Here is a 1,153,433-nt window from a genome sequence, read left to right on the forward strand (position 1 = left end):
CTTGACTGACTACCCGATCTGGTTACTGGACTCAGGCTATGCTTTGACTATCCTTACTATATTTACCTTTTTATTTTTATTAATAAACAAGTGTGATTTTACTGTACTTCTGTCTCGGTCTGGTTCATGGTTTCTGACACAGAGATCCACAGCTCAGGTGGGAGAATCTGTCCACAGGACAACTATTAGTCGTGCACTCCATAAATCTGGCCTTTATGAAAGAGTGGCAAGAAGAAAGCTATTGTTGAAAGAAAGCCATTAGAAGTCTTGTTTGCAGTTTGTGAAAAGCCATGTAGGGGACACAGCAAACATGTGGAAGAAGATGCTCTGGTCAGATGAGACCAAAACTGAACATTTTGGTCTGAAAGCCAAACGCTATGTGTGGCAGAAAACTAACACTGCACATCACCCTGAACACACCATCCCCACCGTGAAACGTGGTGGCAGCATCATGTTTTGGAGATGCTTTTCTTCAGTAGGGACAGGGAAGCTGGTCAGAGTTGATGGGAATATGGATGGAGCCAAATACAGGGCAATCTTAGAAGAAAACCCGTCAGAGTCTGCAAAAGACTTGAGACTGGAACAGAGGTTCACCTTTTAGCAGAACAACGACCCTAAACATACAGCCAGAGCTACAATGGAATGATTTAGATCAAAGCATATTCATGTGTTGGAATATCCCAGTCAAACTCCAGACCTAAATCCAATTGAGAATCTGTGGCAAGACTAGAAAATTGCTGTTCACAGACGCTCTCCATCCAATCTGACAAAGCTTGAGCTATTTTGCAAAGAAGAATGAGCAAAAATGTCACTCTCTAGATGTTCAAAGCTGGTAGAGACATACCCAAAAAGACTTGCAGCTGTAATTCCAGTGAAAGATGGTTTTACAAATTATTGACTCAGGGGGGCTGAATACAAATGCACGCCACAGTTTTCACATATTTATTTGTAAACAATTATGAAAACCATTTATCCTTTTCCTTCCACTTCACAATTATGTGCCACTTTGTGTTGGTCTATCACATAAAATCCCAATAAAATATATTTACGTTTTTGATTGTAACATGACATAATGTGGAAAATGACAAGGGGTATGAATACTTTTTCAAGGCACTGTAGATCACCCCAGTTCCTGCACCATCACACCTCAGATCACCCCAGTTCCTGCACCTTCACATCTCAGATCAGCCCCAATTCCTGCACCACCACACCTCAAATCACCCCAGTTCCTGTACCTTCACACCTCAGATCACCCCAATTCCTGCACCATCACACCTCAGATCACCCCAGTACCTACACCTTCACACCTCAGATCACCCCAGTTCCTGCTCCAGCACACCTCAGATCACCCCAGTTCCTACACCTTCACAGCTTAGATCACCCCAATTCCTGCACCATCACACCTCAGATCATCCTAGTACCTGCACCTTCACATCTCAGATCACCCCAATTCCGGCAACTTTACACCTCAGATCAAACAGATTCCTGAACCTTCACACCTCAGATCATCCCAATTCCTGCACCAGCACACCTCAGAGCACCCCAATTTCTGCACCATCACATCTCAGATAACCCCAGTTCATGCACCTTCACATCTCAAATCACCCCACTTCCTGTACCTTCACAGCTCAGATCACCCCAATTCCTGCACTATCACACCTCAGATCACCCCTGTACCTACACAGTGATGTAGTGGATAGCACTTTCACCTAGCAGCAATAGGGTCGATGGTTCAAATCCCAACCACGACACCATCTGCCTGGAGTTTACATGTTCTCCCTGTGCCTGCGTGGGTTTCCTCCGGGTACCCCAGTTTCCTCCCACACTCCAAAGACATGCTGGTAGGTTAATTCGATTCTGTCGAAAAAATTGGCCAAATATGTGTATGTTGTAGGTGTATGTGTTTGTAAGCGTGTCAGGACCCCATGGGGCAAAGGACCGCGCTATACCGCAGATGGACACCAGTGGCAAAAGCGCCCTGAGGCGATTCAGTTTGCATAGGTAGCGCTATATAAGTCACTCATTCGTTCATACACCTTCACACCTCAGATCACCCCAGTTCCTGCACCAGCACACCTCAGATCACGACAGTTCCTGCACCTTCATACCTTAGATCACCCCAATTCCTGCACCATCACATCTCAGATCACCCCAGTTCCTGCACCTTCACATCTCAGATCAGCCCCCATTCCTACACCAGCACACCTCAGGTCACCCCAGTTCCTGCACCTTTATACCTCAGTTCAGCCCAATTTCTGCACCAGTACACCTTAGATTAGCACCAGTTCCTGCACCATCACACCTCAGATCAGCCCCAATTCCTGAACCTTTACACCTCAGATCAGCCCAATTCCTGGACCTTCACACCTCAGATCAGCCCAATTCCTGCACCATCACACCTCAGATCACCCCATTTCCTGCACCTTCACATCTCAGATCAGCCCCAATTCTTGCACCTTCACATCTCCGATCAGTCCAATTTTTGCTCCTCTGAATTAGTTGTTCCCAATAGCTGGTTGATCTCCACTCCAAATTGAGAGCAGGCAGCTTGAAGGCTCAACATCAGGACCGGATCTAGCCTGTTTGATGTGGGGGTGCAGTAAAAAATTTCAGGGGGCACAGGATAGGAGGTCAGCAGGGCAGTGTACAGGGGTCAGCAGGGCAGAAGACAGGGGTCAGCAAAGCAGAAGACAGGGGTCAGAGGACAGGGTCAGCAGTGCAGTGGACAGGAATTAATAGGACAGTGTACAGGGGTCAGCAGGGTGGAAGACAGAGGTCAGCAGGGCAGAGAATGGGGTCAGCAGGCCATAGGACGTGGTCAGCAGGGCAGAGAACAGGGTCAGGAGGGCAGAGGACAGGGTCAGCAGGGCAGAGGACTGGGGTCAGCAGGGCAGAGGACTAGGGTCATCAAGGAAGAGGACTAGGGTCAGCAGGACAGAGTATGGGGTCAGCAGGGCAGAGGACAGTAATCAGCAGGGCAGGGGACAGGTGTCAGCTGGGCAGAGGATGGACTTCAGCTGGTAAGAGGGGGAGGGAATGTCAGCAGGGCAGGTGAAGGAAAATCAGCAGGGCAGGGGGAAGGAAAATCAGCAGGGCAGGGGGAAGGAATGTCAGCAGGGCAGAGGGGGGGTTTTGTCTGGAGAAGAAACAGATTAGCTGTGTGCATGGCTAACGTGCATGGGGAAGAGCCACTCAGCTGCACATCCCGTGGCAAGCCTGAGTGTAGTTCGAGAATGGGGAAAAGAGCTTACCAGCATTCATGCGAGGGGGGGCGGGGGTGCAGCCCGGCGCACCGCCCCCTAGGATTGCCTGACCGCTGCTTCAGTGTCAGCTTATGCAAGCCAAATGAGGTGGGCCAAAATGGAGGCAGGCGGGCAATGAGGTGATCCCAGCTGTGCTCCCTCTTGTGTAGCCAGCCGCAACTGCCAGCCGGCTTTCCTGCTGTGTGGGAGGTGGGTATTCCAGATATCCCTCGCGTGCCAGCATACATATGGCTGCATGCCATATCTGGCACACATGCCAGGGGTTGGCGACCCCTGATCTAGAAGTTCAAAGTTTTTCTATAGCAGGAATGTCTGGGTGCGTATCAGATGTCCATGACCATATATACAGCCATCCATGTGTAGGAGCACCTACCTCCCAGTGTCCCCTAGGAGATAAGAGGTATGTTCTGACGGACCATTGCAAGCCCACTCTACTCTTCCTTCAGTGGCTGGTTGTTGGTCCTCCTCCTATTCCTTCTTCAAAAGGAAACCAAGGGTTGGGCATGAATGCATTGTGTTTGTCCTTTGTCAACAGCCCTGACATCATGTTATGGAAAGCTGATGATACAGTTCTGCATTCTGCATACTGCTTGTTTACTAGTAATCTAGTAAACAAGTAAGAATCTAGTAAACAAGCAATCTGCAGAACTGTAGGAATAGGAGGCAGACCAGCAACCAGCCACTGAAGTAAGAGTGTGGAAAGACATGTTTCTCCCCTCCCTAGGATTCAATGTCCCAGTCACTGCTGAGCCTGCTAGTCTCCAGTCTGCCCAGCCCTGGCACAGCAGTGCACCGCCACCACTCACCTGGGCTCTTCTTGTCTCCCATGGTGAGTGTGGTGAAGCCCACCCAGCTAGCAGGCAGCGAGGCAGGAGGAAGCGGCTGCACCAACCACGATCACCCACCAAAGCCAGGTCTGTCTGTTGCATTGCTGAGCACAGACAGCCGGGGAGGCTAAGGCTGCACTAGCACGGATCGTGGAGAGCGGCGAAGGCGGGGCGCAGACAGTGGCACACTCGGGAGTCGGGGTGGCAGGAGTCGGGACTTTTCTGTGCCCCTCTAGATATTGCACCTGGGACCACCGCCCCGGCAGCCCCCCATGCTATGCCACTGCCTCTAAGGAAGTCTCCAAATTGTAAGTGTGAGTAAAATGGATTGGTAAACACAATGTACTGCTGCATGGACTTCGGGAATGTTAGTGAATGCATTGTAATTGGACTGAAAGTTTATGTTGCTTGCCAGGTTTATTCTATAGACCTGCTCATTAAAGAGTAGACCATCATATTATCGGTTAGACTCTTCCATTAAGTAAATACTTCTTATAATTGTGCTAATTATTATCTACCAAGCCCTGTTTACAATTTTGGTGTAGTCAGCAGGATAGCTCCATCTAGTTTAAGAACATGGAGGCTTCAAATACATCTGTTACTAACAGAGAGGTACCCTTGATGGATATCTTGCCAGTGTCCTAAAGTTTGATGGTGCCAATCTGTGGCTAGAGGTGTGGTCAGAGGGACTGGAAAGTTTGTTCTGCCCGTATAATGTGCCCTCAGAGCACAGAGCAGTGCTGACCCTTTATACACTATTGGGAGATGCCCATTGGTCAGTGCTATTGAGGCCTCCAGAAGACAGAGTAATCTTGACTGATATTAAAACCATACTGAAGGACAATGTCATCTCATCAGCCACAGTGGTGCTCCAACCTTTTTTTTGCCTGGTCCCAAAATGAAGGGTAACCCTCTCACAATATGCTAAGGCCTTGCATGTGATTATGGTAGTGCTGCAGAAAAAAGGTGTGTCTAGCTTCAGGCTCTGGGTAAAACTGACTGGCTGTTGAGGGACCAGTTTCTGTTGGGACTGAGTAATGTTCCACAGGGGCAAGCGTGTAAATAAAAAGTGAATGCAGATCCCACGTTCTCACGTCCAGTCAAGGAAGAAACATTTAGATATCAGAACAAAATATTTCTACAGATGCATGGCAGTTACACCACCTTAGTGGTGAATTCTGTAGATACCTTCGTGATGGATGCCTTCCTAGAGACTGTGAAAGAACTACAGGAAACTATATTTGCACCAAAGGGGGAGGTAGCTCAGCTTAAAGAAGAAGTAAACATCCACAATAAATGGAAATTTTGGCCCCCATTATGGCTTTTTGTCATATGTGCTAGCATTCACAGCTTATTAGCACATTATGACAGACTTACCCAGCAAGTGATACCCTCCAGTACTGTGAGGTCGGTGCTCCCTTCTGTCATCAGCACTTCCATCTTCTATTGGTCTCTTTCTGGGTTTGGAGTCTTTGGCCTCTTGACTGGATAGAGAAACTCTTTTATGCATGTGCGCGGGAGTTACTTTAACCCCGTACAGAACCGTGCTGAGACTGTACATGGAGCTGGGCATGGGCAGCTTAGTTGATACTCAGAAAAAAAAACACTGACAGGCACGGAGAAGCATTTATGATGGAAGTGACATGTGGAGTTTCTTCTGTCATAAAAAAAGATACCTGTCTACCTGTGTTCTAAATAATTAATTTATCCTGATTGAGGCAAGGCTGAACCAGCAAATACAGAACAAAGACCCGGTGTCTGCTAGATGTGTTGAGTAGAAGGTAATTTTTCTTGACAGTGCAGACAGCCTGCCTGTTATTCACTTAAACTTCCAAACAGACACCAGTAAGGGAGTTACCAGGGTCTTTACATCTCTAGACAGTCAGTGTTAGCCCAAAACGTTTTTTTGAGACAGCTGTGAAGTGTGGCTAAAAAAAAAGCTGCAGTGAGGCAGGAGATTGGAGGTTTATCAGCAACTAAAGACTTAGGAACTTAGGTTTGTTGGGCTGCCATTCATAAAGAATGGCACCATGGTGCACCAACGTGAATAACATGCATTAACACAATGCAACTGTGTGATTATTTGCCCTCAAATATGTTTAGAACTAGTAGTGTGTGAATCCGTTTGATTAAACTCTAATGCCCTGTACACACGGTCGGATTTTCCGACGGAAAATGTGTGATAGGACCTTGTTGTTGGAAATTCCGACCGTGTGTAGGCTCCATCACACATTTTCCATCGGATTTTCCGACACACAAAGTTTGAGAGCAGGATATAAAATTTTCTGACAACAAAATCCGTTGTCGGAAATTCCGATCGTGTGTAGACAAATCCGACGGACAAAGTGCCACGCATGCTCAGAATAAATAAAGAGATGAAAGCTATTGGCTACTGCCCCATTTATAGTCCCGAAGTACGTGTTTTACGTCACCGCGTTTAGAACGATCGGATTTTCCGACAACTTTGTGTGACCGTGTGTATGCAAGACAAGTTTGAGCCAACATCCGTCGGAAAAAATCCTAGGATTTTGTTGTCGGAATGTCCGAACAAAGTCCGACCGTGTGTACGGGGCATTAGTCAGAGAATAAATGGACCAATATATATTCTTGTATCATTGGATAGATGGGAGGATGCATTGAAGAACTTTAATATTTCACCCCATCAGTGATTTGGTAAATCTGAATCCGTGATCCACTGTGGATCAGCAGTATTAAGTAAACTAGTAAAGGGATCCTTTGAACTGAATAACAGTTTACTCTTGAAGCACATGTTTAATTTCCCTAATAACATGGACCAGTAAAGCAATCCTGTATTTTATGATGAGATAGAAGCTGTAATCTGGACTTTACAAAGTCCTATTTGTACCCATAAGGCAGTGTACCATATCATCATCAGGAATATGCTGTTATCTGTACTGTACAAACAAGGACTTCATAAGCTGCAAACAAGGACATCTGTGTCATGATGACTTTGCAAAGCCAAGCTGATTAACTCATTAAAATTCAGCTCCTATGGTCTGTGTTTCCCAATGAATGAAAATGAATAATCCCTTGAAGGCTTTCAACATAAGTTTGATGTTCAAAGCACTTGGTCATACAGTGCACTGTACACTGGAACACAACTAGTTAGTTGTTCCTTCTTTTTGTTCATTAAACTATTCCAGTTCTTGACTTTGAAACAAAATAATTCATAACAATATGCACAATAATACTACGTGTATTAACTCAAAGATCATTTGCTTTCAGATAGTATTTTTACTACTGTAATTTTTTTTCTTGAAGGAACCCAGATTGCTACAGCAGCCCACAATACCATTGGCATTTAATGATGACAATGCAATCTTTCAAAATATAACCCTATAGCTGTTTCTTCAACAGGTGACAAATTGATCATGTCTAGTTGTATCTTTTCACTGAGATTATACTAAGTATTTTCTGTAATATTCAACTACTCTTGGAAATGTCTTGCGCTCCTACTAACTAAAGTGATTATGATTTTTTTTTTGTTACCATGAATATATTTCAGCGTATTATTTGCTGAACTGTGAGCTACAAAGTTGGAATGATTCCTTATAAAGTCTAAGTCTTCTGCTGAACCCCCCCCCCCCCCCCAGTCACAACCATACTAGCTTGCGTCTGATCACCGCAGATGAACTAAGGGGAAGAGAAAATGACGTATACTGTGAACAAATGTGCAGATTTTACTTGAAATGCATGCAGTGGCAAAAAGGAAAAAATAAAAAAAAATTCAAGAGAAATCAACATGACTTGCTATAATTTTTTCTTCAACAACCTTGTGTTTAACCTTGACTTGTAATGCTATCTTTGGAGCAGCATCATGCGCTTGGAAGGATAAGACTATGCAGAGCAAATGTTTTCAATAGTCTCTTCGACAGGGACACACACACATAAAATAAGTCAGATGCCTGCAGTCCAGGACGCAGGAGGAACAGACTTGGTAATGTTTTAAGAATAATCAGTTTCCTGTTTTTTTTTTAAACTGATGCAAAGGTAGTTTTCTTGGTGGTGAAAATATCCATTGCTGCTGAGATGCTGTGGAGAACAGAGATGGAAATTTTCACATCGATCTTGGACTCGTCTCCAGTTATTGCTGATTTAGTCTAAAAATTTCTTCAGTTGCCAACCCTCCTTTTACTGTGTTGAGGGGAAACCAAATCTCAAACTAAAACACACAAATGAAAAAGAAAATACTTGGCAACTCAGGGTCATTGGAAAGCTGCTCAAGCAAAATTTGTTGATGTAACTGAGGGATGAAAAAAACCCATCTGATTTAGACTGGAAAATTCCCATTTTTTTCATAGGTTTCTTTCTTTCACAGTGACCCATTTTCATGCCTAAACCATTTCCTGGAGAGTGTTAGGTGCCCAATGTCAGCGCCTCTGTCTTGGGTTGTCAGGAGGATTGCATGAGGCCAGTGAGGCGTTTAGATGTCAGTGACTTCCCCTGTGGAAGAGAAACAGAAGAAAAGAGCAAAAACAAATAGTAAGTTCTTTCTGGATACTTTTATTAAATGACAAAAATATAAAATAATAAAAACACACTGCAGAGTGTCTTGAACAGAGTAATGACAGAGGAAAGATAACAATGTGCGGAAGCCATAAGCAACCAGATTTTACCTTTAAAACAATGACATGATTGGTTGCTATGGGTTACTGTGGTTTGGACGTTGTTCTTTACTGCATTAAACAAACTAGTCTGATAAAAAAATTTATTTTTAATGATTAACAATAATCTGCTGTACTCATATGCTGCTAATATTGGGATGCAAACCAGGAAGATGATACACCTGACGAACTTTGTTCATCAATGCAGATGATGAAGACCATAATCCTATGAACACAACAATCAGCAAGCTTTAAAAACAGTTACTGGTCAAGCATTATGCCAAGAAACACATTATCATACCTAAAACTGGCAAAGTATAATTGTACACATTACATTAATTTTGTGTGCAGTAGCCCATGCTCCCTTCCACACTATATGCCAATGTATGACATAACAGTAACATTTGTGATATTTCCTCAAAGTTACCAGCATTCACCTACCATTCTTGCATGCCCAGTTTACAGCATCTCTAAAGTCTACTACCTTGTCTATATTCCTCCCCAGCAATATCATATGGCTTTGCTCTCCCCCCAATGACAACGGTTCTATTTCCAGAGCACATTTTAACTAATCAATGCTCCTCAGCCAAGAATAAATCAGTTATTACCTAGAGCATACAGGTACAGACAAAGCTACAAGAACTTACAATATAAACCCTACTCAGGGTTTCAGGTACACAGACACACTTGTATACAATTCTCCATAATTATGATTATGTTTTATATTTGTTCTTAAAGCCTTGAGGAAGGTGGAGTGGTTTGGCTCTCATTTAAATATATAATTAAAAAACCTGACTGAGGCTGTACCTCTATGATTAATTCATACCAAAAATCATATTAATGGTACCTGGGAGGCAACTCAACACCATGTCTATGCAAAAATCAACTTTATTTATATCAAAAGGATATATATATTACAAAACATACTAACCACACAATTAAAAATAACTGGCCAAATATATATAAAAGAAAAAAACAGCAGTTGCAAGAAAAGGCACCCCTCAAAAAACCTAATATGTGTTCAATGTAGACTAAATGTCTACTTAAAAAGACAAGTCCATATATCCAAGATAGTATATGCAGTCCCACATAAAAATGAGGCTTCCACCAGACCACTTGTTACATATGACCTTGATCTTCCATAGTATCTACAACTTTAGAGAAAGGTACTGCAAATCCCACACTCCAGCCTCAATGGAACTCCATAAGCGTATGCATACAGTATATAAATGAACTGTACTGAAGGACTCCACAAAAAGTATATGTAATTCCATAAATGTGTTTAGTTCCGCGCTTAGGTAATATAAATGTGGCTGCTGCCTACCCCAAAAATTCCACTAAGACCCCTTTCACACTGAGGCGCTTTTCAGGTGCTTTCACTCTAAAAAAAAGCACCTGAAAAGCTCACGAAAACCTATTTTCATTAAAATCAATGAATGCTTTCACATTGGGGCAGTGCGCTGGCAGGGTGGTGAAAAAAAGCCCCTCTTCACTGAAATCAATGGAAAGGGCTTCAAATGTGCCTGAAAAGCTCTTCAAAAGCGCCTGAAAAGCTCTCCAAAAGTGCTCAATGTTTTACTGGCAGTTTACAAGCACCTCAGTGTGAAAGGGGCCTAAGTGAAGTGATTAAAAAAATAGAAATAAGAGCCCTTTCACACTTAGGCGGGGGCGGCGTCGGCATTTTACCATCGGTATGCGGCCGCTAGCGGGGCGGTTTTACCCCCGCTAGCGGCCGAGAAAGGGTTAAATACCACCGCAAAGCGCCCCTGCAGAGGCGCTTTGCTGGCGGTATAGCTGCGCCGTCCCATTGATTTCATTATACACACCGCTCCTTCACCACTCCGAAGATGCTGCTGGCAGGACTTTTTTCACCGTCCTGCCAGCGCATTGCTCCAGTGTGAAAGCCCTCGGGGCTTTCACACTGGAATGAAAGTAGCGGCACTTTCGGGTCGGTTTGCAGGCGCTATTATTAGCGCAATAGCGCCTGCAAACCGCCCCAGTGTGAAAGGGCTCTAAGGGAGAGTAAATGGCGCTGCCAGTCTCTAAGATGTGTGTATGACCCCAATGGTGTCTAATTAGAATCCTAATGATTGCTCATTAGCATATACATAGTTACATAGTTACATAGTTACATAGTAGGTGAGGTTGAAAAAAGACACAAGTCCATCAAGTCCAACCTGTGATTATGTGTCAGTATTACATTACATATCCCTGTATGTTGCGGTCATTCAGGTGATTATCTAATAGTTTCTTGAAGCTGTCAATGCTCCCCGCTGAGACCACCGCCTGTGGAAGGGAATTCCACATCCTTGCCGCTCTTACAGTAAAGAACCCTCTAGGTAGTTTAAGGTTAAACCTCTTTTCTTCTAATTGTAATGAGTGGCCACGAGTCTTATTAAACTCTCTTCTGCGAAAACGTTTTATCCCTATTGTGGGGTCACCAGTACAGTATTTGTAAATTGAAATCATATCCCCTCTCAAGCGTCTCTTCTCCAGAGAGAATAAGTTCAGTGCTCGCAACCTTTCCTCATAACTAAGATCCTCCAGACCCTTTATTAGCTTTGTTGCCCTTCTTTGTACTCGCTCCATTTCCAGTACATCCCTCCTGAGGACTGGTGCCCAGAACTGGACAGCATACTCCAGGTGTGGCCGGACCAGAGTCTTGTAGAGCGGGAGAATTATCGTTTTATCTCTTGCGTTGATCCCCCTTTTAATGCATGCCAATATTCTGTTTGCTTTATTAGCAGCAGCTTGGCATTGCATGCCATTGCTGAGCCTATCATCTACTAGGACCCCCAGGTCCTTTTGCATCCTAGATTCCCCCAGAGGTTCTCCCCCCAGTGTATAGATTGCATTCATATTTTTGCCACCCAAATGCATTATTTTACATTTTTCTACATTGAACCTCATTTGCCATGTAGTCGCCCACCCCATTAATTTGTTCAGGTCTTTTTGCAAGGTTTCCACATCCTGCGGAGAAGTTATTGCCCTGCTTAGCTTAGTATCGTCTGCAAATACAGAGATTGAACTGTTTATCCCATCCTCCAGGTCGTTTATAAACAAATTAAATAGGATTGGTCCCAGCACAGAACCCTGGGGAACCCCACTACCCACCCTTGACCATTCTGAGTACTCCCCATTTATCACCACCCTCTGAACACGCCCTTGTAGCCAGTTTTCAATCCATGTACTCACCCTATGGTCCATGCCAACGGACCTTATTTTGTACAGTAAACGTTTATGGGGAACTGTGTCAAATGCTTTTGCAAAATCCAGATACACCATGTCTACGGGCCTTCCTTTATCTAGATGGCAACTCACCTCCTCATAGAAGGTTAATAGATTGGTTTGGCAAGAAGGATTCTTCATGAATCCATACTGATTACTGCTAATGATATCGTTCTTATTACTAAAATCTTGTATATAGTCCCTTATCATCCCCTCCAAGAGTTTACATACTATTGATGTTAGGCTAACTGGTCTGTAATTCCCAGGGATGTTTTTTGGGCCCTTTTTAAATATTGGTGCTACATTGGCTTTTCTCCAATCAGCTGGTACCATTCCAGTCAATAGACTGTCTGTAAAAATTAGGAACAATGGTCTGGCAATCACCTGACTGAGTTCCCTAAGTACCCTCGGATGCAAGCCATCCCGGTGATTTATTAATGTTAAGTTTCTCAAGTCTAATTTTAATTCCCTCCTCTGTTAACCATGGAGGTGCTTCCTGTGTTGTGTCATGAGGATAAACATTGCAGTTTTGGTTACTGAAGCCCCCCGATTCACTCGTGAAGACTGAGGAGAAGAATAAATTCAATACCTTTGCCATCTCCCCATCCTTTGTAACCAGATGTCCTTCCTCATTCTTTATGGGGCCAATATGGTCTGTCCTCCCTTTTTTACTGTTTACATACTTAAAGAATTTCTTGGGATTTTTTTTGCTCTCCTCCGCTATGTGTCTTTCATGTTCTATCTTAGCCGTCCTAATTGCACCCTTACATTTCTTATTGCATTCTTTATAAAGTCTGAATGCTGAGGATGATCCCTCAACCTTGTATTTTTTGAAGGCCTTCTCCTTTGCTTTTATATGCATTTTTACATTGGAGTTAAGCCATCCAGGATTTTTGTTCGCTCTTTTAAATTTATTACCCAATGGGATACATTGGCTAATGCCCTTATTTAATATGCTCTTAAAGCAAACCCATCTCTCCTCCGTATTCTTTGTTCCTAATATTTTATCCCAATTTATGCCTTTTAGCAAGGTTTGTAGTTTAGGGAAGGTGGCTCTTTTGAAATTCAGTGTCTTTGTGTTCCCTTCATGTTTCCTATTTGTGTGATTTATACTGAAACTAATTGACCTGTGATCGCTGTTACCTAAATTGCCCCGTATTTCCACATCTGTGATCAGGTCTGTATTGTTGGTAATCAGTAGATCCAGTAATGTTTTATTTCTAGTTGGTGCGTCTACCATCTGACCCATAAAATTGTCCTGCAAGACATTAAGGAACTAGCGAGCCTTAAATGAATGTGCGGTTCCCTCCGCCCAGTCTATGTCTGGATAATTAAAATCCCCCATTATGATAACACTTCCCATCCTTGCTGCTAATCCAATTTGTGATAGGAGATCCGTCTCCACTTCCTCCTTCAGGTTAGGGGGCCTATAGCATACTCCCAGTATTATTTTCCCCTTAGCTTCATCCCTTTGGAGCTCTACCCATAAGGATTCCACCTCCTCTCTAGCTCCCTCAGTGATGTCATCTCTCACATTCGCTTGTACATTATTCTTGATATATAGGCATACCACTCCCCCTTTTTTACCCTCTCTATCCTTGCGGTATAGGGTATACCCTTGAATGTTTGCCAGCCAATCATGAGAGCTGTTGAACCAGGTCTCTGAAATTCCCACAAAATCCAAATCCTCCTTGTACAACAGTATCTCTAGTTCACCCATCTTGTCCGCCATGCTCCTGGCATTGGTGAACATGCCACATAGTTTAGACCGGTCGCATATTGTCCTCGTATTGGGTGTTTCAAGATTGCAACTAGGACTTGCTACTATACTCACCTTGTGTTTTTGTGCTTTGGTTAACCTACCACTAATGCCCCCAATACTACCCTCTGGAATATCTTCCGCGCTGGCTATCACTGTCTCTGGACCCTCCCCCCATCGCCTAGTTTAAAAACCCCTCTAACTTTTTGGCCATCTTCATTCCCAGCAGATCTGCACCCTCCTCATTTAGGTGCAGTCCGTCCCTTCTATAGTACCGGTTACCGACTGAGAAGTCGGCCCAGTCCTCCAGGAACCCAAACCCCTCCTTACTATACCAGCTCTTCAGCCACTTGTTTACTTCCCTAATCTCCCTCTGCCTTTGTGGTGTGGCTCGATGTACCGGTAGTATTCCTGAGAACACTACCTTGGAGGTCCTTTTCCTCAATTTAGCACCTAAGTCCCTAAAATCGTTCTTTAGGACACTCCATCTGCCTCTGACTTTGTCATTGGTGTCAACGTGCACCATGACAGCCGGGTCTTCCCCAGCCCCTCCCAGTAATCTGTCCACAAGATCCGTGATGTGCCGAACCCGAGCGCCCGGTAGACAACATACTGGTCGGCGCTTCAGGTCTTGGTTACAGATTGCCCTCTCTGTCCTTCTAAGAATTGAGTCCCCTACCACCAGAATCTGTCTTTCCTTTCCCTTTGCTGCCCCCCCCACTCTCACTGGAGGAGTTCTTCCCCTGGCAGCTAGGAGAGTCCCTCATCTCCAGCAGTGCTGGTCCCTGACTGGTTTCACCAATGTCACTCAATGGAGCGTACTTATTGGGATGCTCCAGTCCTGGATCGGCCTTTCTGGCACTTCCCCCTCTACCCCTCCTGACTGTCACCCATCTACTCTTTGCAAGTGCCTGCACCTCTTTGTCTCCACCCGCCTCTGTGCTGGCCCCTGGCGGCACCTGCCGTGTACGTTCCTGGCTCACCTTTAGTATGGAGGGACTTCTCAGTGCTGACAGTTGCTTCCCCAGATTCAGAACCTGGGCTTCCAGGGAAACAATGTGCTTACATTTTGCACAGCAGTATTCGCCCTCGATCGGATGATCAAGGAACGCATACATGCCGCAAGATGTACAAAGAGTCGCCTCTCCACACCCGCCGGGTATTGTACCTATTAAATTTAGTGAGGATTTGGGGATTTTACCCTGTCCAAATTACCTAACAGCTAGCTTCCTGGCACTAATACTCAAGACAATACACAGGTACACAACAAGACAATACACAGGTACTCACAGACCTACGTGCAATCGCAGAACAGTCGCAGACCTACGTGCACTCGCAATACTCAAGTATACAGTACACAATACACAAGTACTAACGATCCACACACACTACTCAGACAACACTCAGATACTCACACTACACAGGTACTATGACCCCTGTTATAACCTCCTATTTTGAACTCTGGTTTTTAACTCCCACTTATACCTGGTCCACTTACACCGAGTTCCACAGCCTCAGACTGAGCACGCTCAGACTGAGTCCTACACCCAGTTAAATAGGCACCTGTGAGCAATTAACCACCCCCCTTAATTGATAGACTGAAGGAACCAGAGAAAAAAAAAAAAAAGAAGCTATTTAAAAAGTGACAGAAAAAGGCAAATGAAAAACTAAAAGGAAAAGCCCCAAAAATGCAACCCAGCAAACAAAAAGCAAGACTTGTTCACTCTAACTCTGGTTTTTAACTCCCACTTATACCAGCTCCACTTACACCGAGTTCCACAGCCTCAGACTGAGCACGCTCAGACTGAGTCCTACACCCAGTTAAATAGGCACCTGTGAGCAATTAACCACCCCCCTTAACTGATAGACTGAAGGAACCAGAGAAAAAAAAAAAAAAAAAAAGAAGCTATTTAAAAAGTGACAGAAAAAGGCAAATGAAAAACTAAAAGGAAAAGCCCCAAAAATGCAACCCAGCAAACCCAGCAAACAAAAAGCAAGACTTGTTCACTCTAACTCTGGTTTTTAACTCCCACTTATACCAGCTCCACTTACACCGAGTTCCACAGCCTCAGACTGAGCATGCTCAGACTGAGTCCTACACCCAGTTAAATAGGCACCTGTGAGCAATTAACCACCCCCCTTAATTGATAGACTGAAGGAACCAGAGAAAAAAAAAGAAGCTATTTATAAAGTGACAGAAAAAGGCAAATGAAAAACCAAAAGGAAAAGCCCCAAAAATGCAACCCAGCAAACAAAAAGCAAGACTTGTTCACTCTAACTCTGGTTTTTAACTCCCACTTATACCAGCTCCACTTACACCGAGTTCCACAGCCTCAGACTGAGCACGCTCAGACTGAGTCCTACACCCAGTTAAATAGGCACCTGTGAGCAATTAACCACCCCCCTTAATTGATAGACTGAAGGAACCAGAGAAAAAAAAAAAAAAAGAAGCTATTTAAAAAGTGACAGAAAAAGGCAAATGAAAAACTAAAAGGAAAAGCCCCAAAAATGCAACCCAGCAAACAAAAAGCAAGACTTGTTCACTCTAACTCTGGTTTTTAACTCCCACTTATACCAGCTCCACTTACACCGAGTTCCACAGCCTCAGACTGAGCACGCTCAGACTGAGTCCTACACCCAGTTAAATAGGCACCTGTGAGCAATTAACCACCCCCCTTAATTGATAGACTGAAGGAACCAGAGAAAAAAAAAAGAAGCTATTTAAAAAGTGACAGAAAAAGGCAAATGAAAAACTAAAAGGAAAAGCCCCAAAAATGCAACCCAGCAAACCCAGCAAACAAAAAGCAAGACTTGTTCACTCTAACTCTGGTTTTTAACTCCCACTTATACCAGCTCCACTTACACCGAGTTCCACAGCCTCAGACTGAGCACGCTCAGATTGAGTCCTACACCCAGTTAAATAGGCACCTGTGAGCAATTAACCACCCCCCTTAATTGATAGACTGAAGGAACCAGAGAAAAAAAAAGAAGCTATTTATAAAGTGACAGAAAAAGGCAAATGAAAAACCAAAAGGAAAAGCCCCAAAAATGCAACCCAGCAAACAAAAAGCAAGACTTGTTCACTCTAACTCTGGTTTTTAACTCCCACTTATACCAGCTCCACTTACACCGAGTTCCACAGCCTCAGACTGAGCACGCTCAGACTGAGTCCTACACCCAGTTAAATAGGCACCTGTGAGCAATTAACCACCCCCCTTAATTGATAGACTGAAGGAACCAGAGAAAAAAAAAAAAGAAGCTATTTAAAAAGTGACAGAAAAAAGGCAAATGAAAAACTAAAAGGAAAAGCCCCAAAAATGCAACCCAGCAAACCCAGCAAACAAAAAGCAAGACTTGTTCACTCTAACTCTGGTTTTTAACTCCCACTTATACCAGCTCCACTTACACCGAGTTCCACAGCCTCAGACTGAGCACGCTCAGACTGAGTCCTACACCCAGTTAAATAGGCACCTGTGAGCAATTAACCACCCCCCTTAATTGATAGACTGAAGGAACCAGAGAAAAAAAAAGAAGCTATTTATAAAGTGACAGAAAAAGGCAAATGAAAAACTAAAAGGAAAAGCCCCAAAAATGCAACCCAGCAATCCCAGCAAACAAAAAGCAAGACTTGTTCACTCTAACTCTGGTTTTTAACTCCCACTTATACCAGCTCCACTTACACCGAGTTCCACAGACTCAGACTGAGCATGCTCAGACTGAGTCCTACACCCAGTTAAATAGGCACCTGTGAGCAATTAACCACCCCCCTTAATTGATAGACTGAAGGAACCAGAGAAAAAAAAGAAGCTATTTATAAAGTGACAGAAAAAGGCAAATGAAAAACTAAAAGGAAAAGCCCCAAAAATGCAACCCAGCAAACCCAGCAAACAAAAAGCATGACTTGTTCACTCTAACTCTGGTTTTTAACTCCCACTTATACCAGCTCCACTTACACCGAGTTCCACAGACTCAGACTGAGCACGCTCAGACTGAGTCCTACACCCAGTTAAATAGGCACCTGTGAGCAATTAACCACCCCCCTTAATTGATAGACTGAAGGAACCAGAGAAAAAAAAAAAAAAGCTATTTAAAAAGTGACAGAAAAAGGCAAATGAAAAACTAAAAGGAAAAGCCCCAAAAATGCAACCCAGCAAACCCAGCAAACAAAAAGCAAGACTTGTTCACTCTAACTCTGGTTTTTAACTCCCACTTATACCAGCTCCACTTACACCGAGTTCCACAGCCTCAGACTGAGCATATACCTTCATCAACTTTCATTAAGTGTAATACATAAACAGTGCTAATAAAAATGCAATATGCTAATATGTGCAAAAAATCCAAAGGTGACCATCAATTAATTCCAATAAATTATTCATAACGTAAAAAAAAATACATATAAAGTGCTGGTCCAAATAATAGTCCAAATGACCGCAGCAGAGACTGCCAAATATATATATATATATATATATATATATATATATATATATATATATATCTCTTTTACCCCCTTATGTTGTGATTTTCCAAAGTGACTTATGCAAAAAAATCAATAGCTTCTGTGCAAAAATTGGGAATTCCACTTGTGCTCCCCTCTCGGTTCCAAACTCACCAGAAAGCAGTACCACTACAGGGGTAGATTGCATGTAAGCAGAGTATTCTCTGGTATATTTACAATTTTTGCATAGAAGCTGTTATTGTTTTTTTGCATAAGTCACTTTGGAAAATCACAACACAAGGACAATATATATATACAGTATCTCACAAAGTGAGTACACCCCTCACATTTTTGTAAATATTTATTATATCTTTTCATATGACAACACTGAAGAAATTACACTTTGCTACAATGTAATGTAGTGGGTGTACAGCTTGTATAACAGTGCAACTTTGCTGTCCCCTCAAAATAACAACACACAGCCATTAATGTCTAAACCACTGGCAACAAAAGTGAGTACACCCCTAACTGAAAATGTCCAAATTGGGTCCGCGTAGCCATTTTCCCTTCCCGATGTCATGTGACTCATTAATGTTACAAGGTATCAGGTGTGAATGGAGGGCAGGTGTGTTAAATTATGGTGTTATCGCTCTCACTCTCTCAAACTGGTCACTGGAAGTTCAACATGGCACCTCATGGCAAAGAACTCTCTGAGGATCTAAAAAAAAGAGATGCTGCTCTACATAATAATGGCCTAGGCTATAAGAAGATTGCGAAGACCCTGAAATTGAGCTACAGCACGGTGGCCAAGACCATACAGCGGTTTAACAGGACAGATTCCACTCAGAACAGGCCTCGCCATGGTCGACCAAAGAAGTTGAGTGCACATGCTCAGCATCATATCCAAAGGTTGTCTTTGGGAAAAAGACGTATGAGTGCTGCCAGAATTGCTGCAGAGGTTGAAGGGGTGGGGGGGCATTCTGTCAGTGCTCATATCATACACCGCACACTGCATCAAATTGGTCTGCATGGCTGTTGTACCAGAAGGAAGCCTCTTCTAAAGATGATGCAGCAGAAAGCCCGCAAACATTTTGCGGAAGACAAGCAGACTAAGGACATGGATTACTGGAACCATGTCCTGTGGTCTGATGAGACCAAGATAAACATATTTGGTTCAGATGGTGTCAGGCGTGTGTGGCGGCAACCAGGTGAGGAGTACAAAGACAAGTGTGTCTCTGCTTTTGGAGACTGGGCCGCAGGGCAGTATTCCAACATGATAACTACCCCAAACACACCTCCAAGATGACCACTGCCTTGCTAAAGAAGCTGATGGTAAAGGTGATGGACTGGCCAAACTTGTCTCCAGACCTAAACCCTATTAAACATCTGTGGGGCATCCTCAAATGGAAGGTGGAGGAGCGCAAGGTCTCTAACATCCACCAGCTCCGTGATGTCATCATGGAGTAATGGAAGAGGACTGCAGTGGCAACCTGTGAAGCTCTGGTGAATTCCATGCCCAAGAGGGTTAAGACAGTGCTGGGAAATAATGGTGGCCACACAAAATATTGACAATTTGGGCCTAATTTGGACATTTTCACTTAGGGGTGTACTCACTTTTGTTGCCAGCGGTTTAGACATTAATGGCTGTGTGCTGAGTTATTTTGAGGGGACAGCAAATTTACACTGTTATACAAGCTGTACACTCACTATTTTACATTGTAGCAAAGTGTCATTTCTTCAGTGTTGTCACATGAAAAAGTATAATAAAATATTTACAAAAATGTGAGGGGTGTACTCACTTTTGTGAGATACTGTATATATATTTTGTCAGTCTCTGCTGAGGTCATTTGGACAAGTATTTTGCACCAGCACTTTATATATATATTTTTTAGGTTATGAATAATTTGTTGGAATTAATTGATGGTCACCTTTGGATTTTTTTGCACATATTAGCATATTGCATTTTTATTAGCACTGTTTATGTATTACACTTGATGAAATTTGATGAAGGTATATGCTAATGAACAATCATTAGGATTCTGATTTGACACCATTGGGGCCATACACACATCTTAGAGATTGGCAGCACCATTTACCCTCCCTTATTTCTATATGTAATTCCATGTACTAATACGTATTGTAGCATAGATCCTCCATATGCACAAAAAATGGATCTATTGCATTATCCATGGGTAGTGTGTATAGATCCACATATAGATGAGTAAGCTTTCACCAGACCACATAATGTGTTTGGCCTTAGTCATCCATAATATATTTAATTTTGAGGAAGGGTACCAAAAGTCCCAGCCTCACCGTGATCACAAAGGGGTTTATTTACTAAAGGCAAATCCACTGTGCACTGCAATTGCACTTGGAAGTGCAGTCGCTGTAGATCTGAGGGAGACATGCAAGGAAAATAAAAACCAGCATTTTTGCGTTCACATGATTGGACGATAGAAATCAATAGAGCTTCCCATCTTTTCAGATCTCCCCTTCAGATGTACAGTGACTGCACTTCCAAGTGCACTTGTAGTGCACATTGGATTTGCATTTAGTAAATCAACCCCATAGACTCTGTATGCATGTATGGGTAAATCTGTGCTGGAAGACTTCACAGAAAGTATATGTGAATCCATGTACTTATATGTATCATAGCATCAATCCTCCATATGTATAATGGTTGGTAAATACTTCCTAATAAGAAACCACCACCCTCAGGGGTCACTGTACATGCCAAGCATACATGGTGTAGAATAAATTAATGATTGCATATCACAGAGACACGAGCTAGCCCATAACATATATATGGTGAAAATAAAACTTAGCCATCCACTCCAGGTATGATTGGGCCGGCTTCACATGAGGGACTTGTAATCCAATATGTCCATATAAAGTCTTCCTGGTCTGGTCATTTTAGAAAGCTTAGAGGCAAAGCCTCTCTAGGGTGCTGGGGTGCACTGGGTTTGAAATAAAACCTGACCGGTTTCGCCAGTCACACTGGCTGCATCAGAGGTATATTTGACATTAACTTCCTTAGGTGTCTTTATTATACCTATATTTAAACTTAAAATGGCCACCATTGGCACCAAAACAGCATAAAGTCACAACGCACATGGCATCATAACGTCATCACACACGCCGTGACATCACTGCGCATGCACGGAAAACCATACGGCAGCCATAATAAACACACAAATGCAAAAACTCATATCATTCACAAAAATCACAGGAAGTCCACCCAACCCAAAATGAAAAAAAAAGCAACCTACATAAATTTAAAACCATAGTAGTATTAATAATTTGTTGAGTAAATATCAATATTCGTTAATACTTTACAAATGCCGAGCAGGCCCACAGAAACCTAAGAACTAAATCAAACAAAAAACAGCACACCAAAAAGAGAGAATAATAGTGGTGGTTTGGCTCCCAAAACACATTGGCTGTATTTATATGACCTATTTACTAACAATTAAAATTACCGTGAACTCTATTACCCATCCTTTGGTCTGGCCCTCATTTATGTATTCTTATGGTTTAAGCTTTTGGAGGGTACTCATTGGGGTAAGCCTTTCTGTGTGAGAGCTACTTGCCAGAGCAGTTAACCCTGTTTGAAGTTTGTCTCAACTATCTGCATGTACACGTTTTAAAATTCCCAGCACTTCTTTAAATATAAAAGTATAACCTAATAGACCGCACTATCACCGTTAAACTGAAATCATTCCTCATACACTGTAAAATTATATATATACAGATGCTCCTCGTTTAACGACTTACCTGTTTAACGACCGCTCGGACGTACGACCAGGTCTCCCGACCCGAACGATGCACTGTACTTCATTGTATTGTACAGTACAGTGCCGAATTATTGTTATTTATATTTTTGTGTTCTGTACTTATGCAAATTAAATCAACGTTATTGAGTTGGAGTTCTGTGTTTAGACTTTTGTTTCAGAGTATAGCACAGTAGTTAAGAATGCTTAAAATATTGATTAATTGATACTTGTATTTGCACATGTTGCACTTTTATATATAGTAGATATATATCTATATATATATCTATATATATCTATATCTATCTATCTATCTATCTATCTATCTATCTATCTATCTATCTATCTATCTATCTATCTATCTATCTATCTATATCTATATATATATAAATATATATATAGATATATATATATATAGATATATATATAGATATAGATATCTATATATATAGATATCTATATCTATATGCACAGATATCAGTTTAACGGTGATAGCACTATCCATTTGGTTTTACTTTTATTGGTTTGAGGGTTTACATCTAAAGTGGATAGCAGCTGCCCTTTTCAGAGTTTTCCATTTTTATTGTATTTTTCTGTTGCGCAACTCTGTATATTCTCTTTGTACCTCGTTTTTATTGTACTATGGCTGCAATAATAAAATCACATATAGCGGTATTTTTGCCTAGAAATGCTAAGCTGTGACAACATACTCTTAAGGGGAATGTGTAGTGGTTTTGTATCTACATTGTTTATTTATGAGGATAAGTACTAAAACAAGATTATTTTTTCTTTTTAGCCAAGGAATTATAACATTTTGCATATTTACATTTTACAGTATATTTCTAAATATTGCATATTTACCTATATTTTTACCTAAGAACTTGTCCACAGCCTGAACATCTTGAGAGATGGACAGCAAAAAGTCACAATCTAAAAAGAGGGATCCAGAGTAAAAAAGAGGATAAAGGTAATAGGCATGTGTGATTACTTGTTTGCGGCTTCGGTGCCACCATCTTTGGATATACTTTCCTTTATCCTCTTTTTTACTCTGGATCCCTCTTTTTAGATTGTGACTTTTTGCTGTCCATCTCTCAAGATGTTCATGCTGTGGACAAGTTCTTATCATCTTTAATTACCTCATGATGGTTGTCCTGATTCTTGGTCACAACGATGAACTACCCTGTATAGTTTAGTCCTTACAGGGTGAGTTATCACACATTTATTGTCCTCCTGATGTTGTTCCAGATTTTTGGAATCCCAGCAGTATTTTTGTGATATCTATCCTCTCTTAAAAAGCTACTTACCATATATAGATATATATATCTATATATCTATAGATATATAGATATAGATATATATTTTCCAGACTTCCTTTATATTTCAAGTTGATGAGCCACTTTCTAGAGAAGTCCGTCCGTCCAAAATTTAATTTATGTGTGTGTATATACATACGCATATATCTACACTATACTATGCCTTATGCATACTCTATCCGAGTGTGACTAATTGTAGCACACTCAGTACTTGGACTGTGGGTATATCATACCAGCAGTCTTTTTTGTCCCTTTACTTATACATATCTTTTTATTTTTATTTTTGACAGTCTTTGTTTAATCTGTTTATTGTGACCTGGCTTCCACACTCACCCGGGATATTGCCTCTTTGGGGCCTGCAGATGCCTTGTTGGTTTGATCCGGTCCAGTCTCGGTTAGTTCCTATTATCCATCTTATATGGGAATGCCTATGTTCTGGGGATCACCTATGTTCTGGGGATGACCTGTTTATTACTTGATTTGATTGCTGGATTTTGAACTGGCCCATTTCTATGGCAAAATTGATCTGGGCTGTGTACATGTTCTAATCCATGCTATCTCTACTATTTATATGTTGTTTGTTCTTTAACCTGATCATTTATTATTTGTTCTTTGTAGAGATATCTACACACATTATCCTCTGAAGTATTCTCCTGAAGAAGTGGTCACACCACGAAACATGTCGAGGTTGAACTGACATAGGACAAGATCCATGGTCCTCCTGTCTGCGTGGACATGCGTCCAATTGTCGAGTTCCTCTTCAGAAAATGAATACTGTGTATTATATATTTAATAAATGTATACTTTTTTACAAATACGTATGTGAGTCTTTGCTGTACCATGAAGAGTCCATAGTTGCCTCAAACCTTCTGCCTCAATTTTTCAAGTTGATTGGATGACGGTACATTATATTTATGTTTTTTGTTTAGTAGCGATATTATCACTGTAGATATGAGGGGAAGCTCTGCTGATTTATCATCCAATCATGTGCAAGCTAAAATGCTGTTTTTTTAAATTTTCCTTGCATGTCCCCCTCAGACCTACAGTGACTGCACTTCCAAGTGCACTTTCAGTGCACTTGCAGTGCACTTGTAGTGTAAATAACCCCCTCTGCATGTAGCTTCTACAAAAGAACTGTTTCACAAGAACCAACCACTATAATCCAATGGTATCTACAAACTGATTGCCAGAAATATACTGCCTATAGATCCATTAGCGTATAATATTGGAAGTAGCTCAAACCACAAAACAAGAAAGGCACAAAGCTACTGGTTGCAAACAAGTGTCTATATGAGTCTATATGAAGATTGGATTAGCGCAAACGGTCTACTGCCTATGGGTCAGTATAGGTCCAAAGAACTGCTTTTGTAGCATCTCTAGACTGCTGAACTTGTACTGTGATTTTGGGACTGCAAAGCTGGTGCTCAGTGACCTACTACAATGGGATGCAAAAACATTTTTGGTTACAGCATCAAAGAGGCTAATCAGCCACACAGAGCTTGTCTTGCTACACTGGTCCAGCGACTGTAGAGAGTTTTTCCAGCTGAGAGGATACTTTTCTTGACCAGTTGTAAGGACTGTTTGGATTGCCTTAGGCATCCTGGAACACACACACACACATATATGTATATACACAGTATATATTATATATATATATATATATATATATATATATATATATATACAGTATCTCATGAACGTGAGTACACCCTTCACATTTTTGTAAATATTTTATTATATCTTTTTGTAATGACACCCGAATATAAAAGGGGTTAAATTAGTTTAGGACATTCTATACCCAAACACAAAGGCAGCTACCGAACACGGAACCCATAAAATCATTCTCCCCCAAGTACAAGACAAGGCTTTGTCTTGTGCCGCGTACACACGGTCGGACTTTTCGTCTACAAAAGTCCGACAGCCTGTCCGACAGACTTCCGGCGGACTTTCGGCGGACTTGCAGCAGACTTTCTAACGAACGGACTTGCCTACACACGACCACACAAAAGTCCGACGGATTCGTACGTGATGACGTACACCGGACTAAAATAAGGAAGTTCATAGCCAGTAGCCAATAGCTGCCCTAGCATGGGTTTTTGTCCGTCGGACTAGCACACAGACGAGCGGATTTCGGGGTCCGTCGTAGTTACGACGTAAAGATTTGAAGCATGTTTCAAATCTAAAGTCCATCGGATTTGAGGCTGAAAAAGTCTGCTGAAAGTCCGGAGAAGCCCACACACGATCGGATTACCAGCCAGCTTTAGTCCGTCGGCGTCCGTTGGACTTTTGTAGACGAAAAGTCCGACCGTGTGTACGCGGCATTGGGGTTCAAGCAGGAATGAATCTTTATTCAAAGACATGTTATACAGATCCCACTTCAAAACACTTCCCCCCCACCCTTGGAAAACAGGGCGGGTTAAACTGTCCAATGACAATGGACACACAGGTCAGGTGTGTTTAACTTCTCATCAGTAAACAGTCTTAACAGGGGGGCTGCTGGAGGAATTCCCCTCCCTCTTTCCTCACAGCAAGACACTTAGACATCCCATAATAGTTGAGGCAGACAGCCACAATAGACAATAGAATACAGTCACAACCCAACCATCACAGCAAATAGTACACAACATAATGAGACAGCACACATTATATATACATATATACAGCACTGAGTCTGACTAGCACAGATCATAGTGGGGTACTCATTCACCTTGTGCCCCTATTAGTGACTCCCATCACAATGGCATATCCAGGGTCCCCAGAGTCTGTGTGTCTTGGGGGACATGGACCTGAATCTAAAGTAACACCACCTCAAGGGTCCCCAGGCATACAGCTCACAAAGAGCACCGTTACCCCAAATGCCAGGGCCCATAATCAGTAGGCAAGAGGCTGGCATTCAGTCCCCTCCTAAAGCCTCTGTCCCGGCTAGGTCTGTCACATTTCTCCCCTTTCGGCAGGAGACTAACACAGGAGGAGACCCCAGACGGGTTGACTCCGAAGTTAGTCAGTAGTTCCAGTCCTCTAATGCTGGTATCCACACAGTACCCCAAACAAATTGTTCCAAACAGAGCATTACTGACCCAGCCAACCTCTGCCTCTCTCAGAGAACATACCCACTGCTGGGGAGAGGCCTGGATTGGCCCTTCTCCCTGGAGTCCTTTCACCCGCTGGAGAGAAGACAGGGTGACTTGGCTCACTCCGTCATGCTGTTGGGGATCTGGGCCGACTGCCCAGCATCCCTGGGGTATACAGGTGGGGACTGAAGCCCCCTCCACCTTTACAGGAACTTCATCCTCTGTTAGTTGAGGGTAAAGGCCAGAAGCACTCTGCCCTGTTGCCAGCCTTTCTGGTGGAAACCCCACACCATCTGCTCCGGCTAACTGTTGGGGAGGGAGGCCGACTGCCCCAGCTCCCTGGAACTCTGTAGTTGTTGCAGGTGCTGGGCAGAGGTTGGTAGCACTCTGCCCGGTTGCCAGGGCTTCAGCTGGGTCGGTGTCATCATTCTGGGGCGCCATCTGCTTTTTGCACTCCCTTTCACTGGTATTGTCTCCCAGGTGCATGAACCCTTGTTCGGGAGGGAAAATGACTGCTTCTCCTCCCTTCATCTCTGAAATCTACTGGGAGAGAGGAGCCATCACCTTCTCACCTCGGGCCTCCAAAACTGCCATGGGTGTAGAGCAGGGGTCTGCAGTACTCTGTCCTGCTGCCAGTACTTGAGTAGGTGATGCATAATCTATAACATCCTCTGAACAGTCCATTAAGTCTATACATTCTGTAATCTGTGGCTGGAGAGATGAGCCGACTGCCCCAGCTCCCTGGAACTCCACAGTTGTTGCCATTGCTGGGCAGAATTTGGTAGCACTCTGCCCTGTTGCCAGCACTTCTGCTGGGGACTCCACATCATCCGCTTCGGCTTACCATTGGGGCAGAAAGCTGAATTCCTCCCCTCCCAAACTGTGCAGCTGCCATTGGGGAGGTGAGCGGGCTGCTTCCTTTTTTGTTCCCTCATCTGGCTGCTGGGAAGTGATTGCCACCTTCTCACCATGAGCCTCTGGAACTGCCACAAGTGTGGGGCAGAGGTCTTGGACCCTCTGTCCGGTGAACAGCGCCTCAGCTGGGGAAGTTCCTTGCAACTCCACAGATACTGCTGTTGGTGCTGGGCAGAGCACACTGAAGTTTGGCCCTGATACCAGCTCTTCTGCTGGAGGCTCATCAGGTTGTTCTTCCTCAGCAGAAAAGTCTATCAAATCCCCTGTCTCTGCAACTGGTGTCTGGGGATAAAGGTTCACCATCTCCTGTCTGTGGAATCCAGAAGATGCTATCAGTGCTGGGCAGAGGTTAGCAGAACTCTTCCCTGTTGTAAGCACTTCAGCTTTGGGGATGACAATCTCCAGATTTTCCACTGCCGATACTTCAGCCAGGATTTCAGAGTTGTCAACTTGTATTTCCTGATAGTCCCAGGTAAAGGGAGCCCCACCCTGCTGCTGAGCAGGGTCTAGCCGCTGTCTGTAGGCGATCTCCAGCTCCCATTCCTGAATGGCCAGAAACTCCAAATCTTTCTGTGCCCAGTGCCCCTCCGAGACATTCAGTCTTCAGTTTCCTCCAAACGCCACTCCTGATCACTCCCAAAGTCAGGGTCCCTGGACAGCCTCCAATACAACAATCCCAGACCATCATAGTCAAAGCCTTCCGTGGGGCTGTCATCCGCTGACCATGGGCACTCTTGGGCTACATACCACCGGAGGGCTCTGTAGCTCTCGTCCAACCGCATCTCTGCCCGGATCAGCCTGCTTAACTCAGCTGTTGTTCCCCCAATAACAGCATTCATACTTCATACTGCAACCAGTACCTTACATGGATGGAGGGGAGAACTTTTCCCTGGTGTTGCTGCTTGAGAGCTAGCACTTTCTTCCAGAGTTCCCAGCGGATAGAATCAGACCATCCCAGCAGGACCTGCTCTGATACTGGTCCTCTATGCTGTATCTGCATCTCTCTCAGCCTCCTTCTGAATTGCTCTTCCATGGCGGCTGATATCTGTAACACTCCTCTCCTTGCAGTTGGTGCTGCTGTGACTTCTGCTGCTGCAGCACCTCTTTGATGCAGTGTGCGGTATATGGTCTGAGCACTGACAGACTAACCCCCCCACCCCTTCAACCTCTGCAGCAAAGCTGGCAGAACTCATATGTCTAATTCCCAAAGACAATCTCTGGATATGATGCTGAGCATGTGCACTCAACTTCTTTGGTCGACCATGGCGAGGCCTGTTCTGACTGGAATCTGTCCTGTTAAACCACTGTATGGTCTTGGCCACTGTGCTGCAGCTAAGTTTCAGGGTCTTGGCAATCTTATTATAGCCTATGCCATCTTTATGTAGAGCAATATTCACACCTGAGACCTGGTAACACTAACGAGTCACATGACACCGTGGAGGGAAAATGGTTAATTGCGTCCAATTTGGACATTTTTACTTGGGGTGTACTCACTTTTGTTGCCAGCAGTTTAGACATTAATTGCTGTGTGTTGAGTTATTTTGAGGAGACAGCAAATTTACATTGTTATACAAGCTGTACACTCACTACTCTACATTGTAGCAAAGTGTCAATTGAAAAGATATAATAAAATATTTACAAAAATGTGAGATACTGTATATGTACAGTATCTCACAAATGTGAGTACACCCCTCACATTTTTGTAAAAATTTTGACGGCTACAGCACGGACCATAGATGCCGGGAGGCCGTCAAGAGATGCCCTCCCCTGCATGAGCTGCCTGCGCGCACTGCCCCGGGGCATGCACGGCATGCTCTGTGATCACCGAGTCAATGAGATCCCAGCCCCTTACCACATGATCAGCTGTCAGCCAGTGACAGCTGATCACATGATGTAAACAAAAGATCGGTAATTGGCTTTTTTTCTGCTTGCGCTGATAGCAAAGAATCCGATCACTGGCTTGTATCAAAGAACCGAAGAGGGTGAGACATCAGCTGAGTATCTGTGACCACCAGTGCTGCCTGCCAGTGCCCACCAGTGCCACCTGCAAATGCATAGCAATGCCGCCAATCAGTGCCCACCAGTGCCACCTACCAGTGCTCACCTGTGCCACCTATCAATGCCCATCAGTGCTGCCAATCAGTGCCTCATCATCAGTGCCACCTATCAGTGCTGCCTATCAGTGTCACCTAGCAGTGCCCATCAGTGCCACCCATCAGTGCCACCCATCAGTGCCCTTCAGTGCCACCTATCAGTACCCTAAAGTGCCACCTATCAATGCCCTTCAGTGCCTCCCACCACTGTCCATCATGCCACCTATCAGTGCCACCTCTCAGTACCACTTATCAGTGTCCACCAGTGCCGCCTCATCAGTGGCCACCAGTGCCACCTCATCAGTGTCCATCAGTGTCGCCTTATCAGTGCCCATCAGTGCAGCCTATCAGTGCCCATCAGTGCAGCCTCATCAGTGCACATCAATGGAGGAGAAAAAATACCTGTTTACAAAATTTTATAACAAACTACAAAACTGTTGTTTTTTTTTCCCAATTATTGCAAATAATAAAAAACCCAGCAGTGATTAAATACCACCAAAAGAAAGCTCTATTTATGCGAAAAAATTATAAAAATTTCATTTGGATACAGTGTTGTATGACCGCGCAATTGTCATTCAAAGAGTGACAGCGCTAAAAGCTTAAAATTGGCCTGGGCTGGAAGGAAGTTTAAGTGCCCAGTAAGCAATGGTTAAGGAGGCGTGGCAGGGAGTGTGTCCTATGCCCACATACTTTTGCTAATAGGTGTCTCTCATTCCCATCTCAGAAAGTTGGGAGGTATGCTCAAGGAACGTACATCACTCCCTGCCCTGCACTCAGCCGCTCAGGAAAACAGATGTGTGGGAGCTGCTGGGAGACAAGCTGTCACTTCTGTATTAACAAATGGCAGTAGTGAGCGGGGAGCAGAGGGCAAGAGCTGGAGGTGGCAGAATGGAGTTCTGCCAGGTTTCAGCAAAAAAAAAAAAAAAGCCCTGCCCAAAAGTATTAAAATTTCCTTTTAACAAAGAATACTAATATTATGCAAAGAAATGCCACAATCATAAGGAGGCAATGAAAACTGGTGCTGCAAATGTTGTAAACTACAGTACAATTTGTTGCAGGATAGGTCTGATTTTATTTAGTCTATCAGTTATCCTTTTAATTAATTTTAGAACTGGTGGCACAACTCTGTAAAACCTCTTCCACCCCACTATGAGCATCTATACTCTTATGAGTATATCTATTGATTTTAGTGGCAGTACTTGCACTGTCACTAGACATGTGCATGACGAAAAATGTGTTTTGTTTAGTTTAGATTCGTTAATCTAGTTATTTAGTTTTGGTAGATTTGGTTGATTCGTTCAATTCGGAATTCGTTCTACATATTTTATTGTATTTAACGATTTTTTTCGATTTAAAACGATACATTTCGAAGCGATCAAATAAAATTTTTACATTTTTTTTTCGATTCAAATGCAGTAGCTGAAATGTTTACATTTAATGTACATTTTGATTGCAATCACAATTTAAATCACCTTTGGCTTAACTAAAACAACATTATTTCGAAATGGTACTTTAATAACACACATGTGCTTGATTTACCATGGTTTGCACTACAAGTGCAAATCCACTTTGCACTTGTAGTACAAAGTGGAGTTGCCTTTAGTAAATAAACCTCATAGTCTTTGATTTCAGAAAAATGTTTACAGTTCTATTTCAAATGGAATTCGATGTAAATTCGATTTGAATTTCAATTCGAAATTCAGAAGAATTTCCTTTAGTTATTCGGAGCATTCAGTTAAGTTTGTTTATACTGTAATTCGGGTATTCGGATATATCCGAATCTACGGATAACAAAAAAATTGTCTGAATGTTTATTCAGAACGAAAGGAACCGAATCGCACATGTCTAACTGTCACTAAAATCAAAGTTTCTACTATCCCTGAAGGTGGAGGACATATAGTTAAGTGAAAAGGAGTACAGAAATGATGGTATATAAAACTGCAGTTGAAATTTTAGGCAGTTTGCTCATGAGTACATTTTGTGAAAATCATATGCAACCAAGTGTTCAACAAAATAACCAATTAGGTGAAAAGTGGATTTGCTACCTATAGCTATAAATTACTACTATGTTTCCTTTCCACTGGTTTGTGTACACATATCCACATCTATTATTAAAAAGAGAGTAAAAACTTTAACCTTACTTGCGGTGAAAACACATACAGTCTTTACATTCATAAATGGGTTGCAAATAGACAAATGCAACCCATGATTTTGGGCTAGATACTTATTTCACTCATGCACTGGCATCTTCTATTCATAATTGGAGGTGAGAGTCCAGAGAGAACAGTGGTGGCACGTGTGTTTTACTCATGAGCACATCTATAACTGGCATGGTGGAAAGCCTTTATGAGCACTGAAGAAGTCACAGTTTCTTAATAGTGGTTGTTTTAAGAAGAGACTGATTCATATATATTGTTTTATAAGTTACTATTTTGTGTGTATTTCATTATCACTATCACTATTAGTGTGTCCAATAAATGATTGGATATTGGATTTGAATACACTTTATTGTTCAAAGTAATGCTATATATATTATACTATTAGTACACATTGGGGTTTATTTACTAAAGGCAAATCCACTTTGCACTACAAGTGCACTGCAAGTACACTTGGTAGTGTACTTGGAAGTGCAGTCGCTGTAGACCTGAGGGGGACATGCAAGGAAAATAAAAAACAGCATTTTTGCTTGTACATGATTGGATGATAAAATCAGCAGAGCTTTCCCTGATTTCAAATCTTCCCTTCAGATTTACAGGGAATGCACTAACAAGTGCATTTTCCAGTGCACTTGTGGTGCAGAGTGGATTTTCCTTTAGTAAATGCCTTTAGTAAATCAACCCCATAGTTTGTTGCACTTATCAGTTCCTTTTTTGTCATTTATGCACATATTGTTTTATTCACTTTTTAGTATTGTATAATATCTGTTTAGCAGAACAACACCCCTTTCTTTGTATTTACAAAAAAACAAAAACACATTTTTAATGATCCATCTTCCAAGATACTATCTTAGACATAATTGACTGCTCAAAGTGGAGGTGAAAGCATATCCCTGTGTCCCAGAACATGGGGTGCAGGCTTGTCCTGATACCAATCCAGGGGGTTAGTAAATGTAAAGAGTAGGGATGAGCTGAACACCCCCCCGTTTGGTTCGCATCGGAACATGTGAACAGGCAAAAAGTTTGAGCGAACATGCGAACCCTATTTAAGCCTATGGGAAACGAACATGAAAAATCGAAAGTGCTCATTTTAAAGGTTTATATGCAGGTTATTGCCATGAAAAGTGTATGGGGACATGGGTACTGCCCCAGGCAGGACCGTCTTTAATATTGATTGGACCCTGGGCAAAACTTTTCTTGGGGACCCCCCCCATGCAGTTTTGCTCTCCACCTGCTCTGAGACATACAATAAATAGCAGCTAGACTCAAAATCAGTTTACTGAATCAGATCAGGCAGGTATTGCGATTGGTTGCCAGAGGTTACAGTGTATCATTACCGCTCACTGACTGATTGCTAGAGCTTACAGCACACATTACGGCTCATTGATTAGTTGCTAGAGGTTACAGCACATGATTTCTGCTTGTTGATTGGCTGCTAGAGATTACTATGGATATGACCTCAGGGGGGCAAGATATACACATCAATGCCACCGGCTGCCGCTATTTACATATGAATGCCAGTAATTTACATGTAAACACAGGGTCTGCAGGTGAGTCCTCTGTACACAACAAAAGAGCAGAGCTGGGCAGCATTAGTAGCAGCACTTCACACTGAGATATTGGGACACAGCACGGGACCAAAACCTCAAGGGATGAGGGAATTTAAACCAGGATAGTTGGCAAGTATGAGGCAGCTGCTTTGGGCCCCACAACAATGACAGGGCCCCTTTTTCCCTGCCTTAAAAAGGGCCCTGGCCCCAAGGGACATGTATCAATGCAAAAAAAACATGAAGAAACTCTGCATCCATGGGAGGCCTCCTGGCAACTGCTGTCATCTTTTGGCTGTGACAGCTATTATATAGGCAAGGGCGGGGTCATCCGCTGATGTAACTGGATGACGTCACATGATGTCAGAAGGGGGTGGGGTCACTCGGTTACATCACCGGGTGGCCCCACTCTTGCCTATATAACAGTGGTCAGAGCCAAGAAAGAGCAGTCGGCGGGAGGCCTCCCTTTGAGGCAGAGCTACTTTTTTTTCTTCTATTTGTCGGGTCCGTTGAGTGGTGTGATTGAACATGAATGGACATGGCGGGACACTTTTTTTGTTTTCTATTTAAAAAAAGAAATTGTCAAAAACTGCCAATTGTGGTTTTTACTTTTTGACACTTTTTTGGTGAATGAGTAGGGGTACAATGTACCCCATACCCATTCACATGGGGGGGCGGGATCTGGAGGCCCCCCTGTTAAAGGGGGCTTCCAGATTTCTGATAAGCCCCCACCCGCAGACCCTCACAGCCACTGAGCCAGGGTTGTGGGGACGAGGCCCTTTTCCCCATCAACATGGGGACAAGGTGCTTTGGGGTGGACCCCAAAGCACCGTCCCCATGTTGAGGGAAAGCGGCCTGGTATGGTTCAGGAGGGGGGGCGTTCGCTCGCCCCCCTCTTTCCTAAGCTACCAGGTTACTTGCTCGGATAAGGGTCTGGTATGGATTCTGGGGGGACCCCACGCAGTTTAAAAAAAAAAAAAATGGCGTGCAGTTCCCCTTAAAATCTATACTAGACCCCATGGGGACCCCATGCCGTTTTTTTTTTTCTTAATTCTGTCATAGGGTTCCCCTTAGCCACTTCAATACACTTGCTTCTAGCTAACGTTCTCTCAATCTCCACGTTATAACACTATATACGGCCGCTGTGTAAGCAGCCTTATATAGTGTGGGGCGTGGACTTAGCTCCCTAAGCCATAATTGGCTAAAGACATCCTGCCTTTGGCCAATCATGGCTCTCACAGCAGCCATCAGTGCACTGCGATCTCGAATTTGCCGTGAACTTATTTGCCCCACTTATGTTCGACTCGAACATTGGGACCATCCCTAGTAAAGAGGAAAGGGTTGCTGCTACTCCCAGTCAGCCCAGGTGAATAAACAATGAAGAGTGGCCACAACCTACATGTCTCCACCAAATCACACCCTGATGCATCTTCATTGTTTATTCACATGAGCTGGTTGGGAGTAGCAGCTGTCATTTCCTCTTTAAATTCAGAGTTATCATAAAGGAGATAAATAAAAGACAATGAAACTGATTTGAAAGACAGAAGATTGAGTAAAAATTGAAGAAAAGCTGCAGTCAAGAAAGATAACAATCTTGTAAAAAAAAAAACTGAATCATATATTGCAGAGAGATGCCAAGAAAGATAAGGACCAATATTACAACCATATTTGTGCAGACATTGAAGATGAAAACAAAAGTTGAAAAACAAGGATCACCTTTCAGAATATCCATGAAATCAAAGTGCATATGCTCCAGATTGTCTATGGGAAAATAATCACTGATGGAATTAAGATAAACCAAAGGATGGAAGAGATAATTTAAAAAACCTTTATAGAAAAGTCATAAATAACAGACACTTTTCTGAGAACTGACTAGTCCAATTGGTGCTTAGATCACTGTTGAAAAGGGAGGCCGCAGGAATTGATAACGTTGCCATCAGAATCCCTGCAAGCAACTGAAGAATTATCAATGAAAATCCTAATGAACTTATGCAAACAAGTTTGGAAAACCACTAAATGGCCAGGATAATGGAAGAGATTGGTTTATATTTCAATACCAAAGAAAAGAGATATGAAAGACTGCACAAATTCTCAAACAATTTTCCTCATATCACACCCCAGCAAGATTATGCTAAAGGTTATTCAACAAAACCTTACATTAAAAGAGAACTAGTACATGTACAAGTAACAAAGATCTGGATGGCTGCACACCCAATTGAAGATCCAGAAAATAGCCTTTATTGTAATACCACATGTAGAAACAACACAGATGTACAGACAGGGGAGAGAAGAGGTTAACGTGTTTCACACTATAGCACTTGAATGACTACAGTTGCGACTGGGCTTGTAACCCAGACTCACAGACCACATAGGCCGGGTGCGGACTCATCTTAGAGCAGCAATAGCATGTGTACTACAGTAGATGTACAAGCTGGATTTAAAAAAAAGGTGAGAAATTATTCCAGATGCACACTGGATAATCAAAAATGCCAAGGAGTATGAGAAGAAAGTCAAAATGTGATTTACTGATCACAGCAAAGCCTTCCACAGTGTTGACCAAGTACAAATATTAAATGTTCTCAGAAATATGGGTGTAACTGAACATCTCATTATTCCTTTTGAAAGGCTGGTCCAAGATAGACAAAGATGTAGATAAGGCTGAATACACTAACCATACTTGTTTAACATGTATGCTGAACATTAAATGAGAGAAACAGGGTTTGAAGAAGATGGCAAAGGTTTCAAGAATGGTGAAAGAAACATCAACAATCTTTGATTGTCTTTAATACCATCAAAAGTTTCATAAAGAAAGCTAAAAAAATTGATTGAAAAGATGGGACTTCAGCTAAATACCAAGAAAACCAAAGTTATGACAGCAGAAAAGAAAACAACTTTAGAACTGATAGGGAAGACGTAGAAATGGTAGATAGCTTTAGTATTATTGAATCAATTATTAACAACAAAGGATCCAGCAGTCAAGAACTGTGACACAGACTGTTTTTTCCAAAAGCAAGAATAAAAAACCTAGGAACGAGCTTCACTGATGTGTCTGTAGGTACAAAGATCACAAAAGTCCAGTCTTTGGCATTTTCGGTCACTCTACAAGGGTGCGAAAGACAGACAATGAAGAAACAAGGCAGGAAATGCACTGATGCCTTTGAACTTTGGTGCTGATGAAGAATCCTAAAAATATTGTAGGTAGCAGTGGCGACTGGTGTTTTTTTTTGGGGGGGGTGGCAAACAACCCCCTGGGCTGGCACTATTACAACTAGCGTTAACACCCCACCTGCACCACCCGCTGTCCTTACCCTGGATGCAGACGGTGAGAGCAGCGTGGTGGGCTCCGGTGTACTTTGCTGGAGTCCTCTCTGCGGTGCGTCTTCTCTCTGCTCCTCCTGGCGCTAGGCATCCAAAAGGGACACCTGACGTTTTGGCCAATCAGGAAACGGGTTTCATACCTGCTTCCCGTTTGGCCTGGGAGGAAGATCAGTGTTGCAACAGCAAATATTCATTTGCTGTTGCAACACACCTGGGTGGGCTTCGGATGCATCCTCTGCAACCCGAGACCACCTGATTTTGAAGCCTATTAGAGCCTTAGGCTCTAATCAGGGGCTTAAAAAAAACCTGGCCAATGTAATTCATGTGCCCGGTGACCCGAAAGGGGCCAGACACATGAATAGGGGGCAGCAGTGGCGGCCGTGGATAAATTCATGCTGATGCATGAATCTATCCATTGCATATAGGGGGTGGAGAGGAGAGAGGGGGCGGCGCCCGGGTACCCCTAATGTACGGGCTGCCACTGGTGGGTAGCAAGGAATAAAATGGAAAGGATAATGCACAATATAAAGCACAGTGAGGTTGATTTACTAAAGGCAAAAATACTGTACACCGCAAGTGCACTTTATGTGCAGTTGCTCTAGATCTGAGGGGAAGCTCTGCTGGTTTCTAACATCCAATCACGTACAAACAAAAATGCTGTTTTTTATTTTCCTTGCGTGTGATTAAAGGGATTGTAAAGGCAGAAGGTTTTTTTTATCTTAATGCATTCTATGCATTAAGATAAAAAGCCTTCTCTGTGCAGCAGCCCCCCTCACACTTACCTGAGGTCCCTCTCTGTCCATCGATGTCCACGAGGTTTTCAGCCGTCCGAGATTCTCCGTCCTGATTGGCTAAGACACAGCAGCGGCACCACTGGCTGCCACTGCTGTCAATCAAACTCACCTAGCTAATCAGGGGAGAGAGGAGCGCGGGCCGGGTCGGGGCTTCATGTTTGAATGGACACAGGGAGCTGTGACTTGGCCCGGGTGCCCCCATAGCAAGCTGCTTTCTGTGGGGGCACTGAACAGGAGGGAGTGGCCTGGATGACAGAAGAGCGACCCGTGAAGTGGAGGATCCGGGCTCCTCTATGCAAATCCACTGAAACAGAGCAGGTAAGTATAACATATTTGTTATTTTTATAGGAAAAAAAACAAGACTTTACAAACACTTTAAGTATTCTTTTTAAAGTGAAACTTTACTTCATTTACCAAGCTCTGGAGCAAGTGCACAGTATATTGTCCTTTAGTAAATCAACCCCATTGTCCCATGGTAAGCACAAACATTTTAGGCGTAAAATACAATACAAATCTACCACCGCATATTTGTAAATATTTGTGTTTCTGCTGAGGGTTATTATATTTGTTTGAGAGCGTGTTTGTTGGAGGTGGGATACTAAGATCCCTAAAAACCTATAAAAATTGAAATAGTTTGGCATAGCTACAAATGTTGGATTAAAGCCGAACTGCAGGATTTTTACACCCCCCCCTTCCCCATATAACCCATATACTTACCCTTTTCATGCAGTCTTCTAACCAGTCAAGTGATGTTCCAGGAGCTTCCCCTTCTTGCACTGGCGGCGGGGGGGGCAGGCATACTTTCAGGACTTTAGCATTACTCACTGTGAGTCCAGCCTACAACATGACATGCCCCCTAGGACATTAGGGCATTGCCATTCTCCCCAATGAGGACCGCTGCCATTGGACAGAGGAGGAAACAAGGAACAGTGCTGGAGTGTGAGGAAGGTAAATAGACTTAAATAAATAAACTTGGGAATATACAAAAATAAACCCAGCTCTGCCAAAAAAAGCTAGGATAGGTAAGTGGAACTTAAAGAGGAGTTCCCATTATAAAAAAAAATAAAAATAAAAGTCAGCAGCTACAAATACTGCAGCTGCTAACTTTTAATAATCAGACACTTACCTATCCCAGGGTCCAGCGATGCGGGGGATCGAAGCCCCGCTTGTCTCCCCCTCCGCTTGGCGGCGCCGGCACTGTAACTGTGGGCGCCCGGCTGTGGCTTCACAGCTGGGCACCCACTACGCATGCGCGAGCGGCGCCGCGGACCTCCTAGCAACAGGCATTTAGAGGTGAGTAAAAAAAAAAATTTTCTCCAAATTTTTTTTTTTATTTTTTTTTTTAAGCACGATAATTAATTTTTTTGGGGGGGGTGGAACTCCACTTTAATATGTGTAACTGAAAAATCACAGGATTAAAAAAAAAAAATATTACATAATTCTAAAAATTACAAATAGGACAAAGAATATGATTAAAAATACAGGGTTCATGTATATGATCAATATAATGGTGTTTGGCATCTAGAACCAATGTGTTTCGTGAGAGACTCACTTCTTTAGGATCTATGCCTTATTAAGTGTACCATGAATAGGCTATTTTTTTCTGTATGGTTTTATGTCTCTCTTCCAACAGGACATCCTATTTTCATACAAAACCCTATGGATAATCGAAAAAAAAGAAGAAAAAACATCACCTACTTAAGACCAAACTGACCTCAATCACACACACAATTGGAGATTCCATATATGAATTCTTCCATTGCAGATAAATAGTACATTTCCATGTGCTTCCAATATGTATTACTAATGCCACATACAGTATGTTTGGGTGCCATCTTTAAACAGAAGACATTTATATTTCACTAGCAATAAGGATGTGGCCATGAGGAAGGAGAGAGAAAGCAGTACTGTTGCTCTCGGGTACAGCACTGGATCGAGATCAGGTAATAGAAGGGTTTTTTACCCTAATATGTTTTTTTTTTTACCTTCAGCCTTTACAACCGCATTAATTTATCCTGTGATCTTTGATTTTTTTCTGCCAGTCTGTTACCTGCACCATTTAATCTATTCTATATCTCTAATCATTTGCTGCCAGCCTTATTTTTTTTTTTTTTTTTTTGCTGTGTCACAACTGTGTCTTGAAGAGTTCACATATACTACTGCTGACATAAATTGGTTAAATTACTAAAGGCAAACCTAACATTCACTTTGCAAGGGATTTTTTTACTTTGCAAGGGAATTTTACCTAGCTCTATTAAATTAGGTAAAACTCTGCTGACTTCTATCATCTAATCATGTGCAAGCACGTGATTGGGTATTCTTTGCAAAGTGAATTTTCACCACATTCAATAAGCTAAGAAAAATGTCCTTGCAAAGTAAACAGCCTATTTGCCTTTAGTAAACCAACCCCAAACAGTCCATGATAGTCCATGGATATTTTAGGTGAGAGATCTCTACTTAATATACTGATACCATTAGACTCTTGGTGATTGATTTACTAAAGGCATATAGACTGTTCACTTTGCAGCTCTGTTGCACTCAGCAAGTGAATTTTCCCCTGAACTAAGTGAATGAAGTGAAGCACTGCTGACTTCCATCATCTAATCATGTGAAATTCAAAATTATGTTTTTTTCTTACTTTCCTTGCACATGATTGGGTATTCTTTGCAAGGTAAACTTTCACTACATTCACCAAGCTCTGGGGAAATTTCCCTTGCAGAGTGCAATTCCACTTGCATAATGAGCAGCGTATTTGCTTTAGGAAAGCATTCCCTTGATATAAGGCTATGAATGAAGTACCGCATAGAAGAAGTAGCAATTAAAAGCATTTCTGTAATCCGGATAATAGGTCACATCTTGCAAATTTTTCATGTATTATGGTAACATCTTGTATTATACTTTCAGCTGTGTTTTTTTTTCCGTAGATCTCAGTAGTGTGGTCATTGTAAGCATATGCATTTATACTACCAAAATACATTTCATAAATGCATTCAGATAAACTCATACAGATATGGCAAAATGTTCATATTCCTACAGAGCAGATAAACTTATATATTTAAAATTTTATGTAAAAGCAAAGTACAAAACTTGTTTATATTAAGTTTGTGATAAAATATTTAATAGTGTTCAGCACTATTATAGTAAAGAAAACTTTACATAGGCAAACCAGACATCACAAAAACATTCTGACAAAATAGGCAATATAAATGAAAATGTAATCACATGTAGAATCACAAAATTGCAAGCAACAACACACTGGTATTTTCTATTTTATTTGACAGCTTAAGTGTGCAAAAAATTGAAATATGACCCCTCCAAGACTTACCACACTGCGAGTGAATTTTTCTAGGGAGGTTCTACGCCCTTGCTCATTCTCAGTCTTCAAAAACAAAAAGGGGTTTGGGAAAGAAAAAATACAGGAAAAAAAAACCTTCAACCTTCAGAAGTGTGTGTGCTCACTATGCTATCAATGTTAGAAAAGCCAAAAAAAAAAAATGAAATGCAAACTGTGAACTGTGAATACAAACTGTAGCGTTAAATGTTTTTTGCCGCAGTAGCAAAAGCAGTAATGTCATGATTTTGTATGCATTTATTTATATTTAGTTTAGAATCCTAAGGGATTTCCCTGGATTTCAAATTATTCTTCCATTGTAAATTTGTTAGAGCTACTGTATGTTTTGTTTACTGTAGTTCAATTGTAAATCACAACTATTTTTTAAGAGTTTTAGATTGTTCTCATAGTATTTACTGGTCCGTTTAATAGAAGGATGCCCAGGGTAAAGATGTTTTTATAGTTTAGTAACACTTCAGATGTTACCAGTTAAAAGCAGACAGAATAAGTTAAACCAACAAATATTTGCACGCCATGCTACACATTGTGCTTTGTCCTAGAGTCCTATCAGTCTCTTTGTTTTTAAAATATGCTTAACTTTTTTGAACATATGTAATTCTATTTAATAAGTCAAATCAGTACAATGGCATGTTTGATCTATATGCATATGGCGAAGCTAAGAAGAAAGTGTAAAATGGGACTTCTGCATCAGTGCTGTTAAGGCTACTAAACAGGTTCGTTTTGGCTAATTACAAAATGAGTGCTTTCATGCATGGGTGCTAAACCTGTGGCCCTCCAGCTGTTGCGGAACTACAAGTCCCATCATCCCTCTGCCTTTGGGAGTCATGCTTGTAACTGTCTGCCTTGCGATGCCTCATGGGACTTGTAGTTCCGCAACAGTTGGAGGGCCACAGGTTGAGCACCTATGTTTTAGTGCCTATACAAACATATTTGGACACTAATCACATTACACCTGTTCCTGAAAATAGCGGTTTTAAAATGGCCTGGTTACTCAGTTTTAGGTCTAACAGCCTGATTATGGCTAGGGCTATACTGGCGATTAAATCTTTTTGCTACTGAGAAAATTAACTACTTGTTTTCCTATTATGTTCATATCAACACATAGATGTAAACACAACGTAAATGTGGATGCTGCCAATAAACTTCCAGTTAAAAATGAACAGTCTATTACAAATAAAATGAAAAAATAAGTACTTTTTGCTTCCACTGTCCTCAGTTTTCTGCATTGAATGATAACCAGCATAATCCAATCCTTTAAGCCCAGGCTGTCATGGAATTTCCCTTTTTCTGGCAAATTAGGGAGAAGCAGAACAGTGGTGAGATCATCTCTCTGTCACTGTTTTTTCCTCCTATCAGCATGCTCTCAGTGCTGCTTCTTCCTTTTTCACTTCGAGCTCTGCTTTACAGGAACTGCTGGAGGTTGTCACATCTGACTTTTTTTGTTTTTGCACTGCTTCAAAAAATAAGGGTAAATTTATATTCGTGGATACAGAATTGAATGAATCTGTGTCCTTTATATCTGCCTGTATTTCACCTTTAAATCTCCCAGCAACAAATACATTTAATCACCAGTGTAGCCCTAGCTTTAGCCAAGCTTAAAGTGAACACTGGTTCAGGTGAAGTAAGTAAAGCAGTCCCTGTGTGTATCCATGGGATATCATGAGAATACTGGGACAATAATATATGAAGTGGCATTTTCTTTATAATTATTATTAATGATAAATTAATAATAAAAAATTATAGCTGCCTTTTAAATAGGGTTAAAACCTTCATTTTAAACATGGGAACTGATTATTACATTGATTTTATGACTGTTGATTAACAGTAATACAATTAGTAATGTAGCAATATTTGCAATTAAGTATTTAACTTACATTGGTAATGTTAATCATTCATATAATTTTGCACAGCAATATTTTAAGCTGGGCATGGCATATTTTTTTCATTCTATACTTAATACATATTAATTATAACAAAACTCAATTATTGATACTAAAAACATAATGAATATTTACAAATATTCATTGGAGAACTAATTTCCTAAATATTTATTTCTTTTAAGGTGTGTTTGTACCTCAGTGTATAATATAATCTGTAAATTAGTATGGGAAAAATGTGCACACTATCACTATGCATGACTCAAGGAGGACCACAGCAAGGCAGCCACAAGTTTACCAAACATTATGAATGGAAGCTAATACAATTAACATCCAAGCAGCTGACAAACATGCACACAGACTGGCAGAGTTTAATATATGCTGATATTGCTGAAAGCAGGTAAGATTAATGCAGCAATGCTTAGCTATAAGACAAAGCTACATAATGGTTAGGTATAATCCACCTTACATTAATAAAACTGAAAACTCTTCATTTTATACCATGGAAATCTTTGTTAAACCTGTTCTATTGTAAGCCTCACATAAATATCACACAACATAGGCTTTTTAGTCACTGTTCAACTACAAAAGCCAGCATGCCTCACATATATGGTATTTAACAGCTGCAGAGATTCAGGCTGACCAACGACAGCCATGTTACAATAAACCAGGGGTAATGCTTAAGATGATACAACAAAACTTGATCATTTTCTAATACAAAGGGGTCTGTTTAAGAATGTTTTACCACTTCAATACTGGGCACTTTTATCCCCTTTCTGCTCAGGCCAGTTTTTGGCCTTCAGCGCTGTCTCACTTTAAATGACAATTACACGGTCATGTAACACTGCACATGAACTACATTTTTATCATTTTGTTTCACACAAATAGAGCTTTGTTTTGGTGGTATTCATTCACCACTGGGCTTTTTTTTATTATTATTTACTAAATAAATGAAAAAAGACTTAAAGTTGTGAAAACAAATGCGTATTTCTTTGTTTCTGTTATAAAATTTTGCAAATAAATAATTGTTCTTCATAAATTTAGGCTAAAATTTATTCTGCTACATTTCTTTGGTGAAAATAACCCAAATCAGTGTATATTAATTAGTCTGTAGGAAAGTTATAGAGTTCACAAACTAAGGTATATATCAGAAAAGTTATCAATCCTGATGTAATGGTGGCCTATCTCATTTCTTGAGGCCCAAAAATATCAGGACAATACAAATATCCCCCAAATGATCCCATTTTGGAAAGTAGACAATCCAAGGTCTTTAGTAAGAGGCATGGTGACTTTTTTGTGAAGTTGTATTTTTTTTTCATAATGTTTTGTAAAATGAAGAAATAATTAAAAAAAAAAAAAAATCACATTTTTTTTTTTACATACTGTCACCAGGGCAGTACAGCATCATCATATAACTGGTGTGGTGGTGATTAGGGACACTGACTGGTGACAGTATGAAAAAACCCAAAAATGTAATAATTCTTCTCAATTTTTGTATAACTTTTTTTTTTTTTTACACTTTTTTTTTTATAACACACTGTGATCAGAGCACTATGTTACCATCAAAACATTGTACTACTTTGGGAAAGAGATCACTTTTTTTTTGTTGTTTTTTTTACACATTATGATTAATTATAGCAGTGAATTTCATTGCTATAAGCAAGCATTTTACTTAATGAAACTGATTCACTCAGTTTGTTTTGTAGTGATTAGCTGTGATTGGCCAGAGCTAATTACATGGTACAGATGGGCTGTGATTGGCCCTGCCTGTACGATGTGATCACATTGACCAATAACAGCTAGCTACACAATGGATGGCATGAAAGGAAGCCATCCAATGTTTACAACTGTCATGTGATCTGTCATGTGGTCAAAGTTGTCACATGGTACCGGCGAGTCGGTACACTGATCAGTCATTGGCTGTGTTCGGTCGACACAGCCGTCGACAGATTGTGGCACTGCACTGCCACATGAGCGGAGCCTTCTAAGAGGACTTCATATGACATCCACTCAGAAGGAAAGTCCCGCCTGGCTGTGAATCTGCTATAGGCCAACCGGGAAGGTGTTAAACAACTTTTACCCAGAATTCACACATTTCCCAAGTGAGTCAATTTAGACAATGTGTGAATCTTGGGTGAAAGTTGCATCAATCTTGTGTAAAAAAAATTCTAAATAGTCCCCTAACTCTTTACTTTCTTTAAAAAAGTCAGACATCCACCCTGATTTACTACAGGAGTAGAGGATGGCCACTTTCAAAGGTAATTTTCACTTTGCAAATTGAATTTTTACTTTGGAAAGGAATTTTCACTTAACTTTGTGAATGACGAGAAAGTATAAATATATTTTTAAAAAGTACTGAATCATGTGCAAAGAGATAATAAAAAACAGGATTTAAGTTTATACATGATTGGAAGATGTTTGAAGCCAGCACAACCTTACCTGATTCACTAAGCTAAATTAGATTCTCCTTGCAAAAAAGAAAATTGATTTAGCTTAGTGAATTAGGCGAAGTTGTGTTGACTTTAATCATCCAATCACATGCAAGCAAAAATCCTGTAGTTTTTAGATTTTCCTTGCATATGATTGGGTATTCTTTGCAAAGAGATTTTTGACTTTGTCTTGCCTAATTCACATAAGTGAAAATTAATTTTGAAAATAAACATCCTCTGCTCCTTTAGTAAACAAACCTCATTGTTTCCATGTTTCATACTTTTTACTACAATTGTTCTGGAATCCTTCAATTCATTAACACAGAAGGCCAGACTTTCTGCAGCTTGCAGATTTTCTAAGAACAGGGAGCTGCTACGCCGGTAGTATAGATTTGGCTTGGAACACCACCTGCAGTTGAAATTTTGCAAAGCAGACATAGGATACAAATGATTCATAGGACAATTACAATATTCACCTTGTTTGGCTCAGGTTTTCCAAATGATGCAAAATGAATGAGGTGAATTTTCCACTGTCGTTTAAAAGAAGGCTACATTAAGTCAGACTCCTCCATGCTTGTATGCATGTCAGTTGTTAAAAAAGGTAATCACATTTTTGAAGATATTGTCTTTAAAGTGGATGTAAACTCGATTCATAAAATTTGAGCTGGGCACATATATCTGCAGTATTTCCTTATCTCTCTTCTTTATCCTGCTCCATTCTTCTGTTATCAGCCTGATAACTTTCGACAAGTTCTTCATAGACTGTGATAAAACCAGGCTGAATTTTGTGTTGGGAGGTTTCTATAAATAGATTAGCAGACAGCTAAATTATTCACAAAACAGCTCTGAGAGTCTTTGCCTATGTGGGGGGTGTGTTCCTTTCCTCCAATCAGCTGTCTTGGCTGTATGCCCAGACTTCACACTCAGTGCTGAACAGGAAGAGAAAATCTCTAAACAGGATGTGAACTTACTAAAGCATATATAAAGCTGAAAACAGCAGATAAGCATGTAAAATGTATGTAGGAGGATTTGTTTCATGTCTATGTATCATTTGAGACTGTTCATGTCACTGGGTATATGTGAGGGTTTACATCCACTTTAAGCTAGGCTAGTTAGGAATTTAAAGTATAAGTACTTTAACAAGAGCTCCCCTCTCCTCGCACATTACTTGATCATCAAATAATATGATCAAAATCTCTAGTTTACTAATTATTATACAAAGGGAAACATGTTGATACAAAGTGCTACAGATAGAAAAGGTCAGAAATCTACCAGTGAATATTCTCCAAAGGTAATTTTCTTTTGAGTTGCACCTATTCTGTCCATTTTTTCATTTTTAAAAGGGGAATCAGAATGCAGTATTTACTTTTGTGACACAATTTCAGAACAAAATGCCATAGGTAGGGTTAGAAAGTTACAAAATATCTTTAACATTACTCTGCACGTGGCAATGGGTATTTATACACTTTCTCAAAAATTAAAATGTAAAGTCCACAAAGTTTGCTAAAGTATTTCCTATATTTTATATTGTAAAGCATTTCTCAACCAGGGTCACCAGAACTCTAGGGTTCCCCCAGAGGTTTATAAGGGGCTTTTAGAGCAAAGAGTACTTTCTGCTTCTTAGGTAAGTAACTACTGACACTATAGATATTAACTATCTTTAACCTCCCTGGCGGTTTTCCTGAGTGTGGCTCGGGGTTAAATTTCAGCACCATTAGCGGTAACCCCGAGCCATACTTGGGATTGCATTGCAGGATCCTGGTGCGGTATACTTACCTTGTCCCCAGGATCCTGCGATGTCCCCCCGCTGTGTCTGCGGGTTCTGTCCTCCGCCCGATGCTCTGCGTGCCGGGCTCCGTTCCCTGCAAGCGTCGCGACGCACGGAGGCGGAGCCCGGTGGCAAATTTAAAAAAGTGAAAAATCATAATACATACAGTACAGTGTAATCTTACAGATTATATTACTGTATGAAATTATTTCACATGCCTTTTGTCCCCAGTGCTTTGTCCAATGCCCTGCATGCAGTTTTATATGATATATACAGTTCTTTCTGCCTGGAAACTGGAGATTGTCCATAGCAACCAAAAAGTGTCCCTTTACGTCAAAAGTGGTTTTAGACCAGCTAGAAAACAGCGATAGTAAATTAGAACACTTGCAGAATTGAGCGATAGTGAATCGTGCGAAAATTAATTTTATTATTATTATATTATTATTTTTTATAATTATTTATATTTATGTATTATATTATAATTTATGATTTTGTGTTTCAAACTTTATCATACCCGGGATATCTACTAGACTCTTGTTTGGACAGATTTAAGTGTGTTATTGCTAAGAATTACAGGCCTACAATATAAAACGCCAAATTTCTATGCAAAATAATTGTACCGCTTTGAGACGCAAAAATCTGACATAATCATACCACCAGGGAGGTTAAAGGGATCATTATTTCTAATGGCCACCAATGTAAGGAGCATTTTTTCCACTAATCACTATATGAGGAATAGACATAGTAATGGCAGGTGTTTGCTGAAACCTGAACGATTTCAAGAGTCAACTATTCAAATGTATTAATCACAAAGACTACCCATTATTCAACCCAAACCATTACCAGCCCTCAAAATTTTCATTTGCCTGCTCACATTTGGTGAGTGTAAATAAGCTGAGGGCAAGTGGAGAGGGGGTGCTGAGAGCGGATGAGTGCCCAGCTCTTCAGCTGCCTGAATGACAGGGGTGACGCTTACGTCACTCCTACCATTTTGAACAGCACACAGTGCAGGCTGCAATGGCTGCTGGAGGGAGGATTTTGCTCCTCCCTCCCTCAAGCTTCAGGACTGGATCTCCTCCGCCAACTTCCTCTGGCAGTTTCAGGCTCTGGCTGCTTGTTGTGTGGGCAGGATGGGGATGCGGCCAGCTTCTGAGATCCAGCCCGCCTGCTCATCCACTCACCTGCCTGAACCGCTCACTCGCCTGCTCACCTGACCATCTGCCTGAACCGCCTGCCCGCCTGCTCACCTGCCTGCCTGCCCAAACCACCCGCCGCCCACCTGACTAAACCTCCCACCTTTCCGGCCACCCACCTGCCTGCACTCCTGGAAGAGGGAGATGTGAGCTTACCAGGAGCGGAGTGTGTGCTGAGGTAAGCTCAGCTGACTGTACTTGTTTCATTGCTCCTGCTCCCTGTCCAGCACCAGAGCACTAGGGGAATAGGACTGTAGGTGGGGGATGAGGAAGGGGTTAACATTGCCATGTCCTCTAATGCAGGTGGGAAATGGGGAAGGGGGGGTCAGTGGCAGTGAAAGTTCACCCCTCTTCCCCCACATGAATTGGTCTTAATGGCAGTGAATGGCAGTGAAATTTTAACCCACCATTCCCCTTTTGCATTTGTGGTAATGTCAGTAAAAGTTAACCCTCTCCCCCCACATTGGGGGTCATGGGAGGGGTTACATTTCAATGCCACTGACCACCGATGTGGGGGTTAATAATACTGACACCTGTGTTAGCGGCTATTAATGCGTCCACTGACATCAATGCTGGGAGTTACTAATGCGTCCTCTGATACCAGTGTTGGGGACTATTATGGTGTCCACTGACATCAAAGCTGGGGGTTATTAATGCGTCCACTAACATCAATGCTGGAGGTTAACAATGCATCTTCTAATACTTGTGTTGGGGGTTATTATGGGGCCCCTGGCACCAATGCTGGGAGGTATTATGGTGTCCACTGACACCAATTCTGGGGGTTATAAATACGTCCACTGACATCTATGTGGGGGGGGTTAATTCTAATTGGTGTTTAGGGGTGTGTTTAGGGGTGGAATAAGGGGCAGAATTAGGGGCGGGGCAGGGTAGGGGTTGGGTGGGGCAACTGGTTGGTGAGTAACTCTTAAGGCCTGGCTAGTAGCTCAGGACTTGAAATTTTGAGCCCTGCTATTACAGGATTAAAAAGTAGGAGCATGTAATGCACTTTACAGTATAAGTGGGGGTCCACAAATATTAAAGCAGTAGTAAACCATGTTAAAAAAAATGGTCCCCCCGCAGGCTCATGTCATAATGTGCTAGTACGCACTGCATGCTAGCACATTATGACAGACGTACCAAAAAACAGATCCCTCCAGCAGTGCACCGTCACCGCTGACAGGGAATCCATCTTCACCGGGTCTTCCTCCCTAGGTTAAAAATTATAAGCAGGCTTTAATTAGCTAACCTTTAATGGTGGGCAGATTAGTCCTGGGGATTTTTTTACAACTGTAGTAAATTTCCCTTCCCATATGCATCTACCTTAATTGTTGATCTGACTTTGTGTGAGATAGTCATACACTGCTCAAGCAGCAGAAATTGTAGATATTAAATCATGCACATCCTATGGGAAGGAGCATTTAATTTTTTATGTAAATGTTCAAAGATTTTGAATTAACTTATATGCTTTCATATAAGTTTCCATCTAATAGGCTAGAGGGAAACATAAATATTTGGGAATTTATCTCACACGCAATTTTAATACTGTCTTTCAGGAAAACTTTCCCCTGTTGTTCTCGACCATCTGTCAGGATTTACGACACTGGTATTCATCCTCCCATACCCGGTTTGGCAGCAACAGTATTCTAGAAATGAATGTGCTCCCCTGGCTGTTGTGTGCCTCTTCCAAACCCTCCCTATAACTGTTCCTCTAAATTTCCTGTGCCAGGTTAGGCAGGAGTTTACGCAACTTCTTTGGGTTGACTGTCATCCAAGAATTAAAACGGACACCCTCAGTTTATCCAAACAATCAGAGAGACTTTCCCAGATCAGGTTCATTACCACCATGCCTCCCACTTGGCCAGGAAATTGGACTGGTGTAAACATGCTATCTAGTTGGGTGTCTTTGAAACAGGCTATGTTGCTTGTTCCCTTAAAGACTATATCCTGGCTACAGAACCCTTGTCCAATCTCACCGCGAGACCACCCTATTTTGGGTGCCACTCATAAAATCAACCTTAAGCCCAGATTAACACTGACAGCGAGAATGAAATCAGCTGAACTCGCACCATTTAATTCCTGCATGTCAGTCCCGACTTCGGGGGCGATTTCTGAGACTTCTGCGTGGGTTGCTGCACAGATGTCTACGGAAATCGTACCCCCGAAGTCGCCAAAAGTAGTAAAGAAACTACTTTTGGGAATCGGTGCGGCGCCACAAATGCAGCGTTGCACCAATTCGGACGGTGCCATTGCCGGCAATTGTCGCCGATTTGGCATGCAATTTGACATGTCAAATCGTATGCCAAATCGCTCCAATGTGAACCCAGGCTAAGACTTCTCCTATGATAATCAACTCGAGGCCGGATTCTCCAATGGCTCCGGTGACCAGGAACCTGGAGTTCCCTCAAGGACGTGTCAATGTCAAGTTCAACCATTTATAATTGTTAATAAATTTGAATTAAAAGACTTGTGGGAAAACAGAAGTTGGAAACCTGTCCCAACCATCCAGTCCATGCTTTCCTCTCCTTTGCCAACTTAGTGGGTTTACCGAATTAGACACTATTTACTCTCCCTCCTGCTACAGCAAGCCTCTGTTCCACCACCCTTTTCTTTTGAACATAGTTGAACCTCAGCCACACCTCTCAGATACAACCTCTCCATAGCCTATGCTGCATTAATCTCCACTCCGGAGAATTATATTCCCCCTTTCCTCGCTGAATGGGAAAAGGATTTGCTCCTACATCTGACACCTGAACAAAGAGAGTTCATTCTCTTTTTTACACACCAATCCTCCATCTTTGAGGCTCCAGGGATCATGCTATAAGCTTCTCACCCGGTGGTAAAGAGTTCCAGAGAGACTACATTGCATATTACCAGACATCAGTCCTGACTGTTGGAGATGTGGCATGGCTCGGGTACGATATTCCACATCTTTTAGTTGTGTCTGTGGATCCATCCCTTCTGGCAAGATTTCTGTGCCTTTATTCATGACCTTACTGGTCTGTCCAATGAACAAGACCCAGATGCATGCCTGCTACCTAAATGAAAGTATTAAGCAGCATTTCAAGCTTAATAGATATTACACCTATACCATTTCCTGTGCATCTAATATCAATATGGGTCCTTGTCACTCTTGGGTTGGATACTTAAACTAGCTATTTTGTTTCTATAGGTTTCCCTTTTTCAAAATGCCATCACTATTAGAGTTATTGGAGAATTAAAACCGTAGCTGAGCCTTTTCTTGAGGATTACTTCTTACCTTGTCCTTATAGATGTTATAGTGTGTATACAGTTGGACTTTCTTTCATATTGGATTATATTTGCTTTATAAGGGTTTTATCAGGTGATGGTTTGATAAATCATGTATGGCTGTTTTTTAGGACCCACTTGATGTGTGCTTCCACGATTGCGCCAGGATGCTGACACACCCGAAACTCCCTTGAGTCACCTTACCTATAGTTGGAATATTTTAGTGAGTCAGAATCTGCTGATTTGGTTATCACTTTTGTATATTTTTTTCTCTTTGTTGTATATGGAATTCATTTTTAGTGTATGTATATTTAGAAACTGTGTTATGATTCCTCCATTAATATCCTGTGATAATTTCTCTTGTCTCTATTTATATCAGGATGTGGTACCTCTATATATCTATATTATGCCATTAAGTGGGTCCTTATGTATTCCAGCTTATAGAGACTGTCACTAATTTTCTTATATTCAAACAAAAGTACTACCACTCATTGGTGGGGCACCTCCTTAATACGGCCAGGGCATGTTAAGCGGCACAATGGAAATGCCTTTCCCCTCCTATGGTGTCATATTGGATTAAATTGGTGAATGATATAATGCTTATGGAGGACCTTACTTAATCTTTGAGGAAACAAGAGGCCCACTTCTACAAGAGGTGGTTTTACTGGACTCAGTTTACTTTCTCTGAGTGATACCTGGAGCTCCTTGTGTCTTGTCTTGTGTAAGCAAGAGATCTGGTGGCTTTAGAATGGACCATTCTTTGCTCCCGCCCTCCCCAAATACTACCCCACCTTTTTTTCCCCTCTCCCCCTACTTCACCATGTACACACGATTGGACATTCCGACAACAAAATCCTGGATTGTCACATGGTCACACAAATGTTGTCGGAAATTCCGAATGTCAAGAACGCGGTGACGTACAACACGTACAATGAGCCGAGAAAAATAAAGTTCAATAGCCAGTGCGGCTCTTCTGCTTGATTCCGAGCATGCGTGGAATTTTGTGCATCGGAATTGTGTACACACGATCGGAATTTCCGACAACGGATTTTATTGTCGGAAAATTTGAGAACCAGCTCTCACATTTTTGTTGTCGGAAATTCCGACAAAAAATGTCCGATGGAGCCTACACACGATCGGAATTTCCGACAACAAGCTCTCATCGAACATTTGTTGTCGGAATGTCCGATTGTGTGTACGCTGCATTATTCTCCCTTATGTCTCTTTGAAAACATAATACCCTTTGTGTGGGAAGTCAAATCCCCCCCTCTTTGCCTGTGACTTGTGTCCTAGGCAGCTACCTTTTTACTTTTATCCACGTATCCTCAGGGGTTGTCTTGTTCTCAGCAAATTCACTATCATTTTACCAATTACTGTCTACTAATACTTTTATGAGCTATCCTGATTATGGTAAATCACTCCTCTATCTAGTCTTACATGTTCACTTGAGACCAGACCTGTTGTAATGATGCCAAATTTGTGTATTTCCTTTGGGCATATTGCCAATAAAAAAAAAGTTAAAAAAAAAAAAAAGAAAAAATGGCAATAGGTAGGAAGCCAATTGAAAATGCAATATTTATCGCACTGGCCAATAACTGTCTGAAAAAATATGTTGTGATTGTACAATCATAACATAGCACCAATAATATAAAGTGTGCATACAACTTGGAGTAAAAAAGTAGTATAACAGCAGGAAGGGCACATACACACAAAAAAGCGTAATTTATATTGAATCATCAATTAAACACTTCTTTGTTACAGAAAGTAATTACTACAGTGTAGGATGTGTATTAATGTAAAAAATAAAAAACAAAAAAAGGAGAAAAAAATAAAGGAGAAGAAGAAAACAAGATTACATGATTTTACAATATTTTGAGCCATTGATTTGACACTGTTCAATAAGTTGCATATTTCCAACATACCAAAGCAAGTTTTTGCTCCTGGTTTTTGTGAAATGTTTTTCAGTGCATTCCTGCTAAATAAAAATTTTTTACCAGGCTACTACTTTCTATGTAGTCTTTACAACACCACAAAATAAAGTAGGACAAGCCAGTTTTCTAAAAAATACTGTGTCTACTGTGTCAAATGTGAATCAATCACTGATCCCAAATGCCTGAATCATTTGGAAAACTGTTATAGTAAAAGACATATCAACAAAGCAAAGATGAAAAAAATCCTATCCTTAAAAGCAGTTTTTTTGAATTTTCATAATGTCAGTTGAAGAAAAGCATATATGCCATTGCATTAGTTAACCAATATATATCAAGCAGAAGAGGTACACTGACCTGTGCAAAAGATACTCCTATTCATGCAGATCACCACATGTCACCAAATAGACATAAGGATAAGAACAGCTTAAAGGGTAACTCCACTTTCGTGGGAAAAAAATGAGCAATTAAATAAAAAAATAATATACCATATACAGGCATACCCCACTTTTAAGTACACAATGGGGTTTATTTACTAAAGCTGGAAAGTGCAAAATCAGGCTCACTTCTGCATAGAAACCAATTCGTTTCCAGGTTTTATTACCAAAGCTTAATTGAACAAGCTGGGGTTAGAAGCTCATTGGTTTCTATGCAGAAGTGAGCCTGATTTTGCACTTTCCAGCTTTAGTAAATAAACCCCATTGTGTACTTAAAAGTGGGGTATGCCTGTACAATTGTGAGTAAATATTATTAAAAATTACCTTTCCTTTTCAATCTGCAGCACTGTCATTTTTTGTAAAATGCAATGCAATATGGTTACCTGGAGGCCTTCTGTACACAGCTGGTGTACAGAACGCCCCTTGAAAATGTTATTTCCTGCTTGTGTGATCGGCTTACTTATTTTCCCAGAAATCTGCACCAGGATACAAGTCAGATTTTGAGCATCCCCTGTGACAAAAATGTCATTTTTGGTGAGATACTTCCAAAGGGAATGCACATCTAAAGGGATACAGGCCCTGCCACTTTCCTTATTAAAGTCCTGCAGGTGCAGCAGCTGACTGATAATTACAAAACCACTACAATAACGATTCACATGGACACAAACAGTTATTTCTTAAGAATAAGAAAAGGTAGGAATCTGAAACCAAGTTTGGTAAAATGTACATAAATCACCCAGAGGGGAATGTTTTTTTCCCAACAAAAGTGGAGTTACTCTTTAATCAAATTCATAAAACAATGCACCTCGTCTATTGACCAGCTGCTTTGGGCATAAGACTCTTTTTTAAGCCCTTTTGCCACAACAAGCAAACTTTAAAAATCAAACTGGTGACAAGGGTTTGTTCTTTTGACACTAACCCTAGAAAGTAACATCACAGAGACCATGCCTCCCCACACACCCACTATTAATTGCATAGTTCTAATTTATTAAAGTGAATCTAAAGCCAAAGTTTTTTGGCTGTGGATAGAGCAGTCAAGGGATAAAACCCTTATTTTCATTGTCCTGATAAGTAAAATGCACTCTCTCTAATTGTCCTAGTAACCACTGTTGACCATGAGGGCATGGTCAACACCAGTCCTTTACACTAATAAGACTGTAAAGAAAATATATGCTGAGATATAATTGGGTGCTGCCATTTGTGAAAAGTGTTGGTTGCCTGGCTGCCATGCTAAATCTACATTCAATACCCTATCAGTCACTAATCTTGGCGAATAATACTGTGAATTAAGTCATAGCAATGTCTGAACTCCTGTCTGTGTGTACTTGCTCCAGATCAGTGACTCAGAAAGTACTCATTAGATCAGGGTTATAGCCAGGTAACTAGTATTTTTGAAGGGGAGTCTGCAGAGGTAGTGTCTATACTTCTCTAAGCACAGGTTCCAGTGTATTGATCATTTCACATATTCTCCTGAAGAAGGCTTCCCAAAACGCGTCTACATGTGAATTGTGTTGGAATCTGTACATGATGTGAACCTCTAGGCAGAGAGTATTTTAACATGTGTAGTGATTTTTCAATGAGATTTAATAAAGAACTGTTTTTATGATACTTAGTTTGTTCTATATAGTCCCCATAAACTCCATGACTACCAAATAGTTTTGCTGAATATAAGATTTATAAGAACGTGGACATATAGCACACACAGTCCTGGTGTCAATAATATATGGATATAAAGTTTGGGGGTAATATTCAACCAAAGTTCTAAGGAGAAATATTCTAGAGTGTTTAATGGTCAATGGTCTCCAGGACAAAGAGAGAGGGTGAATCCTCCCAGTGAGGGCAAAAGACAGCAAACAAAAAAAACTTGACTATGCTTTAAAAAATTTCCCTAACATTTGCTTATACATACACTTTAAAACAATATTGTTGGCGAGTTAAATAACCCACTGGCTTTTTATACCCCTTTAGAACTTAAGCAACAAGATGCCTTCACATGAGATCCCAGCTGTGACTATTTGTAGCAGCCTTAAAGAGTCGTCCCCCCAGCAAATAATTAAAAGTCAGCAGCTACACATACTGTAGCTGCTGACTTTTAATATTAAGAACACTTACCTGTCCTGGAATCCAGCGATGTCGGCACCCCAGCCGATGTTTCCATCGGCTCTCGGGTGCTGCCGCCGCCATTGGCTGTAAGGGAAACCAGCAGTGAAGCCTGGTGGCTTCATAGCTGATTCCCTACTGCGTGTGTGCAAAGCATGCTGTGCTTTCTGAATGGCCTTGCAGCGGGGGAAGGAGGAGGGGGGCCGAACTTTCGAGTGATTTTGCTGCGGCGAGATCTCTCGGAAGTGGGGACGGGTACCTGTCAAAAACAGGTACCTGCTCTCCCCTCCCCCCGAAAGGTGCCAAATGTGGCACTGGAGAGGGGAAGGAGGCAAATAAATGGAGCTTCCACTTTTTGGTGGAACTCCGCTTTAACGAGGGGTCTTAAATGCCTTCACAACAGATGAATGAATCAATCCAAACATCAGTAGACTGATTGACTTTGATAATTTCCAAGTAATTGTAATTTCGAATACCGTATTTATCGGCGTATAACATGCACCTTTTTCCCCTTAAAATCAGGGGAAAATTGCGGGTGCGTGTTATACGCTGATCCCCGCCGATCCCCCGCTGACTGTGAGCGGAGGAGCGAGCGCCGCCGACATACATACATAGCCGAGTGTACTCGGCTAGGTTCGGCTAGCTCCCTCACATCACGCCCAGTCCCGCCCTATAATGGACATAACACAGGTACTGGGCGTGACTGTGAGCGGAGCTAGCCGAACCTAGTACCCGAGTACACTCGGCTATGTATGTATGTCGGTGGCGCTCGGCTCCGCCCACAGCACTATGAGAGGAGACGAAAGCAGCCGAGAGACACAGGACCGGCTCTGTCTCTCAGCGGAACCATATTTAAAAACTGCAGTGACACTGACAAGTCTGCAGATGACACTGACAAGGCTGCAAATGACACTGACAAGGCTGCATTGATGGGCATTTAAATGTAAGATTTTTCTCCTTAAAAAGTTTTTTTCCTTAAAATTCCCTCCTAAACTTGGGGTGCGTGTTATACGCCGATAAATACGGTAATTGTAAATTTCTCCTTAATATTTACCTACACATTTGCCTGATCTGTGGGAAACTGTGCAATTCATGAATCTGGGCAAGCAGAACTTATTCATTGCATAGTACTTAGAATGTAGAGTGGATCAGCATGTTAGTAAACCAGGGAGTTGGAAGATTTTGATTCACAGAAAAGAAGCCCCATTGACCCGATTCATCAAAATTGTCCAAAACTGCCAGATTAGGGGATTTATTCACTCATCTGTATTGTGCACTACATTACATAGCATGCAACAGGAGAAGTGAGACCTCTGTCCTTGGATCATAAAGTACAACAGGAAGATCTAGCTGCCAGACCACCAAGAGAAATAAGAAGCCAGCAAATAATTCAACCACTTGAGTACAAACAAAACACAAAATTTGTTTTTAGCTTTTATAACAGATTGATTATGCTTTTATTGACTTGGTAGAGCCACTGTCTAACATTTGCAACAAAATAATTCTCATAAGAAGAGGATCTGCAATTGACGCTATCCACAATACAGCTCTTGATAATAGGTACAGGTTTTGTACAACCAAAAAGGAAGTTGCTGCCCATATTGGTAGTCACTGAAATTAGATCTCAGGGATCATAAAAAAATAACATAGACTAGTAATCAATGGAAGCTAGGATGGAAAATCACACAAAAACCGCTTACACCCCTATAAATGACAGAAACAACTCTCTGGAGCTGCAGCATGGATGATTAAAACATATGGCTTTGGGAAACCATTCAGCACCAATCATAATAATTGAGCTCCTTTCCCTGAATTTTTATTCAATCCCACTGAGGTACAAGTTGACAACTTGACTTGTCAGTAGTAGATAGACATGGTTCTTAAAGCTCCTTTAAACCAGCTACAACTGAAAATTCTTGCAGTGTCATATGCAACTTAACACAAATTGCTATTTGTTTTCAAAAGTAATTTGGCTGTGAGGGTCTCTATTTAACTGACTTGAATGGGGAAGTATAGGTCAGCACACACAAACCTGCAGGACATTTTGCAAATTCACTGCAACTCATCATGGGTTGGAACAGGCTCCAATAATATAAACTGATTTTTAAAGCATCATGCTGTTTGGCTGCATTAAAAATGCAGCAAACTGCATTCAATAACATCTGATACGTATAGGCTCTTGCTCTACCCAGCTAAATGTATACAACACACAGTTGTTAAATGCATAGCTGCCTGCCATAAATGCTTTACCAGGCTATACAGCATAAGCATGAAGACATCCTATCCTGCACTAATACCAGCATTTGTTTCAAGTTACTTCAAAAGACAAGACTGGTCAAAGAAAAGGCCTTATGTTCACCACAAATGACACATCATGCCTTCTAATAGTTAAGATGGCTTTGCATGGAGTAAAACAGCCTTTTCTAAAATTCCATATCTGTATGACCATTGACGAAAGACTTAACAGATCTAACAGTATGAAATATATCAAATTACAGACAATGTAAATTTCACTAGTTTATGCAATGGGATAAGTAATTGCATTATGTTAAAACAATTGGCAGGGAGATGACATTTAGTCCTCGTGCAAAGAAGATGAATTTACAAACAAGGGACACAGTTCTCATTTCCACAGGGTTAGCAAGCAGCAGGCCAGAATCAGTAATGTGCAGAGGATGCAAGCATGTCCACCCCAACTTTACCTTCTTCTTCATCAAGAGCAAGTCCTGGTAGGCATTGGAGCGCAGAAACCGTGCATAACTATCACTCTTCATAAGCTTGTAGATATGCTCCTACAACAGAACACACATAATTAAGCTAAAATATTTTATTATAGCCAGGTTTTTCAGTAAAAATAGAATAATTGCAAATGAGCATCCCTGTAATACCCCTGCTGCAGGGATATGGATCTGGTTCTGGTCTTGATGACGTTAGGACCCAAGACCGCTAGAGCGCAGAGGTGCAGAAGCTGCAGGGACCGATCTAGCTGTGTGGAGGAGCAGAGAATCAGGCAAGTATAGCTTTACTGCAAGGGATAACTTCCTATTTGGCTGTAGGTGATCAAAACTACTGGGGCAAAAAGATATTTTGTAAGCATTTTTACTATTTTTTTTTAAAGTATAGCAACCCTTCATTTCTGTAAAAACTAATTATAAAAAATTGTGTGTGGATCACCCAATTAGAGTGGATTCAGCAGATCCCTTTTTTAAGAAAATCTTAATTTTCTTGATAAACACCTGATGGTTTTGTGATTCTGGAATTCACAAAATATCTAGGTAGTGGTTCTTTCTGCTGCAGATGATATACTTGTTCTGTGCACAGCATCATCTAGTGCAGTGGCTCTCAACCTTAGTCCAGGCCCAGTGATTTTCTTCCTAAACTTTCCATGCTCCAACACAAAAAAGGCCCATTTACTTGTTTGTGGTGTGGTTCACTGTGTTAAAGTGGTTCTAAAGGCAGAAGGTTTTAAATCAGGATCACAATGTTATTGCAATGCCAGGGCATGGGACCAATAACTGACTAAAGCAAAAAGCAGCAGAGTATAGTATCTTATCTACATCATTGTTGCTACAAGCATATGTCATCTTATACTATTTGTGAACACAAGGCAATTTTAAAACCCATTTTAATATCACAAATATAATTACATTGGCCAAAACACATGTAATACACACTGAATTAGACACTCCAGGTTCTTCCCATTGCTAACATACATATTTAATAATACATTCCTCAAATCGGTGGGAGAACATCGGTAAAGACCATTAGACAAAAACTGAATTTAAAAACCTGATTCAACTCAACCACCAGAGGAAAGGACAACATAAATATGGCAACTCACTGGACTATAATAAATTGTCACTTTATTGATTATCAAAAATAATTAGAATGTACAAATCTGTATATTAAAATGGTACCACACACAACAAACACACCTAAAATCACACATACTGTACACCTCTCTCTCATAACAAAGAACATTTCCCCTGTTTTAAGCAATATAGCTGTAATCTCTAATATATGTGTATATGGGGTACTCCTGTCTGGTCAAACTGGACCAACCACCCAAAGGTCCCAAGGGGGCACTGTTATCCTTCCTCTCGTGTAATACCTGTAAAACCAGCCTTCTAGTGAATAGGTAAATGTCCTTCACCAAATCAAATAACTGTCCCCTTGCCTGTATTTATAAACCTTAGTTCATCCTGTCTCCCCTGGGGGTCACGTTTTGATCCATCCCCTACTTTTTTTTAAATGGGGTGGACAATGCCTGCATATTTGGGACTGTGGGCTCGGGGAGTGTGGATTTAATGCACTGTGTACTCGTACCATGGTGGTTGTTTGTAGGAGTCCCAAATCGTTTTTTGGAGGAATCTTTTCCCATTCTATGCGTCCTGTTTCACCCCCATCCTCTAATTGTGATGTATAAATACTATCAGCATCTTCCAAGACTATACTCTTTCTCTTATAGGGATTGAACTCTTTATGTTTGTTATGTTTATTCTGACCCCTTCCTCTAACATGATAGGGTGGCTGATTTGATCTGCCCTCCAATGTTGTTTCAGCTTCGGACTGAGTACTATCATTGTTTATGTTATATTTCCTATGGGTTACTCCCTGTTTCTCCATATTGTATGCAAAGTTCCACCCCTATGCTCTATTGGTAATGTATGCATACCTATCCCTCTCAAATTTAGTGTTTTTAGAGTTTACTATCTCTTTGTTATTTTTTCAATTGAAAGGTAGATATCTTTTTCTTGTTCACAGGTGGGTCTCTGCCTAAATGGGGTTAGGGAATCCAGAGTCTCCTGAATGTCTTGGTTTATCTGAAGTAATTGTTGTTCATAAAAATCCACCAGCAGTACAACCATATTGCGTGTGCACTGCTGTCGATTATTTTCCCATTTAGTCTTGAAATCACTAGTTACTTTTTTTTTGGAAAGATCTGGATTCTCATTCCTTTTGGATAGATGTTTTCCTGTATATACTTCCCAAAGAAATATACATTCCATCGTACGCTAGACTTTCTCTCATAGAGGTCCTTTAATTTGAAAAGTAGTCTATTTTTTTCTTTTTCTTGTGTACCATCCCTAGGGTTTACGTCACACTGCATCTGAGATTTACTAAACATCTTCTCTAAAACTTGAGGATCCATTGCAAAAAAAAAAACAAAAAAACTGTAAAAATATTTTCTTTTTAGTTTCCTTTCCACAATATTGTGCATCAAATGGGAATGAACCAAGTGCCACCATGAATGACTGAGTCCCACATTCAAAATACTTGTAATACACACTGAATCAGACACTCCAGGTTCTCCCAATTGCTAACATATATATTTAATAATAAATTCCTCAAATCGGTGGGAGTATCGGAAAAACTATTAAACCTATACGTAAACGTTTCCAAGACCATGTCTATGAAATCAATTACGTGCCCCGCTAGCTAGACATGTGTGTTTAAAACATAATAGGGACCCCCATTGTCTGAAGTGTTGGGTTCTAGAAGTGATTTCCCAAGACACTAGAGGGGGCAATTTTGACCAGGTGGTTCTTCAGCACAAAGCCAGGTGGATATGTGAATTGAAGGCTACCAAACCACCTGGACTCAACGATAGCCTTCGTTTTGTACCTTTTTTGAAACAAAAGTTCAATACATTTATTTTTTTCTCTCATTATTATTATTCTTATGTTGAGAGCAACTCACTGGTGTATCTAAGTATGTTTATAGGTTAAGTTGTATATATAGTATATACAGTATGTACATAGGATGAAATTATCATTAATAGCCTTATGAAGGAAGCTTGTCACCATGCTGCAGTTATAAGCCTTTTTCTTTTCCCTTTGTGGAATGTATATTAGCACTAATTAATTTTTTTATATAGATTGACAATTTTTTAATTCTGGCCCTTAATAAGATACTGCCACTCCGCGTGACGGGTTGCGTGCGTGGTGACATCATGCGTTTGCAGCGTGGCGCATTTGCGTGCCCGACATGATATCACCGCCTATGTAACTACGTGACGTTTGGCGGCCAAATTTAAATTTTTTTTAAGCACATGGTTACACAGTTGGCCTCCATTTTCCCTCTGAAGCAGCCGGCTTAGGTCCAGCAAAACCCGTCAGGCTTAACCTCACTTTCCACATACACCCTATCTCCTGGGGACGTCTGGAAGTATAACATGCATGCATGCACCCTATAGAACAGGGGTCTTCAAACTAGGGCCCTCCAGTTGTTCAGGAACTACAATTCCCATCATGCCTAGTCATGTCTGTGAATGTCAGAGCTTTACAATACCTCATGGGATGTGTACTTCTGCAACAGCTGGAAGGCCGTAGTTTGAGGATCCCTGCTATAGAACATTCCATGACAATCTGGTCTCTAACACATATGGACATTTACGTCATTGAGGATTGATTTCCAAGTTGGTGATGGACTATATCTACTCTGCACCACCTGGAACATGATTGGTGTGCGAGGGAGGGGATATCCATGTTCACATATATCTCTTGGCTGATTCATTACTGCTGTGGCTATATGCCTGTACATCTACGAAGTTGATACAATTGTATATAATCAGTGACCATTGATCCTACTCTGGACCACATCATACTTTGATTCATACTAGAACGGAGTATTTGTTTTATCATTTCACCACAAATCTTGGATCCATCTCTGATTTTCAACTGTGGCAGACATGCTATCTTTGGCTGGGTGCTATGAGCTATGATTTACATGCATAATAACCTATTTGTGACCAGAAATTAGCTCATTCTAATATTAGGATCACCACCCCTTACCCCATACACACATATATATATATATACATATATTAGAAATTACAGCTATACTGCTTAATACAGGGTAAATGTTTTTTGTTATGAGAGAGTGTGATTTTAGGTGTGTTTGTTGTGCGTGGTACCATTTTAATGTACGGATTTGTACATTCTAATCATGTTTGATAATCAATAAAGTGACAATTTAATATAGTCCAGTGAGTTTCCATATTTATGTTGTCCTTTCCTCTGGTGGTTGAGTTGAATCAGATTTTTTGTCAAAAACACATTTAATTTCCTAAAAAATGTTTTAGCCTTTTTTAAAATCTTTTGTGGTCACTTGACCGCACGGCCTCATTAAGGCCCTCTTCATCACAGTGAGAGGCCTGTCTATTTTGTAAAGGGGAAGGTTTCTTTACATATACACAGTGGGGAAGTTCCCCATCTGTGGCTCACGTGGGATGATGTTGGGTGGGATTATATCACAGCAGGCTCGTGGGTGGATGGGCTTACATGACACAGCAGGCATGCGGACTAACAAAACACACACAGGGGAAGTAACTTCTTTGTGTGTGTGGACTTAATTCCAGAACTAGCTGCAGATTAGACAACTCCCAGCTGGAGCCTCGTTGTCAAAACTATAGTAGGTTTGGGAACACAGAACACACAGGTGGGGAAGTTTCTTCCACGCTATAGGTGTGATGTAAGCCCATCCGCCTGCTAGCACACTAACCCATAATCCTTCCAGCCCCCTGTTAAATGTCGAATCACTCACCAGCCGGTGCTGTTTGACATTATTCCATCCACCGCCCGCCCACTGTGCGTGATGTAATTCAGAGACGGGGAACTTCTTAACTGTCGATATGTAAAGAAGGCTGTCCCCTTACTAAAAAACCCCAAAGAACTAGCAGGATCTTCAGGTTTTTTTAAAGTGAAATAATAAATAAAAACTTTAAAGGATAGATTTTCTAATCACTATATGTAATAACTTTATACTGTGTATATGTAAACACACATATACTATCTACTTATTTACACTTCCACACTTTAGCAAAACCATTATGGCTCTTTCACATTATCTGCAGTGTTCTGGGTTTTTTCACACTGGACAAACACAGGTGACCTCTAGGGTACATAGAAAACAATTGTTTCCCAATTGACTTCCAACTGTTTATGCCAGGCAAAATTTGTTTGGTAAGGGATGCATATAAATTACAAGTGCACGTACTTGAATAGGACTTACTATAATGTTGAAAATTACGAACCTGGGCATCTTCAAATGTGTACCTCCCTGGATCCTTCACATTTTGGCTTGTCTTCTCAAAACTGTGGGAATCTAAATTGATGGCACTTTGTGCTCCAGGGGCCAAAAACTCTTGCCATATTTCTTCTACTCTTTTTGGAACTTCTTGCAAGGGTTGCTTTTTCAGATCTTGGACAACCAGCCAAAACCTTAGGAAAATAAGTAACTCTGAAGTATTTTAAGCAATTTTAAATCAGCACTGCTGTTGGACTAACATTACAATATGTATTACCTTTATGCAGAAGACTAGAATATACTAAGCTAGAAAAGACAATGAACCATGCTACAATGATGTCCTCTAGTGGAAAGATCTGTTCACTGTTGATAATGCTTATCTCCAGGAATTATATCTTTCTTAATACAAAATTAATTACGTATGATTGAAAAACAGTTGAGTCCTGGGAGTATGGCACAAAGCAAAACATTTTAATGCTATCACTAAGTAAAGTGTAATTAACCATTCTGTCACATATTTAAACATTCTGCTTAGTCAGTATATATTTTAAGATTGTAAAAGTGTTACTTTAATAAATGGTAGCATTGCTATCCTGGATGTGAAAAGAATGGCCTTGTGTTTGTTCACTTGGATTGGAATAACATAGCAAGCTCGCCGAAAGATAATTATCCTTTTTTAATTTGCAAATGTACAGTATAGTATGCATGCTAGAAGGGTCATTGTGTTACTGAAACTTCCAAACTAGAGGAGGTGAAGGTAGGATAAATGTCCTAGAAAAGACTTCATATCAGTTCCTCTCTACTTGACAAGTGTCAGACAAAAGAGGACATTAAGGGAAATCTCCGAAGGGAAAAACAGAGTGCATTAAAAATATTTTTTTTTTCCTAGCAGAGTAAGAAAGGTGTAAAATCTCTGTCAGGTGTATATTATTTGTACTACATCTTGCAGTTTTTCAACCCATTTCCTGTAAAAGTTACAGGGTTTAGACAGAACAGAAATTGGGGAAAAATCCAATCAACAGCAAAACAAACAAACAGCAGTTGAACCTGACAGAGGTTCTAACCCTTATCCATATCTTTAACTAAAAAAAAATTTTAAAAAATGGCTGGACTTGGACTTTACAGCACAAATCCTGTACACTACGACACCATGACCTTGGAACCTGGAAGATCTGAAAGAGAAAACTTTGAGGGATTTTTGGATTTTCCCTTCTTAGTCTTAATGACAATGGTAACCAGGATAAAAAAGGTAAATCTTCCCCATAGGGACTACTGTAAACATCTGACAAAAGTTCTAACTTTCTGGTTTTACATGAAGTAAGATGTAAGTAAATACTTTTATATTAGAATACACAGTATATGTCTGAAGGAACATGGAACACAAGTAAAGGCTGACAATGCCTTACCTGAGGTTTTCAGAACTGAACTCTGACTCCAAAAAGCGAAGGAATTGTTCTCGTCCTACTGGATCTTTCAGAACTTCATCAAGTGAGAAGCCCCACCTTTTCACACGCTGCTGGCTAGGCTCTTTGCTTTTTTGGGAGTAAAACATTTTATTTAATTAGTCGAACCAATTGTATGAAGTTCCAAGAATTTACTTCTGAGAGTTGCTTTTATTGTAATAAAGAAAACTGTAACAGGTAACTATGATCCATTGAACATTTAAACAAATATTACATTACATGTTACAGATTTATCTAACAAGTGCAGCTATGCTATGGCTAATTTACTCCAGTGTTGTTAATTTAAAGTAGAGCTATGGGCAGAACTTTTTATTTTGGATACAGTAAGGGAGGGTTATAACGCGAACAATATTAAAAAATGATTGAATCCATACCACTCAAAAAGGTTTAAATTGAGCAATGACCAATTCGTCATTCAGACGGGATGCCAACAGTTAACTATATGAACTTGAAGGGGTTGGGACAAAGATATAATGCTTTATTGATGAAACACATGTAGCGCTGGTAGATTTTCATCTACCACTTATAGGTACATTTAGTGGGTTATCTGTTTTATACATAGTCAGATTTAGCCTCTGTTCCAGTTTGGCTGTGTTGCATGTAGTTTCACACTGTGCCTGTGGATGTCGTTGTCGCCATGGGTAGGTGTTGGAAAGGCAATGCGCTAAAGCCTATGAGTGCTCCTCTGTCCCAGAGATAACTCGGTGGAGGTGGTCCTCGGAGTTGCATTCTGGGAGAGGGTATTTATGGGACAGACGCCATGTTTTGGGGGGTTTCCGTTCCACCTGCTGGCCCTCCTGGCCGACAGGTATGTGTTAGGAGTACTACTGCGTGGTCCTCCGACCGGGAGGACCACGTTGCTGCAGCGTGTGGGTGGGCCCAGAAGCCTGTCTGGGGCCTACCACAGCGGCGAGGGAATGGTCCTGTTCTGTCTGTCCTGCGGAAAGAAGCTGGACAACTGAGAAGATCCCAGGGGAGGACCCGTCATGGAAGGATCATGCAGAGTGCTGGTCTGGAGAGGGGCCTGGTGACTCAGTTGGAGGACGTATCCTAAAGTTAACCTGCCGCATAGTACTGCCGGGTCGGCTTAGAGGTTCTGGTGCTGTGTTTGCTGTCCATCGTGATTCATTACATCCTATGGCAGAGGATCGTACGGTTTTCTATTCCATTCAAGTCTGTGGCAGAGACTTTTGTTTGTGCTGAGTGCCGGTTGCTAGGTTAGTGAGAGAAACCTATCCGGGTGGGCAAAGATTCAACTCTAAAAGGAGAGTACATTCATCTACAAGATTCCAATTCATAGTGCTATAGCAGGAAAGGGTATTTGAACTTCCCTGCAGCTCTTCTTCTGCCTCTTTCCTGCTACTTCCTTCAGTTACTCTTTATTAAAGCATTGGAAAAGATACTCAAGTGTCTGGTGTCTACACTGTCTGGGATTAAACTCAACGGGACCCTGGACCCGGTTCTGGTGAAATTGAGGTAACAAAGGTGACGGTAACAGCCCGCTTTAAACCAGCAGCTCCACCGTGAGTTAGTGCTACACACACAATATCAAAAACTATTTTTTTGATATTTTGTGTTTCATCCATAAAGCCTTATAATTTTGTCCAATTATATCGTGGTTGACCCTCCTCTTATTTGCCCTCTTGTGACATCTCTTTGTCCCACCCCTTCAAGTTCAGAGGGTTATAACCCCTATCAGATTTTTTTTCCCATCTCTGTCCCATTGTGGAGATCTCACCTCACTTCCTGTCCTATATCCAAACAGGAAGTGAGAGGAAATCCCTTCAAATTAAGGGATTAAGGCTATATTTCAACATATGTTTCAAAATTGTTCACCACAACGTAAACTAAAGCTGGATACACACTAAACAATTATCTGTAGATTTTTTCCTTTAGATTTACCAAAGCCATATAATATGAGGTCAAACCTAAACACTTTCAATTTGTATGCAATCAGGCAGGTCCCTGCACTACATGGTTTTGGTAAATCCAAAGGAAATCAGATAGCAAAAGTTGTATAGTGTGTATGGGGTCTTTGCATAAAACAGCCTTTGGCCAGAAAGCAACTGAATGAAGCCAGTAGAAAATTCCCTCAAAATTTTATAACAACATTTTTGGGCCATTCTTTTTTCCTGTGTTTCTCTGAAAAATCACTTCATTGACAAGTCAACAATGCTCCAATTCCATAATAGTTTCAAGATATGACACACTGATTAATTGCTTGTTGTATAATGCTTTCCCATGGCTCACTTCTTGTCCCAAATATCTGTAAAAAGGTGGAGGTTAATTTATATGGTAAGTAGCCTGTGGAGTAAAATATAGCATCACCTGCAATGTGTAGACAGGTGATGTGAAAACAGGTCCTCCCATTTAACATTTAGTGCACTGCAATGGCATATATTAATACCTACATAAGAGAAGCAAGTAGGAATCTGCAATCAGTTTTTCTAAAATCCCATGTATATAGCTGACTTTTTGATGACTGCTTTTTCTCAACAAACTGAACATTCTTCTGCAGTACTAATTACTTTCACACCAGTTAAAGTAACAGTGCTCAAAGGTTACTAAAACAGACTTCTGCATTGCAATGCAGGCATCAAACAATGCATGCACATACTTTGAGGGCTAATTCACACTGCATTGTAAAATGCCTGTCACCACAAGCACACACAGAAAACAATTGTTTCCTGTGTGTTCTATTCACACTGCAACGCATCCCCCAGTGGGCTGTAAAGAATTGCATGGCACTGTACAGCAGCACATCATGCTGCTGTATAGCGACTTGAATGAAGTGTACTTTTGTAGACTTCAAATAAAGTTTGTTCAAATACCAAAAAAATTGGAGCTGCGTGTGATGCATTGAATCGAAGACTGCACTGCCCTCTTCTGCAGTCTGGAACAGACATCTGCTGGAGAGGTAAAGCGCTCTGGCAGCTGTCCATTCCTGTGTGAATACAGCTTAAAGTACAACTAAAGGCAGCTTGCTTGCTCTAACCCCCCCATGTGTCTCTGTTGCTGGATCCTGATAGTGATGGTGGGAGGAGTTTTGCAGAGCTAGCACGTTGTTGCCTTCCACTATGCTAGCATTTGCATCTCCCACAGGAAACTTTAGTTCTCATGATTCAGTGGGCAATTGGCAGTGACATAGGCAGGGCATAGGCAGGCCGAGCGTGAGAAGTGGGCGGAGCCTTGGAGTGTCTTCAAAGATGACTGACACGCTAGGGCTTTCTAAGGAAATGAAGCAACGCCCCCCCCAATGATGTCATGGCACCACACTGTAGTTCCTTAAATAATGGCATAACACAAAGGGGGGCAATGGAACCATTTGGAAAGTGAGGAAGCTGCGTTGTCCACACAATAAAGGAAGCTGACAAGCTGGAGGGGGAGCAGGTACATTTCTCTATATCCTTGCATTTACATTACAAAGACAGATATGTTTTACAGTCTACTAAGTTCTATCACATATTGAATTTTTGTTTTTGACTTATTTTTTGTTATTCTTTAATTGCTCTCTTCTGCAGCCCAAAGTTCAACTGAATGATGTTTGTATACTATACCTTATTTCTAAATCCCAGAAAATGCTGTCATCGCTTATCCATGGATTAGAAGGATCAGCTGGGGTAAGGAAAGGATCGTACTCATTATATTGTTCGGAGTAAGCAATAAAGCTGTAGAAAGGAAAAATTGTACACATAATAAGCCAAATCTTACATGAAAAGAAGATGATTATAATGCAATGAGGATAATACAGTGTTTACAGCAGGGATATGCAATTAGCGGACCTCCAGCTGTTGCAGAACTACAAGTCCCATGAGGCATAGCAAGACTCTGACAGCTAAAAGCATGACACCCAGAGGCAGAGGCATGATGGGACTTGTAATTTTGCAATAGCTGTAGGTCCATTAATTGCATATCTCTGGTTTATAGTGTTGTATTAATTAAAAAAATATTTTGTATAGTTGGTACACTGTTATACAGTCATGGAACTTTTCTCCTGATATAACACAGTTTACTTTGTTAACTTACCTGTCAGCTACTTTGGACATTTTTAAACAATGTCGATCTATCTGAACATTCAGAAAATGAATCTGCAAAGAGAATAACTTAACATCAATTCATGCCATTATGTATATATTAAAAATTTTAAATGTTTGTTATCATGACTAAATATCTGTGTAAAGCTTCCCACGGACATCAGATGATGTTTGGATACTAAGGAACAATCTGAACACCAAACATTTCTTTAATAAAGAAATAAAACTTGTAGGAAAGAACAGAAAACATACATACTTGTTTACTAGGAATGTGAGTATGTATACATCCTGAAGAAAAAACTAGTACCACGCATATCTTCGGGTATTGGATAAATAATTATATCCTGGTAAATATTTTTTTCTACCCTGCTAAAATTATCATCTCTAGTCACTGGTGTGCTATAGATATCCAATAAACCACTTAGGCCCCTTTCACACGATCGGACCGTTCAGGTCCGCCTGTCAGTTTTGACGGCGGACCTGAACGGGCGCTCCATGTTAGATGTCAGCGGAGACATGTCCGCTGACATCCAACCCGGTCCGATCCACTAAAAGCAGACGGATGGCCCTATGTCCAGGTCCGTCGCTGGCGGATCGGATCGGGTGAGATCTGATGAAAACGGACATGCTGTCCGTTTTCATCCGATCCCTCCATAGGCGGCAGCGGCGCCTGACAAGCCCCTCCCCGCTCAGCGAGCAGAGAGGAACCTGTCATCTGCCGGCTCAGCGGAGATCAATGGAGAGATCTCCCGCTGAGCCGGTGGACCGAGGCGAACTCCGTGAAAGCGGAGTCCGCCTCGTGTGAAAGGGGCCTTATGGTTATTTTTAAATGCCTCCTGCAACCTTGTATGCCAATAAATTCACTATAGAGCTACCTGCACTTTGCAGGCTGACAGTCATCCCTCACGATGCATCTTATTTGTCATGCATGTATTTATTCTGATTCATGAATGAAGATGCTCTCATTTTATTTGGTGAAGACTATTGTGAGAACATTTTGATGAACTTTTAAGGGCAATTGATATTTTCTAAGCGCTGCCTGTTGAATGTACAGGTGCATCTCGTAAAATTTGAATAGCATTAAAAAGTTAATTTATTTCAGTAATTCAATTCACAAAGTGAAACTTCTATATTTTATATAGATGCGCTACACACAGAGTGATATATTTCAAGCATTTCTTTTTGATGATTATAGCTTTCAGCTAGTGAAAACCCACAATTCAGTATCTCAGAAAATTAGAATATTACATAACACCAATAAAAACCATGCTTCCCTCTGCTGACCAGCTTTATAGAGATGCTGATTTCATTTTCCAACAGGATTTGGCACCTGCCCGCACTGACAAAAGTACCAATACCTGGTTTAATGATCATGGTATAACTGTGCTTGATTGGCCAGCAAACTCACCGAACTTAATCCCCATGGAGAATCTGTGGGGTATTGTTAAGAGGAAGATGAGAGACACCAGACCCAACAATGCAGACAAGCTGAAGGCCGCTGTCAAAGCAACCTGGACTTCCATAACACCTCAGTAGTGCCACAGGCTAATCGCTTCCATGCCACGCTGCATTGATGCAGTAATTCATGCAAAAGGAGTCCCAACCAAGTATTGAGTGCATACTATACTGTACATGGACATACTTTTCAGTAAGCCAACATTTCTGTATTAAAAATCCTTTTTTTTATTGATGTTATGTAATATTCTAATTTTCTGAGATACAGAATTTTGGGTTTTCACTAGCTGTAAGCCATAATCATCACCGTTAAAAGTAAGAAAGGCTTGAAATATATCACTCTGCCTGTAACACATCTATGTAAAATATATGAGTTTCACTTTTTGAATTGAATTACTAAAATAAATGAACTTTTTGATGATATTCTAATTTTATGAGATGCACTTGTATATATCTTCCTGCTAAGGAGCAGAGGTAATCCAGCAGCTGGGGTTCGTTTTTACTGTTTAAGGGACTTTTGAGTCCTAGTGCGCTGATATTTTGGGAATATACACATTTTAATCGTTGACAGAGAGGAATAGATACACTTTTGGGCTATGGGTTTATGTGCCAAGAAGAGAAATCTGGTAATGGTTATGTGAATATTCGCTGCACCATCTTTCTCATCCATCAACCCGAAGATACAAGTTAGTGGCTAAAATGTAATATAAGTTTGAAGAATATGACTACTAGTATCCAAAACCCTCTTCAATATTGGGATAGCTCTGGACATCTCCACAACATATGTATTAGGTCATAGATAAAGAGATGTAGGATCCAGTACACCCCATGCAGCATAAATAATTGGGTTAACTTCTGCAAAGAGGAGAGGGACAAAACAAGTGGTTTGTCACAAAAAGGTTTCATGGAATTATCTTGCCTTGATTACTGTGGCCTGAAAAAGACATGCCCTGATTTCTGCAACATTGCTAACAGTTAGACATTAATTCAAATATTTTCATACTCCCTTTACATGCTGTAATTTTCAACATAATGGTAATTTCACTTAAATGAAGCACAGACGTAAAACACATTTTCAAACACCTTTTGTTTTCCTTAATATGATAATCCCATCTCTGTACCTTTAGGCGTTTGTTCTCCCTCAGTTACAGTTTTGAGCAAAGCAGTTGTAATTTCTGAAGAACTACAAACCTGTTTTCGTAGGTCATCTTTTGTCGTTTTCCTAATCACGTGGGATGCCATGTGGACTGGGCTCTGTGACTGAGAATCTTCTGATACCCCATATACTGACTGGAGAAACACATAGGACAACAATGAGGATGAAGAAAAGAACAAGTGTTTAAAACAATTCCATACCCCATTATACAGAGAAATTGTCCTAGAGTTTCTTGTTATTATCTGTGACTTCTACAGGTCCCCATATGGTTAGACATGCATAGTTTTTGCTGTCTTTATAACCAGATTTACACCTTTGTCCTGTGGTAACATATTGCAAAAGGAGTGTTTTACCACACTTTACTGTGAAGCATAGTAACTTATTCTATGCAGTGTGGTGCAGTGTGGCGCTTTTCATTTTGAAAGGCACCCAATAGCACCTAATGCACCACAAAGAATCTGTGTTGACCTGTTGACCTGACTATCGGAAATATACAGATTTCTATACTGTATGTACAACCATATCTTGCTGTATATACAACTTATTTATTATTTCTGGTACCTGTAGTGGGGGATATGATTTTGATTTTGTCATCTGGATCTTGCAGAGGCAGTTTATGCCTTTATTTTATCTATGTATTTTAATACTTTTTTGAATAAATATATATTTTATAGGACTTATTTATGTGGTCTCCCATATTGAGCCTATAAAGTCCGATCCATATAGGCGGTGCTTGAATATTTTCAGCCCGCAATCTCTTTTTTCATGTATACATGCGGATGTGGCTAAGTGAAGTCAAATCTGTTTTTCTGTAATATTACCTGGTCATAACTACCCTCCCCTTTTTCTTTTCACTTATATGCTGCATATAACTCCAGTGATTGTGTTTGCAATTGTCCCTTTTATTAGTCTTTATTTTTTAAGTCTTTTTTATGCCGTGCACCTTTCCCCCCCCATATTTAGCCATAGCACTTTTGTAATTAAATGGCTGCATATCAGCTATAATATGGGCTGCATAATATAATGCCCCTTTTTTAGATATATACGTGTCACTTTTTTTTTACAGCTGGAAGAGGCTGGGGGACCTTCTACCAGCCATGGCACCAGAGGTGTAGGTGTGTGCGTGTGCATATAAATGTGTATACAGTGTTTGTTAGGTTGCACCGTTCAGTGCAATCAGTGCCGATACTAAGCATTGGCACGAGTACTTGTACTCGTGCCAATGCTCTGATACCTAAAACCGATACCATTGCGGTGCAATTTGAGCCCATGCAAAATGCATGGTCTCAAATCGCACTGCAAAGATTTGCATGTGCTTTGAAAAGGAATGCAGTGTAAACCCAGGCTTGCTCAACAACTTTGACACAGACTAAATAATCCTCACTGGTCTGGATTATTTTTAAAAAAACATATTCTTTCATTTATGCAGGAAAAACTAAAAAACCCAGTGGTGATTAAATACCACAAAAAGAAAGCTCTATTTGTGTGAAAAAATGAAATAAATATTACTAGGGTAAAGTGTTTCATGGTCGAGAAATTGCCAGTTAAAGTAGTGCAGTGCTGAATAGCAAAAAATGCCCTGGTCATAAAGGGGGTGAAACCTTCCGGAGGTCGAATGGTTAAAAATTGCTGCTTAGATTTTTAAATGCTCTTTTCTGAAAACTCCAGGACTGAAAAATCCTTTTTATCTTTTCTTGCTTTGTAATGTTCACGGGGGGTCTGGGGAGTTATTGTTTACCATAATAACCCTGTCTATAAAGTGCTGGCAGATCTCATCATCAGTTGTAAACTAGATTTGAATTCTGTCTGTCCTGACACAGGGTTGAAGATCTAGAAGCTGGGCTTTATTTTTAGGTATGCTGCTTAAACAGGAACACATAACAAATAATGCAATTCTTTCTAAAATTTCATTGCAAATATGAAAATATCTTAAAGAATGAAGTTCCTTTTTTCGGTCTTCCCGCTATTTTGTTGCAATCTGTTTACTGCTGTCACTCATCCATCTAGTACAAAGCTATGTACAGTGATTTGTTGCACTGTTGTTCTTTGAATCATATGTTTTGTTTTTTAAACCCTTTGAAAGCAAAAAACGTATAAGGTACTGAGCCTAATGAAAAACACACCTTTTTGACCTTTTGGGGATTCTTCATTCGACGACATTTTCTTATGTCCATTTCCGTTGTATTCACACATCCAGGCTAAAGAGACATTAAACACATTAGAAAAAAATACATTTAATCATCCAAAGCAGTTACACATAATTGACTTGGGGAAACATTTTCCATTTGAAAGGTTTTGCTTTTAGTTTTTAAACCCAGTACCTTAAACAGCCCATTTATGAGCATATGTTGTTACCCTGACAATTAAAATCTACGCTCCAGACAATCTGAAAAATATGGAAAAGTACACAAACTAACTATCAAGTGTTTTTTTGGGATTGTTTTGAAAACATAAAAACATTTCACTCTGTATCTAATGCCATGTACACACCGGCTGACTTGCTCCGGCGGACCAGACTCGGAAAATTCGATCGTGTGTGGGCTCCAGTGGATTTTTATTTCCCAAAAGTCCGATAAAAAAATCCGCTCGTCTGTATGCTAGTCCGATGGACTAAAACAGACGCTAGGGCAGCTATTGGCTACTGGCTATCAACTTCCTTATTTTAGTCCGGTGTACGTCATCACGTACGAATCCGTGGGACTTTGGTGTGATCGTGTGTAGGCAAGTCCGTTCGTTAGGAAAGTCGGTCGGAAAGACTGTCAGACCTAGTCCGTCGAAAAGTCCGCTCGTGTGTACGCGGCATTACTGTCACTAACCTGATGTTTTGCTATCACATAATTCTGAGTCTGGGATTTTAGAAGATCCAAGTTTTTCTGCCATCTAATTTTGCACATACATGTAGCGGTCTCCCCAACTTCCAAGGGCCTAATTGTGACCCCAGAGCCAGGGAGAACTGACATTCCTGCTCAGGGTGCAGGTTACTAGGCATAGTGGGTGTAGTGCAAGGTGGAAAGATCAAGTGCCGGTCACTTTTTGTAAAAATGAACAAAGAGTTTTATTTCTCTTAACAGGAACGGTGGGGAGAGAGGGTTTAGGGCACAGGACACCCTTAGGCAAATGCAATAGCTATTAAGGCAAACTCCACAGACAAAAATAGAACTAGGCAGACAGCAATACAGAACTAGGGTCTTTATGCTGAACGCAGCAATCTGTATCTGGTAGCAACCGCTGTCTTCTATGGCAACAACTTCTCTCACAGTATCCTACTGCAGATCTTCCAGTTTAACTCACAGTAACCCACTTTAGATCTCTCAGCTTATCTCGCAGTATCCCACTGTAGATCCTTAAGCTCAACTCACCATCTTTCACTAGACTTCTTGGACTCTCAGCTACCTGCTGGATTCCTGAGCTTCACCCACAGCTAACCGCTGTACTTTATCTTCAAGCTTTACTTACATCTACACGCCATACTCCTTCAAGCTTTACTCACAGCTACCCGCTGCCTTCCTGGATGAGTCTCCACTGAAGCTTTCCCACTACTTCACTGTTCCTGGCTAGTGAAGCGTCTGCTCTGGTACTCCTTCAGAACTTCATCCCTTCCAAACTTGCCCCCAGTAACAGGAGTGATCGTCCCTTTGTGGCAACTGCTTCTCCTTTACCTCCGACACGATCAGGCTCCCCTCAGGCCGAGCCTCTAACAAATGCGGTTCCGCCCCAGGTTTCCGGCTTAACCTTGGCTGCTTCTCCTTTGCGGAACCCTGAACTGCTGGGTAGGCTTTAAGTGGACCTAGCAGCCAGCATGCCTCCTGGATAGGCCTCAGGCTTTAGGCCTAGCAACCAGGAGCTTCTCAACACACACACTCACCCAGACCGCAGCCTCGGGCGGAAAGAACCCCGATCACCTGACTCCTCCCAAATAATAAGCCTATCCCAGCATACAAAGCGGTCAAAGAAACTCCTGCTGATTGGCTGAGACAACCTAGTTACCCATTACCTGAATTTATGGTAATCCATAATTCTAATGCCAAAAGCAACAGTGCCACCTAGAAGAGAGAGACTACCCCAAACCCCAAACTCAGACTTAGGACAGGAATCAGTGAATAAACCTACCAATTAGCCAGGAAGGTTACCACTTAGCACAACTAGATTTATTAGCAGCCCTGTTTAGGACCAGGGGGCTACAATCCCCCCTACCAAGGAAACTATGTCCCAGGGTTTGCAAAAAAAAAAAAAACAAGTACTCTCAATCCTGAGAGTGGATGTCCTGGCAAAAAGTGGATAGGGAGGGGTAACAGGGAAGGAGGAACAATAGTAGCAAATACATGTGACGTACCACATGCAAATAAATGAACATAACTTATGTATAAAGACAAGTGGTATTTCACATAGATAAATATAAGACATTATGTACAGTTAACATGTGGCGTACCACATGCAAATAAGAGAGGGGAATGCAATGAACAACAACCTTACATCCTAACTATCTATCTAATAGTCGCACAATAGGAGATACAAAATTATCATTGTTATACAAATTGAAGAGATTGTCTCTCCTTAGCCAAGGAAGACACGGAAGGAGTGCAGAAACACCTGAAAGAGAAGAAAACAGGCAATATAGAAAATACAACCTACTATTCTAGCATTACCAGTGCAGTATGTACACAATTGAACTTTTGTTTACTCTCAGCCGAGAGCAACAAAAATAGTGCAAAACAAAAAAAAAAAACACAATCATGTATCTTACGCTACATATATACGTCTAACATCTACTACACCTAGACGTATGTACAATTGAAAACAGGCCCCACTCCCCCGAGAATGACACCTGTTTTCCATAGCAAATCTAGCATATCTAAAAAATTAAAAATTCACTTAGCAACCTATATTGAACAATGTTGAAATAGGACTTATGACTCATTTAGAATGGCACACTCACACCATCTAGTGGTCATTAAAGGAGAGAACAGTCCACATATAACATTTCAGTCCATGAAATCCAAGGTGCAAGTAAAGACTTGCCCCTTTGTCACAGCACAGTCTACCCAACTAACTAAACATCCCATTGTCCTTGGAGCCCCAAAGTCCAATATGCATTTTCCTGGTGGTGCAGCAACTTGGGTTGACAACTTTCCAGCAACTTCTCTTCTTCACAGGGACAAACTCTGAAAAGGTATGCATGGCTACTTTCAACAGCACTTTTAGCCACACAACATGCAAGGGACTGTAATCATAAAGAACTTTCCCTTTTCCGGAACAACAAAGTCCCTTTGCACTTTGAACAGATCTCAGCCTGTCCTTAACCCAGCCGGGGACTGAGATCACTTTTCTGCACATATGAAGAACAGGACATGCTGATAATCCAGGGCAGCAGATCAGCATATCTCTTTGCAAAGTAAGGCATACTGACAATTCCAGGGCACATGCCAGTATGTCATTTTTTTCTTTTAAGGTACTCCCTGCAACTGCTGGCATCAGGAACACAGTCCAGCAGTGACAGCGCAGGCAGGAGTGTCCCCACATCAACATTTTTCAACTGTAGAGCAACTTCCGGTGGAACTGACATAGACAAACTGAGCATAGCTCTGGGTTCCACTTTAACTGGATTCAACATTCAACATCTTTTTCATTTCATTACTAATAATAACGAGGGTCAGGCAATTGAATAGGCTTTCCGGTTGAGCCAATAGTGATGATATAATGTTGCACATCCTCCTGGTTGGGCCGTCGGATGACGACATGGTCTGAGTAAATCCAACAACCTGAATCCAAAGTTAATGACAATATGATTCTTAACCCCTGCCACGGGCTGTGAGCACAAAGTGAACAAGTCATGCATAACCTTTCCTTTCTTCTGTAACAGCAACATTGTGGCAGATACTTTACTCAGAACAGAACCAGCAATTTTCACTGGCAACAAGTGTCCCGGCTATAGCTTTAAACGACAAAGGCCATAACCGCAGCAAAGGTAGATATCTTTCACAGTAGAGCATACTTCAGAAGACATGTAAATAGTTATCACTCATTCCGCACATTCTTCCTCCCAGTTTAGCTTACCCGCTTCAGGCACCGACTTGATCGGGTACCGGACCGACTCTTTACACTGTCACGGAATGAACGGGCATACCTAGCCCGACTGGCAGTAATGGTAGGCTGACAGGATTCAATTACGACCTCATGGCGATGGGTGCCATGGACACTACTTGGTCAGAGCTAGCAGTAGCAGTGACAGCAGAAGACTCACAAGAAACTATGGCAGTGGGAACTGACACTTCCACCACAGGAACGATGAGTCTGGCAGGTGTAGTAACCCCTGACTGGGCAGGATCAGCACTAGAATTGGCAGTAGCAGCAGCAGTGGATTTGGTTTCCTCCACGGTTGCATATCCTGATTTTCTCCACTTTCAGCAGTTTTTCTTTTTTTTTTCCAACGATTTTGGAGCACGTGTCGTATGGATGGCTGTGCGTACACTTGCAACTCCGTCTCCTCAGAGCGGCAACTCCTCCGTCTGCCAAGGGATTGATTCACATGCTCTTTAGTAACTTCAGCGCCCACCTCTTTTCTCGAGCAGCGTGCCAAAACTACCATGGAGTCTGCCTTAACCCCTGCAGCACTGGCGTAAAGTGACAAAAGACCAGGCTGACACTCTCCCAAGAGCAAAAAGACACTTAGGTTCTTCTCCACACAGTTCACAATGATAATAACACAGTCTCTGAGGAATAAAGATGTTACTTGCCACTTTTTCCACAGAGCGAGACGAAATCTTGGTGTATCTGCAGTCCGTTGTCAGGGGCGACCACAGCAAAAATGACGTTGAGCCCCACGTTGGGCGCCAAAATGTAAATGTCTCCCCGACTTCCAAGGGCCTAATGGTGACCCCCAGAGCCAGGGAGAACTGACATTCCTCCTCAGGGTGCAGGTTACTAGGCATAGTGGGTGTAGTGCAAGGTGGAAAGATTGGGCGCCAGTCACTTTTTGTAAAAATTAACAAACAGAGTTTTATTTCTCTTAACAGGAACGGTGGGGAAAGAGGGTTTAGGGCACAGGACACCCTTAGGCAAATGCAATAGCTATTAAGGCAAACTCCGCAGACAAAAATAGAACTGGGCAAACAGCAATACAGAACAAGGGCCTTTAAGCTGATTGCAGCAATCTGTATCTGGTAGCAACCGCTGTCTCTTATGGCAATAACATCTCTCACAGTATCCTACTGCAAATCTTCCAGTTTAACTCACAGTAACCCACTTTAGATCTTCCAGCTTAACTCACAGTATCCCACTGTAGATCCTTAAGCTCAGCTCACCGTCTTTTACTAGATTTCTTGGACTCTGAGCTACCTGCTGGATTCCCGAGCTTCACCTACAGCTAACTGCTGTATTTTATCTTCAAGCTTTACTTACAACTACCCGCCATACTCCTTCAAGCTTTACTCACAGCTACCCGCTGCCTTCCTGGATGAGTCTCCACTGAAGCTTTCCCACTACTTCACTGTCCCCAGCTAGTGAAGCGTCTGCTCTGGTACTCCTTCAGAACTTCATTACTGCCAAACTTGCCTCCTGTAACAGGAGTGGTCGTCCCCTCAGGCCAAGCCTCTAACACATGCGGTTCCACCTCAGGTTTCCGGCCTAACCTTGGCTGTTCCTCCCTAAACTGCTAGATGGGCCTTAAGTGGACCTAGCAGCCAGCATGCCTCCTGGATAGGCCTCAGGCTTTAGTCCTAGCAACCAGGAGCTTCTCAACACACACCCACCCAGGCTGCAGCCTCGGGCGGGAAGAACTCCAACTCCTCCCAAATAAATCACCTGACTCCTCCCAAATAAACAGCCTATCCCATCATACACAGCGGTCAAAGAAACTCCTGCTGATTGGCTGAGACAACCTAGTTACCCATTACCTGAATTTATGGTAATCCATCATTCTAATGCCAAAAGCAGCAGAGCCACCTATTGACAGAAGAGAGAGACTACCCCAAACTCACACTTAGGACAGGAATCAGTGGATCAACCTACCAATTAGCCAGGCTAGTTACCACCTAGTACAACTAGATTTATTAGCAGTCTTGTTTAGGACCAGGGTGCTACATACAGTATGTGGTCATTCAGAAAAAAATAAACTATTTACACCTCTGGTGCAACTCCATCACATTTTAGGCTTCATTCACATGGGTAAAGGGATGGTGAACCCGCGCAGTGGACATAAAGACTTAATTGGTAAAGTTTGGAACTGCTGCCTCCCAACAGGCAGTCACCCTAAAATGGGGACAGCTGAGATATATTAGAAATGATAGAAGGGTTTGGCGCTGTTCCTATTTAGTTTCCTACCTCCATATAGGTTACTAGATTAAAATAAATTCTTAGGTGCACCGTGCATATATCAAATATTAAATACAAATTAACAATATGAATTCCCAAGTATACCGTGCATGTGTCAATTAAATATTCTGTTGCAATATTGTGCAATCATAGGTGATACATAGACATAACTTAAATGCTTACATAGTAATATTGCTAGGGAGGGAAGAAAGGGGGGGGGAGGGGGGGGGGGAAAGGGAGAAGGGAGTGAGATAGGGAGGTGGGGAGGGGTGTAGGAAATCTGTTCCTAAGGAAAATTACAATAACAAAATAAAGTGCAAATGTGCTGGTGCAATCCAAAAGGCAACAGTGACAAGATAAAAGTGCAAACGTGCTTCAAAATTCTTTAGTAAGTCTCTTGTGTCATATTCTTGTGCTGTGGTGATAATCCTTCACTTATAATATCTCTTTGCTCTAAAAGTGCAGCCACTCACCAGATCACTTCACCCCTGCGGGGGTAGTAGGCAGTTACAGTTTTATCGCCACTGTACAGCGTTTTAGGGGGCGTAGTCAACATCACCCGGTGACCACGCCCCCTAAAATGTCACAGTCCCAGCATGCCCATGGACTGTGACATCATAAGGGGGCGGGGTCTCCGCCTATATAAGTCACAACGAAGCGCTCAGAGAGCAGTCCAGCCGGAGAGAGCGTCGTGTCAACATCTGGAGAAGAGAAGAGGGAAGATGACAAGAAGCCCAGAAGTCCGGACCTCCGCTGGCAAAAGAGTGGCCTGAAGACAGCGGAGGACCTGGACGAAGAACTGGAACACCGGGAGAAGAGATCGGAGGGAGCGGAGAAGAACCAACCGGACGCCGGGAGAAGAGGAACCGGAGGGACCCCTGAAGCCGGAAGAAGACCCCCGAAGCCGGAAGAAGACCCCCGAAGGCGGAGGAAGACCCCCCCGGGGAGCTGTTTAATAAATTATTTTAAAAACTTGTGTAGTGTGTTTTATTATTGACGCTTTTTCCCCAGGTGAATGGGTAGGGGTACCATGTACCCCATACTCATTCACATAGGGTGGGGGGCCGGGATCTGGGGGCCCTCTTATTATAGGGGGCTCCCGGATTCCGATAAGCCCCCCGCCTGCAGACCCCGACAACCAACGGCCAGGGTTGTCGGGAAGAGGTCCTTGTCCTCATCAACATGGGGACAAGGTGCTTTGGGGTGGGGGGGCCCCGCAGGGCCCCCCTCCCCCAAGGCACCCCCCCATGTTGAGGGCATGCGGCCTGGTACGGTTCAGGAGGGGGGGCGCTCGCTCGTCCCCACCCCTTTTCCTGACCGGCCGGGCTGCGTGCTTGGATCGGGGTCTGGTATGGATTTGAGGGGGGACCCCACGCCGTTTTTTCGGCGTAGGGGGTTCCCTCTATAATCCATACCAGACCTAAGGGCCTGGTATGCCCTGCGATGGGGCTCGCAAAGTGTCAATCTCGCCGATAAAAGCGGCAAGATTGACTTCCTTTTCTAGTCCCGACGTACCTGAGTCACGTTCAAAATGAATGGACTTGTCCATGTGTGGGCAAGTCCGTTCATTCTGAAAGTCCGCCGTAACTCCGGCGAAAGTCCGTCGGAAAGATGGGCGGATTTAGCCCGCCGGAAAGTCCGGTCCTGTGTAGGCAAGTCCGTCCGTTTTAAAGTCCGGCGCACCTGGCGGACAAAGTCCGTCGGAAAGTGTGCCGGACCAAGTATGCCAGAAAGTCCGATCATGTGTACGCGGCATTAGAGAAGGAGGAGGCAAGATTTGGGGACCAATTAGCAAATAGCACTTTGCAGGCACTTCGGCAGCGCTGCCAATTGATTTCAATGGCAGGGGCGGTTTAAGAACGGTGTATACACCACTCCCGCACCGCTCCAAAGTCGCTGCTTACAGGACTTTTTTTTTCAGTCTTGCAAGCGCACTGCCCCAGCACTTAGGCTTTCACACTGGGGAGGCTTGAGAGGCACTTTTCAGGCACTTTACAGGCGCTATTTTTAGCATTAAAATGCTTGAAAAGCGCCTTCAGTGTGAAAGGGGTCTTAGCCATCTGTTGTGATGAAGAAAAGTTTATGTACTGATGCTCTTAAAGTGAATTACAGTAGATAATAGATTTGTTGTCTCCAAAATGGAAATAAGCTGCTGCATGGCATAAATACTTCTGTGCAGATATGTAGGTGCAGGTATGTAAAAAAAAAAAACTACCATAATGAGTAAGTACAAGGTATATGTATGCAGTTTTTTTTTTTTTTTTAATGGATAAAGTAGTGTTATGCCCTGTACACACGGTCGGACATTGATCGGACATTCCGACAACAAAATCCATGGATTTTTTCCGACGGCTCAAACTTGTCTTGCATACACACGGTCACACAAAGTTGTCGGAAAATCCCATTGTTTTGAACGCGGTGACGTAAAACACGTACATTGGGACTGTAAACGGGGCAGTAGCCAATAGCTTTCGTCTCTTAATTTACTCTGAGCATGCGTGGCACTTTGTGCGTCGGATTTGTGTACACACGATCGGAATTTCCGACAACGGATTTTGTTGTCGGAAAATTTTATAGCAAGCTCTCAAACTTTGTGTGTCGGAAATTCTGATGGAAAATATGTGATGGAGCCCACACATGGTCGGAATTTCCAACAACAAGGTCCTATCACACATTTTCCGTCGGAAAATCCGATTGTGTGTACAGGGCATTAGACTTAGGTCTGAAGGGGAGCCATAGGGGGACTTAACTCTGCAGATAGATTCCCCCCCCCCCCCCCAGCTGCTCATGTGTGCGGGGCTGTGCATCTGCACCCATATGGATGTCGGACTGGGGGCAGCAACTGTATTCATGCAGCCACTGCATCCCAATTGACATGAATGGGACTGCCTGCACAGGGATGCACGAAGCACCTGTGCATTCCCATGTGCATAAACATGGCCCGTATACGAGCGTACGCCCCATGTGAACAGGGCCTTAATAGGAATTCCCATTATAATAATTTTGTTAGTTAAGTTGTGTTTATGTGTGCTAATAATGATTTGAGTGTATTTTTAGTGAAAATAGTGATTTAGTAAACATTTGGGCAACTATTACGGGGATTGTACTGGCCCCTTGACTTTTTTTACCTCAGATCAGACAGGCTAGATTAGGTCCTGGGTAAAAATGAGAAAATGTACCATTTAAAAAAAATATATAGTAATTTTGTAATTGAAAGCTGCCCCAAAAAAGTTGGGTCAGGGCAACAAAAATCTGGCAAAGTAAGTGATACTAACAAGGAAGAGCTGGAAGAACATTTTGCAACTAATTAAGTTAATTGGCAACATACCGTAACATGATTGGGTATAAAAAGGGCATCTTAGAGAATCAGAGTGTCTCAGAAGTAAAGATCGGCAGAGGTTCACTATCTTTGAAAAGCTGTGTCTAAAAATTATGGAACAATTTCAAAATAATGTTCCTCAAAATTGTAAATACTTTAAATATATCATCATCTACAGTACATAATATCATCAAAAGATTCTGAGAATCTGGAGAAATCTATGTGCGCAAGGCTGAAATGCAATATTGGATGCCCATGATCTTTGGGCTCTCAGACGGTACTGTATTAAAAACAGACATGATTCTGTGATGGATATCACTGCATGGGTTCAGTAATACTTCCAAACGTCATTGTCTGTGAACATAGTTCACTGTGCCATCCAAAAATGCAAGGTACAGCTCTATAATGCAAAAAAAGAAACCATATCTGAACATGATCCAGAAATGCCACTGTCTTCTTTGGACCAAAGCTCATTTAAAAATGGTCTGTTGCAAAGTGGAAAACTGTCCTGTGGTCAGGCAAATCGAAATTTGCCATTCTTCACATTCTTTTTGGCAACCATGGGTGCCGGGTCCTCTGGACTAAAGGGGAGAGGGGTCTTCTGGCTCGTTATCAGTGCTCAGTACAAAAGCCTGCACCCCTGATGGTATGGGGGTGTATTAATGTGTATGGCATGGGCAGCTTGCACATCTGGAAAGGCACCATCAATGCTGAAAGATAAATCCAGGTTTTAGAGCAGCATATTCTCCCATCCAGATGATTTCTTTTTCAGGGAAGGCCTTGCATATTTCAGCAAGACAATGCTAAACTGTATACTGCATCTATGACAACAGCATGGCTTTATAGAAGAAGAATCCGGGTGCCTAACTGGCCTGCCTGCAGTTCAGACCTTTCACCAATTGAAAACATCTGGCGCATCTTGAAACAAAAAAATACAACAAGGAAGACCCAGGACTGTTGAGGAATTGGAATCCTATATCAGGGAAGAATGGGACAACATTCCTCTCCCAAAACTCCTTCAACTGGTCTCCCTCAGTTCCCAGATGTTTAAAGAGTGTTGTTAAAAGAAGAGGGGATGCGACATCCTGGTAAATGTGGCCCTCTCCCAACTTTTTTGAGACATGTTGCTGCCATCAATTCCAAAATTACCTTTTTTTTTTTTTTTAAATTGTATATTTTCTCACTTTAAACATTTGATATATTTTCTTTTTTCTATTGTGAATAAAATATGGGTTATGAGCTTTGCAAATAATTGCATTCTGTTTGTATGTAGATTTTACACAGCACCCCAACTTTTTTTGAGAATGGGGTTATACAATGGTGTAGAGATCACAAACATTATAATACTAATGTAAACAGATAGTGACTAGCAATATTGAGGCTTTAAATCATGATGAGTAGGACAATGTGGGGGAAATGATTTCGATTTCAAATTGTGAGCATTACAGGTGAAATGTCAGTTCATTGTTTTACAGAAATGGGACATGTTATATGACATGACCACAAGAGGGCAATCATCCACCGGAATGTAATATTTATATTATATATATATATATATATATATATATATATATATATATACTGTATATATATATATATATATATATATATATATATATATATATATATATATACAGTAGATAGATAGATGGATAGATAGGTGTTGAAGTACTTTCAAGTCTATTCTTCTAACACACAAAAATGTAATGTTTCCTTTAAGAAGTACTTAAATGTTAACTCCAGAGCTCTCTAATGAAGCCCAATCAAACCCTCAAAATGTGTTACTGTAATGCAGCCAGGCTGATAAATGCTGTGGCAAGGGTTCAATTATGCTGTGTTGCATTAATCTAGAGAGGCGGTCAGTGGCTCTCGTACACAAAGCAGTAGCCTGGCTCTACTGCAGGCAAACAGTGCTTTTATTACCTGAGCTGTTTAGGCCACTCCCTGGGCGGATCGTCTGGGAAACAACTAGACTGCTGCTTTGTATAAGAGAGCCAGGGTCTAACTTTCCATATTGCTGCAGCACAGGACATTTTAACCCTTGCTGCAGCACTTGCCAGTTAAAATAGAAGTATGACTTAAAAAAAAAACAAAAAAAAACACTCATACTTACCTAGATGGCTGCAGTACCAATCCCAGCTGCAGCTGTCCCCCACCTCCTCTAAAACTGAGAACTGAGCAATCAAACACCACTGGTCACTCAGTTCTTGGTCTTCTGCCTGCAGAAAACCAGTGACTGTCAGTCATTGGCTCTCTGCTCTGCCCCTCCAGCGCTCACTGGAGCACCAGGCTGTGGAGGGAACGGTTGGCTCAGTCCCCCATTGGCTTGCTGAAAAGCTGAGCCAACTGATGCTCAGGTTTCGGGGTGGATCCCAACTGTAAAGTTGAGATCTTTTCTGAGCCAGGACCGGCTGAGTGATGTTCACAGAGGGAGTACTCAATCACCATGGAATGTGTCAAAGGAAATGTTGATTGTCCAAGAGAGAATGGGAGGTGGAAAGTTGTAGAACCATCCTGTTAATAGACCATCAACACGAGCCTTGACACACTCCATGGTGATTGAATTAAAGGGTCACTAAAAGATATTCTTATTGTCTAAAAATAATCTATACACTTCCACTATCTAATTTCTCTAATCTTTTTTTTAATTAAATAATTTTTACTGTTTCTTCTCCTATTTCTCCTTACTTCTGATTGTTTGTAACAAGCAGTGCACATTAGTTGTGGTCATGTATGTAAGGGTAGGCGGTTGGTAGCTGTTTGTCACATCCTCCATGTTTCCCTCCTCATTGGGCTCCAAGCAAGGGTCATGAGAGGCTTACCCCGGGCTGACCTACCCCTACACTATGCACCTTGTACAGGGTCACTTTACTACACATGGGGTACCTTTGCTTTGTGCCATTTTCATCAATGCTTTGGGACAAGGCTGAGACTTCATACTCGATCTTAAGGCGGGCCTCTACTCTTAGGCTCGATTCACACCTATGCATGTTACTTTTGAGCGTTTCTGCAGTGTTTTTTGTGATGCTTGCCACGTTTGAGCAGCGTTTTTGCAGTGTTTTTACAGCGTTTTTGCAGCATTTTTACAGCGTTTTTGCCGCATTTTGGGTTTTTTTACAGTTTTTTTTAGACTGTATACAGTCTAAAAAAAAAAAAAAAAAAAAAAAAACGCCAAAAACGCAAAACGCATCAAAAACGCTGCAAAAACGCTGTAAGGCTCCATTCACACTAGTGCGTTTTTTGATGCATTTTGCATTTTGCAGAAATGCATGGGAATTTTTTAACATGGGTTCCTATGGAACATGTTCACATCAATGCCTTTTTGTACCTCTGCGTTTTTGGAAAGGGTCAGGGACTTTTTTTCATGCAAAATGCAGCGTTTTGCATGTAATAGAATTCAATGGACCAGCATCAAAAACGCAAGTGCAGCATTTTTGCAGCGTTTTTACAGCGTTTTTGATGCGTTTTGCGTTTTTTTTTTTTTTAACTGTATACAGTCTAAAAAAAACTGTAAAAAAAAAAAAAAAAACGCAAAAAGCGGCAAAAACACCGCAAAAACGCTGCAAAAACACTGCTCGAAAACATGGCAAGCATCACAAAAAACACTGCAGAAACGCTCAAAAGCAACATGCATAGGTGTGAATCGAGCCTAAAAACGCTGCAAAAATGCTGCACTTGCTTTTTGATGCTGGTCCATTGAATTCTATTACATGCAAAACGCTGCATTTTGCATGAAAAAAAGTCCCTGACCCTTTCCAAAAACGCAGAGGTACAAAAAGGCATTGATGTGAACATGTTCCATAGGAACCCATGTTAAAAAATTCCCATGCATTTCTGCAAAATGCAAAATGAATCAAAAAACGCACTAGTGTGAATGGAGCCTAAGGGCCAGTTCACACCAGATGCAGTTCAGCGTGCTTTTTTTCTGCACTAAAAATGCATGCACAGTGTTTTCCATGTATTCCAATGGCTCTAGTTTACACCAATGCAGTCCGTTCCAGTTAGTTTCCGGTCAGTTTCCAGTGCAAAAACTAACTGGAAACTGACTGGAACTGACTGTGTGTGGTGTGAACTGTAAGCAAAAACTGATCCGGAACATTTTTTTTTTTTTTTTTTTGCATTTTTGTGGTGTGAACTGGCCCTAAAAATGCATGCACAGTATTTTCCATGTATTCCAATGGCTGTTGTTCACATTAATGCAGTCAGTTCCAGTCAGTTTCCGATCAGTTTCCGGTCAGTTTCTGCACCGGAAACTGTCCGGAAACTGACTGGAACTGACTGCACTAGTGTGAACTAGAGCCATTGGAATACATGGAAAACACTGTGCATGCATTTTTAGGGCCAGTTCACACCACAAAAATGCAAAACTGACCAGAAACTGACTGCACTGGTGTGAACTAGAGCCATTGGAATACATGGAAAACACTGCATCATTTTTTGTGCAGAAAAAAAGTGCACGGAACTGCATCTGGTGTGAACTAGCTCCTGGAGATGAATTGACACCATGTGCACTTGCGCTTGTTCTTCAGTTAATTCTTGGGTCCCCATGACAGAGTACACCTTCTCTGTAATCTGCATTAAGGCTCCATTCACACTAGCGCGTTTTTTGATGCATTTTGCATTTTGCAGAAATGCATGGGAATTTTTTAACATGGGTTCCTATGGAACATGTTCACATCAATGCCTTTTTGTACCTCTGCATTTTTGGAAAGGGTCAGGGACTTTTTTTCATGCAAAATGCAGCGTTTTGCATGTAATAGAATTCAATGGACCAGCATCAAAAACGCAAGTGCACCGTTTTTGCAGCGTTTTTGCAGCATTTTTTTTTTTTTTTAAACTGTAAAAGAAAACAAAAAAAAAAACGCGAAACGCGTCAAAAACACTGTAAAAACGATACAAAAACGCTGCTCAAAAACATGGCAAGCATGACAAAAAACCTCCAAAAACGCTCAAAAGCAACATGCATAGGTGTGAATTGAGCCTTATGCTGGCCATACACTATACAGAAAATCGGCCGAACCCATTTTCGAAAAACGAACGTTCGACCGTGACCGCAAACGATCGTGCCATCATATAATGACCGATAAATTGTTCAGTGGACATGAATAAATAATTTTTTGTTCGTTTTTTTACATATACCTAGTGCAGACAGTTCGGACGGGAAACACATTAACCTTGCAATTTATCGTACATTCGGCAGAAATTTTCCAAACTTCTCGTTCGTTTTTTTCCCACAAAAACGTCACAAACGATTATCGATTTGTGCCCATTAACTTGCCGAAAAACGAACGAAGTGTCTATACGACCGATTTTTCGGCCGATTTTTCGTATAGTGTATGGCCAGCATTAGGCTTGATTCACACCTATGCATGTTGCTTTTGAGCATTTTTGGAGTTTTTTTTGTCATGCTTGCCACGTTTCTGAGCAGCGTTTTTGTAGCGTTTTTACAGCGTTTTTGCTGCGTTTTTGCCGCGTTTTGCGTTTTTTTTTTTACAGTTTAAATAAAAAAAAAAAAAAAACGCATCAAAAACGCTGCAAAAACGCTGCAAAAACGGTGCACTTGCGTTTTTGATGCTGGTCCATTGAATTCTATTACATGCAAAACGCTGCATTTTGCATGAAAAAAGTCCCCGACCCTTTCCAGAAATGCAGAGAAACAAAAAGGCATTGATGTGAACATGTTCCATAGGAACCCATGTTAAAAAATTCCCATGCATTTCTGCAAAATGCAAAATGCATCAAAAAACGCGCTAGTGTGAATGGAGCCTTAGAAGGGACATGCTGAGCCCTGTCGACATCCAAATGTCCAGCGTTTTCTACTACCATTCCCCAGTAGTGGAGTGAGCCCCGCCATGCTCCACACGTGCTCTTAACTCTTGAACTTCTGTACCTCTCTCTGTACAAGAAGGGGACTCAGCGGTGCAGATCTGCTCCTGTTGCTTTGAGAGACAGACTGCTGTGGAAGGAGTGGCAACAATATCCCCCTCGCTGCTAGTAGCCGTTCCACCTATAACAGGTACACGCGATCGACAACTTCCGTTACCCAGGGTAAACACTTGCAAGTTCACACTACTCCACTCTACACCGATGTCTTCATACCCCAATGTGTTTAAGACCCACTCCGTTGACTATGTGTGCCAGTTACTTGCATCACTCTCCACTAGACCTTTGTCGGGAACATGCTGTTGGAGATAACTTGAACCCGAACCGACCTCAACCGTTCTCTTAGAGGCTCTAGCTCCACATTTGCAAGCAAGCTCTCTGTGCCAGACTCCAGTCCCAATATATATCATAGGCTTAGCAGGCCGGACCCTGAGAAGAACCCACCAAAAGACCAAAAGACCGGGTAAGATATGAACTTCTACCCTCCTGGCCGGGACAGCGTCTAACTAGTTTTTTAACCTGCTTACATTCATACTGCTCTATGCATATCCATAGTCGATAGTCTCTAGTCCATATCGGGAGTGAACGGGATATAGTGGTAACATTCCTACATTCAGTGGGACCATGAAAACCATGACGGTTGCTTTTCACAGGGTGGTAAAGTCTGCTGTCTGTATAAAAGAGGCCAAGCCAGGCTTTTTTTTTTGTTGTTAGGAGGAAATCTTATGTGGCCCATAAGATTTTATGCAAGCAGTAAACAAAATGTACATGAAACCAAAAGCTATGCTGGCTGTTACCATTAACGATAAGTTCACCTTTACAAAAAATAAATAAATGCACAATTTTTTGTAGGTAAACAAAAGTATGCATTTATTATTTTATGTGTTTGTTTGTTAGGAGCCTCTAAAGCATTGCACCCCTGATCAGCAGATTGTGGGAGTCCTGCAGATTGTCTATGTAGCTGTCTGCCCATACCTCCAATATGGGAAGGCAGCTACATACTGACAGGAAGACTCAATGAACTACTAGAGCGCTCAAAAGCTCCCTGGTAGTTCATTAAGAACTACAAGCGAACAGCCACAAACAGAACACTGTGAATGAATGCTGCAGTCGGGTGGAAAGGAGCCCCGCACAGCCGCTATTTTTTTAGATTTTGACAGCGAGCGGCTGAAGAAGATTCCCCACTCGCTGTCAAAATGGGGGATCGGAAGGGTGCGGTGGCTGGTGCATCTGTAACATGTTACATGCTACATCTTGAATATAGGTGTAACATCTAACATGTTGCAAAATGTGAATATATCAGCATGAAAACCTGGAGTTAGGGGTACCTGAAGACTGGAGTTTATTATTAAACACTGGAGAGTGACCTTACCACTGGTCGATGCACATCCCAGAATCCCCTTTCTTGGCTGTCCAGAATTTTCCTTTCGGTTTTATCTTTTTTTCTGTCAATCCTACGAAAGAAACATGAATCAATTGGCTTAACATAATAAAGTCAGAATTTTTTGTCATTTTACACCAAGGGATGTTTGTTTCTGCATGCAGAAAAAGTATAATGAAATATGTATACATAAAAGTTCTTGTGAGAAGACAACAAAAAGTTTTCTAATATTACTGAAAGGAAAGATATTCTAAAGAAGCCTAGAAAATACTAGTTTCCCCTTGTCACATTGATTCATTGGTCACAGACCTATAATAAATATGTCGACTAGGAGCTCGGACTTCAGTCTGACTTTTGTGATAAGTTACTCTGGGTCACTGTCTTAAAGTACTGAAGCCCAAACCATTCAGACAACTAGCATTTTCAAAAGAAAATCTGCATATTTAAAACTAAATCCTGAATCAAAAACAGAGCTTGTGCTTTGTGCTGTGTTTGAAAACATGGAAAAACATCTCTTGCACTACAGTATTTGGGTACAATTATTTAACCAATTCCGTGTACCCACATTTATCATTTTGGCATATGATGCCAAAACCCAATTCCAAGAACAAGAACGTCCTGTGATAATCTCATGTAATAATGAACTTCCATGACATCATCTACATTGGGGAAAATAATTATTTGATCCCCTGCAGATTTTGTAAGTTTTTTGCAGATTTTGTAACTTATATAGAAATTAAGGGTCTATAATTTTTTTATAATAGGTGTATTTTAAATGATAGAGACAGAATATCAACCAAAAAAATCCAGAAAAAACACGATACAAATGTTATAAATTGAGTTGCAGTTCAGTGAGTAAAATAAGTATTTGATCCCCAAGCAAAACATGACTTAGTACTTGGTGGAGAAACCCTTGTTGGCACGCACAGTGGTAAGATGTTTCTTGTAGTTGGTTACCAGGTTTGCACAAATCTCAGGAAGGATTTTGGTTCACTCTTCTTTACAGATCTTCTCTAGATCCTTACGGTTTCTTGGTTGTCGCTCGGCAACTCGAAATTTCAGCTCCCTTCATACATTTTCTATAAGATTAGGGGACTGGAGACTGGCTAGGCCACTCCATGACCTTAATGTGCTCTTTTTAAGCCACTCCTTTGTTGCCTTGGCCATATGTTTTGGGTCATTGTCATGCTGGAAGACCCATCCACGACCCATCTTTAGTGTTCTGGCTGAGGGAACAAGGTTCTCATCCAGGATTTAAATGAAGAATGGCCCTGTCCATTGGCCCCTTAATGCGGCAAAGTTGGCCTGTACCTTTAGCAGAGAAACAGCCCCAAACCATAATGTTTCCATCTCTGAGCTTGACTGTAGGGATGGTGTTCTTAGGATCATACGGAAAAAAAGGGGAAGAAACTGCGTTTTGGTGGAACAAAATAACTAAAACAGCAAAAATAAATGAATAGTTGTGCAATTCAGGAAGTAGCAATTCCTCTGCGCAACACAAAAACAGTGGATAACAAATGGAAAAAATGGAATCGCGCTAAAGACTGACATGCATATAGATAATCGCCATTTCAGCAATATCCTGGATGCATATCATGTAAAGTGTAAACATTTCTAAGTGTCATAACCCCAAACATTATAAATTGATTGATATTGAAACAATTGAAAATACAAATAATGAGTAAATATAAATAAATATATACGTGAATCCACACACATAAATGACTAAATCACCCATGTGGTAAATAAATACATTAATGTGAATAAGTCCAAGCACTAGCTCTAGCACTCTTTTGCTAGTGAATAATTGGTATAAAAGAAAGCTAAATTTATAGTCTAATTCATGCCATTCATGGCGTGAATTAGACTATAAATTTAGCTTTCTTTTTTAAGAAGAATACCGATTATTCACTAGCAAAAGAGTGTGAAACACCTATGCTTCGGTGGCAACATTCTGGTATTGTCATTACATCTTAAAGACCTTGGCTCATTGGTTGTGGTCTGGAGGAATGATTCCTATTCAGGCTTTTTCTGATCCTCTGTAGTGGGGGATCATGAATCTCTTGTAAGCGGACATTTTTTCACTTGTGGTGGTGGATCGAGCAATATCTTCATACCAGCAAGGATCATACAGCTTTTCATTGGACTTATTCACATTAATGTATTTATTTACCACATGGGTGATTTAGTCATTTATGTGTGTGGATTCACTTATATATTTATTTATATTTACTCATTATTTTTATTTTTTTCAATTGTTTCAACATCAATCAATGTATAATTTTTGGGGTTATGACATTTAGAAATGTTTACACTTTACATGATATGCATCCAGGATATTGCTGAAATTGTGATTATCTATATGTATGTCAGTCTTTAGCGCAATTCCATTTTTTCCATTTCTTAGGATCATAGTCAGTATTTTTCTTCCTCTAAACACAGCGAGTTGAGTTAAAAGGGTTGTAAACTCTCATATTTTTTCACCTTAATGCATCCTATGCATTAAGGTGAAAAAACTTGTCAGAGGATTTAGTAGACCAGACTGTGTGGACTGCACAGAGAAAACCAGAAACGCATGTAGTGAAAAAATAATGGTGTTTATTAAATAAGTGACAAGTAAGAGAAATATGAACAGTGCAAAACCAACCACAGACCCACAAACAACAAATAGTATATACAAGTAAATGGAGATACCGGAATCGTAAACAAAGCCAGGCCAAGGTCATACACAGGGAGGTCAGCAGATGGGTAAGGACGGGAAACCAGCAGGACAGGGAGAGAATGGATGGATAGGCTGCAGGGCAGGGATCCAAGGGAATCAGGAGGGACAAGTACAGGATGGGCTAGGGATAGGGATCGGATCAGAACAGGACAGGACAGGACAGAAACAGGTTCACGGTCAGGATACAGGCAGCAAGGTCAGGGCGCAAGAAGAAAGATACCAAGGCAAGCCTGTGAGGGCTTGCCGGGTATTTATAAGGCTGTAGTAATTGACCTCATGTTACAGCTGAGCGCAGAGGGTGCTGTTTGCTCCACACTGCCGGAGTGCACCCGCTGGTGGACACCAGTACTACGGCCCAAGGATGCAACAGTGCCACCAGCAGGAGAGTCCTCCTAGATGATGGAAGACACCCGTTGGTGGACACTGGTACTGCGATCCAAGAGACCGATAGCGCCACCAACGGGTAAACCCTCTCATGACAGTACCCCCCTCAAAGGAGCGGCCTCCGGACGCTCCAACAAGATGAAATTGTCCAAAGTTCATGGCCTCAAACCAAACAACAGATGAGGGCACATCAGGCTGGGCATCGGGTACATCAAACTGGACAGTGGGTACATCCGAGAAGACAGCGGGCACATCCGAGCAGACAGTGGGCACATCCGAGCAGACATCAGGCAGGAACACACCAAGCTGGACAGCGGGCACTTCGAGCTGGGCAGCAGGCACGGGCACTTCGAGCTGGGCAGCAGGCACAGACACTTCGAGCTGGGCAGCAGGCACATCAGGCTGGGCAGCAGGCATGGGCACTTCAAGTTGGGCAGCAGGCACATCAGGCTGGGCAGCAGGCACGGGCACTTTGAGCTGGGCAGCAGGCACATCAGGCTGGGCAGCAGGCATGGGCACTTCAGGCTGGGCAGCAGGCACATCAGGCTGGGCAGCAGGCACGGGCACTTCGAGCTGGGCAGCAGGCACGGGCACTTCGAGCTGGGCAGCAGGCACATCAGGCTGGGCAGCAGGCATGGGCACTTCAAGTTGGGCAGCAGGCACATCAGGCTGGGCAGCAGGCATGGGCACTTCAGGCTGGGCAGCAGGCACATCAGGCTGGGCAGCAGGCACGGGCACTTCGAGCTGGGCAGCAGGCACATCAGACTGGGAAGCTGGCACATCAGTCTGGGAAGCTGGCACATCAGTCTGGGAAGCTGGGACATAAGTCTGGGAAGCTGGCACTGGGACAATAGGCTGGAAAGCGGGCACATCAGACTGGGAAGCTGGCACATCAGACTGGGAAGCTGGCACATCAGACTGGGAAGCTGGCACTGGGACAATAGGCTGGAAAGTGGGCACATCAGGCTGGGAAGCTGGCACAACAGGCTGGGAAGCTGGCACTGGGTCAACAGGCTGGAAGGCAGGCACTGGGTCAACAGGCTGGAAAGCGGGCACATCAGACTGGGAAGCTGGCACATCAGACTGGGAAGCTGGCATATCAGACTGGGAAGCTGGCACTGGGACAATAGGCTGGAAAGCGGGCACATCAGGCTGGGAAGCTGGCACATCAGGCTGGGAAGCTGGCACTGGGTCAACAGGCTGGAAGGCAGGCACTGGGTCAAAAGGCTGGAAAGCGGGCACATCAGACTGGGAAGCTGGCACATCAGGCTGGGAAGCTGGCACATCAGGCTGGGAAGCTGGCACATCAGGCTGGAAGGCAGGCATCGAGACATCAGGCTGGAAGGCAAGCTTCGAGACATCAGGCTGGAAGGCAGGCACTGAGACAACAGACTGGGAAGCTGGCACATCAAACTGGGAAGCTGGCACATCAAACTGGGAAGCTGGCACATCAGGCTGGAAGGCAGGCACATCAGGCTGGAAGGCAGGCAGGCATCGAGACATCAGGCTGAAAGGCAAGCTTCGAGACATCAGGCTGGAAGGCAAGCTTCGAGACATCAGGCTGGAAGGCAAGCTTCGAGACATCAGATTGGGAAGCTGGCACATCAGACTGGGAGGCAAAGACATCAAGCTGGGAGGCAGGCGCCGAAACATCCGGCTGGAAGGCAGGCATCAAGACAACAGACTGAGAAGCGGGAACATCAGACTGAAAAGCGGGCACCGAGACTTCAGGCTGGAAGGCAGACATCAGGACATCAGACTGGAAAGCAGGCACATTAGACTGGAAGGCGGGCACATCAGACTGGAAGGCAGAGACATCAAGCTGGAAGGCAGGCACCGAGACATCCAGCTGGAAGGCGGGCACCGAGACATTAGGCTGGAAGGCAGGCATCAGGACATCAGACTGGAAAGCAGGCACATTAGACTGGAAGGCGGGCACATCAGACTGGAAGGCAGAGACATCAAGCTGGAAGGCAGGCACCGAGACATCCAGCTGGAAGGCGGGCACCGAGACATTAGGCTGGAAGGTAGACATCAGGACATCAGACTGGGAGGCAGGCACATCAGACTGGATAGCAGGTACATCAGACTGGAAAGCGGGCACCGAGACTTCGGGTTGGATAGCAGGCAGAGGTTTGGCAGGTTTAGGTGGGTCATCAAGTTCAACTGGCATGAACGCAGGCTGAAACAGGTTGGCTGGTGTGGGGGCAGGTTGGGTTACTGGCAGGATGGTGTGGGTCGGGAAGAACTTTCGTTTCTTCTTTAGCCACTGCAGCTTTGTACCTAGGTGCAGGGTCGTAAGAAAAGTATGTAGCTGGGCAAAAGGAAGACCAAGGAACAGTAGCTGGAGGAGGGTTCTGTGGGGTTGTTACAGATGGAGGAGAAGAGACAGGTGGATTGAAGGCAGGATAGGTGCTACACTTGGAGACTGGGTAGTAGTATTTGGTAGGGGGCTGAGTAAACTGGGCTGTAGCTGAGGTTGCCATAGGCGACGGGGAGATAGATTTTTGGGAAGGAAGGTGATTAATGGCAGGGCTGGAATACTGTGGCTTAGCTAAATACAGGAGATCTGACCATGCCTGCACTACAGGTTGAACAAACGCTGATTCACACACAGCCTGACTAACCAAGGATTGCACCGACTGGATGCAATTAGACAACACCTGCTATGAACAAGAGGAATAATGTTCCATGAAATAGGCTGGATTATTATTTAAAAGAAAAAAAGGAAAAAAGGAAAAAAAATGAAAAAAACATTTTTTTCCTTTTTTTCTTTTTTTCTTTTTAACACTTTCCACCTAGATGATATTGTATCCATATCCATAACTACTTTATTACCTAATTTAAAGGGCACTATGCATCTTTGTTGAACAATTGGAGCACCAGTTGTTGTATTTTCATTTTTAATAGAAATATTCACCACCAGTCACAGTTTTATTCAACTTTTGAACACATACAGGTTTTAGAAGCAATTCTATAAGGACACTAGGCAATACATTCACTACAAAGAAGAAAAAAATGTTTTGTCTCCATAAGGGCAGCGCCATACTACTCCTGAGCACAGCAGTGTTAAGGTCCCCTGTCAATCAAAACTGGAGTAATGTGTGATGCACTACCCCTGAAGGAGCCGCTTGGTAATTTTGGGTTCCCTGTTCTGCGCCTCAACTCCAAGAACACCCTCAGCCCCTCTGACACACCTGGTTGATTGAATCACTACAGACACACATAGCGTATAGTACCTTTCACCTTACTGTAGGATATAGGCAATAAACAATTACACACGTGTTTAGTGGTAGACACTATTTGTCTAGAATTAGGAACTTGCATAAATGATAAAAAATGCAGTTCACAAAGCAGAGTAGAACTACCCTCAGGTAATAAAGGTAAACAAATATATCTATAAAAGCAGCTCTATATCAATAGCAAAAAAATCAATACGAGAATAGGTAAATCAATATTTAGCAACACAACTGTAATCTAAATGTTTTTAAAGGAATAGCAGTTTTCTAATTGTTTTCGAGTGCACTCGAAAAAATGAGAGAAGGTGGGGCCCCCCTTTAAATGGCAACAACAAACTGTGCAGGGCCGGTGCAAGGATATTTGTTTACTTATCCCTGGTCCAAGAAGTGACGTCATACAGGGGAGGGCTGGCAGCCTGTCCAGTCAAGTGGCCATTAAACCACCAAATCAGCTCATCCATGCCCACCTGGTTTTTCAATGCAGCCTCACCAGTGCCGCCTCATCAGTGCCTATCAATGCAGACTCACCAGAGTTGTAGTTTCCTCTGCCCTGCTCGGGAGCTTGAGCGCGGACTACAACTCCTGGAATGCAACAGCAGCCAGCCCAACTTCCTACAGAAGAAAAAAAAAAAGGCAGCGGGCAGCGGCTGCCAGCTGTTTTCAACATAGATTAGAGTGGCCTAGGGGCACTCTGCCCACCCCCCGGCCCAGCCTGCCCCTGACATCATACATGACACTTCCCGGTCTGTGTACAGGAGGGTGGCTGAGTGGATGAAGGTCTACTGAGCTATGGCCACCCTTCCCAGTGACACCCATCATGACAGCACCGAGCCCGCAGGTGGGACAGTGGTGCCCGGTAAACATGGTGAAGGGGGTGTCAGTGGTGGAAGTGATAGGCGGCTTCCCAGCCACTTGTAACACTTCCAGATGAAAGTCAGCTTTACTATAGCACACACACTCCGAGCTGCTATAGGGGCTGGGGATTAGGATTTTACTGCCCCCCTATCCTGGTGCCCTGAGGTGGCTGCTTAAGCCACCATATGGTAGTGCTGGCCATAGCCCTAGGGCCACTACAGTTATAGGGCAGTCTTTAGGCTCGGTTCACACCAGTGTGCTGTGCAACCTCACATGTGATTCGCAGAACACTGCAGTGCAAATCACATGTGAAGTCTGTGCTATGCGATTTCTGCCATACAGATAGTATTGCTGAATTTGGATCGCATTTGGACCAAGGTCATGCAGGACCCTTTTTTAGTCCACACCAGAATTGGATCGCATGGGTGTTCCCATGCGATCCGATTCATGTCTTAATTGACAGTTTACATAGCAATATGTGAACCGATCTGGGGGTGTCATTAACTTTGTATTGACGCTTTCAGCAGTTCGCATAAGGCGGTGTGAACCGAGTCAGGTGCGATGCAGGAACCAGCAGTGGATTCACAGGGTTCTCGCATCGCACCAGTGTGAACCGAGCCTAAGTGTTGGTTCACACTGCAGCGATGTGGGAACCCTGCGAATCCGCTGTGGATTCCCGCATCGTATGTCTCTCGGTGGCAGTTCACACTGTCCTATGCTAACTGCTTGGAGTGTCAATACAAAGTTAATGACACCCCCAAATCAGTTTGCATATAGCAGTGTGAACTGCAAATTCGGACAGGAATCAGATCACATGGATGTAAACACCCATGCGTTCTGATTCTGCTGCAGATCAGAAAAAGGTCCTGTGCGAGTTTGGTCCGAATGCAATACGAATTCAGCCATACAATCTGTATGGCTGAAATCGCCTCACACAGAAGTCACATGTGATTTGCACTACAGTGTGGTACAAATCACATCCGATGTTGAACATCGCTGCAGTGTGAACTAGCACTAAGTCCAAAATCTTCATCTCTTGCAGCTGTGAATAGGGCCTGCGGGCAGTATTAGGGCCAAAGAAGAACAGGGTGTGCAGTTCCTATAGATGGCAGTAGATAATGGCCGACCGGCCCTCTTACCAGACCTGTGGATACAGCAACAATGGTTCCTCTGATCAGGAGTTAGCTCATTCTGGGTTGCCTGTGGCGACTCCGCTGGGTAGTGCCCAGATCTGTATTCTGGAAATACCTTCATGCCTTTCTTCAGAAGGGATGGTGCTAGGCTGTGTGGATTTCTCTCTGGTGGTGCAGTGCAGTGGGATTCTCTCTCTCTCTGATGGAGTTCTGGGTGCACTTCCCCAAAATTCCCCTGGGATTCTGGATCTCTCTCCCTCCTCTTCAGCTGGGCATGCTGGGGGCTGCAGTTTCTTCCCTTAGTTTTGCAATGTCCACCACTCAAGACCACATTTTCCACAATCCTCCTCTCTGTTTCATTTTAGTGTTTTTTTCCCCCTTGTCCAATAAGAAGGAGGGGTAAGAAACACGAGTACAGTGGTGAGAGGAGGAGAGGAGGGGAGAAGAGCCCGCAGCAGCTTCTCTCTCCACACAGACACAGCCGCTCCGTTTTTCTGCTGCTCTGCTCAACTCTGACAGGAGGAAGGAAGGGGAATGGGTAGGAAGCAGAGAGAGAGAGAATGCCCTCCAGTCTTTTAGCGGCGGCTCGAGTAGGGGGGTGAAGGAGGTCTCCTCGGACCCGCTCCTGTCATTTGCTGGCGGCACATATCAGGCAAATTCGGCGATGGCGAGGCCCCTATGATGGCAAGGCCTAAGGCGATCACCTAATTTGTGAGCCGCCTCTGACGTCTGGTCAGGGATGGCCTTGGTATACTGTCAGAGGATTTAGTAGACCAGACTGTGTGGACTGCACAGAGGAAACCAGAAAGCATGTAGTGAAAAAATAATGGTATTTAGTAAATAAGTGACAAGTAAGAGAAATATAAACAGTGCAAAACCAACCACAGACCCACAAACAACAAATAGTATATACAAGTAAATGGAGATACCGGAATCGTAAACAAAGCCAGGCCAAGGTCATACACAGGGAGGTCAGCAGATGGGTAAGGACGGGAAACCAGCAGGACAGGGAGAGGATGGATGGATAGGCTGCAGGGCAGGGATCCAAGGGAATCAGGAGGGACAAGTATAGGATGGGCTAGGGATAGGGATCGGATCAGATCAGATCAGAACAGGACAGGACAGGACAGAAACAGGTTCACGGTCAGGATACAGGCAGCAAGGTCAGGGTGCAGGAAGAAAGATACCAAGGCAAGCCTGTGAGGGCTTGCCGGGTATTTATAAGGCTGTAGTAATTGACCTCATATTACAGCTAAGCGCAGAGGGTGCTGTTTGCTCCACACTGCCGGAGTGCACCCGCTGGTGGACACCGGTACTACGGCCCAAGGATGCAACAGTGCCACCAGCAGGAGAGTCCTCTTACTACAGGTCCTAGGTGTTGGAAGACACCCGCTGGTGGACACTGGTACTGCGATCCAAGAGACCGATAGCGCCACCAACGGGTAAACCCTCTCATGACAAAACTCCTGATAGTGACCGACCCCCAGCCCGTTTTACTCATCTGCGCCCTCCGTTCCCTTGGCGGAGACGCGCTGGACCTCTCTGCCCAGGGTTCTCGGCTCCTGATTGGATAGATTGATAGCAGCGTATTGGCTCTTGCTGCTGTCAATCAAATCCAATGACATGAGCGCCGGGGGCGGGGCAGAGTCTAGCATTCTGTGTCTATGCACGCAAATGCTGGACTCGGGAGCGCACCCGCAAGGTAACCCCCTGGGAGAGCGCTTCTCACAGGGGGTTTACTGATGCAGGGAGGAGCCGCGAGCGGCACCGGGGAACCCTGGAAGATGATGATCGGGGCCACACTGTGAAAAATGAACTGCACAGTGGAGGTAAGTATGATATGTTTTTTTTTTTTTAAAAAGAACGAAGGTTTACAACCACTTTAATGCCAAAGAGCTCAATTTTGGTCTCATCTGACCACAGCACTTCCTCCAATCCTTCACTGAATCATTTAAATGTTCACTGGCAAACTTCAGATGGGCATGTACATGTACCTTCTTGAGTGGGACCTTGCGGGAGCTGCAGGATTTCCATTTTATGGCGGCGCATAGTGTTAGCAATGCTTTGTTTGGTGACTGTGGTCCCAACTGCCTTAAGATCATTCACAAGCTCCTCCTGTGTAGTTCTGGACTGATCCCTCACTTTTCTCATGATCATCCTTACTCCATGAGGTGAAATCTTGTATGGAGCTCCAGATCGAGGGCGATTGATGGTTATTTTGTATTTCTTCCATTTCTCTCCTTCTCACCAAGCTTCTTTCTGATAGTCTTGTAGCCCATTCCAGCCTTGTGCAGGTCTACAATCGTGTCCCTGATGACAGCTCTTTGGTCTTGCTCATGATGGTGAGGTTTAAATGGAAGAAAGAGATTTTCTGGACAGGTATCTTTTATACACATAACGAGTTATTGTTAGGAGCACCTTCTTGAACTGACAGGACTAATCTGTGTACCTCATGAGCACATACTGTAGCCAGTCTGTGGGGACTAAAATTGGTTGGTAGGGGATCAAATACTTATTTTACTTACTGAACTGCAACTGAATTTTTTTTAAATTTGTATGATGTGTTTTTTCGGGATTTTTATTGTTATGCTGTCTCTATCATTTAAAATACACCAATGATAACAATTATAGACATTTAACTTCTTTGTAAGTGGGAAAACTGACAAAATCTGCAAGGGATCAAATACGGTAATTATTTTCCCCACTGTATCTTCAATGCCTGGGGAGCAGGCCAAGAGGAACAAGAACTGATAGCATTGCACCTCATCCCTCTGTTAAAGAATATGTCTGTTCTAAAATTCAAAAGACTAGGTAGAGCATTTAAAGCGGTATGGAACCCAAAACCAAAAATTTAATTTTTTGCAGCTTACCAATCTTTAGATGTGGTGGCGACAATAGTTTTCTTTTTTAGGCTTCTTACTGTATTAGAGTGCCCCCACTCTGAAGGATGGATGTATGGATGGATGGATGAAGGAGCACAGGGGCACATTTGGTCAGCAGCATTGCCAGTCTGAGGGGAGGGGAGTGTTAGATGCACTAGCGGATTTAAATACACTAACAAATTGAAGCTGAACTGCAGTTAACACTTTGAAAGAATGGGTAGACGGTTGGTAGTTGTTTCTCACATCCTCCATGTTTCCCTCCTTGTTGGGCGCCAAACAAGTCTCACATAAGAGGCCTACCCCAGGGTGGGATCTTTGGAGCTATGCTAGGCACCTTGTACAGGGTCACTTTACTAAGCATGGGGTACCTTTGCTTTGTGCCATTTTTATCAATGCCCTGGGACAAGGCTATGGCTGCTGTGGGTGATACTCAACCTTAACGCGGGCTTTTACTTTTAGATATGAACGTACACCATGTACAATTGCACTGCAACTGTTCTCGAGTTAACTCTCAGTCCCTGTGACATTGTACACCTCCTCTGTTATCTGCATTTAGGAGAAACATGCTGAGCCCTGTCCACATCCACCTGTCCACATCCAGTAGTGGAGTGGGCCACGCCGTGCACCCTGCGCAGGCTTCACGTGCACTTAACTTAACTCTTGAACTTCCTACCTCTGTACATGGGAACCTCTACATCATGAATCCGCTCACGTTGCTCTGGGAGACAGATCACTGCTGGAAGGAGTGCAGACAACATCTTCCTTCCTTTCCAGCTGTTAGAGGTCATTCCACCTATAACAGGTACACGCTATTGACAGGCTGCTGTAAAAGTTCCATTATCCTAACCCTTGTGTCTTCACACTACTTCACTCCACACCGATGTCTTCATACCCCAATGTGTCTAAGACCCACTCGCTAGACTACATGTGCCAGTTACTTGCATTACACCCCTTTCAGTAACTTCAGACCAGGCAGGGACAATGTTTCAAATGCTTTACTTAGAAGAGTGCAAAGACAATCACAGAGTCCAACATTCAAAGGCATAATTCTTCCCTAATTCCCTAACTCTCACTACAGGCTGTGCGCTGCCCCGGCATACCCTCAAAAGGTAATGATCATGTAACACAAAGTCTAACAGAGGCATTCTTCCAGGGTCTTCAGGGTGAACCTCAGGTTCTGATGACTTTACATCCAGGCAGTGATGAGTGACATTCTTCTGCTCGTCCTGTGTCTAATACCCATACAGGCATTGGACCTGATACTGACCCTGAGCCTCTCAGCTCTCTGCTCTCAGGACTTCTCATAGCCTCTTCGCTGGAACTCTATTGGGGAACTCGAACCCTGTCCTCTAATTATATATTACAAGACTAGTGGGCGAGATCCAGAGTAGAACCCACCAAAAGACCAAAGAACTGGGAAAAGCATTAATGCCTACCCTCCAGGACAATGCCTAGCTGGCTATTTTAATCTGCTTACTGTACATTGCTCCCCTCTTGGATGCAAACTATTTCGGCTGCATCAATAGTCTAAATGAAATCCCAACACAATGACAGCAATATAACAAAAAAGTGCTTAACATTCACAAAACAATGGCAACAATTTAAACAAAGTAGTCGGAATCTGGCAAGAAAACTGTTTTTTCTGAGGTGGGGTGGAATTCTTGGGTACAGTGCACGACCGGACGACCATCAGGTTTTACAATTTCTACCCGGTCCATGTAGATGTGGCGTCTGGTATTATAGTGTTTACAGAGCCTGTGAAACTCTGCCTTCACATATTGATTTTGTTGGGCAAAGCTCCGCAAGTGTTTGTGAATAAATATTTTCTCCCACACAGCTCTACTATAGATCTCAGACTTCTCTGACTCTAATTTGAAAAAACAATTGTTCTGGAACATAGGAAAATGTTCTCCGATAACAGGTACTCACATATTTCTCCATATAGTGCTGTAACTGAGCGAGGTGGGTGATCCGAGTCTTAAAGTGATGTGACTCATGATGCAGATAGGCATACAGTGGCCCGTAATATTTGGACTAGGGTTGCACCAATACTAGTATCGGTGCCGATACCAAGTATTGCCCGAGTACTTGTACTCGGTCAAATGCTCCCGATGCCTGACCCGATACCTTTGCATGAAGAGGCGGCTCCAGTGGGCTGAGGGGCCAGAGCGGAGAGTGAGTCCTGGCAGTGGAGAGCAAGTCCTGGCAGCAGTGGAAGGTAAGCTGGCCTGGGGGCAGGGGTGTGGGTCGCAGCATTGGTGACCCGGGCCGTCACATTGATGGCCCCGGTCTCCATCGGAGATTGAACAGCGCGACGCCTGTTGGTACACCCGGCACTCGGCCTCAGTAAGCAGCAGTCACAAGGCGGCAGCCTGGGTGTAACAAGATGTCCGCTGCTGCCTTCTGACTGCTGCTTACTGAGGTCCAGTGCAGGGTGTACCAACAGTGGCAGCTGGTGCTCAAAATTTTTTTTGGGCGGGGGCGCGCAAACAAACTGAAAAATACTGAACCCCCCCATCAATTACAGCCTCACTGTGCCCATCAATTGCAGCCTCACTGTGTCCATCAAATGCAGCCATTGTGCCCATCAAATGCAGCCATTGTGCCCATCAAATGCAGCCACTGTGCCCATCATATGCAGCTATTGTGCCCATCATATGCAGCCACTTGTGCCCGTCATATGCAGCCATTTGTGCCCGTCATATGCAGCCACTTGTGCCCGTCATATGCAGCCACTGTGCCCATCAAATGCAGCCACTTGTGCCCGTCATATGCAGCCACTTGTGCCTGTCATATGCAGCCACCTGTGCCCATCATATGCAGCCACTGTGCCCCATCATATGTAGCCACTTGTGCCCATCAAATGCAGCCACTTGTGCCCATCAAATGCAGCCACTTGTGCCCATAATATGTAGCCACTTGTGCCCATCAAACACAGCCACTGTGCCCATCATATGCAGCCACTTGTGCCCATCATATGCAGCCAATGTGCCCATCATATGCAGCCACTGTGCCCCATCATATGCAGCCACTTGTGCCCATCATATGCAGCCACTTTGCTGCATCATATGCAGCCACTTTGCCCCATCATATGCGGCCACTTGTGCTCATCATATGCATCCACTTGTGTCTATCATATGCAGCCACTTGTGCCCGTCATATGAAGCCAGTTGTGCCCGTCATATGAAGCCACTTATGCCCGTCAAATGCAGCCATTTGTGCCCATCAAATGCAGCCACTTGTGCACATCAAATGCAGCCACTTGTGCCCATCATATGCAACCACTTGTGCCCAGTATATGCAGCCACTTGTGCCCATCAAATGCAGCCAGGCGCGTCCCCCGGCTTGGCTGTCACTTCACTAACCATGCCCCCCCCACGGCCGGTCCGGCAGCTCTTAACGCTTACCCAGTATATGCAGCCACCTGTGCCCATCATATGCAGGCCACTTGTGCCCATCATATGCAGCCATTTGTGCCCAGTATATGCAGCCACTTGTGCCAATCAAATACAGCCACTTGTGCCAATCAAATGGAGCCACTTGTGCCCATCATATGCAGCCACTTGTGCCCAGTATATGCAGCCACTTGTGCCCATCATATGCAGTCACTTGTGCCCATCAAATGCAGCCAGGCGCGTCCCCTGGCTTGGCTGTCACTTCACTAACCATGCCCCCCCCCCCCCGCGCGGCCGGTCCGGCAGCACTTACCGCTTACCCAGTATATGCAGCCACCTGTGCCCATCATATGCAGGCACTTGTGCCCATCATATGCAGTAACTTGTGCCCATCATATGCAGCCACTTGTGCCCAGTATTTGCAGCCACTTGTGCCCATCAAATGCAGCCACTTGTGCCCATCAAATGCAGCCACTTTTGCCCATCATATGCAGCCACTTGTGCCCATCAAATGCAGCCACCGTGCCCATCATATGCAGCCACTTTGCTGCATCATATGCAGCCACTTTGCCCCATCATATGCAGCCACTTGTGCTCATCATATGCATCCACTTGTGCTCATCATATGCATCCACTTTTGTCTATCATATGCAGCCACTTGTGCCCGTCATATGAAGCCAGTTGTGCCCATCATATGAAGCCACTTGTGCCCATCAAATGCAGCCACTTGTGCCCATCATATGCAACCACTTGTGCCCAGTATATGCAGCCACTTGTGCCCATCAAATGCAGCCAGGCGCATCCCCCGGCTTGGCTGTCACTTCACTAACCATGCCCCCCCCCCATGGCCGATCCGGCAGTACTTACCGCTCACCCAGTATATGCAGCCACCTGTGCCCATCATATGCAGCCCCTTGTGCCCATCATATGCAGCCACTTGTGCCCAGTATTTGCAGCCACTTGTGCCCATCAAATGCAGCCACTTGTGCCCATCAAATGCAGCCACATTTGCCCATCATATGCAGCCACTTGTGCCCATCAAACGCAGCTACTGTGCCCATCATATGGAGCCACTTATCGCATGGGTACTACAGATAAATCTGGTGGCAGCAAGTCTAACAACGGGTCAAAGCTGTTCGGTCCGTCATCCTCATCACAGGAATCAACGATAGGCAAAGGTGGAGGCAGGAACTCCTCAAAGACAGATTCCACTGGACAGCTGGGTCCTTCTGGGACAGGTGCAGATACCATAGGGATACCTCAGGATGGCAGCTCAACCCCTGGCTCCTTCAGGGGGGGGCCTTCCCTGCAGGATGATCACGGCTGGGCTGTAAAATCTTTGCCGGAGGTTCAGAGGTGAACGCCTCTCCAGCAGCAGGATCACTCCTGGGCAGAAAGTCATGCCCAATTTCTGCAGGGTTCTTCCTCCAGTATCCGTTGGAATATCTGAACTCCGCACATGTTGTAGCGAGCTGATGGAGACATGATGGCAAACGTCTCTTGCAGCTGAAGCAAAGACTCGCACCTGACACCCGACTGGCAGAGGGCAAATCTGTAGACAGGTTGGTACCACTTCCTGGTGTTAATCAATGCTGGCACTCACTTCTATGGGAGTTGGTGACCTGCCATGGTGGCTGGAAGCAACACACATGAAGCACCTGTGCATTGTTCTGGGTGCAGTTGCTATTTACACCCCTCATCTTGATCCTTCAATCAGGAGACTGAACCTTCTGCAGAAGCCAATAAGGAAACAGCCATCAGTTTTTCACATGGAAGGTTGCTGGACAAATCTGAACAACTTCTAACTAACTGATCTCTTTGGAGGTGGTCTTCAGATGTATGCAGTAAGCATAGCCCCGCATTGGGTGCCAAATTGTAAGGGGGTAGGTGGTTGGTAGTTGTTTGTCATGTCATCCATGCTTCCCTTCTCATTGAGTGCCAAGTAAGAGTCACATAAGTGGTCTACCCCAGAGTGGGTTCTTCTGAGCTATGCTAGGCACCTTGTACAGGGTCACTTTACTTTGCTTGGTTCCTTGGTACCTTTGCTTTGTGACATTTTCATCAATGCCCGGGGACAAGGCTGAGGCTGTCGTGGGGGAATTCTCTACCTTAACATGGCCTCTACTTTTAGAGAAGAACGTACAACATGTACACTTGCACTTCAACTGTTCTCCAATTAACTCTTGGGTCCCCGTTACAATGTACACCTTATCTACAATCTGCATTTTGAAAGGAACATGCTGAGCCCTGTCCACATACACCCGTCCAGTGTTTTCCACTACTATTCCCCTGTAGTGGGCCCCATCATGCACCCTAACCTAACTCTTGAACTTCCATACCTCTGTACAGGATAGGAACCTCTACAGTGCAAATCAGCTCCTATTGTTTTGGGAGACAGACAGCTTGTGGAAGGAGTGCCGACAACATCTCCCTCCCTGTCAGAGGGCGTTCCACCTATACAGGTATTGACAGGCTGCTGTAAAACTTCCATTACACTTGGTAACTACTTGTGTCTACACACTGCTCCACTCCACACCAATGTCTTCATACCCCAAGGTGTCTAAGACCTACTCGTTAGACTATGTGCGGCGATTACTTGAATTACATCTCTTTCAGTAACTTCAGACCAGGCAGGGACAACGTTTCAAATGCTTTACTTAGAAAAGTGCACAGGGAATTACGGAGTCCAACATTCAAAGGCATAATTATTTCCTAATTCTTTAACTGTCACTACAGGGTGTGTTGCCCTGGAATACCTGCAAAGGTAGTGCTTGTGTTGCATGTGCAATGTAAATTTCATCATCTTTCCCCCACCTGGGTGCTGAGTATGACCTACCACAGAAATAAAGTGCTGTACATGGCTATACTCTGGTATAAACCAGTGCTATTGAAAACATGAGTACAGCATACAGGTATATATAAAAAATAGAGAATTGTATACACAATACTTGTGTTTACAACAGCACCTATCTATACCTGAGGACAGTAGTACACCGGTATTCATATCTATGGGAAGCTGAAAGTAGCACCAGGCTTCTTGGGCAAGAAAAAGACACTGTAATATACACTGTATAGGCTCGGGCACATATGTACACGAGCCCTAAAGCACTCCTCATACACCATAACCCTCTCTTCTTCTGTGGGTGTCTATTAATCTCTGTAATGGCTCAATTTCTCCACCCCTCCCTACATAACCTTGCGTCCTATCCTGGAGACAACAGAATGTGAAGGGAAAACTCTTTAAAGTGAGGGGAGATACCCTCTTAGCCACTTATCAATGGAACAATTGTTCACTTTGGAACATTACCTTTTACCTCCAATTCCAGTGACAAACGCAAACCTTTGGTTTACCCATGAATTTCTGTCCAATAGAAAATGGTCTTTAGGACAAATATAGATAATGAGACATATTTACTAATGAACCTGAGATTTTTCACACAATAAAATGTGGGCAGATTCACTTCAATTATCCAATTACAGTGCATTGAAAAAGTATTCATACCGCTTGAAATTTTCCACATTTTGTCATGTTACAAGCAAAAACGTAAATGTATTTTATTGGGATTTTATGTGGTAGACCAACACAAAGTGGCACATAATTGTGAAGTGGAAGGAAATGGTTTTCAAACCTTTTTTTTACAAATAAATATCTGAAAAGTGCAGTGTGCATTTGTATTCAGCCCTCCTGAGTTAATACTTTGTAGAACCAACTTTCGCTGCAGTTACAGCTGCAAGTCTTTTTGGGTATGTCTCTACCAACTCTGCACATCTAGAAAGTGAAATTTTTCCCATTCTTCTTTGCAAAATAGCTCAAACGACATTTTCCTAAATAATGCAAACATAATTTATTTGATACATGAGGTGACAATCTCTTCTTCAGCTAACTATTATGTTGTGGGTCTGCTACACACACACACACACACACACACACACACAAACACACACACACATCGTTTTTGTTGTTAATGTATGTAATGCATTGATGATAAAAATAATCATCCTTTTCAGCACCGTGAATTGTTTTGAGTGCCTAAAATGGCCTGATTGGGGCCAATTTTAGAGCACTGGGTGGGTTATTTTGCACTACAAGTGCACTACAAGTGCACTTTCAGTGCACTGAAAGTGCACTTGTAGTGCAAGGTGGATTTGCCTTTAGTAAATAACCCTTAATTGTCACTGTAAACACCAACTTACTCCAAAAACTGGTATTGAGCAAAGAAAGAAGAAGCCACACATTGTTGAGTATAAAAAACATTTTACTCTGTGCACATTCACATGTGCATTAGAAATGGGTTTTTGAACAAACCAACATCTTTGTTTTTATGTTTAACTTTAGAAATATAATTTTTTGGGTTAAATAGGCATGTTTCAAACCGTAACATACTCAACTCAGGAAATTAAAAGTGAAGGCAATATCAGACATTAGTATGTCAAAACGGTGTTGACCTTGCCTTCATCAGATGGGGTGATGTCACCCCTGTAAAAGCCAAATTTTGAAGATGCACACAAATTGGGACTCAAAATGTGTATTTCCCTCATGATCTCATGCCTAATGTCAACATGCGCTAGCTCCCATTATGGGGGATCAATGGACGTGTTTCGGGGGTGCAACCCCTTCCTCTCACCTACTTGAGTTGCGAGGAAGGGGTTGCACCCACAAAACGCACACATTAATATCCCGTGATGGCAGATAGCACATGTTGACACACTGTGTGCATCTTCAAAATTTGGCTTAAAATCAAAAATACACAATAAAACGGTACAATTTTTGTGTGTTTTATATTCTGCCTAAAACATCAATGATGTTCTTAATTTTTTGTTGAACATCATTGATGTTTTCCTTTATATTTTCTAAATCCCGTTTGCACACCATTATCTCCCCGATGAGGACGTGTGCACTTGCACTGGTGAAATGAGTTTCTTCTTCCACAACATCCACATCACCTAAAATAAAAAACAACACCATGTATTATAAATATGCAGGCATACAACTATTACCTGAAGCTGTGGTCTCAGACACTCACCTGTTGTGGTCACTATTTGGCCCAATTCATGTACGTCGGAACCCACATCCTCAGGTTGTGGTGTGGGGATTTCCCCTTCTTTAGGAAGTGGGGGGTCCCTGGTGTCCTCAGATGTCCCGAGTCTTTTCACCCCTATGTGAAAAAAAAGGTATACTTAGCACACAGATATTTGAGGCAAGAATAGTAATATGAAACATTGCTTCGAAGTGTCGTACTATTGTCTGTTTTGGCAGAGTTCCAAGCTGAAGACATGATTTTTTTTCCCTTTCTTAAAGCTGCAATACTTAACTTTTTTAGTAAAGTTTCACACATGGAGAGACCACTAGTATCCACTGGAGCACCTGTGTAGGACACCCTAAAAAGGGTGTTCTGGTGTCCCACACTAGTGCTCCTGTGTCCAGATGCGTAAACAGCTGCTGAATGTCCTCTCCTTACACTGAATCAAGTTTGCATTTCTTTCTAGTTACAAACCCATCTAGTCAACAAACTTCTTTTAATACAAATAGGCATGAACAAATGTAGTTAACCTGCATCTGCCAAAAACACTGTATTAGTGGGCGAATGAACAATGTTTACTACGAACGATTACTGTGCCAACGAACCTGAATGTTGCCATTTTAAACTGTACAACAGTAAAGAAAAGCACATGGAGCAGCATGCAAGTAATAATAATAATCGGAACACACAACAAATACTTACTTTTTAGAAGCAGTTTCCTTATCCTTCTGTACTGATCGTGCTCCCTCAATTTCAGGTCTGACCAGCTTTTCCTAAATTGCTCCTTGGATCGTCGTACCCCAAAAATCCTGTGCAGACTTCTCACAACTTTAGTCATGATCATGGCCTTTCTCACATTTGGGTTTGGGTACAGTCCATACTTCCCATCATAGTTGGCCCTCTTCAAGATGTCAACCATCTCCACCATCTCTACAAAGGACATATTTGAGGCCTTATATCTCCTCCAGATTGGGACATTTCTGGCTCCAGGCTTTCCTCGTCGTTGCTGCTACTATCATTCACCTGTTGTCTCTCCACCATGTGCTCTCCAACTGCGCGGAAAGAGAAGGGGCGGGGAATATACTAGAAAGAAGGTCAGGGGTGGGCGGAGTTTCACGCCTGCGCAGTGTATATAAAGCGTAACACGCGTGCGTCATATGTACGATCTGTGAGCGGAGGAAGGAGTATCAGAAGCGCCGATCGTGCTAACGAAGGTACAATTTTAACTTGGGGCATCAGTGGCCTATACTGATTATAGATTGAGGCCTATATTGGGACAATATTATGAGAGTTTAGCCTGACATTAGGGTTTGTCTTGTGTTGTGTCTTGCAGATAAAATGGATCGATTCAATGATCACGACTTCCTCCCCCAATTCATTGATATGTACAGAGAGCTTCCCTGTCTGTGGCAGGTAAAACACCCCTTTTATAATAATTAAAGAGGAAGGCAGCGCTGGATCAACTGCTGGGATTGGTGAAGCCACAGATCCCCATGGCAACCACCCCATATTTGAAGTGCAAAATTGGTGGCCTGAGGAGCACTTATAATAAGGAGTGCAAGAAGGTCCAGGATTCCATGAGATCAGGAGCAGCAGCAGATGACATTTATGTCCCCAGGCTGTGGTACTACGACAGACTGCGGTTTTTGTCAGACCAGACTGAAATCAGGCCATCACTCTCAACCTTCCTTCCACACTTCCTCCCACCTCAGCTGAGGCTTCCGATGTCCAACCTGGGCCTTCCACCCAGGAAGAAGATGTGGAGGAGCCCAGCTTGAGTCAGGTATAGCATTGTTCAACATATTTCTCAAAATTGTGTGTGATTGATGAACAATAAACTAAAACTATGTCCCATTTTCATACACAGGAAAGTCTCAGCCAGGAGGAGGCTGTGGAAAGTGGCAGCCAGGAGGTGGCGGGGGAAAGTGGCAGCCAGGAGGTGGCAGGGGTAAGTGGCAGCCAGGAGGTGGCCGGGCCCAGTAGCCTGACCGAATCACAGGTTCCTTCCCTCCGCCTTCCAACAAATAGGCCCAGGAAGGGGAAAAATGTGGAGGAGTCAGCACTTACTTTGATTCGGCAGGCTACTGCGGCCCTCAGAACCACTCCCAATCTTCAAGAGGCCTATGCCTGCATGGCTGCCAACAAAATGCAGCAAATGGAGGTGGGCCAATGCCTCATTTGTGAGGAAGTGATCTATCAGGCCATAAAATAAGGGGTTGAGGGGCTAACTCACAAACAAAAGCCATGTTTGTAAGTTGGACCATCCTCCTCCTCCTCCACCTCCTGCCACAACTCCAACACCACAGCCACAATCTGGAAGCAAGCGTGGAAGGAAGAAAAGAGTGTGATGGCCTGGGTTCAGTCTGGTCTGACAAAAGACGCAGGCTGTAGTAAGACCACAGCCTCGGGACATATAAGTCATCTGCTGCTCCCGATCTCTCAGAGTCCTGGACCGGATTGTGCTCCCTATTAAATGGACTCCTCAGGCTACCAATTTTGCCTGTCAAATAGTTGATGTGTGCCCTGGGGTACAAAGGCTTCGCCAATTTCAACAGTTTATCCAGCGTTGCCTTCCTCTTTATTTTGTTATGACCCCTAATAAATTTCAATTTTTTTTGTCAAATACTTGGCTATGTGTTTTACTTCAAAAAGGACAGCTTGTTTGTGAGTAGGCAGGTACATTTCAAAAATACAATGTCAAATTAACAAGGGACACCAACACCAACCAACCTCCTTGAGGTTAAAAAATACAAGATAATAATGGTGTTGTGGTAACTTGACACGCAAAACGACATGAAATATAATGGAGATCACTAGAAAAAAAACATTACTAAAAAATCAGGAGATCTCGATAAAAAAAAAAAAAAAGTTGATCACTATAAAAAAATATTCTAAACATTATTCTGGAGATATGGCGTAAAAAAAAAAAAAAAAAAAGATTATTCAGGAGATCACGAGATATAATAAAGAAATCAGTTTGTCAGAACTCTGTGTGAATATCAACAACTTCATTATTCAAGCATTATAAAGAAGAAGAGAATGTGCTGCATTAAAAGATTTAAAAATTTGCAGCGTGACGAATGTGCTATCTCCATTACCAACGCTAGTTTTACCAGGCCAAGCGCTTCCATCTCTTACTTGATTCAGAGCATGCGTGGAATTTTGTGCTTCGGAATTGTCTACACACGTTCGGAATTTACGATAACGGATTTTGTTGTCGGAAAATTTGAGATCCAGCTCTCAAACATTTGTTGTCGGAAATTCCGACAGCAAATGTCCGATGGAGCCTACACACGGTCAGAATTTCCGACAACAAGCTCACATCAAACATTTGTTGTCGGAAATTCCAACCGTGTGTACGCGGCATATTAGTTGTCCTGTGGACAGATTCTCCCACCTGAGCTGTGGATTTCTGCTGCACCTCCAGAGTTACCATGGGCCTCTTGGCTGCTTCTCTGATTAATTCTCTCCTTGCCCCGCTTGTCAGTTTAGGTGGACGGCCAGATTGAACAGTGCTCCATAAGATGTTCAAAGCTTGGGATATTTTTTTATAGCATAACCCTGCTTTAAACTTCTCCACAACTTTATCCCTGACCTGTCTGGTGTTTTCCTTGGTCTTCATGATGCTGTTTGTTCACTAAAGTTCTCTAACAAACCTCTGAGTGCTTCACAGAACAGCTGTATTTATACTGAGATTAAATTACACACAGGTGGACTCCATTTACTAATTAGATAACGTCTGAAGGCAACTGGTTCCACTAGACTTTAGTTAGGGGGTATCAGAGTAAAGGGGGCAGAATACAAATGCACACCACTATCTATTTGTAAAAAAATTGGAAAACCATTTATCATTTTCCTTCCACTTAACAATTATGTGCCACTTTGTGTTTGGTCTATCATATAAAATCCCACTAAAATCAATTTACGTTTTTGGTTGTAACATGACAAAATGTGGAAAATTTCAAGGGGTATGAATACTTTTCAAGGCACTGTATGTGAAAAGAAAACCCCTGTTTATTTATTTCACCTGCCCACAATTGGATAATTAACCACTTGACGACCGCCGCACAACGATGTACGTCGGCAGAGCGGCACGGGCAGGCAAAAGGACTTACAGGTACGTCCTTGCCTGCCCGCGGGTGGGGGGTCCGATCGGACCCCCCCCCCGGTGCCTGCGGCGGTCGGCAAATCCTTGATTGCCCCCTAGTTAACCCTTTCAACACTGATCACCATATAACTGTTACGGGTGACGCTGGTTAGTTCGTTTATTTTTTATAGTGTCAGGGCACCTGCCATTTATTACCGAATAAAGGTTTAGCCCCCTGATCGCACGGCGGTGATATGCGTCGCCCCAGGCAGCGTCAGATTAGCGCCAGTACCGCTAACACCCACGCACGCAGCATACGCCTCCCTTAGTGGTATAGTATCTGAACGGATCAATATCTGATCCGATCAGATCTATAATAGCGTCCCCAGCAGTTTAGGGTTCCCAAAAACGCAGTGTTAGCGGGATCAGCCCAGATACCTGCTAGCACCTGCGTTTTGCCCCTCTGCCCGGCCCAGCCCACCCAAGTGCAGTATCGATCGATCACTGTCACTTACAAAACACTAAACGCATAACTGCAGCGTTCGCAGAGTCAGGCCTGATCCCTGCGGTCGCTAACAGTTTTTTTGGTAGCGTTTTGGTGAACTGGCAAGCACTAGTCCCAGGCAGCGTCAAGTTAGCGCCAGTACCTCTAACACCCACGCACGCACCGTACACCTCCCTTAGTGGTGTAGTATCTGAACGGATCAATATCTGATCCAATCAGATCTATACTAGCGTCCCCAGCAGTTTAGGGTTCCCAAAAACGCAGTGTTAGCGGGATCAGTCCAGATACCTGCTAGCACCTGCGTTTTGCCCCTCCGCCCGGCCCGGCCCAGCCCAGCCCAGCCCACCCAACTGCAGTATCGATCGATCACTGTCACTTACAAAACACTAAACGCATAACTGCAGCGTTCGCAGAGTCAGGCCTGATCCCTGCGATCGCTAACAGTTTTTTTGGTAGCGTTTTGGTGAACTGGCAAGCACTAGCGGCCTAGTACACCCTGGTCGTAGTCAAACCAGCACTGCAGTAACACTTGGTGACGTGGTGAGTCCCATAAGTGCAGTTCAAGCTGGTGAGGTGGCAAGCACAAGTAGTGTCCCGTTGCTACCAAGAAGACAAACAGGCCCGTCGTGCCCATAATGCCCTTCCTGCTGCATTCGCCAATCCTAATTGGGAACCCACCACTTCTGCAGCACCCGTACTTCCCCCATTCACATCCCCAACCAAATGCAGTCGGCTGCATGAGAGGCATTTTCTTTATGTCTTCCCGAGTACCCCTACCCAACGAACCCCCCCCAAAAAAGATGTCGTGTCTGCAGCAAGCGCGGATATAGGCGTGACACCCGCTATTATTGTCCCTCCTGTCCTGACAATCCTGGTCTTTGCATTGGTGAATGATTTGAACGCTACCATTCACTAGTTGAGTATTAGCGTAGGGTACAGCATTGCACAGACTAAGCACACTTTCACAGGGTCTCCCAAGATGCCATCGCATTTTGGGAGACCCAAACCTGGAACCGGTTACAGTTATAAAAGTTAGTTACAAAAAAAAGTGTAAAGAAAAAAAATATATATATATAAAAAAAAAAAAAATAGTTGTCGTTTTATTGTTCTCTCTCTCTCTATTCTCTCTCTATTGCTCTGCTCTTTTTTACTGTATTCTATTCTGCAGTGTTTTATTGTTATTATGTTTTATCAAGTTTGCTTTTCAGGTATGCAATTTTTTATACTTTACCGTTTACTGTGTTTTATTGTTAACCATTTTTATGTCTTCAGGTACGCCATTCACGACTTTGAGTGGTTATACCAGAATGATGCCTGCAGGTTTAGGTATCATCTTGGTATCATTCTTTTCAGCCAGCGGTCGGCTTTCATGTAAAAGCAATCTTAGCGGATAATTAGCCTCTAGACTGCTTTTACAAGCAGTGGGAGGGAATGCCCCCCCTCACCGTCTTCCGTGTTTTTCTCTGGCTCTCCTGTCTCAACAGGGAACCTGAGAATGCAGCCGGTGATTCAGCCAGCTGACCATAGAGCTGATCAGAGACCAGAGTGGCTCCAAACATCTCTATGGCCTAAGAAACCGGAAGCTACGAGCATTTCATGACTTAGATTTCGCCGGCGCCATTGGAAAATTGGGAAAGCATTTTATCACACCGATCTTGGTGTGGTCAGATGCTTTGAGGGCAGAGGAGAGATCTAGGGTCTAATAGACCCCAATTTTTTCAAAAAAGAGTACCTGTCACTACCTATTGCTATCATAGGGGATATTTACATTCCCTGAGATAACAATAAAAATGATAAAAAAAAAAAAATGAAAGGAACAGTTTAAAAATAAGATAAAAAAGCAAAAATATAATAAAGAAAAAAAAAAAAGCACCCCTGTCGCCCCCTGCTCTCGCGCTAAGGCGAACGCAAGCGGCGGTCTGTCGTCAAATGTAAACAGCAATTGCACCATGCATGTGAGGTATCACTGCGAAGGTCAGATCGAGGGCAGTAATTTTAGCAGTTGACCTCCTCTGTAAATCTAAAGTGGTAACCTGTAAAGGCTTTTAAATGCTTTTAAAAATGTAATTAATTTGTTGCCACTGCACGTTTGTGCGCAATTGTAAAGCATGTCATGTTTGGTATCCATGTACTCGGCCTAAGATCATCTTTTTTATTTCATCAAACATTTGGGCAATATAGTGTGTTTTAGTGCATTAAAATTTAAAAAAGTGTGTTTTTTCCCCCAAAAAATGGGTTTGAAAAATCGCTGCGCATATACTGTGTGAAAAAAAAAATGAAACACCCACCATTTTAATCTGTAGGGCATTTGCTTTAAAAAATATATAATGTTTGTGGGTTCAAAGTAATTTTCTTGCAAAAAAAAATAATTTTTTCATGTAAACAAAAAGTGTCAGAAAGGGCTTTGTCTTCAGCTGGTTAGAAGAGTGGGTGATGTGTGACATAAGCTTCTAAATGTTGTGCATGAAATGCCAGGACAGTTCAAAACCCCCCCAAATGACCCCATTTTGGAAAGTAGACACCCCAAGCTATTTGCTGAGAGTCATGTCGAGTCCATGGAATATATTATATTGTGACACAAGTTGCGGGAAAGAGACAAATTTTTTTTTTTTTGCACAAAGTTGTCACTAAATGATAGTGTGTTTTAGTGCATTAAAATTTAAAAAAGTGTGTTTTTTCCCCCAAAAAATGGGTTTGAAAAATCGCTGCGCATATACTGTGTGAAAAAAAAAATGAAACACCCACCATTTTAATCTGTAGGGCATTTGCTTTAAAAAATATATAATGTTTGTGGGTTCAAAGTAATTTTCTTGCAAAAAAAAATAATTTTTTCATGTAAACAAAAAGTGTCAGAAAGGGCTTTGTCTTCAGCTGGTTAGAAGAGTGGGTGATGTGTGACATAAGCTTCTAAATGTTGTGCATGAAATGCCAGGACAGTTCAAAACCCCCCCAAATGACCCCATTTTGGAAAGTAGACACCCCAAGCTATTTGCTGAGAGTCATGTCGAGTCCATGGAATATATTATATTGTGACACAAGTTGCGGGAAAGAGACAAATTTTTTTTTTTTTGCACAAAGTTGTCACTAAATGATATATTGCTCAAACATGCCATGGGAATATGTGAAACTACACCCCAAAATACATTCTGCTGCTTCTCCTGAGTACGGGGATACCACATGTGTGAGACTTTTTGGGAGCCTAGCCGCGTACGGGACCCTGAAATCCAAGCACTGCCTTCAGGCTTTCTAAGGGCGTAAATTTTTGATTTCACTCTTCACTGCCTATCACAGTTTCTGAGGCCAGGGAATGCCCAGGTGGCACAAAACCCCCCCAAATGACCCCATTTTGGAAAGTAGACACCCCAAGCTATTTGCTGAGAGGTATAGTGAGTATTTTGCAGACCTCACTTTTTGTCACAAAGTTTTGAAAATTGAAAAAAGAAAAAAAATGTTTATTCTTGTCTTTCTTCATTTTCAAAAACAAATGAGAGCTGCAAAATACTCACGATGCGTCTCAGCAAATAGCTTGGGGTGTCTACTTTCCAAAATGGGGTCATTTGGGGGGGGGGTTTGTGCCACCTGGGCATTCCATGGCCTCCGAAACTGTGATAGGCAGTGAAGAGTGAAATCAAAAATTTACACCCTTAGAAATCCTGAAGGCGGTGATTGGTTTTCGGGGCCCCGTACGCAGCTAGGCTCCCAAAAAGTCTAACACATGTGGTATCCCCATACTCAGGAGAAGCAGCTAAATGTATTTTGGGGTGCAATTCCACATATTCCCATGGCCTGTGTGAGCAATATATCATTTAGTGACAACTTTGTGCAAAAAAAAAAAAAAAAAAGTGTCACTTTCCCGCAACTTGTGTCAAAATATAAAATATTCCATGGACTCAACATGCCTCTCAGCAAATAGCTTGGGGTGTCTACTTTCCAAAATGGGGTCATTTGGGGGGGTTTTGTGCCATCTGGGCATTTTATGGCCTTCAAAACTGTGATAGGTAGTGAGGAGTGAAATCAAAAATGTACGCCCTTAGAAATCCTGAAGGCGGTGATTGGTTTTCGGGGCCCCGTACGCGGCTAGGCTCCCAAAAAGTCCCACACATGTGGTATCCCCGTACTCAGGAGAAGCAGCTGAATGTATTTTGGGGTGCAACTCCACATAGGCCCATGGCCTGTGTGAGCAATATATCATTTAGTGACAACTTTTTGTAAATTTTTTTTTTTTTTTGTCATTATTCAATCACTTGGGACAAAAAAAATAAATATTCAATGGGTTCAACATGCCTCTCAGCAATTTCCTTGGGGTGTCTACTTTCCAAAATGGGGTCATTTGGGGGGTTTTTGTACTGCCCTGCCATTTTAGCACCTCAAGAAATGACATAGGCAGTCATAAACTAAAAGCTGTGTAAATTCCAGAAAATGTACCCTAGTTTGTAGACGCTATAACTTTTGCGCAAACCAATAAATATACGCTTATTGACATTTTTTTTACCAAAGACACGTGGCCGAATACATTTTGGCCTAAATGTATGACTAAAATTGAGTTTATTGGATTTTTTTTATAACAAAAATTAGAAAATATCATTTTTTTTTCAAAATTTTCGGTCTTTTTCCGTTTATAGCGCAAAAAATAAAAACCGCAGAGGTGATCAAATACTATAAAAAAAAGCTCTATTTATGGGAAGAAAAGGATGCAAATTTCATTTGGGTACAGCATTGCATGACCGCGCAATTAGCAGTTAAAGCAATGCAGTGCCAAATTGGAAAAAGTCCTCTGGTCCTTAGGCAGCATAATGGTCCGGGGCTAAAGTGGTTAAAGTGAATATTCACAAACTTTGTTGTGTGAACATTTTCAAATTCTTTACTAAATAAGCCTTGCTGAATCTCATCAAACACAGACATATACAGGAAGTCCCCGAGTTCCGAACAGAATAGGGACTGTAGGTTTGTTTGTAAGTCGAAGTTGTTCGTAAGTCGCAACACTGCATTTGCAAGTGTAACTTCCAATCGGAACACTGCATTCGTAAGGCTGTAATGTCCGCCTGTGCATGGATGTTGGATGTTCCGGGCGCTTGTTATGTTATCTGGGGCACTTCTGGCCATGCAGTACATGTAGTACTGCAGTATGGGATGTGTCCGGAGGTATCCAGGACCAGCATGGAGCACAAGTGGCTGGCATTTGAGGCCGTTCGTAAGTAGGAGTTGTTCATAACTCAGGTGTTCGTAACTCGGGGACTGCCTGTAATGATTTAATAAAAAGCCAAGAAAAGTCTGAAGAGAGTTCTAAATGTTCCTTCTTCAAAACTAGTATAAACGTTTTGACTATAGATACGCTTTAAAGGGGGGGGGGGACAAAAAGTTGGGACTTTAAATGAAGCTTGGAGCTGCAAAGAAATACAGTGGTTATATAAAGACATATTTAGTAATTGATGAAATCTTTAACATGATAAAAGATATAATACATGGTAATGGTAAATTCCATAATATAATTCATATGTACAACCATATTAGAGGATGCATAAAAATCTATAGATAACAAGGTAATAAACGAGAGTACATAATTTATTTATCATACATATGCACATATGAGATGATACAATTCAATAGCAAATTGGCTGATTGTGTATAGCCTCCAGACCAGCTCCTCCACATAAAGTGCAATGGAATAGAACCCTGTAATATGTGACATATAGATCCTAGAACCACATGATATCAATATCAATATGGCATAATGGGCGTATATGAATATAGAATTGTAACACGGCTTCTAGTTACGGTAGCTTAATGCGTTTCGTGGTTGGGTAATTACCACTCTTCAGGAGAAAGCACGTGATCTGAAATATAATACAAGGATTTCCATAAGCACCATAACCATAACCAGGGAGAAACTACAATAAATCAGATTGGACCAAGCCCTCCTAAGTTACTTACAAACAATATAGCTGTGTGTTGGAGGTGCATTGCAAGGAGCTGGGAGTCCACTGGGGACATCATTCATGGGAACTGTGGAATGTGATCCATGACCGCAACCCAACCTGAAGCACCATCAGAGGTAGACAGGCATCCAAATTGTCTGGATCTTTCTGGACTTGGGAGTGTTGGGAAGACCAATCTCAGTGGCTTCTGTGAAAATTTATGTGCTCCACAAGGGGAATTTAGGCGTTTACTACTGGGCGGCCATGCCATCCAGATGGTGAATCTCTCCCCCCTGAGCCCACGGTTCGAGACAAATGTAAGTTTGACTGGAACATCGGGTGGTCATTTGTTCTAAAACGAACTCGACACATGGGGCGTTCGCAGGAAATTTTAGCGCTGCGGAATGCCCCATAATGCACTGCGATGCTGTATGATGATTGGCCAAAGCATGGGTGCCTTTGGCCAATCATGGCTCAGGGGGCTAAGTTCATGCCCCACACTATATAAGGCTGCTGCTTACACGGCGGCCATATAGTGTAATGAATGAAGAGAGATTAGGCAGCTTAGTGGCGCGCAGGCAGTGTATTTGATATATATATATATATATATATATATATATATATATATATATATATATATATATATATATACACTACCGTTCAAAAGTTTGGGGTCACCCAAACAATTTTGTGTTTTCCATGAAAAGTCACACTTATTCACCACCATACGTTGTGAAATGAATAGAAAATAGAGTCAAGACATTGACAAGGTTAGAAATAATGATTTGTATTTGAAATAACATTGTTTTTACATCAAACTTTGCTTTCATCAAAGAATCCTCCTTTTGCAGCAATTACAGCATTGCACACCTTTGGCATCCGTCCACAACACTTTTTTCCAGTCTTCCTCTGTCCAATGTCTGTGTTCTTTTGCCCATCTTAATCTTTTTCTTTTATTGGCCAGTCTCAGATATGGCTTTTTCTTTGCCACTCTGCCCTGAAGCCCAAAATCCCGCAGCTGCCTCTTCACTGTAGATGTTGACACTGGTGTTTTGCGGGTACTATTTAATGAAGATGCCAGTTGGGGACCTGTGAGGCGTCTGTTTCTCAAACTAGAGACTCTAATGTGCTTATCTTCTTGCTTAGTTGTGCAACGCGGCCTCCCACTTCTTTTTCTACTCTGGTTAGAGCCTGTTTGTGCTGTCCTCTGAAGGGAGTAGTACACACCGTTGTAGGAAATCTTCAATTTCTTTGCAATTTCTCGCATGGAATAGCCTTCATTTCTAAGAACAAGAATAGACTGTCGAGTTTCAGATGAAAGTTCTCTTTTTCTGGCCATTTTGAGCGTTTAATTGACCCCACAAATGTGATGCTCCAGAAACTCAATCTGCTCACAGGAAGGTCAGTTTTGTAGCTTCTGGAAGGAGCTAGACTGTTTTTAGATGTGTGAACATGATTGCACAAGGGTTTGCTAATCATCAATTAGCCTTCTGAGCCAATGAGCAAACACATTGTACCATTAGAACACTGGAGTGATAGTTGCTGGAAATGGGCCTCTATAAACCTATGTAGATATTGCACCAAAAACTAGACATTTGCAGTTAGAATAGTCATTTACCACATTAGCAATGTATAGAGTATATTTGTTTAAAGTTAGGACTAGTTTAAAGTTAGCTTAATTTAAAAGTACAGTGCTTTTCCTTCAAAAATAAGGACATTTCAATGTGACCCCAAACTTTTGAACGGTAGTGTATATATATATATATAAATAAATAAATATACAGTCTAATATATATATATATATATATATATATATATATATATATATATATATATATATTCTGCATTTAGCATAGATTAGATATTCAGTGTAGACTCTATAGAATCTATATTCAGTCAGTACAGGTAGTGTATTTGACATATATATAAAGCCTAGTATATACTCTGCATTTAGTGTAGATTAGATATTCAGTGTAGAATATATATTCATGCAGTGTAGTATATATAAAATAGTGTATTGAGGTGGTTAAGGGGAACACTGCTTCACGATTTAAAAAAAAAATGGTGTGGGGGTCCCCCCCAAAATCCATACCAGGCCCTTCAGGTCTGGTATGGATTTTAAGGGAAACCCTGCGCCACAATTAAAAAAAATGACATCCCCCCAAATCCATACCAGACTCTTATCAAAGCATGCAACCTGGCAGGCTGCAGGAAAAGGGGGGAACGAGTGGGAAGCCCCCCTCCTGAACCGTACCAGGCCACATGCCCTCAACATGGGGATGGTATTTTGGGGTCCCGCCAAAAGCACCTTGTCCCCATGTTGATGGGAACAAGGGCCTCATCCCCATAACCCTTGCCTGGTGGTTGTGGGGGTCTGCGGGCGGGGGGGCTTATCAGAATATGGAAGCCCCCTTTAACAAAGGGGCCCCCAGATCCCTGAGAGATTGGTCTTCCCAACACTCCTGAGTCCTGGAAGATCCAGACAATTTGGGTGCCATTCCGTCTCTGATGGTGCTTCAGGTTGGGTTGCGGTCATGAATCACATTCCCACAGTTCCCATGAATGATGTACCCGGTCGACTCCCAGCTCCTTGCAATGCACCTCCAACACACAGCTATATTGTTTGTGAGTAACTTAGTAGGGCTTGGTCCAATCTGATTTCTTGTAGCTTCTCCCTGATAGGTTATGGTCCTTATGGAAATCCTTGTATTATATTTCAGATCACGTGCTTGCTCCTGCAGAGTGGTAATTACCCAGCCGTGAAACACGTCAAGCTAACTAACTAAGCTAATTCTATATTCATTTACGCCCATTATGCCATATTGATATTGATATCATGTGGTTCTAGGATCTATATGTTATGTGTTATGGGGTTCTATTCCATTGCAATTTATGTGGAGGAGCTAGTCTGGAGGCTATACACAATCAACCAATTTGCTATTGCATTGTATCATCCCATATGTATATATATGAATTATAACAAGTTATTTATCATAATCATGTACTCCTGTTTATTACCTTGTTATCTATAGATTTTTATGCATCCTCTAATATGGTTGTACATATGAATTACGGTACATTATGGAATTTACCATTACCATGTATTATATCTTTTAACATGTTACAGATTTCATCAATTAATAAATATGTCTTTATATAACCATTGTATTTCTTTGCAGCTACGTGCTTCATTTACAGTCCCAACTTTTTGTCCCCCCTTCCCTTTCTTCACTATACACAAGGATGAAGGCACATGACCTTATTCAGGCCATTGCCTCATATAAAGTCCCAAAACACAACAATTCTTTTTTATAGATACACTTTATCAGTTAAAAAAAATGGTTTACATTTAGACTGTTTTATACACAAGCATTAGAAAAGAAAAAGACAACTCAAAAATTATGGTTGGAAAATGGCTTAGGGATCTTCTGTTTGCTTGCTATTGGGTAACACAACATGATTACATAGTTTAATAATTACTCGTATAGCACCTAAACTTTCTACACTGTTGTATAAATTGAGGACATTTGGAGACTTAAACATTATATATTGTAAATCCTTCTATTACATAAACCAGACTATAAAAATATGATGGCCAAATGGGAACCAAATAACTTCAAACTCCCAGAATACAAGCAGAATATAAAAATGCAAAACACTGCTTTTAATAAAAAGTGATAAACAAATTACTGACATATGCTTGTTCCAGAGCTACAGTATATTAAAAGGATTTATTGAAATATAACTCCAAACATATGCTATGTGACAAATATGATTATTTGCTACCACTAAAGTAAGCATGGCATGTGCATTGGTGACGTTTATTATCTGGTGATAAAGACATGTCCTAAGCCAAGAAAGGTCGATGAATGCAAAATAACCATTTGGTACCTAAAGTTGATAATCACTTTAGAGCATTCAGATACAAATTTGGATTATGTATGAATGCTCATCTCAGAAAGTACATAGGCGGAAACACACAGTAAGGACTCAGATATTTTTTGACCTTTCTTTTGCTGCAACACGTTTAAGCTGGCCTTACACTTAATATGGATTTATCATTAAACATTACACATGGTATGGCTCATAAGGGAACGTGTGTATTATCAAAAAACATTTTTTCTCTTATGTTCTTTGATTGGGTTTATTGCGCCACCTACAGGAGTAGGAAACTAGGTGGAAAAAAGAACACAGGACCACCTATGGGTAGTCCTAGCTGGTATAACCATCTCAGAAGCCAGTTATCTCTGCTAGTGCAGAGCAAGGGCCATGTTCCCTGCTGGGACCTGTGCTTTCATAGCTTTTTTCTCTCTTTTCCTTTTTCCTGGGGTTTTTTCCTGCGAAAATCTTCTATCAACAACACGGCTGGGCGACAGGCTGGATAATCTAGATCCAGTGGTCACCCCAGTCTGGCCAACAAGCGCACACAGACCTTTAGCTACGTGCTGGGTCGGCTGTGACAGCTCCATCCTGGACCAGGGCGGCCAGCAAGTTAAAGGTCTCATGGGGTCACGTATGGGTGCTGGAGTGTGCAAGGAAAGGCCTTCTGTGCACAGGCTAAAACATGTTACTTTTCATGCTTGCAAGAATTGGGCACTGGCTAATACATATATTCGCATACTTGCACACATACGGTCCATCGCGCATTCTCATGCATGACAGTGCATGTGTGCACCTGTGACAGATGTTGGCGCCTGCACTGACCCCGGCTTGTCCTTGGCCTCCACTCCTGTCTTCTCTATTTGCTTCTATTTCACTGATTGGCTCCTGACCCAGCTTGTACCCAGACCACGCTATTGCCTTTGTACCTGATCGGTCCTGCCAGTATATGATCTGGGCTACCTGACTCTGTTTTCGGACACATCCTGCTGTGGCTGGTGTTCTACAGTCTGCTACCAGTGCATGCCTCACCTGCCTGCTGTCACCAGTACCAGCCTTCTTCAGTCTGCCATCCTCCAGTTGTCTATTAGCCCACCTGCGTCACTGAGGACTACTGGCGACCTCTCCTGCCTGGATACCTGCTCTGCTACTGGCAAGACCTACAGCCACTCATGCCACTCTGCACCTTCTGTTCACACTACCAGGGGCCCTGAGTCAGAGGAGTAAGCGAGGCCTTCCTCATCATTTCAGGCTCTGCTACCAGGTACGTGATTTGGTGTCATGGTGTTACCCTGGCCAACAGCCCCCACTTCGGTGGAGAGGGGATTTGTCTTGGGAGAGTTACCCACAAGCTCTGCTGGACAAGGTGTGGAGCGCGGGTGCTCTCTGGAATGGCTGGACACTACAGCGTTCTCTTCCTCCCCTACAGCCCAGGGCTTCTGTACCTTACCCCCTCCCCTTGCAGTAGGTCTGGCATCTGGTATACTGGATAGGAGGTTTTCTCTGGGGCCACATTGCTTCCATGTGTAATCTTGCCTGTATTCTCAGACAGGCGAGCGGCCCCCTGGTTTTGGACAGAAGAGACCTGCCAGTTTCTGGTGACTTCATTGCATGTGGGTTCCCTCCCCCCTCCCTCGGCTGGTTTTCAGACGAGAAGGGGACCTTTCCTCCTGTGGTGGGTCTCCCCATCCCTAGGTTGAACAAGCAATCATGATGCAGATGAAGGAATCTGCCTCCTTTAAGGACCCTGTGGCCCATGCAGCGGATTTGGTTGTCCACAATTTGTTTACCATCGCTGGCTTGTCACTGTGGCCTGTGTTGTCTCCAGCTCTGGTATCTCAGTCACTTTGAGATGTTATCACAAGATTTGCATTTGGGACAGGTGTCCCAGGGCATGTGGAACTGTGGATCTGTTAGTCTAAGGCCTGCAGCATGTTTGTGACACATCTGTAGAAGCAGCCCCATTTTTTTTCTCAGCGCTCTGTCTTGGGGGTGGTGCTCGGCAGGCACTTTGGCTTAAGCATTGATCTGCTGACCAGAAGTCTAAGCAGGTCCTGGTGGGATTACCTTGCCAGGGTGAACGTCTCAATAGTGCAACCTTTGATGACGTCTTCAAGATCCTTAGACAAGGGCTCGGAGCCCTTTAAAGGCTCACCAAGTGCCCCTGGTCTCATGTGGTTCTAAAGCCACCTCCTCAGCATGTAGGTTCATTCCCACCTGTTTGGGTGGGGGGTTGTCTTTTCTGGTTTGTGAGCCCGTGGACCTCTCTCATTCTCTAAAAGTGGGTCCATGACTAGATTTTGTCTTGCTTGACGAAGGGGCCCTGCGTGGCTCTGAAACGTTGCCTTATATTTACCATGCAACCACGAAATTAAAGCTTTGGACCCTTTTGAGAAATTCTTGGTATGTTGATGACATTTCTTCACTTTGATTGTCTATGGTTTAAAGCCTGTGGTCATTACAGCACCCAATACTACTGAACAGCCCATACCAGGAACGTGGAGTGGGAAATATTGTGTTTCCACTCCTGTAGATAAACAAGCGCTCTCTTTCTACTCCTGTAGATGGCGCTATAAACCCTATGGTCAAGAATAGAAGAGCTATGTCCATTAATGAAATCAGAGAATGGGATTTTATTGTAAAAAAAAATCCTGTTATTTTTTAAAACCCTTTTTTCCGCCAGGAATAAAAAAAAATCCAGCTCTGAACTCTTAGATCATTTATGGTCTAGGCAAAAATGACATGTTTTAGGACTACTCAAGGCATTGTGGACGTTTCCTAGTGACATGCAACTAGACTTGTTCTTTGATTTTGAAAACATTTTACAGCTTATCCATGCCAATTCTTCAGTTTTCATTAATGTCAGGATCTTACCCCAGCATTTATGTCCACAGAGACACCAATGACACCTTAATCTAATAACCATATAATGTGTCAAAGCAGATATTGATTGTTCAAGAACAAAATGGAAAGTGTGAAATTTGTAGAACCACTCTATTCCAAATACATAATACCATCTCTTCGGGTCAGGAGCATACATAGGTGTCAATGCTGCAATTTACATGAATAAAGGTGTGCATTGTTGACAATTGCTAGTGTAGAGATGTTAGATTGGCATTACATATAGACGGCAGATGGTGTCAAAGGCTCCCACCACTGTTTAGGGATGGTTGTTTACAGTTTTGTGTAGATGCCCTTTTTCAAGCCTCTTGCAAACTAGTTATCCTATCTGTCTAAAACGTGCACCTCATTGTTCTAAAAAAATCTTTTTATTAACATGTAGGAAAACTGCGAGGTGCACAATTTGGACTGGTAGGACAACTGGTCAGCCAGAGCCATTAAAGAGGTTACCTACATATTGGATGCATCAAAGGAAGGAATAGAACACTCATCCAGTTTTTCTTCTATCCAAACCTCTGTTAGAGATTTTCCTCTTACTTAGAAAGTAAGTTTCCTTCCTCTTAGAAAGTGAACAAAAATCTGCAAAAGGGGCACAAAAAACTAAATCTGACAAGGGTATTAGATTTTCTCTATACTGCTAAAAAAGCACACTTCTTTATGTTTTTATTGATGCTGGGGATTTCTCCTCATTTCCTGTCTGATAAAAAACGGGATAGGATAGGATATGGAAGTAAGCGTAAATATTTTCTAAAAGCACCAGAGAAGTGAATCCCAACAAGAATTCTACTCTAATAACAAGAAAAAAAAAAACTTCGATAAAATTACCACTGCCAATACATGGTGAGGAGTACTTATCAATCTGGTACAGTACTGCTTTTGACTGTGGGAAATCATAAAAACAAGTTTAGTGAGCCTTTGTTTAACCTCATGGTATATTTTCCTTATTTATGAAATATATAAGGAAAATATACCATGAGGTTAAACAAAGTATATTTTCCTTATTTATGAAACAAAACTCCACTCTGTATTTCTTATTCAATGCTTCTCTTTGCAATAAATTTGATAGCTCACCTGCAGCATCCCCCTCAATCAAGCTTTAAAAACTAATCAATGCCTCGCTGGTGTAACTGAAGACATGCCGATAAAAGAAACACTGTAATTTAAGCTTGAGATGATTGTTAATTTAAGCTGAAACTCACTTGACTTGTGCCTCTGCTTGCATAAAGATGAATTCCCATTTTCTTGCAAAAGCCCGTTGTAGTCTTGCTAAATTTTCCTGACAAAGGTTAAACAAGGATAAAGAAAAAAGGAAAGAGTGTGTAAATAATGCATTATACTCTACTACTGTGATGGCACTGTTTTACTAATGCAAAACCATTAGACATTGGCTTCAGATAACTATAGATATTAAATTGCTCAAACATCTTATCTGGTGCACTTACTACACATGATTTAAATGAAAAGCTGGTCTTCAGTTCAAATTGTGTATTTTAAGCTGACGGATGCATTTTTTTTAGAACACATAAACCTGTTGAATCATTTTGATCAGAGAGGAAGTTCTATGTTTCATCTCATTTATACATATTAATATAAGCATGCATACTGTATTGTAGGATATCAGTTAGCTCCCATCTGACATTATTTTGCAAAATAGCGATGAGCAAACTTTTTAAGCTGGGACCCAAAGGAGATGATTTATGGAAACTGCAGCTCATTACATACAAGATCAGAGTTCAGAATAACCAATTAGATAAAACTTTAATTCTCTGATCTTCAATGGGAAAATGGATCAGGAAACCAAGTTGAAATAAGGGACATTTCTATTTTTCTTGCTTGGGAATTCATAGTTCAGTCCAAATTCAATTTCATAGGTTGATTTGAAAGTGCACTTGATATTTTTATTGAAAATATATGAATAATATTACTAATATATCTGATCTGAACTGTAGATTAAAACCTCCCTGGCGGTATGATTATTTCGGATTTTAGGTGCTGAAAGCGGTACAATTATTTTGCATGGAAATTTGGCGTTTTATATTGTAGGTCTGTAAATCTTAACAATAACACACTTAAATCTGTCCAAACCAGAGTCTAGTAGATATCCCGGGTATGATAAAGTTTGAAACACAAAAACATAAATTATAATATAATAAATAAAAATAAATAATTTAAAAAAATTAAAAAAAATAGTAAATAAAATAAATTTCCCCACAATTCACTATCGCTCAATTCTGCAAGTGTTCTAATTTACTATCGCTGTTTTCTAGCTGGTCTAAAGCCACTTTTGACGTAAAGGGACACTTTTTGGTTGCTATGGACAATCTCCAGTTTCCAGGCAGAAAGAACAGTGTATATCATGTAAAACTGCATGCAGGGCATGGGCCAGAGCACTGGGGACAAAAGGGATGTGAAATCATTTCATACAGTACTGTAATCTGTAAGATTACAGTACTGTATGTGTTATGATTTTGACATTTTTTTGAATTTGCCGCCAGGCTCCGCCCCCGTGCGTCGCGCCGCTTGCAGGGAACGGAGCCTGGCACAGAGAGGCTTCGGAACAGGACACAGCCCTCGGACACTGCGGGGGACATCGCAGGATCCCGGGGACAAGGTAAGTAACGCCGCCCCAGGATCCTGCAATGCGATCCCGAGTGTGGCTCGGGGTTACCGCTAATGGTACTGAATTTTAACCCCGAGCCACACTCGGGAAAACCGCCAGGGAGGTTAAGGGCTGTAATTTGCAGAGGGTGTAATTTACTGTTAATAAATATTACCTTGTTATCTCAAAACTTTGAAGAAAGTGATATTTGATTCAATTAATATCACCTTTTGATTTCTTTATAAGCCAGCTATGACAAACCATAACTGGCAAAACATAAAAATATATTTTCCTCACAACCAAGGCAACCATGACAAAAACATGGAAACTTCTATACACTATTTGAGTATATTACTCTTCAGAAATGTCATTGCCTATTTGCCTTTAGTAAATCATCTTAGAAACAGCAGGTAGGACTCTGCATTTAGGCTGGGCAAAGGAGATTATTCAAACAGGAGATTATTGTGCTTTTCTCAATAAAATTTACTTTAGGAAATTTGTTTAAAATCGCATCATTTTTTTATGACAACTTAGTTGGTGGGCTTATGAAAGTTATTAAAGCGGTGTTAACCCAAACCAAAAATGTAATATATTGCAACTTAACAATTATTGGATGTGCATTCATTTTCTTTTTTTAGGTTTTTTTACCTGTTTTCATTTGATGATCTGGCCAGTAACGCACCTCCTGCATTAGAGTACCCCCACTCTGGATGAAGGAGGACTGAGGGCAACTATGGACAGAAGCATTGTCAGTCTTGGGGGAGGGGAGTGTTAGATTTACTAGCAGATTTAGATCATCGCTAACAAATTGAAACCAAACTTCAGCTAACACTGCAGTTACAGCAACATTTGTTTTCTATTGAGATAAAGAGTTTATATAAATAAAGGCTGATCATGGCTGATCATGGCTGATCATTGTATCATCCCTGCAAGTGGTAAATGGTTTGTCTCATCCCTATATCTAATACATCTGCAAAAGAGCTTGTTCTTTTGAAAAACAACAGACTTACTGGCCAGATCATCAGGTGAAAAAAAGGATAAGAAAGCCTATAAAAGAAAACCAATGCAACCACCACATCTAAGAATTGGTAACCTTCAATATAATAAATGTTTGCTTTTGGGTTTGATAGCGTTTTATTGTCAAGCATATCTAAACATTGGTTACCATTCCTACCCGTTTCCCAGTGATAGTCCTTATTTAGAGGGGTCTGTCTCCAAGAAACAATGCCTGTACACTGATCATTAATCCCTTTAGCACTCTACAGAGGCTCGCCCCAGACGAGCTTGAAAAGGACAGAGGGAAAGTTGTATCTGTCCACCTCCTGAGTCCCAGCCGCTCTGCCTCTCCAATCATGGATACTTTGCCTCTCAAGTCACGGCTGTGTGTATCCCAACCAGTACCATGTCCTGCTGAAACCCACCTTGCATAGTGTTTATCTAAGAGAGAAAGCCAGCTAAGACGATTGTGTCAGATAGGTATGGTGAATGCATGTTTTTTTGAAGAAGCTATATGTAGCTTTGTGAGTGTGTATGTGAATGTGTGTATGCGAGTGCACGTGTGTGTGTGCATGTGTGTGTGTCTATGTATGCGAGTGTGTGTATATATGTTAGTTTGGGTGTATGTATTTCATTGGTGGCAAACTGCAAGTGTGCTCTATGTATTAAACATATAAATATAAAATATACTGCTTCCTATGATTAATTACCCTTGACCCTGCAGTCTGTACATTGTCTACAGCTGATCCCTGCATGCTTTACATTACTTGCTCTTGACCACTGAAATTTTTGCATGATTCCTTACTCCTGCACCATGTGCATTACTTCTGACCCCTGCACTCTATGCTTTACATATTCTTGACCTCTGCACAATGGAAGGAGTAGTGCCCTATGATTGGTGTCGGTTGGAGAAATAGTGCACCATCATTGAGAAGATTAGTGCCCCAAGGGCCAGATAAAGGCTAGCATTGGGGCCGCAGTTTGGAGACCTCTAATGTAATGCGCCAAATGAAAGGTTTGTGACACTATTGGTTCTGACAGCAACTTGTGCACCAAATTAAGGTAGTTCTAAAATGCGGCACTTTTACATTTTGTTGCATTGAATGCACCACATTTCAAATGTGTTGCAATGAATGCACCAAATGTAAAAGTGGAGCTAATAAAGACCAAATCTCTTTTGGTGTACAGAGAGAAAAACTGGCTCAGATAGATTTTGCAAAAGTGTCTCTTATACAATCTAAAAGCGGCACAGCATGAGCCAAATTCTAGACAGGTACATGAATTTGGCACAAACTTCACCACTTTTAAAATTGCATAAGAGACACTTTCGCAAAATCTGCCTGTGCAAGTCTTTATTAACTCCAGGGATAGTCTATTGTTGATACTTTCAAAGATTTGTCTAGGGCCATATCTTAAAGGCACCTTGTGTGGGTTTTCTACACAATGCTGAGAATTGTGGATTTACTGAAATGCTAGATGCAGGGTTCCCCAACAAAGATCAGTTCCACAGAAAATGTTCATATGTATAGTCATTTCTAGACCCACTGTAATCAGTTACACTGGGCAATGATCCTCATAAGTCTGTGGCCACCTTCGGAGAAATATAAAATTCTGAGAATATGCAAATATTGCACTTTATCACACTGCCTTGTAATATTTGTCTAACTAACTAAAGCATTGCTCTGGTCAACCTACATTTTTATCATGGCCTTTCCTCTGCTGTCACAATTTAGTCAAATCATCTCAATGCAACAATTCTGCATGCTTGTAAATGGGCCACAAGGAATAAGTATCACCACAACCTAAAAATCCGTCTTGAATCCCCCAGGGGACCCCACTGCACATAGCATTTGTTCCCATTTTGATCTGTAGCCCAATTTTGATAAAAAGCACATATTTATTTCTGCCTGTGCTAGCTCTAGCTCCAATCCAGGTTAAAGTCCAATTCCTAGGAGGGGAGCTACAGTACAGTACTAGTCACCACTCACTCTCTCATATCAAGTGACTGTTCAGTATCTTTGGGGAGGCAAATGATAGCTCTGATTAAGCTTTCATGGAGAGCCGAAAGAGCAACCACATTAGTAAAAACCCTGCTGGATTGCTGTTTCCATGGCAGGGGCTGGTTCCCCATCCCTCCTTTATTATCCTAAACAGGCGCACTTGTGCAATTTGTTTGCCTGTATTAGGTTAGCGACTGGTCCAGGAAACATTGTGCACTGCCTGGAGGTTGTGTTATATCTGCCGGCTGCTAGTAAACTTACACTGCATTGGTAGAAAGATCACACAGCCTGCAGCACTAACTGATCTTTTTCTAGTGCCTTGTGTTATGTGTTATGAATAGAGCTGCCCCCCCTCCTCCTACTGTGCTGAATGGCTGTGTTCATCTGCAGAATAAGCCTGCTGCCAGAGGTAAACACTGTCAATCAGCCTTCATTAACTATATATTTCCTTGTGAGCTGCATGGTCAGACAGCAGTGGAGAGAGAGGGGTGAGCCGTCCTCAGCAAGCGCAGGACGGATCAAAACAGGACCAAGTACTACATGCACTTGGCCCCTTGGGAGTTTTAATAAAGATTTTTAAGATGTGGCAATAACTATTTTTTTTTTATTTTGTCTGTTGCTACAGACAAACAACAACACACATTTTATTCAGTCTATCTTTGCACCCTTCTTTTCCTGCAGGCTGTAATCTTGGTATACCTACGGCTTCATAATCTGCTAGCTCCAGTCTTGCTTTGTTCTGCATCGTCCTCTTGCATAGATAGATAGCTAAGGAAAATAAAAAACATAATTTTCAATGGTTATTGAACCTGCTTTATACACAGTTTTACTGATCAGCTTTTAATAATATAAGATAATAGCAAAAAGAACAGCGTAAAAGAACTCTGCAATAGAGTAAGTAATGATATACCTTTTATTATAAAGAAATGTCAAACGCACTCACAAAAATAAAAAGCCCTAGATCAATGGAGCCAAACACATGTGCAACAGAGGAGAGAGTGCCTTGCAGCCTCTGCCACCTAGCAATAGGCAGGGGAAGGAAGTCACTGTCGAAAGGAGAGAGCGCTGGAGCCACATGGGTATGGGGAATTGGAAGTGTATCATAAATTCTTCACCAGGCCTCGATCCTACAAGTACTGTCAGTCAGTCAACAGGAGCGTTTCCCCTTTATTGACCTGTGGTTAGGACTACCAAACAGTTATTTAAAGGGTAACTCTACTTTTGTGGAAAATATAGCAAATATAAATATATATAGCATAAACAACTGATACACAGGCCATATTCTAACTGAATGTTGTTAAAAAAAATTCCTTTCCTTTTTAACCTGCAGCCACTGTAATGTTTTGTAAAATTCAATGCAATATGGCAACCTGGAGGTGTTCTGTATACAATTGGTTTTCTGCTTGTGTGATTGACACTAAGATACAAGTAACATTTTAGGCATCTTCAGCAATAGGATTGATGTTTTTGGTGAGACACTACCTAAGGTTTCATCACTTCTAAAGGGATATAAACACTGCAACTTTTCTCATTAAAACACTGCAAATGCATTAGCTGATTATATTGAACAAAGACACTTCCATTCAGGAATCAGTATTCCAAGGACATAGTGGATTTTTCTTAAGAACGTGCAAGGTAGGGCTCTGCTACAAAGTTTGTTAAATCATTGCAATGTACAATCTATCTATCTATCTATCTATCTATCTATCTATCTATCTATCTATCTATCTATCTATCTATCTATCTATCTATCTATCTATCTATCTATCTATCTATCTATCTATCTATCTATCTATCTATCTATCTATCTATCTATCTGTATGTATGTGTAGGAAGGCCAGGGAGGAGGGAGGAACCCGGGGGGTATTTACCCAGCCCCCTCGCCTGTGGTCTTTGTCGGTTTCCTGTGCGCGGTACGTTATGTCACTAGGCTGACTCTTCCAACTTGTTGGCGTTCGTGAGTTGCGCGATCAAAATTTCAGCGGCTTTCGGTTCCCGTTTGCAGTTTCTGAGAGGCTTCCATTCCCGTTTGTCGTTTTTCGTACAAACGTGTCTGTCTCGGCTGTCGCAGGTAGGGTTTCGTTGACATTTCTTCATTTCATGTATCACCATTTGCTAGATACCGTGTGTCGCTCAAACCCCGATACGGAACTTACGGGTCATTCGGTAAGAAACCCTGCACGTAGCCGTAGCACTCAGCCACCGATTTGTGCCTCTATCATTTCAAAAACATTTTTCATTCATTTTTACGTACCTCACTCTGATTCGAATCCAGTTGCATCCACTTCGCACCTGTTTGTCCAGCCATGTCTCAGTTGTTCTTGTCCCATGTTTTATACCATGCTCCACAGTCCGGTTCGTTATCAGTCGCAATTACGGCACACATGCCTCTGTCATGGCTCATCATTTCAGTCATTTCACTCATTTCACCTCATGTACCGCACTCGGATTCGAATCTAGTCGCATCCGAGATGATTCGTCCCGGTGTGCCCCAGTTCTTATTTGGCCTCATTTCAGTACATGCTCCGAAGTCCGGTCGTTGTCAGTCGCAGTTTGCGGCTCACCGATTCATGCCTCTGTCATGGGAAATCATTTCACTGTCACGTATCACGTCCTGCTTCAAATCCAGTCACATTCGTGATGCACCAATTCGTTCCGGCGTGCCCCAGTTATTTTTCTGCCTCATTTCAGTATATGCTCCAGAGTCCGGCTCGTTGTCAGTCGCAGTTTACGGCTCACCGATTCGTGCCTCTGTCATGGGAAATCATTTCACTGTCACGTATTACGTTCCAATTCGAATGCAGTCGCATCTGTGATGCACCGATTCGTTCTGGCATGCCCCAGGTATTTTCGGCCACATTTCAGTACATGCTCCAGAGTCCAGTTCGTTGTCAGTCGCAGTCGCGGCATGACCGATTCGTGCCTCTGCCATGGCACGTGCCTCTACCATGACAAATCATTTCATTCATTTCATCATTTCACTCATTTTACTGTCACGTTCCGCGCCCCGATTCGAATCCAGTAGCATCCGTGATGCAACGATTTGTTCCGGTGTGCACTAGTGGTTTTTTTTTTCTTCTTGCCTCATTTCAGTACATGCTCCAGAGTCCAGTTCGCTGTCAGTCGCAGCTGCGGCACGACCGATTCGTGCCTCTGTCATGGCGAAACATTTTCATTAATTTCACTCTAAGGCAAACATTTAATTAATTTCATTGTCACATGCCGCGCCCCGATTCGAGTCCAGGGCATCCGTCAGGCATTGATTCATCCTGGCAAGCCCCAGTTGGTTTGGCCTCATTGGCACAGTCGCGGCACTCCGATTCGTGCCTCTATCATGGCATAAACATTTCACTCATTTTATTTAATTTCATGCACCTGTCGCTTAAACAGGTTACAAGTCACTTTTAAAAGTCAGGTAGTCAAACCCTTCACCGGTTGTCATCTGTCATTTTCCTCCAGGTCAGTCAAGTTCAGTCATGGTCCCGATTCATATTTTAAAACCTTCGCCTCACTACTATTCCCCCTTATAGTCGCACAATCCGATTCATGTTGGTTTAATTTCATACACTTTACAAACCGATTTGTATCAGGATTCATTGTATGCAACTTACGAATGATACGTATTGGTTTAATTTCATACACGCTACAGTTCGATTCAAATCTAGTCGCTTTGGTGGCACAGCGATTCATATCAGATCCATATTCATACTCTCCACAGTCCAATTTTATATTGGATTAATTTTCATACACTCTACAATCGGTTTGTATCAGATTAATTTCATACAACCGATTCATATCTGATTCATTCCATACACTTTACAACCGATTCATATCGGATTAAATTTCATACTCATACTTGTTCAAGCACAACTTCTTGCAATCATTGCAAGCACGCATCCAATCACAACTTGCAATAGTTGCAAGCACGCATCCAAACATAACTTCTTGCAATCGGTGCAAGCACACCCAGGCCAATTTCTTGCAATCATTGCAAACATGCATCCAATCATAAACTTCTTGCAAACATTGCAGGCGTGCATTCAAGTATAACTTCTTGCAATTGTTGCAAGTACGCATCTAATTACAACTTCTTGCAATCGTTGCAAGCACACATCCAAGCATAACTCTTGCAGTCTTTGGAAGCACATGAAGTAATAAGAACTTCTCACAGTCACTACAAACACATCTCCAGCGACATAAACTCCCTTGCAATCGTTGCAAGCACACATTTAAGCACAACTCTTACAATCATTACAAGATACGGATCTTAGCATAACTTCTTGCGATCGTTGCAAACACACATCCAAGCATAACTCCTTGCAGTCCTTGCAAGCACATGCAGTAATACGGACTTCTCACAGTTACTGCAAATACATCTCCATTGACATAAACTCCCTTGCAATCGTTGCAAGCACATATTTTAGCACAACTCTTGCAATCATTGCAGGGCTCACATCTTAGCATGACTTATTGCAAACACATTCCCAGTGGCACACAATCAGCCACACATTATTCTTCAGTGGCACTTAATCGGCCAATTGTCTCTAGTGGCATCTTCATACGAGCCACACTCATTTTCTGTAACATTTCTCACTTAGGTCAGTTGAGTTCAGGTTCCATCCCGCACCAGGTATCGTATTGCCACATGCAGCTGGCTCCTTCTCATAACACTATCAGGCTATACCTAGCCAGCATCCAGCATTTCCTGTCCTTACAGGACCCCAGAGAGCCATTTGTGTTTATGGCCCATACAGTAAGATCCCTTCTACGTGGCATCCAGAAGCATCAGCCCATAGCTAAACGGCAAATGCTTGCCCATCACAACTGCCATCTTTAGGGACATTTCAAAAATCCTCACACGTTCCCCAGTCTAGTCATCCAAGCAGCCACCTACCTTGCCCTCTATGGTTTTCTACAGCCTAACAAATTCACTTTTAGTGGCACTGGCAGCCAGGTACTATGTAGACACCACTTGAAGCGCTGATAAAACCATTACATCCTTCAGCTTGCGGTCTCCAAAACGCAACAATCCGGAACTGAGGTCTACAATAACCTCTTTCGAACTAAACAACTCCACGCAGGCCAGCCTCCCCCTTGACAAGCTGACCCACATCAGGTCAGTTCCCCAAGACTTCACCCATACATGGGAGTGTACTAAGAAGCAGCTTCAGTCTCTCTTGGGAATGCTCAATTTTTCAATACGGGTCATTCCCCAGGGTTGATCGTCTGTGTCATGCTGCCTGGTCTTCCTCTCCCAGCGGTAGTGGACCTATTAATGTTGGAAGGTTCCGTACTAAGTGGATCTGTATATCAATGTTTATAACATCTATGTCGCCCCTATCACCCCAGTTAGTGACAGATGCCGCAGCCTCCACAGGCTTCGCTGCAATTTTTGGCCACCATTGGTTTACAGGAACATGGCCCCCAGAGATACTCCTAAACCCCGGCTTTACCCGGACTTCCTCCCTCTTTAAGCTATACCCAGTCATGGCAGCCGCTCAACTCTAGGGTCATATCTGGACAGGACCGGCCGTGGCTTTCGCCACCGACAACCGGTCCAAGGCCGATCTTGTTGATGAAGCCAGGTCCTTATCGCTCTGTTATGTCCTTCCTGCGCAGACTGGTGCAATTATCTTGGCAGCACCAGTTTAATGTCCACTGTACGTTTATTCTAGGCTGCCATCTTCCGGGACATGTCTACTATCTTTACTAGTTCGCCATTTGGCCTTCTCCCCAGTCTGCTCATACAAGCAGCCATTTATTTAGCCTACTACGGGTTCTGGCGGCCCAGCGAGCTCACCCACAGCAATCCCGCAGGCCAAGTTCTGTGCAGTTGGCTCGCCACCAACACCATTTCATCCTCCACCATGCAGTGTCTAAAACCCAGCAATCAGGCTCCAGGATAGACATCTCTATAAAACAAACAACGTCCGGTGTCCAGTAACCATACTCGACCGCCTACTGTCACTCCTACCGGAACACTCAAACTCTAGTCCCCTATTACCTTTTCGGGCAAACCCTTGAATGCCTGTCTGCTCATACAAGCAGCCATTTATTTAGCCTACTACGGGTTCTGGTGGCCCAGCGAGCTCACCCACAGCAATCCCGCAGGCCAAGTTCTGTGCAGTTGCTTCGCCACCAACACCATTTCATCCTCCACCATGCAGTGTCTAAAACCCAGCAATCAGGCTCCAGGATAGACATCTCTATAAAACAAACAACGTCCGGTGTCCAGTAACCATACTCGACCGCCTACTGTCACTCCTACCGGAACACTCAAACTCTTGTCCCCTATTACCTTTTCGGGCAAACCCTTGAATGCCTGCCAGTTCATTAAACACCTGGGGGTTCTTCTACGCAGCCTACACCTCAACTCCAGAAAAGGGAAGAGGGGTGTGGAGGTGCCAACTAGGGATAAGCCGAACACCCCCCTGTTCGGCTTGCACCAGAACTTGCGAACAGGCAAAAAATTTGTTCGAACAGCGAACACCGTTAAAGTCTAGGAGCCATGAACATGAATAATCAAAAGTGCTAATTTTAAAGGCTTATATGCAAGTTATTGTCATAAAAAGTGTTTGGGGACCTGGGTCCTGCCCCAGGGGACATGGATCAATGCAAAAAAAAGTTTTAAAAACGGACGTTTTTTCGGGAGTAGTGATTTTAATAATGCTTAAAGTGAAACAATAAAAGTGTAATATCCCATTAAATTTCGTACCTGGGGGGTGTCTATAATATGCCTGTAAAGGGGCGCATGTTTCCCGTGTTTAGAACAGTCTGACAGCAAAATGACATTTCAAAGGAAAAAGTCATTTAAAACTACTCGCGGCTATTAATGAATTGCCGGTCCAACAATACACATAAAAGTTCATTGATAAAAACGGCATGGGAATTCCCCACAGGGGAACCCCGAACCAAAATTAAAAAAAAAAATGACGTGGGGGGTCCCCCTAAATTCCATACCAGGCCCTTCAGGTCTGGTCTGGATATTAAGGGGAACCCCGGCCAAAATTTAAAAAAAAAATGGCGTGGGGTTCCCCTCAAAATCTATACCAGACCCCTCAGGTCTGGTATGGATTTTAAGGGGAACCCCGCGCCAAAGTTAAAAAAAAAAACGGCGTGGGGTCCCTCCAGAAGTCCATACCAAACCCTTATCCGAGCACGCAACCTGGCAGGCCGCAGGAAAAGAGGGGGGAATGAGAGAGCGCCCCCCTTCCTGAACCGTACCAGGCCACATGCCCTTAACATTGGGAGGGTGCTTTGGGGTAGCCCCCCAAAACACCTTGTCCCCATGTTAAAGAGGACAAGGGCCTCACCCCCACACCCCTGGTCAGTGGTTGTGGGGGTCTGCGGGCAGGGGGCTTATCGGAATCTGGAAGCCCCCTTTAACAAGGGGACCCCCAGATCCCGGCCCTCCCCCTGTGTGAAACTACCCCTACCATTTCACAAAAAAAGAGAAGAAGATGAAGAGAGAAGCGTCACACAGCGGGAGCCTCCCTCCATGCCATCATGGATGCGAGCGGCCCGGAGAAGAAGGGAAGAAGACGCCAACGCCGTGGAGGAAGATGCCGGACGAGAACACTGGAGGAAGAATCAGAAGAACCAGAAGAAGAAGAAGATGGAGGAAGAAACCGAAGGTAGATAGAAAAAAGAAGAAGCATTTAAATAAAGGAATTGTCAAAAACTGTCTCTTGTCATTTTTAACACTTTTGACACTTTTTTAGTGAAATGGTAGGGGTACAAGTACCCCCTTACGATTTCACACAGGGGGGAGGGCCGGGATCTGGGGGTCCCCTTGTTAAAGGGGGCTTCCAGATTCCGATAAGCCCCCCGCACACAGTCCCCTACAACCACCGGCCAGGGTTGTGGGGATGAGGCCCTTGTCCTCATCAACATGGGGACAAGGTGTTTTGGGGGGCTACCCCAAAGCACCCCCCCAATGTTGAGGGTATGTGGCCTGGTACGGTTCAGGAGGTTGCGTGCTCGGATAAGGGTCTGGTATGGATCTTTGGGGGGACCCCACGCAGTTTTTCTTTTAAATTTTGGCGCGGGGTTCCCCCTAAAATCCATACCAGACCTTAAGGGTCTGGTATAGAATTTGAGGGGGACCTCACGCCATTTTTTTAAAAAATTTTGGCCGGGGTTCCCCTAATATCCATACCAGACCTGAAGGGCCTGGTATGGAATTTAGGGGGACCCCCCACATCATTTTTTTTTTTAAATTTTGGTTCGTGGTTCCCCTGTGGGGAATTCCCATGCCGTTTTTATCAATGAACTTTTATGTGTATTGTCGGACCGGCAATTCATTAATAGCCGCGAGTAGTTTAAATGACTCTTTTTCCTTTGAAATGTCATTTTGCTGTCAAACTGTTCTAAACACGGGAAACATGCGCCCCTTTACAGGCATACTATAGACACCCTCCAGGTACAAAATGTTTTCAAATATAAATTTTATTAATTTTTATAGAAAAGGGGCAGATCCCCGAACAAAGTACCACAATGGTAAAAATTTAGAAAAGCGAGGTCGCAGCCTCCTTACAGAGCATCATATTAAAACATAGTATGTTTATAAAAGTAAAGCTCTTGTCAACCTAGTTCTGTTATATGTTATTATCCCTGACAAGTACATTTTCTTAGTGTTACAACATCTCAGTGCAGCAAAATCCTAGTACATTCACCATAGATATTAGTTGGTATCTCATTTAAACGTTTACTGTTTATGAACTGTTGCGACTGCACCAGTCAGGAGGAAGCTACCAGAAAGTGAATCAAAGAGAAAAAGGAGCAAGTATAAGAAAGAAGAGAGGAAGGGGATGGGTAGGGGGTGAGAGGGAAAGGGAAGGGAGGGGGGGAATGGTTAGGTGTCGGCGGAAGCTTTGAGTAGGCCGGTTTTCTTTTAACAAAAAAGTTAAAAGTTGTTATTAAGTGGGGTTCCCCATAAGGGTTTTACCTTCGTCTGAATATTTAAACATATTCCAGAGCGTCCAAGTTTTCTTATAGACTACTTGTCTATCTTGGGCTGTCAGTATAATGTCTTCTAATTTGTTTACGTCTTCCACTTTCCGTAGCCACATTGATACGGTTGGTGGGGAGGTTTGTTTCCATAGCAAGGGGATGCAGGACTTGGCTGCATTTATTAGGTGACGCAATACGGATTTTTTATACTTTTTAAGCGGCATGGACGACACCTGAAGCAAGAAAAATGCCGGGTCGTTTGGAATTTGAAAATCTGTAAATTTTTGAGAAATAGAACGAACCGCAGTCCAGAAATTTGTCAGTCTAGGACAGGACCAAAACATGTGCAGCATCGTTCCCTCTTCCGCCTGGCATCGCCAGCAATATTTGGATATATCAGGAAATATAGTATGTAGATGACTGGGTGTTAAGTACCACCTCGTCAGGATCTTATAGTTAATTTCTTGTAATTTAGTGCATATTGATGATTTAAGGGAGAGAGCTATCATGTTTTGCTTCTGGACTGGAGTGAAAGAGCTCTGAAGGTCTGTTTCCCATTTCATAATACATGACAGGTTGGGTTGTTGTGAGGGTGTGTTTAGTAGAGTGTACATTTTGGATAAGACCTGTGGTAATGGTTCTGTGTCTGAACATATCTCCTCAAATGTAGTCAAAGGTCTATTGTATAATTGAGGGTTTTGGATTGTCTGGAGGAAATGATGAATTTGTATTGCACTCCAAAATGTGAGTTTGAATGGGCCAGTCGGGTCCAATAACTCTGAAATAGAGGGCCATCTATTGTTTTGGATAAATTGTGAGGCTTTGACACAGCCGGAGTTCTTTAGTGCCTGAAATCGTTCAGATGAAATTCCAGGTTGAAACTTGGGCTGTCCTAAGATCGGAGTTAAGGGGGATTCTCTGGTCGTTAGTGATGTCTGTAGTGTGGCGTGAAGGCATTGTTTTATAGTGTTTCCTATAAGAGGATGTGATTTCAATTCTATAGGGAGGGAGGCACAACACCACAGTGCAGTCTGTAGAGGTATTTTTGTTTGATGTTGCTCTATTTGTGCCCATAATTTAGCTGCTTTGTGTCGGTGCCAGTCCACCACTCTACCTACATGGACTGCCTGGTAATACTTCCTGATATCCGGAAGTGCAACCCCTCCGTAGTGTTTTGGTGTACATAACTGCGATCTGGGGATACGGGGTTTTTTATTTGCCCATACGAACCGGGTGAAGAGAGATTGTACTTGTTTAAAGTATGAGGTAGGGATGTTGATTGGTAGGGCTTGAAATAGATATAAAAATTTGGGCAATATGCTCATTTTAATTAGATTACATCGCCCAAACCATGAATGTAATCCCGTATCCCACTCACTTAGTAGGATTCTAGTCCTATTCAGAAGGGGTGGGAAGTTGCTGTCAAACAGTAGGGCTGGATCTGGTGTTATTTTCGTGCCTAAATATGTTAAGGTAGAGTCAGTCCACCTGAAGTGGAAACTGGCTTGCAGGTTACGGAGGTTGTTAGGTGTTAACGAGAGTCCCATCGCCTCTGACTTGGAGAAATTTATTTTTAAATTAGATAATTTTCCATATCTGTCAAATTCTTTAAGAAGATTAGGCAGGGAAATCGTTGGGTTTGTTATTGAGAAAAGCAGGTCATCTGCATATGCTGATATTTTGTGTTGCATGGGTCCAATAGGTATGCCTTGGATGTCAGGATTTAGTCGAATCGTGGATAGAAAGGGTTCGAGAGAAAGGGCGAACAATAGAGGGGATAGGGGACATCCCTGTCTTGTTCCATTTGTTATAGGGAAGGGGTCAGATAGTACCCCATTCGCCTTCACCCGTGCTGTGGGATTGGAGTATATACTGGCTATTCGACTGAGCATCACCCCCCCCTAGGCCTATGTGTCTGAGTACGGTGACCATAAATGGCCAACTGACTCGGTCGAACGCCTTTTCGGCGTCTGTATTGAGGAAAACACAGGGTATTTTCCCAGATCTAGTAAAATGTAAAAGATTTAGCACTTTTGTGGTGCTATCTCTGGCCTCCCTGGACGGTATGAAACCAACCTGGTCTAGGTGGATGAGTTGCGTGAGGTGCTGCGCCAGCCGGACAGCCAGAATTTTGGTAAACAGTTTGAGTTCGAGATTTAACAGTGAAATGGGTCGGTAGCTACCACATGCCGTTGGGTCCTTCCCTTCTTTATGAATTACTGAGATGTGAGCGCTCAGGGTTTCTTTAGCAAAAGTTTCCCCCATCCCCATCTTGTTAAACAGTGTGACCATGTGAGGTCCCAAAACTGGGAAGAGATTTTTATAATACTGTAATGTATACCCGTCTGGGCCTGGGGCTTTACCTGGTTTCATTGACCCTATAGCTTTCTGGACTTCTATTAACGTTATGGGCGATTCTAGTTCTTCTCTAATTTCTTGGGGGAGGGATGGCATTTGGGATGAACGTATATAGTTCTCTAGCTCAGTACTAGGGGGGTTTGTTTGTGGCAAATTGTATAAGTTAGAATAGAATTGCTTAAATATCTCAGTTATTTGCTTAGGTAGTGTCACTTTTTTACCTTGTGGTGTAGAGATATGTGGAATATAGGTCCTTGATTTATGATTCCTAACCAATCTGGCCAGTAATCTTCCACATTTATCTCCATATTCATATGTCTGTTTGCGACAGAGCTGTATGGCTGCTTTTGCTCTGTATTGTAAAATGTCAGTAATCTGTCTTCTGAGAGTGGATAATCCTATCTCAGATGACTGTGAAGGGGCATGTTTGTGTCTGGCTTCAGAGGTGGCTAATTCCTGCAAGAGTTGTGATAGCTGTTTATTTCTCTCTCTCTTTATACGGGCACCGTGAGAAATAAGAATCCCCCTAATAACTGTTTTATGAGCCTCCCACAGTATTCCCGGGTCACATTCTGGTTGGTCATTTTCTTGAAAATATAGTTTCAGGGCTTTTGTCACAGCTGGCAGAACTTCAGGATTCTGTAGAAGACTTTCATTGAGCCGCCAGAATCTCTGTCTGGGAGAGAGATTATCTGACAGGCGGTAGCACAGGAATATCGGTGCATGGTCAGACCATGTCCTGTTACCAATTGATGTCTGTTCTACCGCGTGTAGTTGTGTATGGGGGATTAGGAAGTAATCAATTCTGGTGTAGACCTGATGTATATGTGAGTAGAATGTAAAGTCTTTTTCTCCCGAGTGTTGTAAGCGCCAAACGTCTATTAGCTGAGATTTATGTAGATTTTTAGCTATTCGTTTAAGTTGGAATGGGGGACTGTTGATTTTCCCGTTGAGGTATCTACCGAAGGAATTAGTGGGGTATTGAAGTCTCCTCCCAGGATTAATTCTCCCTCTGTAAAGTCATGTCGTTTCTCTAGGGTCTCTCTCAGGAACGTAGCTTGTAATTCATTAGGGGCATAGATGGTTGCTAATGTTACTTTGACTGTGCCAATCAGGCCTTTAAGGAAAATATATCTCCCAGTGGAGTCTATTTCAGAGCTTTGATGTTGCCATGGAATCTTCCCAGAAATTAGGATGGACACCCCTTTAGATTTAGATTCCGGATTCATAGAATGGTAGGTTATTGGAAAGTGTCTGTTTTGTAAGTATGGTAACTTATTGGTTTTGAAGTGTGTCTCTTGGATAAAGGCTATGTCTGTGTTATGTCGCTTTAAGTCGCGTATTAGCATGCGTCTTTTCTCAGGTATGTTGAGTCCTTTCGCATTCAGGGACATCACCTTGATATTGTTAGCCGCCATAGTAAAATAGAACTGGGGGGGGTAGGGGAGGAGGGAGGGGGGAGGACTAGGGTAAGTCAAAGAAGGGGGTAGAGAAAAGGAAAGTGGTTAAACAGAGAACTTAGAATAGAGATAGAAAGGATAGTTTGAGATTAAGAGTAAGGTACAGGCACAACCTAATGTCCTGCCAGTAATGTTTCCCCTACAATTACGGGGAGTGTTTAAGAGCATATAATCCCAGAGGAACACCTATCGGTCTCCCAGGGGTATATGCTGGCCTATTTGGGAGAGTGGTAGGGCACGGCACAGAGAGAGGGTCTCCCACCCGCCTCCTCACCCCAGCTTATCTAAGGTATACATCTATCAGAGAATTACTATGCAACGTTATAAAACCTGCAATCAGGTCAACCCATAAAGAAAAAACCTTTATAACAAATCTGTCAATATTACAATCCTCATCCATCAGTGTTTCTATCAGGAGAGGGGGACTCCCCGTCAGGAGAGTAATTCCCCGTCAAGTGAGTCACCCCCTCCAACCGCAATGGTTTATAACTTCGTGCCATCTGATCTGAGGGAAGCTTAACATTAGATGTCAAACAAAACAAATCAAACTTATACTCCAATCTTTGCATCAAGCCTGCTATAAGAAGGTGGTTCACCTTTCATATGCAATGTCAGTACTGCTGGGTAGCCGCCTCATGTCTCTACTAAGTTAGAGCTGGTACGGTCATCCCTTAAGCCACCAAAGATAGGCTTTGCAGTTTCTGACTATCTTTCAAACCCCCATACTAAGGCCTCTGACATCTCTGGTTGCATAGGGGGATTTATTTGGTATGGCCATAACTTCTATAATCTGATCATCGGAGTGGGTGTTTCAAGTTAGCTCCACGCTAACCACCCTGGAACGCGGAAGTGACGTCAGCAGTGCACAGGAAGTGTCCAGACACAGATAGGAGATAGTACAGGCTACGCACTCTGGGCTCACAGCTCCTTCTCCTTGAGTAGAAGGAGCTGTGAGCCCCGAGCACATAGCCTGTACTATCTCCTATCTATGTCTGGACGCTTCCTGTGCACCGCTGACGTCACTTCCGCTTCCGCATTCCAGGGTGGTTAGCGTGGAGCTTCCACACACTGGACACCGCTGTTAAGCCTCTTCCAACCAGGAACCAACATCTCCTGAGGTGAAGGACCGCCAGTGAAGCCTTCACACCAGCACATCCCAGGACAACACAACCCCTGATGGACATCGCCACCCCATCTGAACCGGCTTACTAGTAAATGTATGTATTACACCTTCACCACATAACAGTGTCAGCAGAGTTGGCACCTCCACACCCCCCTTCCCTTTTCAGTGCTATGCTCACAGAGGCTATGGACACCCTCTGAGGACGGCTGCCTCCTCTTTCTCTCCCCCTCTATTTTTGTTCTAACATTAATGTACCATCAGAACCATCATTATACCATTCCATTCCTGATATCACAAAATCTGAGCGCCGGAAAACCCTTCTTCTTTACACCTCAACCCCGGTCAGTACTCTGGTCATTCTTTAGTATTGGGGCAGCCTTGGCAGCATCTCGGCATGGGTCCCAGATCACGTAATCAAGAGACTTAGCAGGTGGAACTCTGCCCATCTCGCCCGGTACATCCCCAATCCTCAGGTGGAAATGGCACAAGCATTCATCAAACTTGCTCAATAAATAAAGCTAAACTAATAAAACTACACCCCTACCTAAATGTTTTTGCCCCCTTATTTTGGTATACCGACCAGCAGACCAGGGCACACTTCAGGTCTATTTCATGTTGTAAGTCTTATGGTAAGTCCATTTGTTCATATCCGTATCAGCCATAGGGCTTCGACCATAAATATTATATATATATATATATATATATATATATATATAATATATATATATATATAGTATATATATATATATATACTACACATACACATATCTAGCTATCTATCTATCTATCTATCTATCTATCTATCTATCTATCTATCTATCTATATAAAAACAAAGTTTGTTAAATCATTGCAAATAACAGAGATCACCCAAAAGGGGATTGTTTTTTTTTTCCAAATATATATATATATAGATATATATAGATATAGATATATATCTATAGATATAGATATATAGCTACATCAATATATTTATATATCTATATATATATATAATAGGTGCAGGAACTCACCCTCCCTGTCCACACCACCACCCCAACCCCCACCCCCAACCCCCACCCCCAGACACACCTTTCTTAGAGGAAAGAAGTACAGCGGCACCAAATAATTGTAAAAAGTGAAGGCTTAGAATTGCGTAGCACACATGGTTCAGGAATGTGTAACACACAAAGTACAGGACTCTGGACTTCATAACACACAGGGCTCAGGAGTGTGTATTGTGCTGTGTATTGTGTGAGTAGTGCATGTCACACAAGGCCCAGAAAAAAAAAAAAAATCATTAAACAGGATGGGTACTTACATTTAATGCAAAGTGTTCCTTGTTCTCAGGAATACTGCAGCATATAGCCCAGTGGCGGCTGGTGCTCTAAATTTTTGGAGGGGCGCAAACAAACTGAAAAATTCTGAAAAAAACCCCCATCAATTGCAGCCTCACTGTGCCATCAAACGCAGCCACTGTGCCCATCAATTGCCGCCACTGTGCCATCAAACGAAGCCACTGTGCCATCAAACAAAGCCACTGTGCCCATCAAATGCTCCCACTGTGCCCATCAATTGCTCCACTGTGCCATCAAATGCTCCCACTGTGCCATCAAATGCTCCCACTGTGTCATATCAAAAGCTCCCACTGTGCCCATCAATTCAGGCACCCCAAAAGGGTCCGGGCGCTTGAATAGGGGGTGGCAGCGGCAGCCATAGATAGATTCATGCAATACATGAATCTATCTATTGGGATAGAGGGGGTGCAGGATAGAGGGGGTGGCAGGGAGAGAGGGGGCAGCGCCCGTGCGCCCTTATGGATGCACCGCTACTGATATAGCCCTGTATACAGAGTGCAGGGGTCAGGAATATGTAACGTAGAGCCCAGCACACAGAGCAGAGGTAAAGCGTATGTAATATGCAGTCCAGCATACAGAGTGCAGGGCTCAGGGGTATGTAATACAAAACTAATTGTGCAGAGTACAGCATTATTAAGGAGTACCATCCATAGGCCTTTAATATGTAACATACAGCACAGCATACAGAGTATAGCAGTTCTCAGTATGTAAATTACAAGGTGTTACAAAATTCTCACCACTGAACCCTGCACACTGTGCCATACATTACGTATTCTTGGTCATTATCTCTGCTTTACTGTCCCCCAGCAAATTTTCCTGGTTTTCCCCCTCAAGTATCCCCCCAAAAGTTACCATCAAATCCTCACTACTCATCTCTTTGCTTACCTCTGTGTCCCCCATCCACACTTAACCACAGCAACCGTCATCCACAGCTCACCTCTTCTTTTCCTGTCCAAAGTTCCACTCTGCATTCCCTATCCACAACTTACCTTTGCCCCCCCATCAACATCTCACCTCTACACCCCTATCCATATTATCTCTGCTCCCCTTCTGCACCCCCATCTAAAGCTCACCCAAATTCACAGCTCTCACCTTTGCCACTCCCATGTTTTACCTCTGCACACCCAGCTTCCCCTACAGCTCTCACCTCTGCACAACCTCCCCCACCCTCCACAGCACTCATTTTGCACAGCCTGCCCTCCCCTCCCCCCACATCTCTCACTTTGCACAACCTGCCTTTTGCCCTCTGTAGCTCTTACCTCTGCACAAAGCTCCCCCTTTCCAGCTCTCTCCTCTGCACAAATCCTCCCACTTTCCCTGCTCTCCTCTCTGCACAAATACCCCCACTTTCCCAGCTCTCCTCTCTGCACAAATCTCCCCACTTTCCCAGCTCTCCTCTCTGCACAAATCCTCCCACTTTCCCTGCTCTCCTCTCTGCACAAATACCCCCACTTTCCCAGCCCTCCTCTCTGCACAGACCCCCCACATACACTTTTCCAGTTCTCCTCCGTGTTCAAATCCTCCCAACACTTTCCCAGTTCTCTCTGAACAATTCCCCCTCTTTCTTTCACAGTTCTCCTCTCTCTCCATGAACTCAGTCTCTGGGGAGCTCTCTCTTTCTCTCCCTTTTCCCCCGTTTTTCATTCACAGCTCCCTCAACCCTTCCACAGACCATATGGTATGCGCAGGCTGTTTTTTCAGCCAATCGAGGAGCTATCAGAACTGTAGCTGGGGCGGAGTTTCAAGGCTCCTCCGCTCCGTGCTACAATGTGAGTAGAGACAGGGACGGAATCTGTGCCTCCTAAATCAACACAGGCAGCTGTACTGTTGCCGTGCTGGGACCCGAAGAACTCAAGGGCAGCAGCCCTGGGTGCGCAGTGCTAGTGTGTGTTGCATGACAGGTTAGAGCAGAGGGAGCTGCCATAGGTGCCGGAACGGCGTTCCGCCACATTCGGGCAGAAAAAAAGCCCTGTGTATATATATATATATATATATATATATATATATATATATATATATATATTGTATGTAAAGATAACAAATAGAATCAAAACGGAGAAAAACAAAAAATGATAAAATACAGATATGCCATACGAGTATGTAAAATTTTCAGATAGAAAAAAAAATTCAACTATGTATCAATAAATAAGCGACTCTATAAAAGTGTAAGAATATAATATGAATTTAGCAATCAGTTGTTTCCTATTACATATTAAATTATATAGGAGTATATAGGAGTAGACAGTTCACACATCACAGGAAAAAAAGTTGTTACTGTGAAAATGTTTGTGAGTGGGGTGATGGCGCTCCCTGAACTTGGTTGGGCAGATAAGTGGCAGAAAGTGACAGTAGTGATAGAGACCAGTAACTGGCTCCTCGGCGGAAACCCCCACCGGAGCAAGTTATGTAAATAGATACTAGACAACAGTGAGGTCACACCACTCCCTATAAGGGTTATTAAGCCTAGGTAAGTGTGCAACCTAAAAATAGAAATGTAAATAAATATTAATGGAAATATCCCACTAGCTACGGGATTGTGCATGTGACCACAAACTAGTATGCATGCAATCTCCTCCCCTTATATGGTGGTGTTAATAGGTGTGACTAACCCTGATTAAAATGCATAACATGTAACACCATACATATTGCCTAAATTAAGACTTTCATATATGTGCAATTCAAATAGTGATAGCCATAACATAAGGTAACATATCTACCACATTATAAGTCCATAAACGTAATCAGTGAACCAAAAATTAGTGAACACAAATCAGTGAACAAAAAATCGTTTAAACATCAATTGGTTTGAAAACTTGATCTGTTTGTGAAGTGTTTCATATACATCCAGTCCGTGATTATGCGGGTGTCTTCAACGCGGTGAAAATAAAATCTCAAAAACGTGACTTAAGTGCATTCAACGTCCTTGGTGACTTGGTGCTCCCCCTCAAGGTTCCCCACTCACCAGAGCCATTCCCCCCAGACATCACAGGAAAAAAAGTTGTTACTGTGAAAATATCAGTTGCTGTAACAAAAGATCTGTTGCTACGTAAAAACAATAAAATGAAACACTGTTGCTTAATACTTTGGTATAAAAATGAAATACCATTGCTATCGGTAACTGTAAAATGTGTTAGATGAAAAATATGACTTGATGGTATGGAGATCAAGTTCCTTGTTGAGACCAATTGGGGAAAGGCCATCTAGCTGAAAAATCCAAAAAGTCTATTTAGAATATATTTTTTAAACCTCATTCTTTGCTAGATGTGAAAAAATTGCCTGTATGCCAAAAAAGCCCTAACTTGCTGTTTTTTTTTTTTTTCCTGAGATATAGCAAAATACCACACAGAATCTGGTGCAGCTGTGCATAGTAACCAATTAGCTTCTAGGTTTTATTGTCAAAGCTTAATTAAAGTTAGAATCTGATTGGCTACTACGCACTGCTGCACCAGATTCTGTGTACACCAGTTTTAGTAAATCGCCGCCTATGTGTGGGCAATCCTTTTTCAACTTTGTTTTGGTGTTGCACAAACATTTACACAGCATTTTCTATGTCCACATGAATGCCTAATCCCTAATGCCTAGTACACGCGGGTCAAATGTCAGGAGACATCGGCCGGTTCAATAAAAACAGGCCCACATTCGGCCCGTGTGTATCTCAGCCCATCCGACGGAAACCGGCTGTTTGGCTGACTTCTGTCGGACGAGCATGCTGTAAAACCAGATAAGAAAAAAGGTGATCTTGCGCAGTAATATATTACCACAAGCAGTGAAATAATGTGCGATAATGGTCCACAAATCACACCGAAACAAGTCCAAATAGCCGTGAATGGAATGAAAACAGTCCTTAATGATAAAACTTCCTCCAATAAATGATCTTCATCCCGTGTCTTCACACAACTGTTAAGTGCTCTCAGAACTCTCATCTCTATGCAGTGAATAACCAGCCTCAAAGATATAGGAATATCCAGCCTTCAGGCTACAGGATACAAGGTATCACCACAGGCTCCTCTATATGATGTGTTACCAGCTTATCAAAATACCATTGAAAGTGCAATAGGATAAAAACCGCAGCGTTTAGACGCCTTCTCACGTCACTTCCAGTCCGCGACTCTTCCGGTGTCGTGACGCATTCCATCAAGACACGTGACTTCATCAGTCCCTTGATGAAGTCACGTGTCGTGACGTAACACGTAGGACGTGGCCAGAAAGGGTCACTGACCGGAAGTGACGTGAGAAGGCGTCTAAATGCCACGGTTTATATCCTATTGCACGCTGTTTTTTTCTGAATTTTCTATTGCCGGCATTCTTTTGTTTACATTTCAGCTCACAGCAAGGATACCTGCTGCCAGTTAATAAGTCATCGGTTGTTAAGGATACGGTGGCCGCTCCTTAACAACCAGCTATTCTTCACACAAAATTTGAATCGGTCGATCATTTTTCGACCTATCCGAATTCAAATCGTTCTGAAAATTTGGAATTCGCTGAAAAAGAATAAACAAAACAAAATTAAATGAATTTCAACTAAAGGTTCCAAAGGTTAATAACCAATAACCATGCGGATTTACATTTGGACTAAAATGAATTGAACATGTCTAGCATCCCCCCATCTGCAGCAAAGAAAAAATTATGTGGTCCGTGGCAGCATCAACAATTGGCCTCCATCCCAAATTTGGACAGAAAGAAAGAGAATTTGGTCAGGGGGACTTCGAATGAGGCCATTCACTATATAGAGTAAGCACATAGGATATAACGCGCAGTATTGCTTGTATGAGTTTATTACATAATAACCGACAAAAAGGTTTTTTTTTTGGACTTTAAATGAGAGATGTATAACAAAAAGCAGTCATTGCAAAGAACATTTCATTGTACCTTGTGAGATCATATATAGCATACTCAATGACAAAAATTGCATACACAAAATCGCATAAACGCAAGGCATGCTAAAAACCACATATACATATTGACATCATGGTACTTTGGCATATCATGGGATGAAGACAAGTCCTACACAACATAGGCTACTGGAAGGGTTGGATGGTATTTAAAAGTCTTGAGCGGAACAATGTAAAAGACATCCAAAATCATCTGTATGGACATCATGCATCTATGTAGGCCCAATGCGTTTCATTGGGGTATACCAATTCTGCATGGGCGAATGCAATGGTGAGAGATAAAGAGACATAACCATATGGTATAATATTGTAGCTAAATAATAGGAGTAAGTAATGGGTGTAAGAGACAAAATGGACATCCCTATAAATACTCACATTAACTGCATAGATGTGAACAGAGGATCGGAGCTGCTCGAGATGTCTGCAGCAAAGGGCTTGGAACATCTCCGGGTAGAGAGCCTATTCTGATGGATCCAGATGCTGATGACTGTGTAAGTCTGCCATCAATTTTCCATGTCTGGGATTTAGACGGCAGACAGGGCCTCTTGCGCTGCCCACTGTTCATTAATTTCTACGTTATTTCCCAGAGTGCCCCAGGTCTTCATAATCCTAGTTAGGCTCACATTTTGTCATGCTGTTTTGACTTTTTAAATGTAAAACAGTGCAGATTGCTTAAACCAAAAAGTTGTAGATGCCCTAAAAACCTCCTTCTACAAATTCAAGCGCTTAGCGCTGAGATAAATTAAATACGTTTATAGCTGCCAATTTAAGGCACAACCAGCTGCTACTGAAATGACTTACTCAAGGTAAGCCAACACTTTAAAAATATAGATCTAAGGTTAAAATACCAAAAACTTATTATGTGTAGGCAGCGCTAGATGATTAAACATTAACCGTCTATGTGTTCAAAAACGTATAAAAGACCGTAATCCACTGCAAGTGATAAACTATAAATTATCAAAAAATAATCAAAAATAGTCTCTTTGTATGCAACAAAAAGTGTATGTGTCAAGGTCCATAATATATAAATCAATCAACAAGTGGTGTTAGTGATCCCAGACGTGAGAGCTGTCACATACAGTAATCCTTCCTCCAATATACGATTCTGGATAACGGAGAATAAATCTCCCTATAAGATGGATTCTTACCAGACCAAGCTGGGACAAGTGCATATACTGGCGGATCGTCTGTGGCTCCAGATCTTCCCATGGGATACAACACACTGGATCGGTTTGCTGATGGGATGGTTGGATCACTTGCTAAAGAAGCTCAATCACATGGGGAAGAGAAAGAAAGATAGTTCCAAAGCGTGATCCCGTTTCAAAATGTTTATTAAATACACATCCCCCCTTCCAGAATTACACTTACACTTTCTCAAAGTAAAGAAGGCATATAACAGAATAAAACATCAAAAGGAATCCGGTGAAAATATCTCTTATGCCGTTGGCACGATATTTAAACCCCCGGTATTCAAACACAGGATATCTCTATCAATGTTTATCACTATCAGATGATGTCACAAATGACGAAATGGGTCAGGGCATGGCTACATGACAGCACTGAATAGAGTGATAACCATTGAGAGAGATATCCTGTGTTTGAATGCCGAGGGTTTGAATATCGCGCCAACGACATAAGGGATATTTTCACTGGATTCCTTTTGATGTTTATTCTGTTATATGCCTTCTTTACTTTGAAAAAGTGTAAGTGTAATTCTGGAAGGGGGGAGGTGTATTTACTAAACATTTTGAAATGGGATCACGCTATGGAGCTATCTTTCTTTCTCTTCCTTCTCTTCATGTGATTGAGCTTCTTTAGCAAGTGATCCAACCATCCCGTCAGCAACCTGATCCAGCGTGTTGTATCCCGTGGGAAGATCCGGAGCCACAGACGATCCGCCAGTATATGCTCTTGTCCCAGCTTGGTCTGGTAAGAATCCATCCTTTAGGGAGATTTATTCTCCGTTATCCAGGATCATATATTGGAGGAAAGATTACTTTGTGTGACTGCTCTCACGTCTGGGATCACTAGAGCCCATTCACACAGGGACGACTTGTCAGGCGACCTAGTCGCCTGACAAGTCGCCTCCCGTTCTGTGCTATGGAACCGTTCTAAGGGGAGCGACGCAAGTCGCTCCGACTTAGAAAAAGGTTCCTGTACGACTTCAGGGGCGACTTGGGGCGACTTGCATAGACTTCTATACAGAAGTCGTTTTGCAAGTCGCCCGGGCAGTCGTTTGCAGGTCGCCTCGCTGAGGCGACCTGCAAGTCGTGTTGCCCCTGTGTGAATGGGGTCTAACACCACTTGTTCACTGATTTATATATTATGGACCTTGACACATACACTTTTTGTTGCATACAAAGAGACTATTTTGATTATTTTTTGATAATTTATAGTTTATCACTTGCAGTGGATTACAGTCTTTTATACGTTTTTGAACACATAGTCGGTTAATGTTTAATCATCTAGCGCTGCCTACACATAATACGTTTTTGGTATTTTAACCTTAGGTCTATTTTGTATATATTGTTAAAGTGCAGATTGCTTGTTATTATTATTATGATGATCTCTGTGAATAGTCACAGTGCTCACATGGTACAGACAGGGCCAATCACATAGTGATAATATGTGACATTTGATAGCTGTGACCAATTACAGCTAATCACAATCACAACACTGAAGGAATGCATTTAATTATGAAAAAAATGGTTGCTTATAACAGTGAAATTCAATAGTACACACTGTTATAAGCAATCGTGGTGTGAAAAAAATATCCTTATCACCTCCCCAGAGTAGTTAACTATGGTAACTCTGTACTGCTTTGGTCACAGTATGTAAAAACAAAATAGTAAAAAAAAAAAAAAAAAGTTAAAAAATAAATTGAATTAATAAAATTGATTATTTTTTCTTACATACAGTCACCAGTCAATATCCCTGATCACCATCACACTAGTCAAATGATGACACTGTACTGCTCTGATGACAGTATGTAATAAAAAAAAAGTTAAATTTCTTCTTTTTCCAAAAAACTGTGACAAAATATTAGAGCTTCAAAAAAATCGCCATGCCTCTTACTAAATTCTTTTGACTGTTTACTTTCCAAAAAGGGGTCATTTGGGGGGTATTTGTACTGTCCTGGCATTTTAGGGCCTCAAGAAATTAGATATACAGTCAGCACATCAGTGAATAAAAAAAATAGACTGCGCTAGCTCCACCTTAATACTAATATAGTCCTATATGCATGTGTATCTTAAATAGATATATGCATTTTGTAACTTTTAAACAATATTAAAGTGCATACATACATATACAACTGTGCAAACAATGCATAGAAGAAGGTACTAAAAAGTGCCAAATGGTAAGTGCTATAAAGTGACAACAGTGCAATATCAATGTCCTTGCTTCCACCTCCCGGGGGTAATGGTAACAGGTCTGCACTCACCAGACAGGTTGGACTCCCATGCCTTATAGCTAAAGGAGTCAATCGTGCTTGTAGGTCACTATAGGGGACCTATCCCAGTGCGATTTCCTCCAGGTTTATCCTCTATCACCGTGCGATCCCAACAATTTCCTCCAGGTGGGGTCTCTATGGTGGACCTCCAATGATGTCCTCCGTTTTCAGATGTAGTGTACAGCAGGCAATAATGACAGAAAGGCTTCTCATCGAGTGGTTTATTTAAAACTTACAAAAGTAAAACTGTCAATCTGACAGGACTGGCTATCATCGGCCTTGTGTGAGAGATGGATGCTGTACATTCAGCACATCAGGATTGATTTCACACAGACTAAGAAATATACACTGATTTGGGTTATTTGTACCAAAGAAATGTACCAAATACATACAGAAAGGAAAAAATAGCTTTTTTTCCCAAAATGTTTGGTATTTTTTTCGTTTATATAGCTAAAGAATGAAAAACCTAGTGGTGATTAAATACCACCAAAAGAAAGCCTCTGTCTCAAACAAAATTATAAAAATGTCATCTGGATACAGTGTTGCATGACTGAATAAATGGCATTCAAAGTGTGACAGCGCTTAAAGCTGAAAATTGGCCTGGCCAAGAAGGGAGCAAAGTGCTTAAAGTAAATGGTACTATGTGCAGGTATGTTTAAGTTATGTATAAGAATATACACAGTTAAGAGCAGCAGCTATCCACAACAAATTCATTTTTGTGTGGGTGTACTCATTTTTTAGAATTATTAATTTTTATTTTTAGCAACCCTGCCTGGCACTGGTCCCTGCGTTCTTCTGCTTTCTTTTTAGTAGGATCTACCAAGCATCCAATAGGTCACTAAGCAACACTGTCACTCAATGGCAGAAGCAGAGGCTGCCACTGATTCAGGCATCTGCTGCAAGCCAGTCTTTGCAAGCCCTGTGCAGTAGGGCTGTTTTGAAAGCCTGCCAGGAAAGTGAAAGTCTGCCAGCAAGAGACAAGTAAGAGACAAGAGTTGTCTCGAGTGCACACTTATGCAATCCACAAACATAGGAGGGCTGGGGGTGGGGGTTGCAGGGGGCACATTCATGTATCAGGATTCATTACTAAATTGACAGAAATCAAGTGACTGATTATAAGAGAAATCTTCATGAGGGGCATGAAATTATTAGTCCTCAGAGTCCTAGTTTTCTTGTTGTTTTCATACTACTGCTACTGCTAAATTCCTTTATCCATGTAGAAAATATATTTTCAGCTTATGCAAGAGCTGTGAGCAGATGCTTGTCAGGGTGCTGTATAATCACAGGTGCATGTGTGTAAGTGCACTTGTGTGCGTGCATATATGCTTATGTGTGTGAGGGTGCTAGTGTTTGAGCAGGTGTGTGCATGCGTTTAAGTGCAGGGAACTTTGAATGTGCAGATGCAATTGTTAGGGTGGTAATGTGTTCACAGATCTGTAGGTATGTGTTTTTTTTGTGTTCACTTGTATGTGTGTGCTTTGATCAGAGAGCTAGTATGTATATATATACAGTGGGTAAAGTAAATCTTGAACACGTCACTATTTTTCTAGGTAAATATATTTCTAAAGGTGCTATTGACATGAAATTTTCACTACATGTTGGTACAACCCATGCAATCCATACAGTACATATGAAGAAACCAAAACAAATAAGTTTAGAAATTAGGTTATGTGTAATAAAATGGCATGACACAGGGAAAAAGTATTGAACATGCTAACTGAAATTTATTTAATATCTAGTACAAAATCCTTTGTTGGTAATGATATCTTCAAGACACCTCCTGTATGGAGAAACTTGTCGCATGCATTGCTCAGGTGTGATATTGGCCCATTCTTCCACACAAACATGCTTAAAATCTTGAGGGTTTTGTGGGCCTATTCTATGAACTCTGATCTTTTGTTCTTTCCATAGATTTTCTATTGGATTCAAGTCAGGTGATTGGCTGGGCCATTCTAGCAGCTTTATTTTCTTACTTTGAAACCAATTGAGAGTTTTCTTGGCTTTGTGTTTGGGATCATTGTCTTGCTGAAACGTCCTTCCTCGTTTTATCTTCATCATCCTGGTAGATGGCAGCAGATTTTTATCAAGAATGTCTTGGTACATTTTTCCATTCTTTTGTTCTAAGGATATGAAGTTTGCCAGTACCGTATTCTGAAAAACAGCCCCACACCATGATGTTCCCATCTCCAAACTTCACTGTTGATATGGTGTTTTTAGGGTGATGTGCAGTGCCATTTGACCTCCAAATATGGTGTGTATTATGGCATCCAAAGAGTTCAATTTTGGTCTCATCTGACCAGACTATATTCTCCCAGTATTCACAGGCTTGTCTAACTTTCAACGAGCTCCAACATGCTTTTTCTTCAGCAAACGAGTCTTGCATGGTGAGCGTGCATACAGGCCATGGTAGTTGCATGCATTATTTATTGTTTTCTTTGAAACAAATGTACCTGCTAATTCCAGGTCTTTCTAAAGCTCTCCACAATTGATCCTTGGCTCTTAGACAACTCTTCTGATAGTTCTTTTCACTCGTCTGTCAGAAATCTTGGGAGGAGTACCTGGTCGTGGCTGATTTATGGTGAAATTATGTTCTTTCAACTTCCGGATTATGGCCAAAACAGTGCTCACTGGAACATTCAGAAGTTTAGAAATCCTTCTGTAACCAATGCCATCAGTATGTTTTGCAACAATAAGGTTGCGAATGTCTTGAGAGAGCTCTTTGCTTTTACCCATCATGAGATGTTTGTGTGACACCTTGGTAATGAGACACCTTTTTACAGGCCATCAGTTGAGAAAAAACCAGCTGATATTAATTTGCACTGACAACTGGTAGGATTGCTTTCTAATTACTGATAGATTTCAGCCTGGTGTATTGGCTTTCCATGCCTTTTGTACCTCCCTTTTTTCATGTGTTCAATACGTTTTCCCTGTGTTGTTCCATTGTATTACACATAACCTAATTTCTGAAAGTATTTATTTTGGTTTCTTTGTATGTAGGGATTGCATGGGTTGTTACCCACATATGGTAAAAAATGTCATGTCAATAGCACCTTTTGAAATACAGTGGGGACGGAAAGTATTCAGACCCCCTTACATTTTTCACTCTTTGCTATATTGCAGCCATTTGCTAAAATCATTTAAGTTCATTTTTTTCCTCATTAATGTACACACAGCACCCCATATTGACAGAAAAACACAGAATTGTTGACATTTTTGCAGATTTATTAAAAAAGAAAAACTGAAATATCACATGGTCCTAAGTATTCAGACCCTTTGCTGTGACACTCATATTTAACTCAGGTGCTGTCCATTTCTTCTGATCATCCTTGAGATGGTTCTACACCTTCATTTGAGTCCAGCTGTGTTTGATTATACTGATTGGACTTGATTAGGAAAGCCACACACCTGTCTATATAAGACCTTACAGCTCACAGTGCATGTCAGAGCAAATGAGAATCATGAGGTCAAAGGAACTGCCTGAAGAGCTCAGAGACAGAATTGTGGCAAGGCACAGATCTGGCAAAGGTTACAAAAAAAAAATTCTGCTGCACTTAAGGTTCCTAAGAGCACAGTGGCCTCCATAATCCTTAAATGGAAGATGTTTGGGACGACCAGAACCCTTCCTAGAGCTGGCCATCCGGCCAAACTGAGCTATCAGGTGAGAAGAGCCTTGGTGAGAGAGGTAAAGAAGAACCCAAAGATCACTGTGGCTGAGCTCCAGAGATGCAGTCGGGCGATGGGAGAAAGTTGTATGAAGTCAACCCTGCAACTGCAGCCCTCCACCAGTCGGGGCTCTATGGCAGAGTGGCCCGACGGAAGCCTCTCCTCAGTGCAAGACACATGAAAGCCCGCATGGAGTTTGCTAAAAAACACCTGAAGGACTCCAAGATGGTGAGAAATAAGATTCTTTGGTCTGATGAGACGAAGATAGAACTTTTTGGCCTTAATTCTAAGCGGTATGTGTGGAGAAAACCAAGCACTGCTCATCACCTGTCCAATACAGTCCCAACAGTGAAGCATGGTGGTGACAGCATCATGCTGTGGGGGTGTTTTTCAGCTGCAGGGACAGGACGACTGGTTGCAATCGAAGTACAGGGATATCCTGGATGAAAACCTTCTCCAGAGTGCTCAGGACTTCAGACTGGGCCGAAGGTTTACCTTCCAACAAGACAATGACCCTAAGCACAGAGCTAAAATAACGAAGGAGTGGCTTCACAACAACTCCGTGACTGTTCTTGAATGGCCCAGCCACAGCCCTGACTTAAACCCAATTGAGCATGTCTGGAGAGACCTAAAAATGTCTGTCCACCAACGTTTACCATCCAACCTGACAGAACTGGAGAGGATCTGCAAGGAGGAATGGCAGAGGAACCTTAAATCCAGGTGTGAAAAACTTGTTGCATCTTTCCCAAAAAGACTCATGGCTGTATTAGATCAAAAGGATGCTTCTACTAAATCAGTGGTTCTCAACTCCAGTCCTCGGGACCCACTAACAGGCCAGGTTTGCAAGATAGCTGAAATACATCACAGGTGATATCATTTGCTGCTCAGTGATTGCAGTATTCTAGTCTGCAACTCCCCACGGTAATACTTAAAATCTGGCCTGTTGGTGGGTCCCGAGGACTGGAGTTGAGAACCACTGTACTAAATACTGAGCAAAGGGTCTGAATACTTAGGACCATGTCATATTTCAGTTTTTCTTTTTTAATAAATCTGCAAAAATGTCAACAATTCTGTGTTTTTCTGTCAATATGGGGTGCTGTGTATCCATTAATGAGGAAAAAAATGAACTTAAATGATCTGATTGATCTGAATAGTTTCCGTCCCCATTGTATATTTACCCAGAAAAATGGTGACGTGTTCAATACTTATTTTATCCGCTGCATACCTATATATTATATATACACAGTATTTTTGCGACAAGAATGTAGAAATAATTGGAAGAGCCTCTGAGATAACTTTTGAAAGTGCTGTATATTTCTTTTGTCTTGTAAATTTTACCACATTTCTTTATAGTATGGAAACATTCCATAAAAAAATATTTATATATCACCACAGAATGATACTTGGTTCCATATTCTCTGAAAGTGGGTAGGAGGGTGTGCTGGGAGGTGGAGGCAGACTGATGGTGTAACGAAATGTCCCACACTCCGCTTGAATGCTTTCGTCATATACCGCTTCTTCCGAGTTTGAATATAGATATCAGATATACCAACCGCTAACAACCAGAAAACAAGACAATACTCGTTTGGTTGCTGAACATGGACTGTTTATTGAAAACACACGTACACAGGTAATACTCTGGCCAATCCCCCCACCTTTGCATTTTGGGCGGGGTAGACTGTCCAATCAGCAGTGAGAGCTGTTGGAGGAATTCGCCCCCACCAATCTCACAGCTAATCTACATATATATCTCATAATATCCAAGGCAGACACAATAGAACATTGGAATACAGCCACACTCCAAACGACCCAGCAAAGAGTACACAACAAAACGAGACAATATACAACATATCTATATATACAACATTCCAGTGTGGCTGTACAGTGAGTCCGATTAATTCAGATCAGACTGGATTTCTCAGTCACCCTGTGCCCCTATTAGAGACACAGGGTGACTTAGACAAAGAGGTGCATGGGGAGCTGAAACAAGGTTTTCCCAATCACAGATGGCATCTGATGGCAGGTGAGGGTGGCAAGTGACATGCTCAGGGCTTCCACTGATTCAGCATTATGGTGAGTTGAACTATTTCTTTTTATATTACAATTTAATAAAAGAAATAATGCGCTTCAATCATCCTGACACCATAACAACCATGGTGCCGTGATGAAGCGCTAACGTGTGTGGAGTATCTTTATCTGCTGATTGTTAAACTTTCTGGAATACACATATTTCTATTGTGGTATAGGATCTGAGCCTGCTGTCCCTCCATCCCTCTTTCTTTCCTTCCTTCTCTCTCCTTCCCTCCCTATCTCTTTCTTTCTCTCTCCCTCCCTTTATTTCTCCCTCCATCCCTCGTTCATCTCAGACATCACACCCCATTTGAGCCACGCCCCCTTAAGCCACAGCCAATAATCAGTTTATATCACATCCATTTTTCGCCATTACATGCTTTGCGCACCGCATTTTTCTTTCACTGATACGCCACGCCTACAAATGAATACCCTGCCTCCTAATTATAATGAGACTCCACCTACAGAAAAAAGTGTCCCTATACATTTTTTTACAACGTTGGCAACTATGCTAAATAAAGCATTAGCAAAAAATAAATAAACATTGAACGCTGAATTCTGGAAGCAGTCAGAACTAGAATGTAGCTTGGGGTAATAGAATGTCAGCTTGCATCAAAAGCTTATCACAGTTATTTAGCTTCATGGCAAGTTCCCTTTAACTTAAAGAAAAAGCAGTATTAAAGCAACACTAAAAGATATAATTTCTCTCCCAAAATACACATTTACTACTTACCAGCCCTGTAATTTATTTTTTATGAAATTGTTTCTTACTGTGTTTTTTTTTTGCCTCCTTGTAACATCTTCCTTGTGCTCCCGAACCTATCCTTTTCTCTCCCACTTCCATTTGTTTGTAATGAGCAGTTAAGTTCTGGTCACATGCACGACTCTATGCACACTACAAATTCCATAGTCCATGGTCCCTAGTTCTTATGTTCCTACATACAGTGGGACCATGGAGAGCGAACATGGCCCCTTCTAATGCTGCGTACACACGATCGGACTTTCCAACAACAAAATCCATGGATTTTTTTCCGACGGATGTTGGCTCAAACTTGTCTTGCATACACACGGTCACACAAATCTTGTCGGAAATTACGAACGTCCAGAACGCGGTGACATACAACGCGTACGACGGCACTAGAAAAGGGAAGTTCAATACCAAGTGTGCCACCCTTTGGGCTCCTTCTGCTAATCTTGTGTTAGTAGAAGTTTGTTGAGAGACGACTTGCGCTTTTCAGACTTGTGCTTTTCAGATCGTTACTGCTCTTCAGTTTGTGGGTTTGTATCTAATTTTCAGTGCGTGTAGTCAGTTCGCATTTGTTTTTCAGTGTGTATTTTATAGTACGTATTTTATTTTGCAGTGCCTTCTTGTCCGCTCGTTTATGATTTTCAGCTTGCTCTTCTCAGGCCGTTCTGTTTTTCAGTTCGTTCTGTTAGTTCATTATGACCAGCCGACCGTTTTGAAGCCATGTTGCGGTTACGTACTCCTCGTAGAGTTCGTGCTATGCAGGGGCTTGGTGTTGGGGTTCTTATTACTTTGACCCAAGCCCAGTCCATGAACAGGGCAGGGAGGAGTTCATGGACCAAGAATTGGTTACTCCAGCTTGACGAATTCTTGCACATGCCTTTGTTGCAGGAGATCCAGTCGAATAATCTTGATGATTTCAGGAATTATCTCCGGATGACGGACCCCATTTTTCACCGTTTGTTGGCTTTGCTGTCCCCTTATATTACCAAGCAGGACACCTGCATGCGGCAAGCCATCTCTCCCGAACAGAGGCTAATCGCCATGTTGAGGTACTTGGTGACGGGGAGAGGTCTGCAGGACATCAAGTTCTCGACAGGCATCTCCCCCCAAGCTCTGGGGATCATTATTCCAGAGACCTGTTCTGACATCATTCAGGTACTGCAGAAGGACTATATTAAGGTAAGATTTCTCCTTTAACATTACATTCTATGTATTTAATGTTTGCTAATGTATTGTATTTCTTTCATCATTCCCTAATTACCATGATTATAATATGCTGTGAATGTCATCTTTATCCTCATGTATGTCCCTTTTTTTGTCCTTCATGCATATTTGCCTTCACTAACCTTTCCAGCATGCTATCCTGGGCCCATACACACCTAGCCTAGTGACTTAACAATGTATTTTGTCAGTTCCATAGTACTGCTTTACCCTAAACATCCCCTAAAATTTGTTTAAATGTTATTTGTGTGCTTAAATTCATGCAGAGTGCCAGAGGCTTTTTTTTGGGTCCCAAAATCATTTGGAACCCTCCCTCCCCCCAACCGCTAAGTCAACCGATAGCAATCCTCTATCTGCTGACTTTGCCAAACCCATACACACTATACCTACCTCTTTTGTGTTCATATTTATGGATGAATTCACCAAAGCATGTAGTGAAAGGGCCTGCCTGAATACTTTCAAATGGTACTGTTTAAAGTTTTGTCCTCCTATTATCTTGATAGGTAATTGCAGAATGTCAAAAAGTGCTTCAATTTGGACAGTGTGTATTATTCAGAGGGGCCATCAGAGGGGGTGAGGAATCTGATAACTGGACCTTATACTTTTGTCTTTAAATACTCCTTAAAATAAATTTTAATACTGATGTTGGCCAAGAATGTGTGTGTCTAATCTGCTTGCAATGTTATGTGCAAAATTAAAATTTTTTTTTTCTTGTTTGACTCCACAGTTTCCTTCAACGCCACAGGAATGGCAGACTGTGGCTTCCCAATTTGCCCAGCGGTGGGGCTTTCCCAACTGCAGAGGGGCAATTGATGGGAAACACGTCCACATAGTCCCACCCCCCAACTCGGGGTCATACTATTACAACTATAAGGGGTTTAATAGTATTGTGATGTTGGCAGTGTTGTCGGCAACATATGAGTTTCTCTATGTGGACGTGGGGAAGAATGGCCGGATGTTGGATAGTGGATTCGTCGCCCAGACCGATTTTTACAAACGGCTCCAGAATGGTGGCTTCGAATTGACACCTGCTGAAGAGAACGTGGAAGGACTCCCGTTTGTCTTTGTCGCTGATGAAGCATTTGGGCTGGGTGATCACCTGATGCGGCCATTCCCGGCCCTCAGCCCAGATCAGAGGGTTTTTAACTACCGGCTGGCCAGAGCCAGAAGAGTGGTGGAGAACACTTTCGGGATAATGGCCAGCCAGTTCCGCCTATTCCTCACTGCAATAAACATGGCGGAATATAAAATCAATCACATCATTCTTGCATGCTGCATATTACATAACTTTTTAAGAAAAAAATGCAGCAAACTATGTGGCCTCAGTTTGGACTGAGGCCGGCTTATTAACGGATCCAACACATCTGACGGCTCTTGAAGCTGGCCGTCCTAGCTTGCCCTCCCAAAGCGCCCTCGAAGGGCCATTAATATGCCAGACAATGTTTAAGAAACATTTTAAAAATACATTTTTTAGTTAAACTGAAATAATATTTCCTTTGATTTCATGCTTGTGTTTCTTTTAGCTGTCTCTTAGGTTCTCCAATGGGCTTTTCTTTTTGGCCATTTTCTTCAATAGCGCAAACGTAATTTATTTGATACATGGGGTGACAATCTCTTATTCAGCGAACTATTACGTTGTGGGTCTGCTACATACACACACCTTGTTTTTGTTGTTAATGTATGTAATGGGAGTCAAGAAAATGGCGTGATTGTGGCAAATTATAAAGCACTGTGGGAGTTATTTACTAAAGGAAAATCCACTTTGCACTCCCAAGTGCACTGCAAAAGTGCACTTGAAACTGCGCTGAAAGTTCACTTGTAGTGCAAGGTGGATTTGCCTTTAGTAAATACCCCAATTGCCACTGTAAACACCAACTTAGTACCAAAAATACAATTGAGCATTGAAAGAAGAAGCCACACATTGTTGATTTTAAAATTTTTTACTCTGTGCACATTCACATGTGCTTTAGAAAAGGGTTTTTGAACAAACCAACCTATTTTTGGAATAGCATTTTTGCATTTGACAGTACAATTAGACTTTTTTGTGTTAAACGGGCATGTTTAAAACCATACATCAATACACAACTCAGGAACTTACAAAGTTCAACTTTGATAAATTGAAGGCAATATCAGACATTAGTATGTCCAAACTGTGTTGATCTTGCCTTCATCAGATGGGGTGATGTCACCCCTGTGAAAGCCAAATTTTGAAGATGCACACAAATTGGGAGTCAAAATGGGGATTTCACTCCTGATCCCATGCCTAATGTCAACATGTGCTAGCTCCCATCATTGGGGATCAATAGACGTATTTCGGGGGTGCAACCCCTTCCTCTCAGTTACTTTAGTTGTGAGGAAGGGGTTGCACCCACAAAACGCGTACCTTGATATCCCGTGATGGGAGATAGCACATGTTGACACACTGTGTGCATTTTCAAAATTTGGCTTTCAATAGACTTCAAAATTTTTTAAAAATATTTAGAAAATCTCAACAAATTGAAGAATTGTGGTGTGTTTTAGATTCTGCCTAAAACATCAATGATGATTTTGAGTCTATTTTCAACATCATTGATGTCTTCCTTGAATTTCTGTAAATCACGATTGTACACCATGATCTCTCCGATGAGGACGTGTGCACTTGCACTTGTGAAATGAGTTTCTTCTTCCACAACATCCACAGCAACAACAGTATTACAAATATGCAGGCATACATCTATTACCTGAAGCTGTGGTCTCGGACACTCACCTGTTGTGGTCACTATTTCACCAACTTCATAAACGTCTCCCTCCACATCCTCTGGTTGTATTGGTGGTATTTCCCTTTCTTTAGGAGGTTTTGGGTCCCTGGTGTCCTCAGATGTCCCGAGTCTTTTCTCCCCTATGTGAAAAAAAAGGTATACTTAGCATGCAGATATTTGAGGGTAGAAATAGGAATCTGAAACATTGCTTGGAAGTGTCGTACAATTGTCTTTTGGGCTGAGTTCCAAGCTGAAGACATTTTTTTTCCATTTCTAAAGCTGGAATACTTACAATTTTTTTTACAATTTTCACACATGGAGACACCCCTAGTATCCACTGGAGCACCTGTGTGGGACACCCTAAAAAGTTTGTTCTGGTGTCCCACACTAGTGCTCCTGCATCTAGATGTGTAAACAGCTGCTGAGTGTCCTCTCCTTACACTGAATCAAGTTTGCATTTCATTCTAGTTACAAACCAATCTAGACAACAGTGTACTAAACTTCTTTTAATACAAATAGTCATGAACAAATGTAGTTAACCTGGATCTGCCTCAAACATCGTATTAGTGGGCGAACAAACTATTTTTTCTACGAATGATTACTGTGCCCACGAACCTGAAAGTTGCCATTTTAAACTGTAAAAACAGTAAAACAGTAAACTTTAAACTAGGGCTGCATAATCGGTTAGTTGGCCGATTATTGTTTCGATTAATCGATTAATCGGTTAATAACCTTAAAAAAAAAAGTGTGGCGTATAATTTAGTTAATATGTAAAGTTTTAAAAAAAGGCAATTTGTTCTTAAATATCTCTATGCAGTGGTAAATATAAATAACTAACTATATGGTTAGGGAGCAAAATATCTAATCCACTCTGAGAATAACAGACCGAAGAGATATACTGTATATACTATTAGAGGAGATATACTGTATAAATTGTTAGAGAAGAGATATAATGTACATACTATTAAAGGGTGAATCTGATAAACATTTTTAGACTCAGAGATTAAATGTCTTCCTTCAAAAAAAATTTTCATTTTAAGAACGTTCGTTCGATTTTCTAATCATTAGTGGGGTCAAGTTGACTTTCATTTTCAACCACAGTGATGGGAAAATTTGGAAATAGAAAACTTCTTGGTCAAAGGAATTTTCAGACAGTGTATGAGGTTTTTGTTCAGAAATTACATTCATTTTAAAAACAGAATGTTAAAAACAAGTGAAAATTTCAAACAACATTCTTTCATTCAGCGAATGTACAATGATTTTGCGTCTGAATATTCTCGTCTGAAAATTGATCCGTGTGGCCAGAATAAGGCTCGGTACACACCTAGGCAGTTTGCTTTTGATCGGTTTCTGGAGTGCTTTTTGCTGTACGTTTTGAGTTTTGCGCACGTGATTTTGCGGCGATTTGCGCTTTTGCTTTTTTTTTGCCCAATTTGTCGTTGGGCAGATTAAAAAATACAAATCGCTGCAAAAACGCATTAAATGCTTTTCTGCAGCTTCTCCATTGAAGTATATTGAACCAAAAGAGCACAGTTTTTGCGTTAAAAAAAAAGTCCCTGACCCTTTCCAAATACGCAGTGGCTGAAAAAAGCATAGATGTGAACGTGTCCAATGGGAAACCATGTTAATGAACTGCAGTGCGCTTCTGCAAAAAAGCACCAAAAAACACATAGATGTGAACCAGGTCTATGATGTTTAGTAACATAATGGGGTTAAAAAAACTAAAATTAGCCCTTTATAGTACAATAAAAAAAAAAAAGCAGATAATCACTACTGTAAGGGGTTCATTTTTTAATGTAGAACTGTGAAAGTAATATCTACAGTAGCGATTATTTGCTCTTTTTGTACTATAAAGGGCTCAATTAATTTCATAATCGATTAATCAACAACTAATCGATTAGTTGTTTCAGCCCTACTTTAAACAGTAAAGAAAAGCACATGGAGCAGCATGCAAGTAATAATAATAGGAACACACAATAAAAACTTACTTGACAACAACTTACTTTATTGAAGAACTCTCTTGATCCTTCTGAACTGATTGTGCTCCCTCAATTTCAGGTCTGACCATCGTTTCCTCAGTTGATCCTTGGATCGCTGTACCCCAAAATTCCGGCGCAGACTCTTCACAATCTTGACCTTTCTCACATTAGGGTTTAGGTAAGGTCCATACTTCCCATCATAGTCGGCCCTCTTCAAGATGTCCACCATCTCCACCATCTCTACAAAGGACATATTTGAGGCCTTAAATCTCCTCCGGAAACAGGACATTCGTGGCTCTGAGCTTTCGTCGTGGCTGCTGCTGTCTGCATGTACTTGCTCTGTCTCCGCCATGTGCTCTCCCACTGCGCCAAAAGACAAGGGGTGGGGAAAAGACTAGAAAGAACGTCAGGGGCGGGCGGAGTTTCACGCATTCGCAGTGTATATTAAGCGTAACACACGTACATCATACGTACAATCTGTGAACTGAGGAAGGAGTATCGGAATCGCCGAATGTTAGAACGAAGGTACATTTTGAACTTGGGGCATCAGTGGTCTATACTGCTTATAGATTGAAGCCTATATTGGGACAAAATTAGGAGAGTTTAGCCTGATATTAGGGTTTGTCTTGTGTTGTGCCTTGCAGAGAAAATGGATGGCTTCAATGATCACAACTCCCTCCCCCTATTCATAGACAAGTACCGGGAGCTGCCCTGTCTGTGGCAGGTGAAACATCCACATTATAATCATAAACAAAAGAGGCAGGCAGCATTGGAGAAACTGCTGGAGTTGGTGAAGCCATTGGTCCCCACGGCAACCATCCCCTGTTTAAAAGCAAAAATTGGTGGCCTGAGGAGCACTTATAATAGGGAGCGCAATAAGGTCCAGGATTCCATGAGATCAGGAGCAGCAGCAGATGCAATTTATGTCCCCAGGCTGTGGTACTATGAGAGACTGCGGTTTCTGTCAGACAAGACTGAAGTCAGGCAATCACGCTCCACTCTTCCTTCCACTCTTCCTTCCACGCTTCCTTCCACCACAGCTGAGGCTTCCGACGCCCAACCTGGGCCTTCCAGACAGGAAGAAGAAGTGGAGGAGCCCGGCTTGAGTCAGGTATAGCATTGTTCAACATATTTCTGGTCGTAAAATTAATGATGTTAACTAGATGTTATTATTGATCACTAATTGCTGATTTAATAAAGTGTTTTACATATCAATAGACAGTAGTGCCCAAAAATGTTTGGGACAAGAAGGAAAAATGCTGGGCTCAGAATGATAGTCTTTTCTATTTGTTAACATTCAATTTGCAACAGTCATGAGCTGAAAATTGTGTGTGATTGATGAACAAAAAACTAAAACTATGTTCTTTTTTCATACATAGGAAAGCCGCAGCCAGGAGGAGGGCGTGGAATGTGGCAGCCAGGAAGAGGCTGTGGAATGTGGCAGCCAGGAGGTGGCGGAGGAAAGTGGCAGCCAGGAGGTGGCGAGGCCCAGTAGTAGCCTGACAGAATCCCAGGTCCCTCCCCTCCGCCTTCCAACCAAAAGACCCAGGAAGGGAAGTAATGTGCAGGAGGCAGCGCTTGGGCTGATTCAGGAAGCTAAGGCAGCCCTCAGAGCCACCCCCACTCCTCAAGAGGCCTTTGGCTGCATGACTGCCAGCAAAATGTAGGAAATGGAGGAGGGCCAATGCCTCTTGTGTGAGGAAATTATGTATACGACCCTAAATAAGGGGTTGAGGGGCCAACTCACAAGCAAAACACACCTGTGTGAGTTGGACCATCCTCCTCCTCCTCCACCTCCTGCCAGACCTCCAACACCACAGCCACAGCCTGGAAGGAAGCCTGGAAGGAAGAGTGGAAGTAAGACAAGAAAGTGATGGGTTCAGTCTGGTCTGACAAAAGACGCAGGCTGTTGTATGATCACAGCCTGGACATATATGTCATCTGCTGCTGTTCCTGATCTCTTGTAGTCCGGGAACAGATTGTGCTCACTATTATATTGACTCATCAGGCTATCAATTTTGGGTGTAAAATAGTTGATGTGTGCCCTAGGGTACAAAGGCTTTGCCAATTTCACAAGTTTCTCCAGGGTTGCCTTCCTCTTTATTTTATTATGACCCTTAATAAATGTCTATTTTATATTCACAAATACTTGCCTATGTGTTTTACTTCAAAAAGGACAGTTTGTTTGTGAGTAGGCAGGTACATTTCCAAAATACAAGGTCAAATTAATAAGGGACACCAACACCAAACAACCTCCTTGAGGTAAAAAAAATACAAGATAATAATGGTGGTGTGGTAACTTGACACACAAAACTAAAAACAATATTATGGAGAGCACTAGAAAAAAAAAAAAAAACAAGGAGATCTTGATAAAAAAAAAACACTATAAACAAAAATTATATGCATTATTATAGAGATATGACAAAAAACAAAAAATAAAATGTTCAGGAGATCACGAGAAATAATAAAGAATCATTTTTTCAGAACTCTGTGTGAATATCAGCAGCAGAACAACTTCATTATTCTAGCATTCTAAAGAAGAGAATGCGCTGCATTAAAAGATTTTAAAAATTCCAGTGTGAGGAATGTGCTATCGCCATTATGAACGCTGTGTCGGAGATTCCAATGGAAAATGTCCGATGGAGCCTACACACAGTCGGAATTTCAAACAACAGGCTCCCATCGAACATTTTCCGTCGGAAAATCCGACCGTGTGTACGGGGCATTACAGGAAGTCAGATAAAAAAATTGGAGATTTGGGAGGAGGCAGAGAGCATTGTACGATACTTTTTTGAGTTAAGAGTATATACTTTAATCAAATGTTTTTCTTTAAACCAGAGTTTACTGTCACTTTAAACACGTTTCACTCAATGCAAATCATTGACTGCAAAAGCAAATACCATTTTGTTATGTGCAAAACAGGAACTAAAACTTGCTACTATATATACGCCACTTGTAAAGCCACACCTTTTGGTGTAACCATTTTAAACGCTTACATCATATGACGGCCAGGCGGCGCGGCTCTTGTTCTGGGTGGGCGTCATATGAGCATTTAAACAGGGCATGTGCGCGATCGTGTGCGCGCAGCCCTGTACCTTCAGTGGCGGTGTGTCACGGAGACACCACTCGCCACTGAGGGGGGTGAACAGCCATTGGGCATAGCTGTTTACCACACGATCGGCTGTGATCCTTTCACAGCCGATCACTAAATGTAAACAGAGCGGTAACGAGATGTTACCAGCTCTTCTCTACTCACACACCAATCGTGTGTGAGAAGGAGATTGCGGTAACATCCCGTTACCGCTTACAGTGTACACCGACACACACTGATTGCCCCCCCAATAAAGAGGACCTGTCACCACCCATCAAAGTACCTGTCACTGTCCATCTGAGTACCTGTCACAGTCTATCTGACTACCTGTCACAGTTCATCTGAGTATAGGAGTACCTCAGTACCTGTCACAGTCCATATGAGTACCTGAGTACCTGTCACAGTCCATCTGAGTACCCGAGTACCTGTCGCAGTCCATCTGAGTCCCTGTCACAGTTAATCTGAGTACCTGAGTACCTGTCACAGTTCATCTGAGTACCTGGCACAGTTCATCTGAGTACCCAAGTACCTGTCACAGTCCATCTGAGTACCTGCCACAGTTCATATGAGTATTGAGTACCTGAGTACCTGTCACCGCCCTTCAGAGTACCCGAATAGCAGTCACCAGCCCATCAGAGTACCCGAGTACCTGTCACCAGGCCATCAGAGTACCCAAGTACCTGTCACCAGGCCATCAGAGTACCCGAGTACCTGTCACCAGCCCATCAGAGTACCTGAGTACCTGTCACCAGCCCATCAGAGTACCGAGTACCTGTCACCAGCCCATAAGAGTACCCAAGTACCTGTCTGCAGCTCATTAAGTTACCCGAGTACCTGTCTCCATCCCATCAGAGTACCTGAGTACCTATCTGCAGCCCATCAGAGTACCCGAGTAATTATCTGCAGCCCATGCCTCATAGAATATAAGTCGGGGTGTTTGCTTTACAAAATGGGGTCATTTTGTGGGTAATTCTACTGTCCTGGTGCTGAAGGACCTTCAAAAGTGTGATAGGTAGGAATGAAATGAGATGTGTAATTTATGCTCCTAGAAAGCCTGAAGGTACTGCTTCAATGTTGGGCCTCTGTATGTGGCCAGGCTGTGTAAAAGTCTCACACATGTGGTATCGCCATACTCAGGACGAGTAGCAGAATGTGTTTTGGGGTGTAATTTTTGCTATGTACATGCTATGTGTTAGAAATATCTTATAAATTGACAACTTGGTGTAAAAAAAAATGCATTTTCATTTTTTTTTCCACATTTTCCAAAAACTTCTGGAAAAAAATGAACCATTTAAAAGACTCATTATGCCTCATAGATTATACGTTGGGGTGTTTGCTTTCAAAATTGTAATCGGTGGTTGAGAAATGAGATGTGTCATTTGTGCTCGTAGAACGCCTGAAGGTGCCACTTCAATGTTGGGCCTTTGTATGTGGCCAGGCTGTGTAAAAGTCTCACATATGTGGTATCGCCATACTCAGGAAGAGTAGCAGCATGTATTTTGGGGTGTAATTTGTTGTATGCATATGCTGTGTGTGTAAAATAACCTGATAATATGACAATTTTGTAAAATATAAAAATAAAAAATAAAAACAAAATTAATTTTGCAAAGAATTGTGGGAAAAAATTACAACTCACCATGCTACTTACTTAATACCTTGGAATGTCTACTTTCTAAAAAGGGGGTATTTGTACTTTCCTGACTTGTTAGTGTCTCAAGAAATGAGATAGGCCATCAGTACATCAGGTGTGATCAATTTTCAGTGATTGGCACCATAGTTTGCAGACTCCATAACTTTCACAAAGACCAAATAATATACACTAATTTGGGTTATTTTTACCAAGGCTGTGTAGCAGTATAAATTTTGGCCAAAATTTATGTAGAAAAATTACTAATTAGCAAAATTTTTATGACAGAAACAAAGAAAAAGGCATCAGAAAATGTTCGGTCTTTTTTATTTATAGCACAAAAAATAAAAAACCCTCTAGTGATTAACCACATGCCGACCAGCCGCCGCAGTTGTACTGCGGCAGAATGGCACAGCTGGGCGAAGCGACAATATGTACCGTCGCTTCGCCCTGTGGCCACAAGGGGGCGCGCGCCCGCCCTCCGCTCACCCCCCGAGCTGATGCAAGTACCCGGCTGTCTCGATCACCGCCGGGGTCCCGCGATCGCTCGGGGCACAAGGAGAACTCGGAACTGTGTGTGTAAACACACAGTTTCTGGTTCTCTGAGGGCAGAACTGACAGATCGTCTGTTCATACAGAGTATGAACAGACGATCTGTTATCTCCCCTACACATTCCCCATCCCCCTTCAGTTAGAACACAAACTAGGACAGACACATTAACCCCTTCACTGCCCCCTAGTGTTAACCCCTTCACTGCCAGTGACATTTTTACAGTAATCAGTGCATTTTTAATCGCACTGATCGCTGTATTAATGCCAATAGACCCAAAAATTTGTCAAAATTGTCCGACATGTCCGCCATAATGTCGCAGTCACGATAAAAATCACTGATCGCCGCCATTACCAGTAAAAAAAAAAAAAAAATTAATAAAAATGCCATAAAACTATCCCCTATTTTGTAGACGCTAAAACTTTTGCGCAAACCAATCAATATACGCTTATTGCGATTTTTTTACCAAAAATATGTAGAAGAATACGTATCGGCCTAAACTGAGGAAAAAAAATGTTTTTTTTTTTTTTTTTTTTTATATTTTTTTTGGGGGGGGGGTTTATTATAGCAAAAAGTAAAAAATAATGCGTTTTTTTCAAAGCTGTTGCTCTTTTTTTGTTTATAGCACAAAAAATAAAAACCACAGAGGTGATCAAATACCACCAAAAGAAAGCTCTAGCCACGTCGCACGAATGCGCAATTGTCAGTTAAAGTGGCGCAGTGCCAAATCGCAAAAAGTGCTCTGCTCTTTGGCCAGCCAAATGGTCCGGAGCTGAAGAGGTTAAATACCACCAAAAGAATTTGTGTGAAAAAAGGACGCAAATTTCATATGGGTACAGTGTTGCATGACTAAGTAATTGTAATTCAAAGTGTGAGAGAGCTGAAAGCTGAAAATTGGTTTGGGCAGGAAGGGGGCGTAAGTGCCCAGTATTGAGGTGGTTAAGCACAACTCTGTAAAACAGCATTTTATGTTTGGAAAGGTTTTAAAGTTGGGCAACTTAGCAAAAGAGAGGAGGGATCTCTTTTAAAATAAAAAGTTTGGTGCCTTTAAGATGGAAAATAATTGATGTGTTCTAATATGTTGAATGCTCAGCATAAAGATTTGGTAAATTACTTTTTGTTATTTCACGGTGTGTACAAAACTGACAACAGTTGAGTAGCTAGGAAAGAGAATTTACAAAGTGGATGGTGGTTAGGGGAATCAATAAGAAGTGTCTGACACAGGTTCTATCTCAACTGGTTCTGTGTCCATAGCTACCAATCAGTTTATCTTTCATGTTTTCTACACAGCTTAGAAAATGAAAATTTAAAATTTTGGACAAGTTCAGACACTTTTTGCTTATTAATTCTCACCCAGGGTTTTAACAGTAGACAAAGCTTGTTGAATTTGTCCTAATAAAGTTTAACTGTGAAAACAGTAGACAAAGCTAGGTTGTAAAATGCCCTGCAGATGAAGCTGTAATAGAAAAATTGATAATGGAATAGGAAAAATGTCTGATGCTTTTCTTACAACTATTGGTATCTGCAGATGAAAGATAGTAAAGAAATAACGTGATCAAAGATTTGGTCCCACTGCTTTTTGGCATTGAAAAAAAAAAAAGTTTAAACCTACGTAAAGTACACAACCGAATGGCACAGACAGAGTTTTATAAGGCATTGACATGTTTTTTCTTTTTAACTAGTTCCCACCTGACCTATAGTCAAATGAAGGCAGGGTGGGACATTCGTCATTCCAGGTGAGCATCATATTACATGTGCGCCCCACAGGGCATGCTGTGGCGTGATGTGTCACCCGCTGTGTCATTCGATGTGACATTCACTGGTATAAGCAATCACAATGTGAAAAAAAAAATCCTGATCACTAATGATTGCTATGGTAACACTGTATTGCTCTGTTCACAATGTGTTAAAAAATTGTATAAAGAAAATTAAAAAAAAATGTAATAAAAAATAAAAACTTTTTTTTTTTTAAGAACTATTTTTTTTTTTACATACTGTCACCAGTCAGTATGTAAAAAAAATCACTGCCTGATCACTGCCACGCCATTTACAGTATATGATGATGCTGTGCAGCACTGGTGACAGTATGTAAAAACAAAAATTATGAAAAAACAACAAATCGGAACTTCAAAATACTTGTTATGCCTCCTTTTACTAAATACATTGGACTGTCTACTTTCCAAAAAGGGATAATTTGGGGGGATATTACTATCCTGGTGGTTTTGGGCCTCAAGAAATAATATAGGATGTCAGTACATAAAGATTGATCGATATATATATATATATATATATATATATACACACACATACATACACACACATTATATATATATATATATATATATATATATATATATATATATATATATATACATACACACACACAGTATCTCACAAAAGTGAGTACACCCCTCACATTTTTGTAAATATTTTATTATATCTTTTCATGTGACAACACTGAAGATATGACACTTTGCTACAATGTAAAGTAGTGAGTGTAAAGCTTGTATAACAGTGTGAATTTGCTGTCCCCTCAAAATAACTCAACACACAGCCATTAATGTCTAAACCGCTGGCAACAAAAGTGAGTACACCCCTAAGTGAAAATGTCCAAATTGGGCCCAAAGTATCAATATTTTATGTGGCCAAAATTATTTTCCAGCACTGCCTTAACCCTATTGGGCATGGAGTTCACCAGAGCTTCACAGGTTGCCACTGGAGTCCTCTTCCACTCCTTCATGATGACATCATGGAGCTGGTGGATGTTAGAGACCTTGCGCTCCTCCACCTTCCGTTTGTGCATGCCCCACAGATGCTCAATAGGGTTTAGGTCTGGAGACATGCTTGGCCAGTCCATCACTTTTACCCTCAGCTTCTTTAGCAAGCAGTGGTTGTCTTGGAGGTGTGTTTGGAATCGTTATCATGTTGGAATACTACCCTGCAGCTCAGTCTCCGTAGGGAGGGGATCATGCTCTGCTTCAGTATGTCACAGTACATGTTGGCATTCATGGTTTCCTCAATGAACTGTAGCTCCCCAGTGCCAGGAGCACTCATGCAGCCCCAGACCATGACACTCCCACCATCATGCTTGACTGTAGGCAAGACACACTTGTCTTTGTACCCCCTACCTGGTTGCTGCCACACACGCTTGACACCATCTGAACCAAATAAGTATATCTTGGTCTCATCAGACCACAGGACATGATTCCACTAATCCATGTCCTTAGTCTATTTGTCTTCAGTAAACTGCAGGCTTTCTTGTGCATCATCTTTAGAAGAGGCTTCCTTCTGGGGCGTCAGCCATGCAGACCAATTTGATGCAGTGTGCAGCGTATGGTCTGAGCACTGACAGGCTGACCCCCACCCCTTCAACCTCTGCAGCAATGCTGGCAGCACTCATACGTCTATTTCCCAAAGACAACCTCTGAATATGACGCTGAGCACGTGCACTCAACTTCGTTGGTTGACCATGGTGAGGCCTGTTCTGAGTGGAACCTGTCCTGGTAAACCGCTGTATGGTCTTGGTCACCGTGCTGCAACTCAGTTGAACTTTATAACTTTCCTACCGACAAAATAACACACACTGGTTTGGGTTATTTTCATCAAAGAAATGTAGCAGAATACAGTTTGGCCTAAATTTATGAAGAAAGATTATTTATTTGCAAAATTTTATAACAGAAACAAAGAAAAAGTTGTTTGTTTTATTTTTTTAATTTCCAGTCTTTTTTTCGTTTATTTAGGGAAAATTAAAACCAAGTGGTGATTAAATACCAAAAAATATAAGCTCAATTTGTGTAAAAAAAAAAAAAAAAAAAAAAGGATACAAATTTCAAATGGGTACAGTGTTGCATGACTGCGTAATTGACATTCAAAGTGTGACAGCGCCCAAAATTGGCCTGGGCAGGAAGGGGGTGAAAGTGCCCAATACTGAAGTGGTTAATAAATGACTGTTTCACCATTCTTCATTCTTTCTTGCATATCAGCACTGCTGACCCCTTGTGCACCAGCCGGCTAGTTGTTGTCTCCATTGGGAGTATATGTGGCAGAATGACAACTCTGGATAGCAACTGGGAGACATGGACAGAGCATTTTCACCCTATAACAGGATGTGCCTGAGCACTAACCTTCATGGTAGGATCAACAGGTATTAGTTTAATGAAAGTTAAAGTGTTACTAAACCCAGGACCCTGCATTCACTATATCTGGTCTCCCACAGTACACAGAACATGGAAATGCAATTATTTTTGTAACTATAAACTGCTAAATACTTTTTCTCATCGGCGGTATATAGCAGTCTTGTGACTTCTATCAGTGTCCAACCAAGCACTGGTTAAAGCCTGTAAGATGAGTTTTCATTCTGCTCTGACTGTTCTATTAGGGCTGCATAACCCCTGACTTTCTGTGTTAACAGTGCTGATTGGCCCTGTGCTGATCACATGCACTCTCCCCCAAAAAAACAAACAAAAAAAAACAACTTTCTAGCAATACACGCCAAACTGAGCATGTGCAGAGTGTCCCCAGGCTCTGTTCTATCAGCAGATGGATTGGCGACAGTAAAAGAAGGGGGGGACCAGAGAAGACAGGATCAAATAGCTTTTTTACATAATGCAGGGGAATAAACCCTTAGGTTCCATAGTAATAAGCATCCTTTACTGCATATACATGTAGCGGTGGAGTTGCTACTAGCAACAAACATCTACCAATTCACCCCACTGCCAGACTCCCATACATTACTTGCAGAGACAATGAACAGTCTTTTGCTGGTTTTGTTTTTGTTTATTGGGAGGGTACAACTTGCACACTAGCACATAGTTAAAGCCAAAAGAGATGTGCATATTTAGTTGCTATGATCTTTCTCCTGCATCACCATGCAGACTGTTGCTCCTCCTCTGCTTAACTCCCGCAGACTATAGTTTTTAGGACTTCCTCACCCATTACCGTGTAAGGATGAGGACACCACTCTTGACCGTGTAAGGGTGATGTTCCCAGAACTCCTCTCCTCCTGCACAAAACTTATCCTGAAGTAATGTCACATCTTCTTCTGTAAGCAAGAAGGACCCACTCTGAATAGTTCCTTAAAGCTGGCTCTGATTGCTTGCTGCAACTAAGCCAGAGGCCTGCAGTACCTCTCCCCGAAGGCCTAGTAGTTTAAAAGCACATGTTGGATGGTGGACTACTGTTCCCAGCCAGCCCAACTTGCAAATCCTGTGCCCTCAGGCCACATCGATTTGACACATATCCCCACAGTCTCTCCTCTGAACCAGGACTCCCCATCATTGGCTGTGTTATGATGAAGAATTTGCTAATGACCGTGTAAAAGCAAAGTTCCCTCACAGACTTCCTGGCACATCCAGCCCTCCACTGTGGTACACTCACCGACCTTTCTCTGCCATGAGTCCTTGATGGAGAACTTGACCGGACCATACGTTCCGACAGCTTCACCTGCCCCTCTGCTCCAGGAGTTCCTTATCAACGACCGTGTGATGATAAGGACATTGCCAATGACCGTGTAAAGGCAAAGTTCTTTCACAGCTTCTCCCCGGGCCTCCTCCTGGGATCGGTGCACCCCCCCCAGATGGGGGTGCCCTCCTGCTGCTGTCTAGTATTCCATTCTCCACTCCACTCAGCCGACAACTCCCCCCAGTGGCATGTTACCTCAGCTTATATAGGAAGCCCCCCCCTGCCAATACCAGTTGGAGATTGGTCAGAGCTCCCACATGAGCTGCCTGCCACTCCAGTTCCAGGCCCTGCCAATCTTCCATAACATTCTATCTGGAAGCAGGGGAGGCGCCTTAGAACTAGAGCACAGGTGGTCACAGCCACTGCCACTCCCAGCCCCCAGATTAAAACAGACAGGCCTAGCTTGCAGCATAAGCCTGCCTAAATTTACCTGTGCTGACAGTCTATTTAACAAAAATCCTTTTACTAGCACCTACCTATTAGTAGAGGGTGCTACATTCACCCTTCACCAAAATCACAGCTGTCCTCAGTTGTTGAAAATACATTTCCAAAAATACCTTCTGGGCCCAGGAGTAAAGGCATCTCATATTAGGTTGGATGGGGGAAAGGGTGAAACTTGGACAGGGAGTATTGTATAAAAGTACAAAAATAGAATATGTACACTCTGATCATATATTTACATTGCACATTTATACACATCCTAACTACAGGTCCCTGTAGCTAAATACATACAAGTAGAAAACAGAGTACACTGCTCCTTTGGGAGGAATACTCTGCTTAACACAGGTCCTAATCTGTTCCCGCGGTGGAGATGGACAGCCGTCACATCCCTGGCGTTCCTAACAGAAGACATAACACACAACTACACACTATACTAATAGTTCACCAGGCAGAGGGGTTACAATCCTCCACGTGGTGAAAGAAACACAGTTTTCAAATTTTACAATGGGTGGCATGTTGTTCTCTGTTTCACTGTCACGCCTGCAAGAGGAATCTAAGGGGATCTAAGGGGACCTCCTGCTGAGTACAGTCAAAACAGACAAATGACCAATAAAACCTTCTGATCGCTCCTGGTTGGAGGGGTCCCTCCTGAAAGTTTAGGTAGCAAAAAGGTTTGCAGGGACAGTGCACCCTAGTGTCCATGTTTCACTTGCCCTCCCATCAGGCACCCTGGGTGGTGGGCAAAGGCTGTCCCTGCAAAGAATTTGAAGTGTCATTGGAGAAAACCACACCGGCCCTGCCCAGTCCTTGCAGTCCTTGTGGCCGCTTTTATATGGACTGTACAGCACAGCAGTCCTCCTCACATATAAAGATGTGGATCCGGCAGTCTCCTCTGGCTATCCCCTTCTCCTCTGACAATAGTTCTAAACCAGGTCATCCCCCCACTGTCCCCATGAGCCTTCAATGACGTCCATGGTTTGGGCTGAGACATAATCTAATCTAAGTAATCTAAGCCCCACTCTAAGGCAACCCTCCTTTGTACTTCCCGCTGGAAACGTTAGAGTGGGGGTAACTCTTTAAGTTTTCCTGTTCCCGGTAGGACGCAGGCATCTGGGGCCTTGATGACCCATTGCCTGTATGTGGGTGCCCTGGTCTGGGTACTGGAAGGCCGATTGGTGAAAGGTCTGCTGGCTTGCACTGAGGTCCATGCTGGGGATTGTGGTTCCTCCATTGGTTCGGATGAAGTATCTACAGATGGGGAATTTCCGGTCTCCCACTCCTCCTCACTGGAGCCCTGCTCTGGGGAAGACCAGGAAAACAGCTTCTCCACTGATCCAAACCTCTCCAGCACTCTAGGGCGAACCCCAGTCTATGACCTGGCCCTCGCTCACCTCATCCAGCTCACCTGAAGGTACTCCCTCCTGCAGCATGGGCTCCCTCCGGATGGGCAAAGCAAGGGTCTTACTTGGAGCCGGCTCCTCAGGGATATCAACCGGAGGCTGCACACTGACTCCTGCAACCTCCAGGCCTCTGGCCAGGCCACGGGTCTCCACAGCAGTCTTTTCCTCTAATATGTCCCACATCCTAAATTTCAGGTGATCGCTGCACAGCGGATATCCTCCGATCACCCTCCACCATCTCTATCCGCATCGTGGTGTGCGCAGCACACTGATCTCTTCACTGTCCTCCTCTGGGGCGTAACTCCAACCACAAGCTCATTGGTTCAGCGTGCGAGGAACTGTAAGCAGGCTTCAGGTAGTGTGCGCGGTGGTGACACTTGGTGGCAGGCGCGGTAGAACTGCAGACACTGTCCAGGCTAAAGTTTTTAAAACTGCGTCATAGGAGCTGGAACTGAAGGCAGGCAAACTATACAGTGATCACCATTTAACATAGTAAAGTCTCTCCTGTGACATCCTACTGTGTGTGACTGACCGTGCAGCATCCCGTCAAAGACACTCCATCGTATCATACCGTTACTAGGGGCAACAGCAGATATTCACAACTCCTTTTACTGTGTTAAGCAGGATTAATAAAGTCAAAGATATTACACATTTTTTTCTTCTGTAATACAGTGTGCAATGACCGCGCCATGCAGAGCGCTGGACATATTTGTAATCCGGAGCACGATCGCTCGCTGTGGTTGCCACGGGTGATAGCACATGGTTACAGTCACTGGCTGGAGGGCTTATGGTGGTGGTGAGTGTCCATTGAGACAAATGAGTACAGGGGCGTGATGGCAGCGCTGATCCTGGATGGTTGCTATGGACAACAGCACTATGCAACAAGTTTGAATTTGGTTGCTATGGGCAATGGCATGTGGAAAAAGTCAATTTTGAGAGCAAGCATAGTCTTTTCCTCATTGTACCCCAAACTTGGCAAAACAGGCAAAGTCCCCCCTAGCTTTTAGCGGTTACTAGGATCAACGGCCAGCAGGTTAACCGTGAAGGTGGATCTCGGTGGGACCTCCAAATGTAGCGATGCAGTTTCCACTAGTAACAAACATTCACCAATTCACCCCGCTGCCAGACTCCCATACATCACTTGCAGAGACAATGAACAGTCTTTTGCTGGTTTTGTTTTTGTTTATTGGGGGGTACAACTTGGTTGGGGAAAAGGGTATATGGGATGCCCATAGGATAGTTCTTTCGCCATCATACTTTAAAGATTTCACAAACTAGCACATAGTTAGAGCCAGAAGAGATGATGTGCATACTTAGTTGATATGATCTTTCTCCTGCATCACCATGCAGACTGTTGTTCCTCCTCTGCTTAACTCCCGCAGACTATTGTTTCTAGGACTCCCTCACCCATTACATGGTCAAGAGTGGTGTCCTCATCCTTACACGGTAAGGGTGATGTTCCCAGAACTCCTCTCCTCCTGTACAAAACTTATCCTGAAATAAAGTAATGTCACATCTTCTTCTGTAAGCAAGAAGGACCCACTCTGAATAGTTCCTTAAAGCTGGCTCTGATTGCTCGCTGCTACTAAGCCAGAGGCCTGCAGTACCTCTCCCCGAAGGCCTAGTAGTTTAAAAGCACATGTTGGATGGTGGACTACTGTTCCCAGCCAGCCCAGCTTGCAAATCCTGTGCCCTCAGGCCACATCAATTTGACACATATCCCCACAGTCCCTCCTCTGATCCAGGACTCCCCATCATTGACCGTGTAATGATGAAGACTTTAATAATGACCGCGTAAAAGCAAAGTTCCCTCACAGACTTCCTGGCACATCCAGCCCTCCACTGTGGACTTTCTCTGCCCTGCGTCCTTGATGGAGAACTTGACCGGACGATACATTCCGACAGCTTCACCTGCCCCTCTGCTCCAGGAGTTCCTTATCAAGGACCGTGTTATGATAAGGACATTGCCAATGACCGTGTAAAGGTGTCAGAAACCATGAACCAGACCGAGACAGAAGTACAGTAAAATCACACTTGTTTATTAATAAAAATAAAAAGGTAAATAGAGTAAGCATAGTTAAAGCATAGCCAGAGTCCAGTAACTGGATCGGGTAGTCAGCCAAGCCAGAGTTCAGTAACCAGATCGGGTAATCAGCCAAGCCAGAGTTCAGCAACCAGATCAGGTAATCATCCAGGCCAGAAGTCAGGGATCCAAGTTGAGGAACAGCAAGTAGGATAAGGAGCCAGAAGAGATGTCAGCAAAGCCAGTCTTTAAACAGGAACGCAGGAGATGGTTTCTTGTGATGTGACCAAGGCGAAGGCAGAGATCAAGTGAGCTGGAGGGCTTTATGTAGGCAGGACTGACGAGCAGAATCAACAACAGCTGGGTAACTGTGGAGAGAGATGGGAGCTGGCAATTAGCCGACAGCTGAGCGGCCAGCTCAGAGAAGGAAGGGCTGAGCCCAGCCCTGACAGTACCCCTCCTCAATGACTCGGAGGACCACTGGGCTTGAGGGGAAAACGTCTTTAGAAATCACGGAGGAGGACAGGGGCATGTACGTCCGAGGATGAGACCCAAGAGCGTTCCTCCGGACTGTACCCCTTCCAATGCACTGTATGCGCCCACGGAACCTACGGGAGTCAACAATGGATTGTACTTCATACTCCTCATGGTTCTCAACCTGTATAGGGTGAGGACGTGGCACCGAGGTGGTAAAGTGGATGCAGACCAAAGGTTTCAATAAGGAGACATGAAACACATTTGAGATGCGCAAACTAGGAGGAAGGTCCAACGTGTAAGCCACTGGGTTAATCCTGCAAAGTATACGGAAAGGCACAATAAACCGAGGTGCGAACTTCAGTGAGGGAACACTAAGTTGGAGGTTGCGAGATGATAGCCAGACCCTGTCCCCAACCTGGTAGGAAGGCGCAGGCAGACGTCTGCATGGAGTCTGCACCTATCATTAGCATGATGCAAAGCCTCCTGGACTTGTGCCCAAGTGGAACGAAGACCACAGAGATGCTCCTCTAGCGCAGGAATACTCTGCGGAACAAAAAAGTCAGGCAACATGGAAGGTTGGAAAGCATAATTCGCCATAAACTGAGACAATCGGGAAGCAGAATTCAAGACACTGTTGTGAGCAAACTCTGCCCATGGTAATAGGTCTGACCAGTTGTTGTGATGGTCAGAAATATAGCAACATAGGAATTGCTCCAAGGACTGATTGGCTCGTTCTGCAGCCCCATTAGACTGCGGGTGATACGCAGAGGAGAAAGCAAGCTGAATTCCCAACTGTGTACAAAAGGCTCGCCAGAACCGGGACACAAACTGACTACCCCTGTCCGACACAATCACCTTGGGTAGCCCATGTAAGCGAAAGATCTCCCGAGCAAAAAATGAAGCCAGTTCCTTAGAAGTGGGCAACTTCTTAAGTGGAATACGACACATCTTTGAGAACCGGTCAACCACCATAAGGATAACTGTGTTGCCTTGGGAGTTGGGCAACTCCACAATGAAATCCAAGGACAGGTGGGTCCAGGGCCTCTCTCCATTGGGTATGGATTGTAGGAGGCCCATTGGAAGGTGTCGTGGAGTCTTACTGTGAGCACACACAGAACAGGCAGCTACGAAGTCAGTTACATCAGCACGTAGACTAGGCCACCAGAATTGTTGGGAAATGGCCCAAACGAGTTGATTCTTACCAGGGTGGCCAGCTGCCTTGGGAGAATGGTCTGGAGCACGGCAGTACGGAGACACTCTGGGACAAAGCAGTGTTTCACAGGAGGAGCATCAACCTGAGCAGCAAGAATTTTGTCACCCAAAGGAGAAGTAAGACTGGTGCAAACCGTAGCCAGAATACGATCAGGAGGAATCATAGGAACCGGAACTGACTCCAACTTGGAAGTGGAGGAAAATTGTCGTGACAAGGCGCCAGCCCTTACATTCTTAATACCGGGTAAGAATGAGACAATGCAATTGAAACTTGACAAGAAAAGAGCCCATCGCGCCTGGGAGAGAGGCGTTTAGCCTCAGACAAGAATGTGAGATTCTTATGGTCAGTAAGAATGAGAACCGGCACAGTGGTACCTTCGAGGAGATGAATCCTTTCTTTCAGGGCTAAAATGATTGCCAACAGCTCTCTATCACCAATCTCGCAATTGCACTCGGCAGGTGACAATTTCTTGGAAAAGTAGCCACAAGGATGCATAGCACTCTCAGAGGTAGGACATTGAGACAGAAGAACGCCAGTCTCAGAAGCATCAACCTCAAGGATAAAATGTAACGTAGGATCAGGATGTGCCAACACAGGAGCAGAAACAAAGGCAGCCTTGAGACTTTCAAAGACCTTAATGGACTCCGGAGACCAACTCTGTGGGTTACCGTTCTTTCTGGTCATATCGGTCAGGGGCTTGACCAGAGACGAGAAGTTACGAATAAACTTCCAATAATAGTTGGCAAAACCCAGGAAACGCTGCAGAGGATGTAACCCCACGGGTCGAGCCCACTGTAGGACTGGCGAAAGTTTCACTGGGTCCATCGAAAAACCAGCAGTGGAAATGACAGCCCAGGAATTTAACCTGTTCTCTCCAGTTTACAATAGAGATTGTTCTCTCAATTTCTGAAGCACACGTCAGACATCTGTGTGGTGGCTCTCCAGGGACTTGGAAAATATGAGGATATCATCGAGATAAACCACCACACATAACTGCAACAAATCTCGGAGGACATCGTTAATAAATTCCTGGAAAACTGCCGGGGCGTTACAAAGGCCAAAAAGCATTACGAGGTACTCATAATGATCTGTTCTGGTATTAAACGCAGTTTTCCACTCGTCGCCCTCCTTAATCCTTACAAGATTGTAAGCCCCTCTCAGATCAAGCTTAGTGAAAACCGTTGCTCCCTTGAGGCGGTCAAATAACTCTGTAATCACCCGAATTGGGTAGGCATTCTTAATCCTGAAACGATTGAGATCCCTATAAACAATACAAGGTCTCAGTTCACTGCTCTTCTTCTTCACAAAGAAGAAACCGGCACCAGCAGGAGACGAGGATTTGCGGATGAAACCCCGAGAAAGTGCATCTGCAACATACTCCTCGATGGCTTTATCCTCCAAGACCGACGAAGGGTAAACCCGGCCACGAGGGGGAGTGGCACCAGGTTGAAGGTCAATTGTGCAATCTGGAGGCAAACCTTTGACCTTTGTCAAAGGCATTGCTAAAATCACAGTACTCCTCTGGCAGGGAGGAGAGTAAAGAGGTACACAGGACCTTGGCTACCTTCCGGAAGCATGTTTCACTGCATTGTGGTGACCAGGAGAGAACCTCTGCAGGGAGCCAATCAAAAGAGGGGTTTTGCCTCTGTAACCAAGGATAACCAATAACCAGCGGAAACTTAGGAGAGGAAATCACTTGGAATTGGATTATCTCATGGTGAAGAGCCCCTCCGGCCATGGACAACGGAACCCTCTCATGAGTCACATGGGCAGGTTGTAGAGGTCTCCCGTCAAGAGCCTCAATGGCAAGTGGAGTGTCACGCAGCTGCAGTGGAATTGAGTGCTTTGATACAAAGGCAGCATCAATGAACAGGCCTGCAGCCCCAGAGTCGATTAGAGCCTGTATCTCGATAGATGACTTAGCCCAAGAAAGGGTGACCGAAACCAGGGGCTTATCCTTCTGGATAACTGGGGATGACACAACACCACCTAAGGTCTGTCCATGACAGGACCTCAAGGTTCAGGTGTTCACAGGACGGGTAGGACAAAACTTCAAAAAGTGACCTGCCTGGCCACAATAAAGGCACAATCTCTCCCTCCTCCTAAAGGCTCTCTCATCGGCAGAGAGACGCATGAAGCCCAAGTACATGGGTTCATCTTCACTGACCGACTCGGTACCAGGAGGCATAGGAGGTGAGGGAGGCACGGGTGGGACTGCAAAGCTCGGCGGCAAACATACAGGAGGCTTCCGCAAGCGTTCCTTAAAAGAAAGTCTTTCTCTGAGTCTGGAGTCAATGAGGATGGCAAACGAGATCAAGCTCTCCAACTCAGTGAGTATATCTCGGGCTGCTATCTCATCCTTGATGGAATCTGAGAGACCATGAGAAAAAGCAGCCATGAGGGCCTCATTGTTTCAAGCAACCTCTGCTGCTAGAGTACGGAACTCAAAGGTGTAGTAGGCAACAGTTCTCGCACTTTGTTTGATGGATTGAGGCACTTGGCAGCAGAAGCGTAGCGTGCGGGAACGCAAAAATACCCTTTTAAGGGAGGCCACAAACTCAGGGTAACTCAAGACAACAGATTTTTGCGTCTCCCATAGAGGGTTAGCCCAGGCCAAGGCTCTCTCAAAAAGCAAATTTATCACAATCCCTACTTTGCTTCTGCCCGTGGGAAATGCCTGGGGCAGCATCTCAAAGTATATCTCAACTTGGTTGAGAAACCCTCTGCATTGAACTGGATCGCCCCCAAATCGCTGGGGAAGCGGGGCGGAACCAGACATACCTCTTATAGAGGTAATACTCAAGGCGGGTGCCTGCACAGAGACTGGCGCAGCAGCAGGGATGGCCTGCAACTCAGGTTGTACCGGAGCCGCCACAGTGGGGGATTCCAGGTGAGCCGTGCGACTCAGGAGCATTTGTAATGCCATGGCAAACTAATCCATGTGGTGATCTTGCTCATCTGATCTGGAAAAAATATTACCAACAAGTGGATTGACTGTATCTTCTGAATTCATGGCCTTCGTCTACTGTCAGAAACCATGAACCAAACCAAGACAGAAGTACAGTAAAATCACACTTGTTTATTAATAAAAATAAAAAAGGTAAATAGAGTAAGCGTAGCCAAAGCATAGCCAGAGTCCAGTAACCGGATCGGGTAGTCAGCCAAGCCAGAGTTCAGTAACCAGATCGGATAATGAGCCAACCCAGAGTTCAGTAACCAGATTGGGTAATCAGCCAGGCCAGAAGTCAGGGATCCAAGTAGAGGAACAGCAAGCAGGATAAGGAGCCAGAAGAGATGTCAGCAAAGCCAGTCTTTAAACAGGAATGCAGGAAATGGTTTCTTGTGATGTGACCAAGGCGATGGCAGAGATCAAGTGAGCTGGAGGGCTTTAAGTAGGTAGGACTGACGAGCAGAATCAACAACAGCTGGGTAACTGTGGAGAGAGATGTGAGCTGGCATTAGCTGACAGCTGAGCGGCCAGCTCAGAGAAGGAAGGGCTGAGCCCAGCCCTGACAAGGCAAAGTTCCTTTACAGCTTCTCCCTGGGCCTCCTCCTACAATTGGCGCACCCCCCAGATGGGGGTGCCCTCCTGCTGCTGTCTAGTGTTCCATTCTTCACTTCACTCAGCCGACAACTCCCCCCAGTGGCATGTTACCTCAGCTTATATAGGAGGCCCTGCCAATACTGTAGTGATCGGGTATATTATTATATACTGAGTGATATGATGTAGTATCGTTAGTAAGTACTCTTCCGCAGCAACCCAATTCTTCCAGAGAGATGCACTTTATTGACTTCCAACACAGAACAAAGTCCAAAGTCCACAGATGACAGAAAAATCCGACAGAGTAGATATAATTCAGAACCCCATGTTCATAGGTCTGTGTGCATACACAGACAAGCCTCACCTCAAACCTATAGACTGAATGCCGTGTTATATTCACTAAATATTGAATGGCTGAGCAATTTGATTGGCCGTTTCAATTTAGGACTTTGATTAGCTTTAGTCTTTCAAACAGACAACAACTCCCAGCCGTGAACAGCTGTAGTCATAAACCGCCCCAATTTGCACTCCCGCATATCAACATCAACAAGTCCTTAGATATGTGTAATTAGATTAGATTAACAGATACCAGCTGAATACCCTTTTGAGCCCTTGGAATACCTACATTATTCTTGCATATTAATATCAACAAGTCCCCTTAGATATATTAGCACCACAGGAGGGAGCCTCCGCTAGGCCAACCCAAAACACTCCTTGATCCCATTGTTACCCCCTCAAGTCTAATTACCATCAATAAATACTTCTTCTATGGTCCTTTAAACAATGTACCCTTTGAAATATTCAATTAGGTTAACAGCCCATACCTTACACCCCTAGGTAGACTTGCATAAGACCAACACATCAAAGGGTCTTCAGCTGTTATATTAAAATTGAGTTGGCTTGGACAATTTCTGCTCAACCCATACTCCAATACAATATTATACATAAATTGGCCAACATATTACAACAAATACCAGTTGGGGATTGGTCAGGGCTCCCACATGAGCTGCCTGTCACTCCAGTTCCAGGCCCTGCCACTCTTCCAGAACATTCTCCCTGGAAGCAGGGGAGGCACCTTAGAACTAGATCACGGGTGGTCACACCCACTGCTACTCTAACCATTCCCAGTCCCCAGATCAAAATAGACAGGCCTAGCTTGCAGCATAATCCTGTCTAAATTTACCTGTGCTGACAGTCTATTTAACAAAAATCCTGTTACTAGCACCTACCTTTTAGTAGAGGGTGCTACATACAGACTGGTTTTACCGTTGTGGGTTTTAGTAACACGTTAAAGATTTAAAAATATTAAACATTACTTTTTCAACTGCAATACCATGTTAAGGCTTTTGTGAGATTTTGGAGATTGGATTTAAACATACTTTAACTATGTAACTGTACTGATACACTATCACTGTTTTATTATATTCATATAATATACAGTATTTTAGACATAAAAGTACTTAAACTTCAACCAGCATGCTAGTAATTTTCTTTATAGAATCTATACAATGCCATACAAAAAACACAATATATCAGTCTCATGGATCAATAAAGAGATCTTTTTGGAGTGAAACTAACTGGCCATTAAATGAGACTTGTCAGCTAAGAATTGCAAATGTAAGTGTGCAATATGACCCAAATTGTATGAGAGGTGTTTTTAAGAAGAGCAAGGTGGTTGTCAAGGTTATCTTTAAGCCTTATCAGGTTAAAGTGAAATTGTTACTCCTTTTATATTCCACCCAAGGGACCCATAAGAACTAATTTGCATAGCTCATGTCTGCTACAATTACCACCAAGTGTTCCACAGAATGGGTATGTTCCCATCTATGCTAAAACAAGGTGATGCAATTTCCTTTTAGAAACCACTAAAACATGCAAACAAATTGCAACATTCCATTTTACAGTTTTTATTATGTGAGAATAGTACTTTGAGATTTATATAATTAATAAGATGCAGTAAACTAAAAGACAGGCCAAGAAAGAAATATTTGTGAAGCCCACAATACTATATTACTGCTATCCACACATATCACAATTATTTTGGCTAAATACAAAATGATTTGCTGTATATAGGATTACTCAGTAAATCAATACAAGAAGTAATAGAGATGTACATAGAAAACCATCAGATATCAGTTTCCTGAAGCCATCTGTGAATGATTCTTTCAAATTGGTTGCTATGAATTACTGCACTTTGTACATTTATTGTCTTTCCAGTCATGTCTGGTAACGTAGGATTATTCAGTAAAATCAATAACAAAATACGTTCACTTAAATACATGCACATACAAATTTTGATTCAAATCTTTTCATCATAGAGAACATGTAAACGCATACAAACATAGCATCAATTTTTCATTCCATTCATGTTAAATGGAAAATGTTCCCCCCAGCTTAAGTTTTCCCTTACAATTTAAGAGTTTTGTATAGTTTTATCTAAGTGCCATACATTTAAAGTGGTCCCATACTGAAGGTTTTGCACTCATATAGGGTACATATGGAAAGTTTAATGCATACTGCAACTTGTAAACTTGTGTTTTTTATGTATTTGGCATTTTTCCCTTAACCCCCTAAATGCCTCTCTGTTATCCTATGGGTCCATGCACACATAGGCATTTAGAGGAGTCTAGAGGCAGGAGCTTTTAGAGGTAGAAATCTGAACGCACCAAAACTGCGTTCAGAATAGGAACTTTCGGGCATAAAAAAGTTGAACATGCCTAAACACCTTTTGCATTTAGTTGCGTTAGCATTTAGGCACAGTTTTACAGTTTACTGAATTGTTTTTTGATGATGATGACAATCCAGGAAATCCTGTGTGTACAGGATTTCCTGTGACCGTGCCCTGCCCTGGTGTCCACACAGCTGCAAAAAGAGAGAAAGAGACACACACACACACACACAATGGCTAGGGATGTGAGCTCATCCCGGGTGACCGCAGCTGTACGACTGCATCCCCCAATTTTGGACGTGCGTGTCGTCAGTGAGGGTGGGGGCAAGAGATGAGCACACAAGCTGAGGAGAGAATAGTTTAACTACTTGGAGTACTCAGGCAGGAAGGAAACAGAATGATGTTTTCCTTGACCTGAATAATTCCTGAGTGACATTCTTCCGCAGCTTATATATGCTTCTGAGGAGCTTGATATGGACTGGGAGAAGCAATGCATATAATCTATGCCTTTGTGTTGGCCTCCAGAACAGCACAAAGGGGTGGTCTGCCACTGCCACTCGTTCCAGCTGCTCCTGGTGGAAGCTTTCTAGGCACTGGTCCTCCACACACGTGCCAATCTGCAAACATGGCATTCCCCTCTTCTTCCTGCTCTTGGCTCCATTGTGCATGGAAGAGGCCTCCTTGCGGGAATCCCGAGACCGAGACATCCTTCATATAGCCAATGCTCCATTGCAGACTTTTGATTCTTGCATCCCCCTGACCCAGTAGACTCCCATGTCAATGCATATGAATCACAGGTGAGCATACACCTATCCCAAAAGTACTATGGAAAAGTATTTCTTCTAATTGAAATACCTTGAACCAGATTGGGGTGGCATTTTCATCCAAATGTGTTTTCTGTCCAGGGTTGCTATGCAGTGGAAAACAGAGTCTTCTCCCAAAATGTATTAGCAACCTCTTCCCACATCTCTTCCATTGGCTGAGTCATAGCAACATTCTGTAACTCCTTCCACAGTGCCAAGCAGGTTTTACAAGTCAGTTTTGCCACCATACTTACACCCATAAGGTGAAAATGGTGTAAAGATTCAAAAGTTTGTCGAAACCTATAAATAACCATTTAAAAAAAATTGAATACCAAAAAAAAGGTAAAAAAAAATACCTTTTTTTCACACAAATATTTAAAAAATAAATAAATACAGTGACTTTTACATAACTACATACCTGAGTGTCGCCAGGAGACATTCCCCAGATGACACGCTCATCTTTATCTGGGTGTCTATGCAGGTTAGAAGGGGTCGCAGCCACTCCAGAAGATCAACTAGGGTACCAAGAGACATTCTTGTGAAGTTGAAGAATTTGTTGGTATAGTTCCGCAGCTCCACATACATGTTAGTGAAATATTGTGAAGATAAAAACTAAGATGTCACGGGATGGGTACAGTAGTGACAAACTGCTCTTCTCATCCAATTCTCTCTTTCTCACCCTCCACAACAGAATCAGCAGGAGTATTTTTTCAATCTTGTTGATGACTGGATCCATAATGAATGCAGCCAGAAAAGACAGATAGCTTTCTGTTAAACACAGTGCTCTCTCTGCTCTCACAAAACGGCTCCCAAAATTAATAATTAACTATTTTCCAGTGCATTGTGAGCATTTGAGAGTGAAAAATAACCTAGAGGATGGCATTTAGGAAACAATGCTTATAAACGCTGACGCTCTTTAATGGGAATAAACGCACATGCAAAACGCAGCTAAATGCATGTTTTTGGCAATGTTTTCCTGTCAGCATTTCTGGCATTCAGAAGGGCTTTTTCAAATGCCCTGTGTGCATGAGGCCTAATTAGTACCCTAAAAAAAAATCTATGTTTTGCCTTGAGCTCCTCTTAAAAAATAGCAGTGTTCTTCTTCACATATGACTGTTCCTAGGCACGCTTGTTCTGTAGCCTCTTAATGGAATATCTGCAGCGTGAAATCATCTAAGAAACTGTTGCCTTTTACTTCTAGACTTGTGAGATCTGGAGTGAGATTTGGTGTTGCTGTGCTGTTCTCCTAGCTGGTCAGAAATCTGTATGTGAAGACCTGAAATGCAAGCAGCTTCCTGTTTTGCTTCATGAATTCTTTAGATCCCTTCTTTCTCCACCTCACCTGTTGCCTTTTGATCATCACCCCACCAGTCATCAGATCATCAGTCGCCAATGTGGCAGCCGGGGGACCTGCTCTTCTACTAAGGTGGCCACCTCCACCCAGAGCCACAGTGTGAAGCTAGGCATGGTAAGTCAGTAATAAGGAAACAGATCAGCCGTAGGGAGCTTATAGATGAAAATGGTGGCTTGCTTGTTTGCTGTCTGCTTGCCTTTTATGTGTACAGCTTCCATAATATAGGTCATATTTAAAGAGAAAGTCATACAGTATATATTATTTAATCTACCTCCTTTTTTTCAAAAACATAATCTACTGTTATATTCTGATTATTTTAAACATCCCAATTTTACATTTGTATAATTTGCACTAATTTAGTTATGCCAAGCCAAAAACTTTTTAGGATACTTTTGGTCTATAGATTTAAATAGGAATACAAAAGCCAAATTACTTAGATATGGAGTTATAATTTAATACAATATCTTATGCTTTTGATGTAATAGTTGACCAACAGGCCATTCAAACAAATATATTAAACAGATATTGTATATCAAATATATTAAACAATAACTACAAAACTGTTGACAAAAATGTGTCATCCTAAAAATCTGTATGCATCCATCCATGGTATAAAGCAGCCTTCTACAATTAAAATGACTTTTTTGTTGTTGGTGCCATTGCTATAACTGATAATATTTACATTATATTTTGATTTGTTTTTTACACAATCATACCACCCTTTAATCAGACAAGCCCTTTAACATCACAAAATTATTTGCATAATATTTGTAACCCTAAATCTAATTTACAAAAATGGAAATACAAGTCCGGATACAAATTATATACAGTGGGGACGGAAAGTATTCAGACCACTCTTTGTTATATTGCAGCCATTTGCTGAAATCATTTGTGTTCATTTTTTTCCTCATTATTGTACACACAGCACCCCATATTGACAGAAAAACACAGAATAGTTGACATTTTTGCAGATTTATTAAAAAAGAAAAACTGAAATATCACATGGTCCTAGGTATTTAGACCCTTTGCTGTGACTCTCATATACAGGGGGTCCCCTAGTTACAAACATCCGACTTACAAACGACTCCTACTTACAAACGGAGGGAGACAACAGAAAGTGAGTGGAAATCTATCCCTAGGAAGGGAAATTCACTCCTGTAAGAGCTATTATGGGGAAAAGGTGTCTCCACTGATGCTTTATCACCAAGGCTTGTTTCCACAACAATCCAAAATTTTCAAAATCCAATTGTCATTGGGACAGAAAGTGAGGTGAAATCTTTTGAACAGGGGCACAGACAGCAAAACAAATGGGGTGTTAACTTCTCCCTATGCTATCCAAAAAGCTTAAAAATAGTTTTTTTGGCTGGAGCTACACTTAACAAATGTACCTGTTCTGACTTACAAACAGATTCAACTTAAGAACAAACCTACAGTCCCTAACTTGTTTGTAACCCGGGGACCCCCTGTATTTAACTCAGGTGCTGTCCATTTCTTCTGATCATCCTTGAGATGGTTCTATGCCTTCATTTGAGTCCAGCTGTGTTTGATTATACTGATTGTACTTGTTTAGGAAAGCCACACACCTGTCTATATAAGACCTTACAGCTCACAGTGCATGTCAGAGCAAATGAGAATCATGAAGTCAAAGGAACTGCCTGAAGAGCTCAGAGACAAAACTGTGGCAAGGCACAGATCTGGCCAAGGTTACAAAAAAATTCTGCTGCACTTAAGGTTCCTAAGAGCACAGTGGCCTCCATAATCCTTAAATCCTTAAATGGAAAACGTTTGGGACAACCAGAACCCATCCTAGAGCTGGCCATTCGGCCAAACTGAGCTATCACTGTGGCTGAGCTCCAGAGATGCAGTTGGGAGATGTAAGAAAAGTTGTAGAAAGTCAACCATCACTGCAGCCCTCCACCAGTTGGGGCTTTATGGCAGAGTGGCCTGATGTAGGCCTCTCCTCAGTGCAAGACAGTGCAAGACACATGAAAGCCTCATGGAGTTTGCTAAAAAAAACACCTGAAGGACTCCAAGATGGTGAGAAATAAGATTCTTTGGTCTGATGAGACCAATATATAACTTTTTGGCCTTAATTCTAAGTGGTATGTGTGGAGAAAACCAGGCACTGCTTATCACCTGTCCAATATAGTCCCAACAGTGAAGCATGGTGGTGGCAGCATTATGCTGCGGGGGTGTTTTTCAGCTGCAGGGACAGGACAACTGGTTGCAATTGAGGGAAAGATGAATGCGGCCAAGTACAGGGATACCCTGGATGAAAACCTTCTCCAGAGTGCTCAGGACCTCAGACTGGGCCGAAGTTTTACCTTCCAACAAGACAATTACCCTAAGCAAACAGCTAAAATAATAAAGGAGTGGCTTTACAACAACTCCGAGACTGTTCTTGAATGACCCAGCCAGATAGCTGACTTAAACCCAATTGAGCATCTCTGGAGAGACCTAAAAATGGCTGTCCACCAATGTTTGCCATCCAACCTGACAGAACTGGAGAGGATCTGCAAGGAGGAATGGCAGAGGATCCCCAAATCCAGGTGTGAAAAACTTGTTGCATCTTTCCCAAAAAGACTCATGGCTGTATTAGATCAAAAGGGTGCTTCTACTAAATACTGAGCAAAAGGTCTGAATACTTAGGACCATGTGATATTTCAGTTTTTCTTTTTTAATAAATCTGCAAAAATGTCAACAATTCTGTGTTTTTTTGTCAATATGGGGTGCTGAGGAAAAAAATGAACTTAAATGATTTTAGCAAAAGGCTGCAATATAACAAAGAGTGAAAAATTTAAGGGGGTCTGAATACTTTCCGTCCCCACTGTACATTATAGGAGATCTAGGGAGACTCGTATTTCAGGTGTTGTAAGTCTGTGTAACTTTTTTTTTATGTTCAGGTGTTAGACAGTTATTTCAGTCAGAAGGTGCAATAGTAAAAATGCCAAATATAGCACATGGAATGAAAGTGATTAGTTGCATATCCAGGTATACAAATCTTAAAGTGAGAACAAGAGGTAAGGATTGGTGAGATTGAGGAACGAGGAAAGAGAAGAAGACAGATAGGCAGGAGGGACAAGTATGAGGGGAATGAAGGCAAGGGCAAGGAGAGCGTGTTACTGGACATGACTTGTCTGGGCCATGTGTATCCAAATTGTTAAAATGTCAGTAGGGTTTGATTGGGTTTTGATTAGATACCATGTAATATTCCTTTTATCTTGGGTGATTGTGGGTAAGATCAATTTCTGGCTCACACAAGGATTTCTTTGGCTGCGGTGAAATATAGGATTTTTCACTTGACAGTAAATTCAGTTTCCTGCAGTACAGTACAGGACACAGACTTCTTTAAAGTGATTGTAAAGTCTCGTTTAAAAAAATAACAAACATTACGTTATACTTACCTCCTCTGTGCAGTTGGTTTTGCACAGAGGAGCCCAGATACTCCTCTTCTCGGGTCCCTCTCTGCTGCTCCTGGTCCCTCCCTCCTGTCAAATACCCCCACAGCAAGCAGCTTGCTATGGAGGCACCCTAGCTGAGTCACAGCCCCGTGTGTCTATTCAGACACAGAGCCCCGACCTGGCCCGCCCCCTCTCTCCCCTGATTGGTTAACTTTGATTGACAGCTGTGGGAGCCAATGGCGCCACTGCTGTGTCTCAGCCAATCAGGGGGAGAGTACCAGATGCCTAAGAGACTCGTGGACATCACTGGAGAGAGATGCGGCTCAGGTAAGAAATTGGGGGTTGCTGGGGAGGCTGCTACACACAGAAGGTTTTTATCTTAATGCATAGAATATATTAAGATAAAAAAACCTTCTGCTTTTATAACTGCTTTAAATTGTTACGATTGGGTTATATGCAGGCAACTTTCATATGATTGGCAAAAAAAAGAAAAACTGCAGGGAGATCGCCACATATATAATTCCTCCCACTCCCAGCCTCAGTTCCATAGCATGCAATAAGAAGATCGAAAGAACAGAGGGTAGGGTTCTGTGTTCTGTACTATACTCCCAGAAACAGATTTGGGGAAATCAAAAAATCCTATTTTTTCTGATAGTACAGTACAAAACACAGGCTTCTTTAACCACTTCCAGTCCGAAATACATATATTCGCTGATAGGTAAAATATATCTGGGTGGCTTTGCAGCACTTAGAAGGACCCCTCCCCAACCACCACCCAAGGTGGTTCCTGGGCTCTCCAGTTCCTCCAGGGAGCCCAGGACCACAGTAAGCAGCCGGGACAGCCTCCCACAGAGGAGATGGAGGAACATCTATTAAGTGATTTTCTCTGAGATGAATGAAGCCAGAAGCAACAAGGATTTTATCACTTTTTGGTTTTCAGAGCTGTGATTTCCTGGCTGTTACAGCCAGGGAAGCAGCTGATCAAACAAGAAATGTTTTTGATCAGCAGCTTTGAAAGACAGGGGAGACACCGGGGTCTAAAACACCCCTGATGTTTCCATAAAGAGTACTTGTCACCTACCCACTTGTGATAACGCTAAAGTTAAAGAAAAAAAAAACAACTAAATAAAAATATTTAAAAAAATGTAAAGCACTCCTGTCCCCTCATGCATACAGGCAAATGCAAAAATTGTTAGGTCCAGCACATACAGTGCCTTGCAAAAGTATTCACCCCCCCCCCCCCCTTGGCATTTTTTGTGTTTTGTTGCCTCACAACCTGGAATTAACATGGATTGTTTGAGGATTTGCATCATTTAATTTACAGAACATGCCCACAACTTTGAAGATTTTTTTTTATTATTGTGAAGCAAACAACAAATAGGACAAAATAACAGAAAAAGTCAATGTGCATAACTATTCACCCCCCTAAAGTCAATACTTTGTAGAGCCACCTTTTGCGGCTATCACAGCTCCAAGTCGCTTTGGATAAGTCTCTATGAGCTTGCCACATCTTACCACTGGGATTTTTGCCCATTCCTCCTTGCAAAACTGCTCCAGCTCCTTCAAGTTGGATGGTTTGCACTTGTGAACAGCAATCTTTAGGTCTGACCACAGATTTTCTATTGGATTGAGGTCTGGGCTTTGACTAGGCCATTCCAATACATTTACATGTCTCCCCTTAAACCACTCAAGTGTTGCTTTAGCAGTGTGTTTTGGGTCATTGTCCTGCTGGAAGGTGAACCTCCGTCCTAGCCTCAAATCACACACAGAGTGGTAAAGGTTTTGCTCAAGAAAATCCCTGTATTTAGCACCATCCAACTTTCCCTCAACTCTGACCAGTTTCCCAGTCCTGACTGCTGAAAAACATCCCCACAGCATGATGCTGCCATCACCATGTTTCACTGTGGGGGTGGTGTTGTTTGGGCGATGAGATGTGTTGGGTTTGCACCAGACATAACGTTTTCTTTGATGATCAAAAAGTTAAATTTTAGTCTCATCAGACCAGAGCATCTTCCTCCATAAATTTTGGGAGTCTCCCACATGCCTTTTTGCAAACTCAAAACGTGCCATTTTGTTTTTTGCTGAAATAACGGCTTTCTTCTGGCCACTCTGCCATAAAGCCCAACTCTATGGAGCGTACGGCTTTACGTCATCCTATGTACAGATACTCCAGTCTCTGCTGTGGAACTCTGCAGCTCCTCCAGGGTTACCTTAGGTCTCTGTGCTGCCTGTCTGATTAATGCCCTCCTTGCCGGTCTTTGAGTTTTGGTGTGCGGCCGTCTCTTGGCAGGTTTGCTGTTGTGCCATGTTTTGTCCATTTGATTATGATAGATTTGATGGTGCTCCTAGGGATCATCAAAGATTAGGATTTTTTTTAGAACCTAACCCTGACTTGTACTTCTCAACAACACTGTCCCTTACTTATTTGGAGAGTTTCTTGGTCTTCATGGCAGTGTTTGGTTAGTGGTGTCCCTTGCTTAGGTGTTGCAGCCTCTGGGGCCTTTCAAAAAGGTGTGTATATGTAATGATAGATCATGTGACACTTAGATTGCACACAGGTGGACATCATTTCACTAATTATGTGACTTCTGAAGGTAATTGGTTGCACCAGAGCTTTTTATGGGCTTCATAACAAAGGGGGTGAATACATACTCACATGCCAATTATCAGTTTTTTATTTCTGAAAAATAGTTGTATGTATATATTTTTCTAATTTTACTTCACCAACTTAGACTATTGTGTTCTGATCCATCACATATTATTCAGATTAAAAAAACATTGAACTAAAGGCTGTAATGTAAGAATACTTTTGCAAGGCACTGTATATATATATATATATATATATATATATATATATATATATATATATATATATATATATATATATATGTATATATATATATATACATACATACAGTATATATAAATATATGATGACTGCACCACACATGTGAGATATTGTCATGAACATCAGAGTAAGAGCATTCATTCTAGCTAGGGCCCTAATAATGATGAACGCTAACCTGAAAAGGCTTTTAAAGCTTCACATCTATGTACAATTTTAGGCACTGTAGTTTGTCGCCATTCCATGGGCAATTTTAAATCTTGACATGTTTGGTATTTACTTACTAGACAAAACATTACCTTTTATATCTTATATTTTACTGAGTATTTTATTGTGTTTATGTGTACTAAAATTAATTTAAGTTTATTTTTCCTGAAAATTTTGTTGATCACTTGAAAAGTTTGATAAACAGCTGAGCAAATATCATGTCACATAAAAACACAATTTTATTCTCAGGGGCCTCTGCTTTCATAAAATATATAATAATTGGGGGTTCTAAGTAATCTTCCAGCAAAAAATGCTGATTTTAACATGTATGTGAATCATTTGAAAATAGCCATTTTCGGGGAGAAGAGAGCCTTGGGCCTGAAGACAACTTTGTCCTTATGTTATATTAGGAAAGGCTACTTGAGGCCACTAACTTAAAGACTCAGAGTTGCTTTTGAGGAGTGAGACAATAAGACTGAGATCCCAAGGAGACGCTAAGGAACTAACAGAGGGAGAAATGCAAGTTACACCCTGAACAAAGGTCATAACTAGAGAGTGAGAAGACAAAGGACTCTGATACAGAATGGTCAAGGCCAATGTTTGTTCCTTAAAGTAGAGCTAAAGGCAAAACTTTTTTTATTTTGGATAGAGTAAGGCAGGGCTATAACCATTTTTTTTGCCATGTCCTATTGGGGTAATTTTCCTTTACTTCCAGTCTCATAGCCAAAACAGAAAGTGAAAGGAAGTCCCTCCATAGTGAGGGAATCTCTGGCTGTCACCAGAGCTAGTGCCTTTATTGGAAGATTTCTCTCTATTACTGTTCTAAGGACAAGCAAAACTGTGATATTTTCCTTCACTTTTGATAACAGTAAGCATGACGAATAGAGAGGGTGAATCTTTGTGATGGGGGCACAGGCAGCAATAAAAACTTCTCCACTCTGTCCAAAACAAAAAATACATTTTGCCTTTAATTATACTTTAATGGTACTCAAGGCCAAATGTTGGTCCAGATCCGACTGGAGGAAGTAAAGAATAGGTTCCATGAAAAACTCTGAAGTGACAGTTCCCCAACTCGCAGCAAGCAGAGTAGGCCTTCCAGGTGTGTTAGTAGATGCTACGAGAAGTCGACTACCTAGCCCCTAAAGGAAGTAGGGAAGACTAAATTTTAAAGGCCCTTGTCCCTCAGAACGATGCATTCAACAGCCATTGAATAGCAACACATAAGGTGCACTCTAGAGCTAAAAATTGTGACCGGTCAAAATGTAAACTTCCAGCCATCCTGGCTTTTACTGGACCACCGAGAAGGATGAACAGCGGTTTCAATACTCCCAAAGAGGAAAGCTGGACTTTGAACCCTGGGCTGAATGGTTAGAGGACTTCTACTTTGTACTTACTATATTGGTAGTAGGAATTAACTGGGGTTTGACCCTATGCTGGATTTATCCTCCACCCTGGGCATACCCCTGAAGTTGTCTTCAGAAAATTCAGTCTGCATGGCCCTGGACCTGTAAAGCACCCTGTGGCTAACTCTACACATTGCACTACATGCCAAAGGGAGCACCCAGAGCAGTTAACTCCTGTTCAGGAATCTGTCCACTCTCCTGGAAACAGTTTCCCTGCTCTCAGTCTTCATTGCAAGAAGGGAGCAGAGGGTAGTAGAGAAGGCACAGAGCTGTATGGCAGCACTGCAGATGTTCTATTTGGCAGTGTAAAAGGAGGCAAAGCAGGGTTTGCGTGGGAGCTATGTGCACACTTTCCTCCTGTTAGAAAAAAAATGTCAAATTTTTTATACATCTACTTGTATTAACATGGTCAGAAAGTGGTGGTGGTGGGGTCTAGGTTAGCGATCCAACCACTGTGCTAAGCAGCCAAGGCATAAATTTAAACAGGAACAAGTGCTTTGTGCACTGGGTCCACTGGGGGATTAAGATTTTTCATCTTCTGGCAATACAAAGCGGTTGTATGCACCTTTAGCACATTTTTACCTACAGGTAAGCCTATAATAAGGCTTACCTGTAGGTAAAATGAATATCTCCCAAACCTGTACGGTTTAGGAGATATTCACCTTGCATGCGGCCGCATGCACAGCGAAGGTTCCGGCAAAGGTCCGGCGTATCGTTCTGGAACTTGCCAGAATGGAGGGCTCCCGCGTGAATGTGCGGGAATGAAATTATCGCGGCTCCGGCCACTCACCCGGAGCCACTCACCCGGAAGAATCACTGAGGCAAAATGGCAGCACCCTCGGCGGTGACCGAGAGACGGTGCAGGGGCTTCAGTATATATATATATATATATATATATATATATATATATATATATATATATATATATACACACATACATACATATATATACACATATATATATACACATATATACACACACACGGCTCAAAATTGAGCTATTAGCCAGGCCTCAAGGGTTACTCGCCACCAGTTGCCCCACCAAACCCTTACCCTGCCCCCAACCTAATTCCGCCCCCAAATACGCCCTGATAAATTATCTCATGAAATGACACTTACATGTTTTATGCTGAATTAAGTTATAAAAATAAATATTAACAACAACTCCATCAGTGCCTATCAGTGCAGCCTCAACTGTGCCCAACAATGCAGCCTACCTGTATCCATCAATGCCACTTCATCTGTGCCCTTCAATGCCGCCTCACCTGTGTCCATCAATGCCGCCTCACCTGTGTCCACCAATGCAGCCTCACCTGTGTCCATCAGTGCAGCCTCACCTGTGTCCATCAGTGCAGCCTCACCTGTGTCCATCAGTGCAGCCTCACCTGTGTCCATCAATGCAGCCTCACCTGTGTCCATCAATGCAGCCTGCCTGTTTCCATCAATCCAGTCTACCTGTGCAGAGGAAGAGTGAGGAAAGCAGGTGGTCGGATTATCAGAGAGCGGGGGACATTGCTATAACAGCTTACATTTCAATTGCCGTGTGCTCCCACGCTCACCGTCACATACAGCCCAGGATTGGATGGGTGATCTGTCTATCAAAGTATTGGTGCCAGGAGGCAGGGCTGTATGTGATGGCAAGTGCGGGGAACACACAGTAATTTAAATGTAGACTGTTACAGCGATGTCCCTGCTCTCTGGTAATCTGGCCGCCTGCTCTCCCCCCATCCTCGCTCCCAGGCAGCCCATGCTCGCCAGCCCTCATTTTCCAGTAGAAAATTTGAGGTCTGTGTATATATCACACACACACACAGTATCTTACAAAGTGAATACACTCCTCACATTTTTGTAAATATTTAATTATATCTTTTCATGTGATACCACTGAAGAAATGACACTTTGCGTATCTAGTGAAAATGGCGCCTATGGCAAGCACTGAAACTGCCCCCCTGTCAAAACATTTGAAACCCATCTTTCAGATAACCTTAACAAAAAAAAAGGGAAAAAACTACAAGTCAAGCTCTTTAATCTTTCAATTAACAAATTATGGATTGGCTCCGATGAGCTGCACTAATAGGCACTGATAGGCATCACTGATGAGCTGCACTCATAGGTAGCACTGATGCGCTGCTCTGATAGGCAGCACTCATGGGCACTGATAGGCAGCACTCATGAGCTGCACTGATGGGCACTGATTGGCAACACTGATGAGCTGCACTGATAGGCAGCACTGATGGGCACTGATTTGCGGCACTTATGGGCACTGATGAGGCAGCACTAACATTGATAGGTGGTACTGATGAGTTGCACTGATGGGCACTAATAGGTGGCACTGATAGACGACACTGATGAGCTGCACTGATAGGTGGCACTGATAGGCGACACTGGCACTGATAGGTGACACTGGCACTGATAGGTGGCACTGATGAGCTGCATTGATAGGTGGCCCTGATAGGTGACACCGGTACTGATGAGCTGCACTGATAGGTGGCACTGATGGGTGACACTGGCACTAATAGGTGGCACTGATAGGTGACACTGGTACTGATAGGTGGCACTGGCACTAATGAGCACTGATAGTAGGCCTAGGAGGCACTGACAGTCCCTCCACCTGCCCTCCCTCCCAAACAGTTAACCCACTTCAGCCAGAGCCAGTACACTGAGCTGCACTTAGTGTACAGTCACTACTTTACAAAGTGTAATTTCTTCAGTATTGTCACATGAAACGATATAATAAAGTATTTGCAAAAATGTTAGGGGTGTACTCACTTTTGTGAGATATTGTATTTTATATATATGTATATATATATATATACACATACATATATACATACATATATACACACACATACATGGGCGTATACATACATACACACATACAGCGGATATAAAAAGTCTACACTCCCCTGTTAAAATGACAGGTTTCTGTGAAGTGAGAAAAATGAGACCTATAAACTGTACAACTCAATTGAAAAACAAACTGAAATCTTTTAGGTGGAGGAAAGTAAAAATAAAAAAAATAAAATAATATGGTTGCATAAGTGTGCACACCCTTAAATTAATGCTTTGTTGAAGCACCTTTTGATTTTATTACAGCACTCTGTCTTTTTAGGTATGAGTCAGCATGGCCCATCCTGACTTGGCAATATTTGCCAACTCTTTTTTGCAAAAACATTCCAAATCTGTCAGATTGCGAGGACATCTCTTGTGCACAGCCCTCTTCAGATCACCCCACAGATTTTCAATTGGATTCAGGTCTGGGCTCTGGCTGGGCTATTCCAAAACTTTAATCTTCTTCTGGTGAAGCCATTCCTTTGTTGATTTGGATGTATGCTTGCGGTCATTGTCATTCGGTCATTGCTGAAAGATGAAGTTCCTCTTCATGTTCAGCTTTCTAGCAGAAGCCTTATGCCGTGTACACACGAGCGGACTTTATGGCAGACTTTGCCCGGCGGACGGGATTTCATCAGACAATTCGATCGTGTGTGGGCTCCAGCGGACTTTGTTTTCTCAAAAGTTGGATGGACTTAGATTTGAAACATGTTTTAAATCAATCCGTCGAACTCGAGTCTGGTCGAAAAGTCCGCTCGTCCGTATGCTAGTTCGACGGACAAAAAGCCACGCTAGGGCAGCCATTGGCTACTGGCTATGAACTTCCTTGTTTTAGTCCGGTCGTACGTCATTACGTACGAATTCGACGGACATCGGTGGATTGTGTGTAGGCAAGTCCGTTCATTCAGAAAGTCCGTCGTAAAGTACGTTGAAAAGTCCACCGGGCAAAGTCTGCCGTAAAGTCCGCTCGTGTGTACGCGGCATTAAGGTTTTGTGCCAATATAGACTGGTATTTGGAACTGTTCATAATTCCCTTAACCTTGACTAAGGCCTCTGTTCCATCTGAAGAAAAACAGCCCCAAAGCATGATGCTGCCACCACCATGCTTCACTGTGGGTATGGTGTTCTTTTGGTGATGTGCGGTATTGTTTTTGCACCAAACATATCTTTTGCAATTATGGACAAAAAGTTCAACCTTGGTTTCATCAGACCAGAACACATATTTCCACATGATTTTGGGAGACTTCAGATGTGTTTTTGCAAAATTTAGCTGGGCTTGGATGTTTTTCTTCGTAAGAAAAGGCTTCTATCTTGCCACTCTACCCCATAGCCCAGACATAACAAGAATACTAGAGATTGTTGTCACATGTACCACACAGCCAGTACTTACCAAATATTCCTGCAGCTCCTTTAATGTTGCTGTAGGCCTCTTGGCAGCCTCCCTGACCAGTTTTCTTTTCGTCTTTTCATCAATTTTGGAGGGACATCCGGTTATGGTAATGTCACTGTTGTGCCATATTTTATCCACTTCATGATGACTGTCTTCACTGTAATCCATGGTATATCTAATGCCTTGGACATTTTTTGGTACCCTTCTCCTAACTGATACCTTTTAACAATGAGATCCCTCTGATGTTTTGGAAGCTCTCCGCAGACCATGGCTTTTGCTGTAGGATGTGACTAAGAAAATGTCAGGAAAGACCTCCTAGAACAGCTAAACTTTATTTGGGGTTAATCAGAGGCACTTTAAATGATGGCAGTTGTTTACTGACTCCTATTTAACATGAGTTTGAATGTGATTGCTTAACTCTGAACACGGCTACATCCCCAGTTATAACAAGGTGTGCACACTTATGCAACCACGTTATTTTCTTTTCTTTATTTTTTTTATTTTTGCTTTCTCCCTCTAAAAGATTTCAGTTTGTTTTTAAATTGAGTTGCACAGTTTATAGGTCTAATTAAAGGTAAAAAAAAAAGTTCTAAAATGATTTATGTTTGTCTCATTGTTTTACATCACACAAAACTGACATTTTAACAGGAGTGTGTAGACTTTTTATATCCACTGTATATATATTTTATATTTTGATTTAAGCAGTTTAACCTTAAGCTGCGTAGGGTGTTTTTCACTGTCAGGGCAGTAAGGATGTGGGACTCTCTTCCACAATTGGTGGTGTTGGCAGGAAGTATGGATAGTTTCAAAAGACCCTTGGACGTGCATTTTATCGAACACAATATACAGGGATATGGGAAATAATTATCCACACAAAGGCTTCACGTACACTGCTGGTGGTAAACGGAAGTTTAGGAGCAGCTGGGCATTTTCTCCAGCTGTCCCTGAACTCTCCTCTACATTATCTTATCAGTATATGTACACAAGGTCGTTTATAGTAGTTTTTAGGCAGTTGAGTTTAGAAGCATTTTTTGGAAAGCAAAAATGTTCAGAGGCATTTGAAACGCCAAACGCCTATAACAGCTTGTAAACGCATTTAGCTGCATTTCGTTTACAGGCATTTTTCATTTTTAACTATTTGAAAAAAAAAAAAAAAAACACTTCTAAAAGCAAACATGGCTAAACGTGGCATGCAAATGCGGCAAAACTGCTGTTTTTAAATATCGTTTACGATCTGTCCCGTTAAATCGTTCAGGGGAGGTTGTAAAATGTCCCGTGTACATTAAGCCAAACACACACACCAACATAGGTTGAACAGGATGGACTATTGTCTTTATTCAACCTTACCAACTGTGTAACTATGATTTACACTAACACTTACCATAGTCTGTGTTTTCAGGTTCCCAGCAGTTTGAAGGCCAGAAATATGGAGCCTAGAAAGACATTTAATTAAATAACTGTCAAACTATTTGTGTTTGCATCATTATTAGATCATCTAAGAGAGCAGATAATTCAGGTTGAAAAGAAGTATTTTGCAAATTATGAAGAAGGTGTACACAAACTAACAAGACAAGGTTAGTGGATGGTTAATAGTCCTTGTAGTGATGTTCAACTTTTTTTATCAATAGGAGATCAATGTCTGATATCTCTAACCCCCCCATGTGTCATCTTTGCTACTGTTTTATTGCTACAAAAACTATATTCTATACAAGTCAAAATTTTACAATGAAGCTGGTCAGTGGGCTCCCTCTCATCCTTAGTGATAGTGATATTAAAGTGACATTGTGTAATATTAAAGGCTCTCTTTTTTTTTTTTAACTAACAAACATGTTATACTTAAATGTTCTGTGCAGTGGTTTTGTACAGAGCACCTCCGATCCTCCTCCTCTCAGTGCACAGAATGCATGAAGGCAAAAAACCTTGAGTCTTTACAACCACTTTATTGAAACCTTTACATACTTACTCTAGCAAAATAATGTTGGTATGTATTTTTTTTCCTTTTCATTAGATGTCCCAAAAAATCTAACATTTACACTGTAAAAAATGTGAACAAATATTTGGGCACTCCAAAATAGAGTCCCTGGAAATCCAGTACAAAACTAGATCAAATCTCAAAAAGTCATGGCCTAGGGAATAATGCCAACCACAGTCAGTATATGCATCACATAGGGGTATATATATATATATATATATATATATATATATATATATATATATATATATATATATATATATATATATATATATTAATATACACACAGTATCTCACAAAAGTGAGTACACCCCTCACATTTTTGTAAATATTTTATTATATCTTTTCATGTGACAACACTGAATAAATGATACTTCGCTACAACGTAAAGTAGTGATTGCACAGCTTGTATAACAGTGTAAATTTGCTGTCCCCTCAAAATAATTCAACACACAGCCATTAATGTCTAAACTGCTGGCAACAAAAGTGAGTACACCCCTAAGTGAAAATGTCCAAATTGGGCCCAAAGTGTCAATATTTTGTGTGGCCACCATTGTTTTCCAGCACTGCCTTAACCCTCTTGGGCATGGAGTTCACCAGAGCTTTACAGGTTGCCACTGGAGTCCTCTTCCACTCCTCCATGACGACATCACGGAGCTGGTGGATGTTAGAGACCTTGCGCTCCTCCACCTTCCATTTGAGGAAGCCCCACAGATACTCAATAGGGTTGAGGTCTGGAGACATGCTTAGCCAGTCCACCACCTTTACCCTCAGCTTCTTTAGCAAGACAGTGGTCATCTTGGAGGTGTGTTTGGGGTCGCTATCATGTTGGAATACTGCCCGCGGCCCAGTCTCCGAAGGGAGGGGATCATGCTCTGCTTCAGTATGTCACAGTACATGTTGGCATTCATGTTTCCCTCCATGAACTGTAGCTCCCCAGTGTCGGCAGCACTCATGCAGCCACAGACCATGACACTCCCACCACCATGCTTGACTGTAGGCAAGACACACTTGTCTTTGTACTCCTCACCTAGTTGCCACCACACACGCTTGACACCATCTGAACCAAATAAGTTTATCTTGGTCTCCTCAGACCACAAGACATGGTTCCAGTAATCCATGTCCTTAGTCTGCTTGTCTTCAGCAAACTGTTTGCAGGCTTTCTTGTGCATCATCTTTAGAAGAGGCTTCCTTTTGGGATGACAGCCATGCAGACCAATTTGATGCAGTGTGCGGCGTATGGTCTGAGCACTGATAGGCTGACCCCCCACCCCTTCAACCTCTGCAGCAATGCTGGCAGCACTCATATGTCTATTTCCCAAAGACAACCTCTGGATATGACGCTGAGCACGTGCACTCAACTTCTTTGGTCGACCATTGCGAGGCCTGTTCTGAGTGGAACCTGTCCTGTTGAACCGCTGTATGGTCTTGGCCACTGTGCTGCAGCTCAGTTTCAGGGTCTTGACAATCTTCTTATAGCCTAGGCCATCTTTACGTAGAGCAACAATTCTTTTTTTCAGATCCTCAGAGAATTTTTTGCCATGAGGTGCCATGTTGAATTTCCAGTGACCAGTATGGGAAAGTGAGAGCGATAACACCAAATTTAACACACCTGCTCCCCATTCATACCTGAGACTTTGTAATACCAATGAGTCACATGACACCGGGGAGCGAAAATGGCTAATTGGGCCCAATTTGGACATTTTCACTTAGGGATGTACTCACTTTTGTTGCCAGCAGTTTAGACATTAATGGCTGTGTGTTGAGTTATACAAGCTGTACACTCACTACTTTACATTGTAGCAAAGTGTAATGTCTTCAGTGCTGTCACATGAAAAGATATAATAAAATATTTTCAAAAATATGAGGGGTGTACTCACTTTTGTGAGTTACTGTGTATATATAATATATATATATATATATATATATATATATATATATATATATATATATATACACACACTACTATCCTCTGTAGACCAAAAAATTGTATTGCACATTCATAAAATGCAGACTGCAGTGCAGAGCCTGGGATATGTCACAGAAAACTGTCTGTATAACGCACATGACTACAAGAAAAATCTGCAACATTTCAAGTCTTTTCAGTCATGGTAACAATCCAGACAAAGATATGGTTTAATCTACTTAAATGGCCAACAATGGATCAGGGTTGCCAACTGCCAATAAATTTACTGACAGTTTGTAAAAATCAGTGATTTTTTTACAACTGTCAGTAAATATCAGGGGCTGATAATTTCATGCTGTGTTGACTTTTTAAGTGTAAATCAAGCAAATTACTTTGTTATAGGTATTGTCAGTGTTTCCATATCATGTTTATGCTGTTCAAATATTCACTGTGTTATGCCCAGTACACACGGTCGGACTTTGTTCGGACATTCCGACAACAAAATCCTAGGATTTTTTCCGATGGATGTTGGCTCAAACTTGTCTTGCATACACACGGTCACACAAAGTTGTCGGAAAATCCGATCGTTCTGAACGCGGTGACGTAAAACACGTACGTCGGGACTATGAACGGGGCAGTGGCCAATAGCTTTCATCTCTTTATTTATTCTGAGCATGCCTGGCACTTTGTCCATCGGATTTGTGTACACACGATCGGAATTTCCGACAACGGATTTTGTTGTCGGAAAATTTTATCTCCTGCTCTCCAACTTTGTGTGTCGGAAAATCCAACGGAAAATGTCCGATGGAGCCCACACACGGTCGGAATTTCCGACAACACGCTCCGATTGGACATTTTCCATCGGAAAATCTGACCGTGTGTACGGAGCATTAGTCTTCAATAGGAGTTCTGTAATTTCTCAGGTTGCCAGTAAAAAATGTGCTCCGCCAGTAAATTTCCTATGTTTTGTCAGTACAAAAATCCTGTGGGAGGTTGGCAACCCTGCAATGGATATTGTTTCAAATTTATAGTGTTTTCCTGGAATTAAGGGACAGTAGACAGAAATGGCAAGCCGATATAATGTATTCCCAACCTGGCAATTTGGACACTCCAAAAACAGACTTTAACAATCAAGGTTCCCAAGGCAAAAGTAATGCACCAGTAATTTAGAACATGTGTAGCCGGGTGCTGGCTGTCTTGTGCGATCTCCCACCTGCACCCCCTACTGCATAGAAAGACAGAGCAGCAGCAGAAGGCAGCGTGTGTCTGTGTGATAGTCATTCCTCATCCACTGCTCGCTCTGTCTTCTCCCTCCGAGTATGCCGCTCTTTGGCCAATCAGCAGAAGAAGGTCACACAAGCTGCAATGCACCCTGGGATATGTAGTTTTGTGGTAGGATTGCTGCACTGTGTGGGATGGCTGCCAAACTATAAATCCCAATAAACTATGGGACCCAGGAGGAGTCATTGATGATTTTTGTTGAACTGTCCGGGAAAGGTTGTGGCTTTTTGGCACTGAGAGGGAGAGAGTGAGGGGACCACTGGCTGCATGCTGATTTACTGGCGTTTGTTGGAGGCTTCATAGAGAGAGACCGGGGGGCGCTTCTGCCACGGACATCTGCAGCTGTTGCCTGAGAACTGGTTAAAGGGTTATCTACCTATTGCCAACACTACTTACAGAGACTGAGTTGTTGAGACCAGGACACCAACTGCACACTGCACATACCACAGCTTCACACAGCACCTCCATCAAATCAATACTGCATCCATACCAGCATTACACTGAACTGCCACTGCTTCTGACTTGCATCTACTCTGCATCTGTGCAATAACTATTCTGCACCTAAAGTACCCACTTACAGCATGCAGGTGTATTATGACTGTTGTTAAGTGCACCAACACTTCATATAGGGTCCCAACAATAGCTGGCATAAGAAATACACTATGGACTGCCCTGTCACATAACCTGGCCACAAATCCCCCCACCCGCTCCCTACCCCCCCCCCCATATCCATTTGTGTCATTTCAAATACTCACAATGTTCACCAGACAGTTTTAGGCCTAACATAGCTGCCATTAGTGCACCCCGGCAGTATAGCATCAGTGGTTGATAGTTCAAGTCAAATTACTGTTCACTGCAGCACTTCAAGTGCCGTTGTTACTGTTTGTGCTGATCTGGATGGCAAGTGTCATCCTTTGCCTTGTCCTTTTTGCTAATTACTCTGCATACCAAAGTGGTTTTACCATTGTTATCAATTTACTTTTCTTTCCTTTGCTTGCCTTGTTACTAACTTTGTTGGGTGACAATATATTAAGTTTGCCTTTATTACAGGCAGTCCCTGGGTTACAAACAAAATAGGGTCTGTAGGTTTGTTCTTAAGTTGAATTTGTTTGTAAGTCGGAACATGTACATTTTTAAGTGTAGCTCTAACCAAAAAAAAAATTGTTAAGCTTTTTGGATAGCATAGGGAAGTGTTAACACCCCTATAACATTTGTTTTGCTGTCTTTGCTCCTGTTCAGAAGATTTCACCTCACTTTCTATCCCTATGACAATTGGATTTTGAAAATTTTGGGTTGTTGTAGAAACAAGGATTGGTGCTAAAGCTTCAGTGGAGACACCTTTTTCCCCATGATAACTCTTACAGGAGTCAATTTCCCTTCCTAGGGGTAGGTATCCTCTCACTTCCTGTTGTCTCCCTCCATTTGTAAGTAGGAGTCGTTTGTAAGTTGGATGGGGACCGCCTCAAACGGGGACCGCCTGTAATTAATTTGGTGCCTGTTTCTTTGAAATAGCATTATTGATGGGTGCTTACAGTTACTGTCAGTGATTTTCTGTGACATTGTGTGCTTGTGCACTCAGCCTGGTGTGTCGGGGGGCTGAGAGAATTTTGAGACAAAGAACAGAGGACCCATACTAAACAGCAGCTCATTTGGGGGTTGAGCTACACATGTAAGGTTTGATGCTCAGAATCTGTAGATACAGTCAAAAATGACTGAGGGTTTGTTAGGTTTGGCAGCACACTGACCTAAACCTAAATTGGCAGCTCCCAGCAACATTACGTTTTGTTTTTGTAGGTCGAAGCCCAGAGGTGCATTACCTACATGTTTAGCATGGTTTTCTCCAGAGGGCTATATGCTACAGTATGTGTAACACAAGGTTAAATCTTTGGAGGTAGAATGAACTTTTATTTGAAGGCAAATCCCTGGAGGTGAATGACATTTACTTACAATTTTAAATGACTTATTTTGACCTAAAAAATGTAAGCAACTTAGCTGGCTGTCAGTAGATATGGTGTGCTAGCTTTTTGCTCAGGTTAAAAATTCAGCTTCCTTTGTTGTAATGGAGAATACATTATGAAAATAAAGGCCAGGGCAGGAGCTTGAAGAAATATATAATGGAAATCAGGATCGTATAACTTACTTAGGTGTCCGTTTATGAAGCAGTGAAGAAATTTCACTCCTCCATTCTCAGGCATTCACAGAGGAGATCGTTCTCCTCTGGATGCCAGTTTATGAAGCTTTGTAGATCGATCCTCCTTTGGAGGAGCGAAGCGATCTACAAACGCTTCAAACAGTGGAGAACGGCCCCGGATACTAAAATTTAGTGAGACTTTATGAGATTACAGTACCAGAAATTCACCGATTTTTTTTTTTTATTGTCATACTCTAGTAAACTCTTCAGGTTCCATATACAACTAGCATGCCCAAAAAAAAAAAAAAAGGGACGATCTGTCGTCCGATTTTTGGATCGTGTGCACGGGGCATTAAGTCTGTTCTTGGCTAGATCTATGCAGAATTGAATATCTTTGTGACATTCCCCCTTCCCTCTAACCCCCCCAACTCCCTTCCTTTAACCCCTCCCCCCAACTCCCTTCCCTTAACTCCTCCCCATCTTTTTTTTTTCTTCCTTTCTGTCTGTTCTTCTTCCTGTCTCTCGTTTCATAATCTGCTCTTGGTTTCTTGCTGCTGCTAGGCCGTATATATATATATATATATATATATATATATATATATATATATATATATATACACACACACACACACACATAATTTAGGGTCCATGCACACTGGCTTCAAAAATGCTGCTTCTACATACAGGAGTTTTGCATTTTGCCTGTAGAAGCAGCCCAATGTTATCCTCTCCATGCATATTAGGATGTTTAGAGGCATATCTTAACCACTTAAAGACCGCCCACCGTATATGTACTACAGCAGGGTGGCTCTATTGCACAAAAAAACGTACCTGTACATTGTTTCATGCAATAGATAGTGTGAGCACGTGCACGCCAGCTGCACGCCAGGGGAGTGCGTGTGCAGGTCCCGCAGACTCAATGTCCACCGGCCACCCGTGATCGCTTCACAGAGAGGCAGAATGGAGATCTGCCTATGTAAACAAGGCAGATCCCCATGTTGACAGGGGAGGACACTGAGATTGTCTGTTCCTAGTGATCAGGAATAGTGATCTGTGTGTTGTCCCAGTGAGCCCATCCCTCACACAGTTAGAACACACACTGAGGGAACACAGTTAACCTTTTGATCGCCCCTAGTGTTAACCCCTTCCCTGCCAGTGTCATTTATACAGTGATCAGTGCATTTTTTTTTAGCACTGATCACTGTATTGGTGTCACTGGTCCCCAAAAAGTGTCACTTAGGGTCAGATTTGTACGCCGCAATGTTGCAGTCCAGCTAAAAATCACTGAACACCACTATTACTAGTAAAAAAATAAAAAATAAAAGTCTATAAACCTATCCCATAGTTTGTAGACATAATAACCTTTGCACAAACCAATCAATATACGATTATTGCGATTTTTTTTTAACCAAAAATATGTAGTAGAAAACATTGACCTAAACAGATGAATAAATTAGTTTTTTTATATTATAGCAGAAAGTAAAAAATATATATATATATTTTTTTCAAAATTGTTGCTCTTATTTTGTTTATAGCGCAAAAAAATAGGATTTTTATAACAGCTTACCTGTAAAATCCTTTTCTTTGAAGTACATCACGGGACACAGAGCCATAGTAATTACTATGTGGGTTATAGGCCACCTTCAGGTGATGGACACTGGCACACCCTAAGACAGGAAGTCCACTCCATATATAACCTCTCCCACTACTGGGGGTACCTAAGTTTTTGTAGCAAAGCAATACATGTGTATACCAGAAAGACGGGAGGGACCTTTGTGTCCCGTGATGTACTTAAAAAAAAAGGATTTTACAGGTAAGCTGTTATAAAAATCCTATTTTCTTAATCGTACATCACGGAACACAGAGCCATAGTAATTACTATGTGGGATGTCCTAGAGCAATGCCAACTGAGGGGAGGGAGACACAACAGAATTAGGGCAACATGAGACTAGAGGACTTATACTGCTGCCTGCAGCACACTATGCCCAAAGACGATATTCTATAAAATCTGGTAAATGTATGGACTGAAGACCAAGTTGAGGCCTTGCAGATTTGAACCATGGAAGCTTGGTGATGCACTCCCACGAAGCACTAACAGTCCTAGTGGAGTGCGCTTTTGATTTGAGAGGGTGGAATCCTCCTCTTTAAACCATGAGCCTGAACAGTTACTTGCTGAATCTATTTAGAAATAGTAGATTTTGATGCTGCCTGTCCTTTTTCTAGGACCTTCAGGCAACACAACAAAACATCCGTTTTTCGAATCTGAGCAGTCGCCTTCAAGCAGACCTTGAGTGCTCTCACCACATCAAGAGAATGTAGTAATCTCCCTTCCGTAGAACAGGGTTCTGGGAAAAATGAAGGTAGAACAATATCCTGGTTCAGATAAAAACTAAACACTACCTTCGGTAGAAAGTTAGGATGAGGACGAAATACTACCTTATCCTTGTGAATAATCAAATATGGCTCTTTACAAGAAAGAGCAGCCAACTCTGATACCCTTCTTGCAGAAGATATGGCTACCAGAATATTTGTTTCCTTGTCAAAAGGACCAAGGGAATATGCTGTATTGGCCCAAAAAGGCTGTTTCAGCAATGCCGACAGAACTAAATTCAAGTACCCAGGGTTCAGGGGTGACTTAACTGGAGGATTAAGCTGCGTTACCCCCTGAATAAGCTATGAACCAAAGAATGCAAAGCAAAAGGTTGTTGAAATAATACCGATAAGGCCAAAATCTGGCCTTTGATAATACGCAAGGCCAGATTCATTTCTAACCCCATCTACAGACGTCAAGAATTCTACCTATGACACACTTCCTGGGGTGCCAACCCCTGGACTCACAGCAGGAGACATATGCTTTTCAGACTCTATAATCTATGATTCTGGAAGCCAGCTTCTCTCCATTAACCAAGGTAAATACCACTGGACCTGACAGCCCACGCTTCTTCAGAATGTGGGTCTCAATAGCCAAACCGTTAAATTTAGCATTTGTAAGGTAGGATGGAATACCGGACCTTCCGAGAGAAGGTCTGGACGTGGTGGTAGGATCCATGAGTCCTCTAACGCCATCTTTATGATCTCTGCATACCAAGATCACTGATTTCCCTTCCTGCTTGATCATGCGAAGCAGTCGTGGAAGCAGCAGATTAGGAGGAAATGCATAAATCAGTGAGAACTGATTCCCCGGGAATACTAAGTCATCTGTTCCGCATTCTAGCGGATCACTTGTTCTTGACACAAAGATGTCGATTCTCTTGTTGAACCTGGATGCAAACAGATCTACGTCTGGGATCCCCATCTTCAGCACATTGCCAGGAAGATGGTGAAGGGAACATTCTCCCACGAACAACTGCTGGCGACTCAAGTAGTCCGCCTGCCAATTTTCTATTCCCGGAATTAAGACTGCTGATAGGCAAGGTACATTGTTTTCTGCCCAAGTTAAGATATGATTCACCTCTCTCAGGGCCGCATGACTTCTCGTGCCCCCCTTGGTGATTGATATAGGCCACTACTGTGGTATTGTTGGATTGGATCCTGACAGGACAATTCTGTAACCTGAACATCCAGGCCCTCAGGGCCAAGCGCGCTGCCCAGATCTCTAGAATGTTGATGGGCAAGGTCATTGTTACCATCTTCCAGGTAACTGGTAGGAAAGATTTTCCCTTCTGCAGATTCTTGGTTATCAACCACCAACTGATATACAGAGCTTGGATCTTCTTGTTCCAAGCCAATAAGATACCATTTTGCAGCAGCCTTAAATGAAACTGAGCATAAGGAACGGCCTCAAATGAAGCCACCATCTTTCCCAACAACCTCATGCAAAGTCGAATAGAAGGATTCTTCTTAGCCTTGACCACTTGAATCAGTTCCTTTGTGGCCCTGATCTTTGCCTGGAGCAAGAATACCCTTTTCTGGGCTGTATCAATAATCAGACCCAGGTATTCTAATCTCCTTGATAGTAGTTTTTTTTTTTTTAGGAGGATTTCTTTAGGTTGAAAATCCAACCTAGGTATTCCAGGTAGTTGACTGTAGATCATACTTTGGTCTAAGCAGGCTACCGACTGGTCTATCAAGAGCAGATCGTCTAGGTAAGCTATAATCATTATACCTTGGGCCCTTAATCTGGCTACAGGAGGGGCCAGGACCTTTGAAAATACTTGAGGTGCAGTAGGTAGACCGAAAGGCAAAGCTACAAACTGAAAATTAAGATTTTCTACCTCGAAACGTAGATATTTCTGGTGAGCGGGAAATATAGGAACATGGAGGTATGCATCCCTGATGTTTATTGACGTCAGAAGTTCTCCACCTTGTAGGACAGAGACCACTGATCAGATTGACTCCATGCGAAAAGAGCGGATATTCAGAAACCGGTTTAGATCTTTGAGATCTAGAATGGGTCTGACATACCCATTTGGTTTTGGTACTGTGTAAAGGTTTAAATGAAACCCCAATCCCTGCTCTTGCATGGGAATCACTAAGATACATTTTTTGAGACAAAACATGGTCCATTGCTTCAAAGAGAGACTTCTTTTCCTCTGGAATCTGAGAAAACGAGGAGACGGGGACTCTCGGAACTCAAGTTTGTACCCTAGAGTTATTGAGGAAGTCACTCATTTGCAGCCTACGGCACCTGGTATTCCCAGGTGGCCCCCCATCCAGGTACTGACCAGGCCGACCCTGCTTAGCCTCTGAGATCAGACGAGATCGGGCGCTTTCAGGGTGATGTGGCCGTAGGCTTCTGACACTCTTCCTACCAGACCCATGAGAACTGCAGAAGTCTTCCCCCCACTCGAGCGAGCAGGGGGCGCCCCCTCATAAGAAGGCTCCAGTTCCCCTCTTGAACTTGATGGCAGAGGATGTTGTGACTGCCTGGAGGCAAATGCTCCTGGCACTGGAGAAGGAGCTTGTTTAACCCTTTCATGACTAAGCCTATTTTTGACATTTGGTGTTTACTGTATTTTTTGCTAGAAAATTACTTAGAACCCCCAAACATTATATTTATTTTTTTCTTATTTATTTTATTTATTTTTAGATTTATAAATTGTGTTTAAAAAAAAAAATTTTGATCACTTTTATTGCTGTCACAAGGAATGTAAACAACCCTTGTGACAGTAATAGGTGGTGACAGGTACTCTTTATGGAGGGCATTTTTGACGATTCTTAATACTGTATATTTTTTTAAAACTGGCGCCATTGGCAGCCGAGTAAACGGGAAGTGACGTCATGACGTTGCTTCCGTGTTTACTATTAGGAGGCTGGAACGAAGCCGCTTAAGGCTTCGTTCCAGACTGTCACTAGCCACCAGAGGTGGCGGATTGGTGATCGGGCCTCCCGGTCGATCGGGAGGCCCGGTAAGAGTGGCGGGAGGCGGCTCTTACCACTCCTCTGGTATAACAGCCGAGTGGCATTTAGCCACATCGGTTGTTATACATGGAAAGCCGATCGCCGGCTCTAAAAAACAGTACCGGGATGATGCCTGCAGCTGCGGGCATCATCCCGGTATAACCCCCGAAATCCGAGTACGCACATCTGCGTATGCTCGGCGGGAAGGGGTTAAATTAAATACGATTACTCCTCTTCCTAACTAGCAAAAGGGTACTTTTTCAACTAGAAATTTTTTTGGATGTATTTATCCAAATCATCCACAAACAGCTGTTTACCGAAAAGGAAAATTAGCCAGGAGCTTGATGCTTCGGCTGACCAATCTTTCAACCACAAGATTCTATGCCTATGCACCAGCCCAAGTGTAAGGCGCGAGGCTTGAAGAATAGAATTTCTTATGGCATCTATTGCCAAAATAATGCAGCTGGTAACTCTAAGAGCCCTTGCACACTGGGGCGGTTTGCAGGCGCTATTGCGCTAATAGCGCCTGCAAACCGCCCCAAAAGTGCCGCTGCTTTCATTCCAGTGTGCAAGCCCCGAGGGCTTGCACACTGGAGCGATGCACTGGCAGGACGGTAAAAAAAGTCCTGCCAGCAGCATCTTCGGAGCGGTGAAGGAGCGGTGTGTATACCGCTCCTTTACCGCTCCTGCCCATTGAAATCAATGGGACGGCGCGGCTATACCGCCGGCAAAGCGCCTCTGAAGAGGCGCTTTGCGGTGGTATTTAACCCTTTCTCGGCCGCTAGCGGGGGGTAAAACCGCCCCGCTAGCGGCCGCATACTGACGGTAAAACGCCGCTAATAATAGCGGCGTTTTACCGCCGACGCCGCCCCCCGCCCCAGTGTGCAAGGGCTCTAAGCTAAATCCTGGCCTACTGATCAGAAATAACCTTGAGCACCTGTTTAAACTGGTCTCACAATGATTGACATACACCAGTTGCTGCTAGCGCAGGTTGAGTCATCAGAAAAAAAGTTTTGTTTTTTTTAATAATAGGAATTCCAACTTCCTATCCATTGGATACCTAAGCATATGAGCACTGTCTACCGGACAAGTCAAACTTTCTTTCACAGAGGATATAGCATCAACAATTGCTGGTATCTTACACTTCTTAGTGAATTTTTCCCCCATAGGATAAAGTGTTATAGGAGGAAAAAAATGCTTATCTGGGTGATCCCACTCAGAATACATAAGCCTTTCCAGCAATGAATGGACAGGAAAGGCATGCGCAGCTTGGGGAGGCTTTAGTGAACCCCAACAAAAAGTGGGCATATCAACCGACTCAATGAAGAGTAGCAAAAATGCATCATCAATCTTTCAGACTGTGAAGTTGATCTCCATGGATTTGACCCCTCAGAAGAGGAGTCATCAGCCTCTCCACGGTCCCCTGAGGGAAATTCATCTTCTCCCGCACCCAGATCCTCAGTTTGAGGGTCCTGGGTAATGGAAAGGGACCTGTCGCATTTTATCCCATTCTGGGATGCGATTAAAGCTGCTAGCCAATCCTATTATGGCTTGAGGAAAAAACCCTCTAAAGACAGGAGGTGCAGTATTGAAAACAATTGCAATATTTGATAGCTCTGATGGCTCACTCTGACCAGCCACCCCCTCTCAGGGGAGGATGCCATTGTAGAGATGAGTTTAGGCCGTTTAGAGCTTGAAGGAGTCCCTTTTCAGCCCTTTTTGGGGTGTTTCTACCTCCCCTTCTGACCATAGCCCGATGCACAAATGCACAGGTACTACCAGAAGAAATTGCATTCGCTGCTTGAGCAAATAGTCCAGCAACTGTCGCTGCTATTAACGCTCAGCCTGATGCTTCAGTAAATGTGCCAAAGCAATACCTGTGTCACCACTTACATGCCCCTTTTTAGCTTTTGTGTCTCTCTGACAGCTGCAGTCAGCAAAAAAATGGAGCCTTTTAAAAGTATCCCTGCACTGGACGTTGCTGCATGCCAATGCCGTGCTAAGCCACGCCTACTCAGTGTTCCCACCGTGCCCCCCCTCCTCTTTTCAAAAATGAGTGTTTTCCCACATGAGTGCGGGCCTCTGATCCGACGGGATCGGCGTGTGTGTGGGGGGAGGACGGCGAGGAGGAGGGCTGTGACAAACCGCCGTACAGAGGCAGTAGAGAATGGAGCGGCATCCGCCGATCGTTCTGGCTTCTCCCTCTACTCAGAGAGAGGGGAAGACTCTTACCGGAGTCCTGTGACTGCTAGCCGGAGGAAATTGCAGCTTCTGCTGACACAGCATGATCTGAGAAAGCATGACAAAGTACGTGCTCTATACAGCCCCCAGTGGTGACTTTTCGGCATGACAACATTTACTTTTTAAAGGAGACAATTCATAAGAAACTTTAAAATTCCTTAGAAATCTCTACTTACCTTTCCCGCCACAGGGTTATCTGTGGTAAAACCAACAGACCCAATCTTCACTCCTCACGGTGGGCTCCGTTTAAAAAACCTTCAGGAACTGGGGCCCCTTTTTATCAGGGGATCCGCACTCCTGGACCCGTAATAGCACCCCGCCAAAAAAACTTATGGCTGAAAAAACCAAAAGCACTGGATTCCGGGGTCCAGCTCTCTATAAAGAGAAGCATTATGGGCTAAACCTCGTTTCTTCCGCCACGAGGCTTGGGTACCACTCATTTCAGCCTAAAAATACACTTTGAATGGATCCGGCTGCATAGCCAGCCCCAGCAAGGATTGCTCCAGTGGAGCTCAGCACAGCACATCTTTACTCATGACCAACACCTTAGACACTGGCGAAAAAACTTAGGTACTCCCAGTAGTGAGAGGGGTTGTATAGGGGGTGGACTTCCTGTCTTAGGGTGTGCCAGTGTCCATCACCTGAAGATGGCCTATAACCCACATAGTAAGTACTATGGCTCTGTGTCCTGTTATGTACGATTAAGAAATAAAAAACGCAGAGGTGATCAAATACCACCACAAGAAAGCTCTATTTGTGGGAAAGAAAGGACATCAATTTTATTTGGGTACAGCGCTGCACGGCCGCGCAATTGTCAGTTAAATTAACGCAGTGCCGTATCGCAAAAAATGGCCTTGTCTTTAAGGGGGTAAATGCTCCTAAGCTGTCCTAAAAGCTCCTTAAAGCATAACTTCAGTAATTTTTTCATGTTTCCATCTATTAAATCTTCTGCCCTTGTAATGCAGGAGTAATAAGGGCTGGCACTAAAGTGGTTAAAGCTTGATTTATGTTAGTCATAATTTATGCATACTTTTTTTTATTGAAAATATTTTTTTTTTCTGATTGAGACATAAAAACACATTTACTGTAGATACGCTTATAAAAATCTATGACAATGTTTTATCATTACAACCTATAAATAGTAATAGTAAGAACAAAAGCATTACATCTTTCAAATTAACAACAATTATTCAAGAAATTTAATGTGGTTCTAAAGGTTTAATGTTTTTTTTACCTTCATGCAATCTATGCATGAAGGTAAAAACACCTTCTGTGTTTTAGCCCCCCCCCAATACTTACCTGAGCCCCGATCTTTCTCCAGCGATGTGCACGAGAGCCTCAGCTGTCCGGTAACTCTGCCTCCTCATTGGCTGAGACAGCTTGCTTGCTCTGGGGGCACTTGGCAGGAAGGAGGGGCCAAGAGTGCTGGCAGGGAACCAGAGAAGAGGAGGATCGGGGCTGTTCTGTACAAAACTGCTGCACAGAGCAGGTAAGTATAACATGTTTGTTATTTTAAAAAAAAATGTCTTTAATATTACTTTAAGGGATATTCATAATTTTGATTGATGTCTCTGTTTCTGCTATATATCTGTAATCTTAGATAACTTTAAAAATGCACAAGACAACTTTAACCCTACATCATTTTACACTCTGGGGACTTTGTGTCTGTACTTCTAAGCTCCTCTGTTTCTTCCTGTTGGGTGGTCAGCCTATATCCTAAACCTGACTGGCCTTAACTGGGTATCTTAGCTTACGGGTGTTTGAATGGGAATTATTAGTTCTGTTATATCAGGGGTGTCAAATTCGCTTTTTTGCACGGGCCACACCAGCATTATGGTCACCCTCAAAGGGCCAGTTGTATCTGTAAGACTAGATGTCCAGAGTGCCCCACTCCCCCTTACATCAGATGTCAAGAGCCTCCCCCCCATCATCAGAAATCAAGAGACCCCCACCCTCCCTTAAATCACAGTGCACCCCCCTTACCATGTCATGCTGCTGGGAGAAAGCTGGGGGCATTGCTGGAAAGCAGAAAGTGTAAGGTCTGGAGAAAGACCAGAAGAGGGCTGGAGTCAGCTGCTGGAGTCTGCTGAATGCTGAGACCAGGGGAGGAGGAGTCGAGGAGGTGCTGAGGCTGAGGTATAGGATCTGTAGGAGGAGTTCTGTCCTCCTCTCTGCTACTGACTGCTGAGACAAGGTGGGGGCGGTGACGAGGGGGGATGCAGCAGCTGGATAGGTGTTAGGGCCACATGAAATGACCTGGAGGGCCAGATTCGGTCCACGGCCTTGTGTTTGACACATGTGTGTTATATGGTTCTAGTAACTGTTAACAATATACAGTATCTCACAAAAGTGAGTACACCCCTCACATTTTTGAAAATATTTTATCATATCTTTTCATGTGACAACGCTGAAGAAATTAAACTTTTCTACAATGCAAAGTAATGAGTATAACAGTATAACAGTGTAAATTTGCTGTCCCCTCAAAATAACTCAACACACAGCCATTAATGTCTAAACCGCTGGCAACAAAAGTGATTAGTGCCCTAAGTGAGTAAAGAGAATGATGGTGCAAGAACCAACTGGGTAGTAACTATAAAAAAGTAGATAAATTACGATAAATATAAAAGGAGATAAAAGTCAGTTTAGGTAAAATTCCAGTTACACTGGCAGCTGCAACCCTGAGAGTAGAAGCACAACTCTGGAAGACAAAATAGGACAAGGACAAGGTGCGCCAGACTCAGTGCAGTGGTTAAGTATTCATTTAATAAAAAAAAAACAAGCCAAATGTCTACTCACAACAGGAAAGTGATATCAGGCATATAAGTAAAGGAACCGGGGATCGAGGTCACTCTGCGGTCCAAGATGCTGTCCGTGTGGTGAAGAGCTGGCCTGGTCACAGTAATTGTGGATGGTATGCCGCTAAGAGATGGAGCAGCGGTGAGGCCTCTGCGGATGTCCGGGAGGCTTGAAAAACCAGCACGCTGAAGTTCTCTATGACAAACAGCAACCGGAACCGGAAGTGCGTGTCAATGTGGAACGCAAGCTACGGAACCAGAAGTGATGTTTTTATCTGATTGGCTGCCTGATATCACTTTCCTGTTGTGAGTAGCCATTTGGCTTGTTTTTTCTTATTAAATGAATACTTAAATACTGCACTGTGTCTGGCACACCTTGTCCTTGTCCAACACCCCTAAGTGAAAATGTCCAAATTGGGCCCAATAAGTCGCTTTCCCTCCCCGCTGTCATGTGACTCGTTAGTGTTACAAGGTCTCAGGTGTGAATGGGGAGCAGGTGTGTTCAATTTGGAGTTATCACTCTCACTCTCTCATACTGGTCACTGGAAGTTCAACATGGCACCTCATGGCAAAGAACACTGAGGATCTGAAAAAAAGAATTGTTGCTCTACATAAAGATGGCCTAGGCTATAATATGATTGCCAAGACCCTGAAACTGAGCTGCAGCATGGTGGCAAAGACCATACATCAGTTTAACAGGACAGGTTCAACTCAGAACAGGCCTCGCAATGGACGACCAAAGAAGTTGAGTGCACGTGCTCAGCGTCATATCCAGAGGTTGTTTTTGGCAAATAGAGGTATGGGTGCTGCCAGCATTGCTGCAGAGGTTGAAGGGGTGGTGGTGGTGGTGGGGGGGGGGGTCAGCCTGTCAGTGCTCAGACCATACGCCACACATTGCATCAAATTGGTCTGCATGACTGTCGTCCCAATTTGGACAGTTCACTTAGGGATGTACTCACTTTTGTTACCAGCGGTTTAAACATTAATGGCTGTGTGTTGAGTTATTTTGAGGGGACAGCAAATTGACACTGTTATACAAGCTGTAAACTCACTACTTTACATTGTAGCAAAGTGTCATTTCTTCAGTGTTGTCACATGAAAAGATATAATAAAATATTTTCAAAAGTGTGAGGGGTGTACTCACTGTTGTGAGATACTGTACGTTACCTTGCAATGTTGGCTCCTTATATTCTTGTTAAGAGATAGGCTACTGTACAAACTAATGAAATACTCAAAACACTGTTATGCCTTTGCCTATGACTGTAGCCCAGCTTCGTACATTGATGATTCTATTTTACTGTTTATATTGCTCTGTCTATTACTATTGTTGGTTTGATCTGAGGGTCAGTGGCGTAGCGTGGGGGGTGCGGGGGGTGCCGTGGCCCCGGGCGCAAAATTTGGGGGGGCGCAGCATCAGGTGCCAGTGACACGCCGTCCAAATGCTAAGTGTGTACGGACGGTGTCACTGGCTGTGTTGCGGCATGGGCAGCGGGTGCTCGGTGATTGGATGAACGGGGGTCACGTGCGGTGGCAGGGCTGGATTGCTCCAGGAGTCCCGCTTCCGCCTTACTGTGTGAACCACTGCCGTCTTCTCCTCCGCCGCTCTGGACTGGATCTCCCATTTCTACAGTGCGGCAGCCAGTCCAGCTCTACCCCACATGCAATGATAACATCTCCGGGGAACCGGATCTTCCTGACCAAGTGAACTGCGGTATGTGAAACAGATGTACACTTCACATACACAGAGCATCACCCTCTCCCCCACTTATCTCAAATGTATCTCCCGCCCGCCCCCCCAATGTCCCTCCTGTCCTCCCACTTATCCTCAATGTCCCTCCTGTCCCCCAATGTCCCTCCTGCCCCCCACTTATCCCCAATGTCCCTCCTGTCCCCCAATGTCCCTCCTGCCCCCCCGAATATTCCTCTTGTCCCCCAATGCCCCTCCTGCCCCCCACCTATCCCCAATGTCCCTCCTGTCCCCCAATGTCCCTCCTGCCCCCCCCTGTATATTCCTCTTGTCCCCCAATGTCCCCCCTGCCCCCCACTTATCCCCAATGTCCCTCCCGCCCCCCGAATATTCCTCTTGTCCCCCAATGTCCCTCCTGCCCCCACTTATCCCCAATGTCCTTCCCTCCCCCCGAATATTCCTTTCATCCCCCAATGTCCCTCCTGCCCCCCACTTATCCCCAATGTCCCTCCCGCCCCCCTGAATATTCCTCTTGTCCCCCAATGTCCCTCCTGCCCCCCACTTATCCCCAATGTCCCTCCTGTCCCCCAATGTCCCTCCTGTCCCCCACTTATCCTTAATGTCCCTCCTGCCCCCCCCATGTCCCTCCTGTCCTCCCACTTATCCTCAATGTCCCTCCTGTCCCCCCCCAATGTCCCTCCTGTCCTCCCACTTATCCTCAATGTCCCTCCTGCCCCCCACTTATCCCCAATGTCCCTCCTGTCCCCCCACTTATCCTCAATGTCCCTCCTGTCCTCCCACTTATCCTCAATGTCCCTCCTGTCCCCCACCATGTTCCTCCTGTCCCCCACTTATCCCTGATGTCCCTCCTGTCCCCCCTGTCCTCCCACTTATCCTCAATGTCCCTCCCGTCCCCCCCCCAATGTTCCTCCTGTCCCCCACTTATCCCCAATGTCCCTCCCGTCCGCCCCCCCCCATGTTCCTCCTGTCCTCCCACTTATCCTCAATTTCCCTCCCGCCCCCCATGTTCCTCCTGTCCCCCAATGTCCCTGCTGTCCTTCCACTTATCCTCAATGTCCCTCCCGCCCCCCCCCCCACGTTCCTCCTGTCCCCCAATGTCCCTCCTATCCTCCCACTCATGCTCAATGTCCTTCCCGTCCCCCCCAATGTTCCTCCTGTCCCCCAATGTCCCTCCTGTCCCCCACTTATCCCCAATGTCCCTCCTGTCCCCCCAATGTCCCTCCAGTACCCCCACTTATCCTCAATGTCCCTCCTGTCCCCCCACTTATCCTCAATGTCCCTCCTGTTCCTCCAATGTCCCTCCTGTCCCCCCACTTATCCCCAATGCCCCTCCTGTCCCTCCAATGTTCCTCATTTCCCCCAATGTCCCTCCTGTCCTCCCACTTATCCTCAATCTCCCTCCCACCCACCCCCCCCCAATGTCCCTCCTGTCCCCCAATGTCCCTCCTGTCCCCCAATGTCCCTCCTGCCCCCCCCAATGTCCCTCCAATGTTTCTCCTGTCCCCCAATGTCCCTGCTGTCCCCCACTTATCCCCAATGCCCCTCCTCTCACTTATTCCAAATGTTCCTCCTTTCCCCCCACTTATCCTCAATGTCCCTCCCCTCCTCCCACTTATCCTCAGTGTCCCTCCTGTCCTCCCACTTATCCTCATGGTCCCTCCCATTCCCCCCCAATGTCCCTCCTGTCCCTCCAATGTTCCTCCTGTTCCCCCAATTATCCCCACTTATCCTAAATGTCACCCCTCCCCTCCTACTTATTCGAAATGCCCCTCCTCTCCCCCCACTTATCCCCAATGCCCCTCCTCTCCCCCCACTTATCCCCAATGTCCCTCCTGTCCCGCCACTTATCCCAAATGTTTCTCCTCTCCTCCCATGTATCCCCAATATCCTCCACTTATCCCAAGTAACCCCTCTCTCTTCACTTATCCCAAATTTCCCCCCACTTAGCACCAATGTTCCAACTCTCCCCCAAGTTAGAAATTAGCAAATTGCCCCCCCCATTTAGCATCAATACCCTATTAACTTAGCACCAATATCATTGCCTATACCCCCTCATTGCACTAATGCCCCCTCTCCCCACCTAACAACATTGCACTCCTACTGTAAGCTGTAGCTGCACTTCTGTAGCAGCCCCTCTCCTGATACTTTGTAGGTGGGGAAGAGAGGATTTGTGGGTGGGAGGAGAGCTCTGTACTGGAAGGGGAGTTACTGTCCTGTGAGACATGCATTCCTGAGCCCTGCAATCTGTACGTAGCACAGTCATGAACTCTGCAGTGCATTCTCTATGCAGTGCACTTCTGAACTCTGCTCACTCTGCGTAGCGCTCTCCTGAACTATTTGCACTTTTGAACTCTTCACTCTGTATGTAGTGCACTCCTGAATCCTGCACTCAGTACATAGGACAGTCCTGATCTTTGCACTCAGTGCGTAGTAGAATCTTAATCTTTTCTTTTTGTATTTAGCACACTCCTAATCTTTGCACCCTGTACGTAGCTCACTACTGAATTCTGCACGGTGTATCCAGTACACTCCTGAGCTCTTCACTCTGTATGAATTGCACTCTGAACTCTGTACCTAGCGCTCTCCTAAACTTTACACTCTGTGTATAGGGTACTCCTGATTTTTGGTACGTAGCATAATCTTGATCTTTGCACTTTGTATATAGCACACTCCTGATCTTTGTACCCTGTACGCAGTACACTCATGAACTCTGTACATACTGCACTCCTGAACTCTGCACTCTGCGCAGAATGCACAAGTAGTATTTAACAATGCTCCATTAAGACTCTTATCATCTCCTGTAGTATGTCTGCAGTCTCTGACCATCTCCTGTAGTATGTCTGCAGTCTCTGACCATCTCCTGTAGTATGTCTGCAGTCTCTGACCATCTCCTGTAGTATGTCTGCAGTCTCTGACCATCTCCTGTAGTATGTCTGCAGTCTCTGACCATCTCCTGTAGTACGTCTGCAGTTTCTGACCATCTCCTATAGTATGCCTGCAGTTTCTGACTGTCTCCTGTAGTATGTCTAGCATTAAATAATATGCACAACCCTTACATCTGGGTTACTATTGGCTGCCTGCTCTGCTGTATATAAGGTGCTCCTTGTTATTTACAACCTAGACCTCTGATTGGCTGCCCGCAGCCTTTTATTATTGGCTGATACTGAGAAGATATCTCTTTGACTACTGTAATCAAAGAGATATCTCAGATCTAACCATTAATAAAAGGCTGCAGGTGGCCAATCAGAGGCTCAGACTGTGAGTGGAGGAACCTGGGCCCCCATTCTTGGGTGCTAAAAGCCCACAGGTTAGGGGGCGCAAATTACTTGCCTTGCCCCGGGTGCTGACAACCCACGCTACGCCACTGCTGAGGGTATTGTCAACCTCTGTGAGTAGTTTGTTCTACTCAGTGGCGTAGCGTGGGTTGTCAGCACCCGGGGCAAGGCAAGTAATTTGCGCCCCCTAATCTGTGGGCTTTTAGCACCCAAGAATGGGGGCCCAGGTTCCTCCACTCACAGTCTGAGCCTCTGATTGGCCACCTGCAGCCTTTTATTAATGGTTAGATCTGAGATATCTCTTTGATTACAGTAGTCAAAGAGATATCTTCTCAGTATCAGCCAATAATAAAAGGCTGCGGGCAGCCAATCAGAGGTCTAGGTTGTAAATAACAAGGAGCACCTTATATACAGCAGAGCAGGCAGCCAATAGTAACCCAGATGTAAGGGTTGTGCATATTATTTAATGCTAGACATACTACAGGAGACAGTCAGAAACTGCAGGCATACTATAGGAGATGGTCAGAAACTGCAGACGTACTACAGGAGATGGTCAGAGACTGCAGACATACTACAGGAGATGGTCAGAGACTGCAGACATACTACAGGAGATGGTCAGAGACTGCAGACATACTACAGGAGATGGTCAGAGACTGCAGACATACTACAGGAGATGGTCAGAGACTGCAGACATACTACAGGAGATGATAAGAGTCTTAATGGAGCATTGTTAAATACTACTTGTGCATTCTGCGCAGAGTGCAGAGTTCAGGAGTGCAGTATGTACAGAGTTCATGAGTGTACTGCGTACAGGGTACAAAGATCAGGAGTGTGCTATATACAAAGTGCAAAGATCAAGATTATGCTACGTACCAAAAATCAGGAGTACCCTATACACAGAGTGTAAAGTTTAGGAGAGCGCTAGGTACAGAGTTCAGAGTGCAATTCATACAGAGTGAAGAGCTCAGGAGTGTACTGGATACACCGTGCAGAATTCAGTAGTGAGCTACGTACAGGGTGCAAAGATTAGGAGTGTGCTAAATACAAAAAGAAAAGATTAAGATTCTACTACGCACTGAGTGCAAAGATCAGGACTGTCCTATGTACTGAGTGCAGGATTCAGGAGTGCACTACATACAGAGTGAAGAGTTCAAAAGTGCAAATAGTTCAGGAGAGCGCTACGCAGAGTGAGCAGAGTTCAGAAGTGCACTGCATAGAGAATGCACTGCAGAGTTCATGACTGTGCTACGTACAGATTGCAGGGCTCAGGAATGCATGTCTCACAGGACAGTAACTCCCCTTCCAGTACAGAGCTCTCCTCCCACCCACAAATCCTCTCTTCCCCACCTACAAAGTATCAGGAGAGGGGCTGCTACAGAAGTGCAGCTACAGCTTACAGTAGGAGTGCAATGTTGTTAGGTGGGGAGAGGGGGCATTAGTGCAATGAGGGGGTATAGGCAATGATATTGGTGCTAAGTTAATAGGGTATTGATGCTAAATGGGGGGGGCAATTTGCTAATTTCTAACTTGGGGGAGAGTTGGAACATTGGTGCTAAGTGGGGGGAAATTTGGGATAAGTGAAGAGAGAGGGGTTACTTGGGATAAGTGGAGGATATTGGGGATACATGGGAGGAGAGGAGAAACATTTGGGATAAGTGGCGGGACAGGAGGGACATTGGGGATAAGTGGGGGGAGAGGAGGGGCATTGGGGATAAGTGGGGGGAGAGGAGGGGCATTTCGAATAAGTAGGAGGGGAGGGGTGACATTTAGGATAAGTGAGGATAAGTGGGATAATGGGGATAATTGGGGGAACAGGAGGAACATTGGAGGGACAGGAGGGACATTGGGGGGGAATGGGAGGGACCATGAGGATAAGTGGGAGGACAGGAGGGACACTGAGGATAAGTGGGAGGAGGGGAGGGACATTGAGGATAAGTGGGGGGAAAGGAGGAACATTTGGAATAAGTGAGAGGAGGGGCATTGGGGATAAGTGGGGGACAGCAGGGACATTGGGGGACAGGAGAAACATTGGAGGGACATTGGGGGGGGCAGGAGGGACATTGGGGGACAGGAGGGACATTGGGGGACAGGAGGGACATTGGGGGGGGTGGGTGGGAGGGAGATTGAGGATAAGTGGGAGGACAGGAGGGACATTGGGGGAAATGAGGAACATTGGAGGGACAGGAGGGGCATTGGGGATAAGTGGGGGGACAGGAGGGACATTGGAGGAACAGGAGGGACATTGAGGATAAGTGGGGGGACAGGAGGGACATTGAGGATAAGTGGGGGTACTGGAGGGACATTGGGGGGACAGGAGGGACATTGGGGATAAGTGGGGGACAGGAGGGACATTGGGGGACAGGAGGAACATTGGGGGGGACGGGAAGGACATTGAGCATGAGTGGGAGGATAGGAGGGACATTGGGGGACAGGAGGAACGTGGGGGGGGGGGGCGGGAGGGACATTGAGGATAAGTGGAAGGACAGCAGGGACATTGGGGGACAGGAGGAACATGGGGGGCGGGAGGGAAATTGAGGATAAGTGGGAGGACAGGAGGAACATGGGGGGGGGGCGGACGGGAGGGACATTGGGGATAAGTGGGGGACAGGAGGAACATTGGGGGGGGACGGGAGGGACATTGAGGATAAGTGGGAGGACAGGGGGGACAGGAGGGACATCAGGGATAAGTGGGGGACAGGAGGAACATGGTGGGGGACAGGAGGGACATTGAGGATAAGTGGGAGGACAGGAGGGACATTGAGGATAAGTGGGGGGACAGGAGGGACATTGGGGATAAGTGGGGGGCAGGAGGGACATTGAGGATAAGTGGGAGGACAGGAGGGACATTGGGGGGGGACAGGAGGGACATTGAGGATAAGTGGGAGGACAGGAGGGACATGGGGGGGGGCAGGAGGGACATTAAGGATAAGTGGGGGACAGGAGGGACATTGGGGGACAGGAGGGACATTGGGGATAAGTGGGGGGCAGGAGGGACATTGGGGGACAAGAGGAATATTCAGGGGGGCGGGAGGGACATTGGGGATAAGTGGGGGGCAGGAGGGACATTGGGGGATGAAAGGAATATTCGGGGGGAGGGAAGGACATTGGGGATAAGTGGGGGCAGGAGGGACATTGGGGGACAAGAGGAATATTCGGGGGGCGGGAGGGACATTGGGGATAAGTGGGGGGCAGGGGGGACATTGGGGGACAAGAGGAATATACAGGGGGGGGCAGGAGGGACATTGGGGGACAGGAGGGACATTGGGGATAGGTGGGGGGCAGGAGGGGCATTGGGGGACAAGAGGAATATTCGGGGGGGCAGGAGGGACATTGGGGGACAGGAGGGACATTGGGGATAAGTGGGGGGCAGGAGGGACATTGGGGGACAGGAGGGACATTGAGGATAAGTGGGAGGACAGGAGGGACATTGGGGGGGCGGGCGGGAGATACATTTGAGATAAGTGGGGGAGAGGGTGATGCTCTGTGTATGTGAAGTGTACATCTGTTTCACATACCGCAGTTCACTTGGTCAGGAAGATCCGGTTCCCCGGAGATGTTATCATTGCATGTGGGGTAGAGCTGGACTGGCTGCCGCACTGTAGAAATGGGAGATCCAGTCCAGAGCGGCGGAGGAGAAGACGGCAGTGGTTCACACAGTAAGGCGGAAGCGGGACTCCTGGAGCAATCCAGCCCTGCCACCGCACGTGACCCCCGTTCATCCAATCACCGAGCACCCGCTGCCCATGCCGCAACACAGCCAGTGACACCGTCCGTACACACTTAGCATTTGGACGGCGTGTCACTGGCACCTGATGCTGCGCCCCCCCAAATTTTGCGCCCGGGGCCACGGCACCCCCTGCACCCCCCACGCTACGCCACTGGTTCTACTTGCCTGTGTAACCTATTATACTCTTTATAAAACAAAAATAAAGAATAAAAAAAAATGCACAAGGCATTTAGTAATGTACATTATGCTGTGAAGGTGGAAGGTTGAAAAGGCTCCACTTCTGGGTACTCTCTCTGACATCCCTATCAGTTTTGTAAAAAAACATTTTCTGAAAAAAATCTCAAAAATACTGTTGAAAAGAAAAAGGCATACACTATTCTTGGCTCTTTTATGATGAAGGTTTTAGTGTATTTTGTAAATGCATGACTAAATGAGTAGGTCAGAGCATATGACACTGTGGTCATCATGTTCTTTTGTTCCCTATGGCAGGATTGACTTTTGTGTTTTTTTTTATATATTATCTGTCTGTTTTTAACTAATAAATTACCTGCATCTAGAGTCTTCCCTTCTTTTTCTTGTACTGAATGGGCACTGGAGTATTGAGTGGCTGATTGAGAGTAAGACAAGTGTCTTCTTCTATCTTGTATGGGGATCTTCTGTACAAAAACAAGTGTTGATCTCCTTAATCCTATGATCCAATCATCTGGCAAGAGGCTTTGACATGTTTGGTGGAGGATAGCGTGCCACAAAGAAGTCTCACTACTTGCGCTGAAGTAGGGTGGTGGAAAGCGCGTCACAGAGGAGTCTCACCACTTGTGCTAAAGTATGACACAACACATTTTAATATTGGTTTTGGGACTTTGTTTAACTGTTTTAGAAGTGTTACTTGTATTATTTTAATTTGAACTACTTCAATACCAGGAACTTTCACCCCCTTCCTGCCCAGGCCAATTTTCATATTTCAGTGCTAGTAGACTTTGAACAACACTTAGTCATGCAATACTGTATCCATATAACATTTTCTATAATTTTTTCAGACAGATAGAGCTTTTTTAGATGGTATTTAATCACTACTGGGGTTTTTATTTTTGGCTAAATAAACATTTCTGTTATAAAATTTAGCAAGTTAGTACATTTTCTTGTTACTGATGAGGCTGCACTGATGGGCACTGAGGAGGTGGCACTGTTAATCTGCACTGATAAGGCAACAGTGATGGGTACTAGTGGGGCTGCACTGATAAGCTGGGCACTGATTATCAGTGTAAACAATGTACTCACTGTGCCTGTTTGGTTCTCCTTTCCTTACCTGTGAGAAAAAGGAGAACCGATAAGCGGCAAGTCTGTTTACATTGTGACAGCTGTGATTAGACACAGCTGATCACATGGTAAAGGCCCAGTGTGACTGGCCCTTTACCCCGATCTGTGATCCGCTGTGTCCAAGGCACACAGTGGTCACAGAACTGGAGAGCTGCGCTGTAGCCATCTATCGGCTGTAGCGTGAGTGGAAAGTGGTTGAAGAGTAGCCCCACTTTCTTGTGAAAAAAAAAAAAAAATTCCCTGATCAGTGTGGACTGTAGGGATGTTAACAAACTTTGTTGCAGATTCCTACCTGTTACTCCTCTGAAGGAATAGCTATTTGTTCTTCTACGTCTGTTGGATACTGATTCTCTATGGGAGTTGACTATTGATCAGCTGATGCACTTGCAGGGCACTAATGAGGAAAGTTGCAGTGCCTGCATACCTTTAGAAGTGATTAACCCTTTAGGAGCATCTGACCAAAATGCAATTTTGCATTGAATTTTACAGAAAATTGCAGCGCTACAGAAGTAAAAGGTAATAACAGTAAAGGGTAACTCCACTTTCATGGGAAAAAAAAAGCAAATAAAAAAAAGTCCAGCATATACAATTGCGACACAAGTCATATTGTAATTGAATGTTATCAAAAACTACCTTTCCTTTTCAATCTACAACTCTGTAATTTTCTGTAAAGTGCAATGCAATGTGGCTACCCGGAGGTGTTCTGTACACAGAATGTGTACAGAACATCCCCCAGAAACACCATTTCCTACTTGTGTATTGGCTCACTGATTTTCCCAGAATTCTACAATAAGATACAAGTCAGATTTTTGGCATCCCCTGCAACAAAAATGTAATTTTTTGTAAGATACTCCCAATAGGTAATAACGTCTAAAGGGATGCAGACACTGCACTTTCCTCATTAGAGTCCTGATTCTGCAGCAGCTGGCTGATAATTATGAAACCACTCCCATTAGATCCACTGGGCACAGTGGCACAGAGGAACAAACAGTGATTTCTTTAGAACAAAAAGAAGGTAGGAACCTGCAACAACGTTTGTTAAAATCCTTGCAATGTACATAGATCACCCAGGGGAAAGTTTTTTTTCTCAGCAAAAGTGGAGTTACGCTATAAGTTACAATATAGCTTATGTTGCAATTCTAAATGCTATATTACTTTTTTTTATTTGCTATATTTTTTCCCACGGAAGTGGAGTTACCCTATAAAGACCTTAAATCAGGGTGTTATGTGTGCAGCTCCTATTGATTGTTTATGATTATTGTTTTGTTTAATGCTTATTTTTATAGATATTTTGTTGATATTGGTATATTTCAACGCAGATTCTCACTTAATTTCTACTTTGTAAATATGTTTAAAGCTTATGTTAGTGATATGAGACCTGATGGGAAAACTAGGAGGTCAGATACTGGGGGTTGGATATATTAAGTACTTCTGTTGTGGAACTGGTAAGAAAGCAATGGGAACACAAAATAATATCAAATGTTGAACTCTGTCTCATTTGCACAAAAGATATTCCTCTAGGTAGGCTATAGACTCATGTTGTGGAAAATGTAGGGAACATACATACGCCGCAATTGTTAGAGCGAGAGCAATAATTCTAGCATTAGACCTCCTCTGTAACTCTAAACATGTAACCTGTAAATATGAACGAATGGTCATAGACCTCCTGAACAACAAGGAGTGGTATAGGCCAATATCTGAACTTTTTCTTGATAGAATGATGACAAAATTTAGGAATCTTATCACCCATGCCCATTTAAAAAATATTATTGACAAAAAAAATTGTAATTTTTGAATGTCAAAACACCAAGAAACCCCACTCTGTATGCTTTGCCTAAAATCCACAAGAGTCTGATTCAACTACCAGGTAGACCTATTGTCTCGGGCAATGGCTGCTTAACGGAATCAGCAAGTGAACTGATGATTCTCTATGTCCCCATGTTGTTTCTCTCATGTCCCATATTCAAGATACCAGTGACCTCATCTGGGCCCTAGACAATGTCCATGTACCGGCAGGGGCATGGTTGATTGCAGTGGATGTAGAGGTCCTCTACAACTCAATCCCCTATGACAAGGGGGTCAGAGTTGTGGAGGGCTTCTTGTCTGAACGAGGCAACACAGCAGGCCCCTATAATGGGTTCATTTTGGACCTTCTCAAATTTGTCCTTATGAACAATGTATTTCTATTTGGGCGCTTTCACTACCTCCAGGTGCAGGGGGTTGCGATGGGGACTCCTTGTGCCCCATTGTATGCAAACTTGTACCTGGGGGGGGTGGGGGTGGGAGTGAGTTTTTTCCAGAGCTGATTTGCAGGACCTTCTTGGTAGGGTCCTTGTCTAGAGAAGATTCATTATTAATGTATTTATCATTTGGACAGGGACATTCGACAAGCTGAATATCTTCATTAACACAATCAGGATCGATGATCATAACTTTAAATTCATCATGACCTATGATCAGGAGAGCATCAGCTTTTTGGACATGCAGATATATATCAACCAAGATATCAACCAAGCCATCCTCAGGGAATACAATTCTTCATGCTACCAGCTCCCACCCAACCTCATTAATATCCAGCATCCCCTACAGCCAATATCTCCGGTTGAGGAGAAATTGCTCCAAACAGGTTGATTTTGAAAGGGAAGCCAAGGCATTGCAGTGTCGCCTCAAGGATTGAGGATAAAGTAATTCCTGTTCCAAGAAAGCATATCAAAGATCCAATACCCAGAATAGAGAGACACTAATACACAAGAAAAAAGACAAATCAGATTCTTCCAATGTAAGACTGATCACCCGCTATTCGGGGCAACATAAACAGGTTTGTGGCATTATGGAGAAATTATGGCATCTTCTGGCAGCAGATGTTGTGGTCTCCAAAAATGTAAAAGGACTATGCTGAAATAACATTTTGAAGGTCCCAGTCCTTACGTGACCAATTGGTTCACAGTCATCATTCTGTCAAGAAAAACAGTATGGTTCAAAAACTTCTGGCACTACCAGATGTGGCAGATGTACTTTCTGCCAATACATATTGGTTGCTGAACAAATTATTCTGCACAATGGTTAAATATATAGACCAAGATTTTCCGTAGATGGTCAATCTATAGGAATTGTTTACTATATGAGATGTGACTGTGATATGTGCTATGTTGGGAAGACAAAACGACCGTTCTTCCATCTTATCCGTAATCAGGGTTTTTTCAGTGGGAACGTGGGGGAACGCAGTTCTGGCACCTCCAGCACTGAATGTATCTAATGGCAAGGGGTGCTGGGGTGTGCTGGAGGGTCTACTGATGCTGGCTGCTGGGAGATCTATTGTTGCTGGAGGGGATCTGTTTTTGTGTGGTGGCCTATTGTTGCTGGTGGGGGATCTATTGTTGCTGGGGGAAGTTATGTTGCTGGCCGTTGGGAGATCTGGTCTTGCTGCCGAGGGTCTATTGTTGCTGAGATGATATTTTGTTGCAGGGGTCCTATGTTGCTGGGGGGTCTATTGTTGCTGGGGGGGTATATTGCTGCTGGCTGCAGGGGATCTATTGTACTGCTTTTCTTGTTATCATTACCAATTTCCATACAAATTACTTTAGCATTGCATGACATAATCATACTTGGCTCTGTATTCTCTGAGTGAGATGGTGCTAGGAGGTGCGTACGGGGTGGAACCAGGAGATGTTGCTCGGAGGTGGGTAGGGGGCAGAGATAAGAAGTGACTCTGAGAAAAAAAGCCCTGTCCGTAATCATGTCTCATTGATAAACAAGAAAAGAATGGAGACCACCCATTAGTTGCCAAGCATAAATCACTATTGCAACGCAGGACTAAATGGATTTATAACCTATCAGTGAAACAAAAAGGAGAAAAATAAGAAACTAAATGACCATAAACACACCCTGAAGAGTAAACTACACAGTAATTTATTAGCTATAAAAAGCAAAATACAAAGATATTCACAACCACCCCTTAAAAGATAGATATGGTGGGAGTATCCAATGCAATGGGACCCCACCAAACTATCTAACCCTCCCTGTAAACAGTATGAATTTACATGAATAAACGGGGAAGACCGCAGTAAAGGGAGCCCTCCCTTCCCCAATATATAGCACCCCCCTATGACACCTGTAATACCCCCAGCTACCTGTGGGTGGAGGCTGAACTGTGAGATTCCTGAAGGAACAGAGTGATTTTGCAAATGCAAAAATAATTCACACTGTTTCCATAAACGAATATCTCAGTGGCTAGCCAATACCTACAGTCAGTCAGTCAGTCAGTCAGTCAAAAAATTGTTGATCGTTTCCAAATATAAATGGTCAGGTAACAGTTCAGCACCCCAATTGCCTCAAATAGGTATGGGTATGAAGCTCTGACGAAGTTCCATGAACTAAGGGAATGAAACATGTAAGCTTTCTTATGCTGGAAAAGCACCCCCGCCATGCACCCCCCAGCCCATACCTATTTGAGCCAATTGGGGTGCTGAACTGTTACCTGACCATTTATATTTGGAAACGATCAACACATTTATTCTCAGATGAGCCGCCATGGATTAAACCAGCAGCAGGTGTCATGGAATGGATAACAGCTCCGCTGATCAGTTAAGCATCTCAGGTGTAGATTCACCTATGCCCTGTTCCTTATGTGGACGTATTGGAACATCGTTTGGGTATACATATCATACAGACATGCACCAAGATCGCTTCTTGATCGATAATGTTATATCATTGTGCATCGAAGGCATATCCACATGATCAGCTATGAGTGAGTAACCTCGGCTGTTATTGCCTTACATTTTTGTTTGCTACCAATACCAGGAGGACATACAGCAATCAGTTGTTCATTGAAATTGTATCGTCATACAATTGGGGGTGTCCAGTGGCTGTTTGGTGGGTTTCCCATGTATTATCAGGTGTTGTTGGGGCTATAAGGGAATCTAGTCTCATTTCAAACACTTTTTCAATGAATTCTTAAAGATGGGCATTTTTCTGTATCCACTGCAATATTTCAGATTTTCCAAAATGGCTGACGGGACTCCCCGAATGCGCGTGACATCATCGCGTACACGCTTGCGCAATCGGCACTATAAGGCGTCTGCACTTGATTGGCAGAAGCAACTGCCATAAAGTGGGAGGACCATAAATAGCCCTGCATGGTGGTGGTCTAATTTTTGAGGCCATCCACCATGCGTTCACCCAGGAGCCCTATAGGAATATCTGATTGTCAAAGGTAATCATGGGAATTTTCTCTGTGTTTTGCAAATTGAGTTTGGAATGCTCATCTGCTGCTGGCTTGCTCCTTCTGTGATGGCAAACATTGTTATGCCTTGCAGATTCAGTGGAGTTTGAGTTTGTGAAGCGTGATGTCTGTGGAGATTAGTGCAGTTGTGTAGCCATCTCCAAACGGCCTCTGTCTCCCCTGTTTGTATGCTTACAAGGTAAGAGTTTTATAATCCATTGAAAACAGAGTCACAGATTGGGAGATATAGGTTTTAATATAAGGTCCTCTCTCCCTTTATTATACCCACAGCTTTTTGTTATTGTAACTTTCTGGCTCCCTCCAGTGGTAGAAGAAAGAAATTGCAGTCTGGAAATTTGAATTTTTTCAGCAATTTCAGCCCTGCGGTTTTATAGGTAATTACTATATTACTCAAATATAGCCTTTTGGAGGCAGAGACTTGCTGTGGAACTCACTGGGTGTTTTTGGTATCTAGTTATTGGATGTACATGCTACAGTTTATATATCTGACATTTTTTTAGATCTTTAACCACTTCAATACCAGGCACTTATACACCTTCCTGCCCAAGCCAATTTTCAGCTTTCAGCACTGTCGCAATTTGAATGACAATTGCACGGTCATGCTACACTGTACCCAAACACATTTATCATTTTGTTCCCACAAATAGAGCTTTCTTTTGGTGCTATTTGATCACCTCTGCGATTTTTATTTTTTGTGCAAAAACCTGAAGTTTTGAAAAAAAAAAGTTTCTTTGTTTCTGTTAAATTTTTTTGTAAATAAGTATGTTTTCTTCTTCAATGACGGGCACTGATATGGCTGCACTGATAAGGTGGCACTGATGAGGTGGCACTGATGGGCACTGATAGGCGGCACTGGGCACTCATAGGTGGCACTGATGGGCACTCATAGGTGGGCGCTCATAGGCGGCAATGATGGGTACTTATGGGTGGCACTGATAGGTGGCACGGATGGGCACTGATAGGTGGGCACTAATGGACACTGATAGTTGGCACTGATTACAGTGATGGGTGGTACTGATGACACCGATGAGTGTCATTGCTGGGCATCACTGAATTTTTTTATTTTCATAATTCTGCCAGTCAGTGCCCATTTGTGGGCATTGATTGGGCATATGTTGGGACATGTGGATGACCATGGGGGATGTACCTGGCCATCTACATGTTATGTGCTTCCCTGGTGGTCCTGGCAGCTTCCCTGGTGGTCTGAAGTGGGCATCCGAGGGGGGGCTGTGCTGATAAACAATCAGCACAGACCCCCCCCGTCAGGAGAGCTGTCGGTCGGCTCTCCTCTACTCGCGTCTGGCAGACGCGAGTGAGGAAAAGCTGATCAACGGCTCTTCCTGTTTACATCGTGATCAGCCGATCTCGGTAAAGAGCCGGAGGCACTCAAATCTACTGTTGTACAGTAGATTTGAGTGCATTTGCATATTTCTTGGTCTGAAAATAATTTTACCAGGAAGATTTTTATATCTTTTTAAATAATTGTATGAAATAAAAATTTGTTATATTTAAAAAAAATGCAATAGTCCATTACTTTGTTCCTGGCACCCTAAAAGTCCCCCTTCCCACTGTTTCATGCAATTCTAATCTTTTTGGGATGTGGTGCCTTGTTCCATTTATCCTTGGCTGATATAATTAATTACAGAAAATGTAACCTGTAAAATTTTTTACAGCGACACCTATGGAGATTTTTAATCACTTCAGCCCCCTTCCTGACCAGGCCATTTTTTGCGATATGACACTGCATTGCTTTAACTGACAATTGCACGGTCATGCGATGTTGTAACCAAACAAAATGTATGTCCTTTTTTCCCCACAAATAGAGCTTTCTTTTGGTAGTATTTGATCACCTCTGCGATTTTTATTTTTTGCGCTACAAACAAAAATAGGCCAACAATTTTGAAAAAAAAAAACTCAATGTTTTGTACTTTTTGCTATAATAAATATCCAAAATAAATAAATAAATAATTTCTTCATCAATTTAGGCAGATATGTATTCTTCTACAAATTTTTTGGTAAAAAAAAAAATCACAATAAGAGTATATTGATTGGTTTGTGCAAAAGTTATAACGTCTACAAAATAGGTTATGGATTTATGACATTTTTGTTATTTTATTTTTTTTACTAGTAATGGCAGTGATCTGCGATTTGTATCGGGACTGCAACATTGTGCAGGCCACATCAGACACTTTTGACACTTTTTTGGGACCAGTGACATTTATACAGCGATCAGAGCTAAAAATAGCCACTGATTACTGTATAAATGTCACTGGCAGGGAAGGGGTCAACACTAGGGGACAATCAAGGGGTTAAATGTGTTTCCTCGTGTGTGTTCTAACTGTGGGGGGAATGTGGCTGACTAGAGGAGGAGAGAGATCATTGTTCCTACTTAGTAGGAACACACGTTCCGTTGTGTCTCCTCTCCCCTGACAGAATCAGGATGTATGTGTTTCCACACACATATCCCAGTTCTCACTCTGTCACGAGCAATCGTGGGCTCCCAGCGGTCACCGCGCGCGTGCCTGCTACAGGGTCTTAAAGAGCCGACGTACAGCTACGACGGCTCGTGCAGGAGAACCAACCTGCCGCAGTATAACTGCAGCGGTTGGTCGGGAAGAGGTTAAGTACTGAAGTGTGCACAATTTTAGAATGTTACATGTTAGGTATCTATTTACTTGGCATAACATCATCTTTCACATTATAAAAAAATAAAAAATAAAAATCGGGCTAACTTTAGTGGTTTTTTTTTTTGTTTTTTTTTTTCATGAAACAGTTTCCTTCCAAAGAAAACCTGTTTGAAAAATTGCTGCGCAAATACCGTGTGACATAAAAAGTTGCAATGACCACCATTTTATTCTCTAGGGTGTATATAAATATATGAAATGTTTGGGGGTTCTGAGTAATTTTCTAGCAAAAAAAATAGTTTTATATGTAGGAAAGAAGGGTCAGAATTGGCCTGGGTGACAAGGAGTTAATTACCATAAGTAATATACAAATAATTATTATATATTGTTTTTAAGGTAATTTACTATATTTTCAAAAACTGTACTCAAGCAGGTGGCTTAATCTTCTCATTACATTGGTGCTTGGTGTAGAATTCTTTCATTCACACTAGTGGCCAGTGTGAATGTCCCCCTTACACTGGTGGTCAGTGTAAATTTCTCCTTACATTGGTGGTTACTGTGAATGCTTCTATTGCATTAGTGGTCAGTGTAAACCCCTATTACATTGGTGGCCAGTGTTGAAACTCCTCTTTATATTGGTAGTCAGTAAAAAAATAAAAATAAATCAGCATTGCCATTGATCACACCCTCCTCTCCCTCCAGCACTCCCATTGATTCCAGGAGTCCTAGGGTCCCTAGGAATTTTCGGTCTATTAATGGGTCCCCTCACCTCCCCAGTCCATGGTGTGCAGGCAGTGAGGAGATGATGTGCTGTAACCTCTAGCAACCAATCAGTAAGTAGTAATGATGTGCAGTAACCTCTAGCAACTAATCAGTGAGCAGCAGGGCAGTCATCAGAAATTTTTGGGCCCCTTACACAGCTATATATGATGATGTTTTTATTCTAAGCAAAAAAAACGTGATTCTCATTTTGGACAGAATCGTGCAGCTCTAATACAGGTGCTGTACAGGGTTCCAAAAAAAACCCAAATAGGAACAAAAATAGCCAAACAAAAACCTAGCCTTGTCTCGGCACTAACTATACAATATTTACAGGTCCTAACTACCAAGCCGAGTAAGCCTACAGCTTGTCAGCTTTCACATACATAGCCTAATAGCTTTTACCAAACTTTTGCTCTCCTAGAAAGAAGTTGTCTGAGGTTTCCAGGTCAAGCGCACTGGCTGTCTGCCTCAGGTGAGTTTAAATTGGCCTGGGGGGAGAGGATCAAGACCCAAACTGGACCATGGATCAGAGATCCCTGAATGTATATGAGAGGAGCCTGGGAGATGTATAAAACTCGAAGAGGACTTTTCTTCTCTCTGGGATGCTCTGCTACATATCATCCCCCCTTGTTTCAACCCCAGGGTTGGAACACCTGTGGCCCAACAGGAGTGAACACGGGACAGGGCCTCTACATTCACCATCTCAACACCTGGCCTGTGTTTTACAGAGAAGGAATAATCCTGTAGAGCCAGAAACCACCGGTTCACCCATCTATTAGTCACCTTCTTTTGGGCCATCCATTTCAGGGGAGCATGGTCAGTTATTAAACCAAACTGGTGCCCTAACAAATAGTACCTTAGCACGTCTACAGACCACTTTATGGGTAAACATTCCTTTTCAATGACTGCATACTTTTTCTCATGGTCATTGAGCTTTCTGCTTAGGTACACCACAGGGTGTTCTTCCCCATTGTGTACCTGTGACAATACTGCCCCAATACCTACATCAGACGCATCCGTCTGAACCAGAAAGTCTTTGGAGAAATCGAGGGGGTACAGTACTGGCTGTGCACAAAGAGCCTTCTTCAGGACTTGGAGAGATTCCTCTGCTACTGGGGACCATTTGACCATTACAAAGTCTTTCCCTTTTGTAAGGTCTGCCAGTGGGGCAGCTATAGTTGCAAAATTTGGGATAAACCTTCTATAATATCCTATATTTAATGGGTATGTGGACGGGGGATTATGGCGGTGCTATAGTTAAACAGATTTCTCAGAGAGGAATAAACGAGAAAAAGTGTAAAAAGCAAAAAAATAAAAAAATACAAAATTTATTGATAATCTAACATAGACAAAATATACATTACAGACAATTCATGTTATACTTAAAAGAAGATTATGGGTACATGTACTGTAAGTGACCCTAGGGATGGTAGAATGGGCCAGATGGAAAATGGCCGTTTGAAGGAGGAGGGCTCGATTTCCTACATGTTTCGCCAAGACATTGGCTTCTTCAGGGAACAGGAGCTCATAAGATAGATAAATAAGACAGTTCTGTGTGATAAACATGAAAAACATGGTAAGAGCAATAATTTGACCAAACACTGCATGGTATAGACAGTCAAGAGTTAAAATTGTGGCTGGACATTCATGCGACCATAGGCTCCACACAAAATACCGGTAATGCAAACATACCTGGGGCGTCAGTGCCCGAGAGGGGAGGGAGGAGAGGGGAAGGGGGAACACAGCCACCCGAGGGGATCCCCGTAAGGGAGCGGGCAGGTCGCGCCGTAAATTATGCCTGCAGGGGGCATACAGTAGACCTGGCAAAGGAATGTAAAGATAGCCATAAGTCATAATGCACTTGTAATGATACTCTAGGGATAAAGGATTGCACATCTGTGCATTGTATTAAAAAGAATACGTAAAATGTATATATATAAATATGAAATAAATGTATCTATATCTCTAGAAGGGAGAGTGCAAACTTACATGTATGTTTAAAAACCGTAGAGAAACAAGGTCACGAGGTGCCTGTGGTAGGTGTGTGCACACAGCCAGGGAAAAAACATCAAAATTGGACCAAGTCTGCAATCCAATTAGACCAAGCCTAATTAAAGGAATGAATAACATTAGGGGTGTTGCTATTGGTAACTAGGGCCATATAGGGTAAATATGCCTGTACTTACTTAGTAATATCAGCTGTAGAGAGAAATTCTCATAGCAGCACATTCACAGGTATGTAATACCTGTCCTGGGGTTAAGAGGGATGGAAATTACGATATGTCCTGTATAAGATGTAAAAGGACAAGAAAGAAAAAAATCAAGAAAACGAAAAAGATGAAGGTTTTAAGATGTATCTGAGCATAGGCAAGACTGCTGGAAAGAAGTCTGTTACCTAGTCCATCATGGTGCAGACAATGTTGCTTGAAAGGATCAATATTGACCAGCAAGGTAGAAGGCAGGTCCAAGGTGGATCCTAAGAGATGTGTAGGAGCATAGTAAGTAATTCATGTGGAAAACATGAAGTCAAAGTATTTTGAAAGACAGGAGTTTACCTTGTAGCTGTGTGCAGAGCATATGCAGGCACGTCCCTCGTCCATCAAGGAACTGATTCCTTGATGGACGAGGGACGTGCCTGCATATGCTCTGCACACAGCTACAAGGTAAACTCCTGTCTTTCAAAATACTTTGACTTCATGTTTTCCACATGAATTACTTACTATGCTCCTACACATCTCTTAGGATCCACCTTGGACCTGCCTTCTACCTTGCTGGTCAATATTGATCCTTTCAAGCAACATTGTCTGCACCATGATGGACTAGGTAACAGACTTCTTTCCAGCAGTCTTGCCTATGCTCAGATACATCTTAAAACCTTCATCTTTTTCGTTTTCTTGATTTTTTTCTTTCTTGTCCTTTTACATCTTATACAGGACATATCGTAATTTCCATCCCTCTTAACCCCAGGACAGGTATTACATACCTGTGAATGTGCTGCTATGAGAATTTCTCTCTACAGCTGATATTACTAAGTAAGTACAGGCATATTTACCCTATATGGCCCTAGTTACCAATAGCAACACCCCTAATGTTATTCATTCCTTTAATTAGGCTTGGTCTAATTGGATTGCAGACTTGGTCCAATTTTGATGTTTTTTCCCTGGCTGTGTGCACACACCTACCACAGGCACCTCGTGACCTTGTTTCTCTACGGTTTTTAAACATACATGTAAGTTTGCACTCTCCCTTCTAGAGATATAGATACATTTATTTCATATTTATATATATACATTTTACGTATTCTTTTTAATACAATGCACAGATGTGCAATCCTTTATCCCTAGAGTATCATTACAAGTGCATTATGACTTATGGCTATCTTTACATTCCTTTGCCAGGTCTACTGTATGCCCCCTGCAGGCATAATTTACGGCGCGACCTGCCCGCTCCCTTACGGGGATCCCCTCGGGTGGCTGTGTTCCCCCTTCCCCTCTCCTCCCTCCCCTCTCGGGCACTGACGCCCCAGGTATGTTTGCATTACCGGTATTTTGTGTGGAGCCTATGGTCGCATGAATGTCCAGCCACAATTTTAACTCTTGACTGTCTATACCATGCAGTGTTTGGTCAAATTATTGCTCTTACCATGTTTTTCATGTTTATCACACAGAACTGTCTTATTTATCTATCTTATGAGCTCCTGTTCCCTGAAGAAGCCAATGTCTTGGCGAAACATGTAGGAAATCGAGCCCTCCTCCTTCAAATGGCCATTTTCCATCTGGCCCATTCTACCATCCCTAGGGTCACTTACAGTACATGTACCCATAATCTTCTTTTAAGTATAACATGAATTGTCTGTAATGTATATTTTGTCTATGTTAGATTATCAATAAATTTTGTATTTTTTTATTTTTTTGCTTTTTACACTTTTTCTCGTTTATTCCTCTCTGAGAAATCTGTTTAACTATAGCACCGCCATAATCCCCCGTCCACATACCCATTAAATATTTGATTATTTTGGGGATGAGGTGCTGTATCCCTTGGTACCATCTAGCCACCCCTACACTTCTATAATATCCTGCAATCCCAACAAAGGCCCTGACCTGCTTCTTGTTTGCAGGTTTTATGACAGCACGGCCAATAGTGTAGCCCAATTACTTGGATTCCTCTAAACCAATGGCACATTTTTTTTTGGATTTGCCGTAAAACCTTTTTTGAAGAGGGAATCAAGGACAGCCTGGACACGGGGCAAGTGAGACTCCCAGTCAGTGCTATGTACTACTATGTCATCTAGTTAGGCTGCTGCATACCATCGGTGGGGTCTTAGGGTCCTGTCCATGGCCCTCTGAAATGTTGCAGGGGCATTTTGCCACCCAAAAGGCATGTTTTATATTGAAAGGAACCCCCCGGGGTCACAAATGCAGTCTTCTCTTTGGCGCTACCAGTCAGGGGTATTTGCCAATAACCTTTTTTCAAGTCCAAAGTGGTAAGATAGCGGGCCTTGCCAAGTCGGTCTATAAGTTTGTCTACCCTGGGCATTGGGTACGTGTCAAACTTTGTCAATGCATTAAGCTTCCTGAAGTCGTTACAGACCCTCCAAGTGCCGTCTGGTTTTGGAACTAACACGATGGGGTCAGACCAGTCACTATTGGATTTCTCAAGGAAAATGGGGCGCCTCTGAGTATGTATCAATAAACATTTATTATAAAAAATAATATCCACTCACATGGAAGATAGCATATCTGCATTCAGGCATTTCTCTGGATGAGAGGAGAGGGACTGCAAGCTTCAGCATGTCCACAAATGGCTGGCGAATCCACATAGGATGATGTGAGGTGGTGGGGCACAGCGGTTCTTCTCCTTGGCACACAGAACTGAGATGAGATGGTATGTAGAAGCATCCAGGCATGTGTGGGTTCCAGTGGAGGGGGAAGGAGGACGCCAGGTCCTGTCACAAACAGTGCCGTGATGTTGTCAGTCTCCTCTGGTAGCACGACCGTGGAGAGGGAACCAGAAAGAGGCTTGGCACGCACAGCAAAGCGTGGTGCGGAGCCGTGACGTCACCAATGTGCGACGCGTTTCCGAGTATACAGGCTATGGATGGTTGGCATAGCAGCACTCCTATGTCAAGCATGGGGTGTGTGGGTCTAGGCAAAGTCTTATAGTCTTAACAGGGGGAGGGGCCAGATAAATACACACTAGGTTTAACACATTGTAGGCACAAAGGGGCTGGAGGATAATCAGCATATCAGGAAACAATTAGATAAACATGGCAAAGAAATACTTGATGGAAAAAAATGCATGAGAAATAAATAAGCATTTAAATAAGTAAAATGCAGATTCCTTTTACCTGGTTGATATACTTTGTAATTGACCTCCCCAACTCTTTCAATTACTTTTAAGGGACCCTGCCACTTAGCCAAGAACTTGCTCTCAACAGTGGGAACTAACACCAGGACCCTGTCACCAGGTGAGAAAAAAAAATAACAGAGTTGGCCCCCCCTGTTGTATATTCTCTGTTGGGCTGCTTGGGCTTGCAGTAAGTGTTCTTTTACCATCAGCATGCTTGCTGCAATCCTGTCCTGCATTTGAGCGATATGTTCAATGACACTTTTGTGGGGTATCTGCTCCCCCTTCCAGGTTTCCTTGGCTATGTCTAAGAGTCCCAGAGGGTGTCTCCCATAAAGCAACTCAAATTGAGAGTACCCCATAGAAGACTGGGGAACCTCCCTGATGGCAAACATCAAGTATGAAATCAGGAAGTCTCAGTTTTTCCCATGCTTGTCAACAACCATTTTTAACACGCTCTTTGTTTTATTGAAGCATTCTACCAAGCCATCAGTTTGAGGGTGGTACAAAGTGGTTCGCACCTGCATCACCTTAAATAACTTGCACCTCTCCCTAGTTATTTGTTACATAAATGGGGTGCCCTGGTCTGTAAGGACCTCCTTAGGGATCCCAACATGAGTGAACACCATGAACAACTCTTTGGCAATGTTCTTAGCAGATGCGGTGCGTAAGGTAACTGCCTCGGGGTAATGAGAAGCATAATCCATAATTACAAGGATATGCTGATGACCCCGGGCAGACTTGGGGAGTGGACCCACAAGGTCCATAGCCATCCTCTCAAAGGGCACTTCAATAATGGGCAAGGGCACTAAAGGACTTCGGAAGTGGGGTAGTGGGGCTGACATCTGACACACAGGACAGGATTGACAATAATTCTCAATATCTTTCTGTATACCAGCCCAGTAAAACCTGCGTAACACCCTTTCAGTGGTTTTCTCAACCCGTAAATGACCTCCTAGCAGGTGCCCATGGGCAAGTTCCAACACCACCCATCTGTACTATTTAGGGACCACCAACTGTTCAACAATTTCATCATTCTTTTTATATACACAATACAGTAAATCCTCATTGCTGCTGAAATAAGGAAAACAGGACCTGTCCCCTGGTTAGACAGGTACATCATTAATCACTACTACATTTTCCCAGGCCCTGGCAAGGGTAGGGTCTTTTCTCTTCTTGGTACCAAAGTTTTCCTTGTGCACATTAAGGTCAGAAAACTCTAGTGTCACCTCAGAGTCAGCAGATGGCTGTCTACCTTCACTGGTTGTGGGGGCTTCCTCAGGCTCCTCCAGTTCTCCTGCCATAACTGAGAAAGGAAGACCTGGGGAATACTGAGAGAAGTCTCCTGAACCCACACTGTCAGTCCTGACCAGGAGTTCTGGCTCTGCTACTGAGTCAGTTACTGTGACTGAGTCGGGACGATCCCAGAGTTCCCAAAACTTAGGGAAGTCCCTTCCAATGATGGCTTCATGCACCAAGTGGGGCACAAGTCCGACCGAATGGGTCACTGTACCTAAGTCAAGTTAACAGTGGCTGTAGGATACTCCCGGGTATCCCTATATACACAGATCACAGCCACTTTTTTTGCATGAAAATTCAGTTTCAACCATCTCATCTTTAACCAAAGTCACTAGACTTCCAGAGTCCAGCAATGCCATAACAGGCTTATCATTAACAGTCATTTGGCACATGTGTTTTCCTACACTTGGCGCTGCAGCACATGAAACAGCAGCAAACATAGACTGCCTTCTATAAGATACATCACACTGGATAGGTTCATCTGTCAAAGGACAATTTGCTGCAACATGTTCCAGTTCCTGGCAACGGAAACACCTGATGTTGCCCCAATTTGATTTGCTGACAGGCAGTGGCTTCCCTTGTTTGGGATGCCAAACTTCAGCCCTGGCACCAAAAATACCCCCTATCTCTTTGCCATGCTGACCACCCACTTCCCTGGAACAGTCTTATTGGTTGCCTGGGGAGACCGTAGCTTTGGGTGAAAAGTCTGTGCAGCTGTAGAGGTGGTGACCAGGCTCTCTGCAGCAAAGTATCTCTCCATGAGCTCCACCAGGTTGTTTGCCGACTCGGGGTCTCCTTGACTCACCCACTTCTGCAGGGGAACTGGTAGTGACCTCAGGAATCGGTCCATGACCACACGCTCCACTATTTGTGGCCCAGACAGGGACTCTGGCTGTAGCCATTTCCACACAATGTGGATTAGGTAGAACATCTGCGATCTTGGGGGCCTCTTGTCTTGGAAGAACCAGCTGTGGACCATTGTGGTCAAACTGCCAAGGTGACACAGAGTCGCGCCAAGATTTCCTGCTTGACCTTTTTTCATAGTCTCCTGCTTCTGACGACTCCAGATCATAGTAGGCCTTCTGCGACTCTCCAGAAAGCAAGGGGGTGACCTGTCCTGCCCACTGGGATTTAGGCCAACCCTCCCTCTCAGTTCAGACGTTAGCAGAAAGGCCTTTGGATCGTCATCTTGGACAGAAATCAACCCACATGGATGATTGAAGGCTTGTCTCCAACATCATCAATTTTAGCAGGTGACCACTGTGCTAGCATCTCCCCAGCCTTAGTCAGGGCTTTCCTATCTGCTTTTGCCTCAGTGTCTAGCTGTTCAATCTGTGATTGCTCCTCTATAATACCGTTAGTTTTAGGTACTGGCCCTTTAAGTAGTAACTTACTACTGCTGGTCACAGCCTCCACCATATGTAACCTGGGGGACAGGTAGCAGGTACAAAGCTCCCTGGGATGACCAGTCTTTCAGGCACAGATACCAAATCCAGTGAGGTAGTGACAAAGCGCAGTGTTTATTTGTGATATATACAAGTCTATATACAGGTTGTCACAGGACTGGCAATGTCACCCAGAACCAACATGGACGCCCACAGAGAGTTCTGAGCCACGCATTAGCGCGCGCCGGCGCACACTGGCACGCACGCATGCGCAATATGACGCATGTGTGGTGGCGCGCAAGTGGAGTGACAGACGCTGGCACCAACTGCCTTATTTAAGCCAGCCATTAGCAACAGAACATTGCTGGATTATCTCAGCTTCCCTGTGTGCCTAGTAATTCCGTTTCCAGATCTGTGGACTACCCATTATTGACTCGGCTTGCCTTGACCTCGCTTCCTGATCTCCTGGTTTGACCTTTGGCTTGCATCTGGACTTGCTTCCGTTACTGTCTCCTGTGTATGACCTTGGCTTGCCCCTGTTTATGCTTCGGACTGATTTATCCTGTATGAACTCTGGCCTGGCTCCTGGTTTCTCCACTTACCAAGCACAGCAAGTACAGCCACTGCTATCAGCCTGCTACAGTCATCCCTCAGTGGCCAGCTTATGACTACAAGCAAGCACCTGGTGAACCATGCTTCTTTGAGCACCGTGCTCCCTGTCCCTAACTCCAGGGGCGCGCTGCACTTAGCCACAAGGGGAGCCCTCTTAGCACCTTGATCTCCATACCCACACCTGACACAGGTGCTGTACAGGGTTCCAGAAAGAAACAAATAGGAACAAAAATAGCCAAACAAAAACCTAGCCGTGTCTCGGCACTAACTATACAATATTTATAGGTCCTAACTACCAGGCCGAGCAAGCCTACAGCTTGTCAGCTTCGACATACACAGTTTAATAGCTTTTACCAACCTTTTGTTCTCCTAGACAGACGTTGTCTGAGGTTCCAAGGCCCAGAGCACTGGCTGTCTGTCTCAGGTGAGTTTTTTTTTTTAAATAATTTTTATTATGCATAAAAATAAACATCCAAAACATTTCAGAAGTGTTACATTCAGACTTATTGGACAATGGAACAGAGCAAAATAAATGTGCAGACTTCTAATTTCCAGTACAGATCTATTCAGATCATTGTTATTCTCCTGCATTACTATATAATAGTTAATTTTTTTTTAAACCAAACAGTTAAGAACTAATTAACTGAAACACTTAGAAGATAGAACCCCCCCCCTCCATCCCCGGGAAAGAGAAGGAAAAACATGCCTCTCCCTTCCTGGGAAAAAGAACTCCGAGAGAAAAAAACCTACTCCCCCCCTCCCCCCTAGGGATCTCAGCATTCAGTTTTTTTCAACAAAAACCGCACTCTTCTTCTATGTACTGGTATGCGCATCATTTCCATTCCATCCTAAATCCTGTCAATAAGGTAAAACCTTAAAGCCCCATACACACTATCAGATTTTCTGCTGATTTTTGTCTTCAGATTTACCAAAACCATATAATATGAGGTCAAACCTTATGAGTTTCAATTTGTATGCAATCAGGCAGGCCCTTGCACTACATGGTTTTGGTAAATCTGAAGACAAAAATCAGCAGAAAATCTGATAGTGTGTACGGGGCTTTAGTCACGTTCAGTAGTCAACTACCCTTCTACCCCCAGAGTGTTCTTAGAGTCCACCCATCTGAACCATACCTTCCTAAACTTTTTGGGAGCCCCTCTAACTTCATAGGTCATCTTATATATCATCACATCTGCATTAACAATCTTTAGCCAGATTCCAAGTGTCAGCCGTTCCTCATGAATCCACCTCCTGGCAATAAGTTTCCTTACTTCAAAATACAGGATCCTAAGAAACAGTTTTGTGTGAGCATTCATCTCTTCCTGGTCAAAGACCCCCAGAAGGCAACGTGAGGGGGAACATATATTAGGCAGATCAAATTGATCTGAAATAAATTCAAATACCTGAGACCACAGTGGTCTAACCTTCGTGCATTCCCACACCATGTGGAGGAAGGTGCCTTCCGCCCCCATACATTTATGACAGAGTGCCGAGTCCCTTCTACGCATTTGATAAAGTCTAGTTGGTGCGTAATATCACTGGTGAAGGTACCTAAATCGAAACATTTTATCAGTGGAAGAGATAACAGACCCCAGATAGGTATCTAGTATATCCATTTCCTCTGACAACTCCGGGATGACCGCCACCCATCTTGCCTGAGCTCTAGACGTGGACCCTATTTCCTCAGGACCAACTGCCCTATAGTATCTAGTAATTCGTTTAGATCAGTGGTTCTCAACTCCTGTTCTCGGGACCCACTAACAGGCCAGGTTTGCAGGGTAACTGAAATACATCACAGGTGATATCATTTGCTGCTCAGTGATTGCAGTATTCTAGTCTGCATCTCCCCAAGGTAATACCTAAATTCTTTTAGTGGTCCTGAGGACCAGAGTTGAGAACCACTGGTTTAGATGGATCCGGATCAATCAGAACCTTTTCCAGTCCCGTATTTTGTACCTGAAGCTTATCGCTCCCGAATTGCGCAATCGCCGCATGACGCAACTGCGTATACCAAAAAAAAACACGTCCTAGGTATACCAAACTGGTCCCTCAACTGTGAAAAGGTGGACAGACCATTCTCCTGACATATGTTGTGATGTAGATATTTTATACCATATTTAGCCCAGGTCACCTGCCCGTCTGGTAATTTAATAAATTCCCCCAAAGATCTGTTACACCATAAGGGGTTATTTGGAGATAGCCATAAGGGCTCATCCTTTCGCCGTAGGGGAACAAAGGTGGAATATTTTCCCAGGGAGTGCCATGACTGATCCCACCTTTTTTCCCAGAATCCCTTTCCTATACACCATATTTTGCAGGGTTTCTTGTGAGGTGGCAACCGCTGCCTCCATCAAAGCAGTGGCATTGGGAGTTTGGGGAAAGAGTCGCCAGTGTAAGAAAGATAATTGTGAGGCAAAAAAATATGAACGCAAGTCCGGAAGGGCCATTCCCCCCTTTGTGAGAGGTAACTTCAAGATCACAAGAGATATCCTGGGGGCTCGTGATCCCCACAAAAAACTAACAATAATAGAGTCAATGTGCTTGAAAATCTGCAGTGTCACAAATACCAGGGAGTTCGAGAGAATGTACAGAAACTTAGGGAGAAAAATCATCTTAAACAAATTTATTCGACCCAACAACGTAATCGGCAAATTCTGCCATCTCTGTACCGTCTCCCGAAAATTCCCAATAATCAGCGACAGATTGGCTTCCAGAAAACCTGAGATAGGAAGTTGTAACTCAATCCCCAGATACCTAAAGGAAGATGACAAAGGGATGTGGCAGTCCACAGGGATTACCACTGCACTGTCAATGGGGAAAAGAGACGATTTTGCCCAATTTATTCGAAATCTGGAGTAGTCTCCAAATTCCTGTATCAGTTGAAAAGCCCCCAAAAGTGAAGGTCCCGCATCTTGTAAATACAGCAGCATGTCGTCTGCATAGAGAGACACACGTTCCTCAAACACCCCAATTTGTAACCGAGTCAAAGTGGGAGTGGATCTCAATTTTACCGCCAGGGGCTCTATGGCCAGGGCAAACAGGAGGAGCGAAAGCGGACACCCCTGCCTGGTTCCCCTAAATACAGGGAAGGGGTCTGAAATAATGCCATTAACCCATAGTCTGACCATCGGATCTGTGTACAATAATCTTACCCATGAGATGAAAACGGGTCCAAAGCTGAATGACTCCAGGAGGCGAAACAAATACACCCACTTTACAGAGTCAAACGCCTTTTTTGTATCTAACGAGGCCACTATTCTAGTCCCGGAGTTGTCATGATCTATCTGAAGATTCACAAAAAATCTCCTGATGTTTATCTGTGCACACCTCCCCTGCATAAATCCGTCTTATTCGGGTCAACCAGTTTTGGAATGACTGTCTGTAACTTCCCTGCAAGTATTTTAGCCAAGATTTTTGTATCAACATTCATAAGCAAGATCGGACAGTAGTGCCCCGTACACACGGTCGGACATTGATCGGACATTCCGACAACAAAATCCTAGGATTTTTTCCGACGGATGTTGGCTCAAACTTGTCTTGCATACACACGGTCACACAAAGTTGTCGGAAAACCTGATCGTTCTAAACGCGGTGACGTAAAACACGTACGTCGGGACTATAAACGGGGCAGTGGCCAATAGCTTTCATCTCTTTATTTATTCTGAGCATGCGTGGCACTTTGTCCGTCGGATTTGTGTACACATGATCGGAATTTCCAACAGCGGATTTTGTTGTCGGAAAATTTTATATCCTGCTCTCAAACTTTGTGTGTCGGAAAATCCGATGGAAAATGTGTGATGGAGCCTACACACGGTCGGAATTTCCGACAACATGGTCCTATCACACATTTTCTGTCGGAAAATCCGACCGTGTGTACGGGGCATCAGAGTCACACTCCCTGGGGTTCTTCTCCCCCTTAGGGATCAAAACAACCAGTGCCTCCCTCATAGAGGGAGGTAGTCCAAGGTCCGACCTCGCTGCATTGAATACTTTCAACAGGCGTGGCGCCAAACCATAGCGGAAGGTATAAGACCACTCCGAGGGTAGGCCATCCAAACTTCTGAGAGGCAAACTTCCAGACTTCTGAGGGGCAAAGGAGGTAACTGCTCCTTCCACCTCCTCCACAGTTATACCTGCTTCTAGAACAGTATTGTCCTCCTCAGATACTATAGGTAGGTCGGTGTCAGTCAGGTACTTCTCCAGTGCCTCTGTCTCCTCAGAAGTACAGGACCTATAGAGTTCCTCATAAAATTGAGCAAACGTTTGAAGTATGTCTACCGGTTCATAAACCTCCACTCTCTGATTGTCATAGACAGTCTTAATGTATACCGGGACATATTCTGGTCTCGCCAGATATGCCAGGAGTCTGCCATTTTTATCTCCAAATTCAAAAATACCTCTACGCTGTGCAAAACCAAGCTTCATGGTCTAGTCAGTCAGAACAGTTTGTATTCCCTAGTCCTTTCCCGCAATGTCAACAGTCTCTCGCTAGTGCGATCCCTAACATACTCTGCTTCTGCTAGCGTAGTCTCTGTCTCTTTAAGCTGCACTGTGGAAGCCAACTGTTTTTTGAAACCATGCACTTCTGCAATGAACACCCCTCTCAATGTGGCTTTGAAAGCCTCCCATTGAAGGGAGGATTCAGTATTTCCATTTTCAGCCCAAAAGAGTTTTATAGCTTCATTACATTTAATCTGCACATATTCTTCTTGGAGCCAACTCTCCTCCATCCGCCTTTGGCGTATGCCTGGCTTCGACCCCAGGTTTAGTTCCAGCAACATGGGAGAATGGTCCGATAAGGCTCTAGGTAGATGGGAAACCCTCCTAACCAGTTCCCTACCCTCTCCCTCAGTCAGGATAGTGTCTATTCTGGAGAGTGTCTTATGCGTTTCCGAATAGCAGGAGTACTCCCTAATATCAGGATGGTGAAAACGCCAGACGTCCCTAAAACCATGATTAGACAACCACCCCACGAGGGGAGCTGGAGCCCCAGCTGACGCACCCAGCCTATCCAAGGCCAAGTCCGCCACTGAGTTAAAATCACCTAAAACGAAGATCCTCCCCTCCGCTACCTCATAAGTGGCTTGGAGCATGTCATCCAAATGAGATAGCGAGAAAGGAGGAGGCACATACAAATTCACGAATGTTAGAAATCTGTTCATCACTTGCACCACCAGTATGACATATCTCCCCTTAATGTCAGTCCTAACTGCATGTATGGAAATGGGAATAGCTTTAGTAACCAACGTTGCGATCCCCCGAGCATAAGAGGAGTAGCTGGCATGATATGCTCCTGCTATGCGAGCTCTATTTGGGGAGAGAACCCTGGAGCCCTGCAAGTACGTCTCTTGTAAAATAATTAAACGTAGTTTATACTTATTTATATAATCAAAGACCAGTGAGCGTTTAAATTTAGAATTAAGGCCTCTAACGTTCCAGGCCATGATCTTGAGATTTACCTCCATAACAGAGTGGCATATAGTAGGGGACCACCCCCCCAATATATAATTAACCGGCACCACAGAGCTCCAACCTTCCCGTGCCACATACACAAAGCAGAATAGCGGCATAATAATAAATGACTTGTGACACATAGACCAAATGCAGATAATCCCAGCAAACCATAAGCACATATTCCCCAGCAACAAAAACTTCCCCCTCCCCCGCACCCAGCCCCAACCTGCTAGTCACTTTGATTCCATAACCCTGTTTCAAAATTGCACAGAGGTGGGACTTAACGCAGTCACACAAAACCCATCACCCGAAGGGGATCGTTTTTAGATGCAGTCCAAAAAAACAATGCAAAAATATCCAAAAAAAAAAAACAAAGTCAGAAGTATTTATCACCTGCTGTCCTGTGCGGCGGACAGAGCGGTCCGCAGGTCCACAGTAAGAATTCCTGAACAAGAAAACAAAAAAGAAGGAAAAAAACATCCAGATATATAAAACATATATACAGCATCTCATCAACAGGATCAATCCCCCGGACTGCCAGGGAGCTCAAACAGTGGAGCAGGGTGACCATGCAGGTACATTATCCTAGCAAATTAAAGTCAAAAGGATTAAAAGACAGAAGCAAACAAGGGAAAAAGAAAAAAAGAAAAGGGGGGATAAAAAAACCCTAAATCAGTTCATCACATTATCCCCCCCCTGGTGTTCTTCCAATGTCCCGACCTGAAATGTAGAAGTTGCTAGGGGGGACGTTGAGAGCTTCCTCCCCGTGGGTGCCCCCGAGGCATCAGTAGGGGTTGTGAACAAGTATGCCTTTCCATTATCCACAATACGCAGCTTTGCAGGGTATAACATACTGTAGATCAGATTCAGATCTCTAAGCCTCTTCTTCACCTGTTGAAAGGAAGCCCTTTGTTTCTGAGTGGTAGTAGGATAATCAGGATATATAGATACTCGACATCCATTGAACTCCAGTTCAGGCCCTGTTCTGACCCCTTTCAAAATATTCTCCTGGCCCTAAAGTGCAGGATCTTTGCAATCAAGGGTCTGGGGACAGCACCCTTCGGCGGTGCTCTACCCGGGACACGGTGTGCTCTTTCTATGGCAAACATATTAGTGAAGGTGTCAGGGACCAAGTGTTCTTCAAGCCATCCTTCCAAGAACACCTCAGGGTGTTTCCCCTCTGCTCCCTCGGGGAATCCCACTAGCCTGACATTGTTCCTTCTCATTCGGTCTTCCATGTCGGCCATCTTTAAAGTGTGCTCAGAGAGGGTTTTTTGTGCCACATGTACAGTTGTTGCCATAGGTCTAACAGTGTCTTCCAGACTTGCAATGCGGCGATCAGAAGCCTGTGCCTTCTCTCTTATCTTTTGCACGTCATTTTTCATAAAAGAGAATTCCAGCTGCAGCTGCCCAAAATGATCAATCAGTTTATTTTGGCATCCCTGTATGGCTGCCATAATCTGTGTCAGAGATGGCTCTGCTCCCTCCTCCACCTCCCTGCCCGTTCTGTATACGGACATCCAATCTATCTAGGGAGGTTCCCCTGCACTTGTGGCGTTCCCTTTGTGGTTGAGGACTCACCCGATGTGGCAGTGGGGATGCCGACCGATCAGGATCCACAGGCCTTTGCAGCGGTGGCAATTCCTCCTCCTCCTCCTCCTGCCGAGCGCCATCTTGGGATCCCCAGGCGAAGCGGGCCAGCCACTCTCCCGTAGTTTTTGGCCAGGGTGGCCTGTATTTAACCATCCCCGGATGATCTTGGGGTGATCCCGAACACATACCCCAGCGGTCCCGGCCAATTTCAGAGCGATTTGCTCACAGGATCACGGCATTATCTTAAACCTGCAGGGAGAGCTCCTTCCTCAGCTTCCTTACATGCTGCGCGCTGTCTCAGGTGAGTTTAAATTGGCCTGGGGAGAGGACCAAGACCTGAACTGGACCATGGATCAGAGATTCCTGAATGTATATGACCTGGGAAACGTATAAAACCCAAACAGGACTTTTCCTGGCTCTCTCTGGGACGCTCTGCTACAGGGGTTAGAGGACACTACTGTGGGGGGGGGGAGTACATTACTGTGGGGGGATGATGTGAAGGGGGGCCGAGGATACTACTGTGGGGGGTGATGTGAAGGGGCAGAGTATACTACTGTGGGGAATGATGTGAAGGGGGCAGAGGACACTATTGTGTGTGAGGGGGGGGGGTGATCTGTACAGGTGCAGGGGATTCTACTGTGGAGGATGATGTGAAGGGGGGCAGAGGACATTACTGTGTGAGTGTGTGTGTGTGGGGGGGGGATAGGGGGCAGAGGATACTACGGTGACATGCTATGTGTTCTTCATGCTGTCTTTTTATTGGGGGCTTAATAGTAAATTTATATTAAAAAAAGGGGGACGCCACATCCTGGGTATCTTTGGTCTCCTCCATGTTGTCCAAGTAGATTTCCATCTCTCAAAGATTGTCTACCCCTGATCTAAAGCTTTTAGTTTCATCTATAATTAGGTAAGCTCAAAGCTGTGGAGTTGAGGGTTAGAAAAGGTAAATGCTCTACTTGGTCCTCTCAGTGTAAGTTTCCTTTGCCTGGTACCAGCATGATCCAAGGTCCCTTAGCCCACCCAGTCACTTGTCGAGACATCAGTGTAGGGTAGTAATAAACATAAGACTGTTTATTCAAACACAGACACAAAGAGATACACACTCAGGGGACAACCCCCCTTTTTTGTATGACACAGGGTGGGGTAAACTACATTCAGTAACAAGAGACACACAGGTGTATTCAAACTACTCATCAGTACAGCGTCTTATCAGCAGGCAGGGCTGTTGGAGGAATTCCCCCCTCCCTCCACCCTGCCCAATGGTCTTCGTGTTAGAAACACATATACATCCCATAATAGGTTGCTCCCAAGGCAGACACAAACAATAGAACCATGGGATACAGCCACACGTCAAATAATCTAGTAAAAAGTATACAACAGTTTGAGACCAAGCTCATACAATATTCCAGCAGTTGGAAAGGTAGAATCTATCTTCATATTTTCTTGGGGGACATTGTTCAGAAATAGTACTGTTCAAAGTGAAAGAGTCCCTTCATTCTTTCAACAAAAACCACACATATAGGACCCTGGATAACAGGGGTAAAAGTAAATGCGGAGTTCGGTGTGGTTGTACTGGGAGTCTGGTTAGATCAGACCCGACTGGGGTTCTCTGTCACCCTGTGCCCCTAATAGACACAGGGTGACTTACACATAGGAGGGGCCGGGAAGCTGGACAAGGAGTTTTCAGAGCTCTCTAAGGTAAGCTGGGTTCCACAAGCTCCCCTCCCAAAGTGAATTCCGTCACACATTTCCCCTTTCAGCAGAAGACTAACACAGAAGGAGACCCCAACGGGTTGACTTCAAAGTTAGTTAGTTCCAGTCCCCCCAATGCCCATACCCACACAGAACCCAAAACACATTGTCCCAAACAGAGCGTTACTCACCCAGCCAACCTCTGCCTCTCTCGTAGAACATACCCGCTGCTGGGGAGAAGTGCAGACTGGTCCTTCCCCCTGATGTCCTTTCAACCACTGGAGAGAAGACAGGGTAGCTGGGCTCACTCTGCGATGCTGTTGGGGATCTGGGCCGACTTCCTAACATCCCTGGGGTATACAGGTGGAGACTGAAGTCCCATCCCCTTTTACTAGATGAAAAAGCATGCAAAGCATGGCTGATATCCTCCTGTCTCAGTGCCGGACCATTTTCTGGGGTGGTGTCAGTGGAGACCGAAGTTCCATCCACTTTCACAGGAAATCACCTTCCCACCCTGGGCCCACCCAAGATCAGGTTTAAGCTCTGAGACGCCTGCGAGACCGAGCATAGCCTCTCTGTATTCTCGCAGGTCCTCAAGGGTAGGTTCCCCTTCATAGCAAAACACCAAACCATCTGTAAGGCTCTCCCACATCAATCCAGGGCCGCCAAAGTCATATGCTCCAGAGATCATTCTGTTGTCTCTCCTAAATATTCCTGCTCTGCGTGCCATTGCAGAGCCCAATATCGATTGTCCAGCTTTATCCCCTGCTGGACAAGCCTGTCACATTTTCATGTACCTTATGGATGAGCCCGGTAATGCAGAGGAAGGCCTCCCTTACGTATCTGACTCGCAGTCCCTGATAGAATAGACAGGGGACCTGAGAGTACAGAATGGTATTAGTGCATGGCAGGTAGGTAGTCAGGAGAGTTGCTCCGAAGCTCCTGATGCCACAGGAATGAGGACTGGTGGGATGAGATGTCAGCACAGCAAGCAGTAGAGGAGCAGGGTCAGCACAGCAGGCAGTGCACAGCGGATCAGTCCTGAGAGATTTGGAGCACAGATAGGCACAGGCACATAGAGGTTAGAGAAACCAGACAGGTGCAGAGGCAGGTCGGATACAAGCTCGGTTGGCAACAGGCGGACAGCGAGGTAACAAGAGGAGCAGACAGGATCAAAGTCAGGAACAAGCCAGGGTCGTGTACAGGCAGCAGGCAGGAATAGTCAAAGGCAAGCCGGATCAGAACACAGGAACCGGATCTCAAAGCAGGTTACAGGTAGCAGGGGTCACAGGAAGCTCAGATCAGACAGCACTGACTCTGTTTACAAGCCCAGTTTAACTACTAGCTGCCCGTCCACTGTCATATGACGGTCGGATGAGGCAGCTCTCGTTCTGGGCGGACATCATATGACGTGACCGCCTTTCCGAGCCACTAGGGGGCACGCGTGCGCCCACCGCATCACTAGGGCCCAGATGCGCATGCCCGGCAGCCGCGATGTCCGCCGGGCACCCGCGACTGCCCAGCAACCGAGCAGGACCATAGATCTGTGTATGTAAACACAGATCCACGTCCTGTCAGAGAGGAGAGGAGACCAATGTGTGTCCCTTGTACATAGGGACACCGATCGGTCACCTCCCCCAGTCAGTCCCCTCCCCCCACAGTTAGAATCACCTCCCTAGGACACACATTAACCCCTCGATCACCCCCTAGTGTTAACCCCTTCCCTGCCAGTCACATTTACACAGTAATCAATGCATTTTTATAGCACGGATCACTGTATAAATGTGAATGGTCCCAAAAATGTGTCAAAAGTGTCCGATATGTCCGCCTCAATATCACAGTCACAATAAAAATCGCAGATTGCCACCATGACTAGTAAAAAAAAAAAAATGAATAAAAATGCTATAAATCTATCCCTTATTTTGTAGACGCTATAACTTTTGCACAAACCAATCAATATACGCTTATTGCGATTTTTTTTTTTTACCAAAAATATGTAGAAGAATACATATCGGCCTAAACTGAGGAAAAAATTTGTTTAAAAAAAAAAAATGGGATATTTATTATAGCAAAAAGTAAAAAATATTGTGTTTTTTCAAACTTGTCACTCTTCTTTTGTTTATAGCGCAATAAATAAAAACCACAGAGGTGATCAAATACCACCAAAAGAAAGCTCTATTTGTGGGGAAAAAATGATAAAAATTTCATTGGGGTGCAGTGTAACATGACCGCGCAATTGTCATTCAAAATGCGACAGCGCTGAAAGCTGAAAAATGGCTAGGGCAGAAAGGGGGTGAAAGTGCCCAGTATTGAGGTGGTTAAATAGGACATCTGGTGCCCAAACCCGCGTGCGCACCGGCACTCGCAGACGTGCACCAGCAGCAAGATTCCTTCTGTAATGCCGCGTACACACGAGTGGACTTTACGGCAGACTTTGCTCGGCGGACTTTTCGACAGACTTTACGACGGACTTTCTGAATGGACGGACTTGCCTACACACAATCCACCAAAGTCCGTCGAATTCGTACGTGATGACGTACGACCGGACTAAAACAAGAAAGTTCATAGCCAGTAGCCAATAGCTGCCCTAGCGTGGCTTTTTGTCCGTCAAACTAGCATACAGACGAGCGGACTTTTCGACCGGACTCGATTTCGACGGATTGATTTAAAACATGTTTCAAATCTAAGTCCGTCCAACTTTTGAGAAAACAAAGTCCGCTGGAGCCCACACACGATCGAATTGTCTGACGAAATCCAGTCCGCCGGGCAAAGTCTGCCGTAAAGTCCGCTCGTGTGTACGCGGCATAAGGCATTTCCTGACACAGCCAGTCCAACTTAGACAGCCATTGCTCCTGGGGCCGCTCTCCAAGGAATGGCATCTGCAACTCCCATTGGTCACTGGCCTGTTGGAAAGCACTTGCCCTAGTGTGTACCAGCGACCTGGGGGGCTCCAAGCCAGATCTGCACCTGAATCCGCTGCCTGATCTCCATGTACTGATCCACAGTCCTGGGGATTGCTGAAAGGGCGCTCCGCAGCAGCCCTTGCAAATCTGATGCCAGGTCCATATCTCCGCTTGGACAACCAAAGTCTGCTATCCTGACCTTGGATGCTGGTGGTGGTTTGGACAAGTTCACAGCCAGGAAGCACAATCCCACTGCTGCCACCAATGTCACGGACCCCCGTCCTCAACAAGATTATGTCCGCCGTATAAGCTTCCTTTGTCTGGTACCAGCACGATCCAAGGTCCCTTAGCCCATCCAGTCACTTGGCGAGACATCAGTGTAGGGTAGTAACAAACATAAGACTGTTTATGCAAACGCAGGCACAAAGAGATATACACTCAGGGGACAGCCCCCCTTCTTTGCATAATGACGCAGGTCGGGGTAAACTACATTTAGTAACAAGAGACACACAGGTATATTCAAACTTCTCATCAGTAGAACGTCTTATCAGCAGGGAGGGATGCTGGAGGAATTCCCCCCTCCACCCTGCCCTTGATCTTCATGCTAGACACACATATACATCCCGGAATAGTTTGCTCCCAAGGCAGACACAAACAATAGAAGCATGGGATACAGCCACACCTTAAACAATCTAGTAAAAAGTCTACAACAGTTTGAGACCAAGCTCATACAATATTCCAGCAGTTGGAAAGGTGGACTTTATCTTCATATTTTCTTGAGGGATATTGTTCAGAAATATTACTGTCCAAAGTGAAAGAGCCCCTTCATTCTTTCAACACAAACCACACATAAAGGACCCTGGATAACAGGGATCAAAGGAAATTGTCAGGGACGTACTGTCCGTTCCAGAAGGCGTGCGCCTATGTGCATGCGCGAGTCACGGGCCTCTCGCACGAGTGTGCGCATGCGTGCACGTTAGACGCGCTTTGGTGCCCAATAGTCCATAAAAGATGCTCAATGGCGCTGCCCCTTGCGGTTTGATCTGCTTCTGTTCCCTGTGTTCCTGATTTGTACCAGTACTCTGTTCCTGTGTTGACCCGGCTTCCTGACCCTGCTTATGTCTCCAATCCTGACTTCGGCTCGTCTGACCCTGCTCTGTTACCTGCCTGATTGCCTGTTGCCAAGACCCAGCCTGGATTCTGACTATTCTCTGCCTGCCGTTTCTGCTGTATTCCCTGATGTGTATGACCTGGCTAGTCTGACTCCGCTTCTGTCTGCTGATCTGCATCTGCTACTCTGCAAACCTGCATCCGCTGACCTGCATCCGCTGCTCTGCAAACCTGCATCTGCTGATCTGCATCCGCTACTCTGCAAATCTGCATCTGCTGACCTGCATCCGCTGCTCTGCAATCTGCACCTGCTGACCTGCATCCACTTTGCTGCTAACCTGCATCTGCTGACCTGCAACCACCACTCCAGATTCCACGCGAGGAGACCACTTCAAGCAGTAAGGACTCAGGCACCTTTACCTCACTGTGCTCTTACCGCCACTGTTCCCACTCCAGTGGTCTCCGAGCCAGGGTGGTACGGGAGGCCTCCCTCCACACGTCAGGCTCGCATCCCAGGTACGTTACAGAAATGCTGAGTCTGGTGTGGTTGTACTGGGAGTCTGGTTAAATTAGACCCGACTGGGGTTCTCAGTCACCCTGTGCCCCTAATAGGCACAGGGTAACTTACACATAAGAGGGGTCGGGGGGAGCTGGACAAGGAGTTTCCAGAGCTCTCTAAGGTAAGCTGGGTTCCACAAGCCATCCGCCCAAAGTAACTCCCGTCACAAGGGTTTTACTGGAATTTGAAAGAAGCAAACAGAAAATGCCTCTAAGTGCAATAGTGAGATTTATTATGTAGCATAAGATTAAAAACGCTTACAAGAAAGATAATACAGTCTCACAAACATCATTCCTCGAAGTTGGTAGAATCTTCCAACAATAAGATGGCTACAATGCTTCTGGAACCAGCTTGGAGTGTAAGCCAGTGGGATGTAATCACGTGGCAGAGGGCGGTAACGCACTTCGGTGCATGCGTTTCTTTGTGAAACCAATGCTCAATGGGACTTCAGTCCCAGATTGCTGATTCGGCGTCTACTTCCCTCCCTCCTAGGCCTTTCAAACATCTGGAGAGTGTAAGATCTCTTGTAGAGCCCTTGAAATCTGCTCATAAGGCATAAGGCCAAAAGGGGTAGGAAGCCCTCAGGACAAAAATTTAAAACTCTTCTACCTTACAAACTGCACAGTGTCTGCTACCCCTCTCTGTCAATCCTTCCATTGGCTGCTACTTGCCCAACGAATTAAATTCACAATACTAACATTAACCACTTGACATCCGGCCATAGCCGGATGACGGCTACAGCGCGGATGTCAATTCCCGGGAGGCCGTCATATGACGACCTCCCCTTTCCTCGCTCCACGAGTGCGCATCGGGGAAATTCTGTGTTGGCCGTGTCCCTGGGACACAGCCAATCACAGATCGCTGTAAATGGCCATTTACAGCGCGATCGCGATGGCCAATGAGCGATGATCTCAAATGTAAACATATGAGATCATCTCTCATTGCCGGCTCTCTCTCCTCACACGCCGTCTCTGTGTGAGGAAAGAGAGAATCTGTCAGCGATCTGTGAGTTTCCAAAAACCTTTTTACTGTGCCTACAGTGCCCCATCAGTACAGTGCCCCATCAGTACAGTGCTCCATCAGTACAGTGCCCACCTGTGCCAATCAGTGCCCACCTGTCTGCCATCGGTGATCAGTGTCCATTTGCACATCTTCACAATCAGTGCCCACCTGTGCCACCTCATCAGTGCCCACCTGTGCAACCTCATTAGTGCCCACCTGTGCCAATCAGTGCCCATCTGTGCTGCCTCAGTGCACATCTGTGCAATCAATCAGTGCACATCTGTGCCACCTCATCATTGCCCATCTGTGCCACCTCATCATTGCCCATCTGTGCCACCTCATCAGTGCCCATCTGTGCCGCTCCATCTGTGCTGCCCCATCTGTGCTGCCTCATGTGTGCCCAGCTGTACCACCTCATCTGCGCCACCTCATCAGTGCACATCTGTGCCATCTCAGTGCACATCTGTTCCGCCTCAGTGCCCACCTGTGCCACCTCATCAGTGCCCACCTGTGCCACCTCATCAGTGCCCACCCATGCCACCTCATCAGTGAGCACCTGTGCCACCTCATCAGTGCCCACCTGTGCCAATCAGTGCCCACCTGTGCCACCTCATCAGTGCATATCTGTTCCACCTCATCACTGCACATCTGTGCCATCTCATCAGTGCCCACCTGTGCCGCCTCATCAGTGCCCACCTGTGCCGCCTCATCAGTGCCCATCTGTTCCACCTCATCAGTGCCCCTCTGTGCCACCTCAGTGTCCATCTGTGCTCATCAGTGCCGCCTCATCAGTGCCCATCAGTGCAGGTTCAGCACACACCTGTGTAGTCACATCACCACCAGCAACCATGTCCAAAAGATGCTTTTCCGCCGAGGAGGCATTCCAAATACTTTCCCAGGCTGACGAGAGCAACGGGGAGCTCTCTTTTTCAGATTCCCTTTCTGACTCCGATTCTGAGTCAGACATAAATTATGAGCCAGTCCTCAGTAGTGGAACACTGAGTGACTCAGAGGAGGAAGATATTCAGCCTGCCAAACGAATGCGTTCTGGTGAGGAGGCAGTGGCATCCACCAGCACCGCAGTGCCATCCACCAGCACAGCAGTGCCATCCACCAGCACAGCAGTACCATCCACCAGCACCGCAGTACTTCGGCAAGAAAGGCCAAGGACCCATGCCACCCTTCCCTATGCCCTCCTAATTCAGGAGAAGCCAACATTCCCCCTTTCACTGCCCAGCCAGGAGTCCAGATGGACACAGAGAATTTTTCCCCAATAAATTTTTTATTTCATTTTTACCGAAGACAAGCTATCAAATATTGTGGCCCAGTGCAACCTTTATGCACAGCAATTTATTTTAAATAATCCAACGTCCTACTATGCCCGTCCCTACGAGTGGAGAGACCTAACGGTGAAGGAGTTGAAGGTTTTTTTAGGCCTCACATTTAATATGGGACTCACCAAAAAAAACACTTTGATGTCCTATTGGTCAACCCACCCCATCCACCACATGCCAGTATTCTCCAAGGTAATGCCCAGAAACAGATACCTCATGATAATGAGGTTCCTTCATTTCAATGACAATACCCAGTGCCCTCCCCGAAATGACTCAAATTATGACAGGCTTTTCAAAATTCGGCCGTTTCTAAATTATTTTTCTGAAGTATTCCCCCAGCTGTTTACCCCAGACCAAAATATATGTGTGGATGAGTCCCTTGTTAAATTTATTGGCAGGCTTAAAATAAAACAATTTATTCCCAGTAAAAGGGCCCGCTATGGGGTGAAGGTATACAAATTATGTGACCGAGTCACAGGTTACATATATGCCTTCAAAGTGTACGAAGGGAAGGGCACCCAGCTGCAACCCCCTAATTGCCCAGACTACTTGGGATCAAGTGGGAAAATTGTTTGGGACCTCATATACCCCCTACTGGAAAAAGGCTACAATTTATACGTAGACAACTTCTACACATCTCTGCCCCCGTTCCACAACCTTCACCGGAAGAAGACGCCAGTATGTGGCACCGTAAAAAAGAACTGGAAGGGCTTTCCTCAAAGTCTTGTCAATAAGAAATTGAGAAAAGGAGAAACGACAAGTCTACGAAACAACGAGATTTTGGCAGTGAAGTGGAGGGACAAAAGAGATGTCTACATGTTGTCTTTAATCCACAATGATACCTTCATGGAAATCCCCAGAAGGAATGGCCCCATACAAAAACCTAAATGCATCTATGATTATAATTTGTTTATGGGGGGAGTCGACTTCAATGACCAAATGCTGGAACCATACCTTGCCACAAGACGGACATACCATTGGTATAAAAAAAGTTGCAATTTATTTTTTTCAATTGGCCATATACAATTCATATGTAATTTATCGTAACTCCACCCAAAACCCTAAACGCTTCCTTGGCTACCAGGAGGAAGTTTTCACTGACCTTATATTCCCGAACGGCCCACCAGAAAATATCCGATCAGATGTTCTAAGTCGACTCTCCGAACGCCACTTTCTCGATAAAATCCCTCCCAAACCAACAGGTCAACGACAGCAAAAAAAATGTAAAGTGTGTACCAGAGCAGGATTCAGAAGAGATACATCTTTTTATTGTGCACAATGTCCTTCCGAACCAGGCCTCTGCATAGGTGAATGTTTTCGCGGTTACCATACTTCAGTAAATTATTAGTGAAGTATGGTAAACATAAGCCTCAGTTCCTGCAATTTACCCTCACACCCCTTATGCCACTGACTGCTCTGTAACTGACCCTGGCTTGTTATTCGACCATGCTTCTGTCTGCCGATTCTGTACATACCTCTGCCTGATCTGGAACTGACCCTGGACTGTTATTCGACCATTCTTCTGCCTAACGATTCTGTACATACCTCTGCCTGATCTGGAACTGACTTTGGACTGTTTGACCATGTTTTTTGCCTGCCTCATGGACTGATCTTGTACCCTGCTACTGGACTAGTGGGATTCAACACAGGGGTCTCACATATGTGAGGGGCTCCAGAATTGTTTTTCTGGATGAAGAAAACAATTTTTTTTGTTTTCTCAATCCTGTGCTAGCCTCCTGTGTACAACTGCGCTACTACAACCACAGGTAATCTTTTGTTTACGCTTTGCTCAGCATAATGTATTTTGAGGTGTAATTCTTGGTATGTACATGCTATGTGTCCCTGGAACACCTGACGGTGTTCCTTGCATGTTGGAGAAACGTGATGCTCCTAGAACACCTGATGGTGCTCCCTGCATGTTGGGCTTCTGTATGTGGCCAGGCAGTGAAAAAAAGTCCTACACATGTGATATCATAATTCTCAGGAGGAGTAGCAGAATGTATTTTGGGGTGTCATTTTTACTATCTAAATGCTATGTGTTGGAAATATCTTATAAACAGACAACTTTGTGTAAAAAAAATGCGTTTTCATTTTTTTTCCACATTTTCCAAAAACGTCTGGAAAAAAATGAATCGTTCAAAAGACTCATTATGCCTCATAAATTATACGTTGGGGTGTTAGCTTTACAAAATGGGGTCGTTTTGAGGGTGTTTCCATTGTCCTGGTGCTCCAGGGCCTTCAAAAGTGTAATAGGTGGTTGAGAAATGTGATGTGTAATTCATGCTCCTAGAACACCTGGTGGTGCTCCCTGCATGTTGGGTCTCTGTATGTGGCCAGGCAGTGAAAAAGTCCCACACATGTGGTATCACTATACTCGGGAGGAGTAGCAGAATGTATTTTGGCGTGTCATTTGTGGTATACACATGCCATGTGAGAGAAATAAGCTATTACAATGACAATTTTGTGGGAAAAAAAAAAATCTCAATTTTGCAATTTCAAGAATTGTGGGAAAAAATTACAACTTCAAATAACTCACCATGCCTCTAACTAAATACATTGAAATGTCTACTTTCCAAAAAGGGGTTATTTGGGGGGCATTTGTACTTTCCTGGCTTGTTAGGGTCTCAAGAAATGAGATAGGCCACCAGTACATCAGATGTGATAATTTTTTATGATTTACACCATAGCTTGTAGACTCTAAAACTTTCACACAGACCAAATAATTTCCACTAATTTTTGGTTACTTTTACCAATGATATGTAGAATTATAAATTGTGGCCAAAATTTATGAAGAAAAATTACTGATTTGCAAAATTTTATCACAGAAATTAAGAAAAATTCGCTTTTTTTCAAAATTTTGGTCCTTTTTCATTTATAGCGCAAAAAATAAAAAACCCAGAGGTGATCAAATACCACCAAAAGAAAGCTCTATTTGTATGAAAAAAAGGACAAAAAATCATTTGGGTACAGTGTTGCATGACTGAGTAATTGTCATTCAAAGTATGAGAGCACTAAAAGCTGAAAATTGGTCTGGATAGGAGGGGGGTTTAAGTGCCCAGTAAGCAAGGGGTTAAGTTACAAAGCCATCCACAACTCTGCCCCAGCTACATCACTAGCCTAGTCTCAAAATACCAACCTAATCGCCCTCTTCGTTCCTCCCAAGACCTCCTGCTCTCTAGCTCCCTCATCACCTCCTCCCATATCCGCCTCCAGGACTTCTCCCGAGCCTCGTCCATCCTGTGGAATTCGCTACCCCAATCTGTCAGACTGTCTCCAAATGTATCCACTTTTAGGCGATCCCTGAAAACTTTCCTCTTCAGAGAAGCCTATCCTGCCTCCATCTAACAACTCCACTATTTTCTCCATTAGCTCATCCCCCACAGCTATTACCCTTTTGTATAACTCGACCCTCCCTCCTACATTGTAAGCTTTAAAAAGCAGGGCCCTCTGATTCCCCTCTGTATTGAATTGTATTGTAATTGTACTGTCTGCCCTAATGTTGTAAAGCGCTGCGTAAACTGTCGGCACTATATAAATCCTGTATAATAATAAGAATAAAACAATATTTCTAATAAGACCCATAAAAAAAACAAAAATCATATTCCATCTTATAACAGTGTTAATCCTTTTTCATTTATGCTCAATCCTTGTGACACAGATATATCCTCAGTTTCTTCACCTAAAGTCAGTACCTTATCTCATGCTAAAGATTCCACTATCTCTATATGCCCAACACACCCTAATATCTACTACAGGGAACGTCCATTCACCTGTAGGAAATAATTTGACAGTTTTTAATAAACCCAGCGTAGCACACCCCAATATCCATACTGAGAGTGCAGTACTGTATAGTGAAGTTCCCCTCAGTGGGACTGCTCAGTTAGAAAGTTCCCGCCCAACCCATTAAAAAGAAAATACAGCAAAGAGGGTGTAGGGGAAGAGGAGGAAAACCTAAAACTTAATCCACAATTTGAGGGCAAACAATGTCCACTGTAAACATTTTCAACCTAGTATCTACACATAATCTTTCTCCCCAAGAAATTACTTTCTTGAGTCAGGGTTTGAACCCACCATACAACACAACCCTTTTCAATTATTCAAGGACTTAAATACATTTATTAGGAATCTCACTTTGAACAGATTTTATAATATCAAGTCTGAGAAAAAAATGCCAATGGGGTAGATTTTCATCTTTCCATTCCTGTTGAACCTAGCCTTGCATTTTGTGACATGGAAGATGTAGCATTTCTTCAGGCGCTATATTGTAAGGTTACCCATAATATGGAAGATAACACGTTCCTACTCACCCAACATTCTAGCACTTCCCCTCCCATTCAACACACATCTCTTAAAGTGGATATAAAGCCTCACAAATACCCAGTGAAATGAACAGCCTCAGATGATACACAGAGATGAAACAAATCCTCCTACATAAGTTTTACATGTATATCTGCTGTCCTCAGCTTTATATACTGTTTAGAAAGTGAATGTTCTCTTCCTGATTCACCTGTGGATGTGGATTCTTGCCATACACTGTAAGACAGCTGATTGGAAGAAAGGCACACACCCCCTCTCCACATAGGCAGAAAAAGGAAGAAACAACGCAGAGCTGTGCTGCGAATAGACCAGCTCTCTGCTAATATATTTATAGCACCCTTCCTGACACAAAAATGAGGCTGGTTTTATCACAGTTGACGGAGAACTTGTCAGAAGTTATCATGTTGATAACAGAAGAACAGAGCAGGAGAAAGCCACAGGACTTAAGGCTTTGAAGACAGATAAGAAAACATTGCAGAAATATGTGCCCAGCTCAAATTTCATGAATGGGGTTTACAACCACTTTAAGCCCAAATCGGTCTTTTTTCCCACACATGCTAAAGGCTCTTGTGTGAAGGCCTTTTACAGAATTGTTTACTCTAATATGATTGAAATGTATAAGAATGTTTATTTAGGTAAACACATAATGGCTAACCTAACTATGTTAGAAAATAAAGCCTTACGTGAACTCACTGACAACACGGATATCATAATCAAATCCACAGACAAGGGAGGTAGTTATTATAATACAAAATAGGTCTGACTATATCTCTGAAGCATTTTCTGACACCAAAACATACAAAAAGTTGAAAAATTACTCTTTGCCTAATTTTAGTGCTCACGCTTGTAACTTAGTTAATCAAGTTTTAACAGAGGGCATTATTAATAAAACAGAGGCTTCCGTTTTTCTAAAAGAGTTTTACAGCACCCTGTACTTCTACAACCTCCCTAAAATCCACAAAGACCCCAAAAATCCCCCTGGCCGACCTATTGTGGCCGCGATGAATAGTATCACCAGTGGGTTTTCCCTCTATGTGAATCAGTTTTTATAGCCACTGGTGAAAATTTTGGGTCTTATATCAGGGATGGTATCCATCTACTGGAATTACTCAAACCATATACGTGGGAACCATTGTACCATTGGGTATCTCTGGACATTCAGTCACTATATACATCCATACCACACGATGTGGGCATGCAAGCGATACTATTTTTTCTTGCTGAAGACCCCATGTTTAATTCCAAACAGGTCGTCTTCATCATGGAAACTACCCTGTTCAGTCTTACACACAATTATTTTTTATTAAATGGGGATTATTATCTCTAAGTGCATGGGACCGCTATAGGGGCAAATTTTGCACCCTCGTATGCAAATTTGGGAGTCCTGTTTTATTTGGTGCAATAACCTATTTGTTACTCATATTGCTTTTTATGTTTGTCATATAGACAACATTATTATTATTTGGGATGAACCTGAAGGGCTAGTTGATGAGTTTTTACATTACTGCAATAAAAATAATTTGAGTTTATCCTTTACCTCAGTAAGAGATAGAGAAACGTTAGCATTCCTTGACCTTGAGATGTGTCATGAGAGTAACTTCATCTTTGCTAAGAACTACAATAAAGCCCACCATGGGTAATTCTTTTTTACATTTCAACAGCTGTCATTGCCCGCGGTGGATTCAAAACACCCCCCATGAGTCATTTTTGCCGACACAACTGTACCAGGGAGTCTAATTATGTTGCCCAGGAATGCGCCTTTAAAATCTAAGATTTTGGAAAAAGGGTACCGTGATTCTTTGGTAGATGAGGCTTTTTCCCACTATATTGAGGGTCACGATACATCTAGAGAAGCCTCGAAGGAGGAAATCCAGTTGGTTAGATTTACTACCTAGTTCCACTGCCGCTATCGACAGATAGAACATATCCTCCAAAAACATTGGCCCATATTAATGTAGGACCCCCATTTCTGTAAGTCACCTCCTGACAAACCCAGAGTCACCTATAGAAAGGCTCCTAAATAAAGAATAATATACCTTCTAGTAAATTAAAATCTGAAGCATCTGGCACTCCTTCATTGACTTTTTTCACTATATCCGGTTTGTATCAGTGGCGCAAACCTTTTTTCAAGACATGCAAATTCATAAAACATGGACAGAAGGACTTGCACATTAAAGGTACTTATAAATTTAAAGACTTTTACACTTGTTCCTGTGATTTTGTTGTGTACTGTCTGGCCTGCCCCTGTCAGAACAATCAGAACACTCAGGAAGAGATCATTGAAGAGGGTATTTATAAACATAATGTGCCCTGCCACTTTCTTGAACATAATATTATAATAAATGTACCCAGGGCCTGCATATGTGTGGGTGATCGAGGTTATGCCCAGGGACCTCCTTCCTGCAGAGTATTTTCACAGGCTTTGCCCACAAGAAAGTTACTGATATATACCCTCAACACCCTTTCACAGGGTGGTTTGAATAAAGAATTAGAGGTGAGCACAATATTTTAGCCTGGCACAGCTCTGTTCTTCCTGTAATAGCCCCATTCTGCTTCATATTTTTTGGGGCTTTAGCTATATGGATTCTGTACCTTTACTAACCATAAGCAATCTGTTTATTATTTTATTACATAGGAATCATGCACATAATGATCACGTGAATAACCTCTGTTATGTCCATTACTATTTACAGATAATCTGTTGCATGTAAATGACAAGCACAGTGATAACCTATCATAGAAAATGACAACCATAATAAGTGCACATAAACATTGTTTTGATATTTGTTTTATGCTTTATATTTTTTATTTTTTAAATTGTGTACTGTTGACTTGCTGGGTGCTTTAGTCCTATGGTGCTCTTCCTATATAATGTGGCTTAAGTTTTTCAATGAGAATTGGTTTCTTACAATTCCAGACCATACAGATAATATGCCATTTATTACCACCCTCTAGATGCCCTTCTGCAACCAGTTTTCTATCCAGGTACATACAATCTTATCAATGCCAAAGGTCCTCAATTTGTAAATTAAAGTGATTGTAAACCTTCCTTTTTTTTTTTAAACAAAAATATCATACTTACCTCCACTGTGCAGTTTGTTTTGCACAGTGTGGCCCCGAACCTCGTCTTCTGGGGTCCCCCCGACGGCGCTCGCGGCTCCTCCTCGCATCGGTAAACCCCCTGGCAGAAGCGCTCTCCCATGGGGTTACCTTGCGGCCGTGCTCCCGAGTCCTGCATTTACGTGCATAGACACAGAATGCCGGACTTGGCCCCACCCGCGGCGCCCGCGTCATTGGATTTGATTGACAGCAGCGGGAGTCAATGGCTGCGCTGCTATCAATCTATCCAATCAAGAGCCGAGGAGGTAAGTGCGTTTCCGCCGAGGGAACGAATGAGCTCAGGTGAGTAAAACGGGGGGGGGGGGGGGCTGGGGGGGGCGGTCACTGTCTGGCCGGTCAGTGTCAGAAGTTTTTTCACCTTAATGAAAAAACACGAGGGTTTACAAGCCCTTTAAGCATTTATGGGGTACTGTATCAAATGCCTTAGCGAAATCTAGATACACTGTGCCCACAGGTTTTCCTCTATCCAAATTACAGCTCACCTCCTCATGTTATGAGGTTGGTCTGGCAAGAAAAATACTTCATAAATCAATTTTGGTTACTACTAATGATACTATTCTCATCAGCATATTCTTGGCTATGCTCCCTCATCATCACTTCCAGTTACAGTTGCACCAAAATTGTTTTTATATCAGCGAGTATGAGTACTGATACTTTCGGCCACATACTCGCCAATTTGTGGTGCGATTTGAGCCCATATATAATGAATGCAAGAATCAAATGTAATTTGAAAAAGAATGTGGTGCAATTCCTGTCCAAATCGCATGTGCTTTCGGGCACCACTCCTGTCTGAACCCAGGCTGAAGTCATTATGACAAGTCTGTGTTCACACAGGAGTTGTGCAGGAAACCGCATGTAGTTTGGACAGGAATTGCACCACATTTCATTTCAAATTGAATGTGATTCTTTGCAGTGCAATTTTAGCCCATTTATTTTGTATGGGATCAAATTGCACCGCAAAGGTATTGGTTTGGGTATGGGAACATTTGTAAGAGGACTCATGCAAATGTTCAGTATCGGCACAGATACAGATAGCAGTATCGGTGGCAACCCTAATTCCAATAGATTACATACTATTGATGTTAGGTTGACTGGTCTGTAGTTTCCAGGAATATATCTCTGCCTCTTTTTTGGGTACTTAATACCATGTTTGCTTTTCTCCAATCAGCTGGTACCATTCCAGTCAGTAAACTACCCTTAAAAATTAGGAATATTGGTCTGGCTATCACATGGCTACATTCTTTGAGAACCCTTGGGTGTAAGCCATCCAGTCCTGGGGGTTTTTTCATGTAGCGCTCACCCCAGGAGCGGCTGCTGAGAATATACTCAGGTCCCCATGGCTAGTACAGAGGCTGCCAATCACAAGCACAGTTTCACACGCACACTGACAATACAGGGATGTCTTTTCAGAATTTATTGCTGAATAACTTGAAACAGGAGAGGGGATGAGGGATCAGAATACTCCAAACAGTAATAGAAATAATCGGATAGCTTCCCACTAATCTTCTCTAAGCAGCCTTTCCTGGAGGTATAATGGGATGGCCAGTATATCTAGGACTCTATAAACTCAATCCCAGTTAATATAGCATCCTCTGGCACTTGGTTCTCTTCTAGCACTTGCAAATCCAAGAGTCCATAGCAAGATCGTTACTCACAATGCCCCAGGAGCTGTCTGCCACCCAGCATCCACAAGTAGTTCCTCAGTGAAGGAGTCAAAAGATCCTTCTCCAGATCAGGACTTCAGGTCAGTGCCCTCCAGCAAACATAATCCTTTAGCAATCTACTCCAGGCCCTTGGCCCAGCACCTGCTGGGGCCCAGACTGCAGTTTCTTGTATTTCTTGTATATAGGTATATTTATTTAATATAGTTAATACAGTTGCCTTCTCCCTTTCGCTGTTATATTTACTGTAAACTTTGTGCTAAAAATTGTTTTCTTGCTTTTATGTGACCTCCTAGCACCTGCATGCCCTGCTGTGGCACTAGAATATTCTAAATGTGAACCCATTATACATATCCTACCTGAGAAAAGGTTTTAACAATATAAATGACACAATGGCTACAGTACAGAAACTTGAATTAAAATACAAAAGGGGTTATATATATGGTCAGTATAAAAGGATAAACACAGTTGCATTCCCCTGTGTAAGGGAAAAAAAAGACATAGGAATTTGGTAACCTTAAAATATACATAAATAAATAATGGCAGATACAACAAATAAAGTCCTAGGGGGTAAAGCAATCCTGGAGTGGCATGGCGGGACACACATTAAAGCTATTGAGATAGATATTGCCCTTTTCTGACCCCTGCTTACTAGCAGGCTAACTAGAGGGGGCTTGGTAAATAAATGTTGAATATTAATATATGCAGAATGTTGCTTTATGAAAAATACAGACAAGTATGTTTAAAGCTTGTGATTTATGTTATGCCGCGTACACACGATTGGAAATTAGGCCAGCAAAAGACCGATGAGAGCTTTTGGTCAGAAGATGCGACCGTGTGTATGCTCCATCGGACTTTTGCTGGCGGAATTTCCACCAGCAAAAGATTGAGATCATGTTCTCAATTTTCCCGACGGAAATTCCGTTCGTGTGTACGCAATTCCGACGCGCTAAAAACCACGCATGCTCAGAATCAAGTACGAGACGGAGCCGCTCAGTCTGATAAAACAACCGTTCGTAATGGAGATGGCACATTCGTCACACTGCAAATTTTTAAATCTTTCAATGCAGCGCATTCTCTTCTTCTTTATAATGCTAGAAAAATGAAGTTGTTTTGCTGCTCATATTCACACAGATTTCTCACAAACTTATTTCTTTATTATTTCTCGTGATCTCCTGAATAATCTTTTTGGTTTTTAAAGCCAGATCTCCCTAATAATGTTTATAATTAATTTTTATAGTCATTTTTTATTTTTTTGGAATCAAGATCTCCTGTTGTTTTATTTTTAAATTATTTTATAGTGATCTCCATTTTTTTTTTTTGTATGTCACGTTTCTACAACACCATTATTATCTTGTATTTGTAAATCTCAAGGAGGTTGGTTGGTGTCCCCTGTTAATTTGACCTTGTATTTTTTAAATCTACCTGCTTAGTCACAAAAAACTGTCCTTTTTGAAGTAAAAAACATAGGCAAGTATTTCTGGAAACAAAATATTCATTTATTCTGGGTCATAACAAAATAAAGAGGAAGGCAACGCTGGAGAAACTGGTGAACTTTGCCAAGCCTTTGTACCCCAGGGCAGACATCAATAATTTTACAGTCAAAATTGGTGGCCTGAGGAGTCCTTATAATAGTGAGCACAATCCGGTCCAGGACTACAAGAGATCAGGAACAGCAGCAGATGACATATCTGTCCCCAGGCTGTGGTCATATCACAGCCTGCATCTTTTGCCAGACCAGACTGAACCCAGGCCATCACTCTCTGGTCTTCCTTAGGCTGCTTTCACACTGGGGCGGTAGGGGGCGTCGGTGGTAAAACAGCACTAATTTTAGCGCTGTTTTACCGCGGTATTCGGCCGCTAATGGTGCGGTTTTAACCCCCCGCTGGCGGCCGAAAAAGGGTTAAAACCACTCGTATAGCGCGGCTATAGCCGCGGTATTGCCGCGGTATAGCCGCGCTGTCCCATTGATTTCAATGGGCAGGAGCGGTTTAGGAGCGGTGAATACACCGCTCCTTTACCGCTCCAAAGATGCGGCTTGCAGGAGATTTTTTCTTCTCCTGCCAGCACACCACTTCAGTGTGAAAGCCCTCGGGCTTTCACACTGAACTAACAGCGGAGGCTGTTTTGGGGCGGTTTGCAGGCAGTATTTTTAGCGCAATAACGCCTGCAAACCGCCCCAGTGTGAAAGGGGTCTTAGACACTTCCTTCCAGGCTGTGGCTGTGGTGTTGGAGGTGTGGCAGGAGGTGGAGGAGGAGGACCTGGAGGAGGAGGACCATTGTTCAACTCACAAATGTGGCTTTGACTTTTGAGCTGGCCCCTCAAGTCCTTGTTTAGGGCTTGTAACATCACTTCCTCACATAAGAGGCGTTGGCCCTCCTCCATTTCCAGCATTTTGCAGGCTGTAATGTATGCAAAGTCCTCTTGAACACCGTGGGGGGTTCTGAGGGCCGCAGTTGCCTTCATAAATAGGACAATTGCTGCCTCCTTCACGTTACTGCTCTTCCTGCCACTTTTTGGTGGAAGGCGGAGGGGAGGGACCTGCGATTCTGGCAGGCTACTGGGCCCAGCCACCTCCTGGCTGCCACTTTCCACGGCCTGGCTGAGGCTTTCCTGTGTATGAAAAAGGGAAATAGTTTTAGTTTTTGGTTCATCAATCACACACAATTTTCAACTCATGACTGTTGCAAATTTTATGTTAATAAATAGAAAAGACTATCATTCTGACCCCAGCATTTTTCATTCTTGTCCCAATCATTTTTGGCCACTACTGTCTATTGATATGTAAACCACTTTGTGAAATCAGAAATTAGTGATCAAAATTAGCATATATTTAACATCATTAATTTGACAACCAGAAATATTTATGAAGAATGCTATACCTGGCTCAAGCTGGGCTCCACCACATGTTGCTGCCTGGAAGGCCCAGGTTGGATGTCAGAAGCCTCAGCTGGGGGTGAAGGAAGTGTGGACGGAAGACTGAAGAGTGCTGGCCTGGGTTCATTCTGGCCTGCCAGAAAATGCAGTCTGTCATAGTACCACAGCCTGGGGACATAAATGTCATCTGCTGCAGCTCCTGATCTCAGGGTATCCTGGACTTTCTTGAGCTCCCTATTATAAGTGCTCCTCATGCCACCAATTAGGGCCTTCAAATAGGGGATGTCTGTCGTGGGGATCACCGGCTTCACAAATTCCAACAATTGATCCAGCGCTGCCTTCCTCTTAATTTGATTGTTATAATAGGGGTGGTTTACCTGCCACAGACAGGGCAGCTCCCTGTACATATCAATGAATATGGGCATAAAGTCCTCGTCATTGAATAGATCTATTTTCTCTGCAAGACACAACACAAGACAAACCCTAATGTCAGGCGAAACTCTCCTAATCTTGACCCAATATAGATCTCAATCCATAAGCAGTATAGGCCACTGATGCACCAACTTAAAATTGTACCTTTGTTATAACAATTGGCACTTCCGCTACACCTTCCTCCACTCACAGATCGTACGTACGACGCACGCGTGTTATGCTTTATATACACTGCGCATGCGTGAAACTACGCCCGCGTTGCCCGCCCCTGGCACTCTTTCTAGAATATTCCCCGCCCCGTCTCTTTCGTCGCAGTGGGAGACGAAATGGCGGAGACACAGCAGGTGCTTAATAGCAGTAATGAGGAGGAAAGGCCGGAGCAAGAAATGTTCCGATCCAGGAGGAGGAGATTTAAGGCCTCAAATATGTCCTTTGAAGAGATGGTGGAGATGGTCAACATATTGAAGAGGGCCGACTATGAAGGGAAGTATGGACCGTACCTAAACCCAAATCTGAGAAAGGCCAAGATCATGACTAAAGTTGTGAAGAGTCTGCGCCGGAGTTTGGGGGTACGACAATCCAAGGAGCAACTGAGGAAACGCTGGTCGGACCTCAAATTAAGGGAGCAGGATCAGTACAGAAGGATCAAGACAGTGCTTCTAAAAAGTAAGTACTTGTTGTGTGTTCCTATTATGATTATTACTTGCTTGCTGCGCCATGTGCTTTTCTTTACTTATGGACAGTTTAAAATGGCTACCTTCGTGTTCGTGGGCACAGTAATTGGTCGTAGTAAACATCGTTCGTTTGCAAATGAATACGCTGCTTTTCCCAGATACAGGGTTAACTACATTTGGTCATGATAATTTGTATTCAAAGAAATCTAGGACATTGTTGTCTAGATGTGTTTCAAACTAGAATGAATTGCAAACTTGATTCAGTGTAGTGTAAGGAGAGGACACTCAGCAGCTGTTTACACATCTGGACTCCGGAGCACTAGTGTGGGACACAAGAACAAACTTTTTAGGGTGTCCCACACAGGTGCTCCAGTGGACAATTGGGGTGTCTACATGTGTGAAACTTGTTCAAAAAAGGTAAGTATTCCAGCTTTGGTAAGGGAAAAAAATCATGTCTTCAGCTTTGAACTCTACCAAAACAGACAATTGTACCCCACTTCCAAGCAAAGTTTCATATTCCTATTTCTGGACTCAAATATCTGTGTGATAAGTATACCTTTTGTTTCATTCTCATAGGGGAGCAAAGACTAGGAAAATATGAGGACACCAGGGGAACCCTCCCCCCCCCCACCTCCTGAAGAAGGGGAACAAAGGTCACAACTTGAGGATGTGGAGGAAGGAGATGTGGTGGATATTGTTACCACAATAGGTCAGTGTCGGACACCACAGATTCAGGTAATAGATGAATACCTGCATATTTTTAATACATGGTGTGTATTTTTATTTTAGGTGATGTTCAGGTTGTTGTACCAAAATCCAGTGATTTCACCAGTGACAGTGCACAACGGATGATCCAGGAAATCATGTTTTGTAGTTGTGATTTGGACATTATCAAAGAAAAAAACAAGGAGATTGAACAAAGACTGAAGAACATGATTGATGTATTAGGGAGAATTTAAATCCTAAAAAGATTCCTGGAATTTTTTTTTTTTTTACAATAATTTTATCTAATGTTTTAATACAGTTTAAAAGCCAAAATTGGAAGATGCACACAGTGTGTCAACATGTGCTATCTGCCATCAGGGGATTTCAATGTACGCGTTTTGTAGGTGCAACCCCTTCCTCCCAACTCTAGTAGGTGAGAGGAAGTGGTTGCACCCCCAAAACACGTCCATTGATCCCCCATGATGGGAGATAGCACATGTTGACATTAGGTATGGGATTAGAAAGGAAATCCCCATTTTGACTCACAATTTGTGGGCATCTTCTAAATTTGGCTTTTACAGGGGTGACTTTACCCCATCTGATGAAGGCAAGATCAAGACCTTTTTCACACTATAAAATGTCTGATATTGCCTTCTTTTTTGCAATGTTGAACTTTGTAAGTTCCAGAGTTGTGTATTTTATGTTTGTAAACATGCCTGTTTCTGTATTTTTAAAAAAAATTCCAGGTAAAACTTTGAAAAAGTTTTTTTTACCGCCAAATGTTTTATAAAACGCACATGTGAATGTGCACAGAGTAAAAGGTTTTATACTCAACAATGTGTGGCTTCTTCTTTCAATGATCAATACCATTTTTTGTGTTAAGTTGGTGTTTACAGTGACAATGGGTGTTATTTAATAATGGAAAAACCACTTGGCACTACAAGTGCACTAGGAGAACCTAGGAGACAGCAAAAAAAACCCAAGCAGTAAATGAAAACCAAGATTTGATCTGATAAAAGAGAAAATGTATTCAAAATGTGCTGGCATAGCAATGGCCCTCCTACCCGTAAAATATTCGACATATTTTTTTCACACTTCATGGGCGCTTTGGGGGGGGCAAGCCAGGTCGGCCAGTTTCCAGGGTCATCACTGGAGTTTCTGAAAGTCCGGCCTCAGGCCCAACTGAGGCAACATAATTAGGATTATTACACCAAGCCCCCGTACAGCACAAACTCTACGTTGAGCACGTACCCGCAACATGGCTTCAAAACGGTCGGCTGGTCAGAAAGAACTAAACAGAAAGCACTGAAGAACAGCAAGGCCTGTGAAGAGCGAGCTGAAAATCAGTAACGAGCGGACAAGAACGCACTGAAAAACAGATACGAACTGACTTCACACACTGAAAACCTGATACAAACCCACAAGCACAAACTGAACAGCAGTAAAACGATCTGAAAAAGCAGGAGTCTGAAAAGCGCAAATCATCTCTCACCAAATTTCTACTAACACGAGATAAACACGAGATTAGCAGAAGGAGCCCAAAGGGTGGCGCGCTGGCTATTGAACTTCCCTTTTCTAGTCCCGTCGTACGTGTTGTATGTCACCGCGTTCTGAACGGTCGGAACGGTTTGGTGTGACCGTGTGTGTGCAAGACAAGCTTGAGCGTAATTCAGTCGGAAAAACCATCACAGCTTTTTCCGATGAGAATTCCAATCGTGTATACGGCATTAGTCATATCTTATGCATACTTTTTTTTTTCTAAATTAAAAATATTCTTAGACACAAAAACACAATTAGCTATGTTCAGAAAAATGGATTACACCTTTTCGTTATGTTAACCTATAATTATTAATAGTAGGAATAAAAGCATTGCTTCTTTTGAATTTAAAACAATTATACACAAAATTTAAGGGAATTCTTATGGTTCTAATTTAGTGATTGATGTTTCCACCATATGCCTGTAATAGGGCGTACACACGGTCGGACTTTGTTCGGACATTCCGACAACAAAATCCTAGGATTTTTTCCGACGGATGTTGGCTCAAACTTGTCTTGCATACACACGGTCACACAAAGTTGTCGGAAAATCCGATCGTTCTAAACGCGGTGACGTAAAACACGTACGTCGGGACTATAAACGGGGCAGTGGCCAATAGCTTTCATCCCTTTATTTATTCTGAGCATGCGTGGCACTTTGTCCGTCGGATTTGTGTACACACGATCGGAATTTCCGACAACGGATTTTGTTGTCGGAAAGTTTTATCTCCTGCTGTCCAACTTTGTGTGTCGGAAAATCCGATGGAAAATGTCCGATGGAGCCCACACACGGTCGGAATTTCCGACAACACGCTCCGATCGGACATTTTCCATCGGAAAATCCGACCGTGTGTACGGGGCATTACCCTTCATCATCTGCAAACCAATAACTGGTTACTTGCAAAAAAAATGCACTTTATCCTTGGTTCTTTCATGAGGAGGGTTTTGGTGTATTTTGCAATTCATGTGTTTAAGCCTTATGTAAGTGGTGTGGCCCTTCATATTGTTTGTGTGTTGCCTTAGGAAAACTAAAAGGTCAAATAAGGGGAGTTAGATAAGTTTCTTGATTGCTTGTGTAAAGTTAGAGCCAGTGCATTAATTAAACTATGAACATGGAAGATTTTCAGCTACCAGGACCCTTAGTTATTGAGGCTCAACTGTTCAGTGCTACATTTTAATTCTATTTTTGTTATCTACAATTAATTCACCTTCACATCTATTGACATGTCCAGGCCATGTGATTAACAACAGACTTGCAACGGTTGTAATTGACTTAACCTAGATGTGTCAGGAAAAAGACTAATAGTGAATATAGTATGCTATAACAAAAACAATAGCCATGTTTAAAATGAGAGCAGGTTAAAGGCACATAAATAGATATAAACAGAACCTGGTTTAGGATCCTGCTTCTATTAAGTGAATTTATATCACTGTCCTAGCCAGCGGGGGTTGTATTTTTGATATGACCACTAGCAAAATGCATGCCAACCAATGGGGGACAGTGCTATTTATTAGCACTGCCTACACTAAAGATGGCTTTAGAGGTCTGCCAGGGCAGCAGCATCCAACTGGACAGCTGCTCCCCTGATGACACCTACAGAGGATTCATAGGAACATGGGTTCCCCCTTGTACTCTGCTCTCTCTCTGCAGGAGGGCCAGCTGGACCCACACCTTCTAGGCCAGTGGCATACGTTGGGGGTAGTAGGTACCTCTCCTTTGGGACCTCGTAGATCGGAGGAATGTCTGAGGAGCCAGGATCCTCCCAGCTGGCCGATGGCTTTGAGGGCTGTTCTTTGCCCAGTGCGCAGGGCCTTAACAGGATCCAATGAAGACATTTCTTGGTGGCTACAGGACACTCAGACACGAAAATTGTACACATGGGACAGAGGAAAGGGCTGTCTTTTCACTTGATACAGGATGGCCTCCCACCGGGTCCTCCAGTTTACGTCCTCTCTCGAACTTTGGATTTTTCACTAACTCCCGATCCCCAGGTTGCAGCAGGAGCAGATCCAGTTCGACCTTTCCTGCCATGTCTTGGTGACGCTCCAGGATTAACTGTTGAGCCTTTCTTAGCCGCTCCCACTGTTCTTGCAGCCACTCATTATGTGTTCCAGGGCACGCAGCATATCCAGCATTACCTGGGGATGGTATGGGTGGTATGTACAACCTGGTCTGACAGGATGCGTTTATGACACTCAAATGGCTGGACCACACGGTTCCAGAACAGCTTAGACGTTACCGCGGTTTGACCCTCAGTGGGCACTACCACCACAGGGCGACTTCTATATCCTCTCTACTCAGTCACCAGAGGTTTTCTCCACTGGGAAACGAGAAAGGGCATCCGCGTGATGGTTAAAGTGATAATAAAGGCAGATTTAAAAAAAAAAATAACAAACATGCTATACTTACCTGCTCTGTGCAGTGATTTTGCACTCCATTTCTCGGGTCCCTGGATGATGCTCCTGGTTCTTCTCTCCTGCCAAGTGCCACCAGCAAGCAGCTTGCTATGGGGGCACCCGAGCTGACTCGCTTCCAAGTCGCTGTTTTGTGTGTCCATTCACACAGGGAGCATGGCTTGGCCCCCCGCTCTTTTCCTATTGGCTCACTGGATGTGAATGCCAGTAGCGGGAGCCAATGGCTTCTACTGCTGTCTCGGCCATTGAGGAGGAAGGGATCCTGTGGAGCCCCTGCTCTCATGCACATCGGTGAATTGAGATGGGACTCAGGTGAGTATTAAGGGGGGCTGGGGGGCTGTTGCACACAGAAGGTTTTTTACCTTCATGCATAAAATGCATGAAGGTAAAAAACCTTGAATCTTTGAGTCGCCCAGGTTCTAATGTATTTTATAATTGAAGTGGGCCAACTGGGTAACCCATCTCTGCTCCAGGGCTCCCAGTTTTGAAGTCTTGAAGAAAGCTAGAGGGTTGTCGTCAGTTTATACTTTAAATCTCCACCCTGGTGAGATACTCAATAAACTTTTTAGTGATAACCCAGGCTAAGGCTAAAAGTTCCAGCCTAAACGAGCTATAGTTATGAGGGTTCTGCTTCTCTAAGGCTGCGGCTCCATTACGAAATTGCTCTCTCACACCCGTCTTGCTCTTGAGTGAGTACAGCACCTAGGCCTTGCAGGCTTCCATCTCTATATACCTAGGAGTGCTTAAGCCAAAAGAGAAGCAGATGTCAGACTATGTTTCAGGGCATCAAACGCTTGCTGCTAAGGTCCGGGGGGTGAAGGTCTTCTCTTTTGCTGAGGAGGTTGTCTGCTTAGCAGCTGGGTGAGAGGCGCTGGGTGAACTTGGGGATGAACCATCTGTAATACCCCATAAGTCCTAAAAAGGAACGTAGCTCTGTGAGAGTCTTCATGGCCTGCCACTCTTGGACGGCTTGAACTTTTGCAGGATCCGGAGAGACTCCCTGTCTTCCATGACATGCCCCAAGTATTGGATCTTTTGTCACATTAGGTGGCATTTACTGGGCTTCAGCTTTAACCTATACTGTGATAGATGAGTAAGCACCCGGACTAAGTGTTGATTGTGGTCTTTAAAAGTCATAGAGAAAATGAGGATATCATCTAAGTAAATTAGCACAGTCTCGAAGTTTTTATAAATCCACCCGAGCTCCACCACCAGGGTGCACTGACTGGCCATTTTTACTTAAATTACTGCACTACAAAGACAGGGATATAATTCTACGGCTGGCCAGGCAGACGCTTAACATGGAGATTCAGGGAGCCAAGATCTCAATGTATCCAGATTTCTCGGCCGCAATTCAAAAGCAGAGAGCAAAATTCACAGAAGTTAAAAAATGGCTACACCTCATCCCGGTGATATGCTCAATGCTGTACCCTGCTAAACTACGGGTGGTGGCAGATGGCACTGTCTACTTCTTTGAAAATCCTGTAACAGCAACCAATTGGTTGGATTGTAATGAAAGACAACTATGCACAGCAGCTCATTGATATGTCTTTATCGTGATATAGGAACCTATTAATCACCTTGTGAATATTGCCTCCAGATGTCATTACGGTACTGTATACTAAATGCCACTCTAATTGAATACTATTGGGAAGGAGGTCCCTGGACTTTTCTCTACTGTTTCCTACTCCCTCAGTGGTTTGCCTTCCTAGCACGATGGGATATCATAATACTTGCTACCGGAGACATTCCTTGGAGACGCTATATAAGCAATCACCCTAAAACATGAGTTCACACGCTGTGGATGCCAGTACAGCAGTGGATAGGGCAGAACAGGCCTATATATCTACTCCTAATGCCACCATTGAAAGGAAGTGGATAGAAGCACAACAATTCTGCCGTACTGTTCAAAACCAAAAAGGTTTTTATAAAGTGCTGGGGGCATTACTCAGCCCAAAAGGCATGCAATTGAACCTGTACAGTCCCAATGGGGTGATGAAGGCTGCTTTTTCACAGTCCTTTTTCCACACTGGGACCTGCCAGTACCCGCTAGCCAAGTCCAAGGTGGAAAAATAACAGGCCTGGCCTAGTGGTATGAGCGACTCCCCTACACTGGGCAGCGGGGAGGCATCTCGGTGGGTACAGGCATTGAGCTTGCAATAGTCCACACAGAAGCAGAAAAAACAGGGGTAGCCCACAGGCTGTGGCTCTCCTTTATTATCCCGATTTGCAGCATGTTGCAGATCGGGTGTTTGACCTCTTGGCAGATGGCAGGTGCTATGAGTCCTTATCTCTCTTGAATGGGAGGTGTATTCCCCTTAGGTATGGGATGGTCTATGGCCTCGGTGCATTCATAATCTTCAGGATCAACTGCAAAGACTAACAGGTGCTTTTACAACAGTGGATACAGGAGGTGTTGTTGGGGAAGTGGGCATTCCTGGAAGGGTATAGCCAACTGGTCCAGCAACTATTGGTACTGCTCAACATCTAGAGCAACCTTTCTCAAGCTTTTCAACACAGAGGAACCCTTGAAATAATGTTCCAATCTCAAGGAACCCCTGCTAAAAATTACTATATCTACAACTCACGATACATTAGTGCGATGGTCAGTGGGAACTTATCACTTGTGGTCATTGGAAAGAATTCTTTCCTTACAGATAGCTAAAAAGATCAATGGTGTCAGTGGGAACTTATCAGAGAGATGGAAATAGTTCATTGCTCAAGGAACCCCTAGCAACCTGTGGAGGAACCCTAGAGTTCCATGGAACCCTGGTTGAAGAACCCTGATCTAGAGGGGCCATGGTGGAATGCAGCGGGGCACAAATAGCTTTGACTGTCGGCTGGGACTCTGTGATACAATGCTTATGCACCGCATAGAGGTCTGCAAGGATCATGTGGTTAGGTAATTTTACCCAAGTTAATTCGCTGAACTAGCACCTGACTCTGATGGACTTTGGATAAGGTACTGGCTGTTAAGCAATCTTCTGGAACCCCAAGGTCCATGCAGGGTTTTACCATGACTGTGGCCCCTTGCAGCTTCTTGTGAGCCTACCGGCAGAGATCAGACTACTTCTTGAAGAGGAGTTAGCAACAGCTTTTGCTTTGGCAGGGTACGCACAACACCCACCCACCTCAAAGGCCTTAATCACATTAAGCCAGACAGCCCCCAGACCACAGCCCTATTTGCGCTGGTTCAACTGTTCAACTTCTGCCAATGGGCAGGGTAATTCCAAATTTTTCAGGACATTCATGCCCAGGACTATGGGTACCGAGGAAACAACCGGACTGTGGGTGACTATAACCCAAACTTGTTCCAGCACTTGGTTGAATATTTGCACCTTTACCCTGGTGACCCCTTCCATCAGGTTATTAGTGGCTTTCACAGACAACTATGATGGGTTATACTGGTCCCGAGTCCCAAACCATTGAATGTAAAATATATATTTCATGATAGTAACTTCAGAACCAGGGCCTTAACTACATGGGGCCACACCGCCAGCAACTCCGATCCTTGTTCAGATCTTCCTGCAGCAGGTTTGCACCTTTTGAGATCTGGGCCAACTCCTGTTTAACTGTAGACACTTCTTGCTGCAAGGATGCCATGTTTTTGCGTTAGCTACCAGATGCCTGTCTCTCACATACAGAAGCTCACTTTTCTTTTCCAAGGTGACCGAGGCTTCTACTTCCTCCTGAGGAGAAATGTAAATAATTGCCTCGCATCTAGCACAGATGTTGGCACCACATCCCTTCAATAATAAGTTATAGGAATTATAAGGAACTGGGACTTTAAAGGTGCAATAGGTGACACACAAATTATGTAAAAATACACATTTTATTTAGAAAATTTGATAAAAACATGTAAGTAAAAAAGAGTTTACATTCAATGTAACAATACAATTTTGATAGTACAACCGAAGGATTTATTTCTCAACATGTTTCACCACATGCCGTGGCTTCTTCAGGAGAATAATATTTAACAGGCACTAAAAAAGTCATGTGAAAATTACACAATGAAACAAACAAAATATAAAGCAAACAATTGATCAAAAAAAAGAAATAAAAAATAATACCAATATCTGATCTACCAATGCAATACTATAGTCAAAGGGATATATTTACCTGTATATAGATCTTTCAAAAAATTTAATAAAAAATGAACATGAACTCTAGTGTTTAAATCACAAAAATCAAGAGGCGGGCCCAACCAATGGATCAACTGATGACCATAGAGAGTAAATAAGATCGCGTTTTAAACTGATGGAAGAGGACCTGGATCGAGGATGGAGGAAAATGAATATTTTGATTTTTTAATTTCTTAGTTCAAATAATTTTTTATTATTTTTATTATTATTTTTTATTTAAAAAAAAAAATATATATATATATATATATGTATGCATGTATGTATGTATGTTTATAGTATATAAGTATATATATGAATTAGTAAGCAAAAGTTTGTACCTGTGATGGAAAGATCAAACATCGAATCAACCATCCAAGCTATTTTTTCTACATTGGTCAGTGTCACCCCCAAAGAAAACCAAGGGGGGACAGAGAACCTAAAAGGCAAATAAATTGAAATCAATAAACACTCTAGACCAAAAATGGCTCCTAGATAGATAGGCAGAGATGACATTGAATACCTGGATAGGCAGTGTGTGAAGAAAATAGCCTCCTCCTCCTTTCAGGCTGGCCCTCAAATTGAACCACCACCAGAATGCTTAAATACCCTCCCCCTCTCCAAATTTGGTGCCAAAAAAAGGCGCCAAAAAATAGGGGAGGGGCGTATGCTGCAGGGGCGTTTACCCATAGGTAGTCACACCGGAAGTGACACTTCAAACTGAATCAGGAAGTAAAATAGCTGCAAATCCAACGCTTCCTTTTTTTCACTTAGGGTGGGAGCTGGCCGCGTGTAAGATGGTATTCCCTGCTGAGGATTTTCTAAACAGGGAGGAGCCAAGCGTGCCATCTGAATTTAAGTAAATAGAAATATCCAAAAAGGAACCCGTCCAAGGAAGAACTTCTGCTTTTCCTGGACAAACTCAAGGCCAATCCCTATAATCTCAAATCTACTATGACTTACGATCAAAACATGATTAACTTTTTGGATATTTCTATTTACTTAAATTCAGATGGCACGCTTGGCTCCTCCCTGTTTAGAAAATCTTCAGCAGGGAATACCATCTTACACGTGGCCAGCTCCCACCCTAAGTCCCTGGTGGAGAGCATCCCTTATAGTCAATATCTACGAATAAGGAGAAATTGTAGTCGTGACCAAGACTTTAAAAAGGAAGCATTGGATTTGCAGCTATTTTACTTCCTGATTCAGATTGAAGTGTCATTTCCGGTGTGACTACCTATGAGTAGACGCCCCTGCAGCGTTCGCCCCTCCCCTATTTTTTGGCGTCTTTTTTTGGCGCCAAATTTGGAGAGGGGGAGGCTATTTAGGCATTGTGGTGGTGGTTCAATTTGAGGGCCAGCCTGAAAGGAGGAGAACGCTATTTTCTTCACACACTGCCTATCCAGGTATTCAATGTCTTTTCTACCTCCTTATCTAGGAGCCATTTTTGGTCTAGATTGTTTATTGATTTCAATTTATTTGCCTTTTAGGTTCTCTGTCCCCCCCCCTGGTTTTTTTTTGGTTGTGACACTGACCAATGTAGAAAAAATAGCTTGGATGGTTGATTCGATGTTTGATCTTTCCATCACAGGTACAAACTTTTGCTTACTACTTCATATATATATACTATAAACATATATAATTTTTTTTTTTTTAATAAAAATAAAAATAATAAAAAATCATTTCAACTAAGAAATTTAAAAATCAAAATATTCATTTTCCTCCATCCTTGTTCCAGGTCTCTTCCATCAGTTTAAAACGCGATCTTATTTTCTCTCTATGGTCATCAGATGATCCATTGGTTGGGTCCGCCTCTTGATTTTTGTGATTTAAACACTAGAGTTCATGTTCATTTTTTATTCAATTTTTTGAAAGATCTATATACAGAAATATATCCATTTGACTATAGTATTGCATTGGAAGATCAGATATTGGTATTATTTTTCATTTGTTTTGTTGATCGTTTGTTTGCTTTATATTTTGTTTGTTTCATTGTGTAATTTTCATATTACGTTTTTAGTGCCTGTTAAACATTATTCTCCTGAAGAAGCCACGGCATGTGGTGAAACATGTTGAGAAATAAATCCTTCGGTTGCACTATCAAAATTGTATTGTTACATTGAATGTAAACTCTTTTTTACTTACATGTTTTTATCAAATTTTCTAAATAAAATGTGTATTTTTACATAATTTGTGTGTCACCTATTGCACCTTTAACCACTATATCATTAAATGTGAAAGAAGGTTGAACACTCGTCTTCTTGCTTTCTGTGGGTAAAGAATCTGTGTCACAACTCAAACAAGGTCACAAACACAAACAGGTAACCCTCTAGGATTGGGACTATGTAGGCACTATCAATAGGTTATCAAGTATTAATTAAAAATAGCATTTATTGATACACAAAAAAAGATAAAGGGGGCGTGACCGGAAGCTGCCCTGTATGGAAGCCTGAACCTGTAGCTCTCCGCCTGCCTGCAGCCTAACGGCCTAATAAGGGGACTTTAAGCACCTGTATATGGGTGGAAATCGGAGAACCCGCTCTTCCAAACCCAGGGGACCATCCGTGCCACCCTCCGGATCCTCTGCGACCCTCCAGGAGTATTTTAAACCTCCCTCCATCTCCGACAACGGGATTGACAAGATGGGGCCGCCATCATGCTCTTCCTCCACGAGGCCGCTGCAGCCGCCGAACTCCCCACCGCTGCTGTATCCACAGAGCACATCGGTGCTGGATCGGGAGAGGAGCGGTTCACACTATCGGGACCCAGGAGGGGTGAGTCCATCCCAGCCCTATACATCTCTGAGCGGGCTGCAGCATGACTGCAGGGACACTGTTCAAGGCCTCACAGCAGCCAGCTACACCCAGTGCTCTGAGGCCTTCCCACGGCTGCTGCGCACGGCTTTAGACCCGCTCCTCTCAGGAGGAGGAGAGGTGTCACCTACCCCCTCACTCCATTCAGGAGACTTTCCCCCACTACCAGACCCGGAATATGCCCAGGCCTCGGGACCTCCGTCGGCAAGGCAAATTAGGGAAGGTACCCCCCTGTAGGAACTCCACTATGCTCCAGACCTGCCCCAGCCACAGAGACAGGCCCGACATAGTATCCACAAAACTACAGAAAGGGGCACAGGCCAAGCATTGTCCTATGCACAAGTGACCATCTCTCCCAATTTGACTAACAAAGATGGACTAGTAAATGCTCTTCCCTCTCCTTCACCAAGGTGGGGAGATTTGCAGGACCCTCATATACAGCCCTGTGAAACATTGAGATCTGAGCCCCCCCCCCCTGCTCCACGGAAGGAATCCTCTTTTTTGCAGTACCCTCAACAACATATCGGAGATGATCCACAACTGCAGCAGATCCCCCCCATGGCAAGCATGTCTCCAAGCCATACCCGCCAAGGAGGACTTTAAACTCCTGATCGAGGAAGTCAAGTCCGCTTGTAGGGCGGAAATCCAAGCAATTCATGCCAACCTTAAACATTTATCTGAGAGAGTAGAGATGGCGGAAGAGGAGCTTCAGGAGACCAAACTTGCTGTGCACCGCACTCAGGTGCAAGGAGCTGACCACCATCTAATGCTTCGGAACATGCAGCACCATCTTGAAGATTTAGATAATAGGGGGCGCAGAAACAACATTCGGGTCAGGGGTCTACCGGAACCGGAGGGCCCGGAGGACCTCCACGAAACCCTGCAATCTTTATTCAACAACCTTTTGGGTGACCCCCCGAATAAACCTATAGTGATGGACCGAGCCCACCGTGCCCTACGTCCCAAAGGGCCTGCTTCCAGACCACGTGATGTTATATGCAGAGTTCACTCCTTCCCCTTAAAGGAAGACATTATGCGAAAAGCCCGAATCACCAAGAAGGTTGTTCATGGAAACACACAAATTCAGCTATACCCCGATCTTTCCTGGATCACTCTGCAAAAACGTAGACTTCTCCAGCCTCTACTAGCTTCCTTGCAGGAAAACAACATAACTTATCGATGGGGTTTCCCCTTCAGCCTAACAGCCCGTCATCAAGGAAAATCTGCAGTGTTACGTTTTCCAGAGGACCTAGATAATTTCTGCAACACTCTGGAGATCTCTGTTCTGCGCCTTCAAGACTGGGACTTAGTGGAAACGCCAACGCCACCTCCAGTGATCTGGCAGAAGATCCCTCCAATGAAACGCCCCAGAGACAGGGACTCTCCTCGAGGGTCCACTAAGCCTAGGAATAGCTGAATGCCATATTGGGTCTCCCTGACCCACCCATCAGGTATATTTGCATCCCCTTAGGCCTAAAGCCTGTTACTTTGTGCTATCCATCAGGCACCCCCTACTGGAGACATGGCAGTGGTAGTTTCCCTGGTCAATAGTCCCCCTATAGGTTTACCTTACCAAAGTTCCCCTTTATTTCCTACCCAATAGGAGGTTTTTTGAACACTGTTGTGTTTGTTTACATGGTTCTCTATGTCCCCCCGGCCCGGGTCTTTTTTGTGGGCCCTGCTCGGGGGGACTTACCGGAACTTAATAGATCCTGGGCAGTTTGCACTGCGTAGGATCTCATTGCAATGTTTGCTTTTACTTGTTGTGGTTATAACTAATTTCTTCTTTTTTTTCTCTCTTTCCTTTATCTTTCTCTTCCTCACCCCCTCCCTTTCCCTGGCTCATCATTGGCTCTGGAGAACCACTGGACATATTCTGTATATGGATCCCCCTTTTTTTCCAGAGATCAGGACACTTGCGGCTGGATAAGCTAAGTACCGCTGAGCTCACACACACCCACGATCATGGTTAAGATTATGTCACTTAATGTCCACGGCCTGAACTCAAATAAAAAAAGGCATCTTACACTGAGGGAGCTCAGGCAGTCTGGGGCGGACATTGTCCTACTACAGGAAACGCACTTTAATAAAGGAGACGCCTTCACCTTTGCATCCAGATACTATCCTCAGGCATACCAGGCGTTTAGCCCCCGCAAACGAGCTGGAGTGGCGATCCTATTTAAAAGAGGTTCCCCTTTCAAATGCACTGAGTCTCTTATAGACCCACGAGGGCACTATATTATCCTACGAGGTCAATGGCAAACGCAGGTGGTCACTATCTGTGCCCTGTATGCTCCAAATACCCGACAAATACACTTTTTAACCAGAGTATTGGCACAGTTATTTAAATCCCCCAATGAATATTTGATCATTGGAGGAGATTTTAATCTATCTCACTCGGTAGGCCTAGATCGCCATGTAACAAACCCTACAGAACCACAGACCCGAGTTGCACGGGACTCACAACTATTTCGCCAACTTACTAGGCGTTATGCTCTATTCGATATATGGCGGGCTCTACACCCGGGAGATAGACAATATACATTTTACTCCGCCCCCACCGCATGCACTCTCGTATAGACTACTTTTTTGTTAATAATGCCACCCTTCGTGCCAGGATGCTCAGATCCTACCTATTTCTTGGTCCGGTCACACTCCTGTGACTATGTCCTTGGAAATGGGCACCCCTATACGTAAACCATGCCACTGGCAATTAAATAATTTCCTTCTCCAACACATCCCATCTAAATTAGAACTCGAGACAACATTACAGAACTATTTCCTTGAAAATGACACCTCTGATGTCTCCCTTTCCACTCTTTGGGAGGCCCACAAGGCGGTCCTCAGGGGACGGTGTATAGCAATTTCCTCGGCCATGAGGAAGGATGCAAAAGCGTCCAAACTTCAGGCGGAGAGAAATCTCAAAGCCTTAGAACTCCAACTACAAACTTCACCATCCCTACCTCTTCTAAAGAAAATTGTTTGTTTACGAACCACACTCCGAGATCTAGCACTAGGCCATGTAGAGAAAGCACTTCGTAGATTGAAGCAAACTTATTATGACAAAGGCAATAAAGCCCATTCACTACTAGCGCGCAAATTATCAGAGCAATCTCACACGGCCACCCCTCACCAAATAAAGGATAGAAAGGACACACTCCTCTCAAACCCCCAAGAAATAGCCCGAGCCTTTGGGGAATTCTATACGGCCCTATATAATGACCCTGAAATCCCACATGATCCACTCCCCCAGGACCTAGCTGAACGTATGCGACAATACTTAATGGACAGTGGAATCCCCAAACTTCAGGCGTCAGACTTACTTTCCCTCAATGCCCCAATATCGGTAGAAGAACTGACAGCCACCATTAAAAACTTACCATCACATAAGTCCCCTGGTCCCGATGGCCTCCCCTATGAATACTATAAGACATTTCCCCAACCCTCCTGCCCCATATGTGCAGGTTATTTAATGCCTTTCTTCAGCACACTTCTATTCCCTCAGATATGCAGAGGTCATTCCTCACGTTAATCCCCAAACCTGACAAAGATCCTTCACTATGTGCAAGTTATAGGCCAATCGCACTGCTAAACTCTGATCTAAAAGTATTTACTAAGCTCCTCTCGATGCGATTGAACCTAATACTTCCTTCCTTAATACATAAGGATCAGGTGGGCTTTGTCCCCCTTCGTCAAGCAGGGGATAATACAAGACGGATTATTGACCTCATAGAGGTGGCAAACAGGGACGGCTTGGAAACATTGGCTTTAGGGCTAGATGCTGAAAAGGCCTTTGATCGCCTTGGATGGCCGTTACTGTTTGCCACGCTGAAATATATGGGGTTCCAGGGCCCCTTTTTACAGGCCATCCAACACCTATACACAAATCCCACCTCTCATGTCAAGACTCCCTTTGCCTTATCATCAGCCTTTTCAATTGCGAACGGAACCCGCCAGGGATGTCCACTCTCGCCATTATTATTCGCGTTGTGTGTTGAGCCTCTGGCGGCGTCGGTTCGTAAAAACCCAAACATACACGGGATCCAGGGAATTTAAACTAGCACTATTTGCTGACGACATTATACTTACCCTGACTCAGCCTAGGATATCACTTCCCGATTTACATGCTGAGCGCGATTTATATTGTTCCCTTTCTGGTTACAAAATAAATCAGAGGCCTTGCCTATTAATGTCCCCCCAGCAGAGGTCCAGCATCTACAGCAATGCTTCCCCTACCACTGGAAAACAACAGCCCTGAAATATTTGGGAGTGCAGATCACTCCTTCCTACACTACCCTATATAGAGCCAATTTCCCTCCCCTCTTTAGATCCATAAGGGATTTGCTACAAAAGTGGAAGGCCCACCATATATCCCTTCTAGGGAGGATGGCCTCTGTAAAGATGACCATCCTTCCCAAACTTCTATATCTCTTCCAGACACTCCCTATCCCGATCCCTCGGACAGATCTGAGGAAACTACAGGCGGATTTGGTAAAGTTTGTTTGGAACTATGGGAGGCATAGAATATCTCAATCAGTCTTAATGGCGGCACGCTCAGAAGGGGGACTGGCGTTCCCTGACTTAAACAGATACTACCAAGCTGCCCAACTATGGGCCCTGGCCTCCTGGTTTCCTCAACAGTCTTACAACAGATGGACGGAAATTGAAAAAATTTGGCTGGCACCTATACATCCAAATAGTTTGCTCTGGAATGCAAATGTGGAGGTGGACTTGGCCCGGCTTCTGGGCCCTATGCTTCTTCTTAGGTCTCTCTGGCGTAAATTATCCAGAACACATAAGCTGGGTTCGGAGAGATCACTTCTCACGTCCTTTCTCTATAACCCCAGACTTCCTGCAGGCCTCACACACCAAATGTCTTTACCATGGGCGACAAGGAATTTGTTCCACTTTGGACATCTAGTACACCCCTATACGCGTAAACTGCTCTCATTTACAGAACTCCAACAGAAATTTGATTTGCCCCGTCAGGTATTCTATGGGTACCTACAGATCAGGCACTACGCCCAATCGCTAGCCCCGAACTTACAATTCTCAACTCCAACCACATTTGAGAGTTTGATGTTAGAGGGTTCGGCACGTCGAGGTTTAATCTCAGATATATACAAGGTGCTAAATTCGTATTGCTTCACCACACAGGGTAAGCATGCGTACATGCTCCGATGGGAAAGAATATTGGATGAGGAAATACCAGAAGCGACATGGCAGACAATTTGGTCACAGGCAGCTAAGAGTTCTCTTTGTACGCTCTACAAGGAGAACTCCTATAAAATTATTTTCTTTTGGTATATGACACCAGATGTTCTTTGAGCCATTTACCCTTCCAGCTCGGACAGATGCTGGCGGTGTCAGGGTGATAAGGGAACCTTATACCACATTTACTGGACTTGCCCCAAGATAGTGCCTTTTTGGACGGAGACACAACTTTTACTAACCTGCCTGCTGGGAGTACCGGTCCCTAGAACCCCTAAATCATTCCTTCTGGGAGTATCTGGATTACAGATACCCAAGCACTCCAAGAAATTGCTTCGACATATCTTGACAGGCGCAAGGTGCCTCATAGCCCTCTATTGGAAACGACGGGACCCGCCTACTCAAACAGACCTATGTACTAGAATAAAAGATATAGAACTAATGGAAAAAATGACTGCTAGATTACAAGACAGATTAGAAATGCATGACAGGGTATGGGAACACTGGCATAGACGAGAGGATCCTCCTTGAGCTATTGATTGAGCCTCCCCCTCTATCCCCCTCCCTTCCCTCCCCCCTCTTTCTTTCTTTTCTCTACTGTATCTTTTCCTATTTTTGTTTATTGGATAATGCTAAGGTCCATGTTGACACTTATATGTTGATTACTGAACTTTATATGGAACCCGATCTAAGCTTTACACACTTGAATAATTGTTTAACGATGTTGGTTACCAGCAAGCTTTGTCGATGGCATAGTGAATTTTGTATAATACAGTATCACTGTCTTTTCTACTTTCCTGAATATATGATTAATAAAAAATGTTATTTGAAAAAAAAAAAAGATAAAAACACGTCTGAAAATACACATACACACAAAATACAAATAGAGTGGTACTGATACATAGAAATATGAAATATGACACCTTTAGGTGTCATATTTATATGTATCAGTACCACTCTATTTGTATTTTTTGTGCCGCAATATGTGTTTTCAGACGTGTTTTTATCTTCCTTTTATCTTCCTTTTTGTGTATCAATAAATGCTATTTTTAATTGATACTTCTTGATAGTACCTACATAGTAACAATCCTAGAGGGTCACCTGTTTGTAATTGTATATCAGGGATGACGGCACAGTACAAATTAAGACCAGAGTCTTTCTTCCGATCTCCCCAAACAGGCCCTCCAAATGTGCCACAGTGGGCTCCATTCACAGAACCAGATAGCATGCGGTATGTAGGTGTCCAGACACACACAGTTTCCTTAAATATTGCATACGATCCTAAAACTGTCAATTTACTACACCGTTCTGCGGTATTTACTGCAAAATGCTGAAAATGCTCTGTAAATACCACATGAACAGGCGTTAAACTCTATTCACAGAAGGAAATAAATAATTAAATGCATGCGGTAATTAAGTAGTAGTCAAGGTATGCAGTATTTAAGGAATGTGTACTGGTTGTTAAGAAACGGGGAGTTGCTGGTGTCCTTAACAACCAATCACAACTATGACAGTTACTGGCTGGTAAGGACGCCGGTGGCTGCCCACTCCTTGACAACGCAATATTTACTACTGTCAATAAATACGCTGGCTACCGCTAGGTGTAAATTTATCGCATGTTTTCACTACCAAAATACTGCATGACTTCATAAAATAACTCATGTGGTATTTTAGTATCGTTTATTAGTGAATGCCTAAAAAACTTTTTAAACGCTATGAGATATTTTACTGAAAAATTTAAAGAAGAAAATACTGCGTTGTGAATGGAGCCAAGTGTGCTCTAAGTTAATATGTTCATCCTCTGAAAGTACCATCACTGCTTGAGGGGAATCATCTTTGAAAGAGTTAATAGCTAGCACTGCGATCAGTCTTGAGAGTACCTGATGGAGGTGGACAGGACTCTCCAATTTCTCCTCCCACTCTGTCAGTGAAATACTGGACCCTGAGCCAGCCACTGAGTGGGGCATATCCTGCTAACTTACGTCAAGTATGGGCAGAACTCTGCGCTAGATGCCGGAAGGTAATAGAACTCACACAGAGACCGAATGTTGTGACAAGTTGTATTGTGGAGATATTGAGGAAATTCACATTTCATAAACACTTACAATGAACCGTACAGAGGATGTCCATATACACTGATGACCCCTGATAGTATCTGACAAAGGAGACAGTCCTGCAACTGGGCAATGGAGAAAGGGAGGGTTGTTGCCCAAGATACAGCGACATTCCCTATTCTGTCCCTCCATCACAGGAACCCATCCCTATGCTAGACAATCTATCCCTAACCAGTGACGTTTCTATCCCTGACCTGATCACTCTCAAAATGCATGCCAGCTGAAGGGGGACAATGCTATTTATTAGTACTGCCCACACTAAAGCTGGTCAGCCAGGGCAGCAGTTTCCAACCAGACAGCTGCTCCCTTCGTGACACCTACAGAATCCTCAGAGGACCATGGGTTCCCCCTTGTACTCTGCTCTCTCTGCACGGTGGTCGCCTAAAAGTGTCAGCCTTGCAGGGAAGCCAAACTACATCTGCCTTCAAGCTCCTCACAGTAGAGAGAAGACATCCAATATCTAAAACATTAGTTAAAAAAATAAGTCTTGCTGGGAGTGGGAGGTGCTGTATAGGGGGTGTCCCTGCAGCTTTTATTGTCAGTGGCCAATTACTTGATGATACCTGCATAAATCCTATGGTTAAGGCTAAGATCCTGTGTCCTGTACCCCCTCCATTCATCCCATGCCCATTAAAATTATCCAATTATTTACAACATCACCTGTAATTTACCGCCCACTTAGGCTCACACAGATAGGCAACCATCCCAAGTCAGCCCCTCTAAATGAGCCTAAGCCACGGTCTCCAGAGATGTGCCATAACTTGACTAATCACAATACTTGCCAGATAGCAATGAAATCCAATGATTCCTGAAGTGGTAGACTGATTGCCTTTGTAGTACTGGTTCTTTGCCACACATGCATTGTGTATTTTCCTTATCACAGGCCAAAGTGAGGCAGACCTTTTATGCGGTTTCTCCTGGTGAGTACAGATGTTTGGGATGGTGCTGGGTAGGAGCTTGACCCTGGCACAAGTCTGGCTACCCATCAGGACAGATATATAGACAGATATATGTACATACAGCCCATGGTACACTATTGGCAGAGGCAGTGAAGAGATGTGTACTTAATTAAAGGGCCTAATTATTATGTTCCAACACGCCTGAGAATTGGAGGTATGTGTCCTGTACGCTTAGGACAAGTAATGCCCTTGGATTTTCACACTATAGATATTATTATATTAATTAAAATGAAATATCCTTTAAAGTATATCTAAAGTCAAAACTTTTTTCTAAGTTGTAGATTAATTAGAAAATGGTTACAACCCCTGTCTTTTGTGCTGTCTGTATCCCATTGGAGAGGTGTTCTTTTAGTAGGATTGGATAGAGGTGGGTAGGAGGGAGGGTTGGGAAAAAATATTTATTCCTGATGTGGGGCTTTAAAAACACTTTGCTGTGTAGTATTTCTTATGGAATTATAGTACACAACGGTGGGGTTGATTTATTACAACTGGAGAGTGCAAATCTGGTGCAGCTGTGCATGGTAGCCAATCAGTGATTGTAAAGGCTTGTTTAAAAAAAAATTAAATAACAAACATGTTATACTTACCTCCTCTGTGCAGTTGGTTTTGCATAGAGCAGCCTGGATTCTCCTCTTCTCGGGTCCCTCTTTGCTGCTCCTGGTCCCTTCCTCATTTGAGTGCCCCTCAGCCAGCAGTTTGCTACAGGGGTCACCCAAGCTGATTCAGAGCTCCATGTATCCGTTCAGACACGGAGCCCCAACCTGGCCCTGCCCCCCCTCTCTCCCCTGATTGGCTGACTGACTTTGATTGACAGCTGTGGGAGCCAATAGCTGCTCTGTCTCAGCCAATCAGGAGGAGTGTACTGGATGGCTGAGGGGATCGTGGACATCAATGGAAAGAGAAGGAGCTCAGGTAGGTAATGGGGGGGGGGGGGGGTTGCTGGGGAGGCTGCTACACACAGAAGGTTTTTTATCTTAATGCATAGAATGCATTAAGATAAAAAAAAAAAAACTTCTGCCTTTACAACTCCTTTAAGCTTTGACAAAAAAACAAAACTGGAAGATGATTGGTTTCTGTGCAGGGCTGCATGAGATTTTGCATCTCAACCCCAATGTGTCACAAGGACAAGGAGGTAACTAGTTTGGACTTTTAAGGTGCCAATCAATAATTGTATAAAATTAAAATTTTTATTTTAAACATTTGTCGTAGAAACAACATTAATACATCATTATTAAAAACATACTGTACAAAGAACACGTAAATGCAATTTGATAGCACAGATAGTTCTGTGCATTTTTCAAAGTGTACAGATATGCTGGTAGGTACAGGGTAAAAAAGTTTTCACTGTCACCACCCTAGGGCCCGCAGTGATGGTAGAGAGCAAGGTAAATTACCTAAAATGTATTAGGGGCCATCCCACAATTGGCAGCAGAGGCGCACATCACAAGCATTTTACAAAGGGGTATTATTGATGGATCTGGAACAGCCACGGAAATTTTTTTCCTGAGTGCCTTAAGTAAAATTGTGAAACCATCTGGGCTGCACGTCAGCTGCAAGGGAATAAGACGTATTCTCCTTCAGCTGATGCACAGACTGAATGGTTTCACAATTTTACTTGAGGCTGTTCTAGATCTATCAATACTACCCTTTGTAAAATGCTTGTGGTGTGCATTAATAGATTGGAGGTCATTTACCTCACTCTCTACCCCCACTGCAGGTCCTACTTTTTTGCCCTGTACTTACCCACATATCTGTACACTCCTGGTAAAAACGGAACAACTTTCAAAAAAATCAAGTCGAACTGCCTATATTATACTGCTTAATTGAGAATGAGGGAGTTGTTTGATTATGCATACCAGTCATGCAATTTGTACATGTAGTTGGTAAAAATGCAATCTAATTGCATATACTGTATGGATCCTTTGTATGTTCTTAACAATGATGTAATAATGTCGTTTTACGGCAATTGGTTTTAAAAAATGTACATAATTGTGTGACCGTATGGACTGTGCACCGCATCCCCTTTTTAGCACAATATTTGATAAGAGAAGCAAGAAACAAAAAATGTGCCAAAAAAAGGTGCCAATCACTTTAAGGGAAAAAAAACTTAAGCAAATTGTATAAAAACAATCATTTACTGTGCCAATGCTAAAATGTACCTCAAGGTGCAGTACAAAAAAAATGTACAGTACATCCCCACAAACACATATACAGTACCCTGCATATAACCTCAAAACATCCTGTAAAGCTCTATAGCTTTTCCTAGCATAACATAAATATAATAAATCCATTTCTGATTCCTTGTGATATCTTCTGAGGTACCAGTAGGTTATTGATGAATGTGAGATTGCATCTCCATGCCTTTAGCAAAGAGAAGCTTCGGGAGAGCAAAGAACAAATAAATGTGAAATGGTATTGTACACTTAGGGAATCCCCCTGAAAACAGGTGGAGGAGATGGAAGACAGGGGAGGTGGATGGGTCAAAATATCCCAAACATGAAAGAGCGCCCCAGAGGAAGCGGGCCAAGTACACGGAGCCCTAAAACCCAACAGCCATCCAAAAGAGCAATCACCTTAATTTACTTGACATACAGAATGGGATTCAAGATAGGAGACTAAGAAGGTCTTATATTTAAACATCCTCAGTATGTCTGTCTATTTCAGGCATGGAGCATCATCAAATAAAAATTATGATTTTAAACAATTATGGTTAATGGCCGCCTTAAAAGTCCATACTAGCTTCTCTTTTGTCTTTGCATATCTTATAATCTGGATGTAACACCTTATTTTGAGCAGGATAATCTCTCTCTCTCTCTCGCTCTCTCTCTCTCTTTCTCTCTCTCTCAAGGTTTCACAGTTTGTCCTGTGGAAGCTCACAATCTTATAGTTCTTGAAGTGCATGGACATTTAGATAAGTATAAGTTCCCCTAATAGTCCTATAAGGAAGAATTCAGCTATTATGTCTTGGCTCAAGGTGCATTTCCTCACCAACCTCATCTCTTCACTATACAGTAAAACCTTGGTTTGAGAGTAACTTGGTTTGAGAACGTTTTGCAAGACAAGCAACATTTTTAAATAAATTTTGACTTGATATACAAGCGATGTCTTGATATAAGAGTAGCGTCATGTCACCACTGAGTATAAAAGAGAATTGAAGCACCTCTAAGTGTAGCAATATGGTTACATTTAATGAAGGTACAACATTTAGCAACATATTGCTACACTTAGAGGCACCTCTCTTCTCCTTTATACTCTGTAGCACCTGCTGGATTTTGCTTCTAATCCCCTTGTGGAGGCTTCCTTTTATGGATGGACATTTTATGGTTACACAACCTACCGTATTGCTATAATCTTTTTATATGGACTATAAACTGAAGAACCTATGAATTAATGGTTGTGGAACGAATCATTTTAGCTTCCATTTCTTATGGGGAAATTTGCTTTGATATACAAGTGCTTTGGATTACAAGCATGTTTCTGGAATGAATTATGCTTGCAATCCAAGGTTTTACTGTATCTGCACACTTCTGGAGAGAACTTTTTCCAACAACTGCCCATAAGCTTACAGCACAGAAGGTACAAGAGTTCCTTGCATGAGTATGATACAGAAACCCTGCATCACAAGCTTACATCTCCTAGCACAATGCTCCTACTCTCCAGTTATCACATCTGTGTATTTCCTACTCTTTGTGTATCCTCACATTCCATCTTATCCCACAACATCTCCCCTGGAATCTTTCACTGACAAAAAAAAAATTAAAAAATAAAACAAAAAGGAGTGGATTCCTGCAATGGTAGAAAGCCTTGCCACTACCCACTGCAGTTTAGGGGACCTTCTGCTGCTTTACATAGGCCACAATCCAAATAGGCAAAGCACAAACACCACAGAGTGCTACACACAGCCAAATCTTCTGGGCACACATTGAGAAAAAAGTGGCACTAGCTGAGAGATCTTTTTTAATGCTAACAAGATTATAAGCTGAACTTTTATATTACATTTAATTCAGGGTGTCTACATTACAGAACATCTAGTTGTTCTGTAATGCTCTGCTTACTAATCAGAAAGACCAGCACTGTTTTTCCCTTGCTGACTGCCTATAACTAAAAATATGTCATTTGTTCTGGTGGTGTTTGGGGAAATGAAATTTCACTGACTATTTTGACTATTCAAAGCATTACAGTAAAATGTATTGTGGAAAACCTGGTGCATATACTGTAGTAAAAAAGGTAGGAGCCTCTATACATTTCCTGTTGTGATGGACAGATCTTTCAACTATACCTACAGTGGCTACAGTAAAAAGTATTTCCATGTGTGATTAATAAAGACATTTTTAGTGCACTTCTTATAATCATCACTTTGATTTATTTTTCATCCTTTTATCAAATATTTGTATAATTTGAGTGCTTTGTGGGTACAAATATACCTGAAAATATAGAATTTCAAAGATCCATAATGATCCCTTGAGACAATAAGCAATTATCACTAATAGTTTTATCCATTGTGTATTACAGCAGAAAAAACATTTAGCTTTTCTCAGTGTTAAGAAGCATTTTACTATTGCAAATGATTACTTGATTCACTTACTTGAAAACGATAGAAGGTCCCATCATCCTTCAGTGTGAGGACATGATCTGATATGGGGAAGATGTAACCTTGGGCTGCTATAAGGCTTCCTAAATGTATTGCTTCCACTGTAAAAAGACAGTATAGTATAATTAGTTGAGGACATTTACTTTGAAAACAAACAAAACAAGGCATTGCAATCTGTGATGAAGAAAGGTTAGAACTATGTAACTTAGGGATGTGCTATCACCTTTAGTACCAGAGTTTGGCTGTTAACAAACTAGTAAAGCAGCTACTGTATCTCATTGATGCACTGTGAAACTAACACTTGTAATCACTCTTCTTCCATCAGGAGGTGCATTTACCACATTTTGAGGAATACACAGTCTCACCTACAGTGCCTTGAAAAAGTATTCACACCCCTTGAAATTTTCCAAATTTTCTCATGTTACAACCAAAAACTTACATGTATTTTATTGGGATTTTATGTGATAGACCAACACAAAGTAGCACATAATTTTGAAGTGGAAGGAAAATAATAAATGGATTCTCCAAATTTTTTTTTACAAATAAATATCTGAAAGTGTGGCGTGCATTTGTATTCAGTCCCCTTTACTCTGATAACGCTAACTAAAATTTAGTGATACCAATTGCCTTCTGAAGTCACATAATTAGTAAATAGAATGCACCTGTGTGTAATTTAATCTCAGTATAAATACAGTTGTTCTGTGAATCCCTCAGAAGTTTGTTAGAGAACCTAAGTGAACAAACATCATCATGAAGGCGAAGGGACACACCAGACAGGTCAGAGATAAGGTTGTGGAGAAGTTTAAAGTTTATGGTTAGGTTATAAAAAAATATCCCAAGCTTTTAACTTTGATGCTTTACATTGCCCTTTGACTAACCTATCATTGGTTATGTACCTGTACTTTGGATTTTTATTCTTGTTATGCTGGTCATTTTTTGGATTTAGGATGTATGGGACCATTGATTATTATTGTCATTGCTCGGCTTTGTGGTTGGATTCAATAAAAGTCTATATTAAAAAAAAAAAACTTCCAGACAACAAAGATTAACAGATGTTTTTATACACCAAACACTTTTATTGCTTAGACATTAAATCTTATGGAGTGGACTAAAGCCTCGTACACACAATCAGATTTTTGGATTTTTTGTTGCATGCTAGTCTCATGTCGAAAGTGAAGAGGTTACTCACCATACAAAAATTCTGGTATGACAGAATTCAACTTCAAAAGTGACGTAATGTGTTGAATAGTTTTGTATGTGTTCATTCATTTCTGAGCATGCGTAGTCTTGCACTTACAATTTTTTTCAGGCGAAAACCATACTAATTAAACGAAAATCGAATGTTGAGTTCACGTACGACAAAAATTTTATAGTCTGCACATCCAGCTTTTGTCAGACGAAAAGCCGGAATCGGCTGTCGAAAGCACCATACTAACGATCCGAAAATTGTCAGATCGTTTGTCGGACGAAATTTGACTTCCGATTTTTCCGATTTTTGTATCGTGTGTACGGGCTCTAACTATGAAACTGTGTGACTGAGCAGATACCCTCTTCTGAGCTTTCTCTTTGGTCAAAATAATGAAAGGTTGGAGAAATTTATTCCAAAGATCGAATTGAATCATCCTTGTGTGTCTGCTCTCATTTAAAGGTACCATAATGATTGTTGCATATACAGTATGTATAAATTTCTGCAGAATGAGCAAAAAAAAAATTCTATAGGTGTATTACAGATGTTATAGAAATTATCTTCAGTTCTTTATAATGGAAAGGTATAGTCTTTATTTTCAGGACAATTTGTTGTTAAGTCGAGTGACTGTCTTTTTAGTGCTCATAATATATTTTGTACTGTAATATATCCTGATTTTTTTAACAGAATGTGCAGGTTTATTGGACAATGTCACAAAATACTGTATATTGTATCTGTATACAGGTCATACATGTAACAAAAGTAATTCAATGAATTAATACTTTTTCACATTTCATTGATATTTATCTCAGTGTTTACATGCAGACCAAACTGGAGCTAGCCTGAAAAGTGACAGTGACAGGGTTTGGGACAAACTAAAAGGACAAACTGTTATAGTATGTCTCATCCCCATTATTATCACCTTTTGCTGGGCAGCTTGGTCTACTTGTTAATATGGAGAAATAAACAAAATAAGTTATTTAAAAAAAGGGCATTATTATACTGAATACTATAATTATAATTAATAACCACATAGAGTTATAAGAATGCAATATTCATCACAATGGTTATCCTTTAGTTTCATAAGCTGTCAAAGTGGAATTCCAGGCTTAAAGCATTTGTACAGGCATTTTTTAAAATTAAAATAATAAAGTGTACAAATCTTTCGTACACAGAGAGAAAGTTTTGGAGATATGGGACTTTATGGGTGCATTTCAACTCAGAAATTACTCGAAAGTGTACGTAAAAATATATACAAAATTTATTATAAAATTAACAATATCATAAAACCGTTGCATGCAATACAGTCATAGCCATATGTGTGTGCAAACATCCTATTATTGACAATGATTTACTGTAATCGCATTCATGTTTTCATCATGTTCATATTTTTCGACATGTTTCGCCATACGGCTTCCTCAGGAAAGAAGGTGAAGATTTGTTTATTAAATATGGAGACCTATAGTCAAAGAACTCATTATCAGAGTGTGGGAACCTAAAATAAAAATAAAAATAGGGAGTGGTATCGCACAATGCAGTGCATCTGCACAGCCAATAACTCCCAAGGGTTGCTGGGAGGTATGATGCATTATGGTGAAGAGACATTCCACAGATGATTCAAACCCGACTTCTCATCAAGAGTAATATATACTGGGAGCCAAGATTGCTGACAGGTGACACCAGATGCCTGATAGCTTAGATGACCACTACATGGATCTCAATATTAAATCAATAAAGCCCACCCATGGGTCAAGTTGTATTCCAACCAGCAAAGAAAGAGACCAAGAGGAAAAAAAAAACCCTCACGACAAACAGTATCTACACCTGTTGTCCTGTCACAATCAACACACAGCTCCCAAAGATCCCAACGTTGGTATCCTTGGGAGCTAGTAATGTTAACTTTTAGCGTTTGTCACTCCCATAGCATTTGAGATCCTTTACTTCATTTAACATATAACGTTTGTCACTATGCAAGCTATCTCAGTTATCACATATTGTTAGATGTGTCAGAAAGCAGAGGTCAGATACTCTATGCTTTCAAACCTTCCCAGTAAACTAAAAAAAAATCTCATTAGAGCCACAACACACAGTTTTATGGAAATACAAGACAATAAGTAACACAGGAAAGTAAAAGTATAGGTAATACCTTTTGTTAGCTAGCTTAATATATCATACTGTGGCAGGTTTCGAGAATACACAGTTCTCTCAGGCATAATGTCATAACAATAACTTAAAAACCACATACAAGTGCAGTGGATATCAAAGAACATATGGTAAATATTTAAAAAAACAAACAAGGCGAGCTAGAGAACAAGACAGAAAAATGAAATCATTTATAAATGAATCCAAGCAATAATGAAAAAGTGTGAAATAAGGAATTTTCCTTTTATTTGTTATCTGTTAAAAAGCAGAATTGTGAACTACACAAAGGTCATAGTGGTGCATGAAACTCATCTTTAATATAATCAAATCTAATATTGTATTAATTGTTCCAGTTTTTATTAATGAGTCTGTGATACATGCCACTCAAAGAGCGTAGAGCTGTTAAACTGAGTTCAGGCCAGTGGCGGTGCGACCACTAGGGGCGCTCGGGCGCCGCCCCCACTCTCTAGCCACCCCCTTTGTGTACTATGGATAGATTCATGCCGCTGTAGCCACCCCCATTTAGGCATCTGGCCCCTTTTCAGGCACCTGAATTACAGCTGCAGGGGGGTGTTTTTGAAGCACCTGATTAGAGCCATAGGCTTCAAAAGAGGTGCACTGCGAGTGCAAACCATTGCACTCGTAGTGCACCCAGGTGTGTTGGCAAAGCAAATGAATATTTGCTTTGCTAACAAAGAAACTGCCTCTCAGCCAATCAGGAGGTCCGGATGTAATAGCGGGCCCCTGATTGGCTGAAGGTAGAGGCGATCCCATTGGCCGCTGTGCAGAACAGTAAGAAGACATGCACGGGGGAGTCCTGCATCCATCGCCGTGCTACACGTCTCACAGCTCACCGCCTGACCCACCACCACTATGGGGTAAGTGCCGGGCAGACAGCGGGTGGGCGGGGGGCACAGTGGCTGTCCCCCCCTTCCCCCCCTCCTTTCCCTCCCCCTCTCCCTTCCTCTTCCCCCCTCCCCTTCCCCTTCCCCCCCTCCCCCCTCCCTTTTTTCCCCCTCTCCTCCTCCCTTCCCCTGTTTTCGCCTCCTCTCGGTTTTCTCTCTAGTCCACACATGCACATTTTATCGGTTCCTTATCACCACACTTTCTCACCCATTAGTATTTTCATGTTTATTCATGCTTACTAATATTTATAATTTATATCTGTTATATTGATTTACTTTAATTAGAGATGGTTCCTTGCACTCCCCCTTGTCCGCCGTGGGGGGAATATTTGGGATCCTGTTGTTAGCCGTGTCTCGGTCCATTTGGGTGAGCAGATCTTTCCATACTTATGTTATTACTGCTATGCCTTGCAAGTGTTTGATTTTCTTTTGTACTATTATTCTTTCTTTTAATATATCCCATAGACCCTTCATCCTCCTGAAGAAGCGGTTATACTGCAAAACCGGTAGAGGAATATCTATACCCCACCTTAACAGGAACTGTACTGGGGAAACCTGTTATAAGTTAGTTTTGTGTGGTATATATTATATTTTATAACTTTTTGTATACTTTTTTGCTTTTAATATATTGCTTGTACATTGTTACATAATAAAAGTTCTATTTTATCAAATTCATTTTGTGGTTATAGCAGTACCGAGAAAGTCCATTCAATTTTCTTGGGTGTCTATGTGTAAGGGTTAGCTTTGGCAACTACCCCCACATCTTCACCCCCCCCCCAATAACACTTTCAGAGTTGTGATTGGACACTGTCATCATGATTTTATCCAATCATGGCTCATTCCCGCCCCACAGTATAAAAGTATTCTTTCAATGGCAGCCATTTTCAGTGTGATTTCGGTGTGGAGAGAGATAGAACAGGGCTCTGTTCAGTGCTATTAGTTTGTTATTGTGCTATAATGTGCTATTTTGCTTCAATTGTCAATGTAGAATATTAGTTCAGTGTTTGTCTAGGGATAGTGTGAATGTAGTGAGGAGGACCATCATTCAGCTTTGCATAGTATACAGCTAGAGTAGGGACAACTCAGATAGTTTCACTGTGCTGTAGTGAGACCGTGTCATTCATACATACATTAGTGTAGAGTAGGGACAGCTCAGATAGTTTCAGTGTATTGTAGTGAGACCGTGTCAGTAATCTTGACATTAGTGCATAGCTAGGGTAGGGACAGTTCAGATAGCGTCAGTGTAGTGACGGTTGAACCCCGTCTATTTGATTGCGTTACTGCCATTTTAACGCCATTTACTTCTGTGTGCGTTACTGCCAGTTTAACGCCATTTATTTCTGTGTGCGTTACTGCCAGTTTAACGCCATATAAATCTGTGTGTTACTGCCAGTTTAATGACATATAGTTCTGTGAGCGTTACTGCCAGTTTAACGCCATATAGTTTTGTGTGCTTTACTGCCAGTTTAACGCCATATAGTTCTGTGTGCGTTACTGCCAATTTAATACCCATATAGTTTTGTGCGTTACTGCCAGTTTAACGCCATTTACTTCTATGTGTGTTACTGCCAGTTTAACGCCATTTACTTCTGTGTGCGTTACTGCAAGTTTAACGCCATATAGTTTTGTGGTTACTGCCAGTTTAACGCCATATAAATCTTTGTGTTACTGCCAGTTTAATGACATATAGTTCTGTGTTCGTTACTGCCAGTTTAATACCCATATAGTTTTGTGCGTTACTGCCAGTTTAACGCCATTTACTTCTGTGTGCGATACTGCCAGTTTAATGCCATATAGTTGTGTGTATGTTACTGCCAGTTTAACGCCATATAGTTCTGTGCGCGTTACTGCCAGTTAAACACCATATAGTTTTTTGTGCATTACTGCCAGTTTAACGCCATATAGTTTTGTGCGTTACTGCAAGTTTAACGCCATTTACTTCTGTGTGCATAACGGCCAGTTTAACGCCATATAGTTTTTTTTGTGCGTTACTGCCAGTTAACGCCATATAGTTTTGTGCATTACTGCCAGTTAACGCCATATAGTTTTGTGCATTACTGCCAGTTTAACACCATATAGTTTTGTGCGTTACTGCCAGTTTAACGCCATTTACTTCTGTGTGTGTTGCTGCCAGTTTAATGCCATATAGTTTTGTGTATGTTACTGCCAGTTTAACGCCATATAGTTTTTTGTGCGTTACTGCTAAATTAACGCCATATAGTTGTATACATTACTGCAAGTTTAACGCCATTTACTTCTGTGTGCGTAACGGGCAGTTTAACGCCATATAGTTTTTTGTGCATACTGCCAGTTTAACGCCATATAGTTTTGTGCGTTACTGCAAGTTTAACGCCATTTACTGCTGTGTGTGTTACTGCAAGTTTAACGCCATATAGTTCTGTGTGTGTTACTGCCAGTTTAATGCCATATAGTTTTGTGTGCGTTACTGCCAAATTAATGCCATATAGTTTTGTGCATTGCTGCAAGTTTAACGCCATATAGTTTTGTGTGTTACTGCCAGTTTAATGCTATATAGTTCTGTGAGCGTTACTGCCAGTTTAATGCCATATAGTTTTGTGCATTACTGCCAGTTTATTGCCATATAGTTTTGTGCATTACTGCAAGTTTAATGCCATTTACTTCTGTGTGCTGTGACAGTACAGTTCCCTGTCCTAGTAATTGTTGCCCAGGGTTCTCAAATAGGCAGGCTGAGGGGCTCCAGGGATATTTAATGTGGAGAAATCTGTTTTATCAGTTTCCTCCAAAGTTTGTAAAATCCATTTGGGGACCTGGAGCCCGGAGATTCCATAGCGCTATGGGTGGGACGGAATCCCCAATTCTGGGACCGGGTTTTGGGAACAGCCAGGAGTCTGGCTGGTTGATTGAGCAGGTGGGTCCTGGGCTTATAGCAGAGTCAGGACAAGAGTTCTGGACTCCACCCAGAGAGACAGGAGGTCTCCAGGAGTCCAGAGAGTGCAGGTGTGCACTAGTGAAAGCCAGAGACCCAAGTCTGAGAATCAGAGCAGTGAGGGGCTGCTTTCTAGATAGACGCTGTGTGCGTTGAAGCTGTGTGCATCTAAGGAGACAGATGAGAGCCTGAAGTGGAAGGCCTGAGCAGCGAGGAAGCTGAAAAGAGGTACAGTAATTGTACGGGAACCCTGTTATATGGCCATATAGTTTTGTGTGCATTACTGCCAGTTTAACGCCATATAGTTTTGTGCATTACTGCAAGTTTAACACCATTTACCTCTGTGTGTGTTACTGCCACTTTAATGCCATTTACTTCTGTGTGCGTTACTGCAAATTTAACGCCATATAGTTCTGTGCCTTACTGCCAGTTTAACGCCATATAGTTCTGTGTGTGTTACTGCCAGTTTAATGCCATATAGTTCTGTGCGTGTTACTGCCAGTTTAATGCCACATAGTTTTATGCATTACTGCCAGTTTAACGCCATATAGTTTTATGCGTTGCTGCCAGCTTAACGCCATATAGTTCTGTGTGCGTTACTGACAGTTTAATGGCATGTAGTTTTGTGTGCGTTACTACCAGTTTAACGCCATATAGTTTTGTGCGTTACTGCCAGTTTAATGCCATATAGTTTTGTGCGTTACAACAAATTTAATGTAATTTACTTCTGTGTGCGTTACTGCCAGTTTAATGCCATTTAGTTAATTGTGCATTACTGCCAGTGTAACGCCATTTACTTTTGTGTGCATTACTGCAAGTTTAACGCTATTTACTCTTGTGTGTGCGTTACTGCCAGTTTAATGCTATATAGTTTATTGTGCATTAACGCCATATAGTTTTGGGCGTTACTGCAAGTTTAACACCATTTACTTCTGTGTGCGTTAATGCCAGTTTAATGCCATTTACTTCTGTGTGCGTTACTGCAAGTTTGACGCTATTTACTTCTGTGTGCATTTACTGCCAGTTTAATGCAATATTGTTTATTGTGCCAGTTTAACGCCACATCGTTTTGTGCGTTACTGTCAATTTAACGCCATATATTTTTGTGCGTTACTGCAAGTTTAACATCATTTACTTCTGTGTGCGTTACTGCCAGTTTAACGCCATTTACTTCTGTGTGCGTTACTGCAAGTTTAACGCTATTTACTTCTGTGTGCATTTACTGCCAGTTTAATGCCATATAGTTTTTTGTGCGTTAGTGGCAGTTTAATGCCACATAGTTTTGTGCGTTACTGCCAGTTTAACGCCATATATTTTTGTGCATTACTGCAAGTTTAACATCATTTACTTCTGTGTGCGTTACTGCCAGTTTAATGTCATAGTTTATTGTGCTCTTTGGGGATAGCGCAGTAATTTTTTTAGTTTGAAGTTTATTGTGCATTACTGTCAGTTTAACGCCATATAGTTTTGTGCGTTACTGCCAGTTTAACGTCATATAGTTTTGTGCGTTACTGCCAGTTTAACACCATATAGTTCTGTGTGCGTTACTGCCAGTTTATTGCCATTTACTTCTGTGTGCGTTACTGCAAGTTTAACATCATATAGTTTTGTGCGTTATTGCCAGTTTAACACCGCATAGTTCTGTGTGCATTACTGCCAGTTTAACGCCATATAGTTTATTGTGCGTTACTGCCAGTTTATTGCCATATAGTTTTGTGCGTTACTGCAAGTTTAACATCATTTACTTCTGTGTGCATTACTGCCAGTTTAACGCCATTTACTTCTGTGTGCGAGCCTAACATCATATAGTTTTGTGCGTTACTGCCAGTTTAACGCCATATAGTTATGTGTTCATTACTGCCAGTTTAACGCCATATTGTTTTGTGTGTTACAGCCAGTTTAACGCCATTTACTTCTATGTGCCTTACTGCCAGTTTAACGCCATATAGTTGTGTGTGCGTTACTGCCAATTTAACGCCATATAGTTTTGTGTGCATAACTGCCAGTTTAACGCCATATAGTTTTGTGTGTTACTGCAAGTTTAACACCAATTACTTCTGTGTGCATTACTGCCAGTTTAATGCCATATAGTTTTGTGTGTTACTGTACGTTTGGCGCATTATATTGCAGTATATTATAGTGTATCCGTGGAGTGTGTCTGTTTAGTGTGAGTACTCAAATTAAAGTACACCAAACACCACCACATCTACGTACAGATTTCCACTTCTTCTTTACATCTGTTTATAAGCACTGCCCCCTCCCTTCCAATAATGCAGACGTTCCCTTGGCACTGTAAGGGGGCCAGCAACAAATGTGTCCACAGGCAAAGGTGGATGAGGTGGTCTGTCCTCAGGCAGGGCAACATTTGCTCTGTTTAGTGAGTTTGCCCGTGCTATCCAGCCACAGCATTAGGGATGAGCTCGATGTTCGGGTCGAACATAAGTTCGACTCGAACATCGGGTGTTTGCCTGTTCACCGAAGAACGAACATTATGGTGCATTCGTGGCAAATTTGAGCACCGCGGAATGCAGTGCATTGCTGTATGATGATTGGCCAAAGCATGCACCTGACCTGCATGCTTTGGCCAATCCCAGCGCCCTCTGCTAAGAGAGCCATAATTAGCCAAAGGCAGGGTGCCTTTGGCCAACCATGGGTAAGGGGGACTAAGTCTATGCCCCACACTATATAAGACTGCCTACACGGCGGCCCTGTGTAGTGTTGTTGGTGTGGACAGAGAGATAGCGTGATTTAGATTAAGCAGGCAGGTTATTCAGTTAGTGGCAGTGTATTTGATATATATGTATACAGCCAGTCTAGTATATATATACTCTGTATCCAGTGTAGTCTATATCTACAGTTTATTCTGTGGTGTACTATTTCTAATATACTTCAGGCGGTGTATTAATATATATATATATATATATATATATATATATATATATATATATATATATATATATATTCTGCATCCAAAGTAGACTATATCTACAGTTCATTCAGTGGTGTAGTATTTCTAATATACTTCAGGCGGTGTATTAATATATACAGTCTCGTGTGTGTGTGTATGTATATGCGTATATATATATATATATATATATATATATATATAAATATACAGTATCTCACAAAAGTTAGTACACCCCTCACATTTTTGTAAATTTTTTATTATATCTTTTCATGTGACAACACTGAAGAAATTACACTTTGCTACAATGTAAAGTAGTTAGTGTACAGCTTGTATAGCAGTGTAAATTTGCTCTTCCCTCAGACTAACTGAAAACAAAACCATTAATGTCAAAACCACTGGTACCAAAAGTGAGTACACCCCTCACTTATTAGCCATTTTCCCTCCCAGTGTCATGTGACTTGTTAGTGTTACAAGGTCTCCGGTATGAATAGGGAGCAGGTGTATTAAATTTGGTGTTATCACTCTCTCATAATGGTCACTGGAAGTTCAACATGGCACCTCATGGCAAAGAACTCTGAGGATCTGAAAAAAAGAGTTGTTGCTATACATAAAGATGGCTTAGGCTATAAGAAGATTGCCAAGACCCTGAAACTGAGCTGCAGCACGGTGGCCAAGATCATACAGCAGTTTAACAGGACAGGTTCCACACAGAACAGATCTCACCATGGTTGACCAAAGAAGTTGAGTGCACGTGCTCAGTGTCATATCCAGAGGTTGTCTTTGGGAAGTAGATGTATGAGTGCTGCCAGCATTGCTGCAGAGGTTTAAGGGGTGGGGGGTCAGCCTGTCAGTGCTCAGACCATATGCCACACACTGCATCAAATTTGTCTGCATGGCTGTCGTACCAAAAGGAAGCCTCTTCTAAAGATGATGCACAAGAAAGCCCGCAAACAGTTTGCTGACGACAAGCAGACTAAGGGCATGGATTACTGGAACTATGTTCTGTGGTCTGATGAGACCAAGATAAACGTATTTGGTTCAGATGGTGTCAAGCGTGTGTGGTGGCAACCAGGTGAGGAGTACAAAGACAAGTGTGTCTTGCCTACGGTCAAGCATGGTGGTGGTAGTGTCATGGTGTGAGGCTGCATGAGTGCTGCCGGCACTGTGGAGCTACAGTTCATTGAGGCAACCCTGAATGCCAACATGTGCTGTGACATACTGAAGCAGAGCATGATCCCCTCCCTTCGGAGACTGGGCCGCAGGGCAGTATTCCAACATAACAACCCCAAACACACCTCCAAGACGACCACTGCCTTGCTAAAGAAGCTGAGGTTAAAGGTGATGGACTGGCCAAGCATGTCTCCAAACCTAAACCCTATTGAGCATCTGTGGGGCATCCCAAAACGGAAGGTGGAGGAGCGCAAGGTCTCTAACAGCCACCAGCTCCATGATATCATCGTGGAAGAGTGGAAGAGGACTCCAGTGGCAACCTGTGAAGCTCTGGTGAACTCCATGCCCAAGAGGGTTAAGGCAGTGCTGGAAAATAATGGTGGCCACACAAAATATTACACTTCGGGCCCAATTTGGAGATTTTCACTTGGGGGTGTACTCATTCTTGTTGCCTGCGGTTTAGACATTAATGGCTGTGTGTTGAGTTATTTTGAGGGGACAGCAAATTTACACTGTTATACAAGCTGTACACTCACTACTTTACATTGTAGCAAAGTGTCATTTCTTCAGTGTTATCACATGAAAAAATATAATAAAATATTTACAAAAATGTGAGGGGTCTACTCACTTTTGTGAGATACTGTATATACTCTGCATCCAGTGTAGCCTAAATCTACAGTGCATTCCGTGGTGTACTATTTGTAATATACTTCAGGTGGTGTATTAATATATATATAGTCTTGTGTGTGTGTGTGTGTATATATATATATATATACTCTGCATCCAGTGTAGCCTATATCTACAGTGCATTCCGTGGTGTACTGTTTGTACTACTTTTCTGGTGGTGTACGCGGTATACAATACAGTGCAGCCATAATGCAGTTGCTACTACACTTTTGGTGGTGTACACTGTACACAATACAGTGCAGCCGTAGTGCATTTGCTACTACACTTCTGGTGATGTACACAGTACACAATACAGTGCAGCTGTAGTGCAGTTGCTACTACACTTCTGGTGGTGTACACAGTACACAATACAGTGCAGCCGTAGTGCAGTTGCTACTACACTTCTGGTGGTGTACACAGTACACAATACAGTGCAGCCGTAGTGCAGTTGCTACTACACTTCTGGTGGTGTACACATTACACAATACAGTGCAGCCATAGTGCAGTTGCTACTACTTTTCTGGTGATATACACAGTACACAAAACAGTGCAGTTGTAGTGCAGTTGCTACTCACTTCTGGTGGTGTACACAGTACACAATACAGTGCAGCCGCAGTGCAGTTGCTACTACACTTCTGGTGGTGTATACAATACCCAATACAGTGCAGCTGTAGTGCAGTTGCTACTACTTTTCTGGTGGTGTACACAGTACACAATACAATGCAGCTGTAGTGCAGTTGCTACTACACTTCTGGTGGTGTACACAGTACACAGTACAGTGCAACCGTAGTGCAGTTGCTACTACTTTTCTGGTGGTGTACACAGTACACAATACAGTGCAGCCATAGTGCAGTTGCTACTACACTTCTGGTGGTGTACACAGTACACAATACAGTGCAGCCATAGTGCAGTTGCTACTACACTTCTGGTGGTGTACACAGTACACAATACAGTGCAGCCGTAGTGCAGTTGCTACTACACTTCTGGTGGTGTACACAGTACACAATACAGTGCAGCCGTAGTGAAGTTTCTACTACACTTCTGGTGCTTTACACAGTACACAATACAGTGTAGTGTGGTGTTCCAAAACAAAATATACATCAAGTCCGGAAGGCCACCAAGGAGAGGCAGACGCACACAGGCCACTAAAAGAGGGCAAGCAGCCTCTGTGTCTACAGTCAACAGTGCTGGTCGTGGACATGGTGCCTCCTCTGCATGTGGCCGTGGGGCACACTTGTCCTTTTTTTCTGCTGCTGGCCATGTTATTGAGCTAGAACATGCAGACGAGTTGGTGGCATGCATAACAAAGCCATCCTCATCCTCCTCATCCTCTGTCACCCAGGCTCAGAGTAGTTTGCCTTCCAATGCAGCTGCCAATGCGGCCTATTCCACCGGCTCCTTGTCCACAATCACTCCTTCCGTAGCCCCACCATCATGCACGGAGGAGTCCCCCGAACTACTCAATCACAGTGTCGGGTATATGCTGTTGGAGGATGAGCAGCAATTTGAAGGCTCCGATGTTGGTCCCAGGTTGAGGAAAGGAGTAACGTGAGCCTAGAAAGAGGGAGTGCCGAAGAAGGACAAGAAACTGGCAGTCATGTTCCCCCAGCTGCAGCATACTGCCAAGTTTGCTCCAGTGATGAGGAGGGAGGGGATGGCGAGGTCACTGACTCTACTTGGGTGTCTGATAGAAGAGAGGAGGAGGCGGCAAAACTCTGAGGCAGGATGTCCTCTAGAGGGGAAGCTTAAGGGCAGCCACCCTACTGCATCACACTGCAGAGCTCTGCAGGTGCAGGGCGCTGCTGACTCCACACTGATTTTGAAAGGTTCTTTGGTGTGGGCCTTTTTTTGACATGTGTGCAGCAGATTGCACCATTGCTGTTTGCAACCTATGTCTAAAGCGGATCAAGCGTGGCCAGAACAGCAGCCGCTTGGGCACCACATGTTTGACCAGACATATGACGACCTCCCATGCAGTCTGTTGGCAACAGCACTTGAAAGACCCTGTCAGGGCTGGCTCAGCCCTACCTTCTCTAAGCTGGCCGCTCAGCTGTCGGCTAATTGCCAGCTCTCATCTCTCTCCACAGTTAACCAGCTCTTGTGGATCTGCTCGTCAGTCCTGCCTACTTAAAGATTTCCAGCTCACTTCATTCCTGCCTTCGCCTTGGTTACATCACAAGAAACCATCTCCTGCGTTCCTGTTTAAAGACCCCATCTGGTTACTGAAATCTGGCTTGGCTGATTACCCGATCTGGTTACTGGACTCTGGCTATGCTTTGACTACGCTTACTCTATTTACCTTTTTATTAACAAACAAGTGTGATTTTATTGTACTTCTGTCTCGGTCTGGTTCATGGTTTCTGACAGTAGGTGAAGGCCATGAATTCAGAAGATACAGTCAATCCACTTGTTGGTAATATTTTTTCCAGTGGATGAGCAAGGTCATCGCATTGATCAGTTTGCCATGGAGTTACAAACGCTCCTGAGTCACACGGCTCACCTGGAATACCCCACTGTGGCTGCTCCAGTACAACCTGAGTTGTAGGCCGTCCCTGCTGCTGCGCCAGTCTATGTGCAGGCACCCGCCTTGAGTATTACCTCTATAAGAGGTATGTCTGGTTCCTCCCCGCTTCCCCAGCAATTTGGGGGCAATCCAGTTCAATGCAGAGGGTTTCTCAACCAAGTTAAAATATACTTTGAGATGCTGCCCTAGGCGTTTTCCACGGACAGAAGAGCCTTGGCCTGGGCTAACCCTCTATGGGAGACGCAAAAACCTGGTGTCTTGAGTTACCCTGAGTTTGTGGCCTCCTTTAAAAGGGTATTTGACGTTCCCGCACGCTCCGCTTCTGCTGCCAAGTGCCTCATGTTCATCAGAGTACGAGAACTGTTGCCGACTACGCCATTAAGTTCCGTACTCTGGCAGCAGAGGTTGCTTGGAACAATGAGGCCCTCGTGGCTGCTTTTTCTCATGGTCTCTCAGATTCCATCAAGGATGAGATAGCAGCCCGAGATATACCCACTGAGCTGGAAAGCTTGATCTCGTTTGCCATCCTCATTGACTCCAGACTCAGTGAAAGACTTTCTTTTAAGGAGCACTTGCGGAAGCCTCCTGTGCGTTTGCCTCCAAGCTTTGCAGTCCCATCCGTGCCTCCCTCACCTCCCATGCCTCCTGGTAACGAGTCGGTCAGTGAAGATGAACCCATGCACTGCGTCTCTCTGCGGATGAGAGAGCCTTTAGGAGGAGGGAGAGATTGTGCCTTTATTGTGGCCAGGCAGATCACTTTTTAAAGTCTTGTCCTACCCGTCCTGGAAACACCCGAACCTTGAGGTCCTGTCATGGATAGACCTTAGGTGGTGTTGTGTCATCCCCAGTTATCCAGAAGGATAAGCCCCTGGTTTCAGTCACCCTTTCTTGGGCTAAGTCGTCAATAGAGATACAGGCTCTAGTCGACTCTGGGGCTGCAGGCCTGTTCATTGATGCTGCCTTTGTATCTAAGCACTCGAATTCACTGCAGCTGCGTGACACTCCACTTGCCATTGAGGCTCTTGACGGGAGACCTCTACAGCCTGCCCACGTGACTCATGAGACGGTTCCATTGTCCATGGCCGTAGGGGCTCTTCACCATGAGATAATCCAATTCCAAGTGATTTCCTCTCCTAAGTTTCCGCTGGTTATTGGTTATCCTTGGTTACAGAGGCACAACCCCTGATTGGCTCCGTGCTGAGGTTCCTACCTTCCGGAAGGTAGCCAGGGTCCTGTGTACCTCTTCACTCTCCTCCCTGCCAGAGGAGTACCATGATTTTAGCGATGTCTTTGACAAAGGTCAAGCTGGTACTTTGCCTCCACACAGGCCGTATGATTGCACAATTGACCTTCAACCTAGTGCCACTCCCCCTCGTGACCGGGTTACCCTTTGTCGGTCTTGGAGGATAAAGCCATGGAGGAGTATGTTGCAGACGCACTTTCTCGGGGTTTCATCCACAAATCCTCTTCTCTTGCTGGTGCTGGTTTCTTCTTTGTGAAGAAGAGGAGCGGTGAACTGAGACCTTGTACCAATTATGGGGGTCTTAATCGTTTCACCATTAAGAATGCCTACCTGATCCCGTTGATTATAGAGTTATTTGACCGCCTCAAGGGAGCAACGGTTTTCACTAAGCTTGATCTGAGAGAGGCTTAAAATCTCGTGAGAATTAAGGAGGGCGACGAGTGGAAAACTGCGTTTAATACCAGAACAGGCCATTATGACATGGCTTGCATCCAAGGGTTCTTAGGGAACTCAGTCAAGTGATTGCCAGACCGTTGTTCCTAATTTTTACAGACAGTCTACTGACTGGAATGGTACCAGCTGATTGGAGAAAAGCCAATGTAGCACCAATATTTAAAAAGGGCCCAAAATACATCCCTGGGAATTACAGACCAGTTAGCCTAACATCAACAGTATGTAAACTCTTGGAGGGGATGATAAGGGACTATATACAAGATTTTAGTAATGAGAACGGTATCATTAGCAATAATCAGCATGGATTCATGAAGAATCGTTCTTGCCAAACCAATATACTAACCTTCTATGAGGAGGTGAATTGCCATCTAGATAAAGAAAGGCCCGTAGACGTGGTGTATCTGGATTTTGCAAAAGCATTTGACACAGTTCCCCATAAACGTTTACTGTAAAAAATAAGGTCCATTGGCATGGACCATAGGGTGAGTACATGGATTGAAAGCTGGCTACAAGGGCGAGTTCAGAGGGTGGTGATAAATGGGGAGTACTCGGAATGGTCAGGGGTGGGTAGTGGGGTTCCCCAGGGTTCTGTGCTGGGACCAATACTATTTAATTTGTTCATAAACGACCTGGAGGATGGGATAAACAGTTCAATCTCTGTATTTGCAGACGATACTAAGATAGCAGGGCAATAACTTCTCTGCAACATGTGGAAACCTTGCAAAAAGATCTGAACAAATTAACGGGGTGGGCAACTACATGGCAAATGAGGTTCAATGTAGAAAAATGTAAAATAATGCATTTGGGTGCAAAAATATGAATGCAATCTATACACTGGGGGAGAACCTCTGGGGGAATCTAGGATGGAAGAGGACCTGGGGGTCCTAGTAGATGATAGGCTCAGCAATGGCATGCAATGCCAAGCTGCTGCTAACAAAGCAAACAGAATATTGAAATGCATTAAAAAGGGGATCAACTCCAGAGATAAAACGATAATTCTCCCACTCTACAAGACTCTGGTCCGGCCGCACCTAGAGTATGCCGTCCAGTTCTGGGCACCTCAGGAAGGATGTACTGGAAATGGAGCGAGTACAAAGAAGGGCAACAAAGCTAATAAAGGGTCTGGAGGATCTTAGTTATGAGGAAAGGTTGCAAGTACTGAACTTATTCTCTCTGGAGAAGAGACGCTTGAGAGGGGATATGATTTCAATATACAAATACCATACTGGTGACCCCACAATAGGGATAAAACTTTTTTGCAGAAGAGAGTTTAACAAGACTCGTGGCCACTCATTAAAATTAGAAGAAAAGAGGTTTAACCTTAAACTAAGTAGAGGGTTCTTTACTGTAAGAGTGGCAAGGATGTGAAAGTCCCTTCCACAGGCGGTGGTCTCAGCGGGGAGCATCAATAGCTTCAAGAAACTATTAGATAAGCACCTGAATGACCGCAACATACAGGGATTTACAATGTAATGCTGACACATAATCACACATAGGTTGGACTTGATGAATTTGTGTCTTTTTTCAACCTCACCTACTATGTAACTATATGTAACTATGAGTATCTCGTAATTACTTTTGGCCTATGTAAAGCCCTGGCAGTTTTCCAGGAATTTATTAACGATGTCCTCCGAGATTTGTTGCAGTTTTGTGTGGTGGTTTATGTCGATGATATCCTCATATTTTCCAAGTCCCTGGAGAGCCACCACACAGATGTCTGTTCTGTGCTTCAGAAATTAGGAGAAAACAATCTCTATTGTAAACTGGAGAAGTGTGAGTTCCATCGGGAACAGGTTAAATTCCTGGGCTATGTCATTTCCACTGCTGGTTTTTCGATGGACCCATAGAAACTTTCGGCAGTCATACAGTGGCCTCGACCCGTAGGGTTATGTCCTCTGCAGCGTTTCCTGTGTTTTGCCAGCTATTATCGGAAGTTTATTCGTAAATTCTCGTCTCTGGTCAAGCCCCTGACCGATATGACCAGAAAAAACGTTAACCCACAGAGTTGGTCTCTGGAGTCCATTAAGGCCTTTCAAAGTCTCAATGCTGCCTTTGTTTCTGCTCCTGTGTTGGCACATCCTGATCCTACGTTACCTTTTATCCTTGAGGTTGATGCTTCTGAGACTGGCGTTGGCGCCCGTCTGTCTTAATGTCCAACCTCTGAGAGTGCTATGCATGCTTGTGGCTACTTTCCCAAGAAATTGTCACCTGCTGAGTGCAATTACGAGATTGGTGACAGAGAGCTGTTGGCAATCATTTTAGCCCTGAAAGAATGGAGACATCTCCTCGAAGGTACCAGTGTGCCGGTTCTCATTCTTACTGACCATAAGAATCTCACATTCTTGTCTGAGGCTAAACGCCTCTCTCCCAGAAGGGCACGATGGGCTCTTTTCTTGTCAAGTTTCAATTACATTGTCTCATTCTTACCCGGTACTAAGAATGAAAGGGCTGACGCCTTGTCATGAAAATTTTCCTCCACTTCCAAGTTGGAGTTGGTTCCGGTTCCTATGATTCCTCCTGATCGTATTCTGGCTACGGTTCGCACCAGTCTTACCTCTCCTTTGGGTGACAAAATTCTTGCTGCTCAGGTCGATGCTCCTCCTGAGAAACCTTGTGACCGCTGCTTTGTCCCAGAGTGTCTCCGTACTGCTGTGCTTCAGACTTACCATTCTCCCAAGGCAGCTGGCCACCCTGGTAAGAATCAACTCGTTTGGGCCATTTCCCAACAATACTGGTGGCCTAGTCTACGTGCTGATTTAACTGCCTTTGTAGCTGCCTGTTCCGTGTGTGCTCAGAGTAAGACTCCACGACACCTTCCAGTGGGCCTCCTACAACCCATACCCAATGGAGAGAGGCCCTGGACCCACCTGTCTATGGATTTCATTGTGGAGTTGCCCAACTCCCAAGGCAACACAGTTATCCTTATTGTGGTTGACTGGTTCTCAAAGATGTGTCATTGTATTCCACTTAAGAAGTTGCCCACTTCTAAGGAACTGGCTTCCATTTTTGCTCGGGAGATCTTTCGCTTACATGGGCTACCCAAGGTGATTGTCTCGGACATGGGTAGTCAGTTTGTGTCTCGGTTCTGGCAAGCCTTTTGTGCACAGCTAGGAATTCAGCTTGATTTCTCCTCTGTGTATCACCCGCAGTCTAATGGGGCCACAGAACGAGCCAATCAGTCCTTGGAGCAATTCCTAGGTTGCTATATTTCTGACCATCACAACAACTTGTCAGACCTATTACCGTGGGCAGAGTATGCTCACAACAGTGCCTTGAATTCTGCTTCCCGATTGTCTCCATTTATGGCGAATTATGGTTTCCAACCTTCCATGTTGCCAGACTTGTTTGCTCCGCAGAGTATTCCTGCGCTACAGGAGCATCTCCGTGATCTTTGTTCCACTTGGACACAAGTCCAGGAGGCTTTGCGTCATGCTAATGATAGGAACAGACTCCATGCTGACCGCCGATGCCTGCCTGCGCCTACCTACCAGGTTGGGGACAGGATCTGGCTGTCATCTCGCAACCTCCGACTTCGTGTTCCCTCACTAAAGTTTGCACCTCGGGTTATTGGGCCTTTCCGTATCCTTCGCAGGATTAACCCAGTGGCTTACGCATTGGACCTTCCTCCTAGTATGCGCATCTCAAATGTGTTTCATGTCTCCTTTTTGAAACCGTTGGTCTGCAACCGCTTTACCACCTCGTGCCACGTCCTCACCCTATACAGGTTGAGAACCATGAGGAGTATGAAGTACAATCCATTGTTGACTCTCGTAGGTTCCGTGGGCGCATACAGTACCTGGTGCATTGGAAGGGGTACGGTCTGGAGGAACGCTCCTGGGTCTCATGCTCGGACATACATGCTCCTGCCCTCCTCCGTGATTTCCATAGACATTTTCCCCTCAAGCCCGGTGATCCTCCTCCGAGGAGGGGTCATTGAGGAGGGGGGTATTGTCAGGGCTGGCTCAGCTCTTCCTTCTCTGGGCTGGCCGCTCAGCTGTCGCCTAATTGCCAGCTCTCATCTCTCTCCACAGTTAACCAGCTGTTGTGGATCTGCTCGTCAGTCCTGCCTACTTAAAGATCTCCAGCTCACTTCATTCCTGCCTTTGCCTTGGTCACATCACAGGAAACCATCTCCTGCGTTCCTGTTTAAAGACTGGCTTTGCTGACATCCCTTCTGGCTCCTTATCCTGCTTGCTGTTCCTCTACTTGGATCCCTGAATTCTGGCCTGGCTGGTTACCCGATCTGGTTACTGAACTCTGGCTTGGCTGACTACCCGATCCGGTTACTGGACTCTGCCTATGCTTTGACTACGCTTACTCTAATTACCTTTTTATTTTTATTAATAAACAAGTGTGATTTTACTGTACTTCTGTCTCGGTCTGGTTCATGGTTTCTGACAGACCCACATTAAACAAAAAGGCAGACTTCTCCTTGCTCCTCATCTGGGATTTCCAACCCCACTATACCTCCAGTCCTCTCAAAAACCTGCACTGAGAGGAATGAAGGTATAGCAATAGGTATCCCAAGTACTTGCAGCCAATCTGCTATCAGTACACCACCATCTGATTTTAGCAGGCAAATTTCCCTACCCCAGCTGCCAAACCGTAAAAAGAAATTCAGTCCCAGCCATCCACATGCTCAGCGTCTGAATGCCAGCTTGGCCATATTGCTAGCACTGCAACTGCTGCCTTTTCAGCTGGTAGACTCTGCCCCCTTTCGTGAATTTGTGGAATGTGCTATACCTCATTGGCAGGTTTCAAAACACCATTTCTTTTCACAGAAGGCCATTCTGGCTCTCTACCACCATGTGGAAGGCAATGTTTTGGCCTTGTTGGACAGGGAGGGCAGCAGTAAGGTGCATATTACCGCTGACTCATGGTCTAGCAGGCATGGGCAGGGATGTTACCTTTCCCTCACGGTGCACTGGGTAACTCTGCTGGCAGCTGGGAAGGATGTAGGACATGGTTCAGTATTGCTGGAGCTTGTTTTGCCACCACGCCTCCAAAATGCTAGTGGTGATTCTGCCACAGCTCTCTCCTCCACCCTCTCCTATTCTTCTTCCTCTATGGCCACTTCTGCAGATTTGTCCCCTGAACAAGCGGTGCTCCGTAAGCGTTCAAGGGGCTACGCAAGCACTCAGGCAAAAATATGCCATGCGGTGCGTGAGTTGGTCTGCTTAGGGGACAGGAGCCACACTGGGGCAGAGATTCTGTCAGCTCTGCAGGCTCAGAGGTGGCTGATACCATGCCAGCTTCAGCCAGGAATGGTTGTATGCGACAATGGCACCAACCTTCTCTCCGCCCTCCGACAGGGACACTTGACCCATGTTCCATGTTTGGCACATGTCCTGAATTTGGTGGTGCAGCAGTTCTTGAGCAGGTACTCAGGCTTACAGGATCTCCTGAGGTAGGCCAGAAAAGTCTGTGGTCATATCCGCCGGTCATACAATGCCAGTGCTCGGCTGGCTGACATTCAAAGGGAATGCAAGCTGCCCACCAACCGCCTCATTTGTGACATGCCCACCAGGTGGAACTTAACGTTGGCAATAAATAATATAAGGTACTTTGCGCAATATTGTGTAAGTAAGTCAAACGACAACTACGTGAAATAAGGTGCATCAATATATACACAATAAAATAAATCCAATGAATTATGTATTAAAAGTGAATAAATAATAAATAATAATTGGTAATAATGGCATACGCAAGCTACACAGTAAGGACCTCTGGTCTCCACATTACAGTCTGTTCCTGCAGCCACTAGTACCTAATGGTGAAGTAAATAAAGTGCATGAAGTGGATACAGTGAATTGTAAAAATAAAGTTAACAAAAAATGGTGGTATTGGTCTGTATAGCTGAAACTGCAAAAAACAGTTGTCTCTATATTGCAGTCTAAATGCCGCAGCTGCTAAGACCTAATAAGTGTTGCTAAGTGCAGGTGGTATAGTGGAAATAATATCACACAACTGCAATGGATATTGCACAAAATGAAAAATAGAGAAAGTCTCTATAAAAGAAAGGTTGATGGGGACCCTCTAGTTGTCTATCTGGCGTTCTCAGCGCCCTCTCACTTGTGTTCCATGGTTGGAACGATATACACACCATGAACACAAGTGAGAGGGCGCTGAGAATGCCAGATTGTTCGTTTATTACTCTGCCTGTTTTTAATGACTAATATGTAAGCACAATACCTAGATTCAGAATAAATATCCCCTCTTACTTATGATACTACACTAGTGGAGCCTTCCTTCTCTCTCCCCCTTCCCCCATTTCTTTCCCTACTACTGAGGTGACAAGAACGGAACGGTGTAGGAGTAGCAGTGGAGGAATAACAGGGAAGAAGACATGGACCACACCAATAGCATTCGTACCAGGAATTTATAATCCCACAATGCTTCTTTATTATAACCTGAAGGTTAGAGTCTTGTGAGACCACATACAGGAGACACCACTAGGAACATTACAAGTTTGCCCGTTTGTACTGAAAATCAGCCAGCTAGGGATCAGACAACTAGAGGGTCCCCATCAACCTTTCTTTTATAGAGACTTTCTATATTTAAAGACCTCATTGCTATTTATATCATTTCTATACAGTCCCGCAGTGGACTCTTTGAACTTTGTCTTTTGTTTACAATTATTTATTTGTTTATTAATTTATTCATTTCTACTTCTATGGTGCTTTCTCCTTGAAATATAACACTGATGTACACCATTCATTTTGTGCAATATCCATTGCAGTTGTGTGATATTATTTCCACTATACCACCTGCACTTAGCAACACTTATTAGGTCTTAGCAGCTGCGGCATTTAGACTGCAATATAGAGACAACTGTTTTTTGCAGTTTTAGCTATACAGACCAATACCACCATTTTTTGTTAACTTTATTTTTACAATTCACTGTATCCACTTAATGCACTTTATTTACTTCACCATTAAGTACTAGTGGCTGCAGGAACAGACTGTAATGTGGAGACCAGAGGTCCTTACTGTGTAGCTTGCGTATGCCATTATTACCAATTATTATTTATTATTTATTCACTTTTAATACACAATTCATTGGATTTATTTTATTGTGTATATATTGATGCACCTTATTTCACGTAGTTGTCGTTTGACTTACTTACTCAATATTGCGCAAAATTCCTTATATTATTTATTTTAATAAGTGTTGATGTGAACACCCTAATTTTGCTGCAATATATATATATATATATATATATATATATATATATATATATATATATATATATATATTTTATCTTTAGATATTTTTTGAAAGAGATTTTTACACATTCACTTCATGTTGCTTTGAGGTTGTTTTCACGCCTATTTTTTTTTTTTTTGAGCATCCGACCAGCGTGGAGGACACTTCTCATTCCCTAACATTGGCAATGCTGCAGCGGCTGCACACGTAGCAGAGGGCCAAACACACAGGAAGAAGAGGAAGAGGAGGAGGAGGATTGTGTCAGCATGGACGTGGAGGATAACACTCAGCAGCAGTCTTCAAGGGATGGTTTTCAGTCCCCCTAAACCCAAGGAGTTGTACATGGCTAGGAGGAGGTTGTTACGGATCATGTGATCCTTAGTGACCCAGAGGACTCAGAATCGAATGCCTCTGCAAACTTACGCTGCATGGCCTCCTTGATTCTGCAAAGCCTGCGAAAGGACCCTAGGATTCGTAGTATCAAGGAGAGGGATCATTACTGGCTGGCAACCCTTCTTGATCCACGTTACAAGGGAAAGGTTGCAGAACTCATCCTGCCTACGCAGAGGATGAAACATCTTCAGGAGGCCTTGAAGAAAGGTTTGTGCAATGCATTTCCAGACCCTAGGAGGTTACAATTTCCTGGTGCTGGACAACGTGTTGCTGAGGCTTAGTTTAGAGGTAGAGCGGTGGAGAAGGTGGCCGGCTGACCGGTGCCTTTAGACAATTGTCCAATCCTCAGGGCCAAGGTCTGATTGGTTCAAGCAACCATCGCCAGCGTCTGCATTACATGGTGCAGGAATATCTAGGGGCAAGAGCAGACTTGGAGACCTTTTCAACAGACCATCTACTGGGTTACTGGGTCTTGAGGATGGACCACTGGCCAGAACTTGCTTAATATGCAATTGAGCTACTGGTCTGTCCTGCATCCAGTATTCTTTCTAAATGAACATTCAGTGCTGTTGGAGGGTTTGTAACGAATCATTGAGTGCACCTGTCCACAGGCTCCGTTGACAGGCTCACATTCATAAAAATGAATCCGTCTTGGATCAGCAGCTTTCAAGCATCTGATGCTGATGTAACTGATTGATTTTTCTATGGATGTGGGATACCTTGAAGACTGCCTATGCTGAGTGACTATCCTATTCCTCCTCAATCTTGATGATGCTGGCTTCCAACAATATTTTTGGTTTAGGGCACCACCACCACTGCCTAAGGCCCAATTTTCTGTCCCTGTTTAACAGGGGCCCGTAATTACAATTTTTGATCCAATATTTCACAGCAGGGCCCATTCCTGCACCCAACAAGAGTATCTGTGAGGGGTTACAGTGTTGTGGCACCACCAACACCAAAGGCCCAGTTTTTCTGCCCCTGTTTAACAGGGGCATGTACTTACAATTTTTGATCTAATATTTCACAGCAGGGAACGTTCCCACTCCCAACAAGAGTATCTGTGAGGGGTTACAGTGTTGTGGCACCACCACCCAAGGCCCAATTTTTCTGCCCCTGTTTAACAGGGGCATGTAATTACAATTTTTGATCTAATATTTCACAGCAGGGCCCGTTCCTGCGTTCACCAAGTGTAACTGTGAGGGCTTACAGTGTTCTGGTACCACCAACACCTAAGGCCCAATTTTCTGCAGAGTATATAGGGCAGGCCGTATAGTATATATACTTCTGTTCAGAGTATATAGTGCCTGGGGGGCCCCACGCTATTTTTTTTTAAATTTGGGTGCAGGGTTCCCCATAATATCCATACCAGACCCAAAGAGCCTGGTAATGGGCTGGGGGGGATCCCCTGCTTTTATTCTCACTGATTTTCATCTATATTGCTGGGACCCGACAATACATTACAGCCACAAGCAGTTTTAAATGACTTTTTTCCTTTAGAAATGTCATTTTGCTGTGGTATTGTTCTAAACACGGGAAAACTGTGCCACTTTACAGGCATACTATACACACCCCCCAGGCACGATATTTAAAGGAATATTTAATTTTTATTGTTTTCGCTTTAAGCATTATTAAAATTACTGCTCCCGAAAAAATGTCAGTTTTTAAAACTTTTTTGCATTGATACATGTCCCCTGGGGCAGGACCAGGGTCCCCAAACACTTTTTATGGCAATAACTTGCATATAAGCCTTTAAAATGAGCACTTTTGATTTTTCACGTTCGTGTCCCATAGACTGTAACGGTGTTCGCGTGGTCGAACAAACTTTTTGCATGTTCGCATGTTCGGCTCATCCCTACACAGCATGCAGAGGAGGTGGTGGACGGGCTTACTAAACCTTCCTCATCCTCCTCATCCTCTGTCACGCAAGCAGAGACAAGTGTGCAGTCCCCTGCAGTTGCCAGAGTGGATAAACATGCCTCCTTGTCCACATCTATTTCTGCCATAGCTCCAACATCAGCCATGGAGGAATCAGCTGAGTTATTTGATCACAGCATCAGCCACTTGCTCCTTGATGATGCCCAGCCATTACTGGATTCTGATATTGGTTCTGAGATTGAGGATGACAGGAACATGAGCCTAGAGAGAGGGGAGAACACTGGTAGACAAATTGGCATTCATGTTCCCCCATCCGTAGCATATTGCCAAGTTGTCTCCAGTGGTAATGATGATGATGGAGGAGATGGAAATGATGATGAGGTCACTGATGCAACTTGGGTGCCAGATAGAGCAGAGGAGGAAACTGAAGGTGAGGCACTGAAGGCACAACCCCAAGGAGGCTGACATCAAGAAAGAGTAGAGAGCAGCCACCCTATTCCATCACATTCTGCAGCTGTTATCTCCCGGCCCACTCCCCAAAGCTCAGCTGTCTGGGCCTTTTTCAACACAAAAAACACCAGCCATTTGGGTACCACATGCTTAACAAAGCATTTAACGTCCAACCACTCAGCTTGTTGACAAGAGCACCTAAAAGCCACACAAAAGGGGCACAAATCTGTCCCTCCTCCTCCTCCTTACCCACTTCAGTCTGCCCCTGCTATACTGAGTCATTACCTCTCAGCAGCCTCCACTGACAGGGATAAGGATATAGCACAGGGTGTCCCAGGTCCTAGCAGCACAACTGCCAGCTGCACACCAGCAGCTGTAGACTGTACCTGGCAAATTTCTCTGCCCCATCTGCTGCAGTGGAAAAAAAATACAGTCCCTGCCACCCACATGCCCAGCGTCTAAATACAAGCTTGTCAAAACTGTTGGCTCTCCAACTTCAGCCTTTCAGCCTGGTGAATTCTGCCCCCTTCCGTGAAGTCACATAATGTGCTGTACCACAATGGCAGGTTCCCATTCGCTACTACTTTTCACATAAGGCCATTCCAGCTCTTTATCATCACGTGGAAGGGAATGTTCTGGCATTGTTGGGCAAGGCAGTCAGCCGTAAAATCCACCTTACTGCTGACACGTGGTCCAGCAAGCATGGGCAGGGACGATATATTTCGTTTACAGCACACTGGGTAATGCTGCTTGCAACTCGAAAGGATGCAGGACAGGCTTAGTGCTGCAGCTTGTTGTGCCGCTACGTCTCCATACAGCTGGTGTTGATGATGCCAGACCTGTGAGCTCTACCCCCTGCTCCTTCTCCTCCACCACTTCCATGCCCTCCTCTGCAGAATTGTCCTATGAACATCAGGTACCCCCTAAGCGTTCAAAGGGCTATTCCATGAGTCAGGCTAAAAGGTGCCAAGCAGTGCTTCAGCTGGTGTGTTTAGGGGACAGGAACCACACCGGAGCAGAGATTCTTGCAGCTCTGCAGGGACAGGCCCAGAGGTGGTTCACACCATGCCAGCTGGAGCCAGGAATGGTGGGGTGCGATAATGGCTCAAACCTCCTGCCCGCCCTTAGACAGGGAAAGGTGAAACATGTGCCATGCCTGACACATGTCCTCAATTTGGTGGTGCAGCGTTTCCTAAATACGTACCCAGGGTTGCAAGATGTGCTAAAGCTGGCCAGAAGTGACGGCCGTGACCGGAAGTGACGGGTGGAACGCAAATCCACCCGCACTTCCTGGTTGCGGCTGGGCGTGCGTGCCACACAGAGTAGTGGCAACGCTATTTGACCTGCATCTACACGTACAACTGATGGCACGAGATCAACCCACTCCAGCCCCCCCAACTCCTCCTGCCTCCTCCAAGTATCCCCTAAATTTCCTCAGGATACAGCCAGTAATCATACCAAAAAGGAAGAGGCACTGCCTGGGACATATCCAGTATGGTAGGTGCTCTCTATGTATAATCAAATAAATACTAACAAGTTCTAGTATGATATGGGGACACAATAAATAGGTGGTTTGCTATATGAGATGACAGTCTTGTGCAGGCCATATTATGGTATAATGTTGTGCCCTGTGGTGGAAGCAGTGGCATGGCAGATGATTCCATGCGGAGAGAATATTTGGTGTTTGGATGATGACAGCAGTGCATTCCACGCATCATGTGATGGATGGACATGATGGGCGGAGCTCACTCGTGTAGGTGTGGCAGGCTCTGGTGGGCGTTTACCCATACATGTGATTGTGGATATATTAATAGAATGCTAGAGGAGGTCAAACTACCATTGCTGTGGCTCTGAGAAAGAGGGTTCGCCCTCGTAACGCTTAAGCTGTTTGTGATGCCATCTGGTTCCTCCAAATATCTGGTCCAGGTTGTAGGTGTTTAGAGATACTGCTCGCAATTGCCGGAGTATTGATAAGCCTTGTTTTAAAGCTCGTTTGTGAGTATATTTCTTGTTATATTTTATGAATACATTTTATCTTTGGTAATGCACAAGGTCAGTGCGACCTCCTGTTCTTTTTGTAGTTCTAAGGATACCCATTATTCTGAGGAGGGCAGCAAGACCTGCGACATTCCATTTACTTTTCTAAGGGGGTTGGCTGTGCCACTTATTTAGTTGACCTGGCACCTGAGCGCAAGAGATTGCTTTGTGTTGTGCATAAGAGTCTGTAGCCATTTCAGGCGGTCATACACAGCCAGTGCTCAGTTGGCTGAAATTCAGCGGGAATTCCACCTGCCCATAAACCGTCTTATTTGTGACATGCCCACCGGGTGGAACTTGACTTTGGCAATGTTGCAGTAGCTATACATGCAGCAGAGGGCCATCGAGTACCTGTGCGAGTATGGCACGATGACAGGCTCAGGCCACCTCAGCTTTTTTTCCCCACGCCAATGGCTGATCATTAGGAAGGCATGCACTGTATTGTCACAATCTGAGGCCACAAGGATGGTGAACCGTGACAGTGCATGCATCAGTGACACAATCCCTGTTGTGTTCCTGCTGGAGCAGACTCTGCGTGGCATTATGGACAGGGCACTGAAGGCAGAGCAGCAGGAGGAAGAGGAGGACTTCCTTTCCTCTCAAGGCCCACTTTATCCAGGCACCATCATTCCTATGTCAAAGAACACACAGGAGGAGAGAGGGGAGGAGGATAAGGAGGAGGATTCTAGCACTTTCATAGGCTTTGAAGAAGAGGAAGACATGCATCAATCTGTAAGCATTGGCTTTCCAACCCCTTGACCTTTGGGAGTAGTACGTGGCTGGGAGGAGGAAGTTCCAGATGCTGTCATCCTGAGTGACCCCGAGGAGTCTGCTTCTCAAGCCTCTGCAAATTTGAGGTGCTTGGGCAACCTCATGCTTCAAAGCCTGCAAAAGGATCCAAGAATACGTGGCATAAAGAAGGATGATTACTGGTTGGCAACCCTCCTTGACCATAGTTATAAGGGGAAGGTCTCAGAACTCATCCCGTCCCCACAGAGAGTTCAGAAGGTAAAATCTCTTGAGGACACGTTAAAGAGGATTTTATTGAACATTCTTCCTGACTCCAGTAGGTTACAGTGTAGTGGAAAATATAGTTTTGAATCTTCTGTTGGTCAAGAGAGGAGCGTTGGAGAAGGCGTCCATCTAGGTGAGGCATTTTGGAATTTTTTTAGTCCTCGCCGCCCACATCCCATCAGCAGCGTCTGCATCACATGGTGGACGATAACCTCTGGGCCAAAACAGAGATGGAGAGCTTTCCAGCTGACGATCCACTGACTTACTGGGTCATGAGAATAGACCACTGGCCAGAACTTTCCTAGTATGCTATTGAGTTGTTGGGCTGCCCTGCATCCAGCGTGTATTCAGAACAGGCATTCAGTGCTGCAGGAGGTTTCGTTACTGATCATAGAACGCGTCTGTCCACAGACTCCGTGGACCGTTTGAATTTATAAAAATGAATCAGTCCTGGATTACCAGCTACATTCTTCATCTGGAAGAATGTTTTTGGTATAGGTTTCATGGGCACAATTAACACCCAAAGACCAATTTTTCAGCACCTGTTTGCCAGGTGCACATCATTGCAATTTTTTTTGCCTTCATCAAGAGCACCTCTATAAGATTACGGTGGGAAGGTGCCCCCGACACCCAAAGAGTAATTTTTCTGCACCTGTTTGACAGGTGCAATTTTTTTTTAATTGCAATTTTTTACAGCAAGGCCAATTCTTGCTTTCATCAAGAGTACCTCTATAGGGTTGTGGCGGGAAGGCGCCCCTGACACCCAAAGGCCAATTGTTCTGCACCTGTTTGACAGGTGCATACTATTGCAATTTTTTACAGCAAGGCCAATTCTTGCTTTCATCAAGAGTACCTCTATAGGGTTGTGGCGGGAAGGCGCCACGGACACCCAAAGACCAATATTTCTGCACCTGTTTGACAGGTGCATATCATTGCAATTTTTTACAGCAAGGCCAATTCTTGCTTTCATCAGGATTACATCTATAAGGTTACAGTAGGAAGGTGCCACCGACACCCAAAGACCAATTTTTATGCACCTGTTACTTCTATCCAAAGTCAAAGTGACACCAGAATGTATCCAAAAAATCTTTAATCTTGGTCCCAGTGCACTACATTGTGGCTTCATCATACACACTGGCTCCGTAGCTGTTGCTGAGCAAAATAAAGACAGCTTGCAGGGAAAATGTCATTTTTTGGGCTTTATAACTGCAATTATTGCTGCAGCAGATTCTAGACAAGGTACAGATCTGCCACTTTACCGGTAGACTAAAGCCGCGTACACACGGGCGGACTTTTCGACCGGACTGGTTCGACGAACTTTCCGACGGACTTTCAACTGACTTTTGACGGACTTCCGACTGACTTTTTAACGAATGGACTTGCCTACACCCGATCACACCAAAGTCCAACGGATTAGTACGTGATGACGTTCACCGGACAAAAATAAGGAAGTTGATAGCCGGTAGCCAATAGCTACCCTAGCGTCGGTTTTTGTCCGTCGGACTAGCATACAGACGAGCAGATTTCTGGGTCAGGCGGAATTACAACGTAAAGATTTGAAGCATGTTCCAAATCTAAAGTCTGTCAGATTTTCGACTGGAAAAGTCAGCTGAAGGTCCGATGAAGCCCACACACGATCGGATTGTCCGCCAGACTCGGTCCGTCGGACCAGTCCGGTCGAAAAGTCTGACCGTGTGTACGCTGCATAAGGGACCCCCCCCCCCCCAACACTATATTTGAAGGAATTTTTAATTTTTATGCTTTCACTTTAAAAATAAAAAAATCACTGCTCATTTAAAAATGGTGTTTTTCACAAACTTTTTTTTATTGATACATGTCCCCCAGGACCCAGACCTCTATAACCATTGTATGCCCAATTACTTGCATATAAGCCTTCAAAGTGGGCACTTTTGATTTTTGACGTTCAGGTCCCATTGACTTTAATGGGGTTCGTTATTCGGGTCGGAACTTTTGCAGTGTTCGAAAGTTCTAGTGCAAACCAAACAGGGGTCCATTCGGCCCAACCCTACTTAGGGGTGTGCTCACTTTTGTTGCCAGCGGTTTAGACATTAATGGCTGTGTGTTGAGTTATTTTGAGGGGACAGCAACTTTACACTGTTATACAAGCTGTACATTCACTATTTTTCATTGTAGCAAAGTGTAATTTTTTCAGTGTTGTCACATTAAAAGATATAATAAAATATTTACAAAAATGTGAGGGGTGTACTCACTTTTGCGAGATACTGTATATACTAAACTGTATATATATATATATATATATATAATAAATACACTGCCTGCATGCCACTAACTAACCTGCCTAATCTAGCTCAATCTATCTCCGTCCATACACTATACACGGCCGCTATGTAAGCAGCCTTATATAGTGTGGGGCGTGGACTTAGTCCCCCTGAGCCATGATTGGCCAAAGGAACCCTGTCTTTGGCCAATTATGGCTCTCGCAGCAGAGCGCGCTGTGATTGGTCAAAGCATGCAGGTCAGGTGCATGCTTTGGCCAATCATCAGACGCCAATGCACTGCGATCTCGCAGTGCATTATGGGGCGTTTCGCAGCGCTCAAATTTCCCACAAACGCTCCATATGTTCAGTTTGTTTACAAGCAAACGAACACCCGATGTTCGAGTCAAGCTTACATTCGACTCGAACTGCGGGCTCATTCCTAATAACCAGTGAAGCGAACAGTCTCAGATGATACACAGAGATGAAACAAATCTCTCTACATAAGTGTTACATGTATATCTGCTGTCTTCAGCTTCTAGACTGTTTAGAAAGTGCACATCGTGTTAGAAATGTTTCTTCCTGTTTCAGCAGTGGGTGTGGATTCTGGGCATACACTGTGTGAGAGCTTATTAAAGAAAAGGTACACCCCCCCCCCCCACACATAGGCAGAGGAAGGAAGAAACTTGCAGAGCTGTACTGTGAATAGACAAGATCTCTGCTTATCTATCTCTGCCTGGGTTCACACTAGCGCGATCTCAGAGATCACATGTGATATGCACCCACACCACAGGTGCCAATCACATGCAATCTCTGAGCAATGCAAGTTCTGCCATACAGTTTGCACAGAAAATAGTGCAGGGACTCGTTTTTCTCCGCGCTAGAATCGGAACGCATGGGTGTTCCCACCTACTGTATGCGATCCGATTCCTGTGCGAGTTCACAGTTCGCACTGTGATCTGTGAAGTAGCCTCCCTGACGGTATTCCCGAGTGTGGCTCAGGGTTAAATTTCAGCACCATTAGCGGTAACCCCGAGCTACACTTGGGATTACATCTCAAGATCCTGGTGCAGGTTACTTACCTAGACCCCAGGATCCTGCGATGTCCCCCAGTGCTGTCTGCGGGCTCCGTCCTCTGCCCGAAGCCTCTCTCTGCCAGGCTCCATTCCCTGCAAGCATCGCGACACAGGGGGGTGGAGCCTGGCGGCAAATTCAAAAAATGTAAAAATCATAACACATACAGTACTGTAATCTTACAGATTACAGTACTGTATGAAATCATTTCACTTGCCTTTTGTCCCCAGTGCTTTGTCCCATGCCCTGCATGCAGTTTTTAAATTACATATACTGTTCTTTCTGCCTGGAAACTGGAGATTGTCCATAGCAACCAAAAAGTGTCCCTTTACGTCAAAAGTGGCTTTAGACCAGCTAGAAAACATCGATAGTAAATTAGAACACTTGCAGAATTGAGCAATAGTGAATCGTGGGGAAATGTATTTTATTCTTGTTATATTATTATTTTTTATAATTATTTATATTTATTATATTATAATTTATGATTTTGTGTTTCAAACTTCATCATACCCGGGATATCTACTAGACTCTTGGTGGACAGATCTAAGTGTGTTATTGCTAAGAATTACAGACCTACAATATAAAACGCCAAATTTCTATGCAAAATAATTGTACCGCTTTGAGACGCAAAAATCTGAAATAATCATACCGCCAGGGAGGCTAAACTGGGGGTGTCAAAGTTAATGACACCTGCAGCGGTTCGTACAAGGCAGTGTGAATCGCTCTGGTTCCTGCATCGCACTAGTGTGAACCCAGGGTCTAAGTTCCCACCCTGACACAAATTTCTAGATGCTTTTATCTCCTGTGTTGGAGAACTTGTCAGAAGTTATCATGCTGATAACAGAAGAACTGAGCAGCAGAAAGACACAGCAGGACTTAGGGCTTTGAGATAAGTAAACACTATAGATATATGTGCCCAGGTCAGATTTCATGAATGGGGTTTACATCTACTTTAGGGGTTGTTGTCTCACTTTTAATTAAAGCAAAAGACAGTTCATCCAAAAATAGTTGCCCTCGCAGGTATTGTCAGTGGTGCATCAGATCAACAAAAATCATTCAGCCTCCTGGCTAACAAAACTGTACCACCCCCGAGTCAGTCTCTGCCCAGATTTACCACAAAGTCTCCTTTACCTTTCCAGCAAACAAAAATGCCCGCCTGGCTGTACAGCCTTCTGCTTTGAGACATCCCGTCTCATGTAAATCCAGGCACTCATTGGCATTCTCCGACTTCATTGGTCTTTTACTTGCAGCTTCATGCTGCACAGGCCTACGCCCTGAACTATTAATACAGTAAGAGCCTACCTGACTCCTGACCTTGGGTGACGAGCCCTGTACTGCAGCTATGCCTTCAATTGTAACAGATGAGCACAGCTGCACACTCAGCCTGCTGGTCTCTGGGAAGACTCAGACACACAGGGGTGTCTTTCCAAGCTCTTTGAAACCCCTCCAGACCCTGATCCATAAATTACAAAACCCAGGAATATCTGCAAGATCAACTTTTTCCATTCTGAGAACTTTTGGAGCCCCTCACTCTAGGATTGTAAGAACCCTGTGTAATCTTTTATCTCACTAACACAGTGGCAGGCCCTCGCACTGTTACACAGTACCATTATCTTTTCATCTCATTGATACCAGTGCAGTATTTGCATATTTTCTGTCCCACTTATATATATCTGTATATTTTTCTGTGTTGCTTTGAACTGCATTAGGTTATTATTAGTCTGTGGTATGCTGACATCTAAAAGCAGTTTAGAGCCATCCCTAGGGCTGCAACTAACGATTATTTTCATAATCGATTAGTTGGCTGATTATTATTTCGAATAATCGATTAATCGGTTAATAACCTTAAAAGAAGGGTGTGGTGTATAATTTAGTTAATATGTAAAGTTTTAAAAAAAGGCAATTTATTCTTAAATATCTCTATGCAGTGGCAAATAAAAATAGCCAACTATATGGTTAGGGAGCAAAATATCTAATCCACTCTGAGAATAACAGACAGAAGAGATATACTGTATATACTATAATAGGAGATATACTGTATATACTATTAGAGGAGAGATAAGAACGTTCGTTCGTTTTTCTAATCGTTAGTGGGGTCAAATCGACGTTCATTTTCAACCACAGTAATGGGAAAATTTGGAAATACTAAAAAACTTCTTGGTGAAAGGAATTATCAGACAGTGTATGTGGTTTTCGTTCAGAAATTACAATTATTTTAAAAACAGAATGTTAAAAACAAGTGAAAATTTCAAACATTCTTTCATTCATCGAATGTACAAAGATTTTTCGTCTGAATATTCTCATCTGAAAATTGATCGGTGTGGCCAGCATAAGGCTCGGTGCACACCTATGCAGTTTGCTTTTGATCTGTTTCTGCAGTGGTCTTTGCTGTGCGTTTTGATTTTTGCGCATGGGATTTTGCTGCGATTTGCGTTTTTTGCATTTTTTTGGCCAATTTGTTGTTGGGCAGATTAAGAAACACAAATTGCTGCAAAAACGCATTACATACTTTTCTGCAGCTTCTCCATTTGAAGTATGTTGAACCAAAAAAGCACAGTTTTGCGTTAAAAAAAAGTCACTGACGCTTTCCAAATACGCAGCAGCTGAAAAAGCATAGATGTGAATGTGTCCCATAGGAAACCATGTAAATGAACTGTAGTCCGTTTCTGCAAAAAGCACCAAAAAAACATAGATGTGAACCAGGTCTAAGACGTTTAGTAACATAATGGGGTTAAAAAACTAATATTAGCCCTTTATAGTACAAACAAAAGCAAATAATCACTACTGTAAGGGGGTTCATTTTTTTTACTGTAGAACTGTGAAAGAAAGTTACAGCAGCGATTATTTGCTCTTTTTGTACTATAAAGGGCTCATTTTAGTTCTTTTTTTTAACCATATTATGTTACTGGCCGATTAATCGATTATGAAAATAGTAATCGATTAATTTCATAATCGATTAGTTGTCGATTAATCGATTAGTTGTTTCAGCCCTAGCCATCTCCTAGATCGTAAGCTCTAACTAGCAGGGTCCTCTGATTCCTCTTGTACCAAATTGTAATGTACTGTAATGTCTGCCTTCATTTTGTTAAGCGCTGCACAAACTGCTGGCACTAAATAAATACTGTATAATAATAATAATTACAACTTCTTTACTATGGGATGTTGGGTTCTCCCTCTGTCAGTGTTAGTACTTTGCAGAGACGGACATAGGAAAGTCATTGTTTTCTTACACTTCTTCTTAAACAGTCTTCTTACAAAAGACTGGAAAAACATCCTCAGTATTGCAATTAGCTGAAGTAAAGTTGCCTTGGATTCCACTACTGTGTCTTATTAAAGATTAAGGTGCCTCTGGATGTTTCCAAGTCAGCAGGTGACCATATTGTCCAGGCAAAATGGGCCTAAGGAGGTATGTCAATGCATAAAGTAGCAAACAAAACAGCATAGCTAGTTAAGACAAGCTTGACTGTTTTATTTTAGAGCACTAAAGTGACTATTCTATAATAATATTACAATATACAAGAATGCCAATTAATATGTTGTAAAGAAAATAATGCAGGGTTAAATGATCAACAAGGAGAATAGGATTTGTGGATAAATAGGTTATATTGTACATCTGGCTTGAGGCAGAGTGATGACGATTGGCGTGGCATGCATTAAAGCACATTTAATGGTACTTTTAACTGGAGAAATCTATAAAATAACGCAGTCTCAAGGGAGCAATCTATTTCAGACATGATTAATCAGTGTAGAAGACATGCATCCTATAAGCACTGTATATACAATCAAGGCAGACTAATAGAAAACTCTTTCATGCCCGGTCAGAAGAAATTAGTTTATTGCGATCATTGGTTGTGCAAGAGCTGCCAAGACTTATTTTAGATATTGTTTTTTTTTTAAGCACTGTGGAGGATTCTGATAAAACTGCAGTATTTGACTAATGCCCCGTACACACGGTCGGATTTTCCAATGGACAATGTCCGATCGGAGCGTGTTGTCGGAAATTCCGACCGTGTGTGGGCGCTATCGGACATTTTCCATCGGATTTTCCGACACACAAAGTTGGACAGCAGGAGATAAAATTTTCCGACAACAAAATCCGATCACGTCAATTCCGACCGTGTGTGGCCTGTTCCGACGCACAAAGTGCCACGCATGCTCAAAAGAAATTCCGACACGGGACAGCTCGTTCTGGTAAACGTAGCGTTCGGAATGGATACAGCACTTTCGTCACGCTGCAATGTTCAAAATGGTTTAATACAGCGCACTCTCTTCTTCTTTATAATGTGACAAGAATTAAGTAGTTTTGCTGCTCATATTCACACACACTTCTCACAAACTTATTTCGTTACTATTTATCGGGATTCCCTCAATATATTTTGATTTCTCACATCTGACAACAAATTTTTTTGTTTTTTTTGGACTTTAATGTAGATTCTTTTTTTGTGTTTCTCTTTTTTATTTATTTTTTTTTTTTGGTGATTTTGATTTGTATTCCCGAAAATGTTTGTGTGTGTTTTTGGTGACAAGTTCCCACAACACCATTAATATGTTGTGCTATTTAATCTGTAGGAGATTGTTTGGTGTTGTTGTCCCTTGTTAATTTCACATTGTACTTTAGAAATGTACCTGAATCGTCACCAACAAACTGTCCTTTTTGGATGAAAACACACACAGGAGAGTATAATTTACCCAAAAAAATTTTAGTAAGGGCTCACAACTAAACAAAGAGGGAGGCAACGCTGGAGAAACTGCAGAAGTGGGTGAAGCCTGGGACCCCCAGGGCAGACATCAATTATTTAAAAGCAAAATTGGTGGCCTGAGGAGTCCATATCATAAGGGAGGGCAGTCTGGTCCAGAAGTCCCAGAGATCCGGAAAGCAGCAGATGACATCTGTGTCCCCAGGCTGTGGTCATACGAGAGACTGCATCTTCTGTCAGACCAGACTGAACCCAGGGTCATCACTCTCAGGTCTTCCTTCCACGCTTCCTTACAGGCTTTGGCTGTGGTGGTGGAGTTGTGGCAGCAGGAGGAGGAGGAGGAGGATCGTCCCTCTCAATGACATCCGTCTTGTGTGTCAGTTCCCCACTCTCCCCCTTACGAAGGACTTTATAAATCAGGTCCTCAGAGATCTTGCGTTGACCCTCCTGCATGCCCTGCAATTTTGTGGCAGCCATGCAGGCAAAGGCCTCTTCAGGACTGGGGAAGGCTCTGAGGGACGCAGAAGCCTCCTGGATCAGCCTGTACGCTGAATCCTGCACGGGACTTGGAGTGGCCTTCCTGGCTCGTTTATATGGCAGGCGGAGGGGAGGGACCTGAGACTCAGTCAGGCTGCGACTTGTCCCAGGCTTCTCTTGGCTGCCACTTAGCCCCGCCTCCTCCTGGCTGCCACTAATCCCCGCCTCCTCCTGGCTGACACTAATAATCCCCGCCTCCTCCTGACTGCCACATTCCACAGCCTCCTCCTGGCTGAGGTCTTCCTGTGTATGAAAAAGGGACATAGTTTTAGTTTTTTATTCATCAATCACACACAATTTTCACCTCCTGACTGCTGCAAATTGAATGTTAACAAATATAACAGACTATCCTTCTGAGCCCAGCAGTTTTCATTCTTTTCCCAATTTTGGGTGCCCACTACTGTCTATTGATATGTAAAACACTTTCAATCAGCAATTAGTGATCAATAATAACATCTAGTAAACATAATTTCATTATTGCCCAGAAATCTGTTGAAGAATGCTATACCTGACTCCAGCTGGGCTCCTCCACTTCTTCCTGGCTGGAAGGCCCAGGTTGGACATCGGAAGCCTCAGCTGGGGTGGAAGGAAGCGTGGAAGGAAGAGTAGAGAGGGATTCCCTGACTTCAGTGTGGTCTGACAGAAATCGCAGTCTCTCATAGTACCACAGCCTGGGGACATAAACGTCATCTGCTGCAGCTCCGGACCTCTGGGAATCCGTGACCTTCTTGCGCTCCCTAAGATAAGTGCTCCTCAGGCCACCAATTTTAGCTTTCAAATAAGGGATGGTTGCTGTGGGGACCACCGGCTTCACCAACTCCAGCAGTTTCTCCAGCGCTGCCTGCCTCTTCTGTTTGTGATTATAGTGGGGGTGTCTCACTTGCCACAGACAGGGCAGCTCCCTGTACTTGTCTATGAACAGGGGCAGGAAATTGTGGTCGTTGAACCCATCCATTTTCTCTGTAAGACACAACACAAGACAAAGCCTAATGTCAGGCCAAACTCCCCTAATCTTGTTACAATATAGGCTTCCATTTCGAAGCAGTATAGGCCCAAGTTTAGATCTTACCTTCGTTAGCACGATCGGCGTCTCCGATGCTCCTTCCTCCGCTCACAGATCGTACGTAAGACGCGCGCGTTACGATTTATACACACTGCGCATGCGTATAACTCCGCCCGCCCCTGACGTTCTTTCTAGTCTATTCCCCGCCCCTTTTTGTTCGGCGCAGTGGGGGAAGAGCACATGGCGGATAGACAGCAGGATCGTGCTAATTGTAGCAACGAGGAGGAGGAGGAGGAAAGGCTGGAGCCTGAAACGTCCCGATCCAGAAGGAGATTAAAGGCCTCAAATATGTCCTTTGGGGAGATGTTGGAGATGGTGGACATCCTGAAGAGGGCCGACTATGATGGAAAGTATGGGCCTTACCCCAACCCCAATGTCAGAAAGGCCAAGATCATGGCGAAAGTGGTCAGGAGTCTGCACCGGAAATTCGGGGTACGACGATCGAAAGATCAGCTCAGGAAGCGGTGGTCGGACCTGAAATTACGAGAACACGAGCAGTACAGAAAGATCCGGAGATTGCTGCAAAAAAGTAAGTAGTTGTGTTGTGTTCCTATTCTTTATGTTTATTACGTTCGTGCTGCTCCATGTGCTTTTAGGAACTGTTGTACAGTTTAAAATGGCAACTTTCATGTTCATGGGCACATTATTCGTTCGGATCACACATTGTTATTTCGGACGATAAAATACCATTGTTTAGGCCATATGCATTTGGCCACCATTTTGACGCCCTATACTTGTCTTCAAAGAATTGGGTTGTGTAGATGGCTTTGTTACTAGAATGAAATGCAAACTAGATTGTGTGTAAGGAGAGGACACTGAGCAGCTGTTTTCACATCTGGACACTGGAGCACTAGTGTGGGACACAAGAACACCATTTTTATTAGGGGGGCCACACAGGTGCCCCAGTGTATACTATAGGGGGGGCTACATCTGTGAAGCTTTTACCAAACAGGTAAAGTATTGCAGCTTGACAAAGGGCACTAAAAAAGCTACATCTTGGAACTCTGCTAAAATAGACAATTGTACCCCACTTCCAAGCAATGTTTCATCTTTATAGTTCTGACATTAAATATCTGTGTGCTAATTATACCATTTTTGTTTTACATAGGGGAGAAAAGACTCGGAGGACACCCCTCATCCGAGGAGACCAGAGCCCCCCCCCCTCTGGAAGAAGGGGAAATCCACCCAACACAAGCTGAGCAGGAGGAAGAAGACGTGGTGGAAGTAGTCACCACAACAGGTGAGTGTCTGCAACCACAGGCTCAGATAAGAGATGGATGGCGGCATTTTTTTGAAACCTAATTTATTTTGGGTTTCCTCTCTTTTTAGGTGATCGTGAGGTTGTGGATCCAGATCCTTTCACATCCGAAAGTGCCCAGATCCTGATCGGGGAGATCATGGGGTGTAATTTACAATTGGAAAACATCAAGCAAAACATCAATGATGTTATTCCAAAATATAAAAACATCATTGATGTTTTGGGGCGAGTTTAAAGCCCCTCCAAATCACTTTCTTCTTTTGTGTGCTACAATGTGCTAAATGTTTTTGTGATTTTTCCCAAAGCCAAATTTGGAGGATGCACACAGTGTGTCAACATGTGCTATCTGCCATCACGGGAGATCAATGGACGCGTTTTGGGGGTGCAACCCCTTCCTCAATAATAAAGTAACGGTGAGGAAGGGCTTTCTCCCCCAAAACACATCCCTTGATCCCCCCTGATGGCAGATAGCACATGTTGACATTGGGAAATTTGTGTGCATCTTCCAAATTTGGCTTTTCCAGGGGTGATTTCCCCCCATCTGAACGCTATATCAAACACAGTTCCTAAATACTCATGTCTGATATTGCCTTCCAGTTCTACCAAATGTGAACTTTGTAAGATCAAGATTTGTGTCTTTCTTGTGGGTTTTACACAGGCCTGTTTTCTATAAAATGCACATTTTGATTTTGGATAATGACACCACAAAAATTGTTATACAACAAACATGTTGGTTTGTCAGAAAAACCTTGGGTAAATGCACATGTGATTGTGCAGGTATTAAAAAGATTGTTCATCAAGAATGTGTGGATTATTGTCTCACGCTACAACACTTTTGGGGTGATGTAATTGTTGTTTTATGAGAAAATGGGGGTTATTTCCTAAGGGGAAATCCACTTTGCACTACAAGTGCAGTTTCAGTGCAGTTGCAAGTGCACTTGTAGTGAAAAGTGTCTTTGCATTTAGTAAATAACAACCAACAGTGCTTTGTATAAGGTTACACAATCACGACATTTTCTGCACTCCACACATTTCTGTCAGGGTCAGCTCAAACAAACACAAGCAGTAAATGTCCACAAAGAAGAGCCTGGGGGGAGATGCCTGTCGAGAACTTGAGGTCCTGCAGGCTTCTCCCTGTGGCCAAATACCGCAAGGTAGCGACCAACCTCTGCTCCGGAGTGATGGCTTGCCTCATGCAGGTATCCTGCCTGCTAATATAAGGGGTCAGCAAAGCCAACAAACGGTGAAACACGGGGTCCGTCATCCTGAGAAAGTTCCTGAAATCATCAGGATTATTCTCACGGATCTCACGGAGCAAAGGCATATGAGAGAACTGGTCACGCTGGAGCAACCAATTCTTGGTCCATGAACTCCTCCCCACCCTGTTCATGGACTGGACTTGTGTCAAGGTCAGGACCCCAACACCAAGCCCCCGCACAGCACGAACTGTACGAGGAGTACACATACGAAACATGGCTAGAAAACGGTCGGCTGCTCAGAACGAAGTAACAGAACGCACTGAAGAACAGCAAGGCCTGTGAAGAGCGACCTGAAAAACAGCAACGAGCAGGCAAGATCACACAGAAAACTCCGATACGAACTGACTGCACGCACTGAAGAGCAGATACAAACCCACAAGCACAAACTGAACAGCAGAAAACGATCTGAAAGCCACGAGTCTGAAAAAGCGCGAATCGTCTCTCACCAAACTTTTACTAACACGAGATTAGCAAAAGGAGCCCAAAGGGTGCCGCGCTTGGTTCTGAACCGGCCTTTTCTAGTCTCGTCGTACGTGGTGTACGTGACCGCGTGGTTGTCGATCGGAAATTCCGACAACTTTGTGCGACCGTGTGTAAGCAAAACAAGTTTGAGCCAACATCCGTCGGAAAAAATCCTAGGATTTTGTTGTCGGAATGTCCGAACAAAGTCCGACCGTGTGTACGGGGCATAAGTGTACGGTAAGAATGTTGGCATTTTCATTCCCTGACATTGAGCACCATGCCTGTTCATCAGGCTCAATCATTCACTACTTCTATTGTAATCTACATATGGTCTCCTAGATGTCCACCAAAGGAACATAATAAAATATTGGTCTTTGGCCCAATAGTCACAAGTACTACACACAAACCCCTAAGTAAAATTCAAGGATTTAATCAGATCCTTTCCTAAACCATCTCTACCATCTGAAGACAATCATACCCACAATCTCTGTCTTAAAGTAGAACTAAAGTCTAATATTAAAAATCTGTGGGTAGGTAATTTCTTTATAGCAGAAGAGACATGCAAAGTCTCTTTTGCAATATAATAAACCCACCTGCTGGCTCAGTTTCTTCTGCAGAATCTACATGTGCGGCTCGTTTTACATTCTGGCACTGTGCTTGTGGGATGACTGCATTCCTGGATATGCATTGGAGTGATGTCATCCTATGTCGGCCAATCAAGATGGCTAAGGACTGGCACCAGAAAGAAGCCAAGGAGAAGATACGCAAATTTGCAGGCATCTTAACATTGAAAAAAAAGTATCACTGAGTTTAGTCCCGTTTTCCATAGTAAACTTAGTATGGTTGAAGAAAGACACAAGTCCATCTAGTTCAACCAAAAAAAGAAAGAAAAAAAAAACACACAAAGAGAAAACCTCCTGTGGAGATGCGATCCCGTGTCACAGGTGCATATGAGCAGTGTATGCCTGATTTTGGCAGGAATACTAATTGCACACCTGTGGGCAGGGGCGTAACTAGAAATTACAGGGCCCCATAGCAAACTGTTGTATGGCCCCCCCCCCCCTGCAAACAGCCCCCCCTACACAAAAATGGCGGGGCTTAAATTAAATAGTGGGCGTGGCTTAAAGAGCGTGGCTCAAAGGGGGTGTGGTTAGAGTCCGAGATGAATGAGGGATGGAGGGATGGAGGAAGGAAGGAAGGAAAGAAAGAAAGAAGGAAAGAAAGAAAGAAGGGATGGAGGGACAACAGGTCCAGATCCTACACCACAATAGCAATATGTGTATTCCAGAAAGTTTAACAATCAACAGATAAAGATACTCCAAACACCTGGTGTTGGCGCTTCAATCTGCCTCACCTGTGCCCAATGCAGCGTGACTAGTGCCCAATGTGGCCTGTGTGTTCCCAATGCAGCGTGGCCTGCCCGTATCCAATACTGCCTCACCTGTGCCCAATACTGCCTCACCTGTGCCCAATGCAGCGTGGCCTGTGCCCAATGCAGCCTCACCTGTGCCCAATGCAGCCTCGCCTGTGCCCAATGCAGCGTGACCTGCCTGTGCCCAATGCAGCCTGTCCAGTGCCCAATGCAGCCTCACCTGTGCCCAATGCAGCCTCACCTGTGCCCAATGTGGCCTGCCCGTGCCCAATACAGCCTCACCTGTGCCCAATGCAGTGTGACCTGCCTGTGCCCAATGCAGCGTGACCTGCCTGTGCCCAATGCAGTCTGACCTGTGCCCAATGTGGCCTGCCTGTGCCCAATACAGCCTCACCTATGCCCACCTTTACCCAATGCAGCCTCACCTGTGCCCAATGCAACCTCACCTGTGCCCAATGCAGCGCGACCTGTGCCCAATACAGCCTCACCTGTGCCCAACTGTGCCCAATGCAGCCTCACCTGTGCCCAATACAGCCTCACCTGTGCCCAATGCAGCCTCACCTGTGCCCAATGCAGCGTGACCCGTGCCCAGTACAGCCTCACCTGTGCCCAATGCAGCCTCATCTGTGCCCAATACTGCCTCACCTGTGCCCAATGCAGCCTCACCTGTGCCCAATGTAGCGTGACCCGTGCTCAATACAGCCTCACCTGTGCCCACCTGTGCCCAATGTAGCCTCACCTGTGCCCAATGCAGCCTCACCTGTGCCCAATACAGCCTCACCTGTGCCCAACTGTGCCCAATGCAGCCTCACCTGTGCCCAATACAGCCTCACCTGTGCCCAATGCAGCCTCACCTGTGCCCAATGCAGCGTGACCCGTGCCCAGTACAGCCTCACCTGTGCCCAATGCAGCCTCATCTGTGCCCAATACTGCCTCACCTGTGCCCAATGCAGCCTCACCTGTGCCCAATGTAGCGTGACCCGTGCTCAATACAGCCTCACCTGTGCCCACCTGTGCCCAATGTAGCCTCACCTGTGCCCAATGCAGCCTCACCTGTGCCCAATGCAGCCTCACCTGTGCCCAATGCAGCCTCACCTGTGCCCAATACTGCCTCACCTGTGCCCAATACTGCCTCACCTGTGCCCACCTGTGACCAATGCAGCATGACCTGTGCACAATGCAGCCTCACCTGTGCAGAGGAAGAGGTGAGCCAGTGGCGGAACTACCGGGGAGGATGAGGAATGCATACTGCAGCCCTCAATTTGCTGTTGGCGAGCGTGGGGCTGCCTCAGAGTGGGGGGGCGAGCACCGCCCACACGGTCCCCCAGCCAGGGGAAGTGAGGAGAGGAAGTGGCAAGCTGTCCGTACGAGAAGAGAGCTGTAAAAGCTTGCATTTGAATTTCCTGTGTTCCCGGGGCTCACAGTCACATAGCCCCACCTCTTGGCCCGGCGCCTTTGATGACATCCCATGTCCCGCATTGGACCGGTGTTCTGTCTATCAAAGGCGCCGGGCCAAGAGGTGGGGCTATGTGACGGTGAGACCCGGGAACACAGGAAATTCAAATGAAAGCTCTTACAGCTCTCTGCTCGCACGGACAGCTCGCCTCTTCCTCTCCTCACTTCCCCTGGCTGGGGGACTGTGTGGGCGGTGCTCGCCCCCCCGCAGTATGCATTTCTCATCCTCTCCACGGGCCCCTCTCGGCTGCGGGCTCCATAGTGCCCGCGTGGCTCGCTATGGCGGTAGTTCCGCCACTGCCTGTGGGTTGGGTTCATAAACATCCCAGGAAGAGAGGTCAGTGCTCAGACTTGGAGACAGCTCCGCCCTGCAGACAGGAAGTCTGGCTTAGGAGGTCGGGAGGGTTCCAGTAGGAGACAGCTCCAGGAGAAAGAAACAGGAGGTCTCGGAGTCTAAGGCTGCAGGTGGTAGCCTGTGTGTGCACGTCTGTAGCAGGCAGATGTGGCCCGCAACCAAAACAGCACAAAGCTGACAGTAAGCCAGGAGGCTATAGTTTGTTTATACAGTGATGGTGGAACCCCCTGAGAGGGAAGATTACTGTTTGTTTGAACTTTTTCGTTACCTTTAAATAAAAGTGGGCTGCCATGCCCTAAAAACGCAGTTTGGAGTGGCACGTTTCTGGAAAACTGCATGTACCACTTGAACCTAATCACCCCGGATTGTCACAATCCATAAACAAAATCTTATACCCACAGCTGATCCATAAGAATAATAACAAATATTAGGATCCGGTTATATTGTGTGCATTTAGAAAAGAATTCAGGCCTTTCTAGCCTCAAGTTCTTGAGGAAGTCTGTTCCACATTTTCACAGCCTTACTATATTTAAAGGTTACATTTATTTTTTTTCAGATGTAGACAGTGTCCCCTTGTCCTTTGTGATGACCTTTAGTAAGTACATGTACACCCAGTTCTCTATATTGACCACTTATGTATTTATACATGGTGAGCATAACACTATTTTACTCCTTCACCCATTGTATGCAATAACAATACAAGCTTACACAGGGATATACATAATTTATCTTGATGACAAGGCATTAAAATAGTAAGCTACAAGGATGGAGAAGGAAATGGAGGGAGGTGTTCTTTTTTATGTAGACAAGTAGCTAGTGAACTGCTTTTTTGTGTAGATCTGAAATAAAGTGAACAATCTGACCAAGGAAAATCAAGGCTTACGCCTAGTACACACCATTAGTTTTTTTTTGTTAAACCCAGCGGGTTGTGTTCTAATAGGGGTACGGCCCCCCAGCCAGAACACTTCGGTAGAGCGCTGATGGGGAATTGGTCTGCTACTGGAATTCCAGCATGCTCATCTGACAGAAGCCAGCCGAATGGCCGGCTTCTGTCGGACCGGCTGCCATAGACATGGGCCGAATGACGGCTGTTTTTTATTGAACCGGCTGATGTCACCTGACATTCAGCCTGTGTATAGTAGGCTTTAATAATATGCTTACAATAGGGCACCTTACAGAGCAAGTAGAGCTCTGTTTCTTAACAGTTAACCACTTGCTTACTGGGCACCTAAACCCCCCTCCTGCCCAGACCAATTTTCAGCTTTTAGCGCTGTCACTCTTTGAAATAGAGCTCCCACAAATAGAGCTTTCTTTTGGTGGTATTTGATCACCTCTGGGTTTTTTTATCTTTTGTTAAGACCAATTAAAAAAACAAAAACAAAACCGTTTTATTTTTTGTTAATAAATTTTGCAAACGGGTAATTTTTCTCCTTCATTGATGTACGCTAATGTGGCTGCACTGATGGGCACCTATAATTGGGGGCACTGAATTGTGGCACTGGCAGGCAGTACTTGTGGGCACATACGAGGCAGGTTTGCCTCTTCCTCTTCGGGACCGATATCCCTTCAAACAGAAGCCGGCAAAAAAAAAAAAAAAACAGAAGCCGGCAATCAGCTTTTTTTCTTCTCACGCTGTGGGCACTAATAGGCGGCATTGGTGGGCACTAATAGGTGACATTGGGCACTGATGGGGCAGCACTGATGGGTGGCAGTGATGGGCACTGATCGGCACTGGTAGGTGACACTGATAGGCAGCACTGCTAGGTGGCACTGATTGGCACCACTGGCGGGCATTGATAGGTGGCACTTGTGGGCATTGATAGGTGGCACCGATTGCTGGCACTTACTACTGTGGGCACCAATTGGAAGCACTGTGGGCACTGATTTGTGGCACTGGCAGGTGGCACTGGCAGGCGGTACTTGTTGGCACAAATGAGGCATCTTCGCCTCTTCCTCCTCGGAACCGATGTCCCTTCAAACAGAAGCTGGCGATCGGCTTTTTTCCTTCTCACGCCGTCAGAAGATTACCGATCTTCTGTTTACAAAGCAGATCTGCGCTGTAGCCATCATTTGGCTGTAGCACGGATCTGAACAACATAAGTGGATGTCAGGCCACTCTCTGAGTTTTGGACAGAATATAAAAAGAATATACAAAGGGGGAAAGGGTCATCCACACTTTCTGTCTCAATGACAACTGTTTTGCCAGACAGGAAGTGAGGGGGAAATTTGCAACTGGAACACAAACATAATTAGCCTCCCCTACTCTACTAAAAAAATGTTTTATTTATGTCTGTGTTGCTTTTGGAGAGTTTCACTGATTTCTTGTTTGGTAAAAGTTGTTAGAAAGACTGGAAGAGAAGGCAGACCTCTCTAATAGAGCCCCAGATAGAAGTAAAATCTGACAAACTAAGAAAAAAGTTTCCAATAGACATATACTTTAGAAAAATGTAAGAGAATGTATTACAAAAGGTTTTTTCACTAAAGTGTCACTTGTGAATAAGTATAAATATCTCAGTGGCAGTCGCACTCACTATATCTCCACATATGAGATCTCCACACATAGTAGTTATCTCGAATGTGTTGCGCTACCAAAAATAAGAAAAAAGTGCATGTGCATGACAATAAAACAATTAATATGAAAGGATAATAAATAAATGCATCAAATACATAAAAATTCAAAAAATGTGCTTCACAAAATTCATACACATTAATTATAAGTCCCAAATAAATATAAGGCAAATGTAAGCAAAGTCCATAACGAAAGAAAATAGTGTGTGAATACAGCAGCCCAGATGATCCCATAAATGAGCAGGCTCTTTACTGCTTGTGATCACCAACAATCAAAAACTGCTTAGCAGACTCTCAGACCATGTTTTTAGGGAGAAAACCCAAAATGGATGGATGATGGCTTCCTAGCATATCAAACAGTACACACCGCTCATCTAGGCCGACAATAGCAATTCACCATAAACCAAGCTGACCAGAAGTTATATCAATGTATAACATGCAAGAAAAAGAACTCTTATGGTGCAGTATTATAAAAACACATTTTAATAAAATAAGGCAACTACTCACAAATAAAAAGAATAAAACAGCTCATCCTCCTTCCTCACCCCTCCCTTACTGCATCTTTCAGAGGGCTTTGTCTGATATTGTAATCAGAGAGAGGCTGAAGTTATACAGTTCCTGGATATCAGGAACCCCCATACTACTGAGGGTCAGGACTCACTTCACTCTAGGCCCAGAAGTGTCACTGATGCTGAGGAGAGCCTCCGCTACCTCTGTAAACTCTAAAATGTTAGAGCTAAATTTCAAGTGTTTGGCTAGAATGTATTTGACCCTGGACCGTATACATAAATTTAAAAACGAAACCTCACAATACTGTTGGAGGGGCTGTAACGAACTAGGGTCAATGGCCCATATCTGGTGGTTTTGCCCGGAAATGAAGACATTCTGGAGGGAAGTGAGGGGATTTATTAAAGATATCACTAGAGTCGACTTACCTGACGACCCCCTGGGTCTGCCTATTCCATATGAGTGAAATGCCCACCAAAACCTATTTGAGAACGCTTTTGCCACACCTCACCGATGCGGCTAAAAGCCTGATACCTAAGTACTGGCAAAGGAAAGAAAGACCCGCGATGAGGGATTGGTTCAACAAAATTAACGAAATCTATAGTTTAGAATACTTAAGGTGTAGTGAAGGGATGAAAATGGTGGCCTTTGAAACAAAATGGAGAGTATGGGTAGAATTTAAGGAATCCCTAAGAGCCATCGAGATATGGACTACCTAGATTAGATTAGAGACCGAGTGGTCGCTTAGCGGAAAGGAGTTCCGGAGGCAGAAATAGATGCAGATGAGAGGAGTCCGGAGGAGAAGGGGGGGCAACAGGCGGGGTATGGTCTCGGGGAAGGGGGGAGGGGGATGGATAAGGGCGGGGGGGGGATTAGGACGCCCCGGCTGAGGTGGGATCCCGCCGCTGGCAATGGCCGGCGGGCGCACCATCGGCGGCGGCCGGCGGGCGCACCACCGGCCCGTCTCGCCCGCCCCGCCGGAGAGGAGGGAAAAAAAAAGACTCACTTCACTCTACTCTCCATCCCCCAGTCACATTTTTCATATGGTTTCTTACACCAGTCGTTCTCAACCTCAGTCCTCAAGTACCCACAACAGCCCATGTTTTGGGAACTTCCCTTAGATAAAATAGCTCTTATCAATATCATGTTATTGATATTAATTTAAAGAAGCTGTGCAAAGTGAAGGAAAACCTGAAAACATGGCCCGTTGGGGGTACTTGAGGACTGAAAATGAGAACCACTGTCTTACACCCATTTCTTCCCAATGGGAATTTGTTGGCTTCCCTTAAACAAAGATTTTTATTTTTTTATTTTATTTTTTCTTATTTTCACCCTCCACCCTTTTCCTCTTCTCACGTTTCTCATATGGTTTCTTACCCCCTTATCTTCCCTATGGGAATTTCTTGGCTTCCCTTACATATAGATTCTTTTTCATTATCAGTTTCCCCCTTTATCTTTGGCTTACCCCTCACACCTGTTTCTGTAATGCCCCGGACACACGGTCGGACACTGATCGGACATTCCGACAACAAAATCCATGGATTTTTTCCGACGGATGTTGGCTCAAACTTGTTTTGCGTACACACAGTCGCACAAAGTTGTCGGAATTACCGCTCGCTAAGAACGCGGTGACGTACACCACGTACAACGAGACTAGAAAAGGCCATTTCAGAACCAGGCGCGGCACCCTTTGGGCTCCTTTTGCTAATCTCGTGTTAGTAAAAGTTTGCTGAGAGACGATTCACGCTTTTTCAGACTTGTGGTTTTCAGATCGTTTTCTGCTGTTCAGTTTGTGCTTGTGGGTTTGTATCTGCTCTTCAGTGCGTGCAGTCAGTTCGTATTGTACTATTCAGTGCGATCTTGTCCGCTTGTTACTGTTTTTCAGGTCGCTCTTCACAGGCCTTGCTGTTCTTCAGTGCGTTCTGTTACTTTGTTCTGAACAGCCGACCGTTTTCTAGTCATGTTGCGTATACGTACTCCTCGTAGAGTTCGTGCTGTGCGGGGGCTTGGTGTTGGGGTCCTGACCTTGATAACAAGCCCAGTCCATGAACAGGGTGGGGAGGAGTTCATGGACCAAGAATTGGTTGCTTCAGCGTGGCCAGTTCTGTCATATGCCTTTGCTCCATGAGATCCGTGAGAATAATCCTGATGATTTCAGGAACCTTCTCCGGATGACGGACCTCGTATTTTGCCGTTTGTTGGCTTTGCTGACCCCCTATATCAGCAGGCAGGATACCTGCATGAGGCAAGCCATCACTACGGAGCAGAGGCTAGTCACCACCCTGCGGTACTTGGCGACGGGGAGAAGCCTGCAGGACTTGAAGTTCTCGACAGGCATCTCCCCCCAGGCTCTGGGGATCATTATCCCAGAGACCTGTTCTGCCATCATCCAGGTCCTGCAGAAGGAGTATATGAAGGTAAGATTTTTATCCTTTAACATCACATTTTATTGTATATAATGTTTGATAATGTATTGTATTTCTTTCTTCATTCCCTAATTACCATGATTGTAATATGCTGTGAATGTCCCCTTTGTCCTCATGCATGCTGGATTTTTATGTAATTTTTTTTTGTCCTTCATACATATTTGCCTTCACTTACCTCCCCAGCATACTCTCCTGGCTCTAGATCCACCTCATGTAGTCACTTAACAATATATTTTATCAGCTCCATAGTAGTGCTTTACCCCAAACACCCCCTAAAATGTTTATAAATGTGATGTGTGCTTTAAAATCAGGCAGAGTGCCAGAGGCTTTTTTGGGGGGTCCCCAAATCATTTGGAACCCTCCCTCCCCCCAACTGCTAAGTCAGCTGATACCAATTCTCTATCTATTCTCAGTCATCTATCTGCTGACTTTGCCAAACCCATACGCACTATACCCATCTCTTTAGTGCTCAGATTTATGGATGAATTCCCCAAAGCATGTAGTGCAAGGGCCTGCCTGTATACTTTCAAATGGTACTGTTTCAAGTTTTTGTATACTATTATTATCTTGATAGGTAATAGCAGAATGTAAAAATGTTCTAAAATGGGTACAATGTGTATTTCTATCTTTGTATTATGACACTTCTTACCTGTCCAGTGGGCTGTCAATAGTGTAACTAAGGAGGGGCTGGCCAAAGTAATACCCATTATTTAGGCATTCATCTCTCAATGAAGTGGAGAGGGTTACCTGTCCATGAGTTCCCCCCTATAATGTTACAAATGGCCCATGAGAGGGGGGGAGGGTGAATCTGATAGGTGTACCTTATACTTTGGTCTTTAAAATTTCCCATAAATAAATGGTATCTTGATGTTGGCCAAGAATGTTTGTGTCTAATCTGCTTTCCATGTTTATGTGCAAAAAGACTAATTTTTTTTGTTTTACTCCACAGTTTCCTTCCACGCCACAGGAATGGCAGACTGTGGCCTCCCACTTTGCCCAGTGGTGGGACTTTCGTAACTGCGGAGGGGCAATTGATGGGAAACACGTCCACATGGTCCCACCACCCAACTCGGGGTCATACTATTATAATTATAAAGGGTTCAATAGTATTGTGATGTTGGCGGTGGTGTCGGCTACTTATGAATTTCTGTATGTAGACGTGGGGAAGAATGGCCGGATGTCCGATGGTGGAGTCATCGCCCAGACGGCGTTCTACAGGCGTCTCCAGAATGGCAACTTGGACTTGCCACCTCCAGCAGACAATGTAGAAGGACTCCCATTCGTCTTCATTGCGGATGAAGCTTTTGCGCTGGGGGACCATCTTATGTAGCCATTCTCGATGAGGACCCTCACCCTGGACCAGAGAGTTTTTAATTACCGGCTGGCCAGAGCCAGAAGAGTGGTGGAGAACACGTTTGGAATCATGGCCAGCCGGTTCCGCCTATTTCTTACACCCATACATATGGCGGAGTACAAACTGAATCACATTATCCTGGCGTGCTGTGTTCTACACAACATTTTATGGCAACATTCTGCCAACTATGCTGGCTCAGTTGGGCCTGAGGCCGGAATTAAAAATGAACCAACCCTGACGGCGCTTGAAAGTGGCGTCCTGGCTTGCCTGAGTGCCCGTGATGTCCGTCTAAGATACCTTGAATTCTTTGCGGGTAGGGGGGCTATCAATATGCCAGACAATGTGTAAAACCTTTTTCAAATAAAAAAAAATAAGCAAATCTTTGGTGACATTTACTGCTTGTGTTTGTTTTAGCTGACCCTGACAGAAATGTGGTGAGTCCTGAAAATGGCGTGATTGTGTAACCTTACAAAGCACTGTTGGGTGTTATTTACTAAAGGCAAAGACACTTTGCACTACAAGTGCACTTGAAACTGCACTTGTAGTGCAAAGTGGATTTCCCCTTAGGAAATAACACCCATTGTCACAGAAAACAGCAATTAGAGCACCACAAACGTGTTGTAGCGTTGAGACAATAATCCACACATTCTTGATTAACAATCTTTTTAATACCTGCACAATCACATGTGCATTTAGAAAAGGTTTTTAAAACAAACAAACATGTTTGTTGTATAACAATTTTTGGGGTCACATTAGAAAAAGTAGAAATGTCCATTTAAGATAAAACAGGCGTGTTTAAAACCAACAAGAAAGACACAAATCTTGAACTTACAAAGTTCACATTTGGTAGAACTTGAAGGCAATATCAGACATGAGTATTTAGAAACTGTGTTTGATATTGCGTTCAGATGGGGTGAAGTCACCCCCGGAAAAGCCAAATTTTGAAGATGCACACAAATAGCCGAATGTCAACCTGTGCTAGCTGTCATCACGGGGGATCAAGGAACGTGTTTTTGGGGTGCAACCCCTTCCTCTCAGCTACTTTATTATTGAGGAAGGGGTTGCACCCCCAAAACGCGTCCATTGATCTCCCGTGATGGCAGATAGCACTAGATGACACACTGTGTGCCTCTTCAAAATTTGGCTTTTCTCCAATTTGACAAAAAATGTTACAAAATTGTAGAACACCAAAAAACATAGGCATTTGGAGGGGTTTTAAACTCTCCCCAAAACATCAATGATGTTTTTATTTTTTTGAAGAACATCATTGATGTTTTTCTTGATGTTTTCCAAGTCCCTATTACACCCCATGATCTCCCCGATCAGGATCTGTGCACTTTCCAAGGTGAAAGGATCTTGTTCCACAACATCACGATCACCTAAAAAGATAGAAACCAAAAAAAAATGTATTATAAATATGCCTGCATCCATCTCTTACCTGAGCCTGTGGTCGCAGACACTCACCTGTTGTGGCGAAAATTTCCACCACGTCTTCCTCCTCCTGCTCTGTTTGTCTTGGGTGGATTTCCCCTTCTTCCAGAGGTGGGGGGTCTCTGGTCTCCTCGGATGAGGGGTGTCCTCTGAGTCTTTTCTCCCCTATGTAAAAAAAAATGGTATACTTAGCACACAGATATTTGATGGCAGAACTATAAATATGAAACATTGTTTGGAAGTGGGGTACAATTTTTTTTGTGGCCAGAGTTCCAAGATGTAGCATTTTTCTTGTCCTTTGTCAAGCTTGAATACTTTACCTGTCTTGTACAAGCTTCACAGATGGAGACACCCCTATAGTATACACTGGAGCACCTGTGTAGGCCCCCTAATAAAAAGGGTGTTCTTGTGTCCCACACTAGTGCTCCAGCGTCCAGATGTGAAAACTGCTGCTGAGTGTCCTCTCCTTACACAGAATCTAGTTTGCATTTCATTCTAGTTACAAACCCATCTACCCAAATTAGTTTCAGACAAGTAGGCCCTAAAAAATGTGGCCAAATGCATATGGACAAAACCATGGTGTTTTCTAGGCCGAACGAACAATGTTTGATACGAACGAATAATGTGCCCATGAACATGAAAGTTGCCATTTTAAACAGGACAACAGTTAAGAAAAGCACATGGAGCAGCACGAACGTAATAAACATAAAAAGAATAGGAACACAGCACAACTACTTACTTTTTTGCAGCACTCTCCGGATCTTTCTGTACTGCTCGTGCTCCCTTAATTTGAGGTCCGACCACCGCTTCCTGAGCTGATCTTTCAATCGTCGTACCCCGAAATTCCGATGCAGACTCTTGACCACTTTCGCCATGATCTTGGCCTTTCTGACATTGGGGTTGGGGTAAGGTCCATACTTCCCATCATAGTCGGCCCTCTTCATTATGTCGACCATCTCCAACATCTCCCCAAAGGACATATTTGATGCCTTATATCGTCTCCTTCTGGATCTGGACGTTTCAGGCTCCGGGCTTTCCTCCTCCTCCATGTAATTATCTGACACCTGCTGTGTCTCCCCCATGTGCTCTTCCCCCACTGCGACGAACGAGAGGGGGCAGGGAATAGACTAGAAAGAACGTCAGGGGCGGGCGGAGTTTTACGCATGCGCAGTGTCTATAAAGCGTAACACGCGTGCGTAGTACGTACGATTTGTGAGCGGAGGAAGGAGTAACGGAGGCGCCGATCGTGATAGCGAAGGTAAGATTTAACATTGGGCCTATACTGCTTCTAGATTGAGGCCTGTATTTGCACAAGTTTAGTAGACTTTAGGCTGACATTAGGGTTTGTCTTGTGTTTTGTGTCTTGCAGTGAAAATGGATATCTTGAAAGATAAGGACTTTATGCCAATCTTCATTGATATGTTTAGGGAGCTGCCTTGTCTGTGGCAGATAAACCCCCCTAATATAAGAACCAAACAAAGAGGAAGGCAGCGCTGGATAATTTGTTGGAATTTGTGAAGACGGTGATCCCCATGGCAGACATCATCTATTTGAAGATCCTAATTGGTGGCCTGAGGAACACTTATCTTAGGGAGCACAAGAAGGTCCAGGATTCCCAGAGATCAGGAGCTGCAGATGACATTTATGTCCCCAAGCTGTGGTACTATGACAGGCTGCATTTTCTGGCAGGTCAGACTGAACTCAGGCCAGCACTCTCCACTGTTCCTTCCACGCCTCCTTCCCCCCCAGCTGAGGCTTCTGACGCCCAACCTGGGCCTTCCAGGCAGCAACATGTGGAGGAGCCCAGCTTGAGCCAGGTATAGCATTCTTCTAAATATTGCTGGTTGTCCAATCAATGATGTTAACTAGATGTTAGTTTGGAGTACTAATAATTTCTGATTGTGACTGATGATGCAAAAACTAAAACCATGTCCCTTTTTCATACACAGGGAAGTCTCAGCCAGGAGGTGGCTGGGCCAAGCAGGCTGCCTGATATCCAGGTCTCTCCCCTACACCTTCAAAGACAAAGTGCCAGGAAGAGGAGTAACCTGGAGGAGGCTGCCATAGGCCTCTTTTGGAAGGCTACAGAGGCCCTGACAACCCCCCACACTGTGGAGGAGGACTTTGCTGGCATAACTGCCTGCAAAATCATGCAGATGGAGGAGGGCCAACGATTCCTGTGTGAGTTCCTAATTTTGGAAGCTCTCAATAAGGGGTTGAGGGGCCAAATAACATGTGCTACCCACATTTGTAACCTAACACATGGTCCTCCTCCTCCTCCTCCTACTCCTACTCCTCCTCCTCCTCCTCCTCCTCCTCCTCCTCCTCCAGGTCCTACTCCTCCTCCTGCCACATCTCCAACACCAGAGCCACAGCGTGGAAGGAAGTGTCTAAGGAAGACCAGAGAGTGATGGCTCTGGGTTCAGTCTGGTCTGGCCAAATATGCAGCCTCTTGTAGTACCACAGCCTGGGAACATACATGTCATCTGCTGCTTTCATGATCTCTGGGACTTCTGGACCAGACTGCACTCCATTAGATATGGACTCCTCAGGCCACCAATTTTGTTGGAAAATAATTGATGTGTGCCCTGGGGGCCAAAGGCTTCGCCAATTTCAGCTGTTTCTCCAGCGTTGCCTCCCTCTCTGTTTGGTTCTGAGCCCTTAATAAAGGAATTTTTTTTTCAATTATACTCGCCTATGTGTGTTTTCCTTCAAAAAGGACAGTTTGTTTGTGAGGAGGCAGGTACATTTAAAAAATACAATGTGAAATTAACAAGAGACACCAACACCAAACAATCTCCTTGAGATTAAATAATACAAGATATCAATGGTGTTGTGGTAACTTGACACACAAAACACACAAAAAATATTCTGGAGTAAAAACCAAAAAAAAGAAAAAAAAAAACAGCCTTGAAAAAAATACAAACCCCCAAAAAAAAAAATTAAACAGCCTTGAAAAAAAAATTAAAAAAATTAAAAACAACCAAAAAAAATTTGTTCAGATGTGACAAATCAAAATATATTGAGGGAATCCCGATAAAGAATAAAGAAAGAAGTTTGTGAGAAGTCTGTGTGAATATGAGCAGCAAAACTACTTCATTCTTCTCACATTATAAAGATAAACAGAGTGCGCTGTATTAAACTATTTAAAACATTGCAGCGTGACGAAAGTGCTGTATCCATTCCGAACGCTAATTTTACCAGACCGAGCTGTTCCGTCTCAGAATTTCTTCTGAGCATGTGTGGCACTTTGTGTGTCGGAACTGGCCACACACGGTCGGAATTGACGCGATCGGATTTTGTTGTCGGAAAATTTTATAGCCTGCTCTCAAACTTTGTGTGTCGGAAAATCCGATGGAAAATGTCCGATGGAGCCCAAACACGGTTGGAATGTCCAACAACACGCTCCGATCGCACATTTTCCGTCGGAAAATCCGACCGTGTGTATGGGGCATTAGGCTACTTAAAAGTTGGTTGTACGGACCTCCTCAACAGCTGTGCATGTGATTTATTTGATCCGCAATCTGCAATCTCAATGTGTACATCCTCTGTGACTCAACTATTCCCTTTTCACCAATGCACCTATGCTGTGCTTGTCATATTCAGATACCATTCCCATTATCATCTGTGTATAGTTTTATTGAATGTCATGTACAACCCAAACTTTTCTGCTACTCTTCTTAATCTTCTGCTGTTAGACTTGCACTAATTGGTCCATGTGTATGCATACTTCTGACTACTCTTGTACAACCTACTAGTTTATATGACATTTTATGGTAATTCTTTGTTCACCAAACTGTCTCAATCATTTATTGGTTTTGTTTGAGATTAAAATAAAGAATTAAAAAAAGAATTTTGACAACAAGACAGAGAAAATTTAAATAATGTCCCCTGATGCAAATCCAATGTCATTCCCATCATCCAGATATATAAATGCATCATCCACAATGAAAACCCACCACCTCACAATGGTTCTCGGCCGCCATGACAACCTGCCACCTGACAATGTTTTTCCTGGCGCATTCTTATTGCAAAACGACCAATTCCCAGCTACTAGAATGTAAAAAAAAAAAAAAAACAGGGATTCCGGGGTAATGTCATTGACCATATAAGACCATTTATTCCTGATTATTTGCCTGGTAATTTTTTTAAAAGTTTTTTGTACTATTACATGTTCCTCATGGCAATGCCCAGCTACCATTTTCCTTCTTTTTTTTTTTTCAAAAACAACTTGCTTAATAGCAAAAGCCAGCTTAAACTGAATCCAGGCAGGTTCGCGCATCCCTCCTGTCATGCTGTCTGATTCTTCTTGACCTTCTTCTTGACCAGTGTCTCCTTGGGACTGTAGGCCACACCCGCCCCCACCTATTCCCCAGATACAACCATATAAAACAAACACCCAAACCAGTTTATTTGGCAGAAATGGCCACGGCACTTTATTGGTTTAACAGCATATTTATATAACCAAATATAACTGAAACACTTTAATACTAATACCATAAATCACATAATCTCTGCCCAGTTTTTGGAACTCAGGCAGCTTCACTGTATCAACACCGAATATGTCCCCCCCAGATTCCGGGGTGGCCCAACCACATAAGATGTCGCGATGGGAAGCAAGGGAGGGAGCTCTTCTTCTTTCCTCCTAGACCGCTGCAGAGGAAGCCCTTACTACCTAAAAGTGGGCCAGGTGGCCCCAGTCCCAAGAAAGCGGGCCCCAATACTTTTGCCCGCTTTTAACATGGGACTGTAGGCTACACCCGCCCCCACCTATTCCCCAGATTCAACCATATAAAACAAACACCCAAACCAGTTTATTTGGCATTTTAACAACATATTTATATAACCAAATATAACTGAAACACCATAAATCACATAATCTCTGCCCAGTTTTTGGAACTCGGGCAGCTTCACTGTATCAACACCGAATATGTCCCCACGAGCCGGACTTGAGCAACAAGCCCGGCCTACTCCACATACGCGGCCATCTCAATGCTGTTTTTCAGCCCCAGGTTAAAGATATCAGCACCTACATCCGAAAGGTGGACCCCGTCCTGTCTATACAACCCCGCGAAACCACCTTCCAGATCCACGTGCCGATACGCAAAACCCTCCAAGGACGGCATATTAGCCATCCCCCGATTCACCCTCTTCCTCATTTTTTCCATCACCCTGTGCAACAGAGACGACAGCCAAATCAATCGTGGCACTATCTCCGAAAACACAATGATTGTATCCGGGGAGGTTAAATGAAAACAGGACAAATCCCTCTTAATCGAGGACAACAAGTCTAGCGTACGGGTGTTACCTAAATCATTCCCACCTAAATGTACTAACAGTATCGAGGGAAGTGGCCAAACCTTTTGGTCCCTTTTTGATTGACGCAGGAAAAGGTATACCCTCCCTTGCTCCACTAAAACATGCTCAGCAAACATCCCCCGAGAACACCTCTTGGAACCCGGAAGCAATTTCGAGACCCGAAATGCTCCAAAATATGCCAATACAAAGGCTGTTTGAAAAAGCAAGGCCTCATAACCTGTAAAGCATATTACCGACATAGCCTCACAAATCCGCCTTAGTAAATCAACACTAATGGGCCTTCTCCCATCCGTGGCAAACTGTCGCTTCCTGTATCCCTTCAGTGCCTGCTTGACTGAGAAAAAACTGGAGCAAGGTGGGAGCCTAGTTGAAAGAAAAAGGATACCCCCGCTAGCGTCTTTGCAATGTAGCTGTAGGAAAACTGCCGATCCATCAAGGTAACCAGAAATGCCAAAATAGCAGATTCAGATGGCGCATCCCAAGCAAAACCGGCACTACCAGTAAACGACACCCACCTCCTCCAAGCGGTAGAATAATCCACCCATGTATGAGGAGCCACTGATTGTCTGATAACATCCCAAACCGGTGTTAGGTCAACTCCCACAGGTAGTCTGGGCACCGTGTGCCCTCCTCGTCTGCTTCCGGAAGCAATCGACGGAAACACTGCATCTGGAAACGGGAGAGAGAATCAGCCACCACATTCAACTCCCCTGGCGTATATTGCGCCTTAATCCATATGTTAAACTTCAGGCATAAAAAAAACAAATGTCGCAGAATTTTAACCACAAATAACAAACCTGAAGAGAGACAGTTGACCGCGAAAAGGACCCCTTTATTTTCGGTCTCCACCAAAATCTGCTTATTGGCGAACAACCGTCCCCACAGCGCGACAGCCACCAGTATTGGAAAAAGCTCGAGGAGCACAATATTCCTCGTCGCTTTCTTGTGGACCCAAGCCACCGGCCAGGCACCACAGCTCCAATGTGACCCCCAAATAGCCCCAAAACCTTTGGAACCAGCTGCATCCGTGAATAGGCGAAAATCTGGTGCAAAAATAAAGTCTGACTGAAAAAAGGACCTACCATTGAACTCTGCCAAAAAATTGGCCCATACCACCAGATCGTCCTTTAAAGCCTTCATCAAACGGATGTGCGCGAGTGGGGATTTCAAACCGGAAGTGGGGAGATATAAACGTTGCGAAAAGATTCTTCCTACCGGCATGATTTTACATGCAAAAGCCAGAAGGCCCAGCAAAGACTGCATTTCCTTCAAAAGAACCTTCCGCCGCCTCAAAAAGAAAGCGATAAGGTTCCTCATCCTCGCAACCTTGGCCAAAGGCAAATTAAACTCCATGGCCTAAGTGTCCATGTGAATTCCCAAAAATTCCATGTCTGTTGTAGGCAGACAAGTCTTTTCCCCCGCCAGGGGAACACCAAAATGTCCTGCAATTAATGTAAAAAAATGCAACAAACGGGAACAGAGATCTGAATTTGCGGGGCCGACAAACAAAAAATCGTCTAAATTATGCACCACTGCATCCTGTTCAGACTCGAAAAACATGGCCCAATGTAGGAAAGTGGAAAAAGTCTCACAATAAGTACAAGACAAGGAACACCCCATTGGGAGGCATTTGTTGAAAAAATAAGCACCTTCAAAACAGAAACCCAATGAACTGAATGCTGCCGGGGCGATGGGCAAAAGCCGGAAAGCCGACTTGATGTCGGCTTTAGCCAAAAGAGCACCACGGCCACGTGCCTTCACCTTTACGATAGCTTCCTCAAAGGTGGCATAAACCACCAAACAGGAAGCACCATCAATGTCTTCATTCAACGAACCCCCCTTGGGCAAAGAGAGGTGCTGAAGCAACCGGAAGGTGTTTTGCTCCTTTTTAGGCACCACCCCAATCGGTGAAATACGGAAATTGTGGAAAGGAGGCAAAGAAAAAAGCCCTGCCATTCGCCCTTCTGCTATCTCCTTAAACACCTTCTCCCGTACTACCTCCGGAAAACACTGCACAGATTTTAAATTCTCCACTACCGTACAACCTGTGCCTGAAAAAAACGGAAGGGGAAAACCGCACAAAAAACCTTCAATTAATAAAAGCGCCTTCTCCCTGTTTGGGTACAGGTCCAACCAGGGGCGCATGCTTCCCAGCCTCACTGGCATGCAGGCTTTTTGGAAAAATATCCCGCGAAGACTGTGGAGCCGTCTTCCGGAAACATTTTACCATCGGATGGGGCCCCGCACAAGCCGAGCATACGTTATACTTGCATGTTGCATTAAACCGACAGGAACTCTCATTAAATGCAAAGCAACAACCCCTGCGGTACCCCGCGTTAACAGGGTTAGCCTGGCCCAACTTACCTATGGTCGGTCTCTGAGTAACTATCAAATTCAGCCATAGGCCCACATCCTTCAACCCCCACCTTAGTAATGGATGCACCGCCAGTTTCTGGCGAAAGGACTCGTCATAAAAATACCAGCCCAATCCGCCAAAACTTTTATAGGCCTCTAGCACATGATCCATATGCTGAAAAAGGCCTCCGGTCAGCTCAGGCTGTTTTTAAACCAGTACGCTGGAAAAAACAAAAAATTCCTGCAACCAATTGTTAAACGATTGAGCAATAGGCCTGCGCCTATCCTCCTCCTGCCTGTCCTCCCCTTTCTTTTCTGTTTTAAAAATAAAATCCTTTGATGCCGGAAGAAGGGATAGCATATCTACAAAATCCCCAGCCCAAATTTCTTCCTTCACTGACCCCGGTAGATGATAACCTAAAGGGGACATCTCACATAGCAACACTTACTTCATACTCACCTCAGGGACTGACAATCTCACTGTCTCCCTAGGTGAGCGCAAATCAGGGCTGCGCACAGTGCTACCTAACAAACTGTGTGACACGGGAGCAGCAACATTAGAAACAGCAGCATGAGAAGAACAGGAGGTAGAGCCCAGGGAGGATGCAGCAGCAGAAGCAGGTAAACCCACCGGAAATAGGAATACCAGCAGAAGAAAGTGCAGCAGAAATAGTAGACAGGTAAACCATTACATCAGGCAACACATTATGCATTAAAGACTCACCCTGCCCCACTGGGGCTGGCGCTGAAGCCGATACTGGACCTGGAACTAGAGCTGACACTGGAGCTGGTACTGGAGCTTGCACCGGACCTGAGACTGGCGCTGGTACTGTAACCAATACTGGACCTGGCACTGAAGCTGGTGCTGTGACAGGAACTGATGTTGGTGCTGCTGGACCCCAAGCTGGTGCTGCAGCATGTGCTGATGCCGCAGGATCCATCTGCACCATGCTGAGTAGTGTGCCTGGAATAAGGTCACTCTGCATAGCCAGCAGCTGAGAGGAAGCTGCCACTTGATGTCCAGTGCCCACAGAGACAGGCGGCGCCATTCTTCCAATTCCTCCTCTCCGAGGTTGCGAGTTCCCCCCCCCTCCTCTTCACAAGGGATTGTGACTGGAGCCTCCTCTTCTACCCAGACCGCCGACCAGGCTCCACCGCCCCGCTGACTACCTCCGCACTGGTAGCAGATACACTGCCCTCATTCCCCTGTCGTTCCAGGGGCACACTCTGGCGTGTGGGCCGTCTAGGGGAAGGCTGCTCTGCTCTGCGCCCGTCATGCTGCTGTCCATCCTTCTCCACGACTGCCCCGCACTGCTCCTCTTCCTCCTCCACTGACATCTCCAGGTAGCCCCACAGCCAGGCCTCACCCCCTCGGCTCTCTGCTCTCTCCACGAAGCCACGGATCAGGGCTTCTATCACAGGCAAGTGCAGCCCTTCTTCTTTCCTCCTAGACCGCTGCAGAGGAAGCCCTAAACCCTCTGCAGCCCTTAAATAAATTTCCCTGGGGAACCAGAAACTTCCCTGGATATCCATTGGATATCCCTCACCTGTACCTGAGCTAATTAGATGGACAGAACCACCTACTCTTACCCGTATCACCTGAACCCCTTACTACCTAAAAGGGGGCCAGGTGGCCCCAGTCCCAAGAAAGCGGGCCCCAATACTTTTGCCCGCTTTTAACATTCTTCTGCCAATGGACAATTACTGATGATGACTCCTGGAGTGTGCTAGAGTTACATTATTCCTATGCTCGGGATGTGCCACAATATATGTACAGCAGTTAAACAAAAAAGGCTTAGAGAGGGGGTGGGGGGGGGGGTGAGGAAGAGATGAAAATGGGAACTTGGGGTTTTCTTTTTTTTTGTTTTTTTTTTTTGGGAGGGGGAAGCAAGGAGAGGAATGAAAATGAACTACAAATAATGGTTGAAGTTGAAATACTAGAAGGTAGTAGCCACATACCGGCCAGATCTTGGTATAGTGTTGTCCCAGGACCGGGCATAAAATAACAGCATGGGAGGTGGATTTTAGAGGGGAAAATTTCCCCATTTAATCTCCTCTTCTGTTTTGTTTTCTTGTGGTTTTTTTTTCCTCCCCTCCTACTTAGTGTTTTTTAGCTTCATTGGATATCATTATAGGAAAGATCAGGTATAAAGGGAATCAAATGTATTGATTTATTGTATTTTGTGCTGTATATACACAGGAATGAAATGTTAAGCTATGGAAAGATTGTTCATTTAAGTTTTTTTGTCCTTGTTTAAAAAAAAGAAAAAGAGAAAAATAAAGAAATTAAAAAAAAAACAAAAAAAACAAAAAAGGCTACAAAAATGTGAGTTCGTTTAGCAAAGCAATACACAACCTGTTCTACCAAAAAAGTTTACCTGTGTGTTGATGTGATGTTGTCCCGTTTGTTCTCAATGGACATGTCATTCACCTGAAGACACACTAACATGAAATGCATGGGTTTTTTGGCACCGCAGAGCCAAAATTTTGTTGCACAAGCGCACCTACTTTGTAGATTACCAGCAGGGTGTGTGCTCAGGTGAGCACAGCACTTATAATGAGGATATGGGAAGACCTCATGGCTCCCAGTTGGAGACTGCTCCACACCCAGAAAGACAGGAGGTCTTCAGGAGTCAGAGGGGCTGCAGGAGGCAGCCAGAACATGTGACTGCAAGAGGCAGTGGAACGGCCTGAGGACTAAGGCCAAAGCGGAGCTGTGGGCGCTAAAGTGAAGCCATCCACATTGAGGAATCCTGTGGTCTGTGTGACCAGGATAAAGAGCAGAGGTACTGCTAAAGAGAGCCAGGTGGGCTAGCATTTTCTATTGTGTTTATTTGCTGGAGATGAACCCCTGCGTGGGAAACCTTTATGTTACGGACTTTTATTTGCCTTTTTAATAAAAATGTGCTACCATGCCCTTAAATATAGTTCCTGACTGGCTTGAATCACTGACAAGCGCATCTGCCACGAGAGCTAATAGTCCTCGATATTACAAGTGGTGGAGAATGCGGGCACAAGACGGTGGAATCCGGGTCCTTGCTCCACAGTGAGTTCAAGTCAGGAACTATTGGCTGTGTGTGGAAGTGCAGCCAGGCAAAGGTATTGTGTGTTGCAGGTGGTGTACCTGTGAATAAAAAGTCAAACTTATTTTTTCTGCTATGAACTGTGTTTGTGTGCATGAGATAGCACAATCTGTGTGTGCACTGTGCAGGTGAGGGAAGCTTGCATGAAGTGAAAAGCAACTTGCTTTAAAGTGACAGTGCTTCAATTTTTGCTGGAGGGCGCAAAAGTGTGGTGGAGTGACTGCAAAGATGAAGCAAGAGTTTGAGCCTGCCGGAGAATATTGCAGACTGTTTTTTGCTACACCAACTCCAGTTAAAGGGGAAGTGCATGCTGTTGCCCCTGGCAACGCAGGTGCAAGCAGGCCAGCTGTTAATGTGCAAAGCTTACAAGAGGATGCAATTGGGGAAGCCCTGTCAAGGCTCTGAAGCAAGAGCGCTGTTTGTGGTGCAGAGAGTGGGGGCATGTTGTCTCCAAGTGCCCTTTGTCTCAGTCTCCAATACAAGGTGACAAAGGTCTGCAACAATGTTTGGGAAGCCTGATTTAAGTCCCAGGAGTGTCCAAAAGGCTGATCAGAAGTTCGAGAAGCATGTGGTTGCCCGTAGCAACGGCGGTGATGTCAAGTCTGTGGACTAAGCGAGAAACTTATTGCCGACAGAGGATCGTGGCAAGTTGAAAGCAACAATGCTTCAAGGAGCGCAAAGTCGCTGTGTTTGGGAGAGTCAGCAAAGTACAGCTGGAAGAGTGCCATCTCCCTTAGCAACAAGAGATTGGGTGTTAACCAGAAGGAGGAGATACAGTGGAGATGTGGAGCGGCGTCCCACTAAATATATGTGTAGAAATGTACCATGCCTAGATTGTGGTCAACTGGGGCATGGAATTTTTTCTTGCCCCAGGTTATGGAACATGCCTGGAGATGTGGTTACTGGGCAGAAGTCTTTGTCTGCAAGCCCAGATTTTTGTGCAAACATGTTTTCAATCACCTCTGGCAACAGTTAGGAAGTACCTGTTGTGCCTGCAGGGAGTGCGGTAAAGGATAGACAACGTACTCAAATGAAGCCAGAGTTACCTGCTACAGATTATGGTAAGACTGTTGCATTTTGTGGGAGAAGTGGGAGTATATCCGGCTGGGAGATCGGCAGAAGTTGTAAAAATGGACCTGCTGCAGTGTGCTACCCCGAGTAGTGGGGAGACATAGGTTGAAGCTCAACCTGCAGCAAGGTTAAGAACTCAAAGACTGGACTCTGTATGTGCCTGGTGTAATCCACCAGAGTGCTGGAAGTGGTAACCTAGGGGTGACCAATACAGTGTGTGTGCCAGGTTCCCTAGTGACAGGTGCTACAGAGATGCCCCGGGAAACCTCCCAGGAGACCGCAGTGGTGAGGCACGTGGTTTCCCAGGACAACTGTGGAGCCGCCCTAGTGGGCAAAAGAATGCCTTTGGAGAGGAAGGGTGGAGTGCTGTTCTGACCAAAAACGGCCTGTTAAAGCTTATAACACTGCTATGTCTATGAATGCTGATGGTAAAGGTATGGCTGATGATACATGTACTTATTGTGATGTGTTCAAATGTAATGAGGAAAGAGGGATGTCTCCCTTGGCAACCAGACGCAGAGCCACAGGGTTGTCCATGGAAGTCTCAGCGGCTCTCCATGCGTTTGAGCCAGAGATTTTTCAGGACAGCACTGAATTTGCTCTGGTGGAACAGACTGGGTCTACACCATGCAGTAAGAGTTTGTGTGAGCAGTCCGTTTACCATCTGTGTAAACCAGTTGGTAAGGGGTAAGTCAGCTGGCCAAAGCTGAAGGTACACAGATGAGTGTGTTAGCGCCCTAGGAGCAAGGTGGTGATGGTGTATTGCAGCCTGCCTTGTTTCATGAAGCATTAGCAAAGAGTAAAAGCATGTTGCCATGTTAGACAAGGCTATGTTAAGTGACAGGGGTGTGAGTACAACAACTGCTATGCCAGACAGGGAGATTGCAGAGTGACCGATGGTTGAGGGTGCGTTGGTGCCTGCAAGGGTTGTTTCCCTCCAGGAAGGACCAGATCAGGGCGCATGCATGGCAGATGTGGTGTTCACAGCCCAGCAACTGAATGTCAAGTGTCAAGGTGACAATGTAATGAATGTTGACTTGCAGAGGCTTATTGGTGAGTTAGAGGGCATGAGTGGGAGACATGCGTCTGACAGTGGTTCAGAGGAGTGTCAGGCTGTGATGGGTACTTCCAGTGAGGTGGAGGCCCCCTTAAATGTCGTGGCCCCTCAAGCTGCAGTGAATGAGCCCCTCCATGTCTCTAATAAGGGAAAGGTCCCCAAAAATGTTTTGCATATTGATGTGGAGTGTGTAGAAATTACAGATATGCTAGTGGAACTGGTGAAAGCACATTCCTTGTATACTTGGGTGCCTCCACTACAGTCAGATGTGGTAGTGCTGCATGGTACCAAAGGGTGGAGCCAGGTAATGCAAGCTGTGTTGGGTAACATTAATCACTAGTGGAACTGGGTGGTACGGTGCTTATTAATAGTCTGGGAAGTGATCTCACAGTTCCCTGTGAGGGAGCTTCCGGACACGGTTCAGTACGGAAGGCACTCTGGGGGGCTGCTGGAGACATCGGAGGTCACGCCGCCTTTTGTGGTGATGGACATCTCTGCTAGTGTGGTCCAAGGTGCGGCTGAGCAGGGTTTAGTAAATGGCGCTGATACTGCCTCACCCGCTAGACCTCCTAAGAAGGAAGGGCCAGATATGGTCACGACAAAAGCAGGGATTCTGTCTGTCACCTGCAGAGAGGTACAAGTTGGGGTACCTGGAGACGCTCTCAAATATAGTATGGAGAGGAACAAAAATTGTGAAGTGAGCTGGCAAAGATTGGTACTGCTAGAAATGGGTCATGCGTTGTTCAATGTCAGTTGTTAGGACAACTGCCCACAGAGATTTGGACAACAGGTGAAGTGAAGCCTTGTGAAGTTCTCATAGGGGATAGCTGCTCACCTGTGTGTTATCCCTCCTTGAGCCTGGCCCTAACAAACCCCGGGCAAGAAAGAACTGACGGTATTGGTAATTGGAGAAATGGTGACTTATTGCTGAATGTTAATGTAAATAGTGGCTTGGATATGAAAATTAATTTTTCCTTGGAAAATGAGCATGATAAACTGATATTGAGCTCTGGGGAGTTGGTAGTCAAAGGTAACGGCAAAAGAGCTGGTAAACCCAAGAGACCCATTGTGATGGGGAAAACGGGTACCGGTGAGGGAAAAGGTAGTTATTAATCAGGCGTAGTGTCTGGAGCAGGTTCTCTACAGAATCGGGAAACTGAGTTGGAAGGAAGTAGCAGGAAAGGCAGGGGGCAAACAGAAAAGAAATGTGAGCTCAGGAACCCCAAGGACAGAGGGAGTAGGCTGGGGGTACAGAACTGTAGGACCCCATTGCGATCCAGGGTAGGGCGTGCCTGGAAACACACCCGAAAAAAGATTTGGGCCTACGCAGCGAACAGCTGGCGCAGAGGTGCCACAATCAAGGATTCGGGCTGGTGTGTTCCGCCCCCTTCGGGTTCGAAACAAGGGGAGGGGATATGTGACAGTAGGAGATGCTGTCAAGGTAAAATTGATAGTTTGGGGGACACAGGGTATGCACATTTGCTTGGTGCAAGGCTACAGAGCTTAAATGTGGACTGGAGAAAACTGCTTTCGCAGCTTTCTCCAGGTTTTGGTATTTGGTCATGGGGCTCTGTAGTTTGGAGATTCCACAGTGTCTTGGATGGGATGGGATCTCCAATCCTGTGTCCAGACTTTGTAGATTACCAGCAGGGTGTGTGCTCAGGTGAGCACAGCACTTATAATGAGGGTATGGGAAGACCTCATGGCTCCCAGTTGGAGACTGCTCCACACCCAGAGAGACAGGAGGTCTTCAGGAGTCAGAGGGGTTGCAGGAGGCAGCCAGAACGTGTGACTGCAAGAGGCAGTGGAACGGCCTGAGGACTAAGGCTAAAGCGGAGCTGTGGGCGCTAAAGTGAAGCCATCCACGTTGAGGAATCCTGTGGTCTGTGTGACCACGATAAAGAGCAGAGGTACTGCTAAAGAGAGCCGGGTGGGCTAGCATTTTCTATTGTGTTTATTTGCTGGAGATGAACCCCTGCGTGGGAACCCTTTATGTTACGGACTTTTATTTGCCTTTTTAAAAAAAATGGACTACCATGCCCTTAAATATAGTTCCTGACTGGCTTGAATCACTGACAAACGCATCTGCCACAAGAGCTAATGATCCCTGATATTACAATAGAAACATTGGCTGCCCAGTAATGCATACATGTGGCATGTGGGCGTTAAAGCCCACCCTTTTTCCAATGCACATATACAGTATTTTATGCGGATTAAACAAGTTAAGCATGGTTCACAACTCCTTTTTGTATTAGTGTTTATACTGTATAATATATATTGTAATAACTTTAGCCCATATATTTTTATTGACAGTTTATACAAAGCAACTATGAATGAGACTCTAATGCCGCATACACACGATCAAAATTTCCGACAACAAATGTTCGATGCGAGCTTGTTGTCGGAAATTCCGACCATGTGTAGGCTCCATCGGACATTTTTTTTTGTCAGAATTTCCGACCAACAAAATTTGAGAGCTGGTTCTTAAATTTTCCGACAACAAAATCCGTTGTCGTAAATTCCGATCGTGCACAAAATTCCACGCATGCTCGGAATCAAGCAGAAGAGCCGCACTGGCTATTGAACTTCAATTTTCTAGTCCCGTCGTACGTGTTGTACGTCACTGCGTTCTTGACGTTTGGAATTTCCGACAACATTTGTGCAACCGTGTATGCAAGACAAGTTTCAGCCAACATCCGTCGGAAATAAATCCACGGTTTGGTCGTCAGAAATTCTGATCGTCTGTGGGCAGCATAATTGTATTGAGTATTTACACTTTTAATGTATGTAATTTGTGTGTGTTTTCAAATAATCTTTTTAGAGACTTTGTCAATGAATTGTTAGCCTAGGACCATAGGGGTCAGGGGGATCAGATGTGAGCAGAACAGGGAGGAGGATCGGTGGGGCGGTGGGAGGGGGCAATTACAGGAAATATGCACTGTGTGTCTCTCCCTCCAGCAGCTGAATGCCAGCAGGAGGGAGAAGGGGAGAAACCGGCTCTCAGCTGCTGCAGGGAGAGCAGCACAGTGCATTGTTCCTGTAATTGACCCGCCACACTTATCCCTCTCTCTATCTGGGCCCCCCTGTGTGCCTGGGTCCCCTACAGAAGGACCGGTGGTCCTCCCTATCAGCGGCCCTAGGAAACCTAAATTATTATTTACCGACACTTCTTTTTTAGCTTGATCTATTTTTTCATTGGATCTTATTTTTTTACATAGATTTATTTACCTGGATCTTCAATGTTGAGGTTCTTAATCAGCCACTGGACAATGTCTGCTCCTAAAAGAAGAAATATAATCAGGGTTATTAATTGGGTAGAAATTAAAAGACAAGGTAAATTCTTATTCTTATTCTTATTATTATTCACGGTTTATTTAGTGCCAACAGTAAATTGAAGCAAATATACAACAATCAATGCAATAACAACATTAAACCAAATATCTAATTGGAGTTCACTGACCAGCTGATTATAAGCTGCTTAACCACTTTAGTAATAGGCTGTAATACCTCTTCATTACCAGGACATTTTTTAGTTTCAGTGCTGTGATATTTGACTTGACTTTTCACAAACAAACTACTCAAATGAATGTCATATCATTTTTATAGGCATACAGAGATTTCTTTTGGTGATATTTAATAAAGGATAGTTTCTTTATTCTTTACTATAGAAAGGGGAAAAAAAAGTGTTTTTTTTTTTTTTTTTTTTTAATTCTCGTACTTTCTCTTATAAAACATAGCAAATAAAAATGCCAGAACAGCACAAACACCCCTAAAATTATTCTCTTTTTGGAAAGCAAACACCCCAAGGTGATCTAATTGGTTACCACATGTTTTTTTTTTTTTAAATGAAGGAAAATGCTGGTTTGAGGGGGTTTGGTATTGGTGTACTAGATACATTAATAACAATGAGGGGATTGAGCTGAAAAGGTTGGTGTTTAGAAATGCAGAGTAATGGAGATGAAGATGTTAACAGGCTGGATCTGACATATACAGGGGAGAATTACTACTACTACTACTGCAGCAGCTGATCTGGAACAAATTAATAAATGAGTCAATCATTCATTAGTTTCTATAACAGGAAGGGGAGGACTCACAGATGTAAAAACTACACTGTTTTACAGTATGTGATTATTGCATTGAACATGTGGCATAGAGCCAATCAGATCAGCTCTGTACATAGTGTACAGAGCATCCTGAGATTGGTTCATGTCACAAACATGAACAGATGCATGTGAAACCTGAGGGTTATTTTTGGGGGGACATTTATAAATGGCACTCCAGAAACAGACATTCACTGCTCTGCATTTTATTTCTTATGGTACAGCTGTAGTAAGATAATTGACATATTTAAAGTGGAAGTCCACCCTAACACTTAAATTATCCCCTGCAATGTGAGCTAATGTGAGTTCAGCCTTATGTCTCAAAATGAAAAAAATCCCAGTTTTTCTACCTTTATTTTGCAATATCCAGTGCCGTCACATGACTTCAATTCTACTTCCTTCTGAGACTAAAATCAGCCAGTGGGTGTGGTTACTGAAAGCTAGTAACATCACTTCCTGGGAGGGACACTGTTCCTGTGTAGCCAGTGGGCGAATACAGGACAGGAGGAGCTAATCATAGGTTCTTGCCCAGTGTTTTCTCATTGTACATCCTAATTCATGAGAAAATGAAGAAATAAAAAACCTATCCACACAGGGGAGATGGGAGGTGCAGTGCACATATACAGTATACAGTACAGCTGTGCACAGGAGAAAGGAGGTAGACACACGGGGGGTACACTGTCAGTTTAGCTGGAAGTGCTCTGAGGTCTCAGCTCACAGTCCACAATGATCATAGTACAGGCAATCACACTTATGCCACGTACACACGATCGGACATTCCGACAACGAAATCCTGGGATTTATTTCCGATGGATGTTGGCTCAAACTTGTCTTGCATACACACGGTCACACAAATGTTGTCGGAAATTCTGATTGCCAAGAACATGCTGACGTATGACGGCACTAGAAAAAAACAAGTTCAATAGCCAGTGCGGCTCTTCTGCTTGATTCCGAGCAAGCGTGGAATTTTGTGCGTCGGAATTGTGTACACACGTTTGGAATTTACGACAACGGATTTTGTTGTCTGAAAATTTGAGAACCAGCTCTCAAATTTTTGTTGTCGGAAGTTCCGACAAAAAATGTCTGAAGGAGCCTACACACGAATTTCTGACAACAAGCTCCTATTGAACATTTGTTGTCGGAATGTCCGATCGTGTGTACGCAGCATAAGGCTCTGTTTCCACTAGTGCAACTTGTCGTGTGACTTTAGACACATAAAGGTACCTGCAATGCTTTGATGCGACTTTGAACCAGAGAGTGTAAAGTTGGATCAAAGCTGCATTCAAAGTCGCATCAAAGGCGCACTCAAAATCGTGCAAATTTGGGGTTGCAATAGTGGAAACGTAGACTTATGCCCCGTACACACGATCGGATATTCCAACAACAAAACCGTGGATTTTTTTCCGAAGGATGTTGGCTCAAACTTGCATACACATGGTCACACAAATGTTGGCCCAAAATTCAAATGTGAGAACGCAGTGATGTACACCACGTATGACGAGCCGAGAAAAGAAGTTCAATAACCAGTGCGGCTCCTTCTGCTTGATTCAGAGCATGCGTGAACTTTTGTGTGACGGACTTATGTACACGCGATCGGACTTTCTGACAACAAGTTTTGTTGTCGGAAAATTTGAGAACCTGCTCTCAAACATTTGTGTGCGGGAATTCCGACAGCAAACGTTCGATGGAGCACACACACCGACCGTGTGTACGCGGCATAAGGCTTAGTTGTCACTATAATGAATTGTCATGCGACTTTGGATACATAAAGTCGCATGACAAGTCACAGGCCATTGATTTTAATGGTACCCGTCCCCAGCTATGCAATTTTGAAAATCTGTGACTTTGAAAAGGTACCTGCAATACTTTGATGCGACTTTGATCCAGAGAGTGTAAAGTTGGCACAAAGCTGCACTCAAGTTGCATCAAAGTCACACTCCAATGTTGCACTCTAGCCTTAGGCTATGTTTCCACTAGTGCGACTCCAAAGCTGCGCGATTTAGAGTGCGATTTTGAGTGCAGATTTGATCCAACTTTACACTCTGGATCAAAGTCGCATCAAAATTTGCATCAAAGTAGTGCAGGCATCATATCAAAGTTACTGATTTTCAAAGGCGCATAGATAGGAACATTTGCCTTTGCAATCAATGGGCTGTGACTTGTCCTGCGACTTTGTGCCCAAAGTCGCAGGACAAGTCGAACTAGTGGAAAATGAGCCTTAAACTCATCATTCACATGTAGCTCCCTCTAGTAGGCGTGTCTGTGTAGAAGAGAAGGACAATGTTTTCAGGAAGTGAGAGGCAGCATGCAGAATTCAGAAATAAGGAGGTAAGGTTGTCCCTGAAGAAAAGGAAGAAGCTGATTGTCTCGCTTTGATTAGACTTTCTAAGCTTGGCAATCAGCTATACAGAAAATGAATAATGTCAAATATAAAGATATTTTACATATAGTTAATAGAAAAATGTTCATTTTTGACTTGACTTTCACTTTAAATTCATATTTCACACGAATCAGTGGTCACATATTAGCCTAATGCCCCGTACACACGATTGGAAATGCCGCCAGCAAAACTCCGATAAGAGCTTTTGGTCGGAAAATGAGACCGTGTGTATGCTCCATCGGACATTTGCTGGCGGAATTCCAGCCAGCAAAAGATTAAGGGCAGGTTCTCAATTTTTCGGTCGGAAAAAGCTCCTAGCCGAAAATGTGATTGTATGCAATTCCGACGCGCCAAAAATCACGCATGCTCAGAATCAAGTACGAGACGGAAGTGCTCGGTCTGGTAAAACTAGCGTTCGTAATGGAGCTAGCACATTCGTCACGCTGTAAATTTTTGGATCTTTTAATGCAGCGCATTCTTTTATTCTTTATAATGCTAGAAGAATGAAGTTGTTTTGCTGCTGATATTCACACAGTTCTCACAAACTTATTTCTTATTTCTCGTGATCTCCTATCTTTTTTTTATCAAGAACTCTTTTTTTGGATTCTTTTTAAATTATTTTCTAGTGATCTCCATAATTTTTTTTTTTTTTTTTTTTTGTGTGTCAAGTTTCCACAACAACATTATCTTGTATTTTTAAACCTCAAGGAGGTTGGTTGGTGTCCCATGTTATTTGACATTGTATTTTTAAAATGTACCTGCCTACTCACAAAACTGTCCTATTTGCAGAAAAACACATAGGCAAGTATTTTCATATAAACATCTCCATTTATTCTGGCTCATAATAACAAAATAAAGAGGAAGGCAACGCTGGAGAAACTGCTTGAATTTGCGAAGCCTTTGTACCCCAGGGCAGACATCAACTTTTTGTAGATTAAAATTGGTAGCTTGAGAAGTCCATATAATAGGGAGCACAATCTGGTACAGGACTCTCAGAGATCACGAACAGCAGCAGATGACATATATGTCCCCAGGCTCTGGTACTACAACAGGCTGCGTCTTCTGTCAGACCAGACTGAACCCAGGGCCATCACTTTCTTGTCTTCCTTGCAGCCTTCCCTCCACGCTTCCCTGCAGCCTTCCTTGGTGGCTGTGGCTCTGGAGGTGGACTTGTGGCAGGAGGAGAAGGATGGGCGAGTGCACATAAGTGTACGTCATCGGTAATTTGGTCCCTCGACCCCTTGTGACTGGCCTCAACAAAGTTTTTCACAGTTGTGGCGTTAGCCCTCCTCCATTTGCAGAAATTTGGAAGCTATATAGTAGCCATAGGCCTCTTCAGCGTCGGGAGGGCTTTTCAGGGCCACATTAGCCTCCTTAATGACGCCCAGTACTGCCTCCTTCACGTTACTCCCCTTCCTGTCCCTTTTTGTTGGAAGGTGGAGGGGAGGTACCTGGGATTGGGTGAGGCTCCTACTGGGGCCGGCCACCTCCTGACTGACACTTACCCCCGCCTCCTCCTGTGTGCCACATTCCAAGCCTTGTCCTGGCTGAGGTCTTCCTGTGTATGAAAAAGGGACGTAGTTTTAGTTTTTGGTTCATCAATCACACACAATTTTCAGCTCATGACTGTTGCAAATTGAATGTTAATAAATAGAAAAGACTATCATTCTGAGCCCAGCATTTTTCATTCTTGTCACAATCATTTTTGGCCCCTACTGTCTATTGATATGTAAAACACTTTTTGTTAAATCATTCATTTGTTATCAATAATAACATCTAGTTAACAACAATTTTCGGACAATAAATATGTTAAATACTATACCTGGTTCCAGCTGGGCTCCTCCACCTCTTCCAGGATAGCCCAGGTTGGTCCTCGGAAGCCTCAGCTGGGGTTGAGGGAAGGGTGGAGGGAAGGCTGGATGGAAGTGTGGAAAGTGATTCTCTGGCTTCCATCTAGTTTTCCAGAAACCGCATCCTGGTGTAGTACCACAGACTGGGTACATACACATCCTCTGCTGCTGCTCCTGACCTCACGGAAGCCTGGATCTTATTAAGCGCCTTCCTATACGTGCTTCTCAAGCTACCAATTTTCCTCTCCACAAACTCACTGTCTGCGTTGGGGACCTGTGTCTTCACAAATTGCAGCAGTATCTCCAGCGATGCCTTCCTATCTGGTTTATTGCAATATAAAGGGTTTTTAACCTCCCACAAATTGAGCATATCCCTGTATTTGTCAATGAACTGGCCCATGAAATCCGGGTCTTTGAATTGTTTCATCTTTGCTGAAAGACCAAACACAAGACAAAAACACTAAATATCAGGCTAAACTCTCCTAATCTTATCCCAATATAGACCTCAATCTATAATCAGTATAGGCCATTGATGTTCCAAGTTAAAATGTTACCTTCGTTATAACGTTTGTTGCTTCCGGTCCTCCTTCCTCCGCACACAGAACCTATGTACAACACACGCGTGTTAACTTTATATACACTGCGCATGCGTGAAACTCCGCCTGCTCCTGATGTTCTTTCTAGAATATTCCCTGCCCCTTCTCTTTTTCGGCGCAGTGGGAGATGAACATGGCGGAGACACAGCAGGTGCGTAATAGCAGTAACGAGGAGGAGGAAAGCCCGGAGCCCGAAACGTCCCAATCCCGGAGGAGAAGATTTAAGGCCTCAAATATGGCCTTTGTGGAGATGGTGGACATCTTGAAGAGGGCCGACTATGATGGGAAGTATGGACCGTACCTAAACCCAAATGTGAGAAAGACCAAGATCATGACTAAAGTTGTGAAGAATCTGCACAGCAATTTTGGGGTACGACGATCCAAGGAGCAATTGAGGAAACGCTGGTCAGACCTGAATTTGAGGGAGCAGGAGCAGTACAGAAGAATCAAGAAAGTGCTTCTAAAAAGTAAGTAATTGTCGTGTGTTATTATTATTATTAATTATTATTATTATTACAGGTACTTGCATGCTGCTCCGTGTGCTTTTCTTTACTATTGTACAGTTTAAAATGGCGACTTTCAGGCTTGTGGGCACAGTAATCGGTCGTAGGAAACATTGTTTGTTTGTCAAAGTTTGTGTAAATACAATGTTTTTGGCATATACAGAGTTACTTACATTTGGTCATGCTAATTTGTATTAAAAGCAGTTTAGGACATTGTTGTCTAGATGTGTTTGTAACTAGAATGAATTGCAAACTTGATTCAGTGTAATGTAAGGAGAGGACATTCAGCAGCTGTTTACACATCTGGACTCAGGAGCACTAGCGTGGGACACAAGAACAAACTTTTTAGGGTGTCCCACACAGGTACTCCAGTGGATACTTGAGGTGTCTACATGTGTGAAACTTGTCCAAAAATGGTAAGTATTGCAGCTTTGTTAAGGGAATAAATAATGTCTTCAACTTGGTACTCTGCCAAAACAGACAATTGTACCACACTTCCAAGCGATGTTTCACATTCATATTTCTGGCCACAAATATCTGTGTGCTAATTATACCTTTTGTTTCATTCTCATAGGGGAGAAAAGACTTGGGACGTCTGAGGACACCAGGGACCCCCCCCCACTCCTGAAGAAGGGGAACGGAGGACACCACAACCAGAGGATGTGGAGGAAGGAGAGGTGGTGGAAATTGTCACCACAACAGGTGAGTGTCTGACACCACAGATGCAGGTAATAGATGTATGCCTGCAAATTTATAATACATGGTGTGTATTTTTTTTTCTTTTAGGTGATGTGCATGTTGTGGAAGAACAATCTACTCATTTCACGACTGACAGTGCACAAAGACTAAGGGCTCTTTCACACGGGGCGGATCAGTGATGATCCGCCCCGTGAACACCCGCTTGCTCAGCGGGGATTGCTCCGCCGATCCCCGCTGAGCAGGAAAATGACAGGTCCGTCGCTGCACACTGTGCAGCGACGGACCTGTCAGAGCGCCGCTCTCCCCTATGGGGGATCGGATGATGACGGACCGTAGAGTCCGTCGTCACCCGATCCGAAAATGGATGGAAAAGTAGGGTTTTCCTCCATTACACTTTTCGGATTTCGGACATGTCACCGCTAACATCCGACGCTCCATAGGGATACATGTATGTCCGTTTTTCATCCGAAAACGGAAGGATGAAAAACGGACATACGGATCCCCGGTGTGAGAGAGCCCTAATCCAGGACATCATGTTTTGTAGATAGCGAGGGAAAAGACTGCGCTAAAATTAATCAAATAGGGGAATATAAGCTGCTAACACTCAAACATACAAAGTTCAAAATAGATAATATAGTGACAGTGTAGCGCTACTAAAAAGTGTAAATAAATTGCAGAAAGGAAACTAAGTAACAAATCTAATGAAACTAAAAAAAATATATATTGGCAACACAGAATATAAGCCAGTGAATGTGTAAGAAAAAATGTCCACAGGAGTGTCGAATGGTATATCCCTCAGATGAAGGTAGTCCCAATCATAGAAAAATAGGTGTGATGCTTGTCTGTAGCCCATAACAATGAAACTCAAGAGATAAATGGATACTCTTACCAACTGTGAAGGACCCCAGATGTCATACGACAGAGGGGTCAGACAGGCTTAAAGCGGGGTTCCACTCAAATTTTTAACTTAATCTTACCCCCTTCAGTTAATTGCATAGATGTTCAAATGCTGCACGAAAATTTTTTTATTGCTGTAATTACCTTTATATTGTACTTTATTGTGGCACTTCCTGTCTCTCCTCCCATGGGAGTAGGCATGTTTATTGCCTTTCTACGGCGCTGCACTGTCTCCTGGGAGCTTAGTGTCAGGTTTCCCAAGATTCAGTGTGGAAACAATGATCATGCGTGTGAACAAGCTGTGAATGAACAGCATTCACCGCATCCCGGAAATCAATGCTTGTGGGCTTCACATGCCCACAAGCAAGATGAAAACATCCAGCATCACATTTTTTAAGGTATTCTTCAGTACGAAAACAGACAGAGGCAGAAATATTACACCCAAACTGTGTATTATTGTGGGGTTAGCAAAGTGTCTAACCCCACCTCAAAGTGTTTAGGATCTTGTGCTGTGTTCATCAGATTAAAAAATTCAGGTATGGGTGTGGCGCTGTTCCTATTTAGCTGTAAGTGATCTGCAATGTCTTGCTGTGTTCACCTCTACTTTGGTGGAAAAACTGATAATAGTGATAACTGTGAAAACAAACGGAGCCACACTTATGCCCCGTACACACGGTCGGATTTTCCGATGGAAAATGTCCGATCGGAGTGTGTTGTCGGAAATTCCGACCGTGTGTGGGCTCCATCGGACATTTTCCATCTGATTTTCCGACACACAAAGTTGGACAGCAGGAGATAAAATTTTCCGACAACAAAATCCGTTGTCAGAAATTCCGATCGTGTGTACACAAATCCGACGGACAAAGTGCCACGCATGTTCAGAATAAATAAAGAGATGAAAGCTATTGGCCACTGCCCCGTTTATAGTCCCGACATATGTGTTTTACGTCACCGCGTTTAGAACGATCGGATTTTCCGACAACTTTGTGTGACCATGTGTATGCAAGACAAGTTTGAGCCAACATCCGTTGGAAAAAATCCTAGGATTTTGTTGTCGGAATGTCCGAACAAAGTCCGACCGTGTGTACGCCCTATTAGTATGTAGCTAGTCCTGCCATGTGTGAAATGTTGCTTGTAGGCACAAACGTGTAAAAGTCAGGAGGGGGTGGAAAGGGGGGGGGGGGGGGGGAGTGTGGATGGAATGTGTTAATGGTAGAAAAAGGTTGCTTAAATAAACAGCGTTATATAAATCATTCAATTAAAGTGCACATGTGCAAAAAATAGCATTAAAGTCCTTTTATCACACAGTAATTTTCAGTGCAGTATTCGTTATTTTTGTTTCCTTGGTGATAATGTCCTGGATTTCATTAGTGAAGGTGATATTTAAATCTTGTGCTCTTAATTTTTTTATTTTTTTTTTTATTTTTATTTTTACACTTATATATTTTTTCTTATCTTTTATACATTTTTTATAAAGTTTTTAATCTAATTTTCACTATGTACCTTTTTCATTGTTGTGTACGATCGTTACATTACCTGGCTATAAAGTGCGGAATCTCTGATTACACTGCCCGTAATAAAATAGTGGAAAACTACACCTAGTTATAGAGATGTGGTGACACCAATGTGGGAACTGACAATTCAGTGAAAGGTGTCTCTAAATACTATCTAAACTACGATTCCACAGTGTATATGGCACTAACACGGACTTCGGTGCGCAAAAACATAGGCAAAATGTCCGCCAGTGGACTTCGGTCTACTTACAAAACTGCGGGACATTTCATATATGGTTTTCGGTGTGCAAAAACACAGACAAAATGGCCGCCAGCGGGCTTCGGTCCGTAAAAAAACACAGGAAAAATAGATACCAATCACACAGGTGTCGAATGGAGACCGCACACTATTTAAGGGTGGGAGGTACAGCAGAGGTCACGCTCCCATAGACGTCCAATGACGAAACGCGTAGGAAGTGGCCTAATCTGTGTCCCCCAAACAACATAGGACTGCTGACGGTTAACCTGGAAATTTCGCACACTATTAAGGGTGGGAGGTACAGCAGAGGTCACGCTCCCATAGACGTCCAATGACAAAACGCGTAGGGCGTGGCCTAATCTGTGTCTCCCAAACAACACAGGACTGCTGACGGTTAACCTGGAAATTTCTTTCTTGCATATTATGCACTATTAAATTGTGAGTACCGCTCTGTTTACTTGTAAATAAACTCTTTTAAAACGGTTTTACACTATAGGCATCCCTTCTCTTTTTATGTGAAATGCCACCACGATCCTGAGACTGCCAGGAGTTACCGCACAGTGGCACAGACTGTGACTGCCTGATACCCCAGTAGGGGTGAAGATAGCTGGTGCGTGTTTGCACATTAAGAGCATAAGATTTAAATAGCACCTTCACTAATGAAATCAAGGACATTATCACCAAGGAAACAAAAATAACGAATACTGCACTGAAAATTACTGTGTGATAAAAGGACTTTAATGCTATTTTTTGCACATGTGCACTTTAATTGAATGACTTTTATATAACGCTGTTTATTTAAGCAACCTTTTTCTACCATTAACACATTCATCCACACTCCCTCCCCCATCTGATGAAGGTAAGATCAACACATTTTTGACACTATAATGTCTGATATTGCCTTCAGTTTTTCAATGCTGAACTTTGTAAGTTCCAGAGTTGTATACGTTTATGTTTGCAAACATGCCTGTTTATGTACTTTTGAAAACAAGATGTGTTTTTTTTTTTTTTTTTTTTAACACAAAATGTTTTATAACGCACATGTGAATGTGCACGGAGTAAAAGGTTTTATACTCAACAATGTGTGGCTTCTTCTTTCAATGCTCAAAACCAGTTTTTGTATTAAGTTGGTGTTTACAGTGACAATGGGTGTTATTTAATAATGGAAAAACCACTTGGCACTTCAAGTGCCCTAGGAGAACCTAGGAGACAGCTTAAATCACAAGGAGTAAATCAAAATCAAGATTTTAGCAGATCATTTTTTTTTATTTTGAAAATATTTAAAATTTTCTGGCATAGCAATGGCCCCTCTACCCATAAAATATTCAACATATTTTTCCCGCACTTCATGGGCGCTTTGGGGGGGGCAGGCCAGGACGGCAAGCTTCCAGGGCCATCATTGCATTTCCTTGAAGTCCGGCCTCGGGTCCAAATGAGGCTACATAACTTGGTGCAGTTCTTTTTAAAAAGTTGTGCAGTATGCAGCAGCATAATACAATGTGGTTCAGTTTGTACTCCGCCATATTTATAGCCATTAGAAATAGGCGGAACTGGCTGGTCATTATCCCAAAGGTATTCTCCGCGACTCTTCGGGCTCTGGCCAGCCGGTAATTAAAAACTCTCTTTTCCAGGGTGAGGGTCCTCTGGGTGAATGGCCTCATCAGGTGATCGCTCAGACCAAATGCTTCATCAGCAATAAAAACAAACGGGAGTCCTTCGACATTGTCTTTTGCAGGTGGCAATCCCAAGCCCCCACTCTGGAGACGTCCGTAAAACTCTGTCTGGGCAAAGACTCCACCATCCGACATCCGGCCATTCTTCCCCACGTCCACATAGAGGAACTCATATGTCGCTGACACCACCGCCATCAACACGACACTATTAAACCCCTTGTAATTATAATAGTATGACCACGAATGGGGTGGTGGGACGATGTGGACCAATCAATTGTGTATCAATTGCCCCTCCACAGTTGGGAAGGTCCCAATGGTCGGCAAAGTGGGATGCCACAGTCTGCTATTCCTGTGGCGTTGCAGGAAACTGTGGAGTCAAAACAGAAAAAATAACATTTGTAATTTTACACATAACATTGCAAGCAGATTAGACACAAACATTCTTGGCCAAAATCTATAACTTTTATTTTAAGGAGTATTTAAAGACAAAAATATAAGGTCCACTTATCAGATTCTTCCCCCCCTCTGATGGCCCATTGTAAAAATTTTAGGGGGGGGGGGGGGTGTTTTGGACAGGTAACCCTCTCCACCTCATTGAGAGCTGAATGCATAAATAATGTGCATTACTTTGGCCAGCCCCTCCTTACTTACACTATTGGCAGGCCACTGGACAGGTAAGAAGTGTCATAATAATAAAATAAAAATACACACTGTACAAATTGAAGCACATTTTTACATTTTGCAATTATCTATCAAGATAATAATAGGAGAACAAAACTTTAAACAGTACCATTTGAAAGTATTCAGGCAGGCCCTTTCACTACATGCTTTGGTGAATTCATCCATAAATATGACCACAAAAGAGGTAGGTATAGTGTGTATGGGTTTGGCAAAGTCAAGAGGATTGGTATCGGCTGACTTAGCGGTTGGGGGAGGGAGGGTTCCAAATGATTTTGGGTCCCCCTAAAAAAGCCTCTGGCACTCTGCCTGAATTTTAAAGGCACAAATAACATTTGGACACATTTTAGGGGGTGTTTAGGGTAAAGCACTACAATGGAGCTGAAAAAATACATTGTTAATTGACTAGGCTAGGTGTGTATGGGCCCAGGATAGCATGCTGGGGAGGTTAGTGAAGGCAAAAACGCATGAAGGACAAAAAAGGAGCATTACAAAAATCCAGCATGCATGAGGATAAAGAGGACATTCACAGCATAATAAAATTGTGGCATTTATGGAATGATGAAATAAATACAAAACATTAGCAATCATTAAATACATAGAATGTGAAGTTAAAGGAGAAAACTTACCCTAATATAGTCCTTCTGCAGGACCTGAATGAAGGCAGAACAGGTCTCCGGGATAATGAGCCCCAGAGCCTGGGGGGGAGATGCCTGTAGAGAACTTGAGGTCCTGTAGACTTCTCCCCGTCGCCAAGTACCGCAACGTGGCGACTAGTCTCTGCTGTGGAGTGATGGCTAGCCGCATGCAGGTGTCCTGCCTGCTAATATAAGGGGTCAGCAAAGCCAACAAATGGTGAAAAATGGGGTCCGTCATCCGGAGATAATTTCTGAAATCATCAGGATTATTCTCCTGGATCTCACGCAGCAAAGGCATGTGAGAGAATTGGTCACGCTGGAGCAACCAATTATTGGTCCATGAACTTCTCCCCACCCTGTTCATGGACTGGGTTAGGGTCAAAGTAAGAACCCCAACACCAAGCCCCCACACAGCCCGAACTCTACGATGAGTACATAACTGCAACATGGCGTTAAAACGGTCGACTGGTCAGAAAGAACTAACAGAATGCACTGAAGAACAGAAAGGCCTGTGAAGAGCGAGCTGAAAATCAGAAACGAGCGGACAAGAACGCACTGAAAAACCGATACAAACCCACAAGCACAAACTGAAGAGCAGCAACGGACTGAAAAGCACGAAAGCTGAAAAGCATGAATAGTCTCTCACCAAACTTCTACGAACACGAGATAAACACGAGATTAGCAGAAGGAGCCCAAAGGGTGGCGCACTGGCTATTGAACTTCCTCTTTCTAGTGCCGTCGTACGTGTTGTACGATACCGCGTTCCTGACGGTCGGAATTTGGTGTGACCGTGTGTATGCAAGACAAGCTTGAGCGGAATCCCGTCGGAAAAGCTCACATACCTTTTTCCGACCAAAATCCTGATTGTGTGTATGCGGTATTATGCATACTGCCCACACCATAAAAAGTATCCACTTCCCTGGTTTTGGCTTCAGGCAGGGTGGAGGGAGGAGGGGGTGCCTTGTGTTTCTTTTATAATGCAAGGCACTGTTTACCTAATTTCAGTGCATGGAAATGCAGGCAGAGACAGAGGGCTGCAGTGCGGATAAATGCAGATATGCTGCAGATTTCTGTACAGCAATCTTCCTCGCCTGCTGCCTGCATTCTAATGTGAACAGGGCACATAAAATCAATCTGTTTCTGTGTGCCCTTGAAGAGAGCAGCATTTTTTCTCATGCAAAAAAAAGATGGTCTCCTCACAAGTGTGAAACAAGCCCTCAAAGGAATGTATGCGGATTTGTATATATTTTATGTATTTATTTATAATGTTTGAGATTAAAATCTTAACATTGTAAATTTATTTTATGTTTTTTGTTTGTCGGGTAAATATAAAATATTACATACGAACACATATCAATGTATTAATTAAACTCTTGCGAGCAACTAGTATTTATGTAATATCTAAGCATACAGCACCTAACATATTCCCATATTTGTGTGTGACAAATAGATATATTCAAATAATGTGCCGCGCATCTAGTAAAAAAAAAAGTGTGAAGGAATCTAATTCCCTAATAAAATATATTCAATCTGTGATATAAGTGAATTAACAAGGTTAAGGCTAGATAACATCAGAGTATGCAATTACAAACATACAGAGAAACACGGTTTCTACTACAATAAAGCAGACCTAAAGTCATATTACTAAGGTGTCCAGCACTCTGACCCTTAATGCTGGTTAACTAAAAATGGAAAAAAAAGTACTCTAATACTTAACCTATAAGTGCACTCCATTCTCCAGTGGGGCAATATTTCCAAACTGTTCTTTGTTTGCAGCTGATTTGTACATTTGCATACAAATTAATGCAGACTCATCCAAGCTTTGGTAAGATACGCTATTTATGAATGACTCCTACCCCCCCAATCCCTGTGAAACTGCACTTACCTGGTTCAAAATCTGTTAGAATATATTTTGATAGTTCAAAAAAAGAGTGCGTATGGGCAACATATAACATTCTGGCTGATCTTTATCAGGGGAATAATTGATCATTTAGGCTGCAAACTAATCAGCTAATTGCTTCTGTTTTCCTGAAATAATGCTGCTGCTGCCCATTCTCTGCCTAACGCACAAAAATAAAAACTTATGCAACACAAGAATACATGTTTATGAACCAATTATTTAACAAAAGAACAGTGATCAGACTGTATCTGCAGGTTCAGCTGCCATTGTGTGTCTATAGATGGCCTTAACTAAATAAAATACTGCCAGTATATAATACACGCCTAGATTAACAACTGTATTGCCATCTTATATGTGTATCACATCTTGATGCAAGTTCTCCTTCCTCATCTCTTTTCTCTCTTATTTGTTACTAAGAATATCTCTTTTATTTGGCTGTCAAGGACAGTACAATGAGGGTTCAATCAAAGCAAGGCCCAGCAGGTTTCTTCCTCTTTGGCTATAAAGTCTTGTGGGAGCAAGGAAGTATGAACAGCAAGTGTTCTTTATAGAAAGGTAAAGTACAAGCTCTTTCAGGTCAACTGATGCAAGTTTTATTTCTGCCTCCTTTCTCTTCCAAGGACTGCAGGCTACTGTGATTTAAAGGACTAGTGACAAGCAAATACAGCCTGCTGTTCATATATACATTATCTATTTCACCCTGTAGCAAAAAAAAGACATAAACAAACCATTATGTGACATTAGGTTATACGATAAACATTGCTGTTGCTTTGTTGGTTTATTCTTCATCCTTTTTTTTTGACACGAAAAAATAGGTTTCTTTGAGGTTCATTATAAAAAATTACAGGGCCACAAGACAGAAAATACAATATATTCCATTAGGAAAAGATAATGTTTGGGCCTTTAAGACTTTAAGAAGAAGTCCTGAAATTTTGGATGTTAGTGCAAATAAAAAAGTATCACGGACAGTAGTACAGGCAGTCCCCGGGTTACGAACACAATAGGGACTATAGGTTTGTTCTTAAGTGGAATTTGTGTGTAAGTCAGAACAGTGCATTTTTAAGTGTAACTTCAGCCTGTGCAGGGATGTGGAATGTTCGTAACTCGGGGACTGCCTGTACTCATATAAACATACAGTATCTCACAAAAGCGAGTACACCCCTCACATTTTTAAAATATTTTATTATATCATGTGACAACACTGAAGAAATGACACTTTGCTACAATCTAAAGTAGTGAGTGTACAGCTTGTATAACAGTGTAAATTTGCTGTCCCCTCCAAATGGCTCAACACACAGCCATTAATGTCTAAACTGCTGGCAACAAAAGTGAATACACCCCTAAGTGAAAATGTCCAAATTGGGCCCAAAGTGTCAATATTTTGTGTGGCCACCATTATTTTCCAGCACTGCCTTAACCCTCTTGAGCGTGGAGTTCACCAGAGCTTCACAGGTTGCCACTGGAGCCCTCTTCCACTCCTCCATGACGACATCACGGAGATGGTGGATGTTAGAGACCTTGCACTCCTCCACCTTCCGTTTGAGGATGCCACACAGATGCTAAATAGGGTTTAAGTCTGGAGACATACTTGGCCAGGCCATCACCTTTACCCTCAGCTTCTTTAGCAAGGCAGTCGTTTTCCTGGAGGTGTGTTTGGGGTCGTTATCATGTTGGAATACTGCCCTGCTACCCAGTTTCTGAAGGGAGGGGATCATGCTCTGCTTCAGTATGTCACAGTACATGCTGGCATTCATGGTTCCCTCAATGAACTGTAGCTCCCCAGTGCTGGCAGCACTCATGCAGCCCCAGACCATGACACTCCCACCACCATGCTTGACTGTAGGCAAGACACACTTGTCTTTTTGTATTCCTCACCTGGTTGCCGCCACACACGCTTGACACCATCTGAACCAAATTAGTTTATCGTGGTCTCATCAGACCACAGGACATGGTTCCAGTAATCCATGTCCTTAGTCTGCTTGTCTTCAGCAAACTGTTTGCGGGCTTTCTTGTGCATCATCCTTATTAGAGGCTTACTTCTCAGATGACAGTCTTGCAGACCAATTTGATGCAGTGTGCAGCGTATGGTCTGAGCACTGATAGGCTGACCCTCTACCCCTTCAACCTCTGCAGCAATGCTGGCAGTACTCATACCTTTATTTCCCAAAGACAACCTCTGGATATGACGCTGAGCATGTGCACTGAACTTCTTTGGTCGATCATGGCGAGACCCAGCCGCCATAATGTTAACACACAGGGTGAGTTGTCATTCATATCAGTATCAGCAGTACTACTAATATTTGCAGATGTGTAACATATTGTAAGAGTCCACGGCTTACTACGCATGCACCAATGGCGTGTTGCCGCAAGAGGAAATCCGTGCCAACTAAGCATGCCCCAAAGATGCCTCAGGGCGCCAACCCGCACCTGCGTAGAAGACTTGATGGAAAAGGGCAGGAAAAGAAGTGACTGTCAGGGCTGGGCTCAGCCCTTCCTTCTCTGAGCTGGCCGCTCAGCTGTCAGCTAATTGCCAGCTCCTTTCTTTCCACAGTGACTCAGCTGATGATGATCTGCTCGTCAGTCCTGGCTGCTTAAAACCGTCCAGCTCACGTCATCTCTGCCTTCGCCTTTGGTCATATCTCAGACTTCTGCGTTCCTGTTGAAGACTTGCTCGGCTGACGTCCCTTCTGGCTCCTGATCCTGCTTGCTGTACTACTACATTGATCTCTGGCTCTCTGACATTGCATTGGCTGACTACCCGATCTGGTTACTGAACTCTAGCTATGTATTGACTATGCTTACTCTGTTTTACCTTTTTTATTATTATTAAACAAGTGTGATAAACTGTACTTCTGTCTCGATCTGATTCTTGGTTTCTGACAGTGACCTCAACCTGATGGAAAAAGGCGGGAAAATGCCAGGAGGCGCACAGGAAGTGACCTCAAACTTCCCTATATAAGCCCAGCCCAGACACTGCCAAATTGCTGGATTCTCTTCAGTCCCCCCTTGTTCCTGTGCTAGTGTGTTTGATCTGTCTGAACCTTTTTTGACCTGGAAATCTATTTGACTACTCTTGATTGCTGCTTGCCTTTGACCTTGGATTTGTACCTTAACCATTCTACTTCTTTGCCCCTTTTGTACTCAGCTGCCAGGTTGGAACCGACCCCGGCTTGGATCTCGACCATTCTTCTTCTGATGAACCCCTTTATGCTTTGTTGCCCAACTGGACTTGACCTCGGCTCGGATCCCGGACTAAGGTTTGCACGGTGCTCCGCACCCTTGGCACCCTGCCACTCGGTGTCCCCACCAAGTCTCTGTCTTCATCTCCAGAGGCTTTAAGAACCTGAGGTGCAAGGGAGGCCTCCCCACTATTTCGGTCTCACATCAGGAACGTGGCCCTTGTGACACATATACAATATACCTCAATGACAGTGGACCTGGGTAGTCCCGTGTGTGTGTGTGTGTGTGTGTGTGTGTGTATATATATAATATAATATAATATAATATATATATATATATATATATATATATATATATATATATATATATATATATATATATATGAGAGAGAGAGAGCTCCCCCTCCCCCTCTCCTTTCTCTCCACCTCCCTTGAGGGAGTGGGCTGTTTTGATGTTTTCTATAAAAGTAGCTTGTCTTGTGGTGTCCAGAGTAGCCGAGCTCTGAGGAAGGGGGTGTACCCCCGAAGCTCCACATTCCCTTGAAGTCCTTGACATTTGGTGTCTAGACTGCATGGCTTTGTGTGGCCTGATGGCTATCTCTAGTTGCTATTTTTTGTGAGTATTCACTTTGATCCATTTTTATTGAATAAATGCTTTTTTCGGTAATGCACTAGCTGAGTGCGCCTTCTTGTTCATTTGTTCTTCATAGTACACAATTAAGAACTAGTCAGGGGCTAATTTGATACATTAATTAAAGAAAAGGAAGAATTTATGAACAAATTTGAACTCTTACTATAAATCCATCTCACGTCTCCTGTTTAGCATTGCCTTGATAACTGAATTGATAATTACCCCCTTGTATATTTCAATATTCCTCTTACTATGAAGAGCAGCAACATTCAATCCAGCAGCTCTCTAGTACTCAACACCCTCACAAATTAAGCTTAAAAAAAGTGTTCTTGACCCCACCTTTCCGGCACATCCCCAGTGATTGACAGCATTGCTTGTGCAGGTTCGAAGAAGGAAGAGAAAAGGGATGCTATGGCATGCTGAGAAAGGTGAATTCTCATGCTGAGAAAGTTAGGAAAGAAGAGTAACACTGTAACACTAAATTCTATAAAATATCATTCCTAACCTTTCTTGGATTATCCCCATCATATTTGTTTGGTAGCATGTCCAACACAAATGGTGAGACAGCTCAGTGCACATACTGCCTCATGTATTCATTCCTAGAAAGACTGTGGGTGAATACCACCACTAGGTGGTGGTGGGGGGTGGGGCAGTGGGAGCTATAACCTGCAGTGAGCAAAGTTCAGAGGCTGCTACTGGCGGCACTATTTGTAGTGTAACTAGAATACCTAAAACCAAGGTGTAGGTTGGCAGAATCCTATTGCAGCCTCACTTTAAGAGGATTTATGAAAGATCGTTATTGCCAGGCAAACCTGTTAACATTGTTTGAGGAAGTGAGTTGTCATCTAAATCAGTGTTTCTCAACTCCAGTCCTCAAGGCGCACATGTCAGGATTTCCCTCAGATGAAACGGCTGTGGTAATTGCTAAGCCAGTGAAACTGATCAATTCACCTATGCAAAATAACGGGAAGGCTGAAAACATGACCTGTTGGGGCGCCTTGAGGACTGGAGTTGAGAAAGACTGATCTAGATAGAAGAAGGCCTGTGGAAGTGATGTATCTTGATTTTGCCACAGCATTTGATACAATTCCCCCGAAAAATGTAATTTACAAATTAAGGTCTGTTGGCATTAACGATAATGTGTGTACCTGGATAGAAAACTGATTACAGGAGCATGTGTCAGAGGATGGTGATAAATTATCATATTCTGAATGGTCTGGAGTTGTAGGCTAAGTAGGGTACTCCAAGGCTCTGTCCTAGGATCAAATCTGTTTAATTTGTTCATAAATGATATAGAGCAGGGGTCTCAAACTGGTGGCCCTCCAGTTGTTGCATAACTAGAATTCCCATGAGGCATTGCAAGACTGACAGTTACAAGCATGACTCCCATAGGCAGAGGCATGATGAGACTTGTAGTTCCCCAACAGCTGGAGGGCCACTAGTTTGAGACCCTTGATATAGAGGTTGGTATAAATAGTTCAATCTCAGTGTTTGCTGACAACAAAGCTTTGCAGGGCAGTAACTTCGCAACAGGATATAGAAACTATACAGGAAGACCTCAATAAAATAAAGGGTTGAGCAACTACATAGCTAATGAGGTTTAGGATTGAAAAGTGTAAAGTAATGCACTTGGGGGCTAAAAATATGAACACAAGTTACTCGCGAGGGGCAGAACCCCTGGGGAAATTGAGGATGGAAAAGGATCCGGGGGTCTTAGAAGATTACTGGCTCAGCAATAGCATGCAAAGCTGCAGCAAGAGAAGCTAGCAGACTATTAGCATGCATTACAAAGGGTATCTACTCAAAAGATTAGACTATAATTCTACTACATTACAAGACTCTGGTTCAGCCACATCTTGAGTATGCCATCCATTTCTGGTCCCCTGTCCTCAGGATGTGCTGAAACTGGAGAGAGTCCAGAGAAGGGCAAGAAAGCTAATAAAGGGGTTGGAGGACCTCAGTTATGACTACAAGCATTAAATGCGTTCCCTCTGGGTAAGAGGTGTTTAAGAAGAGATATGATAACAATAAGATACATGGACATTTAATGAAGTTGGAGAGAAGTGGAGATTCCAGGAGACAAGCAGTTACTCTAGGAGAGCTGGACAGGGCGGTAGAAGGTCCTTAACCGATCAGCAGCACCGGTATCTGCCCCTTTGCTTTGTGCAAAGAGGAACAGGATGAGCACTGCCAGAGCCCTACAAAATGACCTCCAGCAGGCCACTGGTGTGAATGTCTCTGACCAAACAATCAAACAGACTTCGTGAGGGTGGCCTGGGGGCCCGATGATCTCTAGTGGGCACTGTGCTCACTGCCCGGCATTGTGGCGCTAAATTGGCATTTGCCATTGAACACCAGAATTGGCAGGTCCGCCACTGGCGCCCTGTGCTTTTCACAGATGAGCGTAGGTTCACCCTGACTACATGTGACAGACATGAAAGGGTCTGGAGAAGTCGCCGAGAATGTTATGCAGCCTGTAACATCATTCAGCATGACCGGTTTGGTGGTGGGTCAGTGATGATCTGGTGGGGCATTTCAATGGAGGGACACACAGACCTCTACAGGCTAGACAATGGTACCCTGACTGCCATTAGGTATCGGGATGAAATCTTTGGTCCCATTGTCTGGATGAAATCCTTGGACCCATTGTCAGACCCTACGCTGGTACAGTGGGTCCTGGGTTCCTCCTGGTGCATGACAATGCTTGGCCACATGTGGCGAGAGTATGCAACCAGTTCCTGGAGAATGAAGGAATTGATACCATTGAATGCCCCCATGGTCGCCTGACCTAAATCCAATAGTACACACCTGGTACATTATATTTTGGTCCATCCGACGCCACCAGGTTGCACCTCAGTCTGTTCAGGAGCTCAGTGATTCCCTAGTCCAGATCTGAAAGGAAATACCCCAAGACACCATCCGTTGTCTCAGTAGTATGCCCGGCATGCATACAAGCACATGGGGCCATACAAAGTACCATTTTGAGTTGCTGCAATGAAATTTCAGCAAAATAGACTAGCCTGCTGCATCATTTTCTCACTTTGATTTTTGGGGTGTCTTTGAATTCAGCCCTCTGTAGGTTGATCATTTTCATTTCCATCAAACTATGTGGCACCCTTTTGTTACCCAGTCCATATCAGTATAGATATCCAGCATGATATTTTACCTATTAAGATCTGATGTGTTTTCAAAGTGTTCCTTTAATTTTTTGAGCAGTGTATATATACATGTAGCACTAACTCTCGGTGGAGCTGCTGGTTTAAGCGGGCTTGTTACCTTCACTCTCGACACCTCTGTTTCACCAGCACCGGGTCTAGGGTTGCGTTGAGTTTACCTCTGGATGATAAAAGCACCAACACTTGAGTACGTTTTCAATGCTTTATTGAACCAAGTAACAAAGGAAGTAGCAGGAAAGAGGCAAGAGGGAAACTGCAGGGAAGCTCAAATACCTTTCTTTAGGATTCTTGAGAACGTCCTTTAAAGTTGAATATTATAATCAGATGCAATCCCCTTTGTGGGACACAATCTTTGCTCGCCTGGATAGGCCTCTCTCACTTGCCTAGCAGCCAGTACGTAGCACGAACAAAAGTCTCTGCCACAGACTTGATTGAAATAAACCTGTACGATCCTCTGCCACAGGATGTATTGGTTTAGCGGTGAACGTCAGACACAGTACTTGGACCTCTAAGTAAACCCGGCAGTACTATGCTGTAGAACTACTTTAGGATACGTCCTCCAACCGAGTCATCAGGCCCCTCTCCAGACCAGCACTCTGCATGATCCTTCCATGACGGGTCCTCCCCTGGGATCTTCTCGGTTGTCCAGCTTCTTCATTCTGGATAGACAGCTCAGGACCATTCCTCGGCTGCTGTGGTAGGCCCCAGACAGACTTCTGGGCCCATCCATGCGCCGCAGTGACGCGGGCCTCCGGAACAGGTGGCTGAAAAACGACCCTAAAACATGGCGTCTGCCCATAAATACCCTCTCCCAGAATGCGACTCGGAGGACCACCTCCACCGAGTTGTCTCCGGGACAGAGGAGCACTCATACGCTTCGACACGTTGCCCTTCCAACACCAGCCAATGGTAACAACGACACCAACTGGCTCAGTGTGGAACCACACGCAACGTCAGCCAAGCTGGAACAGAGGCAAATCTTACTCCCCCGAAACGTGCAATTCACTAAATTTACCTATCAGATGGTAGATCATAGATCTACCAGCGCTACATACACACACACACACATAGGTTGAACTGGATGGACTTGTGTCTTTATTCAACCTTACCAACTATGTAACTATGAATCTACTCAGTGAGGACACATAAAAACTGACAGGGCTAATAATCCCTAACCCCTCACATTTCTATCCATTTTTTTAAAGTTTTGATTATAAACATATGTATAAAGTGGTTACTTTAAATTCTAATCATTGTTGTGTGCCTTATTTAGGAATAAGTAGGACTTAATACAGTTCTTTAAACCACTAAGGAAATTGTCAAGGTATCCAAAAGTAATGCACATATCCCATATTACAGGAAATTACTGCTCAGCACAAAAAAGCACTAATGGTTGGACTTGTACAGTCAACCCATGCAGGGTAATTTTGATTTGTGCAGATCAATATCTACTCAAGAAAGATTAAAACATGCCAGTCCATAACATTCTGAATTTCTGAGTACACCTTAATGTTATTCTCAGAATAGAAACTGCTAGAATAAGAGTAGACAACATTAGTTACAGCCTGGTCATTGAAAACACAGGTTCATTACTACACCATTGCTGAGCTGCTGAAGCATTTCAGTCAAAGTTGTGTATGGGTATGTTCATAACGAATTGATGCATTACATACAAATGTCACAAGGCTTGCTGTAGAATGGCTACTGTAAAGCCACAGGGCACAGAAATCAACAAAATAAAGAAGAAAAACTGTATCATGACCATGCTTCAAACAGGATTTTAAATATTAATGCAGCTAGATGTAATTGTTACTACACTCCAGAAACAAATGGTAAACTGTTTTTGATTTGCGATTTTTCTTGGAATAAAGCATCACTACAGAGAGATCGAATTAATATCGTCTCTCAGATAATGAATCAGCCCTGTTCTATCATAGTTATAGAGGCTGCGATTATGGGCACATTGAGACTGCATTATGGGCACGGTGAGACTGCCATTATAGGCACGGCGAGGCTGCGACTATGGGCACGGTGAGGCTGAGATTATGGGCACGGTAAGTCTGAGATTATGGGCACGGTGAGGCTGCGATTATGGGCACGGTGAGACTGCATTATGGGCACGGTGAGGCTGAGATTATGGGCACGGTGAGGCTGAGATGATGGGCACGGTGAGGCTGAGTTTATGATGTGTGACGTCCTAGCCATGCCCCGCTATGTCCGGCTTCGGCTGTTGCCATAACAACGGTGCTAAATCAGCTAAAAGTAGTCGGATCTGTATGTGCAAAAAACTTTGTGTGTAAAGGGCTAATGCAAAAAACATCCAAAAAAGCCGCTTACCAGAAATAACACCAAAAAGGCATGTGATAAAACACCAGATGATAGATGAAAAGGAAGGGATCTGAGGCCGCTTACCAGATTTAATTGAAAATGGAGCATGTAACTAATTTAGCAAAAAGAAGTGAAGGAATACCAAGGTGCAGATCTGAGGCTGCTTACCAGATACAATATAGATTGGAGCATGTAATTAGTCAACAAAAACCAAATGAAAGGAAAAACCGAAGTGCTGCAAACCGCATATCAGACCTGCTTACCAGACAGCAGGCTCTTTATGGCAGATTGATTTAATCACAGGACCAGCTTCCTGACATGGGGTTGCGGGGATCCATTGTACCATCCATAACTCGTGCTCCGCAATACATGTGTATAAAGAATGATGGCAAATAGTGTAATATGTACAAGCTATTTATTGCGCATAGAGAAAAAAACACTTACAGTGTAGTAGGATAAAATCACAACACCAGCCGGCATACAAACAAAACTCCCGTCCTCTGTGAGGCAGCGTGGTGACGTCAGCACGTCCCTCCCAAACGCGTTTCGTCATAGGCTGACGTTCTCAATGGGGGCTTTTTTTGATGTTTTTTGCACTAGCCCTTTACACACGAAGTTTTTTATATTTGATGTCACTCACCTCATTGTCCCTTTTTGGGCTTATGGCACTAAATATTGTATGAGTTTTATGATTTATCACTGGTGGAGTGTCATTTTTTTATTTTTATTTTTATAAATACCTATCCAAGTCAGTATTACGCTATGTTATTTAAAACTTTTTCTGAGTTCAACCTTTGTGGATCCGATCTGGTCTGTGAGTGATTTATGTCCAGGACGTATCCGGAAATGTTCCCCAAAGGCCCAGGCTGGGTTTATAGCCACCTGTCTTATTTGGCTTGCTATCTGGTAAGCATTCCATCCTACAGGAAGTGTGATACCTAAACATTGGCTATTGATCATTAACAACAACCATTTTTTCACCATACATTCAATTAATATAACGGTGTTGGACATTTATCACAAGGACTATATTTTTTTTACTAATATTTGATTGATTATCATCATTATCAGTTTTTAAGCGCGGCTTTTTTGTTTATTTGCTTTATATGTGTTGTTCACTTATAGCTGCAGCTTTACGTTTAGATTTCTAGCGCAGTTTTTTCTTTTCCAATCGGATCTGTATGTGCGTTATAATTAATTGAAATTAGTCGATTAATCGATTACAAAAATTGATTAATCGAACACGAAAATTTTAATCACTAACAGCCCTATATTAAATGCATGGGGATTTTTTAGCCCTTTTAATTAGACTATAGTAAATTATTATTTAAATGATTAAAGGCCAATTTCAGGAAACAAGTGAACTCAGCAAGTGAGCTACTATCCTGTAAACACAATGATTCTAAAAAAAACAGAAAATTCACCAGTTTGCTTTTATCGGAGTTCTGTGTAGTTCCATGCAGATTATGTGCACTGATCCATAGAGGGTCAGTAGGGGGGGTACTTCCTCAAGTCTGATGTTTACCTTCTTCTCTTTCTCCTTCCTGCATCATCAGTCACATACATACTTTGAAGGTAGGTTTGAAACCATTTGGGTGCTATGAGAAACCAGACATGCTGTGAGTTGGAGAAAGCAGAGAGTGATCTAGTCCAGTGTTTCTAAACCTTTTTTTAGTAACGACATCCTTTAAAATTATGGACAATCTTGAGGCACTCTCCAAAATTATGAACAGTCTCGAGGCACCTTTTAAAATTATGGACAGTCTTGAAGCAACCCCAAATAGTTTTACATATTGCAGCAACATCCACACACGCAGGAGACCCAACTTTAGAGGTGCAAACTGGCACTGACTAGTATTCCAATGTTTCTCTTCTTCAGTTTCTCTCCATCACTCATCTAATGAGACCCCAAAGCTTATGGAAAGAGGCAAGGGAGGGTCAAACAAGGATGCTATACAGGCGACTGACATCTTCCTTATCAACTAATGATGTCATTGGTCTTTAGGAGGTTGGCAGCTAGAAGGTCATAATGGTAACTAAAGGGCAGGCTTCACTACCCGCCACCTTGTATACAATTTCTGGGCAATCTTTAATCTTTATAGCACCCCTGAAGAAACCTCAAGGCACCCCAGGGTGCCTGGGCACCCTGGTTGAAAAAGGCTGATCTAGCCTCACCAGCAGGTCCATTACAGGATAATCAGATTACAGAAGAATGGACTGTTTGTGTTGGTAGGCAGGATAAATTCTCTGCATTGAACTCAATGTTTAATTTTCAGTTCTGGCTGATGTGTACCTTTAATTATATGCAAAATAAAAAATATGTCCTGAACAATGCAGACTCAAACTGTGGAAGATGAAGGTGGTACCTCTGGTCAAAAACACACCCACAAACAACCGAGAACTTTCTCAAACTAAATGCTTCATATTCACATTCAAGAAAATGTAAGATGTCCAAAAAATAAGGCACATATATGTCACAGGCTTTGTATCACAGCTACAAGTTTATTATGGTCTGAGATGTTTTTGACTGCTTTTAATAACCCACTGCGGATCATTTTTAGGACACCAGTTTAGGATATGTCTCACTCTCTTTCTGGTCACTTTATGTGAAAGCAAATACATTGTAGACAAGACCAGTTGCTCTCAAGATTTAAGGGGAAATAAACAGGATAAGTAATGAATTATTTCCTTTTTATGTGGCTGGCTCTTTCCAGCAGTTTTTTTCCCATATATCTCAAATGTGTCACTGTAGTTACCATGACAGTCACATTTATATTTTTGTTTTGGATGGGGGGGAGTGCGTCTCTGTCCCTATAGCGGCCATTTTTTCTAATTTCCTGAACTGGTAATCAGACAGGAAGGGAGGGTAACTTCCCAAAGGGCAATACATACAGTACGTGAAAGAGGTTCTAATCAAATCTAAAAAATGCTGTTGTAAGGGATACTGAATTCAGGCATCCAGTGGCAGGGCTGACCATATCTGTGTAGCTGCACTACCAGACTGAAACCAGACTGTATAATAAATTAAGATTTATTAATGCACACAACACCAATCCAACACCAAAAGACCATAGGCAAAGCAAAAGTGAAAAATAAATGTGATAGTGAGGCAAAACCAAACCAACAACCTAACTATATACAAATGGAGGGGAGCTGACATAAACTGGCCATGAGTAGGACTGAGACTGGAAACAAGGGGAGCAGAAATGGAGGTAACATGATACAGAGTAAAAGTTACAGGAAAAGGCAGGGATCAGCAAGCAGGAATCTAGCAAGCTAGAAGCTAGCAGGAAAACCACTGAAGCACAGATAACACCTAAGGGGAGATTATATACCTTTCCAGCAGCCAGTATTAGGTGCAACCTAATTGCTGAGATCAACTGGCTGTGGTAGACACTTGCAGGTGGCCATCAGAACGGTGCCCTTCAGCTCTGGGAGACACAGTGCCACAAGCAGGTGATCCAAGGCCTGACACAAGCTTTGACAGCTGGCAACACAGCTCTCCTTAAAGTCCCACTCCAGGTAGAAAAAAATTACCCTTCCATTGCCCCCCCCCCCCATTCACTGCAAAGGTTAAATTGCACAAGTCAGGGAGGCTTCCTCCATGCGGTGAGACTGATCCCCGAAGCTACCTGATGTCAGTGCTTCGGCTGGCAGTTGCATGCAGACACCAACAAGTACATGCAGGGCCAATAGTCATGCACCGCAAGTGAGGTCGGCAAGGGTACACCCACTATACAGAGCCTGTAAAAGCAGAAGAAACAGCTAAAGCCTGCCAGAGCCTGCCAAAGTGAGGATTAAAAAAAAATTCAAGAGGGCTTGGGACATTGATGTGAGTTTATACAAAGTAGTGAGAGGACAAAAACATTAGGTTAGGCTGCTCACAATGGACAGGGCAAACCTCCAGTGGGTACTCAGCAAGTTAAAAAAAAAAACATGCACCAATGGAAGGAGTGCAGAGACCAAAGAATAAGACTCATTACTTTACACTGAAAAACAACTAATGCAATCTGGGGTTCAGAAAAAACTCCACCTTTATCAGGGCTACAACAAAACACAATATAAATGTAAATGTTATACACTGTTATATAGTTACATAGTAGGTGAGGTTGAAAAAAGACACATCAAGTCCAACCTATGTGTGTGATTTTATGTCAGTGTTACATTGCATATCCCTGTATGTTGTGGTTGTTCAGGTGCTTATCTAATAGTTTTTGATCTCCGCTGAAACCACCGCCTGTGGAAGTGAATTCCACATCCTTGGCGCTCTTATGCCGCGTACACATGATCGGACATTCTGACAACAAAACCGTGGATTTATTTCCGACGCATGTTGCTCAAACTTGTCTTGCATACACACGGTCGCACAAATTCTGATCACCAAGAACACGCTGACGTACAACATGTACGACTGCACTATAAAAGGGAAGTTCAATAGCCAGTGCGCCACCCTTTGGGCTCCTTCTGCTAATCATGTGTTTATCTCGTGTTAGTAGAAGTTTGGTGAAAGACGGTTCACGCTTTTCAGCCTCGTGCCTTTCAGTTCGGTTCTATCTGTTTTTCAGTGCGTTCTATTATAGTTCTCTTCTGTTTTTCAGTGCGTCCTTGTCCGCTCGTTTCTGAGGACTATATTAAGGTACATTTTCTCCTTTAACATCACATTCTATGTATTTAATGTTTGCTAATGTATTGTATTTCTTTCATCATTCCCTAATTACCATGATTGTAATATGCTGTGAATGTCCTCTTTGTTCTCATGCATGCTGGAAGTTTTTAAAGTTCCTTTTTTGTCCTTCATGCATATTTGCCTTCACTATCCTCCCCAGCATGCTATCCTGGGCCCATACACACCTAGCCTAGTCACTTAACAATGTATTTTGTCAGCACCATAGTAGTGCTTTACCCTAAACACCCCCTAAAATGTGTACAAATGTTATTTGTGTCCTTAAATTCAGGCAGAGTACAGAGTCAACTGAAAACAATCCTCTATCTGCTAACTTTGCCAAACCCACACTATACCTACCTCTTTTGTGTTCATATTTATGGATGAATTCAGCATGTAGTGCAAGGGCCTGCCTGAATACTTTCAAATGGTACGGTTTAAAGTTTTGTTCTCCTATTATCTTGATAGGTAATTGCAGAATGTCAAAAAGTGCTTCAATTTGGACAGTGTGTATTCATATTTTTGTATTATGACACTTCTTACCCGTTCAGTGGGCTGCCAATAGTGTAAGTAAGAAGGGGCTGGCCAAAGTAACACACATTATTATGTATGCATTCAGCTCAGCTCAGTGGAGAGGGTTACCTGTCCAAAACACCCCCCCCCCCCCCAAGTTTTTACAATGGGTATTCAGAGGGGGTGAGGAATCTCTGATAAGTGGACCTTATACTTTTGTCTTTAAATACTCCTTAAAATAAATGTTATACTGATGTTGGCCAAGAATGTTTGTGTCTAATCTGCTTGCAATGTTATTTGCAAAAGTACAAATTTTTTTCTTCTTGTTTGACTCCACAGTTTCCTTCAAACCCACAGGGATGGCAGACTGTGGCATCCCACTTTGCCCAGCGGTGGGACTTTCCCAACTATGGAAGGGCAATCGATGGGAAACACGTCCACATCGTCCCACCCCCCAACTCAGGGTCATACTATTATAATTACAAGGGGTTTAATAGTATTGTGATGTTGGCGGTGGTGTCGGCGACATACGAGTTTTTGTATGTGGACGTGGGGAAGAATGGCTGGATGTCAGATGGTGGAGTCATCGCCCAGACAGAGTTTTACAGATGGCTCCAGAATGGTGGCTTGGGCTTGCCACCTGCGGAAGACAACATGGCTGGTCTTCCATTCGTGTTTGTCGCCTTCCACCCAGGAAGAAAATGTGGAGGAGCCCAGCTTGAGTCAGGTATAGCATTGTTCAACATATTTATCAAAATTGTGTGTGATTGATGAACAATAAACTAAAACTATGTCCCATTTTCATACACAGGAAAGTCTCAGCCAGGAGGAGGCTGTGGAAAGTGGCAGCCAGGAGGTGGCGGGGGTAAGTGGCAGCCAGGAGGTGACTGGGCCCAGTAGCCTGACCGAATCGCAGGTTCCTCCCCTCCTCCGCCTTCCAACAAAAAGGCCCAGGAAGGGGAGGAATGTGGAGGAGTCAGCACTTGGTTTGATTCGGCAGGCTACTGCGGTCCTCACAACAATCCCCAATGTTCAAGAGGCCTTTGCCTGTATGACTGCCAGTAAGATGCAGGAAATGGAGGTGGGCCAACGCCTCATCAGTGAACAGCTCATATTTCAGGTGAGGGGCGAACTTGCAAAAAAAAGTCACGTATGTGAGTTAGACCATATTCCTCCTCCACCTCCTGCCACAACTCCAATACCAGAGCCACAGCCTGGAAGCAAGCATGGAAGGAAGAAAAGAGTGTGATGGCCTGGGTTCAGTATGGTCTGACAAAAGACGCAGGCTGTTGTATGACCACAGCCTCGGGACATATATGTCATCTACTGCTGTTCCTGATCTCTCAGAGTCCTGGACCGGACCGGATTGTGCTCCCTATTAAATGGACTCGTCAGACTACCAATTTTGCCTGTCAAATAATTGATGTGTGCCCTGGGGTACAAAGGCTTTGCCAATTTCAACAGTTTATCCAGCGTTGCCTTCCTTTTTATTTTGTTATGACCCCTAATAAATTTCTATTTTGTTTTGACAAATACTTGGCTATGTGTTTTACTTGAAAAAGGACAGTTTGTTCGTGAGTAAGCAGGTACATTTCAAAAATACAATGTCAAATTAACAAGGGACACCAACACCAACCAACCTCCTTGAGGTTAAGAAATACAAGATAATAATGGTGTTAACTTGACACACAAAACGAGAAAAAATATTATGGAGATCACCTGAAAAAAAAAATCAGGAGATCTTGACAAAAAAAAAGTCGATCACTATAAAAAAATATTCTAAACATTATTCTGGAGATCTGGCGTAAATTAAAATAAAGATTATTCAGGAGATCACGAGAAATAATACAGAAATCAGTTTGTCAGAACTCTGTGTGCATATCAGCAGCAAAACAACGTCATTATTCTAGCATTATAAAGAAGAAGAGAATGCGCTGCATTAAAAGATTTAAAAATTTGCAGCGTGACAAATGTGCTATCTCCATTACAAACGCTAGTTTTACCAGACCGAGCACTTCTGTCTCGTACTTGATTCAGAACATGCATGGAATTGTGTGTGTCGGAATTGTCTACACATGCTCGGAATTTACAACGGATTTTGTTGTCAGAAAATTTGAGATCCAGCTCTCAAACTTTTGTTGTCGGAAATTCAGACAGCAAATGTCCGATGGAGCCTACACACGGTCGGAATTTCTGACAACAAGCTCACATCGAACATTTGTTGTCTGAAATTCCGACCGTGTGTACGCGGCATAAACAGTAAAGAACCCTCTACGCAGTTTAAGGTTAAACCTCTTTTCTTCTAATTTTAATGAGTGGCCACGTGTCTTATTAAACTCCCTTCCGCAAAAAAGTTTTATCCCTACTGTTAAATAAATGTAAATGTTACTGGTATATTCAAAGTCTGCTGTCGTGTACACACGACCGGACTTTCCGGCAGAAAAGTTCAGACTGAATCATTACGTCGAACATTCTGATCGTGTGTGGGCTTCATCTGACTTTTTCTTTCTAAAATTCTGATGGACCTAGAAATAGAACATGTTTCAAATCTTTCCGACGGACTCAAATCCTATCGGGAAAACCGTTCATCTGTATGCTAGTCCGACGGACCTAAAATGACGCAAGGGCAGCTATTGGCTGCTGGCTATTGAACTTCCTTTTTCTAGTTCTGTCGAACGTCATCGCGTTCTAAACGAACGGACTTTGGTGTGATTGTGTGTAGGCAAGTCCGTTTCAGCGGAACTCTGTCGGAACTTCATCGGAAAGACCGTCAGAGTCTACTCTGATGGAAAGTCCGGTCGTGTGTACGCGGCATAATACTCATAGAAAATCATGGATTGCATACATACAGTGCCTTGAAAATGTATTGATACCCCTTGAAATCTTCCACATTTTGTCATGTTACAACCAAAAACCTAAATGTATTTTATTGTGATTGTATGTGATAGACCAATACAAAGTGGCACATAATTGTGAAGTGGAAGGAAAATGTTAAATGGTTTTCAACATTTTTTACAAATAAATATGTGAAAAGTGTGGCGTGCATTTGTATTCAGCCCCCCTGAGTCAATACTTTGTAGAACCACCTTTCCCTGCAATTAAACCTGAAAGTCTTTTTGGGTAGGTCTCTACCAGCTTTGCACATCTAAAGAGTGATATTTTGCCCATTCTTCGCAAAATAGCTCAAGCTCTCTCAGATTGGATGGAGAGCGTCTGTGAACAGCAATTTCCATGTCTTGACACAGATTCTCAATTGTATTTGGGTCTGGACTTTGACTGGGCCATTCTAACACATGAATATGCTTTGATCTAAACCATTCCATTGTAGCTCTGGCTGTATGTTTAGAGTTGTTGTCCTGCTGGAAGGTGAACCTCCACCCCAGTCTCAAGTCTTTTGCAGACTCTAACAGGTTTTCTTCTAAGATTGGCCTGTATTTGGCTCCATCCATCTTCCCATCAACTCTGACCAGCTTGCCTGTTCCTGCTGAAGAAAAGCATCCCGACAACATGATACTGCCACCACCATGTCTCACAATAGGGATGGTGTGTTCAGGGTGATGTGCAGTGTTTTTTTCTGCCACACAAAGCGTTTTGCTTTTAAGCCAAAAAGTTAAATTTTGGTCTCATTTGATCAGAGCACCTTTTTCCACATGTTTGCTGTGTCCCCCACATGGCTACTCACAAACTACAAACAGGACCTCTTATGGCTTTCATTCAACAATGGCTTTCTTCTTGCCACTCTTCCAAAAAGGCCAGATTTGTGGAGTGCACAACTAATATTTGTCCTGTGGACAGATTGTCCCACCTTTGCTGGGGATCTCTGCAGTTCCTCCAGAGTTACCATGGGCCTCTTGGCTGCTTCTCTGATTAATGCTCTCCTTGCCTGGCCACTCAGTTTAGGTAGACGGCTATGTCTGGAAGGTTTACAGTTGTGTTATACTCTTTCCATTTTAGGATGATGGATTGAACCGTGCTCAGTGAGATGTTCAAAACTTGGGATATTTTTTAATAACCTAACTCTGCTTTAAACTTCTCCACAACTTTATCCCTGACCTGTCTGTTGTGTTCCTTGGCCTTCATGATGCTGTATGTTCACTAAGGTTCTCTAACAAACCTCTGAGGGATTCATAGAACAGCTGCATTTATACTGAGATTATATATATATATATATATATATATATATATATATATATATATATATATATATATATATATTTCAGATATTTATTTGTAAAAATTTTGAAAACCATTTATCATTTTCCTTCCACTGCACAATTATGTACCACTTTGTGTTGGTCTATCCCATAAAATCCCAATAAAATACATTTACGTTTTTGGTTGTAACATGACAAAATGTGGAAAATTTCAAGGGGTATGAATACTTTTTCAAGGCACTGTATATACAGTACATGCATACATAAATACACACATATACACATACACATATACACATGGACTATGTAGCATCTGATAATAATTCCACAGCTAACCCATCACACACCATCACTTACCAGCTGATATTCCTTCATTTTTATTTCTATGCATGTGTACATGTATGTGTATTTATGTGTGCACCTATATGTATATAAGTATATTATCCATGTTTTTCCATGATAGACTTATGCCGCATACACACGATCAGAATTTCGGCTCGCAAAAGACCGATGAGAGTTTTTCGTCGGAAAATGCGACCGTGTGTATGCTCCATTGGACTTTTGCTGGCCGAATTCCAGCCAGCAAAAGATTGAGAGCATGTTCTTACTTTTTCGGTCGGAAAAAGTTCTTATCCGAAAATACGACTGTCTGTGGCAATTCCGACGAGCAAAATTCCTACGCATGCTTGGAAACAATTTGATGCATGCTCTGAAGCATTGGACTTCATTTTCGTCGTAGTGTTGTACGTCACCACGTTCTTGACGGTTGTAAGTTCAGCGAACTTTTGCGTGACCGTGTGTATGCAAGGCAAACTTGAGTGTAATCCCGTCGGAAAAGCCGTCATATCTTTTTCCGATGAGAAGTCCGATTGTGTATATGCGGCATAAGACTTTGATTATACCAGTCGCATTTATATTTACACTATACTGTGTTTTGTTGTAGCCTTGATGAAGGGGGAGTTTTTTCTGACCCTTGAAACGCATTGGATTTATTTTAGTGTAAATTAATAGATGAATATAGTCTCTTTTATCCTTTGGTCTGGTGTTCCTTCCACTGGTGTAAGGAATAAAGTAAGTATTACACCTTATTCCTCTACTGCTAGACTTAAGCATTTAACCCCTGCAGTGGTGTCCATCATGGCATCTAGCATCAATTGTTCTGAAATGTTATGTGTATGGCTATGCAGTTTGTTAAAAACAGTGCTTTAATTGCTGTTAGTGTCTCTGTTGTAGAATTTGCTCTTACTTACTGTGTGATCACAGAATAGAAGCTGATTGCTGCAAATAGGACAATTAAAGAAGGATGATACACACATTGGTTAAAAGTAATGAAAAGCTATGCAGAGAAATACCAATTCTTATTAAACAATGGATAATAATATTTGTTTGGTTTTATTTTTAACTATTAAGTTAAATGTAACTACATGTGTTTGGTAATTATCTCTGAAAATATGACAAAATGTAAGTACTATCTTTAAAGAGCATGGGAGATAAGTATTAATTCAAAGATAAAGCGGATTATAACAGATATTTGAAACACACTCAAGTATCTAGCTATGCACCTGAGGTAAGTATTTTCAAGTGGCAAAGTAGGAGTTCATGTTGTGATCCTGGAGAATGGTGGCCTCAGGAGAAACAATTCTTTGTAACAGAGATAGTAGCTTAATTTATTAACCTCCCAGCAGTGAGGAAATCTGAGCAGCATGTAGAAGCTATGGGTAAAAATAATCGCAATATAGGAGGCCATAATTAAGCCCAAGGTTTTCAGATTATATTTCTGCTAGATAGTATCGTTGAAAAAAATGTGATGTTTTGAAAATATCATGGAGATTCTGAGTTTAGGAAACCCTGTCAGTCTTGAAATGATTGTGAGGCAAGTCCCCTGCAACAGAAGTAGTATTATATTCACTGCTTCAGTGGCCTCTGTCTCTTTTTTTTCTCTTCGTTCCAGTACTGCAGTCTCTGTAAAACTTTTTAGTATGCAACATTTCTGGGAATGTTGGGTGCCTGAGTCCCCCACTGTGTCCAGTAGTTCCATTCTCCGACCCCTTCATCACTAAAGGACCAAGCAGTAATGTAGAGGTCAGAAGAGGAAACTAACATATGGCTGGGGACAGTAGCATCTGACACTCAGAGAAAGTACGCTGAAACGTCTCTTAGAAGCTGTAGCGCTAGAATGGCGGAATGTAGAAGACATAAGCCGTCAGAGAGCTACAGTATCAGAGCTCGTCTATTGCAAGTTACTTGCATTATGACAAACAGCACGATTTTACTACTTATATTTAAAATATATTTTACATTGGAACCAAGGTAATAACTTTATGTTGTCTACTCAACCTTGATGCATAGTTCAGAGTAACTTGAATCAGTACAACACTAGACCTTTAACAATACTTGTCGTCTTAACATAATTTTGCAAAGTGCAGGTGATTCAGTTTCAATAATGCAATGCCATCTCTTTAAATACAGCAACCTCTAGTAACAATTTTGTTACTAACAACTAGTTTCAAACCTAGGTAACAGCAAGAAATGCTTTTCAAACTATTGCAGTATCAAAAATTAGCATGTTTGTACTCCTAACTGGAGATGCAGTGTCTCCAGATAGTTAGCAAGCATTTCTCAGACAGTCCACTCTCTGACAATCATCATGCCTTCTCTGCATTTTGCTGGCTTTATCAGTCACTGCAACACAGTATCCACAACTTAGAGTTGACAGGCTGTCTGACGTTGTGCTAAAATCCACCCCCCACAATTGCTTATATATTGCCACTATTGTGGTACCAGAACATACACTGTGCTCCCCACCACGCTGTACCTGGCTAATAAATGACATAAAATATTAATACTGCGTAACACTGTTTGTTTTGTATTTTTTTTTTTTTTTTTTAGAAAAACACACAAAAACACTGTGCATATAACAACATAATAGAGAGTAGTCCATAATCATATGATCCAACCGCAATGAGATAAATGAGCATAATATTGCATATGAAAACCCCAACGCATTTCAATTCTTGACACGAACCTTCATTAGGGGGATATATCACAGTGGCCAATTTTAAAACGTAAGCACATATGCCACATATACAAAATATGAAGAATAACCCAAAAGGAATAGGGGGAAAACCCCCCCGGAGAGATAAGTTCAGGCTATTGGAGCACCAAGTATGCCATGGAGTTTCCTACTAATGCAGAAAAAACATACAAGACACATGAATAAATATAAAAGAGGAAAAAAAAAGTACCTAATATTAACTCCAAAAAAGTATAAGGCTTCCGAGAACATTCAAAAATAGATGGCAACAACGCTTGGTAGTGTGTGTGTGTGTGTGTATGTGTATATATATGTATGTATGTATGTATGTGTGTGTGTATATAATATATATATTCAGCCACATATAAAATGAACAAAGTAGCTGGTGGCTACCAAAATACAAAAATGAGCCAGCAAAACATATCCCCATATGAAAATAATGTAAAACAATAAAGAAAGAGAAGACATACTAGGGGCCCAGAGGCCTGAAAAAACACCAAAGCAAACAACTCCCTGACCAACTATTTGATTTTGTGCTATGCGTGTTGGCCTTTATATTAGAACATAACATCTTTGTGTTTGGTTCCCACTTCCTCCAGGTACAGAGCACAGCGATGGGAACTTGTTGTGCCCCATCTTACACCAATCTGTACCTGGGGGAGTGGAAACGTCTCTTCCTCCTATCCGATGAATTCTCAACACATTCTAATCATCTTTTAATCTGGCTAAGGGATAACAAACTATTACTACAGAAAGAAATTAAATGAATCTACAGCACTTTAATGCCCTGTACACACGGTCGGATTTTCTGATGGAAAAAGTGCGTTCGGATTGTGTCGTCAGAAATTCCAATTGTGTGTGGGCTCCATCTGACTTTTTCCGTCTGAATTTTCGACACACAGTTTGAGAGCAGGATATAAAATTTTCCAACAACAAAGTTTGATCGTTTTAAATTCCAATCGTGTGTACACAAATCCGACGCACAAAGTGCAACGCATGCTCAGAATAAATTAAGAGACGAAAGCTATTGGCTACTGCCCCGTTTGTAGTCCCGATGTATGTGTTTTACATCACCGCGTTCAGAACAATCGGATTTTCTGACAACTTTGTGCGACCGTGTGTATGCAAGACAAGTTTGGCCCAAAATCCATCGGAAAAAATCCGATGTATTTTGTTGTACAGGGCATTAGAGTAACCTCTCCCCCAGGGTTTAACAATATTATTACCAATATTATTAACCTGGGGGGTTTAACCTCTGGGGGATCTGAATATTGCCTGTAGCAAGTACCCTATTTTTTAGTCTCTTGCTTTTATTCCCCCCTCCCTTTTCATTTCTTTTTTTTGATATTGTATGTATTTGGTCTTTTTTGTATGTTCTTATTTTATTGGTTTATTGTATTTATCCTCAGGTAATCTGGTCTTTTGCTTAAATTTTATAAGGTTAATCTTGTGCTATTTTTCTTTTATAGGTGTGTGTCTCTTTAACTTTTTCCTGAGCGGACCCCCTGGGTTCTTTTATTGGGGTGCTCGACACACACAGCCCCCCCGCATAGGCTCATTTTCTGTGATCTTGGAGCAGGGGATTTTGTATCTTCCCTGTCATTGCCCAGGAGGATTGTGGGTTGGCAGTTCAGCCACCCACTTTTCCTCCATGGCTGGGGGGTTGCTTAGCAACTCTCAGGAATGTCTGCGTGTGCCAGCACCTTTTCCGGCCTGGCCAGATGTAATGTCAATACTGCGCTTTACAACACTGGGAGTAACACAGCCGCCCGCTGGAACTTGGGCAGAGGACATCGAGGAGTGTGGACTTGTTTCTCCATTTTCCCCTGGCAGAAACCATTTTTTGGTGTTTTCACCATTTTCTGCCATTTTATTGGCATTTGCCCTCATACGGTGACTATAAATAGGTCCGCCCTAGAGTTCTTGCTGGATTTTGAACAGAATGGCCATGTGATTCAGTGTGCCCATATGCGTGCTCCTTTTTGGTAAGTCTTTTCAATGCTTTGTTTAGTTAGAAGTGTTTTTTTTCTTTATTTATTATTTTGCATTATTTATTTTTTTCAGATGATGACATTTTTGCTGGCTCATTTTTGTATTTTGGTAGGCAGCAACTAGTTTGTTCTTTTTACATGTGGCTGAATATATATACTACCAAGCATTGCTGCCATCCATTTTTGAGTGGACCCAGAAGCCTTATACTTTTTTGGAGATAATATTAGGTACGATTTTCTCTTTTTTTTTTCTTCATTTATTCGTGTGTCTTATATGTTTTTCCGCCTTAGTGGGAAACTCCATGATGTCTTTTGTGCTCCAATAGCCTGAACTTACCGAATTTTTCGGACCATAAGACACACTTTTTTCCCCTTAAAATATGGAGGAAAATGTCTGTGCGTCTTATGGTGCGAATATACGACAGGCACCACCCCCCTCGCCGCTGCCGGCACTGCCCCCCGCCACCACCGGCATTGGCCCTACGCCGCCGACGTCATCGCCCAATGCCGCCGTCGTCACAGCTGCCGCCATCGTCACTGCCCCCCGGCCGCGATCGCAATGCTAGTCCCAGAAGACAGACATCCCAGGCCCCCACGGGTGTCACTCGATCTCCCGGCCTGACACCTGCTGAGGAGACAGAGCAGCCTGAGCAATGGCAAAGATCAGGCTGCATTTATGGCAATACTTAGGCTGCATTAATGGCAATATTCAGGCTGCATTAATGGCAATGGCCAGGCTGCATTTATGGCAATGGTCAGGCTGAATTTCTTTGACACAGGCAGGTAGTGGCAAGGAGGGTCAAGTGCCCCCCCTGGAATCAGGGATCGGATCTTAAATTCAGCACAGTTGTGTCGCTATCGGGTTGCGGGCAGCCAGTGGGGTGACACCATCAAGGTGCTGTCAAGCCCCCCCATCAGTGTAGTGTGACTTCTGGCACTTTTCCCTGCTCAGTCCAGCAGAGAACTTGGCAGCACTGTGACAGGACAAAGGCGAGCTGCGGGCTATCAGAGGTTTCCCCCACTCGCCCCCCCCTTTCTCCTGTCAGGGAGAAGAGACGGCGGCTCTCACCAGGTTCCATGCCCAGCTTCCTGCCTATTGGCCATAACTGAGGGGCAATCAAAGGAGACTAGGAGAGGAGAGCGTCATGGGACATGTAGTCCCAAAGATTGGCCGCCCCATTTTCCACAGGGAGGAGGCTACAGCTCGATCAAGAGAGAGATTGAGAGACTGCAGCCTGGAAAAAAGCTGAGGGAGAGAGTGCTACAGGACAAAGAATGAGGAGTGTGCTGGGCAGAAGCCAGATAGAGAGCCACACTGCCCAGCGCCACCAGAGAGAGAAAGACTGAGCCATACCAGGGTACAGACATGCTACAATACTGACCAGAGTTGCCCCCGGGGAACCCTGAGTGATCGATTGTCCAGCCAGAGAGATCACTGCTATAGTTTTGCTGGGTCTGGTAAGAGGGACTGTTGGCCACTATCCATTACTCATCCTCGGGACTGTACTACGTCTGCAGTCTCTGACCATGATAATGTGATAATGACATTGTCGAAAAGGGGCAGTGCATGGGTGATCCTATAATGATGCCCCCCCCGAAAAAAGTTCTGCAGACGCCCATGGACACAGGTCAGGCTGCATTTCATGGGCACTGGTAAATATTTTAGTACACCATTTGGTTCAGAATATTTTTTTTCTTGTTTTCCTCCTCTAAAACCTAGGTGCATCTTATGGTCAGGTGCATCTTATGGAGCGAAAAATATGGTATCTCTCTTATGGGTTTTTTCGCTCTCAGGAAATATGATGACTATGTAACCATTGGTCCTGTAAGTCATTGATGATTACCTCTGTGCTATTCCTTTTAGGGTTATTCTTCATATATTGTATATGTGACATATGAGCTTACATTTTAGATTTAACCACTGTGATACATCCCCCAATGAAGATTTGTGTCAAGAATTTAAATGTGTCAGTGTTTTCATAGGCATTTTTATGCTCATGTATCTCACTGGGAATTGTACATCTGATTATAGACCAGTCTCTATCATGCTTTTATATGCACAGTGATTTTTGGGTGTTTTTTTTATTATAAATGTTTTATTTTTTCTGAGACTTCCTGGTCCCCTTAAAATCCCAATTTTTGCTTTTATTTACTCAATTTCTGGGATGTGGTACCGTCTGAAACCAGATTGGGCTATATATAAAAAAAAAAAAGCATTCCGATTACAGTGGGACCCCTCGTAAACCCCCTCTTACATTTGTTGACAACAGGGAGTTGTAAACCTTGGAACAGGCAGAAGAAAACCTTTTGTTCCTGCAGGTCTTAGTGCCAGCAGTGCCTTGGTGAGTGCAAGTAAAACAGACATCTGTAATGTGTGAAGGCAGGAACCCTCTGGTATTTAGCAACAGATTCTAGCTTTTCAATCTTAGCAGATCTTCAGCCCCCCTTGTAAAAACTCCATTCCCTCCATTGATTGAATGATGACGTGGCATTAACATCTACTACTGTAGAAGTGTATAGATACTGCTGAAACTCATGCACATTAGCCATTCAAGCAGAGAGCTGCCCATGATGCCATCAGCCAATCAAGTTCTATGATTATATATATATATATATATATATATATATATATATATAGATAGATATATAGATATATATCTATATATCTATATATCTCAAGGGTCTGGCTGTTGGGGTATTCTGTGGGGTATTCTGTGCTATACATGGGGAAGCAGACTCTGAAGACCTATATTTTGGTGGAAACGTGGAAAATTAACTGGGCCTGTAAAAAGCCAATGGAATCTATATGCTGATTTTACACAGAAATCATGCACTTGCTGCTTGGTGCAGTGTGTATATGCCATCATTTGCCTGCACAATTCTCCTGAGAGACCTGTGCATTGCCATAGAGCTGACAATATACCAAATCATCTGTACCATTCCAATAGGCTGTCTGTATATGTTACAGTTGCTTTTATATCATCACTGCTGTGTCTATTTGTTACATTTGCTTGTCTGTATATTGCCTTTAATTGCCAATGTTTGGGTCATAGCCCCAGTTTGCATTGCTTGCCACACATGTTGCTAACAAAGTACTTCTTTATGTACCACACCACTCAAAACAGGCTTTTCCCACCAACTGCCCCAATGTATTGTCTACACAAACATGTCAGTAGAAAGTTTTAGAAGGAATAATTGACTTTATAATGAAAAAAAATTGTAAATAGTGTTTGTTTTTTTTTTGTTCATGCTTCTAGTGCAGCATGGGATATGGGATAATTCATAGAATTTAAAAAAAGGTGTTACTGTCAAAAACTGTTTTTTCTTTTTTCACCTTCGACCAAAACAGTATAGCCCCCAATTCCCTTTTTCAGACTTGGAAATTTCAGCTCCCTTTTCTGAATGTTAGAGGGAAAAGGAACCAACTTGCATGTTATACTGTAAGCATTGTCAGCAAACAAAAAGCCATATACATCTTAGCTATTGATTATTGGAGATCGTAGGCAGCGCAGCATGTTATTATAGGAAATCTGTAATGAGAGAAATATGTACCTACTGATGCATTTTTTTGTGCTATTGGTCAAAGAAGCGTGCAGTCAGTAGGAAATGGAGTATCATAGACAGTAGTTTAACTCTTAATATCTGTAACCTACAGGTTATAATAGCTGAAATAAAGTCAAAAATGTATCCAGGTAAACGTGAATCAAGAAAATGTATTAGCCAATACTGCACTGAGCAGGTAAAGAGTACAAAGACGAGTGTGTCTTGCCTACAGTCAAGCATGGTGGTGGGGGTGTCATGGTCTGGGGCTGCATGAGTGCTTCCCGGACTGGGGAGCTACAGTTCATTCAGGGAACCATGAATGCCAACATGTACTGTGACATACTGAAGCAGAGCATTAACCCCTCCCTTCGGAGACTGGGCCGAAGGGCAGTATTCCAACATAACGACCCCAAACACACCTCCAAGACTACCACTACCTTGCTAAAGAAGCTGAGGGTAAAGGTGATGGACTGGCCAAGCATGTCTTCATACCTAAACCCTATTGAGCATCTGTGGAGCATCCTCAAATGGAATGTGGAAGAGCGCAATGTTTCTAACATCCACCATTTGTGATGTCATCATGGAGGAATGGCAGAGGATTCCAGTGACAACCTGTGAAGCTCTGGTGAACTCCATGCCCAAGAGGGTTAAGGCAGTGCTGGAAAATAATGGTGGCCACACAAAATATTGACACTTTGGGCCCAATTTGGACATTTTCACTTAGGGGTGTACTCATTTTTGCCAGCGGTTTCGACATTGATGGCTGTGTGTTCAGTTATTTTGAGGGGACAGCAAATTTACACTGTTATACAAGCTGTACACTCACTACTTTACATTGTAGCAAAGTGTAATTTCTTCAGTGTTGTCACATGAAAAGATATAATAAAATATTTACAAAAATGTGAGAGGTGTACTCACTTTTGTGAGATACTATTTGTGCTTCTAGGATGCATTGAAATCTGGTATCACACATCTTTTATGTGTAATGCCCTCTCTCTGTGGAAAATAGCAAGGCGCCTTTAATGGTGCAGCTGAAAATAGATGGCATTTTCACAAGTTCCGGAGTTCCTGTTCCCAGAAAGAAAATAATTTTCCTGTCAGGTGGATTTCCTTGTATTATTGTTTTTGCTCTGTAATGCACCATTAAGGTATTTGCTTTAGTCATACTAACAGTGAACCTTTCAAGTTTTCCTACTGCTAGATTTACTTTTTATCAGTCTGTGTGTTAGGGAAGCCACTTTGATCCAAGGTACATATTAGTCTCTGATTTAAAGTTACGCACCACTTCTTGCCCTCCTTATATGGAATGAGAGGGCATTTACAGTTTGAAAGAGATGAAGGGTTCTCAGTAATGAGAATCACATGTCCCTTTATGTAACATACTATCTGTTTAGTTGCTTATGTACTCAGGTTAAAATCAAAATAAGTGTTGCACTAAATACAAAGTATCCCCTGAGGGTTAAATACTGCATTCAATAAACGTTATATAAAAATAAAGTGCAATATGCAAAATGTGTTTGTATAAAAATCAAACAATATAATAAATGTTAAAGTGCAATGTGCAGATGTTGTCCATCAATCGATGGTGAAAAAATCGCGCCAATAAATTATATGTGCAAGTGCTGTGCATAGATGGGCAAGGTAAATAATAGCAGGTAAAAAACAATCCAAAAAAAAGTGACAGCCATGTATCCAGCCATCTCCCCGAGGAAGTCACGAAGAGTGACAAAACTACTAGGAGGAACCTGAGAGGCTGACAAACTTGGAACCAGGAAGCACCATTTTGAGTGTAACAGACGCAAGGAGCGCTGACGGCCGGGGCTGCAGAGTTAGTTAAGAGGTGACATATTCGTCTTAGCACTGGTGGTACAAGCATAATATACACAGGCTTGTTTGAAGTTTTAGAAATGTGGGTGCACATTTGTTATGACCCTTTTGAATATAACATTTTTAAAAATGATAAAGCACTATTGCCAGATCTGATTGCTTTGCATGTGGTCAATGTCATTGGAGTTGAAGAGCAGCAACAAGGAAGCTTAACTCTTTAATTGATCGATGTGACTGGAGTTTACGAGCAGCTTATAAGGAGAAGGAGTACTATGAGAAGCATTTCAAAGGATTAATCATTTTCAGAGGCACATTTAAAAAGACTATAAGTTTGAAACACAAAAGAAGATTCCTTTTTGAAGTGGCGTCTTATCACCCTGCTCACCAGTCTAAGCCTGACTGTCCCACATGCAGTACTGCTAAGGGGTCCATTCGATCTGGTAACTCTAACCACTTAGGGGGGTATGTGAAGCACGAATCACTTGTGTGAAATTTAAGCACCACAGCCTTTTGGAACATTGATTGCACGTCAGCACTTTTGAAGAAATATTGTGTTTGGGACTGTTTTTTAATAATTCAATTTGGACTTTCACTGGCTACATGCTTGTCATTTTTGGGGGGATATTGCCTTGTTTTTTACCTGCTATTATTTACTTTGCCCGTCTATGCACAGCACTTGCACATATAATTGATTGGCACGATTTTTTCACCATCAATTGATTTTTATAAGGACAACATCTGCATATTGCACTTTAACATTTATTATATTGTTTGATTTACATAAGAACACATTTTGCATACTGCACTTTATTTATAAATCGTTTATTGAATGCACTATATATCCCTCAGGGAATACTTTGTATTTAGCGCTGCACTTATTTTGATTTTAGTTTGATTATTCACATGTTTAGGAAGTGTGTTTAGTGCTGGCAGCTTTAATTAGATTAACATAGTAGCTCACAATATTTCACATATTTATGTACTTAGGTGCTATGATTGTAGGTTCCAACACACTCTGACAGAATTTAAAATCATAGCTAATAGACTCAGTTATGCTCCTCATAAAGCCAATTTACATTCAAAAATCGTGTAGAAAAAAATATACATCCTACTGCCTATTTTTTACATTAGCATTACACTGTATATATGGACGAATGTACTGTACATGTATGGATAGTTATAACATGTTGGAGTGGGACAAAAATTACTTTGAGGCCTTTTGTTAAAATGTGATTAGAAACCAAACGATATAATGTTTTTAAAGTGTGTTATTAATAAAATGTAATGATTTTATACACTATTATATTATACTATACTATTATATACTAATATAAGTGTAAAAAGGTGTTCTCACGGGCCCAAAAGTACACCACTCAGCGCCAGGGACCCAAGCAGTTCTGAAACAGTGATATATCAAAAAAAAGGTATAAATAACACCAATTTGCTATCACAAAGAGGCGCAAACTCAAAATAATAGTATAAAAGCAGCCGTTTAAAAATGCAGATAAATCGTCATAAATAGTGGCATACCATAATCAGCAAACAAGACTATAATAACACACTAAAAACAGCGCTAATGTTGAGCTAAGACGGATACATGTGGCCAACTTCACAAACAAAAGTCCTTTGAGAGAGATGGGCAATTGAAAAAGTGGTTCAGAAAGTGTTCATAGGTGATCAGAGTATAGAAATTCAGTGTGCACCTTCCAGCGATCAATCCAATTCCACCATGTGAGAACACGCTCCCCTCAGGGGGTTAAACTCACCAGAGCCTAATAATAATAAGCGTCCAAGAAAAGAGAAATCCAAGCCACAAGCCACTGTCAGCACCCCTCCGGAGGAATCCCAGACGATCAGGACATTTTCCTTGTGTCCACTGTGCAGGGAATCCCTTCATCCATGGCTCCTTGTAGCTCACTTACCACAAGAGGAGGTCATGAGCGTCTCGCCGGGCTCACACATCCTGCAGCTTTAGAATCCACCTGTCCCCCCTTCCACTGTCACCTCACTGCGTGTGCGTGTACCAACTTGTGGCACCATCTCCCGAGCACCCGGACACCATGAGCGCAGCGGCTAGGCGGACTAGGTTGGACCAGGTCGGCGCTCCCTGATGTCACAGCTGAGACTGGACTCGGCTCCACTCGGCTCACCTCTCGCAGTCAGATGAGCCGGGAGCTCTCTTCACTTATCCCCGTCACGGCAGCGCCGTCTACAAGGATACCCAAAAGGACAGAGCACTGGGGCAGGGGGGCCCGTGGGGGGCCGGGAGGCGGCCTCTGCCAGAGCCTAGGCCTGCATCACAAGGAGGAGGTCACCAGCACAAGACACATTGACTGTATCATTAATTACATAATTCTTATTGTGAAGCTTGTCTTCCTGTTCTGGCACACAGTCAGTAATGTCCACGCCGGGTGGCTGAGCTGCTCCTTGACTTTGCACCCTGCATGTAGATTAGGGGCCTTATGAACGGGCTGCCACAGAGTCATATGTAAGTCGGATATTTGTAAATCGGGGACTGCCTGTAGTGTACAACTTAGTGAATGCAGTGCAGAGGTCAGGAGTATAATATACAACATAGTGTATGGTGCAGTGGCCCGTAGTCATTATGAGTTGACTACTGATCAGTGGGAGAAAATACGCCTGAAGTTGGTGTAAGAAAGATGAGTAATAAACCCTCCCTTCCACTCCCATTGTCTTTTCACATCAACCTTTCACACCAGCAGGATAGTAGTTATATCTCCAGTCACAGACCCACACACAAGAGCAGTTTGGGCTGACAAGCACACACCAGAACCACATGGTTGTGACATGGTCACCTGGTCCTCACCTGGCTGCTGTTTTCTGTTTTCTGGCCTGGACGGGAGTCCTCACCTCAGCCCCGGGTGAGATGATTATCCTTGTCCCCCTTCTCCCTTTGGATCCTAGGTTGGGCGCCACCATTTGACTGCACTAGCATCTTACTCCTGATGATTGGCTAAAGCCATGAAACGTGCGTCGAGTTATATCGAGTTATATCAAACTGATGCTTCAAACAAATTTGGTCTACCATGTAAAATCGATCATGTTCGTTGAACTTTTATGAATGGATGAGTGTCCTTTTGTAATTAAGATGTTTATTTATTACTCTGTACCTTTTTCTGTACAATTGTTTTTTATTCATATTTATGCAAATGTATTACACCGGATTGTGTCCTGTATTACAGATTGACACTTTCCTTAGTGAAATCTGCTATTTCTTAATAAACTATCCAATGACTTGCCTCATATAAAGTCCCATTTCCTCTTTCCTTTTTGTTGTACCCATTGTAAAATAGTTAGTCCCTCTTTTCCACCTCCCAAAGATGATCTCCAGTGCCCGAATGTTTGTGTGGGTTCACAGTTTGGATAGTTTAAGTGCATAATGTGGGTAAGCAACATCTCAGATCCCTCACACTCACCAGTTCTTTTATGACTTCCTCTTCTCAGCACTGCTCCAGCCTCAGACTAGGACCCGGCTTTGCCCCCTAAGGCTGGATAAAGATCATTCATTTTTCTTGCTCAATTTGCTTTCGATTTACCTTTAACTACGTAGTGCAAGGACCTGCCTGATTGCTTACAAATTTAAAGTATTTAGGTTTGACCTCAAATTATATGTATTCAAGGTAAAGAGATGTGTACAATACATATAAGACAATACAATGAAATTTGTGGAACTTTACATGTATTCTCCAGAGTTTAATAAATGCTAAACCAAATTATTAAAAATAAACAACAATTTTATTGAAAATTACAACTAGTTTGTTTAAAAGAGAAACAGGATTGATTAAAATCAAAGTTACAAGCTACTTGTCCAACGTATAACCATCCTGGCTAAGAGAGGTTGGATTGACCGACGCATTTCACAGGCTAACCCGCTTCGTTAGGGCCTCGGAAATTCTCAAGATACTATATCGACTGTAACAATACTGTAACGATTTACCTTTACGAAGTGCACGGGCCTGCCTGATTGCTTACATATTGAAAGTATTTAGGTTTGACCTCATATTATATGGTTTTGATAAATCTAAAGAAAAATTGTACAAGAAAGTTGTATAAAGGCTATTATCCCAGGACAAAGCTTTCACAGGACAGCTAGAAAAAAAGCTGGAATTCCCTGGCAAATGCAAAAGGTTGCCAAGTATGAAAATGTTTTAGTATAGATAGAATTTAAATAACTGGTGGTGTAGGATTTGATAAAGATGCCTTGTGAATGAATAGGATCTTTCAGGTTTAACTTCAAGGATGATAGGATCTAAGATTGTGTGTACAGAATGTCTAATATGCCTCAGATAGCTGCTATAGAAAACATGGTGAGCAGTAAATTTGTGAAGATGAGATGCTAGAAGTCAAGAAAGTACTTAAAATGATGGGTGGTTAAATTAGGTAAGAAAGGCAAGAATGAAATGTAATAGAAACTTTTAGGTGAAATATTCAATTTATATAGAGGGTGTCTGGAGAATACAAATGGCTGAATGTGAAGGCACTACAAATGACAAAGCAGATGTAAAAAATGAGAGGGATGAATGAAGATGGGGGTTTGGAACTACAGAATGAGTAATGAGGTGATTGTAGCCGTATTAGTGCACTTGCGAAAGAAACGATTGAGTACTGTCTGTGATACTTTTTTTATTTGCACTTCCATACAATTTTTCAGGACAAGCTTTTAATTGTAATTTAGTACTGCTTGGATCTTGAAGAAGGGGACATTCCCCCAAAAGCTTGTCATGAAAAATTGTATCTTAGTGAAAATAAAACGTTTTACAGACAGTACTCAGAATGAGTAACTTATGAAATTGCAGAACAAATGGAATGGGATAAACAGTTAAGACTGACAAATGAGATGGCGTAAGAAGAAAAGATTGACTGCTGAAAAAACAATTCCAAAATACAGGACAGACTAAGAAAGACAAGACTACCAGACAACTCTGAAGAGGGTAGGCCATGCTGGTTAGGAAGGAGGAAGTAAAAAATGGGACAGGAAAAAAAAATGAGACAAAAAAACTTGATGCACAGCCAAAGCTCGTTTGGCTGTACTTCTGTGGATCAAAGGAGTGCGGTTCATTCTGCACTCCTGTGACCCGTTTTTAGCTGACAGCGGGCTGGTGTCAAAGAGTCAGTCCCGGCTGGGGAAAGATTGCAACCATATGGTCAGGATCCACTAAGGAGCCCTGATCGGCACCTGGCTCAGGCTCTCAGCCCTCCAGTGAGCAGTCACCAGCTCTCTGTTCATGGAGCAGTGAGAACTGAGCGATCAGTGGAGTTTGATCACTCGCTTCTCACCCTTAGAGCCAGCGCGGGACAGATGCATCCACTTAGATAAGTATGATTAAAAAAAAAACAACCCATACTTCTCTTTTAAAGGCTAAGTTTACCTTTTTTTGTTAACTCCAGCTTCCCTATATACCTATATGCCATTAGTGTACCTCTATTGCAGAAAAGAAAAAGCTTTCTCTGTATACTATGTATTTTAGAGCAGGCATCTCCAGTGTCTCTATAGAAAACCATTACTATTACTTCCTGGTATTTGTCCTTAGAACTTGAAAATCCCATTAGTAGGAAGTACTACAGCAGCTTACCTCATTAACACACACTGCATCGCCCCCCCCCCCCCAAAAAAAAAAAAAAAAGACTGCTCCCACCTACCTCTGTAGTTTCAAACTTTTCCAATGTAGGCAATGCCAGTGAGCACTGTTCTTACTAAATACACAGCCAGTGTACTCCTCTGCTGATCGATCGTTGTATACCTTAGCTTCATCTTGCTTTAATTGTTTATTTGGCAGAGTTTACACACTGAAGCATAAGTCTGTAAAGCTCACCAAACACTATACAATCTGATTGTACAATCTCCTTTAGATCTATCATCAATTATGTAGTGCAAGGACCTGCCTGATTTGATACAGAGTGTTTGGATAGATAGGTGTGGCCCCCTATTATATACAGTTGTGCTCATAAGTTTACATGCCCTGGCAGAATTTATGATTTCTTGGCCATTTTTCAGAGAATATGAATGATGACACAAAAACCTTTCTTTCACTCATGGTTAGTGTTTGGCTGAAGCCATTTATTATCAATCAACTGTGTTTACTCTTTTTAAATCATAATGATAACAGAAACTACCCAAATGACCCTGATCAAAAGTTTACATACCCCAGTTCTTAATACCGTGTATTGCACTCTTTAACATCAATGACAGCTTGAAGTCTTTTGTGGTATTTGTGGATGAGGCTCCTTATCTTCTCAGAAGGTAAAGCTGCCCATTCCTCTTGGCAAAAAGCCTCCAGTTCTTGTAAATTCTTGGGCTGTCTTACATGAACTGCACGTTTGAGATCTCCCCAGAGTGGCTCAATGATATTGAGGTCAGGAGATGGAGATAGCCACTCCAGAACCTTCACTTTATTTTGCTGTAGCCAATGACAGGTCGAATTGGCCTTGTGTTTTGGATCATTGTCATGTTGGAATATCCAAGTATGACCCATGTGCAGCTTCCTGGCTAATGAATGCAAATGTTCCTCCAGTATTTTTTGCCAACACACTGCATTCATCTTGCCATCAATTTTGACCAAATTTCCTGTGCCTTTGTAGCTCACAAATCCCAGAAACATCAGTGATCCACCTCCGTGTTTCACAGTAGGAATGGTGTACCTTTCATCATAGACCTTGTTGACTGCTTTCCAAATGTAGCGTTTATGGTTGTGGCCAGAAAGCTCAATTTTGGTCTTATTACTCCAAATGACTTTTTGCCAGAAGGTTTGAGGCTTGTCTCTGTGCTGTTTGGCATATTGTAAGCAGGATACTTTGTGGCATTTGCGTACTAATGGCTTTCTTCTGGCAACTCGACCATGCAGCCCATCTTTCTTCAAGTGCCTCCTTATTGTGTATCTTGAAACAGCCACACCACATGTTCTCAAAGAGTCCTGTATTTCACCTGAAGTTATTTGTGAATTTTTCTTTGCATCCCAAACATTTTTCCTGGCAGTTGTGGCTGAAATTTTAGTTGGTCTACCTGACCGTGGTTTGGTTTCAACAGAACCCCTCATTTTCCACTTCTTGATTAGAGTTTGAACACTGCTGATTGGCATTCTCAATTCCTTGGATATCTTTTTATATCCCTTTCCTGTTTGATACAATTCAACTACCTTTTCCTGCAGATCCTTTTTACAATTCTTTTGCTTTCCCCATGACTCAGAATCCAGAAACGTCAGTGCAGCACTTGATGAAAGATGCAAGGGTCTGTCAAGAGTCCAGAAACTCATTGACCTTTTATACACACACACTAATTACAAGCAAACAGATCACAGGTGAGGATGGTTACCTTTAATAGCCATTCAAACCCCTTTGTATCAACTTGTGTGCATATTATCAGGCCAAAATCACCAGGGTATGTAAACTTTTGATCAGGGGAATTTGGGTAGTTTCTGTTGTCATTATTATTTAAAAAGAGTAAACACAGTTGACTGATAATAAATGGCTTCAGCCACACACTAGCCATGAGTGAAAGAAAAGTTTTTGTGTTATCATTCATATTCTCTGAAAAATGGCCATGAAATCATACATTCTGCCAGGGTATGTAAACTTATGAGCACAACTGTAGTTTTGGTAAATCTAAAATCTTGTACAATCAGATTGTAAAGTGTATGGCTACCTTTAGGGTGCTTTCACACCTTTTCAGGCATTTTAGCGCTAAAAATAACACCTGTAAAGCTCCTGAAAAGCGCCTCTCATGCCTCCCCAGTGTGAAAGCCCAAGTGCTTTTAAACTGGGGCGGTGAACTTGCAGGACGGGAAAAAAGGTCCTGCAAGCAGCATCTTTGGGGCAGTGCGGGAGCGGTGTATATACCATTCCCAAAACGCCCTGCAAAGTGCTTCAGCAGCGTCGCAACACGGGCGCTTTTAACCCTTTCCTCGGCCGTTAGCGGGGGGTTAAAAGTGCCCCACTAGCGGCCAAAAAGCGCCGCTATAACAGTAGTAAAGCGCCACTAAAACTAGTGGCGCTTTACCGCTAACACCGGCATCGCCCCAGTGTGAAAGTACCCTTAGACACCTAAAATTAACTAGTTGTGCTTTCTGTGCCATTAATTGATAACAGCACCCCAAACAAACACAGAAGCAAGCATGCATTTTGTTGAATGCAAAAATGTGTGACAAATGCGCAGTAAAATATGTGCAAACCACAACGCATAAAAATGCCCCATGAACTACTTTGCTATGTTTGCCCACATAGGACAGCATTTTAAAATCAAGGGACTGCCCTATGTGCGTCACAAGAAAAACACCAAAAAACGTGCACTTGCACTATGTTGTGTGAATGGGGCCTGAAAGTGAAATTGGTGTGTTTACACCCTCCCCCTCGCTGAGCTGGACCTTGATTTCAAGAACATTGACAGCTGAATTTCTCTTTCCCATGTACTTGTACAAAGTTGGTCATACACTATGCAAACTGATTGTACAAGCTCTGCACAACTTCCTTTAGATTTACCAAAACTATAAAGTAGGAGAAACTATGTGAACAATCCATTCAAGTTGTATCAAATCAGACAGGTCCTTGCACTAAATAGTTGATGGGAGATCTAAAGGAGATTGTACAATCAGATTGTACAGTGTTTGGCCACCATAAAGGAAGAAAAAGGAAATGGAAATAAAAAGAGGTGGTATAGCAATGAGGGAGGTGTGGTCCAAAGAAATAACATACATACTAGTCTGGAAGCCAGTAAGGCAGTGCATGATGGGATATGAAGGTTCCTGCAAGGTCACATAATGCCACAAGGAGTGATGGGCTCAGAATATTTTTTTAACATTTTGAATCAAGAAGTGCAGATTAAAGCTGCCATGTACTAGATAAGTGAGAGATAAGCACAAGGCTTCTATGTATTATGAAAAACACATAGCTGCCTTTAAAAAGTGAACTTAACCTTTAAAACACAATGAAACTGACAGATGGGACTGGGGGAGAAATAAGGGAAAGATAGGTGCGACAAGCAGGACTGCAGAAGGAAGATGAGTCTTGTGTACAAGTTTGTGCAATTAGTTAGGAAAGGAAAAATAAGAGCGATAGGTGTGATGAGTATAGAAAAGGAACCCCAACAGATGGTATGGGTGGAGAAACAAAGACTGCCAAACTGGGCAAGCGAGGCCAAAGCTTAACAGCTAGAAGAGAGACTAATGGGCTAGTAAATGAGCAGGCATTAAGAGTTTATGATGAGGTGAAAGTGAAAACTGACCATAGGGATGAGGAGATCAGTACACAAGTTGGAGTGAATCCAATTACTGTAGTCACTGGGAAACTCAATGACTAAAGGAGAGGATAGATTGCCAGGCAAAATTAGTAAGATTACAAAGACCGTTGAGATGTCCTCATATGAGACTGGTGTGTAGAATAGAATGCAAATGGGCCTACAAAACAGATACAGGGACCAGATAGCAGCTGATAGTCAAGTCAATTTCAATTATATTTTAGTCTTCTTTTATGCTATTTAAGTGCACTGTGTATTAACAGCAAAATGTAAAGGAGAATGTGAGCACATATGTATATAACTTATACTGATTTTCTAGCTTGTATATGAGATAATCTTCCTTTTCAAGTCTAGTAGAGACACATATGAACAAATTATATTTAATCTAAGTTAATATATTAATTCAGTTCAAATCGCTGCGAGCCCTGTTGAATTTCCACTTCCAGGTTATGGGGAGTGTAGGCATACCCCCTACCCCAAATCATGATAGTACTCACTTCCTGTGCAACCAATTGCCATGCCAGAGCATAGATACACAAGGATAGCAGAATATGCGAGAAAATATCAAATGCTGACTTTCAGAAAGGTGGTCTTGGCATAGGATCTCCCAAAGGCTCCTGTGATGCTTTTAAAATAATTATTGTAATGTATTGTTCAGCTTTGCGCCTAGTTTAATAACTTTTAAGTCACTAAAGAATCACAGCTGATCACTTTAATACATGTTTTTGAAAAAGTCTGGACTTCTCGGCTATCATGCCCATCCTATGGCTTCACTACACATTGAGTCACTGCCCAAAACACACATGTAGGCTTGGGCTGCTAACTTTACTGGCTTCAATGCTTTTTCTAAGCCAGTGTCTCGCTAGGTAGTGAAGCCCCATGTATTACAGCCAGGAAAATTCCAAATGATAAAACAAAAGTCAGTCATGTTAGTGCACATATTTCTATCAGAACATAATTTCTTTAAATGTATCCAGTAGTAACAAGTAGCTCTGAACACTGTTAGGCCCCTTTCACACAAACGTTCCGATCAGACGGACCCGAGCGGAACCTCCATTGTCCTCTATGGAGGGGCGGGTGTGAACTAGCCAAGGAGTCGTGAGAATCTGCCACGAAGGAGCTCTGTACCTTATCACTGATCTACAGCAGATGCCATCTTGCTACAAGTCCCAGGAGCACATGCCAATGTGCAGCAAGATTCCTAAGACCCCTTGGAACATCCACACAACTTCATTATCATGGTTCTTTCACACGGGGAGACCTGATACTCAGTCCCTGGGAATATCCAACATGGCGCCAACGAGAAGACAAGTGGAACTACAACCAACTTGGGACTGAAGGAGCTTGGCGGAGATCTACAGGCTCCTGTAAACTCCTCTGGATGCAATACTCTGCCTGATACACACAACAATTATTCAAACCCGTTGCTTTTCTAAGCTCCACTGACTCTCCACTGAACACCAGGCTCTGCAAAGCTAGGATCTCATTGAGCTGAGGTCTGACTTGGACTCTATGGTCCCCCACATTTAGGGCACATTAAAGCAAGAACTTATCAAGGTGAAGCAACAAATCACCCAGGTTAACACGAGAGTCTCAGGTGTGGAAGCCTCCTATTCGCACCTTGAACAGCGAATGGTGGCTGTAGAGCAGACTAATGCCACGTACACACGATCGGACATTCCAACAACAAAATCCTGGATTTATTTCCGACGGATGTTGGCTCGAACTTGTCTTGCATACACACGGTCGCACAAATGGTGTTGGAAATTGCGAACGTCAAGAACGCAGTGACGTACACCACGTATGATGAGCCGAGAAAAATGAAGTTCAATAGCCAGTGCAGCTCTTCTGCTTGATTCCGAGCATGTGTGGAATTTTGTGCGTTGGAATTGTGTACATACGATCGGAATTTCCAACAACGGATTTTGTTGTCGGAAAATTTGAGAACCAGCTCTCAAATTTTTGTTGTCGGAAATTCCTAAACAAATATCCGATGGAGCCTACACACGGTCGGAACTTCCGACAACAAGCTCACATCGAACATTTGTTGTCAGAAATTCCGACCGTGCGTACGTGGCATAACACTGCCCAGGCAAAGGCTATACAACAGTTTAGATTTTAAGTGGAACTTCAGTCATTTTTTCTTCTTTCCATCTATTACATCTTCTGTCCTTGTTATTTAAAAAAAAAATCTGCTAGTAAATACCTTACACAGCCCACTTCCTGTTTCTTGTCTGATAAAAAGTCTTGGCTTATGACATCATGCACAGCTCTCTCTCTCACTCTCACGAGAGTTTTCCAGGAAGGGAGGGGGGATGAGTCATAAGAGGGCCAATGAGAGCTGCAGAACTGGAGGTGTGCCTCTGTGTAAATCCAGGAAGTGAACAGGCAGCAGCTTCAGCTGCCCACAGTTAAAATGATTGCTGCCAGTCCCAGTGGAGGGAGATTTCTGCAGCATATTTGGCAAGTACAGAATCACAGTACAGTGCCTTGAAAAAGTATTTCTACCCCTTTAAATTTTCCACATTTTCTCATGATGCAAGCAGAAACGTAAATGCATTTTATTGGGATTTTATGTGATAGACCAACACAGTGGCACATAATTGTGAAGTGGAAGGAAAAAGATAAATGGTTTTCAACATTTTTTACAAATAAATATGTGAAAAGTGTGGTGTGTATTTGTATTCAGCCCCCCAGAGTCAATACTTTGTAGAACTAACTTTCTTTGCAATTACAGCTACAAGTCTTTTTGGGGATATCTCTACCAGCTTTGCACATCTAGAGAGTGACATTTTTGCCCATTCTACTTTGAAAAGTAGATTGGGAATCATGGGAATCCCATGATTAAGTCTTCATGACGAAACATGTCGGGGCGTGGCTACACGGCAATCGAACGCTTGTGACGTAGGACGCTGTGACAGGGAGCGCCATACGAGGAAGTGCGGAAGTGGGTCCTAGCAACACCAGGGATCGGGTGAGACGGTATTAGAGAGCGCAGTACCTGGGTCCGCTGCGACCACCATACACTGGTTTTACTGTTTGGAGTTTATGCTGTGACAGCTTGCTGTGCTGTGCTGTTTTGGGCTTGAAGTGAATTTTAAAGATGTGAGTTTAATGGTGGAGGAGTGTGTTATTTTAATAAATATCATTACGTTATTGCACTATTGGATCATTTTCTTTTTTTCATGTGGAGAGAGCTCTTTATCATTACACCCTGGATATGTAAAGGTGAACTATTGGAGGCCATTTATTTCCCCTTTCAGTGTGAGATAAAGCTTTGTGGCCCAACACGAGAGTGTGGGCGAAAGGAGCTGGTGAGTTTATTAACCTAAGGGGAGTGTACTCACAGTCACAGAGGTGCGGTGGAAGAGTATTTAAAGTGGAGATCTACACTGTATTACGTCACGGATCAATACTTTTGGACTTTTTTTACACTTTTTTTACACATTTGTGGACTTATTGGCACTGGTATTTATATATATATTCTTCAATTTTTATATATATTTTTGTGTACAGTTATGATGTTCACATAAATTGGTTATGCGCACTATATTTGTGAATTTAGATCATATTATTTTGATGCACAGTATTAGGAAGGAGTGAGTATATAAGTTTATCACTGGTTGATTATTTAATTCCATCACTCATTTATTTAATTCATTTAATTTATTTATTCACTGATTTATTTAATTTATTTATGATTAGGAGTTCATTGAGCGCTGCTATTTGAGTTCACTTGGGGCCAGATTTTGGTGAATCAAATTTTTGCATTTATGGTTGATACATTTCAAGCAGCAGCTTAGATTTAGGCCTCATTTTCCATCAGCGCAGCGTTTTGGGTATAGGAGGGGGCGGATTTTTATACACCTGATTTTGACATTAATGTTCAAGTCTAGCCACAGATTCTCAATTGGATTTAGGTCTGGACTTTGACTGGGTCATTCTAACACTTGAATATGCTTTGATCTAAACCATTCCATTGTGGCTCTGGCTGTATGTTTAGGGTCATTGTCCTGCTGGAAGGTGAACCTCCACCCCCAGCATCAAGTCTTTTGCAAACTCTAACAGGTTTTCTTCTAAGATTGCCCTGTATTTGGCTCCATTCAGCTTCCCATCAACTCTGACCAGCTTCCCTGTCCCCGCTGAAGAAAAACATCCCCATAACATGAAGCTGCCACCACCATGTTTCGCGGTGGGGATGGTGTGTTCAGGGTGATGTGCAGTGTTAGTTTTCCACCACACAAAGCATTTTGCTTTTAGGCCAAAAAGTTCAATTTTGGGTTCACCTGACCAGAGCACCTTCTTCCACACGGTTGCTGTGTCCCCCACAAGGCTTCTCACAAACTGCAAATGGGACTTCTTATTGCTTTCCTCTTGCCACTCTTCCATAAAGGCCAGATTTGTGGAGTGCACAACTAATAGTTGTCCTGTGGACAGATTCTCCCACCTGAGCTGTGGATCTCTGCAGCTCCTCCAAAGTTACCATGGGCCTCTTATCTGCTTCTCTGATTAATGCTCTCCTTGCCCAGCCTTTCAGTTTAGGTGGACGGCCATGTCTTGGTAGGTTTGCAGTTGTGCCATACTCTTTCCATTTTTAAATGATTTATTGAAGAGTGCTCTGTGAGATGTTCAAAGCTTGGGATATTTTTTAATAACCTAACCCTGCTTTAAACTTCCCCACAACTGTATCCCTTACCTGTCTAGTGTGTTCCTTGGGCTTCATGATGCTGTTTGTTCACTAAGTTTCTCTAACAAATCTCTGAGGGCTTCACAGAATAGCTGTATTTATACTGAGATTAGATTACACACAGGTGCACTCTATCTACTAATAAGGTGACTTCTGAAGGCAATTGGTTCCACTAGATTTTAGTTAGGGGTATCAGAGTAAAGGGGGCTGAATACAAATGCAGGCCACACTTTTCACATATTTATTTGTAAAAAAAAAATGGAAAACCATTTATTGTTTTCCTTCCACTTCACAATTATGTGCCACTTTGTGTTGGTCTATCACATACAAGCCCAATAAAATACATTTATGTTTTTGGTTGTAACAAGACAAAATGTGGAAAATTTCAAGGGGTATGAATACTTTTTCAAGGCGCTGTATAACCTAATTGTTTTTGGTAAAATATAAAAGATAATGTTTCGCCAAGTAAATCTTAGCACAATTATTCACCCAGGGCTTCAACTTTGTTTTAGATGGCAACCTTTTCCCAATGGACACTCTAATGCCCTGTACACACGGTTAGACTTTGTTCGGACATTCCGACAGCAAAATCCTAGGATTTTTTCCGACGGATGTTGGCTCAAACTTGTCTTGCATACACACGGTCACACAAAGTTGTCGGAAAATCCGATCGTTTTAAACGCGGTGACGTAAAACATGTACGTCGGGACTATAAACGGGGCAGTGGCCAATAGCTTTCATCTCTTTATTTATTCTGAGCATGCGTGGCACTTTGTCTGTCAGATTTGTGTACACACGATCGGAATTTCTGACAATGGATTTTGTTGTCGGAAAATTTTAACTCCTGCTCTCCAACTTTGTGTGTCGGAAAATCCGATGGAAAATGTCCGATGGAGCCCACACACGGTCGGAATTTGCGACAACACGCTCCGATCGGACATTTTCCATCGGAAAATCCGACGGTGTGTACGGGGCATTAGAGTCAATATTACCATAATACAGAAAGAGGGGACGGATCCCACTCAATGCAGTAATTCTCCCCCAATTTCATTACTAAATGTTAACTTAAAATAGTTCACAAAAATCTTAGCAAATAGATTGCTACATCTGATCCTCATGATTATGCACCAAGATCAGGTCAGCTTCATACCAGGCCAAGGATTATACCACCAGGGCCATTAATCCCATCCGCTGGGCTCATCCCGAGGCTATACCTACTATGTTACTATTGACTCATGAGGAAAAGGCATTTAATCGAGTCAGTTTTGCCTTCCTGGGCGTGGGGGCGAACTTCCTTAAATGGATATCAGCAATTTACTCCCTCCCAACAGTGATAGTTAAAATCAATGATACGCAGTTGGCTTCATTCGACCTTCACAACAGCAGGAGACAGGATTGTCTTCTTTCCCCGATTATCATTATATTGACCCTAGAATCTCTCTTTTGCAGGATTAGGAACACCCCCCAATATTAAGGGCATTGTATCTAAGTTGGGTGCACATAAGGTGGTGGCTTATGCTGATGATATATTATTTTTTTTATCACCCAACCTTTGACTTGCCTTCCTAATCCACTGAGCGAAATTCAGACGTACAGTGGAATCTCCAACTTTAGAATCAAGCTTCAAAAATTGAAGGGGGCGTGTCCGGAATGGCACTGGGAGCAGACGTGTAGTGTCTGAGCTCCCGCAGACCGGCGGCGAATCCAGCATTTATCGGGTGCAGAAGTGCATGACAAGACCCTCCTGTGCCCCCCAGCCTCAGCAGCATCCCTGGGGCATGCACAGGAGAAAATCCCAACCAAAAGCACGCAAAAAGTCCACAACGCTGCGGCCTCGCCTAAACCTCCTGCCCAGATGGAGAACCAGGCCGACGATCCGGAGTGGCTGCCAGCCACGGTGGCTGATTTTAAAGCCGTAATGCAGGCCATCACTGCCCTAACACACAAAGTGGACCACATACAGACCCATGTGGGGTTTATTAGGAAGGACTTTGATACCCTCCGTGGTCGCATGAATACGGTACGTGACCAGGGGGCTGATATGCATACACTGAAAACTAAAGTTAAAGCACTGGAGGCCCTGGCCAAAGATGCCGAAAATCACAATAGAAGAAACAATTTGTGAGTTTTGGGCCTTTCAGAAGGGGCAGAGGGTACAGACCCCACCGCATTTGCTGAACGTTTGTTACAACAAATACTTCCCTCAGCACGTTTTTCCCTATTTTTTACTGTGGAAAGAGCCCATCGCATACCCTCCACCAGGCGGCCACAGCGAGCACCACCCAGCACTTTCATCTTCAAGCTGTTCCACTTCCTTGATAGTGACATGGTAATGAAGGAAGCGAGATCCCAAGGTGAACTGCGATTTGAAAACGCCAAACTCCTGATCTTCCCAGATTATTCGCTGGAAACTCAGAAACAACGGAAATCCTACGAAGCAATGAGGGCCTAGCATATCAAGTACAGCATCCTGTTCCCGGGCCAGATTGCGGGTGAAAGACGGTGAATCGGTACAATTCTTTACATCTCCCGAGGAGGCCTCCATGTGGATTGACACATTACCTCGCCGATAAGTATCACTACTACTGAAAAAATGTTTTACATGAGCCACGGCCATTTGCAGCCTTATACGCGTGCCTCCTTTATACACTGGCCTATGCATACCTCCTTAACCCTGGAGGTCCCCATGTGTCACCAATCACTTTACCTCATGGACTGCAGGGGCCCGGGGGCCATTGATCACTAGTTCTTCCCATGGGTTGATGAGGCACCCCGAATGGAAGATTACATGACTGCCGAACCTTTGCTACACCCCCCCTTCCCCCCCTTCCCTCTCCTTTGGCCAAGACCAACAAATCTGACAGCTCATGCAACGTTACCATTTAAGTTTGTGCCCCCGGCAGTTGCCGGGAGACTGCACCACATATCCAACAAGAGACTAAATGTACATCATCTAACTGCTGAAATGTGGATGCCATTCCGCACGCGTTTCCCCAATACAGGCATGTTCGCCTTGGTTCTGAGTTGGGATCCTAAGCCTCCCCAAAGTTGGGGCTGGGGTTGGCGGGTGGGGGGGTGGTTGGGTGGGAATGTTTTGTTATAACTTGTTTTTCTACTGTTTCTTCACAAGCGATGTATTCATGTATGTCATTAGGTATTTGAGATGCCATGTCCTGACATGTGCAGTGGTCTAGATTCTGCATTTAACCCAGGAAGATAGATTCTGGTTTGAAAATGTGATACTAGACACATATGGCTGAATGTAATATGATATCATGGAACACCAGGGGTTTAAACTCCTCTGTGAAGAGATCGCTTGTGTTTCAGTTTATTAAAACATACCGCCCCCAAATTTGCATACTGCAGGAGACTCACCTGACGGGCAGTAAACTTTTGAGCCTTAGGAGGCCTTGGGTGGGACATCAATACTACTCCACATATACCAATTACTCCAGAGGGGTCAGCATCCTTATACACAAATCCCTACCATTTAGACTGCTGGCACTGGAATTAGATCCGGACGGCCGCTACGTTATGTTAAATGCCATAGTGGACAGATTGGAGCTGGTGGTGGTGGGACTGTACCTGCCCCCCCCATCCTCCATGAGAATACTTAAACAGCTGATCTCTAAAATTGCAGCCTTTGCCACAGATAATGTGGTGATACTGGGTTTAACCTAGTTCCAGACTCGGGTTGGACAGACATTCACCCGGAGCGGGCTCATCTTCAGAGCTGCTCTCTTGGGCGGAGGGCTCCAACCTGACTGATGTGTGGAGGTAGCTTTGTCATTCTCTGCAGGCCTATACATGTCACTCAGTCTCACACAAAACCCTCTAACGTATAGACCTTGCCTATGCTGGGGGATCTCGTTTCCAGAGTTCGGGACATCTCTATTCTCCCCCGCAGCAATAACCGATCACGCTCTGCTTGCCTTGAAGCTGTGTGTTTCCAATGAACCGGGGGAGACTTTCCAGGTTTTGGTTGTCGGAGTCAAAGATCGCTGAGCCATATAGATTCTTGGGGATGCATTTAAGGCCTTCACTGGGGGCAGCTTGCAATCACCCATTCGTAGGATCTGGAGGGATTTGAGGGAGGACACCCTGAAAGCTGAGAAAAAAAGTGGCCGCACTCGAAGTGGAGTACTCCACAACCACGTACCTGTACGTTCCCCTTTTAAGGGGATACCTGCGATTGCCTCATGGGGAGGAAGAACGGGGAGATAATAATGTAAACAAGCATCTTCCCGTTCTGCCTAGTAACAGTGTCACTGATATCTGCTTCCTGTCATCGGAGCAGAGATCAGTGACGTGTCACACACAGCCATGCCCCTCACAGTTAGAAACACGCCCCTAGGACACACTTAACCCCTACACTGCCACCTAGTGGTTAACCCCTTCATTGCCAGTGTCATTTACACAGGAATCAGTGCATTTGTATAGCACTGATTGCTGTATAAATGACAATGGTCCCAAAAATGTGTCAAAAATGTCCGATGTGTCCGCCATAATGTTGCAGTCACAATAAAAATTGTTGATCGCCGCCATTTAAAAAAAAAAATTATTAATAAAAATGCCATAAAACTATCCCCTATTTTGTAAACGCTATAACTTTTGCGCAAACTGATCAATAATTGCTTATTGCGTTTTTTTTTTACCAAAAATATGTAGAAGAATACGTATTGGCCTAAACTGAGGAAAAAAATTGTTTTTTTATATATTGTTGGGGGATATTTATTATAGCAAAAAGTAAAAAATAATGCGTTTTTTTCAAAATTGTCGCTCTTTTTTTGTTTATGGCGCAAAAAATAAAAAGCGCAGGGGTGATCAAATACCACCAAAAGAAAGCTCTATTTTTGGGAAAAAAAGCACGTCAATTTTGTTTGGAAGCCACGTCGCACGACCACGCAATTGTCAGTTAAAGCGACGCAGTGCCGAATCGCAAAAAGTGCTCTGGTCAAGAAGGGGGTTAATTCTTCCGGGGCTGAAGGGGTTAAAACAATTCCTACAGCAGTCCCAAAGAATATTTGAGCATGGGGAGAAGACGGGTAGTATGCTGGTATGGCTGGCAAGGGAAAGCTCCTCTCCGGTGATTATATCTCAGCTATATGCGACTCAGATGGGATGACTTTGACCGACCCCACTGCTATCAATGACAGATTTGCATCATTTTATCAAGAGTTTTATAGCTTCTGGATGGTGTGCACGGATGAGGAGATAACAACATACCTTGAGGAGATAGAGCTCCCTTGCCTGACATCCACATACAGGGAAGCATTAGATGGCCCTATCACGTTAGAGGAACTTCAGTGGGCGGTAGCCTCCCTGAAAAATAGCAAAACAGCGGGCCCAGGCGGCATCCCTGCCAAATTCTTTAAAACATATACAGAAGAAATACTCCCATCATTTAAACGAATGCTCCAAAAGGCCATGGAGGAGAACTCACTCCCCCCCGACAATGGCTGAGGTGGTTATTGTCATCGTTCTTAAACCTGGTAAGGCCCCTGAACAGTGTTCCTCATACCGACCAATTTCCCTCCTCAATGTGGATGCCAAACTGTTGGCCAAAGTACTGGCCTGACGACTGAACACTGTGATCACAGCATTGGTGCATGCAGACCAGTCTGGATTTATACCAGGCAGGGAAACCGATATTAACATCCAACGCCTCCTCACCCATCTCTCCAGGGCAAGTAGGGACGGTCCAGAGGTGGTAGCCTCCTTGGACACTGAGAAGGCTTTTGACTCAGTTGGCACAGGGCTAGGACTCGCTTCGCCTCGAACATTCTCCCCTCACATCCCCCTCTGGGGTAACCCTAATCTGCCACATATGAATACTATTCCGGATCCACAGATCTGGGTGAGAAAGGGAATAGTGAAACTAAAACACATTGTCATGGGATGTAAGCTGAGATCTTTCTCTGATCTCAAGGATGCCTACTCACTACCAGGATGGATGCTGTTGCGATATTACCAGCTCCACCATGCTTATTTGAAACAGTTCCCGCCATTTCTCACACTGGAATCAGACTCTGTGGAGGGATTACTTACTGCCAAGATCACAGACAAACCCCTGTCCTCCCTATATTTCCGTTTGTCCATAGCTCCCACAAAGAAACTTGAAAAAACTCTGGACAAATGGAAGATGGACATTCCTGACCTGTCAGAGGACGAATGGGAAACATGTGTATCACCCTTTGTTACCAATATGATCTTGGCTAGAGACCGATTTATGCAGGTCAAATTCCTCCACAGAGCCTACTACACCCCGATACGGTTGACAATTATGAATCCTAGCACCCCTGTGGCCTGTCCCAGATGTGACCTAAGGGCCACCTCCTTTTTCCACATGGTCTGGTCCTGCCCCCCGCCTCAGGAACTATTGGTCAGGAATAGTTGACAGCCTTGACCAGATTACCTCCCTGGATCTGGGAACTAAACCTAAACCGATGTTGCTAAATGTCTTTAACCCTAGTGTAAGGGGTAAATACACTATATTATTGCTAAGTTATGCTACATTTTATGCCCGTAGAGAGATATTCCTCCACTGGAAGGAGGCTACACCTCCCACGGTGTCCTCACGGCGCTCAGTATTGAACTCGGTGCTGCCACTGTACAAGATCACTTATGCTAATCGAAACTGCCCTAATAAATTTGACAAGATATGGTCGGGATGGATAGATGTTTGGGGTGCAGAGTTAGCCGATGACAATCGAGACATTGATGATGCACCTGTTCCATTATAATGGACCACTGATATGATCTCCTGAAAGCTATGTACTATCTATATTATGTGAATCCAACTACTTAGATGAGGTCCCCCCCAACCCCCCCCCCCACACACACACACACACTTTTCATTCCTCCTACTCCCCTCCTTCCCCTCTCCCCCTGGACCTCCTTAAGTAACTTTTGTTGGGATCTATTGCTTCCAAACCAGTATCTCATTGTAATGACATATAACAGCTTTTGAACACCTCTCTCCTGTTAACATCAACAAACCAACTATCTTATAACAATCTATACAATAATGTATCATGACTGTGTATATGCATCGCTTGTACTATAAAAATTTGAATAAACATTTTTCTTGTGAAAAAAAAGCTTCAAAAATTGACTACTAAATAGTCCACTAAAAACAATTGTGGTTTGGAAGAAACAGTTATATCTGTTCCAGACTCTCCCATTTGACATCCCAGGAGCCTTCCTTAAACAAGTCAATAGTGAATTTAGGAAATTCCTATGGGTGGAAACACATAGGAAAAACCACCAACTTCCAACCAGACCTTTGCCACCCCTACAGAATTTGAAAAGTTACTTTTCCAAAGAATTAGTAATGATGGACCCTGATAATACAGGGTTCCATTGACCCTACACAGGTTGTTTCTGCAGGTTTCTCCACTCTGCTGGAGGTGCAAAGAGGATGAGGGCACCATGCTTCATATCTTCTGGTCTTGCTCAGGACTCTCTGACTTTTGTATGCAGGTTAGGATCTTCAAATTGACGGACATTCTAGTACAAAAATATTGCTCTATTCTAATAAAATATTGTGGACAGTCAGTTATACTGCTCTAAGGGCTCATTCACACGTGTGTTGATTATGAAGAATACAGCAATGCTCATTTATGACCTGTTTTTGATGTGTTTTTTTGTGTGTGTGTGTTTGATGCATTGAAAAACCTTAAAGAATTCTTGATAAATGCCCATGAAAGTGTTTCTTTTCTAATAGGAAGTGCTTAACCACTTCAGCCTCGGAAGGACTTACTCCCTTAATGACCAGGCCATTTTTTGTGATATGGCACTGCGTATCTTTAACTGACAATTGCGCGATCGTGCGACATTGTACTCAAACAAAATGTATGTCTTTTTTTTCCCACAAATAGAGCTTTGTTTGGGTGGTATTTGATCACCTCTGTGGTTTTTATTTTTTGCACTATAAACTAAAAAAAGACCGACAAATTTGAAAAAAAACAATATTTTTTACTTTCGGCTATAATACATAGCCACAAAAAAAAAAATGTATTCACCGGTTTAGGCCAATATGTATTCTTCTACATTTTTTTGGTAAAAAAAATCGCAACAAGCATATATTGATTAGTTTGCGCAAGAGTATACCAAATAGGGGAAAAAGTGAAAAACTTAAAAGTTGGAGATATTCCACCGACTCACTCCTCTCCATCACTCCCCCCCCCCCCCCCCCCCCAAGAAAAAAAAAAAGAAAATCACACCACAACCCCCAGAAACGAACCCCCCCCCCACCCACTCCTTATTCAATACCATGAAAAACCTATCCCCCTACCTTCAATCTGTTTATCCTTACCTAATTGTATATTTGTGAATAATACCCCCAGCTCATTCCTATAATATTAAATACTCTTAATAAATGTATTTTTTATAAGTGATTTTGTGACCTTTCCCTACCCTTTTATTTTATTTATGAGGAGGAGTCTCATCTCTATACCGACATTTCAATCTCCCCTACAAATCGTGCATTTCCTCCTGTGTAAAAAAGAAAAAAAAAAGGGGGGGAGGAACTCACATAAGCTGGGAATTGTTTAAATTCCAACCAACTCTTCCAAGTACTAACAAATCTTGTTTCAGAGTCATTTTGCGAGTGTATTACTTCTTCCATATTCCTAGTTTTATCTACCTCCCTAAGCCAATCCTTCATGGGTATTTTCTTTGACTTCAACTGTCTCAGGATTAATACCTTCGCTGCATTCAACAAGAATGGAGTAATTGCTGCTCTATATTTCTTCCTCGAAACCCCCATCGCATGGAACAAGCATTGCCAAGGGTCAGGCCCAATTTCATTCCCACTGATCTTCTTAATTAAATCTAATACTTCCATACAAATATTGCTGGATCAAGTGGCACTGCCACCATATATGAGCATGTTCCAACCTCCCCGCATTCCCTCCCACATAGAGGCGATATATCAGGGTTCATTTTATGCAATTTTGATGGAACGTAGTACCATTTAGTAAGTAGTTTATAACTCATTTCTTTTGTCCTTGTGTCTGTTGAAGTGGAGTGAATATAGTCCAGAACTTTACTTTTCAGGCAATGGTTCAATTCTATTTCCCATCTCTCCAAAGGACACATGGGCCCGGCATCTAAGGACGTCATCAACATCTTGTATGTAACGAGAAATTTGGAAAATTTGATCTTTTCAGAGAAGTGTGCTATAGGATAGATCCATTTTTGTGTTCTTGTGTTTTTGTGTTATTTTTAATGTTTTGTATAATTGTCTTTGAATTGTTATGGAAGGTTTTATATGTGTTTAATGATTTAATAAAAATAATTGACAACTACAAAATAAGGGATAGATTTATGGACTTTTATTTTTTTTTTATTGTTTTTACTGGTAAAGACGGCGATCTGCAATTTTTAGCAGGCCTGCGACATTGAGGCTGACAAATCTGACCCCAAGTGACACTTTTTGGGGACCAGTTATTACAGTTATCAGTGCAAACAAAATGCACTGATCAATGTATAAATGACACTGGCAGGGAAGGAGTTAACACTAGGGGGCGATCAAAGGGTTAACTGTTGTCCCTGGGTGTGTTCTAACTGTGTGGGGGATGGGCTTACTGGGACAACACAGAGATCGCTGTTCCTGATCACTAGGAACAGCAGATCTCAGTGTTGTCTCCTGTTAGAACGGGGATCCACCTAGTTTACATGGGCAGATACCCTTTCTACCTTTCTGTGGAAAGATCGCGGGTGGCTGGGGGACACTGAGTCCACCGGACCCGCGTACGTGTGCATCCAGTGGTGCCCGCACGCCCAAAGTATCTACTGTATGAAACGACATACAGGTACGTCATTTTGTGCAATAGAGCCACCCTGCCGCAGTATATGTGGGGTGGGCGGTCTTTAGGAGGTTAAAGAGGAAGTGATGTAGAAGAAATTATCTACTTTGACGCGTGGATAGGTTGTGATGTGATAGCGGACATTTTTTTTAATTCTCTGCAAATGGATTTGTATACTAGATCTCTTTGACACTTGGCTTGGTCCAGCTGAACTTTTCTAAACAAAAAGCTTTGGAGTTCTTAAAGGTTCCTACCTGGCACTGTCAGTATTGCTTGGTGGCTTGGTGCTTTTGCCTGCACACAGAAGCAAATGGTGTTACCACATGGCTACTCTGTATAAAGAGGAAGTGGCTTCGTTTTAGGTTCCAAACTCTAGAATAGCACCCTCTGCTCATTTCATGTCATTTCATGTTATTTCATGTAAAAAGAATTGCTCCACATAATGTGATACTGTATAAAAATGATTTTTTAAAACACTAAAATCAAATCTTAAACACTCACATTTAGAGGTGCATAGACCTGCAATAGTTCAATCTGCATGCTGGCTGTAGCGCTCTCAATTCTAAACTACGTCTCTTACCCAACAGTTTAGTAATGGTCTCTGCAAATGCTTTCTATGAAACGGTTTCAAAGATGTGCATAGGCTGGATGGGAAAAGTCCTGTGTGACGAAACGTGTCGGTAGAAGGAGCCTCATGCTTTATTCACATACTTTCTTTCAGTCAGTGAAGTTCAGAGACTAGAGTATACAACAAGCAGCTCTCAAGACCTAGCAATGGTGTCTATGTAGAAAATACGTTTCTTATTAACCTCATAATTATGATACGGGATATCGTATTTATTAGCTGACCAAGAGACCCAAGAGACAAAATTACACTGAACATACACAACCACTGTCAAGTGCATACACACAAACAAGATATTTGTTACTGTATTTTAAAAGTGGGAAATATACTGGTGTTATAACTGGGTTTTACCTAAGTTTGCCCTGGAGTACACTGTTCTTTACATATGGTTCTTCCAACTCTGCAATGTGCTAAAGAATGTCTTCCCTATATAAAAAATAAACTAAACAGAATAATATTTTTACTGCAAAGCTGAACTTCAGGCAAACAGCTAAATTTACAGTTTAAATACATTTTAAGGGATTTTATCATTTTGTTCTGCCAGCCTTGTTTTGTAAGCCCCTCTGCCAGATAGCTCAGTTAGATCGGGCACTTTCCTTGTCCTTTCTGCAGTGCCATACAGGATGGTATACAGGATGCTGCAGTGTTGACTCCACACTGTATTTTAACAACCATGCAGAGAAAATTCTGTGATACAAGAAGAGCTCAATTTATATTGCTTTGACAGGTCATGTGACTGGTCCCTCTTCCTCCTGCCACCCCTTTTTTTAAGCAGCGTTATGGCCACAGTAAGGCCATGCCACTGTTTTATAAAAGGGGACATTCAGTGTTGGATAAACAGTACAGTCTAAAATATCTGAGGATAGATGAAAAGAAAGTCTTTATTGAGATAGTGTCAAAGAAAGCATAAAATAAAATAAAATTGTGCTATTAGTGCTATAAATTGCAGTATGCATGTACTCTGCAGCTTACAGAATAAGAACACGTTGATTTAGAAACAGACTCACTGAATAATACCAAATGATAGTAATCATGTCAAAACCATGTGCTCCTGCTCCAGCATGAATAACAGATGATTTTAAAAAAGGTTATTACTTGTATCTCTAGTTTCTGATCAAATTGACAGCAAACACTTCATAATGAATGTGGCTGCAAGTCTAACACAGGGCCATAATTTCATTACATAAGACCTGAATGTGTGCATTGTTATCTATTAATCAAGTACACAGGGAACTGGAAATCCATATAAATCCCAAACTGGTTTAGAGGCACTCACGGGTCTTGCACAGGAGGAAGATCAAAAACAGCAGCGTTTTTATTGTCAACGTTTCGAAGAAGCTCGGTCTATCTTTCTCAAGACACTACAACATGGAAGTGAACAGACAAATCCAAAGCCCCACCCACCAACAACACCCCCTAGTGATGACCTCACACTGTGCAAGGGTTAAAAGACAGATACGGGGTAGAGGTCAAAGAAAGATCACAAAAGGAACAAATCACAATAGTTCAACAAAAAGGAACAATATACAAAATCCTAGCTTCACTTCAGCCCTGGAAGTTTTTACCCCCTTAATGACCAGGCTATTTTTTGCGATACAAAATAAAAGGGGAGTGGGGATAGGACCCAAGGTGTCCTTACCTTCAGTGAAGGAAAAGGAACAAACTGCGGTTTAACCTGATATAACTTTATTAGAACAATTAGTAGAAAAACATTTTAATCATTGAAAGGAAAGCATAAACAATAGGAGATTGCATAAGGTAAAAACTGACAACGTTGTCACTTAAAAACACATGCCCATGAGCTCAGCCATATCCCAGTCATCCACACGTGTCAATCATCCCAAGTCATTAAGTGTGAATTAATATATAATGCTTACATATGTTTAGGCGAGGTGAGTTCCGGGAAACCTTGGTAGCACAAGTCGGTACCCGTATTGTGCTTAACCATGGACCTCCAGACTCCCTATATGCCTATAGAGTTGCTGCATTAAGTCTTTACAATGTTAAAGAAAGCATTGGTTATCTCAGACAAATAAATGCATTTCTAGCTAGAAAGTATTCCTGATAGTTAGTGAACAGGACAGGTTTGATTTCTGCATGTAGCACTGTCAATCAGAGATAATATATATTAAAAAAAAAAAAATGCAGCACGCTGTGATGCTATCACGTGACTTGAGTCAAGGAGAAACAATAGATCCACAACAAGCCTGTTATTTTTTGCTATACGGCACTGCGTTATTTTAACTGACAATTGCGCAGTCGTGCAACACTGTACCTAAATAAAATGTATGACCTTTTTTCCCACAAATAGAGCTTTTCGTTTGGTGGTATTTGATCACCTCTACCCGAAGCGATCCACTGAAACCCAGACCTCGTGCACGTACAGGTACGTGATTTCGCGCAGCCGGGCCGCCCTGTCGCAGTTTATGTGCAGCAGGCAGCCAGGAAGAGGTTAAAACAAACTACTAAAAATAGCTCCTACATAAAAATGGCAAATTGCACAAAAAAGTGGAACAAACAGAACATGTAATAAACATTCACAAGAGGGCCACCATTGCACATGGCATACACCAGGCAGGCATGGACCATCCATAATTAGTACCATGAAAAAACAACAAGTAATATTGTGTCTAACTACACAGACAGCGAGGCTTGGGAGTAAGCCCATATGAAAGCCCTCATAGAAAGTGGCACTTGCAGGAAAGGAGGAGCAAGGAGCACCAGCAGGGAACCTGAGAAGAGAAGGTTTAGGGCTGCTCTGTGAAAGTATAAACCTGGTTTATTTTTTATTTGTTTTTAGCATTTACAATCACTTTAATACTGAAATGGGATCATAGTCAGAACTCCTAAACCGTGGCCGCGTCAGCGCTTTACCGTGGTTTTAGCTGCGCTTTTCGGCTCTTCGGCAGCGGTGCCTATTCATTTCAATGGGCAGGGGCGGTGGAGGAGTGGTGTATACACCGCTCCTTAACCGATCCAAAGATGCTGCTTGCAGGACTTTTTCTAACATCCTGTAAGCGCACCGCCCCAGTGCCAGAAAAATGCCTTCAGTATGAAAGGGGTTTTAATAAATCACTCTTGACTCAAACCTGTAAATTGATCAGTCTGTGGCCCTTTATTATAGGTATAAATAAATAATGAATTTACTATATCACTCCAATGAATGTAAATAATTAATTAATCAATGAATCAACAATCATAACATAGTATTAACCATTTACATAACCAAATAGCTCAGCTATTGATGCTCGAGCTACCAATTTAAAATCAACTTAAAGCGGAGTTCCGCTTAAAAAAAAAAAAAGTCAGCAGCTACAAATACTGCAGCTGCTGACTTTTAATAATTGGACACTCACCTGTCCCAGGGTCTGGAGGAATGAAGCCCAGCTCATCTCCCCCTCCTCTCTGCGGCGCTGGCATTGTTAGTGTGGGCGACCGGCTGTGGCTTCACAGCCGGTCACGCACTGCGCATGCGCGAGCCGTGCGGCATGCCGTGACTGGCCGGGCAGTCATCTGTGACCTGTGACGTGTCCCAGATGATTGCCGAGAGGAAGGGGGGAGAGGTGATCTCCCTTCTGATGGTGGGCCGGGAGGAAGTGGGAGCTGGGACCCTCTAAAAAGAGGGTATCCACTCCCTCCCCCCAAAAAATGACATGCCAAATGTGGCATGTCAGGGGGTCACCTTCCCTTAAAGCGGAAGTTGCATTTTTGGGTGGAACTCTGTTTTAACATCCCCTTTCGAAGGAAGAGACAAACCTCATAAAAAGGGCCATGACAAGGGATGGAAGGGTGGGATGTGCTGTCTTCTGGTTCTTCCCACATTCTGCCTCTCTAATGACGCATCCTCTCTCTTTTTATAGGTGACTGGTTTTGGGCAACCAATCATTAGTATTTATTTTTTAAAATTTTACAATTTTTTTTTTTAAAACAACTTCTAGCAGTTTCTTCATCTGCCACAATCCCATAGGTCAGTGATAGCGAACCTTGGGACCCCAGATGTTTTGGAACTCTGCAGTGTAGCTGAGCAGCATGGGAAATGTAGTTCGAAAACATCTGGGGTGCCAAGGTTGGCAATCACTGCCATAGGTGGTGGGGGTGGGGACATGTTATGCCCCACCCTTCACCTTTATTCTCCTTGAAAAGAAAAGTATAACTCATTTTTTCTTTCAAAGATGCCATTCCAAAAACACATTGATATGCTGAACGACCAATGGTAAATGCTGTTGAAGATGACCTCTGGGCAGGTATACAAGACACAAATATATGCAGCTCTGAATTCATGAATAAATAATTTTTCCCTTCATGATGAAAGACAAAACAAAGCCTTAAAGGGGTTGTAAACCCTTGTGTTTTTTCACCTTGATGCATCCTATGCATTAAGGTGAAAAAAACTCCTGGCAGTGACCTGCCCCCCCCCCCCGTTTTACTTACCTGAGCCCTGGAATTTCCAATGATAAGGACGCGCTGTCTCTCCGCCTGGGGTTCTCGGAACTTGATTGGATAGATTGATAGCAGCGCAGCCATTGGCTCCAGCGGCTGTCAATCAAATCCAATGACACGGGCACCAGGGGGCGGGGCCGAGTCATACATGCAGCGGCTATGGACGCCACATGCTAGACTCAGGAGCGTGCCATTGGATTGTCATATGATGACGCTGTACTGATTTTGTGACAGTATGTAAAAAAACATTGTGGAAAAAAATTTTTTTTTAAATTTCTCTATTTTCCAAGAAATTGTGACAAAAAGATTACAGCTTCAAAAAACTCACCATGCCTCTTACTAAATATCTTGGACTGTTTACTTTCTACATTTGGAGGGTATTTGTACTGTACTGGAATTTTAGGGTCCCAGGAAATTATTTTCATATATACATACCATAGTTTGTCTGTCAGTACTTCAGAATTGATCAATATTCAAATATACCGTATATACCATAGTTTGTAGACTCTATAACATTCACACATACACTAAATAATATACACTGATTTATTTTTACCAAATGAATGTAGCAGAATACACTTAGGGCTTGAATTTATGAAGATTATTTATTTGCAAAATTTTATACCATGAACTAAGAAAAAATCTTTGCTCTATAGGGCATATTTTAGGATCAAATATTTAATTAAGGGTGTGTCTCCTCCTTTAGGCTGTTAGTATGTATTTAGGCCCCTATTTTTCTCTTTGTGGTCACTGATATCCTGGTACTGCATTGATCTTGGACTCCTAAGAGGCATTTAAGTGTGTTAAGGGTTTAAACTACCCAAATCTGTTTCAACAACACATATCATGATGTAAATGTTCAAATGAAAATTAATTTTTTGTGTTATTTTGATTTATCTGCATACTAATATATTACTCTTTTGTAGTGAACTGTTATGCAATACTAAAAATCTCCTGAAGAAGCCATAGTCTGGCAAAACATGTAGAGATTAATACATTGCAGCGATATTGTATGAAGAGTTTTTTCTAATGTTTTTATCTGAAAAAATATTTTAATGATTATATTAAAAATGAGATTTTATATTATATCTTATGTGTGGCACCTTTAAAACCCTATCTTCTACCTCCTTATCAATAAGAAAAACTTTATTTTTTTTTCCTTCAAAATTTGGGGTATTTTTTTGTTTATATGGCAAAAAAACAACAACCCAGTGGTAATTAAATACCATCAAAAGAAAGCTCTATCGGTTTCAAAAAATTAAAAAAATGTCATGTGGGTACAGTGTACCCATGGGTAATTGGCATTCAGAGTGTGACAGCGTTTAAAGCTGAAAATTGGCCTGGGCAAGAAAGGGGTGAAAGTGCCCAGTATTGGTGGTGCTTAAATAATTTGTGTTCACTTTGAATACCCATGTGCGAGGAAAATAAAAACAAATCATGATTTATGGTCCCACATGATTAGTTGAGCACATCTTCACCCTTTTTATTAACATTGCAAGGTGAACATTTACTTACCTAGGTAAACAGCCCCTATTCCTTTAGTAATTCAGTTACACAAAATAATAAGTCAGGTAATTATACACACCTTATGGGGTCTGACCAGACACTAATGGCAACATATTTCGATGGGATAAACATATGCATATAGTAAAGTTACCACATTTTCAAAATTAAATCTGGGCACACCCTACTGACCACAACCACTTTTAAACCACACTCTCATTTGTAGTCATACCCACAAAATCTTGCCCCCATTTTAACAAGCTATGAAGCAACTGGTCACAGACTTTTGGAATAAGAGGCAAACATTTAACATATAAAGAAAAAATATCTTTGGGTGCCACAACAGGGATGATGCAGTGAATTTTGGATGTGGCTAAATTGTGATAACAGTGGGCGAGGCTTAAAGTTTTAGTGAACCCAATGCAATAGACTTTGATATATCCCAAAGACAATAAACACAGCAAACAACAGTATATACTAATTATTTCAAAATACCTTATTTTATGTACACATTGCCACAGTCACATGACTTACAGTTACTTCTCCACACCATATTCTAAGAGGGATGGGTGGAGCAAAGCAGAAACCACTTGTGTAGCCTACAGACATCACATAAGAGGCGGCTAGCAGGTAGAAGACTCTGTCCTGCTGGAGCTGCCCTGCAATGTGATACAATGTCAAGCGGGGCAGAGAAAAAGGAAAACTGAGGAGATTTTGCTGAAGGAAGGATCATTTATTTTTCTGTTTGGTTGCTTTGTTCATTAATTGAGGATGTGCCACCCACCCTTAGTATTTCCCCATGGTCTGATAGCTATGTCTTTAAAACAAGCAGATATAATATACCGTACCTTTCAATTTAAAATGCTAGCAGCATAAGGAGTAAAGATAGTTAATGCTGACTGAGATTATTTAGTTCTGCTTTAACCCCTTGGCACCCGGTGCCGACCCTCACAACCCTCCTCGTTTGTTCTCTGCAATTAGGGATGGAGCTACTTTGACCCACTTGTCATAGGCCTCATTTAAAGTCCCCAAACCCCTTTCTTTTCATATGAATTTAGGGATGGAAGCGTGCATACTTGGATAGCAAATTCTGATACATGTACCATGTGTCAGAAATGTTCCTTTACTTTTCCTGCAACATTGTGGTTAAAGATATAGGATAGGTCTTTTTTTAGTACCATTTTTGATTCTATCTATGATATACATGCCCCTATCTAGTTATGGGAGCTGCGATGCGCACCATGGGTCCTCCCCTTCCCTCATCGCCTGTGGTGGTTGGGGGTTTGGGCGACCATCCCGCTGCGCATCGACGCTACGCCCACCATGCTGGATGTATGACGTCGACCACGTTGACGCCATAACGCCAACGTTTTGTGTGTTACCATCAGCGTCTTACACGAGGGAATGTTCCTTTGGTGCCAATTACCGATCAGTACCCACTCAGGTGAGGGCGCCTTCCCTCTAATCATTCACCGGTGTGACGTTGGCGGCTATCAGCCCTCACAGCAGTGTATTTATACTCCCCTTTTCAGTAACGTGCACTCTTGTTTGGCCTGTGTCTTCTGGCAAACTGCATTGTCCTGGGATTGTTTTTCACACAGCAATACAAGGTAATACCCATACTTAGGTTCAGTTCTTTTTCAATTCCTCACTCAGTCTCCCCTTTGTTGGGGCACACCCAATACTATTTTGTCACCCTGCTAGATTATTTCTACACTGCTTTCTATACATGTTTTGGTTCACCCACCATCACAGTATGTTTCTTCTTCCACACTTTTCATCACTTTGTAGTACAAGCATAGGATTAATCTCTTTATCAGAAATTTAACATTTACAATTACACATAATTTCACATTTGTTCACAGTTGTCATGGTGATCAACAATGCACCACCATTGATTGTCTGGTGGGGACCACCTTCCAGTTACATCTCTCCTTTCATGACTCCCTGCTGCTGTGTCATGGGCTGTACCGCCGCAGCTCCCGTGCTAGATGATGCCCCCACTTCATCTTTGGTGCTCGCTGCCATACTCCATATCCATAGTCAGCTTGTAAGTATAGGTCGATGTTTAATTATTCCTTCTTTCCATTTTTCTTTAATTAGTCCGACTTATTGTTTACCCATATACTTTTTAGATACTTCTTCCGCATCTGCTTCTGATGAGTGGCAGTGAGCCATGAAAAACCCAGTGAGCTCCAGATGCTACAATCATGTGTTTATTATCCTGAATTTCACCTACAAATATGTTTGACTGTATGACATCTCTACCATGATGTATCCCATACTATGTCAATTTGTTTTTAAGTAATTGGTCTGTTGCAATTTATTATGTACCACCATGCCCTTCTTAATGCATGTATATATATGAATTTATTACTTTATAATTTTATTTTTATTTGAATTGTGAACTGACCCCTTCACATGAACTCATGTAACAAATAATATACATATTTTTTGTAGACATACCGTGTCATTTGCTTCCAATGTTGCATGCTTCATTTAAAGTCCCAGCCCTCTTCGTTTGTTCTCTGCAATTAGGGATGGAGGTACTTTGACCCACACGTCATAGGCCTCATTTAAAGTCCCAAAACCCCTTTCATTTCATTATTTTATGTACACATTGCCACAGTCACATGACTTTCAGTTTCTTCTCCACACTATATTCTAAGAGGGATGGGTTGAGCAAAGCAGAAACCTCTTGTGTAGCCGACAGATGTCACATAAGAGGCTGGCTAGCAGGTAGAAGACTTTGTCTGGCTGGAGCTGCCCTGCAATGTGATACAGTAACATATTTACTAAAGCTTTTGAGTGAAAAATCTGGTGCAGCTGTGCATGGTAGTCAGCTTCTAACTTCTAACTTGTTCAATTAAGCTTTGACAAAAAAACCTGGAAGCTGATTCTGTAATACTTTTTGCGATTTCAGGGTGCCATTTCGTTTGAACTCGCACTGCTTCATTCCCGCAGCTCAGTGTAAACCTGGGCTCCAGGTTTAGTAAATTAACCCCACAATGTCAAGTGGGGCAGAGAAAAAGGAAGAAAAAGGAAAACTGAAGAGATGTTGCTGGAGGAAGGATAATTTTTTTTTTTTTCTGATTGGTCGATTTCTTCATTTATTGAGGATGTGCCACCCACCCTTAGTATTTCCCCATGGTCTGATAACTATGTCTTTAAAACAAGCAGATATAATATACCTTTCCATTTTAAAATGCTAACAGCATAAGGATTAAAGACAGATTAAAGTTTCCCTTTAACCCCTTGGCACCGGTTGCCCCCAGCACCCTTCAAGGGGTTTGCTATGCTGGGAGGCAGAGCTTATGACCAAGTGACCACCATGATTGACTGTCATGGTGATCACATGATCGGAAAAACTTTCCGCAAGCCACCTGTCACCGTGCCAGTAGCATGCAAGGCACACGTTCTTGGCACACCATTGCTGGCTGGCGCTATTGCGCGCAAATATGTGGCCGCCAAGGCCTGGCTGCCAAGAGGCCGCATATTTGCATGGGCTTGGCCTCAACTGGTTAACCTCTTCAACCCCGGAAAGGTTTTACCCCCTTCATGACCAGGCCACTTTTGCGATATGGCACTCCGTTACTTTACCTTAACAAAACATAACAACCCCCACCCCACCTCAAACTATCTAGCAATGATCTGTGAAATACAAGATTCCAGTATTAAAGGTGAAAATCATCCATCTTCATGCATTTCTTGAAGGATATTACTCACTAAGGGTCCTTTCACATTGGGGAGGTTTGCAGGCGCTATTGCGCTAATAATAGCGCCTGCAAACCGACCCGAAAGTGCCGCTGCTTTAATTCCAGTGTGAAAGCCCCGAGGGCTTTCACACTGGAGCGGTGTGCTAGCAGGGCGGGAAAAAAAGTCCTGCTAGCAGCATCTTCGGAGCGGTGAAGGAGCGGTATACCGCTCCTTCACCGCTCCTGCCCATTGAAATCAATGGGACAGCGCGGCTATACCGCCGGCAAAGCGCCTCTGCAGAGGCGCTTTGCGGTGGTTTTAACCCTTTCTCTGCCGCTAGCAGGGGTGTAAAACCGCCCCCCGCTAGCGGGCGCATACCGACGGTAAAGCGCCGCTAACAATAGCGGCGCTTTACCGCCGACAACGCCCCCGCCCCAGTGTGAAAGGGCCCTAACATTAATGTCCCAAGCCACACATATAGGACCCAGGATGACACGGGTAAAGCAAAATGCTGAGTCCGGTGTGGTTGTATGGTGAGTCAGGTTAGGCATACCTGACTGGGTGACTTACACATAGGGGGGGCCGGGGGAGCTGGACAATGAGCTTTCAGTGCTCTCCAAGGTAAGCTGTGTTCCACAAGCCCCCCACCCAAAGTAACTGCCGTTACGGCGTTCTGCCTCTCTCAGGAACGATTGCCGGGTGTCGGTGAAAATTGGGTCCGCCGGACCCACTTATTGGCGGATCGCCGGCAGTGTGCATGCGCGCCCCAGACCTAGAAATAGAAATCATGTACAGGTACGTGATTTTGCCCAGGAGGGCCGCCCTGTCGCAGTATATATGTGCGGGTGGTCCAGAAAACAAAGAGTTCCAGGGTCAGGATTAAGTAACACAAGACTTAATTTCTATGCATTACTGTTGATAAACTGACCCAAAATGTAGAGACTACACCAAATTGGCAATCATATTTTTACGTTCCTTAAATACATTATGTCTGGACCACTACTTATTTAACTCATGCTTTTTTTTTCCTTTAGTGAATTTACGTTAACGCTGTTTTATGAGGTATTTACTGAGTGTTTTTGCTTTTTGAGGTAAATACCTCATAAGGTGATAGTGAATTGACATTTTCAGCATTGCAAAACAAATGTGTCACATGATTTAATTATCTCATGAGATACTCTTTAGTGCATTGAGTCTATCAAGGTCAGGGGTCAGGATTAAGTTATGTGACGAGTGTACAGGTAAGGATTAAGTAATGCAGAGAGTTCAGGATTCGGGATCAAGTAATGCTCAGAGTTCAGGGGTCAGGATTAAGTGACGCTTATGCCCTGTACACACGGTCAGACATTAAGCGGACATTCCCACAACAAAATCCATGGATTTTTTCCGACGGATGTTGGCTCAAACTTGTCTTGCATACACACAGTCACACAAAGTTGTCGGAAAATCCGACTGTTCTAAACCGGGTGATGTAAAACATGTACGTCGGCACTATAAACGGGGCAGTAGCCAATAGCTCTCGTCTCATAATTTATTCTGAGCATGCGTGGCACTTTGTGCGTCGGATTTGTGTACACACGATCGGAATTTCCGACAACGGATTTTGTTGTCGGAAAATTTTATAGCAAGCTCTCAAACTTTGTGTGTCGGAAATTACGATGGAATATGTGTAGTGGAGCCCACACACGGTCGGAATTTCCGACAACAAGGTCCTATCACACATTTTCCGTTGGAAAATCTGACCGTGTGTACAGGGCATAAGAGTTTAAAACTGACTACACAGTATACAATTTCTTTTGTTCAATTTCCTTTAGATTTACCTTCAACTATGTAGTGCAATTCCTGAAGACGCGCGCACATCATGAAATTTATCGAAAGGGAGGCTCGATACACTTTTACGAGTCCACTGTTCCTGGAACAGCTGGGAAGCTGGCCGTGTCGTTTGATCAACACCCATAGAACGTAAGACACTGCTCGGTCTCTGCTCCCCTTCTCAGCTGCAGCTTAGTTTTGCTGTTTTTCATCCTGTACCTACACATTGTTTGGGAGTTTTAGCTTGTTGAATAAAGATGTTTTTACACTATCCAAGCTTTCTGTGATTTGGCGGAGGCATTGAAATATTGTGATCCAGAGATAAAAGTCACATATAATATCTGCTGATTGGTGAATGGAGTTTTATCTGTCAAGATTTGGGAAAGATTCCTTGTTGAAGATACATGGTTAATATGCCTGAGGGTCACTCTGTGGCCACTACCATCTGGTGAGCGCTTAATTATACCACTTTGGGTGAAGCACGAAACAGAATGCATGCGCACTTTTAGTGGTGATTGGATTACAAAGAAGAATTTTTTGTGTGTTTTTATTTAAGTAAAAAAAAAACTTTTAATATTTGAGGACATTTTTTGCACTGGATTCACTTTAATGCAATGTAGCATGATTGGTTATGCATCATAGCACTTTTTCTGCATTACATGGGTTCACATTATAATATATGGTATAAACATATTGGATTCACTTTATTGTTAATTAGCATATTTATTGTTCATGCACTATAGAGTTTTTTTTGCATCTTATATAGGTTTACACATTGCACATTGATGCGCCCTATATTGGTCTGTGTATTATGTAGTGCAAGTACATGCCTAATTGCATACAATTTACAGTGTTTAGGTTTGGCCTGATATTATATGGTTTTGGTAAATCTTAGACCCCTTTCACACTGGGGAGGTTTGCAGGCGTTATTGCGCTAAAAATAGCGCCTGCAAACCGCCCCTAAACAGCCTCCGCTGGGCTTTCACACTGAAGTGGTGCGCTGGCAGGAGAAGAAAAAATCTCCTGTCAGCCGCTTCTTTGGAGCGGTGAAGGAGCGGTGTATTAACCGCTCCTGCCCATTGAAAGCAATGGGACAGCGCGGCTATACTGCGGTAATACCGCGGCTATAACCGCGCTATACGAGGGGTTTTAACCCTTTTTCGGCCGCCAGCGGGGGGTTAAAACCGCACTGCTAGCGGCCGAATACCGCGGTAAAACAGCGCTAAATATAGCCCCCTACCGCCCCAGTGTGAAAGGGGCCTTAAGGAAAATTGTACAAAACAATTGTATAATGTGTAGCTAGCATAAGGGTCAGAATAAAGAAATGCAGAGAGTTCAAAGGTCAGGAATAAGTAATGCACATAGTAGAGGACTCATGTTAGGAACTTTAGAATTTACAGGTGACTAAGTGGTGTAAGTGTGGCACCATTCTGTGCAGCGTGACTTCAGTTGCAGCCTACAATGGTTACTATATGGTGTCTGGTTCACAACGAAGATTGTCCCCAGGAAAACGAGGACATATGGTAACCTTACCATACAGAAGAGATACATCCAAATATGATTTCGGTAACAACTGAGCTTTGTATTTAATACCCAGGATATAAGATAAAAACTAAGACTGCATGAACAATGCAGCAGTACAGTATAGTCATTTTCCTGACAGCACAGTATTTACTAAAACTGTGGAGTGCAAAATCGGGTGCAACTCTGTATAGCAGCCATCATTAAATGGCGGCCCATGGTCCGAGTCCGGACCGAGCAGCGCTTCTGCCCGGACCCATGCCGCCACTGTAGTTGTAAATGTCAGCAATTACTGGTTTGCTGGGACCGCGGGTTTCCCCAGCAACCAGTGACGCTGTGTGCATGCGCCGCCCCCTGCTCCTGACCGCATCTCTCTGAGTTGAAAGAAGACGGCTTCACACTCACAGGCTGCGAGTAGGGGGCGTGATGTCACATGCGCGCCCCTCCTCCTTGCTGTCTGCGGTTCTCGATTCCCGGGTCCTGGCTCTCCTTGCAGGGTATATCTCGCAGCTTCCGCCCGTTCAATATTTCAGTGCCCTCTTTCATTCAAGGTATGTGAGCCACATTAACTAGTGATCATTCATAGGTATTTTTTTATTGTGCACACTGTTGGGCATATTTTGATAAGGGGCACACTGATGGGTATATTTTTAATATGCACACTGCTGGGCTTTTTTTGTAAGGAGCACACTGATGGGCACATTTTGTTGTGCCCATCAGCATGCCCCTTAACAAAATATGCCCATCGGTGTGCACATTAAAAATATACCCATCAGGGGGCGTGTCCTGACCATGGAGGAGTGAGGTTGTGTCTTGCCTCAGCTCCGCTCCACCGCCGCACTAATCAGCCAAAAACGGGGGGTAAATCGCCGCTACAGACTCCCCACATGTCACAGAGGCTCAGGCAACCTACACAGCCGGCAAGGACCGATAGTTCCAGGCAGGGACAGCTGGATTACTACTTCACAGGGACCCGAGGACAAGGCCGCGAACCATCCAAGATGGCGCCGCCCGGGAAGGCCCAGAAGGCGAGCAAATCCTCCCAGCCAGCTGCAGCCACAACACGGGCACTGAAGGGAACAAACTCCCCAGCATCTCCGGTTCCATCCCCAGGGTCGGTGAGTGATTCTGCCCCCTGTGCTTCCCCAGCTTCTCTAGGAGGCCGCTCTGAGATCTCTGACTATCTCAGTGATGAGGACATTAGGCGCCATATTATGTCCCTGCCTACCAAAGAGGACTTGGAGCGCTTCACAAACAGAGTGGAGAAAGCCTTCACTGAGGACATAGCCCAATTGAAAACTGACACCACTCACTTGGGTAACAGAATAGAATCTATTGAAGAAAAACTGGAGGAGGCTCTCCCCACTATTGCTCTACTGCAATCACAATGCCAAATACAAAGTCAGCAGATTGAAAGCTTGCTTTGCCAGCTGGATGACGCTGAAAATCGCAGCAGGAGAGCCAACATAAGGATCAGAGGCCTGCCTGAAGCCACAGCTTCAAGGGATATTATCCCCACACTGACAGACATCTTCAGGGATATTCTAGGCCTATCTGCAACTACACCAATAGAAATTGACAGGGCACATAGAGCCCTGAGACCTCCATCTCAAGACATAGACAATCCTAGGGACATAATTTGCAAACTTCACAAGTATAATCTGAAAGACCGCATTATGCAAAAAATGCGTGGTAAACCATTCTATGATTTTGACGGCGCGCACTTATTTTTCTACCAGGATATCTCCAGACGCACCCTCATGCAACGCAGGGCTCTGCGTCCACTCCTGAATGCCGTTCAAGAGGCGGGTCTGCCGTACCGCTGGGGCTTCCCTTTCTTCTTACAAGTGACAAAAAATGGACGCCAAGTCACACTACGCAATAAGGATGACCTACCGAACTTCCTTTCCACTCTTGACCTGGCTCCAGTGGACTTTCCAGACTGGAGAAGCACATCTAACGCTCCCGGGACTCAAACCCCATCTCAATGGTCAACAGTCTCCCGCAAGAACCGCAGAAGAGACAGACAGCACCAGAATCAAGATACTGAAACAGGACCCTCCACCACAAGAGATTAACACCGCAATCCTCATGTGATAACCTGATAAATATGGATGACTTATACAATTCATACGCAGCCCATGTGTGATACCCTGAGGACTATGGGTGAACTACTAAAAAGGTCCACACTCACACTCTGAGACTTTGCCCCCCCCTTCTTCCCAATTGGATATGCAAAGCAGGATACCCGCGAACAAATCTTCAGATTATCTACGATCACTAGCTACAATCAGTAAATGAGGGACGCTCGCTGACAAAGTCCAAGAACCAGATGACCTCAAGCGAAAACCACCTTCCGGATCTTATTGTCTCACCCATTTTTACTTAGGCCCCATACAATGTCAGGTTGTTTACGCCCCCCTAGAATGATTCCCCCTGTTTAATACCACGATCTACAGATGCGGTGGACGGAGACGGCACCCCTTGTCTCCCCCCGTGTTTAGGTTCATGTTCCCCCACGTAGGCCACCCCTTGTTGGGTATTGTCCCTAGTTGGGACATTAGTCTAAGGTCTGAGGCCTCCCCTGCTATTAGGGCAGACCTCACACCTCACAAGCAGAACCTCTGCTCATTATCACTGTTACTCATTAGTTGTACTGTTTTGTATGTTTTAACAATACTCACTTTGTGCTTTTTTTTCCTCTACCTTTCTGGCCTCTCCCACCCTCTCCCTACCCCACCCCTTTTTTCACAGGAGCGATACTTCACTAGGGGCTCCGTGCCGGACGGGCTCGACCGCGCGACATGCGTCCAACCACCTGACCCATCATGTCTACATTAAAGGTAATATCCTATAACATAAGAGGCATATGCTCCCCTGGGAAGAGAAGCAAATTATGGTGGGAACTCAAAAAACTGAAAGCACAAATAGTTTTTTTACAAGAAACCCATTTTACCCATCTCTCCTTACCTAGACTTCCGACCCATTTATATAACCAGTGGTTTCACAGCACTTCCCCAACCTCCAAATCTAAGGGAACTTCAATAGCGATTCATAAAACATGCCCTTTTCAACTTTTAAACAGCAAAATAGACCCATTAGGTCGATACGTTTTCCTGAAAGGCACCATAGCAGAACGTAAATACACGTTCGCCTCGATATACGCTCCCAACTCAAATCAAATTTCCTTCATAGACAAGGCCCTTGAACTCTTGACAGAGTTTAAGGAGGGATTTGTAGTCCTTGGAGGAGACTTTAACGTCAGCCCAGACCCTTCCATTGACACCTCTAATTCTAGCCACACCCACTCTTACGCCTTTCTAAAACACTTCCGTAAGTCCTTTCAATCACACATGCTAGTTGATGGTTGGAGGGCCCTACACCCTGCGGAGAGGGACTACAGCTATTATTCGGCAATACACAATGTCTATACCCGAATAGATCAAATATATGTTGATCGGCGGGCGCTGGAGCTTCTACAGTCAGCATCCATCGGGAACATCACCATATCGGATCATGCACCGGTAGGTGTGACCCTTAAGCTACCATCCGCCTCTCGCGGGGCATGGACGTGGAGATTAAATGAAAATTTGCTGGATGATGCGGCTGTGGGAGCTGGAGTGTCGGAAGCCATCACAAACTATTTTAGAGAGAATACCACTAACGATCTGAAAGAAAGCATAGTATGGGAAGGCCATAAGGCTGTAATAAGAGGAGAGCTAATATCTTTAGGGGCCAAACTCAAAAAGATGCTCCAAGCTGACTTCACAAGAGTACTGACTGCCCTTCAAGAAGCAGAACTAAAACATAAACAAAATGAGAGCCCTGGGGCATTACAGAGGTTGACTGAACTACGAAATTTGTTGTCACGTCTACTAGATAGACAGACTCGAAAACAAGCCAGACGCCTTTCACACAAATATTATGAACATGGTAATAAGTGTGGGCGCATGCTCGCTAGAGCTCTTCGTAAGAAACAAGCCCAGACTTATGTCCACAAGCTACGCTCCCCAAATGGAGATGTTTCGGTCCAGTCCTCTGGAATTGCTGCAGGGTTCCAAGAATACTATACTCAACTTTACAATTTGACCACTGATCACCCTTTAGATGCTCAGGCAAATAGGATTACAGCCATACGAGACTACCTGGCTTCAGCCGGTGTTCCACCCCTAAACGAAGATCAATGTACTGAACTAGAACTACCAATATCACCAGAAGAGATAGAGTTAATAGTGAAATCCCTGCCCAAAGGAAAAAGCCCAGGCCCAGACGGCTTTACAGGGACATATTATAAAATGTTCCTACATCTTTTAAGCCCCCACATGTGCAGATATTTCAATACCATTGCAGATGGAAATCCTATCCCCACGGAGGCACTTCTAGCACACATAACAGTGCTACCCAAAGAGGGCAAAGACCCGATGCTACCCCAAAGCTACCGACCCATATCCCTCCTTAATGTTGACATTAAGATTATGGCGAAGGTATTAGCAAACAGACTTGGGAATCTTATACCTAATATAGTCCACCCAGATCAAACAGGGTTCATTAAAGGGAGGGAGGCAAGAGATAACTCAATTAGAGCCATCCAACTCATACATTGGGCGCGCACCCGCCCAAACTTAAAACCTTACGTAATTCTCTCTACTGACGCCGAGAAGGCTTTCGACCGGGTCGATTGGACATTTCTTAAAATGGTATTAGAGACACTAGGACTCAAGCCACGCATGCTTGCCTCGATCCTAGCTCTTTATTCCACTCCCTGTGCACAAGTTAAAGTGAACGGAGTATTATCCTCTCGGTTCCCGATTCGGAATGGCACGAGACAGGGGTGCCCACTTTCCCCTCTCCTTTTCGCTATAGTTCTTGAACAGTTGTTATGCACTGTCAGAGCGAACATAAACATAAAGGGCTTGAAGATCGGAACGACTGAACACAAATTGTCTGCCTACGCGGATGATGTTCTATTTCATCTATCGGAGCCCCTGATCTCGCTGCCAAACTTAATGAAGGAACTGAATGAATTCGGATCATTATCAAACTTTAAAATTAATCTCTCTAAATCAGAAATTTTACCTGTCCACTTGCCTCCCCCCCTGATGAGTAACTTGCAAAATGCATTCCCCTTTGTCTGGGCCAAATCTTCAATTAAATATCTAGGAATACAACTGACAGACAGATATGATACCCTGTACACCACAAATTTCCCCCCACTCCTTAATATAATTAAAAAAGATCTCTCACAATGGACTAAGACTGCTTTCACATGGATAGGACGCGTCAACATAATCAAAATGAATATTTTACCCCGCATCCTTTTTTATTTACAAATGATCCCCATACCCCTACCGAACAAGTTTTTCTCCCAGATTAATAGTATACTATCGGGTTTTGTATGGAACTCGCAGAAACCTAGAATAGCCTTGAGAGTGCTGAAACGATCCAAATTGGCGGGAGGGCTAGGAATTCCTGACATTTTGAAATACCATAGAGCTATAGTCCTTCAAAGAATCCTCAGTTGGCGCTTCCACACCCAGTCCAAGCTTTGGGTCCCCTTGGAAAAATGGCTAGCGGGTAGGAATCTGGCTTATGCGCCATGGCTACCTGGGGAGTGCAGGGGACTGTCGGAGGATATCTCCCCTCTGACGCTCCACGCACTCTCCACTTGGGACAAATTGAACTCAAATTTAAATTTGTCTCCTCCTATGTCACCACTAGCTCCACTAGGGGGATTTCTCTGGTTCCCACCAGGAGAACAAATGGCCTTTTTCGGCCCTTGGTTGGATGATGGAAATGCCAGCTGCGGGAAACTAATGCATAAAGGTAAATTAATGGACTTTGAATCTTTACAAAGGAGACACGAAGGCTCCAGAATGAACTTCTGGAGATACAGACAGCTCCACCACTTCTTCCAGGCAAAGGGGAATTCAATTAGAGACCTTTCCACTCTCACAAGCTTTGAAAAAATTTTCATAGAAGAAGACCCAATCCCCCACATGGTCTCAGAAATGTATCGCCTATTAAGTAATACTACTGACAAGCTTAGGCCAAATTATATAAGGGCATGGGAAAGGGACTTAAAGATGGATCTCCACCCAACTCAACTAACACACCTTTACCATCTAACCCATTCGAGCTCCATAGAATCCAAATCTCAAGAAACTAATTATAAAATTTTATCGCGTTGGTACCGGGTCCCGGCTGACTTAGCTCGCATCTACCCTATGGCATCGGACCTGTGTTGGAGAAAGTGTGGACAAAAAGGTACACTCCTCCACATCTGGTGGGAGTGCCCACTGATACAACCATACTGGAGTGAAATTAAAAACTTAATAAAAGAGATTCTAGATCTTGACATCCCTATGTCACCTGCATACTTCCTCCTACACATTCCACAAATGCCAATCAGTAAATACAGAAAATGTATATTGCCACATCTCCTAAACGCAGCCAGACGCCTCATCCCGATATATTGGAAACAAACCAGGACCCCATCAAAAACAGACTGGATAAAGAAAGTGAATGACATTAGGGAAGCCGAACACTGGGTAGCGACCTGTAAGGGGAAAGTAGAAAGATTTGAAATTATATGGACCCCCTGGAAAGAATATATGACAGAACCTGACCATGAAAACTCCAGTTTAGACATAGCCCTGCTAGAGTTAGCAGAACCTTCCCTAAGATCTCGCCTTAATGTCAACAATACCTTATAAAGAATAAGATCCACATTAAATGTTGAGAAGACGTGCGGTGGTCGGGGCCCGTTCGGCGCGGATTCCTGTGACTTCTTCAAACACAAGGTATGCTCCTCTCCTACCTTCCCCACTCTCCCCACCTACCTACACCCCTCCCTTACTCCAACTCTTTATCTATACTTTCTCCCCCTCTTTCACCTACTTTCTATCACTAACTATGATTTATAGAGTATGCAATCTTTCTATACCCATGGACGGGATACTAATTGTATAGACACTCCGCAACAGCGAGCAACAAGGCAATAGTGGCCAATCACAGGGGTGTGGGCCCGGCTCCTATAAGCCCTGTTGGGACGGGGGGGCCGCATCTCGCACTCCAGAGGATGGGTGTCGGGGGGGTGCTCCCGCCGGGGTGGCGGCCCGGGGGAAGTTGTTGGAGGCAGAAGGCCCCCCTCTCCCCGGGAGGTCGTCGGGGGGGGCGCTCCATATACCCACCTGAACGACCTGCATCCTGGGTGGGGGAGGACCGTCACCGGACGGGGCTCGCGCCCCGGGGATGTAAGGAATCAATAAGATGTCTAAAAGCCACAAAAATTGTGATTTAATATTACTTGTGATAGGGCTGGTTGCAAAAGCTTATGTTGCTGTAAACCCTCCTTGGGCCACATTATTAATGCTTACTCTATGTAATGTTTCTGTTTTCACTGAAATGTTCTCAAAATAAAGATTATACAAAAAAAAAAAAAAAAAATATACCCATCAGCCTGCCCCTTAACATAAAATAAGGGTCACGCTGATGGGCACCTTTTATGTTAAGGGGCACTCTGATGGGCAAAAATTATTTTTTTAGGTGCACGCTGATGGGTATATTTTTAATGTGCACACCGATGGGCATATTTTGTTAAGGGGCACGCTGATGGGCACAACAAAATGTGCCCAACAAAATATGCCCATTAAAAATATACCCATCAGCGTGCCCCTTAAAATAAAATTTGCCCATCAGAGTGCCCCATTACATAAAAGGTGCCCATCAGCGTGACCCTTATCTTATGTTAAGGGGCACGCTGATGGGCATATTTTATGTTAAGGGGCACTCTGATGGGCATATTTTATTTTAAGAACAACACTGATGAGTACATTTTATAATAAAGGGGCACTCTGATGGGCAAATTTTATGTTAAGGGGACTCTTAATGGGCACGTTTTGTTGTGCCCATCAGAGTGCCCCTTAATATAAAATGTGCTCAACAGCGTGACCCTTTACATAAAATTTGCCCATCAGCGTGACCCTTATTTTATGTTAAGGGGCACATTTTATGTTAAGGGGGACTCTGATGGGGACATCTGATGTAAGGGGGCACTCTGACGTAAATGCCTAATGTAAAAGGGGCACTGTGATGGGGACACCTGATGTAAAGTGGGGGTGCTGTGATGGGGACACCTGATGTAATGGAGCACTGTGATGGGGACACCTGATGTAAAGGGGCACTGTGATGGGGACACCTGATGTAAAGGGGCACTGTGATGGGGACACCTGATGTAAAGGGGCGCTGTGATGGGGACACCTGATGTAACGAAGTGCTGTGATGGGGACACCTGGTGTAATGGAGCACTGTGATGGGGACAACTGATGTAAAGGGGCGCTGTGATGGGGACAACTGATGTAAAGGGGCGCTGTGATGGGGACACCTGATGTAAAGAAGCGCTGTGATGGGGACACCCTATGTAAAGGGGCACCTTTATATAATGGGGTACTCTGATGGCGACAAATTATTTAAGGGGGGACACTGATGGGAAACACCAGCTGTAAGGGGGCCTTCCATTTCAGAAACCTGATGTAAGTGGGCACTCTGACAAGAATACCTGATGTAATAAAGTACTCTGCCGTTGGCAACTGATTTTTGGGGGTAGTCTGGTGGGGCACCCAATGTAATGAATTACTCTAATAGGGTCAACTGATGTAAGGGGGAAAACTAATGGGAACATTTACATTTACAGAGTATTACCAAAGTGTGTGGAGGAAACTATAGCAAAAGTGACAGAGAGCATGGCTTGTGCCAAGAAAAGGAAGGTAGACACTGAAAACCGAGTCTTCAAAGATGAATGGACAGACCAATATATGTTCATTCTTCCTTTGGGAAGTTTAAAACCAGTTTGTCTCATTTGTTGCGAAACCGTGGCGTTAATAAAAAGTAGCAATGTGAAGTGTCACTACGAAACAAAACACAGTTAGTTTGCGCAAACATATCCACAGCATTCCGAGGTGAGGGCACGTAAAATAACGGAACTGAAAGCCAAGTATGACAGATCCACCAAAGTCCTCTCACATTCATTTACAGCCCAGCAGCGTGCAAATGAATGTTCACTTAAAGTAGCATGGATTTTGGGGCAACACAAAAGACCATTTACCGATGGTACATTTATAAAGGAGTGTTTGAATGCTGTTGCTGAAACTTTACTTGAGGGTAAACAAAAAGATGAGCTGTTTGGAAAAATCAACCAGATCCCACTGTCAGCATCAACAGCAACGAAAAAGACTGAAATATTAACAGAGGATGTATTGGGACAACTTGATGCAGGGATTCAGAGTGCAGTATGCATTTCTTTAGCTATTGATGAATCAACAGATATAACTGATAATGCCCAGCTTTTGGTGTATGTAAGATTTTTTTCACAAAGAAACAAAAGAACTCTGTGAGGACCTGTTAGGTGTAACACCACTTGAGACACACACAAGAGGACAAGACATATATGAGGCCATTAAGGAGATTCTGAGAAAGAGGAAGATTGATCTGAAAAAAGTGGTCTTAGTTACCACAGATGGTGCACCTGCCATGGTAGGAAAGGAGAGAGGAGCTGTGGCACGACTGAAAGAGGACAACACTGACCTTATTTCTTACCACTGTATTATTCACCAGACTGTCCTGTGTGCCATTCTATCAGACAAGTTTGCAGAAATCATGGACAAAATGATGAAACTCATCAACTTCCTCAGGGTATCCTTATCCCATCAACAATGTTTACTAAGAGAGTTTCTTAAAGAAGTTGAGGCAAATGCAAATTACCTTTTACTTCACAACAATGTTAGATGGCTAAGTAAAGGCAATGTACTGGAATGCTTTTGGTCCATTCGAACAGAGGTAGCGGCTTTCTTAGTGCAACTCAAAAGTCTGAAAGCAAAACAGTTATCACTGTTTTTACAAGATGAGAGCACAATGGATAATATCGCTTTCCTAGTGGACATAACATCACACCTTAATGAACTAAATTTAAAGCTCCAGGGCAAGAACAATTCCATCTGTGATTTGATGACCGCTGTCTGCTCCTTCCAGAGAAAACTGGATTTGTTCAAGGAAGATCTGCAAGGAGAGGAGAGTGCTTGCATTTCACAAAGGTGAAAGAACAGATTCAAGGAAAGAGAGATGTTTCTCCTTTTGTTGACTTCATAAATAAACTCATTGGAAACTTCAGTAAAAGGTTTGATAGCTTCAGTCTTGGACAGCAGATCCTCCTGTTCATCCACAATCCATTTCTCATCAAAGATGTCAGAGTGTTTTCAAAGGAGGTGATGCAGACCTTCAAGTGGGCACATGAGGGATCTCTACAGACAGAAATGATTGACCTGCAAACAAATGTTGCACTAAGAGAGCACTTTGGAGGAACTGATCCGGCTAAATTCTGGCTACAGACTGTGCCTGAGACCGATTTCCCTTGTCTAATCAAGGTAGCACTACACACCTTGACCATGTTTGGATCTACGTACAGCTGTAAGTCAGCTTTCTCTACTATGAACATTATTAAAACGAAGTATCGTTCCAAGCTCACCAATGAGCACCTACATATGTGCATGAGAATGGCAGTACCTCAATTTAAGCCAAGATTCAAACTACTGGCAGGGCAATCAAAAGCCCTCACTATACAGGGAAGGTTTTTGGGTGGTAAAAAAAATTGAAATAAAACTGAGGATAATTTGTGCACTTTTTCAAATTGACACCTTTAATTGTTTAAGTCAGAAGGTGCTTATTTCTTTTACTTGAAAAATGGATGTGCTTTTTATGTTTTATTAAATAGTTACTGATTTGTTTCCATATTGTTTTTGTTAAAAATAGTTGTTTGTTTTCCATACAAAGACAAGAGCAAATGTAAAGCTATCCTAGTTCCAACTGTCCACATGTTTAATGTTGTAACTGAAACTTGACAATAAATATTGTTGAAATGCTAAGGAAATTGTACATTTGATAGACATACAGTGACAACAATCTTTCTGAGTCATAGCACAGACTTGAGATTCAGACCTAGGCCCAAAGAAAATTTTGGCGACCGGACCTCCTTGAATTTTAATTCTGTACCCCTGCTGTATAGAAACCAATCAGCTTCCATGTTTTATTGTTAAAGCCTAATTAAACAATCTGAAGTTAGAGCCCTTTCACACTAAAAGTGCCTGGGCGTCGGCGGTAAAGCGGCGCCTTACCCTTGTTTTAGCGACGCTATTCGGCTGCTGGGGGGGCAGTTTTAACCCCCGCTAGTGGCTGAAAAAGGGTTAAAACTGCCCGCAAAACACCACTGCAGCGGCACTTTGCAGGTAGTTTGGCAGCACTGCCCATTGATTTCAATGGGCAGGGGCGCTTTAGGAGTGGTGTATTCATCGCTCCTACAGCACTGCAAAGAAGCTGCTTGCAGGACCTTTTGTGACGCCCTGCCAGCGCAGCACCCCAGTGTGAAAGCACTCGGGCTTTCACACTGGGATTGCAGCTGAGGCTTTTTTAAGGTGCTTTACAGGCGCTATTTTTAGCGCTAAAGCACCTGAAAAACGCCTCCAGTGTGAAAGAGGTCTTTGAAGTTGATTGGCTACCATACACACCTGCACCAGATTCTGAGTGCACCAGTTTTAGTAAATCTCCCCCACTGCGACAGAGGCATAAAAAAGTTCTTGAATGCAGCTAAAACAGTAAAGATAAATGTATTGTAAAGCTGGCCACAGCGATTTTCTTTCCTGCGACCCCTCCCGTGGAGTCTTTGTGTTCTCCCAGTAGGGGGGGCAGGGCAAGTTGTCCCCGCCGGGAGAACAGTGATTACTGCTAGCAGCTATAACAGTCACTAGCAATAATCGCATGTAAAATTGGACAGGCTGGTTGTACCCAAGCTGTCCATGGCCGGCTTTAGAGTGAATTAGGTTGTTTGCCTGCAGTTTCTCTTAAAGGTTATGTACATCCTGAATCTATGTAATTTCTGCCATTGCCTTGCATTGACCTTTATTTCGAATACTATCCAGAATGAATTGCAGAACAAAAGATCTGACGGTGTCCCAAAGGTGACAGATATAAATAGATAATATGAAATATTACATAAAAAAATCTAAGGGATACAAATAAGATGACATAACATAAATAAAAATAAGAAGAAAGAGTAAGGGCTCTCTAATTCCTGCTACACTAATAAATTGTTATGAATTAAGAGTGCACCGAATCGTCCACTGGGTTTAATCATTATGTTCACAGCAAGCACTAAAATCCCCATGGTCAACTGTATCAGAATGTTTTACATTAGTCAAAGTACAGGGATATACCATATGTGTAAAGATGTATTAAGAAAAATGTTACCAAATAAACTTCTGTTCCAAACTAATCTATTTTTCACACCTAGGATATATTTAGAAAGCAGAGAATTTGACATTCACCAAACATTTGCTGATGGTGCATCTTCCTGGTGCAATTGTTTTACATGACAGAAATCGACTCATCACCAGTGAATGTTTGGTGAAAGTTACATACACTGCTTTAAAAATATATAGGGGTTGATTTACTAAAACTGGAAAATGCAAAATCTAGTGCAGCTGTGTGTGTGGTAACCAATCAGCTTCTAACGTCAGCTTGTTTAATCAAGCTTTGAACTAAAAAACCTGTCAGCTAATTGGTTTCTATACAGAGCTGACCCAGATTTTGCGCTTTCCAGTTTTAGTAAATCAAACCCAAAGATGCCAGCAGTCCCGTATTCAGCAAGACAGTCCCGTCCATTTATTCAGCTTTATCCCGATCAGTGTCCTGAGATCCCACAGCGGGGACAGCTGGACTTTCCATGTTACTGCAGCTATTTAGTAAATGCAGTAAATGCAAATTTGTGCACTGCATGATCGGTTATGCAGTTGGCTCCGTGGGGGGCTGTCAATAGCTCTCTCCTGTCCTCTTAGTAGGTTAGGTTGTCTCTTGGGGCTCTTCAATATCTCCCCATGCACCCGGAGTTGGTAGGTGGGGTCAGGAGTGTGGTTGCCTCCTCCACTCCTCCCACATGCTAGCTGCTTCATTGTAGCTGATCCTGCAGCTGAAGATGGGGATTAGGAGCAGCGGGGATAGCAGTCCCAGGAGTCCTTGATCACCAGCCATGCTGTAAGTGACTGAGTGCCCTGTCACTATACTGCCCTAACCTGCCACTATACAGCTCTAGCCTGACACTATACTGCCCAAGTCTGACACTATACTGCTGCCACTATACAGCTCTAGCCTGACACTATACTGCCCAAGTCTGACACTATACTGCTGCCACTATACAGCTCTAGCCTGACACTATACTGCCCAAGTCTGACACTATACTGCTGCCACTATACAGCTCTAGCCTGACACTATACTGCCTTAACCTGACACTATACTGCCCTAACCTGCCACTATACAGCTCTAGCCTGACACTATACTGCCCAAGCCTGACATTATACAGCTCTAGCCTAAAACTATACTGCCCTAGCCTGACATTATACAGCCCTAGCCTGTCACTATATTGCACCAGCTTGACACTTTATAGCCCAAAGCTGACAATATATTGCCCTTAACCTGCTACTCCACTGCCCAAGCAGTATAATCCACCTGGGTGTTAACTATGCTAGGTACATCATTCTCACTATATACTTGTTGGGCATATTATATTTCACAGGGTAACTTCACTACTTCATTTTTATGCATGTGGTGATTTTTCACCTAATTTTCTTTACTGTGCAGGATGATTGTTTATGTAATTATTGTCTGCAGTCCTACTTTAAAACCTTATAACCAATGTTTACATTGTTACTGTTACTGCTAGTGCTTTGTTGTTTTTGTTTACTTTACTTTTTGTTTAGCCCTTTGTTTAGCCCTACGGGCCCTTTCACACAGGTGATCCAATCAGGTCCATCTGTCAGTTTTTCAGGCCTATAAAGCAAAGGGCGTTTTATTCGTTTTCGGTGACTAGTTAAAAGTGTTACTAAACCCAGGGTTCTGCATTTACTGTATCTGGTCTCCCACAGTACACAGAACATGGAAATGAAATTATTTTAGTAAATATAAACTGCTAAATATCTTTCTCATCAACAGTATATAGCAGTCTTGTGACTCCTATCAGTGTCTGGTTAAAGCTTGTAGGAGGAGTTTCATTCTACTCTGACTATCCTATGAGGCTGCAGGACCCCTGACCCTCTGTCCGGACAGTGCCGCTTGGCCCTGTGCTGATCCCATGCACCCTCCCAGGAAAAAAAAACTCTCTAGCAATACACACCAAACTGAGCATGTACAGAGTGACTCCAAAGGCTCTATCTTATCAGGAGATGGATTGGGGACAGTGGAAGAAGGGAACGATCAGAGAAGATCGGATCAAGCAGCCTTTTTACACAATACAGAGGATTAACACCATAAGTTACACAGTGCGTATAACAAGCATGCTTTACTGTATAAACAGACTGATTTTACTGTTGTGGGTTTAGTAACACTTTAATATTAATTTCTTTCAGTGGTAGTGCTTCCCAGTAAGTTCAGTTCACTCCAGAAATGCTGTTTAGAGGCTTGTTGGTCCACTTATATTTAGAAAACAGAAATGTTCAGACAGAAAATCAGTTTCCCACACAGGGGTTTCCACCATCAACATGAACATAAATGAGGTTTGTGGCTCTTTCTAGCAGCACCGTTGCTCCGGTCTGTAGCCTTGGACCTCCAGACCATCAAACACAGCACCTCAGTGCTCACGTACACACTCTGTACCTTGGCTCTTTTCCAGCTCCTTGCTGCTCTGTCACCAACTGCACCTGCACCATGCAGCCATACACACTCTGGCTGCCCCAGGCAGCATCTCTGATCCCTGTGCAGAGACCTCATGTTTCGCAGGTGGAGCCCTGAACTGCTGTCAGGAGATAGATTATAAAGGATGTTAACACCTGCACACTCAGACTGCTGGCAAACACTGGGTTGGAGACTTGTTTCCTCCCAAAGCACTCCAGGAGTCTCCAAGCTCCAGCCCCTGATTTGAGCCTTACAAAACTAGGGGAAAGAAAAGAATATACACCTTCCTCCACTCAGAATTGATATTCTGGGCGCCATTATCTCCTGCTGCTGTCAGTGAAAGTCAGTTAGCCAATCAGGAGAGAGAGGGGCGGTGCTGAACTGGAGCTCCGTGTCTGAATGGACATAGGGAGCTGCAGCTCGGCTTGGGTGCCTCCATAGCATAGGGTGACCAGACATCCCCGGTTTCTGGGACAGTCCCTGGACTGAGGACACTGTCCCCAGTTTTGTCCCCAGATTGGATCCACCCATCCATGATGAAGCTAGTGCCGGTCCAAGTTCCAGCACTGCGCGTCACTCAATTGGCTATACTCAACCCAGTGAGAATTCTTTCCGGCTACGCCTCTGTCTGCCTTCAGATCGCCCCTGCCTAGTGCCTCTCGCAACTCAGTGCCCATCATTGCTGCATATCAGTGCAGCTTCACCAGCACACATCAGTGAACCAAAATTCTTTAGTAGGAATAAAAAACAAAATATGCATTGAAAATTTTTTTCTCTATCTTATCTTCTTAACATTTCTAAGTATCTTTTTTTTTTTATCTCATGGATGAAATGTGAGAAATAACGTATATATCATACAATCATTCAATAAACACATACCACATATACTGCATATATCATTTGAGGAAAATATGCTTATAAAATAGTTTACCATTTGCCAATAAAAAAAAAATATGTCCCCGGATTTCATTTTAAAAATATGGTCACCTTACCATAGCAAGCTGCTTGCTGTGGGGGCACTCAACAGGAGGGAGGGGCCAGGAGCACCAAAGAGGGACCCAAGAAGAGGAGAATTCAAGCTGCTCTGTGCAAATCTACTGCACAGAACAGGTAAGTATGACCTTTATTTTTATAGAAAAAAAAACTGAGACTTTACAATCACTTTAATGTGTACAAACAAAAAACTAAATGCAGTTGAGTATGCTTCAAGACTTCCTGCTAAAAATATGCCAAATGACTCAGGCTTGAAAATAAATGTATGCATGTTGCAGATGCTGATAGATCCATAACTGGCACAGAGAGAATTTCAATCATTAGGAATGCATGGGAGATTGCCAAAAAGAGGATTTATCCCATATCTACGCATTAAGAATACATTTCCTTATGTGGGTAAAGGGCATTTCATTTCTGGCTAGAATATGCTTTAAAGATCTCCCAGCTTTTAAGCAAAAGCAATATCATGGATCATGATTTAAATAATCAAGTAGCATATAATTAGAATTTTTTTTTTAATCTTTTATTTTACTTGAAAGACTGAATCCATGGTATCAAAACAATGGTACAAGGAATACAGGTAAAGGTACGATATAACATCATGTAAGATAACAGATAAATAAACCAAATTGGTAATATGGGTAGTACATGTTCAGTCAATGTGATTTCAAAATATTGCATTCCATTTGGGAGGCGGATTTCAGGCGTAGAGCCCATTATTGTGGACACCCAAATCTGTCTAAACATTTTTCAGAAAAGGGTAAATCATATATAAAGAGAAGGAAGGAAAGATTGGGACAGAAAGGAGAGGATTAGAAGACTGGGAGGGGGGGAAGGGAAGCAGGAAGGAAGGGGTAGGGAAGGGCAGAGGCGTGGGAGAAAGGGATGTGGGAGGGTGATACTGGCATGGACTAGTCAGTTAATCCCGCCAGATCTCATATAAATGGTCAGGAGTGGCTCTCAGTTGGCAGTATCATTTCCAAAGAGAGCCTTCCCTTCCTCAGAAAAAGGGGAAGGTACCATCCAACGGTGTCACAAAAGTTGCCACCATCCCTAGCATACGAGAAAAGAAAAAAGACCCCTCAAAGAGTGGTGGGACTTTAAAGGCAACGAAAAATGGGAATAAAAAAGCAAGTTTTATTAATACAATTATATAAAATTATACATTTGAAAAGAATTTTTACAGATACAAACATATGAATCAGTTTGACAATAAAAACAGTATTCTGCTGGTGAGCAAACAGAAGATGTATTCATGTAGTCTTCTACCTGAGCCTACGCGTTTCGGGGCTGTTAAAGTCCCTTCATCAGGGCAAATGGTAAGCAGACTTTACACTAATAAAACATGAAATATCATAATTAGATACAATTGTATTGAACATGTTTGCTGCATTTGATATCATTCTAGGACAGAAAGGAGAAGAGAGAAAAAAAAAAAAAAAAAAAAAAAATTTTTTTTTTACACACCCAAGCATGAGCAGGAGAAGAGGCCGACCGTCGGAAGCATTCCTGGGGGCAACCACACATAGGACGCCAGAGAACCTAAATTGGGAAACGGGCGTGTCTCCGGCCCCACCTTATCCACACTGGTCCCAGTGTGTCACCACAAAAAGGGGGACAACGCTACCCCAAGAGGTCCCAGCGACCAAAGGATCAAAGGGGAGAGGAGGAAGAGAAAGGGATTGTCTGAAAATACAAAAAGGGGAAAGGAAAAGCCTTATGTGCTGAGATGCTAAATAGGGGGGGCTTGTATAGTAATTAGATGTATATCTGCTAAAGATGCATAGATAACATGCGTCGGAGCAGCAATATAACCATATATTTAGGATACACTACAAACTGCGCATATGTGCGGGTATTCCTAAAGAACAGGGGTTAAAAAATAATCTCAGCATATGTAACTTACCCCGGTATTGGTGTGTAAAAAGGTATATGCCCAGTAGCAAGTAGAGGAAGCGGGTGTGCTAGAAGCGCAAACTCAGCTGTAATTATAAAGATGAGTGGAGACCTCATATAAAGAAATCTGTAAAGAGGAATAGAAAAAGTGTTGACTGAATGTAATGCAGCCCAATGTGTATGACCATGGTATTCCCTGGCACGCACACTAAGCGGCGTATTCATATAAAAAGGATAAGGTAAGAGTGATCCTAGTAGGTAGTATAAGAAGAGCCTTACCTAGGTCTCTAATATTGCCGGTATCGTTGATGGTTAGTAGCCGCCTCACTCCGCCGCCGCCGTGTCAGACAATGACACCGACACAGGCGTTGGGGGGTGGGGTATAAAAGGAGGAAGAGGAGGTGGGTGCGGTAATGATTGGCGTGGAGTCCCGCCAATCATAGCGCCGCTCCTATCAGTCGCCGGTGCCAGGGGATCTGACAGCGTCAACAGAAGCTGAAAAAGAGAAACCAAAGTGACGTAGTATAGGAAGAGGGGAAAGGGGTGGATGCGGCAGTGATTGGCGTGAGAATCGGCCAATCATACCGCAACTGTCAATCGATTACAGAGGTCAGGGGAATCCTACAGCGTCGACAGACGCTGAGAAAGAGATACCATGGTAACAGCCAAACACAACCCAGGATCGCATCATTACCGATGCGATCCAGAGGGGGGTGCCGGGGAAACAGTGTCATTCCAGCATAGAACGCTGGAGAGGAGAGATGCACGGCAACCCCGGACATTTGTATTTCAAAAAAGAGGGGGGGCCCAAGCAGGGGTGACCTGTCATTACACCGATGCATGGGCGGAGATGTGTACCTAACAAAACAGTGCAAACCACCCCATAAGGGGAAGGTGTGCACGCAGTGTGTTGATGTGTAGAGGGAAAGAAAGTTTGGGAAATACTCTCCAAGGGTCGTCACATGGACACCGCAGGGGCAGAGGGACCCTGGGCGGGGACTGCACGGCACCCCCCCACGCGAAACCGTGGGGGGGGGTCATGCAGGGACCGCCCACCGACGCAGAGGAGGGGACCGAGGATAGCGGACATGGACTGGCAGAAAGTGGGGCTGCCAGACATTCCGCGAGTTTGTTCCGGGCACCCATATAGAGGCCCCCCGAAGGACACAAAATTCCAGGGGAGCCCACGTGCGCCGGGCGGGACAAGGAAGGGCCAGAGCTGCGGCTGAAAGATGTTACCCAAGCACGACCGACAGTGTGCCTCAAACCCCGGCATGCCTGTGCGTGACAAGAAAAGAGGGGGGGGAGAGGGAGAATAAGGTAAAAACAAAAATAAACAAAAATAACAAGAGAAAGACATACATGGAGGCAACCAGGACGGGCATAGGGGCATCAATATTTTACAGATCTTTTTCACAAACCCCAGAAGAAAAACCCTCTAGAAAGGGTCTAAAACTCAAATGGTCATTAAGGCCGGGGGGTGAGGTGGCAGCAAGGTCTGCAATCCAGCGGGCCTCCCGTTGCAGTAAAGCCTTGTTCCAATCACCGCCCCTCGGACTCGGGTGTACTCTGTCCAGGATTAGAAAATAGATGTTGGGAAAAGTGCCGTGATGCACATTCGCCACATGTCTCCCCAGTGGAAGTTCGGGATTTGCTTTCCTCATGGCAGAAATATGCCGTGAGGCTCGCGACGAGAATTTTTGTTTAGTCTTACCTACGTAGAATTGGAAACACTGGCAAACTAGAAGATATATCACACCCTCTGTTTTGCAGTTAGCGAAATGGCGTGGTCTATATGGGTGTCCATTGGGGAGGGTCACATGTTGTTGTGTATTCATGAATCTACATGTGGAGCATCCTCCACATGTGAAGGTTCCAAACCTCTTACAAGGGTCCCCGCGTGTTTCGCCAGCAAATTCACTGCGGACCAGATGGTCACGCAGGGAACTGGTACGTCGGTAGGTGATTGCCGGCCGAGCAGGTAGGTATGGGCGTAGAGTGTTGTCAGAGTGCAAGAGGTGCCAGTGTTTGTTGAGAATGGATTTGATAGATTCATGTTGGTTTGTAAACCGCATGATGATCCTAGTGGTGGAATCCATACTAGCCTTTTTCTGAGAGCCAAAGAGGAGTTCCCGCCTGGTGTGTCTATTGGCACGTTTAAACGCTTTTTTCAAGAGTGTGGATGAGTAGCCCCTCAGAAGCAATCTATCTCTGAGAGTGGCGGCTTCACTTAGATAGGTCTGTTGGTCAGAGCAATTCCGTCTCAGCCTCAAGTATTGGCTGTAGGGGATCGCTCGGATCAGTGGTTGGGGGTGGGAACTAGAGGCGTGTAGGATGGTGTTGCCGGCGGTAGGTTTTCGGAAAAGGCTGCTGGAGAGCGTCCCATCAGGGTTCTTATTGATGGTTGTGTCCAAGAATGTGATATTGTGTGCATTGTGGGTCACGGTGAACTTTAAATTGAAATTGTTGGACTGCATCATATGGATGCATTCATTAAGTTGGTTTTCGGAACCCTCCCATAGCACCAAAATGTCGTCTATATAACGATACCATGCGACTATGTGTTGGGTGTGTGATCTGAAAGTCTCATCAGAGAGGAAGGACTGCTCCCACTCCCCCAGGTACAGGTTGGCGTAGGACGGGGCACAAGAAGTCCCCATTGCCACGCCCTGCACCTGGAGGAAGTGGGAGCCATCAAAAGAAAAAACATTATGGTAAAGGATGAACTCCAGGGCCATAATGACAAATTCACAAAGTTTTTTGTCATCTCTGTGAGTTTGGGTAATGAAGTGTCTGACTGTAGTCAAGCCTAAATGGTGGGGAATAGAGCTATAGAGGGCCTCGACGTCGATAGCTACCAGAAAAGACAAACATATTCCACAGTGTCCAGGTTTTGGAATAGCATTCATGCTGATGTCGTGCGGAGAAAATTAAATCCCCCATTTTGTTTATGTCTTCAACCTTCTTGAGCCATAGATCAATGGTTGGTGGCCGTGGACACTTCCAAGTGAGAGGAATGCACGTTTTGGCAGCATCAAGGAGATGGCGGATGACAGATTTCTTATACATTTTAGCTGAGATAGTAGAGGTGTGGGGCAGAACAAAGGCTGGGTCATCGGGGACTAAATGTTCTGTGAACTTTTGAACAATCTATCGAACCTTTTTCCAAAAGTTTTCAAGCTTGAAGCACGACCAAAAGATGTGAAGAAGTGTCCCCCACTCCTCCTGGCATCTCCAACAGCGATCTGTGATAGTCGGGGAGAATTTATGTAACTGTGATGGTGTACGATACAATCTCGTCATAGTTGGTTTCTTGTATTTTCGTGCATATAGAGGACTTATACGTAAACCGAATGATGTGATTCCGCTGATCTGAGGTGAAAGATCGATTTAGATCTTCCTCCCGTTTAACTAGACAAGATGGTTGGTGGTTTTCTGGAGGTGCCATCAGCATTTTATAAGTAGTAGAAATTACATGTGGTAGTATGCCTTTGTCAGAACAGTAGTCTTTAAAAATGGTAAGGTGTTGATAGAAATATTTAGGGATGGCAGAGAACGTAAGAAATTATGTAATTGGAGGGCTCGCCAGAAGTCTAGGCGAAAGAAACTCGACGGGTTCATAAGAGAAGATATCGATGGCCAGCTATCTGATATCAAAAAATGAGAGGCCTGATACCGACCGGAGTCAAGTAGGGCACGGAAAATGTTATCTTGAACTCCCGCTGTGAAACACAGATTACCCAATATAGGGAATAATGGTGAGTTTGAAGAGGAAAGGGAGGCTTAAGTAAATAATTGTGAACAAATTTGTGTCGTAGGACGAGAGGATGATTTTTCAGAGATCTCGGTAACGATTTGTAACACCAAGGGGCCCCGTGGAGAGGTATTTCACTTCAGGCTTGTTCTAACTGAGACCAGAGCTTGGTGCTACTGTGACGACACCAGTCAATGAGCCTGCTACAGTGAGTTGCTTGGTAGTACTTAAGTATGTCCGCAACTGCCAACACCCCATGTTGTTTGGGGAGCGAAAGTTGCCATCAAGGAGAGGCCGTTTGTATGCCAATATGATATTCAGAAATAATGAATGGGCCTGCTTAAAGTAACGAAGAGGGATGAATATCGGTAGGGCTGGAAATAGATACAGAAATTTGGGAAGGATATTCATTTTAATTAAATAACATCGGCCAAACCAAGAGCGGAGGCCGGTATGCCATTTGTCTAGTAAGATACAAATTTTCTTTAAGAGTGGAGTGAAATTAAGTTAAAAAATGTGAGAGAATTTGGGGGGGATCATTGTGCCTAAGTATTTTAGAGCAAAGTCTGTCCACTTGAGTTTAAAGCTTAGTGCAGAGTTCGAAGTAGGGGTTGCGGTATACCTATTCCCATCTCTTCAGACTTTGTGAAGTTAATTTTTAGAGAAGATGATGTTCCATGTGTCTCAAATTTGCAAAGGAGTTTCGGGATTTGTAAGGGAGAATAACATCTTGTCGATATAAGCTGACACTTCCTGTTGATTCCCCCCCGAAGTCAATGCCCGTAATGTCTGGTGCAGGCGTATTTTACATTAAAAGGGTTCCAGCAATAGGGCAAAGAGAAGGGGTGATAGTGAGCATCCCTGCCTCGTCCCATTAGTGATTGAGAAATGTTCCAAGAAAATCCCATTGGCTTTGGTCTGTGCGGTAGGATTGGAGTAAATCCTAGAAATCCAATTGAGCATGTTGTCAAATCCTACGTATCGTAAAACTGTGAACAGAAAATGCCAATTCACTCTGTCAAAAGCCTTTTCTGCATCGGTACCTAGAAATATGCATGGGGTATGAGTTGTATTGGCCACATGTAACAGATTAAGAACTTTGACCGTGTTATCCCGGGCTTCACTTGACGGGAAAAAACCCACCTGGTCCGTGGCATGTTTATGACGTGATTCTAACGCATGTAGATCCTGAAGAAGATCGGTCAATTGTGCTGTGCGTTGTTTCTTAATTTGGAAGCCATGCTTAATAAGCACACCCCTGATAGCCGCTTTGTGGGCTTTCCAGATAATTCTGGGATCGCAATCTAGGGTGTCATTAATTTGAAAGTAGAAGTTTAGTTCTTTAGTAATGTCTGCCAGAACTTCCTGGAGGAGGCTCATTCAGCTCCCACAGCTGAATTTTTGAAGAGACAGATAAAGCATAGGACGAAATCACGGATGCATGATTTGACAATGTAATGAGGCCAATAGAGGAGTCTAAAACCGCTTGTAGTTTGCAATGTGGTATCAGGAAATAATTTATACGCGAGTATAGTTTATGAGGTGAGGAATAAAATGTGTAATCCCTTTCACCCAAATGAAGTATGCGCCACACGTGTACCAGCTGCGCCTTGTACAGGGCTTGTGCGCTTCGCTTGCAGGAGCCAGGAGGAACAGAGAATGATAGTAAGTATCCTTGAAAAGTATCAAGGGAACATTAAAGTCTCCACCAAAAATCAATTGGCTCTCAGCAAACTCGAAGAGTTTTTGTCACGATTATGAGCAATGAAGAGCTTGGTTATTAGGAGCATAGAAAGTGGCCAGTGTCACCTTGAGGCCGCCAATCGTGCCTTTTAGAAAGAGGAATCGTCCAATAGGATCGATAAGAGTATATAGACACATCAACGGCACTCTCCCTGATATCATAATGGAGACTCCCTTTAATTTAGCTACAGCGTTTGTGAAACCTGTTTTTGAGTAAGGAAAGTTTGTTGTCTCTGAAATGGGTTTCCTGAATAAACGCAATATCTGCGTTTGGGTTTTTTAAATCATGTAATAGCATACGTCTCTTTTCAGGAACACTCACAGACCTGGAACCTCGAGAGCAAGCTGAGACTTGATTTAGTATCTGTCTCAATTATCCAACCCATAGGGTATGAGGATTCACAGACTATTTGTCGGCACTTTTGCCCCTTCTTTCAGCATTGTCGCACTTTGAATGACAACTGCATGTTCATGAAACACTGTACCCAAATGAACATTTTTATCATTTTTTTTCACACAAATAGAGTTTTTTTGGTGGTATTTAATCCCTGCTGGGTTTTTTATTTTCTGCTAAATAAACAAAAAAAAGACCAACATTTTTTTTTTTTTTAAAAAGCATTTTCTTCATTTCTGTTATAAAATTTTGCAAATAAATAATCTTTCTTGATAAATTTAGACCACAATGTATACTGCTATATTTCTTTGGTGAAAATAACCCAAATCAGTGTATATTATTTAGTCTGTAGAAAAGTTATAGAATCCACAAACTATGGTATGTATATCTGAAAATATCATTTCTTGAGGCCCTAAAATGTCAGGACAGTACAAATACCCCCCAAAATGACACCTTTTTGGAAAGTAGACAGTCCAAAGTATTTAGTAAGAGGCATGGTGAGTTTTTTAAAGTTGTAATTTTCTGTTACAATTTTTTGGAAAATTAACCACTTCCCGATCGCCTATTCTCAGATGATATCTGCAGATGGGATTTCCCATCCTGGGCGGGCGTCATATGATGTCCTCAGCTTCCCAACGGTATAAGGGGCGCGCACGCTCGCGCGGAGCAGCCACGATGTCCACCAGGCACTTGCGATCGCTCGTTACAGAGCAGGACCGTGGATCTGTGTGTGTAAACAAACAGATCCACACCCTGTCAGGGGAGAGAAGACAGATCGTGTGTTCATACTGAGTATGAACACCGATCGGTCTCCCCTATTCAGTCCTCTCCCCCTTCAGTTAGATTCACTCCCTAGGTAACACATTTAACCCCTTGATCGCCCCCTAGTGTTAACTCCTTCCCTGCCAGTGACATTTATACAGTAATCAGTGTAAATTTATAGCACTGATCACTGTGTAACTGTCAGTGGTCCCAAAATAGTGTCAAAAGTGTTCGATATTTCCGCCGCAATGTCACAGTCATGATAAAAATCGCAGATCGCAGCCATTACTAGTAAAAAAAAAAAATAATAATAAAAATGCCAATAATCTATCCTCTATTTTGTAGGCGCTATAACTTTTGCCCAAACCAATCGATATACGCTTATTGCGATTTTTTATTATCTTATTTTTTTTTAATTGGGATATTTATTATATATAAAAGTAAAACATATTGTGTTTTTTTCAAACTTGTCGCTCTTCTTTTGTTTATAGAGCAAAAAAAACTCAGAGGTGATCAAATGCCACCAAAAGAAAGCTCTATATGTGGGGGAAAAAATTATAAAATTTTCATTTGGGTACAGTATTGCATGACCGCGCAGTTGTCATTCAAAATGTTACAGCGCTGAATATTTAAAATTGGCCTGAGTAGGAAGGGGGTGAAAATGCTTTGTATTGAAGTGGTTTAGAAATTTAAAAAAATTGTTTTTCTTTTTTTTTTTTTTTACATTTTGTCACTAGTGCAGTACAGCGTCATCATATAAATGGTGTAGCAGTGATCAGGGACACTGACTGATGACAGTATGCAAAAAAAAAAAAAAATGGTTTCATTTTTTTCAATTTTAAAAATATTTAATATATTACATACTGTGACCAGAGCAATACAATGTTACCATAGTAACACTGTACTGCTCTGGGGAGGTGATCAGGATTTTTTTTTTCACAGCTAATCACATGGTACAGATGGGTTGTGATTGGCCATGTGATCACCATGACTCCAAATGTCTCCTTAAAAGCAGAAAATGTTTTGATCTTTTTCTTTAAAAAATAAAAATGGCCTTGTTTACATGTGGCCGTAACTGCAAAGGACATCATAATGTCACTCTGGTCCTACTAGGGCAGAGAGATGAGAGGAGGCCATCTTTCCTTCGCTCATCTCTATGCCCAGCCGCTGCCAGTGCAGAATCGGGGGATGCTGGGGACCACTTCTATGAGAAACACCAGCGTCTGAAGGAAAAAATGATACCAGGGTTATGGCATCTAGCTGCAGCCATAGTCCTGGTATTAAACATCAAAGTAATGACTAGGGATGAGATTCGTGTTCGAATCGAACGCATGTTCAACTCAAACATTGCCTGTTCGGTGATTCGCCGAATTCCGAACTATATGGGCCGTGCGCGCCAAATTGAAGTGGCGCGTCACGGCCCATAATTCACTGTGGCATCGCAGTGCATTGCTGGCTGATGATTGGCCAAGCATGCACTATGACCCGCATGCTTGGCCAATCACAGTGCCATCTGTACAGAGAGACATAATTGGCCAAAGCCAGGGTGGCTTTGGCCAATTATGGCTCAGGGGGTTTAGTACACGCCCCACACTATATAAGGCCGCCTGCACGGCGGCCCTGTGTAGTGTATTCCGGCATTGAGAGAGAGATAGATAGACAGAGAGACAGTGTCATTTGATTTAAGTTAGATAGAGTAGGCAGGCGAGTCTGTTAGCTGCACTTACAGTGTATTGTGTATATATACATACATCCTTGGTGTTGTGTATATATATATATATATATATATATATATATATATATATATATATATATATACACACTGTATTCAGTTTAGCTAGAGCCGTTCCTGTTATTCTCTTCCTACTACTGACAGGCAGGCAGGTGTTTTTACAGTATTTACAGCTACCTGAAGAAAATTGCTGGTGTTCTTCTGATCCTATTAGTCCAATTAGCTACAGTATTTACAGTTAGTGTAGTGCATCCTCTGCACAGTGTGCACCTAAAGCTACCTGAAGAAAATGAGTGTTCTTCTGATCCTATTAGTACAGTACCGCAGGCAGCTGCAGTATTTACAAGTTAGTGTAGTGCGTTCTCTCCACAGTGTGCACCTAAAGCTACCTGAAGAAAATTAGTGGTGTTCTTCTGATCCTATTAGTACAGTACCGCAGGCAGCTACAGTATTTACAAGTTAGTTTAGTGTGTCCTCTGCACAGTGTGCACCTAAAGCTACCTAAACAAAATTAGTGGTGTTCTTCTGATCCTATTAGTACAGTACCGCAGGCAGCTGCAGTATTTACAAGTTAGTGTAGTGCGTCTTCTGCACAGTGTGCACCTAAAGCTACCTAAACAAAATTAGTGGTGTTCTTCTGATCCTATTAGTACAGTACCGCAGGCAGCTGCAGTATTTACAAGTTAGTGTAGTGCGTTCTCTGCACAGTGTGCACCTAAAGCTACCTGAAGTAAAATAGTGGTGTTCTTCTGATCCTATTAGTACAGTGCCACAGGCAGCTGTAGTATTTACAAGTTGGTGTAGTGTGTCCTCTGCACAGTGTGCACCTAAAGCTACCTGAAGAAAATTAGTGGTGTTCTTCTGATCCTATTAGTACAGTACCGCAGGCAGCTGCAGTATTTACAAGTTAGTGTAGTGCGTCCTCGGCACAGTGTTCACCTAAAGCTACCTGAAGAAAATTAGTGGTGTTCTTCTTATCCTATTAATACCACAGGAAGGCAGCTACAGTATTTACAGTTAGTGTAGTGCATCCTCTGCACAGTGTGCACCTAAAGCTACCTGGAGACAATTGCTGTTGTTCTGCTCCTATTAATACCACAGGCAGGCAGCTACAGTATTTACAGTTAGTGTATTGTGTCCTCTGCACAGTGTGCACATAAAGCTACCTGAATAAAATTGGTGGTGTTCTTCTGATCCTATTAATACCACAGGCAGGCCGCTACAGTATTTACAGTTAGTGTAGTGCGTCCTCTGCACGGTGTGCACCTAAAGCTACCTGAAGACAATTGCAGTTGTATTACAGTTGATTCTGCTATCTGCAGTATCAGTATATATATACATCCCAGCTTTGTGCAGCTACATCTCACTGCAGGCCATTAGTATGTCTGGAAGGCCAACAAGGAGAGGCAGACAGTCATAAGCCAATAAAAGAGGGCAAGCAGGCTCTGGGTCTAGAGGCAATAGTGCTGGTCGTGGAGACGGTGCATCCTCATCAGCATGTGGCCGTGGGACACGCTTGTCCTTTTTTTCGGCAGCTGGCCGTGTTGAGCTGCAACATGCAGAAGACTTGGTAGAGTGGATGACCAAGCCGTTTTCATCCTCCTCATCCTCTCTCACCCAGGCTCAGGGTACTTTGTCTGGCATAGCAGCCGCCAACGCGGCCTCTTCCCTTGGCTCAATGGCATCAGTCACTCCATCCCTAGCCCCACCATGTCCTCCTGAGGAGTCCCCCGAACTGTTTGACCACTGTGTTGGGTACATGCTCCAGGAGGATACCCAGTGTTTTGAAGGCTCCGATGATGGTACCCAGCTAGAGGAAGGCAGTAACGTGAGCCCAGAGAGAGGGGGTGCCCAAGAAGGACAGCAATCTGGCAGTCATGTTCCCCCAGCTGCAGCATACTGCCAGCTTTGCTCCAGTGATGAGGAGGGAGGGGATGATGAGGTCACTGACTCCACGTGGGTGCCTGATAGGAGAGAGGAGAAGTAGGCACATCCCAAACGAGGCAGGATGCCCACCAGGGGCCAGCTTAAGGGTAGCACACTGACTGCATCACACCTCAGAGCTCCGCATGTGCAGGGCGCTGCTGTCTCTGCGCGTTATTCCAAAAGTTCTTTGGTGTGGGCCTTTTTTGAGACGAGTGCATCAGATCCCACTGCTGCTATTTGCAACATATGTCTCAAGCGTATCTCTCGTGGTCAAAACATTTCCCGCTTGGGCACCACATGGTTGACCAGACATATGTTTACCTGCCATGCAGTTCGTTGGCAAGCGTACCTGAAAGACCCACACCAAAGAACAAAGAGGACCTCTCCTTGCTCCTCATCAGCTGGGATCTCTAACCCCACTATACCTTCAGTCCTTTCTGAGACCTGCACTGAGAGGAATGAAGGTGTAGAATTAGGTGTGTCACAGCCAAGTACTTGGAGGCAATCTGCTATCGGTACACCGACGTCAGATTGTACCAGGCGAATTTACCTGCCCAGCTGCTGCACCGCCAAAAGAAGTTCGCTCCCAGCCATCCACATGCCCAGCGGTTGAATGCTAGCTTGGCTAAATTGCTAGCACTTCAACTGCTGCCTTTTCAGTTGGTAGACTCTGCCCCCTTCTGTGAGTTTGTGGAATGTGCGGTTCCTCAGTGGCAGGTTCACAAACGCCACTTTTTCTCACGGAAGGCGATTCCGGCTCTCTACCGGCATGTGGAAGGTAATGTCCTGGCCTCGCTGGACAGGGCGGTCAGCGTTAAGGTGCATAATACCGCTGACTCATGGTCCAGTAGGCATGGACAGGGACCTTACCTATCTTTCACCGCGCTCTGGGTGACTCTTCTGGCAGCTGGGAAGGATGCAGGACAGGGTGTAGTAGTGTTGGAAGTTGTTCTGCCACCACGCCTCTAAAAAACTTTTAGTGGTGATTCTGCCACACCTCTCCCCTCCACCCCCTCCTCTTCTTCTTCCTCCATGGCCTCTTCCTGTGCTGATTTGACTTCGGAACCAGCAGTGCTCCGTGGGCGTTCAAGGGTATACGCAAGCACGCAGGCCAAAAGATGCCATGCGGTGCTTGAGCTGGTGTTCTTTGGGGGACAGGAGCCACACTGGGGCAGAGATTCTGTCAGCTCTGCAGGGGCAGGTTCAGAGGTGGTTGACGCCACACCAGCTTAAGGCAGGTATGGTGGTTTGCGAGAATGGCACCAACCTCCTCTCCACCCTCCAACAGGGACAACTGACCCATGTGCCCTGTTTGGCTCACGTAATAAACTTGGTGGTGCAGCGGTTCTTGGGCAGGTACCCGGGCTTACAGGATGTCCTGAGGCAGGTAAGGAAAGTCTGTGTGCATTTCCGCAGGTCATATAATGCCAGTGCTCGGCTGGCTGACCTCCAAAAGGAATTTAACCTGCCCAAGAATCGCCTAATCTGTGGCATGCCCACCAGGTGGAACTCAATGTTGGCCATGCTGCAGCGGCTGCACACACAGCAGAGGGCCATCAATGAGTACCTGTGCGACTATGGCACCAGGACAGGGTCAGGGGAGCTTGTTTTTTTTCCCCACGCCAGTGAGCAATGATCAGGGATGCATGCACTGTCCTGTCACCATTTGAGGAGGCCACGAGGATGGTGAGCAGTGACAGTGCATGCATCAGTGACACTGTCCCCCTTGTCCACCTGTTGGAGCACACGCTGCGTGGAATAATGGACAGGGCACTTGAGGCAGAACAGAGGCAAGAAAAGGGTGACTTCCTTAGCTCTCAAGGCCCCCTTTATCCAGACAGTATTCCTGTGTGCCTGCCGATCACACAGGAAGAGGAAGAGGAAGAGGACGAGGAGGAGGAGGAGGAGGATTGTGTCCGCATAGAGGTGCAGCCTGGCACTCAGCATCAGCAGCAGTCTTTAAGGGATCATTTACAGTCCAAAGAAACCCATGGACTTGTATGTGGTTGGGAGGAGGTGGCTGCGGATCATGTCGTCCTTAGTGACCCAGAGGACTCCGGACCGAATGCCTCAGCAAACCTACGCTGCATGGCCTCCCTGATCCTGCAAAGCCTGTGGAAGGATCCTCGTATTTGCGGTATCAAGGAGAGGGATCAATACTGGCTGGCAACCCTCCTTGATCCACGCTACGAGGGTAACGTTGCGGACCTTATCTTGCCATCGTAGAGGGAGCAGAGGATGAAACATCTTCGGGAGGCCTTGCAGAAAGGTCTGTGCAACGCGTTCCCAGAGACTGGGAGGTTACAAACTCCTGTTCCTGGACAACGTGTTGCTGAGGCTTCAGTCAGTCAAAGAAGGAGCGGTGGAGAAGGTGGCCGTCTGACCGATGCGTTCAGACAATGTTTTAGTCCGCAGCCCCAAGGTATGATCGGTTCCAGCAACCATCGCCAGCATCTGTTTTACATGGTGCAGGAATACCTAGGGGCAAGATCTGACTTGGACACCTTTCCCACCGAAAATCCTCTGGGTTACTGGGTCTTGAGGATGAATCACTGGCCAGAGCTTGCACAGTATGCAATTGAGCTACTGGCCTGTCCTGCATCCAGCGTTCTTTCAGAATGCACATTCAGTGCTGCTGGAGGTTTTGTAAACGATCACAGGGTGCACCTGTCCACCGACTCGGTTGATCGACTGACCTTCATAAAAATGAATCAGTCTTGGATCACCACCAGCTACCAAGCACCTGATGCTGATGTAACCGAATAATTTTTTTTAAAATGTCATATCCCTTCAAGACTGCCTATGCTGATGCTGAGTGACTATCCTCTTCCTCCTCAATGATCATGCTGATAGCTTGTAAGAATATTTTTGGTTCTGGGAGCCGCCACCAGTGGCTACGGCCCAATTTTTCAGCCCCCGTTTAACAGGGGCGTGTAATTACAATTTTTGATGCAATATTTTGCAAGGAGGGTTCGTTGCTGCACTCAACTAGAGTATTTGTGAGAGGTTGCAGTGTTGTGGCACCAGCACCAGTGCCTAAGGCCCAATTTTTCAGCCCCTGTTTAACAGGGGCGTGTAATTACAATTTTTGATGCAATATTTTGCAGGAGGGCTCATTCCTGCGCTCCGACTAGAGTATCTGTGAGGGGTTGCAGTGTTGTGGCACCAGTGCCTAAGACCCACTTTTTCTGCCCCTGGTCAACAGGGACATGTAATTACAATTCTTGATCTAATATTTCACAGCAGGGCCTGTTCCAGCTCCCACCAAGAGTAACTGTGAGGACTTACAGTGTTGTGGCACCAGCACCACCACCACCAAAGGCCCGGTTTTTCTGACCCTGTTCAACAGGGGCATGTAATTACAATTCTTGATCTAATATTTAACAGCAGAGCCCATTCCTGCACCCACCCAGAGAGAATGTGAGGGCTTACATTGTTGTGGCAACACCAACACCTAAGGCCCCAATTTCTGCAGAGTATATAGGGCAGGCCCCTACTTTCAAACATCCAACTTACAAACGACTCCTACTTGCAAACGGAAGGAGACAACAGGAAGTGAGATGAAATCTACCCCTAGGAAGGGAAATTCTCTCTTGTAAGTTAATATGGGAAAAAAAATCTTCTTAAGATTCTTAAGGTGCACAGATAGCAAAACAAATGTCACAGGGGTTATAACCCTTCCCTATGTTTTCCAAAAAGCTTAAAAATAGATTTTTTGGCTGGAGCTACACTTTAAAAATGTACCAGTTCAAAATTACAAACAGATTCTACTTAGTACCTGTCTTGTTCGCACCGCCTGTATACTGCTGTTCAGAGGGCCTGGGGCCCCACGCCTTTCCTTTTTTTATTTTGGGTGCGGGGTTCCCCTTAATATCCATACAAGACCCAAAGGGCCTGGTAATGGACTGGGGGGTACCCATGCCGTTTGTCTCACTGATTTTCATCCATATTACCGAGACCAGACATTACATTAAAGCCGTAAGCAGTTTTAAATGATTTTTTTTTAACTTTAAAAATGTCATTTTGTGCAGGGACTGTTCTAAGCACGGGAAACATGCGCCACTTTACAGGGATACTATAGACATCCCCCAGGTACGATATTTAAAGGAATATTTCACTTTTTTTTTTTTTCCACTTTAAGCATCATTAAAATCACTGTTCCCGAAAAAACGGCCCTTTTTAAAACTTTTTTTTGCATGGATACATGTCCCCTGGGGCAGGACTCGGGTCCCCAAACCCTTTTTAGGACAATACCATGCAAATTAGCCTTTAAAATTAGCACTTTTGATTTTGAACGTTCGAGTCCCATAGACTTCAATGGGATTCTAATGTTCGTATGAATTTTCGGTCTGTTTGCAGGTTCTGGTGCGAACCGGGGGTGTTCGGCTCATCCCTAGTAATGATGTATTTTCCCAGTTAGGTGGTCCGTGTCCTGCAGAACTGAGGTTTTAAAAAATAACAAGGAATTGGGCTGGCTAGCTCACTTGTAGGCCTCCAGTCAGGAGAGTCTAAGTCTAAGCCCAAAGAAAATCTGTCAAACCTCCTGCACCTCAGTACTTCTAAAAAGATAGTCCCTGAGATTTAAGTCTCTGCTTTGCAGGAACACAGAACCCATCTCTTCCCCCCTGTCAGAACAGAACTCTGCCTTGTTTAAATAGGCAGAGCTCCGTTCTGCTGTAAATAATCACAGCAGAGTTCTGCTGTAAATAATTACAGCAGTAGCGGAGCACCCCCTGCAGGCAGAAGTGCACAACCACACATATATATATATATATATATATATATATATATATATATACGTGATCCTGCGTACAGCTGCCGCCCTGTAGCAGTAAAAGTAAAGTAAAAGTCAGCAAGTGGGTAAATCTTAATTAAATTATTTGATAAGACTGGCATACCAACCTCACTTGCATTCTAACACGCTTAAAGTGGATGTAAACCCAATGTCATTCTTTCTAAACTACTGTCATAGGGGTTATCTATAGGGATATACATGCCTCCTGCATGTATCTTTACCTGTCAAATGTCTCCCCTCTGTCTGTTATTAGACCCGAAAAACTGCATGTTCTGTGGGTGGGTCTGTTGTCTGGAGCTCGGTGGGTGGAGTTGTGATGTCAGTAGACTTCCCGCCCACCTCTACACTCCCCTTGTCAATATGCATTTTCTCTGTGTATTTCTAACACTGAACTTCTGCTGAACTTCTGCTATGACCTCTAACATCCAGTGAAAAGACAGGAAAGTAACCACATGACTTCAGCATGCCAAATCATGGTGAGGTGAGGTGAGGAACAGCCAATCCTTGCAGAGCTGCTGAAGAAAGGAGTGGGGGAGGGAATTAAAAAATACTGCCTGTGTCTTAGGCTAATGCACAAGATGTAAATCACCTGTCACTCACAGCAAGGGGGAGTATTTGACAAAGTTTTTCTCAGTTTGTCAAAAATGGTCTCACTGAAAAATAAAAGGGGATTGCTCAGAGATGGATTAACTCTGTGTGGCAAGACTGGGCTCAAATGATAGCAAATCTTACACTCTACAGTATGATATAAAAAAAAAATTCGGGTTTACATCCACTTTAAGTAATAAGATAAATAGCAATATGCAAACTCACAAAGTAGCAGTAAGACATAATGTATCCTTTATTTATTTGACCTTAGTTATCACAATTCTGATTGGCTGTTATGGATTATTGCACTGTAGAAATCCTTACTGCTCTTTAAACTGCCAAAATCACTACTGATCTACTGTGTTGTGCACTTTTTTTTTTAAACAGTTGAAATGCCTAAAACATAGAGCCGTGTTTACTTAAAACATCTGACATTTACAGTGCAGCCTTTCTAAGAAGTCCTCGCTGTGTATGGCCAGTATTTGTGGAGCAGACCTACTAAAAATGGGTCACAGCCAAATTCCTGTAGCATAGGATTAGTAAAGATGCAGTGTGGTTAAAACCGTGATTGCTGCAGAGGTGGGGTGAGTGCTGTACCATAAAATTAGGAATAAATAGCAAGTGACGCCTCCCTTTGTTTGCTCCAGGGCAGAAAGCAGGCTAGAGCATTTCCCTTTTTCAGAAGGAACTGTAATAAATAACGATGAAATGTATCATCGTCTAGTTTAACACTCTTGATATTTTGACATTTTTCAAGAAACGCCACTGCTATTATCTGTTGGAGTAAGTCCCCTTGACAGCGTGTAGCTCAAGCAGAATTAATTGGGTAACAAAGAAAACTGCAGTTTTGTGCCTCGAAAACAGCATGTAAAATAGTCAGGCTGTGATTCTTATTCTTACTAATGTTTCTTCAGAGCTATATATATGCAGAATGTCTTTTTTTGACTGCTTGCTGTAGTGGTGTGTGCAGAGCATTTCCATTTCCACAGTCAAAGAATAGGAACAGGTTTCTACAAGGATGCCAGTGCTTTAAAAGAGAAATCATTTGAGATTTATTAATGAAAATGAAGGAATGGATGGTGTTGCCCCTGTTTACTAACTAAACCATTGCTTTAATCTTCATCGTAGTGACTGCTATCTGCCTCTAGTTCCATTTTTCTTCCTTTATAATAAGCCACACTAAGTGTTTTTAAGCTGTCGATTATATTAACCTGCAAAATTGGTTGATGCTTTCGAACAAAAATTAAGATTTTCTGTATTTAGGGAGGGACACATGAATTTTTAAACAGTTGGGTTATATTGTCGTCTACAGCAGAAATGGACGCCAGCAACATATAAAGATTGGCAAGCACAGGATAACCCTTCCCACAATTGGTAACAAAGTAGTATTGAAAGAAAAAAAACACAAACCAAGTGACCTGTATCCCTCTATGGGCTCCAAGAAAAGTATTTTACAGGGGGTACAAAAATCCTATTTGGCTTCTCATCCATTGAGGGACATAGTTCTTAGACTGTTGAGATATCCAGAGGCAGTTTAACAGAGGGGTGAGCAACAAAAGCTAACATACCCAAGGAAAACAACATTAAACTGGAAACTTCCTGCAGCTTAAGAAGAAACCTAAAGAATTTAATGTTAACACTTGCATCAGAGGAGACCTGAATATGTACCTTGTAAAACTTAGAAAAGAATAGAGGACCAGATGGTAGCCTTGTAAACTTGGAAAGGGTGCTTGATACTGAAAAGGCCAAAAAGCACTTCTAGGAGTGTACACCTTGACAGCAAAGGGTGGAACTCAATCCTAAAGACCATACATTTAGATGATGGTCAGCCTGAGTCACCTAGGGATGCTGGAGCGAGAAGATGGTGTACCCTTTCAGGGTTCATCCAGAATACAAAAAAAATTAATTCATCCTGAAGAAGCAATGGCTGAGAGATAGGCTCTCACAGCCAGAAATAAATCCACACAATAGAGAAGATATGCCTTTTCGTGAATTAGAGCCAGATAGAGGAAGAGGAGGACATTGTCCAGGTTGAGGTGAGGGTAGAACCACCTTAGACAAGAAGGAAGTCCTGGGCCTGAACTACATCTTATTCCTGTGCAAAGCCAGAAAGGGAAAGGTAAGGCTGCCGGTGCAGACACTCACCTCACAGAGGTGATGCCTACGAGAAACACCACCTTGTGCAGAGAGAGAGAGGAATGTCTCTAATGGGTTCACACAGTGATATTTCAGGCACAAAAAGAACCTTATTAAGATTTCACAAAGTCACAGGAGAACAAACATGGGGAGCAGATGGGAGACCCTCTGCACATAAGTCTACATAAGGGAGTGAGAGATAAATGGTCTCTGACACAAGATAGACCAGGTAGAAACCAGTGCTGAGAGCTAAATGCTGGTCCAGAATCAGTTGCAGGAAGGAAAGGATTCACAATATAGAGAAACTTCAAGCATGCAAGCTTAGACTCACACTAAGTCAAGTATGCCTTTCATGTAGAAATGCCCCTGACACAAAATAAACAAGGCTTCAACAGCCATGTCAATAAAGCCAGAGAAGCTGGATGGCAAATTGTTCCCTGGCAATTGAACATAGCCCACAGAAAATCTGCCTGGGTCAGTTCATTCCAATAATGATCTACATATTGATCTTGCAAAGTAGATAAGGAAGAAGTTTCAGGGAGAGAAGAACATAAATCTGACAGAGCCAGCAGAGCATCCAATGCTTCAGCTAAAGGATCCCTGCACCTGTAGACAAACCTGTCCAGCTTGTTGTTGAACCTGGAAGCCAGGAGGGCAACAGCCAACTTCCCCCACCTACTACACAAGTCCTAGAATATTGCTGGATATAGGGAACACTCCCCCTGGTCCAGGCGCTGCCAGCTGAGGAGGTCCCCCTACCATTGTCGACGCCTGAAATGTATTGAGCGGAAAAAGTGGAAACATGAAGTTCAGTCCAGGACAAGTGTCAGAAACCATGAATCAGATTGAGACAGAAGAACAGTTAAATCGCACTTGTTTAATAATAATAAAAACGTAGTCAAAACATAGCCAGAGTTCAGGAACCGGAACGGATAGTCAGACAAGCCAAAACGTCAGGGAGTCAGAGATTAGTGTAGTAGAACAGCAAGCAGGATCTGGAGCCAGAAGGAATGTCAGCCAAGCAAGTCTTTAACAGGAACACAGGAGAGCATCTCTGGAGATGTGACCAAGGCGAAGGCAGAGATCATCTAAACTGGACAGATTAAGTAGGCAGGACTGGCAAGCAGGAGATCATCAACAGGTGAGTCACTGTGGAGAGAAAGGAGCTGGCAATTATCCGACAGCTGAGCGGCCAGCTTTGAGAAGGAAGGGCTGAGCCCAGCCCTGACAGCAAGATCCAAACCACCTCTCTTGCCACAGCATGACTTCCCATTCCTCCCCGATGGTTGATGTATGCAACTGCTGCGGTATTGTTTGAATGAATCCAGATCAGATGACTCTCCAGATGGATGGTCCAATGCTATAGAGATAGCCAAATCATCCACATTTCCAGAATACTAATCAGGAGACCATTGTTTCTGACCAATGGGTCTGACCATTGGATTGGTAATGGGATGGGTTTAGATTCACTTGTTTGACAGTTTCCTTGGAGACCGAGTTGTGTATGTAAGCGAGAGAGTGCTGACATCCTCTACCCTCTGAAGAAGTCCCCACCTAGGGACCGGACACATCAGGGTGGAGCCTAAGAGTGACGTCAGTACCCACGGCCATACACGACTGAATACTGAGCGGCAGACGTTTTTGTTTCTGGTCTTACACCAATGGTTAAAGAAGTGGATCCAGTTGTATATTTGATTTCTTTATGCCAGATTTCAGGTTTTTATGTGTGAGCATTTATTTACGAGAGCAATAAAATATGTGGAGTGAACTGAGTGGACGCATGTGAGAGTAAACTTTTGGGAATTCCCTGTCCATATGGGGGAGCAGATTGAGGTGATGCTGAGAACCTCAAAATCACCAAAATCATGAAACTACTTATAATGTGGAACAGACTCACAAGCACAAGTGGTGGTGCAGGAGGTGGTACACACTGCACTATAAGAAGCCAGTGTCTGCAAATTGGATTTGGATTCTGTTGTTTTTTTTTACTTATGAACACTTTTTCACATTGGACTTTGGTGGACAATTATTTGAACACTGTCTATATTTCATATTACCATTTTTTTCAGAGTATTATAAAACATACAACTGTTATTTATTATTGAGTTCTTGTTAAGCTCAGCACTATTTATATATTATTTTTTCTTTTGTGTACTATAAGCAAGCAATCAATCACAGTAGAGGAGATATCCCTTTAAAGGGAAATTAACCAGCTAGCCATGCTAGCATGCAAGGTGCAATCACAAACAGGAGCCATCAATTTCACTATCAAATGGTAGAACTGGCCACCACAATGAGGAGAAAACATTTTCAAATTTGGGAGTAATAACCCTTCCGAGTGTTGCATTAAAATGGCTGGTCAGCTTCTTCCTGAGGAAGGGAGACTGTCTTAGATCAGCCTACCTTTTGTGGTGCTTATATGCACCCTCTAGTGCAGAGATATGCAATTAGCAGACCTCCAGCTGTTGCAAAACTACAAGTCCCATCATGCCTCTGCCTCTGGGTGTCATGCTTGTGGCTGTCAGAGTCTTGCTATGCCTCATGGGGACTTTTAGTTCTGCAACAGCTGGAGGTCCACTAATTGCATATCCCTGCTCTAGCACTTTGAGATCACTGTGTCCATTGGACAGTGTAGATCACAAAGTGGATTGAACAAGCACAGCAATCACAAATGTAAACAAATGCTGCTTTTTGTAGCCACTGCCCTGTTTCCTCTAACACACTGATCAGTTGTGAAAGGAAACAGAGTGCTCCTAACCTGTGATCACCAGCAACATATTTACATGTCACCAGAGCTAGTGAAGCCGGCTACAGGCAGCCCATACATATATTCAATTTTATTCGTTCAACCAGTGGTGTCCATACATGGATCAAAATTCAGCCGGTCCCTGCTGAATTGGACACATTTTGTTCTATGTATGGCTGGCTCCAGTGTCCCTGGTCACCAGCCACACCAGTCCTGGTGAAAACAGACCAGTATAAACCAGCACCAATTCTCCTAAAAACTAGCCATACCAGTGCCAGTGCCACCAGACCAATGCTGCCAGCAAGTGTTCCCAGGGCCATTTTTAATATTGACTGGACCCTGGGCAAACATTTTCTTGGGCCCCCTCTTCAATGCACTTTCGCTCTCCACATACCATGAGACATACAATAAATAGCAGCTACAATCAAAATCAAAAAAAGGGGGGAATAAAGGGGATTTTTGCGGTGTCAGATGTAGAGATATACAATTGACTTCTTATGAATAAAATATAATATTTATTATCAAAATATATTTAAAAGATGAAAGAAAACAAACAAAGCATACTGTGACTCAACAGTATGAAGTTACAAGCATTTGGTGGTCTACATCACATACAGAGGAGTATTGAATCACAGCCACAAAATATTGCACACTAGCCCGACATGTTTCGCTACTCAAGCTTCCGCATGGGATGTGCAAGGAGTTTGTTATGTTGAGACCACTAAATAGATGGAGAAACAGAATTATAATGACAGTTCACAAAATATACAAAATATACAGGAAAATTATGTATACAAAGTATTGAAATAAAGTATGAACCCAGTTGCACGAAATAGATACTTACCCCATGCGGTAGTAATACCCATGAGCCACCTGGCAAAGCCCCTGACTTAGTCCCAAATGACCGGATCCAAGGGGGTCAATTTGGCAAGGTCATAGAGGGCTGATAGGGAGACACTGAGAAATAATAATAGAATTGCCAAGAATTAAATTTCTGGATTGGATATATATGAAAGGTAAATTGATGTGGAAAAGTGAAGGAAGTGAGAAGGGGAGGAAGAGGAAGAGGGGAGGGCTAGGAGGGGGGAGGGGGGTGAAAGGGAGATGGGAAGGGGAGGGGGGGAGGAGGGGGAAACAAAAAAAAGGGGGGGAGGGGGGAAACAAAAAAAAGCCCTCCCCTCTTCCCCTTCCTCCCCTTCTCACTTCCTTCACTTTTCCACATCAATTTACCTTTCATATATATCCAATCCAGAAATGTAATTCTTGGCAATTCTATTATTATTTCTCAGTGTCTCCCTATCAGCCCTCTATGACCTTGCCAAATTGACCCCCTTGGATCCGGTCATTTGGGACTAAGTCAGGGGCTTTGCCAGATGGCTCATGGGTATTACTACCGCATGGGGTAAGTATCTATTTCGTGCAGCTGGGTTCAGACTTTATTTCAATACTTTGTATACATAATTTTCCTGTATATTTTGTATATTTTGTGAACTGTCGTTATAATTCTGTTTCTCCATCTATTTAGTGGTCTCAACATAACAAACTCCTTGCACATCCCCTGAGGAAGCTTGAGTAGCGAAACATGTCGGGCTAGTGTGCAATATTTTGTGGCTGTGATTCAATACTCCTCTGTATGTGATGTAGACCACCAAATGCTTGTAACTTCATACTGTTGAGTCACAGTATGCTTTGTTTTTCTTTCATCTTTTAAATATATTTTGATAATAAATATATTTTATTTATAAGAAGTCAATTGTATATCTCTACATCTGACACTGCAAAAATCCCCTTTATTCCCCCCCCTTTTTTTGATTTAGTCTTCATTGGGATGAGGTGTCTTTATGAAGGGTGTTGTTTTCACCAACCGGACCAACAACGTAAATTACAATCAAAATCAGTTTACTGAATCAGATCAGGCAGCGATTGTGATTGGTTGCCAGAGGTTACAGTGTATCATTACCGCTCACTGACTGGCTGCTAGAGGTTACAGCACACATTATGGCTCACTGTTTATTTTCTAGAGGTTGCAGCACATGACTTCTGCTTTTTAATTGGTTTCTAGAGATTACTGTACATCAATACTGCTCACAGATTAATTGCTAGAGGTTACTAGACATTTATACCATTCACTAATTGGTTGCTAGAGGTTACTGCACATTATTACTGCTCATTGATTGGTTCCTAGAGGTTACTGCATATCCTTACCGCTCAATGATTGGTTGCAAGAGGTTAGTGCACAGCATTACTGCTCACTGATTGCTTACTAAAGGTTACAGCACATCATCTCCTCACTGCCTTCACACCATGGACTGGGGAGGTGAGGGGACCCATCAATAGACAGACAATTCCTAGGAATCCTAAGACTTCTGGGATCAGTGGCAATGCTGGGGGAGGGGTGTGATCAGTGGCAATGCTGGGGGGTTGATGGGATCAGTAACAGTGGTGGGGGGATGGAATTAGTTAGGAGGCAGTGCACTGTGGCAAATTCTGAATCATGTAGAGCAAAGCTGGAAATCTTTGGCAAGTATATAGTGGGAGATTCTACCAATGTAATGGGGAATTTACAATGACCACCAATGTGAGGGGGTATTTACACTGACCATCAATGTGAGTGGTATTTACACCGAGCACCAATGTTAGGGGGGGTCTACACTGACCACCAGTGTAAGGGCAATTCTGCACTTACCACCAATGTAAAGGGAAATGTACACTGATCACCAATGTTATGAAGAGTTAACACTGACAACCAATGTAATGGGGGATTTTACATCAACAGCCAATAAAGGAGGATTTCTACACTGGCCACCAATGTAAGGGGGATTTACACTCACCACCAATTTAAAGGGGGCTTCTACATGGACCACCAATGAAAGGGAGGATTCAAAACTGTCAAGTTAGAAACAGGAACCAGCCTTGCCAGTATCGCCGCTTTCCTGCGCACATGCGCGGCAGAGCGGCGCTTTGGCACATACGTGTGCGCAATCCAACGGAACTGCGATTGCACATGCGCACTGGCACGTGCATAATGTCAGTTCCTTTGCTGGCCTATAAAAGGTTGCACAGCTCCATGTTTAAGTTGCTGGTTTATCTCTCAGCTTCCTGTGTTCCTTGCCTCTGTATCCTGCCTTGTGATTACCAGATGACCCGGATTGACCCTGACCTGCTCTGATCTCCTCCTGCACCTAACCCTCGGCTTGCCTTACGCACTTTGCTACCAGTCTCATGTGCTAGACCCTTAGCCTGCTTACAGACTCTGCTACCAGTCTCCTGTGCTTGACCCTCAGCCTGTTTACGGACTCTGCTACCAGGCTCCTGTGCAAGTCTCCTCAGCCTAGTTTAAAGACTTGCTACCAGTCACCAGTGTTTGACCCTCGGCCCGCTGTTGGACTCTGCTACTCATCTACCCCATTGGGCTCCAGTGTCTACCAGTCCCTGCACGGCTGCCAGCTTCCCGGTGACCTTCATGCAAGACCTGCCCAGCCTGCTGGTGGCTCGTGCCTCTTTGTGCCCTTCACCCTCTATATCACCACCAGGGGTGGAGTGCGCTTAGTCGCAAGAGAGAACCGCTCTCAGCATCTCGGCCTCGGTGAGTACCTCCCTGACAGTATAAACCAGCCATGTCAGAGGCCGACAGAGCGGGTTCTCCTCTTGAGCCCCTGTGCCAGCAGGTTACGGCTCTCACGCAGGCAGTTCAGAAGTTAAAGGAGGGTTATGCCCAAATTGAGGGTCGTCTCCAGCATCTGTCCGGGTCGCCTGCTCCAGCTGCCACAGCTCCAGCATCTTCCACTGGGGCCACCTCTTCCCAGGCGCAGACTAGCCCTAGTGTGGTAATGGCCCTTCCTGAACCTAGGGTTCCCACACCATTTTCTGGCAACCGAAAGAAATTCAGGGCATTCAAGAACGCCTGTTCTCTGTACTTGGCCCTCCAACCCAGAACTTTCTCCTCAGAAATTGTGAAGGTGGGATTCATTATCTCTCTATTGTCCGAAGAGCGGTAAGCCTGGGTCCATAGCCTTATGGAGCAGAGGAGCCCTATGTTAAATTCAGTGGACACCTTCTTTGAATTTTTGGCCTAACTGTACGATGACCCTCAGCGCACTGCCACAGCAGAAGCCATCCTACACGCCCTCTCCCTAAGGAAAAGACCAGTGGAAGACTACACTATTTACGCAACTGCCCCGTGAGACCCAATAAGTCACACTCTCAATATGTTATGAACTATCAAGTCACTGGTCCTGCTCAAACTCACGTCATCCTCCCTGTCTCCGTACAGGTAGCGGAAGAGGAAATCCGGCTACTGGCAATAATTGATTCGGGGGCTTGCAGTTGCTTGATAGATGCATCTTTGGCTCAAAGACTACACATTCCTCTCCAAAACAAGAAACAAAGCCTCCAGGTCCATTTGGCTGATGGGTCCCTACCCTGCTCAGGACCAGTTACAAAAGAGACTAGACCCACCCTTACCATCATGGACTCCGGCCACCAGGAGTTCTTATGTTTTGACATTATCTGTCCCCCTATGTTTCCCATCATCTTGGGACTTCCATGGCTGCAATCTCATGATCCCCAAATTAAATAGAGTAAGAAAGAGATTTCCTTCTCCTCGGCTTACTGTTTCGTTCCAATTCCAGCCTCCTGCTTGACCGTACAACCAGTACCTGATAATATCCAGCAGGTTCCTCCAGTGTATCTCGAATTCAGAGACATTTTTGATAAGAAAAAAGCGGATTGTCTGCCACCACACCGGTCTTACGACTGCCCCATTGAACTTTTACCTGGCTCTGAAATCCCCTTTGGTTGTATATTCCCGTTATCTGAGACTGAGTTGGAAGCCCTCCAGGTATACATTGATGAGAATTTGGAGAAGGGCTTCATCCGTCCATCCTCTTCGCAGGCTGGAGCCGGTATCTTCTTTGTCGAAAAAAAGACGGCTCCCTAAGACCTTGCGTAGATTACAGAGAGCTCAATAAAATAACCATTAAAAACCGGTACCCGCTCCCGCTTATTCCAGAGCTGTTCCAGCGGTTCCGAACCACCCGAATCTTTTCCAAATTGGACCTACGAGGCGCTTACAATCTCATCCAGATTCCTGCTGGTGACGAGTGGAAAACCGCCTTCAGGGCTCAATAAAATAACCATTAAAAACCAGCACCCACTCCCGCTTATTCCAGAGCTGTTCCAGCGGTTCCGAACCACCCAAATCTTTTCCAAATTGGACCTAGGAGGCGCTTACAATCTCATCTGGATTCGTGCTGGTGACGAGTGGAAAACCGCCTTCAGGTCCAGATTCAGACACTTTGAATACTTGGTGATGCCGTTGGGGCTGTGCAACGCCCAGGCAACCTTTCAATATCTGGTAAATGACATTTTCCGAGAATACCTCGATAACTTTGTAATCGTCTACTTGGACGATATCCTCATCTTTTCCGCTACCATTGAACTGCTTCAAGCTCATGTAAAGAAAGTTCTCACAATCCTCAGAAAACATGGACTTTACCTTAAGGCGGAAAAATGTGAGTTCGAAAAGACTGTTGTCCAGTTTCTAGGGTTCATCATTTCCACCTAAGGGGTCGCAATGGACCCACAAAAAGTCAGAGCAATCCAGGAATGGCCGGCCCCTGCGGATAAGAAAGGAGTTCAGTGGTTCATAGGCTTCGCCAACTTCTATCGAAGATTTATTAAAGGATTCTCGTCTATTATCTCACCCATCACCCAGTTGCCCCGCCAACAGAACCGTTTCCAGTGGTCCCAGGAAGCCCAAGGAGCCTTCAACGAATTAAAGGCCCTGTTTATCTCTGCACCAATTCTGCAGCATCCGGACCTGGCTTTGTATTTGAAGTTGACACCTCAGAGACAGCTACAGGAGCTATTCTGTCCCAAAGACGGGGTCCCGAAGCCCTCTTTCATCCAGTAGCTTTTGCATCTCAGAAGTTAAGTCCCCCTGAAAAAACTACGATGTAGGTGACCGAGAGTTGTTAGCCATCAAATTCGCCTTGGAGGAATGGAGATATCTGCTAGAGGGTGCATTCCATTCTATCATGATTTTCACGGACCACAAGAACCTGGAGTACCTCAGGACGGTCAAACGCCTAAGCCTGGTGGGCACTTTTCTTCTCCAGGTTCAACTTTCACATCTCATATAGACCTGGATCCAAGAATGGGAAAGCGGACACACTCTCCCGGATGTTCCCGGGGTCTCCTCAGATAACAGAACCTAGCACCATCCTATTCCCGCAAAATGTTTGTCTCCTTACCCTAAGAGCTGCCATCAAATGGGCTTCCAGCGTCTATATTGAGCCAGAGGTATCTTCTTTGGAGAAGCGGGACGACTTGCTTTGGGCTCGGAATAAAATTTTTGTCCCACTGGAAGTAAGACTGGCAGGTCACTTCGGAGTACAAAAAACCTCCGAATTAATATCCTGTTCTTTTTGGTGGCCTGGTTGGAGGCGGGACTGTAAAGACTATGTTTCTTTATGCATCTTTTGCCAGCGCAACAAGGGGTCGAATGCCAAATCTTGGGGTCTGTTGAGACGCAACAAGATGATTAGTCTTCCCTATGCGGAATTTGCCTATAACAATTCCATACACACAGTTACCAACCAAACACCTTTCTGGTCTCCCTAATTCCATCCCTGAAATCTCAGTCCCTGCTGTACAAGACCGGATAACCTCCATCCAGTCAAACTTTCAAAGGATCCAGGAAACCATGCAGAAGGCTCTGGACAGCTATAAAAATCATTATGACAAGGGAAGAAAAGGAAACCCGGCCTTCAAGGTAGGAGATGAGGTTTGGTTATCCGCCACTAATCTCAGACTACCTTGTCCTTCACGGAAATTGGGCCCGAGATTCATCGGCCTTTCAAGATTTAAAGAATTGTGAATCCTGTGGCTTTTGAATTAGCCTTATAAATAAAACTTTTGTGCGCTAGCAATAATGTAATTAAATGAAAAGTGCCTAGGAGACACAATGTATGTGTGAATCCCAGCAAAAATGATGACAACAACAGGTGTATAGAATCATTACTCAAAAGATCCAACACAATATTAGCATATGTTGAAAATAAGTAATCACACATCAAAAGAACTTATAATCAGTCCATAACTGGGTTCAAAAAAATTGGTAGAAAAAGAAAGTCCACTTGGTATATCTCATCACTGAATCATAAGAAATAATGAGCTGAAGAAACTCTTATCAATTGTACATTGATTGCAGAAAAAGGAGTAATAGATATGCGCTTACCCCAATCGTTGGACCTCCTCTATGGCAAGGTCGTATGGGCTTGCAGATATAACCCTCTGCAGGGACAGAATGTTGATATCCGGGTCTTGTCAGCATGTACCACCGACTCCAATGTGGTCCGGTCAATCCAACTGCTCCAACATCAGAGGGGGGACTCAGGAGTAGAAGAGTCCTAGTTCAAACAATTAGCTGCATACAGAGCAACAGGCTATGGTCTGACAGTCTGCTAACAGGTACTTCAGGTCAACATCACCAAGGTTCATTGCAGATTCAGATACGAGAAACACATGTGTGGATATATATGAAGTGGAGGTCTGAGCTCAAAGATGGTATAGAGATTTTCTGATATGTATCAGGGGGAGGTCATTGATGCCAATTAGGTACGGCGAGGTAGATCAGACCACCAACGTCCACGAGGAACAGCCAATGCAAAGAGGGGAATGTACATCCAGATTGTAGGGTGTATGGAATCACAACCTCCAGCCAGGAGTCCAACCTGGGTATGCAGCTGAAAGCAGTGGTCCCCAGTCCTTTTTCTGGAAGAGAAGAACCACCTCCTCCTCCAGTCAAAATTGATGGCAAGAACGAGTTCGAGGTGGAGGCTATAATGGACTGTAGGAAGAAAGGTAGACAGCTCCAGTACCTGATAAAATGGAAAGGCTACCCCCTGAAGATAATTCTTGGGAACCTTTAGGTAACTTGCACACCCCACGTTTGATCCAAGCATTTCACAAGAAACACCCAGAATTACTGACCAGATTGGGCGTCCAGAGGCCGCCCCTTGGGGGGGCACTGTCAGGGAAGAAACAGGAACCAGCCTTGCCAGTATCGCCGCTTTCCTGTGTGCATGCGTGGCAGAGCGGCGCTTTGGCGCATACGTGTGCGCAATCCAATGGAACAGCACGCGTGCATGCGCACTGGCGCGCGCATAACGTCGGTTCCTTTGCTGGCCTATAAAAGGCTGCTCAGCTCCATGTTTAAATTGCTGGTTTATCTCTCAGCTTCCTGTGTTCCTTGCCTCTGTATCCTGCCTTGTGATTACCCATTGTGACTCGGATTGGCCCTGACCTGCTCTGATCTCCTCCTGCACCTGACCCTCGGCTTGCCTTACGGACTTTTCTACCAGTCTCCTTAGCTTGACCCTCAGCCTGTTTACGGACTCTGCTACCAGTCTCCTGTGCGAGTCTCCTCAGCCTGTTTAAAGACTTGCTACCAGTCACCTGTGTTTGACCCTCGGCCTGCTGTTAGACTCTGCTATTCATCTACCCCATTGGGCTGCAGTGTCTACCAGTCCCTGCATGGCTGCCAGCTTCCCGGTGGACCTGCCCAGCCTGCTGGTGGCTCGTGCCTCTTTGTGCCCTTCACCCTCTGTATCAACACCAGGGGTGGAGTGCGCTTAGTCGCAAGAGAGAACCGCTCTTAGCAGCTCGGCCTCGGTAAGTACCTACCTGACACTGACCACAAATGCAAGTTTGGATTTTTTTAACCAATATTACCAATATAAAGAAAAGTTTCTACACTGGCCACCAATGTAATGGGGATTTACACTGACCACTAATGTAATAGGAGCATTCACAGTAACCACCAATGTAAAGAGGGATTTACACTGACCGCCAATGTAACTGAGACATTTAGCATCCATTCACATTTGTGTGTGTGGGGAATACATACAAAATCGCTTTCCTGACACCACAGAAACATGCTGCCCTTTAGCAGATACACAGCAGTGCCATTAATTTTTAATGACACCCTCATGCATCTGCTGAGATGTGCATATTCACATGTACCAAAATTCAGGGTGCTGTAACACCATGTTATTTTGAAGAAGGGTTCCACCTCCAATTTGCTTACTTTTGCAGAACAAAATGTTCTGCAAAACATGTTAGGCTTAATGACTATAGTTGTAGGCAGGACTTTCAAGAATGCTCCTTTACCTCCCTAGTGGGCAGCATTCAGCAAAAGTGATGGTAGATATGACCTCAGGGGGACATGATATACATATGAATGGCGCCTCTATTTACATTTCAATGCGACGGTCCGCGACTATTTACATATTAGAGCCGCCGCTATTTACATATCAATGCAGGTTATTTATATGTGAACACAGGGTCTGCAGATGAGTCATCTGTACATGGCAAAAGGGCAGAGCTGGGCAGCAGAAACAGAACTTTACACTGAGACATCGGGACACAGCAGGGGACTAAATCTTCAAGGGATGAGGGAATTTAAACTGGGATAAATGGCAAGTATGAGGCAGCTGCTTTGGGCCCCACAACAATGATGGGGCCCAGGGCAGCTGCCCCTTTTGCCCTGCCCTAAAAACGGTCCTGAATGTTCCTGATCGCCACCAGATGAGTGTACGCAACGGTGTCCCTGATCCCTATTCACACCAGTGCCAGAGTCATCAGACCTGTGTAAGCTAGCAACAGTGTTCCTTATTGCCCTCAAACCAGTGCCAGTGTCCAAAGACCAGTGCATCTAGTAACAGTGTTCCTGATCGCCACCACACTAGCACATTGTCACCAGAGCCAGTGCAGCCAGTAACAGTGCTCCTGATTACTAGCTGCACTGGTGTCAGTGTCACCAGACCAGTGTAGACAGCAACAGTGATTACACAAGTACAATTTAACAAGAGTCAGTGTAAGCCAGCAACAAGTTCCTGGACACTAGCCACAGTACAGTGTCAGCAGAGCCAGTCTAATCCAGGAACACTGTCCTGATTGCTAGCCACACCAGCACAATGTCCCCAGAGTCAGTATAAGCCACCAACAGTGTCCTGATCATTAAACTCACCAGTGCCAGTGAAGCCAGCAACATTGTTCGATGACCTCAGAGTAAGGTGACCAGATTTTATAAATGAAATCCGGGGACATTTTTTTTTATTCGCAAATGGTAAAATCTTTTATAAGCATACTTTCCTCAAATTATATATGCAGTGTATGTTGTATGTGTTTATGGAATGATTGTATGATATATACATTATTTCTTACATTTTGTCCATGAGATTAAAAAAGATACTTCTTAGAATTTTTTGAGATGTGACTCAGGAGCGTGCTACATAAAGAATGCAGGGCTCAGGAGTGCACTACATAAAGAATGCAGGGCTCAGCTGTGCCCATCTATGCAGCTTAACCAGTGCCCAGCAATGCAGCCTCACCAGTGCCCATCTATGCAGCCTCACCAGTGCCCATCTATGCAGCCTGACCAGTGCCCATTAATGCATCCTGACCAGTGCCCCTCTATGCAGCCTCAAAAGTGCCCATCTATGCAACCTCACCAGTTCCCATCTATGCAGCCTGACCAGTGCCCATCTGTGCAGCCTGACCAGTGCCCAGCAACACAGCCTCACTAGTGTCCATCTATGCAGCCTCACCAGTGTTCATCTATGCAGCCTCACCAGTGTCCAGCAATGCAGCCTGACCAGTGCCCAGCAATGCAGCCTGATCAGTGCCCATCTATGTAGCCTCACATGTGCTCATCTATGCAGCCTCACCAGTGCCCATCTATGCAGCCTCACCAGTGTCCAACAATGCAGCCTCACCAGTGCCCAGCAATGCAGCCTGATCAGTGCCCATCTATGTAGCCTCACCAGTGCCCATCTATGCAGCCTCACCAGTGTCCAGCAATGCAGCCTCACTAGTGTCCATCTATGCAGCCTCACCAGTGCTCATCTATGCAGCCTCACCAGTGCCCATCTATGCAGCCTCACCAGTGTCCAGCAATGCAGCCTCACCAGTGCCCAGCAATGCAGCCTGATCTCTGCCCATCTATGTAGCCTCACCTGTGCTCATCTATGCAGCCTCACCAGTGCCCATCTATGCAGCTTGACCAGTGATCAGCAATGAAGTGTGATCAGTGCCCATCTATGCAGCCTCACCTGTGCTCATCTATGCAGCCTTACCAGTGCCCATCTATGCAGCCTCACCAATGCCCAGCAATGCAGCCTCAACAGTGCCCTTCTATGCAGCCTCACCAGTGCTCATCTATGCAGCCTCAACAGCCGGGTGCCCACACTTGCAATGCCGGTGCCGCGGACAGACGGGGGAGAGAACGGGGGAGAGAATGAAGGCTTTGGGCAGCCACATTGCTGGATTGTGGGACAGGTGAGTGTCTGTTTATTAAAAGTCAGCAGCTACACGTTTTGTAGCTGCTGACTTTTAATAAACATGGGTCCAGCTGGACCTCCGCTTTAACAACCACTTTAATATACAATATGCATTACAGCAGAGGTAAAAGGTTTAACTTGTGATTGGAAGCCTGTGATTGAAAACCAGCACAATACATAGTAGTCATGCCTCTGCTCCCTCTCCTTCTGTCACCCTGTTAGTTAGAAATACAGTACATGTACATGTAGCACACCTGACCTGCACCAAGTGCCGCCCCTTTCCCTTCAGGTCTGAATGATGCTGTACAGGGAATTATAAGAGGCTTGTGCAAGTCAAATTCAAGTACTTTCATTGCTGCATTCAAATATACACTGCATGATGCTTCAATGAATACATAACTAGATTAACTGGCGTATTTTATATATTTGCCTCAAGTTCCGATTTAAAATGTTTATGATAGAATTATATTAATTCTGAACTGCTTATACCTCTTTGCGAGGAATGCTCTGCCAATTTGTTTATCTTTCCAGTCAGCATGAGGTTTTCAAATGCCACAACATTGCTGGAAATATTCACCTGATTTAACTTGCATGTTCCTTCTGTGTTCTAGAAAAAATGGATACATCAAAGGAAGGCAAAGGAAATGTCTTTACCTGTAACCACACTTGGAATTTTCGACAGGAAGCTTTTAACTGTTCGAATAGGTACCCCACCAGCTTTATCATCTTGCATTCTGGTGATAATATCTTCAATCTGTAATTATAAAACAAGGAGTTACCACTTCATGGACTACCAAGTATGAAAAATAAGTACAACATTTTGTTTTTTTAGATATTACCCATTTTGATTACACAAAACAAGTTACTCCATTTTGAAACCCTCTGTTTTTATTGTCTACTTTTTTCAAGAGTTTAATGACAGTAGATTAGAAAGTCCATATGTGAATAAAGGTACTCGAAATAATGGCAGTTGCCCAATCCAACTATTTTTAACAGATCATGCAAAAGTCTAACTTTTTTGTGGCATCTGCAATCATCAGTTTGGGGGAAACTACATAGCAGGATAAGTATGTGTGCTGTGCCTCCCTCCTGCATAAGTAAACAGTATTCCTTCAACCCGATTCCTGTTCCCGCCTGGAGCTTTGCTAAAGGAGATGGCAGATCGTGCTATGGCCATTTTTTTTCTTGAAAATTCTTTATATTTAAATGTTCAACATAGTATAAGTATGACATGTGTCCAGTAACAACACAAAAAAGAAAAAAAGAAAAACACAAAACATAAGTGAGTCATACATCAGCACAAGTGGACAGCATGGCCCAACAGATAATAAGGATCTATGTCAGGGTAAGAGTCCACAACAGTTTCACATAAAGAATTAGTATTTTCCCATAACAATATCGTATGTAAGTCTATGGCCAATTTTACATTGATATGATGACATAACTATATTGACACAGCATACCATTCTATTGTGTAAGTAAAGCTATTCTCAGTAAAAAGGAAAAAAAAACCACATGGCTATACTTTCTTGTTCAATATTTTCTTGTTTAATATTTTTAGTAACAGGTAAATTTGTTGGGGTTTATAGTGTACAGTGTAAAAGCAGTGAAGATTTACAGTATACATACAATAAAGGTGATGCATATGTTACATCATACTACTGTATAGTGTTATAATAGTGTACATTGGCAATTCATCATTGCAGATATTTGCTTTCTGAAAAAAAAATGGAAAACAGGATGAAAGTTGACTAGAGAGTGGGAATGGGTTTCAGTAGAAAAGGTGGAGGAGATATGGAGGGATGGGTGAAGATGTGGCTATATTTTCATTCACTTTTTCTTTTGAAGTTCCAGATGTGTAAGACTTAGCAGATCGCAGAAAAAAGTACATCCTAATGATCAAATATGAACGATGTCTATACAGTGGGGCTCACAAGCTGCAGGGATCCCTGCCTATGCAGAAAATTTGTTTAGGCCCCTTTCCAATACCCTCACTGTTGCCCATCATACACCCACATCTTCTGCTCTTTACACATAGGCTCTTCTGTGTCAAGGCAGCAGCATTGCTTTGTTGGGAAATAAATAAATGTATGCATGTGCAGAGGGACAGAGAGGGATGAGGATTGTTGGAGTTCTGTAGTCCAGCAGGCTGGGTTGACAACAGTGATTGTAGTAGAAGGACCATTCTGTCATCAAAAACAGTAAGTTTGGGTACACTGGGCTTGTGATAGATCAACAAGTATTTTTTTTGTACTTGCAGTGTTTTTAAAGAAATGTAACATTGAAAAATATGCCTGTACTACAGAGATGAGCTAAATATGTTTTATGATTTTCAATTTGCACTGACATGCTGTACATTTTAAGGTCTGTGTGTGTCTACAAATAATTAAGGTATCAGAAAGCATTATATATAACAAACTAGTACCACATACTTGCTGGAACCTGTGTTATATACTGCAGTAGGACCCTAAAATCTATAGTTCTCAGCCAAGAATACACATTTTAAATGTCTTAAAGTGGATGTAAACCCGATTCATGAAATTTGACCTAGACATATATCTGTAATGTTTATTTATCTCCAAAGTCCTTCTGCTGTCTTGTTCCTCTGTTATCAGCATGATAACTTCTGACAAGTTCTCCGACACAGAAGAAAAAAACAGCCTGAAATTTGTGTCAAGGTGGGTGCTATAAATAGATTAGCAGAGAGTTTGTCTTGCCGCAGCACAGCTCAGAAAGTATCTTTGTTCCTCTGCCTATGTGGAGTGAGGGTGTGTGCCTTTCCTCCAATTAGCTGTCACACAGTATATGTCAAGAATCCACTCCTACTGCTAAACGAGGAAGTAAAAATTTGACCAAGATGTAAGAATTCTAAAAAATATAGTAAGCTGAAGACAGCAAATGTACATGTAAAACTTATGTAAGGAGATTTGTTTCATCTCTGTGTATCATCTGAGGCTGTTCACTTCACTGGGTATATGTGAGCGTCATCCACTTTTAAGACCATGGTAGTGTTTTGGTTTTTTTTTATTAAATCTAAGCTCTATACAAGATAAATAAAACATACCCAGATATTTATTTATAAATGTTTCAGGTTACATCTGTGGTATAGCTTTTCTTTATAGCATGCTTATTAATATTAATCAAATGTTATCTTTAAAGATTTCTGAATGGCGCTTGATACCATCCTATCTTATAGAGACATTTATTTGAAAATGTTGGATTGCTTGGCCTGGGTTCAGTCTGATGTTATTAGTGTTTTTCTTTTACCCTCTTAGCTTTTATTTGTAAAGTATTACTGTATTCATAAATGCTGTACAAAGGGGTTACAGGCAGAATGTCTAACCATAAATGAAAAAGTCCAAGTCTCCGGTCATGTCATCAGGTAGCTACACTATACAGTACATATACACTTACACATGTGCTTGCCCACACACTGGCACACATAGTGTAAAGTGGATATGTTAGCTTTAAGTCCTCATGCACACGGACGTTTTTACAGCTGCTTTTTTGAGCTTTTTTTGCAGCTTAAAAAGGCCTGTCTATGTTAGTTTATGGCTTCATGCCCACCTAGGCGTTTTTGAGCTGCAAGTGGCATAGGCGTTTTTAAGCTGTAAAAAAAACCCAGGACCAGTGGGTTCTGAGAGACGTTTTTCAGCTGTAAAAACGCTCTAACGCTGAAAAACGCTCAAAAACGCTCAAAAACGTCATTCACCAACGTTTTTTAGCGTTTTTGATCCATTGAAAAAAAAAAAAAAAAAAAAAAAAATTTGAAAAAAAAAGACGCTCAAAAACGCTAACGCGGAAAAACGCTCAAAAACGCTATTACAAAAACGCTGAAAAAAGCTGAAAAAAGCTGAAAAAAGTCACTGCTAAAATACTGGCGTTTTCATAACGTTATTTTAGCAGCCTGTGTGCATGAGGGCTTACAGTGTAGCTCTCAGGTTCATTTAATTAGGCAGTGATTAGGCCATGCAAAGAACAACAATATTTAATGCTTACTATAGGTAATCTGGGTTATTGCACTTTTTCTTATTAATACCCCATTGAACCTTCAGCCTAAATAAGCTGCATACATTAAAGTTGCATCATTCAACATATACGGTTCATTTTCTTTATAATGCAGCCACAGCATGAATATTTCTTGCTCTGACTCTGACAGGCTTTTTGTTTTTTACAAGAAAGGACAGGCTTTTTGTTTTGATTCTCTTGGAATGCAAAATGTTCTGTGAGTGAAAAAGGCAGATGAGTGACAGGATCCCCCTCCTCCGAATGTTTGTTATGAAGTGGAGGAGGTGGTGAAAGAGGGGGCATTGTCTATGGTTACCATTCTTCACAATTTCCTATATACAGTATATATACTATTTTTTGGGGTCTGTCACTGGGATAGAGGTGTTCCTGGGAGCCAGGCACCGTAGTGCAATGTAGTGTGCAGGCTCCAAATCAATTGTCAATCCAAAATAGCACCTGCACACAGCAATTATTACTCGATGATATCAGGGATGACTAGGAAACAGAAGGTGTATTCTGAACATAGGGGACACCATGCACAACCTGTGAGTTACTTGCTCCTGACCTGATCACTAAACTCTGTTTGTTACTTAATCCTGATCCCTGAACTGTGCGTGTTACTTAACCCTGATTGTAAAGGCAAAATGTCTATTTTTAAAAAAATTACAAACTTGTTATACTTACCAGCTATGTACAATGGCCTTTTCTCGGGTCCCCCCGTTCCTGGCTTCTTCCCCCCTGCCAAGTGGCCCCATAGCAAGCTGCTTGTTATGGGGGCACTTGCTCGATCCCAAGCTAGTTGTGTGTTGCCATTGACACACAGAGAATGGCTCAGCCCCTCCCCCGCTATTTCCTCACTGGCTCTGACTGACAGTATCAGGAGCCAATGACTCCCACTGCTGCGCCTCTGTCCAACGAGGAGAGAGAGCCAAGAGAGATGCTGCTCTCTTGCACATCCTGGATCAAGATTAGGCTCAGGTAATTATTTACGGGGGCTGTGGTGGAGCTGCATGCAGAAGGTTTTTTTTTACCCCAATGCATAGAATACATTAGGGTTAAAAAACTTCTAAAACCACTTTAATCCTGACTTCTGAACTTTCTGTGTTACTTAGGAGATTTGGCCAGGGAGAGGATTAAGTCCTGAGGGAAGGACTTTGGGGGGGGATTTGTTCTGGGGGTGAGGATTGTGCTAGGTAGGGGGGATTTGTGGAGGAGAGAATTTGAGCTGTGGGGGAATTGAGTAGAATATTTGTGGTGGCATTTGGAGGTGAGAGAACTTGTGCTGGGGGGAATGGTTTGCGGAGTGAGAGGATTTGTGCTGGGGGGGTGAATTTGGAATTTGGGTTGGGGATGGGAGGGGGGTGGCAGTACTAGGAGGGGAGATTTGTCCTAGTGGTGGGGTTTGGCAAGGACAAGATTAGGGCTAGAAGGGGGGATTTAGGGGGAGAGGATTTGTGTTAGAGGATAGATTTTAGGCGGGGGGGGGGGATCTGTGCTAGGAATAGAATGTGGGGGGGATTGTGTTCCTGACTCCTGTACTGTGTGTATCATGTGCTACTAAACTTGGCACTGACCACATCACTGTGTGGTAAGCTTGCCAGACACTGAACAAAATTAAGACAGTTCAGCAGAGACTGCCTCAGTTTCGATTGGCATGTGGTTGACCTTGTCAGGCAGAAGTCAGTTGTTTGATCGACTGCTGTTGAAAGAACATGTTGGAGAAGTCCTCATTGATCAGCAGCTGCAGCCAATCAGTTACAGTTACTGATCAGTGTATTCTGACAGTGTCTATTGCCGCTGTCAGAATACAATGTCCCAATGGCGAGATTCCTCAATCCACCTAATTTGTGTAGATGGAGGAATCTGCTGCTGGCTGAACAAATTAAAAAAATAACCATGTATGAACTTTATAACAAGCTCCTTCACTATATAAACTATATTGTACATTACATACTTCTAACTAAGGTCTTTAATTTTGTAACGGTTGATGGTTGCTATGCAGTTCCTGACTATTCCTGCCCACATGATGCCATATGATGTCATGGCCTTGAAGTGGCGATGTCTGGATAATGCCTGCAGCTACTTTTCAGCCAGCAATTCCCTTCAGTGTAAAATCCATCCTATCGTCTGATTCACCGCTGGATTGCTGTTACAGGCAGCAGGAGGAGACGTCCCCCTCCCTCAGCACATCTGCGCATCTCTGGGCTTTACTGTGTGATTTGAGAGCCCGAGATCTAATCCAGTGGCAGCGCAGGGTTACCACAGAGCTGGCCAGGAACCATACTATGATCCTGGGAGGCCGGAAGCAACGCCATGACGTCACTTCTGGCAGATGTAAACACTACCATTTTTTTTTTTTTACTAGAAAGCAGAGATCGATGTTTTTTGTTTTTTTTTATCTAATGTTTTCCAGAGTAGAGGATATTATAGGATTATAGACCCCAGATGTCTCCATAAAGAGGACCTGTCATGTCTTCTTTCTATCACAAGGGATGTTTACATTTCTTGTGATAGGAATAAAAGTGATAACAAATTTTTTAAAGGGACAGTGTAAAAAAAGAAATAAAAAATAAAAAAAATTGAAAGCGCCCCCATCCCCTCATGTTTGTACGCAGAAGCCAACACATATGAAGGTCGTACCTTTTTAAATTAATTTTAATTAAAAAAGATTGCTATGACTGACAATATGCAGATCAAAGTTTTTCCCTTTTAATCTATACATTAAAGCAGAACTAAACCCGTTGTTTTTAACCGTTTACCAAACAGTTACATTCAGGCATGCTGTTGTCACATTTCTCAATGTCCTTTTATCTGTTGCCAACCATACTTTGTAAGACCTCAAACTGCTTTATGAAACAAGGGTCACATGTGCAGCACCATGTCAACTTGAGATTTAAATAGAGGCTAATATGGTGACATCTTTGGATGTAAAGAAAAGGTGGGTATAGTTCCTCTTAAAGTGGAGTTCCAGGGAAACCCTAATTAGTGTTAAAAATGTTCCCTCCCCCTCCTAACACTTATGCTAACTAACCTGTGTAAGGAAGATGTATTTACTTACCTATTTTCACAGTGTGTCAGCCAGCACAGTTGCAGGGGAGAAGAGGGAGCGCTGACAACAGATAAGCCATTGGAACCTATGGGTGACGTTGCGCTCCTAGGCATTACCAGTTGTTCTTGGAGCACTCTCTCCTCTCCCCTGCAGCCAGCCTGCTTGACACATGGGAGATCACAGGAGTGGCTTGAAAATAGATAAGTATGGAGATCTTTCTTTAACAGGTTAGTCAGAATATGTGTTAAGAGGGGGAAAGGGACAGTTTGAAGAGTAGATAGATTCTGGACAAAATTCAAATTTAATGAAACAGTGTACCATGTAACACTAAGGATGTTACTGAACATCATATATATATAGTTACATACTTACATAGTAGGTGAGGTTGAAAAAAGACAGAAGTCCATCAAGTCCAACCAACCTGTGTGATTATATGTCAGTATTACCTTGTATATCCCTGTATGTTGTGGTCATTCAGGTGTTTATCTAATAGTTTCTTGAAACTATCGATGCCCCCCGCTGAGACCACCGCCTGTGAAAGGGAATTCCACATCCTATTTCTATGTGAAGCTTCTGCAAACTGTTCAAAAGTTGTTCCGAAACTTTGTTTTTCATAGAGGAACAGGTAATGCAGCATACACCTAAGGTTATTTTTTAATTTGTTTTTTAGGCTGTGAGTCATATGCCTAAAGTCTTCATATGGTTATGATACTCAATATGCAATAAGACAATAAAATACATGAAAGAAATGACAGATGTCAAACAAAAAGCAATACTAGTAACATTACACTCTAATTAATCTGATGGTGATTTAACAGGAAAGTCCAGATCCAAGCAACATTGACTATAATAACAAACAACAAATCCTAGTTGAGAAAAATTTAAATTGGCAGCAAAGAGTCAACAAATCTTTAATAAATATATATGAAAGCACATCATTTAAATGTGAAACTTTTTGGAATCTATGATTCTACACTGAGCTCTTTACATGAATCAGTGGTCATTAGGCAAATGAAAATGGTTTATCAACGCTAAATGCATAAGTCCTAAATAGCAGCTGAATGGTTCTTAGTATAAGATAAGGAACTAAGGCATATGCAAGCTCTTGAGGCTCTCATTCTTGTCCTGGCTTCTCTGCCTAGTGAATCACTGATCTACAACAAATATGCAGGAATGGAGTACAGCCTTTTGTGACCTCTCCATCTTCATTCTTAAACTGGCCAAAGATGGGTAGAATTTCTAATAAAAATTTTTAGGAAAGGAATGTTCTAAGAAAGTTTGTTTATTCAAGGTGGGTTAACTGGACTTAATTCAGCTAGGTTCCTATGTAATTTTCCATGCTTTTGAAGAGCTGAGTGTGGGTAATTCACATATTGGATTATATTTCATTGAAATGATGTAAGAGGGTTAGCTGGGTAGAGTCAAAAATTTCAACAACTCCCCATTTTAAAACGTTGTTGTATTGCTAGTAAGACCTAGAACACATAACGTATTTTTTATGTACATATATCACTATTTTATAATGTGCAGGGAAGGAAGAAATAGTTGGAAATAAAAATAAATAATAATAAAATAGTTGCCTTTTAAAATAAATTTCACCACTTACAGATGTCGCTTATGGGAAATGAAGGACTCAAAGATCCCAGCTTTATACAGGAATTCATAATTTATCATATTGTGTACAGTTCATTTGAAATTAGACTTGGAATAGAGAAAACATCCTTTCCTGTGCATGTAAAGGGGGTATGGAGAACAAATGTAGCTACCCCAGAACACAAAGTCCGATAATAGTAGAAAAAAGCTTGCATTTGAGAGATGAAACAAAGGAAGGGAAAGATAGAAAGGTACACACTCCTTATGCCCTGTACACACGACCGGTTTTGCCATCGGAATAAACTCTGAAGGTTTTTCCGACGGAGTTCCGATGGAATTCCGCTCAAGCTGTCTTGCATACACACAGTCACAGCAAATTCCGACCGTCCAGAACACGGTGACATACAACACGTATGACGGGACTAGAAAACAGAAGTTCAATAGCCAGTAGCCAATAGCTATCGTCTCGTACTTGCTTCAGAGCATGCGTCGTTTTTGGTGCGTCGGAACAGCATACAGACGAGCGTTTTTTCCGATAGTAATTTGTTCCGTCCAAAAAATATAGAACATCTTCTCTATCTAAGTCCGTCTGAATTTTCGACGGAAAAAGTCCAAGGGTGCATACAGACGGTCTATGATGAAAAGCTCCCATCGGACTCTTTCTGTCGGAAATTCCGCTTGTGTGTACGCGGCATTAGATTTAAACATATTGCTTTTGTTTAATTTCATAAAAATTTGAGTTTAGTGTTGCTTTCAGTTTTAAAAAATACAAGGAATTCCTAGTGTTTTTTTCACTAGCCCTGTAAATATGAAAATAAATCATATGAAGAGTCTTTTTCAAAGCAATTGTTTTTCAAATTAAGATACGGTTCTCACTGTTCTTTCCCATAGTCACAAAGCCATACTCCATTTAGTGTGGAAAAAATCAATAATATCAGTAACTCTCTTAATTTCCTAACATCAATAACATGGATGCATTCTTTTTAATTATAAATTATATCTAAAGAATTCACTTTTAAAATGTAGTTACTGTAATCTAAATTCTCCCATGCAAAAATGTAATACCAAACTACAACAGGATTGTTCAGATATATTACTGATGCTTCTTCAATCATGATTATCGTAATTGCTCAATTAACTCTAATAACATATAGCTCCATAATCTTAAAAATACAATATCTCTCTATTTATACCAGTACTGTCTACACTATGTCAATAACGAATATGCATGCATGTTATATAGTTTCATTTAAACCTCAGTATTCTCTGGGTATTATAATTAAATTAATACTTTAAATAAAGCATCAAAAGTTTGAGTAGAATGGCAACATTTACATAATTTGCTAATAATGCTTTGTGGAATTGTGTACCTCTGATATGCTATGATCCAAGAAAATTTTGCCCCGAGCATTGAACATCCTCTAAGCTGGACATCCCACAATCCCATTCCAAGTACGATAACAACAGCCCAAGCAACCTTTAGCCTAGGTTCACACTACTGCGATGCGATGTACTGCAAATTTGATACATTTTTTTGTCCTGTGTGAGGTGTGAATTTGCCTTGCGTTTTGAGGTAGACAGCTGCAAATTTACTGCGATTTTACCGCAAATTTCAGCAGGCAGACAGTGAACAATTTAGAGATGTGAACTGTGTGCTGCGAGTTTACTGAAAGTTCAGTTGAAGCCTATGAAGATAAGATTCGCACTGCACCATAGGAATTTGCATCGCACCCGCAGTCAACACGCAGTGAGCAAGGTTCTTCTGCAGGAGGAGAGGTTCCCAGCCAGAAAGGCTACCAGCCCTTCCTGGTCGTCCTCCTGAGGGTTCTACCTATTTCATCAAGGTCCCAGCTGTGTTTACCTGGGGGGCCTATCCAGCTACAAGTCCTTTGGGAGCCAGAAGAGGGGTGCCACTGAGGATCTGATATTTACAGCGCAGTCTGCCTGCTTGAGTCTAAGGGAGAAACCCAAGCCCTGGGGATACTGTAAGTACAGACCTAAGGGAGAAGGATCTCAGTGACTGTTACTGCTGTTAACCCCTTGTTACTGTCAGAAACCGTGAATCAGACTGAGACAGAAGTACCGTTAAATCACACTTGTTTAATAATAAAAGTAAATAGAACAAACGTAGTCAAAACATAGCCAAAGTTCGGTAACCGGAGCGGATAGTAAGACAAGCCAGAAAGTCAGAGATCAGCGTAGTGGAACAGCAAGCAGGATCTGGAACCAGAAGGAATGTCAGTCAAGCAAGTCTTTAACAGTAACGCAGAAGATCTGTCTCTGTGATGTTGACCAAGGTGAAGCCAGAGATCATCTGGGCTGGACAGATTAAGTAGGCAGGACTGACGAGCAGGATATCATCTACAGGTGAGTAACTGTGGAGAGAGATGGGAGCTGGCAATTAACAGACAGCTGAGAAGCCAGCTCAGAGGAAGGAAGGGCTGAGCCCAGCCCTGACAGTTACACTGAATTTAAGGCTTGTTTGGCCTGGAACATTGCTAATGTTGTACCAGTGCTGCCCACTTCATGTGACATTGCTGGGGGTCTGTGTTAAGAAGCTGCTGCCAAGGGAAGAGTGTCCTCACATTCCTGTTTGGTGTTCTGGAGTATATTACAGCTCCCTAAACCCCATCCAAGTTAATCTGCAATAAACTTTTTTATTTTTAAAAGGCAGCCCTAATGCCCCGTACACACGGTCGGATTCTCTGACGGAAAATGTGTGATAGGACCTTGTTGTCGGAAATTTCGACCGTGTGTAGGCTCCATCACACATTTTCCATCGGATTTTCCGACCCACAAAGTTTGAGAGCAGGATATAAAATTTTCCGACAACAATATCCACTGTCGGAAATTCCGATCATGTGTACACAAATCCGATGGACAAAGTGCCACGCATGCTCAGAATAAATAAAGGGATGAAAGCTATTGGCCACTGCCCCGTTTATAGTCCCGAGGTACGTGTTTTACGTCACCACGTTTAGAATGATCGGATTTTCCGACAACTTTGTGTGACCGTGTGTATGCAAGACAAGTTTGAGCCAACATCCGTCGGAAAAAATCCTAGGATTTTGTTGTCGGAATGTCCGAACAAAGTCTGACCGTGTGTACGGGGCATTAGACTGTTATTTGGCTACAGGAGTGAAAATTGCTGTATGCCTGGCTGTTGTTGCACTAGTGGGAACCTGGGTAGCTCTAAATAAGATTTTAGCACACATGCCACTACAAAAGTTTTAAAGATATACAAAATTGTGTGGCCTATAAGGCTGTTAAGGATGACAACCTTCACTTTTCCCTTGTGAAGGAGCTGCAAAAATATGCACATATCCCTTGGCCATTTATTTTCCTGCAGCTTTCCTTTCGTAGGCTGATTTTCTAAAGTAATTGAGAATCTTCACTCCAAAAAAGTAATATTTACTTTAATTATTAATTTATGCGTACAGGCACAACACAGAGTTCCAGCCAGACTTCCAGGAAGTAAAGTGAGATGGATTAACCTGCCCTTAGTGAAAATGGTCTCTGTAAGACTGGATAGAAACAAAAAGTACAAATCCTTTGGCAGGTAAACTTTTCACATGTATTTCATCTGTGTACTTAGCTGTTTGCCTGAAGTTCAGTTTTAAGTAAAAACATGAATGCACATATAAGGGTATCATGAATAAAGCCCTGGCGGAGGGAGGGTGCTGTATAAGATACTCTCTAGATGGTACCTGCTGCCAGAATACCTCTTGAAAATGTACCAAAGGGCCTCCTTTCTGTGTTTTTGGAGATGTGGTCAACCTGGTACGATGTTTGACACACGGTGGACCTGTACCAAGGTGCGCCGGTTTTCAGATAAGAGTTAATTCCCTAATCTATTCTGCAACAATGTTGAATATAGTTAAAAACACCAAAGTGGCTCTTCTTAATGAGTCTGTTGCCAACGCTCCCAAACATATTCAGACTTTAATCCACTCCATGTTTCTTGCGGCAAAAATTGGTTTTGAAGGATAAAACTGCTAAGTTTGATCATGTTTGGGATCCTTGGATTAAGTATCTCCAACTTCGACCTGACTGAGGACTGTGGGCAGAGGAGGCGGGCATTCTTTTCCCCCTTTCTTGTTCGTTTTCCATTCCTTGTCTCTTCTTCCCCTTTCTACTTCCTCCCCCCTTTCTTTTTTTCCTTTTCAGTCCTCTTCTTCTATTTGCACTTCGTTTTCAATTAGTTATTTTGATAACACTCTTTGTAGATCACTTTGTATACCCACGACCCATGCCCGCTAGTCAGTGGGTGGTGGGGAAGTACAGGTTCCCATATTAGGTAGGATTTTTGTATGCTTTTATAATATTTTTTTATCTTTATGTCGAACTTATATTTTATATGGCAACCATTTGTGTTGAAGATGACTGGTATACCACTTGGATCCTTTTTATATTTTTATTGCTATGTTCCACCTCTGTTGTAGGCCTTATCCTTTGATGTCATTCTTTGCCTACAATTTGTGTCCTTTTTGGAAAGACCTTTCAATAAACATATTGAATCAGAAAAACATGAATGCAGGATGATTATTCAAGAACAACATCATGCAATAATACAACATAAAACAGCACAAATTCAAATGCCATTGGTAGTATTTATATGAGATTTAATTGCTGATCGATGAAGCTTACCTCCTAGCGTGTGATGCCCAACACAACCCCCTGATTCCTTGCTATTTACCTGCACCCTCACAATCGAGCCACTACAACTGCTTCCAGCTTCCCAGTGCAGCAAGCCTCTCTCATGGTCCAGTTCCTCGATACCCAACACCAACCCTCCTCCAAGATTGCCAGTATCTATTGAGTGACCTGGGGTAGCCAGCAGCTAAGCCCAAACTCCAGTGAAGAGATCCCTGGCAGAACACCAACTCCCTCTTATGCCGCGTACACACGGTCGGACTTTTCGTCTACAAAAGTCCAACGGACGCTGACGGACTAAAGCTGGCTGGTAATCCGATCGTGTGTGGGCTTCTCCGGACTTTCAACGGACTTTTTTAGCCTAAAATCCGACGGACTTTAGATTTGAAGCATGCTTCAAATCTTTACGTCGTAAGTACGACGGACCCCGAAGTCCGCTCGTCTGTATGCTAGTCCGACGGACAAAAAAACGACGCATGCTCATAAGCAAAAACTAAACGGAAGCACTCGGTCTAGTAAAACTAGTGTTCGTATTGTAGGTAGCACATTCATCACGCTGCAAAATCTGTGATCGTTCAATGCAGCGCATTTTATTTCTTCTTTACGAAGGCTCTAAAGAACGAAGGTGTTTTGCTGTTCATAATCAGAGTTCTCCCAAACTGATTTCTGGATTCTTTTTCTCTTTGATCTCATGAATGATATAGTATGCCTTTTTAAAACAATGTTTCCATACTAATAATACTTTTTCCCCTTTTTTTTTTTTTTTTTTTTTTTTTTTTTTAGGTTTGTAAAGTTAACACAAAGAACCCATTATTATTTTTTTTTTTTATAGTGTTTATTTTTTAGTTTTTAGATAAAGTTAACCCAAAGCACCGTTTTTGGTTACGTAATTTTTTTGATTTTCAAGACTTACCACTTGAACATTATTAACATTAGTAATGTATTTTTGGTGTGTTTTTTTTCAAACTCAATGAGATTGTTGCCCCTTGTTAATTTAACATTGTGTGTAAAATCAATGATTTCAAAGAAAACACATAAAGTCTTTTGCTAAACTCAAAAAATATCCATTTATTCATGGTCAAAATAAAATAAAGAGGAAGTCAACGCTGGAAAAAGTCGGTGTACCAGAAAATTGGGATCTTGAGGAGTCCATATAAGAGGGAGCACAATCTGGTCCAAGAATCCCAGAGATCAACAGCACCAGCAGATGATCTAGATGTCCCCAGACTGTGGTCCTACAACAGCCTGCGTCTTCTGTCAGACCAGACTGAACCCAGGTCATCATTTTCTTCTCTTCCCTGCAGCCTTTCCTCCACGCTGCCCTGCAGCCTTCCCTGTAGCCTTCTTTTGAGGCTGTGGCTCTGGTGTTTCAGTTGTGGCAGGAGGAGGAGGAGGAGGAGGAGGAGGAGGAGGAGGAGGAGGGGGGGCTGCCTCATGTAGTTGGGTGTTTTGTGTTAGCGTGCCCTGCAGCCCCTTATGGATTGTTTCCCCAAATAGGCGCTCACAAATGAGGCGCTGCTCCCAATCCATCTGAAGAAGCCTGCTGGCTAAGTAGCAGCCATAGGATTCTTCCGCTTCGGGGGGGCTTGTTAAAAAACGGGTGGCCTCTTGCATGAGGCGCAGGGATGCGTCCTGTGTGACCATCCCCTTCCTGGCCCTTTTTTTGGGAAGGTGGAGGGGAGGCACTTGGGATTCGGTCAGGCTCCTACTGGGCCCAGCCACCTCACTTGGCCCAGCCACCTCACTTGGCCCAGCCACCTCACTGGGAGCAGCCACCTCACTGGGAGCAGCCACCTCCTGCCTGACACTGGGCCCAGCCTCCTCCAGGATGATGGTGAATCCGGCCTCCTCCAGGCTGTCCATGGGCCCGGTCTCCTCCTGCCTGCCACTTTCCCCACATTCCTCCTGGATGGACTCATCCTGTGTATAAAAAAAGGACAATAGTTTGAGTATATTTTTTGGGGTTCATCAATGACACACAGTTTGCTTCTCATGAATAGCAAATTCAATGTGAATACTTCTCTTTAATAAAAGAGTCTAATCAGACACCCTAATTATTTCAAGCAGGTGCCAAACATATTTAGCCACTACTGTCAATTGATATGTATACCCAATTTTGAGTGCCAAATTATTTTAGACAATTATAACATCCAGTTAACATCATTAATATTAGTACAGTAAATATTTGTTAAAATAATTTACCTGACTCCAGATGGTCATATCTGGTTCATCCAGGATGGAAGACCCAGCTTGCTCCTCATCAGCCTCTGCTGGGGTGGAGGGAAGGGTGGAGGGAAGGGTGGAGGGAAGGGTTGAAAGTGATGGCCTGGCTTCATTCTGGTCATCCAGAAAACGGAGTTGATTGTAGTACCACAGCCTGGGTACATAAACATCATCTGCTGATGCTCCTGATCTCCTTGATTCCTGGATCTTCTTATGCTCCCTCTTATACATGTTCCTCAAGACCCCAATTTTCTTGAGCAATGTCTCCATTGTTGCTTCCGGGATGGTCGCCTGGACAAAGGCCAGAAGTCTCTCCAGCGTTGACTTCCTCACATGCTTAGCATAATACTGAGGGTGTTTCACCTCCCACAAATTCCTCATCTCTCGATATTTGGAAATAAAAGATGTAAGGAACTCTGGATCCTTAAATAGGGGATTCATTATATCTGGAAAAGATGAAGTCACAAGACAAAAAACACTTTTATTATAGGTTTCGGCTAACCCCTCATCATCTTCTCCCTATGTAGGCCTCATCAATCTATCAAGCCATATAGGCCGCTTGCTACAAAGTCATGACCATAAAAACCAAAAAAAAAAAAAATATATCTAAAATTACCTTCGTTTTGTAACGTCCAGGTCCACTATCACCTACCACAGAACGTACGTACGACACGTGCGCAAGGCCCCTCTTTATACACTACGCATGTGTGAAACTCCGCCTGCGTCGCCCGCCCCTGACGTTCGAAATTAACTCATGTTCTCCGCCCCCTAATTCGACGCACAGAACGTACGTACGACACGTGCGCAAGGCTCTTTATACACTACGCATGTGTGAAACTCCGCCTGCGTCGCCCGCCCCTGACGTTCGAAATTAACTCATGTTCTCCGCCCCCTAATTCGACGCACAGAACGTACGTACGACACGTGCGCAAGGCTCTTTATACACTACGCATGTGTGAAACTCCGCCTGCGTCGCCCGCCCCTGACGTTCGATTTTAACTCATGTTCTCCGCCCATTTTTTGTTACGGCGCGTAGTGGAGTTAAAGAATGGCGGAGACACCTGAAATGTTGACGACCTCAGGTAGTGGAGACAGCCCGGAGGCAGGAACGTCAGCGAAATCTATGAGGCCTAGATTTAAGGCCTCTAATATGAGTTTTAAAGAGATGGTGGAGATGGTGGCCATTCTTCACAAAGACGACTATGATGGCAATTATGGGCCGTACGCACGGCCAAATTTGCGCAAGGCCAAAATAATGGCGAAGGTCGTGGAGACTTTGCAGGCATCTTTTGGGGTCCAGCGCTCCAAAGATCAACTGCGAAAAAGATGGTCTGACCTGAAACTCAGGGAGCCGGATCAATACCGACGTATCCGGAAAGTTCTTAAAAAAAGTAAGTACTTGTCGTGTTTTTCTCTTGTGTTTATTACCTTGTATATTGCTCCATGTGCTTTTCCTTCCTATCCGATTTTTGTTTTCATCGTTTTAAACGATCTTTTAAGAAACCTCGTTACATATCTATAGATATATACATATACACATATATATACATGTATATATATATATATATATATATATATATATATATATATACATATACATATATATATATATATATATATACATATATATATATATATATATATATATATATATATATATATATATATATATATATATATATATATACACACATACATATATATACATATACATATATATATATACACATACATATATATACATATATATATATACATATATATATATACATATATATAACTATATATATAACTATATATATATATATATAAATATATAACTATATATATATATATATATATATATATATATATATATATATATAACTATATATATATATATATATATATATATATATATATATAACTATATATATATATATATATATATATATATAACTATATATATATATATATATAACTATATATATATATATATATATATATATAACTAGAGAGAGAGAGAGAGAGAGAGAGAGAGAGAGAGAGAGAGATAGATAGATATATATATATATATATATATATATATATATATATATATATATATATCTATTGAGATATAGAAATAGAGATATATATATAGAGAGAGAGAGAGAGAGAGAGAGAAATATATATAGAGAGAGAGAGAAATATAGAGATAGGTAGATAGATAGATATAGAAATGTAAAACATTCTTTTTGAAGATTTGAAGTTATCTTAATTTTTTGGCTTTACATTTAGTTAGATAGTTTGAGATTTTGTTCCAGATATAGAGAGAGATCAAAAGATTATTAACTATATTTTGAGATATTGATATCTATCTATCCGATATGTCTTTCTAATTTTAAATATTGAGGTAAAATAGGAACTCTACACAAACCACTTCATTACAAATGTTGGAAAATTACTATGTACTAAAATATCTGTGTGCTAATTAGATTAATAATTTTTTGTTTCACATAGGGGAAAAATCACTCAGCCAACAACCAGAAGACAGTCCACCCCAAGCAAAAAATGATTGGGAAATAAGCCCAAGTCCCATTGAGGATGTGGAGGAAGGAGAGGTGGGCGACATGGGCACCCCACCAGGTGAGTGTCTGACACACCAGCTTACGGTAATCTATGCATGGCTGCCTTTTATTTTATGTAATTTTTCTACTCTATTTTAGGTGATCTGGTTGTGCTTGAGTCAAGCAACAGCGCCACCCCCGAGGATGTTCATGAAGTTTGCGACATGGGCACCCCACCAGGTCAGTGTTTGAGACACCAGCTTTATGGTAAGGTAAACTTATGTGTGCATATTTCTAAACATATTTTTTTTTCATTCCACTTTAGGTCCAACTGACTATTTCACCACAGACAGTGCCCAACGGCTAATTGCTCAAATCATGGCCTGGAATGGGGAGATCGATCAAATGCGGAATCGGCTGGATCGTATGCAGCAGGAAATGAAGGACATGATTGATGTTTTGGGTCGAATCTAAATGCCCTTTTTTAAACCCCAAAACATCAATCATGTCCTTCATTTCCTGTTTTGCTGACCCCATTCTGGGCCTTCTCTTTTTTTTTTTTGCCAGAACATAAATGGCTGTTTAACCTAATGTAAAAAAGGAGGGCTGTTTCTCGGAAATACCTCAAAAATCCACAAAAAAATAAAAATTGATTTTCAAAAAAACACAAAAAAAAAAAAAAAAAAAAAAAACTTGATTTTAAAAAACCAAAAAAATAAAAAACTTGATTTTAAAAAACCAAAAAAAATAAAAAACTTGATTTTAAAAAACCAAAAAAAATAAAAAACTTGATTTTAAAAAACCAAAAAAAATAAAAAACTTGATTTTAAAAAACCAAAAAAAATAAAAAAACACTTGATTTTAAAAAAACAAAAAAAAAAATATACAAACTTTCTTAAAAAAAAATAATAAAAACAAAAATAACTTGCTAAAAAAAAAAAAACATAAACAAAAAAATTGCTTTAAAAAACAAAAAAAAAAAAACACAAAACAAAACTTGATTTTCCCAAAACAAAAAAAAAAGCCTGTTTGTGAAAATCAAAAAGCCAAAAATTTTTTTTGTGGATTAGGTATAAATATTTAGATATAATTATATTTTGCTACATTATTAAGATATCATTCTATTTTTGTCTATGAACATTTTATACTAAATGCAGAACTGAATGCATAACAACCATTAATAAAAACATCTCCTTATAGGAATTAAATAAATGTGTGGTTTGTTATTTCAAGGCTCAGTATCATTTTAGTTATAATTGTAAAAAAGTTGTTTACAGTGGCAATGGAGCTTATTTAGACATTTAAAATTACAATACAGTTGGCACTACAACTGCTCGACCATAACCTAGGAGACAGCCCAAAAGAAAGGCAAGCAATAAATATAATGCAAGATTTCATCAATAATTTTTTTATTGTCAAAAATTATATATCCTGGCCCATTGCAATGGCCCCCCTACCCATAAAATAATTAACATATTGCTGTCTAACTTGACGGGCACTTTGGGGGGCCAAGCCAGTACGGACAGTATCCAGGCCTGTAAGGTTGGCTTCTATTTGTCCGGCCTCAGGCCCAACTGTGCCTATATAATTTGTAGAATGCTTATTTAAAAAGTTGTGCAGAATGCAGCACGATAAAACGATAAAATTAAGTTTGTATTCCGCCAAATTAATGGCTGTTTGAAACAGGCGGAACCGGCTGGCCAGAATTCCAAACGCATTCTCAACCACTCTTCTAGCTCTGGCCAGCCGGTAATTAAAAACCCTCCTCTCCGGGGTGAGTGTTCTTTGGGGGAATGGCCTCATGAGGTGCTTGCTGAGAGCGAAGGCTTCATCGGCAATGAAGACAAAGGGGAGTCCTTCCACGTTATCCTCATCAGGTGGCAATCCCAGGCCACCACTCTGGAGACGCTGGCAGAACTCCGTCTGGGCAAATACTCCTCCATCCGACATCCGGCCATTCTTCCCCACGTCCACATATAAAAAATCATAGTGTGCCGACACCACCGCCATTAAAACAATACTGTGGAACCCCTTATAATTAAAATAATATGACCCCGAATGGGGTGGTGGCACAATGTGGACATGTTTCCCATCTATAGCCCCTCCACAATTGGGAAAGTCCCAACGGCTGGCAAAATGGGATGCCACAGTCTGCCATTCCTGTGGCGTTGAAGGAAACTGGGAAATCAAACAAGAAAACCAAAATCAATTAATTTGGAAGCTAACATTGCAAGAAAATTAGACAATTAAAAACATTATTCCCCAGCATCAGTATAACATTCAATAATTTAATTGTTCTGGAATAACTAATATGGAAAGGCACACTTATCAGATTGCTCACCCCCTCTGATGGAACATTGATTACATTTTAGGGGGTTGTGAAATCCCTAAAAAAAATTACTTTTAGGACACGCAGGAATTTAGGGACTAAAAAGGCTACAAGACTGCAGTTGTCGCACTCTGCAGGTGCAGTTGCTAACCAGCTTACAGTAAATGAGGTAATGTAAAAAGGCATTCATGTTGCAAGGAGTACACAATCACATGCAAGGGCAATTAATGAAAACACTTTGAGGCTTGCATATGATTTGATGATGGAAATCAGCAGAGCTTCTGCTCATTTACTAAAGCACTTGAACAAATGCACTTGTAGAGTGCACATGCATTTTGCAAAGTGCAACATATATTTGCTTTAGACAAATCAACACCACAGAACATTCCAGCAAATTTTAACGAGGGTGGGGGTGGGGGGGTTGTGAAATCTAGATAATTGCTCATTAGCAGCAAACTATTTGGAGTGAGTTTAGGTGGGGGGGGGGGGTGGGGTTGTGAAATCTAGATAATTGCTCATTAGCAGCACACTATTTGGAGTGAGTTTAGGTGGGGGGGGGGGTGGGGTTGTGAAATCTAGATAATTGCTCATTAGCAGCACACTATTTGGAGTGAGTTTAGGTGGGGGGGGGGGGGTGGGGTTGTGAAATCTAGATAATTGCTCATTAGCAGCAAACTATTTGGAGTGAGTTTAGGTGGGGGGGGGGGGTTGTGAAATCTAGATAATTGCTCATTAGCAGCACACTATTTGGAGTGAGTTTAGGTGGGGGGGGGGGGGGTGGGGTTGTGAAATCTAGATAATTGCTCATTAGCAGCACACTATTTGGAGTGAGTTTAGGTGGGGGGGGGGGGGTTGTGAAATCTAGATAATTGCTCATTAGCAGCACACTATTTGGAGTGAGTTTAGGTGGGGGGGGGGGGGGGTTTGTGAAATCTAGATAATTGCTCATTAGCAGCACACTAAATACACTCAAACAAAATACATTCCAAATGAGTAGACTAGGTGGATATGTTCCCATCACTTCATGCTGGGAAGGTTATTGAAGGAAAATATACATGCATGACAAAAAATAACAGGAAAAAAATCCAGCATGTGTGAGGATAAAAAGGGGACATTCACACTATATTGCAATGATGGTAAGTAGTGTTTGAAGCAAGAAATACATTATATTATCAAAGATTACATAAAAGAACATGTGATGCTAATAAAAGAAAAATATCTTACCTTAATATAGTCCTTCTGCAGGACCTGTATGATGGCAGAACAGGTCTCTGGGATAATGATCCCCAGAGCCTGGGGGGAGATGCCTGTCGAGAACTTAAGGTCCTGCAGGCTTCTCCCTGTGGCCAAATACCGCAAGGTAGCGACCAGCCTCTGCTCCGGAGTGATGGCTTGCCTCATGCAGGTATCCTGCCTGCTGATATAGGGGGTCAGCAAAGCCAACAAACGGTCAAAAACGGGGTCCGTCATCCGGAGAAAGTTCCTGAAATCCTCAGGATTATTCTCACGGATCTCACGGAGCAAAGGCATGTGACAGAACTGGTCACGCTGAAGCAACCAATTCTTGGTCCATGAACTCCTCCTCGCCCTGTTCATGGACTGGTCTTGGGCTGAAGAATAAACTACAGCACCAAGCACATACAATGCACGAGCTCGACGACGAGTACGTACAGGTAACATGGCTTCAAAACGGTCGGCTGGTCAGAACGCACTAAACAGAACGCACTGAAGAACAGCAAGGCCTGTGAAGAACGACCTGAAAATCAGGAACGAGCGGCCAATAAAACAAAGATTTCTCAATGCCAACTGACCAAACGCACTGAAAAGCAGATACAAACCTCACAAGCACAGACTGAACAACAGTTAAAACGAACTGAAAAATACGAGTCTCACAAGCGCGAATCGTCTCTCACCAAACTTCTACTAACACGAGATAAACACGAGATTAGCAGAAGGAGCCCAAAGGGTGTCGTACGGGCTATTGAACTTCCGTTTTATAGTCTCGTCGGACTTGGTGTACGTCACCGCGTACTAGGCTGTCGTACTTTTGTGTGGTCGTGTGTGTGTAAGTCCGTTCGTAAGAAAGTCTGCCGCAAGTCCGCCGAAGGTACGTCGGAAGTCTGTCGGACAGGCTGTCGGACTTTTGTAGACGAAAAGTCCGACCGTGTGTACGCGGCATTAGATTCTCCCAGAGGAAACAGCTGTAGAGGAGCAGGGCCCACACCTTGATTTGTGACACCATAGGTGTTTTTCCTGTCTAAACCACTTAGTTTTTCTTCTACTTTATGCATACAATTAAAATTGAAGTAAAAATGGTGAAAGATAATCAAAAAGTGTTCAAAAAAACACAAGAGAATCATCAACCTATAACTGGACATTACACCACTGTAATTTAATATCTTCAGTAGCCATCTACTGGTATTGGGCCTGGTTTGTCCCTGGCTGGTTTCCTGTCACTGTCAATACCTTTCTGCTGCATATTGGTATGCCCTCTGCGGTGCCTAGATGGTCCAGTTGGCAGGGGCACTGTGTGATTCTCTGTATTGATTATATGTACACACTCTATTTGTCTATTCACTTTTTCTGTATTATGATGAAAGTTTCAATAAAAATGTTATGAAAAAATAAAGTACATATTTCAGATTAAGCAAAAAAGAGTAATTGGAATAGAAGGTTTAGCCATGTTCACTATTAGTTCATACTGAAGCTTCAAATGAGAAAAACTATAAAATGATCATTTGACCAGTAGCTATTAATCATTTTTGAATCTCTTCATGGATCGTTGGAATTAATTTCACTAACTCTTTTTGCAGAGCCTATCTAGTCACTCTTTGCAAGATCCACAGAGACACGGATGTTAAGTAATTAGTTTCACATTTCATACTGCATGTTACTGATCTGATTGCTGAAAGTACCTCAATCTCACTAAATTAAGATCCAAATTACATTTTTTTTTTTCAAGGCAAGGTGTTGTCTTCAGCAAAGCTTTTACAAGATAGAAAAGCTGACCTCTGTAACTGAATATAGCATTCACTTGTAGCATTTTCATTGTAGAAAAATATATCTAAGCTGCTTAACATTTATTTAAAGTGTTTGTTCCTTTAAAGCATGAATAACAGCACAGTGCTTGTGCTCTGTAATTTGGCCCCTGTATAACCTGAAATACCTGGTTGAACCTCCCTGGTTCTGCCCTCCCCCCTGTAAACTGACCACGGTTTATCATGATTGCTGAGCCCTAACACCATGGTCAGTTTACGTGCCTCCGTCATCCGTATCTCTCCTGTCCTCCTCTGCTGAAATAACTTTTACTTTTTTATACAATCATCTCTGTTTTCTAATGCTATGTGCCCCTGTGTACATGCTTTATAAAAAAAAATGCCATCTATACCTAATTACAAAACGCAGCTCGGGGCTCATGTGACTGGCTGCCTCTCTCCTCCCCTCCTCCTGACTGACGTCAGCGGGGGATTCTCGGCTTTGTATAAAAATGGCAGAGTGGCATAACAACCACTTTAATGAATAGGTGGGAGCAATAACTAGTTCACAATATTTGAGAATATGTTTTGGTTTCACAAGCTGTATTCATGGCATTAGTGCCGGTTCGCACTAGTGCGATGCCAGACATCATATGTGATGCAGCAGAGAGGCTCTGCTGACGTCCATCATCCAATCATGTTCAAGCAAAAATGCAGTTGTTTTTTATTTTCCTTGCATGTGATTAGGTACTCTTTGCAAAGTGAAGCCTTACCTCATTTACTAAGCTCTGGAGCAACTGCACTTTGCAAAGTGCACAGTCTATTTGCCTTTAGTAAATCAACCCCACAGAGTGGTACAGGTTTTGCTCAAGAATATCCTTGTATTTAGCACCATCCATCTTTCCCTCAACTCTAACCAGTTTCCCAGTCCCGACTGCTAACAAACATCCCCACAGCATGATGCTGCCACCACCATGTTTCACTGTGGGGATGGTGTTCTTTGGGTGATGTGATGGGTTGGGTTTACGTCAGACATAGCGTTTTCTTAGATGGCCAAAAAGTTCAATTTTAGTCTCATCAGACCAGAGCACCTTCCTTCATACATTTTGGTAGTCTCCCACATTGCCTTTTCACAAATTCAAAACGTGCCATTTTGTTTTTTGCTCAAAGATTTGGATATTTTTTTATAACCTAACCCTGACTTGTACTTCTCAACAACATTGTCCCTTACTTGTTTGGAGAGTTCCTTGGTCTTCATGGCAGTGTTTGGTTAGTGGTGCCTCTTGCTTAGGTGTTGCAGCCTCTGGGGCCTTTCAAAAAGGTGTTAATATGTAATGACAGATCATGTGACACTTAGATTGCACACAGGTGGACATCATTTCACTAATTATGTGACTTCTGAAGGTAATTGGTTGCATCAGAGCTTTTTATGGGCTTCATAACAAAGGGGGTGAATATATACACACACGCCAATTATCAGTTTTTTATTTCTGAAAAATAGTTTTATGCATATAATTTTCTAATTTTACTTCACCAATTTAGACTATTGTGTTCTGATCCATCACATATAATTCAGATTTTAAAAAATTGAACTAAAGGCTGTAATGTAACAAAATAGATAAAAAGCCAAGGGGGGTGAATACTTTTGCAAGGCACTGTATAAGTAGATTCTGTTAACAAAATGCCAATTATAATATGTGTATATATTTAAACCTCTAAACCTCCACAAACTGCAGTATATGTATGTATGTATTGTTTGATATGTACTATAGTATACTTGTGTGCTGCGGTCTCTAAATTTGGGGATTGCAGTATATAACTATTCAAACTTCTAAATACACCTCCTAACAAGTGACACCGATGTAGTAAGCATCTGTATTATGATTCATGTGTCACCAGAAATCTTGTCTAACATGCGGGAGTGCCAAGATGGCAACCACGGTGCAAAGTAGATCATGTAAGGAGTACCAATATGGTGTCCATACAGTTTCCTGTTTATACAGGATGCAGGAAGGGTTGAATGTGAGTACCAATATGGCAGCCGCTATACTTCTGGTGTGCACGAAAAAGTGATCACAGGGCATATAAGCATGGCTGATGTGGCTTCCTATTTATATGGGAGGCCAACCAAGGAGAGTAGTAAGATGGAGGCCGATATACTTCCTGAGATAACAGGAAATGCAATTATAAACATCGTAGGTGGTGAAAGTAGTAGGAGGTTTGGGTGTAGTGGGCAGGATTTAGTAAATAAATAGACAGCCAGTCACGGGCCCCCCTTAGCTTCTAAAGACGCCCAGTGGGAGGGGCGAAACATGTCAAGAAAGGACCATACACACGAGGTTTAATGACGGCTGGCAGCACACCAAGGCATCGATTTTTTGTCTGCATGCCTTTCTTTTGATGTAAGTGCATCTCTTTTATGATTTTAACAATACGTTTTAGCAATATTATGCTATGTGGATCACTCTCTTCATTTGGCACATGTGTTGTCCATATTACCACAATGGAGATCTATTAACGGAATAATAAGGAGGAGACATCTTGACTTAGTGTGGAGTCCTTTATAACTAATGGTGAAAGAAGACATCCTGATTGTTGTCGGATAAAGACCTTGCATGTTTACAGTTTATTGCTGGTGAGTGGGGACCCAGGACGGGAGCACAGAGTGGCACTTGAATCCTCACAAGCAAGAGTCTACACGTGTATTTTGTTTTGAAAGGACTCTATGCAGTTTTGCACTTTATTGCACAATTTTGCACTTTATGTATTTAATTGCACTATATATTATGTTTATTAAGGATATATTTTATTGATTATTAAGAATATTAATTTGGAGCAGCGCTGAGTATAATACGTTGCATCACTACTATTGATTAATTGATTACTATTAATTGATTTTTTATCAATCAATTATTTATTATTTATACACCATAGCGTGGGTATTTATACATTTTTTCAACTGGCTTTTGTTAGCCTCAGGCAGGCTTTGCATTTTCATACAAGTTTTTGAGAATGCAAATTCCATTTGCAGCAAGTCAAATGCAGGTCAAAAGGAGGTCAAATGCACCTGTCAATTAACCACTTTAAGACCAGCCTCGTTTTGGATTTTAGGTGTTTACATGTTTAAAACAGGTTTTTCTGCTAGAAAATTACTTAGAACCCCCAAACATTATATATGTTTTTTCTTCTAACACCCTAGAGAATACAATGGCGGTCATTGCAATACTTTTTTTTGCACCGTATTTGCGCAGCGGTCTTATAAGCGCATTTGTTTTGGAAAAAAAAATAAAACAACAGTAAAGTTATCCCAATTTTTTTTTATATTGTGAAATATAATGTTACGCCAAGTAAATTGATACCCAACATATCATGCTTGAAAATTGCGCCCGCTCGTGGAATAGCGTCAAACTTTTACCCTCAAAAATCTCCATAGGCGACGTTTAAAAAATTCTACAGGTTGCATATTTTGCGCTACAGAGGAGGTCTAGCGCTAGAATTATTGCACTCGCTCTACCGGTCGCGGCGATACCTCACATGTGTGGTTTGACCACCGGTTTCATATGCGGGCGCTACTCGCGTATGCGTTCGCTTCTGCGCACGAGCTCGTCGGGACAGGGGGGTTTTAAAATTTTTTTTTTTATTATTTATTTTACAATATTTTATTTATTTTTACACTGTTTAAAAAAAAAAAAAAAATTGTGTCACTTTTATTTCTATTACAAGGAATGTAAACATCCCTTGTAATAGAAAAAAGCATGGCAGGACCTCTTAAATATGAGATCTGGGGTCAAAAAGACCTCAGATCTCATATTTACATAAAAATGCAATAAAAAAAAAAAAAAAAAAAAAAAAAGTCATTTAGAAAAATGACATTTGAAAAAATATGCCTTTAAGAGGCGTGGACGGAAGTGACGTTTTGACGTCGCTTCCGCCCAGCAGTGTCATGGAGACGAGTGAGCGCCATCTTGGCCTCACTCGTCTCCAGACACACAACGGCACAGGATGCGATCGCCTCCGCCGCTACCGATGGCTCCGGTAAGCGGCGGAGGGCACCGGATCGCGGGCGGGAGGGGGGGGGCCCTCTCCCGCCACCGATAAAAGTGATCTCGCGGCGAATCCGCCGCAGGGACCACTTTTATCTGAAAGCCGGCCGCCGCACAAAAACGGGGATACCGGGGTTATGGCAGCTAGCTGCTGCCATAACAACGATATACCCCTTCAAACTTAGGACGTACATAGTCGTGCGGTGGTCGGGAAGTGGTTAAATGATCTCAGAAGAGTTTAAAACTGGTGTCAAACGAATGCCATCAACACAAGTTCAAAGCCTGTCGACACAGACCCTTGGAATGGTTTTAATGGCCATCTACTAACTTTTTTTTTGTAGCTAGTCTTTGGTTCCCTCAGTGTACCCAATGCAGTATGCCTGCTTTATGCTGAAGACTTACCTCCACCTCAAAGTCAAAGCTCTTCTTCCAGAAACCGGTTTGACCCCTAATTGACCCTTTCAGCATTGCCTAAAAACTTGCCCCTGCAAGCAGTAGTGCTTGTAATATGATATTGAATTAATAACAGCAACACATGTTCTAAATGCCCACAAATAAATGTATAAGTGTAATTGTCTATACTGCCCAATTCCATCAACATTTAGTATGTAAATTTTGACTGGGTTCCTAAAATTTCAGCATATTTTGGGCTTAAAACGGTTGTAAACCCTCGTATTTTTTCACTTTAAAGCATCCTATGCATTAAAGTGAAAAAACTTCTGTCAGTCACCAGCCCCCTAGCCCCCATTTTACTTACTTGAGCCCCTTCATCTGGTCGGCGGGGATGAGCTGTCCCTCTCTCCACGGAGTCCTTGATTGGATAGATTGATAGCAGCGCAGCCATTTGCTCCTGCTGCTGCCAATCAGATCCAATGATGTGTGTGCCGGAGGGCGGGGCCGAGTCCGGCATTCGTGTCTATGGACGCAAATGCTGGACTCGGGAGCGCGCCCGCAAGTTAACCCTCTCGGGAGAGCACTTCTCCTAGGGGGTTATCTGATGTGGGGAGGAGCCACGAGGGCCGCCGGGGGACCCCAGAAGACGAGGTTCAGGCCACACTGTGCAAAATGAGCTGCACAGTGGAGGTAAGTATGATATGTTTGTTATTTAAAAAAAAAATGATCCTTTACAATCACTTTAACTGACAACCTGGTATAAAGAGCAATGGTGCAAAGTAAAATGTCAGGCAAGCAGAAACACGCTTTTACTAACCTACCCAGTCCAAGCTACTAAAAGAAGAATTTTGATTGGCAGCCATGGATTACTATGCCCTGGTGCTCCTTGCACTGTATCATTAAATAAACCGTCTGAGTTTCAGGCTTGTATGTACATGTTCACAGGAGCTCTGGGGATGTCTCATAGGAGGTCTGGTATTTCTGTCTATCCAAGCTGCTCATTTATACTGCAAATTACTTCACAGAGGAATGAAAATGACTGCACAATATCTATTGCAGGAAAGCCAAGTGTAAACAAAACAACTTACTAAATCTGTATCAAGTGAGCATCCCTGGTTATGGATTATGTGAGCATTCCTTGCAGGTTCTGGGATTCTAAAGTGAAACAAAAGAAAGCAGAGACTGATTCGCATAACCTGACACTGAGTCACTGATTGTGCAGAGCGGCAGAAAGTTCTTTTTCACGTTACAGACATTGCCAGACGTAGATGTTTCCATGGTAATGGCATAGAGGCTTTTTTTCCTTATTATAAATGCACCCTTAACAAAAAGAGACAGGCCCTTCTAATTGTATGTCAATGGTATGCAGAGGGGGGTGGTCAATGTCCAAAAAAACAAGTGCTCTGTTTCTGACAAGAGAAATCGCCAAAGGAAAGAGTGGAAGACTAATGGATTTCATGAATTAACCCTCCAGGCAATGATGATGTTTAACACAAGACTTGAGAGTACCGTTACGTTTTTTTCTATACTCTGACTGTAGTGATCTCTTTTTTCGGCAAGCTTGAATTCCCTTATTGTAAGATCTTGACAGGTCATCAGCTGGCTGGTCATAAAAGTGGGGAAATGGGAACAATAACTTGGCCTGGGCTTTCAAAGTATTGCTATCACAAGCTTTGCAGTATATTAAAGTGGATGTAAACCCGATTCATGAAGTCTGACCTGGGCACATACAGTATCTCACAAAAGTGAGTACACCCCTCACATTTTTGTAAATATTTTATTATATCTTTTCATGTGACAACACTGAAGAAATGACAATTGAGAAAATGAAATTACACTTTGCTACAATGTAAAGTAGTGAGTGTACAGCTTGTATAACAGTGTAAATGTGCTGTCCCCTCAAAATAACTCAACACACAGCCATTAATGTCTAAAATGCTGGCAACAAAAGGGAGCACACCCCTAGGTGAAAATGTCCAAATTGGGCCCAATTAGCCATTTTCACTCCCTGGTGTCATATGACTCATTAGTGTTACAAGGTCTCAGGTGTGAATGGGGAGCAGGTGTGTTAAATTTGGTGTTATCCCTCTCACTCTCTAATACTGGTCACTGGAAGTTGAACATGGCACCTCATGGCAAAGAACTCTCTGAGGATCTAAAAAAAAAGAATTGTTGTTCTACATAAAGATGGCCTAGGCTATAAGAGGATTGCAAAGACCCTGAACTGAGCTGCAGCACGGTGGCCAAGACCATACAGCGGTTTAACAGGACAGGTTCCACTCAAAACAGGCCTTGCCCTGGTCGACCAAAGAAGTTGAGTGCATGTGCTCAGTGTCGTATCCAGAGGTTGTCTTTGGCAAATAGACATATGAGTGCTGCCAGCATTGCTACAAAGGTTGAAGGGGTGGGGGTCAGCCTGTCAGTGCTCAGACCATACGCCGCACACTGCATCAATCTGGTTCCAGAAGGAAGCCTCTTCTAAAGATGATGTACAAGAAAGCCTGCAAACAGTTTGCGGAAGACAAGCATACTAAGGACATGGATTACTAGAACCATGTCCTGTGGTCTGATGAGAACAAGATAAACTTATTTGGTTCAGATGGTGTCAAGTGTGTATTGCGGCAACCAGGTGAGAAATACAAAGACAAGTGTGTCTTGCCTACAGTCAAGCATGGTGGTGGGAGTGTCATGGTCTGCGGCTGCATGAGTGATGCTGGCACTGAGGAGCTACAGTTCATTGAGGGAATCATGAATGCCAACATGTACTGTGACATACTGAAGCCAAGCATGATCCCCTCCCTTCTGAGACTGGCCCGCAGGGCAGTATTCCAACATGCTAACGATCCTAAACAAACCTCCAGTACAACCACTGCCTTGCTAAAGAAGCTGAGGGTAAAGGTGATGGACTGGCCAAGCATGTCTCCAGATCTAAACCCTATTGAAAATCTGTGGGGCATCCTCAAACGAAAGGTGGAGGAATGCAAGGTCTCTAACATCCACCAGCTCTGTGATATCATCAGGGAGGAGTAGAAGAGGAAGGGTTAAGTAAAAATAATGTTGGCCACACAAAATATTGACACTTTGGGCCCAATTTGGACATTTTCACTTAGGGGTGTACTCACTTTTGTTGCTAGCGGTTTAGACATTAATGGCTGTGTGTTGAGTTATTTTGAGGGGACAGTAAATTTACACTGTTATACAAGCTGCATACTCACTACTTTACATTGTAGCAAAGTGTAATTTCTTCAGTGTTGTCACTTAAAAAGATATATTAAAATATTTACAAAAATGTGAGGGTGTACTTACGTTTGGGAGATAGTGTATATCTGTAGTGTTTACTTATTTCTCTCCAAAGCCCTGAGTCCTGTGTCTTTCTGCTGTTTCGTTTCTCTGTTATCAGCATGATAACTTCTGACAAGTTCTCCAAGACAGGAGATAAAAGCAGCCTGAAGTTTGTGTCGGGGGGAGGGTGCTATAAATAGATTAGCAGAGAGCTTGTTATGTCACAGCACAGCTCTGCACATTCCTTCCTTCTTTTGCCTATGTGGAGGGGGGTTGTGTGTCTTTAGTTCAATCAGCTGTCTTAGCTGTATGCCAAGAATCCACTTCTAGTGCTGAATAGGAAGAGAAACCCTCTAACACAATGTGCACTTTCTAAAGAATATATAAAGCTGAAGACAGCAGATATACAAGTAAAACTTTTGTAGGGAGATTTGTTTCATCCCTGTGTATCATCTGAGGCTGTTTACTTCACTAGGTAGATGTGAGGGTTTACATCCACTTTAACATCATAATGCTATTCAGGCAACATCCCCTTGTGAACTCTACAATTTATGTTCTCTGAGACGTTTGCTATGGACCTTGCTCATATTTAAGGTATCTAGAAGCTGACCCATGCATGGGCATTTCATAATATTGTGACACCTGCGCAACTTTAGGCTAAGGGAATGCTTGCAATGATCAGCTGTTTTCATTTATGTAAACCTTTATCCCAAAAAGAAAAAAAACTGCTGCTGTAACTTATAGTTAAAACTTAAAGCTTAAAGTGGACATAACCCGAATTTTTTTTTTTTTTTATCATACTGTAGAGTATAAGATTTCCTATCATTTGAGCCCAGTCTTGCCACACAGAATTAATCCATCTCTGAGCAATCCTTTTATTGTTCAGTGAGAAAAATCTTGACAAAGTGAGAAAAACTTTGTCAAATACTCCCCCTTGCTGTGAGTGACAGCCTAAGACACATGCAGTATTTTTAATTCCCTCCCCCACTCCTTTCTTCAGCAGCTCTGCAAGGATTGGCTGTTCCACACCTCAGCATGATTTGGCATGCTGAAGTCATGTGGTTACTTTCCTGTCTTTTCACTGGATGTTAGAGATCTTAGCAGAAGTTCAGTGTTAGAAATACACAGGGGAGTGTAGAGGTGGGCGGGGAGTCTACTGACATCGCGACTCCACCCACCGAGCTCCAGACAACAGACCCACCCACAGAATATGCAGTTTTTCGGCTCTCATAACAGACAGAGGAGAGACATTTGACAGGTAAGGATACATGCAGGAGGCATGTATATCCTTATAGATAACCCCTATGGCAGTAGTTTAGAAAGGATGACATTGGGTTTACATCCACTTTAAGCCCCGGTTTACACATATGCAATGCGGGAACCAGCGCATGTCCAGTGCCGGTTCCCGCATCACATCTCCCTCGCAGGCAGTTCACACTGCCTTCTGCGAACTGCTGCAGGTATCAATATAAAGTTAATGGCACCCCCGGATCGGTTCGCAGATTCCAGTGCGAACAATGAATTAGGATAGGAATTGGACTGCACAGGTGTGAGCACCCATGCAATCTGATTCCAGTGCAGGGAAAAAAAGGTTCCTGCACTATTTTCCTGCAAATCCAATGAGAGTTCAGCCATACAACTGCGAATCACATGCGATGTCTGAAATCGCATATGTGTGAACTCAGGCTCAGGGCTAAGTTCACTTTTTTTTTCTTCTTCTACATTCATGTAACCACATAGCAATAATGTATTGATTTTGCAAAAAACAAACAGCTTTCCATTAATTCTACCCAGACTTACCTCACTCTCTTCATATCTGTTTAACCACTTCATCCCCGGAAGCATTTACCCCCTTCCTGACCAGGCCATTTTTTGCGATACGGCACTGCCTCGCTTCAACTGTCAATTGCGTGGTTGTGCGACGCTATACCCAAACAAAATTGATGTTCTTTTTTTTCCCACAAATATAGCTTTTTTTTTTGGGGGGGGGGGTATTTGATCACCTCTGCGGTTTTTATTTTTTGCGCTATGAACAAAAAAAGACTAACAATTTTGAAAAACAAAAACAATATTTTTTACTTTCTGCTATAATACATATCCAAAAAAAATATAAAAAAACAAATCTAGTCATCAGTTTATTCCAATATGTATTCTTCTACATATTTATGGTAAAAAAAAAGAATATATTGATTGGTTTGCACAAAAGTCATAGCATCTACAAACTATGGGATAGATTTAAGGACTTTTATTTTTGAATTTTTTTTACTGGTAATGGCGGAGATCTGCAATTTTTAGCGGGATTGCAACATTGCAGCGGACATATCTGACCCCAAGTGACACTTTTTGGAGACCAGTGACATTATTACAGTGATCAAAGCTAAAAAAATGCACTGATCAAAGTATTAATGACACTAGCAGGGAAGGGTGTGATCTAACTGTGTGGGGGATGGGCTTACTGGGACAACACAGAGATCGCTGTTCCTGATCACTAGGAAAAGCAAATCTCAGTATTCCCCCCTGTCAGAACAGGGATCTGGATCTCTGTACCACGATCGTGGGTGGCTGGCGGATATCGAGTTCGCTGGACCCATGGGCACATTCCCGTGGCAGGCGGCGGGTGTGTGCGCGGGTCCACACTATCACATGCACGGACCGACAGACAGGTACGTCAGTTTTTGCAGCCCAGCCGCCTTGCCACAGTATATATGTGGAAAGCGGACGGTACGTGGCTAAATACACTGCTCCATTAGTTCTGCCTTACTTTCTGGCCAGACTTTAGGTCGTGACACAGTAAAGAGTTGACCAGCTGATCCCATTATCACACACCCTACATCAGTGATGGCGAACCTTGGCACCCCAGATGTTATGGAACTACATTTCCCATGATGCTCCACTACACTGCAGAGTGCATGAGCATCATGGGAAATGTAGTTCCAAAACATCTGGAGTGCCAAGGTTTGCCATCACTGCCCTACATCATCTACCCTCAGCTGGTCAACTCCTTCCTGTGTCATGACCTAAAGTCTAACCAGGAAATAAGGCAGAAGTAATTGAGCAGTGTGTTTAAACAGCTATGAAGAGAGTGAGGTAAGCCTGTGTATTTTTGCAAAATAAGTACATTAATGCTAGAATGGTACATAGGGGAGCTGGAATTTAGAAGAAAAATAAAAAAGTGAACAAAGGCGAACTTAGCCTTTAAAGTAGAACTAAAGGTACTTTTTTTGGCTAGAGTAAAGGAAAGTTAAAACCCCTGTCAGTTTTTTGGCCATCTATGTAACATTGGGGACATTTCACTTCCTGTCGTAGGGCCAAAATAGGAAGTAAGAGGAAATCCTTCCAAAGTGAGGAAATCCCTGGTTGTCACCTAGGTAACCAGAATTAGTGTCCACATTGGACTATTTCCCCTCTACTCCTGTTCTGGTGGGAATACAATATTTGGGATTTAAGTGATAACAGTAAACAGGGCAAACAGAAAGGATGAATCTCCCTAATGGGGAAACAAACAGCAATAAAAACCTGACAGGTGTTGTAATACTGTTCAACTCTATCCAAAACAAAAAAAATCCTTAGGTTATATCCTAAAAAATGTTAGCTGGAAGTAGGCTTTAATTTGTTTGTCAATTCCATTTGAATCTGCTGGTGCATCTAACGCTACCCTCTCCCTTTTGCCCCTCTATCCAGCGTAAAGACATCCTAAGTCAGGAAGAGAGTTACTGGCCAGATCACAAGGTAAAAATAAGGAAAACAAGTCTAAAAAAGAAAACGATTGCAGCCACTACATTTCAGAAATGGTAAGCTGCAATATATTACATTTTTGTTTTTGAGTTTAATACCACTTTAACCACTTGCCGCCCGCCCAAATGACGGCTGGGCGGTGCGGCTCTCGTTCTAGGTGGCCGCCATATGACGGCCTCCCAGAACGACCGCTCTTGACCGTTCCCTGGGGGCGCACAGCGCAGCGATGGTGGCTGCGCCGTGTTGCTAGGACACAGTGCGACCCCGATCTGTTTTAAGAGCCGCGGCCGCGGCTCTTTAACTATGTGATCAGATGTGTCCAATCACAGCCGGTCACATGTAAACATAGAGATGCTGGAAATCGGCACACCTCGCCTCACACTGACAGAGTGTGAGGAGAGGAGAGCCGATCAGCGGCATCTCCTCACAGGGGACAGCTAGGTATGTAATCAGGGCACTGATCATCAGCGCCCTAATTACAATTAAGTGCCCACCAGTGCCAGCAATGATTGCCCACCACTGCCAGCAATCAGTGCCAACTAGTGCCCACAATTGCCACCAATCTGTGCCCACGAGTGCCAGCAATCAGTGCCCACAAGTGCCAGCAATCAGGGGCCATAAGTGATGCCAGTCAATGCTGGCTATCAGTGCTGCCATCAATGCCCATCACTGCTGCCCATCAATGCCACCCATCAATGCCCATCAGTGCCGCCCATTACTGCCACCTATCTGTGCCCACCAGTGCTGCCTATCTGTGCCCAGTGCCCACCAGTGCCACCCATCAGTGCCGCCTATCAGTGCTCATCAGTGACACATATCAGTGCCACCTATCAGTGCCCATAACTGAGGCATATTCATGTCTCCTCATCAGTGCCACCTAATCAGTGCCCATAAGTTCCGCCTTATCAGTGTCCATAGGTGCCACCTCATCAGTGCAGCCTATCAGTGCTCATCAGTGCCGCCTCATCAGCGCCCATCAGTGAAGGAGAAAAATTATTTATTTACAACATTTACTGACAGAAACTAAGAAAAACTTTTTTTGGGTCTTTTTTTTTTTTTTTTAGGAAAAAAATCAAAAACCCAGGAGTGATTAACTACCACCAAAAGAAATCTCTATTTGTGTGAAGAAAATTATTTTTCACATGGTTATAGTGTAGCATGACTGCGCAATTGTCATTCAAAGTGTGACAGCGCTGAAAGCTGAAAAATGGCCTGGGCAGGAAGGGGGTGAAAGTGCCCTGTATTGAGGTGGTTAATTAAGCTTGGACAAAAAAAACCTGAAAGCTGATTGGTTTCTATGCAGAGCTGCACCAGATTTTGCACTCTCCAGTTTTAGTAAATCAACCCCTACATCTCAGGTCTGTATCTTCAGACTGATTTACTAAATAAAGTGTGTCAATGTTGACTTCAGTTATACAGTCACGTGCAGATGAAATAACTAAACAGGAAATTGCTTTATACATGATTGGATAATTTAATTTATTGTGATAAGGTTCTCAACTCCTTTAGTAAATCAGTCTCAATGCACGTCTATTTTGGTTAGAAAGGCAGGCAAGTCCATACTCAAAGTAAGGTAAAGGGTGCAGTTATTCATTAAAGTTTTCCTGTGCCCATTAACAATTTTAAAGTTTGCTTTATTCCCTGCTTGTGTTCCCTAGGTTGAGTCTTGGGTCACATACCTAGCATGGTGCCCCTCTTCTGCAGGTCTACAGTCTGTCTTGTGTACCATTTATATGTAGAAAAAAATTTACAAAAATCCTGTAGCAGACAGATAAGTCATACCATCCTTGGCACTGAAGGTCTTCCAGTGATGTAAACAATCACCTGACTAGATGACTAGAATATCAACAAACTTTGGCCTTAGTTTAAGGCAATGGGTTTTTTCCAGGTCCAGTTTCCAGGATCTTTCTGGAAACTCCAGATATTTTAACTGCAATATATATTTCGTGTTCACAAGGAGCTTTATGCCAATACAGAGCATCTGGAAAGTATTCACAGCGCTTCATTTGTTCCACATTTTGTTATGTTACAGCCTTATTCCAAAATTAATTAAATTCATTATTTTCCTCAAAGTTCTACAAACAATACCCCATAATGACAACGTGAAAGAAGTTTGTCAGAAATCTTTGCAAATTTATTAAAAATAAAAAACGAAAAAAAAAATTACATGTACATAAGTATTCACAGCCTTTGCTCAATACTTTGTTGAAGCACGTTTGGCACCAATTACAGCCTCAAATCTTTTTGAGTATCATGCTACAAGCTCGGCACACCTATTTTTGGGCAGTTTCTCACATTCTTCTTAGCAGGACCTCTCAAGCTTTATCAGGTTGGATGGGGAGCATCGGTGCACAGCCATTTTCAGATATCTCCAGAGATGTTCAATTGGGTTCAACTGTGGGCTCTGGCTGGGCCCCTCAAGGACATTCACAAAGTTGTCCAGTAGCTACTCCTTTGTTATCTTGGCTGTGTGCTTAGGTTCATTGTCCTGTTGGAAGATGAACCTTTGCCCCAGTCAAAGGTCCAGAGCACCCTGGAGCAGGTTTTCATCCATATGTCTCTTACATTGCTGCATTCATCTTTCCCTCGATCCTGACTAATCTCCCTGTTCCTTCCGCTGAAAAAGATCCCCACAGCATGAGGCTGCCACCACCATACTTCACTGTAGGTGATGGTATTGGCCAGGTTTGTTTCATCAGGCCAGATAATTTTGTTTCTCATGGTCAGAGTCCTTCAGGGGCCTTTTGGCAAACTCCAGGTGGGCTGTCATGTGCCTTTTACTGAGGAGTGGCTTCTATCTGGCCACTCTACCATACAGAACTGATTGGTGGAGTGCTTCAGAGATGGTTGTTCTTCTGGAAGGTTCTCCTCTCTCCACAGAGAAACGCAATTCCTTGGACTTCATAGCTTGGTTTGTGGTATAACATGCACTGTTAACTGCGGGACCTTATATAGACAGGTCTGTGCCTTTCCAAATTATGTCCAATCAACTGAATTTACCACAGGTGGACTCAAATCAAGTTGTAGAAACATCTCAAGGATGATCAGTGGAAACAGGATGCACCTGAGCTCAATTTTGAGTGTCATGGCAAAGTCTGTGATTACTTACAGTATCTCACAAGAGTGCGTACACCCCTCACATTTTTGTAAATATTTTATTATATCTTTTCATGTGATAACACTGAAGAAATTACACTTGTATAACAGTGTAAAGTTGCTGTCCCCTCAAAATATCTCAACACATTAATGTCTAAACCACTATCAACAAAAGTGAGTACACCCCTAAGTAAAAATGTCCAAATTGAGCCCAATTAGCCATTTTCCCTCCCCAGTGTCATGTGACTCGCTAATATTACAAGGTCTCAGGTGTGAATGGGGACCAGGTGTGTGTCAGAAACCATGAATCAGACTGAGACAGAAGTACAGTTAAATCACACTTGCTTAATAATAATAAAAAAAGGTAAACAGAGTAAACGTAGTCAAAATATAGCCCAAGTTCAGGAACCGGAACGGATAGTCAGGGAGCCAGAAGGAATGTCAGCCAAGTAAGTCTTTAATAGGAACACAGGAGAGCCTCTCTAGAGATGTGACCAAGGCGAAGGCAGAGATCATCTGGACTGGACGGCTTAAGTAGGCAGGACTGATGAGCAGGTTATCATCAACAAGTGAGTCACTGTGGAGAGTTAGGAGCTGGCAATTAGCCGACAGCTGAGCGGCCAGCTCAGAGAAGGAAGGCCTGGGCCCAGCCCTGACAGTACCCCCTCCTCAAGGACCCCCTCCCTCAGAGGACCACCAGGCTTGAGGGTAAAACGTCTATGGAAATCACAGAGGAGGACAGGGGCATGTACGTCCGAGGATGGGACCCAAGAGCGTTCCACCGGACCGTACCCTTTCCAATGCACCAGGTACTGTATGCGCCCAAGGAACCTACAGGAGTCAAAAATGGACTGTACTTCATACTCCTCATGGTTCTCAACTTGAACAGGGTGAGGACGTGGCACTGAGGTGGTAAAACGGTTGCAGACCAAAGGTTTTAATAAAGAGACATGAAATACATTTGAGATACGCATATTAGAAGGAAGGTCTAATGCGTAAGCCACTAGGTTAATCCTGCAAAGAATACGGAAAGGCCCAATAAACCGAGGTGCGAACGTCAGAGAGGGAACATGAAGTTGGAGGTTGCAAGATGACAGCCAGACCCTGTCCCCAACCTGGTAGAAAGGCGCAGGCAGGCATCTGCGGTCAGCATGGAGTCTGTACCTTTCATTAGCATGTCGCAAAGCCTCTTGGACTTGTGCCCAAGTGGAACGAAGACCGCGGAGATGCTCCTCTAACGCAGGAATACTCTGCAATACAAAAGAGTCAATCAACATGGAAGGTTGGAAACCATAGTTTGCCATAAACGGGGACAATCGGGAAGCAGAATTCAAGGCACTATTGTGAGCAAACTTGATAAGAGGTCTGAACCAGTTGTTATGATGGTCAGAAATATAGCAACGTAGGAATTGCTCCAAGGACTGATTGACTCGTTCTGCGGCCCCATTAGACTGCGGGTGATATGCAGAGGAGAAATCAAGCTGAATTCCCAACTGTGCACAAAAGACTTGCTAGAACCGGGACACAAACGGACTACCCCTGTCCGAGACAATAACCTTGGGTAACCCATGTAAGTGAAAGATCTCCCGAGCAAAAAAGGAAGCCAGTTCCTTAGAAGTGGGCAACTTCTTAAGTGGAATACAATGAGACATTTTCAAAAACTGGTCAACCACGATAAGGATAACTGTGTTGCCCTAGGAGTTGGGTAACTTCACAATGAAATTCATAGACAGGTGGGTCCAGGGCCTCTCTCCATTGGTTATGGGTTGTAGGAGATCCACTGGAAGGTGTCGTGGAGTCCTACTCTGAGCACACACGGAACAGGCAGCTATGAAGGCGGTTACATCAGCACGTAGACTAGGCCACCAGAATTGTTAAGGAATGGCCCAAACCAGTTGATTCCTCCCAGAGTGGCTAGCAGCCTTGGGAGAATGGTAAGTCTGGAGCATGGCAGTACGGAGACTCTCTGGAACAAAGCAGCAGTCACAAGGTTTCTCAGGAGGAGCATGGACCTGAGCAGCAAGAATTTTGTCACCCAAAGAAGAAGTGAGACTGGTGCGAACCGTAGCCAGAATATGATCAGGAGGAATTACAGTAACCAGAACCGATTCCATCTTGCAAGTGGAGGAAAATTGTCATGATAAGGCGTCAGCCCTTACATTCTTAGTTAAGAATGAGACAATGTAATTGAAACTTGACAAGAAAAGAGCCCATCGCGCCCTTCTGGGAGAGAGGCATTTAGCCTCAGACAGGAATGTGAGATTCTTATAGTCAGTAAGAATGAGAACTGGCACAGTGGTACCTTCGAGGAGATGTCTCCATTCTTTCAGAGCTAAAATGATCGCTAACAGCTCTCTGTCACCAATCTCGTAAATTGCACTCCGCAGGTGACAATTTTTTGGGAAAGTAGCCACAAGAATGCATAGCACTCTAATGCCCCCTACACACGGTCGGACATTGATCGGACATTCCGACAACAAAATCCTAGGATTTTTTCCGACGGATGTTGGCTCAAACTTGTCTTGCATACACACGGTCACACAAAGTTGTCGGAAAATCCGATCATTCTGAACGCGGTGACGTAAAACATGTACGTTGGGACTATAAACGGGGCAGTAGCCAATAGCTTTCATCTCTTTATTTATTCTGAGCATGCGTGGCACTTTGTGCGTCGGATTTGTGTACACACGATCGGAAATTCCGACAAAGAAATTTGTTGTTGGAAAATTTTATAGCCTGCTCTCAAACTTTGTGTGTCGGAAAATATGTGATGGAGCCTACACACGATCGGAATTTCCGACAACAAGGTCCTATCACACATTTTCCATCGGAAAATCCGACCGTGTGTACGGGGCATTAGAGGTAGGACGTTCAGACAGAAGGGCGCCAACTACAGTCTCAGAAGCATCAATCTCAAGGATAAAAGGTAACGTAGGATCAGGATGTGCCAACACAGGAGCAGAAACAAAGGCAGCAGGAAATTCGGAAATCTGAATACCTGAATTTCCGAAATTCCAAAATTTTGAATATTTGAAAATTTGAAAATTCAGAAATTCGAAAATATAAAATTTGGAAAATCAGAAATTTGAAACTTCGGAAATTCTAAATATGAAAATTTGAAAATTTGGAAATCCGAAAATTGGGAATTCGGAAATTTGAAAATCCGAATTTTCGGATTTCCGAATTTTCGAATCAAAAAAAGCAAAAAAACTAATGAAACAAAAACGAACACATTTTTTGTCAGTGCACATGTCTACCATCAAGAGCCTCAATGTCAAGAGGAGTGTCACGCAGCTGCAGCTGAATCAAGTGCATTGATACAAAGGCAGCATCAATAAACAGGCCTACAGCCCCAGAGTTGATTAGAGCCTGTATCTCAACGGACGACTCAGCCCAAGAAAGGGTAACTGAAACCAGGGACTTATCCTTCTGGATAACTGGGGACGGAACAAAGCCACCTAAGGTCTGTCCGTGACAGGACCTCAAGGTTCAGGCGTTCAGGTGTTCACTGGACGGGTAGGACAAGACTTCAAAAAGTGACCTGCCTGGCCACAATAAAGGCACAATCTCTCCCTCCTCCTAAAGGTTCTCTCATCCACAGAGAGACGCGTGAAACCCAAGTGCATGGCTTCACCTTCACTGCCTGACTCGGTCCTAGGTGGCATGGGAGGAAGGGGAGGCAAGGGCGGGACTGCAAACCTCGGAGACAAATGTACAGGAGGCTTCCGCAAGTGCTCCTAAAAAGAGAGTCTTTCTCTGAGTCTGGAGTCAATGAGGATGGCAAATGTGATCAACTTCTCCAGCTCAGTGGGTATATCTGGGGCTGCTATCTCAACCTCTGCTGCCAGAGTACGGAATTCAATGGCGGAATCGGCAACAGTTCTTGTACTCTGTTTGATGGACACGAGGCACTTGGCAGCAGAAGCGGAGCATGCGGGAACTTCAAACCCTTTTAAGAGAAGCCACAAACTCAGGGTAACTCAAGACAAGTTTTTGCATTTCCCATAGAGGGTTTGCCCAGGCCAAGGCTCTCTCAGAAAGCAAAGATATCACAAAACCTACTTTGCTTCTGTCCGTGGGAAATGCCTGGGGCAGCATCTCAAAGCATATCTCAACTTGGTTGAGAAACCCTCTGCATTGAACTGGATCGCCCCCAAATCGCTGGAGAAGTGGAGCGGAACCAGACATACCTCTTATAGAGGTAATACTCGAGGCGATACCTGCACAGAGACTGTCGCAGCAGCAGGGACGGCCTGCAACACAGGTTGTACAGGAGCAGCCACAGTGGGAGATTCCAGGTGAGCCGTGCGACTCAGGAGCGTTGTAACGCCATGGCAAACGGATTCATGCTGTGATCCTGCTCATCCAATCTGGAAAAAATTTTACCAACAAGTGGATTGGCTCTGAATTCATGGCTTTCACCTACTGTCAGAAACCATGAATTAGACTGAGACAGAAGTACAGTTAAATCACACTTGTTTAATAATAATTAAAAAAAAAGGTAAACAAAATAAACATAGTCAAAACATAGCCAGAGTTCAGGTACCAGAACAGATAGTCAGACAAGCCAAAACGTCAGGGAGCCAGAAGGAATGTCAGCCAAGCAAGTCTTTAAGAGGAACACAGGAGAGCATCTACGGAGATGTGACCAAGGCAAAGGCAGAGATCATTTGGACTGGACGGCTTAAATAGGCAGGACCGACGAGCAGGATCATCAACAGGTGAGTCACTGTGGAGAGATAGGAGATGGCAATTAGTCGACAGCTGAGCGGCCAGCTCAGAGAAGGAAGAGCTGGGCCCAGCCCTGACAGTGTGTTAAATTTGGTGTTATCGCTCTCACTCTCTTATACTGATCACTGGAATTTCAAAATGGCACCTCATTGCAAAGAACTCTGAAGAGTTGAAAAAAAAGAATTGTTGCTCTAAATAAAGATGGCCTAGGCTATAAGAAGATTGCCAAGACCCTGGAACTGAGCTGCAGCATGGTGGCCAAAATACAGCGTTTAACAGGACAGGACAGGTTCCACTCAGAACAGGCCTCACCATGGTCGACCAAAGAGGTTGAGTACACGTGCTCAGCGCATATCCAGAGGTTGTCTTTGGGAAATAGACGTATGAGTGCTGCCAGCATTGCTGCAGAGGTTGAAGGGGTGGTGGGTCAGCCTGTCAGTGCTCAGACCATACGCTGCACGCTGCACCAAATTGGTCTGCATGGCTGTCATCCCAGAAGGAAGCCTCTTCTAAAGATGATGCACAAGAAAGCCCGCAAACAGTTTGCTGAAGACAAGCAGACTAAGGACACGGATTACTGGAACCATGTCCTGTGGTCTGATGAGACCAAGATAAACTTATTTGGTTCAGATGGTGTCAATGGTGTGTGGCAGCAACCAGGTGAGGAGTACAAAGACAAGTGTGTCTTGCCTACAGTCAAGCATGATGGTGGGAGTGTCATGGTCTGGGGCTGCATGAGTGCTCCTGACAATGGGGAGCTACAGTTCATTGAAGGAACCATGAATGCCAACATGTACTGTAACATACTGAAGCCGGGCATGATCCTCTCCCTTCAGAGACTGGGCCACAGGGCAGTATTCCAACATGATAAGGACCTCCAAGACAACTACTGCCTTGCTAAAGAAGCTGAGGGTAAAGGTGATGGACTGGCCAAGCATGTCTCCAGGCCTAAACCCTATTGAGCATCTGTGGAGCATACTCAAACAGAAGGTGGAGGAGCGCAAGGTCCCTAACATCCACCAGCTCCGTGATATCGTCACGGTGATGTGGAAGAGGACTCCAGTGGCAACCTGTGAAGCTCTGGTGAACTCCATGCCCAAGAGGTTAAGGCAGTGCTGGAAAATAATGGTGGTGTTTTCACTTCGGGGTGTACTCCCTTTTGTTGCCAGCGGTTTAGACATTAATGGTTGTATGTTGAGTTATTTTGAGGGGACAGCAAATTTACACTGTTATACAAGCTGTACACTCACTACTTTACATTGTAGCAAAGTGTGATTTCTTCAGTGTTGTCGCATGAAAAGATATAATAAAATATTTACACAAATGTGAGGGGTGCACTCACTTTTGTGAGATACTGTATGTACATGTGATTTTTTTTTTATTTTTAATACATTTGCAAAGATTTCAAACAAACTTCTTTCACGTTGTCATTATGGGGTATGGTTTGTAGAATTTTGAGGAAAATAATGAATTTAATCCATTTTGGAATAAGGCTGTAACACAACAAAATGTGGAAAAAGTGAAGCGCTGTGAATAGATTGTAAGCTCCTTGAGGGTAGGGACTGATGTGAATGTACAATATATATGTAAAGTGCTGCGTAAATTGACAGCGCTATATAAGTACCTGAAATTAAAAAATAAATAAATAAATACTTGCCAGTTGCACTGTATATTGACAGATATTTTTGTACACAAATGCTCCACTCTAAAATCAAAATAAACTACACAGCTACTGTTTATTTTAGAGAGATGCCAGTGCCGGAAATTATGTTGGAAACTGTCCCTGTTTTATGAAAGCCTGAAGACTATAGATTACAATCTCTCTGAATTCCAGAACTGTGATTTATTTTGAAGAATGTTGCAGAGGAATCATGAATACAAGTATTTGGCTTTCTATATGTGATCAAACATACTAAGAACATGCTCACTCAGATACAATAAAGTAGATGTAAATCCTCACATATACCGAATGAAGTGAACAGCGACAGATGATACACAGCGATGAAACAAATCCTCCTACATAGGATTGACTTTTTTATCTGCAATATTCTCCTCTCTACACCTCTTCAAAAGGGTAGATTGTGTTTTTTATCTTTCTTCTTTCTTTTATCTATCTTATTATTTCTTTATCTGTCAGGAGCACAGAGGAGGGGGCGGAGAGATTGCAGTTACAGTGTGTGAGAGCTGATTGGAGGAAAGGAACTCACCTCCCTCCACACAGCAGAACTGTGTTCTGAATAGACAAGCTACGTTCCGAGCTCTCTCTCCCGACACAAATTTATCTCACATATCTGGAAAACTTCTCAGAAGTGACTCATACTGATAACAATGGAACGAAACACCAAAGAGCAACGACAGCTTTGGAGAGAGATATATGCTTTGCTCAGATTCCTTGACCGAGGTTTACAGCCACTTTAATCATTATGTGTCAGTACAGAGTGTTAAAGTGATTGTAAAGGTTATTTTTTTTATTAAAGTAAAAAAAAAAAGGTGTTATATTACCTGCTGTGTGAGCTATTGTACAGAGCGGCCCCTTGTCTCCTCTTTTTCAGTCCCCTGCCAGCACTGTCTGCTCCTCCTTCCTGTGGGTGCCCCCTCAGCAAATCAAATGCCCCCATACAGGCGAGCTTCTAAGTCAGTCTGTGTGCGTCCACAGACACACACCCACTCCCTCCTTACAGGAGTTGACTGACAGCAGCAGGTGCCTGTGGTTTCTGCTGCTCTCAGTGCTGTCCCTTGTCAGTCCAGGAAGAGAGGAGAGCAGTGCTGCAGCTGGGACAGCGCTGGATTGTTGATTCATTCAGGTAAGTGTTTGGTGATGAGGATGGGTAGATTAGGTAGTGGGGAGATTTTTACCTCAATGCAGATAATGCATTAAGGTAAACAAACATTTTGAGTTTAAAACCACTTTAAAGGTTACCTTCAAGTGCTAAGCAGAGGTTGGGGGAGATTTTCTAAAACTGTGTATGGTAGCCAATCAGCTTCTAACTTCAGCATGTTCAATTAAGCTTGGACAATAAGCCCTCATTCACATTGCTGCGACTTGTCATGTGATTTGACAAATAGTCCTTCAAATATCGTGCCTGGGGGGATCCCCTTAGTCTGCTTGTAAAGTGGTGCATATATGCGATGTTTAGAACATGGCGCAGCAATAATGACATTTCTAAAGGAAAAAATGTAATTTAAACGCGGCTGTAATGTATTGCTGGGTCACGGCAATATAAATGTAAAAAAAAAGGAGAAATCGGCATGGGGGTTCCCCCCTTCGGGTCTGGTATGGATTTTAAGACCCAGCCCCTTAGCTGAGCATGAAGCCTGGAGGTCAGGATGGGGGGGACCCCCCCAAAGCACCTTGTGCCCATGTTGATGAGGACAAGGGCCTCTTCCCGACAACCCTGGCCGATGGTTGTTGGGGTCTGCGCATAGGGGGGACTTATCAGAATCTGGAAACCCCTTTTAACAAGGGGGCCCTCAGATCCTTCCCCCCTATATGAATGAGTATGTGGTACATCATACACCTACCCATTCACCCAAAAAAGTGTCAAAAAGTAAAAACCACAAACGAGTTTTTAAAAAGTCCTTTATTAAAAATGTCTTCTTCCCCCGCTTCTTCCTCCGGTTTACTCCTTCTTCCTCCAGTCTTTCTCCATCTTCTTCTTCCCCCGTTTTGTCCTCTGGTCTTCTTCCTCTTCCTCCACCGCTGCTCTTGCCGCCGACCCACTGAAAATGTAAAAAAAGAACCTCCTCTGATGCTGCGATGGGACGGATGACTTCATTCAGTGACTTGGGTCCATGATGTCACAAGGGGGCGGGGTCTCTGGATGACGCCATCCGGTGGTCACGCCCCATAGTTATATATGAAATGTGCGCCATGGAATCGGACAGGTCAGTGAGCCACAGCATCTGAAGAGGGTCGTTTTTGTATTTTCAGCAGGTCAGTGGCGGAAGCGGCAGCAGAGGAAGAAGAAGAAGACCAGAGGAAGAAGCAGGGGAAGGAGAAGACCAGAGAAAGAAGCGGGGGAAGAAGAACCCGGAGGAAGACCGGAGGAGGAAAGAGAAGACCCTCCCCCTCATTACACTTTCTAATCAAACACAAGCATGTGTGCACAACCAAATACTGTTGTATGCAACTGGATTTAATACAGATTTGAAGGGGTATGAATAGTTTGCACTTATAAAATATGTATTTAGAGTCTGCAAAAGTCAAACATAAAGAAAAAAACAATCAACCTTTTATTTCAACATTAGTATAAACATTTGTTACATTAATATACTTGGGCCAAAATATAAAAAAAAGGCATGGAAACGATGCTCCAGCATTTGACAATATAGTTAGAAGGGCCCTGCTCAAAAGAATCTACAAGGGTAGGACACTAAAAATTAGACACATTAAACAAATCACATTAGAAAAGCAGGGATACAAATCAAGCTAATAACAACCATGACCTTTGTTGTGATCAGAAGTCCTCGCCTCAAACCCCCAAAAAGTTAAATGGCAGGATTATCATAAGCAAAAACAGACAAAAACCAAAAAGACAGCGCACAAACTACATTGACACACACCGCAGGAATGAATTAGCAGGAACCTTCCTTTTAATCTAAACCATTACATAGCAGTTGTAAGTCTAGCATTTGAGATTTAGAAGAAATCATCAAATAACTGCCTTAGTAGGGTGTGGGTCAGTAATTATGCACACCCCCCAAAAAAACACAAAAACATATCTATTTGTAACCCAATATGCAAACTGTAAAGAAAGATTCAGGCCTGTTCTTAGGCCAAACACCCGACACAAATGCAGGCCTCTTAAATAACCTAGCTAGGATCGCTCACCCACCTAGTAAAGGACACACCCGCTTAGACCCACCCAGTAAAGGACACACCCTCTGTCTCTTCATGTAGGCCTCATATGCTCACACCTGTTCATCAGGAACACACACTCTTTACAAATGAAATCAGCATATATATCTGTGCAGGGTAAACCTAACAATAACAAATGTCCAAGCCTTAGGCGATGATCAGTGATCCCAAAAATCTCCAAATCAAACTTGTAAGTTGTTGGGCATGTGGAGGGTCCAAAACAGGAGATGACAACTTTGTGAGGGTTGCTCCACACAAATTGGTGACAAAGCGCATTTGTCATCAGCATACAACATTAACATATGTGTGCAGGATCACACCAGGCTTATACATCCATCTCTGGGCCAAAACACTCCACTTGTTTAATTTATAATGTGATTTTTTGGGGTTTTATTATGTGAAACCCATCAAAAATGTAATCACTGGTGAAAAATAAACTTTTACAGCACAACAGAGTAAGAACATAGAAACCCCTTGACAGGGAGCAGGATTGGGATTTGAACCAAGAACCTCTGTGTTGCTAGGCAGAAGTGCTAACCTGTTAGCCACTGTGCTGCTACATGTTTGTAGGCTGCATCTCTATGGTGTCAAACTGTCCTAAGTCCCAGGGGTGAAAGAAGTTAAGCAATGCAGATGTACTGTGGAAGGCCAGAGAACCATTGAACAACCCGTTTCTGACATATGCTATCTGTTTTGAAGGCTGGTTATGGCTGATTACTGTCAGCATGCTGAGAGATAAACAGCTTTCTGTGTGTTTTGGCTTGGTAAGAGGCTGCAATTAGTGCTGGTAGGGAAATGTCAAGGCTGATTATAGTCATTGCCCATGGAAAACATATAGCACGATTTGCAATGGTGGTGGAACCCTCCAACACATAAATACTACATTTAGACATATTTTATGTAAGGACCTGAGTCAGGTTTAACAACATAGGGAGAAGAAACAACTTCTCTACATGAAGTGGCATGTTTGGGATCTGAACCAAGAACCTCAGTGCTGGTAGGCAGAAGTGCTAACCTGTTAGCCACTGTGCTCCCACGTGTGAAACCCTCCTACACATAAATACTGCATTTCTTTGGACATATAGGTGGTGGAATTACATTACTCAGGAGTTATTCTTCTTGATGTATTCTATGATATTTGGTGGTTCTTGGTGTGTGAGTGAAGAATAGTGATTTTACCCTCTGATTTTGGGGAATTACATTTTGATTTCTGATGTTTATACACATATCACATTTTTGGGCTAAAATTATGATAATTTGAAAATAATAAAAAACACACATAATTGTGACTAATTTTAAATTTGCATCAGCAATGGTATTGTTTGTAGTTTGTAAAGACACCTTTGTGAGTTTGGGTAAAGATTTTTGTGAGACTGACAAGCAACACGTGAGAGATAGAGAAAAATATATTTTACCAAAACATGAAAACATTCCACATTCTAGCATTCTTAAAAACAAAATAGAGGAAGAAGAAGCAAGATTGTTGCATGGACAATTTATTTGAGAGAAAGATAGATTTCATCTCAACATGAAAAGTATTTATTTGGGGAAGTTACAACTGTACCATTAGAATCAATGGCTGAAACTTGCATTGGGCTACAAAACTCTAATTTTCACTTTCAAAAAACGCTTTTTAACCCAGCGCTCATTTTGGTATTTACTATGACTCTTGGTAAAAAAAGGCATGGGAGTTAAAATGAGAGTAGTTTGCATGTCTGAGCATGCTCAGTTGTGCTGGCACCTAGTTGTAAAGAGACGGGGAATTTATCTCTTCTCAGGCTTTTAAAGATATTTCCGTGTATATAACACTATTTAACACAGTTTAAAAGCAGATTATCTTTTAAACAATGTACCACATATTTCATTACCATTTAGGCGATTATATTATGCTCTAAACATTATTTCCATGTGCAATACTCCAGGTTTTAGCAAAGTAAGGGTTTGGGCGCTATCTGTTTCCTGGGAGCTATAGTAAATTCAATTTTGGTAATATTTTTCCCTAGCGCTTTTGTGAATTCCGCTTTAGCGCTAATTACCGCAATCGTGGAAATTTGAGCGCTAATTAGCAGTAATTAGCACGTGGCACTATAGTAATTGACCCCTACTGTACCTGATTCTATGTGATGTATATTTAGATTTTCTGTTTTTTTCTATAGCGGATTATTGTATTTTATCCTGCTAGATTTGTTGGTCATTGAAGGTATTGCATGTTTTACTTTTTTATCTATGTAATTTTAACATCTATAATAAAGCTTATCATGTTTTATTAAATAATTGTGTTTTCTCCTGTGCTGAACCAATACATTTTGGTGGTTTTCTATGTTGGGCTTGAGTTATTCAGCCCACATTTTTCGTAAGTAATTCGGATGCGGCTTGTGGAAGTCAAATCTATTTTACTACAATGTTGGCTGGTGTTGGAAAATACAGAAAGTGGTGACATCACCCCCTCTACCATGCTCCCTCAAACCCAGAAATATCTTGCAGGAGGAGATCACATACTCTCCCATTCCCAGAAACACTGGGTATTTTGGACCACCTGTTTTCTAACACTAAAGTCTTTTGCTGCATTTAGCCACAAAGCCAAGAGAGGTAACTCATAATAAAAGAAACGTTTAAAAGCTGTAAGCAAATAGGGTATCGGGGGTGTAAAAATTAACAGAGAGGGTTTGAGATGCAAAACTGAACAGAGCAGGAGGGTTTGGGCTGCAAAGGTGAGCAGAGGTAAGATCTGAGGTACAAAGGTAAACAGGGGGTTCAGAGGTAAGCAGAGAGAGGGATGCAGAGGTGAGCAGAGGGTATGGAATAAAGAAGAGATGTTTGGATGGCCACACTCCAATAAAATCACCTATGTTTGAATCCAAAAAAGCCTCAAAAATAACAGTCAATACAGCAAGTGAAGGAATATGATACAGCAGGCAATACAGCTAACACGTTTCACACCATTCTTTCATTCTTTCACCCCAGGGAGTTTAGCATGCAACCTGAGCCTGTCTGAAGGAACTCTGGGGCAGCCAGGCAAATGCATGCATGCAGAAATGCTGGGGATGCTGTGAAACCATAGTTGATGGGTGAAGAGTGTGTGCTAATGAGGTCAGCTGGTAAACTCCTTCTTGTGTCTTACTGGTTTCTCCATCCAAAATCTATACCAGGGAGTCTCTGAAACGTTCTAAGAAACACAGCAAGGGCTAAGGTAATCATAGAAAGCTTCTATTTTTCTGCAACCGAGGTACATTATTGGTATATTGTTACAAAGGAGAGCTGGATTTTAGAAAAAAAAAAGTGAACTTAGCCTTTAAGACAGAGACAGAGTCCAAATTCCTATTATCTTAATTGTGATTTAGGGTAAATAAAATACAATCTAAAATGAAATGACATTAACCACTTCAGCCCCGGAAGAACTTACCCCCTTCCTGACCGGGCCATTATTTGCAATACGGCACTGTGTTGCTTTAAATGACAATTGCACGGTCCTGCAATGCTGTACCCAAACAAAATTGACCTCCTTTTTTTCCCCACAAATAGAGCTTTCTTTTAGTAGTATTTGATCACCTCTGCAGTTTTGATTTTTTGCGCTATAAACAAAAAAAGACAGACTATGTAGAAAAAAAAGCAATATTTTTTACTTTTTGCTATAATAAATATCCCCAAAAAATATATAAAAAACCAAATTTCTTCCTCAGTTTAGGCCGATATGTATTCTTCTACAGATATTTGGTAAAAAAAAAAATCACAATAAGCGTATATTTATTGGTTTGCGCAAAAGTTATAGCGTCTACAAAATAGGGAATAGATTTATGGCATTTTTATTATTTTTTTTTACTAGTAATGGCTGCGATATGCGATTTTTATTGTGACTTCGACATTGTGGCGGACAGATCAGAAACTTTTCACACTATTTTGGGACCATTGACATTTATACAGCGACCAGAGCTATAAATAGCCATTGATTACTGTGTAAATGTCACTGGCAGGGAAGGGGTTAACACTAGGGGGCGATCAAGGGGTTAACTGTGTGTCCTAGGGAGTGATTCTAACTGTGGGGGGATGGGACTGCCTGGGAAAGGAGACCGATTGTTGTTCCTAAGGAGTAGGAACAACAGATCGCAGAATGGAGATATGGATATATCTTCGTTCTCTCCTTCTCGGGAGCAATTGCAGGGAGCCGATGGCCATGCGCATGGGCTCCTACATCATGCGGTGGGCTTGCGTGCATCCTATACTCCTTAAAGCGCCCACCGTACAGCTACGGCGATTCAAGCAGGAGTGCCATTCTGCCACCGTCAGTCGACAGCGGGTGGTCGGCGAGTGGTTAACGCACATACAGACACCGGTGAAAGACTGTTGGTTGCGAAAACCTTCCCGTGGGCACGAAGAGCTTTTCGCCGTTTAAGGGATGTTGATTTATGCCTCACCAAGAGACTGGCCATCTCATGGCGACTGCATCAAAACTAACTGCCTGGATCCCTAACTCATGCTCATTACAAATATTTAAAGAGCTAACATCAAGCTATAGCCATCTATACCCCTCTTTCCATTTATAATAGAACAAAGCCTCCAATTTATGTCCTGTATCAAGAACAAAAGCTGGCAAGACTTGATCTAATGGCTTCAATCAGGGGGTTAGCTAAACTTTCTGTATTAGCAATAATATGCCGCCCTTGAAACTTTTCAACATTTTATGAACCTTATGAAAATAAGGAAACTAGGGAAAATCGCAAAAAAATAAATTTTTCTTGGTCATGGAACATGCCTTCAGACAATACTGGGGTCAATGGCTAACCAGCTACAGGAAGAAAGGTCATTAAGGAGCTCATACCCCTCATCCCAATAATTAACTGCATCCTTTAATAAATTCCACCCCGCTTATCAGCCTACCTGATTATATGACTGGACTGACCCTTCAAGGATTTAGGTGCCAATGTTTTATGACAGGTCAAATTAAACTTCCATGGATTGATTCCAACCCCCCCCCCCCATTTGTACAGATCAAAATTAATTCACTGATCTCAGTTTCTTGAAATGCTGTAATGAAGGGTCCTTTTGTGTGTACTGGATTAAAGATTAACTTTGGCTTAGATTGTATAGGAGGACATCAACCTCAGCTATTTCTATCAAGTCTACTTAGGACAGGTGACTATTATTTGTGATTTGTATTTCACCAGTGGGTCATTGGGAGTCTTTAACTTGGTGTAGTGTGCCCTGTGTGTGCTTTCTTTTCCCTTTGCAAAATAGGGCTGCTAACTGAGAAACCTGCCTAACAGAAATGAAGGCAACCAACCTTAAAGGTGAAGTCTTCCAACAAAATGTCTCTAATCGGTTCAAAGGAGGGTCTCTGAAGAGCAGAGAGCTCCAGGTTGAGATCCTAAGGTGACACAGGGGGTCAAATAGGGTGGATTATATGAGCGACTCCCTGTAGAAAAGTCCTGATAAGAGATTGCAGGGCAAAAGGTTTCTGGAAGATGATGGATAAAACAGACACCTGTCCCTTGAGGGTACCTAGAGCCAGGTGCTGGTCAAAGCTAGACTGAAAAAAAGGCCAACAGGCCATTGGATAAGAGGATCTTCATTGAAGGGAAATGCTGGGGGATCCCTGGTCTTGGACTTGAATTTGTTCAGCTTGTTGTTTAACCTGGAGGCTAGGATGTTTACATCTAGTTTTACCAACCTTTGGCAAAGATTTTAATAGACGTCTGTGGGCAAAGACCACTCCCCTGGGTCTGAGGCATTCACAGCTTAGGAAATCTGCTTGCCAGTTCTCTAACCTGGAATGTGGACTGCTGAAGGAGCTGAAATGTAAGTATGTGCCCATGAGAGTATGAGACTAATTTCTCTTAGTGCTGTTAAGTTTCTGGTACCCTCTTGATGATTTATGTAGTCCACTACTATGACCCTATCCAACTGTACTCTCACTGAGTAACCTTGTTTAAAGGATAAGTTCACCTTTGGAACATGTTACATGTGTTAATACTTGGTTTTGAGGCTGATGCCTAGGGAGAAGGGAAAGATCCCTTTATTCGTGTAGAGGTAGAAGCCATAGTACTATGAGACTTAAGGGGCCCATACAAGCTGTCAAAATGTATCTAAAAACTTTTTTTTTAGTTTTGGATAGAGTGGAGAAGGATCAGAACTGTTGTATTTTTAATAATGTATATTGTCAGATGTCTCGCAGTGTCAGTTTTGCTGCAATACGCTCATGCGAGTGTGTCCACACATACAGACACCGGTGAAAGACTGTTGGTTGCAGAAACCTTCCCAGTGGATGCGGAGATCTGTTCGCCGTTTAAGGCATGTTCGTTTATGCCTCACCAAGAGACTGGCCACCTCATGGTGACTGCATCTACACTCCCAGCAAACAGACCCGCGAACATGGGAACAATAGTATAATTGTACAAAATATGGCTCGCCGAGCCTTGTGAAGTACGGTTCGTGCCAATAGTAAATGGTGGGAATATGCACACAGTTCTGATCAGAGTAATGTGCATAGTGTTTGCACCCGGCACAATGCGAGGCGCATTGTCTTGGATGCTTGTGCGCACATTTCAGCGGAAAACTGCACACATTGCTCTGCACGTGAACAATTGCATACGTCACTACCTGATATCTATTTGAATGTATACAAGTGTCTGATTGGTCCTTTTTGAAGGTATACAAGTGTCTGATTGGCTGATTGTGAAGCCAACACCTCTCTTTTTTATCCCTGTTCAGCCCTATAAATAAATGGAACAGTCCTAGGTCACGAGGACTATACTGACCTCCCAACGTGATACCAGACTTTGTGTCTGTGTTACTTGGTTTTATGCAAGCGCGCTTTCCCAGATTATAGGAAAGAGCTGTAATTGTGTTTATTAGCACAGCGGAATTATTTGCTTATAGGTTTATACATTGCATATATTATCCCTCGGACTTTGTATTGCACTGTATACTGTAACAAAGCCCTTGTTTAAAACAAGAGAAGTAGCAGCAAAAGAATACATTTCTTTTGTAGCTATTATACTGAGCAGATAAAAAAACAGAAATCTTCTTTATTGTAACAAGTGACTTTGAAAATGGAATCCCAGCCAAAAGTCCTCAATTTCCTTAATGAGATTTGGGAAAGAGGTTAATGGCTAGGAGACCATTAGCATAACGTCATTGTCTGATCAGGCCAGGATATTATTTATATTGCACTTCTCCAAGGATTAGTCAGTGCAATATGCTGTTGCAAACTTGTGGATCTTAACAAGATTAAGTTAGAAAATATTGCAAAGGTTTTGACTGCCAGATAATTAAGCTTTATATCAGGTGTGGCACTTCCACAGTTGAACTTAACAATGCTTAGTGCAGAATAAACATCTACCACAAAAAAGACAATGTTAGGCAGCCCATACAGTGCCTTGAAATATGTTTGAAAGTCTGAGAAGAGATAAAGTGCCTTGAAAAAGTATTCATACCCCTTGAAATTTTCCACATTTTCTCATGTTGCAACCAAAAACGTAAATGCATTTTATTGGCATTTTATGTGATAGACCAACACAAAGTGGCACATAATAGTGAAGTGGAAGGAAAATTATAAATGGTTTTCAATTTTTTTTTACAAATAAATATCTGAAAAGTATGGCGTGCATTTGTATTCAGCCCCCCCTGAATTAATACTTTGTAGAATCACCTTTCACTGCAATTACAGCTGCAAGTCTTTTTGGGTATGTCTCTACCAGCTTTGTACATCTAAAGAGTGAAATGTATGCCCAATCTGCTTTGTAAACTAGCTCAAGCTCTGTCAGATTGGATGGAGAGCACCTGCGAAACAACAATTTTCAAGTCTTGTCACAGATTCTCAATTAGATTTAGGTCTGGACTTCGACTGGGACCTTCTAACACATGAATATGCTTTGATCTAAACCATTCCATTGTAGCTCTGGCTGTATGTTTAGGGTCATTGTCCTGCTGGAAGGTGAACCTCTGCCCCAGTCTCAAGTCTTTTGCAGACTCTAACAAGTTTTCTTCTAAGATTGCCCTGTATTTGTCTCCATCCATCTTCCCATCAACTCTGACCAGCTTCCTTGCCCCTGCTGAATAAAAGCATCCCCACAACATGATGCTGCCACCACCATGTTTCACGGTGGGGATGGTGTGTTCAGGGGGATGTGCAGTGTTAGTTTTCTGCCACACATAGCATTTTACTTTTAGGCCAAAAAGTTTAATTTTGGTCTCATCTGACCAGAGCACCTTCTTCCACATGCTTGCTGCCCCCCCCAGGCTTTTTGCAAACTCCAAACGGGACTTCTTTTGGCTTTCTTTCAACAATGGCTTTCTTCTTGCCACTCTTCCATAAAGGCCAGATTTGTGGAGTGCACGACTAATAGGTATCCTGTCAGAACTATTGAGGTTAAAAGAATATAGAAGCCTATGAATATCATATTATTTTTACCCCTACTTTTGTGAACATAAGAGAAGCCATTTAACAAAAAAAAAATTTCTTCTCTCTCTGAAGTTGAAACTAAGTTCATGACTCATAAATAGACACTGTTACCAGAGTTTTTTTTTTTCTCTTAAAGGACCCAGTGTACAATCTTCCCAGGTTATAAATCTTGAGAAGTCTTAGTCAAATAAACAAGATAAGGTAACCATGAGCTTACAGAGGTATTTTTTTCCTTCTCAGGACTGAGAAACGAAAATAGGGTTTATTTCAAAATGTTGCCTTATAAACAAACCTTATTACTCAAGTACAAATAATCATATTAGCAAAAGTTATATGATATTATATTGAAGTACTTATGCATAATTAAGCAAATAGTTTTGCATATATTGATTTATGTATTTTAATAATGATTTTTCTTTCATAATATATTCATAATGTATTGTTTAGGTTTTCTTAACTATTTCACTTTTTGGGTGGGATAAAAGAGTTTACCCATAGGAGAGAAGCAGATTGGAGGGAGCTTGGAGGAGACGGAAAGAATCTTGGAAGGCGAGAGGGTGTTGAAATCTTGAAAGCGCATTGATGTAGGAGTATTGGAAGAGGTCCCTTGTGGGACACCTAATTTGATGCTTCTCAAAACAACAGATTTCTTAAGTCTTGGTAAAGTATTAATCTTTTTATTTTTACCTTTTGGTAAATTGAATTGTTTTGACATACAAAACAGAACTAATAGAATTAATAGAATAGAATAGAATAGAACTAATATTGTGGCCTAGCAATCTGGATATTAAGAGACATACACATTTTTGTCTGTCTCTACAAAGCTAAAATCAAAGTCCGTACAATGCTTTTGTCGTGATATGTGTTTAAAAATAGATTCATTTTAAATTTAAAAATAAGTCTTGATTAAATTATCAAGCTATATGAACAGTATAACATTTTGTCCATGCATTTTTAAAGAGTAAGTTTGAAGGTCTATTTGTTTTGAGAAGAAGTCGCAAGTGTCAAAGCCAACACCTATTTGTTTACATAAGTCCATGGAGCTATTCACTAAAAGTTACCAAGTCTAAATTTAACAAGTTATCATTCAAGTATTGAAATATGGTATTTTGTAATAAGAGCTTGTGTAGAAATGTGATTATCATCTGTATCGTCATATATCTTTGATATTTAAAAGTATATCAATATTTGTATTATCACCAAATATACCCGATATTATTTTACACTGAATTTTTAGTTTATAAAAATATATTTTTAGCATATCATTGTTATCACTTGTCTTCAAAATAGCACAGATAAACAAAATTTAATCAATTTGTTTATTTTGTGGAAAAATGTAAAATCTCCCAAAACATAGATTTTGCATAATTTCATAAATACAATACTGTTTTAATATTTTAGTATAAACATTCTCACAGTCCTGTGGACAGATTCTTCCACCTGAGCTGTGGATCTCTGCAGCTCCTCCAAAGTTACCATGGACCTCTTGGCTGCTTCTCTGTTTAATACCTTCCTTGCCCGGCCTGTCAGTTTAGGTAGATGACCATGTCTTGGTAGGTTTGCAATTGTGCCATACCCTTTCCATTTTCAGATGATGGATTGAACAATGCTTCGTCAGATGTTCAAAGCTCGGGATATTTTTTTTTAACCTAACTCTGCTCTAAACTTCTCCACAACGTTATCCCTGACCTGACTGGAGTGTTCCTTGGCCTTCATGATGCTGTTTGTTCACTAAGGTTCTCTAACAAACCTCTGATGGCTTCATAGAACAGCTGTATTTATACTGAGATGAAATTACACACAGGTGGACTCTATTTACTAATTAGGTGAATTCTGAAGGCAATTGGTTCCACTAGATTTTAATTAGGGGTATCAGAGTAAAGGGGGATGAATACAAATGCACACCACACTTTTCAGATATTTATTTGTAAAAAAATTTGAAACCCATTTATTAGAGCTGCACAATTAATCGTTAAAAAAATCGTGATCTCGATTCAACCCCCCTGACGATCTCTATTGCAGAGTTTGCCAATTTATTTCATATAACAAGTGGAGAGACTTATCTGCTCACTCAGCTGTCAAAAGAAAACATCCGGGCAGTCTGCCAAGTTTTTCATGAAACATTGTAACTAACTCTTCCTTCTTAGATCAAAGGGATAAAACTTCTGTGTGAAAATAAAATCCAAGCGGTCTGCCAAGTTTTTAAACAAAGTGTAAATCCAGGAAGTTTAACCACTTAAAGTCTAAATCTTTTTCTGATACTTGTTTCTTAAGTTAAAATCAATATTTTTTGCTAGAAAATTACTTGGAGCCCTCAAACATTATATATATTTTAGCAGAGACCCTAGGGAATAAAATGTCAATTGCTGCAATATTTTATGTCACACTGTATTTACCCAGCGGTCTTACAAGCGCAATTTTTTGGGAAAAAATACACTTCAATGAAAAAAAAAAAAAACTAAACAGTAAAGTTAGCCCAATTTTTTTTTTTTTTTAATGTGAAAGATGATGTTACACCGTGAGAATCGTGATCCATCTTCTAAGCAAAAATAATGTGATTCTCATTTTAGCCAGAATCATGCAGCGCTACCATTTATCATTTTCCCTTTCACTTATGTGCCACTTTGTGCCACTTTGTGTTAGTCTATCATGTAAAATCCCAATAAAATACATTTACATTTTTGGTTGTAACATGACAAAATTTGGAAAATTTCAAGGGTTATGAATACTTTAAAGCACCGTAGATGACTCTTCAGGTGGAAGGAAAGAGGATTGCTTGATTCCCCCATCAATACAGTCAATGTTGATGGAGGAATGCCTCCCTCAGTGATATTGTGTTCTGCCGGCTGGGGGGGAGTTTATTGGGGTGCGGTGAGCCTTCCCGGCTGGCAGAACACTGTGATTACTGATAGCAGCTATGGCCGCTGATGGCAGTGATGGGAGTAAGTCACACATGTGCAAGTCACAAGCAAGTCTCAAGTCTTAACCTTCAAGTCGCAAGCAAGTCCCAAGTTATTGTGACGAAAAGCAAGCAAGTCAAGTCAAGTCCCTGCTAGAAGTCAAGCAAGTCAAGTCATTTATTTTGGTCAAGTCACAAATTAAGTCAAAATACTGATCTACCCCGAAGCCGGGACTCGGGGGGAGCTTTCTTTTGTGGGTCGGGGGGGGGGGGCGGCTTTTGCCTAGGCCAAGACACAGCACTGGTGGTGCCAAGTCATTGCAAGTCAAATAGCCCAAGTCAAAGTCAAGTCGCAAGTCATTAGTGACAAGTCAAAGTCAAGTCGAGTCATTTATTTAATTTTGTCAAGCAAGTCGCAAGTCCTCAAACAGGTGACTCGAGTCTGACTCGAGTCAAGTCAAGTGACTCGAGTTCCCCACCTCTGGCTGACGGTAATCGCTTGTAGAAAAATCTCACAGGCTGGTTGTACCGATTGTACTTTGGTACAATCATCCTGCCCATACATGGACCGAATCTTGGCTGGTCCCTGCTGAACTGGCTGAATTTCAATCCCTGTATGGCCAGCTTTAGTGCAATGCTTGTGTGAATACTCCCTGACACCTCAGTTAGCAATAACAAAACTTAAGTTTCTTGCAGTGGCTGAAGATGTGCTCACTCATCAGAGACATGCCAGTCAAAACTCATATTGGCATTCCTCAGACAGATCTACTGTCTCTATGTATTTATCATTAAAGTAGATCTAAGCCCTATCTAGATGACATTTAATTTTATAAAGTACACAGTATCATAAACAATGGCAATTTTTCCCAGAAAAATAAGAGTTTTATACCTACAGTGAAATTAATTTCTTGAAGTTCACTGGAGGAAACAGGAATTTAGATACAGTCAGGTTATACAGGAAGATTGGAAACCGTAAAACAGAAAAATCTAGCCTTCATTATATCCCCTCCCATATCCAGCATGCCTCAATTTTTAGAACAAGCAGTACTAAAGCTGGCCATAGATTATACCATTTTCTTATTCAATTTCCTTTAGATTTACCTTCAAGTATGTAGTGCAAGGGCCTGCCTGATTGCATACAAATTGAAAGTGTTTAGGTTTGACCTAAGAGGGGGTCATTTACTATAGTGCTAATATGCGAATAAATACTCTCAAAATAGCAAAATCACAGGGCACAGGGCAATCAACAGGGCCGTTGCCCCCCCCCCCCATGCAGTTTCGACCTCCACCTGCTTTGAGACATACAATAAAAAGCAGCTAGACTCAAAATCAGTTTACTGAATCAGATCAGACAGTGATTGTGCTTGGTTGCCAGAGGTTACAGTGTATCATTACCACTCACTGACTGGTTGCTAGAGGTTACACCACATAATTTCTGCTTGTTTATTGGTTGCTAGAGATTACTGTACATCAATACTGCTCACTGATTGGTTGCTATAGGTTGTAGGAAAAATCATTACTGCTTACTGATTGGTTGCTAGAGGTTACAGCACATCATCTCCTCACTGCCTGCACACCATGGACTGGGGAGGGGGACCATTAATAGACAGAAAACTCCTAGGGATCCTAGGACTCCTGGGATCAGTGGCAGTGCTGGGGGGAGGGGAGGGTGTGATCAATGGCAATGCTGATTTTTCTTATACTGACTACCAATATAAAGAGGAGTTTTAACACTGGCCACCAATATAATAGGGGTTTATACTGACAACTAATGTAATAGAAGCATTCACAGTAACCACCAATGTAAGGAGGGATTTAGACTGACCACCAATGTAAGGGGGACAATCACACTGGCCACTAGTGTGAATGAAAGGATTCTACACCAAGCACCAATGTAATGAAAAGATTTACACTGACCACCAATGTAACTGAGACATTTAGCCTGCGTTCACATTTGTGTGTTGGGAACGCATGCAAAATCGCTTTCCTGACACCACAGAAATGTGCTGCCCTTTAGCAGATACACAGCAGTGCCATTAATTGTTAATGACACCCTCACGCATCTGCTGACATGTACCTTGGCACCGTGTGATTTTGGAAAAGGGTTTGGGAGTTTCTTCCGCATTTGTAGCGCATAGAGCAGCCCATTGAAATGAATGGGCTGCCCTACACGTGACCTACATTTTTATCCACCCTGACAGTACACCTTTGCATCCTTAAAACTATGCTAACCTTTGCACCCCAAACTCCCCCATCCTCTCTTTTTTTTTTTGCCACATCAGCAAAGTATTTTTCCGGGAGTCTTGTTTCAGTTATTAAAATTCAAACTCGTCCCTTCACATTGTCACATCATAGTGGCAATTTTTTTTTTTTTTTACCAGCTTTTTACGAAACAGATATATCTCGGAAAAACCCTTATTACAATAAACTTCCCTCTTTCAACACGTCCTAGGACACTCCCAACCCGCCCACCCCCCTCCCTCGCCCCCCAGCCTCACCTCTCATATTTCGCCCCCCTCTCCCACTCCTACTCCACTCTACTCCTGTCTTCACCAGTATCTACTCATCTCGCCCTAACCTTTTTTTTTTTTTTTTTTTCCATCTAGCAGTATCTAGGCCTCAAAGCTTAGTCCCCATACCTCAGCTTAGTGAGTTTTTGTACTCCACCCATTCCCTCCATTTAATCTCAAATACTTCCATTCTCGTCCCTTCGCTATACCTGAGGTATTCTAGACTTTGGATCTCATTAATTTTATTGAACCAGTCCCTCATCGTGGGTCTTGCTTTCTTTTGCCAATACCTAGGTATAAGGCTTTTAGCCACATTAGTGAGCTGTGGTAATAACGTTTTCAGGTATATCTTTGTGGGCATTTCACTCTTGTGAAATAGGCATTCCCAGGGGTCATCCGGGATAGCGTTATTGGTGATCTCTTTAATTATTCCCCTTACCTCCCCCCAGAATTTTTAAATTTCCGGGCACTGCCACCAAATATGCGCCATTGTCCCTATTTCTTTGCAACCCCTCCAGCATAATTGCGAAGTTTCCTTCTGGAATTTATGAACTCTATCGGGGGTCATGTACATTCTCACCAAACACTTGTAGTTCAACTCCAATACTTTGCAGTTGACCGAGGTGGCATTAACTCTTCTCAGTATCTGCCACACTTCTGGGTCTTTAAGCTTGCTCTCCAATTCCTTCTCCCACTTCCTGATATATGATGGGACCGCCATGTTCCCCAGTTCTATTAATACTTTATAAATCTTAGAGAAACCCCCCTTCCTTTTTTTTTTTCCATACATATTTTCTCCAATGGGAGTAATTTTTCTACCGGTCTAATTGGCTGCAGGAGTGAGTCAATAAAATGACCGCCATGGGTCAATAAATAACAGGTTGTCCTTATCTTTAACTTCTTGGTATGTGCAGATTTTATCCTGACTCATTACATCCTTTAATTGGGCATCTTCCTCCAAAATCCACTTCCCAAACAATTCCTCCATCCCCGGTACAAAGTATTCTGTATCCTTAAGTGGAATTAAGGGTGAATTGAACTCCCAGTGCTCCCTTTAGTGCAGATTATCCCAAACTTTAAGTGCATGTCTTGTAATGTCCTGTGTTTCGGCACTACATTTTCTTAAGTGTGGTGGAATCCATACTATCTTATTCAACGTGGTTTCACTAATTTTATTTTCCATTTTTATCCATTGTTTTTCTTTATTTTTTTTAACCCAATCTATTACTCGTGCTAAAGCAATTGCCTCATAATACTTACTAATATCTGGTGCTCCCCACCCTCCCTTCCCCTCTTCTTTAGTTAACCGAGTAAAATTTAACAAGGTTTTTTTCCTCTCCAAATAAATCTTAAAAGCATTGTGTGTAAACTTTTGAGATACACTTGTGGAAGTGATATTGGAAGCATCTGCATTTAATATGTAATTTTAGGTAATATTACCATTTTATATAGGTTGATTCTACCTCCCCAGGTTACCTGACCTCATGAGATTCTGTTCAGCTCTTTCTTTATTTCATTAAGGAGGGGCATAAAATTCACCTGGAACAGAGTCTCTTTTGATGTAGTTATTTTAACTCCTAAATAGTTAAGTTCTTTTTTTCCCCAAATAAATGGAAAGTGTTTTTGATATGAATAATCTCTAAGTTTGCTTTTGTTAATATCTAGTGTTTCCGAATTGGTTGGATTAACCTTAAAATTGGAGAACATCCCGTATTCTGTTAGGGTAGATATAAGATTCGGGAGGGTAATCCTTGGGCGAGTGACATAAAACAAACGAAAGCAGCCAATTTATACTCGTCTTTGCCAATCTTTAAGCCACTAATGTCCGGATTTTGCCTGATCTTGGGGAGAAGGGGTTCGAGAGCCAGCACGAATAGCAACTGGGAGAGTGGACTCCCCTGTCTTGTGCCATTGAACATTTCAAATGGCTCAGAGAGTAAGCCATTTACCCTCACTCTCGCTGTGGGTCGGGAGTATAATGCCTTAATACATCTGAGGATTCTATCCCCAAGTCCAATCTCCTCCAATGTGCAAGTCATGAAGCCCCAGTCTTCTCTGTCAAACGCTTTTTCAGCATCGATTGACAGAAGTAGACCTGGGGCTCCGCTCTTTTGATTTTCTGTACTACTAATAGTGTTTTAATACCATTATCTCGTCCCTCTCTGCCCGGTATAAACCTGACCTGGTCTGGGTGAATGATCTTATTTATTATTTGTTTCAATCTTTCCGCTAGCACTTTGGCAAATAGTTTTGTATCCACATTTAGGAGAGAGATGGTTCTATAGCTGGAGCAAAGTGTGCTGTCTTTATCATCTTTCAGGGTAATGACTATGTTGGCTTCTAATGCTTCCCTCCTCATTACCCCTTTATCCCCGATCTCATTCATGTAACATTTTGGGGATTAAATTATCCTGATATTTTTTATAGTATAAGACTGACAGCCCATCGGGACCAGGGCTTTTGCCTACTGGCGTTTCCTTAAGTGCGTTTCTTACTTCATCCTCTGTGATGGGGGCCTCTAAAGTGCTTTGTTCAATTTCTGTGATTTTGGCCAATCCAATATCTTTTAGGTAATTTTTAATTTTCTCTCGTTTTTGTTCCCTCCCCTCCTGGGTATCATTTTTGTTAATTGCGTACAACCCCCCAAAGGTTAATGTGATGTCTTTATTTTTGTATCTGATGTCCCCTGTCCTTGTTTCTATTTTATCGATATAGTTGGTATTTTTCTTTTTTCTCAGCACCTTTGCCAGAAATTTACCCGATCTGTTGCCACCTAAGTATCTTTCTTTTTTCACAAGGTTATATAACTTTCGGGTTTCTTGTTCGATTAGGACCCGTATTACCTCTCTTTTCCTAAATAGCCTTGCCAAGACCTCCCCGTCTCTCGTTTTCTTGTGTTGTTGTTCTAGGTCCTTGATTTCTTTTTGCAGGGCTAGTTTGTCTTTCTCCTTTCTTCTTTTTTCCTCAGACCCCACGATCATTAAGATACTTCTGATATACGCTTTATGAGCCTCCCAGGCTGTGGCTTCTGATGTCTCACCCGACACATTCATTTTAAAATAAAGTTCTAGCTCCTCTTTGATTCACTTATCGATTACTCTATCATGGAGGAGATCCTCATTTAGTCTCCAACTGTTGCCCAAATTGTTGTGCTCACCTATTTTCATCTGTAGACCCACAGGCGCATGGTCTGAGAAGGTCGTTGTTCCAATATTTGTCCCTACGACCTCCTCGAGAAGCTGATGTGCCACTAGAAAAAGATCCAATCTAGAGTACGTCGCATGGACGCGGGAATAGAATGTGTAGTCTCTTACATTATAGTGTTGCATCCTCCATACATCTACCAGTTGACATTGACGCAGCTTCTTTTTCAGTTTGTTCAACCATACCCCTCCCGTCCCCCGTAGACGGGACCTATTATCTTTCCCTGGCTCCAGACACAGATTGAAATCTCCTGCTATTATGCCCCCCCCTTCTTAAATTCCTCGAACTTGCTAGGACTCCCAATAGATTTCTACTAGAGTTCTTATTCGGACCATATACGTTTGCTAGTGAGCAGTCTGACCCATTTAGTTTACCTCTTAAGAACAGAAAACGCCCCTCTGGGTCGGTCATTCTCTCTTCTAGCTTAAACCTTACTTCCTTAGCAAACCCTATCGCCACTCCTTTTGCGCCACTAGTCGGAGAGTCTCCATAGAACCAGACCGGGTAATCCCTGGAAAAAATGCTCTGACTCTTACCAAGAAAGAGGTGCGTCTCCTGTAACAGAGCCACATCTGCTTTCAGAAATTTCAATTCAGCCATTATATTCGCACGTTTTGTGGGGGAGTTCAGGCCTCTTACATTATATGAAATTATATTTACCCTAGACATCTATTTTTTTTTTTACAATAGAGGGAGATTTACATATCCTTGCTAACCAGATGAGTGGGAGACAATAAGGTGAATACTTACCTCTAACCCACCTCCCTCCCCTCCCCCACCACACCCACCTCCTTTCCCTCACTCACCCTCCCCCCCTAAACCCCCACCCCCTCCTACCAAATTGGGGGTAACAGGCCTCCCCATGGCCCAAATAACCGTGGCCCCACTAACACCTCCCGGCCCCTCGGTTATCCCCCTAGAGGTTGAGCTCGAATGGTCATCATTAGATCCGATACTCCCCCCTGAGATTGGGAGGTTCTCGTGCCTGTCCACCCCCCACCCGTACCCCTCAACAACACCCACCCCCCCCACACCCGCGTCCCCCCGACATCCCCATCTAATATATTTGGTCCATTGCTTGTTTTCTATTTCCCTTAAGTCTAATTCTTCTTCGCTTCTGGTCGTTTCATTTTGAAGACTGGTTTCCAGACTGGTAGTTCCTCTGTAGTATCTCTGTAGTAGACTGCAACCACTAGTAATACATTACCTTCCACCTTGGATAATGATTTTTTAGTATGTACCCAATCTCCGTTCCTCACCAAAAGAAAACACGAAAGAGAGGACGCAGGGGGGACGAGGAAGGAAGGTCAGGAAAAATGCGGAAACTGTAAAAATCTACAACCTGTCACGCACTGTACTCACCTCATATGACATATCCCTCCTTGGTAAAGGGCTCACCTTTGCCCCCACCATGCAACCCAATACCTTTACCCTATTCAAGGATCTCAACAAATTTATCAGAGACCTGACTGTTCAGAGATATTTCAGCATTCAATCCTCCAAACAGGTGTCTAACAATACTTACCAGACACCTCGCCCAACAGATCATGACATACTTGATGAGACTGATCAACCTGCACTTGCTCAACTCAAGGAACTATATGCCGAAAACTTTAATGCCGACCTGGAATGGCTCACCCAACACTGCCTACCTCTCCTCCAGTCAGGCATACCACACTACGCCCCAAATCCATTTTTAACCCCACCAACAACAAAGGCCCTTACCTACAAACCTTTCACCAGGTAGTATACTCGGACTTCATCAAAATGTGTAACACCAACCGTGAACACATCTACATCAAATCCAATCTCTCTCCTTTAGAACGCCAGGCTCTAGAACAGCTCACTCTCAACCAGTCTATTGTCATCAAACCCACGGACAAAGGGGGTAGTATAGTGATCCAAGAAAAGGATGATTATGTCCATGAATCACGTAGACTGCTCTCCGACACCAATACTTACTCCATCCTTTCCAGTGACCCCACATCCCAGTTCGCCCTTGAAGTTGCAACACTGGTCATCCGAGCCCTGACAGAAAAAATTATTTCCAAATCAGAAGCCTCTTTTATTACAAAAAAATTCTATAAAGTCCCCTACTTCTACCATCTACCCAAGATCCATAAAGAGCTAACCAATCCCCCTGGCCGTCCAATAGTAGCTGCTATGGACAGCGTCACTAGTGGCTTCTCCATCTACAGTGACCAATTCCGTCAACCTCTGGCACAGAACCTCCCCTTCTACATACGTGATGGACCCTACCTACTTGGTATGCTGAAGCCTTACACTTGGGAACAGAACTACTGGTGGCTCTCTCTTGATGTCTCATCATTATATACCTCCTTCCCCCATGATGTGGGAGTCTGTGCTGTTGAACACTTCCTGGCCAATGATCCCCTCACCAACCCCCGGCAAGCCATTTTCATTCTTGAGGCCTTAACCTTTTGCCTCAAACACAACTACTTTGAATCAGAAGGCACACACTACCTCCAGATCAATGGAACAGCCATGGGGGCTAACTTTGCCCCTAGCTATGCCAATCTCACCATGGGATATTGGGAACATATGTACCTTGCAGCTGACCATCCCCACACTGCCCACATGATATATTATGGTCGATACATTGACGATATAGTGATCATCTGGGATGGCACATTTGATGACATCATGACCTTTGTACAATACTGCAACCATAACAGCTTGGGCCTATCCTTCACTCACGTTGCTGACCCTGACACTTTGGCCTTTCTAGACCTCGAGCTTTGCCACGACAACAAAACTATATATGCAAGAAACTTTACCAAACCTACTGCTGGTAATTCATTTATACACTATGATAGCTGCCACCGTCCGAGATGAGTCAACAACATCCCCCGCAGCCAATTCTGCCACCTTCGAAGGAATTGTACCAGAGACTCAGACTATGACACCCATGGACAACTTCTGTCAAAAAAATTCCTAGACAAAGGATACCCCACCCCACTTATAGACACGGCCTTCCATCATTAACATAGTCTATCCCCAGGCCCCAACCGTCCTCCTACCACTGGTAAACAACCTACCCGCTTCATCACTCAATTTCATGACAAATACAAGAAAATGGAGAAGTACCTGGCTTCACACTGGCCTATTCTGTTGGAAGACCCTCATCTCAGAACCACAGTCGAAACCAAACCTAAAGTGGCATATAGAAAATCCAGAAACATTAAGAGTAAAATTGCAAACAGTAGAATTAAGCTTACCCAATCCACCTCATTACCACTCACCCTGATACCCCTCAGAGGGATGTATCAATGCAAAAAACCCCTCTGCTTAACCTGCCAGTTCATACAACACGGTCAGAAAACCCTCCCTGTCAAAGGAAAAAACTATACCCTAAAAGAATTCTACAAATGTTCAACTGACTTCGTTATATACTGCGTCACTTGCCCCTGTGGCCTACTATATGTCGGCAGAACTATGAGAGCCCTAAGGGCACGTTTTGGGGAGCACCGGCGCTTTATCGAAAAAGGCTGTGACCACCACAGCGTCCCTAAACACTTCCTGACTCACCACGGCCGATCTACAGCTGACCTCGTGTGTGGGTCATTGAATCAATCCCGGCCACATACCCTGCCGCTGAGCGGTATAAACGTCTTTGCCAGCAAGAAACTTACTGGATCTACTCTTTGGGCACTTTAGCACCTGGGGGGTTGAACAAGGAAATTGAGGTGCACACACTACTTTAAGCCACCCCATTTCCTCATGAGACCACCCCTACAGATGTAGCCTTGCTACAATATATATATCTTTAAGAACCCTGCACAGATACGTGCTTCCCTGTTCCTTGTGTTTTCCCAATACGCATGCTTTATCCATGTCCACTTCTTATACCATAATTTTTTCACCATTTTTTTTGCCTTTCTCTATCTATTTTTTTTCTATATCTATTATTAGTCTTATTCTTAATTCTATTTTTTTATTTTTTTATTAATATTAATATTTTTATTATAATATTTTTATTTTTGTTCTCACTTTCATATTTATTTTTATTTTTATTATTTATTTTTTATTTATATATATCTTTTTTTTTAATTTATGTATTTATTTATTATAGTTTATTTTTATTTATTTATTTATTTATTCTATTTATTTATTTATTTTTTATCTTTACCGTTGCATTTTCTGGTTCTTTTGTATCATCACCATGGGAATTATTATGTTTCGCTTTTATACTTACATATATATATATATATATATATATATATATATATATATATATATATATATATACTTACCTCCATTTTTTGCCCCCATTGTTACTCTCATTTTTACTATTGTTAATGATATTGTCTCCATGTTTACTACCATGCACTTTTCCCCATTCATATATATGTTTCCATGACACTGATTATTAAATAACCTCCTTTTTTTCTGTGTATATTATGTTACCTTGTAGTTCCCCTCCCACCCACAGTTGGCGCTGTGCTTTCTTTTGACAGACGCTGGGACCTGTTGTCCCACAGCACGGCCATATAAAAGCACATTGCAGACACCTCCCTATTACGCCTATTGAAGGAGCAGTGGCTCCGAGCGTGTAGCCTTCTCTCAACCTCCCTTCTAGCCCTCCTCCCTGGACGATCCCTCCCCTGGATACCAAACCCGGAAGCGGACGGACAACCTGTGACATCATGCACGCTCCACGTGCACTCCACGCTGGCCCCTAGTCTCTTCCTGATGGCCACAGAAGGAGCTCCCGGCTGGTAATCCACCTTCTGCAGCCCAGCATCCCTGCAGCGTCACCACCACAGGATCAGAGGGAACACCGAGGACCACATACCTATACAGATGAGCCTTTTATATGTTTTTATCCTGTAAGTGTGTTTTTACCTGGTGTCATTAAACATCATTTGCTAATACTACACTCAGGTGGCGCTTCCTTCTCTCCCCCTCTCTCATCCATCACAGAGCCAGCTCTCTGAGGACAGCAGCCGCCTAGCCTACCAGCCTACTTTTACCATTACATTACCGGTTACCACTTAACCCTTGAACTTCCAGCCTGTCCCCTATGGACTAAGTTGCTCAGCCCTTTATATCTCCTGTTATATATGGACTTGTGTGTTTGAGCTTACAGTTACCAATAATTTGTTCCTCTGTAGTATCTCGGTTTCTATTCTTTCCCACCAGCCTGGGATTTCCACTAATGGCACATCTAAGCGTTGGCAGAATTTTGGCGTTTCTTCCGGAAATCTTAATGTTGCCGAACGACCTTCTTTACGTCCAATTAGGCAGGCTGGGAAGCCCCAGGAATATTGAACGTCATGCGTTTTGAGCAGAGCCAGTAATGGTTTCAAAATTCTTCTCCTGGTTAACGTCTCTGTTGCCAGGTCCGGAAAAATCTGCAGATTTGTCTCGCCAAATTTCACTGATTGATTTTTTTTTCATGCAGGCCTTGATCTGCTCTTTATCTTGGTAGTTGTGAAATCTTGCAATAACGTCCCTTGTGACATCCCCACTTATTTCTGCAGGCTTTCTAATCCTGTGCACTCTTTCAAACTTTATTTTACTACTGGTATCAAGTGGATTTATCAGGCCTCCAAAGATTACATCCATCTTTTCTTGTATATTCTCTTTTTCTCCTTGTATCTCTGGTAGGCCTCTAATCCGAAGATTTTTCCTTCTATTCTGGTTCTCTTGGTCTTCCAGTCTATACAGTATGTTTCTCTGTACTTTCTGAATCTCTTCCATCTGATTCTTGAGTCCTTTTATCTCCGCCCCTTGCCTGTCCATTGTTATTTCTACATCTTCAACTCTTTTTAGGATATGATTCATATCTTCGCGCAACGATTCTATTTCTCCTTTTATCGATGTTTCGAGCTTCGCGAACATTTCTGCCATTTCACCCTTTGTTGGAAGCTGTTTTTTTTTGTTGGGGTTCCATTGTTACTTCTTCAATTGTCTTACTGCTTGCAGTGTGGATGTCTATCTCAGCCAACTGTCTTCTTGTCCCTATTTTAGATAGGCACTCTGGGGTTTTGCTTTTAGTCCCCGTTTGTTTTCCCGGGCTTTCTTTGCCGCTGTCGTGTACCATATATTTTCTAATGGTTCCTGGGCTTACACTTGTTCTAGGCGGGTTAGCTGTCGCCCCCTTCATTGATTTACTCCTCATTTCTTCCTAACTACTACGTTTAGTACAGATGTCCAATCTCCTAATGCTCTTCCGCCCCCCCCCTTCTCTCTCTCCTGCCCACTCTCTTCCAACCGCAATCCCGGGAGGGCACCCTCTAATGTTCCTTAGACTGGCGTAAGCTCCCGAGTGTATTATAAGTGAAATTTGTGGATAATTCACAGGGGGAACCCAGTTTTACTAAGGTGGAAATTCAGACTTTTTGTCCTCTTGCGGTCTATACACCTGTAGCTAGTTATATGAATCGTAGAAATTAACGACGGTAGCGACCCTAGATAGAACCTGAAACCGCTAAAGTTTTTTTTTTCCCCCTAAGTTGTTTTCTTTTCTTAGCAGACTTTGTCACTTAACTTCTGTAGAATTCTCTAGGATGGATCAGGATAGGTCAGAATAGTCCCAAGAAAGTCGCTTCATAATAAGCAGTTTAACACCTGGTACATCAACCTGTGCAGACAACTTGCACCCAGCTTGCTTAACAGTCTATGCATGAGTCCAAACAGCAATCACACAGTCCGCTCAGTTGTTGGTGCAGCAATGTAGCAATATCCTGTGTCTGCTGCCTGTTATACAGTTATGCGTTTGTCTTCATCTGCATAGGTGTACCCACCATAACATTTCAATCACAATGTGATATGAATCCTGTCCACCTTGCGTCCGCATACAATGTATGTATGTTTTTACAAAATAGATGTGCAAATATTGTGTAGGTTTATGGTAGGAGGGTTAGGAGGTAGGTGGGTTTGTAACAGAACTATGACTTGTACAACCGAGATAGAATGAGGTAGAATAAGGCGTTAGGTCAAATACACCACTAATCTCATATTGCATGAATCAGCCTGAAGTTTGCAAATGGTTGACTTGGCTTAATAGATTATCCTTATGCATTATACATAAAATCTCCTTAAATTATGCACGGTCAGAGTTAATTAAAGTTTATTAAGGTTGGACTACTTGCCTCTCTTCATGAATCCGTTGTGCAGGTGGTCTCTACATCACGTAGCTTCTTATAGTGCACTTACCCCATCGGATGGACCTGAGCGATTCACCAAACTCTCACCTCCTGCAGCTTTGCTTTCACCTTTTTCCCCGCTCCACTGCCTCCTCTGTCGCTCCACTTTCACCTCGCTGCTGTAAATGTGACACAGCTTGTGGCTCTATTTCCTGGGATCCGAACACCGTGAGCACAGTGTCAGTGGCTAAAGTAGGATCAGACAGGCTAAGCTAGCTATAGTGGGAGAGCGTCGGTTCTACCCGGCACATCTGCAAGGATCCTACTCGGTTCATCTCCCACGCTCAGATGAGCCGGGAGCTCACTCCGAACGCACTGCTCGGTCCCACAGCACTCACAGTGGGGATGTCCAGAGGGTCGGAAGCACCGGGACAGGGGGGTCTGTGGGAGGCCGGGAGGCGGCCTCAGCCTAAGCCAAAGCCTGCATCACAGGGTGGGGGTCTCCAGGCATCCCGGGCTCAGCACCGGATCCAACCCGATGCCCACATGCGGCTCCTCCCTCCAGCCCTGCTGAACCTGGTGCAGTGATGTAATCTATACCCAACTCCCCCATCCTCTCCACTCCAATCCCCCTCCCCTTCAACTCTACCTGCCTCCTCTACTCATCTTTGCACCCACCTTCCTTACTTCTATACATCCCCTCCTTGCTCAGCTGTGCACCTAAAACTGTAATCCCTTCTCTGCCTACCTCTGCACACCCCCAACTACCCCCCCCCCCCCACTAATTTGCTTACCTTTGCAGAACAGGCTGATGATAGGCTTAATTACCACAGCTGTAGTTATATAATTTACATATGAATGCTGCTGGTCCATCGCTATTTACATATGAATGTCATCGCTATTTACATATCAATGCCAGTATTTACATGTAAAAAAAGGGTCTGCAGGTGAGTCATCTGTACACAACAATAGGGCAGAGCTGGGCAGCATTAGTAATAGAAATTCACACTGAGATAGCAGGACACAGCATGAGACTAAAACCTCAAGGGACAAGGGAATTTAAACTGGGATAGTTGCCAAGTATGAGGCAACTGCTTTGGGCCCCACAATAAGGACAGTGCCCAGGGCAGCTGCCCCATTTTCCCTGCCTTAAAGACGGCCCTGCTCCCAAAATCACATTTACTATAGCGCCTAGACAACAGGTACCGCTCAAACCATGACTCTTGCTAGAACCTGGAGAATTTCACATGGAAATAATGTTTAGAGCATGATATGATCTCCTAAATGGTACTTAAATATGTGGTATATTGTTTAAAGATACTCTGCTTTTAAACTGCTTTAAAAAGTGATATATACACTGAAATATCTTTAAAAGTCGGAGAAGAGATACAGTGCCTTGAAAAAGTATTTATATCCCTTGAAATTTTCCACATTTTGTCATGTTGCAACCAAAAACGTAAATGTATTATATTGGGATTTTATGCGATAGACCAACACAAAGTGGCACATAATTGTGAAGTGGAAAGAAAATGATAAATGGTTTTCAACATTTTTTACAAATAAGTATCTGAAAAGTGTGGCATGCATTTGTATTCAGCCCCCTTTACTCTGATACTAATTAAAATCTAGTTAAACCAATTGCCTTCAGAAGTCATTGTGATTAAGTCTCACTATAAATACAGCTGTTCTGTGAAGGTTTGTTAGAGAACCTTAGTGAACAAACAGCATCATGAAGGCCAAGGAACACACCAGACAGGTCAGGGATAAAGTTGTGGAGAAGTTTAAAGCAGGGTTAGGTTATAAAAAAAAAATATCCCAAGCTTTGAACATCTCCCAGAGCACTGTTCAATCCATCATCCAAAAATGGAAAGAGTATGGCACAACTGCAAACCTACCAAGACATGGCCATCCACCTAAAATGACAGGCTATACAAGGAGAGCATTATTCAGAGAAGCAGCCATGGTAACTCTGGAAGAGTGGCAGACATCCACAGCTCAGGTGGGAGTATCTGTCCACAGGACAACTTTTAGTCCTGCTCTCCACAAATCTGGCCTTTATTGAAGAGTGGCAAGAAGAAAAGCCATTGTGAAAAGAAACCCATAAGAAGTCCTGTTTTCACTTTGCAAGAAACCATGTGGGGGACACAACAAACCTGTGGAAGAAGGTGCTCTGGTCAGATGAGATCAAAATTGAACATTTTGATCTAAAAGCAAAACGCTATGCTTGGTGGAAAACACTAACACACCATCCAACCCGCTACAATGGAATGGTTTAGATCAAAGCATGTTCATGTGTTAAAATGGCCCCGTCAAAGTCCATACCTAAATCCAATTGAGAATCTGTGGCAAGACTTGAAAATTGTTATTCACAGATGCTCTCCATCCAATCTGACAGAGCTTGAGCTATTTTGCAAAGAAGAATACGTAAATATTTTACTCTCTAGATGTGCAAAGCTGGTAAAGACATACCCAAAAAGATTTGTAAAAAAATTGAAAACCATTTAGCATTTTCCTTTCACTTCACAATCATGTGCCACTTTGTGTTGGTCCATCACATAAAATCCCAATAAAGTACATTTACATTTTTTTGTTGTAACATGACAAAATGTGGAACATTGTAAGGGGTATGAATACTTTTTCAAGGCACTGTAATTCCCCATCTCTGTACAACTATGTGCCAGCACAACTGAGCATGCTCAGACATGCAAACTACTCTCATTTTAACTCGCATGCCTTTTTTACAGGGCGCTATAGTAAATACCAAAATTAGCGCGGGGCTAAAATGCATTTTTGAGAGTGAAAATTTGCGCTATACAGCCCAATGCAAGTTTCAGCCATTGATAATAATGGTACAATTGTAATTTCCCCAATAAATACTTTTAATGTTGAGATGAACTGTATCTTTCTCTCAAATAAATTGTCCTTGCAACAATGTTGCTTTTTCTTCATCTATTTTGTTTTTAAGAATGCTAGAATGTGGAATGTTTTCATGTTTTGGTAAAGTATATTTTTCTCTGTACCTCTCACTTGTTGCTGTCCATCTCACAAAAATCTTTACCCAAACCCACACAGGTGTCTTTACAAACCACAAACAATATCATTGCTGATGCAAATTTAAAATGAGTCACAATTTTGTGTGTTGTTTAGTATTTCCACTACACCACACAGATGCGCCACTTTGCAGGCAGACTAAGGGGACCCCCCAGGCACGATATTTATTTTCAGTGCTTTTTATTAACAGGTTAAAAGACCTTGGCATCCCTTTGAACATTGTACAGTATTTATAGTCCATCAAACATACAGTATAAGCAAGAGGCATATTCCTCTCATTCCTTAAAGACCATGTATCAAAGTCCTGGTGTAAACTTTGCCTTATTCACTTTAGCATTTGTGGTTTATGCACCAGACTATACGGTGGATTCTCCACCTTACACATTACACTATATTCTGTGGCCTTATGCATGCTTTATAACATAGTTCCCACAGTACGTCCCACCCGTCGGGAGACACCAGCTCCCCAGATACCTATTGGGGGAGCCTGGCTTTCCAAACCACGGAGGGGCACCGTCCAGACCTCATTAGGCCAGGGTCTTACAGAGGGAAAAGGATAGGTTATAAAAGGAAAGAAAATGAGCTCAGAGAAAATAGAGGGCAAAACTGGGGGGGGCGTGTTAGGGGGGCTCCACGCTCCTTGTCATGTCATTCAAGAAGGGTCTTGGTTCGTAATTTTCTGGGGGTCATTTGTTAGGTATCTGATCCATGGGTCCCATACTTTGTTAAACAACTTCATTTTATCCTGCAAAACCGCTGTTAATCTTTCATTTAACATAAGCAATAACATTTTGTGTTTAAGTTAGTCGAATGGTAGGGCTGCAGACTTCCAGTTTCTTGCTATTATGATTTTAGCTGATATGAATATAAATGTAAGAAGCCTTCTATGGGTTTTTGAGGCTTCAACTACCCTGCCCCCCAGGAGTGTGTGCTTTGCGGACTTGGCCAGGGTAATCAGGGTGAGGGTATATATAAAGTTGTAGACCCTGATCCAGAATCTCCGTATTTTGGGACATGTCCACCATATATAGTATGCTGATCCCACCTGGCTGCATCCCCAAAAACACCCTGGGGTGGCTCCAAGTAAAAAAGTGGCCAGTCTTGCCGGTACCATATACCATCTTAATAAAACCTTATAATTAGCTTCTATAATTGAGGTGTTGGCAAGCGATCGAGAAGCTGTCATTGCTATCGAGTGCCATTCCTCGAGGTCCAGAGTTTCTTGAAAATCTTGTTCCCATTGGGTCATATAGTTCAGTTTTGTCGAGACATATGATAAAATTGTGTATATTGTGGATATATGACCCCTGAGTTTATCATATTGTCGACACATGTGTTCCATGGGAGTCATTGACACTAGGTCGCCCTTGCATGCTAAGGTTTGCATATAGTGGTGTATTTGTTTGGTAGCTAATATTTGTCTACCAGAAATCTTTCAGATAGCATACCCTTATGATCACAGAGATCTGCTATCCGTATAAAGCCCTTGTTGGTCCACCATTCAAATGCAGGGGGGAGTGAGGCCAAGGGTAAATTCTCTATTTCTCAAGAGGGGTGCTAGCGGATTGTGGGGTGACTTGAATTTCTGAGTCCTTGAGGGTCTATCCCAAATGTCTAACGAGAAGGAGAGAGTGAGGCATAATATAATTGGTCTCTCTTTCACCAGTAGCCACATATGGGAAATTGGTTTGGGGTGACAGGAATAAGATTCCATGGTCATCCATAGTGCTTGGGGTTGTTGAGAGTGAAACTTCGTGAGTTGGGCCAACTGGGCTGCATAGAAGTGTTTCTGAAAATTGGGCAGGCCCCCCTTCTGTTTTGGAGTGTACAATGTACCTTTGTTCACCCTGGGCCTCTTGCCCCCCCATATAGGTACGATATGTAAAGGAATATTTCATTTTTATTGTTTCACTTTAAGCATCATTAAAATCACTGCTCCTGATAAAACGATTTTTTTTTTTATTTGCATTGATACATGTCCCCTAGGGCAAAAAACAAGTCCCCATGCATTCTTGATTTTTCATGTTCGTGTTCCATAGACTTTAATAGGGTTCACATGTTTGCTAGATCTTTTTGCATGTTTGTGGTGTTCCGGTGCAAACCAAATCGAGGGATGGGCCCCTAATACCTGCTAATTCATTCCTACTGTGTGTGTCAGTGTTGTTTGTGCGCTGCCTTTTTGGCTTTTGTATTAGTTTTGTCTGTTTTTGCTTATGATAATCCTGCCTTTTAACTTTTTAGGGCTTTAGGGTGAGGACTTCTGAACACACAAAGGTTTGTCATGGTTGTTATATCTTGAATTGTATCCCTGCCATGTAACTTTTTTGGGGTTTGGGGGCGAGGACTTTTGATCACCAAAAAGGTTAGTCATGATTGTTATTAGCTTGATCCCTGCTTTTCTAATGTGATTTTTTTAATGTGTCTAATTTTTAGTGTCCTGCCCTTGTATATTGTAAGCTCTTTTGAGCAGGGCACTTCTAACTATATTGTCAAATGCTGCAGCATCATTTCCATGCCTTTTATGTTTTTTGGCCAAGTACATTAATGTACCAAATGTTTATACTAATGTTGAAATAAAAAAGTTGTTTTTTTAATTTTTTTTTTGCTTTTTAAATTTTGCAGACTATACATACATATTTTCTAAGTGCAAACTATTCATACCCCTTTAAATCTGTATTAAATCTAGTTGCATACAAAAGTATTTGGTTGTGCACACATGCAAGTCCTTGAGTAGAAAGTGTAATGGGGGGAGGAGGAAGAAAAAAAATTTAAAAAAAAATCCCTGCTCCAATGCTGAATTTCAGGGCTCTATTCATTCTTTTGTGGACTATGTAAACCATGAAATATGTCAACTAAATGTAAATTTTGCACCAAATTAAGAAAAAATACCCCAAAAACATTTTTTTTAACCAAATTTGGCATGCCCCCACCCCCAAATCGTTACCAGGCCCTTTGGTATCCCCGTGCCAAAATGTTTTTAAAAATTGGCATGGGGGTCCCCCCCAAAACCACTTTTTTTTAATAAAGGGTTTGTCAAAAACTGTCTCTTGTGGTTTGCATTTTTTGACACTTTTTCTAATTGCAATGTACATCAATAGATGCACACAAGGTAGAGCACATCTCACATAAAAATGTTTTCTTCACATACATGGATTATGGTTGCAGTGCAGTGCTATATAATAACTTGGTAGCAATTGGCACTTGCAGATCTGCAGATTAGCGCTGTTTCCGAATTTACTAAGGAATGGCTCAGCAATGGCATGCAATGCCTAGCTGCTGCAAGCAAAGCAAACAGAATATTGGCATGCATTAATAAGGGAATTAACTCCAGAGATAAAATGATAATTCTCCCACTCTACAAGATTCTGGTCTGGCCGCACCTGGAGTACGCTATCCAGTTCTGGGCACCAGTCCTCAGGCAGGATGTGCTGGAACTGGAGAGAGTCCAGAGAAGGGCAACAAAACTAATAAAGGGACTGGAGGACCTTAGTTATGAGGAAAGGTTACGAGCACTGAACTTATTCTCTCTGGAGAAGAGACCCTTGAGAGGGGATATGATTTCAATGTACAAATACTGTACTGGTGAACCCACAATAGGGATAAAGCTTTTCCACAGAAGGGAATTTAATAAGACACGTGGCCATTCAAAAAAATTTGAAGAAAAGCGGTTTAACTTTAAACTGCGTAGAGGGTTCTTTACTGTAAGAGTGGTTAGGATGTGGAATTCTCTTCCACAGGCAGTGGTTTCAGCAGGGAGCATCGATAATTTAAAAAAACTATTAGCTAGGCACTTGAACGACCACAACATACAGGGATATACAATGTAATACTGACATAAAATCACACACATAGGTTGGACTTGATGGACTTGTGTCTTTTTTCAATCTCACCTACCATGTAACTATGTTCGCCGCTAATAGCGCAAATTTTAATTTGCACGTTCACCTAGTTGAACTTGCCTGAAATGGGCGCTGTTACATGTAGAGCGCCCAGTATTTCCCCTGGAATCTTAGTAAATCAGCCCCAGAGTGTATGGTTTTGGTAAATGTAAAGGAAAATTGTACTAGAAAATTGTATAATGTATGGCCAGCCTTAGAATATGAAAAAAACTAAAGGGTGGGACCTGCACCTCTCAATGGAATCCAAAAATGGATTTTACAGTACCGTGTATACTCGAGTATAAGTCAACCCGAATATAAGCTAAGGCACCTAATTTTACCGCAAAAAACTGGGAAAACTTATTGACTCGAGTATAAGCCTAGGGTGAGAAATGTGCAGCTACTGTAAGTGGAAAAGAGGGTCAACATTGCCCATTTGCAGCCTCACTGTGATCATTTGCATGCCTCACTGTGCCCATTTGCAGCCATAGGTCCCCCGAACTTCAAACTTGGTAGTTAAGGGTTCCTAGATGCCCCCTAGCTGCAGCCAAAATTTGGGGTCTCTGGACCCGACACTGCTGCAGATGGCCGAATTTGGGGCACCATATCTCGGGGCCACTTAGTGCTAGGAACCCCAAATATGGTGTACACAGCCAGTGGAACTAGCACCACAATATATCCAAAGCTGGGGTTCCTAGCACCAAGTGGCCCTGAGATACAGGGCCCCAAAAATCGGTTCAGAAAATGTCAAGCACTTTTCTGCAGCAGAATGACATTTTCCGAACTGACTTTGGGGCCCCATATCTCGGGGCCACTTGGTGCTAGGAACCCCAGCTTTGGATATGTTCTGGTACTAGTTGGGTTTGCACACCAAATTTGGGGTTCCTAGCATCAAGTGGCCCGAGATATGGGGCCCCAAATTTGGTTCGGAGAATGACATTGCTGCAGAAAAATGCTTGACTCGAGTATTAGCCTGAGGGGGACACTTTCAGCACAAAAAATGTTCCAAAAAACTCGGCTTATACTTGCGTATATACGGTAAGTACAAAAATTCAATTTTCTTTCTCATCCATTGAAGGACACAGGGATACATATGCAGCCAGGGTATCCAAAAGCAGTCAAACCGAGGGGTGGACAACACAGCAAAAACTGTAATAGACCTTACTAAGAGGACTACCCAGGAGTTGCCTGAATGGTATCCCTAACACTTAGGTCAAGGTATAAATCTCGGCTGATACTCCAAATACAGGGTAGTATATGCTGCATTTAGAAGGTCCAACACAACCCCCTGTAATTCTGAGGTGAGAGCAGGAGACTGCAGTCTGGTCAGAAATAGCTTTGAATCTGAGTAAGAGATGGTCACAGAAACCAGTGGCCTTCCCTGATCTGAGGGTTTAGGAATGTAAGAGATAGATTCTTTAGGGGATGGTTCAGGTGTGTGTTTAGAGCCTCCGGGTCTATGTGAGCAAAGGGCTCTTTGTGCATGTGGTCAAAAATTCCTGAATGGACATGGAGGTCCTAGAAAACAGGGGGACTCTGCCACAACTAACAGAGCTGAGGAGAAGAAGACCCTATAACTACAGGGGTACCATGTTTCAGAACACAGGCACCTGTGCCCTCGCAGGATACCAAATAGATGTCTACAGAACTACTAGGAGAGTATGGGCAGGGGTCACTTGTTGCATATTGCTCCCACGTAGCAATAAAGCAACTAGGCACAAAGTGTGAGGCAAGGCATCACGTTATCACAAACCCAGGCAGCTGGTGCTGATGGGGGTCAGGAGGACAGTGGTGATTAGGTCGCTGTAGGTACAGCGAGGTCAAAAACAAAGAAATAAGGCTAGGACAAAAATAGATTAGACTTTTCTCACAGAGCTAGAGTAAAGACGTCTATCCTCCTAGGACACTAGCAAAAAGAGGTAGAGGAGGGGTTATACTTGAAGCTTGCCTCTGGACAGCCAACAGCCAAGTATAACAGAATGGTATCTTCCTGTGTCCCTCAATGAATGAGAAGGAAATAAGGTTCCAACTTTTTTGATCCTTTATTTATGGCCACCTTCTGTCCACATGCACTCACTTTAGCATCAAAAAGACCCCAAATCTCTCCTTTACCTTTAGAAGCAAAAGATCAAAACCCTAGCCATAACCTCAGTAAACCACTTGCAAACCGCAACATATATGTATTGCGGCCGGCAAGTGGTTATAGTGTATGGAGAAAAGTGTTTGATTTTTTTTTTTTGTTTGCCTAGACCTGTTACATTTACATGCCACAATAATATCTGACTCCTTCTCTGATCACTGCTTATGGAATTCCACAAAAGAAAAAATGAATTTAGCATTTACATTTACCTAATATAGTTGAGAATTATTTTTTCTTGATTCACATACAAGGTGTTAGTAATGCAGCACTGTTTAGAAAAACATTTTTAATCTGGACTGGAAATATGTTATTTGTTCTTACAGTTTGGAAAATAATCATATAAAGATTTGGCTTTGTACACCAGTACTTGTAAATCTACTGTATGATTGCACAAACCACTTATTCTAGATAAAGTGATGAATTTAAAAGGTGAAACTGCTTGTATAACTGCATCATCTACTTGAGTACCTATTTATCCTGAATCCACAAAATGAAAAGTGGGTTTTAAGAAAATTAAGGAAATTTATATCATCACATTATTGCTCTTTTTGGAAAAACAATATGTGATGATTGATCCTAATCATAGGATTACTGTGGATCTGAATTTATCCAATAACCAAAAATGATTGTTTAACCACTTCAGCCCCAAAAGAATTTACCCCCTTCCTGACCAGAGCACTTTTTGCGATACGGCACTGCGTCGCTTTAACTGACAATTGCGTGGTCGTGCGACGTTGCACCCAAACAAAATTGACGTCCTTTTTTCCCCACAAATAGAACTTTCTTTTGGTGGTATTTGATCACCTCTGTGGTTTTTATTCTTTGCACTATAAACAAAAAAAAGAGCGACAATTTTGAAAAAAAAATATTTTTTACTTTTTGCTTTAATAAATATCCCCATAAAATATATTAAAAACGATTTTTTTCCTCAGTTTAGGCCAATATGTATTCTTCGACACATTTTTGGTAAAAAAAATTGCAATAAATGTATATTGATTGGTTTGAGCAAAAGTTATAGCGTCTACAAAATAGGGGATAGATTTATGGCATTTTTATTATTACATTTTCTTTATTAGTAATGGTGACGATCTGCGATTTTATTGTGACTGCGAGATTATGGCAGACACATCGGACACTTTTGACACTATTTTGGGACCATTGTCATTTATACAGCGATCAGTGCTATAAAAATGCACTGATTACTGTATAAATTACACTGGATGACAATAACAAAAACAAGGTTTTTGTACTTTAAGTGAGGATAAGTCAAACAGATACTGATGCATTCTGATATCTGTTTTGCTATTTTTCATAATTAAAATACTTTATCTTTCTTTGGTTATTTAACAGAGTTATGCAAGTATCATGAGTTATCAAGTATCCGTTATCATTCTACCAATCAGATATGATTAGACTGTGAATTGTTAAAAAAATAGACACAATTGATGTTTGTATAACACTATCTACTATACAGTTTGTAACATAATTATTTATGTTTTGTTTTCTATATGATATAGCCTTTACAGATCCTAATGAAATGGGCTTAATAACATAAGAAAAATGTTCTATCCACAAGAACTCCACCGTTTGGTCAGCGCACAAGAAAATATGATATATATTTATTGTGTATACTGTATTTTCCTCAGACATAAAGTATTAATGGACCAGTTTTAATAGTTATTAATAGTTAAAATAATTTTATAAGTTGTATGTTCCTCATATGTGAATTGGCACCTATAAAATCCAATCAGCAGACAATGAGCCTTTTGGAAATGTCAAACTTGATTCATAGTAGTTGTAAATCAATTGCTTTATCTGCACTGTCTGCACATACAACCAATGCAATGTTTAGACTATGAAAGAGTTCTGGAGGACCATATACAGTTAATTAGTATTCTGATCTTTGCTAAAATACTAAGAATACTAGTAGAATATTAGGAAATTTGCTTTTCCAGCGATCTGAAGAAGTTAGCCATGCAACCTCTTTCTGATTGTAGCAATTTGCTGCCTATTGTTATTTTTTTTTTCTCATTTTTATTTAAAAAAAAAAAATTAAACTTCTTTTATTACAAAAACACCCTTCTCTAATCATGAAAAGAATAGTATACTTGGGACACTTTACCTCTGCATTACTTGCTTCAAAAGTCTAAGGGCAGGTTCCTTGTCTCCTTACAAAGTTATGACATAATGTACCCCATAGGGAAGTACATCACCAACACAACAATGTTGGACAACACTAATGCCTCGTTTCCGCTGAGCGGATCGGTTCGGTACAGTAAGCTATTTTGAGTGTTTCCATTATGAAAGCGGCCCATACAACCGAACCGCACCATTCTGGGTCCTGCTTCAGATGAGGGGCCATAGAAAATGGTACAGTTTGGTTAGGGCGGAGCTATGATACATTCCACTGATTGGCGGACGTGTGGCGCCATGCTACGCATTTTTTCTAAACCCACATATGGCCCCTGGCGGGCAGACTTGCAGTGGAAACGCTCACCTGAATAGGCCGGATCATTCTAGGCCTTCCAAACTGTACCGACCCGAACCGATCCGCTCAGTGGAAACGAGGCATATCAGTCACACAATTCCATCCTTTGTTAGTTTATATGGATTCCCTGTTTATGTAACTGACAGTGCCACTTGATGTTATAAGTAAATAGTAACCCTAACTGAATTACATTTAATTTGCTAAATTATTGTGTATAACTAACCATTGCGGTTTAAGCAACATATTTGTTTTCACCTTTTTTCTTCATCTTGTTCTGCATCTCAGTGCTGCTGACTCATGCAGCCTCTTTGCAGTCACTTCCTGTCTACATGCACGCCAGCAATGGCTGTATGGCATTTCTAAGGATGGATTCCCTGCTGATAACAACAGTGACCATGCCTGCGCAATGTGTTTTAAAACAGCTGCCTGCAGTCTCCATCTGAAGCATCTGTGACAGGATGACAACACAGAAGCACAACTGGGAAACAGAAACATATAGTGCTATCACCCTACAATAGGAACCAGTAAATCAGGAAAATTCATGACTGGTTTACCGTGTATATTTTAATGGAAGCCCCAGATTTAATAATATTGAAAATTAATGTTAAAACTTATTAGAAATTTTAGTTATCGGGTTGTAAGTATTGACCAACTTACATCAATGTAGCTAAACAATTCACCCACCATGTAAGTGCTATACTTAAAGTGGTTCCAAAGCCATATGTTTTTTTCTCCTTAATGTATTCTATGCATTAAGGTGAAAAACCTTCTGTGCTGCAGCTTTCTTCCAACCCCCCCCCCCCTTTCCCTTACATGAGACCGATCCGATCCAGCGAAGTGCACAGGAGCAGCGGCTCCAGGCGCGGTCTCCCTCCTCATTGGGCAGATTGTGTCAAACAAATGATGTGACACGGGAACGGGGGGCGGGGCCGAGTCTGTCTCACAGCTGTCTGTGTTAATGGATGTAGCAGTGGGGCTCGGGAGGGAGCACACACGGATGCATCTGACTAAGAGAAGGGGCTTAGAGGGCCGGCGGGGACCCCAGAAGAAGTGGATCAGGGCTGCTCTGTGGAAAACCATTGCACAGAACAGGTTAGTATAACATGTTTGGTATTGTAATAAAAAAAAAAAAAAAACGAGGCTTTAATGTCACTTTAATTACCACATAGGTGACGTAAAGGGTGTTTTAAGAGAGTCAGATTGAACCGGTAAGTGGTCTAACGTTCCTCTTTACCTGTTCACTTCAGGGGGATGGGGAAGTGAGCAGACCTGCCTGACATACTGGGGAATTTCCACATACACTATATTACCAAAAGTATTGGGACACCTGCCTTTACACACACATGAACTTTAATGGCACCCCAGTCTTGGTCCGTAGGGTTCAATATTGAGTTGGCCCACAGTCTCCGTTCTAATTCATCCCAAAGGTGTTCTATCAGGTTGGGGTCAGGACTCTGTTCAGGCGAGTCAAGTTCCTCCACCCCAAACTCGCTCATCCATGTCTTTATGGACCTTGTTTTGTGCAGTGGTACAAATCATTTGGTGAAGGGAGGATTATGGTGTGGGGTTGTTTTTCAGGGGTTGGGCTTGGCCCCTTAGCTCCAGTGAAGGGAACTCTTAAGGTGTCAGCATACCAAGACATTTTAGACAATTTCATGCTCTCAACTTTGTGGGAACAGTTTTGGGATGGCCCCTTCCTGTTTCAACATGACACCAGTGCACAAACAAGGTCCATAAAGACATGGATGAGCGAGTTTGGAGTGGAGGAACTTGACTGGCCTGCACAGAGTTACGACCTCAACCCGATAGAACACCTTTGGGATGAGTTAGAGCAGAGACTGCGAGCCAGGCCTTCTCATCCACATCAGTGCCTGACCTCACAAATGCCCTTCTGGAAGAATGGTCAAACATTCCCATAAACACACTCCTAAACCTTGTGGACAGTCTTCCCAGAAGAGTTGAAGCTGTTACAGCCGCAAAGGGTGGACCAACTCAATATTGAACCTTACGGACTAAAGCCTGGTACGCACTAACATGCAAGGTTTGTCCAGCGATCTCCCCCGCTGAGCTGTTGTGTTCCGACAGGGGGATGCCCCCCCCCCCCCGCCAGAACACTCCGATTACCACTCTCTGCCATTGGCTGAGAGCACTGATCAAGAGTCGGTTGGCTGCTGGTTTTCTAGCATGCACATCCGACAGAAGCCTGCTGGCTTCCATCGGACAGACCAACATACCAACCAACATATGTTGGACATTTTTTTTTTTGAACTGGCCATTGTCTCCCAAACGGGGAGCTTAAGGGTGGGATGCCATTAAAGTTCATGTGCGTGTAAAGGCAGGCATCACAATAATATAGTGTATATTTGAGTAGCCACAAATTTGCCTGTTTGAGGTTAATGCCTGGTTCACATGGATGGTTTCACTCATTTCTAATAAATCTTTTTTTTGTGACCATGTGGTCAGAGAGATCTTATGTCTCAGGGTACAACTAAATAAATATAACCTATGTGTGGGCACATAGCTTAGAGCGGACTCTGTTCTTTAGTACTAAACTAAGATTTAGTTTGGCTGAAATTATTTGGTTTGTCTTCACATAGATATAAAATGCTGCATGTCAATCTCTAGACATGCACAAGTTAATGAAAACATAATTAATTCAATGACGATACTGTATTTTCTGCCTTAGCACTAAAGCACAGAACCCAAAAAGGCAACTAAAATCCTTAAACCTTTTTTGGCTGTCAAAAAGCTGCTTAAGTCGCATTGGGAAAAATTCCAGCTTTAGCCTGTAACAAAACTGAATGTCACACGCACTTGAAAATGATGAATATTTCCCAATGGATGATTATAAACTGGGACATCTTGCTAAGCAAAGGCATTGAACAAGCCACAAAGATTCCAGTAAACTTGATTATGCAATTTTATATCAGGTGTATAGAAGTTATGTTCATTCAACACTATGAAATCATGTATCATCACAACACTACAATGAATAACTAATAAGCAGACACAAGGTAATATACAGTCTTTTAAAATACTATATACTGTACGTATATGAGACATCCTTAAAGCTCAATTTTGGGCATATAAATATAAAGACACACATTAATGCAATGCTCTAAACATTATTACATCATTAAAGCGGAACTTTACGCATAACAGTTTGATAACAAATAATGTTCTTTAAAGCGGGGTTCCACCCAAATTTTGAACAATATCTGTATGTATTCTCTTCCTTGCCTAGATGCTGACATGCCGTTTAAAAAAATTTAAATCGCCGTAATTACCTTTTATTTTTCTATTCTTCTTTGCACTTCCTGGTTCTCCTCCCGTGGGAGTAGGCGTGTTTCTAGCCTCTCCCAGACTCCTGGGAGCTAGTCTCAGGCTTCCCAGGGTGCCACTGAGCATGTGCCGGAACGAGCGGTGAATGCTGGGAGCACAGCATTCACCACATCCAGGAAATAAATGCTTGTGGGCTTCAAATGCCCACAATGAAGATGGAAACCGCCTGCAGTGAATAATATAAGTTATTCTTTCCGACGAAATCTGACACAGGCGGACATATTACACACAACATGTGAGTATGTAATGCTGAGAAGAAAAGTTTGTGAATGAACTCAAAAAAAAAAAAACGATAGATAGGTGGACCCCCGCTTTAACAAAAGAACACCCATTCCACATTAGTAATTATGCTACCAAACTTAGTGTGTGCTGTAAATTGCTTCCAGCATTGCTCTTGTTTCTTCTTGCTGGAGGCTGCCATTTTATTGAGGGCCAGAGCAGTCACTTCCTTTTTGGAAACTCTCCGCCTCTCCTTTGTCTCAAAAACGATATGTCATTTTTGCCAATATGTAAATTTGCAGCCTTGCTTGTATATCTTGGCTCAGTTAGAGAGCAAGGCTGACAGATGCTTTACAGAGAGTGAAGTTCACAGGTTTTGTGAATGAGGTAGAAAGGAGAGAGTATCAGGGACACAATATAATTCACTATCCCTGTAAATGTAACTACCGTATTTATCAGCATATAACACGCGCCCCAATTTAAGAGGGAAGTTTCAGGAAAAAGACCTTTTTTTTAAATAAACCACTTTGAAGCAAAATAATGGTCAGTGAGAATCAATGCAGCCTGATTAGTGCCCATCTGCAGCTTCAGTGCAGCCTGTTCTGTGTTACATAGCTATTCCTGCAAAAGGGGCCAACATAAAGTGATCTATCAGGACTTAATTTTCAGACTAAAGTTCCACTTACAATGTATTTTTTAAATGCAAGCAGTGTAGGTATCCTAATGTGACCTGGTAACTCTTGCAGTTACAGTACAGAGTGTGGGAGGAAGAAGCACAAGGCACCAGTCAGTTCATGTCCTGACAAGAAACATGGTGCTCCAGCTGGGGGGGGGGGCGGGGTCAGGTGGTCTTATTGCTGCCACCCGAGCCACCCCCCCTCCTACACCGGCGGCAGCAATAGGACCACCTGACCCTGCCCCTCCCTTTCCCCTCGGGTGGTAGGTATTCACGCGGTCAGTGGAGATGCAGAGCAGAGGGTTTAGGATGACCTGGGCTCAAAGGAAAGTGGTTGAATGATGCTGTCCATGAGACTGAGGACTTGTAGATGCAGAAATAAGTACTGTGTGAGAAATCTATGGATTGAATGTAAATTTTGCAGCAAAAGCTGTTTTTATTGTATCGTTTAACAAGTTGACCTGCAAAAGATTTACCCCCCGTCATGACCAGGCCATTTTTAACGATACGGCACTGCGTTACTTTAACTGACAATTGCGCGGTCATGCGACACTGTACCCAAACAAAATGTATGTCCTTTTTTCCCTATAATAAAGCTTTCTTTTGGTGGTATTTGATCACCACTCAGTTGGGTTTTTTAATGCGCTATCAACAAAAAAATACTGACAATTTTGAAAAAAAGAAACAATATTTTTTACTTTCTGCTATAAAGCATATCCAATAAAAACATGTAAAAAATTGGATTTCTTGATAAATTTAGGCCAATATATACTCTGCTACATATTTTTGGTCAAAGAAATCCCATTAAGCATATATTGATTGGTTTGTGCAAAAGTTATAGTGCCTACAAACTTTGGGATATATACTGGAATTTTTATTTAGTTATTACTAGTAATGCTTGCAGTCCAGCAACTTATAGCTGGACTGCGATATTGCGGGAAACATTAGGACACTAACTGACACTTTTGACACTTTTTGAGAACCAGTGACACTAATACAGTGATCAGTGCTAAAAATATGCACTGTCACTGTACGAATGACATTGGCTTGGCTGGGAAGGGGTTTAAACATATAGGGCAATCAAAGGGTTAAATGTGTGCCTAGCCAGTGTTTTGGTGTACCGTGTTAGGTGCTTTTACTAAAGCAAGAATTGGATTTTCTTTCCCTGCTTTGCGGGAAAGAAAATCCCTTACTTCCCCGCTGACAGGACAGGGCTCTGCCTTGTTTACATAGGTAGGGCTCTGTCCTGTGTAAATTCATAATGATTTGGGGGTGCTGGCAGTAATCCATTGACCAACACCCGCTGATCGACCGTTGCTGTGTTAAACACAGCGTGGCCGGCTCCCCAGCGCAGCGCTTGCACGCCCCCTACTCGGTGGTGTCAGTGTATGTGATCTAGCGCGGCTGAGCCGCCTTCCCACCATATATCTATTTTATACGGGCGGCAAACGGTTAATGGGCTATTCATTTTAATTTTGTTATATGCAGCTGGTATTCTGCTTTAAACCTTATACATTCTTCTTCCTGCCTTGCGGTACTACATAGTGGTTGTTCTTTCTATTTTTTTCACAATGCTATTATCCCATAATTTAGCTTGGTTAACCTTGGAATCCTTTTAAATAAAATTAAAAAAACTGCAAGAGTAAGTAAGAGCATTAACACAATTAATGGACAAACCTACGGTAAGTATAAACATTTAGCCGTATGTTCAGCTGAAACATTTTATTAATAAAGCAAACACTGCCATGCTAGGTTTCTATCACTTGCTCCAATGATAACGCTTTCACCAGTCAAGAAGTGAGGGAACATCTTCAACAGCAGCACAGACAAAAAAAAAGTAATAAATAAAATAAATGTATTGTTTATCAGTGAAGTAGGGAAATGCTAGAACTCCTATCAGCTTAATATTATTAAACACCTAAGGTTCCGACAAGCACAATAATGGCCAATACATATAGGGGGTTATTTACTAAAGCTGGAGAGTGCAAAATCAGACTCACTTCTGCATAGAAACCAATCAGCTTCTAACTTCTGCTTGTTCAATTAAGCTTTGGCAATAAAACCTGGAAGCTGACTGGTTTCTATGCAGAAGTGAGCCTGATTTTGCACTCTTCAGCTTTAGTAAATAAACTCCATTGAGCCAATAATATCACTTCTTATGATATCCGGTTACACATCATATATCAGAGGGGAATTCTCTTTAAACGACCTCCAGATATGGTAAGTTTTTACATTATTACATTGGTCCATACCTGTGGGATCCCTTTAGAAGCTGGAAATCACAGAAGTAGACACTACTCGGGTGATCTCCACTTGCCTCCGAGTCCCATGCTGAGAGACTGGTCTGATGCATTCTAAACACAGGAGGTCGGCCGCTCAGCATGGGCACCATTCAAAAAATGTTTAGCATTTTCTGAATGAATGCAAAGTGTTCTCTGATTGGATGATGGAGAAGAGCATGACGTCACCGCCACACCTCTCCACCTTGTCTAATCAGAGAACACTTTGCATTCATTTAGAAATTGTAAAACATTCTCTAAATAGTAAAAATTCAAGAGAATATGCAGCACTTCAGGAACAATTATAGGTGAGTATTATCCGGCAGATTACTTTCCAAGCTTCTAACCAAATTTCCAATCCACTTATGCAAAATGAGTCCAATAAACATAAGGTGGCTGTAGGTCTTCTCGCGTTAAATCTCTTTTCCTCCAAATGTAAGGAGTGCCCCCTTGTCTTCTTTAATGACCTGAAAGTGAATAACTTAGTAAGTTTCTATTTTTTGTTAGTAATACAGCTAAAAATGGCTAGCTTAGATAACACTAGGGGACAGGTCTGGCAACCTCTGTCCATTCAGTTTGCATGTTAGGTAAAATGGGTTCTACCAGGGGTAAAAGCATAAGCAACCCAAAAACAGCAAACACATGAAGAATTGTGTATTGACCAACTACATAGTGCTGCCCCAGCGGTACCAAGGGTTGTGTATGCTTATTTTTGCCCAGGAGTCAAGTAACCAACTTTTATTGTAAAAGTAAGTAGCAACACCATCAAACAGGCAACATGCCACTGGCACAAGTAGTATTGCAGGTGTATCACTATTCTTGTATGGCCTGCCCAAAAATCCAATGTCAATACACATATAATTTATACTGTAGATGAAAAACATTATGTCTTACTTATAAACCAGTCAAGACTAAGGAGTAATTAAACCCTAAAAAAGAGAAATGAGGATGTGACCTAAATTAGTTTGAAATGTGACAGTAATTTAGCATTTTTATGGGTAATGTCCCAATTACTTAGAACTGGGTAAGTGGGACCATTTTGATTAAAGGTGTTTTGATGATACCTAAGTAGAATATCAATTCCCTTTCTATTAGGATAACTGGGTTTTCTCCCAAGTGCCTTGGATGGCCTCATTGTTAATCTGAATTATTGTCACATTTGCATAATAATAAGGCATTTTTAAAAGAATATGCAAAATTTACGAGTATTTGAAGTGTTGAAACTTCTGTGTCATTATTTTTAACATAATTTTTTAATTTACTATAGAACAAGTGAACAAAGAGACTTTGGTAACCTTGAATTAAGATATTTTAAGCAATCTGACATTTTTTCTTCTCTTTTGCTTCATTAATACAAAGCTAAATTGAATGCTTAACGTTAGAGTCATTTCTGTGTCAGAATTTCTACATCAGCTGTCATTAGACCTCACGAGTTCTAAAACATTTAACAGGTCTCAAGCTTCTGCAGTATCCCAAATATGTCAATTATTTTCAATAGAATGTACAGCCTTTTACTCTGCGTTAAAAATGAAGATGGAAATACCTAATTACGAGTCAGGGAAGGGAGACAAAATAAAATGGGTTATCTTTGGGTGATTGTTATTATTAGTTTGATTATATATTTGCCTAGAACCACAACCATTGCTTTATGCCACTTCATATCATCCTTGCTGTCTTATTGCATTGTTTTTCTGATCAACAGACATATTAAGCTGTATTGATAACTATTTTGCTCAGCTAGAAAGGACTAAAGGAAAAAAAAAACCTCAATATTATAAACCAGGAAAGTCTAAAGCATTTGTAATGCTTATTTTTTTTTTTTTTACTAAAATAATAAACATGTTATACTTACCTGCTCTGTGCAATGGTATTGCAATAATTTAAATGGCTCCTGCTACTGTCTCTGTGAGCAGACAGAAAGGAGAGAGACAAAAAAGTTAAATTTTGGTCTCATCTTACCAGAGCACCATGTTTCACATGTTTGCTGTGTCCCCCACATGGCTTATCGCAAATTGCAAATGGGACTTCTTATGGCTTTCTTTCAACAATGGCTTTCTTCTTACCACTGGCTTTCTTCTTACCACTTTTCCATAAAGGCCAGACTTGTGGAGTGCACAACGACAACATCGTTGTCCTGTGGACAGATATCCCCCACCTTAGCTGTAGATCTCTGCAACATCTCCAGAGTTACCATGGGCCTCTTGGCTGCTTCTCTGATTAATGCTCTCCTTGTCTGGCTTGCCAGTTTAGGTGGAAGGCCATGTCTTGGTAGGTTTGCAGTTGTGCCATATGCGTTCCATTTTCGAACGATGGATTTAACAGTGCTCTGTGAGATGTTCAAAGCTTGGGATATTTTTTTATAACCTAACCCTCCTTTAAACTTCTCCTCAACTTTATCCCTGACCTGGTGTTTTCCTTAGCCTTCATGATGCTGTTTATTAACTAAGGATTTCTAACAAACCTCTGAGGGCTTCACAGAACAGCTGTATTTATACTGAGATTAAATTACACACAGGTGCACTCTATTTACTAATTAAGTGACTTCCTCAGGCAGTTGGTTCCACTAGAATTTAGTTAGGGGTATCAGAGTAAAGGGGGCTGAATACAAATGCACACCACACTTTCAGATAAAAATTGGAAAACCATTTATCATTTTTCTTCCACATCACAGTTATGTGACACTTTGTGTTGGTCTATCACATAAAACCCCAATAAAATACATTTACTTTTTTGGTTGTAACAAGACAAAATGAGGAAAAATTCAAGGGTGTGAATACTTTTTCAAGGCACTGTAGATGTAAATTAGGTCTGAATGTAACATCTATACAGCTATAAGTAACAAACATAACGAACTATATATAACTTATCAAGTATACTTAAAGTGGTATTAAACTCCAAAACAAAAATGTGATTGCAGGCAGTTTAGCAATTCTTAGATGTGGTGGTTGCATTATTTATTTTTTTAAGATTTTTTTTTCTTTCATTTCACCTGGTCATCCAGAAAGTAACAGTAATAAAGCAAGACACCTTTGGACAGCAGCATTATCAGTCTGGGTGGAGGGTAGTGTCAGACTAGTAGATTTAGAAAGACTTAAAGCGTTTGTTAACCTAAAAACAAAACAAAACAAAAACAGATTCTGTTCCCTGAAAGCATGTTATACAGCACAGTGCCTGTTCTGTGTAATTTGGCCCCTTTATCACCTAAAAAACTTGGCTGATCCTTCCTGGCTATACCCTCCCCCCTATAAACTGACCACAGTTTATCGTGGCTGCTGAGACCCGACACCGTGGTCAGTTTATGTGCCTCCATCATCCGCAGCCCTGCTCTGTCCTTCTCTGTCCTCTCCTCTGTCCTCCCCCCCTCCCTGCCTGTCTGCTCGTGTCAGAACCCAACCCCCTCCCCTCCTGCTGCTTTCATAATTACTATAAAATACTCCCATCCCCTCTGTAATATAACGTTATGTGCCCCTGTGCCTGTGTTATATAAAAAATATGCTGATCTGTACCTATATCACAGTGGCTTCTGGCAATCACGTGACTCCTCGGCTCTCTCTCCTCTTTTCCTCTCCTCCCCTGCTAACATCAGCGGCAGTACTCGGCTCCACTCGCAAGAACTGTCAGACGGGCAGAGGAGAAAGCCAAGGAGTCACGTGATCGCCTGAAGCCGCTGTGATATAGGTACAGATCAGGATTTTATAAAAGTGGCTTAACAACCACTTTAACTAGCAAATTAAAGCTGAGCTCCAGCTAACACTTTATAAGCAGTTACAGTAGTTTGTTTTTTCTTTTGGGATAAAGGTTTTACATAAATGAATAACCACTTGACCTCCGGAAGATTTTCCCCTCTTCATACCAAGGCCATTTTTTGCTCTTTGGCACTGACAATCAGAGGCAGCTCTAGGCTTTGTAAAGCCTTAGGCAAAATTTAAACACGAGGCCCCACTCACGCCCTTTGTAGGGGTTAAGGAAGAACCCCAAGGCGGAGCATCTTATTACTGCTGCTGCTTGTGCGGGTGGGATGTGTACTGCGCCAATCACATGGGATGAATAGGAGAAGAGGGTCAGCAGGGACTGGCGCTGTGCACATCCCACCCACACAGACAGCAACAGTAATAAGATGCTCCGCCTCTGGGTTATTCTTTAGCCCCTAAAAAAATTAGGGTGGGTATGGGGGATGGGACTGGGAACCATGGGGTAGGGGAGAAGGAGGAGGGGGTAAAAAGGGGGAAGTGGGTAGGAGATGAGGGATGGGTAGAGGAAAACTGGAGTGAAACTGGGTGATCCTGGTCTGAGGGAGGGAGGAAGGGTGAGAAAATTCCCACCCACAAATCCCCTGCTCTTAGGCAGAACACTGTCGGGGAGTGTGGGTGGGACAGACACAGGAGGAGATGGCGGATGGAGGAGGAGCAAAAGCAGCTCTCTCTCCTCTCCCATCTGAGGGAAGGGGAAGTGTCAGTGCTGGTTCTCTCTTTGGCTGTGATCCGGAGTGGTCAGTGAGCTCCCGTCCCCCAGTGAATTGGTCCTGATCGCAGCCCCAGATTGTACAGCTTACAGACTGGCTGAGACTCGGCACTGTGGTGATGGCAGGGGGATCCCTGCTGACAGCTTCAGAGGTGGCTCTTTAATTAGACGGCTGCGAGGCCACTGTGAGCGCAAGGCCTTAGGCGACTGCCTAATTTGCCTAATTAACCACTTCAGCCCCGGAAGAATTTACCCCCTTCCTGACCAGAGCACTTTTTGCGATGACAATTGCGCGGTCGTGCGACGTGGCTCCCAAACAATATTGACATCCTTTTTTTCCCACAAATAGAGCTTTCTTTTGGTGGTATTTGATCACCTCTGCGGTTTTCATTTTTTGCGCTATAAACAAAAAAATAGCGACAATTTTGAAAAAAAACGCATTATTTTTTACTTTTTGCTATAATAAATATCCCCCAAAAATATATAAAGCGCAGGAGAGCCGCTTTGTCACCATACTCCTGCGTGAGGCGATCAGCAAGTGGATACAATTGTAAGCACCCCTGTCAGTGTTAAATGGTCTGTTTCAACCCTCTAACTTCTACTTTATCTGGACAACTTAGTCTGTTAAAGAAACAAAAGAGAACTGGGGTGGGACTTTATTTGAGATATGTGTGACAACAGAAACACAGTCAATATAAAACATAATGTTTATTGCTAAATAATAATTGCATAACATGTAAGAAAATTCATTCATAGGTTTGTGTCCATAATGACAACATGTAACAAACATGGTGAGTTTTAAACTGGCAACAACAGTAAATAATACATTGTATAATAAACATATGACCACTGCATCAAGATAATACATTTTAGGGTAAATATATAACAGCCATCCTAGCTGACACGGACCACCTTAGAAGCAGTATAAGGATAAAATCTGTTTCTATTGAATCAGGGGTGGAGACGTATTTACATATGTTTCATATAAAGTCCCACCAAGCCCCCCCCCTTTTTTTTTTAACTTAGTCTGTTAAACTAAGTTGAAAACTACCAGACTTACTGGCTGGACCACCAGGTGAAAATGAAGTAAAAACACCTAAAAAAGAAAACAAACACATCCACCACATCTAAGAATTGGTGAACTGCAATCTAGTACATTTTTGTTTTTGGGTTTAATACCGCTTTAAAGTTGTACTAAAGGCTCTGTGTTTTTAATTACTCTATACTGAAAAATACAGCACAACACATTAAATTAAAGCTGCAAAACATGACCTCTGGGTCCCTCCCCACCACCTCCCTGAACTTCTGATTTGATCCATTCATATATATCAACTTGATTCCCCTTCTTTGGCACTACGGATCCTATAATTCAAAGTGCCACCATGGCGCAAGCCATCATCAATCAGAGAAATTGAGGCATGTCTTATTGCCGCTATGGCTCCCAGTCAGCCTTTCCTATTGTGACAGGCAACATATGTATGCCCCTCAGTAATTCTCTTGCCAAGAACATGCATTCAAGAGTGGCTTCATACAACCCTGAAAGCCAAGGAGTAGCCCTTACAATGGAAATCAGGGCCTGGCCATTGGGGGACAGGTTGGAAAGGCAGAATGTAAATGAAAAAATATAAGCAGAAGACAGGGTAGGTCTGAATAACTGTATCTTAAATAGGAAAAAGGGTTAAAACAACCTCTACCAAAAATCTTTATGTGTGTGTGTGTGGGCTCTGGTCAGTGGAATTACATATCAATTTTCTATATGTATAGAACAAAGAGGTGAGGATTCCCTGCAATAGTTTATGTTCAACCTTCTACCATAATTCCATAACTAAGATGATACCCTCAACTAAATTTCTCAATTATTTATCTATTTTTCTAGATAATGGCACCATCTGGTGGCTTTGTAAAGGCTGAGACAGTTTTGGAGCTATATTGTCAATGTAGTGGTGCAAAATGCTATAATGTCTCATTTTATCAGCAAGTTTGCTATACTGCACTATTCAGTTTGGGTATGTAGCAGCCTGACTTTACCAGTGAGAGTGCACAAAGATGGCCTTTTCCACACTCCTATCTGGGGCAGCTAACAGTAAAATGAACTTTGGTCTTCATATGATGCAGCCTTTAAGTGTATGTGACAAAGGTTTTTTAAGTTTTGGACAGAGTAGGGATTGGGTAAGAAGCTAAAAAAACATTTCCAAAGCATGGAGTATCCCCTCTTAGACATTTGTTACCAGAAAAGGTGTCTACATCAGAAGATTTCTTCCCATCTCCTGTATCGATGACAACGCCAAACTTTAGAATTTGTTTTTATGACAAATTGGACCAGATGATCACTGGACAACAAGACTACAATAAAAACTTGGCAGAGGTTCTACTCTTCCTCACGCTATCCAGACCTTAGTTTAAAAAAAGTGTGGGTTTGTGCAAACACTATTTATGACTCAACGTATGTTCAGGTGAATTTAATATTTTAAATGAATACTTGCAGTGTTTTTTCTTTCCATAACTGATTTTCTTTATTCCCTTTGACCTTGCTAGACAATGTGACTAGTCAGTTCCCTAGCACAGCCCTCTGCTTTTCTGAGAGTGTCTAATTACTCCCAGTGCTGGCCAAGCTCCTCTGTCCCTCCCTTTCCTTCCTACATAGCCTTTTCTGTAGATGCTGGGGAGGAGTAAAGGGGAATACCATAGGGTGTTATTTGAGTGACAGCTCTGAGTCTGCTGGGGCTGCTGACAACACATCCAAGATTGAAGCACTCAACTTTTGGATGTCTGCACAATGGAAACTAAAGTATTAATTTGAAAAATCAGCAGATATTTTAAATATGATTAGCATAAATACCCAAACTTTTGATATCACCCTCCTGAAATCCAATGTACAAAAGCACTTTACACTGGCACTGGAGGGGCAGGACTCAGTAACAATAAACAATAAACACACTGAACATGCTTACAGGATGACAGAGCAGAGATCTGACCAAGTGTGTGCCTATGCATCATTATCCAATTACAGCCTGGGGACAGCTAGATTTTTTTAGTTGCAAAACAGAAATAGTAAAAAAAAAAAAAATGCTGTCTGACAGGGGTGCCTGGGTTACAAGTCTGGCTAAAAAAATAAAAATAAAAATCCTTTAGTAGGCAAAACAGTCCATCTATATGTATTTCAAATGCATATTGAGAAGTTTTCCTGAGTTCAGCTGTAAAGTGTCACTAAACCCACATCATAAAAAACAGTAAACAGTGTACAACATGCTGTCCATACTCACTCAGTCACTATAAGAGTCGCTTTCTGTATTCTGCAAAAACCTGGTTGATCCTGCTGTTATTTATCTACCCCTTCTATCCAAGTCCCCAATTCAGCTAAGGATTTTGCAGAGCAGTGTTGGCAGCTCTGCACATGCTCATTTCAGTGGAGTTTTCATGCTGTGCATTTCCTCCCTATTACATCTGGGCAGCCCATGTGACTATAGAGTCACACATGTGGGAGTATACACAGTGGTAAAGGACAGCCCACTCCAGCTAAATACAATGGGGGTGGGATATTACATGTAGATTTATGGAGGCTTCATCTCCCTTTTAATCTAAATGTATAACTATTTAAAACAGTTCATTGATATTACGTATTTATTGGCGTATAACACGCACTTTTTGACCCTGAAAACAGAGTGAAAAAAGTGTGTGCGTGTTATACGCCGATATAGATTAAAAACGCCATGGTACATACTGCATAGCGCCTTGGGGGGTGCAATCTCAGGCAAGCAGACACCATCAGACAGAAATCAATCAGCTTCCAGTTTTTTTTTGTCAAAGCCTAATTGATCAACCTGAAGTTAGAAGCTAATTGGCTACCATGCACAGCTGCACCAGAATTTCTACTCTCCAGTTTTAGTAAAACTGTTCGTTTAATATCACTTTAAGCGATAGGATCCAAAATGCTTTATACCAGAATCAGCTTCTTGTGACTACAATGGCTTTCCTCTTTTTCTTTTAAATAATATTTAGAGTGCTTTCACACTGAAAGTGACCGGGCGTCGACGGTAAAGTGGTGCTATTTTTAGTGCCGCTTTACTGTCGTTTTAGCAGCACTATTCGGCCACTATCAGGTCGCTTTTTAAACCTCACTAGTGGCCGAAAAAGGGTTAAATTCTCCCGCAAAACACTGCTCCAGCGACGCTTTGCCGGCAGTATAGCAGTGCTGCCTCATTGTTTTCAATGGGCAGGAGTGGTGTAGGAGTGGTGTATATGCTCCTACACCACTGCAAACATGCTGCTTGCAGGACTTTTTGTGACGTCCTGCCAGCGCAGCGCCCCAGTGTGAAAGCACTTGGGCTTTCACACTGGGTTTGCAGCTGAGGCTTTTTTCAGGCACTATGCAGGCACTATTTTTAGAGCTGTAGCACCTGAAAAACGCCTCCAGTGTGAAAGGGGTCTTATTGAGATATATGGGTAAAAGTTGAACACTTCACAGAGAAGGAAAAGACATCTGGAGCAGGAAAGGCCCACTTCAGTACTATTACATAAATGAAGACAAATGCATACCAAACAAGGCAAAAAGTAAATACATTGCAAATATCGACGATATGAGAGTATGGTCGGTAGTTTAGCATATTTCACATCAAAGGGGTATCATGAGGAGGAATAGGAAGGGGGAAAAGGATGGGGAGAAGGGGTATACAATGACTTTCCTTTTATTGATTCCTTGAACATTTCTCTCTCACGTAGTACTCCAGTAGTACAACTCGCACTGTTTGAGAAATATGTATTATTCCATTTACTTTTTACAAATGATCCAAATCTATAAACTATTTACATATTAGTAAAACCACTTCATACATAAACCTGCTATACTGTAACCTTTGTACTGCATTGTTTTGTTTTGTTAGAATGTACCAAAATCAAAGGAACTGATTTTTAACATACCTGATAATGAAATGTTATCACTGTTTGAATAATGCACACCTTTACCCAGTTACCAGCCCTTACTTAGGAAAGTGACTGCTCAGTTCCAAATGCTCCCTGTGTTGACATAATGCTGATATTTAAAAAATGCAGCCTCTCAGGCCAGGGCTATGGGGACAATGCGATGGTTTATGGGAATATGGGTTGCTCTGAGATTTTCAAATGTTGGTAGGTTTTTGAATGTCAAAGCTCATAGTTAAGCTGGCTACACATTGTACAATTTTTTTTTGTTCAATTTCCTTTAGATTTACCTTCAACTATGTAGTGCAAAGGCCTGCCTGATTGCATACAATTTGAAAGTGTTTAGGCTTTTCCTCATACGCTGAGCAAAATTATAAACGCAACACTTTTGTGTTTGCCCCTATTTATCATGAGCTGAACTCTAATATCTATAACTTATTCTATGTACACAAAAGGCCTATTTCTCTCAAATATTGTTCACAAATCTGTCTAAATCTGTGTTAGTGAGCACTTTTCCTTTGCCGAGATAATCCATTCACCTCACAGGTGTGGAATATCAAGATGCTGATTAGACAGCATGATTATTGCACAGGTGTGCCTTAGGCTGGCCTGAATAAAAGGCCATTCTAAAATGTGCAGTTTTATCACACAGCACAATGCCACAGATGTTGCAAGTTTTGAGGGAGCGTGCAATTGGCATGCTGACTGCAGGAATGTCCACCAAAGCTGTTGCCCTTGAATTGAATGTTAATTTCTCTACCATAAGCCGTCTCCAAAGGCATTTCAGAGAATTTGGCAGTACATCCAACCGGCCTCACATCCAAAGACCACATGTAACCACACCAGCCCAGGACCTCCTCATCCAGCATCTTCACCTCCAAGATGGTCTGAGACCAGCCACCCGGACAGCTGCTGCAACAATCAGTTTGCAAAACTCAGTGTATGAGGAAAAGCCTAAACATTTTCAAATTGTATGCAATCAGGCAGGCCCTTGCACTACATAGTTGAAGGTAAATCTAAAAGAAATTGAACAAAAAAAATGTATCGCCAGCTTTAGTTTGGGGCATAAAGCTTTCTGATCTCTTAACCATGTTATATCCCTTACCACACAGACTTCAATGTCACTAAAAGAAGACTTGTGTGCATGTGTTGTATGATTTTAATGGTTGCATTCATTCAATGGTGGAATAATTCCTTATGCTCATGAAAACTAGTGACAAGAAAAAATGTAATTGTGTTTTGTAATGATGTAACCAGTCCCATTTTTATTGGCCCCTGATTTTGAAGCATTTGCTGTATGCTAAATGCAACACATATTAGGGAGCATGGCAGGGGATTTGTGTGTTTGTGAAATTCTTGTTATAACAGCGATTATGCTGTGTATTGGGGTGGCATCTTTGAAAGGGTGTAAAATTCAACACTGACAGAGGTGAGCCTTGTGAAAAAGATCACAGAAGCAGTTGGGAGAACTGCTAGAAGAGAGGATTTTCCACTATGCAGTGTTTATTCACAACTTATAGAAACACTGTCACCTGTCCATTCAGGAAAATGTCTCCTGACAACCCACCCTTCCCAGCAAGGTATTCTTCCTAATCTAAAATATATGGGTGGTCCTGCGCTTATGGCAATAAGTAAAGAAAATGAACTGCTGCCCCTACTGGTACAACTACCTAGGTGGAATGTAAATGCAAGTGTTAAATGGAGAGAGGTAGGTGTGGCGCTGTTCTAGGGTGCAATAATTGCATGCACTTCTCTAATAATCTGTGTCCCTATATTATACTCCCAATGTAATTTCTGAAAATAAAAAACATCAAATTGCTAAATGTGTTTAAAGTGTCAAGTGCTTGGTGCATACACTGGTGTATACAAATGCTGACAACACACATATGCAAACATGGATGACTGTGCTGTGATCATATATAGTCAAGTCTTCAAAGCACAAAATTAAAGCTAAAGTGACAGGTGCTCTTCAAAACCGTGCCTTGGTGATCCTTATGTATGAAAAGAATTCATGCCAAAATACATATATATATATATATATATATATATATATATATATATATATATATATATATATGTGTATATATATATATATATATATATATATATACTGTGATTATATATTTATATATACTCCATTAATTATACCAGATAATCAAAAAGTTAAAAATATAAAAATAAAGTGACAGGTGCTCTTCAAATCCGTGCTCCATGATCCTTATAGACCCCCTATAGGTATTGCACTCACCTAAACCACTCACCCCACACAGGGGTATCTCGCTTTCACAGTATGTGCCACTGTACATCAATCTCCAGATCTGTGTCTGCGATATCAGCTATGTCTTTCCATGCTTGCGGTGTCAGGTATACCTTTCTCCTTTAAATCTCATTCCGCATTACCCACTGAAGTCTCCACATAAGTATCTTGTAGGAACATGCAGTCCTTCTTCCCAATCTGCACTCTGTCCCCGCCTTCCTGCCCATTCATAGTCCTTGCTCTGATGCTCTATTGCCCATATGAGAGCACTTGGACCTGAGTGGTACATTTCCAGATACACTGTCATGTGGGGGGGAGAAGTGATGTCATTCACCTGGGTAAGCTCTGATGCCATCTGACACTGGTGCTTACTCAAGGTTAACTTCTGCATCAGGAAGGTGCCAATGGAGCACAGATCAATTATTATATCTTGCTGGGGAAAAGGGAAAAGATTGCTTTCAGGAAGCACTGTCACTTTGCCCTGAACAGACAGGTGACAGTGTGGTTGACTTACTAAAGGCAAACAGACTGTGCACTTTGCGAGTGTAGGTTGCTCCAGAGCTTAGTAAATGTGGTAAAGCTTCACTATCCAAAGAATACTCAATCATGTGCAAGGAAATTTAAAAAAAAACAGCATTTTTACTTGCACATGATTGGATGATGGAAGTCAGCAGAGCTTCTGCTGATTTACTAAGCTCTGGAGAAATTGTACTTTGCACAGTGCAAACTCTATTTGCCCTTAGTAAAACAGCTCCAGTGTATCCTAATGGAAATGCTTTACTTGCAATAGAAAACTTATAAAACATACTTTATACAGTGGGGCAAAAAAGTATTTAGTCAGCTACCAATTGTGCAAGTTCTCCCACTTAAAACGATGAGAGAGGCCTGTAATTGTCATCATAGGTATACCTCAACTATGAGAGACAAAATGTGGAAACAAATCCAGACAATCACATTGTCTGTCTGATTTTTGAAAGAATTTATTTGCAAATTATAGTGGAAAATAAGTATTTGGTCACCTACAAACAAGCAAGATTTCTGGCTCTCACAGACTTGTATCTTCTTCTTTAAGAGGCTCCTCTGTCCTCCACTCACTTTACTTGTATTAATGGCACCTGTTTGAACTTGTTATCAGTATAAAAGACACCTGTCCACAACCTCAAACAGTCACACTCCAAACTCCACTATGGTGAAGACCAAAGAGCTGTCGAAGGACACCAGAAACAAAATTGTAGACGTGCACCAGACTGGGAAGACTGAATCTGCAATAGGCAAGCAGCTTGGGGTGAAGAAATCAACTGTGTGAGCAATAATTAGAAAACGGAAGACATACAAGACCACTGATAATCTCCCTCGATCTGGGGCTCCACGCAAGATCTCACCCCGTGGGGTCAAAATGATCACAAGAACGGTGAGCAAAAATCCCAGAACCACACGGGGGGACCTAGTGAATGACCTGCAGAGAGCTGGGACCAATGTAACAAAGGCTACCATCAGTAACACACTACGCCGCCAGGAACTCAGATCCTGCAGTGCCAGACGTGTCCCCCTGCTTAAGCCAGTACATGTCCGGGCCCATCTGAGGTTTGCTAGAGAGCATTTGGATGATCCAGAAGAGGATTGGGAGAATGTTATATGGTCAGATGAAACCAAAGTAGAACTGTTTGGTAAAAACACAACCTGTCGTGTTTGGAAGAGAGAGAATACTGAGTTGCAACCAAAGAGCACCATACCTACTGTGAAGCATGGGGGTGGCAACATCATGCTTTGGGGCTGTTTCTCTGCAAAGGGAACATTACGACTGATCCATGTACATGAAAGAATGAATAGGGCCATGTATGGTGAGATTTTGAGTGCAAACCTCCTCCCATCAGCAAGGGCAATGAAGATGAAACGTGGCTGGGTCTTTCAGCATGACAATGATCCCAAACACACTGCCCGGGCAACGAAGGGGTGGCTTTGTAAGAAGCATTTCAAGGTCCTGGAGTGGCCTAGCCAGTCTCCAGATCTCAACCCCATAGAAAACCTTTGGAGGGAGTTGCAAGTCCGTGTTGCCCAGCGACAGCCCCAAAACATCACTGCTCTAGAGGAGATCTGCATGGAGGAATGGGCCAACATACAAGCAACAGTGTGTGACAACCTTGTGAAGACTTACAGAAAACATTTGACCTCTGTCATTGCCAACAAAATATATATAACAAAGTATTGAGATGAACTTTTGATATTGACCAAATACTTATTTCCAACCATAATTTGCAAATAAATTCTTTCAAAAATCAGACAATGTGATTGTCTGGATTTGTTTCCACATTTTGTCTCTCATAGTTGAGGTATACCTATGATGACAATTACAGACCTCTCTCATCTTTTTAAGTGGGAGAACTTGCACAATTGGTGGCTGACTAAATACTTTTTTGCCCCACTGTATATCGTTTTTACACATGCCTTTTTGCAATGTGATATTGTTACATACCTCTCTATTTCAGCCTGCAGCCAGCTAGGATATTGTAAAAAAAATTGTAATAACTGCAGTAGTTAGGGTGTTCTGCAAAGTGTTCGTGTACAAAACCTAGAAAAAATGTAATTTTCTATTTCTATTTGTTTACAGTTTTTTTTTTTTTTTTTTTACTTATATTAACCAGTTGCCGACCGCCGCACGACGATGTACGTCGGCAGAATGGCACGAGCAGGCAAAAGGATTTACAGGTACGTCCTTGCCTGCCCGCGGGTGGGGGGTCCGATCGGTCCCCCCCCCCCCCGGTGCCCGAGGCGGTCGGCAAATCTTCCCCGGCGATCGGAGGTGAGGGGGAGACCATCCATTCGTGGCCCCCCCCCCTCGCGATCGCTCCTAGCCAATCAGATCATTTACCTGCCTCTGTATTGTACACAGAGGCGGAGCAAATTATGTCATCTCTCCTCGGCTCGGCATTTTCCGTTCCGGCGCCGAGGAGAGAAGACTGTAATGTGAGTGCACCAACACATCACACCACAGTAGAACATGCCAGGCACACAATACACCCCCGATCACCCCCCCCCCCGGTCACACTGACACCAAGCAGTTTTTTTTTTCTGATTACTGCATTGGTGTCAGTTTGTGACAGATAGTGTGGTAGGGCAGTTAGTGTTAGCCCCCTTTAGGTCTAGGATACCCCCCTAACCCCCCCCAATAAAATTTTAACCCCTTGATCACCCCCCGTCGCCAGTGTCACTAAGCGATAATTTTTCGCTGTATTAGTGTCACTGGTAACGCTAGTTAGGGAGGTAAATATTTAGGTTCGCTGTCAGCGTTTTGAAGCGACAGGGACCCCCATATACTACCTAATAAATGTTTTAACCCTGCCCCCTAGTTAACCCTTTCACCACTGATCACCGTATAACCGTTACGGGTGACGCTGGTTAGTTCGTTTATTTTTTATAGTGTCAGGGCACCCGCCGTTTATTACCGAATAAAGGTTTAGCCCCATGATCGCCCAGCGGTGATATGCGTCGCCCCAGGCAGCGTCAGGTTAGCGCCAGTACCGCTAACACCCACGCACGCAGCATACGCCTTCCTTAGTGGTATAGTATCTGAACGGATCAATATCTGATCCGATCAGATCTATGCTAGCGTCCCCAGCAGTTTAGGGTTCCCAAAAACGCAGTGTTAGCGGGATCAGCCCAGATACCTGCTAGCACCTGCGTTTTGCCCCTCTGCCTGGTCCAGCCCAGCCCACCCAAGAGAAGTATCGATCGATCACTGTCACTCACAAAACACTAAACGCATAACTGCAGCGTTCGCAGAGTCAGGCCTGATCCCTGCGATCGCTAACAGTTTTTTTGGTAGCGTTTTGGTGAACTGGCAAGCACCAGCCCCAGGGAGCGTCAGATTAGTGCCAGTACCGCTAACACCCACCCACGCACTGTACACCTCCCTTAGTGGTGTAGTATCTGAACGGATCAATATCTGATCCGATCAGATCTATACTAGCGTCCCCAGCAGTTTAGGGCTCCCAAAAATGCAGTGTTAGCGGGATCAGCCCAGATACCTGCTAGCACCTGCGTTTTGCCCCTCCGCCCGGCCCAGCCCAGCCCACCCAAGTGCAGTATCGATCGATCACTGTCACTTACAAAACACTAAACGCATAACTGCAGCATTCGCAGAGTCAGGCCTGATCCCTGGATCGCTAACAGTTTTTTTGGTAGTGTTTTGGTGAACTGGCAAGCACCAGCGGCCTAGTACACCCCGGTCATAGTCAAACCAGCACTGCAGTGACACTTGGTGACGTGGCGAGTCCCATAAGTGCAGTTCAAGCTGGTGAGGTGGCAAGCACAAGTAGTGTCCCGCTGTCCCGCAAGAAGACAAACACAGGCCCGTCGTGCCCATAATGCCCTTCCTGCTGCATTCGCCAATCCTAATTGGGAACCCACCACTTCTGCAGCACCCGTACTTCCCCCATTCACATCCCCAACCAAATGCAGTCGGCTGCACGAGAGGCATTTTCTTTATGTCCTCCCGAGTACCCCTACCCAACGAACCCCCCCAGAAAAGATGTCGTGTCTGCAGCAAGCGCGGATATAGGCGTGACACCCGCTATTATTTTCCCTCCTGTCCTGACAATCCTGGTCTTTGCATTGGTGAATGTTTTGAACGCTACCATACACTAGTTGAGTATTAGCGTAGGGTACAGCATTGCACAAACTAGGCACACTTTCACAGGGTCTCCCAAGATGCCATCGCATTTTGAGAGACCCGACCCTGGAACCGGTTACAGTTATAAAAGTTAGTTACAAAAAAAAGTGTAAAAAAAAAATATATATATATATATATATAAAAATTTTAAAAAATAGTTGTCGTTTTATTGTTCTCTCTCTCTCTATTCTCTCTCTATTGTTCTGCTCTTTTTTACTGTATTCTATTCTGCAATGTTTTATTGTTATTATGTTTTATCATGTTTGCTTTTCAGGTATGCAATTTTTTATACTTTACCGTTTACTGTGTTTTATTGTTAACCATTTTTTTGTCTTCAGGTACGCCATTCACGACTTTGAGTGGTTATACCAGAATGATGCCTGCAGGTTTAGGTATCATCTTGGTATCATACTTTTCAGCCAGCGGTCGGCTTTCATGTAAAAGCAATCCTAGCAGCTAATTAGCCTCTAGACTGCTTTTACAAGCAGTGGGAGGGAATGCCCCCCCCCCCCCACCGTCTTCCGTGTTTTTCTCTGGCTCACCTGTCTCAACAGGGAACCTGAGAATGCAGCCGGTGATTCAGCCAGCTGACCATAGAGCTGATCAGCGACCAGAGTGGCTCCAAACATCTCTATGGCCTAAGAAACCGGAAGCTACGAGCATTTTATGACTTTCACCGGATGTAAACAGCACCATTGGGAAATTGGGAAAGCATTTTATCACACCGATCTTGGAGTGGTCAGATGCTTTAAGGGCAGAGGAGAGATCTAAAGTCTAATAGACCCCAATTTTTTCAAAAAAGAGTACCTGTCACTACCTATTGCTATCATATATATTTACATTTCCTGAGATAACAATAAAAATGATTAAAAAAAAAAAAAAAAAGAAAGGAACAGTTTAAAAATAAGATAAAAAAGCAAAAAAAATAAAGAAAGAAATAAAAAAAATAAAGCACCCCTGTCCCCCCCCTGCTCTCCCGCTGATTTGGCGTCAAATGTAAACAGCAATTGCACCATGCATGTGAGGTATCACCGCGAAGGTCAGATCGAGGGCAGTAATTTTAGCAGTAGACCTCCTCTGTAAATCTAAAGTGGTAACCTGTAAAGGCTTTTAAAAGCTTTTAAAAATGTATTTATTTTGTTGCCACTGCACGTTTGTGCGCAATTTTAAAGCATGTCATGTTTGGTATCCATGTACTCGGCCTAAGATCATCTGTTTTATTTCATCAAACATTTGGGCAATATAGTGTGTTTTAGTGCATTAAAATTTAAAAAAGTGTGTTTTTCCCCCAAAAAATGCGTTTGAAAAATCGCTGCGCAAATACTGTGTGAAAAAAAAAAGTGAAACACCCACCATTTTAATCTGTAGGGCATTTGCTTTAAAAAAATATATAATGTTTGGGGGTTCAAAGTAATTTTCTTGCAAAAAAAAATAATTTTTTCATGTAAACAAAAAGTGTCAGAAAGGGCTTTGTCTTCAAGTGGTTAGAAGAGTGGGTGATGTGTGACATAAGCTTCTAAATGTTGTGCATAAAATGCCAGGACAGTTCAAACCCCCCCTAAATGACCCCATTTTGGAAAGTAGACACCCCAAGCTATTTGCTGAGAGGCATGTCGAGTCCATGGAATATTTTATATTGTGACACAAGTTGCGGGAAAGAGACAAATTTTTTTTTTTTGCACAAAGTTGTCACTAAATGATATATTGCTCAAACATGCCATGGGAATATGTGAAATTACACCCCAAAATACATTCTGTTGCTTCTCCTGAGTATGGGGATACCACATGTGTGAGACTTTTTGGGAGCCTAGCCGCGTACGGGACCCCGAAAACCAAGCACCGCCTTCAGGCTTTCTAAGGGCATACATTTTTGATTTCACTGCCTATCACAGTTTCGGAGGTCATGGAATGCCCAGGTGGCACAAAACCCCCCCAAATGACCCTTTTTTGGAAAGTAGACACCCCAAACTATTTGCTGAGAGGTATAGTGAGTATTTTGCAAACCTCACTTTTTGTCACAAAGTTTTGAAAATTGAAAATAGAAAAAAAAAATGTTTTTTCTTTTCTTTCTTCATCTTCAAAAACAAATGAGAGCTGCAAAATACTCACCATGCCTCTCAGCAAATAGCTTGGGGTGTCTACTTTCCAAAATGGGGTCATTTGGGGGGGGGTTGTGCCACCTGGACATTCCATGGCCTCCGAAACTGTGATAGGCAGTGAAGAGTGAAATCAAAAATTTACACCCTTAGAAATCCTGAAGGCAGAGATTGGTTTTCGGGGCCCCGTACGCGGCTAGGCTCCCAAAAAGTCCCACACATGTGGTATGGTATCCCCATACTCAGGAGAAGGAGCTGAATGTATTTTGGGGTGCAATTCCACATATGTCCATGGCCTGTGTGAGCAATATATCATTTAGTGACAACTTTGTGCAAAAAACAAACAAAAAAAAAATGTGTCACATTCCCGCAACTTGTGTCAAAATATAAAATATTCCATGGACTCAACATGCCTCTCAGCAAATAGCTTGGAGTGTCTACTTTCCAAAATGGGGTCATTTGGGGGGGGGGGGGGGGTTGTGCCATCTGGGCATTTTATGGCCTGCAAAACTGTGATAGGTAGTGAGGAGTGAAATCAAAAATGTATGCCCTTAGAAATCCTGAAGGCGGTGATTGGTTTTCGGGGCCCCGTACGCGGCTAGGCTCCCAAAAAGTCCCACACATGTGGTATCCCCGTACTCAGGAGAAGCAGCTGAATGTATTTTGGGGTGCAATTCCACATATGCCCATGGCCTGTGTGAGCAATATATCATTTAGTGACAACTTTTTGTAATTTTTTTTGTCATTATTCAATCACTTGGGACAAAAAAAATTAATATTCAATGGGCTCAACATGCCTCTCAGCAATTTCCTTGGGGTGTCTACTTTCCAAAATGGGGTCATTTGGGGGGGGGGGGGGGGTTGTACTGCCCTGCCATTTTAGCACCTCAAAAATGACATAGGCAGTCATAAACTAAAAGCTGTGTAAATTCCAGAAAATGTACCCTAGCTTGTAGACGCTATAACTTTTGCGCAAACCAATAAATATACACTTATTGACTTTTTTTTTTACCAAAGACATGTGGCCAAATACAATTTGGCCTAAATGTATGACTAAAATTGAGTTTATTGGATTTTTTTTATAACAAAAAGTAGAAAATATCATTTTTTTTCAAAATTTTCGGTCATTTTCCGTTTATAGCGCAAAAAATAAAAACAGCAGAGGTGATCAAATACCATCAAAAGAAAGCTCTATTCGTGGGAAGAAAAGGACGCAAATTTAGTTTGGGTACAGCATTGCATGACCGCGCAATTAGCAGTTAAAGCGACGCAATGCCAAATTGTAAAAAGTGCTCTGGTCAGGAAGGGGGTAAATCCTGCGAGTTCAGCTGAGCTCGCACGATTTCACTCCCGCATTTCACTACAGCATTTTGGCCTGCGATTTCAGAGACATCTGTGCAGGTTTCTTCACAGATGTCAATGTAAATCACAGCCCGAAATTGCAAAAAGTAGTACAGAAACTACTTTTTTAAATCGGTGCAGCGCCGCAGATGTGGCGTCGCACCGATTAGGACAGTGCCACTGACGGCAATTGCTGCTAATTTGACATGTGATTTCAAAAAGTAGTTTCTGTACTACTTTTTACGATTTCGGGCTGCGATTTACATTGACATCTGTGAAGAAACCTGCACAGATGTCTCCAAATCAGGACTGACATGTGGGAGTGAAATCGTGCGAGTTCAGCTGAACTTGCGAGGCTTCATTCCCGCAGCTCAGTGTGAACCTTTAAACACAGTAAATAAAAGCATCAACAACAGGACTGGTCATGCTGACAATGAATTAGAACTACTACCTGCCATATATTGCTGTGAATATCCCAGTGTTTTTTTTTCTGTCTTACAAACCTATGTAACAAGGGATTCCCCAATCTCCCTCTCATCTCAGTGCATTCAGATAGAGATGACACGTAAGGTGTTATTTTTTACACCTTCAATGATGTGCTAATTGCTTCTCCTAGTTAGCCTATATCTGAACCTGAGGATAAAATAAGAAAAAAATGCACACGATCCTATAATTTTCTATATGCAGAATTATATTTTCAATGACATGCACATATTTTACATCTTTTAAGACTGTATGTGTATTTTTTGCTAAGGTCGATGCCTAATAAACAAATTCTTGCTGAACAGTACAAATGTTCAAGGAAAAAAAATGGTCTTGTTAAAAGCACTACTGTTTGCGTGTTTATGTGTGTTTATGCGTGTTTATGTGTTAAATGTATTTATCCAAAATAAAAAACACATTAATTGATAGATGTATTGTTATTCGTGTGGTTGGTTGTAGGGTTAGAAGGGGTGCAGGTCTAAGCAGAATGCAAATCACATAGCCAATATCACTGTCAGATGACAAATGGAAGTGGTTACTGTTTCTGAAAATACTATATGCTAGAGCAGTGATGGAGATTCTTGGTACCCCAGATGTTTTGGAACTACATTTCTCATAATGCTCGTGAACTCTACAGTGTAGTTGAGCATCATAGGAAATGTAGTTTCAAAACATCTGGGGTGCCAAGGTTTGCTATCACTGTAAGCTAGAGCATTCTGCTACATTGACCATGGATGGATTTAAAGTAAAACTCTGGGGAAATGTGTAAATAAATAGTTTAGATTTATCTGATAAATCATTTGTAAATCTGGCTAGCCATTCTTGTGATACATACACCTTGCTAGTCAAGAACATCACAATGAATTACTGGGCTTGATTTACCAAAACTGAAGAGTGCAAAATCTGGTGCAGGTCTACATAGAAGGCAATCAACTTCAATTTTTTTTTTTTTTTGTCAAAGCTTGATTGAACAAGCTGAAATTAGAAGCTGATTGGCTACCATGTGCAGCATTTTGTACTCTGCAGTTTTAGTATATTAACCCCACTGTGTTCTAGGCCTGCTCACTTATCAAATAAAAGAACTTCATTGTTGGGGTTTATATCCCATTGCTTATCAAGTGATGTGATACAAAATCTTCAGTTCATAAAAACAACAGACATGGTATTGTGTGCATGGTTATTTGTTTTATAACTTATTTTGCTCAATTTAGAAAATAGTCTTGCACAGGTTTTATCTCCTATAAATGCCACCACAGATTGGCTGGCATTAACAGTATGTTTTTATGAAGTGTTTCTTGTCGAGAGCAATATTTCTAGGTGGAGATAAAAAAAGGATTACTGAGGTTAAAATACGGAGTCATGGAAAATAAAGGATAGCAATATAATAAAAGGTTAATTTCAAGCAGAAAAATTAGGACTCCACACCCACTCAATAGTTATTTTTGTGACCTGAAAATAACCACAAGGTTATAACAAATGGATGTAAAAGAAAAACACATCTGACTCTGTAAACTGACACTGAAATAGGTCTATAAACACAACTAAAAAGTTTACACGTAACCTTTCTTAAATGCCTTTACTAAATGAGTCATGGTGGGAAAATGTATTTGAAATGTTATGATAGGTCCATTTTAAACACAGGGAAAAGTAATTGTAGAGTTTACTCAATGGCCATGACATCACAAAAATAGTGTATTACGGTCTGTAGTCTCCAAAGATTGTGGATAGCTATTCCAAGCATACTGGAGTTTCCCTAGCACTAATGGAGCTGTCCAAGGTACCAGCAACACCTGACATTTTGTGCAGCTTGTATTAAGCAGTCTTATTGAACCGTGAATGAATGTTGTTTATCCTGCTGTTCCATCTGTGTTCTGTGAGATAATTATAAGTAAAAAGGACCCTTGTAATTGAACTCATTAGATTGTGGTTGCTCTCCCTCCCATTTTTCAGAATGTGTTTATTTTCCATTATTTCATGCAGCATTTCCTCACATGAACAGTAAATTGGCACTGTACACAACTGTGTCTTCCAGACTTCAAGTAAGAAAACTGGAGGAAATAAAAGCATTTATGCAGTTTTATAGAGGTCAGCTTACATTAATTGTTTAGTATTGTTTGGGGAATTAATTCAAACAGTTGAATGGATGCTATGGGCAATGACATTTTCTTTTACACTTTATGTTTGAAATTCAGTGTTTTCCCTCAAAATTGATTGGAGGAATGGCCTAAAGAAACTCTGTATTTTGGATCAAACTTTCCCAGATACATAGGGATGATGGAATTCTTTTGACATAATTCTTAATATATAGTTATGGAAAAAAGGAGAAATACCAAATGTGATATGCAGGTCTGCTGTTATACCATACAACATACCAGTCAAGAGCCACCAAACAAAGCAAGGACTTCAGAGAGACCTATGACTTCTCTTAGTATCCCCTGCACCACTTGGTCCCAGGGACACTAATTCTGTTGACCCTGGTGACAACCAGGGATTTCCTCATCCTGGGGGGATTTCCTTTCAATTTCTGTTGTGGCTATGGGACAGGAAGTGAAGGTAAATCCTCCCAATGGGACACAGATGGCAAAAAACTGATCAGGGTTATAACCCTCCCTTACTTTATCCAAAATGAAAGTTCTATTTTAATGTAAAGTCTGTGAATTTGTGTTATGCTAGACATACAAGTGGCAATAATTCCTTAAAGTGGTTCTAAAGTTTAATTATTTCTTTACCTTAATATATTCTGTGTAAAAAAAAAAAAAAGCTCTATTAGTTGTTAGCACCCCCCCCCCCCCAAACATTTACCTGACTGCCCTCATGATCCAGAACTATCTCTAGTCTGTACATTAAGGTAAAAAAGCTCTATTACTTGTTCTTACCCCCCCCCAAACACTTACCTGACTGCCCTCACGATCTCCAGTCACAGCCCCACTCTCCTCTCTTCCTCTTCTCACAGGAGACACAGGCAGCAGCGGGAGACATAGGAGTAGGAGGTACAGGGCTTACTGGAGCTGTGTGTGTTTATAGACACACACAGCCCAGATCTGGAGTGTGCCCACACAGGTGAACACTCAAGGGGGCTCCCAGAGGGAAGGAGCAGACAGCGCTGGCAGGGGTTTTCACAAAAGGAGGTAAGAGACCGTTCTTTGCAATATCACAGAACAGGTAAGCATAACATCTTTTTTTATTTCAGCTAAAAAAAACGACTTTAATATCACTTTAAAGTGGAGTTCCACCCACTTTTACAACTCTTCAGCATCCCTCACTAAACTGTGCACTGTAAACGAATTGGATATTTTTTTATTTTTTTTCTCAGCACCTACTGTATATCTGCTGTATTCATTTTTCACTTCCTCCTCCCTGGCTGCGGCCCATTGCATCATTTCCTGTTTGCAATGCCTTCTGGGAAGGGGCGGCAACTTCCTCTGAAACTGCCGTTGCTATGGAAACCTGACCTGAAACCTATTACACTGCTTGTGCTGCACTGAGCATGTGCGAGATCTGCAAGGATGAGATCCAGGAAGAAATACAGTCTGGCTTCAGATGCCCACACTTAAGATGGCCATGGCCTGCTGTAAGTTTAGAAAATAACAAACTACTGCTATAAACTAACAAAACAGACCTTCATTTACAGACTAACTTTACTAGAATACATTAAGCTTGTGTATTATAGGGGTATTTTTATTTAAAAAGTATAATTTCGGCCGGAACACCACTTTAAGGAGTCCATCAGCATTTGTATGAAAAGACAATTGCATGCCACTGAATGGTCAACAGCAACCTGCCACTAATGGTTTTCACCAAAAATTTAAGTCTAGACAGATTGCAAGGGACCATGGTGCTGGGCTCTATGATACTGGGGTGGAATTATTGAAAATAATTTCAACTGGCAATGTGATGATTTTTCAGCATACAAAAAGCAAGAAAATGCATATTGGAATAATATCCAAAGAAAGCATAAGACTGCACAAAAAACAGTGTTCAACCTTTGGGAGAAACTTGATTTATATGCACATGAATAACTGTCTTTAAAAATTATTAGTGTGGAACTTCTTTTTTTTTTTTGCTTTGCGTGCTAAAGTTATATGGGCCATATCAGCAAACTCTATACTGCAATAGAATTTATGGCTTATGCTTCTACCCATGGTCATCTGTGCCTCCGTTTAAATGGTTGGGGTGTGGATTGTGGCTTTCATTTAATTTGGTTTTTGTGTATTGAGCATTTTAATGATTTTTATTGCTTCCCACTACAATTTGGTAGTTATAAAACAAACAAACCTATGTTTTTTTAGATTTCTTTTGCTTGTTCAAAAACACATGAACAACAAAGTATCAACATGTAAGGTAGCGTATCTATATCAGGACACAGCAGCTAGTTTTAGATTTGTGGGGGGAAAAAGGGAAATGGAAAACCCACCACTGAAAACTGGTGATGGTGGTAGTGAGGTGTTTAAACTATTCCTCACTTAACCACATTTGAGTAATCTGTTTGGATACAGCTCTGTATGACTAATGCATATTTTCATAGACATCAAGAAGTGCAGCTTTTCCCAGTAGAGAAAGCGAACCATAACATTAGTCATCCTGGAAACTCTCATGTTGCTCATGCAAGTGATATCTCAGTCAAACAGCAAAGCTGAAATATAGAGCCGATTTTATAATCAGCAGTTAAAACCAGACTGAAAATTATACTATCTGTATAAATACTACATTTATAAATGATTGACTTTTCTTGTCACTTTACCATTTTCACAGAGAATATTCATCTACATTTTTATCTACATAGCCTAATTAAGTATGTACATGTAGCCAGAATCATAATTGCAAGGGATAATTTGATAATCAGGGGTTTTATTTTTAACTGGCATTAATGAATGTGACCAGCGAGAGACCCTGTTTCTGTCCTGCAATCAGTTCTAATCTTTGTTACAAAGATTTCCAGAATAGAACACAACGTGGCACCTCTCCACACATCAGCATTTTGAAGCTTGTACTGTTTGCTGACAGTTATGCTTGATCTCTCAATGGTCAATCAATAAGTTATTGCTGAAGTGATTTTAACATTTCTTCTTTTAATTTGGGATAAGACCCAGTTCTAAACTCCCCACCATTTTCTTTGCACCATCTGGTGCCTAAACTTTCTCTACACCAATGAGCTCTGAACACTGCATTGTAGGAAGGCAGGAAGGCAGGGGCTGTGTTGTCTGTTTTTACAACCCCCCCATTTGCTGGGTACTCTCCAGTGCTTAAAGTGAATGTAAACCTCAGACATGAAAAATGAACAAAGCACATCCTTCTATACTGTGTACTTATCTCTCTCCTAAGCACAGAGTGTGATTTCTCTCCGCTGCCTCATTCCTCTGTTATTTGCAGGGCTCACATCTAACAGCTTTTCCTGACTCCAGAGATAATTGATGACAGGGAGGAGAGCTCCAGCACAGTGTTTCTCAACTCCAGTCCTCAAGGCGCCCCAACAGGTCATGTTTTCAGGATTTCCCTCAGATGAATCGGCTGTGGTAATTACTAAGGAAGTGAAACTGATCAAATCACCTGTGCAAGATAATGGAAATCCTGAAAACATGACCTGTTGGGGCGCCTTGAGGACTGGAGTTGAGAAACACTGCTCCAGCATACAGCCTGTGATCAACAGCAACAACTGTGCATGTCCCAGTACAGTGTGAAGAAGGGGGTGTGTACCTTCCCTTCAATCAAGGCTAAGAGCTCTCTTCACTGAGATCTGCAGGGGGAGACTTTAGACCCCTTCCCCCTGCTTTTCAGAGCTGCAAGATGCTGTGTGTAAAATTTGTGTTTTGGAAGGCTGTAGAGAGGAGAAGACTGCAGATAAACAGGCACAACTTATGTGGGAGGGTTTGTTTCATCTCTATGTATCATCTGCGGCTGGTCACGTCAGTGGGTTTATGTATGGGTTTTCAACCGCTTTAGAGAGATATTACTGCGCTGGTGCACTGATGGGCCAATTAAATTCTAATAGTTATTAGTACCTCAGGAAATCTTAGCATTCAGCAATGCAGTTACTTTATATAAGCCTTTGTGTGGATATGTATATTCTTTTCACAGCACCAAGTCTGAGTCTTTGCTAAATTGCCCATTATGAAACATTTTTATAATATAGGCAATATGAGAACCACAAGAGACCTAAACAAAGCAAAAATGTATTTAGATGTTTTGGATTGGCCATTGGAATACAGTAAGCTTCCATACATTTTTAACCTGTACCAGAAAGAACAATTATTTGTATCTGCATAAAGATTATTGTAACAGTTTTACTTTTGCTGGTTCAGAACAGCAAAAAATGCCATAGCAGAGTGTCCCCAACAACAAGTTACCCTCTATTGGGAATAGATTTGAAAATGTTAACCTTCAGCCTAGGTTCACATTTGTGCGAACACAGACATCGCATGTGATTCGCACTCACACTGCGGGGCCCATCGCATGCGATGTCTATGCAATGCGGGTTTAGCCATATAGTTGTATGGCTGAACTCGCATTGAATTTGCACAAAAAAGGTGCAGGGACTCTTTTTCCCCCGCACTGAAATCGGATCGCATGGGTGTTCTCACCTATGCAAAACGATTCCTGTGCAAGTTCACAGTTCCTGCGCAAGTTCGCACTGCAATCTCTAAATCGATCTGGGGGTGTCATTAACATTATATTGATACCTGCAGCGGTTCACAGAGGGCAGTGTGAACTGCCTGTGGAAGAGATGCGATGCAGGAACTGTCGCTGTAACTGCTCTGGTTCCTGGATCGCACAAGTGTGAACCTAGGCTCAGCGTGCAATCACTGCTGCAGAAAATGAAACAGTAGCTGCAATTAGACTAATGCCCCGTACACACGATCGGACATTGATCAGACATTCCGACAACAAAATCCATGGATTTTTTCCGACGGATGTTGGCTCAAACTTGTCTTGCATACACACGGTCACACAAAGTTGTCAGAAAATCCGATCATTCTGAACGCGGTGACGTAAAACATGTACGTCGGGTCTATAAACGGGGCAGTAGCCAATAGCTTTTGTCTCCTAATTTATTCTGAGCATGCGTGGCACTTTGTGCGTCGGAATTTCTGACAACGGATTTTGTTGTCGGAAAATTTTATAGCCTGCTCTCAAACTTTGTGTGTCGGAAATACCGATGGAAAATGTGTGATGGAGCCTACACACGGTCGGATTTTCCGACAACAAGGTCCTATCACACATTTTCCGTCAGAAAGTCCGACCGTGTGTACAGGGCATATTACTATATGGGGGTACAGTAAAACCTTGGATTGCGAGCATCATTTGTTCCAGAAATATACTTGTAATCCAAAGCACTTGTATATCAAAGCAAATTTTCCCATAAGAAATAATGGTAATTCAGATGATTCATTCCACAACCATTTATTTCTGGGTCTTTCAGTTTATAGTCTGACGCGCCGCATCTCCGATCGTGGTAAGGAGCCTTTGACGGAGGCGCCTTACCACGTGATCAGCTGTGACCAATCACGGGCACCTCCTTGTTCACGCTGTGATCAGCTGTGACCAATCACAGCTGATCACAGCGTAAACAAGGAAGTGCCGGTAAACGGCTTTCCTCAGTTCGCTTTGACAGGGAGAGCCAATCAGCGGCTCTCCCTGTCAGAGGTGGGGTCTTCGCTGATAATCAGCACATTGGTTATCAGCACAGCCCCATGAGAGGTGACCATCAGCTGCCAATCAGTGCCCATCATCTGCCAGTCTGTGCCCCATCAGTAACGCCTGTCAGTGCCAATCAGTGCCCATAGATGTGCCAGTCAGTGCACCATCAGTAATGCCTGTCAGTGCCCTTCAGATGCCAATAATCAGTAATGCCCATCAGTAGCTCCTCATGAGTGCTGCCTATCCTGTGCCATCTATCAGTGCCACCTATTAGTGCCCATCGGTGCCCCCTATGTGCCATGAGTGATGCATATCACTGTAGCCTATCGGTGCCCATCAATTCTATATATCAATGCCACCTTATCAGTGCCACCTCATCAGTGCCCATTAGTGCAGCCTCATCAGTGCCTGTCAGTGAAGGAGAAAATTTTATAAAAGAAACTAAGAAAAACTTTTTTTTTTTTTCAAAAATTGGTCTTTAGTTTGTTTAGCAAAAAAAAAAATCGCAGAGGTGATTAAATACCACCAAAAGAAAGTTCAATTTTTGGGAAGAAAATGATAACAATTTAGTTTGGGTACAGTGTTGTATGACCGCGCAAATGTCATTCAAATTGCGACAGTGCTGAAAGCTGAAAATTGGCCTGGGCAGGAAGGGGGGAAAGTGCCCCGGTATTGAAGTGATTAAAAGAGGCACATCTAAGTATGCAGGCATCTGGGGTAAAGCTGTCCACATAGACCATCCTCCGCACTGCCGACTCTCACCGCTGTCAATCTGAAATCGTGACCTGGAAGACTATCCTGCAATAGAGCGATCTGAATGCGAGGCTTGAAGCACTCGTGGAACACAGCGTGGAAGGGACAACTTTGATGGCGGTGTGGAGGATGGTCTATGTGGACAGCTTTAACCCGGATTACTACTTACATAGACGTGCCTGTTTTATTCATCAACCATGTAAATTGCTAAATATTGTACCTTCATTAAATGTAACAATATTGCTACACTTAGAGGCCCCTATCATCTCTTTTATTCTCAGCTGTGACATGACATTACTTGTATATCAACACATCACTTGTATATCAAGTCAAAATTTACAGACAGAAGAGGTTGTATAAAGAATACAGTAGTAAGGGGTCTTAGAGAATGTGATGCTCCTCAAGGGTCGTATGGGCTATGGTATGAATGTGTGTGAATGTATGTTGAGAATATTTTTCTTGAGATGTATATAGTCTTCCAGACTAACTCAATATTTTCTGATTTAATCCTTGTATACATTACAGATCTGTATTGTTCTCTTATTGTCTTCCTCTCTGTTGTTTGAAAACTCAAAATAAAACACCTTTTAAAAAAAAAAAAGTCAAAATTTATCATAAAATGTTGCTCGTCTTGAAAACGCTCTCAAACCAAGTTACTCTCAAACAAAGGTTTTACTGTGTTTACTAAAACTGGAGCATGCAAAACCTGGTGCAGCTCTGCATAGAATGCAATCAGCTTCCAGTGTTACCAAAGCTTAATTGAACAAGCTGAAGTTAGAATGATTGATTACTATGCACAGCTGATTCTGAGTGCTCCGATTTTAGGCTAGGTTCATACTAGCCCACATTGTGTGTTCTGGTTGCAGGAATCACATTGATTCCCGCACCTGAATTTCACTGTACATGCGAGAAATGTGGGGCTGCCATTCATTCTGCAAGGCACCCCCATGCATCTCAGCCTGCAGCACGTTCGCAGCTGCGGGAACCATAGGGAAACTGCATGGTCAAAAAGACCATGCGGTTTCCCTGCGGCCACATTTTTAAAAAGGTGTATGCACATTTTTTGTGCTATTCACGTGGCACAGCGGCCCATTAAAATGAATGGCCTGCCCTCCCCAAGCAAATGTGGGATGCACGGACTGTACTAGTGTGAACCTAGACTTAGTAAATCTCCCCCTATATGTTTATTTGTCTGCAAGTTACATTTAAATATCTAGGTACAAAACTACAACCAACTGGGGGAGAGGGGCACAGGGGGTGCCGAGAATAAAACTGTTTCTAGGCCCATGAGATTGAGGGGCTAAAAGACAATGGTCACTTCCCATATTTACCAGCTGTGTACTGAGTACAGTGGAAGTGGGAGCATTGTATTCAGCTCCAGTTTGTAAATGTTGAACATAGATTCTAATGGGATTGCTTATTGCCACTTTAAACAAGCTTCTAGCAGCCTTCAGCACTTCTTGAAGCTTGTTGAAAGCCTGCTAGCAGCTTGCTTAAAATGGCAGTCAATGCTCCTATTAGGATCTGTGCTCAACATTTATAAACTGGAGTTGAATAGTACTTTAAAAGCTTTACCAAAGCTTGCAGAAGCCTGTGTGAAACAGGCCGTACAGAAAATTATTCAGCTGTTTGTTTTGTTTTAGCTATTTCAAGGGATGGTCAGTAGTCATTATGTGAGAACACTGTTTATATCTGTTTATTGACATGTTCCTTTGCCTGTTGCTGGAATCTTTGCTCTCGTGCAAAGCAAAGCTGCCAAACAAATCTTTTTTTTTATTTTTTTTCTTATGTTTATTGAAATTATCTTATATCCAACACACTTCTGGGTGTGTCAGATGCCTGGGTCCCCTTCTGTACACTGTCGCTCTATTGCCTGACTCCTGCATCACTACAAGACATAGTAATAATGTAGGGGCTGGTGGATGGAGCTACAGCTCATGGCAGGGGATCCTTGGTGTGCGCAAACTATTGCATTAGGGTGTAGGGTGTATATACACAGTATACTACAAGGAAAACCGCCTAGGTTAACAAAGTTATTTCAAAGGGTAGAGGTACTATCATCCCAGGTATCAAGTTCAAGAAAAGGAAGGGGGAGGGGGACGGCCGCAGTTAGCTGCTCCTGTCAGCCAATGTCTCCACCCCCCAACAGGGAAAGGAGGGGGACTATTACGGTACTCAGTGTAAGTATGTAGTAGACATAAGGGGTAAAAAGGGGAATAACAGGTTTTATAAAAATTCACTTTTAATAGAAACAGTATTTAAAAGGTTACAATACCGCATACAGTTGCGATTTGAAGCAATGACAATACATACAACCATAAAAAGAAAGGGGGGGGGGAGGAATACCACAGAGTTGGACCAGTGGATTCCACCCAATTTTGATGGTAGATATATATATAGCTTAAGTTCTCGACCGGTTTCGCGGTTCTCACAGCTTCTTCAGGAGAGCCATATCTATAGTGTGACATAAAATAGTTGTAACAAATACAAACATCTCAACAAGTGCATATGATAAAATTATTATTGCAGCAAAGTTATTAATAATACATCAAACCATTACATACAAATTATAAACGATAAGGATAAGCTCACCCATTCAGGAATTCTCTGTGGGTATGCAAGGCCCCATGTGATTCCCCCTGCAGCGGACACAGGGGATAACAAACAGCCTCTGGTGGATACATTTTGAATAAATGAATTGTACAAGTCACCAGACTATGGTATCCAGAAAAAGGTGGGGTAGAAAGGTGCCAGTAATATATCTGTCAGAAAATATCTGTCGGATTTTCGGATTTTCTGACAGATATATTACTGGCACCTTTCTACCCCACCTTTTTCTGGATACCATAGTCTGGTGACTTGTACAATTCATTTATTCAAAATTTATCCACCAGAGGCTGTTTGTTATCCCCTGTGTCCGCTGCAGGGGGAATCACATGGGGCCTTGCATACCCACAGAGAATTCCTGAATGGGTGAGCTTATCCTTATCGTTTATAATTTGTATGTAATGGTTTGATGTATTATTAATAACTTTGCTGCAGTAATAATTTTATCATATGCACTTGTTGAGATGTTTGTATTTGTTACAACTATTTTATGTCACACTATAGATATGGCTCTCCTGAAGAAGCGGTGAGAACGCGAAACCGGTCGAGAACTTAAGCTATATATATATCTACCATCAAAATTGGGTGGAATCCACTGGTCCAACTCTGTGGTATTCCTTCCCCCCCCCCCTCCTTTCTTTTTATGGTTGTATGTATTGTCATTGCTTCAAATCGCAACTGTATGCGGTATTGTAACCTTTTAAATACTGTTTCTATTAAAAGTGAATTTTTATAAAACCTGTTATTCCCCTTTTTACCCCTTATGTCTACTACATACTTACACTGAGTACCGTAATAGTCCCCCTCCTTTCCCTGTTGGGGGGTGGAGACATTGGCTGACAGGAGCAGCTAACTGCGGCCGTCCCCCTCCCCCTTCCTTTTCTTGAACTATATACACAGTATCTCACAAAAGTGAGTACACCCCTCACATTTTTGTAAATATTTTATTATATCTTTTCATGTGACAACACTGAAGAAATGACACTTTGCTACAATGTAAGTTTGCTGTCCCCTCAAAATATCTCAACACACAGCCATTAATGTCTAAACCGCTGGCAACAAAAGTGAGTACACCCCTAAGTGAAAATGTCCAAATTGGACCCAATTAGCCATTTTCCCTCGCCGATGTCATGTGACTCATTAGTGTTACAAGGTCTCAGGTGTGAATGGGGAGCAGGTGTGTTAAATTTGGTGTTATCGCTCTCACTCTCTCATACTGGTCACTGGAAGTTCAACATGACATCTCATGGCAAAGAATTCTCTGAGGATCTGAAAAAAAGAATTGTTGCTCTACATAAAGATGGCCTAGACTATAAGAAGATTGCTAAGACCCTGAAACTGAGCTTCAGCACGGTGGTCAAGACCATACAGCGGTTTAACAGGACAGGTTCTACTCAGAACAGGCCTCGCCATGGTCAACCAAGGAAGTTGAGTGCACGTGCTCAACGTCATATCCAGAGGTTGTCTTTGGGAAATAGACTTATGAGTGCTGCCAGCATTGCTGCAGAGTTTGAAGGGGTGGGTGGTCAGCCTGTCAGTGCTCAGACCATACGCCGCACGTTGCATCAAATTGGTCTGCATGGCTGTCGTCCCAGAAGGAAGCCTCTTCTAAAGATGATGCACAAGAAAGTCCGCAAACAGTTTGCTGAAGACAAGCAGACTAAGGACTGGCCTACTGGAACCATGTCCTGTGGTCTGATGAGACCAAAATAAACTTATTTGATTAAGATATTGTCAAGCGTGTATGGCGGCATCCAGGTGAGGAGTACAAAGACAAGTGTGTCTTGCCTACAGTCAAGCATGGTGGTGGGAGTGTCATGGTCTGGGGCTGCATAAGTGCTGCCACGACTGGGGAGCTACAGTTCAATGAGGGAACCATGAATGCCAACATGTACTGTGACATACTGAAGCAGAGCATGATCCCCTTCCTTCAGAGACTGGGCCACAGGGCAGTATTCCAACATGATAAGGACCCCAAACACACCTCCAAGACGACCACTGCCTTGCTAAAGAAGCTGAGGGTACAAGTGATGGACTGGCCAAGCATGTCTCCAGACCTAAACCCTATTGAGCATCTGTGGGGCATCCTCAAACAGAAAGTGGAGGAACGCAATGTCTCTAACATCCATCAGCTCCGTGGAAGAGGACTCCAGTGGCAACCTGTGAAGCTCTGGTGAACTCCATGCCCAAGAGGGTTAAGGCAGTGCTGGAAAATAATAGTAGCCACACAAAATATTGACACTTTGGGCCCAATTTGGAGATTTTCACTTAGGGGTGTACTCACTTTTGTTGCCAGCAGTTTAGATATTAATGGCTGTGTGTTGAGTTTTTTTGAGGGGACAGCAAATTTACCTGTTATACAAGCTGTACACTCACTACTTTACATTGTAGCAAAGTGTAATTTCTTCAGTGTTGTCACATGAAAAGATAAAATATTAACAAAAACGTGAAGGGTGTACTCAATTTTGTGAGTCACTGTGTGTATATATATATATATATATATATATATATATATATATATATATACATACAGACAGACAGGCACACACTTATTAATGTAAACAAACATTTTAAAGTGTATTAAAACGTGGATGGTGTCAGTAGGGCAGAGATTGGTGTCAGCTGGGCAGTGAGCAGTGTCAGTAGGTTTTTTTTTTTTTTTGCCTTTTACTATTTTTTAATAGCATTTTTTATCTACAATTCTTTTAGGGGCCCTACTGGGGGCTTTGGTGAAATATCAGGAGTCTAAACAGAATCAATTTTGTGACAGAAAAGGGGTCTGAGAACAGAGATTCACCAGCCTCTTTCTCTACAGTGTCAGCTGCACTGGACAGTCAATGAATGGTAAATACTCTGTACTGAGGGGCTTCCTGTTCATTCACAAACTGAAGCCTAGTAAACACAGTTTACTAGACTTCAGTTATGAATGAACACAGTGAGTGATCTGTACCAATCACTCACTGTGCTCATTCAGAAAAGGAAGTAGCCGGTAAATGACATACGCCCAGGCAGCAGAAGGATTCCACGCCGCACAGGGGGATAAGAGCGTGCCCAGGCACACCTGGTACACCCCCTGAGCATGCCTATGCAGGGGGTGTAAGCATACAACTTACCCAGAAGACTGGATGTGAAGAGCCTTTGCGTGGATTGCTCAGTGTCCCTTTTTGCTCTAGACTAGGCAGAGGGTGGGGTGCTGTTTGTTTTTTACATCTGAAAAAAATATGGCAGTTAAGCCATCTAGTACTGAAATTATGCTGAAGATTTTGATGGCCGTTCAAAGGCTGCTGCCGAATGCTTGGTGCACTTTTAGTCAATTACAAATTGGGTGATTGTAAACCCAATGAGAATAGCAGTAAATAATTTGACTGAGCAAGTTTTCCAGTGAATCATTCATGCATACAGTATAGCCCTAAATGTAATTTAGTTAGGGTTTACATCAAAGGACAAAAGTATACAATGACATGTCCCTTATCAGGAAAATACATGGGTTTCCTCAAAAGAGCAGACACCCACTTCCATATATAAACTTTTGTGGAAAAAAGGTAAATAACCTAAGGATAATGCATATATATCATATATAATATTTTTATTTAATGTGTCATTTGCCTTGATTGTTTTTCTACAAATATGTGTTTCTCCTATGGGCCTCTTCTTTTGCCTTCCCCATTTTGGGGATTTTACCGATTGTCCACTGTCACAAATGAGTGCACCAAGAAAATAAAGAGTGCACAATAAACAATGCTTTGAGATCAAAATACACATTATTTTTTAAAACAGAAATATTTGCACAGTTCTGGCACAACAAGATGCTACTGTGCTTACAATAAATATGTTACACACCTAGCAAAAACTATCTGCGCAGATTTAAGGATCTGATTTGAGTCATGTTGTGTGGATAAATATAAAAGCTTCCAGCTGCCAATTCACATTTGGTTGATGGCCAGACCTTCCCAAAGCAAGTCATGCTTCTGCAAATGTACACATCCACCTCATGTAGGTATCCAGGCAACAAGAATCAGGTTTACGGAAGAATATGTTTACACACCGCTGCAAGCCAACCTTATCTATTTTCATTATGCACACTGATACCTTAAAGAGTTTGTGAGGTTAGTATTAAAGCCTAAAGAGATGTTCACACAGAGAATACCAAGCACCCAATGGAATAGTTACTAAAGAGCTCCTAAGAACAGGATCACATGCTTAGCAAGAATGTATATGTCTGAAACAAATAATATTTGACAGGAGCCATTAATTAATAATAAAGGCTAATCCCATTGATTATATTTTAAAATTAATTATCTTATACTAGAAGAATAGATAACCTTTTGTGATAACTATGCTTTCTGCCTTCACCAACAATTGCAAGCATCAATAATGTGAAGCTGGAGCATGGAGGGCCCTGCAATAAATCAGTTTTTAATGGTTCATCATAAGATATGAAATAATGCATAGCATTAAAAAGGTATGTTTTACATACACACAACTGCACATAAAAGGCTGCCAGCTACGAAATACAGAGGTTGCCACTGCTGATTTTCTACTAAAAATACAGGCTAGTTGACTGTCTTCAATACTTTTTTACTTGTTCAGGTCTTCCCAACTTCAGGCCCGCAGGCAGGCACACAACAGGCTCATTCACTCTTAAGTCTAGGGGATGTAGTTTTTTTATTTTTGGAGAAATTGAATAGGGATGAGGGTAGAGGTAGGATACTCCAAAATAAGAACTATGAAAATTGAGGACTTAAGCTTCCTTTCTACTTAAGTAGTAGTAGTAGTAGAGCCAGTAGAACAAAGTCCCTTCTCTTTAGTGCACAATATCTGGACATAGCTCTTTAACAGACCCACAGCTTACTATAACTAGGTAGGGATTGGCGAATGGTTCAGCCCGAGCATAAGTTCGGGACGAACTTTTGCTGTTCGGACGTTTGACGAACAGCCAAACAAACGGGTCATTCAATCGTTTTTATCAGCCCCCCGAATTGCGGCGCTGAACAGTGCATTGCAAGCCCTGATTGGGTGAAACAGTGAAAGCTTCAACAAATCAGGGCTCAGAGCACTGTCAGAGTCATGATTGGACACTGTCAACATGACTTTATCCAATCATGGCTCATTCCCACCCCACAAGTGTAAAAGTATTCTTTCAATGGAAGCCATTTTCAGTGTGATTTTGGCGTGGAGAGAGATAGAACAGGGCTCTGTTCAGTGCTATTAGTTAGTGTGCTATACTGTGCTATTTTGCTTCAATTGTCAGTGCATAATAATAGCTTAGTGTCAGTCTAGGGATAGCATGAGTGTAGTGAGGAGGACCATCATTCAGCTTTGCATAGTGTGCAGCTAGAGTAGGGACAGCTCAGATAGTTTCACTGTAGTGTAGTGAGACCGTGTCAGTAATCTTTACATTAGTGTATAGCTAGTAGGGACAGTTTAGATAGCATCAGTGTAGTGACGGTTGAACACCGTCTATTTTATAGCGTTAATAGTTTGACACCATTTACTTCTGTGTGCGTTATTGCCAGTTTAACGCCATATAGTTCTGTGTGCGTTACTGCCAGTTTGTGGCGTATAGTTCTGTGTGCGTTACTGCCAGTTTAATGCCATATAGTTCTGTGTGTGTTACTGCCAGCTTAATGCCATATAGTTCGGTGTGCGTTACTGCCAGTTTAACACCATATAGTTTTGCGTGCGTTACTGCCAGTTTAACGCCATATAGTTCTGTGTGCATTACTGCCAGTTTAACAACATATAGTTCTGTGTGCGTTACTGCCAGTTTAACGCCATTTACTTCTGTGTGCGTTACTGCCAGTTTAATGGCATATAGTTCTGTGTGCGTTACTGCCAGTTTAACGCCATATAGTTCTGTGTGCGTTACTGCCAGTTTAACGCTGTATAGTTTTGTGCGTTACTTCCAGTTTAATGCCATTTACTTTTGTGTGCGTTACTGCCAGTTTAACGCCATATAGTTCTGTGTGTCACTGTACGTTTGGTGCATTATATTGCAGTATATTATAGTGTATCCGTGGAGTGTGTCTGTGTAGTGTGAGTACTCAAATTAAAGTGCACCAAACACCTCTTTACATTGATTAAAGTGCATCTACGTACAGATTTCAACTCCTTCTTTACTGTCAGGGTACCATTGGCGCCGGACCTGGACGTCGGCGTACGCCTATGCGCCGGCGCGCTCCGTTACGTCCTTTTCAGCAAGTCTCTGTTGTTCCCGGGCGTCAGCGCAGTGCTAGGGCGCGCGCGGGTACGCGGCGCTTGTGTGCGCGCGCGTGTGCACGTGCGCGCGTACGGGCGTGCGCGCGTTCGCGTTTGCGCCGGTTTGGCGCCAAAGTGCACATAAAAGTTCCCCTGTGCCTCTGGCACATTGCTGCTTCGTCTCAGCTTCGTGATCCTTGTTATCTGAACTTGATTATTTGCTACTCATCTGACCCGGCTTGTCTGACCATCCGCCTTGCTCCAATCCGACCCGGCCTGTCTGACTACTCTCCTGTTGCCTGCCTGATACCGTTGCCGATCTCTGCCTGCCTACCGACTCTGCCTCTGTCTGCTGTTTTGCCTGTCTCACATCCCTGCTGACCCGGACCGTCTGACCCTGCTTGTGCCTGCTGTTGTCCTTGCTGTTGCACCTTCAGCTTCAGCTCCAGTGATCTCTGCATCTCCAAGTGTTCCAGCTTGCTGCCTCCAGTCTCACCTGATCTGCAGTCCAGCCATCCCTGTGGGATCTCTCATCACTTCAGCATCAGAGACTCTGTTCTTCAGGCATTCCTACCCCACTGTGCTCAGGAGACCACTGTTCCCACTCCAGTGGCTCCTGAACCAGCGTTGTATGAGAGGTCTTCTCCTACAAGTCAGGCTCTACTACCAGGTACCTAACATTTACATTTGCTTATAAGCACCGTCCCCTCCCTCCCAATAATGTCTGGGAGGTCAACAAGGAGAGGCAGACTTCCCATGGCACTGTAAGGGGGCCAGCAACAAATGTTTCCACAGGCAAAGGTGGACGTGGTGGTCAGTCCTCAGGCAGGGCATCATTTCCTCTGTTTAGTGAGTTTGCCCGTGCTTTCCAGCCACAGCATGCAGAGGAGGTGGTGGACTGGCTTACTAAACCTTCCTCATCCTCCTCATCCTCTGTCACGCAAGTAGACACAAGTGTGCAGTCCCCTGCAGTTGCCAGAGTGGATAAACCTGCGTCCTTGTCCACATCTATTCCTGCCATAGCCCCAACATTAGAAATTGAAGAGTCAGCTGAGTTATTTGACCACAGTGTCAACCACTTGCTCCTTGATGATGCCCAGCCATTACTGGATTCAGATGTTGGTTTTGAGGTTGAGGATGACAGGAACATGAGCCTAGAGAGAGGGAGGAACACTGGTAGACAAATTGGCATTCATGTCCCCCAAGCCACAGTGTATTGCCAAGTTGTCTCCAATGGTAATGATGAAGATGGAGGAGATGGAGATGATGACGATGAGGTCACTGATGCGACTTGGGTGCCAGATAGAGTAGAGGAGGAAACTGAAGGTGAGGCGGCACAACACCAAGGAGGCCGACATCAAGAAAGCGTTGAGAGCAGCCACCCTATTTCATCACATTCTGCAGCTGTTATCTCCCGGCCCACTCCCTAAAGCTCAGCACATCTGCAGCAGATCTGCAAACTGTGTCTCAGGCACATCAAATGTGGCAAAAACACAAACCATATGCATATCATTGCAATTTTTTGTGCCTTTGTCTAGAGTACCTCTATAGGGTGGGAAAGCGCCCCCGACACCCAAAGAGTAATTTTTCTGCACCTGTTTGACAGGTGCATACCATTGCAATTTTTTTACAGCAAGGCCAATTCTTGCTTTCATCAAGAGTACTTCTATAGAGTTACGGTGGGAAGGCGCCACCGACACCCAAAGACCAACTTTTACACACCCATTACTTCTATACAAAGTCAAAGTGACACCAGAATGTATCCAAAAAATCTCTAATCTTGTTCCCAGTGCACTATATTGTGGCCTCATCATACACACTGGCTCCCCAGCTGTTGCTGAGCAAAATAAAGGCAGCTTGCAGGGAAAATGTCTTTTTTTGGCTTTATAAATGCAATTATTGCTGCAGCAGATTCTAGACATGGTACAGATCTGCCACTTTACAGGTAGACTAAAGGGACCCCCAGGCACTATATTGGAAGGAATTTTTCATTTTTAGGTTTTCACTTTAAAAATAAAAAAATCACTGCTCATTGAAAAATGAAGTTTTTCCCCATATTTTTTTTTATTGATACATGTCCCCCAGGGCAGGACCCGGACCCCTATAAGCAGTGTATGCCCAATTACTTGCATATAAGCCTTCAAAATGGGTACTTTTGATTTTTGCTGTTCGGATCCCATTGACTTTAATGGGGTTCGTTATTCGGGTTCAAACTTTCGCAGTGTTCGGAAGTTCTGGTGTGAACCGAACAGGGGTCTGTTTGGCCCATCCCTATAACTAGGCACCAGAGGGGTAGCTAAAGCACAAGATTCCCAAGATCTAGTAATGTCTGTACTCACAAGGCTCATAGACAGATGGATGCCTCCTTCCAATCTCCTGAGATGCCCTCTAGTGATACCAGACAGATCTGTTGTAGACAGCTCCCCTCAGTCAGCTTCTTCTAAGCACTTGGGTCTCTGCTTTTTTCCCTCAGGTCACCCACCTGAAGCCTCCACATGGCAGACTGTGCCTGAGAGGGCAGCGTGACCCTCTCAGGCTGGACCCCTCCCAGCATGCCATCAGAGCCTGCCTCTCTGGGATTGGCTGGGGCTGTATCAATATTCATGTTGCCACCTGCATAGCTTCACACCTCCTATCCAGAACTTCTCAAGTCTCCTCGATACAGAGGAATCTATAGGCCAGACTGGCAGCAGCTGAACGCACCGAGCAGACCTCACTAAAAGATTACAGCTTCACTGGATACTGAGAGCAGAATATACTTTTGCCTACCAAATAAATGCAGCCACACTGCCTACAGTGTGGTAACTAAATTTGCCTTTTAGAAACAAACACAATTACTTACCTAACCATACTAGCACCTACGTAAGAAGGTGCTACAATAATTTAAAAAAATTAAAGGTTTGTGCTAAACAAACTGTGTAAAGGGGCATTATTATACACACTGTAGCACCCTCCTCGGTAGGTTGCTAGGATGCATATACAGTAAAATCTTGGCTTGCGAGCATATTTTTTTTCCGAAAACATGCTTGTAATCCAAAGCACTTGTATGTCAAAAATTTCCACATAAGAAATAATGGAAACTCAGATGATTCGTTCCACAACCATTTATTCATAGGTCTTTCAGTTTATAGCCCATGTAAAAAGATTATAGCAATGTGATAGGTTGTGTAACTATAAAATGTCCATTCACAAAGAGAGGCGCCTCTAAGTGTAGCAATATGGTTACATTCAATGAAGGTACAACATTTAGCCACTCACATGGTTGATGATTAAAACAGGCACTTCTAAGTATGCAGGCATCCGTGGTAAAGCTATTCACATAGACCATCCCCCGCACTGCCAGCTCTCATCTCTGTCAGTCTGCAATTGTGACCGGGAAGACTACCTGCAGTAGAGTGATCTGAAATCGAGGCCTGAAGCGCTCATGGAGCACAGCGTAGAAGGGATGACATCGATGGCGGTGTGGAGGACGGTCTATGTGGACAGCTTTAACCGGGATGCATGCATACTTAGATGTGACTGTTTTAATCATCAACCATGTGAGTTACTAAATGTTGTACCTTCATTAAATGTAACCATATTGCTACACTTAGAGGCGTCTCTCTTTCTTATGTCGTATACTCGGTTGTGACATGACCCTACTTGTATATCAAGACATATTAAGGCTTATTTATCAAGTCAAAATGTATAAAAAATTTGCAAAACGCTCTTAAACCAAGTTATTCTCAAACAAAGGTTTTACTGTAGTTAAAATAGTGCGGTCTCCTGCTTAACAGGAAACTAAGCTAGTGTCCTGAAGAGCAATAGTCTGACCTCCTCATAGAGGAATTGTTCAAGAGTGCATGTTGTTGCAAATAGGAATTCCACAGTCAAGTCAAAGAAGTTGTCCTCCCTGTAAGGCCCCTTTCACACGGACGGACCGTCTATCCGTTTTTCTTCCATCCGTCGACGGACGACAATGCATTCCTATGGGCAAACGGATGACCATCCGTTACCATCAGTTAACCTCCGCTTCTGTTTTTATCCGTTTTTTTTAACGTACAAAGCTACGTCCAGATCCGTCAAAACGGATATTAACTGACGTTAACGGACAATGTCCGTCAACATCCGATCAGTTAAGATCCGTTTTGAAGAAATTATTCAAAGTTCATACTTTGACAAATAAAAAAACAAAGTGAAAAAAAATTATTTTAAAAGGGTTATGCAGAATAATAAAACTAAAACTGTTTTGAACATATCATGTGCTTTTGTGTCTTTTTATGCTATCAAAACACAATGAAATACCCAAATGAATGAATTAATAAATTTAAATTTGCACTGCATTATATATATATATATATATATATATATATATATATATATATACTGCCATGAAACTTCTCCTGATGGAGATAGAAAGTAGTCAGCAAATTGTTCACGCATGGCAATGTAGGATGGGTGGAGCAAGGCTTTCTGGGTAATTTCCTTAAATGCAAAGAAACTGCTGTAAATGGATGAAAACGGATACAAAAACGGATGAAAAAACGGATGTAAACGTATACCTTAACGGATGAAAACGGATATTAACGGAACGGAAGACGGATGAAAACGGAGATTAACATCTGGAGTATCCCACTACATTACCTTCCATATCCAAGTTCTCAAATAAAACATCAAAAATAACCAAAACCCCTAGACTGATTATTCAAGAAATGAGCCTAAATGTGTGCCTGGCTGTGGAAAATACTGTGTGCCTGGCTAAAGAGAAAAAGCAAGAGAGTATTCTAGCGGCTCCTACGGGGGTAGCGCGACAACGATATAAAATCTACATGATTTAATTATTACATTTACTTACAATAGCTACATATTTGTGTCAATAGATTTGTAAACTCAGTGATGTATTTGTCACGTGGCTTAGGCCTTTGATAATGGGCCAATGAATCCTGTTTAAATTTGCATTTAGCCTAGGTTCACATTGATACGATTTGACATGTAATTTGACATGGCAAATCGCATGTCAAATCAGTGGCTATTGCTGGCGATGGCACCGTCCGAATCGGTGCGACTTTGCGACGCCACATAGATTTCCAAAAGTAGTTTCTGTGCTACTTTTGGCAACTTTGGGTGCAATTTCAATAGACATCTGTGCAGGAACCCGCACAGATGTCTCTGAAATCGCCCCCCCGAAGTAGAACTGACATGCGGGTATGAAATCGTGCGAGTTTAGCTGAGCTTGCATGATTTCAGTCCCACAGCAGTGTGAACCTAGGCTAATATATCAGTTTGAGATAATTCCAAAATCATTCTTAGTTCATTGATTTAACTTGTAGTTAACCTCTTTCTGACCTGCTTTTGATTTCTTTCCAAGCTGCATCAACCTGCTTCAAGCTGATTTTACATTCCTATTGACTTATATGAAAAAAATAAGTAGTATTGACAGGAACAAGAACCTGTAAGTCTGATTGGTTTCTACTGGATAACTATGTTCAGACACGAATATTTCAGACACCTTGATAAACTTCATCATTGCTCTTTGCCTTTTTAAAGGTTGAATGTGTTTTATTAACAGCATGTGCTTTCCAATATTATACCTTCCAGCTGCTGACATAATTGGTGCAGCTTCATCAGATTTGTAATGTCTCTGCAGATCTAGACATAGTCTGGCTAGATCACAGTATAGCTTAAAGGGTTACCAAATCCTATTTTTTTTTTTAAATAACAAACATGTTATACTTACCTCCTCTGTGCAGTTGGTTTTGCACAGAGTGGCCCAGATCCTCCTCTTCTCGGGTCCCTCAGCGGCGCTCGTGGCTCCTCCTCTTCTTGAGTGCCCCATCGGAGAAGCGCTCTCCTTCGGGGAACCCATGCGCGCGCTCTCGTGACCTACTGCTGCGTCTATTGACACAGATGGTAGGACTTAGCCCCGCCCCCGGCACCCGCGGCATTGGATTTGATTGACAGCAGTGGGAGCCAATGGCTGCACTGCTATCAATCTATCCAATCAGGACACGAGACACCGGCTAGAGCTGGTGTGCTGGTCCCTGGGGCGAGAAAGAACAGGTTCAGATAAGTAAAAGGGGGGGGGGGGGTCTGATGGGATGCTGCATGACAGAAGGTTTTTCACCTTAATGCACAGGATGCATTAAGGTGAAAAAACACAAGGGTTTACAGCCCCTTTCACTCCTATGTCTGCTGACACCCGCTGCTATCTTATCCGATCCTGTCCATGAAATCCAGACGGATGGAGACCCTATTTTTCATCCATCTGGCAGATCGGATGAAAATGGACAGGTGGTCCGTTTTCATCCGGTGGACAGGTGGTCCATTTTCATCCGATCTCCCCATAGAGAAGAGCAGGACTCTGACAGGTCCGTCTCTGCATAGTGAGCGGAGACTGACCTGTCATCTGCCTGCTCCCCACCTGCTGTAATCTTTTGAACACCGCACTAGTGCATCACAACCTCACGCTATGCTACGATGCTTACAGAGCAGCCCCATTCATTTGAGTGACAGAGGATATAAATCCTGCCACCGCCATGAAGCAAAGCATTCTGGCCACAGCATGTCTACACCCCCAGCCACTGCCTCTGCAGCCTAAAGTTACACTAAAGGCTTGCTTTTTATATTTTTTTTAAACACTTCAATACCAGGGACTTAGGCACCTTTCTGCCCCAGCCAATTTTCAGCTTTTAGTGCTGTCGCAATTTGAATGACAATTGTGCAGTCATGCAACACTGTACTCAAACAAATTTTTTTTCATTTTATTCCCACAAATAGAGCTTTCTTTTGGTGGTATTTGATCACCTCTGCGGTTTTTATTTTTTGCGCAACAATTAAAGACTGAAAATTTTGAAAAAAAAAACAAACTTTTCCTTGTTTCTGTTAAAAATCTTTGTAAATAATTACGTTTTATTCTTCAATGACGGGCACTGATATGGCTGCACTGACGGGCACTGATAAGGCGGCACTGATAAGGCGGCACTGATGGGCACCGATGAGGTGGCACCAATGAGGTGGCACTGATGAGGTGGCACTGACAGGCACTGATGATGGGCACTGATAGGCAGCACTGATGGACACTGATAGGTGGCACTGGTATGCGGCACTGATGGGCACTCATAGGCGGCACTGATGGGCACTCGTAGGCGGCACTGATGGGCACTTATGGGTGGCACTGATGGGTACTTATGGGTGGCACTGATAGGTGGGCACTGATGGGCATGGATGGGCACTGATAGGTGGCACTGATGACATTGATGGGTGGCATTGCAGGGCATCACTGATTTAAAATGGTGCCAGTCAGTGCCCATTTGTGGGCACTGATTGGCACAGACTGGGCACATTGGGCACATGTGGATGGCCATGGGGTACATACCTGGCCATCCACATGTTGCCCGCTTCCCTGGTGGTCCTGGCGGCTTCCCTGGTGGTCTACTGCGGGCATCCGAGGTGGGGCTGCGCTGATAAACAATCAGCGAAGACCCCCCTGTCAGGAGAGCCGCCGATCGGCTCTTCTCTACTCGCGTCTGTCAGACACGAGTGAAGAAAAGCCGATCAACGGCTCTTCCTATTGACATCATGATCAGCCGTGATTGGACACGGTTGATCACGTGGTAAAGAGCCTCCGCCGGAGGCTCTTTACCAAGATCTGTGGAGCGGTGTGTCAGATTGACACACCGCTCCAGCCATCGCCGCAATGCGCGCCCCCACGGGTGCATGGCAGCATGTTATCCTGCTGGACGTCATATGACGCCCAGTCAGGATAACTGAACCACCGCCCAACCGTCAATCTGCTATAGGCCGGGCGGGAAGTGGTTGATAACAAATATGCTATACTTACCTACTCTGTGCAATGGCTGTGCATAGAGCAGACCTGATTCTCTTCTTTTTGGGTCCCCTGCTGGTAGTCCTGGCTCCTCCCCCTCCCGAGTGCCGCCCAATAGCAAGCTTCTTGCTATGGGGCAATCAAGCAGGCTCGCACCTGAACCATGCTCCTGTGAATGGACATTGTCATTTCACACACAGAGTGTGACTCAGACCCGCCCCCGCTCTCTCTTCATTGGCTCACTGGCTGTGATTGACAGCAGCGGGAGCCAATTGGTCCCGCTGCTGTGTGAGCCAATGAGGAGAGACAGACTCAGGAGAGCTGCTGCTCTCATGCACATCACTGGATTAAAATAGGGCTCAGGTAAGTATAGGGGGGCTGAGGGGGAGCTGCACCCAAAAGGTTTTTTACCTTAATACATAGAATGCATTAGGGTAAAAAGCCTTCTGCCTTTAGAAGCACCTTAACCACTTGCTTAGTGGGCACTTAAACCCCCTCCTGCCCAGACCAATTTTCAGCTTTCAGTCACACTTTGAATGACTATTTCAGCTTTCTGTCACACTTTGAATGACAATTGCGTGGTCACGCAACACTGTACCCACTGTATTTAATCACCACTGGGGCTTTTATTTTTTCTAAACAAACAAATAAAGACGGAAAATTTTGAAAAATCATGTTTCAAAGTTTGTTATAAAATTTTGCAAACAGGTCATTTTTCTCCTTCATTGATATGCTCTGATGAGGCGGCACTGATGGGCACTGATAGGCTGCACTGGTGGACACTGATAGGCTGCACTGATGGGCAATGATAGGCACAGATACGGTGGCACTGATGAGCACAGATAAGGCAGCACTGATGGCCACTGATAAGATGGCACTGATGGGCACTGAAGGGCACTGATAAGTGTTACTGATAGGTACCACTGATAGATGGCACTGATGGGCACTGATAGGTGGCACTGGTAGGTGACACTGATGGGCACTGGTAGGTGACACTGATGGGCAGCACTGTTGATGAGGCACTGATTGGTGACATTGATAGGTGGCACTGTGGGCACTGATAGGTGGCATTGTGGGCACTGGTGAACACTGGTAGATGGCACTGTTGTGCACTGGTAGGTGGCACTCGCATCTCTGATCTCAGTAAAGAGCCTCTGACGTAAGCTCTTTACCACGTGATCAGCTGTGTCCAATCACAGCTGATCACAGTGCAAACACAAACAGCAAGAGCCATATATCGGCATTTCCTCCACTTGCGCTGACAGGCGTGAGTAGAGGAGAGCCAACTGGCTGCTCTCCTGACAAGGGGGGGGTCTGCACTGATTATTGGTTATCAGTGCAGCCCCACCCAGGATTCCCACCCAGGACCACCAAGGATGCCAATCAGTGCCCAATAGGGATGGCACTGTACCCATCAGTGATGCCTGCCTGTGCCCCCTGATTAGTGCTGCCTAACAGTGCCATCTATCAGTGCCACCCATCAGTGCCTATCAGTGCCGCCTATAAGTGCCCACCAGTGCCACTTATCAGTGCTCACCAGTGCCACCAATCAGTGCCCATTAGTACCACCTATCAGTGCCCAGTGCCACCTATCAGTGCCCATCAGTGCCGCCTATGAGTGCCCATCAGTGCCACCTATCAGTGCCCATTAATGCTGCGTATCAGTACCACCTATCAGTGCCCATCAGTGCTGCTTATCAGTGCCGTCCATCAGTGCCCATCAATGCTGCATATAAGTGCCTCATCATCAGCGCCCATCAGTGCCACCTCATCAGTGCCTGTCAGTACAGCCTCCCTAGTGCCCATCAGTGAAGGAGAAAACATACTTATTTACAAAGTTTTGTAACAGAAATAAGGAAAACGTTTATTATTTTCTAAATTTTCGGTATTTTTTTATTTGTAGCGCAAAAGATAAAAATCCCAGTGGTGAACAAATACCACCAAAAGAAAGATCTATTTGTGGGAAAAGAATGATAAAAAGTCTGTTTGGTTACAGCGTCGCATGACCGCGCAACTGTCATTCAAAATGTGATAGCGCTGAAAGCTGAAAATTGGTCTGGGCAGGAAGGTGTATAAGTGCCCTGTATTAAAGTGGTTAAGGGGAAGTAGTTGGGGGCAGTAAAAACACATCGCAACCACAGGGTTATACCGACCCTAAACCCTATTAAGTTACTATAAACACATTTCTTTAAAAAAAAGCTGTGGAATTAAATTGGAACTCTGGCTCCAGATACTATTAATTAGGGGTAAACTGTACCTGCAGGGTTGCTGGGATGCTTAAAATCATTGTTGTATTATGTTGCATATCTCTGTGAGCTTTAATCCTATTCAATTTACTAAATTGCTGTGAGTTTCAACAGTCGTACAGTGATGATAGGGGGTTGCTGGCTCTTCAGCTCCTCTATTCAGAAAACATCCTAAATGTAGGCCACACCTGCCCCCACCTGTTCCCCAGATACAACCATATAAAACAAACACCCAAACCAATTTATTTGGCAGAAATGGCCGCGGCACTTTATTAGTTTAACAACATATTTATATAAGAGCCCTTGCACACTGGGGCGGTTTGCAGGCGCTATTGCGCTAATAATAGCGCCTGCAAACCGCCCCGAAAGTGCCGCTGCTGTCATCCCAGTGTGAAAGCCCCGAGGGCTTGCACACTGGAGCGATGCGCTGGCAGGACGGTAAAAAAAGTCCTGCCAGCAGCATCTTCGGAGCGGTGAAGGAGCGGTGTGTATACCGCTCCTTTACCGCTCCTGCCCATTGAAATCAATGGGACGGCGCGGCTATACCGCCGGCAATGCGCCTCTGCAGAGGCGCTTTGCAGAGGTATTTAACCCTTTCTCGGCCGCTAGCGGGGGGTAAAACCACCCCGCTAGCGGCCGCATACCGATGGTAAAACGCCGCTAATAATAGCGGCGTTTTACCACTGACGCCGCCCCCCGCCCCAGTGTGCAAGGGCTCTAACCAAATGTAACTGTAAGAGCCCTTGCACACTGGGGCGGGGGCGGCGTCGGCGGTAAAACGCCGCTATTATTAGCGGCGTTTTACCGTCGGTATGCGGCCGCTAGCAGGGCGGTTTTACCCCCCGCTAGCGGCCGAAAAAGGGTTAAATACCACCGCAAAGCGCCTCTGCAGAGGCGCTTTGCCGGCGGTATAGCCGCGCCGTCCCATTGATTTCAATGGGCAGGAGCGGTAAAGGAGCGGTATACACACCGCTCCTTCACCGCTCCGAAGATGCTGCTGGCAGGACTTTTTTTACCGTCCTGCCAGCGCATCGCTCCAGTGTGCAAGCCCTCGGGGCTTGCACACTGGAATACATGCAGCGGCACTTTCGGGGCGGTTTGCAGGCGCTATTATTAGCGCAATAGCGCCTGCAAACCGCCCCAGTGTGCAAGGGCTCTAACACTTAAATACTAATACCATAAATCACATAATCTCTGCCCAGTTTTTGGAACTCGGGCAGCTTCACTGTATCAACACCGAATATGTCCCCCCCGGATTCCGTACTGACCCAACCACATAAGATGCCATGACGGGAAGGGAGGGAGCTCTTCTTCTTTCTTCCTAGATCGCTGCAGAGGAAGCCCTAGACCCTCTACAGCCCTTAGAGCCCATTCACACAGGGACGACTTGTCAGGCGACCTAGTCGCCTGACAAGTCGCCTCCCGTTCTGTGCTATGGAACCGTTCTAAGGGGAGCGACGCAAGTCGCTCCGACTTAGAAAAAGGTTCCTGTACGACTTTGGGGGCGACTTGGGGCGACTTGCATAGACTTCTATACAGAAGTCGTTTTGCAAGTCGCCCGGGCAGTTGTTTGCAGGTCGCCTCGCTGAGGCGACCTGCAAGTCGTGTTGCCCCTGTGTGAATGGGGTCTAAAATAAACTTCCCTGGGGAACCAGAAACTTCTCTGGATATCCATTGGACATCCCTCACCTGTACCTGAGCTAATTAGATGGACAGAACCGCCTACTCTTACCCATATCGCCTTAACCCCTTACTACCTAACAGGGGGCCAGGTGGCCCCAGTCCCAAGAAAGCGGCCCCAATACTTTTGCCCGCTTTTAACATTCTTTTCACAGAATACGTAGTTTTCTCTGAATGGATGAGCTGGAGAGCCTGACATTCAGCCATCATTCCACTCCTCTTTTCCATTTAGAGAAAGCCTTGTATTCTGTAAAAAGAATGGAAGGTGTCTTCTGAGTAGAAGATCTGAAGAGCGACTGACTTCCTATTATCCCTGTATGAGCAGCAAAACTCACGGCAGCCGAGTCACAAGATTAAAGCTAACAGCTTTCAAAAGAGCTGAAGAGCGAGCGACCCACTATGTATGAGCGACAAAACTCACAGCAGCTGAGTCATAAGATTAAAGCCAACAGCTTTCACAGGAACTGAAGAGCGAGCGACCCACTACCATCGCTGTATGAGTGGCAAAGCTCACAGCAGCTAAGCTGGATGATTAAAGCCGACAGTGGTATGCCTTCCCAAGCCTCTGGATGTAGTATAATAGGAATTACAGGTAACTAAGCTGGACTCAGCACACAGCAAAAAATATTTTTTCTGGAGTTCCATTTTAAATCTAGTTTGCATTGATGGAATCAGATTTGTTCTCTAATTTAAATGTATTCTTAATTCCAGGGCATTCTTCAGCTGAGTGCATGTGCACTTTAAACATGGCAGAATTTATGATTCAGTGCACTGAAATGTGTCTGGAAAAAAAGGTGCAGCAAGGACTGGTGCCTGAGGCTGACTGACAACCAGCTCAGAATAACACAGCAGCGAGCAACTGGAGAGGGGAGGAGGATATGCTTCCATGCTCCACTGGATTTCTCTCAGCGATCTTAGACCATGAATGGTTTTCACTAACATTTCTCTGTACCGGTAAAGTAACTGTAATAAAAGGATTCAGAGAGAACAAAGCATTGAAGACCATTCACTGGATGATTAATAGCCTACTATACACCTATGAGTCATCCTGTTGTATGTACATGCAGTACATTCAGTGCTGCACCATGACATACAGAGCCACCACATTCATAAACAGCACAGTCACAGGCATGAATTGCCATATCATCTGATCTAATACAACTCATACGAATATCTGTGCCGTTAAATGTGCTGTTGATCCCTCAGAATAGAATATTGTTTGGAAATTGCTATAGCTGTCACCCCATGTGTTCCCTCATGGATTCCTAAACCACAACACTATTCAGTAGGGTTCTTTTCAGGTCTCATGATTCCTAATAAAAAAACAATCAGCGCCCTTTGTGTACAGATATGTTTTGTACTGCGTAAGGAAACTAATAATTTCCCAGGAATATTGATATAAATTTGATGTATTTTACATGCAAATTCTCTTCCCTATCAGTTCCATTACATGTTCTCATCAGACCTGGCTTTGTGGCTAATTAAAGGCTCTGCCCTTTCTGAGCAGTGTTGGTGCATCCATCTGGGTTAGTCTTTACTGCCTCTTGCACTTCAACCTCTCTTTGTTCCTATATTTGGCCTCTTCTTGTGTAGTGCTTACCACTGAAAGAGCGGCTGATTTCTTGGGTTCTCTGTTCGCACAGCCCAGGACTCTATAAGAAAGTATTACGCTCTCTGACATGATCAGGCTGATATTTATTGCTAAAATATATACAATATGATAAGCAGAGAAAATAAATGGCAATAACCCCTCAAACAAATATGTAAAAAAATGTAGCTAAATAGAGTATACAGCTGGAAACAGGCAAACGTACCAGGGAATGGCCCCCAAGCGCTATACTTAAGAAATTTCTATTTAGGGGCAATGCTAAGATAATATCTTGACAGTCTTTGGCAAATCCTTTCTCTACTGACCAGTATGTTGGAGTCCAAATCCAGTTTTGGAGCATCTAGATAAAGTTCCTCCGAACCCAGGTATAGGCACCTGCACTGTGTACCAAGCAGACAATACTGTTCCTCTTTAGTAGGGTGCAGTAGGGTTTCTGCAGCAGCCTCTCACCAACTCCTGGGATGACAAATTGTCTCCTTCTGTTCTCCATTAGCAGCTTGGCAAAGTCATAGGGAGAAAAATCCTCCTCAGTGATCAGAAGGCGACACCAGTAAACAACAGTGGCATTCTCTCCAATGATCAGGCATCAACACCAGTCAGCAACAGTGGCATTCTCTCCAATGATCAGGCATCAACACCAGTCAGCAACAGTAGCATTCTCACATACCAAGCCATGTGTTCTGATGCGGTGATAAAACTTTCTGTTAGCAACCTGCTATACAGTCTGTCCCCCACAATGCCCACCTCTGTCCAGAGCCCAGGAATAGACCTTCCCTTTCTTCTCCATTGATCTCCGGTGATCCTGGGATATGAAGTTCAAATGCCATTCTGAAACACTGGCTCAACCTGGGGACTACATCCTCTACAAGTCTCACTTTTCCCAACAGGCTTTTGTCACTTCCAAAATGCACAGCTGACCACATCCCCTTCCTGTGTGTTACCTGGGTGGTGGACGGGGCTTAAATGGGCTGCACTCAGTGCTGTGTCCTCTTTCTCCTCTCTCATCTCTGTCCCACAGCTGTTCCTGTGCTTGACAACTTGAGAGGAGGGGAGGAAGTGCAGGGCAGCAGCACTGATGATGGGACCAGGGGCTATACATGTATATAATTATATGACCTTATAGGCTTTGGATTTTGATTCTGCTTCTCTGCATCCACTCTAATTTCTGCATCTGTCTGTCTCTACACTCAGTTACTGCTAACCTTCATCATATACTGGGCCCTGCCACAGAAGTCCCTTTGTACCTTCATTAAGTCTAGTGAAGACAAGTATCTCTCAGTTGTGCAAAATGGTATACTCTTTATTGTCTGCCCTCTTCCTGCTTTCTGTTGTGCCGCACCAAGCTTAGATGTTCCTGCTCTGCCCTGGATTTCTATTTTGCTCCTGTCATCAAGTTCCCCTGTCCCAGGAGTACCTAAAACCCCTAGATAAGTCCAGCAATCCCCTGCTACCCTTGACACAAATTTATTTCAGTAGAGGAAATAAAATGAAAGTAAACATACCACTTACTGAGTAAACCCCAATCCCTTTTTTTGTTCCCCTATATAGACCCAAACTCTTTTTTTTTGCATTTAAACAAAACAGAGATGCATTTCAACACCATAATGAGTTCTGTCCACTGAAGACCCTGAAATCAGACCACTACAACTACCAAGCAAGCCAAATTAAATTCCAGATGTTTACACATAACTAAAACGGTCCTGCAATAGCCGCTTACATGTACAGATTTTTTTCAACTTGATTTTCAATCCTGCTTAATCAATATCAGAATGGATATTTATTGTGGTGGCCAGGAATCATCACCCTATACACAACAATTCACTCACATTTTATGCAGATTAGAACAACTTTTGATAATAAGATCATATATGGGCGGCTTACAGAGACACTAAAGGATATCCTTATTCTCTAAAAACATGTTCATACATATCCACTACTTAATGGCTCTGTAATCTATTTTCATAAAATCGTTTCTTACTGTGTTTTTCTGCCCCCTTGTAATGTCCTTTGTGAGCTCACAAACCTCTCTTTTCCCCCCTCCCTTCCATTTATTTGGTACAAGCAGTGCTTGTTAGCCACGGTTATGTATGTAGGTAGCCTCCTCACATACAGTTAACTGGGACAGGACAGTCTTGCTGGCTGAGAGGAGAAGTGGGGCTACAATGGTATCATGCTTACTTTCTCATGCAGCAATGTCATATTATATTCAGAATGTGTTTATGTTTTCCTGCTGTTTTGTGAAATCCTGTGAGGCTGTAACTGTTCCCTAAATTGTCTCCAGCAGCCATCTTTTAGAAGCCTCTTGTTCTGATTGGTACCAAGTTATCTTGTGACTTTGTCCACCATTTTCTGTTAGCTTCCATATAAAAGAGAGCCCAGCCACCTTTTTGAGAGACGTGTGTGAAATGAGTGAGGGAAAGGTATACTGCCTGTGAGGGAGAGCTAGGCCCTATTCAGGGAGAGTTTTCCAGCCTGCAGGGACAGAACAGGGATCCTCAGGAGACCTGTCTACCAGCACTGCGTCTGTGCTTGTGATAGAAGATCATCTAAGACAGTGTATTCTCCTGTTACTGTAAATAATCTCTGCTGCACCTGTGGAACCTGCTTATGGACTCCAGCCTATGGCAAGTAATCAAAATGTGCCTTGTATACCACTGATGTGCCTGAAGAGAGGAATAATAACTACAGTGCCAATTTACTGAGCTGCATTCTGTATCTTTGGTGAATGGACTGTGAATCTGTGTCTTATATGCTAACAAAAGAACCGTTTACTCCACTTTTGTAAATATAATTTTCTACTGCTGCTTATCTGGCAATTAAAGTTACTTCATTTACAATACCACGCAGTGTATTTCCCTCTTTAATACAGCCACGCTAATTCCCCCACTTACATGTACACTGCTCTATGCACACTATAAATCCTATAATCCATGATCAATAGTCCATCTCGGCAGTGAGCAAGAAAGGGTTTCTACATTTGTACATACAGTGAGACCATGGAGAACAAACATAGCCACCCTCTAACAGGAAGTCAGATCACAGCAGCAAAAAAAGGGCAGATTAGAGTTTTGGACTGAGAGCAATAGAAGATTCTTTTTTGATTTGAGAATACATACTTAACCGCTCCCCGACCAGCCGCTGCAGTTATACTGCGGCAGGCCGGCTCCCCTGCGGCAGCCGTCGTAGCTATACGACGGCTCGCGGGGTCGGGATAGCAGGCGCCCGTCCACTGCACAGCAGGGTTGCCGATGCTAGTGGCCGATGGTCGCTATGACCGCCGGCCATGAACGATTGTGAGCAGAAGACACATAACAGGGACGAGTGTGTGTAAACACACACTTCCCTGTTCTGTTCTGACAGGTGTGTCAGATCATGTGTTCCTATTAGCTAGGAACCACAATCCGTCACTTCCTCTAGTCACTTCCCTCCCCCTTCAGTTAGAATCACCTCCCAGGGAACACAGTTAACCCCTTGATCGCCCTCTAGTGTTAACCCCTTCACTGCCAGTGACATTTTTACAGTAATCAATGCATTTTTATAGCATTGATCGCTGTATTAATACCAGTGGTCCCAAAAATATGTCAAAATTGTCTGATGTGTCCGCCATAATGTTGAAGTCATGATAAAAATTGCAGATCACCACCACTACTAGTAAAAAAAAAATAATAATAATAAAAATGCTATAAAACTATCCCCTATTTTGTAGACGCTATAACTTTTGCGCAAACCAATCAATATACGCTTATTGCATTTTTTTTTTACCAAAAATATGTAGAAGAATACATATTGGCCTAAACTGAGAAAAAATTTGCTTTTTTTAAAAAGAAATGGGGATATTTATTATAGCAAAAATACAAAATATTGTGTTTTTTTTTAAATTGTCGCACTTTTTTTGTTTATAGCGCAAAAATAAAAATCACAGAGGTGATCAAATACCACTAAAAGAAAGCTCTATTTGTGGGAAAAAAAAGGACGTCAATTTTGTTTGGGTGCAACGTCGCACAACCGCGCAATTGTCAGTTACAGCGACGCAGTGCAGAATCACAAAAAGTGCTCTGGTCAGGAAGGGGGTAAATTCTTCCGGGGCTGAAGTGGCTAGTAAAAATTGCTTGCAAGTGCTTAAAGCTGTACCCCAGGGAGAACAAAAATTGTTCCTTGCAATGGGGATGCCTCCACAGTTAAGGCAAGTTTTTTTAGAAAATATGCAAAAGGTGAATGTTGTGCTCCCTGCTGTAGGAAATGTAATGTGATTTGCTGTCTTGCTATTATTTATGGTTTCGGTGTTTCTATATTTTAATGTGACTGTGCAAATAAAAACTGCTCATGTGCTCCTAGCCTTAATGTAGGTTATTAACAAATTTATCTCAGTTTCTGGGATGGGCGCCAGTAAGAAAATTAGCTCTACTGCTAAATCAAATACCCATGATTATTTTGTATTTGTAAGATGATTGCGAGTCAAAGGGAGCATGCAGGGCCATCAAGCATGGGATCCTATGGAAAATCAAAGTTCACAATACAAGTTACAAATCTGATTGTACCATCACCTTAGATTTACCAAAACTAGTGTATTAGGGGAACTTACACAGACTATCCCATTCAATTTGTATCCAGTCTGGTAGGCTTCTCTGTTGCATAGTTATTGGTAGATCTAAAGAAGATTGTGCAGCCAGATTGTAATGAGAGGGGTGAACTAGTTTTGTTTTTCTGAAAGTACATTTTTGGTTGTTATGTGGATATCTGCCTCTCTGTTCTGTAACAGCAAACATTTTGAAATGTGTTTTTATCTACAGGATCTTACAATATATTAGTCAGATTGTTTAATTATTTTCATTTATTGCTCCTATATTATGTTTTCTTGAATAGTCCTGAAAACATTCAACATCACTGCACATAGCTCAGGTGAATAATCAATTTATTTTGCTGCCCTAGGGAACAGCTATTTTTTCCCTAATAAAGACTACAGCAAACCTTTATTTTCTCTCTTTAAAGAATTTATTTTCTGTTGTCACTAAAGATGAGACTGTAAACCTTGTGTAAGTCAGTAGAACATAGGTATTTATCATTCTAATTGTATGGTAACACCTGCTTGGAATTTTCCTATAGGTTATGTTGAGGTTAGAATTAAATGCACAGGATGTACAGAGTAGAATGTGTGGTTGTAGGTCTCTGGTAAATCTAATCTACGGAAACACAGAATAAAAAACAATCTGAATGACAGGTAAATAAAGGAGCTCTAATGAATGGGTGAAGGTAAATATACCAAGTATCTTGATATATTTATTATTTCTTTGTTTTCATATTATTAACTTTCACATCTGAGCAAAACAGGTGCTGTAATTAAAGATCTGAGAAATTTTAAATGCATATTTAAGCAACATATGACATGATGGGAACACCTTAATATATATATATCCGACTGCAGATGTTTCAACCCCTTCCCAGATCTAACCAAAACAAAAAATGAAATGCTTTGACTAGAGCCGGGCTTTTACATAACTCCAACTCTTAGGGTCTTATTCATATGCCACTGTGGCGCATGCAATGTGAATGAGCACCTTGTTTATGTGGCTGGGGTCGCCTGGAGCTGCATGCAGGCAGGCCATGTTTATTATGTATGGACACAGCTACAGGGGTGGGGTGACCCCAGTGCACATTAGGGTTGATCTTCTAAAACTGGAGAGTGCAAAATCTGGTGAAGCTGTGCATAGTAGCCAATCAGCATCTAATTTCAGCTTGTTCAAGCTTCGAAAATCACAAATGGGAGGCATGAAATCGTTTCTATGCAGGGCTGCACCAGATTTTGCATTCTCCAGTTTTAGTAAATCAACCCCACTGTATGCATTTGAAGCCACTCACCCTTTTCTGCACACTGATGTGTCCCCATAGAGAAACAGAGCTGCCTGCACACAGCTCCAGGTGGCTCCAGCCATATAAATAATGTGCTCATTCATGATAGAGTCCTTAATCTCACTTTCTTTTCACCTTCCACTTAAGTAAATCAGGCTCTCTGTGTTGCACATGCATATACTCTTTATTTTACCCTTTACTTGTATATAACCCCTAAATGTATTTTCGCCTATACGTGTGTGTATTTTTTTATGTACAGTAAGTATGTGTCAAATGTAGCCTATTCTCTTTTTATGTATCTGTTTCCTGTAAAATAAATGGTGATCCATTCAGTTCTCTTTCTGTCCTGATGTGGTCCACACCAAGCACAGAAGCATATCTGTGCTGGCATAGTCAGTGAGCTTATCAGTACTTCCCTCTTGGAGATACAAGATGCCATGCTGACAAATAGTGTGCCTGTGTCTCCCATAGTCAGTTTGGCTGCCACATTCCTAAGCCTGCCTTTCTGACTTTAAGGGCTCTTTCACATGGGGGATCCGTATGTCCGTTTTTCATCCTTCCGTTTTCGGATGAAAAACGGACATACATGTATCCCTATGGAGCGTCGGATGTCAGCGGTGACATGTCCGCTGACATCCAACCCGCTCTGATCCGAAAAGTGTAACGGAGGAAAACCCTACTTTTCCATCCGTTTTCGGATCGGATCGGGTGACGACGGACTCTACGGTCTGTCATCATCCGATCCCCCATAGGGGAGAGCGGCGCTCTGACAGGTCCGTCGCTGCACAGTGCGCAGCGACGGACCTGTCATTTTCCTGCTCAGCGGGGATCGGCGGAGCGATCCCCACTGAGCAAGCGGGTGTTCACGGGGCGGATCATCACTGATCCGCCCCGTGTGAAAGAGCCCTAAGTGTTACTAAACCCACAACAGTAAAATCAGTCTCTATATGCAGTAAAGCATTCTTGTTATACTCACTGTGGAACCTAAGGGGTTAATCCTCTGCATTGTGTAAAAGGGCTGTTTTATCCTGTATGCACAGATCCTCCTCTTCTTCCACTAACTCCAGAACATGTCTGGAAAATACAGAGCCGTTGAAGTCAGGCTGCACAGGCTCAGTTTGTGTATTGCTAGAGAGTTTTTTTTTTTCTTGGCAGAGTGCATGTGATCAGCACAGGGACAATCAGCACGGTCCAGACAGAGGGTCAGGGTCCTGCATTCTTATAGGACAGCTCAGTGCAGTATGAAAACTCCTCCTACAAGCTTTAACCAGGCACTGATAGAAGTCACAAAACTGTTATATACTGCTGATGAGAAAAGGTATTTAGCAGTTTACATTTACTAAACTGGTTGCATTTCCATGTTCTGTGTACCGTGGGAGACCAGATATAGTGAATGCAGGGTCCTGGGTTTAGTAACACTTTAATTGACAGCGGCTCCCAACAAGAGCTTCACTGTCAAACTACAGCTGCTCATAGTGAGTACAACAGTGATGTGACTACCCAAAAAAAAAGTAAAAAAAAAAAAACCAAGATAATAAACTTTTATTTTTTAACAAAGTAAATGCAATTGCAGTCTTGAAACTTTAATTATAGTGTGATCACAAATAATTTAAAGTATATCTGAAGCCAACTTGTTTTCTTCTTTTGTTTTGAATAGACCAGGAAAGAGCTGAAACTCCTGTCAGTGTTTCTGCCATTGAGATTTTCCATATACACAACAGCAAGTGAAAGAGTAATCTCCCCAATGTTACAGAAATCGACTCCTAGACCCCTTTCACACTGGGGCGTTTTTCAGGCGCTAAAGAGGTAAAAATAGCACCTGAAAAATGCCTCCCGTGCAGCCTTAGCATGAAAGCCCGAATGCTTTCACACTGGATTGGTGCGCTTGCAGAACATCAGAAAAAGTCCTGCAAGCAGCATCTTTGGAGTGGTTTAGGAGCGGTGTATACACCGCTCCTCCACCGCCCCTGCCCATTGAAATGAATGGGCACCGCTGCCAAAGCACCTGCAAAGCGTTTCGGCAGCGGCGCTTTTTGGGCACATTTAACCCTTTCTTCGGCCGCTAGTGGGGAGCTTTTAACCCGAAACTTGAAAAGCGCTGCTAAAACTAGTTCCGCTTTACTGCTAATGCGGCCGCACTGTGAGTGTGAAAGGGGTCTAAGAGTAATTAACACATTGCAGAATAAGTGTTCCCATTAGAAGTTTTCCATTCTGACAACTCAAAATGTTGGAGTTTGCATTACTTTCAGTCCCAGCGTTACAAAAATAAATGAAGAGGGTGAATCTCCCAAGCAGAGACACCAACACCAATAAAAACATTATAGGGTTTCTAACCCTTCACCACTCTGTACAGAATGAAGAATACTGTAGCTCTAGGTATACTCGTGCTCGTACTCTAGGCCTCATGCACACTGGACCTTTTTACAGCTGCTCCTAGGGGCGTCTGGCATTTTTTTCCTGCCTCTAAGCTCCCCTGCATGTTAGCCTATGTGTCCATGCTCACATAGGCTTTTAGCAGCATTTAGTGGCAGGAGAGTTTAGAGGCAGGAAAAAAAGCGCATTGCTTGAGCATTAATTTCAATGGCCAGAATAAATGATTTATTTATTTATTTAAGATTTATTTTTTATTTAAGAGCTTGACATCTGTAAAAGCTTGTAAAAGCTTTAGACGCTTTTACAAGCGTCAAGCATTTTTTTTCTGCAGAAATGCTGCTGACGTCTGGGAGAGTTAAAATAAACATCCTGTGTACATGAAGGCCTAAAAGAGAAGAACAGCCAAAGCTCATTTGTCTGTACTTCTCCTATGGATCACAGTAGTGCAGTACATTTTGCACTCCTGTGACCCGTTTTCAGCAGACAGTGGGCTGAAGCCTGCTGTCGGCTGATGTCCAGGCAGGGGAAATATTGCGACAATATGGTTGTGATCCACCCACAACCCTGGATCGACACCTGGCCCAGCCTCTCAGCGATCCACTGAGAGCCTGAGCTGCTCACTCCCGCCTAATCCTCAGCCCAGCGATCCAATGAGCGGGGGGGGGGGGGCGAGAGAGTTACCAGCTCTCTGCCTACTGAGCACTGAGAACCGAGCCATTAGCAGCCTCCCTCCGTGCTGCTAGACCGGCATTAGCAGCTTCTTCTTCCCTATGCTCCAACGGTCGCATGCGCTCTGATGTCATCAAGCACAATGCTGGGCTCATAGCCCAATATTGGACGTGAGGACGCCTAACACAGTCTACAAGCCAGAGCATAGGGGCCAAAAGAAGAATGATGACTGCTGAAGGAATGGGGATCAGGTAAGTAACACTACTTGTAGTTTAAGGGGCAGACCTACTGCAAGGAAGGATTTTTGTTTTCCCTGGAGATAGATGTGTGACCAACAATTGCTGTGTGTGCCCAACCATAGGTTATCCAAATCTAAAGCATTTCCCATTAGAAACTACAAAAACATTTTATTTATTTGAACCAGCATTCTTCTTTAAAGTGAACCTTTCGTTTAACCACGTAGGCAACAGGGATGTCACATGTAAGAGGGGAGTAAGTCACATGTTCAGCCATAACCAGAAGTGTTGGGTATTTTATTTCATTTCCGAAGGAAGTGTACCTGTTACTTTTCCATGCAGTAGGTAAAAGAAAGGTTCACTTTAAGGCCTCTTGGATGGCGAGAGGCTGAAAACATAAAAAAAATATATACATTTCCCAGAGTTTTCTGGTGCCTGGGGAGCTGCAGCCTTTACATACACATAAACGTTACAGGCATTCCAGTCTCAGTCCATAGGGTTCAATATTGAGTTGGCCCAACCTTTGCAGCTATACCAGCTTCAACACTTCTGGTAAGGCTGTCCACAAGGTTTAGGAGTGAATTTGAGCGGAGATTGCGAGACAGGTCTTCTCATCCACATCAGTGCCTGACCTCACAAATGCACTTTTAGAAGAATGATCAAACATTCCCATAGACACACTTCTAAACCTTGTGGACAGCCTTCCCAGAAGAGTTGAAGCTGTAAATAGCTGCAGAGGGTGGGCCAACTCAATATTGAACCCTATGAACTAAGACTGGGATGCCATTAAAGGTCATGTGCCTGTAAAGGCAGGTGTCCCAATACTTTTGGCCATATAGTGTATTATAGGGTCTAATGGTCTGTGTGTCTGAAGCGAAACTAAAGATTCTGTACAGAACAGCTTCATAGAAGTATACATTCAATCTACTAATAGATGCCACTGGTACTAGAGGAAACTTGCTTTTGGCAGCAGATTTGATGGAACACCAATCTTAATAGGAGCGATGACTGTCATTTTAAACAAGCTGATAGCACTTTTCAGTGAGACTTGGCACTACTTGAAGTTTGCTAAAAGCCTATTGGTAATTTGTGTAAAGGGAAGGTCAATTTTTCCATACAGATGTTTAACCTTTTCTAAAATTGAACTGAAAAGTTTTTAGACACAGTTGGTTGAATACTTCACAAAAGCTTGCTGTACACACAGTTTTCATACAAGCTGAAGCCAATGTAAACAGGGCCTTAGGCCTGATTCACATCTATGCATTTTTAGCGCTTTTTGCATTTTGCAAATTTGCCCTACAGTCCATTTAACATGATTTCCTATGGAACACGTTCTGTACTGCAAATCTGCAAAATGCAAAAAGCACTAAAAATGCATAGGTGTGAATCAGGCCTTAGTACTGCTACTACTGGGATGACAGTAGAAAGGACCTGAGGCATAAGCATGAGGATAACTGGAGCTATCCATACCGCTTAGTAGTATGAGTTATGAGGCTGTATATCTGAATAATTAAAAAAAAAACTGCAACAGGATTGCATTACTGAGCCTGTAATAATATGCAAAGCATGGTATGGAGCCTGCAGTATTGCATAACACTGGTACGTCATATGGCCAGACACTCCTCCCTCCTGCTTTTTCTCCCATCAATTTATCTGACTGTGGCTTTGCTTGCTTAAGAGTCCTGAAGCAATCAAAGCTTTAACATTTTTGCAAAGCACAACACTGTGAATTATAAATATGTTTTTTTTTATTTTTATAGCTATGTTATGGCTGTGGCAAAGCCATGCTGCCACTTTATATGTTGGCCCCTTAGCCTGTTTTTGTCCACTCACATTAACCACTTATACTCTGGAAGATTGTACCCCCTTTATGACCATTTGCAGTTTGGCACTGCACTGCACGCGATTGCGCGGTCATGCAATGCTGTATGCAAACTAAGTTTAAATATTTTTTTTTCACACAAATAGAGCTTTCTTCTGGTGGTATTTGATCACCACTGGGTTTTTTACTTTTTGCCACATAAGAAAAAAAGACACTTTGTGCTATAAGACATATCCAATAAAAAAAATAAAAAAACCTTTCTTCATAAATTTAGGTCAAAATCTATTCTGCTTTTCCGCTGTTTTTCTTTGGTAAAAAAAACTCTAATGAGTGTATATTGATTGGGATGCATGAAAGTTATAGCGTCTACAAACAATGGTATAGATACTGGAATTTTTTTTTATACTAGTAATGGCGGCGATCAGCAATTTATAGTGGGACTGTGATAGTGCAGCGGACTAACTGACACTGAGTAGGAACTGACTAACTGACACTGACATCTCCAGTGACACTAATACAGTGATCAGTTCTAATAATATGCACGGTACTAATGACACTGGGTAGGAAGGGGTTAACATTTGGGGCAATCAAAGGGTCAACTGTGTGCCTAGCGAGTGTTTATGTGTTGACTGTGTGCTGCTTTTACTCAGAGATGTGATGGTTTTTATTCCCTGCTTTGCAGAGAGAAAAAAAAGGCCCAACCCCTGTCAGTAGAGAGATTTGTGTTGTTTACATATACAGATCTCTCTCATAGGCGTGCGCAAGGGGTGTGCCAGGTGTGCCTGGGCACACCCTAATCCTGGGGTTGGCAACCTGTCAATGGTGGACAGGTGACAGGTAAATCACAATCCTTCCTTGCCGACCCTCAGAACCTGGACAGGAGAGGTGGCGGGGTGGAATTTAGTGGATCTGATCTGTATTTTCCTCCTGCAGCAGCTGAAAGTAGGCTTCTCCTCCTCTCCCTTTTGTCAACATTCAGCTGCCACAGGAGGAAAATATAGGGGATCGGTACTAATATATGCCACCCCTCCTTTCCCTGTTCCTCTTCCTTCTGTTGCCCGGGTCCCCCATGTGCTCCCTTGCTCCCCCTTCCTCCCAATGTTTTAGGATGGAGAGCGGGGAAGAGGCTGGTAAATATGTCAAACGCAAATGTTTTGGAGCTTTGGGGCGCACACCTATGATCTCTCTCCTGTTACCTGCTCCGCTGATCAGCGGGTCAAGGCCATGTATCATTGGTCGGGATCCGCTGATCGCCATGTGCTGGAGCCAATGACAGCACATCCAGGTTGGTGGGTGCACGCGCCCCCCTACCCAGAAATGCAGAATCACGTATATATACGTGATTCTGTGCAGCAGTAAATCTACAGTGCGTGGGTTGGCAAGTGGTTAAAGTGATTTTAAATGCAATTTTTAATTAAAAAGAATAATAAGATAAAATATCCACATCGAAAGTGAATGAAATATGATATAATATAAAAAAGATCCAAGAGGGATGTGGATATTTTATATGTATTTATGGTAGCTGATTTTTATACTTGATGTGTATAATGCTGTTATCCTATTTTACCATTATGCTTTGTCATCTATTACTGTCATTTTAATGCACGAGTTTGGCCCGTACTTTTACCATTCCCAAACACCAATGGGAGGGGTCTTGAGGTCGTGTGACGAGACCCATTTGCTATACTAAATGTGTCAGTGCAGCATCACAGATTGGTTCTGAGGAAGAAATGTTGAAACGTGTCAGCCATCTGGAAGGTTCGGCATGCTGGATACGGTCCCAGTGACCTGGTCGCTTTGTGTCCATTGTAGACTTTGAAATGATTTTATGACTGAATTGTTTGTGAGTATAGTTCTTCTCATTTCATATCAATAAACACCACTTGGGTAAGGCGCAAGGTTGGTGCGCCCTCTTTTCATTTTTTCTACAGTGTTTCCATTGTGTATCCCCTGACCCTTGGAGGGCAGCAAGGCCTGTGCATTTACCCGGAGCTATAGAGATTCTAGGTGATAACTACCGCCATCACATCACTTTTGAGCGCAGGAGAATTCTTTGCTATCTACTAGCCTCATAGGACCGTCAGAGTAGAATGAAAATTCCTCCTTTAACCAGTGCTCTGCTGGACGCTGATAGAGGTCACAAGACTGTTATATACTGCCGATGAGAAAAGGTATTTAGCAGTTTATATTTAATAAAATAATTGCATTTCCATGTTCTGTGTACTGTGGGAGACCAGATATAGTGAATGCAGAGTCCTGGGTTTAGTTACACTTTAAGGTAAAAAAAAACCTTCTACCCTTAGAACCATTTTAGGTACAAAACAAAAGATTAAATATTACATCCATCAGCACAAATAACATTTTGTACCAAAAAATAAATATTGTGCGAAAGTAAATGCAAACTTAAAGTGGTGTTCCGGGCGAAATTATACTTTTTAAATAAAAATACCCCTATAATACACAAGCTTAATGTATTCTAGTAAAGTTAATCTGTAAACTAAGGTCTGTTTTGTTAGTTTATACTAGTAGTTTGTTATTTTATAAACTTACAGCAGGCCGTGGCCATCTTAAGTGTGGGCATCTGAAGCCAGACTGTATTTCTTCCTGGATCTCATCCTTGCAGATCTCGCACATGCTCAGTGCAGCACAAGCGGTGTAATAGGTTTCAGGTCAGGTTTCCATAGCAACGGCAGTGTCAGAGGAATTTGCCGCCCCTTCCCAGCAGGCATTGCAAACAGGAAATGATGCGATGGGCCACGGCCAGGGAGGAGGAAGTGAAAAATGAATACAGCAGATATACAGTAGGTGCTGAGAAAAAAAATTTAAAAATATCCAATTCGTTTACAGTGCACAGTTTAGTGGGGGATGCTGAAGAGTTGTAAAAGTGGGTGGAACTCCACTTTAACTGCAGTACTGCCATTTGCAAAGGTGCTGCAGCTTAGCATTTGTTTGCTTCAGGACTCCAAAGCAAGTGTAGGGCTAAGCACAATTGCAAAGCAAAGCATTTTCTTTAAAAGCAGTGCTAAGATCACAGCAATGCTGTGCTCTATTTTATAATTGGCTCCTTAGTCTTTTTTAGAAATGTTTTATACTTAGGTTGAGCAGTTTAATATTCAAGCCTAGGTGTGCGCAGCCTTTTGCATTAGGGTGTGCACCCCAAAACTCAAAACACATGTGTGCGCGTGTATGTGTGTATGTATGTATGTGTGGTAGTAGGGCAGTGGGTGTGTCTGTAGGGAAGTAGCCGGTGTCAGTAGTTGTTTTATTTTTTGCAATTTTTTTAGGAGCCCTGTTGGGGGGCTTCGGTGCAATATCAGCAGGGGGAACCTGTGCCACACAGGGTGATTAGGGTGTGCCCAGGCACACCTGGCACACCCCCTGCGCACGCCTATATTTTCAAGATTATCATATACTGTACATCAGCACCAATAGTGACCTTTAGAATTTAATATCTGAATCATCATTTTAGACTCTCCTGAAATAAATGTGAAATAGACGTGATATTATCATGCAAATGCTTTATAAATCATAATTACATCAAAACATGTTCTCTAAGTCAGACACATGCTTAGCAGCAGAATGCACCGGTCTGCAATAAGCAGGCCAAGAAGAAAGCCAGCAATCCAAAATTATTGCATTAACCTGTTTTCTTCATAGCAGTGGAATAATAGTTATGTTTCTGCTTGGCTTCATTTGTAACAGTGTTAACAAGGCCTCTCTATACAAATTCCACCATCATTTTAAGCGCCATCAAGTGCCTCATAAAGTACACAGTGTCGGAATTTGGCTGTCAATATTTATATAAGTAGGTCACTCAGGGTAAGTGATGATGAATTTGCTGATACGGTTAGCAATGTGCAGCCAACAACTGAGACATTAAAGGTGTCAGGCTTTCAGTTCACAACATTTATGTTTATTCTTGTCCCAAGATGTTGTTAAAGCACATGCTACATGCCAGGCTCAGCAAAAAGGTCAATGGAATGTTTGGGGGTTGTAAAAAGTTACTAAACAGTACAGAATTTCAGGAAGGGGCAATTGACTTTATGTCTGTCTTCCCTGAAAATATTTTAGACTGATATCAATAATAATAATATAGTAAAAAAAAAAAGCTGCCAACTTTTGAAATTTGGCAAAACGTGCTATGAGGGATTGGGGGGGGGGGGGGGGGACTTTGGACTTTGCAGTGTAGTACTTCTGAACTTTACACTCCCTTGAACTTGATAAATACTATGATAATTACAATACAAAAAGTACAGAGTTTCATAAATGCAGGCAATATAAAACTGTAAAGCAAAACACCACTTTGGAGAATTCCCATTAACAAATAGCAGTTGCTTGGTGCCAGGCATTAAGAGTCGTTGGGTTTGATTTACTAAAACTGGAGCATGCAAAATCTGGTGTAGCTGTGCATGGTAACCAATCAGCTTCCAACTCTAGCTTGTTTAATTAAGCTTTGACGAAAAACCCTGGAAGCCGACTGGTTTCTATGCAGAGCTGCACCAGATTTTGCATTCTCCAGTTATGGTAAATCAACCCCATGGTGTTTGTTGCAGGACTGTTAAGACTCAGCCCTGATATTTACCTTAGCACTGATAAAGGTAAGTCCAGTATTTAGGAGGTTAGGTCTAGTTAAAGCCCATCTCCAGGCAGTGACATGGACCAATAGAGAAGATATGGGACCAGAATCTTATGTGACTGCCAATCAGTGCCAGGACAAGGTCATTTGGTGCCCAGGGCGAAGATGGCAAACTGCGCCCCCCCTCCCCCGTGTAAACAAAGAGTCAGTGCTTTGCAGGGAAAAGAAAAAAAGTGATCATTCCCTCTGTAAAGAGCCCCTGTATTGATTGTCAACACAGAGTTCTGGGCTGTGATTTGACACAACCGATCAGCATGTCTCAGCCATGAATCGTTGGCTGGGATCTGCTGACAGTCTCCTGATGTGTCAAATCACAGGTGAGTAGGTGGGTAGTAGCATGCGCTCGACACCCTGAAACAGGCAGCATCATACTCCCGTAGCTGCCACCCCATAGCAGTATATGTGCTGTGATGGGTCGGCAAGTGGTTAATTACCAATGGTATTTGTAATATGCATCAAATAAAGCATAGAACAGTGCTAATTATTCTAAAATAAACATGAACATCTAAAGCAGCCGCAAACTCTACTGTGAGATGTAACACAGTCCCAAATCATAAATTCATAAACAGAGTTGCACTAATTAATATTGAGTCAAGCACCAGTGATAAAAACAAAGTCCCAATGTGATAAAAAAAATTATTTGGTAACATCCGCACCATCAGTCGCATTCAATTGAGTGATCCTGTGACAGTAACCTCCACCATAGATAAAGTGCTTGCTTACCAGATTGCACGGACCTCCTATCAGGAAAGGTCAGTGACACTAAACCCAGCCAGGTCATTTAACCATCCTAGGAACTCCTTATGGCAAGTGGACCCACCATCAAGGAAACAATATCACAGATGGTCCCCAGATTACAAAACGGCAAAAGTATAAAATTTTGCTTTTACAGCAAAAATATGTAATCGCATAAGGATCAAAACAAGCCGGCTGGCTAATCGCAGCTACCTGTCCTTCCAGGATTCGCTCCACCACCTGATGTCACTGCGCTTCTCGAATCCCAGAAGGACGGGTAGCTGTGATTAGCCAGCCAGCTTGTTTTGATCCTAATGCGATTACATGTGATAGGAGGTCCATGCAATCTGATAATTGGGACTTTGTTTTTATCACTGGTGTTTGACCCAGTTTGTAATATACAGCATGGAGGATGGTTAATGTATTGACATTGGTCACTGATGCATTAGTTAATTGTTAATTGTTGCATTGTTAATTAACACTGACACTGGTGCCACCAATGCAGCACATAGGGGTTAATTAACTGCTACTGGTCACTAATGTATCAGTGACCAATGGCAATACATTAACCACCCTCCATGCTGTATATTACAGAAATGTAATAGTTAATACCATTGGTAATTAACCTCCCCTCAGCCACCTCCAACCCCCCCAAATAGTTAAGCTGTAATAATCTGCTTACTTGTGCAATACACACTGCAGTGTTTAGTTCCTCCTCCTTGGCTCCTCTTGGTCACAGCACCAGAAGCACTCTATGATGCTCCTCTGAGTCCTCCCATCCCGCCCCCCATCATCGCCGGTGTTCTGCCAAGAAAGTTCCGCTCGGCGGATAAGGACCCCCTCTACTGCACAGGCGCTGCACCTGCGCAGTAGGATCCAGCGGAAATAGCCGAAGATGAATAGGGGAAAATCAGCTGTCCACGGCGCCTGTAAAAGGGCCCCTCGCAGGCTCGCTTCGCTCGCCACGCTTCGGGCACGGCCTTGCTTCGCTCGGCTCTTTTATATTCCCCCTCTAGGTCCACTTGGATGGTGGGGAAGGAACCTGGACCCAGGGCGCAGGCGCCGTGTACAGCTGATTGTCGATTTTGTGCTTCGGCTATCTCCGGCGGCTGATAGTAGTTCGTACTGCGCAGGCGCTGCGCAGTACAGGGGGGGAACTTATCCGCCGAGGGAACTTTCTCGGCAAGACACCGGCCTCTCAGTGAGTGACATCACGCTGGGCCGGCCGGAACTACGAAGCACCTTTCAGGGTGGGAGTCCGAGTATCTCTACTAACAGGGAAGGCATGTGAAGGGCTGGCATGTTGGCTTGTGCCGGGTGCAGGAGCACACTCGGCACATCAGTGCAACTTCAGCTATTAGCGGCTGGTGTGTACAGTCGCACACACAATTCGGTCAGGACTCTGTGCAGGCCAGTCAAGTTCTATCACTCCAAACTCACTCATCCATCTCTTTATGGACATTGTTTGTGCACTGGTGCGCAGTCATATTGGAACAGGAAGGGGCCATCCCCAAACTGTTCCCAAAAAGTTGGGAGCAATTAATTGTCCAAAATATCTTGGTATGCTGACGCCTTAAAAGTTCCCTTCACTGGAACTAAGGGGCCAAGCCCAACCCCTGAAAAACAAACCCACACCATGATTTGGACCAGTGCACAGAGCAAGGTCCATAAAGACTAGTATGAACGCTTTTAGGGTGGAGAAACTTGCCTGCACAGAGTCTTGACCTCAACCCAATAGAACACCTTTTGGGATGAATTAGAGCGGAGATTGCGAGCCAGGCCTAGCTACAAAGGATGGGCAACTCAATATAGAACCCTACGGACTAAGACAGGGATGCCATTAAAGTTCATGTGTGTGTAAAGGCAGGTGTCCCAATACTTTTGGTAATATAGTGTACCTGGTGATGCAGCCAGTTACCCTCATGATGATTCTGCCAAAAGAGGAGAGACGCCCCACCCAGCCCTACTGTATTGATTGACAGTGGCTCACAGCAAGAGCCTACGTCAAAGCTGCAGCGGAGTTGGAGAGAGCAGATATGCCCTCACATGTAAAGGGATGCTACTAGGGAAGTACTTACATCAGCAGCGAGTGGCAAGTCCAAACTCTGCCGTATTAAAGTACTACAGCCACCAGCAAAGTTGTCAATATTTAACATTTCTGGAAGCCTTGAAAGCATGCATCCCCACTGTGCACTGTGGTTCATTCCCCCTATCCTTACATCCAGGGGCGGATCCAGGGGGGGGCAACAGGGCAATTGCCCCCTCCGAGATTGTGGGTGAGTGGGTGGGCAGGGCAGGCATCGCTGTGGGTGAGAGAGCCGGCGGACGGCTCCACAGCTGAGAGCACGGGCGGCTCCGAAGTGAACAGCTGTGTGCGGCTCAGTGACAGTTTGTGAGCGGCTGCAGTGCTGGCCAATCAGGGAGCCGGCGGGCGGCTCCACAGCTGAGAGCACGGGCGGCTCCGTTACGTGAACCGCTGTGTGCGGCTCAGTGACAGTTTGTGAGCGGCTGCTGGCCAATCAGGGAGCCAGCGGGCGGTGGAGCAGAGAGATAACATCATCTCTCACCGCCCAGCGCCGCCCTGCATCCCTGCAGTTCCGCCCACACTGTTGAATGCACAGGCAGCCGCGGCAGCAGAGAGATTACATCATCTCTCTGCTGCCCCCCCTGGGGCGGGATGCAGCGCTGACACATCCGCTCAGGATGAGCCCTGTGTTCGCTCTGTTCCCATCGCTCTCCCAGCGGCAGCAGCCAGCCCATTCCTCCCTGCCCAGCACTGATGACAGGGGGTCACCAGTTAAATAAGCCTGACTCTGACTGGGACACAGCAGACAATTATAACAGTCAAGTGACAATCCGCAACGTGTGGCATGGGAAGTGGCAAGTGACAATCTGCAACGTGTGGCATGGGACGTGGCAAGTGACAATCCGCAACGTGTGGCATGGGACGTGGCAAGTGACAATCCACAACATGTGGCATGGGACGTGGCAATTGACAATCTGCAACGTGTGGCATGGGACGTGGCAAGTGACAATCTGCAACGTGTGGCATGGGACGTGGTAATTGACAATCCGCAACGAGTGGCATGGGACGTGGCAAGTGACAATCCGCAACGTGTGGCATGGGACGTGGCATGTGACAATCTGCAACGTGTGGCATGGGACGTGGCAAGTGACAATCCGCAATGTGTGGCATGGGACGTGGCATGTGACAATCTGCAACGTGTGGCATGGGACGTGGCAGGTGACAATCCGCAACATGTGGCATGGGACGTGGCAAGTGACAATCCACAACGTGTGGCATGGGACGTGGCAAGTGACAATCCACAACGTGTGGCATGGGACGTGGCAAGTGACAATCTGCAATGTGTGGCATGGGACGTGGCAAGTGACAATCTGCAACGTGTGGCATGGGACGTGGTGATTGACAATCCGCAACGTGTGGCATGGGACGTGGCAAGTGACAATCCGCAACGTGTGGCATGGGACGTGGCATGTGACAATCTGCAACGTGTGGCATGGGACGTGGCAAGTGACAATCCGCAATGTGTGGCATGGGACGTGGCATGTGACAATCTGCAACGTGTGGCATGGGACGTGGCAGGTGACAATCCGCAACATGTGGCATGGGACGTGGCAAGTGACAATCCGCAACGTGTGGCATGGGACGTGACAAGTGACAATCCGCAACGTGTGGCATGGGACGTGGCAAGTGACAATCCGCATCTAGTGACAGGTGACGTGGCAAGTGACAATCCCCAACGTGTGGCAGATAACAGTGGCAAGTGACACGCTCGGGGCTCCCACTGATTCTATGGTGAGTTGAACCATTTCATTTTTTATAACCAGGTAATAATAGTAATAATGCGCTTCAATCATCCTGACACCATAACAACCATGGTGCCGTGATGATTGAAGCGCTAACACGTGGTAACGTGGTAATTGACAATCCGCAACGTGTGGCATGGGACGTGGCAAGTGACAATCCGCAACGTGTGGCATGGGACGTGGCATGGGACAATCTGCAACGTGTGGCATGGGACGTGGCAAGTGACAATCCGCAATGTGTGGCATGGGACGTGGCATGTGACAATCTGCAACGTGTGGCATGGGACGTGGCAGGTGACAATCCGCAACATGTGGCATGGGACGTGGCAAGTGACAATCCACAACGTGTGGCATGGGACGTGGCAAGTGACAATCCACAACGTGTGGCATGGGACGTGGCAAGTGACAATCTGCAATGTGTGGCATGGGACGTGGCAAGTGACAATCTGCAACGTGTGGCATGGGACGTGGTGATTGACAATCCGCAACGTGTGGCATGGGACGTGGCAAGTGACAATCCGCAACGTGTGGCATGGGACGTGGCATGTGACAATCTGCAACGTGTGGCATGGGACGTGGCAAGTGACAATCCGCAATGTGTGGCATGGGACGTGGCATGTGACAATCTGCAACGTGTGGCATGGGACGTGGCAGGTGACAATCCGCAACATGTGGCATGGGACGTGGCAAGTGACAATCCGCAACGTGTGGCATGGGACGTGACAAGTGACAATCCGCAACGTGTGGCATGGGACGTGGCAAGTGACAATCCGCATCTAGTGACAGGTGACGTGGCAAGTGACAATCCCCAACGTGTGGCAGATAACAGTGGCAAGTGACACGCTCGGGGCTCCCACTGATTCTATGGTGAGTTGAACCATTTCATTTTTTATAACCAGGTAATAATAGTAATAATGCGCTTCAATCATCCTGACACCATAACAACCATGGTGCCGTGATGATTGAAGCGCTAACACCAGCCATTTCCCCGTTAAATTTACCCCAAAAAAAACCATATTTTCTGGCAGTGCCCCTCCCGAGACTAGGCTCTGGATCCAACCCTGCTTACATCACTACAAAATGTAGAATTCTTCAGCATATCGTCTCCTGCAGTGATAAGGGGAAGGGTGGGAGGAACCACAGAGTGTAATGGGGGACCAGGCATCTGACATGCCCATAAGTGTATCGAATACAATGATTCTGTTGGAGGCTTTAGCACTTGAAATCATAATAGTAAATGTAATCATATCTGTATATACACTGAGCAAAATTATACATGCAACACTTTTGTGTTTGCCCCTATTTATCATGAGCTGAACTTAAAGATCTATGACTTTTTCTATGTACACAAAAGGCCTATTTCTCGCAAATATTGTTCACAAATCTGTCTAAATCTGTGTTAGTGAGCACTTCTCCTTTGCCGAGATAATCCATCCACCTCAAAGGTGTGGCATATCAAGATGCTGATTAGACAGAATGATTATTGCACAGGTGTGCCTTAGGCTGGCCACAATAAAAGGCCACTCTAAAATGTGCAGTTTTACTGTATTGGGGGGATGGGTCTGAAAACCAGTCAGTATCTGGTGTGACCACCATTTGCCCACCATTTGCCTCATGCAGTGTAGAACATCTCCTTCGCAGAGTGCAGATTGTTGATTATGGCCTGTGGAATGTTGGTCCATTCCTCTTCAATGGCTGTGCGAAGTTGCTGGATATTGGCAGGAACTGGAACACGTTGTCATATATGCCGATCCAGAGCATCCCAAACATGCTCAATGGGTGACATGTCCGGTGAGTATGCTGGCCATGCAAGAACTGGGATGTTTTCAGCTTCCAGGAATTGTGTACAGATCCTTGCAACATGGGGCTGTGCATTATCATGCTGCAACATGAGGTGATGGTTGTGGATGAATGGCACAATAATGGGCCTCAGGATCTCGTCACGGTATCTCTGTGCATTCAAAATGCCATCAATAAAATGCACCTGTGTTCGTTGTCCATAGCATACGCCTGCCCATACCCACCATGGGCCACTTGATCCACAATGTTGACATCAGCAAACCACTCATCCACACGACGCCATACATGTTGTCTGCCATCTGAAAACCAGGATTCATCCGTGAAGATAACACCTCTCCAAAGTGCCAGACACCATCGAATGTGAGCATTTGCCTGCTCAAGTTGGTTTCGATGACAAACTGCAGTCAAGTTGAGATCCTGATGAGGACGACGAGCATGCAGATGAGCTTCCCTGAGACGGTTTCTGACAGTTTGTGCAGAAATTCTTTGGTTATGCAAACCGATTGTTGCAGCAGCTGTCTGGGTGGCTGGTCTCAGACCATCTTGGAGGTGAATATGCTGGATGAGGAGGTCCTGGGCTTGTGTGGTTACACGTGGTCTGCGATTGTGAGGCCGGTTGGATGTACTGCCAAATTCTCTGAAACGTCTTTGGAGATGGCTTATGGTAGAGAAATGAACATTCAAATCAAGGGTAACAGCTCTGGTGGACATTCCTACAGTCAGCATGACAATTGCACGCTGTGGCATTGTGCTGTGTGATAAAACTGCACATTTTAGAGTGGCCTTTTATTCAGGCCAGCCTAAGTCACACCTGTGCAATAATCATGCCGAATAATAAGCATCTGTGAGGTGAATGGATTATCTCGGCAAAGGAGAAGTGCTCACTAACACAGATTTAGACAGATTTGTGAACAATATTTGAGAGAAATAGGCCTTTTGTGTACATAGAAAAAGTAATAGATCTTTAAGTTCAGCTCATGATAAATAGGGACAAACACAAAAGTGTTTCGTTTATAATTTTGCTCAGTGTAGTTTTACATAAGTTGTACACACAAAACTGAACTCCAATTACTTGGTATGGGTTACTGTGTCTGCGTATAATGATTGCTTTTCACACTCACACATAAATAAGCCTAATTAGGCAATACTACAAACATCATAAATAAATTATCTCTTTTGTGTCAAACCTATATTTCTTCATTTCTCCTTGCTACTGTCCCTGCTCACAGGCGTATTGCTGTTTGATGTCATGGTTTATAGTAAAAAATTGATTCAGGTTTGAAGTTGCATTAAACCATCATCTCTCCTGTCTGCTACTCTTTATTTTGCATGTGGGAAATCACTTTCTGACTCAATTTCATCTCCTGACGGGTGGTTTCATACAGGTTCTGCCTTGTGACTGGAAGGATATATGGCACAGCACTGCTTTATTTCCAAGATAGCGTTGTATTAATCTGCATAACAAAGAACCATGGAGAGGTCGAGCAATGCTGCCCGTCTCTGTGCATGCCTCAATATTAGTATGCTGTGAAGTTTGTGGATCCTACCCCTAGCTGAGACTTTAGAATTTCAGACACAATGGTACATTAAACTCTGAATCAACAAGCCTGGAACAGACAAGGTACACACCACATCATGTCTGTTAGAGGAGATGAGCTAGAAGAGATATAGACAGTAACAAAAAGAAATGAGTTTATAATGTTATATGTCGTTATATGGAATTGAAACTGAAATGCACTTAGAATAACACAAACAATTTTTCAATGATGAGTACAAAGCAGATTGACAGACAGCATAGCTGCTGGTAGGTTTGTCACCCATCTTACCCATGAAGCTTGATAATCTGGGGATAGAGAAAAACCTCTTTTATGCAAAGCTCAGATATCTTACTCTCTCTTCACAAATCCTAATGCTTTACTGAAGTGCTGCTCTGATATTTGCCGTTAAGACACATGATGGATATATTCCCTGGACAAGGTATGTCATACAATTTTGTTGGACACATATAGCCTTTCTTATGTCTTAATTTTGGCTCTTTGTTTTTTCTTTTATTTAAATTGAATGCTGTCTTCAGGGCCATGTTTTCTTTTGAAATTGAGCAGTTCAGGTAATAAGGTTTGTACCTTTATCATGGCTATTGGCTAACATGAAAGTTGAACTCCAAGATAAGCAAATATCATCTAAATAAAAGAGGCGTGTGTATTATTCCTTGAATCTTGGTGGGCTTTGGGTATTTCTTACAGATCTGTGCAGTAATCCAGTGTGAAACTTTGCCTTCATGCAGGAGCCCATAGCTCCCCACTGTCCCTGATTTCGAGGGACTGTCCCTGATTTGGAGCAATGTCCCTCTGTCCCTCATTCCACCTCATTTGTCCCTCATTTTGGTCTGATCTATATAGATGTATATAAAATGCACTTTTTATCTATCAAAAAGTGTTTTCCAGCGCTAAACCCGTCAACGGTTTTTTAAATTGCTGCATTTATAAACTCCAGAAGCCAGTATAAAGGAATAGTAGTGGTAAAAAAAGCACTTGTGGGTTTAACCAATCTTGTTTTTTTTTTGTACAATTCTCCTTTAAGGGGGCGTGGCAAGGGGTGTGTCCTATGCCTGCATACTTTTACTGATAGGTGTCCCTCATTCCCATCACAAAAAGTTGGGAGGTATGGGAGCCTCCTGTAAAAAATACCGGTCACTGCTACTCTCTCTCCCTGTGCAGGGGGGTGGTCTTGTCTCCGCCTCTCCTGTAGTTTTCTGCAGGCAGCTAGTAGTGGGTGGAGCTGCTGGGCCCCTCCCACAGCTCTGCTCTCTGCAGACGCTATGTACAGCACAATGAGAATGCCAATTTTTTTTTTTAACAAAGAAGGATGTGGGTTTAATCAAGCATGCGGTATATATAAAATGGATTTATAACCTTTGGCTATTGAGGAATATAGTGTAATGCCCCGTACACATGATCCAAAAATCGGACGACAGATCATCAAGTTTTTTTTTTTTTTGCATGCTAGTCGTATATCGAACCTGAAGAGTTTACCAAAGTTACGAAAATTCTCGTACGACAGAATAAAAAATCGGAAGTGATGTCATGTGTTGTAGTGTATTTGTATTGTATTTTCGGATGACAACTGTACTGATTGAATGAAAATCGTACGATCTGGTATCATACGAGAAAAATTTTTGTGCATATCCAATAAAAAAGTACCGGGAGAACTGTCGTGATCGGCTCTCGAATGCTCTGTACTAACGACCTATTTATCGTACGACTGCGTCGAAAGCGGTATTTTTCGTCCTATTTTCAGATCGTGTGTACGGGACATTAGGAAATTTTTCCAGGCTGGAGTTCCACTTAATGTTGAATATATTTAGTACAGAAAGTCGATTACTAAACATTCAAAAGATATAATTCAAAAATGTCATAACTGGAATGTTTTTACAGTGCATAATTAGTTCAGCACCTCTTTCATTTTAGTTTCTCATGCATGTCATAGATCATTTTCTAGCTTTGCAATCTGGTCAGAAAATAAAACCAGCTAAACTAAGCGATTTATTGACTGTGATGCTGAGCTGGCCAGCTGCTTGAATACATTTAAAAAGAAAATTGAAATGTAAGTTCACCTTTTCAGAAAAAATGAAAAGGTTAACTAGCACCCTACAACTTCCACCACAAATTCACAATGCTCAGGGCAGTTTTTTCTGAAAAGGTGAACTAATCTTATGACTATGAACTATAATGTAAAAAGAAGATGCTGTTTAAGGCTACAGTCACATGGGCGTAGCACGGTCATAAACATTTTTCTGATCATTAGGCAAGAACAAAAGTTCCTGCATAAATGATCGGCAGGTAGATCTGTTCTTTTTAATGCGTAAAAATTGTTGTGTTCTTTTTCTCAATGGTATACGTATATATATATATATATATATATATATATATATATATATATATATATATATATATATATATATATATACGTATACCATTGAGAAAAAGAACACAACAATTTTTACGCATTATATATATGTCCTCAGATGCAGATTGTTGGTTATGGATCTGAGCGCAGTACATATTTACATACCTGTGTGAATGTCTCCATTGAAAACAATGCATCTGCATTCAGACCCATGAATACAAAATTGTTATAACTGTGTTTTTTCTAGAGGTCTTAGGGTTGAAGATTCTAGCTAAGCATGGGTATCCATGATTTGTCCAGTACCAGTATCAATAGTGCATGATGCTAAGTAGCAATCTGAGGCAGTTTACTATTTCCACCATACAGAGGTGATAGGTCATTAGGTAGACCAAGCAAGGTAGACCAAGACCATGGCTTTAGCTAAAACATTGCCTCCTTTAGCAAAGTTCGTATATGATCCCATGTGTAATCTACAGAATGGGAGAGATAAACTGATGCTCGATGCCATAAGATATTCACCTACTGTAGATTTCAAACAACCAGCATGGAAAGTCATCTGCGTCCAAGGGACAATCCTTTCTCTTATGTATTTGTTCAAAATAGTAACATTTAGGGCTTGTTTAAACCATGTGCACTGACTTGCAATTTTTTGCACCTAATATATGCAGGTCACATTGAAAACAATAATTTTCTGTGTACACCATTCATTCTACAACAGAAAGGAGGGGTGTTGAAAAATACCCAAGAATGTTTAATATCTGCTATTAACTGTTTTTAAAAAAACATAAACAGTAGATATTAAACATTCTTGGGCTAATGACCAAAACTGGACCCCACTGATGCAAAATCTATGTGAGTAACCCCAAAACTAGCTTACTAAGCCATTCAAATGATTCACATACAGCAAAATGAAAAAAAATTAGATCTAGTACATCAGAATAACTTAACACTAGAAGTGTCTATTCAGTCATAATCATTCCAACTCCAAAAAAGCAATAGGCTTTATTTACTAATAGTGCAGGGAAAAAAAGTTTTGCTCGCACGATTGCTTTTTACCTCTACTAATGAGTTCTGAGGCTACGAATATTATAATGGGTAGCACAGAAAGGGCTGTGGTGTTTGTAAGCAGTGTCTATAGTGTGAAAGAGGCCATTAGTGACACCCCAGAGTAATTTGTTGCTTTCTTTCTGGGATTGTGTATTTGTTGCATGACAGTGTCTAAGTTGTATATAATTGGTGAATATCTCTATTTGTATATGTCTTGTCTTTTCAAGTTTTTTTTTCTTTGAGTATGCACACCCAGGGCCGGTGCTAGACCATTTTTCACCCTAGGAAAGACCAGTTACTTACACCCCTCCCCCTCCTAATCCCCCAAAAAATAAAACTTTTAAAAACATTAGAAAATATTTAAAAAGCCTGTAGCTTGGGTAACACGGTCCCATTTTATATCACCTGATATCTGTGATGTTTCTCTGGACACTGGACTTTGTGTCATGCCCAAGAGGGGTCTGGCGGTGTGCCACATTGGGATCACAGAAACCTTGGTCTCTGTATTTACTTAGTGTGGAGCCCTGACATTGGCTCTCACATCCTGGGCCTGTTATGGGGAGTGCTACGCTTTCCTCTTTGAGGTGCTCCCAGTTGGGGAGGCTCTGTGTGACTACCTGGTACCCTGCCAAGACACAATGCACTATGGACCATTGCTGCTAAGGTCACCACCGTGGCCAAAACATATGCAGAGAAACACCCGGGCTCTCCGGACCTGGTGGAGGAGGATATTACCCACCAAGCTCCCCCATGGTGTAGAGCGCTCTCCCGGTGCCAGCGGGGTCCCTGCATCAGAGGTACCATCCATGGAGGCAACTGAGGCACCGCCACCTACAGCAGCACACCCAGCAGAGGGTATTGGTTCTCTGGGGCCATCAGAGGTACAGCCATCTGTCTTACCCGCCGAGGATCCGCCACAGTCCGCGGTGGTGTGTGGGCCTTCAGCCCCTTGTGAGGAGCTTGAGGAGTGGCCCGGGGCTTTGTGGGATGCCCCTAAAGATACTGCCGTGGCGGAGGAGCTGAAAGGATTTCTGGCTCATGTCGCTTCACCTGCAACATCTTCAGCTGCTGTTTTTTCTGAGAGAGGGTGCTATCACAAGGTTCCAAACCCTTGGGAGTCCTGGCACCCTCCTTACATGAAGTCAGAGGAGGAGGAAGAGGAAGAGACCAGCAGTGCCCCGGAGACCTCCCCAATGCCCACCATGTTTTATCAGCATGCACTTTCATTACTGCATATTGTGTGTGTCATTTGACTCACCCAGGACAGAGGCTTTTGGAGGGAACTGAATGCTAGCCTCTTGCCTACTGACTATGGGCCCTGGTAGTTGAGGGAGCTACAAGCATTTAGGAAGATATTCTGTTACGTAATGCAAAAGGACATTATTAAGAAGGCCATGATGTATGTGAAAGGAATGCTGATTAAAGAGATCTGGAAAGGCTGGGTCTTTCACCCAATAGTTTATTGTGCTCATTAACACACCTTTGTCTCCTAGAAAACTATCGGGGGATGTGTTTATGTTTATGTGCATTGTAAGTGAGTGAGGAGACGGCAAGTCTACCCTGAAAGGTCATATCTCTGAGTCACCAAGTCTGGGTAAATGATTAGATAACTAGCTCATGTTAATTAGGCTTCTGGTTATAGGTGTATTGTTAGAGTAATATGAGCAGGAGGGGGGAACCTCCTCTTCAACTATATATAAGACTGTTGGGTGCCAGGGTCTTTCACCCAATAGTTTATAGTGCTCATTAACACACCTTTGTCTCCTAGCAAACTATTGGAGTATGTGTTTATACTTATGTGTATTGTACGTTGAGTGAGGAGACGGCAAGTCTACCCTGAAAGGTCATATCTCTGAGTCACCAAGTCTGGGTAAATGATTAGATAACTAGCTCATGTTAACCACTACAGCCCTGGAAGGATTTACCCCCTTCCCGACCAGAGCACTGTTTGCGATACGGCACCACGTTGTTTAACTGACAACTGCGCGGTCGTGCGTTGTTGCACCCAAACAAAATTGGCATCCTTATTTTCCCCAAAAAAAGAACTTTCTTCTGGTGGTATTTGACCACCTCTGCGGTTTTATTTTTTGCACTATAAACAAAAAAAAAGGGCGACAATTTTGAAAAAAAAGCAATATTTTTAACTTTTGCTATAATAAATTTCCCTAAAAAATATTTAAAAAAAAAACTAATTTCTTTCCCAGTTTAGGCTGATATGTATTCTTCTACATATTTTTTGGTAAAAAAGGGGCGATCAAGGGGTTAAGTGTATCCTAGGGAGTGATTCTAACTGTAGGGGGATTGTCTCACTAGAACATGACAGAGATCACTGCTTCCAATGACAGGGAGCAGTAGATCTTTGTCATGTTGCTAGGCAGAACAGGGAAATGCCTTGTTTACATAGGCATCTCCCCATTCTGGCGCTCTGTGACATGATCGCGGGGCCTCGGCGGACATCGAGTCTGCGGGACCCGCGGGCATGCTCATGGAGCACGTGCACCCACAATGCCGCAATTTAAAGGGGACATACCTGTACGTCCATTTGCCCAGCCGTGCCATTGTGCCGATGTATATATTGTTGTGCGCTGGTTGGCAAGGGGTTAATTAGGTTTCTGGTTATAGGTGTATTGTTAGAGTAATATGAGCAGGAGGAGGGAACCTCCTCATCGACTGTATATAAGACTGTATTCTTGTTCTAATAAACAGTCCATGTTCAGCAACCAAACGAGTATTGTCTTGCTTGGTTGGTTGTTAGCAGCTGTTGGAATATCTGATATTTATATTCAGACTGGGAGGAAGCGGCATATGACGAAAGCACTCAAGCAGAGTGTGGGACGTTTTGTTACAATCACTTTTGGTTGAACTGCCCCCTTAACTAGTTTAAAGGCAAATGTGGTATTGATTTCTGCAGAGGATGAGACATCTGGGTGTTTATAAAAAGGTTCCTATCAGTGCATGAATCTGTTTGGATTCATTTTGATCTATCTGAATTGCATACAGATCTATTTAAAAATTACAGTTACAACTGCACAGTAAAATATCTGAAGATATCAGTTGCCTTGCATAGATAAAAGATGTCCCATAATAGTTACAATTATTCCACATGCATGTCACTAAAAGGAGTGACCAGCCACACTGTTTTGACGTACAGATTGCATGCCCTCTGGATGAGCCTTGGTGTGACCGCCCTCTTGCAGCAATGCTCCTGAGCTGGTCACTGACACGCAGAGGAAGCGACAGCTGGCATGAGAATCTGATGAGATCACTCATTCATGTAAAAGTGTAAGTGCTGAGCAGATGGTCAACAAAATAATAGATTACCAGAATAAACCATAACAGACAAATGCAAAGTCCTAATTTCATTACAAAGAAATAGTATTTGTCAATGCAAAACTATTCAGAATGTGCAGATATTTATTTTATGCTTTCTTTTAAGGTTAATGTATGTATTGATTGATAAATATTCAAACCTCACAACCCTATGTTTAAAAGCAAGCTTTGACTTGCAGACTTTCAGCTTAATAGCCTCTTAACAGATAAACGCTGGTTTTGCAGTATATCTCATATTAAGAGAAAGGCCCAGATTTGTGGAAAGGCCTAGTGTGGCAATAAGATAAGAATATAATTCTAGTCACTTTATGTATTTCTCTACTGTCATAGGGAGTATAAACCTTTCCACACATGGATCAAAATAAAATTAAGCTCTGCCACTGGCATTAAAGAATATCTAAACCCAAAAACAAAAATGTAATATATTGCAGTTTATCACTCCTTAGATGCGGTAGCTGTATTTGCTGTTATTTTCAGTCTAAGTACATTTTCTGCAAGTGTACTAAAACACTCAACTCCCCTCATGCAAACATAACTAGATGAGGGTTCATTAGGCCCAATGCTGCAATACCCTACCAGAGAAGATGCATATCATTAAAATAAAGCTTAAAAGTCTGCAAAGTCCAATGTAAAGTCATATATTAGTTTCCACATTATATTTCAATTATTTCTATCCTACTCCTATTTATCTGAATGTTCTTAAAGTTTGTATACTTAATTTGTGAAGATCCCTACACATTTAATTCCTTCAATTTTGTGACATGAATTCATTAGCCCTTTGAGTAGGCACTGCTGTGTCACAGAATTCAAAGAGCATGCCTTCTGAACTACAGATCTGCTGTGAGGAGGTCTCGGGAGGTAGCGTCAGTACAGAAACGACTGTTTGCGGGCAGCAAGATACCTTGGGACATATAGTCCTTAGAGCTTGAAATTAAACAGAAGAGGGGAAGTTGCAAAGCACGTATGGAATCCGGAAGTTGTGGAAAAAGATAGCTAGCAGATAGGCAGCACCCACAACACAAAAGAACATTTTTCAGGTAAGCTTATATTGGATTGTAAAAAAAAAACACTACTGTTCATATTATTACAATGCTAATGTTATAAAATGAATGCATATTTTGTGACCATAGAACTCTTTTAGGAAAACCCAGGTGCTCCATGATGCATTAAACTGATCCTGTGTGTCATGAAATTGAGCCAAAAGGCACTCCATCGGTATAGGGTGGCAAAGTTCCTGCAATCATTCTTTTTAGAGGTGCTGCAGAAGTCTTCCAGTACCTAGGTACAATTGCTGTTTTTGCAGAGACAAGATAAACAGGCCAGTGTATTCATTCTTTTAGAAGTGAAGCCCACTTTGATAGGAGTACAACTTTAGGCGTATTTGTAATACAGCTACCTGTGACTTGGTCACTGTAAAGATGCAATCCCACAAAGGTTGTGTGCCCAGGCAGGTGACCAAATGTGGAGCATCGTCCCAGACTTCCTACCGCTAAACTAACATAGATCTGTGACTGGCAGGAACATCCTATATAATGTGTATGGTCATCTATATCATCTACTAAGTGTTTTGTCATACACTATCTATATTGATTTTATGTGTTAGTATAAAGGAGTCTGTGACTTGCTTATCGGAAAGAGAGTGCCTGAGGTCCCTTTACCAATTGGATATTAAACACAAGCAGGGGTAAAGTTTCAGTTAGCTGAGTTTTCTCTTACACAGCATCTCTGCCCGTCCCTCCCTTCAGCTGTTCATTCACAGCTCCCAACTTTTTTGCGATAGGAATAAGGGACAACTATTAGAAAAAAAAGGAACAGAGGGACTTTGTTCCAAATCAGGGACAGATCCTCCAAATCAGGGACAGTTGGGAGCTATGCAGAAGGCTTTGTATTTTGTAAATGGGTTCACATAATACAAAGTACTCTATGACTGGACAGCAGGAGCAAAGCGGTGGACACAGCAGCTGCATGCGACTCTGCAGCTACAGAAGCTGAGACCAAAAAGTCTAGAGTTGGAGTACCAGAAGTATAATGATAGCCATGCTCGCATTGCTTAGTAAAAATGTAAACTGTAAATTAAAGAGATAAATCTTCAAGGTGGCATGCACCTGGTTGGATTTAACTGATAATAAGCCAGCACAATTTACAAAGTGGCTAAATTCCTGGAGTTTACAAAACTGCAAATAGAAAATCCTCAGACAAATACCGTCAGACTTTCGTTCTTTAAAATGAGATTAAAGTCTTGTTTTTTTTGTTTAAAAATAAAAAACATGTTATACTTACCTGCTCTATGTAGTGGTTTTGCACAGAGCAGCCCAGATCGTCCTCTTCTCTGGACCCTCGGCGGTGCTCCTGGCCCCTCCATCCAGCTGAAGGCCTGCTATGGGGGCACCCGAGCTAAGCTGTTGCTCTGTGTGTCCAATCAAACACAGTGCCGAGGCTCGGCCCTGCCCCCATCTCTCCTCATTGGCTCACTGACTTTGATTGACAGCAGTGGGAGCCAATGATGCAGCCAATCGGGGGGAGAGTCCCAGACAGCAGTGGCTCTCCTGCAACATCGCTGGATCTGGAGCAAGAACAGGTAAGCATTAGGGGGGCTGAGAGGGGCTGCTGCACACAAAATGTTTTTTATCTCAATGCAAAAATATGTCACAACCTGCAGCAACCAAGAGATCAGGTTCTGTCAAACTGACTGCATCAGGACAGTAAAATCTAACATTTGACCTATCTCCAGGGTTGATGTGCACCACAAGGCTTTTGGACACCAGGCTTTTCTAATGAAATATTCACATGTAGTGCTCAGTACATATTCTGCTTGCAGCTATAATATACTGTAATCACAAATTTATTACACCAAAATCATTTTTTTCAGGTCCTGACTCCTGAAGCAATAGATGATTACACAATAAATAAAAAGAACATAAGGGGGGCAAAGTGAGGCAGAGTGCCTACATTGACAAGAGTGACCAGTCATTCATCCATCTGTAGTTTACTGCTTATCAAAATAAATGTATGAATCTTATTGGCTGTTACAGACACTAAAGAATCGTTTTATTTCTTAACATTTTCATGAAGCTACTCCACAGGTTAGAGCATATTAGAATCTAATCATGACTGATCCGATTGAGGTCACATTCTCTATAATTCTCTATAGAGACATTGCACAGCCTTGTTGTACATGACAAAAAAGAAAATGCCTTAGACATATGAACACATCCTTTAATGCCTTGCCAAGAACTAAAAATATTCTGGATGCCCAGAACATAAAGCCAGTGTATCATACAGAAGTCAGAAGATGGTCCAACTGCAACTGCATATTCTGCTTAACATCAAATAAACAAGCCTGCTGCACATAGAGCAAAACAGAAATGCCTTTAGAGACACATGAATATATCCTTGCATACTACACCCAGTCTTTTAAAAACATCTCCCTGTAGTTTATGCAGTAGTATTTTCAATATGCTTTTACAGCATCTTATCTACAACATTTGCTGAATTGCCTGGGGATATTTCTCCTGGAGATGCTAAAAGACCAGCATCTATCCAGCACTGTGGCTTTGTCATGCTTTAAAAATACAGAGAGATCTCAAATACTCAGAGAAGTTAGTAAGCCTGAAAGTTTAATCCACTGGGGCAATGAACTATTCCTTTGTTCTAATGAAATACAATCTCAAGAAAAAGGGAAAAGAGACAATACCCAAGGGTAAAATGGTTGGAATCAATTATAAAAAAAAAAAAAAAAAAAGAATGTTCTTCTTCTATGCACTGCATATTAACAGCCAATTGATAATCAAATGTCTAAAACTGTGAGGAATTCGAGAAGTAAATGTATCCTGAGCCTTTCTAAATGTGATTTACTCATAGTTAAGTCTTGAAGGCCAGAAAACTAGTGTCACCTCTTATGATCAGCAAATTGCTGCATATCAATTCTACCTATGAACACTTCTTTCAGATCTTTGCTGACATTAAAAGTTGGTCCATCAACCACAGCGACTGATTATAATAATATTGATAGAATTGGTGGTTGACCAAGGCTTCAAGGGGGGGATGGAGGTGGAGAAAGTAAGTAAATAGGTTGATTTATAATTTTTTAATTTCAGGTGTTGGTGTGTATGCGTATGTACAGTATATATATATATATATATATATATATATATATATATATATATATAGCACTGGTAGATTTATGATCTACCAACTGATAGGTAAATTTAGTAATTTGCTCGTTATGGGAGTTAGATTTGCCTCTGTTCCAGCTTGGCTGACGTTGCGTGTGGTTCCACACTGAGCCGGTGGGTGTCGCTGTTACCATTGGCTAGTGTTGGAAAGGCAACGTGTCGAAGCGTATGGGTGCTCCTCTGTCCCAGAGACAACTCGGTGGAAGTGGTCCTCCGAGCTGCATTCTGGGAGAGGGTATTTATGGGACAGACGCCATGTTTTGGGGTTCGTTTTCAGCCACCTGCTGGCCCTCCTGGCCGACAGGTATGCGTTAGAGTGCCACCTCGTGGTCCTCCGTTCCGGAGGTCCGCGCTGCTGCGGCGCGTGGGTGGGCCCAGAAGCATGTCTGGGGCCTACCACAGCAGCCGAGGAATGGTCCTGAGCTGTCTATCCAGAGTGAAGAAGCTGGACAACCGAGAAGATCCCAGGGGAGGACCCGTCATGGAAGGATCACGCAAAAGTGCTGGTCTGGAGAGGGGCCTGGTGACTCGGTTGGAGGACGTATCCTAAAAGTAGTTTTACAGCATAGTACTGCTGGGTTGGCTTAGAGGTCCAAGTACTGTGTCTGACATTCACCGCAAAGTTTAATACATCCTGTGGCAGAGGATTGTACGGATTCATTTCAAGCAAGTCTGTGGCAGAGACTTTTGTTCATGCTACGTACTGGCTGCTAGGCAAGTGAGAGAGGCCTATCCAGGCGAGCAAAGATCGTGTCCCACAAGGGTATTGCATCCGATTACAATATTCAACTTTAAAGGACGTTCTCAAGAATCCTAAAGAAAGGTATTTGAGCTTCTCTGTAGCTTCCCTCCTGCCTCTTTCCTGTTACTTCCTTCGTTACTTGGTTCAATAAAGCATTGAAAACGTACTCAAGTGTTGGTGCTTTTATCGTCCAGAGGTAAACTCAACGGAACCCTAGACCCGGTGCCGGTGAAGCAGGGGTGTCGAGAGTGAAGGTAACAAGCCCGCTTAAACCAGTAGCTCCACCGAGAGTTATTGCTACATATATATACTGTATATACGCATACACACCAACACCTGAAATAAAAAAATTACAAATCAACCTATTTACTTACTTTCACCACCTCCATCTCCCCCTTGAAGCCTTGGTCAACCACCAATTCTACCAATATTATTATAATCAGTCGCTGTCTGTACCTAAAGCAGAGTTCCAGCCTGTATGAAAAAAAATTTAAAGTCAGCAGCTATAAATACAGCCTGCTTCCTACTGTGCATGCGCGAGTCGTGCTGCACTTTCTGAATTGTACCGCTGTCTTCTGGGACCTGTGTGTCTCCCAGAAGACAGCGGGGGTGGGGGGGAAGCAGGAGGGGCTGGAAATTCCATAGATTGCCAATCATTGTACAGTGATCTGACCCGTAAGTGGGAGCGGGTACCTGGTTTTGACAGGTATCTGCTCCCCCGCAAAAAGTGTCAGGGGGAGGGGAGCGAACAAGCGGAGCTTCCACTTTTGTGTGGAGCTCTGATTTGAGGACCCTGGTTTGCTGCTCTACTCATTGCCCTGGTGATGAAACATCACTCTCTATGCTACATAATTAAATTAACTCTTCATATTATTAAAGTGGTGATAAACCCCAAAGCAAACATTTTGTATATTGCAGCTTTCTTAAATGTGGTGGCTGCATTCGTTTCGTTTTATAAGCTTTATTTTCTTTATTTTCTTTATTTTCTTCTGGTGATCCAGCCAGTAACACACTTCCTGTCTTAGGGTGTCTCCACTCTGAATATAGGTGCAATGAAGACACCTTTGAACAGCAGCATTGTAAATCTGGGGAGAGGGTAGTGTTGGACTAGCAGATTTAGATTGACTAGACTAATGCCGTATACACACGATTGGAAATTCCGACGGGAAATGTTCGATGTGAGATAGTTGTGGGAAAGTCCAACCGCGTGTATGCTGTATCGAACATTTGCTGTCGGAATTTCTGCACACAAATGTTTGAGAGCAGGTTCTCAAATTTTCCGACAACAATGGAAAGTCTGATTGTGTGTACACAAATCTGACGCTCAAAAGTCCACGCATGCTCGGATTCAAGCAGAAGGGGCCGCACTGGCTATTGAACTTCCTTTCTATAGTTCCGTCGTACATGTTGTACGTCACCACGTTTTTGACGTTTGGAATTTTCGACAACATTTAAGGTGACCGTGTGTATGCAAGACAAGTTTGAGCCAACATCCTTCAGAAAAAACTCCACTAACTCCAGCTAACACTTTTTAAGCAGTTACAATAACATTTTTTTCCTTTTGGTTTAAAGGTTTTATGCAGATGAATGAAAGGCAACCATTTTAAAGTGGAGTTCCAGGCTCCTTCAGAAAAAATGAAAAGGCAGCAGCTACAAATACTCTAACTGCTGACTTTTCTTACCTGTCCATGAACCCCAGCTGATTTTTTAATCGGCTCTCTGATGCTGCCACCACCATCTCAGGTAGGGGAAACTGGCACACAGCCGATCCCCTACTGCACATGCACGAAGCGCACTGAACTTTGTGAATGACCCAGTGGCAGAGGAAGGAGGAGGAGGCCGAACTTCCGGATAAGTTCACAGCAGAAAAGTCATCTGGAAGTGGGAGCGGGTACCTGTCAAAAATAAGCACCCGCTCCCCCTCCCCCTCTGAAAGGTGCCAAATGTGGCAGCGGAGGGGGGGGAGGAGGCATATAAGCAGAGTTTCCCCTTTTGGATGGAGCTCCGCTTTAAGTACCCCGTCAGTGTTAAATGGTTTGTCTCAACACTCTAACTGCCATTCTTGCAGGATAGTTTGGTCAGTTAAAGGAAGATAAAAAATAACAGACTTACTGAACAGAGCACTAGATGAAGAAGCCTATAAAATGAAAACAAATTCAGCCATCACTTATAATGATTGGTAAGTTACAACACATTACATTTTTGTTTTGGGTTTATTACTACTTTAACGTGATACTAAAGTCTATATTTTTTCTGTTTAAAATAACAAACATGTTATACTTACCTACTCTGTGCAGTGGTTTTGCATAGAGCAGCCCAGATCCTCCTCTTCTCAGGTCCCTCTTTGGCACTCTTGGCCCCTCCCTCCTGTCGAGTGCCCCCACAGCAAGCAGCTTGCTATGGAGGCACCCAAGCCGAGCCACAGCTCCGTGCGTCCATTCAGACACGTAGCCGTTGCCTGGCCCGCCCTCTCTCTCTCCTTAGTGGCTCACTGACTTTAATGATAGCAGCAAGAGCCAATGGCACTTCGCTGCTGTCTCAGACAATGAGGAGGGAAAGTCGCTGGATCGAGATGGGGCTCAGGTAAGTATTAGAGGAGTTGAGGGGGACTGCTGCACATTGAAGGCTTTTTATCTTAATGCATAGAATGCATTAAGATAAAAAACCCTCTGCCTTTACAATCACGTTAAGCTCATAGTTCAAAATTAATGAACAAATTTAGTGATATATACAAAAAAGAAGAACAACTTTTAAGAAATAATTTCACTTGAAATTTAGGTTTCACCTGCTTACAATGACCTAAGAAATGTAATTCAAATTTGATATTTGGCACCATTGCTGTTTGCACAATTTGAATTTTCACATAAAACATAGTTTATAATTAAGTGTTCTAAATGGCTGAACATGGTTTACCAAGGTATATGAGCTTGGCAGGATTAATTTCTACTCACACTTCCATGCTCTTACTACCACTGAACACACATGAACTTAGTATTCAGCAAGCTGGAGCTGTAATTGTCTGCCAAATACATGGCACTGCTGCAACATTTCACTGCACAACTGATCTTCACTACATTAATAGGGTTAAAAGCACTATCCTCTTACGTGATAAGAAGGTGTTTAGAAGATCTTCTAGGATTGCCATGTCTGAGACACCTGCTTATCATGTAAGAAGGCAGTAACACTAAAACTATTATCTTCTGCTCCATAATATTCACAACGCATAGTAGAGTCCAATTCCGCACATATACAGCCAGTCCTATGTTCTGAACTAAAAACAGAACATGTATACATACTTAAAACAGTTGGATCAGAGGGATCTTTAAGAAATAGGCTGTGAGCTACCAAAACAAAAAGTTCTTTTTAACTAACAAACCACTGTCTCTTTATTTACTGACATACTACAACAGGGGTGTCAAACTCAGTTTCACTGCAGACCGCATCAACATTATTGTTGCCCTCAAAGGACTGGTTGTATCTGTAAGACTAGATGTCTGGAGCACCACACCCCTCGCTAAAATCAGATGTCAAGAGCCCCCCACCATCAGAAGTTAAAAGTCCTCTACCCTCTCTTACATGACAGTAGAACCCCATTACCTTGTGCTGCTGCCGGGAAGAAGCTGGGGGAGAAGTTGGGAAGCAGAAATTGTAGGGTCTGGAGGAGGACCAGAGGAGGGCTAGAGTCAGCTGCCAGAGTCTGCTAAATGATGAGACCAGGGAAAGTAGGGACAAGGGGGTGCTACAGCTTCACAGAGAGCCATAATATCTGTAGGAGGAGTCTTGTCCTCCTCTCTGCTGCTGACTACTGAGATGGGGAAAGGGAAGAGCAGAGACGAGCCTCTCCACAGCTGCACGGAGAAGTCCAGGATGTGGTGGAGGAATTCTGTTCTCCTCTCTTCTGCCGACTGATGAGACAAGGTGGGGCAGAAACGAGGGGGTTGCCTAAGCTGCAGGAGAGGTGTGAGGGCCACATGAAATGGCCTGGAGGGCCTGACTCGCCCACGGGCCTTGTGTTTGACACATGTGATACACAGCAATCAAAAACAACCAAAGTGAAACCTAAATAAGTTACACTGACGGCCATTAAAGTGGGCCTTGCAGCAAAATACAAGGTATGCTTGGTTCAAACCCCCTACCCCTGTAAAAATCGCTTTCAAATAGTACTTTGAAAATGTACATGTAAAGGAAAAAATTAAATAAATACATAATTGTAGTCTCTTGTCTGCAATATCTAGACAACGGTGACTTAACTCTCCTAGGCAAGATCCTAGTGAATGCAGAGCAGCTCCTATCTCATGAGAAGACAGGAAGATACTTATCCATTATACCACACCTCCTCAGCAAGATGACGACCTCAAAAATGAAGTCAATGTCATTAAAGATGACCTTTAGTCATTTTTTAAACTTTCCATCTATTAAATCTTCTGCCCTTGTTGTTTTAACTTTGGATAGTAAAACATTTTTTTTCTGCCAGTAAATAACTTATACAGCCCACTTCCTGTTTTTTGTCTGGTCATTAGCCTAAGCTTATGACATCATGCGCAGCTCTCTCTCTCACTCTCGTGAGAGTTTGCCAAGAAGGGAGGGAGGATGAGTCATAAGAGGGCCAACGAGAGCTGCAGAGCTGGAGGTGTGCCTCTGTGTGTGTCTGTGTAAATCCAGGAAGTGAACAGGCAGCAGCTTCAGCTGCCTACGGTTTAAATGGCTGCAGCCAGAGTTAGTGGAGGGAGATTTCTGCAGCAGATTTGGCAAGTACAGAATCACAGTATAAATAAAAAAATATGCAAAGTGGTTCAAGGGAAGCTTCGTTATGGCAAAGATGTTTTTATTACAAATTATGTGAGCAGACTACAGTTCCTCTTTAACAACTTCCAGACCACCCGCCGCAGTTTTACTGCGGCGGGGTGGCTCCCCTGCGCGAAACCATGTAACTATACGTTGGTTCGCGGGGTCCGGATAGCAGGCACACGCACGCGCCTACTGCACAGCGGGGGTGCCTATGCTCATGGCCGATGGTCGCGATGACCGCCGGCCACGAGCGTTCGTGAGCAGGAGACACAGAACCGGGACGAGTGTGTGTAAACGCACACTTCCCTGTTCTGTTCTGAGAGAAGTGACAGATTGTGTGTTCCTATTAGCTAGGAACCACGAACCGTCACTTCCTCTAGTAAGTCCCCTCCCCCTTCAGTTAGAATCACCTCCCAGGGAACACAGTTAACCCCTTCACCGCCCCCTTGTGTTAACCCCTTCACTGCCAGTGACATTTTTAGAGTAATCAATGCATTTTTAATTGCACTGATCGCTGTATTAATGCCAATGGTTCCAAAAATGTGTCAAAATTGTCTGATGTGTCGCAGTCATGATAAAAATCGCAGATCGCCGCCATTACTAGTAAAAAAATAATAATAATAAAAATGCTATAAATCTATCCCCTATTTTGTAGACGCTATAATTTTTGCGCAAACCAATCAATATACGCTTATTGCGATTTTTTTACCAAAAATATGTAGAAGAATACATATCAGTCTAAACTGAGGAAAAAAATAGTTTTTTTTAAATATTTTTGGGGGATATTTATTATAGCAAAAAGTAAAAAATAATGTGTTTTTTTCAAAATTGTCGCTTTTTGTTTATAGCGCATAAAACATAAAAACCACAGAGGCGATCAAAAAAAGGACATCAATTTTGTTTGGGTACAACGTCGCACGACCGCGCAATTGTCAGTTAAAGCGACGCAGTGCCGAATTGCAAAAAGTGCTCTGGTTAGGAAGGGGGTAAGTTCTTCCGGGACAGAAAGTGGTTAAGAACTATCTTCAGCGTAAACAAGAACAAGGAGTCCTGGAAGTGATGGTTTGGCCCCCACAGAGTCCTGATCTCAACATCATCAAGTCTGTCTGGGATTATATGAAGAGATAGAATGATTTGAGGCAGCCTACATCCACAGAAGATCTGTGGTTAGTTCTCCAAGATGTTTGGAACAACCGACCTGCTGAATTCCTTCAAAAACTGTGTGCAGCAGTACTGTGTGTACCTAGAAGAATTTATTCTGATTTGAAGCCAAAGGGTAGTCACACCAAATGTTGATTTGATTTAGATTTTTCTTCTGTTCGCTCTCTTTGCATTTTGTAAATTGATAAAAAATAGAGATTAAAATATATATATTTTTTAAAGCATTCTTATTTTATAGCATTTCTTCACACCTGTTTAAAACTTACAACAAAATATTAATTGGCAATGTTTCAAATTTACCTGATTTAAAGTGGAACTAAATCCTCCTATCCCTTAAAGCCAAGGAAGCCGCTATCTTGGCCTCTGTTTAATCTGCAGTTGCCATGGTACTGCTCATGAAACCACCACCACATTTGAATCAAAGGCTCAATAGAAGGTCAGACCTCAAAGCACAGTGGTCAGTGTAAGCACACGTATGGTACAATACCCATACAGGATTCACAAATGGAACACAGCCACCACTTTCACTGTCAGTGCTGTATTACACCATCGATGTTAGCAAAACAAAGAAAACACTCCAGTAGTGAAAATACGCCAGCAATGTTTTTATTAAAAGCACATACAAAACTCTTCCACAGAATTGAATAAGCTACTACCTGTATGACCCATGGCATACATAATGATGTCAGAGCTCAGAAGCACTGCCCTACGTGTTTTGTCACAATAGGATGTTCTCAGGAGCCCTGAGGTGAATCTTTAAAACAAAGCAGGTGTAAATGAGAATTTTAGGTTAGACCTCATTTTCAGAGCATTCAATTTGGGGAAAATGTGGACTGGGTCAAGTGGTCGTGGGTGGTGAATATACAGGATTATTGCCTCAATGGCAATATCTCATAGATACAAAAAAACTTGATCATAAAGCTTGTGAGCAAATCCAACTAGAACTTTTTTGTAAGTGCAACAAATATTTGATGGCAGAAAAATTAGAAATGATCAAAAAATTGGAGATTTGCCACTTTATAAATATATTATATCTATTTAAATATCTATCTATCTGTTTGTACATAGAATGGGTGCCTTTGTAAGCATCTACTATATCAATGGCCCACCGCATCTACATATACACAATTATAAATATAAAGCAAGTCTAGAAATTATATGGCATTATAAATTACAAGATGACATAAATTATATAATAGGCAAATAATACAGCAACACCACTTATTATCCTTTCCTTTTGCTGACATGTTGATAAATCTAGCCAAAGCCAAACATGAATTTCACTCAATACAAGAGAAGAGGCTTAATTATCTTTTCCCATTCAGCTTTCTCCTTCATCCCAGGGGATTAATGTAATTTAATTTCTAATTAGACTACCTGAATCTAAAATTGACTTTTCTGCAGCATTATGTTTTGATGACACATGAAGAAGAAATTGTCTCTTAAACTGGATGTTTCTATTATGTTACGGAATGCTGCAAGACATTAAAAGGGAAGTGTAGGTTTTGAAAAGACAAACACATGCTCACCTAGGTGGATGCAGCCTCTACAACCAAGAACCGAGCAGTCAAAGACCACTGATCGCTCAGTTCTCAGTCTAGTTAATCACTAGCTTTCTGCTCTGCCCCTCCATCGCTCCAGTACAATATCTGGCGCTTCCTTCAAGTATAATTAAAGCCCAAAGTTTTTCTTTTTTAGTTTGGGTTAGAGGAAAGGATTTGAACTCCTGTCATGTTTTTTCCTAACTGTTTTTGTCCTTGCTTAGGAGATTTACTCTCTCTCTCTGTTTGTCTGGGTGGGCATTGGCATAGGAAAATGGTCAAAATGGGGGGAAAATTAAACATTTTTAGTTGTTACCAGAACAGAAATTGAGAGGAAATCTTCCTATAGGAACACTTGTTATCAGCAAAAGCGAACCAATGTCACTGGAAGGATGCTTTGACCTGTTGTTGTATAGAAGAAAGTCTATAGAATTCAGACTTAAAACTGAGGAGAGGATCCAAAAGCCTTGGAAATAAATGTTTCTATTTTATAGATACATTACATTTTTGTCAACTTTAAGAACTTCCCTTATTGCTTTTTAAATGAAATGCCTTTTTCTTGTTCAATCTTTTTATTTATTTCATGTGCAAACATAGAACATACAGTAAGGAATTTCAAGAATTATCCAGAGAAAAATACTTTGATTTGTAACAATAGATATTGGAGTGTACATCATTCAAGTATACAAATGCAGTGGAGGCTTGTCAGCCTTATGACAGAAACATGCGAAAATCACATAGAGATTTGTGTTGGATACGTTTCTTGTTTCAGAAATGGTAACGCAAAAATGAAAAATCGCAATACGTCGTAAGCTGCAAAGAAGAGGAGGAATATTGATTTTGAGAAAGCCAGAAAATGGTAAGGAGTGGAGAATAAAAGAGGGAAAAAGAAGAGGGGAAGCGAAAGAAGGTGGCTAGGAGAGTTCACAGTCCACTATTAGTTCCCCGTTATAATTCTAGGAAAATTTCTAGGAATGGTCAAAATCCCTTGGGAGGAAATAGGTGGCTCAAGGTTCCCAAATTTAATGAACTTTAGGCATAGTACTCCTCATTTATAAAACACCTTTTAAAATAGACAAATACTATAATTTGCTAGTTGGATGACAGGTTTAGCGCAGTGTAACACATTTGATAGTTAGTAATAGTATAGTACAGTAATATCATTTATCAAGGTCTATAGACCAAAAAGAGGAATAACTAAGAAGGAACAAGGTACAGAAGCTCTTGGCTCCAAAATTCAGACAGTCCCCTCATTTGAGTGACATTAAATAATGTGGCAAGCCATATTTTACAAAACGTAACAGAAAATCAGCAAACAAATGTACGCATATCTGGGGCTCCATCAATGAAAGGAGGATAGTTTTTGACAAACTGCTCATTCTCTAGCTATTTATTCTTGGATTTTAAACTCTAAACCACCACTAGACACATGTTTTCAGTTTTTTAATTTTTTTTTAAGGGAGAACTGTATGCATGCAAAATTTGCCAATTTTTAATCTCTTTAAAAGGCTAGAAATGCATACAAAATACCCATTGACCAAACAGAAATTCAGTGTACTCACAAGTTCCCACAAGCTCTGAGGAAGAAGGTAATCCTTCGAAACACGTCAGCCAGCAGTGGTTCGCACGTCCTCTCTTCAGGATCTGGAGACTGCTATCAGTAGATGGATTGTCATAAGCCAAAGATTGCTACATTGTGGTTTTCTTTCCATCCTTGTGAGTAGTTTTTAATACTTTTTCTTCTAATAAATATATCAATGGATAATGCACAAGGCTGGTGCGCCCTCTTTTTCTATTCTCTTTTTTACTCACAACTTCCTGTCTTAGCGGACAACACTGCTTTTGTTGAGCTGAAATCCCAATCAATGTTGTCAGCCCGCTCCAGCTGTGGTCTGCTGGACTATAGAACATCTCCCCCTCTACCTCATCTCCATAATATATGAAAAGGAGGGGGTGTTATAGCCTAGCAGAGGAGAATTATATGTTTGTTATGTGTTTCCATACAAACAGCATGCTTAATTTTTTAAAAACTATTCATCCTTCAGATGTTTCTTTGCAGGAGATGTCATGGCTAACTGCAAGTTTTTTATTAGAGTGAACCTGTCTCAGGTCTGTGCTTATCAACATACTATGCAAGAAGCCCAGCCTCTACACCTTTAACCCATTGCTAGGACAAACAATGTTCAAATCCAGTTAAATTGATAATGAAGATCTGCCTGCACTGTAGAGACAGGGTTAAATATGGCAAACACTGCTGCTAGCCCCCTCATAAACAAAGAGAACTACTTGGCATTTTTTCTTGTTGTAGGACCCAAAAATGTAAGCTGCAATTTTTTGTAAGTCTTTATTTAAGTAAATTTTGCACAGACAGATGACAATAAGAGCCAGAGCTGACCAAGAAATACAACTCATAACACACACACGCATCGTAAAGGAATACACCAGACAAAAAATCAGACTCCAAGGTGCTTAACATTGCAGATGGATAACAATTAAGTTCTCTCTGTACTTCATTTGTCAAAACATCCAGCAATACAAGACCCAAATAAACAACAAAAAGAGAAAATAACAGCATAAGAGGAAAGAAAAAAAAGGGGGGTGGGTGTAAGATAGAAACTGTTGGACGAGGAAAAGAGGGGGTGGGGGAGGGGCAGTACCCCATCCCTCCTCCAGGAGAGCAGAGCCATATTCTCTGGAGCATGTGTAAAAAGATCAGTAAATCACTTTTTGCTAAATTTCTTCTGCTTCCACATCTCCTGTTTGCAAATTTTTGCCGCATTCAAAAGATGGACCAGCATTGAGTTTTTACATCTACATTTTGAGAGATCGGAATAATGAAGAAAATATCAGGCTGGGTCCCTGTCCAAATCGTAATCAGTAAGTTGCTTGATAATGTCCTGCACTCGAGACCAAAACCTCTCTAGTTTCCGACATGACCAGAAGATGTGTAGCATGGTAGCCTCAGCCTCTAAGCAACACCAACAGGTTTTCACAGCATCAGGATACAAATTCTTCAAAAGGGATGGAACCTTATACCAACGAGTAAGGACCTTATAGCTCAACTCCTGGTATTTACTTTTCACAGAGGAGAATAGCGAAATAGAGGATATGTTCTCATTGCTCATCGGAGAGTGATAAGCACAAGTCCCTTTCCCATTTCAATATAAACCACAGCACAAAGCAATTGGGAGGTTGTACAAGCAATTTATATGCCTCAGAGACCTAGAGGGGCTTGGTTCCAGACATAGGTTTTCCAATGGAGTGTTGAGGTGAGACAACCTCCTTCTATGGAGTGTACTAGTACAAAAATGGGTGAGTTGCTGTATTCGCCAGGAATCTAACGGCAGATCAATGATAAACTGTAGCTCAGCAGTAGTCTTTAAGCGAGAGGCAACGAGAAAATCTCCAAGCTGAAATTTGCCTTGCATGAAAAGTTGTTGCACTACTCTGAGGGTCTCCTTATGAGAGGATGGTGCTTTAAAGTACCTAGAGAATTGTAGCATAGACACGGCAAGCATTGTAATGGAATATTGGAGCACGATTGTTCAATCATCACCCACACCTTGTTTCCCCAATGACTACACCATGCCAACACTCTTGCTGGATGAGCTGCCTGACAGATTTGATGTTCCAGAAAGACCATCCCTCAATTCAGTTCGGATAAGGCCAGATATGAATGGTATAGGCGTGGATGTTTTTTTAGCCCAGAAAAATCTAATGTAAGCACTGCGGATGGATTTAAAAAAAGAGGTGGGGACAACAATAAGCAAAGTCTGAAAGAGATATAGCAATCTGGGCATGATGTCCATTTTTAGGATAGCATTCCGACCCATCCATGTGTACAAACCCATGTGCCATTTGCCATAAGCTGCAATTTTTTTATATTTTTTAAGTTATGCTATATAAACGCGACATGTAACAAATATAAAGTAGGTGTTATCCCAATTTGGCTGCAAAAGTGGAAATACACTTTAAGGCCGAGTCACAAACAGAGGCAAACTATAGGACAGTGCATTCAGTGTCATCATTGCATGAAATGTAGCAAAGGCAAGTGAATGAAGAGTCATCTACAAACAGAGCCACAACACAGCAATTTGATTTCATTGCTCCAGTTAACTAAATTCCTATTAAATGATAAACATCTTTCTATTTAGCACAAAATCCATTCTTTTCATACAAGGGAATCTTTATTAGACTAACACAAGAGTATCTTCACAGCTGACCTACTTTTAGCTTATCTTCCTACTCACACTTTATCCAAGTGAAGTCTACTGCTGATCTTAAAGTAGCAGTGATAGATCACTTATTAGCAATCCGCAATGAACCTACAACAAAGGAAACAAATACCAGAATGCGGGAGAGGAAGAGATAACATTCTTTTAATAAATATTTGCTTTTCTGCAAAACTAGTATAGGCTATATTTATACAGGGAAAATCAAGATGTTAAAGAAAAACAACTAAAAGAACCCACTACCCCTGATGTGTAATAGAAGTGATAGTGCAAAAAAACCCACATGCATTCAAATTATAATAAACAAATGTAACTAAAGCAGTTTCATAAAACTGAGACTTTTGGTAAGTTTCACCACTGAAATCACTGTGTGACATAGAAACCTGAGTGTAATTAAATTATATTAATGGAAAAATTAGTTTTAGCTGGATTTGACCTAAATGTAGGTTACAACAAAATTTCTTAATGGTGTACAAGCATATATAATTGTATAAATACCAATTTTATTTGATGAATCTTATACTGAACATTAGGGATGGGTTGAACGACCCCCAGTTCAGTTCGCACCAGAACTTTCAAAAATTGCGAAAGTACAGAACCGAATAACGAACCCCATTGAAGTCTATGGGTTCCGAACATGAAAAATCTAAAGTGGCCATTTTTAAGGTTTATATGCAAGTAATTGGGTATACAATGGTTATGGGGGTTCGGGTACTACCCTGGAGGACATGTATCAATGAAAAAAAAGTTTGTAAAAAAACATAATTTTTAAATGAGCAGTGATTTATTGATGCTTAAAGTGAAAGCATAAAAATGAAAAATTCCTTTCAATATAGTGCCTGGGGGTCCCCTTAGTCTACCTGTAAAGTGGCACTGTGTATAGAAGCTGCTGCAGAAATAACTGCATTTATAAAGCCAAAAAAAAATGACATTTTCCCTGCAAGCGTTCTTTATTTTGTAAGCAATGGCTTGCAGAGCCAGACTGTATGATGAGGATACAATGTAGTGCACTGGGAACAAGATTAGAGATTTTTTGGATAAATTCTGGTCTCTTCCACAGACTTTGGATAGAAGTAATGCCCTGTACACACGGTCGGATTTTCCAACGGAAAATGTGTGATAGAACCTTGTTGTCGGAAATTCCGACCGTGTGTGGGCTCCATCACACATTTTCCATCGGAATTTCCGACACACAAAGTTTGACAGCTTGCTAAAAAATTTTCCGACAACAAAATCGCGTGTACACAAATCCAACGCACAAAGTGCCACGCATGCTCAGAATAAATTAAGAGGCGAAAGCTATTGGCTACTCCCCCGTTTATAGTCCCGACGTACGTGTTTTGCGTCACCGCGTTTAGAACGATTGGATTTTCCTTCAACTTTGTGTGACCGTGTGTATGCAAGATAAGTTTGAGCCAACATCCGTCGGAAAAAATCCATGGATTTTGTTGTCGGAATGTCCGATCAATGTCCGACTGTGTGTACAGGGCATAACAGGTGCGGAAATATTTGTCTTTCAACTGTTTGAAAACTTGTCAAACAGTTGTGGAAAAATTGGTCTTTGGGTGTCGGTGGCGCCTTTACCCCGTAACCATATAGAGGTACTCTTGATGAAAGCAAGAATTGGCCTTGCTGTCAAAAATTGCAATGATATGCTCTTGTCAAACAGATGCGAAAAAATTGGTCTTTGGGTGTCATTGACGCCTTCACACCATAACCCTATAGCGGTACTCTTGATGAAAGCAAGAATTGGCCTTGCTGTCAAAAATGTAAATGACATGCACCTATCAAACAGGTGCGGAAAAATTAGTCTTTCTTTGGGTGTTAATTGTGCCCATGTGCTGGTAATCCAGGACTGATTCATTATGATAAATGTCAGACGGTCCACCGAGTCTGTGGACAGGCACTTTCTATTATCAGTAACAAAACCTCCAGCAGCACTGAATGCCCATTCAGAAAACACTTTGTATGCAGGGCAGCCCAGCAGTTCAATTGCATACTGGGCAAGTTCTGGCCAGTGGTCTATTTCATGAACCAGTAAGCCAGTGGATCGTTGACTGGAAAGCTCTCCATCTCTGTTTTCACCCCTAGATAATCATCCACCGTGTGATGCAGATGCTGCTGATGAGATGTAGAAGCTGACAACCCTGGGTGGCGAGGACTAAAAAAATTGTGAAATGCATCACTTAAACGGCCGCTTTCTCCACCACTCCTCTCTTTACCAACAGAAGCCTCAAAACTACATTTTCCACGACCCTGTAACCTACCAGTCGGGAAAAGTATTAGATAAACTCCTCTTTAAGGTGTCCTTAAGAGATTTCATCTTCTGCCTCAAAACATGCCAGGCTTGGCACATGTGTCAACTTTCCCTGTCTAAGGGCAGACAGGAGGTTTGTGCCATTATCACACACCACCATTTCTGGCTCCAGCTGGTGTGGCATGAACCACCTCTGGGCCTGTCCCTACAGAGCTGCAAGAATCTCTGCTCCGGTGTGGTTCCTGTCTTCTAGACACACCAGCTGAAGCACTGCATGGCACCTTTTAGCCTGACTCATTGAATAGGCCCTTGATTGCTTAGGGGGTACTTGTGGTTCATAGGACAATTCAGCAGAGGAGGGCATGGAGGCAGAGGAGGAGGAGGAGGGGGTAGAGCTGACAAATCTGGCATCATCACCTCTAGATGTATAGAAACATGGGGGCACAACAAGCTGCAGCACTGAGCCCTGCCCTGCATCCTTCCGAGTTGCAGGCAGAATTACCCAGTGTGCTGTGAACAAAATATATCGTCCCTGACCATGCTTGCGAGACCACGTGTCAGCAGTAACATGGACTTTGTGGCTGACTGCCTTGCCCAACAATGCCACAACATTGCCTTTCCATGTGAGGGTACAGAGCTGGAATGGCCTTACATGAAGAAAAATAGCGACTGGGAATCTGTCATTGTGTAACAGCACACACAAATTCACAGAAGGGGGCAGAATCCACCAGACAGAAAGGCAGAAGTTGGAGAGCCAGCAGCTTTGACAAGCTTGCATTTAGACACTGGGCATATGGGTGGTAGTGACTGATTTTTTTTTTGCTGTAGCAGATGGGGTAGAGAAATTTGCCGGCTATAGTCTACAGCTGGTGGTGTGCTGCTGGCAGGTGTGCTGCAAGGACCTGGGACACCCTGCGCTGTACCATCATCCCTGTCAGTGGTGGCTGCTGAGAGGTCATGAGGTATAGCAGGGGCAGACTGAGATGAGTAAGGAGGAGGGACAGATTTGCAGCCCTTTTGCGTGGCTTTCAGGTGCTCTTGACAACGGGCTGAGTGGTGGGAGGTCAAATGCCTTGTCAAGCATGTGGTACCCAAATGGTTGGTGTTTTTTGCCACGTTTGATCAGCTGCACATGTGCTAAAAAAGATCCAGACAGCTGAGCTGTGGGAAGTGGGCCTGGAGATAACAGCTTCACAACTTGATGGAATAGGGTGGTTGTTCTCTACTCTTCCTCTTACTACCTTGCTGGGGTTGTGCCTCGCCCTCACTTTCCTCCTCTGCTCTATCTGGCACGCAAGTCACGTCAGTGACCTCATCATCATCTCCTCCTTTATCATTACCACTGGAGACAACTTGGCAATACGCTGCGGCTGGAGGAACATGACTGCCAATTTGTGTACCAGTGTTTTCCCCTCTCTGTAGGCTCATGTTCCTGCCTTCCTCAACCTCAGCCTCAGAACCAACATCTGAATCAAGTAATGGCTGTGCATCATCAAGGAGCAAGTGACTGACGCTGTGTTCAAATAACTCAGCTGACTCCTCCATGCCTGATGTTGGGGCTATGGCAGGAATAGCTGTGGACAAGGAGGCAGGTTTAGCCACTCTGGCAGCTGCAGTGGACTGTGCTCCAGTCTCTGCTTGGGTGACAGAGGATGAGGATGGTTTAGTAAGCCAGTCCACCACCACCTCTGCATGCTGTGGCTGGATAGCACTGGCAACATCACTAAACAGAAGAAATTATGCCCTGCCTGAGGACTGACCACGTCCATCTTTGCCCGTAGACACAAATGCTGCTGGCCCCCTCACAGTGCCATGGGAACATCTGCCTCTACCTATTGTCCTCCCAGACATGATGGGGGGGGGGGGTGCTTATCAACACAATGTAATATAGATGTGGAAATGTGTACATGGATGCACTTTAATCAATGGAAAGTGGTGTTTGGTGCATTTTAACTTGAGTACTCACTACTACACAGACACACTCCACTGATACACTATATTATACTGCAGTAAAACTGCACTGACGCACTACAATATACTGCATCAAACATGCAGTAACGCACAGAAATGTACTGCATTAAACAGAAGGTAACGCACTGCAATATACAGCGTTAAACTGGCAGTAACGCACTGAACTGTACAGTGTTAAATGGAAGATAACTCACTGAAATAAACTGCGTTAAGCATGCACTAATGTACAGAAATGTACTGCGTTAAACAGAAGGTAACGCACTGCAATATACAGCGTTAAACTTGCAGTAACGCACTGAACTATACAGTGTTAAACGGAAGATATCTCACTGAAATAAACTGCGTTAAGCGTGCACTAACGCAAAGAAATGTTCTGCGTTAAATGGCACGTAGCGCACTGAAATATACGGCGTTAAATTTGCATTAATGCACTGAACTGTACTGCATTAAACGGAAGATAACACACTGAAATATACAGCGTTAAACTTGCAGTAACGCACTGAACTGTACTGCATTAAACTTGCAGTAATGCACTGAAATATACGGCGTTAAGCGTGCACTAATGCACAGAAATGTGCTCTGTTAAATGGCACGTAACACACTGAAATATACGGCGTTAAACTTGCAGTAACGTACTGAACTGTACAGTGTTAAATGGAAGATAATGCACTGAAATATACTGCGTTAAGCGTGCAGTAACGCACAGAAATGTACTGCGTTAAACGGCACGTAATGCACTGAAATATATGGCATTAAACTTGCAGTAATGCAATGAAATATACTGTGTTAAACGGTCACTACACTCACACTGACTGAACTATCCCTACATTCACACTAATGTAAAGATGAATGGTCGCACTACACTCACACTGAACTATCCCTAGATTCATACTAAACTGATACTCTACACAACAGAATCAGAATAGCATACTAACTGTCTAATAGCACTGAACAGAGCCCTGTTCTATCTCTCTCCATGCTGATATCACGCTGAAAATGGTCGCTATTGAAAGAATATCTTTATAGTGTGGGGTGGGACTAACAGCAATGAGCCATGATTGGATAAAGTCATCATGACAGCCTCCAATCATGGCTCTGACAGTGCTCTGTGCCCTGATTGGGCAAAGCTTTCATTGCTTCAGCCAATCAGGGCTTTCAATACACTGTGCAGGGGCGTAGTGCATTGTGGTCATTCGGCAGGCCAAACAAAGGGTCGAATGCCCCAATAATTTGGTTGTTCAGCGAATTATACATCTAATTATACAGCCAATACAGCCAATGTTCGGCCCAAACTCATGCTCGGGCCGAACCGTTCGCCCATCCCTACTGAACATTATTTGCATAATGCAGTTTACATAATTAATATTTTGTGATTGATCTCATTTGACATATAAATGAGCCTACCAATATTAGCTCCTTAGACATGCAATTCCCAAAGCTGTAAATTTATACCATGGACATGATTGTGATGAGACCAAAGTTGAACATATTGCTGTGCAGCCTGTAGTACATCACAGAGATACTAAAGGCCAAATAGGGTGTTCAGGGGGAGCCAAAAGGGGGGTGCAAATGATCAGAATTTAAGTGTCTTCATATACAATGTGATTTAACTGGAATGTGGCATGGAACTAAAAGTAATGCTAGTGAACAACCAGTTGAGGTAAAAGAAGTAGTAACTGTTTATATGTAGATTGAACACATGCAAAATGGGTAGAAGGACTTGTAAGCACTGAGTCTTGTAAGTTCCCTGTGAGTTCTGTTTATAAACAGGGAAGACATATGGCAAGAGGGAATGCACAATATGTAACAATGATGATTATAGAACCTTAAAAAATTATACCTGTGCTGTCACACCTACCCCTAGCATTGATGGTCAGGCACCATAGCTGGCTCTGTCTTCTTCACCTATAGTAGCCCTCTTTCCTGTAAGACAAGCAGACCTACCTGTACTCTGTTGCCCCCAGGTTTTATACACAATGCTATAATGCCTGGCTACCATGCCAGGGCAAGCATTAGTTAAGCACAGCAAACAGGTACTTGCGGTTGGCAGACAGACAGAGTGGTCCAATGGCAGTTCGGGCTCAAGGCGGGCAACATTCAGAGAGTAGTCAGGGTCAAATCAGTGGTCAAAAATAAAAGTCAGGCAGAGTTCAGAGAGTAATCCAAAGTTCAAACCGAGGCTGATAACAGGGAAATCCAAACTAGCAGGCAGGGTGGGGATCAGGTGAAGGCAAAGGTCAAGGTACGAAAACAAGGCAGGCAAGCAGGGAACTTGAAGCACGTGTTGCCAACACTATCACAAGCATGACACTACAGGGCTTGGCAGGCTTAAAACATGTTTGGTCTCCACCCAGAGGCTGCGTCTACATCAATCACCCTAAAAATAAATAAAGACCTGCGCTAGGTGCATAGAAAGTGAGAAATAAAAATGCAATAGTGATAAAAAATATATCTGTGATATAGGTCCTGCTGCTGAACACTATAACCCCGATATAAGGCAAAACTTGTGTGGATAATAATCAGTGCAGCGCTGGACAAAAATCAAAGTGACTAATAACAAATAATGATGTTAATAATACTGAAAAAAATTGATGACAACAATAAAAGTGACAGTATGAAAATAAATACTATAAACAATCCATAATATTGATGAACCACCAATATGTAAATATTCATCAATAGGAAACCGTGCTCAAAAGTCCAAGCAATAATAAAGAGTAAATGGTGAAAAAATAGTCCAAAAGTGTAGGAAGTGCAGAATCAATCCAATGATGCAATCGATAGTGCCACCCACCACTGGAGATAAATGAAGGCTTACCAGAAAGCCTGCGACCACCCTTCTTCAGAGGGGTCAAAACAGGCTCAGTAGGTCACCGTTGATATCCTGTTGGAACCGCAACCGATGTCCTTTAGATCACCCTCGATGTTGGCTTCTCAGCAACAGCAGGAAACACTTCGTCCATTAATGTGGCCTTCTGTAGCTTTTTATTTTGGATTCCTTCCTGGTGCCCCTTCCACCAAGGGGTATCTGCTGGTACTCCCTTTCCTTGGGGTAATGACGTTTGTTCAGTTCTGCTTTGCGAGGAGTCTTGCGAATACGGAATGACGACACACGCCGCAGGAGAACCGCAGCGTCTAATCAGTGCCGAAGCGCTCACACATCCGCCAGGAAGTCCAAAATGTGGGATCTGAACGTGACTTGATTTCGCCCTCTCGCGATCCCTGAGAGGTACAAACAAGTGACACAATGAAGATGACGGAACGTCACGCCCGGCTGCAGCTTCACAGGTGGAAAAAACAAACAATCACCTGAACTTGGCTTGATTTCAGCCAACTGCAATGCCCGAGAGATGCAATGCCCGTCACTTGTTTTCTTCTCTTGGGGATTAAAGAAGCTGAAATCAAGTCAAGTTCAGTTCCAGAGTGTGGTCGGTGTCTCTCGGGCATTGCAGTTGGCTGAAATCAAGCCAAGTTCAGGTAATTGTTTGTTTTTTCCACCTGTGAAGCTGCAGCCGGGCGTGGCGTTCCATCATCTTCATTGTGTCACTTGTTTGTACCTCTCAGGGATCGCAAGAGGGCGAAATCAAGTCACGTTCAGATCCCACATTTTGGACTTCCTGGCGGATGTGTGCGCGCTTCGGCACTGATTAGATGCTGCGGTTCTCCTGCGGCATGTGTCATCGTTCCGTATTTGCAAGACTCCTCGCAAAGCAGAACTGAACAAACGTCATCACCCCGAGGAAAGGGAGTACCAGCGGATACCCCTTGGTGGAAGGGGCACCAAGAAGGAATCCAAAATAAAAAGCTACAGAAGGCCACATTAATGGACGAAGTGTTTCCTGCTGTTGCTGAGAAGCCAACATCGAGGGTGATCTAAAGGACATCGGTTGCGGTTCCAACAGGATATCAACGGTGACCTACTGAGCCTGTTTTGACCCCCCTGAAGAAGGGCGGTCGCAGGCTTTCTGGTAAGCCTTCATTTATCTCCGGTGGTGGGTGGCACTATCGATTGCATCATTGGATTGATTCTGCACTTCCTACACTTTTGGACTATTTTTTCACCATTTACTCTTTATTATTGCTTGGACTTTTGAGCACGGTTTCCTATTGATGAATATTTATATATTGGTGGTTCATCAATATTATGGATTGTTTATAGTATTTATTTTCATACTGTCACTTTTATTGTTGTCATCAATTTTTTTCAGTATTATTAACATCATTATTTGTTATTAGTCACTTTGATTTTTGTCCAGCGCTGCACTGATTATTATCCAAATCAATCACCCTGCATGTGGACAATTAGACAGGGAGAGTGCACCTAAGCTAAAACAAGGATGCTGGAATGAGATCAGCAGCTGCCAAGGAACAGGAGAGTTACACGCTCCTGACATGTGTAAACTTTTATATTGCAAAAATTATATGTGCTTCCTTATTTACTTTTCCTGTTTTGGGCTCTTCAGCTTAAGTCAGTGGTTGAAGTGTCACTCTTAAGGCTCATACAAGGTCACCATGCTTTTGAGTGTGCACTGTTTGTTGTCAGGCAGTTGACAAAGCAGGGTCTGTCAAACCAACTGCCCCCACAATAAACTCAGACACAGGGAAAGTATATAAAATAAGAGGGGGTAAATGTAATTATTTCATAGCAAGTCTCTGCAATTATAATAATAAAGACCCAATATTCTGGTTACAGTAAAGACAAAATGGAAGGCACGCACACCTAGTGCATTATACCAATGACAATTTAATTAATAAAAATCCATAAAAAAGTGGGTACTCACAAAACACAAACCTCAATTGAGCCATAAAAACACACAGTGTGTAAACATGTGCAGGACCACAACGCGGGTATAGCTGACGCATTTCGGGGGTGGACCCCCTTCCTCAGAGCTAAGCTAATTAGCTGAAATAGCGCCGCTAAAACGCTGGTAAAGCGGCGCTAAAAATTTACTGCTGACTCCTGGGGTGACTTAGTGTGAAAGGGGTCATAATGTTCTCTTCACCAATATAACAATAGCCTAACATAAACAGTTTTGCTGGAAAATGATCTTCCCCCATTTACAGGTTTTCTACTAGAACAAACTGGTCATGTCAGAATCAATTCCAGCTGGTGCTGAGATATAAATCCACTGGGGGCTATCCAGTAGATGTATCCCCTGTAGTTCTAACCCAGCCTGTAAAGCCTTGCTGCAGTTTAACCACTTCAGCCCCAGAAGGATTTGCCCCCTTCCTGACCAGGCATTTTTTGCGATACGGCACTGCGTCACTTTAACTGAAAATTGCGTGGTTGTGCGACGTTGTACCCAAACAAAATTGATTACCTTTTTCTCCCCACAAATAGAGATTTCTTTTGGTGGTATTTGATCACCTCTACGTTTTTTATTTTTTGCGCTATAAACAAAAAAAGAACGACAATTTTGAAAAAAACACAATCTTCTGTACTTTTTATCATAATAAATATCCCCAAAATTAAAAAAAAAAAACGAATTTCCTCATCAGTTTAGGCCGATATACATTCTACATATTTTTGATTTAAAAGATTGCAATAAGCGTATATTGATTGTTTTGCGCAAAAGTTATAGCATCTACAAAATAGGGGATAGATTTATGGCATTTTTATTATTATTTTTTTTTTTACTAGTAATTACGGTGATCATCGATTTTTCATGACTGCGACATTGCAGCGGACAGATTGGACACTTTTGACACTTTTTTTGGGACCAGTGACATTCATACAGCGATCAGAGCTAAAACCAGCCACTGATTACTGTATAAATGTCATTAGCAGGGAAGGGGTTAACACTAGGGGGCGATCAAAGGGTTAACTGTGTTCCCTAAGTGTGTTCTAACTGTGGGGGGAATGGGATTGACTAGGGGAGGAGGCCGATCAGTGTTCCTACTTAGTAGGAGCACACGATCTGTCTCTTCTCCCCTGAGAGAACACACACCGATCCCGGTTCTCGCTCTGTCACCAGCGATGTCACCCAACGGTCATCGCAGCCACCGGGCAAGGGCATCGGCTCTGGGGACACGCTGCGGTCGGGTATGCGCGTGCACCCACTAAAGCATCTTAAAGAGCCGACGTACAGCTACGGCGGCTCGCGCAGGGGAGCCAACCTGCTGCAGTATAACTGCGGCGGCTGGTCGGGAAGGGGTTAAAGCATGTAGAAGAAAATCCTGGGGTGACACACTTAAAACCTGTGCTACATTTTTCAGGAGTGTTCTCATTTTAAAAGAGTGAGGTGACAATCCCGGACTTAGCTGATTTATACAGGTTTACTACCGCATGCATAAAAAAAACTGTTTCGTCTCCTTAGTAGACCAGGTGCATGTTTCTGTCCTACTTTCTCGTTTGAAACACAGACTGCAGCAATAAAGAACATGCTTTTCATGCTAAAAATATGGTGTCAGAAATTAGCAGCCCTGGGAGATAAAAGTGATATCATCCTTATAAATATTTTAATTTAATAAAAGCCTTTCGGCTATGAAGAATTAAACGTAACTTCTGAAGAGGATGCTCAGAGAAAAGAGAGAGCTCAGCAGAGAGAGAGCATACATGAACAGTGTTTTGGAAAATGTTGTCAGGTCTATACCATTGCATGACCTTTGCTATGAGAACCACCTATAATTCTCAGCCTCTTTACAATTTAAATTGAGGTGCAGGGCATATGTGCCACCTCCATATATAGAACCTAAAGATTGATGAATATATAACATATTTTATATCTCATCTTTGAGATATCTTTAAAATATTTTATCATTTTGTTCCTCAAGGTTCTAAGTGTAAATCTTTGAAGAAATGGTGCAAGAAAAGCAAAGAGGAGGACAGATTAGCAGTCGTAGGTGCAAACAGTCTGCATACAGGGCCACTCATCTGTAACTAACTGTACAGTGCATCTGGAAAGTATTCACGGCACTTCACTTTTTCCACATTTTGTTATGTTACAGCCTTATTCCAAAATGGATTCAATTCATTAATTTCCTCAACATTCTACAAATAATACCCCATAATGACAATGTAAAAAAAGTTTGTTTGAAATCTTTGCAAATTTATGAAAAATAAAAAACAAAAAATCCCATGTACATAAGTATTCACAGCCTTTGCCATGACAATCAAAATTGAGGTTGGGTGCATTCTGTTTCCACTGATCATCCTTGAGATGTTTCTACAACTTGATTGGAGTCCACCTGTGGTAAATTCAATAGATTGGACATGAATTAGAAAGGCACACACCTGTCTATATAAGATCCCACAGTTAATAGCGCATATCAGAGCACAAACAAAGCCATGAAGTCGAAGGAATCGTCCGTAGACCTCGAGAGAGGATTGAGGCACAAATCTGGGGACAGGTAAAGCTAAATTTTTGCAGCAAGGCCCCAATGCATCCATAAGACACATAAAGCCGTACTTTGCCCTCCCCCCCCTCCTCATTGGTTCACTGGCTGTGATTGACAACAGTGGGAGCCAATGGCAAGATTGCACACAGCGGGAGCCTGTCAGCAAGTCCCATCCAATGATTCATAGCCGGGACCTGCTGATCAGCTGTGTGCAATCACAGCCCAGAGCTCTGTGTTGACATTCAACACAAAGTTCTATACACAGTGAACCATCTGTCAGTTTACAGGGATGAGAAACTGAGAGATATGTTAGTAAAAAGCAGCACACTTTACACATAGTTAGGCACACTTTTATAACCCCTTGATTGCCCTAGATGTAAACCTCTTCCCAGCCAGTGTCATTAGGACAGTGACAGTGTATAGTATTATCACTGATCACTGTATTGATGTCACTAGTGATGTCAGTGGTAGTTAGTCAGCTACCTCCAATGTCAGTTAGTGTCAGATTGTCTGCCATACTATCGCAGTTCCATTATAGGTTGCTGTTCACGGCCATTAGTAGTATAAAAAAAAAAATTCCAATATACATACCATAGTTTGTAGGCACTAAAACTTTCATGCAAACCAATCATTATATACTTATTAGGATTTTTTTATTATCAAAAACATTTATTAAGAAATTTGAATGTTTAAATGTTTTAATTGGACATGTTTTATAGCATTAAGTAAAAAATATTGGGTTTTTTTAATCACATTTTTTAGTCTTTTTTGGTTTATATTGCATAAAAATAAAAAATCCAGTGGTGATGAAATACCACCAAAAGAAAAAAAAATTATATACATTTTGTTTGGGTACAGCTTTGCAGGGCCGCATAATTGTCAGTTAAATTAGTGCAGTGCCGAATGGCAAAAAGTGGCCTGGTCATGTAGGAATGTAAAATCTTCCAGAGCTCAAATGGTTAAAGTGGTCATAAACAGTCCAGGGGATCAGCCATAGGAACTGTGGAAGAAATATGGAAGTGAGGCAGTGGAGTCAGGCATGGGACATGGAAAGGCTGGAAGGGAAGGGGGTGGAGGAAGTGGGCAGTAAAAGAGGAAATAGAGGTCAAGAGAGTATGAAGGCCACCTACCCAGGGTTGCCAGATCACAAATTTTTTGCTAGCCTCAAAGTTCTCATGAAGCATTACCTGGGTATTTCTGAATCTGGCCTCTGTTATGTTAAAGAATATGAAAACCGAACATTTCAAATTCCTGATATGTGTATAGCGCTACCCCTGTAAGGGCTGCTGGATTTTTGCATTCTCCATTACATGCAGGCAACAGGAATTTTCCAGTATGCACTCAGTAGTCAAAAAACAGCCAAGGGTGCTTTGATTTGTTTTTGGTTTTTTAGTGGATAACTTGGAAAGTATGGGATGCCCAGAACTGTAGCTTGAATGCAACTTTAGGATTTGAAACTGTCTCTAGCTACTAAAAAATCACAAGCTGTGCTCCCATAGGTAAAACAGATCAGCTCAACTGGTAAAGAAAGGTCTCCAATCACTGAATACAGATGTTCCATCTCCATAGAAAATGCCAAGGCACCTTGGTTGCTCCTTAGATTCCCGAAGCAAGAGGTGTAGGGTAGCTGTACTGTCTTTAAATGGCTTCAAGCTGTCCCTTGTTAGAAAGCTAGCTTGGTATTGCACCTGGCTACGTCTCCTCTATAGGCTCTAGGGTGTAGTGGCTGAAGCTACTCACTCAGTGCGTAAGTGTCCCATAGGCGCCCAATGATGAAACGCGTAGGGCGTGGCCTGACCAACGTCGTGCGTCATCTCCCAACGAATACACGATTGTTTGACGGTTTAAACTCAGATCTTTTATGCTTGAATTGAACTTTTACATTGAACTGCTGTGCAGTGGCATAGACTGTGACCGCGCAATACCCCTGCAGGGGTGAAAGTATCCGGTGAGTGTTTGCACAGTAAGAGCATGAATATCAAGCACTGTCACTAATGAACACTGGAATAAGTAGATTGCATTGAATAATATTGTTTACCAAGAGGAATAAGCTTTCAAGCATAACTATCACCTGTGCACTATAATTAAGACTATTCAAAGCAACATTGTTTTTTCTGATTAACACTTGTTATTTTGAGCACAAGTCACTTTACCATTGATTGGATTTCCCCCCCCCCCCCTTTCCCTTCCATCTGCCTTTCTCCCCCCCACTTCCTTTTTCCTTCCCACTCACCTTAGCACTTCAAATCAATGTACGGTATGAATACATGGGCATATTTTGATATAACAGCACCACATGGTAAACAGTGAGTTGCATAGGATCAGCCACTGTCTGAAGCAAATTACATACACATAATTTTCTATTTTTATGCAAAATCACTTTTGATTGTTACTCCTTTTTTGGATAAAGTATTTCAAGAATTTTTTATCAATCAACATTTTCATACTTTCACTCACCTATCAGAGGTGACTTTAATATGTTATCACAGTGTCATAACACTTTGCCATAAAACCAGAACAGCGCCGCACCCACACCTAATTTCTTCTCAGTTCAGCTTTTTCCACTTCGGTGGTGATTGCATTTGTGGAGGCAGCAGTTCTGAACCACTTTTTTACCTACCCCCATTGCGCGGATTCAACATTATTTGCCATTTACAAAATGCCTTGTATTTTTTTTATGTATACATGGCCTTCTCTGATTGGATGGAGTGGAGAGGTGGGGCGGTTAAATGACATCTCTACCTATCCAACCAGAAAATGCTCTGTATTTATTTAAAAAGGACAAGGAATTCTGTAAATGGTGGCAGTGCCAAGTAAATTACCCCCTATGGTTATTATACAGAAGGAAAGCCACTCAGCACAGGGCGCAAAAGATTGCAGCCATCATTGTAGTAGCACTACAACTACTACAGTGATTATAACCTTCAACTGCGATGAGATTTGCATACTTATATTGGTCCAAGATGAACCAATGTAACTGAGCAATAAAGAAAAAATTTGGAGATCAGCTTTTTTTTTTTTTTTTAACAAAACAGATGTGCTTTATTGTCACAGAAGGTGAAAATACAAAATACCAATTGACATAGTACATAACACTTCATGGAAGATATATATGTCCTTACATAGATCAAGTTAGTGTGTACAGATTGGAGGGTAACATAGAAGAATATCAATACTATATAGAAAAAAACCCCACTTTTCTCTAAACCTAGAAGCCCTCCCACCCGACAGGCAAAATATTCTCAAAACACTGTATGCCATTAGGAGAATAGCCACGGATTCCATACTTTTTCAAATTTCCATGGACAGCCTCGGTTAATATATGTCATTTTATACATGGGAATGGCTGCCTCGATCTGTGCTTCCCAGGCTGCAATGGACGGAGCGGACGAGTCAATCGACTTCATGAAGATCTCCTTTTTGGCATAAAAAAGAAGATATGATATTAATAATTTAAGATGATAGGGTCGTTGTTCGTCAACGTGGACCCCCAGCAGGGCTAGCGCTGGCGAAGTTGGTATAGATATTTGTAACCTGGAATTAATTTCTCCAAAAATCGCAGACCAAAATATCGCTATAATGGGGCATTCCCAGAACATATTAAAGAACGTTCCAATTTGAACCTTACATTTAGGGCATAGGGGTCTTTATCAGGGAAGATACTATGGAGTCTCTGAGGGGTGTAATAAACCCTATGGTTAAATTTAACCTGAATTAATTTATCTTTAGATGCTATCACTAATTTAGGGCCATATTCCAGACAATCCTCCTATCCCTCCTTGTCTAGCGATGGTATGTCTGCACGCCATCTCTCCCATTATTTCTCCACCTTGGGAGAATCCTTGCCCAGGAGTGCATTATAAAGGGTAGAGAGGGGTTTAGAAACACCTCCATGGGATAGAAGTTCTTCAATGGGATCAGCTTGAAGCATGGGAGTTTGTGGAAACTGAGCCCTAGCCGCGTGTCTAAGCTGCAGATATGTGAACCTCATCCATTGGGGTAGATTAAACTTAGCTGTAATTTCTGATAGGGAGAGCAACTCCCCTCTGGGCATTATTTGCCCCAGGGTTGTAATTCCATATCTAGCCCAAATCTGCGGGTCCAGGATAGTACGGAAGTGCTTTAGCGCTGGGTTCCCCCACAAGGGCTGGGCTGGTGATAATTGACCCGGCTTAAGGTACCTTCGTCTAGCCACCACCCAAACCTTCCACGTTGCCTTAGTAGGTCCTAGGGGCCTCAGGGTAAGCCCCCGGTCCCCTGTAGGGAAAGTTACGGAGGTCAGTCAGTGAGCCCAAACAGTTTGCCTCAAGGCAGACTGCTGCATTTATTCTGGAGCCCTGAAACCATCAGTGGACCGACACCAACATAGCCGCCCAAAAATAAATCTGAAAATTAGGGAGAGCCAAGCCCCACAAATCAGCAGGCAACCGCAGTGTGGAGCGCGCCAACCTAGGGTTTCCCCCACCCCAAATAAAAGAACCCACTAAGCGATCAATTTCCTTAAAGAATGAAACAGGGACCCAAACTGGGCAATTTCTGAACAGATAATTAAATTTAGGTAGTATCATCATCTTAAGGAGATTGATGCGCCCCAAAAGATTTAGTGGCAAGTTCTCCCATGCAGAGCATTTTGTACGTAAGGTATTCAAGACTGGGGTTAGATTCTTCACAATAAAATCAGAAGGGTTTCTCGTAATCACGATCCCGAGGTATTTGAACTCCTTCACCCATTGCAACGGGGAGGAGGGGGGTCCAGAGGTATCACCATCATCCAGAGGGAACAAAACCGATTTTGTCCAGTTGATTTTAATACCGGATAATCCCCCAAAGTTATCAAAAATTCGCAGGGCAGCTTGAAGAGAGGGGCCAGCGTTATTCAGGTATAACAGCGCATCGTCGGCATAGAGGGAGAGGCGCTCCCCCATCATACCCACCCGCAGGCCCCGGACGTCTGGAGCACTCCTGATCTAAATTGCCAAGGGCTCCAGCACCAGGGCGAACAGGCTGGGGGAGAGCGGACATCTCTGCCTCGTACCGCGATACAAATTAAAGAAGTCCGAGACCCAGTTGTTATTGCGGACGCGAGCTCGGAGATCAGCTTTAAATGCAAGCAGTGTAAGTACCTGAATTTGACCTTGTATCAGTGTTGTACAGTCCCTTTACAGCAGGACTGGAGTGTGAGATGCAGAAGCAGCACAAGAAGCCAATAAGTTAGTGTTCTGACAAGAAGCATGCTGCCAGGAGAACAGTTGAGGAAAGTGGATAGTGCTGCACCTGTAGGTTTATTTTACTGTTATTGTTATCTTAAAGTATTGATGTTGATGTAAATGAGTTGGTTCCAGGGCAGGCGGCTTCTACACGCCAGAGCATCTCCACAGTCTCCTTGGGTTATAGTGCAATGTAAGAAGGGTTGGAATTTAGAGTCAAATATGTTTTTATTGTTTTTAACAGAATATAATAAAACAATACAAATATCTTTCAGAAAGAAGGTTTGGAATTTAAGCGCCAGGTCCAGATGCAACTTTATTCAGTTAAAGGTTAGGGGTACAGATTAAGAAATAGCCAAAGCGTTTATGTGCCCCCTTCATCAGGGTTAGAAAGAACATAAGAAGAGTATCATTTCAATCTGACATCAATACAATGTCCCCTCCATGGGGTCATAATTAAAACCATACAGTCAATAGTAATGAGAGTGTCAAAATAATTACATAGAAAAGAGAACATGAGTGCTGAACAAAAATAAGAATATGGGTGCTGAAAAAAGAAAAACAAATAATAATAATAATAACACTAATAATAATAATCACTAGGAGGAGAACAGTGACAGTGGAATGAGCTTATCACTGTGCTACTTCTCTTTTACTATCTAGTTCCAGGCTGAGGTAGGTCCAAAATGACCTGGGCTCAGAGAAAATGGATTAAATTATGCTACCCTTTAGATGGAGGGCATCTAGTGGCAAAAAGAGGAGATATCTCTGGGGAACTCTCTGGATTGAATGCAAATATTGCAGCAAAATGTGTTTTTATTTTATATTGCAATGTGCTATTATTATTTTTTTCCTTTTTTTGGGGTGGAGTTCTTCTTAAAATATATAAAGAAAACAAACGTTATTTCTAAATTATATATAAATATTCTTACTGATATTGTTCTGTAAGTCCTCTGAACTGGCCCCTGATCTGTGAATGCATTATGGATGTTGCTTCTGGTGCTGAAACATTCCACAATGAATCATCCTTGTCAGGCTGCTCACTGCTCTTCAGACAGGTATTACTTTGGAATTCATTTTTTGCCATCTCTATCAAGATGATCAGCAGAACATTATGCTGTGTGGAAAAATCATACTTCCCATCAATGATCAACCAAGACTACAGACACAAGCAAATAGTTCTGATATATTGACATGATTATTTTTTTTCTAAACTAGATTTAAGTAATATGTCAAGAACATAATTTTGTGCATCGATTGACTGTAAACTGATATTACATTCAACCTACAAACTATGATACAATATACAGTCAATCAATAATGGCACATACGTCCACAGAACTTTAAAAGGGCAAGTGACATTGAGTATTCTCAGGTTAAATCAGGATCATCAGGCGTATGTGTACTAACTATGATTTCATCTTAAGATGAAGTATATATAGATATGTATTAATTACCTCATCTTAAGATAAAGTACATTTATAATGACAGGACTGTAATTTCTTTTTCGATTTTCTGCTGCATTAGTCTGAATCACTGGTCAACCATACGGGGTGGTATCTGCTGACACAAGTTAAGGGGTTAGGTTTTTCCCAGGAGGTGGTCAGAGTCAGGGCTAGCCCAAGACATTGTGCTGCCTGGGTCCAAGAATGAAATGCTGCCCCCGCGCCCACCAAAAGGCCCCCACAGCCATTTTTTATATAATGATAATTAAAACTAAAATTAAATTTATCAGGAAGTCAGATTTACATACAACAGCACCTTGTCTATATGCAAAATGATACGACATACCATTATGTTAAATGGCTAGGGCAGTATTGGGGCAGGCTAGTGTAGAATATAGACAGGCTAGGGTAGTATATGGGCAGACTAGGGTAGTATATAGACAGGCAAGGGTGGTATATGGACAGGCTAGAGTAGTAAATGAACAGGCTAGGGTAGTAAATGAACAGGCTAGGGTAGTATATTGACAGGCTAGGGTAGTATATAGACAGGCTAGGGTAGTATATGGACAGGCTAGGGTAATATATAGACAGGCTAGGGTAGTATATGGACAGGTTAGGGTAGTATATAGACAGGCTATGGTAGTATATGGACAGGCTAGGGTAGTATAGGGGCAGGCTAGGGTAGTATATAGACAGGCTAGGGTAGTATATAGACAGGCTAGGGCAGTATAGGGGCAGGCTAGGGTAGTATAAGGGCGGGCTACGGTAGTATAATGGCAAGCTAGGGCTGTATAGTGATTTTTGAGAATGATAGGCTATGCAACATTTGTCACCTTGCCTCCCGGCCCGTCCGCCCCTGGATGACACACAAAACTGCTGGAAAAAAAATCTTGGGCGCCAATTTGCCGCCCCTCTCAAAGTTCCGCCTGGGTCCAATGGACCCAGTAGGACCCATGGTAGGGCCGACCCTCGTCTGAGTTTACTGGCCAATCGAACCAGTTCCTAAATAAAGACAATAATAACTAATGATAATTGTTCTTCTACTTTTACCCTAAAGTGTTTGTTACCCTAACACTTTATATTTCTGATATGTGGCTGCTGTACGATGTACTTGTATGAGAAACTATCCTGTTCTCTTTGTATTGCTTCCTTTTTGTGAAATACCTGGTGTTCCTGCTAGTCCCCTTGCTTTCCTATTAAAAACTGACCACACTAAGCAGGAGAGCACACCATGGTTAGTTCTCTAGCTCTCTTCCAGTTATCAGACCTGTCCTGACACCCCCCCCCGCACAGTCATTCACCGGGAAGCTCAGTGTGCTGATGCTTCTCTTCCTCCAGCTCTTATGCAGCTGAGAACAGAGGGAATGTGATCACTTATAAATACCTTTTTTCCCTTTTTTAAAATTTTTTTTATATCTATACAAAAATGTTTTGCCTTTCATTTCTATTTAAAATTTTTACAGGCTGATCATTCACAATCACTGTTTTGTTTCATAAACCATGAGGTGCAAAAGGTAAATAGACAATCTGCAACAATTATTTTATACTGTTGATTAACGGCTTCCCGACCAGCTGACGCAGCTTTACTGCGCAAGAATGTCACGGGTGGTCGAATCAATGTTATGTTACGCTGTCCGTGTTGATCGGATTCATTGTAGAACCGATCAGTCTCCAGGCTGACAAATCGGCCCTGACAAATGAAATCCTCTTCTGCCTGTGTAAATGTAAACACAGACAGGGGAAGTGATGTCATCTCTCCTCGTGTAATCCTTTTCGTTCCGGAGAGAGGAGAGAAAACATTTAACCGTGAGTTGCACCAACACTACACTAACATCAGTATGCATAGGCACATATATTTCACCCCCGATCGCCACCCCCCCCCCCCAAGTAAACCCCTTCACTCCCTGTCACTGTGTCACCCAGTGCAATGTTCATATTTTTTTTTTATCACTCTACTGGTGTCATTAGTGACACTAATCAGCGTTAGGGTACTTAGTGATAGGCCCAGAGAGGTCTAGGGAGCCCCCCTAATAAAGGTTTAACCCCATGATCACCCCCTGTCACCAGTGATCACTGTATTAGTGTCACAGGTGACGCTGGTTAGCTAGATATTTTTATAGAATCAGGGCACCCGCCATATATTACCCAATAAAGGTTTAAAACCCTCATCACCCGGCAGGGGGAGATCAGTTAGGTTTTAGCATCAGTCAGGGTCTGCGTCACCCCAGGCAGCGTCAGATTAGTGCCAGTAGCGCTGACACTTACGCACGCACCATACACCTCCCTTAGTAGTGTAGTGTCTGAACGGATAGCCAAAATGTCGAAACGAAGGTACAGTAGTGAAGAGGCCTACACGTTTCTGAGCATGGCAGATAGTGAAGAGGAAGTCACTAATCTGTCAGATTCAGGCTCAGAATACGAACCAGTAGACAACAGCGGCACCCTGACAAATAGCTCTGACGACGGAGTTGTGGTCTCTGCCAAGGTCAGGCGTACCTGACCCCTTTCTTCTGCTGTCGTTGAGGTGCAAGAACCGCAGGGCTCTTGTATAGAGCAGAAAGGCAGTATTAGTGCCGCTCATCCTTCTGGTGAACTTGCAAGCACCAGCAACCTAGTACATCCTGGTTGTACATCCAGCACTGCAGTATCATGTGGTGACGTGGCGAGTCCCATAAGTGCAGTTCAAGCTGGTGAGGTGGCTAGCACGAGTAGAGTCCCGCAGACACCAAGAAGACAAAGACAGGCCTGTCGAGCCCATAGTGCCCTTCCTGCTGCATTTGCCAATCCTAATTGGGAGCCTACCACTTCTGCAGCACCCGTACTTCCCCCATCCACTGGCCAACCCGGAATTCAGGAGGAAACAGTTGATTTTACGTCACTTGATTTTTATTCACTGTTTTTCACGGAAGATCTCTAGATCTATTGTGGACCATAGCAATTACGATCTCCGAATTTAAGACCTTCCTGTGCCTATCCCTCCTCATGGGCATAACTAAAAAGAGTGAGCTACGGTCATATTGGTCCACTGACCCAATTCACCATATGCCTGTGTTCTCTGCCTTCATGACCAGGACACGATATGAGCAGATCTTGCGGCTCATGCACTTCAGTGACAATGAACTCTGTCGTCCTCGGGGTGACCCTGAATTTGATCGGCTCTACAAAATTCGACCCCTCGTAAACCACTTCAACCAACGTTTTGCAGCCTTGTTTACTCCCCATGAAGTTGTCTGCATTGATGAGTCCCTGATTAAGTTTTCTGGCCGCTTATCATTCAAACAGTATCTTCCCAGCAAGCGTGCCAGATACGGGGTCAAGATGTATAAGCTCTGTGACAGGGCCACAGGCTATACATATAGTTTTATGGTTTACGAGGCAAGAGATAGTTACGTAGAGCCGGAAGACTGCCCAGACTACATAGGGAGAGCTGGTAAGACTGTGTGGGACTTGGTGTCACCCTTATTCGAAAACGGGTACCACTTATATGTGGACAATTATTACATGAGTATGTCACTTTTTAGTCACTTGTCTGACCACGGAATTGGCGCATGTGGCACCGTGAGATCTAATCGCCGGAGCTTACCCCAGCGGCTTGTAGATTCCCACCTTAGGCTGGGGGAGAGTGCCTGCTTGAAGTGTAATATTTTGCTTGCTGTGAAGTGGAGGGATAATATGAATGTTTTCGTTCTGTCCTCCCTTCACGCAGACACGACGGTCCAAATTCCTACGGCGACTGGTGCTGTGGAGAAACCCCTATGTGTCCACGAATATAACCTTAATATGGGAGGGGTGGACCACAACGACCAGTTGTTTGCGCCGTACCTAATTGCCGTAAGGCCAGACGCCGGTACAAAAAAGTGTCTGTATACTTATTTCAATTGGCTCTGCTGAATGCTTATGTGCTATACAAAGCTTCAGGATGAACTGGATCCTTCCTGCATAGGCCTACTAACACAGGGTCTCGAAAGATGAGATGGCCATCACATTTTGGGAGACCCTAACCTGGAACGTTTACAGTTTACATAAAAGTGCAGAAAAAAATAATAAGTAAACAAAAAACACACAAAAACACAAAAAAAAATAAAAAAGCCAAAAATAGTTGTGGTTTTATTTTTCTATTGTTCTCTCTCTTACGTTCGCTCTCTATTGTCTGCTCTATTGTTCTCTCTCTTTTGTTACTGCATTTTAGAACTGTAATGTTTTATTTTTACTATGTTTTATTGTATTTGCTTTGCAGGTATGGTATGTCTTACTGAAACGTTACTTTGTTTTATTGTTAACCATCATTTGCTTAGCAGGTACGCCATTCAGCTGCAGCATGGGTTTATTTATTCTGACAGCAACAGCATTTTCTCCCACGATACATAAAGCCGTGACTCCATCGCTGTAGGAGGTGATTTCACCACCACAGTTAAAAAAAAGAGCATAAATGCCAAAGCATGGGGGCAGGGGTGGAGGAGCGATTTGCTCCTAACATTAGGGGCGGATTGCCCCCATGCTTCGGCATATATTTTTTTAGGAACAGATTGCGTTAAAAAAAGTTTTATGTTTACTACAGGTATGTTTTATTGTACGCAATTCAGCTGCAGCACTGATTTATTTATCTTGACAGCAACAGCGTTTGTTCCCACAATACATAAATCAGTGACTCCAGCGCTGCAGTAGGTGATTTCTCCACCACAGTTAAAAAAAAATGGTGCATGTATGCCCACCATTAGGAGTGTGTGGATGAAGGGCGGTATTCTAATGGTAGAATACCCACCGATTAATCTCTTTTTTTCGTTCAGCCCACAGGCTGCATGAAAAAAAGAACATTACAATATATGACCAACAAGGACCAGCAATGTACTGGTATGTTGCTGGATTTTCAGTGGTTATACCAGACTGATCATCTTGGTATCATTCTTTTCAGCCAGTCGGCTTTCATGTAAAGGCAATCCTAGCAGCTAATTAGACTCTAGACTGCTTTTACAAGCAGTGGGAGGGAATGTGTGTCGTCCCCCCCCCACCGTCTACCATGGTCTTCTCGGGCTCTCCTGTCCCAACAGGGAACCCGAGACTGCAGCCGGTGGTTCCGCCAGCTGACCACAGAGCTGACTGGAGACCAGAATGGCTCCAATCATCTCTATGGCCTAAGAAACCGGAAGCTACAAGCATTTTATGACTTAGGTTTCGATGCTTTGAGGGCACAGGAGAGATCTAGGGTCTTATAGACTCCAATTTTTTCAAAAAAGAGTACCTGTCACTATCTATTGCTAACATAGGGGATATTTACATAGGGGATAACAATAAAAAATATTAAAAAAAAAATGAAAGGAACAGTTTAAAAATAAAACAAAAAAGCAAAATAAATAATACAGAAAAAACAAAAAAAAGCACCCCTGTCCCCGCATGCTCACGCGCAAAGGCGAACGCAAGCGTTGGTCTGGTGTCATATTTAAACAGTGATTGCACCATGCATGTGAGGTATCACCGTGAAGCTCAGATCGAGGGCAGTAATTTTAGCAGTAGACCTCCTCTGTAAATGTAAACATTTCATGGCCTCCAAAACTGTGATAGGTAGTGAGGAAGTGAAATCACCCTTAGAAAGCCTGAAGGCGGTGACTGGTTTTCGGGGTCCTGTACACAGCTAGGCTCCTAAAAAGTCTCATACATGTGGTATCCCCATACTCAGGAGAAGCAGCAGAATGTATTTTGGGTGTAATTTCACATATGTTCATGGCATGTTTGAGCAATATATCATTTAGTGACAAAATATAAAATATTCCATGGACTCAACATGCCTATCATCAAATAGCTTGGGGTGTCTAATTTCCCAAATGGGGTCATTTGGGGGGCTTTTGTGCTATCTTGGCATTTTATGGCCTTAAAAACTGTGGTAGGTAGTGAGGAGTGAAAACTTTTGCGCAAACCAATAAATATACGCTTATTGACATTTTTTTTACCAAAGACATGTGACTGAATACATTTTGGCTTAAATGTATGACTAAAATTGATTTTATTGGATTTTTTTATAACAAAAAGTAGAAAATATCATTTTTTTCAAAATTTTCGGTCTTTTTCCATTTATATCGCAAAAAATAAAAATCACAGGGGCAATCAAATACCATCAAAAGAAAGCTCTATTTGTGGGAAAAAAAGGATGTAAATTTCGTTTGGGTACAGGATTGCATGACCGCGCAATTACCAGTTAAAGCAGCGCAGTACCAAATTGTAAAAAGTGCTTTGGTCATTGAGCAGCCAAGAAAGTTCTCTGTTGCCTGATTAGATGTTTGAAACAAGCAGACATTAGTGGCTAAGCTATCATTTAGAATACAATTTATATAGAAAGGTTGTGTGTCAGAATTTGAATGGTGCTTCTTGAACTGTAGCTGTATGGGCAGCTTTTTTTTTCTTTTCTTTTTTTTTTTTAACCAAATAACTCTTTTTATATAGCTTTTAATACCAAGCAACGTAGTAATTAAAACCTCCAAATTCAACCTGTTTGTTTGCTTGTTTGCAGTCAGCATTGCAAAAGACAAAAAGAAAGTACTTGCTCCCAGCACTTATTTTATTTTATTTAACATATTTTTGGTGCCAGAAGCCATAAGTGATGATTGCTATACCTCACTGCACTTGTCTAATCACAAACTGCAGGAAGAATGCATCCCTTGCCTAAGTTTAGTATTGCCCTGCCCGTTCATTTATCCACATTCTTACCGCCCTGACAGTGAAAAACCCCCTGCACAGCTTAAACTCAAAGACAGAGTGGAGTTTCCAGACCATGCCCTTTAGTGTACATTTACACAATGTACAATCAGATAAGCTCTTTCTCTCTCTTATCAACTACTAGTGAGTATACACTCCAATTCAGATCAAATACCTTCACAAATGAAAGATAGGATCTTGCTCTTTACTCACAAATACTCATATTTATAGCAAATACCAAGAGATCACTTACAAGATTATGACTTGATGGCACAGGACACTGTTGGCTTTGCGCCCTACTACAAGATTTTCGTAATGCCCATTGTTGCGCCCTTTTTGGTACAATACAGCTTACTGACATTTCTCTTTCTAACAATGAGACTACCCTTTTAAACTTGACACAGCAGTCCAGAAAATGCTACAAGAAAGCATTGCCAATTCATCTAGTATTAGTAAACTGCAGTAAGATAAACTTTCATTTTTGTTTATAATCTCACTTTACCATTTGCAGGTACCTTATCCATATGTCTTTAAATTCTTTTTTTCATTCCCAAACAGACCCTTACCCTCTCCCTTCCCAACCTTTAGGGCTTCCTCTGTTCTTTAAGAACAGAGTCCTACCACATGGGATGATATTCCCCCCCATAGGCAGTAGAACTTATGGGATATTAGATAACATGTAATGCAACTTCAGTGACAACACTGAAGAAATATTGTTTTGCTACAATGTAAAGTAGTGAGTGTACAGCTTGTAAATTTGCTGTCTCCTCAAAATAACTCAACACACAGCCAATAATGTCTAAACCGCTGGCAACAAAAGTGAGTATACCCCTAAGTGAAAATGTCCAAATTGGGCCCAAAGTGTCAATATTTTGTGTGGCCACCATTATTTTCCAGCACTGCCTTAACCCTCTTGGGCATGGAGTTCACCAGAGCTTCACAGGTTGCCACTGGAGTCCTCTTCCACTCCTCCATGATGACATCACGGAGCTGGTGAATGTTAGAGACCTTGCGCTCTTCCACATTCTGTTTGAAGATGCCCCACAGATGCTCAATAGGGTTTAGGTTTGGAGACATGCTTGGCCAGTCCATCACCTTTAACCTCAGCTTCTTTAGAAAGGCAGTGGTCGTGCTTAAGGTGTGTTTGGGGTCATTATCACCAGTCTCCGGAGGGAGGGGATCATGCTCTGCTTCAGTATGTCACAGTACATGTGGGCATTCATGATTCCCTCAGGAACTGTAGCTCCTCAGTGTCGGCAGCACTCAGGCAGCCCCAGACCATGACACTCCCACCACCATGCTTGACTGTAGGCAAGACACACTTGTCTTTGTACTCCTCACCTGGTTGCCGCCACACACGCTTGACACCATCTGAACCAAAATAGTTTATCTTGGTCTCATCAGACCACAGGACATGATTGCAGCAACCCATGTCCTTAGTCTGCTTGTCTTCAGCAAACTGTTTGCGGGCTTTCTTGTGCATCATTTTTAGAAGAGGCTTCCTTCTGGGACGACAGCCATGCAGACCAATTTGATGTAGTGTGCAGCGTATGGTCTGAACAGTGACAGGCTGACCCCCCACCCCTTCAACCTCTGCAGCAATGCTGGCAGCACTCATATGTCTATTTCCCAAAGACAACCTCTGGATATGACGCTGAGCACATACACTCAACTTCTTTGGTTGACCATGACGAGGCCTGTTCTCAGTGGAACCTGTCCTGTTCAACCGCTGTATGGTCTTGGCCACTGTGCTGCAGCTCAGTTTCAGGGTCTTGGCAATATAATATTCTTATAGCCTAGGCCATCTTTATGTAGAGCAACATAAAGGGAAAATGGCTAATTGGGCCAAATTTGGGCCCAATTTGGACATATTTACTTAGGGGTGTACTCACTTTTGTTGCCAGCGGTTTGGACAATAATGGCTGTGTGTTGAGTTATTTTGAGGGGACAGCAAATTTACACTGTTATACAAGCTGTACACTCACTACTTTACATTATAGCAAAGTGTAATTTCTTCAGTATTGTCACATGAAAAGATAGAATAAAATATTTACAAAAATGTGAGGGGTGTACTCACTTTTGTGAGATACTGTGTATATATTATATATATATCTATATATATAGATATATATCTATATCTATATATATAGATATATATCTATATATATAGATATATATATCGATATATATCGATATATATATCTATATATATATATACAATAGTAGGCTGACAAGGCAAAAATGACTGCATTAAAATAATAAGCAACACTATCAACCTTGTTTGTGAAGTCCACAGATGGACTACAATACAACGTGCTAATGTAGTTACTTACATTAGCTCAGTACCCCCTTTTCATCTCTATAACTCCAGAGCTTGTGCTAACTGTTGTTCTGTGGCTGCCTCCATGTCAATGTGACACAGGACATACATGTGAAAACCACCGAGGAGCTCCAGGCAGGAGCGTTGATTTGAATTCCCTTTGCACATTGATGAGTATTGGTGAAGAAGAACAAATATGGCATTTTCACTTGTATTAAAAGTAACATGTTACATATGAAAAAGTGGATTTACATCTACTCCAATAAAAAAACATAATCACAAAACAAAAGGTTCCCCTAGGTGGACTTTTCCGGCACTTGCATGGGCAGAAGAAGTTTATAAAACTCGATAATCGTTTATATATAATAAGAAACATATGATTTTATTTGTATTGAAAAAAGTACAATTGTTAAAAACAAGCAATAGATATCTAAGGTAACATAGTAAAACTATACAGTAACCATGATGAACAACACATAATGAGTCATGATGAAAAGCTCTTCTCAAGCCCGACGCGTTTCGGGGTACTTAATATTTGTAAGGTCCTTCTTCAGGGGCATAGTTGAAAGAGAAGAATTCATCTGAACTGAAGATATATGATTGTTTGCTTGTGAAAAAAATTCCTTCTAAAAGCAAAGAAGAGCCACGGAGAAAGGGCAGGGTATGAAGATAAGCAGTAGTGGTATAGCTAGTATGGATGTTAATACTTAGATGGTGAGGAATGCAGGTTGGTAGGCTGCAGTCACCATGGAGAGGTGTGACAATACTCCCGTTCCGCCCGACCCGGGCGCGCGCAAGCCAGAGCGGCGTGCTGAGGTCACAGGAAGGCGTCTCTTAGATGGGAGCAAAAGTGCATGAAGACACACGCCGGACGTTGGGTTATGAGGCTGTCTTCATGCACTTTTGCTCCCATCTAAGAGACGCCTTCCTGTGACCTCAGCACGCCGCTCTGGCTTGCGCGCGCCCGGGTCGGGCGGAACGGGAGTATTGTCACACCTCTCCATGGTGACTGCAGCCTACCAACCTGCATTCCTCACCATCTAAGTATTAACATCCATACTAGCTATACCACTACTGCTTATCTTCATACCCTGCCCTTTCTCCTTGGCTCTTCTTTGCTTTTAGAAGGAATTTTTTTCACAAGCAAACAATCATATATCTTCAGTTCAGATGAATTCTTCTCTTTCAACTATGCCCCTGAAGAAGGACCTTACAAATATTAAGTACCCCGAAATGCGTCGGGCTTGAGAAGAGCTTTTCATCATGACTCATTATGTGTTGTTCATCATGGTTACTGTATAGTTTTACTATGTTACCTTAGATATCTATTGCTTGTTTTTAACAATTGTACTTTTTTCAATACAAATAAAATCATATGTTTCTTATTATATATAAACGATTATCGAGTTTTATAAACTTCTTCTGCCCATGCAAGTGCCGGAAAAGTCCACCTAGGGAAACCTTTTGTTTTGTGTCTATAGATTATTGGACGTGGCACGGCTCCTTGTCCTAAACTAGTTGGTCACCCCTTCTCTGTTTAATAAAAAAACATAATAGGCAGAATTAATAAAAGTGTCTGAGAAAAACTTTGTCTCAACTGGAGCATAGCCAAACAGCTTTCTAAGCTTTGTGGAAGCTGTGGAAAATAAAGGATAGAAGCTATTGGGTGTTATGGGCAGCATCATCAGTTGAAATGAAAACTCTTAAGACACTTTTTATTAATCTCCCCAATGTCTTGGATCCCGTTTATGCCAACTCATATTAATAGTGTATAAGGCTAATTACTGTACAATCTGACTCCATAAAAACATTAGGAAAAATCTGATATCCATGAGCTTTGGCTTGATTTCCCACCCTGGCCCAGTCTGGCCAATTACATTTTTTACCTACTTAATGCAGTAAGGGAGTGTTCTGACTAAGCTCTATATTTTTGGTTAAAAGTTACTCATCATCTTGCGGGTTTATTTTTCCTCTTACATATCCTTCTCACGTAAATATTGTTTGGATGGATTTGAATTAATGAATGTTAGATTTAAAAATACACAACTCTTTAACCTTTTTCGCATTGTGTCAGCAAGAATAACTTAGACAAACTAAAACTGACACCTAGTAATACATTTAATTGAAAGTGGATAGTGTTATTGCATTTCCCATTTCCATTTTTTGATAAAAAAGTAATTTGAAACATGTCAGAGCTACATGTTTTTTCACTCTCTTGTAAGTTGTTCTGCTCCTGTGGTTTATTTGCAAAATGTAATTTTTCAAGCATATCCAAAAGACAACCAAGCACAGGCAGAGGGCTGAATAAGCACATCTTTCATGCTGCGGAAGCATGGCAACAGTCGATGGCCTTTCTTATTGTTTGGTGTAAACCCCCAACTAAGCAGCCTATAGCAAAGATATTGCTTGGCATAGTTTATACAGACTATTGTGATACCAATATAGCATATGAATCATATCGAGTAAAATTCTCTGAAGCAGATCTTTTTTAAAAAGATACGTAAAGTTTTCCTATCCTTTATATGTAAAGAAGGAAATGCTAGAATAGCATACAAAATTTTATGCAGAAGTAAAAAAGAGGGAGGAGTTGGGCTACCAGACATTGCTCTGTATTACAGAGCAATGTTGTTAGTATGTATCTTAAACTGGTGTCATGATACTACAAATAAACCATGGGTCGCGATTAAGAAAAATATGGCAGACAGAGATCTAGCAGGAGCACCATGGATACCAACCAAAGATAGGGGATTATCCAAATGGACATCCCCATTAACGCGAAATACACTGGCAGTATGGGATAGAATAAATAAAAATGGCAAATATGCACGAGAATATCCCCACTGACCCCGTTGGGAGGTTATCCATGGTTTCCTCCTGAAGAGTAAAAAGGAGCATTAGGCCCATGGGAATCAGATGGGAATACTATGTGTGTAAAATATGCCCCTGGGGGCAAATTAATTTCCCTAGCAGAATTGGTTTCATCACAGGGGAACGTGGGATTGGCAGGATGGAGATATAAACAAATGCAAAACTTTAAAAAAAAAAGTAGAACCTCAATTAAGAACTCAGAACTCCCTAACCATATTTGAGAAAATGTGTATGAAACTATCAAAGCCTAGCCATCTATTATCCAAAACATATAAATTAATGTCAAACAAACAGAATTTTACAACACCTTATTTTATCAAAGAATGGGAAAAAGAATTAAACTGTACATTCACTTCATCACAAGTGAAAAAACTGATAGAAGCAACATACTTAACGTCTGTAAGCTCATACATTCAGGAAATGTCGTATAAGTTCTTAGCGAGATGGTATAGAACCCCAGCACGATTGGCACAGATATACCCAACTGTAGATAATCGTTGCTGGAGGAGATGTATAGAAAAGGGAACACCCCTCCAAATTTGGTGGTCCTGCCCCAAAATTAGGGTGTTCTGGGAAGAGATAACCCCATGGATAGAGAAGATGTCAAATAAATGAACCATCACCAGTAAACTTCCTATTCCATGGGATTACCGGAGCTACAAAATCTTACAAACATAGTGTAATTCCACACCTATTAAATGCAGCAAAAAGGCTAATACCCAGACACTGGAAACACGCCATATGTCCAACATTAGGGGAATGGAAGAAAGAAGTGGATGAAATTATGGAGACAGAAAGTTGGGCCTATAAGACCAAAAATCAACTGGGAAAATTTGAAAGAATATGGACAAGATGGAAAGACCTTGCTTAAGAATTAGACGGGATAAAGTAGATTAGAAGATATTGCCGAAACCTTAAATAATTTTAAAGGGAATCTGAGGAGAGAAAAGTGAAAGAGAAATGATTCACAAAATTCTCTGAAGCTAAAAATCAAAGGGTAACTACACTTTTGTGGGGAAAAAAAATAGCAAATAAAGAAAAAATAATATAGCGTGTACAATTGCGATACAAGTCATATTGTAATTGAATTTTATTAAAATGTACTTTTCCTTTTTAATTTGCAGCCTTTTCTATAAATGCAATACAATATGGCTACCTGTACACAGAATGTGCACTGACCACTCCCTAGAAACATAATTTCCTGTTGTGTGATTGGCTCACCAATTTCCCAGAAGTCTGCCTAAGATACAAGTCAGATTTCAGGCATCTCCTGCAAAATTTCATTTTTGGTGAGATATTTCCAATAGGAACACGTCCAAAGGGATGAAGGGCCAGCAGGTTTCCTCATTAGTGCTCTTCAGCTGCCACAGCTGACTGATAATTATGAAACCACTCCCATTAAACCTACTCAGCACAGAGGCACAGACAAACACACATGGAATTCTTCAGAATAACAAAAGGTAGGAATCTGCAACAACGGTTGTTATAATCCTTGTAATGTACATAGATCACCCAGGGGGAATGTTTTTTCTCAACAAAAGTGAAGTTACGCTTTAATAATTAGGTAAGGACATGTCTAGAATATTTTTGTAACATACGCTTTCTGGGATAACCACCACTATATCCTACCACTAATGCTTAAAGTGTATGTAACCCCTCCCCCCCAAAAAATTATATATACAGTGCCTTGAAAAATTATTCATACCCCTTGAAATTTTACACATTTCCACCAAAAACTTAAGAGTTGGTTCACACTGAGGCAACACGACTTGCAGCGCGACTGCCTCAGGCGACTTGAACACGACAGCTGCGGCGACTTGCAAAATGACTTCTATATAGAAGTCAATGCATGTCGCCTCAAGTCGCCCCCAAAGTAGTACAGGAACCTTTTTCTAAGTCAAAGGAACAGTTCCATTGTACAGAACGGGACGCGACTTGTCAGGCGGCTAAGTCGTCTGACAAGTCGTCCTAGTGTGAACAGGCACTAAATGTATTTTATTGGGATTGTATGTGATAGACCAACACAAAGTGGCACATAATTGTGAAGTGAAAGGAAAATAATAAATGGTTTGAACTTTTTAGTCTAAAAGCAAAACGCTATGTATGGCGGAAAACTAACACTGCACATCACCCTGAACACACCATCCCCACTGTGAAACATGGTGGTGGCAGCATCATGTTGTGGGGATGCTTTTCTTCAGCAGGGACAGGGAATCTGGTCAGAGTTGATGGGAAGATGGATGGAGCCAAATACAGGGCAATCTTAGAAGAAAACCTGTTAGAGTCTGCAAAAACTTGGGTCTGGAGCGGAGGTTCACCTTCCAGCAGGACAACAACCCTAAACATACAGCCAGAGCTACAACAAAATGGTTTAGATCAAAGCACATCCATGTGTTAGAATGGCCCAGTCAAAGTCCAGATCTAAATCCCATTGAGAATCTGTGGCAAGACTTGAAAATTGCTGTTCACAGACACTCTCCATCCAATGTGACAGAGCTTGATCTTTATTTGCAAAGAAGAATGGGCAAAAATTTCATTCTCCAGATGTGCAAAGCTGGTAGAGACATCCCCAAAAAGATGTGCAGCTGTAATTGCAGCGAAAGGTGGTTCTACAAAGTATTGACTCAGGGGGGCTGAATACAAATGCATGCCACACTTTTCAGATCTTCATTTGTAAAAAAATAAATTGAAAACCATTTATCATTTTCCTTCCACTTCACAATTATGTGCCACTTTATGTTGGTCTATCACATAAAATCTCAATAAAATAAATTTACGTTTTTGGTTGTAACATGACAAAATTTGGAAAATTTCAAGGGGTATGAATACTTTTCCAAGGCACTGTATACTCCTTCCAAGAGGCCCTCAGAGGTTCTGCCACAATCTACTCATCAATCACAGGCAGCTTATGGGTAGATCGCATCCTCACTACCAACACATGCAAAGCAACACAAAGAAGCAGTTGTGATAGTGCTGGTTGTGGGATGCTGCTCCCCGCTGGCCCCTCCTGTCCATGCCAGGTGTTTGTACGTGAGATCACCATGTAATGTGCCCTGCTCTGTGCCCCATAATGTGCTGTGCTCTCATTAATGTGCCCTGCTCTTATGTAATGTGCCCTGTGCCCATGTAATGTGCCCTGTTTTCATATAATGTGCCTTGCCCCATGTAATGTCTTGCCCCCTGCAATGTGCCCTTTTTACATGAAATAGCACCTTCTCCCATTTAATGTGCCCTAATCTCATGTAATGTGCGCTGTTCTCATGTAATGTTCCCTGTCCCGTGTAATGTTCCTTTCTGCCCCCCATGTATTGTGCCCTGCTTCCCTTCCTCACCATGTAATGTGCCCAGCTGACTGCCATGTAGTGTGCCCTGGATCAGGGGCGGATCCAGGGGGGGGCAACAGGGCAATTGCCCCCTCCGAGATTGTGGGTGAGTAGGTGGGCAGGGCAGGCATCGCTGTGGGTGAGAGAGCCGGCGGACGGCTCCACAGCTGAAAGCACGGGCGGCTCCGAAGTGAACAGCTGTGTGCGGCTCAGTGACAGTTTGTGAGCGGCTGCAGTGCTGGCCAATCAGGGAGCCGGCGGGCGGCTCCACAGCTGAGAGCACGGGCGGCTCCATTACGTGAACCGCTATGTGCGGCTCAGTGACAGTTTGTGAGCGGCTGCTGGCCAATCAGGGAGCCAGCGGGCGGTGGAGCAGAGAGATAACATCATCTCTCACCGCCCAGCGCCGCCCTGCATCCCTGCAGTTCCGCCCACACTGTTGAATGCACAGGCAACCGCGGCAGCAGAGAGATTACATCATCTCTCTGCTGCCCCCCCTGGGGCGGGATGCAGCGCTGACACATCCGCTCAGGATGAGCCCTGTGTTCGCTCTGTTCCCATCGCTCTCCCAGTGGCAGCAGCCAGCCCATTCCTCCCTGCCCAGCACTGATGACAGGGGGTCACCAGTTAAATAAGCCTGACTCTGACTGGGACACAGCAGACAATTATAGCAGTCAAGTGACAATCCGCAACGTGTGGCATGGGACGTGGCAAGTGACAATCTGCAACGTGTGGCATGGGACGTGGCAAGTGACAATCCGCAACGTGTGGCATGGGACGTGGCAAGTGACAATCCACAACGTGTGGCATGGGACGTGGCAAGTGACAATCTGCAACGTGTGGCATGGGACGTGGCAAGTGACAATCTGCAATGCGTGGCATGGGACGTGGTGATTGACAATCCGCAACGTGTGGCATGGGACGTGGCAAGTGACAATCCGCAACGTGTGGCATGGGACGTGGCATGTGACAATCTGCAACGTGTGGCATGGGACGTGGCAAGTGACAATCCGCAATGTGTGGCATGGGACGTGGCATGTGACAATCTGCAACGTGTGGCATGGGACGTGGCAGGTGACAATCCGCAACATGTGGCATGGGACGTGGCAAGTGACAATCCACAACGTGTGGCATGGGACGTGGCAAGTGACAATCCACAACGTGTGGCATGGGACGTGGCAAGTGACAATCTGCAACGTGTGGCATGGGACGTGGCAAGTGACAATCTGCAACGTGTGGCATGGGACGTGGCAAGTGACAATCTGCAACGTGTGGCATGGGACGTGGCAAGTGACAATCCGCAATGTGTGGCATGGGACGTGGCATGTGACAATCTGCAACGTGTGGCATGGGATGTGGCAGGTGACAATCCGCAACATGTGGCATGGGACGTGGCAAGTGACAATCCGCAACGTGTGGCATGGGACGTGACAAGTGACAATCCGCAACGTGTGGCATGGGACGTGGCAAGTGACAATCCGCATCTAGTGACAGGTGACGTGGCAAGTGACAATCCCCAACGTGTGGCAGATAACAGTGGCAAGTGACACGCTCGGGGCTCCCACTGATTCTATGGTGAGTTGAACCGTTTCATTTTTTATAACCAGGTAATAATAGTAATAATGCGCTTCAATCATCCTGACACCATAACAACCATGGTGCCGTGATGATTGAAGCGCTATCACCAGCCATTTCCCCGTTAAATTTATCCAAAAAAAAAACATATTTTCTGGCAGTGCCCCTCCCGAGACTAGGCTCTGGATCCGCCCCTGGCCCTGGTGCCCTCCTTTCCTCATGTATTGTGCCTTGAACTGCTGGAGTTAAGATGGGGGATCTTGGAGTTTGGATTTAGGAAAAAATGCCCTCAGTCTCCAGCCCCCCAATACTTTCCTCTTTCCTGGAATTGGGTCTGCAAAGTCTCAGTGGCGACTGACTTCCTATCTGTTATATCCCCAGTGGCCAAGGACTGGATCTGTGTAAGTAAAAAGGCTCCGTCTGACTTTTCAGGCAGAGTTTGTATCACACAAATCTTGTCCTTTGCAGAAGCTAAACAAGGGACTAGAAAGTTAGGTGGTGGCTGCTGGAAAGCATTGGGAACCTGTTACAAGAAGAGTTAAGTATTAAGATGTGGCGGGAGGAGGGGGGGGTGTGCAGGGTTAAGAAAGCCTCTAGAAAACTGAAGCCCTAAAGACTGCTAGAAGCATAATCAAGACATCTTGCACTACTTTTTTATATACAACAGATATTGTGTTATCACTTTAAAAAACATTGCACATGATATTTTGTATCCTGCTATAACAATAATATATTTATAAAAAACCTGGAGAAAATAAAATGGCAGCAAAAGGGTTGCTCATAATGACCAATCATATATCATCTTTTATTCTCCAGGAAAATAAAATAAGAAATAAAGTTAAAGACAGAGTGTCTACAGTTTCTATACACTATGCAGACAAACTAGAAAGTTGACAGCAGCGGCTGCTGAATATCACTGTACTGACTGGAATGCCAAGGGCCATTATCATTGAGATATTGATTTTCTCTCAACCAGGAAGACATTTAGACACATTCTGGTCTGATGGATTGACAGTACATGACTTTTTGAAATCTAAACTTAAACAAATTTTATTTGCTGGCAGTGGCCACAGGATGTACTTTTCTACTCTTGAGGAAAAAAAAGTTTTTTTTGCAGCCTAATTCTGCCATAACTTTTTAATGAAGCACTCAGCTGTACTACTTAGATATTCTTAAGACATTTCTGCATCTAGTGTGCAAGTATGTGCTTCATTTCTCTTGTATTGTGCATGGTTATGCCTACATGTTCTGTGATTTTGAAGATAACAACGGAAACATCAGTACATTTCAAATTATATCTAAACCCAGGAACAAAAATGTTGTATATTGCAGAATACCAGCTCTTAGATATAGTGACTGCATTCATTTTTATTTTCATGCATTTTATCCTTTATTTTCACCTAGTGATCCTTACAGTAACACACTTTCTGTCCTATTATGACATGAGGACTGCTTAAAGAATTTGTTACCCGAACATTTCATATTCGTGATAAGTGCCTGCTGTACCATGTACTTCTATGAAAAGTATCCTGTTCTCTTTCTATGAAAAGTATGCCTGCTTCCTTTGTGTGAAATCCCTGTTGTTCCTGCCAGTGCCTCTGCTTTTCTATGAAAAACTGACCACACTAAGCAGGAGGACACATCGTGGTAAGTTCTCTAGCTGTGCTGGGAACTCAGGCTCTTCTCCCCCAATAATGAGACTGGTACTGAGGCGCATCCCCTGCACAGACTTTCACTGGGAAGATCAGTGTAATGCTGTTTCTCCTCCCCCAGCTATTATGCAGCTGAGAACAGAGGATATGTGATCATTTATAAAAAAGAAGGAAAATATATAATTGTATATCTGTACAAAAATGTTTTGCCTTTCATTTCTATTTTATACTGAATGGGTTGTTTTACACGGTGATTGTTTATAATTACTTTAATACAAGGATTTCAGCTCTGTACCATTGATCAACATCTTCTTCATACTTAGCGATACTTGCTTGATCAATTACTGTTCATCCTCACCATACTTAGTGACAGTTGTTTGACCAACTACTACGCGTATGCAATGCTGCTCATCAACTAGTTGTCAAATTGACGAAGGAGAGTTTAATATTGGTTCTAATATAGATCTATGAGGTAATCCATTAGTCCATCCAGGTTTTATCCTGTCTTGAGCCCCGATGATGGGGGAGTGGTGTTGCCCCCAAAATGTGTTGGCTGTTTCTATATGACTTGCACAGGTGTATGCTGTAGTACACTTGTGTGAATGAGGACTTATTATAAATGTCAATGGAGTTTCTAACTGCCATGAGTTTTTTCTTCTGAGCTGACCTAGCAATTCAATTGTTTAAATCTTGTTACACAGAAGTAGGAGTTTGAATGTATTTGATAGGAGGAGGACAGTCACATGGTTTGGGGCACACAATATGTCATATGTGTGCTTTTAGCAAAAAAAAGTCCTTATTATAACCATCAGCCTTAGAATGGGTTCACATATATGTAAATTAGATGCAGGTTTCCCCGCATCCAATTCACATGACAGGAGAGTGTGACCGGCTCTCAATGGTGCTGGTTCACACAGCTCCGGGGCGGCCATGGTCCATATTTGGAAAGTGTCCTGTGCATCTTTAGTTCCGATTCAGGTGCGAATTCAGGCAAAAATTCAGACCTGATTCGCACTTGAATCGCTGAACAGGGACGCACCGGAACCCCCTGCTGTGAGCTGTGGCTGCAGCATATGTGAACCCAGCCTGAAAATAACCATGCATCAGCCATTAGAACACTAAAGATTCTGGAACATACATTCCACATTAATAATTATTCTACCAACATTAGTATGTGCTGAAAATTGCCTACAACATTACTCTTGTTTATTCTTGCTGGAGGCTGCCATTTTGCTGAAGCCCAGAGCCCTGAACAGCAGTAAATCATAAAACAGAACTAAACCCATCGATAAAAAAAACAGTTACATTCCTGGGATATTAGGATTGCTAACTGTCACATTTGCTTGTGTCTTTAATCAAACTGTCAAACCATCATGTGGCTGATATCATAACTGATCACATGTGCAGCACCATGGCAGTTGCAGATCATACAGAAGCAGGTTCCTTAGCTGTAAAGGATAGGATGGTTTAATTCTGCTTTAAATCTCGGTTCATACTGTCAACACCCATGTGATCCGATTCCAGTGCGGACCAAAAAAAAGGGTCCTGCACCATTTCGGTGCAAATGCAATGCAATATCAGCCATACAAACTTCGAATCACACAGACATCTCATGTGATGTCCACAGCAATGCTGTGCGAATCACATGCAATGTCTGGGATCGCACCAGTTTGAACCCAGTCTAGGGCTGTCAGGAGATCGGCCTCTACAAACTCGGCAGTGCCCAAAAAGTCTAAAAATTTTAGCAACTAAGCATGTGCAAAGCAGGGCGAGACAGTGTAATACTGGATTTTAAACAATATAGAAACTTATTTATAATGGTTTACATAGCGATACCTGCAGAAGGAGCACATAGCTATACCTAGCAGGACTTAATTTTCTGACTAAAGTTCATTCAACTTTAAGTTAATGCAGAACTATACTGTAAAGGAAGGCCCGTAGACGTGGTGTATCTGGATTTTGCAAAAGCATTTGACACAGTTCCCCATAAAAGTTTACTGTACAAAATAAGGTCTGTTGGCATTGATCATAGGGTGAGTACATGGATTTAAAACTGGCTACAAGGGCGAGTTCAGAGGGTGGTGATAAATGGGGAGTACTCGGAATGGTCAGGGGTGGGTAGTGGGCTCCCACAGGGTTCTGTGCTGGGACCAATCCTATTTAATTTGGTTATAAACGACCTGAAAGATGGGGTAAACAGTTCAATCTCTGTATTTGCAGGAGATACTAGGCTAAGCAGGGCAATAACTTTTCCGCAGGATGTGGAAACCTTGCAAAAAGATCTGAACAAATTAATGGGGTGGTCAACTACATGGCAAATGAGGAAAATGTGAAAAATGGAGGTGGGACTTCACATGAAGCATGTTATTGTAATTGATAAAAGTTTAAAAATAATTAATTTTAATGTAATTTAATGTCATGATCCCCTAGGGCAGTGGTTCTCAACTCCAGTCCTCAGGACCCACCAACAGGCCAGATTTTAATTATTACCTTGGGGGAGATGCAGACTAGAATACTGCAATCACTAAGCAGCAAATTATATCACCTGTGATGTATTTCAGTTATCTTGCAAACCTGGCCTGTTAGTGGGTCCTGAGGACCGGAGTTGAGAACCACTGCCCTAGGGGTAGTCCATGATGTTTGTAATCATAAAGAATGAATAAATGATATAACAAAATAATATATATCATTTGAAATATAATCATGAAAAAATATGAACATAATATTAGTAATAATATTAATAAGTGTATTGCACATACATGGACATAATTGATACGACAAATACAGAAAAAAATCAAAACCAAATTACAGATCATAAATTACATATTAAATATACAGACAATTAATAATGTTGTTGTTGAAATTCATGATTGAGGTAAAAATATATCTGGGCACCATAAGTTGTTAACCCAATGCGTTTCATGGCTTTATGTTGCCAATCATCAGGGATAAGATGCATGTGTGTACTGGAAAATCAAAAAGAGTAGCAACAAAGGACACCCGCTTATAAAAAATACTCACAGACTAAAGTGTAAGTAATGCCTTGCTCCAGTATGGGAATAACCTGGTGGTCTGGAAATAGTTGTCTCAGGCGGGGTGGAGGCAGGGTACCACCCCCCCGCTTCAACCCTGCCTGACGTATACTGCTACATTTCTTTGGTGAAAATAACCCAATCAGTGTATATTATTTATATATATATTATATATATTATATATATATATATATATATATATATATATATATATATATCTCTGAAAATCCATCAAGCCATCAAGGCCCGAAAATGGCAGGATAGTACAAATACCCCACAAATTACCCCTTTTTGGAAAGTAGACAGTCCAAGGTATGTAGTAAGAAGCATGGCAAGTTTTTTGAAGTTGCATTTTTTTGTCACAATTTTTTGGTAATTGAAGAAATTTTCACTGTCACCAGTGCAGTACATCATATAACTGGTGTGGAAGTGATTTTTAATACATTTGTTTACATACTGTGGCTGGAGCAGTGCAAGGTTACCAATGATCTACTATCAACTGTTTTTACATCATACATATTTGAAGTAAAAGAGACTGTCACTATATTATATCCACATGTGGTTGAGGATTATCATCACACATGACTGAAGCTTGTCACTGACTTTTTTTTTTTTTGGACATCACACGTCCAAGTTCCTCTGTTTATAGACATCACATGTCATAATAGAGGACTGCTTGGAGTATTTTTGAGCACATCATTTATTATTCACGTTTTTTGTACTCATATTATTTGTTATGGTTTATATGATCACATAAGCGCTGCACATTTCACCCAATTTACCAATGTACTATGCTGGGGAGGAGATCATGATTTTTTTTTTTTACACATTATGCTTATAAGTCCGTTCTTTCAGTGTGTACTATTGTGATTAGCTGTGAATGACTACAGCTAATCACATGGTACAGGTCAGCTGTGATAGGCCCTGTCTGTACCATGTGATCACTGTGATCAATCACGGAGATCATTACAACAGTACACAATAAATTTCATGAATGGAAGCCATTCATTGTGTACAATTGTCATGTGATCTGCTGTGATTGGTCACAACAATTACATGGTACAGCAGCAGCAGCCTGGTACACTGATCTACCATCCACTTTTTCCGGTGGACACAGCAGGTGACAGAGCCCGCCGCAGCACAGCCACCTAGAACAGCAAAGCTCCCACCCGCCATATAGTAAAATGACAGCCAGGCAGGAGGTTAGCAGTTCTCAGTGGATGTCTTATGACATCCTCCCAGAATCCACTCATGCTGTGGCACGATCTGTTACATTTAATTATTCACAGTTAATATTCAAAGCAAAGCTTTAAAAAAACACCCCCTAGCATTTCTGGCTGTGACCATCATGAGTTAGGACAGATGAATCATGTAGCATTTACTACCTTGAATCCATCTGAGCCTAGCCCAGGTATGCAGAAAAAATCCGCCATGACAGCCAAGCATGGCAGTCACATGACCATAAGCCCGGCCCTGCTTCCATTCTAAACACCTTATAGGGCCGGCAGGTGCTAGCCCCAAGGGGTTAAAGGAGAAGTATGGGATTTGTGTTTTTTCTAGAATCACGCTTACCTAGGTGGATGCAACACTGGTCCGATGCTGCATCTGTCTCATTATCGGTTCTCGCAGCTCTGCTCTGCCCCTCCTCCCCTCACTGGAGCACTGGGCTGTGGAGGGGCAGGAGCGGCCAGCTCAGGCTCTCAGCAGCTCACTGAGAGGCCGAGCCAGGTACCGGTCCAGGCATGGGGGAGGATCCCGGCCATATGGCTGTGATCTTTCCCGGCCCTTCCCGGGCCTAGACCAGCTCTGTGACATTAGCCAACAGCAGGCTTTGGCCTGCTTTCTGCTGAAAACGGGTCACAGGAGTGCAGAACGAACTGCACTCCTGTGATCCACAGAAGTGCAGCCAAACGAGCTTTGGCTGTACTTCTCCTTTAAGGTCTCATGCACAAAGACAGAAAAAATTGGCATCTGGCATTATTTTATTTTTTTATGCCTTTAAAAGCAGTGCTATGTTAGCTTATGTAGCTATGCACATCAGAAATTTAGATCAGTGGTATAAGACAGCCCTCAAATTTTCCACTCGCCTACTTGCATTTTGCGAGTAGAAAATTATTTCTGGCGAGCGTGGGCTGGCCGGATCATCACAGAGCAGGGATTGCCCGCTGTAACAGCTTTCATTTAAACTGCTATCCGCTCACGGTCACACACAATCCCTCCTTCTGACCCGGCACCTGTGACAGACAGAATGGGCAATCCCCACTCTGTGATGATCCGGCAGCCCTCTCTCTTCCTCTGCATAGGTCATGATGGGCACAGGCAAGGCTGCATTGGTGGGCACTGGTCACACTGCAATGATGGGAACAGGCTAGGCTGCAGTGATGGGCACTGGTCACGCTGCAGTGATGGGCACAGGCCAGGGGCGGATCCAGGGGGGGGGCAACAGGGCAATTGCCCCTTCCGAGATTGTGGGTGAGTGGATGGGCAGGGCAGGCATCACTGTGGGTGAGAGAGCCGGCGGACGGCTCCACAGCTGAGAGCATGGGCGGCTCCGAAGTGAACAGCTGTGTGCGGCTCAGTGACAGTTTGTGAGCGGCTGCAGTGCTGGCCAATCAGGGAGCCGGCGGGCGGCTCCACAGCTGAGAGCACGGGCGGCTCCGTTACGTGAACCGCTGTGTGCGGCTCAGTGACAGTTTGTGAGCGGCTGCTGGCCAATCAGGGAGCCAGCGGGTGGTGGAGCAGAGAGATAACATCATCTCTCATCGCCCAGTGCCGCCCTGCATCCCTGCAGTTCCGCCCACACTGTTGAATGCACAGGCAGCCGCGGCAGCAGAGAGATTACATCATCTCTCTGCTGCCCCCCCTGGGGCGGGATGCAGCGCTGACACATCCGCTCAGGATGAGCCCTGTGTTCGCTCTGCTCCCATCGCTCTCCCAGTGGCAGCAGCCAGCCCATTCCTCCCTGCCCAGCACTGATGACAGGGGGTCACCAGTTAAATAAGCCTGACTCTGACTGGGACACAGCAGACAATTATAGCAGTCAAGTGACAATCCGCAACGTGTGGCATGGGACGTGGCAAGTGACAATCTGCAACGTGTGGCATGGGACGTGGCAAGTGACAATCCGCAACGTGTGGCATGGGACGTGGCAAGTGACAATCCACAATGTGTGGCATGGGACGTGGCAAGTGACAATCTGCAACGTGTGGCATGGGACGTGGCAAGTGACAATCTGCAACGTGTGGCATGGGACGTGGTAATTGACAATCCGCAACGTGTGGCATGGGACGTGGCAAGTGACAATCCGCAATGTGTGGCATGGGACGTGGCATGTGACAATCTGCAACGTGTGGCATGGGAAGTGGCAAGTGACAATCCGCAATGTGTGGCATGGGACGTGGCATGTGACAATCTGCAACGTGTGGCATGGGACGTGGCAGGTGACAATCCGCAACATGTGGCATGGGACGTGGCAAGTGACAATCCACAACGTGTGGCATGGGACGTGGCAAGTGACAATCCAAAACGTGTGGCATGGGACGTGGCAAGTGACAATCTGCAACGTGTGGCATGGGACGTGGCAAGTGACAATCTGCAACGTGTGGCATGGGACGTGGTGATTGACAATCCGCAACGTGTGGCATGGGACGTGGCAAGTGACAATCCGCAACGTGTGCCATGGGACGTGGCATGTGACAATCTGCAACGTGTGGCATGGGACGTGGCAAGTGACAATCCGCAATGTGTGGCATGGGACGTGGCATGTGACAATCTGCAACGTGTGGCATGGGACGTGGCAGGTGACAATCCGCAACATGTGGCATGGGACGTGGCAAGTGACAATCCGCAACGTGTGGCATGGGACGTGACAAGTGACAATCCGCAACGTGTGGCATGGGACGTGGCAAGTGACAATCCGCATCTAGTGACAGGTGACGTGGCAAGTGACAATCCCCAACGTGTGGCAGATAACAGTGGCAAGTGACACGCTCGGGGCTCCCACTGATTCTATGGTGAGTTGAACCATTTCATTTTTTATAACCAGGTAATAATAGTAATAATGCGCTTCAATCATCCTGACACCATAACAACCATGGTGCCGTGATGATTGAAGCGATAACACCAGCCATTTCCCCGTTAAATTTACCCCAAAAAAAAACATATTTTCAGGCAGTGCCCCTCCCGAGACTAGGCTCTGGATCCGCCCCTGGCACAGGCGAGGCTGCATTTATAAAAAAAAAAACAGTTATGGGGGCACTTGTGCGGGCTCGCTCCTGAGGCTCACTGCTAGCGTCTATAGATCACCCCCTTCACCCTCGTCATGAGACCAGGAGGTTTGGAGAGATAAGAGCTGCAGACAGGCACAGTGCCGGCTAGAATGAGGACTCAGGTAAGTAAAAGGGGGGTGAAGGGGGATATTGATGCCTAAATATTTTAATTGCAACAAATGCATTAAGGTAAAAAATATTTAGGCTTTATAATCACTTTAAGCAAACTAAACACTGCTGTGAATGACATGCAAATGTCTTGTTTTCAAAATCAGCAGCTAAGCTCTCATCTCCTTCAGTAACCCCTACCCGCAGCTGCTAATATATGCAGAGTGCAGTCACACATGACTGTCACAAGAAGAACAAAGGCACCTTTGATTTGTGGTCTGTGATTGAAGGTCTATGCTGTGCAATAGCCAAGATGTGGGGGAATAAGTGTATATGGGGGCAGGCTGGAGAACAGTTTTTGTTCACTAATAATGTGCCAGTGAGATATGTGTAAGCTGAATGGTCCATCCTTGGCAGTTGTCTCTGTAAACATTGGCAACCAAAAGGGTTGCTGTAAATTATAATGTAACCTAACTCTGGGCAGATATACAAAAAGAACCAATCAATATTGTTATCTAATATAAATTAAATGTATTTTAAAGGCAGGTAGTATAAGTACCTACATTTGTCTATATGAGCTTCCTGCACTCCCTTGCACAGCAGGACAGGTGGAGAAGTGCAGACCAACACTATAAGCCACTCAGGCTCTACTGCAGTGAACAGAGCTGCCAATCAAACACACAGCATCCAACATGGCTGCTATAAAGCCTGGGGAAGGGAGGGGCTCCATTAGGGTGGCTGTTGAGTCAGTTTAAACGATCTAGGAGTAGGGGAGAGTCTGTTGACTCCCCCATCCTGAGATTGTGTTAGAGTTAAAACAATTAAATAAATGTTCTCAGTGGCTAAGAGGGGGGTGGGTCTCCCTCGAGAACTTAGCTATTAACCCTGAGTGCAGGACGTCAGAGGCAGGAAGAGGATGGGGCATCCCTGCAGTAAAGATTTTTACTTACCAAGTGACGGGGCTCTCCTCCTCTTCTGCAGTGGCGGGAAGCAGCGGCTGTGGCTCCTGTGTCAGCTCAGATCCTCAGGCTTCCTCCGCCGTGTCTCCTCTTCCGCCAAAGTGTTAGTCATCCTATAGGATAGCCTAATGCTTTGGCCAATCGGGAGACAGGCCTCACTGACCTGCCTGCTGATTGGCAGGGGGGAACGTTAGTGTGAAAATATCGCAAATTAATTCGCTATGCCACACAACAGGGTGGGATCGGGACGCAGTGCTCTGTGCCCTGAGCCCACCCTATTTTGAGGCCTATTAGAGCCTCTGGCTCTAATCACATACTTCAAAATACACACCCCCGCCTATCCCTGCCATAGTATTTCATGTGTTTGGCATCCTGAAAGGAGCCGGGCACATGAATAGGGAGGGCAGCGGAGGTGCCAGGTGGGGCGGCGCCACTGGCTGACCCTGAACCCCATGTGACAGTTCCAATTAAGAAGAGTGGACATCAGACATAAAGGAGGCTTCACAATCATTTTGGCTAGTCACAGATCTTTTTTGAACACTGTGCAGTAAGGAGACTTTGTTTGGCTATCTTAGCAGTGTAGATTTATTGTCCTCTGAGCTGCTGGTCATGCTGGCCAACACTAAAATTAACCCTGTTTACTCATTGCAATTTTCCTCAAGCTATAATGTCTCCCTAGCTAAAACTGACAGCTGTTAGTAGTTCTGCAATAAAAACTAACAGTGTAACCCTTTTTTGCCTTTTTCATATATATTTTTTTTTGCATATAAGTTATAAAAACATTTTAGCATGAAGATTAGTTAAAACCCCCTGGCATTATATATTTTCTGAAAGCAGAGACCCTGGAAAATAAAACGGTGGTAGTGTAAACATTTCTGAGCACTTAGCTAAAAAATTATTGCTAAAAGGTAATTCCCTGCACAGATACCTCCTTCTTACCTGACAGTTTCTGTCCACAGCACTGGTCCACTCCCTACCAATATACTGGCTATTCTGACAGCTCCCCTACTACTGATTCTCAATTTAGATGTACTTCACATTAAGCTCAATAATAGTAGGATGATTACCAGAAAACACCATGATCTGAAGCTGTGCCCCTGGATGATCCATTTATGTTTGGTTAAAACACGTAGAGATGTGTATTAATACAAAAAAAATGTTCAGAGCTACTTGTTATTATTCTCAGCTCCATCTAGTGGCCATAATGCAGTATTTTATTAATTCACTTTATTCTGTTTGAATGAAAAACATTTGGCCTGGAGAAAATAATAGCCTGATAACATTTACATGCAGTTTTAGAGGAAACATAGAAAATACACCCCATAGTATCCTCCTGATGACAGAGAGGTCTTTGGCCCATCATCTTGCATCTATGAAAACAACTACCTGATGCATTTTTAGCTGTTTAAGATAACAGTGGTTTGGAAGAAGGCAATCAGGGAGAATCATATTGCCAGTCACAAACATAGGAAGATAAATGACAGTGAAACTATTAAAGTCTTAGGCCTCATGCACTCTGGGCATTTAGGGCAGTATAAAAAAAAATGTGTAGCGCCACTTAGAAATAGATGTGCAAATGACATGGATATATCAAATGATGTGCAAGATCAGTCAGTTCATAAACCACTGAAAATATCCAAGTGAAACAATAATCTTCATGAATGGAAAATGATGACACAATCCACCACCTTCAGAAGTGAAATCACTCTTCTTTAAGTGTTCAAAGAGCAGCCACCCTTCCCCTGTGGAGTCAACACAGAACAGATGGCTGCCCAACTGAGAGCATGTACGCCCGTGACTAATGTTAGAACTTCCCAGTATGAGTGCAAAGCTTCACAATCCTCTGCATCCAATGGCACCTCCAGATGAAATGGAGCTGAGATAAATAAAGCTCGCTACAGGACCCAGGAATAATCTCCAATAGTGTAGTAGTTTAGTAGAACAAAATGTAAAAGCAAACCACAATGAAATAAAAACAACGCACTTGCATAAAAAGCTGTTGCCGACCTGGGATTGTGCAGCTGCGTAAGCACCAGATACTCCACCCCAATGTGTTTTGTCCATTAGGACATTATCAAGGGATCCTCTAGTGTCGACATCCGCCATCTTTATGTAGTCTCATCAAGCCAGCACTATCAAGGTGTGTACATTGCGGCTATTAAAACCGGACATGACCAATCCAACATTTTGGGAAAGGCAGGACCTAGGCAGGGCTAGAATCTTGTCAATCAGGGCTGCACCTCTTCATGTTTACATGCATACTAAACCCCTTTTTTCTATTTTACTTGCCTGGCCCTTCATACATTGTTACCCTCTTCAATAGGCTTCTATACATATAGAAAAGAATTATGCTTCAAATATTTCCATGTGTATCAGTTTTTAAAATGTATTTTTTATCAATCCGAGACTGTTAACCCCTGCTTCACCTTGCCCCTTGCTATAATTTATTTTTCCCTAAATTGTTTACTGATTGGTCTGCTGGAAGTTCTAGTTCCACGGCCACACCCACATGCTGTCCATTGTGTATATATAGCTGTCCTCCTCTAGAGGGCAGCAGGCCAATAGAAGGAGCAGCCAGCTCTGAACGCATAGCCTTTCACCAATGCAGCCCTGATTGACAAGATTCCAGCCCTGCCTAGGTCCAATCAGACGCCGGTGACATCACTTCCTGTTCCACGGTCCATGCTGGTCAGTGTGGAGCTTCTTGGTTCCTTTGCTCCTGGAGAAAAACTGTGATCCATTCGAGCCAGCTGCTCAATCCTTTCCAGCTATCCGGAACAGCGGTGGGACCTACAGAGCCATGTGGAATGCCAAGACTGCACTTTACTTTGATGAGCATGCATCTTTTATCATCTTGTAAGTGTTTTTAATCTTATCCTATTAAAGTCATCATTTTAATACTACACTCAGGTCGGCGCCTCCCCCTCCCTGTTTTTTTCCGTTCAAATCTTAAAGAGGCCCTCCTACTGCAATGCATATCAAAAACCATCCACTAGAATGGGGTAAAGTATACAAAAATAAAAACAAGATCTTATAGGGAACGTATACCAAAAAACTATGGGATCTATAAAAAAAAGAGAGAAAAATATATAGTATATAGAATTCTATTTGGTGTCGATAAAGCAATTAATATCCCAGTCAACGTTCAGGCCAAATGGGGCATAAGTTTTAAGTTCATAAATCCACCACATCTCTCATTTTGAAATCTCTTGGGTTTTGTTACAACCTCTCCAATGCGGTTTGTGTTTATCAATACCAACAAAGCTAATTTCACTCAGGTCCCTCTTTGAAACTTCCTAAAAGGGGCTGAAAGGCTGTGATTTTTAAAGCCACATTTTCTATTATAGGCGTTTTCCCTTAGGCGGTCTCTTAACTGCCTCGTGGTTCTGCCAACATGTTTACCACAGAAAAATTGAAGAAGGTAAACAACATAAGTGGAATTACATCAAATGAAAGAATCTATAAATACTCTTTATCTGTATTTATTGAGGTAACATTACTTGTCATTGTCTAACCTGCCTATACTGAGTGAAAAAGTGGAAAAGTTGGCTTATTGGAAAGAAAGGATTTAATCATTCAGCCAGCTAATAATGGGGGGGGGGGGTGAGGTTGTCCTGCTAAACGAGAATAACTATTTAAGAGAGTTGTACCATATTTTAGAGGACACTGGGACTTATACTCCCTTGAAGAAGGACCCCACTCTTGAATATAAAAAGCAATTAATAAAGAAAATCAGATGCAGAAAAAAAACAGGAATACTAAATAAGAAAGAAAAAGAATACTTGCTACCTAGTTCTCCTAGAGTTTATTATTTGCCTAAAATACACAAAGATCTTGTGAAACCTCCAGGGAGGCCTATTATTAGTGAAATACATTCCTTGGTATCCAGGGTAGGAGACTATGTGGCTTTTTTTCTCCAACCACTGGTTACAAACACTGCATTGTACATTAAGGACACCAAACAAGTGATTAATGATTTAAGTGGGATTGAAGTACAGGAGGGTGCATTTTTAATGACTGCAGATGTCACTTCTTTGTACACTAATATTTCACATAAAGACGGTTAAGAAGCCATTGAATTTTTTCTATATAAGGCAGATCACATCTCTAATAACAGAAACAATTTATTTTGTATTTGATAGAGTCTGCCATGTCCCACAATTATTTTTGGTTTGATAGCAAGTTTTTTTTTACAAACCAAAGGAATTGCAGTAATATAGCAGAATCATTTTCTGAAAGAGAGGTTTCTTTACAGAAAGCGTATAAGGAGGAAGAATTGGATAATTTAGTGCAAGAAGTGGAACAATTAGATATACCCTCATTGTTGGCCAATAAGGACAAAAATATAGATCAAATAATATTCTGTCCTTTTATTACCAACCTATTTACTCAACATTGGCAGGTTAAGTGTATTGTCCAGAGCCATTGGGGCATTCTTAAGCAAAATACTGTTCTTAATAAGTTCCGGATACCCCACAAGTTGTTTTCAGCAGGGCACCTCATCATAGGGATAAGATTGCCCCTAACATTATTAACCCACCACTTAAACAGTTTTTTCCCCAGTATTAAGGGCTTTCACTTAAAAGGGGGGGAAGTCTTTGGCACATACAGCAATCAGTGATGCCAGAAACCATAGTCTGTGTAAACAATACTGGGCATGGGGTTCAGGGACAAAGTATATAAAATGGATGGGAGGATATAAAAATCCAGCAGAAAGAACAGACAGTCCTCAGCTCAGGGCAGGCCTCTTGAAGGAAGCAGAAGCCCACTTCAAACATGTTAGAAAAGGCAAAGGAAAGAGTGCCTTCTGAGTGCAAACAGTGTAGACTATAATTAAAATAATAAACACTCACATAGAGGTAAAACCGTGTCAGAATGGGAAAGGTAAGTCCTGCAGCGGTGTGTCTCTCTGCACGCTGGTCCTGGCAGCCAAATCACTTGTGGTACCTATTGGAGCCGTCCACTGGCTCTGTGTATGGAGGGGCTGGCTGGCTGGCACGCAGGGGCTGGCACGCATGTGACTCGCAGCGGCGTCTGACGTCACCGGACTTATTGCAACGTTTCTGAGCCTGCACACTGTTGATTGAGGGGACAGACACGCTCCTTTGTCAAGCTATTTGCCTCTTTGCTTCTTCTTAAGGGCTTTCACCCTTGTAATAAATGGATGATATGTGGTGTTAAAGGCAAAAAATGTAGGAAGTGACCTAAATTTACCTCACAAAGTAAAAATTATAATATAGATTCTTTCATTTCTTGTAATCCCACTTATGTCATTTACCTTCTTCAATGTTCTTGTGGTAAACAGTATGGCAGAACCATGAGATGGCTAAGGGAACACATCTATAATAGAAAACGTGGCTTTACAAATCATAGCCTTTTAGACCATTTTAGGAGGTTTCACAAGCGGGATCTGAGTGAAATTAGCTTTGTGGAATTTGATTAACTCAAACTGCATTGGAGAGGTTGTAACAAAACCCAAGAGATTTTAAAATTAGAGATGTAATAGATTTCCGAACTTAAAATGTATGCCCCATTTGGCCTGAACACTGGCAGGGACATTAATTGCTCTATTGACACCAAACAGAATTGTCTATACTATATATTTTTCTTTGTCCCTCTATTTTTTACAAATTTTATTTTTTATAGATCACATACTTTTATATATACTTTTTAAGTTTATATGAATTTTAATGTGTATATTTAAATATATAGTGAATTATCTGCATATATGATATAATTTTTTATGTTAATTTATCTCTGGGGATATTATATTATTGATCTCCCAGTTTGTGGCCGAATCAGTGCTTCATGTTGCACTAATGAAGTGGTATCTTCAACAAAATGGAAGATGGGCTGGAGTCTCTAGTGCTGACGCAGCGCCGATGCATGATCCCGGGTTGGCGGCGACTTTTTATTTAAGTGTGTTGCTTTTATTTCAATGTGGATAGCTTTTACATTTTGTTCTATTAAACTACTACACTAAAGTGTTTGTTCACCAATACCAGAAGTCTGCCAAGCAAAATAGGTGAGTTGGAAGCTCTGGTGCACGAGGAGAAATATGATCTAATTGGTATTGCTGAATCTTAGCTTCATTCTTCTCATGACTGGGCAATTCATATTCCTGGCTATGCTCTCTTTCAGAAAGAAGACAGGGTAAATGGAGAGGTGGTGGTGCCTGTCTCTATGTGAGAAGTGATCTCAAAGCAAGTGTGAAAGAGGACCTAGTTGATGGAGAGTGTGAGAGTCTGAAGCATTATGGGTGGAACTGTACATGGGTGTGCGTACTACAAAGGTTTTCATTGGAGTTTGTTATAGACCTCCCAGTGTTAGTGAGGAGGTGGAGACTCAGCTCCTTGCATTGATGGAAAGGGCTGCAAGAGCTTTGACAATGATAATAATGTGGAATTGACTGGAGTAATGGCACTGCTGGGACAGTTAAATGGCAAAAATGTATAAACCTATTACAAGACAATTTCATGGTCCAGGTTATTGAGGCCCCGACTGGGAATGACGCTCTGCTGGACCTTTAATCTCAAAACATGCAGACCTTATTACCAATATTCATATAAAAGAACATCTGGGTAGCAGTGACCATAACATGATTTAATGTAATGTTAGCTGTAAGCAACAAACACATACTGGTAAGATAAAAACACTTAACTTCAAGAGAGCAAATTTTCCAAGGATGAGGGCTGTTCTCCAGGACTTAGACTGGGAGGGAATATTGGCATCAATGTACACAGGACAGAAAAGGGAATTCTTCAAAGTGACTGTATGTAAACTCACTGCAAAGTATATTCCCATGGGCAATAAGTTTAAAAGGCTAAAAATAAAACCTATGTGGCTCATGGCCAAAGTTAAAATGGCTATAAGTAATAAAAGAAGAGCTTTTAAAAAATATAAAAATGAAGGAACGTTATTGTTTAAATCTTACAAAGAATATAACAGAATATGTAAAAATGAAATCAAGGACACAAAAATTCAAAACGAACGACAGATTGCAAAAGATAGTAGGACAAACCCCCCAAAAATCTTCAAATATAATAATAATAAAAAGGTCAGGTCTGAGCATGTAGGCCCTTTACAAAATAATCTAGTGTGGGTGACTGGGGACAAAGAGAAGGCAAATTTATTAAATACTTTCTTCAGCTCTGTGTATACAAAGGAGCATGGGGAAGCTCATGTCCATAATGGGGGTAGTAGTGAAACAGCCCCAAATGATCCACGATGGCTCAAAAGTGATATGGTCCAGAAATATTTAGACAGAATAAAGGTGGATAAAGCACCTGGACCAGTTGGCATCCACCCACGGATTCTTGAAAAGAAATGAGCTCTGTCATTTCAAGGCCATTGTTTCTAATATTTAGAGACTCGTTAATGACTGGAATGGTACCACTGGATTGGCGCATGGCCAGTGTTGTGCCCATATTTAAAAAGGGATCAAAGTCTTTACCAAGTAACTATAGACCTGTTAGTTTAACTTCTATAGTCTGAAAGATACTGGAGAGTTTAATAAAAGTCTACATAGAGGAGTTCTTGCTGGAAAAAAAAATATTTTAAGCAATAGACAGCATGGATTCATAAAAGACAGAAGTTGTCAAACAAACCTGATTTCTTTTTATGAGGAGGTAAGTAAAACCTTGGACAGAGGGGTGGCTGTGGTATACCTGGATTTTGCAAAAGCGTTTGACACAGTTCCCCACACACGGCTAGTGTGTAAGGTAAAGTGTACAGGCTTGGAGAGATCAATTTGTAAATGGATAGAAAACTGGCTAAAAGACAGAATTCAGAGAGTAGTGGTTAACAGCTTGCCGACCGTCCGCCACAGTTGTATTGCGGTAGAATGGCACAGGCAGGCGAATCGCCGTTATGCTACGTCAGGCACGCGACTGGCCTGATCGTTGCACCCCCCCGCTGGCCACAACAATCGGATTCGATCAATCCCCAGGGCCAGGCCAATGAAATCTGGCCCGAACCTGGTGATCGTTCCTGATGAATGATATCCTTCCCCTGTCTGTGTAACTGTAAACACTGACAGAGGAAGTGATGTCATCTCTCCTCATGTCGGTCTTTTCGTTCCAGACCGAAAGGAGAGAGCATCAGAACAGTGAGTTGCACAACACTACATTGACACCAGGTCACGTAGGCACACATTCACTCCGATCACCCCCCCAATTAAACCCTTCACCACCTGTCCCTGTGTCACCCAGTACAGCAATCAGATTTTTTTTCGATCGCTGTACTAGTGTCATTAGTGACACTAATCAGTGTTAGGGTAATTAGTATTAGGCTCAGATAGGTATAGGGACCCCCCTAACCCCTCCAAATAAAGGTTAAACCCCTTGATTACCCCCTGTCACTTGTGATCACAGTATAAGTGTCACGGGTGACGCAGTTTAGCTAGATTTATTTTTATAGCATCAGGGCACCCGCCATAATTTACCCAATAAATGTTTAACCCCCTGATCACCCGGCCGGTGATCAAAGTTAGGTTTTAGCGTCAGATAGGGTATGCGTCGCCCCAGGCAGCATCAGATCAGTGTCGGTACCCATCATCTTTTTTATTTCATCAAACATTTGGGCAATATAGTGTGTTTTAGTGCATTAAAATTAAAAAATATATGTTTTTTCCAAAAAAAATGCATTCGAAAAATCGCTGTGCAAATACTGTGTGAAAAAACATGAAAACACCCACCATTTTAATCTGTAGGGCCTTTGCTTTAAAAAAATATATAATGTTTGGGGGTTCCAAGTAATTTTCTTGCAAAAAAAAAATAAATTATTTTTTCATGTAAACAAAAAGTGTCAGAAAGAGCTTCAAGTGGTTAGAAGAGTGGGTGATGTGTGACATAAGCTTCTAAATGTTGTGCATAAAATGCCAGGACAGTTCAAACCCCCCCCAAATGACCCCATTTTGAAAAGTAGACATCCCAAGCTATTTGCTGAGAGGCATGTCGAGTCCATGGAATATTTTATATTTTGACACAAGTTGCGGGAAAAAGACAAATTTTTTTTTTTTTTGCACAAAGTTGTCACTAAATGATATATATTTCTCAAACATGCCATGGAATATGTGAAATTACACCTCAAAATACATTCTGTTGCTTCTCCTGAGTACGGGGATACCACATGTGTGAGACTTTTTGGGAGCCTAGCCGCGTACAGGACTCTGAAAATCAAGCACCGCCTTCAGGCTTTCTAAGGGTGTAAATTTTTTATTTCACTCCTCACTGCCTATCACAGTTTCGGAGGCCATGGAATGCCCAGATGGCACAAAACCCCCCCAAATGACCTCATTTTGGAAAGTAAACACCCCAAGCTATGAAGTTCAATAGCCAGTGCGGCTCTTCTGCTTGATTCCGAGCATGCGTGGAACTTTGTGCGTCGGAATTGTGTACACACGATCTGAATTTCCGGCAACGGATTTTGTTGCCGGAAAATTTGAGATCCAGATCTCAAATTTTGTGTTACAGAAATTCCTATGGAAAATGTGTGATGGAGCCTACACACGGTCGGAATTTCCGACAACAAGGTCCCATTGAACATTTTCAGTAGGAAAATCCAACCGTGTGTACGGGGCATAAGAGCTGTAAAAATGTGGAATAGAGGTGGTTCTGGCCAGCTCAGTAGCTTTAAAAAAGGCCTGGATTCTTTCCCAAATGTACATAATATAACTGGGTACTAACCTTTTTAGGTAAAGTTGATCCAGGGGAAATCCGATTGCCTCTCAGGGGATCAGGAAGGAGTTTTTTCCCCTGCTGTAGCAAATTGGAGCATGCTTTGCTGGGGTTTTTCGCCTTCCTCTGGATCAACTGTGGGTGAAGGATTGTGTATATGGGATTGTATTTTTTTTTTTTTTTTGGTTGAACTAGATGGATTTGTGTCTTTTTTCAACCTGACTAACTATGTAACTACTGGAGATTATTCCTGGCTCCTGGCGAGCTTTATTTATCTCAGCTCGGTTCTGTCTAGAGGTGCCATTAGATGCAGAGGATTGTGAAGTTTTGCACTCACACTGGGAAGTTCTGACATGAGTCACAGGCGTACATGCTGTCGAAAGGACAGCCATCTGTTCTGGTGAGTGTTGACTCTACAGGGGAATGGTGACTGGTCTATGATTTCACTTCTGAAGGTGGTGGATTGTTTCATCATTTTCCATTCATAAGGAATATTCTTTCACTGGAATATTTTCAGTTATGAACTGACTGATCTTGCACATCGTTTGATATTTCTATGTAATTTGCACATCTATCTCTAAGTGGCGCTACACATTTTTTATGTTGTTTTATGTTTGTTATACTACCTGTATGTGAAAGCTGCCACACAACTTTTTTTGTTTTCACAGTGCGGATTTTCATTTATATTATATTTAGGGCAGTATGCACCCAGAGGTAATGTACTGAACACAAGCAGTCTGCATAGTGGGTATTCGTCCCTGGGTGCATACTGCTTTAATCATTAGTACCACTCAGTTCACCGCCCTTTAGTCTCTTACAAAGTTGTACAGGTTGCCAGCAGCTGGGCATGACAGTGCACCTGTGGTTTCGGCCCGCAAAAAATGCTGGGATCTCATGCCCCAAGGATCCCAGTGTGCATGAGGCCTTAAAGTGTATAAGATTGTTAAAAAAGAAACAAACATCAGTGGCCAAAGGACTCACCCAAGAACTAACTGTCCCTGTCATCCACTAATCCCCACCATCAATCTTGTGCCATTCCCCTATGTGTTACTGTAGGCAGTCACAACACACTGGCTCTGCAGGTCCTTCCTTAGTCTCTCCTGCTGCCACAATGCCTAGCACATGGTTTCTGCATGTGACATCAGCAACATAGATGTAAGCCCTCATATGCACAGTGACCGATCGGTGTCAGTTTATTGATCTTGGGTGTCATTTTCCTACTGTTGGATGCTTCCTTATTAACATCCTGGTTCACAGAGTGAGGTTATTCACATAGTTCTTTTGATGTATTATACAATTGTGTATACGGCTGCCAATACTGTGAATTCACTTTCTTTCATATCATGTTGTAGACATGCCTCTACACATTTTCTAAAGAAGCGCATTGCCAGATTTGGGAAATGGACTGAGAAAAGTGGCTCCTGTTCTGAAGAATGAATCAGCTCTTTGTCAGCTAAAGATATTTGTTATCTGGTATAGGCACATACCTACATATGTTTTGGGTGGCCCGATTTTGGGGTGCGGTAGTTGAAAATGTGAATGCTCACCTTCAGCTGTCTCTTCCAGTTTTACCAGAACTGATATTACTAGGGATTCAAGATGGTGAGCAGTGGCCTAGATAGACTAAAATGCTAATTTCGTATCTGTTTTATTATGCCAAGCGAGAAATTATTCTTAAATGGAACTCCCATTCCTCCCCCTCTGTAGGTTCATGGGGAAGCTCTATCAATGTTGCTCTTCCTCTATTTAAGTTAACATATATTAACAGAAACTGTCCTAAATAGTTTGAAAGGGTATGGCAGCCATGGACAGCCTAGTAGAGGTGGTTTACCCCTCATAGATCATGTTGGTTGACTGATAAAGGCTGCGATACTCTTTTATTCATCTCTTCTGATATGGATATGTCATGGATTGTACACTGGCAATTTACTCTCTTTTATCCCTGATGTCTGTATCCTAGTATGTTGAAAAAGCTCTGCTACCTTTGTCATTGTCAGTACATTAAGCTGTTTTCAATTAATTCCATTTTTGTTGATCTAGTACCATGTCTTTGGTTAAATAGGAACATTCTGTCCCTTTTTGTTCCTAATAGATATTTGTTATCTGTATCAGTGGTGTTTGTTACATATTTTCATTTGATGTGATGCTCAAGATGTAATAGTATATGCTGAGCTGTAGATAACTAAAGGTGGCCATAAAGGTACTATACTATTCATGCCTCCAGGGCTGATGTTATAAATCTCTCCTGACGGGCTCCCTGCAACCATGCCTACATCCCACCTAACCCCCCCCCCCCCCGGGATTCAGCGGAAAAGCAGCACTGACTTTATCCGTCTACACCCCAAAAATGAAAAAACGTCCCTTCTCGTCCCTCCTCTGATCCCACCTCCTGGGCCTCTCTGTGAACCTGATGGGGTCTAGGGAAATGTAATTTAAGCCCCATTAAGCAGGTAGGAGTGAGGGCATGGTCTAGTGAAATCCATTTATTAATTTAGGTAGAAATGAACAATAAAGCTGCCCTGGGCCCCCCTGTTTAGCTGATGGGGCCTGGGCCAAGTACAACAGGACCCGTTGTACTGCCTTATCAGCAGCCCTGCATATCTTTATGACTGATATCATGCCATATCAAATCAGTTATTTAATGTTATCAGTTTTTATTTTTTTTGGGTGAAATAAAAAAAAAATTCTTTCATACATAATTTGTTGATTAATTGGCATCTTAACAGTCCTAATCAGCTGCATATTCTCTATATTTTATTGTGCCAGTTTAACTGCTCAAAGCCGCCTTCAGCATCCAAGGTTCCTAAGCAAATTAGAGCTTCCTTGAAGTCACTGTTTACAATCTTTGCTGTACCCCAGATGCCTTAATTTAGATCATTGTACTACATTACAGCTTGTATATTAAAAAAAGGCTATTGTTAATAATGTTTTGTTTTTTTTCAAAATAATGCAGCTTACATCTTATGAATCGCATATTGTGCTCAGCTGTTATCTATATATATGTTACTTATACATTTTAAAGTGATATTAAACCCAAAAGCAAACATTTATTACATTTAAGCTTGCCAATTCTTAGATGTGATGGCTGAATTCATTTTCTGTTTTTAGGTTTTTTTACTTCTATTTTCATCTGATGACTCAGCCAGTAAGACTGTTTTTTTTTAATTAAAAGAACAAGCTCTCCAGTAGAATGCTTCAGTTACAGAGATGAGACAACCCAGTTAACACTAGCAGAGGTGTTTATAATTGTCAGATTTTATTTATTTATTTATGTAAAATCTTTATCCTAAAAAGAAAAAAAAATGTTTGCTATAACGGTTTATAAAATATTACTTGGAGCTTGGCTTCAATTTGTTACCGTAGTTAAATCTGCTAGTACACACCCCCCCCCCAGACTGACAATGCTGCTGTCCAAAGATGCCCCCTGTTCTCCTTCATCCAGAGTGGGGGAACTCTAATACAGTTACTGGCCAGATCACAGTGAGAAAAAAGGAAGAAAAGAAATGGATGCAGCCACCACATCTAATGATTGGTAAGCTGCAATATATTGAATTTTTGGTTTGGGGTTTAATACCGCTTTAATGCATTCAGTCAGCAAAATACAGGTCTTGTGCAAATGACAGAAATGACTCAATAAGGGGTACAGAAAACGTTCACATTCATATTGCATATCTCAGTTTCAATCATTTAGTGATGAAAAACAAAGTCAAGCTAGAGAAATTTGACACTTATACACTGAATGGGCTCAAATTAAGCACATAAAAAAATAATCCAAATGTGTAGAATAGCAATTTGCCTGTTTTGAAGGAATTCAAATATACAATGCAAAGGTTGATTGCTAAGCAACTGCTAAATGGCTGTCATGCTGAACATTACAGAAAAGGTTCTAGACAAGGGTCTATACATTATATCAGGGGTCTCAAACTGGTGGCCCTCCAGCTGTTGCGAAAACTACAAGTCCCATGATGCATTGCAAGGCTGACAGTTACAAGCATGACTCACACAGGCAGAGGCATGATGGGACTCGCAACAGCTGGAGGGCCACCAGTTTGAGACCCCTGCATTATATAATTAAAGAGAAGCCAACTAAAAGAGGACTTTTTACTTATCTTTAAATTCCATATCATAGAGTACACAGTACAGGAAACATGCATAGTATTCATACACCATGGGTTATAGGAGTGTTCCTTCAAGTGATTGGATATTGGCAAAGCTTTAGAGGAAACGCCACCTGGGACCCCCCTAACCCTAGCCCACCTTGTGATCCCCCAGCTTTGTAGCAAGCAAAGGAGAGTAAACCAAGGAAAGAAAGGGAGTGTGGTCTGCGGTCTGTACTGTACTCCAAGAAAGGAATTTTACAGGTAAGTCAAAATTTCCCTTATCTTAATCACACAGTACAAGACACAGATAGAACATCCATACAGTATGGGATGTCCAAAAGAAATGAATAGGTATTAGGAAGGGTGGGCAAGAGTGTGAACCTTGCAGCCAAAAGCTGCATCAGCAAAAGATTGTGTGTCCACCTGGTAAAACTTTGAAAAAGTATGAACAGAACACCAGGTGGCAACCTTACATAACTGAGCTATAGAAGCATGGTGCTGAAGTGCCCAGGAAACTCACCCCAATCTGGTGGAAAGGGCACATAAAGGCACAGGAGGAGATTTCTATTTGAGATTGTAAGGTCTTGCGATCAGAATCCTTATCCATCAGGCAATCGTGAACTTTGAAGCAGGGGGTTACTTGCGAATTCTAGAGAACAGGACAAACAAGGGATCTGTCTGTCTTATTGGAGCAGTAGCCTTGAGTTATACTCTAATGGCTCTGACTACTTACAGGCAATGTAAAGAGATTTCCTTTCGATGCTTAGCAGTAGGGCAGAAAAATGGGAGGCTAATGTTCTCATTGAGGTGGAATGCTGAGGCCACATTTGAGAGAAAGGTTAGCCTTGGGCATAAGAAGTCCTTGTCATTGTGAAGAATGAGAAAAGAGCCAACAGTTCAGAAACATGTCTGGCAGATGTGATAGGGACCAAATAGGGCTGCTTTGCATTAGAGATCTGCTAGCTGGGTGTCCTTGATCAGTTCAAAGGGTGGTTTCACCAGGGCAGAGAAAACCACACTTAGATACAGAGGAAGCACAGGGTGATGTGCAAGGGGGCATAATACAAGATACACCTTGAAGAAGTTTGGCTCCTGATTGGGAGTGTCTGTGTTCAGTTTAATCAGCTGATGCACTTGCAGACTTCTAATGAGGAAAGTTGCAGCATATGCATCACTTTAGAAGTACTTAACACATAAAGTTGCTATTGCAAAGGATGCCTAAAATTTGACTTGTATCTTAGTGCAGACTTCTGAGAAAATCAGTAAGCTAATCACACAAGCAGGAAATTACATGTCTGGGGCAGTTCTCTACACCAACTGTGCACAGAAGGCCTGCAGGTTGCCATGTTGTACTGAAATTTAGAGAAAATTCAGCTGCAGAATGAAAATGAAAGGTAATTTTTAATAACATTAAAATACAATTTGACTTGTTTAGCAATTGTATATACTATATTATTATTTTTTTATGTTTTTTTGAAAGTAGAGGTTACCCTTTAAGGCAAATTTCTGGTCAAGACTCAAATGTAGGAAGGCCAGAATGTGAGGTACAGAGTAATCTCTGGGATTGGAGTGCCTGTTTTCACACCAGGCAAAAAAAGGATTTCTAAGTGCAATAATATATCCTGGAAGAAGCTTTTCTTGTTTTTAGCAAGGTAGGAATCACAGACTCAGAAACTCTATCCTGTAATACATGGATTTCAGCTGCCATGCCATTAACAGCCATGCCATGGCTTTACTGCCAGAGACCTAGAAGCAGGATGGTATAGAGGGCCATAAGATAGTCAGGGGTTGTCTCCTAGAAGTCTAAGTATGTCGATATACCAGGTTCTTCTGGGCCTTTTTGTTACAATTAATATCACCGTTTTCCTCATTTGCTGTTTTTTTTCTTGAGCAGACAAGGTAGGATTGGATGAAAGGCAGAAATTAACCTGTACTGAGACCAGGGGATTATCAATGCACATGAGGTTGAAACCTTGGTTCTGGCAACAAACAGAGGTAGTTTGTTGTTGACTCTAGAGACTAGTAGGTATAAATCGTAGGTATTCGCGCTTTGGTAAGGCTGGGCTGCTACCTCCCCTAAGGGCTCCACTAATGAAGCACCAAAGAGATAGGTATTCTATAAAGGGGTGGGTGGCGCCGTCACCTGAAGAGTGACCTGCAGGGGTGATTGTCCACTAGGCACGTTAAAGTGCAAGTGCTGCGTGAAATGTATAAGACAGGGAGCGTAATGTGCAGGTGATGTATAAATAAATAAATCAATTAATGAGGTCCCCCTAATAGACTATATCATACAGAGTGTGTAATATAGTGCACTGTCAGTGTATAAAAAAGTGCTATATCCCTAGTTATATCCCCAATTTATATGATGAAATGTATTGATTTTTTTATTATTTTTTTATTTAACCTATTCAATTTAACTCTACTTTGGATGCACGTGTAGGGATCCAGTGTTTTCTACACACGTTAGCACACCATTCTACACACTAATGGTATACATTATATATTTTTCTCCATTTGGATTTCCTATATGATGATTGCATTTTTTATTCATTTAATCTACTTAATTTAATTCCACTTATATATCTGGATGCACATATAGGGTTATAGCACTTTTTTATACAGGGACAGTGCACTATATTACACACTCTGTATGATATAGCCTATTAGGGTGACCTCATTAATTGATTTATTTATACATCATGTGCACATTACACTCCCTGACTTTTACATTTCACACAGCACTTGCACTTTAACGTGGCTAGTGGACAATCACCCCTAGAGGTCACTTTTCAGGTGACGGGCAGCGTCACCCACTCCTTTATAAAATACCTATCTAGAGGCTAGGATGTCCACATTTAGAATTCCCATTTTTGGTATACCAAATTAAATACATTTGAATGAAAAGCACATTCTCCTTGATCAACACGTGACAGGTGAGATAATCCCCTTTCCAGTTGCCCACTCCTAAGATGTGGACCGCAGAGATCACTGGACAGTGTGTTTCTGTCAAAGAGATGATGGTTTGCTTTCTTCAAGGCACACAGACTCCTCAATTGTTGATGTTTGACACATGGCATTGTCCCATGACAGTGGTTGATGTTTGACCCGTGGCATTGTCTGACTGTACCCTGATTGGTGCCCTTTCAGAAGCGGCAGTCCAGTGCTGCAGGGCCAGCCTGACTGCTCTGAGCTCCGAGATGTTGATGGAGAGCTTGACTTCCCTCAATGACTATGTTCCTTGGACTGTTAGGGATTGGAACACCCCTCCCCAGCCTGAGAGACTTGCATCTGTTGTGATAACTTTGCAGTTACAGGAAAAGAAGGGCTTTCTCACTGTTAGGGGTGGAATGGTAATCCACCAAGAGAGGGAATTCCTTCTTGGCTGGACAGGAGCATGGCAAAACGAGAGAAAGAGCCTGCTTTTTCCAGATAGAGAAGATAATTTCTTGGGAAGTTCTTGAATCAAATTTTGGGAATGGTACTGCTTCCAAGAAGGCCACAATTAGGCATAGAACTCTCATGGAGGATCTTAATTGGGCATGTCTTCTGGATCTCAATTCTCAATCATGTGCTCTTAAAGAATTACCTTTTTTTCTGGTAATAAAGAATTTTGCTTGGCACGTGTCCATGGCAAGACCCAAGTATTCCAGGCAAAGGGAAGGCTAGAGAGCAGATTTGTTGAAATTTGTTACCCAGCCAAAGGTCTGGAACATCTAAATTGTCCTGTGGATATTTTCTGATAGTTGTAAGGAGAAGAAGAAGGTCATCTAGATAGCCTGCGACTTGGATGCCCTGAGTTCTGAGCAGGGAATGCAGAAGTGTTAGACCTTTGTGAACACTCTGGGAGCAGAGAATAGGCCAAAGGGCAGTCCAACAAACTGGAAGTGGTTGTCTGCCAATGCAAAGTGCAGAAAGTACAGATGAGGTGGCTAAATGGGCAAACGTAGATAGGCCCCTGGACAGGGATGGCTGTATTAAATGTGACATAGATGCAGAGAATTCTGCTTTAGTGAAAGAGGCTACATGTTGTGTGCCTGAAATGGATCCAGAATCAGATGCTGAGATCAACCTTAGAGCCAGTTCTTGCTTCGGTGAAAGTGGCGCATCCCTCTGACGTTCTGTATTGTGTAGGCCTACGACGGGGTGAATGTTCACCTGTGATTCTGCATTGGTTCTCTTTCACTTGATCTTTGCCATAGCTACAAGTGAGGTTATTCTCCTGCGGGGTACTCACAGAACAGTGTGCAGAGTATATGGGAGGCATGTAGATAAGGAGTATGCAGTAATCTAGGTGTAGACCATCCTGTAATGAATCCTCAAGGAGAAAAAGTGTGAGGAAGCCCCTGAATATATTATAAGGGCTCTATGCTGAGGTGGCATTAAAGTATGCTACTAGTGGTGGGATGTAACATCTGGTCATCCACCTGAGACTGAGCTCTGGGTGGTTGAATTTTAGTGCCAAGTTGGAAAAGTTTGAATGAATCCAAACATAACCCCATTTTTACATGTGAGTACCCATGCAGGATCCAGTGCCCAAAGCAACATTACAGGCCGCCCCCAAAACATGTGGCTTGGGTACAAATCCCAAGGTTTTTTCGAGGTGGCACCGATCCGGATACACTGCTTCCATGCAGGCATTAGAAGACCGAGAAGGCTTGATTAACCACTTCAGCTCAAGAAGGTTTACCCCCCTTCATGACCAGGCCATTTTTTGCGATACAGCACTGAGTTACTTTAACTGATAATTGCGCTGTCATGTGACATTGTTCCCAAATAAAATGTCTGTCCTTTTTTCCCACAAATAGAGCTTTCTTTTGGTGGTATTTGATCACCTCTGAGGTTTTTATTTTTGCGCTATAAACAAAAAAAACAATATTTTTTACTTTCTGCTATAAAACATACCCAATAAAAAATGTAAAAAATCTAATTTCTTCATCAATTTAGCCCAATATGTATTCTACTACATATTTTTGGCAAAAAAATCCCAATAAGTGTATATTGATTGGTTTGCACAAAAGCTATAGCGTCCACAAACTATGGGATATTTTTATTTCTTTTTTTACTAGTATTGGCGGTGATCAGCGACTTATAGTGGGACTGCGATATTGCGGCAGACAAATCGGACACCTAACGGATACTTTTGACACTTTTTGGGGACCAGTGATACTAATACAGTGATTAGTGCTAAAAAATATACACTGTCACTGTACTAAGGACACTGGCAGGGAAGAGGTTAACATCAGGGGCGATCAAAGGGATAACCGCCTATAAAGCTTTTGGTGCAAACACATGCATTTGCTCATATGTATGCATTTGAGCAGCACCAAGTTGGTATGCAAAATGCAGCGTCCAGAAACCAAGCTCATCCTTAGTCAGACTACAAATTGCTGAAAGCTAATGTCTACATGGTTACTTTGGGTAACTTCACATTACTGCATTTTCATACCTCCATGGGCAATTTCCCCAACATTAGACTGTTCAATGTTGGATGAAATTGAGGCAGGGGTTGACTCTACAGTACTTAGGTGTTTCTCAGACTGTTGCTCTACAACATCTGTGGCTATGAAATAGTTTTGTCAATTACCGTAATTATCGGCGTATAACACGCACTTTTTTCAATGTACCTCGGAGGGGAAGGAGGGAGATGAACGCTGCCAGAATTCACGAGCCGTTGTCTCCTGTTTGCTCGGCTCTCAGTCAGCTCCCACGTCACACACACAGTCCCGCCTCTGCCACTGGCATTGGAGCTGGTCAAATGCTGATGGCAGAGGTGGGACTGTGTGTGTGTATGAGAGCTGACTGAGAGCCGAGTAAACAGGAGATAAGGGCTCGGTGATTTCCTGCACTGTCCAGGCTGCATCGATGGTGAGGCTGCAGATGAGCATTGGGGCTAAAAAATACAGATGATAAGATCATCAAATGAAATGCAGAGTTGCTGGTCCCAACTCTAAAACAAGAAGACATCTTAAAATATCTCATATGAGTGTTAGCCATTTGGTGCAAATCCCTGAGTTTACCTAAAGCTGAAGTTTAGTTAAATTTTTTTGGCTTACATAATCAGGGACATAACTGTAATGAAATGTGCCCCATGTCCGGCTAGCTGCTGCATAGTATAGTAATCTTCTCTGCACTGCTGCCAGGTCCTTCCCAAGTGTAAATAGTTGCACCTCTTAACCGCCCCTTGTGCTTGCCTCCTACATTTATAGAACTTGCACTATTCTTTCCAGAAATAAGTGTTATGTGAATGGAGGATGGGCATATGAATGACAGAACTTGCCTCTTCCACTCATAGAACATATTTATGTTTCCATGGAGTAATGCATAGATCCTTCTGGACACAATATGGTCTGTTAATTACACTGGTCTACAAGGAGAAAGCAACACTGGTCTACAAGGAGTAGCAACATTTTACCAGAATTGGATCACTAATAACAGAAAATTAAGTCCTGAGTATTAATTGGCTCCAGTTTCCAAGATACAGCTTCAAGTCAAAATTGCATCAAAATAATTCAAAATTACGAGGGGGGTGTGCGATTATGCTCCATTACTTTTCTGCAAAATGTGATATAGCAATGAGAATGGTGCCACACCAATCATTATAAATGTATCTTTTTATCGATATCAATATCATAAATTTCCATTCATTTATTGTTTTTTCATGTAACATTTTCATGCTCCCTCCACACCATTGGGACTGTGAAAGGCATGGACTTTTTCTTCCTGTTTAGCCAATGATGCAGATAAGTTGCACATGTAATGCAACAAAATTGAGGAGCCGTACTCTTGTCCTCATCCCCTATTTTGCATCCAAAATATAGTTGACATGCCTTTTTTACCACTGCCGTCATACTGCACTTTTGAGATGCAAATGTAACCTCGCCACAAATGTAGCAGAATTTATCTGTGTTGTTTACACAGTTTCCTGGCATCATGCCTTATGAGGTAAAATATCACGCAGCTGTTCCTTGGAAATGTTAGGCAATGACACCTTCACAAGCCATCAGATGTAACTGTATGATGAGTAGATCTGACCAAGACTAATGTGCCTTGCAATAAAAGAACAATAAATGACGGTTAGGTAATAATCTTTAGCCCTGGTTCACATTGGTACGATTTGACATGCGACATGCAAATCGGCGGCAATTGCCGGCAATGGCACTGTCCTAATCGGTGCGACGCTGCATTTGCGGCGCAGCACCGATTTCAAAAAGTAGTTTCTGTACTACTTTTTGCAATTTCGTGCTGCGATTTACATTGCCATCTGTGCAGAAACCTGCACAGATGTCTCTGAAACCGTGGCCGAAATCGGGACTGACATGCGGGAGTGAAATCGTGCGAGATCATCCCCGCAGCTCAGTGTGAACCTGTGCTTAGTCTCAAAGTGAAGATATATATATATACACTTCCACGTGGTACCATTTTCATTGTTCTCCTGTTCTTTGTTACAAGGCATCATGATCATCAGACACCTCCCTCCCTTGTAGGCAAATATACTCGCCTGTGTATAAAGCATTAGTGTGAAATATCTTGAAAACTTTAGCCAACTTGTACCTTCATCACCTGTTCTCTAATTCATCTAATCAAAATATGTAAGAATTAGCACATTTTATCTCAGAGCTCAATAATTTCAGTAAATGGTATAATTAATAGACCAAAAGAAAACAATATTATAGAGGTTCATTGTTTGAATTTACACGCACACTTTAAATACAGTAATCGGTAAAGAGTTAAATGCACAATGTAAGCAACAATATATTTAGAGTATTAATTCTGTGGTGACTTGTTTCATTAAAATTGCATTAAAATGTGGAAAATGATGGAGAGAAGAAAGTACGTATTATGCCAGGACTTTTAGATGATTACAAAACAAAGATAGACAAAGTGGGGCAGCTTCGTGCCAAATGGGACATTGACTGGTAATGAATTGTGTGTTTTACAGCCTCCACAGCATTGGTCCTTGCATTAAATAGAATTGCTATTCATATACAACAAAGTAAAACACTGTAGGCCTGGGCCAGAAGAAGGCCTATTTAAAATAAAATAATCCCTATTTTTTCCAATTATATTTTAATTAAGTAGTAGATTAAGAGAAAAAAATATATTAAATGTACAGGGTGCACAAAGAGTGTTGCACAACTGGCTGTGCATTGAGATAAAAAAAAAAGAAAGCATGTTCAAGTTTGAACATGAATATGCAGGCTTTTGAGTATAGTGTGCCTAGAAATGTTTGTAAGAAGTTGAAAGTGCCAGATATACAGTATAAAACAAAAGGTCTAATTACCAATCTCTATCAAGAAATTGCATATTTAGTGGGAAAACTAAGCAAACACCCCAACGTTGTTGGCAGTTGCTACAATAACATACCTTCTAACATTAGTCTTTCATAAAGAGGAAGAGGCACAGTGTGGCTGATTCAGCTCACCATGATGAAAAGTGGACAGGGCTACTAAGCTGAATATTAAGCATGGTTTAAAAGTGTGTGGATAAATAGAGTGTATGCAAAGTATACACTGCAGATGTTTGCTGGAGTCCTGTACTACTTCTGGACTACTTAGTAACCAGCAACTGTTGAAACAACAATTACTTTGGTCAGGAGTATGTAACATACAGCACAGTATAAAGATTGCAGTGGTTCAGATTTTGTAGCAGTGACCCTTACATTGCTGGTCCTGGTGTGGATGATCAGTGGGAGAAAGAAACTATGCCCTGTTGGTAGTTAGTGGAAGGAAAATGCCAGGTGTTATCAGATAACAGTCAGATTGTAAAGCGGGCACCTAGAAATTACTGCTAACATTCTCTTTGGGAACCTTGATTATAAAATACCAAACTCACTTGTACATAGATCAGTAAAATCAAAGAAAAGCCAAAAGTCTTAATCCACTTACTGTATTTCCATATATTGAAGAGGTAAGAAATGTTAGTTTTTTTTGTTTTTTTTCTCATGACAGGTTTCCTTTAAACTAGGGCTCAATAAATCCCAGGCGACAGGTCCCCATGGCAACTAAAAATTGTGTCCTGGTACCTGGGCTGCCATCCTCTGTGAACTTATCTGTCTCGTATAACGTCACCTGCCACCGCCACCGCCACCCATAATCACCGGTGTGCATCTCTGTACACTTGAAACATCCATACACAGCCCTGGAAGAAACTTAATTTTTGCAAGGGCTCCTGGCTATTGGTTAGCGTGGTCATGTGACAGCGCTGACCAATGAGAGTCTGTTCTTTCTTCCAAGACAAAAGAAGAGACTCTCATTGGTCAGCACTGTCACATGACCACGCCAACCAATGGCCACGATTATGCTTCAACACAGCTTCCAGGGCTGTGTATGGATGTTTCAAGTGTATGAATATTCACATCGGTGACGGTGGGTGGTGCAGCGACAGATGATATTACACAAGACAGATAAGTGTATAGGGGACGGCAGCAGTGAGGAGGCTCTTAGGAGGGTCTTAATGGGGTTTTTTTTAGGTGTGAAGGTGGAGATACCCTTTATAATCTAAAAACAAAAAAAAAAGCTTTATCTCTGCTGCTCACCTGCAGCAGAGCTAAAGTTTACTTTTCTTCTTCACATACCAGCACTCTGGGGGGGATTTGTGAAGAGTGGGGGAGGGTAAATTGTGAAGAGGTGAGAGCTGTTGGGGGAGGGGGTTTTGTGACAATTGCTGAGAGGGCAATCGGCATAATAATGAGAAGTTTCCCCCATAACAGGTTTTTATAGTCATTCCTTCCGGCCAGCCTATAGCCCGGCATTATGTCGGGGTTATTGGCTGGCCACTCTGATATAAGTAAGTTAGGGTTTGGGGGTTAGGGGGGCACAAATGACTTGCCTTGCCCCAGGTGCTGACAACCCACGCTACGCCAAAAAAAAACTGGCTCCTAACTTTTTTAACTGGCTCCTAGATTCAAAGCAAATTTTTCAAGCCCTGCTTTAAATGTATTGGTAATGAGTGGAAACAAAATGGAGGAAAAGTTGGCTGTATACCACCGAGAAAGAACTAATTGGGACATTTATCAATTCTGTCACACAGAACAGCAGTGCTTAACTAGAGCAATGAGACAGATTATGAGACATATTTATGAAAGCTAGGCACTTTAATTCATAAATTCCTCCCTTAGCCGCTCTGAAGATGGGTCATGGATGGGTCTTTCAGCATGACAATGACCCAAATCATACCGCCAAGGCAACTAAGGAGTGGCCCAAGAAGAAGCACATTAAGGTTATGGAGTGGCCTAGCCACTCTCCGGACCCTAATCCTATAGAGAATTTATGGAGGGAGCTGGAACTTCAAGTTGCCAATCGACAGCTAAAAAACCTTAAAGATTTAGAGAAGATCTGTAAAGAAGAGTGGACCAAAATCCCTGCTGAGATGTGTGCAAACCTGGTAAGCAACTATAATAAACGTCTTACCTCTGTGTTTACCAACAAGGGTTTCTCCACCAAGTACTAAGTCATGTTTGCTTGGGGATCAAATACTTAATTTACTCAATGAACTGCAACTCAATTTAGTATCGTGTTTTTTCTGAATTTGTTGTTGATCTTCTGTCTCTATCATTTAAAATACACCTATGATAAAAATTATAGACCCTTCATTTCTTTGTAAGTGGGAAAACTTACAAAATCTGTAGGGGATCAAATAATTATTTTCCCCACTGTAGCTTTTTAGCAGAATAAAACCTACCCTTGACCAGTTCCTTATAGTGTGTCTTCAAAATTTGTCTCATCTCTCTAGTGGTAAATCTACTGCAGACCTATGCATAGATAACAATCACTTATTTCAGAGAAGCTAATGAAATTAATTGTTGTTTACAATATAAAGTACTGTGGGTGTTTTTTTATACTTACACATTTATTTAAAAGCATAATTTGCATTGCAGTTGCCATAGGGCCCACCCTGCAAAGCTGAGCATATGTTATTTTAAACACTGGTTGCCCTGACTGTCCTTAGCCAAAAATGCAAGTATATTTATTATGTTTTGGCTCTGCCAAGTGACACTGGCATTGAAACAATGTAGACAGAGTTGGAGGAGAAGGTTCAACTGCCTGGCTCAGTGTCACAGGACTCTGATCTGGTAAATCAGCGGACATGCCTCTGTTGCCTGCTTGTGATGATGCCCTGATTGTTTAGAATTTCCAGTGCATGAAGATGTCATTTGTAACATTGTTTTTAAATTAACCACAGAACATATACCCTCCTATTGCCTGCACCTGGGGTGAACTGCTATCACTACCCAACTCTTGATATGCCATTGAATATAACACAAAATATAAAAAATTTCAGTGGCACAGTGTAGAGTAACTTTTCCCACATGGACTTCCCTTTCCGGCAATTGCATTAAAGCGGTTGTTAAGGCTTAGGTAAAAAAACCTCCTCTACTGCATGTGTTTCCCCAGCCCCCCTTATACTTACCCGAGCCCGATCATGATAAAGCAGTGTTCATGAGAACAACAGTAGTTGGCCCGGCTCTGTCCCGCCTCACTACACAGATTGATAGCAGCAGGTGCCAAAGTCTGTGATGAGAGAGCAGGGGGCAGGGCCGAGTAGCCCTCTCTGTGTCAATGGACGCAGACAAAGCAGCTCGGGAACAAGCCCGCACAAGTGCCTCCATGGGAAGTTGTCGAAGGGGAAGAGCCAAGAGTGCAGCTGAGGGACCCCAGGAGAGAAGGATGGAGGATGGAGGATGGAGGCTGCTCTGTGAATTACCATTGCACAGAGCAGGTAAGTATAACATGTTTGGTATTTTAAAGGGAAAAAAGCTGAAGGTTTAATGACACTTTAATGAATACTGTAAAGTATCACTTTCATGTATATATACTAGCATACCTTTCTTAACTTTCTAAGATGGGAAACAGGGATTAATAGCAAAAAGTGGGCAAAGGACACACCTCTGACACATCCCATTACGTGGAGAAGACACAAAAAATGATTGGGTAAATCCACGTGATTTTTTTTTTACCACTACTATTTATGTATACTGGCTTTTGAAATTTGCAAATGCAACAATTTAGAAATTGAAAGAAAGGTTTAGCACTGTAAAACACCTTTTGATAGATAAATAGTGTATTTTTTTTAAAGAAGTATATATATCAGACCATGAGGGACAAATGAGGAAAGAGGGACAGAGGGACTTCCAAATCAGGAGTAATTGGCAGCTATGTACTAGTCAGATTTAAAATACATGCAGTGCTCTAATTAATTACCTAACGAAACTACGGGATGTTTTGTAATATTTGCCCAAAAGCAAATATAAACACTTACTGGATGATATTTAGTTTTCTTAAATACAAGATAGAGTTGATTTACTAAAACTGGAGAGTGCAAAATCTTGTGCAGCTGTGCATGGTAACTGATCAGTTTCTAACTTAAGCTTGTTCAATTAAGCTTTGTCAAAAAAAAAAAAACTGGAAGCTGGTTTCTATGCAGAACTGCATCAGATTTTACACTAACCAGTTTTAGTAAATCAACGCCTGTGCATCTTAAATAGCAGCCATATTTTTCCCCTTTTCATCCTTTTGTGTATCTCTTTGCTGTTGATCTCCTCCAACCTCTTTCAGCCACTCTCATCTACATGGATTCGCTCCAGTGTTGGCTGCTATTCATTGCACTGGGCTGGGTTCCTGATGGTGACAGCAGTAAAACATACCTGTGCAATTTGTCTCTGCAAAATTGCTTATACTCTCAGTTTGGGGCCCATGTGACAGAAGCAAGACTGGGGGGACAATTGTCACTCCTTAACAAGAATTGTTTGAACAAGGACCAATATGTTAAGCTTACTGGGTATTATTTTATTGAAAGCTACAAATTTTAAATATTGGAAACAAAATCTGAAATTACAATAAAATGTTAGGGATAGTCCTGCCTACACAAAGAGGCAAGTCTGGTAAACCAGGCCAGATTTAACGCGAGAGGAAAGGATACCCCCAGTACCCACTTTATTATATCAGGAATTAGTAACCAATTCCCCCCATTCAAATGGGTGCTGTTCTGTTTCCAAAAAATAATATTCACAGATACTACACTTGATCTTAGCCAAAAGGCCGAGAAGCGATGTAACCTGCAGCTTGGGTCGCTGGAGCCAGAGGCAGCATTGAATGTCTGGCAGTATTCTACGATCAATAATATCCATGACTGTGGAACCCATTGACCCTGCTGTGGGTAACTAGTAGCTATTTTTGGTGAAACAGTAACACTAAGGGGCCCTATTTAAAATGGGAAGCAGCATCTGCTCCGCACACCGCAGGATATTGCTCTAATTGTGCTACCCTGCACACGCGTTTTACATTTTAATTATAAATGGCAGAGAACCTAATGGAGCCTGTGGTGAGCTCTCCATAACATTGGAGAGAACATCCCCATACAAGAGGAAAATGACAGCTGGACATACAATTTGCTGATATTTAAACAGAGTAGGAGCGTGTTTCTTAAAAGGAGTGTAGAGTAAAAGGACTTGGAATATGTAGCCAATTGACATTGTGGCAAATGGCAGATATTGCCCTGATTTTAGTGCAGTTTGCCAAATTATTAAACCCCACTAACATCAAGACAACATCCGCCATGTGCCACAGTGTAGTGTGAATAATTAGGTGGTTGAATAATGCCATAAGTCCAGAGCTTCTGACCAGCTATAATACCTTGGTGCAGAACATGCCACTGTGGACAGACTGCACAGTTGTGAAAACTACATGAAAAGGCTGCTTTGCTATAAAGAATGCCATGTAACAAAACTACCATGTTAGATAGACTGCCCTGTTCAAAACAATGGTTTGTAGGGATCATAGGTGTGCGCAGCCTATTGCATTAGGGTGTGCACCTCAAAGCTCCAACACATATGCGTTTGGCATATTTACCGGCCTCTTCCTCGCTCTCCATCCTGAAACAATGGGAGGAAGGGGGAGCCAGGGAGCACATGGGAGACCCAGGCAACAGAAGGAAGAGGATCGGGGAAATAAGGGGTGGCAGGGGTGGCATATATTAGTACCAATCCCCTATATTTTCCTCCTGTGGCAGCTGAATGTTGACAAAAGGGAGAGGAGAAGCCTACACTCAGCTGCTGCAGGAGGAAAATACAGATCGGTTCCACTAAATTCCACCCACGTCACTTCTCCTGTCCAGGTTCTGAGGGTCGGCAAGGAAGGGTTGTGGTTTACCTGTCACCTGTCCACCATTGACAGGTTGCCAACCCCAGGATTAGGGTGTGCCCAGGCACACCTGGCACACCCCTTGCACACGCCTATGGTAGGGACACTGGGTAGCTTATTAAAATGTATTATATTATTTTGTAAAATAAATTTTCACAGAGATTAGTAAATAAAGTGAAGCTGGGTTTACTCCAATTAGCTAATCATGTGCTAGCAAAATTCAGTTTTTTAACAGGTTCACTTTATTATAATTATCTTCTTTAGTAAATCACCTCCTAAACCCCTGATTGACAGCTGATTGGCAAGAATGTGTAGGGCAGAATTGGGACAAGTGACATTTGATGAGAACTGCAGGCTATGCACTGAGTTTCAGCTGGAGCTTAGGGGTGGGTTATTTCTGTGGTTTTATGTAAAATAAACACTATTGATCTGCACAATCTGGAGTCTTTCCTCTCTGTTTGGAGTGCATGTGCCTTGTGTGAAAGCAGTTCTGTTGGCTGCATATACTGTATACCAGAAATATCATGAAAGCCCTGTTAGCAACTGGATGTTGTGGCTACTTATGCACTGTTTGACCTTCATGTACTAGTGGGGTCAAAGGATCCGGTAAGCAGTTTTGTTAAATCCCTGGTGGTGTTGGTGGAGCCACTTAGGTGCTCTGAATTTTGCAGGGTGAAGGCATTTAAGGGTAAAGGCATACCATATGCTAGTAGAGGAAGATAACAGCCTGATTCGAATAGCTTGGACTGCAGATTTTATGATTTGAAAGATTTTTTATTGGTTGTATTACATATCATATATCCATAAGGTCTTTATAACTGTCCTGATACTGGACTTACTATAAGTGTTTGTAGTGCCGCTATATATAGTGTTTTGTAAATCAAGTGTATTTTCTTGAAAAAAGGCTGCCAGTTGCTACCCTGTACAGCCACACATGTCTGTGAATATGAAAGTACTGCATGCGACAGTGGCAATACCTGCCCTCTGTAAGCCTAGGCACTTGATAAAGTGGTTCTATAGGCAAAAGGTTTGTTACCTTAACCTCCCTGGCAGTATGATTATGTCTGATTTTTGAATCTCAAAGCGGTACATTGTTTTGCATGGAAATTTGTTGTTTTATATTGTAGGCCTGTAAGACCTCTTTCACACTGGAGGCGTTTTTCAGGCGCTAAAAATAGCACCTGTAAAGCGCCTGAAAAATGCCTCTCCTGCAGCCGGAGAACGGGCTGTGCTTTCACACTGGGGCGTTGCACTGGCAGGACGTTAAAAAAGTCCTGCAAGCAGCATCTTTGGGGTGAAATGAATGGGCACCGCTGCAGAAGCGCCTGCAAATCGCTTTGGCAGCGGTGCTACAAGGGCGCATTTAACCCTTTCTTCTAGCAGCCGAATAGCGCCACTAAAACGACAGTAAAGCGCCGCTAAATCTACCGCTAACATTGCCCGCGGCTCAGTGTGAAAGGACTATAATTCTTAGGAATAACTCACTTAAATCTGTCCAAACAAGAGTCTAGTAGACATCCCGGGTATGATAAAGTTTGAAACACAAAATCATAAATTATAATATAATAAACAACTATAAATAATTATAAAAAATAATAATACATTTTATTCAATAATATAATCAAATCAAAAACACTGAAATTTGTCCAAACAAGGGTGCAATATTACTAGTCACTGTAATACTAGACACTGCATATTGGTTTAGTAAACATCCCGGGCATGAAAAATTTTGAAACATGGGACTGCACAAAGTCCGACGTCACAATCAGGACAATGGAAAGCATCCCTCTACGTCAAAAGTGGTTTTAGACCAGCTAGAAAACAGCGATAGTGAATTAGAAACACTTGCAGAATTGAGCGATAGTGATTCGTGGAGAAATTCGTCATCAGACATTGAAAGTGACGACACTGTTTTCTAGCTGGTCTAAAACTGCTTTTGACGTAGATGGGCACTTTTTGGATGCCATGGACGTTCTCAAGTTTCCAATCAGAAAGAATTGCAGAAAGTATGGAAAAAGTGCAGGCAGGGCACTGGACAAAGCACTAGGGACAAAACTGAGGTGAAATGATTTGATACGGTAATGTAATCTACATATTACAGTGTATTGTGTGTGTTATGTATTTGTACTTTATTTAATTTGATTTAATTTGCTGCTGGGCTCCGCCCCCATGCCTTGCGATGCTCGCAGGGAACGGAGCCCGGAACAGTGACACATCGGGCGAAGGATTCAGCCGGAGGATACAGCGGGAGGACATCGAAGGTTCCTAGGGACAAGCTAAGTACCTGTACCTGGATACTGCGGTGTAATCCCAAGTGTGGCTCAGGGTTCCGCATTTGGTACTGAAGATTAACCCAGAGCCACACTCGGGTCCTCTCTCAGTCCATGGCTGGCTCTTCTGCAGCAGCGCTGCTCCCTCTTCTTGCATTCACAGGAGGTTCTGAGAACAGTTCCTGCTGCTGTCAGTCAAATCTGGTGAGGAGAGAGCGGTGTCTATAGACACACACAGCCCGGCTCAGGAGCACGCCCGCATGAGTTCCCCTCAGCACACTGCTTGCTGAGGGGGAACTTGAAGAGGAGGACCAGAGTGCGCCAGTGGGGGACCCCAGAAAAGGAGGTATGGGACTGTTCTGTGTAATATCATTGCACAGAGCAGATATGTATAACATGTTTTTTATTTTAAAGGAAAAAAATATGCCTTTAAAACCAATTTAAGGAGACTTTGAACAAGCTTATCAATACCACTAACTAGACAAGGAGAATATGCAATATGCACTTAATATTGGCTACAGTTACAGTTTACTTTTCAGGTTTTTTCAATATACCTCAATAGATATCGTAAGTACTAAATTACCTGTTCAGAACTCCGTTTTACACTCTCCAATACTTATGATAAAAGACTACACGACTACACGTAACACAGTGCAAGACGATTAATTACTGTTAGTTATCTGATCCCCTTGGGTGTTATGTGGCTGAAAGGATTGCCGGATGCTACAGATACCCCCTTGTGAGTAATTATTTTATGATAACCGTACCCCGGGGTTACCAATATGTGGTTATGAAAAATGTTTTCTCAGCTTCCCATCTTCAAACTAATTGGCTCTGGCTCATTATACAGTAGTCACTTTACTTAACTTGATGTGTGAATCTTTTGCAAAGCTGTTATTGGTCCATATACATATAATTTCATAATTATCTATAGGAAACTGATGATTAGATTGCATGGATTCTTCAGTCCGTTACACTGCTTGTCTTGTTCACAAATAGATCCAAGTAGCTGACAATTCAGAAAGAAAAATTTTCATACACATTGAGGTACTTCAAAATCTCAAGTCCAGGGACACTTTGATCTTGAAGTGTTATGTATACCTAAGCCTCTGGCTCATTATGTCAGAGGACCAAATCACATTAGAACCTCATCACAACATATTTATTACACTGGATTTTTCTTTTCTTGTTGCAGGTATAGAGGGTGTGAGTTTAGCCATTAATAACCACTATGGTAAAGAAAACAATAATCTGCATCAGAGGAGGGCTGGGCTGAGGGATATCTGCTTCCTTGTGGGTCAGTACCAAACATATATGTTGGGCTGGTGGTTCTGAGCGGAGATGCTCTCACATTCAGGCCTCACTCGGAGTGGGATTTTCTGGTCCATAGCAGCTGCTTGGCATTTTATTACACAAAAAAAACAGCGCTCAATGGGGGCAGAAAATAAAAGAACTATTATAAATGATATGCATAATCAAGTTCATTTAATTGAATGCACGCTAAAAATAAAAATCACAACAGTCAGATGAAAAGATAAGATACAAAAATAGAACTTAGGCCATCATAACCCACATCGATTTATATCCTTGTGGATTCTTCTTTATTTGGTATTTAGCATATAGTTGTCTAACATATTATCAGGGCCATATACTTATACACACACATATATATATCAGTCATGGCCAAAATTGTTGGCACCCCAGAACATTTTTCCAGAAAATCAAGTATTTCTCACAGAAAAGTATTGCAATAACACATGTTTTGCTATACACGTGTTTATTCCCTTTGTGTGTATTGGGACAAAACAAAAAAGGGAGGAGAAAAAGCAAATTGGACATAATGTTACAAAAAACTCCAAAAATGGGATGGTCAAAATTCTTGGCACCCTTTCAAAATTGTAGATAAATAAGATTGTTTCAAGCATGTGATGCTCCTTAAAACTCACCTGGGGCAAGTAACAGGTGTGGGCAATATAAAAATCACACCTGAAAGCAGATAAAAAGGAGAGAAGTCCACTTAGTCTTTGCATTGTGTGTCTGTGTGTGCCACACTAAGCATGGACAACAGAAAGAGGAGAAGAGAACTGTCTGAGGACTTGAGAACCAAAATTGTGGAAAAATATCAACAATCTCGAGGTTACAAGTCCATCTCCAGAGATCTAGATTTGCCTTTGTCCACAGTGCGCAACATTATCAAGAAGTTTGCAACCCATGGCAATGTAGCTAATCTCTCTGGGCGTGGATGGATTTTTAAAGCAGCTTACCTGTTAAATCCTTTTCTTGGAGTACATCACGGGACACAGAGCACCATGATAATGACTATCTGGGTTATATGCTACCTTTAGGTGATTGGACACTGGCAACCAATAGTAAGAAGGTTCCTCCCATATAACCCCTCCCATACAGGAAGTACCTTTAGTTTTGTAGCAAGCAATGAAGATCCCAGAAATGAAGGGAGGGACCTCTGTGTCCCGTGATGTACTCCAAGAAAAGGATTTTACAAATAAGCTGTTTTAAAAATCCTTTTTTCTTTATCGTACATCACGGGACACAGAGCACCATAATAATGACTATCTGGGATGTCCTAAAGCAATGCATTTGAGGGGAGGGAACATAGTATTTCTAGAGCCCAGGACTTATAAAGCTGCTTGCAGCACGCTGTGGCCAAAAACAGTCTCCCTTTGAGATCTAACAACCAGTTGGTTAAAACCTGGTGAATGTATGAACCGAAGACCAAGCGGCCGCTTTGCAAACCTGAGCCATAGACACCTGTTGGCGCACTGCCCATGATGCACTAACTCCTCTAGTAGAGTGAGCTTTGAGATACCGAGGTGGAACCTTGCATTTCAACTCATACGCCTGGATAATGACCTGGCAAATCCACCTTGAACTAGTTGCTGCCTGTCCCTTCTTAGGACCCTCTGGCAGAACAAAAAGGGAGTCAGTCTTCCGAAAAGGAAGTAAAGTAAACCTTGACTGCTCTCACCACATCCAGTGAGTGAAGCAACCTTTCCTTCTTAGACTTAGGGTTGGGAAAAAAGGAAGGTAAAATGATATCCTGATTCAAATGAAAACTGGAAACCACTTTAGGTAAAAAATCTGGACGGGGACGCATCACCACCTTGTCCTGATGTAAAAACAGAAAAGGTTTTTCACAAGAAAGGGCGGCCAATTCTGACACCCTTCTAGCCGAGGTTATGGCCACCAAAAAGACCAATTTCCTTGTCATTAGAATCAAAGGAATATGCCCAATAGGCTCAAAGGGTTGACTCTGTAGAGCTGATAGCACCAAGTTCAGGTCCCAGGGGCATAAGGGTGGCTTAACCGGCGGCCTTAAGTGCAGTACCCCTTTGACGAAAGTTCGTACTAAAGAATGAGATGCAATTGGCCTCTGGAAAAAAACTGATAAGGCCGAAATTTGTCCCTTAATGGTCCCTAAAGACAGGTTTAAGTCAATCCCTGTTTGGAGAAAGGCAAGGACCCTCCCAATCGTATACTTGCGAGGATGCCATCTTCTCTTCTCGCACCAGGAAATGTACGATTTCCAGACCCTATGGTAAATACTTCTAGAAACTGGCTTTCTAGCATTTATCAGAGTAGTCAAGACTGATCCTCTGATACCACGGTCTTTCAGTACCCGTGCCATGCCATCAAATTCAGCGACCATAAAGAAGGATGGTATATGGGACCTTGGGACAACAAGTCTGGACGGTATGGGAGGCACAATGGGTCCCCCACCGCCATCCTCACAATCTCTGAGTACCAGGACCTCCTGTGCCACCCTGGGGCCACCAGAATCACTGTTTTCTGTTCCTCCTGTATCCTGTGTAACAGGTGTGGCAGCAACTGGACCGGAGGAAAAGCATAAATTAGGGAATACCGTTCCCAGGGAATCACCAATGCATCCGTCCTGACGGCAAGCAGATCCCTGGATACAAACCTGTTCCCCTTGGCATTGAATCTGGATGCCAGGAGATCCACATCTGGCCTCCTCCAGTGCTGGCAGATTTGAAGGAAAACTTCGGGGTGAAGGGACCACTCCCCCGGTAACAATTGCTGACGACTTAGGTAATCTGCCCGCCAATTGTCCACACCTGGAATAAAGACTGCTGACAGAAATGGCATGTGTCTCTCTGCCCAAGTTAATATGTGATTTACTTCCCTTTGGGCCACCCGGCTCCGGGTGCCCCCTTTGTGGTTGATGTATGCCACAACCGCGGAGTTGTCGGACTGGACTTAGACAGGAGAACCCCGCAATCTGGACATCCAGAATAGGAGAGCCAAGCGAGCTGCCCGGATTTCCAACAGATTGATGGGCAAGGTCTTCTCTACTTGGGACCATCTTCCCTGTACGGAAGCCTCTTCCAGGACTGCTCCCCAGCCGAGACGACTGGCGTCCGTAGTTACCACCTTCCAGGTTACTGATGGAAAGGATTTTCCGCCCAAGTTGTTGGTTTTTGACCACCAAGAGAGGTCCTGTTTTACCTGTAAGGATAGAGACATGGGATGATCCAAAGTTTGAACAGACTTGTCCCAAGCCTCCAGGATAGTTTTCTGGAACAACCTGGAGTGAAACTGCGCATAAGGAACTGCGCTGAAAGATGACACCATCTTGCCCAGCAACCTCATGCACTGTTCAATTGAAGGCCTTTCTGCCCTTTTGACCTCTCGAACCAGCTCCATTATGGAGTTGACCTTTAAGGGAGGTAAAATGACCCTTTCTTGGGTTGTGTCCAGGATCAGGCCCAGATATGTCAAGACTTGAGCTAGACGAAGGGCCGATTTGTCCATATTCAGAACCCAGCCTAGGAACCTCAGGAAACGAACGGTAGTGGTAACGTTTTCTACTAAGGTGAAATAAGATTGGTCCCTTAACCTCCCCGGCGGTATGATTATTTCGGATTTTAGGTGCTGAAAGCGGTACAATTATTTTGCAGGGAAATTTGGCGTTTTATATTGTAGGCCTGTAATTCTTAACAATAACACACTTATATATATATATATAAAACTGCATGCAGGGCATGGGCCAAAGCACTGGGGACAAAAGGGATGTGAAATGATTTCATACAGTACTGTAATCTGTAAGATTACAGTACTGTATGTGTTATGATTTTCACATTTTTTTGAATTTGCCGACAGGCTCCGCCCCCGTGCGTCGTGCCGCTCGCAGGGAATGGAGCCTGGCACAGAGAGGCTTCGGAGGAGACAGAGCCCACGGACACTGCGGGGGACATCGCAGGATCCTGGGGACAAGGTAAGTAACGCCGCACCAGAATCCTGCAATGTAATCCCGAGTGTGGCTCGGGGTTACCGCTAATGGGACTGAAATTTAACCCCGAGCCACACTCGGGATTACCGTCAGGGAGGTTAACAGAAGGTCGTCCAGATATCCTACCACCGAGATCTTTTGGGACCTTAGGAATGCCAATACTGGAGCCAGAACCTTTGTGAAGACCCGAGGGGCCGTGGCTAGACCAAATGGAACTGCCACAAACTGGAAATGACACCCCTCTACTGCGAAGCGCAGAAATCTTTGATGCAGCCCGAAAATCGGTACATGCAGGTACGAGTCCTTGATGTCTATGGATGCTAAAAAATCCCCTTTTCTCAAGGATGCGATTACTGAACGAACTGACTCCATACGGAAGGTTCGGACGTTTAGAAAGGAATTGAGGGACTTGAGGTCCAGAATGGGCCTTACCTCCCCGTTTGGCTTCGGCACAGTAAATAGGTTTGAGTAGAACCCCTTGAATCTTTCCTTGTGTGGAACCTCGATAATTACCTGCTGCCTTTCCAGATGTTCTAAGGCCAGGAACAAGCCCCTCTTTTTCTCTGGGTCCAATGGGACTCTGGAAACCAGAAACCGAGTTGTGGGAAAATTCCGGAACTCTATTTTGTAACCTTGTGCTACAGTGGAAATGACCCACCTGTCCTGAACCAATTTCCCCCAAGCATCTGCGAACCGCCGCAGTCTGCCCCCCCACCCACAAGAGCGGAGGTTCCCCTTCACAAGGAAGACTTGGAATTGGTTTTGGCCGGTTTCTGGGTCCAAGGTTTTTTCTGACCCTGAGGTTTCTTAAAAGTAGGCGGCTGAGGCCGTCGATACCTCTTGGGAGAAGAGGCGCCTGGCCCAGGAGCACTGGGAATCTTAAAGGAAGGCTGCTTATTCCTTCTTTTAACTGGAAGCAAGGTGCTCTTTCCTCCTGAGATCTTTTGGATATATTTATCCAGATCTTCTCCAAATAGACGCTCACCATGAAAAGGAAAAGCCGCGAGTAGCCTTTTGCATGGCGTCTCGGCTGACCAGTTCTTCAACCACAAGACCCTGCGCATATGAATTGAAAGTAGCGCAAAACGAGACATTTGCTGTATCAAGTCCTTTAAGGCGTCTACCGCAAAACATAAAGCGTGAGGAAGTTCCGACAATTCGTCAGAAAATTCCTCCTGAACAGTTAGGTTCCTGACCAACCTCTTAAAATGGACCTTCAAGGACTGGCAAATACCGATAGCCGCAACTGCCAGTTGTACTGCTGACCCAGCCACCGTAAATGAGGCTTTTAGTAAGGATTCCAGTTTTTTATCTGCCGGATACTTAAACCCTTGGGCATTATCCACTGGACAGGTTAGGCTTTTATTCACTGAAGAAATGGCAGCATCAACCAAAGGTGTATTCCACTTCTTCCTGAATTTTTCCTCCATAGGATATAAAAAAGAAAACCTTTTTGGAGGCAAGTATATCCTGTCCGGGTGGTCCCAGTCAGCGTAAATCACCTGCTCCAATAATGGATGCACAGGGAATGCCTGGGAACCTTGCTGAGGACGCAAGGATCCCAGCGTAGAACAGGAGAGTCCTGATCCCTGTACCGGGGTAACTTAAACCCTGCTCTCACCATTTCAGCCAAAGATTGGATAAACAATTTCTGGGATTGGGAAGCTGAAATTGGTTCCTCAGAACCTGAGTCCTCCGCCGAGGACTCTTCAGCCTCTCCTTCCTCTTTATCCTTTACGGCCACCTCCTCCAAATCCTCTGCCCATTCTGGATCCAGATCACAAGGACCCACCTGGCTAAGAGAGTCCTGGTGCTCAAGTGACTCTCCACTGGGACCAGGCTCAGGAGAGGGAGATCTATGACGCTTCTTCCCTCCCTGCATTTCTGAGGCAATCATACCTGCTATCTTGCCTTCAAGGCCAGCTAAGGCTGATGCTAAGTCATCCTTAGTAACATAAGCCGATGCAGGGACATTGGTAGTGGCCACTACGCCTGACAAATGCAATGGCTCAGCCAGGCCAAATGCCTCAGGTCTTTCAGGGGAGACTGATGCTGCAGTAACCTGAGGTTGATCTCCTGTTTTTGAAGGAGTCACTTTAACCCCTGGACTTGCCCTGCTCCCTGTACCTCTTTTTCTGGAAGACATTGCTTACAAGAGTTGAGGAAAAAAGTACTCCCTCTGAGCTATATGGCTGGATCCAGCGTATAGCAGCTACCACAGCCTTTACCAGCCTTCAACCTGTTGCAACTGCCCAACTCACGTACCCAGACCTTTGTGTCCCACCGCGCACTAGGCTCCTATTATGAGCCTAAACTGACAAGCAGCATTGGCACACGTGGTGCGTGACCTCCCTTTATACGCACGCGCCGCCATGTGACTAATGCACGCATGCCCGGGAATCTCACTGCGCATGCGCATGCCCACGGGGGACGCGGAGTGCACACACAGGCATACCGCAATGCATGCGGCGACTGCCACCCGTGCCCGCCATAGCTCAAACGGATGAGTACAGGCGCACGGGCACGCGGCGCAAACCCCCGACACACGCGCACGCCCAGGGCACGCGGCCCCCATGTGGGAGACACCGCCTAAGTGTATCTGCCGGCTGCTTCAATACAGTGGGGACACAAGACAGGCAAAATTGGAATAAAACATCACGTTATAGCAACAACAGTAGTATTTTTAGGCCTCCCAGAGGGAGTACTCACCGGTCCTCGCTGCAGGGCCTGACACAGGCCCAATCTTCCCCCATCACGGCGGGTAGCGCCACTGAGGACCTTCAAGGACCGGGTCCCCCTTTGGTCGGGGTCCACACCCTTGGACCTGTTAGGCACCCTTCTGGTTCCCTTGGGCAAGTGATAGACCAGGAATACCATATAACAAGGGTCCAGCGCCATAAAGGACACATTACAGGTAAAACCTTGTTCTTGAACCAAGGCTCGGGTACCATCCACTTTAGCTTTAACATGCCATCCGAATGGATCCGATTATAACATCCTCACTGGGACATCATTTGAAGAATTTGAAGAGCTTCCACAGCCATGACCATCACCTTCAAGACACTGGCAAAAAACTAAGGGTACTTCCTGTATGGGAGGGGTTATATGGGAGGAACCTTCTTACTATTGGTTGCCAGTGTCCAATCACCTAAAGGTAGCATATAACCCAGATAGTCATTATTATGGTGCTCTGTGTCCCCTGATGTACGATAAAGAAAATTGATGAAAGGTTGCAACGCAGGATAGTCCGGATGGTGGATAAGCAGCCCCAAACAAGTTCCAAAGAAATTCAAGCTGTCCTGCAGGCTCAGGGAGCATCAGTGTCAGCGCAAACTATCCGTCGGCATTTAAATGAAATGAAACGCTATGGTAGGAGACCCAGGAGGACCCCACTGCTGACACAGAGACATAAAAAAGCAAGACTACAGATTGCCAGAATGTACTTGAGTAAGCCAAAATCCTTCTGGGAAAACATCTTGTGGACAGATAAGACCAAGATAGAGCTTTTTGGTAAAGCACATCATTCTACTGTTTACCAAAAACAGAATGAGGCCTACAAAGAAAAGAACACATTACCTACGGTGAAATATGGTGGAGGTTCAATGATGTGTTGGGGTTTTTTGCTGCCCCTGGCACTGGGTGCCTTGAATGTGTGCAAGGCATCATGAAATCTGAGGATTACCAAAGGATTTTGGGTCGCACTGTAGAGCCCAGTGTCAGAAAGCTGGGTTTGCGTCCGAGATCTTGGGTCTTCCAGCAGGACAATGACCCCAAACATGCGTCAAAAAGCACCCAGAAATGGATGGCAACAAAGCGCTGGAGAGTTATAAAGTGGCCAGCAATGAGTCCAGATCTAAATCCCATTGAACACCTGTGGAGAGATCTTAAAATTGCTGTTGGGAAAAGGCGCCCTTCCAATAAGAGAGACCTGGAGCAGTTTGCAAAGGAAGAGTGGTCCAAAATTCCGGGTGAGAGGTGTAAGAAGCTTATTGATGGTTATAGGAAGTGACTGATTTCAGTTATTTTTTCCAAAGGGTGTGCAACTAAATATTTAGTTAAGGATGCCAAGAATTTTGATCAGCCCATTTTTGGAGTTTTGTGTGACATTATGTCCAATTTGCTTTTTTTGCTCCCTTTTTTTGTTTTGTTCCAATACACACAAAGGGAATAAACATGTGTATAGCAAAACATGTGTTGCTGCAATACTTTTCTGTGAGAAATACTTGATTTTCTGAAAACATTTCTGGGATGCCAACAATTTCGGCCATGACTGTATATATATAGATAGATATATCTATATATATATAGATAGATCTATATATATAGATCTATCTATATATAGATAGATCTATACATATTATCATTTCCTGTCTATTTTAATATGTATCAAGTTATTCATTAATGTAATAATTTTTTAGTGATATGGTAATATTGGTACACATAGTTTACATACAACTCTCCATAATTTATCATATATTATCATGATGAGATATCACAGCATATATATCAACTCACAATATTTAATTAATTTTTGCTGTTATTTATTTACCATATGTAATGTACCATGTGTAATTTTGATGTCTACCTTTCTCCAGAGGTTAGCAGCTGCACTGGGGTCCAGACAATTTTAAATATCGATTATGACATGATAATGATTTTTTATGACTGGCTTTTTTAGCGCTTAAGGACTATATTGTTTTTTGCTTGGCATTTTATAACTATCTATTCTATGTCCAGGCTTGTGATCTTCCAGTGTCTAAAACCTTTGCAGTTATGAGATGTTAGACAACTGAATGCAAAGAACCACAAAGGAAATTGAAGCAGGATAAATCTGTGAAATTTATTTTTTTAACCACTTCCCGCCCGGCTTATAGCAGAATGACGGCCGGGCGGTGGTTCAGTTATCCAGACTGGGCGTCAAATGACGCCCTGCAGGATAACAGCCGCCGCACGCCCCTGGGGACACGCATCAGTCTGACACACCGGCGGAGGCTCTTTACCACGTGATCCGCCATGTCCAATCATGGTTGATCATGATGTAAACAGGAAGAGCCATTGATTGGCTTTTCCTCACTCGCGTCTGACAGACGCGAGTAGAGGAGAGCTGATCGGCGACTCTCCTGACAGGGGGGGTCTGCGCTGATTGTTTATCAGCGCAGACCCCCCTCAGATGCCCACACTAGACCACCAGGGAAGCCCCAGCATATGGATGGCCAGGTACACCCCCCCTTGACCATCCACATGTGAAAAAATATGCCCAAAATATGCCAATCAGTGCCCACAAATGGGCACTGACTGGCACCTCTGTGGCACATTACAAAACAGGGATGCCCAGCAATGCCACCCATCGGTGTCATCAGTGCCACCCATCAGTGTCCATCAGTGCCACCTATCAGTGCCCATCCGTGCCCATCAGTGTCCACCTATCAGTGCCCATCAGTGCCCATCAGTGCTCATCCGTGCCACCTAACAGTGCCACCCATAAGTACCCATCAGTGTCACCCATAAGTACCCATCAATGCTGCCTATGAGTGCCCATCAAAGCCGCTTACGAGTGCCCATCAGTGCCAATTATGTGTGCCCATCAGTGCCGCATACCAGTGCCACCTATCAGTGCCCATCAGTGCCACCTATCAGTGCCCATCAGTGCCGCCTATCAGTGTCCATCATTAGTGCCTGTCAGTGCCACCTCATCGGTGCCACCTCATTGGTGCCACCTCATTGGTGCCACCTCATCGGTGCACATCAGTGCCACCTTATCAGTGCCCGTCAGTGAAGCCATATCAGTGCCCGTCATTGAAGAAGAAAACTTACTTATTTACAAAAAAATGTAACAGAAACAAAGAAAAACTTGTTTTTTTCAAAATTTTTGGTCATTTTTTATTTGTTGAGCAAAAAATAAAAAATGCAGAGGTGATCAAATACCCCCAAAAGAAAGCTCTATTTGTGGGAACAAAATTATAAAAAATTTGTTTGGGTACAGTGTAGCATGACCGCGCAACTGTCATTCAAATTGTGACAGTGCTGAAAGCTGAAAATTGGCCTGGGTAGGAAGGTATCTAAGTGCCTGGTATTGAAGTGGTTAAAGGAAGCTGAATGATAATGATTATTAGAGATGTGCACAACAGAAACATTTGTTTAGTTTCGGATTAATTCTTTAAGGAAATCATTTAGTTTTGTCATAATTGTTATGTTAAAATAGATTTGTTCGGTTTATTCAGATTTGTTCATATATTCAGATTTATTTCATATATTCGTTGTTCTGAATTTTCTGAAGTTTTTTTAAAAGATTGGCTATATAAATTTTATCATGGTAATTTTGGGAGATTACTTATACGCTCTGAGTCATCCCTGCTAGTCCAACACACACAAAAAATGGAATAAGCTGATTGGACGATATTAACTGGAGTTGTGTGCATCCAAAAGTAACCTTACTCTATTTATTGCAATACGTTTTCATTTCATATGTAGTGCATTTTTTATAACATCAAAAAATGTTAATGCAAAAAGAATTTGCTGATTATCCAAGAGTCAAAGACTAACGCGCCACTCTCATCCGAATAAAACAAATGTATCCAAATTAATACGTATTCATTTGTTATGTTATTAAGTTGAATTCATTTTCTTATGCCCAACTGACTTTGTTAGGCCATGTACATACAAATTAAACGAATGGTCTCTCAAGTTCAACCCCAATACAAAAGGAATCTTATTGGAATATTCACGCTACACTCACTAGAATAAAAACAAATGCATCAAAATAAAAAACATTACCAAAAGGCCTAAACCTAAACTATGACATCATGTCATCCGAATTAAAAAAATGAATACGAATTAATTCACTGTTTTCGATATTATTTATTTCAGATTCGTTGATATTTGTTACTATTGTGATTCGAATATTCGGATGCATCCCAATCTCTGAATAACGAAAATTTCGTCCAAATTTCGATATGTAATGAAACAAATTGCACATGTCTAATGATTATTTGTAATGATGGCATGGTATTTTTTTAAGTGAGACAATATTATTTTCACAGACCAGCAGTTATCTTGTTCAGTTCAAAAAAACACTTCCACATTCACAATTAATCCCTTACAATCACACTTTTTTGCATACACTGTATATATAGGTACATAGTTACATAGTTAGTAAGGTTGAATAAAGACACCAGTCTATCCAGTTCAACCTGAGTGAGTGTGTGTGTACAATTATCCCTATTTATTTAAGGTACCCATATAGCGCCCTCAATTTACACAGCACTCCACACATACATTGCACACTCACATTGGTCCCTACCCTCAAGGAGCCCACAATCCAAGGTCCCCAACTCACATTCATATACTAGGGCCAATTTTTTTACAGAAGCCAATTAACCTACCAGCATGTCTTTGGAGTGTGGGAGGAAACCGGAGTACCCGGAGGAAACCCACGCAGGCACAGGAAGAACATGCAAACTCCAGGCAGGTAGTGTCGTGGTTGGGATTCGAACCAGCGACCCTTATTTATAAAAAGATATTTTACAATAAACCATACTCTCTAGGACAGTGGTCTCCAAACTGCAGCCATGGGGCCTGATGTGGCCCTTATTTGTCTTTATCTGGCCCTTGGGGCATGACGTTACGTAATGTCAGAGGGGGGCAGGGTCACCCGTTTACATCACCGTGTGGACCCGCCCTCAGCTATATAACAGCTGTCATCGCAAGGAGGCTTCAGTCAGTAGGAGCCTCCCATGAAGGCGGAGTTTTTTCATTTTTTTATCCTGTCGTCAGAGGCTGTGATCGAAGATGAATGGACATTTTTTTTATTTTTTTCAATAAAGGACTTGTCCCAAATTGTCTACTGTAATTTTTAACATTTTGATACTTTTTTTGGTGAATGGGTAGGGGTATAATGTCCTCCCCATGTTGAGGGCATGTGGCCTGGTACGGTTCAGGAGGGGGGGTGCTCTCTCGTCCCCCCCTTTTCCTGCGGCCTGCCAGGTTGCATGCTCAGATAAGGGTCTGGTATGGATTTTGGGGGGACCCCTATGCCATTTTTTTTTTAATTTTGGCTTGAGGTTGCACTTAAAATCCATACCAGACCTGAAGGGCCTGGTATGGATTTTGGGGGGGATGCCTACGTCATTTAAAAAAAAAAATTTGGTGCAGGGTTCCCCCTACTATCTATACCAGTCCTGAAGGGCCTGCTATGGATTTTGGGGGGATCCCCACGCTTTTTTTTTAAATTTGGGTGCGGGGTTCCCCTTAATATCGATACAAGACCCAAAGGGCCTGGTAATGCACTGGGGGGGGGGGAGCCATGACTTTTTCAATGATTTTCATCTATATTGCCGGGACCCGACAATACATTACAGCCGCAAGTATTTTTGACTGAAATTTTTTCCTTTAGAAATGTCATTTTGCTGTGGTATTGTTCTAAACACGGGAATAATGCACTACTTTACAGGCATACTAAGGACACCCCCCCAGGCAGGATATTTAAAGGAATATTTCATTTTTATTGTGTCACTTTAAGCATTAATAAAATCACTGCTCCCGAAAAACGTCCGTTTTTAAAACTTTTTTTTGCATTGATACATGTCCCCAGGGGCAGGACCCAGGTCCCCAAACACTTCTTATGGCAATAACTTGCATATAAACCTTTAAAATGAGCACTTTTGACTTTTCATGTTCGTATCCCATAGACTTTAACGGTATTTGCGTGTTTGTACGAATTTTTTGCCTGTTCGCAAGTTCTGGTGTTCGGCTCACCCCTAATAACCACCAATCACTGCAGTACACTTTATGTGGTGCAATTTGATCCCACAGGAAACCACCCCTACCCATGAAATGGCCATTTGGTTGCATTTATCTCTCAGGCCAAAAGTTCCCAGTCCTCCTCTGCGCTAAATGAAGCATGGGTCATGGTGCAGTGTTTGTACAAATACAGAGCTCTGTCTAGACTGGGCAGATTAAGATGGACTGCTGTGTAGCTTACTTTCCATTGGTGGTTTATCCCATGCCTAATTACAGCTTGAGTTTACCAGAATTCCAAATGCTAAAGGCACATACACATGTGTGATACGTGAACAGCATCGGATGAGAAAATGCACCTTTAAAAATGCATTAACTTTGTCTATAGTGTTCCCAATTAGCTAAACATTTTAAAGAAATACAGTATGTATAAGCAATGATAAGGAAAGCTTCAAATCCTTGATAAAATACTCATACTTTCAGCTTTCCAATGCAAGAATGAAAGCCAATGGAATAAAGCTATGTTCACGCTTGTGCAGTGCAGAAACCAGAGCAAAATCGTGCACTCTCCCGCAAAGCACTAAAATGCGCACACCTTCTGCAGGTGCATGGTGGTGTCATTCATTCTTAATGGCACCCTCACGCATCTTGTTAACACACACATGTTCACGCGCACTTAAATGTACAGCAACAAAATACCATGTGTTTCAGAGCAGCACAATTTTTGAAAAGGGCCAGGCACATCCATTGAAATGAATGGGCTGTTCCAAATACGATGTGCAGGAATGCACAGAAGTACACAAAAACATTTCAACTGCATGGTGTGAACAGAGCCTAACTCCACTGAAATTTGTGGTAGTTATCCCATCTGGCCTACCTCAGGCTTTTCTCAGACTGTGTGCTGCATTCAGATTTGATATTAGTAGTTTAATTTTCTACTTTCAACAACTGAATAATCACCAAGAAGGTAACCAAACCAAGGAAGTCCCTGGAAATAATGTATTATGTCAATTTAAAATGGGCAGATTTTGTCTTACTATAGAGAAAAGAATTGTACTAGTCTAAAGAGCTGGGATTGTCTTACTTTCATACTAATCTTCAGAGGGACAGCGTCATAAATCCTCATTTCCTTGTTGCTAGGGAAACACATCCCCAATTTGTCACAGGGACACACCATAACACATTCAGTGAAACGTCAGGCCTTCTGACTTTAAAGGCAGCCAAGCATGATAAAAGCAAGCATATTGATAAACTCTAAGATTCAGATTTGCTAGAATCTAATTTATTAAAAAGTCAGTTATACATCTTATGAGCATTCCAAAACATACCATGTAAAACACAAAAGTAACAGGTTTTACAATGAAAACATGGCAATCAGGTGGTGAACACAATAAACAGAGCTGAATGCAATTAAATAGTATGTATTCCTCTCATTACTAAATATAAGTATTTATGTATTCTTAACAAACAGTAAATGAGCCCTTGCTGACTTAGGTGGGTGCAGGCAGTGTGAAGCAATTAGTCCTTAAATGTCACAGCAGAATCACTAAAATTGTCTAAGTCATCCCCCCTTTTAGCAGTGACTCAGCAACTTTTCAGGCATCTAATCTCTAATGTAAATTCAGGTGCTCTGGGATGGGAGAGCAGGATAAGCTGAGTTGTTGGGAACTTTGAAGATGAATTGCTCCTAAGGGCCTGCAGCTACATAGGTCAGTAATTACTTGTTTTGCAGCTGATTTACTGCCTATTAATTATGTGTAACTATTTGAATCCTCATAGTCACAAGTTCACATTAAGGAGGAAGATGGAGCGTTAAAGCATTTTACAGATGCACATTTAAAGTTTTAGTAAGCACCCCCCACCCCCCCAAAAAAAGTTACAATTTTTGTAGTTTCCCTGTGCCCTTTGTTTATTTATTTGTTTATTCCTTTATGAGAAATTACTTGTTAAACTTGCCAGCCACTAGCACCCCCTCATTCTTGGTGGCAAAAATCTGCAGAGAGCCTCCCCAGCATCCCCCATTACCCCCCCCCCCCTCTTATTCCTTGTCTTTCCTCTTTCCTTTTATTTCTTTCCCCCCCTCCCCCTTTTTTTTGTTCGTTGTCCCCTCTTTAGTTCCCCCCTTTTCCCCTTTCTTTTTCCTTTCCCCTTCCCTTCCCCTCCTTCCTTATTATTTTGTCCCCTTTTTTTTCCCTTCCTGCACTTGTGTGTCACTTATCCACCTATTCATAGCCTATAACACAATGCCAATATTTTTCAGCAATTACACCCTATACAGTGCCTCCTGTGTTCGCCGCGGGGGGAATACCCAAATATTTGGGTGCCTCATAACTGTCGCCAGTGACTCCGTTTGGGTCTTGATCGGTAAGGCAGACTCACATCTATTAAATTTACTCCAAGTATTATGTATGTATTTTATATGAATGTTTATTTATTTCTCCCTCTTCCTCTATATTGTATATCTTATGAGTAAATCAATAAAGGATTGTATTTCTCTTTAGATGTACTAGGTCAATTCCTCCTGAGGAAGCAAATTTATTTGCGAAACATGTAAAGGAACTCAAATTGGACCTACATCTTCAGAAGCTCCACTACACTGTGGGGTCCTCATTCTGTTAAGTCTGTATATTTTTTTTTGCCTCTGTATGCAAATTATGTTTTTAAACCATCTTTTGTATCTATGTGTAATAACCTTTTTTTGTATAATAAAACTAAATTTTTATATTCAATTGTCTCATCCCTGGGTACCGAGATAGTCCATTCCCACAACTTTTGTCATGGGGCATTGATTGGAGTAGCTCCTGATAACCCTCTTTTATATCATTGTCAATTAAGGATGATGGTGAGGGGAGGGGGCGTGACTTCCGCTGATAGGACCGTATGTGAGCGGCGGAAGCTCTGAGTCAGCCTGAGTCTCCGTCAGTATCCTGAGTAGTACGTGCTACAAACCGAGACCCAAGACCCCGATATACGAACAAACCCGGCAGCGAGATGAGTACTAAGCAGTTGGCAGCCGATCGCCTAAAAGAGTATGCAAGGACGGAGAAAACGGAAAGCGTTCGGAGCCCTCCGCAGACAAGGAGTGGCGGGCCTTCGGCGCTGGAAGTCCAGAAAACGAGCGTACCTCCGTCCCAAGCTGAGAAACCAGAGAAAGCTACGAAGCTAACACTGGAGCAAGTGAGCGGACAATTAATGGCGGCCATCCAAGCAAGCAGCATGGGACTAACAGGTAAAATGGATGAGATCAGAACGGATATTGGACTGATTAGGCAAGATATGCATAGTATCAGAGATAGGATGGCCGAGGTGGAAAACAGGATATCTCAACTGGAAGATACAGTAATTCATATACCTAAAAAGATAGCAACAGTAGAAAAGCAGATTGGTACATGGCAGCAGAAAATGGATGATTTTGAGAATCGGATGCACCGCAATAATATAAGAATAATAGGCCTTCCGGAGAAAGTGGAGGGGTTTAACCCGGGGGACTTTATTGAAAAATGGTTGATAAAAACATTTCCAGAGATGGCGGTATCAAAGGCATTTGCGGTGGAACGGGCGCATAGGGTCCCTGCAGTAATACCTAAGCCTGGGCTTCCCCCTAGACCTCTACTGGCGCGTCTCTTGAAGTGCAGGGACAGAGATACAATTCTGCGAAATGCAAGACAAAAAAGAGAGATCCACTATGAGAATAGTAAAGTGTCAATATTTCCAGACTTTTCTCTAGAGCTACAAAAGCAGCGGGCAACTTTCTATGAGGTTAAGAAGAGATTGAGAGAAGCAGGAATAGAATACTCTATGGCATATCCAGCCCGGTTGAGAGTGGATGAAGGAGGAAAGACTGTGTTTTTTAATACACCGGAGCAAGTTAAAGAGGAAAGACTGTGTTTTTTAATACACCGGAGCAAGTTAAAGAATGGATTCGATCAATCAAAACTGTATCTAAATAATATGAAATAGAAAATCGTGAGATAATTTAAAGAAAAAGAACTACCGGGACAAAATATTGGAAGGGGGGGGGGGGGACTATGTTTGATTGATGGCGGGAGAGGGGTGGGGGAGGGAGAAGAGAAATGGTGGGGGCCAATTTTTTTTTTTTCTCCTTCCTCCCCCCTGTGACCCCTGCTGAGGTTGAAACAGGGGTCATGGGAGAGATGCGGGAGAATGTAGTGTACCCTGCTCATCAGAGTGGGAGTAATGGTGTGCCCCCGGAGGGGGATGGATAAGGGGGATGCTGTGGTTTGATAAATTTGTTTTTGTGGAGTGACAACAATGGGAGGTGGGGGTTGTTTTATTTTTTTTTGTTTTTTTTGTTTTTTTTGTGGGAGGGTCAAAAATCACAAAGCCAAGCACAAAACACTTGGGGGGGAATAACAGAAATGTATATCAAAGAAGTGAAAATAATAAGATGGGAAAGAATAAGGGGGGGAGGGGTGGGAATAATAAAGGGTGTTATTAAGAAGAATTGGGATTAAAGGGGTAAGGGAATTAATGGGGAGAATGAAAGTTACATAGTTACATAGAAGGTGAGGTTGAAAAAAGACACAGGTCGATCAAGTCCAACCTATGTGTGTGATTATGTGTCAGTATTACATTGTATATCCCTGTATGTTGCGGTCATTCAGGTGATCATCTAATAGTTTCTTGAAGCTATCAATGCTCCCCGCTGAGACCACCGCCTGTGGAAGGGAATTCCACATCCTTGCCGCTCTTACAGTAAAGAACCCTCTACGTAGTTTAAGGTTAAACCTCTTTTCTTCTAATTGTAATGAGTGGCCACGAGTCTTATTAAACTCTCTTCTGCGAAAAAGTTTTATCCCTATTGTGGGGTCACCAGTACAGTATTTGTAAATTGAAATCATATCCCCTCTCAAGCGTCTCTTCTCCAGAGAGAATAAGTTCAGTGCTTGCAACCTTTCCTCATAACTAAGGTCCTCCAGACCCTTTATTAGCTTTGTTGCCCTTCTTTGTACTCGCTCCATTTCCAGTACATCCTTCCTGAGGACTGGTGCCCAGAACTGGACAGCATACTCCAGGTGCGGCCGGACCAGAGCCTTGTAAAGTGGGAGAATTATCGTTTTATCTCTTGCGTTGATCCCCCTTTTAATGCATGCCAATATTCTGTTTGCTTTATTAGCAGCAGCTTGGCATTGCATGCCATTGCTGAGCCTATCATCTACTAGGACCCCCATCCTAGATTCCCCCAGAGGTTCTCCCCCCAGTGTATAGATTGCATTCATATTTTTGCCACCCAAATGCATTATTTTACATTTTTCTACATTGAACCTCATTTGCCATGTAGTCGCCAACCCCATTCATTTGTTCAGGTCTTTTTGCAAGGTTTCCACATCCTGCGGAGAAGTTATTGCCCTGCTTAGCTTAGTATCGTCTGCAAATACAGAGATTGAACTGTTTATCCCATCCTCCAGGTCGTTTATAAACAAATTAAATAGGATTGGTCCCAGCACAGAACCCTGGGGAACCCCACTACCCACCCCTGACCATTCTGAGTACTCCCCATTTATCACCACCCTCTGAACTCGCCCTTGTAGCCAGTTTTCAATCCATGTACTCACCCTATGGTCCATGCCAACGGACCTTATTTTGTACAGTAAACGTTTATGGGGAACTGTGTCAAATGCTTTTGCAAAATCCAGATACACCACGTCTACGGGCCTTCCTTTATCTAAATGGCAACTCACCTCCTCATAGGTTAATAGATTGGTTTGGCAAGAACGATTCTTCATGAATCCATGCTAATTACTGCTAATGATATTGTTCTTATTACTAAAATCTTGTATATAGTCCCTTATCATCCCCTCCAAGAGTTTACATACTATTGATGTTAGGCTAACTGGTCTGTAATTCCCAGGGATGTATTTTGGGCCCTTTTTAAATATTGGTGGCACACAGTATGATTTAATCACGGAAACACAGAAGGAAGGGGATTCATCCCTTTTTTTTTTTTTTGCCTCTCCCTCTTCCTCCCCCTCCCGCTTTTCCTCCCCTAGTGATAGGGAAGGATATATTAATGAAAGCACCCTTCTTTTCTTATTTATATGGAGGGGGGGGTGGAGGAGTAGACAGGCTGAAACAAGACGAATTACCTATAAGCTGATGCGATATGTCGGTAATGCCCTAAATTTAAGTATGTGTTGGATGTATGAAGGGATGAATGGAAGGAAAAAGGAAATATGGTTACCAAACAATTAAAAATGGGTAAAAATAAATAACAATTGTGCCTTTATATCTTGGAATGTGAGAGGTATGGGTACACGAGTAAAATGGGCACAGGTATTTGCAGAAATTAAGAAAACTCAGGCCAAAATAATTTGCATCCAAGAAACACATATGGTTAATGAGAGACTTGATTATTTAAAAAACCATGGATACAATGGTCTTGTCACTCTTGCCACACAACTTTCTCGAGAAGGGTTTCATTAATGGTGCACCAGTCGGTGGCGTGGGAGTGCATCAGGGTGAGGAGGTATTCAGAAGGGCGGTATGTTTTTGTCTTTGCCCTGGTGCACTCACTTCCAATGGTTATTATGGGGATATATAATCCACCCCCAGCTACACTGGGAATACTGAAGGAAGCAATGTTATTTATGTCAGAATATCCAGAGGCATTTGTTATATGCATGGGAGACTTTAATATGTGGCTGGATCCAAAGATGGATAGATTTGGAAAAAAAAGTCTCGGGAGAGGTGAAGGGTATAAAATGTTGGACTGCTTCCTGAAGGAGGTGGGGTGGCTTGATATATGGAGGACTAGAAACCCAGGAGTCAGGGCCTATTCATGGCATGCTCCGGGTAGGGGGAGCATGTCTAGGATAGACCTGGCTCTGGGAAATGAGAAAATACTCCCAATGGTGCACTCAGCCGCATACATGATTAAAGGGGTGTCTGACCACTCTGGGCTTATTTTTGAGCTAAGGATAGGTCCCAGAGGAAGGCGGCCGGGATATAGAATACAGCCCTACTGGCTAGCCCAGATTGGGTCAAATGACCGTATACCGGAGCAAATGGAAATGTTTCTGAAAGCCCATGAGGACAGTATAAAGGAGGGAGTAACATGGGATACCTTCAAGGCGTATATAAGAGGGATAGTAAGATCGACAATATCATATATTAAACGCACCAATAGATAAGAGGAAGAGGAAATGGAAGAAGAATGGAAGAAGACTGAAACAGAGTTTATTAAGAACCCCTCTACCATGAACCAAATAAAATGGGTAGGAGCGGTGCGCCAATATAAGAATCAGTTAATAATTAAAAATAAACGTAAGAAGCTCCAGTTAAAACAAAAAAATTATGACTAAGGACACTATGCCAATAAAATAGTAAATTATCTGATAAAACAACAAGTATCCACACTGGCTATAACAGAAGTGAGGAATGAGAAGGGGGAGATGGTTAAGACAGTGGAGGACATTGGGGAAACCTTCTATAGGTATTATGAGAAAATGTATACATGGACGCTGACATGTACAGGAGAGCAGATAGGAAAATATCTAGAGGATTTGGAGTTCCTGAAATTATCAGAAGAGCAAAAAGAGGAGTTGGAGAAAGATATCGAAGTGGAGGAAGTAAAAGAAGCCATAGAGTCTTTGGGAAAGGGTAAATCACCAGGACCCGATGGCATCCCATTGGAAATGTATCAGAGGCACGTGGAGATTATTGCTCCGACACTGACTAAGATGTATAGGGGGACATTTGATCGAGGGGAGATGCCTGCATCCTTGTATGAGGCAACAGTAATACTGATACCAAAACCAGAGAAAGATAGGAAGGAATGTGCGTCCTATAGACCAATATCTTTGTTAAATGTCGACTACAAGGTACTGGCAAAGGTATTGGCTAAGAGGCTTAATGGGGTTATTCTATCTATTGTATCAGAGGATCAAATAGGATTTATGCCGGGGAAGTCCACAACAAATAATATTAGAAGAACTCAGCTGATGGTTCAGCTGAAAGATTATTTTCCAGAGTCGAGTGCCTTGGCATCGTTGGATACGGCCAAGGCATTCGACTCTATAGAATGGGAATTCCTGCAGGCAGTGTTGGAAAAAAGTGGATTTGGGGAAGGATTCAGAAAATGGGTGAGAATATTGTATAAACAACCATGCTCTAACCTTTTGATAAATGGAATTCTGTCCCCCACAGTGAAATTGCAAAGGGGAACGAGACAGGGGTGCCCGCTGTCCCCCCAATTGTTCTCACTTGCTATAGAGGTACTAGCTAATAGATTTAGACAATCTAAAATATATAAAGGGATTAGAGAAGGGGATAGGACTGAACACATAGGACTTTATGCAGATGACATCATATTATATATGGAGGATGCATATAGCTCACTAGGGGAGGCAATGAAGATAATAGAAACATATGGGATACTATCGGGACTCAAAATAAAAATCCGCATTGATGTTATTAAGACCAGGAAAGGAGAGGAATTTTCAGACCCCATTAAAAATAGTGGACACTTTTAAATATTTAGGAATAAATATTACATTGGAAGCAGAAGAAGCCCTTAAAGTAAATATAGACCCCTTGGTAGAATATGTAAAGAATAAAGTGGGAGTATGGAAAAAACTACCGTTATCAATGGCAGGGAGAGTACAGTTGATTAAATCTATTATACTACCGAAGTGTCTCTATGTGATGGCGCATTTGGAGGTAAAAATAGCAAAATATATATTCAAAAAATTAAACTCCCTGTTAACTAGATTCATCTGGGCAAATGGGCGTTGTAAATTAAAGCTTTCCACGCTACAAAGACCTAATACTGCAGCAGGACTGGCAATACCAGATCTATATTTATATTATTTGGCGGGGCAATTAAAACACTTAAGGAACTGCGTAATTCAGGGACGAGAAATGAGGGTGGAGAAGTATTTACTAAATAAAATGCAGGTAGGAGATCTTCTGGTAGGATTAGAAATAGCAGAATTAAGAAGGATTGGAATAAAAATTCCTCTTCTAAAGCTGGCCAGGTCGGTATGGAAGGAGGTAAAAAAATTAACGGGATATAGGGACATTCCGCCAGAAATATCATTATGGAACAACCCAATGTTTGAAAAATTAGAAAGATTTGAAGATAGTAGTTACTGGAAACAGAACAAAATAAAAACTATTGGCCAGATGTATAATAACAATGTAATAGTGACATATGAGAATATGTGTAAACAATATAACCTCCAGAGTAAACAATTTTATAGATATCTACAGCTAAGACACTTACTACGAGAACAGTTTGAAAGGAAAGAACCAAAAATCTCTAGATATCCCCTCATAGGAATATTAAAATCTCAAGGACCAAAGGGACTGATATCTAAGTTGTATTCACACTTGCTACAGAGCAAAAATAAAGGGGGACCCGGTGGGTGTGAGGGAAAAATGGCAGGGAGTTATCCCGGAAATGAGTGAACAGGACTGGGATGAAATCTGCCCCGCGCACCTGAAAGTATCGCCGGCAATAAACAATAGAATATTTCAATTAAATATAATACATCAGACATATTTGGCAACCAAATAGACTATATAGGATGGGGAGGATGCAGGCGTCAGATTGTACAAGATGTGGAGAGGGTGGAGCGGATTTCATCCATGTCATGTGGCAGTGTGGATGTATAGGAAGGTATTGGCAACAGGTAGTTAAGAAACTAGGAAAAGTCATAAATAAACCTATGACGATTACGGTGGAGCTATGTGTGCTGGGGTTGGTAAAAGATAGGGTGTGTGGTTACACTAGGATATTTTTGCAAAAAGTATTATTCCTGGCCCGAAAACAAATAGTGGAAAAATGGATCCAGCCAAGCCCACCTACAATAAATCAGTGGGTGAGGGTGGTAAACCAGGTGGTCCCATGTGAGAAAATAATGCATGAACAAAGAGGAAATATGCAGAAATATGATAAGGTTTGGGCAAAATGGAATAAATCACATTTGACGACAGATATAGGAAGACCAGAAATTACAGTATAAAATGAGTAAAAGGAGAAAAGAATTAGTTACCATAAGATGAATGAGAGGGAAGAGTGAGTGTAAGAGTGGAAATGATAATGATATTTATGTAAAATTTGTGGAAGAAAAAGTATAGAACCGATAATGTAAGTTGTGTCAAATAACTTGTAAAGTAAAATTTTGCAATAAAGAGTTTAAAAAAAAAAAAAAAAAGGATGATGGTACCCGCCCGTACTTCTATATACTAATTTAGATTGAGCCATTTTTCTTCATCCCTATCATTATGTGCATGCTCCCATTCTAGCAAGCAAGCTGTGTCTACCCACTTATAAATATATAGGTATATACATATATTTATATAGATGTTGACTTCAATGAAATGCAGGGAAAATGGATGTACATTTCCATTCATTTTATGTTCGTTTTAACATGTGCTGTCTTGTATTGATGCATGTTTTGACCCGCGTTAACACACGTTTTAGTGCACATAATAATGCTATGCATTTAAGACATATTCATTTTTGCAGAGTGTTTTGAAGATTTTTGGAGAGTTTTTGGTAAACTGAGTGTCTAGCACAACAGCTCTAATCTTGGTGATTGCACTGGCCGCAGGCCCTTTCTTCCTTATAATCTTTGCTTACACATGATTGGATAATGAAAGTCAGCAGAGCTCCTCCTCATTTACTAAGCTCTGGAGCAACTGCTCTTGCAGAGTGCAACTGCACTTTCCAAAGTGCACAGTCTATTTGCCTTTATTAAATCAACCCCATAGTATATAATTTATAATAGCATTTATTCTAAATTTTCAGTTTTCCTATATGATATTCAAGATGAAGCTTTTTTTAAAAAAAAATTGGATTCAACAGATTCAAAATTTATTGATTCGAACATTTCAAATAAAAAAAAAAAATCGGTAAATTCAAAGAAAATTTGAAAAAAACGGGGGTTAGAAAAGCAAATCCACTTTCGACTACAAGTGCACTTGGAAGTGCAGTCACTGTAGATCTGACGGGAAGATCTGAAATGAGGGGAAGCTCTGCTGATTTTATTATCCAATCATGTGCAAGATAAAATGCTGTTATTTATTTTCCTTGCATGTCCCTCTTAGATCTACAGCGACTGCACTTCCAAGTGCACTTGTAGTGCAAAGTGGATTTGCCTTTCGTAAATAACCCCCATTGTTTTCTATGAACTTTTCTTTGCATAAAAGTGGGCAAAACAGCTCTTAAACAAAAATTTGGTAAGTGGGCTGCATCCTTGGAAGTGCCACATTTGAGCTAATCCACACAGCCATCTTAAATATTAGATTTCTTTACGAATTCACCCTTCCAGGTGTAGTGAGTCAATATTATATCCTGTCATTTGTGTATATATAAAAAAAATATCTTCCTGCTTACAGAACTGCAGGAATGCCGAAATAGAAATCCTTTCAATCCAGACCAGACATAGGACTGAAATGGTAAATCGTGTCACTTTATTGTTGCCATGACTACTCTTACCCTTGATGATTGACCCTCTGTTTGCATTTTCTACATCCAGATTCTATCCCTGGAATTTACAGATGCATGCAACTCAAACCAGTCAGTGTGTAAAAAGTAAGGATGTGGTGGTTTTACAGTTTATAGATATCCCAGGTGAAAAGATCAAACATGTTCCCAAAAGAAGGACATTTTTCACATATGTTTCAGACAAATGACTGAACAAAGTGAGCTGTAACTCATACAGAAAGGCTATACTCTTGAAAGCTAAATCTATTTCTATTTATCTCTTGAGAGCATCTTCAACTCATCTAGAATTAATAAACCAGTCTTAATTAAAATAAGAAATGTGTAAGAGATCAGGACTTGCAGCTATTCACACATAATATTAGGGGGGCTGATTTCTAAAAAAAAAAATGCATTTTTTCATCCTGTTTTTTTGCATTGAAACAAAAAATGAATGCCTTGTCAACTTCATATTAGAGGAGGAGTGGCATTAAAAACTGCAATCCAGGAGAAACCCCGGATTGGAGATTTTAATTTCAAACAGCGTAGAGCAGGCGAGTGCCCTGGAGTTCTTCATCACAGGGCTTTACTGTACATTTATTACTACCCCAAAAGGAAAAATGGACTGGATAGATGTGACTCCTGAAGTAAAAGCTAAGCTCAGCATCTGCTATCAGCCCAGGAGGTACCAAAAGCTTCTTCCTGTAAAATAAGCATATTAGGCTGACAGATAAAAGCACAATAGAGTAAATGGAGCTGACATTAATAGCTTAGCAGTTTTAGCTCTGTCATAAACTCCTTATGGATCTGGACATACAAAAACACATATTGCGCGCATTTCTGAATGGACTATTTTAAAGATATAATTATCCCACTAAAAGCTTGATCATGTGAATCCCAACATGTAAGAACTGCCACAATCTTATACAAGCTTGCATGCTTTGCATATCTATAAAACAAATTTAAAAGCACTTTTAATTAGAGAGTGTTTTGTGCTTTAAGCAGACGGTAATATGAAAAGCTGTTTTAAATAGAAGTTTTCAGATAATTACTGTGCGATCATTCACTTCAGAGGAATCCAAAATAGTTTGTCTAAAGAAAGAGACAAAAATTCCTTCCTTCGCCCTCCTATTCAATCGTGTTATAGTGGATGATACAAGGTTAAAAAAAGAAAATCAACTTCTACCTATTTTTATAGATCTGCAAGGTGAACAGCAGTTTGAAAGCTTCATATGCCTATAATGGTTTTATCCTGTGTTTCCTTACAAGATTTGCCAGAGACCCTGGGCATATATAGAGAACAGCAGTCAAATTTTGGTTACAAGATCAACATTTCCAAGCTTGATGGTTGTGTACATATTAGTGCTTACTTTGTATAGGTTATAAGAACCTTTGTTACTATATGAAAACATGTTTGATTGTGGCTGAGCAGACTTTGGAGCTTATAGCCACAATAAAAGGCTTTCATTTTTATGTAAGGTGTTTCTGCTGCTCCCTTCTAATCACCAGAATTCATATCTTCGAATGGAGCATCAATGGCCTTTTACTAAATGTAGACTACTGATGTTAGAGCTGTCATATGATGGGGGGTTGTAAACTAAATGGGAATGCCTCTTTCAATGACAAGTGTTTAAGAGGAGATTTCCCATAAACAAATACAGAGGTAGTTCACATCACAAAACATGTAAAATCTTATGTTTCCCATTTCCCATAAAGGGAGAATCTACAATAGTTCTTGCAGGCCCTTGGATGACCAGGGGTGATCCAGCTAAAAACAAATTAAGCAGACGGTGTAGGAATGTGTTAAGAAGTAGTACATTTCTTAAACACTTGTCAGCTTCTGTGAAGTTCCAGGGCATCTTTGCACACTGAACTGTGGAGACTTCTTATGCCCCAAGACACTTATCCAAATGTGAGTTTGATAGAATTTTTGGTTCATAAAATATACTACTTTTTAACACATTTGCTTACCCTGTCTGCTTATCCTTTTTGTCTCTCGAGGAGATTTCCCTTCCCTTTGGGGAGATTACTTCTTACCGTGGTTTTTTTTTTTACTAAAGCTGGAGAGTGCAAAATCAGGCTCACTTCTGCATAGAAACCAACCAGCTTCTAACCTCAGCTTGTTCAATTAAGCTTTGGCAATAAAACCTGGAAGCTAATTGGTTTCTATGCAGCAGTGAGCCTGATCTCCAGTTTTAGTAAATAAACCCCATAGGTCTCTGGGAAAGGGAAATACTCACCAATGGAAGCATTTTTTTTTTATAGTTTTGGATAGTATGGGGGAAGGATTAGAAATGCTGTTAGGTTTTACTGCTAATCAGGGTTCTATTAAAAAGATTTCCCCTCATTTTCAGTCCTGCCATAACAGTTTCACCAGAGAGAAAATGGTGGGAAATCTGCAACAGTGACACAGAAATAAAGATCTGACAGGGGGGTTTAGCTTTCTCCTACTCTGCAAGAGAAAAGCATTTTATGTGTGTCTATGTTGCTGTTGGAAAGTTCCCCTCACATCTTGTCTAGTAAAACATTTTCTGCAAGATTAGAAGTGAAAGTAAAGTGATAGAGTTTTGGATAATGGTAAAACAGCAGTTGTAACTCTTGCTCATGCTATCTAAAACAACATTTTTTTGGTCATGCGTACACTTTAATGATTATCTAATGTATGCAAAAAGAGTTTTGACCTTAGATATAGTTTAAGTGTAAGAGTGTGAGATTTTATCTTCCTAGACTCCAAGATCATGGCAGATGGTGACTGTAGCCGTGAAAGAGACTTGCTTGCTTCTTAGGAGGAAAGCAATGGCAAACCTAGACAACATTATAAAAAGCAGAGACATCTCCCTACCAACAAAGGGTAGTATAGTCAAAGCTATGGTATTCCCAGTAGTAACCTTTGGCTGTGAAATTTGGACCATAAGGAAGGCTCAATGCTGAAAAATTGATGCTTTTGAACTATGGTGTTGGAGAAGACTCTTGAAAGTCCCTTGGACACAAGAAGATCAAACCAGTCAATCTTGAAGGAAATCAACCCTGAATTTTCACTGGAAGGTCAGATGCTAAAGCTGAAACTCAAATACTTTGGCCACTTAATGCAAAGAGAGGACTCATGGAAAAGACTCTGATGAAACTCTGATGAAAAAGGAGAAGAGGATGACCGAAAACAAGATGGATAGATAGCATCATTGAAACAACGAACATGAAGTTAAGCAAGCTCCGGGGGGCAGTGGAGGACAGAAAAGCCTGGCGTGCTATGGTCCATGAGGTCACGAAGCGTCGGACACGACTAAACGACTGAACAACAAAGAGTGTGAGAGTGTGATGAGGCTGAAGCATTATGGGTGAAACTGCACATGGGTGTGCGTACTACAAAAGTAATCATTGGAGTTTGTTATAGGCCACCCAATGTTATTGAAATGGTGGAGACTTGGCTCCTTGTACAAATAGTAAGGGCTGCAAGGGCTGGGACGGGGATAATAATGGAGGATTTTAACTACGTGGAAATTGACTGGCGAAATGGCACTGCAGGAACAGTTAAAGGGCAAAAATGTATAAACCTATTACACAACAATTTTATGGTCCAGTTCATAGAGGCCCCATCTAGGAATGATGCTCTGCTGGACCTGGTAATCTCAAACCATGCAGAGCTTATCACTAATGTTCATAGAAAAGAACATCTGGATAGCAGTGACCATGACATGATTAATTTAATGTTAGCTGTAACCAACAAGCACATACTGGAAATATAAAAACGCTTAACTTTAGGAAAGCAAAGTGTCCAAGAATGAGGGCTGTTCTCCAAGACTTAGACTGGGAGGGAATATTGGCATAGATAAACACAGAACAGAAATGGGAATTCTTCAAAAAGACTGTGTGAGAACACACTGAAAAGTATATTCTCATGGGTAACAAGTTTAAAAGGCTAACAATAAAACCTATGTGGCTCACTGCCAAAATTAAAAAAAGTTATAAATAAAAAGAGCTTTTAAAAAATATAAAAATGATGGAACACTATTATTGTTCAAATGTTACAAAGAATATAACACAATATGTAAAAAGGAAATCAAAGCCGCAAAAATGCTAAATGAACGACAGATTACAAAAGACAATAGGACAAACCCCAACAAATTCTTCAAATAGAATAATAGTAAAACCGTCAGGTCTGAGCATGTAGGCCCGTTACAAAATAATCTAGAGTGGGTGACCGGGGAGAAAGAGAATGCAAATTTATTATTTACCTTCTTTAGCTCTGTGTATAAAAAGGAGCATGGGAGAGCTCAAGTCCTTAATGGGGATGGTATTGACACAGCCCCAAATGATCCACGATGGCTCAAAATTGGTATGGTCCTCAAATATTTAGACAGAGCAAAAGTGAATAAAGCACCTGGACCAGATGGCATACACCCATTCTAAAAGAATTGAGCTGTCATATCAAAGCCATTGTTTCTAATTTTAAGGGCTCTTTAATCACCATTTGTGGTACGGCACTGTTGCTTTAACTGACAATTGTGCGGTCGTGCGACGCTCTGCCCAAATAAAATTGATGTCCTTTTTTTTCCCACAAATTGAGCCTTCTTTTGGTGGTATTTGATCACCTCTGCATTTTCTATTTATTGCACTATAAAAAAAAAGACAATTCTGAATAAAAAAAAAACAATATTTTTTTTACTTTCTGCTAAACAACATTACCAATAAAAAATGTAAAAAATCTAATTTCTTCATCAATTTATGCCAATATGTATTCTGCTACATATTTTTGGTAAAAAAATCCCAATAAGCGTATATTGATTGGTTTGCGCAAAATTTATAGCGTCTTCAAACTATGGGCTATATTTAGGGAATTTTTTTAATTGTTTTTACTAGTAATGGCAGCGATTTTTAGTGGGACTGCGACATTGCGGTGGACAAATTGGACACTAAGTGATACTTTTGGGGCACAAAGTGACACTGATACTGTGATCAGTACTAAAAAAATGCACTGTCACAGTATAAATGACACTGGCAGGGAAGGGGTTAACACCAGGGGGTGATCAAGGGGTTAGGTGTGTGCCTGGGAGGTGCTTTCTAACTGTGTGGGGAACGGATACACTGGAGGAAAAGAGAGATCGTGTTTCAGCTTATCTGAAACACAAGATCTCTCTTTTCCTCTCTGACAGATCAGCGGTTTGCCTTATTTACATGGGCACATCGCTGCTCTGTCTCTCCACAAAACAACTGGCGGGTCACCGTGGCCATCATGGCCGCTAGACCCGCTGATTGGCTTCCGCTGTGTCCAACCACAGCAGGAGCAGAGCTCTGGCGACGTGCGGGCTCCCCCTACACTGCATGCATAAAATCATGTTCAGGTACGTGATTTTGCGCATCCGGGCCACCCTGCCACAGTATATATGCGGTGGGCGGTCCGGAATCGGTTAATGACTGGCATAGTACTACTGGATTGGCATAAGGCCAATGTGATGCCTATATTTAAAAAGGGATCAAAGTCTTTATCAAGTAACAATAGACCTGTTAGTTTAACTTCTATAGTGGCGAAGATACTGGAGAGTGTAGCCTCCCTGACGGTAATCCCGAGTGTGGCTCGGGGTTAAATTTCAGTCCCATTAGCGGTAACCCCGAGCCACACTCGGGATTACATTGCAGGATCCTGGTGCGACTTTACTTACCTTGTCCCCAGGATCCTGCGATGTCCCCCGCAGTGTCCGTGGGCTCTGTCTCCTCCGAAGCCTCTCTGTGCCAGGCTCCATTCCCTGAGAGCGGCGCGATGCACGGGGGCGGAGCCTGGCGGCAAATTAAAAAAATGTAAAAACCATAACACATGCAGTACTATAATCTTACAGATTACAGTACTGTATGAAATTATTTCACATCCCTTTTGTCCCCAGTGCTTTGGCCCATGCCCTGCATGCAGTTTTATATGATATATACTGTTCTTTCTACCTGGAAACTGGAGATTGTCCATAGCAACCAAAAAGTGTCCCTTTATGTCAAAAGTGGCTTTAGATCAGCTAGAAAACAGCGATAGTAAATTAGAACACTTGCAGAATTGAGCGATAGTGAATCGTGGGGAAATTTATTTTATTATTATTATATTATTATTTTTTAAAATTATTTATATTTATTTATTATATTATAATTTATGTTTTTGTGTTTCAAACTTCATCATACCCGGAATATCTACTAGACTCTTGTTTGGACAGATTTAAGTGTGTTATTGTTAAGAATTACAGGCCTACAATATAAAACGCCAAATTTCCATGCAAAATAATTGTACCGCTTTCAGCATCTAAAATCCAAATTAATCATACCGCCAGGGAGGTTAATAAAAAGACCACATAAATGAATCCTTGCTGGAAAAAATATTTTAAGCAACAGACAGCATGGGTTCATGAAAGACAGAAGTTGCCAAACAAATCTGATTTCTTTTTATGAAGAGGTAAGTAAAATCATGGACAGAGGGGTGGCTGTAGATGTGGTATACTTGGATTTTGCAAAAGCGTTTGACACAGTTCCCCACACATGGTTAATACTGTACTGGCTAAAAGACAGTATTCAGAGAGCAGTGGTTAATAATTCATACTCTGAGTGGTCTAAGGTTATCAGTGCTGTACCCCAAGGTTCAGTGTTGGGTCCCTTACTTGATATAGGGTCTGGGATTAAAAGTACCATTTCAGTCTTTGCGGATGACACCAAGCTATGCAGTGGAATAACTTCCTTACAGGATGTCTCCAACTTACAAGCCAACCTCAATGCATGGTTTAATTGGGCATCTATGTGACAAATGAGGTTTAATGTTGATAAATGTAAAGTTATGCACTTGGGGGCTAAGAATATGCATGCATCATACATACTAAGGGGAGTACAACTGGGGGAATCAATGGTGGAGAAGGATCTGGGTGTTCTGGTAGATCATAAGCGTAATACTGGCTTGCAATGCCAAGTTGTGGTTTCCAAAGCGAGCAAAATCCTTTCTTGTATTAACCACTTGAGCCCCGGAAGATTTGACTGCTGAATGACCGGTGCGATGCTGCACCCAAACAAAATTGACGTCCTTTTTTTCCCAGAAATAGAGCTTTCTTTTGGTGGTGTTTGATCGCCTCTGCGTTTTTTATTTTTTGCGCTATAAACAAAAATTGAGTGATAATTTGCAATAAGCGTATATTTATTGGTTTGCGCAAAAGTTATAGCGTCTACAAAATAGGGGCTAGATTTATAGCATTTTTATTATTATTTTTTTTTACTAGTAATGGCGGCGATCTGCGATTTTTATCGGGACTACGACATTATGGCAGACACATCGGACACTTTTGACACATCTTTGGGACCATTGGCATTTATACAGCGATCAGTGCTATAAAAATGTACTGATTACTGTAAAAATGTCACTGGCAGGGAAGGGGTTAACACTAGGGGGCGATCAAGGGGTTAACTATGTTCCCTGTTACGTGTTTCTAACTGAAGTAGGAGGGGACTGACTAGATGAAGCGACGGATCGTGGTTCTTAGCTAATAGGAACACACAATCTGTCACTCCTCTCAGAACAGAACAGGGATTTGTGTGTTTACACACACACTTCCCTGTTCTGCCTCTCGCACTCGCGATCGCTCGTGGCCAGCGGTTATCGCGACCATTGGCCAAGAGCATCGGCACCCCCGCAGTGCAGCAGGCGCGTGCGTGCACCTGCTATTCCAATCCTGCAAGCCGACGTATAGCTTTGACGGTTCGCGGGATCGTGCCAACCTCACGCAGTAAAATGAGGGCGGCTGGTCGGCAAACGGTTAAGAGAGGTATGGACAGCAGAGAGAGAGATATAATTTTGCCCCTGTACAAATCATTAGTAAGACCTCATCTAGAATATGCAGTTCTGTTTTGGGCACCAGTTCACAAAAAATAATAATGGGGAATTGGAGAAAGTGAAGAAAGGGGCAACCAAACTGATAAGAGGCATGGCAGAGCTCAGCTATGAGGAAATATTAGAGGAACTGAATTTATTCTCTCTAAAGAAGAAGAGATTAAGGGGGGATATGATCAACATGTATAAATACATACAGGGTCCATATAAGGAATTGAGTTATTCACTTTAAGATCATCACAGAGGGGGCACTCTACGTCTGGAGGAAAAGAGATTTAATCTCCAAATATGGAAAGGCTTCTCCATAGTAAGAGCTGTGAAAATGTGGAATAGACTCCCTCAAAAGCTGGTTCAGTCTAGCTCAGTAGATTGCTTTATACAACCATGTGCCCAGTGGTTGTATACGAGTGACGTAAACAGGTGACCCCGCCCCCCTCTGACGCCAAGGGGGCTTCCCCGTGGCTTCCCCGTGGCGTCAGAGGGGGAGGGGGTCACCCGTTTACATCACCGGGTGGCCCCGCCCTCAGCTATATAAGAACTGTCACCCAGAAGAAGCGTCATTCGGCGGGAGCCTCCCATGGAGGCGTAATGGTTGCAGCTTTTTTCTTTTTCGGTCCGTCGGGCGGCGTGAATTTACATCGCTGGACATTTTTATTTTTTTAGATTTTAATAAAGGACACTCTAGCCTCCCTGGCGGTTTTCCCGAGTGTGGCTCGGGGTTAAAATTCAGTACCATTAGCGGTAACCCCGAGCCACACTCGGGATCGCATTGCAGGATCCTGGGGCGGCGTTACTTACCTTGTCCCCGGGATCCTGCGATGTCCCCTGCAGTGTCCGAGGGCTCCGTCCTCCTCCGAAGCCTCTCCGTGCCAGGCTCCGTTCCCTGCGAGCGGCGCGACGCACGGGGGCGGAGCCTGGCGGCAAATTCAAAAAACTGTCAAAATCATAACACATACAGTACTGTAATCTTACAGATTACAGTACTGTATGAAATGATTTCACATCCCTTTTGTCCCCAGTGCTCTGGCCCATGCCCTGCATGCAGTTTTACATGATATACACTGTTCTTTCTGCCTGGAAACTGGAGATTGTCCATAGCAACCAAAAAGTGTCCCTTTACGTCAAAAGTGGCTTTAGACCAGCTAGAAAACAGCGATAATAAATTAGAACACTTGCAGAATTGAGCGATAGTGAATTGTGGGGAAATTTATTTTATTACTATTTTTTTAAATTTTTTTAAATTATTTATTTTTATTTATTATATTATAATTTATGTTTTTGTGTTTCAAACTTTATCATACCCGGGATATCTACTAGACTCTGGTTTGGACAGATTTAAGTGTGTTATTGTTAAGATTTACAGACCTACAATATAAAACGCCAAATTTCCATGCAAAATAATGGTACCGCTTTCAGCACCTAAAATCCGAAATAATCATACTGCCAGGGAGGTTAAAGCTGTCTCTTGTGTTTTTTACCATTTCTGACACTTTTTTTTGTGAAATGGTAGGGGTACAATGTTTTCCTGCGGCCTGCCAGGTTGCGTTCTCAGATAACGGTCTGGTATGGATTTTGGGAGACCCCTATGCCATTTTTCAAAAAAATTTGGTGCAGGTATCCCCTTAAAATCCATACCAGACCTGAAGGGCCTGGTATGGATTTTTTTTGGGGGGGGCCTACACCATCTTTTTTTTTAATTTGGCGCAGGGTTCCCCTTAATTTCCATATGAGACCTGAAGGGCCTGGTATGGATTTTAGGGTGTCCCCCACGCAATTTTTTTTAAATTTTGGTTCGGGGTTCCCCTTAATATTCATACCAGAACCAAAGGGCCTGGTAATGGACTGGGGGGGAACCCATGCCCTTTTTTTCAATGAGTTTTATCTATATTGATGAGACCCAACAATTCATTACAGTAGCGATCAGTTTTAAATGACAATTTTTCCTTTAGAAATGTCATTTTGCTGTGGTACTGTTCTAAACACAGGAAAATGGTGCCACTTTACAGGCATACTATAAACACCCCCCAGGCACGATATTTAAAGGAACATTTCATTTTTATTGCTTCACTTTAAGTATTAAAAAAATCACTGCTTCCGAAAAAACTGCCATTTTTAAAAAGAAAATTGCATTGATACATGTCCCCTGGGGCAGGACCCAGGTCCCCAAACACTTTTTATGACAATAACTTGCATATAAGCCTTTAAAATTAGCACTTTTGATTTTTCATGTTCGTGTCCCATAGACTTTAACGGTGTTTGTGTGTTCTTCAGAATTTTTTGCCTGTTCGTTATGTTCTGGTGCAAACCGAACCGGGGGGTGTTCGGCTCATCCCTACTTACCTCCCCTTTTTTCCCCTTCCTTCTCACATGTAGTGCTTTCTCCCACTTTCTGTGCAAGGTCTCTTACTTATTCCTCTTGCACTGCCTTTTGGTTAGAGTAGATAAAATAAACGTGTACTGTAACCTCCCTGGCAGTATGATTATGTCAGATTTTTGAATCTCAAAGTGGTACATTGTTTTTTATAGAATTCGGCCTTTTATACTGTAGGCCTGTAATTCTTAGTAATAATACACTTAAATCTGTCCAAACAAGAGTCTAGTAGATAACGTTTGAAACACGAAATCATAAATTATAACATAATAAATTACTATAAATAATTATAAAAAATAATAATATGATAATAAAATTAATTTCCCCACGATTCACTATCGCTCAATTCTGCAAGTGTTCCAATTTACTATCGCTGTATTCTAGCTGGTCTAAAATCACTTTTGACGTAAAGGGACACTTTTTGGTTGCCATGGACAAGTTTCCAGGCAGAAAGAACAGTATAATATAAAAGTGCATGCTGGGCACTGGACAGCACTAGGGACAAAAGAGAGTTGAAATTATTTGATACAGTGATGTAATCTGTAAGATTACAGTGTACTGTATGTATAATGTTTTTTGTACTTTTTCAATTTGCCGCCGGGCTCTGCGCCCATGTGTCACGACGCTCGCAGGGAATGGAGCCGGGAACACAGAGCATAGGGCAGATGATCCGGTGGAGGACACAGCTGGGGGAAATCGCAGGATCCCAGTGACAAGGTAAGTACGCTGTACCAGGATTCTGCAATGCAATCCCGAGTGTGGCTCGGGTTTACCGTTAGTGGTACTGAAATGTAACCCCAAGCCACACCCAGGAATACTGCCAGGAGGGTTAATACTAGTTCTAGTCTGTTTCAGCTTAATCTTTACTGTACATTAAAGTATAACTAAAGACATAACTTTTTCTTGATTTTGGATAGAGTGGAGAGGGATTAGAACATCTGTCAGTTTTTTTTTTTTTGCTGTCTGTGCCCCAGTTAGAGAGCTTTACCTTCTCTATTTATCCTGTTTACCATTATCATTAAAAGTGAAAAAGAAAATCCCAAATGTTGGGTTGTCCCTAGAAAAGTAATAGAGGGGAAATCTTCCAATTGGGACACTAGTTTTGGTGACCTGGGGGGCCCAAGGGATTCCCTTAATTTGAAGTGATTTCCCCTCACTTCCTGTTTTGGCTATGGGACAAGAAGTGAAGCTAAATCTCCCCAATGGGGCACAGATGGCAAAAAAATAAACCAACAGGGGTTATCACCCTTCCTTGCTATATTCAAAATTAAAAAATGTTGTCTATAGTTTTACTTTAATAGACAAACGCAGAAGTCTTCTGCCTTGGACTAGTTTATTATATGGATCATGGATCATGGGGCTGGAAAGCTGCCAGATTCTCTCACCTTCTGTAACTGACTTGTAGACCTTGAGTTGACATTTTATTGTGGATCTGAATACATGTGTAAGTACGTTTCTGCATTGCTCTTTGTTAAAACTCCAATAAAAAGTGTTGAGCAAAAAATGTAAATTCAAATTAGTTATTTATTGCTCCTTGTACCATTTTTTAAAATAAACCCTTAGGTATCAATGGACAATGGCACATTTATTTCTACCATATACTATCCAAGTGCCACCATGTGTTAGATCAACACTTCAGTGTCATTTGGATTCAATCAACACCCTGCAGTTAACCTATCCCCTTGATGTTTACATTCTCCTAGGCTGTCATTTCTGCTATGTAGTTAAAATGCTGCCATCTGTGCAAGGACAGATCTAGAGCCCATTATAGGCAACCAGTGGGAAAGAGACCTAAATCCCTGCTTTGAAAACTATTCCTGGCTCTGTCTGCTCTGATTCTTTTGCTGCCGGGACTAGCATATGCCCTTGCTAAGATGTTGATAGCTATTTCTGCATGTTTTTTTCCCATATTATTTTTAATATCGCATTTTTGGTTACTTTGCCTGTAAAAACAGTAAACAGTAACATATGTTAGCTCATAAATATTACACTGTTATTATATTTTGAGGATCTCATAATAGAGATATTTCTAATTATTTACCAGGTACAACTAAATTTGAGACTTTCACCTATCCTTAAGCCATGTGAATAAATATGAAAGCTCTCTGATAAACTACAAAGTAATGCAGCAATCAGAGCACTGGTATTCAAATGGCGTTAACGTTTCAGAGCATCAATGCCCCGCTCTCCCTCCACAGAGTACCAATGTCCCCCTTCCCACTCCACAGGGTACCAATGTCCCCCTTCTCCCTCTACTGAGCACCAATGCTCCTTACTGAACACCACTGGGGCATTTTTTTCTCCAACTGACCACTGACTCCGAACATCAGGCAATTTTTTTCCTCCCTCTGACCACCAACATTTGGGCATTTTTCCTTCCCCTGGCCATTGATGCCAAACATTTTTCCTCTCTTGATTTTGTTTATTCTCCCATTGACCACCGACACAGCCGTATTTTCCTCTCACTGCCACCAGACACTGGCCAGCCTCTCCTTCTGCTGACCAGCAATAAAAGAGGGACTATGACACATACTGACCACTGCACTCTATACATTGTGTTGTACATAACAAAGTGCTTACTGCTGTGTCATACTCAACAGTTGTCTCAATGGCTGCTAGTTGCAAGTTGATTCCAACTATTTTAATGAAGTTCTTCTTTAAGGTAGTCTCAACAAAGTGTTAGCTCTTTGTCAATATTCTATTCTATTTCTATTCTTAATTTTTTTTAAAGACGATCCTTTATGTGTGTCTGTGAAACTCTCACTTGTGGTACAGTAGTTAGGGAGTATTTTGGAGATGCAAAGGCTGCAGTATATGTGTGAAATGTGTACTGCAGGTAGGCTCAGACCATATTTAACCATGTTTGGCAATTTAGCCACACCCACCATGCTTTTTTTTTTTTTTTTGTTTCAATGCTGTCCCTCTTTCTTAACTTCTGATGTGGAGAGGAAATTATTAGGTATAACATGTCTAAATACAGAGCATGTAAGGGCTGTTTCACCATGTGGCACGTGGGGATGGTTAACTGAATTTTGTGGAGAACAGACCTGGATAGTATTGATGACATGTACATGCAAATGTGCTCCTTGCACAACTGTATCTATCGTTCTGTTCAATCAATAGCTATTAGGCTACCAACTTTCTGATATGTTTGCACTCCGTACAAGGATTGATACTAGGCATTGTAGGTCTAATGCAATAAATATGCTATAACATTTTGCCATTTATGGACACCTTGAAACACAGTATGGATGGGCATTTTTTAATCTTGTTAATGCTTTGCTGAAAAAAAAAGAGTATCATGTTAGTAAGCATGTCAAAATATAAGCAATTTTTTTTCCTGATGAAGAAGTGGAGCGCTGCTTCAAAACCTGTAATTTTTAACAGTTGAATAAAGTTGAACATGTGATAATGGCAGAAACCTGGAGTGTATGAGATGTGAGACTCATTGTACAGCACACCTGTTACTGACCTGAGTTTTCCTGCTGCCCATGTGGCAACACTAAGGGTTCCATTTATAGAGAGGTGCTATGTCTTAAAAAGGCCATATTGCTGCTTAATACTTTTGTACTAGATTGTTTGTTTATGATTACAAAAGCAGCTCCACCGTTAAGATCATACTTGATACAACTTTGTCAAACCTCTTTTGACATACCAGAGCCGAAATCCTCCATCAACTCAGTGGTGTTCTTTTGATACATGTGTTTCATAAAGTAAAGAAATCAGTATTAAAACCACACATCTAGCATTTTCAAAATAAGAGTCATGCTTGTTGTACATGGTACTCTTTAGACTACAAAAAGCTAAGTAGTCTATGGGGTTGATTTACTAAAACAGGAGAGTGCAAAATCTGGTGCAGCTGTGCATCAGCCAATCAGCTTCTAACTTCAGCTTGTTCAATTTAGCTTTGACATATACAAATACCGAGAAGCTGATTGGCGTATGCAGAGCTGTACCAGATTTTGTTTTTAGTAAATCAACCCCTATGCATTTAACAGAGAAAGTACACTCCTGTTCAATGCATAGTTTATTATAGTGATGATGAACTAAACTGCATAAGAGGCTGGCTGTTGTTAAGCATAAAAATATAGGTTTATCATACTGTCAACGGAGCTTTTAATCTAATAATATTAACATGCCAGCAGTGATTCATCAAGATCCATTAAGTGATGACACTGTTCATTCCAGCTATAGATCTTATTTTAATCAGTGGGAGTTATGGGCAGTTGGTCAGACTCATCTTGAAGGACCACCAATAAATAATTTCTGGAAAGCTTTGTAAATCACTAAACACTACCTAAGCAGTATTGAAAAATGGTCACATAGTAAAGGCCTTAATAATTCCCTTTATAACATTACAAAAATGACCGCATGTGTCTATGATGTCTCTGAAATTCTGACATCCAAACCAGCAGATCTGAAAGTCAGCAGCAGGAGCTCCTCACATTCTTCCCTATTCAGCCCAACATAGCTAAAGGCGATACGTAAACATATTGCTTATCAGGGTGTCAGGATCTGAATTATATACTATTTGCATATTATCTGTGCCCAGTTTGAAAAGAAAAGTTGACAACAGTGTTCAGACCAAACATTTCAGAAGCTCCTTGTTTTAAAACAATACCCTGATCTGCATTTGGACAGAAGAAATGAAGAGAGAGACTATCAGTTTCCAAGACTTCATAATGCCAGCAATGATATTTCTTCTTTCATTATGACAAGTTCTTTTCCCTGACAGTCTCAATCACAGGTTTTATTTCTTGCAGGAATTCTTACAGAAATAAAAATGCCACTAAGTGATTCAGCTACCAGTGAAGGCACAAAATACCCATAGTCAGGAAACGGTTAAGGGTTTCACCACACACACACACACACTCCCCAAGAGTCACCAAAGAGAAAGTAGGGCACTGCAGTACAGTACATGCTGAAATATATAATCTGTATGGTTGTTCTAATGTGTCCATGTAAACTGTCACAATTACAGGAAAAGCAATGATTTACTACACATGCCAACTCCTTGATTTGACATTGAAAAATGTTTGAGGATTGAAATGTGTTGAAATATGCCCTAGTGATGAGTAAATAATCTGATGGCTTCTTGTCCATCTATCATAGCATGTACAATACAATCTAGTCAGCACAAAAATGTAATATAAACATGAGATAAAATCAGTCAACAGGTATAAACTATAAAGCATAATAGTATAGTAGTCTTATAAAGTATAATAAGTATGAATTATTCATATCAAAAGCAAAACAAAAAAGACAAAAGAAGATGCATGAAATTATGTGACAAGATTTAACCAAACTGTGCAAACAACAGAATTAACACTTGAATAAAAATATACTTCTGAAAACAGCCCATGAATATATTAAAGCAGTATGAAGTTTCAAAAAAATAACTCAATGCAGAGTATCCAAGAACAAACACAAAATTTGACCAATACTTCATTAAGATATATCAAATATCGACTGAAAATTGGAGGAAGACACAAGCTGAAAATGACTGCAAAATGATCAATTTCTTAAAGTTGAATTCCTAGAATGACCTGTATTGCATACATACATTGATCCAGCCAGGCACAATGTAAGTATGCATATTTTACCTGATGGGCTGCTGGGAAAGGTGGAAATCACTGGAGTAGTCAGGGTTACTACAATGATAGCTGCAATCATCCAAGTCTTGCAGGGGTTCTGTGCGAGCGGCTCCCCCTCTGCATACATAATACAAAGGGTTGCTTGCTCAGCACTATTGCCAATCATAGAACACATTATATGTTTTTCAATTAATACAAGGTATTCTCTGACTGGACAAGATGGAGGAGGGGTGATGATGTCAGGATCTATACCTTGTTCAATCAGAGAATGCCTTGTATTCATCGAAAAACTTATGAATGGTCGCAGTGCCAAGCGAGTGAACCCCCCTATAGTTACTGTGCAGAAAGTAAACCTCTTGCACAGGACCCGGAAAACTGAATAACCCAAAATATTAGCCCACAGTGTCTCTGGGATATGTTCACTGTCCATTCCAGTTGTCTATGTATAGACCAGTGTTTCTCAACCTTTTTTCAGTCAAGGCACACTTTAAAATTATGCACAATCGCGAGGCAACCCAATTTAAAATGCAAAAAGCAAATTTATAGTATGCAGCGGCATCTACACACGAAAGACACCCATCATTAGAGGTGATTCATTCTTTGCACACTGGTACAGGCTAGTATTTTAGCGTACTTCATTTCTTTTCTCCTTCAGTTTCTTTCCCTCACTAATTAACATGATTTTAGTGCTGACAGAGAGGGACAGGGTAGGGGCAAACAAGGAAGTTGTCAGGCACCCAACATCATCTATATTAACCTAAGACAGTACTGGTTGTTAGGGCGCCAGCAGCTAGACTACATGGTTCCTTAGGTTGTAATGCTGCACAATAAAAAACTGTGGCTTTGTGTAATAAAAAGGTAGGCTTGATCTGGCTTGTTAACAATTTTAGGACAATATCAGGCAATATTAGGTAATTTTAGGCGTTTTGTATTTTTAGGCATTTTGCCAAGGCACCCCTGAAGAACCCAGATGACAACCCTTGTTGAAAAAGGCTGGTATAGACCACCAAAATGAAAGTACCATATGTGGCCAGTATACTGAGCATATCCTGATCCAACACCATCTATATCTATTCTAAGGTTAAGAACCACAGTCAAAGGAACTGCTCAGCCACTCAGGTATAATGTGTAATCAGTAAGATCTGTTTATTGAACAAATAAAAAAGTAGTATTGAACCATGTCCTTATGCAGATGCAACAAATAGACTTATATTCTTCCCATTGGCTCTGTGGTGTGTAGTTAAGCGCCTCCAATGGAAAAAATAGGCGGGTTACCCCTTCCCAAGGTGGCCAATCCTAATAGGGGACACTCACCTAAGGTAGGCTGGTGGCTTCCGATCGCAGAAAGCAATGGAAGAAAGCTGGTGAATGAGCCAGGACAGCAATACCGGAAATGTTTCACCGGAAGTTGACCATCGCTGTAGTAGCTCTGACTATTACAGTGATTTTCAGCTTCCCCAGTGGCCCTTCAGACATGAAATGTGCATACTTATATCATGCCAAGCTGGACAAATGTAAGTATGCAATACAGATCATTGCTGGAATTCAGCTTTACGTTCTACATATATGGTGTTGATTTACGAAAGAAAAATGGAGTGTTTACTTTGCAAGGAAAGTTGCACTTTGCATGGGAATAAGCCCCAGAGCTTAGTGGATGCGGTGAAGCTTTGCTGACTTCCATCATCCAGTCATGCACAAGCAAAAATTATGTTTTCTTATTTTCTTGCACATGATTAGGTGTTTTTTGCAAAGTGAAAGTTCGCCACATTCACTAAGCTTTGGAACAAATTCCCTTGCAAATTGTAACTTCCCTTCCAATGTGAAAAGCCCAATTGCCTTTAGCAAATAAACTCCTTTGTGTCAATGGGCCTTCATTTACAATACTCAACTGAAAGAAAGAAGGCCAGAGTCTTAAACATATTAGAGAGTAAGTTCCTACAAAACAATTTTAATATTTATTCGTTGCATTATGCAGGACCCATATAGTAGCCATTAAAAATCCAACAGTCATTTCTCCAGACCATGGCTTGAAAGTAAAAGAAAAGTTCATTCTTTGCTTCTATGGACAGCAATACATTTTTAGAAAACATTTCTTTCTTCTCTTTTAGGAGTCCAGTAGCAAGGGTTCTTTTACACCTGGGTTCCTAGCTCTGTCCACCAGCCATGGCAATAACAAAAGTATCAACTGTTATTTTATATTTAAGAGAAAGAAGCATGGGAAATGAGGCTGCTGTCTTTGTTGAAACTGCAGAGAGGAGGTGAGAGGGGCAAAGGCAGGTACCCTTGGGGGATAACAGGCCTTCTGAACACACAAGAGAAATGAGAAGCCACTAAGTGATTCAACCACCAGTCATTTATCAATTTTAGGTCAACTTAGTATTTAAAGTGGGCCTCCACCCAAGCAAGCACTTGACTGAAATAATATATACGTTAACCTTTCCCTGCCAAAAAGATATGTAGTTCTGTCCTGCCAGTCTTTTAATATATACACATAAACATACTGCATAGCTTGGCAAATAACACCACTGTAGCCTATGTCAGCTTCCTCCTTAATAGACAATTAATCATTATCACCATAGACCTGATTGGTTGTCCAATGAGCATACAGGTGACAAAAGAAAACTGAAAGTTAAAAAAAAAAACCTCCCAGCTATGTAGTGTGGCGGAGGTGTATGGGTTGAAATGCTGGCTTTAGGGAATTGCATATATTTTGGTATTAACTTTTTGATTGCCGTTTGGTGCTCCTCGCAAACTTTTGAGACTGTTCACCAAGAACCCTACCAAATTTGCTCATGGCTGATTTTTTGTGTTTCTCTCCTCTCTAGACTAATTAACAGGCTCCTGAATAAGCAATCAATTGCGAAACATGTAGAGTTATTTCTGTTTAGTGTATTACAATTCAGGAACATTTCCCTGTTCAAGGGTATGCTTCTGAGTATCATGACCAATTCTAGAGAGACTTATTTAGCTTCTTGCATTTTAATTGCAATGTTTTAATATGTTTTTGTACTATGTGTTTAATAAAAATGTATATATATTTTTATAATTGGTGCCTATAAAGTCCATTTCTGCTGCCTCTATATTTAATTTACATATATTTTGGTAGGTAAAGCAAGTCATTTAAACCTATTTCAATTTTTTCTGGAATTCGGTATTGAAAAAGTAATGATATTTTATATATTTATCATATTATCACAAGGTTTTTGATCATTTTCAGCAGAGATGATAAGGAAAAGAAAGACTCTTACTTTTCTGTAGACAATCATGTTTGGAGTGTTATCCTCAGGATCTGTAACTCCAACACTTGAATCAGAAGACTGAGCCATGGTTGATTTTTCACTGACACTGCAATAATAAATGCAGAGCGGCACATGAGACAAGGTAAAGAAAACAGATTTAACAATACGCTGACATGATAATAATCTCATTTGTATTTTGTAAAATGCATATTGCTGTGAAGGAGGAGGTAAGGTCTGGGTGACGTTGTACTTGGTTCTTTCACTGATTACATTTTATGAATTTTGTTTAAAGGAAATGCAGAGTGTTTTCCTATATTTTTATGTATGAAATTTATTGAGGCGTAAAATATGTAATTGTAAACCATTTTTTAAATTCAGATAAATATAAGATGCTGTATATACAGTATATAACTAGTGTTAACAAAGAATGTGTTTTGGTCCAAACATAATTAAAATCATGGCAGCAACATTTTAAAAATGCTGCCAAGCACTGAAGTGGAAATGGGCCTTACATGAATAAATAGTGCCTGAGCTATTGAGGCACTGCTATTCATATAGCAGGGTTGCAGTAATGTTCCGTTGGAGAGACTGCTGTTATACATATATATAATTTTGAAACTATATGCAACTGAGTATTATGTTTTTAAAGGTTAGAAAAAGTTTAGGGATGTGTTATTTTGCTAGATAAAATAATTAAGTGCTGACATAGGTGTATACTGTAGATACACTATATTAGCAAAAGTTTTGGGACGCCAGCCTTTACACGCACTTGAACGTTAATGGCATCCCAGTCTTGGTCCATAGGGTTCAATATTAAGTTGGCCCACCCTTTGCAGCTATAACAGCTTCAACTCTTCTACGAAGGCTGTCCACAAGGTTTTGGAGTGTGTCTATGGGAATGTGTTACCATTCTTTCAGGAGTGCATTTGTGAGGTTGGGCACTGATGTAGACGAGAAGGCCTGGCTCGCAGTCTCCACTCCAATTCATCCCAAAGGTGTTCTACTCAGAACTCTGCGAAGGCCAGTCAAGTTCCTCCACCCCAGACTTGCTCATCCATGTCTTTATGGACCTTGCTTTGTGCACTGGTGCGCAGTTATGTTGGAACAGGAAGGGGCCATCTGTTCCCACAAACTTGGGAGCATGAAATTGTCCAAAATGTCTTGGTATGCTGCTGAAGCCTTGAGAGTTCCCTTCACTGGAACTAAGGGGCCAGGCCCAACCCCTGGAAAACAACCACACAGCATAATCCCCCCTCCACCAAATGATTTGGACCAGTGCACAAAGCAAGGTCCATAAAGACATGGATGAGCAAGTTTGGGGTGGAGGATCTTGAGTCCCAACCTAAACCTGATAGAACACCTTTGGGATAAATTAGAATGAAGACTGCAAGCCAGGCCTTCTCGTCCACATCAGTGTCTGACCTTACAAATGCGCTTCTGGAAGAATGGTCAAAATTCCCATAGACACGCCCCTAAACCTTGTGGACAGCCTTCCCAGAAGAGTTGAGCTGTTATAGCTGCAAAGGGTGGGCCAACTCAATATTGAACCGTACTGACTAAGACTGGGATAAAGTTCATGTGCATGTAAAGGCCGGCGTCACAATGCTTTTGGTAATATATATATATATATATATATATATATATATATATATATTAAATGTAAACAAACATTTAAACATTTTAAAATGTATTAAAACACGAAAACGTGGACAGTGTCAGTAGGGCAGGGGAAATCTGCACCACATAGGGTGATTAGGGTGTGCCCAGGCACATCCAACACACCCCTGTGTGCATGGCTATAGGTCCATACACACATGATACGAAAATCGGAAGTAAAATTTAATCCGACTAATGATTTGCCGTTTTTCGGATCGTTAGTATGGTGCTTTCGACAGCCGATTTTACGTACGACAAAAGCTGGATGTGCACACTATAAAATTGTAATTGTACATGAAAACAACGTCCGATTTTCATTTAATCAGTACAGTTTTCATCCGAAAAGAATCATAAGAGCAAGACTATGCATGCTCAGAAACGAAACACATAAAAAACTATTTAACACATTACGTCACTTCTGAAGTTGAATTCAATCGTACGAGAACATTCGTATGGTGAGTAACCTCTTCACTTTCGATATGAGACTAGCATGTAGCAAAAAACGGACGAACGTTCCTCCTAAAATCTGATCGTGTTTACGAGGCTTATGGGTGCTAAGGAATTCTGCACTGCTTTTCTGCAGTGAATTGCCCCAAACGTGTGTACCTTTCCTCTGCTGGTTATAAACGAATGTGAATGTCACTATGTATCTGACACAGATTAGCAGTTATCTACTTCCAAGTTTGCACTTCTTCCATATTACTGTACTTTTAAAAAGTATGAGACTTAATCCAGGTAAATTTGCTCAAAATCAAATTATTGCCTTAGGCCAATTTCACACGTGCGGACAGTATGTCCGTATTTCATCCACCCGTTTTCGGATGAAATACGGACGTACATACATCCCAATGGGATAGCGGGTGTCAGCAGATGCACATCCGCTGACACCCGATATCATCCGTCCCCGCTATGGTCCGATTCTGCAGACGGAGGAAAATCCTATTTTTCTATCTGTCTGCAGAGTGGATCAAATGAACATGTACAGATGGTCCGTGTTCATCTGATCCCCCCGTAGGGGAGAGCAGAGATCTGACAGGGCGGTCCCTGCACAATGTGCTGTCATCCGCCGGCTCAGCGTAAATCAACGGAGCGATCCCCGCTGAGCAAGCGGATGTTCATGGGGCGGATCATCACGGATCCGTCCTGTGTGAAAGGACCCATATACAGTATCTCACAAAGGTGAGTGCACCCTCACATTTTTGTAAATATTTTATTATATCTTTTCATGTAAAATCACTGAAGAAATGACACTTTGCTACAATGTAAAGTAGTGAGTGTACGGCTTGTATAACAGTGTAAATTTGCTGTCCCCTCAAAATAACACAACACACAGCCATTAATGTCTAAACCACTGGCAACAAAAGTGAGTACACCCCTAAGTGAAAATGTCCTAATTGCGCCCAATTAGCCATTTTCCCTCCCCGGTGTCATGTGACTCATTAGTGTTACAAGGTCTCAGGTGTGTTAAATTTGGTGTTATCACTCTCACTCTCTCATACTGGTCACTGGAAGTTCAACATGGCACCTCATAGCCAAGAACTCTCTGAGGATCTGAAAAAAAGAATTGTTGCTCTACATAAAGATGGCCAAGGCTATAAGAGGATTGCCAAGACCCTGAAACTGAGCTGCAGCACAGTGGCCAAGACCATACAGCGATTTAACAGGACAGGTTCCACTCAGGACAGGCCTCGCCATGGTTGACCAAAGAAGTTGAGTGCACGTGCTCAGCGTCATATCCAGAGGTTGTCTTTCGAAGAAAGACGTATGAGTGCTGCCAACATTGCTGTAGAGGTTGAAGGGGTGGGGGGTCAGCCTGTCAGTGCTCAGACCATACGCTGCACACTGCATCAAATTGGTATGCATGTCTGTCGTCTCAGAAGGAAGCCTCTTCTAAAGATGAAGCACAAGGTAGCCCGCAAACAGTTTGCTGAAAACAAGCAGACTAAGGGAATGGATTACTGGAACCATGTCCTGTGTTCTGATGAGACCAAGCAAAACTTATTTGGTTCAGATGGTGTCAAGCGTGTGTGGCGGCAACCAGGTGAGGAGTACAAAGACAAGTGTGTCTTGCCTATAGTCAAACATGGTGGTGGGAGTGTCATGGTCTGGGGCTGCATGAGTGTTGCCGGCACTGAGGAGCTACAGTTCATTGAGGGAACCATGAATGCCAACATGTACTGTGACATACTGAAGCAGAGCATGATCCCCTCCCTTCTGAGACTGGGCTGCAGGGCAGTATTCCAACATGATAACGACCCCAAACACACCTCCCAGACAACCACTCATCAGTGCCACCCATCAGGGCCCATCAGTGCCATCTTATCACTAACCATCAGTGCCACCTTATCTGTGTCCATCAGTACCACCTTATCTGTCCACATCAGTGCTGCCTTATCTGTGCCTATCAGTGCCGCCTAATCTGTACCTATCAGTGCCGCCTTATCTGTGCCTATCAGTGCCCATCAGTGCAGCCTATCAGTACCCACCAGTTCCGCCTCATCAGCGCATATCAATGAAGGAGAAAAATTACCTGTTTACAAACTATGATATATGATTGTTTAGCAAAAAATAAAAACCCCAGTAGTGATTAAATACCACCAAAATAAAGCTCTATTTGTGTGAAAAAAATGATAAAAATTTCATTTGGGTACAGTATTGCATGACCGCGCAATTGTCATTCAAAGAGTGACAGCGCTGAAAGCTGAAAATCGGTCTGGGCAGGAGGGAGGTTAATTACCCAGTAAACAAGTGGTTAATTAAATGGCTGTGATGTCCGATTCTGTCCATTACTTGTTTTAACTTCTTCCTGTCACAACCTACCTGTTTTGAGTTGCTACTTTCGTATTACCTTAATACGCACCAAACATGCAGCAAAAATGCAGCAAGCAGGAAACACATAGGATTTAAGGAGATGCTTTTTTCTTTCGCTTTTTTAACTGAAAAACTGATCAGTGTAAAAGGGCCCTTGAGCTGAACAAAAGCACATCAAAAACTGATCAGTGTGAAAGCATCTCAACATGGAGCAATCTTCACTGAATTTATTTGCCATTCACTTTGGTCATCTGGCCTCCCTTCCCTTCCTCTTTCTATAAGAGACATTATTCTGAAGATGACATTAACACACTGGACAATGGGTACTGTAGCCTCAGAATATCACCAGTAATTACAGGCATGAGACCAAGAGCATTTGCTGGGAAACCCAGGACAGCTGCCCCAGATATTCTGCAGCCATTGTAGTAATTCAGTAATCTATGGGATAGAAGAGACCTTGTCAACAACCTAAAAAATGCAAGTAAAAGCACAGAAAAAGCAAGCATTTTAAAATAGAAGTTCAGGAATTAAAAAAAAAAAAACAGTCATACTCACCTAGGTGAATCCAGGATCAGTCCTCAAAGACTGAGAAACAAATAATTAATCATTCAATTCTCAGTTTTCAGTGAGCAGAGGGCCAGTGACTGCCAGGCTCTCTGCATTGCCTCTTCGGCATTAACTGGAGCACTGGGCTGTGGAAGGGGCGGGAGCAGCTGGCTCAGGCTCAGGCTCTCAGGAGCTCGCTGAGAGGCTGAGTCAGCTACCAGTCAAGAATCTGGGTGGATCTCAACATTAAAGTTAGGATCTCTCCAGATGCCGAACCGGCTGAATGACATCAGCTGTCAGTAGACTTTAGCTGGCTGTCGGCTGATTACGGGTCACAGGAGTGCAGAACTAAAAGCACGCCTGTGCCCCACAGCAGAATAGGGCCTGAATAACTTTAGCACTACTTCTCCTTTAAATAAATGCTTACTTGCAGCATTAGTACAATTTTTGTTGACTTACAATGTGAACTTGCTAGGGAAACTGACACTTCAGTAAGTGTCAATTCTCTAGCACTCCCCCTTCCTCCTGCACATCATAGCCCTTTACTTTTCTGGTATTGTCTAATACTATCTGTGCTGATCTGCTTCACACCTCTCCTCACCTCCCTAAATTACTTTTAATGCAGCAACTGGGGGAGGAGCAAAGGAGGATATTATCCCACTCATCCTCCACAAAGCTTGACATTAACTGCTTGCCAATCGGCTCACACCGATATACGTCAGCAGAAGGGCACGTACTGACAGATTAACGTACCTGTACGTTGCCCTTAAAGAAGCTGTGATCGAGGGTCCCGCGGACTCGATGTCTGCGGGGATACCTGCGATCGTTTCACAGAGAGGAAAAATGGGGAAATGCTGATGTAAACAAGCATTTCCCCGTTCTGCCTAGTGACACTGACATTGATCACTGCTCCCTGTAATCGGGAGCGGTGATCAGTGTCGTGTCACACATAGCCCCTCCCCCCACAGTTAGAATCACTCCCTAGGACACACTTAATCCCTACAGCGCCACCTAGTGGTTAACCCCTTCACTGCCAGTCACATTTACACAGTAATCAGTGCATTTTTAATTGCACTGATCGCTGTATAAATGTGAATGGTCCCAAAATCGCTCCAAAAGTGTCCGATCTGTCTGCCCTAATGTCGCAGTCACGATAAAAATCGCTGATCGCTGCCTTTACCAGTAAAAAAAATATGAATAAAAATGCCATAAAACTATCCCCTATTTTGTAGACACTATAACTTTTGCGCAAACCAATCAACAAATGCTTACTGCGATTTTTTTTACCACAAATATGTAGAAGAATACATATCGACCTAAACTGAGGAAAAAAATGTGTTTTTATATCTTTTTTGGGCGTATTTACTATAGCAAAAAGTAAAAAATAATGCGTTCTTTTCAAAATTGTCGCTATTTTTTTGTTTATAGCGCAAAAAATAAAAACCGCAGAGGTGATCAAATACCACCAAAAGAAAGTTCTATTGGTGGGGAAAAAAGGACGTCGCATGGCTGCGCAATTGTCAGTTAAAACAACGCAGTGCCGAATAGCAAAAAGTGCTCTGGTCTTTGGCCAGCCAAATGGTCCGGGGCTTAAGTGGTTAAAATGCACATAACAGTTGTAGGACTGCAAATTTTAGCTGTACGCACCCACTCTGCTTGAGTGTCAGTGTCACTTAATCAGTGACTAAGCTCAGTACATTTTCTGATGCTGTCTATGGTACAGACCAACATCAGAACTATTAGATGAAAACAAAAAAGATCAATAAAAAATGTTATTTGAAAAAAAAAAAACTATACCAGAGTACTGAATTTTAATTCACAGCGGTCCAGCCAGTAAAATTTTCTTCTAACAGAAGTCTGAACCTCATGTTTGTGCTATGATTCATTTCCTTCATATCAGTGTCCTCATTCCCCGTTTCACATTAAAGCCCTCCCATTACACCAGCGTCTTTGTGTTCCCTTTCACAACACAGCCCTCCCTTTTACATAAGTGTTCTGTTTCTCTATTACCCCTTTATGTCATAGTCCCCCCTTTACAATACAGTCCCCCGTTTTCTCACAGACTCTTTAAGTTATAACCCCCATTACATGACAGCACCCATCTTTAAATCATAGCCTCCTCTTTACATCACAGCCCCCCTTACTTTACAAGACAGCCCCCCTTTTCATCACAGTCCATCCATTTACATCACAGCACTCCCCTTTACATCCCAGTCTCCCTCTTTGTATCACAGCACCCCTCTTTACAATACAGCCCCCCCACCCTTACATCACAGCCCTCCCCTTTACATAGCAGCCCTCTCGTACTTAGCAAGCACCCCCTTTACATCACAGCCTCCCTCTACATTATTGTGCTTCCCTTTATACTGCAGTACCTTTACATCACAGCCCACCCCATTTACATCACAGCCCCCCTATAGATTACAGTACCCCCTTTACATTGCACCCTCTCTTTCCAGCCCTACTGTACACAAAATAACGCTCACGTTGTACAAATGTTATCAACTATATGCAAAGTTTCCAGCTACTTGGCTCTTCTAGAAAGACTGGTAAAACGTGGTTTGTTAAATATTGTTTTAGATGGATAGAGCCAGCATCTTATTCTACATATTTATAGCTCTGTTATTTTCGGCAAGTACTCAGAGTCTTTTTTGTTTGCAAGGTTACTCAATTGCTCTTTGTTACGTTCCTCTATGGTTTTCAGAACCATTTAGGTAAAGCTAATATACTGAATATTGATGCATCAAAGTGGAAGTAGAAACTGACCATTTTCTATGTCAGCAAGAATGAATTAATGGAGATTTTGAAGAAGAAGCCAAATCTATTACTGAAAAAAAAAAAGATTCATTATTGATTGAACACAGAAAACCTTCTAATATTAACATATGCAAGTTCTTAAAAGCATATTAAGGTTTAAGTCAATAAAAGATGCAAACATTATTGTGTAGCCTTATTACAGTTTTTAATAACAGACCTTCTGATGCCACAGTGGGCGCAATTTCTTCATGAGACTCGAAAAACCCTTGGCCGCTTCACCCCTGCACCTGTGTAATGGAATCAGGAGCCCCCCACATGCTGTTCTGGCCCTGTGGGAATTACTGAAAGCTTTCAGAGTCAAAGAATATGTATGCAGGCTCCTGAGTTGAGTACATAAAGATAATGTTGCTGGGGGCAGCTTTCCAATTAACCTATGCATACCTATTAACCGCATACTTTTAAAATGCTGGATATATAAGCTTTGCCGCCAACACACTCACATTTCACTTCTGAATTTGATAAAAACATTATACACTTTTTCTTTATGTTAGCAGGTTTTCATACTCCAAAATTAGACAATGTCCTTTGAAAATTTAAAAACTTGGAAAGCATAGTTTATGACCTATGATTACCAACTGTTCCCGCTGCCCCACTGATGAAATGTGAAGCCAAATACTCTGTAAACTTGCAACAAATGTGCAAATATGAACCTAATCTATATATCTAACATTTCCAATGTTATTTTAATATAGTCTTTATGCATTAAAGATCATGCATTCAAGGATCATTCTGCCTAAGGTACAGTATATGTATAAGAGTTTACACAGGTGTCACACTTCTGTCACCAAGTGTAACAGAATTATGTAATGATTAGTAGTTAGTGAATTGATATGCCCAACCAGGAATTACCTGGCACGTTTGTTGGAGGTGGAAACGTTTGGTGGTAGACTGCATTATGGTGAGCTACATTCAGAGTCAGAAAACAGAAAGGGGATGTTGGTGTCTTGCAGCCTTCTCTATGTGCTTGACATCATATTCCCAGAAACAAAGAATTAAAGTGTAAATAAAGACAAAGGTATATTTTTTTTTATAGCTTCAGATAGAGTTGAGAGGGATTAGAACACCCGTCGGGTTTTATTGCTGTCTGTGCCCTAATTAGGGAGATTCACCCTGTTTACTGTTGTCATCAAATGTAAAAGTTAAGGGCCCCTGTGGTAAAATGTTATTTCTTCTTCTAAAATATGTTGGATTATATATGCTTGTATCCACCTCTGATTATATATGCATTATGTATTATCTCCTGCTTCCTACATTTTAGGTTCAAACTAACAGGGCTTTTGTAATTCTTGTCTCCCGCCATATGCTTTATTGTTAATTATACTTTATATACTATATATATATATATATATATATATATATATATATATATATATACAGTATATATATATTAATATATATACATTTTGACTTCTACAAGAGATCCTAATTTCTTATTCTTGGGCTTTCTTCTCATGAACTCTTTGAAGCAAACTTTCATTTTCAGGTCAGTCATGATCAAAGCCATTGTGAAATCAAAGATGTGTAGAAACCCTGGTGGAATGGGCTTAGTAACAGTTAGCTGCTTCAACAGAGAGGAAAAGGATTAACTGGCTGGCACTTCCTCAAGGACTTCTAAAAACTATTCAGGAGTAAGGTTTTTTAGCATACATCTGGCAGGCTAAGACTTAAGTATTCAATACTTTGTGTTTCAGTGCTGTAAAAAAAACAGCCATAATAAGCAAGTTTACGTGGAATGAAAAGAGTCTTCTAAATAAAACTCCAGCCAAAAATAACAGAATAAAAATGACTAGCCTATTCCAGAAAAAAAAAAATAGATCCTGCTTTTGCTGCAATATTCAGCTTTAGTGCACAGATTTACCCCACAGTACTTTTTTCTTTTTTCTGCCACTAGATGTCCTCAGTAGGAATGAGCCCGATATGCGAGTTGAACGTAAGTTCGACTTCCGAACATCGGGTGTTCGCCGAATAGTGACCAATTTGGGGTGTTCGTGGCAAATTCAAAAGCCTTGGAACACCCTTTAAAAGTCTATGGAAGAAATCAAAAGTGCAAATTTTAAAGGCTTATATGCTTGGTATTGTCATAAAAAGTGTTTGGGGACCTGGATCCTGCCCTAGGGGACATGTATCAATGTACAAAAACGTTTTAAAAACAGCTGTTTTTTCGGGAGCAGTGATTTTAATAATGCTTAAAGTGAAACAATAAAAGTGAAATATTCCTTTAAATTTCGTACCTGGGGGGTGTCTATAGTATGTCTGTAAAGTGGCGCCTTTCTCCCGTGTTTAGAACAGTCTGAGAGCAAAAGTACATTTCCAAAAGAAAAAAAGTCATTTAAAACTACTTGCGGCTACAATGAATTGTCTATGGGAGAAATCAAAAGTGCTAATTTTAAAGGCTTATATGCATGGTATTGTCATAAAAAGTGTTTGGGGACCTGGGTCCTGCCCCAGGGGACATGTATCAATGCAAAAAAAAAGTTTGAAAAATGGCCTTTTTTTGGGAGCAGTGATTTTAATAATGCTTAAAGTGAAACAATAAAAGTTAAATATTCCTTAAAATTTCCTACCTGGGGGTGTCTATAGTATGCCTGTAAAGTTGTGCATTTTTCCTGTGTTTAGAACAGTCCCTGCACAAAATGACATTTCTAAAGGAAAAAAAGTCATTTAAAACTACTCGTGACTATAATGAATTGTCGGGACTCGGCAATACAGATAAAAGTCATTGAAAAAAATGGCATGGGGGCCCCCCCAAAAATCCATACCAGGCCCTTTGGGTCTGGTATGAATATTAAGGGGAACCCCGAACCAAAATTTAAAAAAAAAAATTGCATGGGGGGTCCCCCCAAATCCCATACCAGGCCCTTCCGGTCTGGTATGGATATTAAGGGGAACCCTGTCCCAAATTTTGTAAAAAAAATGGCATAGGGGCCCCCCTCAAAATCCATACCGAAAGGTCTGGTATGGATAAAGTCTATGGGACACGTACTTGAAAAATCAAAAGTGCTAATTTTAATTTTAAGTTAATATGCAAGTTATTTTCATAAAAAGTGTTTGGGGACCTGGGTCCTGCCCCAGGGGACATGTATCAATGCAAAAAAAAAGTTTTAAAAAGGGACGTTTTTTTGGGAGCAGTGATTTTAATAATGCTGTTCGGTGTTCGGCTCATCCCTAGTCCTCAGTCTGATAGCAGACATCATTACATCCACTCCCTATGAGCCCAGGTAATCCTGAACACATCCCAGCCTGCTACTGGACAGTGAAAAGAGATGCAGCACAATGATTAGCTCCTCTCTCTGTCACTCTGCTCCCTGCTCCTATCAGTATATTTCTTGTCATCACATGTGCTCCTTCTTCCTCTCACACTGCAGCCCTGCTATACAGGGACTATAAGAGGCTCATACCAGGTCATACTCAGGTGCTTACACTGCTTGTACTTAAAAATACATTTTATGATGTATTAATCATTACAAAGTTGTATTAATTTATGTATTTTATATGTGCCCAAAGTTCAGCTTTAAATAAAATTCAATACAAACTATTCAACATACAGAACATTATTTTTCTGCACTTTAAAGCTGAACTGTAGACAAACAGTTAAATACATTGCTGAATTTTTTTTCTATAATAGTGTGCAATTTTATTTAGCCATGCCTATGATCCAAATACTCCTCTTACGCAGCACAAGCATGTCACACGAGAACTTTATGCAGACTACTCTGCATTTTGAGCAATTGGACAATGATGACCTTCCCTCTCCAGTGCTAATGTAACGGGGGATGCAAGAGGCTGTTAATAAGACAGGATTTCTAATAAATTAATTTGTGGATTAAAGTATTTTTTTTTATAGCTACCCTTATTTAAGATATTTTTTTAGAATCTGGCTCACTGTTCTATGTGAAGTGCACAAAATGTAATTGCCAGGAAAATAAATACATTCTTAAACTATAGTAAGATGGGCAATGGTTTCTTGCAGCCTTTTGTGATATGAATTAATTTTTCTTCTTGCTCAAATACCACTCTAGCAGGCTAGTCAGCTGTGCTGAAAGACAACTGGTTTCCAGGCGTTTAGCCAGTCGATAGTCAAGAGGAGCCCACTGCCTCCTTTGAAAGGCCCCTTTATAAAAGATTCAATTTTTGGCAGGGAATTCCACATCAATCAGATGCTGTCCTTTCTTTTGCATCACTATCTGACACTGGTTGACTGCCAGGGAAACAGATAATTTGCTGTAACTGTATGAGACCTGTTCTGTATATCTGTATGTGTCAAATGTGCTGCGTCTTTTTATATCTTTATCTAAAGCAGGCCAGAAGCATTGTTTTCAAAAGTGTTGCAGATCTCTTTGGCAGTAAAGAGTGACTATAATTTGTCATCTAATGAAAGAGAGAGCGGGGCTCTTTTACAGTAATAAGTGAAGCACAAGTGGGAATAAACTACACTACAATCATCTCAGATCTATAATTTAGCCTGTGTACTGTTTCAGAGGCCTACAGAGAAACGTACCAGACTTTAAACACTTTTGTTGTGCTTGGAAATAATGGCAAAGTCCTAAAAACCTATAGAGATAATTAGGAAAAACAATATAGCAGAAAAGTAAAACAATATTATATGTTATAAATGCAATGAACAATCCATTGAAGAAAATATATTATCTGTTGTTGCATGTTTTGAGAGTTTCTGTTAGACCACCTTAAAAATGTATTAAAAGGAAAAATAGACAACGTTCTAAGGATACCAAGTGGTCACAATGATTCCTATGTATCTTGCTTTCAACTAAATTGATTCTGAAAACAGGTAAGGTTCTTCAGACCAAATAATCATCTTCATGGAGAAGCGGCAAAGCCAATCTCAGCATGGCTGTAAAATTGTTCTTCTTGATAGCTAAAAATGCTCTAAAGACAAAACTATGCATGCATGCAGTACCTGCCTGTACTACTGTGCAATCAAAATCTCCAAAGATCAATTATGGAGTTCCATGCATTATTACTTCTGTGACAATGCCCACTATCAGACCTGCTACAAGGTATAAATAGAAAATATTGTAACACTGTGATTTATTTGTAGAAAAAAAAGCATTAGCTGCCATGTCTTTAAATGTTTACCTTGGAACCCATTTTAAGGCAAGCAATAAATGTTTGATAATGGCTGAAAAACTATTTGAATTAAAATCCAAGGCCAGATTTAAACAGTTAGGACTAATTCGCATGCACTTCTATTTCACTACAGGCAAAATGCTTGGACACTGTTTTTAATGGGACCTATTCCCATTAATGTAATGTATTGTTTTGTATCCTGAATGCTGTGCTGTCTAAGCCCAAAAATGCATGTTAAGGCACAATTACATGGCTCCAATTACAATTTATATTGTTAGATTCACTTAAGCCCTTCACAATTATATGATCATCAAAACCTGTTTACCCGTTTGGCTATAGAACAGCCCTCTGCTAGCTGCTACCCTAGCATCTATATAGACTGGCACTCAGCATGAATGAAGATGTTATTGTGAAAGACTAAAGTGGAGCTAATTATTAGGACCTTAATTTAGTCCAGATGATAGTGCTATCAAGGTTGCTCACAGACTTGTATATTACTAGAGAGAATGGTATACTTGTGGATACATATATCCTTGGAAGATGCAACTGAACCTTAAAAATGGGATCCAAAAGAATGCTTATATAACCTCATATGAGGCTATGATTGGTCCCCTTTCATGTTTTTTTTTTTTTTTTACTTTGATAGCCTTACTTTGATAAATATCTCTGAGGTTATAAAATCAATGCAAGTTTTAGGCGCCTTTCACACGGACGGCTATTCTGCCGCAGTTAAAAGCATGTTTTTTTTCCTGTGGACTCCAGGCACTGCGATCAGCTGCATTTGCACAGTGCGATTAGCTGCGGTTGCGTTTGGCTGCGGTTTGCCATTTCCATGGCAACCCGACAGGGTGCCGACTCGCACTGAATCTTGAGGGGGAACTCCACGCCAAATTTTAAATTAAAAAATGGTGTGGGTTCACCCCAGGGGCATACCAGGCCCTTCGGTCTGGCATGGATTTTAAGAGGAACCCCTACGCCGAAAAAACGGCGTGGGGTCCCCCCCCAAAATCCATACCAGACCCTTATCCGAGCACGCAGCCCGGTCGGTCAGGAAAGGGGGTGGGGACGGGCGAGTGCCCCCCCCTCCTGAGCCATACGAGGCCGCATGCCCTCAACATTGGGGGTGGGTGCTTTGGGGGAGGGGGTGCCCTGCGCCCCCCCACCCCAAAGCACCTTGGCCCCATGTTGATGAGGACAAGGGCCTCTTCCCGACAACCCTGGCCATTGGTTGTTGGGGTCTGCGGGCGGAGGGCTTATCGGAATCGGGGAGCCCCCTTTAATAAGGGGGCCCCCCACCCTATGTGAATGAGTATGGGGTACATGGCACCCCTACCCATTCACCTAGGGAAAAAGTGTCAATAAAAAAACACTACACAGATTTTTAAAGTAATTTATTAGACAGCTCCAGGGGTCTTCTTCCGGCTTCGGGGGTCTTCTTCCGACTTCGGGGGTCCTCTTCCGACTTTGGGGGTCTTCTTCCGTCTTCGGGGGTCTCTCCGGTTCTTCTCCGCGCTCTCCGGGTCTTCTGCCGGGCTCCTCCGCTATCTTCTGCTCTTTTGCCGCTCTTTTGCTAGCGGAGGAGCCCGGTCTGCTGCCTTCTGCCTTCTTCCCTCTTCTTTTCTTCTGATGTTGACACGACGCTCTCTCCGGCTGGAATGCACTCTGGGCGCTCCACTCTGACTTATATAGGCGGTGACCCCGCCCCCTTATGCCGTCACAGTCCCTGGGCATGCTGGGACTGTGACGTTTTAGGGGGTGAGGTCATCGGTATTGAAGACTCCAAATATATGAAATCTCTCACTGAGGATGCAATTGGGCCTTCAAGGAATACATTTGTACAGCACATACTATATATTGTTAACTGAAATATATGTAAAGGTGAAACTTTGTTTTAGTTTTCTAGCATGAGGGAGAGTTAAACCATCTGTCAATTTTTTATTGTTGTCTGTGTCCCCACTGGAAAGATTTACCCCTCTACAGTTTTTGTCCTTGTGACCATTGTCACTGAGACAGAAAGGGCCCATTCACATGTGCAGCAGTCCTTGCCACCCCTCTGAAAAGTGATCACTTGGATAGAGTAAGGGAAGGTTATAACCCCTGTCAGTTTTTTTGCCATTTGTGTCCCACTGGATAGATTTTCCTTCACTTCCTGTTCAATAGTCACAACAGGAAGTGAGAGACAATTGGGAAAAATTTCTGGTAGTCACCAGGGTCACCTGAACTCGTGTTACCATGAGAAGATTTCAAATTATTCCTGTTGTGGTGACCACTCAAAATTTGTTTTTTATTTTATTTTCACCTTCACTTTTAGTGATAACAGTTAACAGGATAAATAGAGAGGGTGATTATGTCTAATGGGGATACAGACAGCAATAACATGGGACTGCAGGCCACAACCCCCAACCACCAAAACCCCCAACACCCTAAATAAAAGACCAATAAACAGATAATGGCATGAAATGACCGCGGCTCTATTTGTTTACCAGAAATCCATAAACATAATATTGTCAATCATTTTTATTAATCAAAAACCATGAAATATTTACCAATACCACAAATTATGCCCAGTTTTCGGAACTTGAGCAATTTATTACCAGAAAAAACACCCACCCTGAATCCTGGGTGGTGGAAAAACCACATAAATGTGCCTTGACGGGAAGGGGGAGGGAAAGCTACTTGCTAGAAGGTCCAAAGAGGACCATTTTCTATTCTGGCCCCCTTTTAACAGCTCCCTGCCTGTTCCAGCACCTTCCAGGTGTTCCCATTGGCCATACCTGACTAACCTGTGAAACCTGCAATCTTCTTAAAGGGGCAGCATACCAACCAACCTCTTACCCTATACCTGTAAATGAAATGAGGGGAAAGGGGGGGGGACAGCCACGGACCCATGAAGAAGGGCCCAAAAGGTTGTGCCGCCTTTTAGATGGGTAGATACTTGCCAGCACACCAAGGATCAGCACAGGATGGCGTCCAAATGGTTTAGTTTAATGCATGATCACAAAACAAAGAGGTGCAATGTTTCGGAGTCACGCAGGACCCCTTCGTCAGGCATGTGATAAATGTGAAAATAACAGTGGAGAGAATTTAAGTAATCATCAATCAATCAAAAATCAAGAAAAAATCAAGAAAAAGAAAAAACCCCTCCCCCCCCAGAGAGGTATGACGTCACAAATCCCACCAGAAAAGACTTAAAAATTAGGACACTTAAAGAAGACAAAAGTATCATCATTAAACCCGCCGATAAAGACGAGCGATAGTGGTCATGGACTACGCTGACTACAGGGAAGGTATGACTGCCATGTTGGCAGATACAAGTTATGTTGCACTTCACCAGAATCCCGTACCCAGTATTAGAAATGCATTAAACTCCCTGATTAACCTTGGGAAACTGAACGGCTGGTTATCTGACAATACCGCTGAATTTCTATACAATGAACACCCCCGCTGTCCAGTCATTTATGGCCTACCAAAAATTCACAAAGGAACGAACCCTCTGAAATTTAGAACTATTGTGTCTGGTACAGGGTCAATCACCCAACCTCTGGCTCAGCTACTTGACCATCTCCTACAACCTTTGGTAAGAAAGCTACCAGCCTACATTAGGGATACAAATGACTTCCTAGAGAAACTTAGTGCATTCACGCACTTTGGTGATGGATGGAAACTTGCAACCATGGACATTGGATCCTTGTACACATGTATACCCAATGATGCTGGACTACAGGCCGTCAGACATTTTTTGACTGATATGGAACCAACACCCATACCCAAAGAGTTTCTCATAGAATGTATGAATTTTGTGCTTACAAACAACTACTTTTCATTTGAGGGCACCAAGTACGCACAGATCCAGGGCACAGCCATGGGGAGCTCAGCGGCCCCATCTTTTGCCAATCTCTTTGTAGGCCTGCTTGAGGAACGTTACATTTATCCATCTGATGCCTTTACCAACCATATTAAATGTTGGTTTAGGTACATCGATGACATTTTCCTAATTTGGGCCGGAGAGGACGCTCGGTTCTTTGATTTCGTTGATTTTTTAAACAGTATCTTCACAGGGGTTGTGTTTCACAGGGGTGAAATCTCACCATGCAGCATTTCTTTCCTAGATGTAATGATCACTAACTCTCAGGGCTCTCTGGTTACATCTCTCTTCACAAAACCCACTGACAGGAATACTCTCCTGCACTACCAAAGTGCACATCCCAAACATCTTCTCAACAGTCTGCCAATATCTCAGTTTATGAGAGTAGAACGCATTTGCTCTGATGAAGATGACAAACTACGGCAACTTAACAAGATGTACAAGAAGTTTCGGGAAAGAGGGTACCCTGTAGAAGTCCTTGACCATGCACTAACCAAGATTAGGACCACCCGCACTAAGTCCTCAGGGCCTCTAGATCGACCACTGTTCGTCCACACGTTAAACCGTGAATCTGACAACATCAGACAAGCCATTAGGAAAAATCTACGTATTCTACAATCCGACAACACATTGGCATATGAACTCAAAACGGGCCCGTAATTGCACATAGACGGAACAAGACACTTTGTGAAGTTCTCGTACAAGCTGACCCTAGATGTGTGTAATTCCCTCATATGTGGTGAACACTTCACGCACCCACATAGGGGTAATCGCTATCGCATAAAAGAGTACCTGAACTGCAACACCGACTACTGTGTTTACATTCTCAAATGCCTATGCACTCTTACTTATGTCGGCAAAACAACCAGTCCTTTCAAAAGGAGGTTTCAAAAACACAGAAGTGATATTAGACTTGCTCTATCGAAAACAGAAGAGGACAAGCAGATCGATCTGAACAAACCAGTGGCAGTGCATTTTGTCAAACACAGACATCAAACACACGAACTAAGGGGTATGGTTATTGAACATGTCCAACAACCCATTAGAGGAGGTGACCATGACCGTCAACTGCTACAACGCGAAGCCTATTGGATCCATACCCTGGGCACGGTCCATCCTGGAGGACTTAACGCCAACCTATCATTTACATGCTTTCTGAATGAGAGATAGCTGACCTGTTTCCTTGATTTGAACGATGATCGAACTAATTTTCTTGACCTTGGAGTTCCTTTCTTTGCTTATTCCCCTTTTCCTTTCCTGAATGTTTACTCATTCCTGGGCAATGGCCCCATGTCAATGCAATATAGGACTATTTTGGACCCATTGAGACTTTTTCTCACTGGTATCTTTCCCTGCATATAATGGACCTTCTGATTCAATTTTGAACATAGATAGCATAACCAGGCTCTGAGTGTTCCCTCTTCCCCTTCTTTCTCCACCCCCCTCCCTTTTCTTTCCCCCGCTTTTTCTTTTCTTTTCTTTTCTTTTTTTCTTCCTTATTTTTCTTTTTTACTTCTTTTTTTCGTTCCCCCCCCACTATCTTTATAATTATTTTTATTTTCTTTATTTGTATTTTCATTTCTTTACTCATTATTATTTTTTATTTTATTTATTTTTATTTATTTTTTTATTTTTTTTATATTTTATTTTTTATTTTTATATTTATTTTTATTTTTTTTTTAATTATTATTTTCATTTTTAAATTTCACCACTTTTGTTTCCCCCTCCTCCTTTTTCTCTCTTCTCTTTGATTACTTACAATCCTTTTCTTATGTGCTTTCTTATCTATTTTCAACTCCTTGGTCCCGATCTCTCCCCCCTCTCTTCTTTCCTCCGTGTTTCTCTCTCTTTCGTTTCCTTCACGTTCTGCACGTCTCCTCTCACATCACTCACATTGCCCACATCCTCCCCTACCTCCCTTAATTGGATATAGTCTGCCTTTATGGGCGGGGCCAGCCGGCGTCATTCATTTCTATGACATCGGCGGCCCCGGCAATGGAGCGTCTCCCATTGCCCAGTTACTGACCGCGCATTACGCATGCGTATCCGGTGATCTCTGCCTAGTCCGAAGCAATTACCCCCACACGGGCACCGATCTGATGCTGTTTTCACAGCATTGGTGGCCCCCGGCAATACAGCATCCCTGTTGCCTGGCTACCACCGCTACATCGCGCAATGCGTGATCGGTGATTGCCGACTTAATATAATGTATGCTTCCCTGCACTAGTGCCAATTGATTTCTCAATCATGCTATTATCAGTCATGTTCCCTAGCAACGGGCTCTCCCCCTATATGGCTCATGATCCACTTTTTACATGACAAATACAGGTAATGTCAGTAGCTTTTTAACCCCTAATTTACATATGTTTGGTGATCTGTTTTAAACATGCTACCCTTTTATTATGCTAATTTTTGAGTTTTTTCTGGCGGGATTTGTGACGTCATACCTCTCTGGGGGGGAGGGGTTTAGCTTTTTCTTGATTTTTGATTGGTTGATGGCTACTTAAATTCTCTCCACTGTTATTTTCACATTTATCACATGCCTGACGAAGGGGTCCTGCGTGACTCTGAAACGTTGCACCTCTTTGTGTTGTGATCATGCAATAAACTAAACCGTTTGGACACTATCCTGTGCTGATCCTTGGTGTGCTGGCAAGTATTTATAAATTGTGATTTGAACCAGTATCCAGCTGGTTGTTGCTGCAGCACCCAAACTTTAGAGCTTATCCCAGGAATGTGTGCGATGGGAATATGAAACCTTACCCTGCCTTTTACATGGAACCGCAGGCCACAACCCCCCAACCACCAAAATCCCCAACACCCTAAATAAAAGACCAATACACAGATAATGGCATGAAATGGCATGTTTATTGGTTTACCAGAAATACATAAACATTATTATTATACACAATTATTTTTATCAATCAAAAACCATGAAATATTTACCAATACCACAAATTATGCCCAACTTGAGCAATTTATTACCAGAAAAAACGCCACCAGCCAGCACTAGTTCGCAGAACAAGTCCGGCCTAACCCAAACCCGCAGCCATTTCAACGCAAGACTGTAATCCCAGATTGAATATGTCAAGCCCAACTTCAGATAAATGCACCCCGTCCTGCAATGTGATCTTCAAGGTCAATGTGCCTGTAAGAAAAAACATCCAACATAGGCAAATATTTCTCCATCGCTCTATTTATCCTCTTTCTTATTTTTTCCATGACCCGGCATTGAGGTGAATAAAGCCAAGACAGGCGTGGCACATTTTCTGAAAAAATAATAGTAGTCGTTGGAGAAGTCAGTTCAAATCTACATAAATCATTTTTCATTGTAAATAACAAATCTAGCGTTCTCATCCTCCCCAAATCATTACTACCCATATGTATGATCAATATGAAAGAAGAAGGTCAGTTGTCTACAATCTGGATAGCAATAAATCAAGTTGTCGCCACTGGAGACCCCGCACACCCTTCCATAGCACCATGAACTGATCACCCGGCAATGACAAATTTTCAGAATAAGTTCGATGAGCCGCTCTCTTGAGCACCCAGAAAACAAAGGAGTTCCCCAGGATCCATATATAATGTGGGCTACCTGTAAAATTAAAGAAAAAGATTAGGATGAACATAAACCTGATAGCGCTTGGACTCCCACCTACCTAGAGCTCTGATATCAGCCTCCAATCTACCTCTCCTGGCGGCTTCCGATGCAGCGCCAATCCGAAAAGAATGGGGTGTAAATTTATAACCCTGCAAACCTAGAAAGTGTAAACATTTCTTGAATAGAAAATCAAATTGATATCTAGTTAGCGGCAGACCGTCTGTATGGACCAGTATGTGCCCTGCACCCCGCGGGAGTATAGAATGATATTGCCGAACCATCCCCACTGGGCAAAGACTAACTTCCTCATCAGCAGAAATAGCAAGACAATAACCTCTGCCTAGCTGATCCGTCTTGGATCGCTGAATGAAAACTTTAAGCACCGACTCCCCTAACGTGACCTGATCTAGGCGTACACCTTCCAGACTTCTTCTGTTGGGTGGGACCAGCTCCGAAAACCTAAACGCCCCAAAGATCGCCAGTATAAAGGCTGTTCTGAGCAGGGCTGCCTTGAATTCTGACCCACAGATACTCATAGTCGCCCCACATAACCGCGACAGCATTACCCGTGATATGGGCCTCCTGCCATCCGGCACATAATGAGTCTGCCTATATCCCTTTAATGCTATTTTCACCGCAAAAAAAAATGCGTACAGGCCGGGAACTTCCGGAGCTTAAAGAAAAAGGATATACGGTACCAGCCAGTATTTTCACTATGTGAGTATATGAAAAACGCAACAACATCAACGATGATAGACAAGCCAATATGGCACTTTCTGAAGGGGCCTCTGGACACAAACCGGTAATCTTGGCAAAGTGAACCCATCTGTTCTAGGCAGACACATAGTCTGTCCAAGTACGCAGGTTGACAGAATTCCTTATAGCCTGAACCTCTTCCATCATATCAGGGCCTATAAATGTTCCAGCCAAGCACGACCCACTGGATCCGCCCTGTGAAGAAGTTGCTAAAACCGCAAGATCTGGAATCGAGACAAGGAATCAGCGAGAATATTGAACTTCTCAGGTACAAACTTCACCTTAAGCCAAATATTATATTTCAAACACAGGAACACCAAGTGCCGTAACAGCTTTATCACACATAGCGACTTGAAGGACAAGAAATTTACGGCAAACATCACATCCTGGTTATCCGTATGTAATAAAAATTATTAGCAAAATCCGAACCCCATGATCCAACCGCCACCACCACCGGATAGAGCTCTAACAAGACGATATTCTTGGTAGCTTTTTTCACAATCCATAATTCCAGCCAGCTTCCACAACTCCAATGCGTGTCCCATATGGCCAGAAATCCTCACAAGCCAGCTGCGCCTGTGAACAGTTGCAGAGCATCTGAATCCACAAACTCCTCCTGAAAAAAGGACCTGGAATTAAAAGACTTCAGAAATTTTGGCCAAACCAACAAGTCCTCCTTAAGAGAACCTGTAAGACGTATATGTAAATAGGGCGACTTCAGGTCTGACGTACCTATGTATAGCCGTCTGGAAAATACCCTTCCCATGGGCATCACCCTGCATGTAAAGGCCAAAAGGCCCAACAAAGTCTGCATGTCCTTAAGGATCACTTCTTCCTTCTCAGAAAAACCACTATCAACGACCTAATCTTGTCTAACTTAGATACCGGAAGACGAAATTCTAACAACGATGTATCAATTGTGATACTTAAAAATTCCATAACAACCGCCAGAAAAAACGTTTTCTCTGCTGCTAGCGGCACTCCAAAAAACTTTGCAATTCCTCACAGACATTAGTACCCGGGGGCCTATAAACAAAAAGTCGTCCAAATAATGGACAATTCCCTTCCAACCTGTCTCAAAGCAGACCACCCAGTTCAGGAACAAAGAGAAATCCTCAAAATATGCGCCAGATAAAGCACTTATCAAAAAAAAAAAAAAAACCCATCAAAATAAAAACCTAACAAATTGAATGCAGTAGGGTGAACCGACAATAGCCGAAAAGCGGACTTGATGTCAGCTTTCGTCATTAAAGCACCCCTGCCAAAAACTCGAATTTTCACATTAGCATCTTCAAATGTTGAATATGATACTGAACACAAAGATTCATCCATTTCATCATTTAGTGAAGCCCCTGGAGGAAAAGAAAGGTGGTGAATTAACCTAAAAGTATTGGGCTCCTTTTTGGGGACTGCACCAAGAGGTGAAATTCTGAAATTTCGGAAAGGGGGGCACATGAAAGGACCCACACAGCGGTCCTCCTCAAACTCTCTCCTAAACCTTTTCCTTTACTACCTCAGGAAAAGCCAAAACATATTGTAAATTGGGCACTATCTTACAACCTTCACCCTTGAATTCCAGGATAGGGAAACCGAATTTGAAACCCTTAAGTAAGAAAAGCGCCTTCTCCCTGTTTGGATACTGCTCCAACTACGGGCGCATGTTTTGAAGCCTCACAGGCATGCAGGCTCTTGTTAAAAATATCCAGCTGACTTGGAGCAGCAGCCGCAGTTTTTGCATAACACTTTGCTACTGAATGCCCCCCTGAACAAAATAAGCATTCGTGCCTGTAGCGACACGATGTGCTCCATTTGCATTCTTTAAACGCAAAACACACCCCTTTCTGATAACCGCTGCCTGATTCCCCACCGGCGCTCTATTTCCACTTACATTTTGTGGCAAAATCAAGTTTAACCACAATCCTACATCTTTCATCCCCCAACGTAGGGACGGGTGGACGGATAACTTCTGATGAAAGGATTCATTGTAGTGAAACCATCTGAACCCCCAAAATTCTTATAAGCCTCGAGGATATGATTGACATGTTGAAAAAGGCCACCACATAACTCTGGACGCTTTTCAGCCAACACACCCGCAAAAATGCAAAAACCTTGCAGCCAATTAAAAAATGAACGGGGGAGTTGCCTATTTCGCCTGTCCTCATTTGACCTGTCATCAGATCTACCCCCACTCCTAAAGGAGACATCCTTTGCTGCTGGCAGTAGGGACAGAACCTCTACAAAATCCCCTTTCCATATTTTTTCTTTCAAATTGGCTGGTAAGCCTAGGGGAGAAACTTCACACGGTAACACTTCTTTTAAGCAAACCTCCAATATCTGCCCCTGAACCACCACCGCCATCAGTAAACTATTAGCTGACACTGCAGGAGGAGCGACAGTCACCGGAGTAGGCACATTAGCAGCATTTACATGGTTAACATTAGACATTGCCTGCACTAGCTTTGTCAGTGAACCTACTAAATCAGGACTGTGCGCAACACTCTGCAGGAAAGCTGCTGCATCATCCTGCCGTCTCCAGCCTGCCACCGCTTGTACAGATGGGGCTGCTCTTGGTGATGATCCTGCATATTCAGGCTGCCTAGCAACTGCTGTAGTAGTGGGCAGTGCCATCTGCTGACTCCCTCCACGCGAGCCGGACCTGCCTCTTCTCTCCCTCTGCTCAGTCCGTGCTGGCGGAGGAGATGGGTCCGCCTCTTCTGCCCTGTCTGTGGGCACCGCCTTCCAAGCTGGGCACATGCACGCTGCCTCCCGACTCTCGTGGCTCCGCCTCCTGGTCCTGGCTTTTTCCCGGTGGCTTGCTCCTCTTCACACGCCGGCGCTGGCTCCTCCGTGCACCCACACCGTCTCCTGAACGCATCAGGTGCACCGCTGGCCATAAAGCTCCCGAGCTCCTCCGCTGTCCCTAGGCCAGCACCCAGCTCCAAGCAGCTACTCGGCCAAGCCTCTCCACCGCTGCTCGGTGCTTTCTGAATAAGCTGCCTCAACAGCGATTCCATCATGAGGCCCACTGCTCAGTGCTGCTCAGCTACTTGCTAGAAGGTCCAAAGAGGACCATTTCTTGTTCTGGCCCCCTTTTAACAGCTTCCTACCTGTTCCAGCACCTTCCAGGTGTTCCTATTGGCCATACCTGACTCACCTGGGAAACCTGCAATCTTCTTAACCACTTCCCGCCCGCCCACGTCATATGACGTCCTGGGCTTTGGGCGGGTATATCTGAATGATGCCTGTAGTTACAGACATCATTCAGATATTCCCGGTTTCAGCCGGCGAATCTCTACACCACAGGAAGGATCATAGCGGCCGTTCCGCCATTTGATCGTTGCTATGGGAGGCGAGAGGGGATGTCCCCCCCTCCTGCCGCCCTCCGGTGCTTGCTCTGACTCACCGTTACGATTGGTGAGGCAGAGAGCGGATCCGCCGGCGCCGGATGTAGATCATAGAGTCTCTATGATCATGATGTCACGCCCGGCCTCTCCATTCAAAAAAACGGCGCAGCTTCGGCTGGGAAGCGGTGATCGTTTTATTTTTTTTTTTTTTTCAGGCTTTCCAGCCTAGTGGTGAGATATGGGGTCTTATTGACCCCATATCTCACTATTAAGAGGACCTGTCATGTTAAATTCCTATTACAAGGGATGTTTACATTCCTTGTAATAGGAATAAAAGTGATCAAAAATGTTTTTTTTTCAAAAAAGTGTCAAAATAAAAAAAATATATATAATTATCATTAAAAAAAATTTTTTTTAAAGCGCCGCTGTCCCCGTGTGCTCGCACGCAGAAGCGAACGCATACGTAAGTCCCGCCCATGTATGAAAACGGTGTTCAAACCATACATGTGAGGTATCGCCGCGAACGTTGGAATGAGAGCAATCATTTTGTCACTAGACCTCCTCTGTAACTCAAAACATGTAACCAGTAAAAAAATTTCAAGCGTCGCCTATGGGGATTTTTAAGTACCGAACATTGACGCCATTCTACGAGCGTGTGCAATTTTGAAGCGTGACATGTTAGGTATCTATTTACTCGGCGTAACTTCATCTTTCACAATATGCAAAAACATTGGGCTAACTTTACTGTTTTGGTTTTTTTTTTTCGCAAAAAAAAACGCGTTAGAAAAATTCCTGCGCAAATACCGTGTGAGATAAAAAGTTGCAACAACCACCATTGTATTCTCTAGGGTCTTTGCTAAAAAAACATATATAATATATGGGGGTTCTATGTAAATTTCTAGCAAAAAAATTATGATATTTACATGTAGGAGAGAAGTGTCAGAATTGGCCTGGTAAGGAAGTGGTTAAAGGGGCAGCATATCCACCAACCCCTTACCCTATACCTGTAAATGAAATGAGGGGAAAGGCGGGGGCAGCCGCGGACCCATGAAGGAGGGCCCAAAAGGTTGTGCCCTCCTTTTACAATATGACAGGTGTTCTAATTCCTCTCCATTCTATCCAAAACTAAAAAAAAAAAAGTTTTGCATTCAGTTATACTTTAAGCAGTGGTATGCCTACAATAAAACTGGTATGTTTTTTTTGTGTTTTGGTCTATTTAACTGTTATTATTAATTCTCAAGTAGGAACAAAACTGTGCAAAGTGCATACCAACATACCGACCACAACTGAAAAAAAACCTGTAAAATTAAAAAAAGACATAGTACATGCTGTAGTAGGGTTATTACAGTGCAGATGTGCTGATTAGCCTGCTGTGGCTACAGCCAGGGAGCATAGACAACTGGTGCCAGTGAACAGGTTTCAAATGATAAATACCCATATACAAGCTGCCTGTTTTGCGCCAGAGGCAGGATATGCGGGCGGTTTTTTGACATGCCACTTTGCTTGACACATTCATGGCTTAGCAAGCTGGACAGATTAGGCCGTATTTTTTTATATTTATTTTTTATTTTTTAAGGAAGATGTTAAGAAGATTATTTCTTGGCAGTATTATTTAGAAGTTCAGTGAGCATAGCAATTTATCCCTTCCCCTACTTCCTCAGGGTCGGTTCACACATGGGCAACACGACTTTAGCGCGACTTTGTACCGCGACTTCAACGCGGCTTCAGCGCGACTTTAGCGCGACTTCAGCGCGACTTCGGCAAATTACGAGGCGACTTGAAGTCGCCTCCATGGCAGGCGACTTCGCCTGTGGCCAATCACCTCTCTGGGAGGGAGGGGGGAGGGAGGGGTTTTCTCTGCAAAGTCGCTTGAGAGATCCGACTTGCAGGCGACTTACATTGAGTTGAATGGGTACAAGTCGCCTACAAGTCGGATAGAAGTAGTACAGGAACCTTTTTTGAAGTCGGAGCGACTTCAGTAGTGTCAGTTAAGACGGTTCAATTCACTACAATTGTAATCTAAATGCAAAGCGACTTGGGGCGACTTGGGGCGACTTGAGGGCGTACAAGTCGGATCCCAAGTCGCCCCAGTGTGAACCGAGCCTTAGGGTCAATTTAGATCTGTGTGTGTATGAAGAGCTACAGTTATTTTAGTGTTAGGCAGGTGCATTGTCATGCATCAACATGTGGTTCCTTTGGGTGTTTGTTATGCTGTTTAAGGTACAATGATTTGTGTTTTCAATGCATTTTTGAAAGTAGAATTTAGAGTGGATAGGGTTAGCAGCCATTGACCAAGGTTTGTTACTACCTGGCATTGCCGTTTATTTCTAGGGGCTTCCCAATGCACTAAAATGCAGAAAAAAATCGAACAGTAAAATTTAAAAAAATGTGCAGTACTGCTGCATTTAAGATAGGAGCAGATACCTGTTTAAGCATATTGGAACAAGGGCATTAACACACAACAATGTAAGTGGGGCCTAAGGCTGGGTTGACACCGCAGCATGGAGCGGCTCACAGCAGGGGTCCGGTGCATCCCCATTCACTGTTTCAGGTTCAAATTCAGCCCCAATTTTTGGCTGAATTCAGACCTGAAATGGACCAAAAGATGCACAGCACTCCTGTGCAATTCACACCGGAGCAACTCCGGAGATGTGTGAACCAGCTCCATTGAAGCCAGTCACAATCACCTAACATGCAAATTGGATGCAGGGAAATCTGCATCCAATTCGCAATAGTGTAAACCCAGCCTAAGTGAATCAGGCCAGTGTGTATTTAGAGAGGTTGATCATTTTAACCCCTTCCTGCCAACCGCACACAGATATGCAGCCTCAAAGAAATGGGCCTTTATCCGTGGGGCCACATACCTGCGTACCTGTCTTTGTGCTGAGAGCACGCTGCAAAGCGAACTCCCAGCACAGAGACCAGGTTCTCACCATCGGGATTCAGGACTCTTGGTTCCAGGTCACCTGATCGCTGTGATAGCCTCTGATTGGCTATCACAGTGATCAGTCACTGTGCAGCACTCACATGTATTTACTTTTTCTTTAGCAGTGTGTTTGGGGTCATTGTCCAGCTGGAAGGTGAACCTCCGTCCTATTATTATTATTTAATGTACTTATATAGTGCCGTCAATTTACGCAGCGTTTTACATATACATTGTACATTCACATCAGTCCCTACCCTCAAGGAGCTTACAATCTAAGGTCCCTAACTCACATTAATATATTAGGGCCAATTTAGACAGAAGCCAATGAACCTACCAGTATGTCTTTGGAGTGTGGGAGGAAACCGGAGGAAAACCACGCAGGCACAGGGAGAGCCTCAAATCACATGCAGAGTGGTACAGGTTTTGCTCAAGAATATCCCTGTATTTAGCACCATCCATGTTTCCCTCTACCCTGACCATTTTCCCAGTCCTGACTGATGAAAAACATCTCCACAGCATGAAGGTGTTCTTTAAGTGATGTGATGTGTTGGGTTTGCACCAGACATAGCATTTTCTTTGATGGCCAAAAAGTTCAATTTTAGTCTCATCAAACCAGAGCACCTTCCTCCATACATTTTGGGAGTTTCCCACATGCCTTTTCGCAAACTCAAAACGTGCCATTTTGTTTTTTGCTGAAAGTAATGGCTTTCTTCTGGCCACTCTGCCATAAAGCCCAACTCTATGGAGCATACCGCTTATTGTTGTCCTATGTACAGATACTCCAATCTGCTGTGGAACTCTGCAGCTCCTCCAGGGTTACCTTAGGTCTCTGTGCTGCCTCTCTGATTAATGCCCTCCTTACCCAGTCCGTGAGTTTTGGTGTGTGGTCGTCTCTTGGTTTTCTGTTGTCCCATGTTCTTTCCATTTGGTTATGATAGATTCGATGGTGCTCCTAGGGATCATCAAAGATTTGGATATTTTTTTATAACCTAACCCTGACTTGTACTTCTCAACAACATTGTCCCTTACTTGTTTGGAGAGTTCCTTGGTCTTCATGGCAGTGTTTGGTTAGTGGCGCCTCTTGCTTAGGTGTTGCAGCCTCTGGGGCCTTTCAAAAAGGTGTGTAATGACAGATCACACAGGTGGACATCATTTCACTAATTATGTGACTTCTGAAGGTAATTGGTTGCACCAGAGCTTTTTATTTTTATTTCTGAAAAATAGTTTTATGTAAATATTTTTCAAATTTTACTTCATCAACTTAGACTATTGTGTTCTGATCCATCACATATAATTCAGATTAAAAAAACATTGAACTAAAGGCTGTAATGTAAAAAATAGGTAAAAAGCCAAGGGGGGGGTGAATACTTTTGCAAGGCACTGTATTTGTTTACTCCTGAGTGATATTAACTTTGCACCATTTGTATAATCATTATCATTTTTTCTTCTCTATTTTCCTCATTGAAGCTGGCAAAGTAAAAAGCTATACTTTACGAACTAACTCTGTGCTTTGTTTACTGCTTAAAGTGCTTCTAAATTTTAGGTTTTTTTTTCCATAATGCATGTCCAGGCTATAGAAAGAGCAGAAGAAGCCATAGGCTCCTGCTGCTGTCAGTCAAATCTGGTGAAGAGGATGCGGGGGGCTGTATAGACACTTTTGGCTCTACTGTCTGGCGGGTGGAAGAGGGAAATAAAACCCTTACAAATAGGTAGTGACAATATATGGGCTGTTTACACAAGGGTGTAAAAATATTAGAGAAAATGTAAAAATGTTTACTTGAAATTATTTAAAATGTAAGTCTATTCCAGCATTCTAAACACATCCATTATTAAAGTGATTCTAAAGGAAAGAAAATCAGCCCTGATTCTCTTCTTTTTGGGTCCCTTGCTGGTGGTCCTGTCTCCTCCCCCCCCCTTTCGAGTGCCTCCAATAGCAAGCCTCTTGCTACGGGGGAATTTAAGTCCACTGTGAGAAGAGCGAGACCCGGGAGAGCCATTACATTTGTTGTTGCAGGATTGTGTAGCCTCTAAGATGATTTTCAAGAATATAAGGTCTAAGAATGTTTATGGCCAAAGATGAAAGATCTGACTCTTTGTGGCCAGCTTTATATTACTGCCACAGTGATTAACCCCTTCCTACCCCCCAATCCCCCCAGCATCTCTTTAAATAGTTCAGCACACTTGTGGGAAGGATTGGCAATCGTAGGACCACTGTCACAGTGGTCACATGATTGGAAACCAGTCCCTCCAGCTACAGATCTGTAGCACAGACCTGTGACTACTCGGGCTTTGTGCTGAGAGCACACGGTAAGCATGTTCTCAGTGCATAAACAAAAGCCACCCAGCAATGCATATGTGCAGTGCATGGGTGTTAAAGCCACACTACTGTGCAAAAGAATGTAAAAAATGCTGTCAATTAAGAATGCTTTCAGAAATAGAAGTGGTAACAGTTTATTTTTTTTATCAATTAGCAAAATGTAAAGTAAAAGGGACAGAAGAGAAATCCAAAGCCACAATCAATATTTGGTGTGACCACCCTTTGCCTTCAAAAAAGCATACATTTTTCTAGATACACTGGCACATAGTTATTGAAGGAACTCGGCAGGTAGCTTGTTCCAGACATCTTGGAGAATTAACCACAGATCTTCTGTGGATGTAGGCTGCCTAAAATCCTTCTGGCTCTTCGTGTGATCTCAGACAGACTTGATGATATTGATCAGGGTTCTGTAGGGACAAAACACTTTCAGGAAGCCTTATGCCGCGTACACACAAGTGGACTTTTTGACGGACTGAACTCCGAAGGACTTTTCGACAGAGTTCCGACGGAGTTTCAACAAAACGGACGTGCCTACGCACGATCACACCAAAGTCCAACTGATTTGAACGTGATGATGTACGACCGGACTAGAATAGGGAAGTTCATAGCTAGTAGCCAATAGCTGCCCTTGCGTTGTTTTTGGTCTGTCGGACTAGCATACAGACGAACTGATTTTTCGATAGGACTCGAGTCCGTCTGAAAGATTTGAAACATGTTCTATTTCTAAAGTCCGTCAGATTTTTCGACAGAAAAGGTCCGATAAAGCCCACACACGATCGAATTGTCCGACGGATTAGTTCTGTCTGACCTTTGCTGTCAAAAAGTCCAGTCGTGTGTACACTGCATTATTCTTCTTTTAACTGAAGATAGTTCTTAATGACATTGACCGTATGTTTGGGGTTGTTGTATTGCTGCAGAATGAAATTGGGGCCAGTTGCACACCTCCCTGATGGTATGACATGATGGAAAAGTATCTGCCTGTATTTCTTAGTATTGAGGACACCATTGATCCTGACAAAATCTCCAAATCCATGTGCAGAAATGCAGTCCCAAACTTGCAAGGAACCTCCACCATGCTTCACTGTTACCTGCAGACACTAATTATTGGACTGCTCTTCAGCCCTTAAGAGAACAAACTGCCTCCTGCTACAGCCAAATATTTCATACTTTGACTCATCAGTCCAGAGCACCTGCTGCCATTTTTCTGCATCCTAGTTCCTATGGTTTTGTGAATAGTTGAGTCTTTTAGACTTCTTTCCACATTGGAGGTATGGCTTTATGGCCACAATTCTTCCATGAAGACCACTTCTGGCCAGACTTCTCCAGACAGTAGCTGGGTGTACCTGGGTCCCACTGGTTTCTGCCAGTTCTGTGCTGATGGCACTCCTGGACATCTTCTGATGTTGATGGGAAGTAAACATGATGAGTCTTTCATATGCTGCCTTAAGTTCCTTGGCTGGCCACGGCATCTATGGTCCTCAATGTTGCCTGTTTCTTTGTGCACAACCTCACCTTAGTAGCAGAGTTTGGCTGTTCCTCACCCAGTTTTTAGCCTACTACACAGCTGTTTCTGTTTCAACCTACATATGAAATTTATGATCATTGGCACATGCTTGGTATAATTGGTTAATCATACACCTGACTCTAATCCTGCAAAATCCCTGACTTTGTGCAGGTGTAAAAAGTGTGCAAGTGTAAAGCCTCGTACACACGATCCGATTGTTGGCAGGGGATTGTGTCACGACAGACTGTTGGCCTAAAATCCGGCCATTAGTACGCTCCTTCAGACAATTGTCCAACTTTAAGGCCAACAAATGTGGGATGGCAGGCTAGTAAATTTTTGGGGGGACAACGGTCTGTTGTCAGATTTTCATATTGTCTGTACACAAGATCCAGGCACACGCCCTTTTGACAAAAGTCTGACGCTCTGTTGGCCAACAATCCGATCGTGTGTACGAGGCTTTAGAATCGATGCTGGTTTGAAGCCAAAGGGTAGTCACATCCAGTATTGATTTGATTTAAATTTTTCTTCTGTTTGCTCACTTTGCATTTTGTAAATTCATAAAAATAAACAGTTAAAATATACATTTTTGAAAGCATTCTTACTTTACAGCATTTCTTCACACCTGCCTAAAATGTTTGCACAGTACTGTATGTGTCAAGCAGTCGTAAAAGAGTTAAAAATAATTTTAAAAAAGGTGCATTTGTTATGAATTTTGAACACTGGAAACCTATTTGCTTTTTCAAGAGCAGTAGATGAAAGCCTCAATTAAAGCAACATTATACCATCCGATCTTGAAGCACAAGGTACAATATAACATTAAGAACTGAATAGCAAAGCTACCCACAAACACAAGATGATGGTTTATCATACAGCTTTCTCAAATTTAAGTATATTAACCAGTTCCACTAGTTATACTGTGGCAGGTTGGCCCGGCTGCGCGAAATCACGTAGCTGTAGGTTCCACGCGTGGCTGGCTCGGGACGATCGGATTCGATCAGGAACTGATCAATCCCAAGGCCCAGGACAATGATTTCTGGCCTGGACCTGGTGATCGCTCCTGGCAAATGATATCCTTCCACTGTAAACACTGACAGGGGAAGTGATATCATCTCTCCTCGTGTCGGTCTTCTCCACTCCAGATCGAGAGGAGAGAGCATCTAACAGTGAGTTGCACAACACTACACTGACACCAGATCACATAGGCACACAATTCACCCCCGATCACCCCCCCAGTCGCTATTGAATAAGTCACTAACAGTCAGTAGCTTTTTTACCTGTGAGTCTCACTACTGTACCAGTAAATTTAGAGACCAAAATGTCAAATCGAAGGTAGAGTAGTGAAGAGGCCTACACTCATCTGTCAGATTCAGGCTCAGAATACGATCCTGTAGACGACAGCGGCACCCTGACAGATAGCTCTGACGACGGAGTTGTGGTCCCTGCCAAGGTCAGGCGTACCAGACCCCGATTTTCTTCCGCTGTCGTTGAGGTGCAAGAACCGCAGGGCTCTCGTATGGAGCAGAGAGCCAGTACTAGCGCCGCTATTCCTTCTGGTGAACTGGCAAGCACCAGCGGCCTAGTACATCCTGGTCATACATCCAGCACTGCAGTAACACTTGATGTGATGTGGCGAGTCCCATAAGTGCAGTTCAAGCTGGCGAGGTGGCAAGCACGAGTAGTGTCCCGCTGCCACCAAGAAGAAGACAAAGACAGGCCCGTCGAGCCCATAGTGCCCTTCCTGCTGCATTCGCCAATCCTAATTGGGAACCCACCACTTCTGCAGCACCTGTACTTCCCCCATTCACTGGCCAACCCGGAATTGAGGTGGAAACAGTTGATTTTACGTCACTTGATTTTTATTCGCTGTTTTTCACTGAAGATCTCTATAGATCTATTGTGGACTAAAGCAATTTGTATGCTGATCAATTCATCGCTGCTAATCCCCAGCTGACCCTTGCCAGAGATTGGATACCAAATACGGTCTCTGAATTTAAGACCTTCCTGGGCCTATCCCTCCTCATGGGCGTAACTAAAAAGAGTGAGTTGCGGTCATATTGGTCCACTGACCCAATTCACCATATGCCCGTGTTCTCTGCCTCCATGATCAGGACACAATACGAGCAGATCTTGTGGTTCATGCACTTCAATGATAATGAACTCTGTCGTCCTCGGGGTGACCCTGGATTTGATCGGCTCTACAAAATTCGGTCCCTCGTAAACCACTTCAACCAACGTTTTGCAACCTTGTTTACTCCCGATCAAGTTGTCTGCGTTGATGAGTCCCTGATTAGGTTTTCTTGCCGCTTGTCTATCAAACAGTATCTTCCCAGCAAGCGTGCTAGATATGGGATCAAGATGTATAAGCTCTGTGACAGGGCCACAGGCTATACAAATAGTTTTATGGTTTACGAGGGAAGAGATAGTCACGTAAAGCCGGAGAATTGCCCAGACTACATAGGGAGCGCTGGTAAGATAGTGTGGGACTTGGTAATACCCTTATTTAGAAAGGGGTACCACTTGTACGTGGACAATTATTACACGAGCGTGCCACTTTTTAGTCACCTTTTTGATTGTGGAATTGGCGCATGTGGCACTGTGCGATCTAATCGCCGGGGCTTCCCCCAGCGGCTTGTAGAATCCCGACTTAGACGGGGGGAGAGAGCCTGCTTGAAGTGTAATAATTTGTTAGCAGTGAAGTGGAGGTATTCACGGAATGTTTTTGTTCTGTCCTCGCTTCACGCAGACACGGCAGTCCTAATTCCTACGGCGACTGGTGTTGTGGAGAAACCCCTCTGTGTCCACGAATACAACCTCAACATTGGAGGGATGGACCTCAACGGCCAGTTGTTGGCGCCATACCTAATTGCCCGTAAGGCCAGACGCTGATACAAAAAAGTGTCTGTTTATTTATTTCAATTGACTTTGCTGAACGCTTTTGCGCTATACAAAGCTTCAGGATGGACTGGATCCTTCCTTAAATTCCAGGAAGAGATCGTCAGAGCCCTTCTGTTTCCAGACGGTGCTCTTGCCCAACTTCCCAATGCAAATGCAGTGACCCGGCTGCATGAGAGGCATTTTCCTTTTGTCCTCCCTGGTACCCCTACCCAAAGAACACCCCAAAGAAGATGTTGTGTCTGCAGCAAACGCGGATTTAGGCTTTTATTGCCCCTCCTGTCCTGACCAACCTGGTCTCTGCATTGGTGAATGTTTCAAACGCTACCACACACTAGTTGAGTATTAGCGTAGGGTAAAGTACCACACAGTCATAGGCACACTAACACAGGGACTTGGGGTCTCGAAAGATGTGATGGCCATCACATTTTGAGAGACCCTAATCTGCAATTTTTTACAGTTTTAATAAAAGTGAAAAAAGTTAAAAAAATAAATAAAAAAACACAAAAAAAAAAAAAAAAAAAAGCCAAAAATAGTTGTGGTTGTATTTTTCTTCTCTCTTTCTCTCTATTGTTCTCTCTCTTATGCTCTCTACTGTCTTCTCTACTGTTCACTCACTATTGTTCTATATCTATCGTTCTCTCTCTGTTTTATTTTTACTATGTTTTATTGTATTTGCTTTGCAGGTATGGTATGTTATACTGTAATGTTTATTTTATTGTTAACCATCATTTGCTTAGCAGGTAAGCCATTCAGCTGCAGCACGGGTTTATGTATCTTGACAGCAACAGCGTTTGCTCCGATACATAAAACTGTGACTCCAGCACTGTCGGAGGTGATTTCACCACCACAGTTAAAAAAAAGAGCATATATGCCGAAGCATGGGGGCAGCAGGGGTGGAGGAGCGATTTGCTCCTAACTTTTGGGGCGGATGCCCCCATGCTTCGGCATATATTTTTTAGGACATTCAGCTGCAGCACTGATTTATTTATCTTAACATCAACAGCGTTTGCTCCCACGATACGTAAATCGGCGACTCCAGCGCTGTAGGAGGTGATTTCACCACTACAGTTAAAAACAAAATGGTGCATGTATGCCCATCATTAGAAGTGGGTGGATGAAGGGTGGTATTTTAATGGTGGGCATACCCACTGATCAATCTCTTTTTTTCGATCAGTCCATAGGCTGCATGAAAAAAAGAACATTACACTGTATGCAACGTACTGGTATGTTGCTGGACTTTGAGTGGTTAAACCAGAATGATCATCTTGGTATCATTCTTTTCAGCCAGCGGTCGGCTTTCATATAAAAGCAATCCTAGTGGCTAATTAGCCTCTAGACTTTAGACTGTAGATTTTATAAGCAGTGGGAGGGAATGTCCCCCCTCCCACCATCTTACATGGTTTTCTGGGGCTCTCCTGTCCCAACTGGGAACCCGAGAATGCAGCCGGTAGTTCAGCAAGCTGACCATAGAGCTGATCAGAGACCAGAATGGCTCCAATCATCTCTATGGCCTAAGAAACCGGAAGCTACGATCATTTCAAGACGGCGGATAAAAATATTTGCCGGATATAAACAGTGCCATTGGGAAATAGGCAAAGCATTTTATCACACCAATCTTGGTGTGGTCAGATGCTTTGAGGGCAGAGGAGAGATCTAGGGTCTAATAGACCCCAATTTTTTCAAAAAAGAGTACCTGTCGCTACCTATGGCTATCATAGGGGATATTTCCCTGAGATAACAACAAAAATGATAAAAAAAAAATTAAAGGAACAGTTTGGAAATATAATAAAAAAGCAAAATAAATAATTTTAAAAAAAAGCACCCCTATCCCCCCCCGTGCTCACGCGCAAAGGGCAATATATGGTGAGTATTTTGCAGATCTCATTTGTTTTTGAAAATGAAGAAAGAAAAGAAAAACATTTTTTTTTCTTTTTTCAATTTTCAAAACTTTGTGACAAAAAGTGAGATCTGTAAAATACTCAACATGCCTCTCAGCAGATAGCTTAGGGTGTCTACTTTCCAAAATGGGGTCATTTGGGGGGGTTGTGCTAACTGGGCATTTCATGGCCTCCGAAACTGTGATAGGCAGTGAGGAGTGAAATAAAAAATGTACGCCCTTAGAAAGCCTGAAGGCGGTGATTGGTTTTCGGGGTTCTGTACACGGCTAGGCTCCCAAAAAGTCTCACACATGTGGTATCCCCATACTCAGGAGAAGCAGCAGAATGTATTTTGGGGTGTAATTTCACATATGCCCATGGCATGTTTGAGCAATAGATCATTTAGTGACAACTTTGTGCAAAAAAAAAAAAAAAATTCATTTTCCAGCAACTTCTGCAAAATACTCAATATGCCTCTCAGCAGATAGCTTGGGGTGTCTACTTTCCAAGATAGGGTCATTTGGGGGGTTGTGCTAACTGGGTATTTCATGGCATTCAAAACTGTGATAGGTAGTAGGGAGTGAAATCAAAAATTTACACCCTTAGAAATCCTAAAGGCGGTGATTGGTTTTCGGGGTCCTGTACGCGGCTAGGCTCCCAAAAAGTCTCACACATGAGGTATCCCCATACTCAGGAGAAGCAGCAGAATGTATTTTGGGGTGTAATTCCACAAATAACCATGCCATGTGTGAGCAATATATCATTTAGTGACAACTTTGTGTAATTTTTGTTTTTGGTTTTTTTTGTCATTTTTCAGTCACTTGTGACAAAAAAATAAAATATTCAATGGGCTCAACATGCCTCTCAGCAATTTCCTTGGGGTGTCTACTTTCCAAAATGGGGTCATTTGGGGGGGGGGTTGTACTGCCCTGCCATTTTAGCACTTCAAAAAATGAGATAGGCAGTCATAAACTAAAAGCTGCGTAAATTCCAGAAAATATACCCTAGGTTGTAGACGGTAAAACTTTTGCGCAAACCAATAAATATATGCTTTTTGACATTTTTTTACCATAGACATGTGGCTGAATACATTTTGGCCTAAATGTTTGACTAAAATTGAGTTTATTCAATTTTTTTATAACATAAAGTACAAAATATCATTTTTTTTTCAAAATTTTAGGTCTTTTTCCGATTATATTGCAAAAAAAAAAAATTGGAGAGGCAATCAAATACCATCAAAAGAAAGCTCTATTTGTGGGAAAAAAAGGAAGCAAATTTAGTTTGAGTACAATATTGCATGACCGCACAATTACCAGTTAAAGCAGCGCAGTGCCGAATTGTAAAAAGTCCTCCGGTCATTGAGCTGCCAAATCCTCCGAGGCTGAAGTGGTTAAAATAAGCCAAAAGACAAGGAAACACAACACTCCAGTATTGATCCTCAAATACCAGCCTGACAGGGATGCTAATGTGTTTCAGCATTTGAGGGCCAAAGGTTGGACATAGATTACGAGTTTTTTTTCTTCGATCCTCCCCGCTGAGACATTGTATTTTGATATCAGGGACTTTCCACTTTGAGAATACACTGATCAGCTGTAGCCACTGATTGGGAAACATTTCCCAACATTCCCATTGAGCGACAAATTTCGATCATCTATGGCCAGTTTTACTCATTGCTACCTGTCAAATTTCGAAAATCACTTTTAAATGCTCTTCAGGCCTTGTGCTCTAAAGGGAGGGATTACAATTTACCACATGTGTGAAATTAAAACTAAAATACAAAACATGGGCTCTAACAGACAAATGCTGGAGGTCTCTCTGCGTGAACAAGAAACAAGAAGAGTCCAACATTACTAATTAAAATTTATCATAAACTTATAGCAGTATTAAACTCAAAAGCTTACCAATTCCTAAGCAAGCCATACAGGGATTGAAATTCAGCTGGTTCATCAGGGACAGGCCAAATTTTGATTAATTTATGGGCACCCTGGTTGTACAGAAGTTGATCTATTGATCGACTTCTGTTTAACTACCCTGTTGGTTTTTTTTCGGAATAATCGGTGCCACCAGCTGTAGCTAGCAAAAGTGATCATTGTGTTTTGACAGCGGAGAAGTCTCCCCACAATATCACAACAGCACAGTAGTAGTGATTCCTCATCCACCTCGAATGTGTGGATGGGGAAATCAGCACATTTCTTTGTTTTAACCTACTGGTTAAAGGAAGAAAAAATGTATAATGTATGGCCTGCCTTAGATGTGATGGCTGCATTAGTTTCCTTTATTTTCAGATGGTGATCCAGCCAGTAACTGTCGTTTTTCAACAGAATAAGCTCTCCTGAAAATGTAGCAGTTAGAGTGTTGAGACAAACCATGTACCACTGACAGGTATTACTGTCCGGATCACCAGGTGAAAATAGAGGAAAACAAACGCTAAAAAGAAAACGAATGCAGCCACCACATCTAAGGATTGATAAGATTCAAAATATAAAATTTTTGGTTTTAGGTTAATACCGCTTTATAATAAAATTACTTGTGATATAGACATCCCAGCAGTGATTTGAACCCAGAGGTGCTCTAGTTTAAAAATCCACTAAACCTCCCACTCAAGCAACCTCTGGTGTAAGTTACCAACTCTGTGTGTAAAGTACACTCTCTGCACACTACAGAAAGAAAATTAGGTCATAACTCTCAGGTATTAGATGGTCGCTTGGCTTTGGATTCATTTCATCACAAAAATGTTTGCCTACCTGCATCCAAGATACTGTAAGGAACACCTTCCACACTCAATATCATATACTACATTGCTGATGTATTGTTTATTAGGGAAGTCTTTCCTGGTAACCAAAAATGCAATCTCGTTACTCTAATGCCGCGTACACACGATCGCACATTCCGAAAACAAAATCCATGTTTTTTTTCCGATGGATGTTGGCTCAAACTTGTCTTGTATACACATAGTCACACAAATCTTGTCGGAAATTCCGAACGTCAAGAACGCGGTGACGTACAACACGTACGACGAGCCGAGAAAAATGAAGTTCAATAGCCAGTGCGACTCTTCTGCTTGATTCCATGCATGCGTGGAATTTTGTGCGTCGGAATTGTGTGCACACGATCGGAATTTCCAACAATGGATTTTGTTGTCGGAAAATTTGAGAACCAGCTCTCAAATTTTTGTTGTCGGAAATTCCGACAAAAAATGTGCAATGGAGCCTACACACGGTCGGAATTTCCGACAACAAGCTCCCGTCGAACATTTCCCGTTGGAAAGTCCGACCGTATGTGTGCGGCATTAGTATGAACTTTGCATTACCTGCAAGTGTTAAATTTAAAAAAGGTTTAATTCAAAAGCATTAAACCCTAAACCAAAAATGTATTATATTATATTTTATTATATTATTATTATTATTATACAGGATTTACAGTGCCTTGAAAAAGTAGTCATACCCCTTGAAAGTTTACACATTTTGTTATGTTACAACCAAAAATGTAAATTTATTTTATTGGGGTTTTATGTGATAGACCAACACAAAGTGGCACATAATTGTGAAGTGGAAGGAAAATGATAAATGGTTTTAAATTTTCTTTACAAATAAATATGTGAAAAGTGTGGTGTGCATTTGTGTTCAGCCCCCCTGAGTCAATACTTTGTAGAACCATCTTTCACTGCAATTACAGCTGCAAGTCTTTTTGGGGATGTCTCTACCAGCTTTGCACATCTAGAGAGTGAAATTTTTTCCCATATTTCTTTGCAAAATAGCTCAAGCTGTCTCAGGATGGATGGAGAGTGTCTGTGAACAGCATTTTTCAAGTCTTGCCACAGATTCTCTATTGGATTTAGGTCTGGACTTTGACTGGGCCATTCTAACACATGAATATGCTTTGATCTAAACCATTCCATTGTTGCTCTGGCTGTATGTTTTTAAGGTCGTTGTCCTGCTGGAAGGTGAACCTCCGCCCCAGTTTCAAGTCTTTTGCAGACTCTAACAGGATTTCTTCTAAGATTGCCCCTGTATTTGGCTCCATCCATCTTCCCATCAACTCTGACCAGCTTCCCTTTGCCTGCTGAAGAAAAGCATCCCCATAACACGATAAAGGCACCACCATGTTTCACGATGAGGATGGTGTGTTAAGGGTGATGTACAGTGTTAGTTTTCCGCCACACATAGCTTTTGCTTTTAGGCCAAAAAGTTCAATTTTGGTCTTATCTGACGTGAGCACCTTCTTCCACATGTTTGCTGTGTCCCCCACATGGCTTCTAGCAAACTGAAAATGGGATTTCTTATGGCTTTCTTTCAACAATAGTTTTCTTCTTGCCACTCTTCCATAAATGCCAGGTAGTGGAGTGCACGACTAATAGTTGTCTTGTGGACAGATTCTTCCACCTGAGCTGTGGATCTCTGCAGCTCCTCCAAAGTTACCATGGGCCTCTTGGCTGCCTCTCTGATTAATGCTCCCCTTGCCTGGCCTGTCAGTTTAGGTGGACGGCCATGTCTTGGTAGGTTTGCAGTTGTGCCATACTCTTTCCATTTTCGGATGATGAATTAAACAGTGCTCCGTGAGATGTTCAAATCTTGGGATAAAAATATCTTTTTTGATAACCTAACCCTGCTTTAAACTTTTCCATAATTTTATCCCTGACCTGTCTGGTGTGTTTCTTAGCCTTGATGATGCTGTTTGTTCACTAAGGTTCTCTAACAAACCTCTGAGGGCATCACAGAACAGCTGTATTTGTACTGAGATTAAATTACACACAGGTGGACTCTATATACTATTTAGGTGACTGTTGAAGGCTATTGGTGCCACTAGATTTTAGTTAGGGGTATCAGAGTAAAGGGTGATGAATACGAATGCATGCCACACTTTTCAGATTTTTATGGTTGAAAACCAATTATCATTTTCGTTCCACTTCACAATTATGTGCCACTTTGTGTTGGTCTATCACATAAAATCCCAATAAAATAAATTTACGTTTTTGGCTGTAACATGACAAAATGTGGAACATTTCAAGGGGTATTAATACTTTTTCAAGGCACTGTATATAGCATAAACAGTTTGCGTAGCACTTTACAACATGAGGGCAGACAGTATAGTTACAATACAATTCAATACAGGAAGAATCAGAGGGCCCTGCTAGTTAGCGCTTAAAATCTAAGATATTATAATACCAATCGTTAGATATGGTGCCTACATCAATTTTCTTTTCTTCTGCTTTTTTTCCCTCTGTTTTCACCTAGTGGTCTGGCCAGTAAACACATCCCCAGTGTTAGTGAGACACAATTCTGGATGAATGAAAACAGGAGACACAGCAGACAGTTGCACTGTCGGTATGTAGGGGTAGTGTTAAATGTATTAGCAAATTTAGATACACTAACAAATCAACGACAAACTCCAGCTCACGCTTTATAATCAGGCACAGTAAACTGTTTTTTTTTTCCTTTTGGGATAAAGATTTTTGTATAAATAAATAAAAGCTGATCATTTGAATCACTCCTGTCCGTGTTAAGCAAGTGTTGTCTCATCCATGTAAACTGCTACATTCTGTTGGAGAGCTTGTGATTTTGAAAAAACAACAGACTTGCTGGTGGGATCACTAGATGAAAATAGAGGAAAGAAAGTCTAAAAGGGAAATGAATGCAGCCATCACATCTACAAATTTGTAAGCTGCAATAAATAAATTGGATTTTAACACTGCTTTAAACCCACAACATTATGAACCTTGGACAACTGCCAGTTTTATTTTTAACCTTTTATTCCAATCTATAATAGCTAGGAGTTAATAACGATCCCAAAATAGGGGCCCTTCTGATAGAAAACCAACAATGTTTTTTTCAAAATGATGAAAAGCTGTTTTTTACTATGAAAATTCCATAAATATCTGTTAACAATACAATTTTGTGGAACTGAGCAGGAAAAGTAGGCACAAAAATGACATGCTAGTCTACATTGTTTTGATGGGGGCATATTGTGCTTTATGCTGTTACTCAAATTACTATCCCTATCTCTATTATAAGCTATATGTTTGCCTCTTTCTATGGACCAATCAGTGTAACTTATTTCCTTCAGTCTTTTCACTATCACCACACATTCTCACTCATAGTTACATAGTTACATAGTAGAGAAGAAGGAGGGGGAGGGAGATGGGACTTTATATGAGGCAAGGAGTGGGTAGGTTCATCTGCCTCCATCCCTGGTAATGTATTAAAAGGAGAAAAGGTTATGGGACTTTATATGAAGCATAAAGGTAAGTATGCAAAGACATGTTTGATGATTCCTCGTCCATATACAGAGATTCATAGTAAATAATGTAACATTGGCAACAATAGATATCAACTTAATATTTTATATTTCATATATATATATATATATATATATATATATATATATATATATATATATACACACACACACACACACACACACACACACACATATCTCAACATAATTCACAATTATGCCGCGTACACACGATCGCACATTCCGACAACAAAATCCATGTTTTTTTTCCGACGGATGTTGGCTCAAACTTGTCTTGCATACACACGATCACACAATGTTGTCGGAAATTCTGAACGTCAAGAACGCGGCAATGTTAATTTTGGCAGCAAATTTCTATTTAGTCTTATGCCGCGTACACACGACCGGACTTTACGGCATACTTGGTCCGGCGAACCTGAGTCCATCGGACAATTCGATCATGTGTGGACTCCAGCTGACTTTTTTTCTCAAACGTTTGACGGACCTAGAAATGAAACATGTTTCAAATCTGTCCGACGGACTCGAGTCTGGTCAAAAAGTCCGCTCGTCTGTATGCTAGTCCGACGGACAAAAAAACGACGCTAGGGCAGCTATTGGCTACTGGCTATGAACTTCCTTGTTTTAGTCTGGTCGTACGTCATCACGTACGAATCCGTCGGACTTTGGTTGATCGTGTGTAGGCAAGTCCGTTCATTCGGAAAGTCCGTCGTAAAGTCCGTCGAAAAGTCCGCAGGGCAAAGTCTGCCGTAAAGTCCGCTTGTGTGTATGCGGCATTAGTCTTAGGACTAAAATGGCATTTTAGTTTTAGTCCCATTTTAGTCTTCTGCAATTGTTTTAGTTTTAGTTGTATTTAGTCGACTAAATCTCCAGTACATTTTAGTAGAGTAAAATGTCCTACGTTTTAGTCGACTAAAATCTCCAGTACATTTTAGTCAACTAAAAATTATTTTAGTCGTCTAAAACCTAATGGGTGTAATTCAATTGTAATGCATTAGTTAACATTTCTCTACAATTTCCAAACTCATTATATACTGTTGGAGTGTAAAATCTAATATGTTATTTATCATGGTATTGAGGTATGAACATGCACTACAGACCAATGCTAAGTTTGAAGTCAAATTTCAATTTAGTTTTAGTCTTAGTCTTTTGACTAAAATGCCATTTTAGTTTTAGTCCCATTTTAGTCTTTTGACTAAAATGCCATTTAAGTTTTAATTGTATATTAGTCACCTCAGTTGTTTTAGTTTTAGTCGTATTTTAGTCGACTAAAATAATATTCATTTAGTAGACTAAAATGTTTTAGTCGACGAAATTAACACTGGAACGTGGTGATGTACAACACGTACAACGGCACTACAAAAGGGAAGTTCAATACCAAGTGCGCCACCCTTTGGGCTCCTTCTGCTAATCTCGTGTTAGTAGCAGTTTGGTGAGAGACGATTCGCGCTTTTCAGCCTCGTGCTTTTCAGCCTCGTGCTTTTCAAATCGTTACTGCTCTTCAGTTTTTGCTCGTGAGTTCGTATCTGGTTTTCAGTGCGTGTAGCCAGTTCGCATTTGTTTTTTAGTGCATATTTTTTAGTACATATTTGATTTTGCAGTGCGTTCTTGTCCACTTGTTTCTGATTTTCAGTTCACTCTTCTCAGGCCTTTCTGTTTTTCAGTGTGTTCTGTTAGTTCACTCTGACCAGCTGACCGTTTAGAAGCCATGTTGCGATTACGTACTCCTCGTAGAGTTCGTGCTATGCAGGGGCTTGGTCTTGGGGTTCTTATTACTTAGATCCAAGCCCAGTCCATGAACAGGGTGGGGAGGAGTTCATGGACCAAGAATTGGTTACTCCAGCGTGACCAATTCTTGCAAATGCCTTTGTTGCGGGAGATACAGGAGAATAATCCTGATGATTTCAGGAATTATCTCCGGATGACCGACCCTGTTTTTCACCGTCTGTTGGCTTTGCTGTCCCCTTATATTACGAAGCAGGACACCTGCATGTGGCAAGCCATCACTCCCAAACAGAGGCTCATCGCCACGTTGCGGTACTTGGCGACGGGGAGAAGTCTGCAGGACATCAAGTTCTCGACAGGTATCTCCCCCCAGGCTCTGGGGATCATTACTCCAGAGACCTGTTCTGCCATCATTCAGGTCCTTCAGAAGGTCTATATTAAGGTGAGATTTCTCCTTTAACATCACATTATATGTATTTAATATTTGCTAATGTATTATATTTCTTTCATCATTCCCTAATTACCATGAGTGTAATATGCTGTGAATGTCCCCTTTGTCCTCATGCATGCTGGAAGTTTTTAAACCTACTTTTTTGTCCTTCATGCATATTTGCCTTCACTAACCGGCCCAGCATGCTATCCTGGACCTATACACACCTAGCCTAGTCACTTAACAATATATTTTGTCAGCTCCATTGTAGTGCTTTACCCTAAACACCCCCTAAAATGTGTTTAAATGTTATTTGTGTGCTTAAATTCATGCAGAGTGCCAGAGGCTTTTTTGGGGGGTCCCAAAATCATTTGGAACCCTCCCCCCAACCGCTAAGTCAACCAATACCAATCCTCTATCGGCTGACTTTGCCAAATCCATACACACTATTCCTACCTCTTTTGTGTTCATATTTATGGATGAATTCACCAAAGCATGTAGTGAAAGGGCCTACCTGAATACTTTCAAATGGTACCGTTTAAAGTTTTGTTCTCCTATTATCTCGATAGGTAATTGCAGAATGTAAAAAAGTGCTTCAATTTGTACAGTGTGTTATTTTTATTTTATTATGACACTTTTTACCTGTCCAGTGGTCTGCCAATAGTGTAAGTAGGGAGGGGCTGGCCAAATTAACACACATTATTTAGGCATTCAGCTCTCAATGAAGTGGAGAGGGTTACCTGCCCAAAACAACTGATAAGAGGACCTTATATTTTTGTCTTTAAATGCTCCTTAAAATAAATGTTATACTGTTGGCCAAGAATGTTTGTGTCTAATCTGCTTGCAATGTTATGTGCAAAATTACTCTCTTTTTTTCTTGTTTGACTCCACAGTTTCCTTCATCGCCACAGGAATGGCAGACTGTGGCTTCCCAATTTGCCCAGTGGTGGGACTTTCCCAACTGTGGAGGGGCAATTGATGGGAAACATGTCCACATAGTCCCACCCCCCAACTCGGGGTCATACTATTACAACTATAAGGGGTTTAATAGTATTGTGATGTTGGCGGTGCTGTCGGCGACATATGAGTTTCTCTATGTGGACGTGGGATGTTGGATGGTGGAGTCATTGCCCAGACCGAGTTTTATAGACGGCTCCAGAATGGTGGCTTGGGATTGCCACCTGCTGAAAAGAACGTGGAAGGACTCCAGTTCGTCTTTGTCACTGATGAAGCGTTTGGGCTGGGTGAACAGCTGATGCAGCCGTTCCCAATGAGGACCCTCACCCCGGACCAGAGGGTGTTTAACTACCAGCTGGCCAAAGCCAGAAGAGTGGTGGAGAACACTTTCGGGATAATGGCCAGCCAGTTCCGCCTATTCCTCACTGCAATAAACATGGCGGAATATAAAATCAATCACATCGTGCTTGCATGCTGCATATTACATAACGTTTTAAGAAAAAATGCATCCAACTATGTGGCCTCTGTTGGGACTGAGACCGGCTTATTACCGGATCCAACACTTCTGACGGCTCTTGAAGCTGGCCATCCTGGCTTGCCCCCCCAAAGCGCCCACGAAGTACAAGAAAAGTATCTAGAGTAATTTGTGGGTAGGGGGGCCATTGATATGCCAGACAATGTTTAAGAAACATTTTAAAAATTTTTTTTTGTTAAACTGAAATAATATTTCCTTTAATTTAATGCTTGTGTTTCTTTTAGCTGTCTCCTAGGTTCTCCAATGGGCTTTTCTTTTTGGCCATTTTCTTCAATAGTGCAAACGTAATTTATTTGATACATGAGGTGACAATCTCTTCTTCAGCGAACTATTATGTAAATGTAAATCTAAAATATAAAGTAAATAACCCCCATTGTCACTGTAGACACCAACTTAGTACCAAAACTGCATTGAAAGAAGAAGCCACACATTGCTGATTTCAAAATGTTTTACTCTGTGCACATTCACATGTGCTTTAGAAAAGGGTTTTTGAACAAACCAACATATTTTTGGAATAACATTTTTGGTATAGACAGTACAAATAGCCTTTTTTGTGTTAAATAGCCATGTTTAAAACCATAAAACAATACACAACTCAGGAACTTACAAAGTTCAACTTTGACAAAGTGAAGGCAATATCAGACATTAGTATGTCCAAACTGTGTTGATCTTGCCTTCATCAGATGGGGTGATGTCACCCCTGCCAAATTTTGAAGATGCACACAAATTGAGAGTCAAAATGGGGATTTCCCTCCTGATCCCATGCCTAATGTCAACATGTGCTAGCTCCCATCATGGGGGATCAATGGACGTGTTTCGGGGGTGCAACCCCTTCCTCTCAGCTACTTTAGTTGCGAGGAAGGGGTTGCACCCCCAACACATGTACCTTGATATCCTGTGATGGCAGATAGCACATGTTGACACACTGTGTGCATCTTCAAAATTTGGCTTTCAAGATACTTAAAAAATTGGTGAAAAATCACAAAAAATGAAGACTTTAGGTGTTTTTTAGATTCGGCCTAAAACATCAATGATGTTTTTGAGTCTTTTTTCAATATCATTGATGTCTTCCTTGATCTTCTGTAAATCCTGATTGCACACCATGATCTCCCCGATGAGGACGTGTGCACTTGCACTTGTGAAATGCGAATCTTCTTCCACAACATCCACATCACCTAAAATAAAAAAACACACCATGTATTATAAATATGCAGGCATCCATCTATTACCTGAAGCTGTGGTTTCAGACACTCACCTGTTGTGGTCACTATTTCACCAACTTCATAAACCTCTCCTTCCTCCACATCTTCTGGTTGTGGTGTGGGGATTTGCTTTTCTTTTGGAGGTGGGGGGGTCCCTGGTTTCCTCAGATGTCCAGAGTCTTTTCTCCCCTATGTGAATAAAAAAAAGGTATACTTAGCACACAGATATTTGAGGTCATAAATAGAAATATGAAACATTGCTTGGAAGTGTTGACAATTGTCTTTTTGGGCAGAGTTTCAAGCTAAAGACATTATTTTTTTACCTTTATAAAGCTGGAATACTTTTTTGTATAATTTTCACACATGGAGATGCCACTAGTATCCATTGGAGCACCTGTGTGGGACAACCTAAAAAGTTTGCTCTGGTGTCCCACACTAGTGCTCCTGCGTCCAGATGTGTAAACAGCTGCTGAGCGTCCTCTCCTTACACTGAATTAAGTTTGCATTTCATTCTAGTACAAACCCATCTAGACAACAATGTACTAAACTTCTTTTATTACAAATAGGCCTGAACAAATGTAGTTAACCTGGATCTGCCAAAAACATTGTATTAGTGGGCGAACAAACAATTTTTACTACAAACGATTACTGTGCCCACGAACCATTTTAAACTGTACAACAGTAAAGAAAAGCACATGGAGCAGCATGCAAGTAATAATAGGAACACACGAAAACTACTTACTTTTTTGAAGAACTCTCTTGATCTTTCTGTACTGATCGTGCTCCCTCAATTTCAGGTCTGACCAGCGTTTCCTCAGTTGATCCTTAGATCACCGTACCCCAAAATTCCCGTGCAGACTTTTCACAACTTTAGCCATGATCTTGGCCTTTCTGACATTTAAGTTTAGGTAAGGTCCATACTTCCCATTATAGCCAGGCCTCTTCAAGATGTCCACCATCTCTATAAAGGACATATTTGAGGCCTTAAATCTCCTCTGGGACGGGACGTTCGTGGCTCTGGCCTTTCGTCATTGCTGCTCTCCTTTGCATGCACTTGCTCTTTCTCCTCCATGTGCTCTCCCACTGCGCCGATAGACAAAGGGCGGGGAATAGACTAGAAAGAACGTCAGGGGCGGGTGGAGTTTCACGCATGCGCAGTGTATATAAAGCGTAACACGCGTGCGTCGTACGTACGATCTGTGAGCGGAGGAAGGAGTAGCGGAAGCGCCGATTATGATAATGAAGGTACAATTTTAACTTGGTGCATCAGTGGCCTATACTGCTTATAGATTGAGGTCTATATTGGGACAAGATTAGAAGAGTTTAGCCTGACATTAGGGTTTGTCTTGTGTTGTGTCTTGCAGAAAAAATGGATCTATTCAATGATAGGGAATTTCTACCAATATTCATTGACATGTTCAGGGAGCTGCCCTGTCTGTGGCAGGTGAATCACCCATTTTTTAATAAGATAAGAAAGAGAAAGGCAGCGCTGGAGAAACTGCTTGAATTTGTGAAGCCAATGATCCTCATGGCAGACATCACCTATTTGAAGGCCCTAATTCGTGGCATGAGGAGTACTTATCTTAGGGAGCAAAAGAAGGTCCAGAATTCCCAGAGATCAGGAGCTGCAGCAGATGACGTTTATGTCCCCAGGCTGTGGTACTATGACAGACTGCATTTTCTGTCAGGCCAGACTGAACCCAGGCCAGTCTTCCTTCCACCTCAGCTGAGGCTTTGGACGACCAACCTAGGCCTTCCAGGCAGGAAGATGTGGAGGAGCCCAGCTTGAGTCAGGTAGAGCATTGTTCAACATATTTCTTGTCATAAAATTAATGATGTTAAGTAGATGTTATTATTGATCACTAATTGCTGATTTAACAAACATATTTGTATTTTGGTTTACATATCAATAGACAGTAGTGGCCAAAAAGGATTGGGACAAGAATGAAAAATGCTGGGCTCAGAATGATAGTCTTTTAGATTTGTTAACATTCAATTTGCAACAGTCATGAGCTCTAAATTGTGTGTGATTGACGACCAAAAAACTAAAACTATGTCCCTTTTTCATACACAGGAAAGCCTCAGCCAGGAGGTGGCGGGGGTAAGTGGCAGCCAGGAGGTGGTGGGGGTAAGTGGCAGCCAGGAGGTCGACCATTGTCCTCCTCCTCCACCTCCTGCCACAACTCCAACACCAGAGCCACAGTCTGGAAGGAAGTGTCTAAGGAAGACAAGAGTGTGATGGCCTTGGTTCTGTCTGGTCTGGAAAAAGATGCAGGCTGTTGTATGACCACAGGCTGGGGACATATATGTCATCTGCTGCTGTTCATAATCTCTTGGACTCCTGGACCGGATTGTGCTCCTTATTATATAGACTCCTCAGGCCACCAATTTTGCCTGTAAAATAGTTTTGATGTGTGCTCTGGGGTACAAAGGCTTCACACATTTAACCAGTTTATCCAGCATTGCTTTCCTCTTTATTTTGTTATGACCCATAATAAATGGCTATTTATTTTGTTAAAATACTTGCCTATGTGTTTTACTTCAAAAAGGACAGTTTGTTGTTTGTGAGTAGGCAGGTACATTTCAAAAATACAATGTCAAATTAACAAGGGACACCAACAGCAATCTCCTTGAGATTAAAAAATACAAGATAATAATGGTGTTGTGGTAACTTGACACACAAAACGAAAAAAAAAATATGGAGATAACTAGAAAAAAAAATTAAACAGGAGATCTTGATTAAAAAAAATTATAAAAAAAAGTTCACTATAAAAAAAAATACAATACATTATTATGGAGATCTGACGAAAAAAATTAATAATATTATTCAGGAGATCACGAGAAATAATAAAGAAATCATTTTTTTAGAACTCTGTGTGAATATCAGCAGCAAAACAACTTCATTATTCTAGCATTCTAAAGAAGAAGACAATGCGCTGCATTAAAAGATTTTAAAAATTCCAGCGTGACAAAAGTGCTATCTCCATTACGAACGCTAGTTTTACCAGACCGAGCGCTTCCGTCTCGTACTTGATTCTGAGCATGCGTGGAACTTTGTGCGTCGGAATTGTGTACACACGATTGGAATTTACGAGAACAGATTTTGCTGTTGGAAAATTTGAGATCCAGATCTCAAATTTTGTGCGACAGAAATTCCGATGGAAAATGTCTGATGGAGCCTACACACGGTAGGAATTTCCGACAAAAAGCTCCCATCGAACATTTTCCGTCGAAAAATCCGACTGTATGTACGTGGCATTAGAGTGATAAACATATTGATATAAAGTATATTGTTTAGAGGTAGACATAAATGATCTTAAAATTAATGAAGATAAAAGTTTTTTTGATGAAATGCATAGTCCTGGAGAATCTCAAGCACATGATTGCAAGGTGTAGCATATTGCGGCTCTATGCGTTTCGTGGAGTTCATCCACTCATCAGGAGCAATTCGAAGTTAAATATATCTATAAAAGATAAATGATTCCAAAAGGATCAAATAGCCGGCACCAGGGGGCAGAAGGGAGAGGGGGGACATCAATTCCCCAATCACTCTTACCTACAGGTAAACTGAATCTTCAAAAAGTAATATTGACAGCTGAGGACGCCATGGGAACAACCCTCCCCGGGAGGTGAGACAATAGTCTCCACGGCCACACAGTGGCACAGTCAGCAGGGAGTGAAACATCTATGGGACTGTAATCCCCAAAAGCAATTGTGTAGTATATACTGAGTGATGATTACAGAAGACTTCTGTGGAAAGATAAAATTGTGTCATTATGTATGTGAACCTGCACAAGGGCAGATGGTAAGATTACAGCCCAAAGGGGCATGTGATAGTGTGGAAGGCTGGAAGGAGAGTAGAACCACTAAGTGAAGGAAGCCACATAGCTAACCAAGGCTGGTATGACAAAGGAATTACCCAAAAAAGTCCAGTGAAAGGGTAGAGAAGCAACCAAACAACCAATATGTATCTTAAACTTAAAAGGGAGTGCATGTTCGCCAAAGTGCGTGTGGCCTCGAAGTCAAGGGGGGATTGCAAAATGAGGTTTCGCCTAGGGTGTCAAAAATCCTTGCACCAGCCCTGGTTCCATTCATATAAGAAATGCAAGTTCAGATCATTGTTGTTAAAATAACCTACAAAGTCACGCACAGGTGCTCCCTATCTCCATCCTATGCTATCAAAAGCTTGTCAATGTATCTACCATACTAGCATACACTATATTACCAAAAGTATTGGGACACCTGCCTTTACACGCACATGAATTTGAAGTTGTTATAGCTGCAAAGGGTGGGCCAACTCAATATTGAACCCTACATTATACTGAGTAGGACTGCGATGCCATTAAAGTTCATGTGAATGTAAAGGCAAGCATCCCAATACTTTTGGTAATATAGTGTATATGTTTTCTGTAAACTTCTCCCACCACCACACATAAAAATTAGCTCAAAATGGAAAAACCTGGGTCCCATCGATGCTGCACACATTTGCAAGTAAAAAACCCCATAAAATAAAAATAAATGATGGGTTAGCAAAAATTCCACAACTAACATTAGAAATTCTTGAAGCTTTCCAGTGTACATACCAGTGACGGCCCGTGCATTAAGGGCGCATGGGCGCCTCCCCCTCTCTCCTGCAACCCTTCTAGCACCAATAGATAGATTCATGCATTGCATGAATCTATCTATGGCTGCCGCTGCCACCCCCTATTCAGGCGCACGGCTCCTTTTCGGGTGCAGGGTGCCTGTATTACAGTGGTGGAGGGTGTTTTTATAGCACCTGATTAGAGCCATAGGCTCTAAAAGGCATCAAAAAAGGTGACCTGCGAGCGCCATGCCTCTCCGCCAATCAGGTGCTCGGGTCTGTTACCTGTCACCTGATTGGCTGAAAAGACAGGCACCGCTATTGGACGCCTATCAGGAGGAGAGGACAGGAGATGAGGACGGCAGGAGATGCATGGAGGACAATGCACGTCGCCGTCACCCGCTGCCCCACCAAGACAGGGTAAGTGCCAGGCAGACGGCAAGTGTGCAGGGGTCACACTGGGGGCATTCAAGGGCACACTGGCAGCATTTGATGGACACACTGGCAGTACATGATGGGCACACTGGCAGCATTTGATGGGCACACTGGCAGTGTTTGATGGCACAGTGGCAGCGTTTGATGGGCACAGTGGCAGCATTTGATGACACAGTGGCAGCGTTTGATGGCACAGTGGCAGCGTTTAATGGGCACAGTGGCAGCATTTGGCACAGTGGCTGCAATTGATGGCACAGTGGCAGCATTTGAGGGCACAGTGGCAGAGTTTGATAGCACAGTTGCAGCGTTTGATGGCACAGTGGCCCCCCCAAAAAATTTTGAGCACCAGCCGCCATTGGTGAGTACTATATTTCTTTAGATGTCTCTCAATGTCAAATGCTGTGTGATCAAGGTGTAAAGAGCTTTAACATTTAATGTAACCCAACTAGAGGCTATGCTCCATTGTAAATCTCAGATACGTGATAATACAGTACTATACCTGTATCCTTGATTTATCTCGGTATCCTCCAAAAGAGATCCTATGCCAGCAACAACCCTGTACAGAAATTTCAGATTTGTGACTTTAACCCAGTCACTTAGGCTCGATTCACATCTATGTATGTTGCTTTTGAGCATTTCTGCAGTGCTTTTTGCTGTGCTTGCCACATTTTTGGACATGCGTTTTTACCGCGATTTTGGCGTGATTTGCGTCTTTTTTACACTGTATATAGCTGGTTGCTAAGGAGGGGGCCAGGAAGCTGGCCTCCATGTCCTTAACAACCGATGAATCATCAGCTGTCAGAGGGCTTCCCCGCTGAATGTAAAAAAAAAGAATTGCCGGCTAAAAAAAAAATTGTGAAAACAGCATGGCCCCCCCAGGTCCATACCACGCCCTTGGGTCTAATATGGATTCGGAGGGGACCCCTCCACACCAAAATGTTTTAAAAAATGGTGTGGCCCCCCTCAAAATCCATACCAGACCCTTATCCAAGCATGCAGCCCGGCAGGCCAGGAAAGGGAGGGGACGAGTGAGCACCCCCTTCCTGAACCATACCCTTCCGCATGCCCTCAACATGGGGGGATGGGTGCTTTGGGGCAGGGAGGCTCTGCGACATCCCGCCCCAAAGCACCTTTGTCCCATGTTGATGGGGACAAGGGCCTCTTCCCGACAACCCTTGCCCGGTGGTTGTCGGGGTCTGCGGGCGGGGGGGCTTATCGGAATCTGGAAGCCCCCTTTAACAAGGGGGCCCCAGATCCCGGCCTCCCCCGTATGTGAATGAGATAAATGAATGAGATAAAGATGGGGCGTGGCAATCGGATTACATCATCTGGGGCCCCGCCTTCTTGTGATGTCACGGACCCATCATGCCCTGGGCGGGGACGTCACAAGGGGGTGGGGCATCTGGATGATGTAACCAATGGCCACGCCCCCATCATTATCTAAGAAATGATTGACATTGGCGCAAACAGATCAACAGGATGTAGCATCCGAGGAGGGTCGTCAGCGGGAGCGGCGGCAGAGGAAGAAGAACACCGGACAAAGAAGACAGAAGAAAAAAGAAGAGTGGAAGAAAAAGCAGCGGGAGAAGGAGAAGACCTGAGGAGGAAGATGCGGGAGAAGATGAAGGAAGACCGGAGGGAAGAAGCAGGGAAGAAGAAGATATTTTAAAACCACTTGCTGCCCGCCATATAGCAGAATGACGGCAGCAAAGTGGTTTCAATAACCTGACTGGTGCATCATATGACGTCCTCAGGATATTGAGCCGCTGCGTGCCCCCGGGGGCGCGCATCGCGGCGATCGTTGTTGCGGGGTGTCAGTCTGACACCCCGCAACACCGATCTAGGTAAAGAGTCTCTGACGGAGACTCTTTACCAGGTGATCAGCCGTGTCCAATCACGGCTGATCACGATGTAAATAGGAAGAGCCGGTGATCGGCTTTTCCTCACTCGCGTCTGACAGACACGAGTAGAGGAAAAGCCGATCAGCTGCTCTCCTGACAGAGGGGTCTGTGCTGATGGTTTATCAGCAAAGCCCCCCCTCGGATCCCACCCAGGACCACCAAGGAAGCCGCCCAGGACCACCAGGGAAGCTGCACAGGACCACCAGGATGGCTATCCACACTGGACCACCAGGTATGCCCCCTAGACCCCCAGGGAAATACTAATCAGTGCCCAGGCAGCTGCCAATCAATGCCTGGGCAGCTGCCAATCAGTGCCCACTCACAATGCCTACCACTGCCAGAGCCCCAGGGATGCCTATCAGTGCCTCATATCAGTGCCATGTATCAGTGCCCATCAGTGCCGCCTATCAGTGCCCATCAGTGCCACCCATAAGAACCCATCTTTGCAGCCTTTCAGTGCCCATCAGTGTCGCCTATCAGTGCCCATCAGTGCCCACCAGTGCCACCCATGAGTGCCCATCAGTGCCGCCTATCAATGCCCATCAGTGCTGCATATCAGTGCCACCCATCAGTGCAGCCTACCAGTGCCCATCAGTGCCGCATATCAGTGCCCATCGTCAGTGCCTGTCAGTGCCCGCTCATTGGTGCCACCTCATCGGTGCCGCCTTATCAGTGCCTGTCAGTGCCGCCTTATCAGTGCCCATCAGTGAAAGAGAAAACTTACTTATTCACAAAATCTTTTAACAGAAACAAAAGCAAAACTTTTATTTTTTTCAAAATTTTCTGTCTTTTTTTATTTGTTTAGCAAAAATAAAAACCGCAGAGGTGATCAAATACCACCAAAAGAAACCTCTATTTGTGGGAACAAAATGATAACAATTTTGTTTGGGTACAGTGTTGTATGACCGCGCAATTGTCATTCAAACTGTGACAGCACTGAAAGCTGAAAATGGGTCTGGGCAGGAAGGTGTATAAGTGCCCTGTATTGAAGTGGTTAATAAAAGACTTGTCAAAAACTGTCTACTGTATTTTGTAACATTACACTACTTTTTTTGGTGAATGGGTAGGGGTACGATGTACCCCATACTCATTCACATAGGGGGAGGCCGGGATCTGGGGGTCCCCTTGTTAAAGGGGGCTTCCAGATTCCGATAACCCCGCCCCCCGGGGCGCAGACTACCACCGCATGCTCGGATTAAGGTCTGGTATGGATTTTGGGGGGCCCCCATGCCATTTTTTTTTTTAGATTTTGGTGTGGGGTTCCCCTCCGAAACCATACTAGACCCAAGGGCCTGGTATGGACCTGGGGGGTGACCCCCACACTGTTTTTTTTCCAGATTTTTTTTTTAGCCGGCAATTCTTTTTTTTAAATTTAGCGGGGAAGCCCGCTGACAGCTGATGACTCATAGGTTGTTAAGGACACGGGACCGACTTCCCGGCCCCCTCCTTAGCAACCAGCTATATACAGTGTAAAAAAATAAATAAGAAAAAATGCGAAAAATCTCATTAAAATCACTGTAAAACCGCGGTACTTGTGTTTTGGATGCCGGTCCATTGAAGTCTATTAGGTTCAATTCACACTAATGCGTTTTTTGATGCATTTTGCAGAAATGCAGGGAAATTTTTTTAACATGGGTTCCTATGGAACATGTTCACATCAATGTATTTTTTTGGAAAGGGTCGGGGACTTTTTTCCTGCAAAATGCAGCGTTTTGCTTGTAATAGAATTCAATGGACCCGCATCCAAAATGCAAGTATCGTGTTTTTACCACGATTTTACCACGATTTTGCCACGATTTGCGGTTTATTAATTTCTTTTTTTTTACACTGTATATAGCTGGTTGCTGAGGAAGCCGGCCGCCTCGTCCTTAACAACCGATGAGTCATCAGCTGTCAGCTGGCTTCCTGCTCAATGTAATAAAAAAAATGCCGGCTAAAAAAAAAAAGCGTGAAAAAAAACAGCTTGGGGTCCCCCCCAGGTCATCTTTTAAATGCATTAAAAGGCGCATTAGTGTGAATAGAGCCTTAAGGCCTGGTTCACACCTATGCAGGTTGCAGTTTGCATATTCCAGGTGCATTTTGCGTTTTTAAATACACTTTTTGATCCATGGAAGTCTATGGAACCAGAAAACTGAAAAAAGTCCCTGACCCTTTCCAAAAAATGTATAGATGTGAACATGACCCATAGGAAACCATGTTAAATGGACTGTAGTGTGTTTCTGCAAAACTGAAAATGCACAAAAAAATGCATAGGAGTGAACCAGGCCTTATTCTCATAAATGTGTGAGTATGAAAGTAAGTATGGATAGGAGCTCTTGTTCATTGATATTCTGGAAAATTTAAATTTCTCACTTGAATGGGGCAAAAACATTTGTCACCCTTTTTGAGAGTGTAAGTATGTGCACCACAAAGATTGCTCCAACATTAGGACCTCATGCACACTGAGCGTTAAAAACGCTACTTTTAGGGGCATCTGGCATTCTTTTTGCCTCTAAAACGCCCCCCCCCCCCCCCCCTCCATGTTCACCTATATATCCATGCACGCATAGACATTTAGAGGCAGGAGCACTTAGAGGAAAAAAAAATCCCACTGCCAGCGTGTCCAGGAACAGCAGCATTTTGGCAGAAAAAAAGCTTGACATGTGTAAATGCATCTAAACATGCGTTAAGGCTAGGCGCATCAAGCGCTTGAGCATTACTTTATTTCAATGTCCAGAATAAACTAATTTGGGCCAATAAAATGAATTAAAGCCCAAGCACTTGACACGCCAGCACTTGACACGCCTAAACGTGCCTAGACGCATTTACACGTGTCAAGCATTTTTTCTACAAAAACGCTGCTGCCAGGAGGAAAGGTGTTTAGGAGAGTTGGGCTAACGCCCACTTTGCACAGGGCTTAATTTTGCATATATGTCCTGAAACATGGCAGTTTGCATAACATTCTTTTGACTTACAATATCATGAGTGTCAAAAATGTTCTCTGATATGTCATTATCAAAGGGTTTCCTAAGCAAGATGTTACAGACAAATGTATTTATATCTAAGTGGGGGAGAAAGATAAAACTTTTGATAACAGAGTTAGTCCGCCTAACAGCACTATGGTCATCGGGTCGAATCTGAACCACAGCCCAACCTGCATAGAGTTTACATATTCTTCCTGTGCCTGCGTGGGTTTCCTACGGATACGCCGGTTTCCTTTCACACTCCAAAGACATGCTAGTAGGTTAATTGGCTCCTGTCTAAATTGGCCCTAGTATGTATAAATGTGAGTAAAGTCTGGTACACACAATGAGATTATCAGACGAATGATCGTCCTTTTTTTTGGTTGCTAGCCCTTTTTTTGGTTGCTAGTTTGGTTGCTAGTCTCCATATTGAAAAACAAATAGGTTACTAAAGTACTTCGGAAGTGATGTAATGTATTGTATTTTAGGATGAAAACTGTACTGATTAACAAAAAATTGTACAATCTGGTATCGTACAAGAAACATTTTAGTGTTTGTCCCTTCGGAAAATTTTCGGATGACAGCTGTGTACTAACAATCAGATTATCGTACAATCGCTTCAAAAGCAGTATTTTTTGTACAATAGTCTGATGTGTATGGGGCTTTAGGGTCCTTAAACTGTAAGATCCTAAAAGGAAGGGACTGGTGTGAATGTATAATATATATGTAAAGCACTGTGTAATTTGTTGGTACTATATAAGTACCATAAAATAAATAAATAAAAATAATTTGTCATCCGTAAGTGTCCTTTCCAACAGATTGATTACATTGTGCAATGGATGATTAACTATTTCTGTGCCTTTTTTTGTTGGCTTTTGTTCTTTGTTCGTTTTTGGCTTTTGTCCTTTGTTCATTTTTTTTCTTTTGGCTATTGTTCTTTCTTTGTCCACCCCTTCTCCTATTCCTTTTTTTTATTGTGCCTTTGTTATTTTGCCTGTTATTTTATCTGTAGTAACATAAGCTAGCTATACATGGATAGAAATTTTGACCCATGTATTGGCAGGCTGGTTGTACAGAGTTGATCTACTGATCGACTTCTGTACAACCAGCCTGCTGGAAAATTTCTGCATGATCAGCATTGTCGGCTAAAGCAAACAGTGCTGATCAGTGTATTCTGACAGTGGTAAAGTCTCCCTGCTGTCAAAATACAATAGCTCAGCAGGAGTAATTCACCGTGGATGGGGAATCAAGTCCTTTTTTTTTTTTCAATTCAACCCGCTGGTTGAATGAAAAAAAAAATATCATCTATAGCTTCCTTAAGCCCACAATGTTTTTGTATCTGATGCCATCTGATATTTTTGTATTTTTGTATCTGATGCCATGGACCCATCTCGGGAAAACACAGAATTCAAAGTGAGAGCCTGATGAAAACAAAATGCATATGCAGTGGTTACCTTTTGAATTGGGAAGAGGCAGAGTGAAGCTTGTCTTCAATATGAAAAAAATATATTTTTGTTACTCACCATAATATCCCTTTTTCTGAGTTCATTGATGGACATAGCTTCTTGTAGAAAAGAAACTTGACACTGCCAATGGGCAGTCCTAGCTGGTATAAACCCTCTCTATGCTATAGGCTGACCAGGCAGTAACAAAGCAGTACAAACATATAACAACCAAAATGGGGTGGGTACTCTGTCCATCAATTAACTCAGAGAAAGGGATTTTACGGTGAGTAATAATAATCTTGCTTTCTCGTTCATTCATTGACGGACACAGCTTTTAATTCTTGACTATAGGGATGTCCCAAAGCAGTGGCAAAATTGGGAGGTGGGAATCAGAAGCCAAAATGGACCAACGCAGGCTCAAAACATAAGCCCAATACAACTCCCAAGAGGGAACAGATAAACCTCAAGCAGCTGCCTGCAAAAGGTGTGCGCACACAACCAAGTACCTACCTTACAAACTTGAGACACAGACGCCTGATGTGGAAAGCCCAAAAAGGCACTACGCGCCCTAGTAGAATGTGCCATAATGGAGAAAGAAGGAACCCAACATAAAGCCTGAACCAACATCTGCCTAATCCACCCAGAAATTGTGGCAGAGGACCCTTTCTCGTCCCATCAGTGATCACAAAGAGAGAATCCAATCTCTGAAAGGAATCCATAGCAGATAGATACACCCAAATCGCCTGGACCACATTCAAGGTGTGCAGCTCGAGCTTAGGATGCAAAGGACATGGGCATGGGGAGAGCAGGACAATGTTCTCATTCAAATGAAAATCAGACAATACCTTATGGGCACTTTCACACTGAGGCGGTGGGGGCGGTAGCAGTAAAGCGCTGCTAGCTTTAGGGTTTAAGCGGCGCTTTGCTGCCGCTGGCGGTGCGCTTTTAACCCCCCTGAAGGGGTTAAAAGCGCCCGCAAAGTGCTGCTGTCGAAACTCTTTGCAGGCGCTTTTGGCAGCGCTGCCCATTGATTTCAATGGGCAGGGTGGTTTAGGAGCAGTGTATACACCGCTCCCGCACCACTCCAAAGACACTGCTGGCAGGACTTTTTTCTCATCCTGCAAGCGCACCACTCTATTGTGAAAGCACTCAGGCTTTCACATTGGGGCTGTAGGTGAGGCAGTTTTCAGGCGCTTTACAGGCGCTATTTTTAGCGCTAAAATGCCTGAAAAACGCCTCAGTGTGAAAGTAGCCTAGGAAGATATATATAAAACACAAAGCGCTGTGATGCTAAATAGCTGATAATTACACATAAAACCAAGTGAGGCTGCTATCAAAAGAGAGTGTTTTCAGAGTCACTTAAAAAGAATAAATAATGATATTTGAAGCGCTTCACAATGTGCATGAAAATGAATATATAAGAATAAATATAAATAGTCAAATAAATCCAGCGGTGAGTAAAAATTCCTAAAAAATCCAGCAATCAAAATAGTGTAAAATTATAAAAAATTAGTGACACAAATGTGTAAAAAAATTCACATAAAAAATCCACATAAAAATAAATATATAGGGATGTATTCAGAAGGTTCAATTATATATATATCAATATTATATATCAATTATTATTTAGCCTAGGAAGATAGAAAGGGCATGAAAGGCCTTGTTTACAGGACAAGGCCGCCAGCTCAGACACTGCGTGCAGAAGTGATAGCCACCAAAAAGACTACCTTCTAAGAGAGAGTAAGCAAGGGAGTGTTTTTTTAAAGGGAGGCTTCTGAAGGACCGAGGGGATCAAATTCAAGTCCCACGATGGTAATAGGGAACACGCAGAAGGTGCCACATGTCAAACCCCTTAGATGAAGGTACAAATCAAAGAGTGTGTGGCAAATTGAAAAAGCAGAAACCTGGCTTTTAATTGTACTTAAAGAGCGTTTGTTACCCTAAAAAACAAATGGATTCTGTTCCTTTAAAGCATGTTTTACAGCACAGTGCGTGTGCTGTGTCATTTGTCCCCTTCTATCACCTATCATCTATACCTGGTTGATCCTGCCTGGTTGTGCAATCTCCCCGGTAAACTGACCACGGTTTATCATGGCTGCTGAGCCCTGACACCGTGGTCAGTTTACGTGCCTCCATCATCCGCAGCTTCTCCCCCCCCCCCACCTGTCAGCTCGTAGCAGTGTCTGCCCTGCCCCTCCCCTCCTGCTGCTGAAATAACTGTAATTTTCATGCAATCCCCTGTCTCCATAATGCTGTGTGCCCCAGTGTATCTGCTTTGTTTAAAAAATGTTGTTCTTTACCTTATTTCCTATTGTCGCTCAGCACTCACGTGACCAGCCGCCTCCTTTCTCCTCTCCTCCTCCCGGCTGATGTCAGCGGGGGATTCTCGGCCCCTCCCGCTATAGCTATCGGTCATGTGAGTGCCGAGCGGCACTAGGAAATAAGGTATACAGAGGCATTTTTAATAAGGCATATACACTGAGGCACCAGCATTTTGGAAGCCAGGGCATTGCATTAAAATGACAAAGTGGGGTTACAACCACTTTAAGGCAAGCTTTTGCTCAATGTCCTGTTGAAGAAAAGCCAAATCTGAGCCACCAAAAAAGTTTGTGGATGGACACTCACTGCCTTACCCCACAATATGTATGCCTTCCAAGTACGATGGTAGATATTCCTAGAGGTATATTTTTGTGCTTTCAGCATGACAGACATCACTGACCCCGATAATCCCCTGTCCCTCAGAACCTGGCTTTCAATAGTTAAGGCATCAAAGCCACCAACAGTAAAGCAGAGTGAAAGTTAGAGACAGAATATCTTCCCTAAGAGGCAGCCACCAGGTAATGTCTGAAACCAGCTGCACCACATCAGGTTACCATGGTTAATGAGACCAAGCCAGGGCCACCAGTATGACTGGAATCCCTTCGGTCCCTGTCCTGAGTATTAGACATGGCAGAAATGGCAGAAACTTGAGAAGAACGTGTAAATGAGACGATACTGGCTCCATGGCACCACCAAAGTGTCCGATGCATACTTCGGCACCTTTCTGTTGAGATTTGATGCCAGAAGGTCTATATCCGGAGTGCTCCACCGCAGACAAATCTGGCAAAACACGTTCAGATGCAGAGACCACTCTCCTTGATCCAACTTCTGCCTGTCAATTTTCTACACTCGGAATATGCACGATGGATAGAGCTGGCACGTGATGTTCCACCCACCAGAGAATGCGTGAGGCCTCCAGCGACACTGCCACACGCTTCGTCTCACCTTGTTGTTTGTGGCATTGCTGTGGCCATAGGTGTGCGCAGCCTATTGCATTAGGGTGTGCACCCCAAAGATCTAACACACATGCCTTTCTCTGCAGCCTCAGCTGCACTGGACAGTGAATGAATGGGAAGTGCTCCGTGCTGAGCAGCTCCTGTTCATTCACATACTGAAGCTTAGCAAACACAGTTTACTATGCTTCAGTTATGAATGAACTCAGTGTGTTTACTGTTCATCTAGAAATGGAGGGGGCTGGTAAATAACATACATATTTACTAGCCCCTTCGCCCACTCTCTATTCTGAAACACCCCCTCACAGCAGCCGGGGAGAGGAGAAGAGGGAATGCAGCATCATTGAGAAAAGGTGCAACACAGGGGAAGCCTGGGCAGTAGGGGAATCTGCACGTAGTGATTAGGGTGTGCCCAGGCACACCCGGCACACCCCCTGCACACACCTATGGCTGTGGCATTGTCAGTCTGGATCCCAACCGGGCGTGCCCAAAGAAGCCCTGTCCACTGTTCCTGGCTGATCACCTAAAGTTCTCAGAACAGTGACTGGCACTTAGATTCCTCCAGTTTCCAATGACCCCTGGCCAAGCTCCACCCCAGAACTCCACTCCAGCTGGACAGGCTGGCATCTGTCATGAACACCGTCCATTGTAAAAGGAAGAAACAACTTCCCCGCCTGGCGAGCAAGGGAAAAAACTGAATCTGGGTGTCCAAGAACTTGGGGGACTTGTCCCACTTGGATAAGATTTCCTTCTGCAGGACCATCCTACTACATATATGGAACTGAAAAACAAAAAAACTGCGCTTGGAGAGTATGGCAAAGCTGCGGTTATAAGTGAGGTACACCAAAACAGAAAAGAAATATGAAAAACCGCGCTGAAAAATATTAACAAAAATAATTAGAATGGTAAAGTCCTATTTGAAAGAATGTCCAATCAACACACAGTGAATAACCTGAATGTTCATAAGTTGTTAAGTGGAAGTTGCAAAATTTAAAGCAAATCTTATGTGGTAAACTGCTTACCAGAAAGTAAGCCCAACGAGCGAGTGGCTTAAAACCCAGCCTGGGCCTTTAAGGAAAGCGATCAAATGAAACAGGATGGATCACACTCGTCTCGTGTGTTCGGATCCACGAAGGATTACCCAAAAAATGTATTAAAAAACATAGCGTAATACTGACAAAAATTGTGAAAAAAAATTATAAATAAAAATAAAATGTGCACCACTCACCAAAAACTAAATCATAAATAATCATAAAAAATCCGGTGTTGTGAACACATATAGGATCATTCGGTGAGTGACATGCAATCATAAAATAAGGTGTGTGATTCTCTTTAGAAAAGTGATGTGTAGACTTTACAGAGAATCTGCTTACCTGATATTAAAACCAAGTGAGCATATATTTTTCAAAGATTGAAAAAGAAGGTGCAGCGAGCCACATAAAAAACCTGCTTACCAGATATTACAAACAAGTGAGCTTATAGCCATCCATCAGATGATGGAAGGTATGGAAAGGAAGGTGTAACAAGCCACACAGAAATCCTCATAAAATTCCTGCTTACCAGATATCAAATAAGATGGGCAGATAATCACAGACACAGATCAAAATCCCTGGCTGGAACAGCGTGCCTCCGTTCTGTCATCCTAGCCCTGAGCTCAGCAGGACATAACTTACAAAAAGCAGGCAATAGTGTGATACTGTATTAATTGGAATTTATTCGTAATAAAAGTACACTTACAATAAAACCAAAGTAAAAAGCAGTGCCGGCCGGCATACAAACAGACTCCCATCCTCAACGAGACCGCGTGGTGACATCAGCGTGTCCCTCCCAGACGCGTTTTGTCATAAAGTGACGTTTTCAATGGGGAACGGGCAGCGCGCAGAGCCACCACTTTATATGCGCACACCAAGCCTCGCTCTGGGTCCTGCCACGGGAATCCCCGAGCGCCATCTTGCATGTGGGCATAAACAGTAAATAATCCTATGGAGGAAAGGGAAAGGAGCCAAAATAGCCTAAGGAAATGCCATAAGACTCGCTTGCCCACTAACTCCACAGGAACACACACATTAATAAATGGAAAAACTGACAACAAAAGATATACAATCAACGAGTGCCATTATATAATGAAAATAAGGATATCTCATAGAATGTTATTAATAGCATCCAGGACCTATCATTACTCATATAATCCAATTGGACCCGCTTTAACCCCTAAAGATTCAACACAAGATTCAACACATGACGAGTGTCCTTGATATACGAAGGCATTTTCTGGACTAAGGGCTGAAGATAGAAATCAATGGGCAGGGTGGGCAGATACATTGATTTCTATCTTCAGCCCTTAGTCCAGAAAATGCCTTCGTATATCAAGGACACTCGTCATGTGTTGAATCTTCTTTCAAGTATTGACATTAGGCCCGGTATATGTATGGTGACTGCTGTCACCTCCCTATACACCATAATCCCCCACAATATGGGTTTGGATGCAGTAGAGGGAGCCTTGGTTAGGGATTCGGGTCTTCCATCATGTCAAATCTCTTTTATTATGGAGCTGCTTGGTTTTGCTGCCTCACATAATTACTTTTGGTTTTCAGATAAGTTCTATCGCCAGAGTCGTGGCGTAGCTATGGGGGCTAAGTATGCCCCCAGCTTGGCCAACCTTTTTATGGCCAAGTGGGAGGAGGATGTCATCTATGCCCACCGGAGTACCCAACTTGTTCTGTGGGCTAGATATATAGATGACATCCTCCTCCTATGGGATGGTGATGGCCAAGAGCTTCAACGGTTTATGTCCTCTCTCAATATAAATGATCGAGGGATCCATCTCAATTTTGAGATGAGTCAGACCCAGATCCACTTTTTGGATCTCACTCTGTCCATTGAGGGGGGTGTTCTGTCCACGTCCACCTTTTTCAAGGAGAGTGACCGTAATTCCTACATCTCTTTAGAAAGCTGTCATTATAAGCCCTGGCTTAATTCAATACCAAAAAGCCAATATATGAGATTGCGTAGGAATTGCTCGGACCCTGATAAGTTTCTAACACAGAGCAACATTCTCACTGGGATAATGTATGGGAGGGGTGGTTTGTTGTGTTCTCAGGTGGTTTCCCCCAATGTAATCCTAATAGAGGTACCTAGTACCCGCAGGGAAACTTAATTACCATAAACATATATATCTGTACCTGCACACATATATATATATATATATATACGTACACCCATATATACCAGCAGAGATAAACGGTTGTTGTGGACAAGGAACTATCTTCAGTGGTGGTTCACTCAGAACCCTATATTAAGGGGTGTGAGCTAAGACCCCTACAGCTGTGATAGGTCTGCACCATATACCACCACAAAGTGAGATAACTATGCCGTATATGTGTAGGACATATGTATACTCTACTAGTGCAAAATAATCCAAACCATAAATATAAATAAACTCTGCTTAAACAGTGCGAAATAAATATATATAAAGGTATGTTGCCAAAACATTACATATTATAATCAAAGTTGGTGCAAAGAAACATATTATAATCAAAATTAGTGCAAAGAAAACCCAGTTAACAATTTTTCGGTGATTATAGTCCTTAAAGTGAAATAACTTGTTCAGACCCAGTGTTCCAAGCAATTTCGTGACTTGAGTGCTCTCGGATAATTCCTGTGACTTTTGTGCTCCCCCTTACGGGTCCCCACTCACCAGATCCAACAGCCCCAGAAGGGGCAACCAGCATAGGATGTCTTAATCACGGTCTCCTCTCCACAACAGTCATGCGGGGCATTCGGGATGGTTTCCGTGCTGTTGGTTTTCCCAATGGGTTCCCGGATCCACCACCCTCAGACGGGACAGATTGCATGGGGTATTGCGGTCACAATTTTCTCTCCCCACCGTCCTACCGAGCATCCAGGTAGTTTCCTTACTATTGGGTTCAGTGTTCACAATGGCTCCCTCATAGAAAGAAAAAATAGGAGGCTCCCATGGTGTAGTAAGTATAAGAACTTTTATTCAAAAAACTCCATCAGCATACAACGGAGTAAAAATAAAAATAAAAACAAGGATAGGCTAAGTTGAATAAAATAAAAGTTAGTAGTTTGCTAACTCAGGGTACAGAGATGTGCCTGAGAACAGGCCCGTATCGATAAGATACGTGCCGCTGATTGGAGCTGTTTGCGCTCCACCTGCGTTCCAGACAGGGTCCGTACCCGGAAGTGACGTAGCGTGCGTGGCGCCGTCGTACGCGTTTCGTCATTGACGTCTTCAGCACCGGTGCTGAAGACGTCAATGATGAAACGCGTACGACGGCGCCACGCACGCTACGTCACTTCCGGGTACGGACCCTGTCTGGAACGCAGGTGGAGCGCAAACAGCTCCAATCAGCGGCACGTATCTTATCGATACGGGCCTGTTCTCAGGCACATCTCTGTACCCTGAGTTAGCAAACTACTAACTTTTATTTTATTCAACTTAGCCTATCCTTGTTTTTAATTTTATTTTTATTTTTACTCCGTTGTATGCTGATGGAGTTTTTTGAATAAAAGTTCTTATACTTACTACACAATGGGAGCCTCCTATTTTTTCTTTCTATGAGGGAGCCATTGTGAACACTGAACCCAATAGTAAGGAAACTACCTGGATGCTCGGTAGGACGGTGGGGGAGAGAAAATTGTGACCGCAATACCCCATGCAATCTGTCCCGTCTGAGGGTGGTGGATCCGGGAACCCATTGGGAAAACCAACAGCACGGAAACCATCCCGAATGCCCCGCATGACTGTTGTGGAGAGGAGACCGTGATTAAGACATCCTATGCTGGTTGCCCCTTCTGGGGCTGTTGGATCTGGTGAGTGGGGACCCGTAAGGGGGAGCACAAAAGTCACAGGAATTATCCGAGAGCACTCAAGTCACGAAATTGCTTGGAACACTGGGTCTGAACAAGTTATTTCACTTTAAGGACTATAATCACCGAAAAATTGTTAACTGGGTTTTCTTTGCACTAATTTTGATTATAATATGTTTCTTTGCACCAACTTTGATTATAATATGTAATGTTTTGGCAACATACCTTTATATATATTTATTTCGCACTGTTTAAGCAGAGTTTATTTATATTTATGGTTTGGATTATTTTGCACTAGTAGAGTATACATATGTCCTACACATATACGGCATAGTTATCTCACTTTGTGGTGGTATATGGTGCAGACCTATCACAGCTGTAGGGGTCTTAGCTCACACCCCTTAATATAGGGTTCTGAGTGAACCACCACTGAAGATAGTTCCTTGTCCACAACAACCGTTTATCTCTGCTGGTATATATGGGTGTACGTATATATATATATGTGTGTGCAGGTACAGATATATATGTTTATGGTAATTAAGTTTCCCTGCGGGTACTAGGTACCTCTATTAGGATTACATTGGGGGAAACCACCTGAGAACACAACAAACCACCCCTCCCATACATTACCCCATAGGGAGCGCCATACCCCTTGTCAACACAATTTCAATCAGCAGAGAATCCCTAGGGAAGCTCTTTTAAGGGGGGCAGCATACCTAAATCATTGTTCTAAGCGCAGCTCTTTATATTCAATTCTCACTGGGAGGTTCCTTGAAAAGGGATACACCAGTGATACTTTGTTGCCTATTCTTAAGGGAGTACAGATGGATAGAAGGCTCCTACTGCAAGATAAACCACAGACTAGGGGTTTGGGTCAGAATTTTGGAGTACCCTTTATTACTACATATTCCTTTCAGCATAAGGAAGTAAAGCAATTAGTTTCTAAACATTGGCATATAGTTACTAATTATAGAGTCTTGAAGGAAGCTTTACCGCCAAAACCAAAAATTGTCTTTAGAGGGGCACCTTCATTTAGGAATAAGTTGGCCCCCAATATTTTAGATCCCCCAAAGAATAGGACTACTTTCTTTGATCAATTAACTGGATTCTATAAGTGCAACAGGTGTCGGGTTTGTTCCTTCAACTCTTGTCCTACTAAGAGGACCCAGTTGTTCACCTCTACAAGGACAGGTCGGACCCATTCTATTACTCCATTTATTACTTGTTGCACTTTAGGGGTGGTCTACATGTTGCAATGCCCTTGTGGCTTGCAATATGTGGGGCGGACCAAACGTCCCCTGCAAGTGAGGCTCAATGAACATATCACCAATATTCTGACAGGTTTTAAGAACCACTCTGTTTCCAAACATTATCGTTTGGTACATAATAGAGATCCCTCCAATACCCTTTTTTTAGGGATTGACAGATATAAACCTCACTGGCGAGGGAGTTCCATGGTACGAGAGATTTCCAAAATGGAAATGGCTTGGATCCATAGGATAAAAAGTTATATGCCTCATGGATTAAATATAGATGTGGATGTCAACGCTTTTATTGATAATTCCTGAATATTGGTGCGAAATTGGAGTGCCCTGAGCTGCTTATTCTTACAATTAAACATTTTTTTTGTGTGATATTTTTTAAGAGATTTTCCTATGAAAATATTTTTTCATAAAAATCTAATTTTTATAGTAATTTTACTTTTTATACAATATGGGCTATAGAATGATTGCCCTGGATTTTGTTATTTATTTTGTTATTGTTATTTTAGATTTGTTTTTGCCTCCCTTTTTTAGGGGTTAAAGCGGGTCCAATTGGATTATATGAGTAATGATAGGTCCTGGATGCTATTAATAACATTCTATGAGATATCCTTATTTTCATTATATAATGGCACTCGTTGATTGTATATCTTTTGTTGTCAGTTTTTCCATTTATTAATGTGTGTGTTCCTGTGGAGTTAATGGGCAAGCGAGTCTTATGGCATTTCCTTAGGCTATTTTGGCTCCTTTCCCTTTCCTCCATAGGATTATTTACTGTTTATGCCCACATGCAAGATGGCGCTCGGGGATTCCCGTGGCGGGACCCAGAGCGAGGCTTGGTGTGCGCATATAAAGTGGTGGCTCTGCGCGCTGCCCGTTCCCCATTGAAAACGTCACTTTATGACGAAACGCGTCTGGGAGGGACACGCTGACGTCACCACGCGCTCTTGTTGAGGATGGGAGTCTGTTTGTATGCCAGCCGGCACTGCTTTTTACTTCGGTTTTATTGTAAGTGTACTTTTATTACGAATAAATTCCAATTAATACAGTATCACACTATTGCCTGCTTTTTGTAAATTATGCCCTGCTGAGCTCAGGGCTAGGATGACAGGCACACTGTTCCAGCCAGGGATTTTGATCTGTGTCTGTGATTATCTGCCCATCTTATTTGATATCTGGTAAGCAGGAATTTTATGAGGATTTCTGTGTGGCTTGTTACACCTTCCTTTCCATACCTGCCATCTGGATGGCTATAAGCTCACTTGTTTGTAATATCTGGTAAGCAGGTTTTTTATGTGGCTCGCTGCACCTTCTTTTTCAATCTTTGAAAAATATATGCTCACTTGGTTTTAATATCTGGTAAGCAGATTCTCTGTAAAGTTTTTTAATACATTTTTTGGGTAATCCTTCGTGGATCCGAACACACGAGACGAGTGTGATCCATCCTGTTTCATTTGATCGCTTTCCTTAAAGGCCCAGGCTGGGTTTTAAGCCACTCGCTCGTTGGGCTTACTTTCTGGTAAGCAGTTTACCACATAAGATTTGCTTTAAATTTTGCAACTTCCACTTAACAACTTATGAACATTCACATATATGGAACTGCTTCGAGGGTAGACACCATAAGGCCCAGAACCTGCATGCAAGAGTTGAAAGAGGACCACCTGCGTCACAGCAATGACCTAATCACTGAATGAAGCTTTCAGAGCTTGTCCATTGGAAGGAACACCTTGGCCTGTGCCGAGTCCAAAGTTAGAGCCAGATATTCCAGCCTCCTGGTTGGGGTCAGAGCCCACGTCTGGACTTTCAGGATGCACCTGAACTCCTGCAGAGTGAGGATCTTGATTGCCATGTCATCCGTTAATGTTGAGTGAGTCTCTGTCTGCAGAAACAGGTTATCTAGATAACCAATCATGGTCATCCATTAATGTTTCAGCAAGGCCAACCAGAACCAGCACTTTGGTAGCTACCTGAGGAGTGGAGACCAGGCCAAAGGGCAGCTCCACAAGCTGATAATGTGTGTCTCTAACTGTAGGAAGACGTAGGAAACACTAGTGCCTGGCACAAATGGGAATGTACAGGTATGCATCCTTCATGTCTATGGAGGCCAGGAAATTCCCCTGATGAAGGGAGGCCACCAATAACTGGATAGATCCCATCTTGAACTTCTGAAATCTCATGATAAAATTCAGGACCTTGAGGTCCAGAACCGGACAGACCCTTCCTTTTGTCTTCCGAACCATATAGAGGTTGGAATAAAACCCCCAAAAAACCTCTCTGAATCCAGAGCTGGGGCAATCAACCCCTGGAGCAGCAGATTCTGCACCGCCCTATAGAGATCCTGCAAGCAAGATGGGGAGAAACAAAGATTGGAATGATGAGAGAATCTCTCTGGAGCACAGGAATAAAATTGTCTTTTTTTATAGCCAGACAAAGTTAGTTCATAGACCCATATGTCGGAAAGCCAGGAGGGTCTGTGAACCAGTGAATGCGACTCTCCACCGTCATAACAGGTGGGGGTGAGCCTTCATACTAAAGAGGACATATCTGCTGGTTTGGCAGGCTTATTAGGCCAGACTGGAAGCCATCCACACAGCAGGGGGGGCAGAGAGGATATATGGGAAACTCTCCAGTCTGTCCAGAAGACATGAAAAACCCACCCAACATGAGAGGGGGAAACTCCAGGGGAAATCCAAGATGGCCACCATTGTAATCTTTGTCTGCCAGTGAAAAACAGAGCACCCAGAGCCTCCAGAATAGTCCATCACAAAATAGCCACCACTCGACTAGAAAAATGGCCATTGCTGGGAGAACCAGAAAAAAGGCTGCTATGTTCCAGAAAAATGCCTGTCGGACATAATCCCCTTAGTATGAGGCCTAATTTACCCTGCATTGGAGACCTGCCGATGCAATTTACCAGTAGGGGCAGTGTGATTCAGAGCATCACATGGCTCCCTTTTTATTGTTTTGTATGAACTTTATTTGAATTGTTCAAAACGCGCACTTGATTCACGGCAATGTACAGCAGTGCATTGCGCTGCGTTGCTGTATATTGCTGTGTGATTTGGCACAGTTGGCTGCGATAAAATGCAGCATGTCTGAATTGTATCGCAGCACACTGCAGTGCAGGGCTAGGGCAATTTCCACAGGGCAATTTTTGACCAAATAAAGAGAAAAAAAGGTGCGAAAGCCTGGAGCATTACATAATAATGCCACAATTACCAGGTAATGCACTAGGCCTTTTTCTCTTTGTCTGTTCATATGTTATCAAGACTTCTCAGTCTGAAGAGGGTATCATTAGTGCAAGACAGTTACCAGGATGTGCTAAGAAGGGACACTTTGAAAGATCCATACTTTAGCTCTGTTGATCCTCTTGATTTCCTTAGGGCTACGGTGTCATTTGGAGATATATTTAAATTTTTAACCAAGCTGGTAGTAAGGCAAAATTGGGGAGCTATTTTTTTTTAAATATACATTATTATTATTAGTTGGAAAAGCGGTCACATAACAATCTCATAAAGTTGCAATTCTGTGGAAATGTATTTGCTGTCTACAATATTTTTCTTTTTTTGCAGTATTTTTTTAACATGCATTTGAATCTAACCTTTTTTGTCCGATCTAGAAACATATGAATGATACCCAAGAGAGCAAAAAGTGACAAGATAATAAAATATGCATTCACAGGTGTGAGAATGTAATTACCCCTTCAATCAATCTAATTAAGGCAGCAATTAGAATTTAGCTTTCGCACAATCAGGCCTGATTTTGCCCAGCCTTGTCCAATATAATTTTAAATTACTTAAAACAAGCAAGAGTCAAGGTGACACAACAGCCTTTCATAGCAGCACACCATACTGTTCTCTGAGAACATTTCTGAAGACCTCTAGACAGAGCAAGGTTTACTGTTGGAATGATAGACCTGCATTCTAGCCTGACAGTGCTCAGTTGGGGTGCTTCCTCCCCATTTTTTCCACCATTCTCTTTATTAAAGTCACCTCCAAAAGCCTTTAAACATGAAATGGGCAAATGAGCTGCAACTAGATCAAGTCTTTCTTCTTTACTGCAGAGTCACTTGTCTTGCAGGATGGGGCTGGTAAACTGTTGTATTAATGCCTTAATTTGTCCATTACTCTTAATTAAAAGCAAGGATGAAAAGGGTGGTGAAAACTGGTCTTTGTTGCCTTGTCACATTTTCATCACTTCACAACAGTGATCTTCTTACTGGGTGGTCGTGCAAAGTACAAAATGGACTACAGGACATGGGCACACTTGAATAAATTGACACCATACATGCAGACACATACCTACATTATATGAAAAAACTTCAGAAAAACAGAACGCTATAAAGGTTTAACTGTTGCAATTTGCAGTCAATAAAGTTTCCTCTTTCAAATAAAATGAGGAACTGTTCTACTTCAGCAGTTTTTATAAATCATTGTAACTTTTGTCACCTAATTTGCATTGAAATTGTGTGTTTTAATAACACCAGTTGATTTTTAAAAATAAGTTGTATGATTCCATCACATCAACTTGAATTTTAGGTATAAGCTCCTTAAAGTTATTTGTCTTGTGCCATACATGTCATTATGCATAAATAAAAGTAATTAGGTGTTAACCCATATTATATTATACACTGCCAAAATATTAATGAAGGTAATTATCCTCTACATAACATGACATCACTACAGCCAGCAATGTAATTAAGTCAATTATTTTTCACCTAATACTGCATTACACACTTCATCACCTCTGCTAGCAACATTAAAAAGTGATGCATAACAATGCAGCATCCCTAAATAAAATACACAGTCAGTCTGACTATGGTATTTTACAATATTTTTATGTACGTAAAACATAAGCAGTCATTAAACATATAAAGGTAAAATTCAGGGGCCAGTCAATCTAATGGAAGGAGGCAGAGAGTCTATGCTTCTACTGACTACAACAGAAATAGCTCTAAAAATGTCTGCAGTAATTATAACTTATCTAGAGCATTGGCAATCTGAGTCCTAGGATTTGTTTAGTATTGCAAAAGGTTTGTGTGTTCAGTGAAATACACAGGAATTTGTGTATGAGATTTAAAAAAAACATACAAATGGAACAAGAAACCCAAAGATAATTACATCCATATTTGGCACTTTGCCAGTTAGAACACAGAACAAAAATAATAAAATTTTTATGCATATACATATTTAGGGGGCCCATTCACACCAGAAATTTTGTGTTTGTCATGCATTTCACAAGAGCATTTGCATGCGTTTCACAAGCATTTACGTGTGTTTGCAGTGCCTTTTTTCCAAGTGTCTTTGGCATGGGGACAGGTGATCAAAGGTTGATTTTTGGTCCCAGAGTCATACTTATGTTCACTGCATTTATGTGTGTCTGCACAGCTTCAGTCGTAGCGGACCTCACACTGTCCACCAGAGCATTTCTCACTGGTCTCCTCCCTCTGTCTGTAGTAGGTTGTCTGACAGCTCTTAAGCCTCGTACACACGATTGGATTTTCCAACGGGAAATGTGTGATGACAGGCTGTTGGCAGAAAATCCGATCGTTTGTATGCTCCATCGGACAATTGTTGTCGGATTTTCCGCGGACTAATGTTGGATAGCGGGTTTTAAAATTATCCGCGGACAAATGTCTGTTGTCGGATTTTCTAAGCGGGTGTAAACAAGTCCGTCAGACAAAAGTCCAAAGTACAAACACGCATGCTCCGAAGCAAGGACGAGCCGGAAGCGGTCGGTAAACTAGTGCTCGTAATGGAGAATTAACATTCGTGACGTGGCAAATTATGAAATCTCGAAATGCAGCACACAATTCTCTTCTTCTTTAATGGGATAATAATGAAGCTGCTTTGCTGGTGATACTGATGGAGTTATTGCAAACAAATTTTCGAAGGCTTTTTTTTTCTAGTGATATCAAGAATAATATTTTTTTTTTGGGCAAGTTATGACAACACTGTTATCCCGTAGTTTTTAAGATCAAAGATACAACTATGTTGGTGTCCCTTGTCAATTTTACATTGTATTTTTTTAAATGTAACTTCCTACTCCCAAACTGTCAATAACTCCAAGGCCAATAATAAATAACACGTTATCTCCTCCGATTCCGCAACATTTCTGGTTGACGAACAGCCGTTCAGAAAGGAACTGAAAAGCGCAAAATGAAAAGCGCGAAATGAAAAGCACGAATCAACACTCACCAAACTTCTACTAACACGAAATTAGCAGAAGCAGCCCAAAGGATGGCGCTAAAGAGCTGAAAAACCATGTAGTACGTCACCACATTCGTGATTGTTGGCCAACAATTGTGTGCTGTGTGTATGCAAGACAAGTTTGGGCCAACGCCCTTCGGTCAAAAGTCCACTGTTTTGTTGGCCAACAATCCGATCGTGTGTATGAGGCTTTACCCACTGTCCACAGTATAGTGTCTGACAGCTCTTTTTCACTGTCTTCAGTCTGATAGCTCTTCCCCACTCTCTGCAGTATGTAGTCTGATAGCTCTATGCCAATCTCTGCAGTATGTAGTCTGATAGCTCTTCCCCACTGTCTGCAGTATGATACCTGACAGTTCTTCCCCACTCTGTGCAGTATGTAGTCTGATAGCTTTTCCTCACTATCTTCAGTATGTTATCTGACAGTTTATTAAAAGGCCCAAAAATCATTCAGCCTAAAATAATCTCTGCATAAACATGTACGATTGTGCTAGATTATGATTTATGAAGAAGTTAGAGGACTGTGCATTTAGGCCTGCTGCAAATATTACCATATCTTGATGTTTAAAAGTCTAATTGAACATAATGTTTTTTACTTGCTAACAGTACAAAAAACAATGATATACAGCTACACATAGCAACCAGTAGGAATTTCGCTTTGATATGTTTTATAGATAGTTAATATGGGTCATTGCACTTTGCTCCTTGTCATATGAAGTAGGAGCTTCGTTTTAAGTGCACGGCCATTGGAGTAAGATCAAGTGTGCATTATTTATATGTGTGGTAGTATGTTGCATTAACCTGTGTTTTTCTAATTTCAGATTTACTGACAATTGAACTTAACTTATTAGAATTGCATTCAGTTTGACCATAGTTTACACATGAACATCTGCTCTGTGTAGATGTATCTTAACATAATTATTCAAAGCTTAGTAGCCACAGGTAAATACAGGTTGAATTCTGTGCCTAAAGTAATGCCTGAATGGTGATTAGACTTCTCCATCATATTTCTGAAAACTGGCTATTGGCCGCTTTAGCTTTCAGGTGAAAAAGTTTTACACAATTCAGAGTATAAAAATACAGTGCAATAGTAAACAGACGATACATTTGTAGTGCTCATCTGCTTAGCTTGATTCTCTCATTAATCATGCACTAGTGGAATGTGTAAGGCGACTCAAAATCTGCAGAATGCTATTCCTAGTAAACTTGTTTCAACCATTCTTTGCTTTGCAATCACCCCCTGCGGTAAAACATTTATATTTCAGGTAGCTTCAAAGCTACATTTCTGCTTCATAGTGCAGGCACCCAGCTATGTAATACACTTATCTACTTTAACCTTAATTTAATATTAAATTAGGTTTAGTTTAGGTTAATAATAAAAATCTTAGTAAAATGGTCACCACCATCACAGAAAACATCAGACTTGGAATTAATTCAAACCATCAAACCTTAAACAAAACATAGAATGGAAGATACATAAAATAATAAAAATACCACATACAGTGGTTAAGGTATCTGTCAAGGCAAATCCTGCAGATCCTGAAAGTACAGAAAAGCATTTGTTCATCTACCAGTAATGCACTCAGCCCCCAAGTCTGTTTGTGAGCTGACAACACAAAGCATTTTTGTAGTCTAAACAGCGTCACCTCTGTCCAGTTTTCTTTTGTAAAACTTCCTCATGCCTACCCCGTATTGTATGTCTACAACATAAAGACAAATTATTCTGTAGTCCCAATATAACCATTAAAAGGGCTAATTCTTCTTGAGACAGCACTGGAAGTGCAAACAGGACATACTGTAGGATAGCTCTGAACTTCGGACATGATCAACAGGTATGCTTTGCACTTACTGAATAAAAATAACAAACAGTTGCAATGGTATATTTCAAGCGGAACTCTAGGCACAGAATACAAGGTGCTCTGTGAATGGCCAGGAAAGAGGGGGTGGATAAATGACAATAGGGCTACCGTCTATGAGACCCAGAACTCTCATATCAAGCAGCATATACAGCATAAGGCATACTTTGTGGCATAAAGAAAAATATAGATTTTAACGTACAGAGCAGCTCTGCCTTTTAACGCTTTAGTTCTGCCAATTTATGTAGACATTAACCACTTACCAACCGGCCCATAGCCGAATGACGGCTGCAGGGCGGTTGGATAACTCTGGGTGGACGTACTATGACGTCCTCCCAGAATTCCCCTCTCGCGCGCCCCCTGGGGCGCGCACCCGAACACATCCGTGACCGCCGGGTCCAGGGGACCCGGCGCATCACGGATCCCGGTAAATGGCCGCTGATCGCGGCCGTTTACCATGTGATCGAGCCGTCAAATGACGGCGCGATCACATGTAAACAGACCGGCGTCATCTGATGACGCAGGTTCCTCTCCTCCCCTCCTGTGTACCGATCGGTACACAGTGAGCGGGGAGGGGGATGGATGGATGTCTGCAGCGCTGTGGGCTGTATGTGTAGTGCCCACAGCGCTGCACAGAGACATCCATCCATCCATGCTCAGCCATCCCTCACTACTAATGCTGTGCAATACTCTGCAATACCAGCACAATACTCTGCAATGCTGTGCAATACTCTGCAATACCCCCACAATACTCTGCAATACCCCCACAATACTCTGCAATACTCTGCAATGCCCCCACAATACTCTGCAATACTCTGCAATGCCCCCACAATACTCTGCAATGCTGTGCAATACTCTGCAATACCCCCACAATACTCTGCAATGCTGTGCAATACTCTGCAATACCCCCACAATACTCTGCAATGCCCCCACAATACTCTGCAATGCTGTGCAATACTCTGCAATGCCCCCACAATACTCTGCAATGCCCCCACAATACTCTGCAATGCCCCCGCCATACTCTGCAATGCCCCCCGCCATACTCTGCCATGCCCCCGCCATACTCCGCAATACCCCACCATACTCCACCATACTCCACCATACCCCGCAATACCCCGCCATACCCCGCCATACTCCGCCATACTCCGCCATACTCTGCCATACCCCGCCATACTCCGCCATACCCCGCCATACTCCGCCATACCCCGCAATACCCCGCCATACTCCGCAATACCCTGCCATACTCCGCCATACCCCGCCATACTCCGCCATACCCCGCCATACCCCGCCATACTCCGCCATACCCCGCAATACCCCGCCATACTCCGCAATACCCCGCCATACTCCGCAATACCCCGCCATACCCTGCCATGCTGAGCCATGCTCAGCTGTACTTGCCCTCTGTATGTGGCCAGGCTGTGGAAGTCTCACACATGGGGTATCGCCGTACTCAGGAGGAGCAGGAGAATCTATTTTGGGTGTCATTTTTGGCATGTACATGTTATGTGGTAGAAATATTGTATAAATGGACAACTTTGTGTTAAAAAAAAAAAAAAAAAGCGTTTTAACCACTTCCCGCCCGCCGGCCGTCATACAACGTCCTTGACTTTGTGCAGAGATATCTGAATGATGGTTGCAGCTACAGGCATCATTCAGATATCAGCTTTTTCAGCCGGCGATTCCCTACACCATGAGAACGATCATAGCAGCTGTTCCACTGCTTGATCGTTCTTACGGGAGGCGAGAGGGGACGTCCCCCCTTCCCGCCGCCTTGCGGTGCTTCTACCGACTCACCGCTACGATCGAAGCCAGGATCTTTTTTTTTTTTTTTTTTTTTTTTAATTTCAGGCTTCCCAGCCTAGAGGTGAGATGTGGGGTCTTATTGACCCCATATCTCACTGTAAAGAGGACCTGTCATGCCATATTCCTATTACAAGGATGTTTATATTCCTTGTAATAGGAATAAAAGTGGTCAAAAATTTATTTTTTTGGAAAAAAGCATCAAACTAAAATAAATAAAGTAAAATGAACAATAAAAAAAAAAAAAAAATTTTTTAAAGCGCCCCTGTCCCTGTGTGCTCGCATGCAGAAGCGAACGCATACGTAAGTCCCGCCCACATATGAAAACGGTGTTCAAACCACACATGTGAGGTATCGCTGCGATCGGTAGAGCGAGAGCAATAATTTTGGCCCTAGACCTCCTCTGTAACTCAAAACATGTAACCAGTAAAAAATTTTAAAGCGTCGCCTATGGGGATTTTTGAGTAGCAAAGTTTGGCGCCATTCCACAAGCGCGTGCAATTTTGAAGGGTGACATGTTGGGTATCTATTTACTCGGCGTAACTTCATCTTTCACATTATGCAAAAACATTGGGCTAACTTTACTGTTTTGGTTTTTGTAAAGCACAAAACATTTTTTTTTCCAAAAAAAAGCGTTAAAAAAATTGCTGCGCAAATACCGTGTGAGATAAAAAGTTGCAACGACCGCCATTGTATTCTCCAGGGTCTTTGCTAAAAAAACATATATAATGTTTTGGGGTTCTAAGTAATTTTCTAGCTAATAAATGATGATTTTTACATGTAGGAGAGAATTGTCAGAATTGGCCTGGGTGCTCCAGAACGCCTGAAGCTGCTCCCCTGCATGTTGGGCCTCTGTATGTGGCCACGCTGTGTAAAAGTCTCACACATGTGGTATCACCATACTCGGGAGTAATAGCAGAATGTGTTTTGGGGTGTAATTTGTGGTATGCATATGCGGTCTGTGAGAAATACCCTGCTAATATGACACTTTTGTGGAAAAAAAAAAAGTAAAAAAAAAACCTTGATTTTGCAAAGAATTGTGGGAAAAAATGACAACTTCAAAAAACTCACCATGCATCTTTCTAAATACCTTGGAATGTCTTCTTTCCAAAAAGGGGTCATTTGGGGGGTATTTGTACTTTTCTGGCATGTTAGGGTCTCAAGAAATTAGATAGGCCGTCAGTAATTCAGGTGTGATCAATTTTCAGATATGCGCACCATAGCTTTTGGACTCTATAACTTTCAAAAAGACCAAATAATATCCACCGATTTGGGTTATTTTTACCAAAGATATGTAGCGGTATAAATTTTGGCCAAAATATATGAAGAAAAATTACTAATTTGCAAAATATTATAACAGAAATGAAGAAAAATGTATTTTTTTACAGATTTTTCGGTCTTTTTTCTTTTACGGCGCAAAAAATAAAGAACCCAGCAGTGATTAAATACCACCAAAAGAAAGCTCTATTTGTGTGAAAAAAAGGACAAAAATTTCATAAAGATACAGTGTTGCATGACTGAGTAATTGTCATTCAAAATGTGAGAGCACCAAAAGCTGAAAATTGGTCTGGTTAGGAAGGGGGTTTAAGTGCCCAGTTGTCAAGTGGTTAACCAGCCCTGAAATGCCCAATAATTCTTTACATCTTTAATGTTACACCCCTTTCATACTGGGGTGTCGGCCTAGCAGGGTGGTTTTAACCCCCGCTAACGGCCGAAAAAGGGTTACAACGACCCGCAAAGCGCCACTTTGCTTTCAGTTCAATGGGCAGGAGCAGTTTAGCGCTTCAAAGATGCTGCTTGCAGGACTTTTTTTAGCGTCCTGCCAGCGAACCGCTCCAGTGTGAAAGCCCTCCGGCTTTCACACTGGAGAGACAGGAGAGGCGCTTTACAGGTGCTATGTAGGCACTATTTTTAGCGCTGTAGCGCCTGTAAAGCACTTCAGCGTAAAAGGGGTCTTAGCCTTTTATCAGTTGCATAATGCTCTCTTAAGGCCCTTTCGCACAGGCGGACCAATAGTGTCTGCCTGTCAGTTTATCAGGCAGACCCAATCTGACTCTCCAGTCTTCTCTATGAAGGAGACTGTTGACAACCGCCAATATCGGATCCAATCCTGTCCACTAAAAACAAATAGATGGGGATCCATTGTCTGGCGGATTGGATCTGATGGCAGTCGGGTGTAAACGGACAGGTGTCGTGTACATCCAACTGCCCATAGAGCAGAGCGGTTGTGTCTGTGTCAGGTCACCTTGAGGCTAGGTGAAGGATGCACTCTGTAGGAGTCAGAAGTGCACAGCTAGGTAGTGGACCCTAGGACTGACTGCTGCGGATTGAACCCTGGTTCAGGAAGCAGGTCTACTGGATCACTGACACAGATCCCACTGGGAGCTAGAGCATAGATTCCCCAGAGCGCGGAGTCTAAGAGTCAGCAGGTGTTCACCAGAGCCTCTAGTGGTGAGGATGGACTGCGCTGCAGTCTGGCTATAGGTCGCGGCCCCCAGGGTCTCACAGCTCACGCTCACGGTAGACTACAGAAGAGGAAGGAGGCAGCAGGCTGGAACAACAAGGAAAGTAAGGGACAAGCCAAGGTCGGGGCCACAAGCAGACAAGGACAACAGAGTTCACGCCAAGGTTCAGGCTCACAGGCAAACAGGGAAGGTCGGGGACACGCCAAAGGTCAGGGTCACGAGCAGACAGGAATAGTTAAGAACAGGCCAAAGTCGGTAACTGGAATCAGATGTAGGAAACACAGCAAGTACACACGAAAGCTAACACACAATGGTTGATCAGCACTGCTGGCTTGCAGTGCACAGGTTAATATAGGGTTCCCTGATAGGAGCTGGGGTGGAGTCATGCTAGAGGAGAGTTTACAAAAGCAGTCAGGTGAGGGTCAGCTGGTCTCTAGAGATGAACACATGGAGACAGGTAAGCCGACAGACAAACTCTATTGCATAACCATGACAGTCTGTGTCCGCTCTGCTTATGCAGACAAACCAGACATCCACCTGCTAAGTGGGGATCAGTGAACAGATTCCGCACTGAGCAGGCAGACTCCACCGGAGCCCGCCCCAAAGTGGAAGGGACCTTATACTGCTAATGTTTGAAAATCAACAACTCTGGAAACCTTATGCATGTTATATTTGATACTGTATCTTCCTTTTGTAATCTATATGTGTGCTTTGTATACTCTCTTTCCTTCAATAAAGCCAGATTAACACATTAGACATTACAAAAATCCCTATTCCTTGCATTTTGTTTTAACAGATTAAATGTGTAAATAAGAGAAATTACTTGTTTGGGTTTATATACAATTTAATTTTACACATTTTAGAACTGTTAAAGATCAAGTCCCCTCAAATCTGATCTTTAGAAGGAAGTATGGTAAATCACCCATCGGCTTCTCACATCACATATATGCTGACCAAAAGGCTGGGTCCACACTATTGCGAATTTGATGCAGATTTCCTTGCATCAAATTCGCATAGCCGGAGATTGTGACCGGCTCTCTATCGAGCCGGTTCACACATCTCTGCAGTGGCTTCGGTGCAAATTGCACAGGAGTCATGTGCGTCTTTTGGTCTGTTTCAGGTCCGAATTCAGCACAAAATTCGAGCTGAAATCGGACCTGAAAAGGTGAATGGGGACGCACCAGACTCCAGCTGTGAGTTGCTGCATTCTCAAGTGTGAACCCACCCTAAATGATTCAGTTTTTTTATTCAACCAGATGGTTGGACAAAAATAGAAAAAAAAAAAAAGAATTCCTCCATCTACATCCACAAGGTATACGGGGGAATTACTCTCCCTGAGCTATTGTGTTCTAATGGGGGGGGAGACTTGCCCCCTGTCAGAATATACTTATCAGTGCTGCTGGTTATAGCCTGTGGTGCTGATCAAGTGCCATGTATTCATTTATCATAAAAGATTCAGAAGGGGGGGGGGGGGTTGACACTTTGGGGTCTATTTATAAATGTTTTCAGGCTAGATTCACAACTCTCAGCCAGAATTCACACATTTTCCCCACTTCATCTTAATTAGAAAAATATAAATCTTGTGTGAAAACTGTGTAAATTTTGTGTGAAAACATTTATCATCAGAATTCTTTGTCTTGGTTTGTAATAAGCATAATAGGTAGCAGACCTTAGATCCTAAGAAGGGGGTTATTCCCCCTGACTGCTTGAAAGAAGCTGGAAAGGGACCAAATTCCTGAACCTGGCCGAGATTCAAACCATGCATAGGTGGGGTGAATGTACTCAAGTTGATCGATTAATCAATTTGAGTGCAACCAGCCTGTTACATGCGATTATTGCTAGCGGCTGCAAAGTAAAGGATTATTAAAAAGTGTGTGAAGCTCTCTCTTTCTCAACAACAGTACAGCCTCATCAGCGCACTTCAGGGAAGGAGAAAAATGACATATTTGCAAAATTTTATAACAGAAACTAAGAAAAACATTTTTTTCTTTATTTCATATGGGTACAGTGTTGCACGACCGTGCAATTGTAATTCAAAGTGTGACAGCGCTGAAAGTTGAAAATTGGCCTGGGCAGAAAGGGGGTGAAAGTGCCTAGTATTGAAGTGGTTAAGGAAGAAACGCATGCAGACTGCTTGTCAATATGATTATAAAGCTTTGACATTAGTTATTATTTAGAAGACCAACTGTATGATCCTTGCTTTCCAAAGGCAGGAAAACAGGGCTTATTTTGCAAGAGACAGAATGTAATACCTTTATCTGAGTTAGCCACTGGAAATCATTGCTATAACTTTGGTCACTGACAAACCTTTACCCCATTGATACACAAAAAGTGAACTATAAAAAGAGTAGAGTACTGGCAGAGGATGAAATCTTCCTAGCTGGAACAGAAAGATGCTAATAATCAGTGGTAGTTCTTTTTCTCAGGGCCGGATTAACATAGCGGCTATTGGAGGTGCAGCTTAAGGCCCCTCCCTTAATATAGGCCCAGAAGCCCAAAAAGAACAGGTCCCGTGCCATGTGGAAAGCAATGGGCCAATGGGCAGAGATCTTCACTGACCAGCCTTGCATTTTGCACGCACTGTGACTGCCTGGGCCGGGTTATAGCCCTGCCCTCCTCTATCGATGAGACCTAGCTGACCCGCTACCTCTATGGATAAGCCCTGATACCCTCATGCATGGATGACTCATGCCTCCTGTATAAATGTGACCCGGTAGCCCTGCCCTCTTTCGTGGGTGTGCTCCTCCCCTCTGGTAGCACACAGCAGGTCACCTACAGATCACCTGGGAGGAGAGATTCGGGCATCACAGACCATTCTGCCAGCGGTCATGTCCAGTAAAGCAGAGCCGTGTGAGTGAGCTGTCTCCGATACTGAACCCAGAGAGATGTATGTGATAAGGAGATACTTGTATGGACAGTCCCATATACAGGAATCCCCCAAAAGGTGGGGAGCCATGATGATTCTATTCTATTTTATATGGACTAATTCATATATAAGTCCATATAATAACGTTATATATGTTTGTATCTATTTGTCCTCAAAACACACAGGATGTTTTTCTCCTCCCCTGGATGCCTTTACTCCAGCGGAGGAAAAAGCTCTGTTTTACAAATGCATCTGGGCATGTGTAGCGCCTGGGCATTCTTTCATTCCATTGGCCAGAATATTCATTTATTCTAACCATTGGAATGAATACTGAAGTTGTAAACACACAAAGCACTGGCACATCAGCCGTTTTTTTGCGACAAAACATTCCTCTCCTGAGCGCACTGGCACAGTTTTTTATTTTTGCTGCCTCTAAGGGTAGATCTCCTCTGAATTCCGATACGCATTCAGATCGCGCTTCAGAGGTGATTGACATTACAGTTAGAAGGTGACAAATGTAATGCAAGTGGTTTCAGGGCTTTGGTAGCACCTCCCTGTTCACCTGAATGTGTCATGTTCTGCGGGCTTATCGTCCACCTATCACTACATACCAGGTAGATTTTGCCACAGGCGTGAAGCATCACGCTCGTGGCATGTAAACACCCCCATCCATTGCCTGTTGCAGTTCAAGGGGGAGCGGTTGGGAGGCAGTAAAAATGCAGTTCAACTGCACATTTTTACCACCTCCCAGCTACATGTCTAAACTTAGCCTAAATGCCTTTGTATGCATGAATACATGGGGTGGATTTACTAAAGACAAATAGACTCTGCAAGTGCAGCTGCTCCAGAGCTTAGTAAATGAGGGGGAGCTCTGCTGACTTCCATCATCCAATCATGTGCAAGCAAAAATGCTGTTTTTTTATTTGCCTTGCATGTGATTGGATATTATTTGCAAAGTAATGCTTCATCTCATTCAGGCTGGGTTCACACTGGTGCGACATGACAGCCGTCCTACTTTAGATCCGACTTTTCCCTGCGACTAGATGTCAACATACGTCCGACTTTCAATGAACGGGAATCCGACTTGGATCCCCGCCAATCCCAGGCACTGTGTTTGGTATGAATCTTGAGGGGGAACTCCACACCAAATTTTAAATAAAAAACCGGCATGGGTTCCCCCTCCAAGGGCATACCAGGCCCTTGGGTCTGGTATTGATTTTAAGGAGAACCCCCCTACGCCGAAAAAACAGCGTGGGGGGGCCCCCCAAATCCATACCAGACCCTTATCCGAGCACGCAGACGGTCAGGAAAGGGGGTGGGGACGAGCGAGCCCCCCCCCCCCCCCCGAAGCCCTCAACATGGGGGGTGGGTGCTCAACGTCCTAGCTGTGAAGCAGAGACACCCCTAAGGGCTATAGTCGATACTACACTTGATCTTAGCCAAAAGGTCAAGAAGCAAAAAGTACTCAAAATCTGGCGCAGCAGTGCATGGTTACCAATCAACTTCTAATGTCAGTTTGTTCAGTTTAAGAGTAGTTCCACTTTTGTTGAGAAAAAAATACCCCCCCCCCGGGTGGTCTATTTACATTGCAGGGATTTTAACTAACTTTGTTGCAGATTCCTACCTTTTGTTATTCTGAAGAAATATCTGTTTGTTTCTCTGTGTCCATGTGTAAAATTAATGTGAATGGGAGTAATTTTATAATTATCAACCATCTGCTGCACCTGCAGGGTTCTAATGAGGGAAGTGGCAGGGTCTGCATCCCTTTAGATGTGATTTCTCTTTAGGAGTATCTCCCCAAAAATGACAATCGCTTAGGGTCTAACTTTCCGGTGAGCGTCTAATAAAATTCTTTATGAAGCATCGTATGGAAGACAACTTGAAGATGTTTGTTTACTGACATGGACACATTGTAGCTGATTGGGGAGGGGATCTCTAAACACTGGAAATATATTGTTTAAAATAGAGGTAGGCGCATTGAGAGAGGAGAGGAGACTTCCACTGCAGAACCTCCCTTTATCTCCAAGTGGGGGACCTACCTGGGTTCTTTGTTTTCAGAGGATAACTGGAAAAAAAGTGTTTTACCTTCACCCACAAACTCTTTCTTCCTATTACCAGGAAAAAAGTTACAAGATAATAGCTTTCTGTTATAGATCCCCAGGACTTCTGAATCATATATACACCTCTACCTCTAACATATGCTGGAGGTATGGAGGAAGTGGGCACCTACCTTCACATATGGTGGAGCTGCTGTTTGCTTTCCATAAAAAGGCCCACCAAAATCCTCAGCACCAGGCCCATGATAGTCTTAATCCGGCCCTGCTTCTTCTATATAGAGGGGTAATGCAGACAGTGAGGTTGCCTTTGCAAATAAAGCTGATGTTGCTATCTGAAGCACAGATGCAACCTGTGTACCCCCAAAGCCCCACCCATTTGTTCCAAGATAATAGGTGTTATGAGCACCCTACTTAAATTGTATATATACTGCTACCATTGCTACAACAGGCTGCCATGTTATAAGAGAGCTGTCACATTGCAAAAGACTACATTGTTACAAAACAAGAGATTTTTGTAAAGAACAAGAGACTAGCAGTTATGAGAGTGATGCATGTCACAAGAAACTGTCATGTTAGGAACTGTTGCAATGTTACAAGAAACATTTAGCTATTGCTGTTATATTATATTGGAATGTTAAGTACTGCTTCCAGGCCTGCCAATAGAAATAACTCTGCTACTGCAAAAAAAGAAACATATTTTTCATAATTTGAAGTGGAAATTAAAATGAGTTTCTAAAAAAATGTCAAAGGCAGTGAACAATAGAAACGGGATTCTGTTACTCAGAAGTATCAAGGAATCACTATAAAACATCCTCCTTGACTACTTTGTAGTCTACCCAAATAACTGATGAAATAGCATCTATGTTAAATTAAACCTCTCAAGAAAAATTATAAATACAGATGTTTGAAAAACTGTTGCAATTAGGTGTCCAGAAAAAAAAAAAAAACACTGTTTTGACATTTGGATAATAGAACATTATGTATTATTTAGTAGTCAGACCATAATATAGAGAGAGAGAGAAAGAGAGAGAGGGAGTAGAGTTGTAATTATGTACTCATTATGGCAAGTTATTATTCACCATGAAAAATAGGTTACCTTAAGAAAAAATGTAACTCCTAATTTCTGTAACTTGTTTCTAGAGATGAAAAATTGCAAATCTTATCTGTCAGCAGCTTCTACCTGTGATCCCTTGTTTTCATTAAACGAAAGGAAATTGATCTACTGGAGGGTGAGTGCTGTGAATCTCAGTGAGATTCACTTCCATAGCTAGAAGCTACACCTTTAAAGGAAGTATTTGTAAATATTTTCTTTGTTTATTCCATGCAGTACAAAATGTAATACATTCGTGCAGACATGCCCTAGCCTAGACAATATTGTAAGAAGAATCAGTCATCCACTTGTGATTTTCCATCACTTTGTGATTGCTATTGTTTCTCTTGTAATACACAATCAGCGCAATCTTTACAGTGGGAAGCTATTATAAACATACATGTCATTTTACATCAGTACACAGTAATTATAGTTTCAGCCAAATTTATGTATTAATTTATTTTTGTTAATACTGTACATTTTAAAGTGATGTTCCTATACTGTGTTAAAAGCAGAACTCGTAGTTCTCCATAAAACCCACATCCCCCTCTGCATATACAGTGGATATAAAACGTCTACACACCCCTGTTAAAATGTCAGGTTTCTGTGATGTAAAAAAACGAGACAAAGATGAATCATTTCAGAAATTTTTCCACCTTTAATGTGACCTGTAAACTGTACAACTTAATTAAAAAACAAACTGAAATCTTTTATGGGTGGGGGGGAGTAAAAATAAAAACTAAAATAATGTGGTTGCATAAATGTGCACACCCTCTTATAAATGGGGATGTTCAGAATTAAGCAATCATATTCTCATGGTAAATAGGAGTCAGTAAACACCTGCCATCATTTAAAATGCCTCTGATTAACCATAAATAAAGTTCAGCTGATCTAGTAGGTCTTTCCTGACATTTTCTTAGTTGCATCCTACAGCAAAAGCCATAGTCCACAGAGAGCTTCCAAAGCATCAGAGGGATCTCACTGTTAAAAGGTATCAGTCAGGAGAAGGGTACAAAAGAATTTCCAAGGCATTAGATATACCATGGAACACAGAGAAGACAGTCATCATCAAGTGGAAAAAATATGGCACAACAGTGACATTACCAAGAACTGGATGTCCCTCCAAAATTGATGAAAAGACGAGAAGATAACTGGTCAGGGAAGCTGCCAAGAGGCCTACAGCAACATTAAAGGAGCTGCAGGAATATATGGAAAGTACTGGCTGTGTGGTTCATGTGACAACAATTTTCCGTATTCTTTATATGTCTGGGCTATGGGGTAGAGTGGCAAGACCACCCTACAACCCCCAGTGAAGAATGGGGGTGGTAGCACCATGCTTTGGGGCTGTTTTTCTTCAGATGGAACAGGGGCCTTAGTCAAGATAGAGGGAACTATGAACAGTTCCAAATACCAGTCAATATTGGCACAAAACCTTCAGGCTTCTGCTTGGGGAAATAGTGCAAATAGTGTAAATAATAACGTTGCAGTGCTAAACAAGAACTTACTCACATATATAGTTTATAGTAATATTATGCTAAAAAAATTAAAAAATAATAAATATAAACACAATGCAATTAATAATAATATGAATTCCTATGCATATAAAGTGCTAATGTTCAAAATTGTGTACCACATAATAATTCCACAAGAACTGAAAGTGCTCTTATAGTGTCCTTGAATGCAGTTCACAAATATATCTTCCTGTGCTAATAAAGTACCTGTTAAAAACACATGATTCTTATAAACCACAAAGTGCTCGTGCTTCGGCCATTGATCCTCTGAAGATGTCATACTGACGAAACATGTTGGGCAGAGCTACAATTGTGATGTAGGGGTGTACTAACTTTTGTTGCCAGCGGTTTAGACATTAATGGCTGTGTGTTGAGTTATTTTGAGGGGACAGCAAATTTACACTGTTATACAAACTGTACATTCACTACTTTACACTGTAGCAAAGTGTCATTTCTTCAGTGTTGTCACATGAAAAGACAGAATAAAATATTTACAAAAATGTGAGGGGTATATTCACTTTTGTGAGATACTGTACACTATATTACCAAACTTATTGGGATGCCTGCCTTTACATGCACTTGAACTTTATTGGCATCCCAGTCTTAGTCCGTAGGGTTCAATATTGAGTTGGCCCACTCTTTGCAGCTATAACAGCTTCAACTCTTCTGGGACACTGCCAGAGCACTAGCACTTTATACATATAGGAATTTAAAACAATATTAGTTGCATTGAGTTTATATTTATTATTTTTGGTTTTTCTAACACAATATTACTGAAAACTATATATGTGGGTGTGCTCTTCTTTAGCGTTGCACCATTATTATTTACACTAAAACATACCAAGGAGCGTGGAGCTAAATACTGCACCTGCTAGCTCAAAAAGTGAATATAAAGTATTTGTATGCAATATTTTTCTGACTGTCTAAAACAATATTTGTAACCTGTTTTATTTACTGGCCATTGAAAAAACAAGCTTAAAACCAATTTATGTGTCCTTTAATAAAACTCCACATTGTAATCTTGCTTTTAGTTACGGCACACAATTAAAGTCAGTGTTTTGAACACTACATTAAAACTACAAAATGATGTGGGACATTAAGCTCAGGGATTTTGCCTCTGTTGCCAGGTGAAAACACTTATGAGGGAAAACAACAGGGGTTTATCAAAGCAGTTGGCAACCGTGTACATAATGAAAGCAGCCAAGTCATCCAAAGCATGTGGGCTTCCAGATGAATGCCTTTCACCAGGAGTCGGTTGCTTGATAAGGGGCCTAGAAGATTTGCAGGAATCAATAATAATGATTTTGCAGTCATTATAATTACAGGAATAACTGTTTACTATGTATGCAGCTGTTTGAAGAGCCTGGATCTCCATTACACTATGTGATGCAGCCGCTTGAGGAAGAGCAGACATGCAGCTAAGTCACTCATTAATCAGTGTGACAGTAGTGACATCTGGAAGGAAGCCAAGTCTGTGTACACCTCCTCTCCTGAACTCTGCTATAAACTCTTCATAAATGTTCCTGTTGTCATGCAAGTTTACAGACAGTCCATCTATTTCCTCAACCAGCAGAAGTGGGCTAACATAGAACTCCAGCAATAACATTTTAGGTAATCTTCCCCAACAAGGACAGTTTTCCCACTCTGTAATACAATAATAATTTAGGCTAGAGTTCCACTTTAACAGAAAGTTTTGATTTGTGTTATTTCTATTATACTAACCAATTGACCTCCTGAAGGCTTTTCAGCACTGTGCTGCTTTAACTGGCAATTGCTTGGGCATGCAACACTGTACACAAATTAAATTTATATCATACAAATAGAGCTTTCTTTTAGTGGTATTTAAAGAGTAACTCCACTTTTGTTGAAAAAAAAAAAAAAAAAACATTCCCCTCTGGGTGATCTATGTACATTGCAAGGATTTTACCAAACTTTGTTGCAGATTCCTACCTTTTGTTATTCTAAAGAAATCCCTGTGTGTTTGTCTGTGTCCTTGTCTTGAGTGAATCTGTTTGGGAGTGGTTTCATAATTATCAACCAGCTGCTGCACCTGCAAGGCTCTAATGAGGAAAATTGCAGGATCTACATACCTTAAGGCTGGGTTCACACCTATGTGAATTAGATGCGGGTTTCCCCACATCTAATTCGCATAGCAGGAGAATGTGACTGGCTCCCTATGGAGCTGGTTCACATATCTCCGTTGCGGCTGTGGAGCGCACTGCACAGAAACGCTGTGCGTTTTTGCCTCTGTTTCAGGGCCGGATTCAGCCCCGAAACGTGGAACAGGGACGCACAGAGCTCCTGTGCGATCCGCAGCCAGTTCCAGTGTGAACCGAGTCTTAGACATGTTCCTACTGGGAGTATCTTACCAAAAATGTCATTTTTGTTGCAGGGGATGCCTGAAATTTTCCACATTTTGGCATGTTACAACCAAAAACGTAAAACGTAAATGTATTTTATTGGGAATTTATTTGATAGACCAACAAAAAGTGGCACATAATTGTGAAGTGGAAGGAAAATAATAAATGGTTTTCATTTTTTACAAATAAATATGTGAAAAGTGTGGCATGCATTTGTATTCAGCCTTTACTCTGATACCCCTAACTAAAATCTAGTGGAACCAATAGCCTTCAGAAGTCACCTAATTAGTAAATAGAGTCCACCTGTGCGCAATTTAATCTCAGTAAAAATACAGCTGTTCTGTGAAGCCCTCAGTGGTTTGTTAGAGAACCTTAGTGAACAAACAGCATCATGAAGACCAAGGAACACACCAGACAGGTCAGGGAAAAAGTTGTGGAGAAGTTTAAAGCAAGGTTAGGTTATAGAAAAATATCCCAAGCTTTGAACATCTCTTGGAGCACTGTTCAATCCATCATCCGAAAATGGAGAGTATGGCACAACTGCAAACTAGAGCTGCACAATTAATCGTTAAAAAATCGTGATCTCGATTCAACCCCTCTGATGATCTCTATTGCAGGGTTTGCCAATTATTCCCGGCTGTCTGCCAAGTTTTTAAAATTAAACTAACTTTCTTCTTAGATCAAAGGGAAACTTCTGTGTGTAAAGAAAAAAATCCAGGCAGTCTGCCAAGTTTTTAAACGTGTAAATGCAGGAAGTTTAACCACTTAAATTCTAAATCTTTTTCTGACACTTGTTTCTTAAGGTAAAATCAATATTTTTTGCTAGAAAATTACTTGGAACCCCCAAACATTATATATATTTTAGCAGAGACCCTAGGGAATAAAATGTAAATTGCTGCAATATTTTATGTCACACTGTATTTGCTCAGCGGTCTTTCAAACGCAATTTTTTGGGAAAAAATACACTTCAATGAATAAAAAAAAAAAAGAAACACTAAAGTTAGCCCAATTTTTTTTGTTTTAATGTGAAAGATGATGTTACGCAGCGAGAATCATGATCTATCTTCTAAGCAAAAAAATTGTGATTCTCATTTTAGCCAGAATCGTGCAGCTCTACTGCAAACCTACCAGGACATGGCCATGCACCTAAACTGACAGGCTGGACAAGGCAAGCATTAATCAGAGAAGCAGCCAATAGGCTCATGGTAACTCTGGAGGAGCTGCAGAGATCCAGATTCTCCTGCGGAGAATCTGTCCATAGGACAACTATTAGTCGTGCACTCCACAAATCTGGCCTTTATGGAAGAGTGACAAGAAGAAAGGCATTGTTAAAAGAAAGCCATAAGAAGTCCAGTTTGCAGTTTGAGAGATGCCAATTGGGGGGACACAGAAACATGTGGAAGAAGATGCTCTGGTCAGATGAGACCAAAATTGAACTTTGTGGCCTAAAAGCAAAACACTATGTGTGGTAGAAAACTAACACTGCACATCACCCTGAACACACCATCCCCACCGTGAAACATGGCGGTGGCAGCATCATGTTGTGGGGATGCTTTTGTTCAGCAGGGACAGGGAATCTGGTCAGAGTTGATGGGAAGATTGATGGAGCCAAATACAGGGCAATCTTAGAAGAAAACCTGTTAGAGTCTGCAGCGGAGGTTCCCCTTCCAGCAGGACAACGACCCTAAACATACAGCCAGATCTACAATGAAATAGTTAAGATCAAAGCATGTTTATGTGTTAGAATGGCCCAGTCAAAGTCCAGACCTAAATCCAATTAAGAATCTGTGGCAAAACTTGAAAATTGCTGCTCACAGAGGCTCTACATCCAATCTGACAGAGCTTGAGCTATTTTGCAAAGAAGAATGGGCAAAATTTTTACTCTCTATATGTGCAAAGTTGGTAGAGACATCCCGAAAAAGACTTAAAGCTGTAATTGGAGTGAAAGGTAGTTCTACAAAGTATTGGCTGAATACAAATGCATGACACACCTTTCACATATTTACTTTAAATTTTGAAAACCATTTAACATTTTCCTTCCACTTCACAATTATGTGCCACATTGTGTTGATCTATTACATAAAATCCAGATAAAATACATTTACGTTTTTGGTTGTAACATGACGAAATGTGGAACATTTCAAGGGGTATGAATACTTTTTCAAGGCACTTATTTACAGTGCCTTGAGAAAAAGTATTCATACCCCTTGAAACCAGAGAAGCAAACACACATTTTGCCAAGTGAAAAAATGAGCGACAAATGCAGCAAAACACAGTAAAAAAACGTGCAACCAACAACACACCAAAGTATCCCATAAGCTACTTTGCCACATGTAGGGCAGCCCATTGAAATCATGGAAAAAATTAAATTAAATTAGATAAAACAAGCACTCCCACTACTCTAGGCATGAATGAGGCCTGAAAGTGAAATTGGTGCGTTCACTCAAGAACAATGAGGCTCCATTCACATCTTTGTGCTTCCGAACACATGGCAAACTGCACAGAAAATGCACGCTTTGCCATGTGTTTCAAAAACCTGATGCAAATGCGCCAAAAAAGCATGGTAAAAAACACACCATGCTTCACTCTAAAAAAAGTTCTGGAGCTTCTTTGGGGCAATCGTTGCATGTTGGGCAGCCTATTCAAGTAAATGGGCTGCCCTATGTATGACGAGTGGAAATGCTCCAAACCGGGGAAAAAAAAAAAAAACGTGCAAGAACATGAGTTCCCGCTATGTGAAGATGTGAACTGGGCCTGACAACTGAATGTCCCCATCCACTCCCCCCTATGTACTTGTGTAAAGCTGGCCATGCACTATGCCATCTGATTGTACAATCTCTGTACAATTTCCTTTAGATTTACCAGAACCATGGAATAGGAAGTCCCACCTGAACAATCCATTAAATTTGTATCGAATTAGGCAGTCTCTTGTACTATATAGCTGATGGGAGCTTTTATAATCAGATTGTAATGTGTATGGTCACCTTAAGGGAAGAAGTTGGAAAGTGGGTAGAAATAAAGCAAGAGGTAGTGGTATATTAATGAGGGAAGTGTGGTCCACACTGGTAATACATACCCTATCACACCCTTTTCTGTGATGCAACAGCACAGTGAATGATGGGAATGACCTACAGGAAGTGCTGCGAGCAGAAAGATTTTTTTTAAACTCAGAATCATGACATTTCAAACCTTCTGTGGATAAGGTAAGTAGTAAGAACACTGGGATGGCTGGGTCTGAAATTATATTACAAAATGTTTCTATTTATTATGAAAAGTGCAATTCTGCCCTAGAACTTAGCTTTTAAAAATGCTGCAAATACAGAAAAATGCACGTTGATCTTATCAGAAATCCAGTGAACTCCTAACTTCCTGTAACGGGCTGATAACGCTATCTCTGCTGCACTAAAATTGTAAGCTGTGTTGTCAAGCCTTTCAACTGGACTACAGAAAATATTCTGTGGTCCAGAAGGGAGAAAGGGGCAGGGCTGAAAATGCTGATGTAACCCAGATGTATTTAATATGTTTTTTTTTTTTTATTTGATTTTGTCCAGACACAGTACAAGGATTGGTAAAATACAGTATATGGAATTATAAAGTCCATGTATTTGCTACTAATGTAACTCTATAACTCTTGTTCACTAGACAACACTGCTCTAAGCGTTATGCGTATAATTCTATCATTATATAATTATCTTATAATTATATGTATGGGTTAAACTTTACATTACAATTTATAAATACCGTACTGGTGATGCCACAATAGGGATAAAACTTTTTTGCTGAAGGTAGTTTAACAAGACACGTGGCCACTCATTAAAATTAGAATAAAAGAGGTTTAACCTTAAACTACGTAGAGGGTTCTTTACTGTAAGAGCAGCAAGGATGTGCAATTCACTTCCACAGGCGGTGGTCTCAACGGGGGGGGGGGGCATCAATAGTTTAAAAAAACTATTAGATAAGCACCTGAACGACTGCAACATACAGGGAAATACAATGTAATACTGATCTATAATCACACACATAGGTTGGACTTGATGGACTTGTGTCTTTTTTTCAACCTCACCTACTATGTAACAAGAAAAATGCTTTGCTCTACAGTGTTTGAGTAATTTTGGTAGCAACAAGCAAAAGAATCTATGTGGGCAAGAATTAATAAGATAAACACATAAAATGCAAGTCATTCAAAGCTTAAATCATGTGGTAGACTAACAACAAGATCATTAATGTAATATCTCCAATATTTCCCAGTTTTAAAAGGTGAAGGGGGGTAAATGTAATATGCTGCTGAGATTTCCTACAGCCCTGAGCCTTATCTCACCCTTCATAAGAAAGACAACAGCAAAGTGCCTGAGGCCTTGCAAACATTGGGAGAGTGTTTAACTCACATCACTGATAATCCATCATGCATTTCCAATTTCAGATTGACGGTGACACAGAAACATAATTATAGTTTGTGCCTGATAAGTAATATGACAGAGAGCAGAAGCCCAGAGCACAGGAAAAAAAAAGCTTTAGGTCCCTCTCAGCTATATTATCTACGTGAGTGCTCTATACTGTACCTGAACATGCAACAATCCATTGCATCAATAAATCAATTATTTATTACAATGTTAATTTAAAAATAATTAATTTATATACAAACATAGGGCATGGAGGGGCTGAACATAGCCTACAGAAAAGACAGTCAGATCAATCTTCTTCAATCCTCTTCTCAGAGCACTAATTATTAAGGCGGAACTCCTGTTTCAAACACATCTTCATAAACTTTTAATTGTTAAAATGTTACCCCTGGGGTAGGTGTGTTCAACTGTAAATAAAGGTCACCTTCACAGTTAATTCATATATTTGTATGTGCCAGATAGTACAGATATTACTCCAATTATTGGTTCTCCATAATACCTGCCCAAAAGTCAGAGGAGGAGACACAGAGATATACATTCATCATCACATTCCCTTCAACATGTCTGTCTAAAAGGGGAACACAGAATTTAAACACATAAGGTCCTTCTGGGGACTCTCCTGTGACTGAGAATGTGGAGAGATTTAGTTGCTGAAGCTCTGGAGGTTGCATTTTTTTAAAGGAACTTCTTCCAAGCTGGGGTGAGCCTTATACATAACTAACTTAGCTTGAAGTTCTCCCATTTATCAACATCCCTGGTTCAGCATCAACAAGTTGCTTTACAATCTCACCAGAAGCTTTGGTACAAAACATCTTCAGTCATATCAGACCTCGTAACATATTTCAACATCATGAGGCCATGGCTCTTTATTTAAAACATGCATATTTGCTTCAATTTTTGAGGGAACATTCTCATCCATGACAGTGTAATCAGTTGTCCTAAACAACCTCTAGCTCTGGCACTCCCGTGCGTGTATATCAGCAGAGCAGTGGATGGTGTCAGTAGAGCAGAGATTGGTGTCAGTAGGGCAGTGGACAGTGTCAATATATATATATATATATATATTTATTTATATTTACAATTTAGTTTTTTAATTATTTACAATATTATTTTTTATTATTTGTATTTATTTACATTTTTTTAGGAGCCCCATTGGGGGGCTTTGGTAAAATATCAAGGGTCTAAACAGACCCCCGATGTCTCACTTTTGAGACAGAGAAAGGGACCAAGGACAGAGATTCTCCAGTCGCTTTCTCTGCAGCCTCAGCTGCCTTGGACAGTGAAGTGACTGTTGTCTTCCCTGGACGTCCAGGCCTTTTTATGTTGCTGAGCTCACCAGTGCGTTCTTCTTTCCTCAGAATGTACCAAACCGTTGATTTGGCCACTCCTAATGTTGCTGATATCTTTCTGATGGATTTGTTTCATTTTTGAAGCCTTACAATGGCCCGTTTCACTTGCATGGACAGCTCCTTTGAATGCATGATGTAGGTTCACAGCAATAGATTCCGAATGCAAATACCACACTAAGTGCCGGTTCACACAGGGGCGACTTGTCAGGCGACCTAGTCGCCTGACAAGTCGCCTCCCGTTCTGTACAATGGAACCGTTCTAATAGGAGCGACGCAAGTCGCTCCGACTTAGAAAAAGGTTCCTGTACTTCTTTTGGGGCGACTTGAGGCGACTTGCATAGACTTCTATACAGAAGTCGTTTTGCAAGTCGCCGTGGATGTCATGTGCAGGTCGCCTCGGTGAGGCGACCTGCAAGTCGTGCCGCCCCTAGTGTGAACCGAGCCTTAGAATCAACTCCAGACCTTTTACCTGCTTTAATTGATGAAGAGATAATGAAGGAGTAGCCCCCACCTGGCCATGAAACAGCTTTTGATTCAATTGTCCATTATATCACATATATATCTATATAATATAATATATCCATATATCCATTATATAACTATAGCTTGAATATGTTTTGGCAAATACCTGATAAAAACTAAAATTGTGCCTGTGTCCAAATATATATGGGCCTAACTGTATATATAAATATACGGTCAGAGGCACTGAGGCATCAAAAAAAGCATTTCTGCCGCAGAAAGTCTGTAACAAAAGCAATCTGATATAGAAACATTATGCATTTTACACAAAGACAAAAACACATAGTGTAATACTTTAACCCCTTGCCGACCAGCCACCGTCCCCTTGCTGACCAGGCACGATCCCTCGAGCCGTCGTAGCTATACGTCGGCTTGTGGGATCGGGATAACAGGCGCGCTGCTAGGGGCGCGTGCCCGCTGCACAGCGGGGGTGCCGAAGCTCATGGCCGATGGTCGCGATGACCGCCGGCCACGAGCGATAGAGGGCACGAGAAGCAGAACAGGGAAGTGTGTGTGTAAACACATAAATCCCTGTTCTGTTCTCTGAGGCGCGACAGATCAGGTGCATAGAATGCATTAAGGTGAAAAAAACATGAGCCTTTACAACCTCTTTAACCACTTACCAACCAGCCTCCGTCATTATACTGCGGCAGGTTGGCTCCTTCCCGCGAATCGCCGTCATTGTAAGACAGCTCGGGAACTCTATTTTTTGTGTGCCCACTGGCCAGTGGAGGAGCCAATGACTGGGTGGGGCAGACTCAATGTCCGCAGACCACCCATGATCATTCCTGCAGTGACAGAATGGGGATCTGCCTGTGTTAACAAGGCAAACCTCCATTCTGACAGGGGAGATCACACAGATCCTGTCTTTCTGCTATGCACGAAGATGGATCTGTGTTTCCCCAGTCACACAGTCCTCCATATAGTTAGAAAACACCCGCAGGGAACACATTTAACCCCTTGATCGCCCCCGATGTTAACCCCTTCCCTGCCAGTGGCATTAGTACAATAGCAGTGCAGATTTCCCCTCTCAATATTTTGTGTTTACCATTATTATTGAAAGTGAAAGTAAAAGAAAATCCAAAATTTTGGGTTGTCCCCAGAAAAGTAATAGAGGGGAAATCTTCCAATGGGGATACTAGTTCTTGTGAACTGGGGGTCCCCAAAGAATTTCCTTAATTTGCAGAGATTTCAAAGGTCTTGAGGTCTTTGATAACGTCCTGTGGGTGGGCGAAACTTGTCAACGTATTTCCGGTGGCACTGACGTCATTTCCTGCTCTGTGGAACGCACTTCCTGGTTTCTGGAATGCACACCGTGAGCGGCGGCCGGATCCATCTTTAAATTCCTTTACATGCCTGTTTTTATCAGTCATTATGTGAGTACCCATTTTTTATGTGGAATAAATCCCTTTTCATATGGTACTTTTCACTATTAGTTCTATTTTTTTTGGTGCCTGGCGATTCTGCTGTAACACTTCAACAAGAAATCCTTTGATCTGACTTGCACAACACTACCCCTGAACTTCTCTGGATACCATCATATAAGCCTGAAGTGACCCCCAGACTGCAAAGCTGGGGGTCATCGCCATTTGGTGAGTGGGGACACATGTGGGGGTGTTGTTTTTTGCACCTGAAAAGTTTCGGAGCATCTGTGGTCCATCGCACTTCTAACGTTTTTTTTTCCATTGTGGATCAGAACATTCAGCATGTTTATTTGGACTTTATTTATACTTTCTATATTTATATGTGGTTTGATTTGTATATTCACATCTGCACCCATCTACACATAGCCTTACATTTTTATTAACATTTGCGACCGCCACATTTCTATAATTTGACATAAAAGTGAACCTACTGCTTTGCCCTAAATGGACAAAGCACAAGTTCAGTTTGGCCCATGGAATGTAATACATATTCTGTAAATGGTAGTGCATATTTATATGCACAATACAACAACAATACTCCATCAATTGCTCACAAAACACAGGTGGCTCCTTTTAAATTAGCTTGCAACACCTTTTACGCAAAACACATTTTGTATTATGCATGCTTAGAGTATATGTGTCCCACAAGTCTACAAAGCTGTGGTCATCCAAGTTTAACAGAAGTTTCCTGAGTACCTTTATGACTCAAGAACTCCTCCCCAGCATCATATTTACACTAATAGTAAATATGTATTTAAAAAAGCTATACTAATATATACCAACATCTTACAACCCTAACATGTTTGAAACATAAAATGAAATTATCAGTATAAAAAAAAGGCAGACTTTAATTACTTGCAATAAATCGGTGTTAATGTATTCAGTCCGATAAATGCTTATTTAAGCACTGGGTTTTTCCCTAGTGTGAAAAGTAGAACACTGTATTTCATTTCAAGGAGGGAGAGAAAAAGTAATAGAATTATAAATAACATCAGCTCATCTACCATTTCCATATGCTCGGGAAATATGTTTATAAATGCATTTTCCAGAGATGTACCGGTGAATGGAAAAGCCCAACAATTACATCCATTATACATTTCTATTTAAATGTACACATTCAAGCAAAAACTGTTTGTTTCATGCAGTGCAGACATAATAAGCCAACTGAACATTGTAAATACCAAAATATAGCCAAGACTATAAAGATTGCAGGGAATTCTTCTGTTCATTCATATTGATAATGAAATCTGTACATGACAGGTGTGAATAAATAAACATTTGCTTGGAGGTAAATCCTCTCTATTTCCCTCAACATCTAGTGCATCAAATCATGCAAATATTTTAATGATCCTTAAATAATAGATTAAATGTAATCTATAGTGGGCACTGTAAATGTACAAATATAAGCTCAGATAAAAAGTTTGAGGGTACTTATAACTACATTTTAGAAAATCAGATCACAGAAGTGGCAACAACAGTAGCCATCTCTCATATCGGGACTGTGATGGGACATCCTACTTGGACCTTCTCACTTTACTGGGCTTGGTGTAAAAGTTCCTCTACTTCCATTCAGCTGTCAGTCACTAACTGTAAAGGCACCTATAACATGTGTGTCATTGGTCACTAAGCATAACAACAAACAGGATGCTGGGTTCAGATTTTCTAAGAGTCCCTGAAATTGTGACTGGGCACACTGGCTATGGTTTGGCAGTACTCCACAAGAAAGGGACCACCTTTAGGAAAAAGGGAAAAGACCTAGAGATGACAATCCACACACATACAAACCAATAAGAGCGCCAAACGCTCAAAAGTCCAAGGTAATTTAATGATAACATTGATTCACAGAAAATTGATCGTTTATGCTACAAGAATCTGACAGGACGGTTCAGTTTTTTTTTTAAATGAGAGAATTAAAATGAGCCCAATAACATTTTGAAAGTCGAACGATCAAGCATATCAAAAATTTTTATAACGATTTTCTAACCTTGTATGGCCACCAATACAGTTGTCGGATCATTTAGATATGCCAGGCTTATTTAAAGAAGTCGGGGAAAAAAATATTTTCCATGCAATGGGGCTTTGCCTGCACTGCAAGGATTAACTACTCGATTTCATCTAGAGAATTGCGGAGCGCAGATGTATGGACTGTTCCTGACATCATCATGCCCATAGACTGGCTCAGGATGTGAGGATGGCAGGAACAGTCCTCACATGTGATGTGATGTGGGGGAGCGTATTTTTCCGGTGGATCGAAGGACCGAGTAAGTACAGCTTTCCCTTACACCCCTAGATAAAACCAGCAGCTAACCCATGCAGTGCAGGCACAGCCCCACTGCATGGGGAAAAAATAGAGTTCTTCTTTAAGGTTAGTGCAAAATCCAATGATCTTGTGTAACGTGAAATAACTCAACCAGTCCACATTGTTTTGCGTATCCTCCATTTCTTCAATGTTGGTGTGAGTACATTCCTCATATACATTTTGGATCTTTTCTCGTAACAGGATGTATTTTCTCAATAAATGCACCAATTTCAAACTATTCAAATCATTATTGTTCATGACATGGTTTTTCCACAGATATATACACACAAAGAAATTCAATCTGGGCAGTCTCCTGAAGAAGTGGGCGCTACCCCATGAAACGTGTAGAAAGCCTTTAAGCTTTAAGCCTGAATTATGGGTGATATGTTGTACATACATGTCTTACGTGTGGATATTGATAATATCTAAATTGAAGGACACTACTGTTGTCTTTTTTAAATACTTTGTAATAATATTTTGTACGTTTTTAACACCTTGTTGGACCTTTCTTAAAGAAGTTGTACACCGCTCCACGTTTTTTTTTACCTGCAAGGCAAAGGCATAATGTGCTAGTATGCACTGCATACTAGCACATTATGTGAAACTTACCTCAAAACTAAGCCTTCCATCGATGCAATGTCATTGGAGACGGGTTTCATCTTTACCCGTCTTGCTTCCAGGTTCACGGACTCTGGCTCTGTGACTGGCCGGAGCCGCGATTGCCTCCCTCTCTCCCTCCCACGCATGCGCATGGGAGCCGCCAGTCACAGCACAGGGCTCTGAAGAAACCGCACAGGCGGGCCGTTCCTTCAGAGCGCATGCGTCAGTGATTTTACTGGCTGCATGTACAGTAAATATTTCCTAAACTGTGCATGCTCTCTCACCTCCTGAACCTTCTGATTGGCCTTCCACTATAATGGACACCCGACTGGTCTACAGAAAGGTGTGTGATGGACAGGCTGGCTCTTAGCACTGCTAGAAAGTATCAGAATTTCCATATCAGTGTTCTTCTGTATTCAGGGCTCCTGGGGTGTTTGAGGAGATTTTTAATAATTTCCAGAACCATTGCAATGTTACCTTAACTCTAATAGGGCACTATGGGGTACTGTACTTTGCACACAGTCACTACACTTTGCAATAACATCCTAAATAAGCCCTAATCAGTAACATAAAAAGACACAAATTATATATACGTGTGTTTTCATCTATAAATGTATGTATATTTCCTAAACTGTGCACGTTTAGGAGATATTTGCAGGGTAAGCCATATTATAGTATGTGTGTTCATTGAATCCAATCCTCAAAATAAAAAAAAAAATAATAAAGTAATGGATTTTCCAGTGTCGTGATGGTATAATTATCTAAGGAAACACATTAATCCTAATCCATACACCCAAAGATGAATATATTAACTGTTCCACCAAACTGCTTTAATAATCTCGTCATTTCAAGGGCACTACACAAATCCAAGATAGTCACTGTCCTACTGTTATGTCAAAGCAAATATCCATATACAAGTGATCACCTAAAATACTGACAACTCCATGCATAAAAATGCAATAACACAAGCAGAAAGAAATACACAACCCTGCACAGTAACATATAATGCAATTTATAAACAACATAACAAACCCTCCAAACAAACACATTTCACAGTCCAGCCCCAACCTTGTACTGGTCACCTATCCAAGCTGTTGTAGATAGAATGGATGACTTTTCTTACAACATGGCACTATCCATAGAAAAATATATGTGGTTATGAATGCTGAATGTATCCCATGTATTCAGTTTAAATGTTTATTTTCATGTTTTAACGTGTCCGTAATATAAGCACACATATGTGTAGACAGATAAGGTATAAAGGTTCACATGCGCTACACCGATACGTCAAGATACGTCCGGGGATTATAAACTGCTTTTACCCTAAAAATAGTCTAAAAAAAAAAAAAAAAAAGAGGGGGAGGATTACACCCAACCGTTCCCAAAACAATTCCGATCCATGGAACAATTTCCGATCACGCTGAGTGAGTCTACGTAGGCATCCACCGGGCTCATATACATAATAAACACTACAAATTCACTGTCAGGAAGAAAAAAAAAAAAAAAACTATACACACTAAATCCAAATCAGCCTCCCCCAACCATCAGCCATCCTCCTTCCAGCCATTCACAGATTGGAGTAAGCCATGTAGGCGCAGCTGGTAAAGGACACAAATGACACACTGATGGGGTCCTATAGCCATATTTCAGGATTCTCCATCTAACACAGCCCAGGCCTTTCCCAACAAGTGACATGAATGGAAGATGAAATAAATCCATCCATCCCCAAAACAGACAAAGCCGCCCCCCCACATACATTCCAGCACAAGCAGCACCCACCCCCTGCTGGCATCTGTATGGCTGCCATGGAGGGTGATGGAGAATGGATGGGGAAAGGGATGTACAGGAGGATTACCCCATAGGAAGGCTCAGGGACCCGGCCGGGCTGTCATACATTGTAACCCAGGAGAGGACCAGCTGGGATTACCTTAGCAACCAGAGAATCCGCTTCTCCTCCTCCTCAGTGGCGGCTTCCTCGGCTCTCTGTGCTCTCCCTGTCACAGGAATGTGCGGGGAGCCCGGGACATGATCCTCACAAGAGATGGGGTGCAGCCCCGACACCTGCTCAGTGGAAGGAGGGAGGTGGGAAGGCAGCCACAGGGTCCCCCGGAGACAGGTCCATCCCTGTGCGTGCTGAACACTGGCTGAGGATGGATGGATAGAATAAACAGGACAAGCTGCTTCCCTCCTCCTCCTCCTCCTCCTCCTCCTCCCGCACCGAGGATGCTGCAGTAGCCGGAGCGCTCTCTGATGGAGCTTTATGGTATGGAAGACAACATCCTCCTCATCCCTCTCCGGGGTGTGCATGTTCAGCGGGAGCGGCCGCCCGCTAGATGGCGCTGTGCGCGCTCCTCCCTAGGTGTACGATGGGATCCCTGGCTGGAGCTGAGGGGAGCGGGCTTGTCTATCACAGCTCATCATAGAGCCCTCACCTCACACCTCAGCTCAAACACCTCCAACACACCCAGCAAACACAAACCCCAATGCGTTTAAGCCCCATTCACACCTAGCGATTTAGAATCGCAGGCAGAATCGGCGCAGTTCTGCCAGCGATTCCAAATTGCGCTGAAATTGTGGCAAACACTTGAGACACTTGTTTGGGTGTCGTTCATTCTTATGTTTTACTGTTTTCACAAGTCAGAAACAGGCGTGACCGAATCACACGTAAAAAAGGCGCATGAGCTTCTTCTGCACGAACAAATGCGAATAGGGTTATGCGCAACTTCCTGGTAATATGTGTAAATTGTAAATCGCAAACATAAACCGTTGCATTCACACCTGATCAAAGCAATGTGTCATGTTTTGCATTGCATGCAGGGCCATGGTTAACCACCCAAAAGTGGAACTTCCACTCATCGGATTCCTCCCCCACTCCAGTGTCTAAGTTGGCACCTTTCAGGGGGGAGGGGGGTGCAGATACCTGTATATTACAGGTATTTGTACCCACTTCCGGCATAGATAGCCACAGAATCTGCAGTTATTTATGCCACTTCCTGTCCCCCCCCCCCCGCTGTCTGCTGGGAAACACACGTGTCTCAGAGACAGCAGGGACCATCCGTACTGCTCTGCACGACTTGCGCATGCGCAGTAGGGAACCGGGAAGTGAAGCCGCAAGCCTTCACTTCCTGATTCCCCTACCGAAGATGGAGGCGGCAGAGAGGTGGTTCGGCCTCGGGTGCCGACATCGCGGGCGCCCTGGACAGGTAAGTGTCCATGTTTTAAAAGTCAGCAGCTGCAGTATTTGTAGCTGCTGACTTTTAAAAAAAAAAATTTCGGCGGAGCTCCGCTTTAAGGACCGGAAAGGATTTATCCCTAAATGACCAGGCCATTTTTTTGCAATACGGCACTGCGTCGCTTTAAAGCAGAAGTAAACCCTGGTGGGTTTTACTTCCTCTTTATTTCCCTGCAAAGGTAAAGTATAATGGGCTACTAAGTAGCCCATTATGTGTCACTTACCTGAAACCGAAGCCTGCGATGTCACCGCTGTCCCCACTAGAAGGGAGCGTCCATCTTCACCCCTCTTCCTTCCGGGGCTGCGAACTCTGGCTCTGTGATTGACCAGAGTCGCGTGACGTCACTCCCGCGCATGCGGGTGGGAGCCGCCAGTCACGGCATGACCCCTATTAGACCCTTTCTACAGGGCGCATGCATGGATGATATCGGCGCTTGCACCGTAGTCATCAGCACTCACCTTTTTAGTAAACATCTCCTAAACCGTGGAGGTTTAGGAGATATTTCAAGCACCTATAGGTAAACCTTAATATAGGCTTACTTGTAGGTAAAAGTGGTTGTACAGGGAGTAGAACCACTTTAACTGACAATAGCGCGGTCGTGCGACATTGTACCAAAACAAAGTGTATGTCCTTTTTTCCCACAAATAGAGCTTTCTTTTGGTGGTATTTGATCACCTCTGCGGTTTTTATTTTTTGCGCTATAAACAAATAAAAGAGTGACAATTTTGAAAAAAAATGCTATCTTTTTTACTTTTTGCTATAATAAATATACCCCAAAAAATATATAAAAAACAAATTTCTTCCTCAATTTAGGCCGATATGTATTCTTTTACATATTTTTGTTAAAAAAAAAAAAATAAGCGTATATTGATTGGTTTGCACAAAAGTTATAGCGTCTACAAAATAGGCAATAGATTTATGGCATTTTTATTGTTATTATTTTTTTACTAGTAATGGTGGTGATCTGCGATTTTTAGCAGGACTGCGACATTATGGCGGACAGATCGGACACCTAACTGACATTTTTGACACTTTTTTAGGAACCAGTGACATTATTACAGTAATCAGTGCTAAAAATATGCACTGCTTTTGTACTAATGACACTGGCAGGGATCGGGGTTAACATCGGGGGGCGATCAAGGGGTTAAATGTGTTCCCTGCAGGTGTGTTCTAACTGTATGGGGGACTGTGTGACTGGGGAAACACACAGATCCATCTTCATGCATAGCAGAAAGACAGGATCTGTGTGATCTCCCCTGTCAGAATGGAGGTTTGCCTTGTTTACACAGGCAGATCCCCGTTCTGTCACTGCGGGGAACGATTGTGGGTGGTCGGCGGACATTGAGTCCACCCCACCCGGTCATTGGCTCCCCCAAAATAGAATTCCCAAACCGTCGTACAATGGCGGCGATTCGCGGGAAGGAGCCAACCTGCTGCAATATAATGACGGCGGCTGGTCAGCAAGTGGTTAAAGGGGTTGTAAAGGCTCATGTTTTTTCACCTTAATGCATTCTATACACCTGTGTTTGGGGTGCCATTCAAAAATAACGGCACCACGCATTTTTCACACGCTTTCAGAAACGAAACAGGGCAGATCTGGACAGACCTCTGCCCAGGTTTCCATGTTTCTCAGGTGTGAATGCAGCCTTACATTGTTCCTGGTCAGGTGTCTGTAGACTGAAGCTCCAGAAGGTACCTGACCTACCTTTGGGCCATGTTTACACATACTTCAGCCACCTGTGTTTTACTGCACTAGAAGAAGGCAGGTCACCATAAGGACATATAGAATACAATTGTTTTCTATGAGTCCTGTTCACACCACAACACTGATGTTATATGCAGTGTGGTATGTTGGACTAAAGTTCTACACGAATGCATTTTTACCACAACACAACGCACGTAAATGCATGTAAAAACACGTTAACACAATGCAATGTAAATCTATTGAGGAAAAAAAGCTTTTTATTGTTTTTTTCCCTTACAAGGGCCCATACAGCAGCCATCTTAGAGAGCATGGTAGAGAGTGGAAAGCTGGCTTGTGAGGTGTCTCCATGGCAGAGTTTATAGAAATAGATGAGTGACAAAATAAATCCTGGTAAAAGGTCCAAAACCCCTTTACTCTCATGTTGTGTGAGCAATGGATACACTCAATAGTGCTGTTTGGCTTGCCCTTATCTCCTCCTGCTCATTATAGCTAGCACACTCACATTGATTAGAGCTGTAACAATGGACATCCCAATTGCCAATGCCTCTCCAAAACAAAAATGTGTTTGTCTCTGTCTCTCACTCCTTTCTCCCTCTCTCCTTCTCTCAACCCACAAACAGGAAAAGCATGTGATGTTGGCAGGGCTTTTTTTCTTAGAGAATAGGTGCAAGAACTCCCCCCTTCCGAGTGACCCCTTGTCCCTGCCCCTACCCACCTCCGAGCTCTGTTCCTTGGGTCCCGCTCCCAATATCGACCCTTTTAGAGAATATAAAACCAAGTATAATTTTGTGGTGCTAAGTAATTTGTATAGAATTTGTTATTGATAACATGAAAGGCAAGAAAATAGATCCCCTGTAGCTAGCAATAATCGACACCCCCCCCAGTAACAATAGATCCACTACAGCAACAATAGACTCCTAATAGCCTGCATCAACAGATCCTAAAGCAGCCAGCACCTATAGACCCTTCCCCCAACAGCAGATCCTTCTCAGCAATTGACCCTCCAGCAACATAAGACCCACCCCCAGCAACAATAGACCCCCTCAAACATCAATAGACCTTCCAGCACCTCTTGCCATCACATACATTCAGTGCTGAAGGTTCTGGAGGTGCCGGAACTGCGTTACCCCACGTTCCCACGGAAAAAAAAGCTTGGATGTTGGAGGAAATAACCTGCAAAATGCAGCATAAACGCACATAAAGTCCTATGTCAATGCACATAACAATGCACATTAACACACATCAATAGAAGATAATGCACATCTATTTTCAAGCATGTTTATGCATTATGTGTAAACAGACCCATGATGCAGAATGGGTTGTTTTTTTTCCTTGACCTCAATCAGAGCTCACAAAAAAAAAATGTGCTTCCAAAATAAAAGTCCAAGGGGCCAAAAAAAGTGCAATTCCACTCTGAAGAAGCTCCTGTACAGCATCACTTATAAAAAATGGGAAAAAACATACAAAAAAAAAGGCCCCAAATTACCCACATACGCAATGCTCCAGTGTGAATAGGGGCTAAAGGGAGCTGAAGATGAGACAAAAATGCCGTAAAGTATACACTAAAGCTATCTGCCAGCCAATAATAGAAACAATAAACATAAAAAATTCCAAGTAAAAACAACGTGCATCTATAAACCAACAAAGTGTGCAGTGCAAACACAAAAGTGCAATGTGCAACTTTACAAGGTGATGGCTAGCTAATAATCATATAATACATATGTAAAACTGACATCAAAAAAGGAAAATGACAAAGAAAAAAAACGCATAAAAAAATGCATATAAAAGTCCGTTTAAAAAAAAAAAAAAAAATTAGTGACAGCAACGTGCTAGCATGCACACGTTGCAATTAAAGTGCTGAGGTGAGCCACATCCAGTGTTTTCTTCGTGCAAAAAAACCACTCAGGTAGGTAATGGCCCCTTACCTTAGGGTAATAGGGCAAAAGCATATATCAAGATGGTAATTAGGGCGTCCACCTATAGTCTCCAAAAGACACGTCCCTCACTGTCCTAGATCCAAGGATGGGGTCTCCTCAGGTAGAATGCGGGGGAGGATTGTAGGTGTAGGGAATAATCGGCAAAAGAAAAGCCAATAGTGTAATCCCGTTTAATGAGTAAATATCTCTTTATTAATAATAATAGGTACTCACATGAAGATATAAGAACAGTGGTATCAATCCGACGAGCGGCGAGCTCGTATGCCTCTGTTAGTGTATTCAGCCTATCTCGTCCCTACGCGTGACGTCACACCACGTGACTTCATCAGGTGACGTCACGCGTAGGGACGAGATAGGCTGAATACACTAACAGAGGCATACGAGCTCGCCGCTCGTCGGATTGATACCACTGTTCTTATATCTTCATGTGAGTACCTATTATTATTAATAAAGAGATATTTACTCATTAAACGGGATTACACTATTGGCTTTTCTTTTGCCGATTATTCCCTACACCTACAATCCTCCCCCGCATTCTACCTGAGGAGACCCCATCCTTGGATCTAGGACAGTGAGGGACGTGTCTTTTGGAGACTATAGGTGGACGCCCTAATTACCATCTTGATATATGCTTTTGCCCTATTACCCTAAGGTAAGGGGCCATTACCTACCTGAGTGGTTTTTTTGCACGAAGAAAACACTGGATGTGGCTCACCTCAGCACTTTAATTGCAACGTGTGCATGCTAGCACGTTGCTGTCACTAATTTTTTTTTTTCTTTTTTTTTTTTTAAACGGACTTTTATATGCATTTTTTTATGCGTTTTTTTTCTTTGTCATTTTCCTTTTTTGATGTCAGTTTTACATATGTATTATATGATTATTAGCTAGCCATCACCTTGTAAAGTTGCACATTGCACTTTTGTGTTTGCACTGCACACTTTGTTGGTTTATAGATGCACGTTGTTTTTACTTGGAATTTTTTATGTTTATTGTTTCTATTACTAGCTAATGTTACAGGCAGCTATATCCACTACGTTCACAATTTTTAGATTTACCATCCTTTTTAATATATGCTTGCCACGTTTGCTCCAGCCACTTTATTTATTGATTATTGTGGTTATATTTACATATATTTTTTAAGAAATTGCACTGAATTTTTGACACATTTACTTACACCTATTCTTGGATTAGCGCAGCACCACTCACTTTTACCATTTACTCAAAAAGGCCTGGTGTTCACCTTACCGGTGCATGCGGCTTTTCCAATCTTAGCCATTTCCATATCTGATAGCGCGGGAATAACTCTCTAAATCTACATATCTGCCAGCCAAGCCATCTAACTTTTTAAAGTGTGTATGTAGTAAATATGATGGTTATAATAGGAATCATATTATAATAGGACTCAGCATTGTTTTAGGTTGAGATTACATGAGCTTTGGATGCTGAGGATCAGTTGGGTTGTTGATCTGCAGGATCAGTTCGATGCTGCATCTGTCCCCCGGTGCCTCTAACACTGAGAACTGAGTGATCGAACACTGCCGAACGGTCAGTTCTCACAGCTCTGTGAGCAGAGAGCTGCAGACTGTCAGTCAGCGGCTCTCTGCTCTGCTCCCCCCAATGCGCTCACTGGAATGCTGGGCTGTGGAGGGAGCAGGAGCGGCTGGCTCAGGCTTTCAGCGGCCCGCTGAGAGCCTGAGCCAGGTGTCAGTCCAGGCACCTGGCGGACCTTGACTCCATGGTCGTGATGACGCGGTGCCTGGACCGACTCTGTGACGTCAGCAGAGAGCGGACTTCAGCCCGCTCTCTGCTGGAGACGGGTCACAGGGGTGCAGAACGAACTGCACCCCTGTGATCCATAGAATGCTTTGGCTGTACTTCTCTTTTAAGCACTCGTTCCCACTGCCACGACTTGTCATGCAACAAAGTCACATGACAAGTTGCGCTCCATTAACGGCAATGGAACGATTCTAATCAGTGTGACTAAAGTCGCTCCAACTTAGAAAAAGGTTTCTGCACTACTTTGGGGCAACTTTATCACGACCTGCATCATCTTCTGTTAAAGAAGTCGTATGCAAGCCACGATGAATTTGCGCAGGTATGTCGCCTTCAAAGTCACTTTTTAGGGTGGAACATGTAACATGTTCCCACTCCTGCAGCATCTCCCCAATCCGCTGCATCTAGTGACAGCAAGCGGGGGATCTTCTCCCCTTGCTCGCTGTCACTATTTTAAAAAAACGTGTCTAAGTGGGGTTCTGCCCACCCAGCTGCATCATTTATTTAGTGTTCTGTGAATGAGAAACTACGAGTACCAACAACCTTTGTGGCTGTCTGCTTGTAGTGCTCAATGTACTACTAGGGCGCTGTTGAGCACTCAAGGAGTTAATTGTCACTTCCTGTCATTGTGTATCTGTCTGCCTGTACGAAGTACGAGCAGACAGATACACCGACAATTCTTCAGGAGTCCTGCATGGCTTTCCAGCCTCCTAGTAAAAGAAAAGAAAATGCACATTATTACCTAAAAAAAGATGCATTTATATTTTTTTATAAATGTGAATTAAGGTGAATTAATTCTTTAACACCTGAATGCAGTTTTGCAAATTTGACATGTGTTAGTAAAACTGTACATATCATTGCAACTACTTATGCCGTGTACACACGGGCAGACTTTTCGGCATCAAAGGTCCGATGGTCTTTCCAACGGACTTTCAACGGACTTTTGACGGACTTCCGACAGACTTTCGAACGAACAGACTTGGCTACACACGATCACACCAAAGTCCGACGGATTCGTACGTGATGACGTTTGACCAGACTAAAATAAGGAAGTTCATAGCCAGTAGCCAATAGCTGCCCTAGCGTCGGTTTTCATCCGTCGGACTAGCATACAGACAAGCGGATTTCTCTATAGGAACTGGGTCCGGCGGAGTTCCGGCGGAAAGATTTGAAACATGTTCCAATTCTAAAGTCTGTCTGATTTTCGACCGAAAAAGTCCGCTGCAGGTCCGATGAAGCCCACACACGGTCGGATTTGTTCCGTCGGACCAGTCTGGTCAAAAAGTCCGCCCGTGTGTACACAGCATTAGTGTATCCATGGTCCTGGATATCTCATGATTGATTTTTTTTATTACCAAAGTAAAACTGGCCCAAAATAGTAAAACCATATTTATTGAAATGTAACTGTTTATTTCTTTCCGTCATTATGATCTACCACCAAAGAACAACCTAAAACGAATTCTCCTACTGTTATTTGTTGGTTGTACCCATAGTAGGGCCCAGAAACAATAGTGTTTGTTTTTTTATTTAATCCTACCTAAACCACACTGACAGTGCCCTTAATCCCCGATCGTGACTTTTGACCCTAACCCTGGCCTAAATCAAAAACTGATCTAGCTATTTTATGTCTTTTTTTTTTTTTATTGTTTACAATCTTCTCCTCTAGCAAGAAGAGAAAAAATATAGTGTATCTTTTTCCCAATTCAAGAGGAGAAAGAACATGGGTGGGCTGTACAGTGAATGATCACTGATAAGCCAACCACAGGCTTACACAGTGATCATGTGATTGAGAGCTGGTGCTCCTGTTTCCTGATCGTTATTACGAGACCCAAAGCTGTTGATGATAACTCTCTGTGCTGGAAGTACTCTGTGTGGCATTTACTCAGCAAAAACACAGGTACTCACATATGTAACCCCACAAAAAAAGACCCACTTAAGGCATGCCGCATATACTGTATGTGTATGCTAATGTTAAATAACTGTTCTAGAGAAGCTTCAAAGCAGTTGTGGTCAATTTACTTGAGGGGTTATGTGGCACTTGACATTACCTAAAGGCTACACATCATTTCAGTAAATGCAAAGCTACAGAAATGTGTCAGAGAATACACGTGTAGCACTCACCTAGTTAGGCTGCTAGGGAAATTTTGTTTTTAGCTCCCGCTGTAGCCAGAAGAACAGTAATTGTTTATTCTGGTTTGCTCAAGGCTGCACAGGCTGAGAGTTTGATTGCTTCCCCCTCCCTCTAGAAGAAGTTTCTTGAGTTTAGGGAGGGAGAATTCCGATGACCAGCCTAAATATTGAACAAGGCCCAGCCAATCCCTGGGAAGGTGTGCCCATTTGGTGGCTGGGAAAGCTGCTAAATAGTTTGGAAATTGTCTTTTCTTTCACCTGACGGGATAGATTACTGAGCTGAAAGGAGGAGGGGGCCACTCACCCCTGGCACCCCTGGGACTGGATGCTGAGCTACTAACAAGAAGCTAAACCTATGGGCTGATCCTATTCCATAATTCTGTGAGTAGAGCCTCCTATCTGCTCTGCAAGCTACTTTATGGTCCCCAGCACTGAACCTATAGAATGTTTCAGTCTAGCCTATCGGTTCTGCAAGCTAGTTCTTGGTCCCAAGCTGTGAACCTATAGACTCTTCCAGTCTTGCTGCACCTGGTCTACAAAATATCTCATGGTTCCCAGAAAGTTATCCTCCATGGAATTGTGTCCAAGCGTTTTGAAGTATCCCACACCACCCCAAATTAACCCCCCCAATTCCTTTGAGAAAAAAAAGCAGAAAAGGGCAAACCTGTAGACTGATCAGAGTCAGAGTGAATTGACTGTTGCTGTATGTCTGGCTGTCTCTGTACTGTAGTGAGAAAGAACCAGTTAATTTAAGCGGCTCCTATGGGGTAGCACTACACATGCAATGGGAGATTCCCTAAAAAAAGTTTTAGCTAGAGATAAAGCATTTCGAGGTTTAGTTAAAACATGACGGAAAGTGTAGTACTTAGATGCACGATACTGAAATTCCACATATACCAGTCAAATATATTGTGCCGCTAACTGCATCCTAGCAACCAATAACGCTGTTCTGACAAGATGGCTGCTAGTGTTCTAGCAACTAATGAAAGGGATGGGGGGGATGGGGTGGCACATGTAGACATGCCCTGCTTTGTACTACAAAGTGGCCCTACCATGAGGATTCTCACCTGTCTTTGTACAACAATTTTTAGAGTTGGTCTAAATGATCTCCAGTTTACTTATCTTTAAACTGGCGGTAATTTCTTGTGAAAAAAAAAAAAACTGGCAGTAATTATTTTTTATTTTGTTGCAGCCATAGTGACATATTGTGAAAGTGATGCAAATAACTACCTGATTCTGTTGTAATCTTTCTGAACTGTCATAACAAGGCTTTTATGAATTAGGTGCAGGAATTTCTAATGTGCCAATTCCGTCATAAAAGTTGTGCCAATGCTTTATTGAATTGTGGCCAATGTGAGTTCAAATGGACACATGAAGTTTACTTTGGATAGTGACAATGCAGGAGCACAAGAGGGAGACAGGCATAGACAGTTAGGACATAGGAAAAAACTGAACAAAGACCTTTATAGCAGGATCACCAGCTAGTATGAAATGAAAAACTGCAAATTTACAGATATCGAAAAAATATTTTCAAACTACGTTAACATGTGAAAGCTTATTTGAGATTTTGGTGTATAATTAAAGTTTAGGCAATTGTAAAGACTCAGGTTTTTCAAACATGCTATACTTACTGTACCTGCTCTGTGCAATGGTATTGTACAGAGCAGGACCAAACCTCCTTTTCTGGGGTTTCTCACTCCTCCTCTTGTCAGTGTGCCCCCATAGTAAGTCACTTCCTTTGGGTGGTGCACCAGCTCCCTCCCAGGCAGGGCCGTATGCATTCATTGACACACAGAGTGTGTCAGTGGTCCCGACCCATCTCCCTCAATGGCTTCCACTGCCTCAGCAAAGCCTGTGAGAGCAAGGAGAGGGGAGAGAGCCGCTACAGTCAGACACAGACAGACACAGTATTGGATCAAGTGAGGACATGCAGGGAAAGCGTCAAGGTAAATGCGTATAGCCTTTAGAACCATTTTTAAGGGTAAGCTTGGGCGGTTTAGGATATATCAAGACAATTTTTTTAGTAGAAAATTGTTAAATTGTTTTTCTGCATGTGTGCTTTGGGGAGAATTTCCTAAATGTTCTGCATTTCCTATCTCAAGACACAATAGGAAGTGAGAAAAGATGTCTCCAAAGGAAGGGAATTATCCTCCTAGATCATTGTCACCGAAACAATTGTCCATAAAATATATGCCAGAGAGGTTTCTAACCTTTTCCTAATTTATCCAAGATAAAAAAATGGCTTTATTTTCACTTCCATCATCAAGCCCAATGTATATTTTTATCTGGCTAAGAACATTTAAGATTTTAATATTCTTCCTTTTTTAAAACAAATGCCTGCCAGCTTCAAAAGCATAAGCGCTGGATATATGAGCTCCCTAAAGCCTCAAAGTTCAAGCTTTATTAACGCAAACCTCCTTGGTGGGCACCTGGGCATTTTCTTTTCTGGTATGTGTCCCCCCCCCTTGGCATTAGGGACCATTTTGATTAAACAGAGGATCCAAAAGACCAAATAAGTAAACCTTAAAAGAGTTCCTGTGGGAAGGTAGGTTCCTTGTTGCATATGTTAAGTTGTACTGTGATAATAGTCTATAGATTTACAGTCCATAGTAGTATACATTCACCATGCATGAATAATTTATATGGTTGTTTAGATGGATCTGATTTCTGGCATATAATTTCCACTTCACACCATAGTCCCCGCCCTGTAGAAGCTAAGGGGACCCCGAAACGCATTGAGAATATCTTGCCTCAAAGTGGTTCTAAAAGGAAGGTTTATAACTTAATGCATTCTCTGCATTTTTCCCCCAGTGCCCCTCCCCCTTATACTTACTTGAGCCCGATCTTGATCCAGCGATGTGCACAAGGGCGGAGGCTTTCCTGGCTCTCTCCCTCTTCATTGGCTCAGGCACAGCAGCAAGGAGGGAGTGGAGGCGAGGCCGATCCCTGCTCTGTGTGTCAATGGACACACAGAGTGTGGTTCAGGAGCGAGTACGCACTAGTGCACCCCGGAGCAATCAGCTTGCTATGGGGGCACTTGGCAGGAGGGAGGGGACCCGAGAACAGGAGGATCAGGGCTGCTCTGTGCAAAACCATTGCACAGAGCAGGTAGGTATATCCACAGGGCTGGACTAATTCTAATTCTCCAGGTCTCCATGTCCACTAGAAGAAGAAGTCCCATATGTTCTGATTACTAATTTGCCTTACAGAAGCCAAGCAGATAAATAATCATTAATTGCAAAGTTCTCTCATGCTGAACCATGTCCCAGATAGGTGACTGATGAGCACTGCAGGCAAATGTGACCTGACTATTCCTGTGCTCTGTATCATGCGACAGAATGGCAACCATTAGTCACATGACAGAGCTCAAGGAAAGCCAGGCCCCCCCTTTCTGGCAGTACACACCACTGGACCATATGAGATGTAAGTTTTCAAGGGTAAACTTTGTAATAAATTATGGTGCTGCTAGGAGTATGTCTTGGTGCTAGGATAAGTAACTTGGTCAATTTATAAAGCAACGTTATGACCATACCACCACTTTGTCCAGGATTGTAAAGCATGTGGAGCACTAATAAAACGGATGAAGGAAAGAGGGAAAAAAAAGCTGACAGTAGAAACCGGTCATGTGACTGGCCTTTACCTTCAGTCACAGAGTTCTCAATGTTGGTATGCTGGTTAAGCAGAAAGAACTCTGACTTACTGCAAGCTCTACACCTCAGGTCACATTATTTGAATGGACTGTAAATACAGGCCACGGTGTACAGTAATACCTCAGAATACAGGGGAGAGTGAATAGTGGTATCTACTCTGCAATGTAATGGACCCCTAGGGGCTCATTAAAAAGCAGCAGTATGGCTAAAAACACAGCAATATGTTTTAAAATTCTGCCTTGGGGACTCTGAAGTGTTTGACAAAAGAATAAAAACTACAGGAAGGGAGAGACCTGCTTAAGTCACATGACCAGATCTGGTAGATCATAAACCTATTAACGGCATGCAATGCCAAGCAGCGGTTTCCAAAGCGAGCAGAGAGAGAGAGAGAGAGAGAGACATCATTTTGCGCCATGAACAAATCATTAGTAAGACCTCAATTGGAATATGCAGTTCAGTTTTGGGCACCAGTTCACATAAGGAATACTGGGGAATTGGAGAAAGTACAGAGAAAGGCAACCAAACTGATAAGAGGCATGAAGGAAAGATTAGAGGAACTGAATTTATTCTCTTTGGAGAAGAGTAGATTAAGGGGGAATATGATCATCAAGTATAAATACATAAGTGGTCCATATAGTGAACTTGGTGTTCACTATATCACTAAAGTTATTCACTTTAAGGTCATCACAGAGGACAAGGGGGCACTCTTTACGTCTGGAGGAAAAGAGATTTAATCTCCAAATACAGTGCCTTGTAAAAGTATTCATACCCCTTGAAATTTTCCACATTTTGTCATGTTACAACCAAAAACGTAAATGTATTTTATTGGGATTTTACGTGATAGACCGACACAAAGTGTTGGTCTATCACATACCAACATACATACATACCATACCAACACAAAGTGTTGGTCTATCCCAACACATCTAGACCAACACAAAGTGGCACATAATTGTGAAGTGGAAGGAAAATGATAAATGGTTTTCAAAATTGTTTACAAATAAATATCTGAAAAGTGTGGCGTGCATTTGTATTCAGCCCCATTTACTCTGATACCCCTAACTAAAATCTAGTAGAACCAATTTCCTTCAGACGTCAACTTATAAGTAAATATAGTCCACCTGCGTGTCATTTAATCTCAGAATAAATACAGCTGTTCTGTGAAGCCCTCAGAGGTTTGTTAGAGAGCCTTAGTGAACAAACAGCATCATGAAGGCCAAGGAAAACACCAGACAGGTCAGGGATTAAGTTGTGGAGAAGTTTAAAGTAGGGTTAGGTTACAGAAAAATATACCAAGCTTTGAACATCTCACGGAGCACTGTTCAATCCATCATCCAAAAATGATGCAAACCTACCAAGACATTGCCGTCCACCTAAACTGACAGGCCAGGCAAGGAGAGTATTAATCAGAGAAGCAGCCAAGAGGCCCATGGTAACTCTGGAGGAACTGCAGAGATCCACAGCTCAGGTGGGAGAATCTGTCCACAGGACGACTATTAGTCGTGCACTCCACAAATCTGGTCTTTATGGAAGAGTGGCAAGAAGAAAGTCACTGTTGAAAGAAAGCCATAAGAAGTCCTGTTTGCAGTTTGCACATCACCTTTAACATACCATCCCCACCGTGAAACATGGTGGTGTAAGCATTATGTTGTGGGGATGCTTTTCTTCAACAGGGACAGGGAAGTTGGTCAGAGTTGATGGAAAGATGGATGGAGCCAAATACAGGGCAATCTTAGAAGAAAACCTGTTAGAGTCTGCAAAAGACTTGAGACTGGGGCAGAGGTTCACCTTCCAACAGTACAACAACCCTAAACATACAGCCAAAGCTACAATGGAATGGTTTAGATCAAAGCATATTCATGTGTTAGAATGGCCCAAAGTCCAGACCTAAATCCAATTGAGAATCTGTGGCGAGACTTGAAAATTGCTGTTCACAGACGTTCTCCATCCAGTCTGACAGAGCTTGAGCTATTTTGCAAAGAAGAACGGGCAAATATGTCACTCTCTACATGTGCAAAGCTGGTAGAGGCATAACCAAAAATACTTTCAGCTTTAGTTGTAGTGAAAGGTGGTTCTACAAAGTAGTGACTCAGGGGGGCTGAATACAAATGCACGCCACACTTTTCAGATATTTATTTGTAAAAAATGTTGAAAACCATTTATAATTTTCCTTCCACTTCACAATTATGTACCACTTTGTGTTGGTCTATCACATAAAATCCCAATAAAATACCGTATTTATCGGCGTATAACACACACCGGCGTATAACACGCACCCCAATTTAGGAGGGAATTTTAAGGAAAAAAAAACTTTTAGGAGGGGAGTTGAAGGGAAAAAAACTTACATTTAAATGCCCATCATTGCAGCCTTCTCAGTGCAGCCTTGCCCCAGTGCAGCCATGTCAGTGCAGCCTTGTCAGTGCAGCCATCTCAGTGCAGCCTTCTCAGTGCAGCCTTCTCAGTGCAGCCTTCCCCAGTGCAGCCTTCCCCAGTGCAGCCTTGCCCCAGTGCAGCCTTCCCCAGTGCAGCCTTGCCCCAGTGCAGCCTTCCCCAGTGCAGCCTTGCCCCAGTGCAGCCTTCCCCAATGCAGCCTTGCCCCAGTGCAGCCTTCCCCAGTGCAGCCTTCCCCAGTGCAGCCTTGCCCCAGTGCAGCCTTCGATCCCCTGTCCCTGCTTGCTGGGCTTCAAAATCGCCGACCGCGATTTGAAAATGGCGCCGCCGGCGCCGAAATACACAGAGCCGGTCCTCGGCTCTTTCCGGCGGCTCTCGTTTACTTTCGGTTTCACTCGTAGCCCCGAGCGGAGCTATCCGAACCTACTCGGATAGCTCCGCTCGGGGCTACGAGTGAAACCGAAAGTAAACGAGAGCCGCCGGAAAGAGCCGAGGACCGGCTCTGTGTATTTCGGCGCCGGCGGCGCCATTTTCAAATCGCGGTCGGCGATTTTGATATTTTGACAGCTCGGGATCGCAGGGGATCGGCGTATAACACGCACCTGCGACTTTCCCCTGATTTTAAGGGGAAAAAAGTGCGTGTTATACGCCGATAAATACGGTACATTTACGTTTTTGGTTGTAACATGACAAAAGGTGGAAAATTCCAAGGGGTATGAATACTTTTTCAAGGCACTGTATGTAAAGGCTTCTTCACAGTAAGAGCTGTGAAAATGTGGAATACACTCCCTCAAAAGCTGGTTCTGTCCATCTCAGTAGATTGCTTTAACCACTTAAGGACTGAGCCTCTTTTTGAGATTTGTTGTTTACAAGTTAAACATTTTTTTTTGCTAGAAAATTACTTAGAACCCCCAAACATTATACTTTTTTTTCCTAACACCCTAGAGAATAAAATGGCGGTCATTGCAATACTTTCTGTCACACCATATTTGCGCAGCGGTCTTACAATTGCAAAAATAGAATATAAAAATAAAAAATACACTTTTTAAAATTAAAAAATAAAACAACAGTAAAGTTAGATCATTTTTTTTTTATATTGTGAAAGATAATGTTATGTTGAGTAAATTGATACCCAACATGTCACGCATCAAAATTGCGCCAGCTCGTGGAATGGCGACAAATTTTTACCCTTAAAAATCTCCATAGGCGAGGTTTAAAAAATTCTACAGGTTGCATGTTTTGAGTTACAGAGGCGGTCTAGGGCTAGAATTATACCGATTGCGGCGATACCTCAAATGTGTGATTTGAACACCGTTTTCATATGCGGGCACTACTCACATATGCGTTCGCTTCTGCACGCGAGCTCGGTGGGACGGGGCACATTTTAAAAAAATGTTCTTATTTATTTTATTTTTTATTTTTACACTGTTCTTTAAAAAAAATTGTGTCACTTTTATTCCTATTACAAGGAATGTAAACATCCCTTGTAATAGAAAAAAAGCATGACAGGACCTCTTAAATATGAGATCTGGGGTCAAAAAGACCTCGGATCTCATATTTTTACTAAAATGCAATAAAAAAAAGGCCCTTTAAGAGCTATGGGCGGAAGTGACATTTTGACCTCGCTTCCGCCCTGCAATGGTATGGAGACGGGTGGGGGCCATCTTCCCCTCACTCGTCTCCATACCCAGCAAGGAAGAAGATCCGATCGCCTCCGAAGCTGCCGACGGCTCCGGTAAGTGGCGAAGGGCACTGGAGCGTGGCAGGAGGGAGGGCCCTCTCCCGCTGCCGATAAAAGCGATCTTGCGGCGAATCCGTCGCAGAGACCACTTTTATCCGTAAGTGGTTAAAAAAGGCCTGGATTCTTTCCTAAATGTACATAATATAACTGGATACTAGTATTTAAAGGTAAAGTTGTTCCAGGGAATATCTGATTTTCTCTTGGGGGATCAGCAAGCAATTTTTCCCCTGCTGGAGCAAATTGGATCATGCTTTGCTGGGTTTTTTGCCTTCCTCTGGATCAACTGTGGGTATAGGATTGTATATATAGGATTGCAACATTTTTTTATTATTATTTTTTTCCCCCTTTTATTGGTTGAACTAGTTGGACTTGTGCATTTTTTCAACCAGACTAACTATGTACCTATGTTAGTGTAGGGAGTGTTCAGTCTGTGGTAAAATAAGCAAGCAGTGTTTCCCATCTATGACTTGTCTGTAGGGAAAAAGTAGCTGGAAAGCTATTCAACATGTGCTTCCCCTTCAGAGAAAGCACAAGGACTTCTCCCACTTGGTGGTGTGAGACTGACTGCATTTCTCATTTGGAGGAATGCTGAAAATGTGTTCTATCCACTGCAGGGGCATGGGTCTCTCTCTTCTATTTTCTTTTTCTCCAGTATTGCAAGAACTGTTGCAACTTGTTCAAGTGTGCTGCCGCCATAATCCTACATGGCTGATTGTTCAATTAGCATTCTCTGGTGAAGTTGAACATCTTTTTAAGAAGCTTGGTTTGGACTTTGTTTAATCTGAGCCAGTGGGGGACTACTTTCAAATATGGGCTCGTGTCTAGTAAAATAAATGGAACTATGGTTGACAGGAAGAGATTGCAAGTTAGATCAGAGAACCTGGTTTCAGGGTAGACCAGGCTGGGTTGCCCACAGGATGTCCAAGAGCTGGATCTATGGGCTGCTGGGGTGGGGAGCCGCCAAAGCTCAGTCGTGCCCCCCAAAACCAGTGTAAGTATTAGTAAGTGGAGGCTCCAGGGTGCACTGTGCTGCCTCCGCAATGCACCACACTATTTGTTTCCTTGGGGCAGGGGGGCCAACCAGTACGCATGGCATAATTTTTTGCTATGTTTCCAACAGCCAGCCTACCCACACCATATAAATGAATAATGTTGATCCATGGTTCACAGCCAGAAGAGGAGGTGATGTGACTGACTGTGATGTGATGGGAAAGTCTTATGTGAAGGGGAGACTCTGATGTGAAGGGGGGGGGGGGGCTCTGGTGTAGTGAGTGGACTCTGGTGTAACGGGGGACTCTAATGTGATAGGGATTGACTGTGATGTGAAGGGGGCTGACTCTGGTGTGAAGAGGGAACTTTGGTGGGGAGGAGGGAAAAGAAAAAATAAAAGAGGGCGCACCAGCCTTGTTCATTATCCTTAGTAAATTTATTTATAAAAACAGATAAAAACTGCTCACAAACATGTGAAGAAAAACTGCTTTGTAAAAAGTCTTCAAGTGATGGCAATCGGTCTAGGTACAACAGTCTCCAGATGGTGAAGGAGAGGACATGAGGACCACTGCTGGCTGACGAGTTTTGAAGGGATACCTACTTTTGTGGTATAGGACTTTGGTGTAAAGGAGGGGGACTCTGATGTGATGGGGACTGATTATGACATGAACGGGGCTGACTTTGGTGTGAAGGGTGGAACTCTGGTGTAAAGAAAGGAACTCCAATGTGAAATGGGGACTCTGGTGTAATGGGGGACTTTGGAGTGATGGGTAGACTCTTATATTAAGGGGGGAATCTGATGTACTGAAGGGACTCTGATGTGAACGTAGGGGACTTTGATGTGAAGCGAGGGTGCTCTTATGTAAGGGGGAAACTCTGATGTAATGGTGTTACTTAGCGGTGAAGGGGGGACATTGATGTGATGTGGGGATTCTGATATAATAGCGGGACTCTAAAGTAATGGAGGAACTCTGGTGTTAAGGGAGAAAGCTTGTGAGGAGGGGACTCCCCCATGTGGCGCCAAAGGGAAGGTGACAATACATGTTGTCCTGTTACAATACAGTAAAACTATGTGATGGGAAAATCAGAAAAACAAAGACTGCTGTGTTAAAAGAGAAGTATAGGTTTAGGGGAAAAAAATGATACTCACTTAGGTGGATGCAGCGTCGGTCCAATGCTGCATCTGCCCGCTTCTAAGACTGAGAACTGAGCATTCAAAGACTGCTGATCACTCATTTCTCAGCCTTCAGTGAGCAGATTGCCTGGGACTGTCACTTATCTGTTCACTAGGGATGAGCTTCGTGTTCGAGTCAAACCCATGTTCGACTCGAACATCGTCTGTTCGCCCGTTCGCAATTTGGCGAACGATATGGGCCATTCGGACCAAATTCATGTTGCGCGTCACGGCCCATAATTCACTGTGGCATCGCAGTGCATTGCTGGCTGATGATTGACCAAGCATGCACTATGACCCGCATTCTTGGCCAATCACAGCGCCGTCTGTAGAGAGAGCTGTAATTGGCCAAAGCCAGGGTGGCTTTGGACAATTATGGCTCAAGGGGTTTAGTACATGCCCCACACTATATAAGGCCGCCTGCACGGCACCCCTGTGTAGTGTGGCCTGGCGTTGAGAGACAGAGAGACAGTGTCATTTGATTTAAGTTAGATAGATTAGGCAGGACAGTCAGTCAGTTAGCTGCACTTACAGTGTATATATATGCATCCCAGGTGTTGTATGAATATATATATATATGTATGTATATATATATATATATATATATATATATATATATATATACACTGTATTCAGTTTAGCTAGATCCATTCCTGTTATTATCTTCCTACTGACAGGCAGGCAGGTGTTGTTACAGTACAGCTACCTGTAGAATATTGCTGGTGTTCTTCTGATCCTATTAGTACCATAGTCAGACAGCTACACTATTTACAGTTAGTGTAGTGCGTCCTCCTCACAGTGTTCAGCTAAAGCTACAAGTTAGTGTAGTGCACATTGTTCAGCTAAAGCTACAAGTTAGTGTAGTGCGACCTCTGCACAGTGTTCAGCTAAAGCTACAAGTTAGTGTAGTGCACAGTGCTCAGCTAAAGCTACAAGTTAGTGTAGTGTGACCATTGCACAGTGTTCAGCTAAAGCTACAAGTTAGTGTAATGCGTCCTCCTCACAGTGTTCAGCTAAAGCTACAAGTTAGTGTAGTGCGACCTCTGCACAGTGTTCAGCTAAAGCTACAAGTTAGTGTAGTGCATCCTCTGAACAGTGTTCAGCTAAAGCTACAAGTTAGTGTAGTGCACAGTGTTCAGCTAGAGCTACAAGTTAGTGTAATGCGACCTCTGCACAGTGTTCAGCTAAAGCTACAAGTTAGTGTAGTGCGTCCTCCTCACAGTGTTCAGCTAAAGCTACAAGTTAGTGTAGTGCGACCTCTGCACAGTGTTCAACTAAAGCTACAGGTTAGTGTAGTGCGTCCTCCTCACAGTGTTCAGCTAAAGCTACAAGTTAGTGTAGTGCACAGTGTTCAGCTAAAGCTACAAGTTAGTGTAGTGCGACCTCTGCACAGTGTTCAGCTAAAGCTACAAGTTAGTGTAGTGCGTCCTCCTCACAGTGTTCAGCTAAAGCTACAAGTTAGTGTAGTGTGACCTCTGCACAGTGTTCAGCTAAAGCTACAAGTTAGTGTAGTGCGTTCTCCTCACAGTGTTCAGCTAAAGCTACAAGTTAGTGTAGTGCACAGTGTTCAGCTAAAGCTACAAGTTATTGTAGTGTGAACTCTGCACAGTGTTCAGCTAAAGCTACAAGTTATTGTAGTGCGTCCTCCTCACAGTGTTCAGCTAAAGCTACAAGTTAGTCAAGTTAGTGTAGTGCGACATCTGCACAATGTTCAGCTAAAGCTACAAGTTAGTGTAGTGCACAGTGTTCAGCTAAAGCTACAAGTTAGTGTAGTGCAACCTCTGCACAGTGTTCAGCTAAAGCTATAAGTTAGTGTAGTGCACAGTGTTCAGCTAAAGCTACAAGTTAGTGTAGTGCGACCTCTGCACAGTGTTCAGCTAAAGCTACAAGTTAGTGTAGTGTGTCCTCCTCACAGTGTTAAGCGAAAGCTACAAGTTAGTGTAGTGCGCCCTCTAAACAGTGTTAAGCTAAAGCTACAAGTTAGTGTAGTGCACAGTGTTCAGCTAAAGCTACAAGTTAGTGTAGTGTGACCTCTGCAAAGTGTTCAGCTAAAGCTACAAGTTAGTGTAGTGCGTCCTTCTCACAGTGTTCAGCTAAAGCTACAAGTTAGTGTAGTGCGACCTCTGCACAGTGTTCAGCTAAAGCTACAAGTTAGTGTAGTGCGTCCTCTGCACAGTGTTCAGCTAAAGCTACAAGTTAGTGTACTGCGTTCTTTGAACAGTGTTCAGCTAAAGCTACACGTTAGTGTAGTGCACAGTGTTCAGCTATAGCTACAAGTTAGTGTAGTGCGACCTCTGCACAGTGTTCAGCTAAAGCTACAAGTTAGTGTAGTGCGTCCTCCTCACAGTGTTCAGCTAAAGCTACAAGCTAGTGTAGTGCAGTGTTCAGCTAAAGCTACAAGTTAGTGTAGTGCGACCTCTGCACAGTGTTCAGCTAAAGCTACAAGTTAGTGTAGTGCGTCCTCCTCACAGTGTTCAGCTAAAGCTACAAGTTAGTGTAGTGTGACCTCTGCACAGTGTTCAGCTAAAGCTACAAGTTAGTGTAGTGTACAGTGTTCAGCTGAAGCTACAAGTTAGAGTAGTGCGACCTCTGCACAGTGTTCAGCTAAAGCTACAAGTTAGTGTGTGTAGTGCATCCTCCTCACAGTGTTCAGCTAAAGCTACAAGTTAGTGTAGTGCGACCTCTGCACAGTGTTCAGCTAAAGCTACAAGATAGTGTAGTGCATCCTCTGAACAGTGTTCAGATAACGCTACAAGTTAGTGTAGTGTGACCTCTGCACAGTGTTCAGCTAAAGCTACAAGTTAGTGTAGTGCGTCCTCCTCACAATGTTCAGCTAAAGCTACAAGTTAGTGTAGTGCGCCCTCTGAACAGTGTTCAGCTAAAGCTACAAGTTAGTGTAGTGCGACCTCTGCAAAGTTTTGAGCTAAAGCTACAAGTTAGTGTAGTGTGTCCTCCTCACAGTGTTCAGCTAAAGCTACAAGTTAGTGTAGTGCGACCTCTGCACAGTGTTCAGCTAAAGCTACAAGTTAGTGTAGTGCACAGTGTTCAGCTATAGCTACAAGTTAGTGTAGTGCGACCTCTGCAGTGTTCAGCTAAAGCTACAAGTTAGTGTAGTGCATCCTCCTCACAGTAATCAGCTAAAGCTACAAGTTAGTGTAGTGCGACCTCGGCACAGTGTTCAGCTAAAGCTACAAGTTAGTGTAGTGCGTCCTCTGAACAGTGTTCAGCTAAAGCTACAAGTTAGTGTAGTGCACAGTGTTCAGATAAAGCTACAAGTTAGTGTAGTGCGACCTCTGCACAGTGTTCAGCTAAAGCTACAAGTTAGTGTAGTGCATCCTCCTCACAGTGTTCAGCTAAAGCTACAAGTTAGTGCAGTGCGACCTCTGCACAGTGTTCAGCTAAAGCTACAAGTTAGTGTAGTGTGTCCTCCTCACAGTGTTCAGCTAAAGCTACAAGTTAGTGTAGTGCGTCCTTTAAACAGTGTTCAGCTAAAGCTACAAGTTAGTGTAGTGCACAGTGTTCAGCTAAAGCTACAAGTTAGTGTAGTGCGACCTCTGCACAGTGTTCAGCTAAAGCTACAAGTTAGTGCAGTGCGTCCTCCTCACAGTGTTCAGCTAAAGCTACAAGTTAGTGTAGTGCGACCTCTGCACAGTGTTCAGCTAAAGCTACAAGTTAGTGTAGTTCGTCCTCTGAACAGTGTTCAGCTAAAGCTACTAGTTAGCGTAGTGTGACCTCTGCACAGTGTTTAGCTAAAGCTACAAGTTAGTGTAGTGCGTCCTTCTCACAGTGTTCAGCTAAAGCTACAAGTTAATGTAGTGCACCCTCTGCACAGTGTTCAGCTAAAGCTACAAGTTAGTGTAGTGCACAGTGTTCCGCTAAAGCTACAAGTTAGTGTAGTGCGACCACTGCATAGTGTTCAGCTAAAGCTACAAGTTAGTGTAGTGTGTCCTCCTCACAGTGTTCCGCTAAAGCTGCAAGTTAGTGTAGTGCGACCTCTGCACAGTGTTCAGCTAAAGCTACAAGTTAGTGTAGTGCATCCTCTGAACAGTGTTCAGCTAAAGCTACAGGTTGGTGTACTGCACAGTGTTCAGCTAAAGCCTACAAGTTAGTGTAGTGCGACCTCTGCACAGTGTTCACCTAAAGCTACAAGTTAGTGTAGTGTGTCCTCCTCACAGTATTCATCTAAAGCTACAAGTTAGTGTAGTGCGACCTCTGCACAGTGTTCAGCTAAAGCTACAAGTTAGTGTAGTGCGTCCTCTGAACGGTGTTCAGCTAAAGCTACAAGTTAGTGTAGTGCACAGTGTTCAGCTAAAGCTACAAGTTAGTGTAGTGCGACCTCTGCACAGTGTTCAGCTAAAGCTACAACTTAGTGCAGTGTGTCCTCCTCACAGTGTTCAGCTAAAGCTACAAGTTAGTGTAGTACGACCTCTGCACAGTGTTCAGCTAAAGCTACAAGTTAGTGTAGTGCGTCCTCCTCACAGTGTTCAGATAAAGCTACAAGATAGTGTAGTGCGACCTCTGCACAGTGTTCAGCTAAAGCTACAAGTTAGTGTAGTGCACAGTGTTCAGCTAAAGCTACAAGTTAGTGTAGTGCGACCTCTGAACAGTGTTCAGCTAAAGCTACAAGTTAGTGTAGTGCATCCTCCTCACAGTGTTCAGCTAAAGCTACAAGTTAGTGCAGTGCGACCTCTGCACAGTGTTCAGCTAACGCTACAAGTTAGTGTAGTGTGTCCACCTCACAGTGTTCATCTAAAGCTACAAGTTAGTATAGCGCACAGTGTTCAGCTAAAGCTACAAGTTAGTGTAGTGTGACCTCTGCACAGTGTTCAGCTAAAGCTACAAGTTAGTGTAGTGCGTCCTCCTCACAGTGTTCAGCTAAAGCTACAAGTTAGTGTAGTGCGACCTCTGCACAGTGTTCAGCTAAAGCTACAAGTTAGTGTAGTGTGACCTCTGCAAAGTGTTCAGCTAAAGCTACAAGTTAGTGTAGTGCGTCCTTTGAACAGTGTTCAGCTAAAGCTACAAGTTAGTGTAGTGCGACCCTTGCACAGTGTTCAGCTAAAGCTACAAGTTACTTAGTGTAGTGCGTCCTTTGAACAGTGTTCAGCTAAAGCTACAAGTTAGTGTAGTGCACAGTGTTCAGGTAAAGCTACAAGTTAGTGTAGCGCGACCTCTGCACAGTGTTCAGCTAAAGCTACAAGTTAGTGTAGTACGTCCTCCTCACAGTGTTCACCTTAAGCTACAAGTTAGTATAGCGCACAGTGTTAAGCTAAAGCTACAAGTTAGTGTAGTGCGACCTCTGCACAGTGTTCAGCTAAAGCTACAAGTTAGTGTAGTGCGTCCTCCTCACAGTGTTCAGCTAAAGCTACAAGTTGGTGTAGTGCAACCTCTGCACAGTGTTCAGCTAAAGCTACAAGTTAGTGTAGTGTGACCTCTGCAAAGTGTTCAGCTAAAGCTACAAGTTAGTGTAGTGCGTCCTTCTCACAGTGTTCAGCTAAAGCTACAAGTTAGTGTAGTGCGACCTCTGCACAGTGTTCAGCTAAAGCTACAAGTTAGTGTAGTGCGTCCTCTGCACAGTGTTCAGCTAAAGCTACAAGTTAGTGTAGTGCGTTCTTTGAACAGTGTTCAGCTAAAGCTACACGTTAGTGTAGTGCACAGTGTTAAGCTAAAGCTACAAGTTAGTGTAGTGCGACCTCTGCACAGTGTTCAGCTAAAGCTACAAGTTAGTGTAGTGCGTCCTCCTCACAGTGTTCAGATAAAGCTACAAGCTAGTGTAGTGCAGTGTTCAGCTAAAGCTACAAGTTAGTGTAGTGCGTCCTCCTCACAGTGTTCAGCTAAAGCTACAAGTTAGTGTAGTGTGACCTCTGCACAGTGTTCAGCTAAAGCTACAAGTTAGTGTAGTGTACAGTGTTCAGCTAAAGCTACAAGTTAGTGTAGTGCGACCTCTGCACAATGTCCAGCTAAAGCTACAAGTTAGTGTAGTGCATCCTCCTCACAGTGTTCAGATAAAGCTACAAGTTAGTGTAGTGCGACCTCTGCACAGTGTTCAGCTAAAGCTACAAGTTAGTGTAGTGCATCCTCTGAACAGTGTTCAGATAAAGCTACAAGTTAGCGTAGTGTGACCTCTGCACAGTGTTCAGCTAAAGCTACAAGTTAGTGTAGTGCGTCCTCCTCACAGTGTTCAGCTAAAGCTACAAGTTAGTGTAGTGCGCCCTCTGAACAGTGTTCAGCTAAAGCTACAAGTTAGTGTAGTGCGACCTCTGCAAAGTGTTGAGCTAAAGCTACAAGTTAGTGTAGTGTGTCCTCCTCACAGTGTTCAGCTAAAGCTACAAGTTAGTGTAGTGCGACCTCTGCACAGTGTTCAGCTAAAGCTACAAGTTAGTGTAGTGCACAGTGTTCAGCTAAAGCTACAAGTTAGTGTAGTGCGACCTTTGCAGTGTTCAGCTAAAGCTACAAGTTAGTGTAGTGCATCCTCCTCACAGTAATCAGCTAAAGCTACAAGTTAGTGTAGTGCGACCTCGGCACAGTGTTCAGCTAAAGCTACAAGTTAGTGTAGTTCGTCCTCTGAACAGTGTTCAGCTAAAGCTACTAGTTAGCATAGTGTGACCTCTGCACAGTGTTCAGCTAAAGCTACAAGTTAGTGTAGTGCGTCCTTCTCACAGTGTTCAGCTAAAGCTACAAGTTAGTGTAGTGTGCCCTCTGCACAGTGTTCAGCTAAAGCTACAAGTTAGTGTAGTGCACAGTGTTCAGCTAAAGCTACAAATTAGTGTAGTGCGACCTCTGCACAGTGTTCAGCTAAAGCTAGAAGTTAGTGTAGTGCGTCCTCCTCACAGTGTTCAGCTAAAGCTGCAAGTTAGTGTAGCGCGACCTCTGCACAGTGTTCAGCTACAGCTACAGGTTAGTGTAGTGCATAATGTGTTCAGCAAAACCTACAAGTTTGTGCAGTGCGACCTCTGCACAGTGTTCAGCTAAAGCTACAAGTTAGTGTAGTGTGTCCTCACAGTGTTCATCTAAAGTGACAAGTTAGTGTAGTGCGACCTCTGCACATTGTTCAGCTAAAGCTACAAGTTAGTGTAGTGCGTCCTCTGAACAGTGTTCAGCTAAAGCTACAAGTTAGTGTAGTGCACAGTGTTCAGATAAAGCTACAAGTTAGTGTAGTGCAACCTCTGCACAGTGTTCAGTTAAAGCTACAAGTTAGTGTAGTGCATCCTCCTCACAGTGTTCAGCTAAAGCTACAAGTTAGTGCAGTGCGACCTCTGCACAGTGTTCAGCTAAAGTTACAAGTTAGTGTAGTGTGTCCTCCTCACAGTGTTCAGCTAAAGCTACAAGTTAGTGTAGTGCGTCCTTTAAACAGTGTTCAGCTAAAGCTACAAGTTAGTGTAGTGCACAGTGTTCAGCTAAAGCTACAAGTTAGTGTAGTGCGACCTCTGCACAGTGTTCAGCTAAAGCTACAAGTTAGTGTAGTACGTCCACCTCATAGTGTTCAGCTAAAGCTACAAGTTAGTGTAGTACGTCCTCCTCATAGTGTTCAGCTAAAGCTACAAGTTAGTGTAGTGCACAGTGTTCAGCTAAAGCTACAAGTTAGTGTAGTGCGACCTCTGGACAGTGTTCAGCTAAAGCTACAAGTTAGTGTAGTGCGACCTCTGAACAGTGTTCAGCTAAAGCTACAAGTTAGTGTAGTGCGACCTCTGCACAGTGTTCAGCTAAAGCTACAAGTTAGTGTAGTTCGTCCTCTGAACAGTGTTCAGCTAAAGCTACTAGTCAGCGTAGTGTGACCTCTGCACAGTGTTCAGCTAAAGCTACAAGTTAGTGTAGTGCGTCCTTCTCACAGTGTTCAGCTAAAGCTACAAGTTAGTGTAGTGCACCCTCTGCACAGTGTTCAGCTAAAGCTACAAGTTAGTGTAGTGCACAGTGTTCAGCTAAAGCTACAAGTTAGTGTAGTGAGTCTTCCTCACAGTGTTCAGCTAAAGCTACAAGTTAGTGTAGTGCAACCTCTGCATAGTGTTCAGCTAAAGCTACAAGTTAGTGTAGTGCGTCCTCTAAACAGTGTTCAGCTAAAGCTACAAGTTAGTGTAGTGTGACCTCTGCACAGTGTTCAGCAAAAGCTACAAGTTAGTGTAGTGCGTCCTCCTCATGGTGTTCAGGTAAAGCTACAAGTTAGTGTAGTGTGCCCTCTGAGCAGTGTTCAGCTAAAGCTACAAGTTAGTGTAGTGCACAGTGTTCAGCTAAAGCTACAAGTTAGTGTAGTGCACAGTGTTCAGCTAAAGCTACAAGTTAGTGTAGTGCGACCTCTGCACAGTGTTCAGCTAAAGCTACAAGTTAGTGTAGTGCGTCCTCTGAACGGTGTTCAGCTAAAGATACAAGTTAGTGTAGTGCACAGTGTTCAGCTAAAGCTAAAAGTTAGAGTAGTGCGACCTCTGCACAGTGTTCAGCTAAAGCTACAAGTTAGTGTAGTGCGTCCTCCTCACAGTGTTCAGGTAAAGCTACAAGTTAGTGTAGTGCATCTTCCTCACAGTAATCAGCTAAAGCTACAAGTTAGTGTAGTGCGACCTCGGCACAGTGTTCAGCTAAAGCTACAAGTTAGTGTAGTTCGTCCTCTGAACAGTGTTCAGCTAAAGCTACTAGTAAGCGTAGTGTGACCTCTGCACAGTGTTCAGCTAAAGCTACAAGTTAGTGTAGTGCGTCCTTCTCACAGTGTTCAGCTAAAGCTACAAGTTAGTGTAGTGCACCCTCTGCATAGTGTTCAGCTAAAGCTACAAGTTAGTGTAGTGCACAGTGTTCAGCTAAAGCTACAAGTTAGTGTAGTGCGACCTCTGCAAAGTGTTCAGCTAAAGCTACAAGTTAGTGTAGTGCGTCCTACTCACAGTGTTCATCTAAAGCTACAAGTTAGTGTAGTGCGACCTCTGCACAGTGTTCAGCTAAAGCTACAAGTTAGTGTAGTGCGTCCTCTAAACAGTGTTCAGCTAAAACTACAAGTTACTGTAGTGCACAGTGTTCAGCTAAAGCTAAAAGTTAGTGTAGTGCGACCTCTGCACAGTGTTCAGCTAAAGCTACAAGTTAGTGTAGTGCGTCCTCCTCATAGTGTTCAGCTAAAGCTACAAGTTAGTGTAGTACGACCTCTGCACAGTGTTCAGCTAAAGCTACAAGTTAGTGTAGTGCGTCCTCCTCACAGTGTTCAGCTAAAGCTACAAGTTAGTGTAGTGCGACCTCTGAACAGTGTTCAGCTAAAGCTACAAGTTAGTGTAGTGCACAGTGTTCAGCTAAAGCTACAAGTTAGTGTAGTGCGTCCTCCTCACAGTGTTCAGCTAAAGCTACAAGTTAGTGTAGTGTGTCCTCCTCACAGTGTTCAGCTAAAGCTACAAGTTAGTGTAGTGCGACCTCTGCACAGTGTTCAGCTAAAGCTACAAGTTAGTGTAGTTCGTCCTCTGAACAGTGTTCAGCTAAAGCTACTAGTTAGCGTAGTGTGACCTCTGCACAGTGTTCAGCTAAAGCTACAAGTTAGTGTAGTGCGTCCTTCTCACAGTGTTCAGCTAAAGCTACAAGTTAGTGTAGTGCACAGTGTTCAGCTAAAGCTACAAATTAGTGTAGTGCCACCTCTGCACAGTGTTCAGCTAAAGCTACAAGTTAGTGTAGTGCGTCCTCCTCACAGTGTTCATCTAAAGCTACAAGTTAGTGTAGTGCGACCTCTGCACAGTGTCCAGCTAAAGCTACAAGTTAGTGTAGTGCGTCCTCTGAACAGTGTTCAGCTAAAGCTACAAGTTAGTGTAGTGCACAGTGTTCAGCTAAAGCTACAAGTTAGTGTAGTGCGACCTCTGCACAGTGTTCAGTAAAGCTACAAGTTAGTGTAGTGCGACCTCTGCACAGTGTTCAGCTAAAGCTACAAGTTAGTGTAGTGCGTTCTCCTCACAGTGTTCAGCTAAAGCTACAAGTTAGTGTAGTACGACCTCTGCACAGTGTTCAGCTAAAGCTACAAGTTAGTGTAGTGCATCCTCCTCACAGTGTTCAGATAAAGCTACAAGTTAGTGTAGTGCGACCTCTAAACAGTGTTCAGCTAAAGCTAAAAGTTAGTGTAGTGCGACCTCTGCACAGTGTTCAGCTAAAGCTACAAGTTAGTGTAGTGCATCCTCCTCACAGTGTTCAGCTAAAGCTACAAGTTAGTGCAGTGCGACCTATGCACAGTGTTCAGCTAAAGCTACAAGTTAGTGTAGTGCACAGTGTTCAGCTAAAGCTACAAGTTAGTGTAGTGCGTCCTTCTCACAGTGTTCAGCTAAAGCTACAAGTTAGTGTAGTGCACCCTCTGCACAGTGTTCAGCTAAAGCTACAAGTTAGTGTAGTGCGACCTCTGCACAGTGTTCAGCTAAAGCTACAAGTTAGTGTAGTGCGTCCTCCTCACAGTGTTAAGCTAAAGCTGCAAGTTAGTGTAGTGTGACCTCTGCACAGTGTTCAGCTAAAGCTACAAGTTAGTGTAGTGCATCCTCTGAACAGTGTTCAGCTAAAGCTACAGGTTAGTGTACTGCACAGTGTTCAGCTAAAGCTACAAGTTAGTGTAGTGCGACCTCTGCACAGTGTTCAGCTAAAGCTACAAGTTAGTGTAGTGCGTCCTCTGAACGGTGTTCAGCTAAAGCTACAAGTTAGTGTAGTGCACAGTGTTCAGCTAAAGCTACAAGTTAGTGTAGTGCGACCTCTGCACAGTGTTCAGCTAAAGCTACAAGTTAGTGTAGTGCATTTTCCTCACAGTTGTTCAGCTAAAGCTAAAAGTTAGTGTATTACGACCTCTGCACAGTGTTCAGCTAAAGCTACAAGTTAGTGTAGTGCATCCTCCTCACAGTGTTCAGATAAAGCTACAAGTTAGTGTAGTGCGACCTCTGCACAGTGTTCAGCTAAAGCTACAAGTTAGTGTAGTGCACAGTGTTCAGCTAAAGCTACAAGTTAGTGTAGTGCGACCTCTGAACAGTGTTCAGCTAAAGCTAAAAGTTAGTGTAGTGCGACCTCTGCACAGTGTTCAGCTAAAGCTACAAGTTAGTGTAGTGCATCCTCCTCACAGTGTTCAGCTAAAGCTACAAGTTAGTGTAGTACGACCTCTGCACAGTGTTCAGCTAAAGCTACAAGTTAGTGTAGTGCATCCTCCTCACAGTGTTTCAGATAAAGCTACAAGTTAGTGTAGTGCGACCTCTAAACAGTGTTCAGCTAAAGCTAAAAGTTAGTGTAGTGCGACCTCTGCACAGTGTTCAGCTAAAGCTACAAGTTAGTGTAGTGCATCCTCCTCACAGTGTTCAGCTAAAGCTACAAGTTAGTGCAGTGCGACCTATGCACAGTGTTCAGCTAAAGCTACAAGTTAGTGTAGTGCACAGTGTTCAGCTAAAGCTACAAGTTAGTGTAGTGCGTCCTTCTCACAGTGTTCAGCTAAAGCTACAAGTTAGTGTAGTGCACCCTCTGCACAGTGTTCAGCTAAAGCTACAAGTTAGTGTAGTGCACAGTGTTCAGCTAAAGCTACAAGTTAGTGTAGTGCGACCTCTGCACAGTGTTCAGCTAAAGCTACAAGTTAGTGTAGTGCGTCCTCCTCACAGTGTTAAGCTAAAGCTGCAAGTTAGTGTAGTGTGACCTCTGCACAGTGTTCAGCTAAAGCTACAAGTTAGTGTAGTGCATCCTCTGAACAGTGTTCAGCTAAAGCTACAGGTTAGTGTACTGCACAGTGTTCAGCTAAAGCTACAAGTTAGTGAAGTGCGACCTCTGCACAGTGTTCAGCTAAAGCTACAAGTTAGTGTAGTGCGTCCTCTGAACGGTGTTCAGCTAAAGCTACAAGTTAGTGTAGTGCACAGTGTTCAGCTAAAGCTACAAGTTAGTGTAGTGCGACCTCTGCACAGTGTTCAGCTAAAGCTACAAGTTAGTGTAGTGCATTTTCCTCACAGTGTTCAGCTAAAGCTAAAAGTTAGTGTATTACGACCTCTGCACAGTGTTCAGCTAAAGCTACAAGTTAGTGTAGTGCATCCTCCTCACAGTGTTCAGATAAAGCTACAAGTTAGTGTAGTGCGACCTCTGCACAGTGTTCAGCTAAAGCTACAAGTTAGTGTAGTGCACAGTGTTCAGCTAAAGCTACAAGTTAGTGTAGTGCGACCTCTGAACAGTGTTCAGCTAAAGCTAAAAGTTAGTGTAGTGCGACCTCTGCACAGTGTTCAGCTAAAGCTACAAGTTAGTGTAGTGCATCCTCCTCACAGTGTTCAGCTAAAGCTACAAGTTAGTGCAGTGCGACCTCTGCACAGTGTTCAGCTAAAGCTACAAGTTAGTGTAGTGCGTCCTTTGAACAGTGTTCAGCTAAAGCTACAAGTTAGTGTAGTGCACAGTGTTCAGCGAAAGCTACAAGTTAGTGTAGTGCGACCTCTGCACAGTGTTCAGCTAAAGCTACAAGTTAGTGTAGTGCGTCCTCTGAACGGTGTTCAGCTAAAGCTACAAGTTAGTGTTAGTGCACAGTGTTCAGCTAAAGCTACAAGTTAGTGTAGTGCGACCTCTGCACAGTGTTCAGCTAAAGCTACAAGTTAGTGTAGTGCATTTTCCCTCACAGTGTTCAGCTAAAGCTAAAAGTTAGTGTATTACGACCTCTGCACAGTGTTCAGCTAAAGCTACAAGTTAGTGTAGTGCATCCTCCTCACAGTGTTCAGATAAAGCTACAAGTTAGTGTAGTGCGACCTCTGCACAGTGTTCAGCTAAAGCTACAAGTTAGTGTAGTGCACAGTGTTCAGCTAAAGCTACAAGTTAGTGTAGTGCGACCTCTGAACAGTGTTCAGCTAAAGCTAAAAGTTAGTGTAGTGCGACCTCTGCACAGTTGTTCAGCTAAAGCTACAAGTTAGTGTAGTGCATCCTCCTCACAGTGTTCAGCTAAAGCTACAAGTTAGTGTAGTACGACCTCTGCACAGTGTTCAGCTAAAGCTACAAGTTAGTGTAGTGCATCCTCCTCACACAGTGTTCAGATAAAGCTACAAGTTAGTGTAGTGCGACCTCTAAACAGTGTTCAGCTAAAGCTAAAAGTTAGTGTAGTGCGACCTCTGCACAGTGTTCAGCTAAAGCTATAAGTTAGTGTAGTGCATCCTCCTCACAGTGTTCAGCTAAAGCTACAAGTTAGTGCAGTGCGACCTATGCACAGTGTTCAGCTAAAGCTACAAGTTAGTGTAGTGCACAGTGTTCAGCTAAAGCTACAAGGTTAGTGTAGTGCGTCCTTCTCACAGTGTTCAGCTAAAGCTACAAGTTAGTGTAGTGCACCCTCTGCACAGTGTTCAGCTAAAGCTACAAGTTAGTGTAGTGCACAGTGTAAAGCTACAAGTTAGTGTAGTGCGACCTCTGCACAGTGTTCAGCTAAAGCTACAAGTTAGTGTAGTGCGTCCTCCTCACAGTGTTAAGCTAAAGCTGCAAGTTAGTGTAGTGTGACCTCTGCACAGTGTTCAGCTAAAGCTACAAGTTAGTGTAGTGCATCCTCTGAACAGTGTTCAGCTAAAGCTACAGGTTAGTGTACTGCACAGTGTTCAGCTAAAGCTACAAGTTAGTGAAGTGCGACCTCTGCACAGTGTTCAGCTAAAGCTACAAGTTAGTGTAGTGCGTCCTCTGAACGGTGTTCAGCTAAAGCTACAAGTTAGTGTAGTGCACAGTGTTCAGCTAAAGCTACAAGTTAGTGTAGTGCGACCTCTGCACAGTGTTCAGCTAAAGCTACAAGTTAGTGTAGTGCATTTTCCTCACAGTGTTCAGCTAAAGCTAAAAGTTAGTGTATTACGACCTCTGCACAGTGTTCAGCTAAAGCTACAAGTTAGTGTAGTGCATCCTCCTCACAGTGTTCAGATAAAGCTACAAGTTAGTGTAGTGCGACCTCTGCACAGTGTTCAGCTAAAGCTACAAGTTAGTGTAGTGCACAGTGTTCAGCTAAAGCTACAAGTTAGTGTAGTGCGACCTCTGAACAGTGTTCAGCTAAAGCTAAAAGTTAGTGTAGTGCGACCTCTGCACAGTGTTCAGCTAAAGCTACAAGTTAGTGTAGTGCATCCTCCTCACAGTGTTCAGCTAAAGCTACAAGTTAGTGCAGTGCGACCTCTGCACAGTGTTCAGCTAAAGCTACAAGTTAGTGTAGTGCGTCCTTTGAACAGTGTTCAGCTAAAGCTACAAGTTAGTGTAGTGCACAGTGTTCAGCGAAAGCTACAAGTTAGTGTAGTGCGACCTCTGCACAGTGTTCAGCTAAAGCTACAAGTTAGTGTAGTACGTCCTCCTCACAGTGTTCAGCTAAAGCTACAAGTTAGTATAGCGCACAGTGTTCAGCTAAAGCTACAAGTTAGTGTAGTGCGACCTCTGCACAGTGTTCAGCTAAAGCTACAAGTTAGTGTAGTGCGTCCTCCTCACAATGTTCAGCTAAAGCTACAAGTTAGTGTAGTGCGACCTCTGCACAGTGTTCAGCTAAAGCTACAAGTTAGTGTAGTTCGTCCTTTAAACAGTGTTCAGCTAAAGCTACTAGTTAGCGTAGTGTGACCTCTGCACAGTGTTCAGCTAAAGCTACAAGTTAGTGTAGTGCGTCCTTCTCACAGTGTTCAGCTAAAGCTACAAGTTAGTATAGTGCACCCTCTGCATAGTGTTCAGCTAAAGCTACAAGTTAGTGTAGTGCACAGTGTTCAGCTAAAGCTACAAGTTAGTGTAGTGCGACTTCTGCACAGTGTTCAGCTAAAGCTACAAGTTAGTGTAGTGCGTCCTCCTCACAGTGTTTGTCTAAAGCTACAAGTTAGTGTAGTGCGACCTCTGCACAGTGTTCAGCTAAAGCTACAAGTTAGTGTAGTGCGTCCTCTAAACAGTGTTCAGCTAAAGCTACAAGTTAGTGTAGTGCACAGTGTTCAGCTAAAGCTAAAAGTTAGTGTAGTGCGACCTCTGCACAGTGTTCAGCTAAAGCTACAAGTTAGTGTAGTGCGTCCTCCTCACAGTGTTCAGCTAAAGCTACAAGTTAGTGTAGTGCGACCTCTGAACAGTGTTCAGCTAAAGCTACAAGTTAGTGTAGTGCACAGTGTTCAGCTAAAGCTACAAGTTAGTGTAGTGCGTCCTCCTCACAGTGTTCAGCTAAAGCTACAAGTTAGTGTAGTGTGTCCTCCTCACAGTGTTCAGCTAAAGCTACAAGTTAGTGTAGTGCGACCTCTGCACAGTGTTCAGCTAAAGCTACAAGTTAGTGTAGTTCGTCCTCTGAACAGTGTTCAGCTAAAGCTACTAGTTAGCGTAGTGTGACCTCTGCACAGTGTTCAGCTAAAGCTACAAGTTAGTGTAGTGCGTCCTTCTCACAGTGTTCAGCTAAAGCTACAAGTTAGTGTAGTGCACAGTGTTCAGCTAAAGCTACAAGTTAGTGTAGTGCCACCTCTGCACAGTGTTCAGCTAAAGCTACAAGTTAGTGTAGTGCGTCCTCCTCACAGTGTTCATCTAAAGCTACAAGTTAGTGTAGTGCGACCTTTGCACAGTGTTCAGCTAAAGCTACAAGTTAGTGTAGTGCGTCCTCTGAACAGTGTTCAGCTAAAGCTACAAGTTAGTGTAGTGCACAGTGTTCAGCTAAAGCTAAAAGTTAGTGTAGTGCGACCTCTGCACAGTGTTCAGCTAAAGCTACAAGTTTGTGTAATGCGTCCTCCTCACAGTGTTCAGCTAAAGCTACAAGTTAGTGTAGTACAACTTCTGCACAGTGTTCAGCTAAAGCTACAAGTTAGTGTAGTGCGTCCTCCTCACAGTGTTCAGCTAAAGCTACAAGTTAGTGTAGTGCGACCTCTGCACAGTGTTCAGCTAAAGCTACAAGTTACTGTAGTGCACAGTGTTCAGCTAAAGCTACAAGTTAGTGTAGTGCGACCTCTGCACAGTGTTCAGCTAAAGCTACAAGTTAGTGTAGTGCGTCCTCCTCACAGTGTTCAGCTAAAGTTACAAGTTAGTGTAGTGCGTCCTCCTCACAGTGTTCAGCTAAAGCTACAAGTTAGTGTAGTGCACAGTGTTCAGCTAAAGCTACAAGTTAGTGTAGTGCTTCCTTTGAACAGTGTTCAGCTAAAGCTACAAGTTAGTGTAGTGTGTCCTTTGAACAGTATTCAGCTAAAGCTACAAGTTAGTGTAGTGCACAGTGTTCAGCTAAAGCTACAAGTTAGTGTAGTGCGACCTCTGCACGGTGTTCAGCTAAAGCTACAAGTTAGTGTAGTGCGTCCTCCTCACAGTTTTCAGCTAAAGCTACAAGTTAGTGTAGTGCACAGTGTTCGGCTAAAGCTACAAGTTAGTGTAGTGCGACCTCTGCACAGTGTTCAGCTAAAGCTACAAGTTAGTGTAGTGCGTCCTCCTCGCAGTGTTCAGCTAAAGCTACAAGTTAGTGTAGTGCGACATCTGCACAGTGTTCAGCTAAAGCTACAAGTTAGTGTAGTGCACAGTGTTCAGCTAAAGCTACAAGTTAATGTAGTGCGACCTCTGCACAGTGTTCAGCTAAAGCTACAAGTTAGTGTAGTGAGTCCTCCTCACAGTGTTCAGCTAAAGCTACAAGTTAGTGTAGTGCAACCTCTGCACAGTGTTCAGCTGAAGCTATAAGTTAGTGTAGTGCGTCCTCTGAACAGTGTTCAGCTAAAGCTACAAGTTAGCGTAGTGTGACCTCTGCACAGTGTTCAGCAAAAGCTACAAGTTAGTGTAGTGCGTCCTCCTCATAGTGTTCAGCTAAAGCTACAAGTTAGTGTAGTGTGCCCTCTGAGCAGTGTTCAGCTAAAGCTACAAGTTAGCGTGGTGCACAGTGTTCAGCTAAAGCTACAAGTTAGTGTAGTGCACAGTGTTCAGCTAAAGCTACAAGTTAGTGTAGTGCGACCTCTGCACAGTGTTCAGCTAAAGCTACAAGTTAGTGTAGTGCGTCCTCTGAACGGTGTTCAGCTAAAGCTACAAGTTAGTGTAGTGCACAGTGTTCAGCTAAAGTTAAAAGTTAGTGTAGTGCGACCTCTGCACAGTGTTCAGCTAAAGCTACAAGTTAGTGTAGTGCGTCCTCCTCACAGTGTTCAGGTAAAGCTACAAGTTAGTGTAGTACGACCTCTGCACAGTGTTCAGCTAAAGCTACAAGTTAGTGTAGTGCGTCCTCCTCACAGTGTTCAGCTAAAACTACAAGTTAGTGTAGTGCGACCTCTGCACAGTGTTCAGCTAAAGCTACAAGTTAGTGTAGTGCACAGTGTTCAGCTAAAGCTACAAGTTAGTGTAGTGCGACCTCTGCACAGTGTTCAGCTAAAGCTACAAGTTAGTGTAGTGCGTCCTCCTCACAGTGTTCAGCTAAAGTTACAAGTTAGTGTAGTGCACAGTGTTCAGCTAAAGCTACAAGTTAGTGTAGTGCTTCCTTTGAACAGTGTTCAGCTAAAGCTACAAGTTAGTGTAGTGCCCAGTGTTCAGCTAAAGCTACAAGTTAGTGTAGTGCGTCCTTTGAACAGTATTCAGCTAAAGCTACAAGTTAGTGTAGTGCACAGTGTTCAGCTAAAGCTACAAGTTAGTGAAGTGCGACCTCTGCACAGTGTTCAGCTAAAGCTATAAGTTAGTGTAGTGCGTCCTCCTCACAGTGTTCAGCTAAAGCTACAAGTTAGTGTAGTGCACAGTGTTCGGCTAAAGCCACAAGTTAGTGTAGTGCGACCTCTGCACAGTGTTCAGCTGAAGCTACAAGTTAGTGTAGTGCGTCCTCCTCGCAGTGTTCAGCTAAAGCTGCAAGTTAGTGTAGTGCAACCTCTGCACAGTGTTCAGCTAAAGCTACAAGTTAGTATAGCGCACAGTGTTCAGCTAAAGCTACAAGTTAATGTAGTGCGACTTCTGCACAGTGTTCAGCTAAAGCTACAAGTTAGTGTAGTGAGTCCTCCTCACAGTGTTCAGCTAAAGCTACAAGTTAGTGTATTGCAACCTCTGCACAGTGTTCAGCTAAAGCTACAAGTTAGTGTAGTGTGTCCTCTGAACAGTGTTCAGCTAAAGCTACAAGTTAGCGTAGTGTGACCTCTGCACAGTGTTCAGCAAAAGCTACAAGTTAGTGTAGTGCGTCCTCCTCATTGTGTTCAGCTAAAGCTACAAGTTAGTGTAGTGTGCCCTCTGAGCAGTGTTCGGCTAAAGCTACAAGTTAGTGTAGTGCACAGTGTTCAGCTAAAGCTACAAGTTAGTGTAGTGCACAGTGTTCAGCTAAAGCTACAAGTTAGTGTAGTGCGACCTCTGCACAGTGTTCAGCTAAAGCTACAAGTTAGTGTAGTGCGTCCTCTGAACGGTGTTCAGCTAAAGCTACAAGTTAGTGTAGTGCACAGTGTTCAGCTAAAGCTAAAAGTTAGTGTAGTGCGACCTCTGCACAGCGTTCAGCTAAAGCTACAAGTTAGTGTAGTGCGTCCTCCTCACAGTGTTTAGGTAAAGCTACAAGTTAGTGTAGTACGACCTCTGCACAGTGTTCAGCTAAAACTACAAGTTAGTGTAGTTCGTCCTCCTCACAGTGTTCAGCTAAAGCTACAAGTTAGTGTAGTGCGACCTCTGCACAGTGTTCAGCTAAAGCTACAAGTTAGTGTAGTGCACAGTGTTCAGCTAAAGCTACAAGTTAGTGTAGTGCGACCTCTGCACAGTGTTCAGCTAAAGCTACAAGTTAGTGTAGTGCGTCCTCCTCACAGTGTTCAGCTAAAGTTACAAGTTAGTGTAGTGCACAGTGTTCAGCTAAAGCTACAAGTTAGTGTAGTGCTTCCTTTGAACAGTGTTCAGCTAAAGCTACAAGTTAGTGTAGTGCCCAGTGTTCAGCTAAAGCTACAAGTTAGTGTAGTGCGTCCTTTGAACAGTATTCAGCTAAAGCTACAAGTTAGTGTAGTGCACAGTGTTCAGCTAAAGCTACAAGTTAGTGTAGTGCGACCTCTGCACAGTGTTCAGCTAAAGCTATAAGTTAGTGTAGTGCGTCCTCCTCACAGTGTTCAGCTAAAGCTACAAGTTAGTGTAGTGCACAGTGTTTGGCTAAAGCTACAAGTTAGTGTAGTGCGACCTCTGCACAGTGTTCAGCTAAAGCTACAAGTTAGTGTAGTGCGTCCTCCTCGCAGTGTTCAGCTAAAGCTGCAAGTTAGTGTAGTGCGACCTCTGCACAGTGTTCAGCTAAAGCTACAAGTTAGTATAGCGCACAGTGTTCAGCTAAAGCTACAAGTTAATGCAGTGCGACCTCTGCACAGTGTTCAGCTAAAGCTACAAGTTAGTGTAGTGATTCCTCCTCACAGTGTTCAGCTAAAGCTACAAGTTAGTGTATTGCAACCTCTGCACAGTGTTCAGCTAAAGCTACAAGTTAGTGTAGTGCGTCCTCTGAACAGTGTTCAGCTAAAGCTACAAGTTAGCGTAGTGTGACCTCTGCACAGTGTTCAGCAAAAGCTACAAGTTAGTATAGTGCGTCCTCCTCATAGTGTTCAGCTAAAGCTACAAGTTAGTGTAGTGTGCCCTCTGAGCAGTGTTCAGCTAAAGCTACAAGTTAGTGTAGTGCACAGTGTTCAGCTAAAGCTACAAGTTAGTGTAGTGCGACCTCTGCACAGTGTTCAGCTAAAGCTACAATTTAGTGTAGTGCCTCCTCTGAACAGTGTTCAGCTAAAGCTACAAGTTACATAAACAATATGCTATCCAATATATCCATACACCTAAACCACTCCCTGCTGTAGATATATAGGAAGAAATAGTGGCGCTCTACCATACAACAGTGTAAATTAGTGTCTAAAAACAGTGTATGAAATATAAATGACATATAATGTTCACCAAGTGCAAACCTGATAAAGACATAAATACACAGTGTCCATAAATATAATATGTTAATACATTGTATATCGACTAATCACACCATCATGTGCTGAATGTGAGTGAATAGATAAAGTACATATTAAATTAACAGTCCATAAGTAAATAACAGTGAACAAAAATAAAAAATATAAAAGTCCATATATAAAGGTGACAGAAAATAAAGGAATCTTGATGATTGAGTGACTTTTCCGTGTCTTCCACCCCACCAAAGTGCTATGTGAACCCACTCCCTTTAGAAAAGCACTCAACGATTCCATTTGCCAGCACTTTCATGCAATGCAAACACGCTTTTTTACCACACACCAGGGTAATAAGATCAACCCGATATCAAGCAATGTGTTTAAGGATCGCTCCACATGAAAAATAATAAAGTGCTCCAATAGTGTAAAACAGCAAAGCCAATTTATTAAAACCAGTACAATCTTTAAAAGATCCACTCACATTTTACATGTTTCAAACCAGCAAAAACAAAGTGCAAATCACAGCAACTCCGAACACAGTGGATAACACAGCTGACAATGGACGGTCACGGCGGACCCGAGGTGTGCTAATGCTAAATCTTCCGATCTCACCGTCTCCTCAATGGTCCTCCGCTAGATCGAATCACCTCTCCTATAGTGCGGTTTCCAGCGTCACACGTCACAGATCACAGCCATGCCCCCAACATGTTTCTTCACAGATTGACTTAATCATGGGATTGGCTGTGCGGGATGACACTCATCCCTTTTATCCCCTCCTATCTCACGTCTAATAGGAAATCTACTGCGCATGCGCACACCTCGTGTCCCCGCAGTAGTCAAATAGCGATCATACAGGGAATACAGTGTACAAAGTAACAGGGATAAGGGCAAAATTCATGCTACTACAAGGTAATCTGAGCACTACTCTTCCTTCTAATTAAACAGCGGTCATGCCAATGATGGAGCTCCCAATGCGATCACATGCAGAAATGAAAGCATCAAGGAACCCCACTGGCATATCCCCCACTGTGACAATGCGGCTCCTTTCAGCACACCATCACAGGATCAATTTTTATCAAACGTGAATAATGCCATTCCACATATTAAATCACAAAATTAAACAATGAAGCTATAAATGTGAAACATTACTTAATGTGAATGCATAAATTTAAATAAAATCAAAAATATGTTCAACTAAGAACTGATATAGTTATAAGTGGCCAGAATCTCTCATACCATATGTTAAAAGGTCTTACAAATACCTCACCTACTGAGTGCTATTATGCACACATGACTGATAATCTAAAAAAATTATAAATTATCTAAAAAAAATAAAGAAAGGGGAGGGTTTAATGACTCTCAACAGTAACCCCTCTCCCAGCTCAATAGTGACCCAACTAATTAGGTGTCTAAGTAATAAACCAAAACACTCCTATTCTCTCCCCTACTATTTGGAGCTAGTTCTAACATAAAGGTACCTATATGAACCTCAGTGGTTATATGTTGTCCAATATTAAACTACCCTCTATTCCAAAAGTGGGGCCCCGTCCCAACAGACCAGTAGGTCATGCATACCATTATTAATAGAAACATACAACACCAGAAAGTATAGTTACATCTGGAATTCTAAATTAATATTGTATAAAATTAGAACCTACACATTAATTTAAAAATTAATTTAAACATTTTTTAAAAAATTATTGATGAAGCAGTTCAAATCTAGCTCAATGTTTAGCCCCCTAGGGGCCAAACTTTTCAACAAAAAGATCCAGCGAGTTTCCCTTTGGGACAAATCTCTGTCTCTATTGGACCCTCTCCATGATGGGTGAACTATGTCAATCCCACAAAATTGTAACAAGGAAGGGTCCTGATGATGTTTTTCTTTAAAATGCAAAGAGACGCTATGATACCTATAGCCATTTTTTATATCAGTTAAATGTTCTGAAATTCTGATCCTTAGAAGCCTTTTAGTTCTCCCCACAAGTAGGCCACAAGGGCACCACATCAAATAGACTACATTGGAGGAGTTACAAGAGCTGAATTCCTTAATTTCAAAGGATTCACCTTCTCTATTAGTCACACTTATCACTCCTCTATGACTCACTTTAACAGTTCTGCAGCAGATACATCTTCTGCAGCAATAGAATCCCTTAAGTTTTATCCTCAAATCATTCTGTCCTGGAGGGTCCAGAATCTTTTTAACTACACGGTCCCCAAAACACGGGGCCTTCCTATAGATAAATTTTGGTTGTTTCGGTAGAATTTCTCCTAAGTGTCTATCTTTGCATAAAATATGCCAATGCTTTTTGTATATATTTTCAATATCCTTATATTGGCAATGAAAACCTGAAATGAAACCAAGCTGATGTTGATTATCACTTGGTTGGGCGATTTTTTTCTTAAAGCACTGGTCTCTTGGGACTTGTGCTACTTCCTGAATAATTTTATTAAGACTATCATTATCATATCCCTTTTGTATGAATTTGTCTTTTAGGATGTCAGCCTGCACATAAAAATCATCTATCTGTGTGCAATTTCGACGTACTCGTAGTATTTGTCCCTTAGGGATATTTCTTATCCAAGCTGGATGATGACCACTTCTTGTTGACAAATAACTATTGCGGTCCGTTGGTTTAAAAAATACTTTTGTTCTTAATGAACTCAGACATCTTTCTATCGTCGTTACATCCAAAAAATTGACCGTTTTATTACTAATCTGATATTCTAATCTAATGTTATTGGAATTGTTGTTGAGTTCCTCTATAAAGTCAATAGCAGACTCCTCTGAACCCTCCCAAATGAACAGGAGGTCATCTTTAACCCCTTCCCGCCGACCGTACGCAGATATGCATACTCGGCTTTCCGGGGTTATACCGGGATGATGCCCGCAGCTGCAGGCATCATCCCGGTACCGTTGTTTACAGCGGGCGATCGGCTACCCGAGTATAACAACTGATGCGGCTAAAAGCCGCTCGGTTGTTATACCGGAGGAGCGGGAGGGGACATCCCCCCCTCCCGCCGCCTCCCGCCGCTGTTACCGGGCCTCCCGTGCGATCGGGAGACCCGGTGTCCATTCGGCTGCCTTCGGCGGCTGGGGGCGGACTGGAACGAAGCTGCGACCGGCTTCGTTCCAGCCTTCTCGTTGTAAACGCGGAAGCGACGTCATGACGTCACTTCCCGTTTACTCGGCTGCCAATGGCGCCGAATTTAAAAAAGTACACAGTATTCAGAATCGCAGTTTTTGGCGATCTGAATACTTTGAAGTGTAAAGGAGGGATGGGGGGTCTTTTAGACCCCCCATCCCTCCATAAAGAGTACCTGTCACCACCTATTACTGTCACAAGGGATGTTTACATTGCTTGTGACAGCAATAAAAGTAAAAAAAAAAAAAAATTTTTTAAACACAATTTATAAAGTACAAAAATAAATAAAATAAATAAATAAAAAAAAAAATTTTTAAAGTGCCCCTATCCCCGCGAGCTCGCGCAGCGAAGAAAACGCATACGGAAGTCGCGCACGTATATGTGAACGGTGTTCAAACCACACATGTGAGGTATCGCCGCGATCGTCAGAGCGAGAGCAATAATTCTAGCCTTAGACCTCCTCTGTAGCTCAAACCTGGTAACCGTAAAAAAATTTTTAAAGCGTCGCCTATGGAAATTCATAGGTACCGTAGTTCGTCGCCATTCCACGAGTGCGTGCAATTATATAGGGTGACATGTTTGGTATCTATTTACTCGGCGTAACATCATCTTTCACATTATACAAAAAAATTGGGGTAACTTTACTGTTTGGATTTTTTTAAATTCATGAAAGTGTAACTTTTCCAAAAATTTGCGTTTAAAACACCGCTGCACAAATATCGTGTGATAAAAAATATTGCAACAATCGCCATTTTATTCTCTAGATTCTCTAAAAAATATATATATATATATAAAAAAATATATATAATGTTTGGGGGTTCTAAGTAATTTTCTAGCAAAAAATACGGATTTTATCTTGTAAACACCAAATTTCAAAAATAGGCTTAGTCATGAAACCTCCGGTAAAATATAAGTTGGGGTCTCCTTTGACTGAACACTTTTATATCTTCCCATTCAGCCATAAACAGGTTGGCGAGGCTGGGAACATATTTCGCTCTCATTGCCACGCCAACCTGCTGGGAGAAAAATTGACCATTACACCAAAAATAATTATGGGACATGCAAAACTCCAATACATGTCCAAAAAAACGTTTCTGTGTAACTGGAATGTCATCCCATTTACTCAACGCCCAATTTAGGGCCAAGGATGCATCCTCATGCTGGATAATGGTGTATAAGGAGGCTACATCAGCCGTTACCAAATACACCATAGATGATGCATCCAATTTGACATCATTGAGTAGTGTTAACAAGTCTTCCGTATCCTTTAAATACGCTTTGGTTACCTTAACACTAGGCTGGAGGAATTTGTCCAAATATTCCCCCAACCTTGCCGTCACAGACCCAATGTCTTTAACAATTGGGCGAGGTGGTGGGCACTGTGTGTTTTTGTGTATCTTTGGCAAAGTGTAGATAACTGGAATTCTACAAACACTCGGGACAAGATATCTTTTTTCTTTTAAGTTTAGAGCATCCATTCTATAACCCCATTCCACTAAGGCAGATAACTGAATTTTATAGGCCTCAGTGGGATCAGAAGATAATCTTTTGTAAGTAGACCTATCCCCAACCAGCTCCAATAGCTGATTGAGATAAAAAGATTTATCCAGCAATACCACCCCTCCCCCTTTATCCGCGGATCATACAATTAAATCTTTCTTTTCTTCCAAAGACTTAATACCCTCCCTGATATAGTTAGGGTTAACCGCCTTGCGTGGGGCAAGGTTCTCAATGTCGTTTAACACTAAGCTTTTGAACACTTCTATAAAGTGGTTACTCGGATTTTGGGGATTAAAGATAGATTTATTTTTTAGGCCAGTGTCCATTTTACTGGGTGGTACAGTGGCTCTAATGGTAGATACCACAGGATGGCTCAAAAAATACTTCTTTATGTTCATAGACCTAATACATTTGTGTGTGTCAATATAGACCTCAAATTTATTCATCTCCTTTTTTGGGGCGCATTTCAAACCTAAATTCAGTATGTTAAGCTCTTTGTGATTGAGCTCAACACTACTCAGATTATAAATCCCTGTATTCATGCATCTCTCAGCTGTTTTTTTGGGTTGTTTGCACCTTCCTGCCCTACATCCCCTTCTCCTCTTCGAGGGGGCATGATTTCCTTGTTGTAGATGTAGGGGGGCCCATTCCTCCCTCCACCTCACTGATTAATCCCCCTGGGATTCCTCCTCGGTGTTCCTCCCCTCCCTACCCTCCTCCGTTGTCCTAAAAAAGGAGAGCCATAAGGAACATGCCTAGAATGGTCCTCATTCTCCAATGGTGAAAATCTATTATAGAGAGGGACCTCCTTATTACCCTCAGTATATCGGTGAGATGGGGGGTATTGTTGCCACTGTCTATAGCCTTGTGAGGCGTTATAACCTTGTGGTGTATTTCCCCTTTGGTTCCCAGGGGATTGGTATTCATTATAGTTTATTGGTGGATATCCACCTCTACCCCGTGATGGTGGTTTAGGGGAATGATAATATCCTCCCCCATAATAATCATCTACAATAGCTTGACTCCCATCTTTCCATCTAGGATCTACCACCCCCTGTCCACTTTTTCCTTTATTCCCTGATTTTTTGTTATTTTCAGGTTAAGGTGGGGGGTTACTGGTACCCCCTGCCGTATTAATATTGGCAGCGAGGTCCTCAGTAGCACATCCACTTGTAGTCTGCCAAGCATAAATCTTATTGGTTTTGAAATCATTTGAGTCCCTATTGAACTTCTTGACCTTCTTTCTTTGTGTCTCTCTGTCAATTTTTTCCAATTTTTTCTTAATATTAGTATTGAACTCCTTCATCTGATTAGTGTCTTTAATAGGTTCTAACTTTTCTTGTAAGGTTTGATTTTTTCATTTAGCATACTTAGTTTGATCTGTTTTTTTTTTCAAAACTAATCCCTGCAATTCCCTACCAACTTTATTAAAAAATTCCAGTCATTCATTAACATGTACCTGGTCATTAAGACCGTCCTGAGGTGGTACCTCCCACCTCAGACTTCTAAAAATGAGATTTTCTTTACGGTAGTGTTCAAAAGTGAACACATCCCACCACGTTTTAATCTGTTTTTCAAGAAGATTATCCAGTGTTTTCAATATTCCTGAGAAATCTTCCTCACAATCAGTCATTAATTGATCATTTGAAAAAATTGATTCAAGATTAAGTTGTCTGTTTGTTAAAAAATTGAACGCATCCATGGCTGCTAATGGTAAAAAAAGGAAAATTAAATATGTATAGATATTAGAGTAATACACCGCCCTTTACTCAAAATACCACCACTGCGCCACCAATACCGTGAAATATATTTTGAAATTAAAGTGTAATAAGCTGCCCCTATATATAAAAAAAATCACATAAACAATATTCTATCCAATATATCCATACACCTAAACCACTCCCTGCTGTAGATATATAGGAAGAATTAGTGGTGCTCTACCATACAACAGTGTAAATTAGTGTCTAAAAACAGTGTATGAAATATAAATAACATATAATCTTCACCAAGTGCTAACCTGATAAAGACATAAATACACAGTGTCCATAAATATAATACGTTAATATAGTGTATATCGACTAATCACACCACCATGTGCTGAATGTGAGTGAATAGATAAAGTACATATTAAATTAACAGTCCATAAGTAAATAACAGTGAACAAAAATAAAAAATATAAAAGTCCATATATAAAGGTGACAGAAAATAAAGGAATCTTGATGATTGAGTGACTTTTCCGTGTCTTCCACCCCACCAAAGTGTTAGGTGAACCCACTCCCTTCAGAAATGCACTCACAGACTCCAATTGCCAGCACTTTCATGAAAGGCAAACACGCTTTTTTACCACACACCAGGGTAATAAGATCAACCCGATATCCAGCAATGTGTATAAGGATCGCTCCACATGAAAAATAATAAAGTGCTCCAATAGTGTAAAACAGCAAAGCCAATTTATTAAAACCACTACAATCTTTAAAAGATCCACTCACATTTTACATGTTTCAAACCAGCAAAAACAAAGTGCAAATCACAGCAACTCCGAACACAGTGGATAACACAGCTGACAATGGACGGTCACGGCGGACCCGAGGTGTGCTAATGCTAAATCTCACCGTCTCCTCAATGGTCCTCCGCTAGATCGAATCACCTCTCCTATAGTGCGGTTTCCAGCGTCACACATCACGCATCACAGCCACGCCCCCGACATGTTTCGTCACAGATTGACTTAATCATGGGATTGGCTGTGCGGGATGACACTCATCCCTTTTATCCCCTCCTATCTCACGTCTAATAGGAAATCTACTGCGCATGCGCACACCTCGTGTCCCCGCAGTAGTCAAATAGCGATAATTCAGGGAATACAGAGTACAAAGTAATAGGGATAAGGGCAAAATTCATGCTACTACAAGGTAATCTGAGCACTACTCTTCCTTCTAATTAAACAGCGGTCATGCCAATCATGGAGCTCCCAATGCGATCACATGCAGAAATGAAAGCATCAAGGAACCCCACCGGCATATCCCCCGCTGTGACTTTCAGCACACCATCACAGGATCAATTTTCATCGAACGCGAATGATGCCATTCCACATATTAAATCACAAAATTAAACAATGAAGCAATAAATGTGAAACATTACTTAATGTGAATGCATAAATTTAAATAAAATCAAAAATATGTTCAACTAAGAACTGATATAGTTATAAGTGGCCAGAATCTCTCATACCATATGTTAAAAGGTCTTACAAATACCTCACCTACTGAGTGCTATTATGCACACATGACTGATAATCTAAAAAAATATATAAATTATCTAAAAAAACTAAAGAAAGGGGAGGGTTTAATGACTGTCAACAGTAACCCCTCTCCCAGCTCACTAGTGACCCAACTAATTAGGTGTCTAAGTAATAAACCAAAACACTCCTATTCTCTCCCCTACTATTTGGAGCTAGTTCTAACATAAAGGTACCTATATGAACCTCAATGGTTATATGTTGTCCAATATTAAACTACCCTCTATTCCAAAAGTGGGGCCCCGTCCCAACAGACCAGTAGGTCATGCATACCATTATTAATAGAAACATACAACACCAGAAAGTGTTGGAATTCTAAATTAATATCGTATAAAATTAGAACCTACACATTAATTTAAAAATTAATTTAAAAATTATTTTAAAAATTATTGATGAAGCAGTTCAAATCTAGCTCAATGTTTAGCCCCCTAGGGGCCAAACTTTTCAACAAGAAGATGAGATAGGAGGGGATAAAAGGGATCCCGCACAGCCAATCCCATGATTAAGTTCAAACTGTGACAAAACATGTCAGGGGCGTGGCTGTGATGCGTGACGCTGGAACCCGCACTATAGGAGAGGTGATTCGATCTAGCGGAGGACCATTGAGGAGGGGGTGAGATCGGAAGATTTAGCATTAGCACACCTCGGGTCAACCGTGCCCGTCCATTGTCAGCTGTGTTATCCACTGTGTTCGGAGTTGCTGTGATTTGCACTTTGTTTTTGCTTGTTTGAAACATATAAAATGCGAGTGGATCTTTTAAAGATTGTAGTGGTTTTAATAAATTGGCTTTGCTGTTTTACACTATTGGAGCACTTTATTATTTTTCATGTGGAGCGATCCTTATACACGTTGCTGGATATCGGGTTGATCTTATTACCGTGGTGTGTGGTAAAAAAGCGTGTTTGCCTTTCATGAAAGTGCTGGCAATTGGAGTCGGTGAGTGCATTTCTGAAGGGAGTGGGTTCACCTAACACTTTGGTGGGGAGGAAGACACAGAAAAGTCACTCAATCATCAAGATTCCTTTATTTTCTGTCACCTTTATATATGGACTTTTATATTTTTTATTTTTGTTCACTGTTATTTACTTATGGACTGTTAATTTAATATGTACTTTATCTATTCACTCACATTCAGCACATGGTGGTGTGATTAGTCGATATACAATGTATTAACATATTATATTTATGGACACTGTGTATTTATGTCTTTATCAGGTTAGCACTTGGTGAACATTATATGTTATTTATATTTCATACACTGTTTTTAGACACTAATTTACACTGTTGTATGGTAGAGCGCCAGTGTTCAGCTAAAGCTGCAAGTTAGTGTTGTGCGTCCTTTGAACAGTGTTCAGCTAAAGCTACAAGTTAGTGTAGTGCACAGTGTTCAGCTAAAGCTACAAGTTAGTGTAGTGCGACCTCTGCACAGTGTTCAGCTAAAGCTACAAGTTAGTGTAGTGCGTCCTCTGAACAGTGTTCAGCTAAAGCTGCAAGTTAGTGTTGTGCGTCCTTTGAACAGTGTTTAGCTAAAGCTACAAGTTAGTGTAGTGCACAGTGTTCAGCTAAAGCTACAAGTTAGTGTAGTGCACAGTGTTCAGCTAAAGCTACAAGTTAGTGTAGTGCGACCTCTGCACAGTGTTCAGCTAAAGCTACAAGTTAGTGTAGTGCGTCCTCTGAACAGTGTTCAGCTAAAGCTGCAAGTTAGTGTTGTGCGTCCTTTGAATAGTGTTTAGCTAAAGCTACAAGTTAGTGTAGTGCACAGTGTTCAGCTAAAGCTACAAGTTAGTGTAGTGCGACCTCTGCACAGTGTTCAGCTAAAGCTACAAGTTAGTGTAGTGCGTCCTCCTCACAGTGTTCAGCTAAAGCTACAAGTTAGTGTAGTGCACAGTGTTCAGCTAAAGCTACAAGTTACTGTAGTGCGACCTCTGCACAGTGTTCAGCTAAAGCTACAAGTTAGTGTAGTGCGCCCTCCTCGCAGTGTTCAGCTAAAGCTACAAGTTAGTGTAGTGTGACCTCTGCACAGTGTTCAGCTAAAGCTACAAGTTAGTGTAGTACACAGTGTTCAGCTAAAGCTACAAGTTAGTGCAGTGCGACCTCTGCACAGTGTTCAGCTAAAGCTACAAGTTAGTGTAGTGCGTCCTCTGAACAGTGTTCAGCTAAAGCTACAAGTTAGCTTAGTGTGACCTCTGCACAGTGTTCAGCTAAAGCTACAAGTTAGTGCAGTGCGCCCTCTGAACAGTGTTCTGCTAAAGCTACAAGTTAGTGTAGTGCACAGTGTTCAGCTAAAGCTACAAGTTAGTGTAGTGTGACCTCTGCACAGTGTTCAGCTAAAGCTACAAGTTAGTGTAGTGCGTCCTCTGAACAGTGTTCAGCTAAAGCTACAAGTTAGTGTAATGTGACCTCTGCACAGTGTTCAGCTAAAGCTACAAGTTAGTGTAGTGCACAGTGCTCAGCTAAAGCTACAAGTTAGTGTAGTGCAACCTCTGCTCAGTGTTCAGCTAAAGCTACCTGTAGAAGGTTGGTGGTGTTTTTCTGATCCTATCACTACCACAGGCAGCTAAATTATTTACATGTTAGTGTAGTGCCACCTCTGCACAGTGTTCAGCTAAAGCTACCTGTAGAAGGTTGGTGGTGTTTTCCTGATCCTATCACTACCGCAGGCAGCTACATTATTTACACGTTAGTGTAGTGCGTCCTCAAAACAGTGTTCAGCTATAGCTACCTGTAAAAGGTTGGTGATGTTTTCCTGATCCTATCACTACCGCAGGCAGCTAAATTATTTACACATTAGTGTAGTGCGACCTCTGCACAGTGTTCAGCTAAAGCTACCTGTAGAAGGTTGGTGGTGTTTTCCTGTTCCTATCACTACTGCAGCCAGCTAAATTATTTACACGTTACTGTAGTGCAACCTCTGCACAGTGTTCAGCTAAAGCTACAAGTTAGTGTAGTGCACAGTGCTCAGCTAAAGCTACAAGTTAGTGTAGTGCGACCTCTGCTCAGTGTTCAGCTAAAGCTACCTGTAGAAGGTTGGTGGTGTTTTTCTGATCCTATCACTACCGCAGGCAGCTAAATTATTTACACGTTAGTGTAGTGCCACCTCTGCACAGTGTTCAGCTAAAGCTACCTGTAGAAGGTTGGTGGTGTTTTCCTGATCCTATCACTACCTCAGGTAGCTAAATTATTTACATGTTAGTGTAGTGCGACCTCTGCACAGTGTTCAGCTAAAGCTACCTGTAGAAGGTTGGTGGTGTTTTCCTGATCCTATGACTACCGCAGGCAGCTACATTATTTACACGTTAGTGTAGTACATCCTCAAAACAGTGTTCAGCTAAAGCTACCTGTAGGTTTGTGGTGTTTTCGTGATCCTATCACTAACGCAGGCAGCTACATTATTTTAACGTTGGTGTAGTGCGTCCTCTGTACAGTGTTCATCTAAAGCTACAAGTTAGTGTAGTGCGACCTCTGCACAGTGTTCAGCTAAAGCTACCTGTAGAAGATTAGTGGTGTTCTCATACTACAGGCAGGCAGTTGATTTTGCTAGCTGCAGTATCAGTATATATATATATATATATATCCCAGCTTAGTGCAGCTACATCTCACTGCAGGCCATTAGTATGTCTGGAAGGCCAACAAGGAGAGACAGACAGTCACATACCAATAAAAGAGGGCAAGCAGGCTCTGTGTCTAGAGGCAACAGTGCTGGTCGTGGACACGGTGCATCCTCTTTAGCACGTGGCCGTGGGACACGCTTGGCCTTTTTTTTGGCAGCTGGCCCTGTTGAGCCGCAACATGCAGAAGACTTGGTCGAGTGGATGACCAAGCCGTCCTCATCCTCCTCATCCTCTCTCACCCATGCTCAGGGTACTTTGTCTGGCAAAGCAGCTGCCAACGCAGCCTCTTCCCTCGGCTCAATGGCATCAGTGACTCCTTACCTAGCCTCACCATGTCCTCCTGAGTAGTCCCTCGAACTGTTTGACCACAGTGTTGGGTACATGCTCCAGGAGAATGCCCAGCGTTTAGAAGGCTCTGATGATGATACTGAGCTAGATGAAGCCAGTAACGTGAGCACGGACAGAGGGGGTGCCCAAGAAGGACAGCAATCTGGCAGTCATGCTCCCCCTGCTGCAGCATACTGCCAGGTTTGCTCCAGTGATGAGGAGGGAGGGGATGATGAGGTCACTGACTCAACGTGGGTGCCTGATAGGAGAGAGGAGGAGGAGGCACATCACCAACGAGGCACGATGCCCTCCAGGGGCCAGCCTAAGGGCAGCACACTGACTGCATCACACCGTAAAGCTCCGCATGTGCAGGGCGCTGCTGTCTCTGCGCGTTATTCTAAAAGTTCTTTGGTGTGGGCCTTTTTTGAGACGAGTTCAACAGATCGCACCGCTGCTATTTACAACATATGTCCCAAGGGTATCTCGCGTGGCCAAAACATCTCCCGCTTGGGCACCACATGCTTGAGCAGACATATGTTGACCTGCCATGCAGTTTGTTGGCAAGCGTACCTAAAAGACCCACACCAAAGAACAAAGAGGACCTCTCCTTGCTCCTCATCAGCTGAGATCTCCAACCCCACTATACCTTCAGTCCTCTCTGAGACCTGAGCTGAGAGGAATGAAGGTGTAGAATGAGGTGTGTCACAGCCAAGTACTTGTGGGCAATCTGCTTTCGGTACACCGACGTCAGATTGTACCAGGCAAATTTCCCAAATGCCACTTTTTCTCACGGAAGGCGATTCCGGCTCTCTACTGGCATGTGGAAGGCAATGTCCATGCCTCGCTGGACAGGGCGGTCAGTGGTAAGGTGTATATTACCGCTGACTCATGGTCCAGCAGGCATGAACAGGGACATTACCTAAGTTTCACGGTGCATTGGGTGACTCTGCTGGCAGCTGGGAAGGATGCAGGACAAGGTGCATTAGTGTTGGAGGTTGTTCCACCACCACGCCTCCAAAATGCCACTACTAATGATTCTAATACACCTCTCTCCTCCACCCCCTCCTCTTCTTCTTCCTCCATGGCCTCTTCCTGTGCTTTGTCCTTGGAACCAGCGGTGCTCCGTAGGCGTTCAAGGGGCTACGCAAGTATGCAGGCCAAAAGATGCCATGCGGTGCTTGAGCTGGTGTGTTGGGGGACAGGAGCCACACTGGGGCAGAGGTTCTGTCAGCTCTGCAGGGGCAACTTAAGGCAGGAATGGTGGTTTGCAACAATGGCACCAACCTCCTCTCCGCCCTCCGACAGGGACAACTGACCCATGTGCCCTGTTTGGCTCACGTCCTTAACTTGGTGGTGCAGCGGTTCTTGGGCAGGTACCCGGGCTTACAGGATGTCCTGAGGCAGGCCAGGAAAGTCTGTGTGCATTTCCGCCGGTCATATAATGCCAGTGCTCGGCTGGCAGACCTCCAAAAGGAATTTAACCTGCCGATGAACCGCCTAATCTGTGACATGCCCACCAGGTGGAACTCAACGTTGGCCATGCTGCAGCGGCTGCACACGCAGCAGAGGGCCATCAATGAGTACCTGTGCGACTATGGCACCAGGACAGGGTCAGGGGAGCTTGTTTTTTTTTCTCCATGCCAGTGGGCCATGATCAGGGATTCATGCACTGTCCTGTCACCATTTGAGGAGGCCACGAGAATGGTGAGCAGTGACAGTGCATGCATCAGTGACACTGTCCCCCTTGTCCACCTGTTGGAGCACACTCTGCGTGGAATAATGGACAGGGCACTTGAGGCAGAACAGAGGCAGGAAGAGGAGGACTTCCTTAGCTCTCAAGGCCCCCTTTATCCAGACAATGTTCCTGCGTGCCTGCCGATCACACAGGAAGAGGAGGAGGAGGATTGTGTCAGTATGGAGGTGGAGCCTGGCACTCAGCATCAGCAGCAGTCTTTAAGGGATCATTTACAGGTCCCCAAGAAACACATGGACTTGTACGTGGCTGGGAGGAGGTGGCTGCAGATCATGTCGTCCTTAGTGACCCAGATGACTCCGGACCGAATGCCTCAGCAAACCTACGCTGCATGGCCTCCCTGATCCTGCAAAGCCTGTGGAAGGATCCTCATATTCGTGGTATCAAGGAGAAGGAACAATACTGGCTGGCAACCCTCCTTGATCCACGTTACAAGGGTAAGGTTGCAGACCTTATCTTTCCATCGCAGAGGGAGCAGGGGATGAAACATCTTCGGGAGGCCTTGCAGAAAGGTCTGTGCAAAACGTTCCCAGAGACTGAGAGGTTACAAACTCCTGTTTCTGGACAACGTGTTGCTGAGGCTTCGGTCAGTCAAAGCAGGAGCGGTGGAGAAGGTGGCCGTCTGACCGATGCGTTCAGACAATTTTTTAGTCCGCAGCCCAAAGGTATGATCAGTTCCAGCAACCGTCGCCAACGTTTGTTTTACATGGTGCAGGAATACCTAGGGGCAAGATCTGACTTGGACACCTTTCCCACCGAAAATCCTCTGGGTTACTGGGTCTTGAGGATGAATCACTGGCCAGAGCTTGCACAGTATGCAATTGAGCTACTGGCCTGTTCTGCATCCAGCGTTCTTTCGGATTGCACATTCAGTGCTGCTGGAGGCTTTGTAACCGATCGCAGGGTGCGTCTGTCCGCCGACTCGGTCGATCGACTGACCTTCATAAAAATGAATCTTAGATCACCACCAGCTACTAAGCACCTGATGCTGATGTAACCGAATAATTTTTTTTGAAATGTCAGATCCCTTCAAAGACTGCCTATGCTGATGCTGAGTGACTATCCTGTTATGCTGAGTAATTATCCTCTTCCTTCTCAATGATCATGCTGATAGCTTGTAAGAACATTTTTGGTCCTGGGCGCCGCCACCAGTGCCTAAGGCCCAATTTTTCAGCCCCTGTTTAACAGGGTCATGTAATTAAATTTTTTGATGCGATTCTTTGCAGCAGGGCTAGTTCCTGCGCTCCAACTATAGTATCTGTGAGGGGTTGCAGTGTTGTGGCACCAGCACCAGTGCCTAAGGCCCAATTTTTCAGCCCCTGTTTAACAGGGGCGTGTAATTACAATTTTTTATGCAATTCTTTGCAGCAGGGCTAGTTCCTGCCCTCCAACTAGAGTATCTGTGATGGGTTGCAGTGTTGTGGCACCAGCACCAGTGCCTAAGGCCCAATTTCTCAGCCCCTGTTTAACAGGGGCGTGTAATTACAATTTTTGATGCAATTCTTTGGAGCAGGGCTAGTTCCTGCGCTCCAACTAGAGTATCTGTGAGGGGTTGCAGTGTTGTGGCACCAGCACCAGTGCCTAAGGCCCAATTTGTCAGCCCCTGTTCAACAGGGACATGTAATTAGAATTCTTGATCTAATATTTCACAGCAGGGCCCGTTTATGCGCCCACCAAGAGTAACTGTGAGGACTTAGTGTTGTGGCACCACCACCACCACCAAAGGCCCAATTTTTCTGCCCCTGTTCAACAGGGGCATGTAATTACAATTCTTGATCTAATATTTCACAGCAGGGCCCTGTGAGGGCTTATAGTGTTGTGGCCACAACAACACCTAAGGCCCAAATTTCTGCTGAGTATATAGGGCAGGCCCCTACTTTCAAACATCCAACTTACAAACGACTCCTACTTGCAAACGGCAGGAGACAACAGGAAGTGAGATGAAATCTACCACCAGGAAGGTAAATTCTCTCCTGTAAGAGTTAATATGGGAAACATTTTTCTCCTTTCCACTCATGCTTTATCACCAATCCTTGTTTCACAAAAAAAAACAAATTTTCAAAAAACATTTGTCATTGGGACAAAAAGTGAGGTGAAATCTTCTGAAGAGGAGCACAGACAGCAAAACAAATGTCACAGGGGTGATAACCCTTCCCCAGGTTTTCCAAAAAGCTTAAAATAGATTTTTTGGCTGGAGCTAAACATGTTAAAAATGTATCAGTTCAAAATTACAAACAGATTCTACTTCTACTACTAACAAACCTACAGTCCCTTTCTTGTTTGCACTGCCTGTATACTGCTGTTCAGAGTGTATAGGGCCTGGGGGCCCCACACCTTTCCTTTTTTAATTTGGGTGCGGGGTTCCCCTTAATATCCATACAAGACCCAAAGGGCCTGGTAATGGACTTGGGGGTACCCATGCCGTTTGTCTCACTGATTTTCATCCATATTGCCAGGACCCAACATTACATTAAAGCCGCAAGCAGTTTTAAATGACTTTTTTTCCTTTAACCACTTCATTACCGGCGTATAGTAACATGACGTCCACAGATGGGATCTCCCATCCTGGGTGGACTTCATATGACGGCCTGGGCTTCCCGGCCGTCTAGGGACGCCGCGTTTCTCGGGACCCGGTGCGTGTGCCCGGCGGCCCGCGATGTCCGCCGGGTACCCGCGATTGCCGGTTAACCGGGCAGGACCGTGGATCTGTGTGTGTAAACACACACATCCACATCCTGTCAGTTGAGAGGAGACTGATCTGTGTTTCCAGTACAGAGGAACACCGATCGGTCTCCTCCCCTTGTGCGTCCCCTCCCCCTACAGTTATAATCGTCTCCCCCTAGTGGTTAACCCCTTCCCTGCCTGTCACATTTATACAGTAATCAATGCAATTTTATAGCATTGATTGCTGTATAAATGTGAATGGTGCCAAAAATGTGTCAAAAGTGTCCGATGTGTCCGCCATAATGTCGCAGTCATGAAAAAAAATCGCGGTCACCGTTATTACTAGTAGAAAAAATAAATAAATCTTTTTTTTTTTAAATGCCATAAATCTATCCCGTATTTTGTAGACGCTATAACTTTTGCGCATACCAATCAATATACGCTTATTGCGATTTTTTTTACCAAAAATATGTAGAAGAATATGTATCGGCCGAAACTGAGGAAAAAAATTGTTTTTTTTTTGTAAAAAATTGGGATATTTATTATAGCAAAAAGTAAAAAATATTGTGTTTTTTTTAAATTGTCGCTCTTCTTTTGTTTATAGCGCAAAAAATTAAAAACGCAGAGGTGATCAAATACCACCAAAAGAAAGCTCTATTTGTGGGGAAAAAAGGACGTCAATTTTGTTTGGATACAACGTCGCAGGAATGCGCAATTGTCATTTAAAATGCGACAGCGCTGAAAAGTAAAAATTGGTCTGGGAAGGAAGGGGGTGAAAATGCCCTGTATTGAAGCGGTTAAAAATGACATTTTGTGCAGGGACTGTTCTAAGCATGGGAAACACGCGCCACTTTACAGGCATACTATAGACACCCCCCAGGTACGATATTTAAAGGAATATTTCACTTTTTTTTTTTACTTTAAGCATCATTAAAATCACTGCTCCCGAAAAAACGTCGCTTTTAAAAGTTTTTTTTGTATTGATACATGTCCCCTGGGGCAGGACCCGGGTCCCCAAACCCTTTTTAGGAAAATACCATGCAAATCAGCCTTTAAAATGAGCTCTTTTGATTTTGAACGTTCGAGTCCCATAGACGTCAATGGGGTTCTAACGTTCGTGCGAATTTCGGTCCGTTCGCAGGTTCTGGTGCGAACTGACCAAAAACCAAAACCTGTATAATACTAGTGTCCCAGCAACATCTGACTTGAAAGCTGAAAAATGGTCCAGGCAGGAAAGAATTGTCCAGTATTCAGGTGCTTAATGAAACATATATGTGCATTGCACAGGGACTACCCAAGCTGACAGAAATAACAATCCAATATTCCAACTGTTACTAGTTCCAATCGATTAGAATTTGAAAACAAAATCAAAATGAGTACATATTCCTGCTGATGAAAAATTTTTTTTTTTAAAAATGTTGTCTCAAGGTCAGGTGTACTACTTGTGCCCCATCAACATCTGTCATAGTATATACCTGTACCCAAAAACATCTGTAGTAGTAGTAGTAGTGTGTGTCCAATCAACATCTGTCAGAGCTCACCAGTGCAACCAATCAGCTGTTACAGCAGGCATGTTCCAGTGTACAAAAACATTTGTATGACTATTGTCCCATCAACATCTGTCTCAGTGTGTATCAGCGCACAACATGTGTCACACACAGTGTACCATTGCATAAAACTTCTGTAGTGCTAGTGTCCCAGCAACATCCGATGTGAAAGCTGAAAAATGGCCCAGTCAGGAAAGAATTGTCCAGTATTCAGGTGCTTAAATGAAATATATATGTGCATTGTACAAGGGCTACCTGTACTAGTGTCCCATAAACATCTGTCTCAGTGTGTACCAGCACACACCAAAACATCTGTCACAAAATATCTGTTATAGAAGAATCTGTTTGAGAAAGCTGGAAATCAGGACGCTGTGCTCTTGTGGCTGAAAAAAATTTCCCCAAGGTAATCCCGTTACTCAATATAAGAAAGACGTCATCTGTGACGAAATGGCGTAGGGAGGAGCGGCGTGCTGACGTCACCACATACCGCACTAGTCCCGGAAGCTACGGGCAGCATTCGAGAGCCGGCCGGCTCGTGTTTTTATGCCAATGCTATATATATCTTCAGCATACCTGTAAGTGCATTACTGTCTATTTTAAATAAATATTTTTAAACATATCACGCTATGGTAGTTTTTATGTCCTTTTATGGGGAATGAGTGCACATCTGCCATACAGAGAAAACCCTGTGCAGAGAGTCTGAGGACATCTAGCCATCTATGTTTGAAAGACCCAAGGCTGGGGTTAAGAGCCACAGGCACACATGATCTCCTTAACCACTTCAATACAGGGCACTTAGACACCTTCCTGCCCAGACCAATTTTCAGCTTTCAGCACTGTCGCAGTTTGAATGACAATTGCGCAGTCATGCTACACTGTACCCAAACTAAATTTTTATCATTTTGTTCCCACAAATAAAGCTTTCTTTTGGTGGTATTTGATCACCTCTGCGTTTTTTATTTTTTGCTAAACAAATAAAAAAAGACCGAAAATTTGGAAAAAAATAAAAGTTTTGCTTTTGTTTCTGTTAAAAAAAATTGTAAATAAGTACGTTTTCTCTTTCACTGATGGGCACTGATACGGCGGCACCGATGAGGTGGCACCAATGAGCGGGCACTGGCGGGCACTGACGATGGGCACTGATATGTGGCACTGGTAGGCAGCATTGATGGGTGGCACTGATATGCAGCACTGATGGGCATTGATAGGCGGCACTGATGGGCACTTATGGGTGGCACTGGGTGGCACTGGTTGGCACTGATGGGCACTGATAGGCGACACTGATGGGCACTGAAAGGCGGCACTGATGGGCACTGCTGGTAGAGTGGCACTCCCGTAGACGTCCCTCTGACGAAACGCGTAGGGCGTGGCCTATCTGACACCTTTGCATCATCTCCCAGTGGATCACAGTTTTTAAACCTGACGCTCTGTTGTCTGATGACACTAGGTTGCCTGTTTTAAACTGCTTAAATAAACTGCCTGTGGACTGCCGCACAGTGGCATACACTGTGACTGCGTGTTACCCCCACAGGGGTTAAAGGAGCTGGTGAGTGTCTGCATGATCACAAGACACAAGCACCTGGTCACCAATATTAATATAGGCAGCGGATGCATGTATATATACACCTGCCTAGGTCTACAGAAAAACCAGGATTTTCACTATGAACGCTTACTATCACCTATGCTGCACTGAGCACCAGTCACCATTCAATTTATTCAATTTATTTATTTAGTATTATTGATGTTTGATGTTTGACTTTTTATGACAAATAATTAATACATGTGGTTGGAAAATCTTTATATAGCACAGTCACTTTGGATGCTAGGAACCGGACACTCTCCCCGTCTTTGACCCTATCCCTTCTCCTCCCCCCCTCTCTTTTTGTTTATATACGATTCACATGGTATTCTTTAGTCTCAATACCTAGGACAGCGCCACACCCACATATTAACCTTTTATTTACCTTTCGTTTTTCCACTTTGGTGGCAATTACGTCTGTGGAGGCAGCAGTTTAGCCCTTTATGCGATTTTTTTATTTTATTTCAATTTCTTGTTCCGTTGCGCGGATACACCACTCACATTCCGTTACTGATAGGCGGCACTGATAGGCGGCACTGCTGGGCACTGATAGGCGGCACTGCTGGGCACTGATGGGCACTGATGGGCACTGATACGCGGCACTGATATGAGGCACTGATGGGCATCCCTGGTGGCACTGGCAGTGGTAGGCATTGGAGTGGGCACAGATTGGCAGCTGCCTGGGCACAGATTGGCAGCTGCCTGGGCACAGATTGGCATTTCCCTGGGGGTCTAGGGGCATACCTGGTGGTCCTGTGTGGATGGCTTCCCTGGTGGTCCTGGGCAGCTTCCCTGGTGGTCCTGGGCGGGATCTGAGGGGGGGCTGTGCTGATAAACAATCAGCACAGACCCCCCCTGTCAGGAGAGCGGCCGATCGGCTCTCCTCTACTCGCGTCTGTCAGACGCGACTGAGGAAAAGCCGATCACCGTCTCTTTCTATTTACATCGTGATCAGCCGTGATTGGACACGGTCGATCATGTGGTAAAGAGTCTCTGTCAGAGACTCTTTACCTAGATCGGTGTTGCAGGGTGTCAGACTGACCCAGGGGCGCGCATCGGCTCGATATTCCTGATCACGCCATATGACATCTGGTCAGGAATATCAAACCACTTTGCCGCCGTCATTTGGTAATAGGGCGGGCGGCAAGTGGTTAAACAAGAGATCTAATGAGCTGGTAAGCGGCAGTATTTTTGTGGGTGGAGGTACCTCTCTGTTGCACCCCATCACATCACCCATGGTGTTGCAGTTGCACATCATCACTATCTTGAGGATTGCAAAATCATCATTTGGAAGATCACTATGCACTGTTTAACTAGTGGGGCTTCTTTCCAATAGCCTATCGGAGTGGACTTGACCCTGTTGATAATTTATCTTGTTTTATATTGTATTTCATTATTCTGTGCACATTTCACTGGTGATCGCATTTAAATGTTTATGTGACAGTGTGTTGTATGGAGTTTTTTATCTCTATTCCTTTAGATGAGATATAATCTTTTTATAGTTATTCCAATTTTTGATCACTAATATTACACAGCGCAGCTTTTTTTCTTATGGTATATGTAGTGTGTGTGTCTCACATTATAGTTGTGGCTTTTTTTCACTGTATATATGGTTTATTCCTTTATATATGATTTATTGGGATAGCGCAGTAAAAAATTTTTTTTTTAGTTTACAAAATATCTATTGAAATGTTTTCGAATGAGGTTGAAATGTTTAGAATGCGGTTAAGATGTTTTCAAATGTGGATGAAATGTTTTCGAATGTGGTCAAATTCAGAAATTCGAATACGAATAAACAAAACAAAAACAAATGAACCACTTGCCGACCAACCGCTGCAGTTGTACTGCGGCAGAATGGCGCGGCTGGGCCAAACAACGTTATTTTACGTCGCTTCACCCTGTGGCCACTAGGGCCACTGCTCACCCCCGAAGCCGTTGTGAGTGCCCGGCAGTCACGATCACCGCCGGGCTCCTGCGATCACTGCTGACACACGGAGAACCGGGATCTGTGTGTGTAAACACACAGTTTCCAGTTCTCTGAGGGGAGAAGTGACAGATCGTCTGTTACATACTCTGTACTACAGAGTATGAACAGCGATCTGTCATCTCCCCTACACAGTCCCCTCCCCCCTTCAGTTAAAACACACACTAGTTAACACAATGAACCCTTTGATCGCCCCCTAGTGTTAACGCCTTTCCTGCCAGTGACATTTTTACAGTAATCAATGCATTTTTATAGCACTTATCGCTGTATAAATGCCATCGGTCTTAAAAATGTGTCAAAATTGTCCGATGTGTCCGCCATAATGTCGCAGTCCTGATAAAAATTGCAGATCGCCGCCATTACTAGTAAAAAAAAAATTAATAATAAAAATGCCATAAAACTATTCCCTATTTTATAGATGCTATAACTTTTGCGCAAACCAATCAATATACGCTTATTGCGATTTTTTTAACCAAAAATATGTAGAAGAATACATATCGGCCTAAACTGAGGAAAAAAAAACGTTTTTTTATATATTTTTGGGGGATATTTATTATAGCAAAAAGAAAAAAATATTGCGTTTTTTTTTTCAAAATTCTCGCTCTTTTTTTGTTTATAGCACAAAAAATAAAAACTGCAGAGGTGATTAAATACCACCAAAAGAAAGCTCTATTTGTGGGAAAAAAAGGAAGGCAATTTTGTTTGGATGCAAAGTCACATGACCGCGCAATTGTCAGTTAAAGCGACGCAGTGCCGAATCGCAAAAAGTGCTCTGGTCAGGAAGGGGGTAAAATCTTCCGGGGCTGAAGCGGTTAAATGAATTTAACAAATCCAATTAAATGACATTAGTTAAATAATGAATCGAAATGAAACAAAACAAACTTTTTCTCTTGCAAATGTCTAGCAGCTGGGAAGTTGAGCCAGCTGCTGGTCCAGGCACCTGGGTGAATCCCGACCATATGGTTGGGATCTTTTCAGAGCCTGGACTGGCTCTGTGATGTCAGCTGAAAACGGGTCACAGAAGTGCAGAACGAACATCTGCAGCTCTGTGATCCATAAGAGAATTAGAGCCAAAAAAGCTTTGGCTTTACTTCTCCTTAAATGCTGTTGGTAGCCTGTATCATATACAGTATGTCATTTTTTATTCTACCCATAGTTCTGCCTTTAAGTTCATCAAAAGAACATGGTTTCATTGACCAAACAAAAGTTAACAAACATTACTAAAACAGCAAGATCTAAGCTTTTAAATTGTGTTTAGTGTATGCTTCTTTCATGTGTGAGACTGTACAAAGACCTCATAGCCACCCTATACATATATAGCAGCAATCTTGGTAACCATGGTCTTCTAGGCATACAGGTGAAGCTGATTAGTGAACACAATACAGACCAGGTGTTCGACATACAGTAATTCTATATGCTTGGTCTAGAAATCAGAAGCTTTTTATTTTTTTTTTCTTTTGTTGAAATTGTTCCACAGCAAGCTCTGATGACTGACACAGTTTAAATACAATGCATATTTCCATTCATTTAAATAATTCTTTTATTCTTCCTCTTGTTAGAGAAGGGAGATATTTGAGCTTTTCACTGCCACAGTATTACTGCACTTAAGCAAAATCACTGAAGTGTATCTTGAAGAGAAGAGACAATTCTTTTCACTCGTGTATAGTGCTAATCATGAAAAGCATGCTTTACATTACAGGTAAACAATTTAAAATACAGAACTGGATAGCACAAAAAAAAGGTATAAAGAAGTTTTCATTTAGGCTCCATTCACACCAGAAGGTGGGATAGAGCGTTCATGCTTTTTTGATTGTTTCTGTGCATTTTGTTAAGGGCATTAATTTCAATTGGCTGCCCTATACTTGAGAAACTACTAATCACAGTATAATATATGAGAATGATTGTTGAACCTATATTTGTACAAACAGTATGCTAACATCCCCACTTAACAAATCATTTTCATATAAAAAACAAAGGGGAGAGAAAAAACACAAAGCAAAAACCTGCATAGTGAAGAAAGTCAAATCCAGAAAATATTTTAAAAACCATACGAAATGCACTCACAAGGGGTTAAGTGAGGGATGGATAGTTTAACATGGCTAGGTCATTGCATAGTGAGGAAGCTGACAATCTTTGGGACACCTGTGCCTAGGCTGAAAGACAATCTCTGATAGGGACACCCTTGCCTCAGATGAAAGCATAGATGATCCAGTGATAGCAGGGTTCCAGGCCTGCTGCAAGATATTTAGGACATGCCATGACATGCGGCCATGAGACCAGGATCCACTCTCCTCTAACGTCAAAGTCGGACAGGTGCAATAGGACGCATCTCAAGGTATATCACCTTTTTAAACTTTTTTCCAAGAAGTCCAGGGGTGCACAGAGACAAATGTTCTTGTTTTTAAACTACCAAATTTGCCTTGCCCTATATCTAAAAAGCCATTATGCATAAAAAAGGGTTAATCATTCTCTTTACTAAGAATTTATAAGAGCATGCCTCAATCAGAAGCCTTCCTCTGGATCATCTGTGGGTATAGGATTGTGTATATAGGATTGTAAATTTTTCTTTTTTTCATCCTTTTAATGATTAAACTGGATGGACTTGTGTCTTTTTTCAACCAGACTATGTAATTATGTAACCACATTAACCACTAAAGGTGGTTATACACAATTAGAATAGTTTTTCAAAATGTTTATTTTTCAAATGTCAGTTCAAATTTCTAAAGGTTAATGGAGACAAACCGATGATCATTTTCAAATATATTGACAAGAAAAATTGAGAGTGAAGAATTGATTTTTTTTCTTATTTCTTATCGAGACAAACAAAATTATAAATAAGAAAAGTTTCACACAAAATTAGAACTTTTTTAGCCGCGCTCGGGAAAGCCTGTACATGCTCGGCAATTTTCGGAAATGCGGGCGCATGCGCAGTGACACGATGGCGCAGAGCGGCGTCATTTTTAAAAGTAAAGCGGTTACAGCGCTCAGTGAGGACTCGTCTGCTGGCATGTGCCTCTTCCAAGCCCCCCGCAGCCTCTGACCTCCTGTCCCCCCCACAGCCTCTTACCTCCTGTCCACCCCCTGCAGCCTCTGACCTCCTGTCCACCCCCTGCAGCCTCTGACCTCCTGTTTGCACCCCCTGCAGCCTCTGACCTCCTGTCATCCCCTCCTCAGCCCTCTTACCTCCTTTCATCCCCTCCTCAGCCCCTGACCTCCTGTCGTCCCCTCCTCAGCCTCTGACCTCCTGTCGTCCCCTCCTCAGCCTCTGACCTCCTGTCGTCCCCTCCTCAGCCTCTGACCTCCTGTCATCTCCCCCGCAGCCTCTGACCTCCTGTCATCCCCCCGTAGCCTCTGACCTCTTCTGTCGTCCCCTCCTCAGCCTCTGACCTCCTGTCATCCCCCCAGCAGCCTCTGACCTCCTGTCATCCCCTCCGCAGCCTCGGCTCCTGTTGTCCCCCCCCGCAGCCTCTGATCTCTCCTGTCGTCCCCCCGCAGCCTCTGATCTCTCCTGTCGTTCCCCCCTGCAGGCTCTGACCTTTCCTCTTTTAACCCCTCTGCAGCCTCTGACCTCCTCTTTTGACCCCTCTGCAGCCTCTGATCTCCCCTGCTGTCCCCTCTGCAGCCTCTGACCTACCCTGCACCATCCGCAGCCTCTGACCTCCCATGTACCATCCGCAGCCTCTGACCTCCCATGTACCATCTGCAGCCTCTGACCTCCCCTATACCATCCGCAGCCTCTGACCTCCCCTGTACCATCCGCAGCCTCTGACCTCCCCTGTATCATCCGCAGCCTCTGACCTCTCCTGTACCATCAGCAGCCTCCGACCTCTCCTGTATCATCTGCAGCCTCTGACCATCTCTTGTCTTATATCACAACTGCAGTCTGGAGAGGAGTCAAGAGTGGGAGTGCCGCAGGGATGGGGGTCATGGGAGAAGTCAGACATGTATGGACTGTAGAGAGAAAACTATGGGATAAAACCAGAGCCACCGAGCTGGAGCCGACTGACTGAGCCCTGTACGGTGCACCTGAGAGAAGGTCAGTGACATGCGCCGCCAGGCCAGCCTAAGAGAGGGGGGTCAATACAATATTGTAAGGGGGCACTGATATATAGGTTTCCCCCTTATATCAGTAAACCCACGTACCTTAGTTCCCCTTTACATCATAGTCTGCAGGATTCCACCTTACAGTGCAAGAGGGAACTCTGATGTAAAGGGCAATGCTGCAGACCCTGATGTAAGTGAGAGCTCTGACGTAAAGGGGAATGCAGTGGACTCTGATATAAGTGGGGTCTCTGGTCACCAGTGCCCCCCTTTTATATCAGAGTTCCTGCTTAGATCATGATCTGCAATGTTCCCCTTTATGTCAGAGTTCCCTTGCACTGTAAAGGGGAATCCTCCTGATGTATGGGGGGAACTCTGTGTTGGGTTATATTAATCTGACCTTCATGTAAATGGAGAAATATGGTTTTTGACTTTTGCTTAACTTACCACATTGCTAATAGCAGTTTATAGCTTAAATATTGATATTTGCACTGAAACCTGTCATTTACGGCACCTTTTTTTTGCAGTGTCAGTAAAAAATGTGCCAGCAAATGGCATGATTTTTGCCAGTAAAAAATTGCTGCTGTTTGTAAATTCCATGTCTCTCTTATTTATATATAATACACTCTTCAAATGCGCTTTAAAATGCATGGTTTTCCCCTATGTGAACAAGAAAATAACGACATTATGCGGTTGGGCTGGTATAAAAATGCTATGGGGCTGGTATGAAATTATTTCCAGGGCTGGTTTTTATTCCCAGTTCGACCCTGTTTAGATTATATAGTATAGACATGCAGAAAAGGACAATACAATGGTTTCTGTATAGTGTATGCAAAATTTTGGTTATCCAAAAATGTTTATATTACTGTGGGTTATGTGCTGCTTTGATGTCAGATTGGGGTAATTTGACTGGGTTTTATTTCTTTGTTTTCTATAGGCTGGAAATAAAAGTTGAATTCACAGTCAGTCCTCCCCTCTTTGTGGTTTAGTGGCTGACATTTGCTATCTGTTGGACGTTGCCCTTCTCTGGACCATTTTGCATTTATGATACATGATGGAATTAGGTAACTTATACTAATGAGGAATTGGATATACCTGGGGATATTATACAGTATCCCACAAAAGTAAGTACACCCCGCACATTTTTGTAAATATTTTATTATATCTTTTCACGTGACAAAACTGAAGAAATGACACTGCTATAATGTAAAGTAGTGAGTGTACAGCTTGTATAACAGTGTAAATTTGCTGTCCCCTCAAAATAACTCAACACACAGCCATTAATGTCTAAACTGCTGGCAACAAAAGTAAGTACTCCCCTAAGTGAAAATGTCATCATTGGGCCCAAAGTGTCAATATTTTGTGTGGCCACCATTATTTTCCAGCACTGCCTTAACCTTCTTGGGCATGGAGTTCACCAGAGCTTCACAAGTTGCCACTGGAGTCCTCTTCCACTCCTTCATGATGACATCACGGAGCTGGTGGATGTTAGAAACCTTGCGCTCCTCCAACTTCCGTTTGAGGATGCCCCACACATGCACAATAGGGTTTAGGTCTGGAAACATGCTTGGCCAGTCCACAACCTTTACTCCCAGCTTCTTTAGAAAGGCAGTGGTTGTCTTGGAGGTGTGTTTGGGGTCATTATAATTATTATGGTTCTAGTAATCAATGTCCTTAGTCTGCTTGTCTTCAACAAATTGTTTGCAGGCTTTCTTGTGCATCATCTTTAGAAGAGGCTTCCTTCTGGGATGACAACCATGCAGACCAATTTGATGCAGTGTATGGCGTATGGTCTGAGCACTGACAGGCTGACTCCCCACCCCTTCAACCTCTGCAGCAATGCTGGAAGCACTCATATGTCTATTTCCCAAAGACAACCTCTGGATATGGTGCTGAGCACGTGCACTCAACTTCTTTGGTCGACCATGGCGGGGCCTGTTCTGAGTGGAACCTATCCTGTTAAACCGCTGTATGGTCTTGGCCACTGTGCTGCAGCTCAGTTTCAAGGTCTTGGCAATCTTCTTATAGCCTAGGCCATCTTTATGTGGAGCAACAATTTATTTTTATCAGATCCTCAGAGAGTTCCTTGCCATGAGGTCCCATATTGAACTTCCAGTGACCAGTATGAGAGAGTGAGAGTGATAACACCAAATTTAACACACCTGCTCCCCATTCACACCTGAGACCTTGTAACACTAATGAGTCACATGACACTGGGGAGGGAAAATGGCTAATTGGGCCCAATTTGGGCATTTTCACTTAGAGGTGTACTCACTTTTGTTGCTAGCGGTTTAGACATTAATGGCTATGTGTTGATTTATTTTGAGGGGACAGCAAATTTATACTGTTATACTAGCTGTACACTCACTACTTTACATTGTAGCAAAGTGTCATTTCTTCAGTGTTGTCACTTTAAAAGATATAATAAAATATTTACAAAAATGTAAGTGGTAGAATTCTGTCACTGGGAGTATGGGTCTATGGATCTGTGTGTAAGATGATGTTTTTTGCCCCTACAGTGCCTTGAAAAAGTGTTCATACTCCTTGAAATATTCCACATTTTGTCATGTTACAACCAAATATGTATGGGATTTTATGTGATAGACCAACACAAAGTGGCACATAATTGTGAAGTTGAAGGAAAAAGATAAATGGTTGTTAATTTTTTTTCACAAATAAATATGTGAAAAGTGTGACATGCATTTGTATTCAACCCCCTTTACTCTGATACACCTAACTAAAATCTAATGGAACCAATTGCTTTCAGAAGTCAGCTAATTAGTAAATAGAGTTCATCTGTGTTTAATTTAATCTCAGTACAAATGCAGCTATTCTGTGAAGCCCTCAGAGGTTTGTTAGAGAACCTTAGTGAGCAAACAGCATCCTGAAGGCCAAGGAAGACACCAGACAGGTCAGGGATAAGGTTGCGGAGAATTTAAAGCAAGGTTAGGTTATAAAAAAATATTCCAAGGTTTGAACATCTCACAGAGCAATGTTCAATCCATCATCCGAAAATGAAAAGAGTATGGTACAACTGCAGACCTACCAAGACATGGCCGTCCACCTAAACTGACAGGCCGGGCAAGGAGAGCATCCATCAGAGAAGCAGCATAGAGGCCCATTGTAACTCTGGAGGTGCTGTAGATATCCACAGCTCAGGTGAGTGAATCTGTCCACAGGACAACTATTAGTCGTGCACTCTACAAATCTGGCCATTATGGAAGAGTGGCAAGAAGAAGAAAGTCATTGTTGAAAGAAAGCCATAAGAAGTCCTGTTTGCAGTTTGCGAGAAGCCATGTGGGGGACACAGCAAACATGTGGAAGAAGGTGCTCTGGTCAGATAAGACCAAAATGTAACTTTTTTGGCCTAAAAGCAAAACGCTATGTGTGGCAGAAAACTAACACTGCACATCACCCTTAACACACCATCCCCACTGTGAAATATGGTGGTGGCAGCATTATGTTGAGGGGATGCTTTTCTTCAGCAGGGACAGGGAAGCTGGTAAGAGTTGATGGGAAACTGGATGAAGCCAAATACAGGGCAATCTTAGAAGAAAACCTGTCAGAGTCTGCAAAAGACTTGAGACTGGGGCGGAGGTTCACCTTCCAGCAGGACAACAACCTTAAATATACAGCCATATCTACAATGGAATGGTTTAGATCAAAGCATATTAATGTGCTAGAATGGCCCAGTCAAAGTCCAGACCTAAATCCAGTTAAGAATCTGTGGCAAGACTTGAAAATTTCTGTTTACAGATGCTTTCCATCCAATCTGACAGAGCTTGAGCTATTTTGCAAAGAAGAATGGGCAAAAATGTCACTCTCTAGATGTGTAAAGCTGATAGAGACATCTCCAAAAAGACTTTCAGCTGTAATTGCAGCCAAAGGTGGTTCTACAAAGTATTGAGTCGGGGGGCTGAATACAAATGCACGCCACACTTTTTACATATTTTTTTTTTTTCAAAAATTGTTGAAAAACATTTATCATTTTCCTTCCACTTCACAATTTTGTGCCACTTTGTGTTGGTCTATCGCATCGCAATCCCAATAAAATACATTTACGTTTTTGGTTGTAACATGACAAAATGTGGAAAATTTCAAGGGGTATGAATACTTTTTTAAGGCACTGTATGCTATGATCATGCTGTAGTCTTCCTTTTCTTTTCAGCTGTACGTTTTGGTTGGGTAGGCTCTAGGACTTGTTTTTGATCCATGTTGTGGACAAATTATCATTACAGTCTTTCCTGTTCCTATTTTTTTCTTTATTTAGATGGTTGTGGTAATAGTGGCATCCTTTGTGTCTCAATCTAGTAGACATTACACCAGGCAAATGCATCCATTTCAATAATTATTTGACCTTTTGATCATTGTGAATGGTTGCATATAACCCCTTTTGTATAATGGATTTATAGTATTATTTCTGGTCTATTGTTAACGTTTTTTTTCATAACTCATCAATATTTGCATGTTGAAATGTATTTAAGCTCATTATTACATCTACAGGCTCTTTATGTCAAAATGTGGATTTGATGATTCATTGTTATATGTATGGATATGACGAGTTATTCGTTTTTATCAATTGCTTTGACCATTGGTCCCTTGTTTTTTTTCTGAAAATAACTAAGTTTTATTGATGTATAAACATAAGTACTATTCATACAATAAAACTCAGAGCAATGAGAAAACAAGAAAGCACGGTGACATCTGCTCCATTAATAAGCAACATAAAAATCAGGGATAACCACAATAAGGATGACATTGATCAATAAAATACAGCAGTATAAGGAAACCAAAATGCATGAGAGTCATCTCGTACATGTGGGGATAGTAAAAGTGAGCAAGTTGTTGAAAAGAATGTCCACTCCAAGGTATGGGGAAAAAAGTGAAGCGTCGTAGTATAGTATAGAATCAACGCTGTACCCTTGCCTAGGCCGACAAGGCCAAGGCCTAGGGCAGCACTTTGCAGGGGGGCAGCACAGAAAGAGTCCCCGTCGGTTTGCGCTACACTGTTAATGTAGCGCCAGTCTTATGGGGCGGACTGGGCTGAGAGGCAAATTAGTCTAGCGCTCCCATAAAGTGGCTGCACTGCTTCCGGTATGCGGGCGGTCGACATTCCGCTTCTAATTTTGACTGTCCTATCATCCTGGACCAAAAACCTTCCTCACTGTGCTATATGTTTTCTGCTGCACCATTGGCATGGTTATATCTTCTTAGTCCTCTCCATAAAATTATCAGAAATGTGTGCTTAACCACTTGCCGCCTGCCATTTAGCAGAATGACAGCGGCAAAGTGGTTGTGTTATCCTGATCGGACGTCATATGACGTGATAAGGATAACAGAGCCGGTGTGTGCCGTCTGACACACCACAATTCCGATCGTGGTATGAAGCCTCTGACAGAGGCTTCTTACCACATACATGATCAGCTGTTACCAATCACAGCTGATCATCGTGTGAACCAGGAAGTGCCAGTAAATGTCTTTCTTCTGTTCATGCTGACAGGGAGAGCTGGTCGGCGGCTCTCCCTGTCAGAGGGGGGGTCTGTGCTGATAATCAGCACATTGATTATCAGCACAGCCCCCATCAAAAGGTGCCTATCAGCTGCCAATCAGTGCCCAACACATACCAGCCTGTCCCCATAATAAATGGATGTCAGTGCCGATCAGTGCCCACAACAGTGCCGAAAAAGTGCCAATCAGTGCCCCATCAGTAATGCCTGTCAGTGCCCCATCAAAGTGCCACTCAGTAATGCCTGTCAGTAGCTCCTCATCAGTGCTGCCTATCCAGTGCCGCCTATCAGTGCCGCCTATCAGTGCCGACAGTGCCCATCAGTTTTTTTTTTTTTTTAATGGTCGGTATTTTTTCGTTTTTAGCGCAAATATTAAAAATTGCAGAGGTGATCAAATACCACCAAAAGAAAGCTCTATATGTGGGAAGAAAATGATAAAAAATTAGTTTGGGTGTCATGGTTATGCAATAGAGTTTGTCAGCTTACCTCTCACCATGTGTTCATCTCTAGAGACCAGCCACTCTCACCTGACTGCTTTTATGATCTCTCCTCTAAGCATGGCTCCACCCCAGCTCCTATCAGAGAACTCTATATTAACCTGTGCACTGCAGATCCCATGAATAAGTCAGGTATGACGAAACATGTGGGGGCGTGGCTGTACGGCATCCATCAGTAGCAGAGTGTGACGGAGGAGACGCTGCATCTAATCTCAGTGTGTGAACGGAGGATCCTTGCTCGATCAGACGAGATTCAGTGAGTGGGAGTGAGAGCCTGTTTCCGCTTACCTTTACATCTGGTGTTGGGCGTTTACATAGGAGGACTGGGAACTCATATTGCTGTGTTGGTTTGGCTTGGCTCAAAGAGTTTTTATGTGAGTGCAATGATTGAAGTTTACACAGTTCAATAAATTTTGTGTTTTACGGTACTACACTATTTGCGCATTTTTTATTTGCATTTGGAATGAAATGACACTTGGACGGATGGAACGTGGATCTTTCATCTAAACTTGATTATACAGTTTGCCATGTTCATTTGCCAAAACACGAGAGTGTGAGGCATATTTATCCGGTGAGTGTTGAATTCAAAGGGAGAGGAATCACTGGCACTAGGGTTGTCCCGATACCGATACTAGTATCGATACCGATACCGAGCATTTGCCCAAGTACTTGTACTCGGGCAAATGCTCCTGATGCTTCCGCCGATACTATGACAGTCAGCGGTGATCGGCGTGTGGGGGAGTTACAAGCTTCCCCCCGCGGCTTTCAGTGACATACATCGGTGATCGGTGCTTGTAACTTCCCCACACGATCACCGCTGACTGTCACCGCATCCTCCTCCATGCCCACTCCGTTCCTCTGTCCCCCTCTCCTTCTCTGTCCCCCTCCGTTCCATTGCTCCGTTCCTCTGTCCCCCTCTCCTTATCTGTCCCCCTCCGTTCCGTTCCTCTGTCCCCCTCTCCTTCTCTGTCCACCTCCGTTCTGCCGTGCCTCTCCGCTGTCCCCTCCGTTCTGCCGTCCTCCTCCTCCTTCCTTTGTGAATGGACAAAGTCAGCTGACTCTGTCCATTCACATAACTGAAACATTGTAATCTCCTGTGATTACTATGTGTCAGTTTATGAATGGAGAGGAGCCGCTGTCTTCTCTCCATTCATTCTCAGTGCAGCTGAGGCTGCAGAGAAAGGGACTGGGGAATCTCTATCCTCGGTCTCTTTCTCTGTCTCGAGGGGGAGATATCAGGGGTCTGTTAAGACCCCTGATATCTCACCAAAGCCCCCCAACAGGGCTGATTAAAAAAAAACATATTGCAAAAATGAATAAAAAAAATATTATTGTAAAAAATAAAAATTGTAAATAAAAAAAAAAACACACAGACATACACCGTTCACCCCCTCCCCCCCCCCCCCCCGAAAAAAAAGAAAGCATTGTTAAAAAAAAAAAAAAGTCACGTGACATTAAAAAAAAAAGTATCGGTAATCGGTATCGGCGAGTATTTGAAAAAAAGTATCGGTACTTGTACTCGGTCCTAAAAAAGTGGTATCGGGACAACCCTAACTGGCACGTTTGATTTGGTGGACATTCTAGAAACCTGCACACTATTTCACCGTGTTTTCTGTTTATGGACATTTCTATGGATTCAATTTCTTCTATTGATGGATTTCATTATCCACTTTTTGTTTCACATATGATGGACTATTGATTATTTATTTTTTTTCAAAAACACTTTATTGGATTTTCAGCAGGTGTAAAAGGCAGTACAGTGGAGAATTTTCACAGAAGTAATCCACAATCTACATAGAGTTACATAACAAGGGTAAACTATACGATAACAGGCGAATGAAAGTTTTTCATACAGGAATACAGAGGTCTATAGTAGCAGTGTGTTAACAAGTACATTGCATAGTACAAAGGTACAAATAAGAGAGAGCAAAAACATTTCCATTGTTGTGCACGTGATTCTCTGGTTCCGTGAATTGGACATACCTGGTGTGAGCTATATGCTATAGTAATCTCAAGGGTATGTAAGGTAGATTTTCAGTCATTCGCGTGGTATCAAATATTGGTAGTGTTGTAGATCCGGGCCGACGATAATATTGTTACCCACATTCCTGGGCACCCCTATAGGGTACTAGCTGTGCCCAGTGTAGATACAGATATTTGCTTGAAATTGGGTCATGTCGGTAATGTGCCTCATGGTAGTGCGAGTCACCAAAATGTCAATGTGGGTGGTGTATAGAGGGGAATAGGCTATTCTACATGCCTAAGCTGATGGGAGGCAGAGGTGGGGGGGGGGTTGGGGGGTGGTAGGACGGAGGATCCGGACAATATAATGATTGGTTAGTGTTTTAGCAAGCAATCCGGCCAGTGTCGTCTCCTGAAGTGATAGTATGTGAGTTGGTTTGTGTGCCTGTGGGATGTGAATTCCTGAAATGGGTCCAGCATGCCCATGTGTTGGCGTATTTGGATGGTGAATCAGATGCTTGATGTATGAGATTCTCTATGTCAGCTATCCTGTCAACTCTCCGGATCCACTCTGGGATCGAGGGGGGTGATGTGTTTCTCCAATGTACAGGGATACATAGGTTTGCCGCATTAATAAGATGGAGAGTTAGCGACTTCTTGTATACGCGTTGGGGAAGCGAGGTATGATGGAGTAGGTATTGCGCTGGGGTGTAGTCAGGGGTGTATGTTGTAATCTGGGTGATTAGGCTATGTATTGCGGCCCAATAGGATTGAATGATTGGGCATTCCCACCATATGTGGAGAAGGGAACCCCGGGCTGCGTTACATCTCCAGCAATTGGGGGATATTGTAGGTAGAAATTTGTTAATTTTATCGGGAGTTCTGTACCATTTTGAGAATATTTTGAACCTGCATTCTTGTGTTGTTACGTTACCGGAACCTTTGTGAATATGGTAGAGTACATTTCTCCAATCATCTGTGGTTAAGGTTGTGTTCAGGTCAGTTTCCCATTGACTCAGTAGTGCAGTATTTGTGGTGTTTGGATGAGGGGAGAAAAGTGTGTGGATGGTCGAGATGAGGTGTCTTTGGGGTTCGTTTTTGGAACATAGCTGTTCGAACGGTGTAAGTTCCCTAGGAATGTTGTCTTTATGTTGGAGGCTTTGCAAGAAGTGACGGATTTGTAGATAGTTGTAGAAGGGGATGTGATAGTCTGGGAATTTAGTGGTCAGCTCTGAGTGTGGTAATATAGTTCTTTGGTGGTATAGCTGTTGTGCTAAAAGTCGGGGTCTATGTGGTTCCTTGGTTGGGTGGAATTTGTGTACGCCCGGTGAAAATTCCGGGTTATCTTCTATGGGAGTCATCGGACCCGGTGTGGGTTGGAACTTGAGAATTTTACATGATTTCGTGAAGTTGATTAGGGTGGAGTTGATTAGGGGATTTGCAGCGGCGGTTTGCGGGATAAATTTTGGGTTGATCCAAGGGAGGAGTTTTAAAGGGGTTTTGGTAAAAGCATTTTCCAACTGCACCCAGTCTTTTTCTTTGCCGTGTACGTGCCAATCCACAATTCTAACTAGATGGCAAACCTGATAATAGGTTTGTAGGTCAGGAACTTGTAGTCCGCCTTGTAATTTGGAGGTTGTCAGTTTGTGCCAATTCAATCTAGGCTGTTTGGATAGCCAGATGAATTTTCTACAGATTCGTTTGTACGAGGCAAAGAAGGAGTGCGGGAGTAGTATTGGTATGGTTTGAAGAAGGTAGAGCAATCTAGGTAGAACATTCATTTTTAAGATGGCAATCCTTCCAAACCATGAGAACGGTCCAATCTGCCACTTCTGAAGATCACCCTCGATGGTTTGTAGGATTGGTATGAAGTTAAGCCTAAACAAATCTGATAAAGCTGTGGGTATGTTAATGCCAAGGTATTTTATGGCTTGCGTTTCCCACCCAAAAGGAAAATTATGTTTGCATTGTGTTACCGTCTCTTGTGTTAATGAGATGTTGAGAGCCTTGGATTTGGAGAAGTTTATTTGCAGGTTCGACAAGAATTTGAAGAGGGCAAAATCTTTGAGTAGATTCGGGATGGTAGTGATCGGATCTGTAAGGAAGAGGAGAACATCATCCGCATAGGCGGCTACTTTGTAGTGTGTTTGGTTAATTTGGATGCCTTTGATGTCAGGATTTTCTCTAATTTTGCGTAGCATGGGTTCCATTGTTAGTATGAAGATCAAGGGGGATAATGGGCATCCCTGTCTAGTACCATTGGACACGGAGAAGGCGCCCGACAGTCCACCGTTCACTCGGACTTTGGCTGTGGGAGAAGCATAGAGGACCATAATCATATTGATGAATCTTGGTGGGAAGCCTGCGAAATGTAGGGCAGCTTCCATAAAGTCCCAAGCTACCCTATCGAATGCCTTCTCCGCGTCCAAGGATAGAAAGAAGCCTTTAGTATTAGTGGAAGTCAGCCAGTGGTGTATGTTTAAAGCTTTGGTAGTATTGTCTTTAGCTTCTCTGCCTGGGACAAAACCTACTTGGTCTGTGGTGATTAAATTTGGGATCAGGGGTAAAAGGCGATTCGCTATGGCTTTGGCGTATAACTTAACGTCTACGTTAAGTAGAGAAATGGGGCGATAATTAGAGACCAATTTGTCATCTTTCCCTGGTTTGGGGATAAGGGTGATGTGAGCCTCTAAGAGATCTTTGGGGGCCGTAGTGGTAGGGTTGTTAAAGGCCGTGACCAGTTGAGGCAATAGTATATCAGGGAATGATTTGTAATATCCGACCGTCAGTCCATCCGGACCGGGGACTATTGATTATTTATATATTTTTTGTGATATATATTTTGTTGTGTGATATACACAATTTTTATTTCAATATTACTACAGTGCACTGGTCACACATTTGGACACTGGATTGTGTTATATCACTGGTATTAGCGCCGCTTATATTAATTTTCTGTCTTCTGCAAATTAATAGAGGTTATTCAATTTTTCACATTTAAAGTGGCAGCTTTGGAAGTCTTACGGAGCTTCACATATTTCACAGCTTTTTCTGATTTATACACAGCGGTGAGATATATACTTCTCTTGAGCGCAGTGGTAGGAACTCAAGGAGGGCGTGCAGTTTTTTTTAGTACTATTGTTAATATATCAGAATTGAATACATTTGTGTCCACATGTGAATTATTCTGGTGCGTAACATCAATTTTCTGTAAATTGTGAAAATGAAGCACCTTTCCTAAAGAAATGAAAAAGGAGGGGGAAACCTTCATCAATTGACATGTGAAGACATATATTAGTACCGTAAATAACATATTATAAAATACTATCATGATAAAAATTATTATAGTGAGCATGAAAACCATGCTTATAACAAAAACAACTCCATATTTTTCAGTGTGTATATAAAAACCTATAAACTAGGCACTTACATGCACAAACCAATGTTTATATATTTGTGTATCTGTGTGTGCACAGGTGAAGGTCGCAATTAACGGGAGAAAAACTTTCCATGTCAATAACCTTGTGCGCACGCATTCACACAGAGACTGTGCTTGTTAGGACTCTAATTTTCTATAAATGGTGAAAAAAACTTTTATTATAAAAATTACGTGTACATATACTGATTAAGATAAAAAACCATATAGAAAAATGTATATTTGTCCTAAACCTGAATCAACAAATCATGGGAATACTAAAGAATATTTATTCGTTAATTACATTAGTCTTGTTTAAAACTTGGATTCCCAGAGATCAGGATAAAAGGAAGAACTCTCACGAAATGACTTATCTTTTTGAAGAGAAAAGAGTAATGGACATATTTATGTGAAAGCCTCGAGAGGTGTTAATCAAAATGTGTGCATCTGTCACCTGGCCTCAGGTGGCCTGACAGTTTGATTAGCCATGGACCCGGCTGACTTGCCACTTCCTGTAACCGATCCATTGCAGGGCATAGTTCACAGACTCGAGACCCAGGAAACGAATCCGACTCAAGTTATGCGATTCCTTCAAGATCCAGCTTCCCGCTTCGAGCAGCTTCAGGCCTCCTTGGGAACCCCGAACCTGAGCCTTGAGTAAAATCAGCGGCTGCACCTATCGCACCAGTCGCAGCCACGCATTCATTATTACTGCCAGTGACGTCCCGTTTCTCTGGGTACTCCAAGGCCTGCAGGGGCTTCCTCAGCCAATGCACCATTCATTTTGAGCTCCAGCCTCAAAACTTTTTGTCTGATCGGGCTAAGGTAGCCTATATCATTTCCCTTCTCTCCGGTGAAGCTTTAGCCTGGGCTGCCCCCCTGTGGGAGAAGAATGATCTGGTGTTTTCCAGCCTGTCCGACTTCTTGGAGCTCTTTTGTAACATCTTTGAGGAGCAAGCTTGGGTTTCTTCTGCGGCTAGTGCCCTTTTATGCCTTCGCCAAGAATCTTGTTCAGTGGGACAATATGCGCTTTAGTTCCGTATCCTCACAGCTGAATTGAGCTGGAACAATGAGGCCTTGGTCGCAACCTTTTTACATGGCCTTTCTGACCGAGTGAAAGACGAATTAGCAGGAAGAGCCATCCCCGTCGGTCTGGACGATGTAATTTCCTTGTGCAATCAGATTGACATCCGTTTCCAGGAGAGGTCCCTAGAAAAAAGACACCAGCACTCCCTGGGCCCTATTCAGCCTGAGTTCTTCCCCCGTCGCCCTGTGGAGCATCCTCTGCCTGCTGAGGAACCTATGCAGCTGGGCCGGACCAGACTAACCACCGAAGAACATGCTAGGCGCAGAATTCTGGGCTTGTGTCTTTATTGTGGGGGCAAGGGTCATTTTCGTGACTCCTGCTCACTTCGTCCAGGAAACTCTAAGGTCTAATACATTTAGAAGGTGGAGTATTGGACCCAGAAACATCACCTTCTCGTCTTCTTCTTCCAGTGTTCCTCCATGTATGCACTTCTCCCCAATCGGTCCTAGCATATCTGGACTGCGGGGCTGCCGGCAATTTTATGGACTGGAGAACTGCTTCTTCTATGAAGCTTACCCTTTCTCCCCTCACTACACCACTGGTAGTCATGACAATTGATGGCACTGTGCTCCCAGGGGGCCTTATCCGCTTCCAAAAGCTACCTATTAGGATGTCGGTAGGGATGCTCCGAGAGGAGTGGATTTCTTTCCTCATTCTACTCAAGGCCACTAGAGGCTCTGGTGAACACCTACTGGCTCTTAGACTCCGCGCCCTAGGAAATCTTACACTCCAACCCCGGTGGGATCCGTGTTGGTGTTCCAGCAGCCCTGCCTTCCTTTACCACCCTGACTTCCATCCGCAGCAGTCAGCCATAGGGTCCACTACCTTGCGGTGCACTCCTGATCCCAACGGTGTGCATCTGTCACCTGGCCTCAGGTGGCCTGACAGGAGAAAGTGCCTGGTATGGAAGTGGTTAAAGTAGAACTAGAGGTAACACTTTTTTTTTCATTTTGGATAGAGTAAGGGAGGGCTTTAGCCCCTGTCAGTTTTATTTTTTACCATCCCTGTCTCATTGCAGAGATTTCCCTTCACTTCCTGCCCCATAGCCAAACAGGAAGTGGGAGGAAATCTATGCAAATTAAGGGAATCCATTGCCCCCCAGGCCCTCAGAACTAGTGAGCCCACTTGGAGATTTCAGGGCGGGTCTTAAACAGCAAGGGGTGTGTCCTTGGCAGGAAGGGGTGGGTCATATTTAAATTGGGGGGTGCACGCGTTTAGTCAGGCCTAGGGCAGCACAAAACCTAAATACACTACTGTATACCAGTGATAATACTTATCAGGTACATGTGACAGCAGCCTGCAACCATCTATCCCAAATCTTATTCTATTTATTTGGACAACCCCTATTGACACAAATAATTTTTTTTATAGGGCAAAGAGTTATTCACCTCCGTTATGCAGGACACTCCCTTCTTTTTAAAGACTTTTGTATTAATAACATTGTGGAGAATTGTATGAATTATATAATAGTGGTCATTGAATCATGCCTCAAAAATCCCATCCATCTTTTTTCTTTTTTATATTACTTTAGGGGCGTGGCACCATGACACTTTTTAGACATGGATAGAATATAATTATTTGTTCACATATTCTCTTTTGATCCCTGGAGAAAACAAATCTGAATATTTTGGTCCACAGAGAGTGCACAGATTGCACAATGGCAGCCTTCTAAATACAAGCAATTATTTTGTGGAGCTGGACAGAATCCCTGTTAGAGAGGGAATGAACTCTGTAGTAAGTACTGGATAGGCATCCCATGAGACAGCAAAAGCAAGCTGCTGTCATTATTAAATACATTACTTACAGTGTATTCTATGTATTAGTTATACTGTATTACACATGATATATATTTACACAATTCTCTTGATATGGAAATGATACTAACTGCTGAGTTCACAGCTCCATTATGTAAAATATGCAGAATTGCAGATTTCACATGGTATTTGACTGTGTGAGAGAATTAAACACAGGTAGTTTATTGCTACATTTACATAAAGTCATTTTGGGCCAGCTGTGAACTAAGTTGTAAGAACTAGGAGTTTTAGTTGGCAAGGAGGACATTAAAGTATATGTCCAGCCAAAAAAATTTTTAGTTTTGGATGGAGTTGGGATTGCATATACCTGTTGGGTTTTTACTGCCATTCGTGGCTCCATTACAGAGAATACAGTCAGAGATATTTTGACACTGACTGACCGTGACAATAGTTTCAACACACAGAAAGCGAGAGACATTTTCCATCAGCAACACAGACAGAAATAAAAATTGCATTTTTTTAAATTAAAGAAAGCAGGAACCCCTTGTCAGTTTTTTTTGTTTTGCTGTTTGTGTCCCTGTTGCAGATTTTCTCTAATTTCTTGTTTTTTTGGCTGTGTGGTTAATTAGACACAAGACACTCATGCATCAAATGGGAAGCTTGGCAGGCATTCCTTGTCTTCATTAAGTACCATTAGGGACAGCAAAAGTACAATGAGTAATATTATTCAATACGTGTTTGATAAAGCTTTCAAGTTTAATGTCATCCAATGTTGGGGTCCTATTTATATATGGTCAAAGATGCTGGGGCTAGAGCTGGCTTGTAAGCATCATCTCTGAGATAAAGATAACAAACTCCTACTGCAGTCAGATGCACTTGTCACTGCATAGGGATATTTTCCAACGTGTAAGAACATCTATCCTTTTCCTGTGGACAGTACGAATTAAAGTACACCACTGTTGCTGTTGGATATGGATAGTGGCAGGTCTTGGCACTCTATACATTCACTAGAGTATATATTAATTGTCATTTCATTAATGCTTTAGGACTTTGGCCAGTCATACATACCAAATATGACCTCTTAATAATAATTTTTACAAGCAACTGTCATACAAAAATGCAAGTTTGTATACAGCAACCATGAATATTTGTGCCCACGGAAAGAGTCAGCTCTACACATGCTGGCTCTCTTGGAGGACAAAAAATTAATTGGCCAGGAAAATCTATTGTTGCCATGAGCAAGCTTGAGTAGGAGGCATCTGAGAAGGCTTAATCAGACAACCATTCACCTATACCTATATTCATATGCTCTATGTGTATTTTTGCATATTCTTTGTATGGGTAGCTTCAGACTTATGTCACACTAGCAATTCTGTCACTAGAAACAATTTGCCAGCGATGGAATTGCTGTTGGTCAACTAATATTGTTCTATGGTTTCACTCCCTTACTGACCATTTCATTGAAGTGTGGCTCCCTTACTGTTCCCTTACAAGATTTTATGACATTCTAGTCAGCAAGGCAGTGAATTCCATAGGCAGTGCCAGTTGCATTTCAGTGATACTTTACCAGCTGCAAAATCAATATTTAAGGGATTTTTTCATGAGACAATAGTGTAGGTGTATACTGTAAGGTGTAATATTACTCAAAAACCTCCTAAATAAGCAGAAATGAAATCAAATGAGTCAATATTATATTTCATTCCTCGTCTATACAGCAGAGGAAATTAGTCACTAAATTTGGCTATATGATTGAGTTGCAGCAACGTGCGATTAACCGTTCTTTAGTGTAATTACTATCTTCTCGTACAGCAGCTTGCATTAAAAGTAATGCAATGCAATAAAATCACTCAGTCTTTCAGGATTTTACTTGCACAACTGAGATATCAAAACGTTTCCAGGTAAAACTAGCCTTAAATCTGAACTGCTCACAAACAGCTACAGTACCTGCATTCAATGGTGTTTTTTAAAATCTGCATGGAATTCAGCTTTAATCTTAAATTATGGATTCTTGGTCCTTTTCCTGTCCTGTTCTTTTTTGGCAAATAAAACAAAATTCAACCTTGAAATTGTAAAAATAAAAAATGTTTCAGCTAATTTTAACACAAGCCATGTTTAAAATCATGACATGACCTGTGGCAATATCATCTTAACTCCTAAAAATGCTAGCTCCCTGGCTGTCATGCTTGGCTTTTACAATTTCTACTGTAAGTCACCGACCTCAAACACACATAAATCTGACTTTTCTTTGCCTTGTGTTTACTACATTCCTGTTAGGGTCACTGGCACAGCAGTATTAAAGTCAGACACGGCCAGGCAACTGTCTTTCTCAGAAGGAAGTTAGAAATGGCCACCTGATATTTCTCTCATAACACAGGTACTTTAGAAACAAGTGCCTTGCTCTAATTCGACCACCATATTCTGCTCATCCATGTTGGTTACTCTTCAGCAAAATGCCAGCCAGAATCACTGATCAACACTGCCTAATGGTTGGATTAAGGTATTTTAAAACAAACATGCACCTTGCCCATTTAGGGCAAACCAATCGTTTTACTTTTTACTTCATCCTATTCCCTAGCAGGAGATATTTACCTTACCTTTGCTCTACCATCACGCCATTCAGCTGGGCCTGTCTATAGCCCTGGTAAACTATGACCCCAGCAACTCATGGTTTAAGCTGGCTTTATGCTGTTCGGATTTTGGTCGGATCCTAATGAACTGGTCACCATTCACTCAGTGGGTAGCCCTAGCAGCTGCCTTAAAGGAGAAGTCCAGCCTGAACTCATGAGGCTGGGCTTCTCCTATGGGTCACAGGAGTGCAATCCGTTTTGCACTCCTGTGACCCGTTTTTTAGTTTTTTTTTCACTCTTTGTTATATTGCAACCATTTGCTAAAATCATTTAAGTTATTTTTTTTCCTCATTAATGTACACACAGCACCCCATTTTGACAGAAAAACACAGAATTGTTGCCATTTTTGCAGATTTATTAAAAAAGAAAGACTGAAATATCACATGGTTCTAAGTATTCAGGCCCTTTGCTGTGACACTCATATATTTAACCCAGGTGCTGTCCTTTTCTTCTCATCATCCTTGAGATGGTTCTACACCTTCATTTGAGTCCAGCTGTGTTTGATTATACTGATTGGACTTGATTAGGAAAGCCACACACCTGTCTATATAAGACCTTACAGCTCACAGTGCATGTCAGAGTAAATGAGAATCATGAGGTCAAAGGAACTGCCTGAAGAGCTCAGAGACAGAATTGTTGCAAGGCACAGATCTGGCCAAGGTTACCAAAAAATTTCTGCTGCACTTAAGGTTCCTAAGAGCACAGTGGCCTCCATAATCCTTAAATGGAAGACATTTGGGACGACCAGAACCCTTCCTAGAGCTGGCCGTCCGGCCAAACTGAGCTATCGGGGGGGAGAAGAGCCTTGGTGAGAGAGGTTAAGAAGAACCCAAAGATCACTGTGGCTGAGCTCCAGAGATGCAGTCAGGAGATGGGAGAAAGTTGTAGAAAGTCAACCATCACTGCAGCCTTCCACCATTTGGGGCTTTATGGCAGAGTGGCCTGACGGAAGCCTCTTCTCAGTGCAAGACACATGAAAGCCCGCATGGAGCTTGCTAAAAAAAACCTGAAGGACTCCAAGATGGTGAGAAATAAGATTCTTTGGTCTGATGAGACCAAGATAGAACTTTTTGGCCTTAACGCTAAGCGGTATGTGTGGAGAAAAACAGGCACTGCTCATCACCTGTCCAATACAGTCCCAACAGTGAAGCATGGTGGTGGCAGCATCATGCTGTGGGGGTGTTTTTCAGCTGCAGGGACAGGATGACTGGTTGCAATTGAGGGAAAGATGAATGCGGCCAAGTACAGGGATATCCTGGCCGAAAACCTTCTCTAGAATGCTCAGGACCTCAGACTGGGCCGAAGGTTTACCTTCCAACAAGACAATAACCCTAAGCACACAGCTAAAATAACGAAGGAGTGGCTTCACAACAACTCCGTGACTGTTCTTGAATGGCCCAGCCAGAGCCCTGACTTAAACCCAATTGAGCATCTCTGAAGAGACCTAAAAATGGCTTTCCACCAACCTTTACCATCCAACCTGACAGAACTGGAGAGGATCTGCAAGGAGGAATGGCAGAGGATCCCCAAATCCAGGTGTGAAAAACTTGTTGCATCTTTCCAAAAAAGACTCATGGCTGTATTAGATCAAAAGGGTGCTTCTACTAAATACTGAGCAAAGGGTCTGAATACTTAGGACCATGTGATATTTCAGTTTTTCTTTTTTAATAAATCTGCAAAAATGTCAACAATTCTGTGTTTTTCTGTCAATATGGGGTGTTGTGTGTACATTAATGAGGAAAAAAAATGATGAACTTAAATGATTTTAGCAAATGGCTGCAATATAACAAAGAGTGAAAAATTTAAGGGGGTCTGAATACTTTCCATCCCCACTGTATATATATATATATATATATATATATATATATATATATATATATATATATATATACACTGTGTATTTATAGTGTGGTAGTGCGAGGCCTGCTACAGTAAAAATGTAGAAGAAAGTGACAAAGGGTCTCCAACCTAGGGTCTGGGTCTTGCCAGTAACCAGAAGGCTCAGTGTGCAAGTGTTTAGAACCCTTATAACCTACGACTTAACCATAATTCAGAGTTTCACCCTCCCAAATCGTCTGTGTGTGTCGTTGCAAGGGAGCAGCCGTAGCAGTGTGCATGCCTGCACAGTTCTGTCTGGGATAGACAGAGGCCTAGGAGACAGAGCAGCAGGGAGCTGCAGGAAAGAGACCAGTGGTAGCCCGTGCATTGTGGGCGCACGGGCTCCGCCCCCTCGACACCTCCGCCGCCCTCCCTATTCATGTGCCCAGCCCCTTTCAGGACGCCGGACACATGAAATATTATGGCGGGGATAGGCGGGGGGTGTGTATTTTGAGGCACGTGATTAGAGCCAGAGGCTCTAATAGGCTTCAAAAAAGGGTGGACACGGGGCGCAGAGCACTGCATCCCGATCCCACCCTGTTGTGTGGCATAGTGAATTAATTTTCGCTATTTTCACACGAACGTTTCTCCCTGCCAGTCAGCAGGCAGGTCAGTGAGACCTGTTTCCCGATTGGTCAAAGCATTAGGCAATCCTATTGGATGCCTAATGCTTTGGCAGAAGAGGAGACGTGGTGGAGGAAGCCTGAGAAGCTGAGCGGACACAGGAGCCGCAGCCGCTCCTTCCCGCTACTACAGAAGAGGAGGAGGAAGCCCCGTCACTCAGTAAGTGCCACCGGACCGGCCGCGGGGGGGTTAGTGAAGTGACAGCCGAGCTGGGGGATGCGCCTGGCTGCACATTTGATGGGCACAAGTGGCTGCATATACTGGACACAAGTGGCTGCATTTGATGGGCACAAGTGGCTGCATATACTGGGCACAAGTGGCTGCATATACTGGGCACAAGTGGCTGCATATGATGGGCACAAGTGGCTGCATATGATAGGCACAAGTGGCTGCATATGATGGGCACAAGTGGCTGCATATACTGGGCACAAGTGCTGCATTTGATGGGCACAAATGGCTGCATTTGATTGGCACAACTGGCTGCATATAATGGGCACAAGTAGCTGCATTTGACAGGCACAAATGGCTGCATACGATGGGCACAAGTGGCTGCATATGATGGGCACAAGTGTCTACATTTGATGGGCACAAGTGGCTGCATATACTGGGCACAAGTGGCTGCATTTGATTGGCACAAGTGGCTGCATTTGATTGGCACAAGTGGCTGCATATGAAGGGCACAAGTGACTGCATATGACGGGTACAAATGGCTGCATATGAAAGGCACAAGTGGCTGCATTTGATTGGCACAAGTGGCTGCATATACTGGGTACACAGGGTCCTTTTTAGTCATTTTTAGGCAGTTGAGTTTAGAAGCATTTTTTGGAAAGTAAAAAAATGCGTTCAGAACGGATGTTCAGAGGCATCTGAAACGCCAAATGCCTGTAATAGCTTGTACATGCGTGTAAACGCGGTAACTCGTATTTAGCCACGTTTTGTTTACAGCCGTTTTTAATTTTTTACTATTTGCAAAAAAAAAAAAAAGGGTTCTAAACGCAAATGCGGCTAAACGCAGCAAAACTGACGTTTTTAAACGTTGTTTACTCTCTGTCAAGTTTAATCGTTCAGGAGAGATTTTAAAATGTCCCATGTACATTAAGTCTAAAGGGGGCTGAATACAAATGCATGCCACACTTTTTAGATATTTATTTGTAAACAATTTGGAAAAACATTTATCATTTTCCTTCCATTTCACAATGTGCCACTTTATGTTGGTTTATCACATAAAATCCCAATAAAATACATTTACATTCTTAGTTGCAACATGACAAAATGTGGAAAATTTTAATGCTGTTATCCTTAACACATTTGTACACACACACTTATGCCCCGTACACACGATCGCACATTCCGACAACAAAATCCATGGTTTTCTTCCGACGCATATTGGCTCAAACTTGTCTTGCATACACACGGTCACACAACGTTGGTCGGAAATTCCAAATGACATACAACATGTACGATGGCACAAGAAAAGAGAAGTTCAATACCAAGTGTGCCACCCTTTGGGCTCCTTCTGCTAATCTTGTGTTAGTAGAAGTTTGGTGAGAGACGATTCGCGCTTTTCAGCCTCGTGCTTTTCAGATCATTACTGCTCTTCAGTTTGTGCTTGTGGGTTCATATCTGTTCTTCAGTGCGTGTAGTCAGTTCGCATTTGTTTGTCAGTGCGTATTATTATTATTATTATTATAGTAAGTATTTAATTTGAAGTGCGTTCTTATCCGCTCGTTTCTGATTTTCAGCTCGCTCTTCTCAAGCCTTTCTGTTTTTCAGTGCTTTCTGTTAGTTCGTTCTGACCAACCGACCATTTTTAAGCCATGTTGCAGTTATGTAGTCGTCCTAGAATTTGTGCTATGCGGGGGCTCGGTGTTGGGGTTCTTGCTTTGACCCAAGCCCAGTCCATGAACAGGGTGGGGAGGAGTTCATGAACGAAGAATTGGTTGCTCCAGCGTGACCAATTCTCTCATATGCCTTTGTTGCGGGAGATCCGTGAGAATAATCCTGATGATTTCAAGAATTATCTCCGGATGACGGACCCCGTTTTTCACAGTTTGTTGGCTTTGCTGTCCCCTTATATTAGCAGGCAGGACACCTGCATGCAGCAAGCTATCACTCCCGAGCAGAGGCTAGTTGCCACGTTGCGGTACTTGGCGACAGGGAGAAGTCTGCAGAACATCAAGTTCTCGACAGGCATCTCCCCCCAGGCTCTGGGGGATCATTATTCCACAGACCTGTTCTGCCATCATTCAGGTCCTGCAGAAGGACTATATTAGGGTAAGTTTTCTCATTTAACATCACATTCTATGTATTTCATGTTTGCTAATATATTTTATTTCATTCATCATTCCCTAATTACCATGATTGTAATATGCTGTGAATGTCCCCTTTGTCCTCATGCATGCTGGAAGCTTTTAAACTTCCTTTTTTATCCTTCATGCATATTTGCCTTCACTAACCTCCCCAGCATGCTATCCTGGGCCCATACCCACCTAGCCTAGTCACTTAACAATGTATTTTGTCAGCTCCATAGTAGTGCTTTAGCCTAAACACCCCCTAAAATGTGTACAAATGTTATTTGTTTCTTTAAATTCATGGAAGAGGCTTTTTTTTGGGGTCCCAAAATCATTTTGAACCCTCCCTCATCCCAACCGCTAAGTCAACCGATATCAATCCTCTATCTGCTGACTTTGCCAAACCCATACACACTATACCTACCTCTTTTGTGGTCATATTTATGGATGAATTCACCAAAGCATGTAGTGCAAGGGCCTGCCAGAATACTTTCAAATGGTACTGTTTAAAGTTTTGTTCTCCTATTATCTTGATAGGTAATTGCAGAATTTCAAAAAGTGCTTCAATTTATATAGTGTGTATTCATATTTTTGTATTATGACACTTCTTACCTGTCCAGTGGGCTGCAAATTGTGTAAGTAAGGAGGGCCCGGCCAAAGTAACACACATTATTATGTATGCATTCAGCTCTCAATGAGGTGGAGAGGGTTACCTGTCCAAAACATCTCCCCCCCTAAAATTTTTACAATGGGCCATCAGAGGGGGTGAGGAATCTGATAAGTGGACCTTCTCTTTTTTTCTCTTTTTGTCTTTAAATACTCCTTCAAATAAATGTTAATACTGATTTTGGCCAAGAATGTTTGTGTTTAATCTGCTTGCAATGTTTATGTGCAAAATGACAATTTTTTTTTCTTGTTTGACTCCCCAGTTTTTCTTCAACGCCACAGGAATGGCAGACTGTGGCCTCCCAGTTTGCCCAGCAGTGGGACTTTCCCAACTGCGCAGGGGTAATAGATGGGAAGCACGTCCACATTGTCCCACCCCCCAACTGGGGGTCATACTATTATAACTATAAGGGGTTTAATAGTATTGTGATGTTGGCAGTGGTGTCGGCGACATATGAGTTCCTGTATGTGGACATGGGGAAGAATGGCCGGGTGTTGGATGGTGGAGTCATCGCCCAGACCGAATTTTACAGACGGCTCCAGAATGGTGGCTTGGGATTGCCCCCTGCTGAAGAGAACATGGAAGGACTCCCGTTCGTCTTTGTCACTGATGAAGCATTTGGTCTGGGTGAACACCTGATGTGGCCGTTCCCGATGAGGACCCTCACCCCGGAGCAGAGGGTTTTTAACTACCGGCTGTCCAGAGCCAGAAGAGTGGTGGAAAATGCCTTTGGAATAATGGCCAGCCAGTTCCACCTATTCCTCACTGCAATAAACATGGCAAAATATAAGCTACCTGGGCTGTGAATCTGTGAACGGGGGCTTGACAGGAATAGCCAAGGGATAGTCAAGGTAAAGCCACAGTCAGGGATTCCAGAAGTCAGGATAACGATAAACAAAGCCAGGGTCTGAAGCCGGAGTCAGTCTTGGAACGCTGTAACTAGAACACAGGAATACTGGAACCTTAGGCAAAACAGGAAACAATGAACTGACAAAGACCTCAGAGTGTGGCAGTGTTTTAAACCCAGCTGATTAGGTAACCTGCCTCAGCTGATCCAGGAGTGACAGGTACTGATTGCAAGGAAAGATCCAAAGAAAAGCTCTCAGTACTTCCTAAAGAACTAGGCTTGGCTGGAAAGCAGGCAGAATTAAGGACTGAGGAGTGGCTCAGAGGCAAAGCAGCAGGAGCACTAAACAGGTAGTCATGAGGCCAATACCTCCTTGAGCCACTTGGGGCGTGACCATGCCTGGCCGTCTGCAGGGCACGTTACAAGGTATGCCCTCAGAGCATGGAACAGCCTTATTTCCTTTGGGCTTTCTTTGTTTTAGAAGTTCCAGCTGGGGAGACTTTCGTGGCTCGCAAGGCTCTTTCAAAAATCTTCAGGTCCTGCTTATGGACTATGGTGCCATTCGAGGCATATGTACAGTCAGGAGGTAGCGGGAACACAAGTACAGGAACATCAATCAGGGACACAGGCACAGGAACTTCAAGCGGGGACACAGGCACAGGAACTTCAAATGGGGACACTGGCACAGGAACTTCAAGCGGGGACACCGGCACAGGAACTTCAAGCAGGGACACCAGCACAGGAACTTCAAGCAGCGACACAAGCACAGGAACTTCAAGCGGGGACACAGGCACAGGAACTTCTAGCTTGAACATGGGCACAGGGACATCAGACCATGCAGCAGGTACCGGAACGTCAGACTGGGTAGCAGGCACTGATTCAGGGGTGGCAGGAAGGATCCTAGTAGTACCCACTTGCTGAAACTTTGGCCAAGGTGGACGAGTTGGGCAGAGAGAGATAAGGTGCCCTCTTACTCCACAATAGAAACAGTCCACAGCCTCTCCTCCGCTCTCTCTCTCCCTTAGACAGCTTGGACTGGATAGACCCGATTTCCATGGGTTCCACATCATCCAGGGTAGGAGTGGGTAAAACCTCAGGAGCGTCTAGGCTTAGAGGGGTTAGGGCTTCATAACTTGGCACAGACTGGGATGGCTTGGAGTCGTATCTGTACAGGGTATTCCTATCCCTGGGTACCCGTAGGCCACGTGAACTAGGAGCAGACTTGGGAACACTGGTTTTCTTAGAAACCGTAATATAAGAGTCCAGAGCAAACATGAAAGCTTCCCAGCTGTCCAAAGCTGGACTCTTCTCCTGTAATAGCTGAAAAGCCCATATCTTGATTAGCCCAGTGAGCGAATTGATGGATGCGCAAACCTTTATAAAGTCAGAGGCATAGGTACTAGGCTTAAGAGCAAACAACAGCTCATACATCATAATAGCAAAGGAGTACAAAAACACATCCAAACAAACTTTAAAAAGTGAGGAATAATTAAGGCGATAATAAATCTGAAAGTAATGAAATATATATAGATATATTACTCTCTTTACCCTTCCTCTACGCTAATCCCTTCATTTTACACTGACTGCTTACCGGTGGATGGGATCTGTGGGGGTCCCCTCGCCTTAATTATTCCTCTATTTTTATAGTTTGTTTGGATGCGTTTTTGTACTTCTTTGCTATTATGATGTAAGTATTGTTATATACGTTCGATTAATATGCAGCACTATATGCTAGGATTTATTGATAGATCACTGTATTTAAATCTCATAAACACTGTACTTCCTACGAAAACCCCTGATGAAGGAGACTACAATTCATCTCTGAAACGTCGTTGGGTTTAGGATTGTGTATCATGTCTTTTTCGCCAAACGTTTGTACATCATAATGCATCCATCTTTATTTGTTCATTCTCTATTTATTATGTGTTTTTTCTATGTACAATAAACTTTATACGTTTTTACATAATTATGTTATGATAGTGCCTTTAAAGTCCCACCCCTAGGGGGTTTCTCTATTTCCATCCTTGAGCCACTTGGGGTGTGACCACGCCTGGCCGTCTGCAGGGCACGGTAGGGACTGTGACACCGGCTTATTACCGGATACAACCCTGACGGCTCTTGAAGCTGGCCGTCCTGGCTTGCCCCCCAAAGAGCCTGTGAAGTTCATGAAAAGTATCTAGAGTACTTTGCGTGTAGGCAGGCCATTGATATGCCACAAAATGGTTAACAAACATGTTAAAAATAAATTTGTTTTTTAAACCTAAATAATATTTACTTTGATTTACTGCTTGTGTTTCTTTTAGCTGGCTCCTAGGTTATCCAATGGGCTTTACTTTTTTGCCTTTTTGTTCAATAGTGCAAACGTAATTTTTTTGATACATGAGATGACAATCTATTCTTCAGCGAACTATCATGTTGTGGGTCTGCTACACACACACACCTTTTTTTTGTTGTTAATGTATGTAATGCATTAATGATAAAAATATTCATCATTTTCAGCACCATGAGTGAAATTCGTGGAGTCACGAAAATAGCGTGATTGTGGCAAATTATAAACCACTGTGGGAGTTATTTACTAAAGGAAATCCCACTTTGCACTCCAAGTGCACTGCAAAAGTGCACTTGGAGTGCAAAGTGGATTTGCCTTTAGTAAATAACCCCCACTGTCACTGTAAACACCAACTTACTACAAAAATTTGTTATTGAGTATTGAAAGAAGAAGCCACACATTGTTGAATAGAAAACATTTTACTCAAAGCACATTCACATGTGCATTAGAAAAGGGTTTTTGAACAAACCAACATCTTTGGTGTATACATTTTTTTTTTTCACATTAGAAATATCCTTTTTTTGGTTAAACAGGCATGTTTCAAACAATAACATACCCAACTCGGGAACTTACAAAGTTCAACTTTGATAAAGTGAAGGCAATATCAGACATTTAGTATGTCCAAACTGTGTTGATATTGCCTTCATCAGATGGGGTGATGTCACCCCTGTAAAAGCCAAATTTTGAAGATGCACACAAATTGTGATTCAAACTGGGAATTTCCCTCCTGACCCCATGCCTAATGTCAACATGTGCTAGCTCCCATCATGGGGGATCAATGGACGTGTTTTGGGGGTGCAAACCCTTCCTCTCACCTACTTGAGTTGCAAGGAAGGGGTTGCACCCACAAAACGCTTACACTGAGATCCCGTGATGGCAGATAGCACATGTTGACACACCATGTGCATCTTCAAAATTTGGCTTTTAAAATACTTTAAAACTTGTTTTTAAAAGCAAAAATACATGATAAAACGGTACAATTTTAGTGTTTTTTATATTCTGCCTAAAACATCGATGATGTTCTTCATTTTTTGGTGAACATCATTGATGTTTTCCTTTTATATTCTCTAAATCACGATTGCACCCCATTATCTCCCCGATGAGGATCTGGGCACTTTCACTTGTGAAATGAGATTCTTCTTCCACAACATCCACATCACCTAAAATAAAAAAAAACATACCATGTATTATAAATATGCAGGCATCCATCTATTACCTGAAGCTGTGGTCTCAGACACTTACCTGTTGTGGTGACAATTTCGCCCACTTCATAAACGTCTCCCACCTCATCCTATGCTTGTGGTTTTTGGGATTTCCCCTTCTTTAGGAGGTGTGGCGTTCGTGGTGTCCTCAGATGTCCCGAGTCTTTTTTCCCCTATGTGAATAAAAAATAGGTATACTTAGCACACAGATATTTGAAGGCAGAAATAGTAATATGAAACATTGCATGGAAGTGTCGTACAATTGTCTGTTTTGGCGGAGTTCCAAGCTTAAGAAATTTTTTGTTCCTTTCTAAAGATGGAATACTTCCCTTTTTTGTACAATTTTCACACATGAAGACACCAATAGTATCCACTGGAGCACCTGTGTGGGACACCCTAAAAAGTTTGTTCTGGTGTCCCACACTAGTGCTCCTGCGTCCAGATGTGTAAACATCTGCTGAGTGTCCTCTCCTTACACTGAATCAATTTTCCATTTCATTCTAGTTACAAACCCATCTAGACAACAAACTTCTTTTAATACAAATAGGCATGAACAAATGTAGTTAACCTGCACCTGCCAAAAACATCTTATTAGTGAGCGAACGAACGATGTTTCCTACGATTCTGGTGTCCCACACTAGTGCTCCTGCGTTCAGATGTGTAAACAGCTGCTGAGTGTCCTCTCCTTACACTGAATCATTTTCCATTTCATTCTAGTTACAAACCCATCTAGACAACAAACTTCTTTTAATACAAATAGGCATGAACAAATGTAATTAACCTGCACCTGCCAAAAACATCGTATTAGTGAGCGAACGAACAATGTTTCCTACGACCGATTACTGAGCCCATGAACATGAAAGTTGCCATTTTAAACTGTACAACAGTAAAGAAAAGCACATGGAGCAGCATGCAAGTAATAATAATAGGAACACATGACAACTACTTACTTTTTTGAAGAACTCTCTTGATTCTTCTGTACTGATCCTGCTCCCTCAATTTCAGGTCTTACCATCATTTCCTCAATTGATCCTTGGATCACCGTACCCCAAAATTCCGGCGCAGACTCTTCAGAACTTTAGTCATGATCTTGGCCTTTCTCACATTTGGCTTTAGGTACGGTCCATACTTCCCATCATAGTCGGCCCTCTTCAGGATGTCCACCATCTCCACCATCTCTTCAAAGGACATATTTGAGGCCTTAAATCTCCTCCGGGATCGGGATGTTTGTGGATCTGGGCTTTCGTCGTTGCTGCTCTTCTCTGCATGCACCTGCTGTGTCTCCCCCATGTTTTCTACCTACTGCGCTGAAAAAGAAGGGACGGGGAATAGACTAGAAAGTACATCAGGGGTGGGCGGAGTTTCAAACATGCACAGTGTATATAAAGCGTAACACGCGTGCGTTGTACGAACGATCTGTGAGTGGAGGACGGAGCAGCGGAAGCGACGATCATTATAACGAAGGTACAATTTTAAGTTGGTGTTACTGCTTATAGATTGAGGCCTATATTGGGTCAAGATTAGGAGAGTTTCGCCTGAAATTAGGGTTTGACTTGCAGAGAAAATGAATGGGTTCAAAGACCACAGTTTCCTCCCAATATTCATTGATAAATACAGGGAGCTGCCCTGTCTTTGGCAGGTCAAACACTCGCATTATAGTAACAAAATAAAGAGGCAGGCAGCGATGGACAAACTGCTGGAGTTGGTGAAGCCACAGGTCCCCACAGCAGACATCACCTATTTAAAAGAAAAAATTGGTGGCCTGAGGAGCACATATAATCATGAGCTTACTAAGGTCCAGAAATCCATGAGATCAGGAGCAGCAGCAGGTGACATTTATGTACCTAGGCTGTGGCACTATGAGAGACTTCATTTTCTGGCAGACCAGACTGAAGTCAGGGAATCCCTCTCAACCCTACCTTCCACGCTTCCTTCTACTCCAGCTGAGGCTTCCGACGCCCACCCTGGGCCTTCCAGCCAGGAAGAAGTGGAGGAGCCCAGCTTGAGCCAGGTATAGCATTGTTCAACATATTTCTTGTCGTAAAATAAATGATGTGAAATAGATGTTATTATTGATCACTAATTGCTGATTTAATAAAGTGTTTTATATATCAATAGACAGTAGTGGCCAAAAATGTAAAGGCCAAGAATGAAAAATGCTGGGGTCAGAATGATAGTCTTTTCTAATTATTAAAATTCAATTTACAACAGTCATGAGCTGAAAATTGTGTGTGATTGATGAACAATAAACTAAAACTATGTCCCTTTTTCAGACACAGGAAAGCCTCAGCCAGGAGGAGGCTGTGGAAAGTGGCAGGCAGGAGGAGGCTGGGGAATGTGGCAGCCAGGAGGTGGCGGGGGTAGGTGGCAGCCAGGAGGTGGCCGTGCCCAGTAGGAGCCTCACAGAATCCCAGGTCCCTCCCCTCCGCCTTCCAAACAAAAGGGCCAGGAAGGGGAGTAACGTGGAGGAGGCAGTGCTCAGGCTGATTAGGGAGGCTAATGAGGCTCTCAAAGCCAACCCCACTCTCCAAGAGGCCTTTGCATGCATGACTGCATACAAAATGCAGCAAATGGAGGAGGGCCAACGCCTCTTGTGTGAGGAACTTATGGTGATCACCCAAAATAAGGGTCAACTCACAACAAAAACCCACCTGTTTGAGTTCGACCATCCTCCTCCTCCTCCTCCACCTCCTGCCACACCTCCAACACCACAGCCACAGCCTGGAAGGAAGCGTGTAAGGAAGACAAAAAAGTGATGGCCTGGGTTCAGTCTGGTCTGACAAAAGACGCAGGCTGTGGTATGACCACAGCCTGGGGACATAGATGTCATCCGCTGCTGTTCCTGAGCTCTTGGAGTCCTGGACCGGATTATGCTCACTATTATATGGATTCCTCAGGACACCAATTTTGGCTGGCAAATAGTTGATGTGTGCCCTGGGGTACAAAGGCTTTGCCAACTTCAGCAGTTTCTCCAGCGTTGCCTTCCTCTTTATTTTGTTATGACCCAGAATAAATGGCTATTTTATTTTTAGAAATACTTGCCTATGTGTTTTACTTCAAAAAGGACAGTTTGTTTGTGAGTAGGCAGGTACATTTCCAAAATACAAGGTCAAATTAACAAGGGACACCGATACCAAACAACCTCCTTGAGATTAAAAAATACAAGATAATAATGGTGTTGTGGTAACTTGACACACAAAACTAAAAAAATATATTATGGAGATCACTAGAAAAAATAAAATAGGAGATCTTGATAAAAAAATAAATAAATAAAAATAAAAAATATATATAAACAAAAATTAAAACATTATTATGGAGATCTGACAAAAAAAATAAATATTATTATTCAGTGGATCACGAGAAATAATAAAGAAATCAGTTTGTCAGAACTCTGAGTGAATATGAGCAGCAACACAACTTCATTATTCTAGCATTATAAAGAAGAAGAGAATGCCCTGCATTAAACTATTTTAAAAATTGATGAATGTGCTATCTCCATTACGAACGCTAGTTTTACCAAAACAAGCGCTTTCGTCTCGTAATTTATTCTGAGCATGCGTGGCACTTTGTGCGTCGGAATTGTGTACACACCATCGAAATTTACAAGAATGGATTTTGTTGTCGGAAAATTTGAGATCCAGATCTCAAATTTTGTGCATAGGAAATTCTGATGGAAATTGTCCAATGGAGCTTACACGCGGCCAGAATTTCCGACAAAAAGCTCCCATCGAACATTTTCCAACCGTGTGTACGGGGCATTATACACACTTCTTTTGTTATTTTTTTTATCTTTTTAAAAACCTGCTTGTTTACAGTCTATTACTTTTATAGTCCATTCCAACTAGGAATTGCATGTGAATCGTACAGGATAGTACTACTGTGTGTTCCTCATTTTGAATGGGCTGAAATCGCACCGCACCCGCTGCAGATTTCAAGGGTAGTGCGATTTGAATGAGGTGCAGGAAACCGTAAAAGAAAGTGGGTTGCCCGCACAGCATTCTAGTGTGAATAGGCCCTTAAAGTCCATCCCAAGTCATTTTTACAGTTTAAAATACAGTGGGGAAAGTATATTATTTCTGTCATGTTTTTTTTATGCCTGTGACCCCATTAGGGAGGTTTTACCATATTCCTGTCCCTGTGACACCTAACAACAAGTGAGGAGAAACATTTCTAATAGGTTCATAGACAGCAATTTAAACTTGACTGAGGCTCTAGTCATTCTTTTCTCTATCCAATACAAAGAAAATGTTGGCTGAGTTGGGCTTTAACACACATACATACAATTTTAGGTAATTGACTTACATACCAATATATTTTAGATTGTGTGAGTAAACAGGAGCACCTGGAGGATTTCTAAGAAAATACAGGAAGAGCATTTCAATTCCAATTCTATATGCTTTGTGGGAAATAAATGTAGTGCTGCCCCCATAGTAGGCACTGAATAGGATGGGACCTCTGTTCTCTGCCTTGACCTTCACTGAAAGTAATACTTAATGCCCTATAGTATTGCTATATCAAAGAATCCAGGCACCAAATCAGGCAGTAAAGGCAAACTTAATATATTGTCACCCAATATGGCTGGTAACTAGGCTAGCATTTAAATGGATTAATCATGGTAATAACACAAGTTAGCATACAAAATGATTAACACTAGGGACTATGCATGAGACATTTGAAGTGCAATGAAGGTGCAGTTCCAACCTTTTTGATACTCAATATGTTATATGTGAATGATGAGAACCTCTCCTATTAATATACATCAATGTTTCATCTGAATACTCAAACAAAACATATACAACGTGCAAAATGTATCATAAACTCCAATTATGGATGGTGGTAGAAACCCCTAAAATAAAAACTTCACAAAATGTGTCTTCTCCTTGAGGAAGTCACAAAACAAGTGACAAAATACATTGAGGATGGAGTCTATGACAGGAGTGAGGTCTCTTAACCTGGTATAGAGTGATGCCAATTTCCTGATGATTCTTAAGGTCAGTCAGAGGCTGGTGAAATTCCTATGGTGCACCTGACCCATCACTTGGACCCCCATCTCACATGAGCTCCAGTTGGGAAAAGTGACTTTCCTAAGACCTGAACCTGGATCCAGGGGTACAGTAGAAGCCTCCCATTTTGGGTGTAACAAGAGACTCCTGTCCGGGCCTAAGGCAGACCGAAAATGGAAGCTGAGTGTGTGGTGGAGCTGGCTGGTTGTAGTTAAAGCTTCCCTTTCCACCCAAACTTGCAAAGCTCTATCATGGGCCCCCATCTGGGAACTGGCTTACCAACCCAGACTTTTAACTTGTTGCTTTGCATGAACCCATTAATTTTCTATGGACCCTTAAACTGGGTCCACGAACCAATAAATAACCCTGACATATTTTTTCAATTAAACAGTGCACAATAACATATGGGCATTTACATCTATGCATAGTGTCATTTGGAAGGGTCAGGTGTGTTGTTTGCTATGTTGACATGCATTAGGGAATGAATAAGAAACCCTCAAAAACACATGTACACTGCGCGTTACGAACACACATGAAACAGATACTAAACAAATAGTGTGAATGGGCATTGAAGACTTCCAATGTATTTAAAAGCCATGTTACATATATTTACAGAAAGCATTTAAGAGATTTAAAATACAAGTAAATTATACAGATATTTTAGAGACAGATACTACTTTGAGGAGTTCTAATAACACAATGAAATATGATGATAAGTGAATATATAAACAGCCCTACGTTGTTTTTAATATAGCACCTTGCATTACTAAGAAAGCTAGGCAAAAACCTACGATCATTAGAGCTATCAATAAAATCCTCTCTAGTTTTAATCCCTCATCCATGGCAAGTCTTGAAAGGAGCCTTTAAATCTCCTGCTGGAAAAAAGGATTGGCTATTAGTAAAAGGAAGGGGACACATGATGTTTAATCCTTAGAACCCTCTTTGTATAACATAATGTGTGCAGCTTTACATCTACTTGAGCTTGGGTTTAAAGGAGGTAGAAACTGTTATAAAGCTGTCCACATTTTCAACAGAGCCATGTCTAGTTTCCTGGGTCCCAATAGGACCTGATACATATGCCGGATTAAAGCAGTTTTAAAGCCAAAAGAACAATTTTATATATTGAAGTTTACCAATTAATAAATGTGGTGGCTGCATTCATTTTCTCTTTTCAGGCTTTTTTCACAAATTATTTTCACCTGGAGATCAGGCAGCAATACACTACCTGCCTTTGGGTGTCTCTATTCTAGATGGAGGAGCAACAGAGACACCCTTGGATAGCAGCATTGTCAACTGGGGGAGAGGGTAGAGTTAGATGTAGTAGCAGATTTAGATGGAATGAGCTAACAAATAAAAAACAAACCTCCAGCTAACACTTTATAAGCAGTTACAGCAACAGGTTCTTTTTTTCTTTTTGAATGAAGGTTTTACATAAATGAATAAAAGCCAGCCATTGTAAGTACCCCTGTCATCTAAGAATCAGTGAACTGCAATATAATAAATGTTTGCTTTGGGCTACTTTCACACTGAGGCGCTTTACAGGCGCTACAGCGATAAAAATAGTGCCTGCATAGCGCCTGTAAAGAGCCTCTCCTGTCTCTCCAGTGTGAAAGCCCGAGTGCTTTCACACTGGAGCAGTGCGCTTGCAGGACGGTAAAAAAAGTCCTGCAAGCAGCATCTTTGCAGCGCTGTAGGAGCGGTGTATACACCGCTCCTAAAGCACCCCTGCCCATTGAAATCAATGGGGCAGCAGCGCTTTGTAGGGAGTTTTAACCCTTTTTTGGCTGCTAGCAGAGGTTAAAAGCACCCCGCTAGTGGCCGAATAGCGCCACTAAAATTACGGTAAAGCACTGCTAAAAATAGCGGCGCTTTGCCGCCGACACCCCCCATGCCCCCAATGCCCCAGTGTGAAAGTAGCCTTAGTGTTTAACACCACAGGTGCAAGGCTTTGCCAATTAGGCTATAGAGCACTGTCAGAGCCCTGATTGAACAAAGTGATGATGACTTTGTCCAATCACAGCTCAGTGCTCATAGTCCCACCCTACACTATAAAAGGTTCCTTCCTACAGGAACCTTTTGTAGTGTGTTGTTGGAGTGGAGATAGAGCAGGGCTCAGTGATACCTAGTTAATGTATTCTTGTGACTCTGAGTGTAAGGTGTTAGTGTAGTGATAGTATAGTGTGAGAATAGTGTGTCAGTATAGTGTGCGTATAGTGTAGTGTCAGTGTAGTGTGTTAGTGTAGTGCAGTGTTTATTATTGTTTTTTTTATTTTTTATTGTCTTTTTTTTCCCTGCAGGGCATCAAATTTCTATTTTCTACAGCAAAACCAATTCTTGCTTTCATCAAGAATAGCTCTAGAAGGTTATGGGGTGAAGGCACCACCAACACCCAAAGACCAATTTTTCCACAACTGTTTGACAGGGGCATCAAATTTAAACTTTTTACAGCAAAGCCAATTCTTGCTTTCATCAAGAGTACCTCTAGAGAGTTACGGGGTGAAGGCACCACCAACACCCAAAGACCAATTTATCCGCAACTATTTGACAGGGACATCAAATTTAAATTTTTTACAGCAAGGCCAATTCTTGCTTTCATTAAGAGTACCTCTAGAAGGTTATGGGGTGAAGGCACCACCAACACCCAAAGACAAAATTTTCCACAACTGTTTGACTGGTGCATTAAATTTACATTTTTTTACAGCAAGGCCAATTCTTGGTTTCATCAAGAGTACCTCTATAGGATTACAGTGTAAAGGCACCACCAACACGCAAAGTCCAATTTTTCCGCATCTGTTACTTCTATCCAAGGTTTGCGAAAGAGACACCAGACTTTATCTAAAAAAAAAAATTGTTAATCTTGGCCTGAGTGTACTATACTATGGCTTCTTCACATAAGGCTTGTTCACTGTGGTGCAGAACTTTGTTATTTCCTTCCAAAGTCTGCCAAAGAGACCCCAGAATTTATCCCAAAAATCTCTAATCTTGTTCCGAGTGCAATAAATTGTGGCCTCATCATACAGACTGGCCCCCCAAGCCATTGTTTACTAAACAAAGAAAGCTTGCAGGGAAAACCAATTTAAATGTCTTTTTTTTTTGCTTTATAAATGTCAGTTTGGCTGCAGCAGTTTCTATACACAGTACAGATGTGCCACTTTACAGGCAGACTAAGGGGACCCCCCCCCCCCCCCCCAGGCACTATATTTAAAAGGCGTTTTCATTTTCTTGTTTCACTTTAAACATCATTAAAATCACTGCTCCTTTAAAAACAATCTTTTTTTGTTTTTTTGCATTGGTACATGTCCCCCTGGGCAGTACCTGGGCCCCTTTTTATGGCCAATACCTTGTATGTTAGCCTTCAAAATGAGGACTTTTGATTTTTCAAGTTCAGGTCCCATAGACTTGGGGTTCATGGTTCTGGTTCAAACTTTTGCAATGTTCGAGAGTTCTGGAGAGAACCGAAGTGAGGGGGGGGAGGGTGTTCGGCCCATCTTTAAATAGGAACATACATTGACAACGTGCTCAAGAATTGAAAAAAGCCAGTGCTAAACACCCTAAACAACTGTACAGCCACTTGCAGAAAAAGGTATTATACTAAACCTTAAATGATGTGCTGAAAAGTAAAACGCAGTGCTATAAAGTATAAGTAATAAAGCGCAGTATAAACCAAGTATAAGTGATAGCAATAATATAATAATAATAATAATGTAATAATAATATCCCTCTCATGGGCAAAGTTCAAATGTCCAAAATCAAGCTAGTGGTAACACGCAGAGTCATACCTGGGTGTGATAAATTGTGTAAACAATATCACACTATGAAACATATAAAGGGGGCAGCGCCAATTTAGTCATATGAGTCTCTATAAAACTAGATAATAAAGTCCAAAAGATGTGTAGATGGAAGGCACCACACACCAATGTCGATGAGGGAGAAAAGATCTAACATCACCGCTGTGTGATAAAGCTGATTCGCTTACTAGTTTGTGTTGACTCTCAAATTATAGAGAGGTCAACACCAGCATTGGAAAGACAAAATCATATAGATCATCTGTGGCACGGACTCCCTGCATCAACCATCACTCCAGGCTTTCACCAAAGGACGTGGGGTAACCTCAAAGAGATGTAAATAACAAAATGATGGTGCAGTACGTCCCAAAAAGGCCTAAAACGCTGGTTTATTTAAAATGATTGCACTCACAACAAACAAGTATAAAAAGCATGTCAAACAAATGTATCAAGATGGCCACGGCAGATAGCATGCTTACATCACACTATAAGAGCTTTTTTCTTTTCAAATGTACTTGTAAGCCCCAGATGCACAGGACCTACAAATGTGGCTGGGGACAACAATTCCATCTTTGGTATATATGACAAGATTGCGAGTTTACTGCACTTAATTAAGCAGCCAGGATCTCTAATGAGGTTTTTTCCATCTGGCTGGAGCAATTAAGGAACATCCAGATATTTCTTCTACTCACGAACTTTATTTTTGATTTTGGACATTAGAACTTTGTCCATAAAAGGGATATTACAGTATACACATATTGGGCATTCTTTGCCCTATTATTGCTATCACTTATACTTGGTTTATACTACACTTTATTACCTATACTGTATAGCGCTGCATTTTACTTTTCAACACATTGACAACGTGATTGAACAACATTATAAGGAATATACTGTATATGTTAATGAATGAGCTTGCCAAACCCAGATAACCTACAGCGCTCAGGAGTTGTCTGATAAACCAGGCATAACATGGATGGTAATTGTACTGAATCTACCAAATGGATGGATCATACAAAATGGGTAGAAAATTAAAAGTACCAAATAGGAAACAAAGGATGAAAGTTGTGGAAAATGATTGATAAATGACAATACTAATAAAATGTACCAATAGTATTAATAGGTTTGCGTAGAATAGCCTAGAGTGCTAAACATAGCTAAAACCAGGAGCCGCAGTTGGAAGACCAGAGAGGGCACTCACTTTGCAGCTACTGGAAGAAAACAAAAGAAACAACAGTGCAACCATATAGTGTAGCATCAAAAATAAAATAAATGACAATGATTGAAAAATAGAAATGCACTCACATAAACATGCCAAAAGATGACTACTGGTAGCAGACATAATCCGTTAAATGTGAAAGTATAAATGGGTGCCTGGTTCATGTGACGTGCCATGTCACTCCTGGCAAAACTAAGAAATGTGCATGGCTGTGAGAGATAGAGAAGGCGCTGGCAGAGGAACAAGAAAGGTAAGTCATCATGACATTTGCCACCCCCCTTATGGTGTCACCCCACCTATCAATGGCTTGGCTTGCATGAAGGCATTGAAAGCTTCCATGACTTTGGGAGATCAGTTTTTAGGACTTGCTCCTTTACAAGTCAGAGCAATGATTGGTGCCACCATAAAGGAGTAGCAATAATAGTTTTTGAAGCCCTGGATCATTGGTTAGCTTTCAGACTAGCAAGGCATGGCCAATTTGCGATAATTGAGACCTTATATGGATCCAGTTGGAGGCCATCTCTTGAAATTATGTACCTGAGGAATGGCACTTCCTGTTGTTCAAAGAGTCGCTTCTCTGCCTTAGCATAAAGCGAGTTATCTCACAGGCATTGTAGGACCATGCACATGTGGCAACAGTGTTTGTGGAGACTGAAAGAATAGACAAGCATATCAAGATATACAACCATACACACATACAGAAGATTCTGAAAGATTAGGAAAATGTTAAAAAAAACTGAAGGAACATTACATAAGCCAAAGGGCATTGTGGGATATTCACAATGCCCATCCTAGGTGTTCAACGCAGTCTGCCATTCATCTCCATCCTTTATCTCAATTAGATTGTAGGCTCTTCTTGGGTCAGATATGGAGAAGACCTGGGCTCCTTGCAAGCAGTCAAATAGTTCAGTGATATGAGACAATGGATACAGATTTTTTTATGATTTTTGTGATAGCATTCAAACCCTGGTAATGAAGAAGGAGGATCGGGACAGCCACACTCCAATATAGCTCAATAGTGCTTAGTCATAGCTATGACTAAGCACTATTGAGAGTAGATAATCTATCCTGTACCCTACTGCTATTTGAACTTTTGTTATTTTATACAATAAAGGCATTTATATTGGAGTGCGGCTGTCCCAATCTTCCTTCTTCATTGCTACATGCTTAGCCTGCACCTTCTGCTTCCACCCTGAGGAGAGTGTAATTTTTAACACACCACCTGGAGCGGTAACCTTTTCTTTTCCCTGATTCTGGACTATTCAAACCCTGGTAGTCTATACTGTACAAGGAATAATGCCCGTACACACGGTCGGACTTTCTTCGGACATTCCGACAACAAAATCCTAGGATTTTTTCCGACAGATGTTGGCTCAAACTTGTCTTGCATACACACAGTCACACAAGTTGTCGGAAAATCCGATCATTCTAAACGCGGTGACGTAAAACACGTACGTCGGGACTATAAACGGGGCAGTGGCCAATAGCTTTCATCTCTTTATTTATTCTGAGCATGCGTGGCACTTTGTCTGTCGGATTTGTGTACACACGATCGGAATTTCCGACAACGGATTTTGTTGTCGGAAAATGTTATATCCTGCTCTCAAACTTTGTGTGTCGGAAAATCCGATGGAAAATGTGTGATGGAGCCTACACACGGTCGGAATTTCCGACAACAGGGTCCTATCACACATTTTCCATCGGAAAATCCGACCGTGTGTACAGGGCATAAGGGTGTCAAGACACTGTTTGCAGCAGAGGTGCACAAAGACCTGGCATTCCTACCAGTACTTTACATGGCTGCAGGAATGCACACTGGTGCACAACGGTGTTATGAGACACACAAGGATGTACATTGGCTCACTACAAGTTTAAGTGGTACTTACCGCAAAAACTAAGAAACGCTCTGTAAATCCCGCATAAGTCTGTCTAAAAGTCAATTGACATAAAAAATAAGGGATGGCCTAGCCACATGGTATTTAATGAGCTAGCTGGTATTTAAGGAGCTGCCACATGCCAGCGTCCTTAACAACCAGTGTATAGTTGGTTGTTAAGGACCCACTGTGATCCTTAGAGCAGAACTAAACTCTTCTATCCTTTTTAGCCAAGGAAACTGCCATCTTAGCCTAGGTTTGATCTGCAATTGGCATGGTGATGCATAAGTGATCAGTTGTGACACCAGCCATTTGATGGTTTGACAGTTTGGTTGATAGCACAAGCATATATGACAATTAGCATTCCTGACATTATTTTTTAAACCGTTAAATTGATGGGTTTAGGTCCGCTTTAACAACCAGTTAGTGGCTGGTTGTTAAGAAGCCGGCACCAGCCAACCTTGCCTCATCTGCTGTGGAATCCCCCACTGACAGTAAAATGTAAAGAAAAGAAGATGACAGTGGATTTTAAGGGGAACCTCAAGTCAAAAATAAAAAAAAATTGGTGTGAGGTTTCCCCCAAAATCTTTACCAGACCCTTATTCGAGCATGCAGCCCCAAAGGAAATTCCAAGCAGTAAACTGTAGCTCTGAAACACAGACCTAATGTTTTACTTGAGCCTCACAGTTCCTGTACAGTAGGGCATCCTGACATCATATAGAACCTCTCCATCATCTCAATGACTTATTGTGGGCCATGCTGGGAAAAGATTTAACTTTGTAACTTTGTACATTCAATCTTGTGAAGTCTGTGCCAAGTCCAAGTTCCCTAGCCAAAACCTACTCTGCCCTTTTCCATTTCCAGCAATCCATGGACCAATCTCTCAAAGGATTGTATCTCAGACATTCATCATTCATTTGGCTGCACAGTAGATCAAGTTAACCTCTTAACTTAAGTTAAGCTAAAAAACTGGCAGCCTTGTTCATACACACACTGCATGAGAGCCCCTTAAACATTGTTTCTGACCATGACTCTGAATACATTAAGAAGTTCTGGCGAGCCATCTGCTCTCTTCTAGGTGTTTCCATATTTCCTTCCTACACCTATGACCCGCAATCTAATGGGCAAACTGAAGTGACTAATTAGTGCCTAGAACTTTTCCTCTGGTACTTTGTCCCAGATAACCGAGTACATTGGGCATCACATTTGCTCTGGGCAGAATATGCCCGTTATAACCATCCACATTCCTCATCCAGGGTTCATCTCTATTTTTGTGTCTACCAACACCATCTGAAGACCTGCTCATTCTTGAACTTGTCTTTCAGTGTCCCTTGTTCCACCACAGTGGTCCATCTAATAATGTCCATAACAATTCAACACCTGTAGCATCCTCCGAAAAGACCTGTCCATAACAATTCAACATCTGTAGCATCCTCCGAAAAGACCTGTCCTGATGTTCATCTTCACTCATCTAGTTCAAGGTCAGTGACTTGTTGTGACTTTCTAGCAAAAATATTTCTATCAAAGTGCCAACACAAAAATTTGTACCCACATTAATCAGGCCACACTGGACTACTCAGATAGTCAATTTTGTTTCCTTCCATCTCAGATTGCCTCTGTCCTTTAAATATTCCTATTACATCTCTGTACTGAAACTGGTGCACCTTCAGAACTCAGTGGCCTCCAGATCATCAGGACTCATGGGTGAACAAGAAGAGTATAAGATACAAAGGATCATAGACTTCATAAGGGTCAGAAACTCCCTTTGTCCATTGGAAAGGCTACAGGCCTGAAGAACATTCTGGGGTCCCAACCTTTTCAGTCCATTTTAAATGTTTAGTAAGCAGGTTCCACCAATCCCAATCAGTGAAACAAGAGGCCTCTCCTCAAAGGAGATTAATTTTAGGATGCCTACATACTTACCCGTCCGCTGGCAGCCCGTCTGTTTGGTTCATAACACTCTCCCCTCCCAGCAGCAGCCTGAGGCTTGTGTATGAAGAAGTGAAACGTAGAGCTGCACCTCTACTTTAAAATAGTGTCCTAGTTGCTGGACAAAGGGATGCAGCTTTCCAGCCCCTTATGTTGCCTTATTTAAACATCATTAACCAGTGCCTCTGTGCTACTGATAGTGTTTACCTGCTGATCTAGTGCACCTGTATGCCTTGCCTGTTTGTTCCTGTTATTAACCTTTACTCTGTTACTGGATACCTCTACAGTCTGCTGCTGCCAATGACCTTTGCTACAGTTAACAGATATGTGAATAATTATGCCTGCTGTCAGCTGCCTGTCCAGACTCCCCCAGAGTGGCTTCAATCTGGTATGGCAAGCCTACTCTTTTCTACTTATATACACTGTCTATAGCAACATTCTACAGCCTCTAAAAGGAAATCTGATCACAGCAAACAAAAAACAAAAAAATAGAATTCAGAGAAGGCAGAAAGCTATAAAAGGTACTTTTTTGAGTTAGAAATACATAATTCAATAGGATTTTTTTTTGAACCAGAGTTTAGTGTCACTTTACGTGCTCTGTGGCCTCAAGAGAAAGTGTAGTCACCACTGCTTCAAAGCACACGCTAATCAGGTGTAAAGCTTGGTGATGATTTGCAGTGAGGTCTCTTTCATACGGGCAGGCAAGGTGCAGTAGAAACATATAACTAAACCAAGTTTTAGCACCAACGACTGCCCACCTAAAACATAACATGCTGTCAGAAGTTGCTGTACACATGCCATTGCCATGGCAAATTTATCTTGTCATGCCAAGTTTGATAGGCGGCACCATTTTAATTAATGTTTCTGTAAAGAAAAGTCCTACTTTGGATTGAAAAAAAAAAAAACAGCAAATAAAAAAATCACCTATTCAGAAGGCAGCAGGACTACTGCTCTACAGCACTCTGAAAAGCGATCCACCATGAACTGCTTTTCAGAGGATGGTAGAAGTTGCCACCAGTGTGAAAAGGGCCTAATTGTTTGTAGCACTAACTCTCGGTGGAGCTGCTGGTTTATTGCGGGCTGTTACAGTCACCTTCGCTACTTATATTTCACCAGAACCGGGTCTAGGGCCCGTTGAGTTTATCACCATACGATGTAGGCACCAGACACTTGGGTATCTTTTCCAATGCTTTAATAAACATAAATTGAAGGAAGTAGCAGGAAAGAGGCATAAGTAGAGTTGCAGGGAAGTTTAAATACCTTTTCTTGGTGTAGCATTAGGAAGTTAGAACTTGAAGATGAATGTACTATCTCTTTGGAGTTGAATCTTTGCCCGCCTGGATAGGATTCTCTCACTAACCTAGCAGCCAGTACGTAGCACGAACAAAAGTCTCTGCCACAGACTTGATTGGAACAATACCCATACGATCCTCTGCCACAGGATGTAATGGTATAAGATGAACAGCAAACACAGCACTAGAACCTTTAAGCCGACCCAGCAGTACTATGCGGTAAGATTACTTTAGGATGCGTCCTCCAACTGAGTCACCAGGGCCCTCTCCAGACCAGCACTCTGCATGATCCTTCCATGACAGGTCCTCCCCTGGGATCTTCTCAGTTGTCCAGCTTCTTCCCTCTAGGACAGACAGCCCAGGACCATTCCTCTGCCGCTGTGGAAGGCCCCAGACAGGCTTCTGGGCCCACTCACACCCTGCAGCTGCGTGGGCCTCCCGGACGGAGGACCACGAGGTAGTACTCCTAGCACATACCTGTCGGCCAGGAGGGCCAGCAGGTGGAAAGAAACAAACCCTAAAACATGGCGTCTGTCCCATAAATACCCTCTCCCAGAATGCAACTCGGAGGTCCTCCTCCACCGAGTTATCTCCGAGACAGAGGAGCACTCATACACTTCAGCGTTTCCAACACCGACCCATGGTGACAACGACACCCACAGGCACAGTGTGAAACTACATGCAACTCAGCCAGGCTGGAACAGAGGCAAATCTGACTATGTATGAACAGATAACCCACTAAATTTACCTATCAGTGGTAGATTGAAAATCTACCAGCGCTACATGTTTATCTAAGCATAAAAGTTGTAAATACCATCTCCTACAGCCTTTTGTCTCCAAGACTATAATTAACTGCATATTGGCTTCTATATTATTTAAGTCTACAGATGGCAGTACATTTGCATCTGCAGAATTTATAATCGATAACAACTAGGTTCTTATAATTTCAGCAGCACCATATTGTTAGCCGAGTACTGATCCTTTCATATGTTTAGCGTTACTTACCAGCACATTGAACCTGCAAATGAAAAATTACAATCACCACTGGTGTGTGCCTCCAGAGCAGAAAAAATATTTAAAATGAGTTTTCAAGATAAGATAAGCATCCTGCTTACATGACTCATTCCAAAACTAATCACATAGTGTTAAGATTTATATGCTTCTATCCGTCACCACAACAGAAAACCACTGAAAAGGGGAATTTCCTATCTTTCTAAAATCCTTTTGCTATATTCTATGGTTCAGTTGTTTTTATTGGGTTTTGTTTTACATTGCATTTCAGACAGTATATTATACAGACCAAAAACAATAATGAAAACATATCCCATTTTCCTTGTCAAAAGAAGTTTATTGAGTATACAATGTTATAAAGATACATAAAGATACATAAAGTAAGTTTACAAGGATCTATAAAGTAAGCTCATTGTTTTACAGTAGGGTTTATATAAGTAATTATCATGAAATTTCAAATATTAAACATTGGGTTCACGTAAACCTAAATTAAAGATATATATCATTTCCTTAGTTACTTTTGTAGGTATTTAAATGATTTATACCTACTATACATATTGTTTACAAGTAGAGTGTATATAGGTCAAATAAATTCTGATAATGAGCTTTAATCGTAAGGTGGAGAAAAGGAAAGAGAAAGAAGAAAAAGGGTTGAAAGGTAGAGGTATGGTCCACAAGGTTGTCCCGCTCGTCAGTTTATTATTCTTTTTAGTTCTCTTTGAAGCCTTAGAATGAGTGTCTCTGTAAGTCATTTAATCTGTTACCATGGCAACAGGACAGAGTCATTGAAATTTGACAGGAACTGTTGTTTTATCCAAGGATGCCAAAGTTTTTCAAATTTGGGAATTTGATTTTGATCGATGGCTACCATCTTAGCATGGGACATTGTATTATTCATTCTGTGAATTGTTTCTGCTAGTACCAATGTAGGAGATTTCCATGCCTTGGCCACTGTTTGTTTTGCAGCCGTTATTAGTTGGATCATAAGTTTGAATTGAGAGAGTGTTAACCATTCCGGTTTTAGATTAAGTAAAGTTAAATATGGATCTGGTTGTATTATTTTTTTAAATATTTTAGATGCAATCACGAAGACTTCCTTCCAGAAGGTTTGGATTACTGGGCACGTCCACCATATGTGTAAATATGTGCCTATTTCTGGGCATCCTCGAAAACAAAGAGTTGAGGTATTAGGTGAATATTTTGCCACTCTAGCGGGTACAAGGTACCAGCGAGTTAGGACTTTATAATTTGTCTCCAGTGCCAAGATGTTGGGTGAAGATGACTTAGATGTGAGCCATATATTAGACCAGTCCGTGTCTTCTAAAGTTCGTCCCAGGTCCTCCTCCCACCTCTGAACGTAAGAGGGTCTATTAAGATTTGCTACTCCATATAATTGATTATAAAGTGATGAAATTGTACCTTTAGCAAATGGATCTTTTGTACAGATTGATTCAAAAATGGATAATTGGGATAATGGTGTATCCCCCTTTAGGAATGGTGTATAGAAATTTTTGATTTGGAGATATCTAAATATCTCAGAGTTTGGTAGATCATATTTTTCTCTAAGCGATGGGAATGAAAGGAATGATTTAGATGCTATGAAGTCATTTAGTGTCTGAATGCCTGATGTTGTCCAAGCTTTAAAAGAATTTGGGTAGATCCATGCCGGATAAAAGGCCGGATTTCTGATAAAAGAAAGGAGAGGATTGTGTGGAGATTGTAACTGATATTTGGTTTTTAGTTTATCCCAGAGAGATAAGAAGTGTTTAGTTATGGGATTATGAATTTTAAAGCGGTCTTTAGGATCAAGCCATAATAAATTTGATATTAATAGAGGGTCATTTTCTGAAGCCTCTATAAATACCCATAATGGGATTTCCTGTTTTGCATGGTATTTGGACAGACTGGCCAAATGTGCTGCTCTGTAGTAGTTAGTAAAATTAGGGTATCCCAGGCCTCCTTTATTTTTGGGAAGATGTAGTGTGTGTATAGGTATACGTGGTTTAGAAGAGCCCCATATAAACAAAGTTGCTCTTTTTTGTACTATTCTCAAAAAATAGGAAGGAATTGGAATAGGGAGGACTCTGAATAGATAAAGCAATTTGGGTAGAATAGTCATTTTGATTGCATTAATCTTCCCTATCCAGGATAAAGGAAGTTGCGACCATTGTTTTATTAGATTTGTGATCTGTCTTAATACAGGAGGATAATTGGTTGAGAATAAGTCAGAATGAGATGCTGTTAAATGAATTCCAAGATATGGGATTGATTTTTCTGCCCATGTGAATGGGAGTGCAGCCCTAGCCGGGATCAATTCCATGTTTGTGAGTGAAATATTAAGCACTAGGCATTTCTTAGGATTAATCATAAGGCCGGATAGGGCTGCAAATCCATCAAGAGCTGGTATTAAGTTAGGACCAGAGACCTGTGGTGATGATAGAAAAAGTAATATATCGTCTGCAAATATACATAATTTGTGTGTAATACCTCCTACTTCAATGCCAGTTATAGTTTGGTTTGTTCTGATGTATTGGGCCATGGGTTCGAGTATAAGGGCAAATAATAAGGGAGATAATGGGCAACCCTGTCGGGTACCTCTTTCGATATTAAAGGCTTCAGATTTGTATCCAGCATATTTTATATAGGCTTTGGGTTTATTATATAATGCTTTGATCCATGTTAAAAAGTGGGGTCCAAAACCCCATTTTTGTAATGAATATTGCATATATTGCCAGGATACTGTGTCAAATGCCCTCTTAATATCGAGAGATAGAAAACATAAAGGGATTTTCCGTTTTTTAGCAATATGTGCCAATAACACTGCCCTGCGTATATTATCGCCTGCCTGTCTATTTGGCATGAAGCCTACTTGATCTCTATGTATTAATTTTCCTATAATGCTATTGAGGCGTTTTGCTATTATTTTTGCTAATAATTTAATATCGAGGTTTAACAGAGAGATAGGCCGATAATTCACACAGGAAGTATCATCAGAAAGGGGTTTTGGGATCATACAAACAATTGCCATTAGTGTTTCTTGCCGAAAAGAATGTCCATCTAGAAGTTTGTTAAAAGTTTCAGTGAGAATGGGAGAGAGTATTTCTGAGAATGTTTTATAGTATAAAGCCGAGTAGCCGTCTGGGCCTGGTCTTTTGTTAAGTTTTAGGTCTTTTATGGCGTTAGCAACTTCATCTATAGTTATAGGCTCATCCAAACTGCTTTTTTGATTCTGAGATAACTCAGGTAAGGTTATTTTTGAGAAGAAGGATTCAGCTTCTGTAGGATTAAATTCATTGTTTGTTTTGTATAAAGTTGCGAGATGTGAGTGAAATTTATGGACTATTTTAACTGGATTACAAGTGTAAACATTTTTTGATAATTTCAAACGTATTGGTTTGAAAGATTTGTTAGTTGAATTTAATGCCCGAGCCAAATATGTACCTGGTTTGTTTGTATTCATGTAGAAATTGTGTTTGGAGCGTTTGAGGGATTTATCAACTGACTCAGTGAGAAATAGATCGTATTCCAATCTAGATTTTTCCAGATGAGATTTTGTACTCTGAGATGGATTATCTTGAAATGATATGTAGGCTGCATTAAAATTGAGTTCTAGTTTTTTTGCTAGATTTTTGCGTTCCCGTTTAAATAGTGCCATTTGTCTTTGTATTGTACCACGCAAGACAGGCTTATGAGCTTCCCACAGTGTTATTGGGGAGATGTCTGTTGTATTATTAATTGATATGTATACCTTTAAAGCTTGTTCAATGGCCATCTGATGTAGTGGGTGTTTGAGCATTATGTCCGGTAAGTACCACGTTGGGTCATGCGCTTTTGGTATGGCTGAGGCTATAGTAGTGTATACTGCATTATGGTCAGACCACGGAATCGGAATTATATCTGATGCAATAATTTCTGGTATCATTCCTATTGTTAGAAAAATATGATCTATTCTGGTGAAGGTTTGATGAGGGTGCGAGAAATAAGTGAATTTCTTTTTCATTGGGTTACTTTCTCTCCATGAATCTACCAGATTGTATTTGGAAAGAAGTTGAGAAAAAGGTAATCTAGAGGTTATTTTGGATGGTGTAAAAGGTGATTTATCTAGAAATGGGAGGAGGACCTGGTTCGAATCCCCACACATTATCACTGTTCCTATTTTGTGTGTATTAATCACTTGTAATATATGTGAGAGGAATGGTGTAGGTTGTTTGTTAGGAGCGTAGTAGGAAATCACCGTGATTGCTGTATCCATTATATATCCCATGAGTATCAGGTATCTACCTTCTGGGTCTTTAATTTCTGATGATAAGGTGAATGGTGTGGATCGGTGAAATGCAATTAGAGTTCCCCTTTGCTTGGTACAGGCAGAAGCCGTGTAAATTTGTTGATAAAAAGGAGAAATATATTTTGGAGTAGAATCTTTGGTGAAGTGTGTTTCTTGGAGGCATACTATGTGAGCCTTCTTGTTATGGAAAGTACGGAAGGCTTTGGTCCTTTTTTGAGGGACATTTATTCCCTGAACATTCAGGGAAAGTATATTCAGTGGTGCCATGGCAATAGATCAAATAGTTTTGACTTACTTTTTGTTATGCAGAGCTGACTGCGCAGATCAACCTGTGTGGACTGAAGAGATGAATAGATAGAAAAGAAACCAGTGAATTCTGGAGTAAAGAGTAAACAAAAAACATATGAGATTAGATGATACATTGTATAAATTATTTTTTGCAAGTAATCACAATTTACCCGTGAAAGAGAATAAATATCTCTCTCAGGGGAATAAGTGCCTTCGTCACACTCCCACATAATATGGTTGGGAGAATGAGGAGGGCTAATGGGGGTACACGGATCTTCCGCTTACAGGAGAGAAGTGCTATGTCAAAAGACATCAAAATGATGTTTCATTAATTGGAGTGCAGAATATAGTTTTTGTTGAAATTATTTATTCCAGGGTGGTTGTATATGGTTAGTCTTGCCCTAGGCTAAATAATTCAGTTAGAAAGGTACTGTTAATAACTTTGGTATTGATGAAGATAGTTTGAATTATTTTGGGATTTTAACCCTTTTAGAGTAAACAATTACATATTTTATTCATATGTAACTGTTTAGATATGTTAACTCATAAAATTGAGGTTGTGTTGCTTCAGATTAGAATAAACAAAAACATAATTCTAGGAACTAGTTAGGTAATAATATATTTGTTTTAAGAAAAGAAAGAAAAAGCTTCCATTACTTCTGGATTATTGAACATATTTGTCCTAAAAAGTAATAAATCTATTGTTATTACCTGATAATATATAACTGAACAAGAATTTCCTTATTTCACTTATATATTCTAAGGCTATATGAATCAGAAGTAATAAGAAATATAACTGGAATGTAACATGATCCCACACAGTGTGTGACTATCAGAATGCAGTTACATTCAGTTATAAATATAGGTTTTTTATAGAGAACCATCTCTTAGTATAATAAATGAAGAGATATCAGGAATTAGGATGTCAGTCCATTGAATCTTCTTGGTCCATGGATGATGTGGCATAACGGCCTCTTTTGTGAGAATGATGATTCCCATTTTGTTCTGAAATTTTCTGTGTGCTGCCTGAAGGTGAAGATGATGCCATTCTTCTGCGTGTGGGAGTGTTGCTGCTTGTGGGTTCTGTCAGATTTAATTTTAAAAGGGTTTGTTGTAGTTCATCTGCTGATCTGCTTCTGTAAATTGTACCTTGGTAGTTAAATCTGACTGAAAAGGGGAAGCCCCATTGATACATAATGTTGTGGCGTTGCAGTTCCATTAGTTGGGGTTTCATGGATCGTCTTTTAGTAATAGTAATTTGGGATAGGTCAGCAAAAATTTGATAATTGTGTCCTTGAAAATTAAGTTCCTTTTTTTCTCTTGCAGCAATTAGTATTTGTTCTTTCGTTCTGTAATAATGAAATTTTGTGATTATATCACGTGGGGGTCCATCTTTCTTTTTGGCTGTGAGGGCTCTGTGTACTCTGTCCAGTTCTAAACGTTCAATAGGGATATCTGGCTTTAGTTCTTGTAAAACATATCCCATTTTATAAGAATAACAGTAACAGAAATTGACCTACAATCAAACTGGTCATAGATAAAAAGAAAAACAAGTAATTAATGTATTATTGAAAAAAATTGACATAAGAGACATAACAGATTGACATAACAGATTTTGTTGGCTCATCAGATCATATCATCATTGGGATGATCATGGAAAAGAAGGGAGAGAGAAATGTGGATTCATACAAAAAAAGAGTACATTGGAGTATATACTGTACAGAGAGGATACAGGGGGAGGAAGATTGGTAGCTAGGGTCGTGGTCGTGGACCTTATTAAAAGATATAGTAGGCCAGCATCTGATCTAAGGGGAAAGAAATTAGTAAACCAAGGGTACCAGATAGCCAAGTACTTCTCCATCATATCGCATAGCTTGGCCTCTACTCTCTGCCTCTACCCTCTGCTGTAGCATAAGCTGTGTGATTCTTGACCTGGTTTCAATTGGTTTCAACTACTGAAAAAGTAAAAAAAAAGTAGGTGTTTTCCAGGCTTTACCAATTGTCTGTCTAGCAGCAGTGAGGAGACTATAAGCTTGAACTGAACCTTGAAAAGGTCAGGTGGTCTGACACACAGTAGAGCAAATTGAGATGATCTATTGTCCCATAAGCATAGTAAGAATAAAGAAGATATCAGCCCAATATTGCTATAAGGTTTTCAATTGTCCACATCCCAAAAACATGAAGGAGAAAAATCAGGTGAGTTGTTCAAACTGGTACCATATATCATCATGTCTTTATAATTTTCTTCTACGGCCAAAAGATTTCATGAACTGAGTTCCTAATCTTCCAAATTTTGTTCCAAATTTGATTGCATTCTTCATCATTTATAGCTGTCCCTTAATCAGTATAACATTGTTGAGTATATGCTGGAAGCTGAGATGAGATATCAAGGGGGGCAACAGCATATCTGAGCATGTAAATGAGTGTTATCAGGCCTGGTTATCTTGAAATCATTGCTCAAAGGCAGTTAAGAGTAAAGGGCTGTCTGAAAATGTAATGTTATGCTCTAGAAAATGTTTTTTTATTTGAAGTTATGTAAAGGTCCCAGGGACGTCAAGTGGAAGGTTTGTTGTAATGACGAGAAAAAATGTACACCTTTGGCTGTGGTCAGCTTAAAAACCCGGGTCACAATTACCATTGTCCAGGCTTCAAAGAAATTAGGATGCTGAAGAAAAGCTGTTAGCAAAAGCCATGAGGGCAATTGTAATCCTCCAGAATATGTGTGGGTATCTTGAACCTGTATAGTGCATTTCAATATAGGGTTGGATATCTTTGGTTTATCCATCAGATCAATCCATTTCTATGTAAACTAGGTCGCATTCTTTCACCTCTAGAGCTACCCATAGTGGAGTGCTTGTTGTTGCATGAAACTTCAGGACCATTACTCCTCTGTACCTTCTAGCTAAAATGTTAAAATTAAAAATGTTGTTAGAATGATTACATAATGGGGGGGGGGGGGGGGGGGTGATGGGCAGGGCTGGTGTTGTGCGATAATTGCACAAGAAGTGGGATGGTGTTTCAAACTTGAGCCTAGGTATGGATTGCAGGAGTCAGGTAATGTAATTAGATTTAGTAGGAATTTTGTAAGTTATGTTTGTGTCCACTAATAATGATTAAAGTGTATTTTTATTGAAAAAAAAATAACTGATTTTTTTTTGAGGGGAGGGGCCCTGTGATTTATAATAGCAGCCCTGGTCATTGAGAATTTATTCCTTTGGCAAAGATGGTTTATCGTGGGTTGCAGGAGGACAATATTATATAATAAATAATATGGGTAAAGAATGGCACAAAATGGGGTATAGCAGTTACTACATCTGGTCAGGCTAAACCCATTTTGCAATATTATTTACCCATATTGTTTATTACCCTTGAAGTATGTTAATGTGTGTGAAGTTTAGTGTTCTAGGTGTCTTTGTGCTGTTTCACAGCATTTTCTAATGGATTTGATCCAAAACATTGAATCGGCCAAATATGGCATATTGAATGAGTTGTATGCTGTTTTCTTACATAGGGGTTGATTTACTAAAAACAAACAGACTGCGCACTTTCTTAGATGTGAGGTAAAGTGAGGTAAACTTTCACTTTACAAAGAATACCTAATCACATGCAAGGAAAATTTAAAAAAAAAACAGCATTTTTGCTTGCACATGATTGGATGATGGAAGTCAGCAGAGTGTCTCCTCATTTACTAAGCTCTGGCGCAGCCGCTCTTGCAGAGTGCAACTGTTCTTTGCAAAGTGCACAGTCTATTTGCCTTTAGTAAATCAACCCCATAATCTCTTCTCTATTGACTGTTCATTGTCTGGTCTAAGGTATAGGGATATATGTACTAAATTCCAGAAAAATTGGGATATTAATACTTCCACCAACCAGCAATGGGCGGCCAACAATATTTTTTTTAACAATATTTTCAGTCCAAAATCTTTCAACAATATTTTCAGTCCAAAATCTCACTTTGAGGCCTATGTGTCCTGAAGGGTTGTTCTTTTCTGAACAATGACCATAAGATCAAGTGGGAAAAGATTTCAGAAATCTGTACACAAAAATGGATTCAGCTTGTGATTGTACAAAGAAAAAGAAAATATAAATCCCAATATGAGAAAGCCCAAAGCCTTTTTTTTTTAACTATCCAAACCTGTTCAACACTTTCTACCTGAATAGTTTGGGGCCCTCAAGAAAAACACAAAGGGGAAGGAAGATGTGATGACAAAGTCTAAAATAGGAACATTTCGGAGAGACCTTGGTGATTACAATTATAATAAGGTCTTCTGCTAGAAAAGCATGTCAGAAAACCACAACCTTTGAACCTTTGATGTCTGTTGTCCCTTCCCCCAATTTTTTCATTGTATATATGTCAAAATATAGCCATAGACAGACAAATAATAAACCACACCATTGGATTACTTTCCAACGTGGGCAGGTAGGCCAATCAGGTCAACATAATACCACAGTTACACTTAATCATATACAAAAGAAAAAAGAGTAGAAACAGAGTAGTACTGACTCATCACCAACAAAAAATTCACCTGCTCCAGTCCCTATAAAATTCTGCACACTGCAGTCTCCCACTGATTACATACAGTATCCCAAAATAAGATGTCCCAGGATTAGGGATGAGCTTCGAGTTCGAGTCGAATTTATGTTCGACTCAAACATTGGCTGTTCGCCAGTACGCCGAACAGCGAACAATTTGGGGTGTTCGCGGCAAATTCGAAAGCCGCGGAACACCCTTTAAAAGTCTATGGGAGAAATCAAAAGTGCTCATTTTAAAGGCTTATATGCATGGTATTGTCATAAAAAGTGTTTGGGGACCTGGGTCCTGCCCCAGGGGACAAGGCTCAATGCAAAAAAAAGTTTTAAAAACGGACGTTTTTTCGGGAGCAGTGATTTTAATAATGCATAAAGTGAAACAATAAAAGTGTAATATTCCTGTAGCCTCCCTGGCGGTTTTCCCGAGTGTGGCTCGGGGTTAAAATTCAGGACCATTAGCGGTAACCCCGAGCCACACTCGGGATTACATCGCAGGATCCTGGTGTGGCTTTACTTACCTTGTCCCCGGGATCCTGTGATGTCCCCCGCTGTGTCTGCGGGCTCTGTCTCCTCCGAAGCCTCTCCGTGCCAGGCTCCGTTCCCTGCGAGCGGCGCGACGCACGGGGGCAGAGCCTGGCGGCAAATTCAAAAAAATTGTAAAAACATAACACATACAGTACTGTAATCTTACAGATTACAGTACTGTATGAAATTATTTCACATCCCTTTTGTCCCCAGTGCTTTGTCCAATGCCCTGCATGCAGTTTTATATGATATATACTGTTCTTTCTGCCTGGAAACTGGAGATTGTCCATAACAACCAAAAAGTGTCCCTCTATGTCAAAAGTGGCTTTAGATCAGCTAGAAAACAGCGATAGTAAATTAGAACACTTGCAGAATTGAGCGATAGTGAATCGTGGGGAAATATATTTTATTTTATTATTTTTTTTTTTTTAGTTATTTATTTTTATTTATTATATTATAATTTATGTTTTTGTGTTTCAAACTTTATCATACCCAGGATATCTACTAGACTCTTGTTTGGACAGATTTAAGTGTGTTATTGTTAAGAATTACAGACCTACAATATAAAACGCCAAATTTCCATGCAAAATAATTGTACCGCTTTCAGCACCTAAAATCCGAAATAATCATACCGCCAGGGAGGTTAAAGTTCGTACATGGGGGGTGTCTATAGTATGCCTGTAAAGTGGCGCATGTTTCCCGTGTTTAAAACAATCTGACAGCAAAATGACATTTCAAAGGAAAAAAAGTAATTTAAAACTACTTGCGGCTATTAATGAATTGCCGATCCGACAATACACATAAAAGTTCATTGATAAAAATGGCATGGGAATTCCCCACAGGGGAACCCCAAACCAAAATTTAAAAAAAAAATGACGTGGGGGCGTCCCCCTAAATTCCCTACCAGGCCCTTCAGGTCTGGTATGGATATTAAGGGGAACCCCGGCCAAAATTTTAAAAAAAATGGTGTGGGGTCCCCCTCAAAATCTATACCAGACCCTTCAGGTCTGGTATGAATTTTAAGGGGAACCCCGCGCCAAAATTTAAAAAACATGGCGTGGGGTCCCCCCAAAAATCCATACCAGACCCTTATCCGAGCACGCAACCTGGCAGGCCGCAGGAAAAGAGGGGGGGACGAGAGAGCGCCCCCCCCAAACCGTACCAGGCCACATGCCTTTAACATTGGGAGGGTGCTTTGGAGTAGCCCCCAAAACACCTTGTCCCTATGTTGATGGGGACAAGGGCCTCATCCCCACAACCCTTGCCTGGTGGTTGTGGGGGTCTGCGGGCGGGGGCTTATCGTAATCTGGAAGCCCCCTTTAACAAGGGGAACCCCAGATCCTGGCCCTCCCCCCTGTGTGAAATGGTAAGGGGGTACAAAAGTTCTGCTTCACAGAAATTAATAATATACATCCCATTTAAATCTTCCCAAGTGATAAAGTGCTGGTGCTTTTAAAACTTAAAACTTTGTGCTCTATTCCACTGTGCGTGCAGTGCCCCACATGGATTTGCACTCACCGAATGGACATGACCACCTAATACTAGCGTGGTCAATAGCATTTGTGGGGCATGTCCCCTTTAACTGCTTCTTGCCCGCCGTATTGTAGAATGCCAGTCAGGCGGGACCGCTCTTGTTCTGGGAGGAAGTCATATGATGTCCTCCTGTTCATGGCATGCGGGGCGGCGATCTGTGGTGCACTGTGTTCTTTGGACACAGCGCATCACTGATCGCAGTAAAGAGCCGACAATGTCAGCTCTTTAGCATGTGATCAACTGTGTCCAATCACTGCTGATCACATGTAAACAAATGCCGGTTATTGCTATTTCCTTTCTTCAGCGATGTCAGTGTCTGAGCAAAGGAAATCCGATAACTGGCTTTCCTGTGGTGACAGGCATTTGCACTGATCATTAGTGTCCATCAGTGCAGCATATTAGTGTCAATCAGTGTCCATCAGTACAGAATATCAGTGCCCATCAGTGCTGAATATCAGTTCCCATCAGTGCTGCATATCAGAGTCCATCAGTGCAGCATATGAGTGCCCGTCAGTGCCACCTATCATAGAAACATAGAAAAGCGATGACAGAAAACAGACTGAGTAGTCCATCAAGTCTGCCCGTTTTTTTTGTTTTTTGTGTTTGGGTTTATTTATTTGTTTATTTTCTTCTTCTTTTTCATTAACTTTTTTGTCTGACTATCAGTGCCCATCGATGCTGCCTTTTCAGTGCAGCCTCATCAGTGCCTCTTTATCAGTGCAGCTTATCAGTGCAGCCCCATCAGTGCAACCTATCAGTGCCCATCAGGTTTGTTTTCAAAATTCTCTGTCTTTTTTTGTTTGTTTAGCACAGTGGTGCCCAGTGGTGATTAAATACCACCAAAGGAAAGCTCTGTCTGTCTTAAAAAAATGATAAAAATGTAATTTGTGTGCAGTGTTGTGTGACCGTGCAATTGTCATTCGGAATACAAGTGCTAAAAATTAGCCTGGGCAGGAAGGGGGTAAAAGTGCCCTGTATTGAAGTGGTTAATAATCAGCTTGTCTTGGATTCACTTAACTCTGCTTGATAGCCTCAGCCACCATCTTTTGGGTGGGGACCACTTCTGACTACGGAAAACACAACGGGTTGGTATCCTTAAATGGTAACCAATGCTGTATACACCAGGTACCAGGTCTAAATCGGCACTTTAAAAAGTGAGTGTATTTCCAGTTTTTATTTTAATAAACTTACCGAGCAGCTTTACACTATGATATTTTCCTTCCTGTCATAATTTCCTCTGAGTGGTAATACTGGGCTATCAAGCAGAGTGAATCCAAGAGAAGCTGAGTATTAAAGGGGACATGCCCCACAAGCGATATTGACCACGCTAGTTATAGGCGGTCATGTCCTTTCGGTGAGTGCAAATCAATGTGGGGCATTACATGCACAGTAGAATAGAGCACCAAGTTTTAAGTTGTTTAAAGAGCACCAGCACTTTATGACTTGTGTAGATTGACTGTTTATTATTATTTTCCGTGAAGCACATTAACCACTTTAAGACCAGGCCTTTTTCTGACATTTCTTGCTTACAAGTTAAAATCAGTATCAGTAAATTTACTTAGAAATTTACTTAGAACCCCCCAGACATTATATATATATATATATATATATATATATATATATATATATATATATATATATATATATATATATATATATAATATAATATAATAATTTATATAAGATACTTTTTTCATTAATTTAGTTAATTTAAATAATGGATGGTTAATGTGACATGAGCGCTGTTTAAGCGGGGCCGTTTTAACCCTTTTTCGGCCACTAGCGGAGGTTAAAACCGCCCCACCAGCGGCCGACTAGCACCACTAAAATGGCGGTAAAGCGGCGCTAAAATTTTTTTTTTTTTTTCACTTTACGTCTGTAAGTATGGCATCTAGTTCTAGTCTTGTTTTATTAACTATTGCTATTTTTTAGGAGATGTATCCATTAAGTTAAGCACTTGTGTGAAAAGGCTCTAACTGGAGCTGCCATTTCCTTATATTTTCTGTCTGTAATCCAGTAATAATAGTTTGCGTTGACCTTGTGACTGTTTTCTTGGATTGCATAGCATGTAAGGCTGCATTTTATAATTTGTGTTTCAAAAAGAAACTGTAAACATTTTAAAACTGCACATACCTTTTCCCTTCCTTATTATATAGGAGCAGTAATATTACATACTAAATCTCTCTGAGCATTGGCATACCAGTAGGTACACAATATGGTTCGTATAAGGGCCCTTTCACACGGGCAGACCATTCAGGTCCGCCTGTCTGTTATTTAGGTGGACCCGTTTGGACCATCCATTGCCCTCTATAGGGCGGTGGATGTAAATGTATCCATTTACACCAGCTGACATTCGATCCTATCAGCTAAATACAGACGGATGGAGGATCCATTCCCCATCCGTCTGGCGGATCGGATGACAGTAGGATGTAAACGGACCGCCCATAGAGGAAAGCGGGCTATGTCCACTGTGCATAAGCGGAGAGGACACGGACCTGTGATCCACCAGCTCAGCGGAGATCATCAGAGAGATCCCCCAGTGAGCAGGTGGATCCACTGGCGGAGTTCGCCAGTGTGAAAGAGCCCCCACTCACATGCTAGTGTGCTCTATGTGCTATTGTGTTTATTGTTTTTCCTTTTTAAAAACTTTTTGAAATGTCACAGAATTACACTTTATTCAACCTTATGCATAATAGCACATTGTGACAAAGAGTGGTGAGGTGCAATGCATTTTTGTGTGTTGCATAAAAATTTAGATATGCTGCATTTTTATACAATGCACATAAATGGTGTGAACAGAGCACATATAGAACAAATATTTTGTATATTTCCTTGTGTTCAGCCTGCATTAGGGCCTGTTCACATCATGTTTTTGCCGTAAAGCGTGTTACAGCAAAAATTACTGCAATTGGCAGCAATGCACATTTATTGCATTGGTGTGAAGCAGTGCTATTTATTTGCGATTTCTGATGAACATTACATTAACAACAATCCACTATTTTTGAGGAGCACAACAAAACACGTTAGCGTGTTACCGCAATTTGTTTTGCCCCGCAACACACTTCCAAAGCCAGATGTGTTGGAGTATCATTCAGTCACAATTACACTGCATTACACCAAAGCACATAACATGCATTGCCACATATTGTAGTAATGCCCACAATACAACAACAGCATGATGTGAACTTGTCCTTTAAGGAAAAAAGAGGTTTGGGACCTTATATGAGGCCAAGACATGGAACAGCAAGTGCCTCCATCCCTATTTGCAATTAGCATAAAGAGAGAATTTGGGACTTTATGTGAAGAAAACAGCCGAATCGGACAATATGAACAGGGAGTGTATGGCGGGTATAAAATAGTAGATATCCTGATTGCATTGTGTTATATCATGTACATAGTAACATAGCATGAACCAATTGCATGATTATATGGTTTTATTACATATGAATCACATAATAGAAAGATAACATAGTAACCTGTGGGTACATGACATCAACAACATGATAAAAGGGAACCGCCAGACTTTAAAACCTATGTTCACATATTGTATCAGGTCCATGACAACTTGGTATAGGCCAATAAAAACATCATAATATTATAAATTCGTTAGATAATACTCTTGATTTAAAAAATCATAATGAAGGCATCTATATAGCTCGAGTTTCATGGATAACCTCCACTCTTCAGGAGCAGATGCACAAATCCATATCTATAAACATGTTGTAAAATGAATTAATATAACTGGCCAAGGAAGGGGGGGGGCGAGAGAAAGATTGATATGGATGATTAAGGTCATAACATCGAATCACCCATAGGTAACTTACAATAAATTGTGAGTGTAGGTGACAGTGCCATGGGCTGGGATGAACCCCAGGGGCAAGATGGTGGAGAGCCAGCAAAGAACAGACATTGGGAGCAGTACCCCATGTGACCTAGAATGTGACAATCATAAAAACTATTAACTAAGAAAAATAGGATGTGTATGTGATTAGAGATAAGAAGATCACATGGTATTACATAAATGCAAAATATGTACTATTAACGACATAGGTAGAAGTGTTGTGTAAATAGGTGAACTTCTGATAGATATAAGAGGTAAGCAAAGAAAGTGACAGTGTGGCCCAATGAAGAAGAGTATGTGAAAAAAGGCTGCAACCAAGCCGCCAAAATAAGTTGTGTAGGGAACAAACTAAACAAATAAACCACAATGTTACCTAAGTGTCCCATGTCATCCCATATGGTCCAGCTGGTGCATAATGGCCACTGACATAACACTCTACAGGGGAAGTCTGATCAGCTAGGAGGAGTATAAATACTCCAATGTAGCCAAACCGCCAACGTCACGCGGATGGCTGATTAGAAGGAAGAGGTCCCCACCTGAGCAGAAATAACTGCTCGGCAGTTGGCACCATGATTCCCTCGTGAAAGCCGCCTGGATGTATACACAGCTTAGGAGCAAAAACTTCAAGGTTGACGTCATACGCTCATCACTGGGGACGCGGTGTCGATGTGACATCCACCCGAGCCCCCACGTCACAAGGGCAGGGAGGGAAGGGGAGGGCACGCAGTGCACATCGCAGCTCCCGGGACTGAGATCCCCAGCCAATACCCATAACCCAAACCTCCCACACCCAACCCCAGAGATAGCTGGAAGGGACAAAACTAATTGATGGACGTGTAAAGGTAAACTAAGCCACTCCCCTAAAACCTGTCTAAGGGGAAAAAACAACCTTTTGGGCCAGGAACTACAAGAGAGATATAAAGTAATAACCTTACTAGTTTAACTGTTAGTGGAAAATACCAAGGAAAAGGTAGATATGGTAGTCGGAAACGCATGCCTTCATCCCTATTGGGTTATTTAAGGAAAAAAAAGGTTTGGGACTTTATATGGGGCCAAGACATGGAATGTCAAGTGCCTCCATCCCTATTTGCAATAAGCAGAAAGAGAGAATGTGGAACTTTATGTGAAGCAAACGGCCGAATTGGACAATATGAACAGGGAGTGTATGGCGAGTATAAAATAGTAGATGCCTGATTGCATCGTGTTATATCATGTACATAGTAACATAGCATGAATCAATTGGATGATTATATGGTTTTATTACATATGAATCACATAATAGAAAGATAACATAGTAACATAGTAACATGTGGGTACATGACAACAATATGATAAAAGGGAACCGCCAGACTCTAAAATCATATGTTCACATATTGTATCAGGTCCATGACAGCTTGGTATAGGCCAATAAAAACAACATATTATTATAAATTGGTTAGATAACACTCTTGAATTGAAAAATCGTAATGAAGGCATCTATATAGCTTGACGTATTTCATGGATAACCTCCAGTTTTCAGGTGCAAATGCGCGAATCGGTAGACATGTGCACACTGAAATATTTCGTTTCGGAATTTCGTTTTCGTCCGAAAAATAAATGTATTTAGTTACTCCCGAAATTCATTTTTATTTATTTTGTTTTTCGTTAAAAATTGCATTAGTCCGAAAATCCAAATTAAGGTCGAATCTGTCATTGAAGGCTTATGGTGTCTGTCGAATGTTCAAAGAAGATTCGACGGAGCAGCTAAACTGTACGACGCCATATAGTTTACCTGCTCCGTTGAATCTTCTTAGAATTTTCAACAGACACCATAAGCCAAAGTACATGTGTACTTAGCTCTAGCTATTTTACTGCTCCTCCTCTTTGGTTACAATCAGCCAATAACATTCATCATCATCATTATTTTTATTTTACTTCCTCCACCCAATTCCAGCAGCGATCTTTTCTCCCCTAGGTCGAATCTTTTCTCCCCTACGTTGAATCTTTTCTCCCCTACATCAAATCTTTTCTCTCTATGTAGAATAATCTTGGACTAATAGAGTTAAGGTTAGGCACATTCAACCACAGGTTTGATGGACACAGATTGTTATTGTCATCATCATGTCGAATCTCCTATCTATATCGAAATGTTGTAGCAATGAAAATAAAGCATTTGTTTATGTCGGATCTTTCGTTTTTCGGACTCTGCACTTTTGTTATCGTTTGTTAAAACGATAACGAAAATGCCTGAAATTCGGACGAAAATGCATTCAGGCGAAAACGAATGCACATGTCTACAAATAGGTATCTATAAACATATCTATCAGAAGTTCACCTATTTACACAACATTTCTACCTATGTCCTTAATAGTACATATTTAGCATTCATGTAATACCATAGTAACATGTGGGTACATGACATTAACAACATTATAAAATGGAACCAAAAAGAGAAGAAAGAAAAAAAGGGCGCACCAACCTTATGCATTATCCTTGGATATATTTTAATATATTAAAAATTAAGTAAAAAAAACTACTCACAAACGTATAGATGAAAACTCGCAATATAAATAATTTCCAGATGACAGCAATTGGTCTAAATGACAACAGACTCCAGATGGTAACAGAGGAGATTTCAGAGGCCACTGCTGGCTTAGCGTTTCGAAGGATTACCTTCTTCCTCAGAGCCTAGCAGTATTGCCTCCTTCAGCTTCCCATATATATATACACATATGCACCAATATGCATTCAAAAAGGCACCTCCCAGAGGGATCCAGAGACACCAGGGCCGGTCCTAGACGGGGTGCACGGGGTGCAGTGCACCCAGGCGCCAGAGAGGTGGGGGCGCTGAAGCGCCGGAGTGCTCCCTTCCCTCCTCCTCCTCTTGATTGCGTCCGGCGGCGGCGCTCTCCGCCGGTGTTAAAAGAAGAAAGGCGCCGCTGTGTGTGCTGCTCAAGCCCCTCCCTCCTGAGCGGCTGGTCTCTGCGTGGAGAGAGACCAGCCGTACAGTGATGTCGCGCGGGGGGGGGAGCGGAGGAGCGGTATGTGCCCGACACATTCTGCTCTGTGTCTCCCACTCCTGCCTACTTTAAACTCCTCTGCTCTTCACCCGGGCGGTACGGCTGGCTGCACACTGTTCTCTCCTCTTCAGCTGCCACTCGGGTGTATATATGTACCCTAATGGAGGGGGGGGGCTGTACTAATAGAGGGGGGGCTGTACTAATGGAGGGGGGCTGTACTAATGGAGGGGGGGCTGTACTAATGGAGGGGGGCTGTACTAATGGAGGGGGGGCTGTACTAATGGAGGGGGCGCTGTACTAATGGAGGGGGGCTGTACTAATGGAGGGGGGGTGTACTAATGGAGGGGGGCTGTACTAATGGAGGGGGGCTGTACTAATGGAGGGGGCTGTACTAATAATGGGGGGGTCTGTACTAATGGGGTCTGTACTAATGGAGAGGGGGTCTGTACTAATGGGGTCTGTACTAATGGAGAGGGGGTCTGTTCTAATGGGGTCTGTACTAATGGGGTCTGTACTAATGGAGGGGGGGTCTGTACTAATGGTGGGGTCTGTACTAATATGAGGGTCTCTACTAATGGAGGGGGGTCTGTCCTGGGGGGGTCTGTACTAATGGAGAGGGGGTCTGTCCTGGGGGTCTGTACTAATGGAGGGGGGTCTGTCCTGGGGGGTCTGTACTAATGGAGGGGGGTCTGTCCTGGGGGGTCTGTACTAATGGAGGGGGGTCTGTACTAATGGAGAGGGGGGCTGTACTAATGGAGAGGGGGTCTGTACTAATGGAGAGGGGGTCTGTCCTGGGGGGTCTGTACTAATGGAGAGGGGGTCTGTACTAATGGGGTCTGTACTAATGGAGGGGGGGTCTGTACTAATGGAGGGGGGGTATGTACTAATGGGGTCTGTACTAATGGAGGGGGGGTCTGTACTAATGGGGTCTGTACTAATGGAGGGGGGTCTTTACTAATATGGGGGTCTCTACTAATGGAGGGGGGTCTGTCCTGGGGGGTCTGTACTAATGGGGGGGTCTGTACTAATGAGGGGGTCTGTACTAATGGAGGTGGGGTCTGTACTAATGGAGGGGGGGTCTGTACTAATGGTGGGTTCTGTACTAATATGGGGGTCTCTACTAATGGAGGGGGGTCTGTACTAATGGGGGGGTCTGTACTAATGGAGGGGGGGTCTGTCCTGGGGGGTCTGTACTAATGGAGGGGGTCTGTCCTGGGGGTCTGTACTAATGGGGTCTGTACTAATGGAGGGGGGTCTGTACTAATGGAGGGGGGGTGGGTACTAATGGGGTCTGTACTAATGGAGGGGGGGTCTGTACTAATGGAGTCTGTACTAATGGAGGGGGGGTCTTTACTAATATGGGGGTCTCTACTAATGGAGGGGGGTCTGTCCTGGGGGGTCTGTACTAATGGGGGGGTCTGTACTAATGAGGGGGTCTGTACTAATGGAGGTGGGGTCTGTACTAATGGAGGGGGGGTCTGTACTAATGGGGTCTGTACTAATGGAGGGGGGATCTCTACTAATGGTGGGGTCTGTACTAATATGGGGGTCTCTACTAATGGAGGGCGTCTGTACTAATGGGGGGGTCTGTACTAATGGTGGGGGGGTCTGTCCTGGGGGTCTGTACTAATGGAGGGGGGTCTGTCCTGGGGGGTCTGTACTAATGGAAAAGAAAAAAGGAGCAGAGAAGAGGATTGTGGGACATATAGTCCCGAGAACTGGCAGCCCCACTGTAACACGGAAACTGCAGCCCACACAGCATGCTCAGCTGAATGGGAAAGAGAGAGAGAGAGACAGGAGCCTGGGAAAGTTTTCAGGGAAGTACACCCAGGACTCCAGAGGGAGAGGACAGTGCTGAGAGAACACCATCAGAGAGAGAACCCCGCTGCCCTGCGCCACCAGAGGGAAAGCCACACAGCCTAGCGCCATCGCTGGCATTGAAAGGAATGGAGTCATTGCAGGAATACAGCGGAGTCACCATGGGCAATTCAGAGTGAGCTGACTCCTGATCAGAGGAACCGTTGCTGTATCGCTGGGTCAGGTGAGAGGGCCAATCGGCCAATATGTACTATGTCTGCAGTCTCTGATCATCTCCTGTATTATGTCTGCAGTCTCTGACCATCTCCTGTATTATGTCTGCAATCTCTGATCATCTCCTGTACTATGTATGCAGTCTCTGATCATCTCCTGTACTATGTCTGCAGTCTCTGATCATCTCCTGTACTATGTCTGCAGTCTCTGATCATCTCCTGTATTATGTCTGCAGTCTCTGATCATCTCCTGTACTATGTCTGCAGTCTCTGATCATCTCCTGTACTATGTCTGCAGTCTCTGATCATCTCCTGTACTATGTCTGCAATCTCTGATCATCTCCTGTATTATGTCTGCAGTCTCTGATCATCTCCTGTACTATGTCTGCAGTCTCTGATCATCTCCTGTACTATGTCTGCAGTCTCTGACCATCTCCTGTATTATGTCTGCAATCTCTGATCATCTCCTGTACTATGTCTGCAGTCTCTGATCATCTCCTGTATTATGTCTGCAGTCTCTGACCATCTCCTGTATTATGTCTGCAATCTCTGATCATCTTCTGTACTATGTCTGCAGTCTCTGATCATCTCCTGTACTATGTCTGCAGTCTCTGATCATCTCCTGTACTATGTCTGCAGTCTCTGATCATCTCCTGTACTATGTCTGCAATCTCTTATCATCTCCTGTATTATGTCTGCAGTCTCTGATCATCTCCTGTACTATGTCTGCAGTCTCTGATCATCTCCTGTACTATGTTTGCAGTCTCTGACCGTCTCCTGTACTATGTCTGCAGTCTCTGATCATCTCCTGTACTATGTCTGCAATCTCTGATCATCTCCTGTACTATGTCTGCAGTCTCTGATCATCTCCTGTATTAAGTCTGCAGTCTCTGATCATCTCCTGTATCATGTCTGCAGTCTCTGATCATCTCCTGTACTATGTCTGCAGTCTCTGATCATCTCCTGTACTATGTCTGCAATCTCTGATCATCTCCTGTACTATGTCTGCAGTCTCTGATCATCTCCTGTACTATGTCTGCAGTCTCTGATCATCTCCTGTACTATATCTGCAGTCTCTGATCATCTCCTGTATTATGTCTGCAATCTCTGATCATCTCCTGTACTATGTCTGCAGTCTCTGATCATCTCCTGTACTATGTCTGCAGTCTCTGATCATCTCCTGTATTATGTCTGCAATCTCTGATCATCTCCTGTACTATGTCTGCAGTCTCTGATCATCTCCTGTACAATATCTGCAGTCTCTGATCATCTCCTGTATCATGTCTGCAGTCTCTGACCATCTCCTGTATTATGTCTGCAGTCTCTGACCATCTCTTGTATTATGTCTGCAGTCTCTGACCATCTCCTGTACTATGTCTGCAGTCTCTGACCATCTCCTGTACTATGTCTGCAGTCTCTGATCATCTCCTGTACTATGTCTGCAGTCTCTGATCATCTCCTGTATTATGTCTGCAGTCTCTGACCATCTCCTGTACTATGTCTGCAGTCTCTGACCAACTCCTGTATTATGTCTGCAGTCTCTGATCATCTCCTGTATTATGTCTGCAGTCTCTGATCATCTCCTGTACTATGTCTGCAGTCTCTGATCATCTCCTGTACTATGTCTGCAGTCTCTGATCATCTCCTCTATTATGTCTGCAGTCTCTGACCATCTCCTGTACTATGTCTGCAGTCTCTGATCATCTCCTGTACTATGTCTGCAGTCTCTGATCATCTCCTGTACTATGTCTGGGGGTTCTTTCTAACAGACTCTCTAACAGAAGCCCTCTTTGTGTGCATCAGAGAGACTCCCCTCCAGGTCTCATTAGTGTACGCTCTTCCTGTATTTTTTTTTATTGTTAAAAGATCATAGGAGGATCCTAGGGTAACAAAGAGTTCTTTGGCAATGACTCAAACACAGAGATGCTATCCTTAGAAACATTTGTAAAGGGGAGGAGTTGGTAAGATGACCACGCCCATGTGGGGGCACCAGAAATATTTCTGCACCCAGGCGCCGGTGACCCTAGGATCGGCCCTGAGAGACACCATCCACATTAGTGGGTGGCCCACGGCCAAAGGATGACGCCCACTAAATAATAGTAGTAGTAAGACCCACACAGGTGAACAATCGACTTATACAGTTGATTAAATTCGTACACAGGGCGCAATGTATTTGACATGATGTTACAGGTTAGCAACAATCTCTGTCTGTGGACTGTTGTTAATTGGTGTTAATTGCAAAAAATGGTATAAACAATGGCATTCATGCATGAAATACACACGACTAGTTGTGTAGAAAAGTATTGTGGAAAGGTAAGGGGCCAGATAGTCACAGTAGTTCCCTGATTATTATTGCATGAGGCTCACCCTGTCACTGTATTGCCGGTCACCGCCACACGCCATCACCAGGGGAGACCAGAAGCAATTCAAGAGTGTTATCTAACCAATTTATAATATTATGTTGTTTTTATTGACCTATACCAAGCTGTCATGGACCTGATACAATATGTGAACATAGATTTTAGAGTCTGTCGGTTCCCTTTATGATAGCAGAAATCAAACACTCCTCCGGGATCCACCTGCCATCTAGACAGTATTCAGAGCACACTCTTTGATCTAGATCAGGAGGGCATAGAGGCATACACAGCGGTGCACATTTATATACATGTGTGCGCACATGCACAAACTCTATGTGCACATGCCCAAACCGTAGCTGAAGGAGCAAGACTAATTCTGCACAGTATAAATACACAGGCTGCACAGACCCATATAAAAAAATCCATTAAAAAACACAGAACGTGTGTGCATACATATAACATGTGCAGAATAAAGCAAACAAGACACATAAATTGATGAAATGTCAAATGAATCAAATGGTATAAAAATCAATTAAAGTGAATAGAAAATCAATTAAAATCTTATCGAAATCTAAAGTAATAATAATAATGGTGATATCTTCATTAAAAATTAGTGATTACTAGAGAGATGATGATGTTAAGAGAAAAAAATATATGTATATGTACACACGTACATTAAGCCATAGCAGGTATCAGAGTATGTGACCATACTCCACCACAAAGGGGGGGGGGAGAGAAGAAAAATCTTTGGGGTTCAGGGGAGGGGGTTGGGGAATCTCTCCTGACTACTGGGTGACACATAGAATAATAATATTTATTACTAAAGGAGAGGCAAGAAGTACAAACCCCCCTCCCCCCTCCAAAAAAAAAAAATATATATATATATGTTTACCATTTCGCCCCAGTGTTTATTCATATTCATGGTATTACGCAATTTTATGCATTTTTATGCTTCAGGATCTTCATTAAGCCCTCCAGGAGTAAGACTCCCAAGGGTGAAGATCCAGTAGGCTTCACATTTGCATAACTTCTGATGCCTCCTCCCTTTATCAAGGTCACCTCCAATTGACTCTATCCCAAAAACCCTCATACCTGATGGGTCTCCCTGGTGGGCTTCTTGGACGTGAAAAGGGACAGGGTATTTAACTCTTGTATTAGTAATGTCACACTTATGTTCACCTATCCTTACTCTCATAGGACGAGATGTCCAGCCTACATAAAGATGACCACAGGGACAGATAATGCCATACACAACCTATTCCGTTCCACAGTTAATGAATTGCTTTAACTGGTGCATTCCTCCATCTTTGCCTTCTACAGTCTTCTTCCTGTGCCACATGAACATACATGTGCCACAGTTTTTGACACTACACTTATAGATCTCCTTTTGGTCAAAAATTGTTGACCATATGCTTATAGATTTGCTGGAAGATTTTTTTACCATACTCGGGGCTACCAGGCTCCTCAAATCACAAGGCTTTCTAAACACGATGTTAGGTCTATCAGGAAGGGTACTATATAACAAAGGATCATGTTTAAGCATGCTCCAGTTTTTCTTTAATATACTTTGTATCTCGAAGACCTTATTCGTATATTGGGTGGAAAAACGGGCTTGATGGGTATCAGAGTTGGTAATAGAGACTGATTGTTAAACACACTCTAATGGTTTGTCAAATAGAGCTACATACTTATTAAAAGCAGTCTCTATGAGAGTGGCATCAAACCCTATTTCCTGGAACTTCTTCCTAAGAAGCTCACGTTGTTCAAGGTGATCTTCCTTCCTGGTGCATGTGCGCCTCAGATGGCAAAACTGTCCATATGGGACATTTTTGATCCATCTAGGGTGATGGTTACTTCTAGTATGCAGAAAGGAGTTACCCCCACTTGGTTTAAAGTTGGTCTTGGAGAGGATATCCCCATCGGAATTGCTCCTAAGTTCCAGATCCAGGAAAACGAAATGACCTTTATTGATGACATGGGTAAATTCAGTACCAAAGGGGTTATCCTTACAATATTCCAGAAAGTTGTTGAGGTCTTGATCCGTCCTATCCCAAATAATAAAAATAGTGGTCACATACTCTGATACCTGCTATGGCTTAATGTATGTGTGTGTATGTATATATATATTTATATATATATATATATATATATATATATATATATATATATATATATATATATATTCAATAAGATTTTAATTGAATAGGATTTTAATTGATTTTCTATTTTCTATTAATTTTAATTGATTTTTGTACCATTTGATTTATTTGATATTTTATCAATTTACGTTTCTTGTTTGCTTTGTTCTGCACATATTATATGTATGCACACATGTTCTGTGTTTTTTAATGTATATACATGGATTTTTTATATGGGTCTGTGCAGCCCGTGTATTTATACTGTGCAGAATTATGTGCGCATGCATGTATATATATATATATATGTGCAAGCTGTATATGCCTCTATGCCCTCCTGATTCAGATCAAGATGTGTGCTCTGAATACTGTCTAGATGGCAGGTGGATCCCAGAGGAGTGTTTGATTTCTGCTATCATAAAGGGAACCGACAGACTCTAAAATCTATGTTCACATATTGTATCAGGTCCATGACAGCTTGGTATAGGTCAATAAAAACAACATAATATTATAAATTGGTTAGATAACACTCTTGAATTAAAAAATCATAATGAAGGCATTTATATATCTCAACGCATTTCATAGATAACCTCCAATCTTCAGGAGCAGATGCGCAAATCAGTATCTATAAACATTTTGTGAAATGAATTAATATAACTGGCAAAGAAAGGGGGGGGGGAGTGAGAGAAAGATTGCTTTGGATAATTAGGGTGATAACAATGAATCACCCATAGGTAACTTACAGATAAACTGTGAGTGTAGGTGACAGTGCCATGGGCTGGGACGGACTGGGGGAAAAAGGATATCATCAGTCCCAGGAGCTGAGGCGGTGAACCCCTAACTAAGAAAAATAGGATGTGTACGTGATTAGAGTTAAGAAGATCACATGGTATTACATGGATGCTAAATATGTACTATTAACGACATAGGTAGAAATGTTGTGTAAATAGGTGAACTTCTGATAGATATGTTTATAGATACCGATTTGCGCATCTGCACCTGAAAACTGGAGGTTATCTATGAAACACGTCAAGCTATATAGATGCCTTCATTACGATTTTTCAATTCAAGAGTGTTATCTAACCAATTTATAATAATATGTTGTTTTTATTGGCCTATACCAAGCTGTCATGAACCTGATACAATATGTGAACATATGATTTTGGAGTCTGGCGGTTCCCTTTTATCATGTTGTTGTCATGTACCCAAATGTTACTATGTTATCTTTCTATTATGTAATTCATATGTAATAAAACCATACAATTATGCAATTGGTTCATGTTATGTTACTATGTACATGATATAACATGATGCAATCAGATTATCTACTATTTTATACCCGCCATGCACTCCCTGTTCATATTGTCCAATTCAGTGAAATGGCCCAGTTTCTGGAAAACTGAAAGTCTTATGGTATGATTTGCAATTAAATTGTTTAGAGATGAAACAATTCTTTTAGCGCCATCCATCTGTAAGCTTCAAAATGAGCCAAATCATTTTCTGCTAAGGCTGCAGTATTGGGAATGAAGACAATTTATAGCATTAATGCTAAATGATAAGTTTACAATTATTCTCTAGGAACCTGTAGTTTATATTCCCTACGGTCGCACAAACACAATTCAGTCTTGGTCACAGAACATTTCAGTTTTAGACTGGTTGCACAAGATGTAAATAGTAAACTTTTTATTAGGTCTTTTGTCATTATATTGTATTTTACAGAGGCACAAGAAACAGCGTGAATTTATCATACAAAACCTTGAGAGCATAGAGGGATTTACACTGCTGTTAGTATGCAGGAGGGGAAGGATGATCAGGATCAGTGTGTTGGAGGTTGAAGATTAGAGAGGTCACGTAAGGGGGGAGGATTATGGTGACTGTTGATGTGATGGAAGCATACAGCTTTCATTCTCTAAAATACTACGTGAAAAATCATAGTATTTTGCAAGGTGGAGCAGAAATATGTAACAGTATTTACTGAGAAATACTAAATAGGTACAATGAGCATGTTTATCTGTAAAGAGCATGCAAATATGGCTTTGGCAGACATTTTATGATATCCGCAGTGCTACAAAACCAACATTTGTACAGACCAAAGAAAACTGTTGAAATTAGAAAAAAAAAAAAACATCTGTTGATCATTCTCAATTTAAATGACACCATGTCCACTTAAACTTATGCTTTACTTGTTGGGAATAGAAAAATGTGCTTCTCACATTGCTTTTCCTAAGATTTACCTGCATAAAGTGAAAGTGCTAGGCCCTGCTACTAGGTAAAGGGAGGTGACACAGGATTCTCAAAGTTACAGTCTGAGTGGCTCCCAAGTTTTGCTTCTGTGTGGAAAAAGACTGGGGTTTCAGTTTTCTCCAGGTTTCGTAGTCCTAGATCAGGGTCTGGAGCTTGGGGGCTTCAAAGAGATTGGGGTGGGAAGAAGTCTCCAATCCTGTGTCTAGGTCTTAAGGAGACCTGCGGGTTGTGTGAGTGTGCAGGTGTACACACTTGGTATAATGAAGGAGCTGACCATAGCTCAGGGACCCATCAGAAGAGTTTTGTGTACACCAGCCAGAAGGGATGTGTGTTTCTGCCAGAAGACAGGGGTACTCTACTCAAGGGACTCCATGTTTTAACGATTCCTTGTTCATCAGACTTAGCAAGTTGAGGTGGTTACGTAAGTCTGGGAGACTGAGAAAGCAGGGACAACTAGGCAAGCCCAGGGGACTGGGAGAATCTGTAAGTCTCAGAGGAGTGAGAGATCCTGGTTCATCAGAAGAACCCTCACTGAGAGGTCAGGGAGTGGGCCTGTGCTGCAGGGAGCAGCAAGTGCATGTTTGCACTGATCAGGCTGGCACCTGGAATTACATTGGATGCAAGGAGTAGCACATAAACCCTATTGTGACGTGGACTAAGGGTGCTGTAACTGTAGGCTGAGTGAGCCAGGAGAACCAGAAGAGTTGGTTGACATAGTCGGAGGGATCCATAAGAAGAGTAGTAGTACTGCTAAATAGGGAGCCAGGTGGCTCAGCATTTTCTATTCTTGTTTTTAGATGTTGAAATTTCCCTCCATGGGCAACCTGCTGCAGGGACTTTACTTTTCCTTTTTCAGTAAAAGTGAGCCAGCAAACCCTTATCCACAGTTCTGACTTGCATGGACTCAATACAAATGCAACTATCACTGAGCTAAGTAACTCCATATTGCAGTATGTAAACTCTAAAAATTAGCTTTCTCTAATTATTCTCTTTTGGTATGTTAAATACCAATCAAACAAACACAAAAAAAAATCTTAGCTATTATGTTAGGGACCCTGAATTGTTGTACCCATGTGTATGAAAATAAGATTGAGAATATGCCATGCTCTCCTCAGCTTGTCCATCAGCCAGGTCACTGTAGTTCTGCTTATAACACAGTTTAGTAGAAATCATAAGTGTCAAAGCCTTGTGTATCCTGGAGTACCAATTTGACCTCTTGCGCTATAAACTCCTTCTGGTTTCTTTCTTATCTAAACCAAAATGGCAATATAGGACATAAGAACCTAGAAGAAGGCAGATGTGTACCATTCCACGGCTTTCTCTTCTTTAACTGAAGGTAGGCAGGTTGAATATGACTTGCCTACTCATCAGTGAACAAGAAAAAGAATGCCTTAAAATGGTATTTAACTCAAAATCAAAAATGTAATGTATTACAGCTGACCAATCACTAGATGTGGTGGCTGCATTAGTTTTCTTTTTTTAGGCTTTTTTGCCCTTTTTTCATCACCTATGATCTGGCCAGTAACACACCTCCTGTATTAGAGTGCCCCCACTCTGGATGAATGATCAGGGGGGGCAAGGCAGACAGCAGCTGGGTGCTGGGTCAAGGATAAGAGCACATAAAGCCTGTTTATGTAGCCACAAATATTTCCCAGGACAGCACACTAATATCTATGATTAAGCCCTACATGGATAAAATATTTAGACCAGCTTTCCTTGTTTCCTTTCCTGGTTGAGAGCCAGCTGAAGCCATTTTGCAATCATTTGTTTTGTGATTCACTATATTGGTTTGCGGTCCTGGGAAACAGTTGTGGCTATAAAATATTTATGTTACAATTATCCATATATAAAATTATTATATTGTATTGCAAATAAAAAAAAAAAGTGAAAATCCATTACAAACCAATTAAATAATCAAATATCACTGTCCATGGTCCTGAAAGAGAAATAGTACTTCCATTAATACCAGTGGGGCATGTTCACAATAGTAAGGTTATGTTCTCTGGCCTAAAGAAGTTAAACAGAGATGGTTAAAACTCTATAGTAGAGAAAACTAAACGAGACTACATGTATTGTTACAGGCCCACTTTTACCCTCCCCCCACCCCAACCATATCCCCAACACACCCCTAACTAATTGTTGCAACTATTAAAAAACTCTAATCTAAACCTGTTTCACTATCAGGAAGCTGGTACAGTTAAAATAAATTGTAACCAATGCTTGAGCAAGAGCATGTGGACAGGAAGTGCCTGAAAGAAGAGGAAAGGGAAAAGCAGCACTGAGATGCAAGAAAGGCCAGGAAAAAGGTGAAAATTGCTGAAAAGGGGGTGTGTTAGATCTTTGGAGACCTGCTGCGTTGTGTGTAACAGCGGAAGTCAGTTCTCTAGCGTGCTCCTAGCACAAGATATTTTAAATTTTGTTGCAGCTCTTAGTAATTTAAAGAACACAGAGGAAAAGCATATTTTTTCTGCAAATGCAGCCTTACTACATAATAATTATAAAAATGGTTCAGTAAGGCTTTTTATGGGAATCAAGTGTATTGGCAGTAATAATAGGAATTATCATATAATTCCACTATGGCAACACAGGTGCATACCATGATCTCCCAGCATTGACAGGAATACTGAGAAGTGCATGTCTGCCCGCTCACACCTGTATTTCACGCAGCTGCCTGGTGTAACCGAATTACCTTCACTGAATTACTAATCATTAATTAAATAAAATATAATTATAAACTGTACATAAATAAAAATATATACCTTAATTTGGCTATTTAGTAATGCCATTGTGGATTACCCACCATTACATATACCTTGAGCATGTCCTTATTTCCCTTTACATATACTGTATACAGTGCATAGCAAAGCTAGAAGTAACCTAAAGACTACTATGCACAGCAGTTTTCACTACCTAGCCATTTACAATTAGCATTATGCAACAAAAAGCCATGAATCCAGTCTTGGGAACACTGGGTATGGCAATAAATTCAAAAGGGAAAAAGGTATGCAAAGTGTGAGAGTGTGATGCCCTGTCACAGTGTTAAAAGGGTGTTAAAAGGGTTTTAGGTCACCCAGGATTTTCAACTAGGCAGCTTGAAGTGCTCCAGTATGCTTTTTTCATTCACAGGAAACTGTTCAGGTAAATAGTAAGTTAAGAAAGCCTGCTGAATATACACATGTGCATGAAATGCCACCAAAGTAAGGTGATGGATGTGGTGTATAACAATCTGCTTCAGGAAAACATGGCATGATTCACAATGACTAGTGCAATGGGTTGGTATCTAAGCCCATATGTTCTTATGTGTCTCCTTGGATGGATGGATCGGTACCGACAAAGGGAATGCATATACAATGGATCGGGATAGTTGACCCAAAAGCCTAATAACAATGATAGACAAGGCTGTTGTGTATAAAAAAAGGTGGACACTGTTTATTGTGCCAGCAGGAGGGTCTGCAGTAGAACATATAGCTAAGGGTGCAGTGGTTTCTGCAGAGGAAACCCCTCACGAGATGTTGATATGGAGTTTGAAATTGACATTATCACTGGTAATGATAGGGAGCAGCTCACTGATTCTTAGTCTGAGAAATTGAGAGTGGGTCCAGCACCTGGCAGTGTTCTGGTAGAGCAAAAAACTGTGGTTACCTCGATGTCAGAAACCATGAATCAGACCAAGACAGAAGTACAGTTAAATCACACTTGTTTAAGAATAAAAGTAAATAGAACAAATGTAGTCAAAACATAGCCAAAGTTTGCGAACCGGAACGGATAGTCAGACAAGCCAGAAAGTCGGGGAGCCAGGGATCAGCGTAGTGGAACAGCAAACAGGATCTGGAGCCAGAAGGAATTTCAGCCAAGCAAGTCTTTAACAGGAACGCAGGAGTCTCTGTGATGTTGACTAAGGCGAAGGCAGAGATCATCTGGGCTGGATGGCTTAAGTAGGCAGGACTGACAAGCAAGATATCATCAACAGGTGAGTCACTGTAGAGAGATAGGAGCTAGCAATTAGCCAACAGCTGAGCGGCCAGCTCAGAGAAGGAACAGCTGAGCCCAGCCCTGACACACAAGGACAGAGGAGGTCCCTTGAAAAGTTGCAACTTCTCAAGCCTCAGCGAATGAATCTGTCTGTGTTCACAGTGTCATAAAAGTCTCCAGGAAGGACTTACTGTAGGTCAGGAATCGAAAGGATGTTTTGTAACAAAAATGTTAAAGGAAATGCTTGAAATTTGGAATGTCCAACAGGTCTATACCGAAGTGTCTCCTCCGCAATTTGACGTTCTTGTACTGCGGAGCACCACTAGGTGGCGCTCAGAATAGCAAGCTGTACTGAACAAAGGAGGACAAGACAGGAATGGTTTGGTACAGAATGTATTAACATGACAGACCTAACCAGGACAGAGGCTTTTGGAGAGGACTGCAGGGTGGCCTCTTGCCTACTGACAATGGGCCCTGGCTTTTAAGGAAACACTACTCTTTGGAAAGTGTGTGCCTGGGGGACCCTTGGAGTGGTCTTGTTTCTGATTCAAGTCAATTTCTCCCCAAAATACACAGACTCTAGGAACTGGGGGACCCATATACATATTAAGGGCCTCTATGCCCAAAACCAGCAATGACTGCTTTAGATTGTGATACTCAGAGCAGATGTTATTATCATCAGCTCAAAGCAACCTAATTCTGGGATCTTCTCATATAATCTGTTTAAGGTGTTATGTGTTAAGTGTCTTTCTTCCATTGTGTGCCCCTAGGTGTGCATTCCCATTGTTAATTGAGTCACCTATTGTTTCTGTCTGTCTGCTCATCTTGGGGATGAGATTAATATTGTGTCCACGTTACCTTGTTATCAAAGTCTTGTGGGATGTTATATGTTTATGTTGATTAGTAGACATGTGCATTCATTATTGTGCAAATGCATTTTCGTCCGAACTTCTGGGATTTTCGTGTTTGTTTTAACTAAACTATAGCGAACGCACAGTCGCGTCCAAAATCCGAAAGACCTGAAATAAAAAAATGCTTTATCTTTGTATCCATTATATTTTCGTATCGATGCGACAAAAGTTCGATGTAGGTAGATAGAAGAATTGACATGACGGTGACAATAGCAATCTGTGTCTATCTAACCTGCGGTCAAATGTGCGTAACCAAACTCTATTAGTCCAAGATTATTTGACATAGAGAGAAAAGATTTGACATTATAGAGACAAGTAGTAAAAGAGCTGTTAGTGGTCGCTGCTGGAATGGGTGGGGGAAGTAAAATGATGATGATGATAAATGTTTTTTGGCTGATTGTAACCAAAGAGGAGGAGCAGTAAAATAGCTAGACCTTAAGTACACATGTACAGCCAACTTACTTTCACTTACGATTGCTAGCAGAGAGGGACACACACAATCATTTCAGACAGTTAATCTTAGCTGGTCCATTTGCTTGTTAACAGAGAACCTGAATTATTAAGCAATGTGTTGGTGTAGACCGTTCGACATGAACAAAAACAAACAAGTATCGTATCATTCGTTACGATCAAAACTATGTATAACACCATTCGACATGAAGATTCGACGAAGCAGTTAAAAACATACTATCGCCGCAAGCGGACATTTCCGGTCAAATGCTCCGCCCATAGGCTATAGAAGAATTCTAATGTTGTTTGACTAGTGATAATAATTAATAATTCGAATTTTAGAACTACTATAGCTTGTGGGCGGAACATTCAACCGGAAATGTACGATCGCGGCGTCGTACAGTTTAGCTGCTTCGTCGAATCTTCTTATAACATCCAACAGACACCCTAAGCCTTCAATTGACAGATTTGACCTTACTTAATTTGGATTTTCGTACAAATGCATTTTTCAATGAAACAAAATAAATAAAAACGAATTTCGGGAGTAACTAAATAAATGTATTTTTCGGACGAAACCGAAATTCTGAAACAGAATATTTCAGTGTGCACATGTCTATTGATTAGCTTACTTAGATATGTTTATTTTGGCTGTTCCTTAGTTATGGTAATTATATCCCTGATTACAGTTTGTATTATATACGATAATGTGATCAGGCTCATCTGTTATTGGGTGGTATATAAATTCTGTGTGAGTTTTCAATAAAGCAAGTTTCAGTTTGCATCTAAGCTATTGTCGGCTAGTGTGGATGCTCAACTATAATATCTGGTTCCTACGTCCAGACTGGAGGAAGCTATATATATCTCGACGGAGGCATCCAAGCTGGGTACTGGATGGTTCCATCACAAGTAATAATGCTGAAAGTTGTCTCTTGGTACGCTACTGAGCTACTTCCTGAAAATATGATATATGGAAAATGCTTTGGAGAAATTAAAAACCACAAAAAAATGTCAGAGTTTGGATTTACCCACCTCCGCCCCCACCTCCTGCTCTTTTAAAAACTCTCCTCCTGCCTTTTTACTCTTTTTTATTCTCTCCATAAGCCAACCCGTCTAGTGGAGACCTCTGGTAGTTGTGCAATTTTTATGGACCACATCGTGTCAACTAATTTTAACCTACATTTTGCTTCTTTTTTACTTCCTATTCTTTCCTTCTCCCACAACCACTCCCCCCCCCCTTGGACCCTTGGATGGAGGACTCACAGACCCCCTCCAATGTTTTGCTCTTAACATCTGATGTAACATTTATAAGATGTTCAAAGGATTTTGTTAATTGTTGGAGATACCTTTCATAGAATGATCACACTTGATATTCCCCTGTTTTGACTTTCATATACTGTAATAATAAAAAATAAATTCAGCCTAAAAAATGGCAGAGGATTCTCCCTATAACAACCAGACAGAAAGCATTATTGCTGCTGTGGTCCAGGGTGATGCTAGTCAGTTGTTGGTGTCAGGGAAGGGCACATGTACTTCAGCAAACCACATGAAATGGAAGGATGGAGCGTGGACCAAAAAACAGCATAAATGCTGACCAAAACTCAGACAAATGTGGTTAAAGAGACTGGGATCACCCGTACAAAAATAGGTTTAGGTGACAAAACTGATGAGACACCTGATATAGAGGAACAAATAATAAATATAGGGTGTGAAAACTGGCACAATGGGTCAGACAAGGTCTTGTCTGTTTATGATCTGGATGGTGACTCAGGTTGCATGGGAAACAATCAGATGGTAGGACAGCTGCTTGCAGAGGACTTGACAACAGGGGAGGTGGTATCTGAAAGGGTTCTCGTGTATGATGGCCGCCCACCAGGGAGTGTGTTCTCTTCTGAAGACACTGCCTAGCAAACACTGGTAAAAGAGGTGTTGACACCTGGCATACAAGGTATTGAAAGGTGTAATTTATCACTCAATGACATTGAACAAAATAATACATGGTGGATTTCCAAGGAATTGGTTGCAAAGGATAACCACATGGGTATTGGATTGGTAAACCTAGAAAACACCTGGTGGAGGCTAATACAGGTCATAAGAGGGGTGGTTAAATTAAATTGAATTAAATTGACAATTGAGCGGTCATGCTGCACTGTACCCAAACAGAATTTTTATCATTTTGTTCCCACAAATAGAGCTTTCTTTTGGTGGTATTTGATCACCTCTGCAGTTTTTATTTTTTGCTAAACAAATTAAAAAAAAGACCAAAAATTAGGAAAAAAATAAAAGTTTTGCTTTTGTTTCTGTTATAAAATTTTGTAAATAAGTAAGTTTTCTCCTTCACTGATGGGCACTGATAAGGAGGCACCGATGAGGTGGCACCAATGAGCGGGCACCGACGATGGGCACTGATATGCGGCACGGATGGGCACTGGTAGGCGGCACTGATGGGTGGCACTGATAGGCGGCACTGATGGGCACTCATGGGTGGCACTGGTGGGCACTGATAGGCGACACTGATGGGCACTGAAAGGCTGCAAAGATGGGTACGTATGGGTTGCACCGATAGGTGGCACTGCTGGGCACTGGTGGGCACTTCTGGGCACTGATGGGCATTGATAAGTGGCACTGATGGACACTGATATGCGGCATCCATGGTGGCACTGGCAGTGGTAGGCATTGTGAGTGGGCACTAATTGGCAGCAGCCTGGGCATTGATTGGTAGCTGTATTGGCACAGATTTGCATTTCCCTGGTGGTCTAAGGGGGCATACCGAGTGAGGAAAAGCCGATCAACGTCTCTTTCTGTTTACATTGTGATCAGCCATGATTGGACACAGCTGATAACGTGGTAAAGAGCCTCCGTCAGAGGCTCTTTACCGAGATCAGTGTAGCAGTGTGTCAGACTGACACAACACACCACTTATCGCCGCGATGCACGCCCCCCACGGGCATACGGTGGGTGTTATCTTGCTGGATGTCATATGATGCCCAGTCAGGATAACTGAACCACCGCCCGGCCGTCATTCTGCTATAGACTGGGCGGGAAGTGGTTAAAAGCCTTTACAGGTTACCACTTTATATATACACAGAAGGTCTGGTGCTAGAATTATTGCTCTCGACCTGCAGTTCGCGGTGATACCTCACATGTGTGGTGCAATCGATATTTATGCGCCGCCTCGGGACCGATGCTTGCATTCGCCTTTGAGCTCATGCATCGGGGGACAGGGATGCTTTAAAAAAAAACTTTTTTTATTTATTTTAGACTTTACCTTTTTTTTTTTTTTTTTTTTTTTTATCACTTTTATTGTTATCATAAAGAATGTAAATATCCCTTGACAGCAATAGGCAGTGACCAGTCCTCTTTACTGAGACATCTGGGGTCTATAAGATCCCAGTTCTCTCCTCTGCCCTCAAAAGCTTTGGATCATACCAGGATCGGTATGATCCAATGCCTTTCTCTACCAGTAATGGTTTGTTTACAATCAGTGAATCCGGAAGTGACAAAATACTCATCGATTCCGGTTTCTTAGACCATAGACATGATCTATTTTGGTCCCTGATCAGCTCTGTGGTAAGCTGATGGAATTGCTGGCTGCAATCTCAGGTTCCCTGGTGTGACGAGAGAGCCTGGGAAGGCAGGTGGGATAGGGGAATTCCCTTTTGCCGTTTGTAAAAGCAACCTAGCAGCTGTTTAGCTCTAAAAAAAAATACCAACTGCAGGCGTCATCCCAATATAACCACTTAAAGAGGTTATAAAGCCTCTTGGTTTTTCACCTTAATGCATTCTATGCATTAAGGTGAAAAACCTTCTGTAGTGCTGCAGCCCCCCAGTGCCTCTGTTTTACTTACCTGAACCCATTTTTCTTCTCCCTGGGGATGAGTACACCAGCTCTAGCTGGTGTCTCCTGTCCTGATTGGATAGATTGATAGCAGCACAGCCATTGGCTCCCGCTGCTGTCAATCTAATCCAATGACGCAGGCGCCGGGGGCCGAGTCCTGCTTTCTGTGTCAACAGACGCAGAATCACGACTCGAGAGGACACCCGCATGGGTGTCTCATAGGAGAGCGCTTCTCCGATGGGACACGATGTGGGGAGGAGCTACTAGCGCCGCTGAGGGACCCCAGAAGAAGAGGATCGGGGCCACTCTGTGCAAAATGAACTGCACAGTGGAGATAAGTATGACATGTTTGTTATTTAAAAAAAAAAACATGAGGGTTTAGTAACCCTTTAAAATGTCTCAATGCACGGTTACGTCGCCCAGTGGCAGATGTTTAATAAGAGTGGCATATCTGGCGTTGACTGTACTTACTGGTGTGCACTACACTTGAGCTAAACAATCCCTAGACATCACAAAATCTGGCAGCGATAGAATATTTTTAAATGACTGTTTTTGAGTAACTGTTTTACCGGTCTCTCAGCCATAGCTTTATACCTATATACAAATACATATGCACATCTAACAAATAACCAACTGGGCAACTTTCGAACTTCTAACACCTCTTGAAGTATCTGGCTCTATATACAAAATACTATGCATTTTTGGGAGCTTATATACACACACACTCAGTTTATCACAACTCTATGTCATCTGACAGAGTAAATATTGGTAGGGTGTTTGGATTATACATTTTACCCAATTTACTATACTACATTTATATAATCCCCCCTCCCCCTTTTTTCTGCATAGACTCCAAACCGCACATGATACAATCTCCCTACGGCACACCCACCTCGTTGGGGGCGTTCCTCTTCCAGCTCTTGCTGGGCCTACATGTTCAGACCTGTCGGTGTGGTTGGATTTGGGTCTTGAGCCATCCCTGGATGAATTTTCACTGCTTTTAAATTGTTGTAGCTGCTATATGGTTTTCAATTCATCAACATGTGAGTTTACTTGGACACAACTACTATAGTGAGCAAGTTTTTTGCTCTTTGTACTATGCATGATGTATACCATACTGTTCTCTAAAATTTGTTTGTTTACATTTTAGTGTGACTATGGTTCACCCCTCTTGCTATATAAAAAACACCCCTGAAGAAAGAAGAATTTCTGAAATGCATTGGGTGTGGGATAAGGACTCTGTTTCTCCATTACGGTGGTGTGGAACCCTTCAGTAGTATACAGCATTGTTGTGTCATTTGACGTGCATTTGCACAGCCATGTATTATGTTTACATGTATTTTGATAACATTTTTTACTCTTGTATAATAAAATCATTTATATTTTTTCATACTTTTTTACTTTTTACTATTACTATGTAGTATTTGTGGTGACTGTACTCACAATCACCAGGGCCCTAAAAGTCCCGTAAGGGGGAACCCTTCCTTTTTTAAACATCACAAAAGGCAGAACTATTCTGTCCTACTCAAAAGAAACAGCACAGTCCATAGTTTGAGAATCCATTCCATCTGGGTCAGGTGGATCAATGGATCTGACCCTGTATAAAGACTCTCACGTATTATACTTTTCACATTTTTTCCTGAAGGATTGCACCAGTAATGGGTTGAAATTTGTGCATTTTGATTTTTTCCATCAAAACCTTTTTTTATTTGGTTAAATGCTGAAAGTCGAAATAAGCATTAACCATGTGAATATTGAATGATCGTTTGAACTGGAATTTGTTAAAATTTCTACTCATCTTTGTCTAGCTTTGCTTTTAACAAAATCCACAAGTAGAATTCCCACTATGCAGGGAAATTATTGGATATCTCCATTCACCAGGGCTGGATTTATCGGGGTGCTGAGGTTGGCTGCACTCCAGGGCAGGACTTAGGGTGGTGGGGGCCCCTGGGCTTGAATCACTTTCGGGCCCTACCTTCTATACATTACTTTAAATAGAACAAAATGTTGACTGGTACCGTAGACAGTGTTACATGTTAAAAAAATGTAATAATCTATTTATATGACCACTGACTGAAGCTTGAAAACCTTTTTTTCCAATAAATAAATAATGATTTAAAAAGTTCAAAGTGATCATGTGTTTATTGCAATGCACAAATGTCTTGGTCAGAATGAGAATAAAACACTTATTTACCTGGAAAACATATTGGAAAACAAATACCTTGTAAGGCAGCCTGGGAAAGACAGATACTGCACTTAGGCAGGCTCCTCCGCTCCAGGCAGCTCCAGTCACGGTCACGTCGGCTCGGAGTCTTAGACTCCAAGTCCAACGTGACTGACTCAATGACGTCACTCCTTGCTAGATGCCAGGCGGCCCAGGCGCTAGCAACGAGTGCAGGGTTGCCAAGCCAATGGCGCAGCTCCACCCACCTCCAGGCGCCTCCGGGTCCATCCTGTGTAATTACACATTAGAGTCTCTCTCTCTGCGCTGCTGATCGGCTGATGAGACAGAGAGAGAGACTCGGGCAGAGCAGCGCTGCAGCCAAGTGAGGGCCAGTGTGAGTCACCGCCTGTTTCATCCGATCTAGCTGAAGATATATGAAGATATTTAAAACGTAAATGGGAAGGGCCCGCGGGGCCCCCTATTGGGCGGGGCCCATGGGCTTGAGCCCAATCAAGTCCAATGGTAAGTCCGGCCCTGCTGCACTCCCTCAGAGTTCAGTCATGCCCCCTCCAAGAAAAGTGATGTCAGTATCAGGAAGTGGAGGAGCCATGGGGCATCATGTAGCCTTGATGACACACCACATCATCATTCAATGCAGATGTCATTGTTCTTCAGCCTAATAAATACAATTTGGAAATGGGGTGCCTCATGATTTTGCACACCTTTTAAACTTTGACTGAAAAAAAGTTGAGAAACAATGGCCTCATACATGTACTTTTGCAGCCACATGGAGATGTAGGAAACTAGCATTTACTGTTCACTCCTGCACCTCTACCCCACCTAGAAGTAAAGTCAGGCATTACTCCATGGTGTAGAAGTGCACTGAGTGAACAGGGAACATGGGTTCTCTGCAACTCTGTCACACTATGGCTATGGCTACCATCAGTTAAATATGCAGACAAGGTAGCTCAGTGTGACTAGAGGGCTGTGAAAGGAGTTGTGTAGGCATGAAGGTGGGAGATTTGACACAGAGTACGCAGCTCAAGGTCCTGGCTGCTTGCTGCAGTGCTGCTGCCTGAGCCTCAGAGAGACCAGCCTGGGCCTTGCACCACTCTCCCTCCCTCCTTTCTCCACTATTACATTAATCTGATCTCTTAGACTCTGAGGATTTTTTTTGTTGAATGACTTGAGCTGATTTTCTGCCAATTAGGGGACAGGACAACTTGATCCAATAAAACTGGTGATTTAGTTTTTTTTTTTTTTCAGGTTTGCTATTTTACTATATAATAATGGCAAACTGAAGGGTGTGAATAATTATCAGCCCACCTGACTGCTTTGTTCCAGAATGTGAAAAAACTTAGAACGTGAATTGCTTCCATACTGTCAGCAAGCTGACTACCTAAGAAACAAAAAAAACACAATTCTTTGCCTCTGGGAGAAAGGACATCTGCCTGAGCATATCTATCAGTGTATCTAAGAATTATTTTATATAAAGCTGAAACTAGATTTGATATTTTCTGGTTAATTATCCAGCCTATGAACAATGAACTACCTGTAAAATGTTATCTAGACATGACCCAATTAATATCTATTGCTGTCTCCGTGTTGTGGGAGCTTCTTTCATTGCTGAAAATGGTAGTGCACAGAACTACAAAACCAATGACCTAGGATGACTTTTCTTTTGAGACTCTGTGAGCGTCTGAATGGTTGGTTCTAAATATGTTAATATACCAAACTGTAAATTATAATTGTTGGAATCCCTGGCATTGCTAATTACAGTTATTTAAAGATTCCCATTAGTTTCTCTGCTAAAAACAGAAATAAATGAAAAGGCCTTCCCTCCTCTTAAAGAGAGGCTTACATTTAAAATATGTTGATAATCAAAGAACACATCGGTTGGTGTATCCAATTCTATAATCTACACTATTTTGGAAACGTGACTCTGCATCTTGTGGAGGGTAGAATTGTTCTGAAAACTCGAAACCATACTCTGCCTTCAAATAAAATGTACTCAGCGCAGTGCTGTCATTATTGAGATAATTACAATTCCGTAAACAAAAACAAACGTAAGGTTAACAGGGCTTTAAGTATGCCTATGAGAGCCCAGTAAGCACTAAATTGTTTTGTAAAAATACAACATTTTTATTCAAAATATACATTAAAAAGGTATCATAACATGTACCATACAACACACGATTAAAATATACACATAATACAGATCTTAGATATATGCGATCAATAGTAGGCTGGTCGACGCGTTTCAAGGGAGCGCCCAAGTAAATTGAATATCACAGAAAGCTCTGATTAAATATATGTAATTAGAAAAACAAAACACGGATATATCACAGAAAAAAAAAAAAAAAAAAAAAATATATATATATATATATATTTTCTGTGATATATCTGTGTTTTGAAGGGTATATATATACACACATACGGTATCTCACATATCTCACAAAAGTGAGTACACCCCTCACATTTTTCTAAATATTTTATTATATCTTTTCATGTGAGAATACTGAATAAATGACACTTTGCTACAATGTTAAGTAGTGAGTGTACAGCTTGTATAACAGTGTAAATTTGCTGTCCCCTCAAAATAACTCAACACACAGCCATTAATGTCTAAACCTAAAGTGTCAATATTTTGTGTGGCCACCATTATTTTCCAGCACTGTCTTATCCCTCTTGGGCATGGAGTTCACCAGGGCTTCACAGGTTGCCACTGGAGTCCTCTTCTACTCCTCCATGACGACATCATGGAGCTGGTGGATGTTAGAGACCTTGCACTCCTCCACCTTCCGTTTGAGGATGCCCCACAGATGCTCAATAGGGTTTAGTTCTGGAGACATGCTTGGCCAGTCCATCACCGTTACCCTCAGCTTCTTTAGCAAGGCAGTGGTCATCTTGGAGGTGCATTTGGGGTTGTTATGTTGGAATACTGCCCTGGGCCTAGTCTCCGAAGGGAGGGGATCATGCTCTGCTTCAGTATGTCACAATACATGTTGGCATTCATGGTTCCCTCAATGAACTGTAGCTCCCCAGTGCCGGCAGCACTCATGCAGCCCCAGACCATGACACTCCCACCAACATGCTTGACTGTAGGCAAGACACACTTGTCTTTGTACTACTCACCTGGTTGCCGCCACACACGCTTTACACTATCTGAACCAAATAAGTTTTTCTTGGTCTCATCAGACCACAGGACTTGGTTCCATGTCCTTAGTCTGCTTGTCTTCGGCAAACTGTTTGCAGGCTTTCTTGTGCAACATCTTTAGAAGAGGCTTCCTTCTGGGATGACTGCCATGCAGACTAATTTGATGCAGTGTGCCTGAGTCTAAGCACTGACAGGCTGTCCCCCCACCCCTTCAATCTCTGTAGCAATGCTGGCAGCACTCATATGTCTATTTCCCCAAGACAACCTCTGGATATGACGCTGGGAACGTGCTCTCAACTTCTTTGGTCAACCATGGCGAGGCCTGTTCTGAGTGGAACAAAAAACAAAAAATGTCCAGCGCTCTGGATGTCACACAGACAAACAAATAGCAGCAGTCCAAAATAAACGTTGAGAGATTTAATGAATGTATATTGTAAAAGCAATTGGTAAAACAATGTATAAAAATAGTCCCATATAGATAGCACTATATTGCACTTGAATAAAAAGTATATACTTTTTATTCAAGTGCAATATGAATAAAACTACTCAAAATTTTTAATGGGCAACAGCCGCTGTAATAACTGTAGGGCCAAATGTTTCCTCAGGCGGACAAGCCATATTAAGCTTGTAATGCCTAATAAAAGGTGTTGGGAAAGCTCCATCTTGCTGCTCTGCAAACTACCTCAGGGGTGACCTTCACGTATGCCCAGGATGCTGCCATACCCCTGGTCGAACGTGCTTTGATTTCTGAAGGAGGAGGAAGGCCCAGAGTTTTGTATGCAATATGCATGGTCTTGACAAACCAGGAAGACACAACTATGGATGTTGCTGGCATACCCTTTTTAGGCCCCATTGGGAAAACCTACAGCTGATCTTGTTTGCCAAAGCTTTTAGTCCATTTCAGGTAGTTTGAAACCGCAGAGCCCAGGTCTAACCTACTCCACTCATCATCAGCTGTACCCGCCGCAAAGGCTGGGAGAATGACCTCCCAGTTCATACGAAATTATGTGGCCACCTTAGGTAGAAAGCTCGGTATCGGCCTAAGGACTATCTTGTCTGGGAGCACCAAACAATATGGTTCTTTAGATGAAAAGGCGTACAACTTGGAGTCTCTTCTGACCGACGCCACGGCTAGTAAATAACAAAAACAAAAAACTGTTAAAAAGAAATAATGAACAAGAAAAAGCTTGATCAAACGGAGGAACCAGCAATGTTCCCAAGACTAGTGTTAAGTCCTCTTTTGGAAAAACAATTTCAATGGAGGTCTGATTTCTATGGCTGCCCCTAAAAAAATCAGATCACCAGGCATGTACTGGCCATCGGGACTACTGGGAGATTCCCGGTGGGCCGATGGCTCAGTGGGCCAGTCAGGTGTGGTCCTGGAGCCGCTCCTCTCTGACTGTGAGTGATTGCAATTTCACTCCTGTCAGGAGGAGCAGCTTCCGTCATATGCTGCTGGAGAGAGCATTAGGCGTTATGCTCCCTCCAGCCTGCAGGGGGAGATAGACCAACGGCAGACTTTCCTTCCTCTCTCCCCTATCACTTGTTATCACATGACTGGAGAGAGGAACTAGAAGCTGCCTTCAAAACGATGAGTACATGTGGGAGGGGGAGGAAAGGGAGGACACTGATGTGAAGGGCTGCTGATGGGGGCTCTCTGATGGGGACTGTGATGTGAAGGGAGCTGCTGGTGGGGACTGTGATGTGAAGTGGGCTGCTGGTGGGGACTGTGATGTGAAGGGAGCTGCTGGTGGGGACTGATGTGAAGTGGGCTGCTGGTGGGGACTGTGATGTGAAGTGGGCTGCTGGTGGGGACTGATGTGAAGTGGGCTGCTGGTGGGGACTGTGATGTGAAGGGAGCTGCTGGTGGGGACTGTGATGTGAAAGGAGCTGCTGGTGGGGACTGTGATGTGAAGGGAGCTGCTGGTGGGGACTGTGATGTGAAGTGGGCTGCTGATTGGGACACTCTTATGTAAGGGGGACGTTGTTGGGGACACTCTGATGTAAGGGGGGCACTGTTGGGGACACTCTGATGTAAGGGGGATGCTGTTGGGGACACTCTGATGTAAGGGGGACGTTGTTGGGGACACTCTGATGTAAGGGGGGTGCTGTTGGGGACACTCTGATGTAAGGGGGGCGCTGTTGGGGACACTCTGATGTAAGGGGGGCGCACCAATTAGAACTTAAGGCAGCAAGGCAGGCAGGCCAATTTCCCCAGTCCTAGAAGGTACAGGATAAGAAAAATACTCTGACAGACAAGTAACACAGCAGAAAGTAATGAGAAACCTGGAAGGAGGCTTACCAGAGCAGAGCAGTGTAGCAGATTGACCAGCTGGAGACTGAGACCAGCCTAGAGGACAGAGGCTGCTGCAAATCAGCAGTGAGCATTCTGGTGTTTGCTAGGCAACCCAAAGAGGAAGCTACCTCTGACCTCACCTGCTCAATTCTGAGCTTCCGGAAAGGAGTATATGTGGAGGTGGTGAACTATGAGCCCCAGCGAGCAAAACCACTGCCTGAAGGAGAGAGTGCCAGCACCTGCCTAAAGAAGGTATATAAAGTCATTTATACTGCCAGTGACCTTTGCCAGTAATATACAGTCATTTATACTGTACCATACAATCCCAGCACCACGGGAACCCACCTCCTCAGGAGATTTACAGCCTATATGGGGGGGTCTTCTGAATTGGGAGAGGCTGAACCCGACAGAATGGATGGATGGATGGAGAAGAGAAATAAATAAATAAAAATAAACTTTAAAATGCGTCTGGATCAAGGACGAAAAAAGAACACAGGTGTGGGCAGGGGGCGTAACTAGAAATAGCAGGGCCCCATAGCAACATGTTGTATGGGGCCCCCCTGCAAACAGCCCCCCCCCCACAGCTGCCCTATTGTCAATGCAATTGGCCCCATGCAGCGTGACCTGGGCCCCATGCAGCATTGCCTGTGCCCAATACAGCCTGGCCTGCCTGTGCCCAATACAGCCTAGCCTGCCTGTGCCCAATACAGCCTCACCTGTGCAGAGGAAGAGGCAAGCCACCTGAATCAGCAGAGAGCGGGATTGCCCGCTGTAATAGCATTCATTTGAATTTCCAGTCTTCCCAGGGCTCATCGTCACATAGCCCCACCTCTTGGCCCGACGCCTTTGATGATGTTACACGTCCCGCATTGGATCGGCGTTCTGTCTATCAAAGGCACCGGGCCAAGAGGTGGAGCTAGGTGACGTGAGCCCCAGGAACACTGGAAGTTCTAATGAAAGCTATTGCAGTAGGCAATTCCGCTCTCTGCTGATACGAACAGCTCGCCTCTTCCTCTCCTCTCTCTTCCCCTGGCTGGGAGACTGTGCCGGCGGTGCTCTCATCCTCACCGGGCCCCACTCAGCTGCGGGCCCCATAGCGCCCGCATGGGTCGCTATGGTGGTAGTTCCGCCCCTGGTGTGGGCAGACAGCCGCCCTTTTATGGGCTAGAAAAGAGGTGGTCCTGAAGGGGGCGGACCCATAGTAGGCTGACATGGGGAGGTCCAGGAAATATATATATACAGTGGGGACGGAAAGTATTCAGACCACCTTACATTTTTCACTCTTTGTTATATTGCAGTCATTTGCTAAAATCATTTAAGTTAATTTTTTTTCCTCATTAATGTACACACAGCACCCCATATTGACAGAAAAACACAGAATTGTTGAAATTTTTGAAGATTTATTAAAAAAGAAAAACTGAAATATCACATGGTCATAATAAATAAATAAAATTATAATGTGCAAACAAATTTTATCACTAAAATATTACTACAAAATTGCTAATACAGTAATACCTTGGATTACGAGTAACACGGTTTACGAGCGTTTTGCAATACGAGCTATTATTTTTTAAAATCCTGACTCGGTTTGCGAGCGTTGTCTCGCAAGACGAGCAGGATTCAAGCCAATAGGGTGTGCAGTACCGGATTTGGCCAGAGGTGCGGGGGCGCCGGTGACACCCGGAGCAGCTCGAAGCTGCTCGGATGCACTCGGAGACACTCGGAAACACTCCGTTCCTGTGTGTCTTCGAGCCTCTCTGAGTGTCTCCGAGTGCATCCTAATGGCTCCCAGCGATCTCCGAGTGTCTCCAGTGCCCCCGCACCTCTGGCCACATGCGGTACTACATACAATAGCAGTCACTGTGGAATGAATTATCTGAGTTTCCATTGACTCCTATGGGGAAACTTGCTTTGATATACGAGTGCTTTGGATTACAAGCATTCTTATGGAATGAATTATGCTCGTAATCCAAGGTACCACTGTAGTGTAAATGTAACTGTTGGATTAATCCCCCAGGGGTTAAATCTGCCACATGCTTTGTTTTACTTCTGCTAGGTAAGGTCACTCCTAGCTCAAGATAATAAGAACGCACAAGACACAGTAGTGTGACCTATCAACTCAATATCAAACATTTATTCCGTGAGTTAGATACAGGGCTGGCCCTACCATGGGACCCGACAGAGCGATGGCTCCAGGCGGCACTTTCAGTGGGGCGGCAGATTGCTGCCCGCCTGGCAGCACCTCTGTGTCCAACTTACTTCTCTCCCACCCTGCGCCTGCCGCCCCCCTCCTTCCCGCATTATCTACTTTGAAATCATTGGCAGCTACGACCAGTGTCCTAGCAACCAATGACGATTGCCGATGCTCGGTCCACCTCAGCTCCGCCCCCTAATTCCGGCTCTCTCAGTTCCTCTCTGCATGCAGAGCAAAGCAGCGGCCACCCTGACCCCCTCGTCCCTGTCAATGCAGCCAGTGTACAGGGAGCAAGTGCAACCCACAGCTTACAGAACGGGACAGCAATAGAGCGGTATGTACAGTCCATCACTGAGCACCACTGTCCCTCTATCCATTCCACTTTCCCTCTGTCTATCCCACTGTCCCCCTGTCCATCCCACTGTCCCCCTGTCCATCCCACTGTCCCTCTGTCCATCCCACAGTCCCTCTGTCCATCCCACTGTCCCTCTGTCCATCCCACTGTCCCTCTATCCATCCTACTGCCCCCCATCCATCCCACTGTCCCTCTGTCCATCCCACTGTCCCTCTGTCCATCCCACTGTCCTCCTATTCATCCCACTGTCCCCCTGTCCATCCCACTGTTCTCCTGTGCATCCCACTGTCCTCCCGTCCATCCTGATGTCCCCCTGTCCATCCCGCTGTCCCCCTGTCCATCCCGCTGTCCCCCTGTCTGAATCAAAAATGCACCAAAAATGTTAAATTGCAAGGAAAAAAACGCAGGAAAAACATATCAGTGTGAAAGGACCCAGAATCGAAACTCGACTGTTTTGTTACATTTTTTTTTTTTAATCAGAAAGGTTTTTATTTTGCATAAAGAAACAAATACAGGTAGCATACAGGTACTCGTATATGACATGTACAAATTTCGGAATTCTCATAAAGCATGTTATGGGAACAATTATCAGCTACCTTAGATTATTGTAGACTGTTCCGATGATATGCTATCAGGAGTATCACCTGTCGTACTCATATCTTTTAATTGTAATAGGTCTAACACGTAATATATTTCGCAGGGAGTATGACTCCACACAATGTACAGATTTAAGCAAATACCAGCTATAATAATATTACCCTTATATGCTGAACGCTCTAATGATTTCTAATCATATTAGAGTATGAAAATAGCGAACCTGTTGTTCATTCAACAGCAATATCAGAATCAACTCTTACTGTATTATAATTCCGACAACCTTAACTTGATTCGTTATGTTTAGTTCAATATAATATTCATCTTTAAAGTAAGGAAATAAAATAGAAGGGAAAAAAAGAAGAAATAGAGAAAAGGAGAAAGAGAAAAAGAAAGATAGGAACAAAGCAGAGTAAAGCCTTGCCATGCAGTACCTCATCATACATACTGTTTCATATTCCCCAGGGGCTGTCTCTTTTTAAAAAAATTTCACGTTCCCTTGCATGCGCATAGTTACTATACAGTAGTCAAGTCTACATCAACCCAAGAGTAACCTATCCCTAATTAATTGATGCGGGGCCAAACCAGGAACGTCCAACCACGCCTGCCATATGGAGAGGAACTTTTGTGGAGCCTTCCTACGTTGGTAGGTTATTTTTTCTCTTATTAGGATTCTATTCACGCTGTCTATCCATTGCCCCCTAGTGGGAACTCGCGGGGTAATCCACCACTGGGCAATTAATTTCTTTGCTATGTATAGTAAACGAAGAATCGCTATACGTGTAGGTGGGGGTGCAAACTCTTCGTCTATTCCCCCCAGTACACAGACCACCGGAGTTCTCTCAAGAGGTACCATATATACTTCTGAAATCGTGTCCAGTACTTCCTTCCAATATCTGAATAGCTTGGGGCATTTCCAGATCATGTGGAGTAGATTTCCATGATCCCGTTCACATTTTGGGCACAGGGGTGAATCTCTAATTCCCCACTTATAGAGTTGAAGAGGGGTTCTGTACGCCCTATGTAGAAGGTAAAGATGTGAAAGTTTCTGTGATGCAGAAAGTGATACCAAGGGGGCACTCATAAGGCATATCTCCCAGGTGTCTCCATCTATTGCTCCTATATCTTCCTCCCACCGCTGTCTGCATGGTAGTCTAGAGGGGTCTTGTATTCGTGCTATAAGTGTATTATAACATCTAGATATCATGCCCTTTTTAACTTCATCCATAAGTACATCCTGTATAATCGGATGTTCTGTCGGTTGGATTCTAGCATTTCTATTCTGGGTTTGTAAGGCATGTCGCAATTGGAGGTACTTATAAAAATTATTATGTGGGATTCCAAACTCTGTGTGGATCTGTTGGAATGATTTGAGAGTGTTGCCCTGGTATAACTGTGAGATATATTTGATACCTGCGTCCTCCCAGCCCTTGAAGTCTTTTAGTTTTTGTATTTCTTTCAGTTGTCTATTTCGCCAGAGAGGCGTGCTGGACAGAAAGCCCGTGATGCCCATTAGTTTTTTGACATAGGCCCAAAGTGAGTTTAATAATTTAACTGTAGGAGCTTCCGGGTCTAAGTGTAAGAATCCCGCCTCCAAATTTGTCAGTGCTGAATAGTTATTGTCTTCTAGCATTACAAGTTTACGGATCGGGTCTTTCGGGTCCAGCAGGCCCCATCCTCCTAGTTGTTGTAGTTGGGAGGCGAGATAATACATCCTAGGATGAGGGACTGCAAGTCCTCCCTCCTCTTTGCCGTATTGTAACGTTGATAGTTTTATCCTCGCTATTTTTTTTCTCCATATGAGCTCTCTGAATTGGGTCTCTAATCTATCGAACCATTTTTTAGGTATCCAAACCGGGGAATTGTTAAAAATATAAAGCAGTTGTGGTGCCCAGACCATTTTAATAAGGTTAATTCTACCAACAACAGACAGGGGCAGTTTACACCAGGCCCTGCTTTTTTCGCGGAATTTGGTTAATAAGGGTGTTAGGTTCTGTTCAACATAAGTGGCTGGGTTAGGGGTCACCTGGATCCCTAGGTAGCGGAATGAGCCTACTTGTTGTATCATCTCTGCACCTAGTGGTAATGGAGTGTTCAGGGGGTCAAGCGGCATCAGCACTGACTTGTCCCAGTTAATGGAGAAGCCCGATAGCTCCCCGAAGTCCTTGATGAGGGACATAACCGTTTCTAATGAGTCTTTTGTGTCTCCTAGGTAGAGCAGGGTATCATCTGCGTACATGGACACTACATCTTTATTCATACCTCTTTGGAATCCCGCTATTCTAGAGTCTCCTCTGATTTTTGCTCCCAGAGGTTCCAGGGCCAGGGCAAACAGCAGGGGCGACAGTGGGCACCCCTGTCTGGTGCCTCTAAACAAAGGAAAGGGTTCTGAAAGTTCCCCATTAATCCGTATTCTGGCCGTGGGCGCAGCATACAAAAGCTGTATCCATCGAATAAAGGTATCTCCCAAGCCCATATTTTGTAATGTTTTCCACAGATAAGGCCACTCGACACTGTCGAAGGCCTTAGCTGCGTCCAGCGAAAAAATTGCTCTATTGCCTGTGTTGTCCACTGGGAGCTGTAAGTTCAGGAATAGTCTTCTTATATTTTGGGCCGTGGATCTCGTGGGGATAAACCCGGATTGGTCTCTATGCACTATTTTATGAATTACCTTGGCCAATCTGTTTGCTAACATCCGGGCCAGCAACTTGATATCGGATGTAAGCAGTGAGATGGGTCTATAAGATCCCGGGGAATTCGCATCTTTACCCGGTTTTAATATAACAATAATGATTGCCTCATTCATTGAACTTGGCAATGAACCCTCCTTTAATGCCTCATTGTATACTTTCAGCAGTGTGGGGAGCATGGAGTCTGCATAGCGTTTGTATATCTCTGCAGGGAGGCCATCTATACCTGGTGCTTTATTGTTTTTAGTTTGAGATAGGGCAATATCCAGTTCTTCTGCAGTTAAAGGGGCATTAAGCATGACCCTATCCTCTAGTGGGAGACTGGGGAGTTCACAGCTATCTAAGAAGTGTGTTATTGCACTATCAGTGGGCGTAACTTTAGACGTATAGAGATCAGCATAGAAATCACCAAAGACCTTCAGAATATCAGGAGTAGAGCATTTCAGAGCACCCTGTGCGTCACATATGGCGGAGATGAGAGAGGTCGATTGTTGAGACCGCGCCAGTACTGCAAGCATATGACCAGTCGTCTCCCCCTCCTCAAAATGTGATTGTTGGAGAAAAAAGCGTTTGTTCTCCGCCAGCTGCAACGCCAGTTGTCCAGACATTGTCTGTGCACTCAACCATGCCCTCTTATTGTCTCCTGTGGGGTTGTTAATATAATCGTTTTCAGTCTCGGTGACTCTATTTCTTATCAATAGTTCCCAAGCCTTGGTGTCAGTTTTAATCTGTGATATTGTTTTGATAAGTTGTCCTCTCAAAAAGGCCTTCGCTGTATCCCAAACCAGCCCCAGCCCAGCCGTGCCAATGTTATCTCTCAGAAACAGTGTAAGTGCTCTGGCTATAGGATCTGGCTCGGCAAACAACGAGAGCCAAAAAGGATTAAGTTTCCACATTGGCCGTTTGTACCTACTTGGTAATGAAATGGTTACACAAAGTGCCGAGTGATCAGATATATGCCTGTCTGCATAGTCAGATTCCACTATTAAATGTAGCATCTTGTCATTCCCAAGGCCCAAATCTATTCTGGATAACCCGTCATGTGAAGCTGAGTGGCAGGAGTATTTTTTATCATTCGGGTGTTTGGATCTCCAGACATCTATCAGCCCTGTTTCTTCAAGTAATCTGGCAAAGGGGGTACTACTTTTCATCTGAGATGTGCCAGCAGTAGGTACAGGAAATTTATCTTTGAGAGGATTTAAGAGATTATTGTAGTCGCCCATTGCCAGTAAGGGTACTTCTGGGTATTGGGCCATAAAACCTGTTAGGTGTCGGATAACCTCTGAGTTATACGGTGGGGGTATATAGATGCTAGCAAGAATACATTTGAGGCCTGTAATTGAGCATAAAAGAAAGACATATCTGCCAGCCGGGTCAATGCGTTTTCTAATGCAATTGAACTGAATATCTTTTCTGAACAGTATACTTGCTCCCCTTGAGTAAGTGGAGTGGGTTGCATGAAACTGGTTAGTATACAGTCGTGGACAGAGGCTTGGAGGAGGGTCTGCAGAGAAATGGGTCTCCTGTAGGCAGACCACCCCCGCATTCAGCGACTTGAGATGTCTAAGGACCGCCCCCCTTTTAACTGGATTTCCCAGTCCTCTGACATTCCAAGTCACAATGGACAATTTAGTCATCCCCATTTTGTTTCAGGATCATTGACCAGGCCGGCATAATTCTCGACAAGACTCCCGGGTTATACCGTAACATGTTATCTGGAAGGGGGAATAGGCCCCTTTTCTCCAAATTATGCTTGTTTTCTCCTTTCAGAGAACATGTAGGCATTTGTAGACATGAAATCATGTTGCAAGGCAGGGAGAAATACATTATTAGGTTAGTACATAAGTACAGAAGCCAGTAAATTATTAGGTTAATGCATGTTACTCTGCATGGCAAGAATCTAAAGGTCAACAGTTTACACAGCCACTTGGCTGCAGCGTTAACTTTTCCCACACAACAGGTGTGGGGGGGGTAAAAGCCTTGAAAACTCCTAGTTAACCAGTAGGTTAGTTTCCGTAGGGGTTTCACAGCTACGGTAGGCACGTATTGCTTCATTATTTGTAGGCAAAAATGTGGACAAAAAAGAGGAGCAAAAGGATAAAAAATAGAACAACAAAAAAAAAAAGGGAAAAGAAAATCCTGTGGGGAGGAGGGTGATACAAACAAACAGTTCTCCTCGGCCGCCTGAGCATCGGATGTGAGAGTAAGAACTGTCCTCCATAGACAACAATTATTTTGAATCTTAAGGCCTCTTCACGGCCCAGGGATTTATCCCAACAAAAATAGACCTGGTCTTGCCAGGTCATTGCATATCCAGGACTTATCTCTTAAGCAGGGACATCTCTTTGTGGTCTGGCAGCTTTAAGGGCCCTATCCTCACGATCTAGCCATTGAGCCGCCATGTCCGGGCGTTCAAAGAAGCGGGTTTCTCCGAGTGCGACTACCCTAAGGCGGGCAGGATATAGCATCGCATATGGCAAGTTAAGGTCCCTTAATCTTCGTTTGACATCCATAAACTTTGCTCGCTGCTTCTGGAGTTCAGCTGAAAAATCCGGAAACAGGGAGATTTTGGAGTTTTCAATGGATAACTTACTGCCCATGGTTCTGGCTTTAGCAAGGATGGCATCTCTGTCCTTGTAGTTTAAAAGCTTAAACAGAAAAGCACGCGGGTGATTGCCAGGGGGTAGTGGGCGAGATGGCACTCTATGCGCTCTCTCCACCGCAAATAGCGGAGAGAATGCTTCTTTCCCAAATGTAGTGAGGAGCCATTGTTCGATGAAAGCGACAGGGTCTTTACCCTCCATCCTTTCTGGGAATCCTAAGGCGCGGACATTGTTGCGGCGCATGCGATTTTCCAAATCATCTAAACGCGCAGCATGCTGATCCGCAAGATGGCAGTTATACTTTAAATCTCTCTGCATGGGTACTAGGTCATCTTCAATAACACTGACCCTACTCTCCACTGCAGCTGTGCGCTCTCTCAGCTTTTGCATGTCCTGTCTCACAAAGGATATTTCAGCTTTAACACCCTTCACTTCATCAGTCAGGGTTGAGATGGATCTGTTGCATATAGTCACTGCAGAGAGGATATCTCTGAGAGTGGGTTCAGGGCCATCCAGGGGGATACTTGGTGTCTGAGTGCCCTGATAGGGATGTGATACTGTACTCACTGTGGCCCAGTCAGATGGGGATCCAGCGCCATCCTCCAGTGGGATAGTATTATCCATCTCCAGTTGGTTTGCTTCTTCCTCACTGAGGTCAGATGTGGGTGATGGTATTTCTTTTGATGATTTATTACCAAACAGGAGTTTCTGGGCTGCTTCCTTATATTTTTCCTTTTGAGATCGCTGTGGCAGAGCGCCATCTTGGGCCTGTGTTGCGGGCGGGCCGCCACCAGTCTTGTCCCGTTTTGGCATGCTTTTCTGCTGCAGATCGGTCGGGTGGATGGGTCTGCTGTGGCCCGGATAGCGTGCGGTTCCGATCGGAGATGTCAGCGGGCTGGATGAGTGATCTGGAGGATGATTACCAGGATTTTCGGCGGAGCTGAGGAGAAGTGTGTCCTGCTACATGCGCTGCCTGGCCACGCCCCCGTTTTGTTACATTTTAACTGCCTGTCGACCAGCTGCCGCAGTTATACTGCTCCAGGTTGGCTGTGCTGCGCGACTCACCGTAGGTGTACGTTGGGCTCATACACGGCGATCTGTGGGCGCGCATGTGCGCCGATTGGCCAGCAGGGGAGCCAATCAGTGGCCACCCGAGATCGTTCCCTGGCAGTGGCGGCCTGTCCATAGGGGGCGCCTGGGCGCCGCCCCCCCAAAGCTAGTGACAAAAAAAAAAAAAAGTTCTTTAAATTTACTGTGCTCGGGCGCCGGCCACATTGCACTATAGAAGCGTCATGCCAATGCAATCCCGTGATTGCAGGCGAGACGCTACATTTGAGGGGTTTTGTGTTGCTTTGTGGCGCAAAGCTAAGCGCCTCTCCACTCTCATTGGGTCAGACTTCTGTCTGTCTGCCTATCTGACCATTAGCACCGCTGTAGGACTTGAGCTGTGCTTTAGCCCGGACAGCTGTGTCACTCTTACTTTCGGTTTCTATGCCAGTGAGAAGTCGGCTCCATGAAGCAAGAATCAAGGTAATGTGATCTGACACTGTCAGTGTCTGTCCCTCCACATACCTTGCAATGTTCCTTGTAATTCCTTGTGTAATGTTCCCATCCTGTGATGATGATCTGTGATCGGACGGTGGAGGGGGGAGGGGGTGCCCTGCTTCTTCTGTGCCCGGAGTTAACCTCCATTCACCCAGCAATCTGCAGGAGCATTTATATGTTGACCATGAGGGGTCCCAGCACTGTGTCCTGCTACAGCCATCATATACAGCATATCCTCACCTTCACCAGGTCTCTATCTCTCTCTATCTGTCTATCTATCTGTCTATCTATCTATCTATCTATCTATCTATCTATCTATCTGCCTGTGTACTCATCTGTCTGTCTGTGCACCTATCCGCCTGCCTATCGATCTGTCTGTCTGTCCGTCTACCTATCGATCTGCCTGCCTCTTGGTCTGTCTGTCTGTGTACCTATCGATCTGCCTGCCTATCGATCTGTCTGTCTGTGTACTGATCTGTCTGTCTGTGTACCTATCGATCTGTCTGTCTGTGTACTGATCTGTCTGTCTGTGTACCTATCCGCCTGCCTATCGATCTGCCTGCCTATCGATCTGTCTGTCCGTCTGTCTGCCTATCGATCTGTCTGCCTATCGATCTGTCTTTCTGTGTACCTATCGATCTGCCTGCCTATCGATCTGTCTGTCTGTGTACCTATCGATCTGCCTGCCTATCGATCTGTCTGTCTGTGTACCTATCTGCCTGCCTATCGATCTGTGTACCTATCGATCTGCCTGCCTATCGATCTGTCTGTCTGTCCGTCTGTCTGTCTGCCTTTCGATCTGTCTGTCTGTGTACCTATCGATCTGTCTGCCTATCGATCTGTCTGTCTGTGTACTGATCTGTCTGTCTGTGTACCTATCAATCTGTCTGTCTGTGTACCTATCGATCTGCCTGCCTATTGATCTGTCTGTCTGTGTACCTATCGATCTGTTTGCCTATCGATCTGTCTGTCTGTGTACTGATCTGTCTGTCTGTGTACCTATCGATCTGCCTGCCTATCGATCTGTCTGTCTGTGCACTGATCTGTCTGTCTGTGTACCTATCGATCTGTCTGTCTGTGTACCTATCGATCTGCCTGCCTATTGATCTGTCTGTCTGTGTACTGATCTGTCTGTCTGTGTACCTATCGATCTGCCTGCCTATCGTTCTGTCTGTCTGTGCACTGATCTGTCTGTCTGTGTACCTATCGATCTGCTGTCTGTGTACCTATCGATCTGCCTGCCTATTGATCTGTCTGTCTGTGTACCTATCTGTCTGTCTGTGTACTGATCTGTCTGTCTGTGTACCTATCGATCTGCCTGCCTATCGATCTGTCTGTCCGTCTGTCTGCCTATCGATCTGTCTGTCTGTGTACCTATCGATCTGCCTGCCTATCGATCTGTCTGTCCGTCTGTCTGCCTATCGATCTGTCTGTCTGTGTACCTATCGATCTGCCTGCCTATCGATCTGTCTGTCTGTGTACTGATCTGTCTGTCTGTGTACCTATCGATCTGCCTGCCTATCGATCTGCCTGCCTATCGATCTGTGTACCTATCGATCTGCCTGCCTATCGATCTGTCTGTCTGTCCGTCTGTCTGCCTATTGATCTGTCTGTCTGTGTACTGATCTGTCTGTCTGTGTACCTATCGATCTGTCTGCCTATCGATCTGTCTGTCTGTGTACCTATCAATCTGTCTGCTTATCGATCTGTCTGTGTACCTATCTGCCTGTCTATCGATCTGTCTGTGTAACTATCGATCTGCCTGCCTATCGATCCGTCTGTCTGTGTACCTATCTGCCTATCAATCTGTTTGTCTGTAGGCCCTATCAAGGGCAAGTGGCGGCGAAGGGGGGGGTTGTTGTTGGTTGGGGCTATGTTTGCGCCCCCCCAAAAAAATTGAGCACCAGCCGCCACTGTTCCCTGGAGAGAAAACAAGGCAGATCTCCGTTCTGTCAGGGGATGACACACAGATCCTGTCGTTCTGCTATGCAGGAAGACGGATCTGTGTGTTGTCCCAGGCAGCCCATACCCCATACAGTTAGAAACACCTCCCAAGGAACACATTTAACCCTTTGGTGGCCCCTGATGTTAACCCCTTCCCTGCCATTGCCATTAGTACAATGTCAGTGCATATTTTTAGCACTGATCATTGTAATAATGTCACTGGTTTCTAAAAAAGTGTCAAGAACGTCAGTTAGGTGTCTGATCTGTCCACCGCAATATCGCAGTCCCGCTAAAAATTGCTGATCAAATAAATCAATAAAAATGCCATAAATCTATCACTTATTTTGTAGATGCTATAACTTTTGCGCAAACCAATCAATATATGCTTATTGGTCGGGGGGGTGGTTTAACAAAAATATGTAGCAAAATACCTATTGGCCTAAATTTATGAAGAAATTTGATTTTTAAAATATTTTTATTGGGTATGTTTTATAGCAGAAAGTAAAAAATATTGTTTGTCTTTTCAAAATTGTTGGTCTTTTTTTGTTTATAGCGAAAAAAATCAAAATATGAAACTCACTTAACCCTTTGGTAACATATATATGTATAAATTATAATATAAACATAGTGAAAAAAGTCTACTTTGCATTAAATTCAATGACGTGTGATGTGATATTGTACCCTTTAACCACTTGATCTCCAGAAGGTTGTACACCCTTCATGACCTGGGCAATTTTTTTCTACGCAGGACCAGTGTTGCCAACCATCAGTAAAATCACGGACAATTTGTATAAATCTGTGATTTTTACAGCTGTACATGAATGACTGTTACAGACATGAAGTGTGCATAAAAACTCTGCCTACCAGGACGGCACCAGGGAACACATGTCTATATGTCTAACATGACATATACATCTCTCTGACATTTTTCAATGATTTTTCTGTTGCTCTACCTGTGGCTCCCACTGCTGCAGTCCCACCTCCCAGCTTATGCCTGTCGCTGCCAGCAATAGTGGTTGGTTGCTAGGGCCGCCTGGCGTCTAGCAACCAACCATGTGATTGGTCCACCCCCAGCATTCAGTGGAGGAGAACAGAACTTCCTCCTCTAGACCTGGCTGCTGCCCAGCCTCTCTCCCTAAGGTGTAGCTGAGGGCTCAGGACTACACTAACCATGCCGCATATAAAAATAAAAACACGGGGGCGTGGCCTGACGCATGGAGTAAGAGGACGTGCAGTGCTTCAGCTCCCGGGTCCCTCGGCTCTTCAGGGCTTCTCCGCATTGCAGTCCGCTGTTTTACCAGACCAAATGGGGAAAGATAAGTACAGGGACCAGAAGGGAACAGGGGGATCCTGGCCTGGGGGGGATTTAGGACACTTTTTTACCCGATCTTTGGCCATGGCCCAGCGCCGGCCTGAATCCAAGATGGCTTCGGTGCCTCCGTCCCCGGCCTGCTCTGAGTTAGCCCTGGACTCACTGGCCGGCTTCCAGGCATCCCACCCTACCCCTGTGACACAGGATTGCCCCCCCAGGCGCTCTAGGAGCCATTCCAATACATCCCTGGGCTCAGAGGATGGACGGGACTTAGAATCACAGATGAGATCCCTGCACAGTTACATGCGGTCTCTCCCCACAAAGGCTGACTTTGAACAGTGTGTTCATCGCATAGAGAAAACTTACAAGCAGGAGATCTCTGAGCTTAAACGGGACATTGGTGTGCGTTTTGAGGATATTGAAGCCACCACTGAGGCCCTGCATGCCACGGTGCAGACGCATGAGGAAATACTCAATTCTCATACAGTCATGCTGCAACACCTGGCATATCAGCAAGACGACATTGAAAACAGAAACAGGCGCAAAAACATTCGCGTACACGGAATACCTGAATCTGTGGAACCCAAGGATTTAAAAGCAGCAGTGACGGACATCTTTAATCAACTTTTACAATTGCCTAAAGATAATCCCCTTGAGCTTGACCGGTCCACAGGACCTCTAGCCCCGAAAAATCTGATCCTTTATTTGTCCGCGACACTCTCTGCAGAGTGCATTTCTACAACATAAAAGAATCCATCATGCGTGCTGCCAGCACTCAGAACTCTATAATAATATAATACCACTCCAGTGATTCTGCTGCCTGATCTTTCACGCCTAACTCTAACCATGCGGAAAGCTCTAAAACCTCTCACACAGCTCCTTCAGTCACATCAGCTGAAATACCAATGGTGCTTCCCCTTCCAGGTGCGGGTTCACCATGGCGGTAAGACTGCCATTTTTCGCACACTGGGTGACCTTCCCACATTCGTCAGCACCTTGGAGCTGCCTCATGTTTCTATACCAGATTGGCCCTTCACTCCCTCCACACCAGGCCTGCCACACATACCTCAGTGTCAGGAGACTAGTAGACCAGACTGTGTGGACTGCACAGAGATAACCCAAAACGCATGTAAGTGAATAAATAATATTTATTAAAATAGGTGATAATTCAGAAAATACAAACAGTGCAAAACCAACACAACAAACCCACTACAAACAACAATATATACAGCAAAGTGGCAAAACCGGAATCACAGATGTCAGCCAGGCCAGGGTCATACACAGCAGGTCAGCAGGAACAAGGGATATACCAGAAACATAAACGTTTAGCCAAACCAAGGTCATACACAGGAGATAAGCAACTGAACAAGGGCAGGTTGGGAAAGGGAGATAATGAATGGGATAGGATACAGGCTCAGGAGCAGGTTCAGGTTCCGATACAGGAGATACAGGTATACAGGTTTACAGGATACGGGATACGGGATAACAGGTCAGGGCGCAAGGAAGAAAGATACCAAGGCGAGCATGTGAGGGCTTGCCGGGTATTTATAGGACTGACTATAATTGACTTCAAGTCACACCTGAGCGCAGGGAGTGTTGTCTGCTCCATACTGCTATCCGATCTATCCGCTGGTGGACGTCAGTACTGCGGCCAAAAGATGAAATGACACCAGCAGGGAAAAATTCTCCTGACAGTTCAACACTGCCAGGAGACACCTGCTGGTGGACCCCAGTACTGCATGCCAAACGATATATCTTACCAGTGGATGGACCCTTTCCTGACACTCAGTGGCAAAAACAAAGTCGCAAATGACACCCTGGATCCTCATCTCGCACAGATCCTGACGATTGGTGTCCTCTAGGCCGGCTGGTCATCCACCTTTTTCCTTTTGAAAGCAGGAACACCTCCTGCGTCAACTCAGAATCTCTGAGAATTACCTCTCCGAGACTCTCCTGATGATCCTCTGCTGTCAGGATCCCAGCTCCCTGCACTTGATTTTGACAAAACATGTAGTTTTGCTACTCTGCCAACTGTGGAGTCTGGGACTCTCTCTTTTTTCTGGTACTTTTTTTTGCTGCTACCTTCTTTTCTTACATGTCTCTCTTCATTTGTTACCTATCCTCGTTCTTCTTCCTCTTACCCCCCCCCCCCCCGTTTCTGCTGGCTGGGACTGGCCCCCGAGGGACTCCCATTATTTTATTTTTATTACTCTTAACCCCCCTTCCCAATATGGCGGTCACACCTCCTCTTAACCTAGCATCCTACAACTGTAGAGGTTTTAACACCCCAGAGAAGCGGAGCCAGATCCTTTACCACTTCCATAAACAAAAAGGTGCTAGCATCCTGCTACTGGAGACACATTTCCGTTCTGGCTCAACACCCACGATACGTAATCGCTACTACACTACCTGGTTCCATAGTACTAACCCGCTAGCTAAATCTAAAGGGGTCTCTATAGCATTTCATAGGTCTTTTCACCCTGAAGTACTTGACTCCTGTACTGATGTTAATGGACATTTTGTGTTTTCTCAAATTAAAACTTAATAACTTTCTCTTCACGGTGGCTAATATATACGCCCCCAAAATGGATCAGGCTCACTTCCTATCTACCACTCTCACCAGACTACCCTCCTTTGGAGGCCCCTGTGTTATCGTTGGAGGTGACTTCAATGTTGCTCTGTCCCCGTCTGCTGACACATCCGCGGGTAAGTCATCCATATCCATGACCTCACTCTCACACATCAAGTCTCTTCTACAATCCCATCATTTAGAGGACGTGTGGCGCATACACCATCCTACAGACAGAGATTTTACCTATTTCTCCATAGCACGCAACTCCTACAGTAGATTAGACTACTTCCTGATTTCACAATCCCTCTTAGATACCCCTCTACAGACTTCTCTGGGACATGCCCTCTGGTCTGACAACTCCCCGATATATTTATCCTTTGCCCGACCCCCGCAATAGAGGGAATTCCTGGCGTCTCAATGACAACCTACTGCGAGATGCAGTATGTGTTGCTGAAGTTACTAAAGGTATCCAAAATTTCCAATCTGATCATATATTGTATACCACCACTCCACTCAACCAATGGGAGGCCCTGAAGTGTGTGGTCAGGGGTGTCCTTATACAAAATGGCTCCCGTTTAAAAAAAATTAGATCAGACAACATACGGCACCTCCTTACCACCATTTCGGATTTGGAATCCCTTCACAAACAAACTTTGGACCCATCTACCTTTGTTATCCTCTCAAATACCCGTCGGATCTTCTCCAATTACTAGATTCCCACTCTCTAATAGCCAGGGACCATGCCCGCAACTTTTATTACTCTACAGCTAACAAATGTGGCCAACACCTAGCACGGGTCATTCACCCTAGATCTCTACGCCACCCCATCCCCTTCATCACTAAACCAGACCAGACCAAAGTCTTTAACACCAAGGGCATATCTACCTCATTCAAAGACTTTTACTCTCAATTATACAACCTCCCGCAAACGACCTCGCACAGTCCTATGTCTTCCTCTCAGGACCCAATGCAGACCTATATATTGATACAGCACTACCCACAATCGACCCCCAGGAATCCTCGGATCTTGATAGACCTCTGACTGAGCCGGAATTCCTGGGTGTCATCAAAGGGCTAAAACGAGGCAAGTGCCCAGGCCCAGATGGCTATACTCCGAGGTTTTACAAAACCTTTGCACCTCTGCTAGTACCATTTCTAACTAGGGCCTTTAACACAATCGACGACACTACCCTTCCTTCCAAAGAACTATTATCAGCCAATGTATCCATTCTTCTGAAACCCAACAAGGATCCCTCCTAGTGCAGTAGCTATCGACCTATTTCTTTATTAAATATAGACCTTAAACTTTTTGCGAAAGTCCTTGCCAACCGTCTTTCCCCCTTACTCCTGGGGATCATACATAGAGACCAGGTCGGTTTTGTTCTGGGCAGGGAGGCCCGGGACAACACCACCAAGACTATACACCTCATCTTATATACCCAACGCCACCGCCAATAGGTTTGCCTTCTATCCTTCGATGCCGAGAAGGCATTTGACCGGGTTAACTGGCGTTTTTTAAGACTTTCCCTTGAGCAAATTGGTTTAGGTTCCTTTTTCATCTCCAAAATCATGTCCCTTTACTCACACCCCTCTGCCTCGAACTTATTGAATGGCACCGCATCAGAAGCATTTGACATATCCAACGGGACTCGCCAAGGCTGCCCCCTTTCCCCCTTCTCTTTGTTATTGTAATGGAACACTTGGCATGTGCCAGCCGCCAAAATGATTCCATACAAGGTATCCGAACACCATCCGCGCACCACAAATTATCATTGTACGCGGATGATTTACTAATCTATGCCCGCCAGCCCCATATAACTCTCCCATCACTTTTTTCAGAATTCCAGCGCTAAGCAATTTTAAGCTCAACATTTCCAAAACAGAGGCCCTTAACATTTCTCTCTCTGCATCTACCATGTCCTCACTCCGCTCCAAATGCTCATTTCAATGGCAGACCAAGGGCATTACTTACCTGGGTGTAACAATCCCTGTTAATCTCTCTAATCTTTTTGCATTAAATTATATCCCCCTCCTTTCCAGCCTCAGAAAAGATTTAGCTTCCTGGGGGGACAAAACCATACCCTGGTTTGGATGCATTAATACCCTTAAGATGGACACCTTGCCCAAACTACTATACCTCTACCAGACCATACCGGTCACTGTCCCCAAATCTTTTTTTTCTGCCCTACCTTTTTCTTCCATCCGTTTTATATGGAATAAAGGGTTATCTAGAATTAAATATAAACTACTCACACGACCAAAATTACAGGGAGGTGCAGGCTTACCAGATTATGGGTTATATTACAAAGCCACACTGATGGCTTGCATCTTAGAATGGTTTCCACGACCCTTTCAAAAAGCCTCGGTGATGGTCGAACAGGATATGTCTCCTGTCGATTTAAGGGCTCTTCTGTGGGGTTACAGGGGCAATCTACTGGACTTCTCTAGCTCCTCACCACTAACCTCTGCTGCCCTTGTGCTCTGGTACAGGAGAGGGTTATGCGAGATCCTGTCCTCGGATCCATCCCCCTTATCACTTTTTGACAACCCAGCCTTCCCACAAGGCATAGGGGCTCAAGCTCTAGGTTCATTCCATCGTACCTCCTGGCCTCAAGCACGCACCTTCATTCATGTGGAACATGGAACTCCGAATATCCTGCCGGGAACACACGACTTACATCCCTACACCTAACATCCTTTACCAAACACTTATTAAGTTCATCCCAGATTCATCGCCCACTGACTGAATTTGAATGTCTGGGCTCTCTTCAAGAATTACCCAGACACTTACTTTCACATATTTACAGTTTGATCCAAGCTCTCACACAAAATGACCTACCCACTTACACCAGGATGTGGTCGGCAGACTTGGGAAAGACCATCACCAGAGTGGATTGGCAGATTGCATTTCACTTCGCACACAAGTCCTCCAAGGTTATTTCGAGATGGTACAGGGACCCCGCCACATTACAAAAAATATTTCCATCTATCTGCTGGCGATGCAATGCGGCCACAGGCACGTATCTTCATGTCTGGTGGGAGTGTGATCGGATTCGACCCTTCTGGGGACAGGTATTCCAGGTACAGTCAGGTCCATAAATATTGGGACATCAACACAATTCTAATCTCTTTGGCTCTATACACCACCACAATGGATTTGAAATGAAACAAACAAGATGTTCTTTAACTGCAGACTTTCAGCTTTAATTTGAGGGTATTTGCATCCAAATCACGTGAACGGTGTAGGAATTACAACAGTTTGTATATGTGCCTCCCACTTTTTAAGGGACCAAAAGTAATAGGACATATTAACAATCATCCATCAAACTTTCACTTTTTAATACTTGGTTGCAAATCCTTTGCTGCCAATTACAGCCTGAAGTCTGGAACGCATAGACATCACCAGACGCTGGGTTTCACCCCTGGTGATGCTCTGCCAGGCCTCTACTGCAACTGTCTTCAGTTCCTGCTTGTTCTTGGGGCATTTTCCCTTCAGTTTTGTCTTCAGCAAGTGAAATGCATGCTCAGTTGGATTCAGGTCAGGTGATTGACTTGGCCATTGCATAACATTCCACTTCTTTCCCTTAAAAAAGTCTTTGGTTGCTTTCACAGTATGCTTCGGGTCATTCTCCATCTGCACTGTGAAGCGCTGTCCAATGAGTTCTGAAGCATTTTGCTGAATATGAGCAGATAATATTGCCCAAAACACTTCAGAATTCATCCTGCTGCTTTTGTCAGCAGTCACATAATCAATAAATACAGGAGAACCAGTTCCATTGGCAGCCATACATGCCCACGCCATGACACTACCACCACCATGCTTCACTGATGAGGTAGTATGCTTTGGATCAGGAGCAGTTCCTTTCCTTCTCCATACTCTTCTCTTCCCATCACTCTGGTACAAGTTGATCTTGGTCTCATCTGTCCATAAGATGTTGCTCCAGAACTGTGAAGGCTTTTTTAGATTTTGTTTGGCAAACTCTAATCTGGCCTTCCTGTTTTTGAGGCTCACCAATGGTTTACATCTTGTGGTGAACCCTCTGTATTCACTCTGGTGAAGTCTTCTCTTGATTGTTGACTTTGACACACATACACCTACCTCCTGGAGAGTGTTCTTGATCTGACCAACTGTTGTGAAGGGTGTTTTCTTTACCAGGGAAAGAATTCTTCGGTCATCCACCACAGTTGTTTTCCGTGGTCTTCCAGGGCTTTTGGTGTTGCTGAGCTCACCGATGCATTCTTTCTTTTTAAGGATGTTCCAAACAGTTGATTTGGCCACACCTAATGTTTTTGCTATCTCTCTGATGGGTTTGTTTTGTTTATTGAGCCTAATGATGGCTTGCTTCACTGATAGTGACAGCTCTTTGGATCTCATATTGAGAGTTGACAGCAACAGATTCCAAATGCAAATAGCACACTTGAAATTAACTCTGGACCTTTTATCTGCTCCTTGTAAATAGGATAATGAGGGAATAACACACACCTGGCCATGGAACAGCTGAGCAGCCAATTGTCCCATTACTTTTGGTCCCTTTAAAAGTGGGAGGCACGAGGGGCATGACCTGGCAAGCAACGGAGTGAGACGTGAGTAGAGTGAGCTCCCTGCACCTGAACTCCTGATAGAGATCCAGTTGCTGGATATATCCCCTGCACCCCAGGAACGTATATGTCTCCTCCGAAACGAGCTACTGGGACAGCCTACAAATTAGCACAATACCGCTGCCAGGATAAAGACATGCAGCAGGAAGATGGCGCCGACACGTGTGCGGGACCCGATCCCCAGGCATCAGACATGGCTAAAGTGCTGGACACTATTGCGGCTCTACAAGGTACCCTGACTGCAAAAATTGATGAAGTAAAGATAGATATATCTCTTATGCGGCAAGACTTCTCAAAGTTGAAAGACAGGGTCACCAAGGCTGAAACAAGGATAAGCGATGCGGAAGACGCCATTCACCCCCTGAAACATACTACAGAGGAGATGCAGAGACAGATACAGCAACTGCACACCCACCAGGACGACATGGAGAACCGCTTAAGGTGCTGTAATCTCCGGTTCATAGGTCTGACAGAAAAGGAGGAAGGCACGGATCCGACTACATATCTGGAATCACTCCTGCCTAAAACGTATGGCCGGGAAGCCTTTTCAGTAATGTTTGCTGTGGAGAGGGCACACCGCATCCCAGCGCGGCCCCCACCACCCGGAGCGCCACCTCGCACCTTCATTGCCAAGTTTTTAAACTTTCGGGACAGAAACAAAATACTACAACTTACTCGGGAGAGAGGGAATATCCAGATGGCAAACAGCCAGATCGCAGTATTCCCGGATTTTTCAAATGAGGTGCAGAGGAAAAGATCACAGTTCCAGGAAGTGAAGCGCCGCCTGAGAGCCCTCCATCTTAAATATGCGATGCTTTTTCCCGCTAGATTGGTGTGGAAGAAGATGGGCGAGCACAATTCTTTGAGGAAAGCATTCAACCGCAGTGAGTAAGTTGTGAGACTGAGACTTAACCTGAAGTTTACATGCCTTTGCATTCTCCTCGCAGGGAGATAAGTGCCTGTGTAGAGGGAAGAGGACTGGAGAGCCATAAACATTGTTTGTATGTATGAGGGGGTAGGAAAAGGTCCTATACCCAGAGGATTTGTGATTGTCTTCTCCCCATCTGTTATTCTATAACCCCTATCCATGGCGCTTTAAACACAGCGATGATAGTGTGATACCTTGGGAGCCTTATTGTATCATCCTGCCCTACAGTGAGTAGGAACTATCAATAAGAGCTACATCACAAGATAACTGGAAAGGTGATATATGTAGCTCTACATAAAAGCTGACTGTGGAACTTACTATAACAAAATGTTGTTAAAGAAGTGCAGGCTGTAGGCTGTAGCCATTGAAGGAAATGTGTGGTGGACTTGAACCCATTTTCTCCACAATTGACAGTGGTATAGTCTCCCCCTATTAAAAATGGTTCAGCATGATGCAAAAATGTTATTTGCGATAAGATATGTGCCTCCAGCGGATTGTAACAGCTGGATGATATGCTATATGCTGATAGTTCGGGTTTGTATGCTCACATCAAGTTGGGGAGATGTGCAGCTGGGTGGGATGGGATATGTTAATTGGTTATGTTTTTTGTGTTACGGGAAAGACAGCAATGAAGTGATAACTATAGGAATAGACAGACAGGATATACATAGTAATGGAATATGCAGCAGGAGACTGGTACACAAAGGGGGAGGGTGGAGGGGTTACAGACCTCTGTGGCAATACTGTTTTGGCATCGGTGTCCTTTATAATCAGAGGGTGCTATGACCAATGTTAAGTTTCTAACGTGGAATGTACGTGGCTTACGTGATAAAGTTAAACGCACTGCAGTTCTAGCATTTCTAAAGTCGCAAAAGGCTGAGGTTATTGCACTAGTGGAAACACACATAACAGGTCAATTGCAGGTAGCTTTAAAAAGACCCTGGGTAGGATGGGTATACCACAGCACACACACTAATCAATCAAGGGGGGTATCGATCTTAATTGCTAAAAAAGTTCCTTTTGAGTTGGTGACATTGGAGTCGGACCAGCAAGGAAGATACTTATTTATGCATGCTATTGTAGGAGGAAACTCACTATTGGTAATGGCAAGTTACATCCCTCCCCCTTTTACAACAGAAGTGGTATTGAAAGGCTTAGCGTTCATGGCTCAGCACCCGACGGTCCCGGCAATATGGATGGGAGATTTAAATCAAACCATGAATCCGACCTTAGACAGACCAGGGCAAGGGGATACATCCAGAAACCCATCACATCAAACCAGACTTAGCAGACTGCTCATAGAGTTTGCTCTGACAGACGTGTGGAGATGGCAAAACCCAACAACAAAAGCATACACGTGCCACTCTGCCAGCTATGATACGATGTCCAGAATTAATTTTATACTTGTCTCAAACCCCCTACTTTCTAAAATTACTGGGTCAGGTATGGCTCCAAGAGCTCTATCGGATCACTCACCGTGCTGGATTACAGCCTCTCTATTAAAAGCAATACCCACATCTATTTGGAGACTCAATCCATTCTGGCTATCGGTCATACCTGATCTTGAAGGAATAGGAAGAGAACTACAATAGCTCTTAAATAATTTAAATACCACAGACCCGGTTACAGTGACATGGGATAACTTTAAAAATCAAGCCAGCAGGATAATTTCAACAAGAATAACCAGATTTAAAAGTTCTTCTAAAATGCTATTAAAATTGACCACAGATAAACCGCAGGAACTGGAACAGATATATGCACAAGATCCCAGTAATGATAATTTACACAAAGTACAACTGCAATCCAGAGTAGTAACCCAAATGCATATTGAGAAAGCCAAACAACAGGTGTTTTTCACAAAACAAAGGATATTCGAACATTGAGAGCAAGCGGGTAGACTACTGGCGTATCTAGTTCATTTAAATGATAAACCCCCAGTTGTGGTATCCTTAGCTACACAGCAAGGAGACCTGATAACTGACCCACCTCAAGTAGCCGCTAGCTTCCAAAACTTCTTCTCCCCAGAGCAGGTTAAGTTACTGGATGACCCCATAACCCAAGAAGACATTTCAGAAGCAATGTCCCAGCTATCTAAATCCAAAGCCCCTGGCCTAGACGGCCTACCATTAGAATTCTACACTACGTTCTCAGATATACTAATTCCAAAATTGCAACAACTCTACCATACTATATTCAAACATGGAACACTCCCCCCCATCTATGCAGGAGGCACAGATAATAGTCTTGCCCAAACCAGGGTAAGATCCCCGATATCCAGAGTCCTACCGTCCCATTTCTCTACTTCAAGTAGACATCAAATTATTGGCAAAAATTCTGGCATCTCGCCTTAACAAAGTTATATTATCATTAATACACCCTGATCAAACAGGCTTCATGCCCGGGAAAAACACGGCCATGAATATTAGGAGGTTGTTTTTAAATCTACAAGCCCAGCATAATAACCGGGGTACTAGAGTAATAGTGGCCATAGATACAGCAAAGGCCTTTGATTCGGCAGAATGGCCTTTCTTATGGGAGTGTTTACAAGAATTCGGATTTGGACCAAATTTTATTAGGTGGGTACAAATATTATATCAATCACCAAAAACGCATGTCTTCATCAATGGATGGTTGTCGGAGCAATTTCCGCTTGAAAGAGGCACACGCCAGGGGTGTCCTCTCTCCCCACTGCTATATGCCTTAACGGCAGAGCCATTGGCTATAGCAATAAGAGCAGCAACAGACATAGCTTGATTATGAGTAGGTAATTTTACGGAAAAGATCGGACGACACGATATTATACCTAGCGGATCAGGGCCCGTCACTTCAAGCAGCTTTGGAGATTATTAGGGATGAGCCGAACACCCCCCTGTTCGGTTCGCACCAGAACATGCGAACAGGAAAAAAGTTCGTTCGAACACGCGAACACGTTAAAGTCTATGGGACACGAACATGAATAATCAAAAGTGCTCATTTTAAAAGCTAATATGCAAGTTATTGTCATAAAAAGTGTTTGGGGACCTGGGTCCTGCCCCAGGGGACATGGATCAATGCAAAAAAAAGTTTTAAAAACGGCCGTTTTTTCAAGAGCAGTGATTTTAATAATGCTTAAAGTCAAACAATAAAAGTGTAATATTCCTTTAAATTTCGTACCTGGGGGGTGTCTATAGTATGCCTGTAAAGGGGTGCATGTTTCCTGTGTTTAGAACAGTCTGACAGCAAAATGACATTTTGAAGGAAAAAACTCATTTAAAACTACCCGCGGCTATTGCATTGCCGACAATACACATAGAAGTTCATTGATAAAAACGGCATGGGAATTCCCCAAAGGGGAACCCCGAACCAAAATTTAAAAAAAAAATGACGTGGGAGTCCCCCTAAATTCCATACCAGGCCCTTCAGGTCTGGTATGGATATTAAGGGGAACCCCGGCCAAAATTTTAAAAAAAAATGACGTGGGGTTCCCCCTAAATTCCATACCAGACCCTTCAGGTCTGGTATGGATTTTAAGGGGAACCCCGCGCCAAAAAAAAAAAAACGGCGTGGGGTCCCCCCAAAAATCCATACCAGACCCTTATCCGAGCACGCAACCTGGCAGGCCGCAGGAAAAGAGGGGGGGACGAGAGTGCGGCCCCCTCCCCCTCCTGAACCGTACCAGGCCACATGCCCTCAACATTGGGAGGGTGCTTTGGGGTAGCCCCCCAAAACACCTTGTCCCCATGTTGATGAGGACAAGGGCCTCATCCCCACAACCCTGGCCGGTGGTTGTGGGGGTCTGCGGGCGGGGGGCTTATCGGAATCTGGAAGCCCCCTTTAACAAGGGGACCCCCAGATCCCGGCCCCCCCCTGTGTGAAATGGTAAGGGGGTAGTTCTTAAATAACAGTTCTTAAATAACTGAGGGTGGGGCCACCCGGTGACCCCGCCCCCCTCTGACGCACGGGACATGACGGGACTTCCCTGTGGCATTCCCCGTGACGTCACAGGGAAGTCCCGTCAAGTCACCGTGCGTCAGAGGGGGGCGGGGTCACCGGGTGGCCCCCCCGTTATTTAAGAACTGTCAGACGAGGAGCGCCGTCACACAGCGGGAGCCTCCCTCCATGCCAGCATGGGTGCGGAGCGGCCCGGAGAAGAAAATGAAGAAGAGAAGAAAAGAAGAAGAGAAGAAGAGAAGAAGATGAAGAAGAAGAGAAGAGCGGGAGCCTCCCCCCATGCCATGGGTGCGGAGCGGCCCGAGGAGAAGAAGATAGAAGACGCCGCGGAGGAGATGCTGGACGAGAACGCCGGAGGAAGAACCAGAAGAGCCAGAAGAACCAGAAGATGAAGGAAGATAGAAGAAAGAAGAAGTATTTAAATAAAGGAATTGTCAAAAACTGTCTCTTGTCATTTTTAACATTTTTGACAGTTTTTTTAGTGAAATCCTTACCATTTCACACAGGGGGGGGCCGGGATCTGGGGGTCCCCTTGTTAAAGGGGGCTTCCAGATTTCGATAAGCCCCCCGCCCGCAGACCCCCACAACCACCGGCCAGGGTTGTGGGGATGAGGCCCTTGTCCTCATCAACATGGGGACAAGGTGTTTTGGGGGGCTACCCCAAAGCACCCTCCCAATGTTGAGGGCATGTGGCCTGGTACGGTTCAGGAGGGGGGGGCCGCACTCTCGTCCCCCCCTCTTTTCCTGCGGCCTGCCAGGTTGCGTGCTCGGATAAGGGTCTGGTATGGATTTTTGGGGGGACCCCACGCCGTTTTTTTTTTTTTTTTTTTGGCGCGGGGTTCCCCTTAAAATCCATACCAGACCTGAAGGGTCTGGTGTGGAATTTAGGGGGAACCCCACGTCATTTTTTTTTTTAAATTTTGGCCGGGGTTCCCCTTAATATCCATATCAGACCTGAAGGGCCTGGTATGGAATTTAGGGGGACTCCCACGTCATTTTTTTTTTTAAATTTTGGTTCGGGGTTCCCCTTTGGGGAATTCCCATGCCGTTTTTATCAATGAACTTCTATGTGTATTGTCGGCAATGCAATAGCCGCGGGTAGTTTTAAATGAGTTTTTTCCTTCAAAATGTCATTTTGCTGTCAGACTGTTCTAAACACAGGAAACATGCGCCCCTTTACAGGCATACTATAGACACCCCCCAGGTACGAAATTTAAAGGGATATTACACTTTTATTGTTTGACTTTAAGCATTATTAAAATCACTGCTCCTGAAAAAACGGCCGTTTTTAAAACTTTGTTTTGCATTGATCCATGTCCCCTGGGGCAGGACCTGGGTCCCCAAACACGTTTTATGACAATAACTTGCATATTAGCCTTTAAAATTAGCACTTTTGATTTCTCCCATAGACTTTTAAAGGGTGTTCCGCGGCATTCGAATTTGCCGCGAACACCCCAAATTGTTCGCTGTTCGGCGAACTTGCGAACAGACAATGTTCGAGTCGAACATGAGTTCGACTCGAACTCGAAGCTCATCCCTAGAGATTATAGACAGAATGGGGAAATTCTCAGGACTACGCATAAACTGGGATAAATCCCAGATACTTCCCATAGATCATTTCCCTCCCGACTACACACAACCGGACTTACCACTGGCCAGGGCAAACATTATCAGATACCTAGGGGTACAGGTTACAAGGGACCTAAGGGAATATATCAGTAACAATATAGAACCACTGTTTACTATGCTAAAAGCCAAAACACAAGCCTGGTCTAATCTGCCCCTGGGGGTAATGGGAAGGATAAATATCATAAAAATGATTGTTCTGCCAAAGATCCTATATATGGTATGGCACGCTCCTCTATACGTCCCTATAGGGATCTTCAAAAAAATGGAATCTATACTGAATACATTTGTTTGGGGACATCAAAGACACAAATTGGCATGGCATATCCTTAAAAATCCTTCAGACCTGGGGGGATCTTCTCTCCCAGATCTGCAGGAATATTATATAGCAGCACAATTGTCACATATGCATCATTACCACAAGAATGAAATGCAGCGATATAATATGTTGGTATCTAGTAGTACTGGCAGTTCTCTAACTTCCCCCCTTCAAGCAATATTTCGGGGAGGACAAATCACTAGAAGGGCTTCACATTTCAATGATGGAGTACTATTACATCATCAAAAAATATGGGGAATAGCTCTAAAAAAATTTAAAATGGGACATATATACTCTCACACCCCCTTGTGGGTCAATAATCATCTGGCAGAGCTTAAACAAATACCAGACCCAGCTATATGGGCTAATTATGGAATAATTTACCTACATCAAGTGATGACCAACTCTAGACTTAAAACATTTCAATCTCTCAAAGAAGAGTATTACATTCCCCATCAATTAATGTTCAGGTATTTACAACTCCGGCATGCGCTACGCACTCAATTTAGAGATGAGAGTTGCAACCTGGAATGCCCCCAAATTCTAGATATAATTATGGGTTCCGAATCACAAAAACTGATATCCAACCTGTATTATTCCATTAGGCTACCTAGAATAAGGGAAGTAGTGCAAAAAGTCAAAATAAGGTGGGAGGAAGATGTGGGAGTTATTAGCGACTCAGACTGGGAGGAAATATTAGAAAATGTTAAAACAACGTCTCCCAAACTGTCCGATAGATTAACACGGTTATATATAGTTCATCGAGCCTACCTGACACCCAATAAAATAGCGAAGTTTCAACCTTCATACAGGACATCATCTCTGTGCAGTCGAGGCAGCTCGATTTTATCATTTAATTTGGGATTGTCCTATCCTTCAGGTATACTGGATTCAAGTGATTAAGTTTCTACACGACCAAATGGGATCTCCGGTGGTACTAGACCCAAAATGATGTATTCTGGGCCTCCTCCCAGACACTAACATTGACAAATACCAAACCACATTTATCTCCGAAGTTCTCTTTATGGCCAGAAAAGTAATAGCCAAAACGTGGCTGCAAAATATAACTCCCACATTATCAAGCTGGAAAAGGGATGTTAACAACTCTCTCCCATATAAACAACTGATATATAAACACAGAGGATGTATTCACAAGTACTCAAGGATATGGGATAGGTGGCTGGGAGACGGGGAGACTTGTGTATAGAAATAAGGGATCAATGTCAGTAATATTTAGTATCCTAACTTGCATTTATAAGATATTTAGACGAGGAACAAGTGGAGCTGGAGATAGAGAAGGAATATCAATAAGGACAAAAGAGACTATCCTATGGCTGCAAGTTACTTATTTTTTCCCAGTCCCCCCCTTTTTTTTCTTTTTTATGTATAATCTTTGCTTTCTTCTTGTTGTATATTTTTTTCGTTGATGAGTTAGTAAGCCAGCATTGCATTGTACCAATGACTGTAAACGTACCGCGTGTGATTGTACTCAATGCGTATATCCATGTATTATGCTTATAGGTCTTTGTCTGTCTTATCTTAATAAAGTTTGTTTTCAAAAAAAAAAAAAAAGTGGGAGGCACATATACAAACTGTTGTAATTCCTACACCATTCACCTGATTTGGATGTAAATACCTTCAAATTAAAGTTGAAAGTTTGCAGTTAAAGAACATCTTGTTAGTTTCATTTCAAATTCATTGTGGTGGTATATAGAGCCAAAAAGATTAGAATTGTGTCGATGTCCCAATATTTATGGACCTGACTGTATATGATAAAATATATGATGAACCTTTACAACTGATTTCTGAAATAGCCCTTCTGTCTGTCTATCCTACCAGGATCAATAACCTCTCAAAAAACGTGTTTACTACGCTTTTTTCTATCTGCTGCCCGCCAACTCATACCTCTCTTTTGGAAAACAACTACTATCCCCCCGTTATCTCTCTGGACCTCCACCATGAATGATATTATGCATATGGAGGAGATGCTGGCGCTAGACAATGACACATATGATAAATTTACAGCCCTGTGGTCGGTCTGGCGGCGCTTCTCCTCCTCAGATGCGCTGGCTACACTGCTTCCTGTCTCCCTGAGCTCGGCTCCCTCGGTGACTTGAGCTTCACCTGGGCCCCTAATGGGACTCGCAGTTAATAGGTCAGACTCCTTCCTTTCCAGTCCCCGCCAGCAGACCCCCCACCCCCCACCCCTCACCCCGTCCTTCTCCTAGTCCCCACTCTTCCCGCCTTTTCTTTTCTTTCCCTTTCCTCTCATACCCTTTTATTGTTTGACATTGCCTATTAATATGACCACCCATGTTTTAATAGATACCAGCTTTGCTGTGGGCGATAGCCATTTGGCACGCTGGTTATTACTGTGCTGTAAACAATTTGTCAACTGTGCTTTTCCTTTCTGTTACTTTATACCAATAAAAACATTTTCAACCCTAAAAATAAAAACACTGTGATACCAAGCCCACTGAATCCCACCGACCAAGTCCCACCCACCGAGTCCTGCCCATTGAGTTTCAGCTCCAATCCAACCCTCGGCAGGGGGACTAGAGGACCTCTAATGAGGGAGCACCGATGGAGGGTCCTCTAATATGGGGGAACACTGATGGAGGGACCTCTAATGAGGGGGACACTGATGGAGGGATCTCTGAGGGGGACACCGATGCAAGAACTGCTAATGAGGGGGACACTGATGAAGGGACCTCTAATGAGAGGGACACTGATGGAGGAACCTCTAATGAGGGGGGCACTGATGGAGGGACCTCTAATGAGGGAGACACTGATGGAAGGACCTCTAATGATGGGGACACTGCTGCCAGGAAGCTCTGATGAGGGGACACTGATGCTGGGGAGAGCAGGAGAATACAGAGGACGAAGTCGAGATGATGATAGAATACACACAGAGTATGGAGATGATGGCAAAATACACACAGGGAAATGAGATGATGGTAGAATGCAGAGGATGGAGATGATAGAAAACACACAGAGGATGGAGATGATGGTAGAATACAGATGATGGAATATATCTGCTGTACTGTATGAGGATGGGTTGGGTGTTGGGAGGTATTTTGGGGTATTTTAATCATTTTGTCTCCTTCTGTACTGTTTTTTGGGGTGAGATGGGGGGGCAGACAAGGAGAAGGGAGGGCAGTGAAAGTCCATGGTGGGGGAGGGGGAGAGAGACCCCCCACTGAGGGTAAGATGCCTCCAAACTGGTGTTGGAATAGGTGAAGGTAGGTACAGAGCTGAGTGGTTGAATGGGAGGGATGTATGCAGAGGTGAGTGGCAGAGTGCAGATGCAGAGATGAGTGATGGAATAGGGGGTTAGGTCCGCTCCATGGCTGAGAGTGTATCACTGCCACTGGAGGACTGGACATGGACTCTGAAAGGGAACTTGGATAAGAGGACAGAGGTGGTGATGAGAGGAGCCAGCCAGAGGACCGTGCTTGACTGCCCTGCATGCGAGCCAGCAATGGAGCAAGCCAGTGACAGGTAGCTCCATCCTCCAGTTGCCACAAAGTCTGTGGGGGGGGTCACTGATGAAAGGGGGAATGAATACTCTAAGGTAAGGGGGCACTGATATAAAGGTTCCCCCTTTTATCAGTAACTCTCCCTTACCTTAGTGTATTCACTCTGTGGAATGTGGTCTGTTCCCAGCATTCCCCCTTACATCAGAGTCCCCTTACAGTGCATGGGGGAACTCTGTGGACTCTGATGTTAAATGAAGCTCTGTGAACTCTTATATAAGTGGGCCTCTGGTGAGTCTGCACAGTTCTCATTTACATCAGGGTCCACAAAGCTTTCCCTTGCACTGTAAAGGGGAACATTACAGACTGTGATTTAAGGGGGAACTCTATGTTGGATTAACCTGACCTTCATGTAAATGGAGAAAATAGGATTTTTTATAACAGCTTACCTGTAAAATCTTTTTCTTTTGAGGTACATCACGGGACACTAGGCCTCAGTAATTACTGATGGGTTATAGGGTATCACAAGGTGATTGGACACTGGTCACACCCTAGACAGGAAGTTCAACCCCCTATATAACCCCTCCCTTTACTGGGGATACCTCAGTTTTGTAGCAAAGCAATATAAGTGTATTAGAAGAGGGGCGGGACCTCTGTGTCCCGTGATGTACCTCAAAAGAAAAGGATTTTACAGGTAAGCTGTTATAAAAAATCCTATTTTCTTTCTCGTACATCACGGGACACAGAGCCTCAGTAATTACTGATGGGATGTCCCAGAGCAATGCTATTTGAGGGGAGGGGACCACACAATGTAGGGTGTAATCAGACCTGAGGACCTCGTACCGCTGCCTGCAGCACACTACGCCCAAAGGCGATATCCTCATGCCTTCCTACATCCACCTGATAAAATCTGGTGAATGTATGGACTGAAGACCAGGTTGCGGCCTTGCAGATTAGAGCCATAGAGGCCCGGTGATGCACCGCCCAAGAAGCACTAATTGCCCTTGTGGAGTGTGCCTTGATTTGAAAAGGTGGAATTTTTTGTTTCAAACCGTAAGCTTGAATAATCATTTGTCGAATCCATTTTGAAAGGGTAGACTTTGATGCTGCCTGTCCTCTATTGGGACCCTCTGGCAGTACGAACAAAATATCCGTTTTGCGAATTTGAGCAGTTGCTTCCAGATAGGCCTTGACTGCCCTTACTACATCCAAAGAATGTAGTGATCTTTCTTCTGTAGAACAGGGATCTGGAAAAAAGGAAGGCAGAACAATATCTTGGTTTAGATGGAAATCTGAAACCACTTTCGGTAGAAAGCTAGGATGAGGGCGCAATACCACTCTATCCTTATGCATGATTAAATAAGACTCTTTACAGGAAAGGGCTGCTAATTCTGATACTCTTCTAGCAGAAGAAATGGCTACCAGGAAAATTAACTTTCTTGTCAACAAGACCAAGGGAATCTGACGTATTGGTTCAAAAGGCTGTTTCTGTAAAACTGACAGAACCAAATTCAAGTCCCAGGGGTTTAGGGGCGCTTTAACCGGAGGATTAAGACGCGTCACCCCCTGCATAAAGTTTCATACCAAAGAATGTGAAGCAAGTGGCCGTTGAAATAATACTGATAAGTCCGAGACCTGGCCCTTGATGGCACTCAAGGCCAGCTTCATTTCTAATCCTATTTGTAGAATGTCAAGAATTCTACCTGGGATGCCAACCCCAACCCCAGAGATCACCACCACCGACAACACACACACCTAGCGATCAGGATGCAGCTATAGAGTGGAGATCCTTAGCATGCGATCCCTTCCAGGGGCTCCTCTATGCAGGCAGGTTACATGCAATCAGGTCCAGGCGATCAGGTGGTCCAGTGTAGGTAGGTATGCAATCAGCACCAGATGAACAACGTCCCCCAGCTCAGCACGTCTGTGTCTGCATCCCCGTCCACTCCGATCTCTCCGCACTCATCTCCGTCCTCAATAGGTGTCACTAGGTGTGTGTGTTGTCGGTGGTGGTGATCTCTGGGGACAGGATAGAAGAAGTACATCGGAGCTTTGGTGATCCCTGGGAGCAGGAAGCGACCCCGAATCTGTTCCTCTTGGGTCCCCCGCCGGTGCTTTCAGCTCCTCCACTCAGCGACTGCCCCCATAGAAAGCTACTTTCTATGGGGACACATGTGCAGGCTTGCTCCCAAGCAAGAAATCCATTAAGGTCGAATCGGAGTATTGGAGTTCCTGTACCTGGTCCTTGATTGATGTGCTGCATATCCATTGGTTTATGATTAAGGCGTTTGTGACCTTCATAATCTAAGGGTCCATTACATCACATGGTCGTATTGGAGTTCCTATACCTGGTCCCTGATTGATGTGCTGCATATCCATTGGTTTATGACAAAGGCGTTTGTGACCCTCTATAATCTAAGGGTCCATTACATCAGGTGAGAGGCCAATTGGTACCGTGGTGGTGGGCTCCTGAAATCACCGCTTTCATAAAGCATGCATTTTTCCACATTTTGAAGATCATTGTGGACCGAATATTTGGACTGTTTACACACACACTGTGGTGGAATGTATTGTGCTTATAGTCCTCTCATCCTATTTATTTACTAGCGCTGCACTTTCTGTTTTGTTATAAATCAGTGAGAACTGATGCCACGGAATCACCAACGCATCTGTCCCACATGAGGACCTTGAGGATTCTTTGTTCTTGCCACAAACTTGTCGATCTTTTTGTTGAACCTGGATGCAAAGAGATCTACATCTGGAACCCCCCATCTTTGGCATATGGCCCAAAAGACGTTGGGGTGAAGAGACCATTCCCCCGGGACTAAAAAAAAGGGGGGGTTTCCGGCGCTTCGCAACATGTGATGTCTAAGGTAAATAGTACAATGGTAGCTATAATAGCACATTAAAATAAGGCAGGTAAATTCTAGAATGAGGAGGCAGCCATCCTCAGAGGGTGTCCATTACCTCTGTTGATAATCAATGTTGAAAAAAGGAGGGGTGTGGAGGCGCCAACTGTGGTAGCTTGTTTATGCAAAAATAAAAGTTAGTGTAACAATTACACTTACTGGTTCGCAGGGTGGAGGTGTTTCTTTGAGATGGAAAGTGTCCTGGGATGTGCTGTTATCTTGTTTCAGGCTCGGATTTCATTCCTTCAGGCGTCTGGGTGTGGAGTCTGTACACAGGCTGAACCGCTGCATCCAGTGCATGGAAAGCTCCACGCTGACCATAAAAATGGGAAAAAAATAAAAATGGGAAAAACAATGAAAAATAGAAATAAAAAAAAAAAAAATAAAAATAAAAATAAGTATAAAAATATCTGGGTCCGTGAGGGGACAGTCCCCCTGGCGAGAGAATCTCTCGACAGGGGGACTCAATGAAGAATTATGCTGCGTACACACGGTCGGACTTTTCACCTACAAAAGTCCGACAGCCTGTCCGACATACTTCCGGCGTACCTTCGGCGGACTTGCGGCAGACTTTCTTACGAACGGACTTGCCTACACACGACCACACAAAAGTACGACAGCCTAGTACGCGGTGACGTACACCAAGTCCGACGAGACTATAAAACGGAAGTTCAATAGCCCGTACGACACCCTTTGGGCTCCTTCTGCTAATCTCGTGTTTATCTCGTGTTAGTAGAAGTTTGGTGAGAGACGATTCGCGCTTGTGAGACTCGTATTTTTCAGTTCGTTTTAACTGTTGTTCAGTCTGTGCTTGTGAGGTTTGTATCTGCTTTTCAGTGCGTTTGGTCAGTTGGCATTGAGAAATCTTTGTTTTATTGGCCGCTCGTTCCTGATTTTCAGGTCGTTCTTCACAGGCCTTGCTGTTCTTCAGTGCGTTCTGTTAAGTGCGTTCTGACCAGCCGACCGTTTTGAAACCATGTTACCTGTACGTACTCGTCGTCGAGCTCGTGCATTGTATGTGTTTGGTGCTGTAGTTTATTCTTCAGCCCAAGACCAGTCCATGAACAGGGCGAGGAGGAGTTCATGGACCAAGAATTGGTTGCTTCAGCGTGACCAGTTCTGTCACATGCCTTTGCTCCGTGAGATCCGTGAGAATAATCCTGAGGATTTCAGGAACTTTCTCCGGATGACGGACCCCGTTTTTGACCGTTTGTTGGCTTTGCTGACCCCCTATATCAGCAGGCAGGATACCTGCATGAGGCAAGCCATCACTCCGGAGCAGAGGCTAGTTGCCACGTTGCGGTACTTGGCGACAGGGAGAAGCCTGCAGGACCTTAAGTTCTCGACAGGCATCTCCCCCCAGGCTCTGGGTATCATTATCCCAGAGACCTGTTCTGCCATCATCCAGGTCCTGCAGAAGGACTATATTAAGGTAAGATATTTTTCTTTTATTAGTATCACATGTTCTTTTATGTAATCTTTGATAATGTAATGTATTTCTTGCTTCAAACACTACTTACCATCATTGCAATATAGTGTGAATGTCCCCTTTTTATCCTCACACATGCTGGATTTTTTTCCTGTTATTTTTTGTCATGCATGTATATTTTCCTTCAATAACCTCCCCAGCATGCAGTGATGTGAACATATCCACCTAGTCTACTCATTTTGAATGTATTTTGTTTGAGTGTATTTAGTGTGCTTATAATTAGCAATTAGCTAGATTTCACAACCCCCCCCCACCTAAACTCACTCCAAATAGTGTGCTGCTAATTAGCAATTAGCTAGATTTCACAACCCCCCCCCCCCCACCCTCGTAAAAATTTGCTTGAATGTTCTGTGGTGTTGATTTGTCTAAAGCAAATATATGTTGCACTTTGCTAAATGCATGTGCACTCTACAAGTGCATTTGTTCCAGTGCTTTAGTAAATGAGCAGAAGCTCTGCTGATTTCCATCATCAAATCATATGCAAGCCTCAAAGTATTTTCATTAATTGCCCTTGCATGTGATTGTGTACTCCTTGCAACATGAATGCCTTTTTACATTACCTCATTTACTGTAAGCTGGTTAGCAACTGCACCTGCAGAGTGCGACAACTGCAGTCTTGTAGCCTTTTTAGTCCCTAAATTCCTGCGTGTCCTAAAAGTAATCTTTTTTAGGGATTTCACAACCCCCTAAAATGTAATCAATGTTCCATCAGAGGGGGTGAGCAATCTGATAAGTGTGCCTTTCCATATTAGTTATTCCAGAAGAATTAAATTATTTAATGTTATACTGATGCTGGGGACTAATGTTTTTAATTGTCTAATTTTCTTGCAATGTTAGCTTACAAATTAATTGATTTTGGTTTTCTTGTTTGATTCCCCAGTTTCCTTCAACGCCACAGGAATGGCAGACTGTGGCATCCCATTTTGCCAGCCGTTGGGACTTTCCCAATTGTGGAGGGGCTATAGATGGGAAACATGTCCACATTGTGCCACCACCCCATTCGGGGTCATACTATTTTAATTATAAGGGGTTCCACAGTATTGTTTTAATGGCGGTGGTGTCGGCACACTATGAATTTTTATATGTGGACGTGGGGAAGAATGGCCGGATGTCGGATGGAGGAGTATTTGCCCAGACGGAGTTCTGCCAGCGTCTCCAGAGTGGTGGCCTGGGATTGCCACCTGATGCGGATAACGTGGAAGGACTCCCCTTTGTCTTCATTGCCGATGAAGCCTTCGCTCTCAGCAAGCACCTCATGAGGCCATTCCCCCAAAGAACCCTCACCCCGGAGAGGAGGGTTTTTAATTTCCGGCTGGCCAGAGCTAGAAGAGTGGTTGAGAATGCGTTTGGAATTCTGGCCAGCCGGTTCCGCCTGTTTCAAACAGCCATTAATTTGGCGGAATACAAACTTAATTTTATAATTTTATCGTGCTGCATTCTGCACAACTTTTTAAACAAACATTCTCAGAATTATATAGGCACAGTTGGGCCTGAGGCCGGACAAATAGATGCCAACCTTACGGGCCTGGATACTGTCCGTACTGGCTTGGCCCCCCAAAGTGCCCGTCAAGTTAGACAGCAATATGTTTTTTATTTTATGGGTAGGGGGGCCATTGCAATGGGCCAGGATATTTAATTTTTTACAATAAAAAAAATATTGATGAAATCTTGCATTATATTTATTGCTTGCCTTTCTTTTGGGCTGTCTCCTAGGTTATGGTCGAGCAGTTGTAGTGCCAACTGTATTTTAATTTTAAATGTCTAAATAAGCTCCATTGCCACTGTAAACAACTTTTTTACAATTATAACCAAACTGATACTGAGCATTGAAATAACAAACCACACATTTATTTAATTCCTATAAGGAGATGTTTTTATTAATGGTTGTTATGCATTCAGTTCTGCATTTAGTATAAAATGTTCATAGACAAAAATATAATGATCTCTTAATAATTTTGCAAAATATAATTATATTTAAATATTTCTCCCTAATCCACAAAAAATATTTTTGGCTTTTTGATTTTCGCAAACAGGCTTTTTTTTTTTTTTTTTTTTTTTGTTTTTAAAAATCAAGTTTTTTATTTCTTTTGGTTTTTTTCAAATCAAGTTTTTTTCTTTTTTTTGGGTTTTTTTAAATCAAGTTTTATTTTTTTTTTGGGTTTTAGAGAAAATCAAATTTTTTTTTTTTTTTTTTTGTTTTAAAATCAAGTTTTTTTTTTTTTTTTGGTTTTTTTAAAATCAAGTTTAGTATTTTTTTGGTTTTTTAAAATCAATTTTTTTATTTTTTTTGGTTTTTTTAAATCAACTTTTTTTTTTTTTGGGGTTTTTGAGAAAATCAAATTTTTTTTTTTTTTTTTTTTTTTTTTAAATCAATTTTTTTTTTTTTTTGTGTTTTTTAAAATCAAGTTTTTTTTTTTTTTTTGGTTTTTGAGAAAATCAAGTTTTATTTTTTTGTGAATTTTTTAGGTATTTACGAGAAACAGCCCTCCTTTTTTAAATTAGGTTAAACAGCCATTTCTGTTCAGCCAAAAAAATAAAGAGAAGGCCCAGAATGGGGTCAGCAAAACAGGAAATGAAGGACATGATTGATGTTTTGGGGTTTCAAAAAGGGCATTTAGATTCGACCCAAAACATCAATCATGTCCTTCATTTCCTGCTGCATACGATCCAGCCGATTATGCATTTCATCGATGTCCTTATTCCAGGCCATTATTTGACCAATTAGCCGTTGGGCACTTTCTGAGGTGAAATAGTCACTTCTTGTACCTAAAGTGGAATGAAACCAAAAAATGTATTTAGAAATATGCACACATACATAGTTTACCTTACCATAATAAAGCTGTTGTCTCAGACACTGACCTGGTGGGGTGCCCATGTAGCATAATTCCTCCACATCCTCGGGGGTGGCACTGTTGCTTGAATCAAGCACAACCAGATCCCCTAAAATAGAGTAGACAAATTACATTAAACAAAAGGCAGCCATGCATAGATTACCGTAAGCTGGTGTGTCAGACACTCACCTGGTGGGGTGCCCATGTCGCCCACCTCTCCTTCCTCCACATCCTCAGTGGGACTTGGGCTGATTTCCCAATCATGTTTGGCTTGGGGTGGACTGTCTTCTTGTTGGCTGAGTGATTTTTCCCCTATGTGAAACAAAAAATTATTAATCTACTTAGCACACAGATATTTTAGTACATAGTAATTTTCCAACATTTGTAGTGAAGTGGTTTGTGTAGAGTTCCTATTTTACCTCAATATTTAAAATTATAAAGACATATCGTATAGATAGATATCTAGATATCAATATCTCAAAATATAGTTAATAATCTTTTGATCTCTCTCTCTCTCTCTATATCTGGAACAAAATCTCTAAATATCTAACTAAATGTAAAGAAAAAAAAAAAGATAACTTAAAATATTCCAAAAGAATGTTTTACATTTCTATATCTATCTATCTACCTATCTCTATATTTCTCTCTCTCTCTATATATTTTTCTCTCTCTCTCTCTCTCTATCTATATATAATATATATATATATATCTCTATCTCTATATATATATAGATATATATCTATATATATCTATATCTATAGATATATATATATCTATAGATATATATATATCTCTATCTCTATATATATATATATATATATATATCTCTATATATATATATATCTCTCTATATATATCTATATATATAGATATATATAGATAGATAGATAGATAGATAGATAGATCTATCTATAGATATGTAACGAGGTTTAGTAAAAGATCGTTTAAAACGATGAACAAAAAAATCGTATAGGAAGGAAAAGCACATGGAGCAGTATACAAGGTAATAAACACAAGAGAAAAACACGACAAGTACTTACTTTTTTTAAGAACTTTCCGGATACGTCTGTATTGATCCGGCTCCCTGAGTTTCAGGTCAGACCATCTTTTTCTAAGTTGATCTCTGGAGCGCTGGACCCCAAAAGATGCCTGCAAAGTGTCCATGACCTTCGCCATTATTTTGGCCTTGCGCAAATTTGGCCGTGCGTACGGCCCATACTTCCCATCATAGTCGTCTTTGTGAAGAATGGCCACCATCTCCACCATCTCTTTAAAACTCATATTAGAGGCCTTAAATCTAGGCCTCACAGATCTTGACGTTCCGGCCTCCGGGCTGTCTCCACTACCTGAGGTCGTCAACATATCAGGTGTCTCCGCCATTATTTACCCCACTACGCGCCGTAACAAAAAATGGGCGGAGAACATGAGTTAAAATCGAACGTCAGGGGCGGGCGACGCAGGCGGAGTTTCACACATGCGTAGTGTATAAAGAGGGCCCTTGCGCACGTGTCGTACGTACGTTCTGTGCGTCGAATTAGGGGGCGGGGAACATGAGTTAATTTTGAACGTCAGGGGCGGGCGACGCAGGCAGAGTTTCACACATGCGTAGTGTATAAAGAGGGCCCTTGCGCACGTGTCGTACGTACGTTCTGTGCGTCGAATTAGGGGGCGGAGAACATGAGTTAATTTCGAACGTCAGGGGCGGGCGACGCAGGCGGAGTTTCACACATGCGTAGTATATAAAGAGGGCCCTTGCGCACGTGTCGTACGTACGTTCTGTGCGTAGGTGATAGTGGACCAGGACGTTACAAAACGAAGGTAATTTTAAATATATTTTTTTTGGGTTTTATGGTCATGACTTTGTAGCAAGCGGCCTATATGGCTTGATAGATTGATGAGGCCTACATAGGGAGAAGATGATGAGGGGTTAGCAGAAACCTATAATAAGTGTTTTTTGTCTTGTGACTTTATCTTTTCCAGATATAATGAATCCCCTATTTAAGGATCCAGAGTTCCTTACAGCTTTTATTTCTAAATATCGAGAGATGAGGAATTTGTGGGAGGTGAAACACCCTCAGTATTATGCAAAGCATGTGAGGAAGTCAACGCTGGAGAGACTTCTGTCCTTTGTCCAGGCGACCATCCCGGAAGCAACAATGGAGACATTGCTCAAGAAAATTGGGGTCTTGAGGAACATGTATAAGAGGGAGCATAAGAAGATCCAGGAATCAAGGAGATCAGGAGCATCAGCAGATGATGTTTATGTACCCAGGCTGTGGTACTACAATCAACTCCGTTTTCTTGATGACCAGAATGAAGCCAGGCCATCACTTTCAACCCTTCCCTCCACCCTTCCCTCCACCCTTCCCTCCACCCCAGCAGAGGCTGATGAGGAGCAAGCTGGGTCTTCCATCCTGGATGAACCGGATATGACCATCTGGTGTCAGGTAAATTATTTTAACAAATATTTACTGTACTAATATTAATGATGTTAACTGGATGTTATAATTGTCTAAAATAATTTTGCACTCAAAATTGTGTATACATATCAATTGACAGTAGTGGCTAAATATGTTTGGCACCTGCTTGAAATAATTAGGGTGTCTGATTAGACTCTTTTATTAAAGAGATGTATTCACATTGAATTTGCTATTCATGAGAAGCAAACTGTGTGTCATTGATGAACCCAAAAAAATATACTCAAACTATTGTCCTTTTTTTATACACAGGATGAGTCCATCCAGGAGGAATGTGGGGAAAGTGGCAGGCAGGAGGAGACCGGGCCCATGGACAGCCTGGAGGAGGCCGGATTCACCATCATCCTGGAGGAGGCTGGGCCCAGTGTCAGGCAGGAGGTGGCTGCTCCCAGTGAGGTGGCTGCTCCCAGTGAGGTGGCTGGGCCAAGTGAGGTGGCTGGGCCCAGTAGGAGCCTGACCGAATCCCAAGTGCCTCCCCTCCACCTTCCCAAAAAAAGGGCCAGGAAGGGGATGGTCACACAGGACGCATCCCTGCGCCTCATGCAAGAGGCCACCCGTTTTTTAAGGAGCCCCCCCGAAGTGGAAGAATCCTATGGCTGCTACTTAGCCAGCAGGCTTCTTCAGATGGATTGGGAGCAGCGCCTCATTTGTGAGCGCCTTTTTGGGGAAACAATCCATAAGGGGCTGCAGGGCACGCTAACACGAAACACCCAACTACATGAGGCAGCCCCCCCTCCTCCTCCTCCTCCTCCTCCTGCCACAACTGAAACACCAGAGCCACAGCCTCAAAAGAAGGCTACAGGGAAGGCTGCAGGGCAGCGTGGAGGAAAGGCTGCAGGGAAGAGAAGAAAGTGATGACCTGGGTTCAGTCTGGTCTGACAGAAGACGCAGGCTGTTGTAGGACCACAGTCTGGGGACATCTAGATCATCTGCTGGTGCTGTTGATCTCTGGGATTCTTGGACCAGATTGTGCTCCCTCTTATATGGACTCCGCAAGATCCCAATTTTCTTGTACACCGACTTTTGCCAGCGTTGACTTCCTCTTTATTTTATTTTGACCATGAATAAATGGATCTTTTTTGAGTTTAGCAAAAGACTTTATGTTTTTTCTTTTAAATCATTGATTTTACACACAATGTTAAATTAACAAGGGACAACAATCTCATTGAGTTTGAAAAAAACACACCAAAAATACATTACTAATGTTAATAATGTTCAAGTGGTAAGTCTTGAAAATAAAAAAATCTACATAACCAAAAACGGTGCTTTGGGTTAACTTTATCTAAAAACTAAAAAATAATCACTAGAAAAAAAAAATAGAATAATGGGTTCTTTGTGGTAACTTTACAAACCTAAAAAAAAAAAAAGGGAAAAAGTATTATTAGTATGGAAACATTGTTTTTAAAAAGCATACTATATCATTCATGAGATCAAAGAGAAAAAGAATCCAGAAATCAGTTTGGGAGAACTCTGATTATGAACAGCAAAACACCTTCGTTCTTTAGAGCATTCGTAAAGAAGAAATAAAATGCGCTGCATTCAACGATCACAGATTTTGCAGCGTGATGAATGTGCTACCTACAATACGAACACTAGTTTTACTAGACCGAGTGCTTTCGTTTAGTTTTTGCTTATGAGCATGCGTCGTTTTTTTGTCCGTCGGACTAGCATACAGACGAGCGGACTTCGGGGTCCGTCGTAGTTACGACGTAAAGATTTGAAGCATGTTTCAAATCTAAAGTCCGTCGGATTTGAGGCTAAAAAAGTACGTTGAAAGTCCGGAGAAGCCCACACACGATCGGATTACCAGCCAGCTTTAGTCCGTCAGCGTCCGTTGGACTTTTGTAGACGAAAAGTCCGACCGTGTGTACGCGGCATTAGAAACACATTCTTTGTTGTAGTTTACTTTCCTCCAATCATACATTCATTCTTCACTTTCTTATATATATATATATATATATATATATATATATATATATACACACACACACCTTGCCCATCACTATACAAACCATGTAGAAGTTTCTTACAACATAAAAATACCCCCTTTGCTGTCGTATCATCCAGTCACCTGAGGGACCGCTGTCCCGCTGTCCCTTCATGGACCCAGATAGCAACTCCACCGTTCTATATAACAACTTCACCCCCTTTTTCAGCGTGGAGCTTTCCATGCACTGGATGCAGCGGTTCAGCCTGTGTACAGATTCCACACCCAGACGCCTGAAGGAATGAAATCCTAGCCGGAAACAAGATTACAGCACATCCCAGGACACTTTCCATCTCAAAGAAACACCTCCACCCTGCGAACCAGTAAGTGTAATTGTTACACTAACTTTTATTTTTGCATAAACAAGCTACCACAGTTGGCGCCTCCACACCCCTCCTTTTTTCAACATTGATTCCCCCGGGACTAACCCGCTGGCGACTCAAATAGTCCTGCCAGTTCTCTATCCCTGGAATAAAAACTGCCGATATGCATGGCACATGCTTTTCTTCCCAGACTAAAATCTGGTTCACTTCTCTCTGAGCTGCACGACTCCTGTTGCCTCCCTGATGATTGATATAAGCCACTTCTGTGGCATTGTCGGACTGGATCCTGAGAGAGCAACCCTGTGGCCTGAGAGTCCAGGCCCTTAGGGCTAGATACACCGTACGGATCTTCAGAATGTTGATGGGTAAGGTCCTCTTGATTTCGGACCATTCCCCTTGGACCGCAGACTGTTCCAGAACTGCTCCCCAACCCGAAAGACTGGCATCCGTTGTTACCACCGTCCAGGTAACCGGTAAAAAGGATTTCCCTTTTAGCAGGTTTTTGGGTATTAACCACCAACTGAGGCTCTGACGCACTGTAGGAGACAGATGCATCGGAAAATCTAATGCCTGTACTTTCCTGTTCCAGGCCGACAGGATACTGTGTTGCAGCAGTCTTGAATGAAACTGAGCATAGGGAACTGCTTCGAATTTAGCCACCATCTTTCCCAGCAGCTCCATACAAAGGCGAACAGAAGGACCCTTTTTTGTCCTGACTTCCTGAATCAGTTCTCTTAAGGCATTGATCTTTGACTGAGGTAAAAATACCTTCTCTTGGCTTGTATCTATGACCAGGCCCAAATACTCTAGTCTTCTTACTGGTTTTAAGAAAGACTTTTCTAAGTTGAGCATCCAACCTAGGTATTCCAAGTAGTTGACTGTGGTCACCAAGTTCTGGTTCAGGCAGGCTACCGACCGGTCTATCAAGAGCAGGTCGTCTAGGTATGCTATGACAGTTATACCTTGGGCCCTTAATCTGGCCAGAGGAGGAGCCAAGATCTTTGTAAACACCCGAGGTGCAGTGGCTAGCCCGAAAGGCAGGGCTATAAACTGAAAGTGGCGTTTTTCTTCTTCGAAACGCAAGTACTTTTGATGAGCAGGGAAAATGGGTACATGCAGGTACGCATCCTTGATGTCTATTGACGCCAGAAATGCTCCTCCTTGTAGGATGGAGACTACTGACCGAATTGATTCCATGCGAAAGGATCGAATCTTTAGGAATCGGTTTAGATCCTTTAGATCCAGAATGGGTCTGACATCCCCATTTGGTTTTCGAACCGTGAAAAGGTTTGAATAAAACCCCAATCCCTGCTCTTCCGTGGGAACCACCACGATGACCTTTTGCGACAATAGTCGCTCTAATGCTAGAAGGAGAGACTGCTTTTTCCCTGGATCTCTGGGGACATTCGATCTGAGGAAACGAGGAGAGGGGAATTCTCAGAACTCCAGTTTGTAACCTAGAGTTACCATGGAGATTAGGCATCTGTGCTGGAAATCTTCCTGCCAGAGCTTTGAGAACTGTAGCAGTCTTCCCCCCACCCGAGCGAGCGGGGGCGCGCCTTCATAAAGAGGCTTTAGCGTCTTGTCTAGTAGGCTTCTTCCCCCAGGACTTCTTTTGTCCCTGGGTCGACTCTGAAATGTATTTCTTGAGCCTGACGGAGGAGGCCGTTGCGACTGCCTGGAGGCTGATGCTCCTGGCACTGGGGAAAGAGCCTGTTTAAAAGAGGAACGTTTACTCCTTTTCTTAACTGGTAAGAGAGTGCTTTTCCCACGAGAGATCTTTTGGATATAGTTGTCCAAATCCTCTCCAAACAGCCTTGCACCACGAAATGGAAATCCAGCCAGAAGCTTCTTACATGGTGATTCGGCTGACCAATTTTTCAACCATAAGATTCTACGCATATGTACCAACCCAAGCGAAAGGTGAGAGGTTTGGATGATAGAATCTCTGATTGCGTCAACAGCAAAACATAAAGCCGCTGGAAGGTTGGCCAACCCCCGGGCCTGCTGTTCAGGTAGAACTTTGAGGACCTGTTTAACATGGTCTCTCAAGTATTGACAGACTCCGATCGCTGCCACTGCAGGTTGAGCTGCCCTGGATTCCATTTTTTTATCAGTTGGATCCCTAAGCATCTGAGCATTGTCGACAGGACAAGTCAGACTTTTATTTACGGAGGAAATGGCTGCGTCAACTGCCGGTATACCCCACATTTTTCTAAATTTTTCCTCTATAGGATAAAGTGTTGAAAACTTTTTAGGCGGAAAAAAATGTTATCTGGGTGATCCCACTCAGAATAAATGAGCTTTTCTAGTAAACTATGACCAGGAAAAGCATGTATTGTTTGAAGAGGTTTCAGTGAACCCAAAGAAGAGCAGGGTTCTTTAACTGACTCAGATACGGACAACTTAAATGTGGAGCGGACCAATCCAGCAAGAATCTGCACTAACACCTTTTCATCCTGAGAAGCTGAAAAGGGTCCCTCTCCATTTGATTCCTCAGAAGAGGAATCATCAGTCCCATCCCGATCCTCTGAGAGGGATTCCTCTACTTTTTCCCAGGGTTCCTCAGCTTGAGGGTCCTGGGTAACAGAGGGAGACCTAGTGCGTTTTCTTCCACTGAGTGAAGATGCGATTAAGGCCATTAATCTTTCCTCTAATCCATTAATGGTTGAGGAAAAAACCTCCTGCGTAATGTATACAAGGGCTGAAGTGCCAGAAGCAGATGCAGCCCCTGACCCCGACGGCTCTCCCTGGCCAGCCATCCCAGGTCCTTGAGGGGGGGGGAGGTGCTACAGAAGGGGGGTCCTCAGAGCCTGAGGGAGATCCCCTAGAGCCTCTGGTTTTTGTACCTCTTCTACCCATAGTGCAAAGCAACAAAAGGTGGAGGTACCACAAAAAAACACTGACTGCTGAGCTATGTAGTTCAGCAACTGCCACTGCTACCAATGCCCAGTCTAGTGTTTCTAAGTAAATGCTGCCTGCGAGAATGCCTGTGTCCCACCTCACATGCGCCCGTCAGCTCTGTGTCCCTCCATAGGCTGTGTGCACCTGAAAAAAGTGTGCACTTTATAGCCTGTGTAGCCAGCGATGTGGGCGTCTGAACACGCCGGATGTCACGTTAATGCTCCTGGCGACACTGGCGAAAAAACTGAGGTATCCCCAGTAAGGGGAGGGGTTATATGAACTTCCTGTCTAGGGTGTGACCAGTGTCCAATCACCTTGTGATACTGATGGGTTATAGGGTAATTACTGAGGCTCTGTGTCTCGTGATGTACGAGAAAGAAATATGGTTTTTGCATTTTGTTATACCTTAAACACATTGCTAATAGCATTAGCTACATGTGTACTGTTATGCGCTGAAAAATGTCATTTTAGGTACTTTTTAAAAGAGTCAGAAAAATATTGGTTTTGCCAGTACAAAATTTGTACGGTCAGTAAATTTTTGGCATCATGTCAGTAAATTTCACATCAGAAGGTTGACAACACTGTTCAGCACTGTGCTACTTTAACAGGCAATCACTTGGTCATGCAACACTGTACCCAAATGAACCCAATTTTTTCCACACACATAGAGCTTTCTTTTGGTGGTATTCGATCACCACTGGGTTTTTTATTTTGTTGCTATATAAATAAAAAAAATACTGAAAAATGTGGAAAAAAACATATTTTTAGTTTCAGTTATAACATTTTGCAAACAAATAATATTTCTTCATACTTTTAGGCCAAAATATAATCTGCAACATTTTTTTGGTAAAAATAACACAAATTGGTGTATATTATTTTGACTGTGTGAAAGTTATAAAGTCTACACACTATGGTATATATATTTGAACATGTATCAATTCTGATGTGACTGCCTATTTCTTGAGGCCCTAAAATGGCAGGACAGTACAAATACCCCTCAAATGATGGTTCAAGGTATTTAGTAAGAGGCATGGTACATTTTTTGTTCACAATTTTTTGGAAAATAAGGAAATTAAATACATTTTTTTCATAATTTTTATTACTGTCACCAGTGCAGTACAACCTCATCATATGATTAGTGTGGCAGCGATCAGGGATACTGACTGGTGACAGTATCTAAAAGAAAAAAAAAGTTTTTAATCAATTTCCATAATTTTTTTTTTATATTCTCATTAGAGTAGTTAATGTCACCATAGTGACACTGTACTACTCTGGGGGGTTGATCAGAGAATTTATTTTTAAGGCTTGCTATGTGGGCATCCGGCGGGGGGGGGGGACCTGGAGGAGACCCCAGAAGAGGTAGATCGGGGCTACTCTGAGCAAAACCATTGCATAGAACAAGTATATATGACATGTTTGCTATTTAAAAAAGGAATAGGTTTACAATCACTAATTAACAAAAGATAACACTCTAACTTCACGTTAGGGTCATAATTTCTTAGTTTAATGCTATCTACAGAGACTATTGAGTTAAAAATATTTTGCCAGCCACTTCAGAATTCTATCTACCCATTTTCCGTTCCATCTTTTTTTATGGTTTCTTCCATTTTAAAACTTTTCCTGTTGGAGAGAAAGATCTTTATATACAGTAGATGCATTTCCTAAAATTTTCGGGTGCTTTTCACTGAAAACCAGATTGCTGGGGAACCTTTGACACATGTGGATACTAAATTTAGCGCAAAGAAAGCTGACATATATTTTCTCTTTCAGATCACCCACATACTCAAATGGCTTTTTAGATAATGCTGATGCTGCTAGAATCACTCCTTGAATTATAACCCATTTTTACTATTACCTTTTCATCTGGTCCTTTTTGCCTAAATTCTTTCCCTTTTAGCATTAAAAGTATAAAGAAAAAAAATCTAATTTTAATAGTTTAGCTTACATTTTATCCTAAAACTTCATTGGGACTTTTGTATTTTTAAAATTTAAAGGGGCTAAATCCTACAGATGCCTATTTTAAACATTTTTTCACTGATTTCCCAGTTAATTTCTTCACCTGACTAAGTCCAGGCTCTGACATCTGTACCTAACTGCACTGGTGTGTGTGTGCGTTTAAAGAGGAAAGGATTGCCACTACTCCTAACCAGCCCAGGTGAACAAACGATAAGGAGCGGCCTCAGTCTACATGTCTCCACCATAACAATGGTCCTATGTCCTATTGGTCAAAAACGGGACAGAAAGCCTGGGTAGCGATTGAACAATCTTGTACCTAGATCCCACTTCAATGTGTGCCATGGTTAAGGTTAAGATCACTTGGAACCTTACGGCATCACCCCCTTATAGGGGCAACTGTGAGAGTGGTGCAACAAAGCCATCTCTTTTCCAAGACAGAAGGGGAAATTACCCTGCTTTACCCAATATTGGGAAATCTGGCATTCCCCCCAGGCCATACAGACAGCTGTTTTTTTTTTTTTGTTTAATAATTGTTTATTAAAATAAAGAAGGGAGGATTAAGCATACAACAGTAATTATACAATCATGAAGACAAAGTACATGAGTTCTTATGCACATATAATCTTACCTAAGGTCAGGTAACAGTCAATGGCCTCTGGAAGAATGAAGAGGCTAGACCAAACATTTATGACAACTGGCCAAGCAGAGGCATAAAACTATGCGAGCATTTGAACTAATCAATATGAAAAAGAAAAACCGTGTCTGACTTGGAAGCGATCTCATTATAGAAGAGTGAGGAGTAAGGATTAAAAGGGGGATAGAGAGGGAGTAGGTATTAAAGGAGAGAAGAGATGGGGAGGGGATTAGGGAAGGGATAGAGGGTGGGGTAGGGTGGGTCGTTGGCATGCATGTCAACTTACTGAAGATGACTACAACATTAGAATCAGGCAGGTGGAGGACAAACTATAATTGACATAAGGTTTGCCTATTGAGTGAAGGAATCAACCTTTGACATGATATCCTTGTAGCAGGAGATGGACGTAAATAAAATCCAAGGGGCCCAAGTTAAAGTATGACGGATAGTGGTGCCTCTGGCACTGTGGGTAATGTCTTCCATAAGGTAAACTTCAGCAACCATTTGTATCCATTTCTTCATGGATGGAACTGCAGGTTGGCCCCAAAGAGTGGGTATTAGAGCCTTAGCTGTGTTTAATAAGTGTTAATAAGTGAGAGATAAGTGAGCGTTTGTAGATCCTTAGTAGCGTGGAAGAGGATGATCCATGGGTCGTTGGGGAGGCTAATGTCTGTGATCTGAAGTATTAGGTTAAGGATGTTGGTCCAGAAAGGGCGGATTAGGGGGCAGGTCCACCAAACGTGAGCATGAGTAGCGTTGTTCCCACAGTTCCTCCAACAAAGCGGGGAACTGGCGGGGAACATTTGATGTAGCATGGATGGGGTATAGTGCCACCTGGTGAGTAATTTGTAATTTGACTTCTGCCGTTTTCGATGCAAGCGAGGAAACATGAGCCAGTTGTAAGACTTTATCTTTTTGCTTGCTTGTGAGGGAGGAATCAAGATCGGTTTCCCATTTAGCAAGGAAGGTCGGGTGTGAAGGGTTTTCAAGCCCGATAAGGGCTTTGTAGAATAAGGAAATGCAGTGCAGAGGTGGGTCCTTTTAGTTGAACACATCTTCAATGCCATTTAGGTCTTGTAATCCTCTGGGTGGTCAAAAATGTCAACAATTCTGTGTTTTTCTGTCAATATGGGGTGCCGTGTGTACATCAATGAGGAAAAAAAATGAACCTAAATGATTTTAGCAAATGGCTGCAATATAACAAAGAGTGAAAAATTTAAGGGGGTCTGAATACTTTCTGTCCCCACTGTATAGTAATTGAAGGTCTAGGAGCCTTTTTTTGACAAAGGCTAAACGTTTGAACAAGATGTTAGAGCGGCCCTAAGAGGTGTCTAGTGTGGGGTCCAGTGGCATGTTTATATCGCGTACGAGAATGACTATTCCTTTGGCAAATTGCAATAATTTAGTGAAAGTTTGGGAGAAAAATGCAGGTTGGTTATGGTTAGGACAATAAACATTTGCCAGGGTACACTGGGTGTTGCCTAGAAAGCCCTTAAGGAAGAGAAAGTGACCATGATCGTCCGCTAACATGTCTGTGAGGCGAAAGGATACCCTCTCACTGAACCCAATGGCCACGCCTTTAGCTTTGTTGGTGTCAGATAGACTATACTACCATTGTGGGAAATGTGGCTAGGTCAATTTGACAGGTGTTAAGTGAGTTAAATGCGTTTCTTGGAGAAAGGCAATAGAGCATGTGGATTTCTTTAGTTCACGTAATACTTGGTGCCGTTTTGTGGCTACATTTAGGCCCCTAACATTGTACGAAGTAACTGTTGGCGTAACCATTATGTCAGTGGAGTGCGATCCTTTAGCCTATACGTCCATGCATGCCAACAGGGAGGGGGAGCAAGGAAGAGAAGCAGACCAGAGGGGAGGGGGAGAAGAAAGAGATTATATACAGAGAATATATACATATGGAAGCAGGAATCATCTCCCTCAATCTCGTTGTGGCTCAAAAAAATAGGCGACATTTATGCTATGGAAAAAGGTATTGCAATTACGCAAGGTAGAGAGGAGAAATTTAATAAAAAAATGGACACGATGGTCCCTCTTTGTCTGTTCTAGGGAATATGGCTGTGCACTAGTGGAGGGGGAATAGAGGCTTTCCTTACTTTTTTTTTTTTTTTTTTTTGTGAATAGCTAGGACGACAGAGGTCAAAGTTTATACCATTATTAGAAATATATAAAATAAGAATGGTGCCTTAAAATAGAACCAAACTGTGTATTTTATGATGTGCATGCAATTGAATTATGTTTGTTTGGATAAAAATTGTTTGAAATAAAATAAAATATAGAATTTAAAAAATAAACAAACGGTACCATATACCAACAACGATAGCAATTAAAAAAAGGGGTGAAGAGGGTAACCAGGGACTGTGAGGTACCAAATATTACAAGAACTAATACAAATTTTAAAGAATAGAACAAATCTTTATTAGTTATACATCATTAAAATTGATTGTAAGCATAGAAAAAAATACATAAAAACATCTCCATATACTGTTATATGCTGTGGGTAGCAACAAACACTGTTCCTTGAGAGTATCAATTGAAATCCCCCAACGCATTTCAACTTGTATGTCTTCCTCAGGGGGATATATGTTCTCAAAAACCAGTCCTCTGCAAAATATACATGCATCAATATATTTCATAATGGTAGGTAATGAAAAGCTCAAGATAATACATCAAGATACCTTGATCCAATGTTAAACATGCAGGGTCTATACAAAAGGCTAAATGCCACCAAACGGCACCCCTCCAGAGATTCCACAAAAAGCACAATGGATAGCAAAAATCTCCAGGTGATATGGTAAGTCTAGAAGAATTGAATGAGCACTATTAATTATAAAAGTAGTAATAATAAGGTATAAACATGCATAAAAAATGAATAAATAAATAGCTGCACCACCAGAGATAAACTTGGGTGTTGGTTGCTGGGTTACAAAAAGATGTAGTCAAAATGGGCTACCTGAATCGTATACTATTGATTCCAAACACTGGGTAATTGATCTGAAAAAAATAATACAAAAATAAAGGACAAACTACATTACCAACAATGGGAAAGGCAGGCCATGTGTTTAAAAAAAAAAAAGATACATTGATTAAGGTAATCACATCAATATAAAAAATTACCATCAATGTAAATCTTACCAAGAGTTAGTAATCTAAAGGCATCCAAAAAGAAGGACCCAGTATAGTGATTAGCTTTCACTCGACCCCCGTCCACAGCCAAGAGGAAGGGAAGGGGTAAAAGCTCTAATATATATATGCCTAGTCACTGATCATATGGATGATAACCTCCAATCATGCAATAAAGGGCACCACATTAATTAGAAAATCAATCCACCTGGAGGTTCAAAAGAGACATGGTCTCCACTATATCCCCCACAACATGTGTTTCCAAATGTGGAGACTTTCACATCATGAAATCTTCTGCAACCTCACCTTTGTTGTAGAGTTTATCTGTTCCTCACCCAGTTTTAAGCCTCCTACACACCTGTTTCTGTTTCAGGTAATGACTGTGTTTCAACCTACATATGAAATTGATGATCATTATCACCCGCTTGATATAATTGGTTAATCATACACCTGACCTGAATCCTACAATATCCCTGACAGCGTGCAAATGTGAAAATTGATGCAAGTTTGAAGCCAAACCAAATATTGATTTGATTTAGATTTTTCTTCTGTTTGCTCACTTTGCATATCGTAAATTGCTAAAAATTGCTAAAAAATAAAAAATTAAAATGTATATTTTTTAAAGCGTTCCTACTACTGTGCATGCCTTTTGTATTTAGACAATATTTACTTATCCAGGAGTACAGCTTTAGCAGAAAGTAGATGAAACTTATGCAGGACTCAAAGTGAAAGTCTGTTAAAAGTGTATAAAGTTGGGTCTGTGTGTCAGGGGACAAAAGAGAGAGGCCTGACATAAAAGGGTCATTCCTTTGCTCTCCTCCTGCCTGGACCCAGAGCCACCTGGAGTAATGGTAACCAATTGTGACAGACCTAGCCGGGAGAGAGACTTTGGGAGGGGACTGAATGCTAGCCTCTTGCCGATCGATCGTGGGCCCTGGCATTTGGGGGAACGGTGCTCTTTGTGAGCTGTATGCCTGGGGACCCTTGAGGTGGTATTACTGTGGATTCGGGTCCTGGTCCCCCAGGATACACAGACTCTGGGGACCCTGGATTTGCCATATTAGAAATAGTGGCTGATTCATAATGCTGGGACAAATACTGTTAGGAGATGCTGATGTCAATTCCAGACACCTGCTAGAATGTGTATTGTAAATAAGTCTCTAGTATGGGATCTAAGAGTCATTAGATCCCAATTGTTGTTTGTGTTAATTAACTCTGCTATTGTGATAATGTTGATTGGGTTTTCTGAGCTACAAGACGGCCAGTCTGGCCTAAAGGTCACGTCTGTGTCATCTAGGCTATCTAAAGGGATTAGATAATTAGCTCATGTTAATTAGGTTAATTAGGTTGCAGCTGTATTGTTAGAGTAATATGAGCAGGAGTTCTGCACCTCCTCTTTTACTATATAAAAGAGACTGTATTCCTGTCAATAAAAGAGATTCCTGGTTGAACTTACATACAGCCTGCCTGGTGTTTGTTTTGAGCTATCACAACTGGGTTAGAATGGCAAATAGCTGTAGTTCTAATCACGGAGCATTGGATGACCGAAAAATCAGATGTTCTGATCTGCAGTCTGATTCTATAGCAGCAGAGTGTCGGGATAGTGGAACCGAGCGAGCAGGGGCTCGTTACACCAATCTGATATAAAGTGTCAGATTGTGATTTATTTGCCATTTAAGAGTGCCTCTGCTCTTGGTTACATTCTCAGGTTTGGAATCCCCTGAAAGCAGCCTGAATACAGGATTGAGCTATATTGCTCTTAATCTCAGTTATTGCTCTCCAGTTGATTACTTGAATGGATATACTGTTAATGTCTGTTACTTTTCCACAGAAATAATACAGTAAAGACAATTTCTGTGTTTTATCATAATGTGTGCGTTTCTCATTGGTCATTGCACTTACACTATTGCCAGGTATGTCAAGAGGGGCGGAGGCTGTTATATTGGTTGAGAGACAGAGTACGCAACATATATACTTAAGCATCTCTTGCAGGGGTAGCGCTACACTAATATTTTAACACATCTGAAATAATGTTCACATAGTGACCTGCATTTTACTGCATTAGACGAGGGCAGGTCACCACTAGGACACACCGAAAACAATTGTTCTCTATGTGTTCTGTTCACACTGTAACACAGCTCGGAGATGCGATACAGTCATAAAATGCTGAGAAGCTACAATTTATACAGCGAACAGGGAGGGAATCCCACGTAACTATACAGTGATATTTGTGGGCATATACACAATGCTAATTAACCCCTCCCTCCTCCTCCATGCTAACGTTCCTAGACCTAGCTAGTAGGAGGAGGAACTAATGCCGCATACGCACGAGCGGACTTTTCAACCGGACTGGTCCGACGATCTGATGGACTTTCGGCGGACTTCAGACGGACTTTCCGAACAAACAGACTTGCCTACACACGATCACACCAAAGTCCGACGTATTTGTACGTGAAGGCGTACGACCAGACTAAAATAAGGAAGTTGAGAAGTTGATAGCCAGTAGCCAATAGCTGCCCTAGCGTCGGTTTTCGTCCGTCGGACTAGCATACTGACGAGTGGACTTTTCGATAGGAATTGGGTCCGGCAGAGTTCCGACGTAAAGATTTGAAACGTTTCAAATCTAAAGTCCGTCAGATTTTCGACCGAAAAAGTCCGCTGCAGATCCGATGAAGACGGTCGAATTGTCAGCCGGACCAGTCCAGTCGAAAAGTCCGCTCTTGTGTTTCATTCGGCATAACAGGAACTATGACCTCCTCCCTCATTCCTTCACTATGCCTAGGTGTTCCTAGCCACTAAGGGGGCACAGAACTAATAGGCTCTGCTAGAGGCTTCTCCCACAGATCTTTCCCTGCAGATGGAAACCAGGAGTAAAATAAGGTACTAAGCTGCTTTTTTTTTTAAATGGAAACCGGAAAGCTTATATATACATTTTTTACATTGCAACTGCAATTAAATTATCTGTATTTTTCATCAATTTAACACTGTGTTTTAAACGTATTTTTCAATATTTATGAAGCTAGCTATGCACTTATAAGCTGTTTGCATTGCACTAATTTGTATGTTCTAGATCTGTTTCAGATGCACTATAAAACACTACTTGGCATACTATTTGATGTATTTTTAGGCTAGACCTATTTAAAACATTCCTGTCATCAAGTCCTTTCGTTACATCAAGCAGGTGTGTTCCTATTACTAGGACACTAAAGAGCAAAATTGATTCTGTATGTTTGTACACTATTATAGCACCTGCATGTGTGCTTTCTAACAAGGGCTATAACTATGTCAAATGCACCACTCACCTACATATCTTGCACATATTTCTAGAAAAATATTTTATTTTCTGGGAACAAAAGGTGTTTCTGTAACTGTGTTCCTGTAGTAGCAACATGGGATAGTATGTGATGTTTTGATGAACCCATGTATTATTAAATACCTAAGCCATTATCATGCATTAATTACATATTAAAGGTCAGAATCATCAGGAGATCTTTAGAACTAGAATAATTAAGTAAATTAAAATGTGTGTCATACCACTTCACAACCTATGGAACTGTAGCAAACATACAGAAGTTCCTGTTTTGTTGTGATGTGTTCAGTACATCTATTTTGTTTTTCATTTATTTGATTTGCATAATAATGTTAAAGACAAACTGACCTACTTTTGGGGTCATATTATTATAATTTTTCTTTGTTATCATTTTTTTATTAGGTATAAGTCACCCCCGTGAATCATTCAGCTCTCTGTGTACATTTCTGCTGTAGCTATTGACCTCTGTAAACATCAGGATTTTTATAACATTATGGTAAGTAAAAACTTGAAGAAAGGCTTAAAGGAGTCTAGCTTGGGACTTCATATGGTGCCATAGGAAGTCCAGGATTGGCTTTCATATTTTAGCTTTGCCTAAAAATAGAGGAGGCGTTGCTCTCCCTGACCTACAGCTGTACTTTCATGCAGCATCGTTGATCAGAATAGTTGATTGGTACCATGGCTCCTCCACTAAACTGTGGACATCATTAGAAAATGATCGAATATCTCCCGACCTCACATCCCTTCCATGGACACACCCAACACACAGACCTCCTACAGACCTAATGCCTCTAGTGACTTCCGCTACGTTGCGAATTTGGGACAGCTACCTTACCAAAGGTTTATTGTCCTCAAGACCCAGTTCCTTGACTCCATTATTTGATATCAACTCTTTCCCTCCGACTTGTGCTAAAACTAAATTTCTTGTTTGGCAAAAGACAGAGGCCCCTCTGTTAAAACATTCGCTCCGTGCTGGAAAACCAATTCCCCTATCTGACTTGATCTCTTCCTGCCACAACCCTTCTATGGCTTGGCTTGAACACACCCAACTAACGCACCTTATAAACATAATACTGAACACTGATGATTTGACAAGACCACATACAGCCTTTGAGTCATTGTTATCCCAGTCAGACAGACCAGAACATTCACTATCCCTGATATATCAGATACTGATTCAGGTCTCTTATTCAAACCCACCAACGATCCTCTCAAAATGGGAAAGGGAGATGAACTTGTCTCCGGATGATATGGAATGGGGCAAAACAATGGCGCTTTCTTTTAAATTATCTATCTCATGCCCAAGAACTAAATTATTATATATTCTCTATGTGGTATCGGTGCCCCACTGTTTTACACAAGCTTGATCCTAATGTTTCGGGCATATGTTGGAGATGCTTGCAGGCCCCGGGGGTAACACGACATACATTTGTGGTACGTGCCCACGTGTTACCCCCTTTTAGGACAAGATTGTCCAGCTGTATGACAAACTTGTAGGGGACAAATACCCTAATGAACCCCGCTTAACAGTCCTATCTATGTTACTGGGTCATACAAACAAATCAAGAAGAGCTTAATTCACGATTCGCTGACTGCAGCACGTTCAGTTTTTGCTAGATCTTGGCGTCAACCAGTGGTCCCCTCTCTAGCGGATTGGGCCTGCGAAGTGGATATGATTGAACATATTGAACGGATGTTAGCGTGGGATGCTAATAAAAGTGAGAACCACACTGTTATGTTGAGCGTTTGGTTACACTTCCGGTTCTCTTCAGATTTTGACCCTTTTTTTAGCAGCCGTTACTGCTCCCCCTGGGCCTTCTCATGAGTAGCTTGATATACCTTATCCCCCACTTCCCTTTCTTTCTTATACCCTCCTCCCCCCCCCTTTTTTTTTTTTTAAATTTCTTTTTCTCTTTTCATATTTCTCCGCCCTTTCTACTCCTCCTCCCTTACCTTCTTAAGATTAAAGTAATCTTACCGGTAGATTCACCACACTTTCAGGCCATATGTGTTGAGCCTTGGTTTTTTTCAGTTTTCTACATCATTGTTTAACGTGATCTACTGGTTACTTGATTTACCATTACTTGGTTTATTTCTACACTCCTTGATGATATCAACTTGACTATGCTTATATGATACATGTTCTTTTAATGTCCTTCCGATCCTAATGTATACTTGTTCATTCAATGGAAATATGTTATATCTTGCCTATGGTTATTCAATGTGGTTTAAAAAAAATACTTGAAACTTAATAAAAACAGATTCAACATAAAAGGAGTCTAGGGAGCTGATTTACTAAAGTTTATGTGAATATGCTGAAATTACACAAAAGTTATAACTGCAGAAATATGTGCTATCCAGTATTTACCAATCTTTAGACAGTACCAGGTAATTTAAGACAAAGCATAATATATTACAGTGCTATCTCTGTGCCAGCCCCATTAACATAAGCTAAAATAATACTAAAATTAGATCAATAAGAAAGGTCTGTATTCCCGGAGGTGTGGTAAAATGTATAAAAGTCTGTCTAACACAAGTGGATGCTTGCAGGCTGCCTTTGAAAAATGGGCTGGGGATCTACAATCTGTAATATAAGAGTGCAGGTAAAAGAAGTGCCAAGCAGGCATAGTGTAGCACAGTTTAAAAAGGGTAAAATTAGTAGGAGAAGGGATGACAGTTGCAAGGGAGGAAGGTCTGTGTATGAGCCTGGCATTGAAGTCTCTATCCAGAATGATGTGAAAATGCTGTGAGAAGGGAGCAGGATGAGCCAACGAACCTTAGCGGAGGAGCCGGCATCAGCCTACCCTCTAAGGCTGAGATAAGTCGTCCGGTATATGGGTACCTTCCAGAGTGTGTCTCTCTCCAGCTGGAGTATCGAACAAGAGCTGTTAACACCTTCCGTTGTGAGGACCAATGGGAATGCGTTTTTGGAGGCTAGCCACACCTCCTTTGTCAGCCTGAATGGTTAAGTATACCTCCGGAAATTTATAGGAGCAACTGATTGACTCCGCAACCCCGAGTGGATATCAATATTGTCCACAGGTGTAGTAGTGCTGGAGGGATCAGCTGCTGGTATTCACAATAAAAAATATAAATTTATAACAACAAAGTGAAAAAAGTTTGCTAATAAAAAAAGTAGCTGAATAAAACGTATTATAAATAAAACAAATAAGACCTAATAATACCTCTTCTATAAAACGCTTGCAAACAGAAGGTAGTGAGGAATTACTATCTACTATATCTGGTAACATAAGTACCATAAAATATGTGGATAAAAAGCAGCAGCAGAGTAATGTCACATATAAGTGTAGTAATGGACCATAAAAAATATGAAAATATGAAAAATAGAAAAAATATGAAAGTGTATATCTGTATATAGATAGAGGGCTGGGGACAGCAGAGTATGTGACAAATGGCAATATATGTCAAATGTATTCAATATATGAATGTGTGTACAAGTATGAACAGAAGGTAAATGAGAATACAAATGTACATGAAAATAAAAATAATAAAAATAATAAAAATAAAAATAATAATAAAAATCAAGTTAATTTAAGAACCAGGTTCATAATTGCGTAAAGAGATACTCAACTATGGCGGTCATACCCTGATGCAGTGCTTTTTAAAAATGAGTTGGCACATGATTTTTTTCTGTACACTATAACTGCATCAAAGACTAATGAAACACACATGTAAGATTTATTATAAACCAACTTGAAATAGAGAAAACACGTTAATGTACTTGGTTTCAAACACAATGTTTCTGGAAAAGTCCATTGGATACTCATGCGCAGGAGCAGAACCTGACGGTCAGTGTTAACTAATTTGTGTTCGACAAAGCAAAGCATGCTTTTCTTTAGTAAATGTTCCGTGTTACAGTGATGTGTTTGATATCCATGCATAGAGTTTATTTTTGCAAATATACAGTTTATTTTGCAATCTATGAATGCTGAAATTTGGGAATAATGGACTTTGTAGGCACGTATAAAAATGACAAATTTTAATAGTTCACATAAAATTCATACATATACAACCAGAAGTGTTGCTATGGGGTGGCTATTGGGGCTATAGCCCCGAATCTGGGGCCCATAGCCCCAAGTCTCTTGCCACAGGGTTCCTGCCTAACCAGCGGGCCGCGGCTGCAGCGGCAGGCTGGCTGCATGAGAGAGGCGGAGGAGAGAGAAGCGAGTGGGTGGACAAGCAGTGATGACATCATTTCTCTCCGACCGCTCCACAGCAGCGCTCTTCACAGCTGGGCCTCTTCAATGTGGGAGCGAGGTGCAGAGAGATGACATTATCTCTCATTGCCCGCCACACATCAGTGCTCTTCCGCCCTCACAGCGCGGTGAAGTGGAGGTCATGTGCTTACTGTCATCGGTGGAGCTCCACTCTGCAGCCAGACCCCCTTGCTTCAATGTCGGAGGTGCAGTGGGGAGCAGCGAGATGACATCATCTCTCACTGCCCTCCTGCCCTCACTAAATGGACCAGTGCTGCCAGACTGCCACCAATGCAGCAACAATGCACATTTGGTGGCACTGGCTGGCATGGCAAGTTACAATCCACATCAGGGTCTCCAGAGAGCCCCCTTTTACATCAGGGTCCCCAGAGAGCCGCTCTTACATCAGGGTCCCCAGAGAGCCCCTCTTTACATCAGGGTCCCAGAGAACCTCCCTTACATCAGGGTCTCCAGAAAGCCCCCATACATCAGAGTCCCCAGAGAGCCCCCTCTTACATCAGGGTCCCCAGAGAGCACCCCCTTACATCAGGGTCCCCAGAGAGCCCCCTCCTTACATGAGAGCCCCCAGAGTGTCCCTCTTACATCAGGGTCTCCAGAGAGCCCCCCTTACATCAGAGTCCCCAGAGAGCCCCCTCTTACATCAGGGTCCCCTGAGAGCCACTTACATCAGGGTCCCCAGAGAGCCCCCCTTACATCAGAGTCCCCAGACAGCCCCCTCCTTACATTAGGGTCACCAGAGAGCCCCCTCCTTACATTAGGGTCACCAGAGAGCCCCCTCCTTACATTAGGGTCACCAGAGAGCCTCCCCCATATATCAGGGTCCCCAGAGAGCCCCTTACATATCAGGGCCCCCAGAAAGCCCCCCTTACATCAGGGTCCCCAGAGAGCCTCCCCTTACATAAGGATACCCAGAGAGCCCCTCCTTACATCAGGGTCTCCAGAGAGCCCCCTCCTTACATCAGAGTCCCCAGAGAGCCCCCTCTTACATCAGGGTCCTCGGACAGCCCCCTCCTTACATTAGGGTCACCAGAGAGCTCTCTCCTTACATCAGGGTCCCCAGAGATCCTCCCATATATCAGGGTCCCCAGAGAGCCCCCCTCTTACATCAGGGTGCCCAGAGAGCCCCCTTACATCAGGGTCCCCAGAGGGCCCCCTCTTACATCAGGGTCCCCAGAGGGCCCCCCTTACATTAGGGTCCCCCGACAGCCCCCCTCCATAGATTCCCCGTGTACCTGGCTGGCCTCCACTGTCTGTGTACCTCCAACCCCCAGCACAAGGGGAGGTGGGTGGGGGCAATCGGCAGCTCTATGATGCCTGTGGACCACGCAATCTCCCTGGGGTTTGTAGTTCTCTTCCCGAGTGTATACAGTGGAGAGGGGAGGAGCCTCTGACCCCGGCAGCTATCAGCAAGAGTGTACAAGCAGAGCAACTCACTTGTACACTGAAGAGTGAAACTGTTAGCTGCCCAGGTCAGAGGCCCCTCCCCTCTCCACTGTACACACTCGGGAGAACTACAAGCCCTTCAGGCACCATAGAGCTGCCGATCACTGCCTCTCATTCCCCCCACTGCATCCTAAACTGAAAGCCAGAGGTGCAGGGGGAGATGCCGGGTCTTGGGACCCCCCCACAGCGGCAGAACGGTAGGCCCCAGTCGCAAGTGCGACTGCTGCGACCCTGAAAGTTCCGCCACTGCGCTGATGCATACACAGAGTGGACACCCCAGCTCTCTTGTTCACAGCATACCATACGCTCAGTACATCCGCCTTTAGCGGAACTGTACACATTAATCAGATTTTAAGACTCAAGCAGAAGAGCTTTGGTTGTGCCTACGGCAACGGGGATATAGCAAAAGCCTGCTTAGGAAGGCATACAATAAAGCTCTAAATAGAGACAGAAACATATTACTTTACCCCAATACGAAGTCCAATTCCAAAGATCAGACCACTAAGTTCATCACCAGATATTCTGCCCAGCACCAACAACTTCGAATATGCATGCAAAAACACTGGCATCTTCTCAGTGAAGATACCATTCTCCATAAATACATCAGAGGCACCCCAAAGATAGTATTCCGCAAAAGCCCTTTAATAGGTAACAAAATTACAACTAGTCAATACATACCAATTAACAACATTATACCGACAAGTCGAGGAATTTCCACTTGCAGACAATGCACTTATTGCCCATGGGTACAACGGGTACAAGATTCCGTCTACCCAATGGGGAAATGTTTAATGTTTTACCCACGTTTCCATGCAACTTGCAATATGCAGGGAGTTATCTATTTTTTTTTTTTTTTTAAGTTTAGGGAGTTATCTATTTGATGGTGTGTAGATGCGGAACATTTTATGTAGGCAAGACAATCCGCCAGCTTAAACAACGCATATATGATCATATGTACTATTCCCAATATGCTAAAATGCTTACTCCGGTTAGCCACCACTTGGGCCTGTACCATAAATTTGATACCACCCTTGTCCACTTTATTGTTTTGGAAGTGATACCTTAGGACACACATGACGGCAACTAGGACAAACGCATTCTCCAGAAGGAGACATTCTGGATTAAGAGTCTTGAAGCAACAAAGCCAGCGGGTATCAATGAGGTGCTATCATACCGGCCCTTCCTTTCAGGGACCGGTGCGATGGCTGCATTACCCCTGGCTAAGCCCTAACATCATATGATATATGTCGCCTAAGCTGGCAATGCATTAAACTACAGAGACCATAGATGCGTATATATACTGCTGGCTCTGATAGCTTTCAAACATACATGAGATCTTTCCTACCTACTGTACAAATCGCTAAATAGATGCAAACATGAAATGCTTTTTAAAGTCAATGTTCAATGAATAAGTATGTGTCAGTAGAGCATTTTTCCAACTTGTATTGGACTGCTAGATTTGAATCATTTTACATGCTAAGAATCTCATTTTCTGGCACTGTGTTACACTATGTGGTATATATATATATATATATATATATATATATATATATATATATATATATATATATATATATATATATATATATATATATATATATATATATATATATATATATATATATAGTGAGGATAGAAAGTTTTCAGACCCCCTTAAATTTTTCACTCTTTGTTATATTGCAGCCATTTGCTAAAATCATTTAAGTTCATTTTTTTCCTCATTAATGTACACACAGCACTCCATATTGACAGAAAAACACAGAATTGTTGACATTTTTGCAGATTTATTAAAAAAGAAAAACTGAAATATCACATGGTCCTAAGTATTTAACCCAGGTGCTGTCCATTTCTTCTGATCATCCTTGAGATGGTTGTACACCTTCATTTGAGTCCAGCTGTGTTTGATTATACTGATTGGACTTGATTAGGAAAGCCACACACCTATCTATATAAGACCTTACAGCTCACAGAGCAAATGAGAATCATGAGGTCAAAGGAACTGCCCAAAGAGCTCAGAGACAGAATTGTGGCAAGGCACAGCTCTGGCCAAGGTTACAAAAAAAATTCTGCTGCACTTAAGGTTCCTAAGAGCACATTGGCCTCCATAATCCTTAAATGGAAGAAAATTTGGGACGACAGAACCCTTCCTAGAGCTGGCCATCCGGCCAAACTGAGCGATCGGGGGAGAAGAGCCTTGGTGAGAGAGGTAAAGAAGAACCCAAAGACCACTGTGGCTGAGCTCCAGAGATGCAGTCGGGAGATGGGAGAAAGTTGTAGAAAGTCAACCATCACTGCAGCCCTCCACCAGTCGGGGTTTTATGGCAGAGTGGCCCAACGGAAGCCTCCCCTCAGTGCAAGACACATGAAAGCCTGCATGGAGTTTGCTAAAAAACACCTGAAGGACTCCAAGATGGTGAGAAATAAGATTCTCTGGTCTGATGAGACCAAGATAGAACTTTTTGGCCTTAATTCTAAGCGGTGTGTGTGGAGAAAAACAGGCACTGCTCATCACCTGTCCAATACAGTCCCAACAGTGAAGCATGGTGGTGGCAGCATCATGCTGTGGGGGTGTTTTTCAGCTGCAGGGACAGGACGACTGGTTGCAATTGAGGGAAAGATGAATGCGGCCAAGTACAGGGATATCCTGGATGAAAACCTTCTCCAGAGTGCTCAGGACCTCAGACTGGGCCGAAGGTTTACCTTCCAACAAGACAATGACCCTAAGCACACAGCTAAAATAATGAAGGAGTGGCTTCACAACAACTCCGTGACTGTTCTTGAATGTCCCAGCCAGATCCCTGACTTAAACCCAATTCTCTGGAGAGACCTAAATAAAAATGGCTGTCCACCAACGTTTACCATCTAAATGACAGAACTGGAGAGGATCTGCAAGGAGGAATGGCAGAGGATCCCCAAATCCAGGTGTGAAAAACTTGTTGCATCTTTCCCAAAAAGACTCATGGCTGTTGTAACGAGCCCCTTTGCTCGCTCCGTTCAACTCTCCCGACACTCCTCTGCAGCTATAGAATCAGATCGCAACATCTGATTGTTCGGTCATCCGATGCTCCGGGATTAGAACTACAGCTATGTGCCGTTCTAACCCAGTTGTGATAGCTCAGAACAAACACCAAGCAGGCTGTATGTAAGTTCAACCAGGAATCTACCTTTATTGACAGGAATACAGTCTCTTTTATACAATAAAAGAGGAGGTGCAGACCTGCTCATATTACTCTAACAATACAGCTGTAACCTAATTAACCTAATTAACATGAGCTAATTAACTAATCCCTTTAGACAGCCTAGATGACTAAGACATGACCCAATCAACATTATCACAATAGCAGAGTTAATTAACACAAACAACAATGGGGATCTAATGACTCTTAGATCCCATACTAGAGACTTATTTACAATACACATTCTAGCAGGCAACAGACAGACAGGTGCTGGCATTTACATCAGCATCTCATAACAGTATCTGTCCCAGCATTATGAATCAGCCATTATTTCTAATATGGCAAATCCAGGGTCCCCAGAGTCTGTGTGTCCTGGGGGACCAGGACCCGAATCCACAGTAGTACCACCTCAAGGGTCCCCAGACATACAGCTCACAAAGAGCACCGTTCCTCCAAATGCCAGGGCCCACAATCGATCGGCAAGAGGCTAGCATTCAGTCCCCTCCAAAAGTCTCTCTCCCGGCTAGGTCTGTCACATTTCTCCCCTTTCGGCAGGAGACTAACACAGGAGGCGACCCCAGGCGGGTTGACTCCGAAGTTAGTCAGTAGTTCCAGTCCTCTAATGCCTGTACCCACACAATACCCCAAACAAATTGTTCCAAACAAAGCATTACTCACCCAGCCAACCTCTGCCTCTCTCAGAGAACATATCTGCTGCTAGGGAGAGGCCTGGACTGGCCCTTCTCCCTGGAGTCCTTTCTGCCGCTGGAGAGAAGACAGGGTGTCTGGGCTCACTCCATCATGCTGTTGGGGATCTGGCCCGACTGCCCAGCATCCCTGGGGTATACAGGTGGAGACTGAAGTCCCATCCACCTTCACAGGAAATCCATCCTCTGTTAGTTGAGGGCAGAGTCCAGCAGTATTCGGCCCTGTTGCCAGCCCCTCTGCTGGAAACCCCACCCCATCTGCTCCGGCTAACTGTTGGGGCAGAAGGCTGGCTTCCTCCACTCCCAAACTGTGTAGCTGCCATTGGGGAGGAGAGCCGGCTGCTTCCATTTCCATTCCCTCATCTGGATGTTGGGACGATATGTCTGTGGTACTGTCTCCCAGGTGCACGGATCTTTGCTGGGGAGGAAAGACCACTTCCTCCACCCTGGTCAATGGTTGGGGAGGGACGATAAACACCTCCTCTCCCTTCTTCCCCTGTATCCTGATCTGCTGCTGGGAAGTGACCACCTCCTTCTCACCCTGAGCCTCCGGAACCGCCGCAGGTGTAGGGCAGAGATCTTGGACCCTCTGTCCAGTTGCCAGTGCTTCAGCTGGGGAAGTTCCTTGTAACTTCACAGATACTTCTGTTGGTGCTGGGCAGAGCACAGTGAAGTTTGGCCCTAATAACATCTCTTCTTCAGCTGGAGGCTCACCAGGTTGTTCTTCTTCAGCAGAAAAGTCTATCAAATCCCTTGTCTCTGCAACTGGTGTCTGGGGATAAAGGTTCACCACCTCCTGTCCCTGGAACCCAGAAGATGCTATCAGTGCTGGGCAGAGGTTAGCAGAGCTCTGCCCTGTTGTCAGCACTTCAGGTTTGGGGACGGCAATCTACAGATTTTCCACTGCCGATTCTCAGGCATGCTGCTTGACAGGCACATTCCTCCATCCAAGATCATCTAATGCAGAAACAGGTTCATCAAGGTCAGTCAGCACTTGCTGCATCCGCTATAAGACCTCCACCTCCATAGCTGCGGGGCCAGGTTGGCAAAGCACACTGTTACTCTGCCACATTGTCAACTCTTCAGCCAGGATTTCAGAGTTGTCAACTGGTATTTCCTGATAGTCCCAGGCAAAGGGAGCACCACCCTGCTGCTGAGCAGAGTCTAACAGTTGTCTGTAGGCGATCTCCAGCTCCCATTCCTGAACGGCCAGAAACTCCAAATCTTCCTGTGCCCAGTGCACTTCTGAGACATTCAGTCTTCGCTCTCTGTGCTCCATTATTTCCTCCAAATGCCACTCCCGATCACTTCCAAAGTCAGGGTCCCTGGACAACCTCCAGTACAACAATCCCAGGCCATCGTAGTCAAAGCCTTCCGTGGGGCTGTCATCCGCTGTCCATGGGCACACTTGGGCTACATACCACTGGAGGGCTCTGTAGCTCTCGTCCAACCGCATTTCTGCCCGGATCAGCCTGCTTAACTCCGCTGTCCACTCCTGGTTCGGCTGTTCCCCCAATAACAGCATTAGCACTTCGTACTGCGACCAGTACCTTACATGGATGGAGGGGAGAAATTTTCCCTGGTTTCGCTGCTCACGGGCTAGCGCTTCCTTCCAGAGTTCGCAGCAGATAGAATCAAACCATCCTAGCAGGACCTGCTCTGATACTGGTCCTCTGTGCTGTATTTGCTTCTCTCGCAACCTCCTTCTGAATTCCTCATCCATGGTGGCTGGTATCTCTCCTCTCCTGCTATCTGGACCTTGGATCCAGGTGATGGTTTGGATGTGTTCACGGCAAGGAAGCATGATCCCACCATTCCCTCCACGGCTCTCAAGTAAGTCTTTCAACGTGGCTCTCCTGCAGGCTGGTTTGGAGTGTCCCAGTAACTGGAGAGCAAATCCCACTGCTGCCAACCAATGTAACGAGCCCCTTTACTCGCTCGGTTCCACTCTCCCGACACTCCTCTGCAGCTATAGAATCAGATTGCAGATCGCAACATCTGATTGTTCGGTCATCCGATGCTCCGGGATTAGAACTACAGCTATGTGCTGTTCTAACCCAGTTGTCATAGCTCAGAACAAACACCAGGCATGCTGTATGTAAGTTCAACCAGAAATCTCCCTTTATTGACAGGAATACAGTCTCTTTTATACAATAAAGAGGAGGTGCAGACCTCCTGCACATATTACTCTAATGCCCCGTACACACGGTCGGATTTTCCGATGGAAAATGTCCGATCGGAGCGTGTTGTCTGAAATTCCGACCGTGTGTGGGCTCCATCGGACATTTTCCATCGGATTTTCCGACACACAAAGTTTGAGAGCAGGCTATATAATTTTCTGACAACAAAATCCGATCGCGTCAATTCCGACCGTGTGTGGACAATTCTGACGCACAAAGTGCCACGCATGCTCAGAAGAAATTCCGAGACAGAACAGCTCAGTCTGGTAAACTTAGCGTTCGCAATGGATACAGCACTTTCGTCACGCTGCAATGTTAAAAATGATTTAATACAGCGCACTCTCTTCTTCTTTATAATGTGAGAAGAATGAAGTAGTTTTGCTGCTCATATTCACACAGACTTCTCACAAACATTTCTTTACTATTCATCGGGATTCCCTCAATATATTTTGATTTGTCACATTATTTTTGTGTTGTATTTTTTTGTTTTTTTTTTGTTTTAAGGCAGATTATTTTATTTTTTTGGTTTGTATTTTTTTCAAGGCTGATCTTTGTTTGTTTGATTGTATTTTTAGTTTTACTCCAGAATATTTTTGTGTGTGTTTTGTGTGTCAAGTTACCACAACACCATTGATATGTTGTTATATTTAATCTGTAGGAGATTGTTTGGTGTTGTTGTCTCTTGTTAAATTCACATTGTACTTTAGAAATATACCTGAATCATCACCAACAAACTGTCCTTTTTGAATGAAAAAACACATAGGAGAGTATAATAGAAAAAAAAATTTCATTTATTAAGGGCTCACAACTAAACAAAGAGGGAGGCAACGCTGGAGAAACAGCAGAAATGGGTGAAGCTTTGGACCCCCAGGGCACACATCAACTATTTTCAAGCAAAATTGGTGGCCTGAGGAGTCCTTATCTAAGGGAGTGCAGTCTGGTCCAGAAGTCCCAGAGATCCGGAAAGCAGCAGATGACATCTGTGTCCCCAGGCTGTGGTCATACAAGAGACTGCATCTTTTGCCAGACCAGACTGAATCCAGGGTTATCACTCTCTTGTCTTCCTTCCACGTTTCCTTCCACGCTGTGGCTCTGGTGGTGGAGTTGTGGCAGCAGGAGGAGGAGGGGCCAACTCACTCAGGTGGGTATTGGGTGTTAGTTCCCCACTCACCCCCTTACTTAGGACTTTATACAGACGGTCCTCACATAGCTTGCGTTGACCCTCCTGCATGCCCTGCAGTTTTGTGGCAGCCATGCAGGCAAAGGCCTCTTCAGGAGTGGGTAAGGCTCTAAGGGACGCAGAAGCCTCCTGAATGAGCCTGAGCGCAGAATCCTGCATGTGAGTCGCCTTCCTCGCTCTTTTGTATGGAAGGCGGAGGTGAGGAACCTGCGATTCAGTCAGGCTTCGACTTGACCCAGGCTTCTCCTGGCTGACACTTAGCCCCGCCTCCCCCTGGCTGCAACTTAGCCCCGCCTCCTCCTGGCTGCCACATTCCACAGCCTCCTCCTGGCTGAGGTCTTCCTGTGTATGAAAAAGGGACATTGTTTTAGTATTTTGTTCATCAATCACACACAAATTTCACCTCCTGACTGTTGCAAATTGAATGTTAACAAATATAACAGACTATCCTTCTGAGCCCAGCATTTTTCATTCTTGTCCCAATTTTGGGTGTCCACTACTGTCTATTGATATGTAAAACACTTTTTGCAATCAGCAATTAGTGATCAATAATGACATCTAGTAAACATAATTTATTTATTGACCAGAAATCTGTAGAACAATGCTATACCTGACTCCAGCTGGGCTCCTCCACTTCTTCTTGGCTAGAAGGCCCAGGTTGGACATCGGAAGCCTCAGCTGGGGTGGAAGGAAGAGTGGAAGGAAGGGTGGAGAGGGATTCCCTGACTTCAGTGTGGTCTGACAGAAATCGCAGTCTCTCATAGTACCACAGCCTGGGGACATAAACGTCATCTGCTGCAGCTCCGGATCTCTGGGAATCCGTGACCTTCTTGCGCTCCCTTAGATAAGTGCTCCTCAGGCCACCAATTTTGGTTTTTAAATAAGGGATGGTTGCTGTGGGGACCACCGGCTTCACCAACTCCAGCAGTTTCTCCAGCGCTGCCTGCCTCTTTTGTTTATTGTTGTAATGGGGATGTCTCACTTGCCACAGACAGGGCAGCTCCCTGTACTTGTCTATGAACAGGGGGAGGAAATTGTGGTCGTTGAAGCCATCCATTTTCTCTGCAAGACACAACACAAGAAAAACCCTAAGGTCAGGCCAAACTCTCCTAATCTTGCTACAATATAGGCTTCAATTTTGAAGCAGTATAGGCCCAAGTTTAGATCTTACCTTTGTTATCACGATCGGTGTCTCCGATGCTACTTCCTCCGCTCACAGATCGTATGCGTGTAACTCCGCCCGCCCCTGACGTTCTTTCTAGTCTATTCCCTGCCCCTTTTCGTTCTGCGCAGTGGGGGAAGAGCACATGGCGGAGACACAGCAGGTGCATCCTAATTACAGCAATGAGGAGAAGGAGGAGGAAAGCCCGGATCCAGAGACGTCCTGATCCAGAAGGAGAAGATTTAAGGCATCAAATATGTCCTTTGGGGAGATGTTGGAGATGGTGGACATCCTGAAGAAGGCTGACTATGAGGGGAAGTATGGACCTTACCCCAACCCCAATGTCAGAAAGGCCAAGATCATGGCGAAAGTGGTCAAAAGTCTGCACCGGAATTTCGGGGTACGTCGATCGAAAGATCAGCTCAGGAAACGGTGGTTGGACCTCAAATTACGAGAACATGAGCAGTACAGAAAGATCTGGAGAGTGCTGCAAAAAAGTAAGTAGTTGTGCTGTGTTCCTATTCTTTTTGTCTTTATTACGTTCGTGCTGCTCCATGTGCTTCTCTTAAAAGTGTACATTTTAAAATGGCAACTTTCATGTTCATGGGCACATTATTCATTCGTATCAAACATTTTTCTTTCGGCCTATAAAACACCATTGTTTTGGCCATATGCATTTGGCCACATTTTTTACGCCCTACTTGTATGAAACTAATTTGGTTGTGTAGATGGCTTTGTTACTAGAATGAAATGCAAACTAGATTCTGTGTAAGGAGAGGACACTGAGCAGCTGTTTTCACATCTGGACACTGGAGCACTAGTGTGGGACACCAGAACACCATTTTTATTAGGGGGGGCCACACAGGTGCTCCAGTGTATACTATAGGGGGGTCTCCATCTGTGAAGCTTGTACCAAACAGGTAAAGTATTGCAGCTTGACAAGGACACTGAAAATGCTACATTTTGGGACTCTGCCAAAATAGACAATTGTACCACACTTCCAAGCAATGTTTCCTATTTATAGTTCTGCCATCAAATATCTGTGTGCTAAGTATACCATTTTTGTTTTACATAGGGGAGAAAAGACTCAGAGGACACCCCTCATCCGAGGAGACCAGAGCCCCCCCCCCTCTGGAAGAAGGGGAAATCCCCCCAACACAAGAAGAGCAGGAGGAAGAAGACGTGGTGGAACTGGTCACCACAGCAGGTGAGTGTCTGCGACCACAGGCTCAGGTAAGAGATGGATGCCGGCATATTTTTTATACCTGTTGTTGTTTGGTTTCTCTCTTTTTAGGTGATCATGATGTTGTGGATCCAGATCCTTTCACATCAGAAAGTGCCCAGATCCTGATCGGGGAGATCATGAGGTGTAATTTAGTATTGGAAAACCTCAATAAAAACATCAATGATGTTATTCAAAAAAATAAGAACATCATTGATGTTTTGGGTAGAGTTTAAAACCCCTCCAAATCACTTTCTTTTTTTATGTGCTACAATGTTCTAAATGTTTTAGCGATTTTTAGAAAAGCCAAATTTGGAGGATGCACACAGTGTGCCAACATGTGCTGTCTGCCATCACGGGAGATCAGTGGACGCGTTTTGGGGGTGCAACCCCTTCCTCAATAATAAAGTAGCTGAGAGGAAGGGGTTTCTCCCCCAAAACACGTCCCTTGATCCCCCGTGATGGCAGCTAGCACATGTTGACATTCGGAAATTTGTGTGCATCTTCCAAATTTGGCTTTTCCTGGGGTGACTTCACCCCATCTAAACGCAATATCAAACACAGTTCCTAAATACTCATGTCTGATATTGCCTTCAAGTTCTACCAAATGTGAACTTTGTAAGTTCTAGATTTGTGTCTTTCTTGTTGGTTTTACACATGCCTGTTTTATCTTAAATGGACATTTCTATTTTTGATAATGCCACCCCAAAAATTGTTATACAACAAACATATTGGTTTGTTTTAAAAACCTTTTCTAAATGCACATGTGATTGTGCAGGTATTAAAAAGATTGTTAATCAAGAATGTGTGGATTATTGTCTCAACGCTACAACACTTTTGTGGTGATGTAATTGCTGTTTTCTGTGACAATGGGGGTTATTTCCTAAGGGCAAATCCTCTTTGCACTACCAGTGCAGTTTCAGTGCAGTTTCAGGTGCACTTGTAGTGCAAAGTGTATTTGCCTTTAGTAAATAACACCCAACAGTGCTTTGTAAGGTTACACAATCACGCCATTTTCTGGACTCACCACATTTCTGTCAGGGTCAGCTAAAACAAACACAAGCAGTAAATGTCACCAAAGATTTGCGAATTTTTATTTTTTTATTGGATCAAGGTTTCACAAATTGTCTGGCATATTGATGGCCCCCCTACCCGCAAAGAACTCAAGGTATCTTAACCGGACATCATGGGCACTCAGGGAGGGCAAGCCAGGACGGCCACTTTCAAGCGCCGTCAGGGTTGTTTCAACTATAATTCCGGCCTCAGGCCCAACTGAGCCAGCATAGTTGGCAGAATGTTGACGTAAAAAGTTATGTAGAACACAGCACGCCAGGATTATATGATTCAGTTTATACTCCACCATATGGATGGGTGTAAGAAATAGGCGGAACCGGCTGGCCATGATTCCAAATGTGTTCTCCACCACTCTTCTGGCTCTGGCCAGCTGGTAATTAAAAACCCTCTGTTCCAGGGTGAGGGTCCTCATCGGGAATGGCCGCATAAGATGGTCCCCCAGCGCAAATGCTTCATCCGCAACGAAGACGAATGGGAGTCCTTCCACATTCTCTTCTGGAGGTGGCAAGTCCAAGCTGCCATTCTGGAGATGCCTGTAAAACTCCGTCTGAGCGATGACTCCACCATCGGACATCCGGCCATTCTTCCCCACGTCCACATACAGGAACTCGTAATTAGCCGACACCACCGCCAACATCACAATTAGGGGTGCAACGGATCAAAAATCTTATGGATCGGATCGATCCTCGGATCAGAGTCACGGATCGGATCATTTTCGGATCAGCAAAAAAAAAAAAACACACAAATCTTGTTACACCCACCGGAGTTTTCGATTTAAAAGCTATTTTCAACACAAAAGCGAGCTTATATGCATAAATACAGTATTTGTGCATATAAGCTCAGTTTTGTGTTGAAAATGGCTTTTAAATCTATAACTCCGGTGGGTGTAACAAGATGTCCGCTTGCCCCCTTCTCACTCTATCATTATTGTACTGTGCAGGAGTGTGGGCTGTAGCAAGATGGCGGCGACGAAACGTCACTTCCTGTCGAGACAGCGGCCGCTTCCGGGTGTACTAAGATGGCCGCCGGCTCCGGAGCTAGGCCGAAGCCACGGCCTTTCCTATGGCTGAGGCCGAAAAGTGCTCCGCGGATCGCGGGTGTGCCGATCCGCGGAGGGTGATCCGTACGAATCACGGATCGGCAACGATCCGTTGCACCCCTAATCACAATACTATTGAACCCCTTGTAATTATAATAGTACGACCCCGAGTTGGGTGGTGGGACGATGTGGACGTGTTTCCCATCAATTGCCCCTCCGCAGTTAGGAAAGTCCCACCGCTGGGCAAAGTGGGAGGCCACAGTCTGCCATTCCTGTGGCGTTGAAGGAAACTGTTGAGGAAAACAAAAATAAATTAGTATTTTTGCACATAAACATGGAAAGCAGATTAGACACAAAAATTCTTGGCCAACATCCAGATAACATTTATTAAGGGGAATTTTACAACACCAAAGTATAAGGTACACCTATCATATCCCCCCCCCCCGCCCCTCTCATGGGCCATTTCTAACATTATAGGGGGGGAATCTTGGACAAGTAACCCTCTCCACTTCATTGAGAGATGAATGCCTAAATAATGGGTATTACTTGGAACAGCCCCTCCTTAGTTACACTATTGGCAGACCACTGGACAGGTAAGAAGTGTCATAATACAAAGATATAAATACACACTGTACACATTTGAGCACATTTGGACATTCTGCTATTACCTATCAAGATAATAATAGAATACAAAAACTTTAAACAGTACCATTTGAAAGTATACAGGCAGGCCCTTGCACTACATGCTTTGGGGAATTCATCCATAAATCTGACCACAAAAGAGGTGGGTATAGTGTGTATGGGTTTGGCAAAGTCAGCAGATAGATGATTCAGGATAGATCGAGAATTGGAATCAGCTGACTTAGCAGTTGGGGGGAGGGAGGGTTAAAAAAGTGATTTGGGGACACCACAAAAAAAAAGCCTCTGATACTCTGCCTGAATTTAAAGCACAAATCACATTTCTAAACATTTTAGGACTTGTTTGGAGTAAAGCACTACTATGGAGCTGATAAAATACATTGTTAAGTGACTACATGATGTGAATATAGGGCAGGAGACCATGCTGGGGAGGTAAGTGAAGGCAAATATGTATGAAGGACAAAAAAAAAAAAACATAAAATTCCAGCATGCATAAGAACAAAGGGGACATTCACAGCATATTACAATCATGGTAATTAGGGAATGAGGAAAGAAATACAATATATTATCAAACATTAAATACAATAAAATGTGATATTAAAGGATAAAAATCTTACCTTCATATACTCCTTCTGCAGGACCTGGATGATGGCAGAACAGGTCTCTGGGATAATGATACCCAGAGCCTGGGGGGAGATGCCTGTCGAGAACTTCAAGTCCTGCAGGCTTCTCCCCGTCGCCAAGTACCGCAGGGTAGCGGCGAGCCTCTGCTCCGGAGTGATGGCTTGCCTCATGCAGGTATCCTGCCTGCTGATATAGGGGGTCAGCGAAGCCAACAAACGGTGAAATACGGGGTCAGTCATCCTGAGAAAGTTCCTGAAATCATCAGGATTATTCTCACGGATCTCACGGAGCAAAGGCATATGAGAGAACTGGTCACGCTGAAGCAACCAATTCTTGGTCAATAAACTCCTCCCCACCCTGTTCATGGACTGGACTTTTGTCAAGGTCAGGACCCCAACACCAAGCCCCCGCACAGCATGAACTCTACGAGGAGTACGTATATGCAACATGGCTAGAAAACGGTCGGCTGCTCAGAACGAAGTAACAGAACGCACTGAAGAACAGCAAGGCCTGTGAAGAGCGACCTGAAAAACAGTAACGAACGAACAAGAACACAATGACAAGTCACGCGTAGCTTGCTTGCACGCACTGAAGAGCAGATACAAACCCACAAGCACAAACTGAACCGCAGAAAACGATCTGAAAGCCACGAGTCTGAAAAAGCACGAATCGTCTCTCACTAAACTTTTACTAACACGAGATTAGCAAAAGGAGCCCAAAGGGTGCCGCGCTTGATTCTGAAATGGCCTTTTCTAGTCTCGTCGTACGTGGTTGACGTCACCGCGTTCTTGGCGATCGGAAATTCCAACAACTTTGTGCGACCGTGTGTACGCAAAACAAGTTTGAGCCAACATCCGTCGGAAAAAATCCTAGGATTTTGTTGTCGGAATGTCCGATCAATGTCCGACCATGTGTATGGGGCATAACAATACAGCTGTAACCTAATTAACCTAATTAACATGAGCTAATTAACTAATCCCTTTAGACAGCCTAGATGACTCAGACATGACCCAATCAACATTATCACAATAGCAGAGTTAATTAACACAAACAACAATGGGGATCTAATGACTCTTAGATCCAATACTAGAGACTTATTTACAATACACATTCTAGCAGGCAACAGACAGACAGGTGCTGGAATTTACATCAGCATCTCCTAACAGCATCTGTCCCAGCATTATGAATCAGCCACTATTTCTAATATGGCAAATACAGGGCCCCCAGAGTCTGTGTGTCCTGGGGGACCAGGACCCAAATCCACAGTAGTACCACCTCAAAGGTCCCCAGGCATACAGCTCACAAAGAGCACCGTTCCCCCAAATGCAAGGACCCACGATCGATCGGCAAGAGGCTAGCATTCAGTCCCTTCCAAAAGTCTCTCTCCACAGCTCTATTAGATCAAAAGGGTGCTTCTACTAAATACTGAGCAAAGGGTCTGAATACCATGCGATATTTAAGTTTTTCTTTTTTAATAAATCTGCAAAAATGTAAAAAATTCTGTGTTTTTCTGTCAATATGGGGTTCTGTGTGTACGTTAATGAGGAAAAAAATTAACTTAAATGATTTTAGCAAATGGCTGCAATATAACAAAGAGTGAAAAATGTAAGGGGGTCTGAATACTTTCCGTCCCCACTGTATATATACAGGTGTTTCCCCTCATTTGTGACCAGGATTTCTGAACGCAGTTCCTCCTTTGGCCACTAGGGGCATTAGCTGTGTGATGCCATGATTGGCATAGTCGAGATGTGTGGCCGCCCAAGCTGTTAGGGTTGCAGTCCACTCTCCCAGGTCATATTGACCTGGGACAGCCAGGGATTGCATCCACCCGCGGTAACCACAGAGACACTCTTCAACTTGTGACTCCTAGGTTCATCGCAGCCAGCGCAGACAGCGGGCACTGGGACCGGCACGTCCAATGTTACAGTGCGCATGCGCCCATTGGTGCATGCACGGTGCACCAGCGGCCGGGCTGAGTGACGTTAGATGCCAGTCTGACCGAGCTCAGTCAGGGTGTAAAAATAGCGAGGATAGGACATCATTCCCCAGGAGCTCTGAGGGAAGGAGGTGTCCACCATACCCCGTGGAACAGCAAATAGGCAGCCCCATACTCGGGAACCGGAACCACCACAAATTTCAGGTACTTCACCATGTACCACGCTCTGGTATCAGCTAAGTAGTTACTTTGGCACCAGTGTGTGTATATATCTTCCCTGTCCTCACAGCATCCCTGTCTCCTCTGTCCTTTAGGAATTGGATGTAAAAGTTTGCTGGTGTTGGATGTGTGCACACTTTCTGTGTATGTGCACACATTAATTTTTGGGTTTGTCAGGTACCATCTTTCTTTCTTAGCCCAAGTTACTTGTTAAAGTGTGTCATCACATGGTTAAAGACCCTGGGAGGACCAACTCAATGGTTTCTTCTATAGATTGGTACCTGTTTAAGGCGATGTGAACAGTAGTGGCTACATATCAATCAATGTGTGAGTAGGGGACCTAGCATTATAGCTTATTCAAATTTTAATTGAAGTAACTGTTAATTCTTATTCAAATACTCTTTATGTTCAGTTACCGTGTACATCCCCACATCCTGACACATGTGCCTATTTTGTGGTTGTCACCCAGTACCAGTGTCCCTAGTTGTCACCTCCTCTTGGAGGGTGTCGTCTTGCGGTCACAATCCTCCTGGCGTAGGTGAGCGCTGAAACTTTTTGTTTAAGCACCATACTATTGGTGAGTTCATGTATAGTTTTGTATACACATGCACACTTGTATCTTGGTACAGAAATTGTCAGGAGCCAGGGAGCGTCTCCGCTCGCCGGGCTCCGGTGCGCATGCGCACGGGACGAGCGCTTCGCCGCACACCCGTCCGCGGCCTGATGGTGCGGCGCGCGCGGGTGCACGGCGGTCCCCGTGTGCGCGCCGTAGCCCGTGCGGGTGCCCGGTAGCGCGTCACACTGACGCGCTCGCCGGGCAGGGGGACTATATCTGACGGCTCCAGCGCCCAGTCGGGTTGCTGGTTTGTCGTCAGCTCTCCCTGTTCCCTGAGCCTGTGTTTACCCTGTACTTGCCTGATCTGTGTACCGAACCCCCTGCTGGCTTGTTTAACTACTACTCTCCCGGATTATCCCTTTGTGCTGCTGCCTGATCTGTGTACCGAACCCCCTGCTGGCTTGTTTAACTACTACTCTCCCGGATTATCCCTTTGTGCTGCTGCTTGATCTGTGTACCAAACCCCTGGCCTGTTTAACCACTACTCTGCTGGACAATCCTACCAATAACCTGCTTGATCTGTGTACCAAACCCCTGGCCTGTTTAATTACCACTCTGCCGGACTATCTTGATTCTAGTTGCCTGATCTGTGCACCAAACCCTGGCCAGCTTAACCACTGCATTGCTGGATCTTGTGATACCCTGATTATCACCTGCTTGTACCCTAACCTCTGCTTGTGTTTTCAGCCCTGCTCCCTACGGATCCCAGGACACCCGCTTCCAGCTCCGGAACCTACTATCCTCCCGGAAGCCCGTGCCTCCGCGTGCCCTCAGCCTCCTGTACCCATCTCGGGGGTCTGGGTGCGCGTGGTCGTAAGGGCGAGCCGCTCTCGGCATCTCGGCCTCGGTGAGTATTTGTCCGTGACAGTACAAACCAGCCAGATGTCTGAGGCCGACAGAGCGCGCTCTCCTCTGGAGATCCTGTGTCAACAGGTATCTACCCTTGCGGACTCCATACAGAAGTTACAAGAAGGTTATACACAAATTGATAACCGTCTGCAGCAGATCACCGGGTTACTACCTTCCGCAGCCGCAGCTCCTGCACCCAGCGGTGGGGGTCCACTTCCCCAAGCTCCGGCCAACCCCACTGTGGTCATGGCTCTTCCTGAGCCCAGGGTCCCTACACCTGAACGGTTCTCGGGAGACCGCAAGAAGTTTAGGGCTTTTAAAAACGCATGTTCCCTCTACTTCGCTCTACAGCCGAGAACCTTCTCCTCAGAAATCGTCAAAGTGGGGTTTGTGATTTCCCTGCTATCCGAAGAGCCCCAGGCGTGGGCCCACAGCCTGATGGAACAGAGCAATCCTGCCCTGAACACTATCGAGGCCTTCTTTGAGAGCATGACCCAGCTCTACGATGATCCGCAACGCATGGCCACAGCCGAAGCTATCTTGCACCACCTGTCCCAAGGGAGAAGACCTGTTGAGGACTATACAGTGGAGTTCCGTAAATGGGCGGCCGACACAAACTGGAACGAGCCGGCCTTACGTTATCAATACCGTCAAGGCTTGTCTGAGTTACTCAAAGATGAGTTAGCCAGGATGGAGACCCCTGCTTCCCTAGAGGAACTCATTCAAGCAGCTACCAAGCTCGACCGGCGTCTTCGGGAGCGGCGCTCAGAACGGTTTCAGCTGCCTCGCCCTGTCTGGGCGTCACCAAGACCTCACTCCACTGTACCTTCAAATTCATCTTCAGTTCCCTCTGCATCGGTCCCTGAGGCCGAACCAATGCAGCTCGGCCTGGTCCGAGGTCCGTTAACCTCCGAAGAGAAGCAACGCAGGCGGCAGTCTAACCTTTGCCTCTATTGCGGAGGAACCGGACACTTCCTACGCAGCTGTCCGATCAGGCCTAGTAAGTTCCCTCAATCAAACGTATTGAACTTTCCAAACAATAACATTCCCAAGGCTTATGTGATGTTGTTTGTTTCTCTACAGCTTCCGGAAAGGGAGACTCGCCTGCAGGCCATCGTTGATTCCGGGGCCTGCAGCTGTTTCATAGATTCCACCTTGGCACACAGATTGAAGATCCCTCTACAAACCAAAGAGCAGAATTTGCAAATACATTTGGCCGACGGATCCCTTCCTTGCTCTGGTCCCATCACCCAGGAGACCCAACCTATTCCAGTAGTCACAGCCTCCGGCCACCGGGAGTTCTTACGGCTTGACCTAATCCGTTCACCAATCTTCCCCATCATACTTGGCCTACCATGGCTACAAGCTCACGATCCACTAATCAAATGGAGCACCAAGTCGGTATCCTTCTCTTCGCAGTATTGCTCTCAGCACTGCCTGCTCCCGGATTCCAAAGTCTGTGCCACAATGGCGGTACCACCAGGCAATCTTCAACACGTCCCCTCCGAGTATCTCGAGTTTCAAGAAGTTTTTAGCAAACAAATGGCTGACCGCCTACCACCTCACAGGGCCTACGACTGTCCAATTGACCTTCTTCCTGGATCTGAGATTCCGTTTGGCCGGATATTTCCCCTGTCTGAAACCGAGTTGGAGGTCCTGAAGCAGTACATAGACGAAAATCTTGAGAAGGGTTTCATCCGCCCTTCATCCTCACCCGCCGGAGCGGGTATCTTTTTCGTCGGGAAAAAAGATGGTACCCTGAGACCCTGCGTAGACTATCGACAACTAAACAACATTACAATTAAGAACCGGTACCCGTTACCGCTCATCCCTGAATTGTTCCAGAGGTTCCGATCGGCCAAGGTGTTCTCTAAACTCGACCTCCGAGGGGCTTACAATCTCGTCAGGATCAGGGCGGGAGACGAATGGAAGACGGCCTTTAGATCTAGATTCGGCCACTTCGAGTATTTAGTGATGCCATTCGGTCTCTGCAACGCCCCAGCCACCTTCCAACATCTAGTGAATGATATATTTCGACAATATCTAGATGACTTTCTCGTGGTATATCTGGACGATATCCTTATTTTCTCCCCTACGCTAGAGATGCACAGAAGGCACGTTAAAACGGTTCTTGCTATTCTGCTACAACACAAGCTATACCTGAAAGCCGAAAAATGTGAATTTGAGAGATCCAGCATACAATTCTTGGGGTTCATACTCTCTACCAATGGGGTTGCCATGGACCCTCAGAAGATTCAGGCAATTCAGGAATGGCCAGCTCCATCTAATAAAAAAGGAGTACAGAGGTTTATAGGACTTGCCAATTTCTATCGGAAATTTATCGTAGGATTCTCGGCCATTGTGGCACCTATTACCCAATTAACTCGGCAGCATCAATCTTTTCAGTGGTCCACAGCGGCTCAAGAGGCTTTCCTTAAGTTAAAAGAGCTATTCAGTTCCGCTCCAATCCTCTGCCATCCTGACCCGACTCAGCCCTTCATACTGGAGGTAGACGCATCGGAAATCGCAACCGGAGCAATTCTTTCCCAGAGACAGGGACCAAAGGCCATTCTACACCCAGTAGCTTTCGCTTCTCGGAAACTCAGCCCACCGGAACTCAATTACGACGTGGGTGACAGAGAGCTGCTGGCTATAAAGTTTGCTTTGGAGGAATGGAGGTACCTGCTGGAGGGGGCAGTCCATCCGGTGATGATCTTTACGGATCACAAGAATCTCGAGTACCTCAGAACAGCAAGACGCTTAAAACCCCGCCAAGCCCGTTGGGCCCTTTTCTTCTCCCGCTTTAATTTCCATATAGCCTACAGACCGGGGGCGAAGAACGGGAAGGCTGATGCCCTTTCACGGATGTTTTCCGCAGACTCCCAAATACCAACACCCAGCACGATCCTCTCTCCTCAAAATTTTCTCGGACTAACTCAAGCAGACTTGATATCCTCCATCAAATCTTCATCAGGTGCTTGTACAGAACCAACTGTGCATTCCCTGAGAAGATACGAAGACCTTTTCTGGATTAAGGGAAAAATATTTGTACCACAAGTGACTCGGCCCTTAACCCTTCAGATGTGTCATGATCATAAGATGACAGGGCATTTTGGGAATAAGAAGACGGCTGAACTCCTTTCTCGTTCATTTTGGTGGCCAGGATGGAGAAGGGATTGTAAAGAATATGTGGCTTCCTGTTCCCTGTGTCAGAGAAACAAGGGCCAAAACACTAAATCCTGGGGTCTGCTCAGACCTTTGCCTATTCCGGAACGACCATGGGCTGATGTCTCCATGGACTTCATCGTAGATCTACCCAGCTCAGAGAGTTTCTCCACCATCCTTGTTGTTGTCGACCGCCTTTCCAAAATGGCTCACTTTCTGCCCATGAAGGGTACTCCCTCTGCCGTAGACACGGCCAACATCTTTCTTAAGGAGGTTGTTAGGCTCCATGGGATACCAAGGAGCATCGTGTCGGACAGAGGCGTCCAGTTCACGTCCAAATTCTGGAGGGAACTATGCAAGGCCCTGGGTATCAACATTTGTCTTTCCTCGGCCTATCATCCCCAGAGCAATGGCCAGACAGAGAGGACCAATCAGACGCTAGAGCAATACCTTCGCTGCTTCTGCTCGGGATCCCAGGATGATTGGGCGAGCCTTCTCTCCTACGCTGAATTTGCGTACAATAATTCTATCCATGCCTCCACCAACCAGACCCCTTTCTGGATCAATTGTGGGTTCCATCCCACATCCTTCGCTAACAACATCCCCGAAACGGCAGTTCCTGCAGTCCAGGATAGGATAAATTCACTACAAACTAACGTTCAAAAAATTCAAGACACACTACGCAAAACCCAGGAGGACTACAAGAGACAGTACGACCGGGGCAGAAAGGCAAACCCAAAATTTGATGTAGGAGATGAGGTCTGGCTGTCCACCGTTAATCTGAGATTACCGCTGCCATCTCGAAAGCTCGGGCCTAAATTCATAGGGCCTTTTCAAGTCAGGAAGATTATCAACCCTGTGGCTGTGGAATTGACACTTCCCAAGACATACCGGATTCACCCCGTTTTTCATGTGTCACTATTGAAGCCTGTGGTGCCCAGTCCTTTTCCGGGAAGAGGAGAACCCCCTCCTCCGCCAGTCAGAATCGATGGCGAGACTGAATTCGAAGTGGAATCCATTCTTGGTTGTAGAAAGAGGGGCAGACAGCTACAGTACCTGATTCAATGGAAGGGGTACCCCCCCGAAGATAATTCCTGGGAGCCCGCCAGGAATCTGCACGCTCCACAGTTAATTCGAAAGTTTCATCAAGATCATCCGGAACTGATGACCAGCCTTGGCGTCCAGTGTCCGCCCTTAGGAGGGGGGCACTGTCAGGAGCCAGGGAGCGTCTCCGCTCGCCGGGCTCCGGTGCGCATGCGCACGGGACGAGCGCTTCGCCGCACACCCGTCCGCGGCCTGATGGTGCGGCGCGCGCGGGTGCACGGCGGTCCCCGTGTGCGCGCTGTAGCCCGTGCGGGTGCCCGGTAGCGCGTCACATTGACGCGCTCGCCGGGCAGGGGGACTATATCTGACGGCTCCAGCGCCCAGTCGGGTTGCTGGTTTGTCGTCAGCTCTCCCTGTTCCCTGAGCCTGTGTTTACCCTGTACTTGCCTGATCTGTGTACCGAACCCCCTGCTGGCTTGTTTAACTACTACTCTCCCGGATTATCCCTTTGTGCTGCTGCCTGATCTGTGTACCGAACCCCCTGCTGGCTTGTTTAACTACTACTCTCCCGGATTATCCCTTTGTGCTGCTGCCTGATCTGTGTACCGAACCCCCTGCTGGCTTGTTTAACTACTACTCTCCCGGATTATCCCTTTGTGCTGCTGCTTGATCTGTGTACCAAACCCCTGGCCTGTTTAACCACTACTCTGCTGGACAATCCTACCAATAACCTGCTTGATCTGTGTACCAAACCCCTGGCCTGTTTAATTACCACTCTGCCGGACTATCTTGATTCTAGTTGCCTGATCTGTGCACCAAACCCTGGCCAGCTTAACCACTGCATTGCTGGATCTTGTGATACCCTGATTATCACCTGCTTGTACCCTAACCTCTGCTTGTGTTTTCAGCCCTGCTCCCTACGGATCCCAGGACACCCGCTTCCAGCTCCGGAACCTCCGGAACCTCCGGAAGCCCGTTCCTCCGCGTGCCCTCAGCCTCCTGTACCCATCTCGGGGGTCTGGGTGCGCGTGGTCGTAAGGGCGAGCCGCTCTCGGCATCTCAGCCTCGGTGAGTATTTGTCCGTGACAGAAATGTGTGTACTGTATTCTAATTAAAGTATGTTTTTATAACTAGAAATATTGAAGCTCCTGAAGAAGCGACAGTTCAGGTTGCGAAACATGTAGAGCGAGCAATTATTTTTAATCTATGAGGACTGTGGAAACAACGAAGAGGAATACATACATCTCAGTGTGGGCATTTTCTCAGTATTGCTCCACAGGAAGTATAGGACTCAAGTATATCCTCTAGGACAAACCATTGTGTCCCACACCCCTTTTATAAACAATGTGTTGTATATGTATGAATTTTATGTGAACTATTAAAATTTGTTATTATTTTTATACGTACCTACAAAGTCCATTATTCCCAAATTTCAGCATTCATAGATTATCTATGATGTGGCACATTAATACCAAAGGTGTTTGATTGCCACCTGAGGGCAATGCAATCAATTAAATTTCATATTTTGCAATCTAGGCAAACTGATGAAAAAGGTGTCCTATGCTAATAGCATTAATACAGTATAGCCTTTTTGTGCAGCATTGTTCTAGGTTTTCCTAACTATATTCCATGCTTTTTGTACCAAATGTATTTTATAGATCTGCAACACATTTTTAAGCAGCTTAGGGAAACGAGGAATGGTGTTTTCTTTTGTTTGTGGGGATGTTTTTTTAATTGTAATGTTTTTTTACATATTTTTTGTTTACTTCCTCCATAATGTCCTTAAGGCTGAACTCTGGGCCCAAAAACTCTCATTTAAATATGTTCCTCAATAGCTGCAAAGAATATAAACCCACTTTGTGTGCACCAAATGCCTTTACACAACCAGATATTTTGTTGTAAAAGTAGCAGACATCATCCCTGGGCTGTACACAGGGCTTTTTTTCTCGGAGAATAGTTGCAGGAACCCCCCCCCCCCCCGTCTGAGTCACCCCTTGTCTCTGCCCCTACCCACCTCTGACCACCATCTCTTGATTCCACCCCTACCCACCTACCAGTATTGCTCCTTTTAGAGAATGCAGAACCAAGTATCATTTTGTGGTGCTAAATCATTTGTATGGAACATGTTAATGATGAAAAGAAAAGCAGTAAAATAGATCCCCTGCAGCCAGGAACAATGGAATCCCAGAAATAGATCCCCACACAACAATAGACTCCCCCAGCAACAATGGACTCCACCCCAACAACAATAGATTCCCTGCAGCAACAGTGAATCACCCACAACAAAGTATCGCACCCAGTAACAAAATATCCACCCAAGCAACATTAGACCTCCCTCCCAGCAGCAACAACAGATCTCCCAGCAGCCAGCATCAATAGATCCTCCAGCAGCCAGTAAAAATAGACCTCTCCCTCAACAGTAGATCCCTTCCAGCAATATAAGACCCCCCCAGCAACAATAGATTCCCCATCAGCAACAATAGACCCTCACACAAAATCAGATCCCCACCAGTGACAATAGATCCCCCAGCAGCCAACATCAATAGACCCTCCAGAACATCCCAGACCCCATGCTATTACATACATTCAGTGCTGGAGGTGCCGGAACAGCGTTCCCCCTGTTTCCGCTGAAAAAAAGCCCTGGCTGTACATAGACTATGCAAACAGCATAGCTGAGGAAGGGGCAGAGCAGCGCTTACCAGTCTTTATTATAGGAAGCTTCTGCACAGAGGTAAAGTTTTACACTGAGTTACTACACAGATCTAAATGAAATAAACAAAACACACCGAGATTCAAGGAAGAATACACATGCACCTTGTATTTAGACATTTGCTTATCAGTTCAGCTTTAATATTTTACTCTGTGCTGTGCAAACTAGATGTATGTAACATTTGTCTGTAAAATGTTTGCTTATCAGTTACATCTCTCCCTAGTTATGCAAATGTATTTCTAAAATTGATACATGCAGGTAAATTGAGTTTCACTCATACATGCCTATTGATGTGTATTAAGTGTCTATAGTGCAGAGGTCAGGAGTGTGTAACGCACAGGCCATTTTACAGAGTACAACCAAAATGACCCCCCTTCCATTTACAAATCACCCTCCCAGCCTATATCCCTCACAATACAGATCTCCCCTAGTATTTCTAAGTTCCATTCCCAGCCTACCCTTACCCTGGACCGAACCCCCCAGCACAGACTCCTTAGTAGAGATCGATCACCCACAGCACAGACCCCTTAGCACAGATCAACTTCCACTCAGCAAAGATCAAGCCCCCCAACACAGACCCCTCAATAAATACCAACCTCCTAGCACAGACCTGTTAGTACAAACATTCCCTCTCCCCTACCACAAATCCTGTAGTACAGGTGGACCCCCCCCCAGCACAGACCCCTCAGCACAGACTGACCCCCAGCACAGACCCCTGAGCAAAGACTGACCCCCCCAGTACAGACCAACCCCACCCAAACACAGACCCCTTAGTACAGACTGATCACCCCACAGCTCAGACCCCTCAGTACAGATTGACCCCCCAGTACTGACTCCTTAGTACAGACCAATCCCCCGAGCACAGACCCCTTGTTGTATATTATCATTAGAGTCAAATTTCATTTTTGGACACTTTGGTGTACAGGTCGGGCATCATTTGTGCATTAACCTGTACACCAAACCCACTGATAGCAGTCAATTGTTTTTTACACTAGTTATCATCCACCACACATTTTCTGGTCCATTGTAAACAGTCAATTGTTGAGGGTATACCGGATTGTCTCCGAAATTCCCAAAAGAGATATCTAAATTGAGGAGATGGAAGAATGTTTCTTTCAAATTTGATCAGGAAATGCAGAGGCTTAGCAGGGGATAGGGAATCTACCCGCTGGGGACAATGACCAAAGCATGTCCCTTTTTCCACATGGTTTAACATGTATAGTCAATCCATTTTTGTATCCCCTCCAAACCCCTATTTACACTTAGCACTCCACTGAAAGTGCCCCCCTCTAAAAGTATTCTCCTGATTCAAATCCAGTATTCTGCCACAGTGACACCTTATTTCTCTGTCCCCGCTTACTTGGGGGGCCTTACTGCACATACCCATCCACCAGTCTACCCCCAACCTGGGCAAACCCATAAGGAGAGACCTTATATAGACAGCTAAGCACCCCCTCTTCTCTGCTACATAAACACCTTCATATCTCTTTCTTGTATTTACCTCAATATGTAAATAAAATTCAATCTACAACTTACACAATCTTCTGGCTACATTCAGAACATGGAAACCTGGAGGCACACCACCCACCACCAATCCTGCATGCATGACTAGATCACTCTTCCCAGAAGTCTTCACCAAGACACCAGTCAGATTCCATGTTCTCCCCACACTAGGAATTTAAGCCCTGGTGCGATACACCCAGAGGGATAAACACCCCCAAAGGGGCACCAAACCTGCAAGAGTATTCAGCCCCTGGGAAATAGCTCAAGAGCCAAACACCCCCGCAGGGCCCATACGTATAAAATATTTCCTAGTTCCCTGACCTCAAGCCTTATTTCAATAAACAACTAATAGGAAGAAGGAAGGAGGATCTTCTCTGTGTGTAATACATCCCTCAGTATTTCTCTTAAAGAGCTCCTTCCTTCCCCCTCTCCTTAATTAGAGGTCTCTCCCTACACATTCCTTTAAACATTATATAGGGCTACCCCCACAAGAGCCTGGGTAGCATAGGTCTTTCATTCATTGCCTCAACCTCCCAAAAGACCTCAGCCCCTCTGATATACTAGGCCAAGTGCACAAAGCTCGCAACATCACAGAAATCACTAAAGGTAACGCCAGGTACACAATAATGATGCTGTATCAGAAAACAGACCCTAAACAAGTTATGGAAGTCAAATCTAATTACATTGTTTCACACAGTGGCGTCCAGTCCATTAGAGGCACAGTGGTGCCACCCCCCTAATCCATGCGCCTGGCCCCTAATCTACATGCATGGTGCCAGATGCATGGATTTCAATGGGTTTTTTTTTTTTTGAAGCAGATGATTAGAGCCTGGGGCTTTTATTGGCTTCAAAAGAGGGTGGGCTCGGGGCACAGAGGAGAAGCGATCATATTGGCCAGTACCGGGGGCGGGGAGGATGTACGGGGAGATCCGGGAGATGGCTGTCCTGTTTGGAGCAATCTCTCTGCTTTGCATCGCCGCCAAGAGCCCGACCGTGTGAGTACCACCCACCAGTATGGGGGGGGGGTTGGGTGGATTGTTTGCCGCCCCCGGGGGGGTCGAGTGGTTTGTTTGCCGCCCCCCCCCCGACTAGAGCACCAGTTGCCACTGGTTTCACAGTATGATTTGTAACGATAATGGCATAAAAGGGGATTTTTCATTTGAGAAAGGGATCTCTACAACACTAAAGTCACTCTAACCAGTTAAAAGTGGTGGCATAAGTTACAGTTGTCTACAAAAGTTTTTAAGGTCTTCGGGGAACCTCAGTATAGCTGTTCATCCATCTTTCTTCCCTATGAGTCAAGATGAAAAGCCCTATTGATACTGTATGTCACAGACACTGGCTGCAGGGACCTTTTCTGCCCACATTCACCCTGGTATTTGTTATTACTATATTTCTTTTTTTTGTTACATTTATGAAGGACTGTTTTCTTGTATTTTCCCTAACGACTATTCCTGGTTTGTTTGATACTGAACTATGCATGTTCATCGAAAGAGCTGGCCACATTGGCCTCTGTTCCATGTACCCCAATGTAGTAGCTGGACAGTCTGGGATTCCTAAATAATCAAAGCATTGCCTAGATGTGAATTTCCATTGTTAATTGAGTCACCTATTTATTATGACCCATTGTGGGATGTTATATGTTTATGTTGATTAGCTTACTTAGATTATGTGTATGTTGGCTGTTCCTTAGCTATGTTAATTATATTCCTGTACAGTTTGTATTGTATACAATAATGTGATCAGGCTCACCTGATATTGTGTGGTATATAAATTTTGTGTGAATTTTCAATAAAGTCCAGTTCCAATTTGCATCTAAGCTGTTGTCGGCTAGTCTTGGATGCTCAGCTATAATATCTGGTTCCTGGGATTAGACTGGAGGAAGTTGGACGGTTCCTGGGACCAGACTGGAGGAAGTTATATATCTTGATGGAGGCACCCAAGCTGGGTGCTGGACGGTTTCGTCACACTGTACATTAGCTGTGTACATCACCTCCAGGAGAGAATTAGGTGCCCTGTGTCTTGCTATGTGGGCAAATCTGAATATACTTGAAGTATCATTCCTCCATAATCTACTGCAGGAGCTTTCCTCAGCTTCTCTACAATCATTGCCTTTTCTTAATAGTAATGGAAGCAGATTATTATGTCTCTAGGGGTTTCTAAGGCTGGTTTGCGAGGGATTACTGCTCTGTTCCCTCTATCAAATGTCAATGGCTCTGTCCTTGGTCTCCCCAATAAGGGGTAAATATGTCTTTCCCACTGGGAACCTGCAGATCCACAAATTATTGCGGCAGCTATGGTTCTTTTGGTCTTCCACTTTCTATGACCCAACTCTATCTGTTTTCTGTAAAGATCTCAACTGAAACTGCAGCTCAGCGATTGCCCATGCATGTTTATCCAATCGTTCTTCAGTCTCCTCAACCCTGCCTATATCGCCGTCATATCCACTTTCAAAGATTGCTCATATTTGCTCAGCATAATGGCCGTATCTTCCTTTGTTAATAATGCGCTGGTCTGAGACAACTCTGCCTCCTCAAATTCCTCCATCTCGTCTCCCTCGGCAGTCAGGGTCCCTCCTGCCAGCATTATCCTACATTCTGACATTACCACCAAGGCTCCTCCTGTTGATTCCCTTGTTTAACCCCTTGCTTACTGTGACTGCTGACATTGCCAGTGAACCTGTGTGTTGTGACCGCCACTTGTTGTTCCCATTTTGCTCTGAAGTACCTTGCCTGGAGTCATCCAAACCAGTTTCCTCTGTAGCCATATCAGGGGTAAGGTAATTTTTGATACTAGTACTACACTATACTGTACTAGAGTATTTTGTTTTCCCTCCTACCTTACCTTGGATGCTTTTCTCCTCATTCCTGACTAAGATGAAAGGAAAAAAGTACAGGAAGAGGGTGAAGAGCAGAGGGCTATGACCCGAGCTGAACAGTTTTATTGCTTCTCTTGTGAACTTTGAGAATGAATTACTCCGCAGTACCTGCAGCTACACAGTCCAGTGAGGTCTTGTTTTAAGGGTTATTTACTGCTTGTTCAGAATATGTACAGTGTATACTTGAATGCCCATAGCCTACAATAGCTGCAGTTTTATTGTACAGCCCCAGCTGCTCACCACAAGTACTATATATAAAATATACATATGCGATCTGCCATATTTTTTAAAGAAATCACCCCTGCCTGTGTTATTGACAGAGTGATAAAAGGTACCTGTGTTACACATTTGCGCCAACAGCTCGCACAGTGCTTTACAACATGAGGACAGACAGTACAGTCACAATACAATTAAATACAGGAGGAATCAGAGGGCCCTGCTCGTTCGACCATAAGCAGAGGCCTCAAGGTAAGACATGTGGAGTAGAACGATATTCAACAGGGTACTGTTACTGCCCCCCCCCCATACTGCTGCCCAAAGGCAACTGCCTGGGCTGCCCTATGGTGGCGCCAGCCCTGTCTGCGCCCCTCTAAAGGTTGTGCCCCGGGAAACCACAGCAGCTGCACCCCCCCCCCCCCCACGCTACACCACTGACTAAAAGTCTGAGCCTGTAAATGTCTCTATTGTCTGACTCTAGGGACAGAACTAATATAGCGACTGTGGGTGCTGGTGCTTGGAGCAGTAACCCCTGGCATTGCGCCATTTTTAGAGACAGAGACTGTGTGCTTCCAGCACACTGACTGCGAGTGTTCCAGGATCCAATGTGCCATTTCCTTCAATGTCCTAGTTACAGTATCTCATTTTTGTAAATATTTTATTAGATCTTTTCATGTGACGACACTGAAGAAATGACACTTTGCTACAATGTAAAGTAGTGAGTGCACAGCTTGTGTAAATTTTCTGTCCCCTCAAAATAACTCCAAACTTGACCCAAAGTGTCAACATTTTGTGTGCCCACCATTATTTTCCAGCACTGCCTTAACCCTCTTGGGCATGGACTCTACCAGAGCTTTACAGGTTGCCACCGGAGTCCTCTTCCACTCCTACATGACAACATCACAGAGATGGTGAATGTTAGAGACCTTGCGCTCCTCCACCTTCCATTTGAGGATCCCCCACACTTGCTCAATAGGGTTTAGGTATGGAGACATGCTTGGCCAGTCCATCACCTTTACCTCAGCTTCTTTGGAAAGGCAGTGGTTGTCTTGGAGGTGTTTGGGGTCGTTATCATGTTGGAATACTGCCCTGTTGCCCAGTCTCCGAAGGGAGGGGATCATGCTCTGCTTCAGTATGTCACAGTACATGTTGGCATTCATGATTCCCTCAATGAACTGTAGCTCCCCAGTGCCAGAACCACTCCTGCAGCCCCAGACCATGACACTCCCACCACCATGCTTGACTGTAGGTAAGACACACTTGTCTTTGTACTCGTCACCTGGTTGCCGCCACACATGCTTGACACCATCTGAACCAAAAAAGTTTATCTTGGTTTCATTAAACCACAGGACATGGTTCCAGTAATCCATGTCCTTAGTCTGCTTGTCTTCAGCAAACTGTTTGCAGGCTTTCTTGTGCATCATTTTTAGAAGAGTCCTTCTGGGACGACAGCTATGCAGACCAATTTGATGCAGTGTGTGACGTATGGTTTGAGCACTGGCAGGCTAACTCCCCACCCCTTCAACCTCTGCAGCAATGCTGGCAGCACTCATACGTCTATTTCCCAAAGACAACCTTCAGATATGACGCTGAGCACGGGCACTCAACTTCTTTGGTCGACCATGGCGAGGCCTGTTCTGAGTTGAACCTGTCCTGTTAAATCGCTGTATGGTCTTGGCCAC

General features: G+C 42.8%; 1 protein-coding gene and 2 pseudogenes across 2 annotated transcripts; all 3 read right to left on the reverse strand.

Annotated features, from left to right (window-relative positions):
- Positions 1 to 8,258: 8,258 nt before the first annotated feature.
- Positions 8,259 to 913,327, reverse strand: RGS6 (regulator of G protein signaling 6). Of its 2 annotated transcripts, XM_073609698.1 has the most exons (18): positions 912,965 to 913,327; positions 810,466 to 810,562; positions 504,099 to 504,198; positions 373,106 to 373,156; positions 303,851 to 303,957; positions 207,084 to 207,135; positions 133,690 to 133,754; positions 128,591 to 128,667; positions 90,465 to 90,546; positions 73,704 to 73,778; positions 71,616 to 71,714; positions 68,962 to 69,023; positions 68,493 to 68,603; positions 64,879 to 65,004; positions 63,480 to 63,666; positions 58,147 to 58,236; positions 40,440 to 40,493; positions 8,259 to 8,554 (listed from the first exon to the last, which is right to left on the reverse strand). In XM_073609698.1, exons 2-18 carry the CDS (start codon positions 810,541 to 810,543, stop codon positions 8,504 to 8,506), a joined length of 1,467 nt encoding a protein of 488 aa, XP_073465799.1. In that variant the 5' UTR covers positions 810,544 to 810,562; positions 912,965 to 913,327; the 3' UTR covers positions 8,259 to 8,503. The 2 variants fall into 2 exon arrangements, with proteins under 2 accessions (XP_073465799.1, XP_073465800.1); XM_073609699.1 differs by lacking the exon at positions 40,440 to 40,493 and having other exon boundaries at positions 912,965 to 913,320.
- LOC141120608 (5S ribosomal RNA) lies at positions 217,608 to 217,725 on the reverse strand (annotated as a pseudogene).
- LOC141120752 (U2 spliceosomal RNA) lies at positions 762,519 to 762,596 on the reverse strand (annotated as a pseudogene).
- Positions 913,328 to 1,153,433: the final 240,106 nt, after the last annotated feature.

This window comes from Aquarana catesbeiana, linkage group LG13 (assembly GCF_042186555.1).
Source record: "Aquarana catesbeiana isolate 2022-GZ linkage group LG13, ASM4218655v1, whole genome shotgun sequence".
Classification (NCBI taxonomy): Eukaryota; Metazoa; Chordata; class Amphibia; order Anura; family Ranidae; genus Aquarana; species Aquarana catesbeiana.

Bases quoted from the DNA above. Each gene is read 5' to 3' on its own strand.
- RGS6 (XM_073609698.1), bottom strand. From the start codon at position 810,543: ATGGCTCAGTCTTCTGATTCAAGTGTTGGAGTTACAGATCCTGAGGAT. The intron at 504,199-810,465 runs GTAAGAGTCTTT...TTATAATTACAG, and splicing joins ACATGATTGTCTACAGAAAA to ATTGAAGATATTATCACCAG. The intron at 40,494-58,146 runs GTAAAGTTGGGG...TTGTTTTTGAAG, and splicing joins TGCTCTTGATGAAGAAGAAG to ACTGAGAATGAGCAAGGGCG.